Genomic DNA, 988500 nt, shown 5'->3' with positions numbered 1-988500 from the left:
CAGTGAGTCACCCTGCACGATGCAGTGGTCATTCAGTGGCTCAGCAGAGTGACGTTCATGTTCTCCCATCTGAATCCTATAATTTCCTACAATCAACTCTCGGAAAAGGTCTTTTACTCTGGCTGAAAATAGAACCTTCTTGAGTCTAAAATACTTTCTGCTGTATTTGTGGATCACAGAGTTGTCCAGCTCAATTTCAGAGAATGTAAGAAGGATAAAGGCAGATTTCATGAGCAAAAGCAAACATCACTGGATCGCTGCTTGTATTTTATTCCAACAAAGGTTAGTTTCTTTCACTTGCACCATGTTGTAGAGACGGGAATCAAAAACCGGTACTAAATTGTGTAATTTCATGTAAAATGCATATCACATGCAAAATGTTTTTAGCCACATGTAAGCCTGTTTCTACCAATTCTACTCTGATGTTAAAAACATGCATTAGTAATCAATAAGGGTATTGGTAAAGATCTAACCTTTCACCAGAACCAGTAACACAACTGGTAAATCAGCAGTTTTCTATACTATCCAGTCATTCACAGTTTCCTCAAGATAATAATTTTGCCTGCTGCAGTTCTTCCTGTTCTCAAACGCACTCTATTAGTTAAATGCTTGAGCTTCATCTTTTATTAAATGCATCTAATTACCACATAATTACACGGGGAGGGGGTTCTTTATTCAGATATTAGTCACATGTGTCAGACTAACTATACTGGAATGAACCGAGATGAACCACTGCAGACAGCCTGCGTAACAAGGCTGTTGGATTGTCGTACACTGTCACATGCAGTGGATGAGCATCACAGGCTGATCATTATATTTCAGTGACTGATTTTTTTTTTTATTTCTTGTGGGTCCCTTTCTGAGGACAGATTGTCTTACGTCTTCGCTGACTCTGCCAGCATCCTCCTGTGTGATGTCAGTAGAGAATGTGACTTGCTGGTGATTTCCACAAACACATCACATGAATGTGTGGGCAGACCTCTGACAAGAGGGAAAGGATGAAACTAAAAGGGGGGAACTTAACAGAAAAAAGTTTTAAAATCTGCAAGAGGTTTATCTGAAATGAAAAATTCTGCCACGTAGAAGTTTTAATCCACTATTGCTAGCAGAAAATAGCACACAATTAACTGGGATGATTCAATTCGCTTCTGCCTGTGGGGACTGAATTGCTTTTAGAGCCTGCATTAAAAGAGGGGCAACCTCTGGGGGTGAGAAATAAAGCCAGCGCAACTTCCTAAAACTGGAGTTCCTCTAAAAGCAGCTCAGTCCCTGTAGACTTTCATGTTAAAATACCCAACTCTGCAGGAGATGTTTACATCTTGGTCAGTGAAATCAATCAATAAATAAACTTTTGCTGTCATTAGATTCTCATTAGCTTCAGTCACTGTTAATGCAACTGTGTTACCAAAAAACTGACTTGCCGTGTAGCTAATTCCACTAAGATGCCATCCGAGAAGCCTGTGCTTCTGTTTTGGGGAGTGAAACTGTGGTATTTTAATCGTCTATTACTTACCATGAATTATTTGGTCTGGCACGGACCCATGCAGTGTCCATGGAAGCATTATCCAATTAGTTACAAGTGTGCTCTCTTGTCCTCAAACATGTGGTTACCATTATCTTTCACATACCCTCTATGGCATTACCACATAAAACACGATACATAATACAGATTTTCTGTAGACCGTTGATTAGGGTAGCACAAACAGTCAGACCTGTCTCTGTCACCAGCATTACAGGCATTTGGTTGCAATTCCTGTGGAAACTAAAGCTCGTCCAAAAGTCCTGCAGCATCCTCGCATCCGTTTCATTATAGCATTGTGGTTTTACACATGATCACTGAAATGCATCGGGTTGGGAGATAATTATGGTTTGGTATCGCTAAGTAAAAATTCCATCCATACCAGCACATAAACGGATGTGCTGTGAGGCTTTCTGAAAGTCCCTTTCTCATATTAAAATTCTTACATTTGCAAAGTTTCAACATGTCTGGGAGTTACAGCTGAGTCACTCGCAATTTTATTTGTTCCAGCTATCACCTCAAGCTGTCATTTTGAAGGTCAGCTTAGTGATTTTTTTTTCAAAAGCTGCCACAGTAGTTTGTAAAAGTACAATCCGGCTAAGTAATACAATACGACCAAATAAAAATACAAAATAAAATTCAAATTAAAAAGCAAACTGACTGGTTGCTGTACTGCTCACACTGCGTGAGATTAAAAGAAAAGTGTGGTCCTCTCTTCATGATTCTGTCATGCCAAATAATACAGACACACGGCTCAAAGGGTACTTAAGGAAAGCAGTGTTAGTGTCACCAAGTGTGGAAAGCTTTTAGTAACGATCTGCAACGTGTGGCAAGTGTTGAAACACAGCCCTGCTTTGTGGAGGGAGGAAACTCCCGAGGCTTCAAAGCAGCATTTCAATCCGGTGATTCACATTGGAGACACATGGACAAAGCAAATCCTGCACGGCACTCACATGCACACACGCTTAGAAGTGGGGCTGGGTTGCTCAACAAGTTCACACTTTAATGTTAACCTGCCTTTGTAGAGTTGTGCTGAAGCTGCTCATGTGCTGCAAAGATTAAACATAATATAAATCTTATATTTTTATGTAAATATATGTCAGAGTCACTGAATCTAGCCGATTCAGCATTGTTGATACAAAAAGCTTTGATTCAGTGCTGCACCTTTCACATTGTCATAACTTGCCCACACACTTAAGTGCCAGTAAAACTGCTCGATACAGAGGACTGTGTATTCTTTAAGCTCTTCAGAAGCTCTTGTCTTTTCCTAATATCGCTGTAGGAATGTCAACTTGCTGTAACAAGATCTGAACTTCAAGGAGTTTAGATCTCTGACTCAGTAATAAAGTTTGTTCAGCTATTCTAACTGAAAAGTCTGTGTCAAAAAGCCATGGACCTTTGGCATTTCTCCATGCCCACATTAACACGCCTTCGTCTGGTAAATGCCAAAAGTACTGTTACCCAGATTGCCATTCTCCCAGCATGCACTAGGCAAGTGCAGGGGTGGACAAATGGACTGTGGTGCTGGATGGAGGAGGACTCTCCATGATGACGGCTGGGGGAAGATGAATCTCCACAGGGCCAGTGCTTACACACTCAAGGGAAAACATTTTTAAAGTTATATTTAATTTGCGATTTTTCAAATCTAAATTTCTGTTTGAGAATAGCTACAACCTAAACTGTATTTGTGTGCTGTTAAATATAGGGTATCAGGTGCAAATATTCACTGAAGGGAAGAAAAGAAGCTGTCATTATATAGCTGAAACTGCCTTTTGTTGATGCTCTTGCTCTCTCCTTTGTCTACGCTCACTCATTCATGAAAAAATCAGCTTTGGCATAGAAATAGCAAGAGAGAGAAAAATTGAAATGCCAGGACAGAGAGGAAACGGGAGGGTCAGGTATGAGGTTCGCGTGGTCAAGATAAATGTTTCCGGCGGCTTGCCTGACGGCCCCATCAATGAGCCAATCAATGCATCATCTGCAATAATAGATCTGCAGTGTGCACTTGCTCTGCTATTGAGCTGAGTGGGAGACACTACTGTTCCTATGGCAACTGGCACTCTCATCCTCGCCCGCACGTAAACATCCAGCTGTTATTAATTTGGCTGCTTTGTTAGTCATCCTGAATTGCGTGCACACCTCCTTGGTTAAGCATTGCAATAATATTATTTCATAGACTGATAACCAAGTCTCACAGGGTACAAATGCGAAAGCATTATATCTAAACTGAGATCTTTCCCTACACATCATTTAAAACGTTCAACCGAATAAAAAAAAGGGCTCATAATGCTTTAAAGAGCAAAAGTTATGCAGTTAGAAATGTGTATTGCTCATAGACAGTATGGATGTAGTTGCTGTGATGTCATGCACTGACTTGTGAAAGTCCTGTTTATGAGATATTTCTTGGCCTTTATATACAATGCAAGTACACTTTTGCATTGCGTTAATGTTTCCAAGCAACATCCACGTTTTATACATATTTCATGACTGGTGGGTGAGTGTTTGCTAGCAGTTGCTAAGTTAATACTGTTACAAAGAAGTACACATCAGTACACCAGAAACCTCTGTGTGATTGGTTTGATTGTAGGCAGGTTGCTGCGGTCGCCCATAGTTTGTATAGCAAACACAGACTTGTCTCAAAACACTCGTTAACTACTCTCAGAGCAGTAGTGAAACTGCACACAGTGAAAGTGCCGCACAAACCTGAAATTGAGAACGCTCACTTTCATAGTAATAGTTTTGCCATCCCTGCTGCTACAACTAAGGTGTTCCAAAAGGTGCAACTGCATTGCACTGTTTCCAGTTTCACTCACACTTGGCGAATGGTTTTGGTAAGTGTTTGTCGACGACGACTTTCCATACAAACTAAAGGCAACCACGCAAATCTGCTCGTGACCAAAGCAATTACAAGGATTTGTTTCTGGCAACATGCTCTTTGTGACTGATTTCACCCAGCAACAGCCAGAAACCTCCAACAACCACTTGCCAACCAGTTGGAGAATAGTTTTATCTAGTGATCAATAGGTGATGGGTGGTCATTAACCTTTGGACTGTGTCACCGAGGCCATAGTAAAGATGTAGGTAAATGAACTTATCATTTTTCTTGGCTTACTGTAGACATAATATGAATTCGATTTAATCAGTGATAATATCTAAACAATTTTTATGTTATGGTGACCAAAAAAACTAAGGTTGTGAACTTCATATTGTTGCAAGAGTTGATTCACAAATGACTCTCCTAATCACAGCTTTGTTCTTTTCTCTCATTGCTTTCAGCTTACTGGTAACTTGCTCATGATGCTTGCAACAGTATTTTCAGACTGTCTTTGTCTTAGCTTTTTGCCAAAACTTATCTTCCTTATCACCATGCTTTTACTTTACACTTGTGTTTATTTTGTGTTAATCACCTGACACCCACAGGAAGTATCCACCCAGATAACACCGTCTGCATAAACAAGTTACACAGATGTTTTACTTGGACCATTTGACAATACCCCGGAGTTAAGAGCAAAGTTTAGGCATTTTAAAATAGACAAAAACATGGCAAGTAAATATGCTATATAATATATAAAGTAAAAACCCATATGATATGGGTAATTTGAGAGCCATAATCACTGCATTACAAATCAGTTTTGCTTGTTATACAACAAATGGGGAGCAGCTGCTGCAATGGCTCTTCTGAATGATTGAAACTGACTGAGACAGGAGTGATAGACAGTGACAGTCACTGAGGTACATGCGTTCATGAATAAATTTTCAGCTAGCCAAATGTGAAACGATAATTGTTGACGAACTGTCATGCCATTTACTGTTAACAAAGCAGCAGGACAATAGCAGTTGTCACTGTTTGTATTCCTTTCAGAGGAAGTGAACAGGAACACATCCTACTGGATATCCTCTGTTTAGTTTAGCGGATGAAATGGGAACAATAAGCCACATGAATTTAGAGCTGGAAGGAGAATGGCGAGCTGGACTCTAACCCAACAATCCTGTTGAAATAGCAGGATGAGCGTGTGATGATGCTGGATTTTGATAGTAGATAAGGGAAGAAAGGTTAAGCAGATGTATAAATTATTAAAGCAAAATACAGCCAGTGGGGTAAATAGAGGGGAAAACCAAGACATTACTGACAAACTGAATGTTCAAAGATGCAGGTGGAGTAGCTTGTGTTTCATAAGTGATGTCACTTAGATTATGTCATGTCCAATTTTGTAGGGGAGGGTTTCCCTTGAGGGGTTTCAGGATAAGGCTAAGGGGTAACAAGGAGATACAGTAAAGACAAAACAAAAAAGAAAAGAAGAAAAAATGTTTTTTCTTTATCTTTATCCCCAAAGTTAAAATGACATGAAATAAAATGGCATGAGAAAGATGCAATGTTTACTTTTAGACAGTTGTTGAAGAAGTACAGAGAAGGAAAGGTACTGCATGAGGAAATCAGGAGTGGCAAGGAAGCATGTGAGGGTGGTGTAGCACATGTATGAAGACAACAAGACAGTGGTCAGGTGTGCGGTAGGAGTGTCGTGTGGTTTCAAGGCGGGGGTGGGATATATGAAGGTAAATATATTGCAAAAAGTGGGATTACATCAGACGTCAGGTCTGAGTTACTTTTTGTTTACACTGGTGATGATCAAGCTGACAGATGAAGTCAAGCAGGAGTTTCTGTGGACCATGACTGTTTTTGCAGATGACATTGTGGTCTGTAGCGAGGGTAGGCAGCAGGTGGAAGAGAGCCTGGAGAAGTGGAGGTATGCTCAGGAGGAAGAGGAATGAAAGTAAGGAGATGCAAGACAGAACACATGTGTGTCAATGGGATGGACACAGGTGTCACAGTGAAGCTGCAAGGAGCGGAGGTAGTGAAGGTGGATGAGTAACCATCCAAAGTTACAGACACTGAACAAGAGAGGTGAAGAAAAGAGTGCAGGCAGAATGGAGCAAGTGGAACTAATGGCCACAGGAGGCAGAGCTGGAGGTGGCAGACTGGAAGATGCTAAGATATTCACTGTGACTGAGTAGAAAGGACAGAAACTAATGTGGCAGTGGGATAGCTCAGCTTAGGTAGAAGGTAGAAAAGTAAGGCTGAAATGAATTGGACATATACACATATTTATAATCATGTATTCAGATTCTAAAAGAGTACAAAGAAATTCACAACCCTATGTATCTGTTTTGGACTTTGCATTGTGACTTCCATATAAGGACTGTCTGGTTTTCTTTCAGATACATTTACACGTGCTGAGGAGCAGGTGTCAGCACGTACTCTGAGGCTCTCCTGAGGTCACCTGTGTGACTACACCAGCTAAGTGCAGAAACACAGACAAACAGCTTTACTCACTCTCCTTTCAGAGTGATGCGATGACTGTAATTGCGAGTTGTGTCTGTGCATCTGTGTGTGTGTCAACTAAAAGCCCACCCGCAGGCCCGTATCCATGCTTGACTAACACCTTTTAAATGCATACGGTGGCAAGTTCACCGCTGCACAGCAGGTCAGGGGATTTAAATCTCACACTTGTAGCAGTGTTTGTTTTTTGTGTATGGGTTTCCCCCAGGTTCTCAGGGCTGCTGGCACAAAAACAGACTCTGAGCTATAGAGTGTAAATATCCTGCAATGCTCTGATGACCTCTTTTAAGGATGACTGTGACTGTGTGAAGTGCTATGATTCCTCGCAATTGTATACTTGCATTCTACTCTGATATATCATTTCTTTTTATGTGTTTATTAAGGAGTCTGTGAGATTGCTTTGCTTTTAGAGCCACTACACACACACACACACACACACACACACACACACACACACACACACACACACACACACACACACACACACACACACACACACACACACACACACACACATACTTTTAATGCAATTATCTGCCGAATAATATGTCTTGCTGTGTGGTTTATTGTCCTAACAGCCCATCAAAGTCCTCCAGTTTTACTGAGTGAAATAAAAGTATTTCATTCATACAGTTTATGGATACATTTAGCTGTTACCACCCTCGGATCATTTTTGGCTCCAAACACAAATGAAATTAAAGCTTCAAACCAGAGTCCCAAAACACATGTCTGGCACCACAGTGTCTATGTTCATTATGTCTGTGAACACTTTGGATATGGATGGACTTGTGTCTCAGTTGTTTGTCACTGTTTCCACAAATCAGAGGAGGGACAGGAAAAATAGAAGCAGGATTCTGCTCATTACCAGCCTGTCAATTTTGTTGGATACAGTCTACAGCACCTTGCAAAAAGAATTTCACCTCTATCAGCTATCAGCAAATTGATAAGAGTGATGGAAAAACACCTCCTTGACTATCCTTTCAAAACAAACATGAAGTAACTCTTTGCAAGAGTGTGAACAAGTCTGGGCATGCTTCCTAGTCCAATGTTCAAACCTATCAGGAATGAGGAAGATATTTTATGTAGTTAGACAATAAAAATGCCTTCCGGCGGTTTATCTTCTATCTGCCTCTGCAATCTCACTCTGCAAGTGGTAGCTTTTGTTTATTGATCCTTAAGTTTCTTAATGTGAGGATCCTTTGTCCAAAATCAAAGAATGATAACGATACCTACATACTATGGAGATGCAAGTTTCTAAGCTGGCGTCAGCTGTCTTTGATGGAAAACTGAAAAATCAATCAGTGGTGTTTAGTCAGGGCAAGTAAGGAAAGCAGTATTTGTCCAGTGAAATCTAAAAGCAGAGACCAATTAAAACTTGCCATAGTGAAAGCTAATAGTCTCCTATATTACTGCCATCTTATAAGGATAAGGAGCCATTGCCACGGTGTATATCGAAACCCCCCATTATGAAACACAGTATGACCAAGATTGATTTTTATTCAGTATGACCACAAATGGTTCAATAAACTCGGCTGTAAAGCAGTTACAGAGATCAAGGTATAGAATTCCTATAGACTTCTATAGAACCAGAAGTCTTTTTGTAACTTTCACTATCGCCATCTGGTGGCCTTACAATTCCAAGTTCAAGACACCTTTGAACTTGCTTTATTTTTCTGTTTTTTTACTGTCCAATTGTCTGACTAATAAGCTGTGAGGCCAGAAGCTTTTTTCTGGTTGGATGAGATGTGCACTGTGAATAAACCGTTGGTGGTCTTTGATGGGAGGCTGATGGTGAACTAGCTTGCTAGACAAGCTGCTGCTGGTTCTGCTTTCACTGCTGTGAGATCAATTATGATATGAGTTTTGTGTGGAAACAAAGCCAGCATTAGCAAGTAAATTAATGTTCTGTCATTTATCATTTTAACAGATGACTTTTCTGTTATTAACCACCATGGCCAGAAACTCCTTCAGCACATTAGTAAGGAAAGCTTTGATGATGACCCAACTTCTGCCATGCTGGGTATAATAAAACAGGCAAGCTTAACAGGTGCAGGCCCCAATATAACCTTCAGATTAGCTCTGAGAAATCATTTAAATGTACTGATTTTAACAGCTGATTTGCTAATAAGACACCTTAATTAAATATTAGTCCTATTTTTATCCCCTGTAGATAGAAAGAGCTAATCACATTACACACAAAATTCCTCCAGTGCTCATTATTGCCTAATGATAAATATTGTGATGAGAACGAGCCAGGAAGACAGGAAAGAGTGCAGAAAGGTGGAGATGTCTGGGAATCTCACATGAAATACACGTACTAATACACACACAGAAAAACGCACATGTTAAGGGTTTTCCAAAACTCTATTTGTAAGTATTTGCAACATTTCAGGAAGCACTTCACAAGGCAGTGGAATAGACACAGTAATTAAAGTCATTTTATTTTTGTCTTTGTCACTGAAATTCAAGTCGACTGGGTAGCTCAAGTAGAAGATTGTCAGTGTTTCTCTCGCTGATTCACCTCACCTGGAAATGAGAGCTGCCACGGTGCACATTTCTATTCACTTCATTAAAACATCCTGTCAGGTATTTTCATCGATCTCTCCGTTTCCAGATTTTGAGTCAGTCCTCATGCATTTTTCTCAGAGCGTTTCATTACATGAAAAATCTGTCAGTGTCTCATGTCTTTGCCTCTGCTGATGATGATGTCATTTCTTGCCGATCACAAGATACACACAAAATCAGATCACATGTTTACACAGCCTGTCGTGGGAGGTAGACAAGATGAGCTCACTTGTTCACCCACCCCCCAAAATCTCCCTTCTGACACAGTGACTAGACAAGAGTCCTGTGCGACTTGACTGACTTCAGCATCAGTGCCTCGGCTCAGACATTTTACTGCCAAGAAAGACTTTAAAAATTCATTAAGCTTAAACTCCTCAAAGATTATGCAACACAGAGGAGAAAAGTTGTTTTCAGCAGCTGTATTTCACTGATGTCTAAACACTTAAAGTGGAATGCGTCACTGAAAAAAGTGAGAATGACAGAACCCCGTTTCATTTACAGTTAGTCTGTGTGACTTTTATATCTGAATAGATTTACTTGCTGTAGTGTTTATATAACATGCAGATAGATGGAAACCTTCCCCCAGGGGGCTTGGTGGAGTTTTTCCTCTCTGCTTCGTTAGATACTACACTAAAGGTCTTCTGTGTCGATCCAGTCATCCATGACAATAGACAACATAGCCCAGAGGGTTATTTTTATTCTCAAACTTTCCCATTTTGACTAAAAACTAATAGGTCATACAAGGCTCTCTGTTGCTGTTTATAACACTCATATGACTTTACTGGTAATTAATGCAGATGGCTCATTTCTGTTAAATGCATGAATTATGTTTAACAGTAAAAGAAAGCCTCACAGTAAATTACAAAGTAACCCCAGCATCATATTCAGATTACTTTCATATTGCTAAATGACTCACTTTAGTTTTAAATACATATTACATTATTAGGTTGACTTTAGTCAGTGCTATAATTAACATATTAGGGCAACTTAATCTGTAATATAACACAGTTATTATAATGTAATTATTATATAACATAGCTATTTTAGAGTTGTATTGCCAGTATTGCCATGTTGTAGCCAAAGACTTTTAAATACTGGCAAACATTGTATATCTGTGAATCCAGGCTGGGATGTTTTTGTGTGTTTGCAGGTTTACCCCCTTGTGTGAAACTCCATCGTCCTCCCACAGTCCAAAGACAGATAGGTTCAGGTTAACTCGTGATTCAAAATTGGCCATAGGTGTGAATCTATGTGTGTCTGAATGGCTGTCTCTATGTAGGTGTTAGCTTTGTGACACATTGTGACCTGTCCAATTCTTTGGACAATTCCTTACCTCTCACCCTATGACAGCTGGGACAAGCTTCAGCGCCCTGAACTGGAAAGTACAAATAATGGAAAGAAGCAAAAAAAATAGAAAAAAATATTTTTGTTTTTTTTTCCAGTTTTGAATTAAACTACCTTGGTGTTTTATCCTGCTTTAAACAATGATAAAACATTCTACTGTACATCTGTGAAGTGATGAAACTGTCAGTGTAAATTTTTTGTTAGAACTTAGTATCATATTTAGACTGAATTTAAAGTTTGCAGCATCATGTCACCTACAGTGCAGTGACAAAAGAGTCAGGAGGTTGTTTACTTAGCATGAGGGTTTTTGTTTTCCTGTGTCAAAGGTGCAGGAAGAATGAAAAAAGAAAAAGATTTTAGGCTGGCAGGAGAGCTGATTTGTTAGTCATTACCGGTAAAAGAAAATCACCTAATGGTGGAATTAGGTGCTGAAAAGATTTGGTGGAAGAGTGAGGCATTGGTTGTTACAGTAGGGGATCTGGAATGACGATGAGGTGACGCAGCAGCCTCACAGCAGGACCCATAGTTTCAGTCCATTAGCAATCAACTGTCACAGCACTGTGGAGAATGCCAGCTACATATACAGCAAACCAATTAGTGCAAAGACTGTGTGTATGGCAGCGTGTGTGTCACATGGTTGTGTGCTACATGGCAACACTTAATTAAGAGAAAGCATTTCTGCAGGAATAGAAAGTAGTTGTGTGATTCCTAAGAAATAGAAAGTACTACTGGCCCAGAAAGGGCAGATTGGGATTCTCAGAGAGCTCATAGGTAAATGCAACCAAATCATAAGAGAGCTGCCATTTGCTTGCCAAATATCCAGGCTAAAGAGAAACATTGGTCACTGAAGTTTTTAAGTCAGTAGGGACCTTGTGAATATTAACTAGGTTTGTTCCTTTTGTTTCCTGGAATAGACTTGCCGAGATAAAGTTCACAAAAAGTGCAGCACTGAGCAGCTTGTGCAAAGCTCTGAAAGACGTCAGCAGAAATGACAGCTCATTATTCAGCTGTGGGAGAGCTGTTAAACTCTTCTTCACAACTTCAATGGCTTTGTCTCATGTTTATGCTGAATCATTTTGACTGCCCAGGAATGGGATAAGGACTGAACTGCCAGCTAACAGATAAGCACATATATGCATCACCACCCGAAGCAATCGCATATTTTGCTGTTTAACAACAAATCGACACATGAAACATGTATACTCTTTAATGCATCTTTAGGTACTTGTTGATTTGCCAGTTGGCAATCAGGTGGACCATTTCATTGACAGAGCCATAACAACAACAACAACAACAACAAAAGGCTAATAGTGCTTTATGTGCACTGATTTTCTTCTTCTGTAAATAATTTAACGGAAGCTGTCAGACTGTATACTGAGATGAATATTATAATAAGTTGTTACCTAGATGTTTTTCAACAAAAGACACGTCAGCAAATCCATAGCAGACCTTAGTGCTCATAATAAAACAAAAGCCCCATATTCCTGAGGACTGTGCTGTTAGATACCCACACATTTTTTCAGAAGATAAGGAAGTCATTCTCGCTGCTGAGCATTGGCGTTTTGTTGTTATGTGTCACGCAGCTTGCGTGCGGTTATTTTCACAGATTTACACTTAGATGGAAAAAAAGGTTTTCACATGACTCTATTCAGTCAGGTGGAAAAAATGAACACACTTCATGATCCAGGAGATTGTGAAACCACATTTAGCAGCAGTAACTGTATGACTTTTTGCATGACTTCGGTCACTATCACTATCTGGATTCTTTTCTATTGAAGACTTCCTGGTGGTCGTGGGCCCTGTTGGATGGCTCAGTTTCAGCCAAGCTCACATTTGACTCTGTAATACTTTTACATACAGAGGACTTTATTAATGAGCTGTTTGTGCTGATATTGTAATAAATGTTGCAGATTATGGGCCAAACGTCACTACTTTGGTCTCATCTGGCTAGTTTCTGGCCAACGAAGAGCTTATTAATTAAGAGTGAAGAACCTTCCGATATGGATGTAAACAGTGGCATCTGTGTGTGCGGAACAATGATCAGTATGCAAAAGTTGCACACAAAATGATTCTATGAATGCGTTGGTGTGAAGTGGTATCTTCGCCTAACGTTGCTAACATGCCATTTGCATACACACTGTGCACTGTGCTGATGCCCTGCTGATGTCAATTGCTTAGGCTCATAACTTGAAAACTTATTTAATGGTTATATTGAAGAAACGACAGCTAACTGTGTACGTATTGTGTAAAGACCTCTCTAATAGCGGGATTTTTCACCTCACTTAGCATATATAACAGAGGAATGTTAGTTTTATATACAAAGGTCTGCAGCTGCAGATCAGAGAGTGCATCAATGATCACACCTTTCCTTCCAGCAGGAAAGAGAAGGCTGTCTAAGCACAAGGCTTCCTGCAGCCTAATTTAACCCAACAGTACTTTTCCTGCCAGACTGTTTCCTGAGTTAATGAACCGTTGCTAGCCTCTTACAATGAAAATGTGCAGCTGCAAAGAGCTTTCTTTGTGGGTTGCATTCAGTAAATCTGCTTTAATGCTCTGAAGGTTCTTTTAGTGTCACCTTCTTCAAATGCATTAACTCTGACTTCAGTTGATCTATTTAGTGATCCAAACTCAGGTAGGTTGTCAGTCACGCACCCCTGCTTTGTATCTCTGTCCCACACAGTGTTTAGCCTTCCAACCAGTGGGTGGAGCAGATAAAGCTACGCTTCCTGCACAACAGGAAACAGAGATCAGGGCGAGAGAGATGGGAAGGGCTCAGAGGAGTTGATGGATGAGCTCGTTTTACCCCATTGTCTCTGCTTCCCTCGGCAGGTGCAGCAAAGCCTTTAGTGGGATAAGAAAAAGTGGCTTTTCTGTTAAAACGGTGTCTCTTAAACTTCGTATGCAACAAAAACTGCAAAGTTCCCATTGGGCTGAAGAGTACTCATGTCCACTCAGTTTTTCCAAATCCAGAACGACTGACTACTGTGTGTACTCGATTTGTGACCCTGAGCTAATTATAATAACTGATTAATACAATTAGTATTGCTAATTTGTACACATTACTTTGATCTCTGTGTGAAAATTCCCCTGCCTCACATAAATACAATTTCGATGAGGTTTCTCACAACTAGTCAACTAGTTTGCAGAAACTGGGAAGGGCTTGGAAATTGTATCCTTAAAATATGTGTTACATTAATTTGGTTGCATTAGAATCAGTGTTTGTGCAAATGTATTTTAATCCAATACTATATCCAAGAAGTATGTTTTTAAAAATAATGGTTTAATGGCATTCAGCCTGAAGAACTCTTTTAATAAAAAAAAAAAAAACTGTAATCAGTACTAACTTTGTTTTTCAGACTTTAAATATCAGCAATTCTGGGAGTTGCACATATGCCAGAGTTGAAGAGGTGGCATTAAATAATACAGCACCAAGATATTTTAAAGTATGCACAAGACACAGTTACATACATTATTTGAGGTTAAACACCAATAAGACCAAGAATATGGTTGCTGATTTTAGGAAGAGCACAATTTGTTCTTACCTATTAACCATCTCACCAGCCCAAGTATCTGAGCACCATTATTAATAATAAACAGAATTTCAATGCCAACACTCAGTCAAGTCTGCAAATTTTCTATAAAAAAGGCCAGCAAAGATTATAGGCCTGCCCAAGATTGCACGTCTTCAGTGTTGACAGGAAAATTATGACATTGTTTTATAAGCCTATTTATTGAACCTGTGCTTTCTTGTTCTCTAATTGCATGGTTTGGAACCTTAAGTGTGCAAAACAGACACAGATTACAGAATGCTGTGAAACAAGCAAATAAAGTGAACAGTGTAATCGCAGAACTGTTTTTGACCAAAGGCCACTTTGGAAAATATTTACTTATCTTCATGATGAAGTTTTAAACTAAGCATCACAGGCAACCCAGATCTGGATTTTGTATTTTGCAGGTTTAGATGGCATGTAGTGACTGAAAGGGCACCGGCCCCTAAATTGCATCAGCTGCTCACCAACATTATGGCAAGGATTGTAGAACAAGGGAAGGCGGTGCACTCCCACGATCCATTGCAAGTCTGTCATTTCAGTTATCAAAACAGAAAACTAGATATAGTGTAAATGTTTTCCAGAGACATTGTGTTATGGAAAAGTTGTCTGCCAGTTTTTGCATCGCACTGGGATTCTGTGGATTCTCCTTTAGGTCTGAAAACTCCAGCAAGAATAAAAAGCCCAAACTATGCATGTAAATGGGTTCGATCCATCTTCTTCCACCTTTTTCCCCTATATATTATTGCAATCTAGAACGATTTTCTGGATGTCATCTGGGTTGATGTCCTGGACATGTTGGCCCTGGTTGTATCTTTGTCACATTGACAGCACTGCAGTGCGACACAGTCAAAGAGATCATTCAATTTCACTGTTTTTTACATATTCATCTACTTCCTGTCTTTTGATAGGCTGGCTGCTGACCAGATTGTTTTGCTCAAGGTCGATTGCATCCTCATCCTGAAACTCTCTATCAGACTCTGAAGTGCCAGAAATGTGATCTTTAAATTCTGAAAACTCATCCTCTTCATTATCTCCTGCAGCTTCACTCTTTTCGAAAATCATCTTTAAAGTCTTGCGAACAGAGACCTTTTTTGCCATCTTAACTGTGATGCACAGACAAAGCTATTTATTTGGTGTGCCCCACCTCCTGATTTGCTGAGTGTGAGAAAATATAGAATGGTTCTCTCAAGACAGTCAGTACAAGACAAGGCAGCACAGTTTTATGCAATTCAAAATTTGTTGTGTCATATCACAGCAAATTGGGCAAGGCCAGGAAGTCACAGGTTGAAATAATACTAAACTCAATTGTGTACCTGAGCACCACAAAAGTTTAACCGATGACATGTTCAAACACATCAGTATCTATCGGCTTCTTTCTGATGTGACAGTTAAATGTTTAAAGTAAGTGCTTGTTGTGTTGTAACAGGATCAGGAGACTGCTCTGCTAAGGCTTTATTTTGAGCCACAATTACAGAGGTGGCCCAAGCATGTCTCACATAAAGTTCAAGAGCATGAAAACAAGTGCGAATACCGAAACTGCAGGTTTTGCAGATTTTATCTATTGTCTTTATGATAACCTTGCCTTCCTGCTGTCAGCTGCAGGTTTGAACTGACAAGTGATTTTGGCACAAACTAAAGATTGTTTAGTAAAGCAAGAATGCCATGGTGTTTCCTGCGTGTGACTGTTCCTTTGAAAGCTTGTTCATACCAGTTATTAGTTGCTCAATGGCATACCAACCTTCCCAAAACTGACTCACCTTTCTATTGCAGGCAGTGAGGTGAGAATTAAGGCGGGGTTGCATCAGTGTTTACCTGCAGCGTCTTAATATTTCAGAGGTAAAATGGCTCTCTCTCTCTCTCTCTCACACACACACACACACACACACACACACACACACACACACACACACACACACACACACACACACACACACATCAAAGCCCACATTACTGACAGTGCAGGACTGTGTTTTTTCTACGAATGAAGAGATAGCATCAGCATGCCAGAAGTGTTGCTTAAACAAAACAAAACAAACAAAATTTCATTTATTTATTAATTTATTACAGAAAAAGACTGTAAAATCCAGTTGTGAATATAACCTTATTTTCCATATATACAGATAGTTAAGGTTACAATATATGTACCATTTTCATTTTCAGTTCGGTCATGTGTGGGGTCGTTATAGCAATGTGGCCAAAACAGGATGTTGAGGCGATAGTATACCTGTTGCTCAGTGTATGGCTTTTTGTCGGACTCAGTGGTGTTGTTTGTTGTGCAGCCATTTCCCTCACTGGTAGCTTTTAAAAAAATGGCGGTTTTGATTTTCGTGAGGGAGATGCACTGATGACTAATCGAATGATGCCATATACTAGCCAATCAGTGTCATGCAGTCTGTTGATGTCACATTTTCAGATGGCCTCAAATCACTTAGAACCCCAGCCGAGTAGGTACTAAAAAAGTACCTGGTACCAAGGTATTACTACTTAATGGAAAGCCCTAAAAACAGAGTGGAAGTTGAGTTGAGCCAACCTGAATAGTTACTAGTAAAAAAAAAAGGCTACCAGTTTGTGACACACATTGCACCTACACATAAATGACAACACACAACACTCTTTGATTTAATAAGAGATACTCAGTTTAAGAAATTTACTCATCATATTTACTCATTGAATATGTCTGATATAAATCCTCTGTCGTTCGTGTCCTCTTTTTCAACAGTGTTTAGCAGTTGAGGTTGCTCCTAACAAAGATCGAAACCTTCTTCTTCTTCTTCTGTTGAAATTTACAGTAAGCTAGACACAATTGCTCGCTGCTTCCTTTTTTTTTGCAATTTTTTGTCATGCCTTTAGTTGAGCTATAACTAAGCAATCTAGATTTAAACAATAAGTATTTCAATTATTTAAACAATTTAACATACAATGCCTCATTAGGGTTCGGTGTAAGGTGTGTTAATTCCTATTGTTATCGCATCCCCTTCACAAGCCTCTGTAACAATGTTACATTTTACATAACTGTTACAACTACTACTAATACAGGCCTGGTGATAGTCCTATAACAAAGGTTGATCGTTACCACTAGTTTCATAAGGACATTTGTTGATTCATTTATTGAATAATAGTTTTAGAATGTGATTTGTGTAACACGTGTTAATTCCAGTGACTGAGAGTGTCACTCGCTATGCTGTTTTTATTTGACTCATGTCTTGCACATCATATTATAGGAGTGCCAAAGACCAGTACAAAATATGTAAAGAATTTTAACAGTTTTAATCATTTTCCCGTAATGATCAAATAACAGCAAGACACCACTAAGATATGACACAAGCAGCAAAACAGTGGCACATCATCACAGTGGCATATGTCAGTATGAAAAAGAATTTGCATGCGAGATGTAGTTTATGAAACTGGAATGAGTAAAGGATAGGAGATTTTTTTTTCCAATGACAACATCGCTCATAATTGAGAGGTGGTTTATAAGACTGCTGCTGATCATGGTGCGATGGAAAAAGGTAATATTTAGTATGTTTGTTGTTAGATTGTACTTTATGAAGTGACCAGAAACCACAGATGATGCCAAATTAGTGACAAACTTAAATGCATCTTTCCTCTCTAATGTTGTTCTCTTAAAATGATTCAGTTGAAAATTTTGAGCAGCATGCAACTTACAAGTATGTGTTGAATATGAGAAGATCACATGGTTTGTGTGGCGTCAGTGTCATGGTCCCAGGTTTGAGTATGAGAATATATCTGAATATATTTGAGTTTGAGTTCCTGTTCGGAATTTATTATTTCTGAAGTTTTGAAACTTTGGGTTCCTGATTTCATTTCTTATTCTATTAGATTGTGACTTTCATTTCTGGCGATTTTATTACAGAGTTTTTGATTCCTTCATCTACTTTATTTGGGTGATAAGTTTTATGACCCTGTGTTTTGGTTTTTCTCTTGAATTTTATTACCAGAAGTAAATTACCTGTAGCAGCTTCAGTTCCTTCAGTGTTTCCCTGTTTATTCCTCCGTCGCTCTCTTCTTTCTGTGCCTGTTCCCCTGTCTACCTCTTGTCTCTGTGATTAGTATTTGTCTTTTGTTTGGTTTAATTTCTTTCAATATCTTGCAATATTTTAACTTCCTTCCCCGTCTGTTTGGTTTACATCTTGATTTTGTTGCATTTCCTGTTTTACTTTGGCAGTTTCTTCTCGTTTTGCTTCCTCCTTGTCTGATTGTCTCAGTCAGCTTCAACTGTGTCTCATTCACCACCTTTCTTCACTCGTCAACTCTCAGCATATATAAATAGCCCAGTATTCTTTTCCATTTGTTTCTTTGGACCTCACTTTATTTTCTTCTTTCATGCACATCACACAGTTTATCCTGCCAGGTCTCTGCAGTGCCTTTTGCTCATATCTGTTGTCAATAAAACTCTGCCATCCAAAGATTCAGCACATTGTGTTTGAGTTTTCTTCCAAATACAGCCTTTGACAGTGAGATGTGAAATCTGCAGAACTGAGCACAGGGCTGTGAAGTGGGACTGGGACAGACTTGTTCTGTGTTTGTTCTACATGTCCACATTTTTTCCTGTAATAGATCCCAAGGACAACATCAAACCTTTGATACCTCTTCACAGTGTTGCCCGAGGGCCAAAACTCTGCCTTTATTTCTCTGAGCAGCCCTTGTGTGCAATAAATAGCGAAAAGAGAGTGGAAAAACATGAAGGCTTGGATGTTGTAGCATCACTGAAATTATGACATTTTTGCAGCAGGGGCTGAAGCACCCTTCTTTGCTTGAGTTGGCACTGAAGTGTGAATTACCATATTCTGCTTCAGTGGATATTTGAATGTCTTTACAAATGCCATCTGGGTTGCTAAGATGCAGCAGGTATTCAGTGAGAAAAAGAATAAGTCACAGCATGGTGCGGCCCAGTCCCTCAAGGGTGTAGTGTTTATAATATGTGCATGGACATCGCGTGGAATGTTTTAACTTGCATACTTGCACCACACACATTCATCTATGATTGATGGTAAATGAAAACGCTGTTGCTATCGACTCTGAAAATTCAAGGTGACTATGCCACACTATGCCCCCTCCCCCACCCACCCTCTTCTTTTGCTTTGTCATGCTGTATTGTAGCGTGCTGTTGAACACTGTGTTGTGTGTCGTGATGTCTCAGGTCTGCATTGTCCTTAAGGACTTATCACAGGCAGAGACTGAGACAGGCTGCATTACAGCTCTAATGAAATCTGTCAGAGCAGACTGCACTCAGGGGCAGCTTGCAGCAGCAGCAGCAGCACTACTTACCACCACGCAGGGGAGTGAGAAAGATAGCGGGGTGGGTGTGGGGGGACAGGATGACAAACAAAGCTGGGTAGATATTTAGCAAGTTGGGTTTTTTTGTGAAGTTATTTGTTTGTTTGTGTGTCTCTTTCAGTAATTAAATTCTGATGAATAAAGCTTCCTGCCATGCCGGGGTGCCTCACTCCAGTGGCTTCAAACTAGAGGAGCAGACACCCACAGCTTCCCCGCTTAGACCGACTGGGACTGAACTGAATACTAATGCGAACAGGAGGCAGAGAGAAAAAGAGATAGAAGAAGCCGGATGCTGGAGTTAGTGGGGAGGGAAGAAGAGAGAGCTAGTGTGACAGGAAAAACACAGGGAGGGATGTTAAAGAGTGGGTGCGAAGAGAAATCCTTAAGACCTGAAGACTATGAAGGGATTGTCGAAAGAAGATGTGACGTGTGAAGGTCAAGAATGTGAAGCATGACTCATGAATTATAGCAGCAAAACGGGAGAGTTCAGGATGATGAGAACAGCACGCAGTGATATGAGGACACATCTTTCTTAACGTCAGTGATGGAGAGCGTTAGTTATTTTAAAAAAGCATTCTTAGGATTATCGCTATCCTCTGTTATACCCAGATGGGTGGTCCTCATTTAGTATGCACCTTTATGGTATTTTAGTGACCTGTTGTAGTGTATATAATGTACAAGACAGATTGTTAAAAAAGTGCAGCTTTCTCTAAAAAACCGTCATAGCAGAGGGAATACTGTTGGAATTTGAAGAACATCTTGGTATGAATCATGATTACAGCCCAAACTGATTGAAACCATGTGATAACAAAACAATGGTGAGTACTGAATGGGAGCGAAGCAGCCTGGGGTAATGCTGCTGAATTCAAATTCTGATGCAGTGTCTGCTTCTTCTCTCTCTATTTACAACCTTAAGCAGCAGCTAAAATTTCGAGCGCCTATAACACACACGCACACACAAATATTTCCATTAGAGCACATGAATGAAATATGACATCATCCCTGCTCACCACATAATCTTCAAGGTTAATTAATATTCATTTTTCACTTCAGCACTGATCGCTGAATGGGAAAGCAGGTGCTCTCTGTTCCTCATCTGGTGCATTTCCCCCATTTTCATACAGACAGTTTGCAACGTGTTTGCAGGCATAAGTGCTTTTTTTTGTGATGATGATTCTCTGGCTCCCATGACATTTTATGCCCTATTACCAAAAGCAGCCTTTCATTTTTAATCTGGACGGCTGTGATTTGATTTAACCACCTTTCGTTTCTGTTTTCTGGTCTTTGTCTCTGTTGCATCCTCTTCTTGCTCCTGTAGCGATCAGCGCCCCCCACCACAAAGGTTACATTGCACACGTTATGCAACCACAAAGAAACACTATAAATGAATAGAGATCTTTGCCAGGGTCCATTAGAAGCTCTGAAATTCATCTTAGAAGCGGTCCTGTTGAATTATTCATCATTAATGAAGGCTGACAACATTATCGAACGCCAAAAAATTTGATAAATGAATTAAATTTTTTTTTGTATTTTTGTTCGGACACAGCTGAAATACCAATATCAAAATATGCTAAAGGGCATGTCAGCATTATTAGACAGTGTCCCTGGATCAAGGCACAGAGAGCTTCCATCCCTATCCACAAAGCGATTCTCCTGTTAGACGTGTTAAAATTATTTGCTTGGTAGTCTATTTTGCATAATTTTGTAGTGAAAAAAATATATACTGAGCTAAATATACCAGAATATATGAAGACAAAACAATGTAAGTAGTGAAAGAAATCAAGTAATGGAAGAAAATCTCTAATCAAAAACAAAAAAACCCCCAACAAAAAACCTGTTGCAATACTCTTTTGGTGATCTTTAGCACTGGCTTCTCCTGTGCCATGCTGTGCATAAACAGCTGAAGCACATGTAACACTAAATCAGATTTGTATAGCCTCATTGCAAACCTCATAGAAAAGCATTGTCTTTGTTATTGTGACAACTCTTAACCAAATTGCAGTCACTGATGCTGAAAAATTATGATTGCATGAAAGTGCTAAAAACTGCTGTTCATCATATTGCTAGTCATAGCCCCAGAGACTCATATACCCAATCTTACTATGTAGTTTTCAGTGTAACTATTTTCATGCAAATTGTACAGGGTACAATTTTAGACTCATTTGTTCCAGTTTTGTTAAACTTGGGCTGTGGCTGCTTTGAGTGACAGACCCAAACCAGATGCTAGCTGTTTGCTAGGTGTTAGCTCAAGTCCCTGAACTGGCCCTCTTGACTCTGTTAGTGGGTTAAAATAATAATAATAATAATAATATGGTCATGCAGATAATTGTCCTGACATACTGTCCAAGGAGTATGTGCTCTGGCATAGAGAGGCACCTTGGAGGGGGGTTGACATAGTTAATGTAAGTGTTAGCTTAGCAAAACATGCAAAATATACTCAATTTTGATGTGAAAAACCAAGACGAACAATTCAAGAATTTCCACAAAGTAAGGTTACGTCACAGTGATTACATATCCATCTATCCTTCTATATATGTACTGTTTATCTTTCTATCTCGGTTAGGAACTCAGGCTACTGCATGTTCCTTTGTGTTCATTTGCAAGTTTTGCTAGTCAGTCATTATAAAGCTAACTTCAATCAGTCATATATTTGCACTGTTTTGCAGTTATGCGACCTAACATGGGCGAGAATATAATGGTAAGTGATGTAAAAAAATATATATAAAATGATATATTTGTAATTGTTCCATGAGAAATGAATAGACTAACTTTTAAAGCCCTTTACAACTTGGTTATGATGTTCAATAGAATTTAATGCACCATCGTTATTATGGCTTCTTATGACCACAAAAGAAATGCCAACCTTCACCAAAGTTGAGAGCTTTAAATAACAATAAAATCAGGCATAGGTTTTGAGCTCCCAAAGCTTAAAACATGCCTTGAAAGCATTTTATGCAATATACTCATTGCACACAATGGTATTGCTGTCTTTTCTTTTTCTATCTCAAATGTTGGTCTAGAGAAACTGTTAAACAGTTGCACTTGTAATATCTTGCTATGACATCATATCCTTCCCTTGTTAACAAAGCACCATTTATACTGGCAGAATAAAACAATCTGCTCTTTTACTGTGTGCAGTGACTGAATTATTACTGTTCATTAAACTCAATTACACGCAGAAATTTGGGCAATGTAGAAATGTCATCATTCCTGAAAAATCTTGCCTCACTTAGAACAGCTGGCACATTCATAGCATTATTGGACTGAAAATTAAAACTACCAAACAAGGCCATTCAGTTGCCAGGACGCATCACGTTGGTTTTAGATCATCATAGCTCAAGTTTGGCCTGGTTCCCGTTGTAGTATCCATGGTAATATACACAGATAATGTGTCAAGGAGACGTTCATTCTTAAGGTCATCCCCATCAACTACGATTAGTTTCCTTGCTCGGATGAGTCACTGCTAGTGTTAACATTGCAGCAGTTCACCTAAAACAATATAACTATAGTAATCAAATAAAATTATTAAATATTTTATTGTAACAATCTAAACCGGATATATCTGCATGTATATCTCATAGCAAGTTATTGGGGTTCCAAAACCAAATATATGTAGCAAAATGTACATAACATCGTCTGATAGGACAGAACACAAATAGGAAGTTAGAATGATGATTATTCACTACTAAATCGTGGAGAAAATAACATAAATAAAAACAATAATATATAGAAATATTTGCTGATGATGCCTGATGATGTGTTTTTGTATATTGTCATTAAATTAAAAATAGTAACAATATGATGAAAAAGAATGACTACTTTTGTTAAAATTGACAAATGTTATTTTTGTGCCTTTGAGCAGGTGTTAACCCACATGTGTCTCTGCTGATATCGTCCGTGTCGATGCTGCTGAGAAAGAGAAGATTTTCTTTTGAAAGTCATTTTCAGTCTCTTCATGTCTGTGCAAAGCCTTGGGGCTTTGGGGGTGAAGTTCAGACAAAGAAGCTTGGAGTTACTGTCAGCTCCACTGGAGCCTTGGTCCCTTCAGCCACACACAAACACATTCATGTAGAAAAACAACCACACAGACACTTTGTCAAGAATCATCATGTCCAACCAACCACCAAGCAACACTAGCCACCCTTACCCCATGTGGCCATTATTTAACACTTTTGGGTAACATACATACACACAAGCACAGACACACAGTAGCGCTCACACGCACAGATGCATCCTGTCATGCATTTACAGAACGTCCTGCCCTTCCTTCTTTCTCTTGCACTAAATAGCTTGCATATGTAGCACATAAAGTACTGACATTACTCCACATTTACATTTAATACGCTTAGTCCAAGGCAATTGACTTGTAGAAAAAAAAAACACACCCAAAAAACAAGAAAAATAAATTGGCTCAATGTATGAAATCGTATTAATTTTGTGTGCAAGAAAAATGGTCTACACAAATCAAAACAAGCAGGTTAATGCGCCAATTTAACATTTTGAAAAGGAGTATTGCAGAATAAACACTTGAACATTTAGGGCTTTATTGAAGTACATTTTGCTGCCAAATTTAATTATAGACTAGAGTACTTTTGCACACAGTGCCAATCACTCCGACTCACTTGCCCTAGCTGACTGCTCTGTCCTCTCATCTAGATGGACTAACATGTAATTACAATGAGTTAAGCACCCAGAATCCTCTCTGGCTCTTCAGAGAGCTGGAAAAGATTGTGCTGCTCTTTCCAAACTACAGACTGTCTACTAAAGGTCACACACTGTCTCCTCTTCCTTTCTCTGTGTTCTTCTATAGCATGCTTTCTGCATGGTAACGGCATATAAGACAGTTTGAAGACTGACCTTTACTACACACAAAATCAGATGTTTTTTTTCCTCAATAAAACATCTAAGTGGGTGTTTTTTTCTTTTTCTTTTTTTCCCATCAACTTGAATACCATTGCCATGTGGCTGTGAAAGGGAAAACTTCTTACAATGGGTACAGCATGTACTGCTGTTAGCACTGTGGTATGACTGACAGGTCAATGGTGTTTAACTCGCGGCTTTCAAATGTGATGAACTTCCATACTAACCAGAGTTCAGGGCAACAACTGCCCCCACGTTGTCCAAGCAACTGCACTCCACTTTTTAATGAGGACCCAGATGATGGGTTGAGGGTATATAGAGGAGGCTCTCTTGCTCGAGTGCATAGGTAAACAGGATGGGAAACAGCACGGGAGAGGGGCTACGTCAGGCATAGTGAGACAAATATTTATGAACTCAAGCTGACCTTCTGTCCAAGAAATGTCACATTTATACTGCTCTCCACGGTTTGTTGTGGGGACATCTAACAAATAAATGAATGTAATTTCAGCACTACTCTGTTTTAACCATGAGGCATTATGTCAGCAAATGATTCTGGGTTGCTGCAATCAGTGAGTGCTGGACTGAATACGGAGATGAGAGACCGCTCCACAGATGATGCAACACATGTCCGATTTTTGCAATTATTTTTCAGAAACCTGCATGCAAGAGTATCTTGATGCATCAAGATTTATATATGTCTTCTCTCTAGCTACAAAATGTATTTTAGCCTCTCGTGCTGGCTCCCCACTCATTACAAAGGTGATGCAATGTTTCATCCAGGGGGCTAGAATAATTAAATTTTGCATGCTGCGACCAAAATGAAATCAATCTGTGGTTAAAAAAAACAACAACAACAAAAATAGCAATTGCAGCTCATGAATAAGAATGATAGACTACAGAGAGTAGAACAATAACTGACAAAATAAAAATAACCACACGTCAATGTTGGATGCCAAGAACATTGCTTACCACCCCTCTCGTTCACTTATTTCCAGTCTTTCTGATGACTCAGAGGACACTGGAAGCTTAGAGCGGTGTTAACTGATAATAACAAGAATGATGGACGTTAATTAAGCTTTACTTCAACTGATTTTCATTGAAATATAGCACATGTAATTGGGGATGTTTATATTCAGAATTATTTTATGATTTTTTTTTTGTTGTAATCTTCCAAAGTCAGGTTGTAATAGCAGCAGACTAAGCAGAGTATTCCTGGGGTTCTTAGTCCCAGTCACACTTTCCTGTTCCTCTTGAGGGATCCCAAGGCATTCCTAGGCTAGATGACCTATATAATCTCTGCTCCCAGTTGGGCTGGATAACCTTTAAAGCAGGTGCCCAGAAGGCATCCTAACCATCCTAACTAGGTTGTCCCTCAACCGACTGCTTTAGACAGTCTGCCTGACAGTTTATTTATAATTCATGCAATAAAACGTCCATGTTTGTCTAACTGAAGTCAGCAGCCTCAGTACCTCTGTAAGGCTGCACTTACAGGCACAGCAGTGTTTTGAGGTAAGTGCTAACATAGTAATCTGGGAATCTAACATCAAAGTTAAATGTTAGAATATGAACACATGTTACACATGTTACTGGCTCCAAGCTGATTTGAACCACCACAGCTCTCCTCGCCTACAGAAGGGGTGGAAATTGGCACCATTTTAAACTAGTGTATTTTTAACCAACACAATCATGCCTAAGTCTAACCGAGTAGTGCCAGTGCCTAAACCTAACCAAACAACATTTGAAAGCTGGGTGTGTTTTTGCTACTACTGCCCAACCCAACTCCTTAAGGGGACTTTCTGGTTCCTTTAATGTTGGTTCATTGTGACTGTTTAGTTTGGGGATTTATTAGAAAAATGTCAAAATGTATCCAGAGACAGAAAAGGTCTCAATATAACTTTATGGTAAGTCATTTAATTAATAACGGGATCACTGTAAACATCATACCGCATTCTCTTAGGATCAATATTGTCTGTGTAATGGTAATTTAGACTCACTGGTCACTTTGTGATCAGTGCTAGTACCTAGTATCTTTACAAGACCTTAATTCCAAATGGCATAGATTCAACAACGTACTGAACATATTCTAAGATTTTGGTCCATCTTGACATGATAGAATCACACAGCTCCTGCAGATTTGTTTGCTGATAAAGTGAATCTCCTGTTCCACCACAACCCAAAGGTGCTCTCTTTAACTGTGAACTGGTGACTGTGGAGGCCATTTGAGTCCAGTGAACTCTCAGTTTAAGTTTGAGATGATTTGTGCTTGGTGACCTCATGTGTTATCCTGCTGAAACCATGTGCAAGGCACATGATCAGGTAGGTAGTGGTGTTTAAACAATACTCAGATTGACATTGACATCACTTTCCTCAGAGACATGCTTCTAGCAAGCACACTAAAAATGTACAGCTTTCTTAGCTTAGCAATAAAAATGGACACCGGACCATCTGGTTGCCTGTGCTTTCTCACCGAAACTGACTTTGAAGTTAATTATTTCTGATGTCATGACAGCTTCAAGTGATGGTAGTGCCTTAATCACAGGCTGTCATATTATCCTCCAGGTACCAGAGGGGCTTTCCTGAGGGAGAGGTCATATTTATTCCTTTCACTGTTTGTTTCGCATTATTGTTTCGCTCCTGCAGCTGCACACATTGAGAGACAAGGCCTACAAGGTCCTCCCCTTCCTCTCCTGCCTCCCCACTTACAATGCCCAGCCCCTATCCTGTGTGTTCAAAACATCCCTAGAAGACTTTTTGCCAGCAGAAATTACCTCATCCATTATTTCCGGGCTTAGTAATTTAGCTCTAAACACTGACACAGATGACATCGACCTTAGACTGTATTTTGTAAACAGCTGGGGGGGGGATACAGTGTTTGTTGATAGAAAACACTGTGCCTGAATCAGATTAGGTTCAGAGCAGACCACTTAATCACTTAAGACTTTGACATATTCAATGTGAAACTGTAAAGCTAATGATGATAATGTTCCAGAGTGTTATATGTTTAGAGCAAAGATTTGGATTTTGATTAGCTCTTTACATTTTGATATTCAGAAATATCGCTCATGAGAGAAAAACATCCAGTGAGGAAGCTCTTTCCACATCCCGCCTTGATCTACGCCTTTTCGATTGTAGAAGTTAGGTTCAAGATAAGTAAGTTTCACACTATAATTCATAATTTTGCAGTAGTAGCATTGCTTAGGAGTTGACCAAAACAATAGTTAACATAACTACAAACAGAGTTTGTAAGATTGATAATATTCACTTTGCAGATGGGCTTTAGTGCAGGACTTTCAAGCGCTCTCTGTGTCAAAGAAAATTTGCAAAGTTGGAATTTCTTAAAGGGGTAAATGTCAGTGTGGTTGATATTTGGGATTATTATATAAAGGACTGTCTGCCCATGCACCTCAAATGCCATGTGCAGCCACTGGGCTTTTGGGGAAGATTTGAAATACAGTAAATACATATATTTTATATGCATATATATTTAAATATATATATATATATATATATATATATATATATATATATATATATATATATATATATATATATATATATATATATGTGTGTGTGTGTGTGTGTGTGTGTGTGTGTGTGTGTGTGTGTGTGTGTGTGTGTGTGTGTGCATTTGCATCTTTGACAGCCTGTTTCTTTGATCAATCAGCAGTCCAAAATGAAGCTGATATCTTATCTTACTGTTTTAGATGGCTGAAATAGGACATTTCCTTTAGCCACAAAAAATATCCCTAATTGAGCAGTACCCCACCTAGCTAAGTGTTGTCACATAAGCTCTCACTGGGAATGGTAACATAGCTAACAGAGGAAGTACAAAAATAATAGCAAATCACAACAAACATTTAGTAAACAATTTCTGTTATTATACTAAAGAATGTGTTAGCGGTGATAAACTAAAAATACAAATCCAGCTGACTTCCAGTGCTTTACTATTTCCTGTCAGATTAAATAGTCAGTACGGTATTGCAGCAAACTCTGGACCCAAACTGCAGTGTCCAGCTGAGTCTGACTCCAAAAGTAAGTTAGTCCCCAGTGACTCCCATGTTAAATTGCCTTACTAAGCAGCATACAGCCAGGTACAAAATACAGTTTGGGCCTTCTGGCATTGAAAATTAAAGTATGTTATTTTTATACTTGCTATTAATTAATGGGTATATGTGCATGTGTGTGTGGGTAGCATCTATTCAGTCTATGGATGAAGCTTGCTAATGTTAGCTGATAATTCTCCACCTTTCTTGTCCAAATATTGCAACTTCTGTCTAAAAAATTTAACCCAACATAGCAATGGGCTAAATGCTAACACTGAGGCTGAAAAATGCATCACAACGTCAGTCGGTCCATCTTTTATCTACAGTCTATACGTCATGATAAGCTTTGTGTCTTTTTGTTTCCTTGTAACTAAAAATAGAATGCACAGTTTTATTTTTGGACAGGAAACCGAATGGTACTTTATTCAGCATGGAGTCATTTCTAATAAAGTCTTTGAACAATACTTCTTCTTATAACAGGGCTTTGAATATACTGTTACCTTAAATATGTCGTACTACTAGTTGTAACTGTGCCACTTGAATGACATACTTTTCATGCCTCAGCTACTGAAATTCATTAAACGGGCACAAAGGTTATTTAACCAGAGTAGAATTTAACTCTGTTTGCCACATTTTAGAGATATTTTCATGTATTTCATATGACATGCATCACAGGATTTACTTTTCTGTTGCTGTGCTCTGCTGGATGTTCACATTAAAAATTCTGTTTGCAAGTTGAGATTGCTGAAAGTGCCAATGACATGAATTCCGGTTTACTACATAACCACGCACAGGTGGGTGAAAACTACGTATTCACACATGTGGGGCCACATTCACAGGGACATTCCTACACACGTGTGAAAAATCAGCATAAGCCTTTCAGAGGCTATGAAGTAACATTTTAAATATGCCAGAAATGTAGACAAGTAGCCTTTGACAAATTGGGGAAATGTGGGCATGCATTAATTTTCTTGAATGCCTTTTAAGTGAGCTGAAAGCACCCAGCATTAATCTTTAATGACTCTGATCAGGAAGTGGGCTGGCAGTGAGCTTCAGGTGTTTTACAGCATCCAGGGATTCTGATACTTCTTGATCTGAGTGATCCCAACTTTATTCACACCTTTTCATTTTCAGATGACCGAACTTTGAAGTTGAGGTGAGTGCTCCCCTGCAGGAGGAAGCTCTCTAGTTCTTGCATATTTGCCCTTTGGGAGATTCTTCCTCTGAAAGTGATATGAGGGAGGCTTCACCAACCACTCATGGAATCCCTGTGATGACTCACTAACCTTCCTTGGTCTCGAGCATATTATCCTCTCCTCTCTTTGCCTGTTCTGACTTTTCACTCCTCCTCTTTCCCTTTAGTCAGAAAGCCTTTCCTTCTTTTTATTTTCAGTGAGTCACAAGTAAATCCACGGATATAGATGCCCTGTGTGGGCAGATTGTGCCCCATGTGCTCGACTGCTGTTATTGCAACTGCAAGCCTCATCCAGCCATCTATAGAGACTATGAAAAAGAAAGTTCCCCCACATTGTCCTCATTTCCACTGAAATATGCTTCGCATGAATTGTCTGCAATATGAAGTTATGTTGTTCTTCTGGTGTGTCAATAAACCAGTTATTGCTTTCCAAGTTGAATCACATACCAATGCAGAGATTTAATTCCTTAAACAACATATCCTGATCCCTGGAGTGCTACGGCTTAGTGTTACATTATAAAATCCGGGCTATGTTGCATAAGCTTACAGAAGAACTTCATATAAAATGTCTCAAATTGGATTTTCTTTTGATTTTTCTTGAACTACTTATGACTTTCCCAGACTGTTTAAACAGCCCCTTGCACACAAAGCACATATATTTCCCATTCACTCAAAAAAATGCACAGGCACACACCCATAATTAACACAGATGTGATTGGGATTTAATGTATGAAACAATGCATTACTTAATACTTCACACCCAATCCAGGATCACTGGGTCAAGGGTTTTAAGTGAGGAAAGGGTGGAACCCTCCGAGTGGAAGAGGTGTGAGTGGCATCCTCCTATAAAGGAAACACATGGAAGAGGTCCTGAAGAGGAAGCAAGTTTCCCCAGAGGGTAAAACAAAGGATATGGAGAGGAAGCCCAATTAATTATTGGAATGTGAGAGATCCATTTTCTTTTTTCTTGAAGTCAGCAAGATTTTAAACACAGCAGCTTTCTTTTATGAAGGATGTGCTTGAAGAGTAACTTGCAGTACACCCTTACTTAGATGCAAAAGATAAATATGAATAACACTTGAAGAGTAATTTGATTTCATTAGTCACCATTGTTGCTCATCACCTAATACTGCCAGTGATGGCTGGTTAATTGTGTACTTGTACTCAAATGTACTCAGCCATTGTGTTCTTTGCAAATGAAGAACCACAAATGAAATATTTGTCTGCATTCTTGGTTTTTTTTTAGTCCTGAGTGCTCGTCTCGAATGGCCCTGTTGTAATTTCTCACCTTTTGAAAACACTGATGTGGACAGATGAGAATCAGGAAGTGAAATAAACATTATAATAAAAATTTCCACTGATGAACTTTTACATATAGTGATTTTTATTCTTTAAATATGCAATACATCATATGTCATATTGCAACCATAGAGAAAAAAATGTTAATTCAGTTTCAAATGTCTTTTATGCAGCGTTTTTCTTATACCGTGAGTAATCATGCATACTACTCAAGGACAGAATAATGTCAGTGTTAATTAACATCAAACCTCCTACTTACATTTTGCAATGGGACCTTTAAAATTATGTAAAGTTTCATGCATCTATTTTTTTAATGGGTTCCCTCCAAACCTTTATTTCTCCTCTCACACTCCAACTCAAACGGACTGCAGCCTAAATTTTCCCTCAGGTATGGGAGAGGATGTAAAGCCTGATGGATTAACAAGATGTCCAGAGTATTTTCCTGCCACCCCACCCTATAAATGTGCTGATAAGCTAAAATCCCCTGTGACCATGGGAAAAGTGGGCCAAATGAGGACCAATATCAGTGCAAATACTAACTGTAATGGGATCTGATGCAACTAGGCAATGGATAAATAAAGAATTTAAGTGTTTGTCATTTTTGTGTTGGAGAGCTGTTTACTCCAATTTAACTACAAGGGAGGTTTTTCTTTAAAAGCCGGTGTTGATACACAGAGTGCAATGTCGTACTCTGTGAAAAACAAAATACAGTGCTGATTTCACAGGATCTCATTAGTGTTACTTTGAGCATTCTTTCAGACAATGTGTCTCTGGACCAGTATGTAATGAGGCTATTTTACAGCACTATAGTTGTGTAGTACATTTGTGTTACTGGTCTTCCCACCTCTACAGAGTTCCTCATAGCTTACAGTTGCTGTCCATGAAGAATTTATTTTGTACCATGAGTGAAGGGGGATTAATGATATAAAAGCAGTAAGCTACTTTCACAGCACAGTGTGTGTTTCCAGGGTGTACCCAGTTTTTCATCCAATGACACTTGATAGGCTCCACCCCACCTGCAACCATAAATTTGATGTGTGGTTAAGAAACTGGATGGATGGACATCTGTTTAATATAATTTTGCTTGAAGTACAAACTTTTTTGCAGTAATATTCTACTGTGCGTGGTAGTTGACCTTATAGTATTTGAAATGTCAATCAGTGCTACAAGACTTAAAAATAAGACTTCAATAAGTCACATTTGCAACTCCTTAATTTTAATATGACAGAGTCGTGATTAGCGTTAAAAATAAATATGACGGTGTTAATGTTTGCTAAAACACGCTCATCTTGCATAACGTCAATCCTGACCCGTGTTGACAAGTGTTACATTTCAGTTATTAAGGGAGTCTCTGCAGCTCTCATGGTGTAAAGTATCTGACACATTTTTAGATGTGTAGTTTTAACTCTCTGTGGTGTGGACCAAACTTTCAAAGTGATGAATTTAACTCTACTGGTGCTGAATGAACAATGCTGCAAATTTCCAGCTGATTTTTGCTCTTATCTTACAATAAACAACAGATTGACACCCGGCTGCAGAATCAAGAATTCTGTGTCTGCATTTGGTACTTTTGCCTTTAAAGCCAAAAACGTGCATTTATGCTTGTGAAGGCTGCTCATTAGCATCAAATAGCCTATGTGATCTTTATGTGCTGAAAGAATGTGAGTGATTGCAAACCGTATGGTTAAAGGACTGGAAGACAAAAAGGGTTATCAAGAGTCAGTGCAAATGAGGTGTCTGAACAATTGTGTGATGTAGTTGTTGATGCCAAGCTAATATCAACATTCATTCTCCAGGAACTTTTTCAGCATGGAGACTTGAGGGCATCAGCTTCTCAGTAAGAACAAGGTCATTAGGTGTTTTCCCACGGTTGTAAAATTGCCCAGATTCTGTGCTATTGAGAAGAATCATGGTTTCATTTACATTTTCACGCTGCGAGAAATACTAAATACAAAAGTAATGATTCTGAGAACACATTCCCGGATAAATGAGAGATTTCTGGAAAGATCCTACAACATAATGCATTTTGTTTTATACTCACTGTTACATTACTCTAACTGCTAATATTCCTAGCGTTGGAGCTAGTTCAGAAGTACCTGTATTTTGCAATATTTTTGCAAGCTTTTTGCACACGTAGCGCTTACGTACAAGAAGCGATGCTGTCCTCAAAAGAAAAGCATACATGCGTTTGGCCTCATCCCATCATTCCTGGGGGTCATCTTCACATCTGAAAAGGGCATCCTGAGCACAGGCTGAGGGGAAGCACAAAGGAAGGGGATGTGTGTTTACTGTTGTGTTTTAGTGTGTGTGTGTTTTTGCCTGCAAAGCTCTTTAGTTCGCAGTGCTGGGAACAGCTGCAAGCAGGACTTCCTGACCTGCACAGGAAACAAAATGGCGGAGAATGGGAGGCTTGGAACAATGCTGTGAAAGTCAGCCACCACCCAGGTTAGGGGGTGAGGTGCTTGTGAATCAGAAAGCAGAGAGGTGAACGGAGCACGTCCCTTCGCTGCTGCATAACCACGTGTTGGAACACCTATCGTCTAATAACCTAATAAGAGAATTCAAAGATGTCTGTTTCCATAGTTTGTACAACATAAACACACAGACTGGAACCATTTTCCACCTCAGCCTTGACAAATCTTCAGTTAGAGATATTTTTAGGGGGAAAAAATAAAAACACCACAAATGTTTAAAACGTAAAATTAAGTGTAAATGTAATTTTATTATATTACTAAGGTATCATTAAAACACAGATAGTTAAAACCTTCATGCTTTTAAATTATTTTATGTTCAACATTACAGCACATTACAGTAAAGCTGCTCAGCAGTCAAACTAAGACCAAAATAATGAAACTGGTCCCACACACTTGCTAAAAATTTCCATTTACTGCCGCCGAGTGTCCGAGAATCCAGGCTATCTGCCAAAAAGAATTTTGTCATGAGCATTCTCACGTTTCAAAACTGATCAGAATAGCAAGGAAGGTGGAAGTTTACAGCCACGTACGTCTTTGTTTGCAGGATGTTTCACAGGCACTATATTTAGTGTCGTTGGGATATAACGATCTCCTTTGTGCCTGTTTTGTGTCTTTTGTGGATGACAAACCGGCTTTGACACTCTTCTGTGACTGTTCTCAAAAGACTGATATTAATAGCAACAGCAAACAAGTTGATGCACTTGAAAGCTGAATTCGGAGCATCATTAGATATCTTTAGTTCCAGCGGTGCATTACTAGGGCCGTACAGAGGAAGAGATGGAGGCAATACACGGTACAAGCTGGTGTACAGCTTGTACTGTAATACTGAACTATTATGTAATGTAACACTAAATGCTACTCCACCAGGGAGTTCCATCCTTTATTCCTTTTCCAATTTAACCACCTACGGTCTCCCGATAAAGCCACGGAAAATAGAGGTGTGATAAAAGCAGGACTCACACATTTCGAACACGTACGTGTAACTTCAAAGACTCCATTCTTCAGAGGTATCAATGAGCTAACGCTCGCCAGTTATAAAAAAAGAATTGTACAGCAAAATATATTCTTTGATAAGCACTTTGATTGAATTTCTCAGTTGTTAAAGTTTGGGGAGACTCTAAACTCGTGCATTTAGAGCTACTCTCCTGTGAGCCAGTGTTTCAATAAAGAAATCCCTTATCATTTCTTCTCACTAAGTTCCTTTTTTAACCATTTTTTTTGGCTCTTTTCTTCCTCTTTTACCAAATTTAGAACAGTGTCAAAAGTCTGACAAGTGAATAGAGATATTTAACAATCAGATATCTGCACTGCTTTTTCGTCACCCATCAGATTTCTTTGTGAAGCAGCACAAAAGGCAGCGACACTGTCTGCCTTGGCTGAGAACCCATGGGATAAAAAATTTCAGGTGAGGAAATAGTTATAGATATATATATATATTATCCTCTTATCACACTTTGCAGACAGCTTTTATATAAAGACACACAACTCTGGATACAGTTGAGTGCTCTTTAAATGACGGGTTTTCTGTTTGAAGATAGCATCAATTATTTCTACTTCCTTCAAAGTCAAATTCATTAATTTTTCAATTTAATTAGGCACCACAACTGATTCCTATCAGTATAACTGACAACATCAGAAGACGTTCTTACTTTTAGTGTGTGATAATGACAATCTTCTAAGTTTATTTTTAAGAAAAAGTCCTCCCACAGATTGGCTTTCATCCTTTAATCACAACTTAATAGAGAACCATGGCCAGATGGCTGGACATCAAAAGATATAGTCACTCAGAACTAATTGTTGACCTAAATTTAGGTCATAATGTTCTCTTCCAACTTCAACTTGCATATAGTACTGTGCAAAAGTATTGAACCGCCACTAATATTTTTAGATTTTGTAGGAAAATGGGAAATAGGTACAGCAATTTACTGACGTGTATTAAAATACATAGAAACACAGAATACACATGACCACTTTTATTCTTTAACACAACCTGAACTCTTTTAGGTAAGCATTAAGTTTTTAGAAATAGTTCCCCAGGCTTCTCAAAGGACATCTAAAACTCTACTATGATCATTGTCATCTTAAGAAATGAAGCAACTGGAAATCAGATGGTATTGCATGGTGGATCAGAATCTGATGGTGCTTTTCTACAGCAATTTTGACAAGATCCCCCACACCACTGGCTAGATTATGACCCCAAACCATGACAGAGCTCCTGCTGGTTTTTACAGGTTGCTGTAGACTCTCACTATTGTACCTCTCTCCTGACGTCCTCCATACATATTGACAATGATTTGAACCAACAATTTCAAATGTTGATCATCAAAAAAAATTCTAATTTGTACTCAACACTCCTGTTGCCGCAGATTTTACTCCAGTTCTTGTGTAATTTGGCATACCTCAGTATTTTCTCCCTGTTTTGTTTTCCTTCCTTGAGAATGCCTTTTTGACAGCAATGACTGTACAGTATACTGTACAGTAATGCCACTGTTTTGCACATGTCTCAACTCTGTATATTTTTATATATTTTATTTATTGTTTACTCTATTTAATTTGTAAAATATGTGTATACACACACACACACACACACACACACACACACACACACACACACACACACACGTAGAAAAATATTTAGTATACACATCCAGAAATGCATATACTATTATATATTGTACATATATTTATTAGTTTCAGATGTAGCCATTCTTGTATTTTGCTTGTTTACATTATTGTATTTTGCACAACTCTGTTGCTTGTGAAGCTCGCACACAAGAATTTCACTCACGTGCTGTACCAATGTACCTGCACATGTGATGTGACAATAAAAGTGATTTGATTTGATTTGATTTGATTTGACAGCTGAGGCCATTTCTAATGAGGTTTTCGTGAACAGTAGATAGATCAGCTGTGCCAGATGTCTCAGTTCCTATGTCAGATCTATATAGATAGCTCTGCCACTTCTTCACTTGTCCAGTTCCCTCACATTTTTTTTAAGGACACAGTGCACACTCAAAGAGTTGGCAGTTTGTCTTGTAACCGGAAGGTTGCCGGTTCGAGCTCCGACTCGGACAGTCTTGGTTGATGTGTCCTTGGGCAAGACACTTCACCTACCGCCTACTGGCCAAGCCTAGCTTCTGTCAGTCTGCTGTGGCTACAACTATAGCTTGCCTCCACCAGTGTGAGAGTGAATGAATTGTAAAGTGCTTTGAGGGCCCCGAAAAGTGCTATATAAATGCAATCCTTTATTATTATAGACACACACCAAGACATAGTTGGATTTTGCAAAAGAAATGGGAACAAATGATGGAATATTATGTTAAGCATAAAGTACAAATAATGTTGCTATCATAGTCAACAAATCTTTTCTGTGCTAAACAATATCATCATCTTAGGATGTGCATTCATGTGCGTCTTCTTGGATAAAGAAACTATCGCAAGCAAAATATAACAAAAAGAAAAGTTATACTCTGTACAACCAAAAATGAAAGATTCAGAAAAAGCCCAAATAGTTCATTGTAAGTGCACAGCTTCTTTGTGGAGTTATGAGAAGAAACCTTTTTCCCATTCACACAGTAATTTTCTCCTTTGTTGTTACAAAAGAAGTGATTAATATGACTTTGAGAATTAAAGTAATCTAAAGCAGTAGCTCTCAAATTTCTAAAGGCTCGTTCCCCCTTCAAAAGTATTTGCTATTTTCAGGGTTGTATATGGCTTTCATAGATGTGAAAATTAGTCAAAGAGTAGTAGTTCAAACCATTTCACTTGTTCCCCTAATCGAAAAGCCAGCTGTGTCCTTAAGGCAAAAGACACAATTGTCTAATTAGTCTCTTTTTCTACAATCATTTGGGAACGATCGAGTAGGTGGCTAAACGCGACAGCAGACCATTGTAATAAAGAAACTGTAAAAATGTCTCTGTTAGGAGTGGGAGTTGTATGTGTGATATCTGAATGAAATTATACTCAAAGAAAGGAAAAGAAAAAAAGTTCAAAAACGTCCCAAGTTTTCAGCCTCAGCATCTTCTGTTCTCCTCCTTTCACAAACTGTTCTAGCGGTTGAATCTTGGGTTGCCATGGAGACAGAATCACCCACATGTCTCATCATGAGGATGCTCTTATCGGTGACAACACAGCTGTTTCCTCTATCCTTCACATTTGGTACGTTGCTCATCACTTTGCATATTCTGCACAATACTCAAATTAAAGGATCGTTTAGAGCACGACATCCTGCTCACACTAAAAACCTTACCCACTGGTGAGAACTGGTGCTTAGTAATGTTCACGGCTACAGCTGAATCAATACTTGTATAGGGAGCATAAATATAAGAAAATAAACATTACACGAGCCTACTGCTGGATCCAGTACCTCGTTTTCGCTTCTCCACTTTGTGTTTTTTGAGATTGGAAATTCTCTCAAGCGTTTAATGCCCATCATTCTTACAAATATGGGCATTTCCATAACTGCTATTTAAAACAAGACTTTGAAAGAAGTGATCTCATATTAAAGCATGTGAGTACACAGTATGACGCAGGTTATGGATATATACAAACACCTCCACAACTGCGTCTGACTACAGAAAGAGAGGAAATTGCAGTGCCCACTCACTGTTACTCCGCCTTGAAGTGAGCTCTCACTACTCAGTGTTCCAGCATTTGCAAAAATGAAGAGAGCACACGCTGAACTGCCAAGCTTTTACTACTGGATTTATTCAACATTTGCAACCTCTAACACTGACTGTGCACTGATAAACAGTGTAGTAGGGCGGATTTAAAGCACTGTTAAATTAGACTGCATTCATACATGATGTTTTAAGTTAAATCAAATCAGACAGTTAAAGATGAGCTCTGTGGTGTTCTGCTGTGGAGCTCAGCATGGGTGCAGAGATGGAGCTCTGCTAATACTCTCAGTTAATGCATGCCTCGAATTCCCAACCAAAGCATCACCTGAAAATATATAACAGATACCCAACAAACTGGAGAAGTCCGTGTACCAGCCCATGATGGCTGCATTAAAGTAGTGTCAGTGGGTACTTTAAGGGCTGATTTAATGAAAAATCTCTCAGTCTGTCAGTCTCAGTTGCTACCATCTGGTACAGTCCACTTAAGTGTGAATGAAATGCCAATTTTCACAAATTGTTTGATGCTGACTGAACTAATATAAGCAATAATGATAAGGTAAGGACAGCCATTAGCAAAGTCTGTGATCGTAATCACGCTATTTCTGACCACTTAAGGTTATTTTCAACTATGCTTTACATTTTTAATAATCTGAGCTGGTGTCGCATCTCAGGCACAGACAGCGATGTAAACGTACTACAGAGTATTCTTTCATTTTCAAAGACCCCTCTGCACCTATATGTACCAACTGCTGCTAATGTCCCCTTAATATAATCAAAATCCTCCTCAGAGACTGAAAGGGTTCATTTAAATTTAGACAAATGAATATTTCCAGAAGCATTTTCCTTTTTGCACATAAACCCATTTTGCATTTGTGGTTTGTGCAGACAAATTTGAGGTAGAGAAAAACAAGCCAAAGTCAAAATTTCAGTAAGACGAATTTGTTAATACATTTTTTAAAAAGAAAAAAAGTCCTGGATTTAGAAGGCTGAGTGTTGAGAGCTATGATACAGAGCAATATTTAGTAATAAACATGCTCAAATCTTGGGTGACCAAACACGTGTTGTTATGTTACAGCACCACTGACTCAGATTTGTGCCTAAAAATAAAACATCTAACGCTTCAGTACCAAAAAACAGAACTACTTGAGCCTAATAGGCCTTTGAATGTCCCAGTAAAAAAACTGTTTTTTTTTTAAACATACTTTTCATGTAATGTGCAATAACATCCCTGAACAAATGACTCATTAAGTGGGACATAATAGATGTGCTAAAGGATTACAGTATGTTTATGGCATTTATAAAACATAATAATCTCCCAGTGAGTATGTTAAGATTTCCTTCATATCTTCCTAAAAGAGCATCTGACGGCACTAAAATAATGGTTGCACCAGTCTTGCAACAACAGTTACATTTGGACTATTCTAGCAAGCAAAAGCTGTTGATAGAGTTAAATTTAGTGCCCTGTAAACTGTTTGCTTGCATTTGTAGCCACTTCATGTCATATTATTTTACAATTATTAATGTGCGCAATCAGTATTACAGGATTTCATGGAAATTGCAAAATACTACAGGAAAGAAAGCAGCTTGTTTGTGTTACTGGTGAATAATATAAACGTTTGAAATGGCCGAGTACTACAGAAAATTTATTGATGCTATAGAACTTGCTCTGCAGCTGCTGACTGTTTAGTGAGCAGCATGTGGGAATAAATACTGCACTTCCAAACAAAGCTGTGTCATTGCACATGCTGGAGTTTTACATGATTCATGTTAAAATATCAACACAACACATAGTCAGTGCTCACACTCACTGTTGAAGCCTGAAGGATGGTGTTTGGGGCACAGAGGAAATGGAAAAGGCTAAAGCTGAGTCATGAGGAACACAAATCTGTCACATATTGCCACCTGGTGGTGCATAAATGTATTGCCTCACTTAAGTAAACAATGAATTACTACAGCGTTTTCTATAAAAGAACAGCTCATATATGATGTATGTATTTTTATAATTCTGAAAATACATGATTATGAACACATTTAATTTAACAAGTGTGCAGCCACTTTGAATTTAGATTTAAAAGACCATAATGTACAAACCCCACTTCCAAATAAATAGGTGTGTACAAATGTAAAGAAAAAGAAAAAGCAAGGATTTGCAAACTTCATAACCTCCAGTTGTCCTCAGTTCATTTTAAATGAGTTTTGGCCCAAAGAAGACAGTTACTTTTTGCATCAGTGTTCATAGCTGGACTTTTAATTTATCTATTTTTATAACAGTATAAACAATGAAAGGTGATGGATTGGCCAGATGCTGGCAAATGTGTAAAAATAACTCAGTTGTTTGGTGGTGGCTATGGCGGAGCTGCCACAAGAGGCCAGGGATGAGGGAACGGTGAGGCAGGAGGAGGAGAGACCCGAGGCGGCCGCCGGTCCGAGTGTCAGGTGAACTGAACTTCAGGTAAGAAGTTATGACCTGCAGTCTATCTGGGTCAGATATAAACCAAGTTTAGGTGGAGTTTATTTTCATTGTGCTGACTTTTTACCGTCACTTACAATAACTTGTACTGCGTACTAGCTAGCATGACGGAGTTTCTACAGCTGGGTGGGTGCTATGTTACTGATAGTGAACTTTATTTTATTCATAAGGTTAGTTAGTAGAGTTGCCAACCGTCCCCTAAAAAACGGAATTGTCCCGTATTCCGAGAAAATATTACGCGTTTCGTATTGAGGTGAAAAGGAACACAGTTTGTCCCGGACTTCAGCTACAATGGAAAAAGACACAAAGCTGGAGTTTTTCTCTGTCTTTATGCTGTCAGCTGTCTCTTCTTCTCTCATTCAATCATGAAACTGATCAATTGCTTGTTTATCGCCCACTTTGCACCACAGGAAACCAGCGGTTGTTGTGCTAAACAACAGCAGCATGTTCAAGCTTGATCAGCTGTTGTTAGAATCTATTTAATATTAACTTCTATTACTTTCTAGTATCAGCTGATGTTTGCTGGAGCCACAGCTGTAAAAGCTGCTGGTCATGATATCGGCTTGGATATGTGGTGAGAGGGAAACATGAAGATGAAACCAGGAGATGTCCTTACTGAATCATCAGAGCTGAACAGGTGATGGAGAAACGGGTTTACCTTTAGGTGACATGAATGAGTTGAAGGGAAGTTATGAACTGTTTCTGAGAGACAAATAACACCAGTATCCTTTTCTAAGTAGCTGACAGCTGGTAACTGTGCAGGGGCGGATCTAGCAAAGTTTTGCCAGGGGGCCAGGTAGGGCATTAACAGGGAGAGGGGGGCACAAAGAAATACTTTTCTTTCTTATTCTCATTTACAATCAGTGTTGGGGAGTAACGGATTACATGTACCGCCGTTACGTATTTAAAATACAAAATATGAGTAACTGTATTCCGTTACAGTTACCGTTTAAAAAGGTGGTATTCAGAATACAGTTACTTTGTTGAAATAAATGGATTACACTGCGGTACTTTCCTGTTTCATTTTGTCGCGGGTCAGGACTGTTTGGGTTTTGTTTGACAGCTACGTTCTTTTGTTCCAGGCGGCAGCGTTACGGTTGCCATGGTTACAGGGCGACGCTCTCTCTCTCTCTCTCTGCGACTGTGTGTTTCCTGGGTGAGAGAGCGCCTTTTCGTTGTTGTTGTTGTTGTGCTAAGCTAACAGGCAGAATGCTACAAGCATAGCTCTAAAGAATGTAGCATCATGGGCAGTGTAGTCCGTGTTGCAGGGAGAATGGACTGCCATACACGTTATGGGTCTGTGAGCGCGAGGAGGGAGAAAAAGGGGAGTGGAAAGGTACGAGTTGTCATCGAGGAAAAACGGGAGCTGGAAGCATGTAAATATAATAATAACCACTGCAGCCAAGAAGAGTGCCTGACGAGCCCAGCTGTAAGTAAGCTATTAAGACTCGACTGTACACCGTGTTCGTGTTTTCCTCCGAAAACAATAAGTTCTGTTGGAGCAGCCTTTCAACGCCTCTCTCTGTCTCTCTCAAGAAAAGTTGACCCACACAACAAAGTAAAGCTATTTTTCGGCTACGAGCCGACAGGGACCCCGCCGTATTAGTCAGAGGTCCCTTTACTACAGTTTGGAGTCGCGGACCTTCAGTAATAGTAATAAATCACACAGCAATAGTACATTCACGTTGTTGTAAAAAGCATGATAATATATTAAGTAATCCAAAGTATTCAGAATACATTACTGTCATTGAGTAACGTAACGGAATACGTTACAGAATAGATTTTGGGGCATGAATTCTGTATTCTGTAATGGAATACATTTTAAAGATAAACTTCCCAACACTGTTTACAATATCTAGCTTTTATTAAATAATTATCTGAATCTTACAACCAAAGTTTTTATCTGATGTACAACATATAGAAATCATACATACAAGACTGTACATCACTGTCACAACAGCGTTTGTTTTCATTCAAAGACTTTATGGTTTTTCCTATAATACCTGGTGGACCGGTCTCTAGTCAAAATGCCCGGGCTGATTTTTTGTCCCAGTCCAGCCCTGTCAGTGTTCATGTATGGCTTCTTCAGTTTTTACCGGCATTTGTGGAAGGCACAGGGAACTGTGTCCAAAGAGTGTGATTTCATGCAGTGATTTCCATGGCCGAATCATGCCTGTTTTTCATGCAGTGCTATTAGAACAACCATCCAGTATTAATTTTCTGTCCTGTTCTTGTCTCCACATTCACTGAAATGTTTGATATTATGTACTTTATGATGAGCTATCCAAAGCCTGTGCAATTTTATGCTGAGGATGATAATTCTGTCCCAGTTTGCAGATTGTTTTGTTTTGCTTCATTTGCAAGAAGGTGAACCAATGCTCATCTTTGCTTCCGAGAAAAACTTTTTTTTGGTACCCAGTAATGTTTCTGACTTGTTATGAATAAAATATGTGTTTCATAAATTTGCAAATTACTGTATTCGTTTTTTAATTGTAGGGTCTTTACCTTATAATATAAAGTACCTCGATGGTGATTTGTCTCCCTATACGGTAATTAAAATTGAATTGAACTGAATTTGCATTTTACACAGCATCCCATTTGGGATTGTGATCTGTGTACAATTAAAGGTATTGCATGCGCTGCATTTTCTACCTTTCATTAGTTTCAGTATGCAAAACGAATATTGTTATTCTCATACAGTACGTTGCAAAAGTCTCGAGCCGAATAATTCAATAACAAAAGTTAAAAACAACACCTAACACAGTAGATGAACCAGTTTTGTGCCCACAAATAACACACACACACATTTTATCTTTAGGTACTTCAGGGCCTGAAAACACATAATTAGTTCCTATTTTCTTTGTTTAATCTATGAAAAATACCAAAGATAACTGTATTTTTATACTGTGTTTTTGGATCAATAATTATGAACATAGAAAAGTACCATCTAGAAAGTGTGTAATTGGCAACAGCTTCATTTCTCAACATGACATTAACCCCAAACACACTCCCAATGTGGTAAAAGCATACCTAGATAGAAAAACACACAATTGAGCACTGTCAGTCATGGATTGTCCTCCTCTCATAGCTCAGGCAACAAAATTATTGAACCATTGTTGCATCATCAAAACATCAACAAGCCAACATCCAAAGAAGAGCTTTGGATGTCCTTCAAGAAGGCTAGAAAACTATTCCTGAAGACTTTATAAAGAAATGCCCAAATAAAATGTTTGGGCTTTGTGAAAGAATAAAGGTGGTCAAACCAAATATTGACTGTAAAGCTTTTTAGAATTGTACAAACTTAAAGTTATATGCATGCATGTTTGCACGTATTTTCAATTTTCCTAGCAATATATAAATAAATGAGAGGTGGCTTGACACTTTTGCACAGTAGTGATTTAATGGTCTTCTTGACAAAATTGAGGAGTCTGTTCCTGTCCTGCTACATTTGCAAAGAAGCATGGTTATCTAACACATCATACTGCGTTAGATAACCATGCAAATTAGATTACAATTTTTTTTAGTGCTTTAGGGTACAGAATCAAAAAATAATAATACTAAAATTTTTCAAGACTAACAGTTCATTCAGTGCAACATCCTCCAGTGACGTCTAAATCACAGAATATGTGGTTGATGTTTTCAGATGGCCTGAAATATAATAGATAATTATGCGTTATTACAGTTACAATGTATTGAATAGCACATCAGTAGAGTGGGCATTTGCCGGGAAGCTGAAAAAACAGTGTAGGTTAGCGTCTGTGTTAATTAGCCACATCCGTTTTTACTCTGTAACAATGTACTGTGACCCTTTATCACCGCCTCCCCATAACCTACGTCAGAGGATAACTTGTTGACCTGACAGCTTCACTCATTGGGTAAGGGCCCACATCTTCCTGGCTACATTGTTGTTGTTTTAAAACTGGGCTTTCAAATAATTATGGCAATCATAAATTATCTACAGAGTAGAGAAGGAAGAAAGACATTTTACTCTGCTTTAATTATTTACTCTACTTAGTATGCACATCCAAACATGACCACCTGTGCAAAGAGAAACACAAAAAAGAAGAATCATCTGCCGGATACGATGACCTAAACCTTTTGGGGAGGTTATTCATTCATTTAAGATGTCAACTCAATGCAGTGTATGCATCAGTGGTTGTTTAACTTTTAGTGGTCTAAAGTAGCTTAGATAATTAGCAAATGTGGTGGCCTACAGAGAGATGGGTTTCTGAACTCTCCGAAAAAACAGTGACTCATCTGTTTGTAAAGTCCTCCAAACGAAGCCCACGCTGCCCTCTTCCTACGCCTTACTGGGGATTCTGTTTTGCAGACACAGAGGTGTTTACTTGCTACAATAAGTTTAAAACGCCCACCACTTGAAACTCACAAATCAGTGTTTATTAGTTAGATATTACGTCTGGTTTGCATCACAAGGTTAAGATGTGTTTATCCGAGTGTAGTCTTTGTATATATACTAACCACCTCCAATGAATACAAGGTTTTTGGTCAAACACAGCAACACCATTGCAATTCTGTGTCATCTAATTCAGTGCTGGCAACCATTACGAGCACAATCAAGCAGTTCGACCCTCTTCTACGTGTAATGTGGATTTTAATGTCACATCACTCCTGTGGAAACTCCACCTTTTTGTTTGTGCTCTGAATGGCCAAACGGGACAAGCGGAAACTGGAATATTAACTTTTTTAAATCCTTTTTTTGTTCTTGTTCTTTAAATCATACAGACACAAAACCCCTTCCCCAGCTTTTGACACAAAAAAATGTATTCACGTCCCCAGTCTAAGACAAATGTAGTGGTTGACATGGCAAAAGCGCACAGATAACTTTGTTATACTGCAGGAAGGCCCCTCACCTCTGCTCTGAATCTGACCCGACCAGGAAATAAGCCCCTTTATCTTTGACGTGCTGTGTACAAACATTTGAAGGCTTTAATAGCAAAAACTCAAGTTACAACTTTAAGAAACCTTGCTTACTGGCCTGTGAACCCAGTTCAAGAGCTTGAAATCCCTAAATAAATACAGAACCAACGACAACAATTGCCTGTTACCTTATAGATTGAAATCTGGATTCTCCAACATACACCACTCCTTGCCAAAACTGTCAGTTTGTTTTTATATGTGACTGCATGAACAAATAGGATAAGAGCTTTCACGACTCTTATCCCATTTCCCTCTTTTCCAAAACAGGAAAAGAGGGAAGATTGTGTGGGGAGCTCAGTTTTGTGAACAAACTCCTATATATTGTATGATCAGGCTACCCCCTGTTGGCCTGTACAGTACATTTTATATTGTTTTAGTATTTCCTAAAAGTAATTCTCTGGTATGCAGAACTCTTGCCTTAAAGAGGTAGTTCACATTTTATGTCATACAGAAATAATTACAACAGCAATTCAAACAAAATTCACACTCTAGTATTTAGGCGAGCAGACACGCCCAATACAACCTGCCGAAGTGAATTGAAATTTTGAGGTGAAATTGTTTGAACTTGGGAAAGGTTGTTAAGGCCAGATGGACTGGTCTGAGTATTTCAGTATCTGAACCCCAACAACTCTAGGGTTTACAGAGAAGAGTCTGAAAAATAAAATACCCAGTGAGTGGGTGAAAATGCCTTGTTGATACCAGAAATGTGGAGAAAATGGCTTGTCTACTTACAGCCGATAGGAAGGCAACCGTCAATCGAATAATCACACCTCAATCACTGGCATAGATGAATTGCAGCAGAAAGCCACAACAGCAGTCCGTCCTGAACAGGAAACTGAGGCTACAGTTCAAACAGACTCACCAAATTTGGACAACAGAAGGCTTAAAAAACATTGTCTGGTCTGATGAGTCTTGATTTCTGATCCAGCCTTGCTGATCATGTCCCTCTCTTTATGACCACAGCCTAATGTTCAGATGACTGTTTTCAGCAAGATAACCTACCATGTCACAAAGATCAAATAATCTTAAAGTTGTTTCTTGAACCTGTCACTGAGTTCATCTTAGTCAGATTGTCTCCACAGTCACTTGATCTCAAACCTATAGAGCACATTTGGCATGTAGCGGTGCAGAAGATCCATATCACGGTATGCAGCTAATAAATCTGCAGCGACTATTTGGCCAAAAATCTCAAGAGAAATGATTCCAGCACCTTCTTGAATCTGTAGTACTAAGGCAGCTTTAAAAGAAAAGGTGGGCGCAACACAGTGTTAGCAAAGTGTTGTTAATAAAGTGTCTTGTAAGTGTAACCAGTGTCAGTGCTGGGCATTGTACAGCCTGGAGGCCACATCCAGCCCATTGGTAGTCTCTTACTAGCCCACGTGATGTAAAAGGGAAATTAGCATTTAACCTCCTAAGACCCGAACTCTTCCACGGCATGCATTTTTAATTTCTCTTTGATATTTGGGCTGATTGGGCCCGATGAATGTAAAAACAAATAATTACCAGATTTTTTTTACCTTATTTTTGTTTTTAAGAAAAATAAGAGCCACATATGAGGATATTCGTTTAAAGTTTTGATAGAACGGTAGCAGTATAATGTCCTCGTACGTGGATATCAGGCCCTTGTAGAGCAAAATTGAGTATTTTGGTCTAAATAACCCAAAATGTGATGTTCACATATGTGGACGCCAGGTCCTAGGAGGTTAAACATAAATACACTATAACTATTAAATCACTGATCCAAATTGTTGAATTCAGGTTTTTCAGTTAATGCCATGGTCTCTGGTTTATGAAATCAAGCACCTAGGCATGCAGACTGAAGCTGCAAAAGGGTGAAAAGGGTGGGCTGACATCATATTCAACCCCATGGTTTAAAAATGGAATACATCATGCAGTTTGTCCCATTTTAGCCCCCAAACACTCCATAATGATCCCCATAAGAAAATGATTTACTGGTTTTTGTGATTTTGTGGGAAATCATTATACAAATGTATTGCTTTTGTTTTAAAGTTGCCGGCTATTATTTTTTAAATTTACATACAAGCAAATGCAGCGTCATGTTTGAGAGATGTGAGTTTGCCAGCGCCGAAAGATGCCAGCTCACACTAAACAAAGAAAGACCGATGCAGAATGTGGACTTTTTAACAAGACTTGGACTTGTAAGAATGCGTTTACTCAAATCAGAGGCAAAACCGCATGCTTAGTTTGTGGAGAGCTGATTGTGTGTGTAACGATTACAATCACATTCTCCATTATGAAAGTAAGCACACACCGACAAGCTCTTGACTGATGCAGAGTGCGGACAGACATCTGAACCTTTGCTAGCAAAGCTGCAAAAGCAGCAAGGACTTTTTACCAAGCTTTACACATCCAGGGATGGAACTTTCAAGACCAGTTTTGTGATTTCCCACAAAATTGTAAGTTTATCAAAGAATGTTTGGTGGCACTTAACTTTAAAGAAAAAGCAGACAGTTTAGTCTGTTTTCTCCTTGGCTCCAGATGAGAGCTCTGATGTTCACCACACACCTCAGTTACTCATCTTTGTACATGTGGTAACGAAAGAGTCTGAGATTACAGAGGAGCTGGCAGCAATGCACTCAGTGAAACAGACTCTGATAGTAAGTGAATTGTTCATGGAGGTTGAAAATGGACAAACCGGTATCGCAGCCAATGGCTGTCCAAATCTGACAGGGAAAAATTTCAGACTTTTGAAGTGGATGCAAGAGAAAGAGATATGAAATGACAGCAGAACTGAAACTGGAGGTGTTGTGTGACTCAGTGCTAAATATTAACCATGTTGTTGATGTGGTAACAAAAATAGTTACCTTTACCACAAGCACTTTTGATTCACTTCTGGCAGATCACTCTCAAATAGAAGAACTTTCCACACATGGTCAGAGACATGCTCAGAAGATGTTGGTTCTCTTTGGATCTATCTTCATATGAGAACAAACAATACAGATCCTCTCTCAGCGGTGAGCATGTGTACACTGTCTTTAAAATTCCCGTCCAAGCAAAACAGAAATAGCACTTTGGATAAAGTTAAAAGTCTCTGAAATTTTGCAAAAGTATGCACATTTCATTCACAATTGTTTTGGGGGATGTTGATTAAATAACAATAAAATGCTGGGAGACTTCAACGCTCATGTGGGCAACAGCAATGAGACCTGGAGGGGTGTGATTGAGAGGAACGGCCTCCCGGATCTGAACCCAAGCGGTGTTTTTTGGTTGGACTTATGTGCAAACCGCAGTTTGTCCATAACAAACAGCCTTATGTTGAACATAAGGTTGTCCATAAGTGCACGTGACACCAGGACACCCTAGGCTGCAGGTCAATGATCGACTGGGAATGCCTTGGTGTTCCCTCGGACAAGCTGGAGGAGAGGGAGGTCTGGGCTTCACTGCTTAGGCTGCTGCTCCCGTGACCTGGTCCCAGATAAGCGGAAGAAGATGGATGGATGGATAAAATGCTGCTACTATTTATTTCACATTTTCATTGCCTAATTGTAACGTCTAATTTACTCTTACCAGTAGGTATTTATAAAGAAAGAAAAAGAGCTATAACAGAGATAAAATAATTATTGAGCAGAATTAAGTTGAGCTTCTCATGAGAAAGTTAAATATATACCAACAGTACAATATATCAACATATAAAAAAAGATTAAAAACATACTTAAACTGTAATTATTGCTATGTTTATCTCTAAAATAATTAGTATGGTGCTTTATAAGAGTATTATTTTTCAAATAGAAATACAACAAATTGCTCTTTGAAGAGTTTGAGGAATGTGCAGACCAAGGAGTTTGATTGGTAAGGGATCAAAATTCAAGTAAAATAATTTTATGATAAATAAACGGTCAACTTAATAAAAAATGTTTATCTATAGCTAAATTGTGCATTATTTTTATTTAAGAAGACAGGTGTGTTAACAGCAATATTACAGTAGCATACACATTACTGTCCTAATATCCAGTGTTACAGCTGGAAAACCTTAACTGATTTCTATTTGAATTCCGCATTGGACTGTTCTTTCAGAAATACAGCGGAAAAACAAGACGGTGTTGACAACACAGTAGTTTAGATGCCATAGCTTCGATAAATACGGTAAGGAGAACAGGAAATCAGCTGGGATGTGCCGGGAATGTTCCAGTAAACCGTCTTTGTGTAAGGCACCGGCCAACGCCATGACACCGATATGTTGTAGGTAGAATGTGTATCGGCAATTTGACTTGTAATCTCAGTTTTTCACATTTTTATACCGTAAATTACCCGTTTATTAGTAATTACCGTTAGTCTGACCAGTAGATGGTTTGAACGGCGTCACGACTCAAGCAGTCACCTGGATCTCTGATTGGCTCAGAGCGCTGATCCGGGTACTGCGCTAGAAGGAGCCCATTAGCTAAAGGTACCAATATGGCGGAGGTAAGAGGGAAAACAGGGGAGAAGCAATCGATGTTAAATCGACATTTTTAAAATTTGTGTGCTGTATTTTTCATTTTTACGCAATCGATTGAAGAAACAATGCTTTTTGCCTTGTGTGTAGCGTGTTTCGTCTCATAATTGTTGTTTTTATTTCTCTTAAATATGCTTAAATGTCTGGACTGATCCTTCACTACGAGGCCTCTGCGCCTTCGCTCTCAGCTGCTTCGGTGAAGCGGCTGTGTAAATTCATACGTAAATTTAACGTTAGCTTGCTGGTTCAAGTAAATTGCAGACCATATAATCTTTATGGTGAATGGAAAAATATTTTTTGATGTTCAGGCTGGAGTAGCGGCACCTACGTTTAAAAGGTTGCTCGACTTTATCGATTGCAGTACCGCGCAAACGAAATTAGTGTTTACATTTTTCGGTGGACAGCGTTAACATTTGGATTTGGAAATAGCTTTCCGGCTAGCTAAGCAGTACTGGATCTGCAATGACATATACAACCGATTATACGAGGTTTTTTTTATTCAGTCCTCTGGGGAAATTTTTTTATTCCAGCGTTTAAAAAAACGTATCTTTTCCTGAGTGTGCAGCTCGGCTAGCGTTGTATTAGCCACCTATATCGGGTAACATTAGCGACAATTGCAGTTTTCCTGCCCGGCTATTTCCTTGGGTCATATTACACACAACGTAAAAATATTTTATTGGTCATCCTGTTTTAATATTTGAGGTTAAAGCCCCCGAGTAATTTATTTTAATTCTAATTTTCTGTCTTGCTCCAATTTATGGTATTTTTTTCCCTTCTTTTCCAGGCTTCCCTAGGGAGTTCAAGTCCAGGTAATACAATTTACTTTTAAAATTTACTAATCTATATTAAGGTGTACTTTCAAAACTCTATTTTTACTTTTCACAAATAATAGTAAACAGAAATATCGAGATGAATTTCTGAAAATGTTATGAGTTTGTAATAAAGTAAGGTTTTGCTTATTGCACGATAACAATTTGGTATTTATAATTCTTTTATTTTTCTTTCCATTTTTCTCGTTCAGTTGGCTCTTTATCATCAGAGGACCATGACTTTGATCCAACAGCAGAAATGTTAGTTCATGAGTATGATGATGAGAGGACTCTGGAGGAGGAAGAGTCTCTGGAAGGCGGAACAAATTTCAGATCTGAAATTGCAGATCTGGAAAAGGTATTATAATAAATCAGTAAATCCATATGCCATTCCAAATGTCATATGATAGGTGCAGTGTATAAATTTGTCCAACTTGACCATCTTGTACTTCGTACATGAAAACGGTATAACCCTGTGAAATGGAATTGATACATTTTTCCATTCATTTTTCTTTTAACAGGAAGGGAACATGCCTTTAGAGGAACTGTTGGCCATTTATCGCTATGAGGCCTCAGCAGGCTCCAGTATAGACAGCTCCTCTGGAGACCTGACTGATGAGCTCCCCGACATGACTTTGGATAAGGTAAGGAGTTGCTGTTATTTGGTAGTTATACAGTTGCTAAGTAGATTTGTGAGAAGCAATTGGCAATAAATATAGCGTTAATTTGTAAAACAATGCTATATTTGTAACTTATGGTTTTTGTATGGTGTACAATTTATATTCCTTTTACTCACTAGGAGGAAATAGCTAAAGACCTTCTGTCTGGAGATTATGAGGAGGAGACCCAGTCCTCAGCTGATGATCTGACTCCTTCAGTTACCTCCCATGAGGCCACTGATTTCTTCCCAAGAACACTTAGATGTAAGTGATAGATTACTACTTTTAAATTAAAAGTATTTTATGTTTGCAACTGTCAGAATTAAATCTTTTTTAGTGTGTGCAATACAGTGATTAATGTGCTCATTATTTTTTTATATTAATATTATGAGAATACTGAGAATACTAAGATGTGTAGTTTGCTAAATTTCAAATTTAGATTTTGGTTGTGAATGCTAAATGTAGTAGCAGTTCCCTTCTTTTTGTCACAGATATTTGGTGCAGCTGACTAGTTTTTAATTATTTTAAAACCTAGTGTGTAATATGTCACACAATAAAACGGTAATTTGACTGTGGATCTTGGTGTTATAAAGGAGGGTCACTTACTGTTGTGCACTGTGAAATATTCACTTCTCCCACTTAGCTGTTGATGAAAAAGTTACCGTTAAGGTTATAAAATTCGACAAGGCTCGTTGTCTAACAAAACATTTAGATAAAGATGTGTTAAGTCTGCAGCTAATGCAGTTATTTGTGTAAGTTAAGCTTAGCTTATCTGTCTCTGACTGCTGTTCTCAAGTCCATTTAAGACTAAATTTAATTTTTAGCATGTCCAAATAGAGCCAGAATCAAAAAAAGTACAAATAGGTTGGATTAGAAAAGTAACTCAAATAAAACCATAATTATAACACTGTAAAATAAAGACAAACAGCTGGGATTTGTTATGCAGTTTGCATAACAAAAATGAATCATTAGCTCAGTCATTTTACTGGAAAAATATTTTTGTCATAAATTTGTTTTTGCAGCTGTGTTACTCAGCCAACTTACCGTGGGTTTGTGGTTTGAAACAGTGTTGGTTCTTTACACATAACTTTACCTAAATTCTTTGGAAAGCTTCAAGTATGTTTGAGGAGATCTTACAACCTTTAGCAGAAAAACTGGAAAAAAAATCTTTTGGGTAAAACATCCGGCTTTGGCATTAAGCAGCTACCATTTAAATTCAGGGTGTGCTAAAGTATTTAAGATTTACTAATTGTTAAACATTTTTTTTCTTTCTTTTAAAAAACCCCCCCAGCAAACGCTATTTCTGACGGTGATAAAGAGTCAGAGTGTGATGAAGATGGCCCATGCCCAGAGGACTCGAGAAAGGTAAATGATTTGTTTCATTTGGAAACATGGATATAGGATATAGTTTACTCGCCGTTTCATGTTTGTTTCATGTTAAGTCAGGTTGCTTTTGAATTCAGACATGCCCTCTTATGCTTTGTAATAGGAAATAATGGTGGGATTGGAATACCAAGCAGAAGTTCCTTCTTGCCTCTGTCACTACAAAGATGAGGAGAAAGGTGAATACTACTTCTTTTTTTTTTTGCTTTCATCACACGTTCCTAATCTATTCTTTAATGTGGCTGCTTACAGTGTTGTTAACCATTCAATTAAGAATAGGTGATGTACACCTGGTGATTAATTTTAACATCATGTATTTGGTTGTATAGCATATGAAGATGAAGATGAGTTACTGTGGAGTCCAGGTGTATTATCAGAAAACAAGGTTAGAAGTTTCCTGTGTGAAGTATTGTCACGGACGACAGATGAAAAGACGGGGTGTGACAAACCAGGAATGCATGTGCGAGACAATGAGCAGGTCAGTCATGTCTTACTCAGTCCTTTACGTGGTTTGATAAAATGATGAATGTGTTATTAGCAGTGCACCTCAAGAAAGGTATTTTCTCTGACATTCATATCTGTTTAATTGTTTCTGATCAATTTTGGCAAATGCTATAATTTTTACTCTTTCATTCTTTCAATGTAGGCTTTACGTGAGCTTGTAAAATGCAACTACAACACCCGCGAAGCACTAGAAAGATATTGCAACCATGTAAAGTCCTCAAAAGGTAAGCAAGTGATTTCTCATAGGAAATGTCATTGTGATTCGTTTGCACCTCAAGACACTCAAAATGCTTCACATGTAGATTTCACTTTCATTCAAAGTCATTATTGTACATGGGGCCCCCCCTTTTCAGTAATTAGACAAATGAGAATTGATGAACAGTTTCTTGATCATGTGAGGTCGAGCTGATTGCAAGTATTGGACTTGATGGCTGTTCACTGACATCAAAATATGAGAGATGTTAATGCAAATGTAGGATGCCATCATTAGGCTGAAAAACCAAAATAAACCTTTGGGACTAGACAAATTAGATGTCTTTGAAAAAGGAAAACATTGCCGCTCAGCAACACCAAAAGACTACATAAGACAACTAAAGCTTGGATTATAATCTGTTGCGGACACTGACAGCTGGAGGCCTGATGCCTGAGTTCTCGTTCCTGTTATACTTCTTTAAAATCAACTTGAAGTCCGCTGCTTGAGCGCATGCATGGTTGTATTGTCTCAGCAGACAAGTCTGCGCGGTCACAAAAAACAGGTAGGCATGCAAACTCTCACGTTTACTGTCTGATGACGACATTTACAAACCACTAGTTTCACTGAATAATAAGAACGCCTGATTAGGCCTGCCAAGGAATCCTCTAAAGGAGCAGTTTCTTCTGCCTAAAAACATTTAGACAGATGAAACCAAGATGAACTTGTACCATAATGATTGGAAGTGAAAAGTATGGGGAAGGAGAGAAACGACTACCAAATCATGTGTTAAACATGAGGCAATGTTATGGCATGTGTTTATTGATTATGGAGACTGCAACAAGATTTTCTCAAGGCAAAGAAATGGGATATTCTTCACTTGCCAAGCCAGTGACCTGATCTTAAACCAGCGGAGTATCCCTTAAGGACCCATTGTGGTCACTACATTGTGTATTTTTGCCTTCAGTCTGGCCAAGCCACCCGTTTGGGGTTACAAAAACTGAGAGCTGAAGAACGAGTCGAAATAATGTCAATGTGTGACGCAGGACTGAGGATGTAACTGGAGATGGAACAACCCGATATACAGTATTGGTACCGGTCCAATCTTGACCTAAATTACTGGATCGGATATCAGGGAGAAATAAAAAAAAAATAAAAAATGAATTAAACATCACAAAAGCACCTCACAAAACTTTTGACATGGCATACACCAGCTCGCGACCATAGCACGTCGGAGCAGTATGTGTCACCTGATAGAGCGGCTGTTGTGTGCGAGACCTGTCGGCGGTCTGGAGTGACTTCACACTAAAAAGCATCGGGAGCCTCGCTACATGCTGCCAAACCGGCATTTCATCTCTGAGTAGGCTATCCCAGTGTATTTTTTATTTATTTTTTGTTATTGTTATCATGCGATCTCTAGTCTAGTGTGTGTTACAATTCGCAAGGTAGCCGCTGTGAGTGTTACGGGCCCTTAACATTTGCTGAAGATGGAGCTGAAGGCAGAAGATCCACAAACAAATAGAAATTGAACACGGCTCCAATGAAAGCATCGCGACAGAAATCAATACATTTGGTATTGTCCACGGGTGCTAGATCTGAGGCAAATTTAAACATTTGTTAAAAATTATTAGTTTGTCCAATTACTTTTGAACCTTTGGAATATGGGAGACTATATAAAAATGCCTGTTATTCCTAAATGGTTGATACTAAGTTTGGAATAATGGACCATTCAGTTGGGATGAATTTTATTGGTGGGACATGTCTTGGTTTCGACATGACCTTTGCACACCCATTGTTAAAATGGATTCATGGTTTCATTGCAGAAAAATCACCTCCATGGTCTGAAGAGGAATGCAAGAACTTTGAACATGCTCTTCAGATGTATGACAAGAACTTTCACCTCATTCAGAAACACAAAGTAAGTGTGAATTTATGGTTCCCTTTACAAGTGTATGCAAATAAAAATGTATACAAAGTTTTGTAAACTCTGTCCCCCTCCTCTCCTCTCAGGTCACAACAAGAACAGTAGCAGAATGTGTGGCATTTTATTACATGTGGAAAAAGTCAGAGCGCTTTGACTTCTTTGTGCAGCAGAATCGGTTCGGGAAGAAAAAGTTCAGCAACTATCCTGGAGTAACGTAAGTGAAATGAAACGGAGTGTCTGTCTTTATTGCTTTGCTTCAATAAAATGGAAAAAAGTTCACATAATATGGAAGAAACAAACCCAGTGACATTTCTTTGTTTCTAGTGACCTGATGGACAGGCTGGTGGATGAAGCGGAGGGGTTAGCTGTGGACAGTTCCTCCTCCGTGTGTTCAGGTGCTGGTGGTGGTGGAAGGCTGGAAACAACCACAGAACAGCAGCTTAGCCTGCTCAACTCCATCACTGCCAGCGACCTCACGGGTTAGTTACAGACCTTAGTTGTGCAGCGATGGTTTAAAAAAATAAAAATAAATGACTACTTCTTGTTGTTAACTGTTTTGTGTCTTTGCAGCTTTGAGCAACACTGTAGCCACAGTATGCAGTCCTGCAGAGGTTAGCTGCCTGGACTCCTACAGCTTTCCTCCACTGGACAGTCTCCATCGAGGTTCCCTGAACCACGAGGAATCCCTTGGGTTCCCTGCAAATGGTGCAGAACCTGACTGCCTCAATATGCTTGAGGCTGGCTTCTACCACTCAGATCTGGGCCAGCTGGGAGGCGTGTGCGTCAACAAGGACTGTGAGCGGCCCTCCAAGAGACTCAAGATGGCGCTGCCTGACTCCTTTATCAATGACGTATCCGTGGGTAACCTCGGAGTGGACTTTGATGCACGACGGACGACGACGCATCACCACCGAATCACCGGCGCCAAAATGGCAGTATCTGTCACAGACTTTGGGAGCTTGGCTGGGAGCGGTGAGCCCAACGGGTTTCTGGGAGCACATGCACGGCACCACACACAGCACACTGCAGCACTTCAGTCAGAGTGATCTTCCTCATCTTCTTCCCTGTTCTTCCCTTTTAAGATCCCTTTTTTTCCTGCTTGTACATAAGACTGACCTCACTGGAAAATTCAATTTGTTTAAATTCTATTATATATATATATATCTATATATATGTATATGACTATACTTTGTTTTCATTTTTTGTGTAATATGACATCAGTGATGTCTATCATATAGAACTAAAATCTTGATTTCTCTCAAGAGTTTATATAGCCATTTATTTTATTTTTGTTTTGCGGTCTTGAGATGTGTAACGTCCATGTACAGCAGGGCCCAGGGGCTGCAGTAGGAGAGATGTGTCTCTTCCTCCTTCACATCTACACCCACCATCTTCAGAGCTTCAGTACCTTATCCTGCCATTCTTCTAGCTGCCAAAAACTTAGTTTCCCCAGCTCTGGTGTTAGCATTTAGTTGCCTGTATTTGTTGTTTAAGGTGGTACTATTTTTTTTTTTCTTTTTTTTGTTTACAGGTACTTTCCAGTAACCCAACTTGTGCAAATGGTTTTTATATGATTTGAATCTACCTGGATACATAACTGTACGAAGAGCAACACTAGCATGGAGATTAGCTTGGAAACCAGGAAGTGTCGTGGCTTAAGCTGCTAAGGCCATCTTGTTTGGGTTTCTTCTCTTTATGTTCTCTTGTGCTTTGTAGTCTGTCTGCTTATTTACCTTTGTTCAAAGTGGCCAATACTGGAGTTTTTTTTTGTTTTTTTTTTCCTTTTAATAATGCCCATGTAGTCAAACCCAAATGAATGGCCTTGTTTTTTGTTTTTTGTTGTTGTTGTTGTTTGTTTGTTTGTTTTGTTTTTTTCTTTACATTTTAAAATAGGTGATTGAAAAATACCGGCGCAAATTAATATACTGGGAGTCACCTTGTTTTACTGTTGAGTATATAAATATATTTTTAAAATCCTGCTACTTGCTAGAATATCAACGAACCATAACAGCAATATTGCAATGCAAAGATTTCTGGTTGGGTTAATAGCCATTTAAACCTCGACACAGTAAAGTATGTATTTATTGCATATACTTTTCTCATTCTAAAGTTTTATTTCACCCTTTCAGTTCATGCTTTCACTCACGCTACGCTTAGGCAAGTTAAGCTGTGTGTGTGTCCTAATTAAGTGGATATGTTCCTAAATCAAGTAGCGCCTTTTTTTTTCTTTTTTTTTCCCCCCTAACCTGCTAGCAGTATTATTATTATTATTATTATTATTTTTTTTTTTAAAGCTTCTCTGAGTTTGTATTGAACCTCTGCCTAGCCTGTACTGCCTAGTTATGCCTTTTTGAAATCCGGTTGACAATATTTTGGAGCCTAGTAGCAGAAATGGAGCTGTTTTTCGCTTGACTGAAGTTCATAATTGTGAGTTGTAAAACGTTTAGCAGGTCAGTGTCAGTTGATTGGATGCAGTAGTAGTGTTTACTTAATTTATCTATGCATTGTGCTATGACTATTTAGTTTGTTTCAGGGGTACATCATGTTTGTTGTGTCCATTCATGCCTAATAATCCTTAAGTTTAATCAAGCAGTTCAGTTTCAACGGCCAGCGTCAGAGAGGATAATCACATCTGTGTTTCATGTAAATAATTAGCAAATAGCCTTTAAAAAGTCTATTAACTGACCTCTTACACTTGTGAATCTGTGTTGATAAAAAGGTTTTACTTTGATTCCTTGTCAGAAAGGCAATAATTTGTAGATATGTACAGATATTTTGGGTTTTGCATTTTACTGGTTGACTTGGTGTTTTCATTTCTTTTCTCTCCTTGGAAAGTCACCCAGACACCAGGACACAGCTGAAACCACGCATGCCAGCTGTGCCCTGTTTCAAGTGTACCACTGAAAACGGCTTTACCCGAAGACGTATTGATATTACTCAATGTTGCAATTTTTGCATTCAAAACATGCAGCCATGTGTAAAAGACACTCATGTTTCTTTCCTTAAGAGTTTTTACATGTTGTTGTCGTCTATATTTGTCTCGATGGTAACGGGATGGCTGCTGCTGTAAGTGTGTGGAGAGCTAGTTTCTCTTTTAATGCAATGTGCATAATGCAGTAGGTCCTCCAAGCTCTTCTAGCTTTAGCAGTCCAGTGATATTTATTTCACCTGTGGTTTGTACAAAGACTCAGAAAAACTGTCAGAATGTAAAGGCCATTAAGTAGTAGAAGTAGGTTTTTCACCACCCTGTGAACTCTCGAAAATGTGATATTTTATTGATATCTCTGGTATGAGACTTGTGTGTGCAAGCAAGCACTAAACAAATTTATTTTATATTTTGTATTGTGTTTTGAAGTTTAAAAAAGAAAAAAATATAGCAGTTGTGGTTTTGAAGAAGGAAACAAAGTCCTTTGATGAAAATAAAAACACCTTTGTGAATAAAAACCTACAAAACTTAAAAATGTATATCCAGAAATATAGACAATCAAAAACTTCACTATGAGAAATGTTCAAGAAGCTATCTTTATTGTTTATAAAAATTGTACATAAACATTGAGGTTTTTTTTTTTTTTTTTTTCTTTTGTTAAACATTATTTTGTATTTTATGTTGTACTTTAATACCTTGTGTACAGATCCAGAAATAAAGCTCTGGAAAAGGTTCGAAGATTACTGCTGCATCTTTATCATTACGTTTATTCTTTACATGAGAGCGGCAGTTTAACAAAACTTGAGGCTTAAATTCCTCGTGATATTAAAAAAGAAAGTTTTAGTCATTAGTTTTTGGACCAAGTATTATTTACAGCCCCCCCCAAAACCATTCTTTAAACTGACAAAATCTCAGCTCAAGTTCTGCTTACCTGCCTGTTCCATCTGAACCAGCCTAAAATCCTTACAACCACAGGTTGGTAGGGAAAATGTATTGCCTGATTGGTTAGCAAGTGGTTGCTGATTGTTGCTGGGTGAAATTGGTCACAAACCACGTGTTATACCAAAATAAAACTTTGCACTTACTTTGGTCTCTATCAGATTGCTTCAGGTGCCCACAGTTTGCATGGAAGACAGCAACATGTCTGCAAACACTTGTCAACTATTAAGTAGTTAATGAAAACATTTGTCTACAAAATAAAAGCTGTCCAATCAACACAAAGGTGCAACCTTTACTTTGTAGGCAAAGCACTAAAAAGTACTATTCCTAGTCACACTAGGGAAAACTGGCTAGAGATTGAATAATGAACAACATTATTGGGACTGCGTGCAATAAACTTGCTGTCTTTTTCTTTTAAAATTGTTCCTTCCTTGATATAAGATCAGGTTTGCAACCACTCACTGCCTGATTGTAATTCATTGATTAATTAACTGTTAAAAATCTGCAAAATAGCTACAGAAATTCTCAACAGCTACTTATATTCAGCCAGAACCTTACAGAGACATTCCTCCACAACCAGTGATATAGTTGCTGGAGGACAGTGATTTAACTGCAACGTGACATTGGCACTCAGCAATTTTGCTTTTAGGAACCAGAATATAAGACTTGAATAAAGAAAATTAATCAAGCCTGAGATGAAGCATATTGGCCACTGCAAAAACTGCCATTGCCAAGCTCAGGTTCAGAGCCAACATGTATTACAGGTAATAAAATTCCCTAAAATAGAAAAATAGTTAATGATAATATAGATTATCAACGTAGATTGCAAACAAGAGGACCTTGAGCTTGACTTTTTTGTCAGTTCACTAATTTGTCTTTTAATAAAATAAAAACAAGTTAGACAAAGAGCAGACAATTTCACCTTACATCATAAAATATACAGACAATTCCTCTGCTTTTAGCCAAAAACACTACCAGCTTTATACTCACTAAACCAGCTGCTTATTATCTTAATCTTCTGAGAGAGATCTGTAGAGTGAGAAAGTCCTCTGCCAGAATCACATCTACCCCAGTGTCCTGCAAAGCCTCTTCAGCCTGTCTCTTTAACTCTGAAACATGGTCTTCATCTCCTTCCTTCACCATGGCGCTGGGTTTGTACCGCTGACTGAAGTGATTTAGCACCAGCCTCCGTGCACAGCAAGCCCGTGCTACTGCCGCTGCCATCTCAGGTGTGCTGTGCCCATGGTCCACTGCTTTCTCTCGGTGCTCGTTCCCAAGGGTGGCCTCATGAACCAGAATGTCCGCTCCGCTGCACAACCTCTGCGGCCCTTCCCCAAGCACCGAGCTACAGTCCCCTAAAATGCAGACTTTCCTCCCAGGAATAGCTTCTTCTAGCACCTCACTAGGCTGCACCACACGCCCGCTTTCAAGAGTTACTGACTCCCCAGCTTTGAGGCGCCCATAGAGAGGGCCTGGTTTCAGGCCTGTAGGATACAAAATGAGACCAGCTGCAAGGGTTGCTTTTCTGAAATTGTTTCTTGCATTAATAAATAATTGGTGACGACAGTTATTTCCATCTACTTTATATGCAGGGAATTTATATTTTTAATATTACACAAATAATGAAGAGATATTAAAAGAACAGAAAATGCCTCTCACCTAGTTCCTTCAACAGTTCTGTTTTCAACCTTCCAGGTCGATCTCGCTCCTGAATGCAAAAACCAAAGGAAGGGATGCGGTGAAACAACCTGAAGGCTTTGACCGCAAACTTCTGGTCTTCAAAGAGAAGATAAGTGTCACTGGAGACATCCAAGGAGATTGTTCTGCCTGGTTGCTCCTGAGGATGGAGAGGACCGCACTCTGCTGCCATCTGGGGAGACAAGAGAGGTGCTAGTATTCGTCAGAAAAAAACAGCATACAAGTGGACAAAATATAAAATGTAAATGCTCAGGTGGAAACTGCCATAACTGGTGAGCTGAGGAGATATGCTCAAACATGTACCAGCGCAAGTCAAAGGAGGCATATCAGCAACAATTTGCACACTGATGTCTTTTAAATAAACAACTAAACTATCATGCATAGTAATAAAAAAAAACAAAAACAGAAAAAAGCTACAATTTAAAGATGACCCTAAACACATCACACACAGGGAAGTGATCATGTAAAGAGGAAAGCTGTGAAGATGCACTTTCTCTGGAGGAAGAGTATGACTGTCCTGCATGACAGAAAATCATATATATTTTTATAAAAACATAAATGAAATGATGAACCCACAAAAAGAGAATTTTTTTAAAATCTTTTTGGCAAACATAGACTTTTTCATACCTCTTCAAAGTCTTTTTTAGGGCTAAGATCAACTTTTAAAGTAAAAGTTGGAATTAGGTTTAGATTGAGGGTTTAGCACACAGTTAAACCTAGGGGTAAGAATCTTAAGAAGGTATTACTGTCAGTGAATGTCCTCACAAATATAACACTTACACTCTGTCAGATCAACACGATTGGTGTAGCTAGTGGTGTATTTAAGTCTGTATTAAAATGTTGTGATGAGCAGTACTGAAAGCTGCACTGAGGTCTAGCAGGACAAGGACAAAGACAAGACCACTGATAGAGGCCATAAGATCACTAGGAACTTTCACTACATCTTTATCATTTTCTAAATAGAAAATATGAATTCCAGATTTCATCATTTAGTAAAAACAGGGACTGACAGCAGGGAGAGGTGATATTCTACAACACAGGAACATCAAAACAACAAAATCAACGACTTACCTCTGGGTTAAGTTTTCCTTCTTCTGGGCTCTGGTCAGGTGTGGGCTCCAATTCATGCACTAAAAACCAAGAGAAAAGATGTGAACTATTATATCTTTAACCAGGATATAACTTAGGTATAACTTGAATTATTTGATCAGTGTTCATCAAGCAGCATATCTGAGCCATCTACTAGGTTTCTTAAAGATTCTTTTTTAAAATGATGCAGCTGCATTAAAAAAAAACAGCAGCAAATTATAAATAGCCCAGGGAACAAGATTCAGACTCAGAGAAACTAGTAAACAGAGCATCCACAACAAGCTACACCGTCTGCTTGTTCTTAAACCCCTGTATTGAATGCTTTCAATCTTGTATCAATACACCAATCAGGTATAACATTATGACCACGTGCAAGGGAAGTCAATAACACTGACTAACCCATCATGCCACATGGTAATCAGCGGGATATATTAAGGAACAGCTGAACATTTTGTCTTCAAAGTTGATGTGTTAATCGCAGGAGAAATGGGCAAGTGTAAGGATTTGAGTGAGTTTGGGAGCCAAACTGTGATGGCTAGATGACTAGGTCAGACCATCTCCAAAACTGTAGCTCCAGTGGAGCGTTCCTGGTCTGCATTTGTCAGTTTCTATTAAAAGTGCTCCAAGTAAGGAACAGTGGTGAACCAGCATATGGGTCATGGGTGGTCAAGGCTCACTGATGCACGTGGGGAGCAAAGGCTGTGTATAGGGCTGCATAGCTGCAGACCAGTCAGGGTGCCCATGCTGACCCCAGTCCACTGCCAAAAGCGCCAACAATAGGAATCTGAGCATCAGAACTGGACCACCGAAGTTGGCCTGGTCTGATGAATCATATGTTCTTTGACATCATGTGGATGGCTGGGGGGGTGTATGAAAAAACCTGGGAAACACCCATATAGCTTCTGTATTGAGCTTCCAGTTCATGGAAATGGTATTCCCTGCTGGCTGTGGCCTCTTTTAGCAGGATAATATGCATTGCACACTTGATGTGTTGACTTGGTTTCCAAATTCTTCAGATCTCAATCCAATTGAATCTGATCCATGGATGCCCACTTCGCAAGTTACGGACTTAAACGATCTGTTACTAACACCTTGACGCCACCACAGCACACCTTCAGTGGTCTAGGGGAGTCTGTGCCACGATGGGTCAGGGCTGTTTTGGCAGCAGAACGGGGCCAAACGTCAGGCAGGTGGTCATAATGTTGTGCCTGATCAATTTATCAGGCCTTGGACCTGCCTGCGTAAGGGAAGAGCAGCTGTGATCCAGTGATGCCAAGAGTGACTCTGAGAAAGTGTCTGAGACCCCGTGGCCCATAGATGTCCACACAGTTCAGGTCCTGCTGAGATTCAGGGCTGGTGTTGAGACTCACAGTGCAGAGGAGACCAGGTAAACCGAACAGGTGATCTCCATGCAAGTGGGAGATGAAAACCTTGGTGATTCGCCCTGTGTGAAAAGCACATCACATTTTTACACCTTCATATCAAGTCGGGCATTTTGCTGTAAACTGAATTAAACTATATGCACTTAAAACAGGTTCATGTCAAGATGGAGATGAGGAATTTTTTTTCTTTTCCTAAACAACACTGTGCACTGTTTTGTCTGTTTCATATTTATGAGCACTTATAAAAGGAAGTCTTAATTAGCCTACAAACAAATGATTTGGGGTATGGAAAGGCATGAACAGATTTGTTTCAATGACAGGAAGTTTATTCAGGGGAAAACTTTTTTTTATTTTTCCAGAAATATTTAAAGGACAGACAGACTGTGTGTGTGAGGATCTGAAGTGGCACACCGGCTCTGAGCTGGCTCTTCATTAGCTGGATCTGGGTTCCCTCTCCGCAGTCAAACAGCCAGCACTCCCCGTCCGTCCGCAGCACCAGAGCCGAGGCACCGCGGTGAGGGGACGGGTACGCCGAGCCCGTCCCGAGGAAAGTCAAATCCATGGTCATCCTCCCGGAGTTACAGAAAACTGTTTTTTACTATCTGCCACACAGTAGCAAGCATGCCATGTCAATGAAAATACTGTCGCCCGCTGATGACGTAGGATGCGTGACGTGTCCGGTTAGGTACGATTGGTCGTAATTTTAAGATCACATATCAAAGACGATGTTATATTCCCTCTGTATCCTATTGGGGAAACTGCGGGGAGAAATTGAACTGGGTAAAAATATGACCTCTTCCACAAAATTTCTTAATTCTTATTAAGTTAAAAAAGTTTCTTTTATCCAACCAAACACTTCCTTCTGAAATATAAAGCTTATGTAGATATCTCCTACTCTTTCTGTAAGCTTATCCGTGGACATGTATTCATTTTTTTTATTTTTTGAAAATGTACCCATTCACAGAACCTTCGGAAAGACATTGCTGCTCTGATCTATTAATGTCCAACCTGATTTTCTGCTGTTTGTTTGTTTGTGTTTTGATTTTGGTTGGAATCACAGAGCTCAATGTGAAAGACTCATCTGTTGTATTTTTTATCAGTCTGATTTTGTTTCATGCAAAATTGCTATATCTATAAAAGCAAAACAATGAATGGGAAACCGCTTTTTGACCTCTTTGTAAAGGATCTGTCCGGTAAATGGTGCAGAGAGTGTTCAGTGTCCTCCTTTCCACCACAGCTTCAGAAGTGTCCATTTTGCAGTGAATCACAGAGCCACCCTTCCTGATCACTGTATTTAGTCTATTGTTTACCGTGTTACCAGCTCCAACCCACCTCCAGCAGACCACAGCAGTGTGCTGGGCCCACCACGACTGAGTGATAAGAGTATCACCATCATTTCTGCAGCTTACTTCTCACCCCCTTTTGGTATACAGCCTCTGTATCGGTTTTCCAGTTCAGCTTGTTGTCAGTATGGATGCCCATGTACCTGTACTTCTTCAAAACAAAGGACGTCACAGCCTCGGGCCTGATGCTGTCAGGGCCAGCAGCCTTGCTTTGGTTCTCAGGCTGTCTCCTAATCTGGCCAGAAGTCACACTCAAACAGAAGGTGTTTAACCGATGTGGGGGTGTTATCTACAGAATTCACTTGAAGAAGTGCAGCGTGGAGGCCAGTGTGTGGTAGAGAAGGCAGTAGAAAGCTGTGAACTAAAGAATCTGTGTAGCTCTTTGCTCTCTCCATAGAGTGCTCACTGGCTGGCTGTCACCTTAAACCCAGAGATCTTCTTTCCACACCACACATCACTTATGTTGTTCGGCTTGAGCTCAGCCTCCAGCTTCCTCCTGTAGGAGTCCTTGCAGTTCCTCAGCTTCCCCCTTAGGTCGGGCTGCACTCTCCTCAGTTCTCCTCTTTCAGCTTTCTTCTTTTTATTAAGCAGTTAAGATCAGTAGTGATCCAAGTCTTATTGTTCTCAAAGCAGCATGCAGTCCTGGGCTGGTAAGTTGGCATGTTTACAATTTGATGCATTCGGTAATGCAGCCATGAAAACTGTTAGTGTCCTCTTTAAGTGGTCCACAAAATACATTCCAGTTGTTGACTCAAAGCGGACTCATGCATCGTCCTCCTAACAACTGGACACAGCTAGCTGTTTAGACGAACGTACTTTGGTATCAGCAGGATTAAATTATAGTGAGAATATAGAGAGAATTCAGTAAGGGTTCAAAAAGGAGGTCACTGTAGTAACTGCCTGTTAAAAGCAGTTTAAAAGATGAATCTGTTAAGAAAGAAAAGGAAGAAAAATAAATGGGATTAAAAAAAATAATAATAAATTGAAAGACAAGGGAGCCGATGTAAAAATAGGTTTTATTCTGGAGTTTTCACACCTCAAGTATAATAAAACAAACATACTGCACTCTGGTATACAAACATGACTGCACCAAAAATCAGTGTCAGACTGCACGGGAATACTTATGAATACTGAAACCACTAAGAGTCACATGAACTAACCACTCATCGAACAAAACAGCAAAAACCTCAAACTGGACAATTACAGTCAACATCTTAACAAACACGTGAGCAACACACCGATGACATTACAGCGTTTACATATCATTAAACCACTGAAAAGTTTGCATTAAATCTAACATTTATTAGAGAAAGCACTGTATGCTCAATGCTACAGTTACACCATTTCATAACAAAACAATAATGTCAATAATTATAGTGTGGCTATCTGCATGGTTAACTTAATGAGGCATGGGAGTGACTATGAAGGGACACTGTAATTTGTGCAGGCACTTCAATGTATGCGGTTGGAAGGTCCTTGAGTTAAAGTTTTACAGTGTAAATCGATGGATGACAATTTAAAGGAAAAAGAAGGCGGCTTTTTGCTGGCATGGTTACAGGGAGCATTCACTGCATATGAACCATGAAGCACTTCTATCCTGATGTAGGTGCCCTCTCCTTGTTAAAATACTCATTTTCTTTCTTTAACCTGTCAACCATCTCCATTTTACACACATCTCTGAAGACCAATGTGCAATGCTGCCAATGCCCCTGTCATAAAGCAGTTTAAAGTCTTAGAAATATGATCAGAGCATAGATTGAATCCTGCATTTTACATGAAACACTGTGGTATACCTTTAGTTTATTTGCTATTACAATGCAGCAATCTGTCACAGAACTGAGCAAAAACAAAGCGCTAACAGAGAACCTCAGCAGGTTAACGGTCAGCAGTGTGTCCTACTGGTATTAGGTCAGTACATCAAACTGACACGTGGATTTGTACACTGTATAGCCGACTTGCACTTTATCACAAAGATATTTTGCCAGTCTATACAGTGCTTAGGCACCATTGCTATTCAGTACGAAGGACTTAATCAACCAGGGCTTTTCAGTCAATATTTTCTAATCCCAATAATATTTTCAAACAGTTCACAGTTTACATCACTTGGCTGAGTCAAAAAAGACTTATTACATGAGGAGCACTTGTGCTAGAATACATAACCTGTGTTTTAACCTCGTGGTGGATCATAACACTGAAGAGAAGCTTGGCCTGTGAGTTTGTACAGTCTGCTCAGACGAAACAATAGTAGTAAAACCAACATACCTCAATGCCACACACTGCGCATCAGACCAAAAAAGTTCATTTAACAACATAAATGAGTATCTAATGATTATATACTGCACATATTTTCTTAAGTATTCATATAACACTTAAGCAAAATTGTTCATTTTATGGGATACATTCTTCATGAGACCATTCCTTAAGGAGTGTTGAAGAGAGGTTTTTCAAAACAGTTGAATACAAAAAAAAAAAACAAAAACATGAATTCAAAGAAATAAATATTAGGTGACACAATTAATCAAACAAACAAAAGGCTGGAGTGGATGTTAAAAGGTTGTCTGCCTACATTTTTTTTTTAAATATATAACTTTCATGTATTTTCCCTTCAGAAAATCTCAATTTTAGTGAATCGGTCTTTGTTTGCCTCTAACAGAAAGGCTCTCCTCTTCAGTCCTCTGCTCTGCTAGATGTCTTATACTGGGTATTAATGAGAAGAGGAAAACTGACCAGAGCCTTATTTAAGGTGGACAAAGGCAATACACAAATACATACTGGATATTACTAAACGTTATGAAATTGAGGTCATTTCTTGCAAGCTTGCAAGAATACTAGAAGACGGAGTACAAGTAAAGAATGGAGTTTGTGCGTGCTAACTGAAGACAGCAAATATCAGAAATGTACACAACAAAATGACAGATTAGTCATTATTAGATTACAGATACAGTGAAACAATAACATCTTAAAAATTAATGGGAAAAAAAATTCATGAAATTTATGCAAATTTAGTGCTGAGTTTTTGATGGAGCAGCATGGAAAATAGATGTAACCACTGCCCATTTCCACCACCAGGTGGCCATCTGGCTTTGTGCAGGTTTCTACATTATGCACATAATGGAGAAGTGTAATTTAAAATGAGAATGGCTGATCTCATTTCAATGCCCTTCTCTTCACTTTCCACTTTGACTGTTCACAGATCCAATAAGACTGGTTTGGTGAAAATGTAGCAGCATGGCTACTGTGGTCTATTTTTAAGCATATGTTTAAAGTAAGGCAATCTTACAAAATCTGTGATTAGGTATAAAGCAGGAAAAAAAGGAAGAGAAGGCCATTATGACATGAGCCACAGTGAGTGTGCCCTATTTCTAGATGGACTTGGGGCTAAAGTTGACACCTGGCCAATCATAGGTGTCCGGCAGGAAAGATTCATAGTCGGTCTTCCAGACAGTAGCCCGCACAAAGGCGTCCTTGTCCACTGGCTCAGGGTAGTGGAACGCCATGCCTTTAGCATAGAGATACTCCACCACCTTTAGTGGGAAAGAGAAAATTTATCACTGACCAAACGTAAGGAGTGACACAGGAACTACAACATGACTTTGACCAAAAGGAGAACAGTGTTTGATAGGTTATGTTACGGTTTGTCCGGCTGCAGGGCATGAATTTCTTTTTTCAAAAAAAAAAAAAAATCCGTTGAACACAGAGATTATTTCTTGGAGACTGTTAATATGTAAACTGACCTTGACAATAACCAAAATTTAAACTGGAGGAGGCTTACCTTGACAGCCATCTGGATAGAGACCTCCCTGATGTTGGACAGAGGAGGGTAGAGTCTGCCTTCTGCAAGCTCTTTATCTGTCAGCTGCTCTGCAAGTGTCTGAAAGGAACGTAAGATTGCATTTACAATAAAGAATAATTTCTAGGTCACAAAAACCAGACAAAACTACTACTACTGTTTGTCTACCCACACTAGTCATGTGATTTTGGCCAGTTGTAATTACAAAAGTAATCAAACCCCTTCTAGTACTATTAACACCATGCAAATCACAGTGTTTCTGACACTGAACAGTAACAAAAACACTGGCAACAAAGCACAGTGATCATCTGTTGCACTGATTAGTGTTAATGTATCAAATGCAGCCCAGCAAAGAGAAGCTCTTCATCTGTTATGCCAGTCTAAAAAGAGAGGGAAGAGGAGACATCGAAGGGTTAAACAGGGCTGAGATGAGCATATAGTGAATATAGAATAGAAGAACAGAATGCCTTTATTGTCACTATACAATTGTACAATGAGATACAGAGCATCTCCTACTCAGTGCAAACATGCTGGGGGGGTCAGTTTTGCAGCACTATATACATATGAACAGTATTAACAGAGAAAAAAATATATAAAATGTACGAATATACAAACCAGTGTAAAAAAGTAAATATGTAATAAATAGTGTTATGTATATATGGATGGATATAAGGGTGGTTATGGGCTTTGGGAAGAAACTGTATGAAGAATATGCATACATGAAAGAGTCAGCAAGACAATACAGGATGGAGTGAGGGAAAAGTTAAAGATGAACTTAAAGAACAGGTAGAAAAATATTTAGTAGTGTCTTCAGACCTTGGCAGCCTCTAAGAAAACCGTGTCACTGATGTGTCTCACTCCACTCAGGATCACAGCCAGGCCCACGCCTGAAATGCATGAAGACCAATTACAACATACTGCATTCAAATTTGCAGGATGTAATGCAATTCATACCATCTTAAGAGTGCTGCATTTAATGTAAATAATGAATAATCAATTTTTTTCCCCCCTCTCACCTGGAAAAATGTAAGCGTTGTTCCCTTGTCCTGGTGTAAGGACGCGACCATCGCTCAGAGTCACTGGACCGAAAGGGCTGCCGCTCGCAAAAAGACATCTTCCCTGTGAGACACAGAAACAAATCTTGAGAGGTGATGAGGTAGGAAAAACACAATCTGAATGCATAACTTAAGAGTTTGTCAAAAAAGACAAAAAAGAGGAAAAAAGTTAAGCCTAGAAAAAAAAATGTGTACATCTGTCAGAGTGTAGGCCTCCTCTGCTGTGCACTCTGCTTTATTGGTTGGGTTGCTCAGGGCAAAGATGATTGGCCGTTCATTCAGGGTTCCCATGGACTTGATGACATCATGGGTAAACAGACGTCCAGCTCCTGCCACACCTGGAAAAAAGGAGAGACTGATTTATTATTACTGTTCAAAGAAGGTCTGAAATAAGACTACAACCTTTTTGTAACTGACTGAGTTTATTGTTTATTATTAACAAACAATATTTTAATAAAATAGATATTTGTATAATTCTTTCTGGTTGGCAAGCAGTGCTACAAGGCTACAATTATATGAATACAAAAAAATAAATAAATTAATTAAAGGTCCACACCAATGATAGCTGTAGGTTTGATGGCATTGACAGCATCTAGGAAGCTCTGTACATCCCCTGGACTCTCATGGGTAAATGCTTCCTGGTTAGAGTCAGTTCCCTGCTGTCTGCCCTGGAGTCACATGTGACACATTAGACACAATTACTAATAAACACTTGTTCAGTGAAAATGCCGTTGACTGTTTAGACCGTGGACCAGCCAGGAAAGTAGACAAAATTGTATCATTTTCTTATTATAAATTCCTGTGTCACACACTTACCTTTACAAGTAAGCCATCTTTATCATACATCCAGATTTTCTTCCTGGCCTCAGCTTGGGTCATTCCCGTCTCCATCATGGCCATCACAATCAGATTGGCAATTCCAAGGGCAGCCTACCAAATAATAAATAAAAGAATGAATAAACAAAATAAAAACACAAAAAAATTTACACAAAGAAAACATGAACGATTATTCTCTAAATAGACAATGGAGCAACTCCTCAGGTTTTTTGTTCTGTTTGTGGTCAGTCGGGAACAGTACGCTTCTTCCAATTGTGCCTTTTTTGCCATTTTCAAATACGTAACTTTCATATAGCAAAGTCAAGAGAACAAAAAAACAAAGAAAATCTTGAGAAGTTCAATTGATTAAAAGGATGAATATCAGCGTACCTCTCCTGCTCCCAGGAACAGCACCCGGTGTTCAGTGATGGGTTTGCCAACTGCTCTCTGAGCTGCTAACAGACCGGCAAGAGCTACAGATGCAGTGCCTGGAAACATGTAGACAAACAGAAGAGTAAACAATCGAGTCTCTGCCTCAAAGACATCCAAACACTCATGATAATTTGTCTAAAATCAGAAAGATTTTCAAGGAAAACAGCTCATGAATGCATCTTATTTCAGCATCACTCACAACAGATGATTTCTGAAATGCTCCACAGTAATTTAATCCAACAATAAAAATTTACATTGAGTTTCAGGTGGACTCTAATAAAGCAGCGATCCTTTTAGAAACAGCTCCAGTAACTTAACAGTTAAGGCCGTAAGTCATTTGTATGGATGGGCCTAAACTTGCAAATCTTATAGAACTGTTCTTAGGAAATACTCCGATCTGTAAATATTGCTAAACTTTGAGCCTTTGAATCAGCTGGAAAAATACATAAACATAAAACTGTAAGTTAAGCACTTTGTGCGGTGTAACCTGAATGTGAATTAGGACGACAGAGTCATACAACAAGGTAGACATTATCTGCACCTATTTAACTACAGTAGTCTCAAAGTGCTGTGTCAGGGGTTATGTGTGAACCTTGGATGTCATCGTTGAAGGTGCAGTACTTCTCCCTGTACTTTCTAAGGAAGCGGAACGCGTTGTGGTTCCCAAAGTCTTCAAACTGGATCAGCGTGTCCTGCCCGTATTTGTCCACGACAGCTTCCATGAACTCATCAATGAGATCGTCATATGCTTGGGAGCGGTCTCGCTTCTGGTACAGCCCCATGTAAAGCGGATCCTTAAGGAGAGTCTAACGGGAGGACAAGGGCAACCATGAGAAGCCAAAGTAAACACAGTTATTATATTTCTCTTCTCTCACACATGCAATAAACAGAAAGAAAAAAAACAAAACAAAAAACCAACACCTAGCCTTCCTACCTCGTTATCCGTCCCAACATCGATCACCACAGGGAGACATTTCTCAGGTCTGATGCCAGCACAGGCAGTGTACAGGCAAAGTTTCCCAACAGGTATTCCCATTCCATAAACACCCAGGTCCCCTAATCCCAAGATACGCTCTCCATCAGTTACTACTACTACCTACACAAAGAAGAGATGGAGGAAGCACATTAGTTGGAAAACTGAAGATTAAAATTTGACATATTTATAAGCAACTGTCATATCTTAATGACATATTTTTAGACTTTTTTTCCAATGTAATATCTGAAAAGGTTTTACTATAGTGAGGATTTTGAGACTTACTGCAACATTAGTGTCTGGCCAGTTGTCAAGGATGGAGCGGATATGTCCTCTGTCCAGAATGGAGATAAACAGGCCTCTAGAGAGATAAACAGGATGACAGTTTAGCTATTGCAGCAATCGTGATTAAATCCTAACTTTAACTAAGCAGAAAAAGAAAATGCATCTTCAGCATAAAACCACTTTTTAACATTATGTGCATAAGATTCAATACGCCTGCCATCAAAAATAAAACACGTAAGAGCTTTTCCTGACTAAAGCAGGTCTCCCTTCACTTGGTAAGGTCTCAAAGGTCTCGCCTGAAAGGAGCTTCTGTCCTAATTTTAGAAGAATCAATAGGATCTTGCATACATAACATTCCTGCTCCTTTAGACTGAAGATAAGAGCTGTGTTAGCCATATTTGGATAGACAATCTCAGACATGAACACAGTATTATTTGTCCTTGTAAGGATATAGCCTTCAGAACTGGCTGTCAATATGCTGTGTCAAGACATATAGCAATCTCTCTTCTCTTCCATATCAAGCTTTTCTGCACACCTCTGGACGATTTCCTCCCAGCGACAAAATACCTGGCTGTGTAGAACTGGAGCAACAAAACCTACATTAAAAACTCAAATTATCTGCTAAGGCCTTACTTTGGTCTTCTAAAGATATGTCCATACTGCGTACAGGCAAGCCCTACAGTGGGAGTGTAAACAATCGGCATCAGCTCCTCTATGTCTTCCATCAACACCCTATAGAAAAGCTTCTCATTCCTTTCCTGGATGCCCATCAGGTAGATGTACCTGTATGGAAAAAGAAAAGTTAAGCTGTGTACAGGAAGACAAATGCTCGGTTTTTATTTAAAAACATGTTTACGCTTTCCAGTACAACAAGAAAAATGCATCCTTACTTCTCCAGGGGATCGTGCAGCTTTTTGAGATTTTTCTGAAAGCGCAGGGCCTGAATTTCCTGAGTCTCCACTTTGGGAGGCAGCAGACCATGTATCCCCAAAATCTGACGCTCCTGAAGGGAAAAGGCCATACCCTGTGGAGGAACACAAAAACATGACATTTTAGCTTCTTCAGCTCTGCATTTCTTTTCCTGACTGCCACCGTCTCCAAACCACACACAGCAGGTCTCACCACCATCTTTTTCCACTCTTACTGCTATCCTTCTGTCACAAATCACCTCTGACACTTGCCTCCACCCGCTCGACCCTGCCTGCACTCTCATGAATAATATGAGGGGTATTTTTAATGTGTGTGGTCAGGGTTGTTTTCATTCTTCAGACTACTTAAAGAAATTGAAAGAAAACTTGTCTGAGAGTTCAGCCTGTATTATAGAATAAAAGGTGGCCTTGTGTTTATAAGACATGTTCATATAAATCTGCACTTGCTTCAATAAATTGCTCCACCTAGTTCCCATTTTTCTAGCAAAATATTAAGAAATAATGGGTGAGTCAAGATTTTTGCACACTACTGTATATTGCGTCTATTATCAACCTCTACTTGGGACGCTAAAAGTACTAACGCAACACCCCCTGTAACCGTCTGACATCAAAGTCTGCTGTAGCCATTTCTTAACAGGACCGTTTTTGTGAAATTTACTGGCAAACCATAAAAAAACAGGACTCCTCCTGCAACCTGTAGTTGGGGGCAGGGCTTTATTTGTTTATGTCAACCATCCCCCTACTCATGGCTAAGGCATACCACATTTCTGTCCTGTTCTTTATAAAATATAGTTTCTGGACTAACTGTTCATGTACTGTAATGGAGTTTGTTTAGACGGTGCACTGCCTCATTATGGGACCTTTAACTGAGTTTACCTTTTCAGCATTTACAGAAATAAATTCAGGCTGACGGAATGAAGAAAAACAAAACGAAAGCAATTTTGCAGCAGGACAAAGACGGACGGAGAGTGGGGGTAGTAGTGGAGGAGGAGGAGTAGCCTCAAAGAAACCAATGAAGACCACTGTGGGCTGAAACACCCCAATTTTTAAATGAGAGGATGGGGGAGGTGAGAGGTGGATGCAATGTGCTTGCATGTCCCTGCAGTGTACAAGCTCCTATCCGACTGAAATATGGGCGTAACAAAGAGGCCGCCATGCCTGGGGCTGCAGAAGGGGGCGGATTATTTTGTCAGAATGATGAATGCTGGGGCTCCCCTCGAAAAATGCTTAGTCATGCTGATAGAGCATTTCACTTCACACAGCTCTACCAATCAGTTCCTTTCAGCGCAATGCCACATGCTGCAAACACCTTAATCTAGCATTTGTCCTTTTGCATAAAATTGAAAGTAACATTTTTGTAAGATTTCAGGAGCTGAGCACTTCCCTATGAAAGACCATCTTGAGCAAGCCCATGATTAGCACTTTAGAAATGCAATTTCAACACTTCCAAGACAGGAATATACTGGATAAAGGTATTAATACATTCTGTACAGTGAACACTTTCCCTGCACAGCTCACCCTACATTTAGGGTGAAGGAATTTGAGATCCTAGCCCTTTTAACAGTCATACCAGACTACATTTCAAACACAGTGACCTTTACTGCTACAGTACACTGCTGATGCAAGTCACATCAAGTACTGCTCTTATATTTGTAATCTAGAACCAGCTGGCATGTTCTCGTTTAGAAACGGAGACTTTTAATGCAAGAAGAATTTCAAGTTGACTTTAAAAAATTTTTTTTTTAAAAAAATGCCGAACCAAACCATGGAATTAGGTTTGTGCCTCTTTCTTGAGTGCAAGTACATAAACTCAATTTGTAGAGAATTTACTATAATGCAATAATTTTAATTTGAGCAAATAAATAAATGGATTTTAAAGTTTTATCTAATGCTGTTTACTTATTATCTCAGTTATGTATGTGGGTGTCCTTTTCCTGGATGCCTGCAAACTCTCGGACTCCCACTCAGGATTTTTAATAGGTGCCAATTACAGTCATTTTGCCCATGCCTTTAACTTTAGAATACAGCATGCCATATATTGTCTGGCAGTGCTTGGTTGGTATGGTTGCTAGTTGTATTGTGAGGTAGTCAGGGAGGAGGGGAGTACTGACAGACCTGAAAGCAGCTCTATAGGCCTTTTATATCAGTGTTTTTCTATATACAGTCTTCATTGCAAGCCTGCTTTTACAAACCATTATTAAATCAAGCATGGAGCTATGCAGGAGCTCAAAAACTGGCTGAAAAAACAGTAGTTGAAACCCCAGTTTGTGGGACCACTGGTCAGCTGGTCTGTGTCCAGTTTGCATGTAGGTTGGAATTTCTATATTTATCTGGTATGGGCTAAGTTTAGCAAAAGGTCAAATCACCTCAAGCAGCAAAATGTACATGTTACAAATATCACTTGTAACTCTCAGTAGTTGGCAAACCTCCTGAAAAATCAAACCCTCCAAGCCAAATGCTTCACAGCATCATTTCAATTTAGCAAATACACGACACTGTAATTGTCTCACTTGTATGCGCACTGCTAGATACCCTGCTGTGAGCATTTTAAAACAGACAGCGAAAATCACAAACACCTTAAAGAAAAATTCAGAAAGCAGCCAAATAACAATGTGCTAGACAGGCACCGTTCATCATAAATAGTCAATAGCTACAGATATGGGAATACAAATAACTGAAGCATAAACTTCTTTTACAACTTTTGTATTTTGGTTGCAGACTACTAAAAATGGTTATGCCAGTTTATATCAGTCACACACAAGCTTAGCTCCCCACTATTCTATTGTCTGAGATATAAACAGATATTGGCATCTGCAGTGGGATAGACTATGGCATTTAAACGTGTGGAAAATATACAGGCCTAAAATTTAAAAGATTACATTATAACCACTGTTATGACATCTTGCAGTAAATTTCTACTCATTTCTGGACACTGTAACCAAACAATAACATTTCAACAATTCATTATAGTTATTTTCTGTCCAGGCACACAGAGAAAAATAATCCTTCTTCACATAATGACATAATTAACATTGATCAAGACAAAAACGGGCTGTCGTCACCGTGTCTTAAAACCCCAACACAAGGTAGGTCCACCTACTTTGTTGGTGCGAGGGCTGAGCATGAGGGGCTTGCCCTTTTCTTTGGTGTGGACCCATCTGCAAAGAGAGATGCATGGCCTCAGAGACCAGGTTGTCCTTAATCTGGACAACATGGTAGACAGTCACCGGTGTGGGTCCACTGGTGCTTTCTAGAAGATCTACTGGTTTCTGAGGGAGACAAGACAGGGAAAGATGAAAAAATACTGACCATGTGCAAATGATATGCACAACCTGGCTGTAGAAATGATTATAGCTTTACTGACAAAAGTATTGATGTGCAGCACAGTGATTACATCACCATGGTGACACATTTCAGATTTTAAGTTGTTAAGTCTTAACTGTCTACATGGTGCATTACCATTTGGGCTTTTTGGCAGGTTAGAGTCAAAGACTTACTATTAATTATTCTTGTTTCTGACAGTCAAACCGTGCAGTGCACTGTTACCAAAGCCTTTTAATATGACAGTATCAGATTATCACATCTTAATATGTTATAAAGCTAACCGCAGTCAGTGCTGTCAGCTTACAGACACACACACCTATTCACAGTAGCCAATGAATCCTCTTTGTGTGCATGGACAGCACTTGAGGATTACAAATGCTGGAAGCAGTGGCCAACATTAATCTGGACGTGGCCTGAAGCGATTTAGTGTGCGCTCTAAGAAACAAAGCTTTGACAGATTGTCATAATCCCTTTCGTGATGAGCTCTGCATGAAGACACAGAACAAGATAAATCGCTATGGCATCACAACAACAACAACAATCTTTATTTATAGAGCACATTTAAAAGCCTTGGGCATACCAAAGTGCTTTACATAAAACAATAAAAAAATAAAACAGTTCACACATTAACATCAAATACATAAAGGTAACGAATTATGCTCACAGATAAAAGCCACCAATAAGAGTAAATTGCAGCACATAGGTTATAGCAAGGTAAGACTGTACCACCATGATAAAAGACACCAATAATGGAAAGATAGCAGAGAATTTAATACAATAGGTCAATAGGTCACTGCAAGCAAGCCAGCATTTAACTGGTAGAAAAGGCAAGTTTAAAAAGATATGTTTTTAGCTGTGATTTAAAAGAATGAATAGAATCAGACGCCCGGATGCCAATCGGGAGATTGTTCCACAGCTCTGGTGCAACTAGAGCAAACGATCGATCACCTCTAGATTTCAGTCGAGATCTGGGCTGAACCAGCAGTAACTGTGAGGATGACCTTAAAGCCCTAGCAGGAGCATATGGGTTTAAAAGTTCCTTCTCACCACAGAGTTAAAATTTTTAAATCATCCAGCAATGGACCGATGGGAAAGACAGACAAACAACAGGGATCGCATGACAGAAAGCAAGACTCCAACTAATAACTGCAGAAATGACCTGGCATGTGGACTGCAAACAAGAAGGAATGCAAAGATTTTCACTACTTTTAGACTAAAGCAGACAAAAAAAAAACCCCCAGTAAAGAACTTGGAAAGAAAGCGATTGGACTTCTTTAAATTTTGTGAAGATGTTAAAAGAGATGTAAACCACTTCTTACAATTTTTTTGTATCTAGCAAAATTCCTGTTAGCCTTCCTTAATGTCACAGGAAATGCAATTTGACAACATTGCAGTTTCTATATCAGTTCCTTTTAAATAAGCAGCCAAGGCTTGCATTTCTGCAAAAAACATACTAAACTGAAATGCAAGACGCACAAGGAAACCACAGCAGATTATTAGAAATAAGAATTAACAAAGTGTATTTTTCCATTGCAATTTAATCCCAGTGAGGCTTGAAATAGAATTTGTATTCATTTCTCGGCCTGGAACAACATGCAGCTGAGCTCAGCTGGCAAAAAAACAAAGTTGGTGTCAGTTAATGTGACAAAAGGCACTCATGTGTGCGGTCAGTATTATCCTGCCTCCTTCCTTTCCTTGTTCATCCACATTTGATCATAATTAAAAATTACCAACACAAAATTAAGTTGTATTAAGCTAAACAAATATTAAAAATACAATATGCTATGCTGATGAGCAGCTATATCAAAACAAGAAAACAACTGAAAAGCAAATTAGCCTATCCTTTTCTGATCAACAAATTCAAGCACTTCACACTGAATTATGTATCCCTCTATTTGACCATAATGTCTGGATGAAGGAAACAACAAGTGGAGCCAGCTGGACGAGATGCTGCTTAGAAAGCAGCATTAAAGCGGCAGACTGCATAAGCAGCTCCAACAACCAGCAGACATTTTAATGATCTGTTGATTTGATATCAAAGAGGAAGCTGTCTCGATGCAGCGTCTGTGAAATGTCAGTCTTTATGACTCCAACTGTACAAAGATCTTTTCTTGTTAGGTTAGGTTTGCGACCTCTTTCAGAAGCAAAAAAAGGCCACGGCTAATGGGAAGGATAATATTTGATGTGGTGTAGATACCAAATAATTTTTCCATTTGTAGCAAACAAGGTAATCTTTGTACATGTGCCAGCTTCGCATCATTATTGTAACACAGAGCATGAATGCACGCCATTACAGCCAGAAAGTGCTTGGGACTTTTTGTAGGAGTAATTGTCTGCAAACAGAGTATGAATGGAGACAAGAAACCTGCCTATAATTATGCACCTGGACTGCTCTAAATGGGAATCAAAATGATAGCAAAATTGTGCTGAGATCAGAAAATGTACAGCATGAGCTCACCAGTACTGCAGCTAGATACAGATGCTCTGTAAGTTTAGAAACCATAACTTAGAAACGTTTAATTAAATGCCATTCAAAATCAGGCATCTCACTTGCCATCTGTCTTCCTGTGGAGTACTGGTAATTTAATTTCTTTGTAAACAGGTGAGACAAATAAGGCAGTACAATTTAAACTGCTAATAAATCTTTTCTTATTGGTTCTGGAATAATAACTGGTGCAAACAACAACTGTGTTAACTAAACCAGTCATAATGTAATAACATGCATTGTATCCACCCTCTTGTGCACACTGGGCACCTTTTTTCAAGCTCCGAATCTCACCCACATGCATGATTTTAAGTGTAAATCTTTTATGGTCTCACATGATCAGGGTAAAGTGGTTTGAAGACAGATGATACTTTAGGTTATTAGTTTCCTCAACTGACCAGACAGACTTAACACAGCTGTTAGGTGTGGCCTTACTAACAGGTTATTGTTCTCAGTCTTTCTCACTCACCCTGTCAGTGTGTCTGATCACTGAACGTAAAAAACCCACCGGTGGAGGTTAAATATTAGCAGAACCTGCAATAAAAGGCAAGGAAATACTCAACTGTCCCAAGCTTTAACACTCAAGGGAATGAGAAGATAATTGGGGGCAAATGCCAAATGTGACCTTATAACATGTTGGAGATCTTTCAAAAACAAAACCCCCCAAAAACTGATATCCACCACAACTGCAAGCCATTAGCCTCACAACCACAGGAGCTAAAAGCTAACCTTTTGCTAACTTTAAGTTAAAATAAAGCAGAGGGTGTCGTCATTTGAACACCTCTGTCACCTAAGTCTTAATGTCTGAAGCTACTAAACTGATTAAGCACACCGACACTAGGCACTTTTTATTCGGATGACTTAGCTAAATGCAGTCACTTACTCATCACAGCCCTGCTTGCTGCCATCTCTCTTGGCTCAGTAAGCAGGAAGTTCTCAAATGACACACACTTTCTACAATTTAGAGAACAACGACTCCGCTTACCTGCTCTTGAGTAATATAATACTGCCGTTCAATGTCTGTTAGGCACAACTCTTATGATATTCGCTGTGCCTAACTTCTGTGGACTGACCCTGGGATTAGCCTGCCTGCCAGCACACATACACCAGATTGAGTCGCGAGGAGAGGAAACGCTGTAGAAGAACCCGGCCGCTCGACCAATCAGATGCTGGGGTTTCCCCTCTCGATTACCGTAAATACTCCAACACGCGCATTTTATTTTGCGCATGTTATGTCATATTACTAGTTTATCCTAAGCTGTGGTACTGTATTGCGTAGAAAATTTGTGGCTATGTGGTGCGTGCGTGGTTTACATATTTATCTAAGAAGCAAAACATCCCTGTTCAGTCTTAGGAGAAGACATCTCTCTGGGATGTGTCAGGAAGTGCATCCAGGGTAAAGAATCTGCCAAATCAGACATGCGGAGCTACCAACTGTGCTCACCCCTTGTGAATAAGGAAGTATCTACCATATATATTTATTTGAAGGCTACACAGCACAGAAACTGGTAGATAATGATGAACTGAGTTTAATAGTGCCTATGCTCTGAGTAAACACTCACTGCTCTCCTAAACTAACCTACAATAATATTGACAGATTAACAGATGTTAGGATATTGCTAGAGGTCTTAACAGAAGAATGCAAAAAGATCACGAAAGGCATATTTATATATTTATCTGAAAGCAACAAAAATGGAATGTATATTTATTGGCATGATTTAATGAATGCTAAATGTAGATTGTACATAAAAACTGACAGTGTCTTTCAGTCGATATGTATGCTGATATTTTTTTAACACACTATTTTATACAAGAGAATGCATTTACATTTTAAATGCAATTTAAAATACAAATTTAGCGAAACAAGCCAATTTTCTAACAGTTTTTTCAACCCTCCCCCCAAGTGCATTATCATAAACTGAGTAACGAAATATACATTCTGTATTCTGATTAGTCATAACATTTCCCCCTCGTGTTGCCAAAACAACTCTAACATGTGGACATAGAAACTGTGGGGGCTTCCTGTGAAAGCTGGCAGATCATTTGGATTCTGTGGATTTTGGGCTGAGACTCCCATCTGTGCTTGACAGAGTTAGGATTGGAGTTGTGTTTCCTGCTAGGGAGTGTTGCTGCCTGAGTTTCTCCACCATTACATTATTATACCAGTGCAGTCAAATATGACATCAAAAAATAGTTTTAGTACTGTTTTATTAATTTTCCAGCAAGAACAGAAACTCCAAAAGAGATACTATCAATATAGAGAGAATTAAAAATGTCACAGATTCTCCCAAATGAAAAGCTGAGGCCTCCTTGAAGCATGGATACAACATAAATAGGTGCCCACAGAAACATGACTCTTATCACAAAGTGACACATGATGAAAACAACAACCGTTGAGCTTTTTGAAGAGCCATGCAGAAGGAAAAGGACACGTTACATTCAGCAAGCTGGAAGTATTGAGGTGTACCGAGGCACATTTTCTACATTGCTTTAAACACTTAAAATAATTAACTTCGGCTCAGTACCGACATGTGTTACAGATACTTTTCAGTGACGTTATTGCTGGCTTTGCTCTACCTGCAGCTCAGAAGAAATTTGCTAATGCAAAATATGATCCTTTGTGTTTGACTTAAAGCAAAATTCCTTTTGATTAGGTGGACCGCAGTTTACTGGCAAAAAATAGGGTGAACTCCTGTATTTCTGTATGTGCTAGTGACACTACCTGTGCTTCACTGTGATGTTTAAAAGAACCAACTCGGCTTTGCTGTCTCATAGGTTGTACTTATGGCAAATCTCATGTATGGCTCAATTCTTTGGAAGTCATACTAAGTTGTGCAAGTGAAAATGTGCCTACAGCATCTGTATGTAGGCTACACCATGCATTACAGGTGCAGACAGCATGAGAGTCAACAGTTTTAGAACAACTTACATCTGCACAGTTAACAGCTAAGACTCGAGACAACTTCGACCTGTGTGTGGCTTGTATGGATTTTAAGGAAGGATTCAACTTATTATTTGATAATACGAAAGGAATAAAACATTCTTATTCTGTTGTGTTGCTGGCAGCATGTTTCACGTACACTATATGGACAAAAGTGACAGGCCACACCCTTTAATCTTTGAATTCAGGTGTTTTCAGTCCTGTGGTATATAAAATCAAGCATTTATACAGTCTACCTGTACAAACATATGTGAAGGAAGTAATAGGATGCTAAACACACAGTTACACAGTAAGAATGCCACTGTTGCAATGCCAGTTTGTATTTATGTGTGTCTGTGGATGGTTATTTTTTGCACTGCTGACTCAATAACTGCAGTGATCAAAACCTCCTCTGGCATTCACATCAGGACAAAAACTGTGCACGGGGAGCTTCGTGGAATTGGTTTCCATCCCAGCTCCTGTAGGGGTAATATTTAGGTGCCCCAGTACTTCTATCCATATAGTGTATTTCAGCATTACAACTCAACTCGTACATTCTTTGATCAGTTAACAGCAGAATATCACATTTCAAACAGTGACATTTGAGATGGAGGGATTGAGGCCACAGAATAAAAGGAATGTTAAATTAACTGGGTTACGTTTGGCACTAGCGTTGAAGAGTTTTGTAAAGCCAGTTTTAGCTCCACAGTTCAAGAGAATGTGAGAAGCTCTTGACTAACAGACTATGAGGCACAAGCCAGCAGCCTTCACCTACTGCTTAATGTTCACCTGCCATTTACCTGGGTCTATTTTTTTAATTCTTTTTATTTGAGTTTCATGTATTAATCTGGCTGCTGCAAACCACTAAAAAGTTTTGAGTACAAATAATTTCCTGCAAAGGTTGTAAAGTATCCATATACTTCAAAATATAGTATACCGTTGTTTGCATGAAAGCTTTCTGTGTGGCTGTCTTGGAACGAGAGGATAGTATATGTTCAGTGTAAAACAGACCTTGCTTGGTGCATCAAGCAAACAAGAAACCATAGCTGTCTGATAGTCAAAAATTACTACCACAGGGCATTCCACATTCAACAAGAACACAATTCACTCCAAATAACATGAACATGGGTTGTAGCAATGAACAAAGAGCACAAGAAAAATACAAACACAAAAATACTAGTCATTGAGAAATATAGTATGTAATTAAATCGGACTGTATTTTTTACAAGTTGACAGGCCGTTTGGAGCAGTGACAAAATGAAGTTGCTGTTAGAGTGTTAAACTCCTTATGGGTCATCGTGTAGCATAATATGATGGATTATTTTTCCAATAAATACATTCAGAGACACACCGGAAAAACACCTTCTGTGTCACTATTATTAGCTGGTGAAACTCACCGCTGGAAGACCACTTGAATTTTTGTTCTGAAAAGGATTACAAACAGTAAGAAGTAGAGAATAAGTACAGAATCTTGTAAGAAAAACAAATTGAAAGCAAGCCTAAAACAGGCTTAAGCTATTAGTTATTAATAGCGTAGGGAGGTGATACCAGCAGCTGACTGTTCCTTCTTTTGTCATTTGCAAATGTTTGTGGCACAAAATGAAATTGTTGTCTGATCGATCAGAGCAAACCTCAGTTAATAAGGAATGTCAGCTGATTGCTTTAAAATATGCTCATGTAAATCAAATCTTTGCTGCTTGCATTGGCAAATGTGGTCCACATTTCTGACCTCTAACTGCCTGAGAACATCTCACGACGAAGCTGGAAGATTGCTTGCTTAAGTCAGGGGGTTGTTTTATCACAGCATATAGTGCGTTGTTGCAATAGTACCAAAAAAGACAAAAGCTGCTAACACTATGGTCTAATGTTTAAGCAGCATATTAAACCACGGGCACTGCTCACAATGTAAAGCACTATGAGCATTTGGGAGTGCTACCCGGTATGATGCTGTGGTGTACCTGCAGTTGAAATTCAACATCAAGAGTTGGGAGTCTGTGGCGTCTGTGGTGATGGAGTCCTGTGCTCTGGGAAGCCGGGTACTTTTCGGTTAATGTTTGGCTGTTTGCTTTCTTCCATCCATCCTCCTTCTTTCGCTTTCTTCCCGCTTGCTTTCTCCTTTCTCTGCCTGCACAGTTTCAGTGCTCGGGATATAAACACATCTAGGTCAAACAGACGCTCTTTTTGTTTGACAGGAAGAGACTCCAGGGAGTCAGCGTTTACTGGCTGAGAAAGGGAAGAAGTGGAAGAAAGCGGCTGAGATTCTGTGGGCTGGAAAAATTGTGTGGTGGTGGTGGGGGAAGACACCGTTTGATATGAATGAGGAGGATGTAGGGAGGTGGGAGATGAAGGAAGAAGTAATGGGAGGGCATTAGAGGAAGACATGATAGGGCGAAATGGGCTTAGTCTGCCTTCATCGTACTCTGATGGTTGCCGCACAACCTCCGTGTAGTGGAAGACTGGAGTTGGGAGGTCAGTAGGGGACAGAGGGAGAGGTGGCGAGGAAGTGTAGCAGGAAGGTGACTGCTGCTCCAAAGAAGGACTGGGACTGGGTGAGTGCAGACGAGACTGGGTGCTCTCAACCCAGCGAGAGATTTCCTGGAACAAATCCCCTGTCTCCTTGTCTTCCTCTTCCTTCGCTGCCTCCTCCTTCTTCATCTCTCCCAGATCCTCCATGCTGCCACCAATAGGCTCAGGAGGCACAAGGAGGCTGTTAATGTTACGCTTCCAGTGTGACAGATCAAGGATGAGCTTAGGCTCTGAGTAGTGTTGAGGTTTTCCCTCTCGCCAGGCAATTTTATCCAGATACGAAGGAGAGCCCACTTTGTAATCACAGGAGCGGCCACAGTCAACCTCCCCGTATCCCAAACCGCAGGCACGTTCCAGAGAGGAGTGAGAGTTTTCCAGGAAGCGCTCCGCCGAGCTGCTGTGGGAATATTTGCGTGGATCAACCTATATGAGACAGTTGGTGAGGGAAAAGTAATTAATTTCAATAAGCAATTAATTCTAGTTGTGTTGACTCACATCCCATGTGTTCAATGAAACTTAAGCTCATGACAGAATAAATACTACAGAGAAAGGACAAAAGCATAGTCAAGTGTGACACAGTCAAAAGTTGCCAGAATAAGTTATCAGCAGGTCTGAAATATACTCAGAAGCCTGGCCATGTAGGGTTTTATATGTAATTAATAACATTTTAAATGAATTCTGAATCTCTGTGGAAGCCAGTGAGAGGAAGCAAGAAGAGGGGGGAATTATAGGAACTGAGACAATATGGTCATCTCACTGTGACAAGAGCCAACAGGGTTACAAGAACTGCTGACACTTGCAGTATCCCTGCTTTAAAATGTAGAAAAATTATTGACCAACATCCAACATCTTCACTTATGTCTTTGCATAACAAAGACATTACAGTACTAGTAGTGCCAGTACAGCAGTCTCCTAGTATCTAGAAAAGGGAGGAAGCATATCCAACCTGAGCCTCCTCTACAAGTGAGCTGGAACTGGCCCGGGGGTCTCTCTGCACCTCCTCTTCCTCTGTAGTGTCTCCCAGGTCAGAGGTAATGTGACAAGGGGGCACGCAGCGACACCTCCCACCTGATTGTTGCCAGCACATAACTGTTGATAAACTGTTTTCGTACCTGCAGAAAGGCAGAAATTACAAGTGAGGAGTAAATAATTTGTGCTCAAACACATACATTTAAGTTGTAATCTGAAAATACACGAATGAACAGCTGAGATTGGTAGTTGATTTGATGAGAAAATGATCAACAGATCATTTTTAGTAGTATTTTTATTATTAAAACATACTAAGAATGACTAGGAAAACATGATCCAATTTTCCCCACTGGTGATTAAAAAAAATCCACACACCTGTCCCACTGGATGCTGGAGGCCTGACTATTGCTGTTGCTGAGGCTCTGCTCAGTGATGAGGCTGTCCTCCAGCTCATCCTCAATGCGGAAGGGATGCGATGAAGTGGGCTCGTCCTCTGGACAAGAGTACTGCTGAAGGAAGGGGTGAGACAACGCCGCTTCAGCTGTCAGGCGATCCATGGGGTTAAAGGTCAAGATACGCTCAAGGAAGTCCACAGCTGGGAGGGGAAAAGAAGGTGTGGGAGTAAAGCCTAAATTATATGTGTTAGACCTCCAAACATCTTCACACGACTCCAGCATCACTTCATCTGTCACAGGTCAGAAGAGCTGTGGTTTTCTATATCTTTTTTTCTCCCTTCTAGCACTTCCATTATTTGTTCCCTTCATACTTTAAAGTCCTTGACCTTCCTCTTCTCCCCATCACTCAGTCCCCATCACTCACCCTGAGGATCCACTTCAGGCAGAAGTTCAGAAAAGGGTTTCTTCACCTTCCATTCATGACTGACATATGAAGGCATCACCTAGAAATGCATGGTTAAAATATTACTTATGTTTCATTATTTTATTTATTTATTTTGTTTACATTTAAGGCATTCCACGCTGAAAAAAGACACATTTAACCTTGTACAAAATTAAGCCTTTCAGAACATCAGACGTTAATAACTTGATTAATAAAAATGATAATATCTCACTATTCAAAGAAAATTTGGGGAAAAAGTAAAAGCAATAAAATGGTCGGGTGAATGAAACATATATTTTGTTTATCATGCGTCTTATTGCGTCTTGTTAGATTTATTAAATTCAAAATGCAAGTTCACAGAGGTGAAGTGACATAGTCTTTAGTCTACATTCATAACAAAAACAGGGGGGAGTGCATGATTATTTCAGATATTATAATATGTGCAGTTCTTGACATAATCAATATTTCTTTAAAAAAAAAAAATTGCTCTCCAAAGCTGGGAAAATGAATGTCAGGCTTAATAATCAGTCAGACATTATAATGCTAATATGACTTGCAGTAGCCTCTGATGTTTGACCTGTAGCAGATCCTGCCTGTCCTCCTCTCTCAGCACCGGCACTGTGTTGAGAATCAGCTGCATCTGCTCCAGCTCATGAGCTCCTGGGAGCAAGACACAACCAATCAGAAGCAAGTTCAGAAGAGACAGAGGATCAGTTACATAAGCTGGGGGGAAACGTCAACTTTAAGAGTCAAGCATGAATATCTGGGAGATGGAAGATGTCAATTTAAAGACACAGTAAGTTAACAACTAGGTGGAAATTACTACTAAAGCATTCAAATTTCACACCACACCCTGTGGAATCAGTAAACTTGAAACTTTGGGCACACTGTTCTTTTGGCCACTCTCACATTAAGGAATAAACATCCTGCAACCCATCTACACTGGCAGACATCTACTCTAACTACCCTAGCTTGTTGCTGTGCCTGCATCAACTGGGAGGAATCAGTTGTCGTAAGTTTCCACTCAGTTATAGTTCACAAAGAGCATTTTACCTCTGACAGCTGGAGGGAAAATTCATATTTTGAAGTCACTGAATGCGGAGTAATCAGAAGTGTAGCATGCTTCTGTGGCATGCAAGTCTTCTTCTAACACAGAGCAGCAAAGCAGCATTTTCAGCTCATCTGACACATGGTGAAGTTCCCTTTAAATGTTTCATAAAGCCAATGGACACCAGCAGGTGGAGCTATATCAACAGAGTCGTAGCTGCAAGAAATATGCAAGCAGTGGTAGTTTGTTTGGAAGGGAGAATGCGGTCTCCTCTCTGGTAAACAAATATATGCTGTTTCCACTCTAGTCTGCGGGTTAAGTAAAAGCCAAGGAAAACACCTCTAACATCTGATGTATGAAATTTAAAAAATGCAGGAACACTAAGGAACAAAGAACACCTATATGTTTATGATGCCAGCCCTGTGGTGTAGAGGGCTGATGGAGGTCAAACCAGCCTGTGAGGAAGAACTACATCTACTCTGGAGAGTGAGAATTTCTCTATCATCATTGTCATTCTAGTCAGGCAAAGAAGTAGTGTGCAGAAAGAGAGCAAAGTGTCTTTGGTGGAGGACACTGTCAAAGGAAAAAAAACCAAACTCTCTTTGCTCTAACTGGATGGCGTCACTAGTGTGATGCAATTATTATAATTATGTTCAGTTCAGTTCAATGACAACAACAGTTGTCTCAAGGTGCTTTATATTTTAGAGTAAATGCAAAAACAAAAACAAAAAAAACCCCCAAACAACAATCAGATGAGCAAGCACTTTGGTGACAGTGGGAAGGAAAAACTCCCTTTTAAGAGGAAGAAACCTCAGGCAAAGCCAGGCTCAGGGAGGGGCAGTTATCTGCGGTTTGGGGTGATATATTAGTAATAAGGTTGAAAATGACAGTACTTAAACGGTGAACGCATTAAAAACAGTAGACATACCTGCAAATAGCATGCGTCCAGTGAGCATCTCAACCAGTATGCAGCCCGCAGCCCACATGTCTATGGCCTTGGTATAATTGTTGGGTGACAGCAGCAGACGTGGGGAGCAATACCATTTAGTTACCAAACCTTCCGACAGATAGCCCTGGATAAGGAAAGCAGAGGGATAAAATTGTTGAAAGTGAGAAATACAGAAAATGAAAGCTCTGAGAATCTTAAGTTATTTTCATATACGACGGGCATGCATCAGATTGGACTGTTAGCAGGCTGCATGTACTTGAATACGTATAAAGTTTGCTGGTAGTTGTTTGTCTTTAAAGTGGATTGCCCTGAATTTCCACCGAAGCAACAACATAAGTCCTCATTAGTGCTGCTCTGACAGGATTCAGAGGACTCTATCTAATTCTCTAAAAAATCCTCTGTGAATAATGATGTTATGCACAGAGATACGCCAGTCACCACAGAGATAAGTCCGCATATTCCCTGATGTAGAGATAATGAGATGTTTCTGCCTGTTGCTATCATTAACACTTTCCCCACCTCTTGTATATCACCCCACCTCTCACTCTCCAGCCTTGTAAAATCTCAAAATACCTTCACTTACTACATCATATTTCTATTCCCCTCGTAGTTCTCCTGAGCCAAATTTCACTGCCCCAGGCTCTTAAACTTCTTCACAGCCCAGCTTGAAAAGAGAGCAGACTGCACGAGAAAATGCGGTTATATTTCCCCTCACACATTTTTAGATTTCTTGGCAGGAAAAGGCAGATGTAGTCTTCACTGCTTTTCCACTCAGCTGCTGTGAATTGTTTTATAATGACTGACATCACTCACATAAACTTTTCATTGTGCTGGGACGCTATTCTGTTGCCCATCTCTCAGGCTAATTTGAATTTGATGACTAACTGGCAAAGATCAGAAATAGATAGAAAATGAACCCCACAATGGCTCATGGCATACATGTCTAATATGCCTCTTAGCACTATTCTCTTATCCTTTCTGCCTCTCTAGCCCTCATTTTTTTTTTATCCTCGTTGCTCTTCTTTCCTTCTATCCTCCGCTCTCCTAAAGTAATTTTCTATTCTCCTTTTCACCAGTCTCCTATCTTCTTATCTATTTTTTGGGGGGAAAGAGTTACTCTATTTAAGCCAATAAAATACAGACAGCTTGAATTTTTTTCCTCATTCAGATAAGCTATCACACTTGAAACTCTTCATGTCAGTAAATCATCTGGGGGTACTATGCCAAAAAAGGGCTGGCCTGCTTTCTCACGCTTTTGATGCGTCCCAAAGCTGCTTCATATTTTCGACAGCTTGAAAATAAGTGCCTTCTCGATAGGAAAAAGAAAAAGGGTAATTTTTCTTGATCAGCAGGTTATGAGTATGACTCAGAGTCTTCTTCACTGTGGGCCACCCACACCAAGATTCCCACTTAGACATCGCTGTGTGCGGTGTGCCTGGCCGAAGTAGGTTTTCTTTGCATGTCAAAACGACTGTACGACTCTTTTTTAAAAAGTTAGACTACTCCTACGTGCATTGAATGTAACTGCTAAGTCACTGCCTGTTCTCTTCTTTGTGGCAGGAGACAGTGCAAAAAATGATGCTGACTACTCAGTGACCTTATCTTCTATCTGTCTGGCCCGCTGTTGCCTTTTCATATCTGAGCTCTTGTTTACGCTCCCTGGTGAGAGTTTGATAGATGTTTCAAAAGTACCAAAGTACATTTCTTTCAGGGCCAACCCAAGCCTGGACACAGTTTTTAAGGGAAAAGCAAATTTAGGCCTCAGTTTTATAAAGCAATGCATAGATGTGGTCACATATGTCATTTGTAGCTGTGTTTGCTTTGTTTCCAAAACTATCCCCACTTCTGTTTTAGTGTTTTTGCTACTCTTTAAGATTACGGGGTGATTTCCCCCATCTTTGCTTCCTCTTTGTCCCCATTGACCTTCTTCCTCCTGCTTTTTCCTCCCACTTTTTTTATCATTCGTTCATCCCAACCTCCCACCTCAGTATTTCTCTGCGTCATCATTAGCTGCGCCTGTTCCCCTTCCCTTCCTCTTTTCTTCACACTTATTCTCTTTCTTCTAGCCTTTAGTGCATCTCAACAAGCTTCCTTGACCTCCTTTCTCATCTGTTTCTTCCCTCCTTCTCTTCTCTCCAGGTACTTTTAAACACTCTGTCCTTATCCAACTGTCTTCCCCCTTCCTCTGCTCTGACCTTCATCCAGGTAATGAATAATTTCTGGGCAGATCCAGCACTGCCTCAGCAGGTGGCATTCACACATACACATTCACAGAAGCACCAAGATCTTACCGGTGTAGACTGTAAATAACATCACAAATAATGTTGTTTTCCCCCTCTGTTTTCTGCCTCTCTCCTCTCAGCCCTTCTGTCATCTCTCTCTGCCTGAGTAAATGTTTGCTCTCTGTAGTCAGAAACACACTTCCAGACAGCTCTTCAAACAACCTAATTTCAATGCCTGGACTGAGATACAGTACAAGTATTAAAAGGTATGGCTAATGCAGAGAAGAAGTCTGTCTGATCATTGAGTAGGAAGAATTACACATCACAACTTTCTTTAAAAAAAAACATGATATAAAATCTTCATAAGTTCTTCTGTGATACTAAAGCATTAACCAGTCTTATTTAAAGTTAACAGCATTTGTGAATTTCCATCACAGCTGAGGTTAATGCGGCCTACGCCCATTAACAGAAAATGCCTGAAAAGGCACTTTTGGTTTGCATTATTGAATAAGAGCAACAGAGAGAGAATGCTATTGTATTCACTGAAAGCATCTGCTTTGGTATCAAAACTGCATCACAAATAGCCCAAATAGCATCAGACGTTATCCATCCATAATAATTTGAGAAATCCTTTGCAGCATTATCTAACTTATGAATGAGATTATTCTTCTTTTCTTGAATATTTTGCAAAAATCTTTAGACGTTTTTAATTTGTGTGAGCTGTCATCTGAAGATTGGTCCATGTTGTTGTCAAAACCATTTAAAGCATATTTATAGAGCTTAAGTGCAACACAGATGCAGCACTTTGTGAACATACTGGATTCTGCCTAGATAAACATTCATGGGGGCAATAACCAACCACCTTGAAGATGAAGGATGTGATGTGGGTAGAATACAGAAGACATCCCCTTGTTGCAGTACAAGGAAGAGTATTAAGTGCTTGGTCATGTAGCCAAACAGAGGGACAGAATGTCCACTGGTTCCTAAGACTATTTTGCTACTATAATAAAGCCTATTTTTTTTTGGCATTGACAGTCTGCATGCCATTGTTCTGTTTTTATCTTTTTCCTTTTTCTTTTGTATTGCTGTATTTTACTTCATTTTCAATTATAGGATTCTTTTTCTACAACAAATACTAATCTTTTGCTTTATAAGGTAGAATTTAAAACCTTGAAAACAACATCCAAAGAGTATTAGCTTTGATTCGTATTAGCAGTCAGTTATTCTCAGCAAATCAATGGTCTGATACAATAATATCAGTCATGATACGCAGGACAAGAAACAGTCGTGTGAAAAAGAAGAGACACCATGTTTCAGTGCTGAGGACAATAAACATAATTTAGAATATTGTCTGTAGTCTATATTATTAAAATACAAACCCAGATGTTAAACAACAAAACATATTACACCATGTCATTATTTATTAAAAACTAAAGCCAAGCCAAATATAGAAGCAGTGTGTGAAAAACTAATTACACCCCATCATTCGGTGGTTTGAGGAAGCACCTTTGGCAGCAATAACTTGAAGTAAGCATTTTCTGTCTGACTTTATGAGTTTTTCACATTGTTGTGGAGGATTCCACTCAAATTTGAAATATTGCTTCAGTTTATTGAGGTTTGTGGGCATTTGCACAGTTCTCTTAAAGTCACACTACAGCATTTCAGTCAGGTTGGGGCCTGGACTTTGACTGGGCCATTTGATTCTTGTCATTGTGACTCATTCTAATGTAGACTTGGTGGTTTGTCTGAGATCATAGCCTTGCTGCATGACCCAGTTTCAGCCAGGCTTTACATGACGAACAGATGACCTCGCATTTGACTCTAGAAAACTTTGGCAAACAGAGGATGTCACGGCTGACTCGATAACTGTAAGGTGCCCACTTCTGTGGCTGCAGAACAAGCCCAAATCATCATCCCTCCACCACCATGCTTGACAGTTGGTATGAAGTCTATGCGCTGATATGCTGTGTTTGGTTTTCTCCAAGAATCTGCTGTATATAGCCACGCATTTCCACCTTCGTCTCATCTGTCCAAAGGAAATTTTCCAGTAGTCTTGTAATGTGGTGAGATGCAGCTTTTCAAATCTAAGCCATGCTGCCCTGGTTTTGTTTTTTTTTTAGAGAGAGAAGAGACTTTCTCTTGTCTCCTAGCAACCCTTCCAAACAAGCCATACTTGTTCAGCTTTTTTCTAATTGTATTTCCATGAACTTTAACATTTAACATGCTAACTGAACTCTATAGAGTCTGAGATATAGCTGGTGGATTTCTTTTGCTTTTTTTTTGCAGGGTCTCTGAGCAATACACAGTTTGACCTTGGGGGGAATCTTCTGTGACGTGCATTCCTGGGAAGACTGGCAACAGACTTGAATGTTTTCCACTTGTGAATAATCTTTCTCGCTGTAAAATCACGAGCTTCAAATTGTTTAGAAATGGATTTCTAACAGCAGCAACAGTTACTTGTCTGAGATCATTGCTGATGTCTTTGCATTGTGTTAACAGGCAGTCGAATACTGCAGACCAGCAAAATGACAAAACCTCTGCTTTATAAATGTGCTCAGTTAATCGGGTTGATTTGATTAGCAGCACCTGTCTGTTACTTACTCTCTTAATTCCTATGGAAGTTGGTGGGTGTTGGAAGAGAAAGGTTGAATATGTGTTTTTCCACACACTGCTTCTGCATTTAGGCTTAATATTTGTTAAATAAATAATGAGATGTGACATGTAATATGTCTGAGGTTCCATTTATCTAATTGCAAGACCTGATAAGGACAAAAAAAATTAAAATTGTATCTTGATAATAAAAAAATCTTAGAACCAAAAGCGAGTGTACTTCACATTCACATGACTGTGTGAGTGGTGTTGGAAAACACTTTTTCAGTACTGAAATAGTGTTTTGGAGAAATGTGTTTGAAAAACTGTAGCCTCTGACTTTTTCTCGCCCTTGTCTGACGTCTCCGCTTTGAGCTTTTCTCCACGTTCTTTCTTTTTCTCCCTGCCTCTGCTTTCATACTTTTTTACAAAGCTTTTTAGCTCTTTCGCTCAGCCTTCCCCAGTTTAAAATTTCTCACTCTTGCTTCTCATCTGTTCTTTCTCTCCCTTCTCTTCTTCCCTTCCACCCCCCCTCTCCGAATGCACCCCTGTGTCTGCACCCAGCTGATCCCTAGTCCCGTGCTCTGAGCTGACAAAGATCGCCTTTCACAAGAGCTCCTCTTCACAAGCACAAACCCAAACCCCCCCACACACAAACATATAAGCTTGCACACACATTCAGTCCCGCTAGTGTTACAGTGTGGCTTTGGGCTCTTTGCACACAATAAAGCTGAACAATAGAGCAGTAAATCTTCACACTAATCTTTCAGAAGTCTTTATATGCCATTGCCAGACTATCCACAGAGTTTAATTAGTGAAAAACTTGATATCAGCTCTGGGAAGAAGACATAAATAGCTGGGTTCGGGGTGAAGGGGAAGCTTCTTGTGAAAAACGCAGGTTGGCAATATCAAACAGGGAGATGTGTAATCAGAGAATATATGAAACAAACATTAGCCTGCACTGCAATGCGTAAGGAGAGATACATCAGTTACACACTTCTCAAAATTGGAGATTATGAAATTCTGGCTGCTTGGTCCACAGGTGCACTTTACATACGCAGGATCAGACTATTGATAAGCATCCAGTTGTAAAATAAAATGGAAACCTGATAGATTCCTCATTGCAAATTGAAATATAGAAAGAATTTTCTTTGAAAGGATTCTTTTACAGCACTACACTATTTATTGTGTGATCAGCTGCCTGATAACCACATAGGGTTTGAGGAATTGGTGTCTCTTCCCTAATAACAACTCTACCATAATGAGATGGAGCAGAGATAATGTTTGATATTACAATGTGCTGCCTAGATGTAGCCATCAGCAGTTGAATGGCATACGGTGCTTCAGAGAAATGAGAAGAGAGGAAAAGAAATCCCCCGCAAGTTGGCTGAAATGTTTGGTATGATTAGTTTTTGTAGAACAAGCTGCACAAAGTATTTCATTTTTTATTTTTTTAATTTTGATTTCAAAATCAATGTGGCCAACAGAGCCCTTCGTGGTTGATCAGGGATTTAAAGATTTATATAAAAAAATGAAAAGGCATTAATTAGCTTCCAGTCAAAATAGATCTTGGCACTCTGGCTTTATTTACATGCCCTACAAAAACATTAAGTGAGAATAATTGGGATACATCTGGGAATGTTTGTGCACATATCACAATCTCTTCTTTGGTCATCACACCAGTATTTTCTTATAGACATGCACTTAAATAAAGACTACAAAAACTACAGTACTGTGCAAAAAGCTTGAGCACTTCTTATTTCATCATCCATCCATCGAGTTCTGGGTCACAGGAGGGCTGGAGCATATCCCAGCTGTCATAAGGCAAGAGGACATGATCAATCAAATTTGAAAATTTTGTTTCTAATCGTTGTCAATGATGTATGGAGGAGGTCCGGATAGAGGTACAACAATACGTCAAAACTGATGGAATTATGAACGCAGAAAGTACAGTCGGACTTTGATCCACCATTCAATACCATCTTGAAAGCATCTGCTTGGCAGCAGCTTCATTTTTCAGTGTGACAGTGATTCCAAACACAATGCCAGTCCAGTAAAAACATGCCCTGATAGAACTACACACTGAAACACTATCATAGATTGGCCTCCCCAGAGCCTGGATCTCAACATTATTGGATCAGTGTGTGATCATCTTGACAGAGGACGGAACAAAAGGCAGCTCACATCCAAAGAAGAACTTAAGGAAGCCTGGAGACTACCTGAAGAAATGACAATAAAATTTGCCTTGGAGAGTTCAGGCTGTGTTGGAGGATGAAGCTGGTAACACTAAATATTGACATTCAAACTTCTTAGAATTGTACAAACTCGTGTTTTAATAAATCGATGCACCAATCTCCAGTTTTCCTTGCAAAATATAAAGAAATGAGGGTTGGCTCAAGACTTTTGCACAGTACTGCTGTAATATGACTCATCCATTTACCAATTTGAAAAGACACTGTAGGCCATTTGGAAAACTTTTTTGAGCGAGCTATCCATGCAATGAGCTGCCACCTTGTCAGCATGAGTCTCCCTGCAGATCATGCACTTCTGTGTGTGTTTGTGTGCCTGTGTGTGCGTGGGTCCTTCAGTGGTCCTTGTGCGTCTTCACGCTTACCTTATGAGAATAATGAGGGTCGACTATTCTGGCCAGCCCGAAGTCTCCGATCTTGAGCAGCAGTTGGTCCGTGTTGATAAATGTGTTGGCTGGCTTCAGGTCTCTGTGCAGGACGTTGGCAGAGTGGATAAACTTCAGTCCCCTCAGCAGCTGGTAGAACAGCAGAGTAGCATGACCTGCTCAAGGGCAAAAATCAAATCAGCACATCACGATGTACCCCAATGTCCATATGCAATGTATAAGCGCATATTTTCTTCTTTAAAAAACATCTATTATCATGTCTGGATATAGGCAATAGTAAAAAATAAATACGTATCCCTCTGGCCTGTATTTCTGTTTATCCATCTTGACTGTTTTGATGTGAGATTTCTGCCTTGCCAAATTGTTATATAAAAAACCCTGCTTTGTTTATAACTTTGTGGTGATTTGCTGGGCAAGTTTTCTGTATTCTTCCTTTTATTTACCTGTATGTAGCGGCCCTTGCTCCAGCAGTCGAGCCAGATCAGTCTCCATGCACTCCTGGACAATGTAGAGGGCGCTGAGCTGGGTTGGATCTCGGGGCAAGGGCCGTCCATATGGAGCTAAAACCTCGTGGACTCTCACCACATTTTCATGGTGCAGCCGTCGGGTGATCTTTACCTCCCGCAGGGCATGTTTCACCGTCACGGCGTCTCGCATCACCAGCTTTTTAATTGCTACACGCTTTCCAGTCCGCTGGTCCACAGCAGACAGGACCAAGCCTGTGACACCTGTACCGAGAGGTCGAGGGTCAACAAAGTGACCACCGAGGTCGAAGCCATGGAGAAAGTGCGGTGTGTCCTGTGTGGCCATCGCTGCTCACTCTGGAGGTAACAGGGATGTATGATTCGAGGTACCAGACGGTAGATTTAATCTCTTGATTAGCAATGATTGTTTCACTCTTTTATGCACACGTTACATCTTGCTGGTGAGTGGAGACCTGAATTTTATTTACTTAGCTGCTGCATTTAGATACATGTAGATAGATGTTTCCTTGTAGACAAAAGCACAATGCAGGACTATTCCTACGGAAAATGGTGACAATTCAAGAGACCAACCAAAACTTTAAAAGGGATTATTAAGAAATGCTTGTGCTGAATTTCAGAGCTATTCTTAGTATTGCAAGAAAAGAAATGATCTCCATGGGATCTAAAGAATAAGATTTTGTGCGTCATTTGACCTCTTCATTTAGTCCAGTGTGGAGCAATTCAAGTTGTACTTCACCATCTGTTGCCTGTGTGTCCCAAACTAAGGACAAAGAAGATGAACTCTGATGCCTTTGAGAAAAGGTGCAACTGAGCAAAACCTCAAACTCAGTACAGCTAAAAATATGCAAAACTGTAATGTTCGGCTTTAGTCAGTGATCACACAGGGACACTTTTAACATGCTGGTAAAGCCTCTACAGTGGATGTTTAAAAATAACTTGTTTTTTTCCTCCAGCATCTTCCTCTTGACTCTTGATGGTGATGATGTCTGTCTCTCCCTCACAGATGTTTTATTTTAGAGCTGAAGTCTGCTGCAGGGGTGTACTTCTAATCTCTGCCTGTATCTTCATGCACAGATAGTCAGAATATCAGGGAGCCTTATTAATACTACTCAGGGCATGGGGTATCCATAGAAACAACCCTCCGTGTGGCTGATTCTTGACTTGATGTATCATGGGACAGCAGCAGCAGCAGCAGGCGGATGGTCGGCTCTGCACTCTTCTCTGTTTATGCACGCTCCGCTGTTTGTTACAAGTCATCAAGCAGCCTTTGATGGTGAGGCAAGGAAAAAAAAAGGGAGGAGCAGTCATGTGTTTTATATTCAATAAGACTCTGTTGGCTCCTCCTCTTCTTCCATGATACCAGTGAGTGCCTCTCTCAGGCACGCGAGTTCATTCAAAGGGAGCTCCACACCTGGGTGCCAGCCAAATCCTAGAACTGTGGTATCCGCTCAGTATGCATATGTGTACATGTGCTTGGGTGTAATCCCTCAGAAATCTGCTTCCTGTTGCCTTTTCCTGAATGTAGGGATTTCAGCAGCATCAGCATCAAGGCCAGTATAGGAAGACACCACCATTAGCTGCGTCGCTCAGCACATCTGCTGCTCCTGCTGCTGGGGAGGGAAAGAGGAAACGGGGTGAGAGCTTGGAGACGAGGAAGATAACAAGGAAAGTTAGACGGCAGCAGAGCCCGGGTGTTAACGTTGTCTGTTGCGGCAGAGTTACCATTACATAACACCAAATGGCAGTGTAACCTAATCTATGCAAGCAACTTTGAGTGCATAGAGAGAGGATGATCAATTTTATGGTGCTTTAATATGCGTTATATTAAAGCACATCAAATGTTATCACATCAAAGCAAAAAGTCTATTTGACAGGGTGGACTAGATTGACATGATTGCAGTTTCTTGTTCATCCTTTCAGTTTTTGATCTGCTTTAGACAATTTTAGTTCCAATTTCTAACCCAGGAAGGTCACATAGAGGTAGCAAACAAAAGAATTGACTTTGTCCTTCTCTTCAGCCCCAGAGGTGAAGTCATCAATCCATAAAACAAATCTCTGTGCTACCAGAAGCCTCGAGGCACGGTTGAGAATGAACTCATCCCTCTTTTAGCTCTTTCTTACTTGAATTGGAGAGCACACACCCTGTAACTGAACTGGACTGCAGGTGCTTTTATCCCCCCCCCCCCCATTTCCACAGCCTTTAAAATACTTACACACTCATGTTAAGCTCAGTCAGAGGCTGCAAGAGTGTAAGGTGAGAACAGAGAGACTAGAGAGGCAGCACTGACAGTGGGTCTGGGTGGGAGGTGCAGCACTGGGGTAACTTTATAAATAATGCATAACCACTAACGACATGTTGGTGCTCTCTCTCTCTCTCACACACACACAAACTGAGCATTTATTCTCTATATTTCTTCGGGTTATGCAACAGTGCTATATATTATGAATAACAATGCAGTGGCTTTATCCAGTCCAAAAAATGTTTATGTCAAAAACAATTGATTTAAATTCAGAGTGCATGCTTTTTAAAATAATATAATGTAGTTATTCATTCATATTTAAGAGGAGGGAAATAAAAGTCAACTCTTGGCATGAGCCAATATGATGTTACTAAATTTGTAGGTGATAGCAGATATGAGCAAATAAGGGCACATCTGTCATACTCCTGGCTTTGTGCTGATGATTTTCTGTCCCAGAGGAACCTCTGTAGCTTTGTTTTCTACTCTTTCTTTTCCATCTTCCTCTCTCTCTCTCTCTCTCTCTCTCTCTCTGTCGCGCTCTCTTTTATACTCGGTTTACTTCCCAATAAGCGTAAAGGCAGTTTTAGCCCACTTTACATCATGGGAAACACTACATGTTCTTCCTCTGCGCATGCTGGCTTGATGCAGCTGCCTTTGTGTGTCTACACACACTCTAGAAACGCCCCTCTGACAGAACAAAAACAATGTAATGGAAGTGCATGTAATAAAACATAAAGCCCAGTTTATAAGGGGAAAAGTATTCCAAACATTAACAACCCTATGTCAGACACATATCTCAGATATCTTATCAGAGCATCTGTTCTGTGGCAAACGACAAGAGGAAGAAGAAAGAAATACACGCAAAGATAACACCAGGAACCATCCAGCACTCACCGGGGCATTACACAGCCGCAGCCTGCCGTCCAGAAACAAAGATCCGGGGAAACGATGCGAGCTCCGTGCAAGCAAAGAAAGTGAAACACGACCGCAGCTCTGCCTCTATGGTGTGTCGGGGAGATTCAGTTGATAGAGAGGGGAACAGTCGGTGCGGGTCGGCACCGGGGCTGGGGGGAGATGAGATAAGCCGGAGGCTGCTACAGAGCCGGTTATTGTGAGCGACTGTCCGCTCTCTGTCAGCGCTTCAGAGCGATGATCTGAGTGAGGGGGCGGAGAGGAAGCGATCACCCCGATTCAGGTGCATCCAGCAGACCCGAGTGGCCTCGTAGGCTCTCTCACACACTGCACCACACATGATTAAGTACTAATCTCTCTCCCTCTCCCGCTCCCTCCTCACTTTCACATCTCTCCCTCATATCTCCGTGACTCCCGGCAGCATCTCCCAGACCTTAGTTTCCACGAGTGTCACAGTTACTGGTCTCCAAACCCGCTGAAGGATAAACAAAGAGAAAATTATAATTCAGACCCCATCTTTCTCATCCCTTCGCCCCTCCATCTCACTCCAGTTTCGTTATTATAGCTTGATGATTACCACGGCCATCTATCATCCTGACAGGCACAACATCTGTGGGTCTGAGATCCCCCAAGACAGGAAGCCAGAGAGGAGCCTTTGTTGACTGTGGGTTCTGCAGAACATCCACCTGGTGAGGAGCTGGTGAGGAGAGTGAAAATGAAAAACACACGGCTTTTGTGAGCATGGCATTGGCTAGTGTTTAAAAGAGGAACAGAAGAAAATGGCTGCTGATGAACTAAAGTGTGCCAGTTTTATTATATAAATTATGATGAAATTAGTCTATTTCACAAGCCATTTGAGCCATGCTGTTGTTGCTAAAAAACTGAGGGGAAAAACAGTGATATTAAAGGTAAATCTACAGCTATAGTTGGATAAACGCAGTGTGATTGGTTCCTCATTCTCAAGCCATATTAAGATATGATTTCTTGCTTTCCTAAACCCTTTTCTGACAACTCCAGAAAACTGCGTGAGCTCAAAGTGTGTGGGTTGTTGACCTTTATGAAGACTAACAGAGCGGAAAAAACAGGAAAAAGCAAAGTTTCTCCAGCATCTCAATAATCTGTTGACTTACAAACCTCAGCAGCCGCTGGAAGGTCACGGTGAGCGTAATAATTATGCAGGGTTGCTTCAGCTGAGGGATTAATAAAGAGGAGAGAGGCTCCACAGAGAACAGATCCATGAGTCACCTAATGTAATGAACTGTGTGTGATGCTGTTATGATGTTGTGGGTTTGTCAAGGAGAAGACACAGTTACAGATACACTTCTGCATTTTGTGTTCCATTTCTGCCTCATTAGTGTACAGATATCTAAGCTAATGGGGATTCATGGCGTGAGAGCACAGATGAAGATGTCTTTCTCACCTCTAATCTGAAACATCGTGGCATAAAACAGTTTGGGAAACAAGACTTTATTAGGTCTTCAGACTGGAAAAAGTATCTTACAATGTTTGGCTGAATTATGTTTCGGGGATGAATCATTTGCTAAACACAAGCCAGTAAGTGGGTCTGTGGTTTCTTTGTAATTACAGAAGGAGGTTTGAAACCAGAGAGCCGCTGCTATCGCTAAGATGAAAAGTGACAAGAAATATTTCCAACAACAGGATTTCTGTCTCTCGCTCTCCTTTTTTTTTATGTATCTAAAGGGAATCTTGGTATAGTCTATCAAATTTGCATCTTACAGAAGCATATCTGCTCTTTGTCCTGCAAAAATAGAACAGGTTTACAAATGGAAAGTAGAAAACTGTCAAATGCTTTGGTTGCAGTTGCACCCAAAGAGACTTCCTCTAAGGATGGTTTTATTCAGTAGCAGGAAAAGAATCAAAATGCATGGTGACAACCATCCTGACCGATATCCCAGCTAACCTATCCCAGCTACCATAGGGCAAGAGGTAAGTTACATCCTGGACAGGTCAGCAGTCTGACACAGAGGAACAGACAACCATTTGCACTCACATTCACAGTTATGGGCAATTTAGAGTCATCATATAACCCAACCCTACCAACTGCATTGGACTGTGTGAGGAAGCTGGAGTACCCGGACACAGAGAGAACATGCAACTCCCCCCCACATAGGTGGTGGAGGCGACTCAGTTTGACCTTCTTGCTGTGAGGCAACAGTACCACTGCACCACCCCCTTGTTTAAAAGCCTGTTTCTAGTCCATTGAATCCTTGTAAATGTAAAACAGAGATGGACACCTTTTGCTATGTTATGCAACTGGTGACCAGACATTTCAAAAACACATCTGTCTGCAGATTTTGTTTTTCCTGTGAATATTTTCTGCAACAAACTTAAATGACAAAAATTAAAAAAATACTGATATAGAAAAGATGGACAAAAATAACCCTTTGTTTGGGGATATATTTTTAAAATTCATTCTCCATTTCTGTTCTGATCGTTCATGTGGCAAATCAGATTCTTTGTTGAGCAACATAAGCTGGGTGTAAAGGAAATGAGGTAAATAAATAAATAAATAAATAAATGAAAGGAGGAGACGATGGAATAATGAGAAAAAGGGCAAAGGAATATAAAAAAAGGAGCTAGAAGATACGGATATCTCCTTCAACAATGCATGCTGTGAAGATACACAATTATAGGTAATATGGACAGAGCTGTGACCTGCTGCTCCTCATGTGGTCTATTTCAGCCTCTGTTCTCTGTCCTGTGTGTCTGGGCCTCTTCTCTGGCTTCCCTCTCTAATTAACAGTGATGGCGTAGAACAAATGGAGACATCACAGCGTTGGTTGTGGATGAATATGTAGAGAAGCACACATAAACAGTAGTGGGCATGCTTGCTGTCAGTAGCACCTGCTCTTGGTCCTGACAATGCATATTTAATATTTGGTCTCAAAGGATGGTGAAAGGTTGGAAAATCAAATAAACCTTGACACTACTACAATTTGTTTGTATAACTTTTTAATAAAAAGGAGACAAATCCCACCTTTTTCCCCCTGCTGTACCTATAAGAAAGCAAACATCCCCCTAATCCACCATGTGATACACTTCAAGGCATGTTCTTTGTTTAAACCTTTGATGGTAAAGCTGACAAAGGCAGCAGTTATGAAACAAATCCAGAAAAGACACTTAGTAGCTGAATAGCTGCACACATCATGAAGGAATTCTTCAGGTAAGTGTCCTCAAATCTTTTCAAAGAGGCAGAAAAACAGTCCTTCTGAACTTTTTGTCCATCTTCCTGCAGGAAGTGAGCAGCAGCACTGTATGTGCGTCCTCCTCAGGTTAGCTCCTGTCAAAATAAATAAATAAAAGCAAAGATCCCTCTCTAAGTAGGAAAGGAAATAAATAAATTAGAGGGCAGGCAGAAATCTTCTTGTGATGACATTTGGCATGTGCACTTGGGTTGTGAGGAATTTCTTCCTGTGAGTTGATGGCCCAAATTGGAAAGCGTGTGAGAGAGCGAGAAAGGGGCCACATCTGGAGGTGTCCACGTAAGACAACAGAAAATGCCACGGTAATAAATTATCCACACAAGTGACTCACAACCTCATGAATTCATCGCTCTCTGGTTGGTTCTTTTTATCTTCAAAGTGAACACGATACTGTCATAAAACAACAAACAAACCTAGTGTTTTCCTCCAGTATGCAAACGGGATTCCTAAAAAAAAGGTGTTTGGTCTGTGTAAAATATAAATATAATATTTCATTTTTAACAGAACACAGAAAACATGTCAGATGTTTAAGCTGAAAAAAAAAAGATTCTTGCTGCTCAACAGTTCTTTGTCACATTTGGTCCCTCTCTTCCTTAGCCCACAGAATGCAACGTGCATGTTTTCCAAAATGATTTTCAAATTTTGATTTGTCTGTCCGCATAACATTTTTCCACTCTGCGTTTCTGGATCATGTTCATACAGTATTTGGCTTCTTCCTTGCACGATAGAGCTTTAACTTGCATTTGAGAATGGCACGATGAACCGTGTTTATAGCAGTGATTTCTGGAAGTGTTCCTGAGCCCCTACATCGATTTCCATGACAGAATCGTACCTGTTTTAAATGCAGCGCTGCCCGAGGGCCCCAATCCAATCCAATATTGATTTTTGTCCCTTTTGCACAGAAATTTCTCCATATTCTCTGAATCCTTTGATGTTATTATTTACTGTAGATGAGATATTCAAAGTCTTTGCATTTTAACACTGAGGAATATTGTTGCAAAATTTGTAGATTTGTCACCAATCTGTAGTTTTTTTTACAGATTGGTGAACATCTGCCCAACTCTACTTCTGAGAAACTCTGCATCTCTGAGATGCTCTTTTTATACCCAATCACGTTACTGACCTGTTCCCAATTAACCTAATTTGTTGGAAAATATTCCTCCAGTTGTTTCTTTTTAGTACCCCCTAAAAAGCCTTTCGCAGCCTTCTGCTGCAATAAAATTCAAAATGAGCTAATAATTTGCATGAAATAGAAAGAGTGTGTTTTCTCTGTTCTATAATAAAACATGCGTTCATCAGATTTCCATATCATTGGGTTCTGTTTTTATTTACATTTTACACAGCCTCCTAAACTTTTTGGAAACTGGGTTTGTATAAATATAAGAGTATAACACTATTTTCACACAGGAGCTTTATTCTAATATGCATTTTATGCACTGATTAGACACAACTTTTAAATAGACTTGCTTAATATAGTTAAGCAAGTGCTTAATTCAAATTAACACCTTTTTAGTTCATGATTTTAATTAACTGACCTACTTTTTATAGACAGCTGCTGTGTTGAGAACGATTGGTATTATTCGCAGTATTCAGCAAGAGTGAGTGAGAAAGAGCACTATCTTCGTTGCTGCACCAGCTGATATGATAAGGGTTAACACTCGTGAGAGAAGTTCAGAAAAACAAGAAGACAGAACAGAAAACAGATGGGTGCTCCAGGTGTCAGATAGAGATGCAAATACACTTTTAAATGTCAACAAAAAGAAAAAGAATAAGAGCAAACAAAAATGTATGACAAGAAAGAAGAAGGTGAGGCTAGGGAAATGGCACAAACACACAAGAAGAAACTGCCATGAAAGCGAAAGAGAGAGAGAGAGAGAGGAGAAAAAAGCAGTTTGAGGAACAGGAAAGTCTCGGAGCTGACAAGGTTATCTAGGAGTGTGCGTGCCAAGTTCTCTCTGAAAAGGAACAGCCTGTCTAAATGTCAACACAGCCTGGGGCAGTGGGGATGTGCACGGCATAAGATATGCAGCCAGGAGATATGAGAGGGACCCAGAATGACACGCAGCAGCAGGGTCATTTACATCAGTCGATGTCATTAATACAGCAGCAACCACGGAAAGATCCCAGGCAGACGAAGAGCAACTAAACTTTATCAGAGATGTGAGATTTGCGAGTGTAAATGTAACAGTTAAAAAAAAAAAATTTCAGATGTCTCTTTAGGCTCTAAACCATCACATCTTACCTTTCAAGTAATTACTGACAAATTATGAACTATCTTCCACAGAAGTCAATGTTTTGAGGTCCCCGTCACAGCTACAGCTGATGGTTTAAACTTTAAACTCAGATAAAAGGTTCTCTAGCACCATATACAGGATTTTATATGTTATTGCAACTAAATACACAGCATCCAACATGACTATGCATTATCAAATGTCACAGCTGCAAACTGAAAAATTGAAGGAACAAATAGGGAAACGAATGAGGATTGAAGTGTGAACAGCTTGAATGTGTCATTAATTTCAAAAACGTAGTACAGGGATCATTTGAGATTAAATGGTTGAAAATAGTTTTATCTACAGCTTCATCAGTGACTGCTATATCAGGTTCCTCTTGCACATTGATTGAATAATGATCTCCTGGACAGGAGTCTGTATTATTTATCTCTTTGAACGCTAACTTTGCTTATGCAATATGAATACTCCTATCTTCTGTATGTGCCACACTGAGGGGCCTCTTTATCAGCAGAGTCAGGAGGTAACAGATAAATGCTTTGGGTCACGTTTAATAGGATGCTCTGAACACCGTGCAGCAGTGAATAGTAAAGCTAGAAGGCACTAAAGTGGCCACAGGAGTAGACAACTGCTCCCTCTGCCCTCAGTTCAGAACAACAGCAACAGAAACAAGAAATGCGATGCTTGCCATTTCTATAAAAATCATTGAATGTTGCAAATAAGTTGACAAAGAAAAAAAAAAAAGAAAAAAAAAAAAAAGAAAGTGACACAACCACACCACACGCTTGTGAGATATTCACCTTTTTTAATTTAGAAATATAATAAACACAGTAAAAGTCAAAGTGGAACTACAACTCAATTTACCAGAGTTAACTGACCATAAAGTGTTGCATGTATTCATTCGTGCAGGTGGTTATAAACTCTGCTGTCCTAGATAAGGCATATAACTGCTGTCTTTTTGTTTACGATCACATACAGCTTAAAACAAGGACAGAGCTCATTCATTAAAGTACAGTGGAAATGCAAAGCGTAATTTCCTCTTAATGAGTATCTACAAGATGCAGCAGGGCAGGAAGGGCCCAGCAGGATTTACAAGCACATGAGTAAATGTTCATATTCGTTCTCTTTTTTTCCCCTTTGATGAAATGGCAGCTATGACGATGGCCTGCGCTGGAAGCACAATCGAGCTGCGAACAACATTTATGATTATTTAAACTATTTTGAAAACGATACCAAAGAAATGAAGGAGAGAAAAAAAAAAAAAAAATTCCAAACCATAGCTGGAAAACAAAAACAAAAACTACGAATAAAGAGCTGCGTTCACATTAACCAAAAAGATTCACCAAGATTTCTTTCGTGCAGGAATGTTCCGGTATGACCCCATTAAGGCCCAGACAATGATCGTCATGTAATTACTTAAATAGAACTAGAAGAGCACAACGAACAGATGCTTCTGTGCAATGTAGAGCAAGCACTCAGAAATCCCAGTGGAGCTAAATGAGGAGGAGGTACAGTGGGAGGTTGCGGGAACTGTTTCAAGCGTAGAGGGGTTCGTAACCATTCCTTCGGCTTTTACAGGTTATCGCACACACGCTCACCATCCCAAAAAACTGGAAAAGGAAAAAATAAAAATCAGAGACACAATTAAAATACGTTTTCTGTTTAGGTTACATGAACCGACTAATAAGGGGGATGAAATTTTTTATCTTAAACCTATCACAAAGTTTGGCTTCCTGAGTGAAAAAAAAAAAAACCTTGAAATATATATTTATATATAAAATTGAATTATGTAACACCCTACAATAATACAGACATGCTTGCAGGAAATTTTTTTTTTTTTTTAGAATTTCTTTAACAATTCATTTTTTTTCTTCACATAGAAGACAAAATGATCACACAAGTGCTAAGTTAACAAATCCATGCACTTCAGAGTTTGAAAGACGCAGGTCAATGACATATCCTCATTTACCTGCCAAACCACATTTAAGCTTGGTCTTACCTTGATGATGGCAAAAGCAACAACGACCAGCATGGCGTAGGTCAGAACATCCTGTATGAACTTCTCCAGCTTGGGCTCACAACCCTAAAAACACATACACAATCGTTGTGAGTATACATACAGTACATGCACATCAAAGGTATTTACTTGACTTTAGCTCCTTTTTTGTTGCCTTTACTGCTGGGAGTTTTTGCAGACTTAAAAACTGTCATAATAACATTTTTTTTAATCATTAAAAAAAAAATTAAAAAAATCTGAGACTGAATGACAGAAGTATCCAAACTGCAGGTGAACACGCAGTCAGAGTAAACATCATACAGTCCAGAGAAAGACAAACACGTGTGACTCAAGTGTGATTCACCTCAGTGTTAAACTGGTCCTTTTCTTCCAGTCTGCCATTGCACTGTGGCGATGAGGAGTTTTTACAGCAGGACAAAGGCAGCGTTTTGTTTGTAGAAAAATAGGTGGTGTTGGTCCAGTCGGTGTAATTCTTGACACCGCAGCACTTTAACTGCAAAAAGTCAAAGAGAAGAGGGTCATGTGCAAACGGAAACTATGATAAAGGTACAGGTAAAGATAAAGGTCCTACAAGAAGTTGAGCTAAGGGAAATATGGTACTGCGGCTGTGTTGCAGTGTTTCAAGTTTTGTACACACTGGATCGGTTTCTTCTTCTAATCCAGTTATCAGTTTCCCACAGTTACGTTTGACAGACACAGGAGAAGTAAAAGTGGTGCATGTAGGTCATGAAGCTGTAAAGTGCAACGACTTCCTATGAACTTCATTTTTATTTTTATTGTTGTCTTCTGAAGACAAAATTGGAGGGAGAAGAGGAAGTGAAACCATGTAAGAGAGAGAATGCACACAACAACAAAAGAGACAATGGAGAATGAAAATAGAATCAAGAAAACAAATCTATTATCAAAGTGGAAAATACACTAACCAAAGTCTGCATGCTGTCCACTGCTTCGGTTTCAGAGTTCTTCTCCCCATTATACTTGGAAAGAGAGTCTCTTATGGGCTTCTCAAGCTGTCCATTGATCTGTTGAGAAACAAATCCCCCCCCAAATGTAAGCAGTCATGTAAGTTAACCGTGAGCTACGACAAGTATATTTTCCCTACTGTTACTTAAAATAAATAAACACAAATTAATATTCTAGGATTATTTCGAACACCTGAAGCGTCCGTGACTCACCTTGCTGCGGTAGATGAAGCTAAACACCAAAGCAGTCACTTCAGCTGCAAAGATCAACATGATGATCAGAAAGAACTAAAATGAATGGAAAAAAGAAATGAGATGTAAATTTGGATCCTAAAACAGAGCGAAAGATCAACAGAAACAAACATAAATGTAACAGAAAGGATGGTAAGTAACTTCATAGCTGAGGTGATAAGGGTTTGCTCTTGGGCTTCTACCTTCAGATTTTACAGATGAGCATATAAACATTAAGGAATTGGGAATATGATTAAGGCACAAATCACGTCTTGTCCTAATTCCCTCACACACACTTACAAAGCTGAGGCCACATTTGGACTCGCGGAGGGTTGAGCAGCATCCCACGATCCCAACAAAGAACATCACCGCACTGATTCCGATGATAATGGCTGCTGGGATTAGAGTTGACTTATTTTGAATCAGACTGTCAAAGCTGCCGAAGGACTTGATCACGTAGTGACCGACATAGGCCAGTCCTGCTCCTGCAGCCTGAAGGAAATGGGGACAGAACAAAAAAAAAAGAAAAAAGATTCCACTATAAATAAACACAGGTTACAATAGATGCTAAATCATCTGCACCTTCACAAGTCATTCTGACGATTTCATGAAGAAACTGACGTTCTAGACATGAAGTTGCTAGAAACCAGACTGCAACCGGTTTTTAAAAGCTTACACTGTTAAAATTCGAGTCAGTCACATGCTCCTTGCTTTGTCAACACAACATTAAAACCAGACACACCGCATCATACTTCCTCCTCTACAACAATTCTGTTTCTGACATGTTACACTGGCCAAACCTATAACTGTTAAAATCAATTATTTGTTTTAGTTCTATTTTTTTGTATTGATTTTAAAACTTTTTGTTAAAACTGAGCACAAAGATGTTTGTTCTTATTTTTCTGTCCTACTGGCTCTCATGTGATTAACATACTCTGTGAGAGTCACTGATAGTCTGCCCCATTGAACTTTGATGCATATCTGGCGTTAAGTCACACTGCCATCACGACCTTTCTGCTAGTCATGCTTTAGTAGTGAGATCACCAGTCATATGACCGCAGGTATGAGGGCCAAGTTTGTGCATAGGGAGCTCACGCCTAAAAACAAAGGGGAAAAAAAGAAGAAAAGAAATCACACTGATTCACAAAAAAATCTACTCTAGCAATGAAAAAAAAAGACATTTAAAAAAGGCTTCATTAACTAATAAGCTAACATTTTTGTATCTAAATGGCCTGTATTTATATAGCGCTTTTCTAGTCCCTAAGGACCCCAAAGCGCTTTACATATCCAGTCATCCACCCATTCACACACTGGGGATGGCAAGCTACATTGTAGCCACAGCCACCCTGGGGCGCACTGACAGAGGCGAGGCTGCCAGACACTGGCGCCACCGGGCCCTCATCTAGTCTATAAAAGATTCTTTCATACGTTGGTGATGTCAGTCAGAAAACAGGAACAGAGGAGGTGTTAACCAGCAACGTTTTCATTTCTGTAGCAGACGGAAAGTCTCAGACACAAAGTTTCCACGAGGTAAGTCATTCATGCAATTTTCAGTTTTACTTCCCCTCAGAGTTAAGCAACTTATACATTGGTTGCTTGTGTCTAGCGCATCCTAACAATTCACTTTGTAGCTCAGCCCCATGACTCACTTTTCTTGATCACTTCACGGTCACGGGAACCCTGTGGGTTTGTTACGCTGTGCCCCCCCGCCCATCCAGTGCTCACCCCCTAATCCCTCCAGAATCTCAGATCCTGGGGCTCAGAAGCAGCACAAAGAGGCTTACACAACGTAAAACGCAACCTCTCTGGAATGTAACTAGCTCTCTGAGGCCATGAGGGGTTCTCTGAAGGTCCAGCTTCAATCTGATTCCAGGAAAAGACAAGACTTACTGTAAATTTTGTGAACCAGGAACCATTTAACTTATCGTTTCCTTAAATCAGATACATGAACTTTATTGCTGTGAAGCAGCAGAAATCCTGTTTTATAAAAGCAAACTATGAACATGTTCACTAAATCTAACCATGAAATATCAGCAACTGTTTAAAACACGTGTGAGGATCTGTGTAATGTTTATCACTGTGGGTCATAGTTCAGTTCAATCTTTTGAATGATTATCTTTAAACAATCCCCCAGAATGAAACTGGCTGTTTATCATTTAAAAAATGTTCACTTTCCCACAGAAAGCTGAAACTCCTTAATTTATCAAATTGCTGGGTATATCATGAAGGTCAATAGTTAATTCAACCGGATACGTGATTTCTTCATCAACTCATGTCTAATCAGGGCTCTTGCTCTGATAAATCAGCAACAAAAAAACAAAAAAAAATGTCAAACTTGCACATTCAGCCTGAAGCTCAAACACAGGAATGCTGTTTGTTGGCTAAACAATCTCAGCAGGTTTGACTAACTCCACATCTGAGCTGTGCAACAAAGGAGGAAAAAAAAAAAAAAAAAAAAAAGCAGAGGTGTTTTTAAAATATGGAGTCATTTGTTGTCTGTAATGCTCACATGCTGGGAGGGAGTGAACATTACTGAAATAAAGTGAAGGTCAGAGAAATGCAATAACACCTTCATTTAATTCAAAGAGGCTCGGTAATCCAACCCAAGGCTGCTGGATGTAAGATGGTAAGTGTGGCATAGAAAGAGAAAGTATACAGGCTGGAACAGAAGATAGGAAAACTAGGAAGTGGAGAGGAGAGGAAAAAAGGATTTGAATACTCAAATTAAAGCACGTCCATGTTGTCTCTGGTAAATAATCACACACACAGGCTGTTTCTGTCTTACAGTTATCCAATTAGACACACACATTAACCACGGAAGGGACAGGCTGGGAAATTTACCCACTCCTTTCAAAAGCCTTCGTAAGGTCACTGAAGAGGACACAGGCGGGGAAGCTTGGGTTTATTAAGTCAACATTAACGAGCAGCACACAACTGAAAGTACTCCGACACAAAGACAGACATGACTGCACGAGGGAGTGAATGGCCGGAAAAATAAGAGCAGAGTCGGGCAGGTCAGTGATCTCATGAAAATTTCCCAGGCCTTTTTATTTCAGAGCTACATACGTTAGAAGTCTATTAAAGGGTAGGTGGGGTGAAATGAGGAAGTGCTCTGTAATGCTGCGACTGTGCTAGAATAAAAAAAAGGAGGGCGGGGGGCTGACTACTGGGATCTTTATCAAACCATAATACTGATTTGTTTACACCCCAAACAGCACAATTCACACAGGAGGAGTAAAGAGAAAACAAATAGCAGCAGATTTTTTTTTTTTTGAGAAACACAAATAGAAAAGCCCCCACATATTTATTTTTTCCCTTTCCGCATCACAGAGCGTCGTCAGTAGGAAATAAAATCTCTGCAGGTGGACGAACGACAGAATTACACAGCGACTCACCCAAAATATCAAGCTGATAAACAGGAGGATGATCTTGGCGACTCCGCAGTCCATGGCGTCTCAGTGGATGGTGGAGGAGAGAAAGAAAAAGACCGAATGTCCAGCTTTTTATGTCGCTTTTTATGTACGCCGAGTTTCTCCAGCTGCCCGCCCGCTTTGGTCACAAGTTTCCGTTGTGTTCTGACTGTACCGACTGATCACCTGGTCACATGATGATGGGAGGAGAGCAAAGCTACACAGCAGATCCTGCAGCTCCCCCTCCCACTCCAACCCGTGCATCACGTCATACATCAGTCTCACACGAGGAAGCCCGAGACTCTATCAAGCTGCTTGATATCACACGCGTTTTATTTTGGTTAAAGGATTTTAACATAATTTTGCGTAGAAAGGATTCTACTTTTAAATGCCTTTGGCATTTAAAAATGTATTTTTATTCATTCCCCCCTTTAATTCAACATGCAGTTCAGTTAAGTTCCATTATAAAGCCAAAGATCTTATAAATTTGTAGAAAATAAAATTACCTATTTGCAGTTTGTGACAGCCATTAGAAAAATAAAAATAAAAACAAATACACAAAGGATGGAACTTCCAATGCTCGAGGCAAAGAAGAGTGCACATAAGCAGCATGCTTTTCATATCACTGCATGAGGAAGGTGTGTTTAAGCTTACTGTTTAAGCATACATTTTTTTGAAGGTTATGTCTCAAATTTGCATATTGGTTTTAATCCCACCGATGTGCTCCAGTAATGTAATTTAATGTTGGCATCAATTATACAGTCATTGGTTGTGAAATACAGCACAAGATTCATTGTCCTTCATTGTCTAAGTATGTGAGATAATAGGGGGGTCACATTTCTTTTTTTTTATTGTTATTAATAACAGAAAAAATATGTATTTTAGTCGTGTGAAGCATGCTTAAGTAGTGACTCTTTTTGCAGTAACTCTGAGGACAATAGGCAGCTATTCTTTCGGATTGAGTCAAAAGGTTATGTGGATGGGAGTTATAGAAAGAGAAAACCACAACACAGACAATTTGCAGCCACAAAAACAATTGTTTTATTCAGAGTAGTTCAGCAGAAGGCTTCGTTTGACCTTTATGCGCTCAGTTCTGTATCACTGCAAGAGATTAAAGCAACTGACACATTTAGATTAAAGCAATTGACACTCATTTAAATGAATGCGGGAGCGGCAGAAATATTCAGTTGCTCTTCCGACTGTGACATGGGTTATAACTCTTAAACCACGGCTGCACGCTATTCAGAGGAACACGTAGAAGCCTCGGAGTAGGTCTCTTTGCCTATAGAAGTAAAGGTTTTGTATTGATAATGAGGCCAAGATGACCAACAACTGCAAAATCAGTCAAGGCTTTGTTGTTAAAGAGGATGAAAGTCCAGCATCTGCCAGGGAGTTTCTCCCACTCTGGGTCCAAATTCCAAGAGTTTATTGCAGCCTTATCAGACGTGCTGCAGTATACCTGCATCATCCTGCTCTGCATACAAGCCCACGATTAAAAGCTTCCACACGCGAGAAACAAAAACTACACATCTGAGGCTTTCAGTGGGCACTTCAAGCTGGTCTCCCGTGACAACACTCTCACCACCTACAGGTGTCCATCAGAACTGCACTCCAGCCAAACAAAACTCCAGTGTTTGTGAGGAGGCGCTATCAGCGCACTACAGAAGGCACGGAAACGTTTGCCAATCTTTTCCCTCGCGCGCACGCACACACAAGTACATATCTTATCTCACATTAATAATAAGAAAACAAACAAAAGTAGCGCGAGAAACCACGAAGAAGAGAAAAACACATCCCTCTTTCACTGGAGACGTTTTTGATGGATTGCACTAAGAGTGTAATATTAAAACATTCCCAGAAGTATGTCTGATAATTGCATTCATTTTAAAACTGATATAAAAATAATATAAAATTAATATAAAACAAAGACTCCAATGTTGGACTACACGATTTAGTTTTTTCTGGTTTATTTTCCCGCTGTTTGGCTCCACCTGTGGCAGATTTTATTGCGTGTTTTTGTAAACAAATATCACAACCCCCCTGTCCCCCATGGGTATGTAACAATCCTGTAAAACCCAATAAAACCGATGGTTTATCATTAAAAGGTCAAACAGCTAAGCCGTGTAAAGCGCGTCATAGTGCCTGAAGTTTGTTTTGGTTTCACAGATGCGCAAGTAAAGGATGGTTTTTGTACATTCATGTGTGCTGTGCTGTTTTACCAAAACCAACACAGGCTGAGGAAAACTGACCCGAGGACATTTAAGTGCAGTGTAATGAAACATGATTCGTGTTTTTGCATTTATATGCGCAGAACTGTTATAATCTCATAAGTGAAGTTATTTTTGCACAATTTTTACGCAGCAGTTCCTCATAAAAGTTAATTGATGCATAAATAAGAAATGATCTAAATTCAAATTAATTTAAATTTATATTTATGTACAAGCACCCCACTGGAGTCATTCCACAAAGTGTCTCGTTAAAAAGAAAGCCCGGGAAATTAATCAGAAATTCGTTTCTTGGGCTGCCCCTCCTCACAGGCTGATAACTACTCTGGCTTTGGTCCATCTATACACAGGGAATACACAATGTATAGCCTTAATTTCACTTTCATGTTACATATATTCATATCAAACAAAATTTTCTGTTAATTATACTTTAACACATCATCCCGAACTCAAAGACCGCCCTTGCTGTGATTCCAAGTTGAATATTTATCGTTAGAAGTCTCTCTGTGGTTACCTTGAAATAGAATCAAGGCAAGTGTGTTTCTTGAGTCTTCTTTAGGTGAAAATATTTCACAATAACGGTGGAAATAAAACTAAATTTTGGGCTCGGTGTACTAGACACGTCGCTATGTTAGAGCTTATTTAATTGTAAAACTTTTTTCTTACTTATTTGGGAAATATAACATAGTCAAAATGTTAAAAGCACGATTCCCACATTGCATTCTTCGTTTGTCAGCTTCTAATCGCTCAACAGGTGCTAATATATTTGAACGCATGCTGAATAAAAACACACAGACAGACAGTTCACATTTCCCTGATTGCTGTGAAGTGACTTTTATATAGTTGTATGACAATTAACGTTGGAATTTTAAAGAATTATCCAGTTGAAGAAAACACAAATTTGATCAAGTGTCGGAGGAGGAGAAGAGGCGCACTGTGGCAGTGGGACTGACTCTACACGGTTCTCATTGGGGTTTTATAAAGCCTCAACCAGCCAAGAGGGCAAGCAGAGATATCACTCTCTACTGATTCTGTCTGTGGCCCTCACTGACTTCATCTCGGTATCACAGCTGTTACAATGTCTTCTGCTGCGATTGCTTTGACTCCGCCAGCTCCGGCCAAATCTCCTAAAAAGAGAGCAAAGTCTCCGAGGAAGAAAACAGGCCTGACTGTGTCAGACTTGATACTGAAGGCTCTGTCCACATCCACACAGCGTGGCGGTGTGTCTCTGGTAGCCCTGAAGAAGGCTCTGAAGGCCGGTGGATATGATGTGGTGAAAAACAATGCCAGGATTCTCATCGCCGTGAAGCGCTTGGTGACTAAAAAGTCTCTGGTCCAGACCAAGGGCAGCGGGGCTTCGGGCTCTTTCAAGCTCAACAAAAAGCCCCCCACACCTAGGAAGAGGAAGGTGGTGAGAAAGAAGAAGCCAAAGGCGAAAAAGGTTAAGCGGGCCAGCGTCAAGAAAACAGCAGCAGCAGGAGCCACTCCTGCAGCCAAGAAGTCCCCCAAGAAAAGGAGAAAGTCAAAGAGCCCGAAGAAAGCCAAGAGACCCGCTGCGGCCAAGAAGCCCAAGAAGCCAAAGAGCCCAAAGAAGACCAAACGCAGAGTCTCCAAGACCAGGTCTGCTGCCAAGAAGTGAATGCTCTTCCACTGAACACTAAATGCTGGTCTTTGTGGACTCTATGCGGACTGAGCTGCATTCAAGTCAAGCTTTAAGTAGGTTTTTTTTTCTAAAGTAGAAAAAATGAACTCGCAGTTTGTACAAGCCTTTCTTTCCTGCTTCCTGTCATGATGTTCTAATGAACTGAATAGCACTTGCTTGAAATAAAATTATTTTCATTTACAGAGCGTACAGTGTGCTTTTATCTATTCTCCAGCCTGATAAAATTTAATTGAAAAAACAAACCATATCGGGAAAACAAAAAAATCGATGTTTTCTGAACGGCGGTTAACTATTTTTGGTGTGTGACGCCTTAACAGCTGATTTGCCTGACTCACGGCTAAGTTTGGGAGGAGTGCGTATTACGCGCAATTACGCACAATTACGCACAGGGAGCTAGTTTCCCAGAGTTCTATAGTTTTCAACTCTATGTAATCCGTTTCTTGGGAAGTGGTAGATTATCTTTTTTAGTCCCACAGTGTCAAACGACTTTATGGAAGATAGTAAGTAGTAAAACAAACAAACAAACAAACAAACAAACAAACAAACAAACAAACAAACAAACAAACAAACAAACAAACAAACAAACAAACAAACAAACAAACAAACACAAAACTTTGGGCCATCCTTATCCATATGTCCATATGGGTTATTATCTGAAATTCCTACTTAGTAGTCAAGTTTTTTCTCAGAAGTTTGAGTTATTAAATTAAATTGTTGAGATACTTATGCAAAGTTTTCACTTTCCCTATTTTCTATAGTATTCCACATTGATTAAAAAAAAAATAAAAGAAAAAGAAACCGGTTAGATACTCATATAAATGTGAAAAAAGGAAAATCGACAGGAAGTGACACCCATAAGGACTCACCAATACTAAGAAGAGTGAAGCTTCATGGGCGTATCACAACATGGTTTCCGCTTATCTCCCAAAAGGGGCTTATTTTATCACACTCATTACCGCAGTTTATGACTGAATGTACACAGCAGAGGACAGCTGTTACTCTGAGCTTAGCATGAGAACGTGATAGGGATGAAGGGGTGATATTGTTGTTAATTATTATATTCTGACTTCATGAGGTTTTAAACTAATGCGAAATAATCTACAAAACCATTCACACCAGGGGGTACCTCAAAAATAATTATTTAACTACTCAGAAATTACACAAGAAATTACAACAGACACCTGACTAAAAACCAAGCTCACAGCTTGACCAATTGAAGACATGTGATACAAGTAAGTTAAAATGACAAAACCATCAACAGTAGATTTCTATAAGGCCTCTCAAACTAAAGCCTACATTTAAAATCACACCTTGATTGCGTTTTGAAGGTGCTTTACAGAAGCAAAACAAAGAAAGATTGTAGGTATCCAAACAGCAGTGACTCGCGCCACTGTGCGATTCATTGGCTGAGTGGTTTAGTGTTGCCACCTGCTGGCGGGATTAATTAACAACTGTTAACTGGAAATGTAGGCAACGTTTATCTGGGGTCAGATGCATAGACTGTGTGTGGTTTAATTTCACTGTAACATGCAGATTACTGACGAAAAATGTAACCAACTAAGTATTTTACAGAACCCTATTGCACAAATACAAGCTGGCATCCCTCTCACTCAAAAATTTGTCATAAAACCGAGTGAGCTTTTTTTTTTTTTAAATTAAAGAACAGATGAAAAATGTTAAAACTTTTAAAAATGGAGACAGTGCCCATGCTACTGTAATGTATTTCCTGTAACTCTGGAAGTTTTACTCCGTTTGTCAGTGGCAGAGCATGAGAGAGGAACTGAGAGAAAAGTGTGAACATACTGATTTATTCAGTGCCAAACATTAACCCAAAATAAACCGAAACAAATAACAATCAGTTGTTCTCCCTTTGCTGTTTTGAATTGATGCATTAATTGAAATTCTGCAGTTTATTCGTACAAATCGTTTTCTTTTTGTTTATTTTTTCCATTAAAATATGTAGTTTGCTAAAGATTAGAACTTTATTGTTGGGCTTAGGAAGTACCAGGAGATCATTGGCCATGTAAAGTGGTGCATTTGAGTTTATGAACAGTTTTCAATTGTCTGCATTTCTTTATGAATATGACCTAAATCATCATCAGGTCTGCACTCAAATAGACATGATGATGAATTGGATTCTACGGAACCGTATGTTTGAAAACAAAGCATGGCTATACATTTACTTCATGTTTTCTGTTTAATAATAACACTGACATTGTGCTAGTCTTAGCTTAGACTAAGAATAAATGTTAGTTCCCTTTTCTGCTGCATACTTCCTCACTTGTATTTGAACAGGTAACAGTTTTTGTGTTTGTAAATACTAATAAAAAAAGAAAGTAGTGAGTTACTTTTGAAATGAATAAAATAGATTTGACAGAAGAAAGCAAAGGTCCCTCGTTTACTTGCAACTCTCCTAAGTGGCTTCTCATGTTGTCCACATGGAACTTTCCTTTAAAACTGAACTTAGACAATTAAAAAACACAAATCACTGTGTTATCTGATAGTCCAATTGCACAACAGATTCAGCATCATGGCTGTTACCTAAACATTTAACCCAATAATCTCTAATGGTGGTTTTTCTGACACTGCCTTTTACTAAGGCTAGAGTTTAATCTAGTCTGCTTGAAGTAATTTTTCTGTGACTGGAAATAGTCTCATTCTTCAGGTCCTTATACTGGTAGTCATGTGTACCTGTATGTAATTAAGCAGCGTGGCATGTCATAACCTGACGACATAGGATGAGGGATGAACACACAGCTAACGCAGAGGACACGACAAAGGGCAGGGAAAAACACAGGGCTTAAATACATACTGGCGTAATAAAGGAATGCGAGACAGGAGGGAGACACAGCTGGGACAATGCAGGGACGATGAAAGACGGGGAAGCAACACTGAAACCAGAAACATGGGACAAGGATTACCAAAGTAAAACAGGAAACTGAGAATAACACCATGATACAGACTCGGCACTAAAACATGGAACATGGGAACATGAAGCACTATCAAGAACTATCAACGATAAACCCAATAATAATAAACTCAAGGCACTGAATAGCTTTTTCACGCATTTTATAAACAACAAATAAATAACATTTTATTTACGTAGCACCTTTCTAGACAGAATCACGAAATGCTGCAAAAAGATAAGTCATGAAAGGTAAAACAGACAATATAAAACAGGCAAAAATGAACCAAAAGCTAGGTTTTGATATAATCTAGGCAGTCATTCAGAAGCTGGAGCTTGGATAAATCTTGGGGCTTAAAACTGAATGTCATCAGCATAACAGTGATAAGAGATGTCCTTGAAGGAGCCCATTATATGCTGGAGGGGGAGAAGATATATTAAAAACAATAAAGGCCCCAAGACCGAACCTTGAGGGACACCATAAGTAAGGGAGGTAGAGGATGACCTAAAAGCAGAAACCCCATAGAAAAACATCGGTGATGTAAATATGAGGAGAACCACTCTAAGGCAGTTCCACATACACCAACCCAAAGTTTTGGCCTTTCAAGCAGGATATGGTGGTCAACTGTGTCAAACGCCAACGTGAGGTCCAACATAAGCAGAACAGAGCATTTTCCTGCATCATTACTCATCAAAATGTTGCTAGAGACCCTAAGAAGGGCTGTTTGTGTGGAGTGAACTCTACGAAAGCCGGACTGAAACGTATCAAGAAAAGCTATCTTTGTCCAGAGCCTCTATAAGTTGCTTAGCCACAACCTCTTCTAGAAGCTTAGAAATTAACAGTAATTTAGAGATTGGCCTGTAACTGCTCCAAAGAGAAGGGTCTGGCTGGGATTTTTTTAAAAGTGGGAGAATAGCAGCATTTTTAAAACAAACCAGAACTATACCAGATGCCAGTGAAAAGTTGATTAAAGTGAGCACACATGGACCAACAGACTGGAAGACATTTTTGAATAATGATACAGGTACAACAACAACAAGAGGATGCTTTCACTGAATTCACTAGTTTTACCAGCGCAGGTAGTGAAACAGGAGAGAAAGTATCCAAGATGATGGTCCGAGATGGGGTAGAGACAGACAAAACAGGTACTGATTGTAAAAAAAAATCATTCTTACATTATTAATTTTTGCAAGCAGAAAAGACAGAAAATTTTCACAATCTTCATTAGAGGAAATAGGGGCTGCAGGTAGAGCAGGAGTAACAATGGTGACTAATGGTTGAATAACACCTTATGATTACCTCTGCTCTTTGTAACCATTTGTTAGAAATAGGCAGCCCTCGCATCTCTGATAGCATTATTAAAAGAAGCTAAAAGAAATTCAGTTCACAACATGTACCTGTGCACGGTACAAGCCTGTTGCAAAAGCACATCATATGTTCACATTTCTTTAGTTGACTCTAAGTAGATTTTTATGTCAAAGACAACACTTTGGAGATATAAAATAGTATTTGTGCACAAACAAAATGATTTTGCATAAGCAAAACCGGGCATGTGGTGCAATTAAAAAAAAAAAAATAAATAAAAGAGGGAAATGCACAATCACAGGACAAAAGAAGAAGTTGCAGGCCTAAAAAAAAACATCAACAGCAGATGAACTGTATCTAAAAGTCCTGTCCTTAAGAAACAGGAAAGACTCTAAAAGACCTCGCATGGGACCTGAAAACTGCATCTGGGCCTTGAGTCAAAAGTTAAAATGATCTCATCAAAAGGGCAGCTGTCAAGCCATTCTTAAGGAAGGGAAACAGGGAAAAAAAGCCAGATGTATGCCAAATTACACAAGAACTGGAGTGAAAATCAGGGACAACAGGTTTTATGAAGTGATGAACCCAAACGTAACCTTTTTTAGTTGATATTGCATGTGTGGAGGAGGTAAGGAAAGAGGTAGAACAGTGGGGTGTTGCATTTCAGACAGTGGTGTTGGGGATCTTGCCAAAACCGAGGTCCCAATTAAGGCTTTTTCCATACAGCAGACAGGAAACAAGAGCTGAATGTGTGGAGAGTGTGTCGTCCCCCCCGCCCCTTTTTTTCACATAACCAAAAGAAGTCACACATCAAAAATAAACTATTGGAAATGAGGTAGACATCACCATGCATGTAAGAGGAAACATGCAGAAAGCTTATTATCAACTTCTGGGTAGAAACTGAGAAATTTTCAGGAAAACCCCAATGACGTGTACTCATGTGACTTACTTGCAAATACGTGTGAAAACAGACACAACATGTTTTCAGATCAACTTTCAGTTCCTTTTAATATGAGGAAGACTTAACCAGTCTACCCGTTTCTGGTACAGAGGTTTTTGATTTTACTTCTCTTACTTAAATATTATTTTCTTTTGCCAGATTATTGTGCATTTTTGCAAGTTTAATAAATATTTTTTTCCTCCTAGGAGCTCTCATTTACCCAACTAACTGCACTTTCCTATGAATTCATTCAATTTTGAATTCATTTCAGCACACTTTGCCACTGACTGATGAAATAACAGCTTTAAATGACCTGAAACATTAGATAAATCACTGCAGGTTTATGTGCAGTAGGTAAATAAAAGGTGTGGTGCCTTTACTGTGGCTACATTTTACTGATAAGACATTTTTATGTGTGGGAATAAGCTAATAAGCTAAAGTTGTGGAAAAAGATGTTCCTCTTTGTCATATGATAAACTGCCCAAAAGTAGGAGGGGCTTAGGGTTTATAGTCAGTGGTGTCAGCACTCACTTTTGAAACAGTCATCATGAAAACTGCAGTGGCCCTCCTGGCTCTCTCTTTCCTTCATGTCTGCTCTTCAGTACCTGTGAGCCGTCCAACAAACTGGCTCAGACAATGCCGTGCTTCTACCAACCTCTCCATCACAGCACTGGAGGTGCTGCCAGGTGGAGGCTGGGACAACCTCCGGAACATGGACATGGGTCGAGTCATGAACCTCAGCTACTCCCAGTGCCAGACCACTGAGGATGGGCTCTACCTCATTCCAGATGAAGTGTTTGTCATCCCTCAAAAACAGACAGGTGTGGAGACCAGCTCAGAGATCATCAGTTCCTGGCTTGAGCAGAAAAGCTCAACATCTCACTCCATTAATGCAGACATATCCTTCCTCACGGTGCTCAATGGTAAATTTTCTGTTGAGAACACTAGAATGAAAACCCATCAGGTCAGAGACTCTTCAACCACAGCCAGAGTGCAGGTAAGTTTTCAGATGTTTTGAATAAATAACAATAAAGGTAAAGGAAAATGCACAGTACTGATGTTGAGACTTTTTTTATATTAAGCAATTTACCATTTATTAATCATACAGTATTTGTACAGTATGCTAAGACATTATATTTAGAATAGAATAGAATAGAATAAACCTTTATTATCCCACGAATGAGAAATTTGGGTGCTATACAACTCTTATAGCAAGAGGAATATAGACACAAAGTAGTCCTATATACATAAGCCACTGAGATATGCATAAATGTGTACAGAGACATGTACAAAAGTGTGTGTGTGTGTGTGTGTGTGTGTTGGAGGGGGGGAGAGGGTTATGAATACCATGAATATGTACAAACAAGATGCAAATGACTAACAGCAATTAAAAACAAGTGATATGTCAATTAAACCGGTAATGAGTAAGATAACCTGTGTTATAGATTCTGACAGCTGCTACCAGTTTGTTATGTTTCCCCATGTCCCTCTCTGCCATTCCACCACGCCAGCAGACCACAGCATAAAAAATAGCAGACGCCAGCACAGTGTTGTAGAACATCCTTAGAAATTTAGCTTTAGCATTTTATTCCTTTATGATCCTATATAATGCACTTTTAAAATCACTGTAAAAATATTAGAGTTAGCCAAAAAAAAAGCTTTTTTTAACTGTAGTCTCAGCACATATGTTAAAAGTAATTTTAATTACAGAAAATAAAGAAGAGATTGAGATACACAGTGATGTACAACAATAATTAATCTTATAATCCTCTCTTTCAAAGGTTCGCAACTTCCTCTACACAGTTAAGGCTTATCCAGACTTCACTCTGGACACACGATTTGTTCAGCAGGTCAGAGACATCGCTGATGCAATTGAGAACAACCAGACAAGAAGTGCAGACTATCTCTCGGAGAAGATGGTGCTGGACTATGGGACTCATGTCATCACTAGTGTGGATGCTGGGGCGGCTTTGGTGCAGGAGGACTATCTCTGTTCCTCTTATGTGTCAGACAGCCAGTCACAAAGCTCCTCTGTGAAAGCACAGGCTGGATTAAACTTCTTTGATAAACTAAAATTTGACATTAGCAGTCAAAGTGCCCAACAGAGCTCATCACTTCAAACATATCAATCCAATATTCAGTACTCCCTCATTCAAAGCCACGGAGGCACAACTTTCTATCCTGGCATCACTCTGCAGAAGTGGCAGGAAAGTACCAGAAACAACCTCGTTGCCATCGATCGTTCAGGATTTCCTCTGCACTATTTCATAAACACCAACACTCTCACTGATCTGCCACACCCTACGATTGGAAAAGTTGCTCTTAAAGTCAGTCAGGCTGTAGAGCGCTACTACAAGATCAATACTCGCCCCGGATGTGTTGATGTCAACTCCAAGAACTTCAACTTCCAGGCTAACATGGATGATAATTCCTGTGAGGGTCCAGCTACAAACCTCAGTTTTGGTGGTGTCTACCAAGAGTGTGTTAAAATCAGCTCAGATGCAGATCCACTATGTGATGCCCTGGCCCAGAAAAACCCAGATACAGGTGACTTCTCCTGTCGTCCACCTTACTCACCAACTTTACTCAGATCAGAGGTGAGACTTCAGAGTTACTCTAAGTATGAATGTCATAGGGAAAGTCATTCCTGTTGGGGTTTTTTCACTTGTCACAAAACACGTTGTCAAGACAACAACTATGTTCGTTCTGCTCGCATCAACACCTACTGGTGCTCTATAAATGGACAGGCTCCAGAAAACTCAGGGTATCTGTTTGGAGGCATATACAGCCCCTCGCTCCTGAACCCCCTCACGAAAAGCAAAAGCTGCCCCCCAAATTTCATTCCAGTAAATTTTTTCTCAGATGGTGAGGTGATCTGTATGAGTAAAGACTATGAGGCAGGTACCAGATTCTCAGTACCATTCGGAGGTCTCTTCAGCTGTCAGTCAACAAACCCACTGGCAAGGAATCAACGCAGGTGCCCTCCCAAGTTCAGTCAGCACCTTGCTGCAATCAGTGATGGCTGTGAAATCCTCTACTGTGTTCAGTCTGGACTGTTCACAGGTGGAGAGCTCAAACCAATTCGTCTGCCTCCATTCACCAAACCTCCACTTATCAGCGTGCAAGCCACCAACACAGTGATGGTGATGACTGAAGGAGAAAGCAGCTGGGTGAGAGTGGGCCAGACCAAAATGTGGAAACTTGCCAAACCAGAAGAAATCCAGGAAATTGTTCAAGGCCTTAACCCTGAACTCAGTCAAATGTCTAATGGAGAAAAGGCAGGTGTAGCTTTTGGTGTGATGGGTGTGATGCTGATGGTGGCCATAGTGGGAGTGGTCCTATTCAAGCGGAGGAGGAGGATGTCAGGGCTTAGAAGTAGAGGTTATGAGGAAATACGTGAAGAAGTTGAGAGGGAGTCACAGGAAGATGAGGCTCCTGAGCAGAACACAGCTTAGAAGTTTGATCACTCACATAGAGAAATGAAACCGGTGTGGCAGGTTTAGCTTTGAACTTCTCTTTTGATTGTCTCCACATTCATGCTTCTTACAGCACTGGAAAATATTTACATTTAAGAGCTTCTATTTTGAATCAGTCTTTGCATTACTTTAGTTTATTAAGGTCCACATTTTGTACTTTAACCTGTAGACTATTAACATATATGCAGGGAGAAATGACTTTGTAGCAGTCTGCCTCTGAAATCACCAGATGGAGCCATCAAAAAGGGAAAGCAGGGGTGATTTTATACTAAGGCCCAAGATGCATAAGATCATGCTGTAAAATTTTTTTTGTAAATATCTAAGCACTGTATGCATGATTTTGTTTGCAAATACTTTCAAGAAAACATGTATAATAGATAATCTGAGAAGGGTTTTCATTTTTTCCACAATATATTCTAATAAACAAGCAAAGAAAAAGAGTTTTCTGTTTTGTGTAGTTTCTTGCACACCTTTTCTGTTATGTATCTTAAGCTGATTAAAATGAAAACTGTTTTTATTGTGCACATTACTAATATTATGCATTGTATGCTTCTAGCCCTGTAGAGGCCCAGAATGAAAGCGGCTATGAAAGTTTGTATTTCTTTTACATGACACCCCTTATGGCAGAGTTTTTAAAAACACTTACCGGTACAATTACAATAAAATACAATCTGCGCCAAATTCAAGACTTTCTCTGTAAGTCGATAGCGGCACAGAGAAGATTGTGCTATGGAGATCACATCATCATCAGTCTTGATGCAGGATGTGTTTGATGGAGGAGGAAGTGGCTATCTTTGGTTTGTACTGTTTCTATCTTGATCTTAACTTCTACTTCCAAGCTCTACATGTGTGAGGCTGACAAGAGACTGTCTTATGCATCTTTGCCAACAATGGTTTGTCAACCATGCCGTCTTATTTTTGGGTACTGTATATGTGGACAGATAGCTTTGTCACACCATCTTTGAAAGTACTAAGTGGTGCTTTTAAAACAGAAATCAGAGATTTCCAAACTCCACATTGAACCAATACTGCCCTCTTCAGGCCCAGCTGCAGAATTCCATGTTGATTATAAATAATTTTGTACAAATATTGAGAGGTTGCATGAAACTTTGTTTAGAACTACATTAAATAAAACACACATAACCAGAGAGCGGGAAGTAACAATTTACAAATACATACTTTACTTAAGTACAATTATCAGGTATCTATAGTTTATTTGTTTACTTTACGTTAACTTTTTAATTTTACTCTCTACATTCTTTAAACAAATATCTGTAATTTCTACTTCTTGTGTTTTCAAAACAGGCTCGTTACTTTTGGTTTGACACATTTGCGTTATTATTTCGTCACTGTGGGCCTTTAAACATCAAACTAATTTTCCTAAAAGTAACACATGAAACTCAATCCTGTTCCTGTATTAATCACCAGAGGATGTTGCATAAAAATAGATGAAAGAGGCAAAACTGAGTGCTATAGTCAGGGGTTTAAGTGGGGATGTTTGTCCTTTTTCCTTTTATTTATTTATTTTTTGTTGAACACCGGAACAACTGCAGGTGTCCATAAATTGCGGTACTTCAGTATCTTGCTAGCCATCAGCTCAACAAACATCAGTAAAGAAACAAACTGCTTGTATGCAGTTTGCACAGTGTGTTGCTAGCTAAAGGTCCAGCTGCTGTATTGCACAGGGAGATTAGTAACATATCTAATTACTAATTACTCTTTGCTGACTTTATAAACGCCCAATTAGGATAACCGCATAACGGCAATATGTCTGTGAAGGTTCTCAGTTATCCAGGTCATCGTACTCTAAGGAGCTTGGAAAGAAAAGCGTCTGGACTTCTTTAAGTTGCTTGAAGACGTTTCACCTCTCATCTGAGAAGCTTCTTCAGTTCTAGGGTCAAATGGTGGAGAGTCCCAGATGGTTTGTATAGCATTCACACTCCACCTATAGAACATCTCCACACCCTGTTGCCAATGATGGGGATTCATTTAGCCTTCCATTAGGTGATGCATGAGTGTTCTGGCAAGTAGTGTGGACGTGGAACTTAAAAAAGTCTTATAATGTCAAAGTAAACCCAACAAGCTGCCTGTTGACTCCCTCAGCTCACTGACAAAGGGTCATCAGAGCTTTTAATCACCCGATGACACATATTGGTTAAACCATATCCATGCATGTAAAAGAACAAAAATACTTGGATATTGCATTTCACTAAAAATGTCAGACTTGATGTTCAATCAGGATGACCTGCAGTAGCACTGTGAAACAGCCTGGAGTCATTTTTGACCAGGACATATCCTTTAGTGCACAAATTAATCAAATGTCATTCACATGTGAAGGCTGGATGACTGGGGGACCAAGGTAGCTCGATGATTAGCACTGTTGTCTCACAGCAAGAAGGTCCTAATGTCTAATCCATCATCTGGCCTTTCTCAGTGGAGTTTGATTGGAGTGGAGGTGATTTTAAACTGGCCAATGTGAGTGTAAGTGGTTGTCTGCCACTCTGTGTTAGCCCTGCAACAGATTGGCAACCTGTCCAGGTAATCTTGTATGCTTCACATTGTGAACCTCATTATACCAGTAAATAAACAGTGTTGCAAGTGAATGTGTGTCACTTTGGCAGTAGAGGGCAGCAGAGTGCCTTGGAACTCAGTTGTTCGCATAGCCGTCTTAAACTTGCCATTCTGGCGAACAGCAGCATGTTTCCTCAGCTTGTTATCTCTCCTGTTTTACAGGATTGTAATCTGTCTTCATATCCACTATATTTGAGTATGTACAGCACTCTGAAAATGTGTTTTCTTATTTCCTCTTCCTTATTTATTGCACTTGTCACACTTATGTTTCAACATTTTGAGACATGTCACTGAAACAAAGAATGAATGTTATACACGTAGCTATGATTGTGGGTTTTTTGACATGTCAACTTGTTATGATCATTGGTGTCGGGACAACACCTATGTTCGCTCTGCTCGCATCAACACCTACTGGTGCTCCGTAAATGGAAGGGCTCCAGAAAATTCAGGGTATCTGTTTGGAGGTATTTACAACCCCAATCTCCCAAACCCCCTCACGAAAAGCAAAAGCTGTCCTCCAAACTTTATTCCGCTAAAGTTCCTCTCAGATGGTGAGGTAATCTGTATGAGTAATGACTATGAGACAGGTACCAGATTCTCAGTACCATTCGGAGGTCTCTTCAGCTGTCAGTCAACCAACCCACTGGCAAGGAGTCAACGCAGGTGCCCTCCCAAGTTTAGTCAGCACCTTGCTGCAATCAGTGATGGCTGTGAAATCCTCTACTGTGTTCAGTCTGGACTGTTCACAGGTGGGGAGCTGAATCCCATCGATCTGCCTCCGTTCACCAAACCTCCACTTATCAGCATGCAAGCCACCAACACAGTGATGGTGATGACTGAAGGAGAAAACAGCTGGGTGAGAGTGGGCCAGACCAAGACGTGGAAACTTGCCAAACCAGAAGAAATCAAGGAATTTATTCAAAATCTTCATCCTAAACTGAATCAGATGTCTAGTGGCGAAAAGGCAGGTGTAGCTTTTGGGGTGGAGGAGGATGTCAGGGTTTAGAACTATGAGAGGTTATGAGAAAATACCTGAAGAGGCTGAAATGGATACACAACAAGATGTAATAAGAACGTAATACCTTGATCAACTAGATACAAAGATTATAGTAATGTGACTCTATTGGTTGTTATGCTTCTTACAGCACTGAAAAATGTTAAGAGCTTTTATTTTGGATCAGCCTTTTCAGTTTGTTTTTTTGTGTTTTGTACTCGAGAACTTTATACTGTTATACTATAGCTCTGGAAAAATGTTTTGACTCTTTTTTTAAAAAAGAAGGTGAAGAGATTTTCAAAGTTAACATTAAGCCCAACGGCTCCCCCTTGAGGTCAATATGCACATGCCATGTTTTATATTAATTCAATTTTTGCTCCAATAAAAGAACTTTGTGTATGATTTTCACACTGCTTGCAATAAACCGTGTATAATTCATAAACGAAGAACACTTTATTTGTAATTTCACAATGTCTAAATACAAAGTATATCATTATTTTTGTATTTAGATGCTGTTTGCATCATGGACCAGTTACTAAGATCTATGAGATGGTTTTTTAAAGTCGACTTAAGTAAGAACTAGACTGGTCTAACTCTAAGCCTTGTCTACAGTAATTGTCAAAAGCTACTGTAGACATAAATCTGTGGCACCACACAGGATACAAATAATTGCCTGATAATTATTTGTATCCTAACTTTACTGTATTAAGAGCTAAAACCTCAAAAATGTCTGGAGTAATAAGTTATTTTAAGAAGTGTTTGTGAACTAAAAACCAAGAATGTGAGATACTATTTGTCCATGATTTAGACAGCTGCTGCGTGCTCCTGATGCAGGGGAAATTTTTCTGTTGGGGATACCTACCTTGGCACAAAACCGGGCAACTTCTTTTGGAGGATGCTGTTTCAATTTTAGCAGAGGGAACATGAGCTTTGAGAGTGTCTAAATTCTTCTTGCTGTCCTCCAGCAAGAAGAACTAGCAGATGTGTCTTTCTCATTAACTCAATGGAGGTTTGATTTACTTGCAACTGGACATGTTTTGACAGGTCCTAATGATTTTCATAGGCAAATATTATGCTACAGCTGTATTATATAGCACCCTGTGGTTGAGTGCGGGAGAAGGAGCCAAAAGTGGACACAAGCAAACAGAAACTAGAGTTTAACGAGCCTAATTGGACAAATACCTGGTTCCCATATAGTTTATTCTGTTCATCTGGACGTAGTGTTTTCAGTGGGAGAAATGTTTCATCACTCATCCAAGTGACTTCTTCACCCTCAGCTGACTACCTTATAAACAGTACATTGCACAATGACTGAAACTAGCACCACTTTGATCAGTAGTTGTTGATCAATGGTCATGAGAATTTGCACATTAATGATCAAGGAACTCACCTCACAGCCCATTGTTCATTCGGGTGCTAGTTTCATTGTGCAAATGCACTTTTTTTCAAGGTTGGGGAAACCTGCAGTCAGCTGAGATTCATGAATTCTCGAGTCTCAGCTGAATTAGTGACAAAATGTTTGTCCCACTGAAAACGTTACGTCCAGATGAACAAAATCAATCTTTTGGAGTACAAATCTAAAGTATCACATGTTTTTTTTTTTTTAAATGTTGATACTTTCTGTCTCTAAGGCCTACTATAAAAACTGGTGTGACTCTGAAAGTTCACTAGAGCATAGCAGACATTATATGGATCAGTCTTTATTTTATCATTGTATTGATTAATGGTATTTCTCTAACCATGTAGACTCCCTTTAGAAGGCAAACAAGGTTCACAACTCCCACTCCAAACCATTTTTAATCAGTCATTAACATTAGTCAAAGTCAAAGTCAGCTTTATTGTCAAAACATATGTACAGCTCATACACAGGAACTTGAAAGTGCAGTGCTCCCACGGACCTCAGTGCTTCACTAAAACAACATGAAAGATAAAAATCTTATATACACAGCAGTGTCCATCACAATTCAAGTGCTTGTGGGCCAGAGTTCATGTGAATCTGGGACGGGGTAATCAGTGAAGGCCGACATTAAAACAAACACAGGATTATTAGAGAGATCAAGGTCAGATCTTGCTTGTACATTTGCCTCAAATAAAACATTTAATTCAGTTTTACTTTATACTTTGTCATGGTCAGCAAAGAAACAGCCCTCACAAAAGACTTACCTAGATCAGGGTGTGTATGAATTTTTTTCATGATACAACAAATGAATTTGTGCTAGATCTTTGACCTGATACAAAGCATATTTAACTGGAACTTTATAGTATACCTGCTTTATAGTTTGTATAGTGTAAAGAACAAAATTTTAACAGTGAAGGGAACTTACACTAGGAAAACTTGCATAAATCTGTGGCACCACACAAAATATTCTTTATTCAAATATGAACTGATTACCTCTTACACTGAATGAAACCTTTTGCATAAAGACATGTTTCTCTCCTTTGTCCTCACTGAGAAAAAAACCACAAACACGCCACCCACATCCAGAAATAGACAGTGGCAAAGCTGAGCTCATGGTTTTGGTAAGGTTATCAGCACACAGACAGGCCAGCTCAGACATTATGTGAACGAAAGCACAGATTCAGTCCAGCAGACATACACCCGTGCACTGTACACTCACATGTACAAACATACATAAATACACGCCCATTTCCCGTAAAGACTGCTCAGACCACTGTTCATCTTTTCTCTCGTGACTACACAAAATTTCCCTCCCCCACAAATGCACATGCACGTGCACAGACATACAGGGCTGTGAGGGATTTACAGAACTGGGTCTTGAGAATAAAAACAAACCCGCTCATGCTGAGGAAATTGGGAAGGCCTTGGGGTAGAGAGGGAGAGAGACAGAGAGGGAGAGAGCAGCATAGCCAGGCAACTCCCTCCATGTTTTTTTTAAAAGGCAGATGATAGACCAAAGTGTGCACGCAGCAGGCTTCCAGCACAACCTCTCAGCAACGCTAAGGCTCGTCCAACCGTGATTTTATTTCCAGCAGGATCGAGACGTCAGCTTGAGGTTCCATTGTTCACAGCGAGCTGTGCAATCAACGGTGCAAATAAGGAGGGGGACTTAAAATCAAGAGATTTATTTTGGCTGTGGAAAAAATACTGGACAACAACGAAACGTAGAGGACAAAGAAAGCTAGGACAAGGTAAGAATGTATGCCACCAATGTGCACATTCTCAGCTTTAACAAAATATCTGTGGCCTGATTACAGCTTATATATTTAAGAGGATTAGAAGCTCATCTGCATTTACATCAATAAAAAAAATGACATTTTCTTTATTTCAAAGGAAAATAACTCAGTTACAAAAATGTGCTTATACACAGTAACCATTAATATCCACTGACTCCCTTTTTTATCCCTCACTGTACCTTTAGGTAACCATGTGTGCAGGAGGATACCAGCAGAGACACATTTTCCTGTTTATGTTGGCTTTGCCAATTATGCTGGAAGACTGCAGTGTCCAGGCCTGTCGGAGTGGCACAGGGTCCCAGTGTGAGAAAGCTCCTTTTGTACCAGGCCACAATCTGGCTGGAGAAGGCTTTGACGTGGTGCGGATGCGTCGGACAGGAGCATATGTCATCAATGTCAAAGCCCACCTAGCTGACAACCACACCTGCACACTGTGTCCGAACCGATTCCAAAAAGGAGAGGTGAAAACATGAAACCTACTACTTAACCTTCACACTCTTTATCAGCCTCAAGTTCATTCCTTCACCCTGTTTTTTTCTGTACTTTCCTGCATTTTTCCTCCCCCTCAACTTCCTATATTTTCCTCCACCACCTGCATCCCGCTCCACTTCCTGCCTTTCATCTGCTCCACAGATTCAGAGACTCCCAGCTTCAGTGCTTGACTGGCGTCCCTTCAGCCGCTGCTCTAAGCAGCTTTCCAGTGCACTTCACCACTCTGTGGACTCCCTGCTGCGCAGCTCCAACTCGCTGGTTAACAACAACTGGGATTTGGGTTTGAGCCTTGACAACATTGGAAAGGCAGTTCTGGGAGGAAGCCGCTCAGATTTGGCAAAGTTTGCGCGTTCGCAGCACAGTGTGGACAAAGCCACTTTTGCCATTCATGAAATCAGTTGCACCTATTACAGGTAAAGCAACACAGGCTCATCCTTTCAGTTGTATGTGTTACAATTGAAAGGATGACCTTGATTACAATGTGAGAGAAATGTTTACTTTTGGAATTGTTGGACTCAGTGGACTGAGCTGCTTATCGTCCCTCTTACAGAAAAGCAAGGTTCAATTGCTGTTGTTTCATGATTGAACTCCACATGCCTTTTGTTTTTGCAGCTACAGGCTGGCTGATCATCCACCGCTGAGTGCAGAGTTCACAAAGCATCTCAAGAGACTCCCACAGAGTTTAAACACAAGCCAGAACAGAGCCCTATACAGACGTCTAATAGACACTTATGGAACACACTATATACACCAGGTCAGTGAAACTTGTTGGATACACAGGGGTTTAATGCTGCAATATGTAGGCTGTGGAAAGCATTTCTGGTGCAAAATAATGGTGATGTTATAATGCATTCTATTACTGTTTTGTGTTAGGTCCAGCTCGGTGGTAAGGTGAGGCGAATCACTGCCTTCAGGACCTGCCTGGCCACCCTGAAGGGCTTTTCAGAGGCAGAGATCAAAAACTGCCTGAATGTTGAACTCCGTATGGCATTGGGTTTCCTCCCGGCCAATGTATCTTTCTCCAACAGGTGTGACAGCCTATTTAAAGGCAACATGAGCATGGGCTTTTACCAAGGCTTCATGACCCATAAGATTGAGGTTACTGGAGGAGAGAGGTACTTCCCTGACATCCTCTATCAGCAGGACCCATCTGAAGCCTACCACAGCTGGATGAACAGCCTTCATGAAAACCCCGATGTGGTTTCTTATGCCATCTTCCCTCTGCATCACTTGGTGGAGGATTCACAAATCAGCGCTAATCTGATAAGGACTGTCTCAGAGTACATAAAAGAGAACCAGCTGAAGGAAGACCAACTTGGTTTCAAGAACTGCTCACCGACTCCCAACCTGGACCATAACTGCTGCCCTTTAAGGGCTGGTAGAGGAACTCTCCAACTGGAGATTCACAGAGCTGCAGGCCTGAGGGCAGACACCTTCACAAAAACAGATGCCTATGTGAAGATCTTCTACAATGGCATATATGAAGAGACTGACACGGTGATGGATGACAATGACCCGATATGGAATGCCACCTATGACTTTGGCTCGGTGGAGCTGGGTCAGGAGTTGAGGTTTGAAGTCTGGGATAGGGACGTGCTTTACAATGATATTGCAGGGAGGTGTATTGTGTTTCCAGAGCGAGGAATTCATTCCTTAAGCTGTCAGCTGCGCAAAGGGGTTCTCTATTTTACCTACAGAATCAACTGTGATGCTCACTTGACAGGATATAGGTGTGGACGATACTCCCCCAATGCTGAGTAGATTAGGTATGGATTTACAGTAGTGCAAAAGTCTGTACCTCATTTCTTTTTTTCCTCCATATTTTGCTATGAAAACAGGAAATAGGTGCAGCAACAAACATTACAAGATCAACATTTATTAAAAAAAAATCTAAGACAAAATAAGGGTTTGTACATTTGTAATGAGCTTAAAAGTCAATATTTGGTATGACCAGCTGTAGTCTTCAACACAGACTGAATTCTGTTAGACAAGCTTTCTTGTCATTTTTTTTAAGTAGCCTTCAGAAGTAGATCTCCAGGCTTCTTGAAGGACATTCCAATGCTGTACTTTGTATGTTGGCTACTTTTTGCTTTGTTCTCTGTCAAGATGATCCCCAGACTGCTTCAATAATGCTGACGTCCAGATTCTGATCTATGACTGAGCGTTTGTGTTTTTCTATCCATGCATGCTTTTACTGCATTCATGGATAGAATATTGTCATGCTGAAAAATGAAGCTGTGGCCATTCAGATGATTCCCAAAACCACTGGTTCCAATGCAGCCCCAAACCAAGTCAGTTTCAACCATGTCTTACAATGGCTGTGGCTGTTAAGACCTGTTGCTTTTAATTTTCAGTCCAGTTCTTGTGTAATTGGCCACGCCCCAGCCTTTTATCTTTCCCTTACTTGAACACTCCTCGACAGCCATTTTTCTCTTAAGACCATTTCTGATGATGCTTCAGTGACTGGTCGATGGATAAACTGGAAAAACAGATTTCTCTCTCAGATACCATCTATGGTCTTTGACTTATTTAAGTCCTCCTATTTTTAAGGACACGCTGAACACCATGCTGAAATATGTCAAGTTTTAACCGTTTTTAACTTAAAACTGTTTCTTTGCCGAGCTATCTGTGCATAGACAGTACTGGAATAGGTGCTTTTTATTATGCTTGAATAAGCCATGGGTCAGTGCTGCATGGTACAAGGTACAAGGACTGGACTTTAAATGAGTGATCAAATAAAAACAAAGACACTTTAAAAATTACAATAAACTCTTGGAAACAAAAAGGAATTAGATATGGCTCAAGACTTTTGCACAGTACTCTATATAATCATTTGGTGGTTCTGTTTTCCAAGACATTAAGTCCTTCTTGTGATTTGCCTATATGATAGAACAACTTGGTAAAATGTGCACCAAAATGGTATTTGAGCACATTTTTACAGGAACAATTTTTTCCTAATTTTTTAATCTGACATGAATGCATTCTAATGATATACATATATAATGAATGATAAAGTGTGCCATTGTACATTATATTGTATTGATACATTTTGATAGCCTACTTGTTGTTAGTCTTCTATATACATGTCAGCAGCATTTTTGTATAAACCAAAATTAAAAAAACAATTGAATCAAGACATTACCAGTTTCATTTTTAAGTACTCTTGACTTTTCTTAAGCCTGTTGGAACTGTCTACATCAGCAACAAGGTAACAATACGCACTTATACAAACAATTATTTTCTGAAAAAATATCAGACCTCCCAATTTCAGTTTATTAATAAGTTCTTATATTATTGCTCTGTGATTATTTTGGCACTCTTTCATTAGATTAATCAAAGAATCCTTTACAGTTTCTCCAAATGAAAAATTGGAAATGTAATTATAGTTCAGTAATGTATACTACTACAGACCGTTACCAACTCTGGCCTTTGGGAGGATCTTTGTAATCTCTGATAATAATAGTTAAAAAAAATTGTCATTGGCTCCCTCTACTGGTGCACTGTTATAGACACCACACAAACAATTATTCCAATATTTATTATTCAGTTTTAACAAGAAACTAAAAAAAACAAACAAACATACACATGACTTAGTAAAAGCTTTTACAGTAACACTTTTACAATAACAACACATTATCTACTTATACAGTACACGAATGCGGCAGCTGCTTCCTTAAATCGAAAAGTCTTCTCTCGGCACGATAATTAAAGGAGTAGAAACAGCTATGAAAGAAATTCAAGCACCATAGGTTTTTTCTTACATACCAGGATAAGAATTAAAATATCTGTATGCTTGATGCAGTCTGCCTTTCCTAAATATGTAATTAGAAGATGACAACAGGATGAAATGTAAGACATTACACTTAACACTGACAGAGTCCATATGCATGTGATGCAGCCACAAATTTTAAATCAGAAATGGTAGAGGAATTTAATGTGAACAACATTTTCAGTATACTTGCTATGTGAACTGTATTTCTCTGAACACGTAAACACTGTATGGAACGGCGGGTAAAAATATATCCACCATTCTCCATGCTCGAACCTTTTTCTTTAAGTCCTAGATTTTAAAATATTTCCTGTATCAAAGTTTGGCAAGTAAGCATCATTCTCCTTACCACCATGTTACTTTTATCTGAATGGGAGCAGTGCAACACTGCATATGTTTAAACTTAAACGACACTTTAATTCTGTCAGACCAGTGTGATAGTGTACTTTAAATACTTTTTTATTACTAAAGATTTAAAAATCACACTCTTTCAAGTTTTTACTGCTTGTTACACTTACAAAATGCAGAGGCTAAAATGCAGTTTATACTGGTCGTGTAGTCAAAGTGAGAGCAAAAACTGTGTGTATGTAAAAACTGTTTTAGGCACAGCTGCCATGTCACACTGTAAATCTGATCTATTGGATTTCAGTGTTTGCATGGCAGTTTATGGTTTACAGCAGTTCTCAAGTACAGACACAATGGTGTTAGCTCAGTCAGAATACTCAAGTCTTCCCGAAATCTCAGGAGACTCCATACAAATGCATTTGTACAGTTTCAAGTTTCACATGTTTGTGTATCACAGTCCCAGTGAGGCTTTGATCAAAGATGCCATATCCTCAGGTATGGTCCCCTCATCACCTAAAGGACAAATCATTTGTTAGCATTATTTTTGCATTATCCTAACCAACTTAGCTAACCCTATTCCAGTTAACAAAAGGCAGGGTACACACTGCAAAAAATATCTACATTTTCCTGTGATTATCTTCTCAATCCTCATTGTTTGCACTTCACCTGCCTAATAATGTTAATCAATTTCCCACATTTTCCACAATAGAATCAGGTTAATCCAATAACTGCTCCTGGAATTCATGCACTTTCCAAACAGAAAAACCCCATAAAACGTGGACCCAGTTTTAAAGTCAGCTGGAGTTTTAGCAGAAATCAAAAGCAAATATTTACAGATGTAGACACTGCAGTCAGAGGCTTGCAACCTTTATCTGAAAAAAATATGTCGTACACATAAGCTAAAGATAGCGGCTGTGGTGTTTAAAAATGTCACTCAAAGACAGAAAGAAGCAAAATAGAGTATCGATTCGGGTGCTCACACAGAGAAAGAGAAGTGTCAGATGGCCAGACAGTATTACTTGCTAAAATAAAAATTCAAAGTGTCTGCTTGCAGAGCACAGACGTGAGTGAGGGGCAATAATCTCTCTGACAAATTTGGTACTCGTACAAAATTTGCAGGAGTTTATTGTGAAAGCAGCTGACCATGTTTAAAAGAACAGAAGCACACTTTGGGCCTTAAAGGCTAGAACTTCTTAATGAAATCCTCACTACTGTTTTTTTATGTTTTGAGTATTTTTTTCATGTTTATTTTAAAAACCGAAACAAATGCATTTATCTAATTGAATTTATCTACTAGAGAAACCTTCGGTGAAAATAGGTACAGCACATATCTTTAAATATCTCCTTACTTTGTTCAGATGAGATCATGTCCTGCTCCAGCTTTAGTTTCTTGTTGCCCAGTTGCAGGATGCAGTCCTCTATAGTGTCCTTACTGATCAGCTTAATCACCTGTACAGTTCTGATACAGAGAAGTAGATCCATCACTACACACTGCATGTGTGCAACTATACTAACCACAGAATTTCCTCCCAACAGAACCTGCATTGATATTGCAAAACGCTTTTCTGCCCAGTAACTGACATGATAAGGCACAATCACAAGACATTGTTGGGTAAAATATATCTAGGATTGTACACAGATTCCATCTAACCTGGTCTGGCCCACACGGTGACACCTATCCTCTGCTTGTTTGTCATTGTAGGGATTGCAGTCGATGTCATGTAGAATCACAACGTTAGCTGAGGTCAGGTTTATGCCGAGGCCGCCAGCACGGGTTGACAGCAGGAACACAAATATGTCAGGGTCTGTGTTGAACTCATCAATCAACACAATCCTGAAGGAGAAAGAAAACCATTTAACAGCTACAGGTGGGTACAAGCTGAATTGAACAGACATTGGTTCCATTTTGACACATTTTTACCTGATGCAACAGCTAGAATAACAGATGTGCTAAACTTTTCAAACAGCTTAAACTTTAACAAACACTTCTGCAGGATTTAAGGTGCCTTTACTGTAATGTAATATCTGATGTTGTTGAAGTTCCAGTCAAAGTGTCTGTATAGACATCCACATGTGCACAACGTGACCTTTTAGATATTAAATTTAAATCATGTTACAATTTTATTCTACTGGTTTGCAGAACATAGAATATAACTAGAATCTAAGGAGCTTGGGGGAAAAAAGTGACTCAAAAGAAGTTTAAAGAAGTCTAGTCGCTTTTCTTTCCAAGCTCCTTAGATAAGCATGACCTATATGACTGAGAACCGCAAGAATGAAGTCCAATAAATAATTTTAAAGGAAAAGATTTAGACCTAATAACATCAAATGCTTGATGCCTTGTTAGCTACAATGATCTTATTTCAATATTTGAAACCCACCTGTCCGCTATGGGTGTGGATCCATCCAGTCTGATGTAACGATGCATAAGATGTTTCAGCAGCACTTCCACAATATCAAGCATCATGGTGAACTGACTGAATAATACCACTCGGTCCCCCTGTATGACGACAGGAAGGTTGTGCTGTAAAAAATCTTAAACCTGTGCTCCAAAAATCAAAAACGTAGAACGAAATGGTTCGGTATATTTCTATCTACCTTCTCTTTAAGTGAGGCCAGCAGCTTTGTAAGGTGGTGGAATTTTCCAGAGTCAAGCAGGAGATCATTTTCAAGCTGGTAGGAGCTGATAGTGGAGTACTGCTGGCACAGACGATTCAGCTCAAAATCTGACATCACCTCCATGTCCTCCTGTATCAGAACAGGATCTGCATCATAGTGTGTTGGCTCCTGAGGAGAGAGAAAAAGAGACGACCCAAAATGTATGAAAATGTACTAAATCAAAGTCCAGCATTCAGCTAGTCAACAGCGTACCAGGATCCAAAAAATGATGATGGCAAAGAAATCTAAATGTTTGGTGTTGTGAGCCAAATCTGCAAGCTAAATATCACAACTTGAAGACGTTTCTGGATAACAGAATGAAAAACCAGAATGTCAATAACTTCAAGATTCAAAGGTTGTTGTAATGTGTGAAGCAGAGAAAGTGATGTTTTCATGTCATTGGTTGTATTGAACTAATGAGAATCAAATTCCCTTGAAAACCACCAAAAGTGACATTGAACTTGAACACTATCAGCAAAGACTTATTAGGTGATCACTGTGTGCAAAAACAAGGAGTCCTCCAGAACATAGTAGTGATTCTTCGGAAATGTGGACAGAGGGCTCACTGTCTTAGCATGAGCTAATCGATAATTCAGCCAACAAGACAAACAAAACACAATAAAGAACACAAACAGTGGTTGTCGGGGAGTATCCTCACCTTGAGCATAAGCTTGCTCATGGCTTTTAGTTTTTCAGTGGTGTAGTACTGTCTATGAAGCAGAGGGTGGTTGGCCATCTTCCTCAGCTGCATCATCACATTACACAACTCTCGCTCTGAAGAGAAGATGCATGTCAAGAATTATTAATCAAACATTGTTCTATATTACTGTAAAATAGTATCCCGAGTTATACTAAAGAGCTCTAATTCCACCCAGTTCATTTAATGTGGGGCTTACTTTCGCCATTCGTGGTGGATTTGAGTTTTTGAAAGAGGTTCTGGTACAGACCCCGCTGCTTCTCACTCATTGAGCAGAACTCCACAGTCTCTTCCTTTGCTGGAAGCTGCTGAAGGACCTTGGGGGGGGGGAAAAGGAGCACCATTAGTTAATTAGTACATATAATCCCTGTAAATGTGTATGATTAAAACGGTTTGTTAGTTTTTCCTGGAAGCTTATCTTTTAGCCCAATAGTCATTTAAATAAGATCAACTCCAGACAAGAAGGATTTTCATAGAAAGTGTATGAATATTTATTTAATTCTAACTCGATTATTACTTGAAGTTCATTACTATTAAGAGTTTCACACATCTTGGGCAAAAAAAACGAAAGCTGTAATGCAGGCTTTCATTCCAAATACTTGAAATTCTCATAATACTTGTACAGTACAAATGTGCAACTTTCTCAGATTAACTGACCTCGCTCTTGATCCGTCGGAGGATGAAAGGTTTCATGATGAGTTTGGCCTGAGAAATACGATCCCTCTCGAAACGACTCTGCTCTTCATGTGATTTCTAACATGCAATGTAACAAGCAATTTGAGTCAGGAGACAGAACAACAGAACACGCTACTACTAAACAGATTTTGCATGTTCTTCTTGCACTGTTTTAACCTGTGAAACAAAAGATCATGACATTTGTCTGTAATTAAAGTGAAAACCAGGGGACAATGAATAATCAGTTAATTTCAGAGGCTCAAGTTTATTTTCAAACCCTGTTCCTTGATGCAGCACCTGTTTTGGTATTTGAGCTGTTTTAATCACTCAAATTCTTATTTAATAAGAGAAGACATGACCGACTACAGTTTAACAGAAAGAGAAAGGAGTTGCATTTTCTTGTAATTCTGGAGTTATTTAGTGCTTAAAAAGTACAAAAAACCCCACTTCTGTCAAAACAAAATCGACTTGACAGACACTTACCATAGAAAACATTTTTGAGAGCTGGGTAGTGGAGCTGGAGAACATAGATGGCATGATGAAGTTCAGAAGAGACATCAGCTCTAAGAGGTTGTTCTGTAACGGAGTTCCTGTCAGCAGCAAGCGATGCTCTGCCTACAGGGAACCAGACAGAAACCGAACCCCGTTAGGCGCAACAAAGAAAAACCACAGTGGTGTTAAAAAAAAAAAAAAAAAAAGACTACACAGAGGTCAGCTTACATTAATAGCCATAAGATGCCGATAGCGCAAAGAGTTCATGTTCTTCAGCATGTGGCCTTCATCAAAAATGGCATATATCAGCCGCAGCTTACGAAACAGGCTGCGGTCGCTGTCGTTTCCTATTGCCAAGTTATAACTATAAAGAAACAAACAAATGAAATAAAAGCAAAGGTATGAGTGAAAAGTTTCTATCGTTTCCTCCAGGAGCTCATTCTTCACTGCACTAATTCGATCTCCTGGTAGCATGTTTGCTAAAATGATGAGTGATCTGTGTTTGCTTACGTGGTCACAATGACATTGAAGTCAACATCTCCATTCAGGATGTCATGTTTGAGGTAGCGACGATCTTCTATAGATCCTATACAGAATAAAGGAACACAAACACAATGCTTTGTTTACAAACTGAGGAAATTAGATTTTTAAGCAAGGTCAGATACAAACATTCTGAAGCAAAAATCAAATGCACAATTTAAAAAAAACTTTTAATTGTGCAAGTGCACACAGCAGACATGTGGCATCCAGCTAAACTTCTAACAATCACCACAGATTATGCATATTTACATGTGAACATCATGCTCCACAGAACACAAATCCTCGAGTTCCTAAAACTGTTTCAGTTAATTTTCTAGCAACACTTAATTAACTATAACCTTACCATAATAGACGAGAACTTTGAGATCTGGACACCAGAGTTTCATCTCTCTGACCCAATTATCTACAAGACAAATTGAAAACAACACAGGTCAGAAATTGTCATTTCTTTAGGTTTTATGTAAATAAAAAGATTCAGATAGAAATATTGAAGTTTGTACCATAAATGTTAATGAAGATAAAAATCTGTGTGTATATTGTTCTGTTTCAATTTTCAAGTTATAATTTCAATAAAGTATCTATCTATGTGGACTATTATTCAAGCTGAAAGATTACACGGTATAAAGTGAAGTGGCAAAGCGCGTGACATGTGGAGTTCATTACCCAGTGTAGAAGAAGGCACAGTGATGAGGTGAGGCCCTTCAATACCATTCTGGTACAGCTGAGCTAGAAATGCTATAGCCTGGATAGTTTTCCCTAAACCCTGCAGGTTGGACAGTGAAAGAGACAAAGCGATACAATCAGACATGAGACACGAACAGTAGCAACAGTGTTCAAACACTTATGTTTGAACACTGTTGTTTCTCAACAATATTAAGAACAAAATGTTGACCAACTGCACAAATCAGTGCTCTCTTGCCATTTTTAGGCTAAAACAACACATTTGCTTTAATTCAGTATCCATATTTATACTTTTTGGGAAGAAAAAAACAAACTTATACAAACTTATGTCGGATTTAACATTTAACAACAGGTCCCAAGCTTATTGCCTCACCATTTCATCAGCAAGGATACCGCTCAATTTGTGTTCATGAAGAAGCAGCAGCCACTTTAGCCCAATTAGCTGATAGGGTTTCAGCTGGAACCTGAAGAACAACAATAATTACAGACTGAGAAAAAGAACTAGGTCTGTCTTTTTTCCCCCAAACACACCCTGCATGCATAATTTATGGAGAAATGATGAAAAGCTGTTATAACAGCAGTTATGGCCAAATTCATTCTGAGGTCACAAATCACCTCAGTCTTCCTACATTGGTTCCTACACTGTTTGCAAATTCTGCACTTTCCTTCCAACATTGGAGAGTTAAGTTAAAGATCGTTCAGCTTTCACTCAGTAGCAAAAACATTCAGACATTTCTTTCTAATACTCTGCACATCATACTCGCTTGTTTTTTGTATCACATTTGCTTGTCTTATACATTGAAATGACAACAGAAAGCCTCCTTTATCAAGTTACAAAATATTTTTTAAAAGTTCTGTAAAGACATTTTTAACAATCTTGTTATAATAAAGAACTGATTTTTTTTATTACGAAATTTCAATTTTTTTGGTTACAAATTATTGAAACAATCGACAGTTTGCACAAATATCTTGAACTGACCTTCGTCTTTTTATAGAGATACATTCAACAATTGTGCAAACAAAAACCCATTAAAAAAATATAGCATGAAAAGTACAAACAGTGACATCAGTGGAGACATTTAATTTTTTAAACACTGTTTCACTTCAGCTCTTTATATGTTGTAACTTCATTCTTCCCCATGGCTGACAGATGAACCAATAGCAGTACATGTAAGAGCGGCCCACAGACCGGCTATACCACATATTTTTGACACTTGCCCCAATTTGACAACAGACACTCTCTGCAGATAGTCTGAAGCTCCCCACAACAGCCCACATGCTACCACCACTGAACTATTATTTCCCCATTATTCTTTAACACAGCCTGAACTCTCGGAGACAGTTTTCTTTTAATTTCTAGAAGTACGTTTCAGAATATTTACTTTGAACCCTTGCATTAGAATCTGATGTTGGTCATACTACACAAAAACTTAAGAAATTTAAGATGGTTCACAAACTGTTTTCAAGAATTACACTGTACTCACTGGGTGTTGAGCACTGTGGGCTGTTTCATGGTTCCTGTCCCTTTCTCCATCACTTGAGTGACTTGTTTGACCATTTTTGATGAAATCATCTCGCATTTGCTCATCAGCCCCAGGACAACCTTCCTCTCCTTGAGGACGACTCTGCAGCCCGCCAGCAAGTCTTCTGAAAGTCCATTGTTCTTATTGAGAACATCAACCTGGAGGAGAAAAACATCAAACAACAATTAACATGACAAATAAATCTGACTAAATATAGAGAGGAGTCATTACTACTCTATTTGTACACATTCTGATAAATCTTATCCATCTTTGCATATTTACCCTCTGATGATAGAGGTGTGGAGAAAAAGAAAACTATTGTGATAAAACTATTGTGCTGAACAGAGCATGTTATCTGCAGAACAAGCCAATACAGCATAAACAAAAGGTTGCATTCAGTCAGATGATTTCAGACTGTGAATACAGCCCTTTGTTTTTATACCTCTTTGGACAAAAACTCTATCAAACTGTTTTATTTAACATAAATAATCTGCTGGAAATCTATTTGTGGTTTCATGCTTCTTGTTTAGAAACACATGGCCTCTTACCAAGCTTTTCCAGCTTTTAAAGGGTCTCAGTTCCACAATTTTCTGTGCCTTTTTAATGGAGCACCCAGACATTAGTGACAGTTCGTCTAGTGATGCATCCTGGAAGAATGCAAGAATCTCCCTCTTCACTTCTGTCAAGCCTACTTTAGAGTCCAGCTCATCATCTGAATCCTCAAACTCGCTGCTTACTGGGTCTTCATAGTCGTTTTCGCCCTCTGAACTGACATGTTCATCGGAGGCACGCGCCTTCCTCTTTCTCTCTGCCGCCTGCTTCTTAGCTATGCTGGTTCCACTGGCAAATCTGGACAAAGTCTGGGCAGCAGATAAAGAGGAAGAGGACTTCAGCGAGGAAGAGGTAGTAGTTTTGTTGGCAGAGGATGATGAAGCCGCTGGACCAGATTTTCTTACAATCCAAGAAGACAGAGTGGCACTTTTCTCTTTGGAGTCTTCGTTGTCTTCCAAGTCAGAATCATCTTCACTGTCCATTGTATTTTCAGAATCATCTGTACTGTCATCCTCCGTTTCACTGACATGGTCTTGCCTCTTTTCAGCATTTTTCTGGTCTTTTCGGGGCCTCAGCTCTCTCTTTGACTCGTCTTTCTTCTTTGATTTGCTGGATACCTTTCCTTCTGACCCATGCGAGCTGAAACTTGTATTATCTAATATCAGAAAACAAACGGAGGTTTCAGAACCAGTTAAGCACTTCAACATTAAATTGAAAGTACATATAAACTGCTTGTTAAACAGTGAAAATATTCAGATGACAGCTGTTGTGTTTGCACCTGTGTCTGAGAACATCTGTAGAACCTGCAGAGCATCTTCAAAATTAAAGTCATGTTCCTGCAGCACCATCCTCAGCTCCTACAACACACAGACTACGGATCAGTCGTCAAACTAACACAAAACATTGTTTCAGAAACAGCTGTAATTTTGACCGACTTCCTTTTCTTACTATTTTGTGTCGATGTAATTTTCTTTGAACTCATCAGTAAATGTTCAACTACATCTTCTCCACCTTTATACGGTGCTTAATACATTTATTAGGGGATGAAAACAAACATTTTAGAAATCTTGTTTTAAACAAAAACTTTCACTTAAAGACATTGTACATACTGGTGGATAGACCATTGTAGAAGGCAGCTGTGGTAAAAACCATACACTTGGTCATGGTCTAATAAATTTGTCAAGCACTGTATGTATATTTTAAGTTTACTTGTTGGCCTTCTAGGACTGTGGCATGTAAAAAAGAAGGCAGAGCCAGAAGGGGAATTCCCAGGGTGGAATTGAACCAGGACACTACAGCAAGGGTTGCCTTCTCACCAGCCGAACTAAAGTGGCACATTGACACATTTACTTTTTACTGCAGTGTTGCAGGCCATTTTATACAGTTTTTGTAACATATTTTTTACATCAGTGGAAATGTTAATTGCGACATTGTGAATTTAAGACATCTCTCACTCACCTCCTTGTCCTGGTCAGGAAATTTCTTCTGCAGTCTTCTGACCATAGATGCCTGCTTCTCCCAGCTTGGCTCTTTGTCCTCATTTTCTTCCTCATCAGAGGCCTGTCCGTTAAAAAATGCAATAAAATTACCATTTTAATTTACAAAAAAACAAAACAAAGCAGGAGTCAGTTCTTGTAAACCACGCTTTTGTTCTGTTTAAAAGAAAATTAAAGTATTCCCAGTGTTCTGTGCACACTGTTTTCATGCTGTATCATGACTGAAGTCACCATTAGTGTCGCAAAGATGCACAATTCTTCCCATTTTAAACTATTAAGACACAGTTAGAAGGCTTACCGCTGATGGTTTTGTCTTCTTGCTAGGTTGAATCTCAACACTGTCTTTAGAGCTGCTGCTTCCATCCTGCTTTCTCTTCCTGCTTTGACTCGGGCCTGAGAGGACAAAACAGACAGTGTTCCTAATAAATCTAACTAATTAAGAAACAGATCTATCTACTTTAATCACTTTAAGAGGATGTTATTTTTACAATAACATGCTCATATATTTGGAATAATTATTTTTCACACCTAATAATTGCTTCTTTTTTTCTTTTTACTCTTACTTACTCTCTATAGGTTTAGATTTGGTATATTCTTTGTAGAACTAAAGATTTCCCTTTAAGTTATAAAATAAACCTCAATATGAAAAGTAAAATAAATACTTACCTTCTTTATCACCATATTTTAAAAGGCAAGCAGCTACAGCCCCATCCAGTGTGCTTGTACTTTCAACGATCTGAAAGGAAAACCGAACGGATCATCTCTAATGAACAGTGACTACATTTGAAGTGGCTAATATATAAATACAGTTTTCAATCACCATTATAAATATTACATTTGGGAAGGGTGCTGAAAAACCAGGCAGCAGGCTGGTTCTGATTTTTAAACACTAAATAATTTCTAAAGCAAACATAAAAAATATAGAACTTATTTTAGGTATTCTCTATGAAGAAGTTATATTCAATGCTAGCAGTTTACAGGCCACACACAAATTTAACTAAAGTAAATGAACATGGGTTAAAGAAAATCAATCGTAAACATTAGTGGGCTGATTATTTACTGAGCAAAGAATTAGCTAAAAAAAAAAAAAAAAAAAAATATGTAGCCTGAAATGGACAGACCATTGAGCTCTTATTGGCACAAAAAAGCCCATTCACCCCTAATGTTTTATACTTGGCAACTGGCATTAATGCATAAAGATACTAGGGCTTCCACAAACGGTTATTTTGATAGTTGACTAGTCACCAATTAATTTTGCGATTAGTCGGCTAATCAGATCATGCATCCATTGGACGTAACACGTACAACTTATTGACTATGTGCACTTTAGCATATGCTACTTCCGGTGCGGAAACTGCTGTGGGGAGCTTTGTTTCCGGTGTCCTATTCGCGCCTGGTTTACGGTCCAAAACAAGTTAAGCAAATGAATGAATCAAGCGGCGATTTACATTTCTATAGATGTCTTGGGCATTTACCCAATATACTGTATCTGTAAATGATGTTCATCGACTTGTCGATATTTTTTCCCCCGCACCTCAGAGCAAAAGAGAAAAGGGATTCAAATTAGGGCTGGGCGATATGACCCAAAATTCATATCTCGATATTTTTTAGCTGGATGGCGATATAAGATATATATCTCGATATATTTTTTTAAAGCCATAAAGTAAGAACAAAAAGAGAGTTCTTAGTCAAAGCTGTGTCCCAGATGTCACACAGGCACTTTTATTAACATAGAGCAGATGTACATAAAATTTACTCAAAACTAAATTATGAGCATTTATTAAATAATAATGCTCCATAAATAAAAGAAAACAATGTTGTTTTTGTGCATAACAAAAAGATCACAATTGTGCAGTCAAAATGTAAACTAAAAGACGCTGAGCACAATAACAAAGACAGATTTCACAGCTGCTCTGTTCCCAACTTGTACCGCGTGACTGACAGCCTGGAGTTTTTAAATCCGCTTCGCAACCACGTCTCTTAACAGGTGCCATTTATGGTCCTTATACACAGGGTAATATTACGTTGAAGCACAGTACGTATCACTCCGCGAGGCTCAGCCGTAATGCTCCGACAATCCATCAAGCGGTGCAGCACCGTAGCTTACCAAAGTCGTACTAAAACATTTTTTGACAGATTGCTGAGCGCCGTGTTCCACATAAAATCGGTTCGCGGCCATCAAGCACAACCAGAATTCATACATAAGGCGCGCTGTCAACTTTTGAGAAAATGAAAGGATTTTAGTCCGTGCAGCACCTCTGGGCTGCATGGCGTTAGCGTGGTTAGCTCGTTAGCGTGGTTAGCTAGCTAACACACTGACGCCGTCCAGCCCCACGCACGGGGCGATGCGCAGTAACTCGTTAACGGAGATTTGCCGTGTCCATCTTGTCGCTTCCTGCAGGTGAAGCGATGGGGGAGGAGGGGGAGTTGTGTTCAGTGAAGGAGAGGCGAGGCCGAGTAACGTTGCGTAAAGACGAAAGTGGACGAAAGAGAGGCAAACTTGTGGCTCCACAAGTATAATTATAACGTAACATAGACTATATCGATATAAAGGATATTGTCACATCTTATATCTCGTATAAAAATATATCGATATTTTTTAAAAACTCGATATATCGCCCAGCTCTAAAAATGTTATATTTCTCAGCTGTCCCTCGTTTATCGTGGGTGTTATGTTCTAAAAATAATCAGCCATAGGTGAAATCAAGTAGCCAATTTTATTTTTTGACGGTGCAAAACATTTCGTGGACATACAGTACTGCACTTCAGAGTCACACTGCTAGCGATCGATGCAGCGATTGTGTACTGTACAGGAGAGACGGCACGGAGGAGATCGTCTGCAGCGATCAGGACGCAGGACACAAGGTGACGTAAAAAAAATAAGCATGCAAACTTGCACTAAAAAATCTGCGAAACAGCGAGGTGAAATGTGAACCGTGTTATAGTGAGGGACCGCTGTAATTTTTAAGGTAAGTCACAACATACCCTTCGTAAATACTAATGTATAAAAACCGTTACCAGCAATCATTCATTTTTGTGTGGCTTTTTTCACGGTTTGTTAACATGCTGTGTATGTGTGTACTTGACTAGCTGATCTTGACATAACGGGGGAAACATCTGGTTTGACTATTCTTCCCCTGTAGTTTGAATGCTGAACATTTGCCTGTTTAAATCATAAGACCAGTCACTATACAGAGATGTGCTTCTGAATGTGGACGATGTGTCTTCTGCTGCAGTGATGCAGTTCTGCTTGTGTTGAGTGATGTAAACAACTGATCGATCTAAACTCTTTAAACGTCAAAATTGATCATTAGATTTTTTATGACACAACAGTGGTGAGTGTTCCCACCTTCTTCTCTTTGTAACTTAACGCGATCTTTCCGTTTTGGACATGATTTTGGAGTATATCTTCGCAGTAGCGATTGACCGCAAAGTAAAGCTACCGGAAATGTACAACCCCACATCCAGTCTCAAACCAGGAAGTTAGCATTTTCTCGTGCACAGGGTCAATTGAACCAGCATGCATCTGCTCTTATATAACTATCATTAGCTTACAGCTTTAAGTGTTTAAGGTATGTCCTAACTAAAAATAAAGACAAGATGGTAGTTTATTAAATTTTCATGAAATTTGCTGATTGTTTCAGCTAAGTTTAATAAACTCCTTGCTATCTAAAATATAACGGGACACCGGAGTATATTCTCGAGCATCTCACACTTCTGATAATCAGTTGTCTTCTTGACATTTATTCAGCTGTGTAAAAACTAACTTTAATCTCAGCCAAACCGATTTAGTGCTGTAAATCGGTTACTGCCGAAGTAGTGCTGTCTTGATAAACTGAGCAGATATTTGAGGTTTACACAGCTACATTCTTGTCTGAACATATATTAAATGTTTATTTTGTGACCCAGAAAGAATAAGAGTAATATTAAAACTAACTAGCTGCCGCCATTGTTGGAAACTGAGCTGGGTTGTGCTATGAATTCTGGGACAGGGCTACTTCTTCTTCTTCGGGGTTTAACAGCAGCTGGTATCCTTGTACATGCAGTGCTGCCATCTTCTGTTTCAGTCCGTTATTACACTCTTAAATCCTACTTCTTATTCCTGCGTCTGTTGTGATCTTACAAAGCTTCAAACGACAGGTCGACTATTAAATCAGTCGTCAACGATTTTGATAGTCGACGTAATCGTGACTAGTTGACTAATCGTGGCATCCCTAAAAGATACAAAACCTTTATTGAAACTCACCTCCAGCGCATCCAGTCTTGTCAGCTCAGGAAACATCTCCATTAGTCTGTTCAATTTGTCATCCAATTCATTGTCCACATCCGTATCATCCAGCACTACAATTTGGGATGCTTTACCAGCAGGCTTGCTATAAAAGAAAGATAACAACTCTAAAATATGCAGTGGATCAGTGAATGAATGCATACATTTGGGGGGAAAAAAATAATTACTAGTTATTTTAGCATATACACACTTGGAGTTTTTTGTTAACGACATCTTGGTTTTTGGTTCAGAAATGACTTCATCCTCCTCTAAATCAATAGTAAAGACTTCCTCAAAAACAACTCCTCGGGCGACGGATTTTGGTGGGGCTTTGACAGGCTTTGTCTGAGCTGGGGGGAAAAAAGACAGCAGAAACATGTTGGTAGATGTTTTCCTAACAGCAGACAAAGAAATTTCATTCGATATATTAAAATTAATGTTTGCAGGAAAAATACCAGTGAAGAAGACCAGTGATACTACAAATTGTATGACACATGTCTGCTTTTACGTTTTTCTTGGCAAAACATGGAACATAACCACATGCATGGAACTACTTGAAGTTAAAGAAGGTGGATATGAAAAGGACCAAATCCTGAAATTATGGTTGACTTGTGAACCCTGGTACACAAGACATCATCATAATACTGAGCTTAGTGTTTGTATGCTGCTAAAAGATGAAGATTAGACTGACATCACCTCAAATCTCTAATAGGATTTCTGAAATGGCTTAACAATTGTTGTCTTTTATGCTGTAGGTGTAATATTTGATTGTGTAAATGGCCAGCTATAGATTGAAAGAATTATTTCTAAATATCTACCTCAATACTGCTGCGGGGGGAAGCCATGCTGAGCTGTTAAAGTGATACAGGTCATGCTAACGATAGCATTTCAACACATCTAGCTATCAGCAATGCAGAGCTAGCCTTTACATGTAGCTGCTGGTTACCTGGTTTGTTCTCCTTTTCAGACTCTGGACTTTTTGACCCGTTAACCTGGTCCTTGCTGCATGCCCTCTCATCAAAACGGAACCGGTCTAAATTGAAGAGACTCATTTTACCAGGTCCTTTATGTGCCTGACAGCGGCACTTCTTTGTCTCTTCCTACTCAGCCGTATTTTTTTCCTGTTCAGCCGTACGAAGCACAACGTGATGCACGATGTGAGTCCGCTAACTAGCACCAGATATTAGCATAGAGGGTAAGAAAGCTGTGTCACTGCTCCGTTTTTAACGGCATTAGCTTAAAATTGATCGGTAATGTCACACGGGTTTTGTAACAAAGAAAACGGTTAAACTCCCGAGTTATGTATGCTGCATCCCTACTATACCCGGTTTCCCGCGAACTCCCTCGGCCCTGGAGGAATCCGAGCCGGCACAGCTCATTGGTAAGAGGAAGAAGTGGGCGGAAACTCATCGGTAAGTCAAGATGGTACTCTGTAGCATACTTCCGCTTTCGCTCACATTGAGTTTTACAGGGCTAATGGTAATGTAATGAGTGTCAGCGTCTCATCGCGAATATAAATACATATGAATGCATCCGTGAGGTATCACGGCGTTTTCCTTTCCACTAGTGGGCAGAAGAGAAGGAGGTTCATTATTTTCACGGCAGTGTTGACGTCGCTTATGAAATCACTGATGTATAAAATTACACACCCGGTAGCACTTGTGGGTAACCATATCATTTGAATGTATGGATCATTAACTGCAATATGCACTTTGTTTTAAATTGTCTGGGTATGAGCTAATTACAAAGATACAGACATGTCTTTCTAAATTGTAATTACTATGCAATTTACAGGTACTAGCCAAGTCCATGAAATTTGTTTAGAATGGGGTCGTCGGTTTTTACAGAGCGTTGACAATGAGCAATTCTAAGTAAATCGTGGTGCAATATTAATAATGATGATAACAATAATGATAATAATAATTTCCATCATGAACATCAAACTGCTGGATGTACTGTGAAAACAAATAGCATTGCATGCCTACAGGGAATGCCTGTTTTTGTGAATCCAGATTTGTCTTGGAAGGATATGTTCTGTTTTCATTAATGTATTTATTACCATCAAAGCAATAATAACTTATTTCTTCTGCATTTAACCATCCAACACGAGAACTCTTAATGGGAAATATAAATATAAATTTATATTGGGAATATACATTTTTTCCCAAAGTCTTCTAAATACAACAAATTTTCCTGCTCTATATGCCATTTATCCCCAGATAATACCCAATATGTAAAATCTGGCTCTGTCAGGAGAAGGCAAGGCAAGGCAAGTTTATTTGTATAGCACAATTCAACAACAAGGTGATTCAAAGTGCTTTACAGAGACATTAGAAACAAGAACAAATAAAAAGCATGATTTAAAATTGATTAAAACAAGCAAATAAACTAACTAACTAATTAACAAACAAACAAACAAACAAACAAAACAGTATATAAAATCAAAACAGATAAAATCAGAACAGTAGATAAAATCAGTAGTTAAATGTAAGTTTTGAAATTTAAGCTTAAAGTGTGGATTTGGTGCTTTATTCAAATGCAGCTGAGAACAGGTGAGTCTTCAACCTGGATTTAAATAAACTGAGTGTTTCAGCTGATCTGAGGCTTTCTGGGAGTTTGTTCCAGATATAAGGAGCATAAAAGCTGAATGCAGCTTCTCCGTGTCTGGTTCTGACTCTGGGAACTGATAAAAGACCGGATCCAGATGACCTGAGGGATCTGGATGGTTCATACTGGGTCAGGAGGTCATTGATGTATTTTGGTCATAAACCATTCAGAGCTTTATAGGCCAGCATCAGAACTTTAAAGTCTATCCTCTGACGGACAGGCAGCCAGTGTAAGGCTCTTATCCCCTGACTTGACGCATGAAGTCCTTAGAAACTCTTTTTTTCTCTAAATTTTGCTTTTAAGGAGCCAGACTTTATTGTATATTTGAAATTGTGCTTGAGTGCTCTAGGATTTCTGAAGAGCTTTCAAGGTTTTTATTTGGGCAAAGGCAGATTTTCCACTCATTTTTAGTTCAGTCCTTCCTTCTACCTTACCATTTTCAAATGAATGGAGTTTTGTTGTAGTCGTTTCTTAAGCCACTTAACACTAACACAATGGCTTGACCAATGAATCATTCAAGCACAAAAACACACCTAATTGCAGGCATGAACGAGTGTTCACATAGCAGACCATTTAGCAAAGAATAGCAAAGCATCTGATCAGGGATGGCTTCACTTTTCAGCATGACAGTGAGCTCCAACACACTGCCAATGCAGTAAAAGCATACCTGGAAGGAGAGGCCAGACCTCAACATTATAAAAGCAGTGTGGGATCATCTTGAACTCAAAGAATGTTTTTTTTCTAATTTACTTAAGTAGTTTCACACAACTATGTTTAGTAACTCATATGAAACATCTTAATTTTGACTTTATTTATCTGTTATTTCAGTTAAATACTGTAAATACTCAATGCCTTTACATTCACTCAGTTTAAAAATTTAGAGTACAACAGTCAATTTCTTTGGAGTTACTCAACACAGTTGGGTGGAAACATTTGAAATAACCTTTTTAATTTTACTTAAATAACACAAATAACTTAAGTAAACTTAAAAAAACTCATATGTTAAGTAAATCCAACTGAAGAGGATATTTTAAAACCAACAATAGTGAGATTTCATTGTGTGTGTGTGTGTGTGTGTGTGTGTGTGTGTGTGTGTGTGTGTGTGTGTGTGTGTGTGTGTGTGTGTGTGTGTGATACCAAAGCCTGTTACATTTGTACAAACTCTGTTCTAGCTTTATATCCTGTATTTCCATGTACTGTACGGTTAGCAGTGTTTCCATGAATTCCTGCAGCTATTTTCCCATCTTCCCAATGAAAGGGGTGGCTCAAGACTTTCACAAAGTACAGTGTATAAAACACATTTAGATCAAATGTATTGATGCATTTTTGCAATAAATATACAAGATGTTTAAACTTATTTTGTCCTTATAATCTGATAAATATCCCGTTACTCAGCAACCAAATCCCCCAGAGTTTAAAAACTAAAAAAATGAAAAAGTGCCAAACACTGTCACACATTCACAGATCAGCAGGTGGCAGCAGATACATTTTTTTTGAGATGGGGTAAAGGACTACAAAGTTTCCTTCACTTCCTTTTGTAACTTCAGCATCTTCTGGAGGTGTGTTCTCTTTGCTCTCATTTAAGTACCACTTTGGGAGAATACAGTTTGTTCATCCTTATATATTAAAAAAAACCTATCATTATACAGTCCTAGAACTGTCAAACTAGTTCTTCTATATTAAATCTCTGTGTGCAAGGTACAGCCCATTTTAATGGGCGCAGAAACAATAAAGTTGTTAAAGAAATAACAACTTTATTGTCAATTGCCAATTTTCTGGCATTAGATGAAGATCACAGTGATAATTTAAATAACTGATGTATTTGTGGAAACTGATGTATCTGGTGTTTCTTTTTTGTTGTCGGATGGATGTTTCAGTATCTGCTATGCTACAGGAGATCAAGAAAGGAAGAATTGAAGCATGCTTTGTTTCAGTTCAGAGAATTCCACCGGTTCACTTAAAAGTGATACTCAGACGCTTTTAAGTGATATTACTTAGCAGTAACTGCAGACCATTGGGAGCGGAGCAGGCACTCACCTGTTATTGGTGTGTACTTGAAGCTATTTTTATGTAAGGTAGCATAATAATAACAATCATCAAGTGAGTATTGGGCTTCTGCAGATTTTTTTTTTTTGGTTGACAGGTTATTTAATCAGCTGACCTTTGCTGCTGCTCTCTCTTAAGCCACATAATTCAGTATATTAACATAAGTTACATAAAATGTCATGCCTGTTTAAATGGTAAGTGGCCTGCATTTGTAAAGCACTTTACTTTGTTCCTGAGGACCCCAAAGCGCTTTACACTACATTTAGTCGTTCACCCATTCACACACTGGTGATGGGATTGGGGAAGGATATTTGGCATGCAGCCTGGGATCGAACCACCAATCTTCTGATTAGTGGCTGACCTGCTCTGCCACCTGAGCTACAGCCACCCCAAACCCGAGCCAAGGTTTAAATAAAAAAATAACAAGGGTGTTATGTTCTCTCTTATAACTTAACTGCTATGGTAACAACACCTTTTTGTTGAAGTAACTTACTTTATTTAACATGTTTTGCAAGGGCGCAGGCATATCAATGCGCACATACACCACACTTGGTGTTCTCTATTTTATAACATAAAGTAGTACCACTACACAATATATTGCTTTTACTAAATACATAACAAAGGGAAACTAAAGAGGGTCATAAATTCAAATTATATTGGCTGTGCAAATAAAATATATAAATTTTTCTTTTTAGTCCTGCACTTTGTAGATGTTCTTTGTGCACTTGTCTCACAGCTGGCTAAAAGAAAGCAAAGTTATTTATTTCCATTACAAGTTAAAAATGTTGCTTTCTAACAAATCTTCTCACCTAAGAGAAGCAAATTTGTGAAGCAACAACAACTAAGATTGAGCTCTACTGTAGTTCCTCAACCATCCAACTGGTCTGCCTTCCTCCTGGGCAGTCACACACACACACACACACACACACACACACACACACACACACACACACACACACACACACACACACACACACACACACACACACACACACAGAGCTTGAATCAGGTTGTGGTTTGACAGGATGTGGTGACAGATGGATTTAAACTGTATTTCATGTGCAGACTGTGTGCACAGATTATGTGTTAGAGATGGTCTGGCTACATGTCAGACAAACATGTCTGCAGTAAAACCTGATTGAACTTTGAATGTTCTTCTAATGACACATCACAAAACACTTTAAAACACCGGCCTCTTCCATAAACCCAGTTTTCACCAAACCTGGCAACATGATGTCACTACACCTTGCGTCAGAGCAGTGTTGATGGTTACATTTGGTCGTCTCATCATAACACCTCAGCAGCCAGTACAGCGCCATTTTGCCGCCTTACTGTCGCCCCCACCATTGTCATGGAGACCATGTAAGTTATAGCATTGCTTGTGTGTATGTGTGTGTGTTTGTACTCTACCCAAAGCACAATAGACAGACTGACATAGAGTCTGATAGGGGTTGTGACCCTTCACAGCAGGATGCTCAAACTGTGGCTCCTGGCTTCTCCTGTCTCCTGGTCAAGGTTTGTGTGTATATGTGTTCGTGCATGTGTGTGTATGCGTGTGTGTTTGTACTTTCCATTAAAGTTAGAATGTTTTTTCCTTTGTTAGTTTTGCTTTGTCAGGGTTGTTATACATGGGCTTTTCTACTATGTATTTATCAAACTCAGGATTGCACACAGATTCAAAAATAAAACAAGCAAGCATGTCGTGTTTCCACGTGTGAGGCAAGAACCATTTGTACGGTATGTTTTTGCTCGAGTTAATAAGCGAAACAAAAGTATGGAAACATACACAGAGCAAAAGTGAAGCAAGTGATATGACATCCTGCTGCTTTAAAACCAAATTATTAATGTAACAAATACACACACACACAGATAATTTGCTTGCACTTCTCATACTGTAAATCTAAATAGTGTTTATGTTCTCCTGTAATATGTGAAAAGCTTGCATCCACATATTCATTTATGAGGGCCTGTGTCAAGTGCATGTGTAAGTCCACGCCTTACATGCATGCCCGCGCGCTCGTTGTGTGTGCACTTTTAAGGTTGACCCATCCATGATGTCCCAGTGGACTTGTCACAGTGTCTGTCACCACCCAGTCACCATGGCGCCCAACTTGGCCGAGACCCGACGGCGGCAAGGAGCACCTTGTCACCCTGGTAACACGTCTGGGATGTAACCCCCCCACCCCAACTCCCCCAAGAAATGCAGGGAGACACACACACACACACACACACACACACACACACACACACACACACACACACACACACACACTCATTGAGTGTAGGACATATTTCATGTTAGAAGTAACTGTAACAATCAACATGAACTGATGTGAAAACACTGAGAAACAGATTCTAGGTTTCTTTTTTGCACAAAGCCACCAAACATAATGTTAGCACTATCTCATTGTGATGTGGCTATTGGTTTTAAACAGCTTATGATATTTCAAAACAGTTTTGAAGCTCTACTAACATTCATTTACCAAGTTCCACACCACAGACACTATAATACATTTGTGGAGCTGTAGATTACTCTCATATATCCAGCTCTGTCTATACAGCCAACCCTGCACAGCTACTGTATGTTCAATTAACAGAAGGTTTTCCATTGATGTTGTATAAAAAAATGTGCCGCCTCAATTTGCCGCCACAATGCTATGCTTACATGAGCTTATTTAGCAAATTATTGTTATTGTGTCATAGCCAGCCACTGGGTACTTTATGCAAGTTTTGCTTTAGGAAACTGAAATAAGTGAAATAAGTCACCTAACCTTATTTGTTCCTTTGTGGTTGCTACCAGAGATGCAGTGTATAAAAAGAAATACCAACACATGCGAGTGAACAGTATGCTGTGAAAACTTTTATGGATGTGGTGACTCTTATTTCTGCTGGGAAAACTTGTCACTATTACATTTTGGTATAACTGACATTAAGTCAAGGTGACCACAACTGTTCTATAAAGAGAGAAACTCACACATATCCACATTTGACACGTAGAGGGGTAAAAGTTTAATAATAAAAGAGTATCACTAACTGCGTATCTTACTTTCACTTTTGGCAAACAATATCAAAATAGCCTATAAGTCAAGTTTAGCTTATGCTCATGCACCGGGAAACAAACAATATCATAAAGATTTTTTATGATATTTCCAAAAGGTTAGCAGACAAGACTGTGAAGTGCATAATAACTGCAACCAATAAATATGATTTCCTGGAAAAAGGTGGCCAGAATAATTTACAGTGACATAAAAACACAAACCAAGAAAGAAGACAGGATTTGAGGACTGCAGCAATATGCTTTTTATGGACAGCATTTGGGTTATTAAAACATATCCACTTGAAAATCTGCTGTCAGAAAACTTATAAAACACTTTACAGAAAAAACTGCTTTTGTTTAGTCATCACTCATAACCTCTCTCTCTGCAGGCAAAGCGAAACAGCAGTGGGGGAGAATTCCCCTGTTGCTGGCGGTGATGCTGCGGAGCAGCGAGACAACACACCAATCACAGAGAGACAATGACTGATCCTCCTGGCTGCCTTACAGAACATCAGTCAAACAGAGCTTTGTTAGCGCTGCATTCCTCTGTATTGTCCTCTTTGCACTCCGTTAATGAAACATTGTTAATTAGATCTGTGTCAAAAAATGAAAATATATATTGCTACTGTAATCTCTGCATTTGCTTTGTAGCGATAGCGTCCCGTTATTGTGTTTGCCTGAAGTGTGGCACAACTAAACGGTGATTTTCCTTCCTTTCAGCGGCTGCAGTCAACTCTGATGGTTCTGTCACATTATTGCAGTGTTTTAATTAAGCAGAAGGAGACATGCAGAAAGACAGGCGGACAATGAATGATCCCCAGGCTGCCTTATACGACGTTGTTCAGACAGAGCTTTGTTGGCGCTCCATGCCTTTGCATTGTCTGCCTGTCTGCAATTGTTTGAGTCAAATGATGCCAATTATGTCTCTGTCATTTAGACAAATAATATTGTTGGCTTCATGATTTATTTTTCTGCTTTTACCAACTGATTATTGTCCTACTTGGATTGCTTGGTGTAATCTACTACTGCTACAATTTTGTCCCCACAGTTTAGCCTGAAACTGTTGATTTTAATATAAAGGGAGGGTCTGCCTTAAACTTTACCGTTGAAGTGGGAAAAAGTGAAATATAAAATGCAGGCACAATACTAGAGGACATGACTTGGCTCACTGAAATAAGTGCTAGGTGTCCATTCGATTTACTGGTGCCTGAACTTGTTCAGTGGTATTTGCCATATTTTTACTTTTAGGGCTTGTTTCTGGTTGAAAACAAGCCCTAAAAGTAAGTATACACATGTTTACTTGCAGTATTTTAGCACCTGCCTGTGTCAGGAGTTCACTTTCAGCCTTTTGTATGAAGAGATTCAGGTTGTTTGACTCCATGACTTTACACCTATGCACACAAATGTACACTTGCAAGCTCCAGGAAAACTTTCACCCTTGTTAAAAAAACAAAGCTGTCCTGAGAGAAGAGAGCTCGGACAAAGTCTTGTTAGGTTGTTTCTGTTTGTTGGCAGTCTTTCTGGGACAGTTGTGACTGTGTGAGTTCATATGTGCGTGTCCTGGCCTCTCTAGTCTGTAAAGTGGCAGGGACGTTTGAGGTGGCTGAGATGGGAATGCCAGCATAAGATCAGCACCCCTGCTGGTGGACACCAGTTGGGGGTCTGTCCCCTCTAGAACGCCACTGCATCTAAATAGGTGGGTCTGATGGGGCTTGTGAATGAGTGTGTGAGTGTGTTTTGAATTATGTGCGTACATCATAAATATGTTTGCGTCTACGTGGAAGTTAGAGGCCGTGTCTGGGCCTTTTTGTGGGTGGGGGGAGGTTAGTGTGGTGACAGGCTCAGCTGTGCTGAATAGTGGGATAAAAAGAGCTGACGCGACGGGAGTTGATGTCTGACATGACCCCTCTCAGCAGGCGCACCGCAGTGAGCTGGGAGCTGCCACGGTGCGTGCCTGTATGTCTCAGTGTATTATTGGGAAAGTGAAGGAAAGCAATGAAGTTAAGAAGTGAGTTACAGAAAACAGCGGGGGGGGGGGGGGGGAATAACTTTTTTCACCACCCTGATACATAGCAACACACACAGCAGAGTCCCTCTGTCTATGAAACTCCACCTATGTGGATGTAGCTCTGGTGTACTCTTGTGTAATACAATCTTCTCTGGCCCTTTCCTCCCTTAGCTTTCTGTTTTCTCGGACTCCATATGATATACCTCTCCTTGACCTTCTCGCTCTTTGTCAGTGTCCCTGCGCTCCCTTCTTCCACCTCTTTCCGACTTCTTCAGTCTCTCCTGAAGGTGCATTCAGGCTGGTAAAGTGATCTCCAGCGTGCTATGGCTCTCCTCATTCGTCTCCGTTCTCTTTCATCCCCCTTTGCTCGTCACAGTTTCTTGTCTCATCTGTATTTGCATCATCCCTTTTTTTTCTGGGCTCATTCCTCATTCACTTCCACATCCTCAGTCCAACACGCACACACAGAAACACACACACCTTGGTCCATTTCTATTCACTGTCTCTCCTCTCTGGGTCCAGTTCTTGCCATCAGTCTGATAAGTGTCAACAAAGCCCCCACTGTCTAATATGACCCTCTATTCTTCCCCCATCCCCTCTCTCTCCTTCTCTCTCCATCCTGGAGCAGCCAAGCGTGAGCTAAAGGGAGAGGTGGGGTGGGGGGGGTATTTATCATGTGCACACATCACAACTTCTTTTACCTCTACGCCCACCTTTTTCCTCTCTTTCTCCCCATCATACTTTTTGTTTTGATGTATTGTTTATGCTCCGACACATCCTCCTTAATTTCTTGAACTTTCTGTCATTCTCTGTCTCCTTTCCCCCCTCTTTTTTTCCCTCCAGCCATCCGCAGCTTGCATGGAAACCTTGCCCTCCCAGCTCTCACAATGGACACCGATGCTTTTAATGTGGAACAATGGGACAGATCTGAAAGTTTAGCCAGCCCTTTGCACTGTATCCCCATGCACTCGCCTCCCTCCGCTGAGCCTTCTCTTTCTTATGCTGCTACATAGACCTGATTTTATTCTCCACCCCAAGCCTTAATTGTTTAAATCTTTGAATATAAGTTAATTAATATTATTATTTGTGACCATTTTTATTATTTTTATTTTTCATTTAAAAAAATGTCTTATAGCCTGGTACTTGTATAGTGCTTTTCTACTCTAACTGAACCTTTTACAACAAGCCTCAGTCACCCAATCACACACATTCATACAAATGCTATTTTCCTATACCTAAGCACCTTGTCTACATTCACACACACGCTTTGATGGATGCATCACAGGCAACTCTGGGTTCAGTATCCTGCCTGAGAATACTTTGAGATGCAGTCAGGAAGAAGTGGGAAGCAAACCACTCACCTTCCAATTGGGAGATGACCCACTTTACCTACAAAGCTCCGGTCGTTAAGTCTGAACGTCACTAGCCGTGTCTGGGCCTAAACTCCGCTGCAGGTCCATATATCAAACGATCACTATGGCATTACTGAGAGTTGAAAAATTGTCTAAAGTCTTTCATCTTTAATAAAAATGATCAGTGTTCTGCTCTACGAGGTGTAACAATTGAGTTTAACATCCAGGCATCCATGAAAACGGAATTTATGACATTTAACAGAGTTAGAAGTTAGCAGGAAGTTAGCTCGCTAGCTTCTATCTAAATACAATATAGCATGTCCTGACTGCGGGGTTTTGGAAACATATTAAAACGTACAGCTCTGTTATCACTTCCAACATAAATGAAGACAGAAAACTAAACAGCAGTGACGTTTGTAGGGTTACTGAAGTTTGGCTAGCTGGTATATAATGATGTGCTACGTGACAGCTGGTGACACAGCTATGTTAGCATAATATAAACTTTTTTCCCACTCGATAAAAGTTAACACGAGTGTTCTCGGTGGTCAGGAACAAATGTAATCGCATGGCAGGATGCTGTAAAAGGACCAAACTTCAGCCAGGAGAACAATCCATCCACAATACGAGGTTAGTCATTCATATACTGCTGCATGGGCTGGGCTGTAGTTACATCCTAAGGTTTTAAAAACTGAGCTTAAATAAATGATTAGCGGTAATAAAAGCCGAGGGAGGTCAACAGTGATCACTGACTGTTTTAGGAGCTTTTTGAGATTAAATAGAAGGAAATACAAAATATTAAACATGTTAACAACACAAAAGCCATATTAAACGCAGACTACTTTAGGCCCAGAAGTAGGATTCGCCACGTCATCACTTAACGACCGGATAGCCACCCATTATGCACCATGCTTTTGGTATAATTTCTCAAAAAAATTATGAGCTTAAGGTAAAGAATAAAAATAAAAATCACACATTGCACAAAATAGTGTCTATTAAAGGCGGCGTAATAAGACTGAATCTTTCTGTAGATAGTCATAATGTGCAATTATAGTTTTTGCTCGGATGTCCCACTTAAAAATCTTTCTAGTGATCTGCTGTGTTGGCATATTCACAAGCAAGTATCAAGATGAGATCATCTCACATTTGGGTTTAGTGACCCTTTGTGGCACATTCTATCCATTTATCTTTTAAAAACTGTGAGAAGTAAATCAAATTACATTTTTTATAGCCACTTCATTTATTAAGTGATAAAACTGACTTTTGCAGTTTGCCCCATTACAAAAAAAGGATGTTAAATCATTTTATAAGTGAACATAAATACACTGTATGAAAAAGTTTTATTAATTTGAACTTTTGTTCACCTTAACACATAAATTAACCAGACAGTGATTAAGTTATGTGTACAAATGTGTATGTAATCACGCTTTACTTTTAATGCTCCTTCTTTCTACCCATCACTCCTGTCACTCCGCAGCCTAATCAGTCATTCAGTCAGTCTGCCCGCCATTGCTCTGAAAGTCTAAGAAGTAATAATGGACCTTGTTAGCCACTTAACTGCCAGGCCTGCACCCCCCCCCCCCCCCCCTCTCTCTTTCTACGTAGGAAAAGAATAACCCTAATGGTGCTTGTTTGCCACTCCACTGCTCTCCCTTATCCTCATATGGCTTTATCTTTGCTGATCAGTGAACCCAGAGATAAGTCTCTCTATGACTCTGCAGTATCCTCTTCCTTAAGCTTTTATCGGCCCCGATCAGTGTACCTGGAGTTTTCTGTTAGAGACCCCGTCTGAGAAGGTCATGTTTTCATTCTCCCCAATCAGCTCACAGACCGATAAGACAATTTGTAAGGTGGAAATCAGAGAGGCCTCTTTTTGATCACCAGGAGGACAGAGATGGAGGAAGGAGCTCAAGAAGAGAAATACTAGTGCAATATTGTTTTTCAAAATTTCAGGAATATCTACGAATGATTGCAAAGATTTCCAAGGTAATTTTTGTGTGTTTATTATTAGCAATAACATTGTCCCAAAAGGACACCTGAAATTTGGTTGTGTCTAAAAGTCACGAAAAGTGAGGCAAAGATTTAAAGTGAAAGTCAATTTCAATATCATTTAACACGGCCTGAGCCCAAATGGAAAGCTATTCAATGGTCTGACCAATCAAAGTTTGACATTCTTTTGGAATATTGTGGATGATGCATCTTCTGGTCCCTCTCCTCTAGAGCTCATTCTTGGGACCAGGCCTTACTTATTTCAACAACACAATGCCAAACTACATCTTTGCACTTACTTAAAGAGTAAAATAGACTTTATCCTACACTGGTCACCTGCTTACGGAGCCCCGCAGGGGACATGGGAGAAAAAAAAATTAAGACGGACTTTTGCGAGATCTCGCAAAACAAACTCGGGATCTCGCATTCTTTGGAGGCCGCCAGCTCAAAGCCGACCGGGAGGTCGAGGCACGATGTGTCGGGAAAGCGGTGTTCCTCCCGGCTGTAGTAGGTCTCGACCTCCCGTTAGCTTCGAGATGGTGGGTGTCAGATCTCCGAAAACGTCGGAGCACTTTTGCACATATGTGATGTCTTGTAAACCGAGCATGTATCTGACGTTTACACAACTACATTCACGCCTCAAAGTATTTTGTGACCCAGAAAGAGTAATATTACAACTAAGTAGCTGCCGCCATTGTTGGAATTCAACTTTTGCAAAAGTCCGTCTTAATTTTTTTTCTCCCATGTCCCCTGCGGGGCTCCGTACCTGCTGAAAACATTTGGGGCATTTTGAAACTTAGTTGGGGCCCAAAGTGTTGACCAATGAAAATCCAGTATCAGCAAGAGTTGGAAAACATGATACTTTCAGAATTACAACACACTGTCTTCATGTCCTCAGTTTTCAAACACTCACACAGTGCTGTAAATAGAAGAGGTTGCAACTTCTGTTACAGAATATTCTACATTAAATATAGAGTTTAAGTGATTTGGATATTTTATCATAAATGTACAAAAAAAATTTCCAGTGCTTCCTGATGTTCTCAGACTAAAACAAAGCAAATACGTCATGTGGTAAAAAGTATTACTTTTTTGACTGGTTACTTCTGGACCTTCTCATCAGTATTCACCCCTTCTCCCTGAAGGTTTCTCACTTTAGCCCTCGATAATCAAATCATCTCCTCTGCAGTCTCACATAAAGCCTCCAATAGTCCAGCCACGGCCCCTTAATCGACATGTTATTGCCCACAATCACATTTACAGCACAGAGGCAAATCTGCACAGATGCGATTGTGTCGGCTGCTAATCCGATAAGTCCTCGCTCACTGTTCTTTTACTCGGCATCTTTCATCTTCAAAAACAAGGTGACAGTGTTTTAATTTTCATTCTTGGGTTACTCTTCATCAGTTTAGCTCACGGTGTGTGGTGGAGCTTATGGACCGAGACACATGTAGGTGCTGATTATTGTACAAGCGCGTCTCTCCTGTGGGAAAATGAAGTGCAGGGTTTTTTGGTTTAGATGTCATTAGAATGGGTGCTTTTTGTTATTATTTATTTACAGATGCAATGTCTATTGGATCATGCTGCGAAGATTTGTTCAAGCATGGTGGCTTAGCACTCATTGTTTGTATTTGATATCTGCTACTGGTCAGTCAGAATAGAGGACAAAGACACTCCTAGTTAGCAAATGTAAAAAAAACCAACAAAAAACACAAAACTACCAGTTCTTATTATGCAGTTCTTGATGCGAATAAGATGCTATAAGAAAAATCAGTGAAGATTAATAAAACAAACAAACAAATAAACAAACAAAAAATATTATATTATTTTTACATTTTTAGATGTCTCCTGAAATCCTGACTGTAGTCAGTAAAAATTGTTCATAACTACTCATATTAACACATTCATTTCATCTTGGTCAACACAGGGGGTAGTCAGGTGGCCAGTGAACCATCCTTTGAGTACTTGGGTGGACCCCTCAGCTCTCAGGGGGAAGAATGTGTTGATGTGTGTGTTGGTGACTCAACCCCAGGTCTCCAGGTCAGAGTTCCTGACACACACTCACACCCAGCGGGGTGACAAAATAATTAACTCAGAAGCTGATTGACAGACAGTGCATCACACTGGTACACATGCATGTACACACATGCATGTACACACACACACACACACACACACACACACACACACACACACACACACACACACACACACACACACACACACACACACACACACACAGTTCCTGTTCTGAAATAAAGATACTAAATAAATAAATAAAAGGTCTCAACTGAACATGTAAAAGATAGTAAAGTAAATGATTCACAAGAAGTTAGTAGTACCTCTGTTCCTGCATATGTTGTGAAGAAACAGAGGTTTTTTTTTCCTTTTTCTTTTTGTTGTTGTTTTTTGAATGTTAAAGTCATTAATACTTAACAATTATCTTGGGTTGCTTGGAAATGACTTGGTATCCCCCACGGATGAGCTGGAAGAGATGGCCGGGGTGAGGGAAGTTTGGGCTTCTCTGTTCAGACTGCTGCCCCTGCTATCTGAATCCAGATAAGAGGTAAAAAAATGGATGGATGGATGAATGGATGGATGGACATTAATGTACTTATTTAAGCAAATGGCTGAGAAACCATGTGATGGTTTCCCCTTTTGTCTGTATCTCTTAAGTTGTCATATTTCATATAAATCAATGGAATTACTACCTAAAGATCATCCTTAAATCCTGCCTGTGGTCAGCTATGGGACTTTCCCAGAAGACATATATTTTCATCTATGCCATAATTGAGCTATTTGTTTTTTTCTTTGGTGATCTTCCTTCATAAGTCTTGCAACACTTCTCTATTTTTATATTGTTCAATTTTTATTTACTTCTTTATTTCTTGACTGCTTTCAAATTCTTACGAGAAGATAGCATTGCTAAAATCCAATGTGGGAAGCAAGCAAATGAAAATGCCTCAGAAGAGAAAAAAAATAAAAGAGAGGGAGAAAAATAGAAGCATCTCGTTCTTGGAGGTACTGTAACACAGACCGCTCTGTCTCAGATAGCATGTTCACCTTTGAAGGGTGCACTTAAAAGTCTGGGTGCATGCGGGGTGGAGAGGGGGCGGTAAAAGCGCGACTGGGTGGGTGGATAAGGGCTAACCCGTGGACTGAAATAGTGTGCCACCCTTTGCTCGCCCCCTCCCTCCTCCCCCGTCCCCTTCGCTCTGAGAGGCCGTTTTTCTCTACGGCCACAAAGGGACAGGGGTCGGATTGCGCCGGCACATTCACGAGCCCACTTTGTTTTCAAATGGTTTTGTTTAGTTGTGACACTGTAGACACCCAACACCTTCCAAGAATCCGAACTCTTCTGTGGGGGAGTGCAGAGGGCAGGTGGGTGGTGTGCAGGCATGAGGAGAGAGAAAGTGGGGAGGCAGGGAAGCAGAGAGGAGGAAATTTGGGGGTGGAGGGGAAAATATGGATTCTGCTACAGCATCTTCTCTTTTCTTGCACATGTAGTCTTCCTCGTTCTTCTGTGCTTTATGTGTCTTCACTAAATGAATTGTTATCTTTTGCTGCCCCTTCCTGCTCTCTGACTCCTGCGCCCCACCCTCTTCTATACTACCAGCATCCCTGCCCTCTGCTCAGCGCTCTCAGTGCTGCCTCGTGCCTTCAGGCATTCACACTGTTTAAGCTTTTCCACCTTTGAGTGTTTAAGAAGCTTAACACAGCAGGATCTGGACCACTTAGCCTAAAGTCGGCTCATGCTCAACAGCTAATACAAGACTAATTCTAGGCTTAGCCCTGACTTTTACATGGCATTTTCTGCCAGTCTGTTGATATTGATATGTGATGCCCAACAAGCAGGTACACAGGCACTGCAAATATTTACTTTATGCAAGCCATTTAACATCTTCGTCCTTTAACAAAAGCATTCTGTTACTCTGTTTCCTCTCTCGTTGGTAGGATATTTTCCAAATGCAGTTTTCCAAGAGCCATACTGAAAAGTTCATACTTTCATTTAATAAATTCTGCTTTTGACCTTAAGAAAAATACTTTTAAAAAATCAGTTATCACAATTTAGTTTTAATCTTAAGTCACAATAGACAAGAGAGTTCCTGCAAAGGTTTACCTGCTCACTGATTATGTATATTTGATAATCTGCTGATTATTATTGCTTATGAGTCAAAGAGTTCTGTGGTTAACAAGGCACACAGACAGCCTTTGTAAATGCTTCTTGACATGCTTGACAAGGCAATAGTACCTGAGCTCACAGGGGCAATGGAGTCAATTGCTACACATACGCAGTGCTTTGAAGGGCAGGGGTTGTGTTCTGTGCAGAGCTGGGGGAGGCTTACTCACACACACACAAATGCACACACACAATCCATTTCCAAACTGCATCCCAATGGACGGATGGTGCAGTGGCGGGCTGCAAATTCAACCTCACCAAATGGTATTCAGCCAGTAAAAGCCAAACACACCCGCTAAAAGAAGAATGTGTTTTGACTGTGTGGATTTTGAGTGAATGTAAGGCAGCAAAAGAGGAAAAAGGCCTAAAAAGACAGGTGGGAAAGAGCATGTGTCTCGGAGAGAAAAGAATAAATAAAGAGACATGGAAAGAGAGCAAGGGAAAGACTATCTGCTGCATTAACCTTCCCCTCCACAGTGCCAGCATAGAGTCTTTTCTGCACTCCTCTTTCAGCAGAAAGGACCCAGGGGACAGTAATGCTAAGCCCTACTCCATTCTTCCACCAGAAACTTTGATTTCCTATTAAGTTCCTTCTGATGGGGACTGATGGGGACAGGAGGGGAGAAAAGGAAAGCAAGAAAGGGCAGATATGGAGATGGAGTAGAAAAAAGGAGGTAGAAAGTAGAAGAGGCAAGAAGGAGAAAAAGTAGAAAAGGTTGGCAAAAATCATTAAACAATTTCAGTAAGCATAGGGGAGAAAAATGGAAAACAATAAAGAGGTGACCAGTGACCACACACAACATGCACTGATGGCAGGACGGCGGCTGTGGGACGTTGGCTGTCCCTGTCCTAGGTACCAAAGGCATTGTTTACACTCAGCCCATTTAGCCCTGACCTTTCCTACCTGGCAGACATACAGACTGAGAGGTAAAATGGAACACTAAGAAGCAGACAGGTTGGTATGCAGACAGACAGGTGAGATAAGAGAACGACAGAACAACAAAGTGTGCAAATCACAAAAAAAGGAGAGAAATAAAATCGGGTGTGTAGGGTGGCATTCAAAACAACAAACGGGTGATAGATAGCTGAGGCATGTATCTTTGTCTCATTTTATCCCATATACTGTAATCCGTTTCATATCAGTATCTGCCACTATGCATAATGATAACCATCTTGGATTGTTCATGTTGTCAAATAATTCATCAAGCGATCGCACTCCTAATTTCCTGCTCTGTTTGCAACTATCAAACCTAAATTGTTTTTTTTCTGATTCAGGAGCCACATTTTTTTTAACAGTAGTTCACAAATAGATCGATCATTTCATATTTAAGACAATAAAATAGAAGGGCACTCTAGCAAACACTAAATAAATTGAAATAAATGGATTTTCAGCTGTTGATGACTGATGGTGAGCTGAACTAGCAAGCATTTATGACAGCGGTCCCCAACCTTTTTTTGCGCCACGGACCGGTTTATGCCCGACATTATTTTCACGGACCGGCCTTTAAGGTGTCGCGGATAAATACAACAAAATAATTTCGGTACCGAAAAAAAGAAGATGTATTCATAACACACGTGAAAAGACCCAGGAAAACCGAGTTAACGATAAAAACGATAACAAAATAACGCTGAAAACCGATAAAAACCCTGAAAACCATACATTTCACACCTGAGCCTCAACTCTCGCAGCCCGGTACCAAACGACTCACGGACCGGTACCGGTCCGAGGCCTGGGGGTTGGGGACCGCTGATTTATGAGATCAGGAAGGCTTTGGCCTTTTGCTTCACATGTTCATTAGATTATCTGATAAGAGGAAACATCGAGACTATCACTGTACTTGTCATTGAGTATCTTTTTTTGTTCCAGGCTGCATGCCAAAGAACTCTGGTCAAGATATGGAACCCCAAGTTTCTCTCCAAGAGTGTGAATGTTACACAAAAAGCACTCAGTTGTGTGAATGAATGAATATGTAAAAACGGGATTTACCAAATACAGAGCAGCAAAATCAAATTCAAAGTAGAAAAACAGAGAAAAGACAATACCACCCTTGGCAGCACAAACTACAATGAAGCCCTTGCAAAAACAGGCAATGAGTTTTTCCCATCTTCTTTACAGAATTGTTTTCACTCAGGCACATTGAAGTTTTGTAAGCATGAAAAGCCTGTTTAAGGTCAAGCAAAAACATCTCAATTGGATTTGAAACCAGACTTTGACTAGGCAACTTGAAAAATTCCATTTTGTTTTAAGTCATTCAGAGAGGGACTTGCTGGTGTGTTTTCAACCATTGTCTTGCTGCATTACCCAATAATGCTTAAAACTCAGGGAACAAAATGATGGACTGATATTGGCCTTTAGGATTTTCTGGTACAGAGCAGAATTCATGGTTCCATCAGTTGCAGCAAATTGTCCTCAAGCAGCAAAGTAGCCCGAGACCATCACCCTACCACCACCATGTTTTTACTGCTGATATGATGTTCTTTTTATACAGTGCTTTGTTAGTTTTATGTGGATGGATCCAAATGAAACCTTTGTCTTGTCAGTCCACAGGATATTTCCCCAAAATTCTTGCGAATCATGAAGATGTTTTTTGGTCAAATGTGAGATGAACCTTTGTGTTTTTGTATGGTCAGCAATGGATATCTCCTTGGACTCTCCTATGGAAGACGTTTGTTCCCAGACATTGATCTTATCTGAGGCAAGTGAGGGCTGGGGTTCTTAAAGTGTTATTTGGGGTTCTTTGGGGACTTCCTGGATGAGCAGTTGCTGCGTTCTTGGGGTAATTTTGGTAGGTTGGCCACTCCTGAGAAGGTTTGCCTTATTAAGTGTCTCTATTTGTCGATAATGGCTCTCACCATGGTTCATTAGAGTGCCAAAGCCTTGGAAATGACTTTGTAATCCTTTCAAGACTCAATGTTATGTTTCTCATCTGTTCTTGAGTTTCTTTAGATCATGGCATTATTTGTTGCTTTTGTTTTCTGCTTTTTAAATTATTTCTCGACTCAGCTCATCTGGCAGTAGTCAGGTCTGGGTGTGGCTAGTGAAACTGAAATTGAATAATTGTGGTCTACAGTGTATGTAGAAAATTAAAAATATACAGTAATAAATACCTCAATAATAACAGCTACTTGCTGATGGTTACAGTTCACCACCCAAAGAGCCTTCTTCAGTGGCCGCTTTTCTAAGAATTGCTCGACAACATTTATCTGTGCTCTTATGATAAATAGTTCCCATGTTGCGTGTGGGAAAGAAGGAAGCGAGCGATATTAAAGTTGTGTAGGCGAGACAGAGAGATATGGAGACAGATACATACAGAGAGAGACAAAAGGAAGCAGGAGAGAGCTAGTCAGATGGAGAATGATTGATTGATGTGGTCAGTGAGGCGTCACTGATCTCCACAGGACCCCGCCCCCAAAGAGGAGGATGTGGATTGGCCTTAATGATGTGAAAACAAGGAAAATGAAGCACAGATCTGGGAGGAGAGAGATCAGGATGGTAAAATTAGCCAACACAAACTCCGTCAGTGAGCTTAGATATTTTTTCCAATTTCCATGAAAAAACCTGATTTACATTTTTCAACCTCCTTTGACCGTGCAACAGTTAATTTAGGTTTTTATGTCTTATATTGTTTAGGCTTGCATTTGAGTTCCAAGTTCCAAGAATCAACTAAAGTCTTTTTTTTCCACAAGCAGGAAAATACGGTATTTTTTTTTTTTTAACTTTAAATAGAGTCTGAATGAAATCTGAATGGAAATGTGGTACACAGCTAGTTTCAGTTTTTAGAAAGCAAGTGGTTTATGTCTCACCAGGAGAAATGATGAGGTTAACAGGTGGAATTTGAGTCACATCTTATAGTTAGTTAAACAACCATTTTTGTGTGTTTGTGCTGCCCCGCTAAGAAGCTCATTAGTCCTTTACAGTGCTCAGAAATGTCTGGCTATGTTATCCTGCTGGGATCCTACAGATTCCTTTAAATGCCCCACAGCTCATCCTACCAACAGAAAACAAATACTTAGAAATGTTAAGAGTTAAGGGTTTCATAAGCTTTATAATATGCTTTTAAATTGTCATAATTAAATTATTTCAAAAAATGAAAAAGAAAAAACAAACAAACTTAATCTTATAAACAACATTCTTGTGAGGGTTTTTTTTTTGGGCGGGGGGGGGGGGACCCACTTTCCTTCCTGTGTAGTTGAAAAGATCTGTGTTAATCCTCTTCCTTCACTGTAGGAAGTATCGTGCTGTTGTTATTTTTCTACTGGGGGGCTTGTTGTTTCTGAGTATGCCCTATAGCTATTGCTCTGTGTGTAAAAGAACCAGTCAAGAACTACGTGACAGCACTGCTATGCTGATTAAGTGGGTGATGTGTGAAGTTAGTTGAGCTTTAACTCAGAAGCAAACAACATAATCAGTCTTTTCAGCATTTAATGAAAGCTTCAGGTTTAATCAATAATACACACATAGATTGCTAATTCAAGAAAATCAGATCGTAATCAAGCAATCTGTGCCTCTAACACTGAATCCTATCGACATAGCTGGTGGGTATAATAAGTAGGGCAAAGGTGTGTGAAGACACACTGAACTGACAATAGTGGAAAGCCAATATTGATTAATTTTTCTATGTGTTGTGTGCATAAGCGTTTGAACATTTTAAAATTATCCAGATACTGTAAACTTATGCATAACTCTTAGTCACTAAATCTCAATTCCTGGCTTTGCAGTGCAAAGAAATGACTTTTCACAGCTCCACTGTGGATTGCCTCCACCCGGGATCAGTGACTGAGCGGACAGGTTGAAAAGACAGATGAAAAAGATAGGACATGTATCTCGAATTGGTAAGACTTGGAAAAGACGCTTGTGTCTCCATGTACGTGTGAACGCACATCAAAACCACTGAGTGTGCACCCGAGAGAGGGAGATAGGCAAGGTGAAGGGGTGCGCTGTTGGTGCCTGTGTACTCTGTGCTGTGTAAGTGCAGGAGGGAGGCTGTAAGTGATACCCTTGTCTGTTCCCTACTTGCCCCACTCTGAGACCGCTCCACCCAGGCCAGCCCGGTAGAGTGGGGGTCCCCTGGGAACTGGACAGGACAGGGAGGAGGGAGCAGCATGGAGGCCAGGCTTTCAGCTGCTCTGAAAAGGAGCGGAATCAAATACAAGAAAAATCTCCTTCAATATACTGTATCCCTCACCTGAGTAGGGCAACTAGCTGAAAGGAGAGCTCGTATAGGGCAACTGTACAATGGGCACAGGAAGGACAAGACAGGAGATCAGAGAGGAGAGAAAAGTTAACCATGACCACTCCATTACCTTACCTTTGTGTTTTTTACTACTGGCAGCTGTGTGTTCCCTGGTTAAAAAGTTTACTTTTCATTACATTGTGTTCATTAATATTGCGACAGAGTATTTGAATCCAACACGTTATCATTCCCTCCACCTGAACACCTTACATATTGCAATGCAGAGTGGAGTAAGGTCCTCATTGCAGGCTGAATTAAGCGAAAGACAAGGTCTTATTGAGGCTGGTTGCAAGTCCAACACAAAATTGGAAAAAAGTCCATTTGAAAACATGATGCAAAACAAAAACAGGCACAGGAAGCAACGACATAACAATTAGGGATGAGGCAAAGCAGGGAAATCAGCACATTATCAACACAGGGGGAAATAAATAGTCAAGGCTATCAAGAGACAGGAAGCAAAACTAAGCATGAAAGAAAACCAGCCCTCAAAGTAAGACAGGAAACAAGCAAGATATTTAATACTGGCATGGATACTAACACTTAATAGGAGATCAGACACAGGGAGGCGACACATTAGCAAAAGAGACAATGGGAGGAACAGACAGGGAAACACAGAGAGAACAAAAACTACCCAAACAAAGTATGCAAAACTGACACTTATATGGAAACATCCTAAATGGTTGTTCGGGTCAGAAGACCTTTTCCCTTTATCAGTGGAAATAAATTCTCAGTCAATGCTGCATTCATCTTTTGTGTGGTCTGACAGTTGCAATGATTGTTCAATCTCACACTCAGATTGACTAATTATAAAACAATACACTTACTGGCCATTTTATTATTTACAAGATGGGAAAAAATACACGCACATCCACACCAAAAAAATGCATTGAGCCAAAAAGTGAATCAACACATGAAAATAAACAATTAGCTTTCACACTGCAGTACTCCAATACTAGCAGCATGTACTCTTTCAAGCACACTTGCTCTTCACTTTATTATTTACTACTGTTCAGCTGTTTGTTCACATAAATATCTAATTAACCAATCACATGGTGGCATTTATGCATTTAGACATTGTCAAGATGACTTGCTGAAAAGTGAGCCTCGGGTCTCTGTGTTATTGATGTCAGATATCAGAGGAGAATGGTCACACTGCTTCGATCTGCTAGGAAGGCAAAGCAAACTCTGATTGCAACCAAGGTATGCAGAAGATTCTGTGACCCCACAACATGTCAAATCTTGAAGAAGACGGACTACAGCAGCAGAACTCTACACCAGGTGCATGTCAATGAATGTCTAATCCTGCTGCAACATTGGGATGGCATCAATGATTAAGGCTGCTGTTGGGTATGTGATAGTGTGGGTGATATATTCTTGATGCATTTTGGGGCCCTTATAGCTAGTACCTTCTCAGCTCAACTTGACTCAACTCGACTCAGTTTTGGATGTTTTCCATTACAACTGAGTACCACCTAATGTGTGTGAGATCTTTATAGCAACGTGGCCGAAAGTCCTACAGTGGGGCAAAAAAGTATTTAGTCAGCCACCGATTGTGCAAGTTCCCCCACTTAAAATGATGACAGAGGTCAGTAATCTGCACCAGAGGTACACTTCAACTGTGAGAGACAGAATGCGAAAAAAAAATCCATGAATCCACATGGTAGGATTTGTAAAGAATTTATTCATAAATCAGGGTGGAAAATAAGTATTTGGTCAATAACAAAAATACAACTCAATACTTTGTAACATAACCTTTGTTGGCAATAACAGAGGTCAAACGTTTACTATAGGTCTTTACCAGGTTTGCACACACAGTAGCTGGTATTTTGGCCCATTCCTCCATGCAGATCTTCTCGAGAGCAGTGATGTTTTGGGGCTGTCGCCGAGCAACACGGACTTTCAACTCCCGCCACAGATTTTCTATGGGGTTGAGGTCTGGAGACTGGCTAGGCCACTCCAGGACTTTCAAATGCTTCTTACGGAGCCATTCCTTTGTTGCCCGGGCGGTGTGTTTTGGATCATTGTCATGTTGGAAGACCCAGCCTCGTTTCATCTTCAAAGTTCTCACTGATGGAAGGAGGTTTTGGCTCAAAATCTCACGATACATGGCCCCATTCATTCTGTCCTTAACACGGATCAGTCGTCCTGTCCCCTTGGCAGAAAAACAGCCCCATAGCATGATGTTTCCACCCCCATGCTTCACAGTAGGTATGGTGTTCTTGGAATGCAACTCAGTATTCTTCTTCCTCCAAACATGACGAGTTGAGTTTATACCAAAAAGTTCTACTTTGGTTTCATCTGACCACATGACATTCTCCCAATCCTCTGCTGTATCATCCATGTGCTCTCTGGCAAACTTCAGACGGGCCTGGACATGCACTGGCTTCAGCAGCGGAACACGTCTGGCACTGCGGGATTTGATTCCCTGCCGTTGTAGTGTGTTACTGATGGTGACCTTTGTTACTTTGGTCCCAGCTCTCTGCAGGTCATTCACCAGGTCCCCCCGTGTGGTTCTGGGATCTTTGCTCACCGTTCTCATGATCATTTTGACCCCACGGGATGAGATCTTGCGTGGAGCCCCAGATCGAGGGAGATTATCAGTGGTCTTGTATGTCTTCCATTTTCTGATGATTGCTCCCACAGTTGATTTTTTCACACCAAGCTGCTTGCCTATTGTAGATTCACTCTTCCCAGTCTGGTGCAGGTCTACAATACTTTTCCTGGTGTCCTTCGAAAGCTCTTTGGTCTTGGCCATGGCGGAGTTTGGAGTCTGACTGTTTGAGGCTGTGGACAGGTGTCTTTTATACAGATGATGAGTTCAAACAGGTACCATTCATACAGTTAACGAGTGGGGGACAGAAAAGCTTCTTACAGAAGACGTTACAGGTCTGTGAGAGCCAGAGATTTTCCTTGTTTGAGGTGACCAAATACTTATTTTCCACCCTAATTTACGAATAAATTCTTTACAAATCCTACCATGTGAATTCGTGGATTTTTTTTTCACATTCTGTCTCTCACAGTTGAAGTGTACCTCTGGTGCAAATTACTGACCTCTGTCATCATTTTAAGTGGGGGAACTTGCACAATCAGTGGCTGACTAAATACTTTTTTGCCCCACTGTATGTAGGGATGGGTATCGTTTAGGTTTTATCCGATACCGGTGCCAAATCGGTACTTTTGAAACGGTGCCGGTGCTTAAACGGTGCTCGAACCGGTGCTTAAAGAATGGAGAACACAAACTTTGTCCAAAAACCTCTCATGTTCAGCTGTTTTTTTTTTGTAAAAAGATAACAATGTGTGCCTTTTCTGCAGCTATGGGGCATATATGGCATCACTCTTGGCTGGAAGCAGTGCTTAATCAATGGAAAAAACACAAACTTTGTCCAAAAACCTCTCATGTTTAACTGTTTCCCACTTTTTCTTTGGTCATTTTAGCCTTTTTGGCCAGGGTGAAGGGAGTATCTGCCATCAAACAAGAGGACAGCCGCATGTAGCTATGATGATGTTTGCTAGTTCACCTTACATGCATTAATGTAATAACGTGGTTAGCCTACTCAACGTAAATTACACACAAACAACATGAAGCTACTCACGCAGAGAAGAACGGCTGCTGCTGCATCATCATCCTCATCATTTCTGCTACACTGGCAGGGCTAGGGGCCAGGACTCTATTCTTCGGGTTTTTGGCGGATGTTGCTCCGGGTCCGATAACTGGCAACCCACCCGACGTGCACGGTGTGAGGTCTCGCAGCAAGCTATCAAATACAGCGCATTTCTGGGCTTTTTAAAAAAACGCTATGCGTCGCCAGGTGTTTCATCGGATTTGAGGTGTTACCTCCTTTGCACAGTATCACAGTATCAGCTTAAAGCACTTGTTGCAGGCTGCTGAGTTTGCATATTTTGCTGTGAAGTACAGCCAGACTTTTGACCGCTTCGCCTTGGACATTTTTAATCTGTAGCTCTGCTCTAACAGAACGTACGTACCTGGACCCGCCTACTATCCTCGGAAACGTAAAATGATTGGCTGGAAGTGTATCACAGCTCAGGAAAAAAAAGCACCGAAATAAAGCACCGAAATGTGCGCTGCTTTTCGGTCTGGTTACTAACGTTTATGTCAGAACCGGTGCCATCATGGCACCGGACACCGGTACCCATCCCTAGTCCTATGTCATCATTTGTATGCTACACAAAAATCTCAACACTGGAGGACGTCGAGGTGATGGTATACCAATTCAGTTCAATTTAGTTTTATTTATACAGCGCCAAATAACAGCAACAGTTGCCTCAAAGCACTTTATATTGCAAGGTAGACCCTACAGTAATACATATAGAGAAAAACCCAACAATCATATGACCCCCTATGAGCAAGTACTTCGGCGACATATGAGGTCAGTTATTAATATACTGCTGCAGCATCACCCTGTTTTTTTTTTTTGTGCAACCATTGCCCTCGTTACCAGGCTACAAAAAAGGCAGTTTTTATTTTTGTGAAGGAGATGCTGTAAAATGATTCCGCAATGCTACTGACTAGGCAATCAGTTGCGTGCAGTCTCTTGATGTCACATTTTTGGATCACCTTGGAAACCCGGCTGAGTAGGTACTGAATGAGTACCTGGTACCAGGTACTGTACTACCACTTATTAGAAAACCCTAAAAACCAAGTCGAGTTGAGTCGAACTGACCCCAAGTAGGTACAAGAGGAAAAGGGCTCATAGTTGACCTCTGTCAACTTAATGGTGAAACACGAATCCTTTCCCAACCTGTATTTGTGCATTTTATGCAAAACTGAGAAGTAAAATAACAACAAGCTTCAAGAGATCACCAATATTTGCATTGCCAAAGTGCATGTTTGTAATCTTAGAGCTGCAGGTACATTCAGTCTGCTATGTGGTTGAGCTACACTGACAGTGCAACCCAGCTGACCCTGCACCATCCTGCTCACAATGTGTTCTGCTTGGATTACCTTATATTTTTATGGTTTTAATTATAGGTCGTGTGGAGGAGGGAGCAGATCTTTTTATATCAAAAAGACGTGTGGAGTAAAACTGAAACTTTTTTTTTCCAATTATCAAAATCTTCTACCCTTGAATTTGACCTGAATTAACCCTTTAAAGCCGGTCAGAGCAGCACGCTCTGTTTTGCGTAACTATTTTTAAATCCCTGTAGAACCGGAACCATGTAAGGTAGCGCAATAATTTTTTTTGCATATGAAACCGGAGGAGTTGTACTTACATCTTATGCCATCAGCTTGTCCTAGGTCACGGTTTCCTTCCACACATAGCTTTGCAAAGGTTGCATAAAAAGCGCTTGCAGGAACAAAAACATAATATTCCAGAAACATACTTTGCCGATCCGATCAGCTATTCAGAACACTTCCTACATTGAAATAGACATCAGCGCAAACGATTGCATGTCCGCCATTACCTGCCCGAAACCGGAAGTGACGTCATTTTCACAGAAAATGTAGTTTTTTACATGTAGGCCTTAGAAGCCTATACTGGTGTTTTTATAAGTCATGTTTGACTTTAGGCTTTTCTGAATAGTTTCTGTGATGCTTAGAACTCAAATTGCGCTGCTTAAAATAGTTTATTTTGATGCACCTGCTGTTTTCTTTGCAAATTTGCATCATAAGATTGTTTTTCTTTTTTTCTGCAGTATATAAAAATTGGTGTATCTCAAAAATAAAACTATGAAGACACTCAAAATAAATTTCCTCTTGTTGTAAACTATTTTTTGCAACTTTTTTGTATTTAAAGTTTTGAGGGATAAACCTCTTAAATTTCTCCAAGTAGAAATATATGTAAAAAAACAAAAACGATCTTCAATTTTTTTGTAGTTTATTGCACTTTTTTGCAATTTGTGTTTTTACTATGGACTTAATCCATACATATTATTAATATTTGGGCTATAATGCTTGTATTGATGTATAGCAACTTGGAATGCTCCCTAAAATGGCACTACAGCATGTAAAAATATGGCTACATGGTTTTTAGATAAGTGTCCATATTTATTCTTCCCCTCACACTCTTCTTTACTTCCTTTTATTCTTATTTACGTCTTCTTCTTCTTTTTTTGCTAAAACCTTTCTTCTTCTTCTTCTTCTTGTTAAACAGGACGTACTGTAGCTTTAAGCCTTTGCAGTTCAGAGCTCTTGAAACCAAAACCCAATATGTGACATTGCACAGATGCTGGTTCTAGCCAATGACTGTAGAAAAGACCATTGACTGTTTTCTACAGTCAATGGTTGTAGCCTGTCAGATCATCAGGGTCAGACTGATGCAGTCACTGCTTCTTCCTCTTCTTCTTCTTTTTTTTTTAAACTAATATTTAATTAATTAAGCCTTTTAATGCAGGGATGAAGCTTATACTAAAACAAGCTTTGGTCACATTTTTAAAGTAAATAGAGCCTTTTGAAGTGATGCTAGGTGATGTATGACCTTGTGTTATGGCATGCACACATGTTTGTATTGTACACGTGAATCTGGCAGATAGCCAGCAAGGGTTACAGCTGGTAAAAATCACTGGTGTCAAGTTAAAGAGTTGGTGTCACACTAAAGAAGCTTAGGTGTGTATCAAGCTGTAAACACACAGACACACACACACTTACACACCAATGAGCTGAAGCTAGCTCTCTACATTCACGCCCTCGTGGACCTCTCATGTTTAAATGTGTGAAAAAGATAGTAATGCACCTGCAGCCAAATCACTTCAGAAGCTTACAGAGGTTTCCTTTCATGTTGCAGAGTCTTGGTGGAGGTCTCTAAATGCAGACCGACTCCACAGAGGATGGGCTGAACACCCTTTGTAATCCAACCCTGGTGAAAATCACGCTGTGTGAAAAGGAGTAAAAATATTTGCAGTTAAGGTGTCTTCATATTGGGGTGAAGAACTGCAATTCGGGTACTATAAATAGAAATAATCAAGGCACTGCTGAGGTCTATAGCCAGCAGTTTTATGTCAATAAAATTCAGGGAAGTCATTCCAAAAAAGTCATATAAATAAATAAAAAATATGTGAAATATTTATATCTCATTTTAAAAAGTAACCCCCCCCCCCCCCACACACACACACACAAAACAAAGAAAAAAAAAAAAAAGTTTACAAGATTTAGCACATAGGACCATAAAGGAAAAACACACTCTCTTACATATAAAGACACACACTGAGTAATGCTGCATGCACAGATGTACCCAGACACATACTTACAGATCAAAGCTTTACATCGTCAAACATGCAAATATAACATACACACCCCTTCTCTCAGGCATAAATACACACACAAAAACACACACAAAGCCATGTAACTGATTCCACAGGAGCATTGAGCTCTGTGGATAATTGGTAGCACCATTGTGCTGTTCTTCAATGGGCCGGTTACCCAAGAAGCCTCATGTTCGTGTTCATGTACATTTGCTTTGAAGGTGGTGGACACAAAGAGGTGAACCCTGCCCAGAACAAAGCCCTGGGAGACCCTGCTTCACCCATGGACATCTTTCATGGAGCGAACCGCAGAGATAAATGATCTTCTTCCTTGTCGTAGTGCGACTGCTTTGGTGTGTTCGTGTGCAGGCTGAAATGCTCTGAGGCATGGGCGGCATGTAATCACTGAAACCACAGGATGTATTTTGTCAAAATAGCTTAACACCTTTTTTTTTACAAGGATGGACAGCCCTGGGGTCTTAGACCCTTTCAAAATAAAAGCAGAAGTGTGCTTAATAGTATTTTCTTTTCTGTAACAATCACATTTTTTGTATTTTCTGTTTTGTGGCTCTTTTTTAATTTTTTTTTTAATTTTTTTTAGAGAATCAGGACATTAACTAAACTCAAACTCCCAACTTTGTTGCTTGAACCCTACTGAGAAATATATTTATGCTTACTCATAGCTTTATTTTCTAGGAGGAAATCCATATATATCCTACACATATATGCCATTTTGCTACTGTGAAGATTTTTAATTTTGCAGAATTTTCTGAAATTTGTTGCATTTTTAATGTCAGCGAGTCTGGGAGTGTGGATACAAAAATTTAGAGAGACACGAGCGCAGGCATGTGTGTAAAATGAAGCAGTGCCTGTGTGAGCACATCACATGTTCATACTCATGTCTCATTTGTGCCAGCTCTGATCTTATCAAACAATACTTAGAACAAAAATAACTCAAAAATAACTTTATCGATCTCAAAGGGAAATTCATACTTGCCATTAAATTACGTGCCCATTGTTCAAGTTTTCCTTTCCTGCTATGAGTTTTAATTTAACTAAATTGCATTTAAAAATCTATTCTACAATATAAAATTAGGTGATTTTACACAGACTGACTATCATAAGCTCACTGAAAATGCAAAGTAAATCCATTAAAAAAAAATGTAATATTTCCCAAAGCATTACATAAATGCTGTCCTCCCACTCTTTGGCTGTTCCTCAGTCAGCAACACTGAGACCTGTGCTCATCTGAATCCAGTGTACACTTTGCTTTATTTACAGTATGTGACAAGTTCTGTTTTTACCAGTAGTTTCACTGTAAAATTACACAAAGGATAACTTTGTTATTCAGTGTCAACATTTCCAATGAAACTCATTAACAATTAATAGCATCACTGAGTTGGAGCATGCAATGCAACAGGTGCTCCTTGCATCACAGCTGCATTGTGTGTTTGCTGGTCACTATAGGTTACATTGCAACGCGTTATAATAGGCAACTAATGAAAGGTGGGTTCTTTAGGCTAATATGAGGATCAAATAAAGATCAAATAGGTGTTTAGTTATTGTTGCGTGTGTGTGTTAGCCCTTTACAGTTGGTTAAACTGAATAGAAATTAAGTTATTCCAACTTTTGATTGCCCTTACTCTCATCCTGTTCCCTGTTGCTGCTCTTCTTCTCTTTCGTCCCCCCCACCAGCACCACACACACACACACACACACACACGCACACACACACACACACACACACACACACACACACACACACACACACACACTCACTCATTGTTCCGTCTCTATATCTGCCCATGGTGTCCTCACTCACTGCCCTCTCTCTACCTCTCTTTCTCTCTGTCTCTGAGACAGCAGATGGAAACTATGGCCCAGTTCTGCCTTTTGTTCTGGGTCCCCAGAGAGACCAGTGGCTTTTTGGACAGCACACAACTCGGCTCCCCATATCTCATACAAAATGCAAGTGCCTTTCTTTTCATTAAAAAAAGTTGGGGAATGCACATTTTCTGAATATATTTATAGAAATGAGCACGAAGGTACACAAGCCTCAGATGCATTGACTGTTTATCATCCCAGGACTTCACTGGAACTTTTAAACTTCTTAATGCAGGAAAAATAGAATTAAAAAATAATTATTTCATTGATCCCTGCTGATTTAACCAGTTTGCACAAAACTTGCACCTTTTTTTCAGTGTTATGCACTGTGCATGATGCATTTAAGTTTCTTATTCTTTTGGCATCTGCACAGGTCGAAAATATGTTAAAGCAGTAAAGACAATGTGCAAAACTTACATCTGAGTTTAAGCTTTAGCCACAAGCAAATTAAGCTCTATGTGCGTTTGTTGTTCTGTTTCTACTTTTTGCTTCTCCTTTTACTCGCAGCAGTATCCACACGCGTCAGGGGCCCCATTCTCCCGAACTCTGTTTTTTCTTTCTTTCATAACGTCCATGCATTAATAATTAATGTGCCTGAAACAGCGAGACCTCCACCTGCCTACCAGCATCCCACCTGTTACAGATATGCTTTTTTTAAAATGTTTTTTTTTTAACTTTGTATATGTTTGTTTATAGAAATTTTAACCCTAATGTAGCCGAAAAATTGTGTCGTTTTATATTAAGAAAGAAGTCAGCAAATTACTCTACCCTGCAAAAAATAAGATAAAATAAAGGTATTGCATTATTAGAAGTCGAATCCTGTGGTTTCTGCGGTAAACCATCAATTTAAATCCAAATAGCCTGTCATATTATAGAAACTCCTCGGAAAGCTCAGCGGTTGTGGGTTTCCCAGTTAAGCCTGAGTATTTGCATAGCCCATCAAACATGAATGCTTTAGAAATAAAAACAAACTGCTTCGCTTAAACATAAAGCGTCGGGCGCCACATTCTTTGTTGTGCGTGGATGTCGTTTTACAGCTAATCTCGTTTCATTTGTTTACTTATTTATTTGTTTTTATCTGATTCAGACAGCTGTTAACATTGCGCTGAATAACGAGAAGTGTCAGTGATTCTTTGAACCCGATCCTAGACCAGAATTTGAATACTTGTTGTGGCCTCATTCTAGTCGGTTACGTCTTAAACATCTCTGCGGGGGGTTGGTGGTTACACAGATGATCAGTGTTACTGTTCTGGCTCTTCTGTATCCATTTGAAAAAAAAAAAATGTTTACGAAACTTGAGCTCGCTTCACCGCAAAACGAACTCGGCTCAAATTGCTGTCCGATCATACTCGGATACAGCTCTAGCTGCATAAATTCTTTTAATAATTTAACACGGATTCCTTATTATATTCCCCTTTATTCCCTGCCTTCGAGGGGCGAGCGCAGGGGCGCAGACTGCGATTGGCTCATAACAGTGGGTGGGAGACATAGCAGTGACAGGTAGCAAACAGGTTGCTCACCATCATGAATAATTTCGAAGGTGCCTATTTTGCTCCTCTCCTCTGTAGCAGGCACCTTTATCCGCCAGGGTTTTTAAGCATTGTAGTAAATAGCCTGAAGAAAGAGGGGCGGGGGTGGAGGGGACGACTAATTTGAGCCTGAGTCACGCAGCAGCCCAGGTTGCCAGAGCCCGCGCGAGCGGGGTGCGTGCGTTCCACGTGCGTGTTTGTCTAAGTTGACGGAAAGAAAGAAAGAGAAAGAAAGAAGCGGAGGCGAAGAGGTGTACACGTGTGTCAGTGTGTGCGTGTATGTGCGCGCACCCGTGTGTGTGCAGGCCTTTCTTTAATGGAGAAAAGTGTGTTCCCTCTCGAGTCAGGTCCTCGGGGACACGGTGGGGACCCGTGAGCGCTCACCAGCTGACAGAGCGTGCTTCACTGAGGCCATCCAACACCTCGGCCCACGAGCCTGCCAACAATAGCCTGAAATTAATGCACATTCCCCATTAATAAATCCGATATTCACCAAATGGACAGCGTGGCAAGAGTTCAGGAAAAAGAAAAAAAAAGTTTGTTTCAAGGAAGCAACAGACTGAAATTAATTAAAGCGAACTTTTCTGTGTTGAAGAAGTCGATCACTGCAACTTTGGAGCACAAGGTGCAACAAGCCAGGGGGGGCGCGTGTACCTGCAACATATGCGAGCGCGTGTTTACATCACATTACATAAGAGAAGCTCAAATATTAAAAGCGTCTATAATTAAACATAAATGCGTGTTTAAATTTGTTTTTTTCCTCCTATAGCTTTAGGGATAAAATCAAACTTCTTGGCCTATTTGTATTTGCCTAACTCATAAAACCTATGGAACCAAAACTGACGTTAACGTTATTTTATCGATTCAAAATTCGTTAAGGTTTATGCATTATATGCAAGAATTAGGCAATAAAACGTTTTGGTGCTATTTTACTTGGAACTTATCCATAGAAATAAAGAAATTATTATTATTATTATTATTATCATCATCAACAGGGTCACAGAAACAGAGACATGACATTTTCGTTTGCTTTTTTTTTTTATTATTTCCAAAATCAAATTAACATAACTAAGAATGGCGAATGATTGCTTTTTTCCTGGGGCAAATTTAACTTAAAAAAGCAAATCACATGAAACATGGGCTATGAGCAATAAATACATTACATACAAGAACAAAAACAGTTACCAACCAAAGAAAAAAGACACACAAGCTGATGTGAAGATAAAAAAAAAGAAAATACAAAAGGCGGCAGCAATGATGGCTACATTAAATAGGCTATTTGTATGGAGTTGGCAGCACTACACTAACAAACAAAGCAAACCTCTATTTTTATATTTATGGTGTGAAAACAAACAAACAACAAACAAAGCCTCTGGCTCTTATAGTTTAAAGTGCACATCGTGAACTTTTAAAGTTGCAAAACAAAATTCATTTTTACAAAAAAAAAAAAACATAAATCACAACAAAACTCATTTCATAGCTACAAAAACGTATTTACATTATCAAATATAAGCAATTATCCATAAACTTGTGATTTTTTTGTGGAAGACAGCTTTTTGGTTGGAGGGACGTGGGAAATACCCGTGGCAGTGCTGCGCGCGACATGGCAGAGGGGTCTTCCAACCACGTCTCCATGGAGACTGAAAAATTATAGGATAGATATTTATTGGCAGAATCGAATTAGGCCTTACTCACATTTTTAAAAAAGATCTTTAAACGATGCAACATGTTAAATTAAACATTAAACTTCTTTTTCTTTTATTTGCAAAAAGCAAGAATTTCTCTTACAAACGCATTTCGTCAACGCAGGACTATCGCTATGATTGACACGTCTTATGGACATTACTTCACTGTAGGCTATAGAGAAACTTCGCTATACTGTGTCTTTATGTGGGAATTTAGAAGGAAATTGTGCGGTGATGGTGTGAGGGCAGCTTCAGTTCTGAAAGATCGTCTTCTTCACTCGAATGAAGCTCCATCGCTATTTCATCCGAGTCACTGAAGTGGGAGTGCGGGGAAAACTCTCCGTCGCTCCGGGGAGACGCTTTCCTCCCATTTGCAAACTGCGAACTGCCCGCCCGAGCAGATGCCGAAGGAGACGGGGAACACATCGCTTTTTCAACTCTAGTGGAAAACGAACTTTCGTCGAAGGAGGAACAGAAGGGCACCCCGCTGATGTGCACAGGTAAGCTGCTACCTGAAACGGGCGCAGGGTCCGCTGCTCTGCAGGTTGAGGGAGACTGAGAGGCCCTGTCCTTCATCCCGTCATAACCAGCGGTGGACGAGAGCATAATGTCACACTTTGGCGAGCTGGTGTTGTTGGAGATGTCGTTATTACTGCTGCTGCTGCTGCTGGAGGAAGAGGAGGAGGACACTGGACCTTGGAGAAGCTCGGCGAGGGCGTTGATGTAAATCTGCGCCATCTGCAGAGTTTCATACTTCGAGAGCTTCTTGTCGTTGTCAAACGCTGGGATGACGCTGCGCAGCTCATCAAACGCATGGTTGAGCCCGTGCATTCGCCTTCTCTCACGCGCGTTGGCGGCCACTCTCCTTTGCCTTTGAATCCCATTGACAGGCTTGTGGGAGGGGGCTCTCTGTCTCACGGAGGCCTCCTCTTCGGGCCCGGTGAGGGTGCCTTTAAGGCGACACAACTCCCTGACTTTGAGAGAAGAAGACGTGAGGCTCTTGGCAGGTTTTCTGTAGCTCTGTGGGCTGGGATGGCCTGAGGAACCCGGGGAGCCAGTCTCTGAAAAATGAAAAGAAATTAAGCTACACTCTGGGTTGTGAAAAAAGCGTATCAGTACTATTTTAGACAATAAACTCGTTACAACTTTCCAACTGCGCAAAAAACGTTATAATTTACATAAAGGCAGCGCTCCTTCTGTTTATATTTAACTTCCAGAGCTTGATAAATTACATCAGTTACCACCAATAGCCCCTGCTGCCTGTTGCATGAGCCGGTTTTTAGATAATAAAAGCTGCTCAAAAGTTGCACGCACTGGTGCTGTTCCTCACCGTGGTAGGAGCCGGTACTCGGACATGGCGAGTGCCGCAGGTAGTCGGGTGAAGTGGCGTGTGCCGCACAGGTGCCAGAAGCGGAAGCCAGCCAGGCGCGTGGGTCGCTATCGCTGTCCACGAGCGTCAGCCCAGGTTCGTAGCGGGACTCCTCGAACTGTTGCTTCCCTCCCCTCTCCACCTCTCTGGGGCTCCCACAACTCTGCTGCCGCGAGTGCGTGGCCGGCGCCTCACGTGCGCATTTGCTCCAGCCCTCCACAGTTAGGACATCCATGATTCCCCCCAAGAAAAACACTGTGGAGAAAAAAAGTTATCGGAGGCACGCACAGCTATGTTGTCTCACCGTGTGAATGTGAGTGTCGCGTGCGAGACTCCTTCTCTGGTGTCTCAAGGCGCGGCGTCGGTTTAAAAAGCGGCACGCGCCTGGAAGCCCCCCTCCTCGCGTCGGTCGCGTGTTGACGTCCAATGAGAAGTCTCGGTAAAGCCCGAGAGAGGCGATTATGACCCCCCGACGCTGGACTGTTTATGATAACGTTACAATTTAAGGGGGTGTTTAACACAAGGGAGGTAAGGGGAACCTCCCACAGGACGCACGTGCAAGTGATGACGGTTTTTAGGTGAGGAGCGTGGACGGGACAAGAACACCTACCTGCTTCTGAGCCCGTGTTACATCTCAGGAATGACGCAGAGTAGGGAGAGGGTTAAAGAGGCGCATGGCAAGGTTCAAGTGGTTAATTTGCTACCCACGGCTGTGGAAGCGGCGACTCGGTTAGTTCATTTAATGCTTTCCACTATAAAACCGCTTCAGCCAAAACCAAACTGCTGGATTTCACCAGTAGCAGAAATGAACAAAGTTGAGGAAGAAAAGTCGTGGGTAGATGAAGCGTGACCAAAAGCCAAAAAAAAAAAAGAAAAAGAAAAAAAAAGAATGTAGCGGTTCGTGGGGCTCGCGCGCTCATTCATTCATTCTCAGATCATCTCCAGTTTCCATTTTTCTTTTGTAGAGGCTCTAAAACCTTTTGATCCAGCTCTCGGAACCGCCCTTTCGGTAAAAAAGGGCTTCACAGGGAACGGAAACATGAGTAGGGGTCTCAACACTGTTTCCATACTGACACAAGTGGCGCGCAGTTGAAGGGTTCTCTCGCGCGCACACACACACCGACGTTATTGCCAAACTTCACCATGCCTTCTATAAGATAGGCGACCTTTAGAAAAACGAAATACGGCTTTTAAAGCTACAGTTAAAAAAAATCAACGGGAAGCAAATTGAACCACGTTCAGTCTGATGATCAAAGGAGCCGTGCTTACCGAGATGTAAACTTTAGGCATCTGGCAAAATAGCAAGAGGGTGATTGCTGATGGGAAATGGGCTCAGCGCAGTCAATTAGAAGGATTAGAAGGATATGCACAAGATCGGTGTATGGGACACAAAGATCAAGAGATGCAAACCCGAATGTAGCTGCCAAAGTATCCTGGTAATATTAAAAAAAAAATCTAACCAAATTCAAATGAAATAAACTTATCAAATAAAAAAAATAAAAAAGAATTCTTTTTTTTGCGTTTTCATTCATAATCCGCGAGATATCCACGACACAATATATGGCAAGGAATTGTGTGAAGGAACCCCATAATTTCAGAGATAATCCGACATCAGTCTTTTCCATTTTTTATTCATGTATTCATCATGGGGACGTCTTGCGGGCTAGAGGTCTGGCGCCGAGCGTTTGCCCCCTCTTCCCACCTACGAGCCCCCCCATCTAACGGGCTGTGCCGGGCTCCTGAAGCTACCGACAGGTTGGATATTGTAGCTGACGATTATTAAAGTGTCGCAGCCACAATGGAGACTCTATGTTCCATTGGTCACGCCTGGGGGGCTCCTCGAGGGAGAGTGGCGGGCTCCCATTCCAGTGCGCGAGAGGAGTCTGCGTGCTGCCCCTTCTCATTCCCATCTCCCTGGAGACAGGGGCGCGACGGGCACGAGACTGGGGTGAGGGGAGCTGGACAGGGATTTCAAAACGTATCTGCGTTTCAACTAAATCAACTAAACCCGCATAGATCAGGGATTGCTTCGGATGAAGTAATCTTCTAAATGTGTAACTTTAAAATAGGAAACAACGGAGGGGAAGCTTCCTGTTCCCGAAAAATGAAGATCATGGAATTTAAATACTTGATGTTTTAATTGGAACTCACTGGAACTCATCCATTTTACCTACAGGAGCTGTGTCAATAAAACTCGAAATTAACAGCATTTCAACTAGACTCCCTTCATTATAGCTAAACCAGTATAGACTTAATCTTTAGTAAAATCATATTTAACAAAGCTTTGTGCGTGTCTATATTATTTTCTTGAGGCTTCTCATTAAATATATAGAGATCTATTACAAGTTATATTTTATGCCATAAAAAGAATCCATAGTTGTTTTAGAGTCTATAATCTATATGCTTCCTCTTCAAAAGGGTGAAATGTGAGTGGTTAAGTCTACATTAAGTTGCTTACAGTGATCTCAGACCTTTAGTTCAAATTTGCTGTGGCTCAGCTGTGTCCATCACTGTCTTCCATTAATTCTAATTAGCTCTGGGAATGCCTGACAACCATTCAACTCATCACTGAGTGCTAACAGTAAGTTCAGAGAGACACTTGTGGGAGCTATGTAGTGCCACTATCTGGTTCACAAAGGCTATTGCAGTGTAATGCTCCAGTGAACTTGACAGCAGTCATCCTTAGCAGGATCTCTATCCAGCTGTTAACAGCAGTATATGGGCCTTTGAAGTGATAGCCTATATAGGAAAGACACAAAAGCTTAGCTCAGGCTTGAACTTCACACGTATTCCACACATGAAATGAACTCACAAAACATTTGTATCCACTTCTATCATGATTCTGATATCCAGTATCTGGATCAACGCTGCCGTAAAATACATGAAAACGGTGAAAGCTGTGAATTTAAATCTTTAGATGCTTCCTTTATAAGAAAAAAATGTGAAGAGTTTTCCCTTGTGTTGGGAACCAGGAAGTGATATGTTTAGTGCAGTGTTTCTCAGTCTGTGGTGGGATTTAGAGCCACTGCAGGTGGGACACAGCCAAGCATGTTAGAAAAAAGCAAAAGTGACACTATGTAGAATTACTTTTTTCCTCAGAAATAAACAATAGTTTGCTGATGTTACTGTGCTAATGTTTACATCACAGAGAATTCATCTGGTTGTTTTTATATTGTAAAGAATTGATGAAAGTCATGGGACAGGGGGAACATGCCAAAATAAGTTTGAGCACAGCTGTTTAATGTAAGGAACGATAAATATCCTCTTCTTTAACTAATTATTCACAAACTGTTGTGTTTTTTCATGTTGAATTTTGAAGTGTGACTTTCCTCTGATGGTTGTCTACATTAGCAAAGACAACAAATACCATCCCACTGTAGAAAACCTGTTTATTAGACAAATTATACACAGAAAGCTTTGCCACTTGTAACAGAGGCCCCAGTTTGTTCGGTTTTTGAATAATATGCAACACATACAACAAAATAGGCCTATATTAAATACTGTACATCATAAATTTTTGAAAATTATCAAGTAAATCCTGTAGTTCTATGTATGAAATTAAAAATGTTAACAGATAGCAAAACAGCAAGTTTGTGCATGCTTTCTTTTTAGTGAACTTGCCACTTTTCGTTATTTAGCTAGCAAATAATAAAATGAACTCAGGATGACATGAGAAAAGCAAACGGTTCGTGTGTGTTCATGTTTACCATGGGCAAGACAAGGGAAAAGCCAAATGCAGCAATGTGACTGCTCAAACTCAACACCAAAGCCCAATGTGATATACTCTTTTCTTTTTGTTAAACAAAAATAGCATTGACATGTAAAATATACATTTTTATAATGTCTCTTTCGTTTATACTAAATAAAAATTTTTAAATGTCTGTGTCCTATTTGTCATTCGATAGCCATACTGTAGCCTAATATAAGAAAAGAATGCCTAAGAACGCTTGCTTCAAAACACTGTGGCGTGACTGAATTCTCTACACACAACATTTTGCAGTTTTAGTTCTTTAAGATAACAAACTGAAAACTTGTTCTAAACAACTATCGTTATCAATTATTAATACAGCGTTAGTGAAAAAGGTTTGGTTCCGTTTTACCAACCCCGCCCACCCCCCTCCCGTGACCCATAAAATATTCCTTTAATGCTCTCAGTGTACCATTCCCCACCCCAAAATGCACCTTAATGGTCTCATTTTAATTAATTGGCACTTAAAAAAACAAACAAACAAACAGACACACAAACAAAAAGTTATATAAACAGTACCCTTAACATGAAAAGTATGAAACAGAACCGCATTTTGGACTCGTCTCGCAAAAGGCAGCCATTGAGTTGTGATGGCCTTTGGATCTTCATAACTTTCCCATCACCCGCAGCACAACCACTGATCTGTTCTTCTTAAATAGTCCCAGTACACTGATATATTGGGTTTAACTGGAAGCTGGGAGGTTACAGCGAACTAGTTGTCACGTAAGGCCTGCACTGAAGATGCTGTTGCAATGGCTTCTCCTCAACACAAAATAAAACTCCATTTCACCACTTGAACCTGATAAGAAGTGATTCATGAACTTGATGACATTACAGAGTGACATTTTATCTTTTTTTAAACACCCGAGCCATGGTAGCACTAAAAGTAAGCAAAACAAAGAAAAAACAAAAATCAAACGTCTGAATGACTTAATGATGCAAAACCAGAGACTACAGCACTCATTTAGCAGTTTTTCAAAATTTGCTGAAAAATAAAAAAACAACATAGACAGCTTAGAACAATGTTAATTTTTTTCTTGTACTTCCTGACCAAAACACATTCCACGCATTAAAATCTATTTTTTTTTCCAAAAACAAAATTCAATAAAAGACATATAATAAGCATAAGCTTTTTGAAGTCTTTCAGCTTGTCCTTTATGGGTTTTTTTTAGTTTTTTTTTTAAGCTGCTTTTTACTATACCTCTTAGAGTCAGATTAGAGGATCTCACCTTGACTTGAAAAGCAGATAGCACAGTACAGGTGAGAAAAGAAAAGGTCAGATCTACATACAATCACTTACAGGTCTGTGGGCACTGGTACAGTGCAGTGGGATTGACAAAGAGTTTAATGTGCATCAGAATGGTGAAAACAGTTTCAAGCTGATGCACCAAAAAAAGAAAAAAAATGGCAGAAGTAGTTTAAGATTGATGCACCAAACTGGCAATTTCTACAGTGTCATACTGTTGCACTGTCATGGCATTTCAACAGTTTCCAGATCGATGCACCAGGAAGGTGTCGCTATGTGTTCAGCCTTCTCTTTAGTCAGGCCACAGTGTGGACACCATCTTGGAGATGATTACAGATTTAGAGCCCCAGGTATTGGTGAAACGCCACCAGAAAAGAGAAAACAGCGTGAAAAGGCAGAGTTAAACTGGCGAAGTGGATTCTTCCAATATTCATTGAGTTGGGGCCTTTTCAAAACACTACACGGGCTGTGTACTGTATGTATTCCGAGGGCCACTGACAAAAGTATATGTGTTTTATATACCTTCACAAAATAACAGCCCCATAATTGCTTAGTAGTAGAAGCCCCCTTGAAGTTGTTTCATGGCTAAAGAGATCACCAGTCATCCACAAATGACAGCCCTGGAGCTAACAAGAATATAAGAGTATTTCCTGGAGCTGAACTAGTATAAACTAAACCCTCCGAGACGGGAGTTTAGATAGTAATAGGAGTCAGGTTGTTTCATCAGATCCCGTAACATGAGGCAGATCCCATGTCATAAAACTGAAACAATAAAAAAAACAAGATTCCCTTTCACACACATCTCAAAAATAATCCCCCAATCACAAGAACAACAACAATAAAGCAAAGAGTCAAGCCCCCTCCCGCACCCTTTCCCCTCTTGCACCTCACCACCGTGGTTTGCACAAATGAGGAACACCCCAACAGACTTCCACCTCCTTTGACTTCCCCATGTATAAAATAGACACCCCTGGAAACACCCCAGCTGAAACTGAAAACAGAAAGATTCCTATGTACACAGATCTCCACCTTCTGACTTTCGAACTTAGCCACATCATATCTGTTCTACCACCTATGACTGACTAGAACCACCTCGCCTCCTCCTGCATATAACTCTTCTTCCTGAAACAACCTTAGCAACTCCTCATATGGAGGTGCCCCTGTCTGGATCATTGCCATAGCCAAAGTTGGGTCCTGGACCTGTGGGCTGGTAGGGAATGGAGGACATTGTTTTAATGGGGCTGCGGAAGAAGCCACCATTGGGGGCCCTCTGCCTGAAAGGGCCCACCCCACCAGTCCGGTGGTCCTGGAGGACACCCCCGCCACTGCCACCGCTACTGAAACCAGCAGAAAATCCAGCGGCGGCTTTGGCAGAGAGGCTACGGCTTAGGGTCTGGATCTGCTCAGGGATGAAGGTGGTGGTGGTGATGTGGGTGTTGCGGAAATCGCTGATCTGCTCAAGCGCCTGGCGGGCAGCAGGTAGCGCATCCATGTCAAGGGGTGTTAAATCGACGGAAGAGGTGGAGAACTGCTTGTGGGGGCTTTCGTCCTCGGTGCACAAGCTGTTAACCCGGCGGTGTAGGTGCTCCAGGTCGATCTCCTTATCGTCCTGTAGGTGGGGAGGGGCAGGGAAGGAGTAGAACGGAGAAGAGGTGATGGTAAATGGAAAGAGGGGAAAATGTTAATGGGAAGTGAGGGAAAATGGAAGAAGACGTTTGAAAGGAAAGGCGAGTAGGGATGGGATAGAAGAAAGATCGAGGGACAATGTTTAAGAATGGGAGATGGAGATAAGGAGATATGGAGAAGGACAAGATAAGAGGAATGCAAATGGGAGGGATAAATTGAGGAAAGTTGGATAAAGGAAGAGAAGGAGGTAAAGGGAGTAAAGGAAAGGAGTGAGGGTAGTGCAAATACAGGAGTAAGGAAGAGAGGAAGAGAACAACAAAGGAAACAGAGTATGTGCAGAGAGGACATAGTATGGGGTGTATTTGTATTCAGCAAAAGGGATGTCATCCATCCAACCAGTATAAATGGTTATTAAAAATAATAGTGAAAGCAAGAGAAAGGTGTTAGACAAAGCAGATGGTGAAACGATGAGGGCGGGACAACAAGCAAACATGACACACGATTTCAAGTCGTTGTATTTGCAATAGTTCAGCACAAAAATGTTTTGATGGCCACAGGGAAACATGGATTTGGCAGGAAGCGGGGAGAGCAAAAAGAGAGGAGGGGAAGGATGGAAGGGAAAGATAGAGAAGCACACTCTGAGCTGTGGTCAGGATATTGGAAGAGAGAAACATACACACACTTGTACAAGGTCTGTAAGGGAGTGCAGATAATCTGGAATACCAGCAGGAAACACACTGCAGTCATGCTGTGTGCTCTGTGATTCCAGGGTGTTAGGTCAATTATCAAGCAAGCATTACCATACATTATCTACTTAATCTTCAAATACAACTTATTCTATGCAAGACAGTTCAAATGTTGGACAGTACCTGACTTTGTCTTATGTATTTTACCTGGTTCATTATGGCCACTTTGATAAGGAAAATTCACATTGAGATTAACATCTCGTAAATTTGGTACCAGGCCATAATTTATTGCTGAAGTTCTTCTTTTTTAGGATTGCATCATTAACTTAAATCAAAAAATGTCTAACAATTAACAATCTTAACAATTCCACTTGAAACACAGCAAATACATTAACTTAAGCTTTAACTTAACTTACAGTATCAGTTAAATGAAACTTATAAAGAAATATGACTATATTCACATTTACTTATATGATAACTTATCCACATAGTCTAAAAAATGGTAACACTCAGTGAGAGGTGTTTCATGCTTTTACTGCATAGGGTAGGGTGGATAGTAGTGCAGGGGAGTTCAGTTTGCAATGAATGAGGTGAGCACATAGACGAGAGAGGGCTCAGGTGAGCAGAAGACAGTGCTGGAGAAGTTTCCACAACTTTTACGTTGTTCATTGTCCACAAACGTGCCAGTGTGCTTCTGTAGGTTTTTAGGTGGTGAGATGAGGTAAGGTTTTCTGTCTCAGAGGTAGGTGAGGTGGGAGGAACCACATAACTTGGATGTTTCATTTTTGGTGTTTTAAATTCCAGGGTAGTATTATTTAGGTAACATCATACAGGGTTTTTGTGATGATAGGAGTCACATTAATACAGGTAGGGGGGATAGAGAGTTTTACTGACCGTGTCCTTTGGGTCTGGGGGATTCTGGAGGGGGCTCTGGCCCTACTGTATGTAGTTCACAGGACGAGGGGACCAGGAGTGATGCCCCATCTAAAGGAGGGACAGTGGGAGGAAGGAGAGGACGAGGGGGCGCTAACGTCTGTCGTGAAACTATCATACAAACACTAAAAGTTTGAGTTAGGGGACATCAACGGGGCAGTGTTGGTACAGAAAGAAATGCGGGGGAGTTGAAAGAGAAGAGTGAATCACAAATGGTCAGCCTGCTGTCTGTGAAAGGAGACTAATGGGTAACTGGGTGAACAAAAGGGACTGAAGCAAGGAAAAATGGAAGGTTTCTTTCCTCTTTTTTAAGAAGATCCCAGAGCCAGATCTGACTACAAGATTATGTTATACTGTGAAGAGTGTAACATTTCCCAGCATCACAAGATCTATTATAACATTACATAAGATATAGCAACACTAAGTCACTTATTAAGAACTATAATGGCCTATAAGTAAAATAATTAATGTAAAACTCAAATTTTTCAGTCAAGGCCATATTTGAAGAACAATGTTTGGTTTAGACAGAATATTTTGTGGCTTCATTTGGGATATAAAATGTAGCAAAAGTCTCTGTGACCTAAAAATAAACACTTCGCTGACCTGACATACACATTTATCTTAGAAAGATGGTGCTTAATTTGCCTCAAAATAGAGCGACAGCACCCTCTCGTGGTATAAAGGCATGATTGCACAGTTCAGCTGGCACCATGCCAGATGACAAAACTTTTTTTTTTCTTTAAAATGAGGTACTTCTGCATCCGGCATTTGCACCATTCTTCCTGATTTTCATTATATCTCTTAATAAATAATCATTCATATTGACATTTCAAAAACACATCGGGCTACAAGCATTAATAACCAATTATATATATATTTTTAAATCTTCTATTGTATATATAACCTTGGGGTTGGAGGTGAGGTGGTGAAGGTTGTCATTCTCATTTTGGGGGTGAGCTCGGAGGGGTTTGTGGGTTCGAAAGAGTGCTGGACAATCAGGGCGCAGGGAATGTCACAGCATGCTGGGGGCTGGTAATGGGTGGCTGTAGGGGCAGTGGTGTTGGCAGTGTTGGGGGTCTGGTTCTGGGTTTGACCGCCCAGGGCAAGGGGGTGCTCGCTGGGGTTGTGAGAACATGGATCGGCAGCTTGCCTGGCAGATGGGCCATCTGCCTGTGTCTGGTGTGAGTGTGTGATGTGCAAGCGCGTAAGTGTGTAGGTTTGAGAGAAGAGAGACAGAAAGAGAGCGGTGGAGTGAATCATACGCATGTATGTGTGTTTGTGTTCATGCAAGTTGAGTGAGAAGATTAAAACAAGAACCCCGCCAAGGAAGAAGCCAAATTGATGCACAGGCAGACGAACGGAAGACGGGCAGAGACGGAGAAGGGGATGAGTGACAGACAAGATCAGGCAGATGGGAGGACGGTAAGGTGGAGGAGAGAGAGAAGGAAATTGGAAAGACAGATGGGTGGGGGGTGAGTGAGAAGAAAGACATGGCAGTCAGTCAGCACACACAGTTAAGCAGGTCGCTCTGTGTTTTGTCCTCAGAGAGACATTCACACAGTCGTTATATACCTGGAAAGGGGAGATGTTTAAATGCCATTTTGTATTGCTCTCTCCCTCTCTCTCTTTCTCCCCCTCGCCCGCTACACCCCTCAACACAGAGTACTTATCTACAAAAACAAAGCAAAAAGGCAATATGAGAGCTTTGAGCCACAGTGACACAGATCATTGTGTAGAGGTAGAACAAGAAGAGTGGCAATTCCCATCCAAACCACCAAGAAAAAACAAAAGAGAGAGCGATAAGAAGTCACCTGTTTTGTGTGTATCAAAGAACCTGATACACAAGGAAGTGCCAGCTCCTCTCATGCTAAATCTACACAGTCAAAACCACAGATGTTACCATTATGGAAGAGTTCTGACAGTGATTGTGATGTGATTTCCGAAGTTCCTCTCAGATTTGAAGTTTTGAAGATTGAGTCCAATGACAGAACTCTTTCATACAAACCTCTGGTTGAACATATATATGTGTGTGTGTGTGTGTATGTGTGTGTATAGGCAAAAAGGGGTAAAGCAGCACAGCCACCCTGTTATGAATGAAATGGGCTTCAGACACTCATCTAGAAAGAGCTTGTCAAAAAAAGCATCAAGAGCAACTTCTAAAGTAACGTTAAGGGTTGATCAGTTTTAGCCACCCTTGTGACCATTAGCACATAATGAATTCAGAAATCATGCCTGTGCCTTAAGAATGAACATGAACTGCAGTCATAACTCATTTGAGAAGAGTGAATGACTGTAAAAAAAACCCCCAAAGAACTGCAGGAAGGACTTGCAGGGAGACTGTTAATACACAGTCATACAAACTCCCCTTTATTTTCCCTACATAATATCCTTTTTAAGTGTGCTCAGGATGAAATTAATATCATTGGTTACTCACACGAGTCAGGCCTGTGGAAGTGTGTCTTTGTGTATTTGTGAGTGTATAAGCCCGATTTAAAACAAAGAAACAAACAAAAAAAAAAACCTCTTAAGCAAACTCTATGCACAGAAGCAGGCTCATAGATAACAATGTCAGCCATTCCACAACACAGAACACAACAGCAGCATGAACACCGACAGCTCACAGTCAACACAAGATACAGCGTATAGTATGAATGTGAAGGCATGTAAAGACATGTACAATATGTGATTATGCATGTTTTAATATTTATAAGAAACACAGAGACACAATTAGTTGTATTAGTGTTTGAACAGTGAATTGCTGATCGTCAGGTATGCAGAAAGCTTTTATGGCTGTAGGTATGTGCAAGTGAAGGCGCTGCGTTGGCCAAATGTTTGATGGATGAATGTAGTCATGATTTGTGCAAGTGATTACTTTTTATGAGTGGTTTGCATTCATCATAGGGTGCTCATGTGGCCCGCTAAGAGCAAAACAACCCGATTCTTCATTGCTGCTGGTGAATGGACGTACACCCGGGCCAACGAAGCATGTTTAATACAAATTGTATACCTTGATTTTAATGGGTTTTTATGACATGGCATATCTTACGCAAAGTTTGAGCATTCGTCACTTTGAGGCAAGCCTGACATGATGGAAGAGGTGAGCTAAAACCGAGGCAGCAATGACGTGTATGCATGCACGCATGAGGGTGAACTCAAAAGATCTATTTAGGTGTAAAGGAGGCCATGTTCATGTATCATGGGCAACAAATCTGGATTTGTCTTTGATGTTCTTTAATCAGACATGATTACATGTATAAGTGCACTTTTTAGTACAGAATCTGGAGATGTTTGTCTCCTTTGACAAACATCTGTGGGAGGAGCGACCTATCTGATCACCCCAGTGACATATTTACACTTAGAGTGTTTCTCAGTCGTGTTTTATCTTTTTTCACTTGTAGAGGAAATCATTCAAACCACCGGGTGGCAGATATCAAAGTGAATTCTCTATAAAGATAGTCTATAAATTGTATGCTTACTGGACAGAGTAACTAACTGTGTTGGAGTAGGGCAGTGGAAAGAGTCCTCGTGCCAAGTCTGCACTCCCAATGTATCTTTCAGCTGCCAGTGCATCTTACTAAGCCAATTTTTCTGTGCCCACGCATAAAGAGTGGGTCACCAGGCTTTTCCTACTTTATGTGAAGCTTTCAAAAATGAACAAAGAGCCACACGCTCTTGACCCGTTGTAATGGTTTCAAGTGGTTTCAACATTCACTCTGACAGTAAGACAGAGGCCATCAAGTTCTTTATTTAAACTGTTAGAAAGTAAAGCATGGAGTTAATTACAAGCTTTATGGCTTGATTCACTTTATTAATTTAACTTTTGGAAGCTGACTTTGAACGCACTAGGCTTACTCCACTGGCCATGACTAAGGCCAAATTGCATGCAGATGCAGAGATTTCCCAAGTCGATAAATTGCAACATATGCAATTTATCTAATTAGCTGCTTTGAAGTTGACTTAAATTTGTCTTCCTTCCTCCACTGAGTCAGGACATGCTGCAGTGGTCCCAGCTTGACACTCTCCTGTTCTGTTCTCAGCAACCGTCTTTGCAGCTGGCTGCCCGTTTGAAAACACTCTGCACAGATGGTGATTTGAGATCAGAGTGTGGCATTTGCACAGTTTTTGCAAGACACGAAATACCATTTCGGCCAAATAAAAATGTCCAACGAGGCGAATTCTATTTTAAACTTACCTTTGTAGACAAATATACATTTTTCTTCATGTTTGACTATGAAAGCTCTAATGTTCAAAGCTGCGGTGAAACATAATTATCTGATAGTCATATATGGATGCACATAGTTCACACGTAGGGCCAGTAACTCCTCAATGAATTTCATGTTTGGTGAAAAGTGATGGTAGAAGCTGCGCGGAGAGTGAAAATAGAGAGCTTGAAAGACAAGTTCACATCCTGCCTACATTTCCCCCTCCATGTCTATCATTGAGTGAGCTGACCACGCTTGTTAGATTGTTGGTTTCAGAGAGGCTGCGAATGGGAAACGTGTAGGTGTCGAAGGTTTCAGATGCTGTTCGATGATCCGGCAGGCACTGCATTTGAAGCATACTGACTCCTTTATGTTCAGCAGTTGCTCTGGGCAAACCTTGAGCTATACAACAGCAATCAATAGGTCAATGCTGTGACAGGGTGAAGGATGAATGTCAGGGGTCAGCCATCAAAAACAATCACGGCTGACTGAGCCAACTTCATTTCAACACGGAGCCGGTGAATGGACTATTTTAACGATGCTCTATTAGTCTGGTCTTAACTTTGATATCCCATCTGTTTGCTCCCACTGCTTTACGAGGGCTTTGTTTTGATTCACACTCAAATAATATCTCACTCCCTCATCTACACAACTATTGGTTCTCACTGACATATATCCATTATGGTTATATAACATCCATATTAAAGGGAAAGTGTCTTAACATGTTAAATATAAGATCACCAGATCCAGCTGCCACCCATGACATGCATCCAACTAAATTGATAATAATAGTGAGTTCTCTGTGACTACCTGAGTCCTTGATATGTAAAACCTTTATTCTCCACAAAGAGAATCAAATGCCTGCTGTCCTTCCTGTCGTCATTGACGCGATTCCACTCCCGTGTTCAATCTGGGGCTGATTCCACTGGCTGCTCTTAGTGGTTAATGAAGATAGCAGGGGGGTTGGGGGTGTGTGTGTGTGTTTGTTTGTGTTTCAGCTGAGCCACACTGGGCTTAACATGACTTTGGGTCAACTCAAGGTTTGGTGTCTTTGTGTCTGCTCAGTGGCAGACATGACTACTGGTCTGAATGACAGATTAAAGCTGCTAACTGAGCCGGGAATTAGAGGTAGGGGGTACATTGTGTGTGAGTGTGTATTTAAAAAAAAAGAGAGAGAGAGAGCTAGAAAAAAGCTGACTGATAATAAACAATGAAACATTGGCATCTTGACTAACTGCCAATGTTGCATATGTTGCCATCCGACGCATGTTGTGGAAGAAGAGCTTACAATTAATAACTGTTTTTTTTTCTTATTAGCTACAATGCTTAGGCAGGAACTCAACTAAGAAATATACCATCTCTGCCTCACTTACATCTAGAATGATCTCTACATGAGTGCGAGCATGCTGGGTAAACATCTAATACATTTAACTTGATTTACCAAAGCAATTAGATGATAGAAAATGAAATTACAGCCTCAGTATAGAAGAAACTAAATAACAGTCAAGCAGAGAGGACTGCAGTCAACATGTTGCTCTATTTTCACCGCAGCTTGTAGTCAGCTTAATGACACATTATACCAGATGCATGGAAAACTTCCCATATGACCTTATAGCTCGCTCTTACATATTCAGAAAAGAGCACAAAGCCCTTCATAACATTAGCAAATCAAGCCTTAAATTGATTAAGTCTTTAAAGAGGAAAGAATCAACACTGAGACCGAATGTAACTGTGCAATTACATTGATCAGTGGACGAGGAGCCTGAAGGATGTGTAATAAACACAACTAAACATTTGTTCCCATTGAGCCGTTGCAGGTGCTATATTGGAGTGAAGTGAACAAAGGTGCTATAAGTCCAACTTTCAGGTTTTGTGCCAAACAGTCTCGTGCACATTAGCCGATGAGGCGCATTGTTCAAACAACAAAACACCCCTCTGCTCTCCTCTAGTGTAATTCTGCCCTTCATGTTACAGGACATCACCATTTAAGTTACTAAATTACCATAACTAGAGAGAATTTAGATATTGTAGCGATGCAGTAATTTTCTGATGACATATCAATGTTCTCCACATTCACTTAATGATTTATAGAGTTTTCAAGCTAAAACTTTCAACTAATTGACTTTCCAGATGAGTAGTGTTATTGGTGTTTTATCATGAAAAGTAACCTGAACAGTCTCTAAATCATCCTGACTGTACAGTCACAGTTTCCACTCCCCCTCTATTTGTCATTTTTTCCAAATTATTCTTAGCGGAATTTTAAATTAGCGTGACACCGGTGATTAAGGAGAGGGGACAGGCTTCTTTTACTTGTTTCTCGTCTTCAGAGTCACGCAGATAACAAATCAGTAGCCGAAGACATTTTTTTTCCGCAGCCCAAACATCAGTAACACATTATGTTAGACATTTCAAAACACCTCTCATCTGACTGCCAGTAAGATGTTTTTATGATGTTCTGGTTAAGAATCAATTTAGCATGAGTTTTTTTTAAACCATTACATACGGGTTAACCTTAACCTGTCTTCATTAGACAGCCTCCTGAGAAAGGGGGGGAAAAGCAGCTGTTTGAAGCTGAAGTAATTTACCTGATGGGAAAAACATTTTCAGCTAAAAATTAATCTGTGCTGCTTCATGTCTCACTCTAATTTGCTGCAGATGCAAAAATAATAAACTTTTCAGCAAAAGTGAAAATATTATTTCACACATAGTTACATTTCTCTCAGTTCATCAATGGCATGTTTTGCATATATACTTATTAACAATTTCTCCTTCTGTTCTGGCAAACTGAGTTCGTGGATAAATCAGCACAGTGGTTGCAGCAATAGCTATCGCGTCTTTAAAGCAGATGAGCCTGATGAGTCTGTGTCAGGGCAAATTGTTGGATGCCACCAAATGTGGCATCAAAAGTAAAATACTACCATTTGGGCTTTTCTTTGAAGATATCAGCAGTTTTATTAATGAGGGAGCAAACAAAGCTACCATGTCACACATACCGCAGGGTTCCTACCAGAAGAAGATGTTACCAGAGTCATTTTGATTGCCTCAAATGATATTCCTGCTGAGGTGATCAACCGCACACAGCCTGATTGGATATTTCACAGGGTGCTGCTGCTAATTTACAAGGTGGAGTGTTGCCACTGTTTAGTACGCTGGTATAAATATCCATGTTTAATACTGTGAGTCAGTGCTCTTTGGTCTGCAGCTTTCCAACAGGCCCTCTGGCTGTTTCTGTATTCTGCTTTTAACAGTGCCAGTGTCCTCTTTTTTCTCTCACAAAATATTAACTTAAAAATAAGTGGTTGATCATCCTGTTGACACTGATGCATTTGTGCCACTTTTATTTAGCTAACGCGATCAAAAGACCATTAATTAAGCATTAAAAATGAGGTGAGATTTCACAGGACAGCAGCTGTGGGAAACTAAATCCATTATAGGGCAAATATTCTCTAATTCTGAAAGAGTATAAAAAGAGTAATGACAACAGTTTATCAATAACCTGAGTCCAAACTGGGGTTGTATGTTTTGTATCAAATCCTGTAGAGGCTTTTGTGATGACAGAGTTAACCAGGCGTTGGTGCACGTGTGTTGGGCTTGCGATTTAACTGTCAAGATATTCATCTACTTGGACGTGTCACCCAGATCGTTGTCAGTTATTAATATTTGATTTTATTTGACATCACTATAAATTGGGAGTATACCGTAATGATGATTAAGTAGGACTAACACATGAGCGAAAAATTAACACTCACTTCAATTAACCTAAGTTTAATTTGCTGCTTAATTCAGTTTACACTGACATTCAATTTGCTTTTGGAAGACAATGTCTCTGGTTAATCATTTCGATAATTTGATGGTTACTTTAATTACAAAAACAATTGGAATTTAAAACATGACAGCATGTTTTATAAGCTAATAGTCTGTGTGTTCAGATGGTGATTGTGGGTAAAAGTAAAAGGAATTGTTTTTTTCCCTCCACTGAGCTTCTGAAATCGTTGAAGTCGTGATTTACCTTTTTTGTTTTCTACCATTGTAGAGCTTTATATTCACAAGACTAAGCAAAAGATCAATGCCAGTTATATTACTGGAGAGCTAATAAAGGACTTCCAAAATTCTTTTTGACAGATTATGCAAAAGCATAGCAAATAATGCAGTTACAATGTGCGCCATAGAAAGTGTATTGCTGACACCGCTTATGTGCAAATTCACTTTAGGGGAAGTAACGTTGTGAACGAGGGTGATTTTCAGCAGTTTTGGGGGCTGTTAGAGTTCACGCCTCCCTTATTATGAAGTCTCTGCTCATGTGTTTGGTGCTCCTGCATCCCAAACTGGAGGGATTTGTTGATAACTTTAATTACATAATTATTTAAAGTCTAAACTTTTTGTTATATCCTTCTCCCCTTTCTTTAGCTTGACCTGTAAGTAAACCCATCCCCCATTCCATCAAAGTCTCTCTACTCTCACTTTACACTTTTTTCCCTGTCTTGATCCATCCATTCCCTTTGTTCAACCTATTACATATTTATGCTTTTCCCTTTTCACGGGATGAAAAGAGGTAGAATCTATTGTAGGTCCTGTACCTCCTGCTATATCATTGCTCCTCCTTTCAGTCACTCATCCATCACCCTACCTCCTTGGAGGGGACCCTGGATCCCTTCCTTCGTGACCACCAGCTTTCCACCATGGCAATGAGACAGGAAAGCACCACGCCAGCAGCCAGGACGCAGAAAACGCCAGCAAAGCTGTGGATATCAAGGGCACTGCCACGCTGTCGTGTCTGGACTGAACTGTAGAGGTCACAGGGGCTGTCCTTGGGCCACCACTTGAGTTTTAGTATATCCATGTCACCGTTCTGCTGGAGTTCCAAGATTCTAGGATATAGGCAAGGAAGGCAGGCATGTTAGTCATAAAATTATCCATCCATACTTTAAATAAGTACTTCAAAATCTCTGTTTAGGCATATTCAAATTTCTGGCAAATGGAAAATGTCAACACACACAAAGTTCATGTAAAAAAAAGAAAAGGAAATGTTCAGCAAGCCAGCAGCTACACAGAATTAGACTAATTAAGTAACTGATGGTATCTGAGCGACTTTTTAATGATTAAAGAGTGCAATCAAACACACAGCATGTTTGCATGTCACACAACCTGGCGACACTGCAGCGTTTCCTGCAGCTGCTGTAACTCCTCTCTTCCATTTGAGGGCAGTGTTTGCCAATTGAAATTCGCCCTGATCCCTGACAACCATATTGGGCTGTCAAACTCATTATGGCTAACATTAATATGTTTTGCAGCACAGCGAGAGTACACTGCCACAATGTCATTATGCAGCCTAGCTTTAGTCTCACGATTGATGGCTTCAGAGAGGATACAGCTCAGAGGTTGATGGGGTCCCTCTGTTAGCCTTCAGCTTATTATTTAACTGGGTCGTTCATTTCAGTTTGGAGGAGAGCTGCAGACACACAAGCGTATAGATATTTAACAGGTAATCTGGCGAGGAGTAGAGAGGGGCACAGAAAAAGAGAAAGAGAGGAGTTTGGGAATATGCATATCCAGTACCTTACAGACACATACACACTAACACAGAAAACAAATAGATTCATCAAAGACAAACTAAGCCTCCACACTGACTGGCACCAGGATTGTGGATGCACAACCAGGCGTGCACAAAGGTCGCACATTTGACTGCCACGCATGTTCAAACTGATTCGGGATTCATACATGTGCACATCAAGACAGATGCTTGCAATTATCTGCAGAACTTCCTGAGGGCAAACGCCTTTCTTGCAATTTCAATGGTCACACAAACGTCAGTGCCCATCTCCCCTCTTCGTTTTTTTCATCACACAAAACGGACAGAAATCAATCAAGAAATGCAAATGAGCACCGCAGTTAGTTTACATAATTAATTTCATTCACAATACCTAAAAAAAACAAAAACCCAAACAACATAGATCATTTAGATGTAAATCAGGTAAACATGCACGGCACGTCGCGTTATAGCAACGCCACTCTCATTTAGGGATGTTTTCTATGCTGGTGGGAATGCGTGGCACTGTACAGTTGCAATGGCAGCTATGACTGAAATTGATGGGGTGAAAAAAAAGGAAGGAAGAGAAATGAAGAGGAGAGGAAGAAAATAAGACAACAACAAACTAATTTGAACAGCAAATCCACCGACAGTCACTCGAATGAGAGATCATGTCCGTCAACTGTCGACTTGATTGTGCAATTGTTCGGCTCAAATCAGCGCAGATTAGTGCCATGATTAGATAAGACTTTGATAGTAATGATGCGGATTAGTCACTCAAATCGAACCGATCTGCATTGATAGCCATTATAGTAAACAGACACTACTGGCCTAGTCACGTCCTGGTTGTAAAACTCTCTCATCACATATCAACCGTGCATTTGTTTTCTTCTTGGTAACACAGCCTGCTCTGCTTCTTTTCCTTTCAAACATGTTATTAAACTACTTTTAGACTATGATATTGTATAACACAGGACTCCCAAATTGCTTCATGCTTGACCACTCCCTGCCCCCTTCTGAGTTAGACTCCTGATTGCTGAAGGAGCAATAGCCCCAAAACACTTCACTGTTGCATGCAGGGCGCACTGCTGAACTGCAAGTTAGCATGCCTAAGATTAGGTTGTTGAACCGAGCCCTTGTTTTGATTATTTTATTATTATTTTTTGTTTATTACACACATGGTCACACAGGAAAGAGATGCAGCAGATGCCAACTTTAAACAGGATCAGAACATCAGGACAGAAAAGCAAATATACAACAGAAAAAAGGCGACCTGAGTAAACACAAAATGTGAGTTTTAGATTATAATAATTACATCTATCGATGCCAAAAGGCAAGTGTGAAAAACCAATCGGCCCTTGAAAGTAATAACTAGTTCAATCAGACAGTTTACTTTTGAAATGATTCATTTCTGCATGAGAACATAGTTGCAGGTTAGTGACAACGTCACTGCCAGGAAACATGCAGGACATACAAATTGGTGGCTGATGAGAAATTATTTCCAAGTGCCTACAGGCAGATTCTGTGGTGGAGAAGGGGTTGAAAGAGCCAACAGAGGCATTGTCTAGTCACAGGGATGGATGGGAATACACACAGCCTAAAGAAAATGCTAAATTGGGAGTATATGCTTGGTATATTACATAAACAGAGTGAGGCACGTTACGTGGTTGTGATGCAGCACAGCTCGACTTGTCTTGCCTGAACTGACTTGCAGGCTTTGTTCCATTTGTGGCACCTTTAACAGCAACAACTGCAGCTGAATACTGTTGGACATTGTTGGTGGGTTTGGGGCCCACTCTTCTCATAGTTCTGCAGCACAGGTTTGTGAAAATGAAAGGCTCTTTTGAGGTTACACCACAGCATTTCGCTGGGGTTCAATTCTAGACCTTAAGCCACCCCCAAGCGTTAATTTTATTCCCAACTCAGTCAGAGGTGGACTTGCTCTCATGCTTGTGATCATTGTCTTGCTGCATAACTGATTTGCGCTTGAGCTTTAACTCGCCCACTGATGATCTGATGTTATCCTTGAGGATTTTCTGCCAGAGAGCCAAATTCATGTTTCCCTCAATTATGGAGAGTTGCCCTGGCCCTGAAGCAGTTACTCCTACCTCTGTGTATGTCTGTAAGTATAATGCGCTTTTTATTTGTATAAAATTCTGTGTAGTCTGTGGTGTACAGCATATGTAGCAGGGGCTCCTGTCTTCTAAGTACTTCACCTCAGAAAATTCTCCCAAAACATATCAGACAAGCCTTCATTTTTTTCTGGGATTGAAGTGGTGTTCAATTCACCACTCTGTCATTTTGCCCAGTGTCTGTTGGATAGTGGAAACATGAACACTGAGATTTACTGAGGTGAGAGAGGCCTGTGCTTGCTTGGATGTTTTCCTTGTATCTTTTTAGACTTCCTGGATGAGGCACCGTGGCGCTTTTGGAGGAAGGCTGGCCACTTCTCAGAAGGCTAACTATTGCTCCAAGTTTTCTCAGCTTTTGAATAATCTCTCACACTGTGCACCATTGGAGTCCAAAAGTCTCAGACATATTTTTGAAAGCATTCCAGAAGATGTGTTTCAGACATCTTCTTCCCTGTGTCTGGTGGATTTTTATTTGTTTTTTGTTTATTTGGTGTTGGTGTGCTACAGGTGGGACCATTTAGCATACACCATGCTTCTGAAAATTGTCTAATTAACTAATGAAGAGGGCTGGTAGTAATCAGGCCTGGATTTGTCCAGTTGAGCAGCAACCAGTTATCAATGCAGTGCCCAATTAATTTTCTTTTGGGAAAAAAAAGTGAGTGAAAGTAACATTTCTGCTTCAAATTTAAAACTTGTATTTTGTACTTACCAGGTTGGGTATGTTTAGGCTAGATGTAGTTGGAGTCATATAGGAGACAGAGAAAAAGAATAAGAGGAGGCTACTTCTGGATTCTCCCTTGGGTCGTCACAGCAGGTAGCTCTGCATGTTTGTCATATTTTACACTGGATGCCCTTCTGGATGCAACCACAAAGGGGATTATAGGGGTTATATATTGATGTATATTTAATGACAAATGGAGTGATATTGTGCACTTTTAACTGTAGCTATAGGTATAATAAGTCAGCCAGTTATTCAACAACATATCACTCCTAAATATTTGTTGTTGTGGTTTCAGATATGGATTCACTTTTGTTCCATGAAGATGAGGGTTTTACTGCGAAAAGCTTTTTGTGTGCGCTGGAACTTGACAGTTATACCTCAATGCCACAACGAGTCAGGACTCTTTCACTGTGATATTTTTTATTTAATGGACAGATTATCTGAGGCAAAGCCATTTGGGCAGTTAAACATTGTTTTATGAATGAGAACCTTATGAAAGTGTCAAGACCTACATCATATTTTTGGAAAATTTGACAGCGGTATGCTGTCACTCATATTACGCCCATTGCTTTTAAAGTTTTATTGATTGTGGGAAGGACATACTGTTAGGATGCCTGGGTCGTCGACCCAGGGTTTTTGAGTTTACGATATTATTTATACTGTCTAGTTTTTGGTTTCTTTAAGTTCTGTCTTATGGCTTAGGTCTCTGTCTTCTTTAGTTGCTCTGTCTCCCCTATCACCTGCATCCCCTTGTCTAGTTCGCGTCTATGTGTATCTTAAGTTCCTATATCCCCGTGTTCAGTCAGTGTTTGTGTCTGCCCTGTTCCCACGTCTCTGTTCCCTTTGTAGTGCCTGCATATGAGTCTGTGTCTTTGTTCAGTCTGTGTTATGTGTTTCCTGTTTTACTTTGAAAGTCCATGTCTGATGTTAAGGTGTCTGGTTTTGCTTCCTCTTGTCTCGTTAGGCCTGATTTGCCCCAGCTGTGTTTCCCTCCTGTTACTCATTTCCTGATTGCTCCCTCTGTGTATTTAAGCCCTGTGTTTCTTAGTGTCTGTGTCGCGATCTACCGTTTACCAAGCTGTGTGTTCTGTCAGTCTGCCGGTATTAGTTTATTTTTTTGATCGTTTCCAGTTATGTTATATTTGAGTTTAACATTAAAATGGTTTTTTGAGTTTACATCTGTCTCTGGAGTCTGCACCTTGGGTCCTTTTCCTGTCTGCACACAGCCGCACCCAACACATACAGTCATGTGAAAAAAGAAAGCTTTCACAGGACTCAATGCAGTCCTACACCCTTACTGCTTCTATAGCAATTAAGAGGAAAGCAGCCAGGTGCTGATAATGAAACAAACTTAATTAACTGGACATCAGGAAGTGTGACCACCTCTGTAAAAGCAGAAGTTTTGGAGGTTTGCTTGTCTGGAGCATTCAGGTGTGTGTTAACACAATGCCACAACCTTCCTAACAAATTGACTCCAAGGTCATCCTGTGAAATGCACAGAGAAATTGTAAGAAACACAAAAGCAACTCTATAGGTCTCAGTTAGCATGTTAAATGGTAAAGTTCATGACAGTACAATTAGAAAAAGTCTGAATAAGTATGACATGTAAGGGAAACCAGGAAAAAGCCTATTTTCTCTAAAAAGAAATAACTTGCAATGTTGCATCTGAAGAAACCACAAGACTTCAGGAACACAGTGGTGATGATGTGAGCTTGTTTTGCAGCCACAGGACCTGGACACCTTTTAGTCACTGAGTTCTGCAGCACCAAAGGATTCTCGGGTCAAATGTGAGGCCATCTGTCTAAAGCAACAGGAGAGCAATCTCAAGCACAGCAGCAGATCTACAACAGAATGGCTGAAAAAGGAAGCGCCGAGGTCCAGACCACAACTCTATTGAAATGCTGTGGCTTAAGAGAGCTGTGCATAAATGAATACCTGCAGTGTTATAAAGATGAGTGGGCCAGAATTCCTCCACGGCAATGCGAGAAACTGATAAAGTCACACAAAAAATTTCAAGTTATTGCTTAATCCCACACTGTGATCTTACTCGTAATATAGACAATAATACTGAGATAAGAGTTTAAAATGACACCCAGTGAAGATATTTATATTCATCCACTTCCTCAATCTCCTTTTAATGAATATTTTAAAAATGTCAAACGTCTCTCCTTTAAAGACAAGCACATTAACACTCTTGAGGTTCAATGCCAAGCAGTTGTTCTGTTTTCAAAATTTAAACAACATCTTTACCATTTTGTTCTCAGCCGTTGAAAGCATCGCAGCTTATAAAAGTTAAAGCAAAGCATTTTTCCCAAGAGAAACGTTGCGCCTTTCATACTGTACTGACCCTTTTTATCTGCCACTCCAACAACAGATGCTTTACACACACAGAGGCGCACAAACAAGCACGCGCGCTGACAGACGGCTTCAGAGAAAGACGAATTACACACCAGGCTAATGAGATGGAATAAGAGAGATCCCACCTATCAAAGAAGGCAGGCCGTGTTTTGTCAAAATATTTCATCATTTCTCGCTTGAAAATCAGCCATCTTCTAAAGATTTCTTGTCTGAGTTCATATTGTTTCATGTCTGTTGAGAGGAGAGGCACGCTTTCTGTTTAGAGTTGCTGCTTCTTATCTCTGCTCATGAGCTGACTGTTCTTATGTGTCAAAAATGTCATGAGATGTGAGTCGCAATAAGCAGCGGCGCTACCATGTTTCATCTACTTTAACACCTGTAAACACAGTGACTATGACAGTAAATGTTACAAAAGGAGTTTTGTTGTTGACATTTGAGGGAAATTAATAACCTTGTTATCAGCGAAAAAGGACATTGAACAGTGACTGACGTCACCTCGGTATTAATACCAACACGAAAACTCAGGTGAGCTTAAATACAAGCTCCGTCAAATGCCTCTCAGCTGAGTTAAATGTGATTTTCAGATATCAATACAATGACTCACCAAATTACAACCTCTTTTCCCTCGAGAAGGATGCCAAACAAAACAATAAATAATAACTTAAGAGCTTTCTCCCCACACCAGGAGTAAAGGAATATTAGGGCTACACCACGTGTATCTCTGAGTCTCTGAAGGAGGACAGAGGCAGAACAGAGTTAAGATTCAGGACAGAGTGCTTTCTCCCGTCCCTTTATTACGACCCTGTCTTCCGCGGAGCTCATCATCTATCATTCTGCACTAATTGGCCTATCAGAGTTATGCAAAGGCTGCTTCCCCGATAGGCCCTTGAATCAAACCCTAACACTGACATTCACTCGCAAGAACATGGACACACACACACATATTGGCCACATTTACATTTAGCTTACATTTATCTCATTGAGGTTAATTATCCTGGACAAATGCACACAGGCACACACGCACAGTCGCTGAATCGCAGAATACTTGCGGAAAAAGGTAAGAATTTACGACCAAGCTGATAATATTTTGCGATGCTTGCTGCCTTTTTTTTTTGTTATCCAACCTTGTCTGAGTTATGCGACTCAAACTATGAAAAACATCTTTACTCGTCAAACTCCAGGACCCTTTAAATGCTGACGTCAGACTAACATTTTAATTTGTAAATAGAATATTGTCAATATAGCTCTTGTTCCGATGATGTGTCAGCCCCTTCAGAATCTGTGAGTTCGGAATGACAAACTCACAGATACTTAATAACTCGTATGCTTACTTTTCACCACACAGCTCCAAACTGCTGTGGTCACATTTAGACGCAAAGCAAGGCATACTTATGTGTGAGAAAGTGGGCATGGCGATGTTCATTTTTAAGCAAACAGAAGCAGTTACCACTGTTCTTCATTCATCTCCATCCCGTTCCTGACCGGGAATATGAAAGGCCACTGTGACTGCCTGACAAAAAAATGGGTTGAGTCAAAGGGCTCCCGCAGTACACCATCTGTTTCACACTCTAATTTAACCGTCTCACCAAAGAAACATATCTTCCTTAAAAATAAATAAATAAAAAGGAATTTGCCAGTGTGAGCAAAATATACATCAACTCAGTTGGAAGTATGGCCTATTCACAAAGTTGCCTTGAAACAATAATAAACTAAAGGGATCTGTGAGCAGTTAATTAAAGTATTAAACTGTGTGTGTCACAGCATGCACATCCTCATGAAATACCTGCTGTATCACACTGAGTCTGATGGGAGATCATAATAAGGCTCAGTTGCCCCCTCATTTCTTTTAGCATAACATACCAGTGTGTATTTGTTTTCATCCCCCCCCTTTCCTCCAAGGTCTGTTGCATTCCCCCCCCCCCCCCCCCCCCCCCGGGGGGTTCATCACTCACCACACTGCAGCCAGAGGTATCAGGAAATAGATCACTTTAATCACCCAGAATAGCATCTACTATACATCATTTAAATCTAAGGACATAGAGTACCGTTATTAGTGTCAGGTCTAGCAGTATATAATGGTGGGGCTTCCATATTAATGTCAACTACATGTTAGCATCCAATTAAATGCTTCACTGTCAGGTAAAATATATGGCATATATTGTACGCCATAAGTTCTGGATGTGTAGATATATACACATATATTTTCTTTCCTAGTAACAGTGTATATTTACACATGGTATGTGTTTATGGGGCGTCTCTAAGTGTATCTGCGAAACAGCTGGTGTGCTGTAAGTGCGCATTAACACCGTGTGTGTAATGAGTTATCACCTTGCTTTAAGATCGTTGACTTTGACTGGGGAGATCTATAATGGCTTTAACACTCCCACTGGTTGTTAAAGCAAATGAGCAAGGGTTTGCTCCATGTGATGGGGGCAACTGTTTGCTTCTATGTGTGTGTGTGTGTGTGTGTGTGTGTGTGTGTGTGGGTACAAGTATGTGCGCGCTCTGTCACTGGCTCCCTGTTCTCTCTGCAGTGGCCATTACTGTGTGTGGACTAGGTGTTGCCATGGCAACTCTATGGCAGCAGCCTTGATGCTGGGATGATCACACATTATTAGTTGACTCAAACTGAAAAAAAGAAGGAACACCATAGTGATTTGGATAAAGGACCAAGGGGCAGAAGACAAGAATAAAGAAAAGGGGGGCGAAAAGAAAAATGTTTAAGTTGAGAAAAGCCTGAGAATTCTGTCAAACGACAACACACAATCAAGGCAGAAATATAACGAGATCACACACAAGAAGAGAGCTAGAGTGTGGAACAGTACAAGAAGAAAAGCGTTCAGCAACACGTTTAATGTGGGCACATACTTAAAAAGAAGGAGAGAAAGACAGCCACAAAGGGCACAGGCATTTGCAAATCTTCTTTTTGTTACGAAGAAACACTCCTGGGCGGTTTTGTGATTCTGTCTTTGTGAGGATAAATCTGAACTTTTTATTCTGATTACAAGTTTGGTGGGTACAGTTTGAGGATGCATTTTCTTAATGTCTGTCTTCTCAGGTGTAGATGTGCAGACCCAGATTTTAGCGTCACACTGCAAATGCAAAAATACCTCTGATGGGAGTGGAAAACTTCTGCTAACAGTAATGACCAGCTTCATACCGAGAGCACTGCAAATTAGCGGGTCATGAACAAGCAGGCTGGGCGAGGGGTGTATTAAGATGCAAACAAAACTAACACGGTGGAAAAGCAGGTTTTACATATGGGCTATTCTCTGATAACAGTGTGGCAGTTCAGTTCGGTGGGAGGCAGCTGAAGGAGAATCAATATGTTTTTTTTATATAAGGGCAAGCACCTGTGATAGAAATAGCAAAGGACTGTATGTGTTGCTGAAGACTGAGACTCATGTGGAGCACAGAATTCATCCAGAGGAGGGCTGTGCTATATATTATAAGCTATTACAACATGTAACCCTGAAGTAAAAGAGAGAATTAAACAGAAAAAATAAAATAAAAATAAAACATGAAGGTCTCTCTGTGCGACTGCCTGCAAAATAAAGAGTACTGGGATTCTCCCCCACTCTCCGACGTTACATGTTGAGCTCAGTTAAACATCTGTCCCATCAAAATACCAGGACTACTTTTCAGGACTGTGCTCCAAACATCCAGGGTGACGACTCAGTGAAGAGTTACAGGGCAGAGCCAAAGTTTTGGCACTGTGCTCTAAGCTCTGAACCATCCAGCCATGCCAATTATACACTGACAACATTTCCCCCTCTCATTCCAAATAAAAGAAAACTTCTACCTGTAACTATCAAAACTATTCCAGATGCAAAATGTGGCAGGATTTTTTTCTGGCATTTGCGAAGCACAATTTACAGTAAATTCCATGTTTCTGTGATTTATTTAAATATTCCCTTTCCAAACTTTTTCACTCTGAAAGGGAAAACATAGACATAAAAAACACCCGTCGCCACCTTTCAGATGCAAAACTGACCCTAAACGAGGGTTATAGTCAGGCGCAGACCTTTAGTACAAACAAGCCACCATATGCACAAACACTGTTTTACACATTTAATCTCCCTTTCCCACCCGAAGGGACCTGCACCGTGACTAAGCTGTGTCTGTTAAAGGAAACGTTTTCCATTTTCATAAGGTCACCAAACATGGTACAGTGTAAAGAGGCTGTCTTTTACTACTACGAGACTATAATTTAATCTCTATTTTAGAGTTTTGAGACTTCATTCAGGCCTGGGGATTTTGGCTCATGATATTCCAAAATTCTCTCAAGTGTTTGCCGTCCATAGAGCCCTAGGCTATTTAATTTGGCCTGACATTTCCGTTGCTGTAACTCATTTGGACAGATTTGAAGATGTTTTTCCAGGTGGTAATAGCGCGAGTTAGGCTAAAGAACTGTCATAAAAAACTAAAAAACCCTGCATATTAACTTTAATGGACTTAAAAGTAATTTCCTTGTGCTTGATTTAGTCAAAAACCCAGTCAGAGTTTGAATATGTCCAAAATATATCACATTTAAAGTTAAATTACCTGAAAAGAGAGCTTTTACAAGTTAATCTGACAGCATTGTCTATTTGTAACTGGTTTAATAGGCTGCCCCTAATGTTAGAAATTAGATCCCTAGTGTGGTGAAAATGGACTGTTCAGAGATGTCACACTGTGCTGCTGCACCACTGCTGGGGTATGGGGACTGTCTTTCGAACTCAAATGGATGGCGAGGCTGTTCCAAACAGAGACTACAGGCTACAAAGTGAGTTTTGAAAGCCTGTTATCTCAGCACCTGGCAAACTGATGGTTGAGTCACTGGTATTGATCAACTTAGCTTTCAACCCCGTCTAGATATATTAGGGCTATTTTCTGCAATGGGATGATAAAAATCTCACTTACTGCCCTTTAAATGCGCTATAACTTCATATATTGTGTTGATTCTGCAGTCTTCCCCAGGCCCATCCATAAGGAGCCTATAAATGCAGGCGGTGGCCCAAGCTTTACATTCCTAGTAGCAGATTTTACTGCAGCTGTAGCCAGTTAAAATGCAGAGCAGTGAGAGTTAGATGATCAAGAATAATGTGAAACACTTCAGTGAATTTCAGAGCTTGCTACATAGACTTAACTGTTTCTGTAAGAGGGGTAAAGGCAGAGTGCATCATTTTGGAGCACACTAACATCTGTGGAGCGGTGAAACATGTCTGCAGTAGTTCTATGAACATTCATCTCCTGTCACCTCTGTAGCAAACACAATTTTAAGTTGGAGACAATGAAAGGTAGAAGTCGTAGTGAAGTGAGAAGTGGAAAAAAAAAGAATTTGAAGATAGGGGGGAAGAAACCCAAGTGAGAGAAAATGAGAAGGGTGCAAAAACCCTGGCAGTGTGTTCTGGCTGAATGGATGACTGACAACAGAATCATACAATGGAGGTAAAGGGGGAGCACAGGTAGGAAAGTAGAGGAGACAGAATAGTAAGAAGGTAGCCAAGAAGGGTAAAGAGAGAAGAAAAGACAATGATGAGTGAACAGAGGAAGAGTGTGGAATGAAATGAGCGGAGAAGGGGTAGTGGAGGGAGATGAGAGACAGAGGTGTTATTCTAAAATGAGTTTGTGGCTCACAGACGACTGCTGACTGTCAGCTCCTTAAATGAGAACAACATTGGTTTGACAGCTCACTTACTAGCTTAACACAAAGCTGGCAGCATCAGCGGGCCCCTAGCCGCCGCACTCGTGTTAGACCCATAAGAATACACGATTGAGAATAATGTCCATATAATAAAGACGAAAAGTAGTTTCTCTGTAGTTTTGATGAGCGCGGGGTAAGAAATGTTGCCTTAAATGTTTTGGCTTGTCTTAGAAAAGATGTGAAAGGTGTGCACTAAATCACAACACTAGCTTGAATTGCCATCAGCCCATTAGATGTTCGATCTCAGTTTTAATTATTCCCGTAGGCGCCCTTGTGGACCTACTAGTAGGGCAGAAGGTGCATTGTCATCCATTCTGATCACAGATAAACAGAAAGTATTCTGCTTTACAGATATGCTACCTCTTGCAGACGTGAATTAGTACATAGCTTTCTACCTTTCACTTCATAATGTGTGTATTTTAACCAAAATCCTGATATTTTTATAAACCTAAAGAGTTTGGGTGACTGAATTTAACCAAACAAAACTTAAGTCTATTCATCCAAATTAGGGATTCACCCTGGACAGGTCCATCACTGGGTCAGCAGACCATTCATTCTTGTATTTACACCTACAGACAATTCAGAATTAACCCAACAATCATGTGTTTGGACATGGTTAGAAACCATGCAGACTCCATTAAGATGAAACCTTAACTGTCTATATTTCAGTTACTTCGGGTAGGTGAGATTCACACACTGATTAGGGATGTCAGCCTTCAACTTGAGAGCTTAACTCAAAGATGCAGCAAACAACCCACCCAAGTATTCTTAAATGCTGAATCACCACAGGTAAAGGCCTACTGAAGCTGTTTATTTTGACCTGTGTGTGGAAGGTGTGTAGGGGAATCAATAAAACATTGGATCACTCTCGCTGCATCACATCGTGTTTCTCTGTGACCTGCCTTAGAAAAACAAGCCAAAATTGTCAGAATATATCACAAGGAGGTAAAAAAAGTCAGCTTCAAACTGATGTGTCACATTCACCTTGTTGAGTTGTAAAAATCTCACTTTTGTGAGCAGGGCCAAGACAGAGCGCCAGAGAGACTCGGCGGCTTAAACCAATCAACGAAGTGCACCTGCACCTGGACTGCACACTTGTGTTTTAGCAAAGAACAGCTGTGAGAAGCTAAGACTGACCCACCAGCACACATCAATACCGCAACTTCTAGGTAGTCTGTTTATTCAGCCACAGAGTACTGGTCATCTCAGATAGAAGAAATATTAGTTCAGCACTGTTGGTGCATAGATTTGCTACAGAGCTAGATTCTTCATGTCAACTATAAAAAGAAGAAACCCAGAAGTCTCACCAGTGACCTTGCTAGGCATAGATCAAGCATTTTAACTGCCTCATTCTAGCAGCAGAGATGGCACACTGCTCTGCCTCACGTTTAAGATCACTGTGTCATCTTTGAGAGGCTGGGAAAACACACAGAGCATGGCAACACGCCATAACATGGGAACTCTGCAGGGAAAGAAACAGGATGATGTTAAAGTACGAGACTATCCTACTGCGAGCCACCAGTGATAATCATCAAGCTGCTCTGATTGCTCCGGCAGTTAACAGTGGCTTCAGTTGCAAGGAAACGTTTTTTCATTACGATCGAAGCTTTCGCATCAGCTGCTCACACTTAGTCCGATCAATGTGACGTGCACAAAAGGGATCAATACTTTATGCATTTATCTTCTTCAACAGCTACTCTATCTCAGTGGCACGTGCTTTATCATTTGGAGAAGAATATGTCCACATTTATGGAGGAAGGAACGCAGGTTGGAGGGCACGTACAGGGAGCAGCCTGAAAGCAACGAGGCTCAGTTGTTTACACAATATAATTATTCAGTGGAACTACTCCATTGAAACATTTCAAATTTCCATCTTTGTTTCTTTTATTTGACTGAGTCGTTCATATGAAGCATTTTGTTTCTGTTTTGGCCTCATAATCACAATATAAGGCCCCATGTCAACACAGATATCGCTTCTACAATGAATCCCGAGGACTGGAGTGAGGGAGGTTATTCACCCTTGGGTCTCTGGTCCCTCAAGTAAAGTTTGCTAAGCTTAATTATACCAATTAGCACCCTCAGGGTTCAATACACATTCATACACACTGTCAACAAAATTTTCAATTAAGGACCATTAAGCCACAGTTGTGTTCACGAAGTGAAACAGATTATCGAGCTGAACTATGATAAACAACGCACAGAAGTAAAACAGCCATTAACTGTCATTAACATATCGAGAAAGAAACAGGGTAAGAAAAAAGACCTTCATCGTTAATTGATGAATGATTTGCAAAGATTAAATGAATGCATGGGCTGAGTTTGACTGAGAAATGACAAAGAGTGACAGTTACAGACTGAGAGAGCTTAGACAACTTAGACTTGGGCTTAGACTGTCACCTGACATTAAATCACAATGTGTCATAAACACATACAAACACATAAATTTCAAAGACAAACAAGAGTTTCTTTAGAAAAGACTTTTTTTGGGTGTGATTTCCATGCAGTGAAAACTAAGGGCTTTAGAGCCTCCAGCTTTACTGGAGCTTAGTGAGTACAACAGAAAGAGCGATGCAGTGAATCAAATAACCAGCATGTAGCTTTTGGTTTCTTTGGCAGAAGCCTTGATCAAGCCTAATCACGCTTGTCGCTCAAGGTATTATGCTACTACAAAGACACCAAAAAGATCAAAGGCACAGTTCTCAAAATAAAATAATTTCTGTTGTTTAAAATCTGAACTTTAAAAACTGATTATACACTATTTGGAGGGTATTCATCGAGTGAATGCATGACAGCTGCTGGTGCATTTGAAACTTGTGCTGTTTGCAATTGAAATTGCTTTTGAAATGAACTAATCAATATGAAAGAGAAAGATGAGGGAGAGAGCATGAAAAAGAGACTCAGATAAAAACGTCAATACTTAACGGGGCCCCAAAAATCAAACCAGCAAGTAAAGCTAAAATACAATTTTCTCACTAAGAATCTAGGTGAAAGTTTTCTTTGGAAAAGGACTTGACCCACAGGCCTTAGATTATTCTTTTAATACAGAGTAATACAGTACAGTTGGTTACACACTGTAACCATAGATTCTGTGTGTATAAGCATAAGCTGCTAAAAGTTGGAGCTATTGTGTTTATCCCTCTGTGCCTGTCCAACCTTCAAGACTTTCTTTCATGTCCTTGTGTTCTGTAAGTCAGCGTTTTCTTTCTGACACAGGGGGAACAAACACAGCTTACAGCCTAATGAGTTGGTCTGTCATCACAGAATCTGGGCTTGCTGTAAGTAAGTATTATGCACATGCTAATTCCTCTAAGAGCTGTCGTTATTAGGATAAGGCATGTGGTCAACATCCCACCACGACACCAGTGTTTCCTAGTGGATAACACACACACAAAACAATACGCTACAATAAGGTATTGAAATAAGGTTGGGTTTGTTTTTTTTCATGATAATTTACTATGTCAGTCCATGTGTGGAAAGAAAAAGAGTGAAAATTAGACTCCTTTGCCACAACACACCTGCAACAGCAGGGGAGAGTGGGGCATTACACACTGCGCAGTTCACTAATCCATGATGGGATTAGAGGAACACCTCTTGGCACGTGCATAAAAAGGGTGAGATTTGACAACATATTACGAGCTGTCAAGTATGCATAAAAATGAGTTAGTCAGGGAAAACTAACATATATTGTGCAGATGGAAACAGATGAATGGGAATGTGAGAGACCCAAGATGCCGCTGTGCAGCTGTTCGACAACTCCATCCCACTGAGGAGGGATGTGAATGAGATAAGGTGCTCGCAAAGTGAGCACAGACGCCCTATGGAGGCTCTGTTCCTGCTGCTGTAGGCTTGTCTGATAGCTTCACACAGTCAGCGAGACATACCTCATGAGTGTACTTTGTGTTGGATAAACAGTTGGATCTGTTTGATGTTAGCCATGTGCAAAATATAATGAAAAACCTGTTTATGCTCTTAAGCATGTGGAGATGGGTCACTACAGGGGATAGGGGACACAACATGAGGTCTGAGCTTCTGTCCATGCACCACTGCTGGAAAGTGCACCATTTTCCTGCATGACAGGCTTTAGTAGAAGGCTGTAGTAGAAGATCTTGCTCCTTGGATATTGGGTTCTATTAAGCAGGGAAAGGCCTGTGAAGGAAATATTGTGTGACCAGGTCAACTCCTGCAGAATGAACTCTGCAGAGTCCGAATTATGCAAGAGTATTTAATGAAGTTCAGCCGAGGAAAATAGTGTGCTTCAAGTCGTACATTATGTATGCAGCAGGTTTCAAAAGGGAGATGAGGTATGCTAACTATGCAAGGTTTTTTGTAAACTTGAAAAGAGGAGCCCGTGGCGCCTCAAATGAGATGCTGACTCATTGCCTACTCACTCGTACATGCTAACAGTAAGCCACCACGAATGACCTCTGAGATCCCTTCACAGAGTTCAGATAGGAACCCCAGCTTAAACAGGAATCTCTATCAAAACTCCTGTCCATTGGGTTACCATATGTCTTTCATATGTCTTTGTAACAAGACAACTGCCACAGCTCCCCCACTAACAGCTATACTATGCTTGTTTGTTCTGGTGCCACCAGAATGAATGGGGAAGTAAGTGCAGTTCAGTGAAAATTATGCGAGGAGACAAAGGTTTCTTCACTTCCCACCAGCGACTTAAGATTGGTATATTCATCTCTAGGTAGAGAGAAATGCATCTTTGCATTCTGGTATGTCTGACACAGTTGTCCCAAAGGAGCTCCCCTGCAGAGAGAACATGTGGGATTTTTATGTATGACAAACTGGCTGCAGTGGGAGAGGAATATTAAATATGGATTTTTGGTACTGTATTTCGTTGAGGGGCAGGCAGCTAAATTGTCCTGAATTTACCTGATGTGGAGGGCTCCCAAGGGGACAACCACAACACTTTCAGGCACCAAATCCAGCAGACGTACAACAGGTAGCACATGCGCCACTCTGTGGGGTGCAACAAGTGATATTAGAGAGTTTAGCACTTTCAGTTTCACTGGGGACAACTTTGTTGTCAAGGTGGTTTAGTTCTTATGTAGATAAATGCTCAGTTTGGTGAAAAGAAGAGCGCTTTGGTTTTAAGGGGAAGCCCAGAATTCAACAATGTTGCACAAGTAAGTCTGTCAGAACTGCATCTTGGTGGTCCTGATAAACCAGCATCTGATCCCTTCCCTACACAGTAGTGCCACCTGTGTGCAATGGAAGAAACAATTGTGGGTGGGCTGCGGGACCAAGTGTACTGAAACATGGAGACCCAGGGTTAGTAATGGTTGGAGCAAACTTCCTCTTGAGGTGAGCACCTCTGCGATTTTGATGTTGTGACGGTGAAGGTCTTCTATCGTTTTGGTTCCTTGATTGTTTAGTGTAAACGAGCCATGGCTCTGTCAAGGAGTGGTCTAAACGCCTCACTCGGGGGATAAGGGGCCATCCAGCATCCTCCATCTGACTTCTGGAGAAAGCTAAAACACAAAAGTATGCTGTTGATGCTCATCGTCCACTTTGTCATTATTGCAAAGAGGCTGAAGCCGTGCTTCCTGATGTCCGTGGCTATCTCTGGGGAAAGAGCGATGGGCTAAATTGCTATGGCAGACAAGGCGAGGATAACCTCGCCATGTTTGCCCTGCAACATCTTGAGCAGCATCCGGCTTAAATTTCTGAAAAGGCTTCCCTGGGATGTAGCACCTAAGCTAGGTTACGCTTTTCCAAAAATAACAGTAGAAAACCAACGTCCTTTGGAAAATCACTGTTCTGCTTCACTGTTATGAACAACTTGTGGCAGGATAGTGGGACGAGCGACACATATATCATCTTAAAGAGGAACTCAAGATTCTTCATTACTAGGCTCGAAGGGTCCCAAAAGAGAACTGAGAAAAAGCCAATGAGTCTGGCTTGTTATTTGGATCCGACTCTACAGTAGAATGTCAAAGAATACCTCCTCTGCCTCCTGTACGAGATTATCATCAGCCATTATCATCAACTGCAGACATCTTCACCTGCAGGGGCAGTCTGATGGAGAAATCACAAAGGCAAGCAAAGCAGCTGGGTCCAAAGTTTCCAAATGGGGGATGAGGCTAGTCTGGGAGTTGGTGCACAGGAGAAAACTGATACTTCATCATCTAATTATTTGTTGATTGCTGCAGAAAATTCAGAATACAACTCACCACTCAGTGCACGTAGGGGCTGTAAGGTCACAAGAGAGCTATTGGAAAAACATGTTTTTGAAAGTGTAGCATGTAGAATTGAACTATATAATAGTAAAATGAGCAACCCAACCCCAAAAAATACAGATCAGTAATTTTCCATTATAGTCATTTGATGCTTATTTAATTAATAAAAAGATATATTTTTTTCTAATTTAACAAATCCTAGAGCATGAGTTCACCCTGTTTTGTCTCAAAGTTAAAACATTCATAATGAGTGAAAGCCAAAGAAAGCAGAAATGGTCACTTGTAAAGCTTGAGTCACATTGCTGATACAGTATGACACACTGCCGATTATTAAATGACTATGAAACTACTATTACTTTTCTGTCACTGATTTGACTTACTGGTTCGATTTTCCATGCTAATTGTTCAGTCAGTATAATTGTGTGTTCCTTCTCATTGCGAGTTTTATACAATTGTGTAAGTGTGACTCACAAGCACAGGCAAACCTCCTCAATTAGACCTGACCTCCTTTTTATTTTCAATGTTCAGATTATATTTGAATTTTTATTGGTCAGGTGAAAGGACAATTACATAGACTTTCATTAAATGTATTTCAGTATTTCATCTGTGTTAGCCACTAGATAGTAAAAACGTCTTTCACCAGTAGATATAGTAGATTTTTCTTTTTAAATGCATGAGACACCTCTGACAGGACAGGACAAGGCAATATACCTTCATCTCTCTTCTGCAGGTTCTGTTTACAACCCCTCTGCTGGGACTAAAATGTAAGATTTACATGAGCAAAGGCAGCTTTAAAAAAACGTTTATATGTGCCCTTCACTGGTGTAATTTACTTTATCACTATCATATACATTCCCAAAGAAAAAAAAACACTATACAATTCATTAAATTTCCCTTCAAGGTTTGCAATAACCAAACTTTCAGAAGTCAGTTCATCAAGAGTTTTTTAACTATTGCTGACAATTTTATTGTCATGAGAGCTGGGGATATAAAAGCTTGCCAGAATGCTGAAAGCATCACAACGAACTGTTTATGTGCCATATATAGTTTACCTTGTATTTACTGGGACTCGATGCGCTTTAACATCATTTAAAATAACTTTTAGTCAAAGACTACTTCCACTTCTCAACACAACACTTACTATTGCTGACTTTGATTTTTCATCTGGAAATGGAATTAACAGCAACAAAGAATATATGCACACATTGCTGGATTAAAGGCTGAATAAAGACTTTAGCCATGGTGTTAAGATACCAAAATGAAATAAATAATTAAATAAGAGTAATAATAATCACTTCTGAATAAAGTGGCATCATGGCAAGCTACTCCAAACAAATCTACATTTGATAACACAATACTGAACCCTAACCAAGCCCTCACGGTAGGTTTCCTACTTTTGCCAAGTTATTTTGTGGAGAAACACATGATTCCTTTCAAGATAAAAATAAATATATATGAAATTATAAAATAATAAAATAATAAACGGCCAACTCAGGACCTCCAAAAGTTCTAATCCCTGCTTTCATATAAACCATGCCAAGAAATTACATGACACAGTCTAAGAAGATAATGTAATTTCTCCAGAGTGAAGCCAGGCTCGGGTGCTCACCACAGCAATCCAAGCCACAGCCTCTGAGGTGTGATTTATCTGTTTGTAGCAGTGATTTGTTGCAGGTGTATACGCCATTTCACCCCTCAAATGTACCATACAACATGCACTGCCAAGGTCCCTACAGATATACAGCCCACCATGGCTCTATTTTTGAAGCAGTTAATGATTAGCCCTCAGGCCACTGATGAACAGTTGCCTGCAGACAGGTAATAAAACAACTATATAAATGTATCTTTGTGACCAAAGCCAAACTCATACGGTAGATGTGGCTCTCCTTGCTCACCTCAAATGTGCTTAAATTGAGAAAGATAATAATGAAAGACAAAATTTGATATAATATTGGTCGTGTAGTTGATTTTCTCTGAAGTGTTCCTCCTAACATTTCCCAGGTATCTATCTATCTGTCTATCTATCTGGGCACCAACACCCTCAAGATGTCCATCAGCTATGGATTAAATCTTCACATCACTGCCTTCAGACAAACAGAGACAAAAATAATATTTGCCAGGGAGAAGGTTTTTTTTTGAAGTTCTTGGCCCTTCAGCACTTCAAAGCAACTTGTCAGAAGCTGTCGGTTTAAATTAGAGGACTACTCCTTTACGGCACTGGTTTTTTTTTTTTTGACTGGTAAATCTGCAGGCTGTCTCCAGCAATCACAGAGCATCACACATACTCAAGCATGTACACATTTGCACTCTATTTGTTCTACTGTGCCGCCAAAAACTTTTAGATCCGCACAGTCACACAAACAGAAGCAGGCATGCGCTGGTGCTGCACTTGAACTCTGCCGATGGTTTTCTCATTACAAACTAAATGGTTTAAACTGATGAAGCTGTAGCAGTCTGCCTTTTTCTCTTTCTCCTCAAAGTGTCGAAGCAAATAAATTCTTTTTCATCTCTCATATTATCTCCAGGGGCATGCAGATAGCAAACACTCCTCAAGTATGCAGAAGACGCACACTGATACACACAGTAAATACAAAGTAAAGTAAATACTCCTCAGAAGTGGTTAAAGCTCTCCCCAGTTAGACCAGCCAATCAATGACATCTTTATTCATCATTGCTATATTTTAATCATCTTGCTTATCTTAATGGTGTTTGTATTAGTAGTATTTTTTAGGACTTTCTAACATAGGACAATGCATTAACATGAAACTCTCACTAGTAAAAGTTACTACACACTGATGCCTATTTAACGCATGTTATGCTTTCAAACGAGTATCAGGTTATGGGGATAATATATGCAAATGAATCTAGAGTGTACATAGGTGGAGTGCTTTAAAACTGATCCTTCTGAGACATGTTTCTAAGTATTTCATTACGACCGATTTGAAAGCAAGAACAGCCTACCAGGAAGACATGAGAACCAGCTTTAGGCAGAATTAGCCAAAGCCACAAAAAGCAACTTACATAGGGATAGAATCAAAAAGCTTCACAGAGATCCTAATACAAAATGTGTTTTTCTAACACAAAGGCAGAAAAGCCTGCAGCTATAGCTATTATATTTGTTCTGTCATGTCATGTCAAGAAATGAAATCTCAAAAAAGATGCAAAAAGAGAGGGAAAAATGACACAGTGGTCTCAGACACATGTGCTTGTACTTGAATCAGAGAAGGTTTTGCAGGCTTAACAGATGTTGGCTGGTTATATAATTCCTCCCACTGGCTCTAGTTGTTTTTGGCCAGCTTGAGCGTTGTCTACCCATACACTGTGTTGCTGCCTTTGAAATCCCTTTTAGTAGACGAGATTCATACCAGTATAGCGATGCACTGATATGAATAAAATCATGCCCATCTCATTTCTGTAGACAACGCAGCATGTGCCATTTGGTACGCTTAATAAACACTCAAGCTTGTATACTAGTTCCACAACATTTCTCCTCAGTATTTTGGATAGATTCCATCACTCCACTCTGCACTGCTGCTGCCTACAGAGAATGTGATTGACTGCTTGATAAACAACCTCATCAGTTTGTGCTACTGACCAAAAAAAATCCCCTTCTGCTACACATTTACATAAGCAAGACTAGGCTAGACTTAACTATGAACAAAAGATGTAATCTACAGTTTATTATTATTTATTGAAGTGGGGAAAATACACTCACTGGGCACCTTTTAAGGTATATCTTGCTATTCCTGAGTTGAACCTCCTTTTGCCTTCAGAGCTGACTTAATTCTTCATGGCATATATTCAACAAGGCGCTGGACATTCCCCAGAGATTTTGGGTCATACTGACATGAGAGCATCACACAGGTGCAGCAGAATTTTCAGCTACACATCCAGAATGTGAATCTCCTGTTCCAACACATCCCAAAGGTGCTCTATTGGATTGAGATCCAGTGACTGTGGAGGCCATTTGAATACAGTGAACTCACTGCCATGTTCAAGCACGAATTTGAGATCATCTGAGTTTTGTGACATGCCAAGCCAATATCCCCCACATGCATTCATGTGGTTTATTCCAAATTCAGACCCTACCAACCCAACAAAAGTTGCAACAGCAATCAAGACCCATTAGACCAGGCTATGTTTTTCCAATATTCTGTTATCAAAATTTATGGAACCTGCTCCTTCAAGATCTGACGGGTTGTCAGGTCAATTCAAAGACGCTCTTCTGCATAGCTTGGTTGTAAGAAGCAATTATTTGAGTTACTTTAGCGTTCCTAGCAAGCCTCTCCTCTGACCTTTGGCAACAATAGGGCATTTTTGCCCAGAGAACTCCTGCTCACTGTAAATTTTCTCTTTTCTAGGCCATTCTCTAGAGATGGTTGTGTGAAAAAAATGCAGCAGATCAACAGTTTATGAAATATTCAGCCCCTCTGGATCCAACAACGAACACTTAAATCACCTTTCTTCTTCATTCTGATGCTTAGTTTGAACTTCAGCAGGCCATCTTAACCATGACTGCATGCCTAAATGCAACAAGTTGCTGCCATCTGGTTGGCTGATTAGATAATTGTGTTAATAAGCAATTGAACAAATGAACAAGGGAATGTACACAATGTATCCCTCTGAAATACCGTTGGATTTCCCAGTCAACACAAATCCAACCAAAAGATGTGTCAAGCCTCCAGATTTGTTATGACCTGGCCTTCAGCAATGACTAAACATAATGAAACCTTTCTTTCCATGGTGCCAAGACACTGACTGCTCATATGATTCCTGTTAAACCCAGACTTTGTGCTTTGTCAGTATATTAGAGAATAGCACAACGTAAAATCTAAAACTCACTGCAAAGAAAAACAAAATAATTATGCCTCTGTAATTTTTTTTCTCCTGACGATTTCTCTCTGGTTTTTCGTTTGAAGCATGGGGACCAGTGTGAGTTAACGGTTTAAAACTGACTTCCCAAGAGTGTGACACTGCCTCCATAGCCTGTCAATTAATTCCTTGTTTATTTTAATAGAAGTGATGATAGGCAATATTCAGAAGTGTAACGCTTCACCAGATATGGAGCAGACAGACAGGCCTACCCATTCAAACTCTGTGAAGCTTGCAAAGTTAGGCCCACACACACAAGATGTTCCACTCACTTACAGCACACACAAATCCAAATCCACAAATAGACCAAAAAACTCATAACTCATAAACCCACAGGATTAAGATGCAACCAATACGCTCATGGCTTTCACAGACACTTCACCTCATGTGACATCACTGCACAGCAATAAAGATTAATGCAAAAAACAAATGAGGCCTCTCAGCGTGTAGATGTATGACTTTGTGTTGCATTTCAAGACACTACCAAGATTCCTGGTCACTGTAAGAAACTAGATGTATAATGAAAAAAAATGAACAAATTCAGTTACTGTACTCAGCAGTGAGAAGCAACAGAGTCTCAGCTTTGTGCTACAGTAACAAGATACACAACCAGAAACAGCTTGGCTACGTCTGCACTGCACCTTTGCTGACTTATTTGGGAGGCAAGGTAGTCACACTTGGATAACCTCACGTTAAGCCTCACATAACTGCACAGAAGATGGGAAAAAGGCCATTGCATTCTTAATTCTGGAAGACAGAAGTTGGCAATTTTTATCTGCCACCTTGTTGTTGTCTAGATTGATGTCTTAAGGTTCTTCGGGCACTGTACAAGGGCAAATTTTATGGTAGCGGCCATTTTTTACAGAAATTAATCTGGAGTAGCAATAAAAAAAAAAAAACAACTTACTGGACTTCTCCATAACTAGGAAGATACATATAAATATATTTTGAATGCTACTCATTTCCAAAACAGGTGGATTTTTCTATACCTAAAAGAGAAGACAATCTAACTGAGATGAATGGTATGAAACAGAACAGATCCAGCAAGTAAAATATGTACTTTCTTTGTAAACTAACAAATAAAATGCAGTTAACGATGCAGCTGGCTGCTGTTTACTGTTATAAGGCTCTTACCTCTGGGAGAAAATGTCCCTGTAGGGGCTGCCGTGCTGCATGGCGATACCGTATCCACGGTCTGGTGCGTTGTTGCTGACGGTGTAGAAGGAGCAATCCTCATCATTATTAGCAACGTACTCCAGCACTGCTGCATCCCACACAAAACCAAACCGGCCATACTTCACCTGAAAGACATTTACAAGGTGGTTAACAATGCTCAGAAAGGTGCATCGGAGGTCATGCAGAACACATCCCAGAGCATTCAGCACTTGAGTTATTGAGATGGTTTTCTAAGAGATCCAAGAATGGCTCACAGGTTGAAAATTGAACTATTTAAAGATATTTATGGGCTGAATCGTCTTAGACCTTTTCTGCCTAACGTGCTCTAAGGGGACCAATTCACCCCAGTGCTGAAATTTCATAACTACAGTCAGCAGTTTTAGTCCAAAAATGTTGTGTCGAGCCAAGATTACACTATTTGTGCGTTGCAGGACGGCAAACTTCATAGCACAGCACAGCAATTTTACTGTTCGGCATTCCCCCTTGACTGTAGATTCATGTAGTGTTTTGGCTCATCTTCATTGAACCCTGCATAGGTGTGTGTTGGATCTGTTTTTCATTTTCATGTCCTTGTTGTGTATGTGCATGGTCAAACTGCGGGTATGAGTGAGATAGCAGCTTGTGCGTGAGAAGAATTGGAAATGGACTCAAGGTGAGAATCACAGTTTATTTCACAGTACAAGCCAAGGTGCCTGTTGTTAACATAGCTTCTAGTTAATATTCTGTAAATCTACGGGATATTTTCGCAAGAAAATGAAAAATGGAGAATAAACAACCAGATTGGGACATTCACATCTTAACACCTCTTGACAATTCACATAAATAGCCTCGGGTGACAACAGGCACACAGACACACACTTCTCCTCTAATACATTATTTTGGACTTGGTGTGTCATTAACTTTAATGGAGATTTATAAATTTTTCAAAACCCTCTGTCTTTGTGTGTGTGTGTGTGTATCACCTCACTTGGCCTATGTGAGATGACTAATGTCTGAGAACTGACAAGACCTTGTGATTGGGTAATTTCACAGCCTGTAGCTCTCTGCAGTGTGTACATGTGTGTACGTGTGTGTGTTCAATAATTCACCGCAGGGCATCAGAATAGCAAATTCAGCTCTTTACAACCTTAAAAAGAGAAGAGAACACTTTATTACTTTTAAGAATAATTTAATGGCTTTTCATTATTGCTTTTGAATTGAAAAGATTATGGGCTTTGTGCTACGTAAATTAGCAAAAAAATCTGTTTCAACAGCTTAAAATTGAGCATTAAGGGCACTTTTCCCCTACATTTGGGTGAAAAGAGCTCAAATCAATTATTAAGCACAATATATGTGCAGTGACCTCTGATGTCAAATCAACCAAAGCTCTGCTAATCTGATTAACACTGTCATTGCCCTTTGTGTAAAACCCCAACAATCAGTCAAAAAAAGTGCCAGTAATATACCCCAATGACACCATTTGTAATTTTCCTAACATTTAATGTTTTAGCTTGTGTATTGAATTGTAAATGGTGCCCTGCAAGGGAGAGAATGCAAGCAAACAAATAGGATGGATGTAAAAGCCTCTATGTGTGGATGAAATTAAGACAGAGTGGAATTCATGTGTTTGCTTTGAGTAATATTGGGGAAACAAAAATAGAGTTGGCTTTACACAGGAACACAAAAAATATGAATGTAATTGTATAAAAATGAGTGAGTTTAAAGGCAGCAGAGAGCTATGCAAATTCTAAAAAAATGCACTGACATAAAATATTAGCCTGTGGCCTAAATGACTAGCTAGAAAAGAAAATATGGGGGAGCAGAGGTTTAGAACATCAGCTTCAATTTTTAGTGACAGAAATGTTTCCTGTTGTTCCATTTTTTAATGAATTGCACATTGAGTAATAATGAAAAACTCTTCAGTAGTGCTTTTATGATAAAAATGTCACTTGGTTATGACTGAGCGCCGTGATTTTTCTGTTTCCTATTGTGTCTTTTAGTCACGAGGTTGTTGATCTCACAGGATCAGTTAATACAAACACCGGTTCAATATGTCTTTTTAAAGGTTACATCAATTCCACTACGTTACAGCGCAATCACATAAAAAAGGCATTGTCCCGGTAATGAAGAGGATGCTGTAGCCTGTGAAGGGAAATGCTTTTGCCTCCAGCTGCAGCTGTTTCATAAACAATGTACAATATGTGTGAATAGGGAGCACTTGATTTTATGCACCAGAACAGCCACTCTACGTGCAAAGCTTAATAAAGGCTCGTAACCTGGTTAATTACTGACGACAAAATCTCACTTAGAATGGTACCATAGAGTGATGTGCTGAAGGCCAGCTTACCTCTTTTTACATAGTGTATCTGAAATGTATTAGCACTGTGTTCTGACTTTCTCTTTCATGGTATTTCTTATCCAGTTTATGAACGGTACCACTGCTTGTGTCTGACGCTTGTAGTTCATGACCCTCAGGTGTGCAAAGAATGAAACAGAACTGTGGTACGGAAAAAGGGAAGAGACTAAAATGTCTTCAACTTCAGCATTTATCGCAATAGAAAAAGTAATGTCACTGCTGGTAAATGTAAGGCAGCGGCTTGAGCGATTGCAATGATTTTCCATGTGCACGGCTGAAGAAGCTTCTCCTTAACAATTTGGCGGTTGCATTAAAGCTGTTGCATCAAAACTGTTTGAACATAACCTAATAAAAATGGCGTGGTTACCACAGTAAATACATAATAATGTTAATTTTTACTGAATGGTAGAAGTAACATTTTCTCTCACATCCTTCACTTGCAATTCACAGTAAAGGAGATAGGGGATGCTTGACAGCGGACCAAATAACTGTGAGGAACATGAGGGTGAGTTTATGTTTTGAAATGAAAAATGTAATGCTTTTCCATTTATTAAACCCATAGATTTCAATGTAACATTTTTTTTTTACCATTGCGTATTTACATATTTTTCTCTTTTTCCCACTGTAATGTCCATCCACAGTTGCACTAGTAATATAACACAATTTTAAAAACAGGTATACAATAATAGGAACGCATATACAGATTATGTATATTCATGTCATTATTTCAAATTATAGTCAGAGAAGTACCAAGATATTAACCCTTTAAGACCTACCAAGTCCGCCAGAGCTTATATTATATTTTTACATGTTGTAGTGCCATTTTTGGGAGCATTTCAAGTTGCTATACATCAATACAACCATTATAGCCCAAAATTTCATAATATGTATGCATTAAGTGAATAGTAATTACATAAATTGCAAAAAAGTGCAATCAACTACAAAAAATTTAAAATCGTTTTTGTTTTTTTAACATATATTTCTAGTTAGAGAAATTTAAGAAGCTTATCCCTCAAAACTGCAAATACAAAGGAGTTGCGCAAAATAGTTTTCCATCACAGGAAATTTATTTTGAGTGTCTTTATAGTTTTATTTTTGAAATACACCAATTTTTATATACTGCAGTAAAAACGAAAGTAAATAGTATGATGCAAATTTGCAAAATAACAGCATATGCATTAAAATAAACTATTTCCAGCAGTGCAATATGAGTTCTAAGCATCCCAGAAACGATACAGAAAGTCATAAAATCAAACATGACTTTTAAAAACACCAGTATAGGCTCATAAGGCCCTGAAGGTAAAAAACTACATTTCCACAAAATGACGTCACTTCCGGTTTCAGGCAGGTCATGGCGGATATGCGATAGTTCGCGCTGATGGACGTAGGAAGTGTTACAAACAGCTGATCGGATCGGCAAAGCGTGTTTCTGGAATATTATGTTTTTGTTGCTGCAAGTGCTTTTTATGCAGTTTTTGCAAAACTATAGCTGATGGCATAAGTAGATGTAAGTACAACTCCTTCGGTTTCATATGCAAAAAAAATTATTGCGCTAGCTTACATGGTTGCAGTTCTACCGGGATCTAAAAATAGTTACGCAAAACGGAGCGTGCTGCTCTGACCGGCTTTAAAGGGTTAATAGGTAATGGGTTACTATTCACTAAAAACCTGTTTATAGCAAATCTCATCATCTACAAATTATGCTTACAATATGATGAGAAATAAAATTTCTACTGGGTTATGTTTTTGATGACTATGACTATTTGACGACTGTTTTATCAAATGTAGAGCTCATTTAATTGTTTTTCAGATGATCTCCAGGATCTCTTAAATGAACACAATCCACCAGTGTGCCATGATCACTGAGTATTTTTGGTGCTAAATAACATTTCGCATTTTAGGGGTTCATAAACCCTCCCATTATCATACAAATGGGGTGACTGGGGGGGGGTTGGAATATTCTTAGACTACACTGGGAGATATTTTTTGGTGCTTTCATTTGCAGGTGTGCTGTCTTCAGGTTCTTCTGGTGGTAATAACCGCGTTTGTATTTGTCGAGTGAACTTTGATTAATTGCGTTCAGGCTCAAGTTTTAAAATCCTTGAAAATGTTTTCAATGCGTGTCTAAGTTATCATGCTCTTGCCGAATGTACTTGATATGCAAGTGATTTTTATCTCATGCAACACTAACTGCTGCATCTAATATCCAACCCACACACACTGTACAGACGTGCTCCTTCCTCTCTTCCACAGGTCCAGGGTTGTGCCTCTGCTTGGGCCAAGGTAATTAAATCATAAGCTACTTTTCCCAGAAACATTGACACTCTGGAAACAATCACAGTCACACGCAGATATACCAAAACAAACACACCCAAGCACAGTCGCACCCAAACACAGACCACACAATCACACGGACACACACTATCAACCACCAATGCATCCTAATCACTGCATTGGGCCTTGTTTTCTTGTCTCATGAATGTGACAAAGACAACTCGGTAAGATCCATAATCACTAAATTAAAGTCATTGCAGCGTCTCTCTTCTTTCTGCTTCCTATTTTTTCTATGACTCACGCCACTTTTTCATTTCCATCCCTCCTTCCTGAAAAGGATTCAATTCAACTTTATTTATATAGCGCCAAATCACAACAACAATTGCCTCAAGGAGAGAAAATGAAACCAATTCTGTTGCTCTTTCATTGTTTATGGTCTATATATCTTGTTTATCAGTTTTAAAGGGGTTTAGTGATGGTAGAGCTCATTTAATGAAGCCATAACACCACTGAACCATGAGCCAGAGTTGTTTCTCAGCAGCTCTGATTTGTGTTTTCACCCAACCACAGGAGCAAGAAAACACGAAAGATGGAAATAGTTAAATCGAAACTAATTATTCATGTCTTTGCTTCATTATTTGTTATTACTAAATTCGAAATTATGGGAGCAAAATCACCAACTGGGTTGTGATGAGCGTGTTAACATGTTGTATAACATCATTTTGCGTAACCACAGTCTAACACAGTCGGTGTATTGGGGTGCCACTGCAGCTATGTTGCAACAGAAAGAAGAAAAAGTGAGTAGTTTTACATTATACTGGAAAAAAAGAAAGAAAGAAGAAACAACTGTGACATGAGAAAATGTAGGACAGGTTAACTTAGCGACCCAAACAGATCCGAAATGCTATTTTAGAATGAAAGGATGCCAGATTTGTTAGCCTGAATTCACTGGCTGGTAACTTCAAAGCCCTGGAAAAGTAAAGCTTCACAACATTTGAGCATATAAATGGGTCTTATCTGAAAAAAAGACTGACTACAAAGTCCACTAACTTTCCCTAACTTGCCTAACCTTAAATAACCCGACAGCACTAATTTCCATTATAGCAGAGCTTCCACACATAACAGTGTATTTTTAGTTTAAAGATAACTATAGAAAGTGCAATAAAAATATTTCCTTAAACAATATCCAAACAGCACATGAAACCTCCTTCTTTCTACATAAAGAAAATGAAGAAGAAGAAAAAAGCATTGAAATAAACAAAAGGCTGAACTTTGAACTTTGAGGGCCATTCAAATGAAAAGTGGCCACCTACACATACTCCTTGGGGTGACTGCACATACATTCTGACTTATAAAACTCTCTCTAGACGCTACATTGCAATTATATTACAGTACTAGCCCCATGTGCGTGTGTCTCTGCAGTTTTCAAGAGGTCTTTCTATCTCATCCATGGTTCAAACAGTTTGGCTTAAGAGTCTAGGCATGCTGCAACTTCAAAATGCCCAAACTACTCCAGGGTCCACTCGCTTTTTCTCTCTCTGATTTTTCTCCTCTCTCTCTCTCCCCCCCTCTCTGAGAAAGATCCCTTGAAGGGCACCCAGCATGCAAAGGAATACCAGATTCTTCATCTCGCTCAAAGATCTTAGATTATAAACACTTTTTTACAGTGGCACATAACAAATCATCCCCCAGTGTGAAATTAGTTTCTTAAATGATCACCATTTAGCCTTAAAGCAATGTATGTGAAATGTTTTACACATGGGAGGCTGTGTGCTTTGTTCTTTAAAGTGAGAGTACACTGACAAAGTTGCAGCAAAACAGTAGAAACTTAAGAGGAAAGGTCATGGCTGTAATAAAGGACATTCTTCCTAATTTTTATTCATATATTATTTCAGTATTGAGTTTTGTGCTATCCACGTGGATTTGTTACAGCTTATCCTCACATTTTTCTTTTGTTTATTCTCCCAGTGAATTAATCAGCTTTCAACAGAAACTGATCTTTAGTCATACATTAAAAAGACAAACAAGCAAATAAACAACAATAAAACAACAAAGAAAAACCCCAACTTGAATTTTTAAATGTACCTCTAATGACAGCTACCTGGTTAGGTTTAGCTTCTGTACCACTGACCAGCAGTACCTGGTGGACCACCTTTGCTATGGCACAGCGACCGCCTTGTCTCCTATTTTGATTTTGAGCTTGGACACGACTCCCGTTTTGTCTGTGAGTCCATCTGGCCTTAGTTCTCATCATCTGAACCTGGATTAGTTTAAATTGGCAACTGATGTTCCTTTACTGAAAAGATTGATGTCCATGATGAAATGTCCATGTGTAAGTGATCAAAACAACATTTCTACTGTGTGATCTAAAAAGAGCAGCAGTGCTGGAAGTGATCTAGAAGTGCATGACCTAGAGGGGAAGGTCAATCTACTTTAAATTACTGATGGCGTTTGCTTTTTATAGACAAGAAGAGTGAATGAGCATTTATCATTTACACATTTAAACAGACAGATTATGGTGTCGTTTTTCTGTTGGGAAAAAGGCAGAGCAGCCTGCCTGTTCGGTGACCCCATCATAATTTGATTTCGCTTCATAGAAATGAGTGAACATTAAAAAGATTACCTAGCTCAGAAATTACATCATTAAGCTTTGTATTTTACAGTGAAGTCTCTCATCTTTACTCATAACTGCTACCAGCTCAGAACTGTCTCCCAACAGCCTACACTCACGGCGTACTTCTGCATATGTCTTCTTGCATCACTCTCTTTTGACGCTGATTTGTTTGATTTTGAGAAATGTGAGAGCGACTGATGGAAGACAGACTCTGACAGAAAAAAGCCAACAGCCCAGAGACAAACTTAAATTTACTTGCAGTACATCTCAGGCCAGAGATCTAACGCTTCTGCCAATTTCTAAACTTTATGGGTAGTCTCTGTCGCTCTCACAAACGTCACACAATCAGTCCATAGGCGTATGTTTCACGTCTGTAGCATTTAGAAACATTCACGTCTGGTAACCGACTTTATGCTTTTACTCAGTCCAACCAGATTGATCTTTAAGGGCTGAAGTTACAAAGCTTTCCACCTTTCTGCCAGTTTGAGAGAGAACAGGTAGAACTGATTTTTAATTCACAAAATACAACTGGAGGATTCTGTGTAGTGAATGGTGAAATAATACATGCAGTAGATAGCAGAGAATTTGGTGTGTCTGCAGTGTAAGGACAATGACAGAGGGTAATAACATTGTCTGATAAAATACATTTTGTATCACAGCTCTGATGACTGCTGCTATCAGCTTGTGAGCAGTACAGGTTATGCTTGCAACCTTACCGTCCTGCTTTTGTCCACACCACGTGAGTAAAATTCACCAAGCGGATTTTGGTCTGACTGCGGCATAACACTCAAACCACATCCTCACAGCTAGTTCTGTCTCTCTCTGTCTTGTTTTACTTGCATCCCACATGCTCTTTACTGCCTTTGTTTAGGCTCAGAGAGCATTACAATGAGAGGCTGCTCCCCAGCCAAATTTTCGCCCCAGTTTGCACTAGCTGGCTTCTTGTAGATATATGAAGATCCGAATAAAGATAAGATTAGGTGCAGGCGAATCAATCAGGGCACCAAAAAGAGAGACAACGACTCCCCGTCTATGCATCTTACTGCATAAATACACATGAGGAAGGTTATTTCAGGACAGGTTCCCTTGAAACGTACGAGGTGATGTGTTGGGATAATTCTACAGTTTCTTTTTGGCTGCATTTTTTTAAAGCTTTAAGATCACAGCTTTTGTATAGTATGCTAAGAAATGGGAAAAAGGTGCAATCATTTATTGAAGCATGTGTAAACATATCCAGAAATACAGTTTATAAGGCAAAAACATAAGTTGCACAGTTCAAACAAGCTTGAAAGTCAATATTTGGTGCGACCAGTTTAGGGTCTCTTAGGGAAGCTTTCCTATAAATTCTTTAAGTAGTCTTCAGGAATAGTTTGCCAGGCTTCTTTAAGAACAAAGGTCTTCTTTGGATGTTGGTCGCACTTTTGTTATGATCTCTGTCAAGATGATCCCACACTGCTTCAATATGGATGAGGCTTGAGTTCCACTGTATTTAGGTAAGTAGTTTGTGTGTTTGGGATGATTGTCAGGCTAAATAATCAAGCCGTTGCCAATAAGATGCTTTCCAGATGGTACTGCATGTCGGATCAAAAGCTGCATTTATAGTTCCATCAATTTTCACAACAGCACTGGCTGAAAAGCAGCCCCAAATCCAAGACAGAGCCTCTACCGTGTTTTACGGATGGCTGTAGACACTCACTGTTGTACCTCTCCCTTGACCTCCTCTATAAACTAAAGATGATTTGAACAATATTTTGCGTTTTACTCACTCCATTAGACTAACCATTTCTATGAGTCTTCGGTGAACAGCAGATGGATCAGCTGAGGGGCCACGTGCATCTGACAGGTCCTGTGTCAGGTCTTCGCTGGATTTTTTCCCCTGATGTTTTTAAGAACCAGACTTTCAGGTACCTTTCATCTGCTGAGACCTGTCACTTCTCTTTTGATCTTCCACTTGTCCAGTTTCTTTAAGTTTTTTAAAACACATACAGCACACAATGCCGAGATATACCAAATGTTCTCCTAATAGCTCTCTGGGTGCAAAAATACAATTTTATGCCTGTCAAACTATGTTATCTTTGGGATTTTTCATAGATTCAACAAACAAATTAGGAGAAAATTAGTTTTTTTTCAACAGGCTGCCAGTAACAAAGTGCCTAAAGACATTATTTAAAATTGGCTCTTTGCTAAGTTGCCTGTTATGTGTAGACACAACACTAGCTCCCAGAGGTAGCTTTTTTATAGGTCGGTGTTAAGGGACTTAACAGAGAAGCAAAAAATATCCCTTTGAAAATGGTCAGTTACAAGGACTGGACTGAAGATGAAAATATATAAAATATCTATATTCTTACCTAGTGAATGAATAATTATCTACCTTTTCCAACAACATACTGATGGCCAGGTTTGAGATGCTAAAGCCTGGCATGCAGGTTGCGCCAATTCCTCCTGAGTTGTTTCGTCCGACTGCTCGCTCTAGTGGCAACAGCCGCCTACATCCTTAGAGACGCAATATGACAACTTCTTCACTCCCTCTCCTCCCTTTGTTTCTCTGTTGTTTCATTACCATCAGCTGTCATTAGTCGTCTTTGTTTCTCCAGGAAGAGGGAGTCAAAGAAAAGAGAGAAATTAATCGCCTATTGCCACGCTCTATGAAAATCTTTGCTCAGACCCCGTTAAGCCGATGAGAGATGTGATACTAGAAGAGAGAAGTAATTGGAGACAGATGTTGGAAAGACGGATCATCCGAGACGGATCAGTGAGCCAAAACTAAGATGCCAGCCTTAATAGGATCTGGCAGAAAAAATTATTTCTCTCTGTTTCCTTTTCATCTTCCCTTTGCTCAACAGTATTTTTCATAATGAAGTCTTATGTTATATTTGCATGGCTTTACAAAGTATGAATCTTTTTTTTTGTGTGTGTTGTCTTTTGCAATTTTTTTCCGGCTTTCTAGGAGACCCAGACGATGTGAATTTGTGACAAATATCAAGAGAGGTTCATTTACTTCCTGGGTTACTGTTAGATGCATGCAGCGTTGCTGGGCAACGCAGCACACAACATTGGAACTTAAACAGCCCATAACAAAGACGACACGCAGCAGTAACTAATTTAAAGAATTATACTTGCTATAGTCTACACAAATACCTTAAAGTACTCTTTAATTGTAAAGATTTTTGCAGTGCACCAAATGAAAACATACCAAGACGTTATTAATGCTGACAATGAAAAAAACCCTGACTTATCACAGGAGTAGAATCAAAGGAGAGAAATTATAGTTATATTAGGGCCCCTTGCTCTAGACTATGCTTTACATTTCTATTAAGAATAGAAACAAGAAATGATGTCTGAGAGAGTGCAACTACATTACATGTAATGAAAATATAGATATATTCATCTACATCCAGAAACAGCTGAGCTTTATGCACAGCTGGGTCACGTGTCATTAAGCCCTTTTTTGCCGTTCCTTTTAAATTTCTGATGCTTGGCATCAAATTTAAAAGTAGAACGCAGTGACCAGGGCGATTGCTGGTCATGCTGATTGTAGCTTGGCCCGGCTAACTTTGCCCTGACAATGAAGATGAAATGAACTGAATCAGTGAATGTGTGAAGAACTGGTGTACTGTTTGAATAAACTAGCCAGGATTATGTCTCAGGTACCTGCAGAAGTTTCTGAAAGTAAAGGCAGAGAGTCAAACAAATAGAAACTCTCGGAGATGTCTGTGAAATGTTCTCTGCCTAAAAAAGAAAACAAAGGTGGTCAACAACCTTGACACTGTCCTCAAAAAAGTCAGCGAAACAAACACAGACACAGACTGATGAATCTCAGATAAAGTTTCAAAAATAAAGGAGAGTCAAAGGAAGAGCTATGTTTTCTTTCTTTTTCTATAGCCATGCTTGAAAAAAAAAAAGTTGAAGTTGCAAAAACTTGCTAGAAAGGAGACGCGAGAGAAAAAGAAGGACCCGTTAAACTTTATGCATATCCAGATCACTTTCTTTAATTTGAAACTGAGTATTGGGTTTGGCAGAGAATGAGCACTCCGAGTCTCCTTCAAGCAGTCTTTGTTTTTTTTTGATCAAAAAATCATCAACATCAACATTTGCACTGCGGGGTGGCAGAACAGAGAAGAAGCTATAAGATGCACACACACACTGACACAGACAAAAGGCAAGAGAGGCAAAATCTGTCCATGACAAACACAGACGGTGACAGACTGAGACAGACGTGAGAGCAAGTTAAATGTGAAAAAAAAATATACAAAGCATGCTGTGACTTGCAGATGAGACAGCAGCATAGAATAGGAACCTATTCAGTATGCAGATTTTGCTTTATGGATTCCGCTAACAGTCATAAGCATATCAATAGGGTTGCCATTAATACCTGGACAATGCTGAAATAATTACTATAAAAAGTGACACTCAAAACATAAAACACAAGACCATGAAAGTACTCGCTGTCTCTACACAGACATGCACAGAGAACCTTATTTGCTTGCATCCTGCGAGCCCATTTGACAGCTTTCAGGTTGACTAACAGAAATGAAAATGGTGCAGAGAGTTTCTTATAGTGCCCCTCACCTCTGAGTCAGTTCATTTGTGACTATATAAATGCGACTCTGGATCCAGGCCTTTTATTTTCTCACTGATTTTCCAGTTTTCCTTATGCTGCAGGTCAGGGTAGTAAAACACACTACTTCAAAACAGCTTACGAGTATTCCACCTTCTCATTACTGAGTGTCACAATCCATTGGCTTCCATGAGCAATATTGCCGTACCAACAAAAAGGGACATGATGCTATCAGTCCTGTCAGACAGAGCATTCATTACAGAACGTCTGTCTGTCCATCTGCCCATCAACCTATAAATGAGCAGGTCTTGCCGGTCAACCCCTTGATCGCCATATACTCGGTCATGCTCAGCAGATAACACTAAATGTATGAACTGTGTCTCCCACCTTGTGCCTCTCAGTGCGAAGGATCAGTGGCTGACTTCAAGGTCATCACAGATTACTGAGCTCCTCACCCTGTCAACACCAGTGAGACCAGACACTGCGTGTGCCCTCATCTGGCAGGTGGCACATTTCTGCACTGTGGTCACGTTACACATTTTGCAATCACAGACACGCATCAAAAAGAAAACAAGTGAAGAATCAGGACATGTGAATAGAGCCATCCACCTCTGGCATAAATTTGGAAGGAAGAACTGTAGAGATCACAGCCCAAAGAAGGTCGAAAGCACACCATACCACTGTAGCGCTACTTTGGTTGTAAGTATGCAGGCTCAGTTTCAACAATGATCCTGAATGTCCCCTGTCAGTTTAACATGTTAGTTGCCCAAGAGTATAAAATACTGATTAAATGCAGGCTGCAGAGTTCAACGTGCCAGGCCTCCTCTATTTACTTCATTAATATTGGTCTCAGTGGTAAGTTCTGGTGCCAAATGGTTGCAGTACAGTGTCAAAAGCCCTCCATAACACCAAGGAGTAATTGCAAGGGAAAACACTGGCCCATATTGCAGACAGATTCCATGTCTATTTCAGATGGAATTTCTATTAAAACTTCAAGTTATCTTACTACTTGTATGGGGGAGAAGAAAAAAAGTCTTGCAAATGTTAATGTGGAAGCAATACAGCCTGATTTGGAGGAGTTTTAATTGGAACCGTGGGAAAGAAATAGTTATGAAGGCGAGGAGAGAAAATGATGACTGATACACTCAGATGCTCTTCCAGCAACAGATTTAGGTGCATGAGTGCTCTCACACCATCAGTCACTGTAGCTCCATCGACTCCCGAGGGTAATTAAAAGAAGTAACTTTTTTTTCCTCAATAGTTTCTATTCATTTCAGAATAATTTGAATTTCACAAAAAAATTCTTACCTGTATAGTACCTGAAAATACTACTGTAGCATATGAGAAAATGAATGTCAATAAGCCTGACACGTAGGATCTGTCAGGGAGCTGAACATCACCATCAGTTAGCAGAGTGACTGACAAGCTGTGCCAGTATTTCACAACACTCCGGTTAATTTGAGTGGTTCCGCAGTCGCACTCGCGCAAAATTAATGAACAGCTGGTGTTTGCTAAAACAAATCTTGTAGATCACACAGTCCCTTTAGCCACAACTTCATTTGAAAACATCTGCCATTATAATACCACTTGACTGCTATTTATGCAGCATTTATGGCCTATCTGACCCAAAGTGATGCTAGCATTGATCACTGAAAGGCCATTACTCTTCCTTGTGTAAACATGTGAGACAGAGTGAAAATCATTAATGTACCTTTACTCATTCAGTCAACACAAGCACCTGTCAGATGGAAAGAAAAGATCAGACACTAGGCTACCCATTAAGTTATGGCTAAGGTTCACAAAAACCTGCCAGGAGTTCGACTCAGACTTGAGGTGAATGATAAGATCTTCAGTGCAAATTAGAGTTTCTGCCCTCACAGGCTGTCAGCATACTTAGAGATGCATGCCTTGCAGTTTGATTGCAGTCCGCTGTAGACTGGGAATGAGTTTGCCATTGAAAGTCTGCACTTGGTTATTACAGATACATTTCAATGTCCACCTGACCACAAACCGCCCATGAAGGAAGAAAGTGCAGTGTGGAAATGAACTCTGCTGTAACTACTCTGCAAGTCGCTGGATGTGTAGGTGTGTGTCATTGGAACTCTGTTCTCCATTCCAACTAGAGGTCATAACTCTGCAATGCATTACTGGCTAAGAAATTTGTTTGTGTGCACCTCCAGACTCATGCATCCTTTGGATTCTTCTCACCTATAGGTGCGACCTAGACATCAGAGATTATTCTACCTGCTAAGATGTAAGCTACAACTCACAGTGTTCATTCTGCTTTTGTGTATCTGGAGGCACATTTCAAATACAAAAAACCCATTTTCTACTTGTGGATTCTGTTCTCTTTGGGTGGCCAGAGTTTTTGTTACTGGGAGCTTAAGTCTGGCTGACTTACAGCAAAGCTTTGCAGATGTAATAAAGTGAGCAGGACTTTAGCTAAACTCCCTCATTCGGCAAAGAAGCTATTACATTTAACATCCACAGACAGATTTTCTTTATTTATTTAAGATTGCATTACACAATTATGTTAGAATGCAACACACTCTTTTCTTAGTAGATTTCTGTTTTTTTTTTTTTACCAATCTGATACTGTATGGCACCATAAATCCTTTGCATACTTTCACAACCTGCCTTCAAGGTTCTTTGGAAGTGGTTTAATGCCACAGAGGGAGGCTTCACAGGACAGAAGTGTAGCGCTGAGAACCAATCTCCCTCTTGCATCTAAAAAGCCTTGGGCTTGTGGCAATGTTCAACATTAACCCCGAAATTTATACATATTTACAGCAACTCATTTTTCCTCCTTCGTGGCATGCTACAATAGCTGGTCAAGGGTATATGGAAATTAAATAGCTAGTCTATTGATCGTGATGATCAGCTTTTCCACAATTCTGTCAAATTAAAATTCTAATATCTCAGATGATAACAGGCAAAAAGAAAGAAATTATCCACACACATCTTGAATTTATATTTTTACTACAAAAAGTGTGAAAAGAGGCTATTTCTAAAAACTTTGTTGTCCAAGTAATCCTATAGTTGAATAATCTTCAAACTGAACAACTCTTTAGTCACTTTCTAACTCTTCTTGCCACCATTTGGAAAAAGGGCTCCATTATTATTTTTTTGCAAGCTTTTAAACCACATCACTTTTTAAAAAAAAACGTTTATAGGCATTTTTTCTGTTTGCATGACTATGATGAAGCTGGCTGACAAAGTTGCATTGGTAAATTAAGGAAAGATGTGCAGTGTTAAATCTGTAAAGAATTTTTATTGATTATAGCTCCCACAAGCAAAATATTTTTCTCCCCTATTTCCTTTCCATGTATTGCTTGAGAGGATCCTCTAATTTTAATTTTTTTCTTCGCTATCACTCTTTCCCTCATTCGTCTGTTTCCTTCTCTGTCCCAAATCACTCTCCCGTTGGCTTCACTCCAAATCCTCCTTCTCTTTCTCCCTATGTAGTTCTCCGGACTGTGATGCATGGCTGTCTGTGTTCTCCAAAAGTCCATTAGTTGCTGGCACTGGGCTGCCTCCTCTCCCACAGACAGAGATAAAGACGCTGAGTGTGGCTGCCCAGTGAGTCGCATGAAAATGAGAGGACAGTGGAAAAAGAAGTATGGAGGAGAACAGGGGAGAAAAGAGCGAGAGGCACAGAGAGAGAGAGAGAAAGGAGTGTGGATGTGAAAACACCTTGATAATGAAGAGAAGCCCAAGAGTATAGGTGAAGTGAAGAGAATGAATGGAAGGGATAGAAAAGGGGATAGATGATGCAAACACAGAAGGAGACATCAAACAGAAAGGAGTGAAAAAATGAAGACAAACACCATTGAGCGAGAACCAGGAGGAGAAAAAAAAGAGGAGATGAAGGAAAAGAGCAGGACATGCAGGTGAAAGAAAAGACAGAAAGAGAAGCCTTCTATTCACAGTGAGAGTGGTGTAGACATAAGAAGACAACGGAGAAATAAATAAAAGGCTAAGAAATACCAGAGAAGAGGGAGGGAGGAGAGAATGAAAAATAGAACGGGTTGAACGTGAGGCGACGATAAGAGATGAGGGTCAATTGTAACCAGATATCCCACCACGAAATCATTAATAAAATGCTTTTTTTTTCTCTCTTAAATTCCCTCCACCTCTTACTTTGTCCTCCTAATTAATCTACAATCCGGAGATTAAACTTGCCCTTTCCACTTTCATTCAAAACACAGGGGACTGAGTGATCCATTCTCTGCTTTTTCAGTTTCAGCCTCTTTTTATCTGGGAAATTAAGATGTAATCTAACAGTCTGCTTCAGGTTGCAGAGTTGGCTAGACATGACGGAGAGCAGGCAGATGAAAAATGTGTTTAAAAACGGTTATTTTTCTTTCTTTCAGCAGGAGCATTTGGCTCTTTGAATAATACTATTGTCTAACTTTCACAACTTTGCTCTTTGTGCTTCTATTGGCCTAATTGCTGTTGTGCTCCCTTTCATATTTCTCTCAGCCAGACTGTGTGCATTTTAATCTCCAGCAGGGCCTATAAATACAATAATTATGTGCTATCTTTTTCATCTTGGACTTCAGTAATAGATAAAAAGGAATTCAATAAAAAAAAAATGTAATCCTATTGCCTCAAAAAAAAAAGGTTGTTGGAATGTTTTATCATTTTAATTACTATTTGGAATTGAGATTGCCCTTTTAAATTATGGTGTTGTCTGTATTGTAAAATCAAAATTCTTTTATGTGTATCATCTAATTGCTAGAAGTTTTTTTTAAATCAATTTCTCTGCAATAAGTAGATAACTTTGGTATTTTTTCTGCATGGTTATCTCTTGTTAGTCTATGGATGAGAGAATGTGGGCTGGCTCATTAAAGGTGTAGGAGAAATCATTAAGGCTGCAAACTTCTATGTTTTGAGTAAAGTGGATGCTTTTCAGGAAGAAGAATACACAGTTCTCAACAGTAACTGCCCACAAAGGCTAAGATAACATGCTTTTTTAGATTACACTACTGTAGGATAGATTAAAACACGTGTTTTTGCTTAAACTCTCAAATATGCCTTATGCTACTTGCCAAAAAATAATCAAAGCAGTTTTTACTTCAATATTCAGTATTCTTATTCTAACATCTTACACTGACTACAGGTTTCATCTCCTCTACCTACACAGCTTTTATGTTACCCAATTAACCACCAACTATGTAAATGAAATTACTCCTAAATAGTTTTACAAGCGAGAAAGCTCAGCTTGATTAAAGCAATGCCCATGGAGACTGACCGATACATAGCTGTTTGTGCTTGCTGATGAATAAAGTTTGATACAAACCACTACAAACCTTCATACACCACTCAGCTCAGTTAACGTAGACAGCAACATACTGACTTTTTTCATACTTACTAAACACTAAATCTTAACCTTAGAGCGCTAAGAGGACATCATATTCTTTAAATTAAATGCTTGTTGCTGGTTATCCTCCAAACATAACTCTGCTTGCAGACTTTGGAGAGACTTATTGTTGAAGTTTGGTTAAGTATTAGTTACAACTTACAAGTACACAAATACAGCTTACAACTAGTTACAACTACAAGTAATGCATTTGGCATCTAAAGATACATAAGTAGGTATATTCTTGTTAATTTGGGCTAAAACAAAAACATAAGCAGCACAACCATATTTTTTAAAGCAGTTTAGCTAAAGACTACTTTTAACTTCACATATTTAAAGACCCAGATCCTTTATATACCTAAAAAATAAACAAACAAGAAAATCAAAAGCATAATAGCAAAGCCTCTGTGTTTACAAGATAATATCTTTAAAACTTTAAAGTAAAAGGGGAAAAAATAAGAAATATTTACTAAACACCACAAGTAAAGAATGTGAAACATGTTGGGTTGATGATTTGTTTCTGCGCTTGTCTCTACCAAACACATGAGAAGCAAACTGTGACATGTTTCCTTTTTGTTAGTGTCTTTAAAAACAGCACAGCTCAAAGAGCTTAAACAGTAACTTAAGACCAGCTGGAATGTGAGTTTATCAAAGTTTGCCATCTTGTTGCAGGGGAGAGGGGAACATGCAATGGATTGGATATTGTTACGGCAGTGTTAAGCATGGTTACGGGTACATGAGAGTGCATTTCATAGAAGATCACCAAACAGAATTTCTTTGAACCAGAACCAGAGTTTAACCTGTGTTTGGCCTGGTATTGGGCTATTCTTCTAATTAATTGATGACCAGTAACTATAAAAGCAGCCGTTGGTGTAGAGCACTCAGCTATGCGTCAACACAAAACCACAATGGTGTGATCCCAGCAAATTCTCCCCAAGGCGAGACTGTGCATGTATCAGTGAACAAAAACCTACATTAGAGACTCCACAGACCTCCATTAGCATGTTAAATGTTAAAGTTCAAGACAGTATAGTTAGCAAAAGGCTGAATAAGTATGGCTTGTTTTTGAAGGTTTGTCAGGAGAAAGCTTCCTCTCTCTAAAAACAACATGGCAGCACGGCTTAGGTTTGCAAAGCTGCAGCTGATCAAACCAGAAGACTTCTGGAACGATGTCCTTTGGATAGACGAGGCCAAAGTGAAGATGTTTGGCAAAAACCAAACACCGCATATCAGCACAAACACCTCCTACCAGCTGTCAAGCACAGTGGTCTGGGTACCTTGAAGACTCTGAGTCGACCACAAACTCCTCTGTATACCAAAGTATTCAGAGGCAAATATGAAGCCATCTGTCTGACAGCTAAAGTTTGGCAGAAATTTGGTCAGGCAACAGGACAATGATCCCAAACACAGCAGGATATCTACAAACCAAAAAAGAAAACTAAAGAAAAGGAATCGAGGTGTTAAAGAACAAAATCAAAGTGTAGATCTCAGTTCCAAAACTAGGAAGTGATAAGGAAATATCCACTGTGTGGGGGCCTACAGGTGATTGTTGGGTAATCAAGGGACTGAAAGGGGAAGCAGCAGGGTCGATAACATAACACAGGGAGAAATCTTTGCACTTTTTTTGCACCCTTCTGCCAAATATTGAGGATGTGTCCTGCATATGTTGAGGACAGTGAATCATGAACAAGTGCACGTTGCATTGCCGGGATTACATGCTTGCCTGGACAAGCTCACATACTCTTCTGGGGAAGACCGTTAAAATGAGAGGGGGAAAAGTAATATGGACCAACAAGGGATTTTTTTAAACCTTCTGAGCAGTTTCTCCTATTTTCTCTAACTTATTTCTACAGGACGCAACCTTAAATCTCTTGGCCAAACTTGTTTTTATTTTTTCTTTCTTTCTTTTTAATGCAAAAAAAAAGTTTATTGGTTACAAATTGTAAAGCCGTGTCACAGATATAGAGCTTTGCATGAACATGCAGATATACCTTTATGACAACAGACCTGCATACAGCAGTATACTGTGCGCACACACACACACCTACACTAAAATGTAAACACGAGTTCACAAACACAGATGTGTGCTCGCAAGTGCTGCATTAATGCAATTTATATCCAGCAATAAAGCAGGTCTATAAATTGCTGCATTCATTTGCTGACTTTCATTGATTTCTTTGTGAGGTGTTGTAATTATTATTAGACACAAGAGGTATAGCGCGGGATGAAAGGGAACGAGAGGAAAAACACACACTGACTCGGTGAGCGAGGGAGGCAAACAGAGGAAGAAAAAACTAAATCCAGAAGAAGACTGTTGTGCGGCTGTCAGATGGATTGACGCTTGGGCGGCAGAAGAAGGAGAAACCGATACGAAGGCAATTTCGGCATCGCTCTTAAATATAAGAACAGAGAGAAGAAAACATAAATAGATAGAAATAGATAACATAAATATTTCTTCTTCTCTTCTTTAAGTTTTTTTTAACCATACCGAACCCTTATCTCCTCTCCTTACTTCAATACTTTCTCTCCCTCTGTTCCCTTCACTCTATGCCGATTTGTCACATCTCCAGCAAACATGCCAGTTTTTAATCAATCACCACAGCGAGCAAGGATGAACTTCCATCTCTCCCTCTCTCCATTTTTGTTTAGCATCTATAATTCCCTTATTTCAAATGTCTCTTTCAATCCTTACAATCTTCCCTCTTTAATATGGAGAGTAAATTTACCCCCATTTCCTTCGTCTTTAGTCCTCTTTTCATCTGCTTTCCCCAAATCTCAGTCACAACACAGAAACACTGTCATCACATAGGCACAGAATTGTAACAGCAGGAAAATATGTTTGCTGTTTGGGCTTGTTGTGTTGAATTCTAATGAGCTATCAGGCTCTGCAGGAAAAGAGCTTTCTCTTTTTCCTGTCGGGGTGATTTGCACTACTAGAAAATAGAAAATGAGAGAGCCCAGCAGCCAAAAAAGGCATTTTCTGGTCATAGCATAGCCTGGATTATTACAGAGGATATTGCACCATGGCATAGTGACAGATATATATCACGGGCTTATATGGCTCAGCAGAGATTTCATTCAAATCCAATAAAATACATGACAAACACATAAATATGGCATCAATTTTTAAAAATCTAATGAAACGGGTCTTGCCTCAGCCCCTCTTGTAAGTGCACCGTGTCAGAGCACTGGCTCAGGCACAAAAATACCGCAAGTGTCACTCCGGACTACAGAAGCGCAACAACATCAGCAAAAAGAGGAACCAAGAGCACACGAGGAAGAAAGAAACAAAATTGAAGGAGTGACAAGAGGAAGCGCAGGGAGAATATTGTGTTAGTGGGTGCAATGTAAGGGATACAAGTCACATAGCTGTAGGCAACCTTGGGACCCGAGAGCTTTGTTCATGAAAAGTCGACCTCTCTCAAACACAGGGGGAGAGGAATCATAAACACAGAGATCTGTCACCCTGAGCACAGCTGGGCCACCCTGCTCGGTAACCTTGGCAACTCCCTGACCAATGAGTGGTTGGCAGGAGGTCCTTAAAGAACTGTGACACTGATACAAACACATACAGACTCAGAGAGCACTGCTGCCTACAGATACAATGTTAACCGTGATTTGAGAGGGTAAACAGGTGTTAGAGAGGCCTCTCTAAATTGAGAGAAGAGTAACATGTGCCTGCACTCACACACGCACACAAAGTGAGGCATCTGGGGTGAGCTTCAATGTTATCCTCTGTTTAAACATAATCTCCCCACACACCCCCAGTCCACCTCGCTGATTCACACTGGATGGCTGACTAATGAAGAGAGAGAGAGAGAGGCAGTGAACAAGCGCTCATAAACCTTAAATGGGCGGGTGATTTTTGATTAACCTGTTCTGAATCTCTGTGCTTTCTCAGTGTCTTATCAAAGTCGCTGGAGTCTCACAAACAACGTGTCCTTTGACTTTGATGCAGCGACACGCTTGGGTTTTCATAGCGGTGAATCTCACTTCCAAAAGATACTTGTTAAGGACTCCTTGGCTTCACATTTGAATGCATGGGGCAAGCATCAGCCTTCAAGTGGACGGCTTATGTTGTAAAGGAGCAGATTTTGTCAGCGAGTTTGGTTCTTAAATCTGAATGGAGGGCAAACAGCAAAAATAACCAACCACTAAAAATGAAACTAATCAGAAACTGGAAACATGGCTGGTAATGCTTCTTCCTGTTAAAAGGGAGTTCTTCCCTTCCAAGTGCTTGTAACCCTTTCAGAGCATAGCACTCAGAATCATTGGTCTCATATATGTATGCATTTAAGGCCTTGCTAGAGCAAGAGTGAAACTGTAAGAAATAAACAATATAGTAAATAAAATATATGTTTTAGCAACATATGGCTAATCCTTTTCTTCAGTTCTGTCTAGGTCACTGTCTACCTATTCATTCTCTATCTCTATATCATCCCTCCTTTCAGTCCTCTCCTTGCACTTCTTTCTTGTCCCTTCATATCCACATGCATTCACTCTCTCAATTTTCACTAGTTCATCTCCCTCCCCCCTTTATCGCCCTCATGCCACCTAAATTTCCCAATTTCCGTCTTCCTACTCCTCGAGCACCAATTCGCCATCTATGTCATCTTCCACTCCTCCCTTCATCTCTCCTCTGCTTTGTCTCGATTGTCCTCTAGAGTGCTGTGATGGCTGAAGGATCCAAACAGGTCTTGGATGATTTGCCACCAGCTCTATCTGGATGAGGACTCGGCATAATCTTTATCATCATCACTGAAGTCATTATGGTAAATTGGCGAAACCTTATAGGCTTACATTATACAGATACTTACTTCCTGTTTCAAGATATATGCAGCAGAGGTGAAGAGATGATGATAATTTTTAGTACAATTTCTAGAGTCGTTATGCTAAATGGGGAGACGGTGATGGGATGAAATTAAGTGGCAGAAAACGGCTTGTTGCACAATGGAGTTGAGCATATGTAGGATAAGTGGAGGAATTTTCCTTCACTGGTAAACGTTGCATAGTATTACATAGCATCGCTCACAGGTATTTTTGACGTGTGGGGGGACCTGATAGCCTGGCTGGGCCATTTACTTTGCATCATTTTCCTACTCACTTTACCTCTATTTCCCGTCTCCAGGAATGAAAGACGATTCTGTGTGGTCAGAAAACTTCCACATGACAAAAGTATACTAAGGGATTATAGAAAGTGAATTAATGTTTATATATTATATGCTTCTCTTGATTGATGTGACCTTATCAGCTCAGTGGGTCAGATCCATTTTCAGGTAATAAGAATTTGAAATTCAGATCCAAGAAATTGGTATTTTTCAGTGAAGAGACGGCTTCACAAGTGACAGCAGCTATGTAAAAGCGCTTTACCTGAAGTAAATGCTCCTCTATATAGTATAATCCAAATATATTCATAATGTATGAAGCATTTAATTTCAGATTCACTGCTTTCAGCCCACTCGTCTGACCTCTTTTTCTCCATCCATTTCCAAGCTTTCATTGGCTGCTACAAGTATGGGAAATTTTTTTCCAAAGCCTTCATCGTCCTTTTGAAAATTATTTATTGCAGGGTAAGTTTGGAAGGATATTGAATTCACACAGTGTTGCCTGTCTTTGTTGGAGAACAGGACCTTTATACCGTGAAGCCCCCCCTTCCCCAGCCTATCGTTGATAATGTTGCAGTGAAAGTTTCAATACTTTCTGCTCTTCTTTTTTTAGGAATAACGGTAATATATAGTAGGCAATGTCATGAGGGGAAAAGATGCATTTTCTAAAGTGGTACCTTCCCATGGTGGAGCAGAAAGTCATACAGACAGAAAATCACTCACTGGCAATCCACTCAACTCTAAAATCACTCAGCGGTCATCAGAGACTCTTAAAGCCTGACAGAGAGTAGCTGTCAAATATTCACACAGGGATACTTAATTCAACCGAGTCAGGTGTGTGTACGTGTCGGCATTGGCACGTATGTGAATAAACATGCAAATCTGAAGGTTTTAGTTTTGTGAGCTTCAAGTGAAATGTGATAGAGTATGCCAAGCATGCATGTACGTGCTATAGTATTAGGACATAAATGGCGCTCAGTGGAAAACGTTTCCATTTCATGGTACAGTCTCCTGTCACATTGGCTGAAATTATTATCAACAACAAAAATCACTAGATGAGGCTTTAAACTGTAGTCGCATAAGTAGAGCATTTTATTAACCATATAGAGTCATATAAAGAAAACGTAAGACAATGCTCAGTGATCCAGCTTAAGGAGTTGCGAGATTCTACAGTTACTGTCGCTAATATCGGCGCATCTTATTATTATCGATGTCAGTAAGGGTTTCATATAATTTAGAGGGTAAGTAACTGATACTGACAGACAAAAAAAGACTTTGCTTTCACTCTTGAGACAATGCAATAATAAATAGATGGGACCACAAGTAAGTCCTCCATTGACTTAAATGAGGATGCCATTATGTCAAACAGTGACACAGAGCACAGCGGTCTTAGATATCATATGTGACACAAAGTTAATGAGATATCAAGGCAGAGGTGCAACACCTCTCACTCTATTGAGTGCCTTGATCATTGACTGAAATGGGAGCGACACATATATTACTCCATGACAGGAGCGCTTGGCTGGCTTGGTGTGTGTTTGTGTATCAAAGTATGCAAGGCGTGCATGAGGGGAAATGTGTTAATGCATGTGTAAAGCATGCTACTTGGGGAAATGCAAATTTTGTATCTGTGTTTGAATCTGAGTAGGTCTTTGTGTATGTGCATTTATGTGTGTGTGTAGGCTGCACGTTTGTGTGTGAGTGATAGCAGAGACAGCCCAGACACTGACCTGTTCTGACATATAATATTATTCTGCCACGGGGGATCGAAACTGAAAAGGGAGAAAATCCATAGTGCACAGGAGACAACGGTGACGGAGAGGGGTAAGAGGTTTATTGGGAAAGAGGAGAAAAAAAACAGAGAGAAAGTGCAGGAAGAGACAGAAGGGAGCGAGAGAGCATGACACTGAGGGGGAAATATATCAAGTTCTTAACCTCACGGGAATCAAATATAGCAAAAGGGACGGGATTGAAGAAGACAAACGGATCAGAATAAATCAGACAAAGACAGAAAACCAAAAATGTCTGACTCATGGAGTCTGTTAATAATATTATAGCTTTGCGTCTAGCCTCCAGCTTAAAAAATAAATAATTTCAGGCGTCTGTTTACTACCTTCTAAATGTATTTGTCAGCATGAGAAGAATTCTTAACAGGTTGAAAGTCTCCACATTGACAAAATGTTTTCTCTAAAGGAAAAATCAATGATTGGTAAGCTCTGCATGTACAGAATGTAGAGGATGTATCCAGTGTTTCCCAGTTCCACCAAATTTAGGAATAATTAAACCGTTAATTTGATTCATTTGCTTAAACGTACACAGTCAAGGCGGCAGTGTCACTGTCAGTGGCACTGCAGCAGAAGGGGGAAAAAAATCAGCTTGTGTCAATGCAGTCAGCAGAGAGGGACAGGCATTAGTGAACCACTAGAGTGCACCCTGTAGCTTTTAACACAAAGTAGATGAAAAAAAAAGACAGACAGAGAGACAGCGGGGTTGCAGAATGAAATATTATAAGGAGAAGCAGAGAACGAAAGAAAGATTTGGGTAGGAGTCGAGAGTGGGGGAGGCGGGGCGCGATGGAGAGATAGAACGCTAACAGCCAAATATTCGGTGGTGCAGTGCAAGAAAAAAAAGAGGGGGAAAAAAAGATGCAGGTGAGAAGAAAGGAACGGAAATGCAGAGCAGGGGATGAAAGAATAAAGTAAAGTATAAAATCAAGAGAGACATATTCAGAGGGGATATCGGCTTCCTTCTTGTATTCGCTCTCAGTTCTGCTCTGCAGTGCTTTCTTGCCACTCTGGAGGTGTCACCCCGTCATAGAGAATTTATCCATGAAAAAGCAGATCCTCTCTCAAAAACCTTCATCCAGTCCTGCCTCTTGTCAGTCCTGCCTCCTCCCACTGCGCTGCTTCTGAAAAGCAGCCCTTTTTTTTTTCATATGACTTACTTATCATGGAAAATTCAGTCTCAGCTGATAATTACTGAAGCACTGCCCAGAAGAACTGCTTCTTGATATATATTTATGAGTCGCCCCAACCCAGTCTGCTAGCAGGAACTGGACTTTTACATTTCCGCAACAGCATGATGTCTGACAGTGTCTCTGGCCATGAACTCATTTAAAGCGTGCACACTGTGTCTGAATTGCATCACATAGGGAGTTTCAGGTGTTCCCCTGGGTTGTACAGTTGCAGTGATACTTCACATTCGAGTTGTTCTTGTTAAGTGTGGTATTCCAGTGATTCGCACGCAGGGTGTAACAGATTTTTTTCCCCACAACTTCCTGCTGCCAATCGGAGTTTGACTTTGGTCTTGTCGACCTTAATGGCGAGCGCCACGGCTATGACCTGCTGTTTTCATGTGAACCAAATATCCAGAGTGGTGGGAGAGCACACTATTATCTTATGTGTTGCCATAATGACAGGTTTCATCGTGGTTCGTGAACAGGACTGTCTCCCGAGCAAAGCCATCAAATGACAATGTGTATTCATGATCTCTCTGTACCATACTAGCTTGTGGTAGCCCATGTGCTGCAGAAATACCACAATTTTAAAATCCTTTAAAAAATCGTTACAGAAAATTCAAGGTGTGATTTGTCTTTGGTGCCACTATTTCTCAACCCATTATGCCAGAATCACAGATGTCAGCTCACTAGGTAAACGTGTTTTCTCAAGCTGTCGGTGTCAAGTTTGTAGTGAAGGTGATAAATACTTTTGCTGATGCAACAAACAACCCTATTTTACAATAAAATACTACCTTATTTGTGTTTCTGGGGATAATAATAATTAAGTATACATGTTTACATGACCAACAAAAAATGATTCTTAGTAAGTGTTAATGGTTCCACTCTTCCATCTTATTAGACACTGGATTGAATGCATAATTTTAAAACTACCGTGTGCCACTTTCATCACTCCTTCTAATGCTGGCTCTGGTTTAAGTCTAATATATTCTGGAAGGAGAAAGGAGAAAGTGGGACCCTCTGGAAGAGCGAAGCACGATGCAAACAGAAAGTGGGATGCATGCAAATGAGATGCAGCAGTCAGGTATTTATGATGCTGGGTAATCACCAAGGGAATTAAGTATTTAGTCATGCGAACGTTATCTGTGTATCATTAACATCATTTATCCCCGATCAACACAGACGACCCTGTAACATGAGCGGCATGTCAAAACAGGGCTGAGTCGGTGCTTTGTAAGGATGCACTGTAGACCATACGGTAAACATCTTCAATTCTCTGTATTACGCATTATGAATTAGGCATTACTAGCAAATGCTGAATGGGCAGTGATATTTGCATAACTTATGTAAGAAAAAAAATAAGAAACTTTAATCTGCATATTAGTGCACCTGATAAAAATGACTGGGTAATACATAAAAGTACATAAAAACATAGTAATGACAGTGAATGTTGGAAAGGATAGAAAATGTCTGTGAAACTTTTAAAAGACAACATCCCAACAATAGAAATTGTTCAATACCCATAATACATCAAAAATACGCACACTAAAGATGAATGGTCACAAATATCACTGTATTAAAAATACACGATAGCAAAACTTGCAATTCTTTCCTTCTTACGAGCAGCCAAAGGAGCATGAAAACCTTTGGAACGTGAAAATCTACTCCAGCTGCCAAAAACATATGCGCACAGTGCGTGACGTGCGCCTTAGTCACATGACAAATTTTATGATGAGTCTGAACATTTAACAACATGCTGGACAGCAATGCTTTCAAGTAAATTTGCCCTCTTGGAGAGCAAAGATGTCAGGTGATTCATGGAGAGAGACTGAGCCACAACACTAAGGAGTTTTTGTTTTTTAGGGATGCTATACCATGAAATGCAGAAGGGTGACAAATAAAGTGAAAAGCCAATATAATGTGTTTTAGTAAGATTTTGTGCATCCAGAGCAGCTTCCACTCCCCCGCCCGGCATTGATTCTCCAAGTTTCTGGACCTCTGCTGGACCGATGAGCATTATTCTTCCAAAGCACATTTCCTCATTTGGTGATTTGATGATGGTGGTGGAGAGTGCTGTCTAACATTCAAAATCTCAAGTGCTCATTTGCGGTGAGAGGTGGTAACAGCCATACCAGTATCACAGATTCACATCATTTCTACACTCAAAAAAACCCTTCAGTGACCTCCCCCCATCCCCCTAGAGAGACTAAGGAACTAGATGGTACCACTGACATCAATATAAAATAGTTTTATGATGACAATGGTTTCAAAGGCGAACACTCAGAAAAACTTTGCACTATTTTTTTTTCTCACACTTCACCACTTCACTTCACCAGGGGACTCACGTCATTTCTTTTAATTTGACACCCATCTGTATGTTTTTAAAGTGAACAGTAAAAGCTGATTTAGAAGTACTCAAATCCCCGTAATCCTCTAATCCTTGCTATTTTTTTATATTGTAGAAGAGATATTTAACACCACCGGCACCACCACCACCTGTCCTGTTCATTCAAACCCTATCAGGGGAATGACTCGACTCCGGTGTTTATTTCATTAACCACAATCATTTTGTCTGTGCCAAAGTTTAATTAACCAAAAATAATAATAAAAAATGAAAAGACGTACCTTGCGAATGCCTTCTTTTGACTCCTCAACGTTATTATCGCCTCCTCCTGTGCGGTTAATCATCCGCCACATTTGGGAGTACATGGGATCCCTTTCAAAGGGGTTCATTGCCTTGGAGCGCACCTGATCATAAACTGCAGAGTCCAACACTGTACCGTAAGGCAACTCTGTCTGCTTGGATAAGTCTTGCAGAGACCTACAGAGACACAGGTGGTGAAAAGGGTTAATATTCACATCATCTTCATTCATCTATCAACTGTAAAAAAGGCTGAGCCTGAAAGATCCTTCACCTGTATTGATACACATTTGATCCTTGCTGACTGTAGATGTAGTACTTTTTAACAGCATCACTCTTGTTCTACTAGTGCTCGTAATAATAGCAGACACTACGATTTCATTTGATACTTTCTGGGTAATTCTTTTGTAAAATGCTTTTCCAAATGATGGTGGTATTAAAATCACAGAAACGATCAGACCCCAGGTTAACTGCACTTTAGCAAAACACTCGTTTCAGCTTTCTATTCACTCACTTCACAGTACAAGATTACTACACAGCTCAGTCTGCACTTTTACACATACGGTACACTTATGATGGAATCAGCCTAACATGAAACACCTATTACAAAGCATATAACTATATGAAAGCAGAAAACACCTAAATCAACTATCCATTCACTGACTTGAAATCCTAACTTTGGAGCTTTGGGCTTGGCTCTACAGGACATGGTGAATAATCAGTCTTTTGTTGCTGTCTTAGTAATTCCCCGTGATACCTAAGAGGGGCTGGAAAGGGGGGATTTTGGATGGTACAAATTGAGTATAAACGGAGTGGCCAGCTGTACTGTGGTTCAGACACTCACCTAGCCATTAATTTTTCTAAGGACCAAAAGCAGGAGTTGGCAGCAACATTTAATTGACATTCAGGATTTATTTTAAAAAAGGAAACTGGCCACGACAAATGGGTATGAAAAGATGTGGCTGGAAACCAGTTTCAACAGTAGCACTAATAAGATGGCTAGGATAACCACATACTCAAGATTTCTAGAACTACACCAAGAAAATGGAAACACACATAAAGAACTGAAAAACACAAACACACATACAAATTTCTCTTCCTTTCTCCTTCGTTCCACCTCTCACCCATAAATTGTCACCTCTGGGGGAATACACAAGCTATTGTTAATTATAACGCAACGGTGCTTGGGTTTCCTTTCAAAGAGTTTGGCCGCTGAGAAATGTAATGGAGAACCATTACGAAAACTAATTACTGTTTGTTTGCTACATACCACCCATGGATTTGAGAGACAAACGTTTGGGAAACAAAACATGCACACAAAAACACTCAACATGTCCTGCTTAATGAAGAACAACAAGTATATATTATCTTACTTCATTAATTCAGTTGTAATACAGTACACCCACGAAGCAGACTTACAATGGGCACAAATATAAGTAGCTACTGCTTGCAATATTACTACACTGTTCATTTTGATAAATACACACCCACACAGACACGCACACGTGTGACATAATATGGAAGGGACAGCTCTTACGCTTCCCCCTTGGCTCCAGCCCTCCTTAAATATCTCGCTGACCCATTCTAAAGAAAGAAAAAATCCTTTGAAGATTTTAATGAACTTTGCCATGAACATGAATCTTTTATTTCCGCCAATTAATCTTTGGCCTAAATAATCTCCCCTCCCCACCGCTCCCCCGTGAATATGCACGCCTGTCAGCACACTCTTTGACCGGGATTCCCCCTTTGTGAATTGCTTTCACTGCATAGTAACTCTAAGCTTGTTCTTTAATGGTGCGTGTGCAGGAGACAGAGAGAAAGAATCATGCATTAGCTCTGCATTACATTAGACCAAATTTCATTTGGAAGAAACCCCCCAAAAACAGATAAAAATGGTTTGTGTTGGTTTCACTGACTATTTTGATTAATAATGAAACATCGCAAGGATAGTATCCAGCATACAACTGAAATGTATGTTTAAAGAAAATACAGATCTCATATGATTTACCCTTTTTTGAACAACCACTGCATATATTTCCATGATTGACAAGGCAAGGAAAACACAAAACCTTAAAACTGAAAATGTGTGTAATTGTGTGGTTCACAAAGTCTAAAAATACTGGCGGCGGCCAGTGGTACCCCTCAGCCTCCTAGTAGATACACCTATGGTATAGATTTCAAAATCCTATGCCACCTTGTTCTCAAGTTATCACATTCAGAATATTTTCAAAGAATTTGACCTCGAGGTCAAGGTCACTGAGATTCAAAGTCATACAAGATTTTTAGTATATACACTTTTCATATCAACTTCAAAATCCTACGTGACTTACTTCTTGAGTTATGGTTTGAGTGGAAGGGTGGCTGTGTGTGATGACATTAACAGAGAACGGATCAAAAAGCAGCCAACATTCAAAGAAGAGTTTTGGACAGTCATTAAAGAAGCTGGGAGATCTATTCATGAAGACTACTTTTAAAAAATTAGATGAAAGCATAGTGGTCAAACCAAAATCTGTAAACGTAAGAAGTATCTATAACTCTTATTTTAATGTATTTTTTTCTTTAAACACTATTAAATTCCTCAAATTCTTTTACTATTGTGTGGGTGTCTCATGGAAAAATGCCCATATGCATTATGTGTTTAACTGTCTTTCTGTGAGTGTTTTATGTGAAATTAATTTCTGTGTGTGTGTCTGTGGATCTGTGTGTCCACAAAATTGTGTTCCTGTCCTGTGTATGCTAGCTCATTTTGCAACCAATTATATTACCCCTAAGCAGCTCAATGAGCAAGTAAATGGAGTGAACAGCAGCTGAATGTTTTGTGTGACAAATAGCGAATATGTGTGTGTGTGTGTCTGTGTGTCGGGGTGAGAGAATGATTTAAAGACTGAATAGCTAGAGAGGGGCCCTTTTAATAGCAGGTTAATCTGAATATGTGCAGGAATAATTCCTGTGTGCATAGCTTTGTTTCTGCATATTTGGTCACCTGGTCACCTTTGCTAAAAGCTTCTGTCAATAAAGATCATCAGCTCCAAAAACTCTAATTTTGGTGCTAATTTGGCCTAAATGAACTTGAAAGGACATAGATGATCGTGGCTACACAGTTTTGTAGGAGACTGAATCTGTAAATGTAGAAGCCTTTATCAGAAACACATTAACCGCTAACTATACTGTACACGGGAATAGGCAATCGATACTCGGACTGAAGTCAGCTGAAGTGGCAGTGGTTCCAGCTGTGGCACATTTGGTTAGCTAAATTGAAAATCGTTATTGTTTCATAATTTAAAAATCCCAGAAGTTCTTTTGATCTGTGTGGCCATTTCAGTCTCTATGTTTTCATCAGATCATCAATATCATTGAAGTGCTGGTGCAGCATGCAATATTTTGTATTCCTGTTCATTTTTCAGGGACACCGATGTCAGAAGCAGAATGAACGTACAAGCCAAGTCACAGCAGATCAAATCAGATTTCATATCATGCATTTCTTACTTAAGCTTTACGTAATCAATATCTGCCAGTGGACAATGATCTGCTTTATCTGATTACTAAGAATGCAACAGCCACCAAAGAGTCACCTGTAACTATAAAGCCAGCAGACATATTCACACAAGCAAGTGTGAAATGACCTGATTGACTTTATTGGCAATCTTTATCAACCATAAAATATGTCTCCTCCTGTACGAGGTTGGGCCAGGAAAGAAGCGCTTTATCCTCAAACACTCCATCCATCTTTTAGTCTTCCCAGCCTAACCAATTCTTCCGCTCCATCTATTCTCTCTGTTCGCTCTGCTGTCTCTCACCTCACTTTTACCCCAGAAAAATAAATTCCCCATTCTGACTCATCACCACTACCAAAACCCTTCACCATGCTTCCTTCCGCTCCTCTTCTCTCTGTTTCCTTCTCCATCTCTAACCTTTGCCTCTTTACTCCCGTTTCCTCCATCTCATCTTTCCTTCCACGCACTTGCGCTCTTCATTTCCACTTTATAATGCTTATTCCCCTTTTGTCTCTCCCTTCGTACATTCCTCTCTAGCACCCTCTCTTTGCTACTCTCCACTGCCATCTCTCACTGTTTTCCTAAAGGATTCACACTGAAATTGAGGGAAAACATCCAAGCGTGAAATAGTCCAGAGAGAGTTCTGAGCGTTCACTTGTTATTTCATTTTCAGGATGAAACAAGGGCATTAATACTTAAAAATCCTGTCTGTCCTGATAGGAGACACTAAGGAGATGAATGCCTCCATTCTTCCCCCGACCTTCTCTTCCTTTCTTGCCCATGTGTGCGCTCTTTTGCTCTTTTCCATACTAACTAATTCGCTCTCTCAATCACACAAATGCATTCAATCTAATTCCATCTGCATAATATGTTAATCAAGGATTATCAGATAAAAGTGCATGCTAATCACAACATCACAGACTGCTATTTTTTTCTGCATGGCTACATTTCTCATCTCTCCATTGAGATTTTGTTACACTTTACAATTACTCTCAGTTTATTTTAGGAATGTTCCATCTCACCACTTATCCCCAAAACCCATCTTTGGAGGCCTTGGGCCATGTGGGTGCTGCTGTTTAGTTGGTAATTATGACACTAATGACCCAAGAAGAGTCAACACACTAAAGATAATGCATTAAAATTTATGGAAATCCTTAATTAGCTCAATGTATGCTGAATGAGGCAGCAAACTGAGAGCCACTCATTAATGACAGCAAAGTGAAAAACAAACAAACAAAAAGCAATTGAGGACAGACAAAAGAAAGAAAGAAAGAAACTATAGATTGACACATTTTACAAGAGGCTGGGCGGAAGGACGTAGAACAAAGAAGAAAAAACAACAGCATGAATGAGGGGCGCAGTGTGACCAAAGTAAACTAAAGGAAAGGTCTTCTAAACACATAAAAGAGAATGACAGAGAGACAAACTGACAGAACCAAATTAAGAAACAGATAGTTGTGAGATTTAGAGAAATAAATGTTGTTTATTCCAAAGCCAAGCACAATTAACTGTGGCACTGCCGGGCATAGCGGATGCTTCGGCATGCTGATTAGTCCAATGAGAGATGAGCGTTTCCTAGTGCCACCAGGAGAGAAGCAGGCAAACATATTATCACAAGGATAGATAAACAGAGGGCACAGCGCTTCAGGAAATGTCTGTGTGTGTGCGTGTTTGTGTGTGTGTGCATTGAACGTAGGCAGCTTTTCTAGTTGCCTTGATACCTAGGCAAAAAAAATAAAAAATAGATTGCAAAAACACTTTTAAAAACAATTTCAACATACTTTGACTGTTTCACTAACTCTCTTTGCCATTTTTTCTTCCTACCTTGATCAGTAGAACACACACGGACACACAAACACACACATATGTGAGACAGATAATATAATGGAGGACTGAGCTTGAGAAAAGAAAGGGTAAAGAATTAACTGCGCGTGTGTGTAAGCAATCTGCATGCGCATGCATGCTTGTGTGTTGCCGGGTTTCAGCACACTGAAGGTGCATGCAGTGTGTGTCTGTGTGTTAGGCACGATTTGTCATGTATACTTGTATACTTATACAGAAAGATGTGTTCGTGGTGTCGTGCAATCATAACTGAAAGCACACATTTATACAAATGCACTATATGTATATATGTAGTTTTTGCCTTGGGCTCATCTTTCTTTGCAGTACAGAGGTTGTGCATCTATTTAGATGTGCTGTGCAGTTTTAAATAGAGTTAAATGAGTCTTAAAGAGGTTACAAATGTGTATGATATGATCCACAGGCATAAACCAGATTTATAAATGTGTAAAACAATTCATCTGTGTGTAACTCTGAGTACTTACAAACGCATGCGCCAATCTACACATGGATACAAAGCAATTTGAACATTATTTTAAAAATTCTCGTGTCGAAACCTGAACAAACAGCGATCATTTACAACACAATATTTTCAAGCTCAAGTTTTCCATGTAACCAGTCTGACCACTTTCACTTTTAAAAAGCTTCCAGTGCATGAAAATATCTAAAAATATTTGCAACTTTCTTTTCGCTCACTTACAGATAAATCAAATATGTGCGCACCAGTCGCCTGATATGCACAAATCACAACACATGTGCTCTGGGGTTTTGAGGCTCTTAGTCTTTGCACACTGCCAGCTTGGCACAGATCCACAAATCTAAGCTGAGTTCAAGTGCTAGTGGAAAACTAGGACATTCAAGCCTCCTTTGTATTCCTGGGTTATTTCAAGGAAAACAGATGTTTCACATTTGTGCATCTGTACCAAACTGATAGTGTGAAAAGAGTCTCAAAACCCCAGCACCCTGCGAGCACATGTGGCATGATGATCAGGTGACTGGTGCACACGTATTTCCCGATATTTGAATGAACAGAAAGTCACAACTATCTTTAGACAGTTGCACGGGAACCTTTTTGAAAGTGAAAATGAAAAGATTTGTGAAGATGGACTTACAGATTAGCGTGTAAATGATCCGTATTTATGCAGGTTTTAGCCCTATGCATTTGGGTTGTATGTGTTCAAACTGCTCTATGTTTGGACTGGAGTATGCAATTGTGTATACCCAAAATCACACACAAAATGTTCAATACACATTTGTAACTCTTTTGAGAATCATTTAACTCCATAGGTTTAAATATACCTAAATATGACAACAATAAGGATACAATAAAGGTGGCAGTTTTTACTTGAAAACATTTAAATCAATATATCAGTCAGTATGGTAGCTACCACTAAAAACAGTAGGTGAAAAAAATTTGTTGAATACTTACTGTATAGAATTCTCTATACGCGTGATTGTGAGGAAAGCTGCTAGATTGGCAGTATATGAGGATATGACAATTAGAGCAAACATCCACCAAACCCCCATCATCATCCTTGTAGCTAGGGTGGTGTAAGGCACCTCTCCACCTGCAACAAAAGTAAGAAAACAAAAGAGAGAAAAAGAGAGAGTCAAAATCACGGTATAAGAAAAAAAAAAGCAGCTCTTTGCTGCGGGAGAAAAAGCTGTGAAAACAGCAAAGCACATCCTGAACGATTATCATTGGATTAACAGGATTTGATCTGATGCTTTGGCATAGATCTGATCTTCACATGGTCGGATCAACTGCAAGAAATTGCTGTGAACTGGAAAACATCAAAATAACAAATTCCAAATCACTGCGATAAGAAAATCTTTGATATATGAAAACCAGTTTATAAATAATCATACATTAAGTAACATTTGAAATCTTAGGTCTTGGCAAGCATCGAGTGATCAGAGGTTGTCTTCCATTGTCTCGTGATGTTTTAATACACTTTATATAACTAAGAACTAAAAAAAAACTATTTGGATGCACATTAAAAAAAAACGGTAACCTGCTTTTTGCAATAAATACTGTTGAAAAGATGTGATGAATGCGAACAAAATGCTTGTCAGGCTTTCCCATTAAGATGCTGCCGGGAACACATTACAATGAAAAGTGGCTTGTCTGTCTTCAAATATAAAATCGCTTTATCCTCCTCTTGTGTTATAAACAGCTTTTCTGGCCTTGTCCTCTGAAATCTTGTTCTGCAACAGTAAAACACAAACTGGCTCCGCTTTATATGTTTTTCAAGAAAGGTTGTCATTCCAAATGTAGCCCTCAAAAAACAAGAAAACAACAAAATAAAAAAAAACTAAAGAGAGAGAGACAGAGAGAGGGAATCTATTTGTTTGTGTACTAACCAGCGCAGAAAACGGGACACATTTATCTTTGGCTCTTCCATTCTTCTCAGGTAGCTGTGTGGGGTAGCCTTTCTATTCATACCCACACACTTGCTTACTGACGACAGTGTTTTTGCATACATTTACTGTAGCTATGCAGTAAATGTATGTTTTTATACCTGTGGTGATCACGGTTACATCAGCACAGACCAGCCAATGCTCTCATGTCTCCCACTTCCCTTAGCCCAGCCTCAATAATATATCTGACACCCACATAATCTCTCTCTCTCTTTATCTCACCACCTTCTCTATATCCACTGGATTCTTTTTTTTTTCCATCTTCCCTTCCTGTATACCGTTTGATTTATTTTAAACGTACTATCTCTTTTTCCCTCTACATGTTTTCTGTTATCCTTCTTTGCATGATTTGCTGTTGACACCAGGTTTTAGCACAAGCCCGAAGGCATTATAACGTATACTGTATGGATGACATGGCATCGTGAATTATGTCTTTAAAATGTTTCAATCTTTTCATTTTTTCAGTAAATGGTCACACATAAAGTGGTTGTGTAATAATTTTAATTTTTTATCAGGTAACCTGAAGAAAAGTATGTGTCACTGTAATTACATAACAGCTATTTTTTTTATGAAAAAGAAACTTTATAATGAAATGATCGAAATAATAAGCCAGCACAGTATTCCTAAGAAATCACTGTGCATGGGAATGTGCGTGGGAAGATGAGATGAAGCATTTTCATGAATGAAAGCAACCAGCAGGCAGAGATGCTTTTTGGTGCCAAAAAACGTCCGAGTACATGCCTGAGCGTGACTGCAGTATCTTGGACTTCAATAGCTTCTAAAACATGACCTTTGTGAATCGTTCCAGCTGCAGAAGGTATTTGGGGATTTGGGGTTTCACACTGGCAATATCCACGGAGGACCAATTAATTCACTGAAAAAAAAAGCCATTGTCCAGTCTCAGAACAATTTTTATGTTGATTTCTGGCTGCACAAGTGACTTTTATAAAATATTAATGTAGCTGGCGAGTTTAGACATCCAAGTGTCACAAAATTTTGAGCTCGGAATCAAATCACGTAGAGCAGATTTTTAGAAAAGGTCATTTCGTTTCCTAGTCTTTATATGGATATCTATATATATATCTATATATATATATACATACGCGTGTGTGTGTGTGTGTGAAAGACAGAAGCAGATTAATATTACAGAAACTTTAAGCTTATTTGATCATAAGGCGAGCATTGATTTAAAAGCTCAAAAATATGAGATAATCTCCATCTCTCTATCTCTATCTCTTAACAGCTATAAGCCTATAATACCGTTACACTTAGACACTTTTAGTGTCTCATTATCTCATCCTAAATGTGAGTGGCCAAAAAGCATATATATGATTTTATTGAGCAATATGTCACTGTTCACCTTTCACGCGTCACCAACTACCATCAGAGATTTTAATGATCTATAGCTCACATAAATTTTAAAAAACCCTGAATCCTCAGGGAAAGATGATCAGGACAACACTTTAGAAATTTAGACTCACTGGTCACTTTGTTAGGGACATCTGTTCAAGTGCTCATTAACGCACATAGCTAATCAGCAGCAACTCAATGCACTTATCGAAATAGGTCACCTGCTGTTTAAACCAAGAAAGGTGATTTAAGTGACTTTTAACACGCCATCGTTGGTGGTGGCAGATGGGCTGGACTGAGTATTTCAGTATTTTGCTAATCTACTGGAATTTTCCCACACGACCATCTCTAGGGTTTACAAAGAATGGTCAAAAAAAGATAAAATATCCAGTGAGCAGCAGATATTTGGGTGAAAATGCCTTGTTGAGGTCAAAGGATAAAGTTAAAACTCTTTGATGGACAACAGAAACTCAAATAACCACTAGCTACAAACAAAGGCATGTAGAAGAGCATCTCTGAGCACACAACACATCAAACCTTGAAGCAGGTAGGCTATAGCAGAAGACCACACTGGGTGGATCTTCTGTAAGCTAAGGACAGGAAACCGAGGCTACAGTTTACATGCGGTCACCAAAACTGGACAGTAGAAGATTCTAAAAGCATTGCCTGGTATTGTAAAAATGTATAGTTCTATAAAATCCAATACTAAAGTATATTGTACCAAGAGAAGCATCATTTATAGTGAGTGCTCTCAAAACCATATTTCATAGTAGGGGAAAGACTTAGATGGATGTTATCATTTAGTATTGAAACAGCAGTCAGCAAACGCTCCAAGTGAGTGAGTGGTTGTGTCAGGTTTCATGGGCACATATACAGGCATAAAGCATGTACGGCACCTTTTATATCATTTTAAAATACACCTTTTATCCTGTTTCATCAGAAAATGGGGTCTGAGGATAAATGACAAAAAAAATTGTGCGTTATTAGAGGTTCACGACTAAGCAGCTATCTCAAAGGATAGTGTGAAGTCAGCATGACATTTCAAACACAGACTTTCTGAACAGAGTACATGTATCTCAGAATCGAAATGATTCAGATTGACTGGTAGGAGGTGACAGCTGGGTTAACTCATTCTATACAGATACAAGACTAATAATGTTATCGTTCTTCTTCGGGGTTCCTTTGACTAAGCTAATCAAGACTACTAAAATAAATCATAGTAATCTTCTGTCTAGGATTCAGAGATTCTTTTCTGAAAGAACTTTTACGTTTTCCTCTGGTTGAACTCCTGAAAAACTTTTTTTAAAGGTAGGAGTGTATGGGTGTCTCAGTTTGCATACGGGTACACGTAAGGATCCTAAGAGAAGCATAGCTGCCATGAAGCAGCTTTTGCAAATACAGCTCGGCGGCTTCAAAAGCACCCCGTTGTGTCCCCTCGATATAGCTCTCCATTCTTACCCCCATGTTTCTCCTGCTACTCCTCTTATTCTCAGCTGTGACTCGTGTAGCTCTGGGCAAACAGGATTACTTTATTTCTTCCTACACAACTCAAAACTAGGAATTAAAACTGAAACTTCATTTAAAGAGGCATACTAAGGATGCTGCAGTTCTTCAAATTACTCTATGAACCATGTGGCTGTCTTTCAAGTTTTAATGTATTTTCCCCTAACTTTCAGGTTTCCATTAGCCTGATGCTAAGTGCTGCTTTCTGTCTTTTTTGATTGAAAGAGTAATTGGATTGCTGGATATCTACATAATTGATTAGTTAATTTGATAGCTGCCCCTTGGCCGTGTAACTGACCGACTGATTAACTTGCAATTTTGCTGGCTAAAAGACCCCTTGGCATTTCATTTTCCCATCTTTTTTTTTTTTTTTTTTTTTTGCAGCTTCACAATCTAATTTTGTTTGCCTGAACAGACTGATGTTTTGGGTATTATTGGACAAAAAAAAGAAGAAGCCCTTCAGAATATTGTAGTGCAACCTGACTTTCCCAACCCTCGAGACTGATTTCTGTTGAGAAAAAAACAGCCCTTGATTGGATATTTTGTAACCTGACACTCCAGATGGTTTGGTAAACACGGAACCATCTGGGAAGTTGTCCTTGGAAACTTCTTGGAAAAGGGCAGGGACTTTCAGAAATTTATTTGGCATGAGTTTGGATGAAGCATATGCATACAACCAAGAACAATGGCACATCTTTAAACAGTCAGGTAATTAAACAATAGGGCTTGGCAGCAAAAACCTTTATGTTATAAGTCTGTTTTTTGTTTTTTAATCTTCACCGGGAAAATAAAAGACAAAAGCAAGCAGTTTCATCCAAAATGTTTGGGACATGATTGGTCGACCCCTGAACCTGTTGTCCAACACTGTGAATTTATTAGCCAATAACTCCTCATAGGTCTGATGACTCATCCACAGCAATCATAGTGGAGCTATAAATTCAAGGAAAAACTCTGGCCAGGCAAACCAGATCAGTTGAGTATTATAAAGTATTAGTAATAGTGTCCAAAAGTTGATTTTGTTCATCTAGACGTAGCGTTTTGTGGGAGAAACGATTCGTCACTCATAAAGTGACTTCTTCAGTCTCAGCTGACTGCAGGTTTCCCCAATCTTATAGACAGTACATTTGCATAATGACTGAAACCAGCTCACTGAAGGAACAATGGGCTGGGAGGTCAGTTCCTTAATCTTAATTATGCAAATTCTCATGACCATTGATCAACAACCACTGACCAAAACTCACTGATCAATGGCCATGAGTACCATTCACAGAAAGTTGGGGAATGGCTGCAATCACAGCATTGTAAGATGGCAAAAGATGTACCCTTAGGCCCCCTCCTCGATTCAGAGATGGTCTTTCCCTTTTCGTGTAAATGGCCTCCTTGACACTGCGCTCAAACCAGCGTTCCTCCCTGTTCAGGATGTGTACGTCCTCATCCTTGAAAGAGTGTCCACTGACCTGTAGGTGTAAATAGATTGCAGAGTCCTGGCCTGACGAGGTAGCTCTTTTGTGTTGTGCCATCCGCTTCGCCAGAGGTTGTTTGGTTTCCCCGATGTATAAATCCTGGCAATCCTCCTGGCACTTAACAGCGTACACTATGCTACTCTGTTTGTGTCGGGGGACCCGATCCTTGGGGTGCACCAGTTTTTGGCGCAGTGTGTTTTGGGGTTTAAAAGACACAGAGACCCGGTGTTTGGAAAAAATGCATCTCAACTGCTCCGATACTCCTGACACATATGGGATCACTACATGTTTTTGCTTGGGCAGCGGTTGTCCTTCTCTCCTGGATCAGCTGGAGCTTTCTTTAGGTGCCTTTCCAGCTTTGACAAAAGTTCAGCTGGGATAACCACATTTACTCAGGGCCTTCTTGATGTGATGTTCTTCTGCCTTCCTGGCGATGGTGTTCGCTCTGTGTTGTAGCTTCCTAATGACACCCAGTTTGTGCTCCAGTGAATGATGAGAGTCAAACCTTAAATACTGATCCGTATGTGTAGGTTTACGGTACACGTCAGCTTTTAGATGTCCCCCATTACTGATGGAAATCTCACAGTCTAAGAAGGCTAACCTGCCACTTTTCATATCCTCCCTGGTGAATTTGATGTGTCGGTCCACCGTGTGAAACGTTTCTCCCACAAAACGCTACGTCCAGATGAACAGAATCAACTTTTGGAGATTTACCTGGATGATTGAGAATGCAACAAGATATTAGTAAGAGTGAAAATGTCCACAATAAAAGTTTGACATTGCGGTGTGAGCTGTGTAAAACCCACCTTTAAGCAGATAACACACTTTTTTGTGGATCTTAATACATTCTGTCTCTCAACTTGCAACGTCTTGCTCTTTTACTGAAATATCTAAAACTTCAGGCACACAGCTCAGAGACCAGTTGGCAACTGCTGGTTTCTAGTAAAGAAAGTGCATTCCCCAACATGTTACAAGTCATTGCTGATGCTGGCTGTTGACTGGTGAAAGGGGTTGCAGACTCCTTTTGACTCCTTTGGATCACCCACAGTTTGCATGGAAGATGTCTGCTCACCATTTCTCTCTGAACTATAATAAAACTTGATGATGACTTGATGAAACCAGAAACAGAGGATATTCACCTTGAAAGTAAAAGCTGAACCTTTTGAAATGTGTTGGTTGCAGCATTAAGGCACAACTTTTACTTCTATTTTGCACTGCTTTTCAAAGATTCACTACCACTTGGAAAGTAGCACCAACCATCTCCACCAACCACTCCCAACCTGTTGAGTGAATACATTTGATACCTTTAGCATGATTGCTAAAGGTATCAAATATGAACTAATATTAGGATGAGACTCATGTAGATTCGTTTGTTAAAACTGCACTTCTGGATATCCCACATTTTTAGGGGTCCTGGCAAAGGTAACCACACACACAAACACACACTCACACACATCCACTGCCCAAATATTAGGGAAGAACATCAAGTGCTTAGATAAATGGGAGCACCGGATATGACCCCCATCCCACAGCCCTGACTCAAATTAATCAGTGAGGATGATGATTAGTCTAAAAAGCCCTTGATCCCATGTATGATGCTGTAAACTTGATGGGGTGATTTACAGACCAAGACTTTTTGTTTCAAAAGCAGCCAAAGGTGCAGGACAGTCCTTTTCAGTGTCACTCGTAAGACTTAATGAGTCACAGCACCTTAACAAACCAGCTCTTGAATTTTAAATTGAATTTGCACTTCAGTTAGCTAAATAGGTAAGGAAAGCAAGAGATTGTTAAAGATTTTTATGCAAAAAATGGCAAGGAGTATTGTGACATATATGATCAACTAATACAGATGCAGAAGTGATGGCAATTCATATTTAAAAGGTCAAAGGTTAAGTCACGCTACTTGGCCCGTGGACAGTCAGGACATAGAGTGCAGCATAACTGGTTGATGAAAGCACACAATGAGTCTTAGTGTACTGTAAGCAAATAAAAATCTCAGTGAGGCAATAAAAAGTATTACAGTGGCAATAAACGATTCTCATTGAGCTTCCATATTCTTAATGTTGTCATTTTTAGACATAACAATGGCAGAATAATGAACCAAACTGAAGTAACACCATTACCGTAAGAGATAAGTGATGCATTTGTCTGTTCTTTAGTCTGAAAAGTAAAGAACCTGTAATTGAAAGTGCAACCTGAGGTCAGGGGAAACAACATGCTCTCTGTTCTATGTACAGGTGTTTTGTAAATACTTGCAGTAAAGCAGCCTAATAGAGAGATTTATCTTCTCTGTCGGGAAAAAAGCCACATTTCAGAGTAAATGAGACAAAGAGGTCAACCGCTAGAAGACGACGCTGGACAAATTGATGATAAGGACCAGCTCCGTTACTGTGCACGGTCCATATCGACAGTCTACTCTATGCTCTTTTACTGCATGCTGTCAGTGTAAACAAGCTCCTTCAAGACACTAGTTTATGGTGCTGGTGCAGTGCGTGTTTGAGATGCCCATTTGCAAAGACTTACTGACTATTAATCTCATCCCATATCATCTTTATCATCATATAGAAAAGAAGTAATGTGTTTAAAAAAAAAAATCTGTATCTTTCTCCCTTTCCGCAATTTTAGATGATAAGGAATGTCTGCACCCAGTGTTGGAAATCAATTTCTCTCAAATGCATCATCAGTTTTTCAAATCTACACTCCTGCTGCCAACCTTTCTGATCCATCTCTTCAAATTTAAAGCATCGCACTCTGGTTATTCTTGGATGAAATAAGAGCAGAGTAGTTCATTAGAGTATTGTTTTTTTAAATGAGTAAAAAAGAGCTAGAGTGTGCTCAGCTGATGTCATCCCCCAGTTGGAATCCATGCAATCTTCCCGTAAGATGATGTAAGGTTCTTTTTAACAACACTTTAGGCATTCACTTTTCATTCTTCCACACCACTGAAAAGTGTCTCGAAAAATAACAACAGGTTATCTCCGTTTAACACATGAACGTATCAAGTCTTCCACAATCTAGCTTTGCACATATGGCTGTTTCATACCAAACGGACAGTCAAATAGGATTTTGAGCAGAGAAAAACACCAAACAGTACCAGTTTTGCTTCATTGCTTGTACATGTGTCAACACTATCAGAAATATGTTAAACTGAGGTTATGATTATAAAATTCAATCCATCTTTTAAAGTATTTTGAAAAGTTTCAGACTTTCTTTTGTTGTCTAAGTCTTATACAATATCAAATAAATGTCAGTGATCACCCACATCATCAAAAGTCTTGTCATCATGTCACAGAATTCTGCAACAATGTTTCCTCAGACTTTAAAATGAAAAGAAATCTAGAGATTCTTAAATTCTCTAAAAACAAATGTCAAGCATCTCAGTACTTTATAATGAATTACTACATCTTTAGTATGAAATCATCACAATGTCAGCTGAAAGTCACATTAACATGTGGTTACACAAGGTCACACTAAATGATATATATAGTATCATTCAGTATTACTCATTTATAGTACATAAAATATAGTGTTACTTTAACTGAATGAAGCACAGAGGGAAAAAATGAAGACGAGAAATAAGATGCAAATGTATCACCCTCCCCCAATATGCTAGTTAGAGCCATTTTAAGTGACAAAAAAGGAAAAAAGTGCATCTGAAAAATACTATAATCTCTTAAATCTGCAATTATGAGCTATGTAATTAATACCTTACACCAGCTCCAGGCAGTGTTTATGTGTTTATGCATGGCACTGATTTCTAAAGTCAGGTTCCAACAAAATATCATCAGTATTACCTCCTGAATACCAATGATCTTAAGTGAACTGGATTGCTAAAGAAACTCAAAGACTTACGCTAGAGTTCCTGACAGTATAAGAACTTGCTCCCAGGGTAGGCTATAATTTTAGTGCTATTGATTTCCTTTTTGTTAAAGGCAACGAATGCAACAGCTTTTCAAGACAAACAAAATCAAAGAATCCAAACATAAACTCACAAAAAAAGGAATATGCATATGTCTATACACTGTTATTTGTTTGCTTTGAGAGGAATAAACATGTAGATCCAGGAAGGAGGATGAAAAATTTGACAGATACAGGTGCTGTTGTTTCCCGCAGGTTTGGCAAACAAAATTATTCTATAAGCCAATTCATCTGCATCACACATTCTTAGTTTTTCTGCCTGCCTCCTTTCTGCATTTCTTACTACCTTCCTCCTCTGCTCTTCTCCTCTTTTCCCCATCCTTGTTGACATTCTGCAGTAAAGGTAACTCGAGATGAGTGCAGCTTTGAAGCCAGTCGAGCGGTGGGCACATCCTGAAGGGTTTTATATATGTGTGGCTTTCTTGTAAAGCTTCAAATCTCACCACCGAGCAAGCACCTCCACTGCCTCAGATTATACCCCTCCACCGTCTGATGACTTGCTGGAATCATTATTTATTTTTTTACCATCTATTTCTCCTCTAGCACTTCAATCACTCCCGTCTGACGGTGTCCCAGTGATTATAAACAACTTGGGAAAGACATATTACAGTGCAGGAGCCGGGGTGAAGATGGAAAAAGCGAGAGAATAGAAAAAGGGAGGAGGAGGATGACAGAGTGCATGCATCCCTCCTCCATCACCTCTCCTGCCTTCTGCTTTTCAATCTCTACATTGTACATGTGCCACCTCTAATACCCCTGGCTATAAGCCAAAGCGAAGAGGGATTTTCCATGTGGTTAGCAATTTTTTTTCAAGCCATCAAGTGCAACCATTAAAAAGATCCAGCAGGCTGGTAATGTTGTGGATTTGAGCTGAGATGCACGAAGTTTCCAATTCAGGGATGTGCCCCAATGGTGTCTCCCTTCCCTGTACGCTCCCTGAATACGTATAGGAACTTTAAGACATCCTCAAAAAATATGGCTGAAGTTTATACACAAGTTCAAATTCACACACACCAAAAAGCAAGGTTTACTAAGCACTTTTAATCTATTACTCTCGCAATCTTACACAAGGACACTTCAACACACGGACTAAAGGAGCTGGGGATCGAACCATCGACCTTCCGATGAGCAGACAACTCACTCTTGAACCGCAGCCACCCCCCTGAGCAATTCACACAGTTTAACTTCAGGCTAATTGAAATTACAGTAACTCAACAACAACAAAAAGCTTTTAATAAAGTGAAATTTGAACTGATTGTTAAATGATTGTCATCTAAATTTCTGATTGTGACAGCAAAGTCTTGATTACACTTAGCATAACAAATAGACACCGCAATCAGCAACTTGACAACCAAATTTGCATCTCAGAAAAAATCCTCCTATGAATGTGCATTTCCGCTGACAAAGTAGGCAGCCCTTGCGTGTGCACATAGGCTAATATGACTCACATTTTTCCAATATCATTTACATAATTATTTCATTTTGCTATTGAACAAGGCCACTATGATAAAATAAAGAATATTTCACCACACAGTCTCAAGCTACAGCATAACATTCAGGTGTGATCTGTGGGCAATGTGAAGCCCAATATACTGCTCAGAGGTAAGCACTTTAATTACTCGGTAGCACATTAAACTCACATAATGCAAATAAATCCATATTATTTTGTGATTTGTGATTATTTGTATTGTACTTTAGAGCTACATGTGATGTGAAGGAGAAGCGCTGATATTATGGCAATTGCATCAGAGTTATTAATATTCATGAACGTTATATTAATTTTTTATATTGCTGTGATTCACCTCTGCGCCCGACAAATTGCTCTGGACCCTCCCTCTACTGAAGTGTGCACTCCATACAGACACATGCTGTGTAGTATATACATATGTATAGAATACACGTATTATGTATGTTTGTAGAAGTTAATACAAGACCAAACTGAGCTGGCCAAACATGGATCAGCTAAGTTAATTAAAATTAGACCGTTGAGTGCATGTGTTCGTTATATAGATGGTAGACCCATGTTCTAACAGATATCAGAAAAGCAGCATGTGCCATCAAACTGCAACAAATCTTTGCAAGCCATTTGTTTTTTTTTCTTTAAATGTTAGGTTTAAAGAAGTTATTTCGTAAATGACAATTTGAAAAGCAAAGTCCTCTTTTTGGTCAGAAAGGTGTTTCTCTTCGTTACTTGCTCTCTACATTCTTACTCACACTTAAGAAACCAGCAAATCAAAGCGATCCTTGCAGTCGTGTCATGTTTAGAACGTGACTTAAGTTGAAACCCCCAAAGAATTCAATGTGTGTAATATAAATGTGAGTTTAATATAAGTTCAACTGGGGGAAAGAGATATTCAAATATTATAGGATCGCCCTTAGGGGGGATGCTGAAATGGGGGTTCTGTACTCACTCCAGTTAGCTTGTAGAAGTTGGCTCAATTTCACAAAAAGGGAGCCAATTAAAAGATTGAAATGCAAATTATTCCCTCACTTAGCTGTGCTTCAGAGCGTGCTCACCATGAAAAAAAAACTGCTATGTCTGCATTAGTGCACGGGGGAAACAGCGAACCAAAGCAGACTTTTCGCGCTCATGTGTACTTAACATATGTGTTTGTGTGCATTTAGCAGAAATAACGCATCGTTTCATTTCATCATTTCATCAAGCTTTTTTCCTTAGGGACTAGTAAAGCGCTGTACAAATACAGGCCATTTACCATTTAGCATTTTTCATAAGGAAAAGAACAACAACCACATCAAGATGATAGTTTTCTTTCTGGTATTTAAAGCCATAAACCAAACAAACGCTATCGCCTTGCTTTTGCATTCCTTCTGAGCCATAAGAACCACGTTGTTCGAGTCTCGTTATAATACATTGCCAATTAAAAGACTCACAATACAGATATGGAAATGATTCGATAATGTGACCATTTACATGGTGCATTTATCGCTCATTCCTCATTATGAAAGGCGATTCTCTAACAGTATCCAGCTGCTGCTTGTGAGAACAGCTATTGATGCTTAGTCTGACTGACTGTGTAGGTGAGGCTGAGTATGCTGTATGGCTCAGTCTGTGGTGTTATGGATATGTCCAGCTGTTACTATTTGAACCTGATGTCCTTCTATGACAGATCATCATAGCACAGAAGTTCAGGAATAGAAAAGATTCGATACAGCACTCAGCAAGCAAACCCATCACTGAACACATAACTGCTGCATGTAGTCAGTTTTATACCAATTAAAAATGAACATGTCACAGCCAGATTCATGAGAACCAAAGTACAACCAGTCAGAGAGACAGTTACTGTATGCAATTACAAAGCTGCAGCAACGATCATAGCTACAGTCATAGCGTTCATGGAGAGAGCTGGTGAGCTAGCTTCACTAGTATTCTTTTAAATGCAGAAGGGAAGTTTTGTGCCTGTGCAGTCAAAGCTCAGCATGCAGGGTCTACGTGACACTTTATCACAATACAGCCAAGACATTCGCTACACAATAGGCCAGAGAAAATGCAAAACTCGGAAAAAACCCTGCAGTGACCTTTTGGATTGCATCAGTTACAGTTTTTATTTTTTATTTTTTCTTTTGGGGAGTATGTGGTGTACTGCTTTGGTTTTACTGTCTTCACACTAAATGTATTATTTAAAAGTATTTTAACTTTAACTGTACCCCGACAACATTGCCTTTCTTTCTGAAATACTGCTTGCTCCTGTTATTGTTCTGGCTGTGGTGTAAAGAGACATATTAACTTTCTCCCAGACAGACAGTGAACATATTTATTGACAAATGCTGTCTCTGTCTCTCTCTCTGTCTCTCTCTCTCTCTCTCACACACACACACACACACACACACACACACACACACACACACACACACACACACACACACACACACTCAGGCAAGTTCTACTTCCATACAAATTTCCCAAGTTACAGATCTTCAGCTTACATGGATGTGGGCTGGAATGTTGTGGTTTTTAAGTAGCATCACCAGAAAGGTGCACATCCTATTTCAAAAGCTGCAACCAAATCAATTTTACACCCATTTCAAGTGTCACGATATGAGGCCAAAGTCTCGCTCTTGTTCAGCAGGATTTTTTCTATAACTGGCATTCAGCTTCAGTATTATGGGTACTTTCACTAAAAAACAGAACCAGTTTATTCATAAATGGGCCGGAATGTTCTATTTTCTGATGGTCCACTGGGGGAGGGGGGGGGGGGGTGCATTTTGGGTAAACTTTCAAGGTTAATACCAGAATGTGGGTATGTGGGTCTCCTTTTTTTTACCCACTTTATAACAAGCTCATCTTCTAGGCAGCCTCTAGACTCAGACTATGTAACACTTGTGAATGTAGCTTAAGGATATGAAATGGCGAAAGAACATTGGCGTTCACATCTTCTATGTACTAATTTGGACACGTCATATCGATCAAATATGATTTTTGTGCTTTCGTGTGTGTTTTGTGTTTAGATCCGCTTACTAAGTATATACTTTTGCAAAATGACTGTAAACCCAAGCACATGTACATTCATACAAGTTTGTTCGCCTGCCATTCAAAAACTGCAACTTACTGCATCATCACTTGTGAAAATTCATTAAAACTGGTTGCTTTTTGGGATGGGAGACCAGCTTCCCATTCCCTAAAATGAATGAAGAGCAGCCAGTTAACCTGTAGGCTGCAACAGGCCAAGTGTGGAGACTGGCGATAAACAGCAGTTTTTTCTGTGTCAGGGTGTGTGCGTGTCTGCACCTTTATGTGTGCACGCTTTAGTGTGGCAACTTCTTAACGCCCTCCCAAAATAGCTGCGGTAAAAGTCCTCCTCTGAATGCGTGTGTAAGTGTATGTACCATATGCAGACTGCAAACTGCTTGACATTGGACTTATTAAATAAACGTTCTTTCCCCTCTTCTCTCTTCCTTTTTTCAAGCCTCATCAGCACTTTTTGCCTCCTTTTCACCGTTGAAAGGAACATAAAAATGATGGGGTCAGCAGAAATTTCTTTGAGCTTATTTACAGGCTATGTTTCTCCGCTCGGCTCCTATACGTGGATCAATACAGTCTGTGTACGATATAAGGGTTACAACAGCCAACAGGAAGTCGAGGCTGTATGTGCCTGTGTTCATGTGTATGTGGCTGCTTTGTATTTGCTTATTTCTAAAGGCCACAACTAACGGCTTTTCCCAGACAACATTTCACACACCAGTGTACATCCAATCCATAACACTAAGATTGCTGAAAAAGTCACAAATAATGAGGCTATTTCTTAATATCCCTCCCCGATAGTGTCCATACAATAACAGTAAACATAAATAACATAAAAACTGTGGACGATTGTTAGATAATGCCTTTTACTCTCAACAATTAATCCCAAAGAGGGTGTTAAAGGAATTGAGGAAAAGTTTGATGGAAACTATTCCAATAGCTTTGTGCGTTTCAAGCCCACAGTAACAATGGAGCTTCCCATACAAAGAAAAAAAAGAGCAAAATAAACACGTACACTCACAAAAAGGATGTAATACAAAGCCAGTAAGAACAGTTATACATGTGCACATCCACAGACATGCATGCAAATTGCATTAAGCTGAAAGTACAGTACTGTGGACTCATTATAGGTGGCTGTATGCAGACTGTGTCTTGTTCAATCAAACCAATAAGACCATGGCTGCCTCTCTGAGTGCAACTTCTGACAGATGGCTCTCTCAGCAATTTTCCCTTTGACTAGGACAAAGTGTGTGCGTTCCTATGCACACAAGTGCTCACAAAAAATACACTTCTTAGACTTCTCTCTTGATGGTGATTGTGTTTGAGTCGCTCATATTCAACTTTAACAATGTCATTCTCAATATTTCGCACATTGCACGCCACATGCCCTCCCTCTTCCTGTCACTTTTCTTGTCTCATCTTCTTTTCCTCTCCCTTTTTCAAGGGCTGCAGGTCCACACACACTGCCAGGTTACACAGATCTGCACCTTTCCTCGTTCAATAACCATAAACCAACACGTACTGCATACCCCAGGGGTGGGCAGTTTTTAGTCTTCGCTTCTAATCTGTAATGTGAAACCCATCGAGGCTTTGAATTTATGCACGTATGGCACTAATATTTTGAGAGGTACACTAAGGAAAGTTTGATGTGCAAATCCCACTTTTTCATCCATGTGTTAGCTAGTTAACAAAATTTCTGCCCATGTTTCAACTACTAATTTGACCTGCAATTGCTGGGGAAAAGTTTAGCTTGATTTGTGTTTGCCAAGTGAAGTAGATCGGATGATAGCTGAATAAAAGACAGACAGATATGTCTTGATTTATTAGAGATACTCCTGCCTCAGCAGACACTATAATGACTGGCTGAGCACTAACAAGGTGTCTAACAAGGTGCGAAACAACCAGCCCTCCCTCAGTTTGATCTCTTTTGACTGACCTATCCTCCATTCTCCCTCTTTTTAAAAAAAATTCTATCCAGCTGTGGGATTTTGTAATGTTCTTGGGGTTTGGTAGAAAAAGAAGCTGCCTTGTTAAGATAAATGATCTCATAAATCTCGCAATTATCTAGATTTGTGGAGGTTTACTGAGTGAAATCAGGACTTCATTTGTTGCCGTGCAAGTTGGGAAAGAAGAAAGTAGTAATTTTGCTCTATTGCTTTTCTGACAAGCGTTAAATCCTATAAATGCTATCGATCCTGCACTGGTAAATTTTATAAGCGTCTTATCAGTTATGATGTGTTTACTAATTATGTTGTGAGCTTTTTGGATTTTAATTTTTGTGGACAAGTTTTAACATTTGCCCAAGAAATGCCCTAAACAACTGTACATTCATTCAAATTCAGAGAACAAAAGTTACTGTGAGCACACCCACCAAGAAGCAGTTAGATCTTTTTTTTTTCCACTTGCATTCTGCACAATGCCTGACCTTTACAACACATTCACTGGGAAATAAACTGCATCCATTCAGCCTGTTTTCTCGAGGCAGTTAACAAAACAGTGCCCAAAATAAATATGCTTGTATTTCAATTAAGCCACCCTCCTCATTACTGTCCCTGGTAGCTACAGCTTCTTGGACTCCCTGGAGAAAGAATCTGGATAAAACAAGACCAGCAGATTGCAGTGTGCTTTGGAGCTGCTTTGACAGATACACATTTAGTAAGAGATAAACATCTTCAGTCACTAACAGCATGGTAAGATGCAGGCAAGCATGATATTATATGTATTTTAGTTCAAGAATTTTTTTCCTTTGCAAATGTTTGCAATGCATCTCGCTATTTGTCCTCACATAGCTCGTTTTTTTGCTGTCTGCAGATGAAAGTTTGATTACATTTAAGTATGATTAAACATTTAAAGATGGGAAAAACAGAGAATGCGAGAGAAAGAGTACACAGCATGTAAGAGTCATGTAAAGATATGACCGAACAATGCTTGTCAACACAAAATGGACATTTGAATGTGTCGGTGTGGTAACACCAAAGACCAAATCTGTTGCCCTACGCCAGCTATAAAAAAGAGACAAGGAGTCTTTGGCATTTTTCAATTTTTAATGTGCTTCTTCATGTAAAAAGTGAAGCTGTTTAACATTACTTTGTTATGCATTTTGAATCTGGAAAATGTCATGTGTACTAACAAAGTCTCAGAAAATCCCCTGATGGAGACAAAAATGAAAGAAGGCTCATGAAGAGCAGTTCCTATTCTTAATAATAATAATAATGCTAATACATTTTATTTATGAGCGCCTTTCAAGTCACCCAAGGACACTTTACAATAGGATAAATTGTAAAGTCTTGATATAAATTAAAAGCAAGAGCTAATCCAGACAAGAAGAATCATAATGAGGAGCTGGTCAAAGTGACAACTGCACAGAATTACCATCTCCCTCTATGTATAGAAACAACTGTTTCACTAAATGCCAGACTTCAAGACATCCTCATATCTGGTGAAACTACATCTTGATATTCAGACAGGAAATCTGCATAAAGGCAACGACACTGCTGCATTTACAAGAATATAAATCGTATTTAACCAACATCTGAAGTCTATACTAATACAGTATCACACAAGAAGTGAAAATTCTCACAAACAGTGGCTTTCTACAAATATACTCTCACCAGACACTTTATTAGGGACACCTGTTCTACTGCTAATAAAGGTAATCATCTAATCAGCGAGTCATATGGCAGCAAATGCATTCAGGCATATAGAAATTTGGATAAAGTTCCAACTGAGCACCAGAATGGAGAAAAAAGGTGATTTAAGTGACTTTGAATGTGGTTGTTGGCATCAGATGGGCTGGTCTACATATTTCAGAAAATACTGAGCTGCTGGGATTTCCCTGCACAGGAATCTCTAAGGTTTACAGAGTCTGATTGGACAAAGAGGAAATCTCTAGCATTCAGCAGTCCTCTGGGTGAAAATACTAAACAAGCTCAGGAAGACAACAGTAACTTAATCACTTGTTATAACCAAGGTATGCAGCAGAACATCTTGAACCTTAATGCAGAGGGGATGCATCACACTAAATCGGGCTCCACTCCCGGTAGCTAATAACAGGAAACTGAGGCTGTACACATGTGCTGTGGGATTCAGATGGTTGAGTCAGAATTTGCCGTAAAAAGCGTGAAAACACAGACATACCCGGCCTACAAATCTCCACCAATTATGTGATGTTATCATGCCAATATGGAGCAAAATATCTAAGGAATGTCTCCAGTTACTTGCTGAATCTACATCTCAAAGAATTTGAAGGCGTCCTCAAGCTGGTATTAAAAAGGTGTGACCAGCGCACCTTTATATGTGGAAATAGACATTGTTGATGACCATGAGGATGATGAAAAATTTTGTTAACTAGCTAGCTCAGCCACACGCTTTACTCAACCCTCAAACATCTGTCCGCATCACACGATTGCAGATATTTCACTTGAGAAAGAAAGCAGTGACTGAAAATTAGTTTCAACATTATTTTTTATTTAGTGATATTTATAATTATGGATGCTTATAACTGAGTTTAGGACATCTATAAACCAATGTTACTTTTAGCTGTTATTATTTATTATAATTTGCATGTTTATTGAGGAATATTTACATTAACACTTTAATATCATAAGAGTAAAAGTGAAATTAAACAAATAAAAGTTTTTATACCTATTTTGACTTTTTTTTTTAAAAATTCAGGTTCACATATTTCATCATTTTGTTTCCTCAACAAATACAGATGCAAACATCAACACCGGTTTCTCTGTACTGCCCTAAGAAAGAAATCTAATCAGATACTGCAAATACTGAGCTATGATCAGGGATTTGCGTCTCACAGTTTGTCTCTGAGTTTGTCTGTGACAGGAAAATGTCAGCTAAAATCTCATTTTCTGAGCTTTCCTTGACAGTTTGGCTCACTGGCCCTTAATAGTCAAGCAGATTTACGTAAAAGTAGCAATAAAAAACACCCTATAAGTACTTGATGGCAACGTAAGACTGGATCGATTTGTAAGAACAGAAATTTACTAAGTACAGAAACACTTTCAGACAAATGTATTCATGAGAACTCAGTACGGGGAATTTTCACTGGCAGAATCTAGGACCCTCATACTGAAGTACATACTTGAGTAAATGTACTTAAATAACTTTTTGCCCACTGAAGGAACGAGGGGAAGACAGATGTGAAGAGGACAGAAGGTACACATCCTATTCAAACCTGCTTTTAGGATGAGATTGCACCAGCTGGATGTAATCATACATGAGCAGAAAGAAAGAAGTGGACAGAGGGGGCCAAGAGAGATTGCTGCTGAATGGAGAAAAAAGGGGAGAAGGACAGGAAGCAATTGTGACAGAAACAGGAACAGAACAAAAGTGCACAGAGTGGAAGAGAGCGAGAGAGAGATGCATTTAATGGAACTGCTGAGAGACGGTCTCTTCTCACTATGGCGCATCTTTGTTGCAGGAGAGACACTTTGAGGGAGACGGGAAAAAGGAACAGAGGGAGGAAAGATGGAGATAGAGGGTTGAAGTCAGGAGGGGTGGATGTCCTAAAGTTGGGTCCACTTTACAGAAGCACAAAAGAGTCGTTAGAGAGGGATAATGGATTAGAGGGAGTCATAAAGAGAGAAAGAGAGGAAAGGAGAAGGAGAGAGCAGGAAAATGATGATAACGTTGGCTTCCCAGCAGTATGGCACAGCAGAAACAGAGATAATGATTGAGGGAGAGACACATAGAGGAACCAAGAGACAGAATGAGGAGTGCAGACTGTGAACGCACTCACACTGAGAAAACTCAGCAGTGAGTACAGAGATTTGGGGAATGGAGAGAACTGGGGGATGCTGGGTTGAAATGCAAACGGAGAGAGTAGGGAAACAGATTTTTTTTTTCATACAGTACAGTATATGGTTCTCCAACAAAGCTCTCTCTCCTTCACACACATAGTCACATACAGATAGATACACAGCAGGGGTTGGTGGGAAAAGGGAGAAGCACAGAGAGGAAGAGAGAGATGTTTGGAGAAGCAGATGGAAAGATGAAAGCACTGATTGTGGCCTATGAGCCTGACTCTGTGTGTGCTTGTGTCTGTGTGTTTGTGTGTGTGCGCGTGCATTTTTTCATACAGTGAAAACTAATTTTGTAAGAGTGTGTGCTGTATCTGTGTGATTGCATATGCTTTTCTCACAAAAACTGTTGTAATTGAGCTATAGCAGCACTCACACTGACAGGTAACACACACACACATATGTGCAAACAACACCAAAAAACAAAACCCAAAATACCAGTCTGTTTCTCCATGGTGTTTGTTCTCCCCTACTGGTTTAAACATTAATTATGGACACCAGAAAGTGAGAGAATGGCTGACAAAGATTTGCATAAGACAAATATTCAATTTGACAACAGAGTTTTGCTTTTGACTCTTCTACTTTAGCTCAAATTCTGCGGGCAAAACTTGGGAGTCAGGACAGGACAGAGAGGAAAAGGAGAGAAGTTTGAGGCAGACACGGGGAGACAGGAAGTTTAAAAGAGGAAACGGGACGGGGAACAGAGTAACCTGTCTATCTCAGTTTCATTGCTTCTTTTTGTCAGGATGTCCAACTTGCATAACAGAGCTTCTCTCCCTGCTGCACAGGTCAGCAGATATGCGGCCATTTACCCATTTCAATACCGACAGAGTTTATAGCAAATTTGTTCGGTCTGGCCGTTTTTGCTTTCATCTCGACGAGAGAATGTAGCCTTGGATGAAAAAAGAAAAAAAAAAGTCAGTCAAAATAAAAAGTGTTGCAGTTGTTGCAGTTCTAAAACGACATATGTTGCAGACGCTTTTTGTCTGTCATTTTATTTCTTGGCTTTCTATTTTATGCTTCCTCCCTCCTTTTTATATTTGTCTTAGTCTTAGCACTTTGAGGTTTGCTATCAAAGAAAGGGATCACTTATTAATTAATTGCATCAATACTGTATTTTTTTTTTAAATATTCAATGCAATTCTTTAGAGAGACTTAAACATGCTGAAAAACGAACACTTTAATTTGCCTTTGGATTTATTCTGTCTCTAATATCCCTAGAAAATTCTGTTTATTCTTTACAGGCTATAATTAGAACCACATTATTATCCTCAGTAATGACAAACACTTTAATTCCATGACATGTAAATGTGTCTATCTCACAAAAGCTTCTTCCCTTTTGAGCACGTATTGTTGTCTGCAGTTACGCTGAGTGAAGCAGGCCCTTCCGAATAATCTTTTGAGAATTTTGGTCTGATGTACTGCAACTTTCTTCTGACCATCCTCCCTGCATGTCATCCAAACTGCTGTAGGGTGTATTGTTTTCTATCATCCTGAGTTCTTGCATGTCACCCTCCCCCCTGCTCTATCTTCGCTGCCCGCCTGTAGTGGCTCATTTCAGATCTAAAACCAGGTGTACAAGACTGCAAACTAGTGCATATCCCCATCCCTCCAGGCCATGTTCTGTCCGAGGCCCTATATACAAGTCAGTCAATGCCCTGCACTAAGCTAATGTTGTCTGCTGGGCTGTCCTAATAATGTGACCTGGTAATCACTCATCCCAGCCTTGCCTCCCCCATCCTCTTGGTTCTGAAAAATATTGGAATGACCTTCCCACCTCAGCCAGGGCTAACGTGCAACACAGCAGAAGCTGAAAATTAATCTCCTTAGGAACATTTCCCATCTTTTAAGTCATTTCCTCTCTTATATAACCTTTCCTCTGCGCTGACTGCTTACATACTTCATTCTTACCCTGGATATCTTTTTTTATTGTGTGTGTGACTGTGTGTGATCGCCTGCAAATTTACTAATTTTCCTGCACTTCCAACTTTTAGTCCCCCTTGAGGACTGCTAAAACACTTACATTATATTTGTGTTGGCAGCAAAGGAGACACCGTCTGCTGTCAGATGGATTCTGTAACTTATTTATTAATCTTTAATATCATAGACTAATTCACCTTATAGCTCCCTGTTGCTTTATGGCTTTTTGCTCTCTTTCTTCCCCTTCCTGCAGCATATCGTCAAACTATATCTGTGAACAACTGATCTTTTTTTTCCTGCAGAAAACTCTCTTTGATGTGCTGTTTTATTTGAGAAGATACTGTATTACTAGTGCATAATAAAACCAAATCCCATGATTTTATTTGTCCCTTTGATGTAGCAGTTAGGAAGTCAAGAACCAAGCAGCAGATTTCATATGATGCAGTCCCTCCCTTTGCGTCTTTATACACGCTTCCTTCTTCTGTCTCTTTCACTCTCATTGAGACCAATTAGAAATAGTTAATGGAGTACAGATATTTTTCCCCACTACATCTTCTGTACACACGCCAGACTGAGAGACCTCTGGGTGAGGTTGTAAACAAACAGTCACTTGGCTGCTGCCCTAGTGGCTCACATGAGCCACAGTGAAGAACAGAATTTGTAAGGCAGACTCTTAGAAAGGAAGAAGGGGAAAAGATGAAAAAATGGAAGTGTGCAGTAAAAAAAAAAAAAAGGAGCGACCTAAAGAAAAAGTCAAAGGGAAGAAGAAAAGAAAAGAGAAAGGTTTGTAAAAATCAGTGTAATCCCTTTGCACCTCTCTGTTTCTCATCTCACCCTTGCTCCGTCTTGCAGTGAGTGACAGAGCCAAAAGCAAAATTCTGGCGTCAAGTTTGACTATTCACTCCCATCACTCATCTCCTGCTGTGGGTGTCTTTTCATCTGAATCAATTTTCCCTGGGGGTAATATTTCTAGGTGAAGCACAAAGGTCTGGGACATTATAGAGGTGCTGTGAGAAAGCTGCTGAATGAATATTCAATGTACCTGTGTGTGTGTGTGTGTGTGTGTGTGTGTGTGTGTGTGTGTGTGTGTGTGTGTGTGTGTGTGTGTGTGTGTCATGTAAAAAGTCCAGAAAAAAATCTGTAGACAGAGGAAAATATCAGGAATGGTGAAGCTTAATAGGACTTCCTGAACAATCGGTCATTTTTGATGAACTTGACTTGTTTGATGAACAACCTGACTGAGTGGTGCAAACTTCACAACCTTCATTTTCTTGGGAAGTGAAAAACATGCCACTCGTTTGACACACTCTGTCTCAGTAAGCTCTCTTATTTTCTACATACCATATCATACACAAGTGCAGGACAACCCCACTGTGGAAGAATGAGATCCTTTCTCTCTCTTCTTTTCTTTCTAACGATGCCATGACTAAAATGTTAATTACAGCTAAAAAGAGAAATGATTGTGAATATCAAACAGCAATTAGCATGTATCATCATCATCATCATCATTACCACCATTAGCTGCAGCACAAGATGGAGGATTATTTACCAAATGGCGAAATGCTCATCAGTTGCTTATTCAGGGCTTGAAATGTTTCACAGGCAGTGTTAAAAAAAACATTCCTCCTTAAATTTGCATAATTAATGTTGCTTAAAAAATTAACTATTGCAAGGCCCAGAGCATGACAACAAAAGAGCACTGTGCTCATTGGCAAATAGCACATATTTTGCGAGAAACCCAAGATTGAACCTGAGAATATTAAGATGCTTATCTTCAAAAGTAGCTTCTATATTCTTTATATGGATACTTTATGAAACACATGCCCTAGATGGAAAACAGACACATTCGTATGCACACACACAAATACACACTCCTAACTCTTTTGAAATTTTCTCCTTATGCTGTGCATCTGTTTCTACGCCGATGAAATTTAAATCCTTTTCCACGTGTCAATTGTCTGATCTTCACACCTGAGCACAGCCTGATGAATTCTGGAAAAATCTTCAGACCGATCACCGGGATAAGGCCATTATCTTTCCTTCAATCCATGTGGAACAAAATGTCTCCTCCTTTTTGTTCTAATTTGACTATTGTGCTATAACACGAAAAGGCAGTTCACACCTATGGTACTCAGAGGAGCTATTTTATTTTATTTTTAAATTAGATTGCTTTCACAAGCTCATTTTTTCCATCTATGCTTCCCATCCCTACCATTATTCCCCTGTTTTACCAGTGAGATAGATCCTGCAAATAAGCCATGCGAAAGACCTCATCGACCACAGCGGCCCAATGCATAAAAAACATGCTTTGTTTTAAAGGTTGCATTTGTTTTAAAGGTTGTAGATTATTAAGAGATAGGTTTTTGGGAATGTATTCTTGCAGACAGGGTTTGCCACCCTGTCAAAATAAATAAAACGGAAACTTGAACTTTCCAACATTTGGTTAACATTGTGAAAAGGTCTAATGAACTCAAACCATGACCTAATCAGATCTCATCAGTCTTGGTGCATAAACATAACTTAAGCAACAAGTGAAAACAAAATGACTAATGAATATGACTAATAGATAAATAAATAAACCATTATTCTGCTGCTGCTGAACTTGTGTTTCACCCCCTCTATCCTGCTTTCTTACCTTGTTGTACAAACGAGCCGTACACGAACCACATGGAGTTGTACAGCGTTGTTGAAGACACAGGTCCCATGGGGAGCCGAGGTGGGTTGAGCCAGTTGAGCAAGTACACCAGGATGCCAACGAGGAGCACGGTGCCTGCGATGCACGCCCACAGTGACAGGTCGAAGGGTGCCAGGCAGGCAAACATGTCCACTGTGCGCTCAGCCTTGCGCAGCAGAACGCCCACAGAATAATCCATGTAGCGTGTGGTGAAGTCCACAACGCTCTCTCGCTCAGGCGTGATGGTCAAGGCAGAAAGTCCCACATCAGCTCGCTGCAAGAGGCAAAGAAGTTTGAAGTATTAAAACTGTGAAAATGTGTCAGTGAGGAAGTCAGCTGAAAAATGTGGATTCTTATAACAGCCTTAAAGTCCATCTGCGTCTTCTCATCACCTAAAATAAAGAATCGAAGGACAGCGTGCAAAAAAATGTAACAGTTATCTGGAAATATCTGGCATAGAGGAAGAAAACACATGTCACAGTGATGGTAACTAGTAGTTACAATTACAGTACTTTTAAAAATGTCATAATGAACCCCCTTGTAACACCCTACTAAATTTAGATATATCTGACAGATATCAGCAAGAGATTTAAATCCATATAGGCCCTGGCTCAATTTGCACTTGTATTCTAATATGTGGCGTTTGAATCATTTACAAATGAATTAATTAATCTGTTTTCTGTCAGTATGCTTTCTGAAGCACTTAAAACCTTTCTCTTCACTTGTAAGGCTTGTTAAGAGACAACAAATGACTGCTTTAAATATGTGCAAAGATTTTAAGTTGAAAAAACAGCCGTCACTGAGTGCGTCTGCCAAGGAAAACAGGCTGAGCTTAGCTTTAATGCAGAAACAATGATGGATAATTAAAACGTTTTCAGTCCCCAGTGCTTGACTAGCAACTGCAGACATCTGCTTATACTATAATAGGGATTTAAGATGCTGCTGTGAGCGCATGCTGGTGTTTGAAATCTATACTACAGTGAGAGAGGGCACATATTATGAACTTGTTCGATAATGAGATTTTCTTTGTTGCCATAAACAACTGACTCTAGCAAGTTAGGTGAATTTGTAGGCAAACGCTGAGCCCTACAGGTACCGTACACACAGATTATGTACTTATATAGACACAGACCACATCCACATTTACATACACACACAAAAGCAAACAAAAAACTTAATTCCCACCCTCCATCCAAATTTTACAGCTCAGTGAAAAAACAAAAATGCTTAAATGTGGAGAAATTGTCACTTACACTGCGTAAGGCGAAAATTTCAGAATTCCTGTAAGATGGCTGTGGGTTGGGACAACAGTGATATGCATACAACAGTGTGTGTGTGTGTGTGTGTGTGTATAGGATGAGATGAATTGCCATGCTGACACATGTGGTCAGTCAATATGAAAACTTACAGGAAGCACTCTGGGTAATAATTATCTGGTATAATTTGGTTTTGGAGAGATAAACCTTGTAGCTGACTGATGGGGAAAACAGAATTATTTGCATGTTCAGTTTATTTGCAACTTGTGCTCATCTGTGTACACATAAATATGCATTGTGCTTGAAGCATTTCTCGGTAATTTTGTGAGCCACTGGGGGAGAGGGGCCTAGAAATGTTAAATACAAACTGCAAGTATTCAAGGTCAAGGAAAGGAGAGCCAAGTCTTACAAAATCACTCAAGCCTGACACACAGCCGAAGGAAAATAATGAAGTGATGGAATCGGAAATTTCTGAGAAAACACTGCTCAACTGAAGAAAACAAAAGACAACAATCAAAGAAAAATATATACTTGACCTAGGGTGAACAAAATGTGCATCAGGTTAATATGATTTCATCAAAGGACATCAGCAGGTATTGTGCAGATGCAGATATAAATATGAACTTGCACAAACACTTTCACGTAGTCATAAAAAGGTTGTTAAAATTAAATTAGATCTAACTGTATAAAAATGGTGCGTGTTTGGGCTGGAAATTGAAAAAAAAGTTTTTCCTGCCATTAAGAGATGATCATGGCAGAAAAACACTGTAGTATTGATTTGAAAGGATCTGGTAAGATGCACACCTGTAAACCACGTTTTTTAAAATCAAACAGTTCAAGATGCGATCAAAGTGCAGCAAAACTGAAAAGCAAGCTTTGTTAGTCGAAATCAGGTAACTGACCTTGGCTATTGAAGAATATCTCATTGCTTTGCCTCGAGAGGCTCATGGGCTGCTTTTGCAATGTGCTTTGGGTCATTATCTATTTGCACTGTGAAGTGCTGTTTGATCAGTTTTGCATCATTTGGCTGAATCTGAGCAGAGACTACAGCCTTGTACACTTTACAATTCATCCTGCTACTCCTCTCTGCAGTCACATAAAAAACCCCTCTTGTTTCATTGGCTGCTATATATACATGTGGTAAGCTTTGAATCCTGAGCTGTTTATCTCGTTTCCACAGCTTTGTCTTCCATCAGTGTGCTTTAAGTTAATATTGGTTTCATGGACCCACAGAATTTTTTTACAGAGCTGTGCAGGTCTTTTTTAGATGTTTTGTGGCAAAGTTTAATCTACCCTTTCTCTTCTTGAGCGTAACCAGTGGTTTACACCTTCTTGTATTTTCATTCATGAAGGGATCTCTTGATTGTAGTCTTTGGCAATGATACGCCTACCTCCTCAAGAGTGTTCATGAATTAGAAAGACGGTGTGAAGGTGGTTTTTCATGACCAGAGAAAGACTTCTGTATTCATTCACTTCAGTTGTCATAAATGATCTTCCAGGCCTTTTGGTGTTGTAAGTGCTTTCCTTTTAAGAATGTACCAGAGATTGCCGATTTGGCTACTCGAAGTTGTCTTATTTTGTTTTTATACTCTAATGATGGACACCTTGCCTTGCTTCAATATCTCTTTGGACCTCTTGCTGAGAGTTCCAGTGAACAGCTGCCAAATGCAACTTCCACACTTTGCAACAACTGATCTTTTATCAGCTCATTGTCATGGAATAATGAAAGAACAAAATGGTTGTAATTCCCAAACGTCTAACTTTGTCAAACCCCTCGATTTATAGATAAAAGCTCCCAATTAAATCACATCTTGGTTGCTTTGTTTAAAATCTAATACGGTGGTGGACAGAGGCAAAATTACAAAAACTGCATTAATAACCAAATATTTTTGGACCTAACTCCACTCTTTCCTCCCCTTTTCCACCTTAGTGTGTGAAGTTCAAAAGAATTGTTCACTTGTGAGTAGGGATGGGTATCGAAAACCGGTTCTTGTTGAGAATCAGTTCCCACTGTTTCAATTCCTTGGAATTGTTTGCCATTTTTGCAAACGATTCCCTTATCGATTCCAGTCGCCCCGAATGACGTCACCGCGTTGCGGAGCGTCATTTACCTGACAGGAAACACGGCGCGTAAGCGGCTCAAACGCTCAAAAGTTTACGAGAACGGATGACAACAGGGCAACTTGCAATACTTGCAAAGTAGATACTTAATTTAAGGGAGGAAACACTACGAATATGCAAAAGCATTTGCTCACAAAACACGTGATAACCTTAAATGAATGTCATGTTTTTAATTCTGCTCCGGACTCGTGAATCTCAACCCAGCAGCAGCGGTAACGTTTGCACGTCCTCTCCCGTTAATGCGGCAGGTAAATAATCAACTAACAGTGCATATTATGTTAGCGCAATCTGCCTTATTACAAAACCTGCTATTACTGTGCATTTAGGTGACCATGATGAGACGGACAGACAGAGTCTGGCTGGCTCAGATGCTGGCAGTTCTCGCTGCAGTCTACCGGTAGCGTCTCCTTTCAGGCCAGGATAGACGAATGTCACCGAGCAGTGACTGAGTTTGTGGTAAAAGGCTTGAACCAGTGTTGCCAACTCCTCAGTAAGGAAAATCGCTATTGGTTGTCCTAAAAGTTGCTAGAAGTCGCTAAATGACGTCATCGCCTAATTTGCATAATTGGTCATGCTAATCTAATTGTAACCTATGTTGTTGGAGAGAGAAATAACATCGTGGAAGAGACATAAAGTGCGTAAAAAACGTCCTAAATGCATTTAGAGTTTATTTAGAACTACAAATTAAATTTATTTTAGCAATTATTGTTTTTTTAAATGTCACAATTCCAACCCTGCTCCTTTACCCGGGCTTGGACCGGCAAAAGTGACCTGAAATAGGCACTCTGGTGGAGTTACTTTGTGTGTGTGTTTATAAGTAGTTTTAAACCTTGTGATCCACAAAACAGCATAAGAGTAAAACAGTAAAAGAAGAACTGACTGCGTTACAGCACCCACTGCTTGTTGAGAGTAAAATCGATACGCGCTTTCACGTCCTTTTTTTAGCAACTTTTTTTCTAAAAAAAAGTCGCTAAGGGGTCTGAAAACTCGCTAAATATAGCGACAAAGTCGCTAAGTTGGAAACACTGGCTTGAACCCATTTGCCACAGCAGATGCCCCCAATTTTAGGTAAGTGAATGTGTTTAATTGTAGGCAGGGTCATTACTGGATATTCTTGTGTAATTGCTACTGAATAATTTATGTTATGCTTTGTTATTGCTACAGAAGAATATTTATTTTATTATTTTACATTTACAATTTTTTTTCCTCGGGACCCTGTGACACCCCATTGAAGAGCCGTAGGCTGGATCTCTTAAGATCTCACTGTTGGGTTTGTAAGGCCATGTTACTCCTAAATTTCTATCTTGTTCAAAGAGAAGATATAAAACAAAGTTCTAAGCTAATCAAACTTAGTGTTCTCCTTTTTTAAAAAGAATCGATAAGAGAATCGATAAAGAATCGAATCGTTAAACAGAATCGAAAATGGAATCGGAATCGTGAAAATCTTACCAATACCCATCCCTACTTGTGAGTGCAGTCACGAAAGAATAAACAGGAAAAAACAGGTAAACTCACCTTAAATGTTGAGTTTAAAACCTAAAATATTTATTTAGTCCTACCTTTGCTCAGACCTCATATTTAATAGGAAAAAAATAGTAATAAAAAAAAGTTTTAGCAAAACATAAATTATTTTAAGCATAAAAGAATGACTTGATTGCAAGAAACTAAGGTAAGCTCAGGGTTTATTATTGGCTTCCACATAACAACAGTCAATGAATATTTTAAACAATCAAAGCCACAGAGGAACAGAAAGTGCCTGTCAAATCATGAGTTATTTTCACAAGGTTCACAAGAAACACTTTCCTGTGTTGCCTTGTCTTTTAAGATGGACTCCAAGCAAAGCAACAGCAATCTTGCATGTGCTAGGAGTTTTTCAGATTTGAAATATTTATGATTATTAGTATCATCACATTTCAGTGATATTAAAAACAGAAATTCATATGTGACTACTCTAGACTTCCTGCATGTAAAAGTTCAGCTTGGTTTTATTGTGTGACTTTGTTTAATCAGCAAAAGACGGTGTGAGTATGATATGAAATATATGTATGATGTGACAAATAGTTATCAAACTCAAGCATTTACAACTAGCGCAAGATAAGCTGCCAGGTCTCCATTTATGTTTCTCTAGGATATGCTGCAAGGAACAAAACTAAAAAAACTGCTCTCACACATATAATAAGGGCACTTTGAGATATAACAGAATATTAAACAGCAATGAAACTGGTAAATTTTGAAGTATGTCAACTGAAGTCTATGTCAGTAGGGCTAAGTCATGGTCAAAGTAGTTATTTTTCAAATATGCCAATTTACTACCCTCAATCTAGAGGCCTCTCCATCTTTGGTGAACCCACATTTATAGTGTCACTATATCATCTCCACTTTTCCACTTTCCACTGAAGCAGTTCAAGTGTCTGCCAGCAGTTATAACACTTGAAGATACTTGAAGCTAGTCAAATTATTATAAAGTTGTTGTGTTTCTCTAGTATGCAAAATCACACAATATTTCATCTCTGCGCCTCCCAAATCCACTTCAGCTTACATAGTACAATTCTTTATGAATGAGTGTCTAAATGTTTCATTCCAAATTAAAGAAGTTTAAAGACATAAATCCAATGGTTACCAAGTGGGTGATGATGGAACCCATCCGAGTGTGAACTAAACCTAAGAGAGGCTGTTCTGTTCAGCAATTGATTCGTGTCTACATGCAAGCTTCTCCTCCTTCTGCAGTGATATAGTATAAGTGTGTGCATAAACAGGGAACATGTATTTGTATATGCATTTGTTTGCTCATGTGCATTTGTGTATGCAAGTGATCTTCTTACCTTGAAGACTAATTCGCCCATCAGTCCATTCCATTGACCATCAGGCTGCAAGCTGCCATATTTGTGGTCTGGAGCAACATAGATCTCATACTTAAAGCCCAGGTAGTTTGACAGAGCATCCAGGACATCGATGGAAAAGCCCTGGTACTTCTTTGGTTTCCCAAGAACATTCTCTGACACCATTACAAACGGCTCCTCCTAGAAGGCAACGAACAGTCAGCGTGTCAGTAAGTCAGTCAAGCAGCCAATCAATGCACCATTCATTCAAGCATCAAGTCCCCCATTACCCTAATAACCATGTTAGCAGCACAAAAGATCATTTTGATGGCTGCAAGCATATCTGAGAGAATCTACATTTTACATTTAAAGATAATGATACAAGCAATGCCTGAAAAGGTAAAACTATATGTTACAGGTAGGCTCTTCTCTGGGGTTTATTTTCTACTACCTACTAGAGATATTAATGCTGCAAATGTGAAAATAATCCTATGTGTTATTCTAGAAGAAATCAAAGTATGAAAGCAAGCAGACATCTTTCAGCATATGTTCATTATTTAAATTATATGCTGAAGCACCTTTTGAGTGAGTGTATGTTGACTGTAACAAGTGAAAATCATGATTAACCCCATTATTTGAAGTTCTCATCTCGGCATACTTGTATTCATTTATGGAACCAATTTATTAATTTACTGAAATGGTACCCTGTCTGACAACTTAAAGTGAATTAAAATGTTGAAGATCAATAACTGCACCCTAAATTCCAGCAGTTTTGTTTTTAACGGTTCATTCTTAAATACCATTGGGAAGCCTAAATCTCTTGTATATTGATTTCTGGCACTTGGCTCTCTGTTGAGGTTAAATGACATCCAAAAGCGTTGTCATTTTAGGCAATTAAGTGAACAAAGCACAAGGGAAAACAAGGTTTTTTTTTTAAATTTTCAAGGAAACTTTGCTTATACAAAAAATAGAAAGCAACATGAGACTTATTTTCATTTCCTACACCTTGGATTATGTGTTTTCCTTCTAGCCGTTTACCACACAATTCTTGTTTAATAAATCCTTACTGATGAGTGAAACATTGCAGACCAATGTGTCTTATTTTATGAGACTGTTTGTGTTATTGACAGGATATTGGGTGCACATTAAGCACAGACATTCCAACAGAAACATATACACACAGGGCATTCTACACATTAACTTGGCATTTTCAAATCCTTGCTAGCAGCTGCAGTTCAATAAACTATTAGACAGTGAGTGGACATGCATACCAAGTCCCTCTCTTACCACAAGCATCCATCAATTCAGGTGGGAACACCCACTAATAAAAACAGCCATACATACTGATTTTCCCCTCAACTGACACTGATTGCTTCCTTATTTGGGGGGTTCTGTAAACCTTTATAAACAAATAGACATGGTGGAGAAAAGCTGGTTGGCATTGTTCTGCAGGACAATCAAGGCAAAGTAATAGTACAAATTTCCTGATCTACAGTTAATTACACTATATAACTTTTAAACTACATTATGTGTGAAAGACAGAGTAGGTGTGGAAAACACATAACACCAGCAGTTAACGTTTTTTAAGCTTAACTTTTTTTTCCATAGCATTAATGTATTAAAGTACATTAAAGTATCAAAGAGTTATCACAAATGGCATGCATATTAACGTTAGCCATTTCACTATAAGCACTTGATTAATTGGCCAACAACAGGTGTGAGGACCTCTATAAAGCAGAAGTTTTGCAGATCTGTGTTAACAAAATAGCAAAGAAGAAAGGCATCAGCAATAGTTTTAGAGAAGTAATTCTTGCTGCCCATCAATCTGGGAAAGGTTATATGATCCAAACAATTTCACATCTATTATTCTATAGTAAGAAGAATTATTCACAAGTGGAAAACTTTCAAGACAGATGCTAATCTTCCAATGAGTAGATATGGAGTGGAGCCTAAGGTCGGACTATGCGATGCTACTAGTAATGCAGTTAACGTGTTACAAACGTAAGGTCATAGAAAAAGAAAAATACTGAATAAGTATGGCTTGTTTGGAAAGGGCTGCAATGGCAGCACAGGTTTGGTTTACAGAGATACATTCAAACCACAAAACTTCGGGAATATTGTTCATTACACAGATGAGACCAAAGTGCAGATGTTTGGGCATTTGGTGAAAACCAAACACGACATATCAGCACAAACAGCTCATAACACCTGTCAAGCACAGAGGCGAAGGGGGGAAGATTTGGGCTTCTTCTACAGTGATCATAATCAAAGTATTCTAGAACCAAATATGAGGCCATGTTGGAAAAAAATCAAAATATTGCAATCACCCAAAGTCTACACTTCAACCCAATTGAAATGCTGTGGCACAACCTCAAGAGTGCTGTGCATAAATGAATGCCTGCAAACCTCAAGGATCTAAAGAAGGTGTCCACCAGAAATCCTCCACAATAATGTGAAGAAAAAGCTATTGAATCATGAGGTGTACTTGTGAAAGTGTGTACTTTCTTTTAGTCATGACTGTGTTTTATCTTATCTTATCTCATCTTATCTTAGCTCTGAGAGAATTAATACACTTGTGGGTATGCAACTGATATTTTTTTTCACTTGCAAAATAATGAGACTATCTAAAAGTCAACAAAGAGTCATGTAACCATCTGAACATTGCGCTGTTTAGTCTGATTTTAAACTGTTGGGCTGTATTTCTCGAGTTGCTTTTCTTTCTCTGCTTTTTTCCTTACAGCCCCTTTGTTTCTCTTGCCACTTACCAGCTGACATATAACACTTTGCATCTTTCCTGGGTGCAATGTCTGTAGATTCTAGTTTTCCCTGAACATATGTCTAGAATACCTCATCTTCCCACATCCATCAAGCTACAATACTCCCACTTGTCACCATGCAGTATATAATCTCACGTCCCTTGAAGTTACTGTTCCCATGTCTCATTTCCACCATTTCCCCTAACTTTCCTCAAGACTAATTCCTGTAACTGGAAATGTTCCTCTTATTCTTTTTGGAAAAAAAATACCAGAAACAGGAATTGCTCCCTCCACAAAAACTAAGTAATACCACTTGAAGTTCCCTCTAGGGAATGCTAGTTTTGACAGAGTCATGTGGTAAGTTGTGCCACTGTGATCATTTCCAAAACACTCTGAGAAATCTATGTGTACCGTAAAAGTAAAATCTATTTTGAAAGGCCCAGACAGCGCCTGCAGTAGATTAGATTTTATATTGTGTGATAATGATTTTTCTCTCAGTTTCAGTTTGGTAAAGAAAGACGATATAAAGTTCAGAACAACAGAAAAGCAATTCAAATTGAGACGCAAAGAAAAATGTACACTAAATTCATATTTAGTGTACAAGACAGTGGACAAGTTTTTTTTCTTTAGAGAGCTCTTTTTTTATATAGGAATTTTTAATAATTATGTTTTCATTAGTGTATAGACAATCATCTGTATCGATAGAGCACTGTCACATTCTCCATGGTCGACCATATTTATTCTCCAAGAACAGAAAAACCAAACAGGCTCTATCAGCAGGCTTTTACATTTTGAGTTTGCATTCACTTAAGGCTCTTCTAAGCACTCGGAAAAAGATGGGTAAGCAGTTGGTTGCAATCTCCAACCTCATCATTAGACTGAATCCTACAGATGGTCCCTTTAAAATACATTTTATTGTTAGATGGACTATCAAATGAAAGTAAAGGAACAACTGTCAAATTGTAAACATCATTTAATTTGATTGCTAATTCATCAATCTTCAGTGATCGATATCATTAGCCACCTTGCAAAACAAATGTGGCATTAATTACACTTGTGGTTACTGTGTGCCTTATCTTCCCTCAAAGTAAAACTTTACTTTTTATTCAGAGAGAACATTGTGAGCTCTCTTCATTATCTCCAAAAATATGAACTCAAGTTAAAAAGGGACATATTTTGCCTTTGGCTGCATATTTGGGCTACTGTAGCTAAATCCACAGCTTGCTACTTAAATCAGAGAAATGTGCACCCTCGCATAAAAAAGGACAAGACCACTACATATGATGAAAAGAAGAAAGCCATGCTGATATTAAACAATTTAATTTAGAAACATATATAAGACAGTAATTTTAGATTGTTAGGCCAGCTAACTATATAGTCTTACATATAGTATAAAGAAAACCACATTTTGATAACTGCTTAAAGCGCTTAAACTATATTTTTTAGTTTTAAAACATCGTTTTTGGCTAATTGTGTCACTTGTGCCCAAAAGTTTTTCTACTCCTGACTCTATATTATAAAGCAGGATTTATTCTTATCCAGCTAACTTCACTGTTAACCCGAGTTTTCAGTACCCTGAAATTGGGTCACTTCTTACTTCTAACATATGTTGCAAAACTAACGTGCTGTAGAGCAGGTTATGAAATCCTACTGACCAAATAGCATCACCGTTCCTGCAAGATCCTTCTGTGCATGGATAGCAGGAGGTACAAGTGTCTGAAGTTTTCTAATAATGTCTAATGTCTTTGTGTTTCCCCAGTGAGCATCAGTGTTAAATGCAGATTGAAATATGCCAGACTTTAATATACTATATAGTATTTAATATAGTAGCTCTTCTCCAGTCTTACTGAACAAAACCCATGCAGTACATTTAATACTAAACTACTGTACATGGCTTTTCCTCCCATCCGTAAGTGCCTGCACACTTATGGGTCATAACCGCAACAATTTACACATGGAAAGATCTGGGAATGCACATGGACATTTCACACCCTTTCTAGGCTTTTCTGCTAGTAGGCCGACAAGGGGGATGAGGCATTTTGGGTAAAACATAAACATTTTTACACAGGCAGAGCTACAGAACAGGAAGAGCAACACAAACTTAAAAGTGTGCAAACAATACACCTTCTCACATTACTAGAGATACTCCTTCCCAAAAATGAGAAGAGGGACAATATTCACAGCCCATATCCTTTTTGCCTTTAAGGATGATGAAAATCAAAGACTGAAAAAAATGTATGAAAAGATCAGTAAAAAGGGATAGCCACAAAGATGTCTAGCATTATCGCTTTTTTCCCTCTGTTTCTCACTTCAAAGGGGGGATATGAAGAATTTATAGCTGTGAATCTTTAAAGCACTCAAGGGATATACTCAAATCGATGCTGCGGGCGAGGCAGATAGAGCTGGAAAGCCAGAGTCCCACCACCATCAAGACTCCATCACAGTTGTCAAATGTCAAAATGAAGGCTAATGAAATTATGATAGCTTGGTCCATTAGTGAGCTCACCGTGGTAGGTATTCTTCGGCTTTTATGATCCCCATCTTTACTCCTAACACTGTCTGATAAACTGTTTTTTTTTCATGCCCTCACATAAGCTCTTAAGCTGTCCCTAGATCCATTCCCATATATATAAAGTGGAATGATTGGCACAAAAATAGACAAAAGGACAGATTTATAAAGGAGCAAAAGTTTGAAATGCCAAATTAATACAGTCTCTCCTGATTCTTCAAGATGAACAAAATAGAAAAGTTGTATAAAGACTGAAATCGGTCTTCTTTGTCTTTGGACAATTGGAAATCTTGTCATAATCGAAGAACAGACACACGCACAGATTAACAAACTGACCAGTTAAACTCACCAGAACAGTGACAACTCGTAGCACAACTCCCCTCATGTTGTTTTCCAATTTTCTGTCTGTCAGAGTGCCATTCAATCCATGAACTGGGTCCCATGTGGCTAGCTGTAATGTACACAAACAAAAACACACAGAAACACACCAAACAGTTAGTTACACAGAAATCTGAAACATAAGACTGGTTAATTCCTCAGTAAGAACAAAAACTTAGCGATTCATCAATCACATGCTTGGATTTATCCAAACACTGCAATGTAAGTATCACTGATATCATTGAAATCCAAAAAGGCTGGTTGTTTAACAGAGCCACATCAGAATGGAGCTAGATTTCAGTGTTTTTTCACATTCTTTTAAATATTCAAAATAAACTGTAAGCTTGCAGTGTTTTAACCACCTTTATTTAACAGTGTGTTAAGTTATTGTTTTGAACAAAATGATCATTATCTCTGGTGCACTACGGTAGTTCCAGCACTTTGGTAGCTTATTTCCAGCCCAGATGGACTCACACGCAATGCCAGAATACACAGTTGTAATAGTGACACACTTCATCAAACATAAAAGAGAACAAACTTCTTTCATTATATATATATATATATATATATATATATATATATATATATATATATATATATATATATATATATATATATATATATATATGTCAAGCTGTAAAAATGTAATTGGCCACACAAAGGTTTCCTTTCTTAAACGCAGCTCAATTTCTTGAAAGTTCACCCGAAAGAAAAGTACAATTCACAAAATAGTGTGTCCCTTAAATACTTGTGTAATGAGCAATAAAACAAGAAAATAGTCTTCTAGTCTCACCTTAAAAGTAAACAGGCTTTTTGTCTTTACGGAGACCAACCATAAAAACGAAAAGCCTGTTCATCTACCTGATTTTTGTCAACACATGGAGGTGCTTAAGAGTTCGACAAGTTCAGCTTCACCTAAGTTTTCCTACGTTTATTTTTTATTTCCACAAAATTTTATTTTTTTTCATTTTGTTCCAAACATTTACTGAACATCTTTTTTTGTACACTGGGTGCAGTTAGTACTGAGCATCATGAATATTGCACTCTAATCTATTTCTGGAAATTAAAAAGAGTCAATTAAGCAAAATAAGGATTTCGACTAACTAATCTATGGGTGACCAACCAGAATGTCCCAATTAAAAAACCTTCTTGTAAACCACCAATCAGGCATATTCACATTTCAGCTACACATTTGGCTCATCTAACTTTTATGTCTTATGTTTTGACGGTTCCCATTCCATATTCCTGCTAATCGCCAAAAAACCCTTGATCAAATTTCTCTAGAATGTATAGTTTACAATCTGCAGTTCACCCCCAAGTGCATGATGCATAATGTGAAAAATGACAAACACAAGGCTTATATGATTGCTTCAGCATGATATCCCATATCATTACAAAATCTGACTTAACTGAGCACTGAATTAATTACCTTCTGAATTACCTAGGACCCCAACATAATCATAAACAGCACATAATATACTGCTTTAACTCCCAGTATACAAGATTTCATCTATTTCCTTCTGACCCAGACTTCTATCAAATTGCATCATAAACACCCAGTGTTTTTTTTTTCTCTTCCTCTGGACCAAATTATTAAATCTGCCTGATGTTTTCAATAAAATATTGTTTTTGGCTTCAAAGATCAGACTAGTCTGTTTTCCCTGTGGAGATAGAGGCAGTAGGAAAAAAAACAGGGGGAAAAAACTGTTTTTTGTGTATCACAAGCACACTATGATACACACAAAACTGCATGCGATGATTTGTATTTAAAAGAAAACACAAACACATCAGAGAAGCAGAGGACACAGTGCAGAGGGAAATACGGGATTATCCATTTTTCTAAAGCCAGAAGTTACTGTTGGATATACAGTTTTCTGCCAATTCTGATCAATTCCCTTTTGGGACCAGTACTTATGGTAAAGCTTCTCTAAAATTGTGGCTTTTTCCATGCCCTGCTACATCCTGTTTGAAGTTTGTTTTTTTTTTTCAAAATCAAAGCCAACAGTTTAAATCACTCCTCGTGTAATGATTTTTGTAGACACGGATCATGTGTGTGAGTTAATTCTAGATTTGCCATTAGAAGCCGGTGCTGTATTATAACTACTTTTTGACTTATTCTTGTGGTGTTTCTCCCATGACTTTTTTTTTTTTGCCCTCTTAGTTCCTGTCTGTCTGTGGTTGTGTCTTTCTTCACCTCTGGTAAAAGTGCGAAAAGTTATACCCACTCTACCACCAACTAAGTCATTATGTTTGTTTTCCCTTTATATTGTTGCTGCGTTATATCAAAGATTCAGATGAACCACCATGCATGGAGTGTTTCACACCAAATCCAGCAGCCTGAGAAAAGAAGAAGGCCAGGGACTAGTGAGTGTCAGAACCACTGTCCAGGATGAGACAACAAACATCAGTGAGTACATCAGAAAGATGGCCACAACCGACCGCATTTTTGGTGAATAGCTCAGACAGCAGAAACACAAGAAAGAAGAGGAGCAAGGCCCCTGCACGGTGTGTATCATTGGCAGATAGAGGAAGTGGCTAACATCCAGAAGTCCGACCAGTGGCTGGACAAAGCTGGACTGAAAGACAGCACAGAGGCACTAATCATGGCAGCGCAGGAACAAGCTCTGAGCACAAGATCCATAGAGGCTGGGGTCTATCACATCAGGCAAGACCACTGGTGCAGGGGCTGTGTAAAGACGCCCCGAGACAATCCAGCATATAAGAAAAGGGTGCAAGATGCTAGCAGGCAGGGCATACATGGAACGCCATAACCAAGTGCTCGTATTGTATACAGGAACATCTGTGCCAAGCATAGCCTGGAAGATCCGATGGCAAAATAGGAGATGCGTCCTAGGGTGGTAGAGAATGACCGAGCTAAGATCCTGTGGGACTTCCAGATGCAGACAGACAAACTGATGATGGCTAATCAACCGATAGTAATGGTGGTGGACAAGCAGAGGAAGACGGCTGTAGTGATAGATGTAGCGATACCGAATGACAGCAACATCAGGAAGAAGGAACACGAGAAGCTGTAAAAGTGCTAGAAGCTCAGAAAAGAACTGGAGACGATGTGGAGGGTGAAGGTAACAGTGGTCCCAGTGGTAATCGGAGCACTCGGTGCAGTGACCCCCCAAGCTGTGCGAGTGGCTCCAGTAGATCCCAGGGACAACATCTGAGATCTCTGTCCAGAAGAGCGCAGTCCTAGGTACAGCTAAGGTACCCTCATATAACGTGGCATTAGTCTATTTTCTACATCCTTGATGTTTCTTTGTTGTCATTACTTATGCAACCTTTTATGAGTACTTTTGTGTTTTCTTTTCTTTTCTTTTTGTGTGTGTGCTGTTTCTTTCTGTAGCCTTCCTGCCTACCTGTTTGGGTCTTTCCTCATGAGTGAACCATGACAGACAGCACTGTTGATCAATGGGGAGAGAGTAACTATCACTGGGGATTTCATCCATTACACATTTAAATGTGTTAATACTGCACGTCCACAGGTACTTTTTGCATTTTTAAATTCTTATTTGATATCTCAAGCATGCGTGGGTGTACTTCACTGGCATCTTCCCAACATCACTGAAGCACCTTTTTCAACATCTTTAAACATTCTTGCTGTTAAACTAAGCTGATGTGTGCTTGAACTGCCAATACCAAAGTAGACATGCAGGGCTTTTATAAATGCACGCTGTGAGCAAGGTTTTGCCCTTTAAAAGAGCCTTTATTATTTTTATTTGCAACGTGCCCTCTTTGTTGCTCCTTGTAGTGGAAAATATTACAACCTTTATCATTCCTATTAGAACAGAGAGTCCAGTGACCTTAGATAATTCACACAAGAGCCTCATCAACCTTCACTGTGAGTTGGATATATGAGGGTGTGTAGGATGTACAACTGTCTTATTGTTATGTGTTAAAGCAACCATACAACATTGTTGCCGTTCCAGCACTTAAATCAACAATACAGTGCTCATCTTTGCTCATCTTTCTGCATTTACCCAAATCACACAGACAAACCCAAGTAAATCAAATTCCATGCTATCCATGTTTTTGCCTGGAGAGGGAGATGTGGAGCTAAATGTAGCTCATTTCTCTATTTCATAACGGCCCAAAATACAGAGGTATCTGTAAACCTGTATTGCTCTTAATATTAGCCTGCTAGCCTTTATTTTGCAACACAGAAAAACTACTACTGAATAATTTTTTCCACAAACCCACTGTCAATACAGCCGTTAATAAAAGTGTGTGAATGTGTTTGTACACGCTACTCTTTTGCTGCGCCTGTGTGCTGTTGATATGAGTGGCAACAGAAGCAAACTTGGAAAAGGAGATTGTGGTAACATGAAAAAGATAGAACGGTCTCACGAATAAAAACACAGGTGAGAAACAGTTAACACAAACCAAACAGAGACACTTAGGGAGGAAAAAATAGATATGGAGATGGGTGAACCTCATGCAAGACAAACAAGATGTTGATAGGTGTTAAACAAAGATGATGACACACTGTAAAAAAAAAAATAGTTGCAGCACAGCAGTTGCCATAAGTGCTTCTAAAAGTGTGAATGTGTATAATCAATAAAATATTAGTCCTGTAGCAAAATGCCGATTAGAAAACCAAAAGCAGACTCTGTTTTTCACTTTACATTCACACCTGACCACATCTGTAGGAAAACAAATCCATACAACAACACATATAAGTGAACCTGCTCCAAAGATAACATTATCTAAAATCCAGCAAACGGATTATAAGCGGAACTCATAATAATAAAAAAGAAAAAGGGTTCAGCGAGACACACATTTTTACACAGACACACACAAAAAAGCCTTTGGCTAACAGCAAAAGCACACCTGCTATGGCACTCTGTAATCCTGGCTTCCACAGAGCTATTGAGCTATGCAGCAGTGAGCCCCAACAGTGGTAATCAAAACTCAGTGATTGTACTGAGATAAGAGTTAGTGATAGTGAAAGAGTTAAAAAATCAAAACCACATGGTTTTGCTTCATTAGTGTTTCCTGTATTGCCTAGGAATTGCCTACTGTAGTCATCTTACCCTTAAGCAAGGCACTTAATATTTATTTCTTGGGACTGCATTAATAAAACAAGAGTTCCTAAAAGACTGGTTTAATAACCACGTGCATTTGCACTAGTTAAATCAGTCAGTTGCTCCAACTACTGATGAGGTGCTAGATCCGACAGAAACAATGTGGACAGAGAATATGCACAATAACACAGAAAAGCAGTGAACCCAATGAGGCAGTCTATTGCATTCTTCATAGCATTTAGTTATAAGTCAATAAGATTAGGTAAAACATATCAATCACTAAAAGCAAAGGACTAAAGTAATAATAGAGGGTACTAATCAGGGTCAGGCTGTTTAGCCATTAATGTACACTTATAGATAAAAACACTCACCCACCCAGACCAACACGTATTACATCAAATTTCACTCCCCCACTCTCATATACAGTGGGGCAAAAAAGTATTTAGTCAGCCACCGATTGTGCAAGTTCCCCCACTTAAAATGATGACAGAGGTCAGTAATTTGCACCAGAGGTACACTTCAACTGTGAGAGACAGAATGTGAAAAAAAAATCCATGAATTCACATGGTAGGATTTGTAAAGAATTTATTCGTAAATCAGGGTGGAAAATAAGTATTTGGTCACCTCAAACAAGGAAAATCTCTGGCTCTCACAGACCTGTAACGTCTTCTGTAAGAAGCTTTTCTGTCCCCCACTCGTTACCTGTATGAATGGCACCTGTTTGAACTCATCATCTGTATAAAAGACACCTGTCCACAGCCTCAAACAGTCAGACTCCAAACTCCGCCATGGCCAAGACCAAAGAGCTTTCGAAGGACACCAGGAAAAGTATTGTAGACCTGCACCAGACTGGGAAGAGTGAATCTACAATAGGCAAGCAGCTTGGTGTGAAAAAATCAACTGTGGGAGCAATCATCAGAAAATGGAAGACATACAAGACCACTGATAATCTCCCTCGATCTGGGGCTCCACGCAAGATCTCATCCCGTGGGGTCAAAATGATCATGAGAACGGTGAGCAAAGATCCCAGAACCACACGGGGGGACCTGGTGAATGACCTGCAGAGAGCTGGGACCAAAGTAACAAAGGTCACCATCAGTAACACACTACAACGGCAGGGAATCAAATCCTGCAGTGCCAGACGTGTTCCTGCTGAAGCCAGTGCATGTCCAGGCCCGTCTGAAGTTTGCCAGAGAGCATATGGATGATACAGCAGAGGATTGGGAGAATGTCATGTGGTCAGATGAAACCAAAGTAGAACTTTTTGGTATAAACTCAACTCGTCGTGTTTGGAGGAAGAAGAATACTGAGTTGCATCCCAAGAACACCAAACCTACTGTGAAGCATGGGGGTGGAAACATCATGCTATGGGGCTGTTTTTCTGCCAAGGGGACAGGACGACTGATCCGTGTTAAGGACAGAATGAATGGGGCCATGTATGGTGAGATTTTGAGCCAAAACCTCCTTCCATCAGTGAGAACTTTGAAGATGAAACGAGGCTGGGTCTTCCAACATGACAATGATCCAAAACACACCGCCCGGGCAACAAAGGAGTGGCTCCATAAGAAGCATTTGAAAGTCCTGGAGTGGCCTAGCCAGTCTCCAGACCTCAACCCCATAGAAAATCTGTGGCGGGAGTTGAAAGTCCGTGTTGCTCGGCGACAGCCCCAAAACATCACTGCTCTCGAGAAGATCTGCATGGAGGAATGGGCCAAAATACCAGCTACTGTGTGTGCAAACCTGGTAAAGACCTATAGTAAACGTTTGACCTCTGTTATTGCCAACAAAGGTTATGTTACAAAGTATTGAGTTGTATTTTTGTTATTGACCAAATACTTATTTTCCACCCTGATTTACCAATAAATTCTTTACAAATCCTACCATGTGGATTCATGGATTTTTTTTTCACATTCTGTCTCTCACAGTTGAAGTGTACCTCTGGTGCAAATTACTGACCTCTGTCATCATTTTAGGTGGGGGAACTTGCACAATCAGTGGCTGACTAAATACTTTTTTGCCCCACTGTAGAGCCACAGTAGAACCACAATAGATGTACATAGTGCACTTTGAAAGGTATGATTCAATACCTAAATGCGTCATAGCCAACTACTACAATAATTATTTTTTAAAGCCCACTTTCTGGTGAGGGAAGTGATCAAATTTTAATCCACATTGTTTACTGTAAATGCTCTTTCATTCTTTTGAAAAACATCTTCCTGGATCAGTTGTCCATCTGTTTGTGAGAACATAAAACTTAAAGCCGAGTTTGGGCACATTCCTACTTTTTTCCATTGTCATTTAAATTGCATCCACTTAAATGGTCTTCTTTTATCAATGACATGCAAAAACAGCCTTACTGATAAGGGTATGTACACTTAACAGTACATACATTGTTTTTACATTACTATCTTCATTTTTTCTTTGACATTATAAATGGACAGTAAAGAGGAAATAAGAGACAAAGCCATAAGCTCGAAGGAGATGGAAGAACCTTTGTAATATTTCAACAAATGTAAATGTCAGTATTTTCACTTTTATCCTCTTATGCATTTGCTTCCACCTAAAAGGAGTAATAGAGGCTGCTTCACTGTAGAGGTGTGCATGTGATGAGTTAAAATGGTTGGATGACTAGCAGAGTGGCCACCAACCTCTGCTTATCTTCATAGCTCTGGATAATGGCTCTCAGCCTGACAGTATGAAGTAAATGTGCATTTGTGAGTGTTTGTGTGCCTTTGCATGTTATAACCATTAGGAAGAAGACAGCATCTAAACACGGCCATTAACATCCCACACTCTCTCTCCTTTCTCTATCACTGCTTTAATTTCCTTTTTTATTTCTCTTTTTTCATCATTTATTGCTCTCAGTTCAGTTTTTCTTTTGACAAAGCATGCTATCTCTTTGTTTCTCATTTTACCAAAATTGTGTTTCAACAACATTTGATGAATCACCATGGGCTTCTGGAAGGACATTCAAAGCTCTTCTTTGGATGCTGGATACCTTTTGTTTCATTTTCTGTTAAGATGATCTCACACTGCTTCAATAACGTTGAGGTCCAGGCTCTGGTGAGACAATTCCACGACTGATAGTTTTCCATTGTGTGTTTTTCTATCCACAATTGTGTTTACTGCATTAGCAGAGTGTTTGGAATCAACAGCTTAAAAAGGAAGCTGTTCCTGATCGTATGTTTTCTGGATGATATTGCAACAACCGTATCAACTGAGGGGCCAAATGAATCTCATAGATCCTGTGTCACATCTTTACTGGGCTTCTTCCTATTTCTTAAGGATATGACTTTCACATACTCTTCATCTTCTGCAGTTAGATTTTTTAGGCCTGAAACTCATTCTTTTGTCCTACATTTGTCCAGCCTCTTCAAATATTTTAGGGAGATGCTGCACAGCACAGCCAGTTTTTAGCTAATAGCACTTCTTGGTGCAAAACTATTATGTTATGCCTGTCAAACTGTGTTATCTTCGGCATTTTTCATAGGTTCATCTAAAGAAATGTGAACAAATGGTTTGCTTTTATAACAGGCTGCTAGTATAAAAGTGCCTAAAGATACAATTTAAAACTGGTTCGTTGCTAAGTTTTCTGTTATGTGTGGAAACAACACTGGTTCATTCTTTAATTTAGGTGGCGTTTTATGCTAGAATCATTCCTAGGTCAGGGTTAAGGGTTTAAAAAAAACTTGTTTAAAAATGGTCAGGTGCAAGGACTGGACTAAAAATAAGTGAAAAAGTAGTAGTATGTCCAAAGAAGATCTTTAAAAGACATTCACAAAGGCTAAGACTGCACAGTAGTGTACAAATAAAAACATCTACATTAAAGTGTCAGTCTTTCAGTATTGTTTGTCATTGTGATCTGTAAAACATTATTATAACATTGAACAAAAAATGGATATATCAGTCTCCTTCCTACTTCCAGCCACCGCACTTGCATAGACTCAGACAGACCCCAGGCACTTTAAAGGATGTGTAACCACACACATTTAAAGGTAATTGGACCATCGACCAGTGCTGTGTTGGAGCCACGAGTCATTTACTGTTACAACAAACCCTTTTCTCGGAACACACATCAATGTGAACACAAACCCCGAATACTGTATGTGGATGCACAATCAAACAGCATGCAGGTATCCTCTAGCCTAAATAGCATCTTACAATCACTAAGGGGTGCTTTGAGATTTCATGTATCTCTTATTTTCTCTCCCTGTGGCAAACACATCAAAGCACACTGTGACACAAACTGTGGCTTCTGGCCTGATTGTTACATACATGACTCGTAGCAATTCAAAATGCAGTCGATAGCAGGTGACATTTGGAAGCCATGGAGGTGGGAAAATTGTACACAGCGCTGACAGACACTATCGACTGCAACAAAATCAATATGCGTAGGAAGTTGTAAAAGTAAAACAGAGATGTATGAATAAATGTTGTCAAAATTCTGCTCTACACCTTACCTCAAATTACTGCTGGTAGACATAAGAGCAACTCCCCATGAAATTAGACCTGGGCAATTGCTGTATTAGCTGCTGCTGCACTTCCTCCCACCTTATATGATGAGCTCCACTAGTGGATAGACACAGAGAGAGATTTGATTTTGGACTTTCTAATGCAGTGTAATAATGGACTCTTGGTGTAGGCTACTCTTAGCTATTAGTAGTTTATCTGCTTCACCTTCAGCAGCAGAAATACTATAGGGCTTTCCTCCATGATCATACGTGGCTCCCTCTTTTCATTTTTGTTTCTTTTTTCCCTGTGTTAACTGGATTTCACCTGCCCAGGAGTAGGTGTTCTGCTTTCAGCATCTGTTGTGCTATAATCTTCCCTCTGTTGACTCCACTATGCAGTCATATGTTTGCCATTGCTATAAAGAGAGGGCAGCCAGACATGCGCACAGTCAAACCGAAGAGCAGTTCCACTACTCCTGTCTCCCTCCCTCTCCTCAAGTGACCCCTCTCTTACCACCACCCGAACCTCCGTTTCTCCCTTGCTAATGAGCAACATGCATGTCAGTCTACGAACAGCTTGCACACCAAGCCTTCCTTCTGTCCTCTCCCCTCCCTCGGCCATATTTGTGCTTGCTGGTTGACATGTTTTAACGAACCAACTAAAAGTCCAAGGTTCTCTCCCCACTCCATGCTCTCTACCAGTTCAGTGGCAGTCAGAGAAGCACCAGCTTGTTGCAGCAAGCAGTCCACTTGCACTAGTATGAAAACTCTGCACCACCAACTGCCTTCTCTCCACCTTATAGCGTGCAGGCTCATCCATCGGCCTCGAAAGCAGTTCCAAGCATAGCTCTAATCTATTCTATTCACTGCCTTGATTTATTTGGACAGTTTTATTCAAAAATATTCCTGCGATGAAACTATTAAAAAAACAAAACAAAACACTAATGCCTCATTATAATCATTCTTTGATCATGACAGTCCTACACTCCTGGTGGTGGTAATAGTAACAGTAGGGCTGATTCACAGTAAGTAAAGATTTTACATCCAAATTTTTTTTGCTTTTAACATCTAATGCACCATTTAAGGAATATCTTCTCAGTTCAGCTCTATCCAGCTGTGCATCTGTTTGTGGGAACAGAAGCCCAGTATGGGCACATTACTCTTTATTTCCACAGTATGTTTTGTAATTATTCAAAAAGTGCTTAAAGAGTGTTTAATTAGTAACATGAAATAATAACATTACTGAAGTTTACACCTGACCGAAGCTACAAAACTTATAAAAATACAGCTTATTTTGATAATTACTTTTTAAAATTTTGATTTCTTAATCACCCATGCTGAATTAAAGAGGTATTAAAAAGAGCAGCAAGATCAAATGAAATAAGTAAATGAACTCTACAATAATGAATTTACTTAAACAACAATATGTGCACTTTAATGCACAATAAGCCCGCCCTCTCCGTCTTTCTCTCAGCTAACACAGGGTGCTTGTCTCACCACTTACACTAGGTCTGCAACACCAGCTGCCCATTCTCTACCTCATAGTCTGTGTGCTCATCCACTCTAGCATGAAAACTACTTCCAAGTGTACAGGAATTCTCGTCTCCTCTCTTCCCTTCTTTCACTTACTTGTGTTATTTTATTTTGCTGTTTGGTGTTATTAAAATAAAATTATAAAATATAGCAAAGCATGCCGCATTCCAATCATTGTGTCTTTGAACACAAAAACTGCAACCTGAATGGCAATTAAAATCAAAAAGCCACTTTACTCTGTCCTGCCCTTCCACCAATTTCCTAAACAGAATTGAATTTGAGGGACACAATTAAAAGAACAAAAGCTATACTGATGGCAAATTGTTGATTAAGTGTGTCATGTAAAAGCTAATAATGTAAAAATAAACACATTTTTTTCTAAAGAGATTTTTTTTCCAGCATAGTTGAATTCATAAGGTCTTCAGTCAACAGAACAACATTAGTGGAGACTTTCTTGTTTTCCTTGTTGTGATAACGTTTGTCAAAAGAGAGGTTGTCAAAGGAGCTTGCAAAGAAAAGCGTCTGGACTTCTTTAAGTTGCTTGAAGACGTTTCACCTCTCATCCGAGAAGCTTCTTCAGTTCTAAGGTCAAATGGTGGGGAGTCCCAGATTTAAACCTAGTGGGAGTAACCCCCCACAGAGGGACAAAGGGACCCCCTGATGATCCTCTATTCGCCTGAGCCAAGGTGTGAAAATGGGTGTGGGTCCCAATCAGCCAGGGTTTCGGGTAAGCTCATTGTGAAACCTGGCCCCACCTTATCATGCGAATTCCTGAGGTCAGATGGCCCAGGATGTGAGTGGGCGTTAAGGCGTCTGGGGAGGGAACTCAAAACTGGATTATAGATGGCAGACAGTTGGTGTCGTAAACCTTTTTTGGGGGGATACTCCCACTAGGTTTAAATCTGGGACTCCCCACCATTTGACCTTAGAACTGAAGAAGCTTCTCGGATGAGAAGTGAAACGTCTTCAAGCAACTTAAAGAAGTCCAGACGCTTTTCTTTGCAAGCTCCTTTGACTACGATGACCTGGATGACTGAGAACCTTCACAGACAAAAGAGAGGTTATAGCAATGCCCAGCAATTGCCTCTTGACCCCCTTCTTCTCTCCTGAGGAAAAACAAAATTCCATTGCTTACCGATATTATTTACATAACAGCAAAGCTTAGTCTTTATTTGTACATTCATATTACACATTGTATGCCTTTAACTAAATGGTCACAGCAAGTCAAATCAAAAATTCAATAGAGAATTCATATAGAATGTGATCTATATTGCAAGATATTTAAGTAATAATAATAATAATAATGGATACTTTATTGATCCCCATGGGGAAATTACTTGTTTTTCTCTGCATTTGACCCATTCACTCTGTGAAGCAGTGGGCAGCCCACTAAGCAGGCGCCCGGGGAGCAGTGTGTAGGGACGGTACCTTGCTCAGGGGTACCTCAGGGTAGCCGTTAAGTGGATTCGAACCGCCGACCTTCCGATCATGGGGCGACCACTTTACCTACTGAGCTATCCCTGACTTTGATTGTGGCATAGTTGTTGGTGCCAGACAGGTTGCTCTGAGTGTTTCAGTAAATGCTGATCTACTGGGGTTTCCCCACACAACCATCTCTGTGGTTTGGAGCGATCCAAAAAACGAAGAAAATATCCAGTGCAGTGAATGGCAGGAGAACATGCCCTGTTGACATCAGCGGTTAAAGGAGAATGGCTAAACTACTTTAAACTGATAAAAAGGCCAAGGTAAGTCACATAACCACTTGTTACAACCAAGGTATGCAGAAAAGCAAGCTCAAAAGGTCAAACTTCAAAGCAGATTAGCTCTAGAAGCAGAAGAGCACACCGGGTGCCTTCCTTCATACTTCAGTAGAATTCACACAGACTAACCAAAACTGGATAACAGAAGATGAGCTGGACTGATGAGCCTCAATTTTTGCTGCAACATTCAGATAGTAGGTTCAGAATTCGCCCTAAACACGAAAGCATGGATACATCCTGCTTCATATCATCCCACTGGTGGTGGTATAACATTTTGGGGGATATTCTGTTTAAACCATGTGGCCTCTTAGTACCAACTGAGGAGATTGTTGCTGATTATGTCCACAAAACATCACAAACTAACAGCTACCTGCCTTGGAAGACATCTCAACCTCCTGCTGTTGGAAGAAAAACAACAACAACAGTATACTGGAAGGCTCATCATCTCTTTGAATCATTACCCACAGGAAAACGTTACCAGTCCATTAAAACATGCACCAAAAAATTCATCAACAGTTATACCCTAAAGCCATTACCATCCTGAACAATGGACTGAAGTACACCCCTATATACAAAACGTACAGCAATTACAATAACAGGAGTAAATCACAATGTGGACTTTATGAATGCATACAGTGGCAATGAATGTGCTGCATAGTGGAAATACTGGGAAATTGTGATGTTTGTTATGTGTGCGAAATGAACTGTTTATATTTATAGCTTAACTCAGCGGTCTCCAATCTTTTTTGCGCCACGGACCGGTTTATGCCCAACAATATTTTTCACGGACTGGCCTTTAATGTGTCGCGGATAAATACAATAAAATAAAACTAGTACCGGTACCGAAAAAAAGAAGATTTATTCATAACACACGTGAAAAGACCCAGGAAAACCGAGTTAACGATCAAAACGATAACAAAATAATGCTGAAAACCGATAAAAACCCTGAAAACCATACATTTCACACTTGAGCCTAAACTCTCGCGGCCCGGTACCAAACGACTCACGGACTGGTTCCGGTCCGAGGCCCAGGGGTTGGGGACCGCTGGCTTAACTGATATTTCATTCTTATTTTTAATAAGGCGATCGTGGCTCAAGAGTTGGGAGTTCGCCTTGTAATCGGAAGGTTGCCGGTTCGACCCCCGGCTTGGACAGTCTCCGGTCGTTGTGTCCTTGGGCAAGACACTTCACCCGTTGCCTACTGGTGGTGGTCAGAGGGCCCGGTGGCGCCAGTGTCTGGCAGCCTCGCCTCTGTCAGTGCGCCCCAGGGTGGCTGTGGCTACAATGTAGCTTGCCATCACCAATGTGTGAATGTGTACGTGAATGGGTGGATGACTGGATATGTAAAGTGCTTTGGGGTCCTTAGGGACTAGTAAAGCACTATATAAATACAGGCCATTTACCATTTTTATATTCATTGAGTACAATCCTTGAGTGCAACTTCATTCCATTGTATATTTCCTTAAAATGACAGTAAAGAATCTTGATTGTTGAATTTTATGACCACATACCCGTATACTTACGGCTGCTTCCAGCAGTATAACACAAAATTTCACAACCCTCAATTCATCTCAGACTTGTTACTTGAGCAATGACAATCACTTCACCGTACTAGATGATTTCACTAGGCCCTTCTGGACCTTTTTAAAAATTCTGAAAACCACTGTAGAAATAGTACTCTATTTTATGTGGTTGTACTGCAGAAACAGAGGATGATTGCAGCCTTTAGAATAGCATTTTAAGGGTGTGTTGTTTTTTTTTGGTTCCTCCTTTAGGGTAGGTACTCTGGCTGTACGAGACGAACCATATGACGTAAGTGTGAGGTGATTCATCCAGATGGAAGTGAATGTTGACTAGCTGAAGGCACCACAACCACCATTTCAAACAAACTAGTGTACATAGGTACACATTAGGTTTGAAAAAACATGAAATGCCAAACGGGACAGGCAAAAAAAAGAAAAAAAAAAAAGAAATAATAACATTACTGAAGTTTACACCTGACCGAAGCTATAAAACTTATAAAGATACAGTTTATTTTAATAATTACTTTTTAAAATTTTGATTTCTTAATCACCCATGCTGAATTAAAGAGGTATTAAAAAGAGAAGCAAGATCAAATGAAATAGATCTGGGTTTATCCAACTGTGAAAATACAGAGGAGTTCTGATCTATCTATACAAATCCACAGTGGACTATCATGTGAATTCAGCATTCTAGTATCTAAGCAACCCCCCCCCCCCCCCCTTTTTTTGGGGGGGGGTTCTAAACAAATCAAAAAAGTGTTCGAGAAGAGACAGAAAATTAACTTATGAGTGTTCATAACCTCTTTATATACAGACATGTGAAATTTGCATAAAATCAAAAAAGGAAAAAGGCAGGGGGCAAAAATATATTCTTTGTTTTATTGCTTATTTTATTTTGTAGCAATTGGGGTTATTCATAGTGGGAGTACTTCATGTTCATGACTTGAAGTACAACATTTGACTATAGATTTTATTCTCTTTCTTATATACATGCTAACATATACACATGTTCACACACCTACGAATCCACACTTGCATTCACACACAAACACACACACAAATACACTGAGCAGTCTCTGATCAATATAACGATGACAACAACAAGTCCTGTTCTGATTTCCCAGATGAGCCACAAGCTGTTTTATGACTTACTTGAATTGTTGGGAAGACGCGTGTCTGTGTGTGTGCAGTGCGGGTTAGATTGGGTTCTGGTATGTATATATAATTGAAACTTCCTTACTTAATGTGCTTTTAAATACCAAACTTTAAATTAATATGTAACTTAATAATTAAACTGCGCTATCATTTAATTCAGTGTCCGTCTCTTTTTAATTGAATAAAGAAGAAAACGTTTCATCACTTATTGCCTAAAAAGATGAGCGCAATTGGAGTTCTTGGAAAATGCTTTTTAAATCAATTAACCTTTGTGTTTGAGATATGTCTGGCAAATGAGAAAAAATGTGTTTGTCTAAAACAAAGCTATATAAAAGTCTATGATTAACACTACAGGAAAAAAATAATGCTAATTATTGATAAGGTGATACATAATTTGTGCATTTACCTCTGTATATGTTTATGGTGTTTGTCTTTTCTGTTCTCTTGAAACGTGAGAAAAAGACAAAGAGACAAAAAGGCAGACAGAAAAAAATGGAAAGTAGAGCAGAGATAAGTAAAGGAGGAGATGCTGTTAAAAAATGGGGAAAGTGATTTAAAAAATGTTCTTCACCCTGAAAATACTCTTGGTGAATAATGGGAGATACAACAGAAGGAAGAGTGGGAGAAGGGTGAGACTCCACTTGGGAATACAGGTTTGATCTAATAGAGTTTACACGCAAGGTTCCCCAAAAGTCTTAACAGAAGTAAAAATTCTCAAATCTAGTTATCTTCCACTATTTCCACCGTGTCTGCCTGGTAAGTGCAGGTAGGTAGGCATGCAAATAACTCTATTTACTTGCTTTTTGCTTTGCAATCATCACAGATGAAAAGAAAAAAAATGCTAAGGCTTACAGTAAGTAGTTATATGTGTTTAACACAACTTCACTTACATGTAGCTAAAGAAACACAGCTATACAGCATGCGCACACACACACACACACACACACACACACACACACACACACACACACACACACACACACACACACACACACACACACACACACACACACACCAGTGCCAACATATACAGTTGTGTGGAAAAATATTCGGTCCTTCCTGGTTTTCTATTTTTTTGCATATTTCTCACAAATGCATATTTCAGATATATAACAAGTTTTAATGTTAGACAAAGAATACCTTAGTAAGCAGAAAATTCAGCTTTAAAATGATGATTTGATGAGCTTTTGTGTTCTTTTGGCCAGGAGTGGTTTTCACTTTGGAACTCTACCATGGACGCCATTGTTGCCCAGTCTCTTTCTTATTGCTATCATGATCTGACCTTAACTGAAGCAAGTGGGGCCTGCAGTTATCTAGATGTTATTATGGCTTCTTTTGTTACTTCCAGGACGAGTTGTCAACGTTCACTTGGAGTAATTTGGCCAGAAACTCCTCGAAAGGTTCATGACTGTTCCAAATTTTTACCATTTGTGGATAATGATTTTTGGCCAGGGAGCTTTGGATGTTTTTTTCCCTTTAATAAATCAAATTATCTTTTACAAAACGGCATTTTGTATTTACTTGAGTAGTCTTTGTCTAATATTAAAATTTGTTTGATGATAATGAAATACGTAAATGGGACAAATATGCAAAAGACTAAGGAATCAGAAATTTTCACTGCACTCTAAGCACACAGAAGCTATCAAAGTGCAGCTAAAGATGTAAAGCCATGGGGACTCTTAATGTTGATGATGAGAGAGAGAGAGATGAGATAGCCTTTATTTGTCAGTTGCAGGTCTTTTGCCCACAACCGAGATGACAGACCTTGCCGACCGTACATACAATACACAAACATCACATTGGGGAGACAGGTCAGGCTAGGTAGCGAGGAAAAAAACATCGAAATGTGTAACACAAAAGGATAGTACAGGAATGCACAGATCAGGGAGTTTTTGTTCGGCTCCAGCCTTGAGCCCACAGCTGGCGCCGAAGGGGTAGCCGGATTATGATGGTAATTTGTCTTTTGCAACAACTCATGAGAATTTCAAAGCTGTTCTTTAACACTCCGACACTGGTCTCTCAGTCTCCCGTTGGAGAACCGCGAGCTTCCCCAGGATGGTATCAAACTTGGGTTCCGTGGTGTTGTCATTCTTTTGCTCAGAGAGCCGATTCTGAGAACTCACGGCTGCAGTGAGCTGTAATCCAACTTTCACTCAAAGGTGTTATTCTGAGCAGGCCTCTCCTTGATGTAACCCAATATACGCTCAGAGGTGTTATTCTGAGTATTCACGGCAGCTGTAAGCGTCTCCAAGATCTTAACCATGCTGCTCTCAATGAGCCCGTTTTGAGAAGTTGCGCCTCGTCCCACCGTTTCAATCCCAGCGGGCGGCCTTGGGGGGGGTTTGAACAGCCGGTTCCGCTTTCTTAATTCTCCGATAAGCCAGGGCCAAGCCAGCTCCGATCAGCAAGAACCCTGTTATCATGGTTCCGAATAGGTAGATATCTTCAGCGTCCTCGATCGACAGTCCCGCCAGGCACACGACCCTCCATTCCTGCCACCCATCCATCGTGTATCCGGCAGGGACAGTCCCTCCAGGGCACTCGGGCTCTCCTGAGCCCAGACTTCTCGTTGACAAAAGGATGTCAATAGCATTCAGAGACCAGTTGATCAAATCCATAATTTTCTTTAGGTTTTAGAAACAGACTGTGAGAGAGTGTTCCAGGGAAAGTAATACAAGAAAACACGAGACTAGACAAGGACATAAGCAGGGAAGATAAGGGAGAGGAGAAAAAGTGTGTCCGCCTCCTCCGAGAGCCAAAAAGGATGTCTTCAGTATAGCGGGAACATTTAAGCCATTAAATACCACAGGGGTTTAAATAATACATGTGCATACATCTGCAGTTAGAAATTATGCATGTACATATACAATCATGATAACATGAAATCTGAAATCTTACTTTGAGAACATCAGAAAGGCAACATGCACAATGTTATTTCATTTTTGTGTAGCTTTTCTTCTGATTCCACTGACTGTATCTTACGTAAGCAATGAATAATATTACTTTTTTTTTTGCTCGTTCTGTGTAGAGCTCATGCACAATCTTTTGGTAGCTGAATTTCTGTTATATAAGAGAGTAACATTTTTATTGTTTTGAGAACCTTTTACATCTCACAGTTTGTACAGGAACATATCCTAGTGCTTATTCTGTAATACGTTATTGCGTGCTTTATTTGCTCTACACTTTCATGGCCCTTCATCATAACACTCTTATGTATTGTCTTATGTAATTTCTTATTATTTGCTTCATTTTCTACAGACAAACTGCAGGTAAGTGTTTTCAGTAACCCCTATTGTAAATGTTTATGTAAATATTTAAGTTGTTTAATTATTCATCTTCTTCGTTTACTTCTTAACACAGCAAGGTAAGAATGTTGACAAAAATGTATTTTTTACATCTTATGTCAAGCTACGCTAGAGTAGATATAGTCCTTTTTTCATAGGTACAAAAAACTAATTCTACCTAGTAATTCAGTCAATATGATATCTGCAGCACTCAGACAGCTAGACTAACCTGTGCCAGTCTAACCACCTAGCTGGTCCCTCAACAGATCTCTGTGTGTTTGTCTGTGTGTGTTTGTTTGCATTATAAGGTGAGATCCTGATAATGGATCTCACCATACTATTAAGGTCCAAAAGCTTTGGAGGGACCTTGTAGATTTCAATGACTATTTGAGGGTTAAGGCATGTTTTAGCATTAAGGGCTACATGGACGTTTATTCAGTTGTAATGGTTAAAGTTAGGATAAGAGCTGCATGTGTCTATCGCATGTGGATACAGTTAAAGTTAGTTTTACAGCCATTCTGGTACACTTAGCACCCTTCACTTCTCAGCTGTCCAACACTCACTTACTCTAACTTTCATACAATACACTCACACACACAAAAACACATTCAGTCCTGTCACCCATCACTCTGATTCTTACTGTTCACTGAGGGCCTGTCTCAGAGTCTGGTATGTCCAAAAGCAGTTATTTTGTTGCATTAGCACATCTCTTGACCTCTCCTGTAAACTGATATTTACCTAGCAGAAAAAGACAACAGGCACAGAAAACACAGAGCAGAGGTACAGAGCCTCAAGCAGGAAAGGAAATAATAAAATATTAAATCACAAAAAAAGAAAAAGGTTAGAATGATATAGGAAATGCAAATCATTTCAACCCTGTATTTAATTCTAAGTGTAGCATTATAGAAATTTTGAAAATGAAATGAAAGATTTTTGCAAATAAAAATAAACGCTTTCTACTTTTTTATTAGCCACATGTTTAAAAGATTATTTTTTACACTGGTATAAAGGGATTTCAACAATTAAAGAATAACCAAACTGAAAGATATAAGTAATCAAGAAATTGGGAATTTATATTCCACATAATCTTATAACACAGGACAAGGCTGACAACCAATATTAAATAGCTGCACAGTCTATGGAAGCAGAATAGCCTTTAAACTACATAGGATTCTTGATGGGAAATCATTACTTCAGGAATCAGGAATGCTTCTGAAAGCAACTCTCAGCAGACATAGTTCATCACTGCTCAGCAAATGACAGTTAAAACTCTGCTATGAAAAGAAAAAAAAAACATAAATCATTAAGATCCAGAAGAGCTGTTGCCTTTCCTCGCTTGATTTCATTAATGATAGATAGAAAAAGCAAATTGTCCATGCTAATATGAGAGGGCCTTAGTGTACAGGGAAGCAGGCCAAAACTAAATGAAGCTGTGTGTATTTTAAGAGCAATGCTCTATAGTAAAATAAACCAAGGTGAATCCACTTGTTTTCAGTAAACTAATGCAAAAGTAATTTTCAACCGCATTTCGTGGAAGAATCTAGCCCTTAAACCGCTCTGCTTACACTCTGGACCTATTAACCAAAAACGTTCCAAAGTATGAAACAAAACTTTTAAAACAAGTAGGCCTTGTAGGTAAATACAATGATTTTCTCTATTTCATCACACAAGCTATTATAAGCAGGCTGCTTTTTTAAGAAATAAGAAAACTTAAAGACTAAACTTAATACATTTTAGTTGTTGTTTTGCAGGTACTGTAAGTTCAATATTAAAAACTGGTGATTTAGCTGAATGCTGAAAGGCATTATGCCTATACATGTCCTTGCACAATGTGAATAGAGGCCATGGGGAAATAGGCAAACAATAGCAATAATCAGTAGAAAAATTAGGTAAACATACTGAGGAGCAGAAAGGTAATCCTCTAGTGAGCTCACTATGATAGTGAAGGGACGTTGTGGAACTTAATGCAGTGGAGAACAGTGTAGACACTAAGCTTGTGTAGTCATTGTGTGCCTATACCGCAATGTATAATTGTCACAGCATTGTCTTACTTTAAGGCGCATGTTTATCCAAAGCTATTTAAATATCATATATGTTTATATGTAAATGATGAATGGGTGAATGTCACACTTGTGTATTTGTGATCCACAGAAGCATGCAGTGCTAGGCAGATTCTGGGTGCTGTAATCCGAGGTTTACAAGCTGTAATGCTGCTGAAAGCCTACAGGCCCAGCTGGCAGACAGAAAGAGAGGGAGAATAAAAGAGAGAGACAAGAAAGGACATTGTAGGTAAGACAAAAAATGAGTCGCTAAAGAAAGGACAGTCATATGAATCACAAATTAAACATATAGAGCGAGGAAGAAAGTTTTAGATAGAGAGTGGAGAGAAACATGGAGAGACAGAAAAATACAAGCAGCAAGATACACTGAAGAAGTTTAGAACTAGACCAATCTACTCATATATAAACTATAATGTGTTAAGGATAGGCAGATGAACAGCTAAATACATTTCACAGAGAAGAAGAAAAAAAGAGTCTGAACTTTTCATCGAAACTCTTTTGTTAGTCAAGTTTCATTCTAAATAGTATTTACTTATAGGCTTTGTAAACATTGTTTTCACAGATTTGATCAGTTATGACCATTTTTATTAGCATGTTTTTTTCTTTGAAATTACAGTTACATGTTTACATAAACAGCAAACAGCTGTGTAGACACAGGAAGTCACTGAATTGTTGCTCGTGGCTTTGACACTGACTGTAGTGCACATTCTGGGCTCGAGTAGTTTAGCTGATCCTCTAATGTATTAACTACTTTGAAATATGTCAATCACCAGTATGTTGTGGTCTCATTGGTTTTGGTTTCATTTTCTGCCCTTAGAGTTGAGGGAACTCTCTTAGGCTTTTTTTCAATTTCTTTAGTATTCAGTATTCATGAATAGTCCTGCAGGCTTTTACAAGGATGTCTAAAAGCTCTTCTTTTGGATGAAAGCTGACTTCTGCACTGCTTTCTGATGGTTTTTTTTTATTACACACACTGTGGCACAGTACGGTAACAGGTAGTTTTTACATACATTCACACTGAAGATTACAGATAGTCTGACCAAGGGAATGGTGTGGACAGTCACACCTTATCTAATTGAGGTACTCTAAGTTCTTAAAGGACTGTATTGTAAACAAAAAAGAATGTGTGGCATGGAATAAAATGAAAGGAGGTGCATTGAAATGAAATGAGAGAGAACAGCCTGACAAGAGTTAGAAGAAGAGGAAGCGAAAGAATGATGGCATATCAAACCAATACAAATCTGCCCACCCCCAGCCCCCACTATAATCCCTTTATAATGTGCAACAACACAGACACATACACACAAACTGGAACAGGCACACCATAAATCCTTCTTGTCTTTGCTTATCAAGCCTATGAGAAGATCTACTGTAGGCATGTGGTGATTTACTCAGAGATTATCAACCAATGATACCATTGTGTTTTTCAGTCCTCTGGTAGTTTCTGCCTGTGTATGCCAAAGACTGAAGTCAGGGGTATCTAAAAATGAAGAGTATGAAGATGAATGAAGATGAAGAGAAATTAATTTAATTTCTTAAGACGAATATAAATAGAGTATTATATTGTCATTAGACATATTAACAAGATATATACATATATATTAGGGGTGCAACGATATTCGTATCGATATTGAACCATTCGATACAGTGCTTTCGGTTCGGTACGCATATGTATCGAACAATACAACATTTGTAATTTATTTTATCAACTTTCCTTCTGATGATGCTGTCTGTGTTGAGCGCTCAGTGAATCTGCGTTCGACTACTCCGCCTAGGCTGCACTGTCCAGCGCAGATCCACTGAGCGCTCAACACAGACAGCATAGTCAGAAGGAAGAGCGCAGGGCAAGCTAGCAAGACAGAAGTTAAGCTCTCCTTGCAACATGGACCTCCCCCACCCTCATTCAGATCTGGCGTTTGGAATTATTTTGGTTTTCATGTGACGTATGACCCTGAAGGTAAGTGAGTCATGGACTAAAGTAAAACAGTATGTTGGATGTGCCATGCAATGCTCAATTACATGGGTGGGAACTAGTGTGTTAGCGCAGTTAGCTCGTTAACGTGTTGGCCGTCTAGCCCCATGCACGGGGCGATCGGCGGTAGCTCTTTAACGGAGATTTGCCGTGTTGTGGCGTTAAGGTCATTTCAATGAGATTAACCTGAAAGCACTAGTGGGAACACAACGAATATGACTGCACATTTACGCCGACATCATCCTAGTGCAAAGACAAAAACAACAAGCATGCTACTAACTTTAGCCGAGTCATTTAGACAGCTGTTAGCACATGATTCTCCTTATGCTGCTGAGAATATAGCCCAGAAGAAGCGGATAGTATAGCTTTTATTTTGGAAAGAGACATTTCTCTGTAATAAACTCTCTTTTCCAAAGATGAGTGATTCCTCAATCAGATACAGGGCTTGCAATATCGCTAGCCCAACGTCCCGGGGCTAGCGATTTTTCCAGTCTGGCTATTGTAGGAAGGAAAAATATGTCAATGCTTTTGCATTCTTTCGGAAATGTAGCTGGGTAATTATGTCATTGGCATCGGTGAGCCACTGTCAATATGTGACATATTGAAATCGTGTTTGAATTTGCGCTTGGTTTTTGCTTTCACTTTGCAATCGTGCGAACTGTGTATAGAGAGCGACAGCACTGATCTGTGAGTGATGATAATTTGTGCACCAATTCCTCTGACATCGTCTTATTAATCGTTAGCTTACTATGCAAACATGACAAGTGAAATCTCCCGCAGCTTAAACATGTGAGAGGTTGATCGCGCAGAGAATCGCTGAGCTTATGTGAGTGCGTGTGTAAAAGCAGCAGGATTTATATTTCAGTTCTGCTGAGCCAAATAAGACAGGTCAGGGTGAAGAAGTGACAGCCAAAGAAAAGCTTACTGCAAAACGGAGAAGTTATGACAAATCAGACTGTAAGGCAAAAAGAAGCTTTATGGTTTCATGGACAAAAGAATTTCTGTGGCTGCAATATGACGAGCTAAATAACCAGGGCTGCACATAAGTGGTCCGCAGGTGCGCATTCGCTGTCAAAATAAAAAACACGCACAAGGGTTAGGGTTAAATTTAAAAACTGTACTTTTGAGTTAAAATATATATTTATAATTTTAATAAATGACAAATTAAAAAGGCATGAACATTTTTTTGTATTGAAAAAATATCGAACCGTGACACCAAAGTATCGAACCGAACCGTGAATTTTGTGTATCGTTGCACCCCTAATATATATATATATATATATATATATATATATATATATATATATATATATATATATATATATATATATACACACACACACACACACACACAGGGCATATACTTGTTAGCTCATTTCTTAATTCTTAGTCTTAGTACTTTACTACTGTCTTTGTGGGCTAGATTCAACAACCTGCTCGAGCCATTCCTCACAGACATTGGTCCATATTGATACTATTTACTGGCTACAAATCCATAATGTTAATCTCCAAAATATGAATTTTATCTAAAAATTGATGAAACTGCCATTGCTTTTAAAACTAGTGAAAAAGACCTTGTTATTTATTAAGACCAAAGTATGGCATAGTGTGAGATATATATTCCGATAAATTTGCTGAATTTTAGATAAGGTGATTTATCAAATACTGCTCAAACAAACCTTTGGTTTAACAAGATAGATGAGCTGTAGAGACAAGAAAGCATTGAGTTACTGCTAGGTGATTGGCTGACTGGATATTTTTGTTGACAAGCTGTTGACCAGTACCTAATACCTAATAAAGTGCCCAGTGAGTGCTGAAAATCATGAATAAAATTGGAATAAATGGTGCAACATTATAATGAAAGAAGTCATGTAGCTACTCTTGTAAAACTCTCTATACAGCGTTTGAGTGCCTTTAAATTTATGTGTAAACATATTAACCAATAAACTAATAAACAGGGGCAAAATTACAGAAGAAAAATAAAACTTTTTGGTGGTGAAATTGTGACTAAAACTGATCATAGAGGGTGCTCATTTTAAATAGAAGCAATATCTCTTGCGGGATAATGTAGTTAAGAACAGGATGTTGAAGCCAGAACTGTGTAAGACTGATGTGCTGATAGGTTCCATCAGTTCATATAACTCCTTCATCAGTTCCATCACTGCAGCAGCCTCTGCTTCTGCTGGTGCCAGCAGTAATATTTGTCACAGAGCCAGCACAGATTTAGCTTGAAGAAAATGTGGAAAGTTTATGGGAAATTTGCCAATTTCATGGTGAAATAAGGTAATGTTAGGTAATGGTATTCCACATCAATACACTAGTCCAGTTTGCCGCAGGTCCTCCTTATACAACTCAATTTCAGGCTGTGCCTTGCTATTCGTTTTCACCATTGTGTGCTGCTAATCAAGGCCATAGTTAATTTGAATGATTGAATGACCGTGTAGCCAATTTGTGTACTATATTACGTTTATTTCCAATGTCACTATTTTTAGGTAGGCATACAAAAGTCTGTTATTTATTTAAAAAAAATTATTGTAAAAACGTATTTTTCTACATGAGATCTCCACCCCCTCTAGCACCAGTTGCCACTATTCAGAAATCCACTGTATGCTTAAGACAAGGAAACAAACCTGGTGTCAGATCCCACTGATCAATCACCTTCACTTCTTTGCTAATGATCTCTCAGTCATTCTCAGCTGTCACCTTACTTGTGCTATGTTTACAACCAGGTCACAGGCAATTAGGCCTCCTCCCTTATGTCTCCTCCTGATCCTGTCAATCCATTTATCCATCCATCAATCCATCCATCCACTACATAGCAAAGATTAACCCAAGGACTGATAACCCACCTCATTTCCCTACTCCACTTCTCTGCTGTCCATCCATCACTCTCTCTCCATACTCATCTATCCATACATCTCTCTGGCTTAAAAAACATTAGCTTGAGGGCAAAACAGGGCTGCTTCTTGTTTCCTTTTTCTCCTTCGTTCATATAACCATCCTCTTATCCTTTCACAATTTTATATGTTACTCACACCTCGCTGAGCCGTTATTCTTCCATCCACCCAGGCACATCAGTCTAACCTTTTCTTCCCCTCTCACTGCTATATGCCTTATATTAATAACATAACATCCACGATTTGACAGTGATCTCTGTACCTCGGTGGCACTGGTGCACATGCAGCCCGACTATGTGCAAAAGACATAAAGAATGGATAAAGAATATATAGAGTATTGCAGTACACTGTAGAATAACACAACTAATCTAAAGTCTTCTATTTACTTTTTCTTCTGTAAGCTAATAAATTTAAAGATGTATAGCTGCTTATAGTTTATTTAATATATATATATATATATATATATATATATATATATATATATATATATATATATATATATATATATACTGCGCAGGACCCTCAAGCTCCCAGGCCTCTGGTAGAGGACCCGAGCTTGAAGGATAAACCGCCCGCTTGAGGAGGTACACCAGAGAGATAGAAGGCAGGAGAATAAACCAGCTGTTCTCCACAGAACCAGCAAAGGTGTACTCTCAGTGGCAAGGGAACAATAAGAGAACAGCACCACCAAGGCTGGAGACGGAGCAATACTGGAAGAGCATATGGGAGAAGGATGCAACCCATAACGGCAATGCTCAGTGGCTAGAGGATCTGAGGGCTGACCACAGCGACCTCCCTGAACAGGGTCCAGTAACCATCACAGTGGCAGATATCCACGAAAGGGTCTCCAGTATGAAGAGTTGGACAGCACCAGGGCCCGACATGGTTCACGCCTACTGGCTGAAGAAGCTGACTGCACTCCACGAGCGTCTGGCAGCACAAATGAACCAGCTGCTAGTTAACGAGAGACACCCGGAATGGCTAACTGAAGGCCGGACGGTCCTGATCCCCAAGGACCCCAAGAAGGGACCGGTCCCCTCCAACTACCGACCAATAACCTGCCTCAGTACTACTTGGAAGCTCCTGTCAGGCATCATATCGGCTAAGATGAACAGGCACATGGGTCAATACATGAGCGGGACACAGAAAGGAATTGGCAAGAATACCAGAGGCGCAAAACACCAGCTACTGGTAGACAGAACAATCAGCCGAGACTGCAAGACCAGACTGACCAACCTGTGCACTGCCTGGATTGATTACAAGAAGGCCTATGACTCAATGCCCCACAGCTGGATACTGGAATGCCTAGAATTGTACAAGATCAATGGGACCCTAAGAGCCTTCATCAGGAACTCAATGGGGATGTGGCGTACAACACTAGAGGCCAACTCCAAGCCCATAGCACAAGTCACCATCAAGTGCGGGATCTACCAAGGAGATGCTCTGTCCCCACTGCTGTTCTGCATAGGCCTGAACCCCCTCAGTGAGATCATTAACAAGACTGGCTACGGATACCGACTACAGAACGGAGCAGTTGTCAGCCACCTCCTGTACATGGATGACATCAAGCTGTATGCCAAGAGTGAACGAGACATCGATTCACTGATCCACACTACCAGGCTATACAGCAATGACATTGGAATGTCGTTCGGACTGGAGAAGTGTAGTCGGATGGTAACAAAGAGAGGGAAGGTAGTCAGAACTGAGGGGATTGAACTACCAGAAGGCAACATTGCAGACATAGAGGACAGTTACAAGTACTTGGGGATCCCACAGGCGAATGGGAACCATGAAGAGGCCGCTAGAAAAGCTGCAACCACCAAGTACCTGCAGAGGGTCAGGCAAGTCCTGAGGAGTCAGCTGAATGGTAAGAACAAGATCCGGGCCATCAACACGTACGCCCTGCCCGTGATCAGGTACCCTGCTGGGGTAATAGGCTGGCCAAAGGAGGAGATAGAAGCCACTGACATAAAGACAAGAAAGCTCCTTACCATGCATGGAGGGTTTCACCCCAAGTCCAGCACCCTGAGGCTGTACGCTAAGCGGAAGGAAGGGGGCCGGGGACTGGTGAGTGTCAGCACCACAGTCCAGGATGAGACAACGAACATCCAAGAATACATTGGGAAGATGGCCCCAACTGACCGAGTGCTCAGTGAATACCTCAGGCAGCAGAAACCCAAGAAAGAGGAGGGAGACGAGGAACCATCATGGAAGGACAGGCCCCTGCACGGTATGTACCACCGGCAGATAGAGGAGGTGGCTGATATCCAGAAATCCTACCAGTGGCTGGACAAAGCTGGACTGAAAGACAGCACAGAGGCACTAATCATGGCAGCACAAGAACAAGCTCTGAGCACAAGATCCATAGAGGCTGGGGTCTATCACACCAGGCAAGACCCCAGGTGCAGGCTGTGTAAAGATGCCCCAGAGACAATCCAGCACATAACAGCAGGGTGCAAGATGCTAGCAGGCAAGGCATACATGGAACGCCATAACCAAGTGGCCGGCATAGTGTACAGGAACATCTGTGCCGAGTATAACCTGGAAGTCCCGAGGTCAAAATGGGAGATGCCCCCAAGGGTGGTGGAGAATGACCGAGCTAAGATCCTGTGGGACTTCCAGATACAGACGGACAAAATGGTGGTGGCTAACCAACCGGACATAGTGGTGGTAGACAAACAGAAGAAGATGGCCGTAGTGATCGATGTAGCGGTTCCGAATGACAGCAACATCAGGAAGAAGGAACACGAGAAGCTGGAGAAATACCAAGGGCTCAGAGAAGAGCTCGAGAGGATGTGGAGGGTGAAGGTAACGGTGGTCCCCGTGGTAATCGGAGCACTAGGTGCGGTGACTCCCAAGCTAGGCGAGTGGCTCCAGCAGATCCCGGGAATAACATCGGAGATCTCTGTCCAGAAGAGCGCAGTCCTGGGAACAGCTAAGATACTGCGCAGGACCCTCAAGCTCCCAGGCCTCTGGTAGAGGACCCGAGCTTGAAGGATAAACCGCCCGCAGGGGCGTGCTGGGTGTTTTTATATATATATATATATATATATATATATATATATATATATATATATATATATATATATATATATATATATATATATATCTTGCCCCTTTGCAAGACCAAAGACTCTTATGTTTGGTCTTGTAGGCTCGTATGTTTTAAATAGGGGCAATTCAAGCTCATGCGGAGACAAGACAATTTCATATTTTACTACAGCAGAATGGAAATAAAGAGGATAGGGTTGGGTGAAGGGTTCTGACATCAGAGATATTTAATTCTGTCTTTTTTTCAGTACTCCTTTGCATGTTTTTTTTTCCTTCAGGGGTAAGGGTTTATAGAGACAATAGTGCCTGCAGTATTCCAGAAATAGGTATGGAGCAGAATGTAAAACTTTTATAATGCACACACAATAACACTGCTGTTCTTTTATCCCTTCTTTTGTGCTCACTTTCTGTCTTTCTGTCTTTCCTTAAAATTCAGGGAGCCGCTTCAGTACATCATGCTCCCAAATTCTTTAAATGATAATACACAGCGGAACCTCAGTATATGCAGCCACCTATTACAGTTGCGGCATTTTCTTAAAAATCAGTGTGCTTATGCTCAGATTCCCTATGTCACAGCACAGAATCTGCCTTGGAGGAGACATGAGACGGGATTGACAGTTGAGTACCTGGGGAATAAAACTTCTCCTGGCTTGTCTCAACAAACAGAAAAGAAGAAGAGTGGCTGTCGGGCTAGTGTTTGGTGTTACCCATACTGTTTGCACAACGGATGTTTTTGTTTGGCACCACAATGAAGTTCCCAATGGGGTTTGTTTGACAGCAAGTAATAGTTAAAAATGCTGTTTCCCTCTCCTCTGTATTTTCACATTTGTTCGCCTCACTTATCTGATTCTGTTCTTTTTCTCCACCCGGCTCTTCATTCTGCCTCTCTCTATGTTTTCTGCTGTTCAGTCACAAGCACACACACAGATAATATTCATATGCGCTGCCAAACGTAGACTGATCCATGGACACCAGAGGCACTTCGTCAGCTTCAGTTAGCATCCAGTGTCCACTGTGCTGTGGTCACCCGGATTATAACTTGCTGGTCAGTGCATGTGTGTTAACTCTTGACTGACACGACCTTCCAGCTAAAACAAATGGAAGACATCAATCAGTCCCACAGAGGAAGCCTGCAAATACTCTAGTATTCATGAGTTCACAAGGGTAAAAGCTGTTACCACAAAGGTTGAAAAAAAATAATCTGGTGTGCTCTTGCCCTGACCACACTGGAAATGGACAGAATAATGTGATAGGACTGAGGACTTGAATGGATACTTTGACATTTTACCAAGTATGTTTGACTGACACCTCGCAGATCAGATGGTGTATGCTATCACTGAGCTTATCACTATTAATAGTAAGCTTACTCCGTGTTAAAGTAACATGTTTTGTTTTGTTTTTTTCCCCGTCATCTGCATGTACTCATTCACAATTTGTTATTGTTCTACTGTGCTTGTACTTCTACTATTTTGGGCTTCTCATGTCTTTTCATTGCAAATTATGTACTGACCAGGTTATTTTAACTTCCCTCTCACAATATGTCATACATCTTTTTTAATCAGAAATAACTAAAGTCTATTTGTTATGTTATTTTGTACCACTTACTGGGATCTGAGTACATAAACACTTTGCTGTAATAAAATCTTTGTACATAACGGCCAATTTTACATAAGAGCCAGGCGATTAGGGATGAAATGTTAAGCCTTGAAATATAAATGTTCATTTGAATTACATATTTTTAAATTCTCTTAATTCCTGTGTTTTTAATGTATCTTCATATGTTAAAAATATCTGCAAAAATTTTACATCTCTTTATTTTCTACCATTTATCAAGATCTGAGTCACAAGGGTAGCAGCTCATCCAGAGGGTACTGAGCGATCCCAAGTCAACCAAGAGATGTAATCTCTCCAGCATGTCCTGTGTCTGACCCACAACCTCTTCCTGGTACGACATGCCCAGAACCTCTCATCTAGGAGGCACCCAGAATTTATCCTATTCAGAGACCTTGACCATCTCGACCTGTTCCTTTTGATGTGGAGGAGTAGTGGCTGTACTCTGAGTCCCTCCCGATTGATCAAACTCCTCACCCTATCTGGGGAAGCTCATTTGCTTGTCTCTGCGATCTCATTTGGACACAATCCAGAGCGCGTAGCCATAGGATAGGATAGGAATGTGGATTAACCAATAAACTGACACCATCGCTTTCATGCTCAGCTTTCTAATTTGTTACAACGATTGGTCAAGAGTTGCTCCAGACACGACACCAAACTGTCAGTCAATCTCCCACTCCCATCTCTCTTCACTTGTGATTAAGATCCCGAGATGCTTAAACTCCTCCACTTGGAGCAGGAACTTGTCCCTAAATTTGAGCAGACACTTCTCCATATTTCAGCTGAGAACCATGCACTCAGACTTGGAGGTGCTAATTCTCATTTCCATCACAAAAACAGAGGTGACAACGCTTGGCTGTGCCTAGAAATTCTGTCCATAAAACTTATGGACGGAATCAGCAAAAGTGCACAGGGCAGCCTTGTCAGATTCCAACACCAACCAGGAATGGGTAAGACTTATTACTGGCAACATGGACCAAACACTCACTGTGGTTGTACAGATGCCTTCTGTCACACCAACTGTGTGCATGTCCTCCTTCACTATGAATCTCATCTGAATGATTGTTCAATGTTGTTGTACTAAATTCTAACTTCATTAATGCTGAAAAAGTTTGGTTGTTCACTAGTGGCGCCTGAAACATAGATACTAAAGATCTTTTGTGAAATTGCAACTTTGTTTTCTGTTACTTATCCAGGTTCTGTCATCCCACACTACAATACAGCCTCAGCAACATGCAAGAACATTACACAAGGCAAAGGAAGCCATACACAAGTGCATGGATGCATATGCACAATGCTAACAGTTGAGAGAACCAGAGAAGTGGAGATGTAGGAACCTGCAAGCAGGATAAATCAATGACATCCTCTTGTCTCTCTGTCTCTCCCTCTCTCTCCATCACTCTGCTCCTATGTCTATCTCTCCTGTTTCCATGCCTTTTTCCATCTTTCTTTCACTCATGCATCTTTTACAGCTTCCTCTTTCCATCCTTTCTGCAATCTCCCACCTGGCCTGGAGGTGGGGGGCATGGTGAATGAAGAGTCATGCAAATCTACTTAATAAGATGGAAAAAAATGAGGAAAATAGAGATTTTTCTCCTTGGAGACATTTTTGTCTATCACTGTCTTCCATTCTTCAATTACCATAACACTGCATGTTTCCAACCAGACCAGCTTTCTGTAGCTTATTTATAAAATTTTACTTTACTTCACGAGCCAGTCAAAATGTCTTTTTTTCAGATCAATCACTCTAACCTCTCTCTGTGTTTTACCATTACCTTATTTGTCTCACCCTGGACCTTTTCATATACCATTGACAGTCAGTTTCAGTGGTATTAGCCCTCATCCATAGAGCTTGGTAACTTGCCCTTGAGGGCTGTTGCCTCTCAGATATGTTCCATAATCACAGATAATCTGAAGCGCTGCTCAACATGCTGTGCATGAATAATCCAAATTAATTAAACATTTTAATATGCCTATTTCTGTGTTATCAGCTATAATGTATTTGATGTTATCAGGAATCTTTATCTGGCCTGTAGGTCTTGGGATTTCAGTTTTGTCTCAGCTGAGCTACAAATGCCTATTTATTAAAAAAAAAAAAAAATACTACCTCAATCTTCCTCGGGGATGTCCCTTTATTTATATATATGCATTTTTTTCTCTTCGGGTGAACCATTTCATGACATGTTAAACAACACTTAATGCTGGTTAGAAAAAAAGGTGATAAGTCAGGTAACATTAGTTTAGGCTCTGAATTCAGTAAAAAGCTATTTCAGCAGATATATGGAGGATCCTGTTGGGACAGTGCACTGCCAACATCAAAACAGAGACAAACCACAGGATATTAGTCTGTGAGCCAATAACAGGTGTGTTATTGAAAGGAAACACAAGACAGTGCTCAATTTTGTCTGACATTTTTCTGCTTACTGTAGTGGTATTGAAGTAAAAATATATCTGGGACATGTGTTCAGAATAAAAATTCACCATTGTTGTCCCTTTAAAAAACTACATAGAAGCTTTTGTTGCATCCTGATCCAAAGGTTAATTCATATGTCTGTGGAGTGCTGGTGAAAAACAGCTTTGTGTGTCACTGTGGCTTGGATTTCTCAAATTTTAACAGTAATTAACCCTGTCTGGAACTCAGTTTCTGGCTTTGTTTCTATAGCAGAATCTCTCTGTGTGTTTATGTGCTAAACGAGAGGAAACTCTGCGTCTCCCTCTCTGTGTCACGCATTTATGGTCATGCAGACTGACATAAATTGTTATGCAAAAAGAAAAAGAGTTAACTGAACATTTTCAAACATGTCAGAAGATTTATGCAAATGAACGTGTGAATGGGCTTGCATGTGTTCCCAAGTGACTGCAGCTATTAAGGGTATTTGAGCTTGTGCACGCATTAAGAGATCGCATAAAAGAAAAATGTCTTTCAATCATTCAAAACATGTAATGGTGGGGAATGTTTTTCACATGGTGGCGGGACTGTGAAAAGGCTCCCAGGGTCCCATGACTCTCTGAAGTCACTTAACATAATTTACCACATATGTCAAATAAGACTGGAGATGATAATTGAAGTGACCTCAATTTAGGAACACTGCAGTTTGCAGGCCATTGATTTGCATAAAGAGGGAGAACGTTTCAATCTCTCCTCCAAAAGATGGAGAATATGAGCCCGTGTGTGAGTGGAAGGAGACCATGGGCATATGTGAGAGTAAGAATGTAATGATTGTGACTCTATTATGACCTGAGCTGCTGTTTCTATCGCTTGCATGGGATCTGAAAGGATTAGGTCATCTATCTCCTTTCTAGCTGTCTCTTGTGCTGTTCAGCTTGTTTCATTTTATCTCTCTTTTCTTCAAATCTAAACCTCCTTCCTTCTTATCTCCTCAGTTAGCCACAAGCCTTTTTTTTTATTGTGGCTGTTTTAAAGTACTCGATGCCGTTTTTCTCTCTGAAGTCATTTAAGATGTAGCTGATAGCTAACGAAGCAATTACACATGGCAGTCTTGTCGCCTCTCTGTAAGAGATCAGTGGAGCCTGACATGCCTGTATATGTATATATAGAGAGATATATAGGCTCTGTGTATAGAAACCGAAGGTAATGGAGCAAAAATCCAATTCTACCACAGTGTAGTGGTAATAATTATGACGGATCTCAGGTATTTGCTACTATTATTATCGCTCGATAGCTGTATGCATCTGTGTGAAGTATGATGGGGATAAAGTCAAAGCGGATTGGTGAAGAAGAATCTAACAGGGAGATGAAGAAGGAGGAAGTCGTAAAAGAGAAAGGCGCTCAGAAGAATACATTAATTAAGTAAAAAACAACAATAACAAAAAAACCCAAAAGTTATTAATGAAACTGTGAGCAGGCCTAGGAAAGCTCAAAGAGAAACCGTGAGGAAGAACAGAAAAGAAAGGTCAGGTTAAGTGGTATGCTCACATGAAACCAGTGGTATTACTATAATTAGGGGAATAAGCATGTATTGTTAATGGTCCGGTTAGGTCAAAAAGGCACACAATAACATTGATTGCAATTTAGCTGGGCTTTTTGAGGACTTGTCAAAAACAGAGAAAGCTTTAATGCAGAACTGTAGTCAGGTACAAGAAAAACACATTAAACTTCATATGGCATGATTAATATATATGTTCTAAAGATGAAGTGTGAGAAGGGAGATGATCTATAATTTATGCAGGAATATAACCAATGGTAATTGCGTTTGGTTCCAGACTTAGACTTTTTTTTTTTTCATTTTTTATGGGAAATGTCATGTGACTTCACCACCTATGTTAAAATACAAGATAACCACAAAGCAATTTATAAATAACGGATCAAAAGTTTCTATAAGGAATGTGGTCCCTTTATTTGTTTACACTTCTGTAACCAGACCTCAGGGGTGGTTAAATAAATATGTTACAACATTTCAGCAGTGAACAGAACACGTGGGTTTATTTGAGTTTCAAGAATTTTCTTTTCAGCAAACATATGACAAAGCTTATACAAAAGCTTCCTTCTCTCTGTTTGCTCTGAAGTGTAAACGACCCAGAGTCTATGAAACTGAGGAACTTTATCATTAATTCATACAAATGAAAGAAACTGTTTCTGTTCCTTTTATTTCACTGCTGTTTTTTACTTTGCCATTATTATTTCTTTCATAAGAATACCAGCTTGGATTGAAAATTATAGAGTGCGAGCCTTTTTCTTCCAGCTTTCCTTTCTGATGGCTCAGTTTTTTAACCATGATAAAAAAATTGGATGTTGGTGACAAATATATATTTTTATTACAGTATTTTTTTTGCAATCATTTTTTTATTATTATAAATTTTTGTAGTATATGTGCACCTAACACATAACAGTTATTGGCTTGGTCTACATATTTTAGAAATTTAGAAAATTATGCAGTAAGGTCAACTTTTCTTCTTTAAAAAAAAATAAATCTTTTGATTTAGACTGATTTAAGTTACTTTATTTTACATGCTGTACATTTTACTTTGCAAATAAAACAAGACCTATGTATCACTTAAGCACACAGTACAAAAGAAAAAAAATGACTTGAGTGAGAGAACCAGATAGCTTTCATAATATTAAGTATATTTCAATTAAGTATATTCTTTCTTAGCTTTTTTTGGTAAGCACACAATGCAGAGGAGAAAGGAAAAATAACAGCTCTTGGTTTTCATTGCAATCAGCATGCATTGGTGAAACTTCTGCAACGTACCCACATTTGCATTCAGGGACTACAACTAATTGAATGGCTGATGTATTGGTGATAGTTCTTTTTCTGCTGATATACCAGGATATTAATTTCTTTTCTAGTTTTTCTTCTCCGTGGATTTATATACATAAAAAGGTTCCAGCAGGACTTTCCTCTAGCTTTCTTTTTCTGTTTCTGAGTGAATATTTCAGTATATTTCACTATATTTCCAGCCGTACACACTGGCCATGTATGAATTTAATTGAATCCCTATGACAAATGAACAAATGTTCAGAGAATTAAGGGAGACTGTGGCAGGAATACTGTATAACAAGTGCTTGAATTCCCTAAGAAGTAATTATGCTCTGCGATTAGGGAATTGTGCCTTAATGTAATTATCCTGTGCTTTAAAGATTAATTTTGTCTGTGATGGCATGCTGTGTTATGTTGGTGCCTCACCACATTATCCATAATCACAGATCACTGTTATCTGTGAAGACAGACGCACTGTGCATACGTGTCTGAGGACATCATTTTTGTGTCCTGTTTCTGTAAGTGTAGTGGAAACAAGAACATGGACTGAGAACGTCTTCAAGCAACTCACAGAAGTCCAGACGCTTTTCTTTCCAAGCTCCTTAGACTACGATGACCTGGATGACTGAGAACCTTCACAGCACTGTCCAGTAGAAAGTTATCAGTATTATGCATAAAACAAGTAATTTAAGTAGTAATTTATTTATCAGCGGTTTTTCACAGAAGTGTGTTCTTTACCACAGACGTATAGATCATCTTAATAATAAAAATCAGAGATTTGAATGTACAACATCTTTTTTTAAATATAGCCTGCAAAACACAACTAAGTGCACACATACTGTACACCCACAACCACACACTTGCACACAATCCATGAACAAACAATGTTATGAATATGTGCGTGCATGGCTGTCTTTTATGATGCCTGTTAAAATTCATTATGCACGTATCATTACCAGATAGCATTTGAAGATGCTTCTAATGAATCCAATTAACACCATGCTTTATTGAAGGGGAGGCGAGCTGCAGTGCTCAGGCTTTACCCGACGGGTGGACAGAAAACATAAAAAATGAAAACACAAAAAAATCATTTGTTCTGTTCAAGACGTTAATGGCTTGGGAAAGAAAGAAAAAAAGAAAGACAGAGAAAGAGAGAATACAGGTATAAATATGAAAGAGCAGCTGGACTATGCTGCTACAGGGGTGACATGCAAAATGAAGAAATACCTGTGTAAATATGAGACACCATTTAGAGACTAGGTGCAATGGAATTCCCCAGTAAATCCAGGAATTATGCAAATCTACTCTACGCATTTGAAGAAATTATCCTCCCTTCACCCACAGTAGAACGCCACACAGAGGTTCTGTTTTAACTACTTACCCTACTGACTCCCCGTCCTCTATCTTCTCCATAATTTGTGCCCAAGATTTCAAAGAAGATGTTGGGGTTAGTGCCGTTGTCAGTGAACTCCAAGAAACTGGTCAGGCCGCTCACCCCGAACTGCAAGGAAAAGATTTAGGATGTGTTATTTTTGGTTTATCTTACAATTATTGTTGTTATCGTCAAAATTACTGTAATTATTATTGTGATTTTCATCACTATAATGATGTCAGCTTTTGTTTTGTCACTTCTCCCTACAAATCTTAGAAAACTAACAGTTTTTTCAGCAAAAAAAAAAAGTGATGGTAACTGTACACAGCGAAACCGAGACACGTATGATTTTTACATCACATTCACATTCATATTATCACAGTCGTAGGTATTGTGTGTGACATTTGACAGTGATACATAATACAGGTGGTCTCTTGTGATTTTTTTTTCTCATCATGGAGGCATTACTTTCTCAGTTACTGTGATAGCAAAAGAATAAACATTCCATTTCACCTACATACACTTTAGTAACCTTCGGTGAATGGACCAGAGCATTATTAATCTGTAGCGTATAAACTGCGAGTCTGCAGACAGGCCAATGTCATACCTCGTGTCATTTTTAGGGATAATTATTCAAGTTACTGTGGTTTCGCCACGCGGATAAATTTGTGCAACTGTCAGACGCTGGAGAAGGACTGAAAGGGCATGCCGTTGTCTCATGCTGCTGTCATATATTCAGTGGGAAAACTTCAGCTTCTGTTGATGTTTGTCAGGATAGAAGTTACAATGATTTGAACTGATGAAAGCAACAACTGTTTATATTTTAGGAAAGTCAAATAAATGCGCTTATGGTTAATTTCAATAAGGAAGATCAATATTCACTCATCTGCCTGCTCTACAGGGTGTTAGGCTGCTTTTCTGTTTTCTACATCACTTTCACTTTTCCCAGCTGTCAATCTCAATACTGACATCATCATTCTAGTCCAATCGTCTTTTTACCCGTCTTCTTTGGGGCGATCAGCCTCCAGTTTGCATAGTTTAAATCTTTGCTCTCCGTCATTCTCGCTTTCAGACTCTCATTCATGCAACCCACCTCATCCCCAACTTCACCTCACTGACACCTCAGTCAGAGCTTTTCATCTTCACCATCACCAGTGTCTAGACTCCCGGGGGTCCTGCAATAAATCCTTTCACGGCTGATCGGCGGAGTGTAATCACCATATACATTAATATCTCTATCTAAATAAACCAAGTTCAATTCTTTCAAGTAATCTCTTTTTATTGAACCCTCCTTATTTGATATCTGATGTCTGAGTTATAGAATAGTGACAGTCTTCCCAATTTTTGTAAATAATATTCTGAGAATTTGCAGTAATATCTCTCTTTCTGTACTCAAACACACCAGATGTATATGTGTGTCTGTCATAAGCGTGCATACCCCTAATGCTGATATGCTTTGAAGAACAACTAGTTATATTAGTATGTCTATGGCACTTCATAAGATATGGTAATGTGCTATTGGGATTACTAATCTATGTAAATATTTTATTCACCTGGGATGAGTGCACGTACTTAGACGCACACTCAGTATATTGCATGTTTACATCTCTGCATCAACAGCTGAGGTTGAAACTGAGCCCTTAATAGTCATTTAGGAGAACCTGGATGGAAAAGATGTTTTATTAAGTCTAAGAAGAGAAATAAAATAACAGCGAAATGAAAAAAAAAAAGACTTTTTAATTTTTGGATGCTTGACAGAACTAAGATGAAAGTAACAGCGTATGTGTGTTATAATAACAGCAAAAATAAATTGAGAATCGTTAAGCCTAGATTTGAAAACAGTCTCCCAGGTGCTGCAGAAGATGTAGGGGCTGGGTCACAGGCCTTACAATGCCTTTAAAGTAATCAATAAAATTTTAAAATGAGTCCTAAACCTTAACAGTTTATGTCGCAGAGATTCAAAGGTGAAAATGTAGCAGGCAATACATAGTCTTCTAAGCACAAACACAACACGCACTTCAGGTGTAACAGCAGCATTTATTCTCCACTCTGAGTTTGTCAATGAACACCAGACAACAACATCAATAGAGCTCCTCATCAACACCTGCAAATTAGTATTTATCATTACCCTATTGGCCCCACATACCAAAACACTGATTAAACACACAGCCACGCACAGCAAGTAAAGAACACTGCTGATACAGTGCGAAATGGAACTGATGCCAGGCTGTTGAAATCAACTCTATTACTGCTTAGGGCTCTTTAACAGAGCTCTGCTGAGACAGTCATCAAGGTTGGTTTAGCAGCCGGGGCTGGCTGATGAAAGTGTTGCCAAACCCCAGCCTGATCGCAAGGTGAAGTGCAGAGATAGATATGAAAGCCATTGCGCTGCATTTATTATTGTCTGACACTAATCCTAAATTAGCATTTCACTTGGCTTCATCATTCAGTCAAACTGTCATCCCTGGAGTATTTTTTTTTTTATTATTGATATCAAAACAGGGGGCATTGATCCAATTGGATTTAACAGTGATGAAAGTGTTGCCAAACCCACGCGTAAACTCAAGGTGAAATGTTGAGATTCCTAAAATCACAACTGCAGAATGAAGTCCTCTACCTGCCAAAAGCCAAATATGCAGGAACTGGGAAGAAATTGCCGACTGGTGGATTTACTTTGTTCATGCAGTCCTTTGAATGCACGATCACTTTGTGTCTAAGGTGTACTCAGGACAAAGGTAGAAAGCTATCATTAGATTTATTGATAAAAAAATTGATCTCTCTGTGATCAGAACAATATAAAAGTTAAGACAGAGTTTTTTCAGAACCTTATCCATTCGCATTCTTCAGTTACAGGTGACTCTAACGTATTAGTCAATTTAGCTATGACTACATCTTGCTGTTTCAGCCAAGGAAAAATAAGAGCTGTAAAAAGGTGTCTTGAATTGCAGATTAGTTGTTGTTGTTTCAAAAAGAAGGATAAATATCATTTGATTTTTTTTGAAAGAGATTGATTCATAACATTTATTATTATTATTATTATTATTATTATTATTATTATTATTTAGAGATGGCACGATACCACTTTTTTATGTCCGATACCGATACCGATATCATAAATTTGGATATCTGCCGATACCGATATGAATCCGATATAGTGTTTTTTAATCAACAAAACTTGGTTTTTTTTAATATCTTGCTGCATTTTGTATAAGTTCATACTCAAGTTTAAAACAACAACTACACTAAAGCTAATCTGTTATACCTGTATGCAAAAAAAAAAATGTTTCATAGTTCAGCAATACTGATCAATCTAATAAACTTAAACCTACACCATCCTCCCTATTCTGGTATTTTAAAGAGTACTTAGCGTAAATATTAAGCAACCTAACTAATAGGGTTCCAACTCCCAGCAACAAAAATAAATAAATAAAAAATAGGGAACCACCCCTCACGCTCCACCTCATGATGCTTAATCGACGTAATCAACCTTAATTTGATGCAGTGTGAAAAAAAATGCACAGAAATCAATTATTTTTCAAGAAATATTAAATAGATTCAACATCTTTCTTCAACAAAATTGCAGACTGCACAGATGGTACCTTCCCAAAGGAAAAAGTACTATAGCTTACTAGGGTATATATATTAGACTTAATAGTTACTATATACAGTAATTGACTTCTATTCATTTTACATCAAATTAAAACTTTGGGTGTCAGATAATTATTTATTAAAGCTAGACATTTTAAATGAGAATAAGAAAGAAAAGTATGTCTTTGTGCCCCCTTTTCCCTGTTAATGCCCTGTCGGCCCCCCTGGCTAAACTTTGCTAGATCCGCCCCTGCACAGTTACCAGCGTCAGCTACGTAGAAAAAGATCCTGGTGTAGAAAGTAATATTAAATAAATTCTAACAACAGCTTATCAAGCTTAAACGTGCTGCTGTTGTTCAGCCGCTGGTTTCCTCTTTCTGGTGCAAAGTGGGCCAAAAACAAACAAAAGAGACGGACTCCCGACAGAAAAGCCGATCAGCTGATCATTAAGCAGTTTCATGATTGAAGTAGCAGCAGGAGAGGCAGTCGCTTGTTAAGCTTAACGCAGGAATGCTTTACATTCAGAGATGGACTTACACACTTGCTTTACTTCTCTCGGGGATAACTTTGTCGGAGATGAAATGCCGGATTGCTAGCGAAGCTCCACATGCTATCCAGACCACCAACAGGTCCTGCATGCCACAGCCGCTCTATCACGTGATGCATACTGCTCCAACGTGCTAACGTTCTGAGGTGAGTTACGGCGTGTTGCAAGTTTTGTGAGGTGCTTTCGTGATATTTAATGGATCGGATTACATTTTTTATTTTTCTCCGATATCCGATCCAGTAATTTAGGTCAGTATCGGACCGATACCGATACGTAATATCGGATCGGTCCATCTCTATTATTATTATTATTATTATTATTATCCCAGCTACTATAGGACAAGATGCAGAATACACCCTGGACAGGTCAACAATTCAGTCAACCTGTCTTAAACTTGTGATAGACACAGGACTAAGTCAGAGAGACAGATGAAGATTCACACTTACATTCACACCTATGAGCAATTTAGAATCACCAATTAACAGTAAGTGCAAACATGCAACCCACACAAACATGGGAAGAACATGCAAACCCTACAGAGAAAGGCCCCAGGCCAGATGATGGCGTCTAACTCAGGACCTTCATGCTGTGAGGCAACAGTGCTACTATTATTATTATTGCTGTTATCATTATTATTACTATGATTAATATTATCCTGGGTTTGAATACACCATCTGGCAGGGGACATGTAAACTCTGTGAAGTTTGTTCTCCCTGTGTTTGTAGGGGTTGTGTGGTTTCTCGCCAAGTACTTTCTGGCTGGCTGGATGGATGGATGATTATTTAAACAAAGATTTATTTTCTTCAAACTGGCATATACACACATATGTGCATACTGCAGGAGAGTGATGAAATAGATGGATTGTTTAAAAAAAAATAACAGAAATATTTTCCTGGCTGTCCTTGGGATAGTAAAATTTTGAATAAAATTCCAATATTAATCACAGATTATAGTGTTGGTATTACAACATAAATCAATATAAACAGGCTAATAAAATATCCAAGCATTAGTCAGATACTAGAAGTAGTGACTGCAATGTAAAAACATCAAATTAAATCTGAAATTAATTGGAAAACTGAAGATGAAATAAGAAAATGAGAAAACTCATCAGTACTTTGTTATTGCTACAGAAGAATATTTATTTTACATTTACAATTTTTTTTCCTGGGGACCCTGTGACACCCCATTGAAGAGCCGTAGGCTGTGGATCTCTTAGGATCTCACTGTTGGGTTTATAAGGCCATGTTACTCCTAAATTTCTATCTTGTTCAAAGAGAAAATATAAAACAAAGTTCTAAGCTAATCGAACTTAGTGTTCTCCTTTTTAAAAAGAATCGATAAGAGAATCGATAAAGAATCGAATCGTTAAACAGAATCGAAAATGGAATCGGAATCGTGAAAATCTTATCAATACACATCCCTACTTTTGAGCATTGTTACAAGTGCTCCTCGGCATTTTCACACTGATTTGGCCTTTTCTAAAGTGTCTCAAAGCCAGGAATTGTGCTCATTAATAACAAATAAACAAATAAATAAATGTATCTGGCAAAGACAGTGACACCGCAAATACTGAAATATTATGAAATAACGCAGAGATTTCAAATGTGAGAAGGAAATGCAGGCAGCACTGATGGTAAAAAGCATTGAGATGCCAGGGGGGTGTGGAGTTGCAGTGGACACAGCTCATTGGCAACCCTTGGGATCCATGTCCAAAACATTATTCTTAGCACAGCATCCGAATGTATATATTGCAGATGCCTACAGTGTGGGATACTTCATGCTGATCTAGTGTGTCTGGTACCTCATAATTTCTAAATGTTAAAAAACTGATGGTCTAAATCCAAAAGCACTTCAGGACATGAGTAAATGCCAATGTTTTGATGAAGACAAAACAGTCAAGAATTTACAGTCTGGGCTGTCCATGCTTCAACACACACTAGGGCTACTGAAAAAATCTCCAGTGAATGAATATGCAGACTGTCACAGCCTGCGTGAGAGATGGGGGATCGTGTGATGGACACAGATTAAAAAGAAATTGATATTCAGCATGCAGAAACTGTGCTCCTCTTTTCTCCTGTAGGAGTTGAACACAGGGTTCACAGGGTGTATCACACAATAGATTTGGTCTAAACATTTTTGATGACCCTCTTCTGCACAATGAAATTGATCAAGCATTCAACTCAGGAGCAGAATTTGGAGGGTTTTATACTCATAGCCATTGGGAAATGAATGCTAATGAAATATGGACAATGTCAGAAAACAGCAAACACTTTTTTAGCTTGTTAAACAAATGGTTAGGCTCTGTTTTTTATATACATAATGACAGTGTAATATGCCTTTTTTATATTCTGGTGAAGGTATTGCAATAAAAAACTGTGGTGCCTTACTGCTCTTTTTATGTTTTAAGAGAGCAAGTCTATTATTGAGTGCTGTGCACTAATTTGTATTTCGTCTTAGCACCTAGTGATATGCTACTTTTATAGCATGTGAATCTGAATCTGTTTCATTTCTGCATTCGAATCAGTCTGTAAGGTTTTATATGTATGTCTGTATGGTTTTAAAGTTGCACATTTGGGTGCAATGGTGTTGGATTTGAAAACCCATCAGTTGTAAATACAAAAGCTGTTTATTAACCTCAGCATGTGACTCATCTTAAACTGGATTGGTTCGTTTTTTTGTTGAACTGCGTCCTGACTTACTCTGAATTAATGCAAACACAGTTAAAGACAAACTCTGTGTTCAAGCTGGCTATAAGTTTAGGAGCCTAGATCTATTCTGCTCTTCACTGACTGCACAACTATCTGAACTAACATGCCACAGATTTCAATCAATCAAGGCTTTATTCGCCACGTGCAGGTTGCCCTGAAGTGAAATAGGACCCCCATCCCCCCCGGACCTTACACACACAACACAGACATCACATGGGGATACAGGTCAGAGATCGGTAGCGTTACAGAAAAAAACCACTGAAATATACACTACAATGGGAAAGTACAAGAGGAAAAAAAGAGACCTCTACTCATGCTGGGCTCCTGGGAGGACAGCATGAGAATAGGAAACAAAAAAACTTCTCTGCACAAAAAAACACATAAATGTCCACAGTACAACATTATGGAACACGTGACAAGCCACAGGGTCGGGTGGGGGGTGAGGAGTAATCCGAAGCAAACACAGCAGCCATCCTGCCCAGCGCTACCATTCCAGCGCGGGCTCAGGAGGGAACAAGCATCGAAGGCGTTTGGAAAGGGAGGGGGAATTAGTGTGTGCATATCAGTGTATACGTATGTGTGTGCGTGTCCAGAGTTCAGCTGAGACAGTGTCCTTCGCCCTGGTATGCTAAGTAAACAGTTTTCCAGCCAACCCAGGTGGCCTTGCATGGAATGGGAAGGAACAGACTAAACACAGTCATTATCAGGGTGTTTTTGTTCGGCTCCAACCTTGCGACCACAGCTGGCGCCGAAAGGGTATCCACATGAAGTGATGGTGCTTTTTACTTTAGTGCGAACAGCTCATATGAATGATTTTAATATTGGAAAGAAAATACAATGTTTTATGGAAACTGAATTGGATGTTGCAACACGTAGGCTTATTCTGTGATAGAACAGGTGTTCTATGGCGAGGTCTGTCTGCCATTCATATAACAGTATACGGCTCTCACCGTGGTTTGCTAGAGTTCTAAAGGGTTATGAATGCTTTTTGACACCTTTCAGACTGATACACTGATAATCTAAGTGGATACACCTTGAGGTGACTTTTGTTGTGATTTGGCGCTATATAAATAAAATTGAATTGAATTGAATTGATACAAACATTGGACAGCTGGCTGTATTTGTGAAGTAGTTAGCAGTAAACAAATCTCTGGATCTTATTAAACTGGGATCAGATTTAATAGGATATAGTTGTTTTCTTGACTAAAAGCCACAGGAAGCTGTAGGTACTGACTCCATATTAATGTCTTAAATGTATCGTACCTCACGCACCATTAATCTCAAATTAGCATACTAATTATTAGCCATTCTGGTTGTTTCAACCTGTCAGGAAGCTATTGTTTATTTTCACCAATAATCACCATCTTCACTGTCTCTGCTTGCACTCCTGTGACACATGCACTGCATTACTGCGTGAACTTCTCATTAATGGTAATTGATGTGTTTAAGACATTGCGAAATGAAGTGAACAGAATAAGTTGCAAGTAGGCTCCCTAAAAAAGGTTCACAACTCTTTAACCACATATGAAAAGTTCTTACTGTATGAACTGAGGATGCTTGCTTGCAGAACAACAACCAGCTTACCTCTGTGCCTACATCTGTGTATACTCAGGTAGACTCACCAGAGCAGCCAAGTACACATTATGCTTGCACACTTGGTGAAGCACCTTCCTGTAAGCCTTGAGAGGAAAAAACACAGTGTGAATTTCTTCACCATTTTATACCTTTTTGACAGTATCCAGCATACTCTTGCCTCCCTGCCATGCTTTGGAGTTCTTCCTGATGCAGCTCAGACTGGCCATGCTGTGCCATTTCCTGTCCTCCAACTTTCTGTGGAAGGTATTGGCCAGCAGTAAGACTGTATCATAGATGTAGCGGTTGGTGATCTACAGAAAGAAACATAAAAAGGAAGATAAAACAAGGCAATGCAACTTGAATTGTGTGAGAAAATAAAGACAAACTTGTAATCAGTAATAAGTTTCACAAAACAAACAGTCCAAGCCTTTCCAGGTTAAAATGCTATTAAAATTAAACAATTTATTTCCGGACAAATTCAGCAGCTTCTTGATCAAAAAAGAAAAATATTACCTTGTCTCCTTAAAATCAACAGTATACAGCCTGACTACGCAGCCAACATTGTTTTTGGGTACTTCTTATAAGTAAGAACAAAAAAAAAGCTTTCAAGATTAAATTAATTAATGTACTGAAAGGTCATTGACACCAAAACAAAAACAAGTAGGAGACAGGAGGAGTCCACTCATTCTGTGATTGATCATTGTGTAATGTACAGTACCAAGCCTCTTGTCTCTGTGTAAATGGGAATGGGGTAAAATAAATGAACTACAATGAATCCACGCCTACACACAAAAAAGCAAGCAAGCAGTGTGGATCCACTCACATTAATGGACAAATGAATACAATCACACAACACAAGCAGAAGCCTTGATCTCTCTAATATTGCATTTTGTACACCAAAAAGAGGCTTTGAACACAATATTTTTTTAAAATATATTATACTACACAGTGTTTAAATCTTCTTCAACTTTTTGCCCAGTACTTCCATTGCTGTGAAAAAGTATTTGCCAACATCCTGATTTCTTAGTTTTTTTTAATATTTGTCACACTTAAACGTTTCAGATCACCAAGCTGATTTTAATATTAGACAAAGATAGCCCGAGGAAATACATAATGCCCATAGCTCTGAATGAACTTTATCATGAAAAAATCCTGTACTAGTTTTAGGCAAAATACAACTGGACAAAAACTTTCCAAAAAGTTCAACTTTTGTCTCATTAGTCCACAGAATATTTTTCTCAAAAGTCTTGGGGATCATCAAGATATTTTTTGGGAAATGTGAAACGAACCCTGGTATTGTTTATGGCCACCAGTAAATTTCTCATTGGAACTCTCCCATGGATGCCAGTTTTGCCCAGTCTCTTTCTGACTGCTGAATCATGAACTTTGACTTTACTGAGACAAGTGGGGCCTGCAGTTTTTTAAATGTTGTTCTGGGTTCTTTTGTGACCTCTTGGAGGAGTTGCCGATGAGGTCTTGGAGTAATGCTGATAGACCGCTCACCAATGTTCCCTCTAAGCAGCGCACGCGCGCAATTGCGCACTGCTGGCACGGTCTCTGCGCACAGGAAATCTGTGTTGTGCACAAAAGAAAAAAATCTAACCTGCATTGAAATTAAAATTAATACTTTTAACAATTCTGTTTTGCAGTGTTAATCAGTAAGTGACTGGCTGCTCCCGTATGGGATTAGAATGATGCCACCTTATCCCATAGTCCAGCCAATGATGCGATTCACATTCGTATATATGCAGCTAATCAATGTGGTTGACAGGCTATGACAGCATCCTTATGTGCCGACACCGGTGTTTTAGCGAGCACAGCGGCGTGGCTGATGTGGAGTGAAGCCACGTTAATGACGTGTACAACCATTGGAGATGTGAGCAGGACAGACGGAACAACTGACGGAAAAAGTGTGGACTTTATACCAGTTTTTAAATTGTGTTGATAGGCCACGTAAAACCAGAGTTGTGATTAGGGCCGCCACGATTAGTCGACTAGTCACGATTACGTCGACTATCAAAATCGTCGACGACTGATTTAATAGTCGACCCGTCATTTGAAGCTTTGTAAGATCACAAAAGACGCAGGAATAAGTAGTAGGAATTAAGAGTGTAATAACGGACTGAAACAGAAGATGGCAGCACTGCATGTACAAGGATGCCAGCTGCCGTTAAACCCCGAAGAAGAAGCAGTGTCCGAGAATTCATAGCGCAGTCCAGCTCAGTTTCCAACAATGGCAGCAGCTAGTTTGTTTTAATATTAGTCTTATTATTCTTTCTGGGTCACAAAATTAAACGTTTAACATATTTTCAGGCGAGAATGTAACTGTATAAACCTCAAATATCTGCTCAGTTTATCAAGACACCACATATTTTCAAAAGTGCTCCGACGTTTTTGGAGACGTCTGTTACCCACTAGCTCGATAGCTAGCCGGGGGCAAGGCTCACTAGAGCCTGTGAGAACACCGGACTCACGGCAAATCGTTTTCAAACCCACCACCGTCTTTCGCTACTCAGGTTAAATATATATAAGTCACTTAGATAACTTAAAAATGTTATTGTTTGGCTTTTTTTAGTATTTTATTTGTTCCTGAGTAAATCGGTTTGGCTGAGATTAAAGTTATACATAGAAAATTCAAAAGTGTTAAATGTTTTGGTGTTAATAGTCTTCTTGCAAAAGTAGAGTTAATTTTACTCTAAGCAGAGTCACATTCTTTTAATGTAACTCCGAGGTGTAAAATGATAGTAGTTAAAATCGAGTGTTAAAAATGAGTGTTTCTATGTCAAATCTGGAGGTGTTACAATGGAAACATTAACTCTTGACCTCTTAACTCTGAACTCCGACAGGGGCTATGACACCAATAGAGTAAATTCACAGACTCCGCCCCCAGCACGGCTCCAATCGAAGCTGAAGTGAAGCCGTTTCAGAACATTTTGCTCTACATATTTGAGTTGTTTGCCATGCTTGGTAAGTCATTTTTTCAAAGATTGTTTCAATTATTACTATGAGCTTTTACTTCTGTGGCTCTTTGGAGTTGATACAAAGCTGTGTGAAAGGCATTAGCCATGTTGCTCGGTGATAGCATAATATTCTGTTTTAGCTAGCTGAAAGGTATTGTTTGCGGGCAAATACCACAGCCTTGAAAAAAAGCTTGCATGTGAATTTTCAGTCAAACCTTTGGTCAAATACACCTAAAACAATGTGTAGAATGTGAAATGTTGGTATAATGGTGCTACTTGAAGCCTGAAAACGATCGCCCATAAAAAACAAAACAAAACAAGCAAACAGCAGTAGCAGACGTCCTGACTGGGTTCTACGTTAGCATAGATCCCTCCAGAGTTTTGTGCACACGGTTTAGGTAAAAATGAAAAAGGTTGAGGTTTTACATTTAGTTCAGTACTACCTGTTGCCTGTGTCCTTGTCTTTTGGGAAAATACTTTACACAAGTAATGGCTCAAAAAGGATTCCTTTTTTTTTTTTTTTACTGTGCTGCAATTGTTTACTGGATTATTTGTGCCATTAATTAGTGTCAACTAATTTTTATTCAATCTCCGCACAGGATATGCTTGTGAAGATGGAATATGGGGGAGAGCAGAAGTGCGTTGAAGTTCCACAAAGGGATGAATGAAGGACATGCATATTGTATTGAAGAAATAAGTGATGAGAATGCTGTTATTTGCATTTACCATGTCAGACCTTTTGATAAACAAAATTCTAATGAAAGTGAGAACATGTATACTGTTACATCTTTCAGAAAATGTTTTGAAATTGTGGTGCACTGAACTGTGCACCACAATTTCTAACCTGCATTGAATAAATGTTTTTCAAAAACCATTGCATCTTTTTAGTAAATGTTTATTTCCAAAAGAAATTTCTAGAAGTTCAGAACAGTAAAATTCCCGCTTTTTAGAATGAATTAGAAGATAACTCTTACGTAGTTAAACTAAAATCCTCTTTGAGAGTTAATATATAAACTCTTAACACCAAGTGTTAAATTATCAACTCCAGACAGATTTGGTGTTTAACACTAAATCAGAGTTAACGTACCAACTCTCCAAAAAGAGTTAAATTAACACTCTCTGGTGTGGACCCATATAGACACTTTAATAGTGTTGAAATCAAATCCAACAGTGTTAATTTGGACATGCTGGATTTGCTGTGTAGTTTTTACACAGCTGTATAAACGTCAAGCAGACAACTGATTATCAGAAGTGTGAGATGCTCGAGAATACACTCCGGTGTCCCGTTATATTTTAGATAGCAAGGAGTTTATTAAACTTCACCGAAACAATCTGCAAATTTCATTAAAATTTAATAAACTATCATCTTGTCTTTATTTTTAGTTAGCACATACCTTACACACTTAAAGCTGTAAGCTAATGATAGTTATATGAGAGCAGATGCATGCTTGTGAAGTAAGCTGTAGGTTTTACGTCCAATGGATGCATGCTCTGATTAGTCGACTAATCACAAAAATAATCGGTGACTATCAAAATAATCGTTTGTGGCAGCCCCAGTTGTGATTAAAAAAATATTCAATGTTTGGTTTTCTTCCTGAATACTATCGTTGCTTATATTTACTGCGGGTATAAACGGTAAAAACTGTGTTTTATAAGGAAAACGCTGGAAAGAGTGTGAGCAAAAACAAACTCCACCCCCCTCTCCCTTTCCTATTCGTCCAAAAAAGTACCATGTCGACCAATCAAAAAATGATATGGCAACGTGGCATCTAGTTGTTAAGAAACGGGGGGAAGTTTTGAGATGTGAGAGATTTTTGACGTTTAGCACAAATCTTGTGTAGTTAGAGTGTAGTATAGTGTTGTTGTGTGTGTGTCAGAACAATGAGGCGACTGCTGAATGTTACAGGTGTTACAGGAGTGATATATCTCCTGTTGTCAGGCCTGCAGGTATCAGGCTGTTGTTCTCCTTTATCTCATAGTGGACAGAAATTATTTTTTGGAGTGGCACAAATAATTTGTGTGGCATCAGATTTGATGCAGAACAGCTGATTGTTCTGTAAATAGTTTGAAATGTTTATTTAAAAATGCCTTGGCTGCATTTAAAAAATAGCTGCAAAAAACCTTGTTGTTTGCCAAACTGAGTTACTTTTTTGAAGAAGTAACTATATAATTAATTGCCCAGCATTGGTCATTATATACTATATTTTGCAGACAGAGAGTTACAGACTCTCTCCCAGACCACAGACTCATAATACAAGTCAGAGCTTTTTTTAAAAAAGAAAGAAAGTTGTGTTTTCAAAATTGGAGTTCAAGTTATTTTTACTTCCAATAGTGTTAACATACTGCACAGGTCAATGACTAGATTTTTTTTACATTTTCATTGTAAGTGGGCTAAAGCAGTTAATTAAAAGTAGTCTAACATAAATGCTGTAATTTGATTATTTTAATAAACCATGTAACTTGGATGGATTCGATGCTGGAGTGACCACAGTGCACACGTCTGATGTCGCTCACAGTGGTCCAAGGGACCGCTCAGGGAGTTTGTGTGTTCGCTCAGACACGTGAAAAATTAGAGGGAACATTGCCGGTCACTCCTGGGAAGTTTTCTCTATTTGTGGATAATGGCTCTCAGTGTGGTTTGCTAGTGTTCCAAAGGCTTACAAATACTTTTGTAACCCCTTTCAGGCTGATAGATGTCGCCTAGAAAAATGTGATTACATTTTTAATTCGTGATTTAAAAGGGGGGTCTAATTACTTTTATCACACAAGACCAGGAAAGTTTGGATAGCTTTTTTCCCTTAACAAATGAAATCATCACATAAAAAAAATGTTGTATTTGCTTAGGTTATCTTTGTCTAATAATACAAATTCTTTAATTATCAGAAACATGCCAGTCAGACAAACATTAAAAAAATCAAAGACAGGGACAAATACTTTATCCCAGCACTATAATTAGCCATTTTTGCATGGCAACAAACCCTTGTGGTTGATTCATTCCAACTCAGGTCAAAGATGTTATTCACTGAATAATCTTCAGATATTGTTAAAGTAAAAAAACAACAACCAGCAAAACATGAAAGCTATGAAAACATAGCTGTTTATATTAAATGGTAAATGGACTAGTTCTTATATAGCGCTTTTCCACTCTTCTGAGCACTCAAAGCGCTTTACACAACTTGTGCATTCACCCATTCACACCCATTCGCACAAGCACAACTGACATTCACACACATTCATACTCCGATGAATGCATCGGAGAGCAATTTCGGGTTAGTATCTTGCCCAAGGATATTTGGCATGCAGACTAGGGGAAGCCGGGAATCGAACCACCAACCTTCCGATCAGTAGATGACCTGCTCTACCACCTGAGCTACAGCCACCCATATTAGATGGGATATTGTAATTCAGACGCAGACATTCATGGCCAAAGCCTCACAGTATATAACAGCCAAGCTTACAGGTACACCTCATACAGAATAAAAACATTAAATCATAAAATGTAAGGGACAGAACCAGGTTTCTTGGTTTCTTAAAAAGTTGGCATGGGGGATGAAAGGATAACAAAAGATATTGTCTTTCTTACTGCTTATCAAATTGTTTACTGACAGTCAGGACAAAAGGACATGCCAAATTTTCCTCACATCTAACTTCCTTCAAAGTATCTTAGCTTTCACAGCATTGTTTTATGTCTTCCACGTGGTGATTTTCTTTATCGTTCTTTTTCTTTTAAAATTAAAGGGAAACTCTACTGCTCCGTGGGGAGCTTGGTTTCGGCTCTCCGAGCAAGCTTTGTATGAGAGTGTGTGTGCTTGTGTGGTCAGCCTGAGTTGATGTGCTTCATTGCAGTGTGAAATTGGGCTTCTGGGCCACTCTCTGACCGCTGAGCTGATCTGCTTCCTCAATCTCAAGCTCGCTCTCTCCCACTCGCTCTTTCTTATGTCCTCCTCATCCTCATCATTGTTTTGTTTTTCATTCAGCCATCCATCAGTCTGCATATGGAAATGAACATGCATGCAGCAAGTGCATGACTTTTGAGATCACTCTTTTCGCTAGACACCCAAAAACACATTGCCCTTGACTTAAACGACTTGCATGTTGACACCTATATTACATAAACACATGCATTTCTTTATCTTTCCTCTATGAATGTCTACAAGCAGCTAGTAGGCAAAAGTCTAGAAACAAACTCTTCCAGATATCCAAATGTTTCAATGTGATTCTAACATTCATCAAACATGTTCCTCCAGGGTCTTGCGCTTCTACATAAATCAACAGCATATTAATTTAATTTGATATTTTTGTCTTGACACATAAATGAGACTGTGCTCCCTTTTCTCTGTTCATTTGATGGCAGCTTGATGAGTCACATAAAAATAAAAAAAAATACATATATTGCGTATGTATTGCCACCCCAGGGGCCATTTACAAAAATAGTAAACAAAATGTGAAGATGGAAACATAAACTGTCACTCTGTGTTTTCCATTGCCGTACTGTAAATGAAATGTGAGGTCTTACATAAAACTGCATAAGGATGTGGTCAAAAATTATTAATTTTACAGGTTAAAAAAAGCCTCAGTAACAATGGATGGATGACTGGACAACATCGAACCAGGAGGCCTGCTGTAATTCAAAGCATTAGGATCAAGTGACATGTTTAAATGTCATACTGAAACACCTGTTGCATGTTTAAAAGATGCAAAAACAGAGCAAGGCAGAGGAACATTTGCCCATAGTAGTTTCTGTCTCTGTTTAAATAAACCCACATTATTCAGACATAGTGTGAACCAGTATATGTAATGATACTGGAATCTACTGCATGGGTCAAAATTAAATACAGCCATCCCACATATAATTACATGCCCTCCCCCTTGTGTTTGCATCCACTTTCCTTCGTTCCTATCTGCTCCCATCTCTCTACTCCCATACCTATCTCTTCATTCTTTTCTTGGTGTGACCGGGCGAAGTAAATGATAATTGCCTTGCCCCAATTTAAAGGAGGCTAAGAAAGGATTTTTCTGTCACCCAGACCAAGGAGCTGTCTAGCATCTCCAGACTCCTTCTTCTCTTTGGGAATTTATTTTTTTCTTTTTGGGATGAAGGTCCTGGTACTCTGTTTTTCCAAGGCTTTATTTATTTAGCTTTCCTGCCTCATTAGTTTGGGAAGGGAAGTTTTGGGTCATAAGGCTCATTTCATGGATGGCCAGTCTTTTTGTCTTTTTTGCTGCTAAACACAAATTGGGGTGTGGCATCATCTTCATTGAGAGTCACAGAAAAAAAAAAAAAGCAAGTGCACTTTAATACATTTAAGTGTGGTCCCTTAAGTTTCAAAAACTTGTTTCTGGTGACATTGTTAGGATTATTAAAATTAAGATTTTTCTCATTAGAAATGAAAGTTAATTAAAGTTGTCATTGTACTAGATTAAAGATCCTTTTACTTTTTGTACACTTTGTTCTGTTCTAGAGAGAAATTAAAGTGGAAATGAAAAAGTGACAATTTCTGAAATTTTCTGGAAACCTATTGGAAGTTCAAAATGTGAAATTTCCCTTTTATAAACATATCCGGTCTTTAGGTGATGACATGATGAATCCTGCTTCCGGGCCCAAACTACCCTGTGTTTAATAAGGCTGTTGTGTTTTTAACATGTTTTAAAGCTTTTTATCTTGTTCTATTTAATCTCAACAAGCACCTAAAAACAGTCAGTGATCACTGTCGGCCTCTCTCGGTTTTTATTCTCAATCATCCAGGAAAGTAAATCTCCAAAAGTTGATTCTGTTCATCTGGATGTAGCGTTCAGTGGAAGAAACGTTACATTATAAACAGTACATTATGCAAATGTACTGTTCATAAGATTGGGGAAACCTGCAGTCAACTGAGACTGAAGAAGTCACTTGGATGAGTGACGATACGTTTCTTCCACTGAAAACGCTACGTCCAGATGAACAGAATCAACTTTTGGATATTCAGTTTAAAGCTTAGTTTTAAAAAAACCTTAGGATGTAACTACAGCCCAGCCCATGCAGCAGTATATGAATGACTAACCTCGTATTGTTGATGGATTATCGCAGTTGTTCTCCTGGCTGAAGTTTGGTCCGTTTACAGCATCCTGATTGACTGCATTTGTCCCTGACCATTGAGAATCCTCACGTTAACTTTTATCAAGTGGAAAAAAGTTAGCGTTCATCCTCCAGCTTCACTTTTTATATTATGCTAACATAGCTGTATCGCTAGCACATTGTTATATACTAGCCAAACTTCATTAACCCTACAAATGCCACTGCTGTTTACTTTCCTGTCTTCATTTATGTTGGAAGTGGTAGCAGAGCTGTACGTTTTAATTTGTTTCAGAAATCCCTCAGTCAGAAGATGGTATATTTATATTTAGATTGAAACTAGCGAGCTAACTCCCTGCTAACTTCTAATTTTCATAAATTTCATGAATTCTGTTTTGATGGATGTCTGGATGCTAAACTTAATTGTTATACCTGGTAGAGCAGCCACACTGATCATTTTATTACAGATGAAAGAATTTAGTCAGTGATGCTGCAGTGACTGTTTGACTTAGGGACCTGCAGCGGAGTTTGGGCCTAGACACAGCTAATTACGTCCGACTTAAAGACCGGATTCTCAGTTCATTCTTTTGTCAGATATAACTTTTAGGTTTAAGTGTAGGGTAAGTCTCTGTCAGCTTTCCATACAAGGAACTGTACAGTTTCTCCAATTCTTTATGAAAGAGCCTGTCAAGCTGCATCGATTTGAAAAGAAAGGCTGTTCAGGCGTCTCCACAGATGTTAAATGGGCTTGTAGTCTGCTAAACCATGTCTTACTAATGTATGTTTGGCTTCGTTCATCTTTTCTTCTTTTCATACAAGTTTCAGTTCCCATAGCTAATACAAATGTCCATAGCTTTTCTTTCGTCAGACCAGAGAATGTTCTTTCTCGTGCTTCCTTTAAATTATGTTTGTCAAACTCTCATCAAGCAGTCACATGCATTGTAATCAAAAGCTATTGAGTTTTACAATTCTTCTCTTTTACCATTGTGATTTTTAATCAAAATATAGAAGTATCTTTTGTTTGCCACTGAGCCATGCTTTTTTGTCTATAGAGAGTGGACATCATGGCTTGGTTTTTGTGGTCACATGTGGAAAAAAAAACAATATATGCACAGCTACTTGGTGGACTGGAGCAGGTGGATTTCTGTATACGCATCAAAGGTAAAGCGATGCAAACAGGATGCAACTCAGCACAATAAGTTGGCAAGTAAAACTTCACCATGACAACGATCTGCCTTGACAGTGTCAAAACAAAAGGAAACAAAAAAAATTACATCATTAAAAGCAGAATGTGTTAGAGGTTTGCATTTAATGATACACTAGAGCTACACCAAGTGTATTTAAAGTCACTTATTCTCATTCACAATGTCATCAATGACTGGGGGCAAAGATTTCCATCGACTCGACTGTATTCCCACTGAACATCCATCTTTTCTTACCCGATTTAATTAAACTGGAAGGGGACAACTTGTCAAAGACTAAGCCACAAGCCACTCATCTCAACTCCCTACAATAGCTTGATTTTTGTTGACAGTTTTTGTGAGCAACTTTTCTGCTCGCTGTGAGTGTACGTCAGCCAATAACCGTTTCTGCACAATTTTTCAGCTAAAAATTAAAAACAAATTATTAGAATACACATATTTTTCAGTGAGTCATCTGTTACGTTATAATCAATCCTCTGTTGATTTCTTTCTGTAACATTAGGCAAGCCTACTTCTCAAATCAATCACTCTTTTCACAACTCCTTAATGGGTGTAATAACTGTTCTGAGTAATGAACCCCTGTTGATTTTGAAGTTATTTATTTCATAGCTTGAAATATAAAAGACATGTATGAAAAAAAAACAAAAACAAATGCAAGTCATGCCACATATTTGAGTATTACTTAAAAAATTCACAAATAACAGAAAAGTGTTCTTGGCAGTGAGCAACAGAATTTGGACAATTAAGCTAGTATTCAACATAATACTGAAAATCAATAACTTGCCAACTCACCTCTAGCTGCTGAGCCTTTGGGTTTTTAAGGTCACAGAGGGAAGTGTTAATTCTATGGTTGTGTTTGACACAGCGCTGGGTTGTGTTCTGGGGCATTGGGAACATCTGGCGCACCAACGTCAGCCGACCGATAGACTTCATGACTAACTCCTGCAAGTCATAGTCCGAGATCTCCTGAAAAAGGGTAGAATAGAGGAATAGGTATAGGAGAGGAAAGAAGGGATGAAGTAAATGTAGGTATGAAATTAACAACTTCATTATGCAGACATAAAGCCAGCATGAACAAAATACAAAAGAACTGTAACTGCGCACACAAAATAAAAGCAAAAATAGAAAAACATGGTTGAATATTACACCTCAAAAGCCTCAGATCTAATTCCTAAACAAGTAAAAGTTAGGCTTTGTTTTAGATACCCTATGTTTCTCATTATCGCCACACCGAGCGATGAAAAGCTGTCTACATCATATGCAAAAATAGTTATTAGATATGAAAGGTACAAGTCAGCCTATGGAAAGAGGAAGAGAGAAGGGTAAAAAATATCTGCGTGTTGGCCTGACTGTGCGCATATGTTTGTTATGTGCACACATGTGCGTTTGCACGTACTCTGTATGTCCTTGCAAAACCTTGGGGGAGGAATCACTGCTAATTTTAGCCCTAGGACACACACTCTCCTTCCCCGCTCTCCATCCATGGATCTCCATCCATCCTCCATGCAGAGGGTCATGTGGTGATGAGATGAGAACTGACGTTTATCGTCCCTGGTGGAGGTAATGCTGCCATCAACTGAAACAGCTTTTACTTCCTTTGTATGTGTATGCAGTGATTGTGTTTGTGTGTGATTTCATGTGTCTTTTGTGCCCATGCCAGTCTGTGCATAAATCAGTCAGGTTTTTTTTTTTATGAGACTGTTTTTAAGCCGTACAATCATGAAAAACCCTTATGATTCCCTTGTGTATGCACCTGAGTCCGCTTGATAGGATTGAAAGGACTCAGATTATGCACATGCACAAACAATCCATCACACACACACTTTGTATTAGTGAAGGGTAATATTATAGATAACACACCTCATTGACTAATAGGAATGGATTTTAATTGAGTGTAATTAACGTCCATTAAGACCCGTGAGTCCTCATGGGATATGATCAATGGTGATTAGAGGTTGTTTTATATGGACTTTATTGGTATACCCAGTGTCATCTGCACTAATAAGGATGATGTATTGCCTTTGCAATGGCCCCTAGATCTCCACACCACCAGACACAAAAATATTCATTTGCTTCTGCTTAGAAGTTGATTTTCAAGTTTCTGCTTTTTATACTTTTACCTCTGTGGTCATATTTTACTGGAACCAGATGTAGTTCTACAGTGGATTTCAATTATTTATAAAAGTTAACAACAAAAGAATGGAATTTATACCTTGACAAATTACTCAAACAACTTAACATGTTTAACCTTGCATTAACACTCTGCGCTCTGAAGTATATACTTTCTAAACAGTCCAAATAAGGAATCCGTTTGCTGGCTTAGGGGTGAAAACGTGGCAAAAATCCCAAACAGCTGAAGACATAAAACCCTGAAGGGGACTGAATTACAAAGCCAACAAAAAAAAGAAGATCCAGAGCAGAGAGAAAATGCTGAAAATTGCTAAAAAGGCAGATTTGTGGGCCGAAGGAGAATTAAGATGCACAGCAGGCCGTCAAGGGCATGCAAAGAAAGATCGGTAGACAAAAATTATCCAGAGTGCACCACTCAAAGGATCAAATGCAAACAAATATAGATGAACCAACACACAGCAAAAACAGAGACAAAGACACACTTAATTGGGAGGTTTGAGGTTTGCCCTCTAAACAGGGATTTGTCCCTCTTCCTTTGTCATGTTCTGTTTGGCTCTTTGTCTGGATCTCCCTGGGGATAAACTAAAGTGACATCACCCAGTGTGACTTTCAGTGCTCTGAAAGTTGTTAGCCTTTTAACAGCTAAGACAAAATGAATATGACACATGGATGCACATACAGTAGACCGGCGTGAAGAAACACACATGCTCTCATCTACAACCCTAGAGTCTCGGGAAGGAGAGGGTACTGCTACACAGTTGATATTAACCTCATATAATCACTTCGCTCTTTTTCACGAGTTTCACTTTACCCCAACCTTCCCTCAGGCCACTAACCATTAACCTTTCATGGACTTCTTCAATCAAAACATTATAAGACCAACGCTAAATGCCTCTGCAACACTGAGTTAAAATAGGGGTGAGGTTCGAGTTGGATTTACAACAATGACCCTGAAACATCCATGAAATAATTACTGCTCATTATCTAATTACCAGCTCAAAATTTTAATTCTTTAATTCCCTCTTTCATGCCCATCGTCATTTTTGTCTAGTTTCAAATTACTTACTCAGTCTTTTAGTCCTAACCAACAACTGAACAAAGGTGAGATTGTTTTATCACTCATTCCTTTTAATCCTCTTAAAGATTAGCATTTAATTACAATATCATTTGGTCCTTATGTCGGTGTTGTGGGCTTAAATTCTACACACCAAGGCCAGCTACCTCAAACTAAACACACTAGGTCAGTCATGACAGCCAGAATGCCCTAAACCTAATTTCTGGAGTTCATCATGAGCTGTTTACTCTGTAAATCAAATCCGTTCAATTTATCCCCATTCTTGTCGACCATTTTACCCTTATCCAGATACTTCTTTCCCCATGGTATTTCTCCCCTTCCCTTTCATTTCTCTTGGATGACAGGAGAAAGCTACTTTTATTTATTTTTGGGGGGGTTTTCTGTTTGTCCTCCGCTACTCAACTGCTGAGCCCATCAGTGCCCATAATAATCTCCTCTGGCTTTAAGTCTTCTCACATGTTCACTTCAGGAAAGAATAAAAAAAAAAAAGAGCATGAAGAAGAGAGAGACTAGGATGAATGAAGCTGTTCAAAGCAATACTCAGAAGAAAGTATAACCCAAAATTCACTACAGTCTGCTGTATTACACCAGCCTACCTGCTGGTGATAGGAGATCAGTAAGCACAGTGTATTACAATGTGAATGTTAGACATGATGGAAGTGATAAGACTAACATCCCATATCTGATAATGTCTAGATAAATATTAAATCTTTAAGAAATGCATTACATCCATAAAGGCTTCAAAAAGCAAAGAAGGGTAAAAGAAAGTAAAATGGGATTTAACTAATAATCATATTATTTAAACTATTGCCGTTAGTGTTAAGAAAGGGAGGGTTGTAGCACACGGCCACAGAAGAAATGTACTTTAAGTCTTTAAATCCTTAAATTCTATTAGATTTAGAAGGTTGATAGAAAGAACGCATCAAGATGATGGAGAAAATCTGCGGCAAAGTGAAATACCATGCAAACACACAACACACCAACACTATGCAGACAAGTTATGAGGCAGGAGCAAGGACAGAATTATGATCAAATGTGTTCTAATTCAGATTTCCAAGCCATGCAGGGAAAGGTGGATGAGAGAGGTGCCACGTTTTCCTTCAACAAGGCAAAAAAAAAAAAAAGATCCGACAGTTTCGGCGTAGCCACTTATTAACAACAAGGGTATGAGATAGCTGAAGTCATAGCGAGCAATTTCAAGCTGTGGACACAGTATGCACAAATGTAGACTCATTCTCTCCCAGCAAGTCCTTCTGGAGCAGCAAATAAAATTGTTCTTTAACTTAGCTGAGATTGCAGCCTTAAGTTAGAGTCACTTTGTATCCTTAATCTGTTTCCAAGAACAATAAATGAAACTAACCACCACACAGTAGGCTTTAATAGAGTTCAATTATGCGAAAGTCTGTAGAATGTTCTTAAATTGGACAAGACCTCATAATCCAGCAATTATATTTAAAAAAAAAAAAGAAAATCCGAATAGTTCCAGTTACATGGCTTTCATAGTGACGTGTTAAGCTCCAAATTGACAGAAAATGCTAATCTCAAAGCATCTTATTACTATGCATTTTTCCTCTGAGAGGCAGAAGAGACAGACGAATGGAGCGAAAGAAGAACAAAAAGGAAACGGGTGTGAACGACCACAGAAAAGATCAAGAATAACGAATAATGGGGAAATGAGCGGGGTCAATAGTGGAGTTATCCTCCAAAATGTAAGGGGCAAACAGAGAGAAAGAGAAGTCATGAACATCTCTTATCACTTCTTCTCCCCACACCCCTCATCCTCTTCTCCTGAGAAGAGCAAAGGAGATGGGTAAAGGAAGGATGATCAATTATGAACTGTGAACTCCCCCTCAGTGGGGCTGTCTGACTGTTGGCTGTAGATAAAGCACAGTTATGATAACCATACAGTACCCTCTCATCCATAATAATCTACAGGGATGGAGAGGACTTTCACACATAGGAATATTCATTCTCCACAGAAGAAGTACAAGAGGACATTCTATATGACAAAATATTTTAACCGCTCATCTATTTTAAACACCCTCTGAACCATTTCATGTGGCCAATGGAATATAGTGTGCGCATCACAGAAATCTATGACTATATTTTTGTCTTGATTTTTACATTTTATGCAGGGAGACTTGGTAAGCATTGATTTTTAGCATAAAAAAAACTGTGTGTGTGAGAGAGAGAAAGAGATATAGGAAACAAAGAAGCTCTGTCATTCACAAAAGTCTGAAATTGCTTAGAAATGAGCTTTTTTTAAAGTCATAGGTGCCTGACCACTGTTTTTTGCTACCCTCAAAGTAAAGGTTTATCTTCTTTTTTTTAAATAACTAACAAGCAGCTACTTGAGTTTTGCTTATGAATTTATAATTAGTAACAAACCACAGGCAGTACAAAAAGAATAGCTAATGATTACGCAATTTTTTTTTTTTATTTTTTATTTTTTTCTAAATGACATCAGAAACAGCAGTATGCGACATTACGTGATGGCAGAGCTTCAGTTCATCCTTTGTCTTTTTTTTTTTTTTTTTTTTTAATAAATAGGACAGGGGGAATGAATGAGAGAAAGAGGGGGAGAGAAAGAAAGAAAACCAAAGGGGAGAAGAGACGGTGAGAAGGGGGGGGAAGAGAGAGAAAAAAAAAAAGAACTCCTGGGTCACCTGTATGGAGAAAAAAAAAAACAAACAACAAAAAAAACAAACAGAGGAGACAGCAAACAAATTACGCAATTTGTAGAGAATGAATCTATATTAGCTGCGGTGCTTCAAACGTATTCATGATCTTATCATCACCTAATGATTCATTCATTCATTCCAATCTGTTCCAATCTGTTCTTTGGAAACGCGGTTTTATCTAAAAGTGTTGGCCCCTTCCTGATTTCCTGTTTTTTTTTGTATGTTTGTCACTTAAATATTTCAGATAATCAAAGAAATGTAAATATTTGACAAAGATAACAAAAACATTCGAAATGAAGGTCTTTATTATTTACTGGGGAAAAAAATCCAAACCTCCATGGCTTGTATGAAAAAGTGATTGCACTCCCCTCTGGTGTGACATCATTGGAAAGCTAAGTTCAATTTCTTTAGTCATATATGACTAAAGTGGCAGTAGCCAGGCCTGATTACTGCCACTGTTCTCAATCAAGAAATCACTAAAATAGGATCTGCTTTACAAAGTGGAGTAGACCAAAAGTTTCTTAAAAGCCAGACATCATGCTGCGATCCCACGAAATTCAGGAACAAATGAAAAACAAAGCCTTTTCCACATCTATCAATGTGGAAAAGGTTATAAGCCATTTCTAAAGCTGTACGAAGAGTAAGGAGATGGGTACGGGGTTTGTTGTGAGGCCACATAAACAACCCAAAACATCCCTCCTCCATCACTGTGCTTGACAGTTGTTATGAGGTATTTGTGGTGTGGTTTTGTTGTGTTTCGCTAAACGTGGCACTGAGCATTATGTCCAAACATTTCCACTTTGGTTTTAGATGTAAAACATGCAGCCATGCTCTTATATAGACCTATTCTGTTCCTGCTGTAGGCAGGAAAACAGAACAGCTGTGCCGTGGACCGGTCTTTGTTTAGAATTTTTAAGCAGTTAATAAAAGGCTAGAATGTTGCCAGATGACAGCTTACAGTTTCAGGACTTCACCAGTGTTCCCTCCTTTGCTTTTTTTTGTAACAGAAGCCTACATTTATGTGACTGGTCCAAGAACTCAGACTGAAAGCAAAGTATAGTTTATTAGGCCGCTGAATCCGTATTTAGCCAAACAGGCATCTAAATAATGATAGTCTTCTTCACAGGCTGCTTGTTATTGCCATCAGAAAAACAAAATATACTAAGACATCTTGTAAAAGCAAGCTTTTGTCAAAATCCCTAATGGTACATGGGAAATGGACATTATGATATGCATTCTATTTTATTTAGCAGATAAGTGACATAAAAAGCCCTGTCTGAAGTAATTAAGTAAAACAGAGTCATTGTTTTGGTCTGATTTATTCACATTTTACATCTGAACAATCATGTTGAATAAAAACCAGGGCTCCCTTGGTTTCCTCCACTCTGTTGAAGTGAGAAAATACAATAAATAAATAAAAAAAAGTTGAGGGGTTATCTAAGGTACTGGGGGAGATTGTAAGTGTTACTGGAGCCTCAAAGTCTCAAAATCTCCACTAAACATCAAAGAGAAGAAGATTGGCTGTCCTGCAGAACTAATGGATGTCATGCATTCCAATGCATGAAGAGAAACACTCTCTTTGCATAACCGAGCAAATAATAGGACTAGCAGCAGTTAGCAGCAGTGTTATGCTACAGTTAGAGGCTTGAAAATGGAAGAGAGAGAAAAAGAGAGAAACTACAGTACACTCAAGCATCTAGATATATTTTCTTGTTTTGTCCCACATTGCGTGTACGCTGCTTTTTGCTCTTCTCCGATGTATCTGCTTGTGTATATGGTTGTGTGTTTGTTAGTGTGTGGCAGAATGGGCTCCCTGTTGTGCCCTGCAAGTTCATTGTAATGCCCGAGGCTGCCAAGACACACTGCATTAGCTTGTAGTGCACATACACCCCCTAACATGCACACGCACACGCAAAAAATGTAGCTAATTCTGCTGTTTTTCTAAAAGGCATTTCTCGCGAAGCAAGATCAAAGATCGGCTCCTATTCAAAATTAATGGGAAATTACAGCCAGCATTAAAGTTTCATTATGTTTCGCTTATGACCAGTGCTCACTCTGATCAGCGATCATGAACACGGATGAGAGAAATACACAGGGTGATAACTGTACACTCTGAGGAACAGGAAATTGACTTTGTGAACTGTTTGGTCTTGTCTACAACTGTTAATCCAAAAAAGCATTGAACTAGAACTGATTGTGAACTTTTAAAGGTCATCCACCGATGGCATGTGTGTTTTTGTAAAAACTGATGTGAAACAAAAAGAGCCAAGTTTTCTCTCAAATATCCAAAAGATAGGAGTCAAAAAAGGGTTTTGGATATACAGCCAGAAGTATTCACAGAATAAATAAAAGAACAAGGTCAACACAAAGCATACAAAGTACATGATACACTGTCATGGCACTTACCTCGTTAATCAGGATCCAGTGACAATCGAAGGCCACCAGGTTTGTCTCCACCACCTACGAAAACACAAGACACAACATTTTCTTTTTAAATTGCGCTTAATCTCTGTGACCAACAAAGGCAACAGTAGTCAGGCTTTTTATGATTTACAGTAAAATAAATTATTACAGACTTTCATATAAAGGCTACTGTCATTGTGAATCACGACTTCTAAAGTGTGAATATGATGGTAAACAATTTAGTGGAAAGCTGCAACGGTGAAGCGTGAAGGTGTGAAGCTCGACACAGAATTTCTATCAAAGGTGCTCAAGGTATCAGTCAAAAATCTTTTCAAACACATGCAAATGTAGTCATGCTTGCCTGACCCAAATACAGCCTTCAACATCAAGTATTTTATCACTTTACACAATTTAGGCAAACTTCTGAGGGGATTTCATTTGCTTTTCCTCCTGCAGTGATCTCTGTGTGTGCGAATAACACAAGACAAAATCAGGGGCAAACAAAAAATGCCTCAGAATTGTGTGTTTTTCAGCCTAGAGAAAAACAAAACAGTCTCCATGAAGTGCAACTTAAATATTTATATGTGTCTATCTAACCAGCAGCTACACAAATGTTAAACGCTGCAGTGAGGACACATTGGAAAAGGGCTGTCTACCGCAGAGAACAGAGAGAGAACAGTACTATAGTCAAGGCTAAACCTTTGGAACTTCAGACATACCTGCAGTATATTTGCACATATCGTACATTTCTATTAAAAGGCTAATCTGCTCTGCTATATACGTATAGCAGTAACAGTTCTTTGTGTGTGTGTGTGTGCGTGTGTGTGCACGTGTGTGTTATTCGTCTGTGATCACTTTTAACAATGACATATGATATGAGGACATCAATGACATAATAAGTAGATATTTTTGTTTGTGTGTGTGTGAGTGTGTGTTTGAATAAAACAACAGACTTCTTCTCATTAGTATTTGGAGTATTTGGTATTGATCTATTGAACCTAATCTAATTAGCTTTGTCTTTAACACAGTAATCTAGTTCATTACTTTTACCAAAGTCAGTAATCACATTACACTTACTAGCAATTAGTTCAGTTGTGGTAGATAAATGCTCGAGGTTTGCATCAGTGGCAGAAAAAAACAAAACACCCAAAAAAAAAGACAATTATGTGATGGGAAAAGGAAGAAACTGGTAACGGGAACAGTAAAGGGTCTGCACTTATTAGCATTTATATATTATGCATACTATATTTATATCCCATTTAACCTTTGCTAGGATCCACAAAGAGCTTTGTTATGTGTTTCTCATTTAGCCATTCACACACTGGCAAAGGGCTGGAGCTGGCGAGGTGTTTACCTGCTTTCAGGAGCAACATGGGGTTTAGTATCTTTCCCAGGGACTCTTTGGCACATGAAGGCGATCAGCCCTCCAACCCCATGACTACTGGACAGCCTGCTCTAAAACCTGAGTCATGGCCAACCCCATGCATCTTAAGCAATGTCATGGTGAACTGCAAAATTAAACATTTACTGAACAGACTGAACAGAGATCAGAGGGTTGAGTATTCTTACCTTGCTTTTGACTTTCTTCTGTCAAAAACACTCACCTTTGCTTTTTACCTCTTTTGTCTCTCATTTTCATCCTCCCAGAACCACCCTCTAATTTTTGTTCTCTTATCGTTGCTCTCCCCTCACCTCTCATCCCATCATCGGGCTTTAATTACTCACTTCTCACTCTGTGACTGCTCCTACTCCTTTTCTTCACTCGCTCTCAGCCCTTCTCCCTTCAATCCCAGAGTAAAAATAGAGTGCCACTCATATTATCATTAGCTATAATTGTCTAGGTGACTATAGAACATCACGCCATAAAACACTTTTTAAACAAAAGGCAACAGCTGGAGAGGGTGGCGGTGTGTGGCTAATAATGGTTTAATCTCCCACCGAATCGCCATAAAACTTATAACACAGAAGGCTGCTGTAAAACACTCGACAGAAAACATAGTTTCGACATAGACAAGGTGTAAGGCGGAGTGACTGAGCTGTAAGACACAATATTTTTCTTAATTTTAGTTTTTTCTGTCAGAACCTCTGTTCCCCTCTACTTTCACTTATCCCCTCCATGTACGGGATCTGAAATGTAAGTAATGTGGTTTTTGTCGTTTTGTCCTGTCACAATGTTTCTGTTTATCTCCACTGAAAAATTGAATGAGTGGGCAGCGATAAAGGCAAAAAGGAGAGGGGAGAAAGACAACACAGGTTTCTCAAACTCAACTTTTCTGGTCAGCTCTCTTTCTGGCTTAATGTCCTTTTTTGCAGTCCTCTCTCTTGGTATTAATTATGAGTATTTGTGTGGGATTGCTTGCAATATTTCCGCTTTTTAAATATGAAAAACTTTAATCTGATATTTTATTCAAGATCATGGGAAAGTGAATGTGCTTGGACTGCAACATTGCTAAGCCAGATAGTACGTGGGTAGTAGACCACAAACAAAGTTTTTACAGCAGAATATTACTTTGTAATGAGCTGATAAATGATCTTCACCTGTCAGCGGTTTCAGTGTTGTGGTTGTCTGGTGTCGCTGCTTGTACGCAACTACTGCTGGTTCTGTAGTAAGTGCTTCCACTTTTCCCATTATGACCTCCCTCTAGCATCCGTATGGACAGATGTTTTAAGCTAATTAGTGAAATGGAAGATTCATAGAACTAGACATGACTCCTCAGGGGTTGGAATTGTTCAATACACTCTCTCAGACAAACACACACACACATATTCACACTCATACACACACAAGAACCAAACACCCACAGCTACAACAATTACTGCTGCTAAGTCCCGAGGCTGGTTTGTCTGTGTGCTTGCCCTTGTGTATTTGTCCAGATGTACACACACTTACAAAACATTACAGCCTTCGTGCCACCAATGGAGGAAGGTGGGGGGGGGGGGGGGGGTGTCACCTGGGCATCATTCCTTTAGTGATAGCAAAGAAATCCTTGTGACCTCTCGGCCCACCTTCACAAAAGCTTCAATTCGCCACAGTTCTTCTTCTCTGAAGTCAGAAGATCGCACTAAAACCAGCTCCGTGGTCTGAGACAAATCCAATCACCTAGTGTCAATATAAGTAAGCCTTTTCTCAAAGTCTGAAAGCACACACAGAGAACTAAGACTGATCTGTAACATCATGCTACAGCGCACACCAGTCTTGTACGTGTTTATCAAGCGGCCGTGGGACCACCAAACACTGTTTTGATCCTGCAAATGACCTCTGCTCACCTGTCACTCCCGAAGGAGTACAACAAAGAGAAATTGTTGATTTTGGCAAATGGTTTAGCTTGACACACAAGTGTCAGGGATTGCCGCTCACACTGAGGTCTGACTTGACAAAAGAGGGCGTATTGCTAATATTTTACTCACACACGTTATGCTAATGCACACGCATAATAAATATGAGCCTATACAGCACATTTTAGACAACTGTTCAAACAAACAAGGATATACGACTTCTTTTACAGACTGCTGTATATTCCCTGTATAGTGGGGCACTCTGTGTGAGAGGTTAAGAATGTAAAAGCAGTGGTATGATGCCTGAAGTGAGAGAGTGGGTGTTGTTATTGAATAAAGTGCTCTAAATTAAAAATTAGTAGTGTCATTTAATTTCATGCACTATTTGTGATCAAATCAAGCAAACAGCCTACAGCCAACCCTCCAAACTAGGCATATCCAGCTTCACATTTGAACATGCAAGCACAAGCTGTGAATTTATAAACACACAAAGAAAAAAATCTATAAACACAAGCACAGTGATCCATTTCTACTTCTTCTTCTTTCACAGTCCAGCCCCTGTTGCATTTCTTGTCTGGAAAGCAAGATGTGCTATATGATTATGCGCCTACTGACACACACACACACACACACACACACACACACACACACACACACACACACACACACACATGAACACTGTGGTTCATCCAAGTGTGATTTTTGAACACTGTAATTAATTTGTGTTCCTGTGCGTGCACAAGTGTGTGCCGGTCTGCGCTTGAGTGTGGACATAGGGGTCTGTGATTACTATTATCATCTACAACCCTTCATTCCACCTGGAATCATAATATGAAAGACACTTGGACTAGAACAGAAGAGAAACTTTAGGAAAGCAGGAACAGATGAAAGCGAAACAAAGAGACAGATAAAGAAGTTTACAAACTGATGGAGTGACACAATGCATTATAACCAGTGTTTTACTTCATCTTTTTTATTTTCCATATTTTGTATCAATGATATTTCCAGCTTTTTTTTTTATCATCTACTTATCTGCTCAGCCACTGTGCTGCTGGAAAATTAAGCTACCCAGTGATTTGAGAATGCTTAGTTAACCAAATAAAGTTATATTTGTGGCAGGGTTTATTTTCTTACTTAAAATAATATGATGGAAATCAGAGTCAGGACTCAAAAAGCAGAATCAGAATTAAAATCTGTTAAATCTAAATTATACACAATAAAACAATCTTGCTGTGTTGCATTCATATGAATGGTTTCCAATTTGTTTATTACCAGAGATGGGAGTCTCTCTAGTTCCCACTTTTGGTTTTGATTAGCATGGTTGTCCCACTGTCAGATCAAGCTAGGGATACTTTCTACATAGTCATCTACCATTAACTTGCTCCTTCTTCAGCGACTCTTCCTTCTTTCAAATCTAAGTTACAAAACATATGAAAACTGCAGCTATACAAAACACAAAGCGGGCTTTTACTAACCCATTACCCCCATTTATTCAGCCCGCTACTCAGCCTCCCTGTGCATGAAATAAGCATTTAGCACTCACCAACTGAAGCACTTTTCCCCGAAACATACAGTAACTGCTGTATGTCAGCACCTCACCCACATTGCTCCCACAGTGTGCTTTATGCATGATGCATGGTTGAGATTGTGTGTCTTGATGTCAAGCACGTCTGTTTGTACTGTGCTAAAAGACAAGATGGCAAGCAAAGGGTGGTGCATTATGACTGTGCTCAGCCTGCGCGCTGCCAAAAATGTAATCCACAGAGCAAAGCAAACAGACTTCAGCAATTACAGTGCTAACTAGACTTCTAATGTTAAGCCTCTTTTTTGTGTACATAACTGAAATTCAAAGGGTGTCCCACACCACATTCACCCAAATACATCATCTTGACATTGACATCCTGCTTGTCCTCCTCTTGTGATACCTGCTTGTCATGTAGCGACATAAACTCGCCTGACATGCATGTATCTCTGCATCTGGGATATGACAGTCATAAATGAAGCAGTAAATTAGATAGTGCCTTTGGGAAATAATACAGTGTATCCTGATTTACTGTGTGTCTGTGTATGTAGAAAACAGGCACACAAATACTTTTTTACACAAGCAACAGACAGCTGTTTGCTAACACACAGTAACTGTTGTGTTTTCAAGACTTCGGTGTGCACTATCCAATAAAAACAGTCAGACCACACAGGCATAAACTGTGTAGATGGGTGGCAAATTAAAAGAGAAAAACTGAAACCATTATAGATCGTGTAGTTCATTTATGCTGCGGTGAGCATTTTGCTGGCATTGTTTGGACCAACTTGTCCCCTTATAGGTAAGGGTCACTGCAAATCAATACAAATCTGTTCTGAGCGATCACCTCTATTCTATGTTGAAGCATTTCCTTCCAGGATCAGTGGTCTTGTCATCTGTGGGTCACGAGGGGGTCAATGAAAAGTGTGGTGATTATGAAAATTATATAAATATATGTAATAGCCTCAAAGGTTGCAACTTTAAAGCAACCAATCAATTTGGTTCTTACTAGTTAATTAACTAATACATTTCCAAGGCCATAGTTAAGACACAATCCAAATTTTAAAACACAAACTAAATAACAAATAATTATAACTGTGGCTTTTACTGTATTTACAGTACATGCTGCCAAAGGAAAACAGCCTTCTTTGTGCTGAACGCGCTTGAGAAACGTGACATGAATCACATGGGTGTAAGACCTGTGCGATTCTTCCCAACAACTAATGACTCTAAATCACTACCATAACTGTTTAATTAGTTTGATCAAGCTGCGGTCACATGCCAATGAACTAAAAAGCCTATAACGGTTGTGCATGCATTGTGAAAACAGAGCGGTAGGTGGAAGAGACACAAAGATACTAAACATTACACAATGTGACTATGCCTGTGTGAGTATTAATTTGTGTGTGTGAGAGTATTTCACAGATTATTGTCTCTTTGGAAATCCTATTTGAATAGTTCTCTCCCGCACACACCTGTCACACTCAACAAAATCAAGGAAAACCTCATCTTGAGTAGATCTCGCACTGTTCACCATCCAATTGCACAAGAGACTGCCATTGCTGATCAATCACTTGCTTTTTGATGAAAACAGGGGAGAAAAGAGCAGCAGAGTCATTCACCTATTCTGAATGCTGTCTGCAGATGTTTTTTTCAGCAGCAGCTTTCTTTTCTTACTTTCTGTCTTTCTTTTTCCTCTTTATGTCTGACATACTGTATAATGTAAGGCTAGGACAGCAAAGGTCTTGCAAAAGTATGTGTTGTGACGGCAAGGAGTAGCAGGGCCAACATGGAAGGCATCTATCATCCTCAAACTGTGTGTGTTGGTGTGTGTCTGTGTGTGCACAGCGGCGCACACAAGACTTTGCGGGCACTGTATGCATGTGCTTGTCGGCCTTTCGGTTTATTGATCTGACCACAGATCCGAGCACTGCTGAATCCACAGAGAGATTGTATAACACACGCACAACACAGCGTGCGCGTACAATTGCACGCATACACCACAACCACCACCAGCAAATATGACGATGTCTATTCAACCTGACATTTAGATATGAACGGATCAATGACTGGAACAAATAGAATAAGCTGTCTTGATAGGCCCAAGGTACATATTTGTCTATGCACGTGTGTGTGTGTGTGTGTGTGTGTGTGTGTGTGTGTGTGTGTGTGTGTGTGTGTGTGTGTGTGTGTGTGTGTGTGTGTGTGTGTGTGTGTGTGTGCTTGTTCTTTATATTGTTATAGGACTTTAAATGATTTATAAGCTGCTTTCTCTTAGAGTACAGCAGAAAATGGGGTGTGGTCTTTTCATTTCACACATCACTATTTATGTCCACAACCTATATAAAATATTCCTCTGTCTCTCAAGTTATAGTAGAAAAGTGGCTATTACAGCAAGCTTGACTCAGATCACAAGCTTCCTTCTTTTCAAAGGTTCCTTTTATTTTTTTGGACTCTATTAAAAAATATTAGCAACTATGGAATTATGGAACTAATTTTATTTTCAGTCCAGTCGTGTACCTGACCATTTTCAAAGAAATCTGTTTTTCTGTTTTAATTTAATTTATCAGTTCCACCAAATAGGTAACACATATTATTTGTGTGCATATATCATCACTCTGTCTCTAAACAAATAGCTCAATTTTTTTAATACATTCTGAGAAAGCCTAGCAGGGGTGTAGAGTGGAGTCGTGTTAAAAATACATTAAAATTTGGTATTAAAGGTCAACTTAATTTTTTAGTGTTTAAAAATAGACTAAAAGACTGATCTGAACTTCAAGTGATATAGTGTTTGTTGACAGTCTGAATGTCTGGAAGTGTGGGAGCTAATTGACCTGAGGCACCAACCAGAGGGCAGCAGGTCCAACAAGTGGTGAGCAGGGTGCAACGGGTCACGTGTGATGGCCCTGCTTTTCCTGAGACAGACTCATGTCCTTAAGAAATTGTACAAAATCCAGCAAAGAGCCGACACAAAAACTGGGTGAAGTGAATAGCCCTTTATTTATCTACTGTTCGCCAGATCCTTGTCAGCATTTGCTTACTGGCAAGTGAGTACAGAGAAAAACAAAGCAGAAGAGAACAGAACACAGGTGAATTAATTTTGAAACAGCAGGTTTATGCTAAATACATATGATTTTCAAAACACAGATACAGAAAGGTTTTTATTTCCAGGTGTAGCAAAGAAAGTAGTGATGCTGCTGCAAGTGAGAGCCCTAACCCTGCACCAAAAAGCCAAAAGGCAGAGGAAAAGTCTGTCTGAAGAAACTGAAACCATAATGTCCCAAAAAGAAGGCTAGACAATATTAAATACGTCTACCTTCTATTCATCTCCCCAGCTGAACAATAAAAATTGAGCTTCATTCATTGTGCCTCATTGAAGATTACATTTACTTAGCTATGTATCTGCATCAATGGCTTGTGAACAAAACACGTTGAAATTTAAAATATGACGTCTAAACTTGCACAAAAAATATAAAATAAAAAATAACCAATACTTTAGCTTGAAGGTCCCCTTTATGGCTCAGTCTCAGTAGAGTTAATATAGTAAAGCATCCTCATTGCAAGTAGAAAAAAATTAATGGTTGCCCAGGGATTACATTTTTTTTCTTTTTCTTTTTTTTTTGCATTCAGTGACTGATTGAAGGCACTTGCAGTGACCGACTGGTCATCCAGAGGTTGACTATGCAACACTCTTAACCTCTGGATAACCACTTTCAATCACAAGGTGATTAAATGGGTCACCTGTTGGGAAGCAGCCTGGTTCTAAACAAACTCTGTTCAGCTCAGAGTAACTGCAACAACTCTCAGCCAGATTGGGGAAGGTTTTCAAATAAGTGCTGTCTAATTTAAAAACATGTTGCGAACATCAATCAATTTGAGTCAGTCTGCCTCAATAAGCGTCATACATATGGGACTTTGTAATAGAGGACTCGACTCCCTTGGTTGCTAAGTGTTTGTATTCTGGTGGTATTTCTATATAAAAGCAAGGTTGCTAAACACCAGTGTCACTTTACAATTCAGTTGCTGTCCTGCAGCAACTATGTCACTATATGTGGAGAAATTTTGAAATTGACTTTCTGTTTAATGTGAATCTGCTGCAACATATTTGCAACTGATTAATCACAGTTAATTACCTAATTATCCCAAACAAATTGAATGTAATTAATAGCTTTAATCCACTCAACTCAATCACAAACTGACGGACTTAACATAGTTGCTCTGAAGATGGCAACTCACCAGGAGTGGCTGATGAACTGCTTCTCGACTGTGAAGCAACAATTTTAAATGCAAGGAAAGTCCAAGCTCATAGTACAGTCATGGTTTTTGTTTTGTTTTTTGGTAGTGCTGTGTTAACCAACCATAGATGGTTAAGATGACAGTTTTTAGTGAACATCAAATGCTAATGTCATGGTTTTAAAGACGTTTACTGCTACTTATAGCTGTGACAATGTATTACTTATCCAAACTTAAAGCTAGGACAAAAGATAACTTATGCTAACTAACTGTAAATAGTATTTACAGTTAGATACCGATGTACGTAAGTTATGATTTCACATGTGTTATTCCTTCTGCTCCAAATATAACCAGAGAACATCCACTTCTGTCCAAGAAAATAACACGTTTGCATATGGAGTCAAGGAAAGTCACGTTCTGAATTAGTAACCATAATCATGTAATAACCTTACAACATGAACTTAAGCAATTACCAATGGGGAGAAATAAAAAGTTCATATTAGTGTCATGGAATGAAGGGCTGGTGTTTGAGCAAGTAAAGGGAATAACCAGCTGTATATGGTGAGAGCAGCAGCTGCTGTGGTCCTCAGTTACACATTTGATGTGGTCTCCATGGGTTGAAGCATATGTTAAAGTTTTCAGCTGGAGGAGATGACCCCACTCATGCTTTGCAGTTAATTCTGTAGACCTTGACATACAGTAGGATTGGTAATTTTTACAAACTTTAATTTCTCCTCAGTTTCAAACGATGAAAAGACTAACTTATAAGGATATAAGGCCATTTAAGTATTGTAAAATGATGTAAGCAAACAATGTCAGCTGTGAAATTAAGTTACTGAGCTCACATTTTATTGACACAACTTAAAATTAACTGACTCTGTTAAAGTTACTCTGTAGTTTTGATAGTTTTGATACATAAATTCAACGTGTCTTTCGTGATTTGATCAGAGTAAACAACCTCTACAGTATGCCTTTTACTTCCAAAGACAGAGGGTAGTCATTTTGTGTTAAATTATCCTTGTCAAAAGACAACTGTTCATCTCCAACATGAGGCATCTGTACAGGAGCAAATCTATACCGTGTGGAATTAAAATAAAAACACTTGAAAGATAAAAGTCACATTTGGGTTATCAAAATAAATGGATGGAATGGCATGTGACCTTGTGCTGATTCATTGTGTTTTCACAGGAAACCAACTCTAAACAGCTGCAGCCTGTGCCTGAGGTGGGTGGTAATAAGTTACATTTACTCCTCTACATTTACTTAAACAGCTCTTCTCAGTAAATTGTGCTTGTTTTAATGCCACTTAGCTTTCAGTATGTACACCTAGGAACATTTTAACACAGTAATTGTTAGATCATTTTTTGTGTTATAAGTGCTCTTTAGTGAAAGCATTAGCACAGCAGTATTTTGTTGTTTGCATGCTGTGTGCTGTAGCAAACAGGCCTGTTCATGCAGGAGGCCAGAATTCAGATTAAAAGACACAGCTTTTTGAGCCACACACAAGACTTTTTGGCTCCCCATAGCAGGAGACATGCCATTGTCAAGCAGGAACAGATAGTGTTAGAGGAAACAATTCGTTAAACAAGTACTTGGAGCAATAAAACACAGAGACCTTAGATTTGTCTTTTCAAACGTGCATGGGTGAGGCCCAGAGGAAACTCACACCGAGTCGCAGGCGTTTCCTTTATTTAACAAGCATAGCAAAATAAGTCTCATCAAGACAATGATGAGACTTATTTTCTCAGCTATAACTGTACTCCATGTGCCTCACATAATAACGGGCTTTTACTTCTAACTGACAAGAATTAAATGACTAGAGTAACATAAAGTCCACTTTCAGGTTCTCATTGGTCTTCAGAAGGACTGGAATAAAAAATGCTGTTTAACCTTTCATTTTCTACTTACAGGGAGTGCAGAATTATTAGGCAAGTTGTATTTTTGAGGAATAATTTTATTATTGAACAACAACCATGTTCTCAACGAACCCAAAAAACTCATTAATATCAAAGCTGAATGTTTTTGGAAGTAGTTTTTAGTTTGTTTTTAGTTTGAGCTATTTTAGGGGGATATCTGTGTGTGCAGGTGACTATTACTGTGCATAATTATTAGGCAACTTAACAAAAAACAAATATATACCCATTTCAATTATTTATTTTTACCAGTGACACCAATATAACATCTCCACATTCACAAATATACATTTCTGACATTCAAAAACAAAACAAAAACAAATCAGCGACCAATATAGCCACCTTTCTTTGCAAGGACACTCAAAAGCCTGCCATCCATGGATTCTGTCAGTGTTTTGATCTGTTCACCATCAACATTGCGTGCAGCAGCAACCACAGCCTCCCAGACACTGTTCAGAGAGGTGTACTGTTTTCCCTCCTTGTAAATCTCACATTTGATGATGGACCACAGGTTCTCAATGGGGTTCAGATCAGGTGAACAAGGTGGCCATGTCATTAGTTTTTCTTCTTTTATACCCTTTCTTGCCAGCCACACTGTGGAGTACTTGGACGCGTGTGATGGAGCATCGTCCTGCATGAAAATCATGTTTTTCTTGAAGGATGCAGACTTCTTCCTGTACCACTGCTTGAAGAAGGTGTCTTCCAGAAACTGGCAGTAGGACTGGGAGTTGAGCTTGACTCCATCCTCAACCCGAAAAGGCCCCACAAGCTCATCTTTGATGATACCAGCCCAAACCAGTACTCCACCTCCACCTTGCTGGCGTCTGAGTCGGACTGGAGCTCTCTGCCCTTTACCAATCCAGCCACGGGCCCATCCATCTGGCCCATCAAGACTCACTCTCATTTCATCAGTCCATAAAACCTTAGAAAAATCAGTCTTGAGATATTTCTTGGCCCAGTCTTGACGTTTCAGCTTGTGTGTCTTGTTCAGTGGTGGTCGTCTTTCAGCCTTTCTTACCTTGGCCATGTCTCTGAGTATTGCACACCTTGTGCTTTTGGGCACTCCAGTGATGTTGCAGCTCTGAAATATGGCCAAACTGGTGGCAAGTGGCATTTTGGCAGCTGCACGCTTGACTTTTCTCAGTTCATGGGCAGTTATTTTGCGCCTTGGTTTTTCCACACGCTTCTTGCGACCCTGTTGACTATTTTGAATGAAACGCTTGATTGTTCGATGATCACGCTTCAGAAGCTTTGCAATTTTGAGACTGCTGCATCCCTCTGCAAGATATCTCACTATTTTTGACTTTTCTGAGCCTGTCAAGTCCTTCTTTTGACCCATTTTGCCAAACGAAAGGACGTTGCCTAATAATTATGCACACCTGATATAGGGTGTTGATGTCATTAGACCACACCCCTTCTCATTACAGAGATGCACATCACCTAATATGCTTAATTGGTAGTAGGCTTTCGAGCCTATACAGCTTGGAGTAAGACAACATGCATGAAGAGGATGATGTGGACAAAATACTCATTTGCCTAATAATTCTGCACTCCCTGTATACCTCAGTCAAAAGCTGTTTTCACCTGAATTTTGGACAAAACCAGGGAATCAGATCATGATATTTTCCATAGCTGTCTTAAAAATGTCATTTAAAATGGTCCACTTCAGATACATTTACACCAGCTGGACAGAGTGCACAGCAGGCAGTACGTATGACTAGCAGTAACTGCACTGGGATATTAGCCTCACTATTGACACACAGGTGCGGTCCAAAATGACAAATAATCTGCACTCAAACACTGGCAAGTTTAATGCCTGATCATTTGAGCTTTTTCATGCACCTCTGTCAGGTCGTAATAAAGTTCAAAAACATCGGGGCTGCTGTGCGTGTGTGGTGCTAAAATGGCCACACTTAGACTGCAGCTATTTCAGCGTATACCTGGGTATTACATCTAATGAGTACAGCATACTGACACAAACTAAACAATCTCATTTAGAATTTCAATTACACACTTCATTTACAACAAGAACCTCCCACTATGCTCTTGATCAGAGAGCATGTAGGCTGCTTGATAAATAAGTTATTAAACACAACATGGAGGCAAAATGCCTTCTGCAAAAATCAAATTCACGAGGCACTGTGCCCTGAAACTAAAGCAAAGCTCACATATTAGATCAACTGACCCTAAAGACATATTACATCTTCTGCCTTCTCAATTATCAAATCATTTTAGTCCTCTATTTCCTGCTGGGCCTGTGGGAGGGAGACTTTTTGACACTGAACCTGATCCGATTACAGAGATGAGTGAGAAGTGGATAACGTAGCCGTCTGCAAGCCTGCAAACCATGTTCAAGTGCAGAATTTGTATCTTTTGCATCTGAGAGGAAAAGAGAGAAACCCTCAAGTATATTCTGAGAATCTGAAGTTTTATCAAAACACCATCAACCCCTGTGAGGAGAATCTGTTTATAACAAAACACAGGGAAAGGGATAATGAGATTAAGGGACGGGTGGATAAAAGACAAGAAGAATAGTAAAAGGAAAAAGGTGATATGAAAAATGCAACCACAAGGCAACAGTGAAAAGGCCACATCTTTCAGCCATCTTCAACTATCAGCTATTCTGCAAGCTCTTAAATAATAAGGTGTAATGCAACTGCTCTGGGAGGTCAAAACACCTTCCAAGCTGAGAAAAAGATCCAAACCACATAAGCTAAAACCACAGTTCACAATATTCTCCTCTTGCTACAGTTCAAATATGAAAAAGACTCAAGTTTATTTATAACTATATGAGATTATATACTTAACTGAATTTTAGTAAGGAAACACTTTTTGGAACTGTATTCTTCAGTAGTCAGACATTTTTATCTGTTAGATACTACTTGTACTCTCTGCAAAGAAAAAAAGACAACATTGCACAACAGTGTAAATGTCAGATGTTCTTCTTAAAAGCTACTATGTTGTTTGTGACCATCCAGCCATACACAATAAGAGGCTTTCGGGTAGGCAAGCCTCATTCTTTATTGTCAGCCATAAGTGGGGTACTGTACTTACAGCAACTCTGCGTTTTCTGCTGAAACATTGCATGCTTTTATCAGTTCCCTGTTACCCCCACCACCCCACCCTTCCAAGTCTTTCAACCATGATCATATTCCCATTTGTCCTTTTTCACTGCACACTCTTTCTGGATTCTTCCTTTTCATTTCTGGTTTTATTGTGCTTCATCTCCCTCTGTTTCTCATTTTTCATTCAACCCAGATAATACCATGTATTAACATCTACTACATCTTCAACACCATAAATCCTATTACAGGCTATGCGCAGAGAGATGGGAGAAAAAGTGAAGTAGAAAGCTTCTTTTCATCCTACTTATTCTATTATTTATCCCTAAACAACACACTCTCATCAGTGGGTGGGTATATCATGGCCAATCTTAAGTTGGGTAACTACTACTGTGTACTCCAACACACGCACTATAATTGGAGGCGGGGGAAGACAGTGAGGGTATATATACAGTATATATTCTGATTTATTTCAGTAACTCACAAGGGCTGCAGAGCAGAACAAGCACTAGCATCACCAGCTGCTGCTCAAAATGGCAGAGTTAGAGTTCATACACCAGATGAGGTACTTATTGTTGCATCAGCATCAGAGTGTATTTGTTCTTATTCATTTATGTGCACAGAGCTTATGCATGCATATATGTGCAGCCTGTGTCACTACAGCCACATTCTCTTTCTGTTGGAAACACGGCACGATTAGGAAATTTCTCCCCTGCTATTTTTTCCCCATCAAATATTTGCAACACTTCTCTAATACTCAGTATCTGACTTTTCCTAAAATTGTGTTAAGAAATGTCCCCTATTATAAATTGCCCAGATAAAGGCAAATGTGAAAAATCATTTATAGTTATCATTGCCAGCAGGTACAATTTACCCTGACTGTGCCTAGACCTTTGATTTGGGACATCTTGCATCGTGACATGAAACAGCAGTTTCTCACTTGAAGGACGGCTTGTCCACTGAGCACCACAGGAGGACTAATGATTTGCCAATTTGCGCCATGGCTGGGACCATCACCATTATTGAGCAGGGATATTTTAAATATGCTTGAAACCCAGTGTGTCAGCAGGCTTGACATCAGTAATAATTAAGAAGGCATTAGATTCAACAGCATATACTACATTGGTCTCCAGTAACCAATTAGAGAAAACCGAGGCCACTTTCTTTATGGAAACTGGTTTGAGTGCACAGAGTAATCAATTTTAAGATAGAAACTGAGGATTCCTCCAATTCCTTTAAATTTTGTACTATTTAATTTAAAAAGCTGATAAATTTGCATATTTAAAAATTTCGTGTGGATATTACAACACCTTTTGTGCCAACATTTGTGTCTATTAAACCAAAGCCCTAATAATGTCTCCATGTAATTACCATGTAAGACACAAGTCATAGGACAATCTTCAGTATGGAGACAATGTAAATCAGGATTGCACTTGCTCAGTGAATTATGTGAAGAAGAGTTTAATGATCAGGACATTTTAGGACTGCTGCCATTGTCAGCAATCCAAAAACTTCACCACAAACAGACCTACTGGAGGCAACTGTCGCCAACATATTGTTTCTTGTTTTTATTAATACCTATTTGCCTGCTTTATATCGGTAAAAAACACACATGCTAGTTTTACTTTACTTACACTGTTTTCTTGAGTTCAAATCACCCCCACACACAAGTGTAACCCAGTTCAGACGACACAAATGCATCTTGTAAGAAGTGTTATATAAATATAGTTTATCATTAAATTATTTTATTCCAATAGCAAATACAAAAGGCCCTGCATTTTTTAAGGATATCTTTGCTCGAGGAAAGAGAGAAAAGTTTCAACTATTTGTATGCTTGTAACTATGTTTTGAAAGTGGTTAAAAAAATTGGGAGGGCATAGAGTGCATGAGGAGTGTGCAGGTGAGATTAAGCATCTATGTGTGTGTGTGTTTGCACGAGTATGTAGGTGCTTGTGTACAAAGAAGGAAAACAGAGGAAAGAGAAAGAGGCAACAGATAAGCACATTGCCAAACTGAAAAAAAATGTGCAATGACAACCTTACACAGGCCTTCTCCTCCTATACCCAACCCCCGGCTCCTTCACCACCACACACACCTGTATCATCTCTGAAGTACTTCCTGGCATCCCCATTAGTGGCTCCACTAGCAGCAGTCAATAGTGCTAACCTTTGGTGCTCTACACACACACACACACACACACACACACACACACACACACACACACACACACACTCACGCACACACGTGTGTATTTATACACACACATATACACACACACACACACACACACACACACACACACACGCACGCACACACAACCTCTCAGCCCTTTAGTTGTAATGCTCTGTAATCATTGTGCTCCCAGCTCCATGTGCACTGATAAAGCCTTAATGTCATCACACATCACACACACACGCACACACACCCTGTTTGTTAAGATAAGAACATAATACCATCTCTGTCTGGTGATAAAGTTCAAGGAGCCCTTGAAGGGCCCTTTTAAGTGCACTGGAAAATGGTGAGCAGAAAATGCTATCTCTCCAGGTAAGCGTGTGTCTGCTTCGTGTGACACCAAACAGACACACACAGAAAGTACAAATATTATGACATAACCTCAAAGGGACACGAACCTTCAATAGACCCTGCAGCGAAGGAATACTGTAATTATCAACCTTCGGTTATTTTGTTGTGGTCATGTAGTACAGGTGGTGAGAAAGATTGCTTTGCGCTGGCAAAATAATAAACACACACACACACACACACACGCACGCACGCACGCACGCACGCACGCACACACACACACACACACACACACAATAAAACAAACTCCTGCTGGGTTGGCACAAAAGATACACACACCACAATTTAGGTTGTTTGTGGTAAATGTTCTCCATCAGAATGCTCAGGATGTTACAGTAGAACTGCACACTGACAGCCTATCCCCGAGGCTTGAATCCACACCGCAACCCTATAAATGTCATGAAAACAGCATTCCCCCTAAAAGTGCTGTTCATCTTTTCCATCATAGTCTGAAACCAGTGATGAGAGGTAGATTGGAGAGCTAAAATGTGGGGTTGGTTTGTCTATGGCAATGTTGCAGCTGCACAAGCAAAAGTGGTAGACAGAGAACCTCCAGAGGGTGATTTAGAAAACTGCAGTAGAGAAAGAAGTCAAAAAGTCCATATGCAGACGTTTAAAGAGAGGTTGCACAATGAAATGTTTTTCATTCTTTTTGAGCAGTTGCCCAAAACACAAATGAAGCTGCGGCTCATTTAAGTCTTCCACTAAATCCACAATAAACCAGAGTTTGGTTTCATCATTATTATCATTATTATTATTATGTCTAGAATCACATCTTTACCGCCTTGGAGTTGTGGGAAGCAATGACACATGTACAGCTCACTCTATGCACTCATGTGAAAAACTAAATATACCCCATGATTTGCTAGCTTGCAGGACCTCCTTTTGCAGCAATGACATCAAGTAAAAATGTTCAGAATCAGTCTCTCACACCATTGTGGAGGCCCCACTCTACTGTAGAAAGTTGCTTCAGGTTATTGAGGTTTACAGAGAATTTATCTGCACGGTTCTCTTAAGGTCCTACCACAGCATTTCAATCAGGTTGAGGTCTGTAATCTGGCTGGGCCATTGCAACACTTTGACACTCTTTACATTCTCTTATAAATTTGTTGGCATTGCATTATCCAATTTGGGCCCGTCTTTAGTTTTCAAACATACACCCTTTGGTATACTGATGAGTTCATGGACAACACAATGACTGCAAGATCCCCAGATTCTGTGGCTGCAAAACAAGCCAAAATCATCACCCTTCTACCACTGTGCTTGACACTTTCTATGGGGTGTTTGTACCGATATGTTGTGTATTTTGTTGTGTTTTTTTGTCAAATGTGGTGTAGTCGTGAAGCTTTTGCTCCAGAAGTCTTCAGACCTAAGCCGTGCTGCCGTGTTTTGTTTTGTTTTTTCTTCTGGCAACCCTTCCAAAAAAGGTCATATTTGTGCACTCTTTTTTTAATTGTGCTGTCTTGAACTTAAACATTAAACATGCTAAATGAGGCTTGTGTAATATAAGGTTTAGCTCTTGGATTTGCTGTATTTTCTCTAAGCATTTCACAGTCTGTGACCTTGAGGTAAATTTGCTGTAACGTCCACTTCTGGGAAGATCGTGGCATTGCGTAAACACATGCTCCAGACCAACTAACTGCCAAAACGTCTGCTTTTATAGAGGTACCCACACTTGCAGTTTTTCAGCTCATCAAGTGCATTTATATTAGCTTGTATCATTGGAGAAACAGTAAGAATGTACTTTGTTTATGATAGGACTGCAATTCTTTCAAAATTTACACCTATTCAAAACATCAAAAGTTGCTTAGAAATGTTCTTCTTCACGTGGCTGTATGTTGCAGATCCACATCCTTTGACTATAGGCCAGATATTTCGACTTTGAAGACTCATTTATCAAATAATTTCAGTCTGGCCATTTTGGCCAATACTATGCTGTCTGGTCTAAGAGGGATCTTTTCTTTCATATCTTTAGGGAACCACTGAGAAAGTGACTGTGTATATGTCTGTGCTGGATGACACAATCTAAATGTCACTTCACGGAAGGAGGAACACCTAAATGCAGCACTTTATTCAGGAGACAAATTTGTCTGTATGTGTTCACATTTATTGACTCTCCTTTGTTCTTGCTCCTTCAGCGTAAGAGAGCACATCTGTGTGTTTTCTCCCGCAGTGTTTACCTCATCCGTTTATTTCATCTCCAAATATTCACCCTTCACATTCTGCATCATCTGTTTATATCTAGTTTTCGACGTCTTGTTTCTGAGTCACTCTTAATAATTCTTCCAGTGACCTGTACCAAGAAGTAAATACAATTTTTACACTCATGAAAGTGCCAGGCATGTACTATTAATCAAAACTAACCTGAATAATCTATATTGTAACTGGCAGAAACTCAATAAGTTTCTGTCTTCCCTACAATAACTTAAATCACCACATCTCTGCTCCTCTTTATATCCCACCCCCACATGCCACTTTTTCTACCAGAGTTGCTCTCTCGAGATCTTTTTCATTCTCCTTTCTTTACACACCCACCTTCTTTTCGCAGTAGTCACCTTTACATAACTTTGCTTCGTGAAATAAACTTCATTGCCCTTCACTCGACCCTTTCCCTCTATGCTATTCCATCAAGAACTACTTTCCTATTTTTTACGCCGTCTGCTACATGTCCCGTAATTATAAGGGTCAACATTTGCTCCTCAAGCTCCATTGCCAAAGTAAAGACGCCAACAGAGCAGCAATCTGTGTGTAATGCCAAGATGAAGAAAACCTAAATAACTCGAACAACTCACTCAAACTACCCACAAATCATCATGATAATAACTGTCATTTTCTAACCTTCAATTTTATTTTGACAAGGCCCAGCAATATTTGAGTGGTTAATATAGGAGACATTCAGTAAAAGTTTACTTTAGACTGAGAGAATGCAAAATGGTGCCCTTCATGTGTCAGTAAGCAAACAGCAAAAGAGGAAGCACGTGGGAAGATACGAAAAGAGGGATTATATTGGAGTTTATTTTCAACAATATTGAGTCGCAGTTTGTATATTTCTGTGCTGGCATTCCTCCAAAATCCTTTAATTTCTTATACTATTTGATATTTACTCAAATAGTCCAGTAATACTGTGGTTCTCAGTATAATTAACAATTACTGTGTCAGTCAGCCAGAGTATGAATCTACACCAAAGTTATTAAATCAAACCACTGAATGCATTCATTAATACGCTCAGATTAGCCATGACATCAATCTATCTTGTAAATCGATGCATAATGAATGCTTGCTTAGGAGTTCTTTTTCATTCCTAATATAATATGAAAAATGAAATATAATATACATGTAATACAATATGTCCTGTAGAAAATGTTGGCTTTTTTTTACGGTAATTGACAGCATACATTGTCTCTCACAAGCATATATTTCACGGCCCTTTGGTCCAAAAAGAATCAGGATAATTTATTATAAATTGTGGAAAATTTATATGCAGAGTGTTGATGAGAAAATACATATTCATCAGTGGCAATGGAGCAGGGCAGAATCACAACACCTGATTTAAGGCTCCATTTGCAGTGGAAACCTCTTAATCCCGTCCCCTCGGGGATGATTATAGCAAATGAATTAAAGGGGACATGTAGTGCACATTTCCAGGTCCATATTTTCATTCTGGTGCCCCACTGGTGTATTTTTTGCATGATTTACAATTTAAAAAGACACATTTATCTTAAAATGGCCTTCACGTATTCTCTTGGCTCAGCCTCTGTCCAAAAAAAAAAAAAGCCTCTGCAGTGTAATTGTTTGTAAGTCTTCAACCCAGTAAGTCCAATCTATTCTGATAAGCCAGTTTTTAAAACTTGCCCTTGTTTAGGCACAAACGTATAAAAGATTCTCTGTGCAAACCAAAGTTAATGATTTATGATGCACAAATGATCTGAGTCATGACAATCTATTTAAACTGACCAATTATATGCTTCCCCTCACTGAAATCAAAATAGATAAAAAATTCTCAAAACAATTGTCCTTTGGTAAAGTATTGTCCACTGTCAGCAGAATTTACAATGAATGAATTGCCAATGAAGCACCAATCTAAAATGTTTTAAAAAAATCCTATAACAAATTCCATTGTGGCTCATGACCTGAATTTCACCCACCGTCACCCCTTTCAGAAAAGCAGTTGTTCTCACTGTCTCTCATTCCACTATTTCTCTGACTGTTATTTCTGATAATGCGTACCATTATTTTAAACGGGTAAAATCAGCCCCAACCATAAGTCATTATTTTATATAATAGCTTTTTTAAAGGCTTTTTGTTTGATTAAACTGTACATTTAATATACCTGTTTCATCGCAGACATTTTGACTCATTACAGCGAGAAAGCACAGTTGTAATAATGATGGCTCATTAATATGGTTATATTAAGCGCCCAAGACATGACAGTGAATCTGTATGCACCAAAGAAGGGCCTGCCTCAGTGGAGCACAGCCATTATTACTATCCCCCGCTTTCCCTACTGTGATAGCTGAAGACATCTGCTGTGAGAAGGGTTTATATAAGCATGTGGATGTATTTTAAATCAAAGAGAGTCAGAGGAAATCAACATCTACATCTAAAAGTTTTCTACCATCTCATATAGTAACAGCTGCACAGCTGATGAGTCAGTTAGGTATTCATTTGTCAGCATAAACTTTGATACCACACAAAATAATGCCAAACAAAGTATAGCGGAGGGAAATGTTATACATACAGTACAATAATCCTGTGAAATGCCAAGATGCAGTCAACCGAATTTTATGGTAAATGGCCTGTATTTATATAGCGCTTTACTAGTCCCTAAGGGCCCCAAAGCGCTTTACATATCCAGTCATCCACCCATTCACACACACATTCACACACTGGTGATGGCAAGCTACATTGTAGCCACAGCCACCCTGGGGCGCACTGACAGAGGCGAGGCTGCCGGACACTGGCGCCACCGGGCCCTCTGACCACCACCAGTAGGCAACGGGTGAAGTGTCTTGCCCAAGGACACAACGACCGAGACTGTCCAAGCCGGGGGCTCGAACCGGCAACCTTCCGATTACAAGGCGACCTCCCAACTCTTGAGCCACGATCGCCCCCTTTATCACATTTACCGTAAAGAAAGAATTAAATTAAATGTCTGTCTGCGTCAGTTCAACTTATATTAGCTATATCTTCCATATTCCTACATTTTCTGAATGCAAGGAGATTTTTTTTTGGACAGGCCGTTAGCTGCCACATGCTGCTGCACTTCCTGAGGGTAACTGCTCTTTGTGGATTTAGCCAACTACAGTGCTTAATAAATTTATTAGATCACAACCCAATATAAGGTTTATGTGACAGGTGCAATAAATTAAGCAGTGTTGGTAATTGTTAGGTATTTTAGTACCATGGTAGCATTTACTGGATATTGTTTTATAGTGACATTATGCAGGAAAACTCTGTCATTCAATAAGGCCCCTTTGTTTTAGTTATTTTTCTCTTTGACCCAAGAATTGATGTGTGAGAATCACAGGCTGGTACAAGGTTGAAATACCACAGAGATCACTCCCTCAGCTACATTAGTTTCTTAATCTTTTAGACGCCTGTTGAAGGCCAAATGGTTTGTTTCAGATTTCACTAATGTAAGAACTCTTCGTTTTGTGCCTTGAAAATATGTCGCTGAGATAATCACAATTGTAGCTGAACTGATACACTACACAAAGGATGCTTCTTCACCCATGGGCAGGAAGACGCTGCCTTATCCTGGTCTGTACTGGTTTAAACTGATAATCTGCTGTCTCATGAATTTTACCCTCTATATAAACTGTTGTACTTGTGAATAAAGTTGAGTCACTTTGGGAAGACAATCTAAAGCAGTCTCTGTTTTCTTGTTCTCCCAAGCTGCTCCCAAGCTCGTACTAACACGCTGAATGGCATGCTTGAATATTACTTGAGAATATATTTGACTGTGTTACAGACTAAGGGACATTCTCTGCTGAAAGGTGAAGATACATTCTCTGCTGATAGACGTCCACGCCTCGGAGGAAGCCGATCCACGGAGTAGGCCCTGGAAACAGTTTCCTTCAGTAATTACCAAAATCATTTTTTGTTTCTGCTGTGGTTAAACAAACAATATGAGCAAGTTCATGATCAAAATGATATTTTCAATGCTAAAATATAATCATTGTTATCCATAAATGTTCAAATGTGTTGTTTTACAAAAATCCAAAGCACATAATTATTTTTTTTAATTAAGATGCCAAATTAAAGATATTTTCTTGCAACCCAGAAAGTGACTGAATGTTATCTTTAATAAATTTTTGACTTCGCAGAGAAGTCCAGTGAACTAGCTCAAGTGTGGGGATAAAAACATGCTGGTCACAAACACATCGTAAAAACAATTTGTGTGTAATGATGAAAGCCATGACTTTTGAAAAAATGTGAGTAAAAAAAATGAAGCAAGAAACATAAAAATATAAAAACCCCAAAACAAAAACAACAACTAAAAAGTTGCTCCATAAGATTGTTTTTCAGCTAGGTAGATGCAGAAGTACTGTGAGGGTGTACATGAGAAAGGGAAAAAGTCAAAGTCAAATTTATTTATATAGCACATTTAAAACGAAAACCGTTGACCAAGGTGCTGTACAATTAAGATAATTAAAAGAAATAAAAACATAGGGAGACATGATAAGAGTTAAGAAAAAGAATCATAAAATTTTAAGATTTGAGTGAGAAATAAGATAAATAAAAGTAACACAAGCTCATTCTGAAAAAGGATGAGTGACTAAACTAAATCAGTGGCTTGAGTAGAAAGAGAGTTCCAGGCTGCACCATAAATGAAATGGCTTTATAGTATTTTTTATTTAATTTATATATTTATACATTGCGTTTGCTATTTTACAACTACAGGGTTTATCACTTTAGAACAGTAAAAAATTAATTTATATTAGTTACAATTCACCAATACACAGTGACTAGAAAACATTGATTTAAACATCTGAATAATTTAATAATTGCAGGATATCAGCATTATGGAAAACTTAAAAATTAATTTGGAAGAATATTATTTTGTTTGGGTTCAGCCTATCTGTAAAAAAAGAGTATATAAAAAAAACAACAGCGCTCCATATTTATCATATTAAACATGTCACAGCCTAAATGTTAAATTTCATCAAACTGCCTGCTACAACAACGAAAGTAACACATTTAAAAACATTATTTATTGTAGACGTCAAACAGTGAAAGTTTGTAATTGCACTTCAACTAACCTGCAGTCACTCTCAATCATCTACCATCTGTTCTGAACTGCCCCAATCACCCTGCTCATCAGACTCCGCTTCTGAATGTGGGAAGCTCACAGCTCTGCTCACTTCAGTTCTGGTTTTCCTACGCAGCAAAAAACCTCCCCAGTTCTCCATACATTTAGTCATCCACTTTGTGATATCCATTCAAAACTCCAATAGATATTCATCTTTTTTCAAAGTCTAGTCCCCATTACGTTTATCTATCATCAGATTTTGCAATTGAATTAATTCTAACATTAGCGCTCAGAAAGATGTAAAAAAAGAGGAAAATGCAAACAGATAAAAAAGAACAAAAAAACCACCCTTGAAGCTGTTACAACAACAACAAAAAGAGCCACATAACTGTACTATACCAACAAATTTCACAACTTTCCAAGTTCCTTGTGTGCTTAATGTTTTTTCTTCAGGCATTTTACAGACATGGCAGAGGAGGATCATAGATCATGAGGCCTTTATGTACCATTTCTATGTGAAATTGGAAAACTGTCAGCAAAAGAGAGATTACACAGACATGAAAGTATGATCAAGGATACATAAATAAGAAGCAAGCTGTCCCAGGTTGGTATTATAATTCATCAAGTGACTGAGCCAAGGCAGGGAAACAGCCAGCAATTCAAGATGCATTATGTGTATTATGCTGGCTTTCTTATTGTGTAGAATACATAGAATGTTTTAACGTTCTACCTCCCCCTATTCTGCTGACATATACTTTTCACCATATGAAATACTCTTGTCCTTGTTGATTCATATACTCTACATTACCCAGTTGTGTTAGTTCAATACTGCCTCTCTATTTTAGATTTTTTTAGGCATAAAAGACAACCAGAGAAGGCTTTACTAAAGAAAAAAAAAAACACTCTTGCAGTGGATGGAGACTTCAGTGAATACATTATTCAACATGTCCTATAAAGAATATTTTTCTTCATGTTTCATTTGTGACATCTGTCATCTTTGGAATAATCTCCAACTTGTTTGATGGTCCTTCAAGTAAGAAATGTCAGTTACAGAGAAAATAGTCCCAAAATGTCAACGTTTTAAAATTTTAACGCTTTAAGATCAAATGGCAAAATTCATATTTTCAACTTCTTTGCAAATCTAATATGAAGTCTCTGTGTGTATGTGTTGAGGCAGAGATAAGGATAGGCAGAAGACCAGTTTCTCAGAGTAAATTCCGACTTACTGTATTATATACTAGTACATTTGTTCTTAACAATAAATACTGACTCATTAGTTCATGCTTTATCTGCAAAAACAAAACTATTAGTGGTGAAAAAAGTGCTGACTGATGCACAACTGGAGAGAAAAGTTTTCTTTTTAAAGAACAGGACCACCTAGTTATCACTTATGGTGCCCTATCATTTATTGTTCTTAATTTATGGAGCCATTTTAGTTATTTATTTTCTGTTTTCTACTTTTCTTCTACTTTTTGACTACTTACCAGCTGTGTTACTCTTGCTGCTTTAAGAATCATCTCAAGCTGCACGTAAGATGAAAGTTGCATGAAAGGAGCATAAGAGGGGAAATCGCCTTTCATGTCTTTATATTATATTATAACTCTTATTGGTTATTTATTTGCACTGAGTCCAGGGAAATCACAAAGAGTAATATTTTTAATAGAAAAACAGTCCCAGGGTAAAAATCCAACTTTACTCTTATGTCTACATGAAGTGGATGGAATAAGGAAATGAATGCATCGTCAAGAAACCTTGCTGCCAGTGGCTAGCAACTCGGCCATATGTACCAGATTGAAAAAAGGCAACAGAGCAGGAAAATGTTAAATAATGCAGAAAATTGAATGGGAATGTTGGGCTTCAGATTAGTTTGTGTGGTGAAGTGAAAGGATGTGCTTGGAGGAGGGTGTTCTGCTGAGAATTCAGAAGATGCTGGACTATAATCTTCACAAGAAGGAATTTAGAAAAGGAAGGATGGATGAAAACAATAATCTGACAATTAACAAGAGATAAGCCAAGAGGTACACTTCACCTTATTGTAAATTTAAACAGGCAACTGGCAAACTTGTTGCTTTAAGTTATAATCATGACGTTAATGGTGATTGAACAATTTAGTGGCTATGTAATGACATACTTAGTTTTCAGATTAGTTGCAAATATGTTTGCATTCGGTAACATGGTAATATCTGCCACCGGGTACAAAACGTCCTTGTGCAGCTTAAAATGTAAGTGGACAGCAGTTAAATTGAAGAAGAGTTTAGTCGTCAGAGGAGTCAAAGAAGGTGAAGACGAAGAGCGACAGAAACTCAAAGTAAAACAAGAGTTAACCTCGGACAGTGAGGCATAGATCAGGGCAATAGTATAAAAGCATTACTAAAGCATTGAGTGTTCCCCAAAGCCCAGTGCCATTTAAAGGACTCTGAGAGCACAAAAAAAATCCCTCTCTGGTCTCACAAGATAAAAATGTTCTCCAATGTTTGTTTGTTTTTTTCCAAGCACTATCTCTCACAAACACCAGACATCATCACCTGGCTAACACTATCCTTACAGTGAAGCACAGAAGTGGCATCAAAACACTGTGTAGGGTTTCTCACCAAACAGGGTCAAAGTGCTTAGGGGCTAAACTGAGGGATAAATGCAGCCAAACACATAGAGGTCCTAGAAGAAACACAGTGACATGAGATTGGGATGATGGATTACTATTCAGCACCAGAGTGGCATTAAGTAGTATTGCAACACTGAAGTAGATATAAGACAGTTGTCTTGTCCTCAAGTGGCATAAGAGCTCCCAGATGTCAAAGCTCAGTGCCCTAGATGAAAATCCAAAATGTCATTTACGTAAATGATATTTGGATTTTCAATACACCACGAAAAAATAAAAATAAATCTCTGAACTTTTGAACTTTTTTTTGTGATTTCCTGCCTCTTTGGAGCTAAAAGAGGCCACCCAAACACATGAGATATCAATGGAAAGCCCAAGATGTCCTCTATTTAGTACATCAGGACTTAGTAGGGAAGCTCAAATAAGTCAAAAGATATACATACAAAGATCTTATACAAAGATGTAAACAAATGTCCATTACAGAGGACATGAATGAATAGGCTAGTTCTCAGGAGGATATACTTGAGAAATGGTAATATGGGTTTTTAGCCTCGATTGACGGTAAAAATGATAATTTCACTCATCTAAAATTAACCTCCTAGGACCTGGTGTCCACATATGTGGACATCACATTTTGGGTTGTATAGACCAAAATACAAAATCTTGCTCTACAAGGACCTGATATCCACTTATGAGGACAGTATACTCTCACTGTTCTATCGAAATTGAAAACAATTGTCCCCATCTAAAAAAAAATATCAATCAGCCTAAAAAAGGAAAGAGAAATTAAAAATGCAAGCCATGAAAGAGTTCGGGTCTTAGGAGGTTTAACTCACAACCTGACTTGTTACAGGTTGTGGTGGGAGACTACAGCAGAGAGCCACAGAGCCTTTGGTAAATGGGCTGGATCACACATAGTGCTTTTCTACTCTACTTGAGGACTTAAAGCACTATATGCAACATGCCTCATTCATCCATCTAAGTGCTTTATGTCTAATATTCACATACATTGACACAACCAAGAAAACTTTCTGAATAGTAGGTGATCTGCTGCTCCATCTCCTTAGTGATAGCCACCTCTGACATAAAGCAACATATAAATATCACATTACTAAACAGCAAATTACGAATGAATCATGAATGTATACGTCAAGCATCCATTCTCACTTGAAACATTTCCACTGGCTTTGCTCCTCTTTATCACAAAATCATCACCAATAAGTACTTTAAACGAAAAGACCGAAGTTTCTTTTGAAAGATGCTAAATTCAAGCAACGTTACGTTGTCTTAAATGTGTATCATTCTCTGCTCAATCATCTTATGCACCTTTCTCTCTCTTTCTGTCAAGTCTTGTTATTTTGCAACAGCTTTCAGTTCACATCCACCGTAGCCTAGAGCATCTGGGTGGGAGGTGCTTTTCATGACAAATGACCTCACAAATAACTGATAGAGAGAAAAAACAACAACATCCCACTCATCTCTCGCTGTCTCCATGACAGTCTGTGTCTGTCTCTCAACCGGTGTATATGTTTCTCCCACCCCGAGCATCCTCCCAGGTAGAGCGAGAAAGAGACATCTGTGACCATCAATCTTATCCACCAATATTTACCGTCTCCCGACACTTCATCTTAGAAACCCCTTTCCACTTGATGTCTGACTAAATTAGATTAAATGACTGCTTTGTCAACCTTCCCAAAGGAAAGAGAGAGAAACTCTAGAAAACTAATCTGGGTTCCAGTCACACACTGAAATTGAGGCGGGTGCTTTCATATTGTATAATAGCCAAAGCAATATTCCACACCAACTGTAGATCAGATTTCGTAGTTTAAATGAATAAATTATAATAAGGATGCATTCTATCATCGGTTTACATTTTGACTCTATGTACTGTTCTGCTTTCTTTTCTTTTATCGTAGGCCTTTTTTATATTTAAAAAACGAATCCCAAGGAACGTGTAAAGACAGACAACCCAATAGATTAGAGATTAAAATTAATTAATTTTGCCTGTTTGACACCTATCCCTGCCTGGCTGTTCTCTATGCCTTAAGGATCCTCTCTCCTGTTCCCCATTCACCCAGCAGTGATTCATGTTAGCAAGTAAACCAAAGTCAAGATAAAATGAAACAAGGAAATAAATAAAAAAAAGAACCATTCAGTGATCTGAATCAGAATCAGAAGACAAGGGGCAATTAACAGGTGACATAACCTGTTCAGTCAGAATAACTTCAACAAAATGCATATTTTGTGACTTTGCACTGGAATCCCATTAACTGGTTACTGGTTACTAGATCATTATCTATATAATGGGCAAAAAATAAATGAATAAATACTTTTGGTTACTCCTTCATATTTTTGATTTGGGAGATTTTATTCTTTCTCATGAAACCTCAGAAGGATTTGTGTGAACTCCCAGGACTGAAAGAGGGATCTCTCATTTGTTGATTTGACAGCCAAATAAGGTCAAAAAATAAATGAATAAAAAAACAAAATGCACCTTTCATTGCTACAATCATATGAAACAAGAAAATGGTGTAAACCAATGAAGGAGTGGAGATATGTAAATCAATTTTTCTTGCACAATAAGGGATATTTTGACAACTGCCCACTGCTAACATGAAATCAGCTGCTTTCAAACAACTGCAGTGACAACATGCTAACACACCGCTAGTAGTAAAGAAGCCTGGCTCCATCTAAAGTTTGACCTTCAACAGGTAACAAATGGGCAGCCAGGCTCGCAGCAGTCTGGGCTCCATTTCTCACCCCTGATTCTACAGCAGAATTGCTCTGACTTTGATTTTTCCCTGAAGTGCTCTTTTGGGCTGGTTTTTACTAACTTTGCCAATGGCTCTGTTTGAATACTTAAAAATACTGGTGGTGGCCAGTTGTACCACTCAGCCTAGTGGTAGATACAAAATCTTAGGTGACTTCATTCTCCACTCATTGTATTCACAAGATTATGAGAAAACTTGTACTCTGATCTTGACCTTGAGGTCGAGGTCGCAGAGATACGAAATCATCTGAGATTTTTAGTAGATACAGCTATGATATCAATTTGAAACTCCAGTATTGCTTCGTTCTCGAGTAACCAATGGCAGGGTGAAGACAATACCTTATCAGCCTCATACGGCTCAGGGGTAAAAAGTAAAAGAAAGACCTTGTGAGTCGCGTCATTATTACAGGGACCTCTGTCGTGTGGGACTGTAACTGAAGATTTATATTTTTACCTGAGAACTAATTACAGTATGACTTATTTATGTTTACCATTGTTGCACTCACAAATGATAATGTACATTAAAATTGACATTACAACTGCTGATCAATGGCGTGTTACGGTCATTTCAGCTTGTCATGCACCTCTTGACTTTTGTTACCTGGCAAGCACAGAGCAGCGCCAACGGGTTGGAGACATAAGTGTGCAAGCAGGTTGGCCTTTACCACTATTTCAATGATATATCAAGTCAGAAGCTCAGAAAGAACAAGACACTACAACAACTTAAAAAGGTTAGATTTTTACAACCACTTTTCTTTCTTTGTCAAATCTTACGCCATGCAGAGATTTTTCCGAGTTGTGACACGTATCGTCCAGAAGAAGACTGCAGTAAAGTAATATAAAGAGTGACGTAATGAACTACTTTCTACAAAAAGTTTCATAATGCACTACATTGGATAAGAGTAACAAGTACTGCATGATGCATCAGGTTTGTTTGATTAACGACCTCAGCACTGAAAGTCATCTAAAGTGAGCTTGACGATCTTTTCTGAATGCGAGTGCAAAGCCTTGAAGCTAAGAGGCCTACCGCCAGTGTATTTCCATGCTAAACTTAAAAGGCTGTAACACAGCCACAGAAACACTACGATACACAAGCACTGACACTAACACACTCACAGTCACACAATAACACCCCATTTTTCACCCCCCAACATCCACCCCCACCCCTGTCACGCCTCCAACCAAATTAGATTGTGATTGCTCTTTCCGAGGTCACTTTTAATTAAACTGAGATGAGAACATGACACATGGGATTAAGCCCCATCCTACCAATTCAAATTAAGAATTCATAACTAATGCTAGAGCCTATTGCTTTCAACCATGACCTCCATATCATTTATGTATAGGAGCAAAAGGAACTCCTCTAATTGTCTTCTTCTGAAGCGATAAAGAGTATGATGAGAGGGGAAGAGAACTGTGTGCGTCTGTTTGAATATGCATGTTTCCTAAAAATTACATTAAAAACATGCACCTTGTCTGTGCACCATAAATTAACACCGACTCGTACCAAGAGAAAGAGCGGGAGTGAAAGAAGTAAACCAATGAATACTTTCATATCTTCCCATCATGCTCAGGGCTTAACAAATAATACTTCAGTGGCCTTGAGAGGACTAACTCCAATAATTTCATCTGATCTGGTTAACAGAGACACACAGGGCTCACGTGAATTAGCAAAACATTCATTATGCCATTGCTACAACGCTCCACACCACCATCTCTCACCTGGAAGTGCAGGGCCGTTACGCCAGGCTGCTCTTTGTTGACTTTAGCTCTGCTTTCAATACGATACTCCCGGACAGACTAATAGATAAACTGCTGGAAATTGGACTTCCTTCCACCACCTGCCGCTGGATCAGAGACTTCCTCTCAGACCGTGTACAGAGAGTTAGAGTGGGGCCTCATCTTTCCTCAGCCCTCAGCCTCAACACCGGCTCTCCACAAGGCTGTGTACTGAGTCCCCTACTGTACACTCTGTACACACATGACTGTGTTAGTTCCCACCCAGACAACACAGTCATCAAGTTTGCAGATGATACCACTGTGGTGGGGCTCATCTCAGGGGGAGATGAGACTGCATACAGAGCTGAAGTTCAGAGGCTGTCAGATTGGTGTGCAGATAACAACCTGGACCTCAATACCACCAAAACAAAAGAACTGGTAGTTGACTTCAGAAGGAGGAAGTCCGAGCTGCAGCCTGTCAGCATCAACGGGGAGTGCGTGGAAAGGGTCTCCAGTTTCAAGTTTCTGGGTGTGCACATAGACACAGACCTCCAATGGAGCTCTAACACCTCTGCGGTCTTAAAGAAGGCCCAACAGCGTCTCCACTTTCTGAGAATCCTCAGAAAAATGGACCTGAAGAAGGAGCTGCTGACCGTCTTCTACCGCTGCTCCATTGAAAGTGTGCTGACATATTGCATCGGTGTGTGGTTCTCCAGCTGCACCACAGCACACAGAAAGGCACTCCAGAGGGTCATCAACATGGCCCAAAAAATCATTGGACATCCTCTTCCCTCCCTGAAGGACCTGTACAGCACTCGCTGTCTCAAGAGGGCAGGCAGCATCCTACGGGACTGCACACACCCAGGACACCGGGTGTTTAAGCTGCTGCCGTCTGGCAGGAGGTTCAGGCTGCTGAGGTCCCGAACAAATAGACTCAAGGACGGGGGGGCGCTCGTGTGCAGCTATGGAGTAGACGTGTTTTCTGTGCTCTCCGTGCCTTCTCACTCATAAAGTTGCACTTTAAGTTTATTTCTAGCTGGGTAGTTTTAAAATCTGTTTCGCGGACTGTCGGAGCCGATCTTTTGTCATCATGCCGAAGAAAGATGAGAGCCAGAGGGATACGTCCAAGGCGAGCCAGTCGGCGGCAGGTAATGATGCCATATTAGCGGCTATCGCTAACCATGGAGCTGAGCTTTCCAAAATAACCTCGCTCGTGGACGGGTTGAAGAAGTCGGTTGAGGGCCGTCTCGATGCAATTGATGCAACGCTAACTTCTCTCCAGAAGAAATATCATGAGTCTGAGCGCCGGTTTGAAGACCTTGATGAAGCTATGTCCGCTAACGATAGCCGATTAGCAGCGCTGGAAGCATCGTGCAAAGAGCTACAGGTGGTTAACACTCTCCTCAAAGCTAAAGTCAACGATCTGGAGGGGCGCTCTCGCCGACTCAACGTGAGGATTGCGGGAGTTAAGGAAGGGGATGAGAAAGGCAGCCCTACCGACTTCGTTGCTAACCTACTTCCAGAACTTTTGGGTCGTGAGAACTTCAGCAGGCCGATAAAAATAGACCGAGCCCACCGTAGCCTGAGACCGAAGCCACAGCCCAATGAACGGCCACGTGTCATCATCGCTAAAGTCCACAACGACCGTGATGTGTTTGACATACTACGACTCAGCAGGCAAAGGTCTCCTTTGCTGTACCGCGGAGACAGAGTTTCCATTTTTCCTGATTACACTGCGGAGGTCTCGGCGCAGCGGCAGGCCTTTGGTGGTGTGAGGAAGCGGCTGATCGACGCCGGTGCTAAGTGCTCTCTTCGCTTTCCCGCAAAGCTCCATGTCGAATATAACAACACATCGAAGACTTTTATGTCGCCGGAGGAAGCTGCACGGTTTGCTGACTCCATTGGCTCTGCAAATGAATAATAATTCACAAGTGACTTACTAATTTCACGACATGTTTACATATTCGCGCATTTTCTGCAGTAATGTTCTCTACCCAGCTATGTTGAATGTTTTGATCCAACATCTTTGTCCTCAGCTGATCAATGCGCAATATAAAGGTTTTTTTGGTTTGCATACTGTGATTTACATACTGTAGAGTTCATCTCTTTCCCGCACTGAAACGGTGTACAGTGCCTATTTTGCCTATTGGGTTTTGCCTCTACAGTATTTGTGTTACGTTGTGATATTGGGAATATGCACATGTTTCTGTATGCTCTGTCTCATTTCTGCATATTTGCAGTTTTGTTGCAACGGTTAAAGTTTTATATCCATCTAGATATTTGAGTTGGATCTTTCGTACTTGGTGCACAATTTTGTTTTTCATGTTTGTTAAATAGATTATATGTGGGGCGCACGGGGCTCCACGGTATTTTCTTTGAGTATTAGTGTTCAGTCAGGCTGGCCCTGGTTCCCGGCTGCCTCCCTGTTGGATATTGGGGGTGTTCCGCTATCTTTTTTTCTGCGGTTTGTGGGGTGGGTGGGGGTGGGAGGGGGGGGGGGGTCTACTTGTTTCTAAATATGTGTCGTTTTTGTTTTTTGATGTAAGTGCCAGCTCTTTATTTGTCAAACCTCAAAGCCTTCATTTTGTCCTTCCACATCGTCGTACACCATCCACTCACTTAAGATGGGGATGAGCCACATCACTTTTACAACCTGGAATTGTCGGGGTATGGGCAAAGCTCTTAAACGTGGTAAAGTATTTTCGCATTTAAAATCTCTGTCTTCTGATATAATTTTTTTACAGGAGACCCATATCCAACCTTCAGAGCAGAGGCGATTAAGATCGGTATGGGTGTCACAGGTGTACCAGTCCGCCTTTTCTTCCAGGGCGAGAGGGGTTGCCATTCTTGTTCGCAGAACTATTCCTTTTATATTCAAAACTCAGATATGTGATCCAGGTGGGAGGTTCATACTTGTTACAGGTACAGTCAACTCCACCCCTGTAGTCCTCTTGAACATCTATGCCCCTAATTTTGACAACCCTGACTTCTTTAGTAAAATATTCAATCTTGTCTCACAATACAATGACCATAATATCATTATCGGTGGTGATTTTAATTGTTATTTCGATCCATTGTTGGATAGGTCTTCTGCGTCCCTGGCCCCAACCTTGAGAGCTGTTTCTGTACTCAATACTCTTACTAAATCTTTGGACTTGGTTGACATTTGGAGGCACCAGCATCCGTTAGAAAAGCAATACTCTTTCTTCTCCCCTGTCCATGGCAGCTTCAGTAGAATTGACTATTTTCTTATTGATTCCAGGCTTATTTCGAAAGTGGTTAGTTCCACTTATCACAGTATTTTAGTTTCGGACCACGCACCTCTCTCAACGGTAATTGACTTCAACCTATATACCCCCCAATACAATTGGAAATTTAACCCCTCTTTATATCTAAATGACTCTTTTACGGTTTACCTATCTACTAAAATCGCAGAATTTTTACAATTTAATGATAATGGTGTAGTTTCAGACTCTGTTTTGTGGGAGTCCTTTAAAGTCGTTATTAGAGGCCATATTATTGCTTATCAAGCTTCTCAGAAGAGGGACAAACTCAGGCTGCGTACTAATATTGAGGCAGAGCTGTCTGTGTTGGAGGAGAAGTATCGCGATACCGGGGCTGCTGACACACTTAATACCATTCTCAAATTGAAATATGACTACAACCACATGTTGGGGGAGCAGGTCATGAATTGTATTCGTCGATTAAAACAGAAGCATTTTGAGCTTGGTGAAAAGGCTGACAAGGTGCTTTCCAGACAGCTGAAGGGCATTCAAGCTGAAAGGGCGATACACAGAATTCTCTCTGCAACTGGCCAGTTGCTGTCCGATCACAAGCAGATAAATGACAGATTTCGCAGTTTTTATTGTCAGTTATACACATCTAGTACTACGGCCACAGTTGCTGAAATCACTAATTTTCTTAATGCTTTAGACATCCCGACTCTTCCTGAGGCTGCACGGGGCTTACTCGATGCAGACTTTACGCTGGAGGAAATTAGAAATGCAATCTGCTCCTTTCCTAATGGAAAAGCATGTGGTCCGGACGGTTTCGGGATAGAGCTTTATAAGACACATATTGACGTTATCGCTCCCCTGCTACTTCGGATGGTAAATTGCGCAGTGTTAAACGGCTCATTCCCTCATTCTTTCTACGATGCCCATATATGTCTCCTCCTGAAAAAAGACAGAGACGAAACTAATGTTTCTTCCTATCGTCCCCTAAGTCTTCTCAACTCAGACCAAAAGATAATTGCTAAAGTCCTAACCAACCGGTTAAATAAGCACATAGGCTCTATAATTCATCCTGACCAATCGGGTTTTATCCCCAATAGATTCTCTTTTTCTAATACTAGATGTCTCTTAAATGCGATGTACTCAACGACACTGCCCAATTCTGCGGTGATTTCACTCGATGCCCAGCAGGCTTTCGACCAAGTGGAATGGAGTTATTTGTTTGCTACTCTTGAAAAATTTGGTTTTGGGTCGAATTTTTTGAATATGATTAAGTTGCTTTACGCTTGCCCTCGTTCCTCGGTCCTTACCAACCATGAGAGGTCGCTCCCGTTCCTCTTACACCGTGGGACAAGGCAGGGTTGTTGCCTCTCTCCAATGCTTTTTGCTTTAGCTCTTGAGCCGTTGGCCATTGCCATCAGAGCCAATTCCCATATCTCTGGTATAAATTGTGGCACGTCAGAGTACACCATCGGTCTGTATGCAGATGATATCATATTGGCTCTTTCAGATTTAAAGATCTCCCTTCCTCCACTTCTTAAGCTGATTGACAGCTTTGGCCACCTATCAGGGTTCACCATAAATTGGAAGAAGTCTGTTCTTATGCCGCTGTCGTCTGGTCTGGGCCCTGATTTCCTGTCTAGTTTGCCCTTTAAGGTCTCCCAGGATTACTTTTCATACCTGGGTATTAACATCCCTAGGAACTCAAAACTCCTCTTCAGGCTTAATTATTCGGTTCTAACTGATGAGCTCAAGTGTATGATAGATAGGTGGAAACTTCTCCCACTTTCAATGATTGGCCGTATCAATATAATCAAAATGGTTGTGCTCCCTAAATTCATGTACCTATTCCAGAACGTTCCTATTTTTCTCAGGTCTTCCTTTTTCAAAGCATTGGATGCCATTATCATGCCTTTCGTTTGGGCCTACAAGCCCCCCCGCATCTCGAAGTCTCACTTGCAAAAGCCCTCGGACGAGGGTGGTCTGGGCCTTCCAGTTTTCAGACATTATTACTGGGCCTGTAATGCCAGAGCCTGGGTCTTCTGGAATCTGCCTATAGTTGGTGATGCTGTGGGATGCAGGTCCAGCCCTAAATGGCTCGAATTGGAGCTTAGCACTGCTATCGAGCACACTGGAGCATCCTTGCCAGCTATCTTATTTTCAAAATCGGTTATTAAAAGTGCATGTGATGACTTTATTCTTTGCAACTCCGTAAAAATATTGAATCAAATTAAGAGAATCTTGAACCTCCCGGTAGTGTCAACTTTTGCCCCGATCTGCCACAATCCTAGCTTTACGCCTAGTACAATGGATGCTGCTTTCAAACAATGGCCTGTCAAAGGGTTAATTGCTATAAAGGATCTTTATATCGACAATCATTTTGCCTCTTTTGCTCAGCTTCAGACAAAGTACAATCTCCCTACAAGTCATTTTTTTCGGTACTTACAAATTAGGAATTATGTCAAGCAAGCATTCTCAAATTTAGATACCATCCCCATACAGCACGTCTTTTACAATATGATGAACGAACCTCCCACCTCAAAACACTTAATTTCTCGGCTTGTCAACCTTTTTTCTTCGGCAGTCCCCTCTTGCCATATTAAAGAGGCTTGGACAAGGGACACTGGTTTGGTTATCTCTGACGATCTATGGGCTGAAGTGTTAAGTCGGATAAAACTATGCTCTGTTAACGCCCGGCTTCAGTTAATTCAATTTAAGGTTGTCCATAGACTGCACTATTCCAAAACCAAATTGAACAAGATTTTTCCTAACGTTTCCCCCAAATGTGATAAATGTAAACTTGTGGACGGTACTCTTGGGCATCTTTTTTGGTCCTGTTCTACGCTTACAGCCTTTTGGACTAGTATTTTTAGTTTCTATAGCACTGTTTATGATAGGCAACTGTATCCTGACTGTCTTATGGTGATCCTGGGCTGCTCCGGCGACTCCTTGGCACTTCCCTTTGCTGTTCAACAGGCCCTCATGTTTGGTATGGTGATTGCCAAACGTTTGATTCTGGGGGAGTGGAAATCTGCCTCCCCTCCCTGCTTCAAGAGGTGGCTCGAGGAGATGGTCTCCTGTCTATACCTGGAAGAAATTCGGTTCTCTACGTCTGATTCCATGGAGAAGTTCAGGAAGATATGGGGGCCCTTTATAGACCACATTAAGAAGGACAGTCCACGCCCTGGGTCCTGACCACATTGTTTTAACTGCTTTCATTCTGAGCTGTTGCCCATAACTGTTTTTGCATGATTGTTATCTGCTCCTCCTAGCGATCTTTGGATTTGATCTTGTGGATTGGACTCACTAGATTGTGAGTTGTTTGACATGTATACCAGTTGCTTTGTTTGCTTCTCTGCTGTTTTTAATAAGTGCTGGCCTTGTACCCTGTTGTGTGGTTTGTTGCTCTGTTTTTTTTGTTTGTTTGTTTGTTTGTTTTTTTTGGTTGTTATTGTCTTTATTGTCTGTGTTCTTCTGTCCCGCTGTTTGTGAATGTGTAAAAAAATTTTGAAACTTGCATAAATAAATACATTAAAAAAAAAAAAAAAAAAAAAAAAAATAGACTCAAGGACAGCTTTTACAACAGGGCAATAGCCCTGATCAATGTAAATAGCTGACCTGACTGGATACCTCCCTGGACTTTTTAGGGGGAGGTAACAATGTTTAAAACGATAACAATAATATTTATATTTATAACAAGGTGCAATAATAATTAATGTGCAATAATAACAGTGTGCAATACACATACACTTATTCTTCTTTTTTATACTAAGTTAATATACTGTGTTGTGTTGTTTGTTACGTTGTGATGTGTCATATCGTGTCGTGTTGTGTTATATGTAGTGCCGACGTAGGACAGTTTTTTCCAATTTCATTGTACTACTGTACTATGTATGACTGTGCAATGACAATAAAGAGTTATCTTATCTTATCTTATCTTATTAAGCCTGGTAACATTGGTAGCGTCACAAGAGTAAACCCAATTCAAAATACCATTAATCACTTAACCGTGAAGAATGTAAGACAGATTCCTACTACATTTTTTTATTTGCTACTCATGTAACAACATAAAATCTATATCTATAGTTTGCATATTTAATTTGGTATTCCATCAAAGCATTCAGCTCTTCCAGACTTGCTAACATCTTTATATAAAGTCCTGTGAGGCTATTTAAAATGTAAGCTACCTGTTTAACATGCCATTCGCCAATTGAGAAAGGCTTAAACTATTGTTTGGAGAGGACTTTTTCTTTAAAGTAGCTCTCTCCTTTCAGTAAGACCTCAAAAGTCATAATGACTCAGTGGCTTTTGAAATTCCTCGCTCTTAATCTGCATCTAATTGGCATCCTTTCCATGCAGTATTAGAGAGGCATATGTCAGACATTTATGTCAGCCTTATCTGGATATCCGGGTGCATGTGCTGAAGGAGTGTAAACATGCCATTAGGGAACATACTTCAAAACTGGATGACAATTTGTCTTGTCAACGTGTGTGATCATCTCTGCTCTCCCTGGCAGTGAGTTTGAAATGTTCGTCCTGCTCCAGTAGTTCTGGTTCCACAAAACTTCTAAAATGCCATTACTGGTGTTGTTTACCTACTTTATTAACTGACAAACGAAGGCCCAAATCTAACTTATCTTACCTCGGTAATAAACGCTTTGGCCGTAGCTGGGCTCATGAACAACACAGCTCTGCGTAGTGTATCCCTATAGCGATGCAGCTCCTCCACACGCATTGTTCTGAACAGACTCGTGATCATCATGTTAATGTTGGATTCCACTTTCTGAAGGGATACATCCATCCCCTGCTGAGAAGTACTGTCAAGGAAATCCTCAATGCCACGGATATCTGGAAAAAAAAGATAGACAGAGGTGTAACTGTGCAGAACAGCAACCACATTCTTCTGAAAGCATCGTGCAGAAAAATGACACAGGACTGGACAGGACATAAATATCAAACAAATATTAGAGGCATCACTGATCACTTTACACCATATTCTCTCTTTCAGTTGACGGATTATCTCTCTGCAGGAATAGGTTTAGTAAATATCTCTATTTATAAGCTCTTACTGGTAAGCAATCCTCACTATCACTACATTTGTTCGACTCAAGATTTTATCCTTTGTGTTATTTGAGCTCAGTGTTTCATTGTCTGAAAAGCACACACTGTATGCTACTACTACATAGCTTTCTTTATGGAAATTTCAATGCTGAAAGCATGATATAGACACACACACACACAGAGACATAGATCAGAAATACATTAAATCAAAAGCATATTGCAATAGGTCATTAGAGGTGTGCTTTCTGGGTAGTACAGGCATACAATGATTATACTTTGTTTGTACTTATGATGAAGGACTAAAACATTAATAAGGTATAAACTAATAATATGTTTGCAAATAAACTCTAGACTAATAATAGACTTTTTAATATGAAATCACAATTTTTTAGGAGCCATTTCAAAACAAGTCCATCAAAATCTGTATTCCAAATATCTGGAACTGCAGATCTATGCATATGACACAGAACAATGGCTGCTCGAGTATCTGAATGTCCGATCTCTCACAGCAGATTTGGAGGTCTGTAGTTTGCAGGTAGAGCACTGATATATCATTCACAGCTGCTCATATACGAGGCACATAATATTCTTGGAAACAGCTCACATCAGGTCTCATTGATATTTAAGCTTTAATGTGAAAAAAAAAATCACATTTTCATTCAACTTCAGTGTGATTTCCCCCAGATATGACACCACATACCAAATCTGAAATACTTTCATTAAATAGAGCAAGTTTCTGTCAGTGTTATGTCCAAAATTTGTAATGTTTTTCTGTCTCATTTTCTCAGTATGAATTTGATGGCAACCGAATGTCAGAAGCAGAGCAAGGTTTGTTTTTGAAAATATAAATTTTTCGAAATATATCATGCCGCTGTGTACCAGTCAAGCAGCAGCACAGCACACATAACAATTTGGAGAATGAATGAGCAAATTAATCTCATATTGGTCAAACCAGAACTTATGTAATCTTAAGGACAATAAATATCCCTGTATACATACTTCATTACTCTAGCCATGTTACGGGGGGAAAAACAAAAATCTTGACCTTTAATCCGACAGTGATTTGTTGTCGTTTTCGATAGCTGTTAATACCTGTCCTAATAGAAGAGGAAACAGTAGCTAAAAAAATATTGCTGAATCCATGATACTGTCTCACCACTAAGAGAACCAATAAGTCATGTCATTATTAAGACTTTTCAATGAGAGCACTAACCACTGTAATTATCTCCATTAAACTTATTTTTGTGTGGTAACAGAACCACGATGGTAGTATGGATATTTTTACTGCCTCTTCTGTTCTTAATGGGATACATTCCAGGTCAAGGTAATCCTAATTAAGGTATTTTGGTTGAGGCCACTGCTAATGATGTCAAAGGATGTGTATGTGTGTGTAGTTATGTAACTACCTAATGATCTATTTGATATGGAAAACGGATGACACCGCCGTCATTGCCAGTGTCGCGGCAGAACAATTAACTGGATTGATTATTCTTGTTAAATCCCAGAGGGCTGGGGAGATGCTCTGATTTCATCAATGCCAATTTTAGGAGGTTTATAAAAGTATTAAGAGGAGAGAGAACAGCATTGATTCAGAAAAATATGGTATTTAGAAGTAAGACGAACATAATCCCTGTGCACACACACGCACACACACAAGACAGAAATTATCACAATGAGTTCCTTGATTTGTCAATCTTTAAGTCGTTTAGCAATAGTAGGGTTACATGACAAGGAAAAATGTGACCTTTTTTTCTTTTTTGTGCAGCATACAATACATACAGTATGTGGGTGCAAGACTCCAGAGGACAACGGCTAAACAACAACTGTTTACGGTTTAGTTTTAAATTGGAAGAAAAAGCTTCTGCGTGAGTGTAAATGTGCATGCATGTAAATAAAACATTCATTAAATTACTGTGTCACTTTGGGTACTTAGTTGTGAGTGATGATGAGAAAACATTTATCTCCATCATCTATCTATATATTTAAGGCTGGAGAAACAAAATTAATTGTAGTGAAACAAACTAAGTTGTCAGCAGTTGTCATGGTCTACGGTGGGTGGCTGGAGTTTCCATTAGGCTCCTGAACTGACCTGGGATCCGCCCCTGGGCAGGGCCAACTCCAGCTCCTGCACACCTGGAGCCTATTGCAGGCTATCAAGCCAGAGGGATTTAAACCACACATCGATGTTCACTCACTGCCAGTTCGTCATCAACCCATGTTGGTAACAGGTCTTGTGTTTCAAATTCTCGCTGTGATTTATCTTACTAACAAAGACTCTTTTGTGCTACAGTTGCTGTACCCACCCTGGCTCACTCCACCTCCGGACTCGGGATACCTAGTGATCATTTTGGAAATCCCTCTGTGCCTCACCTGCCTGCCCTCCTGCCATCACACTCCATCTGGAGCCCCGGATCTCAGGTCAGCCTTTCCACGCCACTCAGCCTCCCCTGGATCTTCATCATCCCCCTCTCAAACACTCCAGGTCCCTAACTGCAAGTAAGAATTGCTGCTCTTATACTGGCCACTTCTGAGCTGCCTTCACTACCTGCCTAACTCCTATATCCTCTCCCCTCAGTGTGACTGTTCCCCACTCAGCTCCGTTCCACTTCTCAGGCCTCGTTCCCTCGCCCTAGCCACGTTCCCCTGGGCACGCCACACCAAGGCTCCACGTCTCGTCATTTTCTGTCTTTGCCACGTTTCCCTTTTTTTCCCCCTTGTACTTAACCGTAATAAACTGTTAAATCATCTACTGTCTCCGCTCTGGGTTTCTGCACCTGAGTCCTATTCAGTACCGGCCATCCGTCGCCGTGACAGCAGTTTGGCTAATCATAACTTTCAAGGCCAACCCTCCGATCTCCACTATTTAATTTAATTTAGTTGAATTGAGTTTTATATACGTATAGTGCCAAATCACAACAACAGTCACCTTAAGGTGCTGTGATAAAGACCCTACCATAATAGACAAAAAACTCCAACAACCAAACAAGCCTTGATAAGGAACCACTTGGGGACAGACTCCCTTTAAAAACATGAGGAAACCTTTAGTAGAACCAGGCTCAGAAATGGGTGAAGAAGAAACACTCAGTGTATCATGGGAAATCCCAAGCAGCCTAGACTTATTATAGCGTAACTAAAAGAGGATTCAGGATCACCTGATCTATCCCCAACTATAAAATTGATGGAAAAGGACAATGTTAAGCCTAACTTTAAATGAAGAAGGTCTGAATTGAACCTGGGATCTGGTTACACATGCTAATAATCACAGTTACAGTTTAAAAAAAAAAGCTTTTGCCAACAGAACAAAGAGAAGTCTGTATCATAGCTATTTATTTGCATTTTTATGTTATAAATAATAGCTTGGGCCTGATCACGTGTCTGTCATGGTGTGCTGTTGTCTGCTCAAGGGTGGTGGGGCAATCTGCTTTTATTTGCCATCATCAATCCATTCTCCACCCTAGCTTATAATACAGGTTGTGTGTCTAATTCATTTGCCTTGCCCCATTCTGTGAGGACCTTAAAGAACTAACCTGACCCTCTCACTGCATGCAGGTCTTTCCAGCCCACAGGATTAAGCAAAACGAATATAAAAAAAAAACAATGAAATTATAATAAAAAATAAAACTTATACAACACTTTTTATGAATTACTAATAGTGACTGATTGTAATACAGTGAGAGAAATGGAAGACCAATGAAAACAAACCAACAGGCAAGTAAACATCCAAACAGATGAGCTAGAAAGCCCACTGGCTCATTCACTTTTAAACATACATGTCTTTGATGTCAAACTTTGCTTGAGTTCCTGCCTCCTGCTTCTCAGAGGACAAGGCTTGAGCGTGTACCTCGCCACTGCTGAGTGGATCATTGACTGTCAGCTACTTAACATCAAGGAGCTTAGGGACTCGACAGTAGAGAAAAAGAGGGGTAAAATTGCCACCAACCTTGCCAGCCCAGGCAACCATCTGTTTGAGAGACATCCCTCTGTGACACAGTACTGGTACATTAACACCATGATCAACCATCACCTCAAAAGTTTTCCCCAAAGGGCTGTCACCTTACGCAGTCACTCAGTGTATCCACACAGTCCCAGGCTAATTTAACTGAGATTACAGTATAACTGCTGTAACGTTAACCAGTGCAAGTCTTCCTAAAACACAATCTGTGTATTATTGACTTTCATATTATTGAAGAAAGACTGAAATGACATGAGGGTAAACAAAAGCTCCAGTCATGTCTCCACTGAGGATGAGAAGAACCTAATTGCATTCTTGGTGCACTTTTCCTTCTAGTTGCGAGGCTGTGTGTCACTGCCTTTCATGACTTCTTTCAGTGAAATGAAAAAAGGCATTTTGTGACGAGAGCTCATCAGCTGGAATGGCTTTAATAATATCGTATAAAACAAGGTCAAGGCTTGTATAGCAAAAGGTTCCGTGTGTGTCCCTGAACTACCATTTGTTAGGATTCCCTCCTTTTGCCCTCATCCCATCTATTCCCCAAGTCCCTGGCTCAAACTGAAAGCTAGAGTTAATGTAGTGTAGCCGCCAACAGCACGCAGGGATTTCACCTGCATGTACCGAACAGCTCTGTGGTACTCTGTCTCTGCTCAGACGCTGCCACTATTTTCTCCCTTGCTTGCTTTCCCTCGATCCCTCTTGCTTTCGCTTAGTTTTTCATCTGAAACCTCTCTCTGTTTGCTTTCTGTTCTCTTGGGCTGAATTCTCATTTTGAGTGTTTGTGAAGTCCACGCTGTTATTCCACTCCGAGAGGCAGATTCTGTGCCGTGTCTAATGTCCATCAATTCCACACTGGAGACCAGTGTTTGCATTCTGCTAGATGGAAGTGATTTTTACTTTACCTATATAGCTGTAGCTGTTTTAACTTCCTCGACAATGTAGAATTAATATGAAATTAGACCAAAAAAAAAAACCCCTTTATATATACAAATAGCTTGGGCTTCTTAAAATTCTTAAAATCAAATTTGCAATTATTGATAAAAGTCCACCCTTTGGACAAGTTGGCATAATGTAAAAAGGACACATAGAATGTGAAAAGGAAGTGTTAGCACATGCGAGAAGGCTTCTCTGGGTGTAGAGAAAGTGTAACATCAAACACCTGCAAATGAGATTCAGCTGATGCAACACAATATCTGCCTTCTGAGTTACCCCATTCTCCCTATTTCACCTTTCTGACTTGAAACCCTTCTCCACCTTCATGTGAAAGAAAATACACAAGTTTGCAACTACTGACTACTCTGACTTTGTGCCTTTCCCTCCTCCTGCATTGTTTCATCAGCACTCTTCCAGCATGAGGCATTTAAAGCTTAAGTTGTTTGCATTTGTTTTGTTCCAGTTCTATTAGAAAATACCCAAACTTAAATTGTAAAAGATGATCCATCCATCCATCCATCCATCCATCCCTCCATCCCTCCCTCCATCCAAACAGCTTGATCAAGCTACCAGGTTTTTCTCCAATGATTTGTGCTTGCCCTACAGCCTGAAATGGCATTTGATTGCACATTGTCCACATTATAATATGAATTTTTTGAGGCCACAGAATCCATGCTAACATAAATGAGTTACCTTACATCCCTTTTTTTAATCAGGGTGAGTTTTTTTACATGGTGAATTGGGTTGAGGCCAAAGGGAGTCGTAGAGTATAATTCCAATCGATGTGTACTATTTCAGGTTTTTGAAACTTGTGGATAATATGGTTTTAACATAATTAAAAGTATTGGCAAGGAATACTTCTTTACAGGTAAGGTTCTTTGTCAGAATCAACAGATGGTGGGTTCAAAACAGTTTTGTAAGTGGTGAGTGGGAAGAAAAAGCAATGGTGTAGGTGGGGGGAAGAAGTTTTGATAAGCAGTGTTTAGACGGAGAACCCACCGAATACTAACAGGAGGCATATTTACTTTCTCCTCGGCCATTACCTCTGGCTATCCGAATACCTGCCTCAGGCATTCCACTGTTGCTGAAAGCAGTGATTCTTAAAATATAGACTTACACCTTAAAAATGAAATGTGGGACTTCTTCTTGTAAAAGAATTCTAGAGAATCTATTTCTCATTTAAAGTTGTGGTTAGAAACACAGCCCTTTGGGGCTAGCCTAAACTTGGGAAGTTTAGTTCCATAAGAGAAATAAACGCTTTAGGTTCTAAACCATCAGCGTCTGACTGCCTATGACAAGTGCTGGTTTCCATTCACCACTTTTTTTATTTTCCTCTTTTTCTTGCTCTCTTTTTATTCGTTTTACCTTAAAGCCTGGGGCTTCACACTCTCCGAGTCCCCACAGAGAGCTTAACAAACACTTGTAAAAAACCAACACTTTATAAAAGGCTTGGCACCTTTTAGATGTGCATCACTTTCCTATCTCCACACAAACACACACACACACCTACACACACACTACTCCTGCTTTCATATGCCTTAAGTGTCCAAATTCTTCTCCCCTGCTCTAAGCTGCCTTCTTTCTTCTTAAATGATATTTCTTTCTATATTGTTTGATCATGACCTTCTTGTGAGTTGAACTGAACTACCACTCTGGTCATTTAACAATGTCTATATCTAAGAAACAATGAATCTCCACCTGAATATAAATGAGTCTCTAATCTTATAGTTTTTCTTTATTTTCCTTTCTGTTTTTTTGGATTAGCCTTTCCTAGTTTGTTTATGTCACTCCAAGCCTCCTGGGTCAATAACTGAGAAAAAGAGATTATGTGTTATTCTGCTAGTGGATATTATTGAGGACATGAAAATATATAGAATATTACGATTAAAATGTGCCACAGACAGAACATTAAATACTAAAGGAACAGAAGACCAAACCACAATAGCATGGTTTGGTCCTATGAAATGTTTTGTAGGATTTCCCAAATCTCATTCTCTTAATGAGGATTAGATTATCTTCTCTCTCTCACGTGGTTTTCAGGCCCACTGGACCCATGGGTCATAAAGTTGTGGAGGTGCTGTGTCCCTTCACTGTTGGTTTGTGTGTGTGTGTGTGTGTGTGTGTGTGTGTGTGTGTGTGTGTGTGTGTGTGTGTGTGTGTGTGTGTGTGTGTGTGTGTGTGTGTGCAGTGTGTATTTGTATAAGTGTGTTTTCCCTTACAAGGTTGCAGCATTGTTATATTTCTATCACCTACACCTGTCTGCTCCCAAATTCCCACACATTTTACCCTCTGCCTTGCAGGAATCTTTCTATATTTTCTCATGCTCTGTCCCAGCAGCAGATTGGATGTGGGCCACAACAAATAAATAGCTTTGCCCGTGTGGCTTCTTATTGATCAAGACAGTGAAAAGATTTTCCACTCTGAGAACTTCAGTGATTTTAGAAGAAAGGAAGATTTTGAAGCTGATGAGTTTTCAGAACATGAGTCCTTTTTTTTCTTTATTGGATAGGACAGTAGAAAGTGGGGTGGAGAGAGAATGAGAGGAGATGGTCTGAGACAGACTCAAAACCAGTCTCTGCAGCGAGGACTCCAGCCTTCACTACATGTGTAACTTGTTCAGCCAGGTGAGCTACAGCAGCAACCCCAATTCAGGGTCTGACAGTGAGTTTGAAGAGAAGGATTAGATCGACCATTAGATTGGCCTTCTTGCCCAAAGAATGAGCCAACTATACTTGGTTGCCAAGATGGTAAAACCAGGGCCAACACAAATGGTGTTTACTCTTGTGTAGGACATCAGGGGTCCGTTCTTCGTACGTCGCTTACTACATCCAAGATCAAATGACACATCCAAGATCAAATCATCGTGCTAACTTTGAGCTCGCTATTCCGGTTCTCCGAACACACCTGTTGTTGACGATTAGTATAGCTGGATGAAGTAATGTGAGATCACTGGGTGGCTTAACAGGGGCTACGCATCGATAGTAGAAACATTGATCGGCAACCCTTTGATTGGTCGGCGAAAATGTCGAAGGAGCGCGCTCGGTATTTTTCGGCAGCGGAGCAAGAACTCTTGATTGAGGGATTTCAGGAGTTTCAGAGTTTAATTAAAATGCAAGGGAACACTGCAAAGGCTGCAAAAGCAAGGAGAGAGGGCTGGCAGAAAGTTGCTGACAAATTAAACTCGTAAGTAATTTAATAATAATAATAATAATGGATTGGATTTATATAGCGCTTTTCAAGGCACCCAAAGCGCTTTACAATGCCACTATTCATTCACTCTCACATTCACACACTGGTGGAAGCAGCTACGGTTGTAGCCACAGTTGCCCTGGGGCAGACTGACAGAAGCCAGGCTGCCATATCGCGCCATCGGCCCCTCTGGCCAACACCAGTAGGCGGTAGGGTAAATTTATTATATTATATTACATTATATCCTCTTTCACATTAGAGCCACAACAGGACCCACTAGAACATGGGAACAAGAAAAAGTGAAATATAAGAATATTCTACAGAATGGTAATATTTATCACTTATATTGCTTTTAGTCTCTTGAAAAGAGACCCTGAAATAATCTGTTTGTTTGTTCATAACAGCAACCAAGAAAAGGGCAGAGCAAAAAAAGACAGGTGGTGGTCCTGCACCCCCTCGTCAACAAGTTGGTTAAGTAAATAATACCCTCACGGGAAAATCGATATCTCTCTATGAGCACACTGTCGCGCTGAGCTAAAGGATCCTGTCTATCCCGCAATATACGCTGAATTCTGAAAACTCTCCTAAATCATGCTTTTTATTTGCTTTTGTTTCTAATGTCTCTGTAAAGCACTTTGAATCACCTTGTTGTTGAATTGTGCTATACAAATAAATTTGCCTTGCCTTGCCTTGCCTTATCAATCTTGCACCTTCCGCAATGGGCTGCTCGCGTATACGGACAGGACATGGCTGCGACAGACTTCCCAAATCCACCTTCGCTTTTATAGCCGTGGTCTCTCATCTTGCTTACATGAAGTAATTTACTATTACTACTTTAAACTGTGACTTACATCTGAAATAATCAAATACATGAAATAGAATGATTAATAGTACATTTCCCTTTTTTTAGGAAATGACCTGTATGTATCTGTATGAAATCAATAAAAGGATCAAGTACTGCATTATCTTTAGTTACATTGATAATATTTATTTATGGTAAAACAGTGGTAAAATATCGCTGTTGCTTTCATATAAATGAAGCGGACATACCTGAGTGGCCGCGATCTAATCTTGTTTACATAAAGTAAGCCTGCTCCCGAGCAGGTTTACGCTTACGGATCTGTTGCTATTACATCAAGTCCCGGATGAGCTTCGGGGAACCGAACGATCCAGGATCACGCGAAATCGTCAACAATCAAATCCAGCTAGCTTACTTAGCGAGGTACGAAGAACGGACCCCACACCACCTGGGTCTGGGTGCAGTTCCCCCCTCCAGGGGCAAGGGTACCTAGACCCGGTTCGTAGAGTACGCTTGGGGAGTGTGATCGTGTGTACAGCGTCTCTTTATGTCTGTCTCCACGTTGGTTGAGTGTGGAGTAAGTGCATATGAGAGCATGAGGGTGGGAATGGATGTTTGTATCTGTGTGTGCCTGTATGTCTGTGTCTATATGTCAGGTTGGGTGTCAGGCGCCACCTCTCTGGGGACATCTCAGGCCCTCCAAGGTTTGGAGGCCTATCTCCCCCCACCACCACTTCCCCTGCCAGTGGCGGACTCCCTCAGACATCGGTGCGTTGGTGGTTCTTTGTGTCCGGGGATGGGCGTCCAGGTACACACCGGCTCACTCCTTGGCGGCCACTTGTCAGGGCCTGGAGCCTGGGGCTCGCTCGGGCCACTTCGGAGGTGGGGTGCCCCCGGCCTCTCGGCCTGGGGCTTGGTCACTCAGGCACAGCTGGCTGCCGGCGGATCTCACAGGAGCGTCACTGCAACTCCCCCTGGCTTCTGCTCCGCGGCTGCTGGGTGATCCCTCATCTGGGACTCTCCTCAGCCCCTCTGTTGGTCTTCCTTGGTCTCTTGTGTTCTGGGGGCCTCTGGATGTCTGGAGTTTTGATCTCCTCCATACCTGCTTCATGCCCTGGAGGACGGGGCTGTGGCCCCCCCACACCCTCTAGCAGATCATTACATGAAGGAACCTTTTAAAAAAAAACAAGCGCGTCCATGCTCACAGGTGTACACACAGGTGATCACACCCACAAACTACACCCTTTTTGGCTCCTACCTCAAAGCACACTGTGTTCTGTTGATCTTATGTGCTGCACAATAATGTTTAATATTTAGTATTTACTGTTGTGCCCAGGAGATATTTTATTTTGTATTCTTATGACCACAGTTATAATCAGAATTATCATTGATTAATCATTTACCATTGTTGAATCAGTTGACAGAATAATCTTTGAAGCACATCTATGTTGCTTTGAGCAAATATTAATGCACACAGATTATCAGCACTTTAATCAGTCTATTGAGGTTCTGTATTATTCTTGTTATCTGTTTAAGTTGTTGCACATCATTGCAATCACACTGCTCGGACCCACAAGTCCTGTTGGACCCAGGCCTGTCTGCGTTCAGTTCTGCACGTACTCAGGCCTGTAACAACATGCACACACTTAAATAAGACACGCACGTTCACACACACACTTAGTAATAATAGGAGGGTCGTCTGAGGACAGTTTTTCTGATAGATACACTTTCACAAAATGCACAATATAATACACACTTGTTTTTCTCTAAAAGTAGCAGTTGATGTCCATATAAGGAGAACTTTTTGAGAGGTGGGCAATTGTTATCATTTCCAGTAAAGATCTAACTGTGATGTCATCATGGCAATATAAGGATACGGGACGGTCCATTCGAGGAAGGATTGTATTGCAAATTGTCTTCCCACACTGACTGCGCAAAGTGTGTACAATAAAGATCACTATTTTTGACACCTACCCCGGACTCAGCCTGCTTTCTTCTCTTACCCAAATCGAACGAACTTTAACACTGTCATATTCCCATATATCATTGTGATGTTTGTTACGTTCCCCTGAGGGGTCTAGGTGGTGAGGGGAGAGTAACAAAAAGTGACCGGGTTAGAAAAAGGAGTCAAGGAGGCAAAAGGGTTAAATTAAAGAGTTTTATTAAAGTAGCTCAACTAAGAGAGACGGACAAGCCGCTATCACCATTTAAGAAAAACAAACAAAACTCAGGCGTTGGTCAATAAAGCAAAGTCAAAAGGAAAGCGCAGCTCACTAGCTGCAATCACCACAAAACACAGACAGCTCACTAGCTGCAAACACCACAAAACACACACAGCTCACTAGCTGCAAACACCACAAAACACACACAGCTCACTAGCTGCAAACACCACAAAACACACACAGCTCACTAGCTGCAAACACCACAAAACACACACAGCTCACTAGCTGCAAACACCACAAAAAATGGCACTCTGGCCCAGAGCTCACCTTTCCCTGGGCTTAAATACTTTTAATTACTGATGTGAGTCAGCTGTGTTACAGGGAAAGGTGGCACCTCAGGCAGAAGAAGTGGTGGGACACGCCCACACAGGCACCTTCAGGAGGAGGCCCTGCTAGGGCCGTAACACCCCCTCCCATAAATACAAACCCGTGGTTTGTCAAATGATTATGATAACCAAAACAACTAATCAAGTCCGTAACCATCGCATCAACAAATTGCAGGCTTTCCACCTACCAAACCCCATAGCAACGGTTAGGCATTGCCTGCGGAAGCTGCCAACCCCATCTCAACGGGTTCAAAATACTGACTGAGGGTGGCCGCAGACCCTCAAAACAATGTCTCATGTGGTGGCTAGGGCTTTTTTGAGCCATCACATGTGGAGAACACAGCAGGCAGTCAGAAGACCTTACTGCAACAGTTTTCAGACGATTGCTCAGGTCACGGGTACAGGCATGTTTGTTAGTCAGGGGTGCAGGTCTGAGTGGTGGTGTTATACATGATCTGTCCACCTGCAGGTCATGTTGAGGAACGGGGACATTGTCAACCAGCGGCAGCTCAGGGTTAGTTGACCTCTCACACTGACTAAATGACACGATTGAGCAATTATGCTCCAAGTGTAGCCTTTTACTAGGCCTGGCAACCTGGTCGGTTTGAGAACCACGACTAGCTTTTCTCAAAGCAGGCACTTGTTGCTTTGAGTCGGCTTTCCGTTTGAGTTTCAATTTTGAACAGTCAGCAATGAGGTGTCCAGGGTTGTGGCAGAAGAAACACAGTTTTGCTTTGGAACTTGAAACCACCACTTTTTCAGCCTCGTTAGCTGGCTCCCTCCTAGCTCTCCAAGATGTATTGTAGTGAGAAGGGATGTCACATTCTACAGCATTTGTTTTATGAGTTAGGGTAAACTCATCTGCCAGTATGGCAGCCTGCTGTAAAGTGGAAACCCTCTGTTCACTTAAATAAAGAGCAATACACTCAGGAACAGAGTTTTTAAAATCCTCCACAAGCATGAGCTCACGTAACGACCCAAAATTGTGAACCTGGCTTGCAGAGCACCACCTACCAAAAAGCTTTGCCTTCTCCCGAGCAAAGTCAAGGTAGGACTGACCCTGTGCCAACTCCAAACCTCGAAAGTTCTGCCTATAGGCCTCAGGCACAAGTTCATAGGCTTGGAGGACGGCACTTTTAATCATTTCATAAACTAGGCTGTCCTGCCTAGACAGACCAGAGCAAGCTTCCTGAGCCTTACCTGTGAATTTACACAGCAACATCACCCCCCACACGTCTTCAGGCCACTGTAATGCAGTTGCTATGCTTTCAAACACACTGAAGAAGCTCTCAACACTGGATTCACAGAAAACGGGAACCAGGTGGATGTTACTGCTTACAAACGAGCTTCTAGACACCTGTGCACTGATGGCTTCATCAGCCATTTTGGGGGCCGGAGAAGGGTTAGAAAACACCCTAATTAGGACACTACCACACCTGTCTGCCAACTCACTCAGAAACTACACAACTTAGTTTAACTGACCAACTGACCTCTTACTACACACACATTAACAAATACAACCTACCCAGTTCCTAAGCACAACAAACTTTACCTACCTATCTTCTGGAGCGTGCTGGGCTCGAGGCAACTTGAAAGGCAGAACTTCAGCGACCGGAGCCCTGAATTGCCTACCCCCAACAGGGAACTAATCCCCGCCCAGGATTACTCCGAAAATAAAAAAGGCAAAACAACAAAAGAGTGCCCAAAGGAAGAACTTAAAACAAAGCTCAGCTGGACACTCACCTAACTAAACTGGGAAGTTGAATCTCCAAAGGTAAAAAAAAAAACAGCCAGATAATCAAAAACCAATTCCAACTCAAAACTCCCTTTTCAACGATCCCGGACGAGCCCCCACTTGTTACGTTCCCCTGAGGGGTCTAGGCGGTGAGGGGAGAGTAACAAAAAGTGACCGGGTTAGAAAAAGGAGTCAAGGAGGCAAAAGGGTTAAATTAAAGAGTTTTATTAAAGTAGCTCAACTAAGAGAGACGGACAAGCCGCTATCACCATTTAAGAAAAACAAACAAAACTCAGGCGTTGGTCAATAAAGCAAAGTCAAAAGGAAAGCGCAGCTCACTAGCTGCAATCACCACAAAACACAGCTCACTAGCTGCAATCACCACAAAACACAGACAGCTCACTAGCTGCAAACACCACAAAACACACACAGCTCACTAGCTGCAAACACCACAAAACACACACAGCTCACTAGCTGCAAACACCACAAAACACACACAGCTCACTAGCTGCAAACACCACAAAAAATGGCACTCTGGCCCAGAGCTCACCTTTCCCTGGGCTTAAATACTTTTAATTACTGATGTGAGTCAGCTGTGTTACAGGGAAAGGTGGCACCTCAGGCAGAAGAAGTGGTGGGACACGCCCACACAGGCACCTTCAGGAGGAGGCCCTGCTAGGGCCGTAACAATGTTGTTTATTCTATTACTCTTGTTCTCTTCTGCTTGTTTTCTTTTTTCTTTCTCAACAGGTGATCCAGGTGATCGATATATGCATTTTTTTTCTCTCTTTTTTTTTTCTGCCCATTCTGTTGGTTTTTGTTTTTTGCCCTTCTCCCCCGTCCCTCTTCTCAGCTGTTTCTCTTTCCCTCTTTCTTTTTCCCCTTCTTTCCCCCAGTCAAGTCTGTCCTGTATTCAACAAGTGAAAATAAAATAAACAATAAAAGGTGAATCAAATGGACCATTATGGCAAGGCTGGGATGTTCAATTTGGTAAAGTAAATCCGTTGGGCATCTTTCTTTGCCTTTAGACAATAATTCTGATGGCAAAAGAGCCAAACGGGACAGGCAAAAAAAAAATTAGGACTGGGAGTTGAGCTTGACTCCATCCTCAACCCGAAAAGGCCCCACAAGCTCATCTTTGATGATACCAGCCCAAACCAGTACTCCACCTCCACCTTGCTGGCGTCTGAGTCGGACTGGAGCTCTCTGCCCTTTACCAATCCAGCCACGGGCCCATCCATCTGGCCCATCAAGACTCACTCTCATTTCATCAGTCCATAAAACCTTAGAAAAACCAGTCTTGAGATATTTCTTGGCCCAGTCTTGACGTTTCAGATTGTGTGTCTTGTTCAGTGGTGGTCGTCTTTCAGCCTTTCTTACCTTGGCCATGTCTCTGAGTATTGCACACCTTGTGCTTTTGGGCACTCCAGTGATGTTGCAGCTCTGAAATATGGCCAAACTGGTGGCAAGTGGCATCTTGGCAGCTCCACGCTTGACTTTTCTCAGTTCATGGGCAGTTATTTTGCGCCTTGGTTTTTCCACACGCTTCTTGCGACCCTGTTGACTATTTTGAATGAAACGCTTGATTGTTCGATGATCACGCTTCAGAAACTTTGCAATTTTGAGACTGCTGCATCCCTCTGCAAGATATCTCACTATTTTTGACTTTTCTGAGCCTGTCAAGTCCTTCTTTTGACTCATTTTGCCAAAGGAAAGGACGTTGCCTAATAATTATGCATACCTGATATAGGGTGTTGGTGTCATTAGACCACACCCCTTCTCATTACAGAAATGCACATCACCTAATATGCTTAATTGGTAGTAGGCTTTCGAGCCTATACAGCTTGGAGTAAGACAACATGCATGAAGAGGTTGATGTGGACAAAATACTCATTTGCCTAATAATTCTGCACTCCCTGTACATATGCAACACACAGGTCAGAGTTGCCCTTTAGTTGTTGTATAGGCGGGATACGAAAAGGCCATTTATTCGGTCGGGCTAATGTGAATCTTTTCCATTTCTAATTAAGTTCAAAGAAGTAAACATCAATAGGATTTGAAAACCTTGCTTCAAGAAAAATATGTTTGGATTTTTTTCCACCCAAATTGTGGACAGAAGGTAAATGCCAGATTTTAACCATATATGTGGTCTATATTGTTTGAAATGGGGACAAAGTAAACATCTGTTAACTGTTATAGGTATTGACTTAATAACCCAGTAATACCATGAGTCCACCAGACCCATAAAAAAATTAACACCATTAAACAACTTCACAGTAGCCATTTTTTTCGAGCTCCCCCTTTTCATCTTCATTAGCCCTCACTCAGCTGTGTCTTGTGCAATTTACTGTAGGCACAGTTCAAACACAGGTTCACATTCAGGACTGGAAATAGAAGTTGTGCAGGCAGACCCAGAAGGAGCAGCAGCAAAATGGACCACATAACAGTGAATAAAATCAAAGGAAAGATTTCTTCAAAGATCAAGTAGACTTATGGAAAACAACTTAGTTCGCTCTCTATTCAAGATCTGCCTGTAGTAAGGGTTACAAAGCATGAAGGTGGTATCTTCAAAGTCTTGACGGTTATCTCAAGGGTGTGGGTGAACAACTATTAATCAGTCATAGTCTTCTTATAACACACACCTTTTGGTGCAACTAGTGATCTACCTGGGGCCACTGGGTGTTTCTCCAGACTGACTCAGCTGGGGGTGATCAAGCACTAACTTGTGACCAGCTAGCATGACCTCCCTGACCTCTTTCAGTTTTGGTTGCTTGATGTCAAACTGGATGCAAGGTGGAGGTGGGGATAGTGTTCCAGTGATCAAGCTTTTGATCTCCCAGTGTAGCTGTAAGAGTGGCTGAGGTAAGGCAAGGCAAGGCAAGGCAATTTTATTTGTATAGCACACTTTCAGCACAAGGCAATTCAAGGTCCTTTACATGATTAAAATAAAACACAAAAAATAAAATGTAAAACACTATAAAAGTAAAATACAAGAAAACATTTACAATAAAACAATAATCAAGACAATAATTTATATGAAAAAATTAAAACAAACAGGTAGAGAGCCATAATAGGATCAGTTACTCATAAGCAAGTCTAAATAAGTAAGTTTTAATTTCAGACTTAAAAGAGTTCAGTGTCTCTGCAGCTTTGCATTCTCCAGATAGTGTGTCAGATGTGAGGAGCAGAGAAAAAAAAAGCTGCTTCTCCATGTTTAGTTCTGGTTCTAGGGACGGTCAATAAACGAGAGCTGGAGGACCTGACTGATCTAGATGGTTTGTACCATGATAGCAGATCCATAATGTACTCTGGTGCTAACCCATTAAAAGATTTATAAACTAATAAAAGCACTTTAAAGTCTATTCTCTGAGCTACAGGGAGCTAGTGTAATGACTTTAGAACTGGAGTAATGTGCTCTATTGTCTTGGTTCTAGTGCGAACACGAGCAGCAGCGTTCTGAATCAGCTGCAGTTGTCTAATTGATTTTTTGGGTAAACCTGTGAAGATACTGTTACAGTAATCAAGGCGGCTAGAAATAAATGCATGGATGAGTTTTTCTAGGTCTCCTTGTGTCATCAGTCCTTTAATCCTAGAAATGTTCCTCAGGTGATAGAAGGCTGAGTTTGTTATAACTTTTATGTGGCCCTGGAGGTTCAGGTCTGAGTCCATTATTACACCTAAATTTCTGGCCTGATCGGTAGTTTCTAGTTGGACCAGTTTGAGCTGATTACTGATATTTAATCGATCTTTTTTGGGTCCAAAGATAAGTACTTCAGTTTTGTTATTGTTCAGTTGAAGGAAATTATGAGACATCCAATTATTAATTTGCTCAATGCATTTATTAAGATTTTGGATAGGTTCAATATCACCTGGTGACATTGATATATAAAGTTGAATATCGTCTGCATAATTGTGGTAGTTAATATTATTGGTGGTTATAGTCTGGCTTAACGGGAGCATGTAAATGCTAAATAAGAGGGGCCCTAGGATGGAACCCTGGGGGACCCTGCATGTGATTTCTATATTTTGTGATGAAAATTGGCTAATTGACACATAGAAGTTCCTGTTCTTAAGGTAGGACTTGAATCAGTCGAGTGCTGTACCAGAGAGTCCGGCACAGCTCTCTAGACGTTCCAGTACTATATCATGATCAACGGTGTCAAACGCCGCACTAAGGTCCAGTAGTACCAATACTGTGGATTTCCCATTTTGAATATTTATACGGATGTCATTAAACACTTTGACAAGGGCTGTCTCGGTGCTGTGGTGCCTACGAAAACTAGACTGATAAATATCAAAGCGGTTGTTCATTGTGAGAAAGCTGTTTAACTGCTGGAAAACAGCTTTTCCAATAATTTTACCGATAAATGGAAGATTAGAGATTGGTCTGTAGTTTTGCATTAATGTGCTGTCTAGGTTCTTTTTCTTTAATATTGGTTTGATAACTGCTGTTTTTAAGGCTTTGGGAAAGACACCTGATAGGAGGAATGCGTTAACTATTTGGATCAGATCCTCCCTGAGGGCTGGGAGGACCTTTTTAAGAAAACCTGTCGGTAATATATCCAAGCAGCAGGTGGCAGAGCTTAGATTCTCAATAATTTTATCGAGGCTTGATTGATTTATTATTTGAAATTGAGTCATTTTCTCTGCATAAGTGCTAATTGGGCTTAACGTCGGTATTGGGGTTGAAACTAATGTGCCCACCGATCTTCTGATTTTCAAGATCTTTTCAATAAAGAAGCTGGCAAAATCATTGCAGGCACTGGTGGAGCTTAGTTCGGGGGCTATTGCCACTGGAGTAGCAGTTAATCTCTCCACTGTAGCAAATAATTTCCAAGCATTATTGTTGTTTCTATGAATAATCTCAGAGAAAAATGACTCCCTTGCATCCTTCAGGGCTAGTTGATACTTATTTAGCCTCTCTTTATATACAGTGGGGCAAAAAAGTATTTAGTCAGCCACCGATTGTGCAACTTCCCCCACCTAAAATGATGACAGAGTTCAGTAATTTGCACCAGAGGTACACTTCAACTGTGAGAGACAGAATGTGAAAAAAAAATCCATGAATCCACATGGTAGGATTTGTAAATAATTTATTCGTAAATCAGGGTGGAAAATAAGTATTTGGTCAATAACAAAAATACAACTCAATACTTTGTAACATAACCTTTGTTGGCAATAACAGAGGTCAAACGTTTACTATGGGTCTTTACCAGGTTTGCACACACAGTAGCTGGTATTTTGGCCCATTCCTCCATGCAGATCTTCTCAAGAGCAGTGATGTTTTGGGGCTGTCGCCGAGCAACACGGACTTTCAACTCCCGCCACAGATTTTCTATGGGGTTGAGGTCTGGAGACTGGCTAGGCCACTCCAGGACTTTCAAATCGTTAGCTTCATAGCATAAGTGCCCAAGTCATTGACTTAGTCAAATGACTTAGGCAATTATGCTATGAAGCTAACGAAATGCTTCTTACGGAGCCACTCCTTTGTTGCCCGGGCGGTGTGTTTTGGATCATTGTCATGTTGGAAGACCCAGCCTTGTTTCATCTTCAAAGTTCTCACTGATGGAAGGAGGTTTTGGCTCAAAATCTCACGATACATGGCCCCATTCATTCTGTCCTTAACACGGATCAGTCGTCCTGTCCCCTTGGCAGAAAAACAGCCCCATAGCATGATGTTTCCACCCCCATGCTTCACAGTAGGTATGGTGTTCTTGGGATGCAACTCCGTATTCTTCTTCCTCCAAACACGACGAGTTGAGTTTATACCAAAAAGTTCTACTTTGGTTTCATCTGACCACATGACATTCTCCCAATCCTCTGCTGTATCATCCATGTGCTCTCATGGCAAACTTCAGACGGGCCTGGACATGCACTGGCTTCAGCAGCGGAACACGTCTGGCACTGCGGGATTTGATTCCTTGCCGTTGTAGTGTGTTACTGATGGTGACCTTTGTTACTTTGGTCCCAGCTCTCTGCAGGTCATTCACCAGGTCCCCCCGTGTGGTTCTGGAATCTTTGCTCACCGTTCTCATGATCATTTTGACCCCACGGGATGAGATGTTGCGTGGAGCCCCAGATCGAGGGAGATTATCAGTGGTCTTGTATGTCTTCCATTTTCTGATGATTGCTCCCACAGTTGATTTTTTCACACCAAGCTGCTTGCCTATTGTAGATTCACTCTTCCCAGTCTGGTGCAGGTCTACAATACTTTTCCTGGTGTCCTTCGAAAGCTCTTTGGTCTTGGCCATGGCGGAGTTTGGAGTCTGACTGTTTGAGGCTGTGGACAGGTGTCTTTTATACAGATGATGAGTTCAAACAGGTGCCATTCATACAGGTAACGAGTGGGGGACAGAAAAGCTTCTTACAGAAGACGTTACAGGTCTGTGAGAGCCAGAGATTTTCCTTGTTTGAGGTGACCAAATACTTATTTTCCACCCTAATTTACGAATAAATTCTTTACAAATCCTACCATGTGGATTCATGGATTTTTTTTTCACATTCTGTCTCTCACAGTTGAAGTGTACCTCTGGTGCAAATTACTGACCTCTGTCATCATTTTAAGTGGGGGAACTTGCACAATCGGTGGCTGACTAAATACTTTTATGCCCCACTGTATCTCGCAGTGAACCTGGAGTTGAGTTTTCCGCCATTTTCTCTGAGCACGCCGGCACTCTCTTTTTTCATTACATACCAGTGGATCACTTCTCCACGGAGACTTCTTTTTACTAGAGACAGTTTTAACCTTGAATGATGCAATCTTATCCATCATGTCTAAGATTGTGGATAGAAAATCATCTGTCAGTTTGTTTACTGAATGTGTGTTGGTGGATGTTGGTGATTTAAACAAGGTGGAAGTGTACATCAGTTTAAAATATTCAGCTGAGTTTTCTTTAAGGAAGCGTTTTTTAACAGTGATCTTACTCTGATTAGATGTTGCTATCAAATGAAATGCAGAAATTATCAGATAATGCAATATCAGTAACGGCAATGTTAGAGATATTTAGATCTTTGCTAATACAGTGGGGCAAAAAAGTATTTAGTCAGCCACCGATTGTGCAAGTTCCCCCACCTAAAATGATGTCAGAGGTCAGTAATTTGCACCAGAGGTACACTTCAACTGTGAGAGACAGAATGTGAAAAAAATATCCATGAATCCACATGGTAGGATTTGTAAAGAATTTATTCGTAAATCAGGGTGGAAAATAAGTATTTGGTCAATAACAAAAATACAACTCAATACTTTGTAACATAACCTTTGTTGGCAATAACAGAGGTCAAACGTTTACTATAGGTCTTTACCAGGTTTGCACACACAGTAGCTGGTATTTTGGCCCGTTCCTCCATGCAGATCTTCTCGAGAGCAGTGATGTTTTGGGGCTGTCGCCGAGCAACACAGACTTTCAACTCCCGCCACAGATTTTCTATGGGGTTGAGGTCTGGAGACTGGCTAGGCCACTCCAGGACTTTCAAATGCTTCTTACGGAGCCACTCCTTTGTTGCCCGGGCGGTGTGTTTTGGATCATTGTCATGTTGGAAGACCCAGCCTCGTTTCATCTTCAAAGTTCTCACTGATGGAAGGAGGTTTTGGCTCAAAATCTCACGATACATGGCCCCATTCATTCTGTCCTTAACACGGATCAGTCGTCCTGTCCCCTTGGCAGAAAAACAGCCCCATAGCATGATGTTTCCACCCCCATGCTTCACAGTAGGTATGGTGTTCTTGGGATGCAACTCAGTATTCTTCGTCCTCCAAACACGACGAGTTGAGTTTATACCAAAAAGTTCTACTTTGGTTTCATCTGACCACATGACATTCTCCCAATCCTCTGCTGTATCATCCATGTGCTCTCTGGCAAACTTCAGACGGGCCTGGACCTGCACTGGCTTCAGCAGCGGTACACGTCTGGCACTGCGGGATTTGATTCCCTGCCGTTGTAGTGTGTTACTGATGGTGACCTTTGTTACTTTGGTCCCAGCTCTCTGCAGGTCATTCACCAGGTCCCCCCGTGTGGTTCTGGGATCTTTGCTCACCGTTCTCATGATCATTTTGACCCCACGGGATGAGATCTTGCGTGGAGCCCCAGATCGAGGGAGATTATCAGTGGTCTTGTATGTCTTCCATTTTCTGATGATTGCTCCCACAGTTGATTTTTTCACACCAAGTTGCTTGCCTATTGTAGATTCACTCTTCCCAGTCTGGTGCAGGTCTACAATACTTTTCCTGGTGTCCTTTGAAAGCTCTTTGGTCTTGGCCATGGCGGAGTTTGGAGTCTGACTGTTTGAGGCTGTGGACAGGTGTCTTTTATACAGATGATGAGTTCAAACAGGTGCCATTCATACAGGTAACGAGTGGGGGACAGAAAAGCTTCTTACAGACGACGTTACAGGTCTGTGAGAGCCAGAGATTTTCCTTGTTTGAGGTGACCAAATACTTATTTTCCACCCTGATTTACGAATAAATTCTTTACAAATCCTACCATGTGAATTCATGGATTTTTTTTTCACATTCTGTCTCTCACAGTTGAAGTGTACCTCTGGTGCAAATTACTGACCTCTGTCATCATTTTAAGTGGGGGAACTTGCACAATCGGTGGCTGACTAAATACTTTTTTGCCCCACTGTAAGTAGGTCCAGAGTGTGTCCTCGATTTTGCGTTGGCTCACTAATGTGCTGGATTACATCAAAGTTATGGAGGACATCAATTAATGCTTTTGTTCCGCTATCTTGAAGCTTGTCAGTATGAATGTTAAAATCTCCCACAATTGCTATCTGGTCATAGTCTAGACATATTGCAGAGCAAAGGTCATTAAAATCATTAAAAAAGTTGTATTAGATTTTGGTGGTCTATATATGTTTAGAAATAAAACTTTCTTTGGTTCATTTATTTCAGTAGCTAAATATTCAAAGGTGCTGAACTCACCTTTTTAAAGTTTAGTGATTGGTGAAAGATTACAGCAAGACCACCACCTCTTTTGTTTTTTCTGGTCTCACTAATGAAGTGATAATCAGTTGGGCAAGTCTCTATTAATACAGCTTGTTCTGAATTTCTATCTAACCAAGTTTCTGAAAGAAAGAGAACATGTATATCATGTGAAATGATGTAATCATTGATTAGGAGAAACTTCCCTGATAGAGATCTAATATTTAGTACAGCTGCTTTAATATTTCTTTCAGTGATTGAGAGATTATTTTTGCACAGTATTATATTCAGATTCTGTACTGTTCGATTATAAGTACTTTTAGTGTGTAAGGATCTGTTGCTTATAATAACTGGTATTTTGCTTTCAGTATATGAATGAGTGTGACCGGACACATTTTGGTGGGAATGATGCAATCTGGTAACGGCGTCCGGTCGGTATCAGATATCAGACTCGGTTAGGTGGAGTGGAGAACCATATTGTTTATAATTAGTAGGTGGGTGTGGTCCCACTTTTGGTGTCAGATGAATCCCTCTGTTTATTTGGGTTTGAAGGGGTTCGAGAAACGACTTAAATGGTGATATGATCACTGATGAGGATGATGATGATGAAGGTGTACAGGCATCAGCTGGTGAGTTTCTGCACAGAGTTGAACCTGCATATTTGGCTGGAGTCGCTGTAAACTCTGCTGGAAGTGAAGTTGTTGGGGGCTGGCATATTAACTCAGCTGCTTGAGCTATGTCAACTGATGTGTTTCTGCACAGTGTTGCTGAAACTCTGTGTTTCTTTCGAGAGTCGTCAGGTGCCATTGTTTTTGGGTCGGCTGATACGTCTCTGGCAGGCTTATCACTGAAAGGTGCAAGTACGTCATGGTCTCTGTGTGATAAAGCTGGTTGGCGTCCACTGTGTGTCTCACTGATACTGACGTCTTTATCTCAATTTGAGAACAGGGCGATGAGTTCACGTGAGACACTGAGTTCAGAAGATAAAGCCTCTGACCTTTCTTATTAATGTTACGTTAATAAATCTTAAAATTATTTAGATATCGAATTGACCTTTCAGCACAGACAGTTTTAACAAACCTGCTGAACCATTTCACCCTGCTATATTCTTCATCGTAGGGCGTTGCTGGAATCGGTCCAGATCAAGGTTATTATCGTTAACGAAAACTAACGAAATAACGAAAACTAGAAGTGAAAAAACATTTTCGTTAACGGAAATAAAAATAAAAACAAAAAAAGGAAAACTAACTAAAACTGTAATGAGTGTTCACAAAACTAACTAAAATGAACTGAATTTATAGCAAAAATGTGTTTAGTTTTCGTTGATGTGTGCGTGTTCTACAATAGCCAAGGGTGAAAAAGAAGTTTCGTTTCCAGATTTTTTTTTCTTGCTGTGTCTCATTATGCCAGCAGGTGGTAAGTATGTTAGTCGAGTCGTCTGTGTCGCTGCTCCGTCCACGCGCAGAATCATGTCAGGAAAAGTCAGGAGAAAGCGCCAGAGTCCAATTTGGGATTACTTTGAATATGACTGTGTTTTGGATAAAGCAAGTGTCTTGTAGTGGAAAGAGACAAATTATGAGGGACATTTCTAAAGGGAAAAAAATCCCACAAACCTTAAAGTGCGCTTGAAAAGCTCACACAAGAAGGCTAACCTAGCTTACCTTGAGAAGGTAAGGGAGCACACTCAACCCTCATCCCCAGAAACAGAAGCTAACACCAGGCAAGGCAGCGTGATGCATCCCGAGACAACAGGACGGGGACATCTACATAACTGTGTGAGTCAATTGCCTTAACACCCGGTGCTGCAAGAGTTAATAGTCTCATTGGGGCCAAGATATACATTTTATAGTTGCCTGGTATCAATGGTTGTTCATCTGCCTTTATTTATTTATTTAAAGAACCCATAGGTGGGAATGTGAGTTGTCTGTCTCTGCGTGTTAGCCCTGCGACAGACAGGCGACCTGTGCAGGGCATGGTAGCTGGAATAGCAACATACCCAAGGATAAGCAGAAGAGCATGACTGATATGATGAAACTGGGATTTTGTTACACTTAATTATTGCAAACACAACTAAAACTATAACTGAAACTAATCAAAACTAAACTGAAACTAATGATTTTCAAAAAAATAAAAACTAAACTAAACTAGCAAACAATTGGTAAAAACTAATTAAAACTAACATAAAATTGAAAATCTGAAGTCAAAACGAAATAAAAATAAAAACGAATGAAAATTGCAAAACTATTAAAACCCTGGTCCAGATACGTGGAGTTGCACCTTGTGGTTGTCAAAGTTCTGAAGTAAATCCACAAAGTCTTTCTTTAAATTTTCGGATTTTTTCAAAAGGATGTCAGCAGCTCCAGCATGAACAACAACTTTTTCTAGCTCTGGGTTATTCTCAATAATTGATGGAATCCTCTCAGAAATTTCTTTTACTGTCATTTGTGGACAATTAAATGCATCAATACTATGCATACCAGCTATGCATAGTATTGATGCATAGCTGTTCAATTCCTTTGATTGATCCGTCAAGTGCTCTCCCTCGCTTGCTGTTCTCTGTTCTCTTTGCCCATTTCGTGCGGCTTGTTTTATCTTTATTTACATTCCGGTGACCTCACTCTGCAGCTGACAGTCGTTGCGGGCTGGACGGTGATGAGCTGAGAGGCGCAAATCTATTTTTTAGAGGAATAATCAAAGTTATTTCTTGTTGGAGTGTCTTTCGATGTTCCTTTATCTTCTTGGGAGTCTCCCGTCTAAGTGGGGGCCAAAGGTCTGATGAATGGGGACAAACGTCCTCCGCTCGGAGGGGTCCCACTCTGTGTTGATGGTATAATACTTTAATGATATAAGTTTGCATGTGGTAGAATGCTGCATGTAATCATTTTAGAAGTATATAGTTGGTGGCATATTGAAAGAATGTCTAATCCTAGGAGGTCTGTAACATTCTAGGGTGTTCACCCCCACATCCTAGGAGTATGAGAAGAGGTCGTACCTTGTTTTATTGTTTTACGGTAGGATTAACGTAGCTATATCTGTTTTAGTCTAAGTGCTTTTTGGTTTGATGAATTGCTGGACTTCGAGACCAGCAGGTTTAGGGAAGTCTTTATGGGGTCACACTCTGACCCCACACACACACACACACACACACACACACACACACACACACACACACACACACACACACACACACACACACACGTACACCTCCACATTCCAATGTAAGGAACAAACGCTCACTGAAGTATAAATAAAGACCGGGGCAGTTTCTCAGCGCGAGCCTCAGTGCTGGAGGCTGCCCTTGCTAGCAAGAAGTTCTGTGTGTTTCTCTTCTCTGAGTCTTTACTGAAGAAGTGTTTTAGAGTATATTTCTTAACAGTATTGATCCGCCCGGTTGTTGCTTGCCGTAAGCCACCGGCAGAGTTTTATTGCTTTTGCTTTTGGCGTTCTCCTCAAGGCGTCGGATTTTCATTTCCATGTCGTGGATTCTTTGTAATAGTTCCTGAAAAGCCTCGTCCGAGCAGAGGGCCATCCTCTGATCCTTGATTCCGTGCACGGCCTGCTCGCTGTCTCCCGCGCACACCCACAAACGCCACAGCTAATCATCAGTAGCGCCAGCAGCAGGGCCGGCTCCGCGGCCGAAAACGGAGACCGCAGGCAGCTGGACCGACCAGAACCGGGGGCCTTCCCGGTCCCGACAGGCGAAAGGACGGAGGGTCCTGGCACTCGGAACCGGAGCGGCTAAACGACGGCGGTAAGATTGTTACCTCTTAGCCTCAGCTGGCCTCAGCAGATGACAGCCTAAATCCTCCGTGGAGACATCATTCTATGATTGAGTCGTTAACAGAACCAGCAGTTAGCAGCAATAAATTCAAATCAATGACATTTGCAAGCTTCCTCCCACCGTCCAAAGACATGCAGTTTGTGGGGATAGGTTAATTGGATAATCCAAATTGTCACTAGGAGTGAATGTGAGTATGAATGGTTGTCTGTCCTTGTGTGTTAGCCCTGCGACAGACTGGCGACCTGTCCAGGGTGTACCCCGCCTCTCGCCCTATGACAGCTGGGATTGGCTCCAGCACCCCCCGCGACCCTGAAAAGGATAAGCGGAAGCGAATGGATGGGACATTTGCAAGCATTCCTTTATACACAGCATTTCAGTCAGGTTGAGGTCTGGACTTCCATGCTGTAGATTTGCTGCTTGGGGTCATTATCTTGTGTAGCTATTAATTGTCTCAGTTGAGAAAAACAGGTGACCACTGAGCTTCTGTCCCAGTAGCACAAATCCGAACTGGTTTGCGATGAAGGTGCTGGGCTTGCACAGCTTTCCTTGCCCCTTTTTTTGCCATTCAGCATACCAGACAGTAGCTAGCTTCTCCCTCCGTCCTTCTGTGTTTTCAGTTCAGTGAGGGCTACTCTCTCAACGTCAGTTGCTCTCTTTTGCTGTTTCCGGCTGTTGGATTAGGATCTGGAATGTTCCTAGTGGGTTGTTTTTCTTTGATGCCACACCTATCTACACCTATAGTGATAACGAAGGTGCTCATTGTCTGGAGCCTCTAGCCCACCTCTCCCTTTGCTGCAGCCACGTCTTCATTAAACAGGTGGAACTCTGTCTCTGCTGGTTGGTGTCTTTTTTATGCAAAGAAATTCTAAAAAGGAGTTGTACAGAAATGAGACAAAATCAATTGTTATTTAAAGAAACTAAGAAAAACACTCCTTGCCTAAATCTCTGGGGGAGTGGTAGGGCTGCCACAAACGATTATTTTGATAGTCGACTAGTCACCGATTATTTTTGCGATTAGTCGATGTTGTGGAAATTTTAATTACCAAAGCCTGCAGACACGATGAGTTGTAACAACACCTTTATTTCAGCTATTTTGCAACTTTAATTTTTTTGCCACAAAAAATGAAAGTTGCAAAAATTATTCCTATTTATAAATCATGTGAAAAGCATTGTTTTACAAATTATAGACCAGTGTCGGTACTCTCCCAGTTTTCTAAGATACTGGAAAAACTATTTCTAAAAAGATTTGATAGCTTTGTGGATAAATATGATCTGTTGGCAAATTGCCAGTATGGGTTTAGAAATAATAGATCAACAGTTTTGGCATTGATGGATTTAATGAAAGAAATAACAGAATGTATGGATAACAAGAAGTATGCACTAGGAGTCTTTCTAGATCTAAAAAAAGCATTTGATACTGTTGACCACGAAATTCTAAAAATCAAACTGGAAAAATATGGGTTCAGGGGTGTGGTACTGGATTGGATAAACAGCTATGTGATGAATCGACAGCAATATGTACAAATAAATGAGTTTAAATCTAAATTGATGGATATTGAATATTGTAGTACCTCAAGGATCGGTATTGGGTCCGAAAATGTTTCTTATGTATATAAATGATATTTGTAAAGTATCGAAGATACTAAAGTTTGTAATTTTTGCAGATGATACCAATATACTTTGTTCAGGTGCAGAATTTCAACAGGTTTTGGAGGTGATCACACAGGAGTTGAAGATATTAAAGAAGTGGTTTGATAGAAACAAATTGTCCTTAAATTTAAATAAAACAAAATTTATGTTATTCGGAAACTATAAGAAAAACATTAACATTGAAATTTGTGTCGATAATATATATCTAGAAAGGGTTAATGCCATAAAATTTCTTGGTGTGATCACTGATCAAAAGGCCTGTTGGAAATCACACATCACTTATGTGAGGGGAAAGTTAGCACGGGGCATTGCTGTCTTGGGGAAAGTAAAACAGTTTCTGGATAGGAAAAAATTGTATATGTTATATTGTGCTTTGCTATTACCATACATGAGTTATTGTGTAGAGGTTTGGGGAAATACATATAAAAGTAATATTCAGACTATAATCATAATGCAGAAAAGGGCCATTAGACTAATAAATCAGGAGGGGTATAGGGCTCACACAAATGCACTCTTTATAAGATAAGATAAGATAAGATAAGATAAGATAAGATAAGATAAGATAACCTTTATTAGTCCCACACGTGGGAAATTTGTTTTGTCACAGCAGGAAGTGGACAGTGCAAAAGTTATGACGCAAAAATTAGAATACAATAAGAATAAATACAGTACACAGCTGTACAGAATAGAATAAAATAATATACTATATACAGTAGAATAAAATAGAATAAAAATATACAATAAGATAAAAATAGAATACGAATGCTATATACAACTGAGTAAAAATACAACGATGCCAGAAAAGATTATTGCACTTAGTGTTATTGCACATGTGTGGATGTGTGTGTTTGTTCAGTTAAAGTCTTTGTTGTGGAGTCTGACAGCAGTGGGGAGGAAAGACCTGCGAAATCTCTCCGTCCCACACCGTTTATTAGGACGCAAGCTATAAAATTCCAGGATCTGGTGAAGTTTAAAACAGTGAAAATAATATATAAGGTAAGGAAAGGGATGCTCCCAATCGAAATAAGTAAATGGTTCTTAGAAAGAGAAGGGAGGTATAATTTTAGAGGGAAGTGGAATTTAAAATTACAAAGAGTAAGAACAACATTGAAAAGGATGTCTATTTCAATAGCGGGAGTTAAATTCTGGAATGAGTTAAAAGAAGAAATAAAGGTCAGTAGTGATATAAACCAGTTTATTAAAATAAAACTCAAAAAAGAAATTTTAAATAAGTATAAGAATGAAGAAAATGCAATTAACCCAAGACAGCAGTCAAACTGATGTTTATTTTCTTCTGCAAATTAGCAAATCTAAATATAGTTTTAGTTGAACATGTGCAAATATTTTTTTGAGATGTTATGTTCTAAGTTGAAGGCGTATACAGTTTTGTTGTTCAAATTTAGATGATGAGGATAGGGCTAAATAAGTATATACTTCTGCCTACTCCTTTTCAAACAACTGTATGGAATGATTTTATGAAACGTTGGTGAATGTATATGTTTGAAATAAAAAAGAACTGAACTGAACTGAACTGAACTATCTCATGCATAAGGAGGGACGTCAGTCAGGGGGCACTGAAAGTCGTCTCTGATAATGAACAATTCAGGTCCCTTTTATACACAGTCGCAGAACAAAAGGCTTTTACAGTTGCAGTTCACACCTTGGCTCTAAACAGAAAAACTCTCTATCACCTGTGTGAATCTCCCCCACTCTGGGGTCAAGTCTTCCTGTGTGAGCTTCCGTCTCCTGGGAGACATTCACCAGTTTCTCACCATCTGTTTCTCGGCGTGAATGAGGTGTGAACCAGACGTACTAAACTAAATAACATGAAAGCATTTCATCAAGACAATACATTAAAGGACAATACACTAAAGAGAAATCCCACAACAGTCGACTAATCAGATCATGCATCCATTGGACGTAAAACGTACAGCTTATTGCACCAGCATGCATCAGCTCTTATATAACTATCATTAGCTTACAGCTTGAAGTGTTTAAGGTATGTGCTAACTAAAAATAAAGACAAGATGATAGTTTACTAAATTTTAATTAAATTTGCAGATTGTCTCGGTGAAGTTTAATAAACTCAGCCGTCTGCTCCTTGCTATCTATAATATAACAGGACACCGGAGTATATTCTCGAGCATCTCACACTTCTGATAATCAGTTGTCTGCTTGACGTTTATTCAGCTGTGTAAAAACGATAACTTTAATCTCAGCCAAACCGATTTACTCAGGAACAAATGTACTAAAAAATACTGAAAAAAAAACAATAACATTTTGAAGTTATCTAAGTGACTTATATATCTTGTTTAACCTGAGTAGCGAAAGACGGTGGTGGGTTGAAAACGATTTGCCGGGAGTCCGGTGTTCTCACAGGCTCTAGTGAGCCTTGAAGCCCGGCTAGCTATCAAGTTGGTGGGTAACGGACGCTCCGAAAACGTCAGAGCGCTTTTGAAAATATGTGGTGTCTAGCAGATCATTACATGAAGGAACCTTTTAAATACAAGCGCGCTCATGCTCACAGGTGTACACATGAGGACTCACAGACACAAACTACACCCTTTTTGGCTCCTAAAAGTTTAAAGGGGTTTAACAGCAGCTGGCATCCTTGTACATGCAGTGCTGCCATCTTCTGTTTCAGTCCGTTATTACACTCTTAAATCCTACTACTTATTCCTGCATCTTTTGGGATCTTACAAAGCTTCAACTATTAAATTAGTCGTCGATGATTTTGATAGTCGATGTAATCTTGACAACTCGACTAATCGTTGCAGCCCTAGTGAGTGGGTACTTTGTCCCTTTAGGAGCAATCTGAGAAGAAATAATTAGCTCTGAGTGATTTTTAATATGCTTGTCATGCTATAAATATATAGCACTCCAATGATGGTGTGGAGATCAACTGATCATCTTCTTCCATTTAAAATGTAAAACAGGCATACTTAAGCAGGCATACCAACAAACTTAGTATTAAAGAAAATGTTAATATATACATAAAGTTGTTCTGCGCAACCACCTTTCCCGGTGATGAAACATTTCTGTCCTGATGGGAGTGGTATCTTCCATGCCAGCATCTATGAATGATGAATAGTTTGATGAAAATGAAATAATGTGATTAATTTGCTGAAGTCTTGATAAAGTCAGATCTTGACCATACTGAAGAGTAATGGCGAATTATGGAGAGAGGTATGACAATGCTCCCCACCCCCATTATGAAAATACCAAATGAGGTCAAAGTATTCTTAGGGAAAAATATTCAACCCCTACTTACCCCCTTATATCTCTCAATGTCAGAATGTTTCTGATAGAAAAAACACTAAGTAAAAGTGACTGAGTGATGGAATAGAAAAGTTCTGCATAAACACCACTCGATTTACCATTTTCTTACTTTTTCTGATGCTGGCTTTCTCCTTTAATTTGTTACTCATCTGCAGAGGTGGGACCAAGTCATTGTTTTGCAAGTCTCAAGTAAGTCTCAAGTCTTTATCCTCAAGTCTCAAGTCAAGTCTCAAGTAATGTCAGGCAAGTCAGAGTCGAGTCTCAAGTCACTGGTGTAAAATTCGAGTCAAGTCACAAGTCTGAAACTTTGAATTTCAAGTCCTTTCGAGTCTTTAAAAAAAAAAAACGAAAAAATAATGTTGCAGTTATATGCTAAATGTAAATATTAGACCATGTAATTTTAAAATCTGTGTTTTTCTCAACACATGACAAAATAGTGAACTTAGAAAATATACACAAATTGTGAAATTGCACCTCTTTAAAATGCAGCTCAATTAAACCTAGCTCCAAGAATAATTTTCACCGACAGTTCTGAGATAAGCTGCATGTTATTCTTGGATGCGGTTGTAGGACCGGCTTTAAAATCGCATGACAAAAATATCATACACATTAAAAAAAAACTGCATCACCAACGTAGCCTGGACAACATTTGCTAGTTAGATGAAGTCAGCTATCTCATCTTAGCATATTTATATGCATATTTATAATCATACGGTTGTTGGAGTGAGTGCATACACTCATGAAGTTTAGTAACTTCAGGTCACTGCAACAAGCCCAGGTACAGTTTACCGACGGATGGGTACAGGACCTTGAAATGCACCGTGTAGAACGAAAGACCATCGTACGTATCATAAGTTTACCAGTCTCACAAATTGTCGTCATAAATACACATTCGTTAACCGTTTATTAATAGGACCTTTGAGCTCAACGGTAATTAATTAGTAGTGGAAATAATTTCTGGTACCCATCACAGAAATGTAGCAGTGACAACAATATTGTATGCTGTAATGGTACTGGGCAATTAGTGATACAAAAACCCTGTTTTATCCTGTGAATAAAAGTATATGTTTTTGTCAATGTACCATAATAACAGAAGCGAAACGCAATATTGTGTCAGGACAATTCACTATTTATGCACAATAAACAAAGGAGCATAGCGCCACAATTTCTGTTCAGCGCCGGACTTGCTTGTAACCTATATCACCAATTATGTAATGAAAATGACATATTAACTACTAAAAAACACTGACCTTCGTGTAAATGCTTGGAGCAGACTAACCTGTGAGCTGGAGTGTTCTGGGACGTTATATTTGATCTTTGAATGGCTGCAATCCAGGCCGTCTTTGTTACTTCGGAAACATGGCTTGAACAATTTCTCTTCAACGACGTAATCCGATAACAACCGATCTCTTTACCCGTCGGCTTCCCGTGGCTGTCATGCGACCGGCTATTGCAGTTAATAATACAACGGCTTCTTGACATTTTTGTGTTTCTTTTTATCGCTGTGTGACTGATTTCAATTGAAAGCCTGCGTGCGCTAGTACCGCTTGCCACGAGTTCCCAGAATCCTTTGCGGTTCTACCCGTGAGTGACGTCACATTTTCAATCTCTATATAATATGCATGTTAAATTTTATATTTGGGGTAAAATATCAAGTCTTTTCAAGTAAACCGGTTCAAGTCCAATTCAAGTCCCAAGTCATTGGTGTAAAAGTCCAAGTCAAGTCACAAGTCTTAGAACATTTTTTCAAGTCAAGTCTAAAGTCATAAAATTAATGACTCGAGTCTGACTCGAGTCCAAGTCATGTGACTCGAGTCCACACCTCTGCTCATCTGTATAACACAAGTGACTGCAATGTGCAGTGGAAAGTCAATACTGTGTTTCCAAACATGGATATCTTTATTGCTTTTTTGTTTTGTTTTTTCATTAAAAAATAGACAAATTTTCAATTCTGTTATTTCTGAATGTAAAACCATTTTCAGAAAGAAAAATCCCAGAAGACCTAGTGTTTAAACACTTTTCTTTCCCCACTTGACTGTGTAGTCAACAGTATTACCTTTCTTTCTTTCTTTCTTTCTTTCTTTCTTTCTTTCTTTCTTTCTTTCTTTCTTTCTTTCTTTCTTTCTTTCTTTCTTTCTTTCTTTCTTTCTTTCTTTCTTTCTTTCTTTCTTTCTTTCTTTCTTTCTTTCTTCCTTCCTTCCTTCCTTCCTTCCTTCCTTCCTTCCTTCCTTCCTTCCTTCCTTCCTTCCTTCCTTCCTTCCTTCCTTCCTTCCTTCCTTCCTTCCTTCCTCAATGCAAGGTGGCATGACACTCTTTAGTGTAACATCACTACAGCAAAGTCATACACAACAAGCTGTGGCAGCAGTGGCATTTTCACACTTTTCACAGTGCAATAGTGGGGAAAAATGGAACAAGGAGGTGCATGCTACTCATTTGCAGAGTTTTTCTATTGACCTCCAAAGTAAATTTAGCGTTGGAGTCTTTGTGAGGTAAGTGGCTGTGCCCCTTGTTGATGCATATACGTAAGTGACTTCTCAATAGTCTAGTGGCATATAGCTGTTTTCGATGTCACAATCTGTGGATTAATGAGGTCAAAAATTAAGTATATATTATCTGTGACCTCAAAGATAATATGGAATTCACATGCCATTGGGAGAAATAAGTATTTGAGCCCCTACAACCCGAATTCTGAGTCCTGCAGATTGACCTTGTGCCCATGTGGCAAACAGATTACGATCAATCAATCAATCAATCAATCAATCAATCAATCAATCAATCAATCAATCAATCAATCAATCAATCAATCAATCAATTAATCTATTATGGGTACTCCTGATTGACATTCGTTGTTTGATAAAGCCCAACTGTGCACAGAACCAGTTTCATACATCCCAACTTATCCACCACCATGGGCAAGACCAAAAAGCTGTTAAAGGATGTCAGGTACATCCTCTGTAGACCTGCACAAGGATAGAATGGGCTACAGGACTATTAGCAGGAAGTTTGGTGAAAAGGTGACAACTGCTTTTCCAGTTATTTAGAAACATCAACTCAACTAATCTATGTTTGTCAAGAGAAATGCTGAACATGACCCAAAAAACACCGTTCTGACAGTCAAGCACAAAGAAACATCCCTCCTTCCCTCAGCAAGAACACTGAAGATGGTTCTTTCATGATGACAATGACCCAAAACATATTGCTAAGTCAGCAAAGGAGTGACTAAAGAAGATGCACATTAAGGTCAAAGAGTGGCCAGAGTTCGAGTTGTCAAGCAGCAACTAAGAAACCTAAAGGATTTAGAGAGTTTCCGTAAAGAGAAGTGGGACAATATCCTGAAATGTGGGCAAACCTGGTGACCAACTACAGAAAAACAGCTTACTGCTGTAATTGGTAACAAAGGTTTCTCTACCAAGTACTAAATCGTGTTTTACTTATGATTCAAATACTTATTTAACTCAGTCACATGCAAATCAAATTACAACTTTTATGTAATGTGTTTCTATGAATTTTTGGTTGATATTTTGTAGTTTGTAAGTAAGCGAACTTACAAATTCAACAGGGGATCACATGAATTTGTCCTCCACTCTAATAAGATTTCCAGTAACATTCTAAAAGCAATAAGTGCATTTATCCACACAGAAACTTATATTCAGCAACTGTATTGATTTTTCCGAATAAGAAAAAATGAAATGCTGTTAACCACACAGCACAGTTTTAAAATGGCTTTTCCGTGCTTTAACCTTTTTCCATTGTGCCTAAGGTCCCTCTTGTCATTGGCTAACAGCAAAGCAAAACAAATCATCTTAATGTCAACAGGGTTTTTTCCACAAAGCGGTGCTCCCTGTGTTTTTCCAACGAGGCCAATGATCCTATGGTTCTGAGTGGATTATGAGCAAGGTCACTCAGTTGTAATGACAACTGTCATTCTAATTTTCAACATACATCATATTTTACAGTTAGAATATTAGACACCTGAGGAAAAACTGGAAGAAAAATCACATAGGTGGTCAGAGAAGAAAAGGAAAATGGAGAAGAGAGATAAACCGTGAGAAGGGAGGGAAAAATGATAGAGAGAAAACATGTGTTCTCAGTGTCCGGAACGCACCAGTAGAGCTGAAAATAGGGATTGGGACAGTTTCACCGTAGCTTCATTTGAGAGGACACACTTGACTGTCTGTTCTCTAAAGAACTCTCCTTGTACAGAAGCAAGGCCTTTTGGGAACATTGCTATCATCTTAAAAGACCATCTCTGTTTCTCTTTCTGCTTCTCTCGAAGTTTCTCCCTCTCTCCCTCTCTCTTGCCTCTGCCTTTTTTCCTTAAACAGGAGGTTAGGCCATTAGGGAACTGCAGTGATGTCTTTAAAGGGGCCTTCTGTGGCTGAGAGAACAGCACGGAGAAACCCCAGATTATCCATCTGATGAATCAGTGGTCACAGAGGGTGGAGGGATTAAAGTGAAGTACCAACTTGTGCCTGCATGCGTGTGTGTATATGTATGTTTTGTACATTATATTACATATAGTTTTACTATATTACATGTAAACGGTACATTTGGGAGTAATTTTAGATTTAAAATGGGTGGTTTAACAAGTGCTAGCTTGAAAAGGTAAAAAAAATCCACGTACAGTCATGATAAAAGCAAGGTTAGAAAAAACTTATCCCTGAAGGAATAAATATATCATTTCATAATCTGCATGCAATTTTAAAGACCTCGTGTTCTGTATGGAAGGCTTGCTTAACTTTGCATAATCAAGAGAGGAAACTAAACCTACCGGGTTTGAGTATAATGAAAGGTTTCGACCAGTTAACTCTGACAAAAAACTTTTGGATTTAAAAGTTATTGTCAGACACACATTAGTTGTATATCTATATATTCAATGCGACACCACGACCGGTCTAGCTGTTTCTACCAGAAGTTCTTTCCTATTAAAAGGGAGTTTTTTTCTTTCTATTGTCAAGTCTGAAGTGCTTCCTCGCAGGGAGTTGTCTGATTGTTGAGGTTTTCTCTGGTTTTTTTGTGTGTGTGTTTTGTTTTTATCATTGAAGACCTTGTAACATTAATCTTTCTCCACAAACTAATGCCATGTTAAACATTAGCTAACATTATGCTAACAGTGTAGCAGACTCATAGAGGAAGACTGTGGTTCTTAGCACACTTGAAATTGCTTTTGGAATATAGACTATCAACTACCAGACTGGATAAAAATTCTGTTTTCAAATGTTGTTTTATCATGCTGTTAGCATTAGCATTTCTAAAAGGGCACCATTAACAATGTTCAGTATTCATTCAGTATAAAATGCTTGGCAGAGCTGCCTAGTTAGAAGATACATTTTATGACCTACTGTTCTCAGTACACTGACTAAATGCTTCAACCTTCAACTTAAAAATATGTCCACAGGAGTGATCCCATCGAAGTTCAATGCATACAACATATTGATTTTGTAAATTGACTGCAATGAGAGGAATGGAGCTCCATTATGGCTATGACAAGTAAATCAACAATGAATCACCTAGGGCAGAAAGCGTATACATTGCTTTCTATGAGCTAAAGCTCTTAGTGCTGTACTTCAGTCGACCCACCAATGAATGATGTCACTGCTGGTGTTTTCCATTAGCAAGCATGATACCAAAGTATTTTTTTCTGAGTTTTAACCTATTAGAAGCTTTGCCTTAGTACCTTTATCTTCTGTATCACCTTTTGAAATGAAAGTAAAGATAGATGGTTGACCTGGAAGGAAAGCCCTACAATGACAGGCAGTCAATCTAGTGATGAGGAGGATAAATCAGACCAGAACATGCTCTTGACCCTGTGTAGACATATACTGAAAGGGTATATGGTATATGAGAGTTTGATCAAGTTTGTAACCTCAAACACAAGGAGAGGATCAACTGAGTAAAGAGATAATAGGTTTGTTGTAGACAAGGAATTGCAATGGGTGGGGTCACTAATCATACAACTTATGCAGCCCCAACAAACATCATGCACAGATACTACAAAAAAGCAAAACAAAAAAACCCAACAACATATATATCTGCACACACACCAACAGCAAAAGAAATATTAGAAGAAAACTGACCAAGGTTGACAAATCTTTTCGGCTCTTTATAAAAGGGACACAAAGATGTTTCTGGTCTAATGATAGAATTAATGGACCAGAAAGCGTGGTCGCGAGATAAAGAAAAGTAACGCATCCACACAAACAGATGTGTCACTTGCATGAAGACACAGGTTGCCTCTTTCAGTGTGCCCTGGCACACGTATACGCATGTATACGCCTGTCTATCCATGTGTGTTTGGGCGAGAGAAGGTAAGAAAAAAACAAAAAGGAAGTGTGTCCATTATCTTTCTCTGTAATGTACTGTTGGAGACGGCAGTTAAAGCAGATCGTCTTCATAACCTACTAAAATGTCGCGTTTGTATGTAATGGACACAGACAGACAGATAGATAGATAGATATTTCCTTACCGAAATCAGAATCATAGAAGAGAACAAACTTCTGCCAGCTATACTCAGATACCACTTGCATGATGACCTCATTGAGATAGACAGGTGGGCGAACCATTAAGGTGTAGTCATCTGTTCCAGGGACTCGACTGGTCGGTGGGCAGGCTGAACGGGGTGTTCCCGCTGGGGAGCGCTGGATAAAGAGGTGGGGGATGTGCATGGCATCAGCTAGAGTTTGAAGGCTGCCTGCCGACATGCAGCCAATTGAACTGACCAGAGCCAGGATTCCACGGTTCATCAGCTCACAGGCTAACGGAAGGAGGGAGCAGACAAAGAAGAAAAAAAGAAGGCATATATTAGATTTCAAAGCATAGAAAAAATGTTGTACTACTTGTTTTATTCTAAGAAAAATCACCAGTGAAAGTATATGTCATACTGTTGATCCTAGGAGTCTTTGTAAAAGAGTAAGAGTGCACCAAGGCAAGGTCACCACATTGCAGAGTTAATTAAAGGGCCCGGAAAAACATTTTGGAGATTGTTTCCAAATGCACTGGACATTTATTATGAATACCAAGCTATTACAGTCATATGTTGTGTTGTCTAGAAAAAGAAAGAAGGAAGTATAATTAAACAGATATATGGTAGCAGAGTAGTAACAGTGTTGCCGTGATGTAAAACGCTATTAGAAAACATAAGGACTCATAAATATATCTATTCAAAATATGTCACTTTTGCCAGAGACTTTTTGTGCTCCGCTTCCTAAATTCTCCTCAGCAATGAGACACTTTGTGTGTGCTTACTTCACTTCTTATTCCTTCCTGTTAGGCCTCTAGTGCTATCAAATATACCTCTACCTCCTACCCTCTCAACCCACTCCCCTGTTATCTCCCTTCTTGTTCAAAACAGCCCCTCTGAGTGCTTACCTTTCAGCCCCAATCATTTCAGAGTCACAGTCTTGCAGTGATTTTTATTTTAAGTGCCTTACAGCACTGCAGAATACTATACAGTGTCCTCAGTTTGGAATCATCTGCTTTCCTGTGCCACATCCTATCTAACATTCCTCCTTCAGAATCTTTCGATTTTCACCTCCCAATCTTTCGCAACATCTTCACTCACCAGCCGCTTTCTCCATCATCTCTTGTTTACCCTCATGGTAACATAAACATTCACCTATCCTTGCTTCTTCACTCTTTTGACTCTTCACCTCTTTATTGCTTTGGTTTTTTGTTTGCCTCTCTGAAAGTCCCCAGCTTTCCCTCTCCCTTTTCCATCCCTTATCTATCCTGATCCTCATTTCATCCTCCTCTTCTGCTCCTCACTGCATCCTTTAATGTTAGCAGTGTTTATTTTACTCCTAGCTGACTAAAATCCTGTCACAGATTTACTGAGAAAAACAAAGAGCGGTGAAAGACTGTTTAAAGACAGTATAGCAACACAAACAGAGATGCAGACACACAAACTGTGAAATGGCAATGTATAAAAGCAAGTTAGCACAATCTAAAACACACACAGTCAGCCTGTGTAATGCCACAGGGAGTAATCTGTTGACACTGCAAAAATAAAGCCAAAGAAAGAAAGTGAAAAGAAAAAAAGTTTTAGAAAAAGAGAAGCTCGAGGAGACAGAATCATCGTGCTGAGAGGGCAGAATAAAGCACTGCATGTGTGCAAGTGTGTGTGTGTGTGTGTGTAACATGTGACCTATACAATATGACAATGAATACCGTGTCAGCTGGTTGCACAAAAACAACCTAATGAGTTGGATTTCAAAGTGTTCAAAGAGGTGAGGATGAAGTCTCAAATCAGGAGAAATTAGTATGTGTGCCTGTAGATTTGTGTGCATGCGTGTTTTACTGATGCATAGCGTGCTGTCTGATTAATTTCGTTTTGTAGTTTAATTCAGTTTGTTTAATTAAATCAAGTTTAATTAATTCACGTTAGTTCAAGCATCACTGGCCTTATTTATTTACGAGATGTTACAGTCACCCTAAAACCAAATTCATGTCACTCTTTATTTGTCTGAAATTATAAACAAAAAAGTTAACACAGAAGATTAAATACGTATGAGGGATGGTCTGCTCAAAAACAGTTTGACTTGAAGTTGACTGACTGGCTGAAGTTGTCACTCAAGCAGTTCCAGGACACTGATCTGATTTTATGAGCAATAACTTTAAATATATGAACGCAAACCCTTTTTGTAATTAACTGGCAAAAACATTGTTGGAAGCAATTTTCCTTTTTAGCAATAGCTGAAGGGTTTTTTCCAAAAAACCATTTCATTCTGCATTGATGTAGATGATTAATGTGTAGAAGCTAATACAGTTTCAGTCTCACTGCCCATTGTTCAAGTCCACTTTTGAGGAATTAATTAAACTCTAACAATATATGATTAAACTTCACAAACTCTCACCATGCTGCTTAGTCACAGCCTCTATTCTTAAAAATCATTGAGCCCAGAATCGATCTACCAGGAACCTAATGTTTGAGCACAGGTAAGTCCAGTCATGTCTAGTGAGCAAGTGAGCAAAGACAGTCAGATGGTCAGATCTTGTGAACCAAAGGCCAATGTTTTTTAAGAGATGAGAGAGATAAGATTTGCTTGGTCACGGCAGAAAGTGGACAGTACGAAATTAAGAGCAGCAAAAATTAAGAAAAAACAATAGAATAGAATAAAATACTATGTCAAAGGCAGTGTAAATAAAATGTTCAAATGTCTAAATGCACAGTATAAAATCTAGGAATATGCAGCTCACATGCTAGTAAATGCAGCCTGTGTTTGTGTGTCTGTGTGAAAGAGGAGGAAAGAGTATATGATGTGTGTTTGCTCAATATGATGTGGCAGTAAGGGCCTGAAAAATATCTGCACCTGGGCCTATCACAGGGTTGTTAGACCTGTGCGAGTGAGCCTACATGTCTCTGAATAGTTGAACATGTAACCCGAGTGATGAAGTCACGTCACTGGCTCCCAGTTCATTACGGAATCGCCTTTAAAATCTTTCTTTGAGTTCATAAAGCACTCAATGGTTTGGACCCTCAGTACATCTCTGACTTGCTCAGTGTCTATAACCCAACTAGACTCCTCAGGTCATCGGCTGAGGATCGTAAGACAGTTCCCAGAATTAGATCTAAGTGTGCTGAAGGTGCTTTCACTTACTGTGGTCTTCTTCTTTGGAACAAGCTGCCCGCTGACCTGAGGTCAATTGCAACTGTGTCTACATTCAAAAATAGACTTGAAACCTTTTTATTCTAAGTAGCTTACAGTTAATAACTGTGTGAGTTTGTGTGCATGTTAATTTCTATTTTTTAGTTTTTGTCGTGTTTTTTTGTTTTCTCTTATTTTTGCCATAGTTTTAATGTTTTTATTTTTCATAGCTCACGTGAAATGGATTGTGCTATTTAAATAAAACTGGCACTGAGACTGATTTTTGGGCTGAGGACATCTAGGGAAATTACTCAGTCTGTACATGTGTATTATAGCTGGCATGCTAACTAACTTTTTTTTTTAACTAGCTGCATTGTTCCAGTCTAGAAACAGCACATTAGCCTAGCACGATCAAGGCTTTGGCTAATGGAAAGCTTTGCTAATCCATTAGTTATTGGGGCACTTTGGAGAATTAGTGCCCTCATCCCCTCTACATCACACATCCTTAAGTCTGTGGGGGGCTTCTAAGCATTAGCCTCATTAATACTTTTTGCTAATAACTTAAAGGGCTCGTTGCATTAACCCAACCCAAGTTTACATCACTCTGATGTAGGCAACAGTTTAATGAATGAACATGAGAAGGAGCTAGAGCTACTGGTACGATGTTAAGCTGTAGGGATGAACAATGTTTTAAGAGTAAATGATAGATCTGTATTTCAGTTCAATTCGGTTCAATCCAATCCGATTAACTTCTATTTCTAGACTGCCAAATTAAAACAATAGTTACTTCAAAGCACTTCATATTGTGAGCCATGGCGTAGGCAAAAAATAGAAAGTATTGCTATTTGGAATTCTTGACGTATCATCATGAACTACAACCACCACCAAACCACACTCACAACCCAACATCATCGCCAACCCACGCACGCAAACGCCCCACCCCTGTGTGGGCAGTATGGTGATGCATGATAAATGATGCCGGATTCAGTCTCCCTAAAGCAGCTAAGACCTGACAAACAGCTATGGAGAGGTGTTCATGTGAGAGATGTAAATATCAGTCATTCCTAAACACAGGTGTCTCTCTACAACTTCAGGTGCTTGGCCATGGGGGTTTTATTAGCCTCGTCTGCTTTTCAGTACCATTGCAAAAAAACACACTACATAAATCAAGTATACACTCTGTCCCATCCACTTAATGTTTATATGCAGACGTTTTTATGTTTGTATGTCAGCGTGCATTTTACATGAGTTGTTTGCAGCAGAGCATGTTATTGAGCACTGTCTCCTGCTTGTTGGTCTGTCAGAATAAATGAACTGCAAGCACTTCACCTGCGTCCAGGTGTGACCGATTCTTCTAGCTGTGTCTCTCAAAGCAGCTCTCCTTCCACCACACACTGACACACACCATACAGACTTTATCACACTGACACACTGTCCTCCAGATTCTGTGACCCGGTGTCTGAAGGATGGAAACAACAGCGAAAGACAGATGGATAGGAAGCAAGGAAATCAATACCTGAAGAGAACCAATAAACACAAGAAATTTAGAGTCTCTCTCTCCCTAAAGCACAGCCTCTGCCTCTCTGTGGAACTATTTTATGTTAAATAAGGGGAAAGTGTAGTTAACATTAGCATATTATCTCTAATATAACAGTCCTCTTAATCTATGATCTACAATGCAACAAAGATATTAAAAAAGACTGCCATTGTGTAAGGGGGAGTCTCCTCACAAATCTCCCAAGTGTCTCTATTCAGCAGCAAAAACAAAAACACCTAGCAAACAGATATTGTATTATTTATTCATTAGGTTATGATTATACTTCCAGCAACAGGGAGGACTTAGTTTGTTTTCAGCAGAAGAGTGGTTGAATGAAAAACCATGTATCCCCTGGCTGTAAGATGAGTGTGTAATCAAAAGAAAGTGGCTGGTTTGATCAGAAATTCATAGACAAATAGGAAGTCCTGCAAGCTCACAAAGCACTGTCCTAGCCAGAAGTGTATCTCTGTGTTTAGTGTGTGAGTGTGTGTTTGAATGACCTACTTGTGTCCGTATATTGTTACATGTATTGTTTGAAGGTCCACAGTTCCAAACTGCTGCCATGCACAGTGCCATACACGACTAAGCACTGAGTGGCAGGGAGAGATGCTTAGTCACAGAGCTGGCAGGCTGAAAATATGCTCTGCTCTATACTGTAAATGCCTCTGTGAGCGCCTGCGTGGATGTGTGGAATCGTAGTTTGCTGATATACGCTCCTTCAGGGAATTTGCACTTGAATTAATGTGCTCAGGGGGGTAGAATGAGTAAAAGATAACGTGCCCTTTTCGACTCTGTTTCTTTAGAAATTTATCACTGTAGGTTCTTTAGACTTCTGGCACTTCCTGTTGCTGAAAATACCAGACCAATGATTTCTCACAAACACAATCTGTTCTTATTCTTGCCCCGGGTAGCCTCTCGACCGTCTACCCTGTTCCCATTAACATTTAATGGACCCCCTTTGGTCCCTTCATCTTGTCACATTTAACATCATCTATTCAGCTCTAGTCTTTGTGCCCTGGAGATGTATACATCCTCTCTTTCATCCAGGCTCTTTTTGTCTTGTCTGTAACTCTATCTGCGCTCCTCTCCTCATTTCTCTCCTCATTTCTCCCTCAGTACCCTTTACCACTATATTCATCCAGTGGCTGCATTCACTGTTATCACACTCACCAGATGAATAAGCCGTCCCCTTTTATTTCAGTATCTGTCTCACAGTTTTTTCTTCTTTTTTTATTTGCAATGAAATTCCTAACATGCCACTTTTCCTACGTTCCCTCTTCTCTTATTTTTGCAAAATAACCCTTAATTTCACTCCACTCATCCTTCCACCTTGCTCTCTTTTGTAACTCCTCTACTCTTCTCCTGCCTCTCACAAATTCAACTTGAAGTGAACTGTATAATGAACCCAGATTTTAGTTCCTAGTTTTTATGAGGATGCCAGATAAGTGCCTCTTTACCACAGCCGTGCTCTATTTTCTTTTTCCTCTCATTTGGTCTAAAAACTAATTCCTTTACTTTGTTTTCCATTACCTGAAACATGTACAGGAGATAATTGTGGGAAGTTTTTTTTTTTTGTTCCTTTTCTCCATTCATCCACTCATCAATCCAGCAACTCAATTGTTCTTTAAATCCAATTAAAATGCACCCCATGCCCTTCTTCTCTAGTGGCTACTTCATCCCCTGTTAAAATTCACCACTCTTCTTTCAGCATCTACCACCTATGTGATTTCCATTGAATTAGCATAACTTTCAGTTTTCAGCAAATAGTAATCCTCAAAAATCCATTTGTCTTATGTCAACCCACAGTCAAGAGTGATTTCTTTTAGACAATATCTACACAAGGAAAAAAGACAGTGCGAAATGTGATACTTGCTCGCTATTTGATGCTTCTCAGTGCCTGCCAGTGAATTAATTTTTATTGTGTGTTATTGTGTGTGTGTGTGTGTGTGCTCACAAGAGAAAGTACAGAATCAAAATAAACTATGGGCATATGTGGTGTGGGTATAGTGGCCCATGGGTTGACAGTTTATCCTTTTTCTCATCTCTTCTTTCCTTTGGCTATTCGCTCATCCACCCTCAATCCATTCAGACAAACCTGACGCCATATATATCTTTGTGCCCCGGCTCAATCTATTGTAAAGTCAAGGAGATGAACGTGTCCCCTGGGAAAATCCACAGCTCTTCTGTTTACAGCCTTTGGGCTTTTACTGCTATTACTTCGCTAGGACAGATGTGTGTCGTTTTCTTTTTTCCCCAACACTTCCTTAATCTAGTGGATCTATCATGTGAACATGTAGGGGGAAAGGTTTTTTTTTTCATATTACTATTATTTTTAAATGTGTAATACGCTTGTACACAATCATTACTCTCCGAAAGTGAAACGTTTCACTGGAAAGAAAGAAAGTGAAACGTTTCACTGGAAAGAAAGAAAAAAAGAAAGTCTGATCAGATTTTGACAAAATAGCTACAGGAACTGCATTTCAATCAGTTCACTTTGTCATCATTTGGCAATAACTGGCATGAGATGGGGAGCTTGGGTATGTTCATTTACCTGTAACAGATTGACCCAATCCAGAACTGTATTATTTATAGGAAACAAGATTTTCTGATTTCTGAGTGGGTGAATATGTGTCTCTTTGGTATTTTACACACGGATTGCGCAAACAGGCTGATCTGATGGTGTTTATCTAACACATTAGTGACATACTGTATATCAAACAAAATATTTAGCAGTGTTTACACCATTTACCAGTAAGGGATTTCCCAATGCTATTGGTGCCTTTCACTGTGCCTGAGCCAGCATGAAAAAACTTAATTATCTGCAGCTGTGTACATAGATTTGGAAGACAGTAAATACATTGATGAATCGTGAGAGCAACATTAGCAAACGAGTAGAAAAGGAGAATTAAAAATAAATGGGAGGACAAATGAAAAGCTGGATTGAGATGTTTTCAAAGCATGCATTACAGTAAAAAGCTCAGGGAAATAAAGTAGGTATCAAGGCTTGTTGAGTAAGACGGAGACAAATGCAAATCATAGGGCAGTAAAGGGAGATGGTGAAGGTGATGAAAGGAAGGAGGGAACCGCAGAGAGATGAAATATGGAGAACTCCATAATGATACAAGACTCTATCAGAGTTACTTCAGTAAGAAAGAAAGGGATTGCATACCCACAGATGGAAATATTATAGGAAACGACAGAGAGCAGTTAATAAAAATGTGAAGGGAAGGGTTGATTGATTATCCAAAATTCATTAATTGAGCACTTCAGTTTCATAAAAAAGTCATTAAGAAAAAGATATCAAGATCCTTTAAAACCAGAGACAATACCTTATTTTTTGATTAATATATTTATAATTAAGCCATTTGCTAATTGCCTAAAATAATAGAAAATTAATGGAAGTGAAGGTAGATAGCTGCCTTGTTTAAATGTGCTCAAAATTAGCTACATCTTTGCATATCTTCAGTAGCTACTTAGTTTGCTAAAGTGAAAAGAAAGAGAGGTAAAGGGTGGGTGGACTGTGATGAAGGGATCAGAGTATAGAGGTATCTGTAGGTGTCTAAGTAACCACTGCTAATGCTGATGATCCCATCGAACAATGATATGATATTTATTTCTATAGGTGTTAAACACAACAAATAGAGAAAGAAAGGATGGATCTCTCCAGCATCCATAAGCAATACAGTGAGTCAGTTGGGGTGACATACACTCACACGCAAATGCGCACTGACAGAGTAACTGTATACTAGCTGACCATAGCTGCTTGTATCATGCCTAAAAATCCTGGTACTGGCAACAAGACTGTGTAGGGATCTGTAGCCCCTTTCTTCCAGGCACCCATCCAGTGCAACATGCCAGCAAGTGTCTTGTGTTCTTCCACCTCCTTACTGTCTTTTCCAAGCAGCAGTAGTCAGTACAGCATCAACTATTCTCTTTTCTGGCTCTCTAATATTGCAATGACATTTCAAACTTAGACAAAATAGCAGCTATACCATTTTTCAACCCAAAAGGTGAAATGAGTTCCCAGAAGGATCTTATATCATTCTTGCTTATTTGATTATTCACTGGAGTGCTTTGCACCATGTGATGCATAGCCCACGTATAGCACCTATGTTTCTTTGTCTGGCTGTGCAGTCTTTGCCTACGGCAATGACAGTTTATATAACTAATTAGTGTGAATGCTTGAAAAGCATTCACAGTATTGTTGTTGTAATCTTTATTATTAGTGTGAATGCTTGAAAAGCATTCACAGTATTGTTCTTCTAATCTTTATTCTATTTTATTTATTATTATTCTGTATTCCGTACGTTTTTTGTAATCTATCTCCTTCAAAACCGTTCAACTTAGAAAAACCATTCAAACACCGTTAGATTCCTATTCTTTTGGACAACACTGCTTCTATTTTTCTCATTTTTAACATTTATATTTTTTATTTTATTCAACTTTATTCAACAAAAATTTATAATGTATTTCAATGGGGAGACCCTTCAAATTCTCATTCAAATTCCTCCTCTTTAAACTGTATCTACTTCCACATACATTGACATAGAGCCACCATTCAAACTTTAAAACGAAGACAAGACATTCAACTATTCAACTTGTATTTATCTTTTCAATATCTATTATACTTTTTCTTCAGTTCCAGTTTAAGTTTCATGATGTTTTTTCACCCGTTTCAGAGTTTATAATGGGTGTGTATGGGACGGAATGTTGGGGCTAGAGTGAGGCAGCTCAACTGCTAGAGTGAGAGGAGCAAAAAAATTAATCTTAAAATCTTTTTTAAAACTGCTGCTGTGTCCGCAGCGTTTGCTCTACAGCCGCCATTTTACCCTCAAAACGTAGCCATCGCTGTCCTCTTTCATCCAATGTGTTTACTATTGTCCTAGGTGTTATGGTTCTTTCATAAATGTCACCAATGCACAGCCTCCTCCCTCCAACTCTTCCATAGACTCTAATGTTAAAATGGCTCAGAAGGTTCGTTTGAAAATCAGAAGAGCATGGTGTCTTTCCACTGTCACCACGTCCATATAATAAGCTCCACAGGCATGAAAACTGAGAATTAGGTAGACTAGACATTGCTGTCGCTCACGGTGAAAGAATTTTGTCAATACGACTTTTACTTTTCATTTGGGAGCGATTTGTTTCGGCCTGACTTTTCTGTTCATTTTAAGCAGCAAAAGTGAGGCGCATGTCTGTGTACGTGTGTATGGAGCCCTTGGGTGCAGTCACTATAGCAACCAGGCTCACACCTGCCTGCTTAACGAGCTCTGCCTGCCACTGTACCAAAATTTCTGTATTTTTCATCTCGTTCAACATTTTTAACTTAAATTCAGCAATTAATTCATTTCAGTGCATACATTCAGATTCAAGCATTCACACTGCAGTTTCTTCAGAAATTGCACTTTCTAGTTATTATTATTATTATATTTTATTCTGTATTCCGTACGTTTTTTGTAATCCTACTCCTTCAAAACCGTTCAACTTAGAAAAACCATTCCAACACCGTTAGATTCCTATTCTTTTGGACAACGCTGCTTCCATTTTTCATATTTTTAACATTTATATTTTTAATTTTATTCAACTTTATTCAACAAAAATTTATAATGTATTTCAATGGGGAGACCCTTCAAATCCTCATTCAACTTACTCATTTTTAAACTCTTACTACTTCCACATACATTGACATAGAGCCACCATTCAAACTTTAAAACGAAGACAAGACATTCAACTATTCAACTTGCATTTATCTTTTCAATATCTATTATACTTTTTCTTCAGTTCCAGTTTAAGTTTCATGATGTTTTTTCACCCGTTTCAGAGTTTATAATGGGTGTGTATGGGACGGAATGTTGGGGCTAGAGTGAGGCAGCTCAACTGCTAGAGTGAGAGGAGCAAAAAAAATAATCTTAAAATCTTTTTTAAAACTGCTGCTGTGTCCGCAGCGTTTGCTCTACAGGTATGATTTTACCCTCAAAACGTAGCCATGGCTGTCCTCTTTCATCCAATGTGTTTACTATTGTACTAGGTGTTATGGTTCTTTCATAAATGTCACCAATGCACAGCCTCCTCCCTCCAACTCTTCCATAGACTCTAATGTTAAAATGGCTCAGAAGGTTCGTTTGAAAATCAGAAGAGCATGGTGTCTTTCCACTGTCACCACGTCCATATAATAAACTCCACAGACATGAAAACTGAGAATTTGGTAGACTAGACATTGCTGTCGCTCACAGTGAAAGAATTTTGTCAATACGACTTTTACTTTTCATTTGGGAACGATTTGTTTCGGCCTGACTTTTCTGTTCATTTTAAGCAGCAAAAGTGAGGTGCATGTCTGTGTCCGTGTGTATGGAGCCATTGGGTGCGGTCACTATAGCAACCAGGCTCACACCTGCCTGCTTAACGAGCTCTCTCTGCCACTCTGCCAAAATTAATCTTAAACACTTCTCTTTCAACTGCTGCTGTGTCCACAGTGTTAAAGCCATCATTTTACCCTCAAAACGTCGCCATCGTTGTTCTTTTTCCAACATCTTGTCTTTCAAAGCTCAGAGATGTAAACTTTTTAAACTGTGTGGGTCCAAGTGGAGGGATCACATTTTAGTCATTCAGTGATTCAAAGAATATGACCTTTTAATATTCTTTCAGATGTTTTCTGACTCTAAATGTTCTTTTCTCATTTCTTAGGTTTTTCTAATTTACAATTAAAACATTTTCAGCTTTTTTCCAACTTCTTCTTCTGTGTAACCTTCAGCTTTTAGCAGTTCAGCACTTTTGTTTTCAGGTTAAATTCGGGGTTTTTTTTTTATCTCATTCAAATTTTTTAACTTAAATTCAGTAATTATTTCATTTCAATGCATACATTCAGATTCAAGCATTCACACTGCAGTTTCTTCAGAAAATGCACTTTCTAGTTTAAACTTGTTGTTGGAAAAATCGTACAGTGTCAAGTTTGAAGTTATCAAAGACAAAGTAAATTAGAAGATACAAGAAAACAATAAATCAAGCATATGGTCAACAACGCCAAAATAAACTTGATCAGTTTTTTTTTCTACATGGATTTATATTTCCCCCCAGTAGTGCAATCAGCCTAGAAGAACAAAAAAAAAAATACACTGATTAGACATAACTTGCAAAACACAAAGAAATTAATAACACTGATTATCCTACCTACAACTACACAACTCAGTCTAACAACAGTTTGTGATATAGTCACAAGGTTTAATCTACTGGAGTGTGATTTTGGACACCAATTTTCTTTCTTTTTTATTCCTCGAGTCTTTGGCATGAATTTCCCAACATTATTTTATGTCCTTGAACAGAATTTTTCAACACTCAGCTCTTACATGTGCTGATCAAGATGCAAGAAAAAGTCTGGTAGTTGTGAGCGATGGTGGTGGAGTAGGCTGTCTTGACTTTCATCCTGGAGACTCAAGTTTTGAATCATACACCTCACAGCTTTTTCACATATTTTTTTAAAATATGTTATTAATTGCAAATATCATTTGGTTAACGTAATGCATTACAAATTTGTGGCTTACGCTTTAGGTTAAAATACAGCTTGCCATGTCTTTTAAAACTTTGTTTTCCTGGTTGTCATGGTGACATATCCCTCGACAAAAATACTATTCCTGACGCGAAATATGCTCCCTATTATAATTCATTACCTATAAATTCACTCTCACTGACATGAAAATTTTAACAATTCATGTCCAGTTTTTGAGAGTACTCCTCAAAACTGCTGAGAGGCCAGGCTGAAATACAAGGAGCACCAACAGTTTCAAAGGGAGGTACTCATATACACAAATATGCATATGCAGCTGGTACTCAAATCCTCAGGCTTCCCTGTTACATGCTCACACACATTGCATTTTTGTGTTTCTGGAGAAGTAGATGTAATTAGGAAGCCTTAGACATACTTGGAACAGAAGGTTTAAGTCATAGCCATATACTGTATATTCAAACTGAATGTACAGTAGCTCCTTCACACTTGAGATAAAATTGGCATCGATAAGAGATCAGACAGAGACAAGGGCCATGTGGTGAAAAGGTTATGTGGGTTTATAACAGTACTCAACCTTCCAATGATGAAAAGAGAGAGGGAAAATGAGAGGGCTTTGAAGTGCTAGTACCTAGCTAAAGGCTATATTCACCTTTTATTTTACAGATGATCTCGATGGAGGAAGGGAGGGGAGGGGAAGGAAAGAAAACTGACAGAGAAGTGTATACGTGAGAGAGTGAGGGGGGGGGGGGGGAAGAGAGGCTAATAGATCCTAGCACATATGAGGTTATGGCAAAGACTGAGAAACACATAAATAGAGATGTGAAGAGACAGAGAAAGAGGAATTGGAGAACAAAGACAGCAAAAGATACAGCTCGGAGAAAAATAGAGATTCAAGTGCAGCGGCACCGGATTACTGACAGATCCAGAGGAGCGAGAGAGAGAGAGAAGAGTTTGTGCTCCATATGATGGTTTCCCATTGTATTTGGATACAGTTGCACACACTGTCAAACACTTAAAACAAAGCATATGGAACTGAAGTAAATAAACTCTACACTGGAAAATAGGCAATAGAGCAGTTTTTTGGGCTTCTGCATAGAAATCATGAGAAGAAAAAAATGGACTACTGTGAGGTAAGAAAGGTAAACTGCAGACATCCAGTCAAAAAAAGACACCAACATTTCCAATCTTCACTCCACTGCAGTGTTTTTCTAAACTACAGCGGAACAACATATCTAGTCCAACAAATATCTTGATATCTACTAATACAAACTGAAACGCACAAAGACTGGTGGAATAAACCCTATGTATACACAGTGTCCCAGAAAATCTAATTGAGATAAATATACAAGAGCTACACTGCAGCCAAAGCCATGCCATCCTTTCTTTGTCATTCTCCCCCACTGTATTTCTCTCTCCCATTCCCCTGACAGGATGCTTGATAACTCTTATGTTGCTGTAACAAGAATGAATGAGTTCAGAGGGAGGAAACAGTGCGTGCACGTGAGCATGAGTTTGCTGGTTTTTGTGTGTGATCGCTTATGCCACTGCATGCTTGTTCCCAGGAATTTCTTTATATTGGTGTGTTTGTGTGCATCGCTGCTCATATACTGTGGACACCGTGTGTATGACGTGCGTGCACCACATGACAGATGGCAGGCCCCCTGTGAAGGCCTAGAGAGAAGCCAGGAGCAAGGGACTGATGTATTTCAAGTTGAAAAGCGACAGCAGAATCTGTTCAAAGTACTCAGTAAAGCCCCTTCTGCTGTCACTCTGTTGATCCATAATTGAATGAGCAAATGTTTATAGTCAATCACACAGCGTGAAAACATTAACAAACAGACATGCTTTGTGATTTTTGGGGTCCTCCACTGTAGTTGTGTTTGATAAATATAGATTTTTTTTAAAGCAGCCCTCTACTTTATCCTTTAACGATTGCAATGTAAAATTGTGATCATGACTGCAATAACTGCTTTAAAAAAAAGAAATAAATCTTGCACAAACTGCCACGTTTAGTCTGTCAAGGCCTTGATCTGAGCCATTTTTTCCCACTCTCTCTAGATAATGCAATATAGAAAACATGGCACAAATATTTCACTCTCAAAAAGACGCTGACCTTGATTGTCAGAGTTAAATGAGTGGCGTAAGGGACATGTATGCATGTGCACTTGTGTGCTAGTATTAGGTAGGGGGTACCGGTGTCTGGTGCCATTATGGCACAGGTTCTGACATAAACGGTAGTAACCAGACTGAAAAGCAGCGCACATTTCGGTGCTTTTTTTTTTTTCTTGAGATGTCATACACTTTGGATTCCAGCCAATCATTTTACCTTTGCAAGCATAGTAGGCGGGCCCAGGTACGCACGTTCTTTTAGAGCAGAGCTACAGATTAAAAATGCCCAAGGAGAAGCGGTCAAAGTCTGGCTGTACTTCACAGCAAAAGATGCAAACTCAGCAGCCTGCAACAAGTGCTTTAAGCTGATACTGTGCAAAGGAGGTAACACCTCGAATCTGATGAAACACCTGGCGACGTATAGCATTTTGTTAGAAGCCGAGAAATGCGCCGTATTTCACACCGCGCACATCTACTGCGCGTGGGTTGCCTGTTATCTGACCCGGAGTTAGCAACATCCCCCAAGAACCCAAAGAGGAGAGTCCTGGCCCCTAGCCCTGCCAGTGTAGCAGAAATGATGACGGATGATGATGGCAGCAGCAGCCGTTCTTCCCTGCGTGAGTAGCTTAATGTTGTTCGTGTGTAATTTACGTTGAGTAGGCTAACCACGTTATTACATTAATGCATGTAAGGTGAACTAGCAAACACCGTCGCAGTTACATGCGGCTGTCTTCTTGTTTGATGGCAGATACTCCCTTCACCCTGGCCAAAAAAGCTAAAATGACCAAAGAAAAAGTGGAAAACAGCTAAACATGAGAGGTTTTTGGACAAAGTTTGTGTTTTTTCCATTGATTAAGCACTGCTTCCAGCCAAGAGTGATACCATATATGCCCCATAGCTGCAGAAAAGGCTAACATTGTTATCTTTTTACAAAAAAACAGCTGAACATGAGAGGCTTTTGGACTAATTTTGTGTTCTCCATTCTTTAAGCACCGGTTTGAGCACCGTTTAAGCACCGGCACCATTTCAAAAGTACCAGTTTGGTACTGGTATCGGATAAAACCTAAATGATACCCATCCCTAGTATTAGGTAGACTGTCAATGCAAGAATATGACAGAAAAGTCTTATTTAACTTTGAACATAATAAGACAACTACTAAAATTTACTTTGGGTGTCTGGAGCTAAAACATATAGAGCGTGTAGTGGATTACATAAAAGTTTATGTGAGTAAACTGTTTGTTTGCTTATTTTTTAATATATACCATACCAGTAACACCTACATCATCATCAAAACTGCCATCATCACCACAGTGTGTGGAGTGACCGTATTTGTCATGTATTTAATCCAAATTCTACTTTTTTTTTGTCTTTTCGTATTTTGTTTTTGGAGATGCTTTCACGAAGGTGGAACTTCTGCTTTCTGTTTACTCAAAGCAAAGATGAAAACCAGCCCAACGATTCTACTTTAGAAACATGAACAGGGAGAAATGGAGGCTAGACGCTTTCCTGCCCATCACTGCCTGTTGTTGCCTGTTGAAGTTGAAGGTCTGGCTGCTAAGCTGGGGTCAACATGCACTCAGCTTTAAAATCAGCCTGGGTTGTTGCCTAGCTTTGTATTTGCATGTTGTCTGTACAGATCCTTGCAAAGCACCAAACTTGTGTTACCATTATAATGTGGTTGTTTCCACTTTACCATCACGCTACCACAGCCTGTTGTTGTCAACTTTAGGCTTATTTGCGATTCTTGAAGGAAGGAGATGTTTTCTGTTTACCTCTCGGGCTGGTGGGGTATTGTCATCACCTCACCAGATAGGTGAGCAGGCAATGTGGACACCCAAGTTTGAAATCACCTAGGATTTTGAAATTGAATTTCCTCTCACACCCTCAACATGGCAGATGGGTGCCCATCACTGAGGCTGCTGCTTCCAGAGGACCCTTCTAGTTTAAAGGGAGTTCGTTCTCCCCACTTTCACTAAGCGCTTGCTCAAAGAGGATCATCTTAGGGTTGGGGTCATTGCAGTCTGATATATTAGGGTTTTTACCTTATAATATAAAGCATCCTGAGAAACCTGTTGCTGTCCACTGGTGCTATATGAATAGAATAAAATTAAATAAACTTGATTAACAGGATATGAATATCATATTTACTATTTTTGACACCATGGGTTTATATCTGCAATGCAATCTTTAAAATGTCATTTTAGTTTTTATTATAACTTATTATTTTATTTTGAATTCAATTTAATTAAATATGCAAAAAGAGACCCTAATGCCCTCTTTGACCAGTTAAGCAGAATGAAAATAATTTATATAAAACTATTTATAGCTACATTATTAAGCAATGCTGAAGTTGTGTGTGAATGTGTGTGAGAGAGAAGGATTGCTTTTGTTAATTGCTTTGCGTTCATAGCATATTCGTAATTAAGCAATCAATTTCCTTCTCTATTTTCCCAGTTTCTGTTCACTTCATTAAAAGCAACAAGGAAAGATTTTTTTATAAAGTACATAAACAATATAGGTGTAAAACTCATAGCGTAACTGAAATGGCTCTCAATTCTCTTCTGACAGAGGAATGTTCTACTAAGACAACATTTCTAATCAAAGTTTTAGACTCAAAGTCAATTAGTTTTCATCAGGGGGGTCACACAAACAACCACTCAACAATGTGCCGCTCATTAAAGCAATCAGTGTTTTGGTAAACACATCAAATTCAAATTAATTTTTAAGAAATGAAGCACCAAAAAAAAGACATTTGCTGTTGTCTGTGTGTACACAGTATGGTGGATGTAGGCCTTTTTCATTTCATTTTTAATGAGACTTTGCTATCCTTATGAGATGCAATTACAATGTTTGTCACTAATTGGCATGTGTGTGTTTCTGTGTCAGTGTATGAGTATCCATTTGTGTTTCTAGCTGTCTGAATCTCAGTGGTGGTTTGTCTGTTGTCCCGTTTCCACCCGGCTGTTTGTGCCACTCGACAGCACAGCGCTAAAAGCTGTTATTGCTGTCATTGTGTTGAAGCGGTTTGCATCTCCTGCTGTCATACCCAGATACTGTTATCTAAGGAACAAGTATCTGTCTGTTGGAACTCCAAACCTGTGAAAACGGTGATGTTACTCAGGAGTGAATGACTATTATTCAAGATCAATTTTCACAACAGATTTGCCCATTGGTTGGTTCTTAGAGAACACATAATTTAATAGGCAGATCCCTACCAATATCATGTGGAAATTTCAGGACTTCCAATATAGATACGTACTAGCATTATATTGGCTTAAAATGAGGGATATGTGCGATATGTGGACTACTTACTGCTCTGCATGTTGAATTGGGAAAATAAATAAATAAAAACACTTCTTTGTAGCCAAACCCACCCCCAACTTCACAAGTTGTACTTTGAAGGAAGTATTACTATATTTATTTCATTCTGAAGGTACGTGTTAGAGCACAAAAATACATTTCTAATTCTAATCTAAACTTCAAAGCTACAACATACAATAGATAGACAAATGTATTAGCATTATCACCTCTTCACTTTTTAAATCAGGTGTTTTCAGTCCCACTGCCAAATGTGTATAAAATTAAAGTAAAGTTAAGGGTGGGGGGGGTTGTTAAGGTGCATATTGCATCAAAATTGCCAACACTCTGCTGACTCAGTAACTGCAGAGTTGTTGAGAATGCATCAAGACACACATTTATTATTCATGTATATATATAATTGTGTGGCATTAAATGTAAAAACAATAACCTACTCTATGTAAAGTATATTTTTCACAAAACTTGCTTGGCTTGTTCATCTGTTTATTCTTGCCTCAAGCACTTTTCACAGGAAAAATCAGAGCAAATTACTTTGTTGTTTCCAAAATAGTAAATATGGAGTGTGTACATGTACTTCCTGTGGGTTCAGAGTCACACATAATAATTTAGGCTGACAATTATTTCTTATTCCCAGTGCTTTCATTCCTGTAACAGCTTTTGCCTTTATCTGACCTTTGTGGATTGACATTGTCTCTCCCTCTGCTGTCGGATCACTTCTCCCTTTTGCCTCCCACTCCTGCTCACTGGTTTCCTCTCTGTTTCTTCTCCCTCCGCTTCATCTCATGCTGCTGTGTTCTGTTTTTCTCTCTTCTCACTCCCTACCACCTGTCTGTCCCCTCCCTTAAATCTCGCCTCTATAATCTCTCTCCCACTCACTCCCCTTTCCTGCCCCGCTCTGTGCAGAAACCAGACGGATGCTAAGGTTTAATGCTTTAATTTGGCTGGCTGTCAGCCCTTCAATCTCTTTGATACTTGTACACCTAGTCCCCTCGAAGACACTGTGATCCAATTTGGACGAGCTGGCATCCGCTCAGACAGAGAAGGCCCGGAGTTTATACTCTGTGCTATTTCTGTGAGTTGACATGTTTGTAAGGGTGCATGTTTATATTTATTTCACAGCATGGGTTTGTAGTTTCATTAGAGGGAGGGCAAAGACAAAAAGAAAAAAAGATGATTTATCATTTAGAAGCATGACATGTCTATTGATACACACACACACACACACACACACACACACACACACACACACACACACACACACACACACACACACACACACACACACACACACACACACAAGCTCTTACATAAACCTATTTCCCCTTTTAATTAATACTTGGAGTTTCATGAGGGTGAACTGCTGACTAGAGGAGCATGTACAACCTTTAAGAAACATGAAGAGTAAGCTATATGACGTGTTTGAGCATCATCCTGTTCTATACTCATCTTGTGCTCATCACTTTTGAAGAGGAGTAATTTGTTATTAGCACATGGAGCTGAGACAGCTACCAGTAATAGCCATTCAATCGAATCAGCTCTTATAATTGCTTTTAAAAGTTGAGGACTCCCTGCGATGACACACGGACTGGTTTCTAATCATCTGAGAGTTGAATCCAGGCCAGTGTGTAAGAGGAAGTTATTGTTCTTTTACAAGAGGTGTAAATTTTCAAGATGCTGATTTAATAATAATTATTATGCCACACGCCCAAATATAAATACAAAAGAGAATTAAAAAAAAAAACATATCTAATGACAGACACAGTTAGCATATTATCCAAAAGTTATTATGGACACTCTTATTACTGCTTGTTTTGGGGGGGGTTTCTGAGCAACTAAACAACTGTAACAGGTGTCTTTATCTTTCTGGTACACTTCCTAAAAAACCCTAGTGACATCTGATCCAAGAGTGTAATACACTGCCATAAGGAAAACTGTAGACTTTATGTACTGACTATAAATAGATGAATGGTTAGATTAACTACAAACAGCTGTGTGTTGTAATACTGGAAAGAATAACTCATTAACCCAAATGAAAGGTCTTAATGAAATAAAAACTGAGTTTGGTGTTGATTTAAAACACAGACAGTGTGTGATTTTAATTATGCTGCAAGCCTAAATAAAATGTAAGTAATATTGAATGACTATGTTCTCATCTTCCAGTAATCACAATAATAAAAAGCACCCGTGTTTGCACTGAGAATATTGGTGGGAAAATACAGCCTCAATCCAAAGTTACACATAGGATCTTTGTTAAAAGATGCACAACCTGGAACAAGCAAACAGGGAAGAAAATGGAATACTTGCCAGTATCACAGGTAGGATTTATCTCGATAGATACCCCTTAATGAAAATCTGTGTCTTCCAAATTCCCTCAGGGCTCAACTATCCACTGTGATCTGAACCAAAAGATATTACCTTGTGTCTGATTAAACAGGGATGAGGGAGAGAGAGATTCTGTTTATGTGCTTACCAGTATATTCTTTTCACCAGGCACCTGTGGCAGCCAATGCTCCCCCCATTCTAATCAATTTTTATTAAACCTAGATTTTCATTATATGCCTGTGTTCATAGAAAAGGTACTTCCTAAACTGCCACAGCTTGTTGACCATAAAAAAGAAAAAAGAACTTTTTTAAAACATATGATTCATTTCTTTAATGTTTCTGTTTCCTGACTGAATGAAGTTTTAGGCTTATTAGAGCTGGCATATATTTTAAGTCCCTGTGTTGTTTTCCTGAATATGATAGCAGAAAAACAACTTTTCTCTTTTAGATTTAGACAAGGTGGGAAGCGTACGATAATAGAGCAGACCAAAAGAAAGAAATGCTGCCAGAATACTAAAATAAGAGTAAGCTTAGTTTGAACAAATGACAACAACCAAATGCATTACCCACAAAAAGGAGCAAGTTTTTACCTTTTATGGAAAAAAAGAAGTACTGGGTCATACCTCTTAACACCTTTATAGGTTGTTTAAGGTTGTCATATGAAGGAGTTAATTTGAAGATGCCACAAGTAATTTATTACTTTTTAAAGTAACAAGTAATGTGTAGTACATACTTTCAGTATCGCACAGTACCTTTAAAGTGTTACTTTTACAGCAAGCAGTACTTACTTGTCAGTCCCACCCAAAGAGACATCTGGCACTGAAGAATGAAGGCAAGCAACTGTTACCAGACAAAGAGGAAGATTTAAATGGGTACATGTGCTCTGTTTAGTAAAACTCATTATAGAATAGTAAACTGCTATATTTTCTCAAGAGATCATAACTATTTGGTCAATTCTGATGTGTTTAGTAACTATCATATTTTTGTATACCTCATTCTACACTTTTGTATATCTTATATTTGTCTTGTATATCTTTTGGTGTGCTGAATCATTTATACAAGATTAAATCTGACTGAATGCAAATTATCATATTGAAAATTATATGCTGTTTTTGATTTCTCAAATAGAAAAAAAACCCAAACACACACACACACACACACACACACACACACAATCACACACATATATACACTCAACAAAAATATAAACGCAACACTTTTGTTACTGCTCCCATTCCCCATGGGATGGACGTAGAGACCTAAAATTCATTCCAGATACACAATATAACCATCCCTCCCAAACAGTGGTCACAAATCAGTCCAAATGTGTGGTAGTGGGCACATCTGCTATATTGAGATAATCCATCCCACCTCACAGGTGTGCCACATCAGGATGCTGATCTGACATCATGAGTAGTGCACAGGTGTACCTCAGACTGCCCACAACAAAAGGCCACCCTGGAATGTGCAGTTTTTTGCGCTATTGGGGGTCTGGGGTCCCAGAACCGGTCAGTATCTGGTGTGACCACCATTTGCCTCATGCAGTGCAACACATCGTCGCATAGAGTCTATCAGATTGTCAATTGTGGCCTGTGGAATGTTGGTCCACTCCACTTCAATGGCTGTGCGAGGTTGTTGGATATTCGTGGGAACTGGTACACGCTGTCGTATACGCCGGTCAAGCACATCCCGAACATGCTCAATGGGTGACATGTCCAGTGAGTATGCTGGCCATGCAAGAACTGGGACATTCTCAGCTGCCATCTGCCCTGAACAATGTGAACCATGATTCATCTGTGAAGCGCACACCTCTCCAACGTGCCAGACGCCATCGAATGTGAGCATTTGCCCACACAAGTCTGTTACGGCGACGAGCTGGAGTCGGGTCAAGACCCCGATGAGGACGACGGGCATGCAGTTGAGCGTCCCTGAGACGGTTTCTGACAGTTTGCAGAAATTGTTTGGTTGTGCAAACCAATTGTTCCAGCAGCTGTCTGGGTGGCTGGTCTCAGACGATCTTGGAGGTGAACCTTTACAACTACACATGTTTACAACTACACATGTTTCTTTTCCAAATATTTATTTATAAGTGACTTATGTATGTATGTATGTATATATATGTATATATTGTACTATTCTTAGTTAGCGTATTGTCTGTCTTGTCTTAATGTTGGTTTAAAATGGAGCACTGTAACAAAAAATAATTTCCCCCAGGGATCAATAAAGTATTCTGATTCTGATTCTGATTCTGAACCTGCTGGATGTGGAGGTCCTGGGCTGGTGTGGTTACACGAGGTCTGCGGTTGTGAGGCCGGTTGGATGTGCTGCCATATTCTCTGAAACGCCTGTGGAGACGGCTTATGGTTGAGAAATGAACATTCAATGCACGGGCGACAGATCTGGTTGACATTCCTGCTGTCAGCATGCCAATTGCACGCTCCCTCATTGCTTGTGGCATCTGTGGCATTTTGCTGTGAGACAAAACTGCACATTCCAGGGTGGCCTTTTGTTGTGGGCAGTCTGAGGTACACCTGTGCACTACTCATGATGTCAGATCAGCATCCTGATGTGGCACACCTGTGAGGTGGGATGGATTATCTCAATATAGCAGATGTGCCCACTACCACACATTTGGACTGATTTGTGACCACTGTTTGGGAGGGATGGTTATATTGTGTATCTGGAATGAATTTTAGGTCTCTACGTCCATCCCATGGGGAATGGGAGCAGTAACAAAGGTGTTGCGTTTATATTTTTGTTGAGTGTATATACATATACATATACATATTAGAGATGGACCGATCAGATATTACGTATCGGTATCGGTCCGATACTGACCTAAATTACTGGATCGGATATCGGAGAAAAATAAAAAATGTAATCCGATCCATTAAATATCACGAAAGCACCTCACAAAACTTGCAATACGCCGTAACTCACCTCAGAACGTTAGCACGTTGGAGCAGTATGCATCACGTGATAGAGCGGCTGTGGCATGCGGGACCTGTCGGTGCTCTGGATAGCATTTGGAGCTTCGCTAGCAACCCGGCATTTCATCTCCGACAAAGTTATCCCCGAGAGAAGTAAAGCAAGTGTGTAAGTCCATCTCTGAATGTTTGTAAAGCATTCCTGCGTTAAGCTTAACAAACGATATATGGAGCGACTGCCTCTTCTTGCTGCTACTTCAATCATGAAACTGCTTAACGATCAGCTGATCAGCTTTTCTGTCGTGAGTCCGTGTCTCTAGTTTGCTTTTGGCCCACTTTGCACCAGAAAGAGGAAACCAGCGGCTGAACAACAGAAGCACGTTTAAGCTTGATCAGCTGTTGTTAGAATGTATTTAATATTACTTTCTACTCGAGGATCTTTTTCTACGTAGCTGACGCTGGTAACTGTGCAGGGGCGGATCTAGCAAAGTTTAGCCAGGGGGGCCGATAGGGCATTAACAGGGAAAAGGGGGGCTTGACATTTCTTATTCTCATTTAAAATGTCAAGCTTTTAATAAATAATTATCTGACACCCAAAGTTTTAATTTGATGCAAAATGAATAGAAGTCCATTACTGTATATAGTAACTATTAAGTCTAATATATATACCCTAGTAAGCTATAGTACTTTTTCCTTTGGGAAGGTACCATCTGTGCAGTCTGCAATTCTGTTGAAGAAAGATGTTGAATCTATTTAATATTTCTTGAAAAATAATTGATTTCTGTGCATTTTTTTCACACTGCATCAAATTAAGGTTGATTACGTCGATTAAGCATCATGAGGTGGAGCGTGAGGGGTGGTTCCCTATTTTTTATTTATTTATTTTTGTTGTTGCTGGGAGTTGGAACCCTATTAGTTAGGTTGCTTAATATTTATGCTAAGTACTCTTTAAAATACCAGAATAGGGAGGATGGTGTAGGTTTAAGTTTATTAGATTGATCAGTATTGCTGAACTATGAAACATTTTTTTTGCATACAGGTATAACAGAATAGCTTTAGTGTAGTTGTTGTTTTAAACTTGAGTATGAACTTATACAAAATGCAGCAAGATATTTAAAAAACAGTTTTGTTGATTAAAAAACACTATATCGGATTCATATCGGTATCGGCAGATATCTAAATTTATGATATCGGTATCGGTATCGGACATAAAAAAGTGGTATCGTGCCATCTCTAATACATATACCTGTATATATACACTGTGCTTTCATTTCACAGTGCAATAAGACATCAAACATAATTTTCAATAAAAAACTGGAAAAACCTGGTGGTTCTGAATCTTTTTACCAGTAATGTAAATTCAAATACAAAAGTATACTGTTTCAATACTTTTTGCTTATTTAGTAAATAGGAAAACTATGGAAAGCAAAGGCAGAAGGCGCAGAAAAACTGACCAGAATTATATTTGGTAAATTCTTTATTATATTTATAAATAACAGAGACTTTTCTATTTTGACCTACAGCACAATTAGCAACTTTATTTTGACTGTTTTTAAGGTTTAATTAAAATTAGAAAACTGGGCTGCTGATATATGTTTCCCCCTGCAATTTCTTAAATTAGAGGAAATTGCAATTACAAACAAAAGCATTTTCATATATTTATAGGAGTTTAGTGTTTATACTGAGTGATTTTTTTCAAGTCTTTAATACTTTTAATAAAGTTTTCTGGTAAATGAAATATTTAAAAGATACAAAGAATATATCAACCAAGTTCATTAAATCACAACACTTTTACAAAAATATATCCATGGAAGTAAGTACAACAAAAATAGCTCAAATGCTAAACCTGCATTAACAAACCTCATTTAATTTTAAAATCCTCTCCATTTTCATTTTGTATGTACTTTCCTTTGTTCCCGGAGGACTGAATCAGACATACAGTCAGTTATGCTAACAACTAATGGCTTTCACTTGTTTCTTTTAAAAATTATTTTATTTTAATTTTATTTATTATTTTCTGTTGCAGGCCATTAACAAAAGAAAAGAATCCAAACTGAAACCTCCAGTATGCAATTTTGGTTACGATCTTATTCTCCTTTGGAGACTGTGTGAACATAGCTGGATAATGAAAGAAAGCTGAGGGGTTGTATACATTAATGCCAGCACTTGCTAGCTTATGGTTTTGCAATGTATGCTTGCAATTCACAATGACATTACATGTAAATAAAACATTGGCTTACAACAAAACTAGATACAAAATAATGACCACATTTAAACATGGACCTCTATGGAGTATCAGACTCTTGGAGTCAACTCATGAAATTGCAGTTTTTGGTTGCAGTTGGATTTAACATTTCCCGGTCTACTGTGTAACACACAAGTTTAAACCATCATTGGTAATTGCTCTTTGCTATCCACATTTGTCAATTTGCTCTGATTGGGAACAGTGTGTAACTGAATAGACCTTTTAAGAAATCAATCTGCTCTTGTCAGTTAATGGATTACAGCTCACTGAACATAATTATGTGTGTGTTGGAGGCATGTGTAAATGCACATGTAATGAGAAAAAGAAAAGTAGTCCTCTTGACTAAATCTTCACCTGTCTTTTAAGCAACATGTGGCAGAAAACACAGTCTTTGTAAACGTGTGAAAGAAAGTGTGAATTAGGTATGTTTGTGTAAGAAGAACAACAAAGATTAGCAGCACATGTTTCAAAAATTAATCAGTATGAATCACTATAGAGGGAAGAAAACAACCGGGACTTATTCCAGTAAGCATGTTTGGCTAACAGCTCTGAGACTGTTAACTGAGTTGAGGGAAACTGCATTACCTGTTTCCAAAAACTGAGTCACTCACTGAGATAATGGACTGTGCTTGCTGGCAGGTCTTCTACTACAACCTGAGCTTTTCTCTAACTCCTCCTGCTGCTACTGCTGAACCAGCTGACTGACCCTTTAATTAATTTTCTCATTAACAAAGTTGCTATCAAAATGCATAGCAAGGCAATTTGTGGAAGTTTACAGTTTTACAAACACTGGAATTGTAGTTAGTTGTTAGTTTGCTAGTTTTTTTGTATTTAACATGAGCACTTTTACGATCATTCATTTGTCAATATACCTAAAAGCAAAGAGGTGGAGATTTGATTGCAGATCTATTATTTATTTTTAGAATAAAATATTTTATTTTATTTTCTGTGAATCTAATTTTTATTTTTTATTTTTATCTACTAATGGCAGAAATAATGTATTCTCTCTATAAGAAAAAAAAGAGGTCATTAAATATTACACAATATATTATGCATCTGCTGAAAAAAGGATTCTGCCATGAACTGTTGCATTTTTTATTTAATGAAAAAATTACTTAAAAGTGGATGGTCTAATGCTGTCTGTCCAACTAATACCAAATGCCCACCGGTAAACTGTGTCTTGTCATTTTGCCACTGTCACGTTACAGCTGAATAATTACATTTAAAAATTCACTAGGCTTCAATAAATGAAAATTCAAGTTGAAAATATTTTATATCACATTTTGACACTCTTTGAAGATGACAGATTAAAAATATTCTTTTGTTTCCTGCCATTTTTTAACATTAATATATTTATCCACTTTGACAGGTTTTGGAAGCTTTGCTTATTATTTACCAGATGCCATGGTGAGTCGTGGCACACCACTAACAATGACTTTCTGTCTTTACTCACATATGTGCTTAACCTGGGATCATAGTCAAAGTTGAGTGATCTAACACAAAACACAGAGCTGCCAAAGTTAATCAATTAATTTTTCCTAGAAGAGGTAGGTATATTATTCTCTAAATCTATAACTGGAAGATGCTCTCAGGAGTGTAAATACAAGCGCTGCAAAACAACATCAATAATAATGTAAGAGTGGTAGTGTGATTTGATAATAAAGAATTAATGCCAGTAAATACCATGTAATTAATTGAGCAATTATTTAATTATGTAATACTACGTTATTAACATTTAGCATATTAAAAAAAAGTTATTTTACAGAAACTATCAACTAGTGTTTCCAAGTAAAAAGTTCTATAACTAAACCTCCAATTTATACAATGTAACCTTCAAACAAGACGGATTGTTTCAAACATCGGGGTAAATAATTTTGAGTCACACTGTAATTTTGAAGGTATTAGCCTGAAAGCAATTTGAAACATCAATTTGTATTACTTCATTACTGTCTTGTCATTGATTTCACCATGATATGTCACTATCCAATTAAAAATATCTATATGCTGGTATACTAATAAATTATTTTTTCTTAAATTAAAGATTTGAATGTCTTTTCCCAATCTTCCCCTTTGTTTATCAATGCCAATACAATGGTTCATCCAGTCTACTTTACTAGGTATTTCTGTGTTGTATTTATCAACACCAAAGGTCTAGCAATGAGCCTGTAATTATCTGGTTTTAATATTTTGGTTACTGTAGCTTGCCTCCACCAGTGTGTGAATGTGAGAGTGAATGAATAGTGGAATTGTAAAGTGCTTTGAGGGTCTCGAAAAGTGCTATATAAATGCAATCCATTATTATTAAAAGTTGTTTTCTGTTATGCTCTCACACAGGTCAGGCAAGACAGCCGGTTGTTTGGAACCCAGGGCTGTAAAGGAACAGATTCTGCTCCACAGCAACAACTCAAACCCACAGACTCCAGTAAACACAACCTCTCTTCCGTTAAACAGCCAAATGATGATTTGACATCTCAGTTGAAGACCTCCTTAAAGACGCTCCCTCCTAAACAGCTTGTAGATTGAGTTCTGAGATGAGTCTGTGTGGTTGTGTGAGGCGTTCAAAAGCTCACTGATAGCTCATATTAAAGTCAGCTAAACTCCATACATACTTCCTACACAGTCCAACGATATTTTATTGCAACATACCTTTTAAATTGAGTGACTAATAAATCAGTTTGAGTTTGGGTAGTTACTAATGCCTTGCTTGCTTTGGATATTTTGTTTTATATAGCAACACACGGAGCAGAATGTGCACAAAATGTTTTACTCATGCATGTAATATAAATCTACATAATATATCTGGATTGCCGTTCAATACTAAGGCTGGATCATTGCAACTCGGTCTTGAAATACTACATTCTTATGGACACAAATGATTTCACTTAATCACTTAGGATGCAAGCTCCACACCACCCCTCCTGAATAGGCACATTTTGAACTGAAAGTAAACTAGCTAATTAAAATCAGTTTATCTTTCCTAACCTAGATATTCCAAGTCTAGCAGACAGGGGAGAACTATTCTCACACTACTCTCCTAAAATGAACTAATAACTGTTTATGTGAAACATCTGAGCCTGAGAATTGAGACTGATGGAGCAAAAGGACTATGAAGCTGAAATTTGGTCAGCAAATTTGTAAAGTGATGACAATATTAAATAAAGTGAACAATTATACTTTCCTTTGCCTTTTCCATACTACACGTATGGCTGGTGGGTTGGTGGGGCAACATCTTTCACAAACCGGCATCCACTCCTATCTATTTTTAATTGATTAATTCAAAGTTTATAAGAATGCATTGATTTGTTGTAAGATAATTGATGTAAATTTATATAAGTATAATTATCTTTTTTTAATGAAATAACCCAAAAACAAAACAAAACGAACAACTGTATGTTTAAAGAAACCAAATCTTTAAGCCTAAGTAGACCCCACAGGATTCCAGAAACGCAGGTGGAACCATTGAAGCGAGAGGTGGAAACAAAGCTAGACATGGTACTCACTGAACCATTTAAAGTGATTGGTCTAATCCTATTGTCCTGGCACCTCATTGTTGGTTTTCCTCAGATATGAGAAAACTGAAGAAGACTTCTTGTTTTAATTCATATCCAGTTGCCTGTATTGATGAGTTGCTGGAGAAGTCAGACAAGGCCAAGTACATAATAATCTTAAAACTCTTTGAAGGCTACCGGCAAGTACCCCTTGACCCTACTTATAATTAATTCACTTGTCTTCCTGGTTCCAGGGTCAGGTCTGTTTCATTTTACTCCCATCTCTTCGACTGCATGAACCACCAGTGACTTATTAGCAGTTGATGGGCATTGCTTTCCAGGACTATGGGTAGGATAAATATATAAATAATAATATCATGTGTAACTGAGTCTAGAAAGGAGTTTATAGTACAATATGCTTTATATACAGTGTTGGGGAGTAACGGAATACATGTACCGCCGTTACGTATTTAAAATACAAAATATGAGTAACTGTATTCCGTTAAAGTTACCGTTTAAAAAGGTGGTATTTAGAATACAGTTACTTTGTTGAAATAAATGGATTACACTGCGGTACTTTCCTGTTTCATATTGTCGCGGGTCAGGACTGTTTGGGTTTTGTTTGACAGCTACGTTCTTTCGTTCCAGGCGGCAGCGTTACGGTTGCCATGGTTACAGGGCGACGCTCTCTCTCTCTCTCTGCGACTGTGTGTTTCCTGGGTGAGAGAGCGCCTTTTCGTTGTTGTTGTTGTTGTGCTAAGCTAACAGCCAGAATGCTACAAGCATAGCTCTAAAGAATGTAGCATCATGGGCAGTGTAGTCCGTGTTGCACGGAGAATGGACTGCCATACACGTTATGGGTCTGTGAGCGCGAGGAGGGAGAAAAAGGGGAGTGGAAGGGTACGAGTTGTCATCGAGCAAAAACGGGAGCTGGAAGCATGTAAATATAATAATAACCACTTCAGCCAAGAAGAGTGCCTGAGGAGCCCAGTTGTAAGTACGCTATTAAGACTCGACTGTACACCGTGTTCGTGTTTTCCTCCGAAAACAATAAGTTCCGTTGGAGCAGTCTTTCAACGCCTCTCTCTGTCTCTCGCAAGAAAAGTTGACCCACACAACAAAGTAGAGCTATTTTTCGGCTATGAGCCGACAGGGACCCCGCCGTATTAGTCAGAGGTCCCTTTACTACAGTTCGGAGACGCGGACCTTCAGTAATAGTAATAAATCACACAGCAATAGTACATTCACGTTGTTGTAAAAAGCATGATAATATATTAAGTAATCCAAAGTATTCAGAATACATTACTGTCATTGAGTAACGTAACGGAATACGTTACAGAATACATTTTGGGGCATGTATTCTGTATTCTGTAATGGAATACATTTTAAAAGTAACCTTCCCAACACTGTTTATATACTGGACTGGAGATAGTGGTCATCTAATGGGAACTAGGCAAAGAGAAGTCCACCTTGTTTTTGAGAAGAAACAAGTGTTCTGCTATTGAGAAAGGCACTTTGGCCATTAGCTGGGCAATTAGTACCCTGCACTATTACTCCCTGGAAAGGACAATCTTGCTGAAATAACTGAGACATGAAGTAAATACACTCTGTGTTACACTACATTGCCAAAAGTATTCACTCATCCATCCAACCTGTACAACAAGTCCAGTTATAAAATTTTACTTACCACAAAATATTCCACTAACAGTCAACTGTTAATGGTATTATAAGATAGTGGAAGTGTCTGGGAATGACAGCAACTCAGCCAAGAATTGGGAGGACACAAACAAACACAACAGAATACAGTCAGCAGATGCTGAGGCACATACCTGTGCCTTCTAACGTCTAGGTGCCTTCAGGTTAGAGCTTCATGGAATGGGTTTCTATGGTGATGTAAAGCACACCACCACTGGACGCAGTGGAGAAGTGTTTTCTGGAGTGACAAATTAACTTCTCCGTCTGGAAATCCAATGGATGTGTCTGGGTTTGGAAGTTTCCAGGTGAACAGTACTTGTCTGAATGCACTGTGCATTGGCAGAGAGGGGGTTAACCTTAAATTTGTATGCAGAGTACTCTAAACATTTGACCTTATGAAATTGATAAGTTCCTTCTATTTATGTGGTCTGAATAAACAATTTTCTTTGAATGAATGCCTGCATTCAGGGCCATCCTTTGTACTCACACCATCTTGCATCCTTATTTGTAATAATGTTACCTCAAAAATGAAAATTAACATCCATCCATCCATCCATCCATTCACTACCGCTTATCCTTTTTCAGGGTCGCGGGGGGTGCTGGAGCCAATCCCAGCTGTCATAGGGCGAGAGGCAGGGTACACCCTGGACAGGTCGCCAGTCTGTCGCAGGGCTAACACACAAGGACAGACAACCATTCATACTCACATTCACACCTAGTGGCAATTTGGATTATCCAATTAACCTATCCCCACAAAAATTAACATATTTTGTCTAAAAACTCTAAAACAAAAATGACAGAGAACAGAGAGAAAAGCAATGCGCTTATTTCAGCCTCCCAAACATGGAAGAAACGTTGTTTTCCAAGACTTGGTGTAATATGGTCTAAATGTTATTTCAAGTGCACATTTTATGTGAAGACAGAACTGTAAATATGCATTTGTGTGATATATATCTTTGCCACTTTGCCCCCATTAAAAACCACTTTGATTGCCCTGTTGGTTTTTGTTGGTTTTTTAATTCACACTGCATGGTGCCCCATCTATCTCTCTGAACTTTGCTCACTCCTCCACATGTTCCACATCCCTCCTCCCCCAGCTGTCTTTACCTCTTTTTGGCTTCCCCCAACTCCCTCCAGGCAAACACACACTGCTAGCTCTTTCTCCTTCTTTCTCACTCTGATCTCACAGGGGAGCACTCCTGTCCTGCTACTGTTCCTCCTCATGACTTATTTTGCTTCAGGCTTTTGCCTCTCTCCAACTTCTACACCTCTTTCCTGCCTCCTACTCTCTTCTTTCCTTATTCTTCCCATAACTCCTTCAGGAAATTTTATGATCTGCTTTTAATAGAAGATTCCCATCTACAAATTGTTAGTTCTTCAGGGTTAAGGGTTTTAGTTCTTCCGTGACACTGGGATATGTTACCTGGAGCATTAGTTCATGGTGAAATTTCCCATCTAAAACTGAACCCAGTAGAATGGAAGTAAACCAAGGAGGCAGGTGAGGCAGCCTGCCTCGTAACAAATAAACAAAGGGAATAAAGGAGATAAAAACAGAAGATAGTCATCGCATCCCAACTGGGATATGAATAACATGGCACAGTCACCACTGGCAGCTATAAGTGAAGCCACCTTGAAAACTGTAATTTCTGTCAGTACTTTTATTCTGAGTTATTCGCACTCCGTGCCCTCCTAACCCAGTTCAATGCTGTAAAGTGGGGTTGATTTTTCCTCAGTTCAACATTTATTCGTGCTCTTATCACCTCTCCTTTCTCCCCCATCCTTCACTTGTCTCCAGTCACCTCAGCTCTCCTCGCCAGCAATTTTTCTTTATCCTCACTTTGCAGCTCGTTCCCAAAGGGTGCGAGTTCAACTGATTTTCTTTCTATACTTAGAATAAGCTGCTGTTTTCGTTACCTTCCAATCTTTCTACCTTCCGCATCTGTCCTTTGTCCATATTGATATGCAGCTGCCCTTTGGTTTTCTGCTGCTACCCACTTGTTGTGCAACTTGTGGTTATCGCTTCTTCTTCACTGATTCACTGCCTCCTTATTTTGCCCATTTCCCTTTTTCCCTCTTCACGACTGAGTCTAGCATTTCACACTGAGCTGATTTCTAACCTCTTAAATGCCCCATCTTTAATCTCTTTTTAGCTCCTGTGTTACTCCTTTTTTTGGTGAGAAAGATTAAACTTCAACGGGGAGTGGGGCTTGGATGCAGCAACCACAATAAAGAATACAAAAAGCTAAAGACTCCTGTATGAAAGACAACGACCACTGGATATTGGTGGTTTTTTTCTGTCCTGTTTTGGAGTTTCTTATGCTTTCACTGTGTTTTTATTCACGTTCAGCTGCACTAACAAAGCATATTTACCCAGTATGTTAAATTGTGATGTGAAGGGGAAGCAAATACGCTTCTATATGTGTCTACATGCATATTAGCACACACATCAACAGCAGACCTCATAGACATTTGCCTTCGCTCAACTTCTCTCTCATCCCCATATCAATAGTGTGGCCCAGTTAAATCTTGGGATCTGGTTCCCTCTTCCCCTCTTATTTCACATCATTATACAACATTTTGTTTCATTTTTTAGAAGCAAGCTGTGGCCACCATCCCTCCATGACTGAATGCCAATATTCCCCTTGGGCAAAATCATTTTCTACAAAATGCTCTGATTTAGCTGCTAATGGTCATACTGGGTTGCCTCAAGGTGAATGTGTGCGCATGTGCTACTCCTGATTGTTAGAGAGCTTCTCTGTGTTTCCAATCCTCAAAGAAAATGCTTTGTTCACTAATCTGTGACAAAAGCATCAATTAAAACACAATTAATGAAAATGGTTTATCAATATAAAACCAGGCTGTATATATGTGTATTCATGGTACTGGAATCAGTATTGTTTATTAAGATTCACAGGTTTTCTGTGCTGGATTTGGACATTTTGTTGAAGATTCAGTAAACCCATCACCAGCACTCATTCAGAAAATGTATTTCAATCACTGTTTCAGTAAATTTGACTTAAACACTTGATTTATATATACAGTTATAAATTCTAAAATTATATGAATCTTCATCTCTCACATGGGAGAGAAGAGAAGGGATTATCTGCTGCATTTACAAGCTGTTACAGGAGGAGGTTCTACATGTCACATGTGGCTTCCTTTCTATAGTAATGAAGCTTATGCGCAAGTTCAATGAGGAAAATCTGTAATAGAGGCAGCACATCTTTGGTAATTCCTGGGTATTTGGCTGCTATTCTATTCTTTACACCATTTTCATTTTTTCCACGCTGTCAAACTTAATTCTGACATCATTACTCTAGTCCAGGGTTTGACAACCCACAGCTTGCAGGCCGCATGCTGTCTAATGACAGCAACTTGCTTGTGAGCAGAAAAAAATGTGTAGCAGCCAGCTGATTGCACTGAACTTTTTCACATTTTGGTCACCCAGATGTTGAACCTGCAACACCGTAAGCTATCGGAGACAACTTGGAATTTGAAGGCAATTGGACAGCTTGCCATCCTATGACAAAGGTTTGCAGATAATTGCTATCTAATTTATATATGCAGAAAGATTGCCAACAGTTTGCAATCCATCTGACTGGTTGATTTCATCTTCGAAGCAACCATTTCAAAGGCAACAAGATTGCAAGTTCATAGCACGTGGGAGAACAGTGGTCTCTGACCACCACCCTAGTGTGACTGTAGCTTTAGCATAATTTTAAAAGGATTTCACTGTGTTGAGAGTGGCCTAGTAGACTCTAAAATGTCAGTGTTTGACATAGACACCATGAGAGAGTAGGCAAACATGCTCTTCTCGTGTCGCCCATGTCACACAACACATACATGGCATGGCATGGTGAGAAGCTTACTACAGATACTCTGCCTTAGAATATGTGGTTAACATTACAAAGAGCATACTTTTGCTCAAGCTATAAAATTATATTTTCCTAACAAAAAAAAAATCCTAACTAAACAAAGCAAAGCTAAGTCGGTGCCACATCCTAAACAAACAACTGATGAAATGAAGAAAAAAGTAAGAGAATGACAGTCAAAGTCCAAACTGTTCATATTGTATCTTTTCTGAAATTGAGGGAAAACCTCTATAATAAAGACCATTAAAACACTAAGCCCAGCTGCGAAATCCCTCATGTTGAAATTTTTCTTCCCCTTATTGAATTTTTGTAGCTGTTTGTGTGCAGATAACAATAATAAATAAATAATTTAAAAAAACCTATGCCTCTGTAAATGTATCTTACAGAGCTGCGAATTTGGCACCCTTGGACACCGAGTCACTTATAGCAAATCAAAGTGCTTGAGACAGCATTCTAACAGAAGAAATAATCATTTTGAACTGCACCATTGAACCAGTGGTTTTCGTTGTCTGCACGTCTACATGTTTAAGTATCTATCTGTATGCTGTTATATCCTGGCATTCAGTCAGTGCAATAGGATTAATGGTTGACTGAGACAGAAGTCAATTTTCATTCTAAAGAACAAGTGAGAGGAAACAAACTTGATGGTCTGCACACTATCTCTCTACCCGCATCCTTGAGGGATCATCTCCCCCAATCCTTGCCTTCGCTGTCTCTCTGGAGTCTACTTTTGCAGATTATTATTGTGGATCCATCTCTAGTTCTCTCTCCATCCTTTCTCTGCTTCACACCTCTGGGAGCTCACAAAGAAAAGAATCCTTTCTCCCACAAGAAACAGCATGAGTAAAAAAGTTCAACAAAGCTAATTAAAAAGTGAAGACTGATGTACATGTTCATAGACAGAGCAAGGAATCGAGGAGAAGGCGATTTGTAGGAAAATCATGTTTGAATGACGACACTCTTTCCACGTATATAGTCACAAAAGTACCTAGTTGAATATAGACATTCACAAAGTTGCACAAAAACAATACATAATGCTTTGTCTTCACATCACGCTACACAGTCACACAACATCAGTGTATCTATATACACAGCATTTTGTAATGAAGAGGAAACTGTGGAAGAGGCACCAGTGCCATCGCTGAATGTTTTATGGTCATTTAAACAAGCCAATTTCATGCTAATGTGACCACTGCTTACCATGCTAGAAATTTTTAAACATAGTGATGACGGTCGTAAGCAGAAGGTTGCAAGATGAATAAAAGAAAATATTCAGTGACAACAGACGGATATTTCTTATTTTACCTCTGACGTGTGTTAGTCCAGTTTGACAACTGAACAGTGGTGATTATCAAACATAATAAGGAATAAATGAATGACAAGCTTATGTAAACACCATCTGAACACCATCTCTCAGACTTTCTCTTTCTGTTTTGAATCCATCTTGAAATATGTGCTGATCACACATCCTTTAGACAGTTACAGACCACCGCTAACAAGGTGCACTGCACACACCAATGATCTAGTCTGTTCTCATTTCACAAACCCTCCTGCTGTTTTCTGCTTCAGTCTGCTTCTCTTTTCTATTTGTTAACCTTGTTTTTCTTCATTCTTGAGAATCACATTACATTACATGAATAGTTTTTTTTTTCCCCCTGGGGCAGTATCCCAGCAAACACTGAGATGCTGAATATTCAATGGTTGACCACCCAGTCAAAATGATTCATGAGTATAATGTCATCAAATGGACCTGCACTTGGGCCTGTCTGCTGGATAGATTTTCTGAACATTTTTACAAGAGGTTGCATGATTCACATGATTTACAATGCTAAAAAGCTTAAGATGAGAATATTTTATACATGTAGATGTATAAGACTGCCTAAGAAAGTGAACAGATAGTCATGGACATTTTATGAAAACGGAGAACTTAAAGACAAGAAAGAAACAAAAGAATGAGGAAGAGGGCTGTACTGAAGGAAGCATCCTAAATATAGTTATACAGATATAAGTGAAGCAATCGGGGAGTGTTCAATTCTGGAGTGAATATTAGCAAGACAAATCATCCATAATATGCCTATCAAATCCCATTTGCTGATGTAGTGTGTAACACAGCTCTATGAGTAGAATGCCATAAGGATTACATGACTTCTCCTTTTTCTTTCTCATATTTTACTCTCTACCTCTTTGCTTTCACTCTCTCTCAGTCCTCTGGAGCCCCAACATTATACTGCATAATGGAATATCGACAGAGTCGCTCTATTGTGCTTTAGACACACACAATTCACCAAAGAGATGAGCCCATATTCTATTCTAAAATGGGAACCAATGTGCTTATAGTGCAAAAAGGAGGCTAAAGAGTATGGGACAGAGTGTATCTGACAGATCGAATATTGTAATCTAAACCTTATCATTGTGTGAGGCGCCGGAATGAATCCTTGATAAGCAGCACTCGGTAAATACTCATTTGCTCCATGTCTCTCATTCAGTCTGTCCATCATTGTCGCAGTGCTGCATCCTTCACAGACACATTGTCGCTGTTTTTCTATCACACCTTTTCTGTCTATTTATCCCATTTACGCCTCCCATTCTGTTTCTCTCTCTTTATGTACCCTCTTTGAGTCCCCCCCTTTTGCTGCAGATTGCCATGGTAACGGGTTATAGACTCAGGTTGAGACTGAAGGCTCTCTGCCACAACAAGTGCGCTGTTAATTTTTCATTTTATCACAGGTGTAAAAAGTACTAAATGTATGTATCTTTACTCTATTATATTGTTTCAGTCGTCGTAAATAGTGTTGACAAAATCCATGTAAATATGACTTCAGGAAAGCTTGACTTCTTCAGTCACCAAGTGCCCCCCCATAAATGTCTTATAGGGTAACGTTCAGTTCTGAGATCCTTTCTACAAAAAGAAAAAAAATCCAAACACTCAATTTCATTCCTGGGTGAAGCACCCTTTTTTTGCGACCTGAAATTTAAACTTTTTTTTAAAAAAAATTAAAAGTACTTTTCCAGTCATCTAAATTTACAGTCACACTACAGAAAAGCATGGTTGGAGATGGCATGACTTACACAATCAGCTTATAATGCCCCGTCTTTTATGGTCCTTTTGAGAAATATAAACCAAGTTTGAGCTTACTTGGACTTAGTTGTTGCCTTTAAACCGAGTTTGGTGTATCAAGAGGGAGATAAAATGGAAATAAAACAGCACAACTCTCTCACCCACAGACTGGGCCAGGTCTAAATGAGACAAATTTGTAATAAATAATTGCTTTAAAAACAAAGATGCAGCTAGTTCAGTTTATTAATGACCAGCATTCTATTAAGAGCAGCTTAAATATGAGGCAGAAATATGAGAGCATAAGTAAGTCCGAACAGAATAATAGAGTGTAGGCTGTGTTACAGTGTAATACAGTGTAATGCATGTGTTTCTCTCTGAAAATAGCATGGCAGCGTGCATAAATGAGAGAAGGCTGAAGAGGAATCACTACGTTTGTGATAAGGGTATAGCTCCTCACAAAATGTCCGTCCATAAAAAGCTGAAACTGTGCGTAACTTTTATGTATGCGAACACAGATCGTTATTTATTGTCAGTTACTGAGGCATCCATGTGTTAATGACGATGCTGTTACTGTGCCACATGTGTAAATACACACTGGGTTTTTCTGCAGTGTGTGAAACTGAGGACACCAGGCTGTCTAACATCCCACAGTTACAAAGCCTTGCTGTGAGAGGGTCTCTCAAGAAATGCTACATGCATGGTGCAGCAACTGATGGTGCAGCTGCTATAACAGACAGATAGAGAGGAACAGCCTTAACCCAAATATCATTCACCAGCATTAAAACTGTCCGTTATGCTGTAAAACACGTTACACAGCTGAGTCATTTTTGCACATTAATTAACTCTCGAACTAAGAAAATCTGCTGGTGATCTAAGTAAATGGAACAACAGGCCTCCTATTCCCTACAGATTCTTTAGATTAAAAAAAAAAGCATGATTGCCCCCTGCAAAAAAGCATTTTGACATTATTTGACATTTGGTACAGCTGGTCAAATAGCACTAATTGGATGGAGCACTTACAGTATTTCTGGTATGTTGACTTTGGATATCTGAAGAGAAAAGCATGGGACTGGGGATATTGCGCATATTAATTTAACTAAGCATAACAGTAACATATTATAACATTCAGATATTAATATAACACTAACACAATCCTATTAATAGCCAACCTGATATCGCAAAAATAGACACCCTGGTCCGCAGTGGCATTTCATGCTTTGCCTCTTTAAAAAGTGAAATAGGCATGCATGCAGAAGTCGCCATAGGTTACTGTAATCTGCAGTAAAAGCAGAGGGAGATACAGTGGAACCCCGGCTTATGAAATTAATTCATTCCCGATGGTCTTTCGTAAGTCGAAAATTTTCTTAAGTCGAAGCACCCATCGCACCTTTTGACTGAATGATAGGCTATAGGCTAATTGCTAACTGCAACAACAATACGTTGCCCATTTCGTTACACGGGCATTTTGCCGTAACACGGGCAGAAATATTGCCGTTAAGTGCCTTTATAACTTGAATTTTTCGTTAAATGGGGTAATCGTAAGGTGGGGTTCCACTGTATTTTAATTCAAGCCAACAGTGTTTAAACAGACATTATTAAAACATTTACATGTATACATATATATATATATATTAGTCCCTTAGCCTAATCGATTCTGACGATTAAGGACCCTGACAGTTTTTGCTCACTACCGACTTTGTGGCTTTAAATATAATGTTTCCCCCTGCTGGTAATGCAATTTCTGCATGCAGTAATGCAACTTCATTTCATGTTTTGGAGAGGCAAACCATGAAATGGACACAGTGGATCGGTGTTTCTATTAGACGTTTTGCCGTAATACTAGGTTGCCATAATTTTGACAGACATATGTTCTTGTGCCTATCGAGAGAAGTAAAAGAAAGAAACGTGACTGTTGCTCAGTGTGCGAAAACTGCTGAAACATGCAGAGATGTTTTCGTTGTATACCGATCTCTGTGTAGAAATGTGATTAAAAGCCTGAAACACTGGGACCTGCTCAGTTCACTTTTAAAAAGCAAAACAAGATGTATCCATGTCCTCACCCCAACCGTTTGCAGCAGATGGCTGCCCCTCCCTGAGCTTGTTGGGGGAGATTTCTCCCTTTTAAAAGGGGGGTTTTCCTTCCTGTGGTTGGTCATAGGTAGTTGCCAGATTGCTTGGGTTTCTCCGCATTATTACAGGGTCTTATCTCATTGTTGATACGGGGACTGTTGTTGTGATTTGGCGCTGTAAAGTATAAATCAAACTGAATTCAACTGAATTCTACATTATGTGTCTTATGTCAGGATTCTCCTTCTCCCTCCCTCTGTTAAGTTCAGTTCAGGTCTGCTGTATATGAATACCAGTGAGGGCTGAGTAAAGAGCAACAGGACAGTCAAAGTTTCAGCATTGTGCTCACAGCTTTGAGAAATCCAGCCATGCCAATAACGCACTTGTTCTGATAACATCTCTCGTTCCTAATAAATAGACTTTTCTAGTGGCAACTACTGCACACACATTAGGAACAAATTAAGACATGTTTTTAGTGTTCAGTTTGGTTTATATTCCCTGCAACAAACCTTAGTAACTCAGGTTTATATTTTTCATTGTTTGATGTAGCAGACGTGTTGTGTTCATTGATGCATTGACCATTTGCGACGTTCATCTGTCTGCTTTTATATATTAGGCGCCGATTAACTGCAAATCTTTGCCAAACTCTTTGAGTGATTCCAGTCAGTCCAAGTCTGACTGAGACATGTTGCCTCCAAACAAGGCGCCTTGTGCATCCTCATTTCTGTTGACAATGCTTTTTTTGATTGGAGTCTAGTGTTTGCATTAAACATTTCAGACTTATTGATGAAGCTGCTTTTCTAACCCTTAGTGAACAAAGCTTGATGTATCGATTCTCTAATGTGGTCACGTTCATGTCTGCGTGACTGCATGCCATGCACCATCCCCTTAGAAACAGTGTATCCGTGATTTAATGCCGACAGCAACACTGTTACTATTAATATTAATATTTATAATATTTTACATTTGTAAACTTGCTTTTGACGCCACGTTTCCTACAGTTTTAGCCCTGCCTTGCAGAAATATTTGGCAGTCATATTTACAAAAAATTATGGCTGCACACTGATTTGATTGTGGAAGCTGGGAAATTCAATCCAACCGATGGTTAAATTAAACTGCACTTAAGTGGAAGGGATACAGTTTTAAGTAACTGACCTTTTTCAGTTATTATGCTCAGTGCCAGAAAACCTCCTTCTTCATGTGGTGTCAGACTGTTAGACTGCAATGTAAGTCTATTTATGTGTCATCATTACTATGATGATAATAACTTGTGATAAGACCATGATTTTCAGTGTCTCTTGACTCTTTGAGCAATTTCACGGTGCAGCAGGCACAATATGATAAAGAAATATGGAAGGAAGTAGTCAAACTGCTTAGGTCTTATACGGTTAGGTGTAAGTAACACCTTTTTTGTATTTTTCTACTGTACACTACCAAAGTGGATTTGTCAGATTTGCTAAAGTCAAATTTGTCAATGCAAGCCAAGAACAAGATAATTAAGCTTAAATAAAAGAAAATAAAAACCCATCAGCAAGACATCTTTTACAATCTAAATGATAAGCAATGTGTTGCCAGCTCAGCAGCACCAGAGAATACAACCAAAGTGGTTAATGGCAGAATTATTTCCATGATTAAGAAAAACTCCTTCACAACATCTAACCAAGTCAAGAACACTCCAGGAACATTTTACATTATTGTTAAACAAGAGATGCTTTCATGAAAGTGACAGCAAGGTGAAATCACATCTGGAAAAAAATGTTTGGAAATATGAAGCTGCAATTAACTTGAATCAGAATGGTGGAAGATGCAACTCGTGATCCAAAACATACAACATCATCCGTCAAACCAGTTGGAAGCAATGTTATGACGTGGCCATGTATGACTGCCGGGCCACTAATGTTTCCTGATGATGTGACTGCTGTTCATTATTTAAATATCTTAACCTAATCATTTCTTTCTGCAGTCATTTTCCAGAAACCCCTCAGTCAGTTTTTCCCTCCCCACTGAAGGTTTGTGCCGCTGTAATGATCCTAAATCTCTAAACCCTGGTCCATTTATCTCTTCACTTATCGATTCATCTACCTATCTGCCTTTCTATTCCCCATTTACACATTAATCTCCTCATCCGTCTATCGCTTTGCCACTTTTCATTTACTCCTTTCCCTGAATGAGCTAAAGGATGAAGTATACACCCGAAAGATTCATGGTTATCCACATCTGTGACTTTCCCACGTTTCCCTGATCCTGCCAGTTTCCTTCTGTCATGTCGCTGCACCCTCTTCAATCCTTCACCTCCAAACATAACTGTAAGTACATGAAATATGTGCATAGAAAAATAAATAGAGAAGTCAGTGTTGTCATAGGGATAAGAGGAGGTACAAGAGGTGAGGTAAGAAAGGATGAGACCCAGTAAATTAACATATTAAGCGGATAAACTGGTTTCAGGTGGATATTTTTTCATGTGTGCCCATGTAATTTCTTGTAATGTCACTCCTCTTTTCTTTTGCTGTTATATATTTGTCAGTTTTGCTGCAGGAAGTGTGTAGATTTTTTTTTTTTTGCATAAAAACACTAAAACTACACGTACTTTGCTCACTGCTTTTCATCTTCTTCTTTACTAAACTATAACACGAGCTGCATCGTTTTAAAGACTTACGGAGTAACTTTTGAATTATATTGGTTTTAAATTGCAGTCCTGCTACAGCAAACTGTCAGAGATGTTCCTGCCAAAGTTTTTTTTTTCTCTTCTTGTATAAAATTTGAAAACTGTTATCTGACATGGCAAGTCATGTCATCTCAACCTATTCAGCTCTAAGCCTATCGACCCAATTAAAGCGTGTATTACAAGGCTTTTTTTTCTTTTTCTTCAAGCTTTCCTATAGTATGACTGCTTGCTAACACCAGCTTACTATTCCTCTGGCACCAGCCTATCAGAGGGCCCAGGGCTATACCATAGAGTTGTATATAATCCTTTCTATGATCTCAGTCTGTTTCTCTGGACAACAGGCCTCCTGAGGTGAGTTTTGTATCCGTCTCAGCCAGAGTCAGACAAATCTTGCTGGAGGTAGTTAACAAAAGGGAAAAGAAAATATATTGAGAAAAGAAATATTACAAAACAATCAAAACACGTGTCTCTTATTTATTTTCCTGATTCTTAACATTAAACCTAGAGGACAGGAGTGAAGATGTCAGACGAGGAAAAATCATAAAAGTATCTTTCTATGTTTTTTTTGTCCCTTTCAAAACTATTAAAGAACACGTTCATATATGTAACTCTTTTATGTATTATTTTTGCCTGACCCATCAGCAATAAATGTTAGTTATGTTGTTCTCTACTTTCAGGTAAACAAAGCTGCATAAGTGTTTATTCTACCACTTCAAGGACAACTTACAAGGGCAGAGAATGTTCTGAACAAGGACACTGTCCAAATCCCTCTGTGTTCTGCTTCTTAGTAACTTTGCTATCTCTTACATAGGGATTTTAAATTAGCTGCAACAGGCTTATGTTTGTTCTCAGAGGGCAGAGATGAATTATTTTAGTATCTAAAGTACTCTGCCTGCTGCTATGCTAGTATTAAGCTCATGAAAACCCACAGGAAAGCCAGGTGATAAAAAATATGACCCATATTTTAAAACCGAGACCAGGTTGCAAGAAAGCTGTGCCTATGTGTAAGAGAAAGAGTCACAGGCACTGTTAAAGAGGAAAATATGAAAGAGAAACCAGGATGACAGGGACCACAATTAACATGTGAACATGTTTTCACACACTCGCACAGCTTTCCACACATACGTGGACTCGTGCCCAAAAAGCTGAATCAAATTCCCCAGAGAAACATTTATGCTCTTTTCAAAAGAATCTGTGATATACTACAGTCTATTTAGCTGTGTCTTGGCACCAGTAAGCACACCAATTTAAATAAATGACTATTTCAGTGTTTACTCCCACTCTTCACGTTGATTCCTCCCTCTCTTCCCCATAGCTCCAAATCTAACTGACTGTAAAGCATTCAGCAGATACAAAAGAAAAACAAACAAACATACAAAAAAAGTGCAGGAAATTCTAATTCTCCTCTGATTTTGGAGTCTGTTGGCCAAGACAGCTTTGCGAGGTGAATGCCAGGTTTATGATGCCAGGTGTCTGGATTACTGGTACTGTTTGCTGAGAGTAGATCAGTACTGGGTGAGAGACAAAAAGAATGAATGAAGCTCATTAGAATAGTATTTCTCATGTGTTACAGAGAATCAAGAAGGGTAATTTTGCCAAAAAGGAAGAATAGCCTGAACGCACTGAGGCGCACTATAGTTAGTGTGCTATTGGAGGTCTTGGATGTCTTATTAAATATGACAACAAACATCTCTCACCCAAGCCTTGTATATGTGTACTTAATTCAAATAAATGTTTAAGCTTATACACAAATGCAAACTCCTGACAACGGCTGTATTAGTTTGAATTCAGCTGTTCTTCACTTGTTCTCAGATCACTTAACATAGCCAGGGATGCAGATGAAAGAATAAGGCTAAAACTGTCGACAGTGCAGCTAGAGCCAACAGCCGATTGGCAAGCGTGAAAGAGCCACCCCTAATTCGTGAAATCTGAGAGGTCCATCAACTCCTTCCATCTTTAGCAATGTCGCTATTCAAGTCTACATCAGGCCAAAGTCACCCTTAGGCCTCTGGGAAACTTCCAGTCTCCCAATACGGTGATACTGATAAGTCTGTTGACTGACAGATTTTATATTAATATGACTTTTCCAGTTATACTGACCAAAGGGCTTGGAGACCCACTTTCATACCTTGTTTTGCAGTCCTACATATACTGTACTGCTGTTTTTCCTCTAAGACAAGCAAGCAAGCAGCTGTGATGATTTCATTGTGTTTAACGTCTATATTTTTTCCTATTAATATACATTAAGTTTGATCATCTTTGTAAAATATGTCAACAAACATGCAAGAAACATAACATTATGTGTGGAGGGTAGAGTTTCTCAACTTCTAGACAAAGAGGAGTTTTTTAAGGAGTATCCTACAAATAAAGTTCAACACAGTCGGGCTTTCTTTGGGTTAGCTGGCTCAACAAACCTAAAACTCCAGTTAAAGATTACAAGTATTACAACTGTGACGGTGCTTTCTGCTTCTGGCTCTGTGCGAACTTATAAGAATAGGTATTTTTTGGTCCATGTGACCCCTCTTCCACACAAAATTACTCCTATGAGTGCCACTCCAATCAGAGACATTATCAAATGATGATAAAATAGCGATTAAAATTAAATTAAAAACAAAACAAAATATAAAATCATAGTAAAATGTTAAAGGAAAAGAGATTAATGCCACAGAAAATCATTAAGCTAGTGATTTAGCCCATATAGCGGTAAAATAATTATTTTAATTCAAGTTATTTGAAAATAGTTAATTTGTTATGTGTGCTTTTGGTGCTGCTGTTTATTTCTAACTTGACTTGAGCTATGCAACTTTAAACTGGACATATTCTAAGCTTAAAAAGGCTAAAAAAGTTGTAATCAAAAACATGGAAATTACAGATCAAAAGTGATATTAATTTTACTGATATAATAGGTGTTCTTCAGAATAAGCAGACTAAGCCATGGATTACAACCAACTATAAAAACATTTCTAAATTTTCCAAATAACCAAAATAATACATGCACATTCCTGTGACAATGCAATGCACAGTTTACACTTAATTTAGTGGTTTTATTACCGACAAGTAACGACACAGCTTTACAACTTGCACATAAAAAACCCATAATCCTCCAGAGGAGAATCTAGATTGCACTTAAAACATGTTGTAATTAAGAGGATCCGCAGAACCGTGTCACTTCCAGGTGACCGTAAACGGAAGCTCGGAACAAAACCTTCTCCTGACCAGCTTACGTGTTCCGCATCAGTTACCATGAGCTGATTACTATTAAGCCAGATATACAGAGAGCCACGTCAGTGACACAGAAAGGTTTTGACTTTAAACTCAACATAGCTTGCTATGCCAGTAATCTCAATTCGTAGGACAGCTCTCTCCAGTCTTGAGATTCTGAAAGTTTGTGGATGCAACATGTTTTTTGGCAAAAGATTAAACAAGTGAAAGACACCAGCCATACCAGCCATTCAGTATATTGTATCTTTTTGGGCTGTCTTTTTTTTTAAACACCTAAAAATCTAAGAAGGGTTAGGTGAGCAGTATAAAGCAATGTGAAGAATGAAAAAAACCTGCACTGGAAGCAACATGTAGCACAGTGGATTAAGCAGTGATCTTCCACCTGGGAGCACGAAGTTCAAATTCGGTGTAAAGCCAAAAGTCAGCTTTGGCTTGGTTGCTACTAAAATGGATTAGGGAAAATAAGGTTGTTACAGAGAAAGTCTTTTTCTTTTAAACTTTAGGGACATGCAGGAGAAGATTCTAACAAGTACAGGCTGGCTTAAAATCTTATATTTAAATTGAAAAGTAAGATCAAAATCTTTCTTAAAGCAGCAGCAGGTTGAGTCATCCTGCTACCGGATCATATGAAAGCAGAGTTTGCAACCTGTACCTACCCACTGCTCTACCTGTCTCTCTTAATGTTGCTTGTTTGTTGCTCTCTGCATGGCATTTTGCACACTGCCAGCCAGTGACTCATAAGCCAGAGAATTGCGGCAATTTACACATACCGTTTTATGCACACAATTTACACATGAAACTACGGTGAAAGAAAGAACGTGCACATACACACACTATCACTTGGTTCATAGAGAAAAAAGGAAAACAAAAACAAAATAAAACAATATAACAGGCACCTCCAGCACCACCTTAACACAGCTTAATGTTTGTTTGGCTGTGCAGCCCAGTCAACCATAGCTGGATTTTCCAACAGCTAGCACACAGGTGCATCGGATTAACACTTAGTGGGGTTGAACTGCAAAAACAGCCTATTGCCATTTCAAAGCCCTGTCACACTGTGCTGTTCATGAAAAGTTCCTAACACCTGGACATTCAGTGATTATAATTGAAAAAATAAATAAAAACAGATTTAACTGTATCCAGCTGTATGAAAACACAGACTATGTGCTTAAATTTGATGACGTCTGTCAATAAAAATGTATAATGTTTCTAAATAGTGGCGAAATTACCGACAAATTATCAGTCAGTTTTAGGAAGTTTTACCTTTAAAACACATGAAAATGATTTATTGTTTGTAGTGGATTCTGCTCTATCCTGATTCTTTTGCATTTGAAACATCTGGCCATTACATCTTTATAAACTACCTTGAATGCCCTGGTAGCACCAAGGATGCTGCTCTTTCCCAGTTTTGCCCCTACTTATCAGACAAATCTCATCCTCATCCTTTCTCTCTCACGGAGTGTTCCACAGTGGCCGATTCTTATTCTCTATCTATACGGTTCCACTGGATAAGATTATCTATAAATGCTGTGTTACTTTCCACTGTTATGTGGATAATACCCAGCTATATGTTCTGCTGACAGACAGTAGTCTAAGGGCAATCTCAAATCTTGTGGCTTTTCTCTCTTAAGTTCAATGCTGATGTCACAAAATGTCCTACAGGTCAAATCAGGTCCGATCTGAGATCCTTCTCGTGGGTACCTAAACTCCTTATTGATAAGATGGTGAAAAAGACATCTATGTGGTTCTTTATCATGTTTGGACTACTGTAATTCCCATCAGATTTTCCACCTACAGCTCATTCAAAACTCAGCTGATAAACTTTTAACATATTTACTGAGATAAAATTATATCACTACCATTCTTGATACCCTACACTGGCTACCTGCTGGGTATCAGATTGACCATTAATTGGAGATAATTTATCAGAATTTCAGGAGTGGGACCAAACCTCCATACATGCCCCTTCCTGTTCTGTGTCTATACATGATATTAGATGGGACCGTTTTTGGGGCCTTCCCCAAAACGCAGCCTTAATTCACGTTCAAGACATCTGCCTTTATCTACTAGAAATGCTGTTAAACCTAAACCTAAAGGTATGTGGTCCGAGCAAGCAAACTACTTTTAAAGCTGTACACGAGCTTGCTCACATTTTTGCGAGAACAAGGCATTATGTTACCTTATGTTACTCCATTCAAAACGTTAACAAAAAGGATGAATTTGTGGGTATTATCCCTCTGCAGGTTTCAGGAGGTTGGGCACTCAAGGGGACAGTGTGATATTAATGAGAGATGTCTTACAAAACCTAAATCTAAATCTTGATTTTCAGGCTCAACTGTAGTTTAAACCAGGGGCTGCCTAAGAAACAGCTTAGATATTTTTGAACTGTCAATCCTGAAAGCAACTTTTACACCATTCCTGGTTAAAAACTATTAGGAAATAAGCATAATATGAATCCTTAAAGAACACAGACACAGTTCAACTTGAATATTTGTATTAAAATAAATGAGGAGCTGTATTGATGGAAGAATGAGTCATGACCAATTGATTCAGCTCATTTTATATCTCTTCAACACACTATGCACGCTGCCAAGGTGCACTAAATGTTTTATAATAATTCCATGAGGAAAGTCATCTAATCTAGTTTTCCTAACTGCAGAAAATGTCCCACTTGATTATTGCTGGTATGAAATGAGTAACCACTAAGGGCTCGTTTGGCTGGAAGCCCAAAATGATTGCCAGTCATGTAACATGACTGACAATCCATTCAAATATAAGCTAATTACTTACACATTTTCCCCAGCATGGGCATGAAAATAACATTTGTATAATTATATATTTGAGCTAATAGTTCATGTGGCCTTCTCAGAGACAGTTTGAGAAGCACTCAGTCAATGCTAAAAGGCATCGTTTCCATCCAGCCTACTACAAGAAGGGAAGGGAGAAAAAATAAATGAAAGATTTACAACAAAAATGATCTATGGGATTTGCCTTTAATCCAATTCTTCAAGCTTTAAAGCCATAGAGAGAACTATTTATGAAAAGCACTATTCCAAAAAAATCAATTAGCTACTGAAAAGACAGACAACTTTTCCCTGTGCTAACTTGGTCACTCTCTGTCTTACTCAGTGTAAAACTATGAACATTAATCCACTCATGAAGATTAACTACGCAGTGTGACTAATATGCAAGACTGACCTTTCAGTTTGTTTATGATGTCATGTGTTTCTGGATGAAGTGTGAATCCCAGATTGTTACCAGCTGTGATAGAATAGCTGATATTGATTTGTGTGTGCGTGTGTGTGTGTGTGTGTATTTGTGCACTTTGGTAATAGCGTTGATTGATTCCCAAATACTCATGCATCTGAACCTCAATGTGTTGATTGGTGTTGCAGCTGCTGTGATCTTATCACAAGATGGTCCTCGGTTAATTCATTTTCTTGTTTCCTGCCTGATGCCTATAAATCAACACACTGAAAATTGCTTTTCTTTATCTGCTTACACCAATTATTCACACTAAACATTCAGATTTCTGTGAATGTACAAATTCACAAGTGTGTATGTTTGTGTTTCCCATAGGGTCATCCTCCACAGCTTCTCTGCAATATTACTTCGAGTGTTATACAAGATTAATGCATGTACGTGTGCTGGTGTCTCTTGAGAACTCCACCAGCTCATCAACACTTTTTCTCATTCTAGCAAATCGGGGCAACTTTTGGATAAGTGTACATTTGCTAACGATGGTCTCTTTTTAGATTTAGACTTTTACATTAATGCCCTAACTATTATCATAAATTTTTTTTAAAAAAGAACAGATTTAAGAACAGTGAATTTTTTTTAAATCTGGTGATTAGTCTACAGTAAACCCAGCTTTTCGCCTGCAGTCAGCAAGGACAGGTTCCTGTGACATCCTGGGTATATTAAAAGGATATATTACCAGCCAGTAGCCAAATCAATATACAGGGCATACAGGGCGGGGATAGCTCGGTAGGTAGAGTGGTCGCCGGAAGGTTGAGGGTTCGAATCCACTGAACTGCTACCCTGACGTACCCCTGAGCAAGGTACCATCCCTACACACTGCTCCCCAGTGCGCCTGCTTAGTAGCTGCCCACTGAGTGAATGGGTCAAATGCAGAGAGAGTTATTTCCCCACGGGGCATCAATAAAGTATACATTATTATTACACTGTTTATTTTTTAGAATTTCATTGTTTTTTTTGTTTTTTTCTTTGTGATGTTCCATTTTCACTTTTGGATGTGGGATTATGTAGGAAAAAGACGGATCTAACCACATTACTAACATATGAAAAAATACAAGAGGTTTCGAAGGCAAAAAAACAAAATAAAACAAAAAAAGGAAAAAAGTTTAGTTTTATTATTATTATTGTTAGCTGTAATATTGTAATCTGCAATGATGGCACACGTTTCTCACTTTTTTAAAGTGATGAAATCCAAAAGGAAATACCTAAAATATATTACAATGGAAGGAAGTGTTACTTGAGTTGTTCACTCGCCACCTCCATAACAAAATGATTCAAAATGCTGGAACCAGACTGGTCAAAAAAAGGTTGGATAGAAGTTGCAGCAGCCACCTGCAGGGACAGAGTGTTCCTGGGCCTCAGAACAGAACGAGCAGCATGGATATTATTTGAATATTTGTATTATTTTTCTTTCCCTGTAAAATGATGATGTTTTACTTGTATTTAACGTATATATAATTGTTCTTATTTTATTATTACAACAATTATTATTATTGCTATTGGTTGTTGCTATTTTTTTTTTAATGTTTGAACTGAGCAACAAATGGAGGTGCTGCATTTCTGTATCCCAGTGTTTCCTCTGAGTTTCTAAGAACTGCATAAAAATCACACAATAATACACTTTTTTTTTAAAGAGACCCAAATAGAAACAATACAACCACATGCCTTCTCTTTACCATGCCATGTCAACATGCTCTGCACAACTTATTTACACAGTGAGGCTGCATCAAATTGCAGCCACAATCAACATAATTGGAGCGCATTTTAATACCAGGTGTGACCCTGCCAGCTATATATTATGTTCCTATACAATGAAAGTGTGGTACAGGAACATAACCTAATTACAGTTAGGTAAAATGTAATCACTGCCCGCATTATGTTTACAGGCAGTCTCGTTAATTATCTACCCATCTTTTTCTTCATGGATGATGTGCCACATTTATGAATGGCAGATTTTTTGGAAAATGCATTGTAAGCACACGATGTCAAAACAGAGACGCAGCCAACTACGGGCACATTTAGAACATTGTGGTTTCATCAATTAGTGCCATTAGATAGTGGTGTTATTGTGCGTGTACCTTGGGACTCAATTTGCTGTGGACTGTTTTGGTTCCATTTTTGAGAGCCTCTGTGAGCATTATTTAAAACTGTCCAGTAGTCAATATCAGTCTTAGTATAATGGTATGACACTGAGCAGACATTTCAGCCACTAAAAGTACTGTGGAGATTTGAAATATCACTTAATGAATTGCTCCCCTCCCAATGTAGTTTCGTAAAAAAATGAAGTAAACAAGAAAAATGCAAATTAGGTATAATTTGATGTGAGCACCCTTTCCTTTTCAAACAGCAGCGAATATTTCATGACCCTTGGCAGGGAGGTTGTTCCAAGCTGGCAGCAGTTGTTATGGTTGTAGGCTGTCAAATTTATTTTTGGTCAGACAATATCAGCGATACTGAGAGCACAAATCTGTGTTGTGTTGGCGTCTTATGCAGGATTCCTCATTCTTGGTGGTGATTACCCTAGTTGCAGGACTATAGTCATGATATAATGGATATCTGGGATAACGAAAATGTAATGTAAAGGCGAGAGTATAAGTAAAGTGCCTTTCTACTCTACTTGAGTAGAAATGACATTTACCAGTTCACAAGCACAAACACATTCATACAAGCACTCTTGTCTATATCTATAAACTTGAATGCGTTGGAGGTTTGGGATTCAATACCTTGCCCAAGGATGCTTTGGCAAGCAGACTTGAGCTGCCAGGGATCAAGCCACCAACCCTCTGATTAGTAGATATCCCGCTTCAGCTCCTAAGCCACAGCCTCCCCAAAAGCTGATGCTCTCTTTGTTTTAATATTGTTAAACTAGAGAAAACTAGTTAATAGCATCAAGACATGTTATTCACCAACATCTTGTACTTTTAGTTCGTCTTTCACACACAAATCAACACACACAAAATGTCATCTTTCAGTCCTCGTGAAGTCTACACAGTGCAGACAGAACAAAATTATTTCCAGAAAGTCCACTTAAGAGTGCTAAAAGTACAGCTGTGGGTTAGCAAGCACATGGCGAAGAGTGGGATTTCTGTGATGCAGGGTACATCTGTATGCTCAATTCCCTGAAGTGGGGTGATACACAGCAGCCACTTCTGGGAGGGCTAAACAACATTTTCATTCTTTATAGGCTTAGCTCTTCTTTTCAACTTTGTTTTCTTTGAACTTGAGTGTTTATAGGGCTTTCCTTGTTACAGCTGCCATTACACTGTGGAAGCACATAATCTGGACCTGAGAGATAAAGACTGAGTGAAATGAAAGCAGAATAATTATTTTTAAAAAGTCACAAAAATATAATGAAAGCAGTCTTACTCGCCTTGAACCCTCAGACAGATGTAGAAAAAGGCTAAGGTCAAAAAATGTTTTGTCTTATTATATGTATAACAAATGAAGTAAGAAAAAAAAACCCCACACATTTTCTAATTTCTTCTGACCTGGATTAACTTCACTAATTACGGTCCATATGGATGAATACACATGGACACGCATTTACAAAATAGGATGCTAACAACTTCATATTCCTTGTTATGCAAATGATTTCAGTCATGCAACATCTGGCCCTACAAATAATAACAAGGCTATTGCCAGCGATCAAAGAGTGCATTTGACATTATAATAACGCCTTGAGTTGCACAAAAAATATATTCTTTCAGTCATGCAATTAACTTGAGAATGCTTGAATCTCTAGAGAGCTTTACAAAGACAATGGCCTCATTTGTACATCAAGTCTAGCATTTCAGTACCACTTGGAAAACATCTTCCATCATTTTTGAAAATATGACAAGAACGCACGACGCAGGTGAACTCTCTCCTTCTGTTCACCAGTGATGGGGTTGGTGTGAGTGTATACATCAGTCAGGTTTGATATATTAAGCCATGTGCTTACATGTCTATGCAAGAGGACTGTGTGTGCATATGTGTCCAGATGTTCACATCCAGCTCCTGTCATGAAGCATCAGGGCAGATTAATCCTAGCATAACCAAAAGCCTTCTATATTTTTTAAAGGCAAGCACAGCAGCATGAGAGAATAACAGAACAGTTGTAATACATTAATGAAAAAAAATCCAGCAGATGTGCAACTCAAAGAAAAATATGAGACTTTCTAGAACACAGAATCTCAGACTTACTAAAACAGTGGAAAAGTTGCAAAGTAACATTAGTAATGCTAATTACTAATCATAACTGTCCAGAAGTGCACATACTTATAGGTGCTTTTCATGCCTACATGATAAAAATGTGGGAATGAAAACACACATGAGCAAGCAAATACTTGATTTTCCTTTTCAGCCTTTTCAGACCACTGAGAATATCAACAGATGTAATATCCCTTTGTCTAAACAGTAGTACACCCTTATTCCCAGGCTTTAATTGTACTAAACAAGAGCACAAGAGAATTTGGAAAGTGACGAGTGCAAAGCAGAGAGAATATACACTAATGAGACTAATGACTAGTTAGAAAGAGGTGAGGCACAAAAAGGAGACAGACCAATGACTGGAAGTGCAACTAACTGCAACTACAAGACAAACAGGAACAAAATAGGAAACAACTCAACAGAAACTCAACATCATGAAGCCTTTAGCAGAAATAAGTTTGTTGTCTATCATTTTTAATGCATGCATGCAGAAAAATGTAAAAAATCTTCTCAGTTGCATTTTTAATGGTTGTCTTGCGTGTACGGAAAGTTCAAATCTCCACCACAACATTTCATTCCACATATAAAACAATAACATTATCTTGTCATTTACCAGATATCATTCTGAAGGCCTGACTTTGACAGTTTGGCATTTGCAATCCTGTTTTCTTAAACCAGATGTGACAAGCGAGGGGTAGAGCTGACTGAGTACCAGAGGACAAACCTATATGGAGACTTGTCAGTCACAAGCGGGCACACCCAAACCATGCCCTGCTTTATTATTTCCTTTACCCCGAATGAGAACAGAGTTTACAGCAATACTGAGAAAGAATAGAAGAAGTTTGCAATTATCTCCATAAACTTACTATTAAAACTCTTAAAGAAATCACATAAGACAGCGGGTATGAACTTCTAAACAATCTGACTTTTTGCAACCCTCTGCTGGCCATCAGAAAGAATGCAACTTTCAGGCAATTCTGCATTGCCTTCACTTTAAGACGTGGACTTTTTCTGTCTTTTACATAAAGTCTGTGAGAGCATAAAACACTTTTAAAGGAAACATCAGCTCCAGTTTTGCAGCAAGAGGTACATTTACAGCACTATAGATCATCTGATTTTAGATGCACAACAAATGTTCGCAATGCAGTGAGAGGTATTGAAGCACAGATACATTATTCAATAACTGGTGAGTATTACACAACTTATGAGCGCTGGAGGTTTTTTCACTTTTACTGCCATCATCAAGAACATGAAACAACAGTTGAAAAGACTGGTGTTTTTTCCTTTTCTTATCCAACCATCAGGGAAAGCTGGGCCCTCAACATCACAAGTGTATGGCTCTCAACATCAGTTAAGCTTTCCTGGTTCTGCAGCTCCAGAACCGTCCCTGTTGGACCTGACAATAGCAGATTGAGTTCCTCTCCCTGTGGATGGTAAGTCTTAATATTATCGACTAAAATACGAAAGTACTCAGCACAGTTTTTGTGCTTCAAATGTCATTTCCATGCATAATAATTCTATGCTATTCTACTGTTCAGATCACCTGTTGTTATTTAGCTCCAGTCCCTGGTCTAGATGACATTAAGGAGTGTAAAAGCCAGAGGCTGCATGCCCACTAAGATGTGGCAACTGGCTGGCCTGTAATATTATTTTAAAAGCTGTCTCAGGTGACTTTTAGACAGTACGCTGGCACGAATCCCACCGGTAAAACCAGGGAAGCCTGTTATATCCATTAATGCCTTTTTGTGAGTGTGTGAGGTTGGGACATCCAGTGGAAATTAAACTGACAGCTTCTCATTGTGTGACTTAAAAAGTGCCCTAACTGTTTGTGTGAGCACTCTACTAACCCGATGATATATCCAAGTCATCACTGCTGTTACATTATCCAGCTACAACACATCTTCGTGTTGTGATGACTTTCATTTCTGCTGTGATAGCATTATTGGATTGGTAGAGAGCAGAGCTGAGATGCGAACGCATTCCTAATGGGATCAACCGCAAACATTATCCTTGCGCGATCTATTCTGTAGCATTTCATTAACTCACTGTCATTCAGTATTTGAGAAATATTCCTCCTACCTCTTTGCCTTTCCCTTGTTTTTCTCCTTCCCTGCTTATGATTCTTATTGTTTTCCCCTCTGCTCAGTTTACTGCCTTTAGGTGTTCTCTGAAGGACTGTGAATAACTTTTCTGCAAAGTTTTTGCACTGAGAAGCTTTATGAATAAAGCTCCTAACCTTTGCCAGAATGGTAATTGGCAAACTGTTGTTGCTCTAAAGTTCCTATTGAACAGCTTTTTCTTGGTAAGCTTCTGATGCAGGTCATATTTGTAAAATTTATTTTGAGGTACACACACGCGCACGTATATGTGTGTATCTTTCTGTGTTTTAATGATGCGGCCTGGTCCATGGTTGAATTTATTTGAAATCTGGAATCTTCTGCTTGTAAATGACTTTCTCTATGTTTTATTTCACACAGTTTGGAGGCCTTTTTAGATTCATTCCCTGACTCATAGGCAGCCCTGATCTTTCATCCCAAGGCCTTTGAAGAACTCTTTGGATCTTGACATGATGACACAACATACTTCAATGGCAAAGAGAATACCAGACCCCAGGTGTGAGAGGTTTAAATGAGACCAGCTCCACCTGTCACTTCCTCTAGAGATTAAAATCACTGGCATCTAATCTGGAACCTATAACCTTCCATTTTATAGATTTCCAAGCGTATTAAAGTAAAAACTAAATGTTTTGTAGAGTGGACGGTTGAAATGAAACAACCAAACTCTTTATTTGGAACAATATAGATTTATTTCTCTCTCATTTTTTTAATTTAATTTTTAATGCAACCCCTGCAAAGCTCTTCAACGTGAAATCTTGAAATATAATGACGTCCTGCTATTAAACATTTTTGCCCGTTGCCACTTTCAGTGGATTAAGAAAAAGTAATGAAGCTGATGACAAAAGCAAATTAAAATAAATTACACACCTCGAGCACCGGCACTTAAAAAATATTGATAACTTCTAATTATATTCATTTCTGGAAAACAAGAAGTGAGTAATCGCTGTAATTCAAGCTTGAATTCAGTAGTTTTGGTGTAAATATATTCTGTAACATTTCTTGTGGCAGTTTGGTTGTTCCAGTTAAACTCCTCATTATACTATACAGATCATAAGACAGACAAACAGTCTAACTCACTCAAATAGTTTCTCACATGAGATGGAGAATCAAAAAAACAACAACACTATCATTGTCTGTGAAGGTTCTCGGTCATCCAGGTCATCGTAGTCAAAGGAGCTTGCAAAGAAAAGCGTCTGGACTTCTTTAAGTTACTTGAAGATGTTTCACCTCTCATCCGAGAAGCTTCTTCAGTTCTAAGGTCAAATGGTGGAGAGTCCCAGATTTAAACCTAGTGGGAGTATCGAAACACTATCATTTCCATTACTATTACAATGAGTCTTTAAAAAGCACACAGACAGTTGCATTTAGAGCTTTCATGCCCCTGAACACCTGCCACATACAAATCATGGACATGGTAAAGTGAACACACACACAAGCAAATGTAAGTTTGTCTGCAGAAATACTAATGTTTACAAGAGCACATACAGCGAATACACATGAGCTGATGCGTATGCAACTTGCCAGATAGCATCAGAGTTTGATTTCTTTGCCCAGAATGGCAACCTTACCCAGAAAAGTCAGCCATAACTTCTACTGCATTGACCATACACAAGGTACCACTTTAACACACGTGTCCACACACACAAACAAAACTGCACAAAACACACACAGTGTACATTAAAGCCTTTGCATTTTAATGAAACCAGTACTTGGGGAAAGACGGGACGTATCCCTCCTCTTTGACAAAAATCTAAATATATTTCTTTTGCCGTGTGAAGTGTTGGATAATGTACTGTTTATGGCTTACGGGACTGCTAGATTTTTACAACAGAACAAAGAACAACAGCCTAAGAGTTGGATATAAACACACATGCAGGCGTAGGCAGGCACACAAACACACAATTCAGCACACACTTATGCTCTGGCCTTACATTCCCCTACACCCTCCTTTGCCCTCTTCACAGTTTTGAAATAGCTTTGCAGTAGCAAGTAGATGTCAGTGCAGATAAAATGACAGTGACATCTCCAAAGGCAAGAACAGAGTTTTCCATGCTGAGAGAGCTGTTTTAGTTTTTTTTTTCTTCTGGTTTAAAGGCATGCATTTACATGCAAATGAACAGAAAAAAAAGACAAATGGTCCTCTCTTTAGTACCTGGGTCATCAACAGGGCATGAATTCCTGTATGGAATTACATCCATACATGATGTAATCCATACATACATGTTCAAATGTTGATGCTCTAGTCTAGATTTGAATCTGAGAATTACCTTTCTAGTTTGCTTGTTTAAGTTGGGTTAGCAATTTGAAATATCATTTTTTGACATATCTGGCAAACAAGCATTGCTGCATTTTTTATTTTTTTTTTACATGTAATCACTGACCACGGACCACAAGAGGGAATTCATCCACATATTCCAAACATACCTCCTCTCTGTAGTGAGGGCTGGAGCCCATTATTGGTTTTCTGACTAAAAGTTTATTGATACTGCTTTAAATGATGTGGATAATAAGTGTTGTAAAAGTCCTAAAAGAGATCCTGCCACAGAGTTCCTGCTGTTCATCCATCCATCAAAATAAGTGTGGGTGTATATGAGTGTGTGTGTGGGCAGGTGGAGGATGATTTCACCAAAGAGTTCCTGCAGTCCCTTCATCCGTCAAACTAAGCAGCATTAGAGGAAGCTGTGTGTCCCATCAATTATTCCCTTCATCACATCCATTATTGATGAGTGCTACTTAAAATAAAACACCGAACGACTGACAAGGCACTGAGCTAAGTGATGGCTCTGGGTTGGAGTGTTTGGGCACGAGTTGGTCTTTGGATATGACTTTGTGCGTTTGCATGTGCTGATATCTATATGAACATTCGATCTGTTATTTACCATGTGTGAATAGTAAGATTTGACAGGGAGACTTCTGAAAGACAGAGACAGACGTGATGATCTAGTCATTCACAGCCTTGGACAGAAATATGACAGAAATCTCTCGCATTTGGAGGAATGTGGTAACCAGCAGGGAATCTTTTCAGCTTTGGTCTTGTAATAACTCTGCTGCTGCTCTATGCTGTCATAGAGCAGGATCGCTCTTTGTGCTGCCTCCAACAGCACTATGCCTGATTTTAAGTAGGAAAATTTAAGTTAATATATATGAGCACTATTTTGCGTTCATACAGCCATACATGACGTTTCAGCATTCCCATGAGTTATAGTGTGCTGAGAAAGAATGAAAGCGAATGGGAGAGAAAGGATACATCATATGGCAGTGCAAGCTGCTACAGAAAGTATTATGAGAAGAAATGGATCTGAAGAATGTCTGTCAAGCTCAAGTAATTTTGACTATATGGCCTTATTGTCCACAGTAAATCTCAGATCGGCGGTCCTTCTGGTGATTCAGGACTTGCACTGCAGGCAACAGTTGATGCTCTTGTACTGTAACAGTTGGTCAGACTTAACAGATACGCCACCATGTAAAGTGAATCATACTTAGAGCTAGGCACTTGTTGATGCACACCTCCTCTGCTTGATCATTTCGTGGTCAATGTATACACTTACACTGTTTCGCAAATTGCTCAGATAAGCCTGAACGGTAATAGCTCTCATCCTTTCGTTGATCTCCTGCTCTCACCTGATCTCAAGCTGTCTAGTTAAGTATCGCCTCTGAGCTTGCCTGTCCACAGGCAGAAATAGAGCTTGTAATTTTTATGCTAGGGGTTTTTAAAAATAAAACCCATCATGAAAAGCTATATGTTTTTGTCCTTCTTTAATCTTTGGCTTATAGCCATTAAATAAATACTACATCAACTTAACAACAATCAAGATTTATATTAATTTAAAAATAATTAGTTTAATTCATTTTCAAAAAACCTGCAGGACAGCGTTGCTGTGGTTAGGACTGTCACCTCACAGTAAGAAGGTTCTGGGCTTGAATCCACCAGCCAGCTGGGGCACTACTGTTTCTTTTTGGTCACCACATGCCTGGGGCGATCATGGCTCAAAGAGTTGGCCGTTCGTCTTGTAACCGGAAGGTTGCCGGTTCGAGCCCCAGCTCCAACGGTCTCGGTCGTTGTATCCTTGGGCAAGACACTTCACCTGCCGCCTACTGGTGATGGCCAGAGGGGTGGATGGCGTGATGTGGCAGCCTCGCCTCTGTCAGTCTGCCCCAGGGCAGCTGTGGCTACAACTGTAGCTGCCTCCACCTGTGTGTGAATGTGAGCGTGTATGAATAGTGGAATTGTAAAGCGCTTTGAGGGCCCCAAAAAGCACTATATAAATGCAATCCATTATTATTATGCCTGCATGGGCTCTCACTAGTGACTCCCGTAGTCCAAAGACGTCTATGTTAGGTTAAACGGTGATCCTAAATTGGTGTGAATTTGAACATGAATGGTTGTCTGTCTCTAATGTGTTAGTCCCGCGACAGACTGGTGACCCGTTCATGGTGGACCGCGCTTCTTGCCCCATGAGAGCCAGCTCCCACCCTAGCGTGACCCTGACTGATAAGCAGAAGGATGGAAGGAAATTGTTAGCTAAGCTAAACACTTATATTAAACTAAACCTCTGCACACACTCTCTCTCTCTCTATATATATATATACAGCCTAAAGAGGCTGACAGATAGATAAGGTCACCTGGGATTTAATTTTACCGTTTATGAATTGTGTGCAGTGCAAAACTGGAGAGAAAACTCCCCTGTGCACACTCTCCTCCTGTTCTCTTTTCTCTCTCCCTCTTGTCCTTCCTGTGTCTAGTTCTGTCTTGTCTCAAAGCATGCCAGTGGCCATGTCTCTCCCTGTGTGGCCAGCTGTGTCATAGGTGATCCATCACCACAGGTGGAGGCTTATTACTGGCCGAACCCCGTGGGCCCGCCGATCCTGACAAATCAGCTGTAAATGCCAGCCCTCAGCCGAATGCTCTGATTGCTTCTGACAGGCACAGCGGGCCTTATGCCAGCTTCATGCCCCCTAGACCCCAAAAACCAGGTGTAGGCAGATATGTGTGTCCCTGAGTGTGTGTGTGTGTGTGGTTTCTCTACTACATTATTCAATACCTGCTGTTGGGGGTTTATGTTTCTGGTTTCTTTTTTTTCTTGTTCCCTCGGTGCAACAGTACACAGTGTCGCAGTCAGCTGTGTGTTTGTGTGTGTGTGTGTGTGTGCATGTGTGTGTGTGTGTGTGTGTGAGGGAGAGAGAGAGCGCACACTTCTGTGTTCACGTGCCCATGTGTTCGTGTCACTCCACAGCGCGGTACTTGTGTCTACATGCACATTCAGCACTTTTCAACTAAAAACTCAGCCCAGAATCAACTTTCTTCTGTGACCTGAGCCTTCACAGAGAAACTTTTCTGCTTACAAGAGGCTTTAGGAGCTATTTTCTGCACATCCCGGACTCAAAGTTGGTCAAATTAATGTGGTCAATGCCATGCATGCTGGATCAAACCTGCCAGCCGCTTTTAATCTATTTTCATTCTGGCTCAAATTATTAGATGTTGCGTCTGTTATTTTCCAGAACTGTGTGAGGTTGAAGTTGAGCAATTGCCATTTGTCCTTTCAAATAAACACTCTGGTAAGAAACTATTGTTTGACCAGGTGTTCAGTCACACAGAAATAATATTTCAGGAGACACAAGTGTAACTATAAATATACTTATTATGGAAATACTTGATATCAAGCAGAAGAATTTCGAGTAGATGTGTTACAGCAGGTATGATTATCATACTGTTCAACAGTTTGTCTACATCTAACACTCTTAGCAGTAAATAAAGCAGAGATCCCTGAATCAGGTCACAACCTTTTAGGGACCTAATCATATACAGAGAGATCTTCTCACATCCATCTGTAGCCTATTCATGGTCAGAATATAAAATAACACAGTAATCTGTTAAAGAAGAAAATAAGGGCTTCTATTTTTCTTCTGTCTCCCCTGCATTTCCACATTTTCCATACATTTTCAGCCCATTACACACAAAGTGCTAAAACATCAGTATTATGTATGGATAAAAGAGGATCAAAGGCATTCCAGATTCATTTTAAAAGGCTTTCATCTACTGCCTTATCATTATTTGAAGTTAAAACCAGCCCTGTTTGGTCCTTTCACTTCATGATAGACTCATGCAAAAAAAAAAAAGCTTTAAAGCTGGATTTTTGTGGCCCTATGATTCATCCGTTTCAGCTGGCTAAAAATAAGCCTCTCTGATGCCAAGTAAGCATCCACATAATTCAACCCTCGACATTACAAATGATAGACCAGTGGCCCAGGTGCTGGGGCCAGGATTACTGAAGATATCGGAAACATCATGTGAAACATGAAATATGCGATGTCTTCCTTGTTTTACATGTGATGAAAATGATTTATAAAAGACTTTTCTTTTCTGCCACCTTTTAATATGTTCTGATCTAAAATAATAAAGTTAATGAAAGGTCAAATAACTTATTAAAATGGCTTATTATTAGCATTATTAGGATGCATCCCATGATCTCTGGCATTGGTGTGAGAATGAACAGTTATTATTAGCAGTACCACAAGAGGCCGCTTGTACAGAAGATGCAAATGAGGAGTTTTAACTTCTGATTAAACAGTTATCAGCGCTGTCATTTTTCTTGTGAAGACATCATCAGAGAAGAAATTTCCGAATGTATGCCATCATGGGGAAGGTACCCCGGGGAGCCAGTGCTCATGAAAATAAACTCTCACTTGGGAATGTCACACAAGCACACGCAGGCATCCCACTCATACCATGTTTGGGTTTGTGGGATCGTGTGTGTGAGTCAGACTTCAGCCCACTGTGGTAGCAGGGGGTCCTAGTTATATGCAGTGTTTAAGTAGTCAGAGCTAGACTGTTAGTCAAAGTTAAAGCAAAGGGCCTCTTGCAGCAGCAGCTTCTTTGTGTGTCTGTGATCACTTATTTTTAAAGAAAAGAAAGTAGAACTCAAAACTAAGAAACAAGACAAGCCACAAGTCTGCCTAAATGAACACATTTCACACGTAGTTAATACAATCTTGGTAATCTCGGTGTATATCTTAAGTTTTACACATCGAAGATGTAAAACAAAAGACAAAAATGGAGGTTTTCAAAGTCAAAATTGTCCCAGCTCGACAATTTACACTGATTATCTCCATCATTGTGTAACAAATGTTTTAGTTGCCCACATAAAACCAAAATAACGGCAGCAACAGCAGAGAAAACACTACTTTAGGAGCACTAGGCACTGGGAAGTTATCTCAAGCTACAGAAACAATAGACTAGTTTTGAAGAATTCCAGTCGTCAAGTCAAATTACTGTCATGTTAGTCTGTAATGCCAATAGTACAAAATCAAGGTATTCCACGTGTGTGTGTGTGTGTGTGTATATATATATATATATATATATATATATATATATATATATATATATATATATATATATATATACTTCATATACTACTTCATGTAGTGAATCATATAAGGCTTAAGGCTTATATGATTTACTCATGAAAGTGGCCAATTTCTCATTACTTTCATATATTGCTTTATTAAGTATCCAAAACATACAAGTTTCATTTATATAATTTTTCAAGGGATCTTATATCTGTTTTCACTCTTGTATGCTTTTCATACAAGTTTCACACAAGACAGATACAAACTTTATAAGATTTATATATATCTTTTCCATATGGGTATATATATATATATATATATGTGTGTGTGTGTGTGTGTGTGTGTGTGTGTGTGTGTGTGTGTGTGTGTGTGTGTGTGTGTAAAATTGTTCTTCTAACGAGTAAATACGCTACATGAAAAAGAAAAGCCAAGAATTCAAGAACCGGGCCAAAAAGGTCACATACTCAGCCGTTCTAATTGCTGAACAGATTGAGTGGATGTCATTGATTTACACAGCAGGTGTCTAATATCTTGACACCTTGATTAGAATATAATTGGTCACACAGGCAGAGCAGCTCAACTGTGCTCAACGAAAGGAAGCTTGAAATGTATATGTTGTCTCTAGTCTAGGAAAGCTTTAGCATACTTTTTAAAAAATAATTATAAAATACAGTTATGTTATTATTACATCATCGATAAGGTCACGATGGAGAGGAACCTTAAAGCAGTGATTAAAGTGATGCTCGCCATAAAAGAAGAAAGCAGTGAAATACAGGGACTCCCTTTGTCCTCTGCAAACTGACCCAGCCTTTCAGCCACGATCTTCCTCTATTCTCACTTCAAACAACTGAGAAAAAGTATGAGTGACAGAGACTGGAGATTAAAGATATATAAACGACGTAAATGGGGCACAGAGAAGACGAAAATGTAGACTGGAGAGGGAGTTAAGGGAAAAAAATGATAATAACAGTCAAGACTTATTTAACAGTGGTACAAAGATAATGAAAATGTGAAGCCATGAAGGAATCAAAACTGCTGGCTTAGCATAGCCAATGATGTCAGAGATAGTCACTGGAGTGATGAGAAAGACGGCTAAGAAAAGGAGTAGTGTGCGTGTGTGTTTGCCCATATATGTGTGTGTGTGTGTGCGTGTGTGTGCGTGTGTGTGTGTGTGTGTGCGTGTGTGTGTGTGTGTGTGTGTGTGTGTGTGTGTGTGTGTGTGTGTGTGTTCTCTTGTGGAGGGCAGGTTCAGGGCATTAGCACGTTTCTGTTTGTTGCCTTCATATCTTTATTCTGCCTTCTGTTTTACCTGGCAGTTATGTGTGTGTGCATGTGTATGTGTGTACATTCATATGTGTATTGTGGGGGGGAAACAGTGCTGAACTGCAGTTTCAACAGAAAAAGATTTTTTTTTCTTACAAAAGTAAATCTAATATTGTGCTCTGCTGACAGGATATTGTATTTAGGACACCAAATGTTTTTGTCCTGTTTTCTTAGGCAAGTTTTGGTTGTTTCAGTTTGCAGTTTGCTTTCAATTGTTTTAACTTTAAGAAGATAATCTTTAGGATTATTGCTATGACAAGCAGCTAGACATGAGAACTGACAATTAGAAATGAAGAGAATTCATGAGAATCGATGTCGAAATTATTAAATATGGACGACATAATCAGTGCCTATGTGGCCAAAGAGGTCTAGTTTAATCTCATGTGACCAAAAGATGAACTTCCAGTATGGATAATCTTTCTCGACATTGTCCTTAGCATACTTTAGTCTACCTTTATAGTGTCTGCTTTGCAGAAGTGGAGTTGTTCTTGATCTGCAACCTCACAATCCGTTCCTGGGCAGGGTTCTAGTGATGGTCTTTTTTGAGACTACGATCCCCGACTTAAGTCATTCACTGGTTTCTTGGCAGTTATTCTGGGGTTTTTCGATACGTCTCTCACTAGTTTTCTTTGCAGAGTCTTTCGTTTCCTACCTCTGTCAGGCTTGTTCTGTACTGTGCGGCTCTCATTGAATGCCTTGATGATACTTTGCGCTCCAGTTCTTCACTTGGAAAAGCTGTGATAATTTTGCATCACCAGCTTCTGCTTTGAGAGGATCAGCGGTTGTTTTTCTCAAGTCTAAACTGATTTCTTTTATTTTTTGGCATTATGCATTCTCAAGTGACCCCTCAAACTCTTGCTGAAGCTTTTAAACTGAGTGTAAATTGGAAGATAATCATCACTTTTTACTTGATTTTACAAGCTTTGTGTAGTTGAGTTATATTGCCAGACAAAGGCTTAATCGGTATCACCACATCTGAAGTTTAACTTTTTTCTATGGAAAAAACAAATAAAACCTTGGTCTTTAATAAACTAAGATAAAAAAAGATCCGAGATTGTAATGGGTCTGGGTCTGGGCAACCTGCATAGATCATGACGAACAGTTCTAAGCAATAATAAACAATGGTTAAACTGTATATGCACGCACACATGCTCTTGTGTCCATATTTGTTTATAGCTGTAATAACTTTTAATCTGATTTTCAGATTTGTAGCCTATTAGTTGAGATTAAATATGTGTGTTGTTAGTATTTCAAAAGTATTTTTTAATTTTGTTGACTGTTCCAAAATTAAAAAGCCACCACATGTCAGTGAAAATTAGCTAAAATCCCTAATGAAACTGTTTGCAAGTTAACTGACTAAAGGTCACTGTCTGCTCTGGTCATATCAAGCAAGGGTGCTGTTAAAGTAACAGTTTTTTTTTTCTTTTAAGAAAAAAAACTTTTTTTTGTTGTTTAGTGAAACAACCATAAAAGCAGTGACCTAGATAGGCTTGGACAAAAGTTTGTAACTTCATTTCAAGAGTGCACTTTAATAATATAAAGTGCTCAGTTAAGTTTGGTAATCAAAGATGATTAAGGCAGACAATTATCTTCAGTAATCAGAGCATGTTTCATATCATGTAAAGACAAACACGTTTGTGTACGGATTCAGGTACGTGTTATCGTGTTCATGTGCACATACTTCACCGCAGGAAGTAAAAAGCACAGCGGAGGAATAGTTACTCAGAATATATAAATATATATATAAACACACATGCATACTAAAGTGGCAGTGGCCTTCAGCTACTTCCTTGTAAGCTCATCACATGAAAAGATAAAGCGCTAGAACACAAGGTGCTTCACAGGAGGTGGATGACCAATATCGACAGAAGGATCTCTAGGTATGTGTGTGCAATTGTAGCAAGACACACTTATAGCTCTATCAAAAAGAATGGGGGAGATTGTCGTCTTTTGCCCCTATTTTCAATGAAGAAACAAAAAAGGGAAAAAAAATAGACTTTTGCATCCTAAAAAACAAATTCTCTTACATGCTTTTAATATTAAGACTAATTTAATTAGGGAATAAATCAAAGAGCAACTGAACCCAGATAAATAACCTTGCCTGCGCTACCAATTATTAGTGCCTATATATTCCACACAATGTGCAAGACTGGCCAGCAGGATGAGTTACAACAGAATGACTTGGCAGAACTTAGTACTCAGTATTCTGTCAATACTTTTCCTGAGCTCCTGCTTCGGCAGAGTAAATGTTGCCCTAACATTTTGTAACAACAATAATAATAATAATGTATTTATAACATGAATTTTAAAATCAAAATACAGGACAATGCATATAAAATGATCCTGCAAACATATAACCGTTTTTAAAACTAAAAATAAATAAATAAATAAATAAATACATTTTAAAAATCACTGAATTGGATAATCTAATAGCGAGACAGCCTCATCATCCCCATCTTCACAATGTTCGAGGGCATGTGAGTAATGCGTGTAAAAATACTTCTTTGATAGAAATGTGCAACATTCACTGTCTCAGCAGCTAAACGCAAACACTTTCTGACTGCAGGGAAGAATAATGCCGTTCACACTTTGGATAATAACTCCCTGAAATTTACTGCCTTGACATGCGAGTAGGTTGAGCAGAAAACCATGAACTTTCTAGAACTAAATCAGGACACTATAGATAAAGTTATGCATCTACTATGTAATGCACTTACATAGAGGCCTCATTTACAATGCCGCATTAATTAAACTTTGACAGACTGAATTGACTGGCGCGATGCCTTTCAGTTTATTGATATTGAACACTAGCTAGTACTTAATGATAAAATACCTGCAGCTTAAAACAGTCTTGTTCCTCTGTATCAACATTTAGTAGGCAGTACAGTGTGTGTTAATTAGCTCATAAAGAAATACTTTTACTTAGAACTGATAGGTGAATTTTTCACCTTTAACTCTCCCACAATAAAAATGAGGTAGAGAGTAAACATTATTTTTAATCTTTATCATGTTACTGAAGAGCTTATAAATTCACTTGGGAAGATTTTCATTTCAAATTGTTCCCTTGGCCCTCTTTAACGACCAAAACAAATAGACCAGACTTCCGATTATGTACACACTATAGCTAAAATTAGATGCACCTTGTCCAGACATGGTATCAGCATATTTAAAATGGTTGCAACATGGCACAAAATGTCTTCCCTCTAAGGTAATGGGGAAATTAAGGGACTCAAATCCCAGCAGAAGCAATAATGGCCGGGTGATTGCCTCAAACAGAGATTGTAAAATGTTTGAAAAGCCCCACACACTGAGGACAGATTAGGAGGTCTTTTATTTCTGGTCGGTTTGTGAAGTCGGAATGAAACAATCACACTGTTAAATAGAAGTTTGCCTGTGTGAATGTGCATGTACGGGTGCATGTGTGTGTGCGTGTCTTGTTGCCAGAGCTGTCTTAGTAGAAATCTGACAAGGTGCTGACAAGTCGATGGCATTGTACCAAATGGTGAGAGACTTGTGGACATTTGGTTCTTACCTTGTTGGAGAGACATCACATAGTGATTGGACAAAAAGACAAGGGAAGGAGAGAAGAAGAGAAGTTGGTGGGGTGGGTGATAATAGAGAGAAAAGACAAAAAAATATATTGTTAGAATTTGCCTTTTCGGTATAACAGTTGGAACATTTCATATTCTTAAGATGACAAACCAATGAATGCCAATGCATCTGAAACTTGGATATGTAAAAAACCCTAAAAACAAATAAATACACACTCACAGGTAAACAATAACTATATAGGTAAAGCTTAAGATAGCCCCATGCGTCGCAATGCTCAACAATATGACCTAATGTATATATTGCTTGCATAATTGAGAATATTAGCTTTACATGCAATTTAATTTTCAAAACAAGTCCAGTGGGGCTCATGTACATGTTTTAAAGAACTCCACTTGCTGGTGACAAAGGAGCCATAATATCATTTTATCAAAAATAATATATTGCTATACTAAGCCGAAAACAGATCAGATGAAACTGTTTAAAGCAAAAGGCCACTTTTATCATAATATCACTTGTCATTTATTGTGAAATACATGACTTTATTTCCATGGCATCTTTGAAAGTAAGTGTTAAAACATGCTTTGCAGATGTAGTTAAATCTATAATATGACAAAATAAGAGAACTGCTAACAGTGTCAGACCAAACAGAATAGCAAATTCTCAAGATGAAAAAGATGGAAACTGCTTTCCTAACTTTGTAATGAGCACTTAATTTGATTGCTACTTGAAGCAAGTGGTATCATTAGCCCAGTGGCACTAGTATTATATTTATTATTGTTATGGCTCTGGGATTTATACCCAGGGTTTTAACTATTTTTTGAGAGTTAATGAATCAAGTTAATCGGTTAATGGTGCATTGTTTGCAATAGTTACATTTATTGTTCCTGTATACTTTATTTATTTATTAAAATTTGAAAGTTTATAAACATTTTTTTTATTTTAATGGTATATTTTCTAGCCTTGTTGGATAAGTCTGTAACTACAGCAACTTTCACATTGTATTTAGTTAGTTCCTTTTTGTGGTTTCATTTTCTGCTCCCCCTGTTTTTCCTCTGTCTTTCAGTTTTCTCCTGTGTCAGGCTTATTCTGTTTAGCTGTCTGTCTTCCTGTTTTATTTTGATAGTCTTTTGTTTCTAATCTTTTGAATTAATTTGACTTCCTTTGTCTTGTCATCCTAATCAGCTTCAGCTGAGTTTGTTTCCCACCTGTTCCCCCGTCCTCATTATCTCTTATATATCTCAACTTTCATTTTTCCTTTGTTGTGTCATCCCCATAGTAGTGTGTCCTCTAGCTCTGTGTTCTCTAAGACTTGGTAATCCTAGTGATGTCTGCCTTTTTGGATTCCCTGGTTTTGTTCTCCTTTTTTGGTTTTTTGTACTATGACGGACAAATGAATCAGTCCTTTGTTGATACAAACTAACAGCCCTGGGATGCAAACTGATCCTTTTTTTTTTAATGAAATTAAAAGTCATGGGCAGAAGTTTCTTGCTTAAGAAGACACATTTTTTCACAGCTGTAATATAAAGAGCTGCTGGCTTACTTTCGTTATGAGGCTAGAAGTCTTCCCAGAAACTAAAGTGTGTGCTTACTTCTGATTGATTGAATTTTTCTTCTCTCCCCACTGTCAAGTACTTTCTGAAATGGGTGCTTGTGTTTTTGCTTTGTGTATTTCATGCCATAAAATTTAAAAGGGAAAGAAGTGGACTGGGAATATCATTCCATTTCATTGCAGGTACTTTTTCCTCGTGCTCTCTAGTGAGTGTGCCTTCAGGGAAAAGATGATGAATAGTATAATTCATTTTTCTTCTTCGCCTGTCCCAGTGTGCAAAGAATAGAGGGCTCAGAACAAATAGGTAATGTTTCCATCAATAACGGTAAAATAGACTTCTGTAATTCAAATATTCAGCTTACACTGGCACATAGCCAAGGTAAATATATGTTTATTCACAAGGACACATTCTTCGACATAGACATTGCTTTGATGCCTGCAAAAAAAGTCATGGTACTTTGTGTGCATTTGTGTGTTTGTGTGTGTGTGCGTGCCAAGGGGACACTCTCGTAGTGACTAAATCACTGCATCCTTTCAAGTAGTCAATCAGAATAACATTACTTGAGCCCCTTGTCTCAGCATTGAATGAGGGTTTTGCTTCAAGATTACATGTTGAGGATGAAAGGCACTGATTGTTGGTTTTCATGTGGTTCTCATTCAGCAAACAGATCACAAGTGATGGCTTTGAAAGGAGATGCGAAGATAAGTAAGAACTCATGTGGCATTTTTTTGTCTTCCTGTCTTAACATGTGCTTTTTATACATAAAAAGTGTAGGTGGTGTTATATGTGTGTCAATTATGGGTATTCGATTAAGGTGCCCTGTAAACCTCCGTTTCATTAGGTTTACAGGGCACCAAGAGAATGGTCTGAAAAAAACATATAATAAAATAAACTGTAAGCAGGCAAAAATGTTTTGTAAAGAGGAGAGGTCAAAAGAGAATAGCTAGATTACTTTGAGGTGTTAGGAAGGCAAGAGTAAATCAAAAAATATTGGCAACTACCAGTGCTACCCCTTGGTCATTGCTACCAGTGCTACCCCTCAGCTGGCTAGTAGATATACCTATGGAACCAATTTCAAAATCCCGTGTCACCTTGTGCCAGCCTTCACGAGATTTTCTGAAAACATGACATTTGATCTCAGACGTTAAATGTTGTTGACTTCCTTCTTGAGTTATATTGCATTCACAGGATTTCCAGATGCTCAAATCATCTCAGACTGGTTTCTTTCTTTTCACTATACTCAAATGGCCTCCACAGTCACCGGATCTCAATCCAATAGAGCATCTTTGGAGTGTGGTGAAACAGGACATTTACATCACGGACGTGCAGTCAACAAATCATGTCAATATCAACATCATGTCAAAATCTCTGAGCACTTTACCGAATCTAATCTGTAAAGAATTAAGGCAATTCTGAAGCAAAAAAGGTGTTGAGGGGGTGAATAGTAAAGCTAAAGTGAAATGTATATTATTATTATTATTATATTTATTACAGTGGTTAGTCATGTTTTTGATACTTTGATGCTTTTTTAATGATATGATTTTCCTGCATTCACTGCAAACTACAACCTCAGTAATATAGTGAATAAATTATGTTTTGACAATGTGAATAAAAATACAGATTGTTGTCTCTGAAAAGTAGAATTAATGGATAGGCTTAAATATATAATTATATTACATGTAGTACATAGCATACTGTATGTATTATGCTGCATGTATAATGGATAAATGTATATTTAAGCGCAAAACATTTGTAATGGGAGTTTAAAGTTCTCGCTGCTGTTTGGATTGACAGACCTGACGATAGAATGATGTGTGGGTATGCTGCATTACATTTGCATCTGATATGAGAGACGAAGAGGCATAGCTTGTCATATGTTGCAACAGAAATCAATTTATCTATCCAGCATATATATTGGGAAATGCAATTCCGCCCAACAAAAAGTCATCAGAAATTGTAAAGTAGGAAATAAGATAGGAGAGATATTGAAAACCTAAATATAGGATGTTGATTCCATCCCACATTCTGCCCCACATGAGAAGACTCAAATCATTTTAAGCTATTGCATGTGTGTCTGTGTGTGTGTGTGTGTGTCAGCATCAAAGCCGCTTTGACTTTTATCCATCTTCATGCACAGAAGTCAAAAATCACAAAAATTGACGAATTTAAAAAAATGATCAAGTTTACATTTACAGTTGTATAATAAATAATATTCGTTCTCTCAACAAACATGACCTCTTGATGGGTTCATTCTCTGGGGCAATTTAAAGAAATATGATGGTGGCTTGAATGCAAGAAAAATAAAAGAAATAGACGATGATGAAAGACAAGAAAAATGAGAAAAAAGTTGCTGAACCTCTTCCCAGTCCACTAACAACAAAGGGTGATGATGAGTGAAAGAGAGAAAAAATGAAAGGGATATTAGCCCTGAGCAGAGTGATAAGAGAGGGATGTAAGCGGCTTCCTCTTATCAGTCCAGACAGAAACAAACCCAGTCCATTCCAGCTCACAGCCAAAAGACAGAAAAAAGCCCAAATACACAAACAGATATACATGTGCACAAATATACACAAAATTGCTCTCTTAATCATTTAAATGTCCATAAAATATCAGTAGTGGAATACAGGGGCATTTGTTTGAGATGAGTAAGCAAAAAAAACCCCTTTCAGATATCTAACTGGGAGCTTCGACTACTACAAGAGACTTCTACTGTTCAGAGGAGACTGCAAGTTCCAGTGTGACACCACGAACAGTCAGTCATGTCATGATTTGTTGCAAATAATGAATACAAGGAACACTGAACTCCAGCCAAGTCTTGATCCAAGAAATATATCTAATCTTTTTTTTGTTAGAAAAGACTAACATTCAAGGTAATACAACATATGTATACACATGAAAGAAGTAAAAAAATTCAATTGATAATTGGTAAATTCCAGCATTCCAAACGTGGAAAAGGTAAGCAGGCTTAAATTTTAAAAACGATTTATTAAAATTCTCTCAAATATCTCTACATATGGCTTAAGCACCAGATGTGCATGAGAATTACAGTTTTTCTATTAGCTGGTAAGTGAATAGACCATATATTAAGTACTTTCTTCCCTATAATTAGCTCCATGGGAAGCAAAAAGGTTGTGATTTTGTATCTCACTTGGTTTTAGTTTTAAACTGAATTGTGTTTGTTTTGCACACACCAGAATACCATTTAAGTGATAAGCTAATTCAAGTGATACTAAAGCAAGATTGAGATGATATAAAGTAATATAATATAATGTATTTCAAATATTCCTAAAAAAGTTCTAATTTGAATTGCAAGGTATTAAATTATAAAGGAATGCATTTAGAGGCTGCTTATCCAATACTGTGTAATGCTTCACAAATGAAGTTAATGGATTTTTCATTGCTGGATTACTGCGCTGTGTTTCCCACTTAGAGATCTACACATTTATTCATTTATGTTTTAATGTCATGTGTTAAGATACTAATTTGTTTATGGTGAAATGTTATGTAACAGTATGCATGCTGTTACAATACAAAGCATTTTGTGGATTTTATTATTATTATTTTATTATTTATTAAATCAACAGCTTCTGAAAATGGCGGTCATAATGAACTCAAATACATAATTAGCATGTATCTTGTGGCTGTGCAGAATCTAATGTAGACTCAGAGTAGCATTGTCTCCGTGCTGTAAAATGTAGTACAGTGAACTTGCTAGGCCGTTCATCATGCATACTGTAGTGTGAGTTTTCACATAAAGGAAGAAAAAGAGAAAAAAACAAAATATCATGTCTAACACAAGCTCAGAAAGACTCAATATTGATTCTTTTTTCTGGTAATGCCTCAGGTGTGCAGTTAAGACGAACAGGATCAATGCACTATAGAGAGATGAAATGACCACGGATGTAACCATTTATCTGACACACTACCTCTCTAGACCTCACATATGGAGTTGAGTGCACACTGTAAAGGAGCTCCAAATACAATATTATGTATTTATTATATTTACTTATTTTTTATATATACCGGTTATGTTCAGATAAAAAATTTAACCCACATTTCACTTGTGTCCTTTAAACATTACTTTGCTTTAACGTTCCTCAAAGGTCACTAATAAAAGACAAGTTATCTGTATTTATGGAAAACATTATATAAGTTACTTAAAGCCTACTTTGTACTTGAAGACTACCGTTTGACAGCTGCATCCATGTGTTACAGGTTAGTGTAAGTATTCAAGCAGTGGGAACCAAGAGGGAAACATAAACAAGAAAAAGAGCATAATTTAGTTTAATTGATAGTAGAGGAAAACTGAAAACAAATCATACTGCCCCTGTAATCACCCTGTGAGTAATTATAGCATTAGTGCTTTTCATTTATACAAAGAAGAAATTTTGCACTTTAACATAAATGATGTAAATTAAAGTATTTATTTCCATAAAGCCATTTGCTAACTTAATTGGGTCTACAGAAAGTTTTCCTAGAGCTAGCCTGTGACAAAGCCCTGTAAAAAACTGAGTAGACCTTATGTTTTAATACTTTTAGCTCACTTGTCTCTTGTCTGTTTAACAGCACTGCTTCAGTTCACTGAGGTTTGTGGTTATTCATTTATGCACAGCTCTCTTAAGGTCCTATCGCAATTTAATTGGGATGAGATCTGGACTTTGACTTTTTTGGATATTCTGTTGCAGATTTGCTGGTGTATTTGGAATCACTGTCCTGTTGTGTTCAGCCAAGCTTTAGTGTTTTGACAGATGGCCTCGCACAGAGAACCTTATATGTACTTGATCAGAGCATTTACCTAGCATAATAAGATGTGTATTAAATGGAGGATTTTTGAATCACTAATGAATGAAAGAATAGCTCGTGAATAGCTAGTGAAAATACATGGACATTTTTTGCATGTTATCCAAACATGAATTTAGTGGTACACTAAAATGTTTATCATTTTAGGAAGTCAAGGGAATATTTGCAAATGTAATGGCATATCACAGATAATCACCAAATAATCCCTCAAGTTTTCACTTATAAATGTAGTATCAATTGAAATAAATATGCATATAGCTTATTAACTGGCCACAAGCTAAAAGCAGGTACTTTAAAATTACTCAGTGTTTTTCAGTGTATTTCAAGTATCAGAGAAAGGCTGTAAAGTAACTATTATAATAACAAAAGTATTATACATTTGTCAAAGCGTTCATATTGACTGGTAGCCAAAAATGGAAAAACAGAAGTTAAAAAATGTTTTGTTTTTGAGAAGAAGTTTGTCTAAAAGACGGGGCAAAGACGGATACACGTGTGCATAACCCAAAACAGCAATATGTGTCTAGACTTCTCTATATGCATATTTGCATTTTTGTGTTTATTTGCATGTGCAAAGGCAGATGTGCACATATTTGTACTTGGCAACTAGGCTTGCTCGGTTTCTGTGTGTTAATCTCTTTTGAGTGGAGGTTAATAGCACAGAAGGCTGAAAGATGGACCCTTCCAGCATTCAATGGCTGTTTGGCTGCAGCAGTGCATTTTTTTTCCCAAATAAGCGTTTCATCTGCCAAATCATGCAATGACAACTTGTTTCATCATTCCAACCATTATCAGGGAGGAGCCAGATGCATCGTATAGGAAAAAAGCTGTTGTGGCAATTCAAAACGGCTTTGTCAGTTGAGGTTTGTCAAGTCCATTGTTGAGCATGATTTCTTCTCCTGAATATTTAAATTGAGATAAACAATGACGTGCAAGATTTTTGGCTTTATTTCCCTAAGAAGTTTTGTCTGACTATGTCAACAGCTAAATGAATTTAAAATGGGATCAAACTGTCAAACCCAATTATTATATTGTGACACATGCAAAAAAGACTTTGTAATGATACCGGTGCAATGTAAAAATAGAAAAAAAAGTTTCTCTGACCAATGATTGTGATCATTTTCTGAATGTGGCCTCGTGTTTATTTCTCTAAACCCCTACTGTCAGGGTAGTGTTAAGCGCTCATTAAGCCCAAAGAAAAATCTTGAAAGAGGAAATGAAAATGCTTCCCTATGGTTTTTTGCTATTTGCCAAAAACAGTGAGTGAACAGTAGTAAGTAGCTACTGCAGCAACTCAATCAGTGGCTCAGTGTGGGCGTATGCTCTGTGCATGTGTGTTTGGGGTCTTAACAGACTACCATGGTGTAGTGGATGAGCCATACAGGCAGGCCGGATTACTTCTCAATAGGAACACATTTTTGACCCTTGATAGATTATGAACAACCAGGTAGCTTTTGCTTTAATCAGTGTTTATTCACTGTTGTGTTGGTTTTGATTTTTTTTAAATGGTTCCTTGGTCCACAAGCAGTAATTTAACAGATCTTGTGTATTTTCTTTAAGGCTTTCAGAGACTGAATGACGACAAGACCAAAGAACAGGCTTAAAATGATTTAAAGTCTAACTGGACCTAACAGCATTTGGAAAAATATATCATTAAGTAAGTGCGCCTCCTGTGGATATAGCCAAATATCACAAACATACATTTCTGATAAAACCCCTGAGAGTGAAGTGGGAAATCATTTGAACTTTTCCACCATGATCAGCCATGCTTTCAGAAGCTGTTTTGTGTTAAACTTGAAGCATTATGTACTAGTGAATAAGAACTTGTCATTTACCTACCAACAAAAATAGTTTGAGCTCTGCTCAGTATCTTTCAGAAAACATCCCTAAAGAAAGACAGAGAAAACAAACACATAAACCAAGACGTGCATTCACGAAGATGCACTGTCCTACATACATATACACACAGTCATATGTGTATTTGTGCACACTCTGTTCCATGGTGGGATGACAGATCTGGGACAACCAATTGTGAAGTTAAAAGACCCCGTAAGGCACAGTGTCTACCACCCCATATTTAGTGCTGGCGGCTGAACCAGGCCAAGCTCTAAGTAATGATGGCAGCATGTGGCTCACAAGGGGGTGCTTTAAGCTGCTAGAATGTCTGCAGTGCAGTGGTTTGTCCCCACGTACAGTACACATACACACACACATACACAAACTCACGTCACACAGAGGCAAACTCTTAAAAACCTGTGTACTTTCAACCTCCTTTTAAAGTGTATATAAAGAACCTTATGTGCACTTGATAAATACACACAGACACACGAATATAACTGCTTACACATCCACTCACATTTCTCTGTGAAGACATTTGACAGACCAGACTGCTTTTAGTGCGTCTTACATTACCATATGGAAACACAAAAGGGGGAGATTCAAAGAAAAATGCTTTCTTGTTCGAATGTTTTACGTGCACGTTGTTGTGTATGTGTCTGAGGGATGGCTGAAATCTCTGTCATTGTGTTTTTCCATTATGTGCTCCTTGTTTAACATTTCTCTGATATTAATGGTATTTTAATAGTATATTCACTTTGATTTCCCTCTATGGTTCAAAGTAGCAATTAGCTGCACTTTAGAAGAGATTTTTAAAAAATTAAAGTCGTCCTACATAAAGGGATGGGCAGGACAAGGATGCATTAGGTAATGCAAATATCTAAAAATTACTTCAAATTAAAAAGCATGCGAGATAAGGAGCTCTATAGCTGAAAATGCATTTAATGACTCACAGAACATGTGCACTGAGAGCTGACTATACTGTATTCTATTGATTATATATGAGTCAATGAGTCAAAGTTTGCAAGTTAAAAGTTTTAATGTCATCCATTATCAGTGGATGTCGCAGGAAGACATAGCACTAAGATAAAAATATATGTGGCCAGTCAAGTGTGTCGCATTCAGATTCAGAACACATATGTATTTTAATTTCAAACAGATTTAAGCCTAGAGTGGAATGTATATAAGTAAGTGCAGCAGCAGCTGGAAAACCCTCCCTCACAAAGATGCACTGCACTCCTTTGGTTACTGCTGACACCCTCCGACCCTCCACCCCTCACTCCACCTCCGCATACTGCTTTTCTGAAAGCAATCAAGTTAACAGCATGTCACCAGAATAGCAAAGGGGCACAGGTTACAAAAAGACACAAAAAAAGTCAGGCACTGTGTGCTATTACAGAGATCGCTATATGGACGTAGCATTCACTTTGTAGTTGAAGGTCCCATGAAATGGTTCTCAGATTATAATTTCCTTTCACGGTTTGATGTGCTTCTGCATCCCCCAGGGTATAAAGGGGCAGGAAATGCTGCTAGAAGGGCAAAAACCTCAAAGTGGACACTGCAATAAACTTTGTTTCTTTAAGAAATTGAGATTACAGTTTAGACTTCATGTACATTTTCATGTATACATTTAGTACATCCCACCTTGCCTAACCAAACTGCCATGTACCTCAAGACTTCCAGGCTCCAGATAGACTGGCTACATTCTTTCTCGTTATGATTATGACTGTGGGAGTGTGCTCAAAAATATGCTGACGATTAAAAAAGAAAAATCGTTTTTTATATGTTCAGACTAACAATGAAGACACAGAGTAATTCTAAGCATGACTTATATTTCTTCGAATAACGAGTTAACCCATTCCATGATAAACAACCTCATACATGGATTGTGTGGAAGCATCTAGAACTACTAAAAAAATTTAGTTATAGCTTATGTAATATTGTAAATTCATCCACGTGCACATGATTTTTCTATTTTGATTTTTTTTACAGAATGACCCTTTTGCTCTTCTGTATTTTCAGAGTCAAAGTTTATCTGACAAAGTCGGCAGGACAGTCTGGAGCGATAACACCGGGGTGACAAGATAAGGAGAATAGAGGATACAGTGTGACCAGATCTGTCACACTCACACACTATGTTGTCAAGCAACGGCACATAAAAAAGATAACAAAACATGTTAATTTAGTGCTATACCCTGGAGGTAACCACGACACGCAGGTTCACAATACCGAACCTGTACAGTATAACTTTCTTAACCAAGTGGGATAAAAATTTGCGAAAGCGGTGGCTCGAGAATTGTTCGAAATTATATCACATGTTGTTTGAGAGCTGAGGAGCACGAGGGGGCTCGTTGGTGTGCTGTGTGAAGCAGAGAAGAAGTACAAATTGTAGATCAACTCAAGAAAAAAAGAAACTTTCTTAAGAAACTGAAAAAGCATCAACAAGGTCTTAATTGTATGAATGTGTGATGCCTTTTGTATATGTCTGAAATGCTTTTGTTGGTCATGGAGGTGAAAAGGACTATTTAATGAGAGTAACGGGTCGTTGAATGTGTTATAATTTTCTACATGTAATTATAAGTTTATTAATTACTATATGTATCAGTTCTTGCATCAGTTTACACTCATCCACAACCGCAGAAAGCATGGGTTCTTACCAAGGTTACGACACATCAATATTCCAAAGGTGTGCTTTTCATGCTTTCGCTCACTTATTCACACCTCACATCTGTTTTCAGGGCCTAACGCCATGCAGTGAAAATCACTTCAGATAATGAGTCAGACAAATCTGCATAGCCTATCAAAGACGTCTTACCAGTGTATGGCTCATTCATATGCATGGGGTTATGGTGAGACATGTGCTGTCATTGGATCTGTCATGCTGAAGCCCGCCTCTGTGATCAGCACTAATAGCTACTGGATGGCTGTTCATTAGTAACTATATAGTAATATTTATATATATAGTAATATAGTAACCATAGTTTTTTTCTGATTGCCTGTGGGGTGTGATTCAAGGCTTTAAACTAAAAGTGGCTTGAAATGATGTCCTCTTGATCTAAACTCCAAAGTGCTTGAACACTACTATTAGTGAGACCACCTCATACAATATACATGAGAGGTATTCCTTGTTTGCGATTTTTGTCCTAATAGAACTGCATACACTGCTACTGCTACTTTCTGCAGCAATTCTCCAAAATCCAAAATGACCAACCTAAGATTCCAAAATTAATTAGAACTTTACATGTAAGCTTAATATTTCCAGTTGATAAGATTTTACTTGCTGCATAGTTCCTACCTTTGAAAATAATCTTTCCCTCTTTCTCTCCTGCTGTGTATTTGTTACTGTCTCAATCTTTGATAAATACATCTTTGATTTATTTAGCTAGCAGTAGAAGTGTGTGTTTGGTAATATTTGTTGATCCATTTGCCATTTACCTACAATTACCTGCAAACCTGCAAAAGGTTTATTCTGTTTAACCCTCTCAGGCTCAAATTAAGTTTTTGTTGCTAATGCACAAAAGAATACCTGCAGTGGTACTTTTGAGTAAAAAAAACCTCATAAAATATGTATGTGGGGTAATCAGGTTGTTAGCTTTTAACTGTTGCAAATCTGCAACGCCTGCCTTGAGAGGGTTAAGCTAATTCCTCTTCTGTGGCGCAAGCTAAATGCTGGGATATTGCAAGCAACTTTATTTTCATCTCCAACACCAACGTATCACAGGACAGGAAGAAAAAAGGGATGTGCTCAGGGTGTAAGCAGGCATGGGAAATAATTATTTTCTTTTTACTGCATAAGTATCCGCATGCCATTACTGGAAGTAATGCCTTGCTGCAGCACTTGAAAAATTGACTATTCAACCATAATATGCATAAACTGGCTTATCAGATTTAATTACTATAAACTGAAGGTGTTGGAATGTCCTTCCAGTTCTTTCTGGCTCACTCTAACCTGATAATCAGAAGGATTGTGGTTATATTTGTAGCTGTTCTTTAACTTTGCCATTTAAACTATACTTAGAATCACAAAACTGAAAACTTCACTCATTTAACTGAATAAACTTATTCAACCAAATGATGCTTCGCTGCAACAAAATAACAAAGTAAATAGCGACATGTCATTTAATTAAAAAGCAAAACAAAACAAAACAAACTGTTGATATAAAAAAGATAAAAGAAAAAAAACAAAAAGAAGAGCTAACGCATGCTGATACACCCACTTTGTTCAATAACTCACTGCAGCTCTTGACTTAATGTGGCATGAGCACTTACAGAAATAACTGAAGAAGGTCAACTAACTGAAAAATGAGCTGAAATTATGACAAGAGAGAAACAACTAGCCGTCAGAGAAGTGTGACAGACAGCTGCGGTTTTTGTTATCTCTCTTTATTACATTTGCGTTTGAGTGTATCTTTCCAGCTTGAATATTCTGTGATTTTGAACATATCATATCACTAAAATAGGTGTAGACATATTTATATGGTGTAACATCAGATAATTACAGAAAATTAGCATATCTCACATGGTGATGTTTAGTGACCTACCTTTGAAACAGTCTTGTAAAATCCTGTAAATGCTTTGTTGCTATGCATATAAAGTTTAACAAAAGTGGCAAATGAAGCGATAACTATACATTTTCTACACTCCTCATTTCTACCTGAAGAAGGAGTTATAGTCGCTTCCAACTAAATAATAACCAAACAATTTCATATTTTATTACTAAACATAGTAAAGATAGTGGATCGGGGGAGGGGGGTTGGAACGTTATCTGAAAATGTAGAAACCACACCTTTAAAATATTACCAAATAGGGACTATGTAAGACCGAGGCAACGAAAATAAAATGATTAAACAATGCAGTACCTTTTTGAGACTAACTATATAGTTTTATTAACTGGTATTTTATTTTATATATTGATACAGAGAAATTCCCAACAATCATATGACCCACTATGAGGAAGCACTTTGGCAACAGTGGAAGAAGGAAAAACTCCCTTTTAATAGGAAGAAACCTTCGGCAGAACTCGGGGAGGGGCGGTCATCTGAGTGACTGGTTGGGGTGATAAATGTATAATAGAGATCAAACTTGCTCACTCGCCTTCAAGCGAGCCAAGCGTATCCTTCAAGCTGGGGTCGTCTACAAGAGGCCTGAAGCTCCTCCACAGTACTTTTGCTGTTCTTAGGACTTCTGGACATCACCAAGTGCTTTGATTGCCACAGGAGACCACTGCTGCATTCACCCTTCACATCTTTTTGAGCTCCTCTCTTAGTCCTTGGTATTTCTCGAGTTTCTTCACCCTGATGCTGTTATTGCAACAGCCAAATGCATTCAAAGGAGCTTACAAAGAAGCCAAATGCATGTTTACTTAATCTTTTATGCAGCTAACACTACCCTTTAAGCGGCTATGACCACCCAATGCATTTTCGTCAAACTAAATATGAGCTAACTGATTTCACAAAAAAGATATACACTTTACTCTTCCTCAGTCTTCGTGGAGAATTATCGTTCTCTATCTCTGTCCCGTTTTTATCTTCCCTTTCATCTTTCCTCTTCGTTCTTAAAGAATAAACGTGGCTCCATTTCATGTCAGCACTTTTACTGCTCAGTTCAGGGTTGATACCTGTCGCAAGATGGACTGATAGCTATAGGAAACAAAACATGGTGGCCGATCAAAGGATCCACAAGTTCAAAGCAGCTCTTCTCAGGTGAACGAATTTATGTGTGCCTCTTCACAAAGGCTAAAATTACTCTTTGCCCACAATTTTTCCTTATCTTGCTGCCTCTGTCACTTTAGTCACACTTGTCTGCCCTCATCTTTGCTTATTCTAGCTGTAAGCACAGGCTTGTGCTTTTTTTTTTTCAAACACAGGCTGCCTATGCCTTTGCTGATTTATTTTCTTTTATTATCAATTTTACCTTTTCTCTACCTGTCTTTATTCCCATCAAACTCTCGTAAATGTTCAGATGTTTTATAGAATCATGTGGCTCAGTGGCTGATAAGCAGTAATTAAAGTGTTGTGATACAGTGATAGCAGAGGATTGAGAATCAGGTCAATTAAAAACCAATTACTAGGTACATAGTAGACCTTTTACAGGACACAGAGGGTGCACCGATGATGTGCATCTGAGAGAAGATCAGAATAAAAAAGAGATAAAGTTAAAAATCGTGAAGCCTGATAGAAATATAGAAATGTTGATGTTTACAAGAATGAGAAAAGAGTAATATAATATAGTATGAGTGTACATTATGTATGTACATTAAGTTATAGAAGTGCTGCATAGTTTATCCCCCCCCCCCCCCCTCCCTTTCTTTTTAAACATAATCTTTATAAGCCGTTTGTTTTAGTGAATGCCTCAGAGTTTAATATTTCACCAGGTGGGACTCATTTCAACATTTCTGAGTCACGTTGCTGGTCACTGGCAATAGTTTTGTTGTTAAGATAACACATTTTTTCTTGGTAAAACACCACAAGATTTGGAAAACTCTGCTTTGGACAGATGGAAAAATGTAAAATTTACTATTTAGTGACATTACACTTATTCCAGTATGTTGTTCCCTTCTATCAACCCATTGTGGAGGGAACTACGTACTCTAACTCCTGTATAGCAAATGCCAACTTAATCGTCAACTGTCTTAATAACAAAGACTTGTAATGTGATTACAGCAATGCCATTTCACAGCCAAATTGATCACAACAACATCCCAAAGTAAGATGTGTTCAGTTCAGCTGTCTCAACAAAACAGTTTCTCCAGCCGACTGTGCCACTAATCTTCAGCTTTGGAGTACTGCAATGGTGATCTTTTGTGCTTTGAAATAATCCAGCAATGTTACACATGTGTATCCTTTGTATTTCAGGGGTTTCTGAACATTTTGCTGCTTGACCCTGAACTCTCCCTATGCAGCTACAGAAACGGGATACAGGGGAATCTCCCGTTTTAGGTTTAGAAACCCTCTTCTACACTCCTCTCTTTTACTTTTCATTCATAAAAAAATGTGCGGCTGCATATTTTTAATGAATGTATGAAAACTGATACACATTACAGCAAACATAACAACCTCTTTTCTTTCATATTTTATTCCCATCTGTTGAGAAACTGAGCAAGTGGGACAATTTATTATTTAACTGGTGGAAAAATAACAAATAAATACAATTTTAAAAAACGTGCTTATACATTAGTTCTGTTCCAGATCTGTGACTGGTTGAGGGTGTAACCAGTCTCTTGACTTATGGCAACTGCAGTAGGCTCTGAATGAATCTGAACTGGGTAAGCAGCAGAAAATGCATGGATGGGTGGATCGATGTGTGGATGAATAATATATTTTTTTACAAATTCCTATTTTTATTATTTAAACGTTTTATTATTAAACATCCCCATCCAATTTGTGGGTGAGCAATGGTTAAGGCTAATGTGATCAGCGACACGCACTGAACCCAAGATTCATGCAGTTAACCAGATTCATAGCACACACCTCTTTCTGATGCAGTACAAAAATAATAATAATTAATAATTCACAGTGTGGGGCAAGAAAAACAATTACTTCAAGTATGCAATTAAGACAAAGAAGGTATAGAAACAGCACCTCTGCATAGCAGTGAGGTATTCAGACCATGAGAATGAATAAGATAATTATATATCTAGAATTAAATAATGAAAAAAATCTGTAGATTATTCATTTTATAGTCCTCAAAGTCATCTCAGCACAGTGTCTCACCCTCCTGCCATGCACACGCTGTTAAGAGTGAGGGAATCTGAAATATACTTGTGATTATCTTTGAAGTTACTTTACGTAACAGAATTTAAAAGCCACAAAGGCACAATTGTATCAAGAAACACTGCATATTTGGTTCACATGGCACTGTCTTCATTTTACTTTTTTAATTCTTTAATAAATACTGCAATGGCACATTTCTGCCTAAGAAAGATGTTAAGGCCATCAGGAATACTGTCATGCTATCAGCAGAATCTTAAACCAACAGTATTTATAGCACCTAAATCTTTTACCTAAGACTTACTCTTCAACCTATGCAAAGAGATTTTTTTAGTAAGATCTCTCAAATTAACATCGTAAACCTTTCCAGCTTTGCCCAAAAATAAGAATTTGTTTGGGACCATCTCGTACATTGTGAAAGATGAAAAAAACTTTTCATTCCCTCTACTTCTTCTTTCCCTTTTTTACTCGTTTCTGCAAAGTCTACCTGATGCATGAGCACCTGCTTTGTAGCTGACATTTAAACAACATCTCAGAACACTGCCAAGTCTGATCACAGATTCAATCTTCACAGTAACCATTGGGTCAGAGCTTAGACCCCTGTGTCGCTTATCTTATCTCAGTTTTTGCTATTTTAATTATACACTGACATTTACTTTTACAGGTTGTACATGGTGGTGCAGCTAATAAATAATTAAATGTTGAGGCTGGGAGTTGTATCAACTTTTTTTAGTTATATTAATATATTTTCAAATGAGACAGAGGCAATAATGTTTGTGTTTATTGATGCTAATTCATTTTTCCCGCCCAACTCCTTGCCGCAGTTTGTATGTTTCCTTCTTAATGCTCTCCACAACGAGCTAAGTCCCAACCCCATTCTCCCTCTCCATCTACTAAATCATAGAAAATGTTAATGTCTCCTGGCAGAGAAGCTGACTGCTTTGAGTGAAGTGTGCTGAAATGTAGTCTTTTTTATGTTTATAAGACCTCACATGATGATTTGGTTTACATCTGAATCCAGTAAAAAGAAAAAAATGGGCGACATTGTGCAGTTCTAGCCCATGAGAACATGCATGAATGCAAGCATAGCAGTGTCTCACATGCAGGTGTTAACACTAACACACATTCACTGGTGTTCAAATGAAGCCCACAACCCTGAAAACTGTACACAAAATAACTAAAGGATGTTAGTAAAAGGGAAGTGGCTGTGTATGAGCAACATGGCTCTGGCCCCTGTCAGTCATAAAGTATGATCTGCCTGTCTGCTTCTTTCTCGAGGGATGTGAGCTATCAGTCCAGGTCTGCATGACTACAATATGGGACAATTTTATATCCATTCATCTACATAATAAGGGTACAGAGAGACACAAACACACATGCACTTGTATATGAATACAAATGTATTCAATCCCATTATAAGGAAGCAAGAATAATCAGACGCACACAAGAACACCTGCAACCTCTCCATCTCCGTGGCTTGACCAGAAACCTTCCAACTCATTTAAATATACACAAACTTACACACACACGCTGAAGTAGGTGGACACACAAACAAAGGGGAATAAATGGTAATCAGATTGTGATTATGGGCTTCTGTGAAACTACAGAGACAATGGCCAAGGTGGGCCAGTGTTCTCCCCACTATTTGTGCAGCTAATACCTGTTATAATATAGCCCGCCAAATAAAAACACATTTACACCCTTTTCAAACTAAAATTAGCCAAAGTATCAAACAAAACCTGAAAAATAAGCTGAAGGACTCATTTCCCATTGCCAGGAGATGAATTTACATATCATGTGTACAATTTTTTTTTGTCCAAGTGGAGCTGAACCCTACTACTGAAGACATCTGACCTGAAGAAGTGCTGTTTTAGCATTGCCCACTATCACAAAAAGAGTGTCTCTGTTTTGTTTTGTTTTTCTTACGTAAAAGGTGTTGTAGTTTATGTAGGTTTATGTCTTTGCATGCAGGTGTGTTTGTGTGTGTGACAGAGTGTGTCTGAGAAGGCAATGGTGTCTGAATGATTAATGATTGCTGTACAATAGAAAACACTAAATGTTAATATTCAGGGCCAACTGGACTCACTTGAAAAGAAATCAATGCTTAAGCAGAAGAAATACACATATGTGTGTCCACGTATGTGTGTGTGTGTGTGTGTGTGTGTGTGTGTGTGTGTGTGTGTGTGTGTGTGTGTGTGTGTGTGTGTGTGTGTGTGTGTGTGTAAATAATCCCTGAGAAGACAGAAGTGAATAATAGCTTTGAACATGAGCTTCATGCAATTAACCGTGAGCCAGAACAGATAGACTCCACAGTCAATATGTCTTGTGTAGCTGGCGAGAGAAGAAAAGAAAAAGAAATACTGTGTGTGTGTGTGTGTGTGTGTGTGTGTGTGTGTGTGTGTGTGTGTGTAGATGTGTATTTGCTATTTGCATGTTGATGTGAGTACACGCACATTATAAGGACTCGTTAAAACCACCCCAGGCTAAGAGAGAGGTGTAGGATGTTAATGTTTGTAGCGAGGTGTTGTGTGAAACAAGTGTGTTTTCACGCTTGTGTATATGTGGAAATCTAAATACACTGGGTGAATTGTCATTATGGTAAGCATGGTGGGTTATTCCATGGGTCCCTGAGGGCCACATAAAGGCCACATAAAAAAAAAAATTATACAAGACCCGTAACAGAATCGAACAGGTTGTTGTGAAAGGTAATGCAACAAGTAAAACAACATGGACAAGGCTGAGAATGAAAATAGGTTTATTTAGAAATAATAACAATACAGCATGGAACATTAAGCAAAACTATAATGGAGGAGAGAAAGGAAAGAGGAAAGGGAGATTGAAAGAGGATATATAGACAAAGAGACCAAAACCAGAAATCAAGGTAAGCAACATGGCTTGACACAAATAAAGTAAAGCAATAGCAGGTAAGCTACTGCACAGTTAAAATGTACTGAAACCATTAAAATAATCACTAGTCTATACCCCTGAGGGACAACACGGCAAGCACAATTTAACATGCACGTGCATCAGCAAAAGCAATCAATGTAAAAACAACACACAAACAGCCACCCACCCTGACACTCCCCCCCCAATCGCCCCTACTCTCCACTCTAAGCCCAGCACTGACTGTTTAGAGCTGCAGGTTCTATATTGATTTCTCTAATCACTTTTAAATGAACAATTATGGCCAGCCATTACTTGTAGCTTCTGCTTAAAAGTGTATATATGTGTATAACAATTTAAACTCTGGTTTTTGTAAGTACACATAAGTCACCTCAAGGCGCTTTGTATTTTAAAGTAAAAACCCTACGATAACACGGAGATAACCCCAACAGTCAGACGACTCCCTTTGAGCAATCATTTGGTGACAGTGGGAAAGAAAAACACCCGTTAAACAGGAAGAAATCTCTGGCAGAACCAGACTGAGGGAAGAGCAGTCATCTAATAATTAAATACAGAGGAGTTTATATACATCTGACTCTACTTTCAAATACCCAAGGAACACAAGTTATCACAAGTAAACCAGCAGTCTGATACCAAAGTGCTCTATTGGGGTGATAGTACTAAGCTGTGCTATGATGTCTTTAAGATAAGATGGGGCCTGACCAATTATTTAGTTGTCATTTTATTATTTATTAAATTTGTTTCTGAATTTAACAGGGAGTTAATGAAGAGAAACCAATTTGGGAGAAATATGCTGTCTCTTTCTAGTACCTGTCAGTACTCTTTCCAGGGTGAAAAGAGGGTTTCAGCCTGACAATAATGAATTACAATTGTCCAGCCTAGGAGTAATAAATGTATGAATTAGCTTTTCAGCATCACTCTGAGACAGGATGTGTCTAATTTTAGCAATATTCCACAAACGCAAGACAGTAGTCCTACAGATTTGTTTAATATAAAGGATATATCCTGGTTAAAAACTACTCAACTGGAGACCAGGGTAATACCATCCAGAGTAAGCATCTGTTTAAAACCATGTTTCTAAGATGGTGTCTAACCACTCATCCATCCATTCATCTATTTGATTCTGCATATCCAATTCAGGGTCCCGGTTTTGGCTCGAGCCTATGGCAGTTGTTGTAAGAAAAGAGTCCCTGGAGCATCACAAATCTGCCACAGGGCTAACACTTAGACACAGACAGCCATCCATGCTAATTTTCACACCCGTGGTCAATTATCACCAATCAGCCTAATGTGTTAATTGTCTTGGGACTGTTGAAGAGAGGCGAGAAGACACAAACTCAAGACAGAAATTCTTTAGCTGGCCAGTGGATTCTTCCTATTGTGAAGTGATGGTGCTAACCACCACACCTTTGTGTTTCCCTGCTTTTGAAAAGTATTGTCTTTTAAACACTCATTACTTGGAGCTGGAGTTGGATCCTTTTTACCACAAAGTGTTGCCTGTATGCGACGTAGCATGGAGGCCATTATCAATGGGAAGGCAAGGGGATTTAAAATGCTTTGAATGAGGTTGTTGGTGCTAAACATACCGGTGTGAGTATCTCAGAAAATGCTGAGATACTCACAGATAGTGGGAATTTTCCCCACAACTATCACAAGTATCCAGTAAGGGGCGATTCTCTGATTCAAGCTAGTAGGAAGGCAACAGCAACTCAAATAACCATTCGTTTCCACCGAGACATGCAGAAGAGCACAACATGTTGGAGACCACACTGGGTGCCAGTCCTGTCAGCTAAAAACAGGAAACAAAGACCGCAATTCATACAAGCTCACATAATTGGACAACAGGAGACAGGGAAAAACATTATTTAGTCTGATGAATCTCAATTTCTACTGCAATATTCAAATAGTAGGGTAAGAATTTAGCATAGGAAGAATGAAAGTGTGGGCCCTTCCTTCCTTGTATCAGTGGTTCAGGCTGGTGGTGTAATGGTGTGCAGGATATTTTCTTGACACACTTTGGGTCCCTTAGAACAAAGTGAGCATTGTTTAAATGCAACAGACTACCTGAACATTGTTCCTGGCCACGTCCATCCCTTTATTACTACAAAGTAACCAACTTGTGATGGCTGCTTCCAGCAGGATAATCTCACAGAGCTCAGATCATCTCAAAGTGGTGTCTTGAACATCACAACGAGTTAGTTCACTAACAATGTGTTCACTGTACTCAAATGGCTTCCAAAATCACTAGGCACAACATCACCTTTGGAATGTGGTGGAGCAGGAGACTTGAATAATGGATGTGCAGCTGACAAATCTGCAGCAATTGCATAACACTATCATGTCAATATGATCAAAAATCTCTGAAGAGTGTTTCTAGCAATTTCTCGAATCTATCTAGGAATTAAAGCAGTTCTGTAGAAAGAATGGGATCCAATCTGGGACCTGCAAGGTGTAACTAATGATGTGACAGGTGAATGTAAATGCAAGTCAGTGTAAAGTGTAATCAATAAATACTACCAATAGAACGATAGGGGACAATACCAATAGGGAGGGTAGTAGCAGAATAATAAAAACCTGTTACAGAATGCTAGAAAACTGTGATGAAAAGACCAATCGGGAGGTAAGAAGAGCAAAGACAAGTGAAGAGAAAGACAATAGGGAACTAAGGAAAAGTAAGCATTAGATCACAGTAGCATAGTGCAAGTGTGTGTGCAGAGTACAATGAGTGTTCATAATAATACTAAAGCAAAGAAAAAGGCATTAAGGACACTATAAAAAAAGCTTAAAATGTAATTTCATGTTTATCAACACCTTTTCTTTCCTTGCATTCCCCCTACCAGCTGTACATTTTGACAAACTTGGGCTTCAGTTAGTTTCATGAAAAAGAAGTACCTCTCCTCTAGGCCTGCCTAGGCTTCATGTATTGACATTTGTTTTGTGTGCTATTACATTAGTATAATTTAGTCCTTGGGTCCTGTTGCATCATCACAACCTCTCAACAGCTCTATTTAGTTTCAAATTAATGGATTTTAAATATTTTATTGAACTAAGCTGCAATTATCCCCAATTTTAAAAGGTTAGTATCCAAAACAGCATTTTTTTCTTTCTTCAATTCTGAATGAATTACTTTTATTGTCATCAGTTATAGAAATTATATAATCACATGTCAGAAAATGAAATCCTTTGCAGTAAATGAGAGGTTTAAAAAAAGACACAATGTTTGCATTCTGACAAAATTTGGTCACCTAAGAAGAGACATGATTTTATGATGAAGACACACACATACACACTTGGCAAAGATCCCAGGGATATACCCTGTGCAATAAGGTAAAAAGTATGAGATATGTGTGTAGGAACAATAAACTTCTGTACCCATAATTCCCTCTCACCTCATGTCATGCCTTATTGGCTGCCTAATTCAGAGAAAAAAGAAAGAACGAAAGAAAGAAAACAGAAAGAATGAGCAGAAAAATCATTAAATTGCTTAAAAGAATTCAAAATTAAACACACAATGTAAGCCAGATAAAAATAAATTACAGGAGATCATCAAACTGTGAAGCCCTGAGAAATGGCTAGCCAAGGGCCCCAGATTCTTACTGGCAGGTATAAACAGCCTTATTGTTTGCCAATTAATGATGGGGCAGAATTGTTTGGCCAGGTTTCTTCCCTATGTTGCACTTTTTCCCTGTCTCATACCCACTCACTCCTTGTCCATCCTTCCCGTTCCCTCCGGTTGAGAAGAGGAGACAGTGATGAGCAGAGTGAAAAACAGCCTAGTGATGCCACGGTTTAAGGCTGAACACATTGACCGTGAGAGAGGTTGACTTAGGGTCACTTGTAATCAGAGGTTAAAGTGGGATTTGGCAGGTAGGGGAACCCTAAGCTCTAGTGTAGCTATGCAGTAGGAAAAATGACTCAGATGCCTCAAAATATCTCTCGCATTGATTTGTACTGTGAGCTCCACTAGATTTGTTTTCTTTGTGCACAGGCTATGTGAGCAGATGCTGCTGCATCTCTCAGGTTTACTGTTCATTGTGGATCTAGCCCACTGCATTCTTCAAAATAAACTATTGCACTTTTGTGACTGCTTGCAAGTCCTTAGTCTAAGAGTATCATCAGCTTATAAACTAAATATTGATGACTTCTGCCCTTGACCTGACCCAACAGTGAACTTACCACTATCTGCCTTGCACCAGGCCAAATTAGTCGACTACAGAAGACTACTGCACTTTTTTCAATCTTTCCATAAAAATGAGAATTTTTTTTCCTCAATTTTAAAAACAAGGCAAATTAGTTGTACGTACACTGAAAACTGTGTAATCTGAACATCTAAAAGGTATAACTTTTTCCTCCTATAAAATATTCTCATTTTCCCGAAAGTTTTTATTTTCAGTTTCCTGTGGTCTGTTAAGTCTGCTCGGGGAAGGACTTTCCCGTCAGCTGCACCTTTCCACTTGTCAAGAAGCGCACACAGGGAGGCTGATATGTTACCATCTGTCATTGTGCACGTGACTCAGCAAGCCAGTAGGAGTCACTAATGCAGCAGGTAACCTGTGCTTCTTGTAACACGTGAGAAGCTGGGTTTTATTGTTTTTGTTTTTTTCTTTTTGTTTACATTGAAAACTACATCTCTCATCTCTAATATTTAAGCATACTCTATTACATATCATCAGGTTGCTTTTACCTATTTTGACCATCAGAGACACTGAAAGAAATCCACAACTACACTGTCAAAGTATTTTATATCACAGTAAGAAAGCAATTCATTTGAAAGATCTACATTTTGGAGGACCTACTCCATGTCACATGGCTTTACAGCTAAACTTTGACATAGTCAGACATGCATAATAGAGAAAAGGACTGTGTTGTTTCCTCTTTGTCTGCACTTTCTGCCACAGTAATATTGGCATTCATCCCAGATCAAAATGTTATTCAAATGTGCTGCAGCACGGTTAGGACAAGCATGTACAGCTGTGCCTTCTTGCAGTTGGCAGGAATGGGCTCTTACACCTGTTTTCCCTTGTAAACCAATGATTTGCTTACTGAGGGCACTGAAAGGATGTACTGATAGTCTGTAAAGAGGTTTAGAAAGAGGAGGGAGTGAGTATGGCTTTCCATCCCATAGGAAAGCGGATGGCAATGTGGAGGATGATGCCAAGTATATGCTGCATCTGGAAGCAAGAGACAAGAACTGTGGGCATTGGATATTGAGTGCCTGCCAGATGACAATTGTCTAGACCAACACAGACGGAGGAGAGTCCTCCATCTAAAATCTGCTGGCTTTCTGAGATTGTGAGCCAAACAGAAGAATGCAAAGAACATAGGAGACGGATGCCAAGCTTTGCTACGCCAGCCGCAGTATTAATGGGCTTGTTGCGTCAGGTCTGACTTTCAGCAGCATCTGTTAATATGAACAAGTGCAAATCAGAAAAGATATATAAAACAGGCACAAATCAATATATCACACGCGTCATTACCAGAGGAGAAAGCAGATTCATTAAACTCAAAGAAACGCAGATAGTAGCTGGTGATTAAAATAAAACCACTATACTGTATAAAACAGAAACACACTTGAAGATTTGTTATTTTTGATTTTGGGGAACAAATGTAGGTATCGTCCCTGACAGCCTAATAGAGATGTCTTACTCTGTTTTTTGAATATGTCTTCTATTCCCCAGCCAATGTTAATATTTACCGCAGTGTTTTATATTTCCATCTCCATGTCCTCCTCATTGTACTTATTACCTTGTTATTCTCACTATCCACCTTAGACCCTTATTTGAATGCTAATCCCATTGTGTTCTCCTCCTAGGGAATCAATTGCTGCCATTTTGTAACAAGCCACTCATGTCATGGGTATACAGGCAAAGTATTCTTTGTATCTTGAAACATCATCCACAAAGGATGTTAGAAGCCTTGATATAAGAGTTCTGCTTAAATTAGTGATAAAATCTGCATGACAAGGCAGTTGTCCAGGTCTCATTGTATTTTGCACTTTCGTTTTCGTTCACTTTTCACTCTGTTTTATTTTTCCACTTTGAGGTTTTTGGGTTGGTTTATCAACCCTGAACTTTGTGAAACAAGGGTCCATATGTTCATGGTTGGTACTGACATCAGTCTTCCTACTGCTTTACCAGACGAGTCACAGCACCAAAGAGAAAGGATACCTTTTTCATGTCTTTGAGGGGCTTTGACAGAATGGCAACATTTGAAGCCCCAGGAGTGAGAAGGGCTTGCTTATTCACTTATCTCTCACTATTGTCCTTCCACCGTGCTGTCTTTAACCTTCAGTGGGGTTTTTTTTAATCTGCATTATCCTGTCTTCCACATACAGTTACTCAATCCCATCTGGATTTTCAGATTTGAATAGTGCTCTCATCTGTCTCATTCTCTAAAAGATTCTCTAAACCTATATTCTGTTTTTAGCACCGATAATGAACTCTAACGTTCTAGAGTTCTAGTACACCTGACAATACTTTCCTATATATCAAACACCATTATCAAAAAGGTAACCTTCTCCTTAGTCTCCATGACATCCAGTCCAGTCCAATATCTGATCACACACCCACACATTTGCATTCAATACCCTTGCTACTTAAGTGTTACACTCTACCAGAGTGGTAAATGTCACAGACAGAGTGGAGTGAAGACCCCACAATGTTCATCTGTCTTTGGTTGTATGTATGCAAGTGAGTGTGTTTGCTCCAGAAGATAGATAATAAAGTGAAGAACTGGCAGACAGTCCATAAAGGTTAATTAATATAGAGACAACGAGCAAGCAGGGGCTTGCTATTACATGGATAGATTTCTAATACACACACAGGGCTGAATAAAGGGATTTTATCCAGCATCTCTCCTGATTACAGTACATCAGGAGTGTTGATCAGACACTACAGTGCTGGCAGAAATGTTGCAGAGAAATGCATTAAATAGCTGGATGTGTACTATAACAATCAGGCCACCGAATGGACAACACTGACAACACCAATTAGTCAGTATAAATATTGCTCTGCAGGCCAACTACAGTTTACCTCCCACACACACATTTCATGTTGGTGGGTGATGTCTGTGATGATTGTGAGCTGCGAACTTCATTAGGGGGCAGTACGCTGTAGGAGACATCTACACTGATTTGCTAACTGTTCACTTTCTAATATAATGAACAATATTAAATCACATACAATCACATACATGCAGCATGTAGGTTGAGCTTTAATTACTGCAAATGACTTCTAATGCAGTAAGATTAATATCTGCACATGACTGTGTCACACGGCTGACATTTAAAGCCATGACACAGCGGTAGTCTGTATGAGAGTTTGTAGTCTCCTGGAACGAAAGCAAGCCTAAATGTTGAATGGCTGGACAGAAAAAAGCAATTGCAATTGTACTATGCAAAATATTTGGCTTGAAAAATGGGAAATGGGTGAAGTGATTTGTTGAAACATATCCAGACATAAATGGGAATAGAGTAAAAAAGGCAATAATTGTACAGCTTAAAAGTCAATATTTGGTATGACCACCTTTATTTGTAAACTTAGACCAAACTCTGTTAGGCAAGCATTCCTGTAACTTCTTTAAGCGGTTTTCAGGGAAAGTAGCTGATGACTTGATGATGATCTGAAACACAAATTTCAAACTTGGATGCATCACTACATAACAGCAGTCAAATTCTTGTGTAATTTAACACACCTCAGCTTTTCTTTTTTCTCCCCGTGGGCAGCCCATACAAGCTTGGCCCATGTAGTTTTACTAGTCGGGGTCCCCATGACTGTTTTGTGGCAGAAACCCATAATGGGCTTGCCCAAAGAAAACCCATATAGGGGCTCCTGTGGGTCCTTTGGGATAAGTTTCATTTATATAGCACCAAATCGCAACAGCAGTTGCCTCAAGGTGCTTTATATTGTAAAGACCCTCCAGTATTACAAGCTTACAGCGCTTCCCAGGCAGCCTCCAAAACCGGATGAGATGGGGTGTGCTCAGGGTGGCATGGCCATAAGCTTTTTATAATAAGGAAACACTACATAGGGAACTGTAACTATGGTGAGGACCCTGAAGCTGCAGAACATGTTTTATTGTCACACTTGCACCAGTACCAGAGTGCCTCAAAGATTCATGTTTGCTAACTAATACCTCCTTAGGAATTGTCTTGCTTGCACAAAAGTAAAGTTAAATGCCTGACAAACTTTGGCTTATTTCATATATCCAACTGAAGAAATTGTTGAATTGTTGAAGAAAAACATCGTCTGCCACCATTTATCAGTTTAACATGACACATTTTAAAACATACTGTTTGTGCTCTACATGGACAAGTTCACCTTTCTGCACTCCCTCCTGGCTGAAGAATTGTAAAATATTATTACCTTTGTAGTTAAATAAATATCTATTATATTAGCAAAAAACCTTTACTTTTATTTACTATTAGCTTAAAATGACAAGAGGTGGAGAAATATTTCTAACCATTAAAATAGGAAAAGAAACAACAAGAACACTATGAAATGATCTAACCACACTTAAAATCGTAAATTTAATTGTGAATACAATGTTTTATGAAAACTACAAATAAGTCTTAAAATTGAATTAAAAGGCTTGAGCAATGTAGTGGGGAAAAGTAGATCGTCAAACACATTACATTTAGTCATCCTGTTGTCTTGATGGAACCCCACTTTAAAATGAGTAAAAAAGCAGCTGATGTCCAACAAAAAGCAAACAAAAAAAGACCAATGAAAATCTTAAAGAAGTACAGTCAGACTCAAGTCTGGCTACTACAATACAAACAAATGAGGCAACACGTGGCTCAACTCTTTTTCACAGTTCTCTAATAACCATGTCCAAATCACAAAAGGGGTTTCTATTTTTATGATGAATATATTGAATATTACATATATCATGGTAATACATGCTAAGATTTTTATTATAAATTAGTATGGCGATATACAAATATCTCAGTAATCAGCCATATACTTCATCAGTTGAAACAGTGGGGATGAAAAAAGCCAAGGTGAGCCTGGCAATCATTTCACAGTGTATTCTACCAAGTTAGGAAATTGCAAATTGCTTATTGTATTTTGAAGGGTTGCGAAATACGGGGAATATTTTAAAAATCTAGTTTCCAAAAGTGCCTGGGAATTGCTCACAATGAGGTGGCCTGAATTAGAAGGAAAAACAGTGGTCATACAACTCAGCACTGCAGAACAAAAGACTGATATGCACTCAACACAGGTTAGCTTGGTGGGGAACAGGACATATTTATAATATAACCTTTTAAAATACAACCTGTGAACAATTTTCATTAATCCATCATTTATAAAGTGCTGTTTTGTGCAACAGCTTCCTCCGCTTTCCATCGTCTTTGCTAAGATTGGTACATACTGACTCAGAGCCTCTTAGTAAGTGCATTACTACTCTCTCATACCCACAAACTGTAAAAAAGACAAATCCAGATGATGAACCGCCCATAAAACTCCCCGGCTAAGTTCACTATATTTTTTAAAATGCTAGAGGTCAAAGTGAATTTAATGTTGGCATGGAAAATGTTTTGAGGAAGATGAAATCTATTGGCCGGCTAGGTTATAAAGATAAAAGCCTTAAATTGGACACGAAATGATAAATTATTCACCACTGGTGAGAAAATGCACAATTTCTGCCATCTGAATTGCACTTTTTCATAAAATATATCATCTTCACCAAAGAACCATTTTTCAACTGGGAATGGTGTGATGCTGTTGAGTCACAGTGTTCAAATGTGTCAAATGAGAACAAAAGGCAAAGTTAGAAAGACTCCAATATATGCAGAAGGAAGCACGGGAAAAACAATCATTGCACTTTTATCAGATATAATGAATACCGTTTCCTGCGTCAATCAATAATGACCAAAAAGGAAATTGCCCTTACTTTTTTTGTAATGACTCATTGCTTCACCTCTCTACAATATGTCCACTCCATGGTCTATTTATGCTAACCAGTGGATGAATTTTAGTGTGCAAAACTCAAACTACTGAGGCTAGACTCTACAGACAGTGCTGCACAAATCACATCTACTCCAACAAGTAGCAGAAGGTAGTTATATCGTTACACCCCCCCCCCCCCCCCCCCCTTCTTGTTTCATATTAAGAAATCCACAAAGGGTTTTAAATAAATGATGCTATTTCAGTGAATAAACCCATTAAAGATATAGTCTAGCAATGAAGTGATGATCTTGCTTTCCTTTGGTCCCACTGTTATTCTGAAGAGGCTTCTTGGACAGCCTCTCCTAGTGATAAATGAGATTGTATGCTGACAGATAAAAGTAGTTCTCCAGCAACATGAAATCCAATTCTTGCAGTTTTACAGTGATGCCAAAAAACCTTGGACTCTCAATGGCTGTTTTTATTTATTTATTTGTTATTTTTCTTATACTAAACAGGGCACTATTACAAGGCTGTGTAAAATTGCATTCTTTAAAAAAGTCATTTTTGGTATCTTTCAGTCGTCGGCTGGTGTTTATATTGGAGCTTACATGGGCTTGGGTGTTGTTAGAGATGTAATAGGGGGGGGGGGGGGGGGGGGGGGCTGATGCCTCTGCTTCTTGACACTTGGTGCTCATTTGGAGGATTCATTAAGTCTATTTGCTGTAGTTATTTTCTTATTTCCCATTCCTTACCTTTAATGTTTCTCTTGTTGTGGACCTACCTTCACTAGTTGATTAAGTCTAGCTCAGCAGTATGCCTGAAGCCAAGGAACATATACAGTGGGTAAAATAAGTGTTGAACATTGGTGTTCTCAGCAGATGTCGGTAACAACCTATCCAATCCACACATGCAAAGAAATCAGACCACAGATGCCCATAAATTATGTGTAATAATGAGAATTTCATGTTAATAGCATCAGTAGAAATATATTTGCTTACCAAATTGGTGACGTGTTCAATCATTTTATCCGCTGTAGGTATAACAACAACAGCTGCCTAATGACCAATGTAATGACAGAACTGGTCATTCAAGCGCCTATTAGCTTTGACCTACAAACACAAAGGGTCGGATGTGAGCTCACTGCATTTTTAATACACATTATGTTTGTGTAGTAAAGTTGCAAGTAGATCACAAAAACCTCCAGCATATTTTTTGAGGAAAGCAAGGACAATACAGTGAAGTAGAAAGGGAAAAATAAGGTGTGAGAGAATTTTATCTTAAACAAATCCGACTGCTTTCTGCTAATAAACTCAAATACAAATTTTACGTGCAATTTATCATTCCAAACTTTGCATAAATAATTTAAGGTATAATCTCACCTCTTATTGTTATTTAGTATTATTATTAGCTGCAGCCATATATAATCATTTGGTTGTTTTCACTATTACTAAGCTGACTATTCCTGTTCCTCTGCCAGGATCCTTTCCTCTTAGAGTGACTTCCTTTCCTACAGCAGTTTTTCTTCTGTTTGTGATTTGTGACTGAAGCACTTTTCCCTTTTCCCTACTCCTTTCGTGACTTTGACAGTTTGTGAAACTGCACTTCTTTGCGGTCCTTTTCACTTCAAAAAAAAGTATAATACAAATGAAAATTTGATGTTTAAACACATAAAATTGATCCAAGAGGCACATGGATACACACAGCTTTATAAATTTTGATGAAAAGAATGCTTGTGTTTACGCACCACTTTCATATCATCATCTCCATTTACATGGGCATTTTACCAGAGCATAGGCTGGGAATTGGATAATTCATGCCCTTTTTTGTAACACCTGTAATGTCCTATTTGCTCCACATCATGACTTGCAAGGATTAGTTTAGCAAATCGACACATCGTATTTTTCGGAGCTAAAGAACCATTCACTTGCCAATTTTTTTAATCCGTCTCTGAGTTTTGGGACATAAATAATGGAACAAAAAATGAAATAGGTCACCAGACAAAGCAGCAAAATACATAACATAAGAGTGGATTTTTATGACCCATAGAAAGTATCATCATCATCATGCACGGAGAAGCTTTTAGTGTTACAAACTGAAACAACTCAAAACTGCTGTCACTTAGCTAATAGCTTCCTCCATGCTTTTCTAGTTCTCCGCCCACCAACCAGTGCACCACTGCTGACACATGGTGTAGTAAACCCATAGAAAACTAACAAAAAACAAAAATAACACAATTGTAATAGTTACATTTGTTTTTTTTTACAACTTTAAAGCTTTTCATCAATTAACCGATGTGCCAGATGTTTTGCTAAACAAAACCATCTGTGAAGTGAACTGGAAAAAGAAAGAAGCCAGTAGTACTTGGAAGATGATTGGATAAAATACCCATGTCTTATTGGGTCCTACATTTCATTTACTTCTTTCTGGTAAACTTTATTAGGATAAGATATAAAGAGTTAAAGGAAATATTGTCCAAACCCTCAGAAATGTTTCTTTTAAATGAACATTTGTCGATAACAGTGTAATAGTATTTGAACCGTCTGTGTTATACTGTGTTACAAAATAGTCATACTACATATGTGCAACACATACATGCAATAAAATATATTTAACACAATGCATATAATATTCGGCTACGCATTTATTAACGGAAAACTGCACATGTATAAATTTTGTTTTTAGTATTTGTACTTTGTTTGTATTAAAATAAAATAAATATGAGATTGTGTGATCTCATAAAATTATGATTAAAATTATAAAAGAGATTTTCTTTAACATTTATTTTATTTTATTACTTATAGCAACAGTTAAAACTAATAACTTCCTGTCTTTTGCCAAGAGGGATCATTTCCCCTGTAACTATATATGTGGACATACTAACATATACATATATACATATATATACACATACATATATATATATATATATATATATATATGTGTATATATATATATATATATATATATATATATATATATATATATATATATATATATATATATATATATGTATACCGATGTATATATATATGTGTGGAATTTCAAATGTGCAAATTCTTGTTTTAGAATTGACTCTTCATCATGATGAGGCAGCTAAAGATCCCTGAAGTGTGGTTGGTTTTTGCTTGGCTTTTTCACCACACAGCCACATGACTAATTAATAGAATGTGCCGATCCACCTAAACCAGCTGGCTAACAAGTGTATTGACAACCCTCCAATAACCAAGAGGCATCAACACAGCACAGTGTGAACGCATGCTATTCAGTCAAGTAAGCTAGAGTATGCAAATCAGTCACAAATCAGACAGTCAATAAAATACAGACAGGTGAAGTACTTCCTGGCAGTTCCATGCCCTGTAAAGATTGCAATAGTCACAAAGGGCATAGTGTTAACTAAGCTAATTGGCACATATGCCCTCTGAATGGATATTATAAAATTCTCTACAGTTCCAGAAACCCGGACAACTTATCCTAAATCAACCTTTCACTATAATAAGACTGACACACTTGACCCATACTACTAGACTAAAGACTAGGTGGAATGACAAAATGACCAATAAAAAAATACAAACATACATACATGATTACATAATAATATTGTGTCTGTAGGCCATAACAAAGATGAAAAACAATTTTATATATTTGACAGGCTTCAATAGTAGGTTTCAACAGACGCTGTGGCCAAAGCTTAACATATTCTTTCAGTTAAATTAAGTTAAATATATGTTCAAAATATTAATTTGTGGAATGAAAATCTGTAATCAAATTTCATTTGTATGACACATGCCGTTTCACTGGCTACTCATATGTCAACTCAAAAAAGAAGCTGTTTTGACTATAAGCTTCAGTACATATGTGAAGAGTCATCTTTATCGTCTAAATTATCCACTATAAATATTTATTAGATACATTTCCTCCCTTTCACAGATATTCGACTTCATTTTCCGTTTAGGAATATTCAAATTGTGATCCAACAAAAGTGTGATTAGAGTTTCCTTGTTTGAGCGTCTGGGCTCATCCCTATGAAGCCCTGAGACATCCTGAAGAAGCTCATCATAAAACCAGTTCCTCATTTTGAAAGGAGGCTTGAGAGGTGCTTTCAGGCACCTGATTAAAATACCTCCTACACACTTCCACATGGATGTGTTTTGGGCATGACCAACTGGGAGGAAAACCCGGAGCAGACCCAGAACATTCTGAAGTGATTACATATCCTGGTTGACCTGGGAATGACATGAGATTCTCCACAATGAGCTGGAAGCAAACTGAATAATCAGCCAGACAAATGGGCCCTAGATCCATTTCTTAGGAAAAGAATTAACATCATAGCATGAGTGGAAAAAAATGTAGAAGTGCCTCAAACCTACATTCTTTTTAAAAGCTACTAGGGATGAAGTTGTGGTTGCAAAAATACTTCTGATCCTATAGAAGGCTACAGGAAAATAGCCCTCTGCCGGGACTTCTTTGCTGCTGTGTTTATCAGCTCAGGCTGTCATTTCGAGTCATGGTGTATAAAACAACAGCAACAACAATGTCAATTCTGCCTCTCATCATCACATTTGGTTTCAAAACACCAAGATAGTGACAAAGAAAATGCTGTTCTCGAAGCTTCAACATAGGACAGAACAAAGGGTGATGTCACTACGTCCATCTTTAATACTGTCTGTGGTGGTTAATAACAAAAAATATGATATGCTAAGTAGAAATATTTGAAGTGTAAATATTTGAGGTAAATAATTAAGTTAAATAATCCTTCTTATTTACCAGTTACCTAGCATGCTCTGCGGGATACTGAAATTAAATATCCATGTGGTGCCATTTGTTGAACTACTAGGTGTAAAATTATTATTTGTAATCCAAATTAGCTATACAGCACATCTTTGCACGGAGGAAAAAGGAGGGAATGAAATTTTCTTTTCTTGTCTTTGTGAATCTGAAGTCTACTTGACAAAATTACACACTCAACCAGGATGAGCACTTTTTTGTCAACATACAGAGATGCAAAGAGTGTGTGTGTGTGTGTGTGTGTGTGTGTGTGTGTGTGTGTGTGTGTGTGTGTGTGTGTGTCTACAGATGGGCAATGTTCTTGTCATGCAGGAGGAGATTTAGAAACTGAGACAACATCTAAACGGATGACAACAAAGACAGCTATGAAGAACAAACCAGACCATCTGTTTCCCACCTTACAAGCAACTTGTGATGTTGTATTGATGATTATGGTAAAAGTTGAAATGAGAGATTAATAAATATATAAGTTGTGCTGAAACTGTTTGTTCTTTGACAAGCAGCCATTCTGACAGTTGCCAGTGCTTTACAACAGTTATGCTGCTGTCTCTCACAGATAATTACTATATATCTCTTTATGCATATGAACTGGGACACTCAGTATCTTATTTTTCATCTGACAAGAGTGACAATATTTGGAACCAGAGAAGAGCTTGGAAATTCAAAAGTTTCGCTAATGGGATAATAACATAGATGAATTCTGGCTTGATTGACTTGCAGATATTAGTATAAACATTATATATTCTATTCTATTCTATTATACGTATTTTCGGTAACAGGAGGCAAATAAACAAATGTTTATATTTTCTTTTGCCACCTTGTTAGGTATTTTTTAACCTTTACCTTAGATTTCATCCAATTTTATGATAACGGTAAAGAACATTTAAGATAGCAATACAAAATGGAACAATGTTATGAAGCTTTTCTATGTCAAACTAAATTGCATTTTCTCTAATAATGGGTGGAATTGAATGATGATGAATGAATGGCTGACGAAAAAAGAGTTTTATGCGTTCAAGAAGGATGAAACCGTGCTGAGTCAATCTTGAACCGAAGGTTGGCTAAAACATCTATTTTTTCTGACTGACTGAATGTAAACTGAATGTTTACAGTAACGCTCACGGTAAACAGTTCCTAAGTTCAGGTCTATCTCTCCATTAACCCCTGTCTTGTAAGAAAACATGAGGAAGGGGCAATGAGATCATGCAGGGAGAAAAGTTAAAAACAATAAAAAATGTCCAAGCTATAAGAAGCAAGAGGATGAGAGAAAGGAAAAAAAAAAATCAAGATGACACAATAAAATGACTGCCCAAAGCAGCACTGGCTTTGTTTTACTTCCCAATGGTTACTATTAAGTTAAACTGTGGCTTTGAGTCCTTAATCATAATCATAATGCAATTGGGTATTTCATCTACAGAAGATATTCCTGATAGTTACACTCAAAACAGCCATGAATACAAAAGTATCAGATAGAGAATGCATGAATGAGAAAGCCTGCAAAGCTCAGTTAGACAGATAGGGCGGGGTGAGTGACGGTGATAGGCAGATTCTCCAGCTTACCTCGGCAATCCAGCTGCTTGCTCACTCCCCTCCATTTTGCAGCATTATTCTCTCGCTCATTCTAATGTGCTTTTCCTCTTTTTTGTCTCTCTTCTCTCAGAACCGTGCATCTATAGACTATGCTTGTTTATCTTTTCCTAATTCCACTCGTCACTCAATCTCTCTCACCAGACAGATCATTAGGATTAGCTCTCTGACACTGCCTATCCCATCAGATGTTGATCGGCCACAGTGGCAGTGTGGGAACCAGAAAATGAGCTCCTGACAGATAATAGCCTGCTCTGTACCTTACATCAGATGAAAGAGATCGAGTGAGGGAAAGACAGTTAGTGAGAAAGTCAGACGACTGCCAGAAGTCTCTTAAGTTTTCGCCTTTGGACTTTAAGGACATTGTTGTTCTTAGAAAATAATCATTTACTCATTGAGGTGTCAGAGCTCTTTCACAATGACATTCAAAGTTCCTCAGCAGCAGAGAGCTGCTAAAACAAAAACTGTTTTCTTGATTTAATATTATAACGATGAGGTGTACGTTTTTCTTTGCTTGAATTGAAAATTATTACAGTTCTTTTTGCATTGTATAATGTTGTAGAAGCTCTAGCTTTGCTGTCAGAGCTCAAAATGTGTTATTGGTGTAACTACATCACATGCAATCAGAATCTCATTGTTCAAAAACGGCCAGCTTTTCACAAAGCCTTTGGTGAAGCACTGAATAATGTTCGCCATAAAAAGTCTAGAACTGCAAAGAATTGAACTGCAGATGTCTTCGGGCCTACACAAAGTCTAAAAACTACCAATTTTACAGTTCTCTCTAATTTATACTTTGGTGTTTTTGCTGCAACACTTTTACAGTCCAAGAACAAAGCCAAACTGCTGGAGCAAACTGACTACCTGTGTAGGTGTGAAGGCAGGCAACAATAAAGGTCTGTTCACAAAACAGCTTTTACATCACTAAACATAAAGTACTTTTTGCTTTATGGCACGAGTTGAAAACAGTAAGCAAAAATAACACAACGCTATCTTAACAGAAACAATAACACATGGTTTGGCCATTAATAGTCTGCTGGGCAAAAATGTAACTGGTCTTTGTTTAACAAGTACATAATTAAATGGCTCTGCGGGTCTGAATGGGACTTAGGTAATGTTCAGGTAATGAATCAATGAACATTAGAGATGTTCTGCAGAGATTTGTGGAAATCTTTATGCACAGGATTCATGGCTAAAACAAGATCGCTAATGACATACAGAGAGCCCAACGTGTGGGAGACATTGCACCTCCCAGCTGTGTCGTGTCTGCTGACTAATGTAGCGTCCCCCACATAAACAGAACCAGGCGATGGCTTGTTATAGCTCTAAAGAGGAAGGTCGTCTGTGGCGTGAGCAGATGTAGTGTGTGTGCAAACATTTCTATATTGTGTACACACATTTGTAAAAATGTGAATTGGGTGTTTCTTCAGTTTTGTTTAGTTTTTTGCCCCAAAAGAGGATTGTATACATGAAAGTATACATTAACTTATATGCTTTAACTCTCCTGACCAGTTTTGAAATTTAAAAATTAAAAAAAATAAATTGTTAAAAGTACTTTTTAAATATGATCAGTTTTTGCTTGCCGTGAAAGATGTAATCAACATATAAAATGGAAAAGTTTAATTTGATATATTTGTAATCCCCCCCCCCCCCCAAAAAAAAGATATTTATATTACATATATACTGTTCAGATTAATTTGACCTTTGCAGTGAAAGTGGGGATTAAAGAGATCAAAATTGTTTGTTTGTTTCTTTCAACTGTGAAACATATTTTACCAAAATACACACACAGTTTTTTTTTTAGATGGCAGCAGCTCAGGCGGTAGAGCAGGTCACCTAATAATCAGAAGTTGGTGGTTTCATCTCCATCTGCTCCAAGCGGCATGGCCAAGATACTTACCCCCCAAGTTGCTCTTCAATGTATCCATCAGAGTATGTATGTGTGTGAACGTTAGACAGAAAGCACTTGTATAGAAAAGGCATAGAAAAAAGTACTTGGGTGAATGAGGCGAGTTGTGTAAAGCGCTTTGAGTGCTCAGATAGAGTAGAAAAGCGCTATAACAGAACCAGTCCATTTACACATATACACATTATTATTGACCTACTGACCCTATGTGTAAAGAACAAAAATGCAGGTGGTGTTATAACTTTGGACAGGAAGCTTTTCTGTTCTCATGGGCAAACTCCACCCACACTGAGTGAACACTCAGGAGCAAAACATATAAAGATTATCTGCAAGGCAGTCCTACCAACATTGCACTCTGCAGCTACATATGATATATTCCTCTGTCAGAGTTTTACAAAATAAGCAGCAGAAGTAAACAGTTGACAGCCCTGGAGGCTCTGGAACTCAACTTTGATTATAGAGGAAGAGATTTGTCTGAAGAGAATATGTCTGAAGTTGAAAGCTATCTTGAGGTCAATTCAGAATCTGATGATTTTGATTATGAACCAAATGAGGAAACTGCTATTCACATCCCTCAAAGCAAGACAATCGCATCAAAAATGGTAAAATATAGTGGTCTTCATTCTCAAATATACATCAGGCAAAAATATCTGCATGAAAGACAGTGCCAAGGCCCACTACAATGGCAGAGACTTGGCAAAGATAGATATCAAGTTAGCTTTTGAGCTGGTCGTGTCCAACTCCATATAGAAAATCATTGTTGAAATGACTAATCTAAAAGGACAGTGTATTTTGCGAGAATTGGAAGGATGGATATTTGGGGGTCCTCATCCTGGCTGGGGTTTATAATTCAAAGGATGAATCAACAGCCAGTCTGTGGGATCCAGAGGCAGGCTAAATTTTGTGCCACAATGTAATTTCTCCAGAGTTATCTGCTTTGATAATTGAAAGACAAGTGCTGTCAGATGGGAGAGAGACAGGCTGGGAGCTATTATTACTTCATAAAACAAATCTAAATCTAAAATATAATTTCAAAAGTAAAAAAAAAAATGGTGTTTTACATGTAGGACTTTAATCTAAAAAGATTTTAATATAAATGTTTTATTAAAAACAGTGATGTATCCTCATCGCACCATGATTTGTGAGAGGTACAAAAAACCACTGCACTAAATACTGATTAAAATGGTTAGTAATGGAGTTAATAATTAGATAAAAACCAGTGTTTATTTGGTTAATTGACTGCAATCATTATTTATTGCCAAAGTCTGAATGTAGACACTGGTTTGGTTTAAGTCCTGTTCTCATTCAAAAAATTTTCTAAAAAGATGAGGTCCATTGCTCAACTCATTCCCATGATGCATTCCCAAGTTCACAGAGCAACTACTTTGCAGTATTGGGCAGAAAAAAAAGGTTGCATGCAAGATGCAATATGATAATGGGAGAAAAAGTTATTTCTGTTTGCAGGAACCCACATGGAAACACTAACAGTGCATTCAGCTACGTTTAAGCTGCAAAGGCTGGAGAGTCCAAATGCCGAAGCTGAAGTCTGAGATTCAATATTTACTTTCACACTACCTTTCATTGCTACATTTACAGATCACATAAAGGTCAATATAAACTTTCAGTGAAAGCTTGAAATGTCAGTTGACAGTTTTCTTTCTTTAGTCTTTGATGAAGATATTTTCTATTTACTGTCATAAATGCGAGAAAAAAATGTAAGCAAGAAAATGTATTTCATTGATAAATACTTCCTACTGCAAGCCAGAAATGAACAGAACTATTTTTCCCTTTCAAACCACTCAATTTAAATTTGTCCATGGCCTTAAATAAATAGTTCATGTTTATATTTTCTATATAAATATGTAACTAAGAGTTACATATGGAAGTGGTCCAACAAAAGGGATCTACTCTTATAGATTTAATATAAAATATAGTGAGAGACATAAAAATCCCACGAGACACCAAACCATTGGCATTCACAAGGGGTTAACCCAAACCCATATCCCATAACTTAACAAAGTAGTATTTGACAAACCTTTGACTTCTGGCACCAGCACCATTCCAATTACCTTATCACGTTCCCCTCAAGGCCCAATCATTTCTACGCTTTGACATCACTGAAACAGCGGTAAGTTCAGGGACTCGAGGTCAAAGCCAATACAAAAAACACTAACTGTTTGAGAGTCATTATTGATGATAACCTTAACTCTACACCAAATGTTAATTTTAGGGAAAAGCAAAACTATCTTTGCTGTAAAAAAAAATAAAAAGCATCAAATCATTATAGCATGCTGAGGATGATTAAAGAAGAATCAGGGTTAGTGTCGGGGTTAGAGCTCAGAGGGTTAAACCATTTGTTACTTGCTGCTTTTGTTTTGTCTTTTCCACTCCTACACCTAAACGATTTTAACTTTAATTTAACTTCTATGAATAAAGTATGACATAAAATGTTCAGGTAAACTGGATCAAGTCCCACTTGTCTCTAGTCTCATCAGGGTAGTTAAACAAGGTTATGAGTTCTTAGCCGAACTCATATCTCCACACTCACATCTCACAGCTTCTCACGTGTACTATAGCAGTTAGTATGGTATTGACTAACAACCTATAGATTTGGTTTAACATGGATTCGTGACTTTAAATTATGCTACATAATTAGATCAACTCTGCTATCTTGATGTTGCTAGATGACAAAAAAAGATATACAGACCAATGGAAGAAGACAAAACGAAACACAAGCACTGAATGAAGCAAATAAACTATTATTATTTTTACAAGCCCATGCACCAGTACTCTTTGGTCTATAACTCTAGTCTGGTTGCTCGGCAACATAGAATACCATGAAGACTAAATATCTCAAGTATTGAACATGCTGTCCAGGAGGAGTTTGGGAACAAACATACAGATCATTCCAATCATCAGTGAGAAGATGATGATAACGATGATGATGATGATTAATATTATTACTATGAATTTAAACTTCACACCTTTATGAATTTAAAAATAAGTGTATTGAATTATTAAAACCAAGACCTAAGTGCAACGAATAAAATAAAGCGTAACTCAGCAGTCTAAAGTGTAAAATAACAAAATTAGAGGAAAAGTTACAACCCATGAGTTACAAATAGGTCTTTATAAGTTATTTCAAAGAAAATACTGATTTAACAAACCAGAGTGTCTTAGCTAACTTCTTCCACAGCCTGGGAGACATTACAGTGAATATTTGGTCACCTTTACTCTTTCATTTATTAAGTATGAAAGGTCAGCAGGTTCCTGCCTAAGAACTACAGAATGAGCACTATTTAGTGCTGGGACAACACTTCCTATACACATTCAGGGCCCAGGCTAAATCAAAATAAATCACATCTAAAATAAACAAATAAATGGGTATCCTGTGTAAGGTAATTAAAATCAGAGTTGTTCATTTTTCTTGGTCCCTAAAAGAACTGGCAAATTCTTAATGATGAATCTACCTGTACAGTACCTGTCAATACTGTTAAAATAGTCTCACCGAGATGAAATAAAAACATGAATAGTTTGACTGCAGCCTAATTCAGCATTGAATATAACCTTGCAAATACCTCAGATGAAAGTAGCAGGATGGAAGGACTGTTTATATTTCCTAAAAGCGAGAATAGTAACAAATACCTCAACCAGGCTCCTGCTTTAATCATTATTACATAAAGGACCACGGGAGAAATAGATCATATGATGCAGTATATCAGTATCTCCACAAACTTTTGTAGCATATTCCCATCGAATAGCACAACACAGTTCATCCCCCAGTCCCAATAACAACAAAAACTATTCAAGTTTGGTTTTAGTGAAACACCAAAAATAACATAAGCAGATCTTTGCAAGTTTTCAGACACAATTCACATTCATTTAACTTAATATCACTTCATATTTAGCCTCCCTAACTGTCCATGCACTCTTTTGGTAGAGGTTAAAATGAGGAAAGTGACTTGTAAGGGTCAGTTTTCTACAATGACAAGCTAGATCACTTTTTTATGTGTGAAACATTCCAATCTATTTCAAATCTGTTACCTTCTGATTTGAGTATTTATTCAACATGGATTTCTGTCTAAAAAGCTGAAAAATGAAATCCAACTTGCAGCCATCTTCAGAAATATTTTCCTGGGCTAAATTTATTTTCCTCGCACTCACTATCTTCCTCTATTCCCACCCAGATGCCCTTCATCTCTTTCTTATCTCACAATGCCATGTTTAAACATTAAATGTGTGTCTGTGTAGCATGTTAAAAAGCTAAGTCCTTGTCTGTGTGCGTGTGTGTGTGGGCTGATGAGTCACTGTGTGGGTGTGTCTGTGGGGTGGTGGAGGTTTTTGGGTTGAGTTTTCAATTATAGATGCTAAGGTTTCGGTAAGGTGATAATGTTTTTATGAGAAGTTTCCTTGTTAAGGCCAGGGGAGTGGTTTTGCCTTACTATTTCATTTAGTGGTGGCTGTCTACCACCACAGATACACACCAAATGCTCATGTGCTTACATGCAAACACACATCCAAGCACTCCTCCCAAACTGCTGATGCTCTCAAAGCAGCTGGCTCTTGGGTACAAACAGTGACAGTAGCTTTGCTAGAGGAACTTGACATGCTGCTACTGGTGTTTGTGTGTCTTTGGAAGTCTGTGGTGTGTGAGTCTGTGTTTAGCTCACTGATGTCAACTTTCATCTAGCAGAAAGATTTTCTTTCTCTTCCTTGAAGCACAATCTCAACAAACTTATATCCTACTGTATAGGTATTTGGTACTTGAAAATTTCAATTTGCAATTTTCAGCTAATTGTTCTATAACATTTCATCTGAAGAGATAAGTTAATATCATGTATAATTAAATTTAGCTACTCAAAGCCAATACAATTCTGTTTTCATTTAATAAGTAAACCAAACTACATACAAGATGTTATTAAGGAAATTGCTCACTGAACCTTGCACAGAAAGTTAACCTTTCCATTATTAATGAGAGCAAAGCAAAACTCTTCTGTATACAACATTCAAACCACCGAAAGTATTCAATTTCAATTTCAGATAGATAGATAGATAGATAGATACTTTGTTGAGATGAGGAATGAACACATGACAGAGATGAGGGAAAAAAGGCTTACAGCGTCAGCAGGACCATGGGATGACATTACTTTCTCATTACTAAGCAAGTTTCTTCATACCGTCAGCTACAAGCAATGCCAGATTGCAGCTCATGAAAAATTAACTCACTTGACTTTCCTATGTATTAATCTGCCAATCAGTTTCAATTACTCAGTAACTGAAGGTGCCAGAACACTGTTCCGGATCGTTCTGGACCACTTTAACCTCTACTGATATTAAAGATGGCCAGAGTTATTAAAGCATGAAAGCTGTGTATGGAAAATGACACTGAGAGGACACAAAAGAAAGAGATGGCGAGATTGAGCATGTATTCCCATTCACTTGGGAATACACAGTTGTATCAATGGATGGAGAAAAGAAGTGACATTCATAGCCTGAGGGGTATTCGCTCTCTCTCACTCTCTCTCTCTCTCTGTCTCACTGACACTATGCCGTTTTTTTTGTGCCACTATTCTGAGTGCATGTAAAAAAAATTTGAACGCACGTAAAAAAAAAATTACAGGTGCAAATGTTGCATTTTGAGAAGAAATTTATTTTGAGGGACGAAAAAATAATTTGAGTGAACAAAATTCATTGCAAAAACTAGGTCATATTTGTTGTGTTCCCACTAGTGCAGTCAGCATTAATCTCGTTAAAATGACATTAATGCCATAATGCGGCAAATCTCCGTTAACGAGTTACCGCGGATCGCCCGTGCGTGGGGCTGGACGGCGTCAACTCGTTAACGAGCTAACTGCGCTAACGCACTAGTTCCCACCAATGTAATTGAGATTTCGTGGCACATCCGACATACTGTTTTACTTTTGTCCATGACGTGCTTACCATCAGGGTTATGCTTCACATGAAAACCAAGATAGTTCCAAACGCCAGATCTGAATGAGGGTGGGGGAGGTTCAATTTGCAATGTTGCAACAAACTTAGCTTCTGTCTTGCTAGCTTGCGCTGCGCTCAGTGGATCTGCACTCGACAGTGCAGCCTAGGCAGAGTAGTCGAACGCAGATTCACTGAGCGCTCAAGACAGACAGCATCGTCAGAAGAAAAGTTGATAAAATAAATTTAAAATTTTGTATTGTTCATACATATGTGTACCGAACCAAAAGCACTGTATCGAACGGTTCAATATCAATACGAGTATTGTTGCACCCCTAATATATACATATATATACACACACACACACATATATATACATATACATAAAAATATATACATATACACACACACACACACACACACAGACATATATATATATATATATATACATGCATATATATATATATATATATATATATACATACATACATACATATACATGTATATATGTATCGCAAAATATATCGTTACCACACATGCTTCAAATTCAAGTGTGTGAATGCATGTGTGAATGGGTGGATGACTGGATATGTAAAGTGCTTTGGGGTCCTTAAGGACTAGTAAAGCACTATATAAATACAGGCCATTTACCATTTACCATATACCGTAATATGGATTTTAGGCCATATCACCCAGCCCTACTACCAATACAGTAAAAAAAAAAAAAAAAAAAAACCAAACACTATCTATGATAGATATGAGCAATCTTCTCTAAGACAGTTCAAGCTGTGCTGAAGAATAAATATGGTCACACCAAATATTTACTTTTAGTAGTATATGAAGTAGTACATTGTATCCAGAAAGAATAGTCACTTAATTTTAAAGGTATTAACTGTAAGTTGAAGACAGGCTAACACAGCTTAATACAAGGAACAGGAGTATAGGTAACTGTAACACAATGCTACAATATATTGTCATCTAAATGTAAAAAAAAGAGAGTGGGATGACAGAATGGAGAGGGATAAGGGAACAGAAAAAGGCAGGGGAAAAGGGAAAAACAGAAGAAAAAACTGGAACAATGTCAGAATATAGGTACAAATAGAACAATGTCTCATGTGTCCAGCCTCACTTTCTGTGTCTCACTCTCTTCTCTGTTATGCAAACACACAAACATGCACACACACAAACACAGGACTATGACTGGGACTTCAAAGAAGTGAGAATCATCAAATCTGAGCTCAACTGATGGCAGTCAATGCATGGCGCGTCAAGCTCAGGCATAGCAGCATGGGGTAAGGCGTTCTGAGTGTGTGAAGTGCGTGTGTGTTTGTGAGCACTGTATGTGTGGCAAAAAGTGCGTCTGTGTGTTGCTGCCACAGCAAAAAAAAGCAGTCAAGCTGTTGAATTTACAAGATAAGCATTCTGGATGGCTTCTCATGGCTGAACTCTTTACTCTCTCTCTCACACACACACACACACACACACACACACACACACACACACACACACACACACACACAAAGAGAGTAACAGAGAGAAAGAAGCTCCAGGGATGATGAAAGATCTGGTCATGACACACATATGATATGAAACCTAGTGTCTCTGCACAACAGAGGTTTTACTATGTGTAGCCACTCAAATCCAGATAAGATCTTATCGGATTTATGTGTGTATGCATACTTGTATTACTTATATTGTGAGAACATAAATTTAAACACAATCACACAGCACTCCCTTTTGACAATAAAAACAAGTCCCCTAATGCGAAATATTGAATTTTAGGTTGAGACTTGGTTTAAAGCTAGGATTAAGGTTCGGTAAGCAGCGGTAATGGATAGCATTAGAGAAAGATTCCAGAGAAGTAGTGTAATTACATGCTAGGACCTTTTAACTGATGTAAACATAACTGCATGTATTTGTGTTTGCGGCTGTCATTTTTTGTAACTATGGCCCAGAAAGACAATCATGAGTGAATGCACACAAATTTTTCAGTGAAATCAAATCATTGTCGCAGACACGGGTGTCACAAAAGCCACGAAAGGGACTATTTGTTACATTTAAAATCAATTACATATATCCGAAAGATAAATTATTTCATTTTAACACCACATAATTGCTGTGACCACTGCTGAATAAAAACTTCAGTATATTGTAGCTTTCAAAATGTGACTTCTGATTCAGCATCTACAAAAGTGATATCACCCAGTGGCCATAATATCTGCACATTTAGGCAGGGATTGGCCAACAACCTGCAATCAGCTAAACGGGCTAATGGGCTCACTGATGAGCAATTAAACCTTTATTACTTTATTACAACTATTTGTTTAAAAAAGAAATAAAGAATAAAATAATAAACTGCAATAAAATACATAATACTATTCATAATTCTTAAAATATCAGTTTTTATTCCACAGCTAATAATGTAACTATTATTATAATTACTCATCATTTTTATTGTACATTAACAGGCAATGCTACTCTTCCATTGGTAGGTTTACCAGTAAATGTCACCTTAAAAGGTAGAGTATGCCTACCTGCAGGGAATAAAGCAGAAAACTTTCCCCACAGTTTAGTCTGACAATAAAGCAACTGAACTCATTGTGGATGTTGGGTATCGAAGAATCCATAGGTCCCTCATCCTATTCATGTAGCCCCTTCCGCCGGGGTTACTTGCGTAGTAGCATTCCAACAACGCCCTGTTTTCGTCCCTTGCCCACCGATGCCTTCTTGTTCCAGTAGCCCACTTTTCGTCAGGGTGCCCTGGTTCCTCAACACCTGACGCGGACCTTGTTGATCCGGGCGACGTCCGAGCCGGCATGCCTTCATATTTATCTGTCTCGCTCATGTCTGCGGTAGGCTTGCTTAGCATAGGGGGTCTAGCCTTAGGACCCTTACTGGATACAGACGCCCCAGGCAGGAATCGAACTTGCGACCCTCTGCTCCAAAGGCGTGTAGTCTAACCACTACGCTATCCATATATATATATATATATATATATTAGGGGTGCAACGATATTCGTATCGATATTGAACCGTTCGATACAGTGCTTTCGGTTCGGTACGCATGTGTATCGAACAATACAACATTTGTAATTTATTTTATCAATTTTCCTTCTGACGATGCTGTCTGTGTTGAGCGCTCAGTGAATCTGTGTTCGACTACTCCGCCTAGGCTGCACTGTCGAGCGCAGATCCACTGAGCGCTCAACACAGACAGCATAGTCAGAAGGAAGAGCGCAGGGCAAGCTAGCAAGACAGAAGTTAAGCTCTCCTTGCAACAGGCAAATTGAACCTCATTCAGATCTGGCGTTTGGAATTATTTTGGTTTTCATGTGACGTATGACCCTGAAGGTAAGCGAGTCATGGACTAAAGTAAAACAGTATGTTGGATGTGCCATGCAATGCTCAATTACATTGGTGTGAACTAGTGTGTTAGCGCAGTTAGCTCGTTAACGTGTTGGCCGTCTAGCCCCATGCACGGAGCGATCGGCGGTAGCTCGTTAACGGAGATTTGCCGTGTTGTGGCGTTAAGGTCATTTCAACAAGATTAACCTGAAAGCACTAGCGGGAACACAACGAATATGACTGCACATTTACGCCGACATCATCCTAGTGCAAAGACAAGTGGAAGCAGACAAAAAAAAGCAAGCATGCTACTAACTTTAGCCGAGTCATTTAGACAGCTGTTAGCACATGATTCTCCTTATACTGCTGAGAATATAGCCCAGAAGAAGCGGATAGTATAGCTTTTATTTTGGAAAGAGCCATTTCTCTGTAATAAACTCTCTTTTCCAAAGATGAGTGATTCCTCAATCAGATACAGGGCTTGCAATATCGCTAGCCCGACGTCCCGGAGCTAGCGATTTTTTCAGTCGAGCTACCAAAATCTATCTCTTCCCTGCCCGTCGGGCTATTGTAGGAAAAATATATGTCAATGCTTTTGCATTCTTTCAGAAATGTAGCTGGGTAATTATGTCATTGGCATCGGTGAGCCACTGTCAATATGTGACATATTGAAGTCGCGTTTGAATTTGCGCTTGTTTTTTTGCTTTCACTTTGCAATCGTGCGAACTGTGTATAGAGAGCGACAGCACTGATCTGTGAGTGATGATAATTTGTGCACCAATTCCTCTGACATCGTCTTATTAATCGTTAGCTTACTATGCAAACATGACAAGTGAAATCTCCCGCAGCAAGCTTAAACATGTGAGAGGTTGATCGCGCAGAGAATCGCTGCGCTTATGTGAGTGCGCGTGTAAAAGCATTTCAGTTCTGCTGAGCCAAATAAGACAGGTCAGGGTGAAGAAGTGACAGCCAAAGAAAAGCTTACCACAAAACGGAGAAGTTATGACAAATCAGACTATGAGGCAAAAAGAAAGTGCAGCTTTATGGTTTCATGGACAAAAGAATTTCTGTGGCTGCAATATGATGAGCTAAATAACCAGGGCTCCACATAAGTGGTCCGCAGGTGCGCATTCGCTGTCAAAATAAAAAACACGCACAAGGGTTAGGGTTAAATTTAAAAACTGTACTTTTGAGTTAAAATATATATTTATAATTTTAATAAATGACAAATTAAAAATGCATGAACATTTTTTTGTATCGAAAAAATATCGAACCGTGACACCAAAGTATCGAACCGAACCGAACCGTGAATTTTGTGTATCGTTGCACCCCTAATATATATATATACACTCAACAAAAATATAAACGCAACACCTTTGTTACTGCTCCCATTCCCCATGGGATGGACGTAGAGACCTAAAATTCATTCCAGATACACAATATAACCATCCCTCCCGAACAGAGGTCACAAATCAGTCCAAATGTGTGGTAGTGGGCACATCTGCTATATTGAGATAATCCATCCCACCTCACAGGTGTGCCACATCAGGATGCTGATCTGACATCATGAGTAGTGCACAGGTGTACCTCAGACTGCCCACAACAAAAGGCCACCCTGGAATGTGCAGTTTTTTGCGCTATTGGGGGTCTGGGGACCCAGAACCGGTCAGTATCTGGTGTGACCACCATTTGCCTCATGCAGTGCAACACATCGTCGCATGGAGTCTATCAGATTGTCAATTGTGGCGTGTGGAATGTTGGTCCACTCCACTTCAATGGCTGTGCGAGGTTGTTGGATATTCGTGGGAACTGGTACACGCTGTCGTATACGCCGGTCAAGCACATCCCGAACATGCTCAATGGGTGACATGTCCGGTGAGTATGCTGGCCATGCAAGAACTGGGACATTCTCAGCTGCCATCTGCCCTGAACAATGTGAACCATGATTCATCCGTGAAGCGCACACCTCTCCAACGTGCCAGACGCCATCGAATGTGAGCATTTGCCCACACAAGTCTGTTACGGCGACGAGCTGGAGTCAGGTCAAGACCCCGATGAGGACGACGGGCATGCAGTTGAGCGTCCCTGAGACGGTTTCTGACAGTTTGTGCAGAAATTGTTTGGTTGTGCAAACCAATTGTTCCAGCAGCTGTCTGGGTGGCTGGTCTCAGACGATCTTGGAGGTGAACCTGCTGGATGTGGAGGTCCTGGGCTGGTGTGGTTACACGAGGTCTGCGGTTGTGAGGCCGGTTGGATGTGCTGCCATATTCTCTGAAACGCCTGTGGAGACGGCTTATGGTTGAGAAATGAACATTCAATGCACGGGCGACAGATCTGGTTGACATTCCTGCTGTCAGCATGCCAATTGCACGCTCCCTCATTGCTTGTGGCATCTGTGGCATTTTGCTGTGAGACAAAACTGCACATTCCAGGGTGGCCTTTTGTTGTGAGCAGTCTGAGGTACACCTGTGCACTACTCATGATGTCAGATCAGCATCCTGATGTGGCACACCTGTGAGGTGGGATGGATTATCTCAATATAGCAGATGTGCCTACTACCACACATTTGGACTGATTTGTGACCACTGTTTGGGAGGGATGGTTATATTGTGTATCTGGAATGAATTTTAGGTCTCTACGTCCATCCCATGGGGAATGGGAGCAGTAACAAAGGTGTTGCGTTTATATTTTTGTTGAGTGTATAAAAGAAAAAGTCAGTCTGATTAATTGGATTTTGTGAGCCATGACATCTTGGATTTGTTGTATGTTTTGAATGGACAAGAAAATTGAAATCTTTAATTTTTTTTATATTTGCAGACGTATATCAGTAATCACTGTTTCCTGTTCAATTCCATTTTTTGTTTCTGCTTTCTTCTGTGTAACTGAACAGTAATACAGATGTTGTTAAAAATGTAATGAACAGCAACAGACTTATTTTTGAAACCTATGGAGTAACTAACTGAAAGATAAACTGCAGGGGTGCCCATGCAAATGTCTACAAAACAGCATAGTACATACACAAAAATGCAAAAAAGCAGAACGAAAGGAACCAACACCAGCTGTTTATGAATAAAAAGAAAATTATATAAACTGCAATATTGAAATGTACATTACACTGCCTATGCTTTCAGACAGAAATGTCTGAAAGCAATGTGTGCAATTAAATAAATGTAAAAAATATTAATTGAGTGGGTATACACTATGTGTAAATTCCTACTTAATTTGCCGTAAAATAGTATCAATTTCCATTTTATTTGTAAGATAATGTAGTTTTCACCGAAGAACTAATCATCTCCTATCTAAAGGAGACGATTAAGCTTTTCTGCACAGTGTTTCTTATTTCTTATTTCTCAGAAGCAATATATCTGTCAGTGTTAGATTAAAAAAGAAGTATTGATGGATATCTGGCCTTAGATAATAACGCATCAGTTGTAAGCAATGCCCAATCTTCATCCATGCTTCAAATGTGTATGCAAGTGTGAGGAACAACATCAATTTGCGCTGACATGTGGGGACTGTGATGGATCTCTTATAATACATTTGATGGATGAAGAGATTATTGTTTGAAGCGGTGGCATTCTGCTGCTTTGAGTGTGTGTGTATACGTGTTTTCCAATTCATATAATAATGCTCCGACGGTACACTGACTGACCTCAAAATATCTCCATCTACCTTTTTACCCCACTATCAAACTCATCTCTCTCATTTATCCTCCTAACCTCATTCGTCACCCTTTTTTTCTTCTCACTCCATTCACAATGTTTCCTTAATCACTTTCATTGCCTTAACAATGATAATAAGACAACACCTTACAGAAAAGAAAAGAAAAAACTCATCTCTCCCCTCTAGCAGTAGACAGCTATTTTAGTGCTGCTTATCTAAAAACTATTAATGAGCGTCATTTGCTTAAATACTGGATTTCACACATTTTCCAGGTTGACTGGTTGTCTGGCTGTTCATTTGCTTAATGGTGAAACTAATATCACTAAAAGTCAGAGTAAGTGTCACTGACTATGGGCCTCATTGACTGCCTGCTATCCCAACGTACTAACTGGCTTAATAAATAGCACGCTGGGACAAATACAATCCAAGACATTTGTAGAACTCTGAAAGGTGAGAGCACTGGCTGATGAAAAAGGTTTATATGTATGCGATGATGTAGACTGTGATTAGACATAATGAGGTGTGTGTGTATATGTGTGTTCGTAAGACAAGAAATGCAGCCAACTGTGAACTTTACCCAGGTACAATAAATTGCAGAGCTTTAATTAAAGAAGATTCCAGCTGTTGGAGTAAATGTAGAAGTGCACAGCATACAAACAAATACTGTATAAAAGAAGCCACCTAGGCTTACATACCTCTGCAATATTTTTTCAGAGTCGTCATTAAAACTGGCTCCGATGATTTTCAGACCAAGCCTCACAGCAGTCACGTGTATTTTTATTGAATTATTATGATTACAACTATTTTTAAAGCTTTTGTTTATCAAAGCTAGTTAAATCGGCAGCTATTCTGCTTAACAGAAAGTGTGGTTATTTCTCAGCATCTCTTAGATATATCAAAACCAAGTTTGTTACATGGACTTTGGACCCCGTTGTGAGGAAATTATGTGCTATTTGACGGCTACTGTTGCGAATACTGCAGAAAAATGGTTATGTTTGCCTTAAATACATACAGTAATACTTGTGTTAGGCATTAATGTGGGTACTCACAAACCACTGAAATGTCAAATTGTCATATTAACCTTATTGCTGTATTACCAGAAGGTTTATAGAGTTCTTCACAGGTGACAAATGAGCTTCACAATAACTTTTTTTGACTTTCCAAATGATTTTCTAACTGCAGTGACTTAAAATTGGCAGTGAAACCATCAAAAAAAGAGATGGGATCATATCTCATTAACACTTTGACAAACTGACACAAAATTTGATATATGGACTTAACACCACTTCCTGTGGTAATCCAATAAAGTACTTTTATGTACTGGGGCAGTAGGGTGAAAGGGAGGCGGTGGTACTGTAATAACAAAAATGTATTTTTCTTTATCCTATCAGTTCTTAAAGCAGTGCTTTTAACATGATCAGATCAAGTTGCCACTGTGCCCAACTGAACTGCTTGGCCCCCTCATCGCTGCTTGGAGCGATAGTTTATAAATGCCTTGTTTGGATTGCAGTCAAGAACAACACAGCTGAGCTGCAACCAACCTGAAAATCTTATATAAAGACATAAAATGTCACAGCAAAACAGATTCCTTGAGGACAACTGCCCTTTCATGGGATGACAGTGTCACAAAAAACTCCAATCATGTAGAGCAGAACTGACATGCAACATTTTGCCATGCTATGTTTCCATTTTAACGGAGTCATCTGTGATTTGGCTGTTGTAGTCTACACAAGGTTGTTTCTGTCTTATGGTATGATTCATGGTCCAAGCTTTGCTGTGCTCTTTCACAAATAAGTGGCAGTCTGTTTTTTCTCATAATTTATTTAAATCTGCCAATAAATAATATGATAAGTGCTCCCTTTTTCCTGATAGATCTGCATTAGCATGATGAGGATATCAACTTAAAGCTTATGTTTTGTTGTTATTGTATTTATCTACAGAGTCCTCTGTTATCTGAACTGCTACAGAGCTAATTTGTCCTCAGGCATCAGTGCAGTTTATCTTATCTTTAATCTCCTTAGAAGATAAATAAATTCAAGATTACATCTTTTTAAATGCTGGAAATGGACCAGGAATCGGTCATGACCTTATGCTCTTAAAATCCTTTAAGTGATTCTCGTAAACAGGAATTATGATTTAATAAGTACATTGTGAGGACATTGTCAGAATCTAAACATTTGATTTGGACCTCACAGAATAAGATGGTCAAGCATTCTTCAGCTACTGTAGTTGAAGTAAAAGGGATTGTAAATTATACCCATAAGAACAAGTACAACACACGTGTTATTTAAAAATAATTTCTACTATAGAAAAAAATTAGTGTAATTGTTTTTGAAAAAGCAAAGTGCATGGTTGTTTCGTATAAATCACTTAAATCAAACACAGCATGATTTCTATTAATTCTGCGTATAAGGTCGAATTAGAACAAAACTGAACATGAAAAGCTTTGCTTTTTTTATAGTGCTGTTATACTTAATTTCATTCAATTCTACAAATATTCTTAACTTGGTGTCCGTTCTATGTAATCTGCATTGCTTCACAGCTGTCTGTGACTCAGTACACCAAGGCTATGTGTCCTAAATTAACTGTACACAAACTTTCCTGGATACCCTCCATACTTTTCATGTTTGAAAATGTTGAAATTAAATCAGACTATTAAAGGAACGTATGTTAACAAATGAGAAATCTAAAGTTGTAATGGGTTACTGTTACCACTGTTTCAATTTCCAACTTTCTGGCATGACCTTTCTTTGTCTACCTCTCTCTCATCACCGAGAGGTATTATTGACTGTCACATATCCATGCACACTGCACTGCACACATGATTTTCTCTTACCTTTGTTGAAGCGAAGTGACACCAATGTGGAAGGAAAGCATGAAAAAAATGGGAAAGACAAACAAATGTGAGATTTATTTACATCCTGAAATTACTTTACTGTATTTCACAGACCACAAAACTTTTTTTAATTACAGAGCAAACACAATGTGGGTGTTGCATATCTTTAAGTTTGACAACAGAATTGATTTAGACCAAACCAATGCACACAAAATTCTGTTGACTGCATTGTGACTTCCCCACTACACAGTTAATGCTTCCACATATACACTCACACATTAACCTTTGATATCTTCCTGCAGCCTCTAGACAGTCATTGTAAGGTAAGTAACTCTGCAGAATAATTGTTAATTTCCTGTTCCACTCTTTAGTTTAATGATAGAGAGGAAATTCCGCAGACAGACAGGGAATCAGACATGCACAGACAGTTAGAAGGATAGAGTGAGAATGCCAAACAGACAGATGAGAAGGATAATTGTTAATTTCCTGCTGTGGTTGTGAGAGGTTGATCTTCACTGTGGTACACAAATTGCACATTTTTTTGCTCAAGTCAACTCAAAAGGCAAAAATGCGGGAAGGTAATAGAAATGATCCGAATGACTGCAACTGACATCTTGCAGAAACTAATATTAAGTTCATAATGTTTAAATAAACTGACAACCTGTCCAGGATGTACCCCGCCTCTTACCCAATGGCAGCTGAGACGGGCTGAAGTTGGACAAGTGGAGTAATGGATACATATATAAAATATATCCCACCTATTTAAAATACAGCACAGACCGATAAGGCACAACCTTAAAGCCACTTGCTTAATATTGTATAGATCCTCTTAAGGCAGCCAGCCTTTGCCTCTGGGGGCTTTTCAGGACACCCTGTGGACGCTCAATCCGATTTGGATGTGGGGAACTTGGAGACAGGGTCAGCACCTCGGACTCGATGCTGTGTTCCTTGAACCACTCCTGAGCAGTTTATGTGGCGTTGTGGGGATAAAGAGGATTCCCTGTGGAAGTGCCTTTGCTATGGGTGGTCTGCAGAAATCTTTAAGTGGGTGGTATGTGTCAAAGTAGCATCCACATAAATGATTAGACTAAGGTTTCCCAGCTGAACACTGAATTGCATCACTTTGCCTGTCAGTGGTTTTTATGTGATTACCCTATATTCAAGGCTTTCACTGATATAAAGCAGCAATATTTTTTCTCATTTCCCTCTGTCTTTCACTAATCTCGCTGAGTTTCCTTTTCTCGTTTTTATGCCGCCTGGCCATCTTGCAAGATAGAGTTGGGATCTCTGCTAATGATAAATGCGTTTAATTACTACACCCTGTGAGGAAAGAACATATTCAATTTATTCTCCCTGATGCCCAAACCTTTTTTTTCTTTCTCTATCTTTAATACAGTCATAATGCAGCATGCAAAGCTGAAATTTAAAAACCTTCATAAACAATTCCCAAGCTCATACCCCCCAGGTTTCTCAAGTGGAAGCGTGACTGTCTCACAGACCTTTCAGTCTGTCTGCCTCTCCACCTACTCCTCTTCCTTTGAAATGAATAGGACTAAAATTTGCCTAGATGTACAAAACAAGAAAGGTTTCACTAACCCAAGGAGTTTTGTGGCTGCTTGGTGAAACTGAAATAGTATCTCTCTCACTGTGTTGCGTTGTGGAACGCTTTTTAACTATGCAGATAGGGGAGCATTCTGTTGCAGGATTCATTTCTTATTTGTAGCTTTATATCTAATTGCAATGACTTGTTAGGGTCTCTGCCAAAAGCTTTGAGACAACTACTGACTGTGTGTGTTTACCTGTTTAGATATCTTTGTGGGGACCAAAAACATCTGAACTTTACCATACTTGTGGGGACCAACAGCCACTTTTGAGGACAAAGGTGCCTGTCCTCAAAGGTGCCTGTCCTCACGAGTTTGAAGACATTTTTGAGACTCAGGGTTACAATTAGGTTATGGTTAGGTTTAGACTAAGGCTACGTTCACACTGCAGGTCTTAATGCTCAATTCCGATTTTTTGATCAAATCCGCTCGTTCACACTACAAATAAAATGCGACAGCAAACGCTCTCTAGTGTGAACGCTCAAAGCGGCCCGCATGCGCAAAAGAAGACGTCATACACAACGCGCTCTGTTTAGACCCAGAACAAACTATATTGTTTGACTGATGGCCTTAATATAAAGACTTCGGACTTCATGTTTCCCGATTTTTGCTTTAAGTTATTTTGTTATTTACATAATAATGTAGATAACCTAATAATGATCCTTATTGCTGTTTTAGAGGAGCGGTGCTTCAAAGGATAGTTGCAGATTTCTGTCAGAACCTGCAGGTTATGCAGCACAAATAAAATGTTAAAGTTTCTCCAACGTTGTCTTCCCAGCAGTTTCACTGGATGGCCAGGAAGCGTTCACGATGTGTTCTCTGGCGCTGATAATTGGCGTCTGTCTTGTGTCAGTGACGTAAAAGACGGATTTAGTGCGACTTGACCGTTCACACAGCAGTCGCTTTCTGAGACATCGGATATGTATCGGATTCAGTACCACATACGAAAGTGACCCAGATTGGATTTGAAAATATCGGATTTGTGCCGTTCACACTGTCACACCATGATCGGATATGGGTCGCATAGGGTAAAAAAAAATCCGATTTGATGCGCTTTCGCCTGCAGTGTGAACGTAGCCTAAAGGTTAGGGTTAGGCATTCATTTTTGATGGTTAGGGTAAGCAGCTCGGGAAAGCATTATGTCAATTAGATTCCGTCACTAGGATAGCATAGTGTCTGAGCCTGTTTGCAAAAATTCAGAGAACGAGCGCACGCAGAGATACTGGCCTGCTCCGCAACATACAGAGCTAGAATTCCTGACACGCTCCTTGATACTGCCTGCTGAAGCAGAAAAATCATAAGGCTCAGTCTGTACCACTCGGAAAGACATTATAAATTTAGATCTAAAATCTATTACTGAAACAATCAAAAAGTGAATTGTTGACCTTTGAGTTTTCTTTTCTTATTTAGTTAGACCATTTGAAGGGTACTGGGATTGTTTTTCATCATATTTCAAAAACACAGAAGGAAGACTAAGTGGAGAATCCATTTTTTTTTTAAACACTAAGGAGCTTTGAAGGGATAAAGAGAGAAAAGCGTTTCAAAAGAAGAGCGTTTCAAGTGCAATAAAAAAGCAAAGAGACAAAAAAGAAATCCTATGTAAACTTCCTTATGTTGGAGTTCGGTGGTCATTTTTTTTCACTCATCTCTCTGGGGAAATCTGCAGCTGGGGATGCAGTCGGGAGTTTAAAAAAATAGCATTAGCTAACAAAGCTGAGTCTGCATATTTCACTGCTGAATCTTTTTGTGTTTCAATCAATTGTGTGTTTGTGTGTAAGTTTGTGTGTGTGTGTGTGTGTGCGTGCGTCTGTGTGTGTGTGTGTGTGTGTGTGTGCGTGTAAATGTGTGTGTGTGTGTGTGTGTGTGCGTGTGTGTTTGTGCGTTTTTGTGCATTTACACTCTTAAGCATGCAGTATGCGCACATGTGATAGTATAACGAGAATTCTAGCACCCTGTGTATTGTGTTTGTTTATAGACACAGACACACCACGGTTGTAAAGTCCGGTAATGAAAATCTTTATATAGATGACCACACGTGGCTGCAACAAAGGGCTCAATATGGTGCTAATGTACCAGTTCTAAAGAAGGAAAGGACCAGCTTTCTGGTCAGGGTTATAAAGTGATGTTAGAAATCGTCTTTGTTATCCTGTTGTGAAAAAGCACACACTGACATGTTAATGCACACATGCGCGCGCACACACACACACACAAGGGTGTTGCTCTACTTCATCCCTAATCTTTAATAGCGGTATGGGTGCACTTAAAAACTGCTGGATATGCGCCAACAAACACATACGCACACTGGAATTGCCTCAAGATGATGAAACCACTTGAAATTACTCTCTTTTTGGGAACTAATGAGTCTGCAGCGTTCCTTTTCAGAACCACTGGGTCCATCAGGTCCCGATGTGTACTCTGAAACTAGATTCATGAGCAAGCAAATAAGAGCACATCAATTTATGTTTATGGACTGAACTTTACTCTTTCCTCTCTCTCTCTCTCTCCTGTGCACATTTGAACCATGCATACACACTAAGTCCCATTCACAAAATCATTAAATAAAGAGACAGTAATAGCTTTAAGTATTTCTAGAAGCTATTGTGTCCCACAGTACCACCCCTTACACTATCACTAGCACATCCTTAAATGGAATCACATAACAATCGACTGCCAGTTCGACCCACTTTAAAGACTTACTGAAAAAGCTTTCACATTGGAGCCAATCAAGGATTTAGGGAGGACTGTGATGTATAACAATATTGTAGCAACAGGGAGCCTTGGCCTCTGTCAGTGAACTCAAACAATTAAAGAATAGACGCATGGCTTGATTATTCCAGTAAATAATCTGATTAAGCAATTCTTCCTGAGTATTTATTTTACCACTCCAATCCCATGTAATTGCAACAATCTTACATCAAATTTATTATATTTCTATTAAAAAAAAATAGGAGCACACTCAGAATTATTCTTTTTTACCATTAGGCCATCTGATGTGAGAAAATGAGCGCCCTTTATGAGCAGACAAAGATATGTGAGCAACAACTTTAGTTCTGATAATACATCCAAGGGCATTTCCCTTCACCTTTTCCTACTTAAGTGAATCTGATGCATAAATGTGGAGGTGTTTATGTAGGGTGTCAAGATCGATACTGGCCTCAAGTCAATAATTTCCTGGGAACTTGTTCACTAGCTGCCTATAGATTGGGCTACATCAATCTCGCTTATCTTACTCTTCCTTTTGTTTTCTCCTTACCATTTAAATCCATTTTTTCTCCCACAGTGAAATTGAAAGTCCATATTTTTTCTCTTGGTTGTAGATGCCTTTAACTGACTGTCCATCTCAAGACTTTTCTGTACTTTCTCCAAGAAACTTGGTCTTCTTCTAAAAAGGTTACAAAACTCCAGACCTGCTGTACAGTATAAACTATTCTACTCACTGCCCACAGCAGTTAATATCTCTTAGCACTCATCTTTTCCCATCATTTGGGAATTAATAAAGTACAAATACTTTGTTACTCTAATGTTAAGTAGAATTTTCATTTACATGTTACTTGAATAATTATTTTTCTGAGAAATGTTTACTTTTACTCCTTACATTTTCAAAACAGGCTAGTTACTTTAGGGTCAACTATCGCTTATAGCGTTTATATTCGGGAGTAAAAGTGAGCTGGAAGGAGTGCAGGTGTCCGTAAGCTGCGTTTATGATACTTCAGCATCTAGCTAGTGCTACAGAAGCATGGGAAGAAGCATAAAAAGTCATTTCAATTTCAGTGTTTCTATCAGGTCAACATACATCAGCAAACAGCAGAGATGGGCAGTAACGCGTTACTGTAATCTGATTACTTTTTTCAAGTAACGAGTAAAGTAAGGGATTACTATTGCAAAAATGGTAATTAGATTACTGTTACTTTCCCGTAGGAACGCTGCGTTACTGCGTTACTAAAACTGTGATTTTTTGCGATAATGTCTCACGACAGTGACGTAAGCGAGTGCGCCGCTAGTGACAACAGCTGTGTGTAGATCAACAATGGATCACATATCGATTGTGGGAGAGAGTATGAGCGTGCAGCGTTTAAAGCGTGGAAGTACTGACATTACTTTGAGTTTGATTCCATAAAAAGTGACAAAAACATTAGCGTCCATCGTGCGTGGGAAGAAAACTTCTTTTTGCAGCGAAAAAAAAACCTAAACTTTCGAGCAAGCACCGAGTGCGCAACGACGTAATGGAAAACTCACAGAGAAACTCGCGGATTCTTCAACTGACCACAGCACACCTGCACCAGGGTAACCCTCCGCCTACACCACTCCTGCTTTACAGGTGAAAATAGAGCAACAGGACCGCTGAGTCTTTGACTTTATTTATTTTCTGCTGTGTTTTACTTGCATCTATTTGAAAGATTGAGTGTAAACACAAAAAATATTTTATATTATGTGCTGGAATGTGTAGAAAATAGGTTTAAATGTTAAACTAATTTATTCAAGTCAGAGAATGTTGCATATAATTAAATTTTTGCTTCATGCATAAAGTTAAAAGATTAAAACTAATAAAACAAGTTTTAAAAAGAGACTTTTCCATTTGATTACATTTTGTATGATGGATTATGTAGAAAAAGTAGAATTGGGCTGAAAGATCTATCACTTTATCACCTCTTCAGGTTGTAAATCGTGTTTTTAAAAAGTAACTAAGTAACTAAGTAATTAATTACTTTTGAAAATAAGTAATCAGTAAAGTAACGGGATTACTTTTTGGGGGAAGTAATTAGTAATTAGTTACTGATTACTTTTTTCAAGTAACTTGACCAACACTGGCAAACAGACAAACTGTCTGTGTGCAGTCTGTTGCACAGTGTGTTGTTAGCTGCTGTATTTCCCATGGAGAGAAATAAGAGAGCGCTAACTTTACTAAGAGATGGAGAAAGATGTCGGACGACAGAGGGGACAGGAAGAACGGTGGTAAGATTTAAAGGTCAGGACTGCTCAGTGATGATTTAAAGTGATAAACAGCTAATTTAAAGCTTACATGTGATAATCCCATCATTTTCAATCACATATTGAATTAGTATATTTTGTGTTTTGATAAAATGTATGTTTGTGAAAACATCCTGCAAAACAAACTCATCTGTACTAACTTAGTGTAATTCAACTGCTGCATGAAAATACTGAGTAGTTCTGTCCAGGATAAATGGGTTAGCTTGCATCAGTGTGGTGAACTCACAGCAAAGCACTGTTGCACTGGTGCGCAGTGCAGAAAATAGTTGTTCTTTCACTGCTTGTGCTCTACATAACAGATTCAAGCTAAGTACATTCATTATAATGGGGCGATTGTGGCTCAAGAGTTGGGCGTTCGCCTTGTAATCGGAAGGTTGCCGGTTCGAGGACAGTCTCGGTCGTTGTGTCCTTGGGCAAGACACTTCACCCGTTGCCTACTGGTGGTGGTTAGAGGTCCCGGTGGCTGTGGCTACAATATAGCTTTGGGGTCCTTAGGGACTAGTAAAGCGCTATATAAATACAGGCCATTTACCATAATCACTATTTGAATATTATTTTTTTTATTCTGATACAGGAATAATATTTTATTATTATTATAATATAGCACAAGGTTCAGTTACCTTTGTACAAAAAATGCTTACTAGAATTGTACTTCGAGGAGCTAAATTTACTTTCTTACTTTGAGTACATTTCAGAGCCGATACTTTTTCACTTTTACTTGAGTAAAAAAAGAGTTCAACTACTTCAGCTTTTACTGGAGTATTTTTTTTAACCCAGGTAACAGCTCTTTTTGGTACTTAAAGCTCTTTTATTGCTATTTCTTTCAGTGCTGCTGTGATATCATCAGTAGCCACAGTAGAAGTAAAGATCACTTACAGCCTTTTTCTTTTCCTCGTGGGGCTTCAGTAAAGTACTCATAAACACAGATTAAAAACATAAATAAATAAACGGAGACGTTCTTTTTGTGGAAGATTTTGTATTATCAATATGTTTGTGTATTAGACTGGAGACAAAAAGTAATGGTTTTAAAAGCACCTTTTGTAACAGCATTTAGCAAGATAGTCTTTCAATCTGGTTTATTTGCATTTCCATTTAGAAAAAAATTAGAGTTGCACTTCGCACTGCACTGCAGCAGTCAAAGACGTTAATCAGAAATGATCCAAAGGGAGACCAGTAAAAACCGTTTTCCATACCGGAGGAGCAAATCAATTAACTGACTGCACCATATGCATTTTTGAATGGTTTGGTCGCTTTGTACCAAGGTGATGACCATGAAACATCGAACATACCATCGACCACAAGGAGGCCTAACCCAGAAGCCACTGGGCAAATCAGAGCACTTTATTATTCTTTCAACTACTAAGACCCATCAGATCATGGTCCAAGTTCTGTTTGAAATTAGGTTCTAGCCCTCTCATCTCTCAAGTCTGTATTGATTTTGCCAGTGTCTTTGAAAAATGGCCAGCTGGAAGTGACTGATTAGTCAGCTATAATCAATCTGTGTGATTGCAGGCTTCGGCTTGCATGATGTATGGATGCTACAGCAGGACAGTCATGTAATGCATGCTATGTTTTAACCCCTCAGACTTGCACAGTTTCACTTTAAGAAACTGATTCAGATGGAGAAATTTGTTTTAATTATAATATCACCAGAAGCATGACTCCTGTGTTTGGAAATTATCTGGAAAAGTATCTTAAGCAATTAGTTTATGTAGAAACTGTGAGAATTCTAGAAGCTAAAGAAAAACCATGTAGAGAATGTATTTCATTTGAGGGGAGAGAATGCATGCCATCATGAGCTCTTTCTTGCATTATTTTTTATTTTAACAAAAACATTACATGTAAAAAATATTTGGATAATCAATACAGGGAGTGCATAATTATTAGGCAACGTCCTTTCCTTTGGCAAAATGGGTCAAAAGAAGGACTTGACAGGCTCAGAAAAGTCAAAAATAGTGAGATATCTTGCAGAGGGATGCAGCAGTCTCAAAATTGCAAAGCTTCTGAAGCGTGGTCATCGAACAATCAAGCGTTTCATTCAAAATAGTCAACGGGGTCGCAAGAAGCGTGTGGAAAAACCAAGGCGCAAAATAACTGCCCATGAACTGAGAAAAGTCAAGCGTGCAGCTGCCAAGATGCCACTTGCCACCAGTTTGGCCATATTTCAGAGCTGCAACATCACTGGAGTGCCCAAAAGCACAAGGTGTGCAATACTCAGAGACATGGCCAAGGTAAGAAAGGCTGAAAGACGACCACCACTGAACAAGACACACAAGCTGAAACGTCAAGACTGGGCCAAGAAATATCTCAAGACTGGTTTTTCTAAGGTTTTATGGACTGATGAAATGAGAGTGAGTCTTGATGGGCCAGATGGATGGGCTCGTGGCTGGATTGGTAAAGGGCAGAGAGCTCCAGTCCGACTCAGATGCCAGCAAGGTGGAGGTGGAGTACTGGTTTGGGCTGGTATCATCAAAGATGAGCTTGTGGGGCCTTTTCGGGTTGAGGATGGAGTCGAGCTCAACTCCCAGTCCTACTGCCAGTTTCTGGAAGACACCTTCTTCAAGCAGTGGTACAGGAAGAAGTCTGCATCCTTCAAGAAAAACATGATTTTCATGCAGGACAATGCTCCATCACACACGTCCACGTACTCCACAGCGTGGCTGGCAAGAAAGGGTATAAAAGAAGAAAAACTAATGACATGGCCACCTTGTTCACCTGATCTGAACCCCATTGAGAACCTGTGGTCCATCATCAAATGTGAGATTTACAAGGAGGGAAAACAGTACACCTCTCTGAACAGTGTCTGGGAGGCTGTGGTTGCTGCTGCACGCAATGTTGATGGTGAACAGATCAAAACACTGACAGAATCCATGGATGGCAGGCTTTTGAGTGTCCTTGCAAAGAAAGGTGGCTATATTGGTCGCTGATTTGTTTTTGTTTTGTTTTTGAATGTCAGAAATGTATATTTGTGAATGTGGAGATGTTATATTGGTTTCACTGGTAAAAATAAATAATTGAAATGGGTATATATTTGTTTTTTGTTAAGTTGCCTAATAATTATGCACAGTAATAGTCACCTGCACACACAGATATCCCCCTAAAATAGCTAAAACTAAAAACAGACTAAAAACTACTTCCAAAAACATTCAGCTTTGATATTAATGAGTTTTTTGGGTTCATTGAGAACATGGTTGTTGTTCAATAATAAAATTATTCCTCAAAAATACAACTTGCCTAATAATTCTGCACTCCCTGTATGGATAATCAAGAAATATAGCCAAATAAACTCAATGACTGTTATTTTAAAGAAAGCAGGCTTCATTGTGATGTGTTTGTCTTTAGATCTTTCTTTAAATGTGAACCTAATTTTTCGATGTTGCAAGACAATTATTGCCATTTAAGAAACACCTTTGTTCTTTTCTGAGAAGTGTGTGTAATTTCCACAAATTCAATTGGGTCACCTTCCACGATAAGATTTGTAGAATTTTGTCGAACACCAGTGCTACAAGAGAACAGGGTATTTGTCTTTCCTGTCGTTTTAAACTGCATATTCCCTGGATTACTAGAAATACATATAAGAAAATCATTGGTAGCAAAATATACCACAGGGAGCACAACCTTACTAAATTACGGAGGCTTTTGATGATTGAGAATGCTTTTTACAGCATGGTTGTGGTGTAGTCATTTTCTACTAAGGACAAGGTCAATGAGCTTAAGTGATTATCTACACCCTCCATAATAATGAAAAATAGTAAAACTGCTGTCTCAAATATTGCATTTGATCTCCCATAAATACATCACTGGGGTCATCTCTGATTGGTTCAGCATATGCCAATCATCAGTCTTATTGCTTTTAAAGCCCACAAGCACTCAGTAGTGGAATATTATTACGGCTACTATTTAAAAGAAACATTGAATAAACTTCAATTGTTAGATATAATGCAAACTTAACTTTTGAGTGCCTTTAATTAGTGATTATTGTAAAAACTTTTCAAAGGAAAATGATTATCTTTTGAATCACACATCAGTGTAAAAAAATTCATTTCATGATTTGTATAACAGAATCAGAATCTTAAGATGTTTTTAATTATAAATTATAAATTAAAAAAAAAATCTTGAAAGAGTTCTTGTAAATGAGCTATCGTTTGCAAATGAAAAATTTATTTGAAGAGTTTCATTTAGAATTTCAGACAGGAGTTCGTCATAGCAGTGAAAAAAGACACCAAGGATCTCATGGCCTCAGAGAGTGCTCTCTGTGCTTCTTCCTCCATCACCATGCAGCGTGTAATACTACTGAACAAAACATTTAACTACAAAGACTAGAGTACACAATTTACATTGAAGGAAATTCATCTGATCGATATCAATTTGTTCATAAACTGTTATCCACAGTGTTCCACGAGGTTCTGTGATGGGTCTAATACATTTTATGTTACGTATTGTTTTCTTTACTCAGTGTTACTGAGAGAAAAATCAGAATCACAATATCTTCGTTGCACTTATTACAGTGACAAACAAAAATAAATATGAATATAAAAGGAATAAAACCAATAAAAGGATATATAAAGGCGCTACATTAATTTCTATTGCTATGCAACTGTGCAGTTACACGTATCTATGAAGTGAGATGATACAAATAAAGTACAAGCACAACCTGAAGACATAAAGACCTGGATGACTTGAATATTTCACTTATATACTTGGACAATAAGTGAGGTCATTGTATTTGGCTAAAAAAATTGTCAAAAATCCAACATCTGACCAGATACTTACTCTGGATGGCATTACTTTATACTCTAGCACTGCTGTGAGGAAGCACAGTACTATGTCGTATTATGTAATAAGAGTGATGCTTAAAAACTAGTGCACAGAGATGGGCAGTAACACGTTAATCCGATGACTTTTTTCAAGAAACGAGTAGAGTAAGGGATTACTATAGCAAAAAAGGTAATTAGATTACTGTTACGTTTCCATAAGCACGCTGCGTTACTGCGTTACTAAAACTGTGATTTTTTTTTTGCGAGAGTGTCTCATGACAATGATGTAGGCGAGTGTGACGTTCGTGGCAACAGCTGTGTGCCGATCAACAATGGATAATATATGGATAATACAGTACGCTGCCACGGGAATGTGAAACTCCCAGATCCTTCCACTGACCGCTACGACACACCTGCACCAGGGCAAACCTCCGCCTGCCCCACTCCTGCTATACAGGTGAAAATAGAGCAACAGGACTGCTGAGTGTTTGATTTTATTTATTTTCTGCTGTGTTTTACGTGCATGACATGACTTTTGTCTACTCTCTCTTCTTCTTATCTCTCTTTTTTCATGTTCCCCCACAACCTCCCAGTCTAATGTATAATGCCTTAGAATTTAAAACCCTTTAAGGTGAATTTGTCCTATACAAATAAATGTGAGCTGAATTTATTTTTCCTAAAATACAAATTGCTTTCTAACATTTAGCTACCTTTTAAAAAATTCACAAGAAATACAAAGCATCACATCTCTATCATCAGTGGTCTCTCGAAATTATTTTAATGATCAGATGGAGTGTAAGGATGGATGGAGATGGAAAGTTTTGGAATGAATGATCAAAATTCACTTGTAAGGCTGACCCAATCAATACAGTGGACTTTAGCGTGCCTGTTTTACAAATAAGGCGGTAGTGACTGACAGATAAAGTGGTGAAATGCTCACCAAAATAACTTTTAATGGATCCCCTAAAGGTGCAAGTGGATGCCTCTAATGGTAATATCCTTCACTTAATTTCAGCTTGGAAACGTTGTTGTATGTGATATAAATACAGTCCTCCATTCTAAAATTCCTATTTATTTTTACACTGTTAACCATTAACAGACTGTTAACAGCTCTGCAAAAGTGACTTTTGACAGAGCTCCACAGGAAATGACTAGGAGGCTGCCTTGTTGTGTTTGGCTTTTTCGAAAGGGGCATTAACAACAGCTTTAATACAATATCAATAAATGTGGCAGATCTGCAGGCTGCAGCACTTGAGAAGTCTACCTCGGTTGTCATGGAAAGCTAATAGTGGTGGAAGAGCACAGACAGGCTACAGTAGGCAGGCACATGTGAGAGAAGGTTTAGGCCACATATATAATGGCGAATGGAGGGATAATTGGGGTAATGTCCAGAGGGAGCCTCGAGGAAAACACTGCGAAATGGATGTGCCCAGGAGAAAAAATGACCTCCACTTCTTCCTCTCCATTTCTCTCTCAGTCAGACAAAATGTCTCCTTCTAAACTGTGCAATCTCATTGTGTCTCTACCTCTACATCATTGTCCTCAAACCCACTCACCCTTCCAGCCTCTCTTCTCTCCCAGTCCCCTGCCTGATTGCCTTTCCATTAAATCACTGCAACACAGCATTTCCACATTTCATACTTTTAAGAACCAGCTGCTTTCTCCTGCCCAGAAACATTTATGAGTGTGGTCATAAAGGGCATGGCTGACCTAAACAACTATTCAGGGACCTGATCTTTCATGTCAGTCCTCATAATCTGACACAAAAGGGGAGAGAGGAGAGGCATAGGGACATGGATAAAGAGAAGAATCACTCACAATAAGCAGGACAATAAAGGAAAGTAGAAACCTCCATAGAAACCAGTAATCTTGCGGTCCAGTCTTCCAGCAATAATGTTTGACAAGCCCCTGTTGATCTACTTAATATTCAGCTTAAGTAATATTTTCCTGTTATCACCAGCAACAATTTATGATTCACCGTGGTAATTGCTGCTGTCAATTTCTGTGCATGAGAGCCCTCCTACATTGAATATTCATAAAAGTCTGATAATAATGCTTCATTCAAATGAACAATTTCCTCTTTCAAAATCGAATGCGGAAGGAGAATACATAAGCGTGCTACACACACTATGCCCAAATTTCAATCAGCTGACTTATAATCAGAATATATGAAAAAAATATATATAACTAAGATTTTTACTTTACTACCTTTAAAGTGATGCCACTGAAATATAATTAAAAAGGTGCATGATTTCTAAGCATATGCTGTAAATAAAGGTACCTATGTTTTATGTCTGTGGGCCTGTTTGTCTTTGCTTTTCACATTAAAACATAAAATAGATATACAATGGGTACAATGTATTTGTTTTAAAATATCACAGTATTGTGATATTACAGCCACAAAAACCTACAAAATCAGCCTGACGGGGTAGAGAATATAGCATCATATACAGTACTCACACCCATGAAATTGCAGTTTGTGTCCAGTGCTGTTATTTAATTATTAATTTTAAATTTCTTTAAACGTATATTCATCATTTTTAGACTTACATATCCATTTAATTATAGCTGGCGATAATAATAGCATGCTTAATGCTTAATAAACCATGCCAAATCCTTGACCGTGGTTAGTAGAACTGGACAACATTGTAAACTCTCGAGTGCTTTCCTGGAGTGCTTTCATTCTTCTCTTAAACCACCAACACTTAAGGCAAAGCTTAATCAGCTCCCCTATTCTAATCAGACAAATGTCTCACACACTATTGGCCTTTACGATGACATTCTTCTAATGGACATAGAAAATTCTCTCTCGCTCTCTTTTTTTCCCTCTTCAAAGTAGTCGTAAGAAAACAGGTTTAACTGATTGAAATCATGTGTGATTTTGATAAATGAAGGGGTTAAATGATTGAGTCCACTTCCTATATTACCCAAATTATAGAAGGATCTCTACACTGCACACACACACATCTCTCAAGATTATAGTGAAGAGCAATTATGGCAAAGAAAAACCTTAAACAAACTTGAACTCGATGTATTGCTTCTCAGGTTTGCAGGCTCACTGGTGACAGGTTGTGCCTTGTCTTTTATTTTCCTAAAAACAGAAATAATGTGAATCTGCAGGGAACACGATAATAAACTCACATGTCTTAACTGAGAAATGCCACCTGAGTCTGAAATATGTTCTTATTACTTGTATTAGAACAAGAATTTACTGTAAAGTCACAGTATGTTATGTGATGCAGTGACATAATGTGATGATAAGTATGTGTTTGTAAAATGATCCAAATACTGTAAGTGCTTCCAATACAGAGTATGCATTAGTACATTAGTATATTATCTCAGTTATATAATCTGTTATACAAACTCTTCATTCTTTTTTATGTGTTTTCACTCTCTGGCTGACTGGGGAATACTGCTGTTTGGTGTTATTCAGGTCAAAAATGGATTGGATATTCACTGACACAAACTGGGGATGTACAAAGTAACTCTCAAAATGTTGTGAGTATGACTGACGGAATGTTCAAAAGAAAAAAAAAACACGCTTTCAGGTATTTCAGCGACCATCAAGAACGAAATATTCGTCATTCTTTGGTGAAACTACGCTGTATAAAAATTGGCACCTGTTGATCTTTTTAGATCCTTTTTCTATAAGAAAAGTGAATTCTGGCTTCACGTTTGATTCTCAGAGTTGGCAGTCACAGAAGTGATGAGTCCTGGGTTAAAGGGGGTGTTGGGCCATAAATGGGGCAACAGATTTCACATTGAAATGTAAAGCTGATCAATCCATCACTCCTCTAAAGCAGCATTTCATATTCATGACATGTTTCCCATCTGCCTGCTTGGTGCCAAATGACTGAAATATCACACAGTCTACTCTAATCACATTAGTCTGCTCATGGAGAAGTCACACTAGGCCCCCAGTGTAAGGCTCCAGCCTTTTGATCCCACATTGACTCGCTGTAACATACAGAGCTCTGACTGACAGCCTGTCTAAGAGCATGAATGGGAGACTTTTTGGTTGGTCAACCACTTAAACGGCCGACTTGCTGCTTAATAGTAACTGACACAGTTTTTGACTGTGATTTTTGGTTTGGTTTGTTTTATTACAAATATTCCATATTTGCAAAAATATATAATAAGGAATCAAACAATAGATTAGAGGTCATATAAATCAAGTATATGAAATATTTTCTTTACACAATGTTCAATGACTCTAAATGTCAGCTAACCCTTGAGCCCCACTCTTGAGGGCGATTGTGGCTCAAGGGTTGGGAGTTCGCCTTGTAATCGGAAGGTTGCCGGTTCGAGCCCCGGCTTGGACCGTCTCAGTCGTTGTGTCCTTGGGCAAGACACTTCACCCGTTGCCTACTGGTGGTGGTTAGAGGTCCTGGTGGCTGTGGCTACAATATAGCTTGCCATCACCAATGTGAATGTGTGAATGAGTAAAGCGCTTTGGGGTCCTTAGGGACTAGTAAAGCGCTATATAAATACAGGCCATTTACCATTTAAGTTGAGCATATTATTACAGTTTAAAAAGCACAGTTTAGAAAAACGTGCTCTGATATCTTGAAAAATATAAAGCGACTTATTAAATAATGCAAGTAGGCAAAACTACCATGCAACAGATGTTTTTAGAGAGAACATTTGCACAGTTGTTTTACATTATGCATTAAAACCACAAAAAGAAAATGCATTCATGAAACAGCAACAGTGCAGAAGGACTCTGCAAATAAGAATTTTTTTTAAATTTATGAGTTGTTTAAGTTATTAAGATGGTCAAACGTTCTGCCCTTTACTGTCACATTGTGTTATAGTGTGAATTTAATTAACAGAACCCCTAAATATATAAGTTGTCACAAACGTGGTTATGCTAATACAACATCTAAGCGCACAAAATACAGCTGCAGCAGGCTGTAACAAAACACTGGACAGATGATGCAGCTGTGCCACACACCGTATTTATTCGACATCACTTTAAAACGACAGCTCAGAGGCGACATTTCTCATTGTGTCAAATGTCCTTTTACTGCAACTCCTCATGTTTCTTCCTTGCCTTTTCTGGTAGGAGGGGTTAGGATGTGAAGAGAGTATGCGAGGGAAGGATTATATAAAGAAAGACATTAGAAAGGGGCCAAGTGTGCCTCTCTTTTCACTATATGTGTCTCGGTAATAAATACTTCCTGTTCTAACTTTATTTGCTTTGGTTTGGTTATTTTGTTCCACTTGTTTTCTATTCTTACTTGTTAGATTGAATCTGAATGTTTCCACCTGTGTCTTCAATCAGTCCCCAGTGAAAATGCCAATCTCCTCCTGTGTTGATTTTGATTTCTCATCAGTTTTCCCTCCAGATGTCTACCTCCATGTGTTCCCTAGTTTTCCCCTTAGTTGTCCTTAATTTGAGCAAGTATTGTATCATATCTAATGCAATACTGTGTAAAGGTCTTGAGCCACCCCTCATTTCGTTATATTTTGCTACCAGTTGGTACACATTTCAGCAAATGGTGATGATCTCGTCAAAACAGATGGAATTATGAACACAGAAATAGACTTTAAAATATTATTCCACCATTTAAAAAGCTTATGATTGGCAGTGGTTTTATTTTTGAGTATGACAATAATCACAAACGTGTGGATAGAGCAACAGAAAATGGGACACTACCACTGTCACCAGAGCCTGGACTTCATCATTAGTGGAGCACTATGAGATCATCTTGACAGAATGGAGCAAAAGGCCACTGACATCCAAGAAGAGCTTTGAATGTCCTGTAAGAAGTCTAGAGAACAATTCCTGAAGACCGCTTAAAGAAATTAGAAGAAAGCTTGACTAAGAGAGTTCACACTGTGTTGAAGAATGAAAGCATTCTTACCACCTAATGACTTTCAAGCTCATTAGAATTGTAAAAACTGCTTTATGTACTGGATTTCAATGTATGATTGCACGTTTCAATAAAACACTACAGCCATTTCCCATTTTCCTGTTAGGATCCAAGTGAATACTGGATATTAAACTTATACGTGTATTCAACTTGACCACTGTCTTGTGAGCACAAACATATAGCCAATGACCGATGATATTAAAAAGCCTCAGAAAGTAATAAGCCAACCTGTACTCTCTGTAAATGCCATTGGCCCTCTCACATTTACTGAGAGGGCCACTGGTAGAATTATGTTTCAGTCCTTCAAACAATAATAAAGTAATAATAACACAGTTATAATAAAGGTCAGCAGAGAAACAAATGTCAGTGGCTGGTGCACATGTGGCTGTAACCCTGTCAATGGAAAATTGTATTTAGTAGTCAGTATAATCTTTTAATGATATAAGTTTGCATATGGTAGAATACTGAATGTAATCATTTGTGTTTAGAAGTATACAGTTGGTGGCATATTGAAAGAATGTCTCATCCTAGGAGGTCTGTAACATCCCAGGGTGTTCTGGCGTTCACCCCCACATCCTAGGAGTATGGGAGAGGTCGTACCTTGTCTTATTGTTTTACGGTAGGATTAACGTAGCTATATCTGTTTTAGTCTAAGTGCCTTTTGGTTTGATGAACTGCTGGACTTCGAGACCAGCAGGTGTAGGGAAGTCATTTATGGGGTCACACTCTGACACACACACACACATGTACACCTCCACATTTCAATGTATGGAACAAACGCTCACTGAAGCATATAAATAAAGACCAGGGCAGTCCTCAGGGCCGAGTCTCTGAGCCTAACTCTTGAAGTGTCAGTTCTGGAGGCTGCCCTTGCTAGCAAGAAAATCTGTGTGTTTCTCTTCTCTGATTCTCTGCTGAAGAAGTGTTTTAGAATATATCTCTTAACAAACCCCAACTACATTTTTAGTTTAACCAAATACAATTTTCTTATACAGGAGCCATAAGTGATACTTATTTTGTATCTATTTGTTCCTACGTCCGGCTCTGTTATCGGCTAGAAAATTCATCATAAAAACCACAACTTCCTGCGGATTGACCTGAAAAACATTTTCAGTATGTTATAATGGGTATGCTATTCTGAGCAAACAATAACCAAATACCCACAGAACCATAGAAAAGAAACAGACCAACAATAACCAGTTTAAATATTTCTTCAGTTAAGACACTGCTTTTAAAATTCAACTCTATGTACTGAACACTACTTAGTCACAGAAGCTGCCTAAAAATCTGTGTCACTGCTACTTGATATTAACACCCCATTTACAAACAGCAATGTATTTGCGTTCCTAAGGTCTGATTGACAAATCCCCTGTTGGAAAGATCTCTACAACACAGAATTAGACTAATCCATACACATCCTTCACTGTAAGTGGTACTGCATGTAATCCGAAATTCTGCTTTATCTGCCATGGTTATGCCATTCGAAGTCTTTTGCTCACTTTTTACCAATTCATAGTCCTCAGTGAAAGCCACGTCTAATTCAAGCCGTGGCTGTCTGTCTTATTGTTACATTTATGGACATTTTCTTTTTAAACAATATGCCTTATTATGGATGCATAACTTGAAATGTTTAGCCCTAACCAATTTAGTATTTCTCATTCATGCAAGATTTGATCAAATACAATGAAAACATCCAATTGTTTGCAAGGGAAATCTCGCCAAAATGACAGAAACTGCATATAGGGTTGCAAGAGCTATAGCTGGTGTGAGTCTAGTGGCAACCAGTTATCCTTCCTTTGTGTTCTTATAGTTGTTTGTTATGGTGTTTAGAGTTGTCGTCTCAACTTTTCTTCCACTTCACTTCACTTGACTTCTCTGGAGCGATGTAAAAGTCGATATTTAGAAACTTGGAGGACTATTCCTACTTCATCTGTCACCGTTTCCCCTTTCTGAACATGGTAACAATCTCTGTGGCTATGAAAGTATAGCTTACACTCCAGTAATCATGCTGGGCAACTGGTTCTCACACCCGGAGCTAATCCTTGTGCTCAGAGGAGCTATAGAGCCAATACACACATATGCATGGCAGGACCAAGACACAGAGGTAGAAAGAGATACTGGCTTCCCTTTATCTCCTTTGTCATGGGAAATGTAATTAGACATACATTTATGAAGGATGCATAACAAGTAAGTGAATCCTCATCTGTTTCATCAACGCATAGCTGTTGGGTAACGGAAACTGCACACAAACATATATGCGATTTTAAATACTTTCAATCTTTCTTTTTAAGCACTGGTAGAAATTTGAGCAACAAACAAAAAAGGCCTATGCCAAATTATGCAAATTATTTGTATCATGAAAACTGTAGAGCTAAAGACATCAAAATTTGTGACTCAGTGGTAATGTATAAAAAACATAATCAATTCAACACATTATTCGCTTCTCTGTGACAAATACAGTATAAACCATAATGGTTCTACATTTATCAAGAGTACATTCAATATTCAAACAACCATATAGACTCACTTGCCACTTTTTAGGTATATCTGTTCAACTGCCTGTTGCCAATCTTTAGGCATTTAGGCACATGGTTAAGGTCATAAGACAGAAGTTCAAACCAAGCATAAGAATGGGGAAGATGATTTGACTATGAATGGTTGCTTATAACTCAAATAGCCACTCAGTACAATCCAAGTATGCAGAATAGCACCCTAAATTTTCTGCATATCTGCATAATAGTGTCAAATATTACAATGTTAAACTTAAACTCAGATGAACTAAGCAGCAAAAGATCACCCTGGCTGCCATTCCTGTTAGCTAACCACTGCCTGCCTTTATGTCCATCCCTTCTAACACTGTCAGAAATCTCAAATCATCTAAAAATGGCTTCTTGAACATGACAATGAGTTCACTGTACTCAAATGGCCTCCACAATCATCACATCTTAATCCAGTAGAGCACTTTTGGAAAGTGCTGGAACAGTAGCCAGTAAATCTGCCCAAAGTGTACGATGGTATCATATAATCATAATGCTGTCACGAATGTTTCAATCGCTTTGTCGATTCCATGCACTGAAAAGTTGATGCAGTTCAAAACCAGTACCAGCAAGGAGTACCTAAAAATAGTGCAAGGTAAGTGTAAAATCTATATCAGGAAGAAATCAGAATGTTACATAATTCTATAGCACTTGCAGATGGAGTTTTTAGCAGGAAAGTATAAATATTGTTCCTACAGATTGACCTAGTTGACCCCAATCTGAGTTGCTATGGTAACTGCACAGCATAATAATCCCTACTTAATCAACTCTTTGAAATAAAAAGGATGAACATAGTTTGTGTGAGCATCTGTGCGTTTCCAAGTTATTTTCGTCTTTACAAGTAATGAGTTCTCGTGAACTAATCAAAGTCTATCATTAGAGGATTTAGAATTTAAGATAGTATGGTATAGATGCTTTAATGGACTCGTCATCAAAATCTTTCTTACCCAATGTAAGATTTTTAGAACACAGAAAAAGGCTCATTGACAGCCATGTCACCAAGGCAACAAGGTAATTCTTGCATGCATATGATAAAGTGTTGCTATTTCCTTGATATGGAAATAAGAGTAGTGACCATTATCTATTTTCTGTCAACCTGAAGCTCACGATGACTTAAAATAACTGCAATGTAATCTCAACCATCCATCCATCCATCCATTCGCTTCCGCTTATCCTTTTTCAGGGTCGCGGGGGGCGCTGGAGCCTATCCCAGCTGTCATAGGGCGAGAGGCGGGGTACACCCTGGACAGGTCGCCAGTCTGTCGCAGGGCCAACACACAGGGACAGACAACCATTCACACTCACATTCACTTGCACATTCACACCTAATGGCAATTTGGATTTTCCGATTAACCTATCCCCACAAGCTGCATGTCTTTGGATGGTGGGAGGAAGCCGGAGTACCCGGAGGGAACCCACGCAAACACGGGGAGAACATGCAAACTCCACACAGAAAGACCCCGGCCTGATGTTGGAATTGAACTCAGGACCTTCTTGCTGTGCAGCAACAGTGCTAACCACTGTGCCACCGTGCTGCCGTAATCTCAACCAATAAAAGTTAATTAGCTGATTTGACAAATGTTAAATGGGCATATTACATGATAATAAAAATATGAATATACTGTAAGTATACACAATAATATTTTTAAAACAACAAATAATTAGCTGCAGTGAGCGCCTCCTCATCTCTACATTTGCTTCAGAAAACATCCCAAACCCTTTTTTTTCACAGAATAAAAACAAAAAAAGTTATTTTTCAACTAATATTGGCATTCTTGCCCTTCAGTCTAAACTGAATAACCCACAATGATCAAGTGAAAACATAGTTTTAGAAATGTTTCCAGGCTCACAATAGCCAGTAACTGAATTTGATGAATAATGCATAACAACAAAACTGACAGGAGTCCAGTCCAAGCTGTTGCAGTGTTAAATATTACCAAGACTCAATAAAAACACACCAAATCGGTTCAAGGGCAGAAGAGACTCTGCATTAATTCTGTTTTAATCCTTGGAAAAAGACTTTTGATTTACTGACAACACTATCTGAACTCAAGTAACTTCTTTCAAACAGGAACATTTTTGTATTGCTTCACTAAATGTGGAGGGGTCTTTAACAATGAGTGGTATTACTTCAAATGAAGCCAATTCCTTTTTTCCCTTCGCTCATAATAGTATATAAGCAAGAACTTAGTGCCTCATTAATTTTTACTACTTTGTAGAAATTACACGGCTATTTCTTTAATCAAATTTACTAACCATCTTTTACATTAAACTGTAAAATGGTGACATGTGCACTGGGCTGTAGTTCTGGTTCACTCTCCAAGCTTCCACATTAGAGAGTGCTAAAGCCAGCCATCCAAATCAACAGCCCCTTATTAACCACTGTAACTATGAAGTATTCCTTAATGCTGCTGGCGTTGCTCCAATTACTATACTTCTTCCTCTAAAATATGTGTTTAATTATTAATACCAATGACCAACATACTTTTGTGAAAGATAATAATGAATAGGACATTTTTGTTTATTTTTACAAGTTATATCACTTAAACAGGTATGTGTGGCTATTTAAATATTATCTATCACAAAGATCCACATCAATATATACATTTTTGTTGCAATCTATTCTATGTGCCAAATCATTTTACAGCGAATCGAAGAGACCTTCTAGTCAGGATATTCCATGGTTTGGAAACAAAGGAGAAGAACCACAGGCAGAGTGCAGATGTAGCACACGTACACACACACACACACACACACGCACACACACACACACACACACACACACACACACACACACACACACACACACACACACACACACACACACACACACACACACACACTTTGTATTCAAACAACCAAAAAGCCACCAAAAGATGATTAAATTAAAAGTGTGACTACTGCATCTATGTGCCACTGTGTGTCTCTCTACACAGCGAAGACAAGAAGGCCAAAAATCTCCGATCACAAGACTAACTCAGGATTTTCTTCGTACACATCAAACACACACACATACAGGACGAGCAGCAGCTTAGTCTAAGCAAGAAGTACAAAAGTTAGAGAAAAACTGTGTTTAATAACATTTTGTTTTCCCAGGGGATCTATAAAGGCAGTCTCTCTCACTCTCTCGCTCTATCTATGTGTGTGTGTGTGTGTGTGTGTGTGTGTGTGTGTGTGTGTGTGTGTGTGTGTGTGTGTGTGTGTATTGATTCAGACTCCTTCAGTCTAACTGAGTAATTGCCTTTTAACCATAAGTCATGACTGAAGGACACTAAGGGACCTGTCATAAATGGAGTGAAAAAAGACAAGACAGGAAAACAGAGAAAGCAAAAATAGAGAGATTGAAACTACCAATAAACCGAGGTCTCTCTTTCACCATCTCTATTTTCATGTTACCAGTTTTTAAAAAGCAGCTGAAAAAAATTAGGCACAGTTAGAGGGAGAGGAAGGTATTCACAGGCTGTATATGAAATGGACTGAAAGGCCATTTTGCTTTTCATTGCCCAAGTTTTTTTTCTTCACTCACTTCTCTCAATTTAAAATATTAAATTTTGTTACAATAAACTTTTCTTCAGGCACGGCTTTCACCAACTTGTTCAGTGTCTTAATGGCCCATCCAAGCAAGTAAAACCAGTCAAAAATGTGCAAGTATTCTGTGCAGATATTACCAGATATTATGTGTAAAGTGAAACGGGTTATATATTCTAACTAAAAATACATTAATATTGCATTGAGGTTGCTGAATAGAAGGTGTGTATTCCCTTATTAATGCATGAAAAACATGTACCTACAACAGATAAAGACTTTAGATTCATTGTGAGGAAAAAATGTCAACATATTTCTTTCTTCTTACCTCTTCAAGTGGCTAAACAACACCACTGGTAAACATGTGTTGGAGACTTCTTACAGTGAAGCAGTGAAGTCTCTAAACAGTACAATCTGTTCAGCTATTTAATGCTCATAGACATATGAGTGGGAAGAGTCATCACAAATATTTTTGTACTGATTCATGCATGCAACTGGTATTTTGATGCTTTGACTATAAAAATAACACAAGCACTTGCACGATCAAGTGCCTACTTTAGAGTTGGAGCTTAGTGAGCTACTTCCTACACAGCGTCTTAATTCTTTTTTTTTTTTATTGAATCAAAAAAATATTTTTTGTACCAAATTGGCAGGCATCATGTCAACAGTGTGATAAACAGATATAATGGTGAAAAAAAGCAGAGAGCGATGATTCAGAGTCTCTTCTGTTATCTACAAGCAGGGAAAAAGTTTAAAGAGTGTTTGAAAGAAGAGAGTTCTGTCTGCAGCCTAAACAGATTATCATCAGTAACTACACATTTTTCTGTTTTGTTTTTTACAGACACACAAACCTCAGAACAGAATCCGATTAAGAGACAAAATGACTAATGCAGGATCCAGGTTCCCAGAAATCAGACTTTAATAATCAATTCAAGGCTGTGTACAAACAGGCTAAAGACTATTATGAAAAGTACAAGTTATCTGTTATCCTACCTTTCCGGATGATTCAGCTATTACCTTTCAATTAAAAAGTATTGCATCTTCCTCCGAAAGACTCTCACATTGGACTTATGGACCCATGATTAACTGACAAGAGACGCTGAAACCTGAGCTCGAACGATACTTGTGATTGTTTTCCTTTAGGTCGTGCCTTTAAAGTCTTGTGGGACCAATTATCTGTGTTGCAACCTGAAAGTAACCAAAATAACAACCATCCAAACTTTATGTTTTCATGTTCGTTGCCCCATAAAAAAGGAATGCTATGAGAGTGGCTCTCGCTGCCTCCCACCCATCACTGCAGAATTCGTCCCAGTAGTATACAGGGAGTGCAGAATTATTAGGCAAATGAGTATTTTGTCCACATCATCCTCTTCATGCATGTTGTCTTACTCCAAGCTGTATAGGCTCGAAAGCCTACTACCAATTAAGCATATTAGGTGATGTGCAACTCTGTAATGAGAAGGGGTGTGGTCTAATGACATCAACACCCTATATCAGGTGTGCATAATTATTAGGCAACGTCCTTTCCTTTGGCAAAATGGGTCAAAAGAAGGACTTGACAGGCTCAGAAAAGTCAAAAATAGTGAGATATCTTGCAGAGGGATGCAGCAGTCTCAAAATTGCAAAGCTTCTGAAGCGTGATCATCGAACAATCAAGCGTTTCATTCAAAATAGTCAACAGGGTCGCAAGAAGCGTGTGGAAAAACCAAGGCACAAAATAACTGCCCATGAACCGAGAAAAGTCAAGCGTGCAGCTGCCAAGATGCCACTTGCCACCAGTTTGGCCATATTTCAGAGCTGCAACATCACTGGAGAGCCCAAAAGCACAAGGTGTGCAATACTCAGAGACATGGCCAAGGTAAGAAAGGCTGAAAGACGACCACCACTGAACAAGACACACAAGCTGAAACGTCAAGACTGGGCCAAGAAATATCTCAAGACTGATTTTTCTAAGGTTTTATGGACTGATGAAATGAGAGTGAGTCTTGATGGGCCAGATGGATGGGCTCGTGGCTGGATTGGTAAAGGGCAGAGAGCTCCAGTCCGACTCAGACGCCAGCAAGGTGGAGGTGGAGTACTGGTTTGGGCTGGTATCATCAAAGATGAGCTTGTGGGGCCTTTTCGGGTTGAGGATGGAGTCAAGCTCAACTCCCAGTCCTACTGCCAGTTTCTGGAAGACACCTTCTTCAAGCAGTGGTACAGGAAGAAGTCTGCATCCTTCAAGAAAAACATGATTTTCATGCAGGACAATGCTCCATCACACGCGTCCAAGTACTCCACAGCGTGGCTGGCAAGAAAGGGTATAAAAGAAGAAAAACTAATGACATGGCCTCCTTGTTCACCTGATCTGAACCCCATTGAGAACCTGTGGTCCATCATCAAATGTGAGATTTACAAGGAGGGAAAACAGTACACCTCTCTGAACAGTGTCTGGGAGGCTGTGGTTGCTGCTGCACGCAATGTTGATGGTGAACAGATCAAAACACTGACAGAATCCATGGATGGCAGGCTTTTGAGTGTCCTTGCAAAGAAAGGTGGCTATATTGGTCGCTGATTTGTTTTTGTTTTGTTTTTGAATGTCAGAAATGTATATTTGTGAATGTGGAGATGTTATATTGGTTTCACTGGTAAAAATAAATAATTGAAATGGGTATATATTTGTTTTTTGTTAAGTTGCCTAATAATTATGCACAGTAATAGTCACCTGCACACACAGATATCCCCCTAAAATAGCTAAAACTAAAAACAAACTAAAAACTACTTCCAAAAACATTCAGCTTTGATATTAATGAGTTTTTTGGGTTCATTGAGAACATGGTTGTTGTTCAATAATAAAATTATTCCTCAAAAATACAACTTGCCTAATAATTCTGCACTCCCTGTAGGTAACCAACAAATGATCCAGGCTTGAGAAAAGACTACGGAAGCGTAGAGCTGCCACCCAGGCAAAAGAAAAATACAAGTGTATCACGTTATAACGTGAAAGGTTTATTGTTCTAACAAAATACTTTTCCTGTTTGTACAATATACTTTTCACGTTTGAACAACATAATATCACGTTATTACAATATACATAATTATCACGTTCGTACAATATAAATATTATATTGTACGAACGTGATAATTATGTATATTGTAATAACGTGATATTATGTTGTTCAAACGTGAAAAGTATATTGTACAAACAGGAAAAGTATCTCGTTAGAACAATAAACCTTTCACGTTATAACGTGATACACTTGTATTTTTCTTTTGCCTGGGTGGAAGCTCTACGCTTCCGTAAAAGACAGCAGGACTTGGAACTTTCGAATAACTTTCAAAGGTGCTGATCTTTGGCTTGTGTTATTTGCTTATGTCCATGTGTTTCCATGTTGTTTAAGGTGAAGAAAGCTTATAAGAGCCTTACTCGAACAGAAATACCGATATGTGACCTGCCTCATTATTCAGGCAAATGCATTTGATAGTAGACTAATAAAAAAAAAATCATGAGCTGTACTGAATTTAAAATCAGATGCAACTTAAGAGGAAAAAAATCCCAATTCAAGGACAGGCCTAACCTCCATTCACTGTACATTGTTGTACATAATGAGGTTAATGATTGCATGGTGGTCTGCAAACAAACAAGGTCACATTAGACCATTTAAGATAAGCTAAAAAACAGCATAAGCTTAAAAAATATGCACATTACCTATTAGTATTCCTCATTAAAGACAAAGGATTTTTAATCGATTCTTGGGTGAGCTTTGTGCCCGTGGTTCACAAGAATCTTCATGCTCTTATGGGGTATTAGATTGCAGAAAAATCCATAAAAAGGACAGCCCCGTGTGGCTGTCCAAGAGATAAATGCTTTGGTTTGCTAGAGGTGACATGGGACTTAGTGTCCTCAAGGCTGACTCTGTGGTTAGATATGTATGTGGTCATTGTACACTCAGTGTTAGCTGCTCTTTGACCTCTGTTTTTTTTTTTCCTTTTAGCATTTTATGGCACACTCAGGGTGATGGGTATGAATCAAGTGACTATGGAAAGACGCCGAAGGGGAAGGATGGTGTAAGACGATGAATAACTTTGATCCGGATACATGAAGTTCCAGCATTGTATGTTTTACAAAGAGAAGTGCGCTCAAAGTGCTGGTATAAGTGTTTAACTTCACTAATAGGCAGGTGTTGAATTTTCCTTTCATGTTTCCATAATATATAAATGACTATATAAATGTGGCGCATCTTCAGTTCTTATCTCAAAAGCTGCATTAAAACCGTTATATGGAAAAATAATTGGGCACTTGCGGTAAATTAGAGAAAAAAATCATTATGTTTCATTTGACCACAAGACAGCAAGACACAAAACAGCACTTAATTGCACAGTCTGCCTCACCATTATAGCTGTCACCCTTTATACAGGAGAAATTTGGACACTTCCTGGTAAAAACAAGTCAGGTTCATAGAATCAAAGGTAAAGTACCAGTTGTTACTGCTGGTTAATGTACTGTTTTAATGAACACTACAGGAGCAAAGAGAATCCTGCTTGCATAAAAGGTTCCTGTTCTCTCTAGTGGAAAAAAAAACCCCTTTGAGCGAAGTAATTCTCTAAAGTAATTTTTTTCCCTGTTTTCCAGTGCAGGGAGCAAACTCTTCAGTCTAGCCTCACCATAAGACTACGTCTTATTAGTCTGAGAGATGCTGCACTGAGAAAACATTCACATGAATGTAAACTGCCAAATCACATAGATCACATATGCTGTTTGTAATGGTAGGGAGCTTGGATCTCCTCCTTACCATGATGTAAGAGCACACAGCAAACTACAAAGCAAGGTCTCGGGTGACTGAAGACACTGAATGTCCTTTCTCAGCAGGACAAATGTGACACTGCTGCATTTCATCTGGTGGGTTATAATTACTTCAACATGTGACACAAGATGGCAACTCATATCTGTCAGCCTATTAGAGTGGTCTTTTTGATGTGTGGTTAACACAACCACACATGTCAAAGCAGTACATATATCATCTCAGTTAGGTCCAGTTAAACAGAGTTTCTCCCGTAGCCAAATAATCACAGTCTCTCCCACTTGCAAGTTTATGTTTCTCTCTTACAAACAATGCAAAGACAAAACCCACTAAGGTCTCACGACAGATGCAAACAGTGATCCTTTCGCAACTCTTCCTGCGATTATTAAACAGAGCAGCCAAGCATTCACAGCACCAAATAGATGTTGAGGAGAAGAGGGAAACATGAATCATATATAGAAATCTGTATTTAGTATATTTAGTAAATTTACATAAAACCCTCTTAAAACCAACTGTTTTACCATGGTGTCCCCCAAGGAAGAGCCATTAATCTCATAGAGACATTTAGTGTAATTTGATGCTTATTAAATTAACTAACAGGACCAATAATACACTGTTAGATATATAGTGCCAGTACATAAGGTAGCCTATTAACTTATCACATTGTATGTTTTATAATTGAAGGGTGACTTCAGCAGACCACATCATTAGATCACATCGATAATAAAATGTTTAATATTTTGAAAACCATCTGTGATAATGACTTCTAATCCACTGGCCTGTTTGGACTTTGCTGCATGTGTCACAAAAAGCGCTCTCACTGACTTTTGACTGATAATAATAAGAGGCTTTGAACATGCTAAATATGAGCAGGCTGTTCTACGGCTGTTTCACACAGGATTGCTTTCAGTACTCAAAATGTGTTCCACCTATATTCATTATGAGGTTTTAATTACACTGTGCAGTTATTACAGGGGGTAGTAAATCACTATGCATATTAGCTGAAGACAGCCAGTGTGCTGTGTTGGTTGACTGTTGGCTATATTTAAATTTAAAATCCTCACTCAGAGAGAAAGAAGCAACTGGCTGTCTTTTTAATTTAATTTTATTCTTTTCTGCAACAGTCTCTAAACCGCAAGAACACTGCGCATGTGTAAACATCCTCATTCAAGGGTGCTGCTGCTTATTGCTCTCAACAGATTTAGATAGAGGGAGATATTTAAAAAAAAAAGTTGCTAAAGGGGTATGAAAAGTTAGCAACAATGAGGGGAACTGAAGCGCAACGATCCCTGCTGTGAGCGAAAAGAATGTCAGGCGCCTGAAGTGAGATGTACAGAATATATTGAATATTAAATCAAAATAAGAATTAACCAAATCCCCAAATAAAGACTAAATTCCTACCCCGCTAACAAATATCACAATACACTGCTTAATATTTCTGATAATTAATAGAAATAGAGACAACATGGAATGGTTTAACTGATTTAAACAGTGATGGAAAAAGACAGGATGCCAGTTACACACAAACAAACACGCGCACACTGAAGAGTCAAAGACCATACATCTGTGTGTAGTAAACTGTAATCCTTTTGTTTTATGCTCCTTTTTCAAGTGCAGAGACCAGAAATAGATTGACAATCAAACCAGGAGAATATTGAGCAAGTTGTTTGAAAGCTTTGAACAAAAATCACAGAAGAAACCCTTAAAACTAAGTAATTGCTGTGGCTTAATTAAATAATGGTTCATAATCACCCCTTGGTCCATTAAAACCTCTGGGGTGTTATTAGTTTTCTCTATTTCTATCTTTTGTTCAGACCGGAATTGGCAAGAAAAATGAATTTGTCCCAAAACAGAAATATCTGAGCTACAAATATATATATGTATGTGTATGTATGTGTATGTGTGTGTGTGTGTGTGTGTGTGCCTGCATTTATGACTACAGTATGTCCAGATGTACTTCAGCTAATACAAGTGCAAGACCTGCTAAGCATATAGTTTCACTTGTTGACCAGTTCTGCCTTTAACAAGGGGACTAAAAGTCTAGTGTGTGTGCATTTTTGTTAATGAACAGTCAAACGCAGCTGTAAAAACACCCAAATGTTCCGAGGGAAAACAGGAAATGCATTTTCTGCTTTCATATGGTAATTTTCAACATGTGTGTGTGTCTGTGTATGTGTGCTGGTCAGTCAAAGTGTAGCGGTATAGAGAAAAATGATCTGTCAAAACGTACAATTGCTCTTATAGAACACTCCAGTATCTGCCTCAGCTCCTGCATAATTTCAGGTTACAAAGCCAGTGATGTACATATTTCAATACCTTGTCTCCAGCGTTCTTTAATTCTCTCTGGCCGCTCTGCATTTCACCCATAATGGCCATGAATGGCTGGCAAGTTTCTTCTACTGTCTTTGCATAAATTTGAGCAATAAATAGGAAATTAGAAAAAAAAACCCTGATGTGTTTAACTTAAATATTTTTCAATTTTTCACATTTTTACTCCCAGGTCACCTCAAATACTCTGGCCAGTGTAGTAAATGTAGGCTGTCCGTCCACCGTTTACCTCAGCTGTCAAAATGCCAGGTGTGAAACGTCCATGTCTCTTTACTCTTGAGGAGGCTGTAAAGCTTTGTGAAAGGAGTCCGATTCGGGTCGATGGGTCAATGAAGCTTACTTCTGACCAATGACAGTGATCTTGAACTTTTCTGTCAGTCAAGCCTAACTTTAGCTGCATAACGTTAGCTTTTAATCAGCTGTTGTTGTTAGAGCAAGCTACTGGAGACAGGCAACGGCTGCATGCTGAATCTGCTAACAATAAGTAACCTGGATGAGGTGGAGTTGAGTGAGGAGCGAGGTAAGAAAAGGAGAAAGAGATGAAAATTTGAATGCGCAGATCTTAAAGTTTGAAAAGGGCTATTTGTGATCTTAAAACCAGCTTATAAGTAGAACTTTTAAATAGTTTTTGAGCTGAATTTTAATGTGTAGAATGTTCATCAGAATTCCGCTTTCTTTTGGAATTCTCGGGAATTTAATTGAATTCCATTTAATTATAGAGGGATAAACTGTGTAACCCGAAAACTATAAAACAAAAAAAATGAATCTGCCTCTACAGGAGGAAGGAAGTATACAAAACAAAAAAATCTTTAGAAAACCACTGGATAACTTTTACTGTATATTAAATATAAAAAGCTATGACAATAAAATACTCTAGTGCCTTTAGTAACGCATTATACAGTAAATACAAATAAAATTTACATTCAGATGTGTAGTTTGTGATGCTGGTGATGTCTGGAACATCTCATCTGCTTGTTTCTTCTTTCCTTACAGACTCGGGCTACTGTGGGTTTTCCTTCCTCTTAAGCTTAGTCGCTTAATAGATTCATCCAGTGTTTCATCAGCAATGAATACACACAATATCTGTCACGCATCCCTGTGGCACATCTCTCCACCTTGTGAATAACATGCACACATGAAGTTGACAGAAATAATAGGATTCTGAAAGACAAAGATGAGTTTCCAAGAAAAGTCAATGGGGTTTATGAGCGGTCCAAAAGCGTTGTGAATCCGTAGTCCTGGACACAACGAGAGTTTGTGTATGTGTGTGTTAGTGGGCTTACATTTGTGTTTGTAAGTTTCTGCCTGCATATCTTTTCTTTTAAAGTGATGTCATGTGGCCGAGATCCCATACTCAGGGCTGCAGAGGCTGTTGCCATGGTTTTAGCTTCTGAAGGCTGTTGTTTCACAACAGGGGGAGGGAAATGCACGCTGTATAGAGTGACTCACCCTAAAAACCGCCACGTTTTTAGTAAAGCCACACAGTATTGTAGTGTGCATGTGCCTGTATGTAGTTATGAATCATATGTGCTAATTCTTTAAAAAGTTTGACTGTCAATGTACGTGAGCATGTGTGTGTGTGTATGTATGCGTGTGTTGTCTGTGAATCACTGTGTTTCTATGTGCTCCCCTGTGTGTCTGTGTTTCTGTCAGCCCACCATTTAGACAGCTCAGATAAAAGAAGATCAGAAAGCACAAAATACAAGAAGACAGAAATGACAGCAGGGAAACAAGTGGGGGTGAATAAACAGGGGAACAAATGAACAACAGACGAAGGAGCAAGAAATCAAGGGAGATAGAGAAAGAGGAGGGACAGAGGTAAGGAAAAAGAAAAAGGTAAAACACAAATGGTGGAGAAAAACAGACAGAAAAGGAAGCAAAAGCACTGAGGGCACAGAAATAAAAAAAATCCTCTATGAAGATTGAGGCAGAAAGAGAAGAAACAAACAAAAGATGTGGAAGGACCTGAAGTATTCACTGACCCTGATGGGCACACTAATACACAGACACTGGCTTGGGAAAAAAACAGACTAACTCACAGAAAAATAGCTGCCAAAACTGCTAACCTGCAGGGCATTATCTGGTACAGAGGCCTCCCAGGAACTCACAGAGCGAGTGTTGGAAACATTAGCCATGCAAAAGACAGAGCGGGCTGTTGATATTCAGCCAAGAAAATGCCATTGGTATTGAACTGACCTGTACTGTCCAAGCCCCCACAAGCTGGCTCTGTGACTCAAAGGCGAACTTTGCCAACCAGGTTTCTTGGCTTTGGAGCCATAAAGTCAAGGGATGTATTAATATTTCTACCAATGTGTAAACATATTAATTAAAAAAAAATACACGAAATATAATATTTCTAAGTCTTCAACAAGCCAGCTAAAGGGCATCCGGCATTTCAGACAAGGAACAAACATATTTCTCAGTAGTTGGAGGAGTAAAATAATTTTAGAAAACATGCATGTGACATTTTACTTCAAAGTGAAACCTTGCAATCTTGTAATTCTAAAGATGATAACCACTGTGGTGTGTTACTGCAGAGAGCAAAATGACAGATTTGCCCCAGACTGAGCATGATGGGGCTGAACTCATGAAAGCCTGCCAGAGAGGTACAAACATGGAGATGCGTTTGGTATAGTCTGTTCCAACCTTTTGCCAAACAAGAGCCCCTGTGGGAAGGAGTTATCATGCAACCTCTGCCAAGATGAGGCCAACATGTGCCAGCCTAGCATAGGGCAAGTGCAGTACTGCAGAGAGAGGGGAAAGCTGTATCTCCACATGGCATAAACAGCTTAACCTCTGCCAGGAAGGTGCTACTCAGTGCCAAGCTAACACAAGGTAAGGGCTTGCAAGAGGGGTAAAAATCTCTCTGCGTGTGTGATATGTCACAGCTTTTCATACTGCTAACATAAATTCAAATTAAAATAAATGCTGTCATGTTACCAGTGTACAAACTCAAATATTATAATGATATTAAATATATAATTTAATCCACAGTCAAGTCAGATGAAGTTGTGATGCAAAATAAACAAAACGCAAGACTTCCACAGCGTTGTAACTACATTATGGTATCACAATTTAACAGAGACACTAAGCTGGGCCAAAAGAAGGTTCCCTCTGAGATTTGGCCTTTCTGTTGGGATAAAGTGCCAACTGCATGAAGAGTATTTATCATTACAATAGCACAAAGACAAGCTGTTCCTGGGAACACTATAACTGCCACAAAATAAAGAAAATATATACAAAATAATAGAAACTTGGGGGACAAAAGCAAATGTAACAACTTCATTCAGCTGGTCTTTCGCCTACAGTGTTTACTCAGCCACCACTTTATTAGTCACAAGTATTACTGAACGGTCAGAACTGCCTTGATTCTTTATGCCAACGATTCAAGAAGGTTTAGGAAACATTCGTCAAAGATTTTGGTCCTAATTGACACGATAGCATTACACAGTTGCTCCGTATTTGCCCCAAAGGTGTTCTATGGATCTGGTAACTGTGGAGGCTATTTCAGTACAGTGAACTCATCGTCATGTTCACAAAAACAGTTTGAGCTGATTTGAGTTTAATTACATGATGCGTTGTGCCGCTAGAAGCAGCTGTCAGGAGAAGAGTACAATGTGGTCATAATGGGATGGACATGGTCAGCAACAGTAACGAGGTAGGCTTTGGCATTTAAACAATGCTGAATTGCTATTATGGAAGCCAAAGTGTGCCAAAAAAACATCCCTCAAATCCCCAACAGCCAGAACCGTTAATACAAGGCAGGATGGATCCATGCTATTATGTTGTTTATGCCAAATTCTGCCATCCAAATGGCTGTATGAGAACCAGTCCATGTCACAACAGAAACCGAGACTCATCAGACCAGGCAACATTTTTTTTATTTTTGCTTGTCTGTTGTCCAATTTTGGTAAGCTTGTGCAAATTGTACCCGTATTTTCCTGTGCTGTCATGAGCGCTGCCCGCTGTGGTCTTCTGCTGTTGTAGTCCATCTGCTTCAAGGTTTGACATGTTGTGCATTCAGATATCCTCTTGTCATTCTGGTGAGCAATCTGAATTTCAGCATGCCATCTTTCAGCAAGCCTTTATGCCTAAACGACTTATATATTTGTATTAGCAACCAGTTAAACAGGTTCACTTAATAAAATGACCAGTGTGGGTATTGTGTCTTTATAAGAAATAAAATGCAAAACTACAGAAAAAAAACACAAGTCCATAAAAATTAAAAATTCATGAGCCAGTGGATTCATTCATTTTTGAACATCAGATGTCAGCTGGACGCCACTGAGTACACTTGTAAAAACTGCTAGAGCACATTATGATCCAGTACTTAAACCACTTGTTGAGGTGGTCTGGGACACATATGACTACATGTATCCGGATGATCTTCCCAGAAAAGTGTAACAAGATAATATATAATCTCTGCAGAATGTGGCTCTTATTTTGCAGTCGCTCAAAAGTGACTGTCTTGCTCATCTCAACAGTATAGGCAGGTTATATTTATCATTTTGTTTTCTTTGGTAGTTCTGGGTAAACAAATGTGACGCTTCACGCAGTTTCTCAATTTACAGTTAAAACTGAATGAAGTGGCTTTTGAGAGGTCTGGAAATGATGTAGATAAGGCTGTCTGTAATAATAAGTCTTATTATTATTATTATAATTATTAATCGGTTGTGTGTTAATTTTGAAATTTACCTCATAAGTCATAAACTATTTCAACAACAAGCATGTTCCTGTTATGTCCCTAACCTTTTAGCAACCCCTGGAAATATAGCTAGTACTGTTGTGTGCTACTTGAATATTCTCAGTATTTTTCTAAATGCTATGCAGATTTATGTGTGTTTGTATGTGTTTGTGCTTATTTTGTGTTTTTGTTTTGCTTTGTTTTCCTCAGTTTTAGTGCAATGAGCTCTCCAGTACATTTTTGTGTATGCGGGGCAAACCTGGCATGAGGTAAAAACAAAGATAGTGAAAAAGGATTGTCAGCCACAAGACACATGGACATAGAAATCACAATGAACTGGGAAGAGAGATAACAGTCCTGTGAGGAAAAATGACAAGCCAGCTGACTTGTGACTACAACCTGCCAATGAATAGGAGCACCGCGGGGCAAACGGACTGACCCATCTGTATGAGATGGAAGGAGGTGAAATTGGGGTAGAGAAAGCGGAGGGGAGTGCGAACACATCCTGAATCAATGCCAGTCAGCTAATATACACTGCAGACAGGAGAGACCAGGTGGTAGGGAAAGGTCAGACAGCTCCACACAGTGTATAGCTGAGACCACTCAGTGTTTTCCTCTAACAGTCTGGCATGCTCAGTGTTTCTCTTTACCAGCCCAACACTAACAAAAGGAATGTCATCCTATTTATGAAACAGGTGCACCAGTGTGGAGGAACAGATTGCCTGTGGTCTGAGTTGCAATGTGAGTGTAATCAGTAAATTGTTGTTCTTTTCTTAGTGCATATGCATTTAATGGAGGATTTTTTTTTTAAAAAGCATGATTGATGAAGATATGATATGGTGGTTAATTACACACTTTGCTGGAATTGAAATTAACTCATTCTGTCTGACTTCACCACATAAAAATATCAAAGGTGGGTATATTGGATTAGAATACTGATTTCACAAAGAAGGGAAAAGTGCTTGAACACAGCCAGACTAAAAGCATCAAAGTGCAAAACAAAAATGCTGTGTGAAATGTATTATTGAATACGTGCATGAGCACATGCACATATTCTTATATATTGTAATGCCATGTTAACAGACACCTATCCTTTCTTTCTTTTCCATTTTTCACAGATGGAGCATTTGGATCTTCAGCCTCACAACATTTTGAATCATTGCGCGATTTACTACATTGACAAAAAGTGAAAAGTTCAAGTGGCTGAAAAAATGAGCTGCTGCTTTGGAAATAATAAAAGACCACACTAGAAAAAAAAGAAACAACAGCCTAAAGATGAGAGTAAATGCCTTTCTAACATAGAAATGTGACTATTATAGATACAGCAGATTTAGTATCGACTCTGTACTTAATCTAAAACATGGTGTTCAGTTTTTGTCTCCATGCTGTGTTTATCCTGATTTCTGTGAAGTGTGACTGCAAGGTGCTATCCGGCGCATTACACTCTCATTATCCTTCCATTCACAGAAACACACAAAGTTGTGCTCCTTCTAATGAGATGCACACGCGATCATTGCAAGTTATCTAACATACATTCACTCCTTTATGTAGCAAGCAAGCTCTGCTCTGTGTACTTGGTAAAAGACGGAGCAATTTGGGTATTTCACTCAAAAGCACCAGCCACATAGTGACATTAAAAATGTTATCTAAATGGATTCTAAACATACGACAAATATGGAAACACAGTAGTTCTGTATATACTGAATACTGAATACTGAATCCTTGCGTATACTGTTAAGACCATGACTGATATCAGGAAGAGACAAGTGTAGAAAATGTATTTTCCACAAGACTGAGAAAAACAAACTAAAATGCATGCTGGTTAGAAATCCTTTCACTGATATGGATTTCTACTCACGTACCATTATAAGGTAGTTTCACTGATATTGATTTGTGAATTAGCTAATAGGTTGAATAAGAAATATGAAATATTTTAAGGGGAGATGGGGGAGGGGGGGGGGGGTGAGGCGGTAAAGCTATCACACATCTATCAGTGCCTTCACATGCTGATCTGCATAAGATACAGTCATAATAGGTCTGTCTGTGTGTATGAGTGGATGCAGGCATTTGTTTGTTTGCAAACGTGTTCTCTTGTCTGCCAAGCTTTTCTAATTTATCACTGTCCATTTATCTGTCTGCCCACTTATCTATCTAGCTGTTTGTATGCGCATCTAATCATGGAGCTTTGACAAAACTGACCAATCCAGATCATTGACATGACATCTAAGCATCCTGCTGGAACTGAATACTTCATTTACTTCCTTAAAGTTGACTTAGTCTTCTCACAGTTACATGTTGTGTGCTGGAAACATATACAGGAAGCAGAGAGAGTAGCTGAAGAAAATAGTTTTATTAGCTGTTTGGTCTAAAAGAAGCTTGCACAAAACTAAAGACGAACAAATCACACAGATGCAGGCAACAATGCACACGTGACATCTTATTCCCTAACCCTAACCCTAACAGTGAATTCTGTTTATTATCAAGACAGATCATGTTAACGTTGTACTGTGGGCTATAGCATGATAAACACCTAAGTACCAAACGTCTACGTCCTTTTTATTCTTGGCATGGTTTTTCCTTGACCCTACTGTCCCCACTTTGGTGCCATTATCCATTTCTGTCTCAGCACTTATCATATCTACATAATGGATTTCTGTTTATACTTTTGTAAATCTGTGACTAAGATTTTAAAAGGGTAACAACTATATAACAGCTCTTAATCCCTTATAATCAACTTTAAAGCTACACTTGTTTTGAGTTTGAGGGAAATTATTGGACAGAACTCTCTTTTTTCTATTTTTGTTCTAGACACATCAGTGTCCAAATGCATCTACACTATTCTGGGTGTACTCTGTCTCTTGCTTTTTACAACCTTTTTCTCCATTATCTATTTGTGCATTACATCTCCTTTGTAATCATCCACTGTTTCCTCTTCCCTCCTCTGTCTAAAATTGGATTTCCTGACATAATCAGCAACATAAATTTCAACGTCCTGTTTCCAATAAGCTGACAGTATAACACAAGACATAGCTAGTAGCCTGTGTTATTTGCACTTTTTCTTGGTCACATTCTGATTCTACTGTCTTGCATTATCCTTTGGCGATATCTATCAAATACTGATTAAGATGAGGATAAACTAGGCTCCTTTAGACTGAATGACAGACATTTCTAGAAGTAGTTCCATCTAACATTTTATAGTAAATGTGTTTTTTTAGTTTCTTCCTTTTTAATATCTCAGTAATGGATGTTTCTTTTCTTTTTTTTTACCTCTTTGTTTCAACAACGGTTCATCTTCTTAATTTCAAACTTTGGGGATGCTAAGGACTCAAGTAAGTGTAGTGCTGAGTACGAGGTCATTCGAAATGAAAGGGGTCTCATTTTTTGGATCTTCTCCCTGTTGAAAAGCTGCCAACTTGCAGAGGGATGTCACAAAATGATGATACCACAGTGCAGGTTAAATTGTAGCCTCATAACCTTAATGTGTGACCTCACAGTTGAAGGCACACTCCTCTGGGATGATGTAACCATTTCAAACAACATTGCTTATAAATAAATCCCCACGGACTGTAATATCTACCTTCTGATGCTAGCATCACTAGTGCAGTATGTACAGCTGCAGTGCACCTACACAGCAATATTCACATATGCACTAGTTTTAAGTTGACAGCAGGGAGAGACAGTTTATGACTATAAGTATAGCAACACACATCCTGGAAACACGTACTATACGACATGAGTGACATTTGTCACGTCAGTAAAGCATGCTTTGTATCACAGTGATCCATGCTGCTAATGCTGATAGCATGGGTATTTAAAATAGTTTCTCAGCAAAGCTCAGCAGCATCACTGTCAGGTCAGCTACACAGACGTGTGGAAATATTTAACTTTAAATCTACCCACAAACTGGAATAGTTCAGTTTTGCTTTAGTTTAGAATTTATCGAGTAGGAGATCCTTCTTTTGTAGCAGCCTCCTCTACTCTAATGTAAATCTAGCTTAACCGTTACCCCTTCAGAGTCAAGCTATTTAATCACAGGGGAAAAGAAGATGTTGGTGACACACAATTCATCCAACGTGCAGTACAAGCTGGAGAGTACACAGGCCAAAGTCAACCAAAAGCAAACAAGCTGGCCAAATATAGACAAATTCTAAATCTTAAAGCACTGTCTACTGTCAGTAAATCCCTCGTGTTTCTTTTATTCATTCTTGTAGCCTCCTACAGTGTACAGGCACCTTACATTTAAACATTTCATGCATCCATGGTCACATAAACGCAGGTTGCTACCCAAGGGCTCTTAAACACATAAGCCAACTTCTTCAACGTGAATACATGTAAGTGGTATCTTGGCAACTGGGAACATGGACACAATAATATAGTGGCTTAAGGGTATGGTTTGTGGAGCCTGATATTTTTCAAGTGTCAGAGTTTCTCTCTAAGGCACCTTAAATTGATTCAACCAAGAAGAAAAGAGCACATTCACACGTATAATATGCAAAGGTACAGCTGCAATCTGCTAGCTGCTAACAGGCCGCTATATTTGGATTACAAGGCAAAAGCCAGTAACTTTTGTTAATTTTGTTCAATAATCTCACTAGCTTTTAAATTCATGAGTGTGACTTAAAGATGTCAGTCCCATGCAAACCATGCATACAAACATCTATGAATTGTTGCCTCTGTGATGTAAAGCTGAAAACGCTTGACACACAGTACTGCTCTATATTTTTTCATGTTATTTTTCTTTCATTTTCTTTTTTTAATTTCGAGATTAAAAGTGTAGTACGGAATCTTTATTTAGCATTGGGGGCATGTCTCAGTAATGTTCCACAAATAAACTGCTTGTAGACGCAGCACAACAAAATTTAACAACTGAACAATCTTTGTAACTGCTCATTATAGACACACATCTTCATGACTGACAGGAATAGGCTGTCAAAGGGAAATTATCTTTTTTAGCTGATCTATAATTTTTCAGCTGCACAAACTGTTCTCAGTGTAACTGACTTCAACACAACTTCGAATGGCCAGAAGAAACTGCGGAGCATTGCTTAGAATACCTAATAAGCCGACAGGGACAGAGTCTGGTGCTCGTTGCGCAGTACTTAACCAGCAGATCTGCAATTGGTCCTTGATAGTGTGAAACACCACTCCAAAATGAGACTTCTGATGAAAGAGACACCTGCTGCTTTCATTTGGCTGTAAAGAGAGTCAGCCAGATAAAAATTCATAACTGGACAAAATGTATACTTTTTCTTTCCACAAAAAGAGAGAATGAATGAGTCTGTGTGATTTCATACAAACCAATAAGTGCACAGTGTTGGGGAGTAACGGAATACATGTACCGCTGTTACGTATTTAAAATACAAAATATGAGTAACTGTATTCCGTTACAGTTACCGTTTTAAAAGGTGGTATTTAGAATACAGTTACTTTGTTGAGATAAATGGATTACATGGCGGTACTTTCCTGTTTCATATTGTGGCAGGTCGGGACTGTTTGGTTTTGTTTGACAGCTACGTTCTGTTGTTCCAGGCGGAACTTTTGTTTGTTTGTTTGTTTGTGCTAAGCTGATTGCTGACAGAATGCTACTGCTCTAAAGAATGTAGCATCATGGGCAGTGTAGTCCGTGCTGCAGGGACAATGGACTGCCATACTCGTTATGTGTCTGTGAGCGCGAGGAGGGAGAAAAAGGCGAGTGGAAAAGTACAAGCTGTCATCGAGCAGAAACAGGAGCTGGAAGCATGTAAATATAATAATAACCACTGCAGCCAAGAAGAGTGCCTGACGAGCCCAGTTCTAAGTAAGCTATTAAGACTCGACTGTACGCTGTGTTTGTGTTTTCCGGAACAATAAGTTCCGTTGGAGCAGCCTTTCAACGCCTCTCCACACAACAAAGTAAAGCTACTTTTCGGCTACAGCCCAACACGGAACCCAACGTATTAGCCAGAGGTCCCTTTACTGCGGTTCGGACCTTCAGTAACAGTAATAAATCACAGCAATAGTACATTCACGTAGTTGTAAAAAGCATGATAATATATTAAGTAATCCAAAGTATTCAGAATACGTTACTGTCATTGAGTAACGTAACGGAATATGTTACAGAATACATTTTGGGGCATGTATTCTGTAATCTGTAATGAAATACATTTTAAAAGTAACCTTCCCAACACTGTAAGTCCACTAAACAGTTGACCAGGCTTAAACAAGTGGGCTGCAGATTATGTGAGACTTAAAAAATTTTGGCACCAAAGTGGCAATGCACTTCACTGGACTGGCATTGCCGGATCCGCCGTGCCTCTACTCCCACTGGGGCACACAGTGAGTCTCCATCATGCTAAACCAGTGTGGCTGATGAAATCAACATAGCCCGAGAATAGATTTCAGTTAACCAGTGCAACACTGTGTTATGCAGCATCTGCCACAAAGATGTCTACAGATGCTGGATTTTCACTGTGCATCTGAATTTACTGAACTGTGTTCAGAATCAACAGCTGATTCTCAGTGGCTGCACACATATGTATACTGAAGCAATGGAGCATTTTTTCAGCATCAGTTTAGCTTTCTTATAACACACATAGACACATGGAATAAAGACATGCATTATGGACACATGGCCTGGCATTATGTATCTTGGATTAGGGATACAAAACGGGCTAATTTTGTTTTGAAGCATTGCTCTCTCAGTTTCATGTGTCCCCTGGTGAGATAATCATCTGTAATGGTAATGCTAGGCATTTTGCTCATTATTAAACCTGGATACGATGGAAATAATGCACTGAGAAAAAAAACAGAGCATTGTAATTAAGAAAGCCATTTATCAATTTGCACAAACACACAACACCTCCTATTAACAAGGTAACCTTGTGTAACAGCAATAGTGGTATGGATTATTGCTTTCTTTATTTATTGCCTGCCGGATGACAGACCTGTAAGTTTATCACATTAAAGTGTTATTATTTTTTAAATATGACATTGTTATTTTATCCTTGCATCCCTGTATGTTTGTAGATATTGACTTTAATCTGACTTTAAACAGCCAATACTAAATATTCTTAATCTTATTCTTCCATAGGCTTTTTACACACTCTTATAGATGTGTAGCAGCGTTTAATCTGAAAATCCAAATGCAGTTCAGCTGTGTTTTTTCCCTTGTATAAGTCAAACCTAATAACTATTATTGGATCTGAGTGACCATGCATTTCCTCTCTTACACACTGGCGTGCATATATGCACACATGCACACCTGCATACACACACCCACACGCAGATAACCTGAAGCGCTCTGCAGGACCATTTATCACAGGCTGGCAGAAGACAGTAATGACTGAGTGATGGAAACAGATGAGGAAATGGAATGATGTAAAAACGATTTTAAAAAGGAAAAAGAAAACAGACACAGCGTTCCCGGGGGATGGTCCAGGACTGCTATTAAGACTTCTAACAATTCTCACACCCAGGTCCTCTTCTCTCATGAGACAATGGGGGAGGGTTGGAGGGAGGCGCAGGGTGACAAAAGAAGATGAAAGAAAGCAAATACAGTAAAAATGAATCATGTCTGCAAAAGAAAGAACAGAGAGAAAAAGTGGGAAATGAAAGCAAGGGAAACTGAGGACAACTTGGATGATGATTAGAAGGGAAAAGAAGGAGGCTGCGTGGTAAGAACAAAGAGAAGAAAAAAAGAGACTGAAAACAAAAACACAGGGACAAGGGGGATAATAGGTAAAACTGTGTGCATGTCATAAGGGACCAAAAACATACAGAAGTGAAAAATAAACAAGGCAAAGAGAAGACTGACACATAGATACTGAGGAGACAACAGACTCAGAAGCCCTTGTAATTAATGGGAATACTCAAGAGATATAGAGAGAAATCAAACTGTTGGTGTATCTGTGAGCTCCCCTCTTCACTGACAACTCCCTATACATGTGAATCATACGTTTGTCCAACTGCTACAATGATTGGTCTTCATTAGAATTCAACATCTGACTTGTTCTGGCTCCCAAGACGAAAAGCAGCAAGGTGAGACAGAGAAAGGCAAGAAGAGACAGAAAAAAGTGACCAACCCAAAAGATTATTAACTGCATATAAAAGATGTAAAGCTAACAAAGCTAGCATTACAAATCAATAGAAAACACAGCAGACGCATAATTACAGCACCATTATTAACGATAAGAAACAAGGGAGTCCAAGAAGGAGTGAGACTAAAGCAGGAAACAAAGTAACTTATATATTTATATTTGAGCGGGAAAAGAAATACCAGCTGTGCAATTTATCCACTATCCCTCCCAAACAATCTTAGCCTTGCCTCTGTAACTACAAACAACATTAAATATGGAGCTGCCATGAAGGAGGAAAAGAGGAAGACCACAGAGAAGATTCATGGATGTAGGGAAGGAGGACATGCATAGGGTTTGGTGTGACAGAGAAGGCTACAGATAGTGTGAAGGCAGAAGATTAACTGTGGAGACCCCTAAAAGGAGCAGCAAGAAGAAGAAGACGCTTGCTTAGTAAAAAAAAAAAAGAAAGATGCAAAAAAAAGCTCAGAATGGTGACCCATATTCTTTTAGTTATTCAGCGCGGTAAGCTTGCTTTGAAAACAGCTTTTCAACTTAATCTAATGTGTCAATATAACAACTGCACAGCAACAAACTGGAGCTTCAGACTGGAAAACAAAACAAAAAAAAAAAAAAAAACACACTCTGCTGCAGTTACACAAACATTTGTGCCAACCATACAAAGAACCAGCTTGAAATTATGTTTAAAAACTACACATCAACAGTTCTCATTATTTTTATATTCATCAGACGTCCTCAGAATAGCACGTGCCACTTGCCAGGACCTGTATGCATCCAATTTATGGTTATCTAAAGACCTGAGAACTCAACAAATAAAATCCACATATTTGTCAGTCTGTCATTAATTGTTGCTTTTTCAGGCCTAACTTGTAAAGTGTCGGGAATTTCTGGCATCAAGTCTGTTCCAATAAATAAATGAAAAAATAAACAAATAAATAATGGTAACAAAAACTGTAGCAACTTATTCTTCACAAGCTACTTGATAAAAGAATACCAGAGGCCCTGCCTCGAAACCATTTAAATGTTCATTTTAAATTTTTGATATGTTATGAAAGTACTTCCTCGACACACAGTTTAACAGCAGTGCCCATTAGGGCATGCAACAACAGCCTTAACTCTGTCATTGCTGCAGTGACATAAATCTCACTGGTTAGACAATGAACATGACTTTCCACTCTGTATTACACAGGTCTCTTAACACAGACTGCCTTGCAAGAAAAGGTTGCCTTCCAGCATATGTCTCTATTCCCCTTCTGTTCCCTTCCATTTAGTTAGGCTTGCAATACGTGTATTCAGCTTCGAATATATGAATCGAAGGCATCACAAAAAGATGAGTCACAAATGCCCTTGGATAACTCAACTAGATGTTCAGTCAGTGATTTTTCTGAATTTGTATGGACAGAGCACTAACAAGCATCCTTGCGCTTTCCATGTTTGGAATACTTAATAAGCAGGATCTAATAAAAAAAAAATAGATGGTGCTAGATGGATAAAGATTCAGGAAATACTTGTCAAGTCAAAAAGAACTGGATAAGGAAGGTTTAGGAACACATTATGTACGTGCTTTTTAAGTTCTGGGAAGTACAACTCTATTTCCAAGGAAGTTAAGTTGCTATGCAAAATGTAAATAAATATGAATGCAAAAAGCCATGAAGTAAAATAATTTTTATAACATTTATTGTCCTGTCTTGCTGTTATTCTGCTTCTGGCTGGATTGAGGGGGCGTCTTCACCTTTCCTCTTCTCTGAGCAATGCAAGCTGGCACATTGCTTTCCGGAGATCAAAGAATTACCACACAGCAGCCTTTGTTCTCTCTTGCTTGGAAAAAAAAAAGAAAAAAGCATTTCATTGTCTGTATCAGACAGTGTCATTGATCCCCATACAAGAAGTACAGGAGAGAGATCTCTTTGATACTGTGGGTACGACATTTATGGTAAGGTGACAAACAAGGCTTATTCTCAAGATGAAAAAAGAAAATCAGCGCAGTGCTCTGTAATTATTGAAGAAATTCTTCTCACATAGTATGCTGGTGTTACTTTCATAGATATTCTGTACTTTGAGATGATAAAAGTTGTTGGCTATTGGTTTATTGATTTCCTGTATGTACTGTTAATTAGTAGAGATCAATAGCGGTCACTGTAAGTGCCGATTAAAACTGACAAAAGGGCGTAATTCAATTGCATGACAAGATAGTGAAGATTAAATCTAATTCTGTTGCGACTGTTCGTATTCTTTATGCATTGCACTGACAAAACAGTCAATGGAAAAACACAGATTAGTCTAGGAGGGGGAAGGAAACGATCTGAAGAAATCAGCTTTTTATATTCATACATTTTCCACGACTCTTGGGGCACTTGTTTGTTTCTTTCCTGTGGCGACGTGCATTCCACTTTACAGTCTGGATTGCTGTGTTGTGCTATTTGCTGGGCTGAGCTGAGCTGCTCTAAGTCTTTTTTTCTTCCTCTTTTTTTTTTACCAGTTTTAGAAGTCTGGGGGTTGAAAGGCACAGAGGCAGTGTCTGGAAATTGGAAGTCATGCTTCTTAATCCTCTAGCATTTGAATACACAGGAGCGGATCTAAAGTCGACCACGTTCACGCATGTGCAGCTACCTAACAAAGACATTCACAAAGAGAAGTGCGTACAAATTCAAAATATAAAAGAAAACCCAAGACTTGTACCTGCGTACACATATCTAGTACACAAAGTGTGATTATAGCGTAAACACTGCCCATATGGGGTGTGGATGCAGCCAACAACAAAATTATTCATAAATAAAAACATACTTAATATTGATTTGACGAATGGCGGGGGGAGGGGGGGCAGCGTAAGATTAAGGCACAGAGAGGGGCACGAGGGAAGGGAGAGTGCCATGAGGCCAGACAGTGAATGGATGAGAAATCAAGAGTGAGAATGAAACGCAGGGCAAAAGGAAGACAAATATTGGCTTTCAATCACACATGCGAGCACATGCACGCACTCACACGCACACACGTGCACACAGAGGCCTTATTGTGTTTTAATGCAGTTTAATGGGGCCCTTTCTCCAGGCCAGGGGGAGTGCAACCAATTCATTGCTATGCTGTACACACCATCTCTCAGAGCTGAGGCAAGGAACTGAGCAAGAGCACGCATGAGTAAAAGGAGAGGGAGAGGCAGAGAGGGAAGGGGATTCAGGACATCAGTGTCTGTCAACCTTGACTTATAGCACAAGCTTCTCTTTCTCTTTGTGTCTCATCTCAGATTCTTTATTCCACTGCTTAGAGTATCATACTGTAGTTTTTGCATATTTTAGTGTATGTACAACAATCTGCAATTCCTGATCCTACTTGTAAACTATAGCATAGGTTTGGAGTGCATGGTTGCACTAACGGGACTCCTAGGCTTCACACCTCATCTTTGCATGTGTGAATGCTTTTCATCCACAGATTTGTATGTTATGTAAGTGGCCTTTCATAATGGACACTCAATCTACTGCTCATCCATTTTTCTTTAGTGACCAGCAAGACAATGTTGAGAGCCAAGGTTGGCTTTGTCACACTCCACTTGCCTTTGCCCCCCCCCGCCACTGTCTCTCTGTAATCACCAGACATGTTTCATCTGCCTTGGCACCGAGTGTGCTGCTGTCAGCACAGAAAATCCACCTGCATGCCTGGACAGCTTTCCAGTGATTCAAGGGTAAACACTGATGAGATCTGGTGCTCTCTTCTCATGGTGTTCCATTTGGATGACGGCAGCATGGAGGAGTACAGTGACAAGCTTCCTGAGCCCTGATGTCTGAACACATCATGTACTTTACACACCAACATCCCCTTCCAGCAAACAACAGACCAAGGATAAAATTGATAAAGGCTCCAGTTATGGTCCCATGCCCCTCCTTTCTACTAAACACAGGTATTTAACAAAGTTCGGATCATTGATCCTCTCTACAGGGTAGTATGTTCAATGTTCTGCTGTTCTTAACATGTATTACTGTCAAACATGACATATCCACTGCCTGATAATGTAAATATGTAATCAGCTAATCACATGGTGGCAATGCAATGCATTTTATGCACGTAGGCATGGTCAAGGTGACCAGCTGAAGAATCAAAATGGTCAACAAAGATGATTTAAGTGCCTTTGAAGTCATGATGGTTGTTTGTTTTAGATGGGTTAGTGTGAGTATTTCAGAAATTGCTGATCTCTAATCTTCCAACAGGAGTAACAGAAAATGATCTGAAAAAGTAAAACTTTGAGTAAAACTAACTTTTTGATGCCAGAGGTCAGAAGAGAATGGCTCGTGTCCTTTGAACTGATAGGAAAGGTACAGAAACTCATATAACTGCGTGTTACAACCAGTCTGTACAAAAGAGCATCTCTAAATGTACAATACATCAAACCTTGAAGCAAATGGGCTCTAACAACAAAAAGGCACACCAGGTGCTACTCCTGTCAGCTAAGAACAGGAAACTGGACAATAGGACCTTGGATACAGTGTAAATGTTGCCTCATCTGATTAGTCTCCATTTCTGATGCAAAATTCTAGCCAAAAAATGCTAGTGTCAGAAACATGAAAGCATGGATCCATCCATCTATGAACAGTTCAGGGTGCAGGTGGTGGTGTAATGGTGTGGGAGACATATTCGTGCCACACTTTGTACTTCTTTGCACCAATAGAACATCCTTTTAATGCCACATCCTACCTGAGAATTGTTACTATCCCTGTCCATTCTTTTATGACCACAGTGTACCCATCTTCTGATAGCACAAAGCTGGAATCATCTTAAACTGGTTTCCTTATAATAATGAGTTCACTGTACTCAAATGGCCTCCACAGTCACCAAATGCCAACCCAAAAGAGCACCTTTGGGATTAGGTGGAAAGGGAGATTCACATTATGGATGTGCAGCTGACAAATCTGCACCAACTATGTGATGCTATCATGTCAACAAAATCTCTGAGGAATGTTTCTAGCACCTTGTTGAGTATGTGAAAAATTAAGGCACTTCTGAAGTTAAATGCTCACAATTAGTTGTGTTGTTGGTCATTTGTACCAATACTCATTAATTATCCAGATTGCACTAAAGGTCACTGAGATATTGTGTATACTGAACTTTAGGGTGAATTACACTATCTGAGAAACCCCCTCTGTGTACAAATTTCTCCAATCATTCAAGTTAAATATTAAGTTTGCTGGACAAGAATAGTTTACTAAAAAGGCATCAGAAATTAGACTATTTATTAAACTGCCCCTTTTTTGGCAAATTAAAACAATGTCTTGCTGTGGTTCCTGACACTGGGAGTTTGCACTCCTACACATATCACTTGAATCCCAGCATTTTAAAATATACTTTAAAAAAAGCCTTGTGCTTCCTGTGTATGCACATCATTCATATCAGTGATACAAGTAGTGGTATTAGCCTTCTTTATTCTTAATAAGCGTTTTATTTTTATTCATTATGGGTGTACGTATTATGGTGTTTTAGTGATTGTTACATGATGTTATTCAACTGAGCTATGCAGAGTTTGAAACTATTGGTTGATGGTTTTTATTGCTCTTTTATATAGGGTTAGAGTTAGTGTTTTTTCTGTAAGAAACTCTACTCTTTCACCGAAATTGTAACCTTATCTTATGAAACGATCAATAAGATGCAAAAAGTAGATAAATGCACATTTTACAGGACCAGGTTTATTAACCTTTATTAGTTTAATAAAAGCTCAAAGTTAGAATGAAGGTCATTAAGCTAAATTATGGTTTCAGATCATGTTTTTTGCTACCAATTTGTTGAAAAACTACCAGCTGAATAGGTACTCTATGTACTGCAGTTAGGTTTTATTCATCTTTTTCATCATTAGCCATTACTCTGTGTGGACAAAAAAAAAAAAAACAAGCCAAAAAAACAAAACAACAGCAACAATAAGTTTTGTCCTACTAGATTAAATTCTGAATCCTATCTTTGCACATCAGTGGATTTAGCTGTCACAACCCATTTAGTCCCTGAACTCAGGTTGCATGCTAGGCAGTGACAATTGGCTGCTGCAGGACATATGTCACATTAGCATCATCTTCATGTTTTCAAGCTGAACACAGGCTTAACTTCCTCTCCTTTTATACATTTTAAGTGTTTTTTTAATGCCTCATCTCACAAAGCAGGCTTACAGTGCATCACCCCTCCCCCCGCTTGGCCACTCAGACCACAACCTGGTCCTTCTCCACCCCACCTACACTCCTATGTGAAGAGGAACCCCCCCACGAAGAAGGTGATAAGGGTGTGGTCTGAGGAATGCACTGAGGCCTTAAGAGACTGTTTTGAATGCACAGACTGGCAGGAACTCTGCAAGCCTCACAGTGAGGAAATCGACGCCCTCACTCACTGCATCATGGACTACATTAATTTCTGTGTTGACAACACTGTGCCTACCAAGAAGATACAGTGTTTCTCAAACAATAAACCGTGGGTCACCCCAAAACTGAAGGCCCTGCTGAACAAGAAGAAGAGTGCTTTCTGGTCGGGAGACAAGGAGGAACTTAAGAAAGTCCAAAAGGATCTTAAATACAAGATTCGAGAAGGCAAGGAGTGCTTCAGGAGGAAGATGGAAAACCAACTCCAACATAAAAACGTCAGAGAAGTCTGGAGGAACATGAAACAAATCTCTGGACATTTCCAGGACAATGGAGGAGCCACAGTGTCTGCTGGCCGGGGGTGGGCTAACAACTTGAATGTCTGTGAAGGTTCTCAGTCATCCAGGTCATCGTAGTCGAAGGAGCTTGCAAAGAAAAGCGTCTGGACTTCTTTAAGTTGCTTGAAGACGTTTCACCTCTCATCCGAGAAGCTTCTTCAGTTCTAAGGTCAAATGGTGGAGAGTCCCAGATATAAACCTAGTGGGAGTAACCCCCCACAGAGGGACAAAAGGACCCCCTAATGATCCGCTAATCGCCTGAGCCAAGGTGTGAAACTGGGTGTGGGTCCCAATCAGCCAGAGTTTCGGGTGTGTTCATTGTGAAACCTGGCCCCACCTTATCATGCGAATTCCTGAGATCAGATGGCCCAGGATGTGAGTGGGCGTTAAGGCGTCTGGGAAGGGATCTCAAAACTGGATTATAGATGGGAGACAGTTGGTGTCGTAAACCCCCGCTTCTGTTCAAAGATGGTCGCTCACAGTGGACATAGATGGCTTCTTTCACTCCTCTTTCAAACCATCTGTCCTCTCTGTCCAAAATGTGAACATTGGCATCCTCGAAAGAGTGTCCTTTATCCTTAAGATGCAGATGGACTGCTGATTCTTGTCCTGTGGAGGTGGCTCTTCTGTGTTGTGCCATGCCCTTGTGAAGTGGCTGTTTGGTCTCTCCAATGTAGAGGTCTGAGCATTCCTCGCTGCACTGTACAGCATACACCACATTGTTAAGTTTGTGTTTTGGCGTTTTGTCTTTCGGGTGAACCAGTTTTTGTCTGAGCGTGTTGCTGAGTCTGAAATGCACCGGGATGTCATGCTTGGAGAAAACTCTCCTGAGTTTCTCTGATACACCGGCTACATAGGGGGTGACAATGTTGGACCTGAACTGTGGAAGACTTCCTGTGTGGTTCCGGTGCCAAAAATCGCACACCCCAGGGAGCCCAACCACTTCAGGCCTGTTGCCTTGACTTCTCATCTGATGAAGACCATGGAAAGGCTCATCCTGCACTACCTTCAGCCACTGGTGGGCTCAGTGTTGGATCCCCTGCAGTTTGCCTACCGTTCTGGAATTGGGGTGGATGACGCTGTCATCTACCTAGTACACCGATCCCTCTCTCACTTAGAGCAGGTGGGGAGCACTGTGAGGATCATGTTTTTTGACTTCTCCAGTGCTTTCAACACCATCCAACCTGCACTACTGAGAGGGAAGCTGGAGGCAAACAGCTGACTGCATGGACCATCGACTACCTTACCAACAGACCACAGTATGTGAGGCTCCATGACTGTGTGTCCGAGGTGGTAATCTGCAGCACGGGGGCACCACAGGGCACGGTTCTCTCACCCTTCCTGTTCAGCCTTTACACTTCAGACTTCTGTTATAATTCGGACAATTGCCATGATACAGCCATCATTGGATGCGTATCAGACGGGAATGATCAGGAATACAGGGGGGTCATCAGTGACTTTGTTGGCTGGTGTGAGACCAACGTACTTCAAATCAACGCCGGCAAGATAAAGGAGATGATCATAGACTTCAGGAGGAAGTCACCCCCTACAACACCGGTGAACATCCAAGGGAAAGACATTGAGATAGTGGACTCTTATAAGTACCTGGGTGTTCGCCTCAACAATAAACTGGACTGGACTACAAATACAGACGTCCTGTATACGAAGGGCCAGAGTCGACTCCACCTGCTGAGGAGACTGAGGTCCTTCGGAGTCTGCAGGACATTCTATGACACTGTGGTAGCATCTTCCCTTTTCTATGCAGTGGCCTGCTGGGGGAGTGGATGCACGGACAGGGACAGGAGCAGGATTGACAAACTGGTGCGGAGGTCTAGCTCCGTGCTGGGATGTCCCCTGGAGTCTGTGGAGGTGGTTGGTGAGGGGAGGATGTTAGTAAAGCTGACATCCATCATGAACAACCCACATCACCCACTGCATGAGTATGTAAGTGGGCTGAGCAGCTCCTTTAGTCAGAGACTGAAACACCCTCGCTGCAGGAAGGAGCACTTTCGCAGATCATTCATCCCAACAGCAGTTAGACTCTATAACTCCTCAATCACGATGTCATAAGTCACTGGACACTGAGCATCCACGGTCACCACTTCATGCATAATGGACCTTCCATGACCTTCCAAGCTATATAGTTTATGTCTTCCATATTTCCAACTATATCCATAATCACATACTGTGTATGCTACCATTGTATATAGTGTATTATCTTACTTTTTTTCATTGATTGTACTTAATTGTATTTTTGTATTTCCTTCATATATCTGTACCTGAGCTGAGGTGGTGCAAAAATTTCCCCGTTGTGGGATCAATGAAGTCTTATCTTATCTTATCTTATCTGGGAACTTAGTTTGTATTCTTCCTATTTTGCAGATAGTGTACCACAGGGAACTAGATAACTGTGGAATATGTCCTCAGATGCACCAGTTGTCAAGGACTCCAGAAACAACATGTAAGTGTGTTTGCATGATGACAAAGAGGGTGTTTTCAAAATTACCAATGTGCTCTTAGTGAGGCGGAATAAATTTAAATGAAGTCCCCACTGGAAGGGCAGGGGCAAGGTGGCAGTGCAGATTAAACACAGGACCTTTAACCAGGAGGCTCATGCTCATGTCCCATGTTGAAACATTGTTTTTGGACCTAGCTCATTTAATCCCCCCCCCCCCCTTTTTTTTTTTCCTGGATTCCTTTCACAGTCCAAAGAAGTGTGTGTTGGGTTAATCTAAAGCTCTGTAATGGACTGGAAACCCATCCAGAGTGTACCCTGCCTGTGACAGCTGGGACAGACTCCAGCCACACTCCAAGTTGAGTTCGGTGAGCAGTTAAGAGAGTGGACAAAAAAACTAAAGACATCTATAGAGGACTGTTTATTTACTTATAGTATACAATCACTAGTGACAAGAAAAGGTTGCTGATTGAATTCCAACCAGAGACACAAATCCCTTTTGGAGTGGTGTCAGGAAGAGCATCTGTGTGAAACGCCGCCAAATCAAACATGTGGAGCTATGGAGACCCCTTGTTACAAGGGAGCAGCCCAAGCAGGGCTGGACTGGGACAAAAAATTGGCCCGGGCATTTTGACTAGAGACCGTCTTGTTGGTATATATGTATCAGTCTAATAAACTTAAACCTACACCATCCTCCCTATTCTGGTATTCTAAACAGTACCCGAAAGTAGACTGCTTGGTCGAGTTAACCTCCTGAACTATCTACAGCATATGGTGAAAACCTGAAATTAAGACAGAGAAGACTAGAGGTGAGACATGATCATTACTGATTACTGATGACAGATTTAGATATATTTTCATAAACCATTCATTTGCCACATCAATAAACAGCACGGCAGGGCAAAATATTTTTTCTAACATGGCAACCTTTAAAAAGTGAAAGGAGATAGAAAGACAGGTGAGAAAGAATAAAACTTAATTGACTTTTTGAGGGCATTTTACACACAGTACTGGTACAGTATCTAGAAAATGTGGGAAAATACTGGCATCATATACAGTACTTAGCTACTTCTGACGAAATTATGATGGGACCCTAAAATAAATTCCTATGTACAATAATGGATTTCTACACATTTTACATCAGATGAATACGTTTGTTGTAAGATTCAGATAAATATTTGTTAAAAGTGAGACATTTTAAATGACAATAAGAAAGAAAAGTATTTCTTTGTGCCCCCCTTTCCCTGTTAATGCCCTACCTGGGCCCCTGGCAAAACTTTGCTAGATCCGCCCCTGCACAGTTACCAGCTGTCAGCTACATAAAAAAGGATCCTGGTGTTATTTGTCTCTCAGAAACAGTTCATAACTTCCCTTCAACTCATTCATGTCACCTAAAAGGTAAACCTGTTTCTCCATCACCTGTTCAGCTCTGATGATTCAGTAAGAACATCTCCTGGTTTCATCTTCATGTTTCCCTCTCATCAGATAACCAAACCGATATCACGACCAGCAGCTTTTACAGCTGTGGCTCCAGCAAACATCAGCTGATACTAGAAATTAATATTAAATAAATTCTAACAACAGCTGATCAAGCTTAAACGCGCTGCTGTTATTTAGCACGACATCCGCTCAGCAGTATAGAAACTCTGTCATGCTAGTTAGCACACACTACGAGTTATTGTAAAATAAAATATACCTAAACTTGGTTTATGTCTGACCCAGATAGACTGCAGGTCATAACTTCTTACCTGAAGCTCATTTCACCGCCTTGGGTCTCTGCTCCTCCTGCCTTTCCGTCATCCACCTGCCAGCATGTTGCATCTGCTGGCCTCCACCACTTGCTAATGTTACTGAATCTGTGGAAGCTCCGCAATAGCCACCACCAAACAACTGAGTTATTTTTACACATCTCCCAGCATCTGGCCAATCCACCACTTTTCAGTGTTTATACCGTTACGGAAAAAAAAAAAAAAAAAACATCAGACCATAAAAACGAAAAACCACCATCGGCCATACCGGCCAGTCCAGCTATGAGCCCAAGGTAGCTTTTAAACTATCACAGGCTATCACCAATTTACAAATCAAACCACAGACCTGATTAATTCCAGTTAGCCCTCATCCTAGACTAGTCGGGATTACATATCAAGAATTTTTATGACTTTCACAGTCTAAATAAATGTTTCATGTTTACTTCAATCAATGAAACCTTAGTCACTTTGAGCTAAATGAAGATGAGTAAAAGGCTGCTCACTTAGATCAACATGGTCCCATTTAATTTTGCTTGTCATCTCTGCAGTTAGTTCTGTATGCTGACAATTACTTTAAACATGTTGTTTTCCAGAATCTTGGAGTGTAATAAGCACGGGATGTCAACAAGATGTTAAAGCTACAGGTGCTCAAATACAAAATAAATGAGGACAGCTGGCAAAGGTGGCTGACATCACAAGCACAAAAACATTCTGTGGGTCCAAAAAAACCCCTCTTCCATTAAGTGCTTGTGGTCTCCACAGGGCAGTTATAAAATATGAATGAATTAGTGATTACACAAGGTTATTTCACACAAAATAGATGACAGCCTTCCTTTTAAGAACGGTTTACACCAGGCACATATTTCCCAAAGGAAATTTGTGATAAAAATCGCAGCTTGATGGCTGCCAAGAACATGCGCATACACAGAAAAATCAGAAAGCCATTTGTGTTCAACAGACAACATATCAGAGAGCTCTAACTGCTTTGGTCCCATGGTAATACACATCAAACACTGTGTATCCTCTTGTCCTCTCCTCAACTCTCTGCTGTCAATCTAGTCTCCTTTGCCAATCTTTTCTCCACAATCATCCACTCTTTCCTCCTTTTTAAATGTTTACGCTTTTGTCCAAAATCCATTTCTTCTGTTACTTTTCACCCAGTGGAAACACCTCTCGTCTCTTCCTCAAAGCTCCTACATCACCCGCTCAGTAATCTTACCAAGAAAATAGTGTCACTAGCCAACTATTCAGGCATCTTTCTCTACTTTTCTTTGTTATTTAAACTTTCCTCCCTGCTTGTCAATGCCAGCCAACCTTCCAAACAACCCTCAGCTTTTTATAGCGGCCAACTTTTACTTTGATTTTAGATTTGCTGCTCTTATTTGCCATCCTCTTCTGATCTGCCTTTAACTTCCAGAGTATCATGTACTTATTGTTAACTTTGAGCATTTGCTACAGCTTACTTTTTTTCCTAACTCCTTTCTCATGACCCATTAAGACCTCTTATTTCACTGTTTCAGCCACTAAGATGATTAGATGCCCCAATCCCATTATTCATGAAGCTAGACTCGTGGATTCACATTTCAAAGCTAACTGGCAGTACATGTTAACTTAAACCCTGTCCTTACCTCCCCTCATTTGTTGCTTCCTCTCCTCTTTCTTTGTCATGTCTTTTCTGGCCTCTCCCCTCTAACTTGTCAGTGCTGCTCTCATTCCTTTAATTTTCTCTTCTTCTATTCTACCCATCTGCTCATCTCCTTTCACTTTGTCTTTTCTTTTCTCATCCCCAGAAAGAGACAACCACACCCCTTTTATTCTCACAGTTTACCTCCTATAACCTCTCTAACCCTGTTATTCTCCTCTATCTTGACTTTCTTTCTTTTCTCCTTCTACTGGTCTCTCTTTCTTTATCTGACTCTCAGAAGACCTTCTGGCTAAAAGGTGTGAAGGAGGAACTAAGTGCTTTCTCCTGTCTATAAACACTGTCCTTTATGCCTGTGTGGCTCCGGGCCTGCCTGCCTGTGGGAGGGAAAGAAGGGAGCTGTCTGCAGAGATTTATCTAGTGCTCAATCTATTTTGTCGGAAATTTTCGAACACTTGCTCGGTCCCACCTTGTCCCCTTAAAGAGAAAGAATGGTGAAATTAATGAAAGAACAATAAAGAGGGTGTAACTAGACAAAAGAATAAATGTCCTATTCTTGTATGTAGACAAAGAATAGCACCCAGCATCTTAGTATGCAGTTTCATCAAAGATGCAGTACATTGATGGACCTGAAAGTGAGATAAATAAATATAAATGTAATCTATTAATATACCTTTTCTAACCCATCAACTCAGAAATCTTTACCTTGGTAATGACTAATAAAGCACTAGTTTAATATGTAATACATGAGATTCACCCCAAGGGAAAAATATATATAACTTAATATGAGAGCTATTTGCACTGTAACTCTCAGAAGTAATGTAACAATTTCCTTTGGACTTAAGGGCTTTATATTTATGCCAGAGGCTAAGGCTTAGAATTACAGTCCGTAACAATAAATGAAGGATAAAGATATCAAGGTTTTTGTTCAAGGGGACCTCATGAGGTCTGCTTGAGGCATACTGGAGGCTTGGACCTTGAAATGAAGGACTGCAAGCACGATGAAAAATGTACAGTAAGAGTTGAAAAAAAAAGAAAAGATAAAGCCAAAGAAAATTGTGTGCCTTTTGCACCCGTGTACAAGAATTGAGGAGAAAAAAGATGGCGCAGATAATACCAAACTAAAAAAAAGAGGACTTGTTTTGGACTTTAATGAATTTGTGCGATACTGACATCCTGTTTTCATCTGCTGTTCTTTGTACATGGACAAGAGTGAATGTACTTATTAGTGCAGCTTCAAGTTTCTGAGCTAATGTTAAAGGATATTTTAGCACTTATGTCACTTGGAGTAAAGCTGAATTTTAAAAAAAAAATGCCACAAGTGACTTTGTATTCACATTATGTTTCATGTGGAGCTGACATTTCAGTCATTATTGACATCTTCACCCAGGAGGGCTCCAAGTGCATGAAGAATAGACAATTTAACAGTCAAATAGCTCATTTCCTCTGGGCACATTCCCTATTCACCTTCCCCTTTCCCAATTTTCTTCTTCAAACCACAGGGGGTGAAACTTATTTTCTTGTTCTTTTTTTTCTGCTTTGTGCATCTCTCTCTGATTTCATCTCTCATGAATGGATATCTCACTCTCCCTATCTATCTCTTTAAGTGCTTGACTAGGGCCAGTGCCACTGCATTGGCAGTTCTGAGCATTTCATTAAAGTGCTTCGTATACCTCACTTCTCTCCACATTCACCTCTGTGACCCTAACACTGTTGTTTGTAGGTGGGCATGTGCGCAACCATTCCCTGGGGAGCTGCCAGTAATGGTTCCACTTATTGCCTAAAAAAAACAGACCAAATATCCTTGTTAGGTCTCTTTTCTCCTCCTCGCCTTTACGCTCTCCTATTTTCAAATCTCTCAACCAGTTTCACCCACATGATTTACACACGTCAGCCACTTGTGATGGAGAAAGAGCAGTTTTAGCTTCCACTATGGTAAATTAGCGGTCCTACTGACAGACTGTCAACTGCGTGTCAATCATCAGCGTGAAATAGTTTCCCTGTGGGTGAAATGGCAGAGTTTAAAACTTGGCAGAGAGAAGAGAAAAGCTGTAATAGAGGAGTAGAAAGGAGGGGTTGACGTTTTTCTTGACGCAGCTGCAAATATCAGAAGTTGCGTGAGATTACGTGAGTTTCAAACAAGACTGAGGCATAATTTCAGTATGAATTGTTATCATTTCAAAATTGAATTTAAAAGAAACACCGCACATCATGTTCCACCTGTTATTTCACCTGTTTCTCGCCTTCATTTGTCAGCCAGTCGCTCCTCTGTCTCTATTTTGGAAGCAACACTGAATGTAACTGAATGAAATGAAATGAAAATGAGGAGAGAAGAAGAAAGAAAAAAAGGGAAGAAAACCAAAATCACAACAGCAGTGGCCACAGAGGGGGCAGCAGGCAAAGCTGTGTAAAGATAAAGGGTGTGTGTGTGTGTGTGTGTGTGTGCGTGTGCGTGTGCGTGTGCGCGTGCGCGTGTGTGTGTGTGTGTGTAAGGGTTTCAGTGAGGGCGTGCACGTGCGAACACATAATTCCATGAACAGACGTGAAGACACTGACAGGTGTAATGGGGATAAAATTCATAGCCTGAATCACGTTGATTATTTGTTTTTGATTTTTGTAATGCAGTCAGCTCTGATGCCAGTAGTACCTTGAATTCAATTGGGCAGAATAAAAAGCAGTGAGACCAAAAAAGAGCACTTTATTTCCAAAAAGCATCAAATCAAATCAGGACGGAGTTTTGGGTTGTTTTTTTTTTTTGGGGGGGGGGGGGGGGGACTCTGATAAAAACACAAAGCATTAGAGTTGGGTAGCTATGAGTAGCACTGTGTTTATGTGTGTTGATGTGTGGGCACTTGTGCTGCCACACTGTATCAGTGCTGTTTAGCAATTTATTAAGGGTTTTGTCCACTGGTGAAGCAGCACTCCACCGTCTCAAGCTATTTCAGGGACTTTTCATGCTGCATAGCGATTCTAGTTTGCTGTTATGACATTTGCACATGTTTATAAGCTTGTGCCGGTATTTGTCTAAGTCTCTGTGCACATGATCATAACATTAAGAAAACAGACAAATACAAAAACAAATAAATAAAAACAATGCTAAGTTGATTCAGTCTCTACTTGAGAGTATTTAGAGATCAGCATCCTTAATGCTCATTATCAAGCTCAAAATCAAGCTCCAAGCTTTAAATTTTAATCTGAGTTTTAAGCGAAGAACTGAACTGTAGATATATATATTCTTTTAAATACATAGAAACCCGGGAAGGTGAAAACATCTGCTGTATTTCTTTACAGAATTTTCCACAAAAAATCAAAACAATGACTTTGAATAGCGTCATGTGTATCTATCTAATTTTCTTGAATGTTTAACACTATTGGTCACAAGTCCATGTCTTATTTCAAAGTGAATTTTTCTGAAGCACAGAGTCTGAAAAATGTGTAACTGTCTAGAAAGTCTAGACATTAATGTCTAGAAAGTAATGCACTCCCAAGAGCTGAGATGAGCAGTCAGATATAATGTGGCTTGCTGCATAAAATGACAATGAAATGTTAAAGCTATGTTCAGTCCAATGAAAATCATTAACCCTCTGCACCCCATAATGGCTGCAGCCGCCTGCTCTGCATATCCATCCCCATAATAGCCAGAGACATCCAGCATTTTAATAAATGAATGAATTAATAATAATACATTTTATTTAAAAGCGCCTTTCAAGACAGTGGAGGATCCCATATCTGCTGACACAGAGTAATTGTAATGATATCAGGGGAAAACAGTGTTTTATACATGTTTGTTGTGGTAAAGCCCTGATTTTAGTTCAAAACATGAGGCTTCAGGAGGAAGAGTGGGAGGTGGAGATGAGGTAGAAAAGAGCAATAGTGGAATAGGCAAATGAAGATGGAGAGGAGAAAGAGGTGTAAAATTATGTAAAATCTTAAATGGTAATGCCTAGTTTGAGTGGGTCATTTCAGTCTTCAAATTCAAAACTCAAAAATTACACATTTCAATAGTTTTTAAACTAAATTCATTACTAATGAATTACCTTACCAGACTCTCAGGATTCTGGAACATGATAATAGAATTCTGCTGGGATACAAATGGTTAAAGGAGTGACCAGGGCTAATGATTCAAATATACTACAATATTCTTAAAACAAAGTGTATTTGATATCCATAAACTTAGCATGCAAATTAATAGATATCAAAAAGGAAACAAATGAACTGGTAGTGTTGGCCAATTCTACTAAACATCTTAAAACTGATGTACTACGATAAAATCAGAATACTCTCCAACTCTGTAAGGAAAGTATGTAGACATATTAGTTAAATGCAGTAATATGAAGAAAGTAAGAAATAATGCACAAAGTACTCTGGGCAATATTATCATCGGTACTCTCACAGTATGTTTGGCGAGCTTAAAAAGGCAAATATGACCTCCTTTCCCATTTAGTTGGGTCTCCTTTTTTCTTGATGCAGGATACGGCTCTTTGACAGAGAAACCTTAACTTTATGCCAACATTTTTTGTGTTTCAAAGCTACCTAGGATATTAAACAAAAAATATTGTTTATTCATTTTTCTCCCAGGCATACTCTGGATTTAATAACAAGTCCTAGACTCTCTTATTTCACACCAAAAATAGGAGAATGACTTACATCCCTGGTATTACTGGTAAAAAGATATAAATAATGCTGTCAGAGTTACAAATTACTTAGTTCTAATACCTCTTAATGTAATTGTAGTGATATGTGTTTGAAAGTTTAGCAAAGTAACCACGGTAAACAGTGACATCTACACCAATACAACATGCTTTATTGTTCATATAAAATGGGTGTTGGATTGGGGTTATTCATAGATATGTCACAGTGTATTATGACCAAGGATCAATATCATTTTTTGCCAGTTGCTAGACTGTGCTGCACTGTGTGCAGAGGAGGGAAATTATGATGTCCCTCCAGGGGAGCGTTGCTATTGAGTGCTAACTTGAAAAGAGAAGTTACAGCAAAATAATTTCACAGTCATCTTTTCCCCATCTACCGTGAAGACAAAGACAACTTTGTAACTTTGTAAATGGGGAAGTTGGCTGTCAAGCAGCCAAGTAGAGGAAAAGAGAGTTTTCATTGGTCAATGCTCAGCAGGGGCAGGAAGGAAACCTAGTCCTCTCTTTCTGACTTCTATTCAAATGACACTTTCTATCTACCAACCAATCAACAGACCTACCACCAATTGAGCACACACACACACACACACACACACACACACACACACACACACACACACACACACACACACACACACACACACACACAACATATAAATTACTCAAAGCTCCAAAAGTCTGGTTGGAACTAGTTTGTGCCCAGCTGTCAGCTGCTGGACTCCGCACACACACGCACAAAATAACATCAAACTGCCTCTTGTAAAATGTCAGCGTTGCCATGGATACCCTCCACCCCCACCCATGATTAAATAGGAGGTTAATTGAATTATTGCCATTCATTACTTAATAAAGCTAAGATTGAAAGAGAAAAAGATAAAGTGGAAAAGAGAGATGAGGGGAAAAAAATGATGGGAACGGATAAAGATTAAAGAAGAGAGATGTTAACATCTTTGAAATTCAGCCATTACTACAGCAGACAGACAAACGGATACATCTAGCGAAGAAGAATGAGCTGGGAAATGTCAGTGCATCACGAAAGCCACCATGTCCTCTGTATAAGTGGATCTGTGTAGGTGTATGTTTCACTGTGTATACAGTTTTTTGTTTGGCAGTTGGATAAATGGACAAATCAAGACAGGATGGCAAACAGGAGGAGGTCATCTGAGCTCTGAGTGATGGAAGGGCCTCAGAAAAAGAGATTTCGTTGGTCTCTATGGCAGCTGACTGCTCTGTGCATTTTCATTGGAGAATGAAGACAGAATGCGGAGGATGGATAAAAACATCCATCCATCTGTGGAAGAAGGAAGGAAAGGAGGACAGTGGGGCATAAGAATAAATGATGCGGGTGTCAGTTTCTATCAGAGTTGCAAATTAACGTAGTGCAAATACTTTGTTACTATATTTAGGAATAATTTTCAGGTATCTGTACTTTACTTGAGTATTTATTTTTCCGACAACTTTTTACTTTTATTCCCTACATTTTTAATCAAATATCTCTACTTTATCCTCCTAACATTTTCAAAACAGACTCGTTACTAGGTTTACAAGTATCATTTATAGCGTTTATGCTCGGAAGTGAAAGTGGGCCGGAAGAGGTGCAGGTGTCCGTAAGTTGCATTTGCGGTACTTCAGGATCTAGCTAGCACTATAAAAAAGGAGGAAGCATGAAGAGATTGAGCTAATGTCACTCAGAGATGGAGAACAATGACAGAACAGGAGAGGAAGAAGAGGTTAGATTTATAGTTAAGGACTGGACAGTTACACTGATAAACTGTTAATTTAAGGCTTACATGTAATGTTATCATTTTAATTACATATTCAATTAGTAAATTATGCATACTGATAATTTATGTATGTATGTTCTGTGTTGGACTGGCTGTGGTGCTCATGGTCAGATCAAGTGTAGCACAGATGAATTTGCATTTAATATCATGATGTTTATATTAATTCACTGAATTCCAATTTTATACCAAATATATACTGTCTTGTATAAAGCTAGTGTAGTGTCAGTGTATGAGATGGACATCAGGCAACATGTCAAACTGCGTACATCTCATCGAATTCAGTTGTGTAAATCCACAAAGAAGAGCAGGTCAGCTAATCACATCATGTACACCAAGACAATCTGCTGGCACTCTTGTTAGAAATAATTGTGAGTTATAATTCTTTGTCCTGTGCTGAGCCACTACACAGAGCTTGGGATTTACCCCACCTGCTGAATCCCACTTTAACCCTTGACTGTAATCATTTTACTGTTTGGTGTGGAGGCAAAGTCACCCTCTACTACGCAGGCAACAGAAAATAGTTCATTTTTAAAATTATCTTTCGCTGATTGTGCCTTTGTACAAAAATGGTTAGTAGAATTGTCCTTCGAGTAACTACTTTGTACTTTCTTACTTTGAAAACATTTCAGAGCAGGCACTTTTACTTGAGTAAAAAAGTTGCTTCCCTACTTCAACTTTTAGTGGAGTATTTTTTTTACATGTCTGTACTTCTGTACTTCTACTGATGTAAAGAAAGTCTGTAATTTTGCCACCTCCGGTTTCTTTTCTATAATCTTAGTGTAAGTCTGCCTTGCATGTCAAACTGATGCAAGCACAATACTAAGCCAGTACACAAATGCAGCAAAGTGTAGATATGACAGTCTATGTGATCTAGAACAACAAATGAGAACATTACTAAAAGATGTCAGAACAGAAAATATAACCTAGAACACTTTTGCATTTCTGCCATAGATGAAGTTTTAAACTACCTTTGAAGACAAAACAACTTTTTTTCCTTGTTTTTTTTTTTTAGCGTTTGAGTGAAGGGCTCCGTAATGCACAAAAGCAACTCACCAGCTTTCAATAACAGTCTTTGTTCAAACTATGCAATATTCAGAACACTGCATTCTTATAAAGCCTAAATAAGAAGGTATAACTAAAAGTAGGAGATATTTCATTTTGCGTTTGAAGTCTTTTCTGAGAGCCAGCGTTTGCTTTTCCAACCAGATTGTTTTGCCATATCATATAGGAGATGAGCGCACTCATTAGTTTGAATAAAGTGTCACTTAAAGTGAGAATAAACACGATCTCACAGTCTACACAACTCAACAAAAAAGGCGCCTAAATATGAGCATTAACACTTCCTTTATTTGACACTTGAAAATTTATTTTAAGGACAAAGTTTGCAATTTAAACAATACACAAAAAATACATAATTAACTCCTCAAATGAATCAAGTACATTTTATATTATTTTGTATTAGCAGCCTTAAATGCACCTCCTAGATAATGTCATTGAAGGAAAATTGAATTGTTGTTGTATTAATCAAATGTAGCCTTAAATGAAATAATGCTAATGCTGAAAAAGATTGCTTTTTTTGAGCAAGGACTTGTTTATCACTTATATGAGGAAGGATGTAAATACTTCGTCATAAAAGTGAATCACGGCAGGATTTTTTATCGCCTTCTCATGGCAGATCAATTTAATCTATTATAGGAAGGCAGGAAACTATAAATATCTGGTCAATTAAGATGATAAGTTATTTTATTATTGTGGATTATTATTTTAACCTGCATAAAACATGAGACATAGGACAAATAAATTAAACTACTGTGCCATGTAAATGCTCTGCAAAGGCCCATGGCTCAGATTTTAGCCACACATAAGAGATAATTAAAATGAATTGTGATTAGCGAGGATCGCTAACCCCTCCCAGGGGTGAGAAGGGAAATACCTCCATCGGGTGCTAATTTAAAGCACGAGCTGTTTACGCCTTGTATTGAATTGATTGTTTTCCATATCAGGTTTACATGAAATTAGGAAAATAATCAGGGTTTGAAAAATTAGCTTCAAGATTTGTATCACATGCAATTTTTTAACTAGAAACATTCAACGTGAAAAACATTTTCCATTTAATACTATGTTTGTTAATGAGCACGATGACTCAACAGTTCAACCGTAACCACAAGGTTGAACCGTATTTCTGAGATTTAGTGCATTTTCACACCTATACCTTATTTACTCTGGTCTGAATTGGTGGAAGAGTTTGTAAAATGGTTGCTTTTTCCTATAGTTTGGTTTCTATTCACAGAGAAAACTTCAAGTGAATTGAAAGTGAACCAAAATGCATCACTACAAACCATGTGAGAACGTTCAGTCTACTTATTGGCTAGATGTGTCTGTGGTGGGAGCAAAAAAAGTATATACAAGAAAAAAAGTGACAAGTTCTGGAATGTCATTGAATTTTGTCCTCAAATTTATATTTATTTGGGCAACATCAAGCACTTTGAGTACTCTGCACATTTATAGTACGGTTCCACATGCCAAAATGCAAAGTATACCAGGCTGGGGGAAGGCATTTAGCTCAAACTTGCAGTATAGCCCCGGTAATCAGGTTGGACTCTCAAACAAACTGCTCTGGAGTTAGTCTGGAACTCGATTGAGACCACCTTTTCCAAAGGGTCTTGGTGTAGTTGTTTTGGTCCACTCGACTATCAAAATCATCAATGACTAATTTAATAGTCGACATCTCGTTTGAAGCTTTGTAAGATCCTGAAAGACGCAGGAATAAGTAGTAGGATTTAAGAGTGTAATAACAGACGGAAACAGAAGATGGCAGCAAAGCATCTACAAGGATGCCCGCTGCCGTTAAACGCCAAAGAAGAAGAAGAAGCAGTCTCCGGTATTGTAGCTGTGTCCAAATTCAGGAGCCGCATCCTTCGCAGGCCGCATTTGTAGGTTGATTACATCACAGCAACCTGACGAATGTCAAAATGCAACTCCTTTTCCCCAGATTTGAAGGATGGGTCGGGTGTATCCTTTGTGGCCCGACCTATCCCAGAATTCATAGCGCAGCCCAGCCAATTCCAGTATCCAACAATGGCTGCAGCTACTTAGTTTTAATATTACTCTTTCTGGGTCACAAAGTAAACTTTTAAGATATTTGTAGATGAGAATGTAGGTGTGTAGACTTCAAATATGTGCCCGATTTATCAAGATGTCACATATTTGCAAAAGTGTTCCGACGTTTTCGAAGACGTCTGTTACCCACCAGCTTGATAGCTGACCGGGAGGTCAAGGTTCACTAGAGCCGGCAAGAACAGCGAACTCCGTTTTCAAACCCCTTTTTTTCTCAGGTTAAACATGATATTTAAGTCACTTAGATAACTTTTTCAGTGTTTTATTTGTTCCTGAGTAAATCGGTTTGACTCAGATTAAAGTTATAGTTTTCACACAGCTGAATAAACTTCAAACAGAAAACTGATTAAACAGAAATGTGAGATGGTAGAGAATTTACTCCAGTGTCCTGTTATATTTTAGTGAGCAAGGAGCAGATGGCTGAGTTTATTAAACTCCACCGAGACAACCTGCAAATTTCATTAAAAGTTTAATAAACTATCATCTTGTCTTTACTTTTAGTTAGCACATACCTTAAACACTTCAAGCTGTAAGCTAATGATAGTTATGTAAGAGCATGCTGGTGCAATAAGCTGTACGTTTTATGTCCAACGGATGCATGATCTGATTAGCTGACTAATCACAAAAATAATTGGGGCGACTGTGCTTCAGGGGGTTGGGAAGCTCATCTTGTAAACGGAAGGTTACCGGTTTGATCCCCAGCTCTGTCTGTCTTGGTCGTTGTGTCCTACTCGTGCTGGCCAGAGGGGCCAATGGTGCGATATGGCAGCCTAGCTTGTCAGTCTGCCTCAGGGCAGCTGTGGCTACAACTGTAGCTTACCTCCACCAGTGTGTGAATGTAACAGTGTATGAATAGTGGAATTGTAAAGTGCTTTAAGGGTCTCGAAAAGCGCTATATAAATGCAATCCATTATTATTATTAGTCGAGTATCAAAATAATTGTTTGCAGCAGCCCTAGTCCACACCCGAGTGCGATTACCATGTTTGAACCACACCAAATGTAAATATGAACCAGAGTTGTTTAAATGGACTGAATAGTGCAGGTGTGAAAACATGCTTCGAAAAAGTCTAAATAAAGAAGCCTTAAGTTCTAAATCCAATACCATTCCCTCCTCTTGCACGTTACAGATCACTGAATTCTATACCAAATGTCGAGTGCTACGGCATACATGCTTCTGCACTTGATTATGTTTGGAATACATATTGAGACTTCAACAGAGGGGTGTGGGGTTGTCTAAATCATTTAAATGCCAGATTAATATTTTACAGATAGAGAAGACTGCAATATTCAGAAAACAAATTCAAAATAGCCTGTAGCCTGATTACAGAATTTAAGTCTTCCTTTGTTGCATTCTGGGCAAAATGGATCCTTCAAAAAAGGAAAGATGTATGATTATTAAACATTGTAGGTACAATATGAAAATATTTGGGATGAAACATACATGGTAAGTCCCATAATAGTGGTACAGGCTTTTGCTTCATCAACATGGCAAAGTCTGATTGAGTTATTCTCAACACGCTCATGCAGTCAAATGTTTCTCACACCCTAAAGGCATTTGCTTCATGCTGACATTGGCACTATACCACATCGTTCCTGTGAATCACAACGACTTCTGTGTCAGAACATATATATAGAAAAGATGAAAAAACTTCTTAATATATTTTAGTCACTCAAATCCATTAAAACTTTATTTAAGATCTTAAGAAGATGACGTATTTTCTAATTTTTATACACATCCTATTTTGCATTAGCATCCCATTTAATTAATCTTCACTGCTGCTGAAACATTTCCACCACTATAGCTTGTGTCATTTTAACACATGAAAATATTTTGGGGGAAAAAGACTGCCATGATCTTTTAGGGATTGTGAACTATGTAAAAGCTTGTAAATGTGATTGCATGTTCATGTCATGTATCTTGCTATTCTCTACCCAGAAACCACCATATTCCAAGTTTAATCAGATTTTTAACCTTTGCAATGTAACCAAAAATCCAACAAGAAGCAAATAAGATTCATGCAAGAATTCATTTATATAACGTAGAACTCTTGGTGGTGTTTTTAATGAAAACAGATTCACATCATGTGAAAGTTAAGATGTAACAAAAAAAAGATGCAAGGTCATTTAGGGATGTTTCACTTTAATTCCTTTTAAATTAATGAAATTGACTTTTTGCCCATTAGTCCATTACCCTGACAGTCAAAGACTCATCCTGACTCACGCTGACCTCACTGTTGGAGCTGCATGGTTTTTGTTCACTGCTGAGCTGCTTCATTATACTTATGAGAGTTCTATGTTTTGTAATTTCTTTTTTTTTCTGGCAACCCGGAAAATAAATGAATCTGTTTGGAAAGCATATTTTGGTTCTCCCGTTGTTTTAAATGTGTTATAAAAATCACTTAACTTCACTTTAAAGGTTAACTGACGCCCCAATCTTAGACTGTCTGTGTTCTGGAGCTGGCTTTCTTCAAGAATATTTGCATGCAAGCAAATTAAATTTTGACCATTCTTCTTATCCTTGCCACTGGGAAGGAATTTTACTGAATGATGCTATCACCACCATCATGTTTGACTTTAGTGATGATATCAGTGAGGTAATGAGCAGTCTCTGGTGCATGTCAGACATAATGCCTGGAGTTCTGCCAAACATCGTTATATTTTACTTATCAGAGCAAAGAATCCTTCCCACACGGTGTCTGAGTTCTTAAGAAAGGCTTGTTAAATGACTACGTCAGTTGTTAAATGCTTTATAATGAAAAGTCTTTTTGTGTCAAGCACCACTACAACAAGACAGTGTTCTAACATGGCTGTTCTTCGCACAGGTTCTATCTCTGCATACTTGGTCACCTCTATCAAAACCCTTCATTCTTACTCTGCTTTGCCCATTTCTGACCAAAAACAGATTTTTGCCCAAAAACAGAGTACTGTACCGTTATTAAATTACATAAAATTTATCTGTATTTAATTTAATAATGGTACAGTACTCTGTTTTTGGTAACCATTGTCCTTTGTGTAAATATGCAAAAATTGTGTCTGTTTCTGTTCTGTGTCTTGTGTACTGTTTGTTTGTATATATGTCTTTCTTGCTGCTGTTACACCCAAATTTCCCCTTGTGGGACAATTAAAGGATTATTCTATTCAATTCTTTTCCATTTTATTCTATTCAATTCTTTCTTCTTCTTAGTTTTGGAAGCCACTGTGTTCTCATGAAGAATCAAAGCTTAAAAAAATAGTTTTACACAGTTTCCTCGATTTACTCTAGACTTTTGCTACATTTATTTATTTATTTATTTATTTATTTATTTATTTTTTCTCATGGACATGTAGTGTGGTGTCCAAGGCTTGTTCATTTTGCCAAGGATCCAGTCTACTTTACTCATATTCTAGATACACGTGAAAGCATAATTAGGGCACACAAAACAAAATAACTTTGCAAAATAATACATAGCGCCAAATATTTTATTATTCAATGTAGACTGATGGAGAAATATGTAGAAACTGTCATTTTAAAGCTAATTCTATATGTGCAAGTGTTGAAGCAAATATACTTTGAAGCAACTGCATTAGTGTCTGCAACCTTTCATTGCTTGTAGCCCATTTTTTTCACAAGTCCAAGGCAAGCCTAAAAGGTAATGTGTGAGGTTTGGCACTGTCCACGGTGCTGATCTGTCTGAGAACCGATTGACGGTACAATAAATGCAATTTTTAAAAAGAAAACTAATGTAAAAAGATTGTAAAAAGTATGACACGATCTGCTGTTGTGTAAATTGTCAGATAATTAATTAAAAGCTCTGTTGTGACATTGCCAAATAGCTTTTTGTTTGTTCAACAGTCCGAAACTGAAAGAAAATCAATGCGCAATCAACTAAAAAATATCAAACAAAGAAAGGCAAAAAAACAACAACAATGGAATGAATGTTCAGGACTTTTGCTTTATGAATAAATTCAAAGTGTCAGGAAACAAAACATGGGAATTGCTTGGGAATTTTGACTTCTAGGAAAACATTCGAGATATTGGGAAGTGAGGAGATTTTCTCATATATTTAGAGCAACTAACATGCTGTACTCAGTCTACTGTGCTGTGTGTATAATTGAGGGATCATTTGCAGTCATGTGATGAGATTAGTCATTCTATACATAAAATAAAATAATTAGCTATTACAGTATTTAACGTTAAATATTAGCGATTCAATTATCTAAACTATTTAGATATTAGCCAGTGATGCTGGCAAGCTCTGTCATAACTCTGCACACCTTCTAGAAAAGGTACAATATTTTTATGTTTCTTTTTGTTTGTTGGTTTGATATTTGTTTCTTTCCCTTAAATCACAGTGTGTGGCAGTGTGCATGCAAATGCAGCTGTGTGCAATGTGTGTCAAGACTAAGCTGAGATGAAAAATAAGCTGAGACAACTATTGAGTTCCCTCCATCCTGTGGTCTCCTTCTGCTTTCCATTTCCTCACCCCCCACTTTTCCATAGACTGTTATCCAATTAGGTGATTCTCATTGCTTTAATCGATAGAGACATGAACGGGTAGGCTGACATGCACACACACACACACACACACACACACACACACACACACACACACACACACACACACACACACACACATACAAATAACCCACCCCACAGAAAGCTCCACCTGTTCCACAACTAGTGTCTATTGTGGATGGACTATAGAAATTAGAGATATCGGGTAGGGAGTGAAATGTGAATATAAGTGACAGGAGCAGACCCACAATTAAGTGCCACGCAGGATGGCAAAAGGGAGGGAAAGTGTGTGATTAAATCCAAGCCACTTTGCACACTTCTGACACAATTCTGTACAATCACACACACACGGCCATCGGGCAAAGGGAGCAGTAAATCATCTGAATAAATCATTCAAAGACATAATTTTCTGTGAGACTCAAATCTTTTTTGGCAGCTCTTTTGTAGAATGGTCTACAGTTTTAGAGATGCAGATACTGACATGTGCCATCTTTCTATAACTCACTTTGCTGTAAAAGTTCTTATCCTTTATGGCTTAGAGATTACTTTCAGCAGTTCAGATGTACTGTGGCACAGATGCAGATTTAGACATAGATGTGGTGGTCTCTCAATTAAAATTAGCAGGCATACTCTACTGTGGTTTATATTATCTCATATATTTGCTGTGACTTTGACATGTATTATCAACATGTATCTTGGAGTTAGTAGCAGTAAAAAAAAATGAATTCACTCTCTATGGAAACAAACTAACGTAAACCATATTTTTAGTCATCTAAGGAGCTTGGAAAGAAAAGCGTCTGGTTTCTTGAAGACGTTTCACTTCTCATCCGAAAAGCTTCTTCAGTTCTAAGGTCAAATGGTGGAGAGTCACAGATTTAAGCCCTATGGGAGTATTCCCCCAAGAGGGACAATAGACCCCCTAATGATCCTCTACCTAATCACACGAGTCAAGGTGTGAAAACGGGTGTAGGTCATAATCAGCCAAGGTTTCAGGAGAACCCGCTGTGAAACCTAGCCACACCCTACCATGTGATTTCCTGAGGTCAAAAGCCCCAGGATGGGAAGGGATCTCAAAACTGGATTATAGATTGCAGATAGTTGGTGTCGTAAACCGGGTCTGTTCAAAGATGGTCGTTCACAGTGGACATAGATGGCTTCTTTCACTCCTCTTTCAAACCATCTGTCTTCTCTGTCCAAAATGTGAACAACGGCATCCTCGAAAGAGTGACCTTTGTCCTTTAGATGCAGATGGACCATTGAGTCCATGTCGAGGTGGCTCGTCTATGTTGTGCCATGCGTTTATGAAGTGGCTGTTTGATCTCTCCAATGTAGAGGTCTAAGCATTTCTCGCTACACTGTACAGCACAAACTATGTTGTTAAGTTTGTGTTTAGTAGTTCTGTCTTTGGGATGAACCAGTTTTTGTCTGAGTGTGTGGCTGGGTCTGAAGTATACTGGGATGTTGTGCTTAGAAAAGACTCTGAAAAGTCTTCAAGCAACTTACAGAAGTCCAGACGGTTTTCTTTCCAAGCTCCTTAGACTACGATGACCTGGATGACTGAGAACCTTCACAGACACATATCTTTAGTCCTTTTTAATAGTAGACTCTATTTATGTACAAGAACATGGAAATTCTGTTTTTAAATATGACACTGATTTACTTTCTTAGATTTACTGTGGGTCACAGAATTTGTCACACCTTTGAAAAATAAATTACTCAATTAAACTACCTGAAATCTCTAATGACTAAGAGGTGCATTTTGTGATATGTCTTTATGCATAAAAAATGAAGATAATAAATCAACCAAATCGTATATATATGACTGATACATAATACAATTGTATCAATTAATAATACAAAAGACAGAAGAGATGCAGAGCATGGACCTCAACTTGTTTTGTTTATAAATCTTACATATCATATAATAATCATATCATATCACTAAAATCTGGCAAATTGCTTCTTTTGATCATAAACCTGGCTTCTTTAACCTATCACTTCCACTAAGATGTGAAACATCTGAGATTCAGCTGAGCCTTCTGCCCTACAGCATTATTACATCATGACTTTTTTTTTTTTTAGCTTGGTGATCTCCAACTAATCCCTCTACTGAACTGCATCCACCACCCTCTGCTTCAGACACATAATGTGTCTTAGAGAGAGTCCCAAGTGCTGACTGCATAATGAGCTACTACCTTTGCAAATCTGGTGCTAATTACACTTAGACTGGCGCCATAAAGTGACTGAAAGGCGAGGTACAAATTGCCACGCTCATGTATGTAAATCTAGCCCTTAAAGACGACATGTTGTTTATGCTGCTGTTCATACTTCTGACTGCAGTAGGTTTTGACATTTATTGTCAATTATCTTTAGAAATCCCTCACGAAAAGCCAATTTAGTGCCACTAAATGTTGAATTTATATGGCAACAAATTCCAATATTTTTCATTAGTGGACTGTAAGTTAGCAAAAAGATAAGTGAAATGCATATAAGTAATTTCTGAAAATCTGCTAATTGTAGCTTATAAGGTTTATAACAGAGAAAACTCATAGTTAAATAGTACTTCTGTTTGAAGCAGTGTAATTCACTACTTTTAATCTACTTAAATTGCCACCAATCCATTTAAATTATAGTATGTGAGAAACAGGCAATGGCAAGGTCGACCATGTCACTACTTAACCAGACAAATAGGCTGATAGACAAGTTCAGCAGCCACAGCTACACTAACAGCCAGGCAAACAGAAGAAGAATAGGCTGACTGGCAGAGAAATGACAGGCAGTATGCTCAGTACCAGAGAAACAGAAAGACTGCGAAGATTTTTTCATTTTTTGCAGTGCCCACAAGTTTGGACAGACTGACCAACACACTGAGGGCTGGGCTCTGGGCTCTGAGGCCTGTAGGAGCCAGTACAAATGAAAGTAGGGAAAAAGAGAGAGCGACAGAGAGAGAGAAGCAAAATAGTTATTAATCAGTAATCATTAGATTCCAAATTTTAAAAGATCAATTTAATTTAGTCTTCAATGCAAAATGTGCACTATCAGCAACACTAAAGGACAAATAAAGACATGTATTGGAGGATTCAGAAGCATGCTGGTGGCTTAGTGTGCCCGGTCAAAGAGCAAGCATTCAAATGCAGTCTCCTGGAGCGCTGTCACATCTCTCTTCAGTCTTTATTTCACATGGTTCTAATATTCTAAATAAGACACTTGAGATTCAAGCTGCTCAGTTTCACTGAAATAAATAAGGAAGAAACAATTGCAGAAACACGCACGTAGAGCCCAGCTAATGGAATGACTAAGGTTGGAACTTCAAAGAATTACAGCCTGAGTGCCAAACATCACTGTAGACCCTTATATCAAAGCAACAGCTTTAACAAGGCTCTTAGAGGTACACGAGTGCACATGCACTCATGCACATACAATGCATCCACACAAACTCCCCTGAGGGAATCTCTAAAATGGAGATACACTTACAGTTTGGCCACCATTGTTTGCTATGGGCATTAATCCTGCTGCCTGTTTTGAGTGAAATGCAAACAAGCCCACAGATGTATTCTCTGTTTTTCCCTTTTCTGTTTCACCAAAGCTAATATAATGTTTTATGTGTGTGTGCTCTTACTTAAGTGTGTGAATGGATGTTGATAATAGGGCTCTTTGTATTTGATTATCAGTTAATTAAATCATGGAAGGGATTCAAAGTCCTAACATGTAAACTGTCAGAACTTAGAAATCCATTCAGGGCTTTTTCCCCTTTCTTTTTTTAAATCTCTAAAGTCAATTAAAAAAAAACCTGCAAAGCAGTGAGAACAGTGATTCTGTTTTATTCACGTTTCTAACTTTGACCCCATTCTACCCTCCTCTTCACTTGTTTTCTTTAATCAATAAAAAAGGGATCCAATACTGAAAGAAGGAATACGAATTAATGCAAATCATCAGTAGTAATTTTGTCGTGCAATATTAAAAAGCTTTATGCATTTGATCACTCTGAATTCACTTTTAAATATGTAATTACTGCAATTTCTTGACTGCCCTTCTTCTGCTGGTAGAATAAAGGGTCATGGAGAAGGGCTGAACCTCATCCCAATTACAATGTATGTAAATTTAACAAAACTACAAATTAATCACAGTCAGCTGTGTGTACTCTAAGGTATATTTCAAATATAAATACGAATACAATGCATGCACAAGTATCAGACGAAGCAAATAAACTAAAAGGGCATAAACACGGGTGCAACATGGTTTACAACAAAATGTTTGTTTCTTTTCGTGCCTGCTCATTATTGTGCCTTGATCAAATCTCTGTTTATTCTAAGGCAGCCCGCCAGTCAAAAACGATCACAGGCACATGGATGCTTGTGTGACGATCAGTTTGTCTTTCCATTTCACTTCCATTTCATTGAGCCAAAATACGAGCTTCTCTGTGAAAAACTTGAACTCAGTATAATGGTTCCCAAATCATGGATACTGGCCCATATGTGCAGCAGTTGTATCTGCTCGTGATAGCCTGATTGTTGGATTTTGTTAATTCCATGTTCTATAGAAAGAATTTTGTACTACACAGTAGACGTTTGTAAGAGTGAATCAACCATGACATTTCTAAAATCACATAATCCTTACATCCTGAGAGGAAGACAATAGATGAGAATTTATTTACATTGCACAGGCTTTTGGATGACTATTAGACAATTTAGACAAATGTCCTGATTAGCAATTCACACAGTGTAGTAGAAAAGAATGTGTGTGACACAGCCTGTTGTCAGATGACTCATTAGTCATGTAGGCAGTGCCAATACTTCTGCCTCATTTCTATATTTTGTATTTTGCAATATTTCTGAATTCAAATGCTTACACCAATAAAGTGAACATGTCATTCAAAGTTGCTTAGCTGAACTGAATGTCCACATCATTAAATTACATCCTGTAATTTTTCACAGCACTCTTCATTAAACAACAATGCCATCTGTTTAAAAAAGAATGATGATGACTTTAAGATTAATTTTTAAATAAAAATAATGAAAGTTTAAGGTAAATGTTTATAAAGAAAGCTATTCTTGGGTTCTTTTGTTTCGTATCTCCAGCAGCCCCAGCTTAAAGTTAATGTATATGTTTATTTGTTCACATCTTGCATGATGTTATGGTGTGCTCACTGTGTATGTTTGTTCATGTATGGCCTGTGGCACTGTCAATTAATACACCCACACATTCTTTCTCTCTCTGCTTATTTTTAATGATGTTCTGGGTTATTTTAATTTATGTTGTGCTACAGAGCCCACTGGTGAGAACAAGGGTTGCTGCTAGGCGTTTAAGCATGTGATCAGCAGGTAAACCAACAAAAGAATCCCACACTGCTTGAATAATGTTAAGTTGCTGAGGTTAATTTGGAATACCTCAGCCTTTTCTCCCCGCTTCCCTTCCTTAAAAAGGGCTTCTTGACAGTTTCCCCTTGATTGAGACTATTTCTGATGAGGCTTCAGGATACAGGTCCTACAGTATGTCAGGTTTTGTTATTTCTTTAAAGTTATTATAATTTCTTAAAGATATGTCTATCAAATCCCATCTTTCGCCTGGTAAATAATTTTGCAGGTCTCCAGCTTCTCTCCATTTGTCCAGTTTCCTTAATTTTTTAAGGGTATCCAGCACACCGAAATGTGGCAAGTTTTGGGCTACAGTAATAGCTCTTTCGAAATCACCTTGTTAGTGCAAAAATACCATTTTATGCCTGTCAAACTATCTTGCTATCTCTTTTTTGTATTCTTCACAGATTGCACAAAAGAAAGGAGAAAAAAAGCAAAAACAACTACACAAATGATGGGTTTCTGTGACAGGCTGCTAGTAACATAGTGTCCAAAGTTACAATTTAAGACTGGTTCTTTGCTAAGTTGTCTGTTAAGTGTAGATACAAAACTGGTTCATCCCTTGGGAGAGATGTTTATGCTTGAATGATTCATAGATCAGTGTTTGGTGGCTTAACAAACAAACTAACAAACAAAATGAAGGCATTCCTCTGAGGATGTCCTTGGAAAGGCCACTCTGAAAAATTAAAAGAAAATCTGACTCTTTGGAAGGAAAACAAAGTAACAACTTTTGAAAAATGTATATGCACTGAAAACATGCTCAGATTTAATAATTTTGTAAATGTTTCTGTTCATATAAAAAGCACAAACGTCCAGTAGCCCTCACTGAATCCTGTTTCTTATTACTACCAGTGATAAGTCAACAAGTCAAACTAAGCTTAGTTATACGTGATTCTTTCATATTGAATTCCAATTTAAAATCAAGCCTGTTGGTTTGGCTTGTGAACCAGCAGCTATAATATTAAAATATAAATGCCCACATGGATGAAAAAAAGTTGTATAATTCAGAATGTCCACTGATTAAAAATATGAACATTCCAGAGTCAATTTCTTCTACAAACTAGATTTTAATTAAATAAACTGGCTGGAAACCCAAACAAAAAAGAGAGAGGGAAAAAACCTCATATCCTCAACTGATTGTGATGCAGGTCAACTCATAAAGGCCTGCCAGCAATGCAAAATAAAAATAAAATATTTTTAAAAGTTGGCCAACTTTTCAAATCTTTATTTTTTCCCACATGAATCAGTTCATGTTCTTAAGATAGAATAGGTCAGGAAAATGCTGAAATGACTGTGAAAGCACCGCATGCTTATGTGTTTCAGTTCTAAAATGATAACAAGACTAAGATTGTCTGTAGAAATACTGCAAATTTTACACATTTTTAATTAAATCTGCATTGGATCAAATGGAAATTAATACATGTATTTAACTGTGTTACATAAACAATTCAGGATTATTTGAAAATCAAAAAAGGAGCTGGGGTATCAAAATAAACACAAATGATTCCTTTTTTTGTTTAAATCTATTTAAAGCAAACGTGTAACTTAGAATATGTGAAGCAAACACAGAATTACACCCATCCCTATATAAGGCCAATATAAGAAAAGCTATTTAAGAAAACCCAAAATGTTGATTCTGTTCATCTGGACGTAGCGTTTACAGTGGGAGAAAACTCTACGTCCAGATGAACAGAATCAACTTTTTGGGGATTTCCTTACCTGGATGACTGAGCATGCATCAACATATTTAAGAAAAACATATTTCAATTTGAAACAGATACATTCTATTAGTCCTGTTGGTGCAATGCATAAATGTTACAACACAGTATTATCTCCCTACCTTCTTGCACAGCCTGGAAAGGGTTGTTCCCATCAACGAACTCCACAGAGATGGTGATCTTCTCTGTCTCCAAAATCTCGTTGTTTAAATTGAGATCCGCCACAGCAAGGCGAAACACCTCATCATCTTTCCGTGCTGACTCATCAAAGATGGCACCTATTAGAAGAAGAAGGAAAGAAACAAAAAAGGCATTATCTTTTGGGTTATTTTTACAGAACTCTGAAGTATGTAATCTACAAAGGGAATTCTTCAAAGAAATGCCTCAAAATATAATTCCATCCAAGTGGATTTAGTGTTCACCCTACCTATAGAAAAGCCGCTGATGCCTTTTCCACCTGTGCTTGAGTTCCCCAATATATAACCACCTCACTACTACTCACTAAATAGCTAGTAATGTGTTTACAGGGAATCTCCTTCATTTACATTCTTTAAATGGCTAACTGCCTTGTAATGCTGGTATTGGAAACCAAAGGCAGCAAAATTTAACCAATTATATTACCCACATTCATGAAACCAGCTTCAAATAAGTCTAGAAATATAGACTTTAAGTATTTAGCCCCTGTTCTGGCATCCTGCATGAAAAAGAAGGGACTAATGGGCTTACATGAATGTTCATTCCAGTGTCAAAAACTACCTAGTGTAGGGCACTGACTCAGACAAAACAGTTGCCCCACAAGGGGAAATGGAAGAAGAACTGGTGTGTGTTAGTATCTGTAGTGGCAGATAAAGTTCCCACTAGTGAATACTAAATTAGTCATAAAAATAAATGTCAACCTGCAGTGCTGCTGAGACAGACAAATGAGGCAATGTGGGGTGTTGACTGGCTAGCAGAGATTCGGTCTATGCTTTGGTCTGTTACACACAATTAACCATATGTTTTTTTTTCTTATTTTACTTCTCTTTAGCCTCTCAATTCAACCCAGTTTATCCCCTGAATCCACTGGGCCACTAATTGTGTAAGCCAGCGCAGTGAAGCACTGCTAACCGCATTTCATTGACCAGAAAATAAGCCTCATACTGTATAGTGTGGATGTGTGTGCCTGTGCATGTGTGTAAGACACAGGTAGCAAAATCCATTAATAACCAAGAAGGCTGCTTTGGCTGAGGGCTGTTTTGTACCACATTTAGAAAACTATATCTGTAATTGGCTGTGCATAGCCTGATGTTAATACCACAAAGGTTGTGGACTAAATCCCAGAGAGCCCAAACTTCACCGTCTTTATTTTGCAGTACTTTGGATACATCATCCAGGAAATCATATACAGTATTACATTTTTACAATAAGATTAGTTGGTTCTTGTGCTTTAGAAATCCACTTGCCTCTTTAATTGTTTAAAAAAAAAATCTCTTCCTTATGCTCTTTTTTAGGTTACTGGAATCTGTTAAACTGTCAATAATTTAATTGTCAATACATTTAATTAGAAAAAGATATGTGGCTAGCAAAATTTGTAAAACCCTAAATATTATCACATCTGCAACAGTTTAAACAACGTTTTGATTAAACTCAACTTCTGAAGGGCAATCCATTCCAGCACAGCCTTTATACGCACACCTCATTCAAAACCACATGCGGTTAGGAATGATATGTTAACTGCCTCTGCGTCAAAGGCCTCATTAAATATGTATCGTTCAATCACTTGATTCCTCAGCATTAGGCAACTGTAAATACCAGGCAACTGATTGAGTCTTGGTTGTTTTTATAATCATGCAGTATAGATGAGGTGAGACAAGCAGGCCTGGACAAAGCGATAAAGAATGAAGAACAAAGACATTAACTATTCCATTAGTGATAAATTTTGAATAAGGTCCCAATCAGTTTGAAGATGACACTGCTGGGAGAGGATTGGTACAGATTTTAAACTGGAACCATGACACTGTAAAGGTTATATGTCTAGAGGACAAAAGCACATCGAAATGTTTGACATTAGTAAGCTGATTTATGACTTTCTGTGTGTTTTCCTTTGTGGATAAAGTTTTGTAATATTTTTTTTGTCTTTTTTTTTTTTTACAAACATGCAGAGGGAACAGTAAATGGCTCCTTTAATCTAGGTTTCTACAAGGATGTTTCCATAGTAACCTGCTCCCAGGCATATGTTAAAAGCTTTACTGCATCGTACACCACTCTCTTTGCATATGGTTTGTTTCCTTGTAAAGTGTGTATTTCCTTTATCACACCAGCAATGCATTTTGGGATCTAGTGACCACAATGGTAACAAAAGATATTGAAATGGAGTAGAAGACACCGTATTGTAGTATTTTTTCATGTCACTTTTCTTTCTTCTGTTATCACCTATATCATTTCTCTATCAAAGCTGCTACACCTGCACGGTGATATATTAGCTACGTGCATGTGACTGAAAATAACACTCTTTAATCGAGACCCAGTGTGCATGCAGAAAGGGAGATGAGAAAAGAATGTAGGTGATAATGAAAAAAAAAAGTCCTTGGTCTGTGAAGCAGATTTGAATCTTAATCCAAATGTGTTTTAAACATGCTTTTATGCCTTAAGGCTGTGGTTCTCAAGCTGTGGGTGGGGCCCCTTTCTGGGGCATGGAGTCACTGCAGGGGGGCATGAAAGTCCAAGGTAAATGTGAACAAAGAATCGGAATTAAGTCTGGAAAATAAACACACTACAATTCGCTGACTCTTTCTCATCTTTATTTCACTAAAGCTAAACTTGGCTCCTGTTGTTCCTAATGATTGAAGAGTAGCATGAACCTTTTGAGGCTTCTGAACTCAAACACTAATCAAACTATTTTGGAATCTCCCAAATATTACCATCTTTAATGTGTACATATTAAAAAAATAATTAACTTTTCACAAGAAGAAAGCACAAGACAAGAGATGAGAACAGACGATTGGTAAATGTCTGCTGTTCACTGTCAGCTATTTTGGAACAACAGCGTTACTGCATGCTGATTAGCAAACACAGACACGCACACACACACAGACATGCACACACACAAACAACACACAGGGCCCTGGCTCTTCCTCCCTTCCAGTAATGTGATTGTGAGTGCAAAGGCAGACGTCACAGCATAAATCAGCAAGCCAGGATATAAAAGTACTGAATCTTGCTTTACACGGATGCCTCAAGGGCAGTCACACACACACACACACACACATACACACACATATACAGCGTGTGAGCAGAAGTACTAAATCATCAACATTTTTCCCCAACCATGCCTTCGACGTCAACAGCATTATCAGCAACAGTGGTCAATTTCTAGTGATGTAGGATTCAAAAACTTAAAGTGTTTTGGTCAGGAAGTATCGATCAAATTTAAGTGTTTAGTATTCATTTCCTAGTTTGTTTACATTGATAAAGAGGTAATAAATAACTTGTTTATCTACTTCCTGCCAAACAACCGACTGGGATGGATGAGTGATGCTAGAGGTAAAAAAAAAAGAAGAGGGGAATGTGTTGTCACACAAAGCCACAAATAAGTTAGAATAGTCTTTTCTTTTGCCCCAGCCAATATCTGCTGGAATCTCAGTAATGTTCGCTTTTACATATCCTCTCTTTTTATTCACTGTAAATATATGCAGTTAACAAACAAAGCAGCATCTACATGTTCATATTTGGTCAATTTCTCCTTCTGATTTGAAAGTAACAAAATCTTGATTCACACACTCAATCATCATCATATATACTGTATATATATATACATATATATAGATATAGATATATGTGTGTGTGTGTGTGTGTGTTTGTGAAAGATCAAAGGATTTGATTGATTGGTAATTTATTTCAACATGTGAACAATATACAAGTACATTTAAAAAAGAAAATAAGAGAGAAAAAAAAAGGATGATCATTAGTCAGTATGTGGGCTTTAATGTCAGCTTTATTGCCATGATTGTGTAATCACACATGCATATTTATCTGCATAATTATCTGGTTTGCACAACAGAAGTTTATCTAGAGGTTAATTTTTTTTTTTTTTTAGATTTTTAACAAGGCTAAGAGTCTACACCCACGCTAGCAGTTGCAGCCGTGTGATGCTGTGCTGTAGAGTGCAATGGAACCACTGCAATTTACTATGTAGGAATGATAACCTTTATAAACATTTAATGTGCTTAATTAGCACTATACAACATAAAATGCTGCTTATCAAAGAAAAATGGGTTTGCTTTTTGAAAAACAAAGGGATTACTGTTCATTCTGTGTAAAATCGGATATGTATAACTCACTGTGGTTTAGTGAGATGCTGTGTGCGAGAAACATAAACATTTGCAATATGTACACAAAGAGTTGAATTGAATTTTCTTTTTTTAAAGGAGAGATAAGCGTTGCCATTGTGCAACAGGAAAAGTCTCGGCTACCAGAGTCAATAATCGTCAACTGAGGAACAATACCTATGGACCAAAATTCACAGTATTCCAGGCAGTAGTGTGACTGTGACATAATAATAATTGGTGGAGAGACTCACTACAGGGAGTGCGGAATTATTAGGCAAATGAGTATTTTGTCCACATCATCCTCTTCATGCATGTTGTCTTACTCCAAGCTTTATAGGCTCGAAAGCCTACTACCAATTAAGCATATTAGGTGATGTGCATCTCTGTAATGAGAAGGGGTGTGGTCTAATGACATCAACACCCTATATCAGGTGTGCATAATTATTAGGCAACATCCTTTCCTTTGGCAAAATGGGTCAAAAGAAGGACTTGACAGGCTCAGAAAAGTCAAAAATAGTGAGATATCTTGCAGAGGGATGCAGCAGTCTCAAAATTGCAAAGCTTCTGAAGCGTGATCATCGAACAATCAAGCGTTTCATTCAAAATAGTCAACAGGGTCGCAAGAAGCGTGTGGAAAAACCAAGGCGCAAAATAACTGCCCATGAACTGAGAAAAGTCAAGCGTGCAGCTGCCAAGATGCCACTTGCCACCAGTTTGGCCATATTTCAGAGCTGCAACATCACTGGAGTGCCCAAAAGCACACAAGGTGTGCAATACTCAGAGACATGGCCAAGGTAAGAAAGGCTGAAAGACGACCACCACTGAACAAGACACACAAGCTGAAACGTCAAGACTGGGCCAAGAAATATCTCAAGACTGATTTTTCTAAGGTTTTATGGACTGATGAAATAAGAGTGAGTCTTGATGGGCCAGATGGATGGGCCCGTGGCTGGATTGGTAAAGGGCAGAGAGCTCCAGTCCGACTCAGACGCCAGCAAGGTGGAGGTGGAGTACTGGTTTGGGCTGGTATCATCAAAGATGAGCTTGTGGGGCCTTTTCGGGTTGAGGATGGAGTCAAGCTCAACTCCCAGTCCTACTGCCAGTTTCTGGAAGACACCTTCTTCAAGCAGTGGTACAGGAAGAAGTCTGCATCCATCCAAGAAAAACCTGATTTTCATGCAGGACAATGCTCCATCACACGCGTCCAAGTACTCCACAGCGTGGCTGGCAAGAAAGGGTATAAAAGAAGAAAAACTAATGACATGGCCTCCTTGTTCACCTGATCTGAACCCCATTGAGAACCTGTGGTCCATCATCAAATGTGAGATTTACAAGGAGGGAAAACAGTACACCTCTCTGAACAGTGTCTGGGAGGCTGTGGTTGCTGCTGCACGCAATGTTGACGGTGAACAGATCAAAACACTGACAGAATCCATGGATGGCAGGCTTTTGAGTGTCCTTGCAAAGAAAGGTGGCTATATTGGTCGCTGATTTGTTTTTGTTTTGTTTTTGAATGTCAGAAATGTATATTTGTGAATGTGGAGATGTTATATTGGTTTCACTGGTAAAAATAAATAATTGAAATGGGTATATATTTGTTTTTTGTTAAGTTGCCTAATAATTATGCACAGTAATAGTCACCTGCACACACAGATATCCCCCTAAAATAGCTAAAACTAAAAACAGACTAAAAACTACTTCCAAAAACATTCAGCTTTGATATTAATGAGTTTTTTGGGTTCATTGAGAACATGGTTGTTGTTCAATAATAAAATTATTCCTCAAAAATACAACTTCCCTAATAATTCTGCACTCCCTGTATGCTGCTTTGGAAAATCCATTCCCACCTCACTTAGTTTTTACACCTGCCTTCTGGCCTTTTACGCTCATCCATTCAAGCTTTTTACTACTGTAAAGCTCCCCCTTGTTCTTTTCTCTCCCTATCACCATATGCCTCTATCTGATTCTCTTCTTTTCTTAAGGACGACTCGAAACGGGGCACTGAAGAAATATCTGAAATATCATTCCTTTGTCTCTCGAACAAACACACACCTGTTGTTGAAACTGCAGCTGATGACAGTAATGTGACAGGAACCCTGACAAGGATAATGTGTAGGAATACACACACACACACACACACACACACACACAAACACACGTCACAGCATAAATCACATGATGTATTACTGATTTGTGACAAGGCTAGACTTAAATGTTTCCGGCTCAATGTGATGATGAAAGCAAGGTAGCGGCAGTGCTGAGTGATGATGGCGATGAACGGCAGAGGTTATGGTCCTACAGTGTCAAATGCCCTAAATTACACTCGCACACAAACACACGTGTGCGAAACACACAAACACACTGTTATTTACAGCAATGATGTGAGAGCTGAAAGGGAGTATAGAATTAATGTGTAAGTGTGTGTAGGTGTGTGTGTGTGTGTGTGTGTGTGTGTGTGTGTGTGTGTGTGTGTGTGTGTAAGAAAGGAAAGGGAGGAGGACAAAGAATTAATGGTCACTGGTGACCAGAGCAGGCCAGTGGAGTATGACAGGAACAGATATAAAAACAGCTCTAATATTTATCATATGACCTCACACCAGAATATACTCACATACACAATTCTCATGTAGTTTTGCTAGATACAGGGTCTATTGTGTTCAAGTATTCCCAGAAACATGGTTACTTCGTTATCAGGGTTGTGCATCTGCAGTAGGTTACTCTGACCATATCTAGCATGTGTGCACAATTAAATGAAATATGGAAGCAAACTGTGTGCGTGCTTGACTATATGTCAGAGGGATGCCTCTGACTGCCGTCTATCCCCTTGTGCATTCATGGACAAATCTCCCAGGTAACCTGATTTGTGCAAGAAAAATCTTTCGTTCTCCTACTTTTTTCATCTCTCCTCCCTGCTTCCCTCCTCCTTCACTTCTTTCATTATAGGCACGTAAATTAATTTGCTCCATCGTTAAGGAGGCGAGCAGCCAGCAGAATTTGTAGTTCAGCAGCACGCCAGTTCTTTGTCAAACTGTCACACAAAGCTGTGCCAAGGTCGCCCCTTTCTTTGCCACGTCTCTGTCAATGTCTTACCTTTTTCCCTTCTAATCTAGACAGACCTTTGCCTTACTGCTTCCTTTGTAGAGACCTACTGTTGATACCCAAGGCTTTGCTTCCTCCCACACATATGAATATACTTTTAGTAGGTGAAACATTTGTTGTGTGTCTTCATTCATTAAGCATTAGGTGAAATAACTAGCTCATCTGAGATACATTTAAATTCGTATCCCTTTGTGTGCAACCGGGGACAGAAAACTGACGGCAACATTTGTTTTGTGTTTCTCTTTAAGTCAGCTCTGGACTGTTTTTTGGCAAGGTCCAGCTGATTTCCAAACAACAGCTGACTCAGCTCCTGTCTGGCCAGCATTGTCAGGGATCTGGAAACAGTAGAGTAGGTGGCTGTGAGCCAGTTATGAAAATATACTGAAGCCCAAGCCAAGTTATAAGTAAATGATAATTAGAGTGATAGCAATGTACCACTTGAATGACCTAAGGTGTATCTTCAGTGTACCTGTGTATACCCTTGACAGCTACTGTGAAATTATAGCTCTGTTTGATAAAGTGTCTATCTTCTCCTTCTTATCTATCATATCAGCATGTAGACAAAACTTGCACTGATCCATTTCTTGTATTAATTGTGACCTGAGTGTGAAATTACTCTAGCCCCAATCACAGAGGCCATCTGGCAACCACTGGTCACAAGGGAAAATGTGTATTCCTCAACCAGTTGGCGAGTGGTTACTAGAGGGTGATGTTAGGCAGAATGAAATTGATAAAGTTTCTAAAGTTCCAATCACACAGATCTATACGTGTACAGTGCTGCACGTACAAACTCAAATAGATTGCTTTAGTTGCTAGCAGACTGCCTGCAGTTCGTATGAAAGATTTGAAAAGTAAGACAAGCTGTAAAACGGAGAACATTCAAACTAAAAGTTATGGCTTTCCCAAACATGTTGGCTACAGTGGTGAGGCACCAGTCAGTGTTTTCTAGACACTGTCAGACACGGAGAAGCTGCATTCAGCTTTTATGCTCCATATATCTGGAACAAACTCACAGAAAGCCTCAGATCAGCTGAAACACTCAGTTTATTTAAATCCAGGTTGAAGACTCACCTGTTCTCAGCTGCATTTGAATACAACACCAAATCCACACTTTTAAGCTTAAATTTCAAAACTTACATTTTAACTACTGATTTTATCTACTGTTTTTTTTAATCAATTTTAAATCATGCTTTTTATTTGTTTTTGTTTTTTAATGTCTCTGTAAAGCACTTTGAATCACCTTGTTGTTGAATTGTGCTATATAAATAAACTTGTCTTGCCTTCTATGCCAACTACAATGACTGCCACGATCATAAAAACGTTTTGGTGCAGCACACATTTTGCTACTGATTTCACCTAGCAACTTGCAAACATCTCCAGCAACCACGTGAGTGCACCTCCTCACAGACAAATGTATGGAGTAGGATACAGAATAGGCAAAATAATATTGAACAAATAACAACATGCTATGTTACTGTAAGCACAATAAAAGCTTCCATAATGAGAGTGAGAGGGACAAGTGTTGTCATAGGGGCTTGTCAAAACTTTTATAGACATAAAAGAAACACTGTTTGCCTCACAGCACGAGTTACGTCCAAACTGCTGTTACCTACCATGGTATGTTAGCTCTCCCTCTAGTAACTGGTGTATAGTTACTGGCATAGTAAGCATAAAATACTCATGGCCAATCCAGCTTTTTGAGCCAAAACCAGACTGATAATCGATCCAAATATTGGATTATTGCCTTCCTACTTCCTGATTTGGAGCTTTACCTGTTGAAGAGTTTCCCTTTCTTTGTCAACTATCCTAACTTGCTCATTTCCTCTCCACCTCACCATCTCTCACATACTTTTCCTTAGGTCTGTCTGTTTTCAACATTCTTTTAGCCAATTTCCCTAATTCGCTTTCTCTTTGTTCTTTGTCCTCTGCCTTTCTATCATGCTTCGTCATGCCTACATTCCCTTCCAAGCTGTTTTCCATTTTGTACTCCTTATTTAGCTCAACCTTCCTCCATTTTTGTTGCTCTCTACCCCATGTTTCCTTGCTTGCTTCCCTCCTCATATTTCCCTAACTATCTCCTCTCTCTGCTGTCGTTATCACTCTTGTCCCCCCCCCCCCCCCACGCCCTTTCTTATTTCAATGTGATGCAGTGTGTGACATCTAATCCAAGTAAATCTGGCCTGGCTTGAAAAGACTCGATGTACTTAAAAATGTGTATATGTTTGTGTGTAGCAGGCAGACAGAGGCTTTCTTATTACTGAATCAATAATTCAGATGTTTCCTGCATCATTTAAAACAAATCACATATTCTATTTTTCCAACAAGGGCTGTCAAACTTGGCCAAAAATAACTTTCGGTATTTCCTTTAAAACAAGGCAAAGCAAAACAACACAAAATCCTAGTGTACTTATCTCTGCTGTTCCTACTTCGCCAAACAGTATGCAGTATTGCAGGTGATTATGTTTCCTAGAATCAAGAAGCCATGTTTTCAAATACAACAGAAAACTCTGAAAGATATGTCCTCTATTGAGAAAGGCACGATTCTCTCTTTACTTTCTTTTGCAGCATTGTCATAATGAAGCAAAAGCCTTTCAGGCACATTTGAATGGTGGTAATATCCAACAACCAAAGGTTAAGTACCAAACAGCAATTCATTCACACTATATTAAAAATCAAATTCAACTTGAATATAACAAGCAAACCTTGACCATCAGCATATGAAAACATTAACCCTTTAACAATCAAATTAATAAAACTTACACAAAGCTGGCTTGTTTTTTGTGGAAGACTTTTTTCAGTATTTGATGAATTACAAACAACAACAAAAATGAACAAACAAAAATGAAGGAAATGTGTTTAAAAGGAAAGTGTAAGAGAGACTGTAAGGGACTTGAAAGAAATGGTAATAAAAACAGGTATCAAAAAACATCTGAATTTAACGTTCATATCTGCTTTTAACGCACAAAGCCGCTCTACTTGAGCACCTTGAGTCTTTAAAGCTCACCCTCCTGATTAATGCCGAACATTTGGGAGGATTTTGCCTGAAGCGCTGGTAAGAGGCTCCAGATTTGTACACATCATAAATGTCATATTATATTTCAAGGAAGGATGGATTTATACAATCCGCCCTCTCTTGCCCTCCTTCTCCAGCAAACTGCATGTCTTCAGCATCTTCTGACATTTATATTCCTGCCGTAGTCTTCTTCAACCTCACGCTATCAAACTCTATCCTTGTCCCAATTCCCTATAGTTACAATTTCAAAACTTCTAAACTCTCCACCCCTTTGTCTCTTTTTTCTCTCCAGCATTTTCCTCTACTTCACTTCACTCCTTCACATTTCTCTCTAATTCACATAGCCTCTCTGCTTCTCCTTCTTTTCACCCAGCCTAATCTTTATCCCTCCATCACATACTTGTCATCTATGTCATCTAACATACATGATTTTTTTTCCCTGTCATCACCTGCCATCCTCTGGCCCTTCTCTCGTCACTTATCTTTCTCTTCTTCCTCTCACATCCCCCGTCTTGTCCATTTTGTCATCTTCCCTGCTTGTTTTTCCTCACAACCTCATGTCCTCTCTTTGTCCTCTACAGATTTTTGAGCTCTGTTTATCATTACACAAGCACTTCAATAATAAGTAGTTCTCTTTTCCTGTCCTTGGTTATGCTGCCACAACGTTTCTCTTCTGCTTAAGCACTTAAATACTAGTCGGGCTACACGAATGCACGCAAGAATAGGAACATGAATGTTTTCAGTGAAAGAAAGCACTCGTTCTAAAAGCAGCACTAATATAAATGAAAACAAAAAACAAACTCCAAAGCAGAACTGTCATGATCTCAGATTTGTCTTTGTGTTTTTTGAGGTTTATTTCCAGCTTGTGTGTTAGGTGTTCTTAGTTTGGTTTCTGTTGTTTCTATTCTTGAGTATTTTGGGAGCCTTTACTCTTGTTATAATTTAGTCCTAGTTATAGAATTTAATTTGTTTCCTCAGTGTTTCCTGTCTTATTCTCATTTGTCTCCTAGGTTAAGTTTATGCAAGTGTTTTTATTTCCCTGTTTGTTTTTTACTTTCTGTTGTATTTTGGTAGCCATTTGTTTCTAGTGCCTCGTGTTTAGCTTCGCTTTCCCTTCTGTGTTGTTGTCAATCTACCTTTGTTATCCTCCTGTGTCTATTTCCCTGCTTATCCTTTTGTCTATAAATTGTGCTGTCTTCCCTCAGTCCTCATCTCAGTGTGTATTATCCATGCTGTGTTTCACCAGTCAGTTTTGAATTCTGTTCATTGTCCTGGTGAAATTCATATTGTGAAGTTTCCATCAGCTGAAATATAGGTTTTGCTTTTGTTTTTCAGTCCATTTTTTGTGTCTGGATTTGGGTTCAAGTTCAAGTTAATTGTCAAGTCTATTCATCTGTCTCCATTTCCCTGTTTAGTTACTGTCTTCTCGTTCTATTTTCATTTGTCTCTGGTGTCTTGTGTATAGTTTTACTTCTACTCCATTTTCATTGTATTTTACTATCTCCACCTGCATCTTATTACCCTCCTGTGTCTAACTCTCTGACTGCCATTTCACATACAGATAGTGCTATTTTGCTTTCATGTTTATCTTAGGGTCCTCAATCATTGCTGTGGTTCAGTTTTGAATTTTCTTCACTGTCCTGGTGAACTTTATATTATCAAGTTTCCATCAGCTGAAATAAAGGTTTGTCTTTTGTTTGTCAGTGAATCTTTTGTGTCTCCATTTGGGTCCTCAATCCTGCAATTCACGAGGATATCATCAAGTAGATCTGTAATCATTTCCTAAATCCACATTTTAGTTTATACCTCAAGTCATTGAAATGGATGAACAAGAAAAAAAAGAGTATACAACAGATGTGATCGCTTGATTATGATTACATCATAAAGGAAAACCGTACTTCATTATGCTGACCTATTTGTAATTAATGCTTAAAATAAACGTTCTAAGAACATGTGTTAATGAATGATTAACTGCTCCGTATGGCTAACTAGCATAACAGAATGAAAACATGGCTTATTAGCATATCATTACTTACTGCAAGTTACTTATTTCTCATTGAGCCCATCATACACAAGCCGCTGAAAAGATCCAGTTAGCTACAGCAACAACCATTCCCCACATTTCTCTTCCACAGCTATTGTGTAATAGTCGTGGACTCCCTGCTTTCATTCATGTACTGAGTTGGGGCACGTACTTTTTATAACCGCTATATGCCTTTCTTTGTAAGATAATGACAGACCGATGTAGATGGTTCAGCAGGGGGATAATCACAACACAGAACAGTAACATGAGACTACATTTGTAGTCCAAAATTAGGTTGGATTTTAGAGCCGCAATGGTAGTATCAGGTGTATATTTGCTTCATAAATGAGTGACTGTTTTTTCTTTTTCATTTACTTTGTCTTACTATATTGTTCTTCATTACTGCCACTCTATCTGCCCACACACAGCATGGAGCAGAGTTAGTACCACTTTTGTTTTCCTCATTTTCACTCCATCATTCTTTTTTCTGTCTCGCTGCCTATCCTTTTATCTCTCTCTCTCTCTCTGATGAAATACATTTTCTCTCCTCCACCCATCACTATCCCTCTGTCATGCTCTCTCTCCACCACCTATCTCTCGAGCCCTCATTCCCTCAAGGCCTCTTCTCAGTACACTACCACCCCCACGGAATACATTCTGTTGCAAACCTGCACTCAGCTTGCTCATATTCACTACTAATATTCACACTCATGCAAATGCACACACACACATATATGCTCAACAGTGAGCTGTGAGTCCGTTAAAAAGTCATAAAGAGCATAATAAAGCTCCTCTATCTACAAACCTATTAGCAATGGGCAATCCTCGCGGTTGCACAAGCATGCTAGAAACAAAAACACTGACATATTTGGACACGTGCACACACATGCTCTTCATACATGCAAAAATTAACCTGCCAGCCTGCGTTTCCGTGTAGGTTTAAGTGGTTATAATCAACTCCTAATGAATCCTGATGTTAGATATTCATTACAGCGATAACACGTCAGTGTTTGTAGCTACATGATGGATGTTTGCCAAAGCGGTGGCGTCGTTGTGAACAAGCAGAATCTTGATGCACTTCTCATTCATCAACTAAGAAATTCCTTCTGCGTTTTTGAGGTTTGGAAATTCAGCAAAGATTAAAGTTAGAGAAAGAATGTAGTACAAATCACCTGCTTTGGGAATTCTATCTGGGATCTTATTGAAATATTCTGTACCTTTCTTGAAAATTTAAGAAAACTTAAAATGACACATAGAAAACTCACAGAAACATCTAATACATTTTCCAGAACAATAACTCACTAATATGACCATAAAAGCAACATTAGAATTTTTTTAAACGCACGTTCACAGTATTTATGCAACCAGAACAATGTAATATTTCACTTGGGAAATAGTTTCCTTATTGTAAGTTAAAGAAAGGCAGGGGGTCAGTGGTACAGCCATCTGATAATGTTATGGTCCATTAAAGTGACATTCTCTGCTTCAGCTGTAATTCACATTTATATGACTACAATATCCAAATAATTAACTTAAAAGCCATTATAAAAGAAGAACAGAGTTTGTAAAGCATATTTAAATATAAAATGCATTTCTAGGATCACTTTTATGGGATCCATATTTGATTAGAATTAATGAAAAGGCCTGGTTTCCATGATAAAAAACTGAGTGAGCAAGATTCAAGGAATTTTGAAGCTGAGTACATAAGCCCTTGACATTTTTTCAGGCAGTCAAGTAATAAAGTTTGCTGTCAAAAGCCGTGTGCAGAGATCAAGGCGTAAATGGCTTGAAAAACCCCTTATGAAGGTTTAAAAAAAAAAAAAAAAACCTAAACCAACACAAAATCTAACCTGAAGACAAATGTTTTACAAGTTTTTACAATTTAAAAGATGTTTCTTGAAACCTTTCAGCCATTTCTCAAAACTATCAAAATATAAAAGAAAAAACTTTTTCAGTTTTCATTCACAAAACCTGAGTGAATGAGTAACAACCAACAACTGCATCAAAACAGTTTCCAATGCTCAAGAGAAAATAATTTTCAGATCACTCACAAAGTAACTCAAAAAAATGTTCAGCACTTTCACCCTCATGTGGTCATCATACAGTTTACAAAATAAATCTACATGGCACATTTACTATTAGAAGAAATGAGACGTTGTTTTTGTTATAAAAGATGTAATTCCATTAAGCAAGGTATGGTCTACCACACAATTTCATCTTACATTACTGTTCATGGTCTTGTTCTTGTCCTCCTTTTCGCCCACCGTCTCTTGCAGTACACTCATTATTCCTACTCTGCTTCTCAAGATTGTGTCTATAGACCGTTGCAATCATTAACCTTGTGCTTGCAGCTTCTGCAAACGTAACTGTGAAACTAGAAAGTGCATAGCTAAAAATGTGTTTAGAGCTTTGCAAAAAAGTTGCAAAAGGTATCTGCAAAGGTCTTGATGCATGCTCAAAGTAAGGAATTCCCAAAAAAGTTGTTTATGTTCATCTGGACATCATCTGGAAACACTACATTCAGATAAATAGAATCAACTTTTTGAGTATCTGCAACGTTAAGTCATTTTACCTTATTGAGTAAAATGACTCAATAAGGCCTCAGTCACACAGTGTCCAGCTGAGCTTCGTTTTAAGTTCTTCCTTCGGGCACTCTTTTGTTATTTTGCTTTTTTTATTTTCGGAGTAATCCTGGGCGGGGATTAGTTCCCTGTTGGGGGTAGGCAATTCAGGGCTCCGGTCGCTGAAGTTCTGCCTTTCAAGTTGCCTCGAGCCCAGCACGCTCCAGAAGATAGGTAGGTAAAGTTTGTTGTGCTTAGGAACTGGGTAGGTTGTATTTGTTAATGTGTGTGTAGCAAAAGGTAAGTTGGTCAAGAAGAGTAAGTTGTTCGGTTACCATTTATTGTTGGCTAGCCTGTGAGAACTGGCACAGGTGTGTGGGGTGGTTTTCTTCAGGCTGAAATGGCGTTCCAGTTGAATCAGCTGGAGCTGACGAGCGCTGGGCCTACATCTGTTGGTGAACAGGTGTCTAGAAGCTCGTTTGTGGGCAATAACATCCACCTGGTTCCCGTTTTCTGTGAATCCAGTGTTGAGAGCTTCTTCAGTGTATTTGAAAGCATAGCAACTGCATTACAGTGGCCTGAAGACGTGTGGGGGGTGATGTTGCTGTGTAAATTCACAGGTAAGGCTCAGGAAGTTTGCTCTGGTCTGTCTATGCAGGACAGCCTAGTTTATGAAAAGATTAAAAGTGCTGTCCTCCAAGCCTATGAACTTGTGCCTGAGGCCTATAGGCAGAACTTTCGAGGTTTGGGGTTGGCACAGGGTCAGTGCTACCTTGACTTTGCTCGGGAGAAGGCAAAGCTTTTTGGTAGGTGGTGCTCTGCAAGCCAGGTTAAAAGTTTGGGGTCGTTACGTGAGCTCATGCTGGTGGAGGATTTTAAAAACTCTGTTCCTGAGTGTATTGCTCTTTATTTAAGTGAACAGAGGGTTTCCACTTTACAGCAGGCTCTTCAACGATCCCGGACGAGCCCCCACTTGTTACGTTCCCCTGAGGGGTCTAGGCGGGGAGGGGGAAGTAACAAAAGTGACCGGGTCAGAAAAAGGAGTCAAGGAGGCAAAAGGGTTAAATTAAAGAGTTTTATTAAAGTAGCTCAACTAAGAGAGACAGACAAGCCGCTATCACCATTTAAGAAAAACAAACAAAAACTCAGGCGTTGGTCAATAAAGCAAAGTCAAAAGGAAAGCGCAGCTCACTAGCTGGAAACCACAAACACAGCTCACTAGCTGCAATCACCACAAAACACAGACAGCTCACTAGCTGCAAACACCACAAAACACACACAGCTCACTAGCTGCAAACACCACACAAAATGGCACTCTGGCCCAGAGCTCACCTTTCCCTGGGCTTAAATACTTTTAATTACTGATGTGAGTCAGCTGTGTTACAGGGAAAGGTGGCACCTCAGGCAGAAGAAGTGGTGGGACACGCCCACACAGGCACCTTCCGGAGGAGGCCCTGCTAGGGCCGTAACACTAGGAAGCTAATTAATGATCCCTTGGCAAATATCGGACACTAGGGAAAAGTGTATATCCCACAACTGTTTGGTGAATAGTTTCTTTGCCATTGTTTTGGTAACTAGCAGGTTGTCACAGTAGTTTGTAAGATACATGCCATATTCCCTGCAAACAACAAGAGACTACTTTTATTACCCAAGTGGTTGTGAACCCTCGGTGGGGTGAGGCACAGTCTTTACTTTGAAGGTGAATGTTCTCAGGTTATGGTACTACCACTCAAACAAATAGTTTGCAGACAAGTTGCTGTCTTCATCCAAAATACAAGCAAATGCAGCAAACACAAAGAGGGTTTTGGTCCAGCACCCTGCTTACAGTCGATTTCACCTAGCATTAGCCAGTAACCTCCAGCAACAGGTCTTAAGGTCTTGTGGCTGAGGTCTAAAACTATTCAGTACAAAATGTAGTGAAAGACGCTGATCATTAGAAATCACACTTTGAAGTAGTAGTGTGGACCTTCCAGTCAGAAAAAAACAAAAAGAAAAATAATAGCACGATGTTTAGTTGACCTGCCTTAGTCGCAGTGCAAAGGCATGTGAAAGATGAATGATGCCAAGTGGATGAGTCTGGCTTTGTTCTGACAGTGGTCATTTACTGCTGCTTCTCAGGTTATCGTATATGCATGCAGACACTTAAATCAGGTCGCAAGCCAAAGAGCCAGCCAGAGGAGTTCATTTAAAAGCCAGCACGTCAGCAGAAGCTTGCCATACACACACACACACACGCACACGCACACACACACACACACACACACACACACACACACACACACACACATAGCTCCAAGTGACTGTTGTTTTATTCATTAGTGCAGTAAGGTAGGTGGCCAGGTAGCCCTTAGTTTCCAACACCCCCTGAGTGGTGTACAGGAGGTGTAGGTGGCAAGATCTACGTCTGTGTGTGTCAGCAATACATTTACAGTCCCCCCCTTGTAAAGAAATATAAATGAAGTTCTATGTGGTATCCAAATGGTAAGGTGTTCGATCTGATCATCATTTTATCTCTGTGAAAGTAATTTCCTTTATCTATAGCCAAAGTGTTTCAGTGGTGGCTGGTGGAAGACAGAAAAGCGGGAAACACTCATAAACCATATATATGAATGCAACCAGTGAGAAAACACATTACTTCTTCAGCCATTTACAATTTGCAAGGAAACAGTGACACATTACAATGTATTTGACATTTTAGGGCTTTGACATTTTCACAAGAGAAAACACTTGTAGATTACTTAAGGGGTGACCATGAATTAAGTCTTTAGTTACTAAAGATAACAGAAAGACACTACAAGGATGTTATATTTTAAAAAAAAACTCCTTTCTTTACTTTTCCCTGAAATGTAATTAGAGATGTAAGTAGGCATGTAATTAGAGATCATCTTGCAACAGGATGCAGCAGCAAAGGCTTTCACCATGTTGACATTTCAAACAACCTACAGTGGGGGAAATAATTATTTGATCCCGTGCTGAATTTGGAAGTTGGATAAGAACTTCTTTCCCTCAGCCATACCACTGAGGATATATCATGGGTGTGTCCTCCAGCATGGCAATGATCTAAAACATACTACCAAGGAAACAAAGGAGCACATTAATGTCATTGAGTTGTCTAGCCAGTCTCCAGACTTCAGTGGAAACCAAATGCCAGTAACAAAACCTAAAAGATTAAAAGAGTTTTTGTAAAGAGGAGTTGGCCAAAATCCCTCCCGAGATGTGTGAAAACCTGGTGACCAACTACAGGAAACATCTAACAGCTGTAATTGCCAATAAAGTGTTTTTTTCCACTAAGTTATGTTTTGCCTGGGTATCAAATACGTATTTCAATCAATCACATGCAAATCAAGTAAGAACTTTTATGCAATGCGTATTGTAAATCCAGAATTCTGTTTTATATTATGTCTCTACCATCACAATTAGCAACTATTCAAGTGAGAAATCAAATAATTATTTAGCTCACTGTATATAACTAGAGACCAACCTATAACAGAATCACACCAGCCACCACACCAGTGGGGTCTCGCACCACAAGCACATTCAAATTCTGCCTTTAATTTGATGTACAGTGGTCCCTCATTTATCGTGGGAGTTACGCTCTAAAAATAACCCACAATAGTTGAAATTGCCAGGTTTATTTTTTTACAATTATTATAGATGTTTAAAGGCTGTAAAATCCCTAAATACACACTTTATACACTTTTCTCAGACAGGCATGAACATTTTCACACTTTTCTCTCTTGTTTCTCTCTCAAAGTTCAAACCTTCGTAGAAAAATAAGTCCAGTATTATAGAATGAAACCAAAGATCAAACCCTGTTTTCAGGTCCAGAACATGGAGCTGTGAGAGAATTTAACATTAATGAATCAATAGTACAGAAGTGGAGGAAGTAAGAAGAATGAGTTGAGTAAAGTCTGACTTATCTTCTGACTGTTATGTTTCACTTAATGCGGCTCATAATCCGGTGTGCCATATGGTCCGAAAAATACTGTAACGTCTACCTTCCTTTAGCGTGTCTAAAAGTCCAACTTTTTGTGCGATGGTTAGCATCTTCCCCTGCCTTTTGGCTGCTACTGCAGGTGCCTTTGATGGCGCAAAACGTTTAGTCGATGTTGCTGTGTTTGTTGGCGAGAAAACTTACAAACAGCACTTCAGAGTCACACTGCCAGCAATCGAAGATTTATGTAAATTTGACAAGCTGAAACATTCTGTACAGGAGACACGGTACGGAGGAGATTGATTGACAATGGTCTACAGCCAATCAGGACGCAGAACACAATGCGCCGTAAGAAAAGAAAAAAAAAGCATGCAAAATTGCACAAAAACAATCCGCAAAACAGCGAGGCCGTGAAAGGTCAACCGCGTTATAGCGAGGGACCACTGTTTTGTTGAACAGTTGCCCACATAGAGGCAAATATATAAACACCAGGCAGACCCACCTTTGTGGCAGCTCCAGCAACTGAAGCTGTCTACAAACTAACAATGTAAAAACATTACCAGATATACCATCGCGTTTAAGAAGTAAATGTGTACCGCCTGATTTGAGATTATGATATTGTCAGTAAAAGTAGAATAAAGTACAGGGTGGGCCATTTATATGGATACACCGTAATAACATGGGAATGGTTGGTGATATTAAAGTCCTGTTTGTGGAACATTAGTATATGTGAGAGGGCAAACTCCTCAGGATGGGTGGTGACCATGGTGGCCATTTAGAAGTCGGCCATCTTGGATACAACTTTTGTTTTTTCAATAGGAAGAGGGCCATGTGACACATCAAACTTATTGGTGATGTCACAAGAAAAACAATGGTGTGCTTGGTTTCAACGTAACTTTATTCTTTCATGAGTTATTTACAAGTTTCTCTTTGTTCACAGCCATTGACATGTCGAAGAGGTTAACACGTGACGAGCGGATCGAAATCGTGTTGATATCTGGTGAACGCAGTAACCGGGTCATTGCAGCACATTTCAATGCAAGACACCCTACGAGACCACCCATCTCCCATGCTACAGTTAGCAAACTGCTTGCTAAGTTTTGTGAAACTGGTTCAGTGTTGGATTTGCCAAAATGTGGATGCAAGAAAACTGTCACTAATGAAGAAACATCAGTGGCTGTCCTAGCTTCATTCAGCAAGAGCCCACAGCGTAGCACTCGCCGCATGTCACTGGAGAGTGGCATTAGTCAAACATCCCTTCGGCGGATATTAGCTACTCACAAATGGCACCCTTACAAACTCCAGCTACTGCAGCATCTCAACGAGGATGACCCAGATCGGCGCACAGAATTTGCAGAATGGGCAAAACAAAAATTGGAACAGGACCCTCAGTTCACGCAGAAGATTTTGTTTAGTGATGAGGCAAACTTTTATGTGAATGGTGAAGTTAACAAACAAAACCGCTATTGGTCTGACACTAACCCACATTGGATGGATCCCTCCAATGGGGTACAACGATAGTGGGTCCATTCTTCATCAATGGAAACCTCAAGGCCACTGGATATTTGAAATTGCTACATGATGATGTGTTTCCCTCTTTATGCACTGAAGCTGGACCGTTCCCTGAGTTTTTCCAGCAAGATGGTGCACCACCACATTATGGGTGCCAGGTCCGAGCATTCCTAGATGAACAGTTTCCTGGAAAGTGGATTGGTCGTCGTGGGCCAGTTGAATGGCCCCCAAGGTCTCCCGATCTGACCCCCTTAGACTTTTATCTTTGGGATCATCTGAAGGCAATTGTCTATGGTGTGAAGATACGAGATGTGCAGCACCTGAAACTACGGATACTGGATGCCTGTGCTGGCATTTCTCCTGCAGTGTTGCTATCAGTGTGTGAAGAGTGGGAGAAGAGGGTTGCATTGACAACCCAACACAATGGGCAGAACATTGAACACTTTTTATAAGTGGTCAGAAACTTGTAAATAACTCATGAAAGAATAAAGTTACGTTGAAACCAAGCACACCATTGTTTTTCTTGTGACATTACCAATAAGTTTGATGTGTCACATGGCCCTCTTCCTATTGAAAAAACAAAAGTTGTATCCAAGATGGCCGACTTCTAACTGGCCACCATGGTCACCACCCATCCTGAGGAGTTTGCCCCCTCACATATACTAATGTTCCACAAACAGGACTTTAATATCATCAACCATTCCCATTTTATTATGGTGATCCATATAAATGGCCCTCCCTGTACACATCATTACGGAAAATACAACTGACCTTGATGTACTGCAACCAGCTTTCCTGCCTAATCAGGAAACTGTCTTGTCAGAACAGAAACATAAATGAGTGGAGTAAAGGGAACAGAGCTGGTTAACCCTTGTATGTAACAATATATACAAGATGCTAAATGGAGCCTTGAATCCATAGTTTTTCATTGTAAACAAAATGATCTTGAATTGCAAAGCTCGAAAGCAACATCTCGAAAATATAACAGTAGCTTGGGGTGGCTGTTGATGCTTTCCAGCTTACAGTGTAATGGTATCCACTGAGCTGGGTTTCGTACAGGCAAACGGCAGACTGAGCTTTTTTGAAATGATCAATGTGTTCTGTGGACATGCATGTAACTGAAACAGAATGAGATAAGTTACGGGAGGTGATGGAAATTGCTTTATATTCCAGCCTTAAACTTCCCTATGAGCTCCATAAGCTCCATTAATGTGTATAAATGGGAGATTTTCTACACTATTATCATAAAAGAAATACATTCAGTTATATTATTAGATCCCCTGGCTAAAGATTTTTTATTATCCAGCTATGCAATTACTAATCAAGTTGAGCATTCAGAAGAGGGTCAAATTCAGGCCAGTAATCTGTATTGCTACCACTCAGGAAACAAAAAATGAATTAAGGCAGTTTCATTGCATCTCTTTGTAATATACACACATACAAAGCCTTAGGAAGATTTATGTGTGTCCATGCTCGTACAGTGGGGAGGGAAGGGGTTGATATTAAAAGACAGAGAGAAGAAATGCTGCATAGGAGTAATAAAGCCTAATCCTAAAATGTTCCATTTCATAATTTAGGAAATAATCATGTGACACTTTCAAAGACACATTGGTCTTTTTGAAATTCAGCCCTGTGAATAAAAGTAGTCACTTAAAGCATTCAAGAAAGACAATAAAATACCCTGAAACAATCAAGAGAATTATATTGGAAGCATATTCAATTTGAGATTAGTGAATTCCCAAAGAAATCTTTTGTGCACAAAATGATTCCCCTTGAACGCATCTTATAAGGAGATCTAAGCTTGGCAAAGATGGTCAGCAGAGTTGGACATACTACCGGGAAGCTGCTTTAAAAATTACTTCTATTACAGCCAGAAAGAACTATGTGGAAAAGTACAGAGTTCTGCAACTGAACCAGTGTCCTTCTGGCTCATTTTACAGCATTTAGGCAATTATTGCATGGATATGGCTTAACATATATATACCCAACTATTTTAACTACTTCCCAACTGAAAGTGGAAATGTGGTATACTTAGCAGCAACACACAGCAGTATACATATACATATGTCTAATTTACAGATAGTAAACATGGTTGTCTGAACACAGCTGGTGCTTACTGTTGTAAACACCAACTTTGGTCTTACAGCATCTATTTTAAGCAAAACAAACCCCATTTCCTGCCTTGTCTTTTCCATGTAGTCCTGAAGCAACCTGTTATTCTCATATTCTGAGATATTTGCTTCCTTATCAGTGCAAAAGCCAACTTTTGGGTGATTTGATCGACAAGAGCAATTTTATTCAGTGCCTGAAAGACTTTAACTTTTATAGTTTATTGAATTTTAGATATTTAGAGAAAAGAAATTTCACTGACTGACCAACAACAAGGTGGTTCTAGATTTCAATGTGACCAAGTGTAAAGCACATCACATACATAGCTGTGACATTAGCCTTTGTTTTCTAACATCTTTCTGACCCAGAACCGACACCATTCAAAGCCTCGGTTTGTTCAACAATTATTCAAACACATTATTAAGCACATATTTATCATTCAGTACCTTTATTTCAAAGGTAGGAAAGTGAAACATTTCTGAGGGGTACTACATGATAATGGGTACAATTAGTACACAATAAGAACAAATTTTACGCAATTAAGGCCAGTACAGCACTTAGAGAACCTACAGCACCCCAGCAGGACTCTTATCTAGCTGTGATATCAGAATATTTACCTATGGTTTTTGAGTCACAAGACATCCTCACCTACCAGAAACCATTCAACACTTTAAGATCTATGACAATCAGACTTGGCCAAAGTACAGACTTAAAGAAGTACAAATACTCCATTAAAAGTTGAAGTACTGATTCAACTTCTTTACTCAAGTAAAAGTAAAAAAGTACCAGCTCTGTAATATACTCAAAGTATAAAGCACAAAGTATTAAAGTAGCTCTTTGGAGGAGGTTTATATTTTTTGTGCAAAGCTAACTGAACCTTGTGCTATATTAACCTAATGATAAAATAACACAACATAATGATGAAATAACATAAAATCAGCAGATGGGAATACAAACTTCAGTCTAACTTCTTTATATTCTAATTATAATCAGCTTTGGGTGACTTTGCCTCTAAACAGGAAAATATGTATAGTGAGGAGTTAAAGTGGGTTTCATTAGGTGGGGAAGACTAGAATTGGTTGTAATGGCTCAGTATGGGGAAAAGAAACATAACCCACAATAATTTCTGTCGAGCTCTCCAGTAGATTTTCTCAGTTCACAGACTGTGATCAGCTGACCTGCTGCTCTTTGTGGATGTACACAACTTAATTCAACCAGATGTCAGCAGATGTTAAGTAGTCCTGGCTGATTTTCATCAATGACAGTACACTATTTATACTATCTTTTTTCTAGATGGTATAAAATTGGTATGAAGGTGGATTTCAGTGAATGAATCTAAACATCAACAGCTAAAATTTATACGAATCTCTGTTACATTTGATGTAACCTTACTCTGACCATGAAACCACAGCCACTGCTCTAAATCCATCACAGTACAGCAAACAAACCTGTTCATCCTGCACTAAACTGCAGAGTATTTTCATACAGCCTTTAAATAGCAATTAGTCTACCTCCGTTTTATTTACAGCATGTTTCACAACATTTAAACATCTAAAAACATGAAGATTTACATGTAACCTTTACATTTCCAGTTTATCAAATCCCACTGAGTAGTTCTTACCTTTAAATCTAACCTCTGTTCTTCCTCTCCTTTCTGATCTTTCTCCATCTCTGAGTGAAGTTAGCTCTCTTTGTTTTGTACTTAGTTACTTTCCACCTCTGATGACAATACACTCCAATGTATCATTATGATGTGTATGATATAATTATTATGTGGTATCACTAACTAATATAAGTTAAATTATATAATAATTATCATTATTACTGTATAAGTTAGTAAGTCCCAGCATCCCATAAACTGAGGCATGAGTAGTGACAGTCTGTGCAGATCTGCAAGAGTTCAGCTACAATGGTCAGCCAACACTGGCTTCTAGAAAAATTAGAATTGCATCTAACAAGAGGAAAAAAGACTGAAGTCTTATCTGTGCCCTGTTTGGACTTTAGTCTGTCCATCCCTGGGGGTTAGCTAACACTAGGCAGACGCTCGGCTGATGTCCAGTCATCACAAATAATGAGTTAGTAGACTCTGTAAGTAAGCAAGTAAGTAGACTTTGAGTTTCATCCTGTCTAAAATCAAAGTTATGACTAAACCAATGTATTTTTACACAATAACATCCAGCAATAGGTCTCCACTAAATCAATCAACAGCTTGTAAATGGTAAATGGCCTGTATTTGTATAGCGCTTCACTAGTCCCTAATGACACCAAAGCGCTTTACACATCCAGTCATCCACCCATTCACACACACATTCACACACTGGTGATGGCAAGCTACGTTGTAACCACAGCCACCCTGGGGCGCACTGACAGAGGCGAGGCTGCCGGACACTGGCGCCACCGGGCCCTCTGACCACCACCAGTAGGCAACGGGTGAAGTATCTTGCCCAAGAACACAACGACCGAGACTGTCCAAGCCGGGGCTCGAACCGGCAACCTTCCGATTACAAGGCGGACTCCCAACTCTTGAGCCACGATCGCCCCAAAATGTGCATTTTGGCTAAATAAAATGTAATTTCTTACAGTGTTTTGAAATACAAAGCTATTTTGCTCTCCACATTTGAAAAATATAAAAGATGTTTGAATCAATAGTGGTTCCAGACTTCACAACACTAACCTGTAAAAAGAAGTTCATGTATTCATTTCTGAAATTGAAATAAGCTTGTGAATTTATAACTCTCCTTTGTCCATTCACCTGCTCTTTTTTTCTGTCCTGCTCTTTGCGTCTCTGTTTTCCACATTCTCAGAGGAGTTCATTTTTGTCCTCGTTAGGTCAGAAAAGCTAATTGTGTTGGGGATAGTAAAAAATGAAAATGAATACATACACACATCATAAGCTAAATCCACCAACTGACAGGTTTTCTCTTAACAAGGGCAGTCGGATCAAATGTAATCCAGTGCACAGCTTTCTTCTTTAAAATGTGCTATCTGTACATCCATTATTTTAATGCTACTAATAGAACCAGTTCTTAGACAGTATTTTATAACTTATAAATTCTTGACCATGTTGTTTGGCTTTAGGAATGTATTTCCCTCACAAGACTGAAAAGCAGGTATGACTAAAACAACAGTAAGAGCACATAATCAATTTACGCCCTCACAAAACCCAATTTCCTCTGTTTCTGTGTCTCCCTGCTTGAGATGTAATTCCAATTAGTAACTAATTACAGAGGACCTAAAAAACCAAGGCATCAGTATATCTAATTAACAAATTAATTGTCAAACTGTAAGGGACAGAGTGTACAACTCTATCTACTTTAGGTCTCTGTGGACAGAGCTACTAACACGGAGAATGAGGCATGAATTCATTTCTGTGACTCCAAAATTAAACAGAAAGCACCACAGTTTTTTATGTTATTGGTCTTTAAATTAGCAGAGAATATCCCCCTAAATAACCCTTTCCATCCTGGTCCATTCATCCATTCCTTTTCTTAGCTGCCTATGTCTGCACCAGGAAAGAGAACCAGGAAACCTGTGGAGTGGAGGTAAAGCAGCAGTTGATAATGCATGATGGATTTTACAGACAAAAATGCAAATGACAGTTTTTATCCATTATTTTTAAGGGGTATTAATTAGATAAGAATAAAGATGATTGTTTTAAGAAATTGTATTACCAATTCACAAGAATAGCACTAACATTGTAGCAGCAACACTATATCTCAATAAGAGGATGTAACTCATGTAACAGAATAGGACATCACCAGAAACAAAGGCTATGAATGGAAATATGTTTAAGGGTACCAATTTATAATAGTATAATAATAGTTTATATTAACCTCCTAACAAAAAAAATATTATATCTGTGCAATACTTGCATTAAAAAATGTGATAATAATGAGACATTAAAAACATCATAATAACCAACCTTGTGCCCAAATCACCCATTTGCTGGTAAATGATTCTTGTTCACTATATTGTCTATAATTCCTTCAACTACCTTCTACTACTACAGCAATTATCTATCCAAAATTAAAGTGCATTCGCTCCCTGCTACTGTCTCTATTTACAATTAGTGGTGTGAAAGTTAATTTGTGCTTTAAATTAGCAACTACAAGTTAGACTTTATTGAGGTTGTTTAGTTCTTTTGTCAGATTCAGGGAAGAAACTTGTAGTACCCCTGAAACAAGCTCAGCACGCAGTTCTCAGCCATTCTTTGTATTCCATTCAGCTGTGTATTTTAATGGCTAAAGGTGCTCATGTGGAATGGCTCTGCTAGTGCGGTGATGATCCAAGTTGCTGTTGTGTGTCCGTGTGTGCGTGTATGTGCAGAGGAGGCAGTGTTCTCATTATACAGGGGGCATCTATACACCCAGCAGGGGTGCAACTAGCCATGTTTTGTTAGGAAAACAGGCACCTGCACATGCAGTAATGTCCATTATTCAAAGACCTGCATCTCTATGCATTTAGCCACAAATACCACTAACATCCAGCTACCTCTCTAAGAAAACTGGAGTAAAGATATGTGTGCTAAACTAGCACAATGGTCAAATTATAGACAAAAATCTGCTTTGAGTGCTACTTGGTAATCACCACATGGTACTTTCACCCCTTTGGTGTTCACTATATTGTTTATGAAGTGCTCTACACCAAATCTTGGCAGCTTTGTTGAGGCTAAAACCACCTGCATGCTGACCTTTGAGAACGTAACCAATGACTACGAGAAACCGCTTTCTGACTTGCGGTAGCTGCTGCTGTCAATTAGAATAGCTTTAACCTAGAGCGTGAGTCGGCAGGTTTTGATGTAAGTTGGAGAAGTTTAACATTTCTGCGTAGAAAGGTACAGGTGTATCACATTCTGTGGTTTTCCACAATTATGTTATCCCCTCATTAACTATTCCTGTCTTTTACTCATCCCCTTTCCCCCTACATCTCAGTGTGAACTTTTTTTTTCCTAAGCCCTGATTTTTCCCCTTTCTGAGTCATACAGTCTGACTTTCTGCCAGTTTTCTCTTCTCTCCCTCTCTAGTTTGCACTCTTCTCTGACTGTCCTGCACTGTCTCATTTTTTAACATGAGACAGAACTGTGTCAAGATGCAATGTGAATGCAAAATTCACATTAGGACTTCTTTTTCCATTTAGATCACCAAGGCACAGGAGAGGTGAAAAGAGACCAGACGCAGTGTGACACAAGCAGACAGATTCATGTCAGACACATACTCTCTCCCCTTTCCTTGTTTTTTTCTTTTTCTTCTCAATGACATTCTACATTCTTTCACTCTCATTCTTATTCACCTCACTCTCTCTTTAACTAAACCTTTTTTTCTCCTTATTTTTCTCCTTCTCTTGCAGTTCCATTTTCTTTCTTCCTTGTCATATGTGGGTACTATTCAAAACGGAATCTGCTTAGACTGTAAGCTATTTGACAATGCAGTTTTTAAAAAGGGTAGGCCGGAGTTTCTATCATTGCCTTTAGAACTGCCTTAATTCTTTGTGGCACAGATTCAACAAAGTGCTGGAAACAAAGATTTTGGTCTATATTGACACAATAGAATCGCACATTTGCATATCCATGATGTGAATCTCCTCTTCTACACCACATCCTAAAAGTGCTCTACTAGATTCTGCTGACTGTGGAGGCCATTTGAGTACATCAAACTTACTGTCATTGCTTAAGGAACCAATTTGAGATTATTTGAGCTTTGTGACATGACAGGTTATCCTGCGGGAAGTAGAAGATGGCTACACTGAGGTCATAAAGGGATGTATATGGTCAGCAATAATATTCCAGTACGCTGCAGTGTTTAAATGATGTACAGTTGATACTAAAGGTTTAAAGTGTGCCAGGAAAATATTCCCCACACCATTACATCAGTGGCATCAGCCTGAACCATTGATAGATCCATCCTTTCATGTTGTTTATGCCACAATCTGAAATGTGCACATCAGACCTATTCTTAGGTAACAGGAGTGGTAGCTGGTGTGGTTTAGCATTGTAGTTGCATTAGCCCATCTGCTTCAAGGTTCGATTGATCAATGTGTTGTGCATTCAGACATGCTTTTCTGCATACTTTGGCTGTGCAAAGCTGTTATTTAAGTTACTGTTGCCGTCCTATCAGCTTACAGTAGCGTGGCCATTTTCCTCTGACATCAACGATACATTTTCACCCAGAGAACTGCCGCTCACTGGGTATTTTCTCTTTTCATGACCACCCTCTGTAAACCTATCAGATCAAAAAATCTATCTATCTATCAGTTCCTCACTCACACTGTGGGTAGACTTTATCCTTCAAGCTCAGGACATCTACCAGAGGCCTGGGAGCTTGTCCTGCACAGTATCTTTGTTGTTCCCAAGTATCCACTCTTCCAGACAGAGATCTCAAATGTCTTTCCAGGAATGTGCTGGAGCCACTCTCCCAGTGTGGGAGTCTTCATACACTATATATGTACACTTTAAAACTCTGACCCTTAAAATACTTGCACTGTAGCTGCTGTGTTGTGTTATTCATTTTCTGTGAAACACCAGTCTACCTCTCATTGCGAATGACTCCACTGTGAGAACCTGCTTTTTTCCCTGATCTGGATTAGAGATGCTCATAAAACCATATTTTCAGTTGAGATCTAAATGACACGTCACTGATCTTTTTGCCGACTTCTACAATTCTATGAGCCTTTGCGATTGTGAGCCATTTAGATCAAATGGAAGCAAGAAAGGAAAGAAAGGAGGAAAGAAGTACAGTGGGTCAGGGCGAAGGAGCAGTGTGTTATCCATCTAGTAAAGTGTCCACCCTGTGAGTCAGCTTCCAGCTGCATACTGGATCTCCCTGTCGCTATGGCCCACAGAGCTATTTTTAGCATTGCACACCCACCCCCAAGCACAAGCACCCACACATATTATGCATACTCACAAGCAGATGCATACACACAGTAATACACAAGCAATCAGGCACCCTAATTTTTTTCTCTCTCTTCTTTTTGCAGCAGACAGATGAAAAGCTAAAGTGTGGAGACGCACACAAACAAAACAGTCTGTGTGACTCAGGAGGGATTGCCCAAATACTGAAAAGCCACTGGGGATTACATAGCAGTCATGATTTTATACCACGGCTGTTTAGGTAAAGACTAAGGGAGGTGAAGCCGGGAAGCATGAGAAGTCAATGTGGTTAAGGACACTGGAAAGCAAAAAGAGATGGGATTCAAGAAGAGAACTCCAGCCCGTTTGGTGACAGACTCGGATAAAGCTGATTTATAGCTGGTGAAAAGCACAGGGAAGTGATTTGTCAAAAGCAATTGTGATTACTTTAAGTAATCCAAAATTTAAAGACCAATCTGGTCTTGGACAAATCTGGTTAAAATCTTGCTAAAATTGCCATATGTTAAGAGAAGACATACATTCAACTCAATATCATGGATTACTTGATCATCAGTCATATTTTTGCTCTCACCATACTGTTGATGTGCACCAAAACTCAACTAAACTTTTTTTTTTTTTTACCTTTATGAAAACATATCAATCTACCTCTCAACTGCTTACTGCTTTGTATTTATGATACTGATAATTGATTATTGTTGATTACATATGTACATGATATAGTCTAAACACTCATCTGGCCAACTACTCAAATTAATATCCTGCTGTTTGGAAATCAATAAGTTTTTATCCACTTTGAGAACTAACTGTCTCAAAGTGTAACTAATCAGAATCCAGGAGGCAGGCAATGTAACTGCTTACTCAGTCATTATACGCCCAACTGGTAACACCTCCCCCCAGTTTTTGATTTAATAGGCTAAATCTATCAGCCATATCAAAGTTCAAAGAAGTTACGCGATCCTCCCTTTTCTCATTCAAAAGAGGGCTGCATGAAAAATCTGTCAAAACTTTATTTCAGTGCGTGTACACAGTGTGTGTGTGTGTGTGTGTGTGTGTGTGTGTGTGTGTGTGTGTGTGTGTGTGTGCGCGCGCTTGGGAGACCTCAGGCAAAACATCCCAGATGATGTTTCAGAAACCCTAAAAACCATTTAAAAGTAGAAGGCAGCTCATTTTCTTCCTTACTGCACCGCAGAGAGAGAAGGAGAGAGAGAGGAGAAGAAGAAGAGTGAGAAAGAGAGTGACCCAGTTAGAGAAAATTTAAATAGGGATTCCATTTAGAGGGCCACATTAATTGGAGCAGATGCCTTCTCAATTATTAAGAGGCCTCCAAGGGTGTTAGCACGAGCTAAATTTATCCCACACGGCTTTGACTGGGCTTGTCCAATCTCATACAGCATCTGCAGACAGAGGGAAGGAACGCGCATGGTGTTTTCATACACCAGTGTACACACGTCATAAGCACAGTTCACTCACACACACACACACACACACACACACACACACACACACACACACACACACACACACACACACACACACACACACACAAAAGACCCAACTGGCTTGAGTGAGTCTCTTTATACCCAGTGTTTCCAGTGATAGAGATACACATAAAGAGTACAATTTCTAATGCAGACAAGCACACAACTACAATCAAACTACAATAAATTAGGTATTTGATAAAGAAAAAAACACCTTCTAAAATATTCTCCAAGTGAGTCAATTGCCCAATTCTACAGCTCGCCTCCACCCATTTGAGCCACAAAGGCTTTCAACAGCCACTGAAATGAACCAAGAGGCAGAAACTAGTTGCATAAGAATAAAACACTAAAACTGTGATAGAACCGTGGACAAAAGGAGAAAGAAGGGAGAAAGAGAAAAAAGATGCAGACTCAAAATGAAAGATAGCCCAGCACCATTTCATCAATTTATTAATAACCTCTCTTTCTCTTGTGCCATAAAAAAAGACTGAGGAGAGTCAGAAAATGACAAGCACAAGCCTGACATGTAGATGATGAGGGATTTTGGTGACCAAAGATGAAACAAGGCGTCAGTTCCTAATTAATTCATCATTATGTATTACGTTGCTTGGTGGCCACAAGCTGACGAAAGGAGATGTAAATAGTACGTCATGAGAATTAACCTAACTACAAAGATCATTCCAGGAAAAAATTATTCTTTAACACAGTCTGAACTCACGTAGGTAGTGTTTAAGAATAGTTCTCCAGGCTTCTTAAAGGACATTTCAAAGCTTTTCTTTGAGGTCCAGGCTCTCGGTAGCCAGTACATGACTGATTGTGTTCCACTGTCTGCTTCCTTATCCAAGAATACTCGGTACACTCTTACTGTTTTGGCAATGTGTTTAGGAATCACTACCATGTTGACAGGGAAGTTGTTTCCAATCAGACACTTTACAGAATGTATGGTGCCCAAAATCGGACGGTACTTTTCTGCATTCAGATCTCCCCACACCTGGTTTAAATGAACCTCCAAACCATGACAGAGCCTCTACCATGTTTTACAGATGACTGTAGACACTCACTGTTTTACCCATCGACTGACCACCTCATTACATAATAATGGCAACCAAAAATTACAGCTCTGTGATTCCTCTTTAGCTCACTTGGTTGATCATGTGAGCATATCCCATGACTGAAGACTAAATTGAGCAGCCTTGGTTCAAGTCCAGGGCACTTTGTTGCATGTCTCTGCAGTCTCTGTCTCCCTGCTTTCCTATCCTACTCTCCTAAACAGACCTGTCCCGGTTTTCAGTCTAGTTTTGTCTAACTTTGTGTACCCCAGCCTTTTCTCCCTGTTTTTCTCCCTTATGGACAGCTTCTTCACAGCCAACTTCCATTGAGACCATTTCTGATGGGGCTTCAGTACTAGATAGAGAATTGGAGGATTAGATGCATTTATCATATTTCTACTTTTGTAATCACCTTGTGTACGCAACTTTATGTCTTCACACTTTCAGCTAATGTGAAAAATTATGTGTTTTTGTGATAGGCTGCTTCTAACAAATCACCTACAGATGCTATTTAAAATGGGTTCTTTGCTAAGTTGTATGCTATGTGTATACACAACACTGGTTGTGAGTTAGGTGCCTTTTGAATGAATGATTCATAGTTCAGTGTTAAGTGGCTTAAGAAACGTTCTGGACTGGACTACAAATGAGCGAAAAAGCAGTCATTGTTCAAAGGAAAACTTTGAATGACCTTCAGGAAGCCTGGAAAAGTATTATTAAGAAAGTTTGACTCCTTAAAAGAAATATTTAAAGAAATTAGGAATGGTTTGAGGTTTTTCCCCAGTATGTATGTGAAAAACAAATGGATCCCATTTCTGAGTTTCTAGGGGTGACCTTTGAGTCCTGTGTCCATTTTTCCTTGGAAGAAATAGATGTTTCCAGCTGTGTCATATGCTACATACAGCAGCTCAGCCAGGCTAGTTGGTAATCAGCATCAGAGAGAGTCACCGGGGTTATAGCAGACTAGTGTCATTTTATATGAAACTGACTAAAGCAAATGGGGACCACAAAACTCTTTCAAATGGTGAAGTCAACTGATGCTAATGTCTGTAAAACGCTTTATATAAAAAAAAAAAGCACACACCCCCCAAAATCAAAGTGGTTTGTCTGAGAGAACAGCAGCTAATCAAAAGCCAAAAATATCTGTCAACGACTAAATTGTGTTCTTTGCTAATAGCACACCATGGGGAGTTCAGTCAAGGTTGTTAGAAGCCCTTTCTTATTAATAACAAGAGTGGAATTAGAAATATTTTCCAAGTCGAGATGAAACATCTGTGCCTCATGCTGTTCTTATTCAGAAAATGAGGTGAGCTGCCATACACTGAGACCCAGAGCATGATGTGCAATTTAATGTTAATTTTCCGCCTATTCACTCCACACTGCTCATTACATAGACAACTGGTACACCACCTAGATTTATAGAAGCTAATTAATCTGTGCCAAGGAGGTGAACACAAAGACAGGGCATATGTGCTCACACATGAACACACAAACACCTGGAAAATTTACATTAGATAAGAAATCCAGATAGTTGCGTTAGTAATGAGGCCAATTTGAGTCAATGTTTGAATGTGGGAATCAAAGTTTTCTAGGTTCTCTCTGGCAGCTGTTAAAGGTAGAAACAGAAGGAAATGAATAGTTTCTTTTTTACATTGACATGACTGCCTTTAACCCTTGTGTGGTGTTCGTATTTTTGTTACTCAGCCAGTGTTCATGGGTCTGGTGGACCCGCTAGAGTTTTGGCTTTCCAAATTAACACTATCAAACAATTTTATGTGAAATTACTCAACAGATGTTTACTTCATCCCAATTACAAGAGATATGAACAGCAAACATGGTTAATTTTTTCCCTTTACCTTTGTTAGATCACATTTATGAATTAATGTGCTTCTCGTTTTTCTTTTATATAAAATGTTATAAATAAATCAGTTATAATCAAGTGGAGTGAGTGGAAAGACACAACACATTTACACGTGAAAAAATAATTAATTGTTTAATTTTTCTTTTGAAAAAAACTGAACACGGGTCTCGCAGACCCGAACACCATACAAGGGTTAATCTTTAGTCTTATTCTACTTCTACCCGGAAAGACATTTTTTAGTATGTCAAACTTTATCTCTCTCTTTTTTCCTGGCCTGCTACTGTCTTCCCGTCTCTTCCAGTCTATCCCTTCCTCTGATATCGAAAGGGCATCCAGCAGAATAGGGAATAAGGACAAAGTCAACAAATATCTGGGCCATTCAGTCCTACTATAACACCAACTGTCAATTTTCTCTCAAGTTCTCATCTCGACCTTGACCCATTCCCCTGTGTCCTGCTCAACTGCCCTTCATCGCTCCCCTCCTCTTCAATTTGCCTCTCCTACTTCCCATTTTGGAATGATTGATGGCCATGATGCTTTGCTCTTGAGCAGTTTATTAACTTCATAGAGACAGGCTAGATAGACAGCAGACCTCACACTGTCTCACTTTTTTTCTTATCTGTTCTAACACTTACTACTCTGGCGCTGTCACTCTACTGGTCACCCTGACCTCTGTCTTCTGCTTCCTTTTCCTCCTATCTATCCAAACTTGACAAAAAAAAAAAACAGCTGTGGATGATGTTGTTTAGCATATTGATATATATCCTAACACATATATGTGCTCGGTATATGCTCGCCTTTCCCATTTGAGTGAGTACCGTGGTCATAAACATGCTTTATGTTGTCATTACTTAGTGGGAAGTAGCAGACGCACTTCATGTGAAGAATCAGTTGAGTTCAGGGGATGTGAGTTACAGCGAGGTAGAGGTAGATGCCTGGACATCTCGTACATACATGATGTGCACATCCTGGCTGAACAAGCCGCTATACATACGGCCAAGTTCACACACCATTGGCCACGTAATGGCATGTTAGGCAGGCCCAGGGGCATGCTGACAGGCTGTACTGTGGGTAGATGGTATTACTTTATCTCCCCATTGTTCTTGACCTTGAAACTATAAACATACAGTATCGAATATAAGAGAGGAGGTTTTTTTTGTTTGTTTTTTCAAGATTTTAACTTAATGAACAAGTGCCACTTTTTCTAAGCTATGGCCAGCACAATGTTTTCACCATCTACATATCATAGTTGAAGGGAAAAAATATGCATAACCCAGAAAAAATAATCTGTTTTTTTCTGTGCCTTAAGAGTTGGGTTTGATTTGTTTTACATTAAATCTATTTTATAATTTGCATGTTTTTACTTTGAAAATTGCTGCTTTATAGTATTTGTAGATGGCTTTTACTTCCTATCCAGGTCTCCCTTATCAACAAATTAACCAAATCTCGGCAGTCTACCACTTCAAAAGAGAGTACTAGAGAGGAGCATGGGAAGGAGACAACAACAAAGGAGCAAGACAGCAGAGACACTGACAGAAAATATACGGAAATTAATTCCAAGACAGTAGCCTTGGCCGGGAGGCCAAGGCTACATGTCAGTGTTTTAGGGATTAAAATATTGCAATGAAAGCTGGATGCAGAGAGCCATGGGAATCATCCAAGTTGTCTCCTTTCTGTACCAGAGGTCAGCGCCGTCCACTGTGGAGTGGACAGCAAGTTACTGTTATAACAAAGGATCGGACCTGCCCCGTAAATCGAGGATCTTTAGCACGGTTGTTTTCAGAGGCTGTGGTGTCTAGCACATAGCCAGTTTCTTCTCATAAATTCAGACTATTTCTATTTAACTTTTATTTATTTGTTTAACCTGGGCTCCTTTTACTGACTTATTTTTCAGTGTAATTAAAATCTTAATTGATTTTTGGGTTTCTATTGTAAATACTTTTTTCAATAGTTACTTTGGTGTTAGCAAGGCTTCCTTGGTTTGCCACCCCTCCTTTAGTTGCTCTCCACCTGAATAAACAAATGAATGTAATTTTTTATAACATCCAAAATACCACACCTGTCATTACATCACATATGATCATCCCAATAGAACCTACTTTTCAGCCCAGCATGACAGCAACAAGAGGTGGAATGCTACCAGTTGTTAATAGTCTTTGTGGCACGTAAGGGGGTTTTCGAGAGAAATGGTAATAGGAATCATGGGCTATGGCCAACCTGACATAGGCCATATTGCAGCTCAGGTTAGAGGGAGTGAATAAAAGAATGAGGTATCAGAAAATGTTTAAAGGAAAAGTCATTAACAGATTTATGGTTGGATTAAAAGAACATTGAGAGAGAAGAATAAAATCGAAGTGAATAGCATTAATTAAAGAAGACATTTAAAAGAACTGTTTAATTTTCAAGCAACTGACAATACAGGATGACATAAAGGAAATAAAGAGGCACATTAAACTGATAAGTTTAAGCCTGTCTAACATAAATCTCTAAATCTTAATGTAGCTCTGACAAGTGTCCGTTCCACTTACTGACTGCATGGATATCTTTAGGTTCCTGTAGCACGCATACAGGAAGGAGTGACTAGAAAAAAAGAAACATTTTTCTGTCTGCCAATTTTTGCCTGTTTGCAGCCGTTCTGCTGGCTTGCGCAGTCCTTGCAATCCGCTGTGAGTTTCACCAACAAGCTGTTCATCACCCACAGGACTCCTGCTGTAGGATTTCTTTTTTTCCCCCTTTTGCATATTAAAAAACTGTCACACATAGGAAAAATAAAAAGAGAATAAAAAGTGTCCTTACATAACAGAGAGCAGCATTAATATCCAGATCAGTGAAGTTACTTAAATCTTTCACCTGGCACATCATGTTCACTCAAATGACAACAGAATCTATTTTTTGCAGTATTTATTAGTATGCCACATATGTTGCATCGACTGTTTCTGTTTTTGTGCAGCTGCGCTAAGCCTTTTTTGTGTACGCGAATGAGACTCGCCCACAATTTTTCCCTATAGATCGCCTGGTGCATCACTTTGAGTTCTGCGGATAAAAGCTTTTGTCAAACAGCATATATAATCATATAACTAATCCATTGGAGACATGGCAGGATTGCAAGCTTCCTTTTTTTGTCCAGTACACAGAGAGAGGTAAAAGGTTCTATTGAAGAGAAAGCTCAGTTCACTCTGCTTGGTCTGCAGAAAAGGTGAGAAAATAAGAGCAGGACAGGCCAAAGAAAAAAAAGAAGAATGATTATGTGAGGTTGATGCGTGTGATTTAGACCTGTACCTCTTTTACGACTTTGAGTCAGTTGCATGACCCCCTGCTGGAGATCCCTTACACCCCCCGCTTCCTTCTTCCTTGCCTCTTCGATTTCTTCAGACTTGTTGACTCCATATATCAGCACTTCATCACTCTGCTTTCACTTTGTAGGGAATCGCTCAAGCCGACCATGCACCTCCCCGAGTCCTCTCCCGACTTTCCCTTTGTTTATTTCTTGCTTACAAATCTTTTTCACTTTCAGTTTCGCCTTCTGAATCCTTTACAGCTCCTGTCTATGTTAATCATCCTTCAATCTAATGGGTCCCATGTTTTCTTTGTTCTCATCTCCTCTATGTACTACAGAAAAACATTTGCTTGTTTGCTGTTTGTTGTTTTTTGCATTTTGTTTTCCTTCTGATGCCTGACTCTCTTCACTTTACACCTACTTTGTCCTTCTACTTGTCTGAAGCCCTTTTTTTCAAATAAACCCGGGACCTCTTCTCTCTCTCTCTCCACACTAGAGCTACTATTCCAAAATTAGCATGCAAGCTTGAAGTTTAAATAAAACTGGACTTGTTTCTGCATGCAGACCACCAATCACTGCAAAAACAAATAGCAAGAACAATTTGTCATGGTTTCCAACAGCATTAACAATAATTGCTGGTTTTATTTCCTGCCCCTTGTTACTGTTTTAAAAAAACAAAGAGTATTTTAAGGATTTAAAAGAGGGCATTTTTTTTGTTGTTTTTTTTTTAGTTGTTGTTGGGTTTTTTAGTTGTTTTTGTTTTGTTTTTCTTTTCTGCTAAGAAGCCGAGGATATACTGCATAACAAATAGCTGATTTTCTTGTTTGAGTGCAACTAGCCAAACAGGGAACAGCCACTGAGACAGAGAGTTACAGAGACAGGCAGTGAAAGTGGACAGTGTGTCCTCTGTTTCTTAACATAAAACTCATTGCTGCAGCACAAATGTGATCCCCTTAGACATATTTTCAGTTATAGTGTCCTTATTTTCCCCTGAGTTACCGATTCTGTCACTAGTTAGCTAACAAAAACTAATGTAAGTCTATTAACTGCAACCAACCACGTTTCTTTTCTTTTTTTTGCCTGTCCCGTTTGGCTCTTTTGCCGTCAGAATTATTGTCTAAAGGCGAGGAAAGATGCCCAACGGATTTACTTTACCAAATTGACCATCCCAGCCTTGCCGTAATTGGTCTATTTGATTCACCTTTTATTGTTTATTTTATTTATTTTTTATTTTCACTTGCTAGATACGGGACAGACTTGAATGAGGAAAAGAAAAGGGAGAAAGGAAGAGGGGGAAAAAACAGCGGAGAAGAGGGACGGGGATAAAGGGCAAAAAAAACAAAAACCAACTAAATAAGCAGACAAAAAAATACATATATCAATCACCTGGATCACCTGTTGAGAAAGAAAAAAGAAAACAAGCAGAAGAAAACAAGAGCAATACAATAAACAACATCACGATGATATATGGGAATATAACAGTAAATACTAAATATTAAACATTATTGTGCAGCACGTAATATCGACAGCACACAGTGTGCTTTGAGGTAGGAGCCAAAAAGGGTGTAGTTTGTGGGTGTGAGCACCCGTGTGTACACCTGTGAGCATGAACGCGCTTGTTTTTAAAAGGTTCCTTCATGTAATGATCTGCTAGAGGGTGTGGGGAGCCACAGCCCCGTCCTCCAGGGCATGAAGCAGGTATGGAGGAGATCAAGACTCCAGAAATCCAGAGGCCCTAAGAGGGCATTTGAACTCCTAGGGTCGAAGTTGTCTGCTCGAGCAACCACCCGCAATAGTATCTGTCAGTGTTTTGATCCGACTTTGTTTTTTTAAATTGGTGAAACAGCCTTTGGTTAGTATTCTCTCTAAGTAATTCAGGATTCATTCACAAATCTTTCCCTCTTATCTCAATGTAAGCTGTGCAAATACTGTCACATCAATTATGATATGCTTCAGCTGCTAAAATAAAAATGCTGATTTCTAGTTGCAACAGTAAACTGGTAAAAATGACAAATAAACCAAAAAACAACAAATGCGTGCTTTTTTATTTCAATATACAAATAGAAATCTCATCAAAAAGTATAATAGATTTTCAAACACACAGACAAGTACAGTCACCAACAACTCTATTTACCTTTTTTTGGATTAGGAAGTAACCCCAGAAGAAAACTTAAGACATATTTATGTTTCTTTGCATGACTAGTCATATGTTATAACAGCATCTGTTAGAGGAATGTAGGGGGAAAGCTCTCCTCTTTTCTCCACATACTGCACCTGTGTAGCTGAGTACACCGTGCATCGTATCTTCCCATTAACTTTTTTCTTGTTTTCTTGCCTCTCAGTTTGTTCTTTTCTTATTGCTTTAATAAATATATAATTAAAAATAAAATGGTTGGGGCCTAGTGGTTTGAACTTCAGTAGTGTTAAACCTCCCCTTAGTTAGCTGCAGCTGCTTCACCAAGGTGATTACAGAACAAATACGTGTGGAACAGAATGCTGAACTGAATTTGGCTTCTTTGTGGAATGATCATGCATTCTTCAACTATGTTATTCATACCTGACCTATTTCTGGCAAAATCATGCAAAGTATGATTGCCTGGTTGAGCTGGATTTTCTTATCCCCCTTTTCACAGAGCTTCTTCACAGCATTTCAGGGTGCAGGCAGAAGCATTTAACATTTTCTGATTCTTCTTCTGATTAAAAAATGGTTATGTATGATGCAGATTTAACTCCAGAAAGATCCGCCCTACAGTGTTCCTTCGTGCACTGATGAATGATTTCATCAAAACACACACACACACTCAGTACCTATAATGGATCATGGGAGCCTCACATGGAGTCTCATTTGACCAGTTTGTATAAAGAAAGTCAAAAGTTGACATGGCACCATGAAGTGCTTTTCAGATGCTAACACCCCCATTTAGTACTGATCTTCTGCAGCAGCTACCTTTTTAGGCGCTGGTTACATTTGCACACATTCAAGCGTAGGATCAACCCACAGCAGTCTTCTGTGGGCAGCTGAGCTATTCCACTAGAACTGCTGAGGGTTAAGTGCCTTACTCTAGGGCACCACTGCGGCAGAGGAGAGAGCATATTTCATTCAATTTCCCCTCCTAAGACTTTCCCCCTTAGAAGTTTAAGGCTTTGATTTAGAAACCTTTATGCTGCAAGTGTTCTTGATGTAAAATTGATTTCACAACAGCTCTGGATAAAAAGACAGAGAGTTCAATAATCAATGCAGCATCAAAAATTGTAAGTAATGGCAGTAATGGAGAATTTCAGAACCCCTTTTCAAATGTGATGCTAGTCAAGGGATTTGAGAGAGTAAACAGCACTGTTATTCACTAATAATGGAGTTTATGTTTATGTTGGTCCAACATTAATTCCTTTAACAATGTCATTATACAGCAGATCTATTTGACATCAACCCTTATTGTGCCAGTCCTTGTGTCAGCATGATGCATGTCTGTGTCCTGTCACAAGGGAGTGGTGGTGAGTCCACACCCCTCAACACATGAGGGGTGTGGACTGTGATTTATGTGCTTAATAATGAAAGTAAACCACAAGTATAATAAGAAGCATTACAGGTGAACACTTTTCCTTCTTTCTGTGGGGATTTCTGTGAGGAACCACAGAATCACTGAACCAAGTGCTTCTGCAGCTTTAGGAGATACTGCCGAGCTCCAGTTCTCTGCAGCAAAGGCCCTGATGAGTAATGAGGTTTGAAATTGTGATGAAACAAAACCAAGTCTGGTGCCGCTTCTTGTAAAAAATTTAAATGTCTTCATCCTGCTAGCAGTTTTTTAAAAGGGTGCACTGCAGTTTCAAAGTTAAACCGTTATAATGCGGCAATATTAAAGACATTTTTTTCCCATAAAGTAAAGAAGACTAAAGAGGTACTCTCTCGTTATGACTCCCTCACTTAACCACTTACTTTCTGTGCCTGTTGTTTTGGGCATCTATATGAGCAAGTGACCAAATTATTTATTTATATTTCATATATTTGACAGTTTTTGAGGCAGAGGGCTTGAATGATTTTTAAAGACCTATAGTAATAAACCAGTGTGTTGAATATCTTTTTGGCCAAGATATCAGGATATGTTAAGAAAAAATAAGGTTAGATTACTCAATGAGAACTGGGGAGTTATGATGAAGTTGTTAGAGTCCATTCAACCACTGAGGTCAAACGCAGCGGTATGAGACCGGTCCATAATTATGAAAAACACAAAAAAAGAGAGAACTAAAGTGACAGAATAACTCTGAATACTTAATTCAACTGTAATTTCATTAATTATTTCCACTTCAGCCTATTCGCCTAATGTGTAAGTTTGTAAGTTTAAGGACATTTCAGGAAAAGTTAGAGGGGCACAAGTGCACCTGGCACACACTGCAATCCCACAGCTATCAACACTATCTCCCTGTCCTTCAGACAATCTAAGGCAGCTTTATGAAACTTTTAAAAGCCATAATTTCTTTGAAGTGGAAACTTGTTCTGTCAATGGCTTTGTATAATCCCACAGTTCACTTGCTTGCTGTACTGTGAAAAGAACGTTTTTTTCCTGGAGATAGGGAGTGCCTCCATCCATACAAAGAGCTCAGTACTCCCTTTCTCTCCTTCTCCCTCCACCACCGCGAGCACACAAACAAATGCACTAAAGCGCACGTTCAATAAAATATATCATTTTCCCCCAGGTTTTTACCTTCACAGCCATGTCTTCTGCTTTGTCCACTCTGACCATTTTTTGTTTCTCCCACGTGGTATTACTTGGTCAACCTGATCTTATAAAACATTCAGAGACTGTTTACATGCACCAAATCACCCTGCATGCATTATGCAGGGAAGCAAGTGGTGTAGTTCTCAAGTCTCCTTCCTTTCCGCTCTTTGCACTGCACCTATCCTCCCTTTATTTCCTAGAACACACAGTTTTTCCTGCATACATGATTTTTTGCCAAATAAATAGGAGAATTATGATCAAATTATATTAGACAATTTAGGTTATCAAATGTTCAGAAATAACAGACAGCAAAGACTCATTGCCTATTTTACATGGACCAGTCTTGATTGTTTTTGCATCTACCCCACAAAGGCCCATCCAGAGCCAGGGAACAACCCTAACAGCATCTCATCCTTTTGGCCTTTTCCCACTTTTAGAATTTGAATTTCAAAAAGTCTTGAAAACTTGTGCTCTACCATTTCCTATTACCCACCCCTACTTTCTGTCTTCACATATTTGCGTCTTCCTTTAATGCAATTACGCTTTCAGTGGCCCAACACACATTGTTCTACTCTCGTCACTTTATTCAGGTAGAGGTGAAAAGTTGAACTCTTAATACTGCTGCATCAGGAAGAGCTACCAGCACGAGCTAAAACACTCCCTGAGCTTGATCTGCAAATCAGTTTTTCTCTTTTTCCTCACTTTGTTGATCTCCTTCTCGAAGCCTAAATCTTTTCCTTATCTCTGTTCTGTTTATCGCGCTTACTTTTTCTGTGTGTCTATGTCAGCAAGTCCTTTACCTATATATTGCTGTCTGATATTTCGGCTTCATGACTTGATTTGATCTTCATTTGTTCATCCTTATCTCTACTTTGGCTCAAACTATTACCCTGTGTAAACAGCACAATGTGAGCTATGTCAATGACAATAGACCCCCACAGCCTTCAGGCTACAGTTTATCTTAATGGAGTTCCTCTATATGTGGAGCTTAAAATATTTGCTTTTCCAATTCTCTGCGATTGATTTTTGTAATGTTTAGGTCAGTGAGAAACGTTAGTAGACGAATTTTGAAAATAATTGTGTTTTATTGATGATTATTAATAGTTGAATAACTGAAAGGAGAAAAAAAAGGGGGGGGGGGGGGGGGGGAGAAATCCTTGGCCAAAATTAATGTATGAGGCTTCAGCTGAAAAGTACCATGTGGCTAAAACACAACCTAACACTGACCTTAAATGACACCAACCAGACAGACAGAAGGTAAGGGCGGATGTTAACCTGAACTCTAGAGAATAGAGCAATTATTCATGTTGATTGTTGGCTACAAATTATAACACAAAACAAAAATTCTTCCGCCATAATTATAATTCAATGTCCAAACTTTTAATGGAAAGATAGTTGAACTGATCAGAGAACCTCTTTGTAGCGAGACAAACCTGAATCACATGGGCACATGAAGTTTGGTACAACCTGCTCTGGAATGCAATTAAAATGGTGAATATAATAAATAAAATTCAACAGTAGCCAAATAACAATGTTGCCAACTAAGGTTACGTAACATTTGTTCTTAAGCTACGTAAGCAAAGTGCAACACTCTGAAGAGTGTTACAGAAACATGATGCTGAAATGTGTTACAATCCATAACAGATTGCTTAAAAATAGGTGGGTCCAACTTTTTGTTTAAGTTTTTTTATTCTCTGTGTCAGTCTGGTGTACAACCAACTGAAATGCTTAATTTATTTATGCATTGTTCCCTACTCATGCAGTGTACTTTGATCTCTGATTCCGAAGTGGCTAGCTATCAGGTACGTGACAGCTGTCGCCCCTTTCCCAAAATCCCTGAGTGATGGCTCTTGATGCACTGGAACCAGCTTCACTCCACTCCCTGTGAAGCTCCCCCAAGTTCTTAAATGGACTTTACTTGACAGTCCTCTCAAGACTGTGGTGATTACTGTTGCTTATGCACCTTTTTCCATTAAATTGAAAACCATTAAATGCCTCAATACAGCACCCAGCAAATACCCAGCTCCTACCCTAGACAACTGTTGAATCAGCAGTCTACTGACTAAACTAAGTGAGAGATTCACAATATTACACAGTATTTATACAATTTACTTGAATCCATAGTGTCTGGTATCAATTCAAGGTCTTCAAATCCCATTTCTAGCAGAACTATTAAAACATACCAGGGAGTCTGGGGACATTTAGTCCAAGAAGACTACGTCCTACACCTCACTTGCTGATGGGACTGTACATTGTTGTAGCCACAAGGCAGTTGGTGTCTCTGATGGGGGTAGATGAGTGTACCAGATGAGATACACTGAAGGAAAGTGAAGGAAGCGGTTAAGCTGAAGGAAAAGTTCTCTTGAGCTTTGAGATAGCTGACAGGTTCTGGCAGGCAAAGCACAATGCATCTCTGGCAGTAGTTAAAGCAAAAACTCCAGTGTGGGAAGAGTTTGGTGAGGCCATGGAACAAGACTTTTGATTAGCCTCAAAGCCAGTCTGGCAAACCATCAGGCGACTCGGGAGGGGACAGTAGCTTCCATCTTACACTGTCTGTAGTTGGGATCAGGTTATTTTCACTTTAACAAAAAATACAATAAGGTGGTGGAAGTAATATTTCAAGTATCTCCTCAAACCTGTTGACAAAGTTTCTGTTGTGGAAACAGATTTTGGGAACAAAGGGCATGACTTGGTTACTACTGGGGGCAAGTTCATTGAGGTAGTTAAATAAATGTTCCTAGGGGACCTACCACCTTTTGGGCAGTTGAGATTTACCTGTAGTTCTTTCAAGTTCTGGTTGTTGTGGGGCTATCTGGGTTGACACAGCATCACTCAGACTAAGATGTGATTTATAAAAACAGAACACACAAATTTCTGATTTGAAGCTACACTTTTTCCTCTCTTTTGTTTTATAACTAATAATAGTTTTAGCAAAAATAATACAGAATGGATGGCAGCTGTGGTAATTGTGCTCCTCACTGCCAAAGCATTAATTTGTTCCTTGGTATCAATGAGAAAACCTTCACATGAAAAATCTAACTGCAGCAATCATTGCACTGACCTCAACTGACTCAGAAAGAAGGAAGAGAGAGCAAGAGTTGACTCATTAGATATTTTCTATCTATCTGATGCTGGATTATGGCAGTCTCTCACGTTACACACAAGTGAGATCAGTAATTTCCATGCACAGACTTACAAATCTGCATAGACAAACTCTTTCCATACACATTCACACTTTGTCCTTGGTGTAAAAAAACATTACATAAATCTCTCAGTGGGGAGGCTAACACAAATGCACTCGTGCACAAACGGATGTGCATGTAGGCGCAGCCCTAGATATCAGATTGGGTCATGGGAGCCCCAGATAAATGCAAACTACTAATCAGGCCAACCAAAATAGAGCTCATCATCTTTAGGTTGAAATTAGGCTGAGACGAAGGTTATCTTTGGCTGTCCACTGGGCAATCACAGGGAAAAAAAACCATTCACACTAGAGAAGCATCGATGGTGTCAGTTCAATGTGTCTGTACTGTGGCAAGTAATTACATGATCTCTATCAAACTGCCAGTTTTGCTGTGGCCTTCAGGTGGTTAACACGCACAAAAAGACAAAAAAAAGTCACTCACTTCTAATAAAGTGTTATGCAAGAAAAATGTAAATAATGTTTAAGAAAAACAAATTATTCTTTAAATAAATGAAATAATAATCTGACTGTGAAATCTTGCAACTTGAAAGCAGGTACAAGCACCTTACTACGATGATGTTAAATGCGAACATCCTTGGAGGCGCTGATCATTTTGAAAACATTCACAAAAAAGTTTTTCCAAGTCTGAAGTAAGTGATAATGTATTTGCAAGTCTTATGTGTTGAGCACTCTTCTTCAGACTGCTCTAAACACTGTCAGAGTTTTCCTTCCTTTCTCTCCGGAGCTGTATATAATAGCAATGGAAAGAATATCCATAATTTGATCATCTCAGGCATACAGCTCTGAGAGCACAGGAGCCCCCAACTCCAGCTGCTTAGATCGCTTTTTTGAGAGGGGTAGTCAATCAGAATGGTCTAGAAACGAGCAGAAGCTGGTACACAACAGCAGCAAAGTGCAGTCGTGAATGTATATGACCGTGAACAGCAGATTAGTACATCGCTTTAGATGTGGTAGTGTTGCAACATAAAATATGCCCAATTTTTCATAAATCAGTCCTGTTGCAATTTATAACAGGACTGTAGATCATCTGTGTTCTATAAGGGAAAATGAAAAACGTAAATGGATATTAGGAGTAGAGACGGACCTATCCGATATTACATATCGGTATCGGTATACTGACCTAAATTACTGGATCGGATATCGGAGAGAAATAAAAAATGTAATCCGATCCGTTAAATATCAAAAAAGCACCTCACAAAACTTGCAACACGCCTTAACTCGCCTCATAACCTTAGCACGTCGAAGCAGTATGCGTCACGTGATAGGGCGGCTGTGGCGTGCAAGACCTGTCGGTGGTCTGGTTGAGCATTTGGAGCTTTGCTGACAACCCAGCATTTCATCTCCGACAAAGTTATCCCCGAGAGAAGTAAAGCAAGTGTGTAAGTCCATGCGACTGCCTCTTCTCTCTCCCTCCCTCTCCTGCTGCTACTTCAATCATGAAACTGATCAATGATCAGCTGATCGGCTTTTCTGTCGGGAGTCCGTCTCTCTTGTTTGTTTATTGCCCACTTCGCACCAGAAGGAGGAAACCAGCAGCTGAACAACAGCAGCACGTTTAAGCTTGATAAGCTGTTAGAATTTATTTAATATTACTTTCTACACCAGGATCCTTTTCTACGTAGCTGATGGCTGGTAACTGAGCAGGGGCGGATCTAGCAAAGTGTAGCCAAGGGGGCCGATAGGGCATGAACAGGGAAAAGGGGGCACAAAGACATACTTTTCTTTCTTAGTCTCATTTAAAATGTCTAGCTTTTAATAAATAATTATCCAAATCTCACACCCAAAGTTTTAATCTGATGAAAAATGTATAGAAGTCCATTACTGTATATAGTTAACTATTAAGTCTAATAGACCCTAGTAAGCTATACTACTTTTTTATTCTTTTCTATTTTCTATTTCTATTACCATCAGCTATACCACCATCTGTGCAGTCTGCAATTCTGTGGAAGAAAGATGCTGAATCTATTTAATTATTCTTGAAAAATAATTGAGTTCCCACACTGCATCAAATTAAAGTTGATTACGTCGATGAAGCATCATGAGGTGGAGGGTGGGTGGTTCCCTATTTTTTTTTTTTTTTTTTTTTGCTGGGAGTTTTAGAACCCTATTAGTTAGGTTGCTTACTCTTTAAAATACCAGAATAGGGAGGATGGAGTAGGTTGAAGTTTATTAGATTGATCAGTATTGCTGAACTATGAAATATTTTGGGTGCAGTATATTTTTTGCATACAGGTATAACAGAATAGCTTTAGTGTTTCTTTGTTTTCTGTAACTTGAGTATGAACTTATACAAGATATTAAAAAACATTTTTATTGATTAAAACACACTATATCGGATTCATATCGGTATCGGCAGATATCCAAATTTATGATATTGGTATCGGACCATCTCTAATTAGGAGGTTGGTGGTAAGGAATGGAGATAAAGCTGGAAGGAGCAAGAGCACAGGGAGAAAAGAAAAGCACAGAAAGAAAGGAGGAATAAGATGTACAAAAATGATAGGGAGTTCAGGGGTGAGGAGTCAAAACAGAACCGCCAACACTCTCAAGAACACCTGTGGGACTTGCTACACAACCTTCTGCGTCAAATAACATGTGTTCAAGGCTCTTAAGCTCTTTGCTGCTTTCACACTCTGACTTTCTCTCCTGTTCAATCTTTTTCCCCTGTCTCACCCATCCCCCTCCGCTCTCAAGACATTTTTTTCCCTCTCTCACACCAAACGGTGGTTCATCCATTAGGATTATTGATCAAAATAATCGGAGAGAACAAGCGAGAAGAAGAACGCAGAAGGAATCGGAGCTTGCAACCTAAGCCTTCTAATCTCCAAGAGAGATGTACAGACCACTGCTTTCACAAGTGCCAGTCAGAGTTGAAATATGATATAAAGAGCATTTTCTAGTGTGATGTGCTGCAAAGATTATTGAGGGGTTTTTTCCCCTGATTTTTTATTTACTCTGTTTTGAGTTAACATAATTCAAAGGCTAATCTGTTTTGGTAAATTCAATAAAGTGATTAGTTTTCATTAGTTTTTAGATTCGTTTTCGACCTTGCTACAAGATTTGATGCAATATTACTAAAGTGCAGTGTGGCTTATACACACCTATGTAATTCAATTTTATGGAACATCCAGGAAATACTGAAGTCAACACCCTCTGAGGTAAAGAAAAAGTCCCCAGCATTCTCTTTATGCTCCATGTGTTTATGTACAAAGATGGTGCACCAACAGGGGGTATGGCAGACAATATATATCCCCGTTTGACTGAGTGATAAACCTTTCAACAGGCTGTCGTGAATAATCCATCCCATTAATGTTCCCTCCCTGAGCCGAACAATGAGCCCCCTCAAGTATGACCAATAGAACTTCATTACTTGCCATTGTGAGAGAGCCTTGCTTCCTATAATATTACAGCAGCGTGACCTTGACATCTTGTTAGAGCTTACATTAAACTTTATGAGCACCGCCTTTGGTGTTTAAGAATGTCTAAGATATGTATGGAGTCTGCTCATATGGATGTGGATGAGAAGGGGGGAGCATGAGGGAGCAGTCATGATATCACAGATATGTTATTTGGCTTAAGCTTAAAAGGGGTCTTGCCATGCAAAAAAGAAAAATGGAAATCCCATTTGTTTTAATAGCTTACAAACCACAGAGAAGCTGTGAATTAAATACTGCCATAATACCCTGCCTGGCTCGACCAAGATGATTGCTTTCATTAAGAGCCACTGGCCAGTATTCTTACTGCTATTAGCCATATTGTACATTGCAGCTGAATGTAAATCTGTTAAGTTGCTCAGATAAACAAAGATTACAGATAGAAGATTTGATGACTGCATGACGCTTTCTGGTACTTTTAATCCTTGTCTTCGGTCTCTATAAATGAGCTTGACTTTTGCGTTACAGATTAATACTACAGTACATCTACTGTAAACACTTTTAATATGGAGTCATAATTATGCCTCAGTTATTGTCATGTTTAACTGCTGCTCATTTCAAAACCATCGGTCTTATGCCATATTGCATGGCATAAAATGAACACGGGCCTGTGTTATTCACTTTGCCTGCAGAGTCCCACTTGTTCACGGCAATTACAATGAAACGTTGGCTTGTGATTAGGGATTTACAACGGGCAAATTAAAATGCCAGCATTACAAACCAGGAAGAAGACTTTGCTATCGTTAAGGTGGTAGGCAGAGGTGTATTAAATTTATAGCACAATGGACATGGGTTTATGAATATTAGATTTACGTTTATACCCACAAAGAGTGGGAAACCTCATAGCACTTTTGCAACGTCTGTGGATTAAAACTGAAAAACCATCTTTGGAAATGAAGGCGATCAGAGCTGCAGGTGGTCTTTAATTAAAGTTTGTGAACAGATGCAAAATGATACCTGAACTAAAACAAGAAGATTGTTTCAAGCCACAATCACAAGGAAACAAAGGTTATTCAATATACAATACATCAAAAATAAATCAGTTCATACATTTATGAATCCAAAGATAACACTGGCAGAGCTTCTGTGTAATAAAACAATATTTAAGTCACAGACTCATCATCTCATGACACTCCGATTATAACCCGCAGAGCTTGTTTGCTGACACAAGAAGAGACCAAATGTCAAGAAATGCAGTAATTCCATTACACATACAGAGTCACAGCACTTCTTTTCAGGGGTATTATGAGCTCAATTTTACGAGTCATGAATCTGAGAATCTAATCTTTTCCAGTTTCTGTTAACACAATGTATAATATGTGTGTGTGTGGGGGGGGGAGGGGGGCTGTGGTAAAGTTTTTGTTGTTTGTTTGTTTGTTTTTTTCAAACTTGGTAAATTACACAAAATGTACTATTTTGGAACTATGGACCAAGCGTTTTTTTTCCTTTTCTTTTTTAGTTCTATCTGTGTACTGTTGTTCCCAAAGGACCGCCATCACTGCAAGATTTTTTATCCAGTTCCCAAAATAGACAAAACACATTATTACAGTAGTAATGCCATCTTTATCAGTCAGAAGGATGTGAATTTTGTTCCCTGTAAACCCTAAAGTTTTTGCACACTGCACATGGAAGCCTGCATTCCTATACTTGCCTTTAAGCAGGACAATGCATGGAAAACAATAATGCAACCAAGCATGCATGTATTGACTCTGCTCCGGATGGCAAACAGTTCACATAAAGCCCAAAAGTCTCACTGTATTAGCTTAAAGTAAATAACAAATCTGATTTATTTGGATTTGTTGAAAGCTACAGCAGCGAAAGTGCACATTTTGCTAGAGCATTATCAATATTAAAATTGAATGTGGAGACCATGGTCTCTTTGGTATTGAGATCTCTAAATAAATTTCAAAGGAGAGAGAAAAGAGGACGGCTCTTGTTTTAGTATTTTAATTTCAGTCACTTATGTTTAGACTCCCCAGCTGGGTAATCTGGGACTTGAACAGTCAGATGGGAGATTCTCCACTGTTCCAGCACTGTCACATCCATTTGAAGAGGAAATTTATTGAATTGTTTTATAAATCTTTTAAATGACTTGTTAATGCAAAACTCTTAATACCTTTGATTGGTTAGCTGGGTGATGACTGTTTTCTTCATGTGACAACCCAATTCTCTCTGGGACTGAACAGTAATGAGCTTTCTGTCTTCACTGAGTTCGTTTCAAACTTCAGTTTTGATATGTTCTTTGGTTCTAAGGTAAGTTTTAGTCTATAAATATTGTACTTCCCAAATACCAAAAGCTGTTAAAATATGCTTCATACTTTTTTGATATGCATTTGACTCATCAATTGTACTTAGTTTATGAAGGGAAAAAAATGACTTAATGCCCTCACAAACACCAATTTCTTGGTCTTCCTCTTAATATCTGACTTCAACACTCTGAAGCTGGCAGGAGTTGATCTTTAGCATATTTGTATTATTTCTGCTTCAGTCTTTTTCTGTATGGTTTTCTCTGCTTCACTGTGCGTAAGAGACAGATAGCAGGCCTGCAGAGAAGAAGTTAAGTACAGAAAGCCCAAGAATATAAAAACAGGGAACAGAAGTTTCCCAAAAAGTGGTAATGTGTAAGTTTTACCAGGCTAACAATTCTCCATGTTTAGCACGGTGTTGTTATAATTTTGATATTACAGTTTTAGTCAGCTTGATATTATTTCACATTTGAAGTTCCTTTGACAAGTCATACTAATTATGTTGATTTTTTTAATCATTCATTTTGTATATTTGCAGATTAAAAGATTTAATATTTAAAACCTTGACCTGTTAATAAATTACAGTCTCAAATAAAGGCATAGCAGTGTCCTCTAAAATGCACACTGACAGTCCAGTTATCTTTAAAAAAAAAGTTATTATAAATATATATTTACCTCAATACCCAGTTCTATATGAGGCATACTAGCTGTTGAATTTAAACTCTTTCACTAAAACAATGGACTATATTATACATATATTCTATTCCACATTTAGAACATTACGCTTTTACTCACAATTAATAAAATAAAATAATTAAAATAAAACCACAAAATCATAAAAATCTCTTCATGATCAAAGCTACCATTGAAATAAGTCAATATTTTTAGAATAAATGGTGGCTGTTCTCAGCTAAATGTAAGAAGCACAGGACACATCTGTAATCCATGCAGGCTTTGAAAAGTAATGAGTCACATCTAGCGTGTCCATTTTTCATTATTAAAATGAAAAATAAAATGTTGTACTCTAGTCTTTTTAGTACTTCCAAGGAATTGGAAGTACTAAAAAGACTTCCAATGCCTTTAACGTCAACCAAAACCATTAACATCACAAAAAACAACCAAAAAAAAAAAAAAAACCCAAACAAGAGGAAGACAAAAAAAAGCCATTAAAATATTACTTTTGATATTTGATAATAGCACACACCACGTAGTTCTGCATGTTAACTGTGCCACATAAAAAATCATAATCAAAATAATTTTGTACCTGTTTTACTCCAATAATTAACAATCCCAGCCTTTCTAATAGGTATCAATCACTGGTGAACCAAGAGAGCCACAGCCAACTGCTTGCCTTTTAAACAGGTGTTTTCGTATAATGACAAATTTAAATGCATCATGAGTTCCCATTCTGTTAAACAATTGCAACAATTCAATTTGGATTGTAAAATTGGATGCTAGATTCTTTAATAGTTAATGGAAATAGTTTGAATGCATCGCCAAAGCGGAATAAGCCGGAGCACCTTCCAGTGTTTTATTAACATATTTAGGACTAAGGTGGAACTGGTTTGAGTGCAGTCTTTAGCTTGAGCTAGAAGAAAAAAAATCACATTGCTGCTGTTAGTCTGCTGGCCACAAGTACAATAACAGTCTGAGTCAATCTGTCTTTGTTTGCTTTGAACAATCTGAACAGAAGAGCAGGTAATGTTCAGATAAAGAGCCTTCCCCTCCAAACTCCATCTTTGTTTTGCTTTCACTTTGGAGTGGAAATGTTGCTGGGCAGCAGAAGTCTCGTTTTTCTCAGTGGACCAGTATGATTAAACTGTTGGTGCAGTTGTTGCTACAGCACCTCTGAGAGCTTTGGCCAGAAGGATTACCTATCCTTTAACTGTACAGAAGAAGATCAGCAAAACGTCTTAGGTAAAGATGCACTGTTGCTGCCCTGAAAGCGTAAGCCAGTTATTCTAGCTGTAAAACTGCAGTGGAGGATTACAAGATCACCAACAGCTCTTTTTGAGTTCATTTTAATCCTATTTGACACATCTTTGCACTAGTTCAATTTGCTAGTCTCTCATATTTAAAAAACAAATTACCATTCTTTTTCTTTCTTTTCTGTCACCAACGGCTAAAACTGCTCAATTCCTTTAGTAACTCTGGTTTCTCTTTTTCTTTTAAATTCCTTTTCACTTATTTTTCCTCTCCCTTAAAATAGGAGAGGTTATTATCAATTTTAACTTATTGTCAAATAAAGTAAATCAGCCAACTTGAGCTTTTCAAATCTGTAATGTCATGTAAAAATATTTTGAATACTGTCTAATTGAAAAGGTTTTGATTTTGGTCATTGTTTGATGAACAATGTCCACCGCAGCCTAACTAAGTCAGACTGATACAGTGTAATTGCTGATATCGACAGTCTATTTTACTCACATGTTGCCACAGAATCCTGATTATTATTAAGCAGTGTTGATTTTATAGTCTGTAAATGTTAATTTGATGTCTAATCAGTGAGTGAATAACACTGATTAAAATAACATGCAACATTGTTGGTGAATCAATATGACTTCAGAGTGTAAAATGGATGTTAAATAGGAGTGTTGATGCATTTACACAGATTCTGTGTTCTCAGTGATTACATGTTAGCCTGCTATTTTTGCCCGGGGAACAGACAGCCCACTTATTCAACCGTCAAGGCTGAAATGTGATCTTAATTAAAGGCAGCTGCAACTGTATATGAGCTTGAACAAAACAGAAAATTCATACTGTAGATAGCTTAACCTCTTATCTTTAAAAGAATTCTGCTACTGATAAAGTCAGGTTAAGCTTGTTTAGGGAAGCAGGCAAATGAAAGTGAATTCTCTTGCAGTAGAGATTGCAGAAACTAAACAGACGTCAACAAGGCGATGTGTCAGGCTGCAGTAAATATCTGAGTGATTTGTGGGCAATAAAGACAGGCGGAATTAGTTTTACTTGCACTGTAAAGTGTGGGGGATTGCAATATGAATTATAAATTCAATATAACTACTGAATTTTACAGATAAGTGTGAATGGTGCTTTAAGAATGTGTGCTTCTTAGCTTTTAAGAAGGTCTAGCCTTGGGACTTTGGGCATGGATGAATGTAGAATATTACAAAGTATCACAGTATCGGAGCGGAGACAGGGACTGCTACAGAGAGGCCAAGTACAGGTTCACTAAGGAAGTGGACATTGCCAAACATCAGCACTCTGAGAAGATGCAGCAGCAGATCTCAGAGAATGACTCGGCCTCTGTGTGGAAAGGTTTTAGGAATATTACAAACTACAAGCCTAAAACCCCCCACTCCACTGATGACTTGCTCTTAGCCAACACCCTCAACGACTTCTACTGTCGTTTTGACGAGCCATCAGGCAGCCTTCACACCTCCAACGGCCCCAACAATAGAGGCACTTTGGACACTCATTCCCCCACCTCTCCCCCCTCCATAGAGCCATCACCACCTTCAAACTGTTCACCTGCAACACCCGCCCCCTCACCCCACACAAAAGAGGATTTCACACCACCTCCTCCCACCACAACTCTTCATATTCATGAAGAAGGTGTGAGGAAGCAGTTTAAGAGTCTGAATGCTCGGAAAGCTCCCGGCCCAGACGGTGTGTCTCCTGCCACCCTCAGACACTGTGCAAACGAGCTGGCCCCAGTGTTTTCTGGCATTTTCAACTCCTCACTGCAGGCATGTCATGTGCCTGCCTGCTTCAAGTCCTCCACCATAATCCCTGTCCCCAAGAAACCTAGGATCACTGGACTAAATGACTACAGACCCGTGGCTCTGACATCTGTGGTCATGAAGTCATTTGAGCGCCTAGTTCTCTCCCATCTCAAGACCCTCACGGCCCCCCTCCTGGACCCCCTGCAGTTTGCATATAGAGCCAACAGGTCTGTAGACGACGCCATCAACATGGCCCTACACTTCATCCTGCAGCATCTGTACTCCCCAGGAACCTACGCCAGGATCCTGTTTGTGGACTTCAGCTCTGCCTTCAACACCATCCTTCCAGACCATCTCCGAGACAAGCTTTCCCAGATGAATGTGCCTGATCCCATCTGCCGGTGGATCACTGACTTCCTGACGGACAGGAAGCAGCACGTGAGGCTGGGAAAGAATGTCTCGGACTCCCGGACCATCAGCACCGGCTCCCCTCAGGGCTGTGTTCTTTCTCCTCTGCTCTTCTCCCTGTACACCAACTGCTGCACCTCCACCCACCAGTCTGTCAAGCTAATCAAGTTCGCAGATGACACCACCGTCATTGGGCTCATCTCGGACGGGGACGAGTCTGCCTACAGGAGAGAGGTTGAACGTCTGGTGTCCTAGTGCAGCCACAACAACCTGGTGCTGAATGCCCAGAAGACAGTGGAGATTATTGTGGACTTCAGGAAGCACACAGCCCCACTCCCCCCCATCATCCTGACTGACACCCCCATCACCTCTGTGGACTCATTCCGCTTCCTGGGTACCACCATCACCCAGGACCTGAAGTGGGAGCCCACCATCACCTCCGTCATCAAGAAAGCCCAGCAGAGGATGTACTTCCTGAGGCAGCTGAAGAAATTCAACCTGCCAACACGGACGATGATGCAATTCTACACTGCAATCATCGAGTCCATCCTCACCTCCTCCATCACCGTGTGGTACGCTGGAGCCACTATCAGGGACAAACAGAGACTGCAGCGTGTTGTGCGCTCTGCTGAGAAGGTGATTGGCTGCAGACTCCCATCTCTGCAGGACCTGTACACCTCCAGGACACTGCGGCGTGCAGCCCGGATCTCAGCTGACCCTTCTCACCCTGGACACAGTCTGTTTGACCTGCTCCCCTCAGGCAGGAGGCTCCGGTCCATTCGCACCAGAACCTCTCGCCACAAGAACAGTTTCTTCCCCTCTGCTGTTGGACACATGAACAATAACCACATGATTGTCCCCGCCACTAACATATGACCCTACGCTGTGTAACTGCATCATTTCATGTTTGGCACTGATCACCACCTGCACTCATGTATATATCTTTCTACGTAGCACTCATAATTCTTATTCTCATGTATATATCTCATGTATATCTCATGCAAATATCTTTCTTTCTACATAGCACTTTAATTCTTATTGTCTGCACTGAAGCACCGCAGCAATTTCCTAATGTTGTAAACCTCAACATCTGGCAATAAACCCATTCTGATTTCTGATTTCTGATTTCTGAGTATCACCCCTACTATGAAAATGTTTTCACTTTATACTTAAAGGCAGATAGATGCCCGTGTCTTGGAGACAGGCCATAATCTTAGTAATACTGAAGACAGGTAAGGATAAAATGTAATTGCCGATATTATAGATGATGATAAGACAGGTTTCCTCAAAACTAAACAAATTCATGACAGTGTAAGGTGAGCCTTAAACTTATAGATGGTATGAGCAAAAATCAGTCAAGTCAAAAGTCCATTGTTTTGAGCTTAGATGCAGAAAAGGCCTTCGATTCCATTTGATGGGATATACAGGATACCTAGATGACTGAGAACCTTCACAGACATCTTTTTCTGACATTGCAACTATTTGGTTTTAATGAATCAAGAATAAAAATAAATAAAGGTATGACCAAGAGGGCCCATTCAAGGAAGCTGTCAGCAGAGGTGGCCTCTTAGTTGGGTCCTATATGCCTTATTTATTGAAGTTCTTGCACAAGCAACATTGATGCCTTAGAAAGAGTTCCCTTTTTTGAAAAAAGGGAGAAGAAGCAAGAGATTATATATATACCACCTGTATTTCAATGACATTTGGGGTGTTCACTGATCAGCCTGGATGCCCTTTTTGTTGCTTTGTTCTTTTTCTTTTCCCCATATTGCTGAAAAAATTGTAAAAAAAAAAAAAATTGTAAAAAAAAAAAAAAAAAGTTAATTATTTAAAATAAAATAAAATAAAAAAAACAATACAAACAAAGTTAAAAAAAAAAAAAAAGGTGTCGCCTTTCATAGCTTGGTGATGTACAGTATGCCTCCGTCTGTGGGTTTTAAGCGTTCAGAAAGAACACAGTGACTCAGTAACTGTGCCAATAGAGTTTTTTTCCATGACCCAAAAATCACACTTGCGCTTTTTATAAAAAGCGGAAACTGTTACAAAGAGACCTGTGGGTGCAGCTGTGTGCTGTGCGCATCGGCAGTCAAAACTCCTCCAGGCCTGACAAATTTTATTCAGCAAAGCACTTCCACGGGAACAATACACAGTTTTGAATGTCACTCAAATCAACATTTTGGAAATATATTGGTCATAATATTGAGATCTATACAAACACATGAAATGCATACAGTCACGGTGAAGAGAAAGTATAGCCTCTTTCAATTCTAAGGTTTCATTTATCAGGTTAATTAAAAAAAAATAACCTAGAAACAACCTCAGATGAATTACAAAACATGATATGACAAAAAAGTCCAAGTGCAGAAGCAATGTGTGAAAACCAATGTACACCCTTATTGCTACCATAGGAATTGAAACGGTAAGTAGCAGCGAGGTGTTGCTAATCAAATGCACTTGACTAATTACAAATTCATTTTATGACCTGGTAAGGAATATATAGTCCTGGCATGTAAAAACTTAGAAATGAAAGAGGGTGTACTTTCTTTCCACCATGACAGCAGATGTGAATGCATCTCAGCAGCATTTCCAACAGGTTCAAAGCCCACAGGTGCTTAGAATAGGACTCTCCAGCTTTTTGTAATTAATGTTTTGTGTCATATACTGTGCGCAAACAGTTTATCCCGAGGTTATCTAAATGAGAGTATTGAATAAACTTCATGGAAATGAAACATTTTTATAAATGCTTGTTCCAAACATGGTAAATGGTAAGTATTTATATAGCGCTTTACTAGTCCCTAAGGACCCCAAAGCGCTTTACATATCCAGTCATCCACACACTGGTGATGGCAAGCTACATTGTAACCACAGCCACCCTGGGGCGCACTGACAGAGGCGAGGCTGCCGGACACTCGCGCCACCGGGCCCTCTGACCACCACCAGTAGGCAACGGGTAAGTGTCTTGCCCAAGGACACAATGACCGAGACTGTCCAAGCCAGGGCTCGAACCGGCAACCTTCCGATCACAAGGCGAACTCCCAACTCTTGAGCCACGATGACCCCGAACATCATGAATACTGGTGCAGTGTTTCATCTTTGAACTGTTTCATTAATCTATTATTTATCTAATATGTTTATTTCCACCTCATTCCCTTTTGCAGACTCAGTGTTTTGTTATCTGTTTACACTTTACTCAAAGAACATCCCAAAAGTTAACTTAATAAAAACCTGACTCTAATTTTGTATCTAACTTTGCATCTTTACTGAGCTAAAATCTGTCATCATTTATATTTTGAGATCCATCATTAAGAACTTTTATTAACTTTGGTTTAAAGAGTATTAACTTGTATCTTTTGCTCACAGCAGAACCCTTAACAGTTTGCTAAGACGTTTCACAGGGCATGACAGTTAATATCAGAGGAACAGAAGAACATACGCTCACGCACACACACGCACACACACACACACACACACACACACACACACACACACACACACACACACACACAGAAACAAACTAAAAGACCCAGGTCCACCCGAAATGCCAAATATAGTCTTAATAAGACTAAAGAATGACTATCAGCTGTTATAATTTATACAGATAAGACAGCTTTTTTTTCATTTATTTTTATCCTCTTTATATCACTTTGGTGTTGTTACCTCTCTGTATCTACATGATGTGCGTCTCTCTTGTATTCTACCCCATCCCTAGACACTCTCTTTCCTATCCCTCCGATTTTCTGTAGGTTACTTTTTGAATTGTATCATCTTGTTTTATTTACTGATGCCTTTATCTCCCGATCCCTTCTTCCACCATTCCAATCGCTTTTAAGGGGCGACAATGGCTCAGGGGGTTGGGAAGCGTATCTGTAACCGGAAGGTCGCCTGTTCGATCCCCGGGCTCTCTGTCCTGGTCGTTGTGTCCTTGGGCAAGACACTTTACCCTACTGGTGTTGGCCAGAGGGGCCAATGGCGCGATACAGCAGCCTCGCTTCTGTCAGTCTGCCCCAGGGCAGCTGTGGCTACAACTGTAGCTTGCCTCCACCAGTGTGTGAATGAATAGTGGCATTGTAAAGCGCTTTGGGTGCCTTGAAAAGCGCTATATAAATCCAATCTATTATTATTAAAATATTCTTCATCTATTTTGTGTCTCGTGATTCCATCTGTTTCTGTCAGGACATGATTCACTTCTTGTTCTCTGATCCTTGTTGTCATCTGCTATCTTTAGCTCATCTATGCTCTGTCTATCCACTTTTATCTGTACCAGAATGAAAGTGACCATACTGGCATGGATCTCATTCTTATCATACAGCTTGTAGATGTCACTACTGTTGCTCTTTCTTTTCTCTTGTTGTGCTCTTTGTTTAACCTCCTAAGACCCAAACTCTTCCACAACATGCATTTTTAATTTCTCTTTGATATTTGGGCATATTGGGGCCCAATGAATGTAAAAACAAAGATTTACCAGATTTTTTTTTTTACCTTATTTTTGTTTTTAAGAAAAATAAGAGCCACATGGCCTGCATTTGGTAAATGGCCTGCATTTGTATAGCGCTTTTCTAGTCCATAGGACCCCAAAGCGCTTTACACTACATTCAGTCATTCACCCATTCACACACACATTCACACACTGGCGATAGCAAGCTACATTGTAGCCACAGCTGCCCTGGGGCGCACTGACAGAGGCGAGGCTGCCGGACACAGGCGCCACCGGGCCCTCTGACCACCACCAGTAGGCAAACATGGGGTTAGTATCTTGCCCAAGGATTTTTGACATGCAGCCCGGAGGCAGCCTGGGATCGAACCACCGACCTTCTGATTAGTGGCTGACCTGCTCTGCCACCTGAGCTACAGCCACATATTAGGACATTTGTTTAAAATCTTGATAGAACAGCAGCAGTTTACTCGTAAGTGGATATCGGGCCCATGTAGAGCAAAATTGAGTATTTTGGTCTAAATAACCCAAAATGTGATGTCCACATATGTGGACACCAGGTCCTAGGAGGTTAAATCTACCTTTTTTTTATCTGCTTTTTTAGTTGGTGAAATTATTCAGGCTCAACCTAAGTAATTTTGTCTAGATAGTTGTAACTTTCCATCAAATGGTCTTTTGCTTTGCTTTACTTGAAAGATATTCTAGTTTTTAAAAACAAACAAACAAACACTCTTTCTTAGATATCTTGGAAGTCTTGTGTTCAATTTATGTTACAGTGGTTGTGTGTGTTTGCATAGGTATTTGCCTACACAGAACTTATGGAGAGGGGTTTTCAACCTACGGAAAGACGCCAACATGGAGTCCTGTAAATACCCAACAGTAGGGCTGCACGATTTTGCATAAAATGAGAATCACGATTTTTTGGCTTAGAATTGAGATCACGATTCTCTCACGATTTTCTTTTCCAGTATAAATATTTATTGCACTTATTAACTGCACATCAACTTCGCAACAGTTTAGACTGAACATAAAAACAATAAATAAACATAAAAACAACAAATGTCTCACGTTTTGTTGTTGCCGCAAAATGTTGTACTGCTTGAAATTCCGTCTCCACCGTTGCTCGACACTGCGTGTATAGAGCAGGTAGTGCAACAATAGAAAAATAGTTGCGGGACGGCACAGTGTAGCATTTGTCTAGGGTGTTGATCATTTTCCTAAATCCCTCATTTTGCACAGTGTTGATGGGAGCCATATCTTTGGTCAGGTGATAAGTGATAGCCTCCGTAATTTGTTTGAGTTCGACATGTATAGGGAAGCGCTGTATAAGGTTCCCGTTATTGGTGTTTGGGTGGTTGACCGGAACGGATTTTCTCCTGTCACTTTCTCGTCATCCCTGACGTGCTCTCCGTTGTTTTTCCCCTGCTAATTTTAGCATCACACGGCACAGCTTCTGTATCACGTGGTATAAGGCTCCGCCCTTGTCATTTGTTGAGCATGAAGAGTGAGCGCTTGTTTTCATGCAGATTACGTCCCGGATAAAAATGCGGTACAATCGTCGTCGTCGTCTTTTTTTTTCTTTTTTTTTTAATCGTTGTCATTTGGAAATGAGATCGCACATAAGTATGAATCGAGATCGCGATTTTCTAACGATTAATCGTGCAGCCCTACCCAACAGTATGTAGCTTAACATGAATTACATTATGCATAGATCAAAGCAGTGAAGGTTTCAGGTTTGAAAAACAAAAGTCGCATCCTTGTTTCCGTGATGTAAATGAGACCCTGACTCGAAGGCTTCCTTTCCTCAACTTCTCAAGTCAAGCAAAAACATATAAAGCATACAGGAAGACCTATAGGCACACAGACACAAAAAAGGCTCAAGTGGTTAGTTAAATTGTTGTGTCATTTAGCTGCCACATTACATGCATTTTCTCTTTCATTGCCTTGCACATTCCCTCGCATCTCCTGTCCCTTTTGGCTTCTGTAGTGAAATCAAAAGCCCTGTAATAAGATGGAGATGCTGCCAACTCAAGTTATCCCTCTGGCTGAGACAAGCAGCGAGACAGGAAGGCATGCATCCAGGAACACATGCACACACATGCAGGCATACAGAAAGACACAAAACACAAGCAAAAGCAGGGACGTATTTAGATTGGTTGAATTAAATGTGAGATCCTTGAAATACATTTCTTTGCCATTGCACTACCAATGGCCAAATCAAGGTCCAGTGAGTGTTACTCACTATTAAGGCAGCTATGATACAGATAACCAGCCTGACATGATATTATTTACTTTAATTTGTATCTTGCACACTAAATAGTTTACCCCTCTACCCCTTTATTTTTGCCAAAAATTAACTGCCTTGATCCAAAAGCAATGACTTAAAACTCTTTAAGCTTATTTGATGCTTGAGTTCATGATATGATACGACCAAGCAGAAGAAGCAACGCCTGAAATAGATGCGAGGAGGTCAGTCATACAGGATACACCTTACTGTTTTCATGCAGTCAAGAGTGCAGATTCACTCACTCTTTCTGTGGTTATACAGGAATGTTGCAAACAATGTAAAACTATTTACCTCGTACTTTTTTCAAATGGGTTCAAGGGTTCAGGGTGTTGCCTTTCACACCCTGGAAACATGCCCAGCTACCCTGGACTGGAGCCAACACTGAGTGGCAAGCTTACTGGAAATATGAACCAGTCTACCCAAGGCCTAATGTTATTTATTTTTTGTGCTATCTGCATTATTGTGCTAAAAGGGCACTCGGTCAAGGACAAACATTAAACCTACTGCAAAATTCTGTGCGGCTTTTATCATTGTGATATCTTGAATGTTTTTCTTTTTCTCCAGGCAGATAATTAGTATCAATAGAGGAGTCACTGCTTTATTTTATTCTTAAACAGATGCTCCAAGTCTAAGAGAGCTCACTTACAGTTTCACATCAGTGGCCATGTGGCAGACATCAAAGCCTCTAGGAAAGAAAACTCAATTCCAAAGTGGCAACCTATGCACCTGGTATATGGTCCATATTTAGTGACTGAAACCGCAATGAAATAAAGGCTCAGTATTGTTGGGTCTGTGTTTCCACAAGCCCCGCTAAGTATTTCGAGAAAATATTAAACAAAGTTTAAACTTAAAATGGGGCTCAATTGTGCCTTGTGATTTTCTGAAGCCATCGCCCACTGGCTGCTTGATACAGATAATAAAGTAAATGTATTACATCAATAAAACTTCCAGTGCAGGAAAACTCCATAAACAGACTTGTATATTGCACTTGTATTGAAAAAAAATGTATAGTGAAATGGTTGAACAGCCAGCTTAGTAAGCTATACTCACATGCATGCACTCACAACTCCAAAGAGACACACATTCAAACAAAGCATCTGTTCAATAGCCCAGAGTAAGGAGACTGTTCTTTTTGTTTCATCTGGAGTTGGAATGAATTTCTGTAAACACTTGGCCCTGTGAGAATATATGACACTGCACAAAGGATAGTCTCAGTGAGATTTAGATAGCAGGATACACTTCAAACACAAAAACACTGATGCACACATATAATACACATAATCCACAAATCATTTTAAGGTTGTTACAAATCTCATTCTGAAATGACATGCTTTGTCAAAAACTTTCACTTTAAACTATTAATGAAACCAAACTGTGTGTCCCTCTGTTTCTAAGTCGGCCTTATAAATGTATTTGGAAATAATTATTCATGTTTTTGTTTCATCTCGCTTAGACTATTGTAATTCCTTGTTTACTTGCTTAAGTACTGCCTCCCTGGAACGACTGCAGGGTGTTCAAAATGCTGCTAGGCTTCTGATAAAGCTTCACAAATACTCCCATGCCACTCCCCTGCTGATTCAACTGCATTGGCTCCCTGTCATATTCAGGGTGAATTTTAAGATCATAATCATGACTTATAGGGCCCTGCACGGTGTAGCTCCAACTTACATAAGTGATCTTCTTCTTCCTTATCACCCCAGCAGCTCCCTGAGGTCTTGTGGCCAGGGGTTGCTGGTTGTCCAGCATACAAGGTTAAAAACAAAAGGTGACAGAGCGTTTGTATCAGTGGCTCCCAGACTCTGGAACTCGTTCCCTTTGAGTTTGAGATCTGTGGACTCAGTCATGTCTTTTAAAAAGCAGTTAAAAACGTATCAGTTTAAACTTGCTTTTGGTTGATTTTGTTTTGTTTTAGATTTTAATGTCTGTTTTCTACCTTTGTAAAGCACTTTGTGATTTTATCTTGAAAGATGCTATATGAATAAAATTGTACTTTACTTACTTTCATGTTATCATGTCGCTATGTCTTGTGGGTGGATGAAGCTCAGGGGGCACAGGTCATCTACTAATTGGAAGGTTGGTGGTTCGATCCCTGGCTGCTCCAGTCTGCATGCCAAATATCCTTGGGCAAGTCGCTCTCCAATGCATGTATGAGTGTGTGAGAATGTTAGATAGAAAGCACTTAAGCATAGAAAAAAAGTGCTTGGGTGAATGAGGCATGCTATAGTTACATGCTTACCAATTACGTAGCTATAGTTCTCTTGTGACTAAATATTGTAGGCAAATGCGCTGTATGCTTGAGCGTATGTGTGCACATAAATCTCCAATTCCATCAAAGTCGAGCTTGAAACCTGTGGAACATGAACTCTGACAGTTAGCCTGTCAACTTGAAAATCAATGCCGCACGCTTCAACTGTTATAAATGATGGACAGGCTGTCATTCAAAGACAGCAATAAAGGAACTGGATAAAGAAAAGAAAACAAAGGAATCCAATAGTTTAAAAAAAAATCGAGCCACACATACGACATGGAAAAGCTGGGTTAAAGGAAAAGAACACGTCGGCAACAGTATACACTATGAAACGTGCTCCAGATTTTCCCGGGTGAGCACAAATGAATGACACTCTTTGATAGACCTGAACTTGTCAGCTAATGTGCTGTTCAAGGACAGATCGTGGATGGATGGCTCGAGACGAAAACTTCTTAATAACTATCTAGAGACAAAACTTCCTAATAACAGTGCTGTCACAGATTGATGGAATCAAAACCATCCCTGGTGGGAGTGACAGTCCTTTTCTTTCCGTGCACATTAATTTGTTCAAACTCACATTTCCCCTTAGACAAACACCCCATTCCCACTGACGACTACCTGGAAAAGAACTCAATTCTTTATTCACAGCTAACAACTGTGACCTGAATATGTCGCTACCAATTCTTAGATTGCCGCGATACTGGCCACTGAATGATGAGCTGCATTCTAAGGCACAAGCTCTCAAATCATATTATGGATGTTGCCACAATTGCTGCTGCGAGCAATTCAGAACTGTAGGAGAGCAGTTTCTTTTCATTAGTGTGCATACTACAACCGCAATTCCGAAAAAGTTGGGTCATTGTGTAAATTGATACACAAAAACAGAATGCAACACTTTGCAAATCTCATAAAGTCACATTTTATTCACAAATGTTATCATTTTAAACCCTTTAATGGGAACTATGCCATATTTGACATGAGTTTTTTAAGCTTTACGGTATCAGCATGATCTTTTTCCTGAAACACCTGAAAAGATTCCACAGCACATTTACGGATAATACAAAATGATACAAATTAAAGGCAGTATATGCAAATGTATAATTATTCATTTTTTTAAAAAAGGGTTCGACAAACACTACAGTTTCCAAAGATTAGAACTTCCTGGTAATTAGTTTGGGGTTTACAGTGTTAACAATTGTTTGAAATATGTGGATGGCAGCAACATGTTTCAAATAAGCTGGCACAGGGGGCAACAAAAAGTTGAAAAACTGTTACTAAAAAAGAATCAACTGAAGGAACATTTTGCAACTAATTAGGTTAATTGGCAACAGGTCAGCAGCTTGACTGGGTATAAAAAGAGCATCTAAAAAAGTTCAGAGTTAAACTTGTGGAACTATTTCAGAATAATGGTGCCCAACAAAAAATTGCAAAGACTTTAAATATCTCATCATCTACATAACAAAATATCATCAAAAGATTCTGAGGATCTGCAGAAATCTCTGTCTGCAAGGGACAAGGCCTAAAAAATGTTGGATGCATAAGATCTCCGGGCTCTCAGGCATTGCTGGATTAAAGACAGGAAAGTTTTGTATGATGGAAATACTGCATGAAATCTGAAGCACAGTCCACCGTGCCATCCACAAATTCAGGTTAAAGCTCTATCGTGTAAAGAAGAAGCCATATGTGAACATGATCTAGAAACACTGCCACCTTCTCTGGGAAAAGCTCATTTAAAATGGACTGAGGCAAAGTGGAGAGATGTTCTGTGGTCAGACGAATTAAAATTTGAAATTCTTTTTGGAAAATACACACACACACACACACACACACACACACACACACACACACACACACACACACACACACATCCTCTGGACTAAAGAGGAGAGGGAACATCCAGCTTGTTATCAGCACTCATTTCAAATGTTTGCTGTTACATGCCCGGAGTAGGGGTAACCCAGACATAACATGAGGTGTGACTCCCTCACTCCTACCACTCCCAAAAAAAGGCCTGCAGCATCAATTCAAGATGCCAAACAGCAGTTTATTCACTTCTGAGGTGAGCAATGCCAAAGCAACAAACAAAAGTTTCCCTAAGAAAAGTAAAAGGCAAACAAAAGACAGTTTTCCAACCTATACTCGTAACAAATAAACATGAGGAAAAGGACTGTAAGGAAAAAAGGTCTTCTCATTCATACTAAACTGCTACACAGTGCTCAAGATGTATATTGTTTAAGTATTCATAATTCACAGTTTACAAAAAGTATTTACACAAGTCTCTCAGCAAACCACACAGATATTAGAATATGTTCAAGATTCAACTCCTAGCTTCTAATCAGGCTTCTAAAACAAACACTCAGCAGATCACAGCGTTGGTAGCAAACTAACTGCTGGCACTTTGTTGGGTGCAGAGAAAGCAAGAAGAGCATGAGATGGCTGTCAGATAAAGGCTAAGAATCTGCTGTCCATCCAGTCATTGAACCCAGACAACCCCACTAACTTCTTCAAACCAGTCAATCAGCAGTTTCCATGTGATTGTGGATCACCTGAATTAGGGCTGGGCCATATCATACCGTTCACAGTAATACCAGTATAATGTTAGGCAATGATAAGAAAATGAAATATCGCGATAGAATTTGGGTAAAACGCGCATGCGCAGTGCCTTTGTTTTTATATGCACATGGCAGAAGAAGCATGGCGGTGACGGAGAATGAGAAGGGCGAAAGTGGATTGTTGAATGAAACAGATGAACCAGAATTGGTTTGTAAAAATGCTGCAACTTCAGTGGTGTGGAATTGTTTTGGCTTTTGTTCCGTCAGATACACACCAAAGCACAATTTTTGGTAGAGCATGCAAGCATTATTACCGTGTTTTTCGGAAAATAAGTCACTCTTAAAATCCTTTGATTTTCTGAAAAATCGACAGTTTCCCTTATAATTCTTATACATGAATTCCGGTTGTGCTGACTGACCTCGAACCGATTTTATGTGGTACAGGGCGCTCGAAAATCTGTCATAAAATGTTTTACTATGACTTTGCTAAGCTACGAAGCTACACCACTTTATGGATTGTCGGAGCATTACGGCTACCGTAGTCAGGAGATTCGTGGAGTGATACGTACTGTGCTTCAACATAATATTACCATATCGTGTGTGTGTATAACCTCTTTTTAATTTTGTAGATATTATACGTGGTTATGCTGAGGATATGTCAGCCAATTTCCACTGGAAATGCCTTCTGGTTAAACTGTCAGCAAGGAATTTTCATTTGCACTGTTAAATTTTTATATAGCTTTAATGCACATACAAAACAACTGCTTGTTTTAGTAAAAATACATTGATGTTGTTGGTTTTTTTTGGAGTTGTAAAGTATTTTGTCTCACGTCAATTATATCGTCAGTTATATCGTTATCGCAAATTTTCAAATATATATCGTGATAAATATTTTTGGCCATATTACCCTGCCCTAACCTGAATTTCCTTCTCTGACGCACATGCATTCGAATATAAAACTGGTAGCTTTGATGTTTGGAATGACAGGAGGACTTGACTTGGCTGGTTGCTCAACTGGTTGTAATCTGGTTGCAGTTAAATCAATGCATCAATGTGAATTTCTGTTTAATGTGAATTCTCGTGAATGTAGATGACAAGAGATTTATCAAAACCAGATTACATGTAATTACAGTACCTATTTGACCGCACACTGATAGCAGGCATAACCATCTTGATATACCAAAGTCCCTTGAGTTCTATTAACAGAACACATTCCTGAAAAGGCCACACTTAAAAGTAAAACAAAGCACTTTTGCAAACATCGCTATAATCGACGACAGCTACAGCGCACATTCCCGCATGACAAATTGAAAAATGTGGAGAAGTGACAGACTGTAGAATATTGATGGGATATGATGCAGGATCAAGCCAGCCCAGCTAGTCTTTTGTGTGTGTTCAAGTATGATGTGGTGTTTATTGGATGACTATATTTAGTTCATTCCCCTGCGCTTCATTTTAAGTGGACTCTTCTAAAAGAATTATCTGCTGTCACTACAATTCTCTATGGATGCTGACGACTGTGTAAAACACTCCATCCCCATACGGGCCTACACTAACCAAGATGCACACACAGTTGAAGTGATCAAACATACCGCTTAATTTCTGCACACAACAAAGAGCGGCAGCATAAACCTCTTCTTACCAATACTTACCAAAACGTGAACAAACAAATGTTCACCTCTAAATAGGATTCGTGCTCGTGTCACAGCAAGAGAATATTGAAAAGGACAATAACTCTCAGTAGCTGTTTAGCAGATGGAAAGTGTTTATGAAAACAACTCGTATCAGTGCGTTGGATTTACAATATATGCTCACAAGAATATAAACCCCTCTCATTGTGCAGCACACCCAGCTCTGGAGTCCTACACCAATTTTCTCAACCACCACTGCACCGTTGCGATAAACGTTAAATCAATCTTTTCTGTTTTGTGTTGTTTGTTATGACACATTCTCTCAGCTCACACCCAGCCTCCGTGGACCTCTGACACCTTACAAATAGAATCTTACTGCGAAAGCAGAGAGGGTGAAAGAGAGAGAAAGGCATAGAGATAGAAAGTATGAAAAAGAGACTGTATACAAAGGCAGTGGAGATTGAAGAGGAGGGTGACGAGAGATATGACAAAGAAAGCAGGGATATAAGGCGGGGAGAAAGAGAGCAGTGAGGATGAAGGCAGAAAATAAGGCACAACAAAGAAAACAAATAGCTGATGTTGTGCTTACAATTCTGTCTCTCCATTTATCAGCCCCTGGCATTCTCCCACAGTGATTAACTTTGTTCTCTAATGCTTTGTAGTTTTTCCTGTCAAAGTATTTCCCTTTTTTTCCAAACTAGGGGAAAAGTACAAGGTGCTTTTGTTGTTGCTTTTCATTGGTGCTTGCCCCAAGCTGGCAACCTTGACTTTGAGAATTGTGCACTTGAAATTATTTGGAAAGTAAACAAAAGAGACTAACAGAGGAAGGAGTATAAATTAATAAAAAATAAATACAGGAAAAGAAAAGAAACAGGTGCTTCAATGTGACAGAGCTGCTGAATTTGGCTTTAGGAAACAAAGAAACACTGACATGTTGAATATGCAACCAGCTCAGGGCTGATACTATATAACAAGAAAATGCCGTTCCACACGAATTCACATGCTGCACATATGCATATACATATATGCCAAAAACAAGCAGAAACACTATCTAGACGGAGAAAAGTACCTCAAGTTTAAAAATATTCTCCACCATCAATATTAATCAGTCCATTCTGAACCAAGACATGTTTTTGCTCACACACGGATAAACAGAACAGACAGAATGGAATCTTGAGGAGGAATGTCATCCTGTACAAAGAATGAGTAGAAAATTACAGCAGCTAGTTGGTGAGCTGCCAACGGCAGCATGCAAGAGAAAGAAAACAGCAAAGAGAAATTCAGATTAAGAACACGGGAGATATGCACTGCATTTGCATGCATGCAAAAAAAAAAAACGGGCAAAAAATCAAGCAGGGCAGACACTACTATTTCCTGTTAAGACAGTTAGATAAAACCTATCAAGTATTTTTAATGAAAAGTGACCAATTTATGCTATGTTAGAATGCTGCGCTCTTTTTTTAATATTTAACTGGACGAGATCACAAACTTAATATATGCTGCAAATAGTTTATGGCATCCACAGAGAAACTTAGAAAGCAATGTGGAAAACTGTGAGGTAGTAATAGTGTGTGGGCTTTCAAAAGTACGTACATTTACAGGTTCTTTTATCATGATCAAGAGACCTTTTGCAAGGCTCCCTTGTTCTGCCCTAATGTAGTCTATCCCTGTCATGCTGTACAGTGTACCGGAGATCAATAACACACCTGCCTGGTGGTACCTTCTAATACATAAAAATCTAAGCGAAAAAAATGCCTTAAAGATGTGTATAAACTGAGTACACTATATATTCTAATATATACAAAATATACTGTATATTCAAACAAAAATACCATAGGTTTCCCTTGGAGAGCCACATGGAAATGTTTGCTTAAAGTTGTTTGACAATTCCTTACATGAACCATCTTACATGCAGAAAAGCCAAATTTACTCTGCATACCCACTGATACTATATACACACACACATAGCCTATACAAACAACAAAAGAGCAAAAGGGTGAGAAACAGCACAAACTAGTAGAATATTTGAGCTAAACTAAGCAGGCTAAGCTGTCAAAAAATTGTAGCAGGGGAAAAGGTCAAACATTGCTGCCGGGTATGTTCAGTTGATTCTAAATATCCAGAAATGCCAGCTTGCAAGAGTAAGAGAGCTGATTCTAGCAGGTAGTACAGCTAATGAACTTGTACTTACATAGAGCTTTTCTACTCTAAATGAATACTCAAAGCATTTTTTTTACTACAAGCCTAATTCATCCAATTACACACGCACACACATACGAAGAAGCACTTTTTTTCTATGCCTGTCTAACATTCATGCACACACGCACACTGCAATGGATGCATCGGGGCAACTTAGGGGTAGCATGTAGCCAAAGAATACTTTGACATGCAGACTAGAAGAGTCAAGGACCTCCTGAGCCACAGCCACCCAAAGTTTGAGACACTATTATTGGAAACATATTTTGACATTCATGATGAGATTTGATGACAAGAAGTGACACATCAAACAATCGCAAACAATTTCTATACAAATCTGAAGCCATCTGTGGAGCACCACCACATTCAAAATAGAGTCATTAAATGTAATAAGTCATCCTGTTACACTGATTAATAAATATGAAGCACAAAATGAGATATCATAACTGAGTCACCATTTTTAATGGCTCAATAAAGGCTGATCAGAATCTGACCATTATGCAATGTGTCACCTAACGTGTATTGTCTTCCTAAGCTAGACGGTCTGACTCGGCTGCTCTCCTTAATGATACACAATGAACATTTTATTTCATACACGAGTGTGAATGAAGCAGTGACAGTGGTCAGGCAAATTTAGTCCATTTATAAAAGCCTGTCTTTCCTGATTGTTACTTTCCCTGATTACACTGCTCTTATTATCATGTTACCTGTTTTCAACTGTCTGTAATTTATTCACAGTTAAAAAGAATAATGATAATAACAGGTAATAAAACTACACTATTTGGCTTGTATGGTTTTTGCAGTGTGTACTGATTTTTAGTTTAGCGAGGTATGTTTCTCTAGTTTAATAAAGTAATAGTTTTAAATCACAGCCATCAGAATTTTGAAGAGTAGCTCATGAAACATAAAGTGACTAAGATGTAAAAAGCTAACATTCCCTTTTCCATCTGCAAGGATGTGCATGTTTAATCAGCTTTTAGCTAAATGAACTAATGGGCCATGATCTATGTAGTAGATACCTAATATTAATAAGCTTGCACGAGATCAAGGAAATATTCCTGTTTATCAAAAACATCAATATTTCAAGTTAATATTGTCCATTAAGGTCTATTAGATTTCATTCATAAACAGGGGTAATCAGACTGAGAGCCATGCCAGTAATGTTTCTCCTTTGCTTCATTCATTATATGTGGTCAAGCAACCACTGCATAAAAATGTTTTTTTATTTTGTTGTGTTTATTCAACTTTCTTCTACATGGTGCCAGTTTTTGAATTTCCTTTACATCATACCACCGTCTCTCCTTTTTGTCGCCATTCTGCAAGAGACATTTTCAATACTGTTAGCCCTCATTACAGTTTATTTAACTGATGAGCTGATTATGGGTGAGCCTTTTCAGATTTTTTCAGCTCTGCCACAGCTCATTTTGCGACCATGGTATCCATCTGAATTTTGCGAATAACAAGTCATTAGCAGTGAAACGACAGATCAATGAGAGAGAAATTGCATTGGATCAACATAAACCTCAGTGTTTGATTATGACACTAAAAGTGTGGTACTAGTAACCAACGGAAACACATGCCACTTATCTAAGTGATGAGATTAAAGCAGCAGCCCGTGGCATTTATTTCATTTATTTGTTGAGGAAGTTGTTCTGTGTTTTTCTTGCTTAGTTTGTTTAATTTTTTATTTACTAGATCAAACATATTGTGTTTATCGTACATTTCTGTCTATGAAGACCTTTTAAAATCAGTCTGTTATTGACACAAAACCTACTTATCTGGTGTGAATCCCATTAAATAATAGACCTAAAGTTGCAGTGAATGCACTGATTTTGATTACAGCACCGACAGCAATTCGATCCACTTCAGTTTATTTAATATGGCTGACTGAGTCACTCTGAATATGAGCTGTCTTTAAGTTATTAAGTTGGCTTTATTAAACATTAGATCTCTAGCTGGGAAAACATTTTTAATTAATGATTTAATCACTGAGCACAGCCTTGATTTTATGTTTTTAACTGAAACTTGGTTGGACCAAAGAAACAGTGGAGCTGTTCTCATCGAGACGACCCCTCCTAACTACAGTTTTATCAGTGAGGTCAGGGCGAGCAGGAGAGGAGGAGGGGTTGCTGTCTTATTTAATGAATCATTTCAATGTAAGCAGCTATCTCCTGGAAGTTTTCAGTCTTTTGAATATGTGGCTTTACAGCTGAAGGCCCCATCCAAAGTTGTGTTTCTTAATGTTTACAGGCCTCCCAAATACTGCACAGACTTTTTTAATGACCTCAGTGAACTGCTGTCTGTGATCTGTGTTGATTTTGACTGTGTAATTATTGTTGGGGATTTTAACATTCATGTGGACAACCCTCAGGACAAAGGGACTAAAGACCTGAGTAACACTCTGGGCAACTTTGGGCTGACTCAGCATGTAACAGAGGCCACACATAATAGAGGACACACTCTTGACCTACTGATCTCCAAAGGCCTGAGCATTTCAAAGGTTACTGTGTCTGATGTGGGCCTGTCTGATCATTACTGTGTTTTCTTTGAAAGTAAAATCTCAGCCCACACAAATATATCAACAACAGTGATCACAAAACGGTGTATAACTGAACACAGTAGTGCAATTTTTAACCAGGTCTTCCCATTAACACCTGGCCTGCCCAGAGGGTCAGTCAATGAGCTCGTCAATAGCTTCAATGCTAACATGTTAAATGTAATGGACACTATTGCTCCCATTAAGGTGAAGGTTATCTCTGGAAGGAAAAAGTCTCCATGGAGAAACTCCACACTGGTGAAAAAAGAAAAAAGAGAGTGTAGGAAAGCTGAGCGCAGATGGAGAAAAACAAACCTCCAGGTTCATTATGACATTTATAAAGAGAAACTTCACAATTATAATTTACAACTGAGGAATGCAAGGAGGTCCTACTTCTCTGACATCATCACTAAAAACAGCCATAATGCTCGGGTCTTATTTTCTACAGTTAACAGGCTAACAAACCCTCCTGTGTCAGTGGCAGCTGAACTTCATTCGACCATGGCCTGCAATGACTTTGCCAAATTCTTCACTGAAAAAATCCAAAAAATTAGACAAGCAATTGGTACATCAACAGCAGATCCAGGATATGTACTGTGTCCACCAAAAAACTGTTTAAACACCATGAAACAGTTTCAACCTATTAACAGCAAAGACCTGTAGGACATCTTAGGTCAACTGAACTCCTCCTCCTGCTGTTTAGATGTCCTGCCAACAAGTTTTTTCAAAAAGGTCTCAAAGACTTTGGAGTCAGACCTGTTACAGATCGTCAACTTTTCTTTATTATCAGGTGTGTTTCCAGAATCACTAAAAACTGCTGTAATCAAACCTATACTGAAAAAGGACAATCTTGACAAGACACAAATGAACAACTACAGGCCGATCTCAAATCTCCCGTTTTTAAGTAAGATCATTGAAAAAGCAATTTCTCAACAGCTCAGTTACTTCTTAAAACAGAATAATTGCTACGATGCCTTCCAGTCAGGTTTTAGACAGAACCACAGCACTGAAACTGCTCTGACCAAAGTGTTTAATGACATATGTCTGAATACAGACAGTGGAAAAATGTCAGTCCTAGTTTTACTGGATCTCAGTGCAGCATTTGATACAGTTGACCACAACATATTACTCAAACGACTGGAGAACTGGACAGGTCTTTCAGGAACTGTACTAAACTGGTTCAAAACATACGTAGAAAACAGGAAATACTTTGTATCAATAGGTAACTTCACATCTGAGCAGACAAGTATCACATGTGGAGTTCCCCAAGGTTCCATCTTGGGACCCCTTCTGTTTAACATCTACATGCTCCCACTGGCACAGATTATAAACAACAACAAAATAAACTATCACAGCTATGCAGATGACACACAAATATATATCACAATGTCACCAGGAGACCGAGGCCCTGTACAGGCTCTTGGTAAATGCATTGAGGAAATCAATGACTGGTTGTGCCACAATTTTCTCCAGCTAAACAAAAACAAAACTGAGGTAATAGTCTTTGGCGCCAAAGAAAAACGATTACAGGTCACCAGAGAACTGCAATCTATACATCTAAAAACCACAAACCAGGCGAGAAATTTGGGTGTAGTGATGGATGCAGACCTAAACTTAGAAAAACACATTAAGACAATAACAAAGTCAGCTTACTATCACCTCAAGAATATATCAAGGATAAAAGATCTGATGTCTCAACAGGACCTGGAAAAACTAGTCCATGCATTCATCTTTAGTAGGCTTGATTACTGTAACAGCATCTTTACAGGTCTACCTAAAAAATCAGTCAGACAACTACAGCTCATTCAGAACTCTGCTGCTCGAGTCCTCACTAAGACCAAAAAAGTGGACCACATCAGTCCAGCTCTGAGGTCCTTACACTGGCTGCCTGTCCGTCAGAGGATAGACTTTAAAGTTCTGATGCTGGCCTATAAAGCTCTGAATGGTTTAGGACCAAAATACATCAATGACCTCCTGACCCAGTATGAACCTTCCAGATCCCTCAGGTCATCTGGATCCGGTCTTTTATCAGTTCCCAGAGTCAGAACCAGACACGGAGAAGCTGCATTCAGCTTTTATGCTCCTTATATCTGGAACAAACTCCCAGAAAGCCTCAGATCAGCTGAAACACTCAGTTTATTTAAATCCAGGTTGAAGACTCACCTGTTCTCAGCTGCATTTGAATAAAGCACCAAATCCACACTTTAAGCTTAAATTTCAAAACTTACATTTAACTACTGATTTTATCTACTGTTCTGATTTTATCTGTTTTGATTTTATATACTGTTTTGTTTGTTTGTTTGTTTGTTTGTTTGTTTGTTTGTTAATTAGTTAGTTAGTTTATTTGCTTGTTTTAATCAATTTTAAATCATGCTTTTTATTTGTTCTTGTTTCTAATGTCTCTGTAAAGCACTTTGAATCACCTTGTTGTTGAATTGTGCTATACAAATAAACTTGCCTTGCCTTGCCTTATTGACTGAGCTATTTCTATGATGTAGCTGCATAATCTACAGCTACTATACTCTGGAAAATGTTCTTTATATTCAAAGAGTTTAAAGGTTTCTCAGACAGGTACCTTTTTTTGTCCGTTAAGCAGACTGATTATATACACTACCACCTTTTATGTGTTTTCATGCTTTTATTAAAATCTAAGCAAAGCAGTAAAGGTCATGCTAATACTCTGGCTGGTTAACTTGCAGCTTTTCTATAGCAATAAAAGGAACACAAAAATAACTCCTACACGTTCCCAGTCTTTTGTTGACTTACAAACTATTTGGTTACCAGGGTAAAGCACCAATCACAGAAGCTTGACTGTCACCATGCCTGTCTAAAAAATATATTGTTTTTTTAGACAGGCGTATCATAATGGCCACCAGGCTTTCTCCAACTATTTCTTCCATGTGCCCATGGAAGTAAGGCAGTGCAATACTTCACTTAGTTTTCAGAGAACCAGGTTTACGCTAGTAACCAAGCACTTACTTTCAAACCTTAATAATAATAATAATAATGGATTGGATTTATATAGCGCTTTTCAAGGCACCCAAAGCGCTTTACAATACCACTATTCATTCACTCTCACATTCATACACTGGTGGAAGCAAGCTACAGTTGTAGCCACAGCTGCCCTGGGGCAGACTGACAGAAGCGAGGCTGCCATATCGCGCCATCGGCCCCTCTGGCCAACACCAGTAGGCAAGTAGGGTAAAGTGTCTTGCCCAGGGACACAACGACCAGGACAGAGAGCCCGGGGATCGAACCGGCGACCTTCCGGTTACAGATGCGATTCCCAACCCCCTGAGCCACGGTCACATATGCAAACTCCCTAACCTTAGGCATGAAGGCAGAGTAAGGATTGTCTATTAATATAGGGTGTCGTAAAGAGTATCCTTCACTGATCCTTATACTCTGTGTATTTCTGTAACAACCAGAGAAAATAGAGTAAGATAGAGAATAGTGGAAAAGAGGAAGAGGAGATGGCATGTAGCAGCCAAACTGGGAACAAAATGTCCAGGACATTACCACAGTGAATGCAACCTAACCACATATCACATCACCAAGGTGCTCTGAAAACGTTTGACCCCCAATGTGTGCACATATTCTATAATTCTAATATGAATCCATCTGTTTTAATATTAATTTGTTAATGACTTATTCATTCTAATTGCCCTTGTTCTCAATATCTTTTTAACTTTTCTTTGTCATTTTCAATTTCACTCTGAATTATAAATTCATTCTTTCTCTTTTCCCCTCACTCAGTTCTTCTGCTCTATCTCCTGTTTGTGCTCTCACCCTCGCATGCCCTTTCTCTTACTATTTACTTCATCTTTCTGTCTTTTTACATCCCGCTGTGATCACTTTAGATTAAAACCATTCCATTTGGAAACCACAGGTTCAGTCAAAGGGCAACATCTAAACACTTCTACAACTGGCAAACGGTTTTCTAAAAAGTTCACGTTCAAGCAAACCGTGACAGATTAAATTACCAGGTAGCACCTGAAGCCTGGGTTTGGATGATATTCTCATTTAATACTCTCTGTGGCCTCAAACTGTTTACTCCAGCGGTCAATAAAATAAGGGAAGAGAAAGAAAGGAAAAAAATACTCCACAAGCTGTTATAACTGAATCAAAACAAGTCTGACGAACAGAAAGCCAATCATCAAAGGCAGAAATACTCAAATTAAATCTATTCATAGATGGATAGATAGCTAGATAGCTAGATAGATAGACAGACAGATAGACAGATAGATAGATAGATGCTAATAACCTTTTCACAAACGTTAAAAATGTTGAGTTTAATTACACATTAATGTTTCTTATGTCTAATTTATGTAAATGTTTACCACAGAAGTTGCATTTCAATTAGCAATCTTCAAGCACCATCTTATAATGTATTATTTGAAAGCTGTCAGACTGTGGAAGTTTGGAAGGGCAGGGTGGCCATTAACTCATTTCTTTACTAATGTTGAACCTGATAGCCCCAGCATCACTCCAGTTCTTTCTGATGCCAATTTAAACTTCTTTGACTTGACATAAAATCACATTTGTTTGTTTAAGAAATGACATACTGTTAGAATGAAAGGAGCAAATTATAAAGAGAGAGCCTGCATTGCAGTTCATGATTACTCTCACTCCTATTTATTTAACTCCCAATCTTCCAATCTCAATCTACTGAATTACTGCTTTAACCTATTTCTGAAACCTTTATCCTGCAGATTTTACTTTTGGCAGTCTTTTCACATCTTTTTCTTCTTTACCCCTCTCATCATTTTAAGCACTCTTAGTCTTCTTGAGAAATCCGGATTCCAAAAATATCTGGAGCATCTGCTCGGAAAAATGTCAATTCTGAGAGGGATAGAAAAGAAAATACATGAAACAACATGGCATAATTACAGTTTTGCCTGGGATGAAAGTGAAAATGCAATTTTATTTTTGTTTTCTGTTTACCAATATGGTCATTGAACAGTGACAGTAGTGTGGGTTAGGTGTTTTCTTGCTATTGCTTGTTCAGCAGGGGATCTGCAGTGAAGTGACTATGAGGAAATTGTGTATGAAAAGGAGAAGCATCCAGTTCTCCTGTGCAAAAACAAACAGACACACATTATGACAGATAAACAGAGAATCAGCTGCTGATTTATATCTATGGCCTCTTCGGCAAGACTCTCCTCCCATGGTTGGGCGCTTCCACTGTCTTAGATTGCAGTTAGCAATAGAAGTCTTTGTTCTGCTCTACAGCCCATGAACCCACTCTCTTCTTACTGCTTGTTCTGGCTGGAGTAACCTGCGAGTTTACAGTGGAACCTCAGAACAGAAAATGAACTACTGCTGCCAGCTGTGGTCCAAGATGGTACAGCTGTGATTCCTTTATCCCGTGGCCAGACAGACTCCATCAGTGACTGAACTTTTAAAAGAGGGGCAAGGGCGGTTTGACAAAACAAAGACTTCATTAGATTTGAATCTTGAAACCATGTTTGACTTAATTTAACAAGGGTAAAAAAGGTTAAGTGAGCACACTCTTAGGTGAAATTCTCCACCTAGTTACATTTTGTTTTCATGGTAAACAAGTATGACAGCTCATCTGCTCATCTTATCTGCATTCTATGTCCAGTGTTCACGACATCCCAATATTTCATTCTTGCTTCCCTTTTACAGTTTTGCTCCCTTTTCCAGCTATGGTTTTATTTGTTCAACTCCAAGAGTTTCATTGCTTTATTTATTAATATCACCATGAACATTGTGTGCAAGTTGCCATTTGGGTATTATGGTATGAAGTACATAAGAAAAGTTTCTAATGAAAAATTAAATAAGAAAAGTTTTTAAATGAAAGCCAAGACTGTTAAAGTCTCTCTTTATTTGAAGAACAAACTTCCCAAATGTCTTATGAGTATCTGCCTTATCTCAGAAAGGCCTAAATAAGAACTGAGAGAGCTGGTAAATTATATCTGATTTCTTCATGAGGACAAAAAAGACCGCATGGCTGTAAGAAGCGAACTGTCATAAGACTGTTCCACTGCACCACTGAGATTAATATTTTAACATTTGTATTGGCTCTCTCATAATCGTGCGCGTGTGCAGTGTGTTGCATGTGGCTGTAAAATGCCATTTCATGCGGTGTGCTACATTATTACAAGAAAAAGAAATTTCATTCTTGATACCTGTCTCAACAATATTGTTAAAAATCAGAAAAACACTTGGAAACTGGTGATAATCTTTTGATAATTTAGAGCACAGAGACAGGAGTTTCTGCAGTTAAAGTGACATTTAAATCTTACCCATATGGCTAATTTGTGCCTGTGCTTTTCTTCCACTTTGGCTATTTTCTGTAAACACTGTTCTGTCTGGAGTAAATGATGAATGAAGCCGAGCAGTATGCCACTAACCTTGATGCAATGCAGAGTGCGGTTTGGGTGTCAAGGATTACCTGGCTTTGTAGCTGCTGTTCCCGCCTGCTTAAACCATTTCAAAAGTAAATGGTGCAATGAGCAGTCATATCTTGTGCTATTTCCATTGTTCTGTCAAGCGACGCAGAAATACCTCGATCCCACTCAAAGACTAACCAACCTGCTTAAAGAAAGATGGATTGGAGAGTCAGGGAAGGTGTGGTGGATCTACACTACCACCAGACAGTTTTCTCCATTATAGATTGCTGTAATGCAAAACAAGTGTTTTCACAGCAGGTAGGTAAGTAAAGAAATTGAATTATATCTTCTCAATATATCCTTTTTAAGCCTATCACTTTTGGTTGAAATTTTTTGTACACATTTGAGATGAAATTGAACAAAAACAAAGATTACCACAACCTGTGGATTCCCACAGTTCCAAGACCCCTGAGGGTCCTGCTCACAAGATGAATGCGATGCTTGCCAATAAAATTTGGCCTCGGATTTGAAGAACAATCTCAGTTTGCTTTCCTTCTGCCAAATATTTCAATGTAGTTCTTTTGATCAAGCTAATGCAAAGAGATGACGAGCTTCCTGTTCTACTGTGTAAACCATGACACAATGCACTGTGCATCACCGTGTGTAATTTATTTAGTCTGTATGAGTGAGTACTAACAACAAAGACGTGTTTCATCACAATATCAGGGAGGAGGAAACAGATGCGTAGCTAGAGAAATGTTACAAAGAGACAGACAGGCATGTTCTCTAGTGCCACAGGTTGACCCCATCAAAGTGCTGTCAGACCTGAAGACATAACAAAGAACAGGAGTTATTGAAAACAGCCACACTGCTTGTCTTTCTGTTTATTTCCTATTTTATACAGAGACGTTGTGTGGACCAAGAGGAAATATAAAAGCACATTTTTCTACCTTTTTTTATATTTAGAAAAACTGAAACCAGAAGTGAGAAAAACATTTCAGTCAACTAAAATAAAAATAAAGACAAGACCGTAAAAAAAAAAAGAAAACAAACTGAAATAATTTTGTGACCTTGCAATTTGGCTAAATTTGGTATCACAGCTAGGCTGATGTGGATTTGATGAAGATGTTAATTGAGAGTTTGGATGGCTACAAGAGTGTGAGTCAACTGCTTTGAAAAAGTTTTGTGTTTTTGATGTAATACCTGTACTAAGTATCCAAAATCTTGCCTCCTGCATGTTTTCTCCATGCAATAACACGTAAAACAACTGAAATCAGAAAACTGTGAAAATAAATAAACACTTAAAAAAAAATTTTTTTTTAAAAAACCAAAACTAATTAGTAAATACAAAAGTGTAAAAAGGCTGCAGTGGTTACAAAATAAAGTAAACTGCATTTTGCTATTTCTTTTCTTTGGAAGCTCATAGAGGAGATGAAACTAAATATTTCATTGTGGAGCACGATGTGATGTATTCTTTATAGCTTTATGCCTAATAAAAGGATAGGTATGTTAGTGTTGTCACTCTCAGCAAGGCTATTGTTGCACAGGTGTCTGTAAATAAAAGTCTGACATTTAAAAGCAGAAAGTTTGATTGTAAAATAATGAATCAGTTCCCACATCGCCTGTACCATTTCTCATGAGTGGTAAAATAAGGCAGATCAAGCTGGCTTTTTCCATGCCTATCACAACTGATGCCAAGACAAGCGCCAGCAGCTTGTATTTTGGCAAAGTAGGTAGCTGACAACACCTCATCAGGTTCCATTAATGTCCTGCCGAGACAGATGAAGGGAAGGTCCGGCCTCATGAAATTTCTGTCACTGGCAGTGTTATACTGCTTCTGGTTATGGTTACTGAACAGCTTTTAAGGGTACAATGTGTCATCCATTGAGTAACAGTTGTAACAGTCCATTTGAACTTAGAATTTTAGATAAATGCAATACATTTTAAATGGGATTTGGTGTTTTGTACACTCTAGTGGTTCTAGCGGCCATAAATTTAAAAATAAATCAAGCCCTCTATAAGAAGGGGGTAGATTCAGGCAGTGGCAGGAGAAAATATGCTAAGCTTCATTCAATAATTAATTTATTCACTCTTTCATATGTCTTGTGCTCAGTGGTCCATTTTGACGAAGGAGTGAAGCTGACTGAGAAACAGAAAGTCAAGTTGGTGTTCTTTGATGGACGAGTTGAGACAACTCAAATGCAAAGGTGCATTTTTGATTTTGGTCAGAGCCGATCTAATGCTTTGAGTTCCTCTGTACAAAATATTCTTTCAACAGGCCACTAGTATTCTCTGGACCATGAGCCCATGAGACAGATACACTTTTGTTACTTCAATATTTTTTTTGCTTAATGCTTTAAAGCCTTCAACCAAACTCCTCCATTCACTTCAGGGTTTTGAGATATGATCAATAAATACACGAATGTGAGTACAGCACCAGGTTTTGAAATTCTCTCCTTCATGCTTTACCAGATAGTTCAGTCTGGTTAATCCTTCCCCTGGTTTTCTGCAAAGAAACTTTCTATCATCAAATTCATGTGATGTCTAAAAATCACTGTAAAGTGCTTTCTGATCCCAGGGTATCAAACTGGGCATGAGTCATGTAATCTACTGGTACTGGTAGTCTGGATGTTATGGCATCGATAATGTGCCACTATACTTCTTCACTTAAGTCACAATTCACAAGTAGTAAACTGGATGATGGAGGAAGTTTTTTTGGGTTTTTTTTTTTTTTTGCTGAATCAAATAGAGCTTTTGTGCCAAATAAATTCATAATTAATGCATTAAGCATTTAACCTCCAGTTCACACAGGTGACATTAGCAGATTGATGTACCTGAAAATCAGAACTTGCCCAAATGTAGGTTATTGCTAGATGTTTCCGACTCGCTAGTATGACAGCCTCGTTTCATGTCATAACCTTATGGCCGTGCTTACAGGTCACTATCGCTATCTGACAGGATGAAGAAAAGGAAAGAGATTGTTTTCCTTTCAGAAATGTCAAATCACCTTCTAAATGTAGTAGAAATCACACCTTTGAAGTTAAATTACTAACCCAACACTGACACAAAATCATCGAGGATTTCGACCTAAGGCAGTTGGCATGAACTCTCAACTGATGTGAGATAGTGGTGCTAAAAGAGCATGCACGCTACCATTCCTGTCTCACTCTGCCAAAGGCATTCCCCTCAGACTACAGTCACTATCCATTGCATAATAACCTAAAAAGCATGCACATAAACCAGAAACATCCAACCACATGTCTTTAGGCCACAGCAAAAACACGCTGCTCCTCCCTGGAATAAAGTGCATACCATGTACTTATTTCGGCTAAAAGGCACTACATCTTCCTCATTCTCCACAACGGATGTACTGACTACTTGATTGTTGACTGAGTAAATCACCAACAGACCACAGGTATCTGCATCTGTAAATTAACAGCTTTCACAAAACTTTTTAAAAAATTTCCTGATTCGTTTTTTTTCTCCATTATTCTAGGATTTTTGCCATCAAACACACAAAGAAACCTTACATACCAGCTGACTTCAGCTTGGTATTACATATAAACTACCCCTAAAGTCATTAAACCATTCATTTATATTAATAAAGTGCAGTAGAATGTATTGCATATTATGCATATTGCTCTCTAGCCATTAATTACATTTCTCTATTGTCTGATTTAAGATCAAGACCAGTGCAGAAAATAAAATCTGTGTTATAACCATATTTTACATCTAAAGGAACACACTTCCAAGTATCCAAGTAATTAGCAAAAACTGGAATGAAGGCGGTCAATACTAGTACTGACTGTTAATTATTGTCAAAAATAAAAAGTTTAAAATACATAGTGCGGCATCAGCAGCTCTCAGGCAGTTTGGAAGGAATGCAAATAAAAGTAAATCAAATAAACCTGTTATGGTAAGAAGAGCTTTTAAACATAATTTCAAATAAGCAGGCTACATAATTGGACACTGTTTAGAAACTTCCCACTGGAATGCATAATGTCAGCTCCCTTTCAACTCTTCATGTAATCTCTTACATCCCCTGTTTAATGTTACATTTCAGCAGCGCTGTCATTTTTCCACTTGAAGAATTAAGACGCATTACACATTACACTCTTTTCATTACACTCTTTTCCCCAAGCGTACTGCGTATATTCACAGACATAGTCTCCATAAGTACAAGCAGGCACACAAACACGCTGCATACCATGGCATTTTTACAATATGGCAATATGCCAACACGTTCAAGCATACTGTACAGCATGTCGTGCACTGAGATGATCCTTATAGCGCTCACTCACACATACAATATGAGAGAATGCACACAGGCCTGATTTGGCTTGACTGCACAGTAATGCACTGGGGTTAGATGGTTGTCCAGTGTGCATAACCCTCGGCAACTACATGGAGATGAAAAAATAAGACTGTCTGTTCTCATATTCCACTGGGCTGCTGAGCTGCACAGCTAGACAGGACAGCAGGAGATATGAGTGGAGTGTCTGTGTCTGTATGTGCACATTATCAGCTGACTGCCTAGGTTTACCACTTGCAGCGTGTACTGTAAATCTGATATGTGTATTTATTGATACAGAGACACACTGATAAAGAAATCACATTATTTAACCGAGCTGGGATTTGTTTAATCATATTTTTTTAAATGCATTCATAATAAAATTGTGAGCTGAAAATTATATTTCCTCTAACGCTGACTTTCTCCTGGAGGGTTTAACATTTCCAAAATACCATAATAAGTCTTGTTGTACTGCATCACTCTCTGTTGATGTAAAATCTAGAAATTTGTTGACATGACAAACTAATCCAACTAAAGCCTTGTCACATGCATGCACACAGATAAACAAAAAACAAATGAAATACATGCTACACAAAAACCTCTGTGTCATCAATAAACTGTGAACATCCACAAAGAGTGAGACGAGGAATATCTAAGCACTAACTTTTGCTCTCTAAAGTTAATTCCACTTTAATTCTGAATATTGACTTTAAACTCTTGTCTTTGTAGCCTTGTTACATACTAATCCACTCTTGCGCTCCCCCTCACCACTAAACCTTTCCTGAATTACAGCCCATTGTCCTACTGTGCATGTCCGGTTCTAAGCTCTTTGAACTCTGTTAAATTTGAGTGTACGTAAGCCCGATTCTCCATGTATGTGTGAGAGCATGCACTATAGTTTTCAAAATAATACCAGACAATTTGGAAATGGAGCACAAATCTGATTGACCTTTCCCCACAAGCTTTTCTATGCATACACATATAAAAAGTAAAATAAATAAATAAAAGGACGCCCACTCGTATTTTCTCCTGTACACAGAGGTCACCGGAAATCAGTGGAATTAATAGGACCAAAAACAACAATATCCTGACGATTAGAGCCGGGACCTTCAGACTAAAGAGGATTTTCAGCTTAACTTTTTAAGATTTAGCTACAAGACTTATGCTCAGGACCACAGTGTAATTGAATAAGACATTTGCATAAGGATTACCAGGACCCAGTTCTAATTCTTTTTATTTAATACCGCAAAGAGATATTTTCAGTCAAGTGAATAATGGCTGTAAATAACAAAGGTAAAGCAATAATGTATCCTCTGACATCACAGTGTGTGTAAAAGGGTCAAGAAATTAAGCAAAATAAAGACATTCAAATTCTACTCATCCAAACATGGAGTTACAGTATGAATTGAATTACAGTGTGTTAAATGCAACAAAACTCGTGGTGCATGAAGCTTAAATGTTCTTGACTGAAGTTCACTGCTTTCCCTGAAGCAATAAACACTTAAACAAGATTATTCTTCACACACAATTTATAAATTCCCATTTTGTTGAGACTATCCTAACAAGGACGAGCCAGAGGAGGGTCGAGACATTACAAAAAATACAAGTAATGCAAATTAGTGCAACGGCAGTAGTTGAATATAGATTTGAGTAAATAAAAATGCACATAAACCTGACCTACACTGTGTTAAATCAAAAAGAAAAGTGTAGTTATCATTCAACTAACTGAAGTAATAAATAATGCAACAGTTATAAAGAGTGCTTCAAAAGAGGACTTCTCTATTCCATAACCATTAAGAACTTCTTTGTTTGTAGACACCATCCTCCCTGCATCTGGATGCTACATTAAACAGAGAGTCTGAGTCAAGCTGCAGAATGGTACCCTGGTGACAAAGATAAAGGGACTGATCAGATCGCATAAACATTTGAGCTGAAAGACGTGCACACTCCGCTGTAAGACAGAGCGAGGGAACAAATCTTCTCATAATTCACCCACAGAGCTTTGTCAGCTAACATTAGCAGGCTCGGTGTGAACTGAGATGAAACTCAAGAAATTTATCTTATTTAATGCAGCCAGGCGTCGTTAACATGTTTTTGATGATGAAGATTAATGGCAATGTTCTTAAAGCACTCAAAGAACATATATCTTGCAAATACAACCCAGATGGCTAAACTCTTTCTCTGCAACTGAAGTTGCAGTCAAGTGGATGCTCCCTCCTAGGAACACTCCAGGCAAAAATGTAAAGAGGAGCAAAATTCAAGCCTGTTTTTACTAGTTTCTATATTTAACCCGTGTATTTACTGAGAAACCACGCTCACAAAAATACATGTTGCAGTGAAGTATCTGTATCTCCAAAAGTTAGAGTGCTTTCCCTAAAAAAGTTGCGCTGAGATTTACAGCACTGTACAAAAGTCTTGAGTCAGTCCTCATTTCTTTATATTTTGCAATGTGAAAAGTGAAAATTGCGCAGCGATTTATTGAAACCATCAATACAAATACAGCATACAAGGCAAAAACAGAGTTTGTAGGATTCTAATTCAATGTTTGGTATGACCTCCTTTATTATTCAACACATCCCGAACTCTCTGTTGCAAGCTTTCTTCTTACTTCTTGAGTTTTGGGGAATAGTTTTCCAGGATTCTTAGAAGACATTCAATGCTCTTCTTTGAATGTTGCCTGACACTGTTTCAGTACTATTGATGTCCGGGCTTGGGGAGATCAATTGATGGCTCTATGATTTTACTGCATTGACAGTGTGTATTAGATCATTGTCATGCTGAAAAATGAAGTAGATCCCAACCAGATGGTAACCAGATAATATTCCATGGTGGAGCCAAATCTACCGATACATTTCTGTGTTCATAACTCCATTAATTTGAAAATGATTTCCAACACCATTGGTTGAAATGCAGCCTCAAACCTCAGCCTCAAAGAGCTTCCACCCTGCTTTACAAATGTTAGCAGAAGACACTGACTGCTGCACTTCTCTCCTGACCTCTTCCGTACAAACTGATGACAATCTCAGCCAGAAATCTGACATTTGGATTCATCACTCCATAAGACCTGCTGCCACCTGTTTTCAGTCCAGGTCTTGTTAAATTTGACATACTTCAGCCTGTTCTCCCTGTTTCCCTTCCTTAAGAATGGCTTTTTGACAGCCACCCTTCCACTGAGACCATTTATGATGAGTCATCACTGAACAGTAGATGGATCAGCTGAAGGACCAGATGCATCTCTCAGGTCCTGTGTCAGGTTTTTGTTGGCGTTTTCCCATTTCTTAAAGACATGACTTAAGAAATTGTATATGTTTCTGTGGCATGCCATTTCTTCTCTTTTCTTCCACTTGTCTAGATTCCACAAATTTTTTTAAGGACACATTGTTCACTATGCTCAGATATGTCAAGTTTATCTAACAGCCTTTCGGGATTGTACCTGTTACACCGTGTTATCTTTGTCTTTTTTCACAGGTTCCGCTAAAGAAGTGGCAACAAATTATACAATTGCAACAGGCTGCAGAAACACAGCCTGTCTCTTTAGTAACAAACGGCCTAAAGAAACAATTTATAATTGATTGTTTGCCAAGTTTTCTGTCATAGATAGACACAACACTTGTTCATCTGTTGAGTTTTTTATGCTTTTTTTATGCTTCATAGCTCCGTGTTAAGTGGCTTAACAAACAAAAAAAAAAGACATTGTTCTGAAAAATTTGAAATGCAAGGACTGGGTGAATAACCAGCCAATGCCCAATGAAAATCTTTGAAAGACCTTCAGAAAAATGCTATTTTTCAAGACCACTTTTAAAAAATGACAAGAACGTCTGGTTTACTGGGAAAAGAAATACAAAACGAAATGAGAGATGACTCAAAACTTTAGCAAAATGCTGTAATAACATTTTTAACATTACTCAGTATTTCTTTTCCAATGCAATGCTACAAAAGTTACTACAGTGCAGTGAATTATTAAGCTCAATTATCAGTCAAAGGGTTTTTAGCAAGGGTGGGTAAGTCCAGGCCTCGAGGGCCGGTGTCCTGCAGGTTTTAGATCTCACCCTGGGGCAGCACACCTGAATCAAATGATTACTTCATTACCAGGACTCTGGAGAACTTCAAGACATGTTGAGGAGGTAATTTAGACATTTAAATCAGCTGTGTTGCATCAAGGACACATCTAAAACCTGCAGGACACCAGCCCTTGAGGCCTGGAGTTCAACATCTGTGGTTTAAGGGTTAAAATATCAGTATGAAATGTTCAAAATGTATATAAATATAGAAAAAAGCTGTAGATGTCATCTAAGTACCAAAAATACTGTCTTATTATACACTACATGGACAAAAGTACTGGGCTATCTATACACGTTGCACCTACTGGAGCTCCTCGGCCACAGAAACTCATGCCGTGAAGCACCTGGGGCAGAGTTTTTGTGTTCATGTTAATACCAGAGGAGGTTTGGAACTCCACAGTTATTAAGCACTGGTGATCTCGCTCTGTAACATTACATTGTCTTTGCCTTCATGGCACTTAAACTTTGTACCACTTACACCTAATTGTGGAGTATCTAGAGGGGAAGAAATCAACATTAAATTCCTAAAGTGACTTGTTGTTATGGTTGCGTCCTTATGCAGTACCACACAAAAGTTCGGTGAGCTCTTCTGAACAATCCAATCTTTCATGAATATTTGTTAAAGCACAGCTAAGTGATTGAGTTTACACAACTGTGGCAATGTGACTGAAAACATCCGAAACACCTTTTTTTTAATTTTCAGATGGTATTGATGGTAGCATCACTTTTACATCTGTATTGAACATTGTTGTTGAAACTATGAAAAATCCTATCTGAGAAACGCCAGTAATATGCATTCCTCAAGCTGGTAGCAAGGAGAATACACTTTAGATATACATCACATAAAGAAGGCACTAAAAGAATATAGGCTTAATGAAAAGGACACAGAAATGTGAGTTTTTCCTTTGGTAGTGGTTAAAACAGATGGTTACAGAACATAGAGTAAAGGAAATGCAAGAGAGAGAGGCGCAAAGGATAGAGAGCAAGACAAAGGAGCAGGAGAAAAGCAAGTCAAAAGCATAGAGGGTGAGAAAAAGAGAGCCCAAAGGGTTCTCTGCAGCCAGACGGGTTCTAATGATGCCGTCTCAATAACAGATTCACTGTGCACGAAGTAGTGGTTGTGCTTGAGTGTACAATGAAGTAAGACATTTCTTTTAGTAGTTTTTTTTATCTGGACATAGCTTCTTTTTTTAATACCGGAACACAAAGAACAGTGTCATATAAATAAACATATAAAAATTGTAGAAATCCTTTAAAAATAAATCATTTCCGCCAAAGCAGCTTTAATTTATTTTTCAACACTTCAGCTCTTTAAAATCACATACACTGGGCTCTGGAGTGAACAATTCTTCTAGTCTGAAGAATGTCAGCAATAGAAATAGAAACTATAGTAATGATTTAAACCTTAAGCAAGCAGTGTAGAATGTTATTTTCTTAGGTTCAAAGATCCTTACACATATAAAAGCAAAACATTTCCCAGGAGCTACCTGCACTACCTAATATTCCACCACTTTAATCTGGATGCTGCTACTTTTACAGTGGCTGCATAATCAGCACAAAAAAACAAACAAAACGCAACAACAATCAATATGCTTGCTTCCTCGCTAGAAGTCCCTGTGGCATTCATTACTGTAAATAAGAATGAAGTTTACTTGACTTGCTTAAGGATACAAATTTGTAAACCATTATGAGGCTGTGACTTATGCCACATTGGGGCATCCAAGAGACAAGCATGTGTTGATTTAATAAGAGATACAAGAGCTATATGTTTATATACTATAATGGAATATGTATTTAAAATTAGCTGTAGATTACATTTCTGAGACACGCCACGCATAATAAGAAGAAACAGTGGGAGCTGCATTAATGCAGTTAGATCAGCGCCACATTCTCATCACGTAGTGCTGTTTGAATGACCAACACAGCTGTTACTGTCTGTCTAGCATATTTATTATTACCTTATGTTGTTTGCACTCCATGGAGCGTCTGCATAAATCATTTCACAGGACAGCTTTTCAGCCTCCAGATCTGTGTTAATGCAAAGTATGTGCTGATCTCCATAGATGCACATAGTTTGACTGTAAACATTTAAAATATATATATAAAATCAAGAATTCTGCACCTCTGTGTAGGAATTTGACCTCTGTCTTTAACCCAACTGGGAGCTATGAACACACGGTAGAAGACATAAGCAAATGCACCCACTAGCAGTTAAAACAGGAGCCAGGGCACCAGGCAGCCAGAGGCAGCCCTTCAGAAATAACTGGGGGAGGGGTTTTTCTGTGCATTGCAGCACTTAGGGTAGAGGCAGGGGGCGCTACTCCAACAATGAAGAGTCCACATGTGGCTTTGTTGAATCTGATATGAGGTACAACACCTTAACAGCACAAATGGAGCATGTTTAGGAAACTTTATCCTATAAAGAGCTCAGCTCAGATTTACGATGTTAAATCACAACTTACTGTCTACCACAGTAAGTTGTGGCATATGAAAAACAATGATGGCCTTACCCATATGGAAAAGATATATATAAATCTTATAAAGTTTGTATCTGTCTTGTGTGAAACTTGTATGAAAAGCATACAAGAGTGAAAACAGATATAAGATCCCTTGAAAAATTATATAAATGAAACTTGTATGTTTTGGATACTTTACTAAAACAATATATGAAAGTAATGAGAAAGTGGCCACCTTCATGAGTAAATCATATAAGCCTTATATGATTCACTATATGAAGTAGGCCACATCTTATGCAAGCGTTTTATAAGTTTTTACTATTTCTTTTCCATATCGGTAAGAACAAAAGTCGTAAATTCCTCCATGACTGCAAGAAGATGAAATAATTTACCAAACATAACAAACTGTGTGCAAATATCTGCTCTCGCTGTTGTCTCCCTTTGAATTTGTGGGAATTTCTTTTTCAGAGCATTAAGGAACACTATAGTGAACGCTACAATCCAGATGGGCACACGCAGGCAGCGTTGTGACGTGTTGCCAAGTGTGTCAGACAAACAAACAGCACATTACAATTCCATGACAGTGATTAGCAAAGTGTCTAACACCTCTCAGTTCCAATGTCTATTTCTGTAATCGCTGACAGCATTTTAAGCACTAAGGGGGAGACAGGGAGGGAGAGGGGAGAACAACGGAGGGAGGTAAAATGGGGAAAGAGGAGAGGAGCCGTATATATATATGTATATATATATATATATATATGTATATGTATATATATATATATATATATATATATATATATACATATATATATATACATATATATATGTATATATATGTATATATATATGTATATGTATACATATATATATATTAGGGGTGCAACGATATTCGTATCGATATTGAACCGTTCGATACAGTGCTTTCGGTTCGGTACGCATATGTATCGAACAATACAACATTTGTAATTTATTTTATCAATTTTCCTTCTGACGATGCTGTCTGTGTTGAGCGCTCAGTGAATCTGCGTTCGACTACTCCGCCTAGGCTGCACTGTCCAGCGCAGATCCACTGAGCGCTCAACACAGACAGCATCGTCAGAAGGAAGAGCGCAGGGCACCTCCCCCACCCTCATTCAGATCTGGCGTTTGGAATTATTTTGGTTTTCATGTGACGTATGACCCTGAAGGTAAGCGAGTCATGGACTAAAGTAAAACAGTATGTTGGATGTGCCATGCAATGCTCAATTATATTGGTGTGAACTAGTGTGTTAGCGCAGTTAGCGCGTTAACGTGTTGGCCGTCTAGCCCCATGCACGGAGCGATCGGCGGTAGCTCGTTAACGGAGATTTGCCGTGTTGTGGCGTTAAGGTCATTTCAACGAGATTAACCTGAAAGCACTAGTGGGAACACAACGAATATGACTGCACATTTACGCCGACATCATCCTAGTGCAAAGACAAGTGGAAGCAGACAAAAAAAAGCAAGCATGCTACTAACTTTAGCCGAGTCATTTAGACAGCTGTTAGCACATGATTCTCCTCATGCTGCTGAGAATATAGCCCAGAAGAAGCGGATAGTATAGCTTTTATTTTGGAAAGAGCCATTTCTCTGTAATAAACTCTCTTTTCCAAAGATGAGTGATTCCTCAATCAGATACAGGGCTTGCAATATCGCTAGCCCGACGTCCCGGAGCTAGCGATTTTTTCAGTCGGGCTACCAAAATCTATCTCTTCCCTGCCCGTCGGGCTATTGTAGGAAAAATATATGTCAATGCTTTTGCATTCTTTCAGAAATGTAGCTGGGTAATTATGTCATTGGCATCGGTGATCCACTGTCAATATGTGACATATTGAAGTCGCGTTTGAATTTGCGCTTGTTTTTTTGCTTTCACTTTGCAATCGTGCGAACTGTGTATAGAGAGCGACAGCACTGATCTGTGAGTGATGATAATTTGTGCACCAATTCCTCTGACATCGTCTTATTAATCGTTAGCTTACTATGCAAACATGACGCAGCAAGCTTAAACATGTGAGAGGTTGATCGCGCAGAGAATCGCTGAGCTTATGTGAGTGCGTGTGTAAAAGCATTTCAGTTCTGCTGGGCCAAATAAGACAGGTCAGGGTGAAGAAGTGACGGCCAAAGAAAAGCTTACCACAAAACGGAGAAGTTATGACAAATCAGACTATAAGGCAAAAAGAAAGTGCAGCTTTATGGTTTCATGGACAAAAGAATTTCTGTGGCTGCAATATGATGAGCTAAATAACCAGGGCTGCACATAAGTGGTCCGCAGGTGCGCATTCGCTGTCAAAATAAAAAACACGCACAAGGGTTAGGGTTAAATTTAAAAACTGTACTTTTGAGTTAAAATATATATTTATAATTTTAATAAATGACAAATTAAAAATGCATGAAAAATTTTTTGTATCGAAAAAATATCGAACCGTGACACCAAAGTATCGAACCGAACCGAACCGTGAATTTTGTGTATCGTTGCACCCCTAATATATATGTATATATATGTATGTATATATATGTATGTATATATATGTATGTATATATATATATATATATATATATATATATATATATATATATATATATATATATATATACATACATACAGCACAGGTACAGATATGAAATATTATATCACAGAGAATATGACTCCAGACAAAGACTGAGGTGGGAGCAGAGGCCAAGTCAGGGGTGAAGTCTCACTGTGTTATTCACTGAGAAACAGAAATGAGTCCAACAGTAATACAAGTTTTTCTTCCTCCGCTATCAGGTAAAAGCTACTACTGCTTATGTACTGTTTTCATTTTGTGAGCATCTGAGTGTGTGTGCTGATGTGCGTCTGTGTGTTTGATGTTGCACAGGTCACACGTTAAGTATTGTGTTTGCATTTCTGCAAAGCAGTCCAAAGAACAGCTAAAAAAAGGATTCTTAAATATTCTTTTGAGCTCTCAAAGTAAATCAATAAATCTGAAAAGGGCCGCGCCGACAGGATCGTGTAATAAATATTTTTTTCCTCCGCAACGTGGAAATTAACTACTTCTCACCGAAAATAAGAAAAGGATCATTGTGAGAGAGTTGTGAAAATTACCAGTAAAAGTGTGAAACTGAAAGTAAGCAGAAAGCACACTACAAGACATGCATGTGATCAGATTTGTGCAGCTCTAGTACAATAGAGTTCGTGACCGATCATCTCCATGCGTCACTGTTCAGTGAATCATTCACAAATGCATGAAGCAAAGACAGAGCATAAAGGGACGATGCAGGCAATGCTCTTTGGATTTCAAAGTGTTATAAATGTAACTGTCAAGATTTTTTGCGGGGGTATTTTCCCTTGCCAATTTGTCCTTCTTCGCATGCGTATACTGGGCCACATGTGTTAGTGTATCTGCGTGTGTGCACAATGCAGAACAAACTTCCAAATGTCATGTTTACTTTGTCTTTAGATTGCCACTCCATAATTTGATGTGGAGGAAATATATTTGAAAAAAGAAACTAATAATGTTGGCACTCACACAGACACGCTTGCACAAAGATGCGTGAACAAACACCCATGCTGAATATGTGGCCAAACACACAGATTGTGGTCAGGACGTGTGCTTACAAATGACCACTATTACTTGCATGCAAGCTCAGACAATATGCACACCGACTAATGCGTGCTCCCATGCTCACACACAAGTGTGCCTGAGACACTCACACAAATGTTGTACACATGCAAAAACATATTTTCTGCACATTCAGGGAACCTTGTACCCCTGTGAGACACAGTGCAGATAACTGGAAGACTAAAACAGCATTTGTGTCAGCAGAGACGGTGAACAAGACCGTGAAAAACCACGAAAAAGAGAGAGAAAGGAAGGAGAGGGCAGCTGTAAATATTCACACAGCTACAAGGACGTAAGAGGAACAAAAGGGATGAATAACACGCAAGGACACCCACATATAGTATATATGTCATATAGTACATGCAACAGAAATGTGCAACTGCACACTCACAAACACACACACATAAAGCTGACAGTCCCACTAGTATTTATTATAATAAGGTTTCCCATACACTCTACAAACACTTTATTACGGACACCTTGTTGGTACAGGGTTGGACCCTTGTACTATATATAGGTCCTGGAATCATCCCTCAGATTGTGATGCTATCGTATCTTATTGATATGATAGCATCCCACAGCTGCTGCAGCTTTGTCTCCTCCACACCCATGATGTGAATCTCCCCTTCTTCCACTTCCCAAAGGTGCCCTATTTGATTGAGATCTAATGACTGTGATGGCCATTTGAGTACAGTGAACTCATTGCTATTTTCAAGAAAGCAGATGATTTGAGCTTTATGACATGGTGAGTTAACCTGTTGGAAGCAGTCATCAGAAGATGGGTACACTGTAATCATAAAGGTATGGACATGGTCAGGAACAATACAGGTGTAGGAGATGGTGTTTAAATGATGCTGAATTGGTGTTGTGAGGTCCAGTATCCCCAGTGGGGTGACTGTAGTTCAGGCGGTAAAGCAGGTCATCTGGAGCAGGATGGTTGGTGGTTCGATCCAAGGATTTAGATGATCCAAGTATCCTTAGGAAAGATACTGAACCCCAAGTTGCTCTCTAATGCATTCATCACAATACCAGTGTGTGTGAATGTTAGATAGAAAGCACTTATGTGTGGACAAAAAGTGCTCATATTAATGGGTGTGAATGAATGAATGTGGTATAAACCGCTTTGAATGCTCAAGTAGTAAAGCACTATATAAAAACCACTCCATTTACCAATATCGCCTACACCATTACACTACCAGCAGCCTGAACCATTGATGCAAGGCAGGATGAATCCATGCTTTCATGTTGTTTACATCAAATTCTGGCTCTACCATATGAATGTTGCAGCAGAAATGAAGACTCATTAGACCAGACAAAGTTTTTCCATTCTTCTGTTGTCTAATTTTGGTGAGCCTGTGTGAAATGTAGCCTCAGTTAACTGTTCTTAGGTGTACTGTTGCTGTAGTCCATCTGCTTCAAGGTGTCTAGCATGGAAAAATTGGTTTCCATCTGAATGGAAAACATGGCTTCCATTCAGAAGTGTTCTTCTACATAACTTGGTTGTAACGAGTGGTTATTTGATTTACTGTTGCTCTCATCAGCTACAAGCAGTATGGCTACTCTATTCTGACCTGACATCAACAAGGTATTTTCATCCAGAGAACTGCTGCTCACTGGATTTTTTTCTGTTTTTTATAAACCTTATAGATGCTTCTGCAGAAAAATCTCAGTAGGTCAGAAGTTTGTGGAATACTGAGACCAACCAGCCTGCAAGGCACCAACAACCATGCCAAGTTCAACATCATTTAAATTAGCTTTCATTCTCATTCTGATGTTCAGTTTGAAATACAGGAATACATCTTAACCATGTCTACAAGCCTAAATGCACTGGGTTTCTGTGATGTGGTTGGCTGATTACATATTCGCTTTAAGGAATAGTTATTCAGTTATTTCTACCATGTGAGTAACTTCTAGTCACTGCACAGTCTCTAAAATCAGCTAGCTTCTGAAAATATTTCATTGAGAACACAATATTAAGAGCACAGAGCCACAAAGGCACGCCTTTACATTTTTTATATTTTTTGTGTGGATTCTTCATGCATTCTGTGCTGCCAGAAGTGGTTTAAATCAATCTACGCAAAAAGCAAGCTGACACTTGCAACAAAAGTTTTTGTCCTCAGATGACATTAAGCGTGTGCCAACTGCATAAACGCACAATACAATCATCCGGGAACAAGGGCCTGTGTTGTACTAGTCCTTCCCAACCCATCTGGTCCATTCTACCTGTACAGTGAGATGAAGCACCTTCAGCAGGGCAGGCCAGTCTACCCTCGCCTGCATCTGCAGTCAACCTCAGACAAGCAATCATACTTCTTCTCACAGTTACCTGTCACTTCATCTCAACTTCAGAAACACACACACACATTCTCAATTTCTCTCTCTGCCTGGTTAAGGGTTCTGCCTCAGTGACCAGGTACAGACGTCAGAGCAGCTGCCACTGTCTGTCTCTTTCCTTTACAAGAAGATACATAACAGTCCCAAATACCACACCGCAAACATACAGAAACCAGACAAACAATTTGAACCTCAGTGAATCATATTCACATACAAAACAAAAAGGAGAAAAAACCCCCACTATTGTTCATGCACTAAGAAATATGAGGCGCTAAATCTTTCAAGTCAAAGATAGCACAGACCAGCACATCTGTCAACACTCAGACATAAAACTCAAAAGAGATGAAGCGTTTAACACACGCTGCCAAGCGCCCACCCTGCTGAATTGGTGCATACATTCAGATTTAAATATATGTGTGCACACACAAACAGAAAAGGACAGTTTCAAAAAGGAAGCGGTGTTGACAGCTGTGAAACTTGGAGACAAAACCAGACAAGAACAGCCATTCACACAAACTGAGATGTTTAGAAATCCTTCTCCAAGGAAAAGACCGGAATAGCACCAAAGTGAAAGGAAAAACCAGGACATGCCACCCCAATTTCTAAACCCTGTAAATAATGGAAACCTCTCATTTGGTCTTTCAACTCGTCCCATCCAAATGACAGAAATTCTTCTCTTTCTCAACAGTATGAAAGGACTGAGCCCCCCGTGTTCAAGCGTTGCAAAGATCCAATAATCTCGAAGTCAATTCTCTCACTCGTCACTTTATAACCTTTTTTTCTGCTTGCCTGCTTTATCTTTACCAAGTCTGTGATAACTGACTGAAACAGGGTTTTTTTTTTAACAAATTAATGCTCTATGTTTCTGGATATTTGTCTGTATTAAATAACATGAGAAGCTACCATGGTGTGTAAGATGTAAGAATGCAACTATGTTAAATACGAATCCCAGGAGCCATTCACCAATATAGGACGTGAATCTGTATCATTTAGTACATGGTAGTGGGTAGTCAAAGAACCCATGCTAAGCTACAGTACAGAACAACTAAGCCGTGTCAAATGAATCTCAGTGGACCTAAAATATCTGTGGTCACAGTCTTTGGCCCAGTTTTAGCAACACATGGGCTGGTTGTCAGCAGCACATTAGAAGCTAAGATCCTTACCCATAAACCAGCGCCATCAGGGAAGTGTGTGATCGACATCAGTGAGTCAGCCTGGGATCACAGAAGGTACAGACGCAGCCTCCGAAGCAGAGCTGTTCCAAGTTCCTCGGTACGACTCTAACAACCTCACTGCCAAGCATGTCGAAAAACAGTGCAAAAAATTGTCTTACATGGCATTCCTGCTGGCAGCTACGAGGAACCTCAGCAGTGTTGCCCTCATGAAAATGGTTTCTGTTTCAAAATTTCTACTATACAAATATTTCACTTTTTGCAAAAAAAAAATTTGAAACCAAAAAGACATCAAATACTTAATAAAACAAAAGCAACTTTTGGCTGCTCCCTTATTCAGAAGGGGACGCCACAGTGGGTAGCTCCACATATTTGACTTGGCAGATTTTTATGCCAGATGCCTTTTCTGACATAACATCTATGTGATTTGTGTCTCCGTCCAGGATTGAATTGAGGATCTTTTGCTCACTAGGCAAATGTAAGCAACTACACTATCACTAAAAATGATAATAATATAATATACTATAATAACAACCTGTAGCCTCAGACTAAGTGAAAAACATAAACAGCACTGAAAGTGCTATGAATGGTGATCGTGCTGAGAGACAGAGAAAGGTAACTGTGCAAGACATCGCTTGAACCGGGATGAACCAGGCTCACAGACAAGGGAAAGAAGCCAGCATCTTTGACTCGTCTCTAATGCTTGATGTACCAGTGGATGCACTCTGACACACTGCGTGGCTAAAATTCAGTGACACCACAGTGAGGACTTAATTTGGCTGAATAAATCACCAAAGAATACAAATGTGCTTCTCTGGTAAAGGTCACGAGGTTGAAGTGTTTGCATGTTTGCTTACATAGCCGGAATACAATGATAACACTGAGAACTGTCAGCTATTTACTGAAGTTTTAGATAAATGCTGTGGGTTGACCTTTCAGTATTCAGCACTGGAAATACATGATTTTAATTAAGCACCACAGATAAATGAACTGGGAAGGTTCAGAGTTTTTTAAAGACTCCAGTGGCATCAAAATATATATATACATATATATTATACATATATACCAGACCGGTCTCTCTCATTCCCTAACACACACATGAAGAACCAATATGAACTGCCATCATAAAGCAAAGAGACATTGCCATGCAGAACACGATGCAGTGAGGGCCAAGAGGCAAGCGGACTGCCCCCCCCCCCCTTTCCCTCTGCATGCTGATCATTAGAGAGACAAAATGGGAGAGAGACAGAGTGAAAAAAAGAGAGACTGGCAAAGCAGTAGTGCCAGCTCCCCTTGCAGCTCAATCACATTTAATGCCTGGATAGAGCAAGATGAAAACATCTGCCGGTCACTCCTGCAAATATCACCCAAATAACGGCAAGTCAGTTACAGACCAACAGGTTCTCAGATTAGACAGCTGAATGGTATGTGATGGTGATATAAAGTCTCCCTTTGTTGGTGCTTTTTTACTCTCTGTCTTCCTCTTTTTCTCTATTTGATATGCATCTCCCCTTGCATGTCTAGTTTTCCACCTCTTCCCCTCATTCCATCGTCAACAGCAACAAAGAGATTAAAGAGGGATTACTTCTGACATGTCAACGTGATGCACCCGGTGGGCATACTACTTTTTTATTTTTCATGTTGACCTAAGTCAATAAGATACACACACACACACACGCACACAGACAAACACACACACGTGGACTCACACAAGCCGAGATAGAGCGACGGCGAGAGAAAGTATCTCCACTATTGGCCTCTACTTAAAATAGTACCACCTTCTGTGAGTTACAGATCAAATCACAATGCACCTTGTGTCTTCTAATTCCATACCCTTGCTTATGTACCGTTTCCAAGATCTGCTGTAAAAGTGAGGATGAGGATGGATATTTTAGAGAAAAGAAAACTATGAGCGAGAGAGGAAGAGTATCATTTTGTGTTTCTAACTTTTAGCTGTGATTGAAAGTACTAGTATCTAGTAGGGAAATAAATAAATAAACTAGGTGGACAGGAGATTGAGCAAGAAATCACACTGCCCAGCTAACCATCTGCACTGAACCTTCTTCCATAAACGCATACATAGATAAGCTTGTACCCAACTGAAATAACAGCCCATAACAGACTGCACAGTTCTGCTAATTTCAAAGCATTTCTTGCCCAGGTTTCCACTGTATTGTAGATTTAACATACTAAAAGCTGGAGTTATTCCCCTAACTTTGTTCCCTGCTGTGCAAAAGTTGCTGTGCAAAAGTTGTAAGCAACTGTGAAAAAATGCTGTAAACAAAGAACGCTTTGAGAAATATAAATGATTGTTTATTGGTCCCAAATGTATTCTGCAATGACCCCAGACATACAGCCAAAGTCATTAAGAGCTATCTTCAGCGTAAAGAAGGACAAGAAGTACTGGTAGTGATGGTATGGCCCCCACAGAGCCCTGATCTCAACATCATCAAGTGTGTCTGGGATTACATGAAAAGACAGAAGGATGTGAGGAAGCATACAGCCTCAGAAGACCTGTGGTTATTTCCCCAAGATACTAGGAACAACCTACCCGCCGGGTTTCTTCAAAAAACTATGTGCAAGTGTACCTAGAAGAAATGATGCTGTTTTGAAGTCAAAGGGTGGTCACACCAAATATTGATTTGATTTAGATTTTTCTTTTGTTCATTCGCTGCATTTTGTTGATTGATGAAAATAAATGATTAACACATCCATTTTTGAAAGCATTCTTTGTTTACACCATCTTATACAAACATATATCTATATATATCTATATATATCTATATCTATATCTATATATATCTATATATATATCTATATATCTATATATATATATATATATATATATATATATATATATATATATATATATATATATATATAGATAGATATAGATATAGATATATATAGATATATATATATAGATATATATATGTCGAAATTCCCAGTCGGGGGCCGGTCTATCTACATCTATTTATCTGTTTAGTTTACAGTTTGGATTTGTTGAATTTTTGCAGTTTTGCAGAAACTTCATCTGCAAAAAATGCAGATTTTAACAACTAACCAAATCCCATTCTCAGAAAGATTTAAAGGGTAATACGTAAGCAAATGACTGGGTTTCGCATGCCAGTTGTAAAACACTGGGTTTAAAAATGATTGGCTAGAGTTTATTCCAAGAAGACAATGAAAATTTGACACCATGTCTGAAATATATGAAGAACAGAGAACAGCAGGTTCTTGCCAGCTACAGTTCCAGTGGCTGACAAGTGTAGTTACCCAAATTTGATCTGTCTTGTTTATGGTGAGCCTGAAAATGTCTCTGATTTAAGCACGTTGCTAGCACTCTTATCTGAAGAAACTTACAGTCAGCAAGCAGGTAAAAATTTGAACTCTTGCTGTGAGACACTTGCAGAACATGAACCTGCTGCTGTGATCAAACCATCACTCATGGGGATGAGCTGCCTAACCGCTGCCACCTGCACAGGGCAGGAACCACAGCACACAACCCCAACTAAGCTTCTGTGCACTTTACTGACTTTACAGCACTCAAATTTATGTAAAACTAAATTTAAATCAGAAACAAAAGGGAGGTTTTTGATCTACTGAGCAAACTATACTCAGTATTGGCAGGTTCCATTCTCTGCAAATTACTAGAATATGCATTTGCTGTCGACAAGACAAATCCCATTCGTTTTGCCATACTGCTGTTGTAGTTCTAATGTGGAGCATCTGCTTGGTCCATGGCCCAGAAAGGACCTCGAACTCAACCAGTGATTTTGGAAACTGCACTCAGTTAGCCACAAACCTGGCCTGGGATCAGCGCTGTAAATCACTAGGGTTTAAATGGATCAGGGTCTTCCCTCCTTGGCAGCATAATACTGTGAGATAGATGGTTTTAAGTGTGTGTGTGTGTGTGTGTGTGTGTGTGTGTGTGTGTGTGTGTGTGTGTGTGTGTGTGTGTGTGTGTGTGTGTGTGTGTCAATGGATCTGGATGTGATCTTGACCATGCACTTCGAGTTAAATAAAAAGTGGACAGATGCTTATCTTTTTGCATGTGTATGCTCTCTCTCGCTCTGGTCTATCGCATTTTCGAGGCCACCGAGTTGTGCATCGAATATGTGTGCCCACCACCACCTCGCGTCCTCATCTCATCCTGCAAGGCACGCTCTCCACTGTCAACTCTCCCCCTCCCTCTCTCGCGCTCTCTCTCTTTCTCTCCCCCTCCCACTCTCTCCCCAACCTATAGGAGCCGGAGGTGCTGCTACATCGACTCAAAGTGTATGCTCCTTGATTTGGAAATCACTCTCAACGCAACAGTGCCATGCTACACGGGTGGTGGTGGAGGGCAGAAAAGACATAAGGGCAGACAAAACCTTTTCTTTTCCTCTTGACACTGCAGTAGCTCGCGAAAGAAAGGTGACAGTGCCCCGTGCTCCAGGAAAATCTATAAGTGGAAAATTTCCTACCAGCCAGGATAATCTCTCTGACACGCAGGGCAACATCACGCCATCCAAAACCACCTGTTTTCCGCGCACGCTGTGCTCAAAGCAAGACAAACGCTGCACTCTAAGGGTAGACTCTTTTCTGAAAATTGTCCGCCTTTAATGTATGTGTTAATATATGCCCCAACTATATGTATATATATATATATATATATATATATATATATATATATATATATATATATATATATATATATATATATATATATATACATATATAACAAACCCACTATGGGTAGACTAAACAGAAAATGGGTTTATAAATGCAACTGATTTTCAGTAATGCCCTCAGCACTAACGCAAACTTCATTTGTATGACGCATAGCATATCTCCAGGTCATCATTTTAGCTGTGGAACAAAAGGCTAAAATTCACAAATATTCGCACTGAAATCCATTTGAAATATATTGTCTACATCCTGAATGCACTGAGTTCATTAACAAAGAACTCCACTTTATGCCACAGTGCGCCAAAGATATCGCCAGCGACGCTGTGATTTAAGAAGCACCGCGCATAGCAAGGCTGAAACATCCCGTCTGTTTCCTGAGAGACTCACAGAGAGTCTCGTTCTGGCTGCGATTTAGAGGAGGAAAAGCGCAGTAACTTACCGATGTGAATGATTGAATCCGAGAGTGTCGACTTCCACTCCTGGCTCCAAAAAACGGCAACGAGCAACACAGCCGATATAACTTTCATTATGTCCAGAAATATTTTCCCCCAGAAACCGAGAAAAACTACAGCTCTCTGCGCGAGAGCAAACTGAGTTAAAATCCCGAAAACAGAAGCTTCCTCTTTTAGTCCATCCGTAAGGTGGTGAAGGAAATTCCCGGTGATCTCTGTCTTTATGTGTTCTCTTGAGAGTGTAATGCTTGCCTGTAGATGAAAAGAGGAAGAGATTCCTGGGTAGTCATAGACTGGTGCCCTGTTGAAATTCCTCCCAACATTAAATCATGTTCTGGACGAGTAGAGACGTTGAGCCGTGGAGAAAACAAACCGCATCCAAACGCCGACGCGTTAAAACGAGCTGACGGGCTGGAGGTTGTGGCAGCTCATTTAAAGGAATAAATCTGTAATCATTTGATAACGTGAGAGGAAACCTTGTTATCTTGAAAAGCAGGTTCTGTTATAATGACTCGAGATCCCCAGCCTCTCAGACCTGGCGACGCAGTTTCCCCCTGCACCAATCACCAAACCACCACCAGCAGCAGCAGCAGCCTCAACGGAGCAAGCCAACGGCCAAAACTTCCATTTATCCCAAAGGCTGTCTTTTTATTGTTCCTTCACCTAGCCACCGTTTAACCACCACAACAGGCAGAGCACCTTGACAAAACCCAGCAGCGACTTTTGACAGTCAATACAAGAAATGATGAAAAGCCTTGTCACATGGCATTAACACGGAGAGGTACCATATTCCGGAATTATCTGTAGCTTCCTGAAGAGATGAGAGAAAGAGGAGGGGGCTCTAACACGTATAGTATAGAGAGCTCCAAAAGCCACTATTATTTTCTTCGCCAGGAGGGGGGAAACGTAGGCTGGGCTATCAGGAGAAAAATTAACCGAGGGTGCGCGCAGCGACACTCCCGCGGTCCGCACTCCGTATGCGGGTGTTAGCGTCGGCCCCAGCAGCACGCGCGGTGGCTGGTAAAGAGGAGGTATGCTGCGTCCGTGAGGGGTGGGGGGGAAGAGAGAGGGGTGGGGTTGGAGTGAAGAGAGAGAGTGAGAGAGAGAGAAAGAAAGAGAGGAGGAGACCCAGGAGAGAGATAAAGAGAAAGAAGCGGCAGCAACTGTGAGCAGCAGCAGTTGCCAGCCGGGGCGCGCATCTACTGTCTGGAATTACCTTGGTGAAAGACAGATGAAATGTGAATATCAGGGAGGGCGGGGGATGCAGAGGGGAGTCTAACGAAGAGACAGACAGATGAGGAGAGGGGTAATCTGCTCTGCCACGGGCACTTCACTCAGCCGTTGATAGCTAACCCCCTTGTACAACAGGAGGTGGTGATGGGGATGCCAGTTTCTGTGCTGTATGAGGTTATCCGTCTCATCAACTGGACACTTTTTACATAAAAAACATTTCCATTAACTTTACCCTGCTGTGATGTTTTGTTTTAACGCGATCCTGTCTTTTTTTCTGATCAGTTCACTCAGTCACACCGCATCCTTGGAGTTGTCTTTCATACATTTCTATGTCCGAACTGGTTTCATTTCTCTCTGTGTCTTGTAGTTAGCTTAGTTTCCCCACAGTTATTCCCACCACGATTTACTACTCTCTACTCTGTCCTCCTCTGTCGCCCTTCCCTGCCTCCCTGGAAAGATGAAGTCCCCTGTGTTGCTCTTAATCTGCCCCAGACCGTGGATTAGAGATTATAAGGCCTGGGAGCCACAGGCTACTACTGGACTGACTATTTTATACGCATTCAAGGAATGAGGGATTAAACTGACAACAAAACTAAGACTGTCAAAGTTGCTCTCTCATGTCCTTGTTTCATCCCATTGATTTATTATTAAATGTTTATATAACCACTCACTTTGTATTTTACTACTACTTCTCTTCCAAAGTGACCTGTCTCACACCTGGTGACAGCTGGGATAGGTTCCAGCCCAGCTGCCACCCTAAATTGGACAAGTGGAAGAAAATGAATAGATGGAAACGAAATGAAAGACTTCAATCATGCAAAGTCCAGCGTTTTGCATTAAAAATAAAATACTTATAAAAAGTGGCTGGTAAAGAGGCGGTATGGTGTGTCCATGAGGATATCACTGATATTAAATAAATGAACAGAGAGAAAAGAGAGATCTTTGAAAGCATTCATTCATTTTATGTTTCACTTCTGTTTCTACTGTCAAGCAAAGTGATTTTTTAAAGTTTCCTTATATTTTTAATTTTCATTTTTGTCATTTTATTGCTTATGATAACCAAAAAATTTGTGTCTTTCTAGTGTGCTGGTTCCATTCCAACACATAACAGGTAAGAGCCTATTTATTATTATGGATACGCCTTTTATTCAGGCAGCTCACACAAAATTACAAGCATTTCTTCTGTTCTGGCACGCTGAGGCATTTGCACCCCAATTCCTGAATTTTAAAACAGTGCATAGCCACAAACTTTAAAGCACTCTTTGGCAAGTTTTATGGCTTGCTAAAAAAAACATTTAGCAGGTTGTATAATATGATATAATTAATTCATGAAAACCATTTTTAAAAAAGAGCTGTCTCAAATTTCTAGTGATTTATTTCTGTGTCATGAAATAATTAGTAAAATGGATTTTTATTTTTGTAGTGAACTCTCCAGTAAAGCGAGACCTTCAGCTAGAGCTTAAATGTCTAACATGTTGGAAAATACTTGACAGCCGTTGAGTAAACAGACAAAGTGAGACCTTGACCACCACTCAGATGATTGCATCCCTGCTCACCAGTTTATGTATTTTTGATAATCACTGCTTTAAAAGAGTAAAATCTTGCACCAGATGGACAGTGAACCGTCAGACCTAGATATCTATCCTGAATTTGGCAGAAGATTGATCCCTAACTGTAATTCCTCTATTACTGGTGCCCCAGAAGCTGAGGACGGTGTGGATAATGATAGTATCCTGTCACTTTGAAATGAATGAATGTACAAATGTGGTATCTGGGAGTTGTAAAACTACCTATACTATATCTATCTATCTATATCTATAATATAGATAGATAGATATGGATATAGATATAGATATATATCCATATTACTTCAGGATACAAAATAGTGAAATTAAAAACTTTTCATGCCTAATATCATCCATAAAAACAGCTGAAAATGGTTTAAAAAATGGTGGCTTTCAAATGGATTGTGTTGTATATACATGACTATTTAATTCCATTTGCTCAGGAACTTTTATTACACTAGCTTCCTTATTAGTCTCATTTTTCAACAAGAAATTAGCCTAACAGAATTCAATACACAAAATTCTGAAATAGATTAAATGGAACTGTAGTCAGATGTTATCTGCTGGTGTCAACACTGTCATGGAACCTGTTCACATAACAATGAAGAAAGTCACTGAGAAGCTTGTTAACTAACCAAAAAGTTAACTGTCAGCAAAAAGTCATGAAACATATGCGACCGACCGACAGACAGTTATAATTTCACCCAAAAATGTGACCTCTTTCTAAAGGACTAAACCAAACCAGCAATTAAAAGCAAATATAAACAAGTAAATGAAAACCAGACAAAGACCAAGTGAAAACCAAGAAAAGCAAAAAGCTAAATACATCTCCCAAACAGGACATGAACCACGGTCTCTTCAAAGAGGATCACAATCTCTCATAATGCTACATTTGGTGCTTCCAGACAGATGCAGTAGACACAGATAATTAGTATAAAATATGGATAAACTTATCATAGCTGATTTTTAGGAGAACACAAGTTACAACAAACATAGTGACTCAACACTACAGTACTAAACTCACACAGCTTATAACACCCCGCCCTAGTCATCTCTCTGGAGAAGCAGGTGTCTGCAGCTACCCTGTCCTTGATGCCCATTATTGAGCAGGAACCCAGCACCATCAGCTGGCAGAGGCCATCATACTGCTAAAAGCTCAACTGAGAAGAACCTTTTTTCAGTCCTCCCCAAATAGCAAGGCCTCACCAAACAGAGGATTTAACCCTAAAACAATCCATTAAAAAGGAAATCTTCTTCATATCTCTGAGACAACAGCCGCCTCTGAAAGCTTTTGATTCTCTGGGATGAAATTTGTGTGTCACACTAGAAAACAAATACACTTTTTACTTAAGCAATGAATGTCACCACCGCTCTTTACCCCATAAGCAATAATAGCAAAGGAAAAACTTTTTGACTATAAAAATGGGTTTTGAGTTTTTTAGTAAACTCATGTTAAAAGCAAGGGCACTTGTGCTTAGGTACTGCAGTTAAGTAAATGTCAAATATTGTAAAATGTTAGTAAAGTATTGCTTGTTTTTTCTAATTTATTGGAACATATACATACACAACTCTTTGATTTATTTACATTATATTTACTACAACTTACTATGTATCATAACATACTTTTTCAACGCTATGCTGATGATACCCAACTTTATTTATCAATGAAGCCAGATGATACACATTCATTTGTGAAACTACAAGAATGTCTTAAAAACATAAAGGTCTGGATGATCTCCAGTTTCCAGCTTCTTAGTTCAGATAAAGCTGAGGTTATTGTACTCATCCCTGACAATCTTAGAAACAGGGTGTCTAACCAAATACTTTCTCTGGATGACATTACCTTGTCTATCAGAAACACTGGGAAGAATCTTGGAGTAACTTTTGATCAGGATATGTCCTTTTATGCGCATACTACAAATATGTAGGACTGCTTTTTTGCATTTGCTCAATATCTGTAAAATTTGAAACATCCTGTCTCAGAGTGATGCTGAAAGACTAGTTCATGCATTTATTACTTATATAGTCAACTACTTTAATCCATTATTATCAGGTTGTTTTAAAAGCTCCTGGAAAAGCCTTTAGTTCATCCAAAATGCTGCAGTGAGAGTACTGACAGGATACCAATATTTGCTCCATATTAGCTTTCTTCAATGACTCCCATGATTTGTGGTATTTTTTGGTCCTGTCTTTTTTGCTTTCTTTTTTCCCTTCATCATCCCTCAGGAGATAGCCACCAATCCCTGAGCCTGGTTCTGTTGGACGTTTCTTGCTTCAAAAAAGGGAGTTTTTCCTTTCCTCTGTTGTCAGTCACTCATAGGGGGTTGTTTCATTTTATCTCTATTATCATGATGTCTTTGCCCTACACTATAAAGGACCTTGAGGTTGCAGTTGTTTTGATTTGGTTCTATATCAGTAAAAATGAATTGAATTGAATATATTTAACTCTGTAATCTGGGTCACAAAGTATTTTCTGTTTTAATTTACACACCCATCTCTCCTGGTATCTGTTTGATAGCAAGTGAATTAAAAATAAATTAAGGACAACAATGACTAAATCTGTTTGCAAGAGTAAATACATCAAAATCTCATCCATTATTCTGAAATGACTGTTGCTCTTTATTTGTGCAACTTAGTAGAATTACCTTGGAGGTTTATGGGATTGTAAGTGTAGTAGAGTTATTATCTGGGTACTACAGAGAGAAAAAACACAAAAGTAATTTTATGACTCACAAAAAAGGCACATTCGGAAAACAGAAAAAATGTGCTCAAACCTCACAGAGTAGATTAATTCAGGTTTTAGCTGGGTGGCTTATTGTTATGCATATCTACAACAGTCAACTGCTCTCAAGGACATTGTCTGTCTTGGGGGGTAAGAGTAGATGAAGTTGTTCATTTGTATATTCATGTGGACATGGACGTGTGTGTGTGAGTTAATGTCAGCTGTTTTGCACATTGTATAAGCTAACCATGCTTGAAGCCATTAAGCATGCCACTGAAGCCATTAAGTGGCAGGCCAGTAAAAGCCAACATTATTGTGACAGAAGCAAAACCTGCTATCAAGAGGGTGCATCCTCTGAGTGCATCTGTTTGTGTGTGTTATGTTTGTGTGTCAGCATGTACCTGCTTTCAAACAAAAGACCAGACAGCAATTATTAAGCCCGAGCACCGTTAGAGACTTTCAAATGGCCTGCAACCCACAGAGATGATTTATTCTCAAACAGAAGACAAAGAACAAAGATCAGTTGAGTTGTGTTTTTCATAAACAAAACCAAAACTGTTTTTTGCTTTTTGTTTTTTGGTTTGTTTGGGTTTTTTTGGAGCGGGGTGTCTATGATTTAAGAACTAAGTTGAACTGTGTCAAACGATATTTAAACGGCAAAACATTATCTTCTGTTTGGGTCAACAATTTTTATTGCTTTCCCTTTTCCTTTTCTGTCACCATGCAAACAATACCAAGCAGCTGTGTGGTAGTTGGAAACCAATTACACTGTATTTTGTATGTGGTATTAAGTGCATCTTGCTGAAAAATCATTTTCTGCAGGCAAGGTTGAAAATGAAGCCACACACAGAGAGTACAATATCACCAACATCAACAATGTGAAGCTATCTATCAAAACCCTTCCTGTGGATGTAATGAATTCAATGAATTACCACAGTTCTGCTAATGATAGTAAGTGCTTCTTTATTTATAGTTGGTGTTTATCTAGCAATATGTTAGAGGTGCTTCAGTTGTCCACCTACCTATGGTTTTTGCATGCTAATGGCTACCTAATGTGGCAGAGAGGAATGTTTTTTCTGGCATCACAGGACCCAGTCTAATCCCAAACATACCCAAGCAACATGCCACAAAGCTCCCACAGAGATCCTTATTCCCAGGCACCGTAAATCTAACTGTGGCATTAAGATCACGCATGCACACAACCACCACCCAGAGCTAAACTTCGTGAATAATTGATGTTAATTAAAGTTTTTTTTCTTATCTAAGAGTGGTCAGACTAACAGAAACAAGCAGGACTTGCAGACAAACAGAGCGAGAGGGGAGGAAAAAGAACAAAGGGTAAGGTGAAAAGAGCGGAGAGGAATTTTTGGAAAAGGTGTGTGTTGTGCAAAGATAAGAAACGTGATCAAGGCACCTGCATGTGCTCTTTGTGTGCGTGTGCGCATCGTGTCTCTATTTGCATTCTAACTGCATTCAAAATCTTGATTCCCTACCACACTTACCTCTCTATCACATGTCAGGGCTTAAATGAAGAATTCTGAAGAGAGCCATAAACTGAAATCCCTTTATCTCCTCTATTCCACTTGACCCAGGAGATTAAGAAAAAGGGTATGGTGGGGAGAACTGGTAATGGGTAGGGTGGGGTGTGGAGTGAGATGCGGTGGGCACTGGCAGGCAGAGATTTGAAAGACTGAGAACATAAGAAAGACTGAGCGAAAGAGTTAAATCCTAGCCTGGGGCCTTGCTATTGAGCTAAGAAAGGTGCTGAGAGGAGCTTCTCAGGCCTTACACAGGACCACACCTTTTTTTTTTTTTTAATTTAACCCTCTCCTTCATTCTGTTAGTTTTCTGTTTCCTTGAAAATCTAATGACTGTGAATGTCAAGTGAATGAGGAATGAAGACATTTCCCTTACAACAACGTAAAGGTGAAGATTTTAGTTGGAAGCATACATTGCTTTAAACATTGTTGACACACAATTTTTTATATCTAAGAGCATACATTACGAGGGACTCAGTGTAGGAAGGAAAATTGCTTTTTTATGCATTCATTCACTGTAACATGTGTTGGCTTTACTAAAAGGTGTGTGAAATAACTACTCTGTGTTCAGAGGAAGCAAGTGTGCTAACACACTTGGGTGTATTTTTAAATGTATTAGCCAGATGTAATAAAGGTGTTTAATTTTTAACTGCCTTTTTTATGTAATACCCTATTTGTAGAACAGAGCATTTTATTTCATTCTTAATAAATGTAGCTGTTGCAGGTTTGCCAGACGGTAACATACGCATTTTTGGGGAGCTGTCCTTATACAATGGTGCTGAAATGTTCAGCTGGACTCCAGCTCAGCTCTGGAGCTCTCCAATATGATGGTGCTGAAAGCCCAAACAAAGCCTCTCCAGTTTCACATGTGGAATAATAGCCATCTTCGAACAGTATAAAGGCTCTCATGCTGGAAAATGAAATTTCAGACAAAATCTTTCTAGCATCAATGTAAAGAATTTAAACATTATTTAGTATCAGAGGGTCACCAATAAACTTGTAAAGGTACAACAGTATATACTGTAACTGAACAAATTAACAATCAAGATCTCCAAAAGTTGATTCTGTTCATCTGGATGTAGTGTTTTCAGTGGGAGAAATTCTACGTCCACATGAACAGAATCAACTTTTGGAGAATTACTTACCTGGATGATTGAGAATGCATCAAGACGTAATAATCAAGATGTAAATACGCTAAGTATGAATATGGACATGCATTTTCTGTCTATGTTTGAGATAATATGTTAAACTTCTAACATGTCTGGTTACGCCCTCCTCTTAATACAGAATGTACTCAGTGTTCACAACCGTAACTTCATGTAAAATAACACATTACCTACAGGCATAGACAGATTTAGTAAAAGACATATGCTTGTGTTTACTCTGCATCCAGCTTAGGAAGTGGTTAATTACATATAAAACCCCACATGCTGCAGACCTGTTGAAACCCTTCTGATTAGGATCTTTTACCCATTCCTTTAAAACACATTTTTGAGGTTGCACCTCCTAAACTCAGGAATAGCCTTCCTCATCAGGCTGGCTGAATCTGCAGTAAACAACTGCTGAAAACTCATTTTTAACAACCTAGCATTTCCTTCATCTTAATCTTAAACTTTTGCCTTCTTGTTTTTCTGCTGTGTGTTATGGGAGTGTGTATGCAGGAATGAACATAAGTTTGTCTTTTTGACTGAGCTTCTTTGTATGTTTGGACACTTTTGTTTAATGTGTGGTTTTATCCAAGTGTTTTTAACATGCTCAATATTACATTTAGTAATAAAAATGAGAAGTTTGGGGGGGTTACATTTTTTTGGAACTATTCACTGCATTTGCTTCTGAAGTCAGTGCAACATTTCATCCATTTAAAGTGATGAACAACACCATGAGTGCATACATTTTGCAAATAGTTACTAGTGGAAATACATACAGTCTCTGGAAAATATCAGCAGCTGGCTGTGCCAGTGGGCTTATATAACATGAAGGTTGTGTGGCTGGTGTGCATCATTGCAGCTGTCCATCAGGTACAGTCAGGAATCTATTTAGTGCAGGCATACACTGTTGGAGAAAAGTCTGACTACTGATATTCTGCTTTAGTTCTTTTGGTGAACTGATCAGCTTCTATTATACCACGTGACGAAATATTTGGCAATAAGAAGCTTTTGCAAATAAATAAGCCAGCAGCCATCTACTAAGGGTGGGAATTTAAAATGGCATTCAAACAGCATTGGGAGCTGTGCTTGCTCAGTGGAGCTAAAATATGGTAATATAGGCCATTAACATGTGATATTTGGTGGATGCTTTTATGCTAAGCGGCTTACACTTCCATGAGTGAGAATCTTTTTCAGCATGAATGACCCCAGTGGCAGTTGAACCACCTATAACTAGAAGTGGTCCCCTGTAACCTTCAATAGACTCGATCTCTGTATTTTATTTTCCTCTCGAAACTGCATTAAAAAAATGCAAAAAATTCTGGTTCTTTTTTTTTTGTATTTAAGCTCTCCTATATTATATATCTATCTCTATCTATACATATAAATATATACATATAGCTATATACAGACAGACAAACTGATAGATAGATATAATGTGAGCATTGATTATTAGTGCATGGATTGTAAGTGTATACTGAAAATTCTTTGGTGAATGGCTGGAAGCTGTGAAATAAATTTAAGACACTGGGCAGTATAACAGGACACAGGAGTCCTGTTACCAGTGCTGCTCAAGGTTGAGTTGAAATGTTGGTGCCATCAGTAAATATTTTTTTCACCATTAAATTTTTTAGGGGAAGCTACTTTCTTATACAAATTCCCAAGGATTTTCTAATGGTTGTTTTGTAAGGGGCCGTGATCCACTGTGCACTCATACAATTTAACATCTATTAAATTACAAATGGTAAATATAAAATCACCATAAATTTACTTTAAGGCTGATACATCTCACCTGCACGGAAAAACCCGCTGTCCTCAAATAAGTGTTCCACACTGAAACTGATCTAAGTATATGCTAAACAGACATGTTGTCTGTTTTTTAAATCAGCACTCCTACACGGAAGCATCACAAAGCCTCCTCTGCTGCTCTCTGTCATAGCTCCATTGTAGTCACTGGGTCTGGTGAATAACGCTATCCCATCAAAAGCCCATTATTACATTAAAGCAGCCCTCTGCAAACATGAAACCTATAGAGATACAATACGCTCTTTATCTAAAATCTCTGCTCTGGCTCAGTTGGAATAACTACTATATAATATGCAGAAAAATACACATTTTGATTTATACACACAACAATACTGACACAACCTCATTTTACCTCCTTTCATATTATACCACATTATGGGAGTCATTTGTTTTGCTAACCTCCTGCAGTTAGCATTTTTCCACTGCCAGCCCTATTGAATATGGAAAGCACCGTAGTATCCTGGCACTGTGACTGCATGGCCATTTTCAAATTCAGTACTCTGGGAAAGCCAAGAAATCACCAAGTAGTGCATGATGTAGTGTGATATTCAAGCGCTGCAACAAATGTAGTCCTTCATTCAAATATCGTAAATTAACAATGATTTAGTCATCGCATGACGCAGACGGAGCTAAGGTGTTAATGTCTGAATGTATGCTGCCGTCCTACATGACCAGAAGCATCACTTTCTGCCAGTAAAAAGCATTAGAGCCGCCCACTGTGACTTGTACTGAAGAACAGATTGCCTTGTTCTGTTCTGGTTGTTATATGGGATGAGCTGAAGTGGGGTGTTGTCTAGCTAATATTTTCGTGTCTTATTTAAATTTCAGTCATTACGTGTCCTCAGTGTGTGAACAGTATGAGCTAAAAGAAAAAAGAAAAGAAACATAAAGCTGGTTAACCTTACATATTCAGTAATGTGATAATACATTACGGGTCAGTTACTAATAGCTGCCTGTTTTATTCAATGTTTTAACACCATACTACTGATCAAAACTTTTTTTTTCAACTTTTTAAATCAAGCAAAATTCCAACTATGCATCCACTGGACTCCTGAACACTTTAAATGAGGTCTGAGCACTCCAGGACGCCACTGCACATTGGATCATACTCTCACTTTAGTCTCCCAGCTTAACTCCAGCGCTGTCTTTCAAAAAAAAACATGCAGAAATGAAAAGTTGTCCAGACCCTCTATGGCTCAACATCAGCTTAGAGCTGTACAGTGTTTATAAATGAAGAAATCTGTGGTAATAGTGCAAATGTTTTCCAGCTGGGAGCTTTTTCTCTCCTGCCATCTTTCACCTCAAATATAAAAGCTCCCTTTTCTCTGGCATAAAAGAAATGGAAGAGTCACCATGATTGGTGCTGAAGAGGTCCATCCTGCTGTGGTTCTTTATTAAACAGAATGCATACACTACACCCCGCATGCAAAATACTGCATGCACACTCTGTATCACCACATAAATAAAGAACATTTCTGTCAACATTATGGGCACCGTTTCCCTATATCATGTATAGGATATTGCATTTCTATTAATACGAGTAATCCAGCTGCATGCCTGAGTACAACTTCTGTTGAAAGATCAGTGAACTTATCAAGCATACTACAATAATTAACATGTATTGATTCATTCTGGATAGCCTGCTAGTTCTCCTTTCAGTTTGTACACAACCTCTTTGCTACTAAAATGCCATTCCTTTTTCTGTAATGTAATCACAGCTGGACACAGAAACTAGCGGTATATGTTTCAACCTTCTCCCAAAACAATAGTAAAAATGATCTGTTAGGCTCCATGTTGTGCTCAAAGAAACATTTTTTTGGTCTGTTAAATACCGTCACAACAGGGAACTCTTTTTTGGAATGAGTAATGCTTTGAGTAAATTTGGAATTAAAATCCAAACGAAAAAGCTGCTTTTCTGAAACATTTAAGAGATACAGTACATATGAATATCAAGCCAAAAGTAATAAAAGCAGTTCATGAGTCTTTTATTTTTTAAATCCAAAACAAAATGGCTTTGACGCAGCTACACAAACAAAAAAAGAAAACAAATATTTGTCTCTTTAATTTTGTATGGGATGCCCCTAATGCTTGCCGAGGCATGTGTTTTAGATAAATTATTTAAACATTGTACAGTCCAATAAATTTTGACCAAACCTCGGGGAGTTTTTCTCCCCCCCCATTTTATCAATATGTCAACAAATGGCTTCCTGAAATCATTATGGGATTTCCTCTCACATTTAATGTGTTACTGGAAGGTATTTTATCAAGAACACAGCTTGAGATAAGTGCTCAAATCGAAATCCAGAAAATGTATCCAAGCTTGCCTGTGGCGTCGTCTTGGATTGAACCAGCACCGATAATGCATCTTCAAAAGTCATTTTATCAAGAATAGGAATAAACTCAGTGATGGTAACCATATACAAACTAACAGTCTATGCAGCTTCAGTTAATTTTGTATAAAACAGAAATCACTTCTAAAAAATATATATATATATTAAAAATATGTAGCTTTGACAGATTGTTCCATTTTTATACCCTCAACAGTGACACTAGAAATTAAAAAAGAGAGTGAGGGAGGTAAAATGAGGTTGTGTCAGCCCACAGCAAACTAGAAGATTCAAGGTCAATTTTTATTTTTATATACGAATTTTAAAAAAAATAGAGTTGACCAAAGTGGTTTACATTGAAAGTATAAAGCCAAGTATAAAATTACATGAAAATCCATGAAAGTTCACCACAATAAATTACATAAAAACACAAAATTAAAAAAAAAAATAGAGTTGACCAAAGTGGTTTACATTGAAAGTATAAAGCCAAGTATAAAATTACATGAAAATCCATGAAAGTTGACCACAATAAATTACATAAAAACACAAAATTAAAAATAAATAAATTAAAAGACAATAAAAGCATTCAAACATTTAAAAGAGAACAAAAGATCCAATTTGCAGAAAACAAATTGTTCTATCAATGCTGGTAAAATAAAATCTTACCCCTTAAAAACTTGTGAAACTCTGCAGCTGAAGTGTTAAGGCAGTAATCATAAACTGCAATGACCACTGTTGGAGATTGCATGGATGCCTCATTCCCTAATTTGTTGTCTACTAGCATCTAATGGAGGAATTAAATGCCCAGGAGCTAACCAGGGGTCTTCAAAAGACAGATTTCTGTGTAAGGGATGTGCTACCTTTCTCTAGAGGTGGTCGCTGTTGCTTCTAGCAAACAGCAAAGAAATAGTGAAGCCAACACATTAAGTGTGTTGCTATGATGTACATGCATTTCTGTTTTAATACTGGTTCATAGGGGTTTTTATTCAATCAGCATGAACAAAGAAAGTAATGGGCAGACACAAAACTAGATATAAATATCATCACCTTGCTAGTGCTGGGACAGAGGCTGTTGGAGGCTATTTGAATAAAATGAACTCACTGTAATGTTCAAGGAACCAGTCTGAGATGATTTGAAGTATGTGACATCACTGTGGTCATAAAGGGATAGACATAGACAGCAACAATACTCAGGTAGGCTGTCATTTTTAAATGATACTGAACGGGTAGTAAGGTGTCCAATACAATATCCCGCATACCATTAAATGCTTGAACCATTGATACAAGGCAGGATGGATTCGTGCTTCCGTCTATGTCAAATTCTGACCCTGTCATACGAATATTAGCAGAAATCAAGACTTGTGTGGTCCTACAGTGCAGACTGTGGCTTCAGTTTATGTTCTGAGGTGACACCCAGTATGGTCTTCTGCTGCTATAGTCCATCTGCATCAAGGTTTGATGTGTTGTGCATCCTGAGATGCTTATCTGCATACATTGGTTGGTTATTTGAGTTACTGTTGCTGATCTCTGACATCAACAAAGCATTTTTCCCCAGAGAAACTGCTCACTGGATAGTTTCTCTTTATTGTGCCATTCTCTGTAAACCCCAGAGGTGGCTGTGTGGGAAAATCCCAGAAGATCAGCAGGTTCTTTCAATGGACAAGCTTTTTTTTGTTGAAACATTTAATGCTATAATAAGCAAATATCAAAAATAAGAGCGACAAACAGAACACTTGTTATGTTATATTAAAGAAAAGATAACATGTGAGATATGTAGGGGAGGATGAACGAGGTTCCCTGAGACGGCACCCACACAGATTGAAGCACAATTTAAAGTCCCTGCGCAGTAGTCACTACTCTGTTAATAGCAGGCTGCCCCAGCTTTTGCCCAGCTGCGGCCCACTTTCACTTTCATGTTGCGCAGCCACACAATCCGCGAAGCCCCTCCATCCATCCATCCATCCTGCATCGCTCCCCGTTTTTCTCTCTCTTCCATTTCATATCTCTCATGTTTGATTTCTCTCTATCTATCTTGCTCGGCTCATCTACCTCCTCGCTACCTCCCTCTCCCGCTCTCCCTCTCCTTCTCGACTGATCAGAGAGTTGGTTGATCTCATGTTGGTTATGAGACAAGCCTGCAACAAAGCGCTACAGAAGAAAAGGGAGCCATTGTATTGTAAATACAATGGCTGACACAGCCAATATGTGTTGTTTAGAAGAGACAAGAACATAGAATTTGGAAACTATTTGACAAATAAGCAACTACAGGCCATAACAATCATCCTTTGTTGTCTTCACTTTATTACAAATGCCCAGGACTGAACTCACTGGTGTGATAGCAACCACACAAAAGCAAACAATGACTGGCATGACAATATCCAGCCACACAAAAGTGAACATGAAATATGAAATGATAAATGATTGTCCTGTTATTATTACAGATGTCAGGGCAGAGCGAGCTGATATTAAACCGATATGCGCACACAGAAATGCACAGCGCTTTTGTCAAATGCATTTTTTTTTTATTGAATTAAAATGCAAATGAAAAAAATGTGTGAATTTACTGTATATGTGATACTGTTTTGAGAAATGCGAAAAGTATATGCAGAAAAATGTCCATGTTATAACCTCTTAGACTGATGTAGAAAAACAGAGGATGAAACAAGTAAAAACAGCTCACTGACTCATTGTGTTCTATCACAGCTGCCAAGGAAAGAGGTAGGAGGGCTGGAATAAATGATCAAAGGCCCCGTGGATTCACCTGCATTCATTGCACAATTTGTCCAAATTTAACTACATAGGGTAGTGGGATGATGTTGAAATTATGCACCCCCAGTTTTTTCATCCAACAAAGCCAACTGACATATACAGTAAACTGTCAAATCAAAAACATGTGAAATGTTTGTGTTCGCACGGCTAGTTAGATATCATATATTGTTAGTGGCGGGCACAGTGGTGCAGTGGTTCGCGCTGCTGCCTCACAGCAAGAAGATGTAGGGTTCCAATCCACCAGCCATCTGCCACCCCCTCCCCCCACCCCCCTGCATAGAGCCTGCATAGAGCCTGCATGTTCTCCCTGTGCCTGCGTGGGCTCTCTCCAGGTACTCCGGCTCCCCACCCCCACAGTACAAAGACATACATGTCACCATGTGACAGCTGGGATAGACTTCAGCCCACCTGCAACACCAAATACAAAAAAACCCAGCATAGATATAATATTAACATTTATGGTTGCATTCATAGCTAAGTTAAAGCTTACTCAGCTTGAAATGAAGGAAAGAATGTTGAAGTGGTATTTTATGTAAACCTTCAGGGGATTTTTTAAGTTATAGAAAGGAAAGTCAACAACTTCCTGAACTGCATCCATAAAGTTTAAGGATTTCCTGCAACCTCTGGAAACAGTCCAACAACCTGTTCTTACAAAATAAACCTTTGGGAAGATGTTGTTGTCTCTCTCTGCCTGAGATGTTACAGCTTCTCGTCTCTGTAAAGTTCTTTTCCCCCTCCTGTATCACTGGCTCTCTAAAGTGAATGGCAATGGGCTGATTGCTGACCCTTTCTATGACTCATCCCTAATCTGTTAATACATGAGGAAGCAGCTATTTAAATATCAAGAGGCCAACATCCTGGGTAATAGATGTTCTCATTGATCCTGATGGAAATATAATCCTAACTTAAGTATGCAAAGGCTTATTAAAATCAACTAAATATAATGCATTATTTCATTATGTCTCTCCATCTGGACTATATCAAACAACAAAAAATAAGTGATTTATTCATAGTCAAACACCATGTTAAGTTTATATTTTCCCACTTTTCATATCAAAGCTAACTTCTGAGTCAGCAAACAGACAGCAACACTGAGCATGGTCGACTCAAAGTAGTCCACAGCAACCTGTAGTAATTAGAGACCACAGCAGAGGGCTCTGTTCCTACTAAATGTCTGACATGTATTCATACTCATATGCACTACAATATAATTGATGTATGGGGTTGAAGAGAAAGCCAACAGTAAAAGTTTTAAAGTCAGTCCTTTCAACATCAACACAACCTACAGAGAGGCACATTTATCTTTACAGCATAATTTGGGAGGAACCTGCTGGTCTGATTACTACTCTAAACAAATTACCAACTGCAAACAATCATAGAAAGAGAGTTTAGCATCTCAGGCATAATTTTGTCAATGCAGCAGTGCAGTAGTGAAAAACAACATGTGACAGCCACAAAATGTTAAGCTGTCTGTCAAGGTAGGCACCAAGTTTTTTCCCATCACTGGATGAAAAAAATCTTTTATAACCTTTCAGTATGTGCCTTTTGTAACTCAAGTGGTTTGAGGAGTAGCTAGATTCCTCTACTTCCTTGGGGCTATATTTTCAAACTTTAGAACATCTACACAGTGGCAAGAGACTCATTCACATGTCTTTTCAGAGCAGCTCAGAAAGCAAGAAATGATGGTACAATGGGTGTAGCGCGGGCCTTTCATCTAGGAGAGCATGGCGTGAATCCTATATAAAGCCATAACTCAGAACTAACTTATTAGACTCATTATTGGCTTTTTACCTTACCCAAGCAGGTGCACTGCTGCACTCAACTGGTGGCTGAGCAGCAGGATGAGAGTTTACTATTTTCAATTCTGGCTGTTTTTTCTAGCTTTCTGCCTACTGCAGCTGTAAGATGAATATAGCTGACGAGAGGGTCCCAAATGGCGTACCCCGAGGAGAGCGCTGTTAAGCCTCTTTAAAGCCAATGTAAAGCCTACATGACAGTATTGTGCCCACCATCCTTTCTTTGTTTAGGTTTGTGAGGATTACAGTCATCTAAAAAAGATTTTTTTTGCTATGGGCCAGCAATGCTCCACTTTCAGCTTACAAGACTTGGATACAAATTATAACACAAGAATGGCAGAGACCAGGTATTATTCACAGAAATAAAACCTACAATATACGACACAAACAGAATGCATTATAATCAAAGCTGCATTAGATAATACCTCTAAAGTGGTAAATCCTCAGAACTCATTTTACTTTAAGCTCTTTGTACTAAACCTATTCAAGTACAATATAGGAGTTCTTTGATCAGACGTCAAATGAAAAGCGTTCATGAAAGCAACAACAACATAACTATCCGCCTAGCTGAAATTTATAGAGCAACAAATTGCTTAATAAAAAAACCCCCAAAAAACAAATAAAAGACAAAGCTAACATAAGTTACTGAAATTTCAACAAACATTGCAAATATGCTGATCATGAAGAATGAAAATATAGGCTTTAAATGATTTGCAAATCATCTGTTTTCACATTTGTCACAAAAAAAGAAACTTTTTTTCCAGAAAGAATCACTGTAGAAAAATTTCCCCCACTATGCTTAATTATATTTATACTTGTGCAGAGTTCTTTTTCACTAAGACCTCATGATGTGGGGTAATAGTTGCACAGTGACTGTAATTACAGACTATAACTGGATTGGTCCAGTGTATCATGAGGACATTAAGCTGAATGGGAAGGATTACATTTGAGGGAAATGTGTGTGCTGTCACGCATTATATGTTAAGCACCCTGGACTTTTAAATGGACCATATAATATGGAGAGAGGAAGAAAAAACTAGGAAATAGATTCTATGGGAATAAACACTGACAGACTTACAGTTTCATTAGACTGTAAAAAGTTCAGAGATTTTGAGGTTGTACAGACCGTCCTGAGAAGGCTGGATAAGTAAGGCGTAGGTTTTTAGGAGGACGCTTTAGAGGAAATGTGTTGGCACGGTGTTGAGTTGATGTCATACCCAAGCTGAGCCTTTTTCCTGAGTTTTATAGACATATGGTTGATTGTGTGGATGATGATACAGAGGTACCAAACACTAAAGCCCAAGATAAAGTTAAAGCAATCTAGTGGGTTGGCCTCCTTCCTATTCCAAGGCATCAACATTAGGATTTGGCATCAGCGACATGAGAACATGGGTCCAGGCTAGTAGTGATGGTGTAATGTGTGGGGGATATTGTGGGCATCTTGGTACCAGCCAAGCAGCATTTAGAAACCACAGTCACAGCCATGCTCTTAAAAGTATATCTGAGTATTGTTGCTGACCATGTCCATCCTTTTGTGAGGACCCATCACAAAATTCATCCTGCTTCCAGCAACATCATGAGCCACAAAACTCAAATCATCTCAAACTGGTTTCTTGAACATGACGATGAGTTCACTGTACTCACATCACCTCCACAGTCACCGATTCTTAATCCAAGAGAGCATCTTGCATGCTGGGGAGCTGAGAAATATGGAGTAACTGTGTGATGTTAGCTTATAAACCAGCCAATGAGTGTATGGTGACCTTTGCCAAAAAAAAAAAAAAGTGGTCAGTTATAGTATGTAACGTTGTAGCACTTTCAGCTGAATTCTGTTTGTACCTACCTTTACCTTCATGTCAAGGCCAGCTACACACTTACGTTTATGACTGATTATGCTGAAATACTCACACATACAAATACAGAGGTACATACAGTGGTGTCTTTAATCATTTTCATTTTGCAACTTTGCGATGAATAACAGTCCTTTGGAAAACTGCTTACTCTATGTTAGGCCATCTGTTTATGCCTGAGTGTGACTTCTATACTGTGTGACTCTTGCTTCAATATAGAGCCCAAATAAATTACCAGTTTATATGGGTTTAAAAAAATGCTTTTATGTCATAAGTGCTGAGGTCAATGGGTTTTGATCTTACGAATGATATTGTACCAGTATTGTACCAAAATATAGTAAAAAGCAATTTTCCTCTGTGTTATGGCCATTCATAAGAAAATAATCACAGAGTGTGTTCTTTTTTTTCTAATTAATCAAACACACACACACACACACACACACACACACACACACACACACACACACACACACACACACACACACACACACACACAAATGAAGTGATCCTGAAAGGTAACAATAAAGCTGCCAAGGCAGGTGCTAAACAATCATTTGCTTGCATTGACATAACTGCTGGGATTTGAGCCACACATGAAATGTTAAGCCCACTGAGGCTGGCTTCAATTTACAGATTATCTCTAAGTGTTGCTGAAAATGGCAGTCCATTTGGAAATTACTAGGTTTCATGTGAAAAAGGTGGGAATGTAAGACTGTGATCGCGTGCAGCTGGTTCACAGCTGTATACTTGTGTATATACAGTACATGCTAAGGGCTACGTAATGAGAAATCAGTGTTTCGATGTGTCTTATGTCATCATAGCTGTTGAAGAAGCCACTTTGAATTATTTTTCTGAATGAAAAAAGAAGTAAAAATGGACTGCCCTTTAATCAAGTGCACATATTCCACTATTTGAAACACACACACACACACACACACACACACACACACACGCAAAATAAGGTAACCTGAGAGGCTGCGTGCTAGGGAAGCCTCATTAATCATGCTGAGCCAATGAGGAGACAGACAGCATAGAAATATGTTAAATAGGAGGTAAGTTCCTTCCTTGGGTTTTCCCAGACAATTGAAATTGTGACTATGATTGAGTGTGTTTGCTTGCATGCGTGTTGGTGGTAAGTGAACTCCTTTGAGAGAGCCTCTGATGTGTTGGCATTTACCAAGAAAGTAACACTCCTAAACATCCATGCCCTTGAAGTAGTAGCGTAGAAGAGCGAAGAGAAACGTGCATCAAAACTGATGATTGACTGTATTACTTTTTAATACATAGCATCTGAGAGTTTATTAATTTCCTTTGTCTCTTAATCCCCTTTCTCTTCTATGCTGATTTTGTTTTGTTATGTAGAATATAATATTTTCAGATTATTACTAGAAAATTGTTTCCATTCAATAGTTTTTCCTCCTCAGCCCCTTTTCTCTTTTCGCCCTAGGTCAGAGAGGTGGCTTTGTTTCTGGGCCCATCTTTTGGTTAGCAGGAAGGAAAGCCATCTAACCCAAGCAGCATCCCAAGCTACTGGCAGGAGGGAAGAAATTATGTACCCATAATTTGCTTATGCTTTGCAAATTGAGGGGTGAATTTGCTTCTAGCTCTATACTGCATCTGTCTCTTTCGTTCTTTTCCCTATTCTCCTCCTTCCACAACACCGCTATCCCTTTTTCCTCCATTTTTTTTAAAGAACAGTTGTGAGGAAAGTAGGCTATTAAATCCTTGGATATATGAAGCAGAGAGGGTATCAAGAGCTGATGTAAATTATCCCAATATTTGCATCTGGGTTTCCTTGCAAAAAGGTCCCCATCACTTTTACAACCCAATTCCAATTTCATCTAGCGGATAATTGTCAATTCAACCAGGAGTGTAAATTCTATCAATACGTCCCCCATCAATCGTCCCTCTCACATATACGCTCATATTTCCTCTCGCACATTGGTTTTCCTGAATTGTTTCAGAGAGAAGGAGAGAGGTGATCCGTTTTCTGAATTTGCTCTTCTCATTGCTGCTGTTGTTATTCCTCCTTACTTAAATATGAGAGAAGACGACAGAAGTGGAGGGTTTGCATGTGTTTCTAAATCAACCCAATATAGCAGTGTCAGCAGGGCATGGAGTATATTAATATCTTTGCCATGAGGCTTTTTTGTCTTCCCCTGTCTCTGTCCTCTCCTCTGTTAAACAATAAATAAATACATACATACATGCTTACCAGCCAACAGATATACAGCTATAGCTTGGGTCCACTGTATTACAAGAGTATGACAGTCTAAATATAATATCTACTGATGTCCTTCTGCTGCATCAAATTGTCACATTGGCAATGACACATGCACACCCACACTCACAAACACACATATGCATTCCTAAGAGCAACATCCTAATTGTCTGTCTAGCCAGCTGACCCTGAACGCTATAGATAAAGTGAGGGAGGAGTGGCATGAGGAGGAGTGAGTGAGATAAAATGAAGTCAACTGCCTGGTCTATTGGGACCAGACAAATGGGTTCACTGGGATGCACAGAAGTCACAGAGGATTCAATGACACTTATGGGCTAAATTTGCAACGGCTGCACCTAATGTAAGTGATGTGTCTGACTATATTAGATGTGATGTTTGGTGTTAAATTAGTAAAGGGAAGGAAATGATTACTCCAGATGACAATATGATGAATTATTTTGAAACTTGATATATCTTGGTGGAATGATTTGTGTTGGGTTTACTTAGCTTTGGACTATTAGTAATACATAACAAAATGAATCACCATTCACCATTCAAAAGGTTCCAGTTGATCTGTTTCCCAAGCAATCTAATGTTTCAGCAATTATGTAACAAGAAAATAATGACTCGGTGGACTGTTTAAACAAATTGTCACTCACTTGACACAAAGGCCAGAAAAAATGGTCTAAAGACAGTCAATGGAACAGTCAGCAGAAGGCTAAGTGACACCTTCATGTGATAGCGTCTAACTCTACTGGAACACAGTTCAAGCCTTAGTTGTTTCATTTAAACCTGTCCAAAACACATGAATTCCTTTGTGTATCGCAACACAGAGGCAGGGGCAAGACACTGTACTGCAATGAATTTGTGTCCTCTGAATGAAATTATTATTATTATTTTTTTTTTTAAAGGTTAATGTGCTCAAGAAAAGCCTTAAAATTTTTCATATCCAGTGCTGGTAATAAGATTTGTTCAGTCTTTTCTCTCTCTCTCTCTCTCACTCTCTCTCTCTCTCTGTCTCTCTCTCACACACACACACACGCACACACACACACGCACACACACACTTAAGTTGCATTTTTCTTGTTTAACCTTGACCCTAACCAGGGTCCCTCTGGGGACCTGAAGAATTATTTACTGCTGGAAGCAACTATAATAGCAAAATAATAACAGCAAAAACTATTTATCCTCGAAGCTTTATTAATAATGTGATTCATATGCAAAAGAAGACGTCACACACAACGCTCTCTGTTTAGACCCAGACCAAACAGCATATCAAGACTTGTTTCTGACTTTACGTTAAGTTATAAAGTTATTTTGTTAGTTACATATGGCCTAATAATGATCCTTATTGCTGTTTTAGAGAGGAGCGGTGCTTCAAAGAATCGTTGCAGATTTCTGTCAGAATCTGCAGATTATACAGTACAAGTAAAATGTTCCCGTTACTCCGACGTTGTCTTCCCAACAGTTTCACTGGATGGCCAGAAAGCGTTCACGATGTCTTCTCAGGCGCTTCTCCGGAGCTGATAATTGGCGTCTGTCTTGTGTCAGTGACGTAAAAGATGGATTTAATGCAACATGACCATTCAAACAGCAGTCGCTTTCTAAAACATCAGATATGTATCGGATTCAGTACCACATACGAAAGTGACCCAGATCGGATTTGAAAATATCAGATTTGTGCTGTTCACACCGTCATACCACGATCGGATATGGGTCGCATGGTCAAAAAAGTCGGATTTGATGCGCTTTCGCCTGCAGTGTGAACGTAGCTTTAGACTCCAGTGGGATCCCAAAATATTTGTATTTAAACAAACAAACAAACAAAAAAAAACACTAATCCGAGCAGAAATAGAAAGATGTGACATCATTAGGAACAAACTGACTAACAGAGTCATAAAAAATAGTGACGGGGAAAAAACAACCTGACACGACCTGCCCAGAATCCAGTCGGTAGAATGAGATTTAAGGCACGCTGGGTTGTATATTTCTTTTAATTTAACTTCTGATATTGTTTTGTTTTTTTGTTCCTACATAAAACAAATTACATGGAACCAAGACCACATCCAGAATTTTTTCATAGGCGTGGCCATATGGGGTCCACTAAAAATATTGGAGTGGCACACTGTTACATCCCCCAGGAGGATGTCTCTTCTCCCTACTAACCCTTTGTTTTGTCCAGGCTCCACCTCCTCTGTCCTGATTGGATGCTGCGCAGAGTCCGGCTAATTGGTAATCAGCAGAGCACTATTTAAGGCCTGTGGAGCTGTGCTTCTGTGCCCTCTGGCCATTTTGGTTGCCATACTTGTGCAGGCTTGCATGCCTTTGTATCTTGTATGAGCATTGTTGTTTTCATGTTCGGACTGCTTGTAGGGGAGAGCTGCCTTTTGTTTTGACACCCTGTTTTCTCCTGTTTATGTGTTGTTAGGTAGGTTATGGTTATAGGTTGTATATTTTGTTTCTTTGGAGTTAGGTAAGTTTTTTTTATTTCTACATCAGGGATGTTTTGTTTGTTATGTTGGCCTTGGCTCTCCCTTACGTTATACCTCAGTCTGAACCCAAATCCCATCACCAGTATTAAATAAACCTTCTAAAATTACCATCTTGGCTCCTCCTTCTCTATCCACCTTTATGTTCGTCCCTTCAACCCCCTAGACTAGCCAGGGGACGTAACACACACCAAAAGCAGAATTTCCAGTTTTATTATGCTGGTGTCAAATATAGAATTATATTTGACAAGTGAATTATATGCCTAGTTAATTTCCTGCTATTAAAGTTGATATCACTGAAAATAAGATTTTGAAATCCATAATAATCACCACTGTATGTTGGTCCTGAGATACAACAGTGATCTGTACAGGGATTGGCACCAGCTTATTGTTATTACTAACACAGGACAGTCTTGCCGGGGGGATGGCCAGTTCCCCCCCTTTGGTAGTGCCCCTGCTTGGAACTAGTCATGGCAATGGGAGGATCCCAGATATTAAATAACTTTTTTGACTTTTATAAGAAAAAAAAACACTTTCTCTCAACAAAGTTGACAAAGTTTACAACCATACCATAAACACACTATTTAAAGCCTGTTTCCACTGCAGCATATTATGTATCATCATCAGTAGTGCAATAATGTTCCAACTTTGTCATGGCTACTTACCTCCATTTTCTTAAGGTCAGTGAAAATTGAAACAGTAAAAGAAAGACTTATAAGATTGGTTTTTTTTCCTACAAACAATCACTGTGGGTTGTGAAGGGGAATGATGCATGCCTTTGAAGCCTATCAGCATATACTCTACTTAGGTTTGGTCATTTGGATGAACTGGCCCTTTAAATAGCCAAAATGGTGAGATACCACTGTTTATTTGATAGGAGATGTCACTTTTGTGAAGGGAGAAGTCCAGCATACAGTGACAGTGCCCAGTTCAGTCATTCATTCATTATTAACAACCAATTTGTTGCATGTTTTAACACACTCTTTATGATAAACACTCATATGCACAACAATAATAACATCATCACTGCTGACTTTGATTTCAGGAGGAAACCACAAAAAAGAAAATTAATCTTGCTAGTTTTTTTTTCTTACCTTAGTAACCTTTTCTTACCTTAACAAGAAAAACTTAGCTCAGACTTAAAATAACTATCCTGACCTTTGAAAAAGCAGCCAAAATGTGACAAAAGTGTAATTTTACAGTGTGCATGTGACAGTTCAACTGTCTGAGTTACTCCTGACTGATCCAGGTTGATCCTCCTGACTGATTCGACTAATTGAATGAATGAATAAAGTTTTTCCACATGTTTAATAAAAAATCAACATGATCTAGCAATCCTGAACTTGTTACCTGAAATTATTAAAAAATAAAGTCATGTCTTCTTCTGCGTGTGGCACAGTAAGACTCACTTCACACATTTGGAGAGTCTCTTCATAGCTGCCATGAGTTGTGCTGCACCCGATCTTTTAAGAGCAGGACAGAAGTAAAAGCTTTCTGTCTTCTTTGGATCTTGTGGTTTCCTTGTAAGACCAGAGGGGTGTACTATCAAACGAGATTAATGGATTAACTGGGTATGTTGAGCTCAAAGTTACTGTTTGCAGTGCCAAGGAGGATAAGTCTGGATAGATCACCATGGTAGCTTATTGCTGACACCTAATCTGGTCCAGAATTTGGTTTAAAATTTGCTGCGAGAACCACATTTTCACCGATTCTTCTGTAATATGCTCTCTAGCGTGTAATAGACTCTCTGCTGAAGCACTACAATAATGCATGCAACAAGCTGACATGTACCTCAATAATACCACTGAATGAATCCCTGAAGTAAAGTTACAGCAGATGTGTAGTAGTTCATGTATTTTATGTATTTCATTATCACAGGAATTTACTTTTACATAGTTGGTGATGCAATAAATTTTAAAATGTTTTCATGCTTGGTCCTAGTGCTGCTAATTTCCACTCTGAAGTGAGAGCATGTGATCGGTTCAGATTGTTTGTCCGTTAGTAGTCTAGTATCCAGTTTTGATGCCCTACAAAGGCATATCAGTCATTAAATCAGGCTTTTTACAACAGTTCTCAGAGCAAGAGACTCAAGAGTTAATTCAGATTGTTTTCGGTCTATGAATTTAAACGAGAGGTGAACTCTCTCACTAAGAGGGAATTTGTCTTAACAAGTGATTGTCTTTGTTTCTATATGTTTTCTATCTGTAATACATCTGCTTATATTGGTCAATAGACTATAATCAACAGGATTCATGCAGGGGTTACATATATAATGAATTAATTACCTTTTTGACAAGTGTGAATCTGCATTATTGTCCCTAAGCTATAGTCAATCCATTCTTTTTGGCCACTTAGGATACCTTAATAGAACTTTAATGTTATATTTGTTAAAATGTCTGTTTTTATGTCAACGACACTTTTTACCTGGATAAATAAAGGTCACTTTAAACTGATTGTTGCTTCAACCTCGTAAGAGGAATTTTGTTTCGGGCTCAAAACGACTTGATATAACACGTAAGAGACATGTTTGACAGATTATATGTTGAAGTCATACGTTTGAAATCATTTCCGACACTTTAAATAGGGCCAGTCTTTTTTTGGCAAATATCAGAAATCACTTTTTGGCAGACGATCACTATTTGGAACAACACCAGTACTCAGACCTTAACTCCCATTCCAGAACATAAGTCTGTGATCCCAGGATTGAACAGCTAGGCAGTTTCCAGGTATCGTATGTGATGGGGGAAAAGCTTCAGCATGTAAGATGTAAGCAAACAGAAACCGAACAAATGGCGAACACATGCTGTCAATGACTGTCAATGACAGGCTGGTGGATTTCCTGATGGGAGTAACAAGACTGCACTGTGTCTTTTTTCTGATTATGTGATATGGGTTGGGTGTGTATGTAATGTGTCATGGACACATGACACATTACATGACATAGAAAAGGTGATTTCCATGTGGCTTCAAACTTACAAAACACAGTACCTATTCATTTACTGCTCTGTTTTGTCAATGCAGTCTAAAGTTTGCTGCCACATGTCGTGGTTTGTCTGGCTGGAGTCAAATGCAGGGCTCAGGAATGAAAGTTCAGTGAGTTTATTTACAGTATTGGTGCAGATAGTGCTATATACAAAGCCTTTGTGAAGTGCTCAGTCCAAAAGTCCAGACGCACAGGAAGACTGGAGTAGCATGGCACAACAAGAAGCCAAAAGGAAGGGACTCCCTCAAACCAACAACTGAATATGACTAAGTTATGGAAGCCTTAAAAAATCAGGCTTTCAGGATAGTTTCTAGAACTTTGACTTACTCCCAAGTAACTTGACATTCTAACATGTATATTAACAGAGAATCAAAGTCTTCTTGGTGCCAGTCAGATGTGTTAATCATATTTGTATAATCATCATGATATCAAAATTTCATATTTTAAATATCATGGTTATAATCAAAACCACTATTATATTTTTAGATATCATTGGATTGCACATGAGCAATATTTTACATAGTGACATTTGCTTTTTTTATTTTTTACATATTGATAATATCTATTTATGCACTTGAACTTTGGCACTCTATTTCCTGTCTGAAAAAGGTTCGCTAGATGGCAGAAACTGAGCCCAAGACAAATATCCCCAAGGAGCAGCATAACATCGATCTTGATAGCAGCTAATAAACCCGTCTGACTTAAGAAAACCCAACAAAAAACAACACATTACTATAGCTAGATTGGCTGTTGAATTTCAACTTTACACCTGGACTAAAATTAATAAAATGAACCAAAATTTTGCTTCGGTGGTGAGTGAAAGACAACACCTTTCAAAAGAATAAGTTTACAAAACTGCAAGATCCAAATGCATCAGCAGCAGGGCACTGCAAACACACAAAAAAACATACACACAATGACCAGCATAGGCACTCGGACACACGCACGCACACATATGCGGGCAAAGATACACACAAACACTAATTCAGTCACTCACGTAGACACACATCAGATTAGTGGAGCCACAGGCTCTAAAGCCACAAACAGCAGGAACTTAATTGAAGCAGGCAGGAACCAAAGAATGTCCTGAGCGTGTCAAATGCGTTCTCTCACCACTGAGATTGTGACACAGACTTCTGAACCAATGGGTCATCATTATCAAATAGAGGCATGACTCACATGCTTACTCTCTCTTTCTGTATTACTCTCTCCATCCCTCTCTCTCTCTCTCTTTGTTTCCCCCGTCTTTCATTATCAATGAGACACATGACTGCTCACAGCTGCAATGCATCGAGGGAGCCATAAAACAGGTCAAAATAAATATTCTCTAGACACGCTTTAGACTCAAAATAGGATAGGCTCTGATGGACTAAGGAGAGAGAAAGGTGATGCAGAAGAGAAAGTTTTTTGTGTTGCTGTGTGCCTGTGTACACAAAAGAGGGTTTATTGCATATCTCAGAGGTTTTTTTCTTTTTAAACAGCTTCACTGTTTAAGTTGAGGGTTGCATATTTGACAGGTATACAAATTCAAAATATTCAAATCATTGACAGCACAGAGGTGCTCTGTCAGTATTTTGTCAGCTCAGTCTGCCAGGGTACAAACCCAGAGGTTGTTCAGATTTTGGCCGATGATGTACCCTCGGATTTCTCTCCTTCCTTATTTCTCCAGGGAAAAGTTTATCATATGCCATGTAGTTACTTATTGTGTCTTTTCATACTTTTTACTTATCATTTGCATGTTTTCTTTAGATTTCACTTGAATGCATTTATTTTGTAATTTGTTTCCATAAATTTTTACTTCCTACCCGTGTCTTCCCAATCAACAGATGAATCGAAAGACATACACCATGAGGCACACAGTAAAGCAAGAGGAGCTGGACAGCAGAGCAACCCAGCAGGGAGCCTAACGGAAAGTGGATGATAGCAAACTTTAATCAGCAGTCATGGTGGAGTGGCCATGGAGGGGTTCAGTTTAGTGAAAACGCCATGGAAACAGGAGGAGGAGCTCAGAGAACAGCCAGTTATTGGTTATGATGGCTGTGATACTGTTTTGTTTTTGTAAATATTCCCTCTCTGTCTAGTTAAGTTACCTTTTTATAATTTTATCTTGCCTATTGCCTATTGTTTTTTGTATGATTATTTTAATTAATATTATTAGTATTGATTTATTGTAAACAGAGATTCTTAATGTCATTAATTTAGCCTGCGTCAGGCCCCCCGTTGGCATCCCTCTTTCTTCCTGCTCCCCAGCTGCTTAAAATAAGTTGTGCAATTTTTATTAATATTACACTAGCCCATATTACAGTCCCATTTTGATTGCTTTTGATTGTGTGTGTGTGTGTGTGTGTGTGTGTGTGTGTGTGTGTGTGTGTGTGTGTGTGTGAGTGAGTGAGAGAGAGAGAGAGACTATTGTATGAGGTAACCACAACAACAGACAATATGTCCTTTACATCAAAATGTAACACTGTGAAACACACACATTCATTTTGTCATTGGATTTTATTTCATTTTATCTGTATCAAATTGTGTATTGTGTAATTCTACTAGTGGTGGTATCAACTAGAAAATCTCTGGTATTGTGACATCTCTACATTGTACAAAAAAAAAAAATAAAAATGGCTGATCATTGTCAATTTTATATTGGAGTCACAGTCAAAATGAAAACACAATGCCACCGCCCATTGCATGAAATTACATGTATCAACTGTAGACCCCAGGGCTGGTATGAAGCATCACCGTGCAGCTCTGCAGAACACACACAGTGAAGTACAACCATTTAAAGTGTCTGTAGAGACAATAAAATATTTGTTTGCTTGCTTATGGATTATCTGCCTTCATAAAAGAGCTGGTCGATGTTCCACCTCATGTTTAACACAATTAACTGTGAATTTCACACTTAGACGTATAACACTGAGGTTGAGTTGCTCCTGTTATCCCATCTGCTGGAATCCAATCTAACATTATGGTGGTCACTAAAGCAGATATTGTAGATCATCTTCAGTAAATCTCTTTACAAAATAGATTAGTGAAGAAAACTAAAACAGCTTGAGGTGTGGCAAAATTATATAACAAGCAATGTAGAGTGTTACTGCTGCTGTTGCAGAGTAATACAAATCGAATAATGTTTTTTAATGAGTAGCATGTAATAAGACATTTTTGTTGTTTATCACTAATAATGTTCCCAAATGACCAGTGCTGCAGGAATACAAAATGATGGTGCAGACACAGATATAATTTTTATCCTAGAAAGACCATCAGCATTAGGAAATAATAATAATCCACAGAAGCCTTGCAGTGCCCCATTTTCAACAAATTCAAAGTAGGCATATATTATATGAAAAAATGAAATCAATTTTGGTTAAACTCCAGACTAGAGATTCCCAAATTTAGCACCAAAAAGTCATATTTACTCTACAATAACTGTTTATTTCTGGGTCTGTGGTATGTGTTGACATGTGTTTGTCATTTACTATGATACTTAATTGAATTCAAATTTAATGATAGGATAAAGTCTGTTTTAGCAGTTTAGAGCCTGGCTGATATATTGGTAGGCTAATATTATCAGCTCGTGTAAGCTATTTACCGATGTGCCGTTATCAGCACTTAGACGACAAATGAAAATGTAAAAAGTAAAGAAGAGATGAGAGAAACATCCTTCAGCCCGTGTTGAGTGTTGACATTGCATAGTTTATCTATCAGAGAAATCTCTGATTAAACACCAAATATTAGTGTTGGTGTGAATAATCCTGTATTGGTCAGGGTCTATTAGATACGCTTGTAAAAAAGCTCTGAAAATCTGTTGATAGCTGCGTGATTAACAAACAAAAGACCTAGATTTACTAATCAAAGCTAACGATTATCATAAAATAAAACTGTATATTGTGACTACTTTACACAGTCATTAAGGTACTGAATGTAAGAGACACAGCAGCACAGAGACATTCACTCTCATCATTTGGCAGCAAGTGAACCTTCACTCGAGGTAGGGACAATTTTAGGTCGTTGGAAAAGTGGCAGGTACATGTCCATACTAGAGCTACCTAAAATTACACTGCTGATTGCAGCCAGTGCCTGCGGGGTATATGAAGCAAATGGAGGGTGGTGGAGAGTAGTAAAGAATGTGTGGCACAGGGCACCTTTTGTTAGACTGCCCAGCAGGGTTTTACATGATGTATTTCCTGTTTCTTTTCTAACAAATTGATATTAAGCAGAGAAAAACAGAAATAGATATTTCACTCATGCAAGTTGGGCTGAAATGTGTGATTGCATGACATGACAACATCACAAATAATCATTAAAGCAGGAGGATTATCAGAGAAGAGGAGATATATGATGAAGTTTTATCCCTACATAATATCAGTTGGTACCAGGAATAAGAAAACTATGAGGAAAAACTACCAAGCTGAGCAGAATCCTTAAGGTCAAACATGATTATACAGGGCATAGCCTGTATCAGACATGTGGGATCTCTCAGAATATAAATGCAAAAGGGGAGCATACTCAGAAATTCTTGCTGATGTAGTGCATGTTAGAACATTTTTTTCACATCGAGAAAACTAACTATATAGGTGAAGTGACCTTCACCTGACAAGAAAGACACTTCATCTTTTTTTGCATACTTTTTTCCTTTTTTTTGAGTTGAAATAGCACGGACAGTTGCTTTGATGATGCAAGGACACTATGTGCCTGAGCCCTGCACTCTACAGTGGTCTCAGGGACCCATCCAGCTCTCACTGTCCTCGACTAATGCCGTCCTTAAGCATATTTAACAAGAAAGTGACAAGGATAGATGCATACAGACATAAAATTAAGTGCAAACAAGACTTGCTGATTAACTAATAAAAGGGCAAAAGTAGCCAGTTCAGATCCACTAAAGATAACTTTGTTGACAGTATTTATTGCCGCCGTGACACAGCCTACTGCACTGCATACTAAACTCCTGTCTTTACAGGGAGCAGAAGGGCACTGCCGGGGCTTTACAAGTGAGCGCAAAGACTAAGGGAATAAGTTAGACAAAGGAAGAAGTAAGGATGTTTCCTTCTGAGCATTTTTTATTCTGTTATGTAACATTTTGGCTTCTAAAAAGGAGATGAGTGGGAAACCACACGTAAGATTGGTATACTGCATCAGCCAGTAGTCCATCTTCATAAGGCTGCAAAAATTGTATCTTCAGCCAAACACTCAATAGGCTGTAATGTTGTTTTATTATTTTCACCTTCACTTGGAAACATTTCACTTCACATATTAGTGAATTCTAACAGCTCAGCATGTGGCATGTGCCTACATGATGTTTTGTGTGTGAGGAACTACTTGCATGATCTTGCCTAAAGCACAAACATAACTAGGACCACAGCATGGATGGTGGCTCAGGTAGTTTAAGCAGTGTATGGTGTCGATTATTACTTCTCCAGTTTTTTTTTTGGCTGTGCAGGCTAGCATACTGTAAAGTAGTTCTGGATTTATAAGGTTATTTAATGGCCCTAATTATACCTCACATCTATTCCACCCATTGACATCTGTGTCCTGTGTCCTGAGGTGTTTATGAAGAGTTATTGGTCTTCTTTTCCATTTTTTTTAGCTCTGCAGATAAGTGTTTTGGCTCGGAAAATACCAATAATCATCATTATCCAATATCACAGACACGCAAACCCATGTCAGACTACACTGAGTCACAATTTAGCTGCTAAAATGAGTGGTTCATCTACACCCATTCATTTGCTTAATTTTCTTCGCTGGATACGGTGACTGTCGGAGGTTGGGTGCCAGATCTGTAGGCTGTCTCAGTGGTAGGGTTTTCCAAAGCAAACAAATTTATTTACAAATGCTGCAGAATCACCTATCAGCTACTGAGGTTGAATTTTCTCTTGTTTCCATACTGTTATTTGCTTCATGAAATATTTAGTAAAACACTTTAATACGTTTCCATCGAATTGTCTTTATAATTTTCAAGTAATGTAACTCTGAACTGTAAAACTGAAAACAATCAAATTCATTCAACCAAAATCATTTATTTCCATTAATAATACAATGTACTTGTTCTTTATACTGTGCCGAAAAATAAAAAATAAATAAATTCAACATTTAAAAAATAATAATCAATGCACTGGGAATCACAACACTAGACCTCAGTGACCTAATCAGTCCTGAAACGTAGTTCTGCTCCAATCACGCACCTCTGTCTCCAATAACAGGTTGTGTTCCAGGCCAGACATTCAACTTGAAGCAAGAACATCTCCAAAAGAAAGAAAGGCAGATAAAACTTTAATAGAAAAATATGATGCTCTGAAAAACTGCAACAAAACAAATCTCATATCTATAAATGGGTCTGCTCTGAAATACATTTATATTTACTGGATTTTAGAATTTCACAAATACATCTTTTCATAAATGATTTTTTCCAACATGTCATACTTTTGAAGGTAAACATTTGGCTTAAGAGGAGTAGGAGTCCATTTCTCCAGCATACTAAGATTTTATTTGTGGTGACCTGTATACATGTGCAAAATTAGACATATGAGCTGCAGAAAAGAAAGAACTAATTACTTTGATAAATAAAAACATATTTTAAAAAAAAATCAGCTGCCTTTCCAGACAGTCTTTTATCCCACAGATGACCTTCAATTCTATGGTCTTAGAGTGCAGCTGGCATCTGTAGTCCTTGTTCTGCTCTACAGGCTCGGTGAGCTTGCTGCGGAATAACATAAAACAGTTTTCCTACTGTTTAAAGTGGCCCTCAACCTTCCAGCAGATCTCCAGAGCAGGACAAGGACTATCGTCACCAGCTGCAGTACAACTGTGGGAGGAGAGACTCTCTAGAGAGGCAATAGAATGACACTGACGATTGGCACACCAGCGATCGAGCCACTGAACTGGAGAAAGACGAGACAAAAAGACAAAAGACAAAAAAACCACTAACTGGTTAGTGCTAACTAAACTTTTAAGATGAAAGTGAATAGATTGCTTATTGAAGGGATAAAGCTTCTTATTATTATTTTTAAGTGATGCAACACGAGAAAAGCTGGCCAAAGAAACAATCTGGCTTCATACAAAAACAATTAAGTAATCACGCAATTACAAACAACAGGACTTTCAAATATTTCCAGTGTTTGTTATCTTAACTTCACTTTTGGCAATATCTCTCAAAACTATGCCTAAAACAGTTTCCTGAATAGTTTCTCATGTATAAACTGCAAATAGAAAGCACACTATTTTGCCCTAAATCCTCACCCAGCAAACCTCTCAGAGAGCAAAACCCCCACTGAGTGGAACCACGCAATCCTAGTGCTGAAAATTTGTCCCCTTGGTGATGTTAGTGATACTTTTCAATCTTTAGCCTGTTACAATAATGTTGTGTGGATTGTGATCTGGCAATAATTTCGTTGAAACCTTGTTAAGACTTTATCAGAGGCAATGTATTTGCTCGAAAATTTGTTAGAAAAATGACCATGAACTGATGGGATAAAGCACACAAAGGAAAGTTCTACAAATATATTCAAACAGCTTTAGTCATACTGTCATTACGATCTGATCATGTTAACACATTACCATGCATGTATGTAACAAAAGAGCTTTATGACCTTCACACTTCAGTATGTATGAAAAACCTTCTACAACATGGGCCTTTAATGTGTAATCTTTTCATTATGTGTAGCAAAGGCTATGATGGCGTTTGACTTTGAATTTTTTTTTTTAGTAAGTGAGACAAGGCCTTGCGCCTTATTGTTAATGTGGAATTTGAATTAATGTGGAATTTTATAAGAAGAACATTTCTTAACTAACTCCACTGAAATTCTAAGGGGGCTTTTCAAAAGAGTCAAAAGGTGGATTTCTAATATTTATCAAATAACGGAATTATAATAATGGAAGAATGAAATCAGTCCACTTAGAGTAATGGGGGAAATTTAAACACCTGTGACTCTGTGCCTGCGGAGCGCTAATGTTTTTCCGTGAGAGGAGTCAAGACCCTCAATCAGACACGCACATTTTCCTATGACTGGAATTGTATCTGTCACAAAGTCTAAAAAGTTAAGACCGTCTTGGACTTGCTCAACTGACCTTAATGTCACAATATCAAAAGGATGCATGTGACCACACTCACACATACATGCACACAGACATCACACTGTTTTACACACATCAAAGCAAAAGCACAAGAGCCTGCAGACCCTCTTCTTCTAAGGCTGGTGCATACTGATGTATGTGTGTATGTATGTGTGTGTGTGTGTGTGTGTGTGTGTGTGTGTGTGTATGTGTGTGTGTGTGTGTGTGTGTGTGTGTGTGTGTGTGTGTGTGTGTGTGTGTGTGTGTAGCAGGTTGGAGAAGGTGTGTGTTGTTTTATTCTTTTTTCTTTTTTCTTTTTAATCTCTGTGGTCTTCTTAAGCCGGGGGTTTGCTTTTCTTTTCAACACATCAAAAAAAAAAAAAGAAAGAAAAAAAAACGAGTGGGCAGTCCATCATCTCAGAGAATTTCATGGATTCCCCTTAGTGTTACCAGAGGTAACGGTCATTTTTAATAGCCAAAAAAACAAAACCAAAAAACCCAAAAAAAACCACACAGCAATTTTAATTATTTTCTTCCTTGAGATGAAGAATAAATCAGATTTATTTGATAAAACAGCTTAAAGCCTCATTTTCAAGAACAAAGATGCTGAATTGCTGGTGATAGAAAGTGCTTTAAATGAATATGTCTGTGATAGTTCTCAGTCATCCAGGTAATCATAGTCTAAGCGACTCTTTTTAGTTGCTTGAAGACGTTTCACCTCTTATCCGAGAAGCTTCTTTAGTTCTAGATGATCAACTGGGGGTCCATATCTCTCCCATAGGGCTTAAATCTGATCTGGGACTTTCCACCATTTGACCTTAGAACTGAAGAGGCTTCTTGGATGAGAGGTAAAACACCTTCAAGCAACTTAAAGGAGTCCAGACGCTTTTCTTTCAAAGCTCCTTGGACTACTTTAAATGAACTAATAAGTGTATAGAAACTAATAAAATAATAATATCAATAATTGTACTGGCCCATGTTGCAAAAATATAAAAATTCTGGTATTTTCTTTTTTTTTTTTTCTTCGCTTGTTGTACGCTGTTCTCAGATCTGTGTGACAACAAAAGACCAAATTTACTGCTGAATTGTCGCTCAACTAAACAGTGCAGCAGTGTCCCCCTGTGACATTGCAGAACTTTCCAATCCATTAATCCACAATGGATTATTGTGGAGGTAGTGCTGATATCATTACCCCAAATTGAAAGCACGTTTTCCTACTTACGCCCTTCAGCTGATCTGTGTATATAGGTCGCTGAATGTCCGTCAGCCATACAAAACAAATTCCTCTTTGACCAATGTTAAAGGTCATAAAATGGAAATTCATGAAATACAAGATAACTGAGAGATAAATAAATAAGTATGTCCTTTGAAGCATCATCAACACGTTACCCCAGCAGTTGCCTAGACAGTGCTAGACTGTTGGCACTTGTTAAAATTTGTCTTTCTTCTTCATCTGCTTTGTGGCCTTAGGCTGGAACCGACTTTGTGTTACAATGACACCATCCGTGTCCACGCAATCTACACAAATACAGTTTCTGAACTAGCAGCAGCCATATGGCAGGTTACTGGCCTGCATAATTGGCTTAAACAAGAAACAGAGTGTGCAGTATCTGTGTGTGCATGCGCGTGCACGCATCACAGGGAGTGTGTGCGTAGGCAGCCTTTCCTCTATGTCGCAACAACTCTGTCGATAATCATGCAGCAAATGAGCCTGCTGTCATTGCTGTGGTCCCTTGACATAGCTGCTGCAGCCAGAGAGCACCCTCCTCTCAGAGACACTCACGCCCAAGACACACACTGAAATCTGAACACCTAAACCTCTTTATTCGTGATGCCAAGTCATTACGCATCATCATCATAATCATGGCGTATCACTTTTCCCCTTGAAGTTCTCTACTGGGGTATATAGTATATTCTTCTTTCCCCATCATATTTTTTCTTCTGGAAAAGCCCAACCCATCATCTCCTAACACATCTCCTGTCTATGTTCCTGTCACTGACACCGCCTCATCTCTCAGATGATGAGAGCGTCTCTCACTTTCTCACTATCCCGCCATATTTTTCAGTGGGAATAAACTCAAAGGTGGCATTAAGAATTGATACAGAATAAATGTGTAAATGTATAAAAATCATTTTAGATACACTGCATAAATCATGACGTACTTAAGCTCAGTCAGATTTTGGAGAACCAGATAATTTGATGATGGAAATGCTATTTTTAAGTTCAGACAAATTTCAAAATGAAACTATGTAACAATGTAACAAATGAAATTTCTAGCTGTTGTTGGGGTTTTTTTAGCTTTGACTAAGATGTGGACCTTTTGTGTCTTGGATCCAGGCCAATGTTGTCAGATCAACTTTTAATCACTGTTCCAGTTTCCAATACGTGGCTTTTCTTGTACAGCTGTAATAGAAAAAGAAAGAAGGAAATCTATTTTCCCAAAACACTGTGAGAAATATAAATATAACCAGATGTGGTGTATAATGAAATAAGGATATTGAAAATGGCACAAAAATAGCAATTTATGATATGACTGGATATACAACGGGTGGCGTAATGTGCTTTGGATGTGGGAAGTACTGATAGTACAGATACTTGTGTTAAAGAAAAAGACTCCAGTCAAAGTTGAAGTACTGATACAACTTGTTTACTCAAGTAAAAGTTAACAAGTTCTCTACCAGCGATGTTTTTACTAACTAAACCTCATGTCATATTAATAGCATAATGTCACCATCCTGTTACAACCACAATGTACCTATCTTCAAGATTACCACAAAAATTCACCTCGAAATGATTTCTTGAACATGACAATGACTTCCCTATGCTCAAATGGTCTCAGTCATAAGCCCAGTCACTCCATCTCAATCTAATAGATTGATTAGATTTTGGAGTGCGGTGAAGATTGCATCATGGATTTCCAACCTACCAATCTGCAGGAGCTCTGTGATGCTATCATGTCAAGATAGACCAAAATCTCTGAGGAGTGTTTCCAGCACCTTGTTGAACCTATGAAATTAAGAATCAGGGCAGCTGAAAGCAGCAGGGGTTCCAACCTTGCGTTACCAAGGCCTACCCAGTAAAGTGTCCAGTGGGGGTAGATCTTGTCAGTACTCTGGATAAATAAAGTAATAATGTCACAACACTTTGCATATGTATTAAAGTTGTGTGTCACTCCCTATTCATTTAAATAAGGGCTTCAAAACAGCTGCACAAATAGCTACCCAAGGGTGTTACGAAGATGCCACTATGTTGTGCTAAGAACCTTGAATTTGCTTTCCACTATTTCACTCCCATTTCTTGGTCTTGTTTGTTGTTTCTCTATGTTGTTCTTTCCTGTATTCGCTTTATTTTCACCCCAACTGATTGCAGCAGATGGACGCCCTCCGTGGTTCAGCTGGAGGTTTCCTCTTGTCAGTGCGCCCCAGGGTGGCTGTGGCTACATTGTAGCTTGCCATCACCAGTGTGTGAATGTGTGTGTGAATGGGTGGATGACAGGTTGTGTAAAGCGCTTTGGGGTCCTTAGGGACTAGAAAAGCGCTATACAAATACAGGCCATTTACCAGGCCATCTTGTTACAGAGGAGAGTTTTCTGTTTTGTTTTTCTCATAGGCTTGTTGATTGCTGGGTTTCTTTGTATAATTTTGTCTGCTCTTCACCTTACAATACTAGAGTGGATATTCTTGCAACCATAGTTGTTAAACAGCTGTCAACTTCTACTGCACACATTTGTTAGCACCACAACAAATTTAACTTACACGTTTTCTATTTTATCGGGGACAGATGCTATCTGTAAGGTATTCTCTTAGGGATTTCTTCCTGTTATTATCTGGCATAATTCTGAGATGTCTCCAGGTCATCTAACCCAGCAGCATCTACACTGCTAAAAAAAAAAAAAAGAATGATCATTAATGACCATTCTAGTATAAGTCAGATAAACTCCGGCGATATTAATCTGTCCAGTTAGGAAGCATAAACCATCGTGAATCAGTCCCTGGTCTCCATGTTCTTGGAGCTTCACACTAACCTCCACTTTTTAGCCGATGGTAGTCTGACTGCTGTTAGGTACAGGGACAAAATACTTGTCACTGTCAGATCTTGCGCTGTTGCAGTAGCCCTGGGTTCCCCCTTGTGCAGGAAAACGCCCAGCATCACATGTCAAGAACATGTAGGCCTTTCCTGGGTAACAAAGGCACTGATGCCACTGACTGAGCATCATGTTCCCCAGACATGAATGAAAGTTTAAAACCTCTGGAACGTAATGTATCCTTACAACACTGCCAAATGGTGCCATAGACTATTCAACAGTTTAGTAAGGCCCTGATCAAAACCTAGGAGAGGATGTTGCAGTGCATCATCCACTGTGACTTCAGGAGCATTACTGGATGTAGGGACTGCATAAAGACATGTAAAGGCCATGAACATTACTGGGCTACACTGATGCAAGTTCAATAATTGCACTGAATCAATGCTGAACTTGTATTTAGTCACTTTTGCACCTTCACCTGTATTGAAACAATGCTGAAACCAGAAATGGTATTTTAATCGATATTAAACACATCAAATTGCTAATAATATTAAAAAATATTGTACTTTTTTATGTTACAGTAACATTGTAAAACAAATACAGTGTATTAGTCCACAAGATTGTCAAATAAGATTACACAGGTTTCCTGGGAGCCTTCATGCTCAAACAGTTCTCCACACTTCTGTTAACATCCAAATAAATACAGCTGCACTCAAGGACAAACCGCAAGCACTGAATGACTTCAACACTCCTTAATACTTATCAATGGATATTTAGTACAAAACATGCCATTACTTACCACAAGATAACTTGATTGGAAATATCCCAGCATATAAACGTGACAGCAACACAAACATACTTTCATGACTGTCTCTGCGCCGTTCCCTAGCATTCCTAGTTAACAGGCGTAGCTCAAAAAGAGCAGTGCCATCTGGTGGCACAAAAAAAAATACCATCTGTCTCACCTACTCATATTTAATCTCACTACTAAACATTAGGCACATTTCACAACTTAACATTGGTTTAAAACACAACTTTACATAATGTATGAAATTAAGATTAGCTTAAAATCATTTTTGGCTAATTCAAATTGTATGATGTCAACATGGTCAATTTATGATTCAAACCATCTACTAAAGAAAAACAAAGGTGCAGTGAATGCAGTAAAGTGGATAATGGATATGAAAAAACAGTAAAATAGCTAGCTAGCATAGTATAGGGTCCTAGCTAACCTAACCCTACTATCATCTAAGCTGGCATTCATGTTCGCAGGCTAACATCATTAAAGTGTCTAATAATGTCCACTGTGACAGTCACAAATCTACAGATGGTATCACAGCATACAGCACTCAACAATGTACATAAACTATAACGAGTGTCAGGAAGCACTAAGTCCTTCACTATTCGCCAAAATAGAAGCAAAATGTTTGGTGTAAGTTACCCAGCTTAAACCTCAGTGGCAGCTACCTTGTCTTGCCGGTAAAAAGGAATCCACCTCAAATGCAGCTCTTTTAAAGGATCTGAGCTGGAAAGAGTAGGTATTTGGTAGGTCAGCTTTTTGCAGAAATTTAAAATAATTAGAAGTGTGAAATGACCTTTAAATTGCATTAAATTGTATATGACATGTCTGCTTCAATTTTTGACAAGTGATTGATAATGTTAGGATTAATTGTGAAAACTAATCTTCTTTGTTCTTCTTTTCCCTCTCTGGAAGAATTATGTCATAGGCCAGTTTGAATTGAGAAGGCGTGGTAAGAGAGTATATAAAGCTTAGAGAGATGGATAGGTGGCCATTTTGGAAGTTGCTGTGTGTTGTGTGTGTGTTGTGTGTGTGTGTGTGTGTGTGTGTGTGTGTGTGTGTGTGTGTGTGTGTGTGTAAAAGATTGGCCAATAAACTAAAGTTGTTCTCTGTTCAGTCAAAACAGAGTGATGTCTGCTGTTTTCACACCACACCCCTCTGCGTAGCACGGGGTTAAGAAATATATATCATAAAATTAAAATATTACACTATAACAAAACGCTTACTTGACAAAATTCACAGAGGAAACCTCTGGGGTGGAATAGTGTCATCTACCGAAGGATCATCTTCCTGTCAGCTGTAACATACATAATACTCAGTACTGCAACTCACCAAGGAAAAAGAGCTGAGGTGATGTTAGTGGCCCTGAATATGACTGGGTGTTTAGTAGGAAGGTCTTTGTTGTTGTTGTTTTTTTTATCCAGGAACTTTCTTAGAAGATTCAACTGATCAATAATCTGGTAATTACATTTATTTCAGAAGCTAAAAGGGTCAGAAGACTGGAGTGGTGAGTAATGACTGTATCTGTTGAAAGGTGACATTTACAATGAAGTCTTCTTGATGAGTGGGGGATTATGACTTTTTCTAAGTTATGGCTACAGCTGGGAAAGAGACCAAGAAAGCCTGAGTTTCATCTAGATTCTTATTTCATATATAAAGATTGCATCTTCTTTCTTTGGCTGCTTACATAAAATTCCTGCAGATGGAAACCAAACAACACAAGCACATGATGGTAAATGAAGGAGCAATAGAGATCTGTGTGGCTGAAGGAGGACAGGGAAAGTGGAAGAAATTAAAAGAGAACAGTAGAAAAATTAATCTCAGTGAATTTCCTCTTACAAGCCAAAAAGGCCCGTCATATTTGATATTTTGCATCTCGGTGGAGGAGGAAAAGAGCAGAGATGCTGAGTGGGCTCACTTGAAGAGTCATCAGTGGCAAACAGTATCGCCAGTATGATACCATACAATCTGCTTCCAGTAAAAGCCCAGGCTAAATTTGTCTTGTGTTGTACACATGGTAGTCAGGTAGCAGAAAAGCGGAGAGACACTGAGTGGGCAACATGAGCCCCGATGAGTATGCTCGCATAAAGCTAAGCCAACTGTTACGCCAACTGCCTAGTTCAAACACAAAAAAGCCATTCTAAAAATGTCAGCTGAAATCGAAATCGACTATCTGCTCATTTTTATTTGGGAAGACAGCGGCGTAGTGGAGAGTCAAACGATGCTTCTGTGTTATGAAGTCAAACCATATCAGAAAAATCTCTGGCTTCACACGCAGGACCAGAGAGGGATTTCAGAGAAACCCACTGCAGGCTGACAGGCTCTGTGAATGTGAATCATGATTAGAGGACGATGCAAGCCAGCACATGCCCTAAACTGAGCGTTCAGGCTGGTGAAGGATTGCTGAGCTTCCATGTGACCTTAAGCAAGGCATAAAGGCCTCCAGGAGTTTACATATATTTTCAGATGTCTACAAACCTGTGTACTATTTGTGTAGTTGTACAAGTGAGTTTATGTGCTGTATGTATGAGATACAGATTTGTGTAGGGAACCTCGAGTGACCCAGGAGCAAAATTCTCCGCAGACTTGAGTTCAGGGTTCATTTCCCAACATCTGTGCCTTCAGCTTGGTCCTGTGGTCCAACAAACAGAAACTGGCAGTGTTCCAGTGTGAGCAGCCAATAAGGGATCGTGTCCTTGTCACTGAACCACTGACTCCTACTGGGTAGGTTAAGGTCTTCTAGAAATGGCTGTGTGGGGCACTGAATCTGAAACCTCTAGTTGCTTTTGGTGAGGCTCTCCACTAGAAGCAAAAAAAAGCAAAACAAACAAAACCCACTGCATGTGAATCCATTCCCAAACTATCTGGAGAGTACATTATGCAACAACAATCACTGTATGTAACTGAGGAAAGGAGGATAGATAACAGTGTTAAACAGTATTCAACACGCTTTCAGGACTATTACAATTACTCATTGAACTGAGTCGACCCAACATTTTCACTCATCTCAACATTTGAGCCACAACCCAGCAAAGATTCTTGAGGCAGTGGTGCTGTGTGCCTGGACAACAATAGCCGGGGGCAGAAAGCATAAAATTACAACAACGTCATTATTACCAGAAGGGACATTGGTCCCACTTCCACTGGTGTTCTACTCACTCACTCTCTGTTCTGCAAAAACAAATGCCACTGTGTAACACATGTTTTTGTGGACTAAGAGAAGGTATTCAATTACATCCTTCACGGCTTTTTGATCCATAAAACTGTAGTGAATTCTTGGTTAATAATATTAAATAAGTAATATTTAAATAAGTAATAATCATTAGCTGTGGATCTTAGATTTGCGAGGACAAGGACTGTCCATTGTCACCGAATTGGTTCAAAATCTTTTAGGAGCAGCCAAAAGGATGGAGAGTGAACTGTAAAGGGCGAATGGTGGAGGGTTCAGTGGTCTCAGGATATTATCTCAGCTTTTTATGGACAATGCAGTGCTGCTGGCTTCATTGAGTAATGAGCTCCAGCTCACACTGAGGCAATTTGCAGCCAAGTGTGAAGCAGTAAGGAGGGAGAATTAACACCTCAGAGTTTGGAGTTTCCAGTTGTCAGCAGAAGAAAAGGGTGGACTCTGTGCTCCAGGTTAGGGATGAGTTGTTGCCTTGAGTGGAGGAGTTCAAGTATGCTAGTTTCCTGTTCACAAGTGGAAGGAGAGTAAAGCTGGAGATTGACAGATGAGCTCTAAATCAACGCTGTTAATTTATCAGTGCTCCTAAACTCACCTGTGGCTCTAAAAGAATACGATCACAGATACAAGCAGCAGGTTGCTCCAGTGGGTGGAGTAACACAGAAGACCCACTAGTTAGTCCTCCACATCAAAAGGAGCCAGTTGAGGGGGATTGGGCATCTGCCTGTGCTTCAAGGACACCTTCTGAGGAATTTCACTGATATTCAAATGGATGGAAAGAAGCTCTTTAATCAATGTTTCTCTGGAATTTAAAAGCAGAGACAAGATTTGTAACATTAATTTTGCCCATTACCCACTGTCATTAGATGAAGAGCAGCAGGGATGTTTAAATTAATTTGTCATAAAATGAAACCAAAAGCAAAACTAATTTGACCATGACGTTGGTAAGAAAAATATTCTGCTGATAGCACAAAAGTAAGTGATGGCGAGAAAGGGAAAAAAATGAGGGAAAAAAGGAAAAGAAAAGCTTCCAAATTGCTACACAACTCTGTAAAAGCTCCTCTGCATGTGTTCCCACTGGATGCAGAAGGAATGATTTCTGTAGAAAACTCTGAAAAACACTTTTCCTTTATGCACTGCATGGTAATTTTTATATGGCCAATAATGACTGAAATGATGGGGAAACTGTTCCAATAATCACCATTATATTTAGATGTCTGTCTATGAATCATCTGTCTTGAACATCAGTGAGATCTTGGCTCAGCGTAGCACGCTTTTGTCTCGCAAGACTGATGGATCGCTGTGGCTTGCACGTGTAAAACAGCCAAGATTACTCATGTGGACTGCAATCATCCAGCTCCACAATAGGCACGTTAAGGACAAAATAATCATTCACACTTCATCTTCGTCTTGGATCAGAAAACTTAGCCAAGAGCTTACAGATGGGCATCTCCTCCTGTTTGTGACTGACAGAAAAAAGGCAGCTCTCTACGACCAAATGGCCAGTGAGCAAAATTTTAAGCAAAACAAATTGTGAGTCAAAGCTTAAAAGGGAAAAAGACAAAGTGATTTTGAAAATTATTAAGCTCATTTTCAAATTCTTTTGGGCTTTTCTCCTCTAATCTAAATGGACCAGGACACAGCTACAGCAGATATATGAAGTCGTTCTTTACCAATATTTTTGTTTCAAAGCAACCTAAACCCTAAATGAATAAGACAAATGGAGAGGCTTCAGGAATAGTTATCCAGGCTTCTTGAAGGACATGAAAAATTAAGCCATTAAGAAGGAGAAACTTTCCAGATGGTATTTCATGTTGGATCAAAATCTGACTGTGCTTTTCTGTGTTCATAACTCCATGAATTTTGACAAGATCCTCAACACCACTCCAAACCATGACAGCACGCTGGAGTCTCCAGTGTGCTTTGCAGATGGCTGTAGGCACTCAGTGTTGTACCTCTCTCCCGACGTCCTCTGTACATACTCACAACAATTTGAACCAAAAATCGCAAATTTGGATTCATCACTCCATAAAATCTGTTGCCACTGAGCTTCAGTCCAATTCTTGTGTAATTTGGCATACCTCAGTCAAGAATGGCTTCTTGACAGCCGCCCTTCCACTGAGAGCATTTCTGATGAGGTTTCAGTGGACAGCAGATGGTTCAGATGCATCTCTCAGGTTGTGTGACAGGTTTTTGCTGCATTTTTCTCTCCATTTCTTAAGGACATGACATTCAGTGAATGTTCATTGTGAGGGGTTTTTTTTTTAGACAGACAGACAGACAGACAGACAGACAGATAGATAGATAGATAGATAGATAGACAGACAGACAGATAGATAGATATACAGACAGATAGACAGACAGTGTATGTGTAAATGAATGGTTCTAAATGCTGTGTATTTATAGTGTATGATTAATCTCTGTGAGCCTATTTTTCCTTTTCTTTTTTTAAGACTGTCACCTACGGTACAGTGCATTGGTGTGAACTGTGTCTGATTTTAGTTCTCTAATTTATGGGCAGCAAACTAGACAAGAAATAAGCTTGATTTGAAAATAAGGGAGCTGAAAAGATGTGTTGTTTTGTACGCACACACGTGTATGTATGTGTGCATAATCTCTGTAACTTCAGGGAAGAAGGTTGTGACTGAACACCAAATGTGACTGGCTGCACGCTGCAGTCAGTGCATGTCTCAGTGCCTTTGTGTCTCAAGTCTAAAAGTCTTTTGGCCATGAAATACAATAATAAAGTTTGCTTTAGACAGTTTTGGGGGACAACCCGAGTTATTTGCACAGACAGACAAAAAGAGAGAGGGGGGGGGGGGGGGGGGGTTGTTGCACACAGACAAGATGGAGGAAGAAGGAGCAGAAGAGCGAGCAAGAGACAGATGGGGGACAAAGCTAAATGGATCCAACACATCCCCACTGATTCTGACAAATGGCAGAGTGACAGAGTGAGGCGACTGCAAGACACACGCGCTCTCTGTCACAACTACAGGCATCAATAGTCGCGTGTCACAGTGGCAGTGGTTAGAATCCAAATAAGTTCAGCCAGAAAAAATAAAACCGATTCAAGTAGCAAATAATTGAGAGCAGTCTGAGTCACACACATATATACCAACACATACACAAACACCACCCACCTCTTTTACCCTTTCACTGCAGGCTTGCAGACATAAGGGAAGCATGCCTGTCACAGCATACTAAGCCAACAGCTAGAAGCGACAGTCTGACTGAGTGGTCTGGCAGCGCTTCAAATGCTGTTATTGATCTGTCTAGAAGTCAAGTTATATTGAGAAATGCAAAAGACTTGACTAGTTAACATCAAATGCTGCTCCTGAGCACATGCTACTACTGTATGATGTATGATGGACATGTGATGACTACAAAGTGAACAAAACAGCAGGCATCTTCTGACGTTTTCTTGTTTTTTCTTTCATTGCTGATGTCGGAGATAAAACCTCAGTCCTTGACAGGTCTGTTCATTTTGTTCACTTTACACTAGAATATATATGTTGAAGGTTAAAAAAAAAAAGAAAAGAAAAGAACCATATAAAAGACACGCTGATGTAAGATTAATTACACACAAATAAAAGTATTACATAGAGTCTGACTATATTAGATCACATATAGATTATATTTATTTATTTATTTACAAAAAAATAAATGTTCAAAATCAGTCTTTATCAGTAAGAAAAACTGTAAAACCTTTGAATTCAGGTAAAAGTCTAAAATGTATATCCTTCACATTTTTTAGTTGTGTCCAGTGGGCCAGATTAGAGTCTTTGGTGGCCTGATTTTGACACCCCTGATCAAGAGTTTATTTCCCTATTAGATGACTTTCTCACATCAGATCTATTGCGAGCAGTAGGAAGAACGAACTTCCTTTTAACACAAAGTGACCTCCATCTGAACCAGGCTCAGGGAGAGTCAGCCAGGCTGGCGGTGAGGTGAAAGAGAATCACATAATAAGGAGTATGGACTAGCTATATCACAATCACTTAATTTCTTTTAGATACTATGTTCCTAATTTTGGCACATATGAAAAAAGGAGCTCCAGAGATTTTTCGAATGTGTGAAATGAAAGACATACCCTGGCCAAACATTAGTCTAACATTCTGGACAGCATTATTGCAGCCTAAAGGAATGCTAAATACAATAAATGTAGTTTTGCCTGAAGTTTATAAACTAGGCTTTATATCTTTAACACATGCTCATACTTTAACTGATTTGTGTCATGTGGGCTAATAGTTAAATATACCTGGGTGGATATCCACTGGGTGGAAAAGTCTGCAGTGGGTTTTTTGTTTATTTGTTTTTAAAAAAAATATTGCCTAATGGAGTTTTATATTTTTCCAGGCTTCCCAGCAGTTCTGTCAGTCAGATCAGTTTGTTCCTGGCCTAATTTCATAAAAGCATGGGTGCATTGTGTTCTTGGCAACCTCTAAAGTCTTTTGTCTCTTACAAGTTGGGCTGATATTCTGAGTTTCTTTTTGTTTTGACTGGTGGATAAAGTGTGATGGCCTGGAAAGTTGTTTTCGTGAGTCCTGATCAGCGACTCACAGGTTTGTGAAGTGGGAGGCAACAGTGAATAAAACTGCAGGATTAGTTTAGCCGCCTGTGCGTGTATCCTTGTTGCTTTTCCATTCATCTTCTTAACTGTTTGTTCAGTTCAGGATCACAAGGGGGGCTGGAGCCTGTCCCAGAGTTCAGGGGTACACCCTGGACAGATCAGCAATCTGTTGCAGGGCTAATACATAGAAAACCATTCACACTCACACCTAATACCAAGTTAGAATCAAGATTAACATAATGTAAAGTCTTCGACATATGGGAGGAAGCAGAAGTATCACCCAGAATCTTCTTGGTGTGAGTGCTGGGCTGAGTATCTGACTTGTGTGTGGGTATAATACCATATGCTCCTGGTCTGAAGTATGTCCACACCCTTCAGTGGTCATTACCTACAATAAGGTGTGAGGAATTTTGATCACATGGCATTTGTGGATGTGTATTTGGTCCATGGCGTCTTTCCAACAACTGTGACATTGACTGTACATCTGCACAGAAGTTTTCAGTGCGAAAAGAAAAACTACTAAAAATTACCAGAACTAGTAAAGACAGTACAACGTGTGCACACACCGCGCTTTAAGTGGATTATAATTGTAAAGAAAAAGGAGATTCTTGGTTACCTGCAGGCCAACAGTGCATGTAATGCAGGCCAGTCATTTATTTATTTAATAGTTTCACCAGCTGCTGTGTGCTTTTGCACAGATTATTATCCTGTATTTGATTTAATTCACAGTTTCCAGTGCATTTTAGACAGACCTCATCTCACAGTTGTTTGCTCCAGTTAAACAGAGACATACACAAAACACAGAACAGATCAATACCTTAATTAATATGAACACTAAGTCTGTGTAAGACAGTGGTGTGGGTGCGTATTTAACTTTAAAAGGGAAAAACAAAAAAACGCTAGCTTCAAAACAACATAAGATCAGTATGGTACGATCAGATAATTATTTATTGGTTGGTATTTAATGTGTCTTTTTGGATTGGTAAGTCTGTGCTTTGAAGCAGGATTTTATATTATCCACGTAAGGTCAAGTTTAATCCTGGCTTTTCCGTATTTCAAAGTATAAACAGAGAACAAAAAAGTATAGACACGCAGTATATTGCCATATGTTACATTTTAGATTAGCAATCAACAGGTAAAAATGACAGCCTACTCACCAATAAATTCTCCAGAAAATAGCGTCACCATTCCTAGAAGATTCCTCAGACCAGTGAAGATTATCTGATGTCACCTCATTGGTACTCTAACCCAGTGTTTCCCAACTTTTTGGAGCCGCGGCACATATTTCACATTAGAAAAATCACAGGGCACACCACCAAACAAAAATGTCACTAAAATCATATTGATCATTTTCCCCTGTGCACCAGGCAGAGCGGAATTGGCTGGATTTGTCCCCAATATACATTTTTTGCTTTCCTCTGACTACTACTCATGATTGGGCTTTCATCTGGCTCGAAATTTTCTCCAGGTCAGACTGACTACTTACAAAAAAATCTATTACTATTTCGCGCTGCGTTGTCTCACTCGCAGCATGACGGGATAAATTCTTCTTCGTCTTCTTGTTATACTGGCAGTTAGCGATACATTTAATTGGAACAATAAGTTGTATCGCCCTCTAGTGGAAAAGAATGTAATTGTTCTGTCCGTTACTCACGCCGGCCGCTGGGACGCTAAGCGACTTCTTGCTCCAATTAAATTATTCACTTTGTTGCCAGTAGAGCTGTGATTGGTCAGAAGATACCGATGAGCAGAAGAAACCCTGGTTTACTTTATAGCCATTTTTGTGATCGCCAGTTTTAGGGTAAGTGAATCCATATAATTGAATTATACTCTGGATATCTTACAGGTGACACTGTCCAAAACATCCCACATATACTTCAGTTGTGAGGATGGAGTGAGTGAATGAATAAACGAATTCATGAACAACCTTTGCCCTGTGATAGATTGGGATAGGCTCGAACCACCCCGTGACCCTGAACTGGATAAATAGAAGAAAATGGATGGATGGATGGAAGGATGGAATGGAAGTCATTTAAATGTTTAAAAAAGACACATTTATCAGAGCTTAAGGTTCAGTTACATTAGACTACTCTTTATAAGCCATCTATCATGTTATACGTTAATGTTTTTGTGGAAATACTGCAGAAAAATTCAAGCGAAGTCAACAAGAATGTCAGGAACCATAGTTTAACTTTTACATCTTCTGTTAATCATGTTAATATGTCTGATGCAACTATAATCCATATTTTCCTAATAGCTTAATCCAACTAGTGTTACGTCAGACAGTTTGCAGCCTGGACAGATCACCAGTCCATCAGAGAGCCAACACAGAGAGACAGACAGCCATTCATGCCCACATGCATACCTACAGCCCATTTCCGCACACAGAAATGCATACGTGGGAGGAAAGTGGAGTACCTAAAAGAAACCCACGCAGTCTAAGAGAGAGGTCCACACAGAAAGGCTGCCCGCCAACAGGAATGAACATTCTTGCTGTCAGGAAACGGCACTGACCGCCACAAGCCGCCCGCTCACACACACACACACACACACACACACACACACACACACACACACACACACTAACTAATCAGAATACAAGTGTCTTAGATTTATGTGCTTTGGCACATGGCTAAGAAAACAAGCAAGACATATTTAAGGGGTTATCAGTTGTCAATATTAGCAGATGATTCATTTTCAGCTTTTCGGTAAGATCAGTCATCTAAATTTTTTGAACTGAATATCAAACACCAGAAAGGCTTATTGCACAGCCTCCGGAGGATTCAGCAGCAGCCGCACAGATACACATCCTGTCAATTATGTGAGCTCTTTGGACTTCAAAGCTCTGTTAATCAGTAGCCTGTTTACTGATGTGCTGACCTCCTGTCCTATCAATTACAGCAAGTTAGTATCAGAACTGCTGTCTTGTGTGTGTGTGTGTGTGTGTGTGTGTGTGTGTGTGTGTGTGTGTGTGTGTGTGTGTGTGTGTGTGTGTGTGTGTATACTCCTCAACCAGTCATAACATTACCAACACTAATTGAGTGAGTCCAGAAATGAGGAGCGTGCACAGGTCCTCCCTAAGGGGTAAACAGTAAAAGCCTACATTCCCCCCCCCCCCCCCCCCCAAAATAAAAAAAAACAAACCCACACACACACACAAACTTGTGCTAATGTAATTGATTTTCTAAACACTTCCATACTTTACGGTCACTGTCAAATGAAAACTTACTCAGATAGGTTGGAGGCTGATGTCAAATGAGGTAGAATTACTTCTGTCTGCACCCACTGCCGTGCACAACTCTTTAAAAGTCCACTCAAATGTTGTTGCTGGAAAAGTTTTTCCTCAGTCAATCTTGGCGAGCGATGGCCCCTAAGATTCTTTATTCATTGCTTTGTTGTATGTTCTACTTTCAGTCTTTGATTTCATTCATTCTTTTCTTTAGAGATTTGTGCAGCACAGTCTACCCAGTCTGAGAGAGGGAACATAGGTCCCTGAGATTTATTGCTTTATTGAGATGCACTTTTTAATGGAAGCAGAATCCATCACTCATTCTCACAGCTCAAGTGCATCCCAACCTTTCTTCAGATACAACTGACTTTGCACCACTGGTAATAGAAAATGGAATGAAAACATAAAACAGTAACAGATTCCACCATTTCTTTTTACTCGGCAATTTTAATTATATTAAATATTAACAATAAGGACACAGTGGACAAAAAATAGTTCTCATATGAAGAAAGAAATGTGAGGGTGTGGGGGGAAGAAAAATACTTTGGGTAAACATATACAGCAAAGCATACCGACCGCCAGTTAGTCCTTTAAAAGAAGTCCTTGTTAGAGAGATAAAATTCCTAAACTTTAAAGAAGGATCAAGCAAACTCTGAAGAGTTTCTTTTTCTTCTTCCACATCCATGTGGGTGGATTATTTCTAATAAATTGGTGGACTAACTGGTCAGGGGTTCACAGCACGTGTCTACCCGAGAGTTTTGTACACTTAAGACATACATGTGGACCTGAAGAGGAAAAAGCAGTTTTAACAGATTATCATCGTTCACTTTCTGGAGCAAAAGGCTGAAGCAGGGAGAGAGAAAGTAGAATGGCCTTCACACTTATTAAAACTGTCACATTTGCTTTCTGGCGTGTAACCAATAGTAACCTCTAATTACCTCTCGTTAATGTAAAAACAAAAACAAAAAAAAACAAACAGTTTTTGTTATATTTTAATCTTCTGTGTGACAGCAAACAACACATTTGACCCCTGTTATCAATAGTGATCATATGAGAACACAAACTGTTCGTGACAAATCACTAATTTATGTACAATTATTCATTCAAAAAGAAAAAAACAAAACATGATTTAAATACAATAAGCACATTGAAGAGCTAGGACAGCATAAAAACTCTTTAATTCAATAAAATTCTAACAAGGACAGTTTTATTATTACTGTAATGTCCGTTGTGGTTATTATCTTCACTAATATCTTTATTTATTAGTGCCAAGACACTTCTTATTAAACTGCTCCTATGGTGATAAACAGATAAATAAGGCAAAAATACCCAAAACAATAAATTACTGCACAACAAATGTTTGTAGTGTCTTAAATCCACAACATGCTGCTAGGTGAAAAGAAAAAGATATTTAGAGGTACCACTTTTGCTGATTCTAGTTTCCTAACAGTTTATTCTTTTAATCTGAAAAGGAAAAATGTCTTCACATAAGACAGGCCCACGCCACATTTCAACTGCTGTCTTGTGTTTTCAGGCATTGACATATGACATTAAACAGCAGAGTACCTCTGTGGCAAGTTTTAAATTCAAACACGGTGGAAATGAGCGCAGCTGTGTGTGGAAAAAAATAACACCTGAGTGGGCAGTGGAAACGGGGTTAAACACTCTCCTAAGACGTTTCACATGCCCTCAGCTAAATTATGATCCATGCATAGATGAGGGATGTAAATAGAATTTCTTAAGAGGTCAGCCAGCGACAAAACATTGTTCCCCTCCACCTGTAAACAAACCGAGCAGGGAGTGTTTAGATCGCATTACAGCTGCGGTTTTTCAGTCCCGAGTCCTCAGGAGCCATATTACTGCCGCCTGTCTATCCTACCAGGTAGTTAATTGCATTTACCATGTGTAAAATTACTTCCCAACTAGGAAACTGGAATGAAAATCGGCAGCGCCGCGGGTCCCAAAGCTCAGGACTGAATGCCACTGCAACAGAGTCTGTAACAGACACGCTGTATGACAATACAAGCTGGGCTAGAGGAGCGAGCTAGAGTGGAGAGACCAGGGGTGCGACAGAGGGGCAAGGAGGATGAAAGGAACAGAGAAATAAAAGCAGCTACAGATCACATGCTTCACGAGAGGGACGGAGGAGAATAAGCAGATTGCATACATGACAAAATAAGAAAATATGTAGAAGGTTGGAAAAAAAAGGAGAAGAAAAAAAACAGACAGGAAGGAGAGTTGTAGCTTCCTGGCTGGGAGCAGAGCTGCCATCCTTTAGGCTTTTCTTCACCTCTACCAGCCCCTTGACTCATGAGGTGTACATTACAACACACACATGATTTATACAGCTACTCTACAGCCTGGTGCTGGGACAGGAACAGACAAGGTCAAGAACTTCTCTGAAATCTGTAGACGCTGGGAGCGGTGAACTAACCGTCTGCACTCGGCAGATGTGCAGGCTCCCACCGCCCGGCTAACATTGTGTACTCCAAACCTGTCGGGAGTGGCAGGGCTGTTTGATAAGTCTTGCCGGCAGAGCAAATATATGCACCAGCGGCAGACGGAACAGGTCGTTATGCAGTGCAGTTGTAAAAAGTTTCATCACTTATTAAAAGTTACATGTCTTGTCCCCAAACTGTGAATAATGTATGACTCAGCAGGTCAAGGAGGTTTCAATTAATATCAATTTCAAAACAAAATGTGTGTGTCGCATTGTTCAAAACAGCTAAACTGCCGTTATACCAAAAATGCCATCTCATTAGGTCAGTTCTTTAAAGTGTAAGCAACAGAACTGAGATCAGGAAGATCTAACAAGGCTAACATATGAGGGCTGGGTATCAGAGGAAAAACCCGGTGCTCGTGCTTCTGACAAATGAGTTTGTAAAACTGATTTTTGTTTCTTTCCTTTCTTCACTTGATCAAGTATATACACTTCAACACCACATTTGTTTCCTTATCTGCTTCTCTAAAAAATAATCAGACTGTTTGATTCCATCAGTGATGTAGTTTTTCTTCCTGAATCCCCAAAAACTGAGAAAGCACCAGTAAGTTTAATACCCAGCCCTGAAGAAGACTTGAAGGGTTTCATTCCAAAAACTGACACCTTCTTCCCTCTCATTATTTGAAGAAATGCATCAAATCGCTTGTGCCAAATTGAAAAACCGTGCTCTGTTTGAAGACCTCGCTGGGATTTTGCGAACTTTATATAGGTGTCATATTGTTCATGTCGCAGGCATTTCGTTTTTAAATGAAACCCTTCATTTCAGCTTTTGCACTCTACTAATCTAACATTGTAGGTACATGTTGATTCTTGTATATAATGCAAGTAACATCGCAGCATGGTATTTGCACAAAAACAACAGTGGTCCAGATTGAAGCACAGAGTAAATCTAATTATTTATGTGAGCAAAAGGAGTGACGTTTCTTTCTATACAAACGGGGCTCTTATTGGTTATGATTCACTTCTTTAAACACCGACATCAATCTCCACACCAAGAAATTGTTATGAAAAGACTTTAAAAAGTCGCCCCAATCCCGGTTTTGTTGCGGTACAAAATGCTCACCTGTATCGTTTCATAAATCTTAGAAAGCATGCAGTAAAAGGGTCGCATCTGTTCGTCTAAACATGTTCCTTAATCTGGACCTTAAGTGGACGTCACGCAATGAGGATTTGATCTGATGCAGGATTTGGCAATGTGAGAATATATATATATATATATATATATATATATATATATATATATATACTTAGAAGCGCAATTCATGGCAAGTCCCATAGTTCCTTAAGCAGCAGATGGTTTTCACTTAAAAAAAAAAAAAAGGTTAGATAAATGGATAAAAAATACAATCTCAACAATGCACACATCTCATCTCTGTTCGCGTTCACCACCCTCTTATGTGTGCAGATAGTGAAGCGGAGATATCACAGATGATGTCTCTGTGTGAGGAGTGTGTATTTTAATGTGTGCATGACAAGATTTGCGTATGTGTGCATGGATTTGAGGTTGTGAGTTTGTGTGCACTTTGTGTGTCTGTGGGCGTAAGCACATCTAAACTGTCAGCATGACACAACGTGGGAGGTCTGACAGACGGGTGAGTGCCTTTTTCATACTCACAGCTAGATGTGTGTGTGTGTGCGCGTGTGTGTGTGTGTGTGTGTGCACTTGTAGCTAAGTGTTTGTTTATCAGAGCAAATTTGTGAACAAAATGTCAGCAAAGGGCTCGTCTGGATTGCAAAGAGAGACAAATGTGATTGTAAGCGCGCACGGTTCGTGATTGAGGGCGATACTGAGGCAGTGAAACATGGACAACTCGTACTGAAGGAGCAGCAGTTTTGCTTTTAAGTCACTATGTTGTCACTTAGGTTGATGATATGGCTGCTTATAGGTGGAATAGTGTGACTGTGTGCTCTCAACTGTCTCTCTGTGTCAGAGCTTGCAGTTCGGCAGTATGTAGGGAATGTTGGAGGAAGACATTTTTGCGACTGTAGCTATGCAGAGACAGCGGGCCTCGAGGTGGTTGTCCCAAACGGCCGGTAAACGTGGAGGATGAGGAGGAAGAAGAGGAGGTGGAGGAAGGAGTAGGAGGCGGAGGGGAGACTTGCTCAGATGAAGAGATGCTAGCAGAGGGGCTCCCTCTGCTCACAAGACTGTGGAGACTTGAAGAAGCACTGGCCCCGACTGCACGAGGGATCTGGCTGGGGGGATGGTGATCTCCTCCTCCTGCTCCTCCTCCTCTCCTCCCTCCACCTGGCAGACTTGCTCCTCCTCCTCCTCCTGGAGTTAAGGACTCTGCAGAAGAAGAGGATACCCCCTCCAGTAGCTTGGAGGACAGTGATGTAACTGGAGAATGAGTACCGGCCACCGAATTGGACACTGGGCATTGATTCTGACTGAGGCCCGGGTGTGAAACTTGGAGCTGGGCCGGTGTGGTAGACGAGCTTTGGGCCGACGCTGCAGAAGTGGCAGAGGACAGGTTAGAGGAGCCTGGAGCCAGGTATAGAACAGGGTTACGGGCCACCGACTGTGCCAAGACCCCCTGGTGATGGCGCTCCTCCCTGGCAGTGTGCCGCTCAGAAGCAGAAGGCCGGCTATGCAGAGGTGGATAGTGTTGTGGGAAGTGCTGGTTAGAGAGGTCCCCTACGAGTGCACCCCGTACCACCCTTCGGTCCCTTGGGGCCAGACTGGTGCTGCTGCTGTTGCCGAGTCCTGACCACCGGCCTGGATGATTGATCTGAGAGAGAAGCAGAAAAAAAGGGAAAGGGCAGAAGTTAAACAGACTTTATAATTTACTCTGTCAGGGAACGTGTGATGTGAATCTGCCATTTTCCAAAAATTATTTACTGAGCATGTCTCGAGTGCAAAGGAGAAGCAGCGAGTAAAAACACAGACAGACAGAGACAAATAGTGAGTCAGGGAACACGAGACAAGGAGAGTGCTGCTGTGTGCTCAGTATAGATTGTTAATTGGGTGACATTTGGCGAATGATGTCTTTGGGTTCCTGCAGCTTCATCTAATTGTTTCTAAACGAACCGGAACCCTGCTCACTAAAAAAAGTGAAGAACAGACTCACAAATACCACTGAGAGACACGCACACATTAGCACACAAACAGGACGCGGTAACGTGTGGACGCATGGAGATATCCACTCGAGGTATGTGCAAATCCCCACTCACGAAGCAATGTGGTGCCATTGTCTTTCTATCACACGTACACACACACACACACACACACACACACACACACACACACACACACACACACACACACACACACACACACACACACAAGCTCAATGGGGAAGATGGCACATAAAGTTAGATGGCAGAAACAGAAGCCACCTGTTTTCTTTCACACTCCACTGCAGCCCCTTATGCAACATATCTCATCACTGCCCCCTTCTTTCTCTCTCAAACTCTCTCTCTCACACACACATTACTAAAATAACACTGGGACTAAGTGCGCAATGTTCACTATAGAAATGCAATCTCATCCGACACTGAACCTCAGGAGAAAGTAAGCAGAGTTGACATTTGCCAACACGATGGTTGTGTGTGTGTGTGTGTGTTTTTCCTGTGTATGGCATGCATATGCATGAGCGTGTGCACGTGCGCACGTATGCCTGCGCAACATGACGTGCATGTGCTTTCCTCATATTTCCACGCAACCACACACGCAAATTAACACTAAAAGAAATGTAATTACTGCGCCGAGGTTGTCGACATAAATTTGGGGTGAAAGGTAGAAATGCAATTAGCCAGAACATAGCTAACCGAATAAATGCGGTATAACAATGGAAACGCTAATTCAATGAAACAGTTTTCATTCATGAGCTAATACGGCCTGAAATGAAATTTTTAAAAATTAAGGGGGAGCGAAAGTGGAGTACTTTCTAAGAAAGTGAGAAGATGGAGGTCCGTGTTACAAATTGTGCTTATTAGGCCGCTGTTGGTTATAGAGTATAGAACGAAAGAATGAGTAAAAACTGTGAAATGAGGAGTCTGTGTAGGTTTATAGCTGTGTCTTAGCAAACTCCAGCCAAATTAAAATGTAAGTCCTTAATCAAATTTAGGAGATGATCGTAATCTAAATGTACTATTATGATTCTTACACACGCTGGGGCAAAAGGTAACACATGCCAAAGGCCACTCACCAGCAGTGTCAACACAAAGCCTTTCAGGTCAGTCCCACTGTCCTATTTTCCAGCACTGACATGCATCGACGATCCAGCAGAGCAGCAATTTTAATCAAATTTACTCCCCACACATTTGACCACTGTGTGTCCACAGTGTGCCATTGGTGTCAATTTACATCCAATAAAGCAAAAGTGTGTGATTTTCACTAAAATAACATATTATTGTAGTGCTGATGTCAACTCAAATACAAATTAAGGCACTGGCTTTACTAAAAGCACATGTTGGGTCATTAGTTTAAAAAATCCAAACCTTTTAGCACATGGTACATACATTTAATGAGTATTTAGAGAGACATAATTAATGAAGTAGCCCTTTTATAACAGCAAAAAAATGAAATAGCCCTGATTACAATATGTTGTTGGAAATTTCAGCTGGTGAAATGGCATGTGAAAGCCTCCAGCTACTGAACATCACCAGATTTTTAATATCTTACTTACTAAGGTGCTATATCTAGCTTCTTTTTTAAATTTCAAAGTATTCTATGAGGATTTAGTTGTGACTGTGCTTGGCACTAATTTAGTCTGAGGGGGTGTAGAGTATGATGTGGGTTAAATATGATAAGAAAACAAATTCCTGAGGGGGGGAAACTGAACAAAACTGAAGTCGACCTTTCTTTGAACGTGTTTGTTCTTGCTACTGATTTTCAACACTGGAACTTGAAGATAATGTAAAGTGAATTTCTTTCCTTTTTTGGTTTTAATAATAATTTAATTTTACTTGCATATACATAACAAATGTGACACAGCCACTGCTTTCAGAATAGATGGGATGCTTGAAAACAAACAGCATGTAAAAATGTGAAAATCTTTAAATCACACATTTCAATCACAGTTTGTCTTTCGTACTGACTACTCTCCTGAGCTTGGTTCTGCTGGAGGTTTCTTCCTCTTAAAAAGGAGTTTTTCCTTCCCACTGTTGCCAAATGATTGCTTATAGTGGGTTCTTGGGGTTTTGTCTCAATTAAGGCACTTTACCTTAGAATACAAAGCATCTTGAGGCAAGTGTTGTGAGTTGGGGCTATATAAATCAAACTGAATTGAATTAAATCACTATATTAAATGAAAGCAGTGCAAACCAATAACAAACAATAGATTTTGTCAGTTTCAGTTGATTTTTTTTTAACAACTTTCAATTAAATTCTGGGGAAAGAGTCACAGCTTGATAAAAAATGTTGACTACAAAAAGACTGTTACACTCTTAATCTGTCCATGCGGCCTGTCTCTAATGCTTGTAATGCTCCACCTACAGTATACAGAAACATAAAAGCAGTAGCTGACAGACTCACTGGGTTCAGAAATCAAAAATTGGAACTGAAGCCAAGCAATCTCCATTTTAACGGTTCCGTCTATATGCTTTCATGTCCAATGGTGAAAAAAAACTACAACAACGCTCAGCCAAAATGTCAGACGCTGTCATTGTCTATACAACTTACTTAAAGAGCTTTGGGAGTGGATCGCAGCTTTCTAATGGGCTTTAATGGGTGGATAAATAGTACAAGACTCCTTGTGAATTCCTTGATCTAATTAAGAGTGAGAATTTTCATTCCAGCCAAATTTTCTACACGGGGCGCTGTGAAAAACATGAGGGAATTGCAACAGCGTTGAATCTCTACTGTGGTGTTGCAGGTTTATGTGGGACGACTTAATTAGGGCTAAATCGCCAATCTTATAAAAAAAAATCTGTAGTGTTATTCCACCCTCAGTCATTTGAGAAAACAACAGAAGGTAAAGCGAGAACAGTAAGATACAAATTGGCAGGCAACTTTAAAGGAAATAATTACCAGGCACAGTACAAGAGTTAGTTGTAGAGACATATGCTCTCTATCAAAGAGACTTTTCTTATCCAAATTAGAAGGACAGACACTTTAGAGATAATCAATGACAATGACTCAAATAAAAGCAAACTGGTAAAAGTTGGCTGTATGTGAGTGTACAGGAGGGACATGCACGGAGGGGGGGGGAAAGGTCAAGCAAAAAAGTAAACAAAAGGAAGGAAAGGGAAGAAATGAGAAGGTGATTGAAAACAGAGATAAAGAAAAATGAGACCAAAAGTCGAGTGGACAGGAAAGTGCACAGAGAAAGTGAACAGGATAGATTTACAAACTCAGGTGTCCTTTCTCAAGTACACGCTCTGCGGCAAGCAAGCTACCTCTTTGCCACTGACAGAACAGCCTGTGTGCGCGCAAACACTCTGGAGAGTCTTTCTTTCACACACTGTCCTAAAAATACACATACATACACCCACACGCACACGTACACTAGTCATTGGTAAATCAGAGTGATTTAAAGGGGGCCCTCTCCTGCGGGCTCGGTTTTTATTGGGCAGTGAAGAATGGAGCAATGTTGTAAGGGCCAAGTTTGCATAAAAGACTTCCTTAAAACCCTAAAACAACCCTATACAATGTTTGCTATCTCCTGTCTTGGTAATTTTTATATTGGGAGAAGAGCCAGTGCGGGAGATTTATTTTATGACTTTTGCTTGCCTTGCAGCGCAGCAAAGTAAAAGCTAAATTCAGGTGTAACACAGGCCCAATGTGAGGAAAATACTCCCATGTAATTGCCATCAATCACACACCACGGCCCAGTATCCCGACACCCACACGCCTAACTCTAATGAAGGTCCAGGGGGATGAAATGCATCGGACCCCAAAACTTTGCAGCTTGAGATAAGAGAGGCAAAACTTTGTCACTGTGATTTCTGTATATTCTGTGACACCCACATACTTTGAACAAAGTAATCCTGTGGTTCTTTGGATGTGTGAAACGCTGGGGTGTTTGGTACAGATACAAAAACAGTGCAGTACACCCACATAGATGGTACTCTAAATCCTATTTAGACTATAACCAAATACATTCTCCAATTGTGATACAGTAGCCGAAACCATCCAACCTTTCCTGTGCTGCATGCTCGACAGTCTCATATATATTTGCTTGAATATTTATGTCCAGCGTGATGGAAAAGTAGAGTTGGAAACGTGCAAAAAACAGTCAAATGGATCCTTATTATGGGATTTTAGAAAGCGAAATAAAGTGCACCGAGGCTTACAACAAACCAGTCCTCATGCACTAACAGTACTACCCACAGGTTTACAACCATGTTTGAAAGTGGAGTAGTAATAGAAGCAGGTCAGACAAGCTGAGAAACATGATGTCAGCACTCGTGAAATCCCACAAAGCCCTAACTAGCATTTCCTATGCCCTGATAGAAATATTGAATATTCACAGACAAGGTGTGTGCAAGAAGAGTCTCCGCGGGCACTTTGCTGGATAAATAATCAACAATCAAACGAGGGGTGAAACTAAGCCTGGGCTGGTGTCTCAAGGCCATAGCCTACCTTTACTTTGAAGATGCTGGTTTTCATCAATACACACCCCCCTAAGGAGGTGAATCTCTTGCACAGCTTGTAGCGGCAAGAGAAAGCCTTGCTTTCCCTCACTCAGATTAGTCTTCTTTCTTTGTCTCACCTCTGATCCTCGTCTCTCTGCACCAGTTCTCTATACAACTTTACCAATTTCGAACTGCTCACTCGCTCTGCAGCTCACCTCTCTTGAACTTTTATTCAAAAGTTGGGCAGTAAATCCACATAATCATAGCAGTAAGAACAGCAGTGGACATGGCAAAACGAGTAAATAAGATTTTATAGGTATATCGCTTTCGTTGAAATTATTTCAGACGAATCATAAAACAGGAATGGAATTTTTCTGTTGTTGGAGTCTTTTAATTAAGCTATAAGTTTTAACAGTTGAACATTTAATAGGTTTACCCAGCATTTGACTCTTTGCCAGTGCCTGCTCAGGCCCACGTTTCAGTTTAATTTCTCATTCAGTGAATGCTAATGCTTTCAACTGTGCGATTATTTGCATTTTGGAGGTTACCTCTCTGACAGCTTGCTCTGGACTGCTGGCAAAATACACAGAGTTTGTGGACCATCCCAGGATGCATGATAATAACCGCCAAATATGCTCTCTTTCCACGCATTGTTATTCTTTACTTGTCTCTCACCTTTTGTCCCCCCTCTTGACCTCCCTTCTTCTCTTATTTCTCACCTTATTACCCACTCTGTCCTTTCTTTTGTCCCTTCTTTTCTCTCTTTCTTTTGTTATGTAACTTGCTGGTTAAGAGTGCCAGTGGCAGCCAGGCTGAATAGGACTTGACAGCCGGAGGACTGATGGTTTGCTACAGCAGTCTGGAGACCACAGCGACAGAGAGAGATTGGAGGTAGGAAAAGTTTTCTCCCCCTTCTAGGTGGTGACAGTTGGGGTGGGTATGGGGCTGAGATGATGAAGAAAGATGGAGAATAAGAGGGGACTAAAGTTGAGCTGTCACTCCAACCCACACTGCAGCACACTGCCAACCAGTTGGCTGAATGTCACATCCTGGACCTTCCCAACAGAGGCGCATACTGAGAGGCAGACCACTAATGTGATGCACTGCACAGCTAATCGGCTCACAGTGCCACCAATCTTCAATGCCGTCACAGTGCTTTTGTAAAATTATCGACTTTAGGCTGATGTTATATTGAGTAACAGCATCCCGACACACTGCAGCCCATATCAAAGAGGGTTGTCTGTCGGTAACTTGATAAATATTTAGATTTACAATATCTTAGGCAGGGCAGCTTCACTGCATATCAGTGTGGCTGAAGGCCTGAATATATTACAGTGTCTAAAGCTTAGTCATCAGTTGCCTATTTGCAAATTTGGGAAAGAAAACAAACTTGGCTTCAGGGAAAAGTTGCAACTTGTAACCATATCTGAATGCCCCATAAACCATTACAAGTACACAACTACTAGCTTGATGCCTCTGTAATATTCAAGATTGTCTGTCCACTGGCTTGCTTGTCATTATTATAGTGTTAATGCACACAAAGAAAGTTTGCTTATCTGATCTAAAAAATTGATGTTAATCAGCTGGAGAGAGCAGGAGTAGCCATAAACCGTTTAAAGCAACTAGAAACATTGATAGAAATGCTACAGAGAGAGAAACTTTTCATGAATGCACCAATTGGATGGATTTTTAGATTCGTTTGTTTATGGTATTGTTAGGAAATGCCGCTGCTTGTAATAGTTGACTGACTGACATTATGTGTTGCCTGGCAACAGAAGGGCTCATCTCACTGATTAAGTGATCGGGATCACTGCGGGGAATGGGACCATCAACATTCACATCAGTTTAAAGACCTCCGATGTGATCACGGTCAAATACTGGAGTTGCTGAACAAGCGTCTGATCAGTGATTCTATGTCACTACTTATGATTGTGGGTGTTGAAAAGTGCATAGCGCTAGGTCTTCAAATTCCTCTCAGGGCAAAAAAAGAAAAAAGAAGCGGGTTGGCGAGTACCGAAGCCAGTACCATGCTGCGGACAGGAGGCCTAATGAGGTTTCTTGAGCAGCTCTGATAGGCACGGATGCTGAGAGTCTGGCATTGCTCATCAACCACCATCTCCAACAGGTCTGTGCGTGCAGGCACATAGGCATGTGTCTTGCGTGTGTGTGTGTGTAATCATGGCAAAACTCATCGACCACCAGCATGTGCCAATATGCTTGGTGAACACTGCCCAGAACCACAAGCAAGAGGAGTGGGATGTAAAAGCAAAGGGAGTGAACAAGTAAAGATGAGGGGAGGAAACGAGTGAGGGGGAAAAGTGGGGGTGAAGAAATGAAAATGAAACAGTGAAGTGGACTGAAAGGGTAGAGTGGAGGAGGAGATGTAGAGGGGAAACGAGGACAAAAATGTGCGAGGAAAAGGTAAAAGACAAAGATAGAATAAGGAGCTAAAATATGGAGAAAAGAGGGGTCATAGAAAAAAGGGGATGACACAGTGCTAAAACAGGTGGTGAAACAACAAAGAAACAGAGAAGAGGCCAAAGTGTAGATGGGTCAGATGGATGAGAGGTACTCTAGGGGACAAAGTGAGAATAAAAGGTGCCAGCACTGACCCAAAGTTACAGAAGACAATTGAGATAATTAGGAAATGCAGAGACATGGTCAATGTTAGAACAGTGGCATCGATATGAGGCAAGAAAGCAACGTGGTGGAGCAGAACATTCACTCCTCAACAGGAATTATGTGTGAATGCCAATTTCTAGTTCCCATTGGTATCCACACAAATAAAAGGCTTTATTTCCCAATGAAATGCTTCAGTAAAAGTCATAAAGGCTAGCCCGTGTACACCAACACCTCAACATATATCATGTGGTGGTAAGTAGTGGTTTTAGTCTAAACAAGAGCACAATTATATTTGAAATAATTGCTGGGGCATGCATGCTCGTCATGTGCTGCTGCTATTAATTGTGGCTCAGGGAGGATTATTTTGTTACCTTTTTGGTTGCAAGCAAAAAAAAAACCAACCAAAAAATCCACAACTGACTGATTTTTAGTTTCTCTCCTGTATATGAAAGTATCTCTCCTTATGCTCTCCAGTTGGATTGATTGCTGCACTTGGCTGCCCCCTCCGGGTGTCAACATGGTCCCCCCTGATGCTGTCTAATTATTGCAGAGACTGTGATCTATGCACCATTACTCTGTGCCTAATACGTTCCTGTAAGCTGTCACTACTGCTCACTCTGTAAGTGCACAATACTTACTGACTGTGTACTTCGCTGTCAGTGCTAACCCACTATTCCCAAACTGCATTTCACTGAACTTCTATCCGGTTGTCAAACTAAGTTGACAGCATTGCATTACCAGGGGCTTTCCTCAAAATGAGGATCCCTGGCCATACCTAAAGCTGGACTCTTGGCAGTGTCCCTTCTGTTGGCCCCTCGCTGAGACCTGGCAGAAGACCTGGGATTATTCCACCTTAATCAGGCTAGCACTGTAGGCTTATCATTCTTCTATCAGTCTCACCCTCGAGGCTGCGGGGGTGTGAAAGCCGTACTGTCTTCCTATATGCCCAAGGCTTGTACTGTTACCCTTAAAGAGCCTGCGTGCATGGCGATTAATCACTACACATTTCATTGCACTGCTCAGTAAGCTCTGTAAGCGTTTAAACTTGGCTATTTCACACCCTTACATCCGCACAAGAAGCATCTTCAGGACGGCAGATTTAAATTCTCAAAATGTCATCAGGCTAGAATATTTCCTCCTCCGGCCAAATCACACAGACATAAACACCTATCTGCCTAAATGCTCACTTATATGTCATTTCCTTCAGCATTTACAGAGCATCCATCCTCTCCCAGTTTCACTCAACAGTCACTGGATCAAAAGAGCGTTAGTGCTGCTTCAATTACATATACTATCGACCTATTTGGCAACGCTGGCAATGCTTCGATTTAGCATAAAAGCAAAGCGTCTCTCGTCTTTTACTCCAATAATGTAATTTATGCATGGGAGACCTGGCAAAGTGGTTGGTTTTAATTTTTCCAGGAGTCATTTATCAATGACTCATTGTGCATGTGATGAATGTAGACAAACAGAAATATGAGTTCTAAAGTCTGCAATAAAGAATGGTGGCTTGACAGCTTAGCAGAATAGATCAAAGAGTGACAGTAAGGAAAATAATGAAGACTGTAATAATGACAGTGTGCTGAGGACTGTCAGAGCGATACATCATGTGGGAGAACTTAGCGGTGGTGCTGAAAGTGTGTGAGTCTGGACATCTTTACAGAGATGTGCACCTTTATAAATATTGTGTGAGGCCGCAGAGTGGCCTGCAACACAATTGTGGGCAGTAATGGAGTATGAAGATGATGGCAGAGGTGTGCACCAAGCCACACTCACACAAACACACACACACACACACACACCCTCCCACCCTTCTGTCAGTTGCTGCTGCTGCTGAGTTCCTTTCCCAGTTTCTCATCTTGCTCTGTGTGACAACCCAGGTGGGCTGAAAGAATACAGGAAATCGGAAAGGTGAGGGTGAGGGGGAAAAATGATGGATGAAGAGAATTCCAAACAGGAAGAAGAAACAGGTAGATTTTCCATTAAATGTCTGGGAGGCCTGATGATAACAGTGCATCTGCCACCTGTGTCATCACGTTGAAAACAACTGACTGCCCTGCTGCTCCCACACTCCACTCGATGAGAGAGAAGGAAAAAGGAGGGCGATCGAGCGTTCTCCCATCACATATTTACAAAGGTTACTTAGCTACTTATCACATTTGCCAAAAAATGCAGAATAAGGAGGCAGATTATTAGCACGCGGAGCTTCAAAGGATAATAAAAGCTTTATAACTGTGCAGTGAACACCCGTGCTTTTTTTGATTGTTAAAGACAGATGCCACAGACTGGCGTACTGTGCCTGACGAGCTGGAGCAGCCACACGCTGGCAGAGAACCAAATATTGTTTCACTGGCAGATGTGGGAATGTGGCCACACCGACAGGAAAGTAAATAATTAATGCTACCGATTTTTGAGAAGAGATTTGTGGTAGAAATTTGCGTCTGCAAAGGAACTCTTAGCAGGATAAGCGGAGCAGAATTGCAATTCCAGAGCTCCTGGAAAGAATCCAGAAAGACATAATTTTTCCAAATGAGACACATTTTCCAAATGAGGTTGGGCACAGAAAATGAGTTTGCAAAAGTTATTTTGTTCTAATTATGTTTTAATGAACTATTTTTGTTCTGAATAATTGAATCTTTTCTCCTATAAAAGCCACAGAAATCATTAGCCTACATTCTACATTGGTGTTGTCATTGTTTCTGCACCGTGTCCCATTTTTAGTCTTGTTATCAGCAGATACATTAAAAGGCACTATTTAAATCACTACCCATTCCATAGCAGTTAGACCAACCAGCCTCACTGGGAAGATTATCTGCAGGGAGCCACAGTACACCAACCCTAAATTTGAGGAAAACAAGAGCTGAATTTGAAGCAGCTAGAAAACATAAAATGCACTCTATTTATACAAATGTGAAAAGACCGAGCACAAAAATAAATAAATACATTTTAAAAATTGCACCGTTTATTTGCTGCCTCAAAAAATGCCATTTGGCTCAGAAATAACCTTATTTGAAAAGAAAATGGAAACAGAGCTATATTTTAGAAATATCTGCAAAACTGAAGGAAGCTGACAGCTGGATGGTTAATCAATTTATTATCGCATATCAAATATCTCAGTGGATACAAAGAAAAAGTGAGGGGAGACGACTGAGAGAAGAAAAACACATGTGGCCTTCAGTGACTCCTGGTGTTCATGTATTAATCGTGAAAGTTCTGCATTAGATTTGTGCAATCGTGAGTCTGCGCTGTGGAGGCTAAGTATGTTTGCCGGTTCGTGCATCAGAAAAAGGTCTTGTCATATCGCTCCGAGTACCTGAGGGCCTCAAATCCAACACTGTACGTCTCTCCTTAATTATTAAACATAAGGAGAAAGAGCAGCAAAGAGAACACAGAATGAGGAAAGAGGCAGAGGGACGACACAAGCAGAGGACAATAGAGGACTTGAAAGGGAATGGCTGTCCGTGAATACAACGTTACTGGTGTAAGAAAAAGAACAAAGGAATGAAAGGACAGAGATTCATTCTGTGATTAATTATCCTCATTGTATTCTCAAAAAGCGCTGAGGAAAGAGAACCAGAGGCACGCACAGAGACACCGACTGACATACACAAACATACAATCGAGCAAAGTTTGAACAACAGTGTTTCTGAAAGGTCGTTAGATTCCCCTGAAGTTATGAGGACAGGGCTAAAATTACATTTTAACTGAGGTGGACTGCCTCTCGGTTTATGAAGTTATTAACTACAGGCTGTGTGTAAACACTTTCACTTTCTCGCTCTACAACTAGAGTTTGAATTCTGTAATCTTTTATGAAAACAAATTAGACCCATATTTGATTTTTGATGAGACTGCCCTGGAGTTTTAAAAAGGCTTTAAAAGTTTGATATGTGAAGGCTAAAACAGCCTGCAGCACAGAAAGACAATTTCCCACATTTGCAACTGCCATCAAATAGAAAAACACACACACACACACACACACACACACACACAGAAAGGAAACATTCACACAGCCACAGTTGTTTGATGGAGCACCCTTCTTTCTACTTATTTCTTTGACAAGCACCAAATTAACTATGTAATGAAACTTCCATCACTTACGGTTGTCTGTATACATATGAACACAAACATAATAAAGCCCAGATAAAAATGGTCGATATTCAGGTAACAGCTCTGCATTTTCGGAAAATGTGCCGCTGCCTTGGCAACCTAATGGTGAAAACATCACTGCATCATCGGAAAAAGTCCCGTTTAAAACCCCGCCGTGCCACTTTTGCTCTTTGCTTTTTGTTCAGATTAAATAAACATGACAAAATGAGTTAATTAGTGAGATTTAAAGGTGCTGGGAAGCAGGTGGGCCGCTTATGTGAGCAAACAGACATGAAAGTGGTATTGATCTTTTTCATCTAATTTTAACCAAGAAAGTCAATAAGCACGCTTCACAAAACATCAATTGTCAAATATCATGTGTGTGTGAATAATTAAAAAAGAAAACAAACAGCCGTGTGAGCGTACCTAGAATAAAATGGAAGAGAGAGAATTACACAAATTGGAGTGTCTTTGTGCCGTAAAACAAAAGAAATAAATAAAAGAAATAGATAAATCACACATTAATTGAGTATTGTGGTGGTGGTGGTTGGGGGGGGCTAATAATGCAGCAGTTCTTTTTATTACTTCTGGGTAAAGCTGATACAAATACAAGTTGTGTAGGGTTCTTGGACCAATGCTTACAACAATCTTTCTGGTAAAATATGGAAACACGAGACAAAAGAGAGCAACACCTGCATTTAGCTAGCTTGCAGTGCATTATGCTCCAGTCTTGCTTGCAGGGCAGAGCACATCCTGATCTTTGTCTTGGCTATCTCTACTTCTAGAGCTTTAGCCTGTTATTAGTTATGTTCTTATGAATGCAGACAGGCCATGAAGGTTATAACCTCCAAACTCCAACACCAAACTGCAAACTAACTTCAGATAACACACGGACTGGATGCCACCTTCTATCTAACATCAGTCTTTCAGATAACATTTAGTCACAGTTTTGAACTAATTCCAGATGGAAATCATAAACTGAAACTCAACATTGATTCAGTATTAAATTAGCTGCACTGTCAAAAAAAACAAAACCCACTGCACATTCAGGGGAAAACATTATTAGATTTAGGGATAATAGAAGATATAAATCTTTAAATCTACATTTGGTTTCAGTCACACAGATCTGTCAGCAACTACTTGTGTCAACAAGTAATTTATGGCTGTCTCAAAGTGAACTAAATGACAAAGACAGGGCTGCACTAAAGATCTCCTTCTGATTGCTTTGGTTGCTGGCACATCACCATCCATTTCCAAGTAAAAGTTATACCTTACCTCTGCGACCAACATGTTTCAAAATGAGCAAACTTTACTTTGAAGGTTGGGACCCAAGGCAATGTCAATTATTTTGGTATAGCAAACACTTGCCAACCGGTTATGAGATATACATTTTTCTCTATAGCACCTTGCTTTAAGCAGCAGGTTGCTGAGTGACTGGTCAGGTGGCTACAGGTTGCTAACTGTATGATTTTAGATGTACAAAATTTGAAGACAAAAGAAGCAGTTAATCACAATTAACAGCACCATTGTTCACTTAATTTTTTTTATATTACAAACACTACAGCAGGGTGCCGGTTTAGCTCAGTGTGTTGAGCAGTCGACTACATGCCGTACAAAGAGCAGCCAGCCCAGGTTCGAGTCCAACCCGCGGCCCTTTGCCGCATGTCTGCCACCGTCTGTCCTCTGTTCACTGTATCTATCAAATAAAGCTGAAAAAAGCCCCCCAAAAAAGCGGTCAAAAACACTACAGCTGACACTAACACCTAACTTTTCACTGAATACGATTCTTCAGATGAATGGATCTTTCAGACAAATAAAATCAACACAAAGAACAGGAAACACAAGGAGGGGACATTAAAGGACAAAAAAAGACGACAGCTATGTGCGAATACAACACAAACTGTAGCTATCGTATGCGTGTGTGGTTACAACTAAAAAGAGTGTATGTGTGTTAAAGTAGATAGAATGGCCTTACTTAGAGTTGGAAGACATGAGAAACCCTGACAACTTTACATTCCATGTCACTAAATATTAATTTGCAACATTTGTCAGTGAAATATTCCATCTTTTGTGGGTTTGTGCATGTGTGTGTGTGTTTGTGAGGGTGTACGCGTGGATGTGTCGTACAATTTTGCCTTCAGGCCATCCGGAATGTGCAGATTGCAAAAGAATAGCTCATCAATATTCATGTGAGTTTATGCTTTCATTAATGTTGCAGCAAATTGTCTCAGATCAAACTCAGGGCTTGTATATGCGTCCACTAGTGTATCTCACAGACTGAGAAGGAAAAAGAGTGAAGTGAGAGAGTTATCAGAGGGGGATGGAGCTGGAGAGAACAAAGAGAGGGCTGGAGCTGCTACAGATGGCCCTATGTTTCCAGCAGATGAAAAGGAAACTTTGAAAAAAGAAGGGGAAAAGATCATACACATGAGGGGAGAAAGAGAAGAAAAAAGTGGGAGGTCAAAGGAAGAAAGAGACAAAACAGAAGAGTGTAAAAGAGAGGAGGAGAGAATGAGTAGGAGGGAGGAAGAAGGAAAGAGAGAAGAACAGAGGAGAGTTAAGTTCTAAAGGTATCTGTCCTACTTTGGTCTGACTAATGAACCTGAAGTGTCCCGAATCTGTCCTGAATCACCGGAGGCCCGGTTAGACCACCCTGTGCTCGGAGTGAGTGCACTTTTATTTTTTCTGGCATGGGTGTAAGCATGTGAAACATCTTGATGTGTGTTTGAGCCAGCGCGACACTGAATGTGCACTTGATTTAATATGCTCTCTCTACTGTACGCTGTAGTTGCGTGTGTGATCTCATTGCCCTGCCTGTGTTCAACGAACCCCTGCACCTTCTAGTCATTTGACTTCACAGCGACATGTGTCAGTGAGAAACACATGCGCGCACACACTCTTGCGCAGAACGGTCATGTATCATCTGACGACAGATTGTTGTACAACCTAAAACGGCAAATTTAAAGTTGCGGTGCCACAAACATACACGCTGTTTGGAAACAAAATTGTACAATTGTCTAACATCAAGAGAAAGAGGGAATACATCAAACAGCAGACACGTCCTTGTGATGTGAACATCCAGCAAATGTTTTGACGTTGAAAAACCATTGCCTGGCGGTTTTTACTTGACATCTAGTCATTGCTGAAAAATAGTTCCAAGATTAAAGCTGAAATATTATTTGTCTTTTCTTTTTTTAAACAAAGACAAATGCTCGTAATTCCTACTTTGCAAAAGTATGATCTATATTTCTCACTTTGTAGGAGACTGTCTAACCATCGACATCCATCCATTAACAGTCGGGTTTTTGGCATCCAAGGAGAGAGCGTCTGGGTTTCAACCAAGTTTTCTGGGTAATAGCAATAAGATGGGCATAGACACTAGCTCATAGTTCAAATCTCATTCTGATTCTCTGGGTAAGCAATATCTAGACCCTTTACATGTCTCAGCCTATGTGTTATCATGTTTAATCTCTATCCTCCTGCCACTTATGCATGATTAAATATGCTCACAGGAGACAACTATGAGTAAGCAGGAGTCATTAATGGCTTTCAGTGTGCTACATGAGGGTGCGATCCTCCAAGAAAGAAACATAACAAATGAATGTATGACCATATGTTTAGATATAATCGCTCGGAGATAACATTGGCCTAATGTTGGCCTGGTTTTTACAGTTCATTCTCTGAGTAAAGTCGATGTAACTGTCTCACAGTGCTAGAGCCAAGTTGCTATTGTAGAAAATGCTAATTACCATTAGCAATTTTCATTTATTTTCCCTACCAATGCAGGGATGTGTGGGTAGGGAACAGGAGAAAAGTGGAAGAAGAGACTGTAACAAAAAAATACAAGTTTTTTTGACAGTATTATGTAAAATGTATAAAGTGAGGTATCTAAAAGTTGCCAAGGTAACATTTTTTATCGTTTCTCCAAGAGAAAAGCTTTCACCTGACATTCTACTTTATATAAATGTTTGAAAATTCTTTGATTTGAGAGGTCCTGGGTTTTTTCTCCTGGTACGCCGGCTTGTTCCCACTATCCAAACATGGGACAAAGAAAAACTGACCCTTAGCCCTGTGATGGACTGGTGGCCTGTCCAGAGTGTAACATGCCTCTAGCCAAGTGACACCTGGGAAAGGCTCCAGCTTTAAGAGGACAGATGGATGGATGGATGGATGGATGGATGGATGGATGGATGGATGGATGGATGGATGGATGGATGGATGGATGGATGGATGGATGGATGGATAAAGAACACACTATGGATTCATACAAGTCTACATCAGCACTGCATATGTGTCTGCAAAATAGTCTAAAAAGAGACACAGTTAAAGCAACTTTCACCATCAAATCTCCTAAAGAACAAATTAATTATCATTAAAACAAACAAGTGAGGTGAGGCACGGTGCTGACGTTCACGCTGTTCATGCTGAAGTCAAAAAATTTCATTGTTTCAGTTCTTTTGTTTTCTTAAATTTTTAAAACTTCCCAATTCACTTGGAAAAAACAGATTTGATTTATCCATCTGTGTTTACTTTCTGAGGTTTCTTGATGTCGAACTGTGTCCGTTCATTAATTATTAAGGTTTAGACAATACTTTAGACAGACTCACTTTTAGCATGTTTGTAAATGATTAAACATCTGACAAAAATCCACTAGGTTTACAATCCAAACAGAATTCTTGCCACAGGCTAGAGACCAAAAAGTTGCTAGCATCAGAAAGGCGGTAAATTTCTGTGGCTGACAGGTGTGTGGTGTGTGTGACTGTGCTGAGCAGGGTTTTCTCTAAAAGATGAGAATTTTTCCCAGATGAAGATTTGGCAGAAAATAGTTTGCCCCAAAAAATGTATGCACTTTATGCAACAGAAACTATTTAATAAACATTTTTGATGTACCTTTGAGAGATATTTGCAGACAGTGATGTTAAGATATTTGAAATACGTCTGGTTGTTCTATACTGCATTACTGCTTGGACTTTTTTTTTGCACAACTGGGATTTTCAGTTTGTGTCTTAGGTGAGCTTCACTCTTACTGGCTTTACTCGTATTTTAGATATATGTAAAAATGTACAGTGCAAATTCAGAGTTAATACTAACTGAACCTTATCTGGCTTACATTCAGCTTGGTAATATTGTAATGATAGTAGTAAAACAATGATAATTAGATTAATAAAGTAGTAACTACTTAATTATTACCTTTTCATTAAGCATTTCCAAGTAATTACACAGTAATAACCAGGTATTAGCTTGTTATTAATGATGACAATTTATTTATTAATAAAGCTAGAAAATATTTGCCAATATAGCAATAGTCTGGTAAAAAATATGAAAACCTGTCACGAGAATAATAGTATAATATCAGTATTTGGATTGTAAATGGTACAGGGTAACATCAAAGGGGAAAACTGATCCTAATGAGGTAATAGCGGCTGATGTTTTTACATTTGCACCAATTTCCCTCAGCCTAATAACTTCAAAGTGACGTGAAAATTTATGGAAGTCATAATTACCATAAAAATACTACAATAAATAATTCCTTATGTTCCATTTACACATGCTTCTGTTATAACCAAACTGCTCTGCTACCTGCTTCTATTAGAATTCAGAGTAAAAATAGACAAAACCGAATGTGGAGAGACATAATCACTGAAAAGAGTGCTTCCAGGTAGCAACTTTCTTTGTAATCCCAAAAGTGTTTGGCACTTATTGAACGATAATAGAAATGTAATTACATCTAATTAGACTCCATGAACCCTGTATTTAAAAAAAGAAAAGAAAAATGAAGGGTAAAAATGGATAAATGAATAACAATTTCTCCTCCCACATTACAGGCACTGTAGAGGTAGATGTGCTTGCAGGTGACAAATGATCTAAACGCTGTCATTATAACTTATTCACTACATCCACTAAATATTGATTTAATTAAATTTACTACTACATTATCAATTCAGTCTTTTAACAATTTAAGCATATCTAAATTGTCCTTTGGCCACCAGAAAGAAGAAATGTGACCTTAATTTTATGCTGCAAGGCAGTTATGATCAACATGTGAAAAGCACGAAATACAAATACTTGTCCTTTATTGTTTGTCTATAAAAAGCTTCCAGTTCGGAAAACTGGATCTGACTCTATTTAGCAATAACAGCCCATTTACATTCCTCTATGTATTTTATATATGGATTAAATAAATATCTTATATCTCTGTCCTTTCCAATAACACAGCCTCCTGTTTTTATTATCTTCCTCTTCTTTCCACATATAGTGGCACAATCTTCACAGCTCAAAGCTGTAGAGGCTATATTTTCCCCTCTCTCCTTCACAACCCTCTGCAGACCTCTCATTCTATAATCTACTTGATTCTCACGTATGAAGCCAGGAACTAATTGCTTTTTTAATAGCTTGGATCATGGTTTATTGTGTGCCAGTGTGCGTCCCCATGCGTATTTGACTGTATAGCTGTGCACACGGGCATTCGTAGAGCGATGCGATGAGGAGCGTTCTGCAAACGTTTTTCTCTTCTTATCAATAAAGATATTTGATGTTGGTCTCAAGCCTCACTGAGATGTTTCCATCATTCATTTACCTTATTGCAAGGACTAACGTGGGAAAATATAGTTTTTGTTTTCCCACATTTTTAATGTTATTGAATGTAACTCTTGGGCATGTCTATATATCATCTGTTGGATGAAATAAAGCTGAATAATTATTCCAATCATTTTTGTGTTCTTTACAACTCTTTAGGGAAATATAAAATTGGTTACTTGTCTTAGCGCATGTATCTACATTTCAATAACAATACAGCACTTGAATAATTATAGTTTAGCTAGCTGGAAGTGAAGTATTTATGTAAAAAATAACATTTGCACCAGTACAACATGCACCAGGACAATGACGCACAAGGCAATATCCTTCTAAAGTAAGAATGAATATATATATATATATATATATATATATTTTTTTTTTTAATTAAGCCAAATTTCTTTTTAAATGACAAAAGGAAAGATGAATATGGTTTTAAGCAGTATGCAGAGAAGTGAAGATATCTGATATGGGCCTCTCTTCAAAGGAAAATGACCTTTCATCTCAGCTGCTGAATTTCACAAGCATTTCTGGGCAGGCATACACTCACGAACAGACACGGTTCCTAAAAAAAGAAGTATTCATCCCCTTTGGACTTTTTTTCTATGTTACTGTTTAAAACTTAATCACAGGGAGTGTAATTATAGGCTTTAACAAAAAAAAAAACATTAAAAAAAAAAAGAGTCTTTATGTTGTGGAAACAAAAAATATACAAGTCAAAGGAGCTTGCAAAGAAAAGTGTCTGGACTTCTTTAAGTTGCTTGAAGACGTTTCACCTCTCATCCGAGAAGCTTCTTCAGTTCTAAGGTCAAATGGTGGGGAGTCCCAGATTTAAACCTAGTGGGAGTTTCCCCCCACAGTGGGACAAAAGGACCCCCTGATGATCCTCTAATCGCCTGAGCCAAGGTGTGAAACTGGGTGTGGGTCCCAATCAGCCAGGGTTTCGGGTGAGCTCATTGTGAAACCTGGCCCCACCTTATCATGCGAAATGATAAGGTGGGGCCAGGTCCTTTTGTCCCTCTGTGGGGGGATACTCCCACTAGGTTTAAATCTGGGACTCCCCACCATTTGACCTTAGAACTGAAGAAGCTTCTCGGATGAGAGGTGAAATGTCTTCAAGCAACTTAAAGAAGTCCAGACACTTTTCTTTGCAAGCTCCTTTGACTACGATGACCTGGATGACCGAGAACCTTCACAGACAAAAATATACAAGTTAAGTCAATGAGAAAAACAAATAGAAAACATAAGATAATTAATTGATAAGTATTTGTCTTTTTAAAAATGAAACACCTATCCGTCTTCCACATATAGGCCATCTGTCTACTTTTATGCCCATAATAATAAGTGTGTGTGTGCCATCAATGTGTCGGACCTTTTTTATGAGTCCACGTTACAGTGATGACAGCTTCCATTTTGCTGTATCATACCACGTCTGTCAGTTTCTCATTGTCAGTCATCGTTTCTTCTGTCTCTCCATTACATAGACCATCAATTTCTCTTTCTGCTTATGAGTCATTCAACCCTGTATTTCTTTCTACCTTCCTTTGATGATCAGTAAAAGACTGCTTTGAAATATTCTTCAGGTAGTATGAAAGTAAAAATGACGTAAAGTGATAAAGTGTTACACTGTACCGTATAACATTGATATAATGCATTGTAGAGACTCTATGTAGAAAATATAAATAAAATTAGAATATACACACACTGGCCACTTCATTATCTACACCTTACTAGTACTGTGTTGGACCCCGTGTTGCCTTCAGAAATGCCCTAATTCTTTGTGGCAAGCTTTCCTCAGAGATTTTGGTCTATATACAAATGACAGTGTCACAGACGATGTCCAACTCCACCATATCCCAAAGATCTTGTATTAGACTGAGATCTGGTGACTGTGCATAGCATTGGGGTACAGTGAACTCACTGAAACACGACAATACATTACACCACCACCTTGAACTGTCGATAGAAGCCATGTTGTCAGGATTAAGTCAAATTCTGAATCTAACAACTGAATGGCAGAGCAGAAATTGAGCCCAGGCAACTTCTCAATACTTTTCTGTTTTACAATTTTGATGAGTCTGTGGAAATGGTCGCCTCAGTTTCAGTCTGGCTATTCTCCTCTGCATTTTTCACTCAATGGATTTTTTCTCTTTTCCAGACCGTTCACTTTAAACCCTTGATATGGTTGTGTGGGGAAATCCCAGCAGATCAGCAGTTACAGACCAGTTACAGACCACTGGTCTGAGTATTCCGTTTTGACACCATCAAACACGGCATGTTCAGTCACCTTTCTCTGTCATTTTGACACCTGATTTGAACTTTAGCAGGTCATCTTGATAAAAGCCTACTGTACATGCAGGAAGTTGCTGCTGTGTGATTGGCTCATTAGATATTTGTTTTATAAAGCATTTAAACAGGTATACCTAATGAAGCAACCAGTGAATGTATATCTCTTGTTTTCTTTGGACTGGTTTAATGAAATATAGGGTTAAAAAGACTTGCAAATCATTGCATTCTCATTTTAGTCTAAATATTGGCCTAAATTCTTCACTAAATAGTTTGTAGATGTAGATAGAAAACCAAAATTTCTCAAGGGCACAATCCTGCAGCCACACCTGTCCATATTTTCTAACTAGACTTTTCCAAAGTTTATTTTTAGGAAAAGTTCAACACATTTTGCTCCTTTTTTGCTCAATGAACAAACGCTACCCTTTTAAGTCAAAGACACTCTAAATGACCACGAGGGTCTGAATCTGCCCGTTCAACCTCACAGTTGTGGATGGCTACTCGCTGCTTTTCACTTGTTTGGGCTATTCCACGATACACTTGACTCACAATGATGTGATACAGCCATCAGTCACGCCTTCATGTGCACTGATACCATTACTGATGCTGATTTAAAGGATGGACAAAGGACATCTTGACCTCAAAGCATTTAACATGGTTACACACAAATTACATTGCTGCATCACCCTTTCCTGGCTTTCTAAATAAGCCTGCTTCCAACAATTAACGGCAAATTCCTCAAAATGCGGATTAATGAATTCAAGCAATTTTCTAGTTTATTCCTCATTAAGGTAACAAAAATTGGGCGAAAATCTAGCAGTGCACAGTGAAACTATCAGGGCTAACATTTTAAGTAAACACGTCCAATTAACACTGACTCATTCGGGAAACTGTGAAGTGATGTAACAGTACATTCAGTGGCTCCTATCATTATCTGTATTGTTGCACATTGCAGTGCCTACTGGAGGAAGTGTTCCTGACGGCCTTCAGGTTAAACGCCTTGGAGAATTTTACAAGCACTGTATGCTTACACTGCAGGGACTCCTGTTTCCTCTCTGTTGGTACCCATGGCAACTCTGAGATATTCTATCTATGTCCCAATTCTCCAGCTCCTTCTAAAGAAATGTCCTAAATTCTCTTCCTTCCTGACAAACTGTTAAATTACCTCCACTGCTACTGTATTTTATTTCGAATAAATGCACCCCCACGCTAAAAGTCAATGAATGTGTCAGACATGAGGAGCCACGGCCATCTTTGGAAAACTCTACGGTAAAACATAAAATGCATCGGAAAGTCACATGTGTCCAGTTATCCTAAAGATAATCAGATGCTGCTGATGTATCACACACACACACACACACACACACACACACACACACACGCCTCGCTGTCTGCAATACATGCAGTTAAAGCTAAACCTAAAATATCTGGATGCACTTCTGCAGGGGTCCATTTTTTACTTATTAGCAAATACAGGCTTTGCTTTAAATAGAATAAAATGCATCCAAATCAAATATTTGCTCGCCATATTCACCATTATTTCAATAAACATATACACTTTTGAATTTATCAAAGCTGGAATGTGAGGTACACTATTTCTCAGTATTACGTTGGTTGCTAATTCAGGCATAGTATGATGATGACATAGTAGTATAGCTTTTTAAAGGGCAGCTATCTAGGGCTGCTTTTTTAATAACAATAGCAGTGATGAGCTGACCTTTTGCATTTTTCTTTGTCCATTATGGAACAATGAAAAACTCATTAAAGCTGTTGAGGCCCATTTGAGCTTAATATACAGAGACCGACAGCAGCCGATCTAAAACACAGAGAACTGACTCATTGTAGTAAAAAATTTCATCATTTTGAGTCACGCAAATAAATCCCAAATCATGCAAATTTAAAAGCATCCATCTTTCCACATGGCAATATGAAGCTGTAAATGGATATATGCTACAGAGGAATACATTTTTTAAGGCCATAGTGACTATTTTAGGAATTCTGACTGGGAAAGATTAGCACAGCAAGATTTTTTATTCATCACCTCTCATAGTTTTCTCATTTAAGCAGAAGTGTCTCACCTCCTCTATTAGGCAAGTCTCCCTCGTTGCTTTATTATACTGATTTGCATCAAAGTTACTGCATGAAAAGAAAAAAGACTCAATGAACTCGATAGACAAGGTCACACCACGTATAACGCTCATTAGAAAATTATTAGGTGACTCAGATGGATCAACACGACTTTTAAAATAGACTTCCTGATGTGTGGACAGGTCTGTATATAATAACCATGGCGACGTAATGCAAAATAGTATATAAAGTCCAGTGAACTCTGGGAACCCTAGAAAGTTTAGGCAGAGCATCAACTATTGTCTATCAGCTACACAGCAAGCTAGAAGGCAGAGCTGGATGGTTTTTGTTCTGTGACGATTCCAATAAAGTTTAAGCTACCAAGGTGACTGTGGCATAATTGTGGACAAACAAAGATATGGGCAGTGTTATTGCATTGATTAACATTGCATAATATTTAATATTTGCCTGGTTTTTTTTTTTTTTACTTGTCTCCGGTTTTACAGCTTTTCATCTGTTCGTGCATAAAAACACAGTTAAGAGCTGGCTAGTAAGACACACTGGCTAACTTCTGTACGGTCAGTTTGCAGAAAATTGACAGAAATTCTGAATGTGTCAATTTGAATGTTACTAACCTTGACCCTAAAGCCACAATACACAACTACAAACTTAATGCATACCTAAAATATATATATATTTTTTATTCTCTACTTTTCCATTAGTCACACATAGTCCGGCATAGCTGGCTTACTTATCTTAAGCAAAGCTGCACCAATATTATATAGCTAATCCATCCACCCACCTAAATCCTCCCCCGTGAGAAAAAAAGAAAAAAAGTTTAAAAGCGACTAAGAAGAATGACTAACAGACTTCATGTTGCATTTTCAGAGAGCGATGCAGAGCAGCTTGACATCACTTCTTTAACTGAAGCAACTGCCTGTTCAAGGATTAGTTTACAACTCTGTTTTAGACCCCTCTTAGATTTAAGCAAGAGAGAAAAAAAGCGTCATTTTAATGTTATTTGTCAGATGTTGTAAATATGCATACATTATTTGCATGCATCTCCCCATGAAAGAAAAACAACATTTGCATCAACTTTGTTGAAGCATCAAATCATCAGTTCCTACTTGTGACAGTTTTAATTCAGTCAGTGAGCTTCCACTTCAGACTTAATATGAAAGGACCCTAGATGGTAATACATGCAGTGAATGTGCCTTTACATCAGTTAAAGGTCAGCTGGCACATGCGGCTGCACCGACCATTTATTAAATGATGTACGTTTATGTCCTGTGTAAAAACTTATGGCTCTTCCTTTTCTCCATCTCTTGTTCTTGCACTCTATTTCACAATTCCTTCTATTCCGCCATTTCTTCTCCCTTGTGTCTGCGCGTCACAGTCTTTCACTCACATGTCATGTTCTTTCATGTTCTTTAGTTCTATCAAATTTAATTCCATATGAAGTCAGGCTGGGGGCGAGTGAGTCACTTGACTTCACGGTGCAGTTTGAGTAGTTGCAAATTTAGCTTAAGACTATTTATAAAGGTGCTGCATTTGTGGTTGATTTTTGCACTTAAAACACTGCTGACACAATTTCTTTAAAACCAACTAACAAGTTAGCCTAAGGAGCTTGGAAAGAAAGCGACTTCTTTACATTTCGTGAAGATGTTCCACTTCTCATCCAAGAAGCTTCTTCAGTTCTAACATGTTAGATCATCATATAAATAGACACTTGTTTTTAACTTCAAACTTTCTTTCAATTTCATTTTTCATCACACTGGCATAACCCAGTAACTGTTGCATCATTTATTAAATTAATTGCTTGGCTGGAAAAATATCAAGAAAACTGTAGAAAGAAGCTCAGCTGAAAAAGGTAGAACCAGACAATATTAGCATTTGTCTTGAATGGCTACTGTTACAGCTAATTAATTAGCGCATTTGCTGTTGGAATAACTAGGTAATCAGTTCAGATCTAGCAAGTGTGGCTAGTTTGAGATTAGAGACTTGCAAACGCAAGTTGAATGCATACTGAGTGTTGTGCTTAAAACTGAACAAAATCTGAGGCAGCACAACAGGCTATTCGAGACTGAGTAAGGGTGTCTAACAGTGAACCTGTCTGACACCCATACCTCTAAGGCCTTTCTTATATATATTGTAAATGCGGTCTATCTGTCTCTCCATCATGCTCTCACTAATTCACCCATTGTTCCCCTTAGTCTTACCCTAATTAATACTCTTTATCTACCTGTTTCTCTTTCTCTGCCTCATCCATCTATCCTTCCATCCATCACCCTCGCTGGCCTGCCCAGGTCATTACCCACTGTGATGATGGTTTTGTTGCACTAATTAGGCTAATTATAGTTGTCAGTTCTAACCTGGTCCTCTGCAGGGACTTTGTGATCCTACTGTGACTCGATCTGACCTTGGCTATTGACTGTGTGTGCATGTGTGTAATACCGCTGTTGCCATATCTGACCTCAACACTGCACATGTTGCCCCCGTTTTCACTCATTTTAAATTCTCTCTTTCAGTTTGTGTCTGTTTGTTTCCCTTCTAACCACCTCCCACTTGGTAACACTTACACTAGTTTTTTGGACCGTTCTCACCCTTTTATACTTTACCTGGCACCACACACATAAATCGCCCCATTGTGAGAAAACAACATGCAATTTAACTTTACTATTTCATGACCAGTCCACAAACGTCTAATGTTTTATTCTTTCAGTTTTAAGACGACACTAGATCTGAAGTTGTCGACCACCAGTTCAATTCCATTTTACTCGATCAAATAAAAAGCAAATATAACACACTCTCTGCTAGGCAATGGGAGTTGCTCTGAACCTATTTATGTGCAACAAGTATGAGCTTTATCTTTTTTTTTATCATTAAAAGTGCAAATTGTCTTTGTGTTTTTCAGTTGGTGCAGTTATTTTGGTGACTAAGTTGTTTTAAAATATATATACTAGACAAACATTACAACCTAAAATCTACAAAACTAATCAAACTCATTATTAGACTGCTGCCAGGGTCCAAATTTGAATATTTAAAGGTAAAAGTCAAAGTAAAGCCTAATCTGTCAGGAAGGTAAAAACATGTGTCACAATAACTGTGTAACATGACAAAAGTTTGACACCACCACTGAAACACATCAATATGTGAAATTTATTGCTATAAGTAGTTATTATTGGAGAGCGGCAGTATTTAGGAAGCAAGGCGAATCAGTTGAGCCACTGACTGTTGAGTAAGTTCCAAACCTCCACTGGTGTTAACATCAGCATACAAACTGTACGCCAGGCCACATAGCCTACCTTGGAAATTTGTTTGCTGTTTTTACATGAAGGTAGTGCTGCTACAGGAGACATGTTCATATAAATGACATAGAAGATGTCACCTCATCTGTTCTGTGAAAGCAGTGTGGAGTCGTGATGCCAAATGAGAGTAAACGCATTTGATTTAACCTTCCCTAAAGAGTAGCCATGAGCTAAATGGTTGCTCCAAGAATGACTATTACTCAGAAGCCAGCAATTTCCTAATGTTGTAAACCTGCTCAACATTTGGCAATAAACCCCATTCTGATTCTGATTCTGATAAGGTGGAGCAATACTTCCTATGGTGAACATCTGTGGCTATTTTAATTATGCACATGAACACAAAGTCACTGAAAGATTATTGAATGTTTATCACTCTGAGAAGAATAAACTCTATTAGGTAAACTGGTTTTCTAGCTAGTTAAATTTAAAGTTAAATTTCTGCTCTCTATAACTGTATCTCCTTCTGTCATTTTCAGCTACAATATGCCGTTATATTAGATAAATATCCAATATATTCAATCATACTGTATTCTATATGAGCAAACGTTATATTTTGAAAGTATACCGATACAACAACACATAACACACATTTCAGCAGTTTACTCACATATTTATATGTTTCTTATTTCCAAAAAGTGGCTATACAGTAACAAAGTGGAGAAAAGAAAGCCATGCGCCATTATAAACATTAAAAATAGTGAGCAGACTTTTGGTGTCTTAACAAATATAAATTCAAGAGACAAAGAAGAATTGTTTGCCTTTGGCTGTGGACCTGTGGTCGCATACTCACACATTCAAACTGTTTATTTCTCACATTTGTTTATTACTTCTTTTTGAAAAAGAAGATATGTGTTGTGTTATCATTTGGTGAGATATATTACGCCTGACACAGATAATTAAAGCAATGGGATTTACATTGTCCTTACACACCACGTCTTTTGGCTGCCTGCACTTTATGTACCTCAAATATTATTTACCACTTAAATTCCATCTTTTATTGAAGTGTTTGTGAGTGCTTGACCTCTAACTGTTTTTTTCTTTGGGTTAGCATCTTTTAGCCTGGAGCAGCCAGGGACTGAACCACCATCCTTCTGATTAGCAGATGACCTGCTCTACCACCTGAGCTACAGCCACCCCTTAGTGGCTCCAGGAACCCCTGGCAACCACTGGTCGCTAGCAAAAAATATGTATTCTCCAATAACTAACTGGGGAATTCTTGGCTGTTACTGGGTGAACTCAGTCACAAGACGTGTGCTGTACCAAAAACCTTCTCGTGAATGCTTTGATCACTAGCAGATTTATGTGGTCACCCACAATATGCATGGAAGATGCCAACTTGTCTGCAAACAATCACTTACTAACCACAGAGCGGTAAGCAGAATAAAAGGTGTTTGGTAACAGTGAAACCGACACATTTTAAGGAGAAGTTCCAGCAGACACTAAGGGTTTTAGCGAGTAGTTATCAAGTGTCGGCGTGTTCCATGCAAACTACAATCAATGAGGTTTTTGGTGCAGCGCCGTCTTTGCGACCAGCATCAGCCTGCAACCTCCAGGCCCAGCATTAGTTCTAGTTACATGTATTTCTGAGTTAATTCGTGTTTTTACGATGATACCTGATGCGATCTGTAGAAGTATGTATATGGGTGTAAAAGCTGGACTCATTCAGTCTCAGTAGGAGCATTCCTGCCTAAGGGTCTGACATCTCTTCCTAATTTTTTTTCTTACATTTCTATTTCAGGTTGCCTTTTATTTCCACTTTACTCAGCCTCAAACCCCCTGTAACCACAAAGCATCTCTGCATGTCTGGTCCTGTCTCATTCTGGCTCTCAGCATGTGCTCCTCTTTAGACCGCTTCCATCCCTCCCTCTCCCAGGCATCTTTCTGCTTTAATGAAACAGATGTCCCTTCATTAATAAAGACCTGCTCTACCATGATAATGAAGGAATGAGCAAGCGTGCACAATAGACGGGGTGAGGACGCATACAAATGGATAATATTTAACATATTTGTCCGCGTCATACTACGAGCGAGAACACATTGTATTACATCAGGAACACATAACCTCACAAAACACACACAGACTGTTACGTGATGTTATCAAAGTTTTTCCATAGGCTACTGTTTTTTTAAAAGTCAATATTGGTTAAAAACACAGATATCGTGCCATACGTTAAGTCACACATGAAATGCTGGAAAGGATTTTTACCGCTCAGCTGTCCATAAATTACGCAAAGAAATAGAGCGTTTACCTGAGGCTGAAGCACAGTGTGAATCCCCTCATGCCCATGAAAGAGTACGGTAGCTAAAGGAAGTGCTTGGTTAGTTTCAAGGAGAATTTAAGTAGCTTCCTGTTGTGCTCTCATGTCTTTTCCCCATTGAGATTCCCATGTGCTGAGACATACCAGCTGTTCACAAAAGCTCTCATCACCACTCTTCCTCAAATACAGATTTGTGTAGCATAACCGCACGTGTTCCTATCCACTTTTTAATACTCAGTCATGGGAATTATCTTTTTAAAGCTACCGATCTTCTGCTTCTTCTACTACCACTACTACAGATCAGTTAATCAATTTTTAATGTCCAAAATACTGCCTGTCCAAAACAAATCAATCAGCCAGTGAACTCTGGAGAACGGGGCAGGGGAAGGTGAAGAGACATGGGAATTGGAGGGCTCCAAGGGCCACCGCGCTCTCAACTTCACACAGCTGGCCTCTTCGTTTTTGCCTCCCTGTGAACCACTAAAGGAAGGAAATGAAGGACCCCACTCCACTTTCAAAGGGAGAATAACTAGCTTTAAGGTCTCCAAGCTGCCTACCATTGTTTTTGTGCTTGACGCTAAACACTGTTCTGTTAATGTTTCATATTTATCACAGTCAGACAGAAACACCTCTTGAAATCATCAGCTGTGGAAAAACATGTCACATCATTAGAAAAGGGCAGACAAAATGTTAACTTCTCCCTGATAAAACACTAGAGACAAACTGAGCGTCGTGGCCTTCCACTCAGTGGTGAAATACTGAATTTCTTTCAGAGGCCGATTCAGTCAGCTCCAAACTGATTACGCTAACAAGCCTCCGCGTTTTCTCTTCATTAGACCATTTGCTCAGCCTTGTCCGTACTGGCCAATTTAAAAATCAAATCAGACTAACTCTGACTATTTTGTCCAATACAGGGTAATGCACAGAGAGGACGCTGTTATCTGCCTAGGCTCATTGCTGAACACTGTCTCTGTGAGCTGATGAAAATATCATCACAAATAGCTCTGGATCTAATAGACGACACACAAATACAGAGAAGAAATATTTAGTTAGATGTCAGCGTTGCTTTTGTATAAAAGCCACAGACTGACCTTTTATAATGTACCTCTGTTTAAACAGGGATCTACACTAAAAACAAAGCATCTTAGGCCAAAACAATAGATGGAAGAAGAATCCAACCGGTAAAGGAAAACAAAGACATCCATGTCCACTTCCACAGGAACAAAACTTCATTCCTATGATTCATTTGTGCCTTCAGGTATATCAAATAAGCATATACATGCTGTGCGATGTGTATAACGCAGTTCGATTATGTGACAAATTTGATTTGAGATGAGTCTTGACACTTAAGTCAGTCAAAAAATGCAATGCAATCACAGCTATGCAAATCACCAGCCATCAATCAAAATGGCCAACCGGTAGCTTCCCTCGGCATAAATTACTTGGCGACAGGTAGTTTGGGCATGCAAATCAATAGTAAGTCAAACTGGTTGATTTTTTTATAGCTCAAACAAGAATCATGTAGAGTGTACAACAAGATTTTAAAAAAAGGCTGATTAAACAAGAAAAGGAGATAATGAATGTTGAATTTTATGGCTATTTTAGGGACATCAAACTTGACATAATAGGATTATCAAATCATCATTCTCACATGCCATTATGAGAGATGGGTAATGAAACTGGTGTCGGAGTTAATAAATTGTCCTGTAAATCTTTTCAAGCTGGAGAGAGATATCTTTTAATTTGCTCATATTAGTACAGAGCTTGTCAAAGAGAAAATTATGCCAGAAATCATCATGCGAAATTAAAGAAGTTACTTCTTTTATTGTGTTACAGTTAGAAACTATCCTGTTAAATTGATCTCAAGTCAATGAATAGTGAAAATAATGTCTCAGCAGTCTGAAGTGGTCGTCCTGCTACAATCAATCACTGTCTTCTTTTTTTCCCCTTTTCCTGAATTCTCACAGATGCTGTTAGACTAACAGATGGAATTTGATTTCCATCTTTGAGAGTGGAGGTGGAGAGGAGACTTGGCAGGGCTAAGAGAGCCACTTGAGAGCACTGAGACCTACATAGAATTAGAAGGCTTTGGAGTACACCCATGAGGTCACATTTACTATAACGAAGGTAAATCAAATGTTCAGCTGTCTTGATTGGAGAGAGAAACAGGCTAAGCAATGAACGGTTAGAGAAATGATGGATAGATGGCAGATGGCACACACAAACCTGGGCCAGTTGTGAGCTTATCTCTGCCTAGAGGGCGAACAGACCATTACATAGTCTGTGGCCTGCCAGATGAGATCAATCAATTACAAAAAATAATGGAAAGATAAAAAAAAAAAGGAGTGAGATATCCACATAGATTTCATGTCTTTTTTTTATATGTTGGTGCCCTTCACAACAGATGTGGTATAAAATCTTGAATTTATAGCTGGAATGCAATAAAAACAAATAGTATTGGGGCAAAGCAATTTTCAGACCCAGGATTGTGGTGTCACCCAACTCACGCACCCATACCTGTTGCATTCCTCCGTCATACCATGCTGCTTACTGCTTCCGGACAAATGGAGGTAGACGCGTATGGATGGACAACATAAGAGAAGACACAAAAGACATGGTGTAGTGAGACGAATGTAGTTGAATATGAACATGGGATACACACAAATGAATGCAAGAACACGAATGAACGTAGGCAGGGAGGTGCACGGAGAAGAAACAGAGATGAGCGTGAGGGGATAGGAAACAGCATGTGTGAATGTGGTCCCAGTGCAAAGCTGAATATTATAGTCCTCTTCATGTACTGAGGATCAGATCAGATCAGCTCCTTTACTCTAATCAGATCCTTTACATGTAGATTATGCACTGATATTAAAGTGTAGTAAAGCAAGATAACACCAAAGGTCCATCAAAGCAACACATGAGTCCATAAATAAACATATATGCTCTCACAACTGCAATAAAGCTGGCCTTAGCAGATGCAAACCTTTTTCTACAATACACAACAACACATCCACTAAGAAAACATGCAAGCACACAGCACGTTCACACGACAAACACTCATTCAAAATGCACCATAAGATAAGAAAACTGTGTCAGTAGAAGTAATGAGGGCCTAAAAATGAAGGGGGGGGGGGAATGAAAAGGGAGGTAGACACACAGAGATAGAGGAACCATGAAAGGCAGCAGCACCTGAAGAGGATGCCAAGACAGTAGGAGGTCTGGAAAAGGGACAGTGGCGAATGGAGGAAGATGAGAGGAGGATCAAAGAAGAGGACAAAGGGATAAGGAATGAAGGTGCCAGTTTAAATTAGGATTTAAGAAAATGCCCTCGCAACCTATTCTATAGGTGAAGGCTGTTTTTATCAGTATTTTAAACTTGCAAATGGTACAGTAGCCAATATTTTCTTTATCAGTTTTGTCGTGCTGTACACTGCTGGCGCAAAAATCATGGCGCCTGGGCTCGAACGTGGCTATACCATGCCAAAACATACTGCCAAGCGTTATGTTAAAAATAGACGGAAACATGTCTGCTTAAGTTGGTTTGTCAACAACAAATATCAACACAAAAAATATTAATGAAGGGAAATTTTTAGAAATGATCAGCGCTTACAACCCTAAGAGCATGAAGATGAAAAGTGGATGAACAAATTTAAAAAGAAAAAAAAAAACCAAGGGAAAAAAAACACTGTACTGGCTTCTATGGGTATTTTTATACCTGCAGAACTGGGTTAGGGCTGTGATCCATTGCAAGTGTTGGAACGCCAAACAGACTGCAGCTGCTGTCTTGCTCAACAGAGAAAGCTAAAACCTTTATACTTTACTTTAAAGATAACAAACGTCTGATACTGAAAACATAGCTTTTTGTCAGACAAGATTATATTCCCTGTCATTTGAAAGCAAGTAACTCTCATGTGGGACACCGTCCCTCTTACTTGACATTGCTTCTGTGTGTGTGTGAACACAAACTGTTGCAATTTCTCTGTTTTTTTCTAGCGGAGAAGCCAAGGCTCCTTTTAGCTTTACACACCAAATAAAAGTGTGCCCTTTTCAATACACCTATGTGCAAGAAAGCCAAATGCCCTTTAACATGTACTGATTATCTACCAGCTGGAAGAGCTGGCATAACGTAAAAGACATAGATACAATTGTATCTCAAGTTGGAGACTCGCTACATATGCGGCCATTTCCCGACAATCCTTGTTTCTTTGATCGTTTCGAGCTGAAGAATAGCCAATGAGGATGGGAGATGTTATGAATTAATGATGAATTCAAAGTGAATGCTAAGAGGGCTGTAGAAAGCAACATGGGAAATAAAAATATGGCATATAGCTAACTTACAATACAGTAATGCGCCGTGGCTGTGACTGTCAATGCACTGGCTGTGGCTGTATCATCTATTATAGGAAACACTATATATGCAAAATGTGACTTCCTGTAGCTAAAAGAGAAAAATGGAAATGAGCAAGGAGCTAAGAAGTCAAGGAAGGAAAGGGAGGATTGCATCTCGACGCCCAAAGTTAAAATGTTAATTTGGTCTCGACCTTTTAGAACTTATCTAATGTCGATGAGAGCCAGCAGGAGCACCGGCATCCACCCACGAGCCTTCTGCAGTCAAACTCTACACCCCTAATTATGTTAACCTGCTACTCAAATATATTAATAAGTGACCACAGATAGGGTGTTTGCGGCGGAAAGCTTGGAGAGCGGGGAGGTGCCGGAAGGAGAGAGAAAAGAGAAAAATGATGGGGAGACTAAAGCGACAGAGGTGAAGCGAAACAGGTACTAGAAAAAGAGAGCGAGATGGAGGGGAAGACGGCATATGAGGAGGAGAGAAAGAGCCAAGAGGCCCTCTTGTCATTCATTACAGATAAAAGCAGTTATAGGTCAGCGGACGACACACGCATGCAGGATTGCATGCATGATGTGGCACACACTGGGCAAGAAACACACACTCACACACACCACTAGATGCTTTGTCCACCTAAAGCCTCCCCTCTGACTTGTCACTGAACAGCAGAGTATTGCTTTCATCTGCCTTTCAACGTAGAGTAACTGACTCCCTCTTTTCCTGTCATGTTTCCTCAATTTTCATCCCACTTCGTCTTTACCCTCGCTCCCGTCTTGTCTCTTTTTCTTGTCTGATGTTGAATCCTTTCCCACTGCTCTCTCCACCTCTTATTTCCTTCACACGGATTCATACCTGGCTTTTCATCTCTCTATTTTGTTTTCCACCATAACTCCTTTATGGAGTTATAGACGCAAAACTAAAAACGATTTTGCCTGTGAGGTTTTAGCTTTTAAACTCTGGCACTCCAGCTACTACGGCTTAAAATCTCTAGATAGTGAAACGGCAGCTTTAGATTCACTTGCTCAAACTGTGTTAACTTATACATTTTTAAATAAATATCAATATCAACCGTTGTTAATATTTACTGGAGCTCTCAAACACAAACACTCAAACACACACTTTAGTCTTCTATCACTTTTCTTCGTAATTTCATATTCTTTCTTCATTTCCTTTGTCCTTTACTTGACAGATTCTCCTGGTTTTCTTTACTCTTCATCCTCTCTCGCACCCTTTTATCCTGCCTCCTTCCTTTACCTCCTCTGTCACTCTTTCTCCCGGTCTTCTCAAATCCTTCTTTGTCCATTTTCTTCACGTCCACCCCCACCCGTCTCCTTCTCCCCTCCTGTCCTGCAGTTCCCCCTCCCGTCAACTCCGCTGTACCCAGTGTCATTGTACAGATAATTATTTATTAACGTGTTTATATCACCACCGCCCCTGTCTGTCTGTCGCTGCCATCTGTGCCCAGTTAGGTGCCCGCCTCCCTGTGCTGTTATGCCCTGCCCGGGGGGAGAAAGCCATACATGAGGACACAGATCAGAGACTCCCACACAAACACAAGCACACTCTCTCTGTCTCTGTTCCTCTTTCTTAGATGCACAGTCCCACACACAAGCACACCTTCTGCTGTCAGCCCCCACTCTCCCCTGCACTGCCCCTGGGGCCAGGTGGGGTTAGCCTGGATGAGAGGCACGCAGCAGTAGCCACCACAGTCCCTTCTGTCCCGTCCTGCTTGCTTTGTTCCCTTCTGTCAGCACTATGTATAGAGAGAGGTGGTGGTGGTAGCAGCGGTGTTACCTTGATAAAGTTATTTAGAGGACGCGAGAGGAAGGCGCAGTTAAGGCACATAAGTGAACTAACTATGCATCGCCTGGGAATCTTTCATCAAGCTTTGAGGGGCATACAAAGCAAGTTAAATTAATTGTATTGTTGCCTCCTGCTCTTGGAATACTTTTAAGAAAGCTGTGCTGGGAAACTGCAAATAGCTCCTTAATGCACAGACACAGGAAGTTATGTGGGTGACAAACTACAGGGGAGAAAAAAACAACACAAAGTAAGAAAGGCCAAGAACGACTTCAGTGCATTCTGTGATTGATTTTACTAGGCCTCTCGACAAGTCACAGGATAAAGGTGAGCTCTCAGGACAGCATCATATTGATTTGCACTTCCCTCTACGGAGCAAGTGTACCCAAAACATGGCACCAAAATGCCCTTCACAGGATAACATAACAATCAGATAACATCAGTGTGTGTAAGGTTTAAGGGTTTGATTTTCTTCTTTAATATGTCGCCCAACTGTAAGTTGCCTTCACCCAGACAAACTGGCACAAAGCCTTCAGAGTTTTTATCGAATATATCATATGGCACAGTGACTTATCATATGTTAATGTATCCTAACCCAGTCTCGAAGGATTTAAGGATTTGACTGCGTGCCATTCTCACTCTGCTGTAACATGACAGAATGGGGGAGGAGGAGGAGCACAATGAGAGAGGAATGAAAACGACCGAGAGGGATAAATGAGGAAACAATGAGAGGAAAGGAGATGTAAAGATAGAGGGACAAAGAGAAAAGCCTCTGGGACTGTAAAAGGATTGTGATCATGCATCTTGGATCTCAATAAGTAAACAGAACAAATGTTCTCCATCTCTTCTCCTCCTTCTCTGCTCTTCTCGCAAGCAGTTCCAAGTCCCCCGCTGTCCGTTCCCTCAACATGATCTCTATCTGTTGGCTTCTCCACTTCTTGGCAGACGTTCTCAGTCTTCCCCTGCACTCCCCATGGCAGCTTTCGATCATCCCCTCCGTTTTGCTCCACATCTCACTGCATTTCTATAGTTATCACTGCATTTGTATTATTCGTTTTCTTTTCATTCCCACTTCTGTCTGACAAATGGCGTACACATGTTGGTAACTTTCTGTATGAGTAGAAAGCTGAGAGGTAGGCTGCAAGAGGAGGTGGTCTTGGTGGCCTCCATTAAGGAGGAGAGAGGAGTGTGGCTACTTCCTCAGGGAGAGTGCTTCATTAGCGTGAATGGTACACAGGAGAGCATGTAGAAACTGTGTGTATATGTGTCTGTTTGAGTGCCTCTGTCTATAATTAGGAGTCACAGTGAGTAGCACTGTGGATCACAGTTAGATAAGTGCTCTGGCAGCTAGCCAGCATTGGAGATTAGCTCATGCGTGCGCACACACACAAGCATGCACAAAGACAGCCCCCACTTCTTTAGAAGTGCTGTGTGGTTGGTGGTTGGGGGCTTCTGCCGTCTCTGAAAAGTACCACCTGCGCATGGACGGGGCCACTTGGAAGTATCCAGTTTTAGCTTGACAATATGTGTCGCTAGCTGGAAACCACATCCACAGATACACCAACCCACCTGCGCTTTCTCATCTCCCTTTCTCATTTTAGGTAGTCAAAAAGGGACATGCAATAGGAGCCCAGAATAGTGGATCAAAGATGTGACACAGCCACGTATGCGTGCAAACGCTATGAAACACTCAAAAAAGGGACTTTTCTTCTTTTAACCTCGGGACAGCTGAAGGCACCCGCGTACTGTGTTGTTGGTGCTACAAAAATGCAGTCTTCCTATGTAGCTGTCTGCTACCACTCAGATATGTACTTTATGCACTTTTGTTCATATTTGTGATGTCGCTGCTGGTAATTTTGAACAGAAAGCAAGTTTTAAAAAACACCAGATGAGAAGTGTAGAGGATTTTTAGTTGTCGCCAACCTTTAAACCAGTCAGCCGTCACTTTGTTCATATAGGTGGTTTGACAAACTCACACACATACTCCACAAAGACAACACTTCCTCCAACATGCAACCTCCACCAGGGTAGAGAAACCTTTCATCTTAATGTGACTGCCACTGGGCAGGCGGGCAGGCTCGAACACCCCCACGCACATTCATGCACTCTCTCTCCATCGCTTTCACTCTGCTAGTTGACTAGTAAATGCAGATGTATGTTTTACAAGGCACTTAATCACAAAGATTCAATGTATTTACAATTCAAATGAAGTCATGGAAGCATTGTTTCTCCTGTAGACTCTTTTGCTCAAGCCTTTATGAGACGCTGCAAAACATTTCATCCTAATGTCATGGTTTACAACTTCAGTCAGAACTTTAAGACTGCGCATTTGATATAGTGCTTCTGACATCATCTCCAGTTTTATTTTGCCTCTGCTTCAGGTTTATCACTCAGTGCCATGCTGTTATTTGTTTGGAGGATAAAAAATTCACATCTTAGAGCATGAAAGGAGCTCAGAGTGAGTGGCGAATGAGTGGGAACCAATACACAGGATCCTTTCTAACATTTGCTAAAACATTCAAACTGTAAATAGAAACATTTCCTTACCTATATTAAATAGGGTAATAAATACTGTGCAGCGTGACTCAATTTATGTTAGTCGTGTAGGTTTATTTACATTTTTAGTTGACACGCCGTTTGTTAAGTACTTGAGCATAGACAGTTCTGTAGTGTAGATGTTCAGTTGAACAGGAACCAAAAAAGTTAGATCTCCAACTACCAACACATAAATATGAACATTGTGTACTCTTTTTTACAAAAAAATCTGAAAATAATAAATAAAATAATAAAGCATCCTATTATTTTGGGGTTAAGGTGCCAAATTGCATTTATTTACTTGCAGCCTTGAACAGAAAAATTAGTTTTAGTGGTTGAATGCTTTGAGTGATTAATTTCAGACTTCTCAGAGAAGTCCAGTGTGCCGGCTCAAATTTGGGTATAAAAACTTTAACTTAGTTTGCTATCCTAACAAATAACAATATTTAGATAGATTTATTACTCTACTTGTGCTTTCTTGCCTTTATTGCAGTTAAATTACATTTTTCATAATTGCAGATGATTATATATCAGCGAACCTCAGGAATATTAAATCAGTTTAACTTAAAGTTAAGGAAAGCTCACTTACTGTGAAGTTGTATAATTACACTAGGACGTTTTTGCAAGACCTGCCTCCCAAAAATTTAAGGTCTTTTCCACCAAAGTGGACATTATGAGAACTGCGTTAAGAGGAATCTGTGCCTTTAGCCTCCTCCGTTTTGGTTTCCACTTGGTTTGACCTTGCAAATGAGGTTTAGCTCATTATGTTGTTTTCACTGCAACAGGTCCAGAAGTGACTAATAATTCAACATCACAGCATTACTGTCAGTCCTTGAGGAGTTTAATGAGAAAAAAAAGAATCATCACCACATGCACATTAGCACACAGGCACACACAAAAATGATGAGGTATTCTTGCAGCAAACCTGTATGTTTGGGTAAAAATAACTCAACTCCACACACAGAGGCAAACAACCGTATGCACATACAAAGACGTGGAAGTGTGTAGGTGCCCTTGCGTAAATGGGGCACCGATGGCTTTTACAGTCTCTTTGTGCTTTAACCTTCAAACACGGAGGTTATTTACCTCAGAAGCAACAAAAATGGTTCCTTTGTAATTGATGGTTAACATAAGACGTGTCCTTGAAAACTCGAAGGTCTTCATGTGCAAGCGTTATACTGAATCAATGCCTGTGTCTATCAAGGCTTGTGTGTATGTTATGTAATGCCAGGGTGGGCTGAGTAGAGAGGGGAGGGAAGGATGAAGCCTGTCTGGGGAAGGTCACAGGTCACAGGCGTCAATAAAAGGCTTGCATATTGTGACAGCTGGGATCGCAGTTCATAGTGCAATGACGGGGAGGGTTAAAGTTCACACAAGAGCAGGAGAAGAGAGACCGGGACACTACATTCAAGCACTGGTGCTCTGAATCCTAAAGCATGCTCGACTTTAGTACAGTGCAGGAAGGTAGGCAGGGAATACACTTTAAAAAACAAAACACACAAAAAAAACTACTTTCTTTAGGTCCCCAGAGGAATTTTCACCTTGGGAAGTTCCTGAACTTCCCTACAACATAATATTTTCTGTGCAGCGACTGACTTCACAGCATGTAAACTTTTCATACAGCTCGCGTGGAAGTTGAAATGAAGTTGATGAATCTTTTGAAGTGAAAACACTTAAAGAATATTTGATAAAGTGGTCCACTTTGAACAGTTTCACTTTGTGGACACCTTCTGGGTTGTTAATTTGTTGGGATGGCACGTCCCATTCTTTAAAGCGCTTAACAGGGAAAATAAGACCCTGTAAATAACATGTGGATACCGAGAAAAGATATAGATTTAGATTTCTTCAAATGGGCTAAACTCATGATTTGGCACTTGAATGCTTTGTGAACTTAGAAACGGAGACTACACTGCACACTGTTCAATATCTGAAACCATGCCATTTGTCAAGCTCACCGGCTTATAACAGAGATGATCTGCACCATCGAATTGCAGTATAAGAGAAATTATCTGTACCACTGTCTTCTGCTTGAACAGATTTTTCCCACTCTGACATAAACCACAGAAAATATTACATTGGCTTTTTCAGTGAACTCCAACAGACAGAGCAGCTCAGTTACATTGATTTAAACAAGAAAAGAGATGATCTTGGAGCCAAGATCTTTCTCGGTCACCATCCCTTTTAGGCAGGATTGATTCACATAGGTATAATAAATAGGCAGCATTCTTGTCTACGTTACAGGACAAGGCAGTGCAGGTGGCATTCATTATCGCACGGAGGGTCTCCACACTGGGGCTTGATTGATTCTTACAACTGGCTCAATGTACTATTTGCCATGATTTTACTTCACAAAACCAGCATCCATTCTCCGATCTACTTCAGTCTGTAGTGAGACAGTCATTCCAGATGTGGAGTGCTCATAATATAACTGAACAGTTACGTGAGTAAAGTCAGGTTAATCAAAGAATGTAATCAGTTCTAACAGTGGATGTCAAGAACTGGATTAGCTCATTTTGTGAAGCAAAACAAGTGAAGATCAGAGTAGAGCCGTACAGATGAATCAAGCCCTAGTACCAAGACCCCCTGTGCTTCCATCTAGTACATCAAGATAGACCACTACATAGACACAGTCACGTTCAGTCAGGTGATAGCAGAACAGAGACACTCACTCAGTTGTCTCCTTGTTGACAAAGTAGTGCTTCCATGGGCCTTGATGCCCTGTAAACAAAAGAGATGATGACACAAAAGAACAAGCAGCCAAAAAGAAAAAGAAAAGAAGAAGAAGAAGGGGTCGGAGACAAAGAGGAATTGTATTTAGATCAGAAGAGGGAAACATAGTTTTCAACTTCACAGCAATCCTAAAGGAGCCTCTAACACTTCCTGCCAGCTTAATATGCATGACTGTAACTTCTCATTACGTCTAAACACCGCTAACAGGTCTTTCCAAACTGAACAGGAATAGTCATTGATGCAAAGAAGCTTACAATGCTTAGAAAGCTGAATCCTTGTTCCTTCTGTTGGACCGCATCATGTCTTGCACTACAGTTCATTTGTTCATATCTCACTCACTCATAGCGACTCTATACATGCGCACCTGATACTTTCTTTCCGACGACTCGGCAATGCGAAACGACTGCACACTCGCTTCCTTTTTATACTACTGAAGAACTGTGTGGCGTTTTCCGTCAATGACATTGGTTTTTGATGAGCAGAAGAAGAAAATAGAGCTAGTGGGTGACACCACAGCAAAGTAGAGGGTTTATAAATACTGGTGCTTTGTTCTTCATGTTCCCACACATGCTTGTTCTTTCCTGTACCCACACAGAAATTCACTTGCCAAAAACTACAAATGTTATAGCAATTCCACAACAATGTGTTTAAAGCCAACAGACAAGGACATCATTTTTGGGCAATTGTGTAAACATGTAGGAACAATACCCAGCTAACAGCATTTCCATGGCTTTTTCCCTCCGCAGTTACCTCCGTTATCCATATTAATGATGTCCCAGCTGGCAAGGTTATATTCCTGTTACTATAATTATTTGAATTTTTACACTGTGAAACAAAATGTATGAATAAATATGATTAGTTAACACTTCTCTTAAGATACCAGAGGAAAAACACTGTCTATTTATAACATAATCTTAAAGTTTGTTATTTTTTTGTCACGCTACAGTAATTTTTTTAAATAGAGCCCAACGTGTTTTCGGTTTTGCTGACTGCATATCATTACTACTTAATATAATGGTCAGCTCAGGAGCCCCAAATGGACTACTTAATGCGTCCAGGCTTTGTAGTGGTAAAATGTTACATAATCTCCTGTTAACAAGACTTTCGACTGTTAAGGAGGCCTTAATGGTGCCAGTAAAGTGTTAGCCTCACCAAAGCTGATTCTAAATTGTTTTATTGTTCCCTTTATTTTACTGCATTTCAAAACATTATGAAGACAGCAGATGAGCTATATAGCATTTTAGATGGTAAATGGTAAATGGACTGATTTTTATATAGCGCTTTTCTACTCTCCTGGAGTACTCAAAGCACTCTATACAACACGCCACATTCACCCATACACACCCATTCACACAACCACTCTATGCTTTGTCAGTGCTTTTTAACTAACATACATTCGTACACATTCATACTCTGATGGATGCATCGGAGAGCAAGTGTGGGTTAGTATCTTGCCCAAGGATATTTGGCATGCAGACTGAGGGAGCCAGGAATCGAACCACCAACCTTCTGATCAGCAGATGACCTGCTCTATCAAATTTACCTCACACATACGAAAAAAGAAGGCACAGACACCCGACCTCTGCGACTATTAAACCCTTCCTTTACGACCCCCAAAATAAAACATATAAACTAAATAAATAAATGGCTGCTTGTACTGTGCATTTATTATTACTGAGCTGCTGCACACAATCTCTTCAACTTAATAAGCAAATCAACCTCTTAGAGGTATGACAGGATTTTATTATATACAAACCCCATACTAGAGCCTGACTGATATCTGATTTTAAAGTTCGATATCGATACCGATATTCTTGTGATTTTTTTTATCTTTCAAACGCTTGAAGTATAAACTGATTCCCTAACAGTTTTGTGTGTGTTTACTTATGATTCATTACCAAGATAATATAATAACAGAATATAACAAAAAATAAATAAATATTGCCAGTCTTGGTAGCCAGGGATCGCTCCGCCAGGATTATATTGCTCAGCTGGCCTGGGAACGCCTGGGTGTTCCCCCGGACAAGCTGGAAGAGGTGGCTGGGGAGAGGGAGGTCTGGGCTTCTCTGCTTGGGCTGCTGCCCCCGCGACCAGGCCCCAGATAAGCAGAAGAAAATGGATGGATTGACTAAAAAAATATCAATCTTTCATGGATTACTTTTTTTCAAATTTGCCCAAATTTTTGTTCGTCGCGCGTTACCAAAAGCTGTAGCGTGACCTCAGGTGGACAAAATATGCAACATCAATAGCTACAACATTTTTAACTGGAAGTTATAAATGCGATACCCGTGTACTGGCAAATATTTAATGTCAGCCCTGTCAATATATCAGCTGACCTCTACTCTAAGACGTGCAGCCAGCCAACCTCCGAACACATGCACCCATCATGATTTTGTTTGTCTTCATCTGTTCAGCTTGATCCCAAAAAAATAAAAAAAAGAATACAAATAAAATCACTAGACAAATATGCCTGCACTGTGCAGCAGAATATCAGGAACCAGAAATATAAGGCCTGTCCTCTAACACCTATAAGACCCTAAACCAACAAACTGCCTGCAGTACTGAGAAAAGGGTACCAGTCTTGGAGAGCTCAGACTTTCATCAGCTTAGTAAAACACACAAAGACTTCTTGCTTCATGGTCATTATGCCCTGTACTGTATGCCTACATGTAGCCTCTTCTGCAGTTCTCTTCTGGGAGTTTTGCACAGCAACTTCAAGCCTCCTCTAGAAACCTTGTAAAACAAAAAACAACAAAACAAAACCACCTTGATTCGTGAACACCTGCTAAATGAGAGAGAAGCTTTCTAAGGCCTTCTTCTTTGAAGAAGTCTGGTATTTTGATCCTTGGGTTGCTCCGTAAAAAGACCAGGATGACCACACTTCACCTCCTACAGAATCTTCTCCAGAAGACACTGACATTTAAAGTTTCTTAGCCTGCCTGGCCAGCTGGTCTGAGGATTATCAGCACATGGTTAGAACTGAGAATCCTCAAAGTCAGTGGGTAAAACAAAAGTTACTCCCAACAGTACCACAGAGTTTAAAACGCTGTCTGAGTTGAAAACAGAATTTAAAGTATGGAGGACTGACTGGTTAAAGAGGAGGTCTGTTGAGTGTCTACATCAGCCGGGGATAGAGGAACCAGACCAGATCCTTTTTTCTTTTTATTTAATCCAGACCTGTTGCTTAAGGTGAAGAAACTCTTGTGCAGTTTGAAGACAAAAGGCTCTGAATGCTAACCAGTCCAGTGAACTGATAGGTATGATGAAAGGATTACAAGAGGTACCCGTTTTCCTAAAAAGCAAGTCTTTGAGTTATTACCAACTCAGCCTCAGGTACATGCTACTTAGTTAAGCCATTTTTCTTCTCTATATTTACTTTGTTTTAACCAATTTATTTGCTGTCTGAAGCATCTCTTTTAGGCTAAACAGTTTCTTTTGAGTTGGCTGTTCTTGACTAGCCAGCTTTCTAATCTTTACAAAAGAAATATAACAAACTGTCTGCCATTTTCTAGGAAATTACCGATCTCCTCGGGTGAATATGACTACTGATCTTATTTTTGAGACAATATCAGAGCACTGAGACAGGAAGTCATCTTCTAAGATTTCCACGTGTATATTTTCAACATTTCTGGTGTTTGATTCACTTGATTTGCTGTTTTTTCAGCCTCGGTTGTCAGACTTTCTATCTAGCGCACGGTTCTGTCTGCCTACTGCTTATATTTTTCTCCACAGCTTGTCCCTCAGTATTATCAGAGCTACTGTCTATCACCTCACTGTTATGCCTCACAATTCGTTCATTGTTCAGTGTTTTCTGTGCCCGGTGCCAGTGGGGGCCTTCCTTGTTCCATGCAGAGCTACCTGTGGGTTGCAGCTGACCTGTTTTGTGCATACCTCCCTAAAACTCAGCAATACGTAATGCAGCCCAGTTAAAGTGGAATAAAAGAGGAACACTGTGAAAAGTTGGCCCTAAAGGTGTGATGCTGTGGGATGGAGACCAGAAGAAACCTGTAAGACAGCATGAATAGCGACGAGGAAGGCCAAGGCAGGGTGACAGCGTAACGGTAATAAAGGAGTTGAGAGAGACGAGGGAGAGGGACGGACTGTGAACAGAGGGGTACATGGGTGGAAAGGCTGATAATAAAGATGAGAACAGAGGAAGAATAAAAGGATATTAAGGAATGGATGAGAAATGTGAAGAGGATGGAAAGAAAAGAGTAAATAAAGGCAAAAGAAATGCTTGGAAGTTTATGGACAGATCAGACTGAAGAAAAGTGATGAATGTAGGAATAGGAAAACCAAAAGCAATGAAGGGGCACAAACAAGGAAGAAACAATTAAATTTCAGACAAGTAAGTAAGAAAGAATATGAAAGGACACGACGTGAGTTGGATATAAAGTAATAAAAAGAGAAGAATTTATGAAAACTATAAGTAGGACAGAAAGCTGCATCTCTCACGCTCCTCCTCGTTCTCGCTTCCTTCCTTTTCTCTTTTAGCAGCACCATTACTCAGTAAGGACTAGGCTGTACAAAATGATCTACTTTACAGGAATAGGAGTCGGAGACCTACATAGTCACAATCATCACTGGACCCTCCATCCTCTGGCTTAAACTGGCACAGACGTGGAGAGCACTAATGCTGGAGATCTGTATTAAATACTGATTCAGGATCCCCAGCTCCAGGAAGACACGGATGGATAAGTTAGCTGTGATTTTTAGGAGCTCGCATTGAAAACGGGGGGTTCGCTGAACATGATCTGTGTAACCATAGCAGTAATAGGTGGCTATAAGTACAGGAATACTACACTAAAGGCTTCTTTTCCCACCGGACTCGATTGATCAATAACTCTAGACAAAAACATCCCCAGAACAAAGGCAAAGAAAAAGGATGCTTTAGTTCGTACAAGTGTCGGGGCAATCATTTCACTTGGCTAAAAGGTGGCTCCAGTTTGCAAGCATCATTACTGCAACTGATCAGTTAACTGGGGACCTTTTTTTTTTTTTACAATCAGTCTACTATTAAAGAGCTGACATGGAGAAAAACAACCTAAAGTTTTGAACACATTTTTGTGGAAATGTGATGATATGCAAACAAAGATCCTTGAAGTAGTTGCTGTGAATGTCTTAATGTTGTAATTCAACCACAAGCTGAAAGAGAACAACAATGAAGAAAATATTGTCTGCTCGGTTGGTGAGGTCACAGAAGAAGAAGAAATCTCTGCCCCAACCATGATACACAGCCGCTGAAAAAAAAATATCAATCTGTACTTTAAAACTTAAACGGTACAGGAGACTATACATGCTGCTTTTCTCCACAAAATTGTTTTCTCAGAAAGAACTTTAAAGGGCTGTCCCCACAGGGAGACGTGTCAGCAGAATAAACTTGTCCTTTGCTTCGGGGTTATGCACAGACATATATAAATATCTATTTCTGTTTTTGCTGCCCTGCACTGACATTAGCTGTCAGAGTTTTAGTTATTCAACACATCTAATTATGTCTAAACATTTATCTGCTAGTCTTGAGCAGCAGTGAAACCACAGAAACTGGAAAGTATGCTATTTTGAAAGCAGAGTGATTTCAAACCTAAGTCTAACTCATAAAAATACAGGCTTGTTATGCTTTGTGACCCATTTAAACTCATGGACCAATTTCATTAGGTACACCTGTTCAACTGTTTGTTGCTGTAAATACCTAATCGGCCAATCACATTGTAGCAACTCAATGAACTTAAACATGTAGACACAAACGAGATGCCACGCTAAAGTTCGACCCAACTATCAGAATGTGGAATAAAGGTGATTTATTTGACTTTGCACGTGGAGTGTTTGTTGGTGCCAAACTGGCTGGTCTGGTATTTCAGAAACTGCTGATCTGGGATCTTCCTGCATAGGCTGGTCAGATGATTCTCGATTTCTGGTGCAACGCTTGGATCAGAAATGGCACACTTGATACCACATGACGCGACAGTCTGCCTTAGCAGTTCTGCTATGTCCATCCCTTCATGACCACAGTGTACCCATCTTCTGATGGCTGCTTCCAGCAGGATAGCACACCATGTCATAAATAAGGCTCAAATCATCTCAAGCTGGTTCAATTCAGTTTCATTTATACAAGATCCAGTCACAACAACAGCAGTTGCCTCAAAGCACTTATATATATATATATATACACACACACACCCATATGACAGAGACCCTACAACAATACAAAGAAGACTCCAACAATCAAACAGCCTCTGTAGCGCAAGCACTTAGCGACAGTGGGAATCGCTTTTAATAAGAAGAAACTCGCAAAATTGGAGGCAAGAGGAGGTTCAACACTGTAGTAGCAATTTCTAGAAATGAAAGTATCGAGTAAGAATATATGGGTTTCGCTTCCATCATAAGGTAAATTAAACTCTTATTAAATGTGTTGTTTACAATCACTTTGGCTTTTAACAACAGCCACCAACTATAAGCACTAACACTTTTATTTTCTAAACCTAAATATGTATAAATGATTGTGTTTTATCATGATGACCTGTCAGGTGGTGTTAGTCTGTGAGTTTCAACATTCACTCAAAAAAAAAAACGCCGGCACATTTTCATTCGAAATGACCCACCAAACTCAAAAAGATGCTCCTTCTCCTCATTAAACGTGGGAGAAAAATGTACTCCGTAGCACAGTGTACTGCTTTTGAGACAGTAAACCAGAATGATAGACAAAGAGGAAAGAATCTGCATGATCTTCTTAAATGTTTCTTTATTCAAATGTAATGGCCCACAAACAGACCATAAACGAGGCGCTCCTGTCATTCTTTTTAGATGCCACTGAGGCGATAGGGGATGAGGAGATGGGTGGGAATAGAGCAAGGGGAGAAAAGGAGAAAGAAGTAGGAGGCAAAAAAAAGGAAAGTTGCACAAATCTACTGAGAATACAATACGACGGAGTAAAGGAGTGAGGGGGACAAAGTAAGAAAGGGAACAGGAAAGAGTGAGCTAACTATCAAGAGCTTTTGATCCCATCCATAAAACGTTCCTTTTAAGAATGCCCATGAAATTAGCTTGGTGAAAGAAAGCAATCTCAATTGACTGAATCCGCTCTAAGAAACTTTCAAACAGCCACCACATCTCCAGCTCTTAAGAGTCTCCGCGGACATAAAATAGCTCCTCGCCTTTTTCTCCAGGCACCTTCTTTTTTGTACTCTTTCTCAGTTTCCCTTTCACCTTACCTGCCAACTCAACATTGGCACAATCACAGAAAGAGAAATCTTTAAGTGTACAATAGAAAAAATGGGGTCAGTTGACACTTTCCAGTTTGTGTTTGACTAAAGCTAGGATGCTACTTGTCAGCTTAAGGATGCATAGAAATCAACGGGGGAATTCTGAAATGCTAAAGCCAGGTCAACATCTAAAACTAAAACACTGTAATCAATCATGCTGTGCTGACACATTCACACAGTAGACAGTGATGACCGTTTCCGCTTTGTCAGCAAAAGTGTATGTCCATATTGAAAAAGCAGTGCCGGTGCATTTTAACTTTTTTAAATTTACTGTATCCGCATGTTTGATTCGGCCACAATTTTGCCCCGGATGCTCTTCCTGACCCAACCCCCCTGTTTTATCCCTGCTTGGAGCAGCACTCGGAGTACACTGGCTCATGGCCTACCCTGTGGCTGGGTCGGCTAGAGCTGCCAGGCAGGAGGAAAAGAGGAAGACCTCAGAGGTTTATGGATGTAGTGAAGGAGGACACACAGAGGGGTGACGTGACAGAAGAGGATGCTAGGGATAGGGTGAGATGGAGGCAGATGATCTGCTGTGGCAAACCCTAAAGCGAGCATCCAAAAGAAGAAGAAGAAGAAGAGTCTCACTGCATCCACAGCACGGCCTTGTTTCGAAGCTCTTGTGAGACAATCAGAGACACTGTTTGAACTAAGCTGTTACTGAATCTGTTGTGAACTGTTTACATGATGGGGAAAACAGTCACCAGAGTTTTTAAATGGTGCGTGCTGGATTTGAATGCTGATTCCATGTGTTCTAGTTACCACTGTAAATAAAGTTATGACGCTTTACTGTAGATAGATAGAGGCTTCAAAGTAACTGTCTCGATTCATTCCAAGTTGGCTGCTGGGTTGTGAGACTTTCTTTCATAGCTCTTGTGATAAGGATCCAGAATACCAACTATATGACACATGTCTAAATCTGTTTTAGTACACAGAATCCAAAATCACACAGATTGCAATACAAAAAAGGCAACTGGACCATAGCCACTTAATGAATAAACATATCATATATGCAGACAGATTTTTATTTCATTAGTTACACATCAAATTCACATTTTTATTGCACTTTTACTCTTTTACCGAGGTCTCAGTTTTCCCATTATTCTTGCCAATTTATTCTGGCAATCTGTCGTCACACCAAAGCTTAAATCAGCTGAAAAAGGTCACTGGACTAAAATGTGCTTGATTAAGGGTCTTGTTTTTTAAAAAATTATTATTACAGCATATTAAATTTGCCTAACTTTGCTCGTTTTTCCAGCTACAACAGTAGGAAAGTAACAAGATGAGTATCTTTAATCTAATTGGACTCAAAATTTATGCAATCAATCACCTGAAAGGACACCCTGTACTTGTCAGTGAGAAGTGAGGCATACGCACGTGAAATTCAAGTAGCTCTTCTCTTTCTGACCTTAGTAGAAGGTCAGAAAAGTAGAATACAAGTGGTATAATGTGAAATGTCAGCCTGAAGTTGTAGATCTGTTGAGTACGGGGCCAGGAGCTGTCCCTGGGACAGAGTGTCAGAGGCAGGGAAACCAGGGCAGGACAATCCCACATGAATTTCCTGAGCTCGGAGAGGAGAGCTTCTGAAAGCTAACTTCTGTGCTTTCGGGGGGTCAGCGATCAAAAGCAGGATGGAAGAAAGAAAGGACGAAAACCAAGTGAGGAAAAGCAAGAGGACGTTCCAGAAAATAGGGAGCGTGAGGTAGAGAGAGAGAAACGGAGAGAGTGAGATGGTCGACCCCGCGAAAGTGGTAGAGGCAGTAGAAATAGCTGCCCCACTTGTAGACACACTTTCTGTTGCTAGCAGACTGTCCTTGATGCACTGGGGTAGCTAACCTATATAGGCTTGCTCCATGCTGTAGCAATGCACTCTGTTACTCTTCCCCTCGCTTTTATGCACACATGGTGGGGGGTGGGGTGGAGCACGGCATAAAATCAGGCCACACATGCTGAAATCTACTGCTGAGTTAAGTCACCTGCATTGCTAGCCTAGCTTGCTAGCGGGCAACCAGCTGCTCCTCTAATTAAGGGACCATCTTCTCGAGGGGCTTGAACATATGGAAGGCTGTATAGCCAGGTAATATTCTTATAATAGACACCAAAGCCATACTCTGGAGTACTGACCAGACTTCTTAAAGCTGGATGGACTCTATTAAGATGAAGAGATCGCTATATGATCCACGCCTATATTCCTTCCTTTACAGCGTGGTAAAAGAGTTTTTTGGAAAACTGCATACGTCCAAAGTACCTTCGATACTTCAATGAGCACCTTCAACGCCCATAAGACTTTTGTCCTACTGCTGTTAAACAGACCAATACAGCATGCTAACATCACTGTTTTCCACCTGCGGAGCAGATGAGACAATTAGTGGCACTTCTTGAATTAAAATGATTACCCACCAATTAATCAAACCACTTCACCTCAGAGAGTGGATATAACTGAGTGAATCTTTAGAGCTTGAATCTCTCTTTATATGCACTACATCGCAGCCGAACATATTTTTCACTACCTGGTGGTCCTGGTGAGGCAAATCAAAGTGATTGTCTGAAATTAGTTTTAATGAAAAGAATTAAAAGCAATCAGAAAGTCAGGGAGGAAAAAAATATTAGAACTTAGGGTATCAAACAACAGTAACTGCTCAATATGCAGTCCCTTCGTCAGGACAAACAATGAGTAATAATTCAACTAAAGTCATGTCCCGTTAATGGCATGGCCATACTGATACTGACAACACATAAAACACACAAACAGCAGCATTAATGAGTGAATTATACTGTATGAGGCATAACGCAACCTATTTTACTGAAGTTACTCTGACACTTCCAACAGCATTTTATTGACACCGCTGTCCAAGGCCAGGACTAATGGCTACTTCGCAAAACAACCATACACACATACACACTTGCATAGGCAGACACATGGGCATGCATACAAATTTGCACACCAATACAACTGCAAACAGAGCGCCACACCTTTATTTACTTTAGCCTTGAGCACCAAAAAACTGCACATAGCTACTTCAGACTACGTTTTGAGAAGTCCATTAGCCAGTAATTGCAAATGAAGCCAACAAACAGTGTCAGTGTGTGTAAAAAAAAAAAATTGAAGTGAAGTAACCAACAGATGTATACGAAAAACAACTGATAGGGAGAATGATTGCAGGTATGGTAAAATTATAGGCTTCAGGATTGTATCATCATACATATGTAGCAGCAAAGTAGCATTTTTCTGAGGCACAGCAAGGTCCCTGCCTTGCCTGCACCTGTTTTGGTGACTCACTGTGCATCACAGAGAAACAAAGTAGGGGGAGTGTCACTAGCAATCCTGCACTACACTGCAATTTTGGTGTCAAGATTCACAGAATTTTTCTTCTCTTAAGCCTGCCTGTGTGGACCTGGTCAGAAGTGCACTGCAGCTACTGTAGATCTGTGCTATTTTCGATAGCTAATGTGTGTGACAGACCTTTCAAAACCCTGTGTGAAAAAAGGCATATTTGTCTTGTCTGTTTCACATTTACTTTCCATTCTCCCGACAACAGAAACATCTACTAGCACTACATGTTCATAGCCCAAAACAGCTCGGTTTCCAGTCGGGTAAAGTAAATATTAAGGTTCTCACCAGTTATTTTGATTAAAGGCGTATCCAATTACCTGATTACTTTACTCAGCTGGCATAAAAAGTAGGCATGTGTGTTCAATCTCTAATTTGAGTAATGACATTGTTAAAGCACAGATGCACAAATTATGAATGCTTTGTGTTTTTGTTGGACTACACTGTATCGACACAATAATCTGACCAGGTAGCCCGGTCTGAACTGTGCGGGGTGTTGATTTGGGTTAGGCAGGAAAATGGGGATCAAGCAAGACAATGAACCATTTTATGTCATAGAAAAGTGAAGTTGTATACCAAAGACATACAAAAATTAAAACACGCAGCTCTGTGGCTTCTTTGAAGTTCTAGTATAAGGTTCACCAGCTATCGTAACTAGCACGTTTAGCTGTGTGGTAAACACATAAAGCCTTGGTTGCCACTATCTGTTTAAAGTCTTATCCCAAATCACCAGCTAGTGCCTTCTTCCAGATCACATTATAAGTGTCAAGAAAGAGGGAAAGCAGGACTGAGTGAGGAGCAGTATCTCTATCAACAGATTCAAGATTTTATGATTCTATAATCACAAAATCTGACACTGCGACCACTGTAACGGGCAAAAAATATATCGTCCAAGCACAAACAGGATCTTGATCCGCCGATGCCAAGATGTTACAAAGTCGAAATAAATTTCATAAATCTGACTACTTTAATATTGTAATATTCTACAGAGGCTTCGAGAGAACAGGGTAAACATGACAGACTTTTGATGCAAAGCTTCTTAGGTTGATATTAGGTAGTGGTGCAAAACCATATCTGTTGATTTAACTGTGTTTGTTGACTTTATAGCTACAGCAAGTGACTCAAGAGTCTGCACTCCACTGTGTGTTATTTATTATTTTTAGCCTTGATTTAACAAGTAGATTTTTCAATTAACATTCCACTCTCTGAGGTCTCTGCTTCCGGCTCTCATCTCTATGACTGCCATGTGTAGTAAGTGACAATAAAACTTAATAAAAATCAACTGCTTTAAAACTGATAGCTCTGCATGATATTTTTTTCTGTTGCTGAATACGTGGAGATGAAGGGACACTGCTGCTCATGCAAAACTGTTGTTTCTGTTACAATGTCCAAATAATGTATTTGATTTGCTCTCAAACACTATCCTGTGCCAGTGTGTGTTGGGAAGTCAGTGCGTTGGTGGGAATACTGTGCACCTACTCACTCACACAAATGCAAAGCTTTCTCTCTTTAACAGTGTTTCTTGCCAACTTTATACACAGCAGGATTAAAGACATAAAGGAACCTTGAGAGCAGCAAAGAAGACGAGGGAAAAAAGTGTTTTAAAAGAAAGAAAAGAGTGACAAAGAAACAGACCCCAAAACTCTGCTCCTGTTTCCACAGGCAGCCATTTTTAGACAGTCATCCATTAAGTCTGCTATGTTCCCATACTGTCAGCCCCTAGTGAAGCCAAAGAGGCCATGTCAGCTGAAGGCGTTAGGCAGCAGGCAGGTAGGATGCATCACAGCACTCTGAGCACTGTGGGAATTGGAGGAAGAAGGGGCGGAGCAGGTAGTGGACTATAATATGACTGTCACTGCAGGAAAATATCTTCAGAAAAAAGTAAGATGGATTATAGATTTAGTTCAACATGAAAAGATGGTTTTTAAGAGATGGGAAAAAAAGGAGGGGCAGAGAGACAGCTGCTGTGACGCAGCATAAAATGCAATGATATACATATGAGGATAGAAAAATAGGGAAGGAACGAGTTTGCACTGGAAAGTTAAAAACTGAGCCTAATTTTGTGACTCAGGTGTCTTAAAAGATAGTGTACAAAGCCCTGTTTGTGTGACAGAGCCTCACAAAGCTAAAGTGTGCCTACTGTCTGTGAGTGACTCACCTCTGGCCCCATGTGTTCAGTCTGTGTTGTGCGGTCAGTCATTTGGCAGTCTTTCATCTTCAGGGCAGCTTTGGCACTCTCCTGCACAGAAAACAAACACACACCCATCAGCCGTGTCCAAAATTTCACAAAAAAAATAAGCGAGAGAAACATCAAATATATATAAATGAGAACAAGTACTCTCCCAGCAGACTTACGCCATTTCCTCCACTCGCAACAGTTGGTACAGCTGGCTTGCATGCTTAGTTAGCTATCAAAAGAAAAAGAAAAACTGCATCTCTGAACAGCCTTAACCATTTCTTTCCTTTGGCTGCATTTTCTGGAAATCAAAGAGGTCGTAAAAATGGGCTGAATTGCAGGAAAACTTTTCTCCAGCCAAATATCGGAGCATGGACCTTCCACAAAGTGTACCCTCAGAGAAGAATTCATAAAAATTGACAGGTAGCACTGTCCAGCTCACTAAAAAGGTCCTTCTACTGGATAATTAATAGGTTTCCTCTGGCAGATTTACAATCAAAGGATAGAGAGAAAAGCTTTGGCTCTTTTTCTTTAAATGCAGAACTTTTACCTTGACCGGGAGGCTGCCAACAACTCTGGTGTTACCCCTGTATGATTATTTTGAAAAAAGCAGGATGCGAGTCCTCTGAATGAAAAGAGCTGAGCACTACTTCCACCGGGAGCACTTTATGACGATGTCACTAATCATTCTGACATCTCTGCCCTACGCTGCTCATGGGTTACAGAAGAGAACGGTTTGAAAGGTGCAGTGGCTATGAAATATTGAGAAATTCATTAACCTTGATTAAAATTCATCAACCAAATTAGGACTAGGCGTAAGGACGGGTTCATGGTAAGTACTCTAGAATAAAATGAATTTATGTTATAGTTCTTAACTCAAATATATACTGTCTACTTCAGAGTGAGCACAAGTAAGCTGACAGATTGAGTTAAAAATCAGTTTTCATTAATCATGCCTTCAAATGCATAAAAAGAAAAGGAAGGCTTTCTGCAGCTAAATGCTGCAGTTGGAACACGGTCCTTCAACAAAATGCACCAGCAGAGAAAAAAGTGACAGCTAGTGATGGCCAGCCAGCTAGCAGGTCGTTCTAGGAGATAATTAATAGGTTTTCACTGGCAGATTTACAGACGGAGGCAGAGCGAGGAGAGCTTTGGCTATGAGCTGCCCTTTCCTTCAAATGCTGCACTTTAACTTAGCTGCAGCAGGAAAGGTTTCCCTTTTAGACTCTCTTACACAAAGACAGGTACAGATCCTCTGTAATGTTCACGCACACAAACTGCACAACTTCATAAATGTGAAGCAATGCCAATGCCCAAGGGCGTATGGGGCAGATAAAACAGGGCTAGGCTGTGGATGCAGTGCGGATGAGGCCTAGAGTTAGATTATTATTATGCAAACAAACACGCAGACTTGTTCTCGTGACATCACACAAGCTGTATATGTTTGGAAATCGTATCCAGCTGGTTGTGGGAGCCAAAACATCTCTGTCAGTGAGAAGTGCCAAGCAGATGAATACACACTGTCAGCGGTGATCAGCATCTGTGTGTGTCCGAGCATGCAAAAGCAACTGCATACCCTAAACTCTGAGTGATAGAACCATGTGTGATCTAGGAGAATAAAATGAGAATGAAAGAGAAGAATTTTGATAATCCCAGCAGGAAAATGTCCCCATGTAGAAGCAAAGGAAAGAGAGAGAGAGACAAAGAGTGAAAAAACAAGCAGAAAAGAACCATAATTATAGATTCAGGTGTAAAGTAAATACAAGAGGAATGTGATTAAATTAGATAAAGACTTGGACTGTTTTATGAATAGGTCAGGTGATATTCTATATTTCCGTTAGTATGATAAGTAAAACTCAAGTAAAACTTTACCCAAGTTGAGACCTCAAACTTTTGCACACGTTTAAGTCACAGCGGGAGTGTTTCAGTAGCAGATCGTGAAGTTAGCATAGGGTAATTTCTTTGCCGGGTCTTAAAATTTGGTAAGTACAACCTCAGATGAATAAAAGCACGTTGAATATTACACTGTGTGATTATTTATTCAGAAAATTAAGCATGTGAAAAACTATGTACTCCTTCAAAAGGAATTATGAGGGTAAGTAGCACCCAGGTGCTGCTAATCAAAGGCACCTGATTAACTGATCATCACCTCTATAAAAGCACCAGTTTTGCCTGTTTTCTGGTCTGCAGCATTCAGGTGCTTTAACATGATGCCAAGAAGGAAAAACATCAGCAGTGATCTTGGAGGAGGCAATTGTTACTGCCCATCAATCTAGGAAGAGTTATAAGGTCATTTCCAAACAGTTTAAAGTCCATCATTCTACAGTTAGAAAGATTATTCACAAGTGGAAAACATTCAAGTCAGCTGTCAATCTTCCCAAGTGGTCATCTCAGTGCATCCACCCCAAGGTCAGACCTGCTGTGCTAAAAAAATAAAATAAAATAAACACCCGAGAGTTACATCTTAAGGTGGATTTATGGTATTGTGTTTGTGTCCGTTTGTGCCTATACACAGCTTTGGAGACCATTGTCTACGTGTGGTAGCTGTTACCAGTGATCAGCGTCACAAACAACTGGTTTGTGGACTACTCTTGCTTTACACAAAGAGCTGAAAAGTCCACTGCAGACACTGACTTTGCCATGCTGTTTATTTTAATATTTGCTGTTTTTCACACTACTTCCGTTTAAGCTGAAGTCTTCTTCTACTCCATTTCCTGCTCCGGCCTACTTTTAAACCAGTCAGCACAATTTGAGAAAGACTAGACGTATGACTTGTGTGGAAGGATTGTTCTGCGAAGTTGCATCTGAACGACTCAGAAGATACAGTGGGGCAAAAAAGTATTTAGTCAGCCACCGATTGTGCAAGTTCCCCCTCCTAAAATGATGACAGAGGTCAGTAATTTGCACCAGAGGTACACTTCAACTGTGAGAGACAGAATGTGAAAAAAAATCCATGAATCCACATGGTAGGATTTGTAAAGAATTTATTTGTAAATCAGGGTGGAAAATAAGTATTTGGTCAATAACAAAAATACAACTCAATACTTTGTGACATAACCTTTGTTGGCAATAACAGAGGTCAAACGTTTACTATAGGTCTTTACCAGGTTTGCACACACAGTAGCTGGTATTTTGGCCCATTCCTCCATGCAGATCTTCTCGAGAGCAGTGATGTTTTGGGGCTGTCGCCGAGCAACACGGACTTTCAACTCCCGCCACAGATTTTCTATGGGGTTGAGGTCTGGAGACTGGCTAGGCCACTCCAGGACTTTCAAATGCTTCTTACGGAGCCACTCCTTTGTTGCCCGGGCGGTGTGTTTTGGATCATTGTCATGTTGGAAGACCCAGCCTCGTTTCATCTTCAAAGTTCTCACTGATGGAAGGAGGTTTTGGCTCAAAATCTCACGATACATGGCCCCATTCATTCTGTCCTTAACACAGATCAGTCGTCCTGTCCCCTTGGCAGAAAAACAGCCCCATAGCATGATCTTTCCACCCCCATGCTTCACAGTAGGTATGGTGTTCTTGGGATGCAACTCAATATTCTTCTTCCTCCAAACACGACGAGTTGAGTTTATACCAAAAAGTTCTACTTTGGTTTCATCTGACCACATGACATTCTCCCAATCCTCTGCTGTATCATCCATGTGCTCTCTGGCAAACTTCAGACGGGCCTGGACATGCACTGGCTTCAGCAGCGGAACACGTCTGGCGCTGCGGGATTTGATTCCCTGCCGTTGTAGTGTGTTACTGATGGTGACCTTTGTTACTTTGGTCCCAGCTCTCTGCAGGTCATTCACCAGGTCCCCCCGTGTGGTTCTGGGATCTTTGCTCACCGTTCTCATGATCATTTTGACCCCACGGGATGAGATCTTGCGTGGAGCCCCAGATCGAGGGAGATTATCAGTGGTCTTGTATGTCTTCCATTTTCTGATGATTGCTCCCACAGTTGATTTTTTCACACCAAGCTGCTTGCCTATTGTAGATTCACTCTTCCCAGTCTGGTGCAGGTCTACAATACTTTTCCTGGTGTCCTTCGAAAGCTCTTTGGTCTTGGCCATGGCGGAGTTTGGAGTCTGACTGTTTGAGGCTGTGGACAGGTGTCTTTTATACAGATGATGAGTTCAAACAGGTGCCATTCATACAGGTAACGAGTGGGGGACAGAAAAGCTTCTTACAGAAGACGTTACAGGTCTGTGAGAGCCAGAGATCTTCCTTGTTTGAGGTGACCAAATACTTATTTTCCACCATAATTTACGAATAAATTCTTTACAAATCCTACCATGTGAATTCATGGATTTTTTTTCACATTCTGTCTCTCACAGTTGAAGTGTACCTCTGGTGCAAATTACTGACCTCTGTCATCATTTTAAGTGGGGGAACTTGCACAATCGGTGGCTGACTAAATACTTTTTTGCCCCACTGTATCTGGAACAACAGTGGAGATGTTTAACCATAAATCACAGCACTACATATGGCCAAAACAGAAGAGGATATCAACGCCATGATACATTGGCAATATCAACATGTGGAACAACTAACACGCAGAGTGAAAAAACAGACCCCCTTTTGCTACATCACGAACAATTAAACCTATAAACAATCTAGAGTACAAGATTTACCAAAAGGTTTTTTTTATTTATCTACTTATTTGATCTATTTAATCATAACACATCTTAGCTGTAGGGGAACAGACTCATTTTGGTAATATAAATTTTTTTGTAAGCAGCAAACATTTGACCAAACAGTTAAACTCTAATTTATTGAGGTCAGTTGTCCCATTATCATGACAGAGGGGGGGATATGAAGGAGGATGTAGATCCCAGTGCAAAGGCATTCAATAATAGGGTTGGTCCAAAAATAATGTATGGGAGAGGGAGTGTGAAACACTGATGCACAGAAGAGAGACCTGTGAATAAATGTGTTTTATTTAGAAGCTGCAATGTGAAAAGGCTTAAAAAGGTGTTTTAATGTGTGAGTGTTAAGTCTGTTACACTGCCCATCAACACGAATTTCAGAGAGGAACATTGACGTTACATGTAGCCTACTGCCTGTCTGCCTGCCTGCCAGCCAGGCTGCCTGAAAATTGCTCAATTTTGACATTAATTCGACATTAGATGCGCACAGCACTGAAAACAGCACAGTGAGAAAGAGAAGAGAGGGAGATAGGTGCTGCTGACAGAACGGCAGAACGCGAAAGGACGGGAGTCAAAGAGAGAAAGAGTTGGGGGGGAATAGACGCATGTTCCAGAGAATGATCAAACAAACAGATGCCACATGAGACTCAAGTCTGGGTTAGACTGGCATCTCTTACAATACCGCTACAACTTTGGCACATTATTCTACTAAAGCCTGGCACAATGTCTGCATTGCATTACATCGACAGAATAGGTGACAAATTGCAGACATTTTAATGGCATTTCTGCAGATGATCCAACAATCACGCTCCAGAGGACGAGAAGGAAAAAAAAAGGAAAACACTGTCAAGACGATACATTTTGCATTTACATCTCTATATTTCAAATAAATGGTGAGCACATTTAAAATGGAAAAGTCGTTGCTTCGCATCTTATACCTCTCGTTTGGCGGGAGTCCCAATAATTTTTTGTCATTACATTAAGCTGGCGTGAACGAGCAGTTTACATTAACGAAGACAGGCTTTCTGCTGTTGATGCTGTGACTTCAAGCCAACTATAAAACCATTCTCACATAATGTACTCTCTCTTTTATGGTCAATCTTTTCTAGAAGATCTTAAGAAGATGATAAACTGACAAAGCGATTTTAACAAAAGTTACACTTTCTAGTCCTTTGAAATCCATGTGTTTTGGTTTGTTGTTTTTTTTAGTTAACATTTCTTTTAAAAGTCTGAACCCTTAAAATGTGCTTCAAAGAAAATTTGTCTTTAATTTATATCCTTAAAACAAATAATTCAAACACACTCAAGCTGTTTTAATTATTCATATCAAAGTTCCAAAAGACAAAGATGAAGAAAAAGACACTGTGATAGAGATAAAACACAATATATGAGCAAACCTTCCATGTCTCAAACTTTGAGTTGCTTCTCTTATCACCTACAAAGACAGAGTATTTTTTGGAAGGGAAAAATAAATATTTCACCTCACTGGATTCATTTATATTTACTAAGGGATTCATCAGAAGCTGTCACTTACTGTCATTTTATTTTACTTTTTTCTTGTGCAAAAAAGAAAGGGAAAAAAAAAACATGCCACATTGCAAAAGAAGGAACTCGGGCATCATTATCATCAAAAGTCTACATAATGATTTGAATTACTTTTAGAACTAAGATCTTACCAGTTCGCTCTGGAGTTTCATAATCAGCTCATCTTTCTCTCTCAGTTGTTGCAGCAAGGCTTCCTCTCTGCTGGGATCCTGAACACAAGAAACAACAAACCATGTTTAACATTACAGTTTTATCTAAGGGACCATAAAGCCACCAAAGCAATGCATGCAGCCAAAAGTACATTACAGGGATGCTTCTGTGCGTTTGTCTTTGTATGTGATTCTCTGAGAGTTTCTGTGTGTGTATCTGCAGGTCTTTCACATGTACTTATGAGTCTGTTGAGTGTTGCGATTCTTGCTGAGCCCTGTGTTTGTGTAATAAAGTTGTCATGCGGTGCGTTCTGCACGACTGTGATCTCCTCTTCTCTCTACATCACAGCGATAAACTCGTTGTGTCCTGTGGCAGCGCCCCAGAGCACACAGCAGTTTTTATTTGACCTTGTGTTGTCAGGGGATGTTTTTTTTTTTTTGCAGGGAAGATGAAGAGAAGCTCCAGAAGACATAGAAAATAATTAAACTAATGAAAACAACTTTATTCTTATGGCACCTTTAAAAACAATTTACAAAATGCTTAAGGGCAAAAAAAAAGAAATTCTAAGTGGTTGCGAACATGTCTTACATTAAAATCTGGTTGATATTTATGTTAGAATTGTGCCGCTGTCCTCATTTAACAGTGTTAGTCTCATTTATCCAGTGCAAAAGTAAAAAAAATAAATAAATAAAAACAATTTTTGTCACGTAAAATTAGTTGACGTGGAATCTTTTTTTTTTAAAGCAAAAATGTAAGCGTGGCGCCTCCTTTTCACTGTCAGTGTTTTCAAATGCCTAGTCATCTTCAGACCCTGCCTGCAGTCAACAGAGAGCTTTGAGAGGATGGCTCATGGGGAAGTCAGAAATAAGATATAAGGCACAACAGTCTTCGCTAAAAATATTCAAGTTAAGTCTGCAACAGTCAGTTAGTTAAAATGTGGACAAAGAGCGACGCAATGTGAAGAGAGAGGGAACAAGAGAAAGGGGATAAGGAAGTGGGAGGAAACGAGCAATAAGATAGAGAGTGCAAAATGACAGGCAGATTGTCATTACCTCTTCAAGGACATAAAAGCAGAAGAGGAAACGAGGGGCAAGATAACAGGAGGAAAATGAGGGGGAAATGTGAGAAAAGGGGGACATTGATAGAGGAGAGGACAGAGAGGCCCCGAGGCTGAGCATGATGGTCTGAAACCACAGGGAGCCATCTAGCTAAAGGACACGCAGAGTCAGAGGGAGACCACAGGGAACCATATAGCTACATCGTCGTCCTTTAAATGACCTCTGTGATGCAAAAAAGACCCATCGAGCCTGACAATTTTCTTCAAGTCACTTCAAAATTCAGAGAAGTAAATATGGAACCTGTACGGTGAATCAGTACAGAACACCCCCGGGGATCGAGGGCTAGAAAAAATTATTTCTGTAAGTCTGAGTCTGTGTGAGAAAAGGGATTGTGAAACTGTAAAGATTCAACTTTCTCACCCTTTACGTGTAAACCATGAGGAGGTTGTAATCTGCCTGATCACTGTAGAGTACAAAGTTTTGTATTGTACATGTTGACACTTATTCATTCAGTAGCTTTGGTTGACCCTTTGAGACAATTGTGACTTAATCAAGGGGAAGCTAGATGGATGGATGGATTGATTTTTGGCTGACAGACATTTTAAAAATAAATGAATGAGTGTGCTGTATCAGTGTCGTCTATAAAGTTTTTTTAAAGTATGTATAATATCTGATTGTTTTGGCTTCATGGTTTATGGTTTTCTGGCAATAATTTCTGGTTCAGGGTAATATAAAGGAATTTTCAACACCATATCTTTAAAAAGGGAAATAATTTAATGTTAATATAAAGTTTACTATGTAATGTTTTGTTTCGACATCCAGATAATATTCTTGCAGTAGTGCAGAAAAGAAAAAACTGGCATGTTATCTTAGCCAGTCTGTTTTTCTGATTGGCTATAACACAAAACTGAACTAGCAATGGTAGAAGTGCCAGACTAAGCACAATTTGTGCTATTGCACAGTGAATAAAGTTAAGGATATTATGATGTACGCGAGGTGTTGTATGTAGATGGGTGATGTATGTGTCAGTGGATGTACGTGAGGGCATAAGGAGGGAGAAGACTAGGCTGCTAAAACAAAATTAAAGAAAATATAAAAGGAAAATAATAGTAAAAGGGAAAAAAAACTAAAACTATTGAAATGTGATAAATCTTTAAACAAAAGGATCGTACCAAATGCTGTTAATCTTTTCAGGTAACCATTCACGGTGTTCCCTTGAGGTGTTTCCCATTGAAAAGTGCCAGAAATTGTGGTGAACAAAACAAAACAAAAAGAAATTTCACAGCATTCTTGCTTCTTCAATTATAAAAACTTGGCCAATCATGAGAGGTTGAGTCCCACCAATTTTGGCAATTAAGCAAAGTGGGGGGAAATCAGATGTTGTTTGATCTAAGCTTACAGTTACAGAGGCGGTGAGAAGGTTTCACACTGTCTGCAAAGTTTTTAAGGTGGTTTTTATTTTTTAACGGCTTCTTTATTTTGCAAGTCTAATTGATGTTGAAGTGTATGCAGGGGCCCTTACCTTGGCACACGATAATGGTCAAGGAGGACATAACTAAAAGCTTCACTAAGTGCTTCCACGGTAATAAAACCTATAAAAGAATACATTTTCCACCAGGAAATAGAAAAACAATTAACAAAAACAAAACCCAGTGGTGTTAAATCAGAATGCACTCTGTTTCCCTGCCTTTGCAGGGGAGATAACAGTATTTATAGATAATAAGGATATTATTTTCCTACTAAAGAACACACATACACACACACACAAATTACTAACATGAGATTTGGATGGGACTGAAAAATCACTAACATGCTGTGACAATTACTACATTAGTCAGCCTCTAAAATTAATCTCACCCGAACAGGACTGAAGGCTGCACTAAATGAGCTGTCTGGCTACAACGGCACAGTTGGTATCCCTCATTGTCTTGTGTGTGCATTTCTATGTGGCTTATCTGCAGCTTTTAAAAGTGCATGTATAAGAGTAGTTATATGAAATGCTGAGAACAGGCTAATGACTAAATCCAGGGACACTTTATTGACTTCGTCGGTTTGTTTACGACCCAGAAAACACCTTAGGAGTATAAACTGAAGAAAGACATGCGAGAGGGTATGTTAGAGAAAGATAAAGCGAGTGATAAAGAAATACAGCAGCTTAATATAATCTGTTTCAAAACTCTCACGATATTGCATCTTAACCGCTGAAAAGAGCCGTAGAATGCTCTGCTCGCAAAGAGGTGACCAGAGCATTAAAGTCAAACGCGCGTGGAGAGTTCCTCTAAGAAGATCTGCCTTTTCAGTTCAGGCCATGAATGAGTGTAACAACAGACATGACAGTCTGAAAAGATGGTTTGATATTCAAATGTATTTAATGTGTCATGTCCGTACTCAAATGGCCAGCACAGTCACCAGATCTGAATTCAATATACAATCCAAGGGATGAAGTGGAACAGGAAATTTGCATCGCAGATGTGCAGCAGACAAATCTGCAGCAACTGTGCGATGCTATCGTCGTGGTGACGTCAGTGTTGAGACTAAATCCAATGCTTTATTGACCTAATGGGTTTCTTTACAGGACAAAAAACACCTTGCGAGTATAAACAGAAGAAAGGAGTTATTGATGAGAACAGGCTTATGATTAAATCCAGGGACACTTTACTGAACCAAGATCTCTGAAGAATGTTTTCATCACATTGTTGATTATAAGCCACTAGAATGAATGCATTTCTTAAGACAAAAGGGGTCCAACCCAGTACTGGCAAAATGTACCTAATAAAATGTCTGGTAAGTGTATATTGCACTTATAAATGCAGCAATAAATTGATTTAGTCTACAATAATTCGTGGACATAAGTGGATGGCTATTGGCTGAACATGTGAAATATGTTTATGCAATATTATCTTCCTGTTTCTTTATTCCCCTTTTAAACTTCTTTATAGTAAAACAAAATAAAAAATCTATTTTCATTTTATGTCTTGGTGTGGTGAAGGTGATGGCATGGCATAGTTCATACAGGCCATATGTTTGGTTGATCAAATCATCCAATTTGTATCTACTACCTTTATAGTTTGGTTTGGTCATTTTTGAACAGTTATACAGTTGTCACAATTCTTCTCTGTACTTCTACTGGAAGGCAGACCTCAGCTTTACTTGAACAGAAATATTGCATTAATCCCTGAGGAATTACAATGCAATGCAATTTTTATCCACGGCCCCTGGACATGCAGAGCCAAGCAATGCCAGGGCAGTGCACATACAAATAAGATCTCAATGTGATGAACACATTTAAAGCTAAAATGAGAAATTTTATTCTGCTCGCTGAAAGAAGCGCCATAAAGTGCATTCAGTCACCCATCAGGTGGCATTCAAACCAATTTTTCAAGGCAGAATAGAATGGAGAACCCATGGCAGAAAAGTGGGGCATACAAATTTATTTCTAATGTGAACAGAACAGCCTCAGTGGGGCTAAATCTGATCAAAATCATTGGAGTGCATCCACTTTTGCAAAGAGATGTGATTTTGTAAAGCGTTTGAGGCTCTCTATGCATGTAATCAGCAGTCATTTGAAGAGGGTATGGGGATGAATTTTATTCCTCTTGTTACGAGAAATGATTCAACTTTTTTCTTCTTTTTTTTTTTGGGAAACATCATTGAGAAAATGTGCTGGTTGTTTGTCAATTAGTCAACATCCAATTTTCTTCAATTTCTTTAACAAATTGGATTTTTCTTGATATTGATGAAATGGGTGTAAGCAAGAACAACATGACAAAATGCCTTCTCCGTGTTATCTTTATACCAATTTATCCAGCATTTAACCCTAACCTTGCACTTTAACTATGAGTGTTGGAGAATTAAACTAGCTAAAATGTAAAATGTAATAATAATAATTGACCACACCTGGAGTCTTACAATCGCACCACAGTTAGAGGGTCTCCCGGACAATTTTACTTTTAGCAGCACTGCAGCATACACATGTTGGGAAGGGACTCAGAAACCCTAATTTATTAAACTTTGCTTTTAGTACAGACAAAAACAAAACACAAAACAATAACAGCTAATCTGATTTGACTTAAACGTTTCAGAAGCGTCCATAAATCTTAAACCCGCAGGGAGGCACTTCCCGTATTCTCGGCAGCTGTTTCAAATGCTCAGCCACCCTTTAGCTTTAAATGGATTCTTTAAATGGAGTCTCAGTCACAAACCGACTTCTTGATGCAGGTAACGCACGGAGAAAGCCTAATGTGTCATCACAAAGAAAGACATGAACTAAATTGTGAATCTATCACTGAAAAGCCGAGATGTAGTCTCTGAGATACACGCGATTTCTCGTGAGAGATGGACTGAACATTCGGTTTTATCATTTTAAACCTGAAGGTTAAACAGGATGAAAAAGGAAAAATTCTTTCCTTTATACATATTACATCCATGCAAGTTTTTAAAATAAATCTTAATTACGCAAATGACTCCTTGTTTCTTACTAAAAAGTACATCTGTGGAAGTTCTGATCACGTTTTGAGAGTCTGATATGGTCACAGCTGAAAAATTACAAAATTAAGTACACTGAATGCCAGCTTAAGACTCCATGATTTATGTCCACATATCAAATGCTTTCTGTTGGTAAATCATTTGCATAAAAACTGTGTACTTAGCTACGCTGTGTGGAAGCCCCCCCAGAAAAAAGCGACAAAGACATGCAGCACAATGTGGACTCCTCAACACAAATGAACGGTCTATAAAAGTGATATGGCACAGTGTACCAAGACCAAATATAATTCAGGCATCTCACATATGGCTTCTTGGAGAGTCCAGTACAGTTTGTCCAACCTCACTTTTCATTTCGTCACCAAAAAAAAAAAAAAAAAATGATATCACAAAGACAAATGTGCAAACTGATCCAGCATAAAGTTGCTTGCCTCACGTATTTAATATTCACCCTGTATCTGAATCCATCTTCATTTCTATCTGCTGGCTGTCTCTGTTTATCTACTTTATGTCTGCCTTGGTAACTATATTAATAGCTTATTTATGCACATTGAAAAGGGCAAGAGAAAAAGCTTATATCAACAGCCCTACAGATTAGATGAAAAATATGTAGATTTGATTTTGTTGTGAACTTTTCCGTTTAACCTCCTAACACCCGAACTCCTCCACGGCATGCATTTTTAATTTCCCTTTTATATTTGGGCACATTGGGACCTGATGAATGTGAAAACAAAGAATTACCAGATTTTTTTTTTTTGGCCTAATTTTTGTTTCTGAGAAAAATGAGAGCCACATATGAGGATATTCATTTAAAATTTTGATAGAACAGTAGCAGCATAATGTCCTCATGAGTGGACAGTTCCTTGTAGAGCAAAATTGAGTATTTTGGTCTAAATAACCCCAAATGTGATGTCCACATATGTGGAGGCCAGGTCCTAGGAGGTTAAGTTTAAAACAGAGAAGAGGTGATTCAAAATGTGTGATCTGCATCACATTATCAAGTCTTATCAAGAAAGGATAACAGGTTACTCTGACCTCGGTCAGCTGTCTTTTCAAATTAAATTAACTGTCAATAGCAGGTCACCATAATGTCAGTAGCTTTTAAAATTGATTTAAGTGGCTCTGGACACGCCCATACACAATGGATATATCTGTAAAGTAAAGTCAAATTTTATTTATATAGCACCTTTCAAGACAAGGATCACAAAGTGCTTCACAACAAATAGCAACATAAAAAAAGTTAACTAAATCCAAGTCTGAAAAAAGACAAGAAATGTGCTTAGTAGACATCTAAAACAGGAGTCTCCAACCTTTTTTGCGCCATGGACCGGTTTATGTCCGACAATATTTTCACGGACCGGCCTTTAAGGTGTTGTGGATGAATACATCAAAATAAAACCAGTACCAGTACCAAAAAAGACCCAGGGAATCAGAGTTATAAAAAAAAAAATTTTAATAGATAAAAACACTAAAAAACCCTAAAAACACTGAAACCCATAAATTTCACACGCGAGCCTCAACTCTCGCAGCCCGGCACCAAACGACTCATGGACCAGTACCGGTACATGGTTCAGGGGTTGTAAATATACTTACTACACCGGATCGACTGCTTGTTCATGCTGTCTTTAACAAGCCAAACACGTGGTAGAAACTTAATGCACTTAGGCTTTGGGACATGATCAAGACAACCTCCTGATATTCAGACCAAGCTGAACGAATCAGAATAGAGAAGAAAGGTGATTTAACTTTGAATTTTGCATGGACTCGTCTAAGTAATTCAGAAACGGTTGTTCCACTGAGAATTTTCCCACACGATCATCTCTAGGGTTTACAGAGAATAGCCCAAAAAAGACCATCCAGCAAGAAGCTTTTCTCTGGGGTAAAAAGCCATTTTGATGCCATACGGCAGGAAGACTGGCCAAACTGCTTCACACTAATAGGGAGGCGACTAAACTAACGACTTGTTAAAACCAAGGTATGAAAAGCATCTCTAAACGCACATCATGTTGAGTCTTGTAGCAGATGGGCTACAGCAGTAGAAGACTACACCATGTGTCCCTCCTGTCAGCTAAGAATAGAAAACTGAGGCTTTAATTTACACGGACTCACAAAAACTGCCCACAGAGGATTTGAAATATGTTGCCTGGTCTGATGAGTCTCAAGTTCTATTTCAACTTTCAGATGGTAGGCTCAGAATTTGGCAGAAAACAACATGGAAAAGGATGGATCCATCTTGCCTGTATCAACAGTTCAGGCTTGTGGTGGTGTAATGGTGTAGGGGATACTGTCTTGGCACACTTTAGGCCTCTTAGTACCAAGCAAGGACTGTTTAAATGTCCCAGTCTACCTGAGAACTGTTGCTGATCATATCCTCCCCTTTACAATCACACTGTTCCCCAGTATCGATGGCTTATTCCAGCCCGATAGCTAAGCATGTCTCAAAGCTCAGATCATCTCAAACTGGTGTCTTGAACATGACTGTGATGTCAGTCCAACAGAGTACCAGAAGGGGAGATTCACATCATGGATGAAGCAACTGTTTGATGCTATTGTGTCAATATGCACCAGAATCTCTGTGCAATGTTTCGAGCACCTTGTTGAATCAGTGCCACAAATCATTAAGTCAGTTTTGAGGACAAAAGGGGGTCCAACGCTGTACTAGCAAGGTTTGGCTAATAAAGCATCCAGTGAGTTCATATCTGTGTAAAGTAAGAACTCCACATCCATTAAAGCTGAAAGAAAACATTTGGCTTGTAGGGAAATTTTCAAATCATTAAAATGTTTTCCTGTGCAGTCCAAAAGTTGAGTGCTGTGGTGATAGAAATAATATAATATATACAGTATCTGTACTTCCGAGGTTTAAAGCTGTCTCTAAAATATCACTTCTCGATCTCTGACCCTATTAGCAAATCACAAATAATGAGCCATGGTTTCCTCCTATCAGCAGGTGTCGTGGAATCAGAAACACAGCTGTCTAGTTCTAAGGTAGCCCAGGGGCAGGGTGGCAAACTTTTCAGGCTTTATCATAGCACACAGTAGAATGGTCTAATTTGTATTTTTTTTCTGACAGCTAAAACGTAATGAATAATTTGAGATGTAAAAAGGCGAGTTACAATTTCACTAATAACGGTTTTGATTTTAACCCGAGAACTCATATCACAGGACCACTGATGCAGAGGAGCAAAATTTGAAGAAGAAAAAAAAGTGGAATTTGATGCCTGAGCCTCACAACAATTACTAAACGCGAAGTTTCTCACGTAGTGTAACAGAGATAAAAGGTTATCTGGAAAGAGAGATTCAAAAATGAGACAAAGGATGAAACGGGGAGATGAGAGTGGCAGTCTGTTCTGTGCTGCGGCTTAAAGAAATGACATTTTGTGCATCTCGATATAGCTGCGTGTTGTCTGTGTCAGAAAGGTGTGTATAACGCACATAGCCGCATATCTCCGTGCTTTCCTCAAAGCATGCATCCTTTTAACCCTCTCGCAGTGATTAGGGCATCACTGTGGGGAAAAGTCGGTAATTATAAATTCACAGTCATCAGAATTATGCATTATTAATTTCTAATTACGCTGCCTCTGACATGATGATAAGTGTTCCACTATAAAAAGAAGTTCACCGTGCTGCTGAAGCAAAGGTGAGTGTACACAAAACAACATTTCATCAGGTGCAAAACTTGCTGCCCTTGACATTTTTTTCTTTAATGAACACACTGGTGGAGTACACCTCTAGCGGCAACTCTAGCGTGATTTCTTTTTTCTGCTACTTTCTTCTAAGATACAGTAGAATACTTTAACTGGGACAAAATCTGGTAAAAATCATGTCATATGCATTGGGTCTAAATTAAACTAGGTCGCACTGTGACACTGCAGCCTCTCAGGTGGATACCGTAGATTATTTTTACACATGCCGAGTCGTTTTCTAGAGTGCCAGGGCAAATTCTCTTCTTCTCAGCCCTCCCTCTTGTTCTTCTTCCATCTTCACGCAGTATTTCTCAAACACCGGCTTCTTCTCTATCTCTCATTCATCGCTTGGTCTCGCCTCCACCTCTTGCACTCCGGTGTTTATTTCCTCCCCTTTTCCTTATCAAGTTAATGTCATCAAACCGAATGCTTTGCTCTTGAATGGCTACACTTCAGCTATAGCTCCCACACTTTTCCCAGCAGCTTTTCTCCCTCATCTCTTTTCTTCAGTCTGTCCCAAAGTAAGAAATACAATGTCCTTTTCTCAACATTGAAATTTTTTCCTCATATGAAGCTTCTACTCAGGCGATATACCCTCTCTGTATTTATGTTGTTTTCAATTCATCTAGCTCTGTGAAAAGCTCGGCCTTTACCACCTACCTCTCTCCTATATATACACTTCTCTCAATCATCTACCTCTGTCCCATCTTCAAGTTAAACTCATTTCCTGCAATTCTTGCTGCTTTCTCCCTGATTTGTTTTTATCTCTATCGATCGTGACCCTTTCCTCCTTTAAGAAAACTCTCCTCATCTGATGACAAGCACAGAAGATCTGCTGAATGAGTGTTTCATCTCTCTCTTTGGCTCTCTCCCAATCTATACACACATGCTCGTGGCCACTTCATTAAGTACACCTGTTCAACTGCTCATAAACGCACTTATCTAATCAGCCGATCACCTGCCAGCAACTTAGTGCATTTAGGGATGTAGAGATGCTGGACTTCAAACCAAGCATCACAATGGGGAAGAAAGGTGATTTAAGGGGCTTTGAATGTGCTATAGTTGTTGGTCTATTACCGATCCAATGGGATCTTCCCACACAACCATCTCTTGGTTTTGCAGAGAATGGTCCAAAAAAGTGTAAATATCCATTCCTCTTGATGAAAAACTGGGATTAACTGGAAATGTTCTGTTTTTAACTGAGGCACGATACACACTTCCAAAGTCGAGATAAAATCAAACGTAGACATTCTAACACAAATCTACAGTACTCTGATTGATCTGTACATAGTAGCACTCCAACCTTTTTCCACAGACGGGAAATTACAGCTTTTAGGATTGAAAGCCTAAGCCAGATGGTTAAAGTACATGTCACATAATCCAAATGTCCACGGTTCAATTCAATCCAGTGACATTTGTGACATTCTTCTCTGCCTCCTCAACATCCACTGTCACATCAGATAAAATTACCCCCAAAAAGAAATTTCAGGTTTCCCCTGTCCAGTCAAATAATCTTTTGATTATAGTCAATTGCCTGTCTCCAAGTCTGTTTTGGATAGTTTACTGAAACCATTTCCTACTCTTTTCTACCCCATTTGATCCCTTCTTTTCAATGGGTCCATGTTCCCTGTCTGTCCATCTGTACTTTTCAGCCAGAGCTGCTGTCAGCATGCAGTGTCCCATCCTACATTTTTAATTTTTCCTTATCGTCCAGCTGCCACTGATACAGCATGTAGGTCAATAAAGAGGGCATACACTCACACAAACATCCACTCTTTGTGAAACACTAACACGCTGTGACAACTATACAAACACAAAGTCTATATACAGCCCTAAGATTAAGTGGTGCACACATACAGGTGCCCTTAGTGACAACCAAACGCAGTATTTGTTGGCAGTGTGTCAGTATTTTGTGGGTAAGTATCACTAGACTGTATTTTAAAAGACCTTTACCAGTGTGTACATTCATGTATGTAAAGGGAACTTCATTATGTTGCAGTTAAAAAAAAAACACACACACACATCAAAGATGAGAACCACAGAGCTGATGGCTCTACTACGCCTCCCTCCTCCAACAGGCTAACAAGACCTCTGATGTGACCCAACTAAATCCAGGGGGAAAGCTCGACAAAAGACCTCCCATGGCAAACTTAAATCCCGCTCACACACAAGCATGCACTTGAGCAATGATGCACATGCTCCCTACAGAGATTAATAAATCTCATCCAGATCGCACGGCTGAGAAGGACAAGGTTGACAGAGGGCATCTGGAGCCTGTCAAGACAATCAAAACACGTTGCCCCTCTCCCATTCTATATCTGCAACTCTCCTGCTTTTAATCATCCTTTTTCCAACTCTTTCTCTCTCTCTCCTTCACTCTGCCTTCCTTGCTGCTCTGCTCTCTTTCTTCCTATTTGATCTTTTCGTGATTCATTAGAAGCTGATGTGAAAAAAAAGTGTTAATTGTTCTGATATGGGTAAAACTGAACGAGACACATGGATCAAAGGAAGATTCAGTTTTATATTTTTGATCACACCGAGCCTGCTGTGTTCTTTTAATTAAACTAGCTGGCTAATTGAAGTGAAGGGTTGGCTATGGAAAAAGAATAACAAGTGAGCACTACAACTTTACTGTGCATGTATTAAGTGAAAGCATAAGCTCTGTTTTTGTAAGATATAAAGCTGGGAGGACATTTTTATTAATATTTTTCATTGCCTCACACTTTTAATGCATCTGTAAATTTGATGCTTGTAATACAGCCGTTCTCACTGAACAAATAGCTAAATTTAGTATAAAACAGACTGCTCCGTGTTACCTTAAACGGAAGAGATTTTTCACTGCAAGGGCTGATGGGTAGAGACTGAAGGCTGCTGGCAGGACTTGTCTCTGTGCTCTGCAAAAAGACAAAAACACGGCTATAACCAGAACATCACGATGAGGTCTGCGTGCTGTACTGTGCTGAAGATAAACCAGTCAGATGCTTAAAATGACAACATTACAACATTAAGGAATTTTGTTTTTACTCTTCTTTTTCTGCTAAATATATTCACAGTTAGGCAGTATTACAAAAGCCTCGCTAAACATTCAGTGTGAAAACAGACGAAGGTATAAAAAAAACATTAGTTCTGAAGACAGGTGCTCATTTTCATCCTCGACTTTCCTTTTTTTTTTTTTTTTTTTACAGAAAATCTGATTCATCTATATTTGAATGACATCAAAAATGTAAATGTAGGTAACATGTCTGTATCAGAACAATTTCATGTTGCCAGCTGCATTATTTTCACCTGATTTCTTACAAAAGCTCTTTTTTTCTGATGACAGTTGTGATTTGACGCTTTTTGGCACTGCTTCTCAGCACAGTTATCTAGTGGGCAGAGAGCAGAGGCAGCCAGAAGGGGATCCAAAATGCACACGCGTACACACAAACACACAGCCTGTTTTCATGTGACAAAAGGAGCATGTGCAATCACGTACAATCTGCACACAGGTGCACAGAAACACCGTCCCTTAAGAAGAGCATATGCGGGTATATAGATCACTGCTGAGGGCTCCTGATGGGTCATATGGGAAAGCAGAGAGGAAAATCGTGTCTCAAGCTAGGACTGCTGCTATTGGTGTACTTTTGCATGGTAGGGACATGACAGTACACAGATGGAAGATATGACAAGATACATGATATAACAAGAGAAGGAAAGAGGAAAGGTAAAAATAAGTATCATCCAAAAAAATAAAACATTATCTCCACTTGAATATTCAGTGAAGTCTATTCCTTGCCATATTTTGCCCTTTAGGAGATTTAGGCGAAATGACCAGATACAGTAAGAAGTCTATAAAAATTGGATTTTTAGGCTGAAGTTTAATCATATGTGCATAGTGTTAGCCTACTTTCAGCTTTTAAATAACCTAATTTGACAGATGGTTTCTTTCACAAACATTCTGAGATGATGTTGTCCGTGGCTTTCATTTTAAAAAGGGCAAATACTTAAAAAAAAAAAAAACCATACTTGGCAGGTGATTTGGTGAGTGTCTCCCTATCATGACATTTTAGATCACATTACTGAATCATATGAGGAAGTAAGAGAGCATCAAAGAGGAAACACAACATCCTGCTCTCTAAAGATCTTTGAAAGATAGAAAGCACTTGGCTTGCATTCTTTGCTCTTCTCTTAATTAAGATAATCTCCACTTTTGACAACACACATGCTATAGAAGCGGTTACACTAATCTCCTAAACAATCACACTTAAAAAGCCAAGTTGGTCTGCCTGCAGATGCACAGCACAGCCACTACAAAACATGACATGCCCACTTCACTGTTACAAGGTTAGGTTGGGATTGCGGTTAAATTCATTTAATGATAATCTTAGAGTAAGGTTAGATTAAAGTTATGGTTACTTGTAGTCTGCAAGTCTCTCGGCACAGCTGCCAATGTTTCCTCCTAAGATGCTGACTTGGTCTGATCAACTCAGGATCAGACACTTAGCTTGAAGCCTGACAAGATCAATTTCCTTGCGATTGTGATCTTGCGAAACTCACAAGATTCCAGCTGTCTCATTGGTTTTGAAGGAGGTTCTGAGAAACACTTGAGCCCAAATCTTTGCACAGCATAAACTTGATGCTTTATTGGTTTGGCTGACCTTTTAAAGAAGCATGCCTCCCTATCAGAGTTATAGGTGTGCTGTGGCGTCAGGCCCTCAATGTGTCATTGGTGATCAATGCCTTTTCCTATGTAGACAGACAGGCGTGTACTCAGTGACACCCCCCTAAACACACATACACACTCTCACTCTGTCTCCTTCTAACACATACCCATCCTCTTTAAGGTCACCCCTGTCCCACAGGCCTTAACACACAACTGTCCCCACAATTAGACGTGGCTCAGTAAAAAGGCTCTTAGATTTAGGAATTGGCTGCCGGGGAGCCATGGATTTAATGACTGGCACTACACTGAAACTAAATGTCTACAGATGATGAATGGCCTAAGAAAGGAAAGCAGGTTTTGTAGTTTGATGCGCACCTTTAATCACATCCACACATGAGTTAAATCAAGAAATGAAAACCTTCAAATAACTCACAGGGCATTCATACCACCTCGCTCTCTGACAGACATTCGTCTTTTTTATAGAAATTGCTTTAAAATACTCTCATGCGATTAAGCGAGGACATTGAATTACTCCGCTTTGCTGTGTTCCACACCTATCTGTACAATCCAACACAAATTTATTTGTAGAAGTTCATCAGAACTTTTGGAAATGCTGATGATTCTGAATGACACTGTTCTTTCCAAAAACTGTTTTAACAGATTTGGATGGCACAATCGGAACTGCAAGAAACACCATTTTCAATGTCATTCTGTTATATCCGCATTCTAACAACGTGGTGGAGGAAGCAGTCTGAGTGTAAGCCGTAACAAAAAGTCAGTCACGGTCTTCCTAGAATCCATCGCTGACACTGACAAATGGAGATCACCATAGGAAACATTTCTGGACACAGACAGTGGCATTTTACAAATGTTCATCCATGCAGCCGACAGAAAACACTGTTAAAAAAATATATATCTGAAAGGAGTGTTCATGGTTCAAATTGTTTGTGTCTGCATAATGATAAGCATCTTTTATTTGTATAGGACAATCCTTTGTTATTATTTTTGACATCAAATCTTACTGCTTGTGCTAGTATTTTGATTTTTATTAGTATCGTTTGTATCATTTCAATTTGAAATCGGAAGCTATATAAATTGTTTTTCCTCAATTTTTTGAATTTTTGGTGCCATAAGAAATTTTTATCCAACCCCACTGGAAAATACGTTCCTCTTAACTAACTGATGAAAAGAAAATTCTTTTAAAACAGTTGTTAATCCTGTTCTACAGATATTATAGTCTATATGTTTATAAAGAATGGGAAACTGCATCAATTTACATCAAATAAGCTCACAACAGCTGTGTGCAGCCCAGTCGTGTCTTGATAACTTTTACAAGCTCCTGAATTCAAAGGTGTAGATCGCTCACAGATAGGCTGTCGCAAAAATCAAGGCTGGATTCTGGATTAAAAGGTCAATGTTAGGTGTCAATGTAAACTTTCAATTATGCAAATCTATTTTTTCTGAGACGTGATGCTCTCACATTCAAATCTTTTAATGTACTTTCAATGTTGGGCTTTTTGATAAGCTCTCCAAAGATCTTACTGTTTGGGAGTTGATATCTAAATATGTCGGTCTCTGGGGCTTTGAGAGTCTGCTCTGTTAATCTCACCCTCCATCTTCCATGAATTGTTGCGATGTATCAACTAGGTTCTTCAGTAAGGTTTCTGCAGTGGACCACTGAGGCCTACTGATGAGCCTTCTTTTTTGGGGGGAAAAATTATTCTTGCAAAAACTCGCGCATGGCAGGGAAGAAGATATGCAATAGTGTCTCCAGTCTCCTGGGAACCCAAGTGAAATCTGTTTGATGTCTCTAGAGCCTTGGGAGCTGAACCACAGGGAATTCTGTGTTTTGTTTCCACCTGCCATAACTTTGACATAAAGTTAAGACGTGGCGAGTTCTCTTTCTTTCAAATCATTAAAGTTTAGTTCATAAGTCTATAAGTTTAGTTCTGCAGAGAATTTCAACTCAAGTAATCTCTGAAAGCACCTAAATCGAGTGGTTTTGCATGTTTTTGGGGCACTTGAAAAAACAATGGAAATTAGACAGAAGTCAAAAACACAGTAATCTGAATTATATGGTCAACGTTAAGTAACTGTAAAGATTTTCCAGAATTTCAGGCTATGGTTTTGGGGACTTGAGGTTTTCGGTTTGAAATACATTATAAGTGAATTTCCATAACTTTCCATTTATTTGCAATTCAAAGAAGACACTGTAGAGATGTAAACCCATGATAGTATCACTCTAACATGAGTGCGGAACAACACATCTGAGCTTCAGTACCTCAAAGCAGCTGAAAATAATGACCAAAGTCCTTTTCAACAATCACAAACCTATGGATAGTTGAAAAATAAAAATTATAATTTTCAACCCAGACTGATGAAATGCTCAAAATTTGGGACTAATTTTTTAACATAAGTGAAGTAAGTGAATTTTGATTAGCTATATTTCAATTCATTGGTGACTTAAGCTCAATTTAGGGTTCTTATTGAGCCTCAAAAGTCCCCTAAATTGATTAACTAGTGTGTTACTTCAGAGGGGAGAATTCACAGGTCTGCACTGAAAGCTTGCAAGTCAATAAGCATAATTAGGTGAAAGACAAAATCTTTGGGTATGTTATGGCCCTGTCCATAATCTGTTTTGGTGGCTGTTGTTGTCTGTTCCTTTAAGTCTTTGCAGGTCCCGGAGTGGATGAGCTGACGGCTGCTGATTGGTCCCCTGGCCATGTGATCTTCTTCAAATCCCTCACCAGCAGTTGTCCCGGGGCAGCCACTGACAGCAGCAGCAGACCTGACCCTGGCCTCCAAAACTTGAGACTTTTGTGCTTGTGATTTGTGCGGCTTCTCTGAGTTTTGTATATAGTGTGTATATTAGCTTTCATTGTACATAGCACATTGTAAATAGCACTGCAACAGAAGGGGTGAGCTGCCGTATTGTTTTTCCTTGCACTGTTTTCTCCTGTTTATTTCAGTTAGGGAGTTAGGTGTAGCGCTTGTCTTTTGTTTGATGTTTGATTTCACATAGGGTTTTAGATAGCACCTCCTCCTGACTTAGCTTGTTTTGTTTGTTATTTTGGCCTTTGTTCACCCTGGAGCTTCATTTTTGCAGTGTAGATAATAAAACACGATTCACTAAGGAATTGGTTTCCCTCTGTGTATGGTTTTGGGGACCAGGGCGGGGCAGTCTTTTCAAACTTATGTTGCGTTCCTGTACCCCTAGACTGGGGCGTAACAGTAGCCTGTGGACAATCACCACCATAAAGTGTCTTTTGATTTCATAACCTCTGATAGGGTGACACAGCAACGGGGAGGTCTTCTCAATCACCAGATGTAGGTTAGATTAGACATTAGATAAAAGAATCTCTATGTGACCTTGATGCACGTAATGCATGTAATACAGTATGTAATAATGATTTGATTTGAAGTAGAATTTCCAATAAATAAAGTAAAAAGTGAACAAATTACAGTCCGTGCACCTTTGCACACACAGAGGACTGACAGCAGGAATTCTAATCCCAAAGTTTCACATGCAAGGTTCCACATACTGCAGAGTTATGACCCTGTCTACTTGGCTGAGCTTCGGCCCAGTGATAGGACGTTTGAAGTGGACAAAAGTGTTTGACAGTGAAAAGTGTTGGCACCTGCTATTGATTGGCAAAAGCTTGCAAAAGCAGACACAAGTGTACAACGGCAAAGGTGAACGCAAGAGGCTATAAGTTAAGTTAAACAAAGCCAAAGACCGGGGCTCAATACCAGAAGGTCAAGCAAATGAAATGCAAAGAAAACAGACATGTCGAGTCACCCTCCCCTTGTTGCAGAATGGTTTATGTCTGCTTTTGGAAGGTAACAAAATTTGCAAGTTAATGACACAACAGAGCAAGCAAAGAGGGCAAAGAAACGCCTCTTTCATATTCATGTTCTGCTGCTGTGTACCCTCTCTCTCTGTTGCACTCCTTTAGTTTTTTTCCACCACCACTTTAGTTTACCTCTCTCTCTACAAATTATTATTTCATTTACATGTCTCATGTCTCTCTCACAGAGGTCCTGGGAGAAAAACAGAGATATAAGCAGGAAAGAAATCAGGAGAAAGCTATATATATGCCTCTGTGGACTGTAATTCACAGCAGGCTTTGATCTTAGTTTAGAGATACTAATGGTGTGGTTTTAGGGAAGGTCTGGTCACCCTTTTATCTTTTTGTGTATTTGTATTTTGAGTATGGGTCTGTATAATACTTCCATATATGGTTGGGGTCAGTCACCCATGTAGATTTAAAAAAAAAAAACCAAAGCATCAGACAATCAAAGCTAATGGATGTTCTTTCTAAGCTTATGCTATTGCTAACATCCCTTATTGGTATGTTGCCATGTATTATACACTGCCAAAGGGTATTAGTGAAAATATTAGCACTTTCACTCTAAAACAAAACATTCACCGTATATATTAAACACCATCAACATCCCCTTCCAAATGACTCCTACTGACACTGTGCTCGCAAAACTTCAGAAAACAATCATTTAGGCATCTGTCATTTTCAAGCAAAGTGTTATGATCTTTCTGGATCCTGATTTGGACTAAAATGTAAAACAAAAATTTGCATCTGCATCTTGTAATTACCCGAGACCCCTCAAAAACGTGTGGAGTCTCGCATCTAAAGAGGATATGTAAGTGCAGAGGATGGCAGATAATGTGGCTTCCTGGTTTATATTGTTAGACCTTGTAAAGGTATTCCAACGTGTCAGTGCTTTACTAAGTGACTGTTTCAGCTAATCATGTCCAGAATGGTTTGGATGTAATTTAAGTTGGTTCCAAACATTCACACTGAGACACACACATAGCCTGGGGTGAAACGTTAGCTTTAACCAGGCTAAAACATTTAAAGAGGAGATTTATAGCCTGAAACAGGAGGGATAATATGTGTGTGTTTGTGTACATGTAAAGCATAAACTGGCAGATACTTAAAGTCTCCCAGTTTCCCCCTCTAAATGTAGAATCTGATTAAATTAACAAAACAAAGTGATTAAATGGACCTTTTAGAGACGGGAAAGCAACCACTTTGACCAGATTTCATGGAACTGAAATAGAGCCTGATTAAAATAGGGGGTGAAAAATTTGTAAGAGCAGCGTGGTGCACAGTGGTTCCAGATGAAATTGCTTTTTATTGTTTGCTAGACCCTTATCCTCACTGGTTTAAAACAATTTGATGCGTTTCAAACTTGATAAGGGCTGTCGGTGTGGTCTACCTTATGTGCTCTGTAGAAGCCAAATATGCCAGACTCACTAAATGTAAAGCTAATCTTCCTTCATTTGTTTGTATGTCCTTGTCGAGAAGAGCTTGTGTGCTGCTGACTGTTAGCCATGTGCATTATCTCACCTCCTGCAGTGTCCGTCTCAGCCTTAGAAGCAGGGTTTTGACAGCAGTGCACTCCTGCTGCATGAGTCTTAGTGGAAGGGTTTCCAGTCCCAGAGGTAAAGGGTCATCTTCCTTCCCCGTGCCCAACCCGGCGCTCCACTCAGCAGGCAGCAGGCTGGTTGGACGGCAGGGTTCCCTAGAGGAGAGGAGGGATGAACAAAAAGAGAATAGTACATTTTTTTGTCTATGAGTCAGCATGAAAACTTGATCATAAACACGTCTTCCCCACTGTTCTCCACTTGTGGAATCTCATCATTGCCTTCGCTGGTTAGCGATTATATAGCTGACCCATTACACAGTAAAGTGAAGATGCCAGCTGCTTCTCAATACCCCAGTAATTCCTTGAAATCTGTGTGATACCATGTGTAACAAACTAAAGTGCACAAACATAGTCCGAACAATAACTTGGCAGAATGCAAAACAATAATTTGTAGCAATTAGATGCAACGTAGTAAACTACTCCTTCTACACAACCTTGCTGCATAGCATAAAGCTGTTATTCACAGTATTTTAGTCTGATTGAAACCCAATGTGAACATTTTGAATCTTTGATCTTTATTATTTCAGAGTCATTGAATAAAAAAAATAGTCCATTGCTGCAAAAAATAGTTGGCTTTAAAAAACACAGAATGAAAAGAAAATGAGAAAGACAGAAAAAAACAAGAGAAGGAAAATTAAACCAAAAAAAAAGTGACAGTCAGAACCGACTGTCACAATACACAGCAGCTACCCCACAGGATCCACCGAGGACTCGATTTTAATGACAAGTCATTTCTACAATAATTCTTTTTAGAGAAGGTTTTAAATCAACAACGTGAGGCGATAACAAACTACCACACAAAACAAAAGGTCCACCTTATCATCCTGTATAATGAAGTCAGGGGGACACTTCACTACCAAGAGATTTGTGGACGTCCACAAGAAAGTTTGAATGTTACGTGCAGCAGAGCTGACCGTAGGTAGATGCTGTTAAAAGTCCCAGTTTAAGGCTGGACTATTAACTATTAGCCTCCGAAAGAGGCAATGTTGTGATGGCACAGGATTGGATTCAAACACACACAAACAACAGGGGGGAGTTCAACCAAAGCCTTCTTGTAATTATCTGTCCCATTTGGGAACACACTCCATTAAACAGTAAACAGGTCTTTGTACCAGCATGTCTTTGGTCTCCGGTGCGTGGCCTCTATTCCTTGTCTCACCTGAAAGTCACAGCATTTAGGAAAAAAGGAGACAGATATTTGGAAGGGATTCTTACAAAGAGCCAGACCTGCTTGGAGCATCTTTCTTTGCCTTCCTAAAGCTCAATCCATGCACCTCGGGCTCTTATATTAACATAGTCATTAATTGCTTGGAGTCTGCTTTACTCCTTTTGCCAGTTTGCCACATTTCCCTGCTCGAGATGTCAGACTTCTCTATAGTCCACCAGACATGAAAACAGTCTCCGAACAAAGATCAAGACGTTTTTATTCTATTTTGTGGCCGTGTGTGAAAAGCATCAGGAAAACAAAGCACATCAGTTTACTTTATGATAGCTCTGCACAAACATGACGGTAATTGAATGTCTGTGGGGCTACTGATGTGGTTTGTAATTCAAATACTTTTTTATTGAGTGGTAGAAAAAAAGATATATTTTCTAAACAGACATTTTAATTCCCCGGCATTCTCATTTTGGGATTAGCACTTACCTGAGGTTAACAATTTACTTTTCAGACAACAGCAATTACACAAGCAATTAACCACAAAACACACTGGAACACTAACTGCATTCATGGGCATAACTTTGTAACCTAAAGGGTTACATGATCCGTAGATAAACATGATCCGTGGATAAACCTTTTGTTCTGTTTATGCACTTCTTTGCCTTTTAAAATGCAAGCCATCATCAATCCACTGGCAAACAGTCACAAACGTCTCTGATCAATAAAAATGTGGCGCTGACTCTGACTTGGACATTTCGCCAAGTCTTCGCTCTTAAAAGTTCCTATTAACACGACTACACAGAGCTAGATTGTTTGCAAAATAGACTTAAACTATTTCAACTATTAAACTAGAGTTGACGTATTTCACACAGAGAAATAACACCGGAAAGCAACTAGAATAATCAAACTTGTTTCAATAAAGTAAATTCCTGCATTAACATTTCTCCGCCAGGTTGTGATATTTTGACAGAAGTGCATAAAGGGGGATTGTGTATCTCACCTTCTTTATGACATTTTCAAAAGGTGAGCCGAGAAATACCACCCTCTTGTCTGAAAACCACACAGACAACCTCAGAGTTCACAGTCTGCATAACAAGAAAAGAAGAGGGATGGAAGACAGTGGAAAGGCAGACATGGTAGCAGAAACAAGAAGCTCTTAATCATCAAGAGCCCATGTTCACTTTCACAGATTTAGAGGGAGGTTCTAAAAGAAAATCACCAAATAAAGAGCAGCCATGAGCATTAAGTCAGCCAGAAAAATCTACTTTTTTTTAATTCTCTTTTCTTTCTAAAATAAAAAACATCACAAAAATATCGAACAACATAAGCCATTCTGAACACAGCTCGGTGAAAAGGTCAGGCTGAATCGCACCCTCGTACTTTCTTCTCTGACTGTTCAACATCCCACCCCTCTTTTGCCTTTCTTCCCCCTCCTCTATATCTGTCTAACCCCACATTGTCGTGCTTTTTCTATTCTTCAAACCTTCGTCACTCTCTCCAGGCTCCCACCTCTGTTACTTCTCTTTTGTTCCCCTGCCCTTCCCTTTCCCACCCCCGCCATACCCCTCACCTGAGTCTGCGTCTTCCATCTCTACAGCTCTGCCCTTGCCTCTTCATCTTTTTCACGTATTCCTCTGACAACCACTACACTAAACTGATGCAGTATCAAAGCCTAGGTGTCCCCCTGGGGATACTGCTGAGTACCTCATACAAATGTCGAGGAGGCCTGCTGTCTTTTGAGGACAGGTGAGCGCTGTCTGTCAACTAGTCAGATGAGATTTTTTTCCCCCCTCTTTCTTAAACTGAATTATTTGCAGCTTTTTGTTCCTGCCTGGCATCTCTGAAAAGAGTGAACTTTCTCCATTTATTTCTGGCTCCACTCTGCTATTCAGGTAGGATGAACAGGGGGTAAATAAACAACAAATGATCAATCGTGCAGTCTCTGATGTGTCTCTGATGTGTCAAATGGCACAGTGCGGTTCCAAAACAACATTTTTGAGGGGGGGGGGGGGGGGGGGTGTCTTCACAAGGACGTTTTCTTTATGGTTCTCTGCATCTGCGCCTTACTCCATGCCTGACAATCTTGCCCTTTCTCTAGCTTTCACCAGGGTTTCAGGTTTGGATTTTTCTTTTGGTATAGCTCAAACAGAGTGACAGGAAAATGAGTAGGAGTAGGGTTCAAAGAACACTTGAATCACCCATAACAACAATCACACATCAGGTGCAGGTATGCACAGTTTTACTCTTTCAGGGGACTAGAAGTTGCTGCTTGAACTGAGCAGCTGAGGGCTGTAAACACGTTTCATTGTGGACACTTTTTAAACACTTTTTAAAAAAATGTGCATATCTTTCAGTGCATGTCTACACTCTTTGTAATGCTGACAGGTCCAAAAACATTAATATATATACTTTAGGAAAGTTTTTGATATAATTAGTAGACATCAGGAGTTATACAAACATTTTATCTCCAAAAAGCTTTGTAAATGCAATGTTTGATGTACAGGGTGGGCAATTTATATGGATACACCGTAATAACATGGGAATGGTTGGTGATATTAAAGTCCTGTTTGTGGCACATTAGTATATGTGAGGGGGCAAACTCCTCAAGATGGGTGGTGACCATGGTGGCCATTTAGAAGTCGGCCATCTTGGATACAACTTTTGTTTTTTCCATAGGAAGAGGGCCATGTGACACATCAAACTTATTGGTAATGTCACAAGAAAAACAATGGTGTGTTTGGTTTCAACATAACTTTATTCTTTCATGAGTTATTTACAAGTTTCTCTTTGTTCACAGCCATTGACATGTCGAAGAGGTTAACACGTGACGAGCGGATCGAAATTGTGTTGATATCTGGTGAACGCAGTAACCGGGTCATTGCAGCAGATTTCAATGCAAGACACCCTACGAGACCACCCATCTCCCATGCTACAGTTAGCAAACTGCTTGCTAAGTTTCGTAAAACTGGTTCAGTGTTGGATTTGCCAAAATGTGGATGCAAGAAAACTGTCACTAATGAAGAAACATCAGTGGCTGTCCTAGCTTCATTCAGCAAGAGCCCACAGCGTAGCACTCGCCGCATGTCACTGGAGAGTGGCATTAGTCGAACATCCCTTCGGCGGATATTAGCTACTCACAAATGGCACCCTTACAAACTCCAGCTACTGCAGCATCTCAACGAGGATGACCCAGATCGGCGCACAGAATTTGCAGAATGGGCAAAACAAAAATTGGAACAGGACCCTCAGTTCACGCAGAAGATTTTGTTCAGTGATGAGGCAAACTTTTATGTGAATGGTGAAGTTAACAAACAAAACCACCGCTATTGGTCTGACACTAACCCACATTGGATGGATCCCTCCAAGACTGTTGGAACAATAAAAGTGATGGTTTGGTGTGGTATATGGGGTACAACGATAGTGGGTCCATTCTTCAGCAATGGAAACCTCAAGGCCACTGAATATTTGAAATTGCTACATGATGATGTGTTTCCCTCTTTGTGCACTGAAGCTGCACGTTCCCTGAGTTTTTCCAGCAAGATGGTGCACCACCACATTATGGGTGCCAGGTCCGAGCATTCCTAGATGAACAGTTTCCTGGAAAGTGGATTGGTCGTCGTGGGCCACTTGAATGGCGCCCAAGGTCTCCCGGTCTGACCCCCTTAGACTTTTATCTTTGGGATCATCTGAAGGCAATTGTCTATGGTGTGAAGATACGAGATGTGCAGCACCTGAAACTACAGATACTGGATGCCTGTGCTGGCATTTCTCCTGCGGTGTTGCTATCAGTGTGTGAAGAGTGGGAGAAGAGGGTTGCATTGACAATCCAACACAATGGGTAAGCACATTGAACACATTTTATAAGTGGTCAGAAACTTGTAAATAACTCATGAAAGAATAAAGTTACGTTGAAACCAAGCACACCATTGTTTTTCTTGTGACATTACCAATAAGTTTGATGTGTCACATGGCCCTCTTCCTATTGAAAAAACAAAAGTTGTATCCAAGAAGCCTGGAGAACGATTCCTGAACACCACTTGAAAAGTAGAAGTAGTTTTTGCCTTACAAACTGTATGCCTATGTGTTTTTGCACAGCTTCCATTAAGTCTTTGCACCTATTTCCCATTTTCCTAGCAAAATATGACGAAATAAGTGGAAGCTCAAGACTTTTGTACGGCACTGTATGTGGGAACGCAGATGAATAAGCATGTCAGAATGCATACTTTTGCTGCAGTTAAACTGCAGTTACAGGCCAGACAAAGTCATTTCCAGCTAAGCATGAGTCTCACCTGCAGGTAATTACTGCACGCGCACACACACACACAGACACGCTCACGAGCAAGCGCAGGGCACAGTTGAAGACAAGTCTGTTCAGTGATGATAGATGTTACACAGGCAGGGAGGCCGTTCCTCTACTCAGGGTCATCTGTCTTTTCACTGTCATGAGCTGATAGCCCGACACTCTCACTCTATTTCCCTTTTTTATAACTCTCTCTCTCTCTTTCACACACACACACACACACACACACACACACACACAGGCACACACGCGCAAACACACACTGCCCCTCTGAACAGCTTATATGTATGTGAGTGCAGAGAATGGGACCGTGTGATAGCAGTCAATTAGAAGATTACCCAAGTGGACCAAGTTCTAATTTGAATTGATAAAGATGTAGTATTACACCAGCTAGTGGTAGACAATGGCACTGCATCGTCAAATAGGGCATGTAAATGGGAAGATGATTACAAACAAATATATGGATTAAAGCACAATTAAATGTTTCCAAAGAGATTTTCCCTCTACTGTCTTTTCGGAGTAATTAAACAGAAAAGGAAAACACTGGTAGAGTATGAAAACTGCCCCCCCCTCCTTTGCATTATGCTCTTGTTTTCTTTGTGCCTTCTGTTAAGTCATTTCTCCTACTTTCTCTCCTCACTTTCATTCCTTTATAATCCATATCCTCCCCCCTCGCTCACCTCCTCTCTTTCTCCTTTGTTTTTTTCTCCTCCCTCTCACTTACTCCTCTCCATCCTTCTGACATTCCCCTCTGCTCTAAGAAGCCATTTCTCAACAGCAGCGTTAGAAGTGATCCATTTCACCGACCCGAAAAAAGCCAATTATCTGCGTTTTTATGACTTTCATTATTTTAGCACTCACACGGGGTTTTATGACTGGGTTGTTGACTACCAGCATCTTGTACATACCTGCACACACACACACACACACACGTTATCCACATCCACACATGCAGCAAACAATACACGCACACAGGCGAGGAGAGACCTGAGAAGCATGTATATGAAGATTTAGATGTCTGTGTTTACACGGTGTTCGGTTTGTGTGTCAAGTGACGAATAATGACTCCCGGTCAAATAAATCACGTGGGATTCAAGTACATCATCTTGAGCAGCCGTGAGAAGCGGTGGGCTGTACCCTTGTCAATCAGCAATATATAGAGACGGCATTGTCTCAGGAATAATAATAGTAAAGGACACTTCAGCGCTGAGATACGGCGAGAAAGCCAGTCAGTCCCCACTGCCAACTTTTCCATCATTAAATTTTTACTGACGACAAAGAACATGTTTATGGGAACAATCCAATATATATGAGTGTCTACGGCTGCGTGTGTGTATGTGTGTGTGTGTGTGTGTACTGCAGCCATCTGTACGTCATGTGTGCTTGCTTGTCTGCACATGTGAAGTACAACTGTATACCACAGCTAAAAGAGAGTGATCACCATCATTTGTCACTGCTTTCCACCTGACAGACACTGTGTACTCATCTGCATTCAGCACCTGAGGCTACGGATGTTTAATGCTACCATTAAACTCATCTCCGACATAAAGTGCATCTGTGACTAAAGAGTGAGCGCAAGCCAGGCTCCAGGCAGTGAATCTAATGGTGAATTCAACTCTTCAGACACAGAAAGGGGGAGAATATAAAACTAATGTAATATGGCAGGGGTAACTTTCTGATTAACCCAACTGTCCTTTCTGCTTCCCTTTGCACTCTGCACTCTGAATGTGTGCTTCGTTTGCAAGAAATCCGTGCTTTTGCTTGACTCTTGCTTGTTTCACTCCCCCTGACTTCTCTAACCTCGATCTATTGCTGTCTGCCACTGCCCACTCACCGCTTCCTTGGCATCTGTGAGGTTAATCCATAAAAGGATGGGAACCACCACATTAGCTCTTTGTGGATGGTGGTGGTGGGGGAACCTTTGGGGAGTTATCAGAACATACTTGCACTAATTACTATCACAACTTATTGTTGCTCATAGAGATCTATTTAATATCGGTCCCATGTGTCGCATTACATTTTTCATTTTCCGTGAATATTGTCATGCCAAGTTGCCAAATCTTACCCTGTATAAAAGCCTCCAAGCAATATTCCATTAAAGTGGAACAGTTTCAATTTTTAGCACAGAAACCCTGCTGCGAGTCCACTACCAAAATGTATTGCCCAAGGGGAATCCGAGACATTTCTCTCTCTCTCTCTTGAACTTATGTTGTTATGCAAGCATGAAGGGATTTCTTCTATGATTCACGTTTTAAAGTAACTCTGTCAGGTTGCAATTTTTAGCGAGAATCGCATAAAAATGCCCGAGTGCCACAGGTGACAGCTGATCACAAAAGCAACCACTGGTTGACTAAGCCCGATTTTTATTTTATCTTTTTTTTTTTTTTTAACTCCAGCCAACAAATCCATGTTTAAAATGCAAATTCTGCACCCAAAGGGAGTTTTTATTTAGAGGACACATTAATGCTTATCCAGTCTGTTCATTACTTAAGGACATGATAATTTTTGCATTATTTATTCTAAATCCCTGATAATAAAGGACCAGAATTTCAATGACCTTATAACCGTGTTGCCACTGCACAGCCTGATTATCTTCTGCTGATCCCGCAGTCATAAAAAAAAAAACAAAAGCATCGAATTTCAGATAAGATTTTGACCAGAAATGTAATAAGTGCAAATTAATGTGATCTTAGCTGCCAATGTGTGACTCAAAGCTCATATTAATAAGACAATAAGACACGGAGGAGCAAGCTTGTGTTGTAAATTCCCAGTATAACACATGTTGTTTGAGACAAACACAAGTGATATTTTATGACAGAGAGTAACAGCATCACAAGAAATGTAAATGTTGCCTCTCTCCTTTTCATCTAAATTTCCTCTTGTCACTGTCAAACTGCCCACTTTCCTTTCAGAAAGCCATATATTGTTTAAGATGAGTCACAGTTTTGATTTGTTGTGATTTTTGCGGTGGCACTGTTGTCATCGCAATGACAAAATAATAGCACCTAAGAACAAGTTTCCATACTGACTCATGCAAAGGAAACATTTAAATGACAATTATTGTGCCTGCATGTTTATTGCAACAATCTCTGCACTTAGATCAGATTCACGTCGACTGCCCACACTTCCCATATTCTTGTTGACATCATTTCTAAATAAATGTTTCTCAGCATTCCCCTCATCGATCCCTCATTTTAGGCCTAATCTTATCGAGACTGCCGACATAAACATATTTCTTCGTCTGTAATCACCTGCAAAAGCTCTGATCCTTATTAAATAAGAAAACATATATAAAAAGGTACCACAGATAATCCTCTCCGATCAAGAACATTAAAAAGCACATATGGCCATCATCCTCATTTCTTTAAAAGCCGTTGTCATGGCAGTAGTGAAATAAGACTATGAGGTGCCTAATAAGATATTATGCACACAGAAAGCGACAATTTTGCTTTGATTTTGCACTCTTCGTGTAATTTTGTGGAGACTTACGCAAGTTGACAACAGAGTCTGCAAGTATTAGATCTGTTTGTTTGAAACATGATTTACCCATGCTGGGAAAACGGCGAAGACATCACCAATTAACACGTAATATCTACTGTTTTATCAAGAGTTCCACACTGAAATTGTATTTTGGATACACAATCTGCCCAAGTGCTTATGTATAGCATCTTCAGTTTTCCTAATGTGGTCAAGTGTGTTAAGATTTTCATTTTGGTCGCTGAATATGAACAATGGCACTTGGGCTTTATATCTTTTTCAGACTCTGGTGCTTTCATAGTGACCAACACTGTGTTTCTGTCTGATTTGACTGTATATCTGCAACACTGTGTGACAAAATTATCACGCACCTAAGTTAAAGATATTTACAGTTTTGTGTTTTTTAATTTTATTACGTTTTTTTATGAGGGATAAAAGTTCGAAGCCAGACGCTGGAAGACAAATGAGTCTCCAAATAGTTCAATATTTGGATAAAACATTAACCTTTAGAGAGAGTGAACAGTCACTGCATCCAGCTGTTGTTTGACATAGTTACAGCACTCCCACTGAACCTCTTTTTTTCACCTTTCTGCACCAAGCCAAGCTACCACTTTTTTGAGCCCAGCCTAAATATAATATATGGCAAGCTGAGTTCAGATAATCTCAGCTTGCCATCTAAATTTCATCTAACAAAAAACAAGCACTTGGCAGTAATGGGAAAAAAGTTTTTGTAGGACTCTCTGCAGTCCTGTGAAAATATCAGTAATCCCCATGATTCAATAGCTTGTAAAGCCACCTTCAGCAGCAATACCTTGAAGTACTTTAGTTTATTTTATCAGTCTTTCACATCATTGTGGAGCAATGTTGGCCCTCTCTTCTTCACAGTGTTGCTTCTGCTCTTTGAGGTTTGCAGGCGTTTCTTTTTGCACACCTCTCTCAAGATCCTGCCCAAGCATTTAATCAGGTTGAGGTTCTTTTCTTTATTTTTCAGCAATTCTATTGTAGATTTACTAGCATGCTTGCCCCAATGTTCCACTGAAAGACCCAATATAGGCCAAGCCTTAGCTATCAGACAAATGGCCTTGCACTTGACTATACAACACTCTCCTCCTCAATAGAGAGGAGTCTCAGAGATTGCAAGGTGCCCAGATCCTGAGATTGCCCAAGCCCAAATCCTAACTCCTCCACCACCGTGTTTGATGGTATGTATAATGGATTGGATTTATATAGCGCTTTTCAAGGCACCCAAAGCACTTTATAATGCTTTGGGTGCATTCACTCTCGCATTCACACACTGGTGGAGGCAAGCTAAGGTTGTAGCCACAGTTGCCCTGGGGCAGACTGACAGAACCGAGGCTGCCATATCGCGCCATCGGCCCCTCTGGCCAACACCAGTAGGCGGTAGGGTAAAGTGTCTTGCCCAAGGACACAACGACCAGGACAGAGAGCCCAGGGATCGAACCGGCGACCTTCCGGTTACAGATACGCTTCCCAACCCCCTGAGCCACGGTCGCCCCATGTATGGATGAGGTAGTCTGAGCTGATATGCGGTGTTTTCTCCAAACATGGTGCGGTCCTTTAAGGCCACACACATTGGACTCCTCTTTCTAAATCAAATTCTCCAGAAGTCTGTTGGTTTGTTAAGATGCAAATTTGCCAACATAAGCTGTGCTGCCATGTTCCTTGACTAGACTCGACTTGCTCAGTTTTTCTCTAATTGGACTTTCATCAACTTTAACATTTAACATGCTAACTTAAGCCTGTAGAGTCTGACTCATGGCTTCTTTGCAGTTGCTTTTTTGCTGTGATTAGCTGTGATGTCCACTCCTGAAAAGATTGCAGCATTTTGTTAGCACACCTAAATGCTGATGATCATTTAACAAGCGCAATTTACTCTCTTGATTCTTACCAAAGCAACATGGGTTGACTTAGTTTCATAACCTCTCTCCAGTCCTTGGATAGCAACCTTTGACTAAAACATTCACTAATACCCATTGTAAAGAGTCCTTTCCTTACCTGGATGATTGCATCAAGCATCAAGACTCGTGTAAAGAGGTTTTCTATTTCAAACTTTTTTTTTTAGGGGGGGGGGGGGTATCCTTCTTAAAGCGAGGTGCACCAGACAGCTACAAAGACCAAACATCAAGAAGAACAAATACAACAGTAACATATTCTCGTGGGAAATATTCAGCATTCACAAAACATTTTTTATCACTGACAACAGCAGAAGGAATGTGTTTGAAAAAGCAACAAAACGGGGCGGGAAATATCTTCTTGGAAACAGTCTCTAATCTCATCCTGTTGTATTAAAATAGATTTAACATTTGCATATACTATACTGTGGTCTGCAACAAATTGAGACAAGATAAAGAGAGCCAAAGACAAAAGTGCATTGCTATATTTATGATAAAAAAAGTCTTGAAATGCTGGAAACGGTGGCACTAATGCCATGTGTCTTACAATCTGTTGCCGTACGATTTACAGTGAACACCACTTCAGCACTCCCTTTTATTTCTGGAACACACTAGTTGATTAAGAAAAAGGTTATTGGAAGCACAGGGATGTCTTATTTATTGCCAATCTACTGTTTTTCTTTGCGTTACAAATCAGGACAACAAGTTCCCGCTCGAAGCAAGTGGGATAAAAATGAAAGCCAATACTAATTAGTCTCCTCATGCTGAACATTTAATAAACCCTATAGGGTGATGTGAATTACAAGCTAAACAACAATTGACAAAAGAAATGCACATGCCAACACATGCACACTATAACGCTTTTAACAAGTTTAGAGTTTTAAAAATTAAAATTTGTCAAGGCATGTAGCCAAAGCTTCTCCACTGAAAAACAACAGATAAAAACAAGATAAAAGACCGAGTCTTGTCGCTGCTTGTTGGATTAACAAATTCTGCATCGTTATACACCAGGAACTGAAAAAAAAGAGGGGGGGGGGGGGGGGGGGGTCTACTTTGTGTTCCCTTCAACTCCCACTGTATGCTGTGTTTCTCTGTGTCTGAAAATCATGTTGCAGGGAATTTCGTCTGTCCTCAGCTCCACTCCTTAAACTGGATTCTTTATGCTTGTCTATTTTTATGAATGTGCATGCGCTTAAATGTTTGTGAGTATGTGACTTACGGTAGAAGGAGATGCGTGTGCTACTTTTGCAGACTATATTAAGTCTGGAGGGATTCGATTACAACATGGTCGATATACTTTGTGAGTCGTATTAACATTAAATAAATGTGTTCCTTCCTGTTTTTGTGCATATGCGAGAAAATTCTATAAAATTACAGATTACAGGCCTCCGTTTGAGACTACAGGATATATACAGGAGAGTATATCGCTATGTAGCATTCCAACCAAATGTGAGAGAACTGGTTTTTCTCTGAATTACAAGACACTTTCTCAACACTTGGTCTTTCTGCTCAGCAGTATCTTAATACCCAGCTGCCTCAATGAAGACAGCTATGAGTAGGCTGTCTTTTCTACCGCCATCTCACTGCTGCCATTTACACAGCATTCAGTTCACGAGCAGACCCAGCTAACTCCTTTCTCAACACATTCAACCAGAGCAAAAAAGATTTTTAACCTCTATATACGAATAAGGGTCAACAGGGTGAATTGGGACCTGCGCACGAATGTTGACATTTTTCTGATGCGCCTCATTATGCCGCCGCAAGAGCATGTGAGTGTAATACCTACACGTTTAATCTTCAATTGAGAAGCGGAGATATGGGAATTGAGACTTTTGTGATCGTCCGCTGCATACTGACAGATAAGGACACCTCTGTGTTTGCGTGTCCTCTGCTCAGATTGCCCGTCTTCCGCATAGTAATCAGCAATGAAAACAGAGAAAGGGGAAAATGAAGAGAAGAATGGCAGGGGAACACTCAACAGGCAGGCTGCAGTTACCATAGAAACAGGCAAGCTTTATCCCAACTGTCAAAATTTAATTTCCTCTGCATCTTTTTGTATAAGAGACGGGAGCAGTTCACGTCTTAAAAGAAAACAGACAATAAAGATACATCACAAATGGAACCAAAAGTCTCTGAGGGACATTTGGTATTGTCATGCTACTGGCAAAAAAAAGAATGCACTGAAGAGATCTGTCTTATTTTATTTTAGATTTCAAGGCAAATGTAAACATGATAGAAGTTCAAAGACATAATATCACACTGACCCAAACCTATTATACTCCAAGGGAGGTCTTCTGGTGCACTGCGAGGCAAGGACAAAGTCACTCGGGCGGAAATGTCTAGAGCCGAGGCACCTGGGTATTAATCGATTAGTCAAATATTTTTGTTAAGCCAGAATGTAAGCCATGTGCAGGTTTAAGCTGTGGAAATGGGGGGGATTATTCTGCTTTTCTTGATTTTCTGTGACAGTAGAGCTATCTTTTTGTTTGGAGTTGTTGTTGTTTGGTGTGGCAAATTTGTTCAGAAAACTGGATGAATCTATAATGAATTTAACCGATTTCAGAGCTGGAAATCTATCTAAAGTTGCATCTCTAAACTTTGTATTGTACTCTCCCTCATTCTCATCAATAACTAAAAACAACAATAAATACTGTATTCTACGTTGCTGAAAGCTGCTACGCAAGGTATACATATAGGGTGATATTGGATGCTGTGACACTGACTGATGTGTCAGCCCCCCCACCCCACTCTCTCTGTCTCTAAACACCTATGCAGCTGCAAAGAATGGAAATAGATTTTGAGCACCTGGCTGTTCGCTGACATGGCTTTGTTACTGCGATATTAATGTGTACAAAGTCATAAACATAGACAATTAAAACCCTGCCATCAAAATCATTCAACTGCCATACATCAAAGAGGTTGGAGCTGTGCCTGCACGCCTGTGTGTGCGAGTGTGTGTTTGTGTGTGCGTGCATGCAGCAGATGTTCTGTGCAGCCTGTCAGACAGCCAGCAGTATCCTGCAGCTGATACTCTCTCTGGACAGCCTGACTGACTGACAGGTGTGTGTGTGCATGATCCTGTGTTACTCATACTGTGGGGACATAAATCTGTTTACACAGTCATATTCTGGGGACCGGCTGTGGCTACAGGGGACAAAAAAACAAAGTAAAAATGGAAATTCAGTTTTATTACAAAGCCTTGATTTTAGATTAAGTTAGGTTTAGAGTCATGGAGGGTTAGGTAAGTTACAGCTGTGGTTAGCATTCCAATAAGTCTTCAATGTAAGTTGGTGTAATGTCCTCTGAAGTGATGGAAACACAAATGCGTGCGTGCATGTGTGTGCGTGCGTGTGTTGTGTGTGAACAGAAAGGAGCTTGCTTTGCCTCCAGCAAATCAATGTCCCCTCGAGGGAATGTGGAACCTGAGACAAAGAGCAAAAGCAACTCCAAGAGAAAGAAAGACGGTGTGTGAGAGAGAGAGAGAGAGAGAGAGGAAGCCCTGGGCAAACAGATTTTGCTCTCTTCCCCTAGTTCCAATCTCAGGTTCTTCACTCGCAGACTTAAACATTTGGGTGAAAATATTTTGTTGGAAGAAATCAGCGAGGATGGTGAACTCAAACTGTAGGAAATTAACACCTGCCAGCAGCCTACATCCTGGTCAGGCTAAGAATCATACACCTGGTTTCATTATCTAACCAGCTCCGGTGTTTCCGAAGCCAAAACAGTATGTTAAAACTGTGACACTAGCACCTGATTTCCTGCATTTTAAAATGATGCTTTCTGAAATGAAACAGAATCTAAATTTACTCTGAATCCAAAACAAGTCGAGTCCACAAGCCTGCAGTTTCCTCTAGTCTTTTTTAGTGTTTACTGAAGCTGTTCTGCTTCTCTGCACTTCAGCTAAAAGAACTGCTCCTTTGCTGTGGAGAAGTTACCTCAACACACACTTCTCTCTAATCCCACTATATCATATCACTGTCTGGCTGTCAGGAGCACACTCACTGTTAAATTGTGTAATGTGTCTACAGTTTTGGAGGCTTAAGTCATTCTGGAGTACAAGGTTCAAGACTTCAGCGCGGACTGTCGAGTTGTTATAAAGGTTGGCATATAAGCCATTACTCAGACGCAACATGACTTGAATGTAAAATTACTGCATACACTTTTAGCCACGATAGCAGCATGACTCCTAGGATGGAAATGTCAGTCTGATGGTCAATTAGTCTACCACCTTGGTCCAAAATAAAATATGTATCTCAGCAAGTCCTGGATGGATCGTCTTGACATTTGGCACACATATTCACGCCCCGCTGCACCCACACCTCCACCCAGGATGAATAAACACTTTGAGGTGTACCAACATATTCCCTATCACCAGATAAAATGTTTATTTTCCCACAACTAACCACTTCTAACAGACTTGCATTTAGAGTTAATTTAAACATAAAAAAGTAAATCAAGATGAGAACATGGTATATGAACCATTATTGTAACAGCTGCTACACATCGCTGTGTTAACATGGTGATGTTAGGCCCCAGTCACATAGCGGAGAGACCAGACGGCAACAATCCGAAAATCACTGGTTGCAAAAATAAAAATATATATTCTCCATCCAGCTATGAGTGATTGCTGGATGTTACTGGAAGCTGCTGGTAAGAAATTGGTCATAAAGAGGTAAATGGTGCTTCTTGCGCTTTCTTTAGCAACTAGCACCTTGCCCCAGTCACCTATAGTTTGCACGAAAGGCATCAATTTGTCTGCAAACTACAATGGCCCTGAAAGGTCAAAGGACTGCAACTTAAGGAAATGCCAGCAAATAGACAAATGCTCCAAAAACACACAAAGCAACAGAAGTTGACTAAATAAACAGAAATTGTTTCTGGAAACACAAAAATGTTTGGAAACGACAGAAATCTAAATGTTTTAAGAGCACTAAGATAGACTTAAAAGAAGCAGAGCGTTCATCAGTGTTGCAAGGGAACCAAATCTGTAAGTAATGTGTGCCTTAATCACATGATTCAGATACATGTTTGCTATTAGCTGTTTACTGTTAGCTTTTGTGATGCTTTTCTCTAATTCCAGACCATATCACCTCACTGTAAAGCAATGACTATAGAAACCATGGACGACGCGACAGCTTTTCGAAAATGAAGCCAAAACGTCTCTATCGCCCCCTGTTGTCTGGCTGCAGTATAGGTCATAAACCCCGCCTCCTCCATGTTAGCGGATGGGACGGGGATCAGACTAGAATAAATTAACAATTTTTCCCCAAAGATTCTTTCTTTTGTTATCAATAGTTCTCACCACGCTGATTTATGTCCACGGAGATGTTAAATTGCGATGTAATGTCATCACAGCAGCTTTGACTGGCAGCTGCAGTCACGGAGAAACTTGCGTATCTCTGTTCGGGAATAGCAGATAGAGCGTAGGCTCTGAGAGGAGGGCCAGCGTTTACGTTACGAAAACACGATCGACTGTTTTAGCCTGACAGCCTGAGGTGTTCTTCAGTAAACTGGACTACCGACAGAAGGACCCGAGGCCCTGCTGCACTTTTTCGGTAAGTTAAACGTGTTTGTAAGCTAATCCGTAACTACCGTCCTTAGCTCGGTCCTGAGACCTAGCTAGCTAAGATGAGCACTTAGCTGTCGGGGAAACTTGTTTTCGTTCGTTAGCTAACCCGTGCAGGTGAATGAATTTACCCTGACTAAAGAAATCAAGAGAAACGCTCCGGGCTGCTCAGTCACTAATTATCGTTACTGTACTTTTATTACAAGTGTTATACTGTAAAAGCAACAGGTTGTACACTACTTCAGCTCCTGTGCGGAGCTGATTATTAAATATGTGCAAACAACAGCATGTTTTCTGTCTCTTGCCACATCTTTAAAGACGGTAACACCATTTTTTTTTAAAAGCTTGTACTTCAGTAACTCCTCATTAATCAGTAACTGTGGATTAAACTGTAGAACTGAAAAAAATGTAAGAGAAGAGCTTCAGATCCTGAGTGTGTGGGACAGAGAAGGATCAGCTTTATTTCAGACTTGAGAGAAACTTTATATTTCAGTTTGTTATGGTTCTGTTCTCTTTGTGATTACAGGAGCTGCCCTCAGATTCAGACCTCAGCACCACCCAGTGACAGCAGACAGATCATCCAACATGTTCACATGTCAACTGCAAAATTAACTGATGAAAACAGTACAAAGGTTAAAGTACCACATGTGCTGTCAGTGAAGGCTGCAGCTGTTTATTGATAAAGTTAAAGACAAAAAGTCAAAAGGATTCATCACCAGCAGTGCCAGTATATATCAGCATTAACAGGACCTCAGTTTGGTGTTTTACAAAGCTGCTCATCTCAGACCTGTACAGCTTCCGTTTTAAATACTTTATGTACTCAGCTGCATGAAGAGCACATTTGATTTTCTCTGACACAATTAAATAAAACCTGATGAAGGTCAAAGGTCGCCACTTGGATGTTTAACTGCAAACTTGTCATCTGGAATTCTTTCAGTTTTTTGCAGATAGTGTGTCATTTACCATAAAGTGATACAGAGTTATTCATACCAGAGTAACCAGAGAGGATCATATATTTTTAAATATATAACTTTCTACAGGACTGTAGCCTCTGTGGAGTGTGCAGCTGATCTCATCACTGTCTAAAAATTGAAACAAAACCTAAGCAGTGCTGAATCCTTCAATAATACAGACTATTAAAGTAACAGGTGTGTAGCATCGCTAACTAGCTTTACACCTCCACCTCAAGTCACTACTGCGCAGACTCTGGCTCCAACAATGCAAGATGGCAGCCTCCACAAGCTGGATATTTTGGCTTCATTTTTGCACAATGGGTGGAGGCGCTGTCGCATCGTCCATGTTTTCTACAGTCATTGCTGTAAAGAGTGCAACACAAACAGAAAACTGAGAATATTCACCTTCAAAGCTGAACCTTTAGAAATGGCGATGTGCGATTGTGGCTCAAGAGTTGGCAGGGCATCTTGTAATCGGAAGGTTGCCGGTTCGAGCCCCGGCTCGGACAGTCTCTGTTGTTGCGTACTTGGGCAAGACACTTCACCCGTTGCCTAGTGGTGGTCAGAGGGCCCGGTGGCGCTAGTGCCCGGCAGCCTCGCCTCTGTCAGTGCGACCCAGGGTGGCTGTGGCTACAATGTAGCTTACCATCACGTGTGTGAATGGGTGGATGACTGAACGTGTTAAGCGCTATACAAATACAGGCCATTTACCATTTTAAAGTTTCACTACGGCGTGGAGATTAAATGGTGAATGTCTGCTGATAAGTTGGCATCTTCCATGCATTGTGTCAACTAAATTGGCAACCAGTCTGGTGAAACACATTTTCCCTTACAACTGTTAGTTACCCAGGGTTCACGGATTGATCTCTAGGCTTGTGTGACTGAGACCTTACATTTTTAGCTAAAAGCACCAGCGTATTCATCTATTCATGCTTTGGTTCATTCATCTGCTTTCTCTGCTAAAGGGATCCTGTCAAAACACCAAGTCATGTCACTGTTTTGATCAAGAGGGATCGAACCAGTTCCTCAAGTTTTGACATTTCCAGGCTAAACATCGCTGGCTCAGTTCAGACAAGCTCAATCAAGCCAAAGAAGGTTTCAGCAGAATGTTATTTTTGCCATGACCTTGTACACAGAAGGCAATAATGTAAATATTTTTGAGCGTGTCTCTATGTGTGCGTCTGATATGAAAGCTCCTCCACTGCTTTTCAATGATAAGTGAGACTTCACTATAAATGAAACAACCAATGAGTCTGACAAAAACCTTGGATGATTTGAAAAGGTTGACTCCCGACTTGCATGATTCACTGACACTGTCTAGACACAGAATGTCTCTCTATTCATTGAAACTTTCAAAGAGAAGCGTTAGAAGCGTGATAAAAAAAAAAAAGAGGCCCCGGTTAAGTCCAGTGACTCAATGGTATAGTATAAATCTCTACTTTAAAACCACTCACACAAGTTGATCTGCACTGTCTCCACAAACAGAAGATCAGAGCTAGTTTATTCAAGGAAAAACACATTTAGACAGACACAATTACTCTGTGGGTTCCAGCAGAGATAAATTCAACTAGTGAGTGGAGAAAGCAATACTGAAAGGTAAAGCAATAATCATCTTTATCTAGCCAATGGTGCTACAACCCCTTTATTACTCAGTTGGCTCCATAAAACCCAAATAAGCCCCATCTGAAAAGCTGCACTGTGTGTGTTTGTGCTTGTGTATCTTTATGCAGACAAATGGCTTTGCATGCAGGTTTGTGTGCGTCCAGTAAGACTTGTCCTGGTTCTGGGCAAAAAGAAGCAACAAGTGGGCAAATCTAATCTGATTTTGAACTGTCCTTGGCAGTGGAGCACATGTGTAAACAGAAACTCTTAAGTGTTTTGTTTCAGTCGCTGGCTACAAAGGGACAGAGGAGAGGAGGACAGCTTGCATATTTATTCAATCAGAATTAATTTATTTATATTCCTTCTTGCTGTCTCATCTCTAAGAGAGGAAAAGATATAAAACATGTTTGCATGCATTTACACAGAACATTCAACATCAGCAAGTCCCAGAATAGACAGTAACCGCCCAGCTTTCTCGCTCTCTTCTAACATGGATTTTATAAGGTAAAATGAAAAAAACACACACACACACACACACACACACACACACACACACACACACTGTGCATGGCGACATTTTTTATGTGATTCTGGTTCTATTATCCCAGTCCGATATAGTCCTGGTTTAAAAAACATCCAAGTGAGACTGGGATTTCATTAACAGACATGTTAACAGAAAGTGAGAAAGAGAATTTTGACAAGTTCTCTAAGGTGCTGGGAACACCCTACCTTCCAAATACCTTTAAAAAACTGTGTGCAAGTTCACCTCCAATAACTTGACTCACTCACTGATGATTTGGGCATATTTTTACTTTTGTGTACTGCACTTACAGGTCGTTGCAAAACAGTAACACTGTGGTATTATTTTTTATTTCAAAAGTGTCCTCACCTTACTTCAGCGTGCATTGTTCAGGGTAATAATACACTCACTGGCCACTTCATTGGTTACACCTTGCCATCCCTTTGTTGGACACCCTTTTGCCTTCAGAACTGCCTTAATTCTTCATGGCACAGATTCAACAAGGTAATAGAAACACTCCTCAGATATTTTGGTCCATTATTTGGAATGAGTTGACTGTGGAGGCCGTTTGAGTCTGATGAATCCATTGTTAAAGGAACAAGAGTTTGAAATGATGTAATCTTTGTTATGTTACTTAAAGTACCCATCAGAAGATAGCTACACTGTGGTCATAAAGGGACATGGTCAGCAAGGAAGGCTTTGGAGTTTAAATGGTGCTCAACTGGTACAACGGGGCCCCAACATCATTACATCATCACCATCAGCCTAAATCGTTGATAGTGAGCAGGATGGATTCATGTTTTCATGTTGTTTACACCAAATTTTGAACCTAGCATCCAATTAGCAGCAGAACTCAAGACTCTTTAGACCAGGCAACACTGGTTGGATCTTCTATTGTCCAATTTTGTTGAGCGTGTGTACAATGTAGCCTCAGCTTCCTGTTCTTAGCTGACTGATCTTCTGCCACTGCAGCCCATGTGCTTCAGGGCTGTGCACTCAGAGATGCTCTTCTGCACACTTTGGTTGACACACGTGATTGTTTAACTTACTGTTGACTTGCTATCAACTTGAAGCAGTCTGGCCTTTCTCCTCTGGCATCAGCAAGTCATTTTCACCCAGAAAACTCCCATTCATTGGATATTTTGTCTTTGTTGGACCATTTTCTGTAAATCTCAGATATGGTCAAATCTAAGTTGTTGAAATACTCAGACCAGCCCAACAACCATGTCACATTCAAAGTCACCTTTCTTCCCCATTCTGATGCTGTTTTTGAACTTCCAACAGGTCTGGATGCCTACATGCTTAAGTATATTGAGTTGCTGCCATGTGATTGACTAATTAGATATTTCTGTTAACGAGTAAAAGAATGGGTATACCTAATAAAGTGGCCCATGTGTTTTAAAAACTAGCTGCTGTTTTCCCTTTTTTTAAGAAGCCAAACAACTCTGCTCTTTATAAAATTACACTAAATGGACTTAAGAATTTTTAAGACAGTCCCTATAAACATATGTATAACACAAAGCACAGAAAAGCACTACAATAAAAACACACGTATTTATTACCTCTGAATATTTTCTTTTCCCAAAACGCGATCTCCAGATGGGTCCAAAGGTGAGGGCAGCAGGTTCAGACAGGAAGCTAGAGACTGGCTGGAGTCTTCTCTGGACACTGTGCACACAACCAAACAGACATGTAATGGATTGAAGTTGTTTTCTCTAACCCCAGGTGACAATCTGACTGACAACATGTTAGCCTAAGAAGAATTCACAGCTCTCTGTTTAAATCTTCTTTTGAGATGAATTAGAGCTATAAAACTTGGATCAAAGAGGTTATTAAAATTCAGTAGTGATCCGTTGGGATCATCATACCATCAGTTGTTGTTTTTTGTGTTTCTTTACAATTATGCCTAAATATTCAATGGCACATTTAACAGGCCAATATAAAAGACAGTGAAATAAAAGTTGGATATAAAGCCAAGATTTGGTATTTCTTTATGTCTTTGCAAAGGTCTCTGTCTCTCACACTGTCCCTGTGTGATTCCACAGGGCATGAGTCACCATAGGAGTGAGAACGCAGAGCCCTGTGGGCCATAAATTGCTGTGAAACTGCTTGCTTTTTAATAACGGCTTCAACAAGCCACCTGAGAGAGGTCAAAATGAGGAGTACCGATGAGTGCGTGGGCGTAAGGGATTGTGAGATGGGTGTGCATCAAATTGTGTACGTATACATCATATACATCTTTATATGAACCTGTGCATGGATCTGCGCGTGTCTGTATTGTGTATTCTGCGTGAATGTCTGTTACGGTGTGTTTAAATGAGTTCCTGTAATTTGAGTTTGTGGAAGAACCTTACTCTTCTAATGCCAGCACAGAGTCTTAGTCCCTTGACTTTATGAGAACAATTCATCAAACCTTTAATTTCATGCTACAGTCTGCAAACCATTAGGTCTAATGACTAAGCATGCACGCTTGTGTGCTAGTGTGTATATTAATGATGGTGCCTCCCTTAGCTCTGCATCAGCCAGTGCCTGTAGAGATCTTTCCTGTGTGTGTGTGTGTGTGTGTGTGTGTGTGTGTGTGTGTGTGTGTGTGTGTGTGTGTGTGTGTGTGTGTGTGTGTGTGTGTGTGTGTGTGTGTGTGTTTTGACTGGCTGTGTGAGTGAACCACCCAGCCTCCCAATGCTCTTCAAACCCCATAAGCATAGGAAATTCTGTTTATTAGCGCTGAAGCTTCCATTGTATTCTTTACTTCTCAGTGCTGCTGAGCATTTTACTTTATTTGACTGCAACTGCAATATTCTAGGAGCCCATCTGGGACTTAAATATGGCCTAGAAATAGATGAATCCAACCTCACATTAACATATAATTTCACCGATAGATCTGTTGATAAGAGACAAAGCTAGTCGAGCTGACATAAACGCACCCCGTCGCTGCATTGTTGTAGTCCCTGTGTCTGAGCAACATGAAGCACAGAAATGGAGTATGATCACAAGCTCATGTTTACCTCGTTGAGTCATTTTCTTCGTGTGTTGCACTCTACCACACATCAACTATGTATATCTGTCTGGTTTGACGCATATTAATACGAACTAAACCTTTGCAAGCACAGGTCAGAAATATAATCAGTACAGACAGTAACTGCAAGAGCTTTCGATTTTGCTCAGTTATGTCTGCGCAAAAAAACAGCACTGCTGGTTAAAAGCTAACGATTTCACTGTAACATTGACTCATAACAGAAAAATCCCATTTTTAAGACATGGATGCAATAAAAGCCAATACATGAGCACACACAGAGTTTCTCTTAACAGATTTGTATGTTTGGTGGTTACACTGCACTTTTTCAGCGCAATACTATTCTTATGTGTTGTATGAGAGGAAGCTGGGGTTCAGGGTGTTTGGCACTCCTATGCTCTACCGTGGCAGGGCACGAGCAACGATTTTCCTCCGACAGACACTTTTCAACTGTGACGCATGTCAGGAGAAGTGTGATGGAAATGCCAGAACAAAGGAGATGAATTGGTGTAAATGAGGCAGCCGCATCAAAGTCCCAGCACGTGTTGAAAGAAGCAGGGAGAACACTGGTTTCATGCTTTAAGGTGATGAGGGAGAAGTGTACTAATAAAGGAAAAAGAGAGGCAAAGATTGAAGCAAAACCAGACAGGGGAGCGACTGTGACACCAGAGAGGAAGGTGAGAGAGGAGATATTCCCTTTAATTAAAAGAGATACAGATATAAAGGACATGAGTAATGTAACCTACAAACATGAGTCTGGGGGGTCAGAACTGTCCTCAAAGAGGGTCCAATCTGGCCCCCCAGACTGGATGGATTACCAAAGTGTAAAAGTCGCAATGAAGTCTTTTGTCATTGTAGTAAATGGGAGTGCAAATCATGAATCATAAAGAGTAAAAGAACTTGTTTAATTCCAAAAGATATCTCAGGGTTTTAACTTATGATGCAATTGTTCATCATCCAGTCACATGTCCATTAACTCCCCTACACAGAGTTCTTCTAGAAACAAGTCCCGCTGCATAGGAGGCATCTTGAAAAGCTATTTTGAAGTATTATCTAAATGAACTTTGCATGTACAGAATCATCAGTGAAATCTGCTAAGAACTGGTTAAAAAGATAAAAAATGGTTGCAGAATTCTCTCACCGATTTCCTACAATGTCACCGCAAAATATGCAAATGTTTATTATGGCGGAAACAGCAGAAAAAACGTTACCATGTCGGTGTCGCTGATCATCGGAGAGATCCAGATCTAACATGAGGTCGTCTTCATCCAGCTCCGAGGAACCCAGGTTGTTCAGAACATCCTGATGAGAAAGAGCAAAAACACAAACATGAAACAAACTCTGAAAAGGTGAGCGATAAAGCAACGACTAATTATTATCCTCACAATAACATAATACACGCTGGTGGTTTTTTTCCTGCTTTTGTAAAATGAACAAAAATAAAAGAGAATTTTTTGCCTGATGTTCTTATGATAGATCGTTTTAATACAATTTCAGCGAGGTAGTCATTAATCAAAAAGGTTCCGAAAACAAACGCTGAAACGCAGAATACTAATTACTATGTGACAACTTTACAAAAAATTATGAAACGATTCTCATCAAAGTAATCCAGGTGGGTCAGAACAATCAGAAGAAGAATCACTTAGCTGAAGAAATTAAACGTTATAAATATTAGAAATGATAATAATGCAGTTCTTTTTAATAGTGCACTGTATTTCTTCCCCCATTCTGCTTGCATTTAATAAGATATTTAGTTCTTCATCATTACATCCAAACTATCGAGAACAAATTGCTCTTCTTGTTATGCAGGGACGATTAATAAAGGGTTTAGTTTGAGAAAGCGAGAAAGTGCTCAATGAGGCTGTAGTTTGGTGCAGCCACTGTCAGCTTTTACCATGCTTCACAGGCTAAAAATTGCTGATGAATAAACAAGGGGAAAAAACAACTAGAAATCATGACAAAAAACGAGCCAGTGCCTTCTGATTACTGAGTTTAAATTAATTCTCTTATGTAAAAACCAGTGTTGTCCAAACGTCAACAATAATAATCCAACAAGAAAACCTCCCTCCACCTTGGGTGGCCTTGAAATATCAACATTATCTTCACTGACGTTACGGTTTTAAAATTTCTTACAAACTCTTTCAATTTCAGAAAATAACTGATAAGATTTTCCTAATCCTTCGTCTCTTAAATGAGCTATAGCCACAGCAGCGCAGTGAGTCATGCTTCATCACTTAACAGCAGATATTCACTTGTAATCTTTCAGCAGAAGCTTCCATGTTCTTGGCATTATGAGGTTATAATGACGCAGTAAGATGTGTTTCCTTTACGTTCAGGATTTTAAAAGTCAATACTGCCATCCAATGGTTACAAATGGGTAAATTCACTGCAAAAAAACACACAGAAGTATAGTGTGGCAAATACATGTATTAAAACACTGCATATTCCTGCCTAACAGGAAGTGTACTTATAGGCTTTATTTACCAGCTAATGTAATATTTATGAGACACTTCTACATAAACTCATATATGTCAACCTCCCTGGGAACATGTTTTTATCATCAGCAGGTCTCTGTTGACTCAAATGAAAATCACAACCTGCATGTCAATGCAGTTCTGCATCAACATGTAGTGTAAGTGGGTAGCATTCCTGTCCTGGTTGTACTGGTAGAAATATCTTCCCTGAACTTGTGTGCACTAAAAAGTTACAAACCAAAACCAGAGTGAAATACCAGCATTCACAAACTACCAAGTACCAGTCTGGCACAACATCTACAGATTAAAATGCATCAGAAAATCCAATAACCATCTCTGTTCACCCCTCATCACTGTTGTTTGGACATAAACTGCCTCCGAGCAACTCTGTATCGATCTCCTCCCATCTGAACCTCAAAGCTCAGTGGCATCCCTGACCATTAAACACACCTCTGAATTTCAAATCAGTTGACTTTATGTTCTCCAAAGCAGCAGTTACGTGTTTATGAACAGTCAAAATTCTATCCTTTCCTTTCCCCCTCTGGATGGCGGTGCGGTAAACATCAGAAAAAGCTCCGAACGCATTTCAGTGTGATGCGCCTGAACACGTAAGCCCTCATTTCAGGCATTAAAGCTAATAGCTAAAAGGTATTGGGAAAAGAAATGAAGAGCCATACTGTGTGATGCTACTGCACACAGACTTCATTTGAAGCAAAATTACCCATTTTAATGTGCCCCTCCAACCACAGAAATGTGTTAATACGATTTTACAAGCCTGAGATGTCACCTTTTTTACATCACTAATGTGAGTTGAATGAGTATAATCCTTGAGTTAATAGAGATAATATCAGATTCTGCTCTCATCAAAAAATGGCTCCATCTCTTAAATGCCTAGCAGAATGACATCCAAAACAGGGATAAGAGGAAGCAAGAGATTCTCTGTCCATAAAAAGCCAGAGGTTTCCATTCGCACTCTGTAAAAAATACCACATATACAGTCTATGAAAATTACATTTATTCACTTCTTTAATGTGGTGAATGCATTAGTATCGCAGCAGAGCAATTTGGCTTTGCAGCCAGGTATTATGGCTGCAGATATTTATGGAGTAAAAAATGACTTCCTTTCTGTCTGAGTCGACGATTCGCAGCCAGTTGTGTTTACAGTGCGCCTGAGGGCATGAAGGATTGAACGTCCAGTGAAACTTCCGTTGAATAACACCTACTTGAGGGGAAAAAAAACCTTGTTTCACAACTTAACACCTGACATTTGACATTTTCTAACAGCCATCACTCAATACAGAAACACCAGTCGTCCAAGACCGAAGCAACCCGAGTAAAACGTTTTCATATTCAACGGGCGATTCGATAAGAGAAACAAATCCAGATATTTGCACCGCTGACGCTGTAAGAAACTCGCTCCGAACGCGTGGCTTAGACTGACAGAGCTACATTTCTAACTTCGGAAGCATGAAATCTTTCCGAGAAGATTAAGAAGATATCACATATTGCAGGTTAAGATTTATTTCAGGTCATCTTGGAAGGCCTGATGAAAGTTTGCAAGCATTTTGACAAGTCAGAGCAGGAACTCACAGGCAAATTTAACAACACAAAAAACAACTTCAACTCTGACACGAGGCTTTCTCAGAGAAAAAGTGTCGATCAGACCAGCTTTCAGATCCTCTTTACAGTGAAACAAGTGAAGACATATTTATTTCCAGTATCAAATCTTCATGGTCTGCAACGTGTACAGTCGGGGGAAATTGCCATGGAGCACTAATTCAAGGATCAGTTTGTTTCCATATAAATAGCTTTTATCATTATTATTATCATTATTATTATCATTATTATTATTACAGACTACTCATTCTCAATTTGCAATAAATAATAAAGAATATATTTGAATTTTCATGAGCTAGCTGTCAGACTTACATATAAAGAAAGCTATTGCAATTTGTTACTTTTTCTTTTAAATTCATTATTAATTCTTGTCTTTATTCAGCTGACTAGATTTGCTTGTTTCAACATAATTTTTAATCATTCTAAATGTTAAGTTTTACCACATTTTTTTACTGTTTTTTTTGTTACTACTACAATAACTGAACAACACATTAGAACAGTCTCAATAAAATATGCGCACCAAAGCCTCTCAAGTGCTGACAACCAGTTAAATAAAACCTAATTAATTAACAACAATAACCTTACTTATAATAATAATAATAATGATGATGCAATAATTTACTGCTGCCTTGATCTCAGGTACTTGTCTATCTTATCTGAGTGAATATATTCAAGTCTGAGTTTTGTTAAACAGTCGATTCTTGTTTTGATTTCTTGTGATGTTACAGATGTTTTTGATTCCTGTTGTCATCTCGTGGTTTTCTTGGTATTCATTTTCTCTGTTAGGATTCGGTGTTTTGGATCACGTTCTCAGTGATTGCCAGTTGTTTTGTATTGCTTGAGCGCTGCTCTTTATAGTCTCCTGGTTTTTCTATTATATTTCCAGTATCTTGAGCACGACTTCCTGGTTATTCTGGTTACTGTTTAGTGTTTATGGAGTCTGGATGCCCGTTAAGATGAATTACTGTTATAATGTTTAGTTGTTGAATTTCAATTTCTCTTTTGAGCTTGTTAATTTTCATGAGTGTAGTTGTCTTGTTTTTCTAAGTTTATGACTTTGTCCTCTAGTGTTTCCTTGTATCTGTCCTCTTGTTTAGTCCAAGTCTTCTTACGTCCACATTTAGTTATGTGTCTTTGCCTTGTTTGGGTTTCATTTGGCATATGTTTTCTGTATTGTCTTGCCTTGAATGTTGCTTAGTGTCTGACTCCCATGATTGCCCTGACTGTGTGTACCTGTCCCTTATCCCTAACAGTCCTTGTGTTTATATACACTCTAGTCCTCCTTATGTCCTTTGTCCTGTTGAGTGACTGTCCGTGTGAGCTGTCCTTCGCTTGCTCAGGTGTTTCCTGGTACTTTCTTGAATTACAGTCCACAGTTTTGTAGTTTAGGACTCTGATAATCCACAATAAAGTTTTACATTTCCTTTAGTGCTCTGCCTGCAGCGTTCTGTGCTCGGGTCCTCTGCACGACAATCTACACACTAAATGTGACAACTGCATACTTCAAAACCACCTTAAATTCGTGTTTATTTTGCAGCATTTTGGCTCATCTAGTCATTGGTGCGTATAAGTTGCAAGATCTTTTCTCCATAAACCATTACTGTCAGGGCTCTGCAGTATAACCATTGTGCATTAGCCTCAGAGAAAATCATTTGATTTGAACTTTCAAGTATATCATAATTGGTACTGCTTTTATGTGCTGTCTTGGGGCCAAGAGAGCATATAACACCAGTATGTGCGAACATCCTCTCTGTTTTTCATTCCCAAACCAAACCATCTGCTTGTGGTCATTACAAATTCTGTCTTGGAGAGGAAGTGAATCCTTATCTGTGTATGATTAATACAAGTGCCATTTATGCTATCTAGCCTGCACAAGGCAACAATCAGACTGAGAAATATGAAAACAAGAGCCACTCTGTATTACAACACTGTCTAGCAATCAAGAGACTGTCGATAGTTGATATACATAAGTAAAACAGTCAATGTAAAGTGAATTCTGCCATATACATATCCATCAAACTACAAACTAAAATCCATGTTCAAAGTTGTTTGTTCTCTGAGATAAGAGATAATTCCCCAAGAATGTTTTTTTTCAGCCACTTTTGAGTGTAATCATTGTCAGACTGTCACAGTATTATCACAGCTGTCATTGAGAGACTTATGAGCAAACAACACTGAATATGGTGACAAAATAAATATCTCACAGCTTCTCAGAGGGATATCAAAAAACAATAACTACTGGAATGAAATCGCCAAACGGCTCAAGCAAACATCGGCTTGCTTCAGTCCACAGCGGCGCGTCACAGTTTATCTTTGCAAATTTAACAAATTAGTCATTTGTCACTGCAAACTAAATCTTTAGTTTTTTGTATTGTATCCTTCAGCCGTTCTCTGTTTTGCGTCGCATAATCACTGTATCCCACAGGCTCTGTAACACATTACCACCATAATCATCCAAACAGTATGCGTATAAACAATAAGCAAACCATTTGTATCCCAGTCATGCCCTCACTAAGTTTAGTTCTGTATTTAATTAGAAAGCTCACACTTAGGTATATACCTAACAGCTACCCCACAAATTTACATGACGGTAACAGTGGTGATGCATAATACACACTCCCAGGCTCGTACCTTTCCTTCATGACTCAGGCCCCTGACGGGCCCTTTATATACAAAGAAAAGGGAAAGAAGACATTCCTTCATCTTTACTGAAGTGTGCATCATGTCCAGAGACAGATGCAATGAGTAAGGTATAAAAGACTTGTATTAGGGGTTGGAATCACACAATCCCTCATAGTATGATACAATACCATAGCAATGAGGGATTTGGCAATACACTGCAAGACCATCATCTACACCTGACATGCACTCACCGACCAAGAATTAGAGTGCAGTAACCCTGCCATATTCAAATCGGCACGGTGAAACTGCTGATCTATTGGCAATTTCCCATACAGCCATCTATAGTGTTTACAAAGAATGGTCTAAAAAAGAGAAACTAACCAATGAGCATGCAGTTCTCTGAGTGAAAATGCCTTGTTGATGCCAGAAGTCAGAGGACGTCTGGCTTCTTATCAGCTGGACTGCTTCTAGCTGATAAAGAAAGCAACAGTAACTCACACAAACACTCGTTACAAGCCAGGTATGCAGAAGAGCATCTCTGAATGTACAACAGCAGAAGACCACTCCGGGTGCCACTTCCTGTCAGTTTAAGAGCAGGAAACTGAGGCATGAAATCATGGATCCATCCTGCCTAGTATCAAGAGTTGGGGGGATATTTTATTGTCCCACTTTGGGCCTCATTTGGGTACCAATTGAACATCATTTAAATGACACAACCAGCTTTGCTGAGCATGTAGATCCCTTAGTAATAATCTGTGAGTTGATGAACCACTTTTCCCTAATCCGTTTGTTAAGTACAGCTAAAAAAAATCAAGAAGTGGTGACCCTCAATAAACTGTTCCACCTCTACAGTGTACACTTCTGCATTCACCATTTCATTTACAGTCGATTCAACAGCGTCTCATTTCAAAATGTTACTTCCTGAGATTATCAGGACACTTACTCACCACCAACATACCATCACACCAACAATTTACAACTTTTTTTTCTGAGTCAAAGCTGAAAAAGTAAACAGAGCTATGTCTGCATTGCTGAGGGCATGCTGGAACATTTAGTGTTTGCATAGCCAGAGGCATGAGCACTGAGTGAGATTAGGCCGGATCCTTTATTACATTACATATTAAATGGCATTGCATTAGTGGTCGGCTATGATTGAGGCCAATTACATCTTCTCTTTTTATTCCCTTTCAAAAGAGACACAATTTTATACTTGAAATGACAATCAAGTAATCAACTAAAGAGGGTATTTTTCCCCTCATTATCTTTATGTGTATTGTTGAAATTAAATGTAATCATTTAAAAACATGGTTTTAAATAGCAAACCATCTTCATCCAGACAAGGCTTAATTTTTTTTTAAAAATTAAGTAGTAAGTAGTACTAGTAAGCCTGTAAATGCATTTCAAATAACCCTTCATGTACACTGAGTAGGCGTGCCAGTATGAACAGGCAGTACAGTGTTTACACCATTGCTGTGTTTGCACAGCAATGGCAAAAAGTAAGGTCAGAGAGTCGTAGCACTACTTTAATAATGACTTGATGTTGTTAGTGAAAGTGACCAAACCCAGCAGCATTTCCACAAGTATCCTCTTTAAGGGTACTTTAGCCAGCGTGAACGTTTTACATTTAGAACTGCACAACTTTTATTCAGCACCAGTATACCCCACCCTTAGTGTAGTTTGTTTGTGCAGATGTTAATGTGGTAATTCCACTCAGGTGTGGATCAAAACAAGACGCTTTGGAGAAGGTGGTATGAGTCCAGTTCCAGATAAACTCCAGTGGGGTTTGTTTTTGGCATAAATGTGATCCGACTTTGATCCGATCCAACTACTGTGTGTATGCTGAAAGTTGGAGCTAAACGCCTTCCTGTAGCCAGCTATGTGGCCCATTCTGGGATGCAGCAGAGTATTATAGACATGAACAAACTATAGCAACTACCTGCAAAATTAACCAGTAGCTCACTTGGTATGTTGCCTTATTGACAATTTGGTCAAAGGACTACATTTTTTATCTCCTTCTGTATTTATTTAGTTCACGTGATTTGTAGTGATGCTTTTGGATTTGCTTGAATTTTCTGTGTGAAAAGAAACAAAATCACAAACTCCATACCAGAGTAAACAAACCGTAGGCATAAAAACACCTTAAATACCTGTAACACTGTTTCCACAATTGGTTGTTACAGCATTTATCACAATAAAATCAATTGTCCCTTCATGTTAGCTATGTTTCTGAGGAGAATTTCTTTGAAGCAGGGCCAACAGAGTGGTGTGGCCAATATCTCATCTGAGATGCGTGCATTTAATAAAGTGCCTCCATCACTGACCAAAAAGGCAAAACTCCCGTAGACACCTCAACACAAATGAGTATATATGCATGATATAAAGCAACACAATACCACACAAATAATAAAGCACAAAAGTGCTTTAAATATACAGAAACACTTTTTTTTCTTTACACTTTTGTGCTTTATTATGTATTATAACCTCACAAAAATATATGACTAGCTGATGTAAAATATATACATAAATAAAAAATAGTTTACCGCAAATGTGCACAAACAACTACTGATGACATAATCATCAAAGGGCACTGCTGTCGAATAAACACACAAACAAACACAGAAAGCTTAAGCCCTACCAGGCTCCCGAGTTTAGACGATGAGGAGTTGTTTCTGTGTTTGAGCAGACCACATCCCTCCATGCCGGGGGCTTCTCTGTGGTTCCCATGGATACGAGGACCACCAGCCCCCTCGGACGAGGAGCGCAGACGTCTTTCCATCCGCATCACCTCGTGGTAGGGGCTGGCACTGCTGCACAGTGAGGCTGGAGGAAAGAATGAAACAAAGAGAATTACACAATCAGACAGATGGAGAGAAATAATGTATTCAGGTGAAACTGTTATAACAGTGATTCCACAAGCATAGATGTAATCATGTTTTATTGTATTACTAATGCAGTCAGCCCTATTTCCTGTTAGAAAGGGGCTTTTGTTTCATGAAACTAAATCACAATGTTTTATATATTCAGCATTTTAAACGACATTCAATCTTCCATTTACAAAGCTTTTCAGCAATATTGCTTTTGGTCAAATGCTATTTATTGTTTTCAGGGGAAATACTCCTTAGACAGATAAATGAAAGATTGTTATAATTGCTCTATTTTGATCTCCTAGAAGATTGAAGTGAAAACAGAGAGACAATACCACATCCTGTCACTAAGCAAGAGGAGACACACAGACACACAAAAACAAGACTTTGTATGAGCCATTTTATCTTCCTTATTTCTTGCTACACTTGCACACTGTTACCTGAACCTTTACACGCGCAAACAACAGGCATGTAAGTCGGTAGTCTTCATGCAAGAACTAAGCAGACATGAGAACACTGAAGAAGTGCCATGATTGCATCTGTAACTACACATGGAGTTACAACACATTGGGACCCTTATTGTAGACTGTTTAAATGTTTGCACAAAAAATTCCTTTTTTGTAGAGTCAACAGATGAGCTTATTTGTCTCAGTGATAGTCTGTCAGTAGTTCTCACTGCCTGGAAGCCAGAAACTCAAAGTGTAAATCAATATTCAGCTATTTTCCTTCAGGAGGGATTGCAACATGCTGTGTGTGTCTGTGTGTTGCTAAAATAGGCCATTAATACCATGTTACGTGTTCGCTTGCAGACAGTCCTTCAATCAAGCCATGTTTCGACTGCACAACAGCATGCCTTGAACAGTTGCAATAATCAAGGTTACAGTCCTTCTAGAGTTTCTAACAGAAGGGGGAAAAAAGGCAAATCGGGAGCATCATCAAAGTGTATCAATGCCCACATTTTATACAGGAAACGTTTTGAACATGACTAAACCTCGGTGGATTATCAAGTTTCTTATCAGTCTCTTCAGTTTCAACTGTGAAGGTAACAAAACAACAATTTAGCGCTACAGTGGTTAACACATTTGTCTCACAAGTGAAAGATCCTCAGTTCAAGACCGTGAGGAAACACAAATCCAGTCAGAAGGCGACATAATGCCAGCACTAAGCCCGGATAAAAGAGAGGACTGCATCAGAAATGGCATCTGGCATAAAATTGTGTGAACCAAATCAAACGAGTGGATCCATCTGCTGTGGCGAAGAAAATAAGGGAGCAGCCAAAAGTGCCTGTACTGCCGGTATGCAACTGACCTCTGATTCCTCATCAAACAGTTTGGACAGTCCTCCCAGTGAAACCCTGGACTTCATGTTTGAATGATTCAAATTTTCTTCTTCTATCGCCTGGTGCCTTTAGGGCTCGCCACAGCAGATTGTCTGCTTTCATCTCACTCGATCTCTAACATCCTCTTCTGTCGCTTCTGTGGTCTTTCTCTTGTCCTTCTGCCTGGGAGCTCCATATTCAGCATCCTGTGTCCAGTATATCCACTATACTTCCTCTGCACATGTCCCAACTGTCTAAACCTTGCCTCTCTAACGTTGTCTCTAAACCACTCAACCTCAGCTGTTCCTCATTTCTTTTCCATTCCAGTCAGTCCTAACAAAAATCTTAGCATCTTCAACTCGGCTTCTTGTCTTTGTTGTAAGTGCCAAACCACACATCATAGTAGGTCTCAGTACCATATTGTAAACCTTTCTTTTCACTCTTGCAGCTTCCTTCTGTCACAAATCACCCCAATAGTCGTCACCAACCGCTCAACCCTTTCTTCTTCGCCTCTCTTGAGCACTCAGCTGCTCAAGAGAGCCGTTTTGTAGGCATTTTTTGTTGTTACCAGAGAAAGTCTGGCAAGAAGAAAGTGCGCATTGTGTTGCAGCAGCTGGAGGTGAATTAAGGATAGCATTAACAAATCAGCTTTATTTAAGAAAAACACTTTCAATGTGACACTTACTGTTTCAGTCAGTCCACAGCTGCCACTAATTTAATATACTGAAAGGATTTTTCCAGATTAACTGCCTGAGCTGCTGCAAGAAGGACTGACAGCCACACGAGTTTCAAATCTGATTTGAAATTCATGTTGCCGATTTCCAGCCCTAATTCGTTTATTGTCTGGAAACATTCTCACTCCCAACTTTGAATTAGCAAACAATTTGGAAGCAAACAATGCAAAGGCATTATGCTCCGTATGTCAATACAAATCATCTTGTAGTCTGCAATCATCAAGTGGGAACAAGCTGTGAGACATGAGAATAATATCATTTTAAATCTCGATTATGCCAATTTACAGCACCTCCACTTATCAGCTTCCTGGGAGAATCTCTTTGATAGGCTTGATAATGAACTCTCAAGATTTTTATTGGCATTCTAATTCACACTTGTACAATCACGCATAGGGAAGTAATAAAACCAAACAACACTGAAGTAGCAGGAGCATAGCATCACTTTAACTTCATAATAAATGTTTACTGTCAAACTCATTTCAGCAGAGATGAATGTGGATCTTTTTTGATGAAAACGTAACAGTGACTATATTAACAGCAATTTGTTCAGATCATACTTACAAATGAACATCTCCAATAATACAATAATACTGTTGCCATAAATTTTTTCATGGAAAAACAACAATTTAGAATCCGACAATGATTCACGTTCAATATGTTTGCATGCATCAGCATGTGACGCAGGTCCACGACATGTTTGAGGACAGTGAGACAGTGATGAGGTGTATGTTAGGAGTGACAGATGAGTTTAAGGTGGGGTAGGATTACATCAGGGATTGGGCCTGATGAGCCCTCGTTTGTAGTTGTAGCGCAGAATTCTCTATCGACTATAACGTTTGATGACATTGCGATTGCCCCTGAGAGTAAGTAGCAGGTGGAAGAGAAACAGGTGGGGTGGAGGTATGCTCTAGAAAGGAGGAATGAAAGTTAGAATACACGTCTGTGAACGAGAAGGAGACAGGTGTAACAGTGACCATTCAATGAGCAGAAGGGGTGAAGTCAGATGAGTTTAAGTACTTTCGCCTGTCTCATGCAAATCCGAAGCAACAAATGGTGCTTAACAGAGGTGAAGAAAAGAGTGCAGCCAGGGTGGAGTAGGCGGACAAAGGTGTTAGGGGTGAGTTGTGATAGAGGATAGCAGCAAGAGTCAAAGGTAAGGGCTACAAGATGGTAATAAGACCTGATATGATGTATGCTATACTGCCATAAGTATTTATGCACCCACCCAAATAACTGAGTTCAGGTGTTTCAATAACCTTTATAGTCACAGGTGTACAAATCAAGCACCTAACATACACACTGCTTCTGAATACCTTTGTGAAAGAATGGGTCGCTCTCAGGAGCTCGGTGAATTCCAGCCTGTGCAACAACTCCGGTATTCGACAGTCAACTATTAGTGGTATTATAACAAAGTGAAGGTTATATATAAAGTGGTAGGCGACATAAAATCACAGAGTGGGCTCAGTGACTGCTGAGGTGCGTAGTGCGCAGAGTCAGTTGCTACAAACTTAATGTGACCTTCAGATTAGCTCAAGAACAGCATGTAGAAAGCTTCATGAAATGAGTGTCATATCATGATATCAATGATATCAATCAATACAGCAATTCCAAACAAGACAAGCCCAGGCATATCTGACAGCAAGAGCCATGTGTCAGCTTCTCACGATGATGATTTAGTACCAAATGTGTTTCGCCACTTGAGGCCAAAACACACCATCAGAATCCACACGACGTGGAGATACTAGCAACTGGTCATGTGCAACCAATAGTAAACAAATGACTCCCCCAAGCATGGCTCGGTGTGACAGGACGAGCAAACAGTGGAATGAAATTACTGATTTGGTTTGCTGTCTCACCACTATTGCGCTGTAAAGCTGCTTCTGCTGGCACCTTGTGGCAACAGATTTACACTTTCAATTATGTAGTCTGTCATCACTGACAGTAACTCGCTGGAAAAGGAGGACAGAAAATGCCCTCATTTTGTTTGCAGTAATAAATGCTGCTCTCTGCCGCTGCAATTACAGATAAAATGTTGTTCAGTAGCTTTTTCTCTATATCTTGTAAACTGTCATCAAAATCATGATCGTAAGTTCCCTTAAAATGTTGTGATATCGTTTTGAGCCTTTTATTGCCAAACCCTACACTGGTGTTTTGGAAATGCCAGTCAGTACAGTGAATCTGTGTGTTTAAGTCATAAAGTGTGGAAAGAAGTACAAGACAATGAAAGTGTCAAAGTGAACTAAGTGTATGTGTGAAGTTAAAGGCTTAGTTTCCAGCAAACGTAACGTGTGTACATTTTTTTCTTGGTGTGTGTTTCTTACATCATGGGATCAGCCCAGCTCTATGACTCACACTGACCACATAGGCTGTATACATTTGTATGCCCGTGGCTTTGGCTTTGCATGTAAATATGTTATTTACCTGCAAGCATTTGCTTGAATTTGATACCTGTGTGTGGTTTCCTCAAGTGAGAGGGTCTGGGTTCATGGCAGCCGCAGAAGCTTCCTCTTTCTTGAAAAGATCGCGTGGTTCTTGCCCTCCTCTCTGACTGCTCAGGGTTAGAGTGGCAGCCCTCACTGCGTACGACGCACGCCTCGCTCTCACTTGTGGTCTCTGTGTGGTAACCTGTCTTCCTCTCTAAGTCCAAGTCCTCCCTCTTCTCTGCTGACAACTCTTTCCTCGCTTCCTTCCTTTCCTCCTCCCTCTCCTTCCTCTCCTCCAGTGACTGTTCCCGCAGAGGTAGGCAGGGTACGGCCGTCTCAGGCTCCGAGACGGAAACGGCAGTTTCATAGTCCGTGTTGTTGGCTGTGCTGGTGTCCGGGAGTAAGGGTTTTTCAGTGCTTGATTGGGCAGGAGTGAAGAAAACCTGAGGAGAAGGCATTTTATTTAGTATGTGCAAAGTTCAAATTTCTCACTGGCAAGATAATGAAGCAAAAAGCTAACAGTTTACATACAGAAGATTGCCCTTCAGCTAGCATTTAAAAGGTGGATGTTTGTGTTCTCATGCACCAAAGTGCACATGTTTAGAAGGCAAAATAATGCAGTCTTTACTACTCTAAAGCCATAAAGGAAAGTGAATGGTTTCATTTTTTGAAGTTCCCTCAGCTGGCAGTAAAACAGAATAATATCTCTGAATAAATGCTTTGAAGGAGGAAAAGTTGTGAGCGTAAAGGTGTGAAATGGGAAGGGCAGAATTCAGACATGCACTAGTCTTCTTTTTCATGCCTAAGCTCTTTCAATAAAAGGATTTTTTATGCCCGGTGCTCAACTTTTATTCCATATTTCACACACTCCAAACAGTGGTCACAAATACTCGTCCTTTGTGCGTGTTCTTGTTTTTGCATTTAACGGCAACTGCAGCTGTATTCCTGAAGCCCTAACATTTTTTGATCTTTTTAAGTCTATTTGGTTACATGCAGACCGATTACTTAGTATTTAAATGTGGTGTGTTTTTATCATAAAAGCTGTTATGTGTTATTAAACTCATTGTTAGTCTATACTGGTTAACCCCATTTGATTTTAAACCTTCTTCAACAAAACAAACATGATACCTGGGAGGTAGAGACAGCCACGCTGAAGTTTTCTGGAACAGGTGGATGATCGGGTGGAGCAGCTTCCTTATCTACCCCTGGTGTAGAGGCCGGTTCTGGTGCTGAACCCGATCCGGGGCTCGGAGCTGGCAGCGCATCTACTTCAGATACAGAGTCTTCAGTGATTGGAATGAACTCGGAAGGAGTGATCGCTGTGGTTCGATCCTCTGATATCATAGGGGACTGGAGTGAGCTCTCACCACCAGCACCAAGTTCACCAGGCCAGGATCCTGGGGTGAGCCCTCCTGCCCCTGGAGTGATGGTAGCGGTGGTGCTGGGAGGCTCCAGCTTCACTTCAGGGGGCCTGTGATGATCAGATGTCCGGGAGAAGCGTTGGTGAGCTGAGAAAGACTTCGGAAGCAGCTGTTTCTTCTGGCGTGATGACCGTCTGTTGTTGTTACTGCCGCCACTGTAGTCATCGAGGATCCCGGAGTCATCGCCCTCATTGGTTCCCGAGCTGCTGATGCAGTTGATGAACACATTTCGATTGGTCGTAGAGGACGATGATGAAGCCTTGTCAAAGTCCTCAGTCTGAGAGCGTGTGATTTTCTTTTGCTTGTGGCTGCCAAATCCAAATGAGTGGCGTGACTTGGGCCGTCCGCCGCCATCGCTGAACCCCGTTGACACCGACGTGCTTATTGCCTGCTGATTATTTCCGTTGGCATCGGTGCCCTGTGTCAGCGGCGGTGTGAGGTTGAGGTTGATAGGCTGGACACGTGGATCGCTGTTCCGTTTACTTGCGAAGCTGAGAGACGGCGTGCGGAACAGGCTCCGCCGTTTCCCGGTGCTGCCGGAGCTGGAGTTGGTGCTGGAAGGCGAGGAGGTGTGGACGCCATTTCCCACTCCGCCTGAAGATGGAGAGGAGGGAAGGGACTCCTGCCTCTTGCTGCTGCTGCGGCGGAAGATTGGCAGGCGGGAAACAAGAGTTGATCGCCGTGAGCCTGATTCACCCATTTAAAAGCTGAGGCAGTGGGCCACTCTGAGAGAACAAGCAGACAGAAACATTTAATAAATAAACCATTCATCAACTCCTGAATACTGCATGGCATACACCACTTCTTCTCTGGTGCCAAACCCTTATGTGGCTAAGAACTCTCAAAGTCCGGTCCATTAACCCTTGGAGCACAATTTTATTTTTCAAAAATGGAGTTTAACTGCACAAACTGCTCACATTTCCCACTCTTAAAGTTCCTGCTGCATCTTTACCCATTCTGATATGGAAAAAGTGTCATACTTAAGAGATTTTTCCCAAATCGGGCATGTGAAATGACTCCTTAAACCAAAACAGTGTTGTTTACACCATTTCTCCTACTGTCTATGTGTGAACTTTCTCTAATGGAAAAATTTAATCAAACACCTGCCTCAAAAGAGCTCAAAAGAGGCAAAAACAGAATCTGATTTCACATTTATTCCATACAAATAAAGTGGTTGTCAAGTCTGAATACACCCAGCATACTGAAGGGGCTTAGCTGAAGTGTACTTCTGTATATTGTACATCAGTACATGTGAACAAAGACGGATCTAACACTCTCACAAAGGTGTGAGATCTCACAGAATGAGAGGCAGTATTTTTCATTCGGTAAAGCAGGTATTCTGGGTGTAAAAGGCCTTTTTGTCTGTCATCAGCCTGTCAGATAACATTCAGCGCTAGCAGCAGTCGATGTTCATCTGTTGAGCCACATCAATTCAGGGCTTGCTAAATGTCTGAAGACAGGAGGGATGAAGGGGTGAAAGACTTTAAAATAGTTCAATTATTTTTTTATAATGAGAATTTCTTTGTTTCTCTCTAGCACAAAAGTGGATTAAACTAACAAGAAAACCAAAAAATAACATCTGTTTTGGCATCGGCTACTGGACAAATTGTTTTTTTAAAAACATCAATACTAGCCGAGAACTTCACTTTTAGCGCATCCCTATTTTAAGGTCATCTGGCGTGTCTCACAAAAAAAACTGCTGCTCTGATACATCTCATATTTCATAAGATCAAACAGTAAAAAAGGCTCTTTATTGCCCCAAAACGTCATTTTCACTTGGAAGTGCATGTGTAAAGAAAGTTTTTACGTGACTATTATTAGATCTGCTATGAGACCTGGAGGGTTGATTTCTGTTTAACATTTCACACATTGCAATTAACATTTACTTGACAACTAAATTGTGCAGACAGACCTAACCCAAGGGGAGAGCCAGACAAACACAGAATGGAAAGAAGTGAAGAAGAGAGAGTTACAAAATATCCTAAGCGCTCTTTCAGGGGGGTTTTTTTGTATGGATGTACTAGAAAAAGATCAAATCTTAGCACAGTTATTTACAGATACAGTAAGTTCATTTTTTAAGGTCATTTGATAGAAAAAAGAATGTTGTACTCATAAATATACACTTTCCTTCTAATAAACAATTTAATTACGTTCCCACATTATACGAGACTTTATCCACTAAGTATCTCAACTTTAAAAAATGTTTCATTAACAGAGACTAACAGCAGCTAACAGATGCTAACAGCAGCTAACAGATGCTAACAGCAGCTAACAGAGGTTTTTCTGCGCTTAACAACAGAAAAGTTCAGCGTATCCTCAAAGCTCACCTCGGTATCACAGAAGCAAGCTTCACTTAATTGTTTATCCTACATTGACCACCATAGCTAGGATTCTGCACTTGAATTAGGAGGGGTAAGGAAATGACGTCCAGTATCACCTTCAGCCATACACAATATGGTTGAAATGACCTGTGGCTCTTTAGTGGTTCACTGTGTGTGTGTTCCCCTGGTCTTTCTCCTCTCACTATTAAATAAAGGGGAAAAAATGCCCCTAAAAAAATTCAGTAATGGATTTATAGATTTTACGCGCTGAACCTCTATGTGTTTGCAGTGGTGCAGATTATCCATACATTATAAACTACTATGTAGCTTTCACAAGCACTAATAAATCAGCCACTGACTGAAAGCCCAACATGGAAAAGAACAAAATAGGAAAGACCAGAATTTTGGAAAAAAAATATAACAGCACCAGTACAACTCATGGCCAACCATAACTTCCTGGCCTATAGCTCACCCTCTCACCTGCACTGGCTGTTGAGAATACAAAATTAGAGCGTCAGCCTACAACAATGTTCCTCACATGACCTTACAAAGAGAGTCTCTGAGTAAACACAATGCCCCACTGCTAGTAGGAACTGACTAAAGTTCCCCTTTTTGAGTCATAAAGGAAGGCTTTCATTTGAGCAAATACTCCTGTCATTGTTTTTTTGCACTCAGTAAGCGTAACAGTGACTATGCAGTCCCTGTACTATTGAAGAGCCAACCTCTCTAAGAGCTCCTGAAGTGTTTTGTTTTCAATCTCTGCCTAATAAGCTTACATTAACACTCTCCACTCTGAAGTGGTGTATTATTAGTGTCACCTACCTGAAAATAAATGTTCTCATATTCTAAATGTGATGCAAATTTTAAATTACAATTTAACTCAATGCAACGTATAAAACAGAAAAGGAAGAGAGAGAGGAAGTCAATAAATAGTACTGCCAAACAACGGCGTTAATATCACACGCACACGTATTAGGCTAGGGTCTGTCCTCGATCACATCTAGCTGTTCGTGCAAGTCAAGACAGAGCGGTCACCAGCCGTATCAAACGCTTCCTTTTCAGATTAGCCAACAGTTTAGTAGCTTTAGATTTTCAACCCACCACACAGCCATTTGACCTGGTCATAGTACTCTGGGCTAACCGATTAAGACAACCAATTAGACAGATTAAATCAGATTGAGAACGCCTCTCTCATTTAACAATAAGGGCAAACAACCTGTTGTCAGACTTTACAGGGGCTGAAAATGTCAAATATACACTCACTCAATACTACCTTTGGAAGCATTGTTTTATTATAATCATGCTGTCATCTATAATCTAACATAAAATTACATTATAGGCTCAAAAGAGCTAACAGACACTCAGGCATTTGACTAAACTCATCAGTAACTGCTCATGAAGCGAGGTTACCTACAAAAAAGGAAGCAAAACTTCACCTAATCTGAGTTCCCCTTTGCTTTGCAATTAGTCTGAGAGCTGCTGAGCTGAATGCAAAGTGTTCGTTTTGCTGTGAGCTGGCGTTGCTTCTATATAACTGTCCGCTTAGATGTTCACTTAAATCAAGAATTACTTGAATTGGAGAAGAAAGATTTCTAAGCACGTTTCTAGATCTCCAGCTCTAGTTTTCCCAAATTAAACACATGACAGGTTACGTTTTCTGTCATTGCGGCCTTCACTCCATGTAACAATAGTGATGCATTAAAATCACAATCCTCAAATAAACCAAAACAGAATGAAGAACTTTACTCATGCAGCGCTCTGTGGTTTTTGGCATCTTATCGACACACCCTACAACAATAGTTAACAATCAGCAGACAATGCCACAAAGACACCCTCCCATCTCAGAGTAATTTTACACTGATACTCTACATGATCATCGGTTTGAAATAATAGGTGTGTATAGGGTGTGAAAAATGGGTGTTTCCTATAAAACAGGTTCTGGGTGCGATAATTTTGAAAACCATAACCACATGTTAGAGTTAATGCAAACCATACTCTTCTATTCAATGTAATGAAAGATTGCAGGGAAGGAGTGCTATTTGAAAAGCGTGTGTTTTCATAGAAGGAGTAAGCAGGCTGCAATGCTGCTGTAGACAGTGTTATCAAAGAAAAACATTCCCATATTTTTTAGCAAATACCTCCATGCTGAAAAACATAAATACTACTGGATTTGAACTACAAGCTATAGTGCTACATTACAAATAATCTAGTGATACAGCCAAGGTTATAACTAGTCTTTTATCAGTCTATCTCATCTAGCTTCTTCTGACTGTCTTTGTTGATAATATTTAATAGACGCACACACCTCTTTCCCACAAGCCAGGGCATGTGGAGAAAACAAAAAACAATCTTAAGCGATAGGATGCCAATTTAACCATGAATGGAACTGAGAACTGTAATCCGTCACCATTGCTAGAGTGAATGGAAGATTAGTAAAGTGCAGTCTGCAAACATATCCTAACATAAACTAAGCAACTTGTTATATAAACGTCAGCCTGATATTTGGACAGTAAATGTTTAAATAGGGAAGACATGTGAGTGTATCGTGGATAGAATGCAAACAGGATACATATAGGAAACTTGAAGGATTAATGAAGCATAGAAGTAATATGTGAGCAAACAAATCGACTGAATGAACAGCAACAGAATGATGTTATAACTGTGTCACTCACAAGCAACTTATAACACTTTAATAACCCTGTAATATCCAGCAGTTCAGCCGCAACACACTTACACTCTATTACATACATTTTTATAGGAGTGTGATACACTGCACCGGGATCACTGGAGCCATGATCACAAAATACTGTTGTAAACAGTGCTGCACATCATGCCAAAATAAGGATTTTTCCATCTACCAACACAGACCATCGCTGTGTGCCAACCACGCACAATAATAAAGCTTCTATTAAGGTGAAGCAGCGATGTTAGATAACCCTGAGGCCACAGGAGGCATTTCACAACTGCTTTCATGAGCTCCAGCAATGAATGCCGTGGTCCTTTAAGCTTCTGCTGAATTACATGCTTCTTAGATCTGCTGCTGCTGATGATGATGGGCTCAAAATCACAACAATGAATGGGCCTCAGCGTCTGTAGTTACAGTTTAACCTGCACTTCTCACAACTGCTCAGAGCACCCTGCTCATTTATTATTGTGCCCGTGAATCAGCCTGCAGCTGCTTCTGATTGTAAATTATTTGCATTAAGATAAGAATTGTGGATGTAAATGAGTGAAGCCAGCAGGTCCTCAGCGGGGCGCCGACAACTGTCAAACCGAAAACGTCAACAACGCTCTGAAGCCTTGTGAAGCCTTAAATCCCGACTAGCTAACCGAGACCGGGACACTGAAGTGCTGGCGCTAATCGCCACCACGACGCTGAATCGGTAAAGCAGTGGGAATCGCTTTCTCTACTCCGCAATGGTCAGCGGTGTCCGGAGGAAATACAGCGGCAGGCTCCGTCCGGTGGTTCCGGTCAGGCTGGCTAGCAGGTAGCGGACAAACACACAAATGTGCGTATTTTACCTTCAGAGGAATCCCGGAGTCTCCACCGAGGCCCCCCTCCGGCGCACAAACAGATGGATATACCTTCGCTTTGTGGTCATACGAGTTATTATAACCTACATGAATGAAAATATCTGGGATAGGTAGCACCTTGTGTTGCACTGACGCCAATATGACACCTCAGTGACGTGGATTCGCCCTTTCCTCGTTCGTCGCTTCCGCGTTGCGACGACGGGCAGCGAGCGTGGACAACGTGACGTCCGTACTCCTCCTCCTCCTCCTCCAATACCCTCACAGACCAGCATCCTCCTGCAGGTGGATGATTGGACGATTCAGTCTTTCTTTGGCGAATTCAACCACAAGAAAAAGAGAAAAGAATCCTGATGTGTGCCCTTATAGTCAGAAACCACTAAATACCAGGATTGCAGGGTTCTGGTTTCCTAAATGACTACTTGTTATTTTTTGTGTGCTAAAATGTGAAGGCTATGTTTTGTTTTTTTCAATTTTATTATTGCTAACACATGGGAATTGAAGTATCATTGCACAGATAAGACAAAAGAAAAGACTGAAAAAAAGAGAAATGCACGACGTTTACAAAATAAAGCATTTCGAAATGAGGGTAAAGGCCACTAAAAATATATTTTCAGTACATCTTTGGATACAGCCCTGCTTGAAAATTCAGAAGTGAAACTGTTAGATACTGGAGAATGAGCTGATCAGTTATTATTATCATCATCAGGGGTGGGCCAAAGTGTGCAGGTTATCAAAAGGATTCACACATGCTGGCTCTGACACATACCTTGCTAGTACTGGGTTACTTTTTTTTTCTTTTTTTTTTTTTTTTAAAATAAACACACCTGAGCTTTAATTTCTTGTGGTGTACCTTCAACAAGGTGCTGGAAACGTTCCTTGAGAGATTTTGGTCCATACTGACATGACAGCAGCGCACAGTTGCTGCAGATCTGTCGGCTGCACATGTATGATGTTAATCTCCCGTTCCAAAGGCGCTCTGTTGGACAGATCTGGAGACTGGAGGCCATTCGAGTACAGCTACCTCATTTTCACATTCAAGAAACCAGTTTCATCGAAGTTTCTGTCACAAAGCTCAAATTAAATGTACACATCAGAAAATGGTTAAAATGTGGCCATAAAGATTGTCAGCAATAACACTCTGATAAGACTGGTGTCTAAGTGATGTTTAGCTGATACTAAGGGCCCAAAGTGGACCGAGAAACCCCAACACAACGAGCATGATGGATCCATAGTTTCAAGTTTGTCATATTCTGGCCGTACTATCCAAATTCTGTGGTTCAGTCTCAAATGTTGATTGCAATGCATACTATATCTAGATTAACATAAAATCTTGTTTGCAGTATGATTGTAAAGTATGAAGACTTAACTGTAACCGGACTTGTGATGATGCTGAAGAACATTTTAAGTCTGGTAACTGGAACAATGTTCGATTCATTCAGCAGTTGTAATACGCACAAAAGTAACCACACAGCTGTATAAATACATAAAGATCACAAGAAAATCTGCTTTTAAAAACAGCCTTTATTTCATGAAATCCCCACACAAGAAATTAAAGTGTAGCCTTTACATGAATCAGAGCAAAGTATGACAAATCTTTAACGTGGTACACACAGAAATCCACCATTTACACACCACATACAGTTCTCTAAAGAAATGCACTGTCACCGATATACAGGATAGAAAATCTCAGTGTTGCACTTACAAAAGAAAGTTTCAACATTTACTTTGCATCAAGCTAAAGCCCAATTTCTTAAAACCACAAAACCTAGAAAATGTTAGCAGTGCAAATTTTAGTGTTCTCTTCAGTTCTGCAGCCCAATAATATTGCACACCCATTATACACACACACACACACACACACACACACACACACACACACACACACCTGCAGAGCCAAACATTTGCTGACATGCTACAGATTTTTAAAGTGCTAGCTTGGAATTAGATTGAGAGCCAGCCTTCAAAAATATTTGGTTCTAAATTTGCAAGCAAAAAGAACAAAAACAAAAAAAAACAAAACAAAAAAAAAATCTTATTTAGGATGCAGTTTAATGTAGAGTCAGCTGTGGTATTGCGATTACAGGTCTTGTATCAGGATGCTATAAACTACATGAGTGTGCTGTGACCCTCAAGTGGAACAACTACATACTCAGGAAAAATTAAGAACCTGAAGACATTCAGTTTGTTCTGTGATTAAGAATACATTCTGTGATGGAAATAAAACATAAAAGCTGCACTGCCAATTCATAAATGCATAGAAGTGTTTTACAAAGATGTTGAGGACTCAAGTGAAAATAAACATTTAAGGGGGGGAATTTAAAAAAAAATATATATATATATAAAACTTTGCACCATAAGAGAAATTAAATATTTCACCTTGAGACTAAAAATTTCTATCCAGATAAAATTAACAGCAAATTTCATGTTTTTAAGACCCAAAACAAGAATGTCTCCCAAAAAAGGCAACTGAACCAGGTAACATCTGCTTACAGTAATTTCCATCAAAAGTGATCTACAAGCAAAACACCAACCGATTATATGAACATTTGTGTACTTAATTTCACCCAAAATAATATACTCTTGATTAAACTGTACATGGAATTAAAAAGCAAACACAAGCAATCAGCTTATTACGTGACATGAAAGAAGGCAGATACTGCACTGTTAGGTGGACAGCTGTAAATCAAATCAAACTAGTTTCTGTAAGGAAAGGTACAGTAGTTAAGGTTTTCCAGGCCTGATGGACAGAGGTAGGTAGCATTGAGCCTCAATCGAGGCCAGAAACCTGAGAAAACGCACACACACCGACGACCCTAACCCTCCAGAAATCAAAATATATATACACATGTACAAGCAAACCCAGGTGCAACCACATACAGTATGCGTGTATACAAAAAACAAATGTGGTTTCCTATTGAACAGTCTAGTGTGCTCGTTGAAAAAAAACAAAAACCAATCAGCCACTCTGGCATCTGATAGCGACACATGCTACACAGCATAGCTACTAAACAGTGCAATTTGTGATAGCACTTTTTGTAAGAACCTGAAGAGCTAGGTCTTTTTTTTTTTTTTCTGAAACTAAAGGCTGTGAGGCCACAAAGATGTGGGTTGCAATCAAGTCAGCACCAGAACCAAAAAAAAGCTTTGGCTAATATGCTTTATTTCCACCAAAGCAGTGCCTAGTCTACAACTAGCTCCATGCCTTTGAATTAGACAGCACTACTGGGTCCTAAAAGCTAGCCCCAAGTTTGGATTCATAGTAAGTGGCTACAAAAGGCACTACTGCAAGAAAGTTAGGTGATTCACAGATGTAGGCTGAAAAAAAAGACCCAACTTTTATGTAATGCCATGCAACATTTGCATCAAACATGTCAAAGCTTATGCTGGTTCTCAAAAGCACCAAAGTAGAACTGGCACTGCATCAGTGGTGAAGAGCCATTTGTGACTTTGCAGCTGTCAAACAGTAAGCACCTGGTGTTCTGATACCTTGACAGTTTTATGGTGTTTAAAGTCAAATTGTGCTGTGCAGCAGAAGTGAAAGCAAAAAAAAACAAAAAACAAAAACAAAACAAGAAACACAAAAAGTCTCAAATCACAGTAAATACTCCAGGGTTTATATCTGTTAGTGAAGGTAGCTGTGAGAGTGTACTGATAGCTGTATATCGGCAACGTTTACGCTAAGTAGTGATCCAGCTGTGAAGACTAAAATTTATTGTGCAAGACTCATTTTATTGTGCAAAAACAGCTAAACATAAGTGTGAGGAGGAGTAGCGTTTGTGACAAAGAGTAAATAAGTTCTAATATCTACGAGGCCAGTGTCTGATCCAACTGTACCGACACCAAATCCTCACATCCAGTATTTAATGTCAACATCTGGTTGCTAGAGAGAACTAATTCATCCATTTCAAAAAAAAAAAAAAAAAGGCACAAAGGCGCTAGCTTCAGTTAGCTACCAGGCTCTCAGGTCCACTAATATATCTACACCTATGCTGCTACCTTAACGTAAATGGTTACAGAAAACAAGCAAATACAAACCACCCACTAATTGAAACAAACACTATTTAAACCGAAACCTGAAAAAAGAAAAAAAATAAATAAGGAAAGGAAGATCGAAGGCGTTTAATGTTAAAAGACTCAGTTTGAGCAGTTCATCATAAAACCAGGTCCAATACAATTACCAGATCCAGAGACTTTGGTATATGGAGAAGACCTTTTACATCTATACGGACTACCGAAGACCTCTGTATGCAGACACTGATACTCAGCGTAATTATCTTCGTGTGGGTAATACATTATACATGCCAATACGGGGGGGGGGGGCAGGGGCCAGTCCCTGGCAGGGATCCCATTTCCACATTAGGACCAAGTGCCCTAATCACATCTGCCTGATTTGACCTTCAAAAATGGTCTGAATTGTATTCCATCACCCTGTCAATAAAACCTGTTCTTCCCAGAACACACTAAAGATGAAATGGATTCCAGGCTTAATGCACTCCTTAGAAGGCCAGTCTCTTACTGGCTAGGAACTCTTCCAGCTGAACCTTGCCGCTGCCCATGAGGCCAAAAGCCGGATACATTGTTCCCGAACAATCCACCTGCCTCTCGTAAAGGCACCTCATAGTGTCGGCGTCGTAAAAATACACTCGGCACGCGTCATAATCAAGGCATATGCCCAAGCGCTGGGGCATAGGAAGGATGCGGCTGCCGGGGTCAGCTGACTGTGCGTTTGCTGTGGAAGAGCTAGACGTTGAAGAAGACTTCGGGATGATGAGTTTGCCCATGCCCAAGGTGACGAGGGTGAAGGGCTGGGAGAGCTCATAGCATGCATCTTCACTGCCGCTGTCGTGCCCGCTGTCGTGGTCATACCTGGTAAAAGGAAGGTACCGGTAAAGATTTGTTTTGCACTTGGAAAGTTTATGCAGAACTTTATTAGATGAACTTATGAATTTCAGGCAACTGATCTGGAGGAAACATCTAAGCATTGTCTGAACACTGCCTGGTCCTTATCAATTTGCATGCGTCACATAATTACCATAGAAGTCAAATTTATTTGCATTATGTAATGTTCTCCTTTACATGGGCTAATTTGCTGAAAAGGCCAAGCTTCGTCTCAATAAGCTCTTTAAGAGTTTATACTGGTTCTCTTGCGTCACAGGATTAGGTATGGCTCAAATACACTTGGCGCTATACTGCATTTGTTATGGTTAGATTTGTCACCTGTAGACCACATGCCTATAGATTATAGAAACATAGGGGGGGGGGGGGGGGGGGGATATGGCTGCACATACCTTGGGCTGCTTGTATCTCTCGGATTGTGAAACCATTCAATCAGCTTTGTGTCGGAGGCCACGCCAACTTTAACCATGTAGGAGTATGGTTCCACCTTAAAGGCCCAGTAATGTCTGCAAAAAAAATAAAAATGCAATTTTTTCACCTCAGAAAGAGGAGGTTATGATGACCAGTTTGCCCATTCATTCACTAATGGGCTCATTTGTACCAAACCTGGGAACTGGCAGAAGATTTTGCAATTAAACCTACTTTGCACTGACGAAACAAAATCTACTGCTCAGTGAGATTTTTGTATCAAGTCCCAGTGTTGGTTGTTTGTGTTTTGCATACCTTCCCTGAGAGATGCCCGTGTCCCCAATTATGTAATCTAGTCCAATGTAGCTGCCTGTCTGCACACGTTCAGCTGCGAGCAGGAAGGCCATGCCGGCTACGCTCTCCACAGTATCCCGTCTCTTATTTAGAATGAGCCTCTCCGTGCTGAATCCACACTTGTCACTGAACAGGAAACCAAACACTGCATGCAAAAAGACAGAATAGAAGAATTAGATAAGCGGGACATAAAAAGGGTGAACAAAGAGGAGTACATGGAAATCAGAAATATGAATGGGACAAACAGACCCAGTTTCAGAAGAAGAGTCCTTATTGAGCATTTAGCTCACGTAAAAGGGAATATTTTCTCTATTCTGTTACTGGGTAAGTGACAAAGACTGACACAAGAGGGTGCTATAATACAATCTTAAAATGTACATAAAGAACTACAAGTACCACCATCATCATAACACCATGACAGAGAAGTCTAATGAAACCATGTCCTATATTTCTCATCTGGCTGCAAATGTATTCTATAAATAGTCTGAAGGCCAAAGGCCATGATTACCATGCACCAGGATACATACAAGCTAACATGATTATGCCGGTTCACTCAGCCATTCTCTCCAATCTGAGGCCTACACTGGGGAAAACCTAGTTAATTAGCATGCGTCTAGGGAAGTCCTTTAAACAACTAGGGCATGATGATCATGTTTGTATAAGCTAACCCAACGTGTGAAAAGACAACGAGACAGGAGTTTTATGCAGTCTTATTTAGCTTTGCATTTGTTTCAAATATTGCACACAAGCTGGTAGATTCCCATTTTCAAGTATGATAAACTTTGTATCGCTGATGTTGAAATATGTATGCAAAGTGACCTGAGCTGTTTCCATTCTTTAGATTTTATATAAAGAATTCAATATTCTCTGTGCACCCTGACATCCAAGAAATTCCACTAAAGGGTTATACACCAAAAGTTCAAACCCCTAGGTGAAATCCTTGTCTAGTTATCGCATTCACTAAACTTTCAGATTCTAAACATCTGACCTTAGCCTCAAGTTCACTGAGATGCAGATTTGTCCAAGACTTGCAATAGAAATGCCCACGGTATCAACTTATAAAAGGTTCTGTGTTGCTTCATTTTCAAGTTATCGCATTCACAAACCTGAGTGTCCATGTTTCCCACCCATCCACCGACTGCAATACCATAGCCTTTAATGGCTGAGGGGTTAAAAACTAAAGACAGTCTGTAGACTATACATCCATTACACACACACACACACACACACACACACACACACACACACACACACACGATATCAGATATTTACATCTGACATCATTTGAACTACTGATTCCACATATACACAGTGACACAGGGTGACTTTTCCCTCCAGACATTGGATGCATGAGTCAGAAGCATCAGGAGACCATCTGTTAAATTTGACTGCGGTATTACAAGTCCTCAGCAACTATTTGTACTGTAACGTCAACAATGAATGTGACATCATGCAGAAGTATAAGGCTGTTGGGGGGGGTGGGGGGGGGGGGGGGGGGTTTGAGGAATTTGTCTGACATAAATGGTCATCTTTAACCATTAGTACAAATCCTCCCCCCCCCCTCCCCCCTCCTCCACACCTTCTCTAACCCAGATTCTGAAACCACCATCTGTTCTTCCAGCCCTAAAGAATGCAGCACCCCATAATGGGGAGGGGGAAAAAAAAAAAAAAGAAAAAAAAAGAAAAAAAAGGGCCAATATGCTTTGTGCTTGTCCATACCATTTCTAAAGAAACAGTTTGTGCTGTCCTCATTAAGTACAGTTTTAGTGGAAGATACGGAGGAAATATTGCAGAACATAACAGCTGCAACTCCCTCGATACATAAGGCAGGTGCAAGAACCCATGTCTCAGACTGGATTTCTTATTTTTCCCCAAGTCGATTTAATTAGAAAACTCAGTTAAGTAAAAATGTAAAAACTTATTTCTACTACTTCCAATCAATGACCAATTATTATGTTTGTTATCGATCTGGGTATCAGTGGGTCTAAGGTTTCCCTGATCTCACTAAACAGTTGAATCATAAATCAACATAAGTAAATTTTTATTAATAAACAGGTTCTGTAACTGGTGTCAATGGCTCATCCTTCTTTAAAAATATGATGCAACACTGATGAGTAACCAGGTAAAAAATACTGACAAGTCAGGTTTGCTAAGAACAACAATCATGTCATTGGTTTACAGATATTTTATGCTTTTGCTCCTGAAGCTAGATGTCCGACAGGCCCGTCTGCATTTTTCTTGCCACAGCCAGGGGGCAAATAGGAACAACACTGGATGGAAGCATTATTCAAAATTCCTAATAAAACATGGATGCTACCATCCATTTATTAAATCTTTAAAGAAACGATAGCTCATACAATTTATGCCGCTTGAAATTAGTTTCCAGGTAACCATTTTTTAATAATCATTTTAAATCAAATTCATGTAAATATCAACTTATGAGCACTTAGAACAGGCAAAGTTTAAGCCAAGCCAAGTTTAAGCCAAGCAGGTGACTGACATGTCAATGCTTGACATGTCAGTCACCTGCTTGGCTGGGGGCAGAGTGTTAGCATCTCATAGGAACATCAGGCTGTCTTAAACTGAAGCTGTTACATCATAAACAGCTCCTTGCAGGAGCTACAAGGGTGTAGGTTTTGTCTTTTGCATTTTTGCCTCCCTTGCTTGAAATTCCACCTCATTACTGACGCACACAGAGTCCATCCATTCAGACTCACACGAACCAGACAGCACAGGAATGTGGACGCTCCGATCGCACAACAAAACACCACAAATAACAACACTTATCCGCAAATCAAAACGCAGGCCTATCAGATCACAGGGGGATGCAACATGTTTACAGCTGATTTTGATACAGGCTCCTGGCATGACGGAGTGGTGGAGCCTGGAGATTATCAGATTTTAAGGATGACTCATTACAAAAAAGGCTCTGCAAACCTCCTGAAATTATAGCATACACCCAGAGAAAACAGCCCAAAGTGAGGAGACTAACACCTTCCAAGCAGGATGTAAATCAAAGTGATACAGTCCCTTACTGGGAAGGCTCCATTTGAATTCAAGCCCAGCAGATGGCTGGAAATGATAATCCTTTTTAATGAATTCCACCTTGCATCTTTGAGGAAAGCTTAAGAATGCCAGCAACAGATGCAACTGCAGGTTTCTTCTCCAAGCTGACATGCCATCCACTCCCACGCACACAGACAAAAGCTATATTGGTTTCAGCAATCTGAAACAAAAGCCATTACTATGGTGATAAACTGCACCACCACTCTGCTTCATTACCTCCATCCTGCATGCTGTAAGGAAATTCAAAAATGTTTTAAAAACAGTGGAGCATCCATCATTTTATAATCTCCCTAAAGTCGAGCACAGCATTCAGCACAGACGTGCTTTGAGAACTAGAGGGGATAGAAAAAGCTTAGCTGCTGCCAGAAAGAGGCCCAATAACAGGGGTTGGTCCTCCAGTAGTCAGCGTGGCAAGTCATTAATGAGCTCGGCATCAACAGCAAACAGCTTGAATTGAGTAAGTCACCACATTCTTTAACACTTTTACTCTTCCGTCTCCAGCAGAAGAACCAACACAGGATTGAAGGGGAAATGCAACTAATTTTTAACTAATTGGAATAAATCATGCGTCTCAGGCTTACCGGGTGCAGGTGGCGTGTGGAAGGTGACCTCAGGACTGTAGGGGCTGAACATGGAGTTCCTGCAGCTTCGTACTCTGAAGGAGTACAGACTGTCAGGCTCCAGGTCACACACCACGGTGCTGGGGCCGTACACTCTGTCTGTGGCCCTCCAGACACCATTGTCCTCACCATCTTCCTGGGATGGGGACTGGCCTGGGCCTCCAAGTCTGGAGAAAAATTATATTTCTCCTTCAAGTATCTGCAACTCATCCGTGGCGCTACACATCCCTCTACTCCCAAAGTCATGCTTGCACTCACCTGCGGTACTCAAGCATGTGGTGATCAGTAGGTAGGTGGTCATCAGAGAGCCTCCAGCAGATTGAGGCCTCATTATAGACTCTGCTATTGGACAGGTCAATCAGAGGTGGGTCTGGAACTGGAGAAGAGGAAGAAAGTGTAAAGAATAGAGCAAAGGAACCAGTCAGTATAATCAGGTGAAACAACAACTAAGGCCAAACAACAAGTAAACAAACTGCAACCAGGAAAGCCTGTAAAATATAGCATTTAACATCTGTTATGAAGATTTTCAAAACAATGACAAATCTGGGGAAGAGCTTGTTTTGTCCAAATTTAAAAACAAATCTCACATGGCAGACCGTAGTTCTGGAAGATTTAGGATTTGCAAGACAACAGACCATTCAATTTTATTTAGATAACAGCAACTTACAGTCACCTAAAGAGATGAAAGACGCATATGAATTTAAGAAAATAAAAATACACAGCAATAGCAGCCAAATTACTTTCATTCTAATCACGCTGAGCCCTGTATTTCAGCTACATAGCTTGGGCTTAAGCAAATGAAGCAATGCAAGTATAGCTAAGATTAGCTTTGTCGGGATCAAGACTATCCACTCAGGACAATGGACTATCTTGCATAATGAAGCTTAAGAGTTTTTCCCAGACTCACAGCCAGGAAATGCACTTACACCCAACTCAGCTTCTTTCCCTTACTGCACTTTGTTTTTCCCCCATCCATTTTCTCAACAGTCATTTCAATTTCCTGCTTGTGTTGTTAACCCATCTCTCCATGGCTTTACATTCACCTACATATATACTGCCTCTGGCTTATGCTAGAGGACAAACCCCTTGAAGGATTCCCTCAGTTACACTCCTCAGCTAATTTATTTCCTCCAGAAACAATCAAATTACTGCATCCATGTAGGTCACAGCTCCTCTCCAAGATCAAAGCATTTCTCTGTATACTTCCATCATCCTCCCAGTGAGAGTTCCCCTCATCCCTTTGGTTATATTTTTCCCCCTTCTAGTTTTCAATCCTTCCCATTTTTGTCATCTTTTCCCCACAATAGTAGATCCCCCTCACTGACCAGTGTCACCACTGCTGTTAAGCTTTCAAAGTCACTTTGCTAATCCCGAGTCCCCAATTTACTTCTCCCAGGCAGCTCTCCTTTATGAGCTTGTGTAATCTTAAAGCACAATGTATTAAGCATTCTTAATGTAGATTAGCATTAACTAGGGAAAGTAAAGAGTAACCACCACAGGCCCTCTTTTTTTTTCTTTTTTTTTTTTTAAAAATCAAAGCCATCTGCTACCCTGACAAATAAAATTTTATGTTTTCACCTGTTCAAACAAGTGAGGACCAAACGGGGCAGTCAGCCATCCGACTCAGCAGGAAGCCCTCGTTCAGTGATTCGGAAGAAACACTATTGATCATGTACATTACAGCTTACACTGCAGGGAGCTGCTCCGACTCATATTCTTTATCATTCCCCTGCTCCCTGCACTGGACTTTCAACAGCTCCCACTTCAAAATCTTTAAGCTTTGACATGAAAAACATCCTTTAAGAGACATGAAATGTTGAGACCTCTGATCATAGTCTGATGTTTAGCAGAAACTCCAGTTTGAAGCTGACCACAAACGGGCATTTACACTTGAGACAAAGCAGTCTTTCACATCCTCTTAAGCAGAGCTTTTTTCCCTTTGGGGGGGGTTCATACGCCACAGTATGGCCATAGCTGGGTTAAAAGGAGTGAGCACAAACGCATCGTTATCCAAAGGATGACGAGTGCACTAGAAAACATGGACAAGACACAAGCACTGAACAAAAAACACTTGTCAGTCTCAAGTTTTTAAAAACGCAGTCAAGTACAGTACAAGGATGAAGGAGAGGATCCACCAATAATGCAGTCATTTTTAAACCTCCTTAAATGTAATTACTGCAGTATACAGGCGCACTCACAGCTTATTATCTCATAGGCTTGGACTAAGCTGGCTCCTGCAGGCCTTTAGATTAAAAGGCTGCCGCCAAACTGCTGCATGCAGCACTTTATACAAAGAAAGTCAAATCTGAAATTTAAAGGACGTTTTTAAATCAAGCCGAGGACTAAGCAAGTAACTTCTTTAAAAATATAAACTCGCTTAAGTCTTTAAACAGCTTCATTGACTATTCAAAAAGAAAAAAGGTTTTCCAGCAGCATTACCTTCCCCCCCTTTACTCCTGTAAAAAACAGAATCCACAGCTCTCTGCTCTTGTGGCCTTTGTACAGAAAGCTTTTCCTACACATTTTTATGTATCCATCGTTTTTAACCACAGTAAATTAAAGATGGCCTGTAATCAGATTATAGAGGAGATAATAACTAGATCGTTATCCAACCGTTCTTCGTGAGTCACAGAAAAACAGACCATTTTCCTTCAGTGTCTACACCGAGCCAGCGGTAGCCTTTGAGACGTCTCACATCACTGATTTTCAACAAACCGAGCGGGGCTGCTCTTCAGTGCAGTAACAAAAGCCCATAATCACAAATTCATGTCACCAACGGTCACTGGAACAAATGCCAGCTATTTAGTTGCACTAAATAATAATGTTCGGTTGCCGTTTCACTGAACAGCACCGAGAGACCTCAGTGCTGTCTATAAATATCAACATTCAATCCCTCGATATTTACCATCTAGCGCTTTGTCTGAAAGAACATCTGACAGAGCTAAAGCCTTTACTGCCACCGAAGCAGCTTGTCAAATAACTGCTATCAGTTTTCAGGATGGCCTCAAACACCAATCAAGTGTCACTGCATAACTATGACTGAAAGTCCTGTCACAACTAACCATCACTATATGCGGTGGAGAATATCAATACCACCTTCTCTCAGTCACTAATACGTATTAAGTTGTCAAGTTAGATTAAAGAAAGTAAAGCGCATGAGGAATGAGCCTCTCCCAAACAGAGCCAAATGTCAAAGCATGAGTCACAACATGGCTGTGTTGAACTCCAATTTGATTATTAAGGAAAGTCAGACAACGTCTGAGCTGGCTACCATGACGACAGCTATTGGTCTGTGCAGTCTGAGCACTTTGATGGCTGCTTTTTTTTTCCTCTCCTTTTAAATAAATAAAATGTGGCTAGTTGTAAAGTTGACAGAACCAGAGATGATTATATGCATACAAAAACTATTAAGTATGTTTCTGAGAAATCAGGTATAAGACAAGACTTTATTGATCCCACAGTGGGGAAATTTTTGCATTAACTCAGCTCAGGTATAGATAGAAGGAACATACAAATAAAATACCAATAAATATAAAATAAGTAAGATAATGCACCACACACACCATCCAGTATGTGATTATGGATATGGTTGTGGAAATATGCAAGACAAACTATAAAGTTAACTATTCTACCACTACTATTCCTATGGAAGTCATAGATATTGTACAGTAATGCCACTGTTTTGCACATGTCTCACTCTGTATATTTTATTTAATTTATTTTATATATTTTATTTATTGTTTACTCTATTTAATTTGTAAAATATGTGTACACACACAGAAAAATATTTAGTATACACATCCAGAAATGCATATACTATTATATATTGTACATATATTTATTAGTTTCAGATGTAGCCATTCTTGTATTTTGCTTGTTTACATTATTGTATTTTGCACAACTCTGTTGCTTGTGAAGCTCGCACACAAGAATTTCACTCACGTGCTGTACCAATGTACCTGCACATGTGATGTGACAATAAAAGTGATTTGATATGTATAAGTACAGACATGTACACACACTTACACACTAAATATACCTGCACATGTCCAGACACATAGAAGGTCCATTATGCATGAAGTGGTGACTGTGGATCTCCACAATGTCCAGTGACTTATGACATTGTGATTGAGGAGTTATAGAGTAACTGCTGTTGGGATGAATGATCTGCGAAAGCGCTCCTTCCTGCAGCGTATGAAGTACTTTTTCTGCCCAACCAGAGGTCATTCGAAAGAATGCAAGTTTGCAGTGCTTCTAGTCTTCAGTACGAGTAAAACAGTGTTATACAAGTACCAGTCTATTAACCATTTACTGCTCAGATACACAGGCTGTTTCAATTATACAACTAGTCTCCCTGGGCATGTCTATGATTGGAGCCAAATGCCTGGAGCTGGGCCTTCTTATAAACAGGAGACTGGGTTCCTAGGTGACACCCGTGTCACTTTTCCATTCCTTCAGTTTTAGTGACAGTTCGAGGGAGGCATTGAAGCCAAAGATGTCCCCTTTGCTTTTTCAAATCTCTGGATATACTGATGTAAATTGTATAAATTAGGACGACTGACTGAAACGTATGGGGTTGAACCAGAATTTGAGTTTGGAGTGCGATTCGATGTAGCAGTTGAGGCCGGAGTAGCTTCTCCAGTTTTTCTTCACATATTGTGTGTCAGATAAATGTCAAAGAGCATCATCTTTTAAGGTTCTAGCGTTGCCTCTGACCGGCCTTTCAGTGAGCTTGTGATGACTTGCAGTTCCTTAGCAGGACATTTTTGCAACCTGCACAATAACCTGGATGCACTTTAAATAATCCAGGTCACTCCTTCACAGACCTTTGAGTCTCAAAACGGGTGAACAGATTTAAAAACAAATCTGTCAAATCAATATAGAGAGGTTAAGTACACATAGCTTGTTAGATAATGAACAGTTACGTACCTTGATCAGATATTTAAGACATTTTTTGTTTGAGCGCTTTATGGTCTTGCTTTGAGATCAGTCTGCTATGACTTACTGTTTGCTCATTATTTTGAGGCTGTGGGAAGACAAACCTGAAATAGGTCAGAATAATGCAGGTTGAAGAAAGCATATATATTCTCAGCCCTGGGAAACTTCTACCTGAGCAGCTTTCTGACAGAGTAAACGCCTTTATAAATCAGCAGACCAGAACAAACCACCAACATCCACAATCTGTGTAGTCACGGCTCTCATTTTGGTTGCCTACAAATGACCTCTGACCTCTTAGCATAGCACAGTTTGAATGGCTCTGCATGCAACAACAAAAAATAACTTATTCAAGTTTTAACCAACTTGATTTGTAAGGAAATACAACAGCAGGGCTCTACATCATATTGCCACATTTTGTCATGATCTGGACGAGCCACAAACAAAGCCGGTCTTCATGCTCACAGATGAATAGAAGCATAAATGTCACCATGTTTTCTTTCATGAACTGATGGGATCACTTTTTCCAGCTGAGGACGATAAAGAAGCTCGCTGTTTACCACAGTTTTTCCAGAAATGAGTTTGACTGAGCACACCAAACCCCTGAAAACAATATTTGCAAACCATCCTGTAAACAGATTCACCTTTTAGTGCATCAAAGTCAACTGAAACAGGGTTTAAGTCAGAAATGATTCAATAAATGACATTTCTGCCAACCCAAGTGTTGCCTTTACTCTGAAATCATTTACCTCCACCAAAGCACATCTCTTTAAGCAGCATTTCTTCTCTGGATGTGTCCAGGACAAACTCATCAAAGCAGGGGTCAGCTGCAGGGTGAAAGGTCCTCAGAGACTCTGTGGCTTTCTGGATCCTAAAACATAATAATAAAAAAATAAAATAAAAAAAACCCTCATCATTAAGGTAAGATTTTTAATTATAGACTTCTGTAAGGACACAAAACAGCAACACTATTCACAGCAGATAGAGTGCCTCCATTGCCCTAATGTATTTTCAATCAGTCCTGTACTCTGGGGTCATCTGGCTATTTTTAATACAGTCTCTCATAAGCACAATGAAGGATTAAAGGCTGAATCTTTGTCAAGAGTAAACTGGACAAACCATCCTATCATGACTGTAAGAGAAAAAGGTTCTAGCTTACAAAAGCTGCTCAAGGAGATCAATTAGTGAGCTTAAAGGAGAGGATACTGAGATACACAGCACTGACTTGGCACTGTGGCACAAGTCTTCTTTAAACTGTCCTTGAGTTTGGTAACCTGTGGTTCAGTAACACGTGGCTTTGTGACACATTTTAGTCAAACATTTAATCTGATTGAATGCAGCACAAAAATAAACCAAATCTAACATAGACAAAATCCTGCTTATGGCATCCAGAGAATAATAAAAACTAATGATTCAGTTCAGATTTCAAACTCTAAAGGCTAAAGTTATTTGTAGTTTCTGCGATTAATTAACTATGCACAGTCATGCGACTCAATATTGTAATCGTTGGACAGCCCTAACAATCATATTTAGCTTCATTTTTTAAAATGAATGTATACTTGGTTACTTTATTCATAAATTGTCACTTTGACAGTATTTAACGTCATAATTCTGTAGCTCATATTTGCTTTAAGTGCACTGCTCAACTATTCCTTCACAAAAGTGCAGCTTTCCTCACGAATAATACAGATGATTATATACGGGCAGCTTTTACTGCTCACCATTTGCATCTCTAAGCTTTGTTACATTATCAATCATTTCTATTATTGTACTTTTATCCTAAATGTTATCATTTTAAACAGATGACTGTAGTGAAGATTATAGTTTTCTGGTTTCTGAACCTTTCCATGTGCACCTGCTGAGGGACGTGAATCTCTCTACAGATGAAATATAGATGTATATCTCACCAATTTGCATACCTGACATGCAGCTGCTTCGCAGTCTGCACAAAACAGGATTGATCGGTTTCCTTCAGCACCTCCTGAGCATAGCCCACCAACCCACTGTTCTCCAGCATACCTTGGTACTCTTCCACCTGGGCAATACCATTTATAAGTCAGTTATAAGTGTTTGTTACAATTGTGACAGCATCTTGAGAAGTCAGGCTAGTTTTTAAACATCTAGAAAAGTTCAAAGTACTTATTATGGACTTCATGCAAATATGACGCATGAGATAGAGAAATCAAAGTCTCACCTGGCCTCTGAGCTGCTCCATGCGACGGTTACGAGACTGCTCGATTGACCTCAGCATCTCAGATTTTCTCTCTTGCAGAGTCTCAAACAGACGCTCAAAGTGCTCGTTGGCTTGACGCTCTGCTAACTGGCCATTTTCCTTTAAGAAAAAGACAAGTTTCTCATCATCTTAAACTAACAGTATTCATTAGATGCAATAAGCAGACATTTCTTTAAGCCAGCCAGAGTGCAAGTCATTGCCACTATGATCATTTAAAACAAAGCAGTGGGCATCGATTCCTCACTTTTTCCACTCGAGACTGTTGAATGAACCTTGACGGTACGCATTTCATTTTATTGTAATTCAGCTGCAGACATTCAACATTTTAAACTCATCTCATCTAAGCCATTGTTCGACACATAAGTAGCAAACATGAATGAATTAAGGCCTCTGTTTAGTTTTGAACAACAAAAAAGTCACTCCCATTTATACTCAATGAGACAGAAGCATCAATTGCAAAATGAAAAATTAAAAGCATAACAATCACCTATTGCTCACACACCCAGTGCCCTTTACAAAACTGAAAGCGTGGGTATGTTGAGCGCTCGCCATCTATGACCAACATCAAAGTAAAAGAGGAACCAGCTGAGACACTAAAAACCCCGACTTGCGTGAGGGAACCAAATCCTGCGTTTCCTTGTTTGTGTGGTTTGCATACTGCTTGTTCAATGATGCTGCTTACTCTTACAAAGACTGTAACTGTTCGACTCAGGCTGCTTTCTACTGAGCCGTATTAAAATTTCTTTTCTGCAGCTATCAACGGGAATTAACAGATGCATTTGTTTTGCACCATCTCATTATCAATTTGACTAGATTCAAAAAGGTTTAGACAGAATAAAGCTGATCCTTCTCCTCAAGAAGGAGGAGCAGCTTTATTGGCACAAACTGATTAGAGGAATGCTAAAAGTGTGAACAAAGTTCATAATACCTTCATAAATGTGATAAAAAGCAGTATAGTGATAACCGGCCCTTTTATTCCATCCTGAGTTACAGATTCTTTCAGCTGCTTCCTCATTGGGTCACCACAGTGGCCAGATCTACATGTTTGACTTGTCACAGATTTTACACCATATGGCCTTCCTGATGCAACTTTGCCAATTTATCCAGGATCCAAATTTGTTCTCCTCTCCTCCCAGCATCTTTAACAAGTAAGTAAGTGAGTGAGTCAACCACTGCACCATGTAGCCACCTTCTGCTCCTTCTAGATTTAACACCGTCCAGGGATTTTGCAGAAGATGATAAAGTCGGAATTGTTGATATGGACATTTTGTGTGCACTTTGACGGTCAAAGAACCTCAGATGATGCAATAACCATAACCCAATTCCAGGTCTTTCGAGTCCAAGTTAAACTAAATCAAATCAGGTCTTTTGCCTCTGACTACAACTGATGATTAAGGGAAAAAAAAAAAAAAAGTCTGCAGAGCATACAGTAACATCAAAGGATGTGAGAGATACAGCAGCATGAGTCAGCTCTCTCACCTCAGTCTTATTGATGAGCACCTCAAGCTCAGTAATCTGAGTCCTGACCTGGTCCTCTTTGCTGATGAGGTAATGGATACTCTTGGCCAGCTTCTCCTGGGGAGGGAGGAAGGAGAGAAAAAAAAAAAGAAAAAGTGAGCAGCATTTCAGTATTTACAGTGAGCTTCACAGAGCCTTATACTTGCTGGCACATACACAAGGCATGAGACTAATAACACAACCTTAAAATACATTTTCTGGGAAAGAAAACCGTAACAGGCACCACTTTAAAAAGAAAAGGTTTTGTAGTTTGAGACGTTCATCAAAAACAGGGGTCCAATATATCAGTTTATTACTGATGGACATCTCCGGACACAGTGACGCTGCACTTCTGTTCAAAGAAATTATAACTGACATAGGTTTCTGGGACTGATCAGGACATCTGATACTCCTCCCAAGAACTCAAAGGCAGAGCACACAAAAATCACATGGAACAAATGGTCTCATTAAATATTAAACACCAATATGTTTGTATCCACAAAAACCAGCATATAGAATTTCACAAAATCTGCCTCGACTTGCTAAGCCCTGTTAAATAAATCCCTCTAAGCAGGATGACGTTCAGGCCAACAAAACAATTACTATTAAATGCATTTTAATTAAAACCTATTCTGCTGATAGCCTCATTGTGCTTTAGGAGTGTGTGGTTGCTGTGACAGCAGCTGCCAACACAATCTCATGACATTTTCGTCTCCACGTGAACTAAACAAAACACTAAAATGAATTAAAGGTAATCATGGTGAAAGGGAAAGCTCTCAAGAGGAGTTTGAACTCAATTAGCCAGCCTGGGTTTAAGTTTCCAAACAGTGACTGACATCTACAGTGTGCTTGCTAGCACTGGAACAGGTCAAGCATTAATATTACAACAGCAGAGGAGATGAAATCCAGGAACAAGTCGGTGTGTGGCCCACTACAGAAAAAAGCTGCCTCTGAACTTCTTTTGTTGCATACTTCAGCGATGACGGGGAGCGTGGACAAAAGGCTTTTACTTGAGTCCAGTTATGCTAGCACCAAACTTCTGCACAACAATCTGCCCTTAAAGGATTCTCAAAACCTCAAATCATTAGTTTTATCTTTCACTACAGTTTACCTAGTCATTACCAGTTTTTAAATAATACAATTTAAAGTGTACTGACTGTGTGGGGGAGAGAAGAGAAAAAAAAAAAAAAAAAAAAAAAAAAAAAAAAAAAAAAAGGTCTGAATGTGTTACCTTGAGGATCTTGTATGCACTGCCCATGGAGGTGACTTTGTGGTTAGCATGGGATCCTCCAAGCTTGCACAAGTGACACACGGGACGCCTGCAGACCTCACAGTACATGTTCACCTTCTCCATCTCGTGCTCTGGGCACATGAGAACCTGCGAGATTAAGGAGAAAACATAAATTATCGCCCCCGAGGACTCACTTTGTCACAAGTACCACTTAAGTCCCAGTTACATAAGCTCTGAAAAACAAGGACTTAAAATTAATCCAAAGAACGCATGTACACATTAAACTGCACTGTGTTAGACTGCATAGAGCTACACAGTGTTGATAAAATGTTGACAAATGAAGTGAAACAGGAAGATGAGCTAAAGCCATTTAAAAAAAAAAAAAAAAAAAAAAAAAAAAGGTGGTAGACAGCTCGATGAACCATTTCCTGATGGGTCTTAAAATAGAACTCAAATCAGCGCTCCAAATGCCAAGATCCTCATCAGAGGCCAAAACAGCAGATACACCACTCCTCAATGAACATGGAATGCAACAAATACACAAAAACCAAAAAGAGAAAAGTTTGTGTTTCCAATGGACATTCTAGACAAACACTACACAATAGGAATGTATAGACATTTGAAACAAGCTCTGGCTTGACCCAAACAGGACTCCAGCTCTATTGCTGAGGAACTGTTCCCCTTTCCTGGATGATTGCAGCTTGCTCCGATGAATACATTAACCCAGAATGTCCAGGTCACATTTAACAGGAGACATATGGGGTCTAAATGCTAGCCAGGGAAGTCTGTAGATATGTCCTGATCCAGAAAGGTCTATGCTACTCTGGCACGGTCCCACTATTAAAAAAGAAAAACTCCAAAAAAAACAAAACAAACATCCACAGGGCATAAGTACAGGTAGGAGCACATCATCTTAGGTCCTCTGTCCAGTCAGATTCCCACTGAGAACAAGCAGATCAGAGATGGTGCTCTCGTGGACATGGAAGTCTGCAGCAACAGCTCGGACAGATGCCAGCATCCAGCGTGGCAATAACCTGGCCTCGGCCAACTTCACTTAATCACGCGAGTTTGTGTTCAGCAAACAAATTACCAATCCCCAGACTAAAACCAAACAACAAGAATTGAAGACTAATTACAGAATTTGTTTGGGTTTTCACATGTAAAAAAGATAAAACTTGCACTTCTGTTTTTGACTAGTATATGACACAGGAACCAATTTTATAGTTCTGCTGAGAGTAAAGTATATTTGATTCTGTTTCTGAGTTACACCATGCGTCACTGACCTTTCTGAGCTTCAGAAAGTGATTAAATATAGTTTGATCAGCAAAGTTAAGTTTTAAGCCAAACTTTCTGTATAGCAATGATTAGAAAACCAACACAGCTGGTAAAATTCACCATGCATGACATGCAACTCTCATACCGCCATTCAATCAAGTAAGCAGAAATCTATCAACTAATGTTTAACTCTGTGATAACATATCTTGTTAACTGTTCATAGTTCAAAGTTGTTTTGTTTATCGTTTATTACTTCGTGAGAACAAACTGACAGCTACTGAGCCACACTCACCTTGGGCCTAAAATTCGTCGTGGGACCAACATACTCGTGCTGGGCTTTGGGTGTGCCCCAGGGGTGGTGCAGCTTAAAACACTCGTTACAGTAGCTCGCCTTGCAGTCCATGCAGCTCTTTGTTGCCTCCTGCTGTGGAGGCTTGCAGATGTTGCACATGATGGCGACGGCTGCGCGGGCAGCCTGCCGGTAGCGCTCCACGATGCTCTCCAGGGTGAAGTTTCGGAACAACATGCTGATGCCGCGTTCGCCCAGATCTATGTCATGCTGGCAGCCTGGGCACGGGATGGCGGTGACCCGGGGAGTCACAGATCCTCTGCGCCATCCCGGAGAGGAGATTGAACCTGGAGGAGAGCAACGAGGGCAGAGCACTGAAATGAGTGTCAGGAATATAGAGTCACAGCCTCGGGACACCCATTTTCCAGTCTTGCCTGAGGCCCTATTTTATTATGTGAAGAACAATGTCCTCTGATTTCTAATTACAGTCAATTAACAGCTTTCAAGAGGTTCCAGCACAGTTTAAAGACAAATAGATTCGTTTTGAAAAGCAAATTCACAAATAGAGCCTCAGCATGTCTCTCTTTGTGCTTCATTTCCACAGTGACAGCTGCACAATTGAGGCATGGCTGTATTGGGGCAATACACCCAGCAGCTGTCAGGGGGAAAAAAAAAAAAAGTCCACAAAGAAAGACCATCAAGGGTACTGGAACAGGTTAAGGAGTGACGTTTGGCAGGAAAGTCAGCATCCTTGGAGCTTATACACAGTCTTAATAAGAAATGCATTTCATTCAACACTTACTACATGAAGGAAGAGTATTTTAAGTGCTCACAATGATCTGGACAAAGGAAATAATTCAATTTCCCTTAAATGGGTGATTGGCAAAATAAAGATGAAAAACAAACCACATGATTTAAACAAAAATAAAAAACAAGCAATTTTAACTAAAGTGCACTGTAAGACAAAGAAAATAAGCTTTCAATAAAAATTTCAAGCAACTGACATGTCCAGTTCAATGCAGGAACACTTTTCACATAGCACATCTCTTAAAGCGACATTGCTTTCAAGAGTCTCACAACATTGTGCTTGTTACTGATGCGGCAGCATCAGAACAAGGCAGCAACACGGTTACACGAGATCACATCACAGACACAAGCAGGGTCTGTCAAACAAAACATCGTCACCACACTTAAAGCCAGCAAACTGACGTCAGAGCACGCAAAAATTAATATATTGCTTCACGTTTTTGAGGGACAGGGGAAGCGAGGAGTGCTGGATTTATCTCTGTTTGCAAGCCAGCATTTCCGCTCCGTTTCCGAGGACCTAAAAAATTAAATCAAACACTCCTCAGGTAAGCAAAACACAGGAAAACGATTTGAAAGCACCACTTCAGCAAAAAAAGTAAGGAGGGGCAGCTGAGGGAAAAGCAGCAGCAGAACAGCAAACACACTGATGTGATGTGTAGCCATGCTGGGTTCTCAGATGTATCAGTGAACACTGATGGTGCACCTCTACGAGGTCAGATCTGACTGACCACAAACTATAGAGCTTTGTTCACCACAGTTTTTTCTACCTGAATTTATTTAACATAGGTGAAGTTAAACATTTTGCTATGATGTTACGATGAAAATCTCAGGCTAATGATGGAAATGAAGATGGCATGGTCTTATTAAAGACAAGCAGAGTCAGTGGATGACAAGTCTGGCAAAGAAAAAAAAATGTAAAGAAAAGCCTTCATACTTAAACGAATGGTGCTGAAGGTCTTTATATCCTGCAAAGACTGCACGTGCGTGTCATGCAGGCACTCTGACTCAGGTTCTGGTCAGCACATAAGGTGTGAGCAAACAAGGCCCACAGAGCAGATGCCTGAAGCAAAGCGTGTTTGTGTGTTGATTTGTGGATCTGCAGAGGGAGCAGAGCCAAAGGCAAAAACTGACAAGTCATTGCAAAGAAAAACTGACCTTTTCTTTTTCCATCCTGTCCAGACCTTTAGACAGTATAATGCAGAAACCTACCATTTCTCCCCCCCCCCCCCTTAAAAGGCTTCAGATTATCAGGATACATTCTGGATGTTTAAACTCACTGGCAACTTTATGAGGTACACCTATTTAACTGTTTGTTAATGCAAATAGCAGCAATCCAGTGCATTTAGTGTATGAAGACATGGTCAAAACGATCTGCTGAAGTCCAAACTGAGCATCAGAACTTGGAAGAAAGGTGATTTAAGTGTTAGTGTAACGGTTTTTGGTGCCAGATAGTCTGGTCTGAGCATTTCAGAAACTGCTGATCCACTGGGATTCTCCCACAAAGTTATCAACAGAGTTTACAGAGAACATAATGTTACAACGGTAACTCAAATAACGCAATTTGTTACAACCAAGGTATGCAGAAGAGCATATCTGGATCTTATATTAAAACTTAAGCAGCACTATAGCTACTGCGTGCCACTCCTGTCAGCTAAGACAACTTACATACGCTCAGAAGACTTGGGGTGGGGGTGACCTGATGGGTCTCAATTTCATCTGCAACATCCACATGGTAGGGTCATAATTTAGCCCAAATATCAAAACAGGTATAATGGCTTGGCACACTTTTGCTCCAAACAAGCATCGTTAAAAAAAAAAAATAAATAAAAAAAAAAAAAAAAAAAACAAAAAAAAAAAACCAAACCAAGTAGTATTTTTGCTAACCTGCTAACCACGTCCATCCCTTGATCATATTGCACCACATCACAAAGCATGATGATGAGTTCACTGTAGTCACCAGATCCCAATCCAACCTTTGGTCTGTGGCTGAACAGGAGATCGTTGTGCGTGTGAAGCCTGTATGGTACCATCATGTCAACATGATCCAAAAATCTGAGAAGGGTTTCCAGCACCTTGTTGAATGCCATGGAGAATTAAGGTAGTACTGAAGGCAAAAATGGGTCCAATTCAGTACTAGCAAGGTGTACTTAATAAAGTGGCCAGTGAGTGTATACTATAAAAATGGTTAAGTCTGCAGTTTATGAAATATTTACTTCTATGAGCAGATATCCAAGGCAGATTAACAAGACTCCAATTAGTACAACTACACTTTGTTCAATATGGAAATATAAAATATTAACTTAATACATGTTCTCCAAGGCCAGAAAAAAAATATAATATAAAATCAAGTCAACTCCCATTATTTTTTTGTACTTTTGGGTTTGTTTGTTTTTTAAGGGCTTTGGGGACACTACATTATTTTTTCAGTGTTCAAGAAAGAGACGCTGACTCTGCTTCAAAGCTGAGAAAAATAATTGCACCCGATTAAAAACATCCACTGAGCATGTTAAATAAACTTCATTCGTTAAACTAAAAGGGCTTGTGTTAGTCTTGTTTTACTTTGCTGGCAATCTGACACTTAATTCATCATGCTTAAAATAATTAGAGGTAGGCTCAAACAGGTTTGTGTTCCTATAAGTGGTTTCTCGAACACTCATTGTCAGGTCAAGCATAACGAGCAAATTAAAGGCAAACATATCAGGAAATAATGACAGTTAACAAACTTGGCAAGTCCAAACATACTGTATGCTTTTTTTTTCCCCCACTGTGTGTTTAACTTAAGAGACCTACAGTTCTCCATGCCTATAAAGCTGCTTTAGTTGCTACCGTGATTTAGCGAATAATGTAAGGCTTAGTCCACACACACACACACACACACACACACACACACACACACACACACACACACACACACACGTTCCACTTCAACTCCTAGGAAACTTCCTTGCCCCATTCTCACTAATTTGAGCTCCTTTCAATTCCTTTTTGGTACGAAGCAAACTGTCTGGGACACTACCTCCCTCCCTCACTCAGGCACTACTTTCTTTTACATACCGACTCATCGTTGGAGCATTTCATACCCATTTTAACACTCAGGTTTTATGCTCAGTGGATATTTTTAAGGGTCTTTTAAACCAGATATTAGTCATTAAGTGTCTAACATAGAGTTAAAAGCCTACTTTATGTATTAATCACAGAAATTCTTCATAAGAACCTATTTTATATCTGGTGTGAGTCTGAATGGTCGTGTGAATAGGGCTAATGCAGACTATGTAGAAAAGAGGTTGAACCAAACTAGGGTTTCACAGGGGTTCTAGTAACACTGTACTCACTACTACAGCTACTCAAAACACGGAGCCCGCGTCTACCTCGACTTCCAAACGACCTTCGCACAGTGGCTGCAAGCAATGAACAGAGAAGTGAGGTGAGACAAACAAGGAAAAAATAATAAATCCTTTAAATGAAACAAAGCATAATGTGAAGTGATGCGTGAATAGAGATTTTTAATATGACACTGGAAAAAAAAGTTAACTTATGAGAAAAGTGACAAAAATGGTAATGCAGTTCAGTGTCATGTAAAACATTTAAAATACATTTTGAACAAAGTACAATTAACTCTTGATTTATGCATTATTACTAGACAACTTGTATTAAAGGAGAGAGAGAAACATACATGTCTGGACTAATAAATGTGGTCCTCATTTTATTTTTGGCCTAGAATGTGTATTAATAGCAACAGTTTGGCTTATGAGAAATGTTTGTCATGTTTATATGCCAAGCATAAAATTTAAAAAAGGAGACTGTTAGCTTAGCTCACCATTAAAATTAGGCAAAGCCAAAACCACTTTCCTACCAGCACCACTTGCAGCCTTTTGCACAGATTTAAGGGAGAAATTTTTTTCCTTTTGATGTTCAGACACCATTTTGCTCTCAACAAATTAAACAGGGATTGTCAAAGAGTAAAGGACAGATATTTCATTTATCAAGATCCAATATGGGATTTAAAAGTAAGCTTAATTTTTGTGAGATTTATATTATAACCCACATTATATTATTTTAAGGTTTACCTTACAAAATAAAGCCTTTTGAGGCAACTGTTGCAGTGACTTGGCACTATATGAATAAAACTGAACTGAGATGTTGGCTGAACATTGATATAAACTGACTGATAGCCCTAATTATGCTGGCCTATTACCATGTAGAACATTTGACTAGGTTAATTGTCATTTACCTGTAGGCAAAGAATCAATCATGCATATGCTAAACAGATTCTGGACACCACAATAAATTAACACTGCGGAAGTTTGTTTATGCCACTGGAAAGAGAAGGAAAAAAAATTATAGCCATAAATAAGACAAATTTTAGAGAATGTAAACTTTGGACTTATGGGTGGAAATCCTCCCCCCCCCCCCCCCTTTTTTTTTAGCTCAGAGCTAAAAACATTAGCATCTTTAGCCAACTAGCTAAAGATGCTACCAAAGTTGATGAGTTACCAAAATTAAGTTCCCTAAAGTCGGAAACATTTTAAATCTCCCTTAATTTTCGAAGCAAGTGTTTTTAAATTGTATAATAGGGCTGTTCGATACGTCTATCGTTTCATTTTACGCCATCATTTGTGTCGCAAAATAAATTGTTTACAGCAATATTGTTTCATCGTTTTGATGTCACTGTAGTGGCCATATTAATTTCTTAAAGTTCTTTCTCTTATATTTAATATAGCCACACTACAGATGGATAAGCGCCTGTTTTTATGCCTTGTGGTTAGCAAAGACAGTGATAAAACCATCGGGTGTCCGCTTGTTTATGTTCCACATAAACCTTTCACAATAAAGCTCAAGATCCTGTTGAGACTTCAAAATAAACTGAATCACGTGAAAGATTATGCTGAGTATTTATGGATGAGAAGCAAAAAAAGAGCCGTCAGATGCTAAAAATTAAGACTTAGACTCAAACGTTAGAACAGGCTTTTCCCCGCAGCACGCTGTGTAATAAATACACAAAGACAACAGCGGCCTTTACAACTTATGTCTAAAAATGTATCGTTTTATGCATCAGTTAAAACACTTGACTCCAGGTACACAACTTGCAGCTGGAAACACTTCACGCAAGTCCAGCTGCCCATATTCACAGAATTTACAGAAAATGTAAACATTTTGTGATTTATATCGTTATCGGACGATAGATGTCCTATATCGGGATATGAGATTTTGGTCATATCGCACAGCCCTAATGTATAATTCAGTTACATTTTCCAATAAGAGCATGGAAAACATACTTTAATAGAAAGCAGGCAAGCAAAGCTAACCATCTCCTGGTTATAGTTTTGCATCCAGCATTTCACTTCTAAAACACCAACAAGAAAACAAATTTGCTTATTTCTCAACATGTGACAAGATTACTAAAGCCAACGCAGCCTTCGCCAGCTAACTCTTATTGAGGGTTAGCAGTTAAAGGTTAGCTGTGTTTATAGCCCCAAAACTGGGAAACGTCACGTTTTAGTAACCGCCTTTTTCAAGTCACAGTACAAGGCTTGTCCAAGCTGCACACTGATAAATATAGTCTCAAGTCTTTTCTTTCTCTCCCTTCATCTAATCCCTCAGTCATTCCTCTCAGGCAGGTTGCATCACCATGGCTACCAATGAGCTGAGCTCCCAGCAGTGAAGGCGCTAGGAGAGTTAGTTTGTTCTGTTGGGAGTTAGTGTTAATAATGTACTTCAAGGCTTCCTTCTTACACTCACTGGAAATCTGCACTCATGAACAGCCTTATTAAATATCATGTCAACCAAATGTCACTGAATTTACTGTACGTTAATGCTGTGCATTGACCTGAAAGGAGGCAGTAGTCATACTGAGTCCAGTGGCTCTGTGCACAACCTGGATTTTTGCAGGACCTCAGATTTGTTTACTCAAAAAGCAGGATTTGATTATTTCCTGCATCAACAGACGCGGTCCTGCCAGTAAGGAACAAACTTGAGCCGAACAGGGAGACTGTTCAAGAGCCCTGCCTCAGTGGTTTGGAACCAGCGCTGAATAACTTGCAAAGAGTTCACCTCAGTAAACTTCGGTTTTGTTAGTGCTACCCTTCTGATTTTGACAGTGTTCCAAGACAAGATGTTGGTTAAACATTACTCAGTCTCATACAGCACGAGTTACTGAATAGCCATAATTGTAAGAAAATGAGTGCCCACCTTTATGCACAAGTCTGCATCAGTTCAAAAATAAATAAATTAAATAGAGTCTAAAAATCAAGCACTGTAAACTTGATTTTAAATCAACTTTCACAGCATAATCACTCAACATGTTGATTTGGGGTCAGCCATTGATTATGCTCAAACGTCATCTTAAAGAACAAATTGAAAAATCAATTTAAAATGGGAAAAAAAAAAAAAAAAAAAAAAAAAAAAAAAAGCACAAACCTTTAATACCAGTGATTTAAACACATTACATTCAACACTACATCTCGAATGGTGTCCCAGTTCAATACAACACACTCATAAAACACTGAAATAAAAAAGGATTCATCAGCACAGATGTTTGGCATTTTAAGGCATGCATACGCTCTCTGGTAAACGTCACAGCAGCAATGTCACAATTTACTTGATTTTTGTATCTGTCGTCTCCTTTTTTAAAAAGGGGAAAAAAGTAAGAATTGCACAGAGAGACTTGATTAAACTCTGCAGATTTCAAATATGCACACACTCTTTCCCAATCCCATTATTCCAGCATGAACCCACAACCTGCTTGGAGTTGGTATGTAGCATTTAAGTCAGACACAGCCCGGGTGATGTCAAGGGAGCAAATGAGACAACATCTTTCAGAAAATGGCCTCCAGCCCAGAGCTCTCAGGAGCCACAGAGGCGGCCTTGTGTCCCACCATGACGCTTTTTTTTTTTTTAGGCTTAGACATTGACCCGCTTGGGCCGGACTGCAACAGTGCAACATGCTGTGCAGAGAACATAAACATAATTTAGCCACCTGCGCCCGGACGAATCTCAACCAGCTTTCCTCCTCCCAGCTCAGCTTGGTTTTAAGAGTTTAAAATTACTCTAAATAAAAACGCAAAAAAAGGAGCTTACAGATCTCCTTTGTTCACCCGTGTGTACATAACATGCACACACAGACGATACACACATATCCAATTAAAGGTGTAGTGAAAATGATAGCTGCTCTTCTTATCATTACTTTAACATTTCCAAATTTGTTTGATGCCCCGGGGACCAATAGAAGGCAGACAGTGAGGATTAGGGCCTGATGGAGCTTGTCAACATTTCTTTTCGAAGACAAAACTTAAGCTCGTCGACTTACTCTTCTTTCTCTCTAATGAGGCCTGCAGAAGCAGACGGGATCAGAAGTAGTGATGACTGACGGTGTTACGGCTGAGGGGTAAAATGATTAAAAATCATTTCTCAAAGTTAGTTCTGCGTTATCTAGGACAAGAAGAGGGGAGAGCAGCGTCTGAGGCGCACTAGCACCCAAACGTCGCACAATACTTGGCCTATTTAGAGTCTCTCCCAGTTTCCACGAGTCTATTCACACTCAACCATTAATTTGCATTGGCTAAAGATTTGCTTATTTGTTCATGAAGCACTCTTCTCAGTTGCACTACCTTTTTTTTTTTTTTTTTTTTTTTTCCACCCAAGCCTTCGGTTTTTATTTGTGTCATACTTTTCCTTATTTGAGAAGCCTTCTTTCCCTTTCTGTAGAGGAAAATCCCAACACCTGTTGCATGCAGCCTTTTGACAAGAAGCAAAAGCAAAAGGTGAAGTTGAAGGAACAAGGAGGACGATGTTACAGGAAGTTGGCATTACCAATTCCCCTAGGAATCACCACAAATGGTCGAGCATTGCATTTTGTGTTCTGATTATTAGCTTCCATTAGGCAGTGCAAGAGCTCCCACTGTTCCTGCTAATGCCCTCGATACACAAGCTTTTCAAAACCTACAGAAATATGAGATTCAACTCCCCACACCATAATCCTTCCTGTGAAGCTCACTTATAAGTTAACAAGCTTTGGTTCCTTACCCTGAGACCCACCTGATCTCACAAGCCTGTCCAGCCTCTCCATGGAGGGGGAGGGCACCCTGGACCTGGGGCTGCCCGGTAGGGAGCACTCAGAACCGGCATCAAAAGAGTCCTCGTGGTTCAACATGAGCAGCTCTTTCACACATTTGTGGCAGACGCTGTGCTGGCAGGGCAGGATCAGCGGATGGGTGAAGAGCTCCTTGCAGATTGGGCAGATCAGCTCCCTCTCTATGTTCTTGATCGGGACCTGATGATGGAGAAGGGATATCTGAATAAACTAGATTTATTTTTTAACATTTAGAGGCGTTTTCAGACAGCGCAAGTGCTGTCAGGTACACAGAACAAGACAAAAATAACTTGGAAACAAAAAAGGTGAACAGAAAGACAGAAATAGCATCACAGCTCAGAAGGATACAGCTCTCTTTGATTCCCAGACAACTACTATAATGAAGATGCTGTCTGAAAATCTGAGCAGGTATGCTGTGTCACTGCAGGTGGAGAAATGCACTTTAAGGTGGGCACACTGGGGTGTAGGTCTGACGGACAGCTATACTGATTTCAATCACTCCCCTGACTATCACAATAATGGCCATCCGCAGTGTATTTAACATGTTAGCGATAGATTACATAAACCGGGATTAAGCCCTGCTAAATATAGAGAAACAGTGAAACGCATGAGCCCAGCAGCTCACGTTTCAGCACATTAAAGACGATTACGAGCGCCTCTGCAGCAGTCCTAAAGCGGCAGATTGGTGATTTCTTTCAGGTGGTGTGATGAGACATCCTGGCGTAATCAATCAATCCATCCTCCTGCTGGTGGTGGTGCTTGAACAGCAGTAATTTAGAGAAAACACTCACGTGTTAAATACCCAGAAGGATAAAGGGAAGTTTAAACAGAAAACAGTGACCAAGCCTGTTTGAAGCGAGTCACTACGCAAAGAAATAAGTGAAACAAACGCTGGAGTCAGCAATGAATGGAGACTGGTAACTTTTAACAATGCCCAGTCCCAGCAGCAGAGGCGAACAATGACGAGTCTCACACACACTACTATGAAACTCACTTTTCTCCAACTTACCCCGTTTATGCTGCTACGCCGCATCTCTGCAGACATCCCGGGGGAGAAAACGCTGTGTGAGAGACTTAAAAACACTTAACCCGGCGTGTTGGCTCGAGCTAAAATACCCGAACTTCTCCGACGCGACGTGAAGATGCCGACAGCGACGGATGAGTGAATTTAAATAGAGCGACGCTGCTGAGAGAGTCTGCGCCGGCCGCCCGGAGTGAATCAGCAGCCGCTTCTCTGCTGCAGGAGAGCAGGCGGGGGGAGGGAGGAGGGGAGGAGAGCCGTGTGGGAGGGGGGAGTGCGGATGGGCGGATCGAGCCGAATATCGGCAGTATCGTTACTGGCGCGATAGAATCGATATTTTCATAAGAAAATGTTCAAATACACGAAACGTTGAAAGGTTGTTTTTTTTTTGTTGAATTAACTAATTCTTGTGAAAAGTTACTGAATTATGTTACTAGGTCATTGAAACACATGCAAACATAGGTGGAAATACAGTATATAAGGCAAAAACAAAGTTTGTACAATCCTAATAAGTTTGCAAGTCAATATTTGGTGTGACTCAATATTTCTTCAACAAGCTTGTAAATTCTTTGAGTGCTCTTCAGGAACAGTTCTCCGGGCTTCTTGAAGCACATTGAAAGCTTTTCTTTGGATGTTGGCTCCTTTCTGTTCTGTTGTTTGTCCAGATGATCCCAGTCAGTGTTCCCAGTGTGACTGTCAGTGTTCCATTGTGTGCTTTTCTATCCTGGTATGCTTTTACTGCTCTGGCAGTGTGTTTGGGATCATTGTCGTGCTGGAAAATGAAGCCATTGCCAATGGAACGCTGTCCATTTGCATGATGGACTCCCTCTTGCCAACCGTTCTTTCACTGAGACCATTTCTGATGAAGCTTCTGTGAACATCCTAAGCCTCTCTCAAGTCCCGTGTCCGATATTTGCTGGATATGTTTTGTTTGTTTATTTCTTAGGGATATGATACTCAGGTGCTGTCAATCTGCTGTACATATGTTTTAATGCATACCATTTCCTTTTCTGTCCTCCAATTGTCCAGTTTCTTCAATTTTTTAAAGTGCACACTGCACACCATGCTGAGATATGCCAAGTTTTTGGCTAATAGCACCTCGGGAATTATTGGTGCAAAAATACTGCTTTATTTCTATCAAATTATATTATTTTTGGCACTTTCTATAGATTCAACTAAAGAAATGGGAACATATATGGGAAAGGCTGCCAGTAACAAAGTGCCTTAAGATGCAATTTAAAAGTGGTTCTGTTATGTGTTATGTGTAGACACAGCACTAATTCACCACTAATTCATCCCTTGAGTTAAGTTACCTTCTTATGTTTGAATTATTCATAGGTCAGTGTTAGGTAGCTTAACAAATGAAACATTCTTCTGAAAAAATGATTAGGTACAAGGACTGGACTGAACATGAGTGAAAGAAACGTCGGCTCCTTGGAAACAAAGAAAAAGAGAAAGAAAGAAGGGCGGGGGGCCTCAAGACTTTTGCACAAAGCTGTATATCAGGGTGACAGCCCAGGTTGACATTTTTGGGAGACAATGTTGAATGTTTGCAGTCATACTGAAGAAAAGTATGCTGTGTTTGCAGATGTTAGCAATGTGGTGTTTAATGTGTGAAGGCTTGTTGAGAACAGACCGGTAATTAAAGTGTCTTCATGTGCCGATCAGCACTTGAATTTGAAGTTCAAGGGAAAGCTCTCAAAAGCTTTACAAAAGTGCTTAAAATACAAAACAGCCTACCCTTTTCAGTATGTCCATCTTTACACCGGGTTACTACACTGACACCCAGAAGCAAAGGGGGCCTGTAAACTGAGACTGCCGTGCTCGTTACAACGTCAGGGTCCTTCCCATTACATTAGAGGATTTATGACTCTATAAATGCTTGCTGTAGTGATTATTGCGCAGGTCTGCAATTATTTTATTGAACACTAGGGTTGCCTGGCAAGTCACCCCAATAATGTTTCAGTTAGAGAACAAAAAGTGACCATAAAATAAGTTGGGTGCTTTGAGGAGGAGCTGTAATTCCTTCAAGAAGTAAAGTGGCCATGTTATTTGAATTGATTAACCGGCTTCTGCATGCACAGTCACTGGAGGCACAGAGGGCAACTTTAGGACTCTGTTTAGTCATTTGTTTGTTTGCTGGCAGACACTCGGGCCTTGCAGCGACACTGCCAGACAGCACTGTCTTGCTGCTGTGTCACATGATGAAGTTTCTGCCACTGTGGACTTTCACTGTGCTTCTGTTCCTCACAAAGTCCAAAGACTTGACAACATTAAATGTCCTGTATGATGTCATTATGTCATATGCTGTATGTCAACCTGTGACTGACTGACAGCCTGTCCTGAGTTTAACTTGGTCCTCTAGGATTTGATTCACCCTCCAACAGCCCTCTTTGATTGGATGGTGATCTATTAAAACTAAATTTAACAGTTTCACAGAGGTCGTAGAAATGTTCTGACACATTACCCTCACTTACAGCATTTTTGCACTGCTGTTCACAGAAAGACGCTCAGCAAAGAATTTCTAGTTACTGTTTCATTAATAGATTTACTGGGCTCCTAATTTTATTTATTCTCTGGTATAACACTATCACTCACTGTGCACGACAGGTCTTACAACAGCTTAAAATATAACAGAAATCTGCAACTGCGGCTGGCATGTGTGAGTCAGTCGCCTCTAAGATCTTCTCCTGTTTCTGTCACACACGAAACACATGTACAGCTCTGTGCACGCATGAACGAATGCCAGAGATTGTGCTAGCAGGAGAGATACATTTCAGCACATTCTGTCAGTCTGGAGTGCATGAAATGGGTAAAGACACCCACCCAGCCCTCCCCTTTTAGTCGCAAACACACCTCAGTAACCCAGTCTCACCAAAACCACAGCTGCTGCCAAGTGGCCCACATAAGTCGGTGTTCTCCCTGCAGCAGTAACCAGTAACACACCCAGAAAAACCTCTAATTAAACTCATCATGTTCAATTTTTAGATAGATAGATAGATAGATAGATAGATAGATAGATAGATAGATAGATAGATAGATAGATAGATAGATAGATAGATAGATAGATAGATAGATAGATAGATAGATAGATAGATAGATAGATAGATAGATAGATAGATAGATAGGTGAGGTTAAATTAAGGGAATGAATCTCTACTTTTGAACTGCAATAATGTAAAGTGACAAATTTTCCAAGAACAGAATAAAATAAAATAGTTTGTGCTACAGGAATACAATAGGTGTGTGTCTTAATAACTCAGTCATGCACTCGTAGTGTATATAACGTAATATAATAGGATATTGTGTGACACCAACAAAGAACAGATTAGAATAGAAGTCTATGAGCATGCCTCTCCATCCTCCGACAGTCCTGCAGGCCGGCCCGGCGCTGCTGTTGCTGTCGGAGCATGCTGACAGGCAGATCGCCGCTGTCAGAAGGACCATAAATCATCCGAGCGGATGAGCCTCACCTCGCCCCTCTCGATCCGCTCCACGATGCTGGCGAACTCCGTCATATCCTCCGAGTCCGACATGGCTACAGATGATGGTGATGATGGTGGGAATGACGATGGATGCACAGTAAATAGAAGAAGAGAGCACCTCGATATTTAAAAATGCAGGGAAAAAATGACGCAAACAACTGCTGCGGCTTGTTAAAGAAACAGGATAAAAGCTTCACAGCTTCGCAGGGGAGGTGAGACAACACCAAGAGAGGAAGAGCCGCTCCTCAGACCATATCCACATCATCCATCCTCTCTCGTCCTCCCTCCCTCTTTCTCTCTCCGCACGGGTTTAGGTTTGTCCGTGGAGACTACAGTAGCCCACATATGCCGGCAGCAGTTTAATTTTAGTTAGCCTCATCTTGGAAGGAAAAACCCCGCCCTCCCTCCTTTGTAGCCTCCTGTGCCATCTCCCTCCTTATCCCCACATCATCCCTCGGCGGCGATGTCTCGCCTCACACAGCTCTTTGTACTCGCCTGATCTACCATTTATCACCCCCCGAGTGAATGACTTCCCTTAATCTGTCAATCACTACAAAATCATAATCATGTCAGCCTGAAGATTAAGGGTCGGGTAGGGGGGGGGGGGTCTCAAATCAGTTAGTGCCGCTTATTCAAGTTTCTTTTACGCATGGCTGGCGGCGCACTCACGTGCGCACATGACGCTTTATGGGCCGACTTGTGGTCATTTAGCCTCACGTATGAGACTACAGGTAGCCTTTTTGTGCCACTATTTGGTTCATTTTGTTGTTTGGGAAGCTGAAAACCGCCCCTTGAATGTGACGAATCCAGACGTGTAGAGGTTTGGAGAAAAAGCCAGATTGTGAAGCCGGATTAAGTTCGTGTTTTTAATTTTTCTGGCAATTCCACTTGTTCCGCGTCGGCAGATGGCTGCACGGCTTCATGCAGATATATTCCACCCCATTGAGCATGTGGAAGGGGGACAAGCAGGCACACTGCCCTGACCGAACAACCGAAGCATAACAAACTTATTAAGTATGTTTCCAGTGGCTCCCAACCACGGATACGATCACAGTCAGCTGGCAGCAGTCGAAAAATCTCCTTAAAAAAACATTTAAAGATGCAGGTACATAACTTAACTTCTAATAGAATACTACAATAAAAAATACGAGCACCCCATCGTTGAATGATTTAGAGGTCACTAGGATCAACTTGTGGACTGAACAGACAGCAGTGAGAGGCTGCATTTAGCCAATGATGAGGACAGAAGGATAAATTGAGGGATTATCAAAGCTGAACTTCTGTCTGAGGGCAATGTGATTTCACCAGATTTCAGTGGAAAAATCTCACACCAAAACTAAATGTGGCCCTCATCATCCTGGCACAAGGAAAACCTGAGGGATGACCACACACCGTTAGTAAGAACTCATCGTGTAGGAGGCATTAATGTCTGGAACAGAGTTTATGGCCATCCATCACGTGCTGCTGCGATGCAGTGCTTTAGTTGTCATGTACATAAACCCGAGATGACACATAACTACCCCTTAAAATGCCACAGTGCTCTACACCTATTGCAAAATCAATATAAAGTACTGATTAACGTGTTTCACTAAGTAGGACTGACAGAGAATACATGTTTTATAAGCACACATTAGTTCACCTAAGGCCCTGTGATCGTTCCAGATGAGTCATTAATATCACATGAAAGGCAGAGTGGTAAACATGCTGCATTTCTTCACTTGTTTTAGTAGAAACAACTCAGTTGGCGACTGAGTTTGCATTAAGCAATGTTTACCGACTCATATTAGGTCTTCTTTGCTGGCAGATATACATGTGGGAGCATGAGAGGTGTTGATGAACTCCACAGCTGCAACTTGCTGCCAAGGGAATATCTCCAGACATCACCAGTCTGGGTTAGGCTGTAATCACTTGGGTAAAAATACTTTCCTAACCTCATGTTTGTATTTCTATTGCTTTCTGTGGAGTGGGGGGCAAAATGTAAGATCCACTGCTGTTTAACATTTTATAATGTCCAAAGATTGGATATCAGTGCCACTGGGCTCCATTAGCCTGGCTCGTGTTATCCTATCAGTGCCAACAGTGAAGTCTGTGACTGTGCTGTGCAGCTCCCAGGTGGGACTCCATGTATGTTTGCACGTGTGATCTGTATCCAGAGGAACCCCCCACCTCCCCCACAGCTTTTAATGATGTTTCAGTTACTGACCTAATAAAGCAGAGGGGAAAAAATCATCTCCCAGCTTTACTCACTACACAAGCCATCCACACTGTAGAAACATGAAAGGCAACTGAGGCAAATTGAGGGAAAATACCGACCAGCTGTCATCTTTCGATGTAAAAATAAAACAACAACAGTTGAGTCACCGAGCCATATGCAGGACACAGTGAAAGGAAATAAAGCCTTTCATAAAGAAACTCAGCTGTTGCGGGCAGCATGAATCATGTAACACCCAAAGGAGCGAACACTTGCTTTGTCTCTTTTTGCTGTAAGGAAGTATTTAACATGAGATACTTCCATCCAGGAGGCATTAAGCAAGGGGAAATCCATCTTTGGCATGACAGCTGGGATGACAAGATTCACAATAGTGAGAATAAAGTGCCATGCCATGACCCGTCAGACCCAGGAGAAGCATTTTTCTCCCCACCACAGCAAAGATCGAAACTTTTATCCAAACTTGGTCCTGTTTTCATTCTGAGACTGATCCAAGACCTTTAAGGTGGACAGGTGAGAGTCCATACTCATGTTTTAGTGCAAAAAGGGGACAGGGACTGACTCTGAAAGGACTAGTTGAAGATCACATTTTTGATAGTTTTGTGTTTTAAGAAATTCGTGCTTTATTTCTTTCTGTGAGTATTTATTGCAGCTAATGATTAAAGAGATTTTTATTGTCGATTGTTTGTAATTGCTGTTGCAGTTGTGGATGCTTATTGTAAATATGGCCAAAGTTTCAAATAATGTCTCTGTATACCCAGGCTTTAGACTGCTCAAAGTGTTCACTTACAGCTTTTTGGGATCTTTATGAGGCCAAACAGGCTGACAGCTCTGGTGCTTCCACTCAGAATCAAGCAGAGCTTGATGGGAAAGACAGTTGCAGCGTGGATGTTTGAGCTGCTCCCATTTGAATCTCATTCATGTTTGGAATCTTGTCCTTTCAGTGATAAAGCCAAAGTATTTGTAGGCTTAGGTTTCCTTATGAAATGATTTCTTTTTTGAAGAAACTTGCCACATAGGAGGGTCTCAGTGGCAGGGAGGCAGGGATAGGATTTATTTCCTTATTACACCTTTGTGCAGATAAAGGCATTTCAAAAGCTACAGGCTACTTGCTATATGAAATTTCAATCTGTATTTTTCATTATAAGAGGAAAAGCCTTCTTTCCCAATAAAACAAACACATGGCATGTACAGTATGTTTTTTCCCCTTTTGGTGCACATCTGGAACATAATCATTTGCATTTTCGACCAATTTTGGTAACCCCCATGGCTTTTCACCTCCAGGAATGAGTCTGTTTTTAACAAGCAAAATCAATAATTTGTGCAGATGATGCACACTGGCCCCACGGGACAAAACTAAACTGTTTTTTTTTTCTGAATCTGAAGCTGTTGATACTGAAGGAAAAACTTCAAGAGGGGCCAGTAGATTTGTCCACCATCTCCCAGATTACAGAGTACCTGACAGACAGGCCACAGTTTGTCAGACTGGCTTATCATCGTCTGACATGGTGACGGGCTGTCTCCATTCCTGTTCCCTTTGTGCACCTCAGATTTTGAATACAACCCTATAGAAACACTCTGACGATTCTGCAGTGGTTGGATGTACTAATGATAAGCAAGAGGAGGAGTACAGAGCACTAGTGGATGATTTTGTGTGCATTCTGTGAGGAATCACCTGCTTGTGAATGCGAATAAGACCAAAGAGATGGTGACGACGAGCACAGCTACACGACCAGTGTTGGTCCTGGGACCGATTGTCTATTTGATGGAGGTTTACCCATGCAACCATGACGGCAACAGGCTGACCTGGAAGATGAGCAGGCTCTGTTTACTAATAAAGCTGCAAACCACAGCAAAACAGACATTATCAGTCTGCTGTAGCGAGCACAGTGTACGGAGCAGGAAGGCTGGCTCTGTGATTGGCTGAAGTAACAAACCTAACCACCTCTGCTGCACGCACTGGACAGCAGCAGAGAAACTTTCTCTAACAGGCTGATTCAGCCACATGGACAGATACAGGAAGTCTTTCATAGGTCATGTGACACATCTATCTGAAAATCATGTTTTCTCATGTTAATGGTTTATTCAAACCCTGCACCCAGGAACCAGACACGCAGCAAAAAAAAGGGTGGACAGATCTATATTTAAACGTATACTTTGTTTCCTTATTTGGATTTCAAATCAGATTTTACTTTAGTGAAATATGTTGCCATTTTGAATTTTATTTTACTGCGCTATACACTATTATACCTATATTGTTATAGGTTGTATTAACCTTTATTTTTAACTTCTGTACTGAAGAAATTCTCCAGCTTTTGAGGTTAAAGTGCGACTTAGCTAAAGTGAAAAGCTGCACGAACCCACCCACAGAAAACGATTCAGACAGTTAGTACAGGTTTTATTTACCATACATACAGTTTGCACTGCCAAGCCAGAGCCAACATCATTTCATTCAAAGCTATAGACAAACAGTACATCACATGCCAACATTTGCATATCCAGTTCCTCTAACAGTCTCACTCACGTCACCGTAAACCTGGTTCTCTCTTGCACGATATAAGTCACATATTTATAGACATTTACATGTGTATCTACACTCAATATCTCTACAAAGCATAGAAAAAATAAATTTCATTACCTTTATTCTTACATTATTCATTATTACATTATGTATATTTATTGATGGCAAAGCAGGGGTTTATGGTTTGACCACATGTTGCTGGATCTTGGAAGGAAAACAGTTTTCACTGCAGCTTAAAGCACAAAGCCGTCGTCCAACTGTTTTGGGACAGAGTGGACTGCGATGCGACCGGGGGAGAGCACAGGTGACTCTGCTGAGACACAGCCTTCATCTGCAGTCACGTGGCAGAGCCATTAATCCAATCTTTCATGCTTTTTAAGAAAGTGTCCACGGGGAGCGTTAGAGTGAAAAAACAAAACACCCCAAAAACAGATTCCAGTAAAAAAAAAAAAAAAAAAAAAATCACTTCCATCAGTCAGATCGTACAGTCTGATTGTATAAGCACATTTAACAAAAATGGGAGGAGCAAAGAGTTTAGAGAGCAGTCGTTACCCTTCCTGTAAGTTTACATGCATTTAGAGTAGATGGTTCCTTCCTCTTTATTCTCCTCCAGGAAAGAAAAATATCCTGGGCGTCTGTTGACAGAAGGAGCATCCCTAACCCAGTTTAACTATGCTGCATGTACAGAATTGCAGTATTCACAGAGCACTGACCCAAAATGACGCTGCACGAGGCACATTTCAAAGTCAAATTTGAGCGAGTGACAGGCCGAGGATGGCCTGAGGAAACTGTATAGGAAGCAGAAGTGACGTCCTAAGATGCAGATCATTAAATTTCACCGGATCTGGCTCTACAGTGGTGCAGCAGAAGTAACAGTTTTCTTTCTTACAGAGCAAAGAAAATCACAACACATTGATTCAAGAATATAATGATGACTTTAAAAAAAGAAAAAGAAAATTACTTTTTTTTTCTGAATTCAGATCCTTTCTTTACTTATCTAAGGCTTAATTCAAGAACATCTGAAAAAGATGCACTGAAACAAAATCTTAGGAAAAATGATACTATAGTAACAACGAATAGCCACAGCAAAGCCTGTCGCTTTAGGAAAAGCATGCAAACATGAACGATAATAAAGCATTGGCTAAAAAGTAGCTGTAAAACCAGGCTATATAACACTGAGGGCTTTGTTGGGAGTCGAGGAGAAGACGTCAGCCTACATTGGTTTACTTTTAATAATAGATGGCTCAAATTATTTATTTATTCACCTCTTCTTTCCTCCGTCTCCCTGGTCTGTAACCTTAACTGAAAACGAGGTCAATTTGGAGGAAAGGGAGATGATGCCAGGACCGGCTTTAGTTTAGATGGTAGGATAAAAAGAAAAAGATTGCGAGAACGGCTGTTGCATGCAGCCTACAGTGAGGGTGCAACCACTGCAGGCAGCGTTTGCTTAGACGGCGACCCCGGTATGAAAGGATGTGGCTGGGAGAAGATGGTTATTTGGGAATGAGAGAACCTCAGTGAGGGCAGGAGGTGGCGGCTGTGATCAACTCAGTGTCGTGTGTCACTCTAAGGGTTGTTTTTGAAATTTAAAACTCTCTGCCTTGGGTCAAGAGTAAAAGGTTGCCTAAACGACATGTGAGTGGTGTTCCTTTGAGCACCTGTGCGGTAAACCCTACCAGCTCTGCCTCAGTGATTTAGGGGTCTGGGGTCAGATCACTGCTAAATACTTTGTGATGAACATTTTCGGTGGGGGGGGATGCAAGTAGCTCGTTGGGATAACACTTGCTTCTGTTTCCTGACACTCTGTGGTCCATTCTGCTCACGCTCATTGTTCTCTGTTGTTACCTTGCATCCTTTCTGCACTGAAAATAACTGCACTGTTCAAAGGAATACATTTCCTCAAGTTACGGTGCTATTGTCTCATCTTTTCTTACCGGTTTGAGGCTGGTTAGCGCCTTGCAGGGAGCATGCAAGCTAGCGAATGAGCACAGGTCAGGATGCAGGAGTTGTGGGGTGTTAGGATGGGGTCTGCTGCTACAACCGGGAGCTACTACCTCTGCAGGAAAGAAGGTGGTTTTCCCCTTCTTAACAAACTCCCTGGAGAGGCTCAATCTCTTTTCTGTTAGCCGTCAGAGAAAAATGCAGACAAAGAATGATATTTTCTAAAATGATTTGCCTGCAGCTAAACCCATAACCACCTTTTCCATTAATTTCACACCAGGCGCTCTTTAATTTAAATCTTGATCAGTGCACACAGCCTGCAGTGGTGAAACTGGGAGATGAGTAAACCTGGCCTGGTATCACCTTTGGGACATGAGAGCTTGAGGCTTTAAACAGGTTCACAAGCAATGTCAGGATGGAAATGCTACAAGGGCAACAAAACAAAAAGCAAAAGAAGGAAAAGGAGATTATGCTTCGAATTCTTTAAGTCTTTGAACGAAAAGGAGACCTTAACAGATCTCACATTTAAAATTTAGAGACATTACTCAGCAATAGCATAATCTTAGCAAATAAACCTGATAAAAAGACAGTGTGGATGCTCCCAGCCCTCCAGGGATCCCCCCTTAAACACTTATTACAATGTTTCTCATGTACATTTAGAGTTTTGATCCTTGGCTATGAAGATATTGTTCACAATGATGATGAGCAGCAAAGCTCAAAAGGCCATTATCTAAAAACTCAATGGAACAATGGAGGCATCAGAAATTTCAAGTTTATAGCAGCTCAAATTTGACTTTCTGGCACGTTTTTATTCCCACGAACCACAAACCGCACCGTTATTGACTACTGTGCGAATAAAAGGCAGCAAAAAACGTGAGGCGTGTGGCTCTTAACGGAAGAGTTGCACTGGATGGATTTAAAGTGAGCGTCCCAAAGTTACTGCTTTTGTAAAGAAGAGCGTTCTTCAGTCCTCACATGAGATGGCCTCTTGGTAAGTGGCCAAACCTCTTCAACAAGTCCAGTCCTCCTTGACTGGTAACTGTTCGACGTTGCTGATAACTGAAGCCATTGAGAGGGAGCGCCGCGGTTCATCCGGCTTTCAGTGCTGACGTCCGCAGGTGTCGGTGTTGTCTCTCCATGTCTGCTGCAGCTGTTGGAGGTGCTGAAAGGCTCTCTGGGTGATGTTAAGACCGGGGTGGACCTTCTTCAGATTGGGCTCTCCAATCAGGGACAGACCACAAAGCCCTAAATATGCATGAAGAGGATCTGACAGAGAGGAAGAGAGATTGAAAGAGTGGAAAGAAGAAACTAGGTCAGAGATGATAACATGCATCACAGCACAAACACCTGTATGTGACAGGTCTGTAGCCTTTGCAGTACTCGTACACTGACTGATGACGCCAGAGGAAAAAAATGGAAGCCATTTTTGCTCAGTCTCTTTCTTATTGTTGAAACATGAACTCTGACCTTAACTGAGGAAAGTGAGGCCTGCAGTTCTTTAAATGATGTTCCAGGTTATTCTAGGTTACAGAGCTCTCGGAACAAATTTGCCAGGTTGGCCACTCCCAGGAAGGTTCACCACTGTTGAAAGTCGTCTCCATTTGTCTCACTGTGGTTCACTGGAGTCCAAAAGTCTTAGGAATAGCTTTATTACCCTTTGCAGACTGACAGATGTTTCTCAGCTGCTCTCGAGTTTCTTTAGATTGTGCCATGTTGTGCACGTTATTCGAGATCTTTTAACCTGCTTCACTTTGTCAGACAGCTTCTATTTAAGTGATTTCTTGATTCACCAAGAATCTCGCCATAATCAGGCCTGGGAGTGGCTAGTGAAACTAAACCCAGCTTTAAAAAAAAAACAAAACGATTTTGGTTAAGCACATTTAATTTATGATTTAACAAAAGAGGGCAGGCGGGGCAGGTTAGATAACTCGAGTACAACAAAGCCATCTTTGTCTAATACTAAAATGTGTTTGATGATCTGAAACATTTAAGTGTGACAAATATGTCAAAGAATAAGAAATGAGGAAGGAGACACATAACTAAACAGATTCAGAGTCTATACAGCACCATGAGAGCTGTTGGCATTTTTTGCACCATCATCATATTCTATCTGCAGTATCAAGGTGAGCTGGTACCGTTACTAGCTTGAAATCATATTACTGGGAGCTTTCCAATTTCATGCTCAAGTCTAATGTAAGAATTCAAGAAGACTACAACTATGAAACTTGACCGGCCTCTTAAGTAGAGGAACAAGAAGGCAAGTAAGGTCTAGTAATGAAAAATCTCTGCATGGTCTTGAGTCCCGACGTCCGTCATAAACCCCAGTTTAACCACTGGATAAGATGAACGTGCTGGATGTCCCTTTACCCATCCATATGCAGTCAATAAAACAAAAACCTCATTTCACATAAGAACCTTCCTCCATATGGTTTTCTTGCACTGAACCTTTAAGTAGGTATAAATAATGCATGCAGGTCGCCTCTGTGGTCGTTTCACCTCCCCTGGGACGAGAGTAAAAGCTGCACGAGCCAGTAAATGAGCAGTAATTGAATTATAATGAAATGACAGATGATTGGACACAGACATTAGAGTCAATCAAAGCACCATTAGTGGCATCAATCAGGAGTCAACAAGGACTCAAACTAAAGGCTGAACAGAAGAGACGTCTCCATCAGTCCAAGGTTTGAGGTGGTTTGACTGATAAGGAAATTATCAATGTCCATTTAGCAAACTGTCTACTGGGGCGATCGTGGCTCAAGAGTTGGGAGTTCGCCTTGTAATTGGAAGGTTGCCGCTTCGAGCCCCGGCTTGGACAGTCTCGGTCGTTGTGTCCTTGGGTGAGACACTTCACCCGTTGCCTACTGGTGGTGGTCAGAGGGCCCGGTGGCGCCAGTGTCCGGCAGCCTCGCCTCTGTCAGTGCGCCCCAGGGTGGCTGTGGCTACAATGTAGCTTGCCATCACCAGTGTGTGAATGTGTGTGTGAATGGGTGGATGACTGGATATGTAAAGCGCTTTGGGGTCCTTAGGGACTAGTAAAGCGCTATATAAATACAGGCCATTTACCATTTACTTACCCAGAGATGCAGATGAACATTAAAGCAGAGCTGTTAGCTCTGTTTTAGTTACAAATAATGATACCTCTATCTGGCTCTTTAGCAGCTAAGTGCTAAATGTGTGGGTCCGAGCAGGTAGCACAGAGAATTGTGTGACAGACAAATAGTATCTTTAGGCACTTCGTTACTAGCAGCCTGTCACAAACGCATCGTTTCTTTCCGTTTCTTTCCATTTCTTTTCCGTTTCGTTACAACTTGGCATATCTTAGCATGCTGTGCAGTGTGCTCTTAAAAAGATTGAAGAAACTGGACAAATCTGAAAGTCATGTCCTTAAGAAACAGGAAAAAAAAAATGGCAAAAACCTGACACGGGACCAGAGATGCACCTGAACCTTCAGCTGATCCATCTACTATTAACATCAGCCGTTCTTAAGGAAGGCAAACAGGGAGAGAAGGCTGAGGTGTGCTAAATTACACAGCCATCTGTAAAACATGGTTGATCTCTGTCATGGTTTGGCACTGCATTTTAGCCAGTGGTGTTGGGATCTTGTAAAAATTGATGGAAATATAAATACAGAAAACTCTGTTTAGATTTAGATCCACATGAAAATGACCCCAAACACACTACCAGAGTAGTAAAAGCATACCTGGATAGAAAAACCATACAATGGGGCAATATCATAGATTGGTCTCCCCAGAGCCCGAACCTCAATATTATTGAAGCAGTGCGGGATCATCTTGACAGAGAACAGAGCTTTGAATGTCCTTGAAGAAGTATTTCCAAAGACTACTTAAAGAAATGACAACAAAGCTTGCCTAACAGAGTTCAGGCTACATTGAAGAATAAATATTGTCATACCAAATATTGACTTTCATGCTCCTCAGAATTGTACAGCCTCTGTTTTCCCCTTATATCTTGCATTCCATTTTATTTTTGAATATGTTTCAATAAATCGCTGCACCCATTTCCCGTTTTCCTAGCAAAATATAAAGAAACGAAGGGTGACTCAAGACTTTTGCACAGCAGCGTATTGATCAATGCCACTTCAAAGCACTTTCTCCAACATGAATCAGCATAAGGCTGCTTTGATCACTAAGCTACGCCTTTGGGCCACGAACTGTCTCTTGTAAGTGTTCTAAAAGCAGAGACACGCGTATACAATAAAGGCAGGAGCTTTCTTTGTGACAACCATTTGGTTTGTTCAAATTCTGTCACGTCAATTACAGCAAAAAAAAGTTAGCTGAAAAGACCTGTGGATTTTATTTGATTTTGTTTTTTTAATAAACAGCTGATATTTTGTTGGTTCAATTTAATCACTTTAAACTGGAATTTCAGCCACTCTTACCCCGTGTAATCCCACATATTCCTGTTAATCAGATTGTTAAACAGTACCTGTGGACAAACTTGGGCTGTGCCAAATGTTCAAAGTATATTTGGCTTTATTTGGTGCAGATCTGCTAAACAAATACACAACACCTTCTTTTGTTCCGGGCTATTGTTGCTGTCCCATCTTCCCAAGCCAGTTCCTTCCTGTGCATGACTGCGCAGCTCAAACACGCACACACACAGAAGTCCAGCGGTATCTGTTCCCATACTGCTGCAGTCTCTTTTATTTCCTAAAACTCTCCTTTGTACATGTATATTCACACGGCTTTGTCATCACACTGTCTACCTGCCCTGTTCACCTCATTGTTCCTTCCACCCTGTCTTCCCCTGCCTTGTTCCTGTAACGTGAGGAGCCCGATCTGCTGTGTCCTTGGCTACCAACAACAACCACCTCATCAATTACACATTACAAGGGCGAGGAAGAAAGCACAAATACGGACCAGACGAGCAACTAGACCATTGAAGTTTAGGGTTACAAGAGCTCATCCGCTGATCTCAAATAAAACCGGCAACCACAGCTCCACCCTGACCTCCCTGTACCTGTGGAGGGCATGGAAACTGTTCAGTAAGAGAGAGAGGAAAATAAAGGTATCCTAACTGCTTACATCCACCACCTCTTATCCTTGAGATATTTAAAGCCACAGCAAAGCATAGTAACCTAAACAGAGCTTCTACAAAAATAACCTCTATGCAAACAAACAGCAAAACTGATTTTTGTAAAAACTATGGGTGGAATCCACATTAGGCTTTTGAGTAGTCGGGTACTTTTTGCACTTTACCTAATGACTACATGTACTGTGAGATGCTTACCTGGATGGCTGTCTGGCCATTTGGCGAAGCCGCCCACCAACCGATCCTGCGTGGACAGGATGAAGCTCCGGTTCTTTTCAAAGTTTGTATACTGGAACACATCTAACAGCTGGAAAATAAGGGTAATAAGAAAAAGGAAAACATCTGCAAGAGACTCTAACAAAACAAATGCACTGGTATACATTTAGAGAGCGCTGTTTATTATAAGATTAAACTGGCTCAGTACACACTCATTTCCAAAGAAGCAGAGCAGACTGTGTTTAGAGAAGTCACACACATATGACAACATTTATTTCCACAAAGGTGAAAACCAGTGATTACACACACTTGATATTCTCCCTCTATATACAGACATCAGGGGGGAAAAACATCAAACCTCAGTGTGAGCCATCTGCAAATATTTTGTTTGACTGTGAAATTTTAATCCTTCTGGCGCTTGACAACCCACAAATCTACTGTTTTCTTGCACTGGGTTTGCTTTAGCACGAGTGTGTGTGTGTGTATTTAGGTCAGGCTTTTAGCCTATATGGAAGTGAAAACCAACCTATGTATTAATTACCACATGTCCCGGTGTTTTATATGCTGTGCAGGCTGAAGGACAGAAATAACATGCTGGGACTTTTTCTGTCCCCAGTCTACTTTGTGGTCAGTTTTTCCCTCAGGGGCAAAAATATTTGTCCCTCCAGTTTGTCTTCATTGTACATTCCTTCACATCCACCCTGATAATTTCAGCAACTTGCGATTGAAAAATTCAAAAACTGTGGCAAAAAAGTAGCCGGAAATGCCACGGGGACTCAACGGCACCGAGCTGTTGTAATGTAACTAGATGATTACATTTCCGTGTCCATATCAGGTGACGCTGTAGGGTTTCAGAGGGGTTTGCGGCTTACAAGCAATTAAATCCCCCAGTAAACCACGAGTTTAGACGATGTGAGATTTTCAAAAATGATTCACATTTAGTGAATGCCAATATATTCTAAAGTGTAACATCTTCTATTCTGTAATAAAGAGAAATTTCATAAACTTAACTTCTTAAAAGGTTCTATAAATGAGACAATCGACAGGCCCACATTTTTCCCAGTGTGAACATGTAGGGTAATAGCCTCTGTAGGAGGAAAAAGAGCAGCACTTCCTCACTGTGTGCTGCAATCTAAGCTTCCCTATTTAGTGTTTCGGTATCCGGTTTGGCTGTGCATCCATGTTGGTGCACAGGAATCACTTCCTCTTAAACTGCTGGTATTTTAATTGCCATTTAGTGCAGCACCCAGCTTCACTTTTAATGCATGCAAAACGGTGTCTCTATATGCGTGCACGTGTCTGTCCCACTGGTCTTTACCTCCAATGTAGCTCCCACCCAAAAGGAGTAGCATGTATCTACGGGTTTGTTTGGGCGGCCGTGGAAACCGCTCTGCTGCCTCATGATGCACCAGCGCCGGATCCGGTCCAGTTCCCGCTGACTCAGTGCCTCCTCCAGTCGACCCATCAGACACAGAGAGGCTATGGCGCAGTACGTCCAGCCGCCTAGAAACACAACACAGGCTCATTAAATTTGACTAATCTGACAATGTATTCAAACTGGAAAGCAGCGCCGGTGGTTCATATGTTTTGGTGACAAACAAGATGATTGCAGGGCACGGCAATCAAAACACAGATTTTATATCTGTGTGTGGGCTCAAATAACTCACAGGCTAAACGTAAGACGAGAAGAGAAAAACCTTTAGAGATGCTTTGTTGAGGGCTGAAAAACAGAGCATCATACAGCTGGACTAATACCAGCGTGAGAGTTTTGATTGATTGATGATAAGCTGTTATCAGAGCAGCCATAAGCAATCTTCTACAATCCAGCTGTCAACTGCTTTCATTATCACAGCTGCTCTAGCTGACCTCCACACATTATGAACATCACTGCCAGCTTATCTGTGTTTGTTTGAACGTGGTAACGTGTGAAGGGGAGACACAAAGAAAAGGCGTGGTGAAGTGTTTGGGTCACGAGTGTAAATCTGCCAACATGCTACACTTGCCTATAATCAGCCATGTCTAGCTCCCTTTCTGCTTGAGGGGAAGGAAGAGGAGATAAATATAAATGTCAAACAGAACTGAGGGGAATCCTAACCATTGACTCTAACCGCAGGGTTGGGAACAATCGGCTTTATAATAAAAATAGACCCTAAAAGCAGCTTTCTGTTTGGAAAGTATAACAATATTCACACCTGAATGTAACCTTATTTCCTCCTGTGCCAACATATACACTAAAGTCCCAAAGCTTGAGCCAACTTTCATTGATTTATTTTAAATAATCTGGGGAGTATGACCTTCTTGTCATTTTACTTACTAGTGGTCTTGAGCACTAGTTCTCCAGGCTTTCCCAAAATTAGTTTCTAAGTTCATTTTTGGACTTCGGCTGCTTTTTCCACTCATTTTCAGGCAAGTCCTTTGACCGAAACATTTTCAAAAGATGTAAAAAAAGAGGTGGCATGAAAATGAACCAAACTCACGGGATGAACTAGTGTTACAACAGACAACTTGGCAAGGAACTAATTTTAAATTGTAAATAAAAGCACATAATTTATTCTCATTTTAGTTTAATTTAGTTTAATCTTCCAAAAATGCCAAATATAACATAAATTGACAAGGATAAAATTTTATTTTTGGACCAACAAGGTGATTCCCAAAGTGCTACTAACCCAAAATAGGAACATTGCGGCATAGTGTGCGGTTAAAATTAGGAAAAGTGGAAGATAAAAGAAGAAGTGGCTTGCCTTAAAAAAATAATAATAATAACTATCTACAGGAGATGAAATTAATCTGAAATTCATGTCCTTATGAAACAGGACAAAAAAAAATCTTAAGGGAGGGGGAACAGGGAGAAAGGGCTGAGCTTAGGGCTGTGCGATATGACCAAAATCTCATATCCCGATATAAGAATTCTATCATCCGATAACGATATAAATCACAAAAATTTAACATTTTCTGTAAATTCTGTGAATCTCGGGCAGCTCGACTTGCGTGAAGTGTTTCCAGCTGCGCGTCCTTTACCCGGAGTCGAGTGTTTTAACCGATGCATGAAACTATACATTTTTAGACATAAGTTGTAACGGCCGCCGTTTTCTTTGTATTTATTACACGGCGTGCTGCGGGTTGCCTGTTCTAACGTTTGAGTCTAAGGTTTATTTTTTAGCACCTGGCGGCTCATTTTTACTTCTCATCCGTAAAAAATCTGTTCTTTCACGTGATTCAGTTTATTTTGAAAAGTCTCAACAGGATCTTGAGCTTTATTGTGAAAGGTTTATGTGGAACATACACAAGCGGACACGCGAAGGTGTTACCGTCGCTGTTGCTAACGACAACACATAAAAACAGACGCTTGTCCCTCAGTAGTGTGGTTATATTATATATAAGAGAAAGAGAGAACTTTCTCTTATATTAAGAAATTAATATAGCCTCTACAGTGACCATCAGAACGATGAAAAAATATTGCCGTAAACAGTTTATTTTGCGACACCATGAAACAAACGATAGCGTAAAATGAAACGATAGATGTTTTTATATCGTCATCCAATATATATCGTTATATCGAACAGCGCTAGCTGAGCTATACTAGTGAATAACCCAGATTTGACTTCTTTGATTCAAATCATCACCGAAATGTGTGGAAGTCAGGAGAGAGGTGCAACATTGTGTCTACAGCCACCTGTAAAGCAGGGTGGAGGCTCTGTGATTTGGAGCTGCATTTCACTCACTGCTGTTGGGAATCTTGTCAACATCGGTAAAATTACAAATGTGAAAAAGCACAATCAGCTTTTGATCCACCATGCAATACCATTTGGAAAGCACCTGACTGGCAGCAAATTCATGTGTCAGCACGACAATGAGCCCAAACACACTGATAATGCAGTTTAAACACGAGGGGTGACATCTATGGAATTTCTCTGAGGTCTATTTATGACAAAAATGTTGTTTTCTTACCATCTTAAGAAAACAACCATGCATGGCAAGAAAAAGGAGAAAAGTATACCCTGCACATAGTTTTTAATAATACCCCATTTTATGCATTTAACACAATTATCAGCAAAACAGTGCAAAGCAAACAGCGTGGGAGGCCTTGCTGCTGAACAAACACACTTTAGGGATGTATGGGCATCTACTCTGCATCTCTACTGATGTGTAATCAGCCTTCAGACAGAGAGTTGGCATGCTTGCAGAAGAGAGCAGAGTCTCAATGAAGGCTGTAATCACAGAGGTCGAATTTATCTCAAGGAAGGAAATCACTGAGACACACTAGAATCTGTGCCTTTGAGCGGTTTCAATTTATGCGTTCACAGCGCCTCACAAAGCTACCACAAAATGATTTCTTCACTGTGCCAAGAAGGTGACAGTAAATGTGTTACTGAGAAGTGTGTGTATTTGTGTAAGAGCATGTAGGATGAAGGCTTTTGTGCCAGAATAACACTGTTTAATTTGAGCGGGGGAGAGCTTAATGAGGGCAAGGTACTGTATCTATAGAGAGTTATTTAAATGGCTAATCCTTTAAAGCACTTAGCACCATCGGGGACGTTCATACCCTTTACTGCGACACAGGCATACACACCCACAAATCCTTTGATCTGATATGAACTCACAAATCGAATCATTATTCAGAGACATTTGTGCTGCGAAATGCGATAATTTTCTTCCTCAATGTTCACTTATCTGATAACATAAACAATTAAAATAATATCAGACTCACCATGTGACTCTCGCCCAGCTCCCTGGCCAAACCCGCTGTCATAGGACTAGAAAGAGAGAGACAACGGTTCAAATGTGAGCAAGGATAAAAAAAAATCACCACATCAGTCTTCTGAATATATATTTATTCACACTGACACCCAATTTAGTAAAAAGATTAAATACATTTGTGTTGCAATCTGTTTCAGTTTTTAGAAACTACCGTATATAATCTCAGTAAAATACATAAACATGCTCTGAGACAGCTCGCAGAGCTCCGACTCCTTTTTCTTTCTTTAAAAAAGCCCAGATAAGGTTACCCTGTTGTTTTAAAAGAAGCTGAAACTGTCATGAAACACGACAGTTTTCTACACATATTTATGAAAAACCGCCACCTGCTACAATAGGCAGCTCATACAAAACTCACACTAAATGACAGGCGGTACGCGGGAAAGTCAAACCATGTTTTGTCCCTGTGTATGATCTGATCACGCCTCAACAATAAGGTTTGTAAATGGATACGTGGCTGCTCATAAACAGGCCCTCTGATACATAACCACCCACTGCTTCTGGCATACTTACATTCACGAATAATTAACCTGCTAAGCAAAAAAAAAAAAAAAAAAATTGGTATCCATCCAAAAGTATGAAGCCTGTTATCAACACACCAGTGAAACAATGATAAACTATGTAATAAAAGCCTCTTGTGCTAACTGCCAAAATTATATGAGCTTGTCCTGATACACAATCAATTTAAGGATTTAGTGGAACCCGCACTGCTTCGAGGACTTGAGCTCTTGATAAAAATATCAGTGTAGTGCAAAAAATGTGTTTTCCCTCCTGGTCGGGAGGGGGGAAAGAACACTCTGCTACAGCTTTAAGACCACACCGCACTGCTCAGCCCCCTCCGTTTATTATAAATGAAGTATTTCTCGGCAGAGTGCCACCTACTGAAGGTGGGTGGCCTGTTCTTCTCATTCAAATGTTGCCGCGCTGTGTTGTTGTTTACAGCTGCACCCAGTTACCAAGAAGCTACATTTCATATTTTTTCATTTTTTAACATCTACTCACCAAACTTCCTCGGATGTATTCAATGGCCTTTTGGATGTCCATGCCTGACCAGTTGTCCAGCATGTAACAGATACTGGCTGCACAGTAGATAAAGCGTATATCATTCTCACTTCCTTCTGGCACTGCGTAAAAACTGGAAGAAAGAGGAAGCAGTAAAGCCGGATGAGCTACATAAACAACTGGAAATAAGCCTGCTGTCCATTCTGAAGACGAATTTGATTTTTATAAAGCTTCTCATATAAAACTGCTAAGGCATTGTTTGTGCCGCATTAGAGAGCTGGCAGTCGCAGAGTAAACACTTATTTGTCATGTGTTTGTTCAGAGGTTGCTGACTAATGTTGCTAACTGTCGTTTTTGACCTGTTTTTTTAATCATTAGTGAGGCGGCTGTTACTTTTCTTAACACCAAGTGAACTTGTCAGAGATACTGGCAGTTGTGTTGGCTACCGTTGTCGCCCTTATGAATGGTGGGCGTGCCAAAAGTTACATGTACATTGACAATAAAAAGCTATTCTATTCTATGCTACAGAGAGCACAGATATTTTGTGGAAAAAGTAAGATGTGAGATCTAAGCTCACGATCCATCTCAGGTCGCAGGTTATTGGCTGGAAAATGACACACGTGACCTCGGCCTTGACCGAAATTTGGTTGAACACCTAGTAGGTGGTCACTGTGTGCAAGTGTCACTAAAATCGGATCAATATTCTTGGAGGACTAGTGAATCTTCTGAAAATGGAAAAACACCCACAAGTTCGATTAAATTTTGGCCGACTTATAGGAAGAGTGGATGTTTGGCAGACGTCTGGCCACGGCACTGGCTCATCGGTCATTTGACCAGATGAGCCAAAATCCTCTCGATCGCTTTGTTGCCCGTTTCGTTTTCTTCTATTCTAATTCCCGCACTGATCCAGTGATTGTTTCTGCGTTGTGGCACCACGCCTCAAGCACAGCTATAAATAGTTACAGGGATGTGGTGACGTCACAGTTCCCACGAGCAAAGACCAATGCCAACAATAATGCCGCTTTGGGAAGGTTTATCCTGCTGTGATGGTTAGAAGAGAGTCGTTAAATTTATAGAACATATAGGCGTCAAACATAAGGCCCTGAGTCCAGAATCGGCTCAGCAAAGACTCTAATTTGGCCCACTGGATGAAAGAGGGCATAAATTTTAGACTTTTAACTGTAGTTTTGCATCTTTTTTCCACTGATAAAGATCTCTCCTATGGCCATTCATACTTCATCATGGTAACTAAATAACAGATAAACAACTGAATGACAGAACAGATTCTTTTTTCCACCATCTACTGTAGAATTGTCTGTTTCTTGTGTTTTTACAGTGGTTTTCACACTAAACCAAAACTAAATGCATTTTCTGGAAATGAACAAAGGCTTTCTGTCTTATAATTACAGGACATTTTCGGTAGTTTTATATGTTCGTTTCTAACAATGACATCCCAGGAAGTCATGCTGACTGATTCATTTCAGCAGCATTTCTTTATCATGTAGAAACACTGAGACATAATCATCAAACTGCACTTCTTTTTAATAATAACATAAGAAAAGATATCTCAGGGAATAAATGTGCAGCTGAACCTCTTTACACAAACAGAAAGGGACGTTTCACTGATCTACCCCACTAAAGATTTGCAAGCGTTGTATTGTTTTCTTGTTGTACAATCTTTTATCAGGGTGCCTGGAGACTTGCACACAGAACTGCTACTGCAGAATCAAATGTGAGTCAGTCCGTGTTAAGGCTGCTTGTTGTCTCCACCACCTCAGGTGTATTTAAATCGAGCTGCTGAAGGAAATCAGAACGTGTATGTGTGTGCGCTCTGACCTGCCATCCTCCAGCTGCAGCGCCCTCAGACCAGCCAGACAGGCCTGCTTGTTAACCCGGCTAAGGTCATCTCCAAGTATCAGCAGTGAGCACAGCCCAGTATAGGTCATAGCTACATGGCCACTGTCATATGGATGGAGCACACCTGGGCCCTGGAGAAAACATCAGCAGGAGATATTATTTTTACCACTGAAGCTATACGGGAAGAGATTGTAGACAGAATGGTAATAGTTCTGACTACTAATCCTTCAGCTGGAGGGAAGAATAACAAAATATTTGGAGCAGGATTACCATAAATATAGAAAACAACAGAAAAATAGGGATAATAGTAGTGAAGCCGCCTCTAAGACTAATGCAAAAGAAGGTGATGCTTTAGTTTTTACAAAACATAACCTCAAAAAACATGCTGGGGTGGGCGATGGCTGTACCTTAGTGCTGTAAGGGATTCCAATATGTGATGATCCCCGAAACCCACATCGACTTAGGTTGGATTCTGAAAAAAGACAAGAGCGGAAGGAAGAGCAGATATTTAACAAAAGGTCGTCACTCCACACAGGTGAAGAAAAACTGGGACAAAGAAAGCATTACTAGATTTTTTTTTTTTAAATTCTCCCGAAAAATAATAATATAAAAAGAACACTGCTGCCATCTCCTGGTTATGACAGAAACACCACTTACAGTGGACAGCATGCTCCAGCAGTTTCAACATACGATAATTAAACAGTTGTTACATGTCGCACATTTATCACCATTACATCTACAGATCATTATGCCCTGAGTGGCAGGTGCTATTCGCACTTATTGTTGAGTTTATACTTGCTCCACAACACCTTTATCATTTTTTTGATGCATAAATATAAAGATTAAATCACTCGAAACATCTGCAGTTTCATGCCAGAGATCTATTTCCATACCAATGATACATTAGGAAATCTCGAGTGCCTCCTGAGTTGTGTTTTTCACACCTAATGACAAGAAATTTAATGTGACGCCAAACATATGGCAGCAACAAAACCGAGACCAATCAGGCATGGCTACCCCTCTGTAATTTCTGTTGATGGCTTGAATAATTAACTGAATGGGCATCTAAACAGATGGCACAGACTGGCTTGTTAGAGACAAAAAAACCCCAAGTCATTAAAGATTTAGAGTCCAACTTTCCCTGACGAATGAATGAATGTAACAGGGTAAGCGAGGAGAACACCTGGAAGTCGGTATTGGTTTCATAATCCAGACTTTCAAGTTCGACAGCTTTGAAGTCGACAAACACGAAGAGAAAAACCTGAAATGTATCCTGGGGTAAAAATCTTAAAAAGGCAGAAAGCTGAACTTCTCAAGAGCCCATCAATCCCACAGTAACTCAGTCTCTCTGTAATATCCTGATGATATCTTAGGGACTGACACGCACTAACCCTCACCCCCTACCAGCATCCCGTTTGCTAACAGCACCAGAGATTGATGATGAATTCCATAATTTTCAAATCTTTTTGATTTATTTTCTAGTGCAGTTCAATTTAGGTACTAAACCAGTTAAACTTAACTGTGGAATCTTACACCAAAGAAACAGGGCACAAATGTAGGCAAAGATGCAATGCCTGATTAATGCATTCAGGAACTCTGACAGCTGTATTGCTCTACCACTTAATGTTAGCCTTTGTAAAAAATAATATTCCTACTGACAATGATTTTTTTTTGCACTGCCAACTGCTAAATAGTTATAAAAGTAGGAAAATGTGTGACTTACGATCCTCAGTAGGCAGAACCTGTAGTGAGTAGATGTACTCAATCATGACGTTCCGATCAATCACTTCTAGGGCATCCAGCACATCCAGACCAGACAGGGCGAAAAACACGATGGTCAACCTAAAAACAAGGTGAGATTTACATTCATTTTTACTTATTACAAATATATTTGTGAGAATGCAAAAAATCAGAGGCAATGTAAGATGTGGTTTATTGTAGTGGTGTGCGGATACTGAAATATCTATTCCTCCGATACCAGTTATTTATGCTCTAGAATTGATTCTCATATTAAAATATTGATATTTTAGTAATTTGGGGTAAATTTGTAGTTTATCATTAACAGGAACACAGTGGAAAGAAACAATATCATTACGATCATCTAAATTGGAACTACTTTCTCTTCCGCCTTTCATAGTCATATGCGAAATACGGCTGTATAAATGTGTGGCAGCCCCTTGGCGTGCGCGCTCACAACAATGGCTCATGTGTGGACGTATTTTACCTCCACAAAAAGCCAAGACACGGTTTGCGATACATGTGGCAAGACAGTGAGGTGTTGTGGCAACACCGCTAACCTCGTCAAACACCTCAGAGTAAATCATATAAGAGAATATGACGAGCTTATGTTGAGGCGAACGGAAGAGGAGGAGAGGGACAGGCGCTGCTAGGGCGAGACAGACGTCTCTCGAACATCTTAACACTTTCAGCTCCACCTCCTGTTTTCTAGTTAGTGCCACCGTTACTAAACCATATATCACAGTAGTTCTCATTACCATCTTGTAAACCTTACCTTTCACTCTTTCTGCTATCCTGACAATCACTCCACCTTGCCTGCACTCTCTTCTTCACCTCTTATTGGACGGTTCATCGCTTTGGATGGTTGATGTCAGGTACTTATTTTTCTTCACTGTGACACCTCCTTCCCTATCATTCACACACATTTCTGCCATTTGCGCAATATCTCCAAAATTAGAAACATCCTGTCTCTAAGTGATGCTGAAAAACTAGTTCATGGATTTATTACTTCTAGGCTGGACTACTGTAATTTGTTATTATTAGGATGTCCTAAAAACTCCCTGAAAAGTCTTCAGTTGATCCAAAATGCTGCAGCACAAGATCTCACAGGGACTAGCAAGAGAGAGCATATTTCTCCTATATTGGCTTCTCTTCACTGGTTCCCTGTTAAATCCAGAATTAAATTTAAAAACCTGCTCCTCACATACAAGGTCTTGAATAATCAGGCCCCATCTTAATGACCTTACAGTACTCTATCACGCCAATAGAGCACTTCACTCTCAGACTGCGGCCTTACTTATGGTTCCTACAGTATTTAAAAGTAAAATAGGAGGCAGAGCCTTCAGCTTTCAGGCCCCTCTTCTGTGGAGCCAGCTCCCAGTTTGGATTCTGGGGACAGACAGCCTCTCTATTTTTAAGATTAGGCTTAAAACTTTCCTTTTTGATAAAGAATATAGTTAGGGCTGGACCAGGTGACCTTGAATCCTCCCTTAGTTATGCTGCAATTGATGTAGGCTGCTGGGGGATTACCATGATGCTTCTTCAGTCATCTTTTTCACTCACTGTGCATTTATACACCTCTGCATTTAATTATTAGTTATTATTAATCTCTGTCTCTCTTCCACAGCATGTCTTTCTCTTGTCTTCACCCATTCACCCCCAACCGGTCATGGTTCTTTGTATTATTGTAGGGTCTTTACCTGACAATATAAAGCACCTCGAGGCAACTAGCTTGGCGGTATATAAATAAAACTGAATTGAACTGAAATATTCCGCCTTGCTTCTGGTGACTTTCATTACTTTTTTATGGATCTCTCTCAACCACCTGCTTCGTGTTCTTACTTCAGATCACAGCCTAGTTAGCCAAGTAAGTACTAGTTAGTACTTACTTTTCATTTCATTTATTCTGCTTAAATTATGGTAAACCTCTCAGTTCGTTCTACATTAGAGACACATTTTCTTTATAGCGAAACACTAGTTTATAGTTTGTAAAGCGGCGTTTTCCGTTAATTAAATAAAAAAGTTGAAACACGTACAGTTAATATTCAAATTTACAAATTACAGTTCGCTGCAACACTTAGGTGAGACCAATTCCCTTGATGACTATGATAATAACATGACCTATCACTTAATAATAAACACCTCACTGCATTGTGTTAATACATCTGTTCATCTGCCATAACTTGGCTAAGCTGGTGCTTGCAGTTATGCTATGCTACTAGCATTAGCCTCCATTCAAAACTGCTTGTGAAGACCACCTAGCTTAGCTGCTAGTGAAGTTCTTCCACAAAACACACAAACTAGAGCATCTTTGTTCATTTCGGTGAACTGACCTGGTCGTTTCCAGCGAGGCGTATCTCTCAGGTAACACCTGAAGTGTTCGCTGAAAGAATCGTACATGTCGATCTCTTAGAAAGTCTATTTGCTCAAATTCTTCAAACTCGTTCTCCTCTTCCGCCATCTTTGCTTTCGCACCTATGAGAATCCTTTTCCGGTACGTTTAAGTTTCAAAATAAAAGCTCATACTACTTCGATGTACCTAAAGTGTAAACGGCACATCACAATAAAAATCTTTATTTTAAAAATAACAGTTTCACAGTTTAAAATTGAACTGAATTGCACCTTAAAAGTTATATGACAAATTAAAAAGGGACAATTCGGGCGGTGTATATCTTTATTTTCCTTAAAAAATAGAAAGGATTCTGAACACAATGCAGGACTCTTCATCACAGGCCTTGTCTCCAAGTGGGAACAGCTCTGTAACAAAAAGAACATTTCAGTCATTTAGAAATAAATTACTCATTATTACCAAATGTTTCTTGACAGAAACTTGAAAGATTTACAGAAAAAAGTTAAGTTTAGGAGGCAAACCTGTGAAACATTTGTAGCATTGGCCCATCTCCCGACGGTCCAACGTGTTTCAGCCGCTCCTCCCATCCCTTCGTAGGGCGGGTAAGCCTGGACGGGTCTCTGTTGACATGATTGTCCACCTGAATGTGGAAAAAAAGGACAAAACGTCAACCTTTTTCCCACACGCAGTTTAATCTTCTTATTTCAAGATTTCACAATGATGATTTTCCGATTTAGTGACTTAACTGTTACTTTTTCCACAAGAAAACAAACCTCTCACCTTCTCCTTCAACTTGGCAGCGAGTCTCCTCTGCCTTTCCTCTTGCTCTTTTTCCCTCAGCTGTTTCTCATGGCGCTTTGCCTCCACCCTATGAAGATCCTGCAGAAAGGCAGAGACGAGCCTTGTATTTCTCAGTGTTTTGACATCACAACCTCGCCTGATGAAAACCGCGCTCTTATCTAGAGCAACATCCTGTTTAACACCAGAAATCTGAAAATCTGGCATTTTACAGCAGTCACTTAAGGCATCTCAGTTTAAAACACGCAAACATCGCATCTTGTGTTTCCTTGTGTCTGTAATTTTGGCATTTTTGTACCCTTTCATTAAAACGCCTGATGCTCTTTGTCGCCTCCTTTCTCCTCTCTTCTCTTTCTCTCTCTTCTTCTGCTCTCCTCCTCCTCTCTTGTTCCTCCTCTTCTACTCTCCTCAGTCGGAGCTGCTCCTCTACGGTTAGCTTCACTTCCAGCTGCCGGCGGCGCTCCTCCTAATAAAAAGTATGAATACATTATTGGTTAAAGTAAAAAGCAGTTCAGGACACAACATGCACATATTTACTCCTTGGTTTTACTCTGTATTTTCATTTTTACATTAAATGAGTGCATAACTACACAGAAGTGCTCCCTGACTAAACTAAACTACAGCGACAGTAAAATGACACCCGAGCACAAAAGCACCTTTTCCCGTTTCCTCTTTTGAATCTCTTCAGCCAGTCTTTGTTCCTCTTCCTGCTCCTCCCTCCTTTTCTTTTCTTCCCTCCATTCCTCCAGACGCCGTGCCATCTCGCTCCTCTCCTCCTCAGTCCTAAAACAAATTATATACCATGAACAAACGACACCCCCAAAAATCCATCAATCAACTGGGTGCTCATAACATGAGGTGGGATTTACAACATTGGGTTGAATTTAACCGGCATAGCTAGGAGATCAACCCGCCTGCATCATCTCCTTTTTATTTCATACTAGTGTGTCACACTCCTGGCTCACCTGTGTTGCTGGGCCTGGCTTTTGGCCTCCTTCTCCCTCCTTTTTGCCTCTTCTGTCTTCTCCTGAGTCTGTATCCTGATCTGGTGTTCCTGATGCTTGCTGGCTTTCCAGCGCTGAATAGCCTGCATGTGGCATAAAAATAAGCAGTGACATAAGAAACCACAAAATACTTAACAAGCAGCAGCACGGGTTGCAAACAATTCTTATGATGTGCTGTCTATTTAATGTTAACACATAAAGAAAATGTGAGGTAATGTTCAATCATCGCCATTTTTCCAAACGAATCGGGGGGGATATGTAGTGAAGATGAAAATCTAACTCTTTATGATTGCTTAGTTTTCAGTTAAAAACAGTGGACTGTCAGCAGAACTTCTGCGCTGATGTTTTAAGTCTCCCCTCATAATAAATTATTAAAAGCTTTTTGTAACTCTGTCTGAAAACTCAAAGGTCAAACTGGCTCACCATCAATGAAACTCAAAGGTTATTGTAGGATGAGCTAAAAGTGAAGTTCACAGGTGCTTTTTCTCCAACCTCACCTTCACGTTTGTCTAATGTGCACATATATAGATAATAGTTGGATTTCTATGCTGCTCAGACATGTTTTGTCATTACCTCTTTCTTCCTGTCCTGCAGGTAGATGAGCTCCTGATGCCATTCCTCGTGTTGCTCTATCTCCTCCATTGTTCTACCAGGCAGATACAGCTTGGCTTCTTTCCTGTAGCCCGGCTCCCCACTGTGCTTCACCCAGACCTGTGAGTCAGATTACAGACAGACAACCGCGCTGAGGTCACCAAGCTTTGGGCTGGCAGCTGCTGAGTCTGCCCGTTAGTTTAAGCAGTAGTGTTTGACCGTATGACATGATCAGCAAGTGAAAGGAAGAGAAATAACAGTAATGGTTTACTTGCTTTAAGAAAAGCTTCATGGTCATATTGGTCCCAGCCACCATAAGAGCCTCCAGTCTTCTGCAGGAAAACCTCCAGCGCTCTGACTTCTGCTGGCAGGTCTCTGTCGGGTGGTTTGGTCTTATGGAAAAGAGGCAGCTATGAATTCAGGGTGCATTTTGAAATAAAGTCAACTGCCACTGTGTTGGTTAGAGAGATATTTATTTATCTTATTCTAATTCTGAGACTTCTAACTGAAACTCATCTCGCTAATATTTTACCACCTAACTGACAAACACGAGAGAAAGTTCAGAGAGGAGGAAGACGAGACAGAGACACACCCTAACAGTGGGAGCTGCGGGTAGTTTGGGATTCGTTTTGACAGCAAGGCTCCAGTTTTCAATCTTCTTCTCATAAGCGGTGATTTCCTGTCTGCATGTCCACTCTTCCTTCAAAAATTCCTCAAAGCTGAACGAAAAGCAAATCAATTTTAACAAAATATTGACATCAATACAAAAGTTCACCCCCAGAAAATATTAAACGGTGGCTGCTCTTTCTCTCCTTTAACGTACATAAAGCTGGAATCATGTGCGAACGAATGCAACATGTACAAGTGCAATGTACCTGCTTGCTTCACTATGTTAAATATTATTACATTTTAAGTTAAAGGTAGTTTACTTTAATATGGATGACATATTTTAAAATGGATTTTAAGCCTCTACATTTAACTCAGCTTGTTTGGTTTATGCTGTTACCGTGAGCGCTGTTCCTCCTTCACGCTGTTAATAGAAATTTCCACCTCTGACATGATTTCCTTCAGTTTTTCAATCACTGAAAATCCAAGAAATGCAGAGACAATAAGAACTCTATACATATAACAATGCAGACAACTTTGTTGAGCAGTGCACTACTCAGATGCATCGAGTATTTCCTTTTCAGTCACTTTTCTCACTCAACAAGTGTTAATAGACCTCTCTGCTGAATCACACTTGTTATTAATCTCTGGCTCTCGTCCACAGCATGTCTTTCATCCTGTCTTCCTTCTCTCTCCCCAACCGGTCGCAGCAGATGGCTGCTCCTCCCTGAGCTTGGTTCTGCTGGAGGTTTCTTCCTGTTGAGAGGGAGTTTTTCCTTCCCACTGTCGCCAAAGTGCTTGCTCATAGGGGGGTCACATGATTGTTTTTTTTTCTCTGTATGTATTATTGTAGGGTCTACCTTACAATATAAAGTGCCTTGAGGCGACTGTTGTTGTAATTTAGTGCTATATAAATAAAATTGAATTGAATTGAATACTCTGCAATAGTGGAAATTAAATTAAAGAGGACCTATTACATTCATTTCCATTTCCAGCTATTTACTCTTGGATCTTTACTACATCAGCTTTGCATGATTAAAAGTTCAAAATCATCCCCATTTACTTCATAGTAAGTCTCGTTTACTCTGAAATGAGCTGTTTTAGCTCCTTGTCCTTTAAGTAATATTTTTATGACTGGCTGCCAATCGAGAACAGAACGCTTAAATAGCAGCTGGAATAAGATGTCCATATTAGGGATATCCCATCTCTTTGACATCATCCAGACCCAGGAGCAGAAAAAAACAGTCTAAAGGGGAGCTTTAAGCGAGGTCTGAAGCCTGAGCTTGTGGCTCACAGGGATTTCTTGCACAAATACCAGCTATTACTAATTAAAACCCTCACTCTGTTTAATGTGAGCATTTACCAACAGTATAATATATATGACTGGAATAAGGAAAAGCAGAAATGGTCCACTTTAACATAAATGAGTAAAAACTTACACTCCGGAGTTGGTTTCACATCAGTTAGATGTCTTTGAAATTTCCTCACACCATTATGAATCTTCATGAGCTGCTTTTGAAGATTTATCTCTGAAGAAAAAAGAACAGGTTAATGAAAAGCAATATTCATCACAAAGGATGGATGCTTCTTCTAATAAATGTTTATTGCTATGCCTCCAGTTCCAGAGATTCCAGCCTCTCTGGATCTGATAATAAGTCTTCCCAGCAGGGTATTTTATACCCCACAGAAAAAATGCCGAGTGAGATGCCCCGTCACCTCGCAACATTAAAATGTCAGGTGAAAATGTTAGTATATGTAAAGAAAGACCTACTCTCAGCATTTCTTTGTCCCTCCAGCACATTCTCGTACTCTTCGATCTCTCCACTCACATCCGCCCAGCCATTCTTTCTGCACTGAGAAATCAGCGTCCTCTCTTTCTCCAACTTCTCAATCCTATGAAAAGTTCAGCGATTCATTTGATCTGTTACACATTATTACAAATAATCTGATTTCACCTTATTAGAACAATTAAAATTACAAGTAGACATGGTCAAGATGACCTGTGATTAAAATTATCTTCAGGGTTTAGAGAGAATGGTCTGAAAAAGAGAAACTATCAAGCAGTTCAGGCTGCTGGTGGTGATGTAATGGTGTGGGGCATATTTTCTTGGCACACTTTGGGACCCTTAATACCAACTGAGCATCGCTTAAATGGCACAGAGTATTATTGCTGACTGTTTCCAACTCATCTTCAGTGAATGAGAAATCAAGATAACATCGATATGAAACTTTTGACGATGTAAATAAAAATATGTGTTAGAAATTCAATTTAAACGCAGAATAAGTGACAGCAGCAGTATTACTTACTGCCTCCTGTTCCTCTCAGCCTCCCTGAGGAACTGTGCAGTTTTCTGTGTGGCCAGTCTGTGGTCCGCACTTTGACCGCTGAGCAGGGGTGATGTGCATGGCTGCAGGACACTAGGCTCTTCCTCCCCCTGCTCATATTCAGTTAGTGTTAGTAAAACACAAGTGCTGCTCATGCCAACAACCTCAGGTGTCGATTTTTTGCATTTTCAAAAGTCCAGAAGTTCTGTCCAATAATAAATTCACAGTCTACTCAACGACATTGGCATCTGTAACCATGTTATTTATACAGCATCCATTATCGGACAGACGCAAATTTAGCAACAAAAGCTCTGAAAAACATTTCAAAAACAATGAAACTATTAATGGCGCGCGTATGTCAGAGTCCTGCATACTACTGATTAGCGCAATAAACAAATCTGTAAAATTACCAAGCAGTTTCGTCTCTTAAAGCTAACTTTGCTACCTAGCACTGACTAACGTTAGCTCTTTAGACTTTCAGATGGCCCGAAAACTGAAAGTAAAACGCGCCAAAAAGAAAACAAAACATATCATTCAAATACAGCCGCCTGACTAATGTAAGGCAGTTTAGGAATAAATGAAATAATGAGCACTATGACAGATACCGAGTAATGTTTATCATCCTCCCATGCAGTTGCTAGGGCAGCCATGTTTGGAGTGGAGTACTTCTGCAGTCACTGGTTTGTACCAGCAGAGGGCGCTGCTGTCATTAAGGGACTGTGGTATAACAAGTGACTGTAGAAGAACCGTTGACTGCACGTAGCTGTGTATGACTGTATGCATGTATATGTATATGTATATGACTGTATATAACCACGAAGAAAACCTTACACAAACATGTTTCATCCTTTCAGCCAGTGTGAAGCTGTCACATGGATACCACGCTCACTCCTTAAATGTTTTGTTATTCATAACCACAATCTTTTCCTGCCACTGCCATGTGGTTTTATTCCCAGCCTTGTAGTTTTGCATGTTTTCTAGAAGATACGCAAAGTCAAAAGCCAGAAAAGTCAGTGAGCCAAAGAAATATTGAAATCTTCCTTGAATTAATAATCTTTCAATTGCTGAAAGTTGATTTTAGTGTGGCCCAATAAAACTTACGAAGTATAAAAAGTCTTCAAAGAGTATTATTCCGTGTTTTCCTTTCAGTCTCTGTAACCCAGTTCTCGAGTTATAAAATCTGACGGTACCCTGCAGCTTGATAGTTAAAGTTACCTATATGCCTCTCACTCTCTAAAATAACCGCCTGCGCAGTGTACCGAGGCCTCGGCTATTTCTGTAACAGCTTTTTCACGATGGCCAACAGCTATAATTATTATGAGTCTTGCCAAAGTGACAGTGACAGAGACACTGAGAGAAAGAGAGTGAAGGCAGTATAAATAGAAACCTGAATCCATTATTGAGTGCAGATATTGGGGATGGTCTCTCCCTCGGGTGCAGAGGCAGAGTTGTGATCGCAACATAAATAGCAACCGCTCTCCTTAATGGAGAGTGTTACAATTTCCTGTCCTCATCCTCAGCAGAGGGACCCACTTAATTTGATAAAAGAGGCAATCAGATGACTGGTTGGCATGACAGATCAAACAAGTGGGTACAGCAGGGGATTTCCAGACCACATAGTTTGTATCTGCATACAAAAATGTAAATGTCAAGGAGAACAAATGAAAGCAGCTTGAAGATGACATAACTCGTTCCAGTGTTAAGGCATTAGCTCGGCAAAACAACTCATAACTCAAAGTTCACCTACTACCACGTGTCTATATCTGGCTGTCATAAGTTAAACGTGTGATTAGATATGTGTCATAGCAACAGTACAGGAGAAATACTCAATATAAAATTAGCAGTAGCACAGAGTGGAAGTTAAAAAACAGTTGTTTAATTCAACATTTTATTCAATAAATCCCGTGCACCACCACCGTCCTGAGATAATGTTAGCTGAGGGAAGTTGCATTAAATCAGCTCGACTGAAACACCATCCAACACTGGACACAGCGTGATATTCTGAGCAAGCTAATGGCTCAGCCACAGGAGTAGAAATTGCGCAGCAACCTCCTTGCAAGTATAAAAGAGCATTAAAAAATAATATTTAAAAAAAATGTGAAGTTTCTTTTAAATGAGAAGCACCAGATATGAGATTTTCTAATGATTTATCATAGTTAATTGCTGTGTTATCAGAAACAGATTGCATGCAGTTGCCATCTTGACCCCATTTGTTTGCAGACTGATAGCAGAGTGACTCCAGCTTCTGGAAACATTTTATGGCAGGCTTTAGTGAAAGCGTTTGTATGCTTGACAATCTTATTGGATAAAAAAATAAAGACAAAATTTATTTGTCTTTATTTAAAACGATTTTTATAGTTTCAAAATAAAGTGCAATATTCACTATAATATAGTTTCTAATGTTTTGAGTCCTAAAATCCTGCCATGATGTTTCTTTACCGCTTATCCAGCTTAGAGTCCCCGGGCACTGGAGCCTATCACAGCTGTCTCTGTGTGAGGAGTAACTCAAATAAATGACATACAAAGAACTCAGAGTAAATGCACTTTTTCTTTTTTAGAATTAGGTCACAAAACCGATTAAAACTTAAGTCAAACTTTCGTAAGTCAATGTTAAAATCATGTCTTAAAACTGGAAGGCATGTGGATGAGGCAATACAGGTAGGAGAAAGAATGAAAGAACCTCTGACATGACCTCTGACCTCTTACTTAAGAGCCAATGAGCTATTTGGAAATGTTATGACACACGATCGCTGTAAACTGAGTGGACAGTTTTGCATTCTTGAACGGTGGAAGTATCAGTGTCACTCATGCCAGATCTTTAAATTGAAATTTATGCCATTCTTCAAACTGTGTGTGTGTTTCCCATAGGAAAGCATGAACACACACATTACATGATTGCTGTTTAACAATCTATCCAAGGGGACTCCCATGCCTCTAGTTTTAGTTTTAAATGTATTAAGTTATATCTGCTACCTGCAGGTATAGCGGAGTCTTGTGGAGGTGCCCAGCTAAGATATTTATGGACAATAAAGATGTGAAGTTTTCTTTATGCTATTACCAAAGACATCCACAGTATTGAGGAAGTTGTCTGGGCTCTGGGGCACAGCAAAGCACATCTCATCCCCTCAGGGGATGGGAAAAACTTCTTACTGATAGAAATAATGTCAACTAAATTTTGTTTTTGAACCCTTTTAGGTCTTGGAGCTCTTTCCTTCGATTGCATGCCTGCCAAAAGTTCAGGCTTGTTTTACTTTTAGTCTCTATTCCTGTCCCCCTTTTTATCTTCTTTGCCTTCTCCAACTGCCTCTTTTCTTTTGCCAAAAATGAAAGAAAAAAAGCCCAATGAGACCTACTCCAGCTGTCCCAACATCCAACTAACTGAGAAAAGGGAAAGCGACATTTCTCCTGTTCTCGTTTCGTTGTAAGGTTGTGTCTTAATTTTGCACCCAGATGTAGGTGTGACAGTGAAGCTTACAGAAAAGTGTTATTTAGCTAATGCAATAGCTTATCTGTTGCCCATTTAACAGGTTCATTTGACCATGCATGCGCAGGCAGTTGCATATCCATCACTGTACCCTAAATCTAAATCTTCTAACATGTCTTCAACATAAAAAACTGAGTGATCTGCATTGTAGTGGAGTGGATTTTTGTCCACTTAAGACAGTTCCAGTCTGTGATGTGACTGTCTAAACAGATTTAGGTCCTCACAACATGAGCAATGCCGTGCACCCGCATACGCAGAGTTTGTTCTGACACCTGCTGTAATTGTATACAGTGCTACAAAGCAACACGATCTGACTGTGCCCTGCGCATGTTGAGCATGTTAGACCCATACAGGATGCCAGCCGGGGCGGACACATGCATTTCTGTATGTGTGTGTATGTGTGTGTTTGTATGCATTTCAGTAAATCACTTGTGTTCTAAGGACTTGAGTAGGCAGTAGGAAAGTGATCAGTCTAATTGCTTTTCCCGCTGTGCTTCGTACTTGTACGTCCTCTCTGACGTCAGCACATAAATGTTTCTGCAAATGTTTCTTTCGCTCTGACCTTCTGGTCATTTATTGTGAGTGTGTTAATGCCTTTATTTCTTTTATTCTTGCCCTTAACATAACCATATTTATCGTCTGCAGCCAGACTTTGTAGGAACTCTTGCTTCAAAAATGTCAGTTTTGCACCTCTTTCAGTGATCAGAGGAGACGTCTGAGGAGAAGCGATATCGACTTTTCTCTTATTCTTACTTTTGGACAGTTGACAGTTAAACAGTTGCTTTATTTCACACAGCTGCAGGGCATGAAATGGGGGTAATGACTGGTCTAGAAAGCAATAATGCAACAGCTTGGACAGGGTGAATGTTTGGCATGCAAACCTCAGCGGTCTCTGGAGTCCTGCTAACTTCAGTCATCCTCTCTTCTGACCTTTCATTCAACACCACCAGTGGGCCGTCGTTTCTGCTCATCCAGCACTCCGCTCTATGCAGGATGGCTGAAATCAGCTGCAGTATCATTGCACCTTTACTTGTTAAATAAGTGGCAGTTTAATAAGAATCATTAAAAGGAGAAAAACCTGGTGGCCTTAACTTTTTATGAAAGGTTGGAAACATTTTAGTAGCATGCTTGCTGTGAAAAACGTATGCGCAGCGTATTTGAACTGCTGATTTAGCCCTTCCTTTAGCTATTTTTACTCTCTGACCGCATTGCTAATAAAAATCATGGTACAAGTTCCTGAATGAAATACTTAAAGGAAGCTATATCAGCGTAGGCAGGAAGTCACACAAAAATGAGTAGACGCTTGAGAGATAACAACCCTGAATGTCATACAGGGACAGTCACAGCCGCACTTCCAGTCATGCCGAAAGCTATACATTCTGCTTAGCTTTAACAAAAAACTTTATATTACTACCAACACTTAGAAACAAATCAGGTTTTACTGTTTGCCTTCCTTATACTATCCACTTTTATGTGAGAGAGCCTCTGGATAAGAGGCCCTCTCACATGACTCTTTACCTCAACAACCCTCTCAGATAAGGGATGTACAAGCAAGGCTTTTCACTGCTGACCTCAGATAACCTGTAGAGAGGGTTATGTTGTTAGTCTAATGCTTTATATAGAGTGGCGGGGCTCTAAATCTTACATAATATATACACACATGCACCGCACATACCTACGCCCAATGTGCACTTTTATGGGTTTTAATGGAAATATCTAATCAGCCAATCACGCAACAGTAACTCAAATAGTTGTTACAGTGAAGGTGTGCAGAAGAGTATCTGTAAATGCATAACACAATGGACCTTGAAGCAGACTGACTTCAGCAGCAGAAGAGCACACCAGGGGCCACTCTTGTTAGCTAAAAACAGGAAACAGAGGCTAGCGCTAGCAAGGCTAGGTTTGGTCAGAAATTTGTGTAAACAACGTGAAGCGTGGCTCCATCCTGTCTTGTATCAGTGTTTCAGGCTGTTGATTGCGATGTAATGGTGTAGGAGATATTTTATTAGTATGCCTGTAATACCAGCTTAGCACCATTTCAGCACCACATCCTACCTGAGTCTGACCGTGCCTTTATGACCACAATGTACCCATCTTCTGACGCTTCCAGCAGGATAACATCCCGTGTCACGAAGCTCAAATCATCTCAAACGGGCTCCTTGAACACATCAGTGAGTTCCCTGTACTCAAATGGCCTTTACAGTCACCAGGTCCAAGTGTAAAAGAGCACCTTTGGGATGTGGTTGAAGTACCTATGATCTATGCATATCTAAAGCTTACCCAAATAAAAGATACAACAGAAGGAGCTAACATTACTTCATATGCAAATATGAAGTAAGGTTCCCTGAATGGCTGTCACAGAACTGTTAATTTCATCAGCTTGGGAGTTTTGACCATTAGTCATATAATTGGAGGCAGTTAAATTTCTTTAAAGACTTTAAAGACAAGCTTTATGGAAGTGTAAAGCTGCCACCCAGACAAAAGAAAAATAGAGCCATATCACGTTATAAACAGGGGTGCACATAAGGAGTCCGCAGGTGCGCCTGGGGTGTCAAAATAAAAGACGCGCACCAGATAAGAAGTTGCAATGTGCATTTGCGTACATATAAAAGGCACTGTTTTTGTCCGCTAGAGTGGGATTTTCATGGCATATTCTGCACCACATCTCAGTGCGTTCATCATTTGTTTGAAGCCAGCTCACCTCCTGCAACCACTTTTCCGAGAATAAGCGCTTCTTTTGCGGTTCAGAGTCTTTCTAACATTTCTTTGGAGGTGGAGGAACACCAAAGTAATTGCTTAAAGGAGCTTGCTTCTTCGACATCTTCTAAACAAATGTCTGTCCTCCTCCAGAAAATGCTACTTACGCAAACGCGCGTTGCAACTTCTTATCTGGTGCTTTTATTTTGACAGCCCATGCGCACCTGCGGACCACTTATGTCAGGGGTGTCAAACTCAAATACGCAGTGGGCCAAAATTCAAAACTGGAGCAAAGTCGCGGGCTAACATTAATATTTATTGGAAAAAAAATCTTCCTCCAGATATAAGAATGAATCTTTTCTTATGGACTCAAATAAGTTTTGCTGGAAAACTGAATATGGAACAAGCAAAGCTTAATACTAAACAATATATATATTAGCTATATAATACCAGTAGGCCAGCTCTGATAGTAATTTGGTATGGCTTCGCGCGCCAAATGTAATTAGGCTGCGGGCCAAATTTGGCCCGCGGGCCAGAGTTTGACACCTATGACTTATGTGCACCCCTGGATATAAAGTGAAAGGTTTATTGTTCTAACAAAATACTTTTCATGTTTTTACAATATACTATCATGTTAGTACAATATACTTTTCACGTTTGAACAACATAATATCTCGTTATTACAATATAATATTTATATTGTAAGAATATGAAAGTTTTTTTGTCATAACGTGATACTTATTTTCAAATGTGAAAAGTATATTTCTAGAAAAATAAACTTTTCACGTTATAACATGATATAGCTCTTTTTTCTTTTGCCTGGGTGGCAGCTTTATGCTTTTGTTAGGTTTTGTATTGTTCATTGTCATTTATGCTTAGAAATATTTACTCATATATGCTTAGAAGTATATAATCATTTGTAGATTGAAAGAATGTCTCATCCTAGGAGGTCTGTAACAACTCTGTGTAGCATGAAGAGGGGGGTGCGTTCACTCCTCTACAGAGTGTTCTGGCATAGATCACACACCTCCTAGGAGAGGTCGTATCTTCTCTTTGTTGATATATGGCATAGCAAACACACGTATATATCTCTTTAAGTATAAGAGCCTTTTGTTCAGATGGACCCGCTGGACTCCTGGCACCAGCTTTGGGGAGTCTTCACAGGGTCACATCTTGACCTCACACACACACACACACACACACACACACACACACACACACACACACACACACACACACACACACACACAAAGGCAAGGTACTCTTTGTGTGTATGTAGACGTCATATGTTAATGAACCTATGCATATTCATGTAACCTCAATAAAAGAGTAGTGTTACGGGAGAACGGACGAGAGCAACTGGAGTCAAGCGAAGAAACGGCGTTTGTCCGGTTTTCTCCCGTGCACGAGAAACATGAAGAACTTTGCCTACTCGTGTCTTGCTTTGCTGTGTAATTATATTGTCTTCAACGTTCCAGCGGATAGGTTCAAGCTACAAACCTATCAGCTTTCTTACAAATATGATGAAAAACCCTATTAAGTTCTTTTAAAATGGAAAACTGAAAATCAACCAACTATACAAAAATGTATAGTTGGTTGATTTTTTTTTAGTCGGTCCTGCTTTCAAAACCTCTTAACTTGTACATTACAACTGAAATTTAGATTTTACTTTATTACTTAGTATTGCAACTAATTATCCACAATCTAGTTTAACGAGAAAAATAAAGTCATATCACACGGCTCAGCCCTCATGTTGGACATGTGTGTGCTTGAGCTCTGGCTAAAAGGATGCTTTCCACAGAGTATCCTCATGGGATAAACACGATCCGGCTCTATGCAGCATGTGTATGCCAGAGTTTCTACCTATAAGTTTAACTCTGTTAGAATTTCACATCAGTGCTACTGCTAGCAAAGTTTGCCTGACAGCCTGCTGAGGTTAAAACAGCAGAGCTGCACTGTTTTATTTTAGCTTTCCTCTTATACCCCTTTTTTAAAATACACTTCTAAAACTAAATGTTAATGATGAAAGACTAACCTTTTTCCTTATACACACAAGCAGATCACATAATGAAGTGGTGAAAAATATGCTTTTGTGTGTTGGGATCCATTTTTTGCATCTCTTCAGTGTTCATGCAGCCCTCTCATATTAGATAATTAAGGAAGTTTGAGAGATGACCCAAAAACAATGTTTCTAACCTCATTATTAGATTAACTCAACATTTTGTGTGAAATGTTACTCAGATAACTCATTCTGAAATTAAACCAACAACACAGGATCCTGGAGCTTTCTTCCCTTTTCCTAAATTAACAAACTTTTACATTAAGAAAATCCATAACTAATTGAAAACTATGTTTGTGATGTCAGCAGACTCTTGCTTCTTCTTTGGAAAAGTAAATTGTGTTGGAGTAAAATCTTGTGGCATCTGTGTGTTTTCTACAAGCTGATTAAGCATTAACTGGAAGAAAGTGAATGAAGACTCACATGGACATTGTTGTCATTGACCACACGCACAGTGTGTGTGTGTGTGTATGTGTGTGTGTGTGTGTGTGTGTGTGTGTGTGTGTGTGTGTGTGTGTGTGTGTGTGTGTGAGAGAGAGAGAGAGAGAGACAAGTGTTAACGTTACAGAGATGACCCATGGGGCTTATAGGAGTTGATTGCAGAGATGCCACTCAGGGTTCAGAGAGTGTGCTTGGGTACATTTAAGTGTGTGTCTGTGTGTGTGTGTGTGTGTGTGTGTGTGTTGGTAGTTTACTATACTTGTGGGGACAAACAGCCCTCGTGGGGACCAAAATCCCGGGTCCCCATGAGTTTGAAGGCATTTTTGAGACTCAGAATGTGGTTTTGGTGTCAGGGTTACAATTAGGTTATGGTTAGGTTTAGGGTAGGGGTCAGGGTTAGGCATTCATTTTTGATGGTTGGGGTTAGGGTAAGCAGCTAGGGAAAGCATTATGTCAATGAGATGTCCCCACAAGGACATAAATACAAACGTGTGTGTGTGTGTGTGTGTGTGTGTGGTTTAATGAGCAGTCTGTCTGCTCTAAAGTCTGTGGCTGCTGGTGTCACCCTACTCCGAGAGTTTTATTACAGTTTAACACAACTACTAAGACACCTCTCTTAAAACTTTCTAGCTTTTTGTCAAAAGTGTGAATGCAAAACCTCCAACTGATCAGGCAAGTTGCAACGCTGCAAACAGACAGCTTTTTGTTTGGGGAAACTATTTCCACAAACTCATGCACAATGATCACATTTCTTTCATTCAGCTTGTTTTGTCCTTCTCTTCTGGGTCATGGATACTTTGAACAGAAGCTCGCTTAATCAGATTGTTTAATGATCTACGGGCTGATTGGTGAGTCTCAGCAGTCAGCCAGAATCCCTTTAAAACAGACACTTAGATTTGGTTTTCTTTGACCAGCCTTTGCATGGTGAGTTTCACTTTCTTCCTTGTGGACACAGGCTTATAGTAACAACAAGGTATAAAAATAGATTTGCTGCAGGAGCCATCACTCAAATAATTTTCCTCTGAATTTCCCTATTAGCAAAACCACAGAGAGTCTGTGGAGACTGAGTTGAACAACTGCTTCTTGTCTTGCTCTTCTCATCCTCCTCATCCACTAGCTCCCAAACACACACACACACAGTCTTCCCACTCTGCCTCAAAGACTCAGCAGATCCACATCTTGGTTTCAGTGCACACCACACTGTGCAGTCTGAGCTCGTACTGTTTATAATGCTTTCATCACTTTCATCATTAGATACAAGCCAGAACAATCTTTAGTACTTCTGCAAGCAACAACACCCAAGCTGTGGTTGAGTTTAGCTTCTGCCATCTGTGGTTACAACTGTGCATCACATGTGTTCAGAGTAGTTGAAAAAGAGTATATGAAGTCTGCAAAAAGTGTTCAATTAGGTGATTTCTTTATTGAGTTTAACAGTGATCGATTAAAGCCTTGAACATTTTGCTCAGAGAATGTGACGTGAGTCAGACTGCGCCACTATCACAGCTTTTTACTGCTTAAAAATGGCTGTCAGTAGGAAATAAGAAGACTTATCTTTTCATTCTGAATATAAACCCAGCCTCTTCACATCTCTGCTCCTTTGAACTACTGGTGCTTATCTGGAAAGGCCTCTGGAAACCCATACCTGAAAGATTTATGAGAGGCTTTAAGTTCAGACACAGATACAGATGATTCAATAAAGAAAATGTATGCATCATGAAGCACACTGACGGGCTATTTCAGGGCAAACTGGGGTTTCTGCTTTAATTCTGGTATGTGACCACATTATTTTTTGATTTCTCCCCTCCCTTTACCACACCTGTGGGTTTCCCTCAGAGTTTCATAGCCTGAGAGAGGAGAACAAAAATGAGCAAACAAAACAATGCTGTAATTTCACACACCACCCTTCATAATTGTGGATTGTTCTCAGACACTCCCTTATTTGAGATGTAACGTCATAACAAAATTGTCGAAGAAGTAACAGAGATATGATGTAAGCTTGAAACCAGGAGTAGAACTACCAAAGAAAATTCACAGATAAAGGCAGTGGACACAGACAGAAAAGAGAAGCCGTGAAAGCTCGGGGTAAGGTGTCGGCTGCACCAGTGAGATCGTGAGTAATGGACACCAGCAGGCTGGAGCATCAAATTTATCCTCCAGACACTGGATCTGTCGCCGCCTGTGCCCAGCAACTCAGGATCAGAGCGAATGCTGCCGCCACTTTTTGGTTAGATTATCAGCTACTGATAGGTGCCGAGGTCGGGAGTGAGCGAGAGAGAGAAAGCGAAAGAGACAATATATGTGTGTGTGAGTGTGTGTATGTGTGTGTGTGTGAGTGTGTGTGTGCACACTTTTTCACACGTGCAAATCAGTGTAAGCCTGAGCAACAGAGGCATGACAGAACAGTCCAACAAGTGAACCAGACAATGAGGCATAAAGCTGAATGAGTGGGATAGGTTTGACGTGTGTGATTGGAAATAACTGTGAGGTTCAGGAACAGGGCCGCACCCATCCTGTCATAAATGCCTACCTTTGCCTCTCCCTCTTCTTCTGCCTGACACTGACTCACATTGATCCTCAAGCGAAACCTTTCCCAAAGCCCATGTTCTTCATCTAGTCTAGTCTCCATCTAGCACTCCTTCTCCTGGTGCTTGCTCGTGAAATCTGGATGCCCCCCCACCAACCCCCAGAGTTATGTATTACTTGCACAGTTGCCTCACAGCTGAGCTTCTGAGCCACGACTGCTCTTTTATCTGCTGCACTTCTGCACCCACATACTCAGGTCTGAGTTCGTTTCAGCGCCGCAGAGCCGCAGAGAAACACCGGGCAAGGTGCAGTACATTGTTACGAGACAGAAAAGGAGGTACCTTGTGGAAATTATGGATTCTCAAAAGAGAGCGCAGGCGGCTCTGATGAGTCAGTGCTGCTTTGTGGCAGATGGTTTGGCATTGGCAACAAATGTGGGCGCCGCCAAACAATTTCACTGATCAGGAGGAACTGTTGTTGTACAAGCTGCATTTTAATGGAAGCACTGAATGGAAATGGAAGCATTTCTTATCTCGGGAAAACGCTTTTCTGTAATGTAACCTGAATGCTTTTCATTAGAGCAATAGAAGAGGAAAATATTCTGACTGTAATAAACATCCGAAACCAGAGAAACGCTTTCAGCTCGACGTGCTTTCTGTGAGGCAGATAGAATTAAAAAAATAAAAATAAATGTGAGCATCTGCTGTAGCAGAACATGACTGCCACTTTCTGATGATTCATAATGATAAGGCAGGGAGTGCAGACGCTGATATCGGTGTTTGTGTTTGCTAATTTAACTCACTTTCCTCTTATCTAGCCTGTAAAACTGCAGTTCTCTACAGTAAGTGGCAATAACATGTTAATGTGCGTGACTGATAAATGAAAGCTCAACAACTTGCATCACAACATTTATAAAGAAAATAGGTTTAATTGGTGAAACAACAATATTGTGCTGTTCCACCTTTTGCTGACCCGACTCTATTAGTCCCCTGAAGGTGTGCTGTGGTATCTGGCATCAAGAAGTTAGCAACAGATCATTTAACTCTGTTTAAGTTGAGATGTGGGACCTACATCTCCGACTACCTCACCGACAGGCCACAGTACGTCAGGCTGAAGGACATCACGTCGGACACTGTGGTCAGCAGCACAGGAGCACCACAGGGAACTGTGCTGTCCCCACTTCTCTTTACCCTGTACACCTCTGACTTCTGCTATAACTCTGAATTATGCCACATTCAGAAGTTTGCAGATGACACAGCCATCATGGGGTGTATCTCGGATGACCAGGAAGAGGAGTACAGAAGTCTGGTGAGGAACTTTGTCACATGGAGTCACACAAACCACCTGCAACTCAACACTTCAAAGACCAAGGAACTGGTTGTGGATTTTGGGAGGTCCAGAGCAGGTCCACTGCCAGTTCAGATAGAGGGAGAGGAGGTGGAGGTGGCCAACACATACAAGTACCTCGGGCTGTGGGTGGACAACAAACTGGACTGGTCATGCAACACGCAGAACCTGTATAAAAAAGGCCAAAGCCGACTGTACTTCCTCAGGAGGCTGAGGTCTTTCAACATCTGCAGGAAGCTCCTGAGGA

The 988500-nt window shown here is 39.5% G+C and overlaps 15 protein-coding genes and 6 long non-coding RNA genes across 32 annotated transcripts; 10 read left to right on the top strand and 11 right to left on the bottom strand.

Annotated features, from left to right (window-relative positions):
- Positions 1–49805: 49805 nt before the first annotated feature.
- Positions 49806–57319, top strand: mier3b (mesoderm induction early response 1, family member 3 b). Its single transcript, XM_026187780.2, has 13 exons — positions 49806–49935; positions 50751–50775; positions 50988–51133; positions 51297–51419; positions 51575–51698; positions 52726–52799; positions 52924–52996; positions 53147–53295; positions 53464–53545; positions 55335–55429; positions 55522–55649; positions 55760–55914; positions 56006–57319. The coding sequence occupies exons 1-13, from the start codon at positions 49927–49929 to the stop codon at positions 56479–56481; spliced, it is 1659 nt and encodes a 552-aa protein (XP_026043565.1). The 5' UTR covers positions 49806–49926; the 3' UTR covers positions 56482–57319.
- A 2832-nt stretch (positions 57320–60151) lies between these two features.
- Positions 60152–64145, bottom strand: elac1 (elaC ribonuclease Z 1). Its single transcript, XM_026187783.2, has 5 exons — positions 63881–64145; positions 63325–63531; positions 62070–62128; positions 60960–61170; positions 60152–60784 (listed from the first exon to the last, which is right to left on the bottom strand). The coding sequence occupies exons 1-5, from the start codon at positions 64035–64037 to the stop codon at positions 60306–60308; spliced, it is 1113 nt and encodes a 370-aa protein (XP_026043568.1). The 5' UTR covers positions 64038–64145; the 3' UTR covers positions 60152–60305.
- A 3202-nt stretch (positions 64146–67347) lies between these two features.
- On the bottom strand, positions 67348–80034 carry me2 (malic enzyme 2, NAD(+)-dependent, mitochondrial). Of its 2 annotated transcripts, none has more exons than XM_026186530.2 (15): positions 79887–80034; positions 76193–76361; positions 73054–73187; positions 72797–72946; positions 72164–72239; positions 71840–72001; positions 71498–71711; positions 70864–70961; positions 70474–70587; positions 70214–70325; positions 69853–69995; positions 69619–69721; positions 69419–69489; positions 68585–68683; positions 67348–68336 (listed from the first exon to the last, which is right to left on the bottom strand). In XM_026186530.2, the coding sequence occupies exons 2-15, from the start codon at positions 76304–76306 to the stop codon at positions 68175–68177; spliced, it is 1752 nt and encodes a 583-aa protein (XP_026042315.1). In that variant the 5' UTR covers positions 76307–76361; positions 79887–80034; the 3' UTR covers positions 67348–68174. The 2 variants fall into 2 exon arrangements, with proteins under 2 accessions (XP_026042315.1, XP_080164909.1); XM_080308783.1 differs by lacking the exon at positions 79887–80034 and adding an exon at positions 76733–76865 and having other exon boundaries at positions 67380–68336.
- A 3055-nt stretch (positions 80035–83089) lies between these two features.
- mapk4 (mitogen-activated protein kinase 4) lies at positions 83090–111539 on the bottom strand. Its single transcript, XM_080308785.1, is given in 16 exon segments — positions 83090–84770; positions 85294–85459; positions 85692–85911; positions 86136–86214; positions 86731–86813; positions 88130–88274; positions 95576–95751; positions 96040–96492; positions 99229–99261; positions 99264–99312; positions 106688–106771; positions 107049–107198; positions 107629–107727; positions 107881–107955; positions 108199–108390; positions 111294–111539. Coding segments are annotated over 16 exon segments (3030 nt in total). The 5' UTR covers positions 111348–111539; the 3' UTR covers positions 83090–83798.
- On the top strand, positions 110751–111862 carry LOC145432172 (uncharacterized). The gene is made up of 2 exons (XR_013912453.1): positions 110751–110912; positions 111229–111862. It is a non-coding gene; the product is annotated as an uncharacterized LOC145432172 (long non-coding RNA).
- Positions 111863–114357: 2495 nt separating this feature from the next.
- LOC113033625 (histone H1.5) lies at positions 114358–115376 on the top strand. Its single transcript, XM_026187610.2, has one exon. The coding sequence runs from the start codon at positions 114612–114614 to the stop codon at positions 115170–115172; it is 561 nt and encodes a 186-aa protein (XP_026043395.1). The 5' UTR covers positions 114358–114611; the 3' UTR covers positions 115173–115376.
- A 5494-nt stretch (positions 115377–120870) lies between these two features.
- On the top strand, positions 120871–124260 carry LOC113034217 (macrophage-expressed gene 1 protein-like). Its single transcript, XM_026188614.2, has 2 exons — positions 120871–121341; positions 122126–124260. The coding sequence occupies exons 1-2, from the start codon at positions 120892–120894 to the stop codon at positions 123797–123799; spliced, it is 2124 nt and encodes a 707-aa protein (XP_026044399.1). The 5' UTR covers positions 120871–120891; the 3' UTR covers positions 123800–124260.
- A 1964-nt stretch (positions 124261–126224) lies between these two features.
- On the top strand, positions 126225–127541 carry LOC113034218 (macrophage-expressed gene 1 protein-like). Its single transcript, XM_080309178.1, has 2 exons — positions 126225–126295; positions 126674–127541. The coding sequence occupies exons 1-2, from the start codon at positions 126225–126227 to the stop codon at positions 127395–127397; spliced, it is 795 nt and encodes a 264-aa protein (XP_080165304.1). The 3' UTR covers positions 127398–127541.
- Positions 127542–130141: 2600 nt separating this feature from the next.
- Positions 130142–134206, top strand: prf1.5 (perforin 1.5). Its single transcript, XM_026187673.2, has 5 exons — positions 130142–130535; positions 130766–131041; positions 131214–131485; positions 131685–131826; positions 131946–134206. Exons 2-5 carry the CDS (start codon positions 130772–130774, stop codon positions 132831–132833), a joined length of 1572 nt encoding a protein of 523 aa, XP_026043458.2. The 5' UTR covers positions 130142–130535; positions 130766–130771; the 3' UTR covers positions 132834–134206.
- A 388-nt stretch (positions 134207–134594) lies between these two features.
- On the bottom strand, positions 134595–150160 carry smarcad1a (SNF2 related chromatin remodeling ATPase with DExD box 1a). Its single transcript, XM_026187671.2, has 23 exons — positions 149711–150160; positions 148976–149114; positions 148744–148870; positions 145164–145233; positions 144796–144890; positions 144460–144561; positions 143780–143858; positions 142998–143656; positions 142411–142607; positions 141300–141390; positions 140909–141008; positions 140589–140648; positions 140216–140291; positions 139934–140069; positions 139697–139828; positions 139196–139291; positions 138738–138855; positions 138500–138615; positions 137782–137970; positions 137565–137683; positions 136838–137020; positions 136536–136645; positions 134595–135699 (listed from the first exon to the last, which is right to left on the bottom strand). Exons 1-23 carry the CDS (start codon positions 149814–149816, stop codon positions 135638–135640), a joined length of 3162 nt encoding a protein of 1053 aa, XP_026043456.2. The 5' UTR covers positions 149817–150160; the 3' UTR covers positions 134595–135637.
- Positions 150161–183553: 33393 nt separating this feature from the next.
- Positions 183554–188114, bottom strand: atoh1a (atonal bHLH transcription factor 1a). The gene is made up of 2 exons (XM_026187815.2): positions 184840–188114; positions 183554–184570 (listed from the first exon to the last, which is right to left on the bottom strand). The coding sequence occupies exons 1-2, from the start codon at positions 185111–185113 to the stop codon at positions 183723–183725; spliced, it is 1122 nt and encodes a 373-aa protein (XP_026043600.2). The 5' UTR covers positions 185114–188114; the 3' UTR covers positions 183554–183722.
- Positions 188115–188250: 136 nt separating this feature from the next.
- grid2 (glutamate receptor, ionotropic, delta 2) lies at positions 188251–736432 on the bottom strand. Of its 2 annotated transcripts, XR_013912448.1 has the most exons (17): positions 735357–736432; positions 633421–633576; positions 436862–437149; positions 399188–399393; positions 360393–360446; positions 352893–353066; positions 342036–342197; positions 333478–333597; positions 296516–296617; positions 290905–291102; positions 284667–284979; positions 260590–260728; positions 253812–254007; positions 225941–226107; positions 201947–202187; positions 193079–194293; positions 191342–191481 (listed from the first exon to the last, which is right to left on the bottom strand). XR_013912448.1 is itself a non-coding variant. In XM_026188535.2 (16 exons), exons 1-16 carry the CDS (start codon positions 735442–735444, stop codon positions 191017–191019), a joined length of 3069 nt encoding a protein of 1022 aa, XP_026044320.2. In that variant the 5' UTR covers positions 735445–736427; the 3' UTR covers positions 188251–191016. The 2 variants fall into 2 exon arrangements, 1 of the variants encoding a protein (XP_026044320.2); XM_026188535.2 differs by lacking the exon at positions 193079–194293 and having other exon boundaries at positions 188251–191481; positions 735357–736427.
- Positions 319010–328986, top strand: LOC145432171 (uncharacterized). The gene is made up of 2 exons (XR_013912452.1): positions 319010–319300; positions 327098–328986. It is a non-coding gene; the product is annotated as an uncharacterized LOC145432171 (long non-coding RNA).
- Positions 344727–345660, top strand: LOC145432170 (uncharacterized). The gene is made up of 2 exons (XR_013912451.1): positions 344727–344853; positions 345446–345660. It is a non-coding gene; the product is annotated as an uncharacterized LOC145432170 (long non-coding RNA).
- On the top strand, positions 401424–402353 carry LOC145432169 (uncharacterized). Of its 2 annotated transcripts, XR_013912450.1 has the most exons (3): positions 401630–401823; positions 401897–402102; positions 402182–402353. It is a non-coding gene; the product is annotated as an uncharacterized LOC145432169 (long non-coding RNA). The 2 variants fall into 2 exon arrangements; XR_013912449.1 differs by having other exon boundaries at positions 401424–402102.
- A 30792-nt stretch (positions 736433–767224) lies between the features above and the next one.
- Positions 767225–783986, bottom strand: LOC145432168 (uncharacterized). 2 transcript variants are annotated; one of them, XR_013912446.1, is made up of 4 exons: positions 783586–783986; positions 778454–778660; positions 778256–778364; positions 767225–768045 (listed from the first exon to the last, which is right to left on the bottom strand). It is a non-coding gene; the product is annotated as an uncharacterized LOC145432168 (long non-coding RNA). The 2 variants fall into 2 exon arrangements; XR_013912447.1 differs by lacking the exon at positions 767225–768045 and adding an exon at positions 775691–777479.
- Positions 783987–786072: 2086 nt separating this feature from the next.
- Positions 786073–912769, bottom strand: ccser1 (coiled-coil serine-rich protein 1). Its single transcript, XM_026188367.2, has 11 exons — positions 912522–912769; positions 906386–907403; positions 905283–905700; positions 900554–900738; positions 892417–892507; positions 889755–889860; positions 868624–868798; positions 861429–861506; positions 849371–849448; positions 843040–843120; positions 786073–790889 (listed from the first exon to the last, which is right to left on the bottom strand). Exons 2-11 carry the CDS (start codon positions 907376–907378, stop codon positions 790068–790070), a joined length of 3027 nt encoding a protein of 1008 aa, XP_026044152.1. The 5' UTR covers positions 907379–907403; positions 912522–912769; the 3' UTR covers positions 786073–790067.
- Positions 884647–886003, top strand: LOC145432167 (uncharacterized). Its single transcript, XR_013912445.1, has 2 exons — positions 884647–885106; positions 885644–886003. It is a non-coding gene; the product is annotated as an uncharacterized LOC145432167 (long non-coding RNA).
- A 1267-nt stretch (positions 912770–914036) lies between the features above and the next one.
- On the bottom strand, positions 914037–947028 carry trim36 (tripartite motif containing 36). 6 transcript variants are annotated; one of them, XM_080308779.1, is made up of 13 exons: positions 946727–947028; positions 942179–942413; positions 933341–933684; positions 931774–931920; positions 930525–930620; positions 929007–929144; positions 928720–928847; positions 927562–927683; positions 922136–922253; positions 921839–922044; positions 918153–918336; positions 917822–917935; positions 914037–917399 (listed from the first exon to the last, which is right to left on the bottom strand). In XM_080308779.1, exons 1-13 carry the CDS (start codon positions 946787–946789, stop codon positions 917030–917032), a joined length of 2265 nt encoding a protein of 754 aa, XP_080164905.1. In that variant the 5' UTR covers positions 946790–947028; the 3' UTR covers positions 914037–917029. The 6 variants fall into 6 exon arrangements, with proteins under 6 accessions (XP_080164905.1, XP_026043328.1, XP_026043327.1 ...); XM_026187543.2 differs by having other exon boundaries at positions 928732–928847; XM_026187542.2 differs by having other exon boundaries at positions 928732–928847; positions 942167–942413; positions 946727–947026.
- Positions 947029–953678: 6650 nt separating this feature from the next.
- On the bottom strand, positions 953679–970520 carry pggt1b (protein geranylgeranyltransferase type I, beta subunit). Of its 2 annotated transcripts, none has more exons than XM_026187939.2 (9): positions 970362–970520; positions 968015–968133; positions 966699–966763; positions 966271–966422; positions 964435–964567; positions 963386–963431; positions 959996–960180; positions 958660–958768; positions 953679–954675 (listed from the first exon to the last, which is right to left on the bottom strand). In XM_026187939.2, exons 1-9 carry the CDS (start codon positions 970487–970489, stop codon positions 954509–954511), a joined length of 1104 nt encoding a protein of 367 aa, XP_026043724.1. In that variant the 5' UTR covers positions 970490–970520; the 3' UTR covers positions 953679–954508. The 2 variants fall into 2 exon arrangements, with proteins under 2 accessions (XP_026043724.1, XP_080165395.1); XM_080309269.1 differs by lacking the exon at positions 953679–954675 and adding an exon at positions 958212–958389.
- Positions 970521–970688: 168 nt separating this feature from the next.
- Positions 970689–976423, bottom strand: ccdc112 (coiled-coil domain containing 112). Of its 2 annotated transcripts, none has more exons than XM_026187517.2 (14): positions 976308–976423; positions 975685–975812; positions 975149–975270; positions 974817–974906; positions 973778–973853; positions 973364–973490; positions 973047–973163; positions 972754–972891; positions 972142–972263; positions 971833–971959; positions 971475–971642; positions 971159–971257; positions 970900–971018; positions 970689–970785 (listed from the first exon to the last, which is right to left on the bottom strand). In XM_026187517.2, the coding sequence occupies exons 1-14, from the start codon at positions 976350–976352 to the stop codon at positions 970755–970757; spliced, it is 1509 nt and encodes a 502-aa protein (XP_026043302.2). In that variant the 5' UTR covers positions 976353–976423; the 3' UTR covers positions 970689–970754. The 2 variants fall into 2 exon arrangements, with proteins under 2 accessions (XP_026043302.2, XP_026043301.2); XM_026187516.2 differs by having other exon boundaries at positions 975685–975815; positions 976308–976386.
- Between the last annotated feature and the right edge of the window lie 12077 nt (positions 976424–988500).

This window comes from Astatotilapia calliptera, chromosome 12 (genome assembly GCF_964374335.1).
Source record: "Astatotilapia calliptera chromosome 12, fAstCal68.1, whole genome shotgun sequence".
Lineage (NCBI taxonomy): Eukaryota > Metazoa > Chordata > Actinopteri > Cichliformes > Cichlidae > Astatotilapia > Astatotilapia calliptera.
The sequence above is the reverse complement of the archived record's forward strand: the minus strand, read 5'-3'. Positions and strand labels throughout refer to the sequence as shown.

What these genes read in the sequence shown, in the direction of transcription:
- mier3b (XM_026187780.2), top strand. An exon ending in ATGTGCGAGACAATGAGCAG is followed by an intron (nt 53,296 to 53,463) that starts GTCAGTCATGTC and finishes CTTTCAATGTAG; the next exon opens with GCTTTACGTGAGCTTGTAAA. An exon ending in CACTGCCAGCGACCTCACGG is followed by an intron (nt 55,915 to 56,005) that starts GTTAGTTACAGA and finishes GTGTCTTTGCAG; the next exon opens with CTTTGAGCAACACTGTAGCC.
- elac1 (XM_026187783.2), bottom strand. Translation starts at nt 64,037, where the DNA reads ATGACCATGGATTTGACTTTCCTCGGGACGGGCTCGGCGTACCCGTCC. An exon ending in AAGGAAAACTTAACCCAGAG is followed by an intron (nt 61,171 to 62,069) that starts GTAAGTCGTTGA and finishes TTGTCTCCCCAG; the next exon opens with ATGGCAGCAGAGTGCGGTCC. An exon ending in AGAACTGTTGAAGGAACTAG is followed by an intron (nt 60,785 to 60,959) that starts GTGAGAGGCATT and finishes TGTATCCTACAG; the next exon opens with GCCTGAAACCAGGCCCTCTC.
- me2 (XM_026186530.2), bottom strand. Translation starts at nt 76,306, where the DNA reads ATGTTGTCCAGATTAAGGACAACCTGGTCTCTGAGGCCATGCATCTCT. An exon ending in CTGCACGATCCCCTGGAGAA is followed by an intron (nt 72,947 to 73,053) that starts GTAAGGATGCAT and finishes TTTTCCATACAG; the next exon opens with GTACATCTACCTGATGGGCA. An exon ending in AGGCCTACACTCTGACAGAT is followed by an intron (nt 69,722 to 69,852) that starts GTACACATTTTT and finishes TGTGTCTCACAG; the next exon opens with GGAAGATGTCTTTTTGCGAG.
- LOC113033625 (XM_026187610.2), top strand. Translation starts at nt 114,612, where the DNA reads ATGTCTTCTGCTGCGATTGCTTTGACTCCGCCAGCTCCGGCCAAATCT.
- LOC113034217 (XM_026188614.2), top strand. Translation starts at nt 120,892, where the DNA reads ATGAAAACTGCAGTGGCCCTCCTGGCTCTCTCTTTCCTTCATGTCTGC. An exon ending in CAACCACAGCCAGAGTGCAG is followed by an intron (nt 121,342 to 122,125) that starts GTAAGTTTTCAG and finishes TCTCTTTCAAAG; the next exon opens with GTTCGCAACTTCCTCTACAC.
- LOC113034218 (XM_080309178.1), top strand. Translation starts at nt 126,225, where the DNA reads ATGTCTAATCCATCATCTGGCCTTTCTCAGTGGAGTTTGATTGGAGTG. An exon ending in GTGATTTTAAACTGGCCAAT is followed by an intron (nt 126,296 to 126,673) that starts GTGAGTGTAAGT and finishes CAACATTTTGAG; the next exon opens with ACATGTCACTGAAACAAAGA.
- prf1.5 (XM_026187673.2), top strand. Translation starts at nt 130,772, where the DNA reads ATGTGTGCAGGAGGATACCAGCAGAGACACATTTTCCTGTTTATGTTG. An exon ending in ACCGATTCCAAAAAGGAGAG is followed by an intron (nt 131,042 to 131,213) that starts GTGAAAACATGA and finishes TCTGCTCCACAG; the next exon opens with ATTCAGAGACTCCCAGCTTC. An exon ending in ATCAGTTGCACCTATTACAG is followed by an intron (nt 131,486 to 131,684) that starts GTAAAGCAACAC and finishes TTGTTTTTGCAG; the next exon opens with CTACAGGCTGGCTGATCATC.
- smarcad1a (XM_026187671.2), bottom strand. Translation starts at nt 149,816, where the DNA reads ATGAGTCTCTTCAATTTAGACCGGTTCCGTTTTGATGAGAGGGCATGC. An exon ending in TCGTTAACAAAAAACTCCAA is followed by an intron (nt 148,871 to 148,975) that starts GTGTGTATATGC and finishes TTTCTTTTATAG; the next exon opens with CAAGCCTGCTGGTAAAGCAT. An exon ending in TGTGCCTTCTTCTACACTGG is followed by an intron (nt 140,649 to 140,908) that starts GTAATGAACTCC and finishes TTTGTCTTGTAG; the next exon opens with ATAATTGGGTCAGAGAGATG.
- atoh1a (XM_026187815.2), bottom strand. Translation starts at nt 185,113, where the DNA reads ATGGATGTCCTAACTGTGGAGGGCTGGAGCAAATGCGCACGTGAGGCG. An exon ending in GAGTACCGGCTCCTACCACG is followed by an intron (nt 184,571 to 184,839) that starts GTGAGGAACAGC and finishes TTCATTTTTCAG; the next exon opens with AGACTGGCTCCCCGGGTTCC.
- grid2 (XM_026188535.2), bottom strand. Translation starts at nt 735,444, where the DNA reads ATGAAAGTTATATCGGCTGTGTTGCTCGTTGCCGTTTTTTGGAGCCAG. An exon ending in GGATTCAATCATTCACATCG is followed by an intron (nt 633,577 to 735,356) that starts GTAAGTTACTGC and finishes TTCTTCTAATAG; the next exon opens with GTGCCATCTTTGATGAGTCA. An exon ending in TACGAGTTGTCACTGTTCTG is followed by an intron (nt 291,103 to 296,515) that starts GTGAGTTTAACT and finishes GTTGCCTTCTAG; the next exon opens with GAGGAGCCGTTTGTAATGGT.
- ccser1 (XM_026188367.2), bottom strand. Translation starts at nt 907,378, where the DNA reads ATGGGTGAATCAGGCTCACGGCGATCAACTCTTGTTTCCCGCCTGCCA. An exon ending in AAAAATCTCTTCCGTTTAAG is followed by an intron (nt 849,449 to 861,428) that starts GTAACACGGAGC and finishes TCTTGTGTTCAG; the next exon opens with GATCCCAGCAGAGAGGAAGC. An exon ending in CTGAACACATGGGGCCAGAG is followed by an intron (nt 790,890 to 843,039) that starts GTGAGTCACTCA and finishes CTTCTCTCTCAG; the next exon opens with ATCAATCATCCAGGCCGGTG.
- trim36 (XM_080308779.1), bottom strand. Translation starts at nt 946,789, where the DNA reads ATGTCGGACTCGGAGGATATGACGGAGTTCGCCAGCATCGTGGAGCGG. An exon ending in TGCTCATCAATAAGACTGAG is followed by an intron (nt 929,145 to 930,524) that starts GTGAGAGAGCTG and finishes TTTTTCTTAAAG; the next exon opens with GAAAATGGCCAGTTAGCAGA. An exon ending in CATGTCAGGTATGCAAATTG is followed by an intron (nt 927,684 to 928,719) that starts GTGAGATATACA and finishes ATTATGTTTTAG; the next exon opens with GATCCAGAAAGCCACAGAGT.
- pggt1b (XM_026187939.2), bottom strand. Translation starts at nt 970,489, where the DNA reads ATGGCGGAAGAGGAGAACGAGTTTGAAGAATTTGAGCAAATAGACTTT. An exon ending in AATACATCCGAGGAAGTTTG is followed by an intron (nt 963,432 to 964,434) that starts GTGAGTAGATGT and finishes CTCTCTTTCTAG; the next exon opens with TCCTATGACAGCGGGTTTGG. An exon ending in GGGTGGGAGCTACATTGGAG is followed by an intron (nt 958,769 to 959,995) that starts GTAAAGACCAGT and finishes CTTATTTTCCAG; the next exon opens with CTGTTAGATGTGTTCCAGTA.
- ccdc112 (XM_026187516.2), bottom strand. Translation starts at nt 976,352, where the DNA reads ATGGCTGCCCTAGCAACTGCATGGGAGGATGATAAACATTACTCG. An exon ending in ACCATGAAGCTTTTCTTAAA is followed by an intron (nt 972,892 to 973,046) that starts GCAAGTAAACCA and finishes TCTGACTCACAG; the next exon opens with GTCTGGGTGAAGCACAGTGG. An exon ending in AGCCAGGCCCAGCAACACAG is followed by an intron (nt 971,960 to 972,141) that starts GTGAGCCAGGAG and finishes AATTTGTTTTAG; the next exon opens with GACTGAGGAGGAGAGGAGCG.